We start from the raw sequence: 1,153,433 nt of genomic DNA on the forward strand, positions 1-1,153,433 counted from the left end.
AGATGGGGACGTTTGCAAGACAACAACCAACTGCACGAACAGTTCGACGACGTCTGCAGCAGCATGGACTATCAGCTCGGAGACCGTGGCTGCGGTTACCCTTGAAGCTGCATTACAGACAGGAGCGCCTGCGATGGTGTACTCACCGACGAACCTGGGCGCACGAATGGCAAAACGTCCTTTTTTCGGATGAATCCAGTTTGTGTTTACAGCGTCATGATGGTCGCATCCGTGTTTGGCAACATCGCGGTGACCGCACATTGGAAGCGTGTATACATCACCATACTGGCGTATCACCCGGCGTCATAGTATGGCGTGCCACTGGTTACACGTCTCGGTCACCTCTTGTTCGCATTGACGGCACTTTGAACAGTGGACGTTATATTTCAGATGTTTTACGACCGATCCCAGCGAAACCATACATTTCAGCAGGATATTGCACGACCGCATGTTGCAGGTCCTGTACGGGCCTTTCTGGATACAGAAAATGTTCGGCTGCTGCCCTGGTCAGCATATGTTCCACATCTCTCACCAATTGAAAACGTCTGGTCAGTGGTGGCCGAGCAGCTGGCTCGTCACAATACGCCAGTCACTACTCTTGATGAACTGTGGTATCGTATTGAAGCTGCATGGGGAGCTGTACCTGTACACGCCATTCAGGCTCTGTTTGACTCAATGCCCAGGCGTATCAAAGCCGTTATTACGGCCAGAGGTGGTTGTTCTGGGTACTGATTTCTCGAGATCTATGCACCCAAATTGCGTGAAAATGTAATTACATGTCAGTTCTAGTATAATATATTTGTCCAATAAATACCCGTTTATCATCTGCATTTCTTCTTGGTTTAGCAATTTTAATGGCCGGTAGCGTAGTAAGCATATTTAAAACGCGTCATTACCATCAACTTTACTGTGCAGTAGAAGAAATTTGGCGGTCCAGCAAAAGCATGTTTCGATTTCACTATCAGTATGTCGATAGTGATGTCAGTCACTTGCAGAGTCGTTGCTGTCGGATGTCTGATATTGGAAAACGAAATACACTCCTGGAAATTGAAATAAGAACACCGTGAATTCATTGTCCCAGGAAGGGGAAACTTTATTGACACATTCCTGGGGTCAGATACATCACATGATCACACTGACAGAACCACAGGCACATAGACACAGGCAACAGAGCATGCACAATGTCGGCACTAGTACAGTGTATATCCACCTTTCGCAGCAATGCAGGCTGCTATTCTCCCATGGAGACGATCGTAGAGATGCTGGATGTACTCCTGTGGAACGGCTTGCCATGCCATTTCCACCTGGCGCCTCAGTTGGACCAGCGTTCGTGCTGGACGTGCAGACCGCGTGAGACGACGCTTCATCCAGTCCCAAACATGCTCAATGGGGGACAGATCCGGAGATCTTGCTGGCCAGGGTAGTTGACTTACACCTTCTAGAGCACGTTGGGTGGCACGGGATACATGCGGACGTGCATTGTCCTGTTGGAACAGCAAGTTCCCTTGCCGGTCTAGGAATGGTAGAACGATGGGTTCGATGACGGTTTCGATGTACCGTGCACTACTCAGTGTCCCCTCGACGATCACCAGTGGTGTACGGCCAGTGTAGGAGATCGCTCCCCACACCATGATGCCGGGTGTTGGCCCTGTGTGCCTCGGTCGTATGCAGTCCTGATTGTGGCGCTCACCTGCACGGCGCCAAACACGCATACGACCATCATTGGCACCAAGGCAGAAGCGACTCTCATCGCTGAAGATGACACGTCTCCATTCGTCCCTCCATTCACGCCTGTCGCGACACCACTGGAGGCGGGCTGCACGATGTTGGGGCGTGAGCGGAAGACGGCCTAACGGTGTGCGGGACCGTAGCCCAGCTTCATGGAGACGGATGCGAATGGTCCTCGCCGATACCCCAGGAGCAACAGTGTCCCTAATTTGCTGGGAAGTGGCGGTGCGGTCCCCTACGGCACTGCGTAGGATCCTACGGTCTTGGCGTGCATCCGTGCGTCGCTGCGGTCCGGTCCCAGGTCGACGGGCACGTGCACCTTCCACCGACCACTGGCGACAACATCGATGTACTGTGGAGACCTCACGCCCCACGTGTTGAGCAATTCGGCGGTACGTCCACCCGGCCTCCCGCATGCCCACTATACGCCCTCGCTCAAAGTCCGTCAACTGCACATACGGTTCACGTCCACGCTGTCGCGGCATGCTACCAGTGTTAAAGACTGCGATGGAGCTCCGTACGCCACGGCAAACTGGCTGACACTGACGGCGGCGGTGCACAAATGCTGCGCAGCTAGCGCCATTCGACGGCCAACACCGCGGTTCCTGGTGTGTCCGCTGTGCCGTGCGTGTGATCATTGCTTGTACAGCCCTCTCGCAGTGTCCGGAGCAAGTATGGTGGGTCTGACACACCGGTGTCAATGTGTTCTTTTTTCCATTTCCAGGAGTGTATATCACACGAAGCGAAACTGTGTATCACCGTATAAACATTATTACAAAGAGACTGTTGGAACAATTATTCGTAAGTATTCCAAATTTTTAATGAGGCTTTATCTTAACAGTATGGAATTGAAATTGGCGAAGAAATACAAGTTCTTGAACTGTATAATTTTCTTTAGGATCTCGGTTTTTCAGTTTTGCATGCTTTTTTTTATTTCCTCTAAGACATCTGTTCTTCAGCTATTATCCGAAATATGCAGTACTTTAACGTTGTTGTCTGTTGCAATAGTGTGTCATGTTTGGCCTATTTGCTTCGCTATAGCTGACTTGTTGGGTGTGTTAATTCTGAAACAGTCAATGTATTCTTCAGAATATGTTTAAACATTTTTGACCGTTTGACCAATTTAGTATGTCTTTTAATGACAGCACGTTAGTTCATAAATTAGTAAGTTGCTCAGTTTTTCAGGTGGTTGTGAGTTGTCATGCTCCAGTTTCTTCCCCGAGTAGTTGGTGACGGGAGCGAAAATTAAACTGAAACAATATTTATTTTGACCGCTGTCATGTTTCTACTGCACTGCAGAGGTTGATATGATGTGTTGGCAATAGTTATCACTATCCAAGAAGCCACAGCAGTGAATGTGAGTGAACACACAACAAGAAGACAGGCACACCTTAAGAACCATGACACACACCAAGACCGTAAAATACGACTTTAATTTTACGTATACTTTCGTTAAATGTTTTTGTATTGCCATTGCAGACTGAATACGATGTCTATATCTCGGAACATGTTGCCTCATTAAATAATTTAAATTGTCAGTGGTTTCTGAAAAAACTTTTCATAATCATAGATTGCCCATTCCAGGCTGTATTGTGCTTTCCAAAAATCGTGCTGTTAGCTAATTTCGGCCGTGATTCATAATCAAGTACATTTGCTATGTCATGTATGACATATCGTGCTCACCGCATTCTTTTATGTCACATACGTAAACCCAGAAGTCGTTCTCCATCGTAGCTTACTAAGTCCTGCAACTTGACAACTACAACAGCTGTTACGATGTTGTCAAAGATGCAGTTACTTCCAAACACTGACAACTTTTTGTTATCTGTGTATGGTTACATTACATTTACTGCTGGCGTGCCACACTTTGTTGAAGTATTGTGTACTCGGTAATCGGTGACCAAAGATCACTTAAGGGCATATTAATTCTGTGCAATACATTAAAATCATATATGAAAGTATAGACATCATGAAAGATTGACAGAGAAAAATCTCCTTATTACTGGCTTGCCAAACTTAACGAAAATGTTGTAACGTCCGTCATCAGTGACTTATGGTTACGTACAGATGTACAGAGGCCGAATCATTGACATATTGTACAGATAAATGATTCATCAAAGTACAAATTTCGAACTCACAAACCAAAGTTCTGTCGCTCTTGCTAAAGTCTCAGTGTCCATCGTCGCCTTCAGCGATGTTAGAAGCTCTGAATCAAATGACAGGATGTCGTTTATAGAAGAACGCCGTATTTGTCATGATTTGTACAAATTTATTATTTATTTTCTACCGGTTTCGATCGCAGCGGCCATCTGCACAGGAAGACTATATCTACGAAATAAACGAACAATTAAAATCGCTCAAAAGAGGAAAGGCCGCTGGACCTGATGGCATACCAGTTCGATTTTACACAGAGTACGCGAAGGAACTTGCCCCGCTTCTTGCAGCGGTGCACCGTAGGTCTCTAGAAGAGCGTAGCGTCCCAAAGGATTGGAAAAGGGCACAGGTCATATCCGTTTTCAAGAAGGGACGTCGAACAGATGTGCAGAACTATAGACCTGTATCTCTAACGTCGATCAGTTGTAGAATTTTGGAACACGTATTATGTTCGGGTATAATGACTTTTCTGGAGACTAGAAATCTACTCTGTAGGAATCAGCATGGGTTTCGAAAAAGACGGTCGTGTGAAACCCAGCTCGCGCTATTCGTCCACGAGATTCAGAGGGCCATAGACAAGTGCTCACAGGTAGATGCCGTGTTTCTTCACTTCCGCAAGGCGTTCGATACAGTTCTCCACAGTCGTTTCATGAACAAAGTAAGAGCATATGGACTATCAGACCAATTGTGTAATTGGATTGAAGAGTTCCTAGGTAACAGAACGCAGCATGTCATTCTCAATGGAGAGAAGTTTTCAGAAGTAAGAGTGATTTCAGGTGTGCCGCAGGAGAATGTCGTAGGACCGTTGCTATTCACAATATATGTAAATGACCATGTGGATAACATCGGAAGTTCACTGAGGCTATTTACGGATGATGCTGTAGTATATCGAGAGGTTGTAACAATGGAAAATTGTACTGAAATGCAGGAGGATCTGCAACGAATTGACGCATGGTGCAGGGAATGGCAATGGAATCTCAATGTAGACAAGTGTAATGTGCTGCGAATACATAGAAAGATAGATCCCTTATCATTTAGCGACAAAATAGCAGGTCAGCAACTGGAAGCAGTTAATTCCATAAATTATCTGGGAGTACGCATTAGGAGTGATTTAAAATGGAATGATCATATGAAGTTGATTGTCGGTAAAGCAGATGCCAGACAGATTCATTGGAAGAATCCTAAGGAAATGCAATCCGAAAACAAAGGAAGTAGGTTACAGTACGCTTGTTCGCCCACTGCTTGAATACTGCTCGGCAGTGTGGGATGCGTACCAGATAGGGTTGATAGAAGAGATAGAGAAGATCCAACGGAGAGCAGCGCGCTTCGTTACAGGATCATTTAGTAATCGCGAAAGCGTTACGGAGATGATAGATAAACTCCAGTGGAAGACTCTGCAAGAGAGACACTCAGTAGCTCGGTACGGGCTTTTGTTAAAGTTTCGAGAACATACCTTCACCGAAGAGTCAAGCAGTATATTGCTCCCTCCTACGTATATCTCTCGAAAATCAGAGAGATTAGAGCCCACACAGAAGCATACCGACAATCCTCCTTTCCACGAACAATACGATACTGGACTAGACGGGAGAAACGATAGAGGTACTTAAGGTACCCTCCGCCACACACCGTCAGGTGGCTTGCGGAGTATGGATGTAGATGTAGATATGTGCACACAGCATAAAACGAATAAGTTCTCAAGTTGATAAAGGTAAGCATATGGAAGTACTTACAAAAGGGCTGTACATTAGATGGATATGCACTTGAGGTTTCCATCGGATAAATCTAAACCCATCCGACTAATATTATGTTTACAGAACCTTGTTTAACAGGCCACGATTTCGATAGCAGCACGAAACCGAGCTCACTTTGATAAAACTCAACGATCTTAACGTGGCAACACAAGGACAGAAGTCTGTTGATACGAGTGTATCAAAGAACTTAGACTCATATGAGAAATCAAAGTACCTTGCAATGCAAAGATCATCTTAAAGTAATCATTCTGTGTTGCATACAAAGACATATACTCTAAACCATACATCAAACTGAACTATGATGGTCGATTTGTCAAAGAACATTATATTTACATTTCGTCTACGTTGTTAACAGTATGAAGATATATAGTAGCCACAAGAAACGCTGTAATGAAAAACATCTACTAAAGATCACGTATTATATGTACGTTGTTACTATGTCACGCTTAGTGTACTACTTTAATGTACCACAAATAGCTGACCTCAGTTGGAAGGAGTACATGACATAACTTACGTATACAGGATGTATCAAAATTAATGGCGTAAGCGCATACAGTTGGAAGTACACGATACTATAAGCAAGAAAGTCTCACCAAACATTGGCTCTCAAAGTAATACCTTAAGAGCCATGAGCACTTCTTCGTTACAGTGCAACACGTCTCCTCTACTGAACAAGCGCTCATAGGTCTTCACGCATGCACTTTGAACCCATGTTTACTAAACTTTTTCCTTATTTTCTCCACACTACCTCCTCTCAAAATATGTAGAGCAAAGAGGATGCAGTAGAAGAGATTTGTTTCACAGTGTCGACGATGGAGTGTGCTATTGACAAGGGATTTCACATTTCCGGAAGGCTTTTGACACTGTACGACCAATTGCTAGCTTATAGAATATCGTCTCAGTTATGTGACTGGATTTGCGATTTCCTGTCAGAGAGGTCACAGTTCGTAGTAATTGACGGAAAGTCATTGAGTAAAATAGAAGTGATTTCTGGCGTTCCCCAAGGTAGTGTCATAGGCCCTTCGCTGTTCCTTATCTATATAAACGATTCTGGACACAATCTGAGCAGCCGTCCTCGGTTGTTTACACATGATGCTGTCGTTTATCGACTAATAAAGTCATCAGAAGATCAAAACAAACTGAAAAACGATTTATAAAAGATATCTAAATGGTGCGAAAAGTGGCAGTTGACCCTAAATAACTTAAAGTGTGACTTCGTCCACATGAGTGCTAATAGGAACTCCAACTTCGATTACACGATAAATTAGTCTAATCTAAAAGCCGTCAATTCAACTAAATACCTAGGAATTACCATTACGAACAATTTAAATTGGAAGGAACACATAGAAAATTTTGTGGGGAAGGCTAACCAAAGACTGCGTTTTATTGGCTGGACACTTAGGAAATGTAACAGACCTTCTAAGGAGACAGCCTGCACTACGACTGGTTCAAATGGCTCCCAGCACTATGGAAATTAACATCTGAGGTCATCAGTCCCCTAGAACTTAGAACTACTTAAACCCAACTAACCTAAGGACATCACACACATCCATGCCCGAGGCAGGATTCGAACCTTCGACCGTAGCAGCAGCGCGGTTCCGGACTGAAGCGCCTAGAACCTCTCGGCCACAGCGGAACTACGCTTGTCCGTCCTCTTTCAGAATACTGCTGCGCGGTGTGGGATCCTTACCAGATAGGACTGAGGGAGTACATCGAAAAAGGTCAAAGAAAGGCAGCACGTTTTGTATTATCGCGAAGTATGGGAGAGAGTGTCACAGAAATCATACAGGATTTGGGCTGGAAATCATTAAAAGAAAAGCGTTTTTCGTTGGGACGGAATCTTCTCACGAAATTCCAATCACCAACTTTCTCCTCCGTATGCAAAAATATTTTGTTGATACCGACCTACATAGGCAGGAACAATCACCACGATAAAATAAGGGAAATCAGAACTCGTACGGAAAGAAATTGTTTCCGCGCGCTATACGAGAGTGGAAAATAGAGAATTGTGAAAGTGGTTCGATGAACCCTCTGCCAGGCACTTGAATGTGATTTGCAGAGTATCCATGTAGATGTAGATGAAGTGCTCGTAGATCTCAAGGTATGTATTTCAGAGCCCGTGTTTGTCCAGACATTTTTGCTGCTTGTATCGTGTACTTTCAGCTTATGTGTTGACGCCATTAATTAGGACACACGCAATACATGGGAAATCTACATACTTAACATTGTAAAGATCATCTCTTAGTTATGGAACAGTGTTACACACAATAATCCAGTGTGTCCATAAATGTTTACGCTAATTTCAACATTAAATATTAATTATATTTAAGATGGTAAAGTGTGTTTCTTGTTACAGGTCTACTAGGGAACCCATGAAGTCCCTGCACAATTGTGTCTCATTCAACACTTTCACCACAAAGAGTGCTGAGTGAACTGTATCATAAGACAAGGCTTCCCCAGTAGAAAGCTCACTGTGGTTTTTAATTAATGAAAAGTGGTTCGAAAACGTATTGTAAGCGTACAAGATCCAAATGGTCACTCGAATCATGAACAATTTGCAACGGAGTTGCTGAAATGTTTGGATGAGGTCAATGTTTTTCTAATGAGGCTACATTTCATGTTTGTGGCTCAGTTAACCACCATGATGTCCGGACCTGGGGATCAGAAAAATCTTCATGTCGTATGAGAACACACACAGGACAGTGTAAAGGTAAATATGTGGTGTGAGTTAATGTGTGACCGAGTGATCAGCCGATTTTTCTTTCTTGAAAGTGATATAAGAGGACTTGTTCGTGAATTATGCCGTTCCCAGCTACAGGACATGCAACACTGTATCGTGTTTCAGCGGGATTGGCGCTCCCCCTGACTGGCATCCAGAAGTCCACGATTTTCTTAATGAAACCCTCCGCAGTAGGTGAGTTGGCTGAGAGGGCCAAGTTAGACGGCCCCTGAGTTCACCTGACCTTACCCTCCCTTAGATTTCTTTCTGTAGGGGTATTTGAAAGATATTGTGTACAAAACAGCAGTTCGTCCTATTGTGATATTGCAACAACGCATCAGAGATGCCACTGGCACAATTGCACCAGGCATATTGCAGAATGTGTCGCAAGAGACTGAATACCGGCTTGATATTTTTCATGTTACTAGGAGTGCACTTGTCGAAGTGATTTAAATGTTTATTTCTAGTACGTGTATTAGATGTTTATGCAAGGTTCAAAACGCATGTCTCATCTAGTGTACGGTTACTGGTCACAAGAAATGGTATCTCTATACTAAAACAAGGGAAACAGAGTAATGGTTGAGTTCAAATAAAGCAGGAGCTCCCTGTACAAAGACCTGCGCGCATCCACAAAAAAATGGTTCAAATGGCTCTGAGCACTATGGGACTTAAAATCTTAGGTCATCAGTCCCCTAGAACTTAGAACTACTTAAACCTAACTAACCGAAGGACAGCACACACAGCCATGCCCGAGGCAGGATTCGAACCTGCAACCGTAGCAGTCCCGCGGTTCCGGACTGCAGCGCCTAGAACCGCACGGCCCCCGCGGCCGGCGCGCGCATCCACAGAAGATAATCATCACACATGGAACTGCGACGGTGTGGTGTGCTAAGAATCGTTTCCCCGACGATTAACCATCACTGCAGACATTTACTGAGATCAACTGAGACGTCTTGCAGACGCAGAACAAGAAGAACGGCCAGGAAGGTTGCGCGAAGTGATGCTACTCCGCAATAACGCCCGCCCGCATTCTGCTGGGCAACAAAAAACACTGTACAGGTGCTTGGTTGGGAAGTCATTCCGTACCCGCCTTATTCACATGACTTTGCGTTTCCTGATCCCCCCCCCCCCAATATCTCTCTCTCTCTCTCTCTCTCTCTCTCTCTGTATCTATCTCTCAATATCTATCTATCTATCTATCTATCTATTATCTCTCGCACGCACGCACGCACGCACACACACACACACACACACACACACACACACACACACACACACACAAACTTCGAGAAACTTCCTTTCCAGATGAAAATACAGTCGGAACATGGCTCGCCGATTTCTTCGCCTCAAACGCGCTTGATTTCTACAGTCGGAAATTTACCCTAGCGTTGGCAGATTCTACATTAACATCTACATCTACATTAACATCTACATCTACATAAATACTCCGCAATCCACCATACGGTGCGTGGCGCAGGGTACCTCGTATCGTACCACAACTAGCATCTTCTCTCCCTGTTCCGCTCCCAAACAGAACGAGGGAAAAATGACTGCCTATATGCCTCTGTACGAGCCCTAATCTCTCTTATCATATCTTTGTGGTCTTTCCGCGAAATGTAAGTTGGCAGTAGTAAACTTGTACTGCAGTCAGCCTTAAATACTGGTTCTCTAAATTTCCTCAGTAGCGATTCACGAAAAGAACGCCTCCTTTCCTCTAGAGACTCCCACCCGAGTTCCTGAAGCATTTCCGTAACACTCGCGTGGTGATCAAACCTACCAGTAACAAATCTAGCAGCCCGCCTCTGAATTGCTTCTATATCCTCCATCAATCCGACCTGATAGGGATCCCAAACGCTCGAGCAGTACTCAAGAGTAGGTTGTATTAGTGTTTTATAAGAGGTCTCCTTTACAGATGAACCACATCTTCCCAAAATTGTACCAATGAACCGAAGACGAGTATCCGCCTTCCTCACAACTGCCATTACATGCTTGTCCCACTTCATATCGCTCTGCAATGTTACTCCCAAATATGTAATCGACGTGACTGTGTCAAGCGCTACACTACTAATGGAGTATTCAAACATTACAGGATTCTTTTTCCTATTTATCTGCATTAATTTAAATTTATCTGTATTTAGAGTTAGCTGCCGTTCTTTACACCAGTCACAAATCCTGTCCAAGTCATCGTGTATCGTCCTACAGTGACTCAACGACCATACCTTCCCGTACACCACAGCATCATCAGCAAACAGCCACACATTGCTATCAACCCTATCCAAAAGATCATTTATGTAGATAGAAAACAAGAGCGGACCTACCACACTTCCCTGGGGCACTCCAGATAATACCCTCACCTCCGATGAACACTCACCATCGAGGACAACGTACTGGGTTCTATTACTAAAGAAGTCTTCGAGCCACTCTCATATTTGGGAACCAATCCCATTGTTGTATAATGAAGGATGTGTTGTTTATGACTAAAATCTCTGATGTGCTCATTAAACTTACTGAAGGACGCTATGAGCTTACGCACCAACCTAAAAACAATGATAACAGCCTATATTGTCACATCAAAAAGTCGCATACAGTGGTTTGTAGAAATTCGTGAAAACTGTGTAACAAATACCTCAAATTGTAGGCAGTGGAATGTGTCTCCCTTGCGAGGCGTTGTGTCGAAGTTCCAGCGTGAATCGACCGGCTGCAGAGGCGCCGGGTGATCTCGTCTCCGTAGTGCCCGGCCGCCAGTCCCCCGGGTTGACACGGACCTCTATCCCCCCCGCCCTGGGGCGCCGCCGTTAGGCGCTGAGTGAGTGCCGCTGACCGCAGCCCGGGCCCCAAAGCCGCGCCGTAATGGATCACCGACCGCAGGCTGGCCAGAGCAGAGCCACGCCCTAACAGCTCGCCTCGCCGCCTCGGGGACACCCAGAGCAGATCCCGGGCGCCCAGAGCGACCCAACGCGTGCGACCCAGTTGCCGCCCCCGCAGGGACCGAGATCGATGCCTCCCGCTCTGCTCCATGCCGATCTCTGCGGCGTCTTAGGCCCATTTTACGAGAGCTCCTCTCTTTACACCGACCGTTCCTAGTGCGTGAGTATTTCGAGCCACCGTGGGTGGCTCGTTGTACACAGTGACCACGAAGTACCATCACATAGATGACAATGAATTGTTTCTTAATGTTACACGTGCTCACATTCATTCTAAGAAAAATGACTCACCAAGAAGAAATTATCTGAGTGAGATTTAAATTGGTAGGACTGATTTACATATGCAGTCAAACATATGACTACAATTTCAGAGAACCTGCATGATTTACTGAAGAGAAAACGTTATACATATAGAGCAATTCAGTACCACTTTGGTCCACCTCTGGCCCTTACTCATTCATTGATGGTGTTACTGACTGTCGTACTGACGGATATCATGGCAAACTCTGTCCAATTAGCGCGTTGCATCGTCGAAGTCCCAAGGTGGTGCTGTTTAGTTCCTGGGACACTCAACTGCACGGTCATCAGCGCCTGTACGAAGACCCAATCTTGTACGCAGTCCAATCTTGTACGCAGTCCAGTCTTGTACGCAGTCCAGTCTTGTACGCAGTCCAGTCTTGTACGCAGTCCAGTCTTGTACGCAGTCCAGTCTTGTACGCAGTCCAGTCTTGTACGCAGTCCAGTCTTGTACGCAGTCCAGTCTTGTACGCAGTCCAGTCTTGTACGCAGTCCAGTCTTGTACGCAGTCCAGTCTTGTACGCAGTCCAGTCTTGTACGCAGTCCAGTCTTGTACGCAGTCCAGTCTTGTACGCAGTCCAGTCTTGTACGCAGTCCAGTCTTGTACGCAGTCCAGTCTTGTACGCAGTCCAGTCTTGTACGCAGTCCAGTCTTGTACGCAGTCCAGTCTTGTACGCAGTCCAGTCTTGTACGCAGTCCAGTCTTGTACGCAGTCCAGTCTTGTACGCAGTCCAGTCTTGTACGCAGTCCAGTCTTGTACGCAGTCCAGTCTTGTACGCAGTCCAGTCTTGTACGCAGTCCAGTCTTGTACGCAGTCCAGTCTTGTACGCAGTCCAGTCTTGTACGCAGTCCAGTCTTGTACGCAGTCCAGTCTTGTACGCAGTCCAGTCTTGTACGCAGTCCAGTCTTGTACGCAGTCCAGTCTTGTACGCAGTCCAGTCTTGTACGCAGTCCAGTCTTGTACGCAGTCCAGTCTTGTACGCAGTCCAGTCTTGTACGCAGTCCAGTCTTGTACGCAGTCCAGTCTTGTACGCAGTCCAGTCTTGTACGCAGTCCAGTCTTGTACGCAGTCCAGTCTTGTACGCAGTCCAGTCTTGTACGCAGTCCAGTCTTGTACGCAGTCCAGTCTTGTACGCAGTCCAGTCTTGTACGCAGTCCAGTCTTGTACGCAGTCCAGTCTTGTACGCAGTCCAGTCTTGTACGCAGTCCAGTCTTGTACGCAGTCCAGTCTTGTACGCAGTCCAGTCTTGTACGCAGTCCAGTCTTGTACGCAGTCCAGTCTTGTACGCAGTCCAGTCTTGTACGCAGTCCAGTCTTGTACGCAGTCCAGTCTTGTACGCAGTCCAGTCTTGTACGCAGTCCAGTCTTGTACGCAGTCCAGTCTTGTACGCAGTCCAGTCTTGTACGCAGTCCAGTCTTGTACGCAGTCCAGTCTTGTACGCAGTCCAGTCTTGTACGCAGTCCAGTCTTGTACGCAGTCCAGTCTTGTACGCAGTCCAGTCTTGTACGCAGTCCAGTCTTGTACGCAGTCCAGTCTTGTACGCAGTCCAGTCTTGTACGCAGTCCAGTCTTGTACGCAGTCCAGTCTTGTACGCAGTCCAGTCTTGTACGCAGTCCAGTCTTGTACGCAGTCCAGTCTTGTACGCAGTCCAGTCTTGTACGCAGTCCAGTCTTGTACGCAGTCCAGTCTTGTACGCAGTCCAGTCTTGTACGCAGTCCAGTCTTGTACGCAGTCCAGTCTTGTACGCAGTCCAGTCTTGTACGCAGTCCAGTCTTGTACGCAGTCCAGTCTTGTACGCAGTCCAGTCTTGTACGCAGTCCAGTCTTGTACGCAGTCCAGTCTTGTACGCAGTCCAGTCTTGTACGCAGTCCAGTCTTGTACGCAGTCCAGTCTTGTACGCAGTCCAGTCTTGTACGCAGTCCAGTCTTGTACGCAGTCCAGTCTTGTACGCAGTCCAGTCTTGTACGCAGTCCAGTCTTGTACGCAGTCCAGTCTTGTACGCAGTCCAGTCTTGTACGCAGTCCAGTCTTGTACGCAGTCCAGTCTTGTACGCAGTCCAGTCTTGTACGCAGTCCAGTCTTGTACGCAGTCCAGTCTTGTACGCAGTCCAGTCTTGTACGCAGTCCAGTCTTGTACGCAGTCCAGTCTTGTACGCAGTCCAGTCTTGTACGCAGTCCAGTCTTGTACGCAGTCCAGTCTTGTACGCAGTCCAGTCTTGTACGCAGTCCAGTCTTGTACGCAGTCCAGTCTTGTACGCAGTCCAGTCTTGTACGCAGTCCAGTCTTGTACGCAGTCCAGTCTTGTACGCAGTCCAGTCTTGTACGCAGTCCAGTCTTGTACGCAGTCCAGTCTTGTACGCAGTCCAGTCTTGTACGCAGTCCAGTCTTGTACGCAGTCCAGTCTTGTACGCAGTCCAGTCTTGTACGCAGTCCAGTCTTGTACGCAGTCCAGTCTTGTACGCAGTCCAGTCTTGTACGCAGTCCAGTCTTGTACGCAGTCCAGTCTTGTACGCAGTCCAGTCTTGTACGCAGTCCAGTCTTGTACGCAGTCCAGTCTTGTACGCAGTCCAGTCTTGTACGCAGTCCAGTCATGTACGCAGTCCAGTCTTGTACGCAGTCCAGTCTTGTACGCAGTCCAGTCATGTACGCAGTCCAGTCATGTACGCAGTCCAGTCATGTACGCAGTCCAGTCATGTACGCAGTCCAGTCATGTACGCAGTCCAGTCATGTACGCAGTCCAGTCATGTACGCAGTCCAGTCATGTACGCAGTCCAGTCATGTACGCAGTCCAGTCATGTACGCAGTCCAGTCATGTACGCAGTCCAGTCATGTACGCAGTCCAGTCATGTACGCAGTCCAGTCATGTACGCAGTCCAGTCATGTACGCAGTCCAGTCATGTACGCAGTCCAGTCATGTACGCAGTCCAGTCATGTACGCAGTCCAGTCATGTACGCAGTCCAGTCATGTACGCAGTCCAGTCATGTACGCAGTCCAGTCATGTACGCAGTCCAGTCATGTACGCAGTCCAGTCATGTACGCAGTCCAGTCATGTACGCAGTCCAGTCATGTACGCAGTCCAGTCATGTACGCAGTCCAGTCATGTACGCAGTCCAGTCATGTACGCAGTCCAGTCATGTACGCAGTCCAGTCATGTACGCAGTCCAGTCATGTACGCAGTCCAGTCATGTACGCAGTCCAGTCATGTACGCAGTCCAGTCATGTACGCAGTCCAGTCATGTACGCAGTCCAGTCATGTACGCAGTCCAGTCATGTACGCAGTCCAGTCATGTACGCAGTCCAGTCATGTACGCAGTCCAGTCATGTACGCAGTCCAGTCATGTACGCAGTCCAGTCATGTACGCAGTCCAGTCATGTACGCAGTCCAGTCATGTACGCAGTCCAGTCATGTACGCAGTCCAGTCATGTACGCAGTCCAGTCATGTACGCAGTCCAGTCATGTACGCAGTCCAGTCATGTACGCAGTCCAGTCATGTACGCAGTCCAGTCATGTACGCAGTCCAGTCATGTACGCAGTCCAGTCATGTACGCAGTCCAGTCATGTACGCAGTCCAGTCATGTACGCAGTCCAGTCATGTACGCAGTCCAGTCATGTACGCAGTCCAGTCATGTACGCAGTCCAGTCATGTACGCAGTCCAGTCATGTACGCAGTCCAGTCATGTACGCAGTCCAGTCATGTACGCAGTCCAGTCATGTACGCAGTCCAGTCATGTACGCAGTCCAGTCATGTACGCAGTCCAGTCATGTACGCAGTCCAGTCATGTACGCAGTCCAGTCATGTACGCAGTCCAGTCATGTACGCAGTCCAGTCATGTACGCAGTCCAGTCATGTACGCAGTCCAGTCATGTACGCAGTCCAGTCATGTACGCAGTCCAGTCATGTACGCAGTCCAGTCATGTACGCAGTCCAGTCATGTACGCAGTCCAGTCATGTACGCAGTCCAGTCATGTACGCAGTCCAGTCATGTACGCAGTCCAGTCATGTACGCAGTCCAGTCATGTACGCAGTCCAGTCATGTACGCAGTCCAGTCATGTACGCAGTCCAGTCATGTACGCAGTCCAGTCATGTACGCAGTCCAGTCATGTACGCAGTCCAGTCATGTACGCAGTCCAGTCATGTACGCAGTCCAGTCATGTACGCAGTCCAGTCATGTACGCAGTCCAGTCATGTACGCAGTCCAGTCATGTACGCAGTCCAGTCATGTACGCAGTCCAGTCATGTACGCAGTCCAGTCATGTACGCAGTCCAGTCATGTACGCAGTCCAGTCATGTACGCAGTCCAGTCATGTACGCAGTCCAGTCATGTACGCAGTCCAGTCATGTACGCAGTCCAGTCATGTACGCAGTCCAGTCATGTACGCAGTCCAGTCATGTACGCAGTCCAGTCATGTACGCAGTCCAGTCATGTACGCAGTCCAGTCATGTACGCAGTCCAGTCATGTACGCAGTCCAGTCATGTACGCAGTCCAGTCATGTACGCAGTCCAGTCATGTACGCAGTCCAGTCATGTACGCAGTCCAGTCATGTACGCAGTCCAGTCATGTACGCAGTCCAGTCATGTACGCAGTCCAGTCATGTACGCAGTCCAGTCATGTACGCAGTCCAGTCATGTACGCAGTCCAGTCATGTACGCAGTCCAGTCATGTACGCAGTCCAGTCATGTACGCAGTCCAGTCATGTACGCAGTCCAGTCATGTACGCAGTCCAGTCATGTACGCAGTCCAGTCTTGTACGCAGTCCAGTCTTGTACGCAGTCCAATCTTGTACGCAGTCCAATCTTGTACGCAGTCCAATCTTGTACGCAGTCCAATCTTGTACGCAGTCCAATCTTGTACGCAGTCCAATCTTGTACGCAGTCCAATCTTGTACGCAGTCCAATCTTGTACGCAGTCCAATCTTGTACGCAGTCCAGTCTTGTACGCAGTCCAGTCTTGTACGCAGTCCAGTCTTGTACGCAGTCCAGTCTTGTACGCAGTCCAGTCTTGTACGCAGTCCAATCTTGTACGCAGTCCAATCTTGTACGCAGTCCAATCTTGTACGCAGTCCAATCTTGTACGCAGTCCAATCTTGTACGCAGTCCAATCTTGTACGCAGTCCAATCTTGTACGCAGTCCAATCTTGTACGCAGTCCAATCTTGTACGCAGTCCAATCTTGTACGCAGTCCAATCTTGTACGCAGTCCAATCTTGTACGCAGTCCAATCTTGTACGCAGTCCAATCTTGTACGCAGTCCAATCTTGTACGCAGTCCAATCTTGTACGCAGTCCAATCTTGTACGCAGTCCAATCTTGTACGCAGTCCAATCTTGTACGCAGTCCAATCTTGTACGCAGTCCAATCTTGTACGCAGTCCAATCTTGTACGCAGTCCAATCTTGTACGCAGTCCAATCTTGTACGCAGTCCAATCTTGTACGCAGTCCAATCTTGTACGCAGTCCAATCTTGTACGCAGTCCAATCTTGTACGCAGTCCAATCTTGTACGCAGTCCAATCTTGTACGCAGTCCAATCTTGTACGCAGTCCAATCTTGTACGCAGTCCAATCTTGTACGCAGTCCAATCTTGTACGCAGTCCAATCTTGTACGCAGTCCAATCTTGTACGCAGTCCAATCTTGTACGCAGTCCAATCTTGTACGCAGTCCAATCTTGTACGCAGTCCAATCTTGTACGCAGTCCAATCTTGTACGCAGTCCAATCTTGTACGCAGTCCAATCTTGTACGCAGTCCAATCTTGTACGCAGTCCAATCTTGTACGCAGTCCAATCTTGTACGCAGTCCAATCTTGTACGCAGTCCAATCTTGTACGCAGTCCAATCTTGTACGCAGTCCAATCTTGTACGCAGTCCAATCTTGTACGCAGTCCAATCTTGTACGCAGTCCAATCTTGTACGCAGTCCAATCTTGTACGCAGTCCAATCTTGTACGCAGTCCAATCTTGTACGCAGTCCAATCTTGTACGCAGTCCAATCTTGTACGCAGTCCAATCTTGTACGCAGTCCAATCTTGTACGCAGTCCAATCTTGTACGCAGTCCAATCTTGTACGCAGTCCAATCTTGTACGCAGTCCAATCTTGTACGCAGTCCAATCTTGTACGCAGTCCAATCTTGTACGCAGTCCAATCTTGTACGCAGTCCAATCTTGTACGCAGTCCAATCTTGTACGCAGTCCAATCTTGTACGCAGTCCAATCTTGTACGCAGTCCAATCTTGTACGCAGTCCAATCTTGTACGCAGTCCAATCTTGTACGCAGTCCAATCTTGTACGCAGTCCAATCTTGTACGCAGTCCAATCTTGTACGCAGTCCAATCTTGTACGCAGTCCAATCTTGTACGCAGTCCAATCTTGTACGCAGTCCAATCTTGTACGCAGTCCAATCTTGTACGCAGTCCAATCTTGTACGCAGTCCAATCTTGTACGCAGTCCAATCTTGTACGCAGTCCAATCTTGTACGCAGTCCAATCTTGTACGCAGTCCAATCTTGTACGCAGTCCAATCTTGTACGCAGTCCAATCTTGTACGCAGTCCAATCTTGTACGCAGTCCAATCTTGTACGCAGTCCAATCTTGTACGCAGTCCAATCTTGTACGCAGTCCAATCTTGTACGCAGTCCAATCTTGTACGCAGTCCAATCTTGTACGCAGTCCAATCTTGTACGCAGTCCAATCTTGTACGCAGTCCAATCTTGTACGCAGTCCAATCTTGTACGCAGTCCAATCTTGTACGCAGTCCAATCTTGTACGCAGTCCAATCTTGTACGCAGTCCAATCTTGTACGCAGTCCAATCTTGTACGCAGTCCAATCTTGTACGCAGTCCAATCTTGTACGCAGTCCAATCTTGTACGCAGTCCAATCTTGTACGCAGTCCAATCTTGTACGCAGTCCAATCTTGTACGCAGTCCAATCTTGTACGCAGTCCAATCTTGTACGCAGTCCAATCTTGTACGCAGTCCAATCTTGTACGCAGTCCAATCTTGTACGCAGTCCAATCTTGTACGCAGTCCAATCTTGTACGCAGTCCAATCTTGTACGCAGTCCAATCTTGTACGCAGTCCAATCTTGTACGCAGTCCAATCTTGTACGCAGTCCAATCTTGTACGCAGTCCAATCTTGTACGCAGTCCAATCTTGTACGCAGTCCAATCTTGTACGCAGTCCAATCTTGTACGCAGTCCAATCTTGTACGCAGTCCAATCTTGTACGCAGCCCAATCTTGTACGCAGCCCAATCTTGTACGCAGCCCAATCTTGTACGCAGCCCAGTCTTGTACGCAGCCCAGTCTTGTACGCAGCCCAGTCTTGTACGCAGCCCAATCTTGTACACAGCCCAGTCTTGTACACAGCCCAGTCTTGTACACAGCCCAGTCTTGTACGCAGCCCAGTCTTGTACGCAGCCCAGTCTTGTACGCAGCCCAATCTTGTACGCAGCCCTGTCTTGTACGCAGCCCAGTCTTGTACGCAGCCCAGTCTTGTACGCAGCCCAATCTTGTACGCAGCCCAATCTTGTACGCAGCCCAATCTTGTACGCAGCCCAATCTTGTACGCAGCCCAATCTTGTACGCAGCCCAATCTTGTACGCAGCCCAATCTTGTACGCAGCCCAATCTTGTACGCAGCCCAATCTTGGCGCCTCTGAACATTCCCAATTGAGGAAAGGATTTGGCAAGCAGTGTAGGGGCGATCATCATCTTGCTGAAATGTAAGCCATAAAGGGCAAATTAACTGCCGTTCTCGCTGATGTATCTCTGTGCTTTAAGGGTGCAGTGGATGACAACCAAGTGCGTCGTGCTATGAAATGAAATGGTGCCGCAGATCGTCACTGCCGGTTGTCGGGCAACAGTCACGTAGGTAACCCCACCAATGTCTGGGGGCCATCCCACTGATCATTGGGGCTAAATTCGAAGCGGAACTCATTGCTGAAAACAATTCTGCTGCAATGAGATTCCACGACGCAGACGTGTCAGTAGACGCCCAGACAGTGGTGCGAACCCAACCGGACTCTCCGGGGTGCAATTTATTTTCTTAGTAGGACCCCTTTCGTTGTCGCCCGCCGTACCCTTACAGCAGAGCAATACGTCAGCGACATTCTACACCCTTATTCTTCCCCTCATGGCAAGCCATACTTGACTTACATTACAAGATAATGTCAGCCCGCGCACGGCGAGATTTTCCACTGCCTGTCTTCATGCTGGTCAAGCACTACTTTGTCCAACAAGTTCGCCGGATCTTTAACCAGCCTGGGATTTTCTCCATGTGATAAGGCAGTTGCACAGAATTTTGCACGATATCCCTCAGGGGGACATCCAAAAACTCGGTCAATCAATGCCAAGCCGACAACTGCCTGCGTTAGGGCCAGAGGTGTATCAACGTGTTACTGACTTGCTCAATTTGTCAAGCTCCTTCGCTTGAATAAATCATGTAATTTTTTCCTCAAATTGCAATCATGTGTTTGTCTGTACATGTAAATCACCTCTACCTATTTCCATCCGAATCGAATAGTTTCTTTTGCTTTTTTTCCTTCTTATTTTGTCTCAGAGCGTACATCTAAATCATGGTTAATGAGTGCACTTATATCATGGAAGAATTCGTAGTAATAGGCACGTTGGTTCACGAATGACTCCATAGAGGAAAATCAGAGACATTCAGCGTGATTTCACTGTAAGATTGAAGAAACCGCCCTCACCAAAACCAACACTTTTACGGTGGGAGAGAAAGCTCTTTGCTACTGGACGTATTAAACGTAAGCCCCGCTCAGGAAAGTTCATTCGCAAGCTGTCACACGAATTCGGAGTTCCATACTCTACATTACAAAAACATTTGAAGAATAATTTTAAGTTAAAAGCATTTAAATGTTCCTTTTGTGAACGAGTAGATTGTAATGACCTGCAAAAACTTTATTAGATTTGTGGCGGAATGCTGGAGGTCTTTACAATTCTCCCTTCAAGGGAAAAAGTGTTTGCAATATATCGCAGTGCAAAAGCGAGAAACATTTATTTCTGCGTAGAGAAAATCCAAATTCTTATGAAGAACCTTAACACTACCCACTACCCACCATGTGCTGCAATGTTTGCAAGCCACTTGGCAGTGTCATATTTCTTCGACGGTACTGTGAATTGCGCATCTGACCATGTTACGTGATTGTTGTATTCCGCATCTCAAAGTTCAGGGTTTGGTTGGTGGTGTATGGCATGAAACCCCAGCGCATTATCCTACTGCCATTAGAGAATGTCTCAATGACATACCTCCTGATAAATGTGTTGGACGTGGTTTTGCCCAGTTGCCTGAATCTCTGGAGTGGCAACGCCGGAGTCGCGTGATCTTGCGAAACTGAATTCTGGAGGTTCATTCAACAGAAGGTTGCTGCCGGACGCTACGAGACAGTTGACGAACTTACTGATGCTGTTCGAGTGCATTACTGATATCGCGCTAGGAATGTTCAGGAGAGTTTCACATTGTACATGGTGGAGAATCATATTCTGCTATGAAAACGATGGTTTACACACAGACACTCCTGAATAAAGAATAAACAAGTCACAATATCTCAAAGCCGTCCTCTGCCAAGATCTCACATTAGTACAGTGCCACCGTCTATGAATATGTAATGGGACTTTGTGATCACTCTGTACATATACATCTATACCCCACAAGCTCGTGAAGTTCCTCTGTGTACAGGAAAGCAGTAGACACTGATGCACACAGCTGTCGCCGCGTAACCCAACGAAGCACTTTTCTGAGGAGTCTTTTCGTACGGGTCAGGCCATAAGCGACGAGGAAAGCCAGTCTACCGAACTGAAACATGTGACGGAAGTCTTCCGGAGGAATCGCCAGAGTGGCTCACGAATTAGAAAACTGTACATACAACGTGCAGCTCAGAAAAAAAAAAAGAAAAAGAAAAGCAGCAAGTGCGGAAGTGACGGGCTTTTCTGCCATATGTGGGGCCACCAGCTGCAAACCTATGAAAGAATACGCAGTCTCAGAAACAAAGTGAGGCCACCAGAAGAGGACGACGAAGAAAACGATTCACTGGTTGCGAGCTGAAACGCCTGGTTAAATACGCGGGACAGAACAGGTAGTTGGAATTGTGGAAATGGGCCAAAAATGAGCGGCTCTCAGTTCCATTCGAACACATATAACTTAATTTAGTTGCCCAAACATTACAACGCAAATTTCCTACCTTAACTATCGACTAAATACGTCACACAATCTTATGGCTTAAGGGCACAACCTCTTTAATTTTTAAAACGACTGAAGGCCCATTATTTAAAACCATATCTACAATAAATTTTCAAAGAAAGAACGCCCAAAGCTTTACCCATAAATAATTTTATAAAAGGAGGTTGAAGGCCTAAACAATGTAAGACTTAACAATAAGGACTTTTACTTTTACAACGGCTGAAGGCCCATTATTTAAAACTAAACTAAAAGGATACAAATTCAAACCATCGGCTATGAGCCATTAAAACAGACAATTAAACACCAATAAGAAAAGGCAGTACAGCCAGCGGCGCTCAGAAGTTTCCGGAGGTCGGTCTGCACTTGAAATATTAACGACCGCATAGGGGAGACAGGCAGTCGGCATGCATAAGCTGTCAAAACTACGCACACGTGTTCGACAGCGACAACTCTGTGAGGAAAGGACACTGTCTGAATTTTACGTCAGCGGCCAGGGCAGGTAACCGGAATAGCCGGCCGAAGTGGCCGTGCGGTTAAAGGCGCTGCAGTCTGGAACCGCAAGACCGCTACGGTCGCAGGTTCGAATCCTGCCTCGGGCATGGATGTTTGTGATGTCCTTAGGTTAGTTAGGTTTAACTAGTTCTAAGTTCTAGGGGACTAATGACCTCAGCAGTTGAGTCCCATAGTGCTCAGAGCCATTTGAACCAAGGTAACCGGAATGCTAACGGCCACAAGGCAGAAAATTCCGCTGGTGCACTTGGACTTCAAATAACCAAAATACAGTTAAACTCCACCGGATGGTGGGCAAACTTTCGCCAACTCGAACACTCGCTGTAGCTCACGGGAATACCCCCCCCCCCCCCCCCCATCCTCACTCCTGACAGCCAACCATGAAAACAAACGGCACAGTGTGAACAGTCTGGTTTCGGTAATTACATCACCACTCAATTTTGATGTCCTGGGTCGGTGAGCCACGAACCTCGTAGCAATGGGAGCAGCTCCCACACACTCCGACAGTGCGTAGAGACCGCCAGCGGACACGGCCCGCTGTGTCGGGCGGAATTTTCCTGGCTGATCCACACCAACCGACCGACTGCCACACATCAGCACGGAGACAGAAGCAAAATAACTGAGGAGTCGATATCACAAGCTACACACAGTTTCACAAACACTTGCGCGAAGGGCTAGACAACACTAACGGTAGCGACTGTGCAATAACAAGAAAGAATCACGAGTCGGCACACGCAGGCAACCCATAAGCGATCGCCGTCCAACATACACGTCGTCCGACAAGACGACCGACCGACGACCAACCAAGGTGGTCGCACTCAGGTGATATGTATCGGCAACCGTCGGGCGAGTCATGGCTGTCTGGACCTCACTGCAGCCGCACCCCGACTGAACTTCTGCTGCGTCAAACACTGCCAGGACCGAAATGCACTGCTAGGGCCTCCCAACTCACTGGCAGGTCCGAACTAGCTCAGAACGCACGACAACCGAGAAGTAATAGCAGTCAGCAAAGATAATACGCCAGGGCTTATATCGATAAGCGCCGCTGCTGCCACTCACGGGCAGGCAAGGCTGCAATTCAGTGACACCAGTCACTGAAATTAACATAACGAGGTGGTAGTTGTGGTGTCACCGCCAGACACCACACTTGCTAGGTGGTAGCCTTTAAATCGGCCGCGGTCCGTTAGTGTACGTCGGACCCGCGTGTCGCCACTATCAGTGATTGCAGACCGAGCGCCGCCACACGGCAGGTCTAGAGAGACTTCCTAGCACTCGCCCCAGTTGTACAACCGACTTTGCTAGCGATGGTTCACTGACAAAATACGCTCTCATTTGCCGAGACGATAGTTAGCATAGCCTTCAGCTACGTCATTTGCTACGACCTAGCAAGGCGCCATGTTCAGTTACTATTGATATTGTAAATAATGTTCAGACAAGAGCTACGTTCAACATTAATGGATTAAAGTTAAGTATTCCACTAGCTACATCCTTTTTTTTTTCCTAGTCTAAATTCCTTTTACTGTTCCAGACCTCACGCCAGCCTGCGTGAGCTAAAACGCGTGCCTCTCGGCTTCCTCTAAACTGCGTGGCTTGGCCCTCCCGCCAATCCACAACAGTAGTACAGTAAAAACAGGGTGTCAAATGAGGTATGGCACGAACACGAGCCACGCACGGCTCATACAGGTATGTGATGTTATTACAGTAACAAATCGAGTCGAATTTACAAAGAACTTGGCAGTGTGAGCTCACTTATCAATATGGCGTAGCATCCTTTGTGGCCCGGACGCACACGCACACAAAAGAGCCTTTAGTCATCAATAACAAATTCTCCTTCACTGTTTACAACAGTCTGCCAACGATGGGTCAACTTTTCTATTCCGCGGCTGTAGAAATCGTGTGGTTTTGTGGCGGAGAACTCGTCGACCCATGCTCGGAGTCCACTTTCATCCGGAAAGGAAATTACTTTAAGGGGCTCCGGAACGCCCTATACTTGCAATGTTAAAATAACGCTTATAAATTACATCTTTCCTCACAAAGTATTTGAGGTAGGAAGTTGAACTTTTTACAGATTATTTATTGGAATATGGCCTACAACTTAACATAGGGATTTTACAAAATTTTAGTTCAATTATTAAAGATGATTTTTTTTCAATTTTAATGAAAATTCACAACATTTTTTTGCAATTTTTTATTTATATATTCAAAAATATACAGTTTTTTGGAAAAAGGCTGTGTTAAATTACGCAGAAGGTACTGTGTAACATTTACTGAAAGTTTGAAACAAATATGTTTGGAAGATCCTTAGAAAACATGTAATTAGTATGAGAAAATAAAAGTTTTGGGAATCGAGCGACAAAGATTGGATTAACTTTTTAGTGCATTCCAGGTCCATAGGATGGATTATCTTCATCCTCTGCAAACTCCTCCTCCAGCTTCCTCTTGTTCCTCCTCCTGTTTACTCTTGCTTGTATTTCTAGACTCTTTACAGCCCTGTCTGCAGCCCGAAGGCGTTCCTTGTCTAAAGCAAGCATCGCTCGTACCATGTTAGAACCTATCTTCATTCCCATATTTCTAAATACCTTGCACCTTACAATGTTGCCATCATTGAAAGTCGCAACAGCATCATACACACCAAAGTGAAGTGTTTCTATTCCAACAAATACAGTCTTGGGGATTCTCGACCATATAACACTATTTACACTTTCATTGGGGTTTTGAGTTTTTCCGTGAATACACTTTTTCAACAGTTCAGGTGCTGCTAAGTCTCTGAAAATAGGTTTTATCACCTCCATTACTGCATGAGGCAGACTATGCTTATGAGTGTATACTTCACCAGTTAGCAATCCTTTGTTATATTTACACCAACTGTCTTCTTCTTTGGGACACAAGCTATGTTGGGGATTTTCATCGTCTTTATTGTTTACAGTAATAACACATACCTTTGGCTTTCCAACATTTCTCCTTTTCTTAAAAGCCTTCAGAGGATTTCTAATAACTTTACTTTTACTCATTATTATACTTCAACAAAACAGAGACTCAAGAAACAGAATTAATTACGAATATTTTCGAGATAACGACAGAGTAAATAAACATGCAACAATCGACAATCACACCAGCGATATATATTGCACCATCACAGGTTAGCCACAACACATACTTTATCTCACATCACTAAAATGTACCTGATGAACACGGACGTTAATAATAACACCATTTGACAGCAGTTTAACAGCGCCACAGTGGGCCACGCCCATGTAGAACACATTTTAAAAAAAAATTTAAAAATAGTTGTAGTCTTCGGAATTGAATAAATTATATATCTATTAAAAGGTAATAGTCTGCAGATTCAGAAAACGCAAAAAAAGTAAAAATTGAACTTTTCATGATTTTGAGCCTATAACACTACTTGGACTGCGTGGTGGCGCAATGTTTACGTAGCTTGCGTAATCAAATACCAAGTTTGGTATATTACTTATTATGTCCCAACAGAACAAGTAATCCTGTCAAAGAAAAGCCACATATAACACTACACTCTGCTACTATTACACCATAACCCCAAAGTAGGAGTCAGTTTACAAAACAAAATTATTTTGTTATAATAAATATGGTATTACGCAATCAGAACAGTGTTACCCTCTGAGAGGAATTTTGTTGTTTGACCATGTTGTACCTAACGGAAGTGGCTTATCGGAAATGAAAGTCAGAATTACGTAACTAATTAAACAGTGACTAACGAAGAAATTGCCTTCCTGCACTGTTAAACTGATAATGGTAAAACGGCCGCCAGCCTAACTAGGCAAAAGAATGATCAACATTCTCGTTGAAGAAAATAGTAATTAATAATTTTAACAGATAAACACAACCTATACTTGACCACAAGCGAGTGCAATTAACTCTGATACATATATATACATATGATAAGGTTGAAACCAACAACTAGAGCAGCAGAAGCAATTTGCAAAATTATAACAGCTACCAAAACACACTATTACTTTACACAAAGTGACTTGTCTTTATAACGTTATTATTAATATGCATTTCTAATACACGAGAGAGAGAGAGAGAGTAAACCTGAATATATAATTTCCTACTATTGCAGTTTTCCACTTTTACTGCAGTGAGACACAAAATTAACATATATGCAAGACACTGACTCACCTTCTGCGATTTGCAATAATAAGCAGTAATGTAATCATTTACTAAGCAAGAAACATTATAAGCCTCAGTCTTAAGAACTTTTACTTGAAGTTGGCAACAACACGTTAATAAGCAGTTTTCACTAGGAAAATTATTTTTCAGTTCAAGAGGCTTTAATTAATAAAATCACTCTAGGCTCCAATGTACTTTCAGTAAGGACACTCGGTAATCAGTATAGTCCAAACGGTGAGGATCCTAAGAGGTTATGATGAGGAGAAAAGTCAAGGTAGATACACAAATTCAGATTTAAATTACCTTATATTTCAGCACATTAGCACATCCTTTAAGCTGATCCTTCACCGTACATCATAATGTCACTATGAAGCAATGATTGCGCAATGTGGTGGCAACTCCATGCAGGTAGGTGGAATTGCAGGCCGATTTCTTGATGGCGATGATAGAGACAAATTCCAGAATATTTCCAACTATTCGAGCCCTTGGAGAGAAGCATGAAAATCCTCTCTTGGAAATCAGCACAATATGCGTCTTTCCCATGGAATAGCACGGACTCGTAACTCGTGTCCGTCTGGTGGCTCGTCTCCGACGGCTTCCGTCTCCGTCTCCGTGTGCTTTCCGACTGACTTCCTCGTCTACTTCCGTGTCCGTCTCCGACCGGTGGCTACCAGTCCCACCTTTTTCCGCAAGGCCAAACACAATTTGCGCATTCTGATGCAATACTGTTCCCGTGGGGAACCACTACACCTTATGGTGCAATAATTGCTAAGATTCCTAAGTGAGGATCAGCAGTTTACATAACAACAAACAAACGCATTGGATAACACAGAACTTTTGCACATATTAACAAATAAAGAAATATACAGTTATGTGTTACCCATTCAATCACACACACATTTACAGAAGTAACATTAAATAAATAAAAGCAAAATAAATCAGTAGATCATTAGAGCTATGGTGTTACACATGCCCCATGTTTCGTTGAAGTTTCCTGTAAGGGACACTTCAAGGAAACATCCATAACACCTAAGTGGTGGTGGCTACAGAAAAGAAATTATACCATCCAACTTCAGTTGGGAAGAAAAAAAAATACATATTACAGACATACAGCATATACATTAAGAAAAATTGAGACATTTACACTAATTTTCATCCACAGACTGGTTTAAGGAAATTAATTTTCATCATTACACAGGATACCTTTAAGCATGTTCATTTCACACACATATAGTTTAAATAAAAGACAAACAGTACACAAAATAATCTATACATTAGTAGAATAGGTATAGCTTTCAAAAAAAATAAACACACATACAATAGCACAGAACATTTTTACTTAACAAAGCAGAAATTCATCATTCAATATTTTTAAAGGAATGTAAATATTCAAACACACAAGCATGTTAATGATTATAGTACTTTTTCAAGGTTTTCTCAAAATAGTTAACTTTAAAGCTGCTCTTCATTAATAGCAGTCCAAAATGTTTGTTGCACATAAACACATTAACCTATTCAGATCCTATCTTTAATCATCACTGCTGTAATTTTAAAACAAGGCAGTCCAAAACAAACATCTACGTCCATTTGAATTATAATCCATTTTTATTTTATAATAAGTTCTCACTGACTGCAGAAAGAATAGTCAGTTCATAGCTCATTGAGCAAAAAAAAAACCTAACTTACTTCACTGCTTGCCTCAGCACTAGCAGTACAAGTTATACACATTCTGCCCATTTTTGTTTTGGCAGTCTTTATAAACATTTAGGCACAAAAACACACTTTAGGTTTGGCAGTTCATGCCCACGTATCAGCTCCTTGCCCCACAATGGCAAGTCCTTTGGCTACTGCTCAACACAGCATATTTGGTAGTCCTTAATTTCAGGACCACAGCATTTTTATTCATTTATCTTGTTTCATTGCCCAACAACATATTTTTGAGCAGTTCATTATCATCATCTTCATGTTTTTCATCATTCTGTCACACTTTTGGTACAAATTGTATTAATGGTATAAAACATGATACCTGCAACTTTGAAACAGTTATTAAACACTGGAAACAAAAAAATTTCTTTTCAAATGACAACTTCAGAAAATATATACATTGGTCAAGAAAATTTTAAATGACATTTTTGGCATAATGACAATGTTCAGGGATTATTTAAGTCCCTGATTTATAGTTTTTCTCCCCTCTTTCTTACTCATCAATATTTCTTCTAAAGTCAGTATTCAGTATAATTACACATTTAGGTTATCAAATATGTCAAAATCAGAACAGTAACTTTACGTCCTTCTGTAAGTGACTTCTGCCTACTCTTTGTGGCACTAGACACATATATCTCATATCTACTTTACACATATTAATCAGGTTTCTCTCCTCAATTTTGACACAGAACATTTTTCAAAACATTTACATTTAGTCATATTGTGGCATTTATTTACCTTGTTTTCAATATTCTTACCATTTCTCATCCATATTTTTCCTTTTACAATATCCACAATACATACATTCATATTGGTCATTTTCTAGTGTGCCCAATATACTTGTCCACAACCAATACACAGTATCTTACATTATTTCTACACTTTTCATTTTACTCTGATAGAGAAGAAAGAAAGAAGATAGTAAAAGTTCTGAATGATGAAGAGGAAGATTGGCAGCACGAAAAGAAACGGAAGTAGTGCTGGCAACAACTCGGGTCCCTGGTGCTCGTCAGGCACCTGACAATGCAAAGAGTGCATGTCCCCTGAGGCTTACTACATTTTATTCATCATTGGTTTCTGTGTACATACAATTTCAGGTCGACTATATTTCTAACTCCTAAAGGCTTCCTTGACCTAGGGTACACAAGAAAATAAGCATTTGCATGTGGAGTTCCTTGCACTTCAAAAGGCCCATTGTAAACGTATTTGAATTTAGAAATTTCATTATTAATTTCGCTAGATTTTTCATGTGTCTTCACTAAAACATAATCTCCAAGCTTAAATTTAGTTGTTTTGAGATTATTATCATGCCTTTTAGATCTAGCGGTCGCTTTATCTTTCATTCTTTTCTTAACTAACTCTTTTTTATCATGCAGGTTAATTCCTACAATAGGTGGGAATTGCAAGATCTCTTCAATAATACTTTTACTTTTACGGTCCAACAGAATTTCTTCAGGGGTAAAACCGGTGGTTTCATGGTATAAGGTGTTCATGGTCTTTTCAAAGTCCTTTACAAATCTGCCCCAAGCCTTATGGTTACGGTGACAGTAGGTTCTACCTAACCTTCCTAATTCACGCATATACCTTTCGACAGGGTTACTAGCCGGGTGGTAAGCTGAAATATATTTAACTTGAACATCATGTTGCTTCATGCCTTCCTTCCAGATTTTTGAAATAAACTGTGGTCCATTATCAGACAAAACAGCTTTAGGTTTACCAATGGTGTTAAAATACTCAATCATTTTGCCAAAGACTGCTTTAGCAGTGGCTTTCCTAATTGGATATAATTTAACAAATTTGGAGAAAACTTCCAACACTACAACAATGTAAGACCAATTACCTGACGTTTTAGATAAAGGACCATACAAATCCACTAACAGCAATTCTAATGTGTCCTCTGGTACTGTATTCTGCATGAAACCTTGATTTACTTTATTTGTCACTTTTGCCCTCTGACATACATCACAAGATCTTATTCTCTCAGTAATTTTCTTAGTAGCACCTACATTAATTATAACCACATCAGTCAACTTTTCAATACACTTCTTGGGACCACAATGCCCTAAGGCAAGATGAAAATAATCAATCACTTCAGTCTCAAATTGCCTAGGCCAACACACTTTCCATTCTTCTGTACTGGTATTCTTTCTCCTGTACAAAACTCCATTAAATATCTTGTAAAATTTATTTATTTGTGGAAAATTAGGGTTACTAAAATTAACTTTCACTGATTTCCAAATTTCATCTTCATTCTGGTGGAATCTCATACTTTTACAAATTTGCTCAATTCTTTTTCTACCTGGAACCTCCTTAATATATCTTATATAAAATTTGCCATCTTCATTACATTCCCTTGGTAAGTTGTTCATACCCTCAGGCAATCGTGATAGAGCATCAGCTACATAATTGTAACTACCTTTAATGTATAATATCTCATAATCAAACTGTTGTAAGTACAGGGCCCATCGACTCAACCTGCCGGTAAACAGTCGACAGTTTTTTAAAAAGGTTAATGCCTTGTGGTCTGTATGAATTATGGTTTTATGCCCCCATAAATAAATCCTAAATTTCTTTAATGCCCAAATGATTGCTAAGGCCTCTTTCTCTGAAATAGTATAGTTTTTTTCATATTTAGTTAAAGTCCTACTAGCAAAAGCAATAGTCTTATGTTCTGTTTCCCCAGTTTCTGTGTTTTCCTGAAATAATTCAACACCAATACCATAAGCACTACTGTCTGTAATGATGTGGAAAGGCTCACTTAAAACTGGGTGATATAAAATGTTTTCCCTTACTAACTCAGTTTTCAAATTTTCAAAATCTTTCTGACATTCAGATGTCCAAATATATACACTATTTTTCTTCAACAAGCTATTCAAATGTGGGCTGTTGAAAGCTTGCCCCTTCGCAAATTTGCGGTAAAACCCACAAAGACCTAAAAACGCTTTCAACTGTTTCTTATTCTTTGGAGGAGGGCACTTTTCAATAGCATTAAGCTTTTCTGGGTCCTTGGTAATCCCAGATGTGGTTACTATGTGCCCTAAAAACTTAATTTCTTGTCTCACAAATTCACACTTTTTAAACTTTAAAGTCATGCCCCCTGCTTGAAGAGCAATAAGGGTTTTGTTTAACAGGTCACAATGCTCCTCCCAGTTATCAGTAGCAATCAATAGGTCATCTACATATACAGTCAATCTGGCACAAAGTTCTTTTCCTAATACAGAATCCAAAGCCCTAATGAAAACAGAAACAGAAGTATTCAAACCAAATGGTACAACTTTGTATTGGTAACATTTTCCTGCAAACAAAAAAGCTGTATATTTTCTAGAATCTTTGTGTAATGGGATCTGCCAATATCCAGCAGTAAGGTCTAAACTGGTTAGATATTTTACATTATGGAACTTTTGTAATAAATCATCTAAATTTTCAGGCCTGTCTACTTCTTTCCTGACAATTTTATTCAAAGTTCGTGCATCAACAACTACTCTTACACCTCCATCCTTTTTATTGACTATTATAAGTGGACTATTGTATTCGCTATTGCTTCTTTCTATTACCCCCCATTCCAACATTTTATCAATCTCAGCTTGTACTGCTTCTTTCTTAGCTATAGGTATTGGATATGGTCTGACAAAGAATGGTTCATGTTCTAGGATATCCATACGGTATTCAAAGTTAGTTACGACACCTGGTTTATCAGAGAAAACTTTCTTATTATTATTCAAGATATTAAATAAATCACCTTTCTGTTCACATGATATTCCTTGGATAACATCAACAATTTCCCTAAAGCTGTCAGTTTTTTGATCATCCTGCAATAATCCTCTCACATGGTATATTTCATATAGTTGGGATAAACCATCATTTTCAGATTCTATTTTTAACAAAATGGGTTCTACATTCACAGCTTGGACCTGGTTGTCACCTTCAAGTTTAATTTCTATTATTTTGGTTTCCCTATTAATCTTAACAGTTCCACTACTGCAATCTAAAATTACGTTCTCCTTGTCTAGCCAATCAATACCTAGAATCATTTCAGCACTTAATTCAGGGATCACTAAAAAATCATGTTCAAAGTTTTGGCTTCCTATTTCAAAGTCCATCAATACTTGTTTTTGAATAGGCTTGCTGGACCTACCAGTAGCTCCTATAATTTTCACTCCACTAACAGACATTATTACTAACCCTGGTTTACATGAAATATGATCAAAGAATGATTCTGATATGGCACTGATTTGGGATCCTGTGTCTAAAAGTACTTGCAGTTCAGTGTTACAAACATTTACAGGTATTATAGTTTATTTAATCATCCTCTGTTCCTTTTCCTCCTGTTCTTCCCATAACAAATCCTGCTCAACCATAATGTCTTTCCAGGAAATATTACCTACTGATTTCAGTTGTATATCAGGTGGCTTTTTGGGTTTTGGAATTTCAAAGTCTTTAGCAAGGTACAACATCTCCTGCTCTGCTATTATTTTATCAGGTGGTCCTTTTTGTTCCTGTAATTCACACTCAGTTAAAACATTTATTAAAGCTTGCCCCAGTATAGTATCATCTGGGGGTTCCTGTAAATTATGCCCCTGTGTTACATTATTGAATAATTCATTCGGTTTTGACCCAGTTCTACTTTCTATATCTTGCTTTGGAAAAATGTCACTAATTTTCTCATACCCTCTTTCAGTAAAAGTATATTCACTTTCATTTACACCTGAAAATTCATCTTCACTGGAGTCATCACTACTCCCTTCCTCACCATCAGATTCACTTAAGTACCCAACTTTTGAACAATAGAGAAAGTTAGTATATTCATTTTGATCTATATTCATATACCCTTCATCATCTGAACTATCACTGATTTCATTTTCGTTATCAGATTCTAGTAGGAAAGCAACTTTTAAACAGTGAGGCAGATTATCACTAGATGTTTCAACCACTTCGTTTTTCGACTCATTTTCTACATAATGGACATCATTTGGACAGTCAGACACTTCGGTTATATCACTTTGAACGATTTCAGCCTTAACTTCATATTTAGTATAATCGTCATATATTTCGATAACTTTCATTTCATTTTCTTCCATGCTATCAGTTTCAGGCAATCGTGCGAAATTACCACACCCTTCTACCTCAGAATCACAAAATACCTTTCCATCAACAACAATTTCGTCTGCACTGCTTATAATGTCATGTTCACTAACGTCCTCCTTTACATCATTTTCACCTATTTTTCGTTGTGCACACGTCTTTTGCGTGGCATATTCTACCTCCCTTGCCTCTTTATTCATCATAACTTCCCTCATATCTACGTCTTTTACCTCACACACATCAATAGCAGTGCCAATATTTCCCTTTTTACTCGCCTTTTCTACCTCCCTTTCATTCTTTAATAAAGTCTTTTCGCACGATTCCGATACTAAGTTATCCTTATTATATGACATATTAACTTTATTTTCATTTTTACACTCATCTACTACTGAAACCGGCCATCGGAAGTGTCCGATCCCGCCTCTCCTGTTTCTCTCTACGGCAGGCATCTTGTTCTGACGTCTGCTGTTTGTGTCTGCTGCCAAATACAATGTACGCTGCTCCGGCAACCGCTGGCCCGAGGACGAACGGTCACGCAACTGCGCACTGGGAATGCCACTACGTAACACTCCGCGCCCGTCTGCTATAGGCGCGCCCTTAAACTTCCTGCCCCGTAGTTTACATCTTTCCTTCTCGAATCTAATATTTGACATCTTTTCTTTGGGTCCAAAACCGGTTTCCGCGTGAATCCGACCCGTAACACACGCGGTTTTCAGTTTTCCATTTCGTCTCTAGTTTGGAAATTCCGCGTCATGTACCCTCTGCCACGCATCGTATAATTTCCTCTACCTCTCGCGCGACCTCTTTGAACCGTATTTACACGAAATTTATCATTTTCGTGTCGTTCAGCTTGGTCATTACTTTCTCGCGAATAATTGTTGTTATTACGTGGACGGGAATCGCGATTTCTTCGCCAGTGATCTTCATCTTCTACCCTTTCCAGAAATACAGAAAAACTACTGTGGGTACTCCCAACATACCGTTTAGAATCCTCAGGTAGTTTCTGCCAAAGAACCCAAACGATCTCGGCTTCAGTCCTTCTTGCTTTCAAATGTATCAGTTTTCTGTACCACGATTCGCAAAACTCTTTCATAGTTTGTCTACCCCTGGTATCATACACCCTGGCCATTAGGAACTCACGCCACAACTGGTCTTGTTTTCGTTCTGACCAGTACTCGTCAATAAATTTTTGTTTAAAGCTTTCAAAAGACATCTGGTTTGTATCCAGATTCAACCCCCACCTTTTTGCTTCTCCTGTTAATGCACTGATTACAACATTAATTTTTTCCTGGTCAGTCAAATATTCAGGAAAATTTCTTTCGCAATTCTTTACAAAATCAAGAGGGTGCCAACCGATATATCTCTTTGCAGGGTCGAATTTTTCCTCGCCCTCTAATATTTTACTGAAAGGCATTTTTTCAGTAAAATGTGTAGGTCCTGTTTGTATTTTTATTTCCAAGTCATGCATTTTGCCTTGGATTTGTGAAGTGTTATGTTCACACTTCTTTTCGCAAGTAACAACCTGTTTGGTTAATTCTCTACTTGTTTCTGTTACAGACTGTTTAATCTGCGCAAATTCCACGTTACATTCAGTTTGTATTTCGGATTTAATACCGAATACCTTTTCGTCCACTTTAGTGATGACTAAGGGTTCTATTTGATCTTGTATTTTAATTACTTCAGTGTCAAATCTTTCGTTAATGTCATCAATTTGTCCTTGTACATTGGCAATATTGCCATTGATGACAGTAATTTCGCTTTTAAGGTTTTTAATTTCATTACTCACAATGTCTACTTTTACATCAACCTTCTCAATCTGTTTACTAAGATTCTTTCCTTGCTCTTGCATTTGTTTACTAATATTGTCATTTTGCGCAGCATTTTGCTGTCCCTGTGCTGCAATTAGCTGTCCCTGTGTTGCCATTAGTTGTCTTTGTTCTGCCATTTGTGCAGACAACATTTTAACAATTCTATCATATCTGAATTCTTTTCACTTTTAGGTTCTGCTACATTTTCGTGTTCAAGATCTACTTTCCTTTCAGCTTTTGGTGATTCAAACATATCCCGCGATTCATTAGCATAGCCACTGTCTTCCACAACGTCGCTCATACTGTCTTGCTTAGAACGCGCGACACACATAGCTTCGATCTGTTTATTGACGTCTGCGTGAGAACGTACGTAATTTAACTCGCGTGTAGTGGCATCTGTTGGTGTGCTGCCTGAACTGCTTTCGGTTACATTCTGATCTCGCGTATCTAGATTCATTTCTAGTTTCCTGTCCATTTTAATTACTGTTCAGTACTGATACCTTTTATTTTCGATTTAAACTGAACTTTCACTATCCGGTCTCTCAAATAATGCACAGGTTCGTGCCGCTGGACGTTTTATGTTCACTCTATGTTTGTAAAAGGCTAACTACTTATAATTTTTTTCGTCTGTAGGTGCAGACTGAACAACGTCCTGTCACGCGGCGCCACATATAACACTACTTGGACTGCGTGGTGGCGCAATGTTTACGTAGCTTGCGTAATCAAATACCAAGTTTGGTATATTACTTATTATGTCCCAACAGAACAAGTAATCCTGTCAAAGAAAAGCCACATATAACACTACACTCTGCTACTATTACACCATAACCCCAAAGTAGGAGTCAGTTTACAAAACAAAATTATTTTGTTATAATAAATATGGTATTACGCAATCAGAACAGTGTTACCCTCTGAGAGGAATTTTGTTGTTTGACCATGTTGTACCTAACGGAAGTGGCTTATCGGAAATGAAAGTCAGAATTACGTAACTAATTAAACAGTGACTAACGAAGAAATTGCCTTCCTGCACTGTTAAACTGATAATGGTAAAACGGCCGCCAGCCTAACTAGGCAAAAGAATGATCAACATTCTCGTTGAAGAAAATAGTAATTAATAATTTTAACAGATAAACACAACCTATACTTGACCACAAGCGAGTGCAATTAACTCTGATACATATATATACATATGATAAGGTTGAAACCAACAACTAGAGCAGCAGAAGCAATTTGCAAAATTATAACAGCTACCAAAACACACTATTACTTTACACAAAGTGACTTGTCTTTATAACGTTATTATTAATATGCATTTCTAATACACGAGAGAGAGAGAGAGAGTAAACCTGAATATATAATTTCCTACTATTGCAGTTTTCCACTTTTACTGCAGTGAGACACAAAATTAACATATATGCAAGACACTGACTCACCTTCTGCGATTTGCAATAATAAGCAGTAATGTAATCATTTACTAAGCAAGAAACATTATAAGCCTCAGTCTTAAGAACTTTTACTTGAAGTTGGCAACAACACGTTAATAAGCAGTTTTCACTAGGAAAATTATTTTTCAGTTCAAGAGGCTTTAATTAATAAAATCACTCTAGGCTCCAATGTACTTTCAGTAAGGACACTCGGTAATCAGTATAGTCCAAACGGTGAGGATCCTAAGAGGTTATGATGAGGAGAAAAGTCAAGGTAGATACACAAATTCAGATTTAAATTACCTTATATTTCAGCACATTAGCACATCCTTTAAGCTGATCCTTCACCGTACATCATAATGTCACTATGAAGCAATGATTGCGCAATGTGGTGGCAACTCCATGCAGGTAGGTGGAATTGCAGGCCGATTTCTTGATGGCGATGATAGAGACAAATTCCAGAATATTTCCAACTATTCGAGCCCTTGGAGAGAAGCATGAAAATCCTCTCTTGGAAATCAGCACAATATGCGTCTTTCCCATGGAATAGCACGGACTCGTAACTCGTGTCCGTCTGGTGGCTCGTCTCCGACGGCTTCCGTCTCCGTCTCCGTGTGCTTTCCGACTGACTTGCTCGTCTACTTCCGTGTCCGTCTCCGACCGGTGGCTACCAGTCCCACCTTTTTCCGCAAGGCCAAACACAATTTGCGCATTCTGATGCAATACTGTTCCCGTGGGGAACCACTACACCTTATGGTGCAATAATTGCTAAGATTCCTAAGTGAGGATCAGCAGTTTACATAACAACAAACAAACGCATTGGATAACACAGAACTTTTGCACATATTAACAAATAAAGAAATATACAGTTATGTGTTACCCATTCAATCACACACACATTTACAGAAGTAACATTAAATAAATAAAAGCAAAATAAATCAGTAGATCATTAGAGCTATGGTGTTACACATGCCCCATGTTTCGTTGAAGTTTCCTGTAAGGGACACTTCAAGGAAACATCCATAACACCTAAGTGGTGGTGGCTACAGAAAAGAAATTATACCATCCAACTTCAGTTGGGAAGAAAAAAAAAATACATATTACAGACATACAGCATATACATTAAGAAAAATTGAGACATTTACACTAATTTTCATCCACAGACTGGTTTAAGGAAATTAATTTTCATCATTACACAGGATACCTTTAAGCATGTTCATTTCACACACATATAGTTTAAATAAAAGACAAACAGTACACAAAATAATCTATACATTAGTAGAATAGGTATAGCTTTCAAAAAAAATAAACACACATACAATAGCACAGAACATTTTTACTTAACAAAGCAGAAATTCATCATTCAATATTTTTAAAGGAATGTAAATATTCAAACACACAAGCATGTTAATGATTATAGTACTTTTTCAAGGTTTTCTCAAAATAGTTAACTTTAAAGCTGCTCTTCATTAATAGCAGTCCAAAATGTTTGTTGCACATAAACACATTAACCTATTCAGATCCTATCTTTAATCATCACTGCTGTAATTTTAAAACAAGGCAGTCCAAAACAAACATCTACGTCCATTTGAATTATAATCCATTTTTATTTTATAATAAGTTCTCACTGACTGCAGAAAGAATAGTCAGTTCATAGCTCATTGAGCAAAAAAAAAACCTAACTTACTTCACTGCTTGCCTCAGCACTAGCAGTACAAGTTATACACATTCTGCCCATTTTTGTTTTGGCAGTCTTTATAAACATTTAGGCACAAAAACACACTTTAGGTTTGGCAGTTCATGCCCACGTATCAGCTCCTTGCCCCACAATGGCAAGTCCTTTGGCTACTGCTCAACACAGCATATTTGGTAGTCCTTAATTTCAGTACCACAGCATTTTTATTCATTTATCTTGTTTCATTGCCCAACAACATATTTTTGAGCAGTTCATTATCATCATCTTCATGTTTTTCATCATTCTGTCACACTTTTGGTACAAATTGTATTAATGGTATAAAACATGATACCTGCAACTTTGAAACAGTTATTAGACACTGGAAACAAAAAAATTTCTTTTCAAATGACAACTTCAGAAAATATATACATTGGTCAAGAAAATTTTAAATGACATTTTTGGCATAATGACAATGTTCAGGGATTATTTAAGTCCCTGATTTATAGTTTTTCTCCCCTCTTTCTTACTCATCAATATTTCTTCTAAAGTCAGTATTCAGTATAATTACACATTTAGGTTATCAAATATGTCAAAATCAGAACAGTAACTTTACGTCCTTCTGTAAGTGACTTCTGCCTACTCTTTGTGGCACTAGACACATATATCTCATATCTACTTTACACATATTAATCAGGTTTCTCTCCTCAATTTTGACACAGAACATTTTTCAAAACATTTACATTTAGTCATATTGTGGCATTTATTTACCTTGTTTTCAATATTCTTACCATTTCTCATCCATATTTTTCCTTTTACAATATCCACAATACATACATTCATATTGGTCATTTTCTAGTGTGCCCAATATACTTGTCCACAACCAATACACAGTATCTTACATTATTTCTACACTTTTCATTTTACTCTGATAGAGAAGAAAGAAAGAAGATAGTAAAAGTTCTGAATGATGAAGAGGAAGATTGGCAGCACGAAAAGAAACGGAAGTAGTGCTGGCAACAACTCGGGTCCCTGGTGCTCGTCAGGCACCTGACAATGCAAAGAGTGCATGTCCCCTGAGGCTTACTACATTTTATTCATCATTGGTTTCTGTGTACATACAATTTCAGGTCGACTATATTTCTAACTCCTACAGGCTTCCTTGACCTAGGGTACACAAGAAAATAAGCATTTGCATGTGGAGTTCCTTGCACTTCAAAAGGCCCATTGTAAACGTATTTGAATTTAGAAATTTCATTATTAATTTCGCTAGATTTTTCATGTGTCTTCACTAAAACATAATCTCCAAGCTTAAATTTAGTTGTTTTGAGATTATTATCATGCCTTTTAGATCTAGCGGTCGCTTTATCTTTCATTCTTTTCTTAACTAACTCTTTTTTATCATGCAGGTTAATTCCTACAATAGGTGGGAATTGCAAGATCTCTTCAATAATACTTTTACTTTTACGGTCCAACAGAATTTCTTCAGGGGTAAAACCGGTGGTTTCATGGTATAAGGTGTTCATGGTCTTTTCAAAGTCCTTTACAAATCTGCCCCAAGCCTTATGGTTACGGTGACAGTAGGTTCTACCTAACCTTCCTAATTCACGCATATACCTTTCGACAGGGTTACTAGCCGGGTGGTAAGCTGAAATATATTTAACTTGAACATCATGTTGCTTCATGCCTTCCTTCCAGATTTTTGAAATAAACTGTGGTCCATTATCAGACAAAACAGCTTTAGGTTTACCAATGGTGTTAAAATACTCAATCATTTTGCCAAAGACTGCTTTAGCAGTGGCTTTCCTAATTGGATATAATTTAACAAATTTGGAGAAAACTTCCAACACTACAACAATGTAAGACCAATTACCTGACGTTTTAGGTAAAGGACCATACAAATCCACTGACAGCAATTCTAATGTGTCCTCTGGTACTGTATTCTGCATGAAACCTTGATTTACTTTATTTGTCACTTTTGCCCTCTGACATACATCACAAGATCTTATTCTCTCAGTAATTTTCTTAGTAGCACCTACATTAATTATAACCACATCAGTCAACTTTTCAATACACTTCTTGGGACCACAATGCCCTAAGGCAAGATGAAAATAATCAATCACTTCAGTCTCAAATTGCCTAGGCCAACACACTTTCCATTCTTCTGTACTGGTATTCTTTCTCCTGTACAAAACTCCATTAAATATCTTGTAAAATTTATTTATTTGTGGAAAATTAGGGTTACTAAAATTAACTTTCACTGATTTCCAAATTTCATCTTCATTCTGGTGGAATCTCATACTTTTACAAATTTGCTCAATTCTTTTTCTACCTGGAACCTCCTTAATATATCTTATATAAAATTTGCCATCTTCATTACATTCCCTTGGTAAGTTGTTCATACCCTCAGGCAATCGTGATAGAGCATCAGCTACATAATTGTAACTACCTTTAATGTATAATATCTCATAATCAAACTGTTGTAAGTACAGGGCCCATCGACTCAACCTGCCGGTAAACAGTCGACAGTTTTTTAAAAAGGTTAATGCCTTGTGGTCTGTATGAATTATGGTTTTATGCCCCCATAAATAAATCCTAAATTTCTTTAATGCCCAAATGATTGCTAAGGCCTCTTTCTCTGAAATAGTATAGTTTTTTTCATATTTAGTTAAAGTCCTACTAGCAAAAGCAATAGTCTTATGTTCTGTTTCCCCAGTTTCTGTGTTTTCCTGAAATAATTCAACACCAATACCATAAGCACTACTGTCTGTAATGATGTGGAAAGGCTCACTTAAAACTGGGTGATATAAAATGTTTTCCCTTACTAACTCAGTTTTCAAATTTTCAAAATCTTTCTGACATTCAGATGTCCAAATATATACACTATTTTTCTTCAACAAGCTATTCAAATGTGGGCTGTTGAAAGCTTGCCCCTTCGCAAATTTGCGGTAAAACCCACAAAGACCTAAAAACGCTTTCAACTGTTTCTTATTCTTTGGAGGAGGGCACTTTTCAATAGCATTAAGCTTTTCTGGGTCCTTGGTAATCCCAGATGTGGTTACTATGTGCCCTAAAAACTTAATTTCTTGTCTCACAAATTCACACTTTTTAAACTTTAAAGTCATGCCCCCTGCTTGAAGAGCAATAAGGGTTTTGTTTAACAGGTCACAATGCTCCTCCCAGTTATCAGTAGCAATCAATAGGTCATCTACATATACAGTCAATCTGGCACAAAGTTCTTTTCCTAATACAGAATCCAAAGCCCTAATGAAAACAGAAACAGAAGTATTCAAACCAAATGGTACAACTTTGTATTGGTAACATTTTCCTGCAAACAAAAAAGCTGTATATTTTCTAGAATCTTTGTGTAATGGGATCTGCCAATATCCAGCAGTAAGGTCTAAACTGGTTAGATATTTTACATTATGGAACTTTTGTAATAAATCATCTAAATTTTCAGGCCTGTCTACTTCTTTCCTGACAATTTTATTCAAAGTTCGTGCATCAACAACTACTCTTACACCTCCATCCTTTTTATTGACTATTATAAGTGGACTATTGTATTCGCTATTGCTTCTTTCTATTACCCCCCATTCCAACATTTTATCAATCTCAGCTTGTACTGCTTCTTTCTTAGCTATAGGTATTGGATATGGTCTGACAAAGAATGGTTCATGTTCTAGGATATCCATACGGTATTCAAAGTTAGTTACGACACCTGGTTTATCAGAGAAAACTTTCTTATTATTATTCAAGATATTAAATAAATCACCTTTCTGTTCACATGATATTCCTTGGATAACATCAACAATTTCCCTAAAGCTGTCAGTTTTTTGATCATCCTGCAATAATCCTCTCACATGGTATATTTCATATAGTTGGGATAAACCATCATTTTCAGATTCTATTTTTAACAAAATGGGTTCTACATTCACAGCTTGGACCTGGTTGTCACCTTCAAGTTTAATTTCTATTATTTTGGTTTCCCTATTAATCTTAACAGTTCCACTACTGCAATCTAAAATTACGTTCTCCTTGTCTAGCCAATCAATACCTAGAATCATTTCAGCACTTAATTCAGGGATCACTAAAAAATCATGTTCAAAGTTTTGGCTTCCTATTTCAAAGTCCATCAATACTTGTTTTTGAATAGGCTTGCTGGACCTACCAGTAGCTCCTATAATTTTCACTCCACTAACAGACATTATTACTAACCCTGGTTTACATGAAATATGATCAAAGAATGATTCTGATATGGCACTGATTTGGGATCCTGTGTCTAAAAGTACTTGCAGTTCAGTGTTACAAACATTTACAGGTATTATAGTTTATTTAATCATCCTCTGTTCCTTTTCCTCCTGTTCTTCCCATAACAAATCCTGCTCAACCATAATGTCTTTCCAGGAAATATTACCTACTGATTTCAGTTGTATATCAGGTGGCTTTTTGGGTTTTGGAATTTCAAAGTCTTTAGCAAGGTACAACATCTCCTGCTCTGCTATTATTTTATCAGGTGGTCCTTTTTGTTCCTGTAATTCACACTCAGTTAAAACATTTATTAAAGCTTGCCCCAGTATAGTATCATCTGGGGGTTCCTGTAAATTATGCCCCTGTGTTACATTATTGAATAATTCATTCGGTTTTGACCCAGTTCTACTTTCTATATCTTGCTTTGGAAAAATGTCACTAATTTTCTCATACCCTCTTTCAGTAAAAGTATATTCACTTTCATTTACACCTGAAAATTCATCTTCACTGGAGTCATCACTACTCCCTTCCTCACCATCAGATTCACTTAAGTACCCAACTTTTGAACAATAGAGAAAGTTAGTATATTCATTTTGATCTATATTCATATACCCTTCATCATCTGAACTATCACTGATTTCATTTTCGTTATCAGATTCTAGTAGGAAAGCAACTTTTAAACAGTGAGGCAGATTATCACTAGATGTTTCAACCACTTCGTTTTTCGACTCATTTTCTACATAATGGACATCATTTGGACAGTCAGACACTTCGGTTATATCACTTTGAACGATTTCAGCCTTAACTTCATATTTAGTATAATCGTCATATATTTCGATAACTTTCATTTCATTTTCTTCCATGCTATCAGTTTCAGGCAATCGTGCGAAATTACCACACCCTTCTACCTCAGAATCACAAAATACCTTTCCATCAACAACAATTTCGTCTGCACTGCTTATAATGTCATGTTCACTAACGTCCTCCTTTACATCATTTTCACCTATTTTTCGTTGTGCACACGTCTTTTGCGTGGCATATTCTACCTCCCTTGCCTCTTTATTCATCATAACTTCCCTCATATCTACGTCTTTTACCTCACACACATCAATAGCAGTGCCAATATTTCCCTTTTTACTCGCCTTTTCTACCTCCCTTTCATTCTTTAATAAAGTCTTTTCGCACGATTCCGATACTAAGTTATCCTTATTATATGACATATTAACTTTATTTTCATTTTTACACTCATCTACTACTGAAACCGGCCATCGGAAGTGTCCGATCCCGCCTCTCCTGTTTCTCTCTACGGCAGGCATCTTGTTCTGACGTCTGCTGTTTGTGTCTGCTGCCAAATACAATGTACGCTGCTCCGGCAACCGCTGGCCCGAGGACGAACGGTCACGCAACTGCGCACTGGGAATGCCACTACGTAACACTCCGCGCCCGTCTGCTATAGGCGCGCCCTTAAACTTCCTGCCCCGTAGTTTACATCTTTCCTTCTCGAATCTAATATTTGACATCTTTTCTTTGGGTCCAAAACCGGTTTCCGCGTGAATCCGACCCGTAACACACGCGGTTTTCAGTTTTCCATTTCGTCTCTAGTTTGGAAATTCCGCGTCATGTACCCTCTGCCACGCATCGTATAATTTCCTCTACCTCTCGCGCGACCTCTTTGAACCGTATTTACACGAAATTTATCATTTTCGTGTCGTTCAGCTTGGTCATTACTTTCTCGCGAATAATTGTTGTTATTACGTGGACGGGAATCGCGATTTCTTCGCCAGTGATCTTCATCTTCTACCCTTTCCAGAAATACAGAAAAACTACTGTGGGTACTCCCAACATACCGTTTAGAATCCTCAGGTAGTTTCTGCCAAAGAACCCAAACGATCTCGGCTTCAGTCCTTCTTGCTTTCAAATGTATCAGTTTTCTGTACCACGATTCGCAAAACTCTTTCATAGTTTGTCTACCCCTGGTATCATACACCCTGGCCATTAGGAACTCACGCCACAACTGGTCTTGTTTTCGTTCTGACCAGTACTCGTCAATAAATTTTTGTTTAAAGCTTTCAAAAGACATCTGGTTTGTATCCAGATTCAACCCCCACCTTTTTGCTTCTCCTGTTAATGCACTGATTACAACATTAATTTTTTCCTGGTCAGTCAAATATTCAGGAAAATTTCTTTCGCAATTCTTTACAAAATCAAGAGGGTGCCAACCGATATATCTCTTTGCAGGGTCGAATTTTTCCTCGCCCTCTAATATTTTACTGAAAGGCATTTTTTCAGTAAAATGTGTAGGTCCTGTTTGTATTTTTATTTCCAAGTCATGCATTTTGCCTTGGATTTGTGAAGTGTTATGTTCACACTTCTTTTCGCAAGTAACAACCTGTTTGGTTAATTCTCTACTTGTTTCTGTTACAGACTGTTTAATCTGCGCAAATTCCACGTTACATTCAGTTTGTATTTCGGATTTAATACCGAATACCTTTTCGTCCACTTTAGTGATGACTAAGGGTTCTATTTGATCTTGTATTTTAATTACTTCAGTGTCAAATCTTTCGTTAATGTCATCAATTTGTCCTTGTACATTGGCAATATTGCCATTGATGACAGTAATTTCGCTTTTAAGGTTTTTAATTTCATTACTCACAATGTCTACTTTTACATCAACCTTCTCAATCTGTTTACTAAGATTCTTTCCTTGCTCTTGCATTTGTTTACTAATATTGTCATTTTGCGCAGCATTTTGCTGTCCCTGTGCTGCAATTAGCTGTCCCTGTGTTGCCATTAGTTGTCTTTGTTCTGCCATTTGTGCAGACAACATTTTAACAATTCTATCATATCTGAATTCTTTTCACTTTTAGGTTCTGCTACATTTTCGTGTTCAAGATCTACTTTCCTTTCAGCTTTTGGTGATTCAAACATATCCCGCGATTCATTAGCATAGCCACTGTCTTCCACAACGTCGCTCATACTGTCTTGCTTAGAACGCGCGACACACATAGCTTCGATCTGTTTATTGACGTCTGCGTGAGAACGTACGTAATTTAACTCGCGTGTAGTGGCATCTGTTGGTGTGCTGCCTGAACTGCTTTCGGTTACATTCTGATCTCGCGTATCTAGATTCATTTCTAGTTTCCTGTCCATTTTAATTACTGTTCAGTACTGATACCTTTTATTTTCGATTTAAACTGAACTTTCACTATCCGGTCTCTCAAATAATGCACAGGTTCGTGCCGCTGGACGTTTTATGTTCACTCTATGTTTGTAAAAGGCTAACTACTTATAATTTTTTTCGTCTGTAGGTGCAGACTGAACAACGTCCTGTCACGCGGCGCCACATATAACACTACTTGGACTGCGTGGTGGCGCAATGTTTACGTAGCTTGCGTAATCAAATACCAAGTTTGGTATATTACTTATTATGTCCCAACAGAACAAGTAATCCTGTCAAAGAAAAGCCACATATAACACTACACTCTGCTACTATTACACCATAACCCCAAAGTAGGAGTCAGTTTACAAAACAAAATTATTTTGTTATAATAAATATGGTATTACGCAATCAGAACAGTGTTACCCTCTGAGAGGAATTTTGTTGTTTGACCATGTTGTACCTAACGGAAGTGGCTTATCGGAAATGAAAGTCAGAATTACGTAACTAATTAAACAGTGACTAACGAAGAAATTGCCTTCCTGCACTGTTAAACTGATAATGGTAAAACGGCCGCCAGCCTAACTAGGCAAAAGAATGATCAACATTCTCGTTGAAGAAAATAGTAATTAATAATTTTAACAGATAAACACAACCTATACTTGACCACAAGCGAGTGCAATTAACTCTGATACATATATATACATATGATAAGGTTGAAACCAACAACTAGAGCAGCAGAAGCAATTTGCAAAATTATAACAGCTACCAAAACACACTATTACTTTACACAAAGTGACTTGTCTTTATAACGTTATTATTAATATGCATTTCTAATACACGAGAGAGAGAGTAAACCTGAATATATAATTTCCTACTATTGCAGTTTTCCACTTTTACTGCAGTGAGACACAAAATTAACATATATGCAAGACACTGACTCACCTTCTGCGATTTGCAATAATAAGCAGTAATGTAATCATTTACTAAGCAAGAAACATTATAAGCCTCAGTCTTAAGAACTTTTACTTGAAGTTGGCAACAACACGTTAATAAGCAGTTTTCACTAGGAAAATTATTTTTCAGTTCAAGAGGCTTTAATTAATAAAATCACTCTAGGCTCCAATGTACTTTCAGTAAGGACACTCGGTAATCAGTATAGTCCAAACGGTGAGGATCCTAAGAGGTTATGATGAGGAGAAAAGTCAAGGTAGATACACAAATTCAGATTTAAATTACCTTATATTTCAGCACATTAGCACATCCTTTAAGCTGATCCTTCACCGTACATCATAATGTCACTATGAAGCAATGATTGCGCAATGTGGTGGCAACTCCATGCAGGTAGGTGGAATTGCAGGCCGATTTCTTGATGGCGATGATAGAGACAAATTCCAGAATATTTCCAACTATTCGAGCCCTTGGAGAGAAGCATGAAAATCCTCTCTTGGAAATCAGCACAATATGCGTCTTTCCCATGGAATAGCACGGACTCGTAACTCGTGTCCGTCTGGTGGCTCGTCTCCGACGGCTTCCGTCTCCGTCTCCGTGTGCTTTCCGACTGACTTCCTCGTCTACTTCCGTGTCCGTCTCCGACCGGTGGCTACCAGTCCCACCTTTTTCCGCAAGGCCAAACACAATTTGCGCATTCTGATGCAATACTGTTCCCGTGGGGAACCACTACACCTTATGGTGCAATAATTGCTAAGATTCCTAAGTGAGGATCAGCAGTTTACATAACAACAAACAAACGCATTGGATAACACAGAACTTTTGCACATATTAACAAATAAAGAAATATACAGTTATGTGTTACCCATTCAATCACACACACATTTACAGAAGTAACATTAAATAAATAAAAGCAAAATAAATCAGTAGATCATTAGAGCTATGGTGTTACAAGCCTTTCCGGAGCCCCTTAAGGTTGTTCGACAGAGTGCGCAAGATCAACTAAGGCGGGTCCGAGATTTGCCAGCCCAACCCCCGTATAGCGTTTTTTGTCAGTCGTGCAGAATGCGTGCGGGCGTTATCGTGGAGTGGAGTTAGTTCACGTAGTCTAACGGTCGTTGTTCTTAGACTGTGTCTGGAAGACGTCTCGGATGTTCACAGCAAATGGTTGCGCTTCGGGGAAGCAATTCGTAGTACACCACACCATCGCTGTTCCACGAGATACAAAACGTTACCTTTTGTCGGTGCGCGGAGGTCTTTTTAAGGGGTGCTGCTGCCTTTTTTGGGCTCAACCATTCCTTGTTTTCCTTACGTTAGTATGAAGACACAATTTCTCGTAACCAATAACGATACAGCATAGAAATGATTTCTGTTGTTCACGAGTCAATTTACGACGAGTAAGCAGAGTGAGGTGTGCTGGCCCCGGGTTATGCGTTGGTTTAAACCTCGACTGTTACTCTGCGTTTGGTTTCCCTCAGTTACTGCCGTTATGTCGTGGTTCTACGTCTTTCTACGTGTGGCAGCAGCGGTGTGTATCGATATTCGCTCCTAGTACTATCTTTGGTCTGGTGGTATAAAAAAAAAAAGAGATGGGGCCCCTCCAAGCCCGCACCAACGTGGTGACCAAACCAGAAGTTCTACTGTCACCTACGTAAACATGTTAGTTGTCTAGTAAGTGGATCACAGGATGCTGGGCTGTGATGATGTCCGTGCGTCTGGGTAAGGCTACGCATTAACACGGTCCATCAGGTGATAGATAGTGGACGAAACGCGAGTGAGGGTAGCGATTTGAAGAGCAGAGGGAAAAAAGTGCCATGGCTCGTGCCGTGGGGAAAAAACCTCTGCGACAGTGGGTTAGGTAGTAAGAGTAGTGGTGGGTTACTAGCTGCGATAGCTCATGCAAGGTTGGATTTGTTAGTGTAGGTACCATGCATCATTACCGTGGCAAGCGATGGCGATGTGTCCCAGTTGCTGCAGCTGCTACATTCCTGAAACAATCAAGATCGTTATATAGTAGTGGGAGATCGGCCATAGTTCATCTCACTGTGTGGGGGATGTGTGGAGCTTGTCTGCCTGCAGTGTACGGTACGGTTTCCCTGCGTGGTGCCAGTTATTCGACAGTGTGTTCCAGCTGGATATCCAGTAATGGCGTCTGATTAACAGGGGCTCGCCTGTGCCGTTATGTTTGCGTATGCTTGGCCATAGATGTTATGTCCTTACAAGTATGTCTTTTGCTCTTTTATGTTTCCATCTATGGTTGTGGTCGTAGTTCCCCAGATTCAGAATAAACGGGATCTGCGAATGTCTGGAGTTTCTGTATAGTCTTGTGGTGAGTTTGTGGATTACCTCCGTGAGAGTCTCAAGTCGGTATTCCCGGTGAAGGTCCGCGATGCGTGTGTATCGTGGAGCATTGCTTATGATTTTGAGTACTTTGTTTTGTATGAGCTGCAGACGGCGCAGGCGTGTAGGCGCAGCGTACCCCCAGACAGGAGCTGCGTACGTCATCAGGGGTCGGATAAGTGTCATGTACATGGACCTAGACACCCTTCTGTTCAGTGTGCTACGCCTGTTGAGCATAGGATAGAGCTGTTTGAGCCTCGCGCTACATCGGTTCGTCATGTGTTGTATGTGGTCCCCCCAGAGTAATTTCCGGTCCAGCCAGACACCGAGGTATTTGACTTTCTCGCGGAAACGTATTGGACGTCCATGTAGAGTTATTGGTCTGCAGTAGCGGTGTTTGCGCAGTTGCTTCGGTCTTCTAGTGAACAGAACGGCTTCGCACTTGTCGACGTTTACTCTAACACGCCATTTCTCCAGCCAAGGCTCGGCCACTCTGAGTGCAGTCTGTAGGCGTGACGTAATGTTTGACGGTTTCCAATCTTGCGCAAGGATGGCTGTGTCATCCGCGTAGATTGCCATCATTGTGTTGTGTGTGGTTGGGAGATCGTTTATGTAGAGGTTAAACAGTAAGGGCCCTAGGATGCTTCCCTGGGGTACTCCCGGTCTGGTGCTTATAGTTTCCGGCTAGCCGGTGTGCAGCAGTCGGTCGGTTGGTGTGGATCAGCCAGGAAATCTCCCAGCGCCGCAGTGGGCCGAGCCCGCTGGCGGTCTCTACACAGTGTTGGAGTGTGTGGGGGCTGTTCCGATTGCTACGAGGTTCGTGGCTCACCGACCCAGGATACCAAAGGTGATTCATTACCGAAGCCAGTCTGTTCACATTGTGCCATTGGTTTTCGTGGTTGGCTCTTGGGGATATTCCCGTGAGCAACAGCGAGTGTTCGAGTTAGCGAAAGTTTGGCCACCATCCGGAGGAATTTAACCGTATTTTCGTTATTTGAAGTGCACCAGCGGAATTTTCTGCCTTGTGGCCGTTAGCGTTCCGGTTACCTGCCCTGGCCGCTGACGTAAAATTCAGGCAGTGTCCTTTCCTCACCGTGTTGTCGCTGTCCAACACGAGTGTGTAGATTTGACAGCTTACGCATACTTGGTTGTGGGCGGCTACGCCTTTTACGTTTTGGCTTTGGAGTTCCTTGTCTACTGATCGGGTGGAAAGCAAGTCGTCTTGTCAGTGGGACCGTTGACTGTTTCTTGCTTCGGTTGTCGGCGGATCGGATATAGTTGGGTCGACTACCTGTCTCCCTTAAGCGAATTGTTAATATTTGAAGTGCAGACCGACCCCCGGAAACTAATCGCCGCTGGCTGTACTGCCTTTTCTTATTGGTGTTTGATTGTGTATTTCAATGGCTCATAGCTGATGGTTTGAATTTGAATGCTTTTAGTTGTGTTTTAAATGATGGCCCTTCAGCCGCTTTAAAATTGAAAGTTCCTTACTTGTCAAGTCTTGCAATGTTTGGGCCTTCAGCCTCATTTAAATGTTTTTTATTATAAAGCTTTGGGCCTTGTGCCTTTCGAAAATTCATTGTAGTTTGTATTTTAAATCATCGGCCTTCAGCTATTTTAAAAAATTAAAGAAGGTTATGCCCTTAAGGCATAAGATTAAGTGACATATTCAGTCGATAGTTAAGCTCGGAAATTTGCGCTGTAATGTTTGGGCAACTAAATGAAGTTATATGTGTTCGATTGTAACTGACAGCCGCTCATTTTTGGACCCTTTCCACAATTCTACCTGTTCTGTCCTGCGGTTATAACCAGGCGTTTCACAGAGGTACACATATGACCACTTGCTGATTTCTGTGATTTTGGCTTGGAGGACGAGGTACCCTCTATAGTCTATGTTTGAATAAGTCTCAATTGTATGCAAATGTCACACGATGGCGAAACGATCACAGTTCATCAGATTTGTCACTTCTCGAGTATACTGACGTGAACCATTACGTGTTAATGAGTTTTAACGACCTTCACCAAACCCCGAAGGTCTTCCTAAAAGTGGTGAATCACTAATGTCAAATCGGTCCTACTCGCAACGACAAAACCATTTTCTTTCCGTGATGTGTCCAATATTATTTCCATCCACTAAATGTTTCTGGCTGCCTCCGCTGCTGTCACCCTTCTACTGAACTCAGACAAAAGAATACCTCGGAAATGTTGCGATTTCTTCACTTGGCACTCCATTTTCTAGTCCACAGCAGCACCAGCTACCTCTAAAGGAAAAAATGGCACCGTGTGACCTCAGACAGCGACAGGGAACTACAAATATTAATGACAATCGCTTAATAAACCCATAGCAACCGGTACACCGACGGGTCAAACAAAATCGCTACCAACTTACGCACCAACCTAATACGTAGTGACTTCGGAAAAACCGAGCAAGCTGGCGCAATGGTTAGCACACTGGACTAGCATTCCGGAGGACGATGGTTCAATCCCACGTCCGGACATCCAGATTTAGGGTTTTCCGTGATTTCCCTAAATCGCTCCAGGCAAATGCCGGGATGGTTCCTTTGAAAGGGCACGGCCGACTTCCTTCACTGTCCTCCCCTAATCCGATGAGACCGATGACCTCGCTGTCTGGTCTCCTGCCCCAAAACAACCCAACCTCCTCCCAACTTTGGGAAAGTGAGTTAGTCTTTCCAAACTAAGACCACTGCGCATAGAGAATGCTGTATTGAGAGTTCATGTTCCGGTTTTCCCGCACATACTGTTCTGCTGCCGTACGGATAACAGGTCGTTAGAGTACGAGCGAAATGGAGCAGCTACTGGAAATGTACGCCAGAGTCTAAGTTCTCGGCACAGTACGATTCTCGCGAGAAAAATGTCTAAATTGCGCACGTATTCACCGTGAAATTCTGGCGGTGTATGGACCAAATTCAGACCATAAATTTAGTCAACACTGTCTATCGAACTTAGAGATCTGGTGCTAATCTGCAGTGAAACACCAGTCGAGATCACAACAACATCTGTTTATTATTAACAGTTTCGGCTTATGTTAAAGCCATCCTCAGATTGTTTTAGGTGCGGTATGTCTGGTGGCTCCTCCGTTCCTCACGTGATGCAGCGACCGTTCAGCCTCAGTGAAATGGAGCTAACAATATGACCAAAGCCGCACAGGTGTGGGAGATGTTGATCGAGAAGGAAGGCTATGCATATCGATCGCAGATGGCAACATCCAATCAGCCGAGGAAGAACATCTGCGGGTAAGAGATTTTCCAGCGATGTGGACGCTCACACAGCAGTACCCGAATGGCTCCGTCACCAAGGAGCTCATCTTTATCGGAGAGGAACTGAACGACTCGTAGAACGTTCGGGCAGTTATTTGAAGTCTTGATGGCTATGGTGAGAAATGCAGTCACTTGTCCTGCCTTAACAACGTACAGGGTGTTTCAAAAATGACCGGTACATTTGAAACGGCAATAAAAACTAAACGAGCAGCGATAGAAATACACCGTTTGTTGCAATATGCTTGGGACAACAGTACATTTTCAGGCAGACAAACTTTCGAAATTACAGTAGTTACAATTTTCAACAACAGATGGCGCTGCGGTCTGGGAAACTCTATAGTACGATATTTTCCACATATCCACCATGCGTAGCAATAATATGGCGTAGTCTCTGAATGAAATTACCCGAAACCTTTGACAACGTGTCTGGCGGAATGGCTTCACATGCAGATGAGATGTACTGCTTCAGCTGTTCAATTGTTTCTGGATTCTGGCGGTACACCTGGTCTTTCAAGTGTCCCCACAGAAAGAAGTCACAGGGGTTCATGTCTGGCGAATAGGGAGGCCAATCCACGCCGACTCCTGTATGTTTCGGATAGCCCAAAGCAATCACACGATCATCGAAATATTCATTCACGAAATTAAAGACGTCGGCCGTGCGATGTGGCCGGCCACCATCTTGCATAAACCACGAGGTGTTCGCAGTGTCGTCTAAGGCAGTTTGTACCGCCACAAATTCACGAAGAACAGATAGTGTGATGCAGTAATCGTTTCGGATCTGATAAATGGGCCAATGATTCCTTTGGACGACATGGCGGCCCAGACCAGTACTTTTTGAGGATGCAGGGACGATGGGACTGCAACATGGGGCTTTTCGGTTCCCCATATGCGCCAGTTCTGTTTATTGACGAAGCCGTCCAGGTAAAAATAAGCTTCGTCAGTAAACCAAATGCTGCCCACATGCATATCGCCGTCATCAATCCTGTGCACTATATCGTTAGCGAATGTCTCTCGTGCAGCAATGGTAGCGGCGCTGAGGGGTTGCCGCATTTGAATTTTGTATGGATAGAGGTGTAAACTCTGGCGCATGAGACGATACGTGGACGTTGGCGTCATTTGGACCGCAGCTGCAACACGGCGAACGGAAACCCGAGGCCGCTGTTGGATCACTTGCTGCACTAGCTGCGCGTTTCCCTCTGTGGTTGCCGTACGCGGTCGCCCTACCTTTCCAGCACGTTCATCCGTCACGTTCCCAGTCCGTTGAAATTTTTCAAACAGATCCTTTATTGTATCGGTTTTCGGTCCTTTGGTTACATTAAACCTCTGTTGAAAACTTCGTCTTGTTGCGACAACACTGTGTTCTAGGCGGTGGAATTCCAACACCAGAAAAATCCTCTGTTCTAAGGAATAAACCATGTTGTCTACAGCACACGTGCACGTTGTGAACAGCACACGCTTACAACAGAAAGACGACGTACAGAATGGCGTACCCACAGACTGCGTTGTCTTCTACATCTTTCACATCACTTGCAGCGCCATCTGTTGTTGAAAATTGTAACTACTGTAATTTCGAAAGTTTGTCCGCCTGAAAATGTACTGTTGTCCCAAGCATATTGCAACAAACTGTGTATTTCTATCGCTGCTCGTTTAGTTTTTATTGCCGTTTCAAATATACCGGTCATTTTTGAAACACCCTGTATAACTTACTTTTGGAAGTTCGCTCGTACCTTCGGTTGCATGAAAAATCTTGCACAATTATGAAAAGGCCCGCAATAAGCAATGACCAAAAGTGTACAAAAGAGAACACAGGATCAGCTTTCGCGTACTAGCCTGTGAAAAGATACAAAAGTCTTGCCTGCTATGTGATTACGTCGCTGCGGAAAGAACATAGCGTCTTTGTCGCAGTCTTCCACTTCTTTCAGTGAGGCTACACACGATGTGTCTACCACACACACACCTCCTCGTCAGTAGACGTAACTGCAGTACTGTCGTGCGCCACCGTTAACACACAGCTAACTCTGCCGAAAAAACGACCCCCACACAAAACCGTACAGTTAGTTTCATGTTCCAGGGGTGATGTTGCACGATAAATCGTAATGATGTGGAGCGCCTCATTTTACATTCACATCGCGAACTAATTTGTAAATGTGGCTACATGCTGAATATTTACAAAGAAACATACAGTTAGTAAGCGCTACCCAACACCTGACACACTTCAGAATACCTGAAATTCAACTGCGGAATTAGAGGAGTTGTCGTGTAGAAACTTTTTTAGCTTATTTTCAAATTTTGTTTTCTGTCAGACATTCTATATTCGTGAGTAACTCATCAAAAAATTTTAGTTGCACCATTGTGCACCCCTTTTCTGCTAAGGGCAACCTTAATGTCGAGTGCTGAACAGTACACTGAATATTATTGTTATGAGTGAATGGACAAGTTTGCTTTCCGAAGAAGACAGATGTCAAAAATGGCTCTAACCACTATGGGACTAAACTTCTGAGGTAATCAGTACCCTAGACTTAGAAATACGTAAAACTAACTAACCTAAAGTCATCACACACATCCATGTCCGAGGGAGGATTCGAACCTGCGACCGTAGCAGCAGCGCGGTTCCGGACTGAAGCGCCTAGAACCGCTCGACCACAGCGGTCGGCAAGATAGACGTCACATATCGTCGAAATACATGCATAAAAAAAAAAAGAGTTCCAGAACCTGGACAGAAAATTGGAAGAGAGATCAACATAAACATCATCTCCGCTCTTTTTATTGCTCATGAAAACCATGCATTGCATACAGCGACACCTTCAGAGGTGGTGGTCCAGATTGCTGTACACCCTGGCACCTCTACGACCCATTATCACGTCCTCTTGCATTCATGCAAGCCTGTCTTCGTCATAGCATACTATCCACAAGGTCATAAAGGCGCTGTTGATTCAGATTGTCCCACTCCTCAACGGCGACTCGGCGTAGATACCTCAGAATGGTTGCTCGGTCGCGTCGTCCATAAACGGCCATTTTGAATCAATCGCAAGCATGTTTGATAGGGTCCATGTCTGGAGAACATGAAGGCAACTCTACTCGAGCGATGTCGTTATCCTGAAGGAAGTCATTCACAACATGTGCACGATGCGGGCGCGAATTGTCGTCTATTAAGACGAATGCGTGGCCAATATCCTGCCGATATGGTTGCACTATCGGTCGGAGGATGGCATTCACCTATTGCACAGCCGTTACGGCGCCTTCTGTGACCACCAGCGGCGTACGTCGGCTCCACATAATGCCACCCAATAACAGCAGGGAACCTCCACCTTGCTGCACTCGCTGAACAGTCTTTCTAAAGCGTTCAGCCTGACAGGGTTGGCTCCAAACACGTCTCTGACGATTGTCTGGTTGAAGGCATATGCGATACTCATCGGTGAAGAACACATGATGCCAATCCTGAGCGGTCCATTTGGCATGTGTTGGGCCCATCCGTACTGTGCTGCATGGTGTCGTGGTTGAAAAGATGGACCTCGCTATCGACGTCGGGAGTGAAGTTGTGCATCATGCAGCCTATAGCGCACAGTTTGAGTCGTAACACAACGTCCTGTGGCTGCACGAAAAGCATGGTTCCTCCGAGCCATAATCCGTAGGTAGCGTTCATCCACTGCAGTACTAGCCCTTGCGCGGCCTGAGCGAGGCATCTCATAGACAGTTCCTGTCTCTCTGTATCTCCTCCATGTCCGAACAACATCGCTTTGGTTCACTCCGAGACGCCTAGACACGTCCCTTGTTGAGTGCCCTTCCTATCACAAAGTAACAATGAGGACGCGATCGAACTGTGGTATTGACTGTCTAGGCATGGTTGAACCACAGACAACACGAGCCGTGTACCTCCTCTCTGTTGGAGTGACTGGAACTGATCGGCTGTCGGACACCCTCCGTCTAATAGGCGCTGCTCATGCATGGTTTTTTACATCTTTCGGCGGTTTTAGTGATATTTCTGAACAAAGGGCCTGTGTCTACTATACAATATCCACAGTCAAAGTATATCTACAGGAGTTGTGGGAACCGGGGTGATGCAAAACATTTTTTGATGTGTGTGCATAATTTTGTGTAGATACAAGGTGATTCAAAATGAAAGAACAAATTTCAGTTGTTTACTGAAGACAAACTATGAAAGAAACATATTGTGCATGTCACTGGATACAGGAAACTTGAAAGTTGTATGTTCGCACAGACACTAAACCATCCACTCAACACGGGCACCATGCGTTGCTCGAGGAACATCGAAACGGTAGTCCATTTCATTCCACTCACGAATCAACAGATTCCTGTTTATTGAACCGACAGCTTCACCAATTCGACTTCTCAGGTGTTGAAGAGCTACTTCCACAGGTGGCACAAAGATTGTGTCTTTTATGAGAAAAAGATTGAATAATCAACGAAAGGATAACGTTCTACGAGTCGGGGCGTGGAATGTCAGAAGCTTGAACGTGGTAGGGAAACTAGAAAATCTGAAAAGGGAAATGCAAAGGCTCAATCTATAGTAGGGGTCAGTGAAGTGAAGTGGAAGGGAGACAAGGATTTCTGGTTAGATGAGTATCGGGTAATATCAACAGCAGCAGAAAATGGTATAACAGGTGTAGGATTCGTTATGAATAGGAAGGTAGGGCAGAGGGTGTGTTACTGTGAACAGTTCAGTGACCGGGTTGTTCTAATCAGAATCGACAGCAGACCAACGCCGACAACGATAGTTCAGGTATACATGCCGATGTCGCAAGATGAAGATGAACAGATAGAGAAAGTGTATGAGGATATTGAAAGGGTAATGCAGTATGTAAATGGGGACGAAAATCTAATAGTCATGGGCGACTGGAATGCAGTTGTAGGGGAAGGAGTAGAAGAAAAGGTTACAGGAGAATATGGGATTGGGACAAGGAATGAAAGAGGAGAAAGACTAATTGAGTTCTGTAACAAGTTTCAGCTAGTAATTGCGAATACCCTGTTCAGGAACCACAAGAGGAGGAGGTATACTTGGAAAAGGCCGGGAGATACGGGAAGATTTCAATTAGATTACATCATGGTCAGACAGAGATTCCGAAATCAGATAGTGGACTGTAAGGCGTACCCAGGAGCAGATATAGACTCAGATCACAATATAGTAGTGATGAAGAGTAGGCTGAAGTTCAAGACATTAGTCAGGAAGAATCAATACGCAAAGAAGTGATATACGGAAGTACTAAGGAATGACGAGATACGTTTGAAGTTCTCTAACGCTATAGATACAGCAATAAGGAATAGCGCAGTAGGCAGTACAGTTGAAGAGGAATGGACATCTCTAAAAAGGGCCATCACAGAAGTTGGGAACGAAAACATAGGTACAAAGAAGGTAGCTGCGAAGAAACCATGGGTATCAGGAGAAATACTTCAGTTGATTGATGAAAGGAGGAAGTACAAACTGTTCCGGGAAAATTAGGAATACAGAAATACAAGTCGCTGAGGAATGAGATAAATAGGAAGTGCAGGGAAGCTAAGACGAGATGGCTGCAGGAAAAATGTGAAGACATCGAGAAAGATATGACTGTCGGAAGGAGAGACTCAGCATACAGGGAAGTCAAAACAACCTTTGGTGACATTAAAAGCAACATTAAGAGTGCAACCGGAATTCCACTGTTAAATGCAGAGGAGAGAGCAGATATGTGGAAAGAATACATTGAAAGCCTCTATGAGGGTGAAGATTTGTCTGATGTGATAGAAGAAGCAACAGGAGTCGATTTAGAAGAGATAGGGGATCAAGTATTAGAATCGGAATTTAAAAGAGCTTTGGAGGACCTACGATCAAATAAGGCATAAGGGATAGATAACATTCCGTCAGAATTTCTAAAATCATTGGGGGAAGTGGCAACAAAACGACTATTCACGTTGGTGTGTAGAATGTATGAGTCTGGTGACATACCATCTGACTTTTGGAAAAGCATCATCCACACAATTCCGAAGACGGCAAGAGCTGACAAGTGCGAGAATTATCGCACAATCAGCTTAACAGCTCATGCATCGAAGCTGCTTACAAGAATAATATAGAGAAGAATGGGAAAGAAAATTGAGAATGCGCTAGGTGACGACCAGTTTGGCTTTAGGAAAAGTAAAGGGACGAGGGAGGCAATTCTGACGTTACGGCTAATAATGGAAGCAAGGCTAAAGAAAAATCAAGACACTTTCATAGGATTTGTCGACCTGGAAAAAGCGTTCGACAATATAAAATGGTGCAAGCTGTTCGAGATTCTGAAAAAAGTAGGGGTAAGCTATAGGGAGAGACGGGGCATATACAATATGTACAACAACCAAGAGGGAATAATAAGAGTGGACGATCAAGAACGAAGTGCTCGTATTAAGAAGGGTGTAAGACAAGGCTGTAGCCTTTCGCCCCTACTCTTCAATCTGTACATCGAGGAAGCAATGATGGAAATAAAAGAAAGGTTCAGTAGTGGAATTAAAATACAAGGTGAAAGGATATCAATGATACGATTCGCTGATGACATTGCTATCCTGAGTGAAAGTGAAGAAGAATTAAATGATCTGCTGAACGGAATGAACAGTCTAATGAGTACACAGTATGGTCTGAGAGTAAATCGGAGAAAGAGGAAGGTAATGAGAAGTAGTAGAAATGAGAACAGCGAGAAACTTAACATCAGGATTGATGGTTACGAAGTCAATGAAGTTAAGGAATTCTGCTACCTAGGCAGTAAAATAACCAATGACGGACGGAGCAAGGAGGACATCAAAAGCAGACTCGCTATGACAAAAAAGGCATTTCTGGCTAAGAGAAGTCTACTAATATCAAATACCGGCCTTAATTTGAGGAAGAAATTTCTGAGGATGTACGTCTGGAGTACAGCATTGTATGGTAGTGAAACATGGACTGTGGAAAAACCGGAACAGAAGAGAATCGAAGCATTTGAGATATGGTGCTATAGACGAATGTTGAACATTAGGTGGACTGATAAGGTAAGGAATGAGGAGGTTCTACGCAGAATCGGAGAGGAAAGGAATATGTGGAAAACACTGATAAGGAGAAGGGACAGGATGATAGGACATCTGCTAAGACATGAGGGAATGACTTCCATGGTACTAGAGGGAGCTGTAGAGGGCAAAAACTGTAGAGGAAGACAGAGATTGGAATACGTCAAGCAAATAATTGAGGACGTAGGTTGCAAGTGCTACTCTGAGATGAAGAGGTTAGCACAGGAAAGGAATTCGTGGCGGGCCGCATCAAACCAGTCAGCAGACTGATGGAGAAAAAAAAAAAAAAAAAAAAACCTAAGGACATCACACACATCCATGCCTGAGGTAGGATTCGAACCAGCCACTGTAGCAGCAGCGCGGTTCCAGACCGAAGCACCTAGAACCGCTCGGCCACAACGGCCGGCTGCATGACGTCTTCGACAGTAGCGATGGTATCTCGTATCAAGATAACTGCGCTTGTCACAAGACCAGCATAACTGTGAACTCTCACTGATGTTTTTGTCACCAAATTGGCCTGAGTGAATCCGATGGAACACATCTAGCATACTATTGGCAGCTACAATGAAGCGCCAAAGAAACTGATATATAGACATGCGTATTCAAATACAAAGATATATAAATAGGCAGAATACGGCGCTGCGGGTGGCAAAGCCTATATAGGACGACAAGTGTCTGGTGCAGTTGTTACTGCTGCTACAATGGCAGGTTATCAAGTGTAAGTCAGTTTGAACGTGGTGTTATAGTCGGATCTCGAGTATTGGGACACAGCATCTCCGAGCTAGCAATGAAGAGGATATTTTCCCGGAAGACCATTTCGCGAGTGTACCGTGAATATCAGAAATCCGGTAAAACAACACATCTTCGACGTCGGTGCGGCGGGAAAAAGTTCCTGCAATAACGGGACCAACGACGACTGAAGAGAATCGTTCAACGTAAGACAAGTGCAACCTGTAACACTCCGGTTTTATTGTATCCCGCTCGATCGGGATCTGATAGCAGCCCAAATAATAATTAATTGATGTGACCGTGTACCTAATGGGACTGGCAATCGGATTTCACTGCTACGGAGTTGTTACATTCCATTTTTGTCCTTCTCAAATGCTGTAATAATGAAATGTCTGGTAACGAGGAGAACAACACAGCTTCACTAATCAACACCTATATTCGTCTCAAAAACACAAGAAAAAGGAGACAGCCACTGCCTTCGTCATACATATTTAATTGCGGCTAATCTTAGCACAGGCTTCTTCGTTATTCATAATCGTCACACTGCAATCCAACACTGCAATCCAACACTGCAATCTGCAATCCAACACTGCAATCTGCAATCCAACACTGCAATCTGCAATCCAACACTGCAATCTGCAATCCAACACTGCAATCTGCAATCCAACACTGCAATCTGCAATCCAACACTGCAATCTGCAATCCAACACTGCAATCTGCAATCCAACACTGCAATCTGCAATCCAACACTGCAATCTGCAATCCAACACTGCAATCTGCAATCCAACACTGCAATCTGCAATCCAACACTGCAATCTGCAATCCAACACTGCAATCTGCAATCCAACACTGCAATCTGCAATCCAACACTGCAATCTGCAATCCAACACTGCAATCTGCAATCCAACACTGCAATCTGCAATCCAACACTGCAATCTGCAATCCAACACTGCAATCTGCAATCCAACACTGCAATCTGCAATCCAACACTGCAATCTGCAATCCAACACTGCAATCTGCAATCCAACACTGCAATCTGCAATCCAACACTGCAATCTGCAATCCAACACTGCAATCTGCAATCCAACACTGCAATCTGCAATCCAACACTGCAATCTGCAATCCAACACTGCAATCTGCAATCCAACACTGCAATCTGCAATCCAACACTGCAATCTGCAATCCAACACTGCAATCTGCAATCCAACACTGCAATCCAACACTGCAATCCAACACTGCAATCCAACACTGCAATCCAACACTGCAATCCAACACTGCAATCCAACACTGCAATCCAACACTGCAATCCAACACTGCAATCCAACACTGCAATCCAACACTGCAATCCAACACTGCAATCCAACACTGCAATCCAACACTGCAATCCAACACTGCAATCCAACACTGCAATCCAACACTGCAATCCAACACTGCAATCCAACACTGCAATCCAACACTGCAATCCAACACTGCAATCCAACACTGCAATCCAACACTGCAATCCAACACTGCAATCCAACACTGCAATCCAACACTGCAATCCAACACTGCAATCCAACACTGCAATCCAACACTGCAATCCAACACTGCAATCCAACACTGCAATCCAACACTGCAATCCAACACTGCAATCCAACACTGCAATCCAACACTGCAATCCAACACTGCAATCCAACACTGCAATCCAACACTGCAATCCAACACTGCAATCCAACACTGCAATCCAACACTGCAATCCAACACTGCAATCCAACACTGCAATCCAACACTGCAATCCAACACTGCAATCCAACACTGCAATCCAACACTGCAATCCAACACTGCAATCCAACACTGCAATCCAACACTGCAATCCAACACTGCAATCCAACACTGCAATCCAACACTGCAATCCAACACTGCAATCCAACACTGCAATCCAACACTGCAATCCAACACTGCAATCCAACACTGCAATCCAACACTGCAATCCAACACTGCAATCCAACACTGCAATCCAACACTGCAATCCAACACTGCAATCCAACACTGCAATCCAACACTGCAATCCAACACTGCAATCCAACACTGCAATCCAACACTGCAATCCAACACTGCAATCCAACACTGCAATCCAACACTGCAATCTGCAATCCAACACTGCAATCTGCAATCCAACACTGCAATCTGCAATCCAACACTGCAATCTGCAATCCAACACTGCAATCTGCAATCCAACACTGCAATCCAAATGATGCCGGCGCGGTAGACGCGAAACCAAATAAATATCGTCACAAAAATATCACTAATCACTCTCGTAATTATACTCCTTCACTTTCCCGTATTATACTAACACAAAGGGGTTAAACCGCGGCAATGGCCACTCCCTTTGTCGGTAAACCTTGTATCACAGCAACCGGCCTCCGCACGGCTCGGCCCGCAACCCGGAACAACACTGACTTTAACTCTACAATCGTTCTCGCAACACGACACTATCGATCGTTTGCCCTATCGACCTGTGCCGAGTGCAAACTTATAGTAAGGGCCTACGGACCCCTTACAAACCCTTCGGCAAATTGCTGCAGATTTCAGTGCTGGGCCATCAACAAGTGTCAGCTTGCGAACCATTCAACGAAACATCATCGATATGGGCTTTCCGAGTCGAAGGCCCACTCGTGTACCCTCGATGATTGCACGACACAAAGCTTTACGTGTCGCCTGGGCCCGTCAACACCGACATTGGACAGTTTATGACGGAAACATGTTGCTCCATCGGACGAGTCTCGTTTCAAATGGTATCGAGCGGATGGATGTGTAGGGGTATAGAAACAACTTCAATCTATGAACCCTGAATGACAGCAGGGGACAGTTCAAGCTGGCGGAGGTTCTCTAATGGTGTGGGGTGTGTGCAGTTGGAGCAATGTGGGACCCCTGATATGTCTAGATACGACTCTGACAGGTGACACGTATGTAAGCGTCCTGCGTGATTACCAGCATCCATTCATGTCCACTGTGCATTACGAGAGACTTGGGCAATTCCAACAGGACAATGCGACACTCTCCACGTCCAGAGTGTCTCCAGCAAGACTGGTCCGAGTTCAAACACTTCCGCTGGCTACCAAACTCCCTACACATGAACATTATTGAGCATATCTTTGATGGCTTTGCAACGTGCTGTTCAGAAGAGACCTCCACCACCCCTTACAGATTTATGGACAGACCTACAGGATTCATGGCGACAATTCCCTCCACCACTCCTTCAGACATTAGTCGAGTCCATGCTAGGTGATGTTGCGGCACTTCTCCGTGCTCGCGGGAGCCCTATACTACACTACTGGCCATTAAAATTGCTACACCAAGACGAAATACAGATGATAAACTGGTATTCATTGGACAAATACATTATACTAGTACTGACATGTGATTACATGTTCACGCAATTTGGGTGCATAGATCCTGAGAAATCAGTACCCAGAACAACCACCTCTGGCCGTAATAACGGCCTTGATACGCCGGGGCATTGAGTCAGAGCTTGGATGGCGTGTACAGGTACAGCTGCCCGAGCAGCTTCAACACGATACCACAGTTCATCAACAGTAGTGACTGGTGTATTGTGACGAGCCAGTTGCTCGTCCACCATTGACTAGACGTTTGCAGCTGGTGAGAGATCTGGAGAATGTGCTGGCCAGGCCAGCAGTCGAACATCATCTGTATCCAGAAAGGCCCGTACAGGACCTGCAACATGCGGTCGTGCATTATCCTGCTGAAATGTAGGGTTTCGCAGAGATCGAATGAAGGGTAGAGCCACGGGTCGTAACAAATCTGAAATGTAACGTCCACTGTTCAAAGCGCCGTCAATGCGAACAAGAGGTGACCGGCACGTGTAACCGATGGCACCCCATACCATCACGCCGGGTAATACGCGAGTATGGCGATTACGAATACACGCTTCCAATGTGCGTTCACCGCAATGTCACCAAACACGGATGCAACCATCATGATGCTGTAAACAGAACCTGGATTCATCCGAAAAAATGTTTTGCTATCAGTGAACACAGGTTCGTTGTTGAGTACACCATCGCAGGCGCTCCTGTCTGTGATGCAGCGTGAAGGGTAACCGCAGCCATGGTCTCCGAGCTGATAGTCCGTGCAGCTCCAAAGGTCGTCGAACTGTTCGTGTAGATTGTTGTTGTCTTGCAAACGTCCGCCTATGTTGACTCAGGGATCGAGACGTGGCTGCACGATCCGTTACAGCCATGGAGATAAGATGCCTGTCATCTCAATTGCTAGTGATACGAGGCCGTTGGGATCCAGCACGGCGTTCCGTATTAACCTCCTGAACCCACCGATTCCATATTCTTCCATATTCTGCTAACAGTCATTGGATCTCGACCAACACGAGCAGCAATGTCGTTATACGATAAGCCCCAATCGCGATAGGCTACAATCCGACCTTTATAAAACTCGGAAACGTGATGGTACGCATTTCTCCTCCTTACACGAAGCACCACAACAACGTTTCACCAGGCAACGCCGGTCAAATGCTGGTTTTGTATGAGAAATCGGTAGGAAACTTTCCTCATGTCAGCACGTTGTAGGTGTCGCCAACAGCGCCAACCTTGAGTGAACGCTTTCAAAAGCTAATCATTTGCATATCACGGCGTCTTCTTCGTGTCGGTTAAATGTCGCGTCCGTAGCTCGTCATGTTCATGGTGTAGCAATTTTAATGGCCAGTAGTGTATATTAGGCAGGTGTACCAGTTTCTTGGGCTCTTCAGTGTGCAACAAAGCGCAGTGCTATAGACAAAGAGATCCTGAATGAAAAGCGTTTGGCTGTCAACAGTGCAATGCGTGAAGGCTTCGCAGTGAAACTCCGTGGCACCTGTGGCAAAATTCGAAAGTATCGTGACAGCTATGGACAGCGTGAATGTTATTGTGGACCAACTACATCTCTTCATGGATGCTGTCTTTGACGATGGTAGGATAGCTGCGCTTGTAACAAGGTCAGCGTCGTGCTACAATGAAGCAGGATAGTGAACTCATGTTGCCGTCTCGGTCACCAAATTCGTCCATCACATTGAATACATGTAGCTACATGAGCGCCCGGACACAACCACAGCGTCATCTTCGAAAATTGCGTGACTCGTCATAGACACCTGGCGCCACATACCTGTGTAAACCTACCACAAAGTTGTCCAAATCGCGCCACCCACAATTACCGCTGATTTCTTCAACTTTTGTGGTCCTGTCCTCAGTTGCGCGTAATACTACGGTATATTGATAATTTTCACTTATGGACCGTCTGACAGCAACTGAATAAAACACAATTTTAGTGCCACACGCGTTTCGCCTTTATTTTCTGCAAGGCATCATCAGTGGCAGATTGCGTAGACAGTTTCTTACATATTACGCTCCTGTTGCATTTTTGGTGTTGTTGTTCTTCCTATGAGCGCCAATTTGCTGTTTTTTTCCGCATTCCACAGCACTATGCACTGAACGCTTGTTTTAATGCCATTGAACAAGCGTTCAGTGCATAGTGCTGTGGAATGCGGAAAAAACAGCAAATTGGCGCTCATAGGAAGAACAACAACACCAAAAATGCAACAGGAGCGTAATATGTAAGAAACTGTCTACGCAATCTGCCACTGATGGTGCCTTGCAGAAAATAAAGGCGAAACGCGTGTGGCACTAAAATTGTGTTTTATTCAGTTGCTGTCAGACGGTCCATAAGTGAAAATTATCAATATACCGCTGATTTCTTTTTCGAAGATTACTCAACAGGCTATTAAGCCGTGGTCGTTTCTTTTGACTGATCATTGTTGTGCAAGTACATTTACCAGCCCAAATTTGACGTTAGACTCTACCGTGGCTGTTGGTACATTCTTCCCAACCGGTGACCAGCCAGCCACTGCAGAATCGTGACCTAACGCACGTTTTAAAATTAAACCGGTGCTTTTAAACTGAGCGGACGTTCAACCTGCTGCAGGGTCAATGGCTCATTACCCCGTATGTGCGTAGCCAGCCGACAATGTTCGAGTGACGGCTAATTCGAATTACCGGGGTGAAAAAAGCCATTTACACGTCCTCGGATGGCAGAGTGCGTAGCACGCAAGCACGCAACGACGCAACACCATGTAACACCGAAAATGCAGGATGTATGGCACCTGCTACCGATATATAAGTTTTTAAATTATATGTAAATATTTGTATTTTAAATGTTTTCTTTTAATAAGTAAGGACATTGCGTCACTGTATGTGTACAATTAGGAGTCTCTTGACGTTTTATTGTATTTATCTGTGTTTCACTCTGAAACTTACAAGCTCTGAGAAAAAGCCGAAGGAATTGTTATTTGCATCGACTGGCAATGGCAAGGAAAGCGTTTCTAAGGAAGAGAAATTTGGTAACATCGAGTATAGATTTAGGTGTCAGGAAGTCGTTTCTGAAAGTATTTGTATGGGTCAAGTGGCTCTGAGCACTATGCGACTTAACTTCTGAGGTCATCAGTCCCCTAGAAGTGAGAGCTACCTAAACCTAACTAACCTAAGGACATCACACACACCCATGCCCGAGGCAGGATTCGAACCTGCGACCGTAGCAGTCACGCGGTTTCAGAGTGAAGCGCCTAGAACCGCACGGCCACACCGTCCGGCGATGACTGGGAGCTGTTTTGAATATCAATTGGTTTCCTGCACTGTATTAGGCACGGTAATGTGATGTGTTTGTGGCGTTTCGTCCACCCCTTGTAGGTATTTGAAGTGCACGAAGCTTGCACTGCCGCGTAGCTACATCAGTCCGGCGGTGTTCGGGCTGAAGAGCACGACAGCAGCAAGAACATGTACCGCTCTCGGGTGAATTCTTCCCTGGCCTCTCTGCGAAGCCACTACAGCAACAGGTGACGGCCGGCAATTGTCGGCTCGGCATTGGCCGCTCTCAACAGACGCCCGCTTAGCCCCGCTAATGACCCGCCGCCATTGCGCATGCGCCGCGCCCGGAGATAGCGCCACATCGATATTCGATAGCGCGGCGACGGTTAATCGCACGGCCAGGTCGGAATGAATCTGCCGCCGAGGCTGGCTCATCTCCCGCGTAGGGCTACGAGCGCAAATCGTCACAGTCCCGAACGAAATTACAGCAACCGCAGCACCACGCATTCGACATCGGTTCTGTTTTATGCACGACAATCGGGCGACGAGATGAAGACAATTAACTTTTCCCTCGCCTGCCAGACTGTATATAGTGCTGGTATCGTCAGGATTGACGTCGTGCCGCCCGAGGGCGTTTCTGCTGCGGGCGTTTTCGGTAACCGCGCGGCGTGGCGTAGTAACCGTGTCAGAGAGAACTGCGCACGCGCCAACATCCCCAGGTCGCTGTCCCAGCTGCGAGTCCGCGTATTGTATTCTGACGTCATTTCAGCGAAGCTGCGCTTCACCGCGGTTAAAAAAGCACCGGAAATGTCTCTAAGCACTATGGGACTTTACATCTGAGGTCATCAGTCCCCTAGACTTAGAATTACTTAAACCTAACTAACCTAAGGACAGCACACACATCCATGCCCGAGGCAGGACTCGAACCTGCGACCGTAGCAGCAGCGCGGTTCCGGACTGAAGCGCCTAGAACCGCTCGAAAAAAGCACCGAATAAAATTTTAAGAGACTTGTATTTTCGCCTCTCGTACTTGTGGTCTCAAACTTACTTTAAAACCGAGCGAGGTGGCGTGGTGGTTAGCACACTGGACTCGCATTCGGGAGGACGACGGTTCAATCCCGCGTCCGGCCATCCTGATTTAGGTTTTCCGTGATTTCCCTACATCGCTCCAGGCAAATGCCAGGATGGTTCCTTTGAAAGGGCACGGCCGACTTCCTTCCGCGTCCTCCCCTAATCCGATGAGGCCGATGACCTCGATGTTTGGTCTTTTCCTCCAAGCAACCAACCAACCTTACTTTAAGGCTTTTTATTTTAAATAGGTCACCAATTTAGTGGACTACCATATAAGGACGCAGACCATGTGACAAACTCTTTAATTCTTGAAACAGCAAAAATATAACAAATTGAGCAATTCATATGGTTTTTTTTTTATTATTCCAGTCTTTGATCACAATATAAATTCCTTTGAAGATGACCGGTTTCAGTCAGTAATGACCATTTTCAGGTCTGTTCTACAATATGTCCTAATGTGATAAAGCCGTCATGGCAACGTCAAACTATGCGACTATGTCGCAGCTGCTGAAATTGACCAATTTTTTATTAAAATATGCTGTCTCAGAGAAAAAATGCATTATATGCATAAAATATGAGCTAATAAATTATAGAAATTCACTTACTTTCATTCATAATAAAAATTTATGTGTATCTAAGGAGTGTGTGAGTCTTAATGGCCAATGGACTCGCTGCAGTGGTAACATCGGTTCCCGTCAGATCACCGATGTTAAGCACTGTTGGGATGGGCTATCACTTGGATGGGTGACCATCCCCGTCTGCCGAGCACTGTTGGCAGGCGGGGTGCCCTCAGCCTTTGTGAAGATAATTGAGGAGTTACTTACCTGAGAGGTAACGGCTTCAGTCACGAAAACTTACAATAACCGGGAGAGCGGTATGCTGGCCAAATGACCCTCCATCTCGGCAACCATAGCACCTATCGGCTGAGGCAGACACGGTGGTTTACCAGCACCTGTGGATCCTCAGAGGCTTGTCCCGACGAATTTTTAATGAAGTCAGTCTTGAAACTTCCTGGCAAGTTAAAACTGTGTGCCGGACCGAGACTCGAACTCGGGACCCTTGGCTTTGGCGGGCAAGTGCTCTACAATTTGAGCTACCCAAGCACGGTTCACGACCCATCCTCACAGCTTCAATTCTGCCAGTACCTCGTCTCCTACTTTCCAAACTTCACAGAAGCTCTCCTGCGAACCTTGCAGAACTAGCACTCCTGGAGGAAAGGATACTGCGGAGACATGGCTTAGCCATAGCCTGGGGTATGTTTCCAGAATGAGATTTCCAAAGGCAAAGGTCTCTGTCCGGCACATAGTTTTAATCTGCCTCTACAGAGTGATAATCTCATTCTGGAAACATCCCCTAGGTTGCGGCTAAGCGCTTAAATACCCAGATCATGCGATAATAGTTGGAGGCAACTTTAACCTGTCAAATGCAGAATGGGATGTCCATGGGTTCATTGAGAGGGCTACAGAAGACAGTCATGCGGAATAGTTTTGAACACGTTTCCTCAAAATCATCTTGAGCAGCTAGCTCGGCAGCCCACAAGCAGAGGGAATATCTTACCTTGTAGCTAGAAATAGGCTGGACACCTTATTGATAATGCCAGTATAGAAACGGCGATTAGTGAGCATGATGTCATTACAGCAACGATTACGAAAGGTAATAAATCTGTCAAGAAGGCTAGGGGTGTGTTTCTGCTAGACAGAGCAGATAAAGTTATTACCATCTCACTTAGACAGTGAATTGCCATAACTTAATTCTTGTAACATGGATGTGCAGGAATTATAGGCAAAGTTTAGGCAGATTTAAATAGTGTTTGAAGAACTATGTGCCTACTAAGGGGATAAAGGATGGAGAAGATTCACAGTAGGATACTTTTGTATGCTCTGAACCACTAGACCAATCTTATAAAAAATAAAAAATTACTCGTTAACACTCGCAATTTTTTATTTTCCATAAGATTGATCTAATGATCCAGACCATACAAAAGTATCCTACTATCCCTTTTACCTCATAATTAATAATTATAATATAATATAGTATAATAATATATTAAAAATAAGAATAAAAATCACTTATTTTTCGTACATTTCCCTAGGAGAACGTAACAAATTAAAGGGTGAATATAAGAAATCTATTCTTTACACAAGACTATCCTAATTCTTTCTTCCTGAGCAGCAATAAGATTTTTATGAGTAGTTGCTTGTAAATGTTTTTTGAGATGACACTTATTTACAGTTCTGTCACACTCACAAGTAACTTTATTTTTCTGATTTCTCAATACACTTTCTTTGCATACATATCTATGTCCACCTGTTCGATATTTATCCTTATGCAATTCCTCAATACTTTTTGTAATCATACATTCACTACATTGTCTTAATTGTGGCTTCGCGCAGCCAAAGTCTGCTTTAGCTGACACTTAGTGTTGTCCATTTAAATAAAATAAAATTAATGAGGAAAGTTAATTTTACATTGTAAGCATAAATAAACGTATTAGTTAACAAAAGTAAATTATATTAAAATTTTTATTGATTTTCAAAAAGTGCAAAACATCCAACATTGTCCTACACATTTTCTGTGTTTCGGACTCCTCTGACGCCGTGTACACAGTGCTACATGAAGACTAAGTTCTGAATTAAGAGAACCGCTTCTTTTATTCAGGCTGTTACTATGTACATAGGTGAGGGTGTCAGATGTTTTAGCCAAATGGCTGGCACTCTTCACACAAATACGTTATAGTGACCTTTGATATGCGCACTCTCATTGGCCAATGAATGTGTGAAGTTAGGCTGAAGTAAAGGAGCTTGAAGAATTTAGGTATAGTTGGAGTTCTACTAACAAAGTATCTTCTAAAAATCAACTTTTTCAATTTATTTCAGGATCAAATTCATCATTTTCTTAACATTATTCCATTTTAAAATTGGAGAACAAGCGTGAACAATTGATGAAAGCGATTTTAAACGACAAAATTAAATACAAAAATAGAGAAAATTACATCTAAAGTAATGTATGTTCCCACATTAAAGTAAATGGAACTTCAGTGCCATCTGTTGACAGAAGTTAAAATCCAGTTAGTTCAGACTAATGCTCACAGAGTCTCTGTACGTACAGTTACATACATATAAAATAACATATAGTTTCTTACATGCAAGATTTATCTACCATGACTCAGCACTTTTGGACTTGTGATTTTCTGTTTAATCTCAAGACTGAAAATTTGTTTTTACTATAACTTTATTTTTAGAGATATTGGAATTCTGATTGAATTTTTGGTTAGGCCCTTTTCCCCTGAAAGTTTGCTACTCGCAATATTCAGAAGTAAGCCTGGTTGCATAATTCACAGGATCAAGGGGGAAAATACTTGTTAATTTCTCAGTCAAATATTAACCGATTTTGAAAATCAAAGTGGTAACATAATCTACATAAAAAGAGCTATCTAGGAAAAATATAAAATAAATCAGAAATCATTTAATAAGTAAGATACTAAAATTTTCAGTTTTTATTTTTTCTATCTTTCTTAAAATGTTTCAGAAATGTATATTAGCAAGAAGTTAACACTTTTATAATTTTTTTAAGTTTCTCATTCATTTATATAGAAGTAAATGTTAATAATTAAAATTTTTCAGTAAGTAATCTATGTTGTACATCATATGTTTCTTTTTACCATACATAATTACATAAGCAAGTGTATCATTTGGAATTTTATCATTAAAAGTTGCACAAAGTTTCATAGTAGTTTTCTGTGTAGCTACAACATTCTTTCTGCATGTCATATTGATTACATAAATTGGATTATTATTTATAAAATTAAATGGACTAATATCAACATCTGATTTTAGTAAAGTAATTCTTTTAAAATCAAGATATGTATCATATGCTTTAAGAAACTTTGGATTAATATTACACATTTCTTGAGGAAAAACATTTCTACCATTTTGTAAATAAATATTCTGTAGTTTAACATGAGCAAATAATGACGAATCAACTAATTGATTATTTTTACGATTTGTTTGGAATGTAACGAATACGAAGTATGGCATATCAAATTCTGTAGAGTTATAGTAATATCTAGTTCAAAACTGTTTATACCAGGTAATCTGGCAACTTCTTGTGTTTAAGTTCATAAAAAGAAATAGAATTTTCGGATTTTTAAGAAAAATTTCATGTTGTTCAAGTTCATAATTTGGTTCATATGTAACAACTGGTACACGAATTTCCATAGATTTTGTAACTATTTTCCTTCTTTAGGGAGTGTATCTTTTATTTCAATCCAGCATCATTTATATCAGACCAATGTCAAATTGTGTCTCCAGAAGATGAACTATGTGTAAAAATTAGAGTTAAATCTCCTTCCCACATAATTTCTTTATCATCTTAAAAATCCACCAAGTAATAACAGTGGATAAAGAACTTCATTTCTCTTGCTATTTATTTTTCCTGTATTAATTATATGTCCTTCTAAACTTATTTTGTCAGTATCAGTTGAAGAAATAAAAGGATGTTCAATTCTAGATGAAATATTCTTTCCTTTCTTTATCGTTATAAAATCAAACAATTTTGCTACATAATTATAAATTATTGTAATTGATTTTCCATCATAAGTTGCATAATCTGTGCCATCAGTTCCAATAATACTAAAATTTATGTACAATTGTGCATGATTTGGAAGAAGCCAACCATCACCAATATTTATTTCCATTTCTGTATCTTTGTTAGGAACATTTAAATTATTTTTAGTTTTCTCATCCACAGGGAATGAATAGAATTGATAACTTTCAATTTTATTCATGACGCAGTTTAAGATTGTTTTAGCAGTTATTTATTAAGGGAAAAAATTATTAGCATCAGCAAAGCAGACTTTAGTCTGCGACTAAGATATTTCTAAAACAACTGTTACAGTAGCACCATTAACGTCAAATTATCATTTTCATCAGTTATAGTAACTTCTAAATCTTGAATTGTAAAAAAATAGGAACATTTACAGGATATTTTGGTTAATAAATTATTGGTCCACCAAATTCTGCATTATGTTTGAATGAAGCAATAATATTAGTTTCATTATGAAAATGATCATTATGTTTTACATATATTCCATCTGCAAGATTAAAATTTATATTTACTAGTTCAAAAGGAATTATTTTAGGGACATCTTTAGCTACAGCTTTTTCATTAGGTAAAATAATTTGATTACTATCCTCTATATCCATATATAATTTTACAACACTTTCAATAACAATTCTTTTTTAAAATTTCATCTGCTTTAATATGTATATTAGGCTTTTACGAATGAATAAATTTTTCTACATTTTCAAAACTACATTGGCCAATAGGAATTTCTATCGTTTCTTCATCACAATAAAGTTTATTATTTTTTGTTGTAATATTTGGTGTTAAGAAAGTTGAATAAAAACCAACTAGTGAAACATTAGTATAACAATCACGTATTGGAACAGAATCTTTTTCTAAGTACTGAAGATTTATCACTAAGTTTAAATAATCTACTCACTTACTATGAAAAAATTAATAAATAAATCAATAAAACAGATTGGGAACCTAAAGTAAAAATTCCAGAAAATAAGTTAAAAACAAACATGCTAAACTTTTACCAAATTCTATTATATGTGCGATAATTGGACCAAATGGTTGTGGAAAAACAACATTAATGATTGATAATTATATTTTAGCTCCAGGATGGTTAAACTGGAATAAAATTAATCATTTATATGTTTATTCAAAACGCTTAGATCAGCCAAACTATCAAGAATTTATAAAACAGTGTAAAAATTGAAGATAAAATTAATGAAAATATTGTTAGTTTTATTGACAATTACGAAGAAATTATTCCATTAGATGAATGCGAAGATAATTCAGTTGTGGAAATCGATGATCCCATTTTAGAAAATCAAGATATTATAAGAAAATATTTTACAAGAGGCAGACACAAAGGTATAGATTGCTTTTATTTAGCTCAAACTTATTCTAAAATACCTAAACAGAAAGAGACAATCTAAATTTTTTAAAATATCTTCTGACAAGATGATAAAAATTTAAATCATATTTATCATGAATTTGTTGGTGGAGATTTAAAGTTTGATAATTTTAAAGAAATGTGTAGTACATGTTGGAATGATGAGTTTGGATTTTTCACAAAAGATATGTCTAGAAAACCAAATGGAGGTAAGTTTAAAAATAAAAGACAAAATTTCTTAACAACATAAACAATAAACATAAACATAAAGTTTAATATTAAAATAAACATTAAACATAAACGTTAAACATAAATGTTAAACATAACTAGTGTTTTTTCTTCCTTAATAAATGTTTCAAAAGTATGATGAAAAAGCTGTTAAACAAGCTAAACAAAATAAAAAGAAAGCTGAAGATTTAAAAGAACTTCATAAGCTTTGGAAAAAGCAACCAACAACAGAATCGAAGGATTAGAGGATAATGTTCTCAAAGCAATTGAAGAAAATAGAGAATTTGAAAAACAAATGATTCCATATCGTCATCATGCAGACGATTTTGGAGATTTATCGCCAATTAAACCATTAAAAGATTGGTCTGATGATATTCCTGGAGAATATGATTATACATTAAGTGAATCAGAAATTCAAGATGTATTAAGTAAATACCAAGAAGAAAAAGAATCAAGCAGTCATCGAAATGAAAATAAAAAGAAAAATGAAACTCAAAAGATAAATGTAAGTGAAAGAATGTTATGGTACATTAATCATAGTGAAAATAAAGTTTTTGGTTTAAAACCTGTTGGCATGATTAAATATGTTGGTAATTTACCTGTTGAATTCAGTGGAGATAAATTAAAAATTGGTGCAATAATTTTTGAAGGTACAGGTGGATTAATGAGACTTTTAACTGAAAAACAATTTACTATAGATGATATGAATGAAAAATTCGATGGTCTAGATTTATCATATTATGCACATAGATTATAGAATTCAGGTGCATTGTACTGTGATAATAATCCAAATAAAATAAGATCAAAGAAAGGTAATAAATGTAAATGTTTGATAAAATCAATTGTTGATGGTTATTTTCCAAACTTAACAAGACATACTATAGGTGATTCAGAACCAAGTTCCCCTGAAAAAATAGGTGAAGGTTTAATTAAGAAATATACAGATAAATCGATTGAATATGTTTGGATGAATGATGTTAGACAATTAATTGGTAGATTAGCAGTTATTCATGGTGAAGAACTAGTTCTTCATTCATTTGGCGGTCATATACCAAAACAATTAGTTAACTATTTAGGAAAACGCGAATTATATTGCAATACAGAAAGAATACAAAATTTTGATGAAGTAATATGTGGTCATTTAAGTTTATTCGTTTTAAAATTACTATGTGATAATTATGATTTTAATGATATTTTAGATTTAATTAAAGGACATTTTTGGAAATAAGATCAAAACTGATGAGGAATCATTATATGATACAAGGTCACTGGAATCAAAAATTAAAAAAGATTTAGACCAAAAAATACATAATTTAATCAAACAACTCCAGAAAGAATTATGAGGCACTTTTAAAATAAGTAAAACTTTTGTTGATTTTAAAGGTAGAAGAATTGTTGATATAAAAGATCCAGTAAATGGTTATGATGCTATTAGTAAACAATACCTAGAAAAGTGATACGCTACAAACCCTGAATCTGCAAGCATTCTAACACAGCTCAATAATTAGTAGAAAAGCTTTTTATAGATTATTTCTCAAAAACAGATTTAAATCCATACTTAGAACAGTTAAGTAATCTTAAAGAAAAACTATATGATAAAGAAATAATTGAATTTACTTTTCAAAACGGCTAATGAACAAAAAATGTACGTATCTGAATATCTTTTCATACTTAAATGAATTATTGTTCTTGCTAAAAATACAAATGCATATTTAGACTTTGATGATTTTATATATCAGTAAGTATAGATAATGGTGAATATCAACAAATAAATAATAATAACCTATCAATACCAGCACACACATCAACCTTTTATATGTACAATTAAAAGATTCTGTTAAAGATTCTCTTAGAACTCTTCCAGTTGATGTAAAGTAAATTATATTTCGTGAAATAATTCAAAATTCAAAAGTTTTATTAATTTTTTTATGTATCTAAATGGAAAATCAAACTTCACATGATTATCATATGAATTGTTTAAAGTGTAAAAAGTTTGCTGATACACCTAATCCACATAGAGTAACAACTAAAAATGATAGACAAAGAATTGAAGGTCTTTGTACAGTTTGTAAATGGTGAAGGTCTAAATAATAATAATCGTGATGAAATAATTAATGAATTACATTAACAAATGAGAAAGAATTTTGAAAGAAGAAATGTTGTGTCTTTTGGTATAGATGATTTATGGCAAGCTGATTTAGTTGAAATGGATTCTGGTAATTTAAAAGGAATTTTTAAAATAAATAAAGGATATAAATATTTATTAACAATAACAGTTTTTTTCTAAATATGCATTTGCTGATCCTATTAAAGATAGAACTAAAAATATAGTTGATGCTTTTCAAAAAAATTGTTATAGATGGAAGACCAAATTATTTAGACAGGTAAACAATTCTATAACAAAGAATTTAACCAATAAATAAAAATATAACATTAATCATTATTCTACTTTTTCAGAATTAAAACCATCTGTTGTTGAACGTTTTAACAGGACACTTAAAGAGAAGATGTGGAAGAAATTTTCTTTACAAGGCAATTATAAATGGATAAATTGAGTTAAAGATATAATTGATGAATATAACACAAAACATTCTACAATAAAAATGAAGCCAATAGAAGTAAATGAAAAATAATTGAAAATAACTAATATTGTCTCTAATGAAGCTGGGCACTAAATTTAAAAAAGGTGATAAAGTGAGAATTAGTTAATGTAAAGGTCTTCATGATAAAGCATATACAGCTAATTGGTCAACAGAGATATTTGAAATTGAAGATGTTATTCGTTCTAATCCAGTTACAAATAAATTAAAAGATATAAAAGGAAATTTTTATGAATAAGAACTACAGAAAACGAAATATCCAGATGTATACTTAGATGAAAAAGTTTTAAAAAAGAAAGATAATCAAGTTTATGTTAAATGGTTAGGTTTTGATAATTCATACAATAGTTGGGTAAATGAAGATAATGTTATTTTACTGTAGTTCAGTTTCATTAAGACTAATTATATCATGAATCAATTGTTCTTGTGTATAGTTATTCAAAATATTGATATAGTTCATATGACAGTCAATCCTTAAATTTTCCTTCATTCTTTGATAAAGATTTATTGAATTAGGATTATAATTCAATCTTAACATTTCTTCACAATTTGGATGTCTATCTTCGATTTTATATAGTTGTTTCTGTAAATGTTTTCGTTGTGTTCTATTGACATAAGATTTATATACACAATCATCATCAAATAATTTTAAAAGAATAAATGTAGTTCTTAAATTTTCATTAATTGTTGTAGGAACTACATGTGGTAATAAATTATTTATTTCTTCATTTGGTTTACCTATTATTTCCAAAGCCATATTAACTGTTTCTCTTAATTTTCAATTTGTTTTTTATCCAATTTACGTATTTCTTGTAAACATTTTATTTGCTATTTATAAGCATCAATGATCTCTTTTCTTATATTATATTCACCATGTTTTCTAATTGATGGTAAAACTTCTTCATAAACCCAATCTTGAAACTCTTCTGCAATAGACATTTTCGATTTCATAACTAGATAATGGAGACCAGTTTCATCGATAAATTTTGTTGAATTTTGTATATGTTTAGATAGCGCTGAAATAGTGCTAACAAAATTCTCATATGTTTTACAGTATTTTTGTGCAATATTCTTTTTAATAGCATTCCTAGGGCTAGCATATTCTAACACATCGGGAACTTAATTGCATAAATCATGCATTATTTTCTTCATCAATAATCATAAAAACATGTTTACTTTTGTATGTAAGTTTGTTGTTGAATATCATCAATCGATTCCATTGAAGAGAAATAGTTTTTATTATTTTTTCGAAAAATAAACATGTGAAATATATAGTTTGTGTTTATGATTATACTAAATCAGAGAATTTAACTTTTTATAAATCATAGAAAAAGCATTTCTTATAAATGGAGAACCAAAACGAAATGCAATCTAAAGAAAAAGGTAGTTATAAACTAATTTAAGTACGTGAAAAAGATATTGATTGTCCTATTTGTGATGAAAATAATAATCAATATGTTAAAACGAGCTGCAAGCTTATTTTTCATAAAGAATATATTGATGAATGGTTAAAGGAAAAAAAATTGTCCACTTTGTAGAAGTATTATTAAAAATAAAGAGCCAACATTAAAATATATATTAGCTGTACTTGATTCTTTACCAATAACTACAATCTCTTTTGATCCTTTATTTGATAGAAATCGACAATTTAGAAATCAGGACTATGAATCTGATGCTGATTGTGACGACGACGATTATTGGTAATGATTAGTTTTAAAATAAATTATACGAATAATTTATATGAATAATTTAAAATATAAAAAATTACTTTTTACTGTTCTAACAAATTTTTTATATAAATGGATCACGTTCAAGTTCAATAAGATTGTTCCCCAAAAACTAAATTTTGTAAAAACTGCAATACAGAGAAATCAATCGATAATATCACTTTACAAAAGATGGTTATAGAACTATATGTAGACCATATTTAAATAAATATCATGAAGATAATTATAATAAAAATCGAATTCCTTGTGTATGTGGAAAAAGTGTTGCGAAATATTATTTTAAAGAACATTTAAGACGCAATCTAAGTGAAGAACATACAAAAATGGAAAATAAAGAAATATCTAAATCTACAACGATTATGAATAAGTTATAAGTAAAGAAAAAAAGACATGTAAAATTTGTAAAGAAATTAAAGATTATATATAAATCCATCACATCAAGATGAACATCATAATAAATGTAAGAAATGTACTTTAGTATATATTAAGAATAAGAAAGCTTTAACTTCAATAATAATCCTTTACGATTAATTATATATCAATCTGTTAAATAATTATCATTTTATTTATTAATATTAATTTTTACAAATCTAAGGAATTTTTGTATTAAATACAGGAGCAAACTAATTGATTAATAAATTAAATAATAAACTACTTGTTTAAAATCTAATTAATTGTTAAGCTAAATCATAAACTAATTCTCGTTTTGGTTATTTATCAAATAATAATCCCTATCTATCTATTAAACAATTATTTTAATAAAAAAAATATTTTTTCCAATCTAATAAACTTTTTTTGTAATAAATAGGAGAGAATAATGGAAAGTAACGTTGCTGCTCAACTAGAAGAACATGCTAATCAACTACAACAATTTCCTGTTGTAAGACTTCATGAGTTTTGTGGAGTAAATAATTTACGAAGATATTCAAATTTATGTAAAGCTCATTTAATTAGATTTATTGTTAATAATCGTACAATTATTATCAGCAATCATCTAAATACTTTTAGAAATAATACATCTGATAACAATCCAATACTGTTCAAAATAATACAACTGTAAATGATACAAATAATGTTGCTGAAGTAAATAAAAATTATATAAACAAAGTAAGTAATAATTATAAAAATTATAATATTTATATGCCTGAACAGATTTTAATGATAAACAAACATATATTATTAAAAATAATAAAGCACAATTTAGTGAATCTTTGGAAAAAGTTACCATTTTATGATATTTATGAAGTTTTTCTCACTAAACAACATTAACCGTTAAAAGGAATATTTCCATTTTCTACCTATATATTTGTAAAACCAAAAAATAGAAAAACAATTTAAGATTACTTAGTTGAGAAGGCATTTGGAAACTATAAATTTAGAAAATAATATACATGTACTTGATCCTAATCATTTCGTAAATGCTGTAAAAACAAAAATTTTAAAATTGTTAAAGACTATTTGAAAGTACATCATGGTGTAAAGATAAGATTTGATTAATTTTGTGGATATAAACTACAAACGGGTGAAATAAATGAAAAAGTTCAAGAATTTGGGTAACAAAAACCAAACTATACTATTTTAGAAGAAAACGATTTTAATAAAAAATTCAAATATGGTAAAATAAAAATTTTAGAAAATATATCTACTTTTGAAACACAGGGATGGTCGTTAAATATATAAATTGACTTACAATTAGCAATGAACAAATATGTTCCACTAAGAGGATCATCTTATATTGATTTACCAGATAATATTAAAACTAAAAAGGCGTGTTTTAATGTGAAAAATAATGATGAAAAATGTTTTCTGTGGTCTATACAATCAGCTTTGTTTCCTGTAGATGATCATTCTGATAGAATAACAAAATATAAAGACATTGGTCTTGATCTTGATAAAGAAACTTGAAAATATTGAATTTCCTGTACTAGTTGATCATATTCCGAAAATAGAAAATATAATTAATGTATCTATTAACGTTTATTCACTTGATGATGAAGATGCAAATTATCAAGTGTATCCATTAAAAATTACAAAATGGAAAAAGGAAAAACATGTAAATCTACTTTATTTCAAGAAAGTTAATAATTCACATTATTGTTATATAAAAAAGTTATCTAGACTTGTATCAAGTCAAATGACTAAACATACTGAAGTAAAATTTATTTGTGATACATGTTACTACATTTTAATAGTAAGGAAAAATTAGATAATCATAGAACAAACTGTTTAACTAACAACCCATTAAAAGTTGAAATGCCAGGTGAAGGAGAATGTGTGTATTTTAAAAATTATCAATATACACAAAAAGTTATTTATGCTGATTTTGAAACTTTACTTTTAAAAATGGATAATTGTGAACCAAATCCAGAAACACCATATACAACGATATATCAAAAACATGAACCAACCGGATTTTGTTATTATATTAAATATATATATGGAAATTATAAAGATCCTGTTGTTTATAGAGGACCAAATAGTCATAAAAAATTTATAGAATGTTTAAAACAAGAAGTTGAAGAAATGGGAATAATTTATTCTGAAATTGAAGAAATGAAACTACTTACACTTGATGAACATGAAATGTTTCATAAATCTACAATTTTTACACTATGTAAATGTCCTTGTACAAAAAAAGAGTAAGAAAGTATGTCATCATGATCATTTAACTGGGAGATATATTGCTACATTATGTAATAATTGTAATTTAAAACTAAAACAACTTGATTTTGTACCTATTTATTTACATAATTTATCTGGTTATGTTTCTCATCTTTCTGTAGAAGAACTTGGTTATGATGATAAAGAAATAGAACTAATACCAAACAATTAAAATAAATAATAGTTTTGGTAAACATACAAAAAAATTATAAGTGAGATTTGTTCATACATTTAGATTTATGGCATCTTCACTTGATAAACTTTCATCAAATTTAAAGAAAAATCAATTTAAAAATATTAAAAAGTATGTTTCTCCTGAATTGTTTATCTTAGTAATTAGAAAAGGTGTTTATCCATATGATTACATTGATTCTTGGCAAAAATTTGAAGAAACACAATTACCAACAAAAGAAAAATTTTATAGTGCTTTAAATGATTGTGACATAAGTGATGAAGATTATGAACATGCAAAATTAGTTTGGTAAAAATTCAATATTAAAAATCTTGGTGAATATCATGATTTATATCTTAAAACTGATGTATTATTGTTAAGTGCTGCTTTTGAAAAATTTAGAAAAACATGTATAAATAGATATAATTCAGATTCATCTTGGTATTTTACAGCACCAGGTTTATCTTGGGATGCAATGTTACAAATTACTAACCAAAAACTTGAAGTATTATATGACTATGATATGCTTCTAATGGTTGAAAAAGGAATAACAGGTGGAATTTCACAATGTTTTAAAAGATATGTAAAAGCAAATAATAAATATTTAAAAGATTATAATAATAAAAAAATATCAAATTAAATAATTTATCTAGAAGCAAGTAATTTATATGGTTATGCTATGAACCAATTTTTTCCATATGGCGGGTTTAAATGGGATGACCAAATAATTTTAATTCTACAAAAATAAGTGAAATGTCGAACAATAGTTAAGATGGCTATATATTTCGAGTAGATCTAGAATATCCAAAAGAATTACATGATTTTCATAAAGATTTGCCGTTAGCTGCTGAATCAAAACTTTTCCAGGTACAAAGAAAGTAAATTAATAACTACTTTAGATAAAAAACATAATTATGTAGCACATTATAGAAATATTAAACTATATTTATCTTTAGGAATGAAACTTACAAAAATACGTAAAGTTGTAAAATTAAAACAATCTAATTGGTTTAAGAAGCATATAGATCTAAACAGACGGTTAAGAACAAAAGCCGCAAATGATTTTGAAAAGTTTCTATAAATTAATGAATATTTCTGTATTTGGTAAAACAATGGAAAATATAAGAAATAGACAAGATATTAATTTAGTTTCAGATAGTAAAGTATGTGATAAACTTGTAGCTAAGCCAAACTTTAAACATAGAACTATATTTATTGAAAATCTAGCTGCCATTCATATGAGTAAATCTAAAATAATATTTAATAAGCCTATTTATGTTGGATTAAGTATACTTGATTTATCTAAAGAATTGATGTACTATTTTCACTATAGAGTTATGAACCCTAAATATGGAGAAAATATTGAATTATGTTATCAAGTTACATACAGCTATACTAAAACCGAAGATTTCTACAAAGACATGATATCAATGATTGATTATTTTGATACAAGTGATTATCCAACAGATAATATATATATTATTCCACAAGTAAACAAGAAAGTTGTTGGTAAAATGAAAGGTGAATGTGATGGAAAAATAATGGAAGAATTTTGTGGCTTATGAGTAAAGATGTATGCTTATAAAGTTGGTGACAAAATAGAAAATAAATCTAAAGGAAATAAGAAATGTGTCGTTAAAAACAAAATAAGTTCAGAAAATTATATAGATTGTTTATTTAACAATACAGAACAATATAGAAAAATTAATTTAATTAAAAGTGAAAAACATGAAATACATACAATTAAAGTAAACAAAAAAGCAATAAGTCCTCATGATAATAAAATACATGTTTTAGAAAATAGAATATATACATTACCATATGATCATTACTCATTACTAATAATTTAAAAAATAATTATTATATATAAACCTGATAAAATTTTTTCTATATAAATGGAGACTATAATCGAGAAACTTAATGATGTTAGTGTCTCGAAAGAGATTAAACAAATAACTGAACCAGAGATTAATGTTTTACATAATGTTACTGACTGTGAACATTTAAATACTAGATATATGTATGGAACTTGATAACGATTTCAAAGTTATTTTACCAGATATTACAAATTAATTGATCCTTGGGAACTTGAAATAATTAAAAAAGGACAAATGAAACTGAAATATAAAGCAATGAAGAAACTTAAAACAGAAAGAATGAATTTCATGATACAGAATTCACGATGTGAAATTTTTAAAAAATTATTTTTCTAATTAATTTTATTTTATTTAAATGGACAACACTAAGCATCAGCTAAAGCAGACTTTAGGCTGCGCCAAGCCACAATTGAGACAGTGTAGTTAATGTATGATTACAAAAAGTATTGAGGAATTTCATAAGGATAAATATCGAACAGGTGGACATAGATATGTATGCAAATAATGTGTATTGAGAAATCAGAAAAATGAAGTTACTTGTGAGTGTGGCAGAATTGTAAATAAGTGTCCTCTCAAAAAACATTTACAAGCAACTACTCATATAAATCTTATTGCTGCTCAGGAAAAAATAATTAGGATAGTCTTGGGTAAAGAATAAATTTCTTATATTCACCTTTTAATTTCTTACGTTCACCTAGGGAAACATATGAAAAGTAAGTGATTTTTATTCTAATTATTAATATATTATTATACTATATTATATTAGAATTATTAATTATTAGGTAAAAGGGATAGTAGGATACTCTTGTATGTTCTGGATCATTAGATCAATCTTATGGAAAATAAAAAAATTGCGAGTGTTAACACACAAAAGTATCCTACTACCCACCATGGTTTCATAATGAAATACAGTGGATGATGAGGGGAAACAGAGGCTGCTGCACTCGCGGTTCAAAAAGGGAACGCATAAATGGCGACAAACGAAGGTTAGCAGAGATTTGTGCGTCTGTGAGAGGATCTATGTGTGATGCATACAACTACCACAGTCAGACCTTAGCCTAAGATCTGACACAGAACCCCAGAAAATTTTGCTCTTATGTAAAATTGCTAAGCGGGTCTAAGGCTTCATTAGGTCCCTTGCCTCTAGTCTGGTGTGGCAGCTGAAGATAACAAAACAAAAGCCGAAGTTTTAAATTTCACGTACAAGAAATCATTCACACAGTGTCATTTGACCATGGGACATGGTTCATTACATGCTAACATACCTCAATTACCTATCATATAGAAATTTATCTGACAATGGCGCAAATACTCGAAAGCTGGTTCATGACGAACTGTTAAACATTGATACTGTGTACTCAAGTTTTTACTATATCTGTGTTCCTCCAAGAACCGACCGAATTCTCCATAAATGACATATGTAATGAAGAAGTCTGATTAAGAAATGAAATAAGATCTTTAAACAAGTACACTACTGGCCATTAAAATTGCTACACCAAGAAGAAATGCAGATGATAAACAGGTATTCATTGGACAAACATGTAATAACCAATGGCACCCCATACCATCACGCCGGGTGATACGCCAGTATGGCGATGACAAATACACGCTTCCAATGTGCGTTCACCGCGATGTCGCCAAACATGGATGCGACCATCATGATGTTGTAAACAGAACCTGGATTCATGCGAAACAATGACATTTTGCCATTTGCGCACCCAGGTTCGTCGTCGAGTTCACCATCGAAGGCGCTCCTGTCTGTGATGCAGCGTCAAGGGTAACCGCAGGCATGATCTCCGAGCTGATAGTCCATGCTGCTGCAAACATCATCTGTTGACTCAGGGATCGAGACGTGGCTGCACGATCCGTTACAGCCATGCGGATAAGATGTTTGTCATCTCGACTGCTAGTGATACGAGGCTGTTGGGAACCAGCATGGCGTTCCGTATTACCCTCCTGAACCGACCGATTCCATACTCTACTAACAGTCTTTGGATCTCGACCAACCCGAGCAGCAATGTCGCGATACGATAAACCTCAATCGCGATAGGCTACAATCCGACCTTTATCAAAGTCAGAAACGTGATGGTACGCATTTCTCCTCCTTACACGAGGCATCACAACAACGTTTCACCAAGTAACGCCAGCCAACTGCTATTTTTGTATGAGAAATCGGTTGGAAACTTTTCTCATGTCAGCACGTTGTAGGTGTCGCCACCGGCGCCACCCTTGTGTGAATGCTCTGTAAAGCTAATCATTTGCATATCACAGCATCTTCTTCCTGTCGGTTAAATTTCGTGTCTGTAGCATGTCATCTTCGTGGTGTAGCAATTTTAATGGCCTGTAGTGTAAGTCACTATGTCCAGATAGAATCCCACTTCGACTTTAGTAAGAGTACTCGACGGCATTGGTCCACTAGACTAGCTTGCATTTGTCACGAATCTCTCGCCAGCACAAAGTACCAAGCGACTGGGAAAAAAAAAAGAGCAGGCGATTCCTGTATATAAGAAGGGTATTAGAACGGAGCCACACATTTAGAGACGAACATGCCTAACATTGGTTTGTTGCAGAATTCTCAGTTCGAGTATAAATAGTGATATTGAGACTGAGAAGCTCATGTACACGAACCAGTACAGTTTTTGAAAGCATCGCTCATGCGAAAGTCAGCTTCCCCTTTCCTCACATGATATACCGCAAAGTATGGATGAAGAGCAGCAGGCAGATTCCTTATTTCTAGATTTATGGACAGCTTTTGACACGGTGCCGCGTTGCACGTTGTTAACAAAGGTAGGAGCATTTGGAGTAACTCCACAGATACGGGGGCCATTCAGAAAGTAACCTCCGGTTGATTTAAAAATATACACCAAGTTAAATAAAAATATTTTAATATATACATCTTACAACTACATCTTTGCACTATTTTTCTACATAGTCTCCATAGCGATTGAGGCACTTATCGTATCTCTTCACAAGCTTTGAAATTCCTTCTGCATAAAAATCACCCGCTTGTGCCTGGAGCCAGCCTGTGACCGCATCTTTGAGCTCTTCGTCGTCATCAAACCGCTCTGACCCGAGCCATTTCTTCAAATGCATGAAGAGGTGATAATCACTTGGCGCCAGGTCTGGGCTGTAAGGTGGATGGTTGATAACGTCCCACTTGAAGGACTCAAGAAGGGCCGTTGTTCTGCGAGCAGAGTGAGGACGGGCGTTATCGTGCAAAAAAACGATACCGGAAGTCAGCATACCACGGCGTTTGTTCTGTATAGCCCGTCGTAACTTTTTTATTGTTTCACAGTACACGTCTTGATTAATGGTCGTACCACGTTCCATGAATTCAACCAACAACACCCCTTTGGCATCCCAAAACACCGTTGCCATCAGTTTTCTGGCAGAAAAATCTTGCGAGGCTTTTCTTGGTTTGGTAGGCGAATTTGAATGTGCCCACATCTTTGATTGTTCTTTTGTCTCAGGGTTCACGTACTTAATCCAGGTTTCGTCACCGGTCACGATTCTGTTTAACAATGGTTCTCCTTCGTCCTCGTAACGTGACAGAAAGTCTAATGCAGAGGCCATTCTTTGAGTTTTGTGGTGGTCGGTAAGAATTTTGGGCACCCATCGTGCACAGAACTTACGGTAACCCAATCTTGCTGTCACTATCTCGTACAAGAGAGTCTTAGAAATCTGTGGAAAACCAGTAGACAACTCCGACATTGAGAAACGTCGATTTTCACGAACTTTTGCATCAACTGTCTGAACGAGTTCGTCAGTCACCAATGATGGTCTACCACTCCTCTCTTCATCATGAACGTTTTCTCGTCCACTTTTAAATAAACGTACCCATTCACGGACAACTCCTTCACTCGTAACTCTTGGTCCGTACACGGCACAAAGCTCACGATGAATAGCTGCTGCAGAATATCCTTTGGCTGTAAAAAACCTTATGACAGCACGCACTTCACATTTGGTGGGGTTTTCTATTGCAGCACACATTTCAAACTGCCACAAAAACTAAACTAGCGCAGGTACGACGTTCACTCGACCACGGCTTGATGCAGACTGACCTGTTGAGTGCGTGAACGCACAGATGGCGTCGCTACTCCCCCCACAACCCGCACTGTGACCAATCGGAGGTTACTTTCTGAACCGCCCTCGTATATGAGTGGCTAGAAAACCTCTTAAGTAATAGAACCTAGAATATTGTCCTCGATGGTGAATGTTCGTCTGACACTAGGGTTTCGCTACCAGTGTCCGAGAGAAGTTCGGTAGGACTGCTGTTGTTCTCTATATACATAAACGATTTGGCAGACAGGGTGAGCAGCAATCTGCCGTTGTCTGTGGTGATGCCATGATATGCAGTAATGTGTGTAAGTTGAGTGACTACAGGAAGATACGACTTAGAGAAAATTTCTACTTGGTGTGATGAATAGCTGGTAGCCTTAATGTGGAAGAATATAAGTTAATACGGATGAGTAGGAAGAACAACCTGTAATGTCTGGACGCAGTATTACTGCTGTCCTGCTTGACACAGTCAAGTCAATTAATTATCTGGGCGTAGTGTTGCATAGCGATATGAGGTGGAACGATAGTATGAGAACTGCAATAGGGAAGGCGAATGGTGGACTTCGGTTTGTTGGGAGAATTTAAGGAAAGAGTGGTTCACCTGTAAAAGAGACCACATACAGGACGTTGCTAGAGTGTTTGGGATCCGTGCTAGGTCGCATTACATCAACCCATACGTTTCGAAAGCTATCATACCCTTGAAGATTATTGATTTGTGTTGTTGTTGTTTCTTTAAATTGTGCTAATTATGCGAATTGTGAATGTAGTCAGGACTTGGAGATAAGTGGTAGTGTTTTGTATCATATTATATTGATTGACAATTCTTTTGCAGTATTTCTAGCACAATTTTTAGACGGAGTTGTAATTACTTACCAAATGTTTCACAAAATTGAACCACTAGTATTTCGCATATTTACTTACATCCCATAAGTCTTGCGCGATTGGTTCAACATCGGACCGATCTGCCAAACTGTGGCGTGGAATGGTTCAAAGGCCGGGCAGTCGTGTTTACATTTGGGGCCCAGGCCATTGGAACCTACAGGGGTTCAATCTCTCATATGACCTGTTGAACCGTGGCTGCCTCGAGTTACGCTTGTCTTGGGCTAAACCTTGGTTACAGTCCTGTGGTTTTATTTCTCTTGCCGTTATCGTGATAATGTTACTGTCCGCTCCTTGAGTGGCAGCAGCAGCGTGTAACAATACTAGTTCTGCTTTACTATGTTTGGTGTGGCGGATATAGTTCCGGCTGGGCGATGTGTGACAAGTCAGTCGGTTGGCGTGGAGCAGTAAGGAAGTCATCGTCACGCGTACTCTGACCAGGGCCGCTGGTGGTGTTCAAAATGCCTCTGACAAGGGAACCTCTCCATCGCATCCCCCTCAGATTTAGTTATAATTTGGCACAGTGGATAGGCCTTGAAAAACTGAATACAGATCAATCGAGAAAACAGGAAGAAGTTATGTGGAACTATGAAAAAATAAGCAAAATGTACAAACTGAGTAGTCCATGAGTAAGATAGGCAACATCAAGGATGGTGTGAACACAGTAACGCCGTGGTCCCGTGGTTAGCGTGAACTGCTGCGGAACAAGAGGTCCTTGGTTCAAGTCTTCCCTCCAGTAAAAATTTTACATTTTTATTTTCAGACAATTATCAGAGTTCAGGCACTCACACATAATCAATTTCGCTCTCCAAAATTCCAGGACATGTTCAGATTTGCTTGGACATATGCAGGATTTGACGGTCTACTCACGGAAAAATTTGATGACGTTAAAAACATGTTTTGACAGAGCACAGAGAAAACTGTGCGACTGTGAAACTGTTGCATTCATTTGTTGCAGTTTATGTGACACACTCTTATGTTTTCGTCACTTTTTTGGGAGTGATTATCACATCCACAAGAAAACCTAAATCGGGAAAGGTAGAAGAATCTTTTTACCCATTCGCCAAGTGTGTAAGTTAGGTGGGGCGACAACATATTCCTGTCATGTGACGCACATGCCGTCACCAGTGTCGTATAGATGTGTTTTCCTGAATCAAATGTTTTCGGTTCCCATTGGAGAGGCACGTCCTTTCGTCTACTAATCGCACGGTTTTGCGGTGCGATCGCAAAACACGGACACTGATCTTATTACAGTGAACAGAGACGTCAATGAACGAACGGTTAGATCATAACTTTGCAAAAATAAAGTATGTAAACTTTCCGCGCTAGGGTAGACTTGAACCAAGGACCTCTCACTCCGCAGCTGCTCACGCTAACCAGAGGACCACAGCGTTCCTGTGCTCACATTATCCTTGATGTTGCCTATGTTGCCCATGGACTACTCAGTTTGTATATTTTGCTTATTTTTTCATAGTTCAACACAACTTCTTCCTGTTTTCTCGATTGATCTGTATTCAGTTTTTCAAGGCCTATCCACTTTGCCAAATTATAACTAAATCTGAGGGGGGTGCGATGGGGAGGTTCCCTTGTGAGCACTATGCGACTTAACTTCTGCGGTCATTAGTCGCCTAGAACTTAGAACTACTTAGACCTAACTAACCTAAGGACATCACACACATCCATGCCCGAGGCAGGATTCGAACTTGCGACCATAGCGGTCGCTCGGCTCCAGACAGCAGCGCCTAGAACCGCACGGCCACTCTGGCCGGCGTTGGCGGTATGCACGCGCGGTAGGAGAGTGAGGTTCTGCTTGCGAGTGCTACAAAGTTCGTCGCCCACCGATCTTGGACATGAAAGTTGAGTCCTCACTTGCCCTACTATCGAGCCTCAACTGTTTACATTTCTTCGTTTGATCCTGGTTGTCGCTTTTGGGACATTCCCGTGAGCAGAAATGTGTGTGTATTCAAGTCGGCCAAGATCCCTGCCGTCCTCCTGTGGAGTTTAACTTAATTTATTCCCTGTTACTAAAGTTGACCAGTGATATCTTCTGCATTGTGGCCGTTGACGTTCCGGTTACCTGTCCTGGTCGTTGACGTAATTTTCGGCAGTGTATTTTCCTCGTCGTGTTGTTGCAGTCTAGTGTGGCGTGTAGTTCGACAGCTGAGGTGTTGTTGGTCTTTGTGGGCGGCAATATTCTGTGTGTCGTTGTATTTAAATCTTGTGGTCGTTTTGCTGGTTGTGCGGAGCGGAGCTGATCTTGTTGATTTGTCGATCGGCTGTCTTTCGGTTGGGTTGCATCCAGATTAAGAAGTCGTTAGACAGGCTGCCTGTCTCCCCAGGCCGACCCTGGGAAATTTCTGAGCGCCATTCCTTGCGTGTTAACATAGTAATTTCCCTGTTTGGGTTTTAGTTATTTGGTTGATGTGTGGCCTTGAGCTGAGTATCAATATCTCTTAATGTTTTTGTCTTGCCCTTAAGGCATAAGATTGTTATGCTTTTGTATGGGGCCTTCAGCCGAATTTTGTATGAAATGTTTCAGGCCTTCTGCCTTTTGACTGAAACTCCTCTTGTTGCTTAATATGTAGCCTCCAGCCAAGTTCCATTAAAATTAAATTGCTAAGACCTTCAGCCTGTTTAGACTGTAGATTTAGAAAATTTTTTGGGTGAAACTTCCAGAAGGACCTTGTATTTCAATTTCTTGCTTAGGCCTTCAGCCGATCTAATGTTAATTAAAGGAGGTCGATTAAAGTTTTGAGTGTTTTGCATCCTTGTTGTAACATTGTGTGTTGATAAATAAAGTTTGTATATTGAGTCCAACTGACAAACTTATTTTGGCCCCTTTCCACAACCTAATGTGCTCTGTCCTGCTATCACAGGCATTTCACCTGTTTCAACCGGAATTGTTTAGAAACTTTACTTCCATACTGCGCATATTTGGGAAAATTACAAAAAAAGGTCGAGGTTTCAACTGTTCTGACTATACAGGGTCGTCCATTGATCGTGACCGGGCCAAATATCTCACGAAATAAGCGTCAAACGAAAAACCTACAAAGAACGAAACTCGTCTAGCTTGAAGGGGGAAACCATATGGCGCTATGGTTGGCCCGCTAGATGGCGCTGCCATAGGTCAAACGGATATCAACTGCGTTTTTTAAAACAGGAACCCCCATTTTTATTACATATTCGTGTAGTACGTAAAGAAATATGAATGTTTTAGTTGGACTACGTTTTTCGCTTTGTGATAGATGGCGCAGTAATAGTTACAAACATATGGCTCACAATTTTAGACGAACAGTTGGTAACAGTCAGGTTTTTTAAATTAAAATAAAGAACGTAGGTACGCTTGAACATTTTATTTCGGTTGTTCCAATGTGATACATGTACCTTTGTGAACTTATTTCTGACAACGCATGCTGTTATAGTGTGATTACCTGTAAATACCACATTAATGTAATAAATGCTCAAAATGATGTCCGTCAACCTCAAAGCATTTGGCAATACGTCTAACGACATTCCTCTCTACAGCGAGTAGTTCCCCTTCCGTAATGTTCGCGCATGCATTGACAATGCGCTGACGCATGTTGTCAGGCGTTGTCGGTGGATCACGATGGCAAATATCCTTCAACTTTCCACACAGAAAGAAATCCGGGGACGTCAGATCCGGTGAACGTGCGGGCCATGGTATGGTGCTTCGACGACCAATCCACCTTTCATGAAATGTGCTATTCAATACCACTTCAACCGCACGCGAGCTATGTGCCGGACTTCCATCATGTTGGAAGTACATCGCCATTCTGTCATGCAGTGTAACATCTTGTAACATCGGTAGAACATTACGTAGGAAATCAGCATACATTCCAACATTTATATTGCCATCGATAAAATGGGGGCCAATTACCCTTCCTCCCATAATGCCGCACCATACATTAACCCGCCAAGGTCGCTGATGTTCCACTTGTCGCAGCCATCGTGGATTTTCCGTTGGCCGATAGTGCATATTATGCCGGTTTACGTTACCGCTGTTGGTGAATGACGCTTCGTCGGTAAATGGAACGCGAGCATAAAATCTGTCATCGTCCCGTAATTTCTCTTGTGCCCAGTGGCAGAACAGTACACGACGTTCAAAGTCGTCGCCATGCAATTCCTGGTGCATAGAAATATGGTACGGGTGCAATCGATGTTGATGTAGCATTCTCAACTTCGACTTTTTGAGATACCAGATTCTCGCGCAATTTGTCTGCTACTGATGTGCGGATTAGCCGCGACAGCAGCTAAACACCTACTCGGGCATCATCATTTGTTGCAGGTCGTGGTTGACGTTTGACATGTGGCTGAACACTTACTGTTTCCTTAAATTACGTAACTATCTGGTGAACGGTCCGGACGCTTGGGTGATGTCGTCCAGGATACCGAGCAGCATACATAGCACACGCCTGTTGGGCATTTTGATCACAATAGCCATACATCAACACGATATCGACCTTTTCCGCAATTGGTAAAGGGTGCATTTTAGCACGGGTAATGTATCACGAAGCAAATACCGCCCGCACTGGCGGAATGCTATGTGATACCTCGTACTTACACATTTGTGATGGTTCAGATGGCTCTGAGCACTATGCGACTTAACTTCTGAGGTCATCAGTCGCCTAGAACTTAGAACTAATTGAACCTAACTAACCTAAGGACATCACACACATCCATTCCCGAGGCAGGATTCGAACGTGCGACTGTAGCGGTCGCCCGGTTCCAGACTGCAGCGCCTAGAACCGCACGGCCACTCCACGACCACACCACGTACTTATACATTTGTGACTAGTACAGCGCCATCTATCACGAAGCGAAAAAAGTGGTCCAACTATAACATTCACATTTCTTTACGTACTACACGAATATGTAATAAAAATGTGGGTTCCTGTTTGTAAAAAAAGCTGTTGACATCCGTCTGACCTATGGCAGCGCCATCTAGCGGGCCAACCATAGCGCCATCTGGTTTCCCTCTTCAAGCTATACGAGTTTCGTTCTTCGTAGTGTTGTCGTTTGATGCTTATTTCGTAAGATATTTGGCCCGGTCACTATCAACGGACGACCCTGTATACACAAACAGAACAGTAACAAAAAACTACCCATTGCTGGTTCTTCTTCCCGACCTGTTCTCTAATACAATAATTTCCCAAAGAAAAATACAGAAGGCTTTCATGGACAACGCTGCTACGGGCAGCGCCGAGTTTGCAAAGCAGAAGACTTTTCAATGTTCGCCGTTGTTCATCAGGAGCCCAGGAGAGCAATTCCGCCGGCCGACCGTGCGAAGGTCTCGGAAGATAGGCCGGTCTTATGTGGAGCCTCCGTGCGCGTGGTTTCATTGCGGCAGTAAAATGCTTTCCGGCTGGCTGGCTGGCTGGCTGGCTGGCTGGCTGATTTCCCCCGAGGGCCGAAGCTGCCCGCCTACCGACTGACGGTTCGTCCCACCTGCTCAGCCACGTGCTGTCCACGGCCAGCTCTGCTCATCTCATCGAGGTCCTCTGTACTTGGTGTACGCTGACTGGTCACGCTAATCTATTTCTCCTCTTTCAAAAGAATTTCAGAACCAGCTGCAGTTTTATTTAAAGCGCGGTCGACTTCGGCTCCTGTGGTCATTAAACGAGGTGCGGCAATAAAGTAAGAGACATGTGGAAAAAAATTTTGCTTACAGTTTTAGTCTAGTATTGCCAGAATGAGATTTTCACTCTGCAGCAGAGTGTGCGCTGATATGAAACTTCCTGGCACATTAACACTGTGTGCTGGACCGGGACTCGCGAACTTTGCCTATCGCGGGCAAGTGCTCTACCAACTGAGCTACCCAAGCACGACTCATGCGCCGTCCTCGAAGCTTTACCTCTGCCAGTACCTCGTCTCCTACCTTCCAAACTTTACGGAAGCTCTCCTGCGAACTTTGCAGAACTAGCACGCCTGAAAGGAGGCAAAGGTCCCGAGTTCGAGTCTCGGTCCGGCACACAGTTTTAATTTGACAGGAAGTTTCAAGTTTAGTGTTGTCTCCTTCAAAGTAGTTCCCTTCTGATTGCACACACTCTTTCCAGCGCTTCTGCCATTGATGGTAACATTTCTGGAACTCATCTTCTATAATATCCTCCAAGACCCTCGTCACAGCTTTTTGGATATCTTGTTTGAAAATGGTGTCCCTTGACCATTGTTTTCTCTTGGAAATAGAAAACAGTAGCACGTAGCGATATCTGGTGAATAAGCTGACTGTGGTAGTACTGAAATTTGCTTTGAGGTTAAAAATTGCTGTACTGACAGCAGTATGGGATGGCGCATTATCGTGATGCAGATTCCATTTATCAGCAGTGTTGGCACGGTTCTGTTGGCACGGATACGAAGAACTCTTTTACGAAGTCTTTCTAAAATTTCTTTGTAGTAATATTGGTTAACTGTTTGTCCAGGAGGCACCCACTCTTTATGAAAAATTCCCTTGGAATCAAAGAAGTACACGAGCATGCATTTCACTTTTGACTTTGACATGCAAGCTTTTTTTTGGTGTGGGTGATCCCTTTGAGCACCATTGCGTACTGAAGAAAACCAGCATTAATCACCAGCGATAACACGGTTCAACAATTGTGGATTGATTTCCGTTTTCTCTAACAGATCGGCTGCCACATTTTTCTGTGTTTCTCGCTGTTGTGGTGTGAGATTTTTGGTGACCATTTTTGCACAAATCTTTCTCATACCAAGATCTTCAGTTATTATTAGACGAACCGTTTCTCGACTGATGTTCAGTTCTTCTGCAATCATTTCCACGGATAATCTTCGATCAGATCGTACGAGTTCACGCAAGCCCTGGCCAAGTTGACATCCGTCCGTGAGGTTGATGGTCGACCACTGCGGTTATCATCTTCAACATTTGCTCTGCCTTCACTGAACATTTTATGCCAACGAAAATCTTGCGCTCTTGACATAAACTCCTCTCCAAAAGCCTTCTGAAGCTTACCGTAAGTTGTCGCGTTTTCCTCCAATTTAACGCAAAAAGAAATGGCATACCGTTGCACAATATTGTGTGGTTCCATTTCCGTGACGAGAGACCCAAACACTTGTTAACTTATTACCGCACAACTCCACGACTGAACTGTTGCATCGATGTGGCGCTTGGAGCAGAAGCATCTTATAGACCAAGGTCAAAGATATTGTGCCCACGCAAGTCTGCAGGGTTCCAACATCTTTCAAAGAAAATCAGTCTCATTGCTTTATTGTCGCACCTCGTAGACTCTTACAAGGAAGTTCATTCCGTATAAATTACACAAATTAATGTAGTATAAATCACAAGGGGCGGACGAAAAGTTTCTAGCCCGACACAGTTACCGTAATGTCTCGCACAGACACCACCACTTAATTTTATGGTGACCCTTTGTGGGTATGCAAGCTTCATTAGTTTTGCCGCTAGGGTGCGTTGTATACCGTAGTGCAAGCAAAATGGCGAATATTGAAAGAATCGAGAACCGTGCTGTGATTGAATATCTTCATTCGAAGGGAATGGCTCCCAAGGAAATTGCGGAGGACATGCGGAATACACTTAAGGACAGTGCTCCGTCCTGTGCAACAGTGAAAAACTGGGTGTCTGACCTCGAACGTGGAAGAACGAGTGTGGAAGAAGCTCCAAGGAGCGGAAGGCCTGTCACCGTTGCCACTGATGAAACAAGGCTTGCAGGTAACGATACGAGTTTGCGGAATCGTCGAACGACGTTGCAGCACATTGAAACCTCATTTGGTTCAAAATGGTTCAAATGGCTCTGAGCACTATGCGACTTAACATCTGAGGTCATCAGTCCCCTAGAACTTAGAACTACTTAAACCTAACTAACCTAAGGACATCACGCACCTCCATGCCCGAAGCAGGATTCGAACGTGCGACAGTAGCGGTCGCGCGGTTCCAGACTGAAGCGCCTAGAACCGCTCGTCCACAACGGCCGGCTTATTCGGATTGGTGAGGCTTGAAAACTGAGAACGTCTTATTCATGATTTAGCATCAGATGACGGACTATTTACCCATGAACATGTAAGTACACAGTGTGTCCCAGTTCCGTTAGGACTGCTTGTGCGAAATTCCAAACTGCAATGATATGTCGTTGGCAGGTGTGGCGTCATCAGTCAAATGGTTCAAATGGCTCTGAGCACTATGGGACTTACCGTCGGAGGTCATCAGTCCCCTAGAACTTAAACCTAACTAACCTAAGGACATCACACACATCCATGCCCAAGGCAGGATTCGAACCTGCGACCGTAGCGATGGCGCGGTTCCAGACTGAAGTGCCTTAAACGGCGCCGGCGCGAGCATGCCGAGACTTACACCAGTTCACTGCTTCTAGCGCCACGTCATCATAACGCGGCAGTGCGTAGCGTACGAAGTATTGCACCATAATCTATGAGTGAAATTAAAAATTGAAATAACTTTTCTAAACTTTGTCAGTGTATGGTTCAGTATATTAATGTTAAAATTTTTAAATCTCAGAATGGTCAGATGAATAGGTTTTGCTAAATATGTTATTCTAAGATAAAAACAAGGGCGCTAAATAACGCAGCTGGAGCACTAAAATTTGCCCAGAATGTACAATTTATGTTGCAATCAAAAGTTACAAGTAAAAATTGGTATTTTGGTCAACACTGGTATTTTGGTCAACACTGGTATTTTGGTCAACACTGGTATTTTGGTCAACACTGGTATTTTGGTCAACACTGGTATTTTGGTCAACACTGGTATTTTGGTCAACACTCGTATTTTGGTCAACACTGGTATTTTGGTCAACACTGGTATTTTGGTCAACACTGGTATTTTGGTCAACACTGGTATTTTGGTCAACACTGGTATTATGGTCAAAATTGGTATAATTGGTCAAAATTGGTATTTTTATGAATAATTGAATGTGCTAAGTATTAGACTCAGTTGATATAAAAGTATTAGGTATTTGACTCCATTAAGTTCCCTCTAATAGTTTTCACTCAATCCATGATGATAAGATTATAACACTGCATTGATACCAATGGTCACTACTTCGAACACCTTCTGTAAATGGACGTTTATGCTACCTTTTTGACCTTCGTTGACCTTCAAAGAGCTTATTGTTAGTTGGTTTCGTCTTGATAGCTGCTATCACAAAATAAGTACCAAACTATAGCATCCCATTTTAAAAAAAAGTTGACCTTCATATATATGAAGCGACACCACCTAGCAAAAAAAAAAAAAAAAATGATCATCATATTATGGCCCCCGTTGTCACAAGCAACTTCTGTCTCGCAAACTTTTCAGCTGGTATCAAACTTTCGAAGTTATTATTGGTGGCAATAATTAGTGACTCATCCCGTATAAATACAGCCAGAGAGAGAGAGAGAGAGAGAGAGAGAGAGAGAGAGACTTCACACCGAGCTATAAATCTGTCTGCGTCAGTCAAACGTCGGCATACACTGTGTCTCTGATGGCGTCAGAGCCAGTCACCTACGAAACACGTTTATAAGTAGGAAGTGAACTCGCAAGGACTGTACACCGTCCTGGATCGCTTATATTTTATGGAAGTAACTCTGTGTTCCGCCGGCAAATTTCCCTGGAGCACACCGTAGAGGTCGCCTCTCAACTGCTAATGATAGGGACATTATTTCTTATCATTATCAAAAACATTATTATGTTTGTGCATGTGGACTTCTACTAAATATACAGGGTGTTACAAAAAGGTACGGCCAAACTTTCAGGAAACATTCCTCACACACAAAGAAAGAAAATATGTTATGTGGACATGTGTCCGGAAACGCTTACTTTCCATGTTAGAGCTCATTTTATTACTGCTCTTCATATCACATTACTCATGGAATGGAAACACACAGCAACAGAACGTACCAGCGTGACTTCAAACACTTTGTTAGAGGAAATGTTCAAAATGTCCTCCGTTAGCGAGGATACATGCATCCACCCTCCGTCGCATGGAATCCCTGATGCGCTGATGCAACCCTGGAGAATGGCGTATTGTATCACAGCCGTCCACAATACGAGCACAAAGAGCCTCTACATTTGGTACCGGGGTTGCGTAGACAAGAGCTTTCAAATGCCCCCATAAATGAAAGTCAAGAAGGTTGAGGTCAGGAGAGCGTGGAGGCCATGGAATTGGTCCGCCTCTACCAATCTATCGGTCACCGAATCTGTTGTTGAGAAGCGTACGAACACTTCGACTGAAATGTGCATGAACCACATGTTGTGTCGTACGTGTAAAGGCGCATGTTCTAGCAGCACAGGTAGAGTATCCCGTATGAAATCATGATAACGTGCTCCATTGAGCGTAGGTGGTTCAAATGGTTCAAATGACTGAGCATTATGGGACTTAACATCTATGGTCATCAGTCCCATAGAACTTAGAACTACTTAAACCTAACTAACCTAAGGACATCACGAAGCAGGGAAAATCCCTGACCCCGCCGGGAATCGAACCCAGGAACCCGGGCGCGGGAAGCGAGAACGCTACCGCACGACCACGAGCTGCGGACTAGCGTAGGTGGAAGAACATGGGGCCCAATCAAGACATCACCAACAATGCCTGCCCAAACGTTCACAGATAATCTGTTCTGATGACGTGATTGCACAACTGCGTGCGGATTCTCGTCAGCCCACACATGCTGATTGTGAAAATTTACAATTTGATCACGTTGGAATGAAGCCTCATCCGTAAAGAGAACATTTGAACTGAAATGAGGATTGACACATTGTTGGATGAACCATTCGCAGAAGTGTACCCGTGGAGGCCAATCAGCTGCTGATAGTGCCTGCACACGCTGTACATGGTACGGAGACAACTGGTTCTCCCGTAGCACTCTCCATACAGTGACGTGGTCAACGTTACCTTGTAAGTAGCAACTTCTCTGACGCTGACATTAGGGTTATCATCAACTGCACGAAGAATTGCCTCGTCCATTGCAGGTGTCCTCGTCGTTCTAGGTCTTCCCCAGTCGCGAGGCATAGGCTGGAATGTTCCGTGCTCCCTAAGACGCCGATCAATTGCTTCGAACGTCTTCCTGCCGGGACACCTTCGTTCTGGAAATCTGTCTCGATGCAAACGTACCGCGCCACGGCTATTGCCCCGTGCTAATCCATACATCAAATGGGCATCTGCCAACTCCGCATTTGTATACATTGCACTGACTGCAAAACCACGTTCGTGATGAACACTAACCTGTTGATGCTACGTACTGATGTGCTTGATGCTAGTACTGTAGAGCAATGAGTCGCATGTCAACACAAGCACCGAAGTCAACATTACCTTCCTTCAATTGGGCCAACTGGCGGTGAATCGAGGAAGTGCAGTACATACTGACGAAACTAAAATGAGCTCTAACATGGAAATTAAGCGTATCCGGACACATGTCCACATAACATCTTTTCTTTATTTGTGTGTGAGGAATGTTTCCTGAAAGTTTGGCCGTACCTTTTTGTAACACCCTGTATTGATCAGTTAGAACACAAAACTTTTATTTATAGTCATAGTTCGTGATCCTGATGACTGAATTGTTAGTAGGAACATTTTCTTTCAGTGAGCACAAGAAGAATGTGCAGACTGGACATTATGATCAGTATGTTCTCCATCGCTTTCTGGCTGACTGCAAGAATAGTATGGCGGAACCGGTTTATAGTATTTCGTGACTTTAATTACTTATAAATGATATTTCAGGTAGATCAAAAACATAAAACCAGTTACCTACTGTCAGCGTAACAATTCGTTTGATCTCAAAAATGATTATCCCGGCTAACATTTGTCACTCTGCTAAAGAAATCTCCACTTGACGTCTAGAAATGTTGTCTGTAAAGTCGTGTGAGTGGCACTTAATTGCATATCATTTATCAGATTTTACACTACTTAAGATGGAAGCACTTTTCTCTAGCAAAGGAACATTTAGTCTCAAGATACTACCCGCGCACAACAATGACGTATGCCTCCTATTAAAATATTTCAGCCGGCCGGAGTGGACTAGCGGTTCTAGGCGCTACAGTCTGGAAACGCGAGACCGCAACGGTCGCTGGTTCGAATCCTGCCTAGGATGTGTGTGATGTCCTTAGGTTAGTTAGGTTAAAGTACTTCTAAGTTCTAGGGAACTGCTGACCTTAGACTTTAACTCCCATAGTGCTCAGAGCCATTTGAACCATTTTTTGAAAATATTTCATGTAGATCGCCCGAAATAATTAGGCTTCATACATCAGCAAGTAAGAAGTTGATAGTACGTAACATGCTGTGAACACTATTTTTAAAGATTCAATCTGAGATGAATCCTGTCTTTTAAAGTTGATTCGGGACCACTGGTGCACATTTATTTCCATTCATTTATATCTAACAGGAGTAGGTTTAATAATGAATAAAAAAATAGGAGTGCGGGTTAGCTACTACAAACAGCATAGTGAACGCATTATTGTGGCCAAGATAGACACAAAGCCCATGCCTACTACAGTAGTACAAGTTTATATGCCAACTAGCTCTGCAGATGATGAAGAAATAGATGAAATGTATGACGAGATAAAAGAAATTATTCAGGTACTGAAGGGAGACGAAAATTTAATAGTCATGGGTGACTGGAATTCGTCAGTAGGAAAAGGGAGAGAAGGAAACATAGTAGGTGAATATGGATTGGGGGGAAGGAATGAAAGAGGAAGCCGCCTTGTAGAATTTTGCACAGAGCATAACTTAATCATAGCTAACACTTGGTTCAAGAATCATGAAAGGAGGCTGTATACATGGAAGAAGCCAGGAGATACTGACAGGTTTCAGATAGATTATATAATTGTAAGACAGAGATTTAGGAACCAGGTTTTAAATTGTAAGACATTTCCTGGGGCAGATGTGGACTCTGACCACAATCTATTGGTTATGAACTGCAGATTGAAACTGAAGAAACTGCAAAAAGGTGGGAATTTAAGGAGATGGGACCTGGATAAACTGAAAGAACCAGAGGTTGTAGAGAGTTTCAGGGAGAGCATAAGGGAACAATTGACAGGAATGGGGGAAAGAAATACAGTAGAAGAAGAATGGGTAGCTCTGAGGGATGAAGTAGTGAAGGCAGCAGAGGATTAAGTAGGTAAAAAGACGAGGGCTAATAGAAATCCTTGGGTAACAGAAGAAATATTGAATTTAATTGATGAAAGGAGAAAATATAAAAATGCAGTAAATGAAGCAGGCAAAAAGGAATACAAACGTCTCAAAAATGAGATCGACAGGAAGTGCAAAATGGCTAAGCAGGAATGGCTAGAGGACAAATGTAAGGATGTAGAGGCTTGTCTCACTAGGTGTAAGATAGATACTGCCTACAGGAAAATTAAAGAGACCTTTGGAGAAAAGAGAACCACTTGTATGAATATCAAGAGCTCAGATGGAAACCCAGTTCTAAGCAAAGAAGGGAAGGTAGAAAGGTGGAAGGAGTATATAGAGGGTTTATACAAGGGAGATGTACTTGAGGACAATATTATGGAAATGGAAGAGGATGTAGATGAAGACGAAATGGGAGATAAGATACTGCGTGAAGAGTTTGACAGAGCACTGAAAGACCTGAGTCGAAACAAGGCCCCGGGAGTAGACAACATTCCACTAGAACTACTGATGGCCTCGGGAGAGCCAGTCATGACAAAACTCTACCATCTGGTGAGCACGATGTATGAGACAGGCGAAATACCCTCAGACTTCAAGAAGAATATAATAATTCCAATCCCAAAGAAAGCAGGTGTTGACAGATGTGAAAATTACCGAACTATCAGTTTAATAAGTCACAGCTGCAAAATACTAACGCGAATTCTTTACAGACGAATGGAAAAACTGGTAGAAGCTGACCTCGGGGAAGATCAGTTTGGATTCCGTAGGAATGTTGGAACACGTGAGGCAATACTGACCTTACGACTTATCTTGGAAGAAAGATTAAGAAAAGGCAAACCTACGTTTCTAGCATTTGTAGACTTAGAGAAAGCTTTTGACAATGTTGACTGGAATACTCTCTTTCAAATTCTGAAGGTGGCAGGGGTAAAATACAGGGAGCGAAAGGCTATTTACAATTTGTACAGAAACCAGATGGCAGTTATAAGAGTCGAGGGGCATGAAAGGGAAGCAGTGGTTGGGAAAGGAGTGAGACAGGGTTGTAGCCTCTCCCCGATGTTATTCAATCTGTATATTGAGCAAGCAGTAAAGGAAACAAAAGAAAAATTCGGAGTAGGTATTAAAATTCATGGAGAAGAAGTAAAAACTTTGAGGTTCGCCGATGACATTGTAATTCTGTCAGAGACAGCAAAGGACTTGGAAGAGCAGTTGAACGGAATGGACAGTGTCTTGAAAGGAGGATATAAGATGAACATCAACAAAAGCAAAACGAGGATAATGGAATGTAGTCGAATTAAGTCGGGTGATGCTGATGGAATTAGATTAGCAAATGAGCCACTTAAAGTAGTAAAGGAGTTTTGCTATTTGGGGAGCAAAATAACTGATGGTGGTCGAAGTAGAGAGGATATAAAATGTAGACTGGCAATGGCAAGGAAAGTGTTTCTGTAGAAGAGAAATTTGTTAACATCGAGTATAGATGTGTCAGGAAGTCATTTCTGGAAGTATTTGTATGGAGTGCAGCCATGTATGGAAGTGAAACATGGACGATATAGTTTGGACAAGAAGAGAATAGAAGCTTTCGAAATGTGGTGCTACAGAAGAATGCTGAAGATAAGGTGGGTAGATCACGTAACTAATGAGGAGGTATTGAATAGGATTGGGGAGAAGAGAAGTTTGTGGCACAACTTGACTAGAAGAAGGGATCGGTTGGTAGGACATGTTTTGAGGCATCAAGGGATCACAAATTTAGCATTGGAGGGCAGCGTGGAGGGTAAAAATCGTAGAGGGAGACCAAGAGATCAATACACTAAGCAGATTCAGAAGGATGTAGGTTGCAGTAGGTACTGGAAGATGAAGAAGCTTGCACAGGATAGAGTAGCATGGAGAGCTGCATCAAACCAGTCTCAGGACTGAAGACCACAACAACAACAACATATCTAACAACATTTATGTTTGTTAAAATTATTTTTATACCAACTACTAGTAAAGTCCGCTGTAAGTTACTAGCGCTAATGGCTACGCTCCTAATTGCGGAGCTGAAAATAAACGTTTAAAAACATTAATTAGATCGGTTTACAATTCAAATAAATACAAATCCACGTCTAGACAATAGCGGCTCTATTTTTCAAATAATAATTGACAATATAGTTACAGCTTCCCTCTTTACAGACCTCAAACGTCTCACGTCCTAACAGTTCATCGGTTAGCACATGAACAACTGAACCACAATTATCACAGATAACAAAAATATATTTTAATTGTCGTTGTCTATGAATGTAGTTCTCTGATAATAGTTTTAATTCACACAGAAATTAAATTACTGCAGAAATAATGAAATAATTATCGTCATTTTTACACGATACAGTCTTTTTTTACGTTGTATCGGTAATATTTGTTGAAGTTTGTACACTTAGTTCATTTTAACATCTTGTGGCTAGAACATAGTGTCGTGGATATTACAATAGTTTATAGGCTCTTTTAAAATACGATGACAAATATTCTTATAAATTTAACCTGCTGCCCACAATCCCCAGCCGACTTCCAGTTGTTTCCTGAATTGAAGCTGGCAATTAAAGGACACCGTTATGACGCAGTCGAGGACATCGGAGAAAATAATGCATGAAAATGAAATACTTACAGCCGTCCTTTGTCATTCATTGTATGGGTACCAATTTCAGCGCTTCAGTGCACCGTCTTCAGGCATTAGTTGATGCTGAGGGTGATCCAGTCGTCCTTAAAAACTAGCCATACAATAAAAGACATCATAAAGACGGCTTTACATAAGTGAACTGTCAAAGTTGCGCAGACCTTCAATCACAAGGATAGACATACAAACACTCCAAGAAAATTGTACTGTAGTAATGAATGCAGCTTTTAAAACGGTTTTTGTTGTATATTGATTCAGGCCAAGACTATTTTGAATAAATATAGAGATTTGTGAACATAATCCATGCTTTTTAACAGGAGGTTTACTATCTTTGGCCCGAAAAAAGCATGTTATTTGAGAATTTTTTTTCGGGATGTGTTATAGATATCAATGACAAATTTGGTCAAATTTGACCGGAAATGTCGAAGAGCAAAGGCGGAAGTGCAGTCGGAACGAAACAGAATTTCGATGTAGACCTCTACGCGCGGTATGTCACTGGTCAGCGGGCCCGTCTGAAATCAAAATTGAGTTGACGTTAGCGAAGTATATAAGATTCTTTAGTTGTACCTCGCTTAAGTTATTTGGACAATAGGAAACAAAATGGCAGCCATTTGAAAAAAAATAGGGATTTTTGTCATCGATTTTTCGACTTTGTCGCCCAAGTAAAAATATTTATATTTGATGAATCGGAATAAAAGTGGTACAACTCCTAGACAATTTAGTTAGCTTCGTCGGAAACAAAGAATCATGCCAATAGGTTCAGTAGATTTGAAGTTACCGCGCGATAAAAAAAGTCATTTAGAGAAAAACGCGTTTGAAGTTTCGACTACATATAAATGCAAGATTATGCAACTTACGTTCAGTCTGCTATTCCGAGTCCATAAACTAGTCCTTCCTCTTCCTCATAGAGGGTGTTCTGCTCGATCTGGGCCATCCTGCGCTGCTCCAGAGCCGTTCGTACGGCCGGCGACAAGCGGTTTTCGGCCGCTTGAATCCGGTGGTCGTCCGAATGCTTGACGAACTGCGTCGAATAGAGTCCCAGGGTGACGTCCATCGTTGTCATGGTCTTCAGAACTGCTGAAAACCCTTCGTTGAAGCTGCTCACTGCCAGTAAAAGTCGCAATCTCCACAGTCTTCGCACCAGAATCCAAATGCTTGGGGGCTAACGTCCAAACACACGCGATCAAACTTTCATTTGAATTTTGTGTGTTTCCTCCCAATCACCGGTACAATAACTCGTCCTCCGGAAGAAAAAAACTGTTGCGTCATAAGGGCCGATTCCAGGCAGGTGCTTTTTTTTGGTCAACAGCTAATAACAAACGTTTCCGTTCCGTATTCGGAAAAACCGTTACAGGGGTGGATTCCCTACACTTTTATGGATCCAAAAATGCAACCTAAAATAATCGATTTTTTGAACCGTAAGATAGTAAACCTCCCATTCATAGCCGCAGCCCTGACGGAACTGAGACACTGTGTATATAAAACTTCCTGGCAGATTAAAACTGTGTGCCCGATCGAGACTCGAACTCGGGACCTTTGCCTTTCGCGGGCAAGTGCTCTACCAACTGAGCTACCGAAACACGGCTCACGCCCGGTCCTCACAGATTTACTTCTGCCAGTATCTCGTCTCCTAGCTTCCAAACTTTACAGAAGCTTCCTGCGGACCTTGCAGAACTAGCACTCCTGAAAGAAAGGATACTGCGGAGACATGGCTTAGCCACAGCCTGGGATATGCTTCAAGAATGAGATTTTCACTCTGCAGCGGAGTGTGCGCTGATATGAAACTTCCTGGCAGATTAAAACTGTGTGCCCGACCGAGACTCGAACTCGGACCTTTGCCTTTCGCGGGCAAGTGCTCTACCATCTGAGCTACCAAGGACCGGGCGTGAGTCGTGCTTCGATAGCTCAGATGGGTAAGAGCACTTTCCCGCGAAAGGCAAAGGTCCTGAGTCTCGGTCGGGCACACAGTTTTAATCTGCCAGGAAGGTTCATATCAGCGCACACTCCGCTGCAGAGTGAAAATCTCATTCTACTGCGTATATATTCCGCGAAATCAGAACACCTGGCGTGGTACTCACCTCGACATGCGTGGCCGTGGAACACACCCCGTTATAGCAGGCAGCTTCACCGGCCCACTTGCCAGGCCCACCACGTTCGCCCACGCCGGAGAAGCGCTCAATCACGGGGCGCGGAGAAGCAATCAACCTGGCGGGAACGGCGTCGCCTCGCCTGCGCCCTACGCTTCTCTCCGGCACGTAGCAGGCCTGCCTACTGCGTGAGCCGAATCCCTTGGAACTCTGCCGCTCTCTTAGCGCGTGTTCGCCGAAAATGGGCGAATCCCTTCCCCCCCCCCCCCTCACCTCCTCTCCCTACGGGCGAATCCATCTGCGTGAGTAGATTTCAACGTAGCGCACCAGATCTTGTTTCTCGTAACACTCGTCAAAAAAAAAAAAAAAAAAAAAAAAAAAAAACTGAAATTCTTCTGCACGTCTGGTTTCTAAGTGGATAAATTCACCGAAATTAAGGATCGCGAGTTCAGAGTTGTTCCAGTCTTCAGCTCCAGACTGTACACCAATTAGGTTCCTTTAGGAGTATGCTGATGCATTAGCTCCATACTTAACAGTCATATACAACCGTCCGCTTGTAATATCTCTTTATATTCGATGAATTATTCTGATACAATTCTACCCTTGAATGACGTTTACAAATTTTCTATCTTCATACTCGCAGAATCCATGCGCAAAATAGTTTCATACAATAGCTATGCCATGAGCGCATAATTATTCTTTGTAGTACTCTCTCTGATGGTTGTTAGAAAAAAAAAAAAAAAAAAAAAAAAAAAAAAAAAAAAAAAAGCTTCCGAGATTGTCTTCGTGCCGATTAGCCTGAGCTTGGTTTGAAGAATTGTAATCTGATTATTGAGATTTATGACAGAAGATAACTGAGACGAAATTGTACGATTAAAAGGGAAATATATATATATTGCTCCCTCGGGAGAGCCTGTAACTCCTAGAGGGCGCGTCCCCAGGTGGCGGACCTCCCGCGGACCAACAGGCCGGGCAGAGCAAGTTCGTTAGCTGAAGTGAAAGCAACTGCTCTAGGGGTAGGCATCCCCGAAATCAAGACCCTGGTCTTGGGGGTTGTGCTTAGGGCCAGCGACCCTATCACAGGATCCTGTAGGAGAAAATGGATTGCTACGAATCAGAATGACAAGAATGCTGGGCCACCAAACTTGATGACGAACTTGCAAAATTTAAAGGTTATGAATATGGGAACATGGAATGTATTAAGTCTCTATAGATCAGGATCACTGACAAATGTCATACAGGAACTTGAAAGGTATAAAATGGATCTAGTTGCAGTACAAGAAACCAGATGGACGGGTAATGGAAGTATAAACAAAAATAAGTATACAATAATGTATGGGGGAAATGATACACAAATACATGCACTAGGGACAGGATTTATAATAAACAACAAATTGTTACCTTTTATTAGGAAATTTGAGGCAGTGAATGAAAGGATATCTCACATTACGATTCAATGCAAATATAAGACTTTAAATGTTATAAATTGCCATGCTCCAACAGAGGATAAAGAGGACAATATTAAAGAAGAATTTTACAACAAATTGGAACAGGTATATGATACATTCTCGAAAAATTCAATTAAAATAATTCTAGGAGATTTCAATGCCAAGTTAGGACATGAAACTCATTATAGACCTACAATTGGACCTCATAGTCTACATCAGCAGAGTAATGAAAACGGAACAAAACTTATTAGCTTTGCCACTTCCAAAAACATGTTGATCAAAAGTACATATTTTGCACATAAAGATATACATAAACAAACATGGGCTTCAAGAGATGGCATCACAAAAAATCAAATTGATCATGTATTAATCGAAAAACAACATCATAAATGCATACATGATATCAGAAGTCAAAGGGGAGCAGACTGTGATTCGGATCACTTTCTTGTAAAAGCCAAGTTCAAGATCTCACTCTCAAGACATAAATGGTCTAAATTAAATGGTGTTCCTAGGTTTAATACAATGAAACTGAAAAACCCAAACATTCTCAACCAGTACATTAGAGAATTAGAAACACACAAACCTGAAGTGGAAAGTAAAATTAACAATGATGATACTAATCAAGCTTGGAACGCTCTGAAAGAAAATATCATACGAGCAACTACCTCAGTTTTGGGACATTTTACTACAACTAAGAACCCCTGGTTTGATGCCGAGTGCTCGAACGCTATCGAAGATAGAAAATTAGCAAGGGAAAAATTCCTACAAAAACCAATAACACAAAACAAACTTATTTTTGAAGAGAAACAGAAACTTGCCAGGAAACTCATTAGGAAAAAGAAAAGGGATTTTATGAATTACAAATTAAAAAGAGCTGAGAATGACCGTACCACAGACTCCAGAGGATTTTTCAAGAGCATAAATATATTTAAAAGTGGGAATATAAAAAATTATGGACAGTTCATAACAGACCCAGATGGCTCCTTGCTAACAGAAAGAAGTGACATTGCTAACAGATGGAAGGAATATTTTAATGAGTTACTAAATGCTCCAACTATAAACGTCTCTCAGGAAGATGACAATGAATATCTTACTGCTGACCCATCGGACGAAGAGCCCAGCTTAGCAGAAATTAAAGAAAGCATCAAGAAGCTGAAGAGACATAAAGCTCCTGGAAGTGATGGTATAGACACAGATATATGGAAGCTCAGTAAATTTCCTTTTGTAAACTGCTTACACAAAATCATCACCAACATCTGGAAGCAGGAACAGGTCCCACATGATTGGAAAGAAGTAGTTGTGTGCCCTATATACAAGAAGGGGGACCCAACAAATTGTTCAAACTACAGAGGAATTGCATTACTAAACACAACATATAAAATTCTGACAAATATACTGTTAGCAAGGATAAGCCCTTACGTTGAAGACTCCCTAGATGATGCCCAATGTGGATTTAGACCTAACAGATCGACTATTGACAATATATATGTCCTAAGGATGTTGGGTGAAAAGAAATATGAATTCAATCAAAATGTACATATGCTTTTCATTGATTTTAAAAAAGCTTTTGACAGTATCAACAGGGAATATTTATGGAAGTGCATGAGGCAGATTGGCATCCCTAACAAATTGATAAATTTAATAAAATCTTGCACTTTAAACTCAAAATACAAAATAAAAGTAGCCAGCAAACTTTCTGAAGACTTTGAGGTTAAAACTGGAGTCAAACAAGGGGATTCACTCTCACCAGTTCTTTTTAACATAGTAATCAATAGAATAATTCAAAAAGTAAAGCTACTACAAATTGGAGCACAACTGGAAAGCAAAATTAATATTGTAGCATACGCTGATGACATTGCATTATTATCTGACAGTGAGAATGATTTGAAGCTTCTTACAGCACAATTAATTAAAGCCACAAATGGCACAGGCCTCCAGCTGAATACAGACAAAACAATGTACTTTATCTTATCCCGCTATCCATCAAATAATAATGTACTGCAAATTAATAACACAGCTTTCACAAAGACAAATGAATTTAATTACCTTGGTACAATAGTAACCTCTGACAACTCCATAAAAACTGAAATAGAATCACGAATTCAGAAGGCTAACAAATGCTACTATAGTCTCTTGACAGTTTTCAAAAGCAAGTTAATTTCTAGGAACACCAAACTACAAGTATACAAATCATTGATTATACCAGTACTCACCTATGGATCTGAAACCTGGACTCTCACAAAAAAAGAGGAAAACAGATTAAGAGTATTTGAACGAAAAATTTTGAGAAAAATATTTGGACCCATAAGAGATAGGATCAGTGATGAATGGAGATTGCTAAATAACAATGAAATTTACAAATTATATAAAGACTCCGATATAGTGGCCAAAATTAAAGCCAAAAGACTGAAATGGATAGGGCATGTCATCAGAGCACCACCAAACAGGACCATCAAGAAAGTGACTGAAGAGATTCCCACCGGAAGACGACCTCTTGGACGCCCACGCATGAGATACTTGGACAATATTCAAGACGATCTCAGAAAACTAGGACATGACAGACAGTGGCAAATTACTTGTAAAGACAGAGCAAAGTGGTTCAACATTGTCCATTCTGCAGCAAAAAGCCTTCATGGATTGTAATGCTTAATAATAATAATAATAATAATAATATATATTGCTCCTTTATACAAAAGGTGTGTATTTGACAATTGAGAATTAATGATATTCATCGATATATTGCGTAGTTGTTAATCAGAAGGGAACTTCCGAAAGACTGGATACGAACCTGCATTTAATAATCGAAGAGCTCCATTACTTTTTCGGAAGGTTAAACTTCATCAAAGCCAAATATCCGCTTGATCTGAGGTTTCCCGACTGATTATACAACGCTTCCAAAATTACGAGGCATTTTATTTGTACAGATTAGCAGACTGCCGTAAAGCACAAGCCTCCAGAGAAGAAGAATCATCGCCTGATTTTATTCTAACAAGTAAAATTTATGAATCATTTTGAGTGAATGAGCTATGACCGTGTTTCATATTATGAATGACTGATTGCTCGAACGAATTGAGAACTACATAGATAGAAGGAAAAATTACACGCTCGACGAAAGATCCGTACCCGAAGACTGGAAAGTTGCACAGGTCACACCAATACTCAACAAAAGTAGTAGGAGTAATCCACTAAATTACAGGTCCATATCACTAACGTCGATATGCAGCAGGATTTTAGAACAAATGTGTTCGAACATTATGAATTACCTCGAAGGAAACAGTCCTTTGACACACAGTCAACATGGGTTTAGAAAACATCGTTCTCGTGAAACACAACTAGCTCTTTATCCACACGAAGTGCTCAGTGCTATTGACAAGGGAATTCAGATCGATTCCGTATTTCTGGATTTCCGGAAGGCTTTTGACACTGTACCACACGAGCGGCTCGTAGTGAAATTGTGTGCTTATGGAATATCGTCTCAGTTATGTGACTCGATTAGTGATTTTCTGTCAGAGAGGTCACAGTTCGTAGTAATTGACGGAAAGTCATCGAGTAAAACAGAAGTGATTTCTGACGTTCCCCAAGGTAGTGTTATAGGCCCTTTGCTGTTCCTTACCTATATAAAGGTTTTGGGAGACAATATGAGCAGCCGTCTTCGGTTGTTTGCAGATGAGGCAGTCGTTTATCGACTAATAAAGTCATCAGAAGATCAAAACAAACTGCAAAACGATTTAGAAGAAATATCGGAATTGTGCGAAAAGCGGCAGTTGACTCTAAATAATTAAAACTGTCAGGTCATCCGCATCAGTGCTAAAAGGAACTCGTTAAGCTTCGGTTAAACGATAAATCAGTGTAATCTAAAAGCCGTAAATTCAACTAAATACCTAGGTATTACAATTACGAACAACTTAAATTGGAAGGAACGCATAGAAAATGTTGTGGGGAAGGCTAACCAAAGGCTGCGTTTTATTGGTAGGATACTTAGAAAATTTAACAGACCTACTAAGGAGACACTACGCTTGTCCGTCCTCTTTTAGAATACTGCTGCGCGGTGTGGGATCCTTACCAGATAGGACTTACGGAGTGTGGTGTCACCGCTAGACACCACACTTGCTAGGTGGTAACTTAAATCGGCCGCGGTCCTGTAGTACATGTCGGACCCGCGTGTCGCCACTGTGGGATCGCAAACCTAGCGCCACCACAAGGCAGGTCTCGAGAGACTGAGGAGACCTCGTCCCCAGTTGTACGGACAACATAGCTAGAGATTGGACGTGCTAAGCCTTGCTCTCATTTGCCGAGAGATAGACAGTAGAATAGCCCTCTGCTAAGTTAAATGGCGACCACCTAGCAAGGCGCCATTTGTATCAGTGCCAATAGCTTACGAGTATGCAGGAGAGATGTATTCCAACAAGAGAATAAAGTTAAGTATTAAAAACGCTACGTATTTTTCTTTAGTGCATTTATAAGTCTCATGTTCCAGACTTCACGCCCGTCTGCGTTAGCCTTGCGTGCCCTATCGGCTACAGCATTGTGTCTGGGCTGTATGGTCTAGACACAACACGGAGTACATCGAAAAAGTTCAAAGAATGGCAGCACGTTTTGTATTATCGCGGAATATGGGAGAGAGTGTCACAGAAACGATACAGGATTTGGGATGGACTTCATTGAAAGAAAGGCGTTTTTCTTTGCGACGGAATATTCCCACGAAATTCCAATCACCAATTTTCTCCTATAACACGAGTTACAAAGGGAGGAACGATCACAAATATAAAATAAAGGAAATCAGAACTCGTACGGAAATGTATAGGTGTTCATTCTTTCCGCGCGCTATACGAGATTGGATTAATAGAGAATTGTGAAGCTGGTTCGATGAACCCCCTGCCAGGCACTTACATGTGATTTGCAGAGTATCCATGTAGATGCAGATGTACTAAGAAGCGGCTAGAACTATGCAAAGCTTGAGTTGCTGGTTGCCTATCCAAACCCTTCCAGGGACAACAAACATTTGATTTTCAACATTTCACGTAATTATTGGCCTAATTAAGAAGTTTCAAATGCTTTTATAATCTGCAAATAAAGAGGTACAATCTTACATTACAGGTTTAACACAATGAGTAAAGTATTAAAATGAGAAATTGTGTATAGAAGGTGAATCACCTAAAGCTTGCCGGCCGGGGTGGCCGAGCGGTTCTAAGCGCTACAGTCTGGAAACGCGCGACCTCTACGGTCGCAGGTTCGAATCCTGCCTCGGGCATGGGTGTGGGTGATGTCCTTAGATTAGGTTTAAGTAGTTCTAAGTTCTAGGGGACTGATGACCTCAGAAGTTATGTCATAGTGCTCAGAGCCATTTTAACTACACTCCTGGAAATGGAAAAAAGAACACATTGACACCGGTGTGTCAGACCCACCATACTTACTCCGGACACTGCTAGAGGGCTGTACAAGCAATGATCACACGCACGGCACAGCGGACACACCAGGAACCGCGGTGTTGGCCGTCGAATGGCGCTAGCTGCGCAGCATTTGTGCACCGCCACCGTCAGTGTCAGCCAGTTTGCCGTGGCATACGGAGCTCCATCGCAGTCTTTAACACTGGTAGCATGCCGCGACAGCGTGGACGTGAACCGTATGTGCAGTTGACGGACTTTGAGCGAGGGCGTATAGTGGGCATGCGGGAGGCCGGGTGGACGTACCGCCGAATTGCTCAACACGTGGGGCGTGAGGTCTCCACAGTACATCGATGTTGTCGCCAGTGGTCGGCGGAAGGTGCACGTGCCCGTCGACCTGGGAGCGGACCGCAGCGACGCACGGCTGCACGCCAAAACCGTAGGATCCTACGCAGTGCCGTAGGGGACCGCACCGCCACTTCCCAGCAAATTAGGGACACTGTTGCGCCTGGGGTATCGGCGAGGACCATTCGCAACCGTCTCCATGAAGCTGGGCTACGGTCCCGCACACCGTTAGGCCGTCTTCCGCTCACGCCCCAACATCGTGCAGCCCGCCTCCAGTGGTGTCGCGACAGGCGTGAATGGAGGGACGAATGGAGACGTGTCGTCTTCAGCGATGAGAGTCGCTTCTGCCTCGGTGCCAATGATGGTCGTATGCGTGTTTGGCGCCGTGCAGGTGAGCGCCACAATCAGGACTGCATACGACCGAGGCACACAGGGCCAACACCCGGCATCATGGTGTGGGGAGCGATCTCCTACACTGGCCGTACACCACTGGTGATCGTCGAGGGGACACTGAATAGTGCACGGTACATCCAAACCGTCATCGAACCCATCGTTCTACCATTCCTAGACCGGCAAGGGAACTTGCTGTTCCAACAGGACAATGCACGTCCGCATGTATCCCGTGCCACCCAACGTGCTCTAGAAGGTGTAAGTCAACTACCCTGGCCAGCACGATCTCCGGATCTGTCCCCCATTGAGCATGTTTGGGACTGGATGAAGCGTCGTCTCACGCGGTCTGCACGTCCAGCACGAACGCTGGTCCAACTGAGGCGCCAGGTGGAAATGGCATGGCAAGCCGTTCCACAGGACTACATCCAGCATCTCTACGATCGTCTCCATGGGAGAATAGCAGCCTGCATTGCTGCGAAAGGTGGATATACACTGTACTAGTGCCGACATTGTGCATGCTCTGTTGCCTGTGTCTATGTGCCTGTGGTTCTGTCAGTGTGATCATGTGATGTATCTGACCCCAGGAATATGTTAATAAAGTTTCCCTTCCTGGGACAATGAATTCACGGTGTTCTTATTTCAATTTCCAGGAGTGTATTTTGAACCTGAAGCTTGCAGCGCAGATGTTACGGAAATCAAGGTGCTATTGATGTGCGATTTTGACAGAATGGACTGGTAGCCGGGACCTCGTACTGTTGTCAATCAACAGATTGTAATAACACTTTGTACAAGTTCCGGAGATATAACGTCACAAACATAAAGATACATCAAGAACTATTTCTTCTTAAAACAGTGTAAATTACCCGAGCTAAACAGATCCAGTATTTGACAGCATTTAGTGACTTCCTTGAGCCGTGTTGCGGCTCGCGTTGATGCTGTTTGTAGGTTTCCGCCCTCTGTTGCAGGCCAAACGGTATCGTTTAGTTGGCGTGGTTGCGGCTATTTGTCTTCTGCTCGTGTTGACTGGCGCCACTCGCTTTCGCAAGCGTACCCTGTCCGCTACTGGCAGCAGCGGCGGTTATCGGTATGTGGTAACTGTTGCCCTATATTTGGAGCGACGTCGTCATTTTTCAGAGTTGCGTGAATGGGCCAGTTCGGTTGGGGGACTCAGGAGGTCCGCGCATTGCCAGAACACGCCGGGACCGCTGGCGGCACGCATGGACTGCCCGATGGAAGGGCTGTGGTCACGAGGGTGCACGACCTCGTCGTAAACCGGATCCAGCAAGCTTGAAGATGAGTGCGTTTAAATCCAAGTAGAGAAACCTCCACCATTGTGGCATCTCGCGTTTCTCCAGTGACTTGGGTTCGTGTTGCTGCTCGTAGTGTCGCCGAGGCGAAGAGCAGCTGGAGGAGTGCTTTCTACTTTGGTGGTAGTTGTTCCCTTTTCGTTCCGGGCGCTCTAAACACAGTATTCTGGGGACAACGTGCATACCGCCGGTTCCAGCTTTGGCGCATTGTTCCATGGTTGCATAGCTTCAGCAAGATTATCACTAGTCATTCGTTAGACTCCACTAGTCTGAGTTAGCATCTTGCGAAGTGAATGCAACTCTTGGCTGGCTATCTCATCGCTCGCGAAAAAGTTTGTTGCCGGACCTTCTCAGAGATCGATTCCTGGAGCACTGTCCCTTGTGTTACAAACTTTACCATCATATTTCACCCGTTTGATGATCATTCGCTTGCTTTTTTAATTAACCTTTGCTATTGGATTTGCTGTTTTACAGCATGTTTCTAAGTTTTTTATATTATTGCCGTTCCTGGCGTGTAAGGCCTTCAGTCGTGAATGTGGACATTCGCCTAAATATTATAATTTGTATTTGTATTTGTATTTACGTAGTAAGCCCTAAAACCTTATTTACTGCCATTCCCGGCGTCAGATGTCTTCTGCTGTGGTCGTGGCGACTTGCCTTTAATATTTCAATACCTTTAATTTTTAAGTTGCTGCGAGTTTTAAACAATTCTTAATTTATTGCCATTCCTGGCGTGTAAGGCCCTCTGCTCATATCACAGTGGCTTGTTTTTAAAACATTATCTGTCTGTATTTAATGGTGATTTGCTAAATTGTACCTCACTGAAAACATTTATTTGCACAGTTGTTTATTCCTTCATTAATGACGTGTTGTATTTTTTTTATTGTTGAGTCTGGAATTACTAATTTAAAATAAATTGTGTGAGACTGTAAAACGCAACCAATAGTAATTGATTCCGGTCCTGTCCCTAATCGTAACCGAATCCTGCCTTCCCTTGACCACCAAGTTTCATCTGGTAACACAGCGTGGTTATGATTGTAATATTGGTATTTCAGTTACTGTTGGTTTGATTTGTTAAAGTCTGTTAGTGTTGTAAGATTTCTGCTTTTGGTACTGGGTTCTGTTTTAGGTGATCAACTCTGTAACGGCGGTCAGGCAGTGTCCTGAGATCGGCCTATTGAGAATGGACCACCTCACTTGTGAGCTGGCGATAAAGCACTCCGTCTTCAGGCCACAAGTGGCCCATCGGGACCATCCGACCGCCGTGTCATCCTCAGAGAGGATGCGGATAGGAGGGGCGTGTGGTCAGCACACCGCTCTCCCGGTCGTTATGATGGTTTTCTGTGACCGGAGCCGTTACTATTCGGTCGAGTAGCTCCTCAATTGGCATCACGAGGCTGAGTGCACCCCGAAAAATGGCAACAGCACATGGCGGCTGGATGGTCACCCATCCAAGTGCCGGCCACGCCCGACAGCGCTTAACCGCGTTGATCTCACGGGAACCGGTGTATCCACTGCGGCAAGGCCGTTGCCAGCTGGCGATAAGGAGCCAGCCTATTGGGGGCAGTGTTTCAGATTTAGCAGCCCGCTTGCGTACTACCGTTCCTCAGTCGGTTGACGTCACGCCGGATATTGAGGATGAAACAAAGGCAGCTATTGGGTGTTTAAGGCAGTTAGGAGTCTTGAGGACAACATCGTCTTTTTAGAGGGCACTCAACCTAGTGGCGGTCAGACAGGGTGCGGGCACAGTTAATACATTTAACCAACGGGATATCTGATTTGAGGGCATTAGAGGACCGTGATAACGAATCAACCGCTGAATTGGGGTCCTTGGTTAATGAATTGCATCTTAAGGTCACATGTTTAGAGCTAGATGGGAAGAAGACGGGTAGCAGGATTTGTCATCTTTTGGACGGTGAGCTAGCGAGCCCGGGAATAACGCTCTTATGTCCTCCGAGGGGTTGGCCAGGGCGTTTGCTAAATTGCCTAATCCCCTGGTGCATGTTTCGAGACACCACAGAATTAGCCATAGACCGACTCGAGGAAATTGATAGGTTGTTATGGTTCTTGGTTCGATTTGAGCAACACGCTGATACGTTTGTTGTTTTGCATCAGGTAATTTTGTCCCTATTGTATAGCTAGAGGCGAATTGAGGACTCTTGTATCCAGGGCCATGGCAGAAGGGTTTCCATTGCAACAGTTGAGGGAGCTTGTGATCAGCGAAAGATTGACCATGGGAGTTCGTAAGCATCTCGAGTGTCGCTATGCTTGGCAGATGCAGCAAGATAGGGATGAGTTGCACCAATACGTGGAAAGAGCCAAGACGACCTGTTTGGCCTTGGATGAGATTTTCACTCTGCAGCGGAGTGTGCGCTGATATGAAACTTCCTGGCAGATTAAACCTGTGTGCCGGACCGAGACTCGAATTCGGGACCTTTGCCTTCCGCGGGCAAGTGCTCTACCGACTGAGCTACCCAAGCACGACTCACGCCCCGTCCTCACAGCTTTACTTCTGCCAGTAACTCGTCTCCTACCTTCCAAACTTACCAGAAGCTCTCCTGCGAACCTTGCAGAACTAGCACTCCTGAAATAAAGGATATTGCCGAGATATGGCTTAGCCACAGCTTTCGGGGATGTTTCCAGAATGAGATTTTCACTCTGCAGCGGAGTGTGCGCTGATATGAAACTTCCTGGCAGATTAAAACTGTGTCCCGGACCGAGACGAGGTACTGGCAGAAGTAAAGCTGTCAGGACGGGGCGTGAGTCGTGCTTGGGTAGCTCAGTCTGTTTGGCCATGTTAGTCGACTTGCCAGAACGGGAGATAGTTTCAATAGTCCTGAGGGGAAGGAGGGCAGCGGATACGTCACATTTTGTTTTTCGTGGCCGTCCCTCCACTTGGGAAGAAACTCGTGCCGCTGTTGTAGCGATATCCGCGTCGCCGCTCACGGACGATAGGCACCGTCAGGTTAAGGTTCACTCCGGGGGCGTCACTGATGGGAACTCCGGATTACCAACATCAGCTGAGCCTACTGAAGGGGAATCGCGGCGTTGTTTTAGGTGCGGTCGAACAGGGCATTTAGTTCGTACTTGCGTTCAGCCGCGGACACCCAGAGTCAATAAATACCTAACAGCCGCGTGATCATCACATGTGAAATTGAAACGCAACTACAGCAGACCAGTTTAGATCGATAAGTAAATCCAGCGTTCTCCGCGCTACGAGATTGTCCCCCCTCTTTCGTGGTATAAAGCTGCCTATCTCCGCTTTGATAGCCGCTGCTGAACGAGGCTCTTGCAGTCCCTAGCTCCCCCTCGGCCTGGTGCCTTCATAAACACTCGACCGTAACTCGCGAACGACCCAAGACTCTCTAGCGTAGGGTACATATAAAATCTCTCCCCTCACTCAGGCGAGCTACGTCAGCTACACACGCACGATCGTGATAGAATGTGAGGTAGTGTTGAAACATTTACATATACAAGGTACATTCAAAAAATGGAGGGAATTTTGAAATTTCGCGTGTTGTATCCTACTTTACATCTAATACGAGGTGTGGCTAGAAAAAAACCTGACTAGTACTGGTGAAACAATAAAACGAATGCAATAAGGCTGAAAGTCGCGTGGCCTGTCACGTGACTCTCGCTCCGCCTACTGCTCGAGTTTCATCTGCCTCCTGCACTCAGTCTGCCCGTGGCGTCTGTTTTAAGCAGTTGACGTTTTGTCTGTGCGTCGGAAAATGTTGAGTGTACAGAAAGAACAGCGTGTTAACATCAAATTTTGTTTCAAACTAGGAAAATCTGCAAGTGAAACGTTTGTAATGTTACAACAAGTGTACGGCGATGATTGTTTATCGCGAACACAAGTGTTTGAGTGGTTTAAACGATTTAAAGATGGCCGCGAAGACACCAGTGATGACACTCGCACTGGCAGACCATTGTCAGCAAAAACTGATGCAAACATTGCAAAAATCGGTAAACTTGTTCGACAAGATCGCCGTTTAACAATCAGAGCAGTGTCTGAGTTAACAGGAGTTGACAAGGAAAGTGTTAGGCAGATTCTTCATGAAAGTTTCAACATGAACAAAGTGTGTTCAAAAATGGTTCCAAAGTGACAATGCCCCAGCTCACAGTGCGTTGTCAGTGAAGACGTTTTTGGCAAAACACAACATTCCCATCTTAGATCATCCACCCTACTCACCTGATTTGGCCCCCTGTGACTTTTTTCTTTTCCCTAAAGTCAAGTCAGCTTTGAAAGGAACTAGATTTGAGACTGTTGAAGCAGTAAAAGAAAAAGCGACGGAAGTAATGTATGGACTTACCGAAAATGATCTGCAGCATTGTTATGAACAGTGGAAAATTCGTATGGAGCGGTGTAGAGACCGACGAGGAGAGTACATTGAAGGAGATAACATTAAATTGTAAATAAATGTTTTTTCCAGCATCAGTCCGGTTTTTTTCTAGCCGCACCTCGTATACTTATTCCGGAAGCCACCGTACGGTGTGTGCCGTAGGGTATGCTGCACCACTACTAGTAATTTCCTTTCGTGTCCAACTCTCATCCACAGTGAGGGAAAATACGACCATCTCCGTATGTGCCATAATTTCTCGACCGCGCGAGGTGACGCAGTGGTAGCACACTGGACTCGCATTCGGGAGGACGACGGTTCAATCCCGCGTCCGGCCATCCTGATTTAGGTTTTCCGTGATTTCCCTAAATCGCTCCAGGCAAATGCTGGGATGGTTCCTTTGAAAGGGCACGGCCCACTTCCATCCCCATCCTCCCCTAATCCGATGAGACCGATGACCTCGCTGTTTGGTCTCTTCCCCCAAAACAATCCAAAATCCATAATTTCTCGTATCTTATCTTTGTGGTCCTTACGCGTAATCGATGTTGGCCCCAGTAGAATCGTTCTGTAGTCAGCTTCAGTGTCCGGTTCTTTACATTTTCTCATTAGAGTTTCTCAAAAAGGACGTCGCTGTCCTTCCAGGGATACCCGTTTGAGCTCCCCCGGCGATTCCTTAATACTTGCGTGTTGTTCGAACCTACCGCTGAATTACTTCGATGTCTTCCTTTAATCCGTCCCGATGCATATCCCAAACACTACAGCAGTGCTCAAGAACATGTCGCGCTAACGTCTTATATGCAGTCTCCTTTACAGATGAACCACATTTTCTAAAACTTTCCCAATAAACCGACGTCGACCATTCACCTTCCCTACTACTCACACGCTCGTTCCATTTGGTATCAGTTTGCAATGTTACGCCCAGATACTTCAGCAACTTGAATGTGTCAAACAGGACTGTACCCGAACATTACGGATTGGTTTTTCATACTCATGTGCATTACCTTACATTTGTCTACATTTAGAGCTACCTGTCATCCACTACACCAAGTAACTCATCTTGTATCCTCCTACAGTCACTCAACTTCAACACCTCCCCCTACACCACAGCATCGTCATCTAAAACCTCAGATTGCTGCCCATCCCGTCCGCCAGATAATTTATGTATATAAAAAATAACAGCGGTCGTATCATACTTCACTGGGGCCCTCGCCATCGACGGCAGCCGCCCGGAGTGGCCGAGCGGTTCTAGGCGCTACAGTCTGGAACCGCGCGACAGCTACGGTCGCAGGTTCGAATCCTACCTCCGGTATGGATGTGTGTGATGTCCTTCGGTTAGGTTCAAGTAGTTCTAAGTTCTAGGGGACTGATGACCTTAGAAGTTAAGTCCCATAGTGCTCAGAGCCATTTGAACCATCGAGGGCAAGATACTGGGTTCTATTACTTAACAAGTCTACCAGCCTCTCACATATCTGGGAAACTACACTGCTGGCCACCGTAAATGCAACACCAAGAAAGACAAGAGGTAGCACAACAAAATTTATTTTGTAGATAACATGTTGACCAAGTATCAAATGATTACGTTTACAGACGTCTGTGACATGTGGTTCCTGCCAGAATCAGTAGCCAGAGTAGCCGCCATTGTTGGAGATCACCGCTGCCACACGTCTCGGCATTGAGTCAAAGAGACGTTGGATGTGTTCCTGGGGTACAGCAACCCAAGCAGCTTCCACACGTTGCCAAAGATAATCTGATGTGGCAGCTGGGGATGTAATCTGGGTCACTCGTTGAGCAACCATGGACCACATGTTTTCTATCGGCGAAAGATCCGGAGAGCGAGCCGGCCAGGGAAGCAATTCAATCTGGTTATTGACGAAGAACCTTTTGACAATGCGTGCCACGTGTGGTCGCGCATTATCCTGTTGAAATATGGCTGTGGCCGAGCCCTGAAGGTAAGGAAGGACAACTGGCTCCAGCACCTCGGATATGTAGCGCCGGCTATTTAAAGTACCGGCAATGCGTACTAGAGGCGTGCGAGAGTAATATCCAATACCGCCCCATACCACAATACCCGGTGCAAGACCAGTGTGGCGGTGCATAATGCAGCTGTCCAGCATCCTCTCTCCACGGTGTCTCCACACTCGAATCCAACCATCGTGGTGCTGCAGACAGAAGCGTGCCTCGGCAGTAAAGACAACGTCATTCCATTCTGCCGTCCATATCCGTCTGTCATCACACCATTGGCGACGGAGACGTCTGTGGTTCTGCGTCAATGGTAGACGAAGCAATAGACGTCTTGCGGACAGACCACTCTGCTGTAAACGGCGTCGAATGGTACGCGCAGACACTGGATGATGCGTTACAGACGCAATATGCTGTGCTATGGTTCGGGATGTCACTGAGCGATCCGTCACTGCCATGCGCACAATTTGCCTATCAGCACGTGCAGTGGTGCACCGAGGTGAATGCGATCGACCACGTCGGTCCGTCGTACCCTCCTGCATCCAACGGTCACATATCCGCATTACAGTTGTTTGGTTTCGTCCAACACGACTAGCGATTTCTCTGTATGATAATCCACAATCTCGGTAAGCCACTATCCTTGCTCTGTAGAACTCGGATACTTGATCAAACGATGTTCGCTGTTGTCTACGAGGCATAACTGATCGTCTTGTGAAACAATCACAAGGTAAACACACGTGCCGAACGTACACTCGTCGAAATCGCCAAGCCTTAAATGGCACTATGAGGTGGCGCCACAGGCGCGCGTGATGTGCGTCTCCGCTGAAATTCTAATCAGTTGCATATCTCATCGCTGCAAACCCATGGTGTAAATTTCACTCGATTCGGATGCTTCCTTCAGGGTGTTGCATTTACGGTGGCCAGCAGTGTATTTCGTTAACAATATGACATTCTCATATCGGCTACTTAATATGCAGAACACATTTCCAAAAACATCCCAGGTATGTTCCCCGAGGAAAAAGCACAGCAGCGCAAAAGGGAAGAGATGCATAAGTAGATATTTCAACTGACAAGCCAACATGTAATGCCTCACCAGGAGGAACTTTTCTCCAGAATCGTCAGTCTCCCTAGAAATACCGACCCCTAGAAATATTGATACTCTGAAGCTCGTCTAGGAAGACATAAACCTCACGGAAATTATCGACCTTGCGAAAACGACTGTGACACCCTGCTTAACCCGCACGACAGGATAAATAGATTGTGGAAAGGAGCCAAAATAAGGGGGCTGTCAGTTACACTCGAACATACAACTTTTTTATTCGATCAAACATTACAACATCGCCAATATTTTTTTAACACACACAGCTTTAATCTTTGGGACTTAATTAAAGGCTGAAAGCCACTTTAATTTAAAAATGGCTGAAGGCCGACAACTAAAAACGCCAGCATAATCAGAAACTTAATAGACAAGCCTTATTTTAAAACCATTCTTTACTTAGGCTGAAGTAACAAGTTAAATTCAAATCAGCTGAAGGCCTAACGCTTGAAACACCATAACATTATTTTTTTAAATACCAAAGGCCTTACATGAAACTACCTTTAACTTAGGTTTAAGGCCTTAGAGCAAACAACTCAAACTCAGAATCAGCTAAAGGCCCAAGACTTAAAAGTCATCAACACTAAAACTTTTTAAAATGCCACAGGCCATACGTGACACAGTTCTTTGGATTAGCCTGAAGGCCTTCAGAGTAAAACAACTCTAAGTTTTTTTTTAATCGGCTAGAAGCCATGCAACTACAAACAACAAGAACAAATTAAAAAAATAGGGCAGTACACACACGGGCGCTCAGATTTTCGAGGGTCGGCCTGTAATGCTCGCTTAGGTGAGACAGGCAGTCGGGCCAACCATTCACGATCCGACGACAACCCAACCGACCGAAAGTCAGCGGACCCACCGACAAGATAACTTCCACTTCACCCGACCAGGGCACAACAGGGAGTTCAACGGAACAACATAGAAGATATTGGCGCCCACAACTAATCATACCTAGAGCTGTCAAACTACATACCGTGCTGGACAGCAACAGCACGATGAGTAAACTACACTGCCTGAAATTTACGTTTATCGGCCAGGGCAGGTAACCGGAACATTAACGGCCACAAGGCAGAAGATTCCGCTGGTGCACTTCAATTCAAATAACCAAGTACAGTGGAACTCCATCAGAGGGTGGCTAGAATTTTCCAACTTGAAAACCACGTTGTTGCTCGCGGCAATATCCCAACAGCCGACAATGAGCTCCAAACGACACAATGCCAACAGTCTTGACTTGTTGGAAGATTAAATCAAAACTCAACTTTCGTGTCCAGGGTCGGTGAGCCACGGACCTCATAGCAATGGGAACACCGCCACACACTCCGACGCCGTGTAGAGACCGCCAGCGGGCCCCGGCCAAACTGCGCCCGGCAGAGAATCCCTCGCTGCTCCACGCCAACCGACCAAATTCTCGCACAGCACCCAGCAAGAAACTATAAGCGCCAGGTCAAAGATATTCCAAGGTCCGAATATCGATACACACCGCTGCTGCCTCCCGAGGAAGGAGAGGATAATAGCGTAATCGCGATACCCACGCGACACTAAACACAGACTCGCAACGAAAGTCTCATCCAGCGCATAGCATGAGCCAGGAACGTTCAACGACATCTCGAAAAATTTAGACCTCCCAAAATATTTAAGACGCCACGGCGCACGTCGACGCCTCGGCGCACGTCGACGCCTCGGCGCACGTCGACGCCTCGGCGCACGTCGACGCCTCGGCGCACGTCGACGCCTCGGCGCACGTCGACGCCACGGCGCACGTCGACGCCACGGCGCACGTCGACGCCACGGCGCACGTCGACGCCACGGCGCACGTCGACGCCACGGCGCACGTCGACGCCACGGCGCACGTCGACGCCACGGCGCACGTCGACGCCTCGGCGCACGTCGACGCCTCGGCGCACGTCGACGCCTCGGCGCACGTCGACGCCACGGCGCACGTCGACGCCTCGGCGCACGTCGACGCCACGGCGCACGTCGACGCCACGGCGCACGTCGACGCCACGGCGCACGTCGACGCCACGGCGCACGTCGACGCCACGGCGCACGTCGACGCCACGGCGCACGTCGACGCCACGGCGCACGTCGACGCCTCGGCGCACGTCGACGCCTCGGCGCACGTCGACGCCACGGCGCACGTCGACGCCACGGCGCACGTCGACGCCACGGCGCACGTCGACGCCACGGCGCACGTCGACGCCACGGCGCACGTCGACGCCACGGCGCACGTCGACGCCACGGCGCACGTCGACGCCACGGCGCACGTCGACGCCACGGCGCACGTCGACGCCACGGCGCACGTCGACGCCACGGCGCACGTCGACGCCACGGCGCACGTCGACGCCACGGCGCACGTCGACGCCACGGCGCACGTCGACGCCACGGCGCACGTCGACGCCACGGCGCACGTCGACGCCACGGCGCACGTCGACGCCACGGCGCACGTCGACGCCTCGGCGCACGTCGACGCCTCGGCGCACGTCGACGCCACGGCGCACGTCGACGCCACGGCGCACGTCGACGCCACGGCGCACGTCGACGCCTCGGCGCACGTCGACGCCTCGGCGCACGTCGACGCCTCGGCGCACGTCGACGCCTCGGCGCACGTCGACGCCTCGGCGCACGTCGACGCCTCGGCGCACGTCGACGCCTCGGCGCACGTCGACGCCACGGCGCACGTCGACGCCACGGCGCACGTCGACGCCACGGCGCACGTCGACGCCACGGCGCACGTCGACGCCACGGCGCACGTCGACGCCACGGCGCACGTCGACGCCTCGGCGCACGTCGACGCCTCGGCGCACGTCGACGCCTCGGCGCACGTCGACGCCACGGCGCACGTCGACGCCTCGGCGCACGTCGACGCCACGGCGCACGTCGACGCCACGGCGCACGTCGACGCCACGGCGCACGTCGACGCCACGGCGCACGTCGACGCCACGGCGCACGTCGACGCCACGGCGCACGTCGACGCCACGGCGCACGTCGACGCCTCGGCGCACGTCGACGCCTCGGCGCACGTCGACGCCACGGCGCACGTCGACGCCACGGCGCACGTCGACGCCACGGCGCACGTCGACGCCACGGCGCACGTCGACGCCACGGCGCACGTCGACGCCACGGCGCACGTCGACGCCACGGCGCACGTCGACGCCACGGCGCACGTCGACGCCACGGCGCACGTCGACGCCACGGCGCACGTCGACGCCACGGCGCACGTCGACGCCACGGCGCACGTCGACGCCACGGCGCACGTCGACGCCACGGCGCACGTCGACGCCACGGCGCACGTCGACGCCACGGCGCACGTCGACGCCACGGCGCACGTCGACGCCACGGCGTATATAGACAGCTCGGCGTACACCGCCACCACGGTATTTATCGATGTCTACTCACATATCGACCTCTCGAAAAATGTCGGATTCTCAGCATATACTCACATTCAGATCACACCACCCAAAGATCTGACAAAGGGACCATTCAGCTATTTCACATGAGCGAACCCAACCTGTCAATCTGAAGAGCGCACAGATAGGAAGAAGAAAACGACGAAGCATAGTAAGGATAGGATAAGGAGAACGAAGGAAGAAATAAGGAACGAAAAATGGTAGACGGATTATTCTGACATTGGCTACTGAATAATGCAGAACACATTTGCAAAAACATCACAGGCATGTTCCTAAGGGAGAGGAAAAAGAATACTATCACAGAATGGAAAAGCGTAAGTAGATATTGCAACAGCCATGCCAACAGGTAGTACCTCACCAAGAGCAGCTTTTCTCGAGTCTTTTTCGAGAAACGTCTGTCCCGCTAAAAAAAACGAACTTCTAGAACCATCAGAAAGCGTCTACCGCCCGAAAAACGTCACCTTCTCGAAAAGTACCGATCTGTCGACGACTCGAAGAATTTCGACAAGAAGGACACGGCGAAAATTTCGGCTACAAGAAAAATGTCGACCTCACAGGAAACGTCATTTTCCAAGGGCCGACTTCGGGAGGGACGCCAACTGCCAGTCTTCGACCTACAGAAAGACATTGGCTTACCGACATGCATTAACATCTCTAACGACGGCGGCCACCCCAAAGACGGTGGCAAAAATCTGTCATCGACCCGTAATTTCTCTTGTGCCCAATGGCAGACCTGTACATGACGTCAAAGTCGCCGCCATGCAATTCCTAGTGCATAGGGATATGGTATGAGTCCAATAGATGTTGATGTAGCATTCTCAACACCGACATTTTTGAGATTCCCGATTCTCGGGCAGTTTGTCTGCTACTGATGTGCGCATTAGCCGCGACAGCAGCTAAAACACCTACTTGGGCATCATCATTTGTTGCAGCTCGTGGTTAACGTTTCACATGTGGCTGAACACTTCCTGTTTCCATAAATAACGTAACTATCCGGACACTTGGATGATGTCGTCCAGGATACCGAGCAGCATACATAGCAAACGCCCGTTGGGCATTTTGATCACAATAGCCATACATCAACACGATATCGACCTTTTCCGCAATTGGTAAACAGTCCATTTTAACACGGGTAATGTATCACGAAGCAAATACCGCCCGCACTGGCGGAATGTTACATGATACCGCGTACTTGTATGTTTGTGACTATTACAGCGCCATGTATCACAAAGCGAAACAAGTGGTCCAACTGAACCATTCATATTTCTTTATGTACTACACGAATATGTAATAACAATGGGGGTTCCTATTTTAAAAAAACACAGTTGATATCCATTTGACCTATGGCAGCGCCATCTATCGGGCCAACCATATGTAATATTTCTGGCTTAGTCAGCCATCATATTAGGCTCCAAGAAGCTGTTCCCAGAGCAGTGGAGATGCAAGAAGTGTATAGATGACGAAATGTGGTTTGATGTACCTGTGACAGATGTTAGATTCGGTACCATTGCCGTGAGAAAGACCGCCTGTATAATGCTACTGCTCTGTGATTGTCTGCTGTGTTCGGAGCACGGGCGCCAAAACGTTATAGTTATTATTATTAGTTAAACTACTCATTGGAATGACTTCACTTTTTAATATAAATATCTCTCAACAGCTGACTATCAATCAGTCATTTTAGAATTATTAAAAGCAATTTAAATAAAAAACAAAAGACTGACGAAACTGCAGACGAAGCACTTCGGAAGCGTTCGGGTCACGCTTTTTCTGGTATGGCGCGCGGTGTTTCGGGCTGTTCTTCACTCTGGATTAGGCAGTCGAGAAGAACAGACATGTTGTCTGTTGTAGGATGTGTTTCCAATTTTTATGTAAGTTCCTGTTCGTCGCTCTGGATTAGGCAGTCGAGATGTACAGTCATGTTGTCTGTGACAGGATGTGTTTGCCAGCATTCAGTATTAAAAGATTCCCTCCGGTAGTCATGAGACACAGACACGTGCCACACACAGTGTGAAGATATATTTTCGTAAACATTGTGTTTGATCATGTACTTTGCTGTATCAGAAGGTATTGTATTAAGATCATGTAGTCTTTCCGTGTGGCCATATTAAAATACGCGAGTGGCATCCCAAAGAAGTGATACATTATTTCAGAACAGAACCTCGCTAAAAGTGAGTTTCAGCCTCAAGATACAGAACCTACGACCTGCGTGCTGTTTTCTGCGCTGGGGACATCAACTTGAAGACAGCAGGTTAGTGAACTACAACAGAACCTTCGTATTCCGCACAGTGTAGTGGAAACAACTAGGCGCCCCACGTGTACTGCATGCACAGAACATATGTGCTCAGTGACACGTCGTCTGCAGTAATGCAGAGGAGGTAAAGGAGGATGGTCGTTATTAACACCAACAATCAATTCATTCTTCTTTTCTTGCCGTACATATCGCCATCTGGTTTCCCCCTTCAAGCTAGACGAGTTTCGTTCTTTGTAGTTTTTTCGTTCGATGCTTATTTCGTGAGATATTTGGCCCGGTCACGATCAATAGACCACCCTGTATATGTGCTCATCGCTACCGAATGTCTTTTTTCACCTCAGGATATTGTGCCGTTGTTGGTACCGCACTTCCGCGCAATAGACACAGTATAACTGTGTCAAATATACTAAGCTTGTGAGGGCCGCTGAAGCAATCAGTTTAGGTGGTAACGAAACGGCGCTTCGAGTGTCGTGGAATACTCGTTACTCGGTAACTACACTACTGGCCATTAAAACTGCTACACCAAGAAGAAATGCAGATGATAAACGCAATTTGGGTGTATAGATCCTGAGAAATCGGTACCCAGAACAACCACCTCTGGCCGTAATAACGGCCTTGATACGACGGGGCATTGAGTCAAACAGAGCTGGATGGCGTGTACAGGTACAGCTGCCCATGCAGCTTCAACACGATACCACAGTTCATCAAGAGTAGTGACTGGCGTATTGTGACGAGCCAGTTGCTCGGCCATGGCCACCATTGACCAGACGTTTTCAGTTGGTGAGAGATCTGGAGAATGTGCTGGCCAGGGCAGCAGTCGAACATTTTCTGTATACAGAAAGGCCCATACAGGACCTGCAACATGCGGTCGTGCATTATCCTGCTGAAATGTAGCGTTTCGTAGGGATCGAATGAAGGGTAGAGCCACGGGTCGTCACACATCTGAAATGTAACGTCCATTGTTGTCAATGCGAACAAGAGGTGACCAAGACGTGTAACCATTGGCATCCGATACCATCACGCCGGGTGATACGCCAGTATGGCGATGAGGAATACAGGCTTCCAATGTGCGTTCACCGCGATGTCGCCAAACACGGATGCGAACATCATGACGCTGTAAGCAGAACCCTAATTCATCCGAAAAAATGACTTTTTGCCATTCGTGCACCCAGGTTTGTCGTTGAGTACACCATCGCAGGCGCTGCTGTCTGTGTTACAGCGTCAAGGGTAACCGCAGCCACGGTCTCCGAGTTGTTAGTCCATGCTGCTGCAAACGTCGTCGAACTGTTGGTGGAGATGGTTGTTGTCTTGCAAATGTCTCCATCTGTTGACTCAGGGATCGAGACGTGGCTGTACGATCCGTTAGAGCCATGCGGATAAGATGCCTGTCATCTCGACTGCTAGTGATACGAGACCGTTGGGATCCAGCACGGCGTTCCGTATTACCCTCCTGAACTCACCGATTCCATATTCTGCTAACAATTCGATCTCGACCAACGCGTGCAGCAATGTCGCGATACGATAAACCGCAATCGCTATAGGCTACAATCCTACCTTTATCAAAGTCGGAAACGTGATGGTATGCATTTCTCCACCTTACACGAGGCGTCACAACGTTTCACCAGGCAACGCCGGTCAACTGCTGTTTGTGTATGAGAAATCGGGTGGATACTTTCCTCATGTCAGCACGTTGTAAGTGTCGCCACTGATACCAACCTTGTGTGAATGCTCTGAAAAGCTAATCATTTGCATATCACAGCGTCTTCTTCCTGTCGGTTAAATTTCGCGTTTATAGCACGTTATCTTCGTGGTGTAGCAATTTCAATGGCCAGTAGTGTAATGAATAGGGTATGCACCTGCCAGAAATGCCGTATGCATAGATGTCCGCGTTTCAATCGTCGATAACCGAGTTAGCATCGGTTCACCCATTTTGGCCATTCTGAAGCTAGCAGTTTACAATCCCGCGAACAGTCCGCTTATCGCCCACAATGGCGGATCTGCAGCGAGCGGGCCGTTGATAAAACAAATAGCTATCGCCGACGGTAATTGGTGCAGGCATCGCGGATACTGAGGGGAGGGGGAACCCGATAGCTGGCACAAGCGAGGACCCCGGCCGAACAATTCACACCGGGCCGCAAACCAAGCAGCCCGTTATCCGTCCGCTCCCGCGTCCCATCGAACACTGCCGACGCCGCAAATGAACTGCGAGTACTCTGCTAAAGACCAGCAGGCATCGCCACATCGCTCGCCTATATAGCGTGTTTCTGAAAGCGCTTTCCAACTTTGAAAATTCACGCAAACTCATCCAAACAGCATACACAAATTCTTTAGGGTCACCCGTTTACTGACTGCTTTGGTGCGCCCCGTTCACGAATTCCTGTCCTGTGCCAACCTCTTCATCTCATAGTAGCACTTGCAGCCGTCGGCATTTATTGGATGTATTTGTTGGATGTATTGAAATCTCTGTCTTCCTCTACAGCTTTTACCCTCTACACCTCCCTCTAGTATGGAAGTTATTCCTTGATGCCTCAACGTACGTCCTAAAATCCTGTCGCCCCCCCCCCCTTCTAGTCAGTGTTTTCCACACATTCGTTTCCTAGCTGATTAGGCGGGGAAAATCCTCCATGGCTCGCGCGGATGACACTCGTCATCCACATGACTTTCCTGCTCAATTTTGTCTGTCAGGGTTCCTTGAGTTCGTTCCATTTTCAGTACCTTTCTGTTAACATTCTAGCAGTTAGCTCCAATCATTGTTGGCTTTCAGTTACGAAAGATACATTGTTTATGAAACATAATTATAGTCTGGACGACACTTGTAATCAGCGCGAGCTCTGCTGCCACAATCTGAAACAAAGTTCAGTCTGTATTACTTTATTGCTTTCCTAGATTCAATCGATCTTTCAAGTGCGTAAATTGGACTTATTGAAACTGACTGCAGTTACCTTCCACGTTACCTAGTAGTCTCTTTATTTTTAGATTGTGGAAGGAATGTCAAAAGCAAAAAAACAAAAAAACAAAAAAACCTCGGACAGAGTTTAGTAGAGATCCTAATGTATGGTTAGGATGATGAATACAATGAATTTCCTTGAGACAGAGAAGTTGCTGTCCATGCATCAGCACGGCTTTAGAAAGCATCGCTCCTGCGAAACGCAACTCACCCTTTTTTCACATGATATCTTGCGAACCATGGATGAAGGGTATCAGACGGATGCCATATTCCGGAAAGAATTTGACTCGGTGCCCCACTGCAGACTCCTAAGATACGAGCATATAGAATTGGTTCCCAAATATGTGAGTGGCTGGAAGACTTCTTAAGCAATAGAACCCAGTACGTTGTCCTCGATGGTGAGTGTTCATCGGAGGTGAGGGTATCATCTGGAGTGCCCCAGGGAAGTGTGGTAGGTCCGCTGTTTTCTATCTACAAAATGGTTCTGAGCACTATGCGACTTAACGTCTGAGGTCATCAGTCGCCTAGAAGAACTAATTAAACCTAATTAAGGACATCACACACAGCCATGCCCGAGGCAGGATTCGAACCTGCGACCGTAGCGGTCGCTCGGTTCCAGACTGTAGCGCCCAGAACCGCACGGCCACTCCTGCCGGCTTCTATCTACATAAATGATCTTTCGGATAGGGTGGATAGCAATGTGCGGCTGTTTGCTGATGATGCTGTAGTGTACGGGAAGGTGTCGTCGTTGAGTGACTGTAGGAGGACACAAGATGACTTGTACAGGATTTGTGATTGGTGTAAAGAATGGCAGCTAAGTCTAAATATAGACAAATGTAAATTAATGCAGATGAATAGGAAAAAGAATCCCGTAATGTTTCAATACTCCGTCAGTAGTGTAGCGCTTGACACAGTCACGTCGATTTAATATTTGGCCGTAACATTTCAGAGTGATATGAAGTGGGACAAGCAAGTAATGGCAGTTGTGGGGAAGGCGGATAGCCGTCTTCGGTTCATTGGTAGAATTCTGGGAAGATGTGGTTCATCTGTGAAGGAGACCGCTTATAAAACACTAATGCGACCTATTCTTGAGTACTGCTCGAGCGTTTGGGATCCCTATCAGGTCGGATTGAGGGAGGATATAGAAGCAATTCAGAGGCGGGCTGCTAGATTTGTTACTGGTAGGTTTGATCACCACGCGAGTGTTACGGAAATGCTTCAGAAACTCGGCTGTAAGTCTCTGTGGGAAAGGAGGCGTTCTTTTCGTGAATCGCTACTGAGGAAATTTAGAGAACCAGCATTTGAGGCTGACTGCTGTACAATTTTACTGCCGCCACTTAATTTCGTGGAAAGACCACAACATAAGAGAGATTAGGGCTCGTACAGAGGCATATAGGCAGTCATTTTTCCCTCGTTCTGTTTGGGAGTGGAACAGGGAGAGAAGATGCTAGTTGTGGTACGAGGTGCCCTCCGCCACGCACCGTATGGTGGATTGCGGAGTATGTATGTAGATGTAGATGGTTCGATGAGCTGAGTGGTGAAGATGCTCACAGTGATAGCGTTGACTCAGAGACTGACTATGTTCATGAAAGCGGTCATGACTCAGGAACAGAACAATAAGTGACAGAGAATGATGAATATGAGTCGCAGGGAGAAGTAACTCAGGAGGATGCATTTCTTTTAGGGAAAGATGGAATAACTAAACGGAGGAAAAATAAATATCCTACCATTGTTAGAAGCAGATCTTGTAATATTATTACACATTTGCCAGGACCAAAAATATGAAGCTCGTATAAAAAGACACAAATAGAAATTCTGAATTTGTTCTTAGATGAAAACATAATAAGCATTATCGAAACATGTTCTAATATATCCATCAGTGAAGTTCATGGTAACTTCTCTAGAGAAAGGGATGCGATAGAGATCAGACCTCTCACTGGTTTGTTATATCTGTGTGGGTCTTTGAGATGTTCTAGGAAGAGTATATCGAAATTGTGGGATAACTCAAAGGGAAACGGACTTGAATCATGTTATTTATGCATAAGTGAAAACCGAATCAGGTTTCTGTTGAGATGTCTTAGGTTTGATAATATCCGTAATAGAGCTGTTTGCAGAGAGACTGAAAAGTGGCTTCTATCAGAAAGGTACTTGAACCTTTCACGAACAATTGCTAAAAATATTTTTCACCTAGTGAATATCTTACTGTTGGTTGGTTGGTTTGGGAGATCAAAGGGACCAGACTGCGACGGTCATTGGTCCCTTTTTCTAAAAAACTAAAACCACCCAAAGAGAATAAAAACGAACAACGACGGCAGATGACACAGGACAAGAAAGACACACACAGAGATCAGACGAAACAAATTGAAATCACACAGAGTGTGAAGGTGGTTGGCCGACCATAGAGAAGGAAAAGTCAACCACCGAGAACACATTAAAAACTCAGTTTAAAAACCGTAGGCCAAAGGCCAGAATCAGCACAAAATAAAAAAATAAAACATAAACACTCAGATTAAATGATAAAAACTCCCTGCCCGAATAAAACGCAAAACTAAGCCAGCCGTAGCAGGGTCATCAGTTAAAAGGGCAGGGAGCGTACAAGGCAGCGCTAACGTCTGCCTAAGCACAGCTAAAAGGCGACACTCCAACAAAATGTGGACCACAGACAAAATGTGGACCACAGACAAAATGTGGACCACAGACAAAATGTGGACCACAGACAAAATGTGGACCACAGACAAAATGTGGACCACAGACAAAATGTGGACCACAGACAAAATGTGGACCACAGACAAAACGGAGCCGCAGCGACATAGAGGTGGGTCCTCACGGCTCAATAGGTGGCCGTGCGTCAGCCGAGTGTGCCCAATGCGCAGCCGGCAGAGGACAACAGACTCCTGGCAGGAGACCCGCGTGGACGACCCGCCACACAGTCGTCGTCACCTTGATAGAGCGAAGCTTGTTCGGCATGGGCAGCTTGCGCCATTCAGTGTCCCATAGGTCGAAAATTTTGCGGCGTACGATTGCCCGCAAATCAGTCGCCGGGAGGCCAATCTCCAGAGATGGTGCACTGGTGACCTCTTTAGCCAGGCGATCAACATTTTCATTGGCGGGTATCCCAACATGGCCCGGGGTCCACACAAAGACCACAGAGCGGCCGCAACGGGCAAGAGTATGCAGGGACTCCTGGATAGCCATAACCAGACGAGATCGAGGGAAACACTGGTCGAGAGCTCGTAAACTGCTCAGGGAATCGCTACAGATCACGAACGACTCACCTGAGCAGGAGCGGACATACTCTAGGGTACGAAAGATGGCGACCAGCTCAGCAGTTTAAACGCTGCAGCCAGCCGGCAATGAACGTTGTTGGGAATGGTCCCCTAGAGTTAGTGCATAACCGGCACGACCAGCAACCATCGAGCTGTCAGTGTAAACAACGCCAGAGCCCTGATACGTTGCGAGGATGGAAAGAAAGCGGCGGCGGAAGGCCTCCGGAGGGACTGAGTCCTTTGGGCCCTTTGCCGATTCCAGCTGAAGGAGAGGGCGAGGCACACAGCACGGGGGTGTACGCAGAGGTGCCCGGAAAGGAGGCGGAAGAGGTAAAGCCCCAAGCCCGGAGAGAAGCCCTCGGACGCGGACCGCGATCGTACTGCCAGCCCTGAGTCGACGTTCTGCAAGATGGACGTGCGACGCTGGGAATAGTTGCCGATAGTTAGGATGCCTGGGCAAGCAGAAAACATGGGCAGCATAAGTGGCCAGCAAACGTTGGCGTCGTAACCGCAGTGGAGGGACACCTGCCTCCACTAGTATGCTGTCCACAGGGCTGGTACGGAAAGCACCAGTGGCAAGGCGTATCCCGCTATGGAGGATTGGGTCCAGCACCCGCAACGCAGATGGGGATGCTGAGCCATAAGCCAGGCTCCCATAATCAAGACGGGCCTGGATTAACGCCTGGTAGAGCCGTAACAGGGTAGATCGGTCGGCGCCCCAGCGGGTGTGGCTCAAGCATCGCAGAGCATTTAGATGCCGCCAACACGTCTGTTTAAGCTGCCCAATATGAGGCAGCCAAGTCAACCGGGCATCAAAAACCACACCCAAAAACCTATGTGTCTCCACCACAGCAAGAAGTTCGCCGTCAAGATAAAGCCGCGGCTCTGGGTGAACAGTGCGTCGCCGGCAGAAATGCATAACGCAGGTCTTGGCTGCCGAAAACTGGAACCCATGAGCTACAGCCCAAGACTGCGCCTTGCGGATAGCGCCCTGTAGCTGACGTTCAGCAGCTGCAATGCCAATAGAGCTGTAGTGAAGGCTGAAGTCGTCAGCATACAGGGAAGCGGAGACAGAATTTCCCACCGCTGCAGCGAGCCCGTGGTACCCCGTTCTCCTGGACTCGGAAGGAACTATAGGAGGTCGCGACTTGCACGCGGAAGGAACGATACCACAGAAAATTGCGGATAAAGATCGGCAGAGGGCCCCGAAGACCCCATCCATGAAGCGTAGAAAGGATGTGATGATGCCATGTCGTATCGTGCGCCTTCCGCATGTCGAAAAAGACAGCGACCAGGTGCTGACGGTGGGCAAAGGCAGTAGGGATGGCCGACTCCAGACTCACCAGATTGTCTGCGGCGGAGCGGCCTTTACGGAACCCACCCTGAGATGGAGCCAGAAGGCCCCGACACTCCAGTACCCAGTTCAACCGCCGGCTCACCATCCGTTCAAGCAACTTGCAAAGAACGTTGGTGAGGCTGATGGGACGGTAGCTGTCCACCTCCAAAGGGTTCTTGCCTGGTTTCAGAATGGGGATAACAATACTTTCCCGCCATTGCGACGGAAACTCACCCTCGACCCAAATACGGTTGTAAAGGTCGAGGAGCCGTCGCTGGCAGTCCACTGAAAGGTGTTTCAGCATCTGATAGTGGATGCTATCTGGCCCAGGAGCGGTATCAGGACAATCGGCGAGGGCACTGTGAAATTCCCACTCACTGAATGGAACATTGTAGGATTCCGGATGGTGGGTTCGAAAAGAAAGGCTCCGACGTTCCATCCGTTCTTTTATGGAGCGGAAGGCCAATGGGTAATTGGAAGAAGCGGAACTCAGAGCAAAATGCTCTGCCAAGCTGTTGGCAATTTCGTCGGAGTGTACAAACTGCTCCATTCAGTGAGAGCGCAGGGACGCTGACAGGGGTCCGATAGCCATAGAGGCGTCGTATCTTCGCCCAGACCTGCGATGGAGAGACATGGAGGCCAATGGTGGACACATACCCCTCCCAGCACTCCTGCTTGCTTTGGCGGATAAGGCGGCGGGCCCGCGCACGCAGCCGTTTGAAGGTGATGAGGTGTTCAATGCAGGGATGTCGCTTGTGACGCTGTAGCGCCCGCCGGCGATCTTTAATCGCCTCAGCGATCTCAGGCGACCACCAAGGCACAGTCCTCCTCCGAGGGGACCCAGAAGAACGGGGAATGGCAGATTCTGCGGCAGTAACGATGACGGTGGTGACGGAGTGAACCACCGCATCAATGTCATCAGTAGAGAGAGGCTCAATAGCGGCAGTGGAGGAGAACAAGACCCAGTCAGCCTTATTCATAGCCCATCTGCTAGGGCACCTAGAAGAGTGACGCTGTGGCAGTGACAGAAAGATCGGAAAGTGGTCACTACCACACAGGTCGTCATGCACTCTCCATTGGACAGAAGGTAAGAGGCTAGGGCTGCAGATCGAAAGGTCGATGGCGCAGTACGTGCCATGCACCATGCTGAAGGGAGTGACTGCACCATCATTTAAAATGGAAAGATCGAGCTGTGCCAATAAACGCTCAATCGTGGTGCCTCGACCCGTTGCCACTGACCCACCCCACAGAGGATTATGGGCGTTGAAGTCGCCCAGTAACAAGAAAGGTGGCGGCAATTGGGCTAGCAGCGCAGCCAGGTCATGCTGCGCGGCATCACCATCCGGTGGAAGGTAAAGACTGCAGACGCTAAGAGCCTGTGGCGTCCACACCCGAACGACAGCCTCTAAATGTGTTTGTAGAGGGACAGACTCGTTGTGAAGACATAGATGCAGACGCCACCAGACACCCTTTCATAAGCTGCCCTTATAATAACCCCGATAGCCACGGAGGGCGGGGGTTCGCATTGCTGGAAACCAAGTTTCCTGAAGAGCAATGCAGAAGAAAGGGTGAAGGCTGATAATTTGTCGGGGCTCAGCTAGATGATGGAAGAAACCGCTGCAGTTCTACTGGAGGATGGTATTGTCCATGTCTGAGAAAGGCGTGACGGGACTGGGAGGGCAGATTACGCCGCTGCATCACCTGCTGCCTCCGATGGAGCACCCGTGCAAGTGCTATCCATTGCGTCTGAGGGACCGGCGAGATCGAGGTCCTCAGCGGACGCGAGAATCTCCACCTCATCCTCAGACGCAGAGCGTGTAGGTAGAGGTGGAGTAGGTGCCACCGCAGGTGCCTTGGTCTTACGGGTCTTCAATGTCGTTTTCTCTCGCTGTTCCTTTGGTTGCCGTTGTTGAGACGGCTTATTGGAGTCAGTCTCCGGGACCGAAGATGATCGCGAAGCTCGACGACCAGCGACCTGAGGCTTCTTCAGCCACTGGTTGGTGTCTGCTGTGCCGCTGGTAGGAACCTGGGAAGGGAGTGACCCAAGGGATCCCTTCCGAGCGAGAGAAGCCGAAGAAGACTTACGCTTCTCCGGCTTAGACGTGGGGACTGGTGCCCCCAGTGGTTTAGTGGGTGCTGCTCCCGAGGTAGATGGTGTGGGAGCAACAGCGAGAGAAGGGGCCCCCATCGTCAAGGGGGCAGGTGTGGTCCTCTGACTCTGAGAACTGACTGTTTGTGGTGCAGCTAAAGGAGCTGGAGCAGGAGTGACAGTGGAAGCATAAGATGACATCATGCGCACGGGATGTAGCCGTTCAAACTTCCGCTTAGCCTCAGTGTAAGTCAGTCGGTCCAGGGTCTTATATTCCATGATTTTGCGTTCTTTCTGTAAGATCCTGCAGTCTGGCGAGCAAGGTGAATGAGGCTCTCCACAGTTGACACAGATGGGAGGCGGGGCACATGGAGTATCGGGATGAGATGGGCGTCCGCAATCTCGACATGAGAGGCTGGAAGTACAGCGGGAAGACATATGGCCGAACTTCCAGCACTTAAAGCACCGCATCGGGGGAGGGATATAGGGCTTGACGTCACAACAGTAGACCATCACCTTGACTCTCTCCGGTAATGTATCACCCTGGAAGGCCAAGATGAAGGCACTGGTAGCAACCTGATTGTCCCTCGGCCCCCGCCGGACGAAATGAACATCTCTACAGTCTAAGTTGGCGCACAGCTCGTCATCAGACTGCAAAAGTAGGTCCCTATGGAAAATAACACCCTGGACCATATTTAAACTCTTATGTGGTGTGATGGTAACGTTAACATCCCCCAACTTGTCACAAGCAAGTAACCTGCGTGACTGTGCGGAGGATGCCGTTTTTATCAAAACTGACCCAGAGCGCATTTTGGACAAGCCCTCCACCTCCCCAAACTTGTCCTCTAAATGCTCTACAAAGAACTGAGGCCTCACGGATACAAAGGATTCCCCATCAGCTGTGGTACAGACGAGATACCTGGGCGAATACATGTCACTGTCATTCATTGCATTTCGTTCCTCCCATGGTGTGGCCAGGGATGGGAACGATTTAGGGTCATAAACGTTAGCTTTAAAATGAGCCCTCGAACGCTTAGAGACTGCTGGTGGCTGGCCACCAGCAAGAGCTTCATTGCGTGTCATCCACCCTGATGCCACCTACTCCGACCAAGGGCCCTCCCCATGGGCGCCACCCAGCCACAGCAAGGGCCACCTGGCAGGATGGCCATTGCTGGGAGTCCTGATGCCCCAGGGAGATGGGCATCTACTCCTTGGCATACGTGGGGAGTAAACGGCGCAGGCATCAGTAGAGCGATCCCTGTGTTGTCAGGGGGCTACAACCAAGAGGGTACATGGCGGCCCCACCACAACGGACTGGCTACCGTGCTGGATCTTAGGTGCAAAAAATGTATAAGGTCGTCGTCGCAGCTAAAAGCAACACTGCACAGTGCAGTGTGGTAATCGCACCCAGGGATGTATCCTCGCCCAATAGATGGAAAACGAGCGGGACACCATTGCAACGACGAGAAAGCCGGCGAAAGGTCTCAATGCACGACGGATACAGTGCACCATGTAAGGCGCCCTTCCGCAATTGGCTCGCTCTTCGGAAGACTCGAACTCGGTATCTTTGCCTTTCGCGGGCAAGTGCTCTACCAACTGAGCTACCCAAGCACGACTCACGCCCTGTCCTCACAGCTTTACTTCTGCCAGTACCTTCCAAACTTTACAGAAGCTCTCCTGCGAACCTTGCAGAAGTAGCACTCCTGAAAGAAAGGATATTGCGAAGACATGGCTTAGCCACAGCCTGGAGGATGTTTCTAGAATGAAATATTCACTCTACAGCGGAGTGTGCGCTGATATGAAACTTTCTGGCAGATTAAAACTGTGTGCCGGACCGAGACTCGAACTCGGGACCTTTGCCTTTCGCGGGCAAGTGCTCTGCCAGGAAGTTTCATATCAGTTTCATATGCAGAGTGAAAATTTCATTCTGGAAACATCCCCCAGGCTGTGGCTAAGCCATGTCTTCGCAATATCCTTTCTTTCAGGAGTGCTACTTCTGCAAGATTCGCAGGAGAGCTTCTGTAAAGTTTGGAAGGTAGGAGACGAGGTACTGGCAGAAGTAAAGCCGTGAGGACGGGAGGTGAGTCGTGCTTGGGTAGCTCAGTTGGTAGAGCACTTGCTCGTGAAAGGCAAAGGTCCCGAGTTCGAGTCTCGGTCCGGCACACAGTTTTAATCGGCCAGGAAGTTTCATTAATGCTGATGTTTGACAACAGTAGATTTCTCTTGGCCAGGAATTCCATCTTTGCCAGTGCTAGTTTGCTTCTTATGACCTGCTTGCTCCGTCCTTGGCTATTTTGCTGCCTAGGAAATAGAATTTCTTAACGTCATCTACTTAGTAGCCATCAATCCTGATGTTAAGTTTCTCACTGTTCTCATCTGCTACTTCTCATTACTTTCATCTTTCTCCGATTTGCTTTCAATCCATATTCTGTACTCAGTTGGATGTTCAATTCCATGCAGCACATCCTGTAATTCTTCTTCCCTTTCTCTAAGAACAAGTAATCGTACCATTGATATCCTTTCGCCTTGAATTCAACTCTTGAACCTTACTTTTATTTCCATCATTACTTCTTCGATGTATAGACTGAGCAGTGGTTGCCAAAGACTACATCCCTGTCTTACACTCTTTTGATCAGAGCTCTTCGTTCTTGGTGTTCCATTTTTATTGTTCCCTCCTGACTCTTGTACATATTGCATAATACATTTCTTTCCCTACAACTAGGTTCTACTTTTCTCAGTATTTTGAGTTTTTGAACCATTTCACATTGTCGACAAATCCTATGAACGTGTCTTGTTTTTTCTTTAGTCTTGCTTCCATTATGAACTGCATCGTCAGCCTTTAACTTTCTAAAAGCCAAATTGATTGCCATTGTAACACATCCTCAGTGTTACGTTTCGTTTTTCTGCATAATATTCTTGTCATCAACTTGGATGCATGAGTTGTTAAGATAGATTGCCGCGCTTATCAGCTCTCGCAGTCTTAGAAATTGTGCAGATGATGTTCCTAGGAAAGGTGGTATATCGCTAGAGACACGTATTCTACACACCATCATCTATAGCCTTTTTTATGCCACTTCTCTCAATGATTTTGCAAAGGAATGTTGTCCATCCCTTATTTGATCTTAAGCCTTCCAAAGCTCTCTTGAAATTTGATTCTAGTACCGGATCCCCTATCTCTTCTAAATCGACTCCTGCTTTTTCTTCTGTCACGTAATCAGTCACGTCTTTCCCCTCATAGATGCATTCAATGTTTTCTTTCTACCTATCCCCTCGCTTCTCTGCATTTAGCAGTGGAATTCCCAGTGCAATCGTAACGTTACTACCGTCGCTTTTAATTTCACTGAGTATTGTTTTGGCTTTTATATTTCTGAGTCAGCCCCCAACAGTCATTTCTTTTTCGATTTCTTCACATTTTTGTCGCAACTATTTCGCCTTAGCTTCCCTGCACTTCTTGTTCAACGACCTTTCCTTCGTGGGGGACCACAGTCATACACAATTTTTAGAAAGCAATTTCCGCTATTTGATGGTTAATTGTTCATTTATTTTCCACAATCACGATTTCGGCTTTGTAGCCCTTCTCAAGTGCATGTTAAACTGAAAATTAATAAAGTATATGTATCGCACAGTGCAGGCCATACAAAAAAGCCGTTATTACATCTTAAAATACACCGAAGAGAGGAAGAAACTGGTACGCCTGCCTAAGATCGAGTAACGGCCCCCCGCGAGCACGCAGAAGTGCCGCAAAAAGACGTGGCATGCACTCGACTAACATCTGAAGTAGTGCTGGTGGAAAGTAACACCATGAAACCTGCCGGGCCGTTCACAAACTCCTAAGAGTATGAGGGGGTTGAGATCTCTTCTGAATAGCTCGTTGGAAGCCATCTCAGATATGTTCAATAATGTTCATGTCTGGGAAGCTTGTTGACCATCAGAAGTATTTAAACTCAGGAGAGTGTCACTCCATGCAGCACATCCTGTAATTCTTCTTCACTTTCACTGAGGACAAGCAATCGTATCACTGATATCCTTTCGCCTTGAATTCCACTCTTGAACCTTACTAACCGTGGAATTCCCAGTACACTCGTGACGTTGTTCCCCTTGCTTTTATTTTCAGTGAAGATAGTTTTGGCTTTCTATTTCTGAGTCATTCGCCTTAGCTTCCCTGCACTTCTTATTTAACGACCTTTCCCTCGTGGGGGACCACAGTTCTTGTCGCATTGACCTGCTGGAATTGCCCAAGTACATCGGAATGCACACTGGACAAGAATGGATGCAGGTGATCAGACAGGATCCTTACGTATGTATCACCTGTGAGAGTCTACATCTACATATATACTCTGTTAGTTACCAAGCGGTATGTGGCGGAGGGCGCAATTCGCGCCAAAGTCATATTTCCCCCCTCTGTTCTACTCGCGGATCGCACGAGGGGAAAGCGACTGTCTGAACGCCTCAGTACGAGCTCTAAATTCCCTTATCTTTGAATGGTTATCATTGCGCGATTTGAAAGTTGGTGGTAATAACATATTCTCTACGTCCTCGGAGAATATCGGATTTCGGAATTTAGTCAGCAGCCCCTTCCGTTTAGCGCGTCGCCTATCTCCAAGTGTATTCCGCTTACATTCGTAACGCTCTCGCGATGGCTAAATGTACCAGTCACGAATCTTGCCGCTCTTCTTTGGACCATCTCTTGAATCAAATCCGACTGGGAAGGGTCCCATACGGACAAACAATACTCTAAGACTGGACGAACTAACGTATTGCAAGCAATTTTCTTCGTTGAAGGAAACCGTAAGTCGTATCTAGACGTATCAGGGGTCCTATATCACTCCAACTGAAAACGCCCCACACCATTACAGAGCCTCCACCAGCTTTAACAGTCCCCTCCTGACAAGCAGGATGCATGGATTCATGAGGTTGTCTCCATACCTGAGACTCGTCCGATCAGGCAACATTTTTCCAGTGAATAGTCCAAAGTCAGTGTTGACGGTCCCGGACGAGGTGTAAAGCTTTGTGTCGTGCGGTCATCAAGGGTAAAAAGAGAGGGCTTTCGGATCCGAAAGGCCAGATCAATCATGTTTCGCTGAATAGTTCGAACGCTGACACTTGATAGCCAAGCACTGCAGCAGCAGTTTGCGGAAGGGTTGCACTTCTGTCCAGGTGGACGGTTCTCTTCAGTCGTCGTTGTTTCCGTTCTTGCGGGATCTTATTCCAACCGCAGCGATGTCGGAGATCTGATGTTTTACAGGATTCTTGACATTCACGGTACACTCGTGAAATGGTCGTACGGGATAATCCCCATTTCGTCACTACCTCGGAGATGATGTGTCGCATCGCTCGTGCGACGACTAAAGCAACACGTTCAAACTCACTTAAATCTTGGGAACCTGCCACTGTAGCAGCAGTAACCGATCTCACAACTGCGGCAGACACTTATTGCCATATATAGGTGACACCGACCGCTGCCGTATTCTGCCTGTTCACATATCTCTGTATTTGAATGCGCATGCCTATTCCAGTTCCTTCGCCGCGTAAGTGTATATCTGTGATATGCCATAGTTAAAAAAAAATAAAAAATAAAGTATTTCTGGTCTTTCAGACCAGCTATCGTATTATCAAAATACATAATATGGCTGACATAGTGCACAATGTGATACCATTAATATGCAATACAACATATGGCTAGAGGACAAATGTGAGGATGTAGAGGCTTGTCTCGCTAGGGGTAAGATAGATACTGCCTACAGGAAAATTAAAGAGACCTTTGGCGAGAAGAGAACCACTTGTACGAATATCAAGAGCTCAGATGGCAACCCAGTTCTAAGCAAAGAAGGGAAAGCAGAAAGGTGGAAGGAGTATATAGAGGTTTTATACAAGGGCGATGTACTTGAGGACAATATTGTGGAAATGGAAGAGGATGTAGATGAAGATGAAATGGGAGATAAGATACTGCGTGAAGAGTTTGACAGAGCACTGAAAGACCTGAGTCGAAACAAGGCCCCGGGAGTAGACAACATTCCATTAGAACTACTGATGGCCTTGGGAGAGCCAGTCATGACAAAACTCTACCATCCGGTGAGCAAAATGTATGAGACAGGCGAAAAACCCACAGACTTCAAGAAGAATATAATAATTCCAATCCCAAAGAAAGCAGGTGTTGACAGATGTGAAAATTACCGAACTATCAGTTTAATAAGTCACAGCTGCAAAATACTAACGCGAATTCTTTACAGACGAATGGAAAAACTGGTAGAAGCGGACCTCGGGGAAGATCAGTTTGGATTCCGTAGAAATGTTGGAACACGTGAGGCAATACTAACCTTACGACTTATCTTAGAAGAAAGATTAAGAAAAGGCAAACCTACGTTTCTAGCATTTGTAGACTTAGAGAAAGCTTTTGACAACGTTAACTGGAATACTCTCTTTCAAATTCTGAAGGTGGCAGGGGTAAAATAGAGGGAGCGAAAGGCTATTTACAATTTGTACAGAAACCAGATGGCAGTTATAAGAGTCTAGGGGCATGAAAGGGTGGCAGTGGTTGGGAAGGGAGTGAGACAGGGTTGTAGCCTCTCCCCGATGTTATTCAATCTGTATATTGAGCAAGCAGTAAAGGAAACAAAAGAAAATTCGGAGTAGGTATTAAAATCCATGGAGAGGAAATAAAAACTTTGAGGTTCGCCGATGACATTGTAATTCTGTCAGAGACAGCAAAGGACTTGGAAGAGCAGTTGAACGGAATGGACAGTGTCTTGAAAGGAGGATATAAGATGAACATCAACAAATGCAAAACGAGGATAATGGAATGTAGTCAAATTAAATCGGGTGATGCTGAGGGGATTAGATTAGGAAATGAGACACTTAAAGTAGTAAAGGAGTTTTGCTATTTAGGGAGTAAAATAACTGATGATGGTCGAAGTAGAGAGGATATAAAATGTAGACTGGCAATGGCAAGGAAATCGTTTCTGAAGAAGAGAAATTTGTTAACATCGAGTATAGATTTAAGTGTCAGGAAGTCGTTTCTGAAAGTATTTGTATGGAGTGTAGCCATGTATGGAAGTGAAACATGGACGATAACCAGTTTGGACAAGAAGAGAATAGAAGCTTTCGAAATGTGGTGCTACAGAAGAATGCTGAAGATAAGGTGGGTAGATCACGTAACTAATGAGGAGGTATTGAATAGGATTGGGGAGAAGAGAAGTTTGTGGCACAACTTACCTAGAAGAAGGGATCGGTTGGTAGGACATGTTTTGAGGCATCAAGGGATCACAAATTTAGCATTGGAGGGCAGCGTGGAGGGTAAAAATCGTAGAGGGAGACCAAGAGATCAATACACTAAGCAGATTCAGGAGGATGTAGGTTGCAGTAGGTACTGGGAGATGAAGAAGCTTGCATAGGATGGAGTAGCATGGAGAGCTGCATCAAACCAGTCTCAGGACTGAAGACAACAACAACATATTTAACGGCTAGTATACTCCTGTGACTATTCGTCACGCAGTTCATCAGCTGACGTTGACATATGTCAAAACGTGGCAAAAATTGGAACAAAGCGGCACCACTGCCTGAGAACATGATCTTTGGTTAAGTCAGCAAGTGCGAAGTATTTCTGTTTACACGCAGACCGAAACTGCTGCGCAAACATCAACACCGTAGACAAATAACACTACATACACGCCCAATACGTTTCTGTTTCCAGTGTCTGGCTGGACAGGAAACTTACACGGGGGACCACATCAAATACGTTGCCAACAGAGCGCACGCGAGGCTCAAAGAACTCTACTCAGTGCTCAACAGGGAAAGCACACTGAACAGGAGGATGTCGAGGTCCATATACATGACATTAGACCTCTGATGACGCACGCAGCTCCCGTCTGGGGATACGCAGCTCCCACACGACTGCGCAGCCTGCAGATCATACAGAACAAGGTGCTAGGAATCATTAGCAACGCTCTACGCTACACAAGCACCGTCGATCTTCACCAAGAATATCGCCTTGAAACCCTCAAGCAAGTTCTCTCAAAACACGCCACACGACTGTACAGGAACTCGAGACACTCGAACCGCCCTTTCATCCTCACTCTGAGAAACTACGATCACAACCACAGGTGGAAGCACAAGCGGCCAAAGACACTACTTGCTACGGCATATCCACCTATGTTAAACAAACATACACTAACAAGTGACAGACGTCGACATGCCCCTGCATATCAGCAAAATGGTTCAAATGGCTCAACTGCTGAGGTCATTAGTCCCCTAGAACTTAGAACTAGTTAAACCTAACTAACCTAAGGACATCACAAACATCCATGCCCGAGGCAGGATTCGAACCTGCGACCGTAGCGGTCTTGCGGTTCCAGACTGCAGCGCCTTTAACGGCACGATATCAGCAACACTGACTGGTAATTACCAGCTGCTATTAGAGCCGACCAACAGGCCACAGCAGGGAGACCGACGAGCTCGCCCACTGACGCACAAACAATCCGCCAACGTCACCCTACGCTGTGCATCCGATATATGACCTATCGGACACAAAAACGATGATAAACCTAACAGTTGCAGGTATACTGACGCTTAACGAGAGCTTTACACCGGCACCCCAGCGGCAGCCGCCGAGTAACAGCACCGCACAACGTCAAAGGTATCGACAAGCAATATACCCACTACTAACAAAGCCTACCCTTCCACGACCTGTCGCAGGCAGCGAGACATCCGCTACTGCTCTTACCACCGACCTAACTGTCGCAGAGGTTTTTTTTCCCCTTGGCACTTTTTTTCCCTCTGCCCTTCAAACAGCTACCCTTCGTTCGACTTTCGACCCAATCTATTTCCAGATGGGCGCGTATTAATGATTAACCTTAACCAGACGTACGCAAACATCACAGTACCCACATCTTGCGACACCTCACTTTAGTGAAAACTAACCCTTATGCAGAGATGGCAGTAGAACTTTTGAGTTGGCCATCATGCCGGTGTGGGCGTGGAGAGGCTCTTGTGTTCGGTTTAGTAGAAATGTTACTAGAAAGACAGATGGATTTTTGTTTAGCTAAATGCTTAACGCATCCTTGTAACTAAGTTCGTAACAGCCCCTTACAGGTACATATTGTTCTAATCCAACTCAGAGTGTAAATATTATTTCAGATGCACAATAAAATTTTGATCTCACAACGATCGCATGCCTGCAGTAGTATAAAATCATGATGCACTGATTTGTGGAGAATTCCATAAAAGAAGTCACACCTGTTCAAATGGTTCAAATGGCTCTGAGCACTATGGGACTCAACTGCTGAGGTCATTAGTCCCCTAGAACTTAGAACTAGTTAAACCTAAGGACATCACAAACATCCATGCCCGAGGCAGGATTCGAACCTGCGACCGTAGCGGTCTTGCGGTTCCAGACTGCAGCGCCTTTAACCGCACGGCCACTTCGGCCGGCGTCACACCTGTGTAACAACTTGTACAGCCCACGTGAAGTGGTGGGACAGACGCAAATTCAGAGAATGAAAGATCCCGGGACAGAAAGTGTCTGCAATAGGGCAGGATTGGTGGTCAGAAGGAAAACGAAAGGGAAGAAGTGGAGGGGGGTTGGAAGGGGCGAAGGCTGCTGTCACAGTGTCATGAGTGTGGGGAGGGGCGGGGGAAGGAAAAGAAAACAGTTGCGGAGGAGTGGGAGCAGTTCTGGTGGCTGAGGGATGAAATAGATTGGAAGTGTCCATGGGTCGAGATGGTAGAGTGGGGTGGAAGGGGTAAGTAGAGTATCGCACTTCTACGAGCTGTATTGGATGCCTGAACGTACACTTCAGTATTGTATGAATGTCCACTGAATTCATATTGATGTACTCACACCACTTACAGCATACGAATACCTGACCCAAGCATTTCCAAAATGGTACATCAGCATGCTTCACTACATACAGAAGTTGTGCACCGCAGTATTACCTCAATATTACTAGGTACGTATTAATGTAGTCTTGTTAATTGAAGTATGTGAAGATTTGAACCATATACAATGGGTTCTATGCAAATTTTCATACCTATACATTCCTTTTATAGATAATGAATATTCCTTTTACAGATAATGAAATACGGGGTCCATCAAAACTTACTAGGAGGTATTAAAATTCTATAGTTACCGTCTATTGTTAAAAAAATCGTGTAAGATATACATGGTGGAAGTACTAAATTAAGACTAATTTAAGCTATGTTGCTTAGCTAGGTCAATCACGTTTCGGTGGTGTCACTATCAGTCAATTTGGCTCTGAAACTAAAACTAAATGGTGTATATAATTCAGCTGCCTAAGAAATTAACATTGGGGTTTGGACAGGAGGGTGGGAAAGGTAAGTGGAGTTGGAGCAGAAGGCAGGGGGGTTTAGTATGTTGGTATACTATCCTATGTACTTGAGCACACGTTGCAGCATTGCATGTACAACCGTTCATTTTCAGCCCTGTCTGCAGCCCGAAGGCGTTCCTAGTCTAAAGCAAGCATCGCTCGTACCATGTTAGAGCCTATCTTCATTCCCATATTTCTAAATACCTTGCACCTTACAATGTTGCCATCATTGAAAGTCGCAACAGCATCATACACACCAAAGTGAAGTGTTTCTATTCCAACAAATACAGTCTTGGGGATTCTCGACCATATAACACTATTTTTCCGTGAACACACTTTTTCAACAGTTCAGGTGCTGCTAAGTCTCTGAAAATAGGTTTTATCACCTCCATTATTGCATGAGGCAGACTATGCTTATGAGTGTACACTTCACCAGTTAGCAATCCTTTGTTATATTTACACCAACTGTCTTCTTCTTTGGGACACAAGCTATGTTGGGGATTTTCATCGTCTTTATTGTTTACAGTAATAACACATACCTTTGGCTTTCCAATATTTCTCCTTTTCTTAAAAGCCTTCAGAGGATTTCTAATAACTTTACTTTTACTCATTATTATACTTCAACAAAACAGAGACTCAAGAAACAGAATTAATTACGAATATTTTCGAGATAACGACAGAGTAAATAAACATGAAACAATCGACAATCACACCAGCGATATATATTGAACCATCACAGGTTAGCCACAACACATACTTTATCTCACATCACTAAAATGTACCTGATGAATACGGACGTTAATAATAACACCATTTGACAGCAGTTTAACAGCGCCACAGTGGGTCACGCCCATGTAGAACACATTTCAAAAAAAATTTAAAAATAGTTGTAGTCTTCGGAATTGAATAAATTATATATCTATTAAAAGGTAATAGTCTGCAGATTCAGAAAACGCAAAAAAGTAAAAATTGAACTTTTCATGATTTTGAGCCTTCCCGGAGCCCCTTAAGTAGAAACAACTGAAAGTCAAGCCGGCTGAAGGCCGTAAGCTTAAAAATGCAATAGGTTGAAGAGAACAAGTTAAATTCAAATTGGCTCAAGGCCGAAAGCTTAAAAATTGAAATTTTTTTATAAATGCCAAAGGGCTTACGTGAAACAGCAGTTTAAACTAGGCTGAAGGCCTTAAGAGTAAAACAATTCTAATTTAAAACACAAAACCGGCTAGAAGCCATACAAGTACCAACAAACAAAATAAGGCAGTACGCACAAGGGCGCCCAGATGTTCGAGGGTCGGCCTGTAATTCAAACACTAACGCTCGCTTAGGTGAGACAGGCAGTCGGGCCAACCATTCTCCATCCGACGACAACCCAACCGATCGACAGTCAGCGGACCCACCGATAAGATAACTTCCACTTCACCCGACCAGGGCACAACAGGGAGTTCAACGGAACAACGTAGAAGATATTGGCGCCCACAACCAATCATACACGGAGCTGTCGAACTACACACCGTGCTGGACACCAACAACACGGTGAGGAAACTACACTGCCTGAAATTTACGTCAACGCCCAGGGCAGGTAACCAGAACGTTAACGGCCACAAGGCAGAAGATGCAGCTGGTGCACTTCAATTCAAATAACCAAATACAACGAAACTCCGCCAGAGGGTGGCTAGAATTTTCCAACTTGAAAACTACGTTGCTGCTCGCAGGAATAACCCAACAGCCAACAATGAACTCCACACGACACAATGTGAACAGTCTTGACTTGCTGTTAGATTAAATCAAAACTCAACTTTCGTGTCCAGGGTCGGTGAGCCACGGACCTCATAGCAATGGGAACAGCGCCACACTCCCCGACACCGCATAGAGACCGCCAGCGGCCCCAGCCAAACCACACCCCGCCCACTGCTCCACGCAAACCGACCGACTGCTCAGAGCCACTACGCCGACAACATTCAAAATGACTTGTCAGTCAAAATCACTCAGACTACACACACTTTCACGAATACTTGCACAAAGAACTAGACAATGCTAACGGTGGCGACTGTGCAACAACAAGGACGAACCACGAGTCGGCACACACACAGCCAACCCATAAGCGATCGCCAGCCGAATACACGTCGTCCGGCAAGACGACAAGACCGACAACCAACCAAAGTCGTCCCCATTCCAATCGTGTGTGTCGGCAACCGTCGAGCGAGTCATGGCGGTCCGGACCTCTCTTCTGCCGCGTGACAACTCAAACAATGCCACGTCTGAAGTAACTGCTGACACGCTCCAACTGACTGGTCGACAATCGACGTCAAGTTGCTTGTCTACAGTTTTTATCCCACAATTTAGTTTATCATTTAATAAGCCCACTTTTTGTCCATACTTTTCATATTTTCATTTCTATGTACATATTTCCTCGTCTAAAATTACAATATTATTGTTTAACAAAGATACTATATTAAGGTGAGATAAACGGGTTTTCTGTCTTAACATACTGTATGACAAACATACTTGAGCTTTAAAGAAAAAGTGTTATGGAAATACAGCAATAAGAAAACAAATTGCACCACTGCACAAACGAAATAACTATTTCTCTGTGCCAGTAACAGCTGGCAGTACTTGTTATATTTACAGAACATATAAGTATACATCGAAAGACTTTAAAATTATTAAATCAGGTTGACAAATAAGAGAGAGAAAATTATGTTGTGCATATATGTTTTGAAAGTATGTGCCTGAATTAACTGCGTGATTACAGCGTGAAACCACTGTCTTCTGCCAAAGTTGCTATTTTGGGTTGCACTATGTAACAAAAGCAGTATCATCTCTTTCATCCACATCCTCCTTTTTCTCTAACATCTCTGCATTCTTTACACTGCCCACAGGCTTGATCCCGCCCACCCCCTGGTTTCCTGCTTGCTCTCCAGCCCCCGTCTGTTGCCGCACCTCTATCACTGTATTGCTGTATCCCTCCCTCTCTCCACCTCCATCTCCTTCATCAGGGCAATTTCCAGCGCCTCTCCCTCCTGGATGATGAACTTTGGCGTGACATATACCCTTCCTTCCAACTGTAATCTGGCCTTGTCCGCCCCCCCCCTCCATAGAGTCCCCCTTTTTCCTCTCCCCTCCTTCTCGCTGAGCGGTTTTTCCTCCTTCCCTCCCTGAGTCCCTGAACCCCCTCCTCGGCTGTTTCCGTCTCATCCCTTCCCTTCCGAACCCTCCTTTGACACGTGCCACACCTCATCCCCCTCCTCCTTGCCTCCTTTCCCCTTCTTCCCTTGTCCCCCCCCCCCCTTTTGCAGATCCTCCCAGGTATCAGCGTGCTGCGTTAGCGTTGTGTTTCAGTGTTATTCTACAGTGTCATCTAGTGATGTGGGTTTAATTGTGTATGCTCGACCTCTTTTTCGTCTAAGACAGTTCCTTGCTACGCCATCCGTCATGTCTCCAATTTACAGTCCCCGCTTTGCATGTCTTCTTTGTTTCTGTTCCGCCTTTTTTGTTTCTATATTCCGCCATATTATCTCCTTTATATTGTTTTTAAATGTCTTCCTGTCTATTTATGTCTCTTCGCTGAAGAGCAGCACTTATGCTGCTGCCAGCCCATCCCTGATGGGGAATGGAAATAACAATAACGGAAAAAAAGGAACAAAAATCTCTTTCATATGCCACATTCGTGAACTAGTGAACGTTATGCCGCAGTTTTGGAACACTTTTCCGCCACATGGCAAGCGTTGGAGGATCGATCAGGCAGCGAGTGGTTCTTGGAACATGGTGCAAGAGCACACCACACCGAACAGGTGTTTCGCTTTCTCCATGAATGCTTCATGAACAGAGTCATTGCTTTGGATTATCCGAAATTTCCTGCTGCTGGTGGGGATTAGCCTTCATATTCACTCCTTGTGATTGCTTTCTGTCGGACACACTAAACGACACTGCGTACAAGAACTGTCCCACCACGCTGTCGATCTGTGTGGCAACTGAATTCACTTCGGTTGAGACGCTACAGAAAATGACGACATATTTCACAGTTCGTATACACCATCGCTGTATTTAAGAGGTTTTGATTTGACTGCATAAACTGCTTGCACAGGACGTCCTTATTGATGCATTCTGATAAGAGCTGTGTATACCGCCACTTGTTAGTGGCTTTTGTAAGTGCTATTTCGAAACTCGTTTATAAAATTTTCACGCCTTTCACAGTATACATATTGCAACTTGCATTCTTCTATCCTCATGTACAATTTACTGTAAAATCAGGGTGTACTTTGTACACTTTCTATAACCCGTCTAAAAGGTCTAGTACAAAGAAAAAGGTAACAGAAATTGCAACTTACCCATGGCGGTGAGTGCGCCGCGAAGCATTGTTGCCACATACCTGAAGCAAAGAAAAGATACGTCACAGAGACCTCCTCAAATTCCAGGTATTAGATGTCTGTGAAAGAATCTCTGGGAAGTGTTACTGAAATGAAATGTGCCTATGGCGTATTTTGGCCGAGCGTCTGCTTCCTTTATTAGCTAGGGTTCGGCCTGTTATACATAGAGCACAAATTCTTAATTTCATCCATCACAACCGATGTTTTTGGAAAGCCTTCAACTGTGTTACTCATGATTAAATAATGAAACACTGCACATACTTAACACAAAGCGTTTCGAGGGTTTATTCTCGTTGTCAACTGCATTCGCTTACATGCAGTGTGACAGTTACTGAGCTATACCAAAGAAACCTGAATTATTTATTTTATTTATTTATTTATTTATTTATTGTTCCGTGGGACCACATTTAGGAGAAGTCTCCATGGTCATGGAACGAGTCAATACAGAAATTATAACACGATTGTAGAAACAGATGAAATGAAATATAAGAAACATATTCAGGCGACAAGTCGTTAGTTTAAATAAAGAAAATCAAGAATGTAACACTGGAATTTGCTTAATTTTCTAGCTCTTCCAGGAGCTCCTCGACAGAATAGAAGGAGTGAGCCATGAGGAAACTCTTCAGTTTAGACTTAAAAGTGTTTGGGCTACTGCTAAGATTTTTGAGTTCTTGTGGTAGCTTATTGAAAATGGATGCCGCAGAATACCGCACTTCTTTCTGCACAAGAGTCAAGGAAGTGCATTCCACATGCAGATTTGATTTCTGCCTAGTATTAACTGAGTGAAAGCTGCTAACTCTTGGGAATAAGCTAATATTTCTAACAACAAACGACATTAAAGAAAATACATACTGTGAGGGCAATGTCAAAATTCCCAGACTATTGAATAGGGGTCGACAAGAGGTTTTCGAACTTACACCATACATAGCTCGAACAGCCCGTTTTTGAGCCAAAAATACCCTTTTTGAATCAGAAGAATTACCCCAAAAAATAATACCATATGACATAAGCGTATGAAAATATGCGAAGTATACTACTTTTCGTGTTGAAATGTCACTTATTTCAGATACTGTTCTAATGGTAAATAAAGCGGCATTTAGTTTCTGAACAAGATGCTGAACATGGGCTTTCCACAACAGCTTACTATCTATCCGTACGCCTAGGAACTTGAACTGTTCCGTCTCGCTTATAACATGCCCATTCTGTCTGATTAAAATGTCAGTTCCTGTTGAATTGTGAGTTAGAAACTGTAAAAACTGAGTCATACTGTGATTTAGCATCAAATTATTTTCCACAAGCCACGAACTTATATCATGAACTACATTATTTGATAATGTTTCAATATTACACACAAGATCCTTCACTACCAAGGTGGTGTCATCAGCAAACAGAAATATTTTTGAATCACCTGTAATACTAGAAGGCATATCATTTATATAAATCAGAAACAGCAGTGGCCCCAGCACCGACCCTTGGGGAACGCCCCATTTAACAATGCCCCATTGGGACTGTACACTTTCTATAACCCGTCTAAAAGGTCTAGTGCAAAGAAAAATGAAAGGTAACAGAAATTGCAACTTACCCATGGTCATGAGTGCGCCGCAAACCATTGTTGCCACATACCTGAAGCAAAGAAAAGATACGTCACAGAGACATCATGTACACACTTTATTCAATATGTAAACATCATTACAGGTATTCGGATTTAGGTTATGACACGTTCGATGTGCCTTCCGTCATTGGCGATGATATGGCGCAGACGAATAGCGAAATTCTACATGACCCGCTAAAGTTGAAACGTCACCTTAGAAAAAATTACGAATTACTGTACTGGTAAACTTCTACGTTATTTGATACAAATACAGCTGAGTAGAACTGAACGTACTCACACAGTTCCCTCTTTACTTATTCTGATCAACAGTAAACTGACAATATTTTTAGCGCAACGCAATCTGACTTTCAATAATCCCTACAAAAGAATGGCCCTGACTAACAATAACCTATACCTTTCATGAATCAGTTAACTCAACTGCAGTACAGTGAGTGCCAATACTGCCAGTTAAATAAAAGATTTTAACCTGTTCAAAAATGGTTCAAATGGCTCTGAGCACTATGGGACTTTACATCTATGGTCACCAGTCCCCTAGAACTTAGAACTACTTAAACCTAACTAACCTAAGGACATCACACAACACCCAGTCATCACGATTTTAACTGCTGCAGGCACGAACTACTGATAGGCATAGTTGGCAAATGAAAGATTTTGATAGAGAACAAACAATGTATTTACCTTAATAGCGTTCAAAAGTTATATATATATATAATTTTGTAACACCCAATTAAACAAATTTCCTTTTTCTGACGGACACACGACCAGATCGTCCGTTCAAAACTCTGGCATATCTCTCTCTCTCTCTCTCTCTCTCTCTCTCTCTCTCTCTCTCTCTCTCTCTCTCTCTCTCTCTCCACATCCACCACTGCTGGCAGCTCACTTCCAACTACACAACACTACGCGCTGTTCACATCCAATTGCCCAACACTACACAAGCGAATATTCCAACAATGAGTCCAACCAACCACAGACTGCACACAGCGCAGTCATAAAGAGCGCTACGTGGCGTTACCAACATAAAAACCTAAGCCTACTTATGAAGTGTCTACCATCGATGATGACCTCCTGAATGGCTGTTTCCAGCTCAGCAACGGCTTTGTGGCTATTACTGTATGCCTTCTCTTTAATACAGCCCGACAAAACGCACCCGCATGTGATCAGATCCGGAGAACATGGCAGCCAGTCGAAACCCATGCCAGAGGCTTCTCGTTATCCCAGAGCCAGAATGCGGTCCCCAAAGTGCTCCTCAAGGTCATCACACTCTTGCTTCGATGGGGTCTGGCCCCATCTTGCATGAACCATATCGAAATCAGGGTCACTTTAGTTAATGGGAAGTTCGGTAGTCACCGTGCCATCAAGGAATATCGCACCGATTATTCCGTAACTGGACATTGCACACCACACAGTCACCTGTTGAGGATGAAGAGACCTTTCGATCGCGAAACGCTCTCAATCCCCAAAATGCGCCAATTTTGCTTATTGACGATCCAATCGGAATGAAAGTGAGCTTCGTCACTAAACGAATCCACATTCACATCAAAGTCCTGTTCGTCATTTCTGTGGACAGCAATGTTGGCGAAACAACTGCTGTCCCATGGCCCTGAAGCTCAATGGTCGACTGGCTTGAACTTTGTGTGGAAGGACATACAGGTCTTCAATAACAGTTCGTCGCAGTGTCCCCAATTGATTCCATCCTGTTATGTAGCTCGTCTGACCGATTTCCTGTGGCTCGTTTGAAACACACCGCGTGTCCCCTCGATGTTTTCAGGCGTTTTCACCCTTTTTGAACGACCGACACTGCCCACTCTCTCATCACGAACGCTACTCTTTCTCTCAAACTGGCGAATCCAGAATTTGACTGCTAGCACACTTGTCTTCAGCTCGAATTCGGTCGCAAACTTCATTTAAGCCGTAGTTGGTCTGTTATTGCTCGCATAGGTAGGCCTTCACAAGCGTTACACGATGATGCACGCTCTACCGTGACATTTTCACGTGCAAACGGCCTACAACAACAAGGCCCATGCACATATTAATTCCCATCACGCCCCGCGGCCAAATGTGCAGTTTGAAAGTCCTAAACAACGTTCAGAAGGTATGACATTATTTAATATACTTCAATAACTGTAACCCTCCGGAATATTGCACAAAGAGGTCCATCCCATGAACGGAGATCTGGACACTGACGAAGGAAGATGAAAGATTTGAAGCACTAGAGATGTGGATATGTAGAAAAATGGAAAAAGTGAAATGGGAAGACCGAGTAAGGAATGAATAAGTATTAAGAAGAGTTGGAGAAGAAAGAAACATGCTGAAAGGTCATCAGAGAGAGAAAACAGAACTGTATTGGACATTGTTTGAGGAGGGACTGTTTATTGAAGGAAGGAATAGAATGAATGGTGGAGGGGAAAAAGGGGAAGAGGAAAAAGAAGATATCAAATGCTGGACAATATCAAAGCAGGCCAATAATCAGAAATGAAACGACTGGCTATTGACAGACAAAAGTGGAAGAGGCTTTACCCATGACAAGACCTGCCGTAAGGCAGAATACCATACCATACATATATACATTATTCACCGTGTAAGTATTTAGTCAAAGAGGGCGGAGGAGCGGATAGAGGTTCAGGGCACTCCCATGTCCTAGGGGTGGGAAATTGCCCCTAAAGGCGGAAGAATCAGCAAAGATCAACGACATGAGGATGTCGAAGGCAATGGAAACCACTGCATTAAAGACACGTAACGTGTATCCACAGTACATGTGGCCTGTAATTGAAGAAGTGTCATGATGATCTCTCCATTGGCAAAAGATTCCGGAATAGTCCCCCATTCGGATCTCCGGGAGGGGACTGCCAAGGGGGAGGTTACCATGAGAAAAAGATTGAATAATCAACGAAAGGATAACGTTCTACGAGTCGGGGCGTGGAATGTCAGAAGCTTGAACGTGGTAGGGAAACTAGAAAATCTGAAAAGGGAAATGCAAAGGCTCAATCTAGATATAGTAGGGATCAGTGAAGTGAAGTGGAAGGAAGACAAGGATTTCTGGATGAGTATCGGGTAATACCAACAGCAGTAGAAAATGGTGTAACAGGTGTAGGATTCGTTATGAATAGGAAGGTAGGGCAGAGGGTGTGTTACTGTGAACACTTCAGTGACCGGGTTGTTCTAATCAGAATCGACAGCAGACCAACGCCGACAACGATAGCTCAGGTATACATGCCGACGTCGCAAGCTGAAGATGAACAGATAAAGAAAGTGTATGAGGATATTGAAAGGGTAATGCAGTACGTAAAGGGGGACGAAAACCTAATAGTCATGGGCGACTGGAATGCAGTTGTAGGGGAAGGAGTAGAAGAAAAGGTTACAGGAGAATATGGGCTTGGGACAAGGAATGAAAGAGGAGAAAGACTAATTGAGTTCTGTAACAAGTTTCAGCTAGCAATTGCGAGTACCCTGTTCAGGAACCACAAGAGGAGGAGGTATACTAGGAAAAGGCCGGGAGATACGGGAAGATTTAAAATTAGATTACATCATGGTCAGACAGAGATTCCGAAATCAGATACTGGATTGTAAGGCGTACCCAGGAGCAGATATAGACTCGGATCACAATATAGTAGTGATTAAGAGTAGGCTGAAGTTCATGACAGTCAGGAAGAATCAATACGCAAAGAATTGGGATACGGAAGTACTAAGGAATGACGAGATATGTTTCTCTAACGCTATAGATACCGCAATAAGGAATAGCGCAGTAGGCAGTACAGTTGAAGAGGAATGGATATCTCTAAAAAGGGCCATCACAGAAGTTGGGAAGGAAAACATAGGTACAAAGAAGGTAGCTGCGAAGAAACCATGGGCAACAGAAGAAATACTTCAGTTGATTGATGAAAGGAGTAAGTACAAACATGTTCCGGGAAAATCAGGAATACAGAAATACAAGTCGCTGAGGAATGAAATAAATAGGAAGTGCAGGGAAGCTAAGACGAAATGGCTGCAAGAAAAATGTGAAGACATCTATGAGGGTGAAGATTTGTCTGATGTGATAGAAGAAGCAACAGGAGTCGATTTAGAAGAGATAGGGGATCCAGTATTAGAATCGGAATTTAAAAGAGCTTTGGAGGACTTACGGTCAAATAAGGCAGAAGGGATAGATAACATTCCATCAGAATTTCTAAAATCATTGGGGGAAGTGGCAACAAAACGACTATTCACGTTGGTGTGTAGAATATATGATTTTGGCAACATACCATCTGACTTTCGGAAAAGCTTCATCCACACAATTCCGAGGACGACAAGAGCTGACAAGTGCGAGAATTAGTGCACAATCAGCTTAACAGCTCATGCATCGAAGCTGCTTACAAGAATAATATACACTCCTGGAAATGGAAAAAAGAACACATTGACACCGGTGTGTCAGACCCACCATACTTGCTCCGGACACTGCCAGAGGGCTGTACAAGCAATGATCACACGCACGGCACAGCGGACACACCAGGAACCGCGGTGTTGGCCGTCGAATGGCGCTAGCTGCGCAGCATTTGTGCACCGCCGCCGTCAGTGTCAGCCAGTTTGCCGTGGCATACAGAGCTCCATCGCAGTCTTTATCACTGGTAGCATGCCGCGACAGCGTGGACGTGAACCGTATGTGCAGTTGACGGACTTTGAGCGAGGGCGTATAGTGGGCATGCGGGAGGCCGGGTGGACGTACCGCCGAATCGCTCAACACGTGGGGCGTGAGGTCTCCACAGTACATCGATGTTGTCGCCAGTGGTCGGCGGAAGGTGCACGTGCCCGTCGACCTGGGACCGGACCGCAGCGACGCACGGATGCACGCCAAGACCGTAGGATCCTACGCAGTGCCGTAGGGGACCGCACCGCCACTTCCCAGCAAATTAGGGACACTGTTGCTCCTGGGGTATCGGCGAGGACCATTCGCAACCGTCTCCATGAAGCTGGGCTACGGTCCCGCACACCGTTAGGCCGTCTTCCGCTCACGCCCCAACATCGTGCAACCCGCCTCCAGTGGTGTCGCGACAGGCGTGAATGGAGGGACGAATGGAGACGTGTCGTCTTCAGCGATGAGAGTCGCTTCTGCCTTGGTGCCAATGATGGTCGTATGCGTGTTTGGCGCCGTGCAGGTGAGCGCCACAATCAGGACTGCATACGACCGAGGCACACAGGGCCAACACCCGGCATCATGGTGTGGGGAGCGATCTCCTACACTGGCCGTACACCACTGGTGATCGTCGAGGGGACACTGAATAGTGCACGGTACATCCAAACCGTCATCGAACCCATCGTTCTACCATTCCTAGACCGGCAAGGGAACTTGCTGTTCCAACAGGACAATGCACGTCCGCATGTATCCCGTGCCACCCAACGTGCTCTGGAAGGTGTAAGTCAACTACCCTGGCCAGCAAGATCTCCGGATCTGTCCCCCATTGAGCATGTTTGGGACTGGATGAAGCGTCGTCTCACGCGGTCTGCACGTCCAGCACGAACGCTGGTCCAACTGAGGCGCCAGGTGGAAATGGCATGGCAAGCCGTTCCACAGGACTACATCCAGCATCTCTACGATCGTCTCCATGGGAGAATAGCAGCCTGCATTGCTGCGAAAGGTGGATATACACTGTACTAGTGCCGACATTGTGCATGCTCTGTTGCCTGTGTCTATGTGCCTGTGGTTCTGTCAGTGTGATCATGTGATGTATCTGACCCTAGGACTGTGTCAATAAAGTTTCCCCTTCCTGGGACAATGAATTCACGGTGTTCTTCTTTCAATTTCCAGGAGTGTAGATAAGAATGGAAAAGAAAATTGAGAATGCGCTAGGTGACGATCAGTTTGGCTTCAGGAAAAGTAAAGGGACGAGAGAGGCAATTCTGACGTTACGGCTAATAATGGAAGCAAGGCTAAAGAAAAATCCAAGACACGTTCATAGGATTTGTCGACCTGGAAAAAGCGTTCGACAATATAAAATGGTGCAAGCAGTTCGAGATTCTGAAAAAAGTAGGGGTAAGCTATAGGGAGAGACGGGTCATATACAATATGTACAACAACCAAGAGGGAATAATAAGAGTGGACGATCAGGAACGAAGTGCTCGTATTAGGAAGGGTGTAAGACAAGGCTGTAGCCTTTCGCCCCTCCTCTTCAATCTGTACATCGAGGAAGCAATGATGGAAATAAAAGAAAGGTTCAGGAGTGGAATTAAAATACAAGGTGAAAGGATATCAATGATCCGATTGGCTGATGACATTGCTATCCTGAGTGAAAGTGAAGAAGAATTAAATGATCTGCTGGACGGAATGAACAGTCTAATGAGTACACAGTATGGTTTGAGAGTAAACCGGAGAAAGACGAAGGTAATGAGAAGTAGTAGAAATGAGAACTGCGAGAAACTTAACATCAGGATTAATGGTCACGAAGTCAATGAAGCTAAGGAATTCTGCTACCTAGGCAGTAAAATAACCAATGACGGACGGAGCAAGGAGGACATCAAAAGCAGACTTGCTATGGCAAAGAAGGCATTTCTGGCCAAGAGAAGTCTACTAATATCAAATACCGGCCTTGATTTGAGGAAGAAATTTCTGAGGATGTACGTCTGGAGTACAGAATTGTATGGTAGTGAAACATGGACTGTGGGAAAACCGGAACAGAAGAGAATCGAAGCATTTGAGATGTGCTATAGACGAATGTTGAGAATTAGGTGGATTGATAAGGTAAGGAATGAGGAAGTTCTATGCAGAATCGGAGGGGAAAGGAATATGTGGAAAACACTGATAAGGAGAAGGGACAAGATGATAGGACACCTGCTAAGACATGAGGGAATGAATTCCATGGTACTAGAGGGAGCTGTAGAGGGCAAAAACTGTAGAGGAATACAGAGATTGGAATACGTCAAGCAAATAATTGAGGACGTAGGTTGCAAGTGCTACTCTGAGATGAAGAGGTTAGCACAGGAAAGGAATTCGTGGCGGGCCGCATCAAACCAGTCAGTAGACTGATGACCAAAAAAAAAGTATTTTGTGTTGTGTTCCCGTGTGCTTTTTCTTTCTTCCTACCTTGCGCTGTAGTTGTCTTTTTTGAGGCTATGCAGTAATCGGAAATCAGTGCAAAACAATGTTTTTTACATGATAATGTTCGAAATAATATTTTTGGGGAGCAAAATAACTGATGATGGTCGAAGTAGAGAGGATATAAAATGTAGACTGGCAATGGCAAGGAAAGCGTTTCTGAAGAAGAGAAATTTGTTAACATCGAGTATAGATTTAAGTGTCAGGAAGTCATTTCTGAAAGTATTTGTATGGAGTGTAGCCATGTATGGAAGTGAAACATGGACGATAACCAGTTTGGACAAGAAGAGAATAGAAGCTTTCGAAATGTGGTGCTACAGAAGAATGCTGAAGATTAGATGGGTAGATCACATAACTAATGAGGAAGTATTGAATAGGATTGGGGAGAAGAGAAGTTTGTGGCACAACTTGACCAGAAGAAGGGATCGGTTGGTTGGACATGTTCTGAGGCATCAAGGGATCACCAATTTAGTATTGGAGGGCAGCGTGGAGGGTAAAAATCGTAGAGGGAGACCAAGAGATCAATACACTAAGCAGATTCAGAAGGATGTAGGTTGTAGTAGGTACTGGGAGATGATGAAGCTTGCACAGGATAGAGTAGCATGGAGAGCTGCATCAAACCAGTCTCAGGACTGAGGACCACAACAACAACAACAACAATATTTTTTATGCGTGTGTATTAACAAATGCAGTGCCTCCTCTATTGTGCAGAAAACCAAACAAATGCAAACTATCACTTACACTGTTTCTTTCTGAAATCAGAATCGCTACAGGGATGTTAGGGCACTATTGCTTCACAAAAAGTTTGAATAAAGTCATAGGTGTTACACTTTCTTTGATTTCCATTATTTACATTAAGCTATCAATCAGAGGAAGTGCAAAATGGCTAAGCAGTGATGGCTAGAGGACAAATGCAAGGATGTAGAGGTGTATATCACTAGGGGTAAGATAGATACTGCCTACAGGAAAATTAAAGAGACCTTTGGAAAAAAAGAGAACCACCTGCATGAATATGAAGAGCTCAGATGGAAACCCAGTTCTAAGGCAAGAAGGGAAAGCAGAAAGGTGGGTGTACAGGGGGTCTATACAAGGGCGATGTTCTTGAGGACAATATTATGGAAATGCAAGAGGATGTGGATGGAGATGAAGTGGGAGATATGATAGTGCGTGAAGAGTTTGACGGAGCACTGAAAGAGAGTCCAAACAAGGCCCCCGGAGTAGACAACATTCCATTAGAACTACTGACAGCCTTGGGAGAGCCAGTCCTGACAAAACTCTATCATCTGGTGAGCAAGATGTATGAGACAAGCGAAATTCCCTCAGACTTCAAGAAGAATATAATAATCCCAACCCCAAAGAAAGCGGGTGTGACCGAACTATCAATTTAAAAAGCCACGGCTGCAAAATACTAACACGAATTCTTTACCTCGGGGAAGATCAGTTTGGATTGCGTGGAAATGTTTGAACACATGAGGCAATAGTGACCCTGCGAATTATCTTAAAAAATAGATTAAGGAAATGCAAACCTAAGTTTCTAGCATTTGTAGACTTAGAGAAAGCTTTTGATAATGCTGACTGGAATACTCTCTTTCAAATTCTGAAGGTGGCGGGGGTAAAATACAGGGAGCGAAAGGCTATTTACAATTTGTACAGAACCCAGATGGCAGCTATAAGAGTCGAGGGGCGCGAAAGGGAAGCAGTGGTTGGGAAGGGAGTGAGACAAAGTTGTAGCTTATCCCCTACGTTATTCAATCTGTATATTGAGCAAGCAATAAAGCAAACAAAAGATATATTCGGAGTAGGAATTATAATCCATGGAGAAGAAATAAAAACTTTGAGGTTCGCCGATTACATTGTAATTCTGTCAGAGACAGCAATCGACTTGGAAGAGCAGTTGACGGAATGGATGGTGTCCTAAAGGGAGGATATAAGATGAACATCAACAAAAGCAAAACGAGGATAATGGAATGTAGTCGAATTAAATCGGGTGATGCTGTGGAAATTATATTAGGAAATGCGACGCTTAAAGAAGTAAATGCGTTTTGCTATTTGGGAAGCAAAATAGCTGATGACGGTCGAAGTAGAGAGGATATAATATGAAGACTGGCAATGTCAAGGAAGTCATTTATGAAGTAGAGGAATTTGTTGACATCGAGTATAGATTTAAGTGTCAGGAAGTCGTTTCTGGAATTATTTGTATGGAATGTAGCCATATATGGAAGTGAAACATGGGCGATAATAGAAACTTTCGAAATGTGGTATTACAGAAGAATGCTGACGATTAGATGGGTAGATCACATAACTAATGAGGAGGTTTTGAATAGAATTGGAAAGAAGAGAAATTTGTGGCACAACTTGACTAGAAGAAGGGATCGCTTGGTAGGACATACTCTGAGGCATCAAGGGATCACCAATTTAGTATTCGAGGGCAGTGTGGAGGGCAAAAACCGTAGATGGAGACCAAGAGATGATTACACTAAGCAGATTCAGAAGGATGTAGGTTGTAGTAGGTACTGGGAGATGATGAAGCTTGCACAGGATAGAGTAGCATGGAGAGCTGCAACAAACCAGTCTCTGGACAGAACACCACAACAACAACAGCAACATAAATCACAAATCTATTTTACCATTACAGCTTATTATTGACGTTCGAATTATTGATTATGCTTTGTATTCTAAAACTAGACTCCATGCGAACATGCCTCGGAAGATCCAACGGGATCGACCGACCGCCGTGTCATCCCCAGCCGACAGGCGTTACTGGGTGCGGTTATGAAGGAGCATGTGGTCAGCACACCGCACTCCCGATCGTCGGTGCTCCGTGGCCGGATTCAATACTTCTCATTTTAGTACTCCTCAAGTGGTCTCACAACGGCTCACTGCATCCCACTTGCCAACAGCGCTCGGCAGACCAGGACAGTGACCCATCTAAGTGCCAACTAAGCCCAACAGTGCTTAACTTAGGATATCTGACGGGAACTGTTTTTACCAGTGGGGCTTTATATTCTGTTTTCTTGTGAATGTTGATTAGAGTCTATGAAGAAATGGACGTGTTTCTAGAATTTACTACAGTTACTATTTTAAGGAAAAGCATGTGATAAGATTAAGTGATTCAGTACATCGTTTGTCATTGAAAATTTGTTCCTCTTGTTTTTTGTGTTGTACAAAAATTTGTAGCTCCTCCATTAAATCCATCGCATGTGATTTCTGGAAGTGGTGGAGTATCGTAGAATCTTCTTCTACATTTTTGAATGGGTATCCAGTGTTTTTTTTAGGTTTGTTGTTATTGCTGATTTTGTGAGTTGACTATATTTGTAGCAGTTGATATTTTCAGTGTATCTAGTATGAAGGTTTCTGCCAATCTGACCTATATGGTAGGCTGAGCAAGTTTTACATGCGACTGCACCCAAACACTTTGTGAAAACATTTTCATATCTTGTAGCATATTCTGACTTCAGAAACAGTGTGAGTGATGGTTTGCGTAACTGGGATTCTCCGTGTGATGAAGGCAGCACAGTGGCTTTAAACCAGACAAACAGAATGCTATTTCTAACATTAGCATGTAAAAAACATCCTAAAATTTATTTTGTCCTGTTGCGATAGCAATATAATCCCAAAAATACTGCCACAGTGCAAGAGAGGCAGAAAAGCACACACGCAAACATCACTCGAAATACTTATGTAAACAAATGTACCTGGCTACGAGAATAAATTCTCGAAACGCGTTGTGATAAGAATGAAAAAATACGTAACTGGTGCGGTGTTTCATTCTTTGAAACGGTAACTCACCTATATTGTCTTTCATAAACATATTTTACACACATTGTCCTATCATCAGCCGGACTTCATCTCGAGCACCTTGCATTGGGCGTCTCCGACTTTCAACATGCTTAAAGAATTTGAAGGTCAGTGCTGGAGAGTCATTTCCTAAAGCAGAACGACGAATTTTTTTTAAATACCTTGAAAAAATTGCCTTTGCAAATGAGATTTGTGGGTTCTCTTAAGGGGCTCCGGAACGCCCTATACTTGCAATGTTAAAATAACGCTTATAAATTACATCTTTCCTCACAAAGTATTTGAGGTAGGAAGTTGAACTTTTTACAGATTATTTATTGGAATATGGGCTACAACTTAACACAGGGATTTTACAAAATTTTCGTTCAGTTATTAAAGATGATTTTTTTTTCAATTGTAATGAAAATTCACAACATTTTTTTTTGCAATTTTTTATTTATATATTCAAAAATATACAGTTTTTTTGGAAAAAGGCTGTGTTAAATTATGCAGAAGGTACTGTGTAACATTTACTGAAAGTTTGAAACAAATATGTTTGGAAGATCCTTAGAAAACATGTAATTAGTATGAGAAAATAAAAGTTTTGGGAATCGAGCGACAAAGATTGGATTAACTTTTTAGTGCATTCCAGGTCCATAGGATGGATTAACTTCATCCTCTGCAAACTCCTCCTCCAGCTTCCTCTTGTTCCTCCTCCTGTTTACTCTTGCTTGTATTTCTAGACTCTTTACAGCCCTGTCTGCAGCCCGAAGGCGTTCCTTGTCTAAAGCAAGCATCGCTCGTACCATGTTAGAACCTATCTTCATTCCCATATTTCTAAATACCTTTGGCTTTCCAACATTTCTCCTTTTCTTAAAAGCCTTCAGAGGATTTCTAATAACTTTACTTTTACTCATTATTATACTTCAACAAAACAGAGACTCAAGAAACAGAATTAATTACGAATATTTTCGAGATAACGACAGAGAAAATAAACATGAAACAATCGACAATCACACCAGCGATATATATTGAACCATCACAGGTTAGCCACAACACATACTTTATCTCACATCACTAAAATGTACCTGATGAACACGGACGTTAATAATAACACCATTTGACAGCAGTTTAACAGCGCCACAGTGGGTCACGCCCATGTAGAACACATTTCAAAAAAAATTTAAAAATAGTTGTAGTCTTCGGAATTGAATAAATTATATATCTATTAAAAGGTAATAGTCTGCAGATTCAGAAAACGCAAAAAAGTAAAAATTGAACTTTTCATGATTTTGAGCCTTTCCGGAGCCCCTTAAGTGGACATCGTACATGAAATTCGTTGAAATTTGACATTTTCTGTTTTCTAATTCGTAATGTAATTTGGACTTTACTGAACATTTTGGTATATAAACAATAAAATCAGTCAATTGTGAGACCTTCAAATAATATTCTGAATGTTGACATGTGACTGTCAAATTTCGCAGCTACGCATATACTGCCACAGTTGAGCAGTCATATCTTCGGAACTACATAGTCTAGAAGGCTGCGAATTGCTTTGTTTTGTGCCTACTGCTACGTCTCAGAAGTTGGCATTACGAATAAACAAATCAGTGCTTTGTTTCTGATACTAGTTTTCGTTGAAAGTAGTGTGATTATCAGCTGTTTTTGCTTTTTATACGTAAATAAAATGAATAAGCGTAAATGTAACTTCAAGAAACGAAAATTTGCGGGTAATGGATATGTGAGACCTGCATTTTCTTCTGAAGTACTTGAAAACACGTGTGCTAGCGGTAAAGGAAGCCATGTCATGCTTTGTGTCCACCACCACCAAACACTTGGTGTAGATGTATGCAAGCTGAATTTTCTGGCAACCTGCATGAATTTACACGAACATTCTCTTCCTTTGGCTGTAATGGAGGCAATCAAAACCTATTTACAGAGATTTGGCAAAACCTGAGCTACTACAGAAGTGTTTACATGAGATGACCCAGAATGTCAATGATTCCTTCAATAACGTGTGGTGACGTGTGTCTAAAAACGTATTTGTTGGCCTTATGACTCTAAAAGTTGGCAATTTCTGATGCTGTAATAACTTTTAATGGTGAGAAGTACGAAAGACTTAAGGTTCTGGAGAAATTAGGGGTAAGATTTGGACAGAATACAGCTAAACGAGTGTGGGAATTGGATGAGCTTCATATACGTGAAGCAGAGTTAGCTACTCAGCAAATGACAAAAGAAGCAAGAAAGAAAAGGAGGAGGCAAGCACTGGGCTGTTGTGACACTGAAGAAGAGACAGACTGTGGGCCAGGGCAATCCTAGTGCATAAAAGACGCAGAAATGTAAGTCTGTATAAGAATTTGGAATAAAAAAGTTTTAAACCTCAATATCTTTGAACTACATTTTATGCAATAAATGATCCGTTTTCTAAAAAAGTACTGACGGTAGAGACATGACATTTTCACAGCATGCCAAATGTGAGATTCAAGACATGTGGAACTAGAATAATTAAAATATCCTGAGTTACTTTGTTTTTATGTTCATTTATTTACAAAATTGTTAGAAAATTGAGTCCTCGAAGAAAAAAGATTACATGCACCATAGTACAATTTTAGTAATAATTCTAGTTCAGTGTATCTAGAAAGGTGCATTCAATAATTATGGAAAAATGTAAGTGGGTGTCTTAAAAAGTTTCCAAGATGTTGGGTCACAAAATTCGATAGTATGTCCTATGCCAGCATAGGACATACAATGTCCCCTTAAGAACGAAAAATTGCTATTATTCTACTAGATGCCTTTAGTTGCGTGCATAGCGTATCAATTTTTAATTTCGGTTGTTCCACTGTCCAGTCTCGATGTTATCCGGATCACTGCAACTGTAACTGAATATTTCGTTTTGTCACCATGGGAATATTTACGGGTCCTCTGCTGAGTACACAATCTTCAGTAACATGCACTGAAGGGCGTGCTCAACCCTTGTGCTTGAACCAGCATCGTTCTCTCGCCATCAGACCTACTACAGACAACCCTCCTATCAGAGCGCTCTGTGATGCGAGGATGTCTATCTACATCTGCATTTATACTCCGCAAGCCAGCCAACGGTGTGTGGCGGAGGGCACTTTACGTGCCACTGTCATTACCTCCCTTTCCTGTTCCACTCGCGTATGGTTCGCGGGAAGAACGACTGTCTGAAAGCCTCCGTGCGCGCTCGAATCTCTCTAATTTTACATTCGTGATCTCCTCGGGAGGTATAAGTAGGGGGAAGCAATATATTTGATACCTCATCCAGAAACGCACCCTCTCCAAACCTGGACAGCAAGCTACACCGTGATGCAGAGCGCCTCTCTTGCAGAATCTGCCACTTGAGTTTGCTAAACATCTCCGTAACGCTATCACGCTTACCAAATAACCCTGTGACGAAACGCGCCGCTCTTTTTTGGATCTTCTCTGTCTCCTCCATCAACCCGACCTGGTACGGATCCGACACTGATGAGCAATACTCAAGTATAGGTCGAACGAGTCTCTCGCAAGCCTCCTCCTTTGTTGATGGACTACATTTTCTAAGGACTCTCCCAATGAATCTCAACCTGGTACCCGCCTTACCAACAATAATTTTATATGATCATTCCACTCTAAATCGTTCCGTGCCCATACTCCCAGATATTTTACAGAAGTAACTGCTCCCAGTGTTTGTTCCGCTGTCATATAGTCATAGAATAAAGGATCCTTCTTTCTATGTATTCGCAATACATTACATTTGTCTATGTTAAGGGTCAGTTGCCATACCCTGCACCAAGTGCCTATTCGCTGCCGATCTTCCTGCATTTCGCTGCAATTTTCTAATGCTGCAACTTCTCTGTATACTACAGCATCATCCGCGAAAAGCCGCATGGAACTTTCGACACTATCAACTAGGTGATTTATATTTATTTTGAAAAGCAATGGTCCCATAACACTCCCCTGTGGCATGCCAGAGGTTACTTAACGTCTGTAGACGTCTATCCATTGAGAACAACATGCTGTGTTCTGTTTGCTACAACTCTTCAATCCAGCCACACAGCTGGTCTGATATTCCGTAGGCTCTTACTTTGTTTATCAGGCGACAGTGCGCAACTGCATCGAACGCCTTCCGGAAGTCAAGGCAAATGGCGTCTACCTGGGAGCCTGTGTCTAATATTTTCTGGGTCTCATGAACAAATAAAGCGAGTTGGGTCTCACACGATCGCTGTTTCCGGAATCCATGTTGATTCCTACAGAGTAGATTCTGGGTTTCCAGAAATGACATGATACGCGAGAAAAAAACATGTTCTAAAATTCTACAACAGATCGATGTCAGACATATAGGCCTATAGTTTTGCGCATATGCTCGACGACCCTTCTTGAAAACTGGAGCTACCTGTACTCCTTTCCAATCATTTGGAACCTTCCGTTCCTCTTGAGACATGCGGTACACGGCTGTTAGAAGGGGGCACGTTCTTTCGCGTACACTCTGTAGAAACGTGTTGTTGCCCACTCGTGGGTACACCGACCTTCACGGAACCACATTCTGCAGATACTCATGACGGTAGCACCCAAAGCACAGACTAGCTTCACTATTAGCTAGATCCTCATTCCCTGGAATCGGACTGTAACAACCTGCCCTTTGCCAGAGTTGGTTAAGTGGATTTCCCCATTTGTAGCGCTTATTGTCGCTAGAATGGTCCCTATTATAGGGTGAGCCAGCTGCCACTACATGTGAGTGTTATGCAACCCGAAACACCTTGAAATAACACGCAGTAAGTTTTCGTATTCTCTCGCTCGCTAGCGTAAACGTTTAGTGCTATATAAAAATGAATAGGACATTTATGTAGCAAATTTATCGAAGTTAAATTTTGCAGCAGGATAAGTTTTTGCTGGAAGTCGTTGAACTGTGTTGGGCTCATGTATGTGTTGGTTTAAGGGGCTCCGGAAAGGCTCAAAATCATGAAAAGTTCAATTTTTACTTTTTTGCGTTTTCTGAATCTGCAGACTATTACCTTTTAATAGATATATAATTTATTCAATTCCGAAGACTACAACTATTTTTAAATTTTTTTTTGAAATGTGTTCTACATGGGCGTGACCCACTGTGGCGCTGTTAAACTGCTGTCAAATGGTGTTATTATTAACGTCCGTGTTCATCAGGTACATTTTAGTGATGTGAGATAAAGTATGTGTTGTGGCTAACCTGTGATGGTTCAATATATATCGCTGGTGTGATTGTCGATTTTTTCATGTTTATTTACTCTGTCGTTATCTCGAAAATATTCGTAATTAATTCTGTTTCTTGAGTCTCTGTTTTGTTGAAGTATAATAATGAGTAAAAGTAAAGTTATTAGAAATCCTCTGAGGGCTTTTAAGAAAAGGAGAAATGTTGGAAAGCCAAGTTGCAACGTATTTAGAAATATGGGAATGAAGATAGGTTCTAACATGGTACGAGCGATGCTTGCTTTAGAGAAGGAACGCCTTCGGGCTGCAGACAGGGCTGTAAAGAGTCTAGAAATACAAACAAGAGTAAACAGGAGGAGGAACAAGAGGAAGCTGGAGGAGGAGTTTGCAGAGGATGAAGATAATTCATCCTATGGACCTGGAATGCACTAGAAAGTTAATCCAATCTTTGTCGCTCGATTCCCAAAACTTTTATTTTCTCATACTAATTACATGTTTTCTAAGGATCTTCCAAACATATTTGTTTCAAACTTTCAGTAAATGTTACACAGTACCTTCTGCATAATTTAACACAGCCTTTTTGCAAAAAACTGTATATTTTTGAATATATAAATAAAAAATTGCAAAAAAATGTTGTGAATTTTCATTACAATTGAAAAAAATCATCTTCAATAACTGAACTAAAATTTTGTAAAATCCCTGTGTTAAGTTGTAGCCCATATTCCAATAAATAATCCGTAAAAAGTTCAACTTCCTACCTCAAATACTTTGTGAGGAAAGATGTAATTTATAAGCGTTATTTTAACATTGCAAGTATAGGGCGTTCCGGAGCCCCTTAAACCTTGGTTCCTATCCTGTGTTTGGTTTCCCGTGGTTATTGCGATTATGCTGTTGTTCGCTCTCTCCGTGAGAGGCAGCAGCGGTGTGTATCGATATTCGCACCTTGTACTATCTTTGGTCTGGTGCTTATAGTTTCCGGCTGTGCTGTGTGCGAGGAGTCGGTCGGTTGGCGTGGAGCAGCGAGGAAATCTCCGCAGGGCGTAGTTAGGCCAGGCCCGCTGGCAGTCTCTATGCAGTGTTTGAGTGTGTGGGGCTGTTCCCATTGCTGTGAGGTCTGTGGCTCACCGACCCTGGACACAAAAGTTGAGTTTGGATTTAATTTACCAGCAAGTCAAGACTAGAGGACAAATGTAAGGATGTAGAGGCATGTCTCACTAGGGGTAAGATAGATACTGCCTACAGGAAAATTTAAGAGACCTTTGGAGAGAAGAGAACCACTTGTATGAATATCAATAGCTCAGATGGCAACCCAGTTCTAAGCAAAGAAGGGAAAGCAGAAAGGTAGAAGGAGTATATAGAGAGTTTATACAAGGGCGATGTACTTGAGTACAATATTATGGAAATGGAAGAGGATGTAGATGAAGATGAAATGGGAGATAAGATACTGCGTGAAGAGTTTGACAGAGCACTGAAAGACCTGAGTCGAAACAAGGCCCTGGGAGTAGACAACATTCCATTAGAACTACTGATGGCCTTGGGAGAGCCAGTCATGACTAAACTCTACCATCTGGTGAGCAAGATGTATGAGACAGGCGAAATACCCACAGACTTCAAGAAGAATATAATAATTCCAATCCCAGAGAAAGCAGGTGTTGACAGATGTGAAAATTACCGAACTATCAGTTTAATAAGTCACAGCTGCAAAATACTAACGCGAATTCTTTACAGACGAATGGAAAAACTGGTAGAAGCCGACCTCGGGGAAGATCAGTTTGGATTCCGTAGAAATGTTGGAACACGTGAGGCAATACTAACCTTACGACTTATCTTAGAAGAAAGATTAAGAAAAGGCAAACCTACGTTTCTAGCATTTGTAGACTTAGAGAAAGCTTTTGACAATGTTGACTGGAATACTGTCTTTCAAATTCTGAAGGTGGCAGGGGTATAATACAAAGAGCGAAAGGCTATTTACAATTTGTACAGAAACCAGATGGCAGTTATAAGAGTCGAGGGGCATGAAAGGGAAGCAGTGGTTGGGAAAGGAGTGAGACAGGGTTGTAGCCTCTCCCCGATGTTATTCAATCTGTATATTGAGCAAGCAGTAAAGGAAACAAAAGAAAAATTTGGAGTAGGTATTAAAATTCATGGAGAAGAAGTAAAAACTTTGAGGTTCGCCGATGACGTTGTAATTGTGTCAGAGACAGCAAAGGACTTGGAAAAGCAGTTGAACGGAATGGACAGTGTCTTGAAAGGAGGATATAAGATGAACATCAACAAAAGCAAAACGAGAATAATGGAATGTAGTCAAATTAAATCTGGCGATGCTGAGGGGATTAGATTATGAAATGAGACACTTAAAGTAGTAAAGGAGTTTTGCTATTTAGGGAGTAAAATAACTGATGATGGTCGAAGTAGAGAGGATATAAAATGTAGACTGGCAATGGCAAGGAAATCGTTTCTGAAGAAGAGGAATTTGTTAACATCGAGTATAGATTTAAGTGTCAGGAAGCCGTTTCTGAAAGTATTTGTATGGAGTGTAGCCATGTATGGAAGTGAAACACGGACGATAACCAGTTTGGACAAGAAGAGAATAGAAGCTTTCGAAATCTGGTGCGACAGAAGAATTCTGAAGATAAGGTGGGTAGATCACGTAACTAATGAGGAGGTATTGAATAGGATTGGGGAGAAGAGAAGTTTGTGGCACAACTTGACTAGAAGAAGGGATCGGTTGGTAGGACATGTTTTGAGGCATCAAGGGATCACAAATTTAGCATTGGAGGGCAGCGTGGAGGGTAAAAATCGTAGAGGGAGACCAAGAGATCAATGCACTAAGCAGATTCAGAAGGATGTAGGTTGCAGTAGGTACTGGGAGATGAAGAAGCTTGCACGGGATAGAGTAGCATAGAGAGCTGCATCAAACCAGTCTCAGGACTGAAGACCCCAACAACAAGAACAACAACAACAACAAGTCAAGACGTTCACAGTGTGCCGCTTGGTTCTCGTTGTTGGCTGTTGGGACATTCCTGCGAGCAACAACGTGTGTGTTCCAGCTGGCGATGGTTTAGCCACCGTCCGGTGGAGTCTAACTGTATTTGGTTATTTGCAATTGAAGTGCAGCAGCGGAATTTTCTGCCTTGTGGCCGTTAAAGTTCCGGTTACCTACCCTGGCTGTTGACGTAAATTCAGGCAGTGTCCTTTCCTCAGCGTGTTGTCGCTGTCCAGCACAGTGTGTAGTTCGACAGCTTAATGTATACATGGAGAGCAAGTCACCTTGTCGGTGGGTCCGTTGACTGTCTGTTGGTTGGGTTGTCGTCGGATCGTGAGTAGTTGGGCCAACTGCCTGTCTCACCTAAGTGAACGTTAGTATCTCAAGTGCTGGCCGACAGCCGAAACTTCTGAGTGCTGTTAGCTGCACTGCCTCCAGTTATTTTCTGATGTGTGTATTTGTATGGTTCATAGCCAATGATTTTGAATTAAAGTTGACTTGTTTCTAAATGTGTTTTAAGTCAAGGGCCTTCATCTGCTTTAAAATTAAAGTTCCTTGCTTTTCAAGTGTTAGATTGTTTGGACCTTCAGCCTAATTTAAGATAAGGCTTTGTTGTTTAAATTTATTTTACCTTGAGGTTTGAGTGGTTCATGGTGTGGGTTCCTGTAGTCATGTCCTAGTTCATGAACCACGAGCAACGTATGAGTGGCCAAGTAAGTGGTCCCGACAGGTGGGATACCAGTTACTTTGGAATAAGGCTGGGCATCTCTGACATATTCTGAGTCGTGGTCACCTTTGTGCTCGTACGGCGAAGACTACCAAATCCACCGGTTACTCCCTCAACCGTTAGGGGTAAAACTCAATGGGACTCAGGGCAAGTAAGGCTAGCAACCTGCTTCCCTGGTACTTTAAATATGATGCTGGCAACAATCAGGGCAAAATGCCTCTGACCTTTGGATGTGACTGAGTCCCACCTATAATGACTCCTAAGATACGACTTGGCAAACAAATGGTAATGAGATGGGGAGCTATTAGTATCAATGGGGGCTACTCTGGTAAGAAGGTAGAGCTGGCAGAGGCTGCAAGTAAGATGGGGCGGGACGTTTTAGCTGTTAGTGACATTCGGGTAGGGGGTGAGAAAGAAGAGGAAGTGGGAGAATACAAGGTCTACCTGTCAGGAGTCAAAGCAGGAATAGCACAATGGGGTGCAGGGCTTTACATCAGGAAAGAAATGGAACCCAGCGTAGTTGCAATAAGGTATGTAAACGACTGATGTGGATAGATTTGACAGTGTCTAGCAAGAAAATTAGGATTGTGTCAGCATATTCGCACTGTGAAGGGACAGATCAAGATAAGGTGGATAGTTTTTATAAGGCACTCAGTGATGTAGTTGTTAGAGTAAAGGACAAAGACAGTGTTATGCTCATGGGTGATTTTAATGCCAGGATTGTAAATCGAACAGAAGGGTATGAAAAGGTTATGGGTAAATTTGGAGAGGATATGGAGGCCAACAGGAACGGGAAACAACTCTTAGATTTCTGTGCCAGTATGGGCTTAGTAATCACCAACTCCTTTTTTAAACATAAGAACATTCACCGGTATACTTGGGAAGGCAGGGGAACCAGATCTGTCATTGACTATATAATAACAGATCAGGAATTCAGGAAGGCTGTGAGGGACACACATGTATTCAGGGGATTCTTTGATGACACTGATCATTATTTAATCTGCAGTGAAATTGGGATTGTGAGGCCAAAAGTGCAGGAGGTCAGGTCCATATGTAGGAGGATAAGAGTGGAGAAACTTCAGGATAAGGGAATCAGGCGCAAGTACATAACAGTGATCTCAGAAAGATACCAGTTAGTTGAATGTAGTCAATTACAGTCGGAAAAGGAATGGACAAGGTGCAGGGACACAGTACTAGAAGTGGCTAAAGAATGTCTTGGAACAGTAGTGTGTAAAGGTAGGATGAAGCAAACAGCTTGGTGGAATGACACAGTCAAGGCAGCCTGTAAAAGGAAAAAGAAGGCGTATCAAAAATGGCTACATACTAGAACTCAGGTAGACAGAGAAAGTTATGTTGAAGAAAGAAACAAAGCCAAACAGATAATTGCAGCATCCAAGAAGAAATCTTGGGAAGACTTTGGAAACAGGTTGGAGACTTTGGGTCAAGCTGCTGGAAAACCATTCTGGAGTGTAATTAGCAGTCTTCGAAAGGGAGGTAAGAAGGTAATGACTTATTTTGGACAGGTCAGGAAAACTGCTGGTGAATCCTGTGGATTCCTTGGGCAGATGGAGGGAATATTTTGAAGAGTTGCTCAATGTAGGTGAAAATACGATCAGTAATGTTTCAGATTTCGAGGTACAATGGGATAGCAATGATGGAAATAGGGTCACATTTGAGGAAGTGGAGAAAATGGTCAATAGATTTCAGTGCAATAAGGCAGCTGGGGTGGATGAAATTAAGTCGGAACTCATCAAATACAGTGGAATGTCAGGTCTTAAATGGCTACACAGGATAATTGAAATGGCCTGGGAGTCGGGACAGGTTCCATCAGACTGGACGAAAGCAGTAATCACACCAATCTTTAAACATGGAAACAGAAAAGATTGTAACAACTACAGAGGTATCTCTTTAATCAGCGTTGTGGGTAAAATCTTCTCAGGTATTGTTGAAAGGCAAGTGTGAGTATTAGTTGAGAACCAATTGGATGAAAATCAGTGTGGGTTTAGGCCTCTTAGAGGTTGTCAGGACCAGATCTTTAGCTTACGGCAAATAATGGAGAAGTGTTATGAGTGGAACAGGGAATTGTATCTATGCTTTATAGATCTAGAAAAGGCCTGTGACCGGGTTCCTAGGAGGAAGTTATTGTCTGTTCTACGAGATTATGGAATAGGAGGCAAACTTTTGCAAGCAATTAAAGGTCTTTACATGGATAGTCAGGCAGCAGTTAGAGTTGATGGTAAATTGAGTTCATGGTTCAGAGTAGTTTCAGGGGTAAGACAAGGCTGCAACCTGTCTCCACTGTTGTTCATATTATTTATGGATCATATGTTGAAAACAATAGACTGGCTGGGTGAGATTAAGATATGTGAACACAAAATAAGCAGTCTTGCATATGCGGATGACTTAGTTGTGATGGCAGATTCGACTGAAAGTTTGCAAAGTAATATTTCAGAGCTAGATCAGAAATGTAAGGACTATGGTATGAAGATTAGCATCTCCAAAACGAAAGTAATGTCAGTGGGAAAGAGATCTAAACGGATTGAGTGCCAAATAGGAGGAACAAAGTTAGAACAGGTGGACGGTTTCAAGTACTTAGGATGCATATTCTCACAGGATGGCAACATAGTGAAAGAACTGGAAGCGATGTGTAGCAAAGCTAATGCAATGAGCGCTCAGCTACGATCTACTCTCTTCTGCAAGAAGGAAGTCAGTACCAAGACTAAGTTATCTGTGCACCGTTCAATTTTTCGACCAACTTTGTTGTATGGGAGCGAAAGCTGGGTGGATTCAGGTTACCTTATCAACAAGGTTGAGGTTACGGATATGAAAGTAGCTAGGATAATTGCAGGTACTAGTAGATGGCAACAATGGCAGGAGGGTGTCCACAATGAGGAAATCGAAGAAAAACTGGGAATGAACTCTATAGATGTAGCAGTCAGGGCGAACAGGCTTAGATGGTGGGGTCATGTTACACGCATGGGAGAAGCAAGGTTGCCCAAGAGACTCATGGGTTCAGCAGTAGAGGATAGGAGGAGTCGGGGCAGACCAAGGAGAAGGTACCTGGATTTGGTTAAGAATGATTTTGAAGTAATAGGCTTAACATCAGAAGAGGCACCAATGTTAGCACTGAGTAGGGGATCATGGAGGAATTTTATAACGGGGACTATGCTCCAGACTGAACGCTGAAAGGCATAATCAGTCTTAAATGATGATGATGATGAGGTTTGAGTCATGGGGCCTTCAGCCGTTTTTAAATTAAGGATCTATGTCTTTCGACCATCAGAGTGTTTGGGGCCTTCAGCCTAATTGAAGATAAGGCCTTCTGCCTTGTGTTTTTTATTTAATTTTATCTTGAGTGTTAAATCACTGGCCTTCAGCCATCTTTGAATTAATGTTGCTGCTTTTCAAGTGTTAGATTTTTGGACCTTCAGCTAAATTGTAGAACTTACATCACGTAAGGCCTTCTGCCTTCTAAATATTCTTTTTGCGTCAGAATTTGAGTTATGGGTTTTAGCCTTTTTTTTAAATTGAAGTGGTTGTGCCCTTAAGGCATATGACAGTGTGGCACATTCAGCCGATATCTAAGTTGAATTTGTACTGTAATGTTTGGTCAAGTAAATAAAGTTATGTGTGTTCGAGTGTAAGTCATTTTGGCCTCTTTCCACCATTCCAACTACCTGTCCTGTCCTGCGGGTTTAGCAGGGCGTTTCACGTAGTTTTCGAAATGTTCAATAAAGATGTATAAAAGTACATTCAAATGCGTTTTTCCCAATACTAGGTTTAACATTAAATTTCTAAAAAAAATCCTGTTTTTTCTGTAGGGCTTGTTGTCGTGTAGCAAGCGATAGAATATCAAAATGTTATGCATGTTTTTGAAGACGCTGCGGGTTGCATAGAACACATCGGTAGGGGCAGCTGAATCGTACTGCATATTTTCCTTGCCACTTCACGTGCTCGTAACGCCAGCAGGCAGGATTCAGTGTCGTGGTAGATGGTGGTCGTAGTGTTTTGTCTTACCGATGTATCCGCTCGGAGACAAGGTGGTTCTTGCCGCGTATTTTGCGTAAACTGTTCAAATTCAAATGGCTCTGAGCACTATGGGACTCAATTTCTAAGGTCATCAGTCCCCTACAACTTAGAATTACTTAAACCTAACTAACCTAAGGACACCACACACATCTATGCCCGAGGCAGGATTCGAACCTGCAACCGTAGCGGTCGCTCGGTTCCAGACTGTAGCGCCTAGAACCGCTCGGCCGCCCCGGCCGGCGCGTAAACTTTAACAGGAGCTTTGTCAAAGCTGTCGCGTCCAAAGTGTGGATTCAGTGACACGGGTTTATGATTAAGAAACGTCAGTGAGTTGACCAAATTGAAAGAGGGACTTGATTGACATGATTTCCCGCAGGTGGATAGATAATATCGGATAGTGATTAGGAAAATAATCTTCCGAGTTTTAATCAGAATCTCGGTTACGGAAATTCCCACACTAGTAGCTATGTCGTTCCTCATCGTTCCGTCGTCGACATTTGATGTCGCTTCCCTCTCTCTCTCCATCTCAGTTCCGACCCCTTTATTGTCTTGCTTTATTAATTGTGTCGCATCACTTACATCATTAAAAAAATAAAAATATGGCATTTCAGACTTGGTCGCTATTTTTTTTATTTTCAATAACCGGTTTCAGGCTAGCTGCCCATCTTCAGATCATATATTGCAGTTACAGAGTAACGTGTCAGTACAGAACTACTGGTTTGCTGTTATGACCGCGAACCAATAGTTCTGTACAGACACGTTACTCTGCAACTGCAATATATGATCTGATGATGGGCCGCTAGCCCGAGACCGGTTATTGAAAATAAAAAAATAGCGATCAAGACTGAAATGCCTTATTTTTATTCAAAGGACGATTGCGGCTATCCCAATAAGACAATCAAGTCTAGTTTTGATAAACTTACATCATTACCTACTAAAGCCCTCGACTCACGGGGCTTGTGCTTCTTTGCTTCCAGTTTTCTATCCGTGCAGTTTTTTTCCTGAAGACCCCTTACATCTTTAACAACTTGCATCCATCCAGTCCAAGTTTTCTTCGTTCAACTGGTATTCATACACAGATTCTTTGTTGCCATTCGTTATCATCTATTCGTTTTGCTTCTACGGTATAGAGAGTAGTGTATTTTTCTCCTATAATTTCCCATATTCCACATCTACATCTATAATCTGAAAACCACTGTGGAGTGCATGGCAGAGGCTTGGTGTGTTACAAGGCTTTCTTCCAGTTCCATTCATTCATGTGTAGCGTAGGAAGAATGTTTAAATGCCTCTGTATGTGCTGCAATTAATCTAATCTTGGTCCCACAATCCCTGTGTGAGCGATAAGTAGAGAGATGCAATATCTTCCTAGAATCATCGTTTAAAGCCAGTTCTTGACACTTTGTAAGTAGGCTGACTCAGGATAGTTTCTGTCTATCTTAAAGCGTCAACCAATCCAGTTTCTTCATTCTGTGACTTCTGATGTGTTGTACTCTGGAGATACGACAACTTCGTCGCCAATAATCCATCTCAACGGACATCAATTTATTTTTCTCTTGTTTTGGTTCGCTCCCATATTTCAGCGCCCAATGTCATGATACTCTTTATGACTGGCATGTACAGCAAGATCTTTGTTCTGTTAGTAATTTTTTCACTTCATAGCAACGAGTAAAGGTGGCCAATTACACTTTTGCCTTGCCCAATTTTTTGTGCCATCTTGCGTGTATTTTCCATTTGTTATAAAAAAATGACGCCCGAAGTATTCAAATGCGCAGACAATTTTAATTTTGTGGAATTCCTACATCTAAATCTTCTCAGAGATATTTACTCAATACCGCCTGTTCTGTCTTTTTTGTGTTTATTGCCAGGCCCCATTTGGACTATTTTTGTACGGTTTTCTGAACATGTAACTGCTGTCGTCTTTGTCTCCCGCTATATAACGATCTTCCCTTATTCATTTTGTCTCATTGCTTAATTTTTTATCGTCTGCAGTCCTACCATCATTAATTCTGTCACACCGCAAATTTCTTTATCGTCTAACAACCTCCTGATTTCTTTTGTAACATTGTTTATCTGTCTATCGTCGAAGTGCCTTCACTCACTAATTATGTCACAATGCTTTAAACACAGGCTGCCTCGTTTCTCGCCCTTCTGGTTCAAATGGCTCTGAGCACTATGGGACTTAACATCTGAGGTCATCAGTCCCCTACAACTTAGAACTACTTAAACCTAACTAACCTAAGGACATCACACACATCCATGCCCGAGGCAGGATTCGAACCTGCAACCGTAGCGGTCACGCGGTTCCAGACTGTAGCGCCTAGAACCGCACATCCACACCGGCCGGCCTCGCCCTTCTGGCCTGACCATGTGTAGCTCTTGTGGTTGCTTGCACCATGCCAAAACTTTGTCTTTATTTGCTTTCAATATTTCTTCCTGGACCTGGCTTTCGTTGTAGACATGATGCAGCCTCCAGCTTTCTGCTCTTTCAGTAGTGTTCACCATTTTTCCATCCATCCATCCATCCATCCATCCATCCACCCATCCATCATCATCATCCTCCACCATCCATCATCATCATCATCATCATCATCATCATCATCATCATCATCATCATCATCATCCGTATCCATCATCCATATCCATATCCATCATCATCATCATCATTATCATCATCATCATCATCATCATCATCATCAACAACAACCATCTACCATCATTACCCATTTTAGCATTACACAGATTTGCCTGCTATAAAAACAAGCAATTTAAAGCCAATCGCACCAGCATCTTTGTGACCATCCTATCCTTCTCCTATCCTTAAGTCTGTAGTCATGGGTTTTCTTGATATATGGCTTTGATCCATACCTTGTAGATGGTAATGTCATTTCTTTAGATACAGCTGGATCTCTTCCACTATTTCTATTACATGAAGCTCCTCTCTTTATCTCACTTTTTTTACCTTCCAATTTGTATCCTGAGATGTTTCGAGGCACGAGGGTGTGTCTTTTGCTTTTTCTACTCTTATCAGCTTTGCTACGTTGCCTAAAAGTGACAGCTACCCACCACCTAGCAACCAGAGCTAATAGCCAGTAAGCAGTGACAGGGGAAGTGCGTTAACACATTTTTAATTCCTCACTTACCGCGCGTTTACTGTCGAGAGGGCTAATACATCAATGGACAGCAGCTGTGAACAATACCAGCGACAGGTGCGTCGGCTGAATGCCCCTGTAGTTATACCAGCTGCGTGCACACGTAGTCAACTCGTCGTTCAGCGGCGAGACGAAACAGAGCCGCGAACGTGACGGCCGCCATTGTCTCAGCGCGGGAATCACTCCCGGCGTTTCAATGCCGCCCCAGCACTGTCAACACAACGGATTAACGAGCTGGCTGAAGTGATGGCGGCCCGCATATTGTTTCATGTATATCACTGGGAAGGCGAGCAGAAATAAACCGGAATAATTCGAATCGTCGCGTCTGTGGCGTGATTAAGTACGCAATAACGTCCCCCTCTCCAACCCCCACCCCACACACACATACATACTACCCAGTCGTTATTGGACACTGTGTTTCGGATCCTCAATCCATCTTCAGGTATGCACAAACATTTTTCTAACAGAATATCTGAGTGAAAACCATCTCTATACCAAGCAATACGGGTTCCGCAAACAACAATAGTTTGAAATCCACTCTATTTTGCTAGATGTGTAGGTTCTGTTTCTTACATAAATATCGATATGCATAGTACACGCAGAGCAGAACCATGTAGCGCAGTGATCTCTGACTATTGATACAATATTTTTGTGTTGCTACATCATCTCTGCATGACAGTGCTAGCAAATTTACAAACAACAAATTGTAAAAAGATTTAGAAAAGATATCTGAATGGTGCGAAAATTGGCAATTGACCATAAATAACGAAAAGTGTGAGATCACTCAAGTGAATGCTAAAAGGAATCAGTTACACTTTAGTTACACGATAAATCAATCATATCTAATGGCCGTAAATTCAACAAAATACCGAGGAATTACAATTACGAACAATTTAAATTGAAAACAACACACAGAAAATGTTCTGGGAAAGGCAAACCAAAGACTACGTTTTATTAGCAGGACACTTAGGACATGAAACAGATCTGCTATAGAAACTGCCTACAGTACAGTTTTCAGCCCTCTTTTCGTGTATTTCTGCGCGATCTGGGATCCTTACCAGATAGGAAAACTGAGTACATCGAGAAAGTTCTCAGAAGGGCAGGACGTTTTGTAATTTCGCGAAATAGGGGAGAGAGGGTCACGGACGTGATACAGGATTTGGGATGGATACCATTAAAACAAAGGTGTTTTTCGTTACGGTGGAATCTTCTCACGAAATTTCAACCATCGACTTCCTCCTCCGAATACGAAAATATTTTGTTAATGCCGATCTGCATAGGGAGGAACTATCATCATAATAGAATAAGGGAAATCGGAGTTCTCACGGGAAGATACAGGTGTTGGTCCTTCTCCGTTGGAGATCGGAATAATACAGAATTATTGTGAAGGTGGTTGGATGAACCTTCTGCCAGGCACTTAAGTGTGATTTGCAGAATATCCTTGTAATGTAGATGTAAACGTAAAATCTCCAGGTTGACTAGTATAGAGCAACAGACGTATTTTAAACATCGGCTAGGAAATTTTCCTTATAAATGTGACATGAGACAAACGGGATTGAATATTTTTGATGCAGTTATGGAGAGATTGGTTGGTTGGTTTGAGGATTAAAGGGACCAAACTACAAAGGTCATCGGTCCCTTGTTTCATAAACACACAGAGCACAGGGAAACCATCCATGAGCATTCGAAGCAGAAGATAAAAATCCCAGGGGAAGAAAATCCCCAAGGTCAATAATAAAGAAACATGGAAAACGGAGCACAGCAACAAAAACAACATAGAGAAGAAAGGCAGAAGGAATTAAAACTGCACAGCAGAGGACTGTGGCTGGCTGATCACGAAAATAATAGGATGAGCCAGCCACTCTGCAACACGTTAAAACCTCCAGCCTAAAAGATTAGGGTGGAGTCGAATTACAACACAAAACGAAGTAAAAGATACAGCACAAAAGAGGGTGACGCAATAAAATTAGAGGGACCTATAAAAGCCACATGCTCGAATAAAACTTAAAACACGATCTGCCATAGAGACATCGTCACCCAAAACAGATGATAAATCACCCAGGAGATTGAAAGATCGCCTGAGGGCGGTTAAAAGAGGACAGTCCAACAATATATGGGCCACCGTCATATTCGCACCACAGCGACAATGAGGGGGGTCCTCTCGACGCAGCAGATGACCATGCGTCAGCCAAGAGTGGCCAATGCGGAGCCTACACAGAACAACAGAATCCCTGCGAGAGGCCCGCATGGAGGAACCCCACACAGTCGTTGTCTCCTTTACCTACCGCAACTTGTTGGGGGCAGACAGAGTGCGCCATTCGTCTGCCCACATCCCAAGGACCCGACGGCGTAACACCGATCGGAGATCAGTTGCCGGGAGGCCGATCTCCAACGGCAGTTTGCGGGTGGCTTCTTTAGCTAACTTGTCGGCGTGTTCGTTTCCCGCTATCCCAACGTGTCCCGGGGTCCATATGAACACCACTGAACGTCCACGCTGTTCAAGAGCATGAATGGACTCCTGGATGGCAACAACAATGGGATGGCGTGGGTAGCACTGGTCAAGAGCCTGTAGACTACTGAGAGAGTCACTGCAAATGACAGAAGACTCGCCAGTGCTGGTACGAATACGCTCAAGGGCACGAAAAATGGCTGTTAGCTCTGCGGTGTAAACACTGCAGCCTTCCGGCAAGGAGCGCTGGTCTACATAGTCCGCATGAGCATAAGCGTACCCCACACGGCCATCAACCATCGAGCCATCTGTATAGAGAACCTCCGAGTCATGGAATGCGCCTAGGAGAGCAAGGAATTGGCGGCGCAAGACTACAGGAGGAACGGAATCTTTTGGTCATCGGGAAAGTTCCAGCCGAAGCCGCGGCCGACGAATACACCAAGGTGGTGTATGTGGGTGGACCTGAAAAGCAGATGGAAGAGGCAAAGACTCGAGTTCACTAAGGAGTGACCGAACACGGATCCCAATTGCGTGGCCTGATCGCGGCCGCCGGTGTGGGATATGGACTGCCGCATCGGCGAAAAGGAGACGGTAGTTAGGGTGACGGGGAGAACAACGGACGTGGGCAGCATAGTTGGCTAAGAGTTGTTGACGCCGAATGTGGAGCGGAGGAACCCCCGCCTCAGCAAGTAGGCTAGTAACAGGACTGGTGCGGAATGCTCCAGTCGCCTGTCGAACCCCACAGTGGTGAACGGGGTCCAGCAGTTGCAACGTTGAGGGCGACGCTGAGCCATACGCCACACTCCCATAATCCAGTCCGGACAGCACAAGGGCTTTGTAGAGCTGCAGCAGCGTGTTACGGTCTGCACCCCAAGTTGTGTTGCTGAGGCAGCGGAGGGCATTCAGATGCTGCCAGCTCTGACGCTTGAGCTCACGAATATGTGGAAGCCAAGTAAGCCGGGTGTCGAACAGCAATCGCAGAAAACGGTAAGTGTCAACGACCCTGAGCATAGCATCCTGAAGATAGAGCTCAGGGTGGGGGTGGACAGTTCGACGCCGACAAAAGTGCATAACACAAGTCTTCACAGGAGAAAACTGAAACCCATGGGCTAAGGCCCACGCCTGCGCCTTGCGTATGGCTCCCTGCAACCGACGTTCTGCAACACCAATGGTGGAGGAGCTGAAAAAGATGCAGAAATCGTCAGCATATAACTTGGGTGAGACAGACGACCCTACTGCTGCTGCAAGGCCATTAATGGCCACAAGGAAAAGGGGCACGCTCAATACAGAGCCCTGTGGAACGCCGTTCTCCTGGATATGAAGTGAACTATGGGATGTGCCAATTAAAACGCGGAATGTCCGAACAGATAAAAAATTCTGAATAAAAATGGGGAGAGAGCCCCAGAGACCCCACCCGTGCAACGTGGCGAGAATATGGTGCCGCCACGTCGTGTCATATGCTCTGGAGAGGTCGAAAAAGACGGAGACGAGGTGTTGGCGCCTGGAAAAAGCAGTGCGGATTGCAGACTCAAGGAAGACCAAAGTATCGGTGGTGGAACGGCCCTGACGGAAGCCGCTCTGGCACTGAGCCAGAAGACCCCGAGACTCGAGCAGCTAACACAGCCGTCGACTCACCATGCGTTCCAGTAGCTTGCACAGAGTATTTGTCAAGCTGATGGGCCGATAGCTATCCACAGTAAGCAGGTCCTTACCAGGCTTCAGCACCGGAATGATGGAACTTTCTCGCCACTGCGACGGAAAGACACCATCACCCCATAGGCGGTAGAAGATGGCAAGAACACATCGCTGACAGTCCGGGGACAGGTGTTTGAGCATCTGATAGTGGACGCCATCTGGCCCAGAGGCTGTATCAGGGCACTGTGCCAGGGCGCTCTGGAGTTCCCATAAACTAAATGGGGCGTTATACGCCTCAGGGTGGCGAGAAGCGAAAGAAAGCCGTTTGCCTTCCTCCCGGCGTTTGAGCGCGCGAAACGCAGGCGGGTAATTCCCCGACGCAGAGGTCCGAACATAGTGCTGTGCGAAATGCTCGGCGATTGCAGCGGCATCGGTGGATACCGCCCCGTTGATGGGAAGCCCTGGGACACCTGTAGAGTGCTGCAATCCAAAGACACGCCGAATCTTCATCCACACCTGGGAGGGTGAAGTACGGGAACCAATGTTGGAAACGTACCTCTCCCAGCACTCCTGTTTCCGCCGTTTGATAAGCCTCCATACCTGAGCACGGAGACGTTTGAATAAAATGAGGTTCTCCAAAGACGGGTGCCGCTTATGTCGCTGAAGAGCCCGCCGACGTTCTTTAATGGCGTCAGCGACCTCTGGAGACCACCAAGGCACTGACTTTCGCCGGGGGCACCCTAACGAACGAGGAATGGTACGTTCCGCAGCGGAAACAATCGCTGCAGTCAGTGTCTCAACCGCCACATCGATGGTACCATGGGGGAGAGATTCAGCAGTGGCAGCAGAGGAGAACGTGTCCCAGTTTGCCTTGCTAAATGCCCATCTAGGCGAGCGTTCAAGGGAGCGACGCTGCGGTAGTGAAAGGAAGATCGGAAAATGGTCACTACCACACAAGTCCTCGTGGACTCTCCAGTGGACCGATGGTACAAGCCCTGGGCTGCACGACAGATCTATGGCCGAGAACGTGCCATGCGCCACACTGAAATGTGTGGCAGCGCCAGTGTTTAAGAGGCAGAGGTCGAGTTGGGAGATGAGATTCTCGACCTCTCTGCCTCGGCCAGTAACCTTCGTTCCACCCCACAGTGGATTGTGGGCGTTAAAATCCCCCAGGAGAAGAAAAGGCGTGGGGAGTTGGGCGACAAGTGCAGCCAATTCGGTCAGGGAGACTGTACCACCTGGAGGGAGATAGACACTGCAGACGGTTATGTCCTGGGTAGTCCTTACGCGTACAGCCACAGCTTCCAATGATGTTTGAAGGGGCACAGGAGCACTATATACAGAGGTAAGGACATACACGCAGGCTCCACCTGACACACAATTGTAAGTGCTACGGTTGCAGTAATAACCCCTGTATCCACGAAGGACAGGGGTCCGCATTGCCGGGAACCAGGTTTCCTGGAGGGCAATGCAGAAAGCAGGTGTCATGCTTAGAAGCTGTCGTAGCTCAGGGAGATGGCTAAAATAACCGCCACAATTCCACTGGAGGATTGTACAAAGCGTGTCCTGTAACAGCATTAAGGTACTGAAAAAGCAAATTACTTCACAGACTCACATGCTGCCACCGACTGAGTGACGTCGCAACTGCCATCGTATCTGAGACGGCGAGATCGAGGTCATCAGGGGACGCAAAGAGCTCGACCTCATCCTCAGAGGCTGAGCTGACAGGAAGCGTTGGCGCGGGAACCACCGGGTCTTTAGGCTTCTTAGAGAGCTTCCTCTTCTCTCTCTTGTCTTTGGGAGGAGGGTTCGCATGCTGGGAGGGCTTTCCTGATGCATTGTCAGGAACAGAGGAAGAGCGTGAAGCCCTTCGACCAGCAGCTGGTGGCTTCCTCAGCCACTGGCTAGCGTCTGGCGAGACACTGGTAACATTCTTGGAAGGGACTCCCCCAAGGGACCCCTTCCGAACGAGTGAGGCCTGAGGAGGCTGTTGCCCCTCTGGCTGAGCAGCCGGAGAAGGCTGTTGCTTCTCCAGCTGAGGAACCAGAAGAGACTCTTGCCCCTCTGGCTGAGCAGTCGGAGGAGGCTGGTGGCCCCTCCGGCTGAGAGGTGGGGATGGATGTCCCCAGTTGTTCGGGGTCCACTGCTCCCAAACCGGGTGTCTTGGGAGCAGTAGAAGAGAGTGTGGACCCTACTAGCGGTGGGGCAGGCGTAACTTTACCGTTCTGTGGGCCAACTGAGAAGGGAGTCTTTGCAGGAACTGGTGGCGGCAGAGTTGCAGCAGCATAGCTCCTCAGCATACACTCCTGGAAATTGAAATAAGAACACCGTGAATTCATTGTCCCAGGAAGGGGAAACTTTATTGACACATTCCTGGGGTCAGATACATCACATGATCACACTGACAGAACCACAGGCACATAGACACAGGCAACAGAGCATGCACAATGTCGGCACTAGTACAGTGTATATCCACCTTTCGCAGCAATGCAGGCTGCTATTCTCCCATGGAGACGATCGTAGAGATGCTGGATGTAGTCCTGTGGAACGGCTTGCCGTGCCATTTCCACCTGGCGCCTCAGTTGGACCAGGGTTCGTGCTGGACGTGCAGACCGCGTGAGACGACGCTTCATCCAGTCCCAAACATGCTCAATGGGGGACAGATCCGGAGATATTGCTGGCCAGGGTAGTTGACTTACACCTTGTAGAGCACGTTGGGTGGCACGGGATACATGCGGACGTGCATTGTCCTGTTGGAACAGCAAGTTCCCTTGCCGGTCTAGGAATGGTAGAACGATGGGTTCGATGACGGTTTGGATGTACTGTGCACTATTCAGTGTCCCCTCGACGATCACCAGTGGTGTACGGCCAGTGTAGGAGATCGCTCCCCACACCATGATGCCGGGTGTTGGCCCTGTGTGCCTCGGTCGTATGCAGTCCTGATTGTGGCGCTCACCTGCACGGCGCCAAACACGCATACGACCATCATTGGCACCAAGGCAGAAGCGACTCTCATCGCTGAAGACGACACGTCTCCATTCGTCCCTCCATTCACGCCTGTCGCGACACCACTGGAGGCGGGCTGCACGATGTTGGGGCGTGAGCGGAAGACGGCCTAACGGTGTGCGGGACCGTAGCCCAGCTTCATGGAGACGGTTGCGAATGGTCCTCGCCGATACCCCAGGAGCAACAGTGTCCCTAATTTGCTGGGAAGTGGCGGTGCGGTCCCCTACGGCACTGCGTAGGATCCTACGGTCTTGGCGTGCATCCGTGCGTCGCTGCGGTCCGGTCCCAGGTCGACGGGCACGTGCACCTTCCGCCGACCACTGGCGACAACATCGATGTACTGTGGAGACCTCACGCCCCACGTGTTGAGCAATTCGGCGGTACGTCCACCCGGCCTCCCGCATGCCCACTATACGCCCTCGCTCAAAGTCCGTCGACTGCACATACGGTTCACGTCCACGCTGTCGCGGCATGCTACCAGTGTTAAAGACTGCGATGGAGCTCCGTATGCCACGGCAAACTGGCTGACACTGACGGCGGCGGTGCACAAATGCTGCGCAGCTAGCGCCATTCGACGGCCAACACCGCGGTTCCTGGTGTGTCCGCTGTGCCGTGCGTGTGATCATTGCTTGTACAGCCCTCTCGCAGTGTCCGGAGCAAGTATGGTGGGTCTGACACACCGGTGTCAATGTGTTCTTTTTTCCATTTCCAGGAGTGTATTTACTTTGTGTTTATTTATATCCTATTTCTATTAATAATGTAACAAGTTTAAGAGTGCCTACCTGTAATCGTATATACAGAACCTTCTAGTCCACGTACTATGGACGCCGTTGCCGTAGTAGCGGCCCAATCGGTCGGCACTAAATAAAAGAAACGTGATTAAGACTGTTTTTCTAAATACTAAGTTAATTTTATATGAATCGCTGTTACTCCACAACCATGTTGTCCAAACACCTTTAGATGTCTTGCTCCACCGAGCCGGCAAGACTCAACGGAGTAGCAACAACTCTGAAGACATCCAGCGCAGTTCTCAACGAGACATTACAAACAGAAGAGTTTTGTGACAACGACCTTATACATCTACATACGAGTAGATACTGCGCAAGCCGCCGTACAATACGTGGAGGAGGGCACCCTGTGCCAATACTAGTCGTTTCCTTTGCTGTTCCACTCGCAAGTAGAGCGAGGGAGAAACGACTGTATGTTTGGCTCCCTACGAGTCCTAATTTTTCGTACCTTATCTTCGTAGTCTTTACGCGCGAAGTATGTGAGCCGCAGTAGGATCGTTCTGCAGCCAGCTAATGCTGGTACTCTAAATTTTCTCAAGAGTGTTTCTCGCCTTTCCTCCAGGGTTTCTCATTTGAGTTCCCAAAGCATCTCTGTAGTGTTCTTCGAACCTAACCGGTAACAAATCTAGCAGCCCGCCTCTGAATTGCTTCGACGTCTTCCTTTTATCCGACCTGGTACGGGTCCCGAACACTCCAGCAGTAAGCGTCAGGTCCCATCAGCTCCTATACGCGGTCTCCTGTACAGGTTAACCGCTCTTTCCTAAAATTCTCGCAATAAATCTAAGTCGACTATTCGCCTTCCCTACGACATTCCTCAGATGCTCATTCCATCTCATATCGCTTTGCAATGGTATAACCAAGTGTTTAAAGGACTTGACTGTGTCAAACAGGACACTAGTAATACTGTAATCTAATATTACAGTTTTGATCTTCCCGCTCATTCGGATTAACTTACATTTTTCCGCATTTAGTGTAGCCGCCATTCATCACACCAGCTGGAAATTTTGTCTAAGTCGTATCTTCCTACGGTCACTCAAATTCGACACCTTACCGTACATCACGGCATCATCAGCAAATAACAGCAGATTGCTACACATTATCCACCAAATCATATACGAGGATTGGAACTTTAATAGTTGTAACCTCCCCGCAGAAATTTCAAAGACAATATTTAAAAATGTTAATGGGAATCGTGCTAAACGTAACCTCCCCAGCAGAAATAAAAGAAAAGTCTATGATAATGAAAACGAGCCAAATGTTTGCTCCCCACAAAAATTATAGAATAATAATGACCCAAAGGTAAACTCGACAAAAAAAATTAAGAAATGAAGATTGATCATTAAACCCACAATAATAGGGCAGCAGCGCTGACCCTAGGCCTTGTGCAATAATTAATCTGATAAACTGATTGTGGGAGGAAAAGCATAGGAAATATTGTTTCAATTGGAATGATTCTTTTCTTAAAAACGATTGCTTTGAAAACAAAATTATTATTGGGACATTTCTTGAACAAATTAATTACAATTAACATACATTACATTATCAGATGTGCGCAATGCTGCTTCATTACCTTATTTAACAATATACCTCGTCCCGAACCTTGACCAGAGACCCATGTCGACGCCCGCCGACTCCTCACACACTACTCCGACTGAGTACAACTCGCGCAGTCAAGCGCAGACTAGCAACGATAAATAACTCTCTGGTCAGAGATTCTGTCATGCCTCGCCATCGCTGGTACATATGAGACGTACGCGTTTCATAGCGACAACTATTTATTTACAGTTCATACAAAATAGATACGTGTTTCAAAGTTTTACTGACCTTCAAAGTAGTCACCAGCATTGTCCATAACCCGTTGCCACCGATGTGGTCGTAGGATACAGTGGGGTACAGTGCCAATTGTGTTCACAGTTCGAGCGGTGCGGTCTGTTGCCCGACGAATTTGTAGCACTTCTGAAGCGAATGCCGTGAAGTGTTTCCTTCAGTTTAGAACTCACTAGAGCTTAAGTCAGGGGAGTGCAGTACGTGGTATAGCACTTAGCAGTCCCATCACTCAAATCAGGACCAGCTTGCACTGTACGTACTTGAGCAGGTCCTGAAGAAAGTGTCATCACTTCTGTATCTATGCTGTTAATTTTTGGAACACAACCTACGACCAGCATAGAGACACAAGTGATGACACTTTCTGCAACACCTAACCATCATTCTGCAGGACAATGCTCAAGCACGTACAGTGCAAGATGTTACTGAGTTGTTTGGCTGATGGGGCTGTTAAGTGCTGTACCAACTATTGCACTCCCCTGACTTAAGCCATCGTACATTCAACTCGATTTCTAAACCGAAGGAAACACTTCACGGCATTCGCTTCAGAACAGCTAGAAATTCGTCAGACAATAGACTTGCGCCGCTCGAACTGTCAACACAACTGGACTGCTAAGAGTATTCTACGACTTCCACATCGCTGGCAACGGGTTATACGCAATGCTGATGATTACTTTGAAGGTCAATAAAACTTTGCAACACGTATCTATTTTGTACGAGCTGTGAATAAATAGTTGCCACTACTAAAGTTCCAACCGTCATATACAGGGTGGTCCATTGATAGTGACCGGGCCAAATATCTCACGAAATAAGCGTCAAACGAAAAAAACTACAAAGAACGAAACTTGTGTAGCTCGAAGGGAGAAACTAGAAGGCGCTATGGTTGGCCCGCTAGATGGCGCTGCAATAGGTCAAAAGGATACCAACTGCGTTTTTTTTTTAAATAGGAACCCCCATTTTTATTACATATTCGTGTAGTACGTCAAGAAATATGAATGTTTTAGTTGGACCACTTTTTTCGCTTTGCGATAGATGCCGCTGTAATAGTCACAAATATATGGCTCACAATTTCAGACGACAATTGGTAACGGGTAGGTTTTTTAAATTAATGTGCAGAACCTAGGTACGTTTGAACATTTTACACCGGTTGTTCCAATGTAATACATATACCTTTGTGAACTTATCAGTTCTGAGAACGCATGCTGTTACAGAGTGAATACCTGTAGATGCCACATTAATGCAATAAATGTTCAAAATGATGCCCGTCAACCTCAGTGCATTTGGCAATACGTGTAACATTCCTCTCAACAGCGAGTAGTTCGCCTTCCGTAATGTTCGCACATGCATTGACAATGCGCTGACGCATGTTGTCAGGCGTTGTCGGTGGATCACGATAGCAAATATCCTTCTACTTTCCCCACAGAAAGAAATCCGGGGAGGTCAGACCCGTTGAACGTGCGGGCCATGGTATGGTGCTTCGACGACCAATCCACCTGTCATGAAATATGCTATTCAATGCCTCTTCAACCGCACGCCTGCTATGTGCCGGACATCCATTATGTCGGAAGTACATCGCCATTCTGTTATGCAGTGAAACATCTTGTAGTAACATCGGTAGAACATTACGTAGGAAATCAGCATACATTGCACTATTTAGATTGTCATCGATAAAATGGGGGTCAATTATCCTTCCTCCCATAATGCCGCACCATACATTAACCCGCCAAGGTCGCTGATGTTCCACTTGTCGCAGCCATCGTGGATTTTCCGTTGCCCAATAGTGCATATTAGGCCGGTTTACGTTACCGCTGTTGGTGAATGACGCTCGTCGCTAAATAGAACGCGTGCAAAAAATCTGTTCGTCCCGTAATTTCTCTTGTGCCCAGTGGCAGAACTGTACACGACGTTCAAAGTCGTCGCCATGCAATTCCTGGTGCATAGAAATAAGGTACGGGTGCAATCGATGTTGAGTCCCGATTCTCGCGCAATTTGTCTGCTACTGATGTGCGCATTAGCCGCGACATCAGCTATAACACCTACTTGGGCATCATTTGTTGCAGGTCGTGGTTGACGTTTCACATGTGGTCGAACACTTCCTGTTTCCTTAAATATCGTAACTCTCCGGCGAAAGGTCTGGGCACTTGGATGATGTCGTCCAGGATACCGAGCAGCATACGTAGCACACACCCGTTGGGCATTTTGATCACAATAGCCATACATCAACACAATATCGACCTTTTCTGCAGTTGGTAAACGGTCCATTTTAACACTGGTAATGTATCACGAAGCAAATACCGTCCGCACTGGAGGAATCTTATGTGATACCACGTACCTATACCTTTGTGAATATTACAGCGCCATCTATCACGAAGCGAAAAAATTGGTCCAACTAAAACATTCATATTTCTTTACGTACTACACGAATATGTAATAAAAATGGGGGTTCCTATTTAAAGAAACGTAGTTGATGTACGAGGTGTGGCTAGAAAAAAACCGGACTAGTACTGGTGAAACAATAAAACGAATGCAATAAGGCTGAAAGTCGCGTGGCCTGTCACGTGACTCTCGCTCCGCGTACTGCTCGAGTTTCATCTGCCTCCTGCACTCAGTCTGCCCGTGGCGTCTGTTTTAAGTAGTTGACGTTTTGTCTGTGCGTCGGAAAATGTTGAGTGTACAGAAAGAACAGCGTGTTAACATCAAATTTTGTTTCAAACTAGGAAAATCTGCAAGTGAAACGTTTGTAATGTTACAACAAGTGTACGGCGATGATTTTTTATCGCGAACACAAGTGTTTGAGTGGTTTAAACGATTTAAAGATGGCCGCGAAGACACCAGTGATGACACTCGCACTGGCAGACCATTGTCAGCAAAAACTGATTCAAACATTGAAAAAATCGGTAAACTTGTTCGAGACTTTCCTTGTCAACTCCTGTTAACTCAGACACTGCTCTGATTGTTAAACGGCGATCTTGTCGAACAAGTTTACCGATTTTTTCAATGTTTGAATCAGTTTTTGCTGACAATGGTCTGCCAGTGCGAGTGTCATCACTGGTGTCTTCGCGGCCATCTTTAAATCGTTTAAACCACTCAAACACTTGTGTTCGCGATAAAAAATCATCGCCGTACACTTGTTGTAACATTACAAACGTTTCACTTGCAGATTTTCCTAGTTTGAAACAAAATTTGATGTTAACACGCTGTTCTTTCTGTACACTCAACATTTTCCGACGCACAGACAAAACGTCAACTACTTAAAACAGACGCCACGGGCAGACTGAGTACAGGAGGCAGATGAAACTCGGCAGTAGGCGGAGCGAGAGTCACGTGACAGGCCACGCGACTTTCAGCCTTTTTGCATTCGTTTTATTGTTTCACCAGTACTAGTCCGGTTTTTTTCTAGCCACACCTCGTATGTTTGTCCTATGACAGCGCCATCTAGCGGGCCAACCATCGCGCCATCTGGTTTCCCCCTTCAAGCTAGACAAGTTTCGTTCTTTGTAGTTTTTTTCGTTTGATGCTTATTTCGTGAGATATTCGGCTCGGTCACTATCAGTGGACCTCCCTGTATACTGGAATCACCTGCACTTTTCTTTTTGTTTTCAGTCACTTGGGACTTTGTGCTGGGCGAGAGATTCGCAGTAAATGCAAGGTTTGCATGGGGTCAGTTTCGTGAAATACTAGTCGTACCCTGAAAGATTTACCAGCAGCAATGTCATCCAGTCGCAAAAGCCTTCATTCTATCAAGATGTGTCCGGTAAACAGTGACACTACATTGGATACCTTTACAGCGGTGAGCACATCATCTTCGATAATTTGAAACATCTCTTCTACTGCAATATGTTTGGTTTCCACACTCGGATGCACGTAGTATGGACTAAAACAAGGAAAATACACTGAAGCGCCAATGAAACTGGTATAGCCATGCGTATTCAAATACACAGATATGTGAACAGGCAGAATACGGCGCTGCGGTCGGCTACGCCTGTATAACACAACAAACGTCTGGCACTGCTGTTACATCGGTGACTGCTACTACAATCGCAGGTTATCAAGATTTAAGTGAATTTGAACGTGGTGTTATAGTCTGCGCACGAGCGATGGGGCGCAGCATCTCCGAGGTAGCGATGAAGTGGGGATTTTCCCGTACGACCATTTCACGAGTGTACCGTGACTATCAGGAATCCGGAAAAACATTAAATATTGGACATCGGTGCGGCCGGAAAAAGATCCTGCAAGAACGGGACCAACGACGATTGAAGAGAATCGTTCAGCGTGGCAGAGATCATAGAGGCAAGCGGAAGTCTTCCTGTGTGTGGCGATGATATTATCTGCCCATCTGAGGTTTTCCTCAAAAGTTACATCCAGATTGTTCACTCTTTTGTTGTACGGTATTAGTATACCGTCGAGAGGAATAGAGGAAAATTGTTCACGCTTTAATTACAATCTAGTAAAACTGACAAGGCAGAATAGACCTGTAGCCAAGTGGAAGGAAGGAAAGTGGACCAAATGACTTCTTTGCTCGATTGCAATAGAAACCTCCCGAGACGACGACACAATGGAAGGTGCACAGGTGGAAAGCAAGCGGGAGCAAAGTATAACACTGATGTGAACGGGAGTGTCTAGAGGAGATTAATGAAGCAGTAGATGTCGAATGACATGATGATGGCGAAACACATGGCAGCAAAGAGGATGATTATGACGTAAAAAAAGATAAGAATGAGAAGGAAAAGAGGACGACAAGAAAGAAGAAGAAAAAGAGGAAGTAGAAGAAAAAGAGGAAGTAGAAGAAAAAGAGGAAGTAGAAGAAAAAGAGGAAGTAGAAGAAAAAGAGGAAGTAGAAGAAAAAGAGGAAGTAGAAGAAAAAGATAATGACAAAAAACAACAAAGAGATGACAATGCAGAGTAAGACCACTTCGACGACGACTACGAAGAAGACGACGACGATGCGGCTACCTAGTATAATGGAAGTCATTCCATGACGTGTTAATATATGTAACATCCTTCTCCTTGACCGGCCTTTGTGGCCGAGCGGTTCTAGGCGCTGCAGTCTGGAACCGCGTGACCGCTACGGACGCAGGTTCGAATCCTGCCTGGGACATAGATGTGTGTGATGTCCTTAGGTTAGTTAGGTTTAAGTAGTTCTAAGTTCTAGGGGACTGATGACCTCAGATGTTAAGTCGCATAGTGCTCAGAGCCATTTGAACCATTTTTGAACCATTTTGAACCTTCTCCTTGTCAGTGTTTTGCACATATCTTTTCCTCTCAGATTCTGCTCAGAACCTCCTCGTTTCTTACATTATCAGTTCACCTAATTTTCAACATTCGTCTGTAGTACCGCATCTCAAATGCTTCGATTCTCTTCTGTTCCGGTTTTCCCACATTCCATGTTTCACTACCATACAACGCTGTGATCCAAACGTACGCTCTCACAAATTTCTTCCTCAAATTGAGGCCTATGTTTGACTCTATTACACTTCTCTTGACAAGGAATGCCCTTTTTCGGCAGTGCTATCCTGTTTTTGATGTCATCCTTGCTCTGTCCATCATTGCTCATTTTCCTGCCTAAGCAGCAGAATTTCTTAACTTCTATATCTACAACTACATCTACAAGGTTACTCTGCAATTCACACTTAAGTGCCTGGCAGAGGGATCATCGAACCATTTTCATACTACTTCTCTTCCATTCCACTATCGAATGGCACGTGGGAAAAAGGAACACTTAAATCTTTCTGTTAGAGCTTTCTCTTATTTTATTATGATGATCATTTCTCCCTACGTAGGTGGATGTCAATAAAATATTTATGCATTCGGAAGAGAAAGTTGGTGATTGAATTTTCGTAAAGAGATATCGCCGCAAAGAAAACCACCTTTGTTTCAGTGAGTGCCACCCCAACTTGTGTATCGTATCAGTGATAATCTCACCCCTATTGCGCGATAACACGAAACGTGCTGCCCTTCTTTGCACTTTTTCGATGTCCTCCGTAAATCCTACCTGGAAAGGATCCCATACCGGGCAGCAATATTACAGCAGAGGACGGGAAAGTGTAATGTAGGCTGTCTCTTTAGTGGGTTGTGTCGCATCTTTTAAGTGTTCTGCCAACAAAGCGCAGTCTTTGTTTCGCCTTCCCCACAATAATATCTATGTGGTCTTTCCAATTTAAGTTGCTCGTAATTGTAATTTCCTAGGTATTTAGTCGAATTGACAGACCTTGGATTTCTGCGATTTATCGTATACCAAAAATTTATCGGACTTCTTTTAGTACCCATGTGGATGACCTCGCACTTTTCTTTGTTTAGTGCTAATTGCCACTGTTGGCAACATACAGAAAATCTCTCTAGATCATTTTGTCATTGGAATTGATCGTCTGATGATTTTACTATACGGTAAATTACAGCATCATCTGCAAGCAATCTAACTGGGCTACTCAGATTATCACCTAGATCATTTATGTAAATCAGGAACAGCAGAGGGCCTATGACACTACCTTGCGGAACGCGAAATATCACTTTTGTTCTACTCGATGATTTACCGTCTATCACTACGAACTGTGACCTCTGAGAGGAAATCACGAATCTAGTTAAACAACTGAGACCATAGTCCACATGCACACAATTTGATTAATAGTCGCTTGTGAAGAATGGTATGAAAAGCCTTCTGGAAATCTAGGAATATGGAATCCATCTGAGATCTCTTGTCGACAGCACTCATTACTTCACGGGAATAAAGAGCTAGCTGTGTTGCACAAGAACGACACTTTCTGAATGCGTGTTGGTTACGTATGAATAAGTCATTTTCTTCAAGGTGATTTATAATGTTCGAGTTAAGTATATCTACTTCGTAACACTCTATCCTGATGTTACGTTTCTCGCTGCTCAATCACTCCCACTGAAATCTAACGTCTGTAATTCCTTTATGGTTTCTAACACTGATACCTGATGTCTGTGTTCTGTAAACTCTCTATGCTGTCGCAACACTATATACAGCAGTCACACAAACCAGCATTAGATATGAGTGTGTCACGGCCGATCTAGCTATGCTGGGTTTTAGATATGCCAATCGTTTCACCGCCAGCCCCTTGAATCATGGCCCTAGCCGTTGGTGGGGAGGCTTGCGAGCCTCAGTGATAGAGATGGCGGTACCGCAGATGCAATCACAACGGACGGGTATCTGTTGAGAGGCCAGACAAACGTGTGGTTCCTGAAGAGGGGCAGCAGCCTTTTCAGTAGTTTCACGGGCAACAGTCTGGATGATTGACTGATCTGGCCTTGTAACATCAATCAAAACGGTCTTGCTGTGTAACGGCTGAAAGCAAGTGGAAACTACAGCTGTAATTTTTCCAGAGGGCATGCAGCTCTACTGTATTGTTAAATGGTGGCGTCCTCTTGGGTAAAATATTCCGGAGGTAAAATAGTCCCCTATTCGGATCTGCGGGCGGGGACTACTCAGGAGGACGTCGTTATCAAGAAAGAAGAAACTGGAGCTCTCCGGATCGGAGCGTGGAATGTCAGATCCGTTAATCGGACAGATAGGTTAGGAAATTTAAAAAGGTAAATGGGTAGGTTGAATTTAGATACAACGAGAATTAGTGAATTTCGATGGCAGGACGAACAGGACTTCTTGTCATGTGAATACAGGGTTATAAATACAAAATCAAACAGGATTAATGCATGAGTAGATTTAATAATTAATAAAAAATAGGAGTGTGGATAAGCTTCTATGAACAGCATAGTGAACTCATTATTGTAGCCAAGATAGTCACGAAACCCAAGCCTACTACAGTAGTACAAGTTTATATGCCAACTAGCTCCGCGGATGATAAAAGGTTTGAAGAAATGTATGATGCGATAAAAAAAATTATTCAGATAGTACGGGAGATGAAAGTTTAATAGTCATTGGGGATTGGAATTGGATAGGAAAGGAAGAGAAGAAACAGTAGCTAACACTTGGTTCAAGAACCATAAAAGAAGGTTGTATACATGGAAGAATCCTGGAGATACTAGAAGGTATCAGATAGATTTTATAAAGGTAAGACAGAGATTTAGGAACCAGGTTTTAAATTGTAATACATTTCCAGGGGCAGATGTGGACTCTGACCACAATTTACTGGTTATTAACTGCAGATTGAAACTGAAGAAACTGCAAAAAGGTGGGAATTTAAGGAGATGGGTCGTGGATAAACTGAAAGAACCAGAGGTTGTAGAGAGTTTCAGAAAGAGCATCAGGGAACGATTGACAAATACAGGGGAAATAAATGCAGTAGAAGAAGAATGGGTAGCTTTGAGAGATGAAATAGTGAAGGCAGCAGAGGATAAAGCGTGTAAAAAGATGAGGGGTAGTAGAACTCCTTGAGTGACAGAAGAAATACTGAATTTAATTGATGAAAGAAGAAAATATAAAAATGCAGTAAACGAAGCAGGCGAAAAGGAACACAAAAGTTTCAAAAATGAGGTTGACAGGAAGTGCAAAATGGCTAAGCAGGGATGGCTAGAGGACAAATGTAAGGATGTAGAGGCGTATATCACTAGGGGTAAGATAGATACTGCCTACAGGAAAATTAAAGAGATCTTTGGAGAAAAGAGAACCACTTGTATCAATATCAAGAGCTCAGATGGAAAACGAGTCCTAAGTAAAGAAGGGAAAGCAGAAAGGCGGACAGAGTATATGGAGGGCGATATACCTGAGAGCAATATTATGGAAATAGAAGAGGACGTAGATGCAGATGAAATGGGATATATGATACTGCGTGAAGAATTTGACAGAGCACTATAAGACCTCAGTAAAAAAAAGATCCTCCCGGGAGTAGACAACATTCCATTACAACTACTGATAACCTTGGGAGAGCCAGCCATGACAAAACTCTTCCATTTGGTGAGCAAGGTGTATGAGACAGGTAAAATACCCTCAGACTTCAAGAGGAATATAATAATTCCAGTTCCAAAGGAAGCAGGTGTAGCCACGTATGGAAGTGAAACATGGACGATAAATAGTATGGACAGGAAGAGAATAGAAGCTTTCGAAATGTGGTGCTATCAGTTTAATAAGTCATGTCTGCAAAATACTAACACGAATTATTTACAAACGAATGGAAAAACTGATAGAAGCTGACCTCGTGAAAGATCAGACGGATTCTGTAGGAATGTTGGAACGCGCGAGGCAATACTGACCCTACAAGTTACAATATTTTCAACAATACGCGGCCCTGTCAGCAAGTGTATATAATTTTAATTTTAAATTAACAACAGCCTCAGTTGCAATGTTTACTTAGATTTACCTAGGTTTCAGCTGAGATCACCCAACCTTCTTCAGAATAAAAGGAACTCCGATCTGACCGTTAGTTACGACTTATCTTAGAAGATAGATTAAGGAAAGGCAAACATACGTTTCTAGCATTTGTAGACGTAGAGAAAGATTTTGACAATGTTGACTGGAATACCGTCTTCCAAATTGTGAAGGTGTCAGGAGTAAAAATACACGGAGTGAAAGGCTATTTACAATTTGTACAGAAACCAGACGGCAATTGTAAGAGTCGAGGGGCATGAAAGGGAAGCAGTGGTTGGGAAGGGAGTGAGACAGGGTTGTAGCCTCTCCCCGATGTTATTCAATCTGTATATGTAACAAGCAGTAAAGGAAACAAAAGAAAAATTTGGAGTAGGAATTAAAATCCATGGAGAAGAAATAAAAACTAAGGTTCGCCGATGACTTAACTGTCAGAGACAGCAAAGGGCCTGGAAGAGCATTTGAACGGAATGGACAGGGTCTTGAGAGAAGGATATAAGATGAACATTAACAAAAGTAAAACTAGGATAATGGAATGTAGTCTAATTAAATCAGGTGATGCTGATGAATTTAGATTAGGAAATGAGAAAGTAGAAGACAAGTTTTGTATTTGAGGAGCAAAATAACATGATGGTCGAAGTAGGATATAAAACGTTTCTGAAGAGGAGAAATTTGTTAACATCGAGTATAGATTTTAGTGTCAGGAAGTCTTTTCTGAAAGTATTTATATGGAGTGTAGCCATGTATGGAAGTGAAACATGGACGATAAATAGTTTAGACAGGAAGAGGATAGAAGCTTTCGAAGTGTGATGCTACAGAAGAATGCTGAAAATTAAATGGGTAGATCAAGTAACTAATGAGGAGGTATTCAACTGGGGAGAAGAGGACTTTGTGGCACAATCTGACTAAAAGAAGGAATCGGTTCGTAAGAAACCTTCTGAGGCATCAAGGATCACCAAGTTAGTGTTGGAGGGAAGCGTGGATGGTAAAAATCGTAGAGGGAGACAAAGAGATGAATACACTAAGCAGGTTCAGAGGGATGTAGGTTGCAGTAGTTATTCGGAGATGAACAGGCTTGCACAGGTTAGGGTAGCAGAAGAGCTGCATTAAACCAGTTTCTCGACTGAAGACAACAACAACAACAGTCGTTTTACTTGAAACTGTGCACGACGTAACGGTAGACCAGCAGAGCACCAGAAGCGAATTGTGGCCTGTGGAACACCGCTCTGTCAACAGAGTGGGATGTTATACGCGTATTCCGACCACTCAGTTCTCGCTCCATTTCCATTTAACACTTAATTAAACACACTGGCAGTGTATGTACATTTAGCACTTCATCGGGATTTTGTTTACTCTGAAGAGATTCCAATCTAACATTAATATTACGGGCATGGTTAACACGCGAATATGTACACTTCACACACGGTCGCAATAACGGGAAAACGAAGTTTGCGCGAGGCTTACTCCTGCAAAAAATATTCGCCCTACACACACACACACACACACACACACACACACACACACACAGAGAGAGAGAGAGAGAGAGAGAGAGAGAGAGAGAATTAGAGAGAGAGAGAGAGAGAATTAGAGAGAGAGAGAGAGAGAGAGAGAGAGAGAGAGGAGGGGGGGGGGGAATCATCGAGATTGGACCGTGGATCAATGGAAGCGTGCCGCCTGGTCGGATGGATGACGGCTTTTACTGCAACAGGTCTATGGTCGTGCCTGGATTATGCTGTCATCGCCGCGGACAGCTACTCGGAATATATGAGGGGCGTTTGAATAGTCCGAAAGATGGCACCACCGGAGCGTATCGAGGTCATGTGTAGTTAGTAGCATCTTTGGAAAGAGCGCACACAAAGTTTCAGCCATATTGGTCCATTCCTTTATGTTTGGCATTCGTGTGAATCAAGCAAGTCGAGTGATTAAACATTACTTTATGAAAGACAAAACGCCTCAGGACAAGAGAAGCTTGATAAACATTACGGTGACTCTGCACCTTCTATTAGAACAGCTAGTAAGTAGTTTCAAAATCTTCGGAGTGGCTATATTGACACAAGTGATGCAGAACGTTCTGGACGCCCTGTGGAGGTTATGACTTCAGAAATCATTGATAAAATCCATGACATGGTGATGGATGACAAAAGAGTTATGGTGCATGAGATGGCTAGTGCTGTGGGCATCTCAAATTAACGGGTACATAATATTTTGCATTAACATTTGGACATGAGAAAGTTATCCGCAAGATGGGTTCCGCGATTGCTCACGCTTGACCAAAACCGGAATCGTGTGAAGCGCTGCAACGATGGTTTGCAGCTGTTCAGGAAGAATCCGCAGGACTTTAAGCGTCGTTTCGTCACTTTGGATGAAACATGGATACATTACTATACTCCTGAGACCAAACAACAATCTAAACAGTGGGTTACCAAGGGAGAATCTGCACCAAAAAAGGTGGAAGACCATTCCTTCGGCTGGAAAGGTTATGGCGACTGTCTTTTGGGATTTGCAAGGTATTATGCTCATCGACCATCTGGAAAAGGGTAAAACTATTGCAGGTGAATATTCATCGTTATTGGACCGTTTGAAAATCGAGCTGCAAGAAAAACGCCGACGATTGGACCGCATAAAAAAGTCCTTTTCCATCACGGCAATGCAGTAGCACACACCTCAGCAGTTGTGGTCGCAAACTTAATGGAAATAGGATTCCAACTAGCTTCACATCCCCCCTATTCTCCAGACTTGACTCCCTCGGACTACGGTTTCTTCTCCAATTTGAATAAATGGCTGGCAGGACAAAGATTTTATTCAAACGAGGAGGTGATTGCAGCAACTAATAGCTATTTTGCAGACTTGGCCAATTCCTATTATTTGGAAGGGATCAACAAATGAGAACAGTGTTGGACGAAGTGTATAGTTCTAAAAGGAGACTATGTCGAAAAATAAAAAATGTTTGCCCCAAATACGTAAGTAGTTTTACTTTTGAAACGTCCCTCGTACTCCTCATGACATATGCAGTTCTGTGGGAGTAGTATTATACTAGTGGGATACTCACATGGGCTTCCATGGGACCTGTGATACCAATCGAAGACGTTACTGCGGATTACCTGCAACCCGCCTTCGCGCTTCTCCAATGACAATGGCATCTTCCAGTAGGACAACTGTCCGTGACAGAGCCATGCTGCAGTGGTGTCCTGATGCGGACCCAGTGGAAAATACCTGGGACGAAATGTGCGTGTATCGCGTGAGCGGTGCATAGCCATCGGGTGTCACATACCTGCGGGAAGCTATCAAGAACTTGCTGAATCTACGCCATATAGAGACTCTGCTGTATTGCGTTCCGAAGGTTGACCAACATGCTTTTCAGCTGTTGGTCGTAACGGTCTTCAGGCTTTCCCGGCGAGGCGTTGTCATCTTGGAAAACCCGGTTTTCTGCAGCGGATTACCGTGAGAAAACCCAATTTTCCAGGATGATAGGAGGTCATAATGTTCAGCCTCATCAGAACATTTACATCAGCTTTTATGACAACGTTCCCACTGTGGCATCGGATCAAACAAAAGCCATCTTGCGTGACTGCTTGACAAAAATGGAATGGATTACGATTACTATTTTAATTATAATAGGAAAAGTATCACCACAGCTGTATATTGAGAGTGTCTTGGCGGCACGTAAGCGCCATCCTCAGGCTCTGTTTACCAAAGAACATTCAAATGTGTTTTCGGGTTCCTAGAGTTCCAAAGTTCTATTTCTAGGAGGGTATTTACTATGGAGGAATATACTGCTTGAAGAGGGTATTTCAGTTTTGCTTCTTGCACTTAGGTGTTTATCGCACAAGGGTGTAATAGTGAGCATAGTATTTGAGGCATGGTGTATTTGATTATTTAAGGGGGCGTAGTTACCAAGGGCCTTTTCATTTCTTGGAGACAGGTTGTCACAAAATTGTGTGGCTCATGTGCAGTTGCGGTGAGTCTGTAATGAGCCCGTACCAGATTGGTTTCAATTGGTTGCATCACGCACACACCTTGGGCATACGTCTTTAAACATTAATGATCATCATAAGTTGGATCATGTCTGATATTTGGGACCCTTGGTTAAATTTATAACCGTGATACATTGTGTTGTTTTAATGATTTGGTTTGTGTGGAGCGGTAGTTGCCTTTTTAGATGTCCATTGTTTTTTACATATGACGACATCCATGTGTTTTGTGACATTGATTTAGGTTTGTTGTGTGTTTATATTTTATACACTTAAAAATGGAGGTATTGACGTATGTGCTCTATTGGCACTTCATAGAATATTAAATTAATGTTACGCCAACTAATACATTACAGTACTATAATTCTGTGTGTTCGTTGTTTTATAGTTGTCTAGTTTTCAAATATTGGAGTTGTGTTGTTGTTCTTTAGTAAACAGGGCCTGAGGATGGCAGTAAAGTGCCCCCAAACCTAGTCGTGTGATAAAGACATTCTCAAGATACAACTGTGGTGGTACTTTTTCTCATATATGTCATCGGCTGACGTCCCCCCTTGATGAAATAAGATGGACATTATAACACCCCAAATATAGAGCCCCTAATGACATCCCTTTTTACAGCAAAAGATACAAAAATTAGTTATCCTGACCCTGACGGTAGCTACCGGCAACAAAATATTAACAGTATTGAAAGCTTGATCAACAAAAATACTACGGAACTAACAACATCTATTCCACGGAAAGAACTAAATGAAAGACTATCAGATGATCATTTAATCTACGAAGCATGAAACTCTAAATAAATAATTCAAAATATATCCTTTACGAAGGATAAAAGCCAGGCGAGATAAGGTGATCAGAGATTACATTTATCCAAGAAAAGAGTTGTAGTCGCGTCGAGCTGTAAGTTCGCTGCGACTACAATGAAAAACTTCAATGGAAATGTTAATTCGCCTTCTTGTAGACGTCGCGCTAGAAGCACGCTTATTGACCGATACTAGATTGTTTCAGACCAATCTGGAATTTTAAAGTTTTTCAAGTATCGCCTAGACGTATTAGTCAAAGTTCTGAAGAAAGGTGATAGAGCGGTTGTAGGCGTTACAGTCAGGAGCCGCGTGACCGCTACGGTCGCAGGTTCGAATCCTGCCTCGGGCATGGATGTGTGTGATGTCCTTAGGTTAATTAGGTTTAAGTAGTTCTAAGTTCTATGGGTCTGATGACCTCAGAAGTTAAGTCCCATAGTGCTCAGAGCCATTTTTGAAAAGGTGATAGAACATTTACCGTTAAGACAGACAACAGAACAGATATTACATGGGTGGGAAAAGTAACTCGTGTGATATTTAACCAATTCTGGGACTTAGTCGTCGTGATCTGTGATCGTCACGAACAATGAAGGACACAGCAATGTACCAGACGCCGTAGTCATTAAGTTGTTTTATTTGTTGCAGTTGTCTTTGTATTCCACATATGCTGTAGTTTCAATAGTTAAGGGTTTGCTTTTAACTTTTATTACTGTCCATGTTTAACTCCCCTTGTAATTGTCTCATCAAGTACTGTTCATATTTTACTTTGCTCATTTATTTAATGTAAACTGGTATACAGCCACTGCTTTGATTATAATGTTAAAATGAAGTACCATCACACTCTACACAATAGACATGAGTAGGAACCATATACACGTAATCATGAAGAATTCACAGGTACGCCGTGCTGTCGGAAGCTGTAGTCAATGTCAGAATTGCTGATGTAAATCTTAGCTTCAATTCCCTGAATGACATATGGATGTGCTTTCCAGTGCAGTGGTTAGATAATTCAGAAGTTCGATAGTTGTAACTTTAATACTTCGTGTCGTCTACATAATTTAACAAACAACTACTACAGACAAAGATGAGTATATGAAGTTTAGGAGAGGGGAAGTGTTGTGTCTGGTCATTTAGGATGAGATCTGGACTGTGAGCAAGATGTTTGTTAATTTCCAGGGCTTCCAGCAGGTTGAGTTTATGGCCTTTGTTTGCTAGGTGAAGTACATGGGACACTGGCTGGTAGTTGTGACCCTCACTCAGTACATGCTCAGCAAATGCGGAGTCTGAATTCTGGAACCTCCAGCTGCGTTCATGTTCAGCCAGCCTAGTTGATATGTCTCTGCCTGACTGACCGATGTAAAATTTGTCACAATCAGAACAGGTGATTTTGTATACCCCACTGTTGGCTAATAACTGTATCTTGTCTTTGCTATTAAAAACACACTGGGCTGTAGTGTTCCTGACATAGTAGGAAAGCCTATACTTTCAGGATTTCAGTGCTTTGGCTACAGTCTGTGATACGTGACCTAGAAATGGTAGAGTACACCATTTCTTGCAGACAGTGGATGGGGAAGCAGGTGGGGCATAGAGGGGTATAATTTTCCGTTTTTGTTTTCTGTGCAAGATGTGGTCAATAAGAACTGGATTGTAGCCATTGGCTGAGGCAATAAATTTTATTGTATCTAACTCTGCTTTAAAATCATCTTTGGACATGGGGATAGATATGAGACGGTGTACCATTGAGTGGAAAGCTGCATGTTTGTGAGCTATGGGGTGTTGTGAGCAAGAAGAATGAGAGTTTCACTCTGCAGCGGAGTGTGCGCTGATATGAAACTTCCTGGCAGATTAAAACTGTGTGCCGGACCGAGACTCGAACTCGGGACCTTTGCCTTTCGCGGGCAAATGCTCTACCAACTGAGCAACCCAAGCACGACTCACACGCCGTCCTCACAGCTTTACTTCTGCCAGTACCTCGTCTCCTACCTGCCAAACTTTACAGAAGCTCTCCTGCGAACCTTGCAGAACTAGCACTCCTGAAAGAAAGGATATTGCGGAGACATGGCTTAGCCACAGCCTGGGGGATGTTTCCAGAATGAGAGCTCGCAGGAGAGCTTCTGTAAAGTTTGTAAGGTAGGAGACGAGATTCTGGCAGAAGTAAGGGTGTGAGGATGGGGTGTGAGTCGTGGTTGAGTAGCTCAGTTGATAGAGCACTTGCCCGTGAAGGGCAAAGGTCCCAAGTTCGAGTCTCGGTCCGGCACACAGTTTTAATCTGTCAGGAAGTTTCAAAGCGAGGAGTTTGTTTTAACAGTTACAGATCGGAGTTGGCACGATCGACGGACGCCAACCTCTATCAACCAGACTTGAACATCCATTTCCATTGAGCACACATACACACACTTGCCACAACATCCATGAATTATTTTAATTGCTTGTGCATCTTACGAAGGGCGTTCCATATTTTTTCTCATCATCCATGGTAAGCCAGTCTACTCACCATTACAAATGCAAGTGAGCCACCTTTTGATCTAACCATAGGAGGCAGGACAATCACTAGAAACGTAATTACTGCACAGTACAGGCAATGTTTCCCATCTGCTGTCTTTACGTGAGTGGACAGTGCGGCGTTTAACACAAGGAAAGCATTGGACGAGGCGGTTTCTGTGGAAGGGGTGTGTAAACATTGCAGAAATTCATGGGCGACTGGTGGCAGTGTGTGGAGTGTCAACACTGTAGTGGCAACTTCTGCCACCGAATGAATCAGGATGACCAAATGTAGCGGGAAGAGGTAGAAGGCACAGTATTAAGACTTGTCCGAGCCTTCTAACAAGGGAACCTCCCCATCGCACCCCCCTCAGATTTAGTTATAAGTTGGCACAGTGGATAGGCCTTGATAAACTGAACACAGATCAATTGAGAAAACAGGAAGAAGTTGCGTGGAACTGTGAAAAAATAAGCAAAATATACAAACTGAGTAGTCCATGGGCCACATAGGCAACATCATGGACAATTTGAGCTCAGGAGCGCCGTGGTCTCGTGGTAGCGTGAGCAGCTGCAGAACGAAAGGTCCTTGGTTCAAGTCTTCCCTCCAGTGAGAATTTTACTTTCTTTATTTTTACATCGTTATTATCTGTCCGTTCGTTCATTGACGTCTCTGTTCACTGTAATAAGTTTAGTGGCTGTCTCTTGCGACCGCATCGCAAAACCGTGCCATTAGTAGACGAAAGGACGTGCCTCTCCAATGGGAACCAAAAACATTTCATCGCAAGGTCATAGGTCAACCGATTCCTCCACAGGAAAACACATCTGATATATTCTATACGACACTGGTAACGGCATGTGCGTCACATGACAGGAATATGTTGTCGACCCACCTAACTTGTACACTTGGCGAATGGGTAAAAAGATTCTTCTACCTTGCCCGATTTAGGTTTTCTTGTGGATGTGATAATCACTCCCAAAAAAGTGATGAAAACACAATAGTTTCTCACATAAACTGAAAATAAAAAAATTAAACTTTTCACTCGATGGAGGATTTGAACCAAGGACCTCTCGTTCCGCAGCTGCTCACGTTACCACGAGACCACGGCGCTCCTGCGTTCTTACAGTCCTTGAGGTCACCTATCTTCCCATGAACTACTCAGTTTGTATATTTTGCTTATTTTTTCACAGTTCCACACAACTTCTTCCTGTTTTCTCAATTGATCTGTGTTCAGTTTTTCAAGGCCTATCCACTGTGCCAACTTATAACTAAATCTGAGGGGGGTGCGATGGGGAGGTTCCCTTGTAAGTCATTTATTGTTTCCAGATACAGTGCCGTGTTCCCTTCAGTCTGCATCACCAGGTCCCGCAATGCTGAGGACACCACTTCGCTGTCTGAGAAATGGCTGCCTCAGTGACCCGTGCACATACTGCTGTGAGTCAGCCTTGCACGCCAGCGTCGTCAGGATGCCGGCAGTTGACTCAGCAGTCTGCGTCCCTGCCAACTCAGCGCCACTCGGTGTGAGCCGCAGGCAGCCAGCTGCGTGCTTCTCGCTGGCACGGCTGAGTTCGCAGCGACAACAAGCGCCCATGATCCGGCATCTGAATCTGCGGCCCTCGCCTCAGGATGCCTCTGGCGTGTGTTGGAAGCCAGGACGACTGCCTGCGGTACTGAGCTGTAGAGTGGTCTGCTGCCGGCTAGTTACGGACCCCACGTTGCCCTCAGAGGGTCGAACCAGCGACCTGCCATGGACTGGAACGCTGGCGCCCCATATGCTGCTGCGTGTAGCTGGTGGTGTGACAGGCCCCACGTCCAGGAGAGCTGCCACACTTTAATGAATCTCGTTAGAAACCCGCACCTATTCATAAGTGGCTGTGCCCCTCTGTTTTGCCGTATGTGCTGTTTCGCCTCACGTACTCATAACGTGCTAGGTTGGCCAGTGCGCCCCTTCTGCCTGTCATTTGCGACATGCAAAATTGCTAGGTATACTCTTTCAGCAATTTGACCGTCATGTGGCCTCTATTCTACTTAGCAACTGTTGGTATGCGTAACTCACTGCCATCTGGCCCGCACCTGGCTGTAACTTGTGCTCAGAATATTGCACGAAACTAACTTTCCCTATCCTAAACGGTGGCGCCGCTACACTTTCACAAAAAGTGGAACACGACAACTCGTCCCCTTACCAGTCGGAAAGCCGCGGCTGCCTTCGCTGAAACGGGATTCCATGTACTGTCATACCCACTGTATTCTTCAGACTTGGCTCCTTACAATTATCTCCTACTAGCTGAGAAACATGGCATTGCCCCATTATTTAATTTGCCAATTTTCTGTTAGAAATGGAAACAGAAAATGAATTGTGCTTTTCTAGAAGCGTCGAAAAAAAAAATTGATTTCCATGTACTCGTGGAATTACCTCTGAAATTATGAGACTGTAGTATAGAGAAAGAGGCATAATGTACTGATGTATTTGTACACTATCCAGATTAAGAAACATCGTCCTGGATAGTTTCTGTACGCTGGGAGCAGCTGCTTCGCATGTGTACAACACGATTTTTCAAACGTCTCTATGGCAATGCCTCTTCATAGCTCTATTGATGGCTATCATTTCCGTCTACAGCCGTTTGCCCTTCACAGTTGAAAGCTGTCAAAAGCGCTGCCAGGTATCGGGTATTTTCTTAAGTTGACTCGATTGTAGGTGTGTATGAGCAGCGAATAAAAAAAATGTGCGCCATTTTTTGACACATCTCAGAGTTTATGACGTCATATATCTTGAACTATAGTCGGAAAATGACACCATTCTGTAGGTACCTTCAGCAGCATATTTGTATATTGTCTGCAAAATATTTTGCGAATCTGTTTATTACCAAAGAAGTAATAAATTTAAATGTCATGCAAGATGCAGAAGTTTCTCACGCATCTCAGTGTTTATGGCGTCGCATCTCCTTATCTATGCATCAGAAAATGATTTTAATCGTAGATACATTCAGCGGGATGTGTGGATGCTGTCTGCAAAATATGTTGTGTACACAGTCAGTAGTAGAGAAGTCATAAATTTAAAGGTGATGCACAATGTTGGACTTTTTCAGGATCTAAGTGTTAATGACATCATATATCCTCAGCTACACTATGTGATCAAAAGTATCCGGACCCCCCCCCCCCAAAAAAACATACGTTTTTGGTATTAGATGCTTTGTGGTGCCACCTACTGCCAGGTACTCCATATCAGCGACCTCAGTAGTCATTAGACATCGTGAGAGCAGAATGAGTCACTCCGCGGAACTAATGGACTTCGAACGCGGTCAAGTGATTGGGTGTCACTTGGGTCATACGTCTGTACGCGCGATTTCAACACTCCTAAACATCCCTAGATCCACTGTTTCCGATGTGATAGTGAAGTGGAAACGTGAAGGGACACGTACAGCACAAAAGCATACAGGCCGACCTCGTCCATTGACTGACAGACCGCTGACAGTTGAAGACGGTCGTAATTTGTAATAGGCAGGCATCTATCCAGACCATCACACAGAAATTCCAAATTCATCAGGGTCCACTGCAAGTACTATAGTATGACAGCTAGGTGGAGAGAACGGATTTCATGGTCGAGCGGCTGCTCATAAGCCACACAATACGCCGGTAAAGGCCAAACAACGCCTCGCTTGGTATAAGGACCGTAAACATTGGAAGATTGAACAGGGGAAAAACGTCGTGTGGAGTGACGATTCATGGTACACAATGTGGCGATCCGATGGCAGGGTGTGGGTATGGCAAAGCCCAGTGAACGTTGTCTACCAGCATGTGTAGTGTAAACAGTAAAATTCGGAGGCGGTGGTGTTACGGTGTGGTCGTGTTTTTCATGGAAGGTGCTTGCACCCCTTGTCATTTTGCATGGCACTATCACAGCACAGGCCTACACTGATGTTTTAAGCACCTTCTTGCTTCCCCCTGTTGATCAGCAGTTCGGTGATGGCAATTACATCTTTCATCACGATCGAGCATCTGTTCTTAATGCACGGTCTGTGGCGGAGTGGTTACACGACAATAACATCCCTGTAATGGACTGGCCTGCACAGAGTCCTGACCTGAATCCTATAGAACACCTTTGAGATGTTTTTGAACGCCGACTTCGCGCCATGCTGTGAGCGTGTGGGTGCTATTCTGTCATTCTGAGATGTACCCTGTACCCTGTGGCACCTGCAAGATGCAATTTCCACCCCAACACTACTACAGAAGTCAGACAGATGCTCCTAACGTTCTAAAGAGAAATACCTGAAAAACTTTCAGCAATAAATATCTTCTGGAGTCGTCCGCTGTAAGGAAGTGACACAAAAATTCACAAAATTTCTTACGTAACTAGTGGGATACTTGGGTACTGGAAAAGTGCTAGTTAGTGTAAGAAAAACATTAAACTAACAAAAATTATTATTTATTTTGCAAAAATTCTGAGAAATCACAATGGCACTTATAGTTATGAACTGAACAAGTTATTTCCAGGTTCTTTTCGGAATGTGAAGTTACCTCTTAAGGATAGGATTCGCTAATGAAATTTCTATACAAAGTTTAAGATTGTTATTGACTTTGCAGAATGGCTCAGAGCCGTGCCTACTCAACTTGAATAATTATCCGTTAGAATGTTGCTAGGTATGGTCGAGGCTCTCGCGTGTGAAATGCAGTTAAGTGTACTGTTGTGGCGGAAATATGGGGCTCGCAAGATCTGTAGCGCACAATACCATAAGCTGCAATGACTGCTGTCTGCGCCGCTCGCTACTAACAAATAAGATAATTCTCGTTCTTTGACCTTCGCCAATCAAACTCTCCCTACGCCTTGATGAAGTCAAGGACTCCTATTTGCCCCTAGTCTAACTATTGGCGTGGTGCACCGGTCAGATAACTAGTCCACTGTGTTGCCACTCAAAAATTCGCTCACAGGTGTTTAACTATAAATCTGTCCATTCACACCGCACAGTAAGTGTGGCAGCCAACACAGTGAACAATGAATGCTTAATCGCAAGGACTCAATATAGAGTCGCACTCCGATTCACTCTCGACAGAGGTGCTCTCCCAGTGAAGTACTGAGGAGAGACTTGTTCCTCGCTCTTTGAGGACATGTACGAGTGCACAGACCCTTGTTACATGTTCTCCCTCCAAGAGCGACAACGGAACGGCCTGTCTCCATGCCAGACGTGAAGGAGTATATCTTTCGGTCTCTTCCATTACTCCTTCAGCTCAGGAATATCGTCTGCCAATCAGCATTGCTCTTCTAAAACGGGAGAAAGACATTTCGTTTAACGCGACCAATTGGGAAATCTGTAGCATCGGCGTTTGGCGTTTGCTGTCTCCCTGTGAAAACCTCTGAAACTGCATGCTATGTTTGTAAAGAATGCGTAGGCTGGGCACTCCCACACAATGTAGCGGAATTTGCTTTTAAGCCGTACACGGGGTCATTCTCCCTTTCACTCAGGCAAATGCTGTCTGCTCTACGAGTGGTCACCGGCCGACGTAGATAGGTTGACTCGTCCTCTGAAGGGACCGGCCTCCTGGTGTGTCATCTGCCTCTCTCGAACTAAAAGCCCCTGCGACTGTCGTGTCTTGAATGTGTGTGTGTACGCCAGCTTCGAGTATTTCAATCTCTGTGCGCACTTGTGATTTACTAGTTATTTACATATCGTTTACATGAATTCATACAACATTGACTTTATCTTATCGAGTTGGGTTCGAATGAAGCGTCTTGATGTGCGGAATATGATTGTGAGGGCGGAAATGTAAGCAGTGAAGGTCAGGAGACCACGACGTCTTACAATGCCACACTCATCGACATCGAAACCTCTCCTCAGTGCAGCACTCTGTGGGGAATGGGCTCCCATTCCCCAATAAACCTTCCTGCACCTGATTGAATGTATGCCTGCGAGAGTGGAAGCTGTCATCAAGGATAAGGGTGGGCCAGTATTACCGATGGAGAACGCCACGAACTTGTCATTTTCAGCCAGGTGTCCGGATACTTTCGAGCACATAGTGTACAAAAACTCTTATCGACATGTTTACTGTTAACAGTCTGTAGTGTGCCATTATTACACTATTATCTTTGATTTTGAAGTTCATTGGCTAGTATTACTATACACCACATGTTGTCCTTTTAAGAGTGAGCCATCGTATACAATCTTGCTACGATATTTTCCATTTATACATTGGCAATTATGTTATTCAGAAGTAACGTTTGTCAAAGCCTGTATAACAAGTGATAAACGTGTGGTAAGTTGTGTGTGTTCCCATTGATTCCACAGTTTTTTCTGTTTTGATCTTATTTCGTTTTCCTTTATCCCTTTCTCCACTTTATATGTTGTGCATCTGCCGTTGAAGTAAGTATCATTATCACAGACAGCACAGTGTAACGCATTTTGTAAAAAATGTTAATCAAGTTTGTTTCATTTTAAAGGTTTAAGAGCTTTCACATGTATATACGAAGGAGTTTTTAAGCACGCTTTCGTATGTCTCTGCTCCCTTTCTATCTTGTCACTCTCCACTTTTCCCCTCACTTCGCTTCTCATTCATAACCCCCCCCCTTTCCTTTCCAATTTTTTCTGTCTCTTTTGGTGTGTGTGTGTGTGTGTGTGTGTGTGTGTGTGTGTGTAGTCTATTTTGCACCGGTTACTGCCTCCCGTTAGCAGAAAGCTGCCCCGGATCGCTTCAAAGTATCGGCCACGAGAACGCCAAAGCCCTTTTGAGGGAAAATATTATGTTGCGCCGTCAGCTGGCTCGTCGGTATCCTAAAACCGATTATTGCTTTACGAGGAGAGGAAGCAGCGTAGAGGAGGGAGAGTAATGACGCCCGGCCCTTTTATTGGAACACATTTCGCTCGAGTGACGGCCGAAATACGCCGTAAAAAGGCAGACGGGAACGAGGGAAAGGTGTCAGCGGGATCCCTTCCGTGAGAAAAAACGCCCCGTCGCCCAGGAAACAGTTTGACCACGCCCGCCTCACAACATAACAGAACGCTAGGCCGCTACTGCAGACACCTGTCTTCGTGAACACGTCGCTCATTCGGGATCTGCTTGTACTGCTGATAGCAGGTGTTCCGCATTATATTGTACTTAATAATCGCCACTTCTGTAGGGTTTTCTTTTGGAGCCCTTCGAGATTTCATTTTCAGCGTACCGTGTCTCAGTCAGTAAAAACGGGACCCTTACAGCACTACATCATTAGATTAGATTAATACTTGTTCCATAGATCATGAATACGACACATCGTAATGATGTGGAACGTGTCACGTTAATAAAAGGTGTCTATACAAGATATTACATTACACAAAATATTACATGACAATATTTTTAATTTTTTTTATTTGGTTAGGGACGGGGAAATTACCCACTTACTATATCCAAAAATTCGTCTAATGAGTAGAAGGAGTTGCCATTAAGAAATTCTATTAATTTTCTTTTAAATGCTATATGGCTATCAGTCAGACTTTTGATGCTATTAGGTAAGTGACCAAAGACTTTTGTGGCAGCATAATTTACCCCCTTCTGAGCCGCCGGCCAGAGTGGCAGAGCGGTTCTCGGCGCTACAGTCTGGAACCGCACGACCGCTACAGTCGCAGGTTCGAATCCTGCCTCGGGCATGGATGTGTGTGATGTCCTTAGGTTAGTTAGATTTAAGTAGTTCTAAGTTCTAGGGAACTGATGACCTAAGAATTTAAGTCCCATAGTGCTCAGAGCCATTTGAACCCTTCTGAGCCAAAGTTAGATTTAACCTTGAGTAGTGATCATCCTTTTTCCTAGTGTTGTAGCCATGCACACTGTTATTACTTTTGAATTCGTTCGGATTCCTAATAACAAATTTCGTAAGTGAATATATATATATATATATATATATATATATATATATATATATATATATATTCATTATGAGGCTACAGTGAAGATCCCTAGCTCTTTAAATAAGTGTCTGCAGGATGATCTTGGATGAGCTCCAGGAATTATTATGATTACACGCTTTTGTGCAATGAACACTCTTTTACTCAATGATGAGTTACCCCAGAATATGATGCCATACGAAAGCAGAAACGTTTCAGCAGATCTTCAGTGTGCTTTTTCCATTTCAACCCCTCATCAATGCATACACCTACAAATTCTGAATATTCTACCTTAGCTACCGATTTCTGCTCGAAGTCTGTATTTATTAATGGTGTCGTTCCATTTACTGTGTGGAAACGTAAGTACTGTGTTTTGTCGAAGTTTAATGAGAGCCCATTTGGAGAGAACCACTTAATGATTTTCTGAAAAACATCGTTTACAATTTCACCATGTCTGTTGGGTGTGATGGCAAAAAGTACCACCTCTGCATCTTCGTGAATATAGAATGGCAAGTCATTAATATACATTCAGAGGACCCAAGACCGAACCTTGCAGCACCCCATTCTTGATTGTTCCCCAGTTTGAGAAATCCTCAGTTTTTTTGCATTTTATGTGAACTCCTTATTTCAACTTTCAGCACTCTTCCAGTTAGGTATGATTTACACCATTTGAGCACTGTCCCATTTATACCACAGTACTTGAACTTATCTAGAAGTATTCCATGACTTACACAATCAACAGCCTTTGAGAGATCACATAAAATCCCAACAGGTGACTTCCGGTTACTCAGAGAATTTAATATTTCATTAGTGAAAGTATATACAGCATTTTCCGTTGAAAAACCTTTCTGGAAACCAAACTGACATTTTGTTAAAACTATTTTCACAAAGGTGTGAAGCTACCCTACAATACATTACTTTTTCAAGAATTTTGGATAAGGCAGAGAGATTGGGCGGTAGTTGTTGACATCAGACGTATCCCCTTTTTTATGCAGTGGTTTAACAATGGCATACTTCATCTAGGGAAATACCCTGCTTCAGAGAGCTATTACGTATGTGGCTAAGAATCCCACATCTCTTGGGAACAAGCTTCTATTATTCTGCTGGAAATGCCGTCATTTCCATGTGAGCTTTTATTCTTGTGAGACTGCTACGGTCGCAGGTTCGAATCCTGCCTCGGGCGTGGATGTGTGTGGTGTCCTTAGGTTAGTTAGGTTTAAGTAGTTCTAAGTTCTAGGGGACTGATGACCACAGAAGTCAAGTCCCATAGTGCCCAGAGCCATTTGAACCATTTTTATTCTTGTGAGAGTTTATCATCTCCCTAATTTCAGAAGGAGAGGTGGGTGGATTTTCAATTGTATGAAATGGTGTGGGTAAGGCCTCTTCCATTAACTGCCTTGCTTCTTCTAATGAACATTTAGATCCTATTTTCTCTACAACATTTAAAAAATTATTATTCAAAATGTTTTCGACTTCCGGCTTGTTGTTTGTCAAGTTTCCATTCGTTTTGATGGTAATGCCGTCATCCTGTACTCTTGGTTGCCCCGTCTCCCGTGTAATAATATTCCAAATTGTTCGACTGTGTGTCTGTCCGGCTGTTAACGCAGGAACAGGAAGTATCAAGCAGAAATTTATGTCACATAAAAAGGTCCACGTTTCTAAGTCAGTGCAATCAAAAGATACGGCCATTTATGGCATATATTTCGATACTCGCAAACTCAACCATCAAAAGCTCCGGGGTGCTTCCCGAGAAATACGGAAGCGTCCGATCCAACCCGTCTGCTTTGACCCATGACGTCACAAATATGGCGGAAACAAAAACACACACTTTCCACAAGAAGCCTAATGACACTAACGGGACAAGCGCGGGAAATGGGGTGTTTTGGGTGGGGGACAAAGTAAATATAAACAAATTTACACGCCTTGCGTAGCTACAACGTGCAAGTGAAGACAGCCATGCATGAATACCCACCCACCTCCCCAGGGGTCGTAACCCCTGCAACCCATAGAAGATAAAGATGCTTCAGTAGCTGATTAGTGTTTTTTGTCTTTTTAAAAAAAAATCTCACGGGATGGAAAGAACAGATCAGAAAGATAAATATAGTAAACTAAAACAGAAATTGGAGGAAACAGATAATTAAAATAAGTAATAAGTGTTTTTAAATTTTTAAAAAAATCTCACGAGATAGAACGAACAGATCAGAAAAGTAAATAAAAGATAAAACGGAACTGGAGACAGCCACACTCAAACCAAACTCCGCGCCGTCATGACGTCACACACAACACCCTTACGTCACGGGTCAAAGCCGACGCGTGGGATCGGACGATTCTGTCGACCCGCTTCCCGTTGCCCAAAAATCCATAAATTTGAGAAGAAGCAAGGTATCACAGTATAAATAAAGGAAAAATCGATACATTGTTAATTTGTAATTATAGCAGGTAAATAAAATATTTTTTGCCATTTATCGTCCGTCCATCAGTGTGTCTGTCTTGTAAAGAAAGCCCCCTTGGCCGTGTGAAAAACTTAAGCTTCTAACTTAATACAATCGAAAGATGCGGTAATGTATTTTACATGTTTTGATACTCGTAAAGGCGCTCATCAGAACCTATAGGGACCTTCCTGAAGACACGTAAAATTTTCAGACTACATACACTACAGGCCATTAAAACTGCTACACCAAGAAGACATGCAGATGATAAACGGGTATTCATTGGACAAATATATTATACTAGAAATCACATGTGATTACATTTTCATTGAATTTGGGTGCATAGATCCTGAGAAACCAGTACCCACAACAACCACCACTGGCCGTAATAACGGCCTTGATACGTCTGGGCATTGAGTCAAACAGAGCTTGGATGGCGTGTACAGGTACAGCTGCCCATGCAGCTTCAACACGATTCCACAGGTAATCAAGATTAGTGACTGGCGTATTGTGACGAGCCAGGGGGAAATATAAATCAAAACAAGAAAAATTGTCGAGTAAACATGGACCCTAAACGCATACCTGAAAAGCTATGAACACTTGTTCAGTGGAAGTGGTCCGTTTCAATGTAGCGAGAGTGAAAAAGGGCTTATAGGTCGTAAGGCACACGCTTTAGAACCCACGTTTACTGGGCTTCTTTTGTTGTTTTGGTCCATACTACCTCCCCTCAACCGATGGAAAGCAGGGAGATTCCACTAGAAGAGATTTGTTTTACAGTATCGAAGATGAAGTGTTCACAGCTCTTACGGTATGTGTTGTAGAGCCCATATTTCCTGAGACTGTTTTGCTTCTAGCACATTTATTTTCAACTTGATGCGTATACGATGTGACTGCGATTGAGCTGTATATGAGATACACAAGCCACACTAAAATCCTCCTCTCAGTTTGCAAATTGTTTCTGGCGTACTAAATACTGAAATATGGCGAAGTTTTTAATGTCTCAATTGGGAGAGAGGTAAAATAACGTAGCAAATTCTCTTCAGAAATAATCAAGCAACTTTATGCCACGGTTGAACAGCCATTGCTACGACTCTACCTGAAGTATGAACAGACTCGTTGAAATTCAATTTATTTTTTTCACTAACAGTCTTGTAGCGAAGAGGGCAATCAATATCACGCACTGCGCTGTCTACAGCATCAGTTGAGATTCGTCCGTCTGCGTGCCCTATTCGAACAACGTGCGCTATCATAAATAATGAACTTGGGGGAGCTTCGGGAATTTCCATGTTCAGCGTAAGAGGCACGCGCCTGCATCACGTGCCTTTATAACTGTAGCGGAAACTTTCCATGATGCGTGCGCAAGTAAACAGTGAACATCAAAATTAGTTTCATGTTTTACGCTTTAGGCGCATAAGCGAAACGGTAATTCATGTACCGATCTACAGACGGGAATTTTTATCGTTGTTAAGTTTCCTCTCCAGCGTGAATTACACATTAAATTCAACGAACTGTAGGTAAGAACTTAAACCTTAGCTGCGAGCGATTGTCAATTCGGCGAAATCATTATCCAGCCCAACAACGAAAATCAATTTCTTGAGAAGAAAGTTATTCGGAGTTATTTCCCGAGCTGTGAAACACTTTGTAGATCCGATAACAAGAGTATCATCCACAAACTTTCAAGTGAAATATTTTATTCGTTACATATTAATAAGGCAGAATGCTTTGAACTACGCTAGAGATGAACATGGAAGTAACAACTTTGACATTAGATAAATAACTTGTCAAGTTCTCCGGGTGCATAAAGCAATACCTAGGCGCTAAAATACCAGAAGATCTCATAAAACGTCACTTACTGTGTGGTGCTATTCGCTTACATTTTCTAGCAAGAACTTAAATTTCTAATAGAAAAAGTCTGCAATGTACGATATGATACAAATATAAAGTTAGCAAGCGCATGACACTATTACGAGCAAAAGCACTTCAACATCTATCTTGAAAATAATGTATGTTCTTGAAATAAATACGGAAGGACCGGGATAACGGAAGCGTTCGATTCCTCCCCTCTACTTTGACCAATGACGTCACCAATATGGCGGAAACGACCATTGACAACAACTCCCATACCGCTCCTATAACGTAACCATGACAACACGAAAATAGATCGAAAAACCACCAAACAGATATTCCTCCAAAAATATAATGTAATTAAGGGTCAACAGAAAGGTCCGATCTTACTCGTCGGCTTTGACCCGTGACGTAAGCGTGTTGTGGTGTGTGACGTCATTACGGCGCGGAAAACCTAATACATGGTTTGATGTACTCTTGTTTAAAGAACATGTATACGTAATATGAAGCAATTTGATGAACATATTGATCTGTAGCGTAGCCCACTTGAGGTTAGGTTGGGAGTTTTTTTTTTGGAATGCGGCCGCGGCAGCGGCCGCCTATGATTCGAAAATATTGATTTGACACTAATGAAGCCTGTGGGGGGATGGGGGGGGCACTGCAGACTCCCCCCACCGCATAACGACATATTTAGTTTCTCCCCACCCAAAAACCCCCAATTTCCCACGCTTGTCCCGTTACAGTCATTAGGCTTTTTGTGAAACTTGTGTATTTCAGTGTTTACAATACGTATTCGATGTTTTTATATCCGCCATATTGGAATTGTTGTTTATGGTCGTTTCCGCGGTATTTGTGACGTCATGGGTCAAAGCCGACGGGTAAGATCAGACGCTTCTGTATTTCCGTAATTAACGGGAGAAGTGGGGGAAATTGGGGGTTTCTGGGTGGGGACAAACTAAATATAAACACACGCCACTACACCAAACGACAAAAAACACTAAAATAACAAGACCCCAAAACCTTCCCAAATTCCACTACACACAAAATCCACTGGAATAGATCACTTCCATTGACCCCTATATTGTAATGCCATCACGTATTCGGTGCGTACATGTCGGAAATTCTCGCAAGTGTGTCGCATATTGTCATTCATTCACCGTGTGTCATAGATCCAATCAATAAAGAGAAGCCTCAAGGTTGTGTTGTAATTCAAGGTACAGATTGACAAAAGAGAAGGAAATTGTAGGAACTCACATTGGATATTTTGTCGACAAATTATCACTATAGTGTTTTAATACTACTCGTGCTTATGCTAGCTATAAATTCGAAAGAGTGTTGCTAGTTTTGAAAGAGCCGCTGTATTCTTTGTATGTTTATTAAATCGCTGCTTTTTATCAGCTGTTGGCAACTAAACATTTACTTCGTTACACTAGTATTATGAAAGAAAGAAAACATTGACCTCTATTTGTAAGAACTCCGTCCTTTTTGGGATACATCACTCCCTGTCATGCTGCTTTATAACGAAAACTGCTACTTGAATTTAGATATTCCGTTTGTAGAAATAGTTGGTAGTGCTTTTAATTTTCTTTCGAAACAAAACCAAGCTTTTTTTTCCCTCGTGATAAAATTTTGCATATGTACGCTGCTTTGACATTTCGTAAAATGGAATATGCTTTTCATACTAGTGTGGCATGGGAAAGCAACTTGCTCAGATGATAAGGCATAACGTTGTTAACGAAAGCTAAGCAGCACGGAGCTGGAAATCTTTCCGGTTGACCTATCAACTCGAAAGATCTTACGAGTAATGAGCGGCTCAGCCACCACGAAAGTATGAATAATTCAATTTTCGTAACAGGTATCGTAAAAAAATCTATACGACAGATAGCCTCATTTTGCAGAAAAATTTACCTTTCACTTCAAGTCGAAACAGCGTCCCCGCTGGAGAAACTGGAAGTGAGAAACACGAAACCGTGCAGATTGAAAGGTTCGAACCGCACTTGCCGAATGCAAACCATTAACTGAGGCGCGTCGAACACGTGATTCGGCGATATGACGTCACAGCAGCTGTCTGGCCAATACGCTCGCAAATTGCTGCAACTTTCGAATGTCCCTAGACACGCTCCAACTGACAAATATGATGTGTGTTTAGACCAACCGACCGATGAACTTTCTATCTCGGGATGTCCTGCGGATCGTGTGTAGTGTAGTCGTGCCAACAGTCTGACAAAAAGTTCCTCTTTCGTCACTGCGCGCGGAATTAAAATTTGCTTTAAAACACAGTACTTGACAGGGTGCGGGGCAGACGAAACGTTAACAAGAGTTCCTGAAGAAATGTTAAGACCGGAGGTCTTTGTGGGACACGTCGTCCGAGGAGTATACCAATATAGGTGCAAGAAATGAAGCTCTTTTTTTTCATTTTTTAACGAATCCATAATGATTTCGTGGGGCACATAGACAAAATAAAAGTCCGTCGATCTGTTGTATTTCTGTTTTTAGGTATTATTTCTGATAGCAATGGGAAATGAAATCTAAAAACTAAAATACTGACACTCAATGGATATTGCTTCATAAAATATACTTTCTTCATTGTTATAAGTGTTAACAAATTCCGACCTATACCCAAACCCCCTGTGCGATTATTTTTAGTCCTAACAGTTGCTAAATACTTCATTTCTTGTGTATCTGTTGTTGTCTTACTTAGATGACGTGCGCCACCTCGATGTGTAGTCTTGCTTCTTGAAATCTGAAATGAGTTTCTTAATCTTCTAGGTCATCTGTTATGCTATATACATAAACAAATTAATACCATTGACATGAAAGTACTGTATTTTATTTATTTTGCTGTAGCATGACGTATTTCCTCAGTCAACTGTAAATTATCAAAACTAGACATGATTGAAACTTCCTGGCAGATTAAAACTGTGTGCCGGACGGAGACTCGAAGAGCTTCTGTAAAGTTTGGAAGGTAGGAGACGAGATACTGGCGGAAGTAAAGCTGTGAGGACGGGGCCTGAGTCGTGCTAGGGTAGCTCAGTTGGTAGAGCACTTACCCGCGAAAGGCAAAGGTCCCGAGTTCGAGTCTTGGTCCGGCACACAGTTTTAATCTGCCAAGAAGTTTCATATCAGCGCACACTCCGCTGCAGAGTGAAAATCTCATTCTAGACATGATTGTCTTAATGAGATTTCCGCGATCGTTCATTAAATAAAAATATCGCATTTCAGTCTTTTATTGCAAATTTTTATTTTCAATGACCGGTTTCAGGCTAGCTGCCCATCTTCAGATCTGTTAGACAAAGTTAAAAATATAATTAACAATAGAGATAGTACACAAAGATATAAAGAAATTTTAAATTAGTATAAATTATTTCGGTTCATGGGCCACTCAAAAAAAGATTATTCATATGTTATTACTTTAAAAATTGTTTTATTAAAAAGTATTTTCGCCATTAATATGTACGGTGAAATAATAACATTTGCTCAATTCTTATAGGTAGAGGGCACTTTTTATTGTTACCAATCAGGTTTCTCTAAAACTGCGATATAAGGTTTTAACAGATTAAAATTTTCTATAGTTATGACAGCGAACCGATAGTTCTGTATTGACAAGTTACTCTGTAACAGCAATAAATAGTATGTAGGCATTTAATACGTTAGAAAATTTCTCTTTGTATACTAAGGTATTTCTATCACTAACTGTATCTCTCTGTCTAACAGATCTGAAGACGGGCAGCTAGCCGGAAACATTGAAAATAAAAAATAGCGGTCAAAAACTGAAATTTCATATTTTTATTTAACTATAAATTACGTTGCGGGTTTCAGCAATCATTCTAGTTAATATTTGTTGAGGTGCAACAGCACTGAGTATGAAGTCCTCTCAACGTCTGCCATTAGCTAGAAACCGTAATGTAGCTAACAGCCTCTCCTCGCGGCTTACAGCCTCTTTCATCTGCATTTACACGGATCTTCCGCAAATCACACTTAACTGCCTGGCAATGTGTTTATCGAACCATCTTCACAATAATTCGATATTATTCCAATCTCGAACAGCGAGCAGAAAAAACCAACACCTATATCATTCCGTGCAACTTTTATTCCCCTTATTTTATTATGATGATTGTTTATCCCTATTTAGATGATGATGATGATGATGATTGGTTTGTGGGGCGCTCAACTGCGCGGTTATCAGCGCCCGTACAAAGTCCCAACATTCACGCATTCCATACTCACCGGTGTCATCAATGATGAAATGATGCGGACAACACAAGAACGCCGGCCGCGGTGGCCGAGCAGTTCTAGGTGCTTCAGTCCGGAACGGCGCGACTGCTACGGCCGCAGTTTCGAATCCTGCCTCGGGCATGGACGTGTGTGATGTCCTTAGGTTTGTTAGATTTAAGTAGTTCAAAGCTCTAGGGGACTGATGACCTCAGATGTTAAGTCCCATAGTGCTCAGAGCCATTTGAATCATTTTTTGAACACAAACACCCAGTCCCCGAGCGGAGAAAATCCCCGACCCGGCCGGGAATCAAACCCAGGACCACGAGCTGCTGACTTTCCCTGTTTAGATCGGCGTTAGCAAAAAATTTTCGCATTCGGCGGACAAAGTTGGTGATTGAAATTTCGTGAGAAGATTCCGCCACTACGAAAAACGCCTTTGTTTTAATGATGTTCACCCTAAATCCTGTATCATGTCAGCGACACTCTCTCTCCTATTTCTCAATAACACAATATGTGCTGCTCTTCTTTGAACTTTCTCGATGTACCCTGTTAATCGTATCTGGTATGGATCCCAAACCGCAGAACAGTACTCCAAAAGAGGACGGGTAAGAGTAGTGTAGGCAGTGTCTTTAGCCCGTAGATCTGTTCCATCTTCTAAGTGTTCTGCCACTAAAACGCAGTCTTTGGTTCGCCTTCCCCACAACATTTTCTGTGTGTTCTTCCCCGTTTACGTTGTTCGTAACTGTAATTCCTAGAGATGTAGTTAAATTTACCGTCTTTAGATTTGACTGATTTATCATGTAACCAACGTTTAACGGATTGCTTTCAGCATTCATGAGGATGACGTCACACTTTTCTTTAATTAGAGTCAATTGCCAATTTTTGCATCATACAGATATCTTTTTTTTAAATCGTTTTGCAGTTTGTTTTGATCTTCTGATGACTTTACTAGACGATAAACGACAGCATCAGGAGCTCTGAAATGGGTGATTCATTCACCCTTAGATAATTACAAAACTCAACAACTCCAGTCGCTTAAGTAACAGAATGTGGGTGAATTTCTTTCCTTGCGTTTTCAATTTCTTTATTCACTGCTTTTTCTCGGTTTTTTTTCGCCTTGTTACCCCTAAAACAGCCAATGCAAACCTCTGTTTTTGTTTCTGTGTAAAACAAAGCGGGATCTCGTAGAACATAAACTTAATAAACTTAAGATGAACAAATCATAGCTACACGCCGGCGTTGTAATCACTGAGTGAGTCGTTCGGGATGTGTGTGGGCTGACACGAAACTGGTCGGTCAAACGACCGATAAACTGATGCCTGTGTAAGGGAGGGGCCTTTTTAAGGGCCCCACATCCGAGCGACGGACGCTGCAGCCAGCCCCCCTCTCCCCCCCCCCCCGTCACCTCTTGGGGAGGGGTGAGGGGGGGTGGAATCGAAATACAATAAAGAAAAAAAAAGCGATGGACCGCAGCAATCAGTTGCTACGTTGCGCCATGTGTACGAGGATCGCACGTGTGCCCGCAGATTGTGAACTGCAGCGATCGATCACCGATCGCTCGAAATTTCCAATCAAATGAGTCGCATGCGATAAATCGGTCACGTGTGGCAATATGGCTGCCTGGCGGCTACTAGTTTATGTAATTTTGTTTCATTTCCTGTTGCCCATGTGAAACCAGGAATTCACTTTAGAATTTATAGTTATTCACGGAGTGCAAACCAATTTGAAAAGCGAAGTTGAAACCAGATTTGTCATTTGTATTAAGAAGGAATACAAATACAAAAACACTGGGCAGTATTTTGAAGCTCTGATGTACGTGTAGAAATTCATGGTCAGTTCATGGCAATAGTCACAAAGTACTGAGCTCCAGCTTCTGATTTTGAGTTGTTTATGAAACAACTACGGACGTTACTAAATTTTTTAACTTCTAAACAAAATGGGAATTTTAATTTAAACTTTTAAGTCATATACCGGGTGTTTCTGTAATGTGCAAAAATGTAAAAGTGCATAGAGAATGCTCCACTGAACAATTTGTGGTAGAAAGAAATTGGAATTGTATTAATACCTTCAGCTGCTAACGGGCGTTGATATATATCAACGGAGACAAGTGAAAATGTGTACCCCAACCGGTACTCGAACCCGGGATCTCCTGCTCACATGGCAAACGCTTTAGCCATCTTTTTTTAATCTCATTTTGTTCGCTTTTGTTCGTTGTGTCTGCTCGGGGCGGACGCCGTAAGACATCCATTTATGTTCGTTGTTGATCGATTGACTCAGTTTTTTTTTATTACAGAGGGCACGTAACCCTCTGACCGAACACGCTGAGCTACCGTGCCGGCTAGCCATCTGAGCCACCGCGGGCACAGAGGAAGGTGCGACTGCACAATTATCTCGCGCACGCCTCCCGCGAGACCCACATTCTCACCTTGTAGTCCACACAGTACATTCGTAGTGGCCCACCCCACCACACTCATTACTCGTGGAAGACATTCTTACCAAGTCCCGTAAGAGTTCGGGGAATATGTGTTCTAGACGGCTGCGGGTCATCAATGGTGTCTCTTCTTTCGGACATGTCCGAAAGAACAGACACCATATCCGCATAAGTACATAGTTCTGGCAACACCGGCCATGACCTCCTCCTTCTGTGCGGATGCACACATATTACCGGAACTCTTACGGGACTTGGTGAGAATGTCTTCCACGAGTAATGAGTGTGTTGGGGTGGGACACTACGAATGTCGTGTGTGGACATACAAGGTGAGAATGTGGGTCTCGCGGGAGGCGTGCGAGAGATAGTCCCTGCAGTCGCCCTATCCACTGCCCCCTCGGTGGCTCAGATGAATAGAGCGTCTGCCATGTAAGCAGGAGATCCCGGGTTCGAGTCCCGGTCGGGGCACACGTTTTCAACTGTACCCGTTGATATACAGGGTGATTCAAAAAGAATACCACAACTTAAGGAATTTAAAACTCTGCAACGACAAAAGGCAGAGCTAAGCACTATCTGTCGGCGAGTTAAGGGAGCTATAAAGTTTCATTTAGTTGTACATTTGTTCGCTTGAGGCGCTGTTGACTAGGCGTCAGCGTCAGTTGATGCTAAGATGGCGACCGCTCAACAGAAAGCTTTTTGTGTTATTGAGTACGGCAGAAGTGAATCGACGACAGTTGTTCAGCGTGCATTTCGAACGAAGTATGGTGTTAAACCTCCTGATAGGTGGTGTATTAAACGTTGGTATAAACAGTTTACAGAGAATGGGTGTTTGTGCAAAGGGAAAAGTTCTGGACGGCCGAGATCGAGTGATGAAAATGTAGCACGCATCCAGCAAGCATTTGTTCGCAGCCCAGGAAAATCGACTCGCAGAGCTAGCAGAGAGCTGCAAATTCCACAATCAACTGTATGGAGAGTCCTACGAAAAAGGTTAGTTATCAAACCTGAACGTCAACTACCCGAGGCGATGGATCGGCCGCCAGGCAGACCGTGACAGAGCACTTCATCACTGGCCTCCAAGAAGCCCTGATCTTACCCCCTGCGATTTTTTCTTATGGGGGTATGTTAAGGATATGGTGTTTCGGCCACCTCTCCCAGCCACCATTGATGATTTGAAACGAGAAATAACAGCAGCTATCCAAAATGTTACGCCTGATATGCTACAGAGAGTGTGGAACGAGTTGGAGTATCGGGTTGATATTGCTCGTGTGTCTGGAGGGGGCCATATTGAACATCTCTGAACTTGTTTTTGAGTGAAAAAACCTTTTTAAATACTCTTTGTAATGATGTATAACAGAAGGTTATATTATGTTTCTTTCATTAAATACAGATTTTTAAAGTTGTGGTATTCTTTTTGAATCACCCTGTATATCAATGCCCGTTAGCAGCTGAAGGTATCAATACAATTCTAATTTCGTTCTAGACAGCTGCAGGTCATCAATGGTGTCTGTTCTTTCGAATATGTCCGAAAGAACAGACAGCGTATCCATATAAGTATATAATTTTAGGTATGGAACTTGGGGTGGGAGAAGTCAGCTCAAGGAGATATGCAAATAAACTTACCTGACGCTTTCTCTAGAAATCACTATTTTTCAGCTTATTCACAACTAACGTGGGTACAAGTTTACACGTACATTGCTGTTTATTTGCATGTACATTCTTTATTTCCTGGAAGGAAACAACGAGGACGAGAGTGATTACTAGGAAGTCAAGATGCAGGTTTTATGTACTTGAGGTTCGGGCAAAGACTATACTACCTGAGTTGTTGTAGAACGCACCCTTGGCTGTTGGTGAGAGGATATGGATACAACACGGCGGTGCACCGCCTCTCTTCAGTGCGGCTGTTCGCAACCATCTCAGTGCTGTATTTCCTGGTCGCTGGATTGGGAGGTCCTATTACATGGTGCGCGAGGTCACCTGCTCAGAATTCCTTGATTATTTTCTATGGAGATATGTTCAGTTTACAAAATACACTGAAACTGAAGGTCATCAGCCTCAATGAAAGCATGACGTCGCCGAATAAGAGTCTGACGCACCCTGACAAATATCCCTGGTGTGTTTGGAATCGCATCACAGGCAGCTACAATTCTGGCAACTAATCCCATCTCCGTATCCACGTGCGTCTCATACATATGTGACGAACATGTGTATGTTTGTGTTTATATATATATATATGAAACTGAATAAAAATTTGCAAGGTGCACATATCTTGAGTGAACTTTAACTTGCTCTAATATAAGCAGACCTTCGATATGAAATACATGTGTCAGTTGTGTCAATGATGGTATTTGCCGGTAACTGTAAATAATGTAAATAAGAAAGTACACACGAATGAGATTTTATTCCTATTACCTCCATAAGCGGGATTCTCTGACCCTAGGTTCCTCAAACTGTTGAATGGAGCATCCTCTATGTCCTGTTAAATTTTTAAACGCTCTTTCGGAAACACTCCGTATAATCTACAGCTACGTTTAAGCCCCTTGTGACGTCATAGAACCTACATCGCCTGACAACAAACGTGAAGCACCTAGAAGAGATGATCAGATGTTAGTCCGTCATTCTACGAGGGTTGGAACTTAAATAGTGGCACCTATTTATTCACAACCGATACAGAAGAGTTACATGTTTTCACCTGTACTGTCCTTCAAAGTAGTCACCAGCGTTGTGTAGAACCCGTTGCCAGCGATGTGGAAGGCGTAGTATACCGTCAGCAGAGCTGGTCTGTTGATGGTGCGAATGGAGCGGTCTAATGCCTGTCGAATCTCTGGAACAGTTCTGAAGCGAATGCCACGAAGTGGTTCCTTCATCTTCAGGATCAAATAAAAGTCACAAGGACTGAAGTCCGGGGAGTATGGTGGATGGTACAGTACTTCCCAGTCCCATCGACCGAACAGAGCAGCCACAGCTTGCCCTGTATGCGCCCGCGCATTGTCGTCCAAAATGATGGGTGGGTTGCGCAAAAAGTGTCGCCGCTTCTCTCGCGAAGCTGGTCGCAGGTGACACTCCAAAAACGAGCTGTGTATTTACGGTGGAATTCGCTTCCGAAATCTGATCTTCACCGAGGATGTAGAGCATATATTATTACCACGACCTTTCAAATCGCGTAATGATCACCATTCAAAGATAAGGCAAATTAGAGGTCGTACTGAGGCGTTCAGACAATCTTTTTTCCCTCGCGCGATCCGCGAGTGGAAAAGAGGGGGGGAGGGGGGGGGGTGAATATGACTGGTGCGAATCGTGCTCTCCGCCACACACTGCTTGATGGCTAGCGGAGTATATATGTAGATGTAGATATAGAACTCCATCCCACGAACTGACACCCGGCACTTACACATCACAATGCAGTAAGGTACCTGCATATCACATTTGTAGTGGCTTGCCTCGACTTGCGTTAACCCGTGATCGTGTAACGTTAATCACTTAAATATGTTTCATAGACAAACGTGGGATACGGAAGTACTAAGGAATGACGAGATACGTTTGAAGTTCTCTAACGCTATAGATACAGCAATAAGGAATAGCGCAGTAGGCAGTACAGTTGAAGAGGAATGGACATCTCTTAAAAGGGCCATCACAGAAGTTGGGAAGGAAAACATAGGTACAAAGAAGGTAGCTGCGAAGAAACCATGGGTAACAGAAGAAATACTTAAGTTGATTGATGAAAGGAGTAAGTACAAACATGTTCCGGGAAAATCAGGAATACAGAAGTACAAGTCGCTGAGGAATGAAATAAATAGGAAGTGCAGGGAAGCTAAGACGAAATGGCTGCAGGAAAAATATGAAGACATCGAAAAAGATGTGATTGTCGGAAGGACAGACTCAGCATACAGGAAAGTCAAAACAACCTTTGGTGACATTAAAAGCAACGGTGGTAACATTAAGAGTGTAACGGGAATTCCACTGCTAAATGCAGAGGAGTGAGCAGATAGGTGGAAAGAATACATTGAAAGCCTCTATGAGGGAGAAGATTTGTCTGGTGTGATAGAACAAGAAACAGGAGTCGATTTAGAAGAGATAGGGGATCCAGTATTAGAATCGGAATTTAAAAGAGCTTTGGAGGACTTACGGTCAAATAAGGCAGAAGGGATAGATATCAGAATTTCTAAAATCATTGGGGGAAGTGGCAACAAAACGACTATTCACGTTGGTGTGTAGAATATATGAGTCTGGCGATATACCATCTGACTTTCGGAAAAGCATCATCCACACAATTCCGAAGACGGCAAGAGCTGACAAGCGCGAGAATTATCGCACAATCAGCTTAACAGCTCATGCATCGAAGCTGCTTACAAGAATAATATACAGAAGAATGGAAAAGAAAATTGAGAATGCGCTAGGTGACGATCAGTTTGGCTTTAGGAAAAGTAAAGGGACGAGAGAGGCAATTCTGACGTTACGGCTAATAATGGAAGCAAGGCTAAAGAAAAATCAAGACACTTTCATAGGATTTGTCGACCTGGAAAAAGCGTTCGACAATATAAAATGGTGCAAGCTGTTCGAGATTCTGAAAAAAGTAGGGGTAAGCTATAGGGAGAGACGGGTCATAAACAATATTTACAACAACCAAGAGGGAATAATAAGAGTGGACGATCAAGAACGAAGTGCTCGTATTAACAAGGGTGTAAGACAAGGCTGTAGCCTTTCGCCCCTACTCTTCAATCTGTACATCGAGGAAGCAATGATGGAAATAAAATAAAGGTTCAGGAGTGGAATTAAAATACAAGGTGAAAGGATATCAATGATACGATTCGCTGATGACATTGCTATCCTCAGTGAAAGTGAAGAAGAATTAAATGATCTGCTGAACGGAATGAACAGTCTAATGAGTACACGGTATGGTTTGAGAGTAAATTGGAGAAATACGAAGGTAATGAGAAGTAGTAGAAATGAGAACAGTGAGAAACTTAACATCAGGATTGATGGTCACGAAGTCAATGAAGTTAAGGAATTCTGCTACCTAGGCAGTAAAATAACCAATGACGGACGGAGCAAGGAGAACAACAAAAGCAGACTCGCTATGGCAAAAAAGGCATTTCTGGCCAAGAGAAGTCTACTAATATCAAATACCGGCCTTAATTTGAGGAAGAAATTTCTGAGGATGTACGTCTGGAGTACAGCATTGTATGGTAGTGAAACATGGACTGTGGGAAAACCGGAGCAGAAGAGAATCGAAGCATTTGAGGTGTGGTGCTACAGACGAATGTTGAAAATTAGGTGTACTGATAAGGTAAGGAATGAGGAGGTTCTACGCAGAACCGGAGAGGAAAGGAATATGTGGAAAACACTGATAAGGAGAAGGGACAGGATGATAGGATATCTGCTAAGACATGAGGGAATGACTTGCATGGTACTAGAGAGAGCTGTAGAGGGCAAAAACTGTAGAGGAAGTCAGAGATTGGAATACGTCAAGCAAATAATTGAGGACGTAGGTTGCAAGTGCTACTCTAAGATGAAGAGGTTAGCCCAGGAAAGGAATTCGTGGCGGGCCGCATCATACCAGTCAGAAGACTGTTGACCAAAAAAAGAAAGACAAACGTATTCCCGAAATTTTATTCTTCTATATTAACTCTTAATTTTTTTTCGGTAAGACAGTCTGCAGATCCCAAGAAAAACCTTCCAAAACAAAGCTGATAAATTTGAATTCCATTTATTGTTGTTGTTGTTGTTGTCTTCAATCCGAATACTGGTTTGATACAGCTTTCATGCCACTCTTTCCTATACAAGCCTCTTAATCTCCGAGTAACTCCTGCAACCTACAACCCTCTGAATCCGCTTAGTGTATTCATTTCTTGGTCTCCCTCTATAATTTTTATCCCCCCACACTTCCCCTCAGTACTAAATTCGTAATCCCTTGACGTCTCAGAATGTGTCCTGTCAACCGATGCCGTCTTTTGGTCAAGTTGTGTGCCACAAATTTCTTTTCTCCCCACGTCTATTCTGTACCTCCTCATTACTTACTTAATCTACCCATCTAATTTTCAGCATTCTTTTGTAGCACCACATTTCAAAATCTTCTATGCTCTTCTTGTCTAAACTATTTATCTCCCGCGTTTCACTTCCATACATGGTCACACCGCAGACAAATTCCTTTAGAAACGACTTCCTAACACTTAAATCTATACTGATGTTAATAAATTTCTCTTCTTCAGAATGCTTTTTGTGACATACCCAGTTTACATTTTACATCTTCCATATCAGTTATTTTGCAGCGCAAATCGAACAACTAATCTACTACTTTTAGTATTTCGTTCCTTCTTCTAATTCCCTCTCCATAACCTGATTTAATTCGACTACATTGCACTATCCTTGTTTTGCTTTTGCTGATGTTCACATTATTTCCCCCTTTCAAGACAATGTCTATGCTGTTCAACGACTTTTCCAAGTTCTTTCCTGTCACTGACACAATCAGAATATCAGAAACTTCAAAGTTTTTATGTCTTCTCCCTGAACTTAAATTTCTTCTCGAAATTGTCCTTTGTTTTCCTTCATTGCCTGCTCCATTTATTATTCCATTCTTTTTTTGTTTTTGTTTTGTTGCAAGCATTACTTCACATTCGAACACCAAGTGTCACTGCCGGCCGCTGTGACCGAGCGGTTCTAGGCGCTTCAGTCCGGAACCGCGCTGCTGCTACGGTCGTAGGTTCGAAGCCTGCCTCGGGCATGGATGTGTGTGATGTTCTTAGGTTAGTTAGGTTTAAGTAGTTCTAAGTCTAGGCAACTGATGACCTCAGATGTTAAGTCCCATAGTGCTTAGAGCCATTTGAACCAACTGTCACTACTGCTGAACCATTTTTCATATCAAAACTTCACGAGTGTGGCGTTCTATGTACTGGTTGAGACTGCTCGGTAAATCGCTCTTGTGTGACGCAGTGGAAGCGAGCGACCAATTACAAGCGTTATCGCTGGCGTTATCGCCCGCAATCTCTCTCGTGTAGGCGGGCACTTAACATGGTTCCACAATCCCCTATGTGTTCTACTGCGAACAGGGGCCAGGGTGAATGACGCGGCCATTGTGGTGATAAAGTTGCTCGCCTGCAGTTCTCTCACTGATTGTGTTTCGTCCCAATTTTTAAGTTTTGGCGTGAATACGTCTATTCGCTCGTCGATCGAACTCTCTTGTGTGTCAAAACACCGTCAGATTTGAATCGCTAATATCTACGAGACTGACTATGTGTATACTGTGGTAGTGCTGACAACGGATAGATCGCGTCTCTATATGTTTCTAGTGGGGGAATTTGTTTTGCCTGTGACATCATAGTACCAGTGTAGACGAATGCTTGTGACTGTTGCGAATTAGCTTTGTTCAAAGTTATGAGCAGTTTTGTCAGGTTTTTAGAGATGGCTCCGGCTTCTCTTTCATACCGTTTATTAGATTAGATTAGATTAATACTAGTTCCATCGATCATGAATACGATATTTCGTAATGATGTGGAACGAGTCGAATTTTCCAATACATGACATAATTAGGTTAATTTAACAACATACTTAAGTTAATATAACAACTTTATTTTATTGTGTTTTTTTGTTTTTCTTAATTTTTTATTTTTATTTTTTTAATTTTTTTTAATATTTTTTTTCTTAATTTATATCTAAAAATTCCTCTATGGAGTAGAAGGAGTTGTCATTCAGAAATTCTTTTAATTTCTTCTTAAATACTTGTTGGTTATCTGTCAGACTTTTGATACTATTTGGTAAGTGACCAAAGACTTTAGTGCCAGTATAATTCACCCCTTTCTGTGCCAAAGTTAGATTTAATCTTGAATAGTGAAGATCATCCTTTCTCCTAGTATTGTAGTTATGCACACTGCTATTACTTTTGAATTGGGTTTGGTTGTTAATAACAAATTTCATAAGAGAGTATATATACTGAGAAGCTACTGTGAATATCCCTAGATCCTTAAATAAATGTCTGCAGGATGATCTTGGGTGGACTCCAGCTATTATTCTGATTACACGCTTTTGTGCAATAAATACTTTATTCCCCAGTGATGAATTACCCCAAAATATGATGCCATATGAAAGCAATGAGTGAAAATAGGCGTAGTAAGCTAATTTACTAAGATGTTTATCACCAAAATTTGCAATGACCCTTATTGCATAAGTAGCTGACCTCAAACGTTTCAGCAGATCATCAATGTGTTTCTTCCAATTTAATCTCTCATCAATGGACACACCTAAAAATTTGCAATATTCTACCTTAGCTATATGCTTCTGATTAAGGTCTATATTTATTAATGGCGTCATACCATTCACTGTACGGAACTGTATGTACTGTGTCTTATCAAAATTCAGTGAAAGTCCGTTTACAAGGAAGCACTTAGTAATTTTCTGAAAGACAGTATTGACAATTTCATCAGTTAATTCTTGTTTGTCAGGTGTGATTACTATAGCTGGCATATGAGTGATTTGGTATCTATTGTTGCTTTTTATTGACTTCTGGAAAGCATTACAATACATTTTGATAATAAGAAAATTATTTGTATTTAACTAAGATCTCAAAACACATTTAAATATTCCATGGAAATGTATCATTAGGTTCAATAAAAAATCGCAACAAAGGAAACTAAGGCTGTCTTGGTGTGTGTGTTCCGGGCTTGTCAGCATAAACAAACACAGCACCAAAAATATTTTTACGAAGTATGAACAGTTGAGAGCCGTACTGGAAACGCTATTGGTGCACAGCCGACATCAACAAAGTATCGCAATTTCACAATAATGAACGCAGCTGTTCTAAGCATAGCAAACTGATTTATGCCGGGTGAATCAGAAGCCATGCGCTTCACAGCTGCAATGCGCCACCGACTGAAGCGATGACATGAGCAGCGAACTTCTATTTAGTGCCGTAGTTTGCTAAGCATAAAAATAACGTAATATTACAGTGCAGATACTGTGTCACTTGTCCTGTAAGTACCTAGCAGAAACATTATTTATATTTTTATTATGAGAAAAAGAAAATTATGCGAAAGAAACTGAGCTGAAGATGTTTATCTAAATACATTTTCGCTTCAAAATATCGAGGTTTTAAATAAGGGCTGACGTTTTGTACGCATATCGCAGAAATAAAACATTAAATATTTTTATATCTGCATTCGGAGTACAAGTAGAGCCAGAACTCATTTCTCTAACGAGGTGCACTACACACGCCTTCAAATTTTTATTCTTGTACTTTCTCTCTGGATATGAAAGCTATTAAAATAAAAGGTCGTACAAGCGTTTAAGATATGATGCAAAATCCTGCGGAACAGTTATTTCGTGAAGTTGTTTTAAACTGAACTATGGACCTGGTATGAGTAAGACTGAGTAAATTATTTGTCAAGTACCTGATTCCAACGTAAAAAAATCAAAATAATATCAGTGTTGATTGCATTTTGGCTTGTATGCGTATGAAATTTAATAAAATCGTTCTTCGTACAAATGGAGTTTACACAGTATCTTCTTCTTCCTTTATTCCTAAAGTAAAGCCTATATCCTTCAGTACCCTGATTTTGTCCCTCCATCTTTTCTATGGACGGCCAATATTTCTTTTTCCAGCTTACTATTTTCACAATATTCCCTTCATCTATCCTATCTAAGTGTATGTTCTATTCATGCTCTCTCTTATGTACCTCCTCATTAATGGGGTCCACTTTACATCCTTTTCTTATGTTTTCACTTGTCTCTCTATCGCGCAGTGCCTTCCTTATAATCCTTTGCAGAATTTTCGTTTCCGTGTTTTCCAAAAGTCGTTTTGTTTTTGATGTTCCTGATCTTGTCTCAGCTGCGTATGCCATAAATGGTCTTACTATCGTTTTGTATGTCCCTTTCCCTACATGCATGTTTTTCCATGCAGTATCGTTTAAACACCCTGTCACTTTATTTGCTGTTCCTACTTGTTCTCTGTCTTTCTTTTCGACATTTCCTCCGTTACACAGGTCAACATCAAGATTATTAAAAGTCATTATCTTTTGAATAATTGTCCCATACACTTCCAGTTTGCATATAACTCGGTCCACATATTTGGCTATACAATTGGTTTTTTGAGTGTATATGACCGTATTTAGGTTTTTCACAGCCATGTCGAATATGTATATAAAACCTTATGTAGGTTATCTTCACTGTTTTCCAGCAGAACTGCATTACCAGCGTAACAAATGATTCTTATTTCCTCGTCCCCATTTTTTGAATCACTACCAGCCATTACCTTTTTATCACCTCGTCCACACAATTTTATTATTGCAAAAATAAAACTCCATAACAATACGGGCTGTTTTATTTCAGCTTTTTTCTGGCCTTTTTTACGCTCCAATACCCTCGGCACTTTCCGGGAACATGTGACGGTGAGCACGTTGATGATGTACTGTATCATAGATTAATGGCGTTTTGAAGATTATCTTCCAACTGCAGTCATCTTTTAACGAAATCAATCAGTACGGAAAGCATACAACGCTGAAAATATTGTTGCACTATTTGCATTCGTACTAGGGTTTTGTATGTTTCTGCTGTGTATTTACGCTAAAAATGCGTTGATGCTACTTTCCTGTGGTATATAATAGTCTGAAATCTACTCTTTATACTTTGCAGATGCCTTATTACTGCGCGTTTCGTTCTGTAAGAATGAAAAATTACTGGCTTAAGTAACCACGAATTTCTGGTCAATGATGACCTACCAAATAGTGATTACCAGTAATTCATCGAGAAATCTTCACGCCAAACACGCTGTCCAATTCATCAGTAGTTTTCGGTCAACAAAATGGTTCAAATGGCTCTAAGCACTATGAGACTTAACATCTGAGATCATGTCCCCTAGAACTTACTACTTAAACCTAACTAACATAAGGACATCACACACATCCATGCCAAAGGCAGTATTCGAACCTGCGACCGTAGCAGCGGCTCGGTTCCGGGCTGAAGCGCCTAGAACCTCTCGCCCACAACGGCCGGCTTCGGTCAACATTTTACCTAGATAAGATTATAAATCTGGTTCCGAGATAAAGACTTTGAAAACATGTAGCATTCCCAGCAGATTTCCAAATTATCCTCTCCATGAAATTCCGATAGCATCAATATCTAGGCGATAAACTGGAAAGCAGCCTCCTATTAACCCGGTGTGTTGTAAACGTAAAAGAAGTGGAAGCCCTACACAAGAAACCGATGGCACTGAGGCAAGAAAAGTCATGAGATATCTCCTAATATCGTGTCGGAACTCCTATTGTGCGCAGTAGTGCCGCAACTCTACGTGGCATGGACTCGACAAGTCGTAGGTAGACCCCTGCAGAAATACTGAGCCGTGCTGCCTCTAAAGCCGTCGGCCGGCGCTGTTGGCCGTGCGGTTCTAGGCGCTGCAGTCCAGAACCGCGGTTCAAATGGTTCAAATGGCTCTGACCACTATGGGACTCAACTGCTGTGGTCATAAGTCCCCTAGAAATACTTAAACCTAACTAACCTAAAGACAGCACACAACACCCAGCCATCACGAGGCAGAGAAAATCCCTGACCCCGCCGGGAATCGAACCCGGGAACCCGGGCGTGGGAAGCGAGAACGCTACCGCACGACCACGAGATGCGGGCGGAACCGCGGGACTGCTACGGTCGCAGGTTCGAATCCTGCCTCGGGCATGGATGTGTGTGATGTCCTTAGGTTAGTTAGGTTTAAGTAGTTCTAAGTTCTAGGGGACTGATGACCACAGCAGTTGAGTCCCATAGTGCTCAGAGCCATTTGACCCATTTTTTTTCTAAAGCCGTCCATAACTGCGGAAGTGCTGCCGGTGCTGGACTTCGTGCACGAACTGACCTTTCGATCGCGTCGATCTGGTCGGACAAATCATTCACTCGAATTGTTCTGAGTGTTCTTCAAACCAATCACCAATCTAGAACAGTTGTGGCGCAGTGATTCCACACATTGTCATCCATTAAAAAAGTCTATCGCTGTTTGGAAACACGAAGTCCATGATTGGCTGCAAATGGTCTCCGAGTGGCCAAACACAAACATTTCCAGCCAGTGACCGGTTCAGTTCGACCAGAGGTTCCAGTCCATTCTACGTAAACATAACCTACACCATTGTAGAACCAGCAGCAGTTTGGATAGATCCTTGTTGACAATTTGAGGCCAGCCGCTGTGGCCGAGCGGTTCTAGGGCCTTCAGTCTGGAACCGCGCCACCGCTATGGTCGCAGGTTCGAATCCTCCCTCGGGCATGGATGTGTGTGATGTCCTTAGGTTAGTTAGGTTTAAGTAGTAAGTTCTAGGGGACTGATGACCTCAGATGTTGAGTCCCATAGTGCTCAGAGCCATTTGACCCATTTTTTTTCTAAAGCCGTCCATAACTGCGGAAGTGCTGCCGGTGCTGGACTTCGTGCACGAACTGACCTTTCGATCGCGTCGATCTGGTCGGACAAATCATTCACTCGAATTGTTCTGAGTGTTCTTCAAACCAATCACCAATCTAGAACAGTTGTGGCGCAGTGATTCCACACATTGTCATCCATTAAAAAAGTCTATCGCTGTTTGGAAACACGAAGTCCATGATTGGCTGCAAATGGTCTCCGAGTGGCCAAACACAAACATTTCCAGCCAGTGACCGGTTCAGTTCGACCAGAGGTTCCAGTCCATTCTACGTAAACATAACCTACACCATTGTAGAACCAGCAGCAGTTTGGATAGATCCTTGTTGACAATTTGAGGCCAGCCGCTGTGGCCGAGCGGTTCTAGGGCCTTCAGTCTGGAACCGCGCCACCGCTATGGTCGCAGCTTCGAATCCTCCCTCGGGCATGGATGTGTGTGATGTCCTTAGGTTAGTTAGGTTTAAGTAGTAAGTTCTAGGGGACTGATGACCTCAGATATTGAGTCCCATAGTGCTCAGAGCCATTTGACCCATTTTTTTTTCTAAAGCCGTCCGTAACTGCGGAAGTGCTGCCGGTGCTGGACTTCGTGCACGAACTGACCTTTCGATCGCGTCGATCTGGTCGGACAAATCATTCACTCGAATTGTTCTGAGTGTTCTTCAAACCAATCACCAATCTAGAACAGTTGTGGCGGAGTGATTCCACACATTGTCATCCATTAAAAAAGTCTATCGCTGTTTGGAAACACGAAGTCCATGATTGGCTGCAAATGGTCTCCGAGTGGCCAAACACAAACATTTCCAGCCAGTGACCGGTTCAGTTCGACCAGAGGTTCCAGTCCATTCTACGTAAACATAACCTACACCATTGTAGAACCAGCAGCGGTTTGGATAGATCCTTGTTGACAATTTGAGGCCAGCCGCTGTGGCCGAGCGGTTCTAGGGCCTTCAGTCTGGAACCGCGCCACCGCTATGGTCGCAGGTTCGAATCCTCCCTCGGGCATGGATGTGTGTGATGTCCTTAGGTTAGTTAGGTTTAAGTAGTAAGTTCTAGGGGACTGATGACCTCAGATGTTGAGTCCCATAGTGCTCAGAGCCATTTGAACCATTTTTTTTCTAAAGCCGTCCATAACTGCGGAAGTGCTGCCGGTGCTGGACTTCGTGCACGAACTGACCTTTCGATCGCGTCGATCTGGTCGGACAAATCATTCACTCGAATTGTTCTGAGTGTTCTTCAAACCAATCACCAATCTAGAACAGTTGTGGCGCAGTGATTCCACACATTGTCATCCATTAAAAAAGTCTATCGCTGTTTGGAAACACGAAGTCCATGATTGGCTGCAAATGGTCTCCGAGTGGCCAAACACAAACATTTCCAGCCAGTGACCGGTTCAGTTCGACCAGAGGTTCCAGTCCATTCTACGTAAACATAACCTACACCATTGTAGAACCAGCAGCAGTTTGGATAGATCCTTGTTGACAATTTGAGGCCAGCCGCTGTGGCCGAGCGGTTCTAGGGCCTTCAGTCTGGAACCGCGCCACCGCTATGGTCGCAGCTTCGAATCCTCCCTCGGGCATGGATGTGTGTGATGTCCTTAGGTTAGTTAGGTTTAAGTAGTAAGTTCTAGGGGACTGATGACCTCAGATATTGAGTCCCATAGTGCTCAGAGCCATTTGACCCATTTTTTTTTTCTAAAGCCGTCCGTAACTGCGGAAGTGCTGCCGGTGCTGGACTTCGTGCACGAACTGACCTTTCGATCGCGTCGATCTGGTCGGACAAATCATTCACTCGAATTGTTCTGAGTGTTCTTCAAACCAATCACCAATCTAGAACAGTTGTGGCGGAGTGATTCCACACATTGTCATCCATTAAAAAAGTCTATCGCTGTTTGGAAACACGAAGTCCATGATTGGCTGCAAATGGTCTCCGAGTGGCCAAACACAAACATTTCCAGCCAGTGACCGGTTCAGTTCGACCAGAGGTTCCAGTCCATTCTACGTAAACATAACCTACACCATTGTAGAACCAGCAGCGGGTTGGATAGATCCTTGTTGACAATTTGAGGCCAGCCGCTGTGGCCGAGCGGTTCTAGGGCCTTCAGTCTGGAACCGCGCCACCGCTATGGTCGCAGGTTCGAATCCTCCCTCGGGCATGGATGTGTGTGATGTCCTTAGGTTAGTTAGGTTTAAGTAGTAAGTTCTAGGGGACTGATGACCTCAGATGTTGAGTCCCATAGTGCTCAGAGCCATTTGAACCATTTTTTTTCTAAAGCCGTCCATAACTGCGGAAGTGCTGCCGGTGCTGGACTTCGTGCACGAACTGACCTTTCGATCGCGTCGATCTGGTCGGACAAATCATTCACTCGAATTGTTCTGAGTGTTCTTCAAACCAATCACCAATCTAGAACAGTTGTGGCGCAGTGATTCCACACATTGTCATCCATTAAAAAAGTCTATCGCTGTTTGGAAACACGAAGTCCATGAATGGCTGCAAATGGTCTCCAAGTGGCCAAACACAAACATTTCCAGCCAGTGACCGGTTCAGTTCGACCAGAGGTTCCAGTCCATTCTACGTAAACATAACCTACACCATTGTAGAACCAGCAGCAGTTTGGATAGATCCTTGTTGACAATTTGAGGCCAGCCGCTGTGGCCGAGCGGTTCTAGGGCCTTCAGTCTGGAACCGCGCCACCGCTATGGTCGCAGGTTCGAATCCTCCCTCGGGCATGGATGTGTGTGATGTCCTTAGGTTAGTTAGGTTTAAGTAGTTCTAAGTTCTAGGGGACTGATGACCTCAGATGTTGAGTCCCATAGTGCTCAGAGCCATTTGAACCATTTTTTTTCTAAAGCCGTCCATAACTGCGGAAGTGCTGCCGGTGCTGGACTTCGTGCACGAACTGACCTTTCGATCGCGTCGATCCGGTCGGACAAATCATTCACTCGAATTGTTCTGAGTGTTCTTCAAACCAATCGCCAATCTAGAACAGTTGTGGCGCAGTGATTCCACACATTGTCATCCATTAAAAAAGTCTATCGCTGTTTGGAAACACGAAGTCCATGAATGGCTGCAAATGGTCTCCGAGTGGCCAAACACAAACATTTCCAGCCAGTGACCGGTTCAGTTCGACCAGAGGTTCCAGTCCATTCCACGTATACATAACCTACACCATAGTAGAACCAGCAGCAGTTTGGATAGATCCTTGTTGATAATTTGAGGCCAGCCGCTGTGGCCGAGCGGTTAAAGGCGCTGCAGTCTGGAACCGCGCCACCGCTATGGTCGCAGGTTCGAATCCTCCCTCGGGCATGGATGTGTGTGATGTCCTTAGGTTAGTTAGGTTTAAGTAGTTCTAAGTTCTAGGGGACTGATGACATCAGATGTTAAGTCCCATAGTGCTCAGAGCTATTTGAACCATTCTTTCTTTTTTTTTTTTTTTCTTTGAGTCCATGGCTTCCTGGGGTCCGCACCACACTCGAAATCTACCATCAGCTCTCACCAACAGAAATCGGGGCTCATCGATCGGACCAGACTAAGGTTTACCAGCCGTCTAGGATCCAACAGGTTTGGATGGTCACGAGCCCAGGAGAGGCGCTGCAGGCCATGTCGTGCTGTTACGAAACACATTCGCGTCGGTCGTCAGCTGCCGTAGCCCATTAACGCCAAATTTGGCCGTACTGTCCTAACGGATACGTTCGTCGTACGTCCAACATTGATTTCTGCGGTTATTTCACGCAGTGTTGCTTGTCTGTTAGCACTGACAATTCCACGCAATCGGCGCTGCTCTCGGTCGTTAAGGAAGGCCGTCGGCCACTGCGTTGTCCGTGGTGAAATGTACTGCTTGAGATTTGACATTCTCGGCCCGTTTGACACTCTTGATCTCGGAAAATTTAATTCCTTAACGATTTTCCATGGAGAGGAAATAAAAACTTTGAGGTTCGCCGATGACATTGCAATTCTGTCAGAGACAGCAAAGGACTTGGAATACCAGTTGAACAGAATGGACAGTGTCTTGAAAGGAGGATATAAGATGAACATCAACAAAAGCAAAACGAGGATAATGGAATGTAGTCGAATTAAGTCGGGTGATGCTGAGGGAATTAGATTAGGAAATGAGACACTTAAAGTAGTAAAGGAGTTTTGCTATTTGGGGAGCAAAATAGCTGATGATGGTCGAAATAGAGAGAATATAAAATGCAGACTGGCAATGGCAAGGGAAAAAAATGTCTCTGAGCACTATGCGACTTAGCTTCTGAGGTCATCAGTCGCCTAGAACTTAGAACTAATTAAACCTAACTAACCTAAGGACATCACACACATCCATGCCCGAGGTAGGATTCGAACCTGGGACCGTAGCGGTCGCTCGGCTCCAGACTGTAGCGGCTAGAACCGCACGGCCACTCCTGTGGCAAGGTAAGCGTTTCTGAAGAAAAGATATCTGTTAACATCGAATATAAATTTAAGTGTCAGGAAGTCCTTTCTGAAAATATTTGTATGGAGTGTAGCCATGTATGGAAATGAAACATGGACGATAAATAGTTTAGACAAGCAGAGAATAGAAACTTTCAAAATGTGGTGCTACAGAAGAATGTTGAGGATTAGATAGGTAGATCACATAGCTAATTAGGAGGTATTGAGTAGAATTGGGGAGAACTGAAATTTGTGGCACAACTGACTGGAAGAAGGGATCGGTTGGTAGGACATGTTTTGAGACATCGAGGGATCACCAATTTAGTATTGGAGGGCAGTATGGAGGGTAAAAATCGAAGAGGGAGAGTAACAGATGAATACACTAAGCAGATTCAGAAGGATGTAGGTTGCAGTAGATAGTGGGAGATGAAGAAGCTTGCACAGAATAGAGTAGCATGGAGAGCTGCTTCAAACCAGTCTCTGGACAGAAGTCCAGTACAACAACAACAACGATTCTCAAAATGGAATGTCCCATGCGTCCAGCTCCAATCGCCATTCCGCGCTCAAAATCTGTTAATTCGCATAGTACGTCCACAATCACGTCGCAAATCTTTTCACATTACATGAGTGCAAATGGCAGCTCCGGGAATGCACTGCCCTGTCATACCTTGTGTTCGCGATAATACCGTCATATCGCTATCCCACGAGTTTTTGTCACCTGACTGTCAATGCATTCACGGAGGCTAGAGTTCAAACAGAGGACGACGTGCTTTCGAAACTAGCCGTAGAGAAAGGACTAAGGTCACTAAAAACTGAAACCTTGAGACTATACAACAAACTAGAGAGGCAAGAACGCCGCAGTCGAACAATTCGGAAAGAACAGACACCGTGCATTCAAATAATTAGCATTGTTATCGCGCAGTGCAGTTACTGATTGCGTCTTGCCACTGGTGTACTTTATGCACGACGAGAATCTCCTTGGGTTTTCTGCCAGATTTCGAGAGAGAGACTTTCATTGTGGAAACTATTGAAAGCATCTCACACTGGTGTTCGTGCTAAATTTCGAGCTTCTGTAAAATTTCGCCAGTCTTGAAGGTTTTACGTTCGTCAGAGAAAATCTCGCGTCGCAAGGAATCCATCAGGCTTAAAACATCCAGCGCCGGGAGAACGAGAGAGTTACCGCAGCGTCGAAAGGGATATGGTGATGAAGAGGCTTAAAGCGATTACGCAGCTCGCGCAGCGGTTATACCCTTACAACGGCAAGCGACGGTACAAACTTACGGTTTATCTTCTCTATAACCGTTGTACTACTCCGTGTAATCATTGTGTTAAAGAGATTCATAATAAAATTTCGGATTGGTACGAAACAGTTGTTATGAATTTATTCCGACATTTTCACGAGAAATGTACGACTTGCAAAGGAAACTGCGCTAGCACTGTGTGAGGGGTGCGGTACGGCTGGCGGTTTCGCTGAAAGAAACGATTTTCGGTTAAATCCGTTTTTTCCATGCCAGTTTAACCCGACTGTGAAAACCACTCAAAACAACCGGTTTCTGAAATAACCGATTTTAAGTTTTTTATTCATATCACTTCCCGTAATAAACGCATGAGTCTAAGAAACATTGAGAAATTTTGATTCTGTTTCAAGATTTGTAGAATCAAAATTTTTAATTAAATAGGCAAATAAAAGAAAACTTAGTTCGTCCACCGTTCTCTACTCTTCTAGAAAAGTGGCAAGTTGTTGAATACCACAAAAAAATCACACTGTAATCGGACTTCATACCTCAATTTCGACGTTAAGAATAGTCAGTGCTAAAAGGCGAAAATTAAGGTTGAAGAAGTCTGTTTTTCATATTACTTTGTCCGCTTTCGAAGACTACAAGCAGATAAAGCCATATTATGTGGACACCGGCAGCGGATCAGTTACCCCATGGTTTCTCTGGGTTTTGGAACACATACTGTATTCGAACGTTATGAAGTACGCCGAAGAAAACGATTTATTGACACATAATCAGCACGGATTCAGTAAATATCGTTCTTGTGAAACACAACTAGCTCTTTATACTCATGAAGTAATGAGTGCTATCGACAGGGGATGTCAAATTGATTCCATATTTTTAGATTTCCAGAAGGCTTTCGACACCGTTGCTCACAACCGACTTCTAACAAAACTGCGTGCCTACGGAGTATCGCCTCAGTTGTGCGACTGCATTCGTGATTTCCTGTCAGAAAGGTCGCAGTTCGCAGTAATAGACGGAAAGTCATCGAGTAAAACAAAAGTATAGTCCGGCGTTCCCCAAGGAAGTGTTATAGGCCCTCTGTTGTTCCTGATCTATATTAACGGCATAGGAGACAATCTGAGTAGCCGTCTTAGATTGTTTGCAGATGATGCTCTCATTTACCGACTTGTAAAGTCATCAGATGAGCAAAGCGACTTCCAACATGATTTAGATAAGATATCTGTATGCTGCGAAAAGTGTCAATTGACCCTGAATAAAGAAAAGTGTGAAATTATTCACATGAGTACTAAAAGAAATCAGCTAAATTTAGATTACACGCTAAGTCACACGAATCTGAAGGCTGTAAATTAAGCTAAATACGTAGGAATTACAATTACAAATAATCTAGATTGGAACGATTACATAGATAATGTTGTGGGTAGAGCCAACCAAAGACTGCGATTCGTTGGCAGAACACTTAGAAGGTGCAACAGGTCTGCTAAAGAGACTGCTTACACCACGCTTGTCCGCCCTATTCTGGATTACTGCTGTGCGGTGTGGGATCCGCATCATGTGGGACTGACGGATGACATTGAAAAAGTACAAAGAAGGGCAGCTCGTTTTGTATTATCGCGAAGTAGGGGAGATAGTACCACAGACATGATAAGTGAATTGGAGTGGCAATCATTAAAACAAAGGCGTTTTTCGTTGCGACAGGATCTTCTCATGAAATTTCAATCTCCAGTTTTCTCCTTTAATCAGCTTATTTTTTTCTTGTCTTTCACTCTTCGGTCACTTTGCATACAACTGCAGATACCTCCGAAACAAGTGGAAGAAAGTAAAGGTCAAACCATTACCGAAGAGACCAAGAAACCTAACGCATACTGGAAAACATCGTCCTACAAATTAACATTGTAGCTTAACCAAGGTTTTCGAAAGATACTTAAAGAAGAAGCATGAAGAAACCCTAACTCTACATGAAACAGTACGACTGGAAGAACTTAGGTTCCAGTCCAAGACATCACCAGTACAATTTTTGAGAAAGGTATCACGAGGAACTTCAACGTTACAAATTCGACAGCCGCCTTCGCTTTGATGATGTTGTTGTGGTCTTCAGTCCTCAGACTGGTTTGATGCAGCTCTCCATGCTACTCTATCCTGTGCAAGCTTCTCCATCTCCCAGTACCTACTGCAACCTACATCCTTCTGAATCTGTTTAGTATATTCATCTCTTGGTCTCCCTCTACGATTTTTACCCTCCACGCTGCCCTCCAATACTAAATTGGTGATGCCTTTATGCCTCAGAATATGTCCGACCAACCAACCCCATCTTCTAGTCAAGTTGTGCCACAAATTCCTCTTCTACACAATTCTATTCAATACCTCCTCGCCGGCCGAAGTGGCCGTGCGGTTAAAGGCGCTGCAGTCTGGAACCGCAAGACCGCTACGGTCGCAGGTTCGAATCCTGCCTCGGGCATGGATGTTTGTGATGTCCTTAGGTTAGTTAGGTTTAACTAGTTCTAAGTTCTAGGGGACTAATGACCTCAGCAGTTGAGTCCCATAGTGCTCAGAGCCATTTGAACCAATACCTCCTCATTAGTTATGTGATCTACCCATCTAATCTTCAGAATTCTGCTGTTGCACCACATTTCGAAAGCTTCTATTCTCTTCTTGTGTAAACTATTTGCCGGCCGCGGTGGTCTCGCGGTTCTAGGCGCTCAGTCCTGAGTCGCGCGACTGCTACGGTCGTAGGTTCGAATCCTGCCTCGGGCATGGATGTGTGTGATGTCCTTAGGTTAGTTAGGTTTAAGTAGTTCTAAGTTATAGGGGACTGATGACCTAAGATGTTAAGTCCCATAGTGCTCAGAGCCATTTGAACATTTTTGGAAACTATTTATCGTCCACGTTTCACTTCCATACATGGCTACACTCCATGCAAATACTTTCAGAAACGACTTCCTGACACTAAAATCTATACTCGATCTTAACGAATTTGTCTTCTTCAGAAACGCTATCCTTGTCATTGCCAGTCTACATTTTATATCCTCTCTACTTCGACCATCAGCAGTTATTTTGCTCCCCAAATAGCAAAACTCATTTACTACTTTAAGCGTCTCATTTCCTAATCTAATTCCCTCAGCATCACCCAACTTAATTCAACTACATTCCATTATCATCGTTTTGCTTTTATGGATGTTCATCTTATATCCTCCTTTCAAGACACTGTCCATTCAATTCAGCTGCTCTTCCAGGTCCTCTGTTGTCTCTGTCAGAATTACAATGTCATCGGCCAACCTCAAAGTTGTTATTTCTTCTCCATGGATTTTAGTCCCTACTCCGAATTTTTCTTTTCTTTCCTTTATTGGTTGCTCAATATACAGATTGAATAACATTGGGGAGAGGCTACAACCCTGTCTCAATGCGTTCCCAACCACTGCTTCCCTTCCATGTCCCCCGACTGTTATAACTGGCATCTGGTTTCTGTACAAATTGTAAATAGCCTTTCGCTCCCTGTATTTCACCCCTGACACCTTTAGAATTTGAAAGAGAGTATTTCATTCAACATTGTCAAAAGCTTTCTCCATGTCTACAAACGCTAGAAACGTAGGTTTGCCTTTCCTTAATCTATTTTCTAAGATAAGTCGTAGGGTCAGTATTGCCTCCCGTGTTCCAACATTTCTACGGAATCCAAACTGATCTTCCCCGAGGTCGGCTTCTACCAGTTTTGTATATACGGAGAGTTGATAACAGTCTGGTTCAAATAGCTCTGAGCACTATGGGACTTAACATCTGAGGTCATCAATCCCCTAGAACTTAGAACTACTTAAATCTACGAGGGCAGTTCAATAAGTAATGCAACACATTTTTTTTTCTGAAACAGGGGTTGTTTTATTCAGCATTGAAATACACCAGGTTATTCCCCAATCTTTTAGCTACACAACACTATTTTTCAACGTAATCTCCATTCAATGCTACGGCCTTACACCACCTTGAAATGAGGGCCTGTATGCCTGCACGGTACCATTCCACTGGTCGATGTCGGAGCCAACGTCGTACTGCATCAATAACTTCTTCATCATCCGCGTAGTGCGTCCCACGGATTGCGTCCTTCATTGGGCCAAACATATGGAAATCCGACGGTGCGAGATCGGGGCTGTAGGGTGCATGAGGAAGAACAGTCCACTGAAGTTTTGTGAGCTCCTCTCGGGTGCGAAGACTTGTGTGAGGTCTTGCGTTGTCATGAAGAAGGAGAAGTTCGTTCAGATTTTTGTGCCTACGAACACGCTGAAGTCGTTTCTTCAATTTCTGAAGAGTAGCACAATACACTTCAGAGTTGATCGTTTGACCGTGGGGAAGGACATCGAACAGAATAACCCCTTCAGCGTCCCAGAAGACTGTAACCGTGACTTTACCGGCTGAGTGTATGGCTTTAAACTTTTTCTTGGTAGGGGAGTGGGTGTGGCGCCACTCCATTGATTGCCGTTTTGTTTCAGGTTCGAAGTGATGAACCCATGTTTCATCGCCTGTAACAATCTTTGACAAGAAATTGTCACCTTCAGCCACATGACGAGCAAGCAATTCCGCACAGATGGTTCTCCTTTGCTCTTTATGGTGTTCGGTTAGACAACGAGGGACCCAGCGGGAACAAACCTTTGAATATCCCAACTGGTGAACAATTGTGACAGCACAACCAACAGAGATGTCAAGTTGAGCACTGAGTTGTTTGATGGTGATCCGTCGATCATCTCGAACGAGTGTGTTCGCACGCTCCGCCATTGCAGGAGTCACAGCTGTGCACGGCCGGCCCGCACGCGGGAGATCAGACAGTCTTGCTTGACCTTGCGGCGATGATGACACACGCTTTTCCCAACGACTCACCGTGCTTTTGTCCACTGCCAGATCACCGTAGACATTCTGCAAGCGCCTATGAATATCAGAGATGCCCTGGTTTTCCGCCAAAAGAAACTCGATCACTGCCCGTTGTTTGCAACGCACATCCGTTACAGACGCCATTTTAACAGCTCCGTACAGCGCTGCCACCTGTCGGAAGTCAATGAAACTATACGAGACGAAGCGGGAATGTTTGAAAATATTCCACAAGAAATTTCTGGTTTTTTCAACCAAAATTGACCGAGAAAAAAAAAGTGTTGCATTACTTATTGAACTGCCCTCGTAACTAACCCAAGGACATCACACACATCTATGCCCGAGACCATATTCGAAGTTGCGACAGTAGCAGCAGCGTGGTTCCGGACTGAAGTGCTGTAACATGTGAAACTGATCATCAATTTATATTTAATTGTATGATCGGTATCGATCAGAGATCATTTTCCGATACAAATTCTTGTTAACCGTAAAACAAATGTAGAGACATAGTGAAACTTCCTGGCAGATTAAAACTGTGTGCCGGACCGAGACTCGAACTCGGGACCTTTGCCTTTCGCGGGCAAGTGCTCTACCAGCTGAGCTACCCAAGCACGACTCACGCCCCGTCCTCACAGCTTTACTTCTGCCAGTACCTCGTCTCCTACCTACCAAACGAGGTACTGGCAGAAGTAAAGCTGTGAGGACGGGGCGTGAGTCGTGCTTGGGTAGCTCAGTTGGTAGAGCACTTGCCCGCGAATGGCAAAGGTCCCGAGTTCGAGTCTCGGTCCGGCACACAGTTTTAATCTGCCAGGAAGTTTCATATCAGCGCACACTCCGCTGCAGAGTGAAAATCTCATTCTAGAGACATAGTATCTACAAATATTGTTTCACGCAAATGTAGATGCATAGACTGATCATATTCCACTTTGCATCACAAAACGTAACAAAAAGTATTGTATATGAATCTCATATTTTGACATCTGTTTTATACGTATATACACTCCTGGAAATTGAAATAAGAACACCGTGAATTCATTGTCCCAGGAAGGGGAAACTTTATTGACACATTCCTGGGGTCAGATACATCACATTATCACACTGACAGAACCACAGGCACATAGACACAGGCAACAGAGCATGCACAATGTTGGCACTAGTACAGTGTATATCCACCTTTCGCAGCAAAGCAGGCTGCTATTCTCCCATGGAGACGATCGTAGAGATGCTGGATGTAGTCCTGTGGAACGGCTTGCCATGCCATTTCCACCTGGCGCCTCAGTTGGACCAGCGTTCGTGCTGGACGTGCAGACCGCGTGAGACGACGCTTCATCCAGTCCCAAACATGCTCAATGGGGGACAGATCCGGAGATCTTGCTGGCCAGGGTAGTTGACTTACACCTTCTAGAGCACGTTGGGTGGCACGGGATACATGCGGACGTGCATTGTCCTGTTGGAACAGCAAGTTCCCTTGATGGTCTAGGAATGGTAGAACGATGGGTTCGATGACGGCTTGGATGTACCGTGCACTATTCAGTGTCCCCTCGACGATCACCAGTGGTGTACGGCCAGTGTAGGAGATCGCTCCCCACACCATGATGCCGGGTGTTGGCCTTGTGTGCCTCGGTCGTATGCAGTCCTGATTGTGGCGCTCACCTGCACGGCGCCAAACACGCATACGGCCATCATTGGCACCAAGGCAGAAGCGACTCTCATCGCTGAAGACGACACGTCTCCATTCGTCCCTCCATTCACGCCTGTCGCGACACCACTGGAGGCGGGCTGCACGATGCTGGGGCGTGAGCGGAAGACGACCTAACGGTGTGCGGGACCGTAGCCCAGCTTCATGGAGACGGTTGCGAATGGTCCTCGCCGATACCCCAGGAGCAACAGTGTTCCTAATTTGCTGGGAAGTGGCGGTGCGGTCCCCTACGCACTGCGTAGGATCCTACGGTCTTGGCGTGCATCCGTGCGTCGCTGCGGTCCGGTCCCAGGTCGACGGGCACGTGCACCTTCCGCCGACCACTGGCGACAACATCGATGTACTGTGGAGACCTCACGCCCCACGTGTTGAGCAATTCGGCGGTACGTCCACCCGGCCTCCCGCATGCCCACTATACGCCCTCGCTCAAAGTCCGTCAACTGCACATACGGTTCACGTCCACGCTGTCGCGGCATGCTACCAGTGTTAAAGACTGCGATGGAGCTCCGTATGCCACGGCAAACTGGCTGACACTGACGGCGGCGGTGCACAAATGCTGCGCAGCTAGCGCCATTCGGCGGCCAACACCGCGGTTCCTGGTGTGTCCGCTGTGCCGTGCGTGTGATCATTGCTTGTACAGCCCTCTCGCAGTGTCCGGAGCAAGTATGGTGGGTCTGACACACCGGTGTCAATGTGTTCTTTTTTCCATTTCCAGGAGTGTATAATACCTGTTATTAAAAGGAATTCAGACTGTAAAACGGGTTTTGACCCAAACCGGTCGTGCAATTAATAATAAGTTATATAGCAGCTTACGTGTTATAGTATGTCACTTCTAAAGGCGGGTGCACACTGAGCGCGCCGCGCCGCACCGCGCCGCGCCGCGCCAAACGGCTGTGCGCGGCTGTGCGCGCTCAGTGTGGACGGCGAACCGCGCTGCGCCGCGTCGTGCCGCGCACAGCCGCGCAGTGTTCCGGCTGTTGTCGGTACATCACATCTTCAGGGCGTGCGCGCGATCCAACTGGAACACAGTGCGCGCCTCGGAGCGGCGCGGCTGGGCGCTCTCCTCTCTGTTACAGCTGTGCACGGGGTGCAGAAGCGCTGCGCAGCACAGCGCAGCGTGGCGCGCTCAGTGTGGACCCGCCTTAAGACGATTTGTATTGAACGACAATGATCGGACACGACGGTGGGCCACAAGGACGTGCGTTGTCGCCTATACGAGGTGCTTTCAAGTTCTAAGGCCTCCGATTTTTTTTTCTAATTAACTTCTCACCCGAAATCGATGAAACTGGCGTTACTTCTCGACGTCATCGCCCTGCAGACGTACACATTTTTCGCAACGCTGACGCCATGATTCCGTGGCAGCGGAGAAGGCCTCTTTAGGAGTCTGTTTTGACCACTGGAAAATCGCTGAGGCAATAGCAGCACGGCTGGTGAATGTGCGGCCACGGAGAGTGTCTTTCATTGTTGGAAAAAGCCAAAAGTCACTAGGAGCCAGGTCAGGTGAGTAGGGAGCATGAGGAATCACTTCAAAGTTGTTATCACGAAGAAACTGTTGCGTAACGTTAGCTCGATGTGTGGGTGCGTTGTCTCGGTGAAACAGCACACGTGCAGCCTTTCCGTACGTTTTTGTTGCAGTGCAGGAAGGAATTTGTTCTTCAAAACATTTTCGTAGGATGCACCTGTTACCGTAGTGCCCTTTGGAACGCAATGGGTAAGGATTACGCCCTCGCTGTCCCAGAACATGGACACCATCATTTTTTCAGCACTGGCGGTTACTCGAAATTTTTTTGGTGGCGGTGAATCTGTGTGCTTCCATTGAGCTGACTAGCACTTTGTTTCTGGATTGAAAAATGTCATCCACGTCTCATCCATTGTCACAACCGACGAAAAGAAAGTCCCATTCGTGCTGTCGTTGCGCGTCAACATTGCTCGGCAACATACCACACGGACAGCCGGGTGGTCATCCGTCAGCATTCGTGGCACCCACCTGGATGACACTTTTCGCATTTTCTGGTCGTCATGCAGGATTGTGTGCACAGAACCCACAGAAATGCCAACTCTGGAGGCGATCTGTTCAACAGTCATTCGGCGATCCCCCGAAACAATTCTCTCCACATTCTCGATCGTGTCGTCAGACCGGCTTGTGCGAGTCCGAGGTTGTTTCGGTCTGTTGTCACACGATGTTCTGCCTTCATTAAACTGTCACACCCACGAACGCACTTTCGACACATCCATAACTCCATCACCACATGTCTCCTTCAACTGTCGATGAATTTCAATTGGTTTCACACCACGCAAATTCAGAAAACGAATGATTGCACGCTGTTCAAGTAAGGAAAACGACGCCATTTTAAGTATTTAAAACAGTTGTCATTCTCGCCGCTGGCGGTAAAATTCCATCTGCCGTACGGTGCTGCCATCTCTGGGACGTATTGACAATGAACGCGGCCTCATTTTAAAACAATGCGCATGTTTCTATCTCTTTCCAGTCCAGAGAAGAAAAAAATCGGAGGCCTTAGAACTTGAATGCACCTCGTATTATTCATCACCTACATAAATAACGCCGCCAGTGCTCCTTGTGTACAAATAGCCCTACCCGCTAATGGCAGGCTCTCTTCACAGCCGGTAAGATTTATGAGACAAACGGGTGTGCAAACTGCAACTCCTACTGGAGATCACAGACGAGACTGGCGGCAGAAGCACAATGTCAGAAGAGAGCACTGCAGTCTGTTTTAGCCGAATAAAGGCGCGCATTTGCGAGGCACACCACGACTGCTCAGTAGGGGCTTCGCATGGAGTCCTACAGCACTGTGATTGTGGGTGGTACTACGTAGTCAGCTGTTCTGGAGAACCTACGTACAAAAAAGGCGATCTATGGTGAAGAAAATCTGTCCCCCTTTTTATAAGAGACAAACTAAAGATATCCACTAAACTCAGCTCGTACTGTCGAAAATGCTTGGTGGAAGTCCGAATAGTTAGTAAACTAGTAAACCTCGCATTAACGAAATGCTGGTACTTCAGAATAAATGCATTCGATAGAGCTTAAGAAGGAACTGACATTCACGAACATTGCGCAGCCTCCACGACTCCCACACGTACAGGGTTATTACAAATGATTGAAGCGATTTCACAGCTCTACAATAACTTTATTATTTGAGATATTTTCGCAATGCTTTGCACACACATACAAAAACTCAAAAAGTTTTTTTAGGCGTTCACAAATGTTCGATATGAGCCCCTTTAGTGATTCGGCAGACATCAAGCCGATAATCAAGTTCCTCCCACACTCGGCGTAGCATGTCCCCATCAATGAGTTCGAAAGCATCGTTGAAGCGAGCTCGCAGTTCTGGAACGTTTCTTGGTAGAGGAGGTTTAAACACTGAATCTTTCACATAACCCCACAGAACGAAATCGCATGGGGTTAAGTCGGGAGAGCGTGGAGGCCATGACATGAATTGCTGGTCATGATCTCCACCACGACCGATCCATCGGTTTTCCAATCTCCTGTTTAAGAAATGCCGAACATCATGATGGAAGTGCGGTGGAGCACCATCCTGTTGAAAGATGAAGTCGGCGCTGTCGGTCTCCAGTTGTGGCATGAGCCAATTTTCCAGCATGTCCAGATACACGTGTCCTGTAACGTTTTTTTTCGCAGAAGAAAAAGGGGCCGTAAACTTTAAACCGTGAGATTGCACAAAACACGTTAACTTTTGGTGAATTGCGAATTTGCTGCACGAATGCGTGAGGATTCTCTACCGCCCAGATTCGCACATTGTGTCTGTTCACTTCACCATTAAGAAAAAATGTTGCTTCATCGCTGAAAACAAGTTTCGCACTGAACGCATCCTCTTCCATGAGCTGTTGCAACCGCGCCGAAACTTCAAAGCGTTTGACTTTGTCATCGGGTGTCAGGGCTTGTAGCAATTGTAAACGGTAAGGCTTCTGCTTTAGCCTTTTCCGTAAGATTTTCCAAACCGTTGGCTGTGGTACGTTTAGCTCCCTGCTTGCTTTATTCGTCGACTTCCGCGGGCTACGCGTGAAACTTGCCCGCACGCGTTCAACCGTTTCCCTACCAAACTGCACAGTAGCCTCGACCTGGCCTGCGGTGTTGTCTGACAGCCACAACAGGACCGCGTCCTGGGCACAAATTTAAAGTTCCCCAAAGCCTTGTCCACGTGGAATACCCTTTCAGAAAAAAAATGTTTCGGGTTTCTTTAAGGTCTGGAAACTCTTCCCGAAAGTGCAGTACGGCAGTTTTTAAAATTCCATCTAAAAACAACTAAATTTCCATAATGAGTTTTTCACTCTGCAGCGTGCCGAGCGCTGATACGAATCGCCCTGGCAGATTAAAACTATGGGCTGGACCGAGACTCGAACTCGTGACCTTTGGCTTTCGCGGGCAAGTGCTCTACCATCTGAGTCTCGCTTCGTCACGCAATTTTAATATGCCAGGAAGTTTCACATCAGAGCTCACTCCACTGCAGAGTGAAAATCTCATTCTGGAAACATCCCCCAGGCTGTGGCCAATCCATGTCTCCGCAATATCCTTTCTTCCAGGAGTTCTAGTCCTGCGAGTTTCGCAGAAAAGTTTCTGTGAAGTTTGGAAGGTAGGAGACGAGCTACTGGCAGAACTAGAGATGTGAGTCGTGCTTGGGTAACTCAGTTGGTAGAGCACTTGTCCGCAAAAGGCAAAGGTCCCGAGTTCGAGAATCGGTCCGGCACACAGTTTTAATCTGCCGGGAAGTTTCATAATGAAAGTTGTTTGTCTTTTACTGCTACTTTATGATGTTTTGCGAGTTGATTACGGCGTAGGGTTTTTGATGTATTGTGAAAGCTTACTAATTATCATTAATTCAAAATTTTATGTGTGTTGAAAAATTAATTTGACTAGAGAACATTACCAGGCTATTTTTCTGCCCAAGAACGCCTGTTACTGGGTAAAATATTGCCAATGTCGGACCAATACTTGAAAAATGTCGACGGACACCTTATGAATTTATTCGGGCTATATTGGTCATTGGTATCAGTAAAATGAAAAACATTTAATATCAACGGGCTGACGTGAGAACATTCGGTTGTCGATGGATTCCACATAAAATGACTCCCGGTCTAAAACGCACTGGAAAAATTCCAAGGTATTACTTCAAGTTTGGTTTAAAATATCGTTCGCTACTGATGATGACTTTTGGGTTCATTGGTGTGAACCTGAAACGAAATATTAGTCTGCTCAGTGGGACTTTCAGACAGAACCTGAACCTACAAATGACGAATTCGTAGTTCTAGTCAGAATATCTTTGGTAGTTTTTTTTCTGAAACGACCATATATACTGCAGCATTAAAAGGCAGACGTATCGTTACTGTTGACTGGTACACGAATGTCTGTCTGCGGTAAATTTGTGAAAAAGCTCATTGTTTTCCATCATGACAATGCAACACCGCTTACAGCAAAACTAGTAACTGAATATCTCAATGCGTTCAAAGTCAACACCATAGAGCTTCCATCCAGTCCTGACATAGCGCCTTGTTATTTCTTTTTGTTTCCAAAAATTAAAGATAAAATGTGAGATAACAGTACTTCGTCGTCAGGTGAAGCAACGAAACATTATAAAATCCTGGTTTCTGAAGTGCCTGAAGTAGAGTGACAGCACTGGTTTGAGGACTGTTTTCACCAAATGCGAAAATATATTGATGTTAAAAGGGAATATTTTCAAAAACAATAAAATAATTTAATCTTTTACGAAAACTATTCCTTTTTTGATTGTCTAAAGGTTTTCAGTACCAGCCTGATAAAGTGATTCTGATCCTAAAGCCCTCACATGAAAGAAAGAACTGAGTTAATAGGAGGCGATGACACACACACACACACACACACACACACACACACGCACACACACACACACACACACACACACACACATACTTCAACCTCCCCACTATATTCGTTTCTGCAAGAAACTTAGCCCAGCTTTTCCTCCCACTCTACAAAAATCTACGTGTTATCGAAACTATATATTCACGAATTGTTTTCCAACATACAACCGTATGCTAACTGTTGACTAAACAGAACCTAATTTGAACTGAACTGTAATTTATCTGATTGCAACTTGTCATTATATTAAATGTGCAACTGCAGTAAAATAATTATCTGGTGCTAATCAGAACTTCTTCTTACCTCGGGTCTTGACAGCATTGTTGTAGATTTCTCGGAAGCACAACAGCAAACATCAAGCAGGCAGTGGCAAAGCTACATTTCTGTTTCTAATCTGATTGGCGACTCCATAGAGTGCTGTGTGCACAACGACCATATGATGAATAAAATTAGAAGGAAGTCAGCATTGGCCGTAATTTTGATGATTTATTAAAAGCAAAATCGATTTTGGATCACACTGGTGTCTAGTTATTAGCAGTAGCAGAAGCTATGAAACGATCACAATAACTAAAGACGCTGTTTACATTCACCTATACAGCAGACCTCGATGAGACAGGGGCTTGGAACGCCCTCTATGTGACATGTGTCACGTGAAGAATTAACATTACTTTATTTGGCAAGAGATTACCACAAAATAGCAAATGTGCACTTGCAAATCATTAACTGAATATTTCAAATTTCAAATTGTACATTAAAAACGCATAGCAAAAAGGAAGGAGGTAATGCACATCTTGCCAACATACATTGGCGTGTTATTTTCAAAACAAAAAACAACTGTTGTATGACGTAGTGCATAATGATAAACAGTAAGGTGGAGAGAGTAACTATTCCAAGACAACGATTTTAGAATGAAGTATATATTGAAAAGCACAGAGTAAAGCGTAGCGTGATCTTCACAGGTAACATTGCTCTGAAGAATACTATGTTTAACAAAGTGAACAATGATTTAAAAATGGTACAATGTGAAGAGAGAATTCCTATAAAAGTCAAACAGCTTAATCAATTAATATGTTAATGCATGTCTCATGGAAGGGGGGTGGTCTTTCTCTCAGCTCTGAGCAAGTAAATTAGCTGATAATACACTCCTGGAAATGGAAAAAAGAACACATTGACACCGGTGTGTCAGACCCACCATACTTGCTCCGGACACTGCGAGAGGGCTGTACAAGCAATGATCACACGCACGGCACAGCGGACACACCAGGAACCGCGGTGTTGGCCGTCGAATGGCGCTAGCTGCGCAGCATTTGTGCACCGCCGCCGTCAGTGTCAGCCAGTTTGCCGTGGCATACGGAGCTCCATCGCAGTCTTTTAACACTGGTAGCATGCCGCGACAGCGTGGACGTGAACCGTATGTGCAGTTGACGGACTTTGAGCGAGGGCGTATAGTGGGCATGCGGGAGGCCGGGTGGACGTACCGCCGAATTGCTCAACACGTGGAGCGTGAGGTCTCCACAGTACATCGATGTTGTCGCCAGTGGTCGGCGGAAGGTGCACGTGCCCGTCGACCTGGGACCGGACCGCAGCGACGCACGGATGCACGCCAAGACCGTAGGATCCTACGCAGTGCCGTAGGGGACCGCACCGCCACTTCCCAGCAAATTAGGGACACTGTTGCTCCTGGGGTATCGGCGAGGACCATTCGCAACCGTCTCCATGAAGCTGGGCTACGGTCCCGCACACCGTTAGGCCGTCTTCCGCTCACGCCCCAACATCGTGCAGCCCGCCTCCAGTGGTGTCGCGACAGGCGTGAATGGAGGGACGAATGGAGACGTGTCGTCTTCAGCGATGAGAGTCGCTTCTGCCTTGGTGCCAATGATGGTCGTATGCGTGTTTGGCGCCGTGCAGGTGAGCGCCACAATCAGGACTGCATACGACCGAGGCACACAGGGCCAACACCCGGCATCATGGTGTGGGGAGCGATCTCCTACACTGGTGATCGTCGAGGGGACACTGAATAGTGCACGGTACATCCAAACCGTCATCGAACCCATCATTCTACCATTCCTAGACCGGCAAGGGAACTTGCTGTTCCAACAGGACAATGCACGTCCGCATGTATCCCGTGCCACCCAACGTGCTCTAGAAGGTGTAAGTCAACTACCGTGGCCAGCAAGATCTCCGGATCCGTCCCCCATTGAGCATGTTTGGGACTGGATGAAGCGTCGTCTCACGCGGTCTGCACGTCCAGCACGAACGCTGGTCCAACTGAGGCGCCAGGTGGAAATGGCATGGCAAGCCGTTCCACAGGACTACATCCAGCATCTCTACGATCGTCTCCATGGGAGAATAGCAGCCTGCATTGCTGCGAAAGGTGGATATACACTGTACTAGTGCCGACATTGTGCATGCTCCGTTGCCTGTGTCTATGTGCCTGTGGTTCTGTCAGTGTGATCATGTGATGTATCTGACCCCAGGAATGTGTCAATAAAGTTTCCCCTTCCTGGGACAATGAATTCACGGTGTTCTTATTTCAATTTCCAGGAGTGTAATTCCGACTATATCAGCTGCGCTGCAGTCTTGCCTCAAACTACCACTCTTCATAAATAATAACATACATGTATATTCCTTTTGCGTTTCAATATACACATCTACATCTACATATATACTCCGCTAGCCAGCTAGCGGTGTGTGGAGGAGGGCACAATTCGCGCCAAAGTCGTATTTCCCCCCCCCCCCTCTGTTCCACTCGCGGATCGCGCGAGGGGAAAACGACTGTCTGAACGCCTCAGTACGAGCTCTGATTTCCCTTATCTTTGAATGGTAATCACTTCGTGATTTGAAAGTTGGTGATACTAATTTATGCTCTACATCCTCGGCGAAGATCTGATTTCGGAATTTAGTGAGCAGCCCCTCCTGTTTAGCGCACCGTCTATCTGCAAGTAAGTCCCACTTCAAACTTTCTATGAGATTTGTAACGCCCCCGCGATGACTAAATTTACCATCACGAATCTTGCCGCTCTTCTTTGGACCTTCTCAATCTCTTGAATCAGACCCAACTGGTGTGGATCCCATACAGACGAACAATAAGACTGGACGAACTAAAGTATTGTAAGGAATTTCGTTTGTTGAAGGACTGCATCGCTTCAGGATTCTACCAATAAATCGCAATATAGAGTTCGCCTTGCCCGTTACTTGTCTAATCTGATCATTCCATTTGAGATCATTTCGAATTGTCATACCCAGATACTTGATGTATGTTACCGCTTCCAAAGACTGGGCATTTATTTTGTACTCGTACGTTAATTGGGATTTTCGCCTTGTTATACGCCGTAGGTTATACTTACTAATATTAAGAGATAAGTGCCACTCATTACACCACGCATTTATTTTCTGCAATTCCTCATTGATTCGTTAGCAAATTTCGTGTGATACTACTTTCCTGTAGACTACAGCATCATCGGCAGTCATGCCGCTGTCAACACCATCAACCAAATCGTTTATGTACATCGTAAAATGCAGTGGACCTATTACGCTGCCCTGGGGCACATCTGAAGTTACGCTTGTTTCTGTTAAGTCACCCCAATCTGGACGACATACTGCTCTCTGTCTATTAAAACACTTTCTATCCAACCGCGTATGTCATCGGATAGACCGTCAGCGCGCACTTTTTGGAGCAAGCGACAGTGCGGAACTGAGTCGAACGCCTTTCGAAAGTCGAGAAGTATGGCATCAACCTGAGAGCCGGTACCTAGAGCCTGTTGTATATCATGCACAAATAGGGCCAGCTGTGTCTCGCACGACCGCTGTTTCCTAAAACCGAACTGAGCCTTGCTGTCCTTTACCATATTCTTTATTTAACAGATACAATCACAAGTCCACACAACACTGCTAAACACGTCGACCATCTACCACACTTCAACTAAGAATGCATCAGAGAGCGCAGAGGCAAAGACTGTGCCACGGCAAGATCAAAGATTATTTAACAGTAACGTAACTTCCTCTCTCTCTGACGTGCACATCGATGACAAATAAAAACTAAAATGACGTGACTACCTTACAGTACACACACACGACAGAAAAACATTGTGGTACCAACTGCCTGTTATTCAGACCGCACCATTTGATACGGTGATCCGCTACTGCTTGTGTTGCGGTTTCTGTCTTTGGATTGATGTTTTTCAATTACAACGTCCTCGTAGTGTTCTAGACTCCGTTCCTAGCCAGGCGTTCACTAAGCGAACTATTTCATTGAAAACCTGTAGGAATCGCCCTCCGTTCCAAATCTCACTGCGTCACTACATTCCGAGTTGTTCTGGACTTTTGCTACCTACGCTGAGCACGACAATAAAGTGGCTACGATGCTGTTACTGATACAATAGCCGAACATCGGTTAGCGAAATAAATGAATACTACAGAACATCCAAAATTTTGCGCTTTCTATTTATAGCCCTGCATCATTATTTTTTCGAACATTCGGGTCATACTGTATGTTGTTAGTCTTCGCTTCGGTATGTCCTCCACAACTATTTGAGCTAAAACGCTCGTTCAGCTCTCCGGACCTCGTTGTACGCAAATAGGCACACACACACACACGCACACACACACACACACACACACACACACACACACACACACACACACACACACACACACACACACACTCGAGCGCAGCTAAATACAGACGCGGTTGGTCGTACATCCCAGGAAATTAACACCTACGCTTAATTAAGCGCGCAAGCATGAATGCACGCCCACGCGCCTGCACACACACACACACACACACACACACACACACACAAGGGCACCATCTAGATTGGACCCACCGTGCCGTGGGGCTACCAAGTTAATAAGCCCCTGATGAGGGCAGCGGCCACACAGGAAACCCAATACGTCGGAACGGCGTATTCCTATCCGATAACACTCATCGTTGTGTGGTGCCTTGTTCAGTTTACTTCAAAACACAGTGTTTCAAAAATATTCAGCCAATTTCACAAGACTACATCCCACGAACACGATAAATTTTAACTTACTTGTAGGACTTGCAAAGCTTTTATCGTCAAAAGAACCACACGATTTTAGACGTATACGAATAAACCCATGCGTACTTTTTACGATTTCGTTTAGGATCAATCTCTCCATTTAGCTTCCACAAATCTTCAGTAAGCTTTCTTTCTGATGCACGACAGACATCCAGACGACATTCAGACTCGTTCGAGACTTCTACGAACATGTCTGGGGTTGCCGTATTCACTACTCTTGCCATTCTTGGAAGGGCAGCACATTCTCCTGATACGAATATTTTGATTCGTCGCCACAAAGCTGGATGTGTGATATTCAGACAATGTTCGATAACTAGATCCCTGAGTCACTATCCCAGGACACGAAACCCGGTCCCAGTTCCAGGTTGTCTATCTAGCGGGTTTCAAGGGCAACAAAAATTTGATTTTCAATATTTTGTACAATCTAAGACAAAACACAACGACTCGTCGCGAAGGAATTATCCAATGAAATAGATAACGGTAGAAGTGATTTACAAAGGGTGTTCAAAAAGTTTTCCTCAGTCGTCTTTATATATTTTTTTATTTATTGCAGGAGGAGAATGAAATTATTTGTGAACATACTTGGAACATTTAGCTACACTCCTGGAAATGGAAAAAAGAACACATTGACACCGGTGTGTCAGACCCACCATACTTGCTCCGGACATTGCGAGAGGGCTGTACAAGCAATGATCACACGCACGGCACAGCGGACACACCAGGAACCGCGGTGTTGACCGTCGAATGGCGCTAGCTGCGCAGCATTTGTGCACCGCCGCCGTCAGTGTCAGCCAGTTTGCCGTGGCATACGGAGCTCCATCGCAGTCTTTAACACTGGTAGCATGCCGCGACAGCGTGGACGTGAACCGTATGTGCAGTTGACGGACTTTGAGCGAGGGCGTATAGTGGGCATGCGGGAGGCCGGGTGGACGTACCGCCGAATTGCTCAACACGTGGGGCGTGAGGTCTCCACAGTACATCGATGTTGTCGCCAGTGGTCGGCGGAAGGTGCACGTGCCCGTCGACCTGGGACCGGACCGCAGCGACGCACGGATGCACGCCAAGACCGTAGGATCCTACGCAGTGCCGTAGGGGACCGCACCGCCACTTCCCAGCAAATTAGGGACACTGTTGCTCCTGGGGTATCGGCGAGGACCATTCGCAACCGTCTCCATGGAGCTGGGCTACGGTCCCGCACACCGTTAGGCCGTCTTCCGCTCACGCCCCAACATCGTGCAGCCCGCCTCCAGTGGTGTCGCGACAGGCGTGAATGGAGGGACGAATGGAGACGTGTCGTCTTCAGCGATGAGAGTCGCTTCTGCCTTGGTGCCAATGATGGTCGTATGCGTGTTTGGCGCGGTGCAGGTGAGCGCCACAATCACGACTGCATACGACCGAGGCACACAGGGCCAACCCCCGGCATCATGGTGTGGGGAGCGATTTCCTACACTGGCTGTACACCACTGGTGATCGTCGAGGGGACACTGAATAGTGCACGGTACATCCAAACCGTCATCGAACCCATCGTTCTACCATTCCTAGACCGGCAAGGGAACTTGCTGTTCCAACAGGACAATGCACGTCCGCATGTATCCCGTGCCACCCAACGTGCTCTAGAAGGTGTAAGTCAACTACCCTGGCCAGCAAGATCTCCGGATCTGTCCCCCATTGAGCATGTTTGGGTCTGGATGAAGCGTCGTCTCACGCGGTCTGCACGTCCAGCACGAACGCTGGTCCAACTGAGGCGCCAGGTGGAAATGGCATGGCAAGCCGTTCCACGGGACTACATCCAGCATCTCTACGATCGTCTCCATGGGAGAATAGCAGCCTGCATTGCTGCGAAAGGTGGATATACACTGTACTAGTGCCGACATTGTGCATGCTCTGTTGCCTGTGTCTATGTGCCTGTGGTTCTGTCAGTGTGATCATGTGATGTATCTGACCCCAGGAATGTGTCAATAAAGTTTCCCCTTCCTGGGACAATGAATTCACGGTGTTCTTATTTCAATTTCCAGGAGTGTATTTGTGAACATACTTGGAACATTTAGCTATACATTGAGCCTACTCAATGTAGCCTCCACCATCTGTGACGCATCTGGCTCAATGTCCTTTCTATGATGTAAACGCACTTTGGTAAAATTGTAGGCAATTACTTTTACACCATCGCTTGACACAGGAAATAAGGTCTTTCTCGCTATCAAATGTTTTACCACGCAGGTGGGCCTTCAGACGACCAAAGAGGTAAAAGTCAGACGGAGCCAAGTCCGGACTGTAGGGAGGATGAGGAACAATTTTCCAACTCATTTTCCTGATTTTCTCTTGCGTCAAAAGGGCTGTATCGGCTGGCATTGTCGTGGTGTAGTCTGATGAGATGACCCTGAAGCTGTTCTCTGTGGGTCTTGATGGCACGTCGCAGCTTGTCCAGAGACAAACAGTAACGGTCCTGGTTAACTGTGGAGCCAGGTTCCAAAAAGTCAAAGAAAATGACACCACACTGTTCCCGGAAGGAAGAGACCATCACCTTTTCGCCTGCTATTCGTGAAAGTCTTGCTTTCTTCTTTCGAGGGGAACGCATGGATTGGGTTTTGCACTCAGGTTCGGACGAAAATCCTGGGTAATGACCCCGTCTAACCATTGTTTTCATTCTTCAGTAAAGTTGTTCATGAGACCCTCGCACACATTCTTCCTCATCGTTTTCATTATTGTCAATAATCTAGGAACCCAACGTGTACCGATTTTGCCGGCCGGAGTGGCGAAGCGGTTGTAGGCCCTACAGTCTGGAACCGCGCGACCGCTACGGTCGCAGGTTCGAATCCTGCCTCGAGCATAGATGTGTGTGATGTCCGTAGGTTAGTTAGGTTTAAGTAGTTCTAAGTTCTAGGGGACTCACGACCTCAGCAGTTGAGTCCCATAGTGCTCAGAGCCATTTGAACCATTTTGTACCGATTTTTCTGTACCATACTGACTGTATAGTGATTCCACTCAACCCAATGGCAACGCGTCATTTCAGCAAGCTGGCGTGCCGTCAATGCGCGGGCGCATACAGCACAAACTGTGGCTGCTCGGTTGGGTCGATGGGACTGGGAAGTACTGCACCGACCACCATACTCCCCTGACTTAAGTCCTTGTGACTCTGATTTGATTCCGAAGATGAAGGAGCCGGCCGAAGTGGCCGTGCGGTTAAAGGCGCTGCAGTCTGGAACCGCAAGACCGCCACGGTCGCAGGTTCGAATCCTGCCTAGGGCATGGATGTTTGTGATGTTCTTAGGTTAGTTAGGTTTAACTAGTTCTAAGGTCTAGGGGACTAATGACCTCAGCAGTTGAGTCCCATAGTGCTCAGAGCCATTTGAACCATTTTTGAAGATGAAGGAACCACTTCGTGGCGTTCGCTTCAGAACTGTTAGAGAGATTCGACAGGCAGTAGACCGCACCATTCGCACCATCAACAGAACGGGCTCTGCTAACGGTATACGAGGTGCATTCAAGTTCTAAGACCACCGACTTTTTTTAATTAACTACTCACCCGAAATCGATGAAACTGGCGTTACTTCTCGACGTAATCGCCCTGCAGACGTACACATTTTTCACAACGCTGACGCCATGATTCCATGGCAGCGGTGAAGGCTTCTTTAGGAGTCTGTTTTGACCACTGGAAAATCGCTGAGGCAATAGCAGCACAGCTGGTGAATGTGCGGCCACGGAGAGTGTCTTTCATTGTTGTAAAAAGCCAAAAGTCACTAGGAGCCAGGTCAGGTGAGTAGGGAGCATGAGGAATCACTTCAAAGTTGTTATCACGAAGAAACTATTGCGTAACGTTAGCTCGATGTGCGGGTGCGTTGTCTTGGTGAAACAGCACACGCGCAGCCCTTCCTGGACCTTTTTTTTTTTTTTTGCAGTGCAGGAAGGAATTTGTTTTTCAAAACATTTTCGTAGGATGCACCTGTTACCGTAGTGCCCTTTGGAACGCAATGGGTAAGGATTACGCCCTCGCTGTCCCAGAACATGGACACCATCATTTTTTCAGCACTGGCGGCTACCCGAAATTTTTTTGGTGGCGGTGAATGTGTGTGCTTCCATTGAGCTGACTGGCGCTTTGTTTCTGGATTGAAAAATGGCATCCACGTCTCATCCATTGTCACAACCGACGAAAAGAAAGTTCCATTCGTGCTGTCGTTGCGCATCAACAGTGCTTGACAACATGCCACACGGGCAGCCGTGTGGTCGTCTGTCAGCATTCGTGACACCCACCTGGATGACACTTTTCGCATTTTCAGGTCGTCATGCAGGATTGTGTGCACAGAACCCACAGAAATGCCAACTCTGGAGGCGATCTGTTCAACAGTCATTCGGCGATCCCCCAAAACAATTCTCTCCACTTTCTCGATCACGTCGTCAGACCGGCTTGTGCGAGCCTGAGGTCGTTTCGGTTTGTTGTCACACGATGTTCTGCCTTCATTAAAGTGTCGCACTCACGAACGCACTTTCGACACATCCATAACTCCATCACCACATGTCTCCTTCAACTGTCGATGAATTTCAATTGGTTTCACACCACGCAAATTCAGAAAACGAATGATTGCACGCTGTTCAAGTAAGGAAAACGTCGCCATTTTAAGTATTTAAAACAGTTCTCATTCTCACCGCTGGCGGTAAAATTCCATCTGCCGTACGGTGCTGCCATCTCTGGGACGTATTGACAATGAACGCGGCCTCATTTTAAAACAATGCGCATGTTTCTATCTCTTTCCAGTCCGGAGAAAAAAAAATCGGAGGCCTTAGAACTTGAATGCGCCTCGTACTACGCCTCCCAAATCGCTGGCAACGAGTTCTACACAACGCTGGTGACTACTTTGAAGGACAGTAACAGGTGCAAACATGTAACTCTTTTGTATCGGTTGTGAATAAATAGTTGCCACTGTTTAAGTTGCAACCCTCTTAGTCATGTGAAACATCAGGCAATGTGACACTCGCGTGTCACATTGCCTTTGAATTTCGACTATGTCGCCAGACTGTTGACCCTTCATGTGAATTTCCGCACTTCGTCGTTCCGTGGTAGTTTCGTATTGATAACATCTAGTCCCGTCACACGAGTTGATTCTATTTTCCAGTAAAGCAATGTCAGCGTCTTGCATTTCAATCAAGTCGCCGCGGGCGCCAACATGTCATTTATTTTCGGAGTCAAGGTGTGCGGGTCAAACTTTGCCCTTTTATCTTCTTCAAGACTGAGAGATGCTGGTCCATTGTGACTTGTGAGGCAACAGCTCTGACACGCTACGGCCGCACATCCACTACGAAACGCTGACCACTCACAGCTGACTGGTCGGATACACAGTCTGTTGTCTACAGTTCTTAGTTCAAGTGGCCACCGTAGTTATTGCGCTGACGTCGCTTGTACCACAGGAAGAAAATCACTCTCGGAACTTTTCGGACACACGGTATACTGGGTGGGGGTTGATAGTGACCGGACAAAATATCTCACGAAATAAGCATCAAACGAAAAAACTACAAAGAACGAAACTCGTCTAGCTTGAAGGGGGAAACCAGATGGCGCTATGGTTGGTCCGCTAGATGGCGCTGTCATAGGTCAAACGGATGTCAACTGCGGTTTTTTTAAATAGCAACCCCCATTTTTATTACATATTCGTGTAGTACGTAAAGAAATATGAATGTTTTAGTTGGACCATTTTTTTCGCTTTGTGATAGATGGCGCTGTAATAGTCACAAACGTGTAGGTACGTGGTATCACATAAGATTCCTCCAGTGCTGACGGTATTTGCTTCGTGATACATTACCAGTGTTAAAATGGACCGTTTACCAACTGCAGAAAAGGTCGATATCGTGTTGATGTATGGCTATTGTGATCAAAATGCCCAACGGGCGTGTGCTATGTATGCTGCTCGGTATCCTGGACGACATCATCCAAGTGTCCGGACCTTTCGCCGGATAGTTACGTTATTTAAGGAAACAGGAAGTGTTCAGCCACATGTGAAACGTCAACCACGACCTGCAACAAATGATGACGCCCAAGTAGGTGTTTTAGCTGATGTCGCGGCTAATCCGCACATCAGTAGCAGACAAATTGCGCGAGATCGGGACTCTCAAAAACGTCGGTGTTGAGATGCAACATCAACATCGATTGCACCCGTACCATATTTCTATGCATCAGAGATTGCATCGCGACGACTTTGAATGTCGTGTACAGTTCTGCCACTGGGCACAAGAGAAATTACGGAACGATGACAGATTTTTTCCACGCGTTCTAATTAGCGATGAAGCGTCATTCACCAACAGTGGCAACGTAAACCGGCATATTACGCACTATTGGGCAACGGAAAATCCACGATGGCTGCGAAAAGGGGAACATCAGCGACCTTGGCGGGTTAATGTATGGTGCGGCATTATGGGAGGAAGGATAATTGGCCCCCATTTTGTCTAGGCCATGTAAATGGAGCAATGTATGCTGATTTCCTACGTAATGTTCTAATGTTATTACAATATGTTTCACTGCATGTCAGAATGGCGATGTACTTCCAGGACGATGGATGTCCGGCACATAGCTCGCGTCCGGTTGAAGCGGTACTGAATAGCATTTTTCATGACAGATGGATTGGTCGTCGAAGCACCATACCGCACGTTCACCGGATCTGACGTCCCCGGATTTCTTTCTGTGGGTAAAGTTGAAGGATATTTGCTATCGAGATCCACCGACAACGACTGACAACATGCGTCAGCGCATTGTCAATGCATGTGCTAACATTACGGAAGGCGAACTACTCGCTGTTGAGGGGAATGTCGTTACACGTATTGCCAAATGCATTGCGGTTGACGGACATCATTTTGAGCATTTATTGCGTTAATGTGGTATTTACAAGTAATCACGCTGTAACAACATGCGTTCTCAGAAATGATAAGTTCACAAAGGGACATGTATCAATTTAAAGAACCTACCTGTTACCAACTGTTCGTCTAAAATTGTGAGCCATATGTTTGTCACTATTACAGCGCCATCTATCACAAAGCGAAAAAAGTCGTCCAACTTAAACATTCATATTGCTTTATGTACTACATGAATATGTAATAAAAATGGGGGTTCCTATTTAAAAAAACGCATTTGATATCCGTTTGACCTATGGCAGCGCCATCTAGCGGGCCAACCATAGCGCCATCTGGTTTCGCGCTTCAAGCTAAACTAGTTTCGTTCTTTGTAGTTTTTTCGTTTGACGCTTATTTAGTGAGATATTTGGCCCGGTCACGATCAATGGACCAGCCTGCATATGCAATTTTGTGTTCAGTTTAGCGTTTCTTCCTTTATTGTATTCCTATCTAAACTGATACAATATATTTTCGTAAGCGATCGGTTATCCGAAAAATCAGTTATCCGAGCATCTCCCCTCGACCAATAATTTATGACAATCGGTGCGCAGTGCTTGAGCGACATTTTCACTTTTTGTAACGATTAACCTGTAAATAAATAGAAATCAGCATTTTTTTCCTTGCTCGGGCGTTATAACGGCGTTAAGGACTCTGTAGAAGTGTTCAGTTGGAATGAATACACGCACTCACACGACCCAGATGCTACTGCAGCAATTCAATCACCGGAGTGTAATTAAAAATGTGTCAGGCAGCAGCTTTTGACACTGCTCTCCAAAAAGGTGAAACGAGCTTTAGCATACGTACAACAGACTGAATGGCAACTTCCATAACATGGCGGAATGAAATTGACGATGTCGCCCAGATTAAAAGAGTTGTATTTCTGCAGCACACGACATATCTTTTGTTTCCGAAATGCAATTTTTTAATTACGAAATGATTTTTCTTAATGGTATATCGAAAATTACGTTGCAGCAAAGGTTAAAGATTTTGTTATCGGTGAGGTAGGCTAACTTGATTTTCCTTGTAAGCTAGCTAGATCCAGCAGACTGCAGATAACAGAGCGCAGTTTGACGTTTCTTCGTCACAGGAGACAGTCTGAGCCGGAAAATACCTCGGAACAACCGTCGAGAGCGACTAGTTGCAGGAAAAACAGATACCAGGCTGAGATTCATTGGAAGAATTTTAGTGTAGTATGTTTTGCAGAAGATATAGTAGTACTTGCAGACTAAGTAAAGGAAATGGAGTTTACGTTGCTAAAATTTGCCAAAATTCTATGAGAAAATGGTTCAAATGGCTCTGAGCACTATCGGACTTAACATCTATGGTAATCAGTCCCCTAGAACTTAGAACTACTTAAACCTAACTAACCTAAGGACATCACACAACACCCAGCCATCACGAGGCAGAGAAAATCCCTGACCCCGCCGGGAATCGAACCCGGGAACCCGGGCGTGGGAAGCGAGAACGCTACCGCACGACCACGAGCTGCGGACAGAGTCTATGAGAATTTAATCTAAAAATAAATAAGAAGAAAACAAAAACTATGGTAGTAGGGAAGAAAAAAGAATATGGTGAAGTTAATATTAAACTAGAAGATGATGTTCTAGAGCAGGTTAAGAACTTCTGTTAATTGGGGAGCACAATCACTGACGACATAAGTGTATCACTGATATAAAGAGAAGACTAGCCTTGGCAAAGCAAGCTTTCCAAAACAAAACGAGTTTACTAACAGACAATCATATAAGCCCAGAAAGTAGGAAAAAGTTTGACAAAACTTTTGTCTGGAGTGTCTTAACAAACGGATGTGAAGTGTGGACTCTGGGAAAGGCAGAGAAAAAGAGACTGGAAGCAGTGGAAATGTGGATATGCGGAAGAATGACGAAAACAAGCTGAGTAGATGGAAAAAGTAATGAACAGGTCTTAAGAGAAGTGAATGAGAACAGAACGCTGCTAAATTATATAGGAAGAAGACAATCAAAAATGATAGGGCACATAATGAGACACAACCATTTCCTAAAGAATGCATTCGAAGGAAAAGTTCTAGGGAAAAAACCAAGAGGCAGGCCAAGAGCAACGTATTTTAATAACGTCAAAGAAGATATGGGGATAAAATCGTATGAAGATTTGAAGAGGATGACAATGGAGAGAGGGACGTGGCTAGATCGACAATTAGTTTATGGTGATGATGATATCTACCAAGGCCAAGATCTGTGGTAGCCAGCCACACATGTGTTTGGGATGAAGGGACGGTGTGGGTGGTGGAGGGAGCTAGTTTCACTGGAAGTGACGTCAGAATGACGTTTACTTGTCCAGCACATTTGTCCAGCACATTTGTCAAACTGGTGTCAAGTAGCATGGTTGCATCGAGTTTTCGTTCAGTAAGGAATGTCACATACTCTTTTTCTTGTTCACTTTCGGTCGAAAAAATTCAGAATTAGTAGTGAGACATCGTGAAATATTCCCGCTTCAGCTACTCATAGTTTCATAAAGTTCCGATAGGCGACGGCGATATACGTTGCCTTCAAACTGTCGTTTGCAACAAAGGAACAAGCAGAGCACCAGAGATATTCATAGGCACTTGCAGAATGTCTACGGAGACCTGGCAGTGAACAAAAGCACGGTGAGTCGTTGGGCAAAGCGTATCTCATCATTGCAACAAGGTCGGGTAAGCCTGTCCGACTTGTGGTAAAAACTGGGGCCTAAGCCCCAGAGGTAAGCACTGGACATACACCACAGTGGTTAGACCTAGGATTTCCTAAGGGGCTGTAGTGTGGTGGCAGAAGACAGAACAGTGGGTTGAAGCTAAGGAGTTTGCTAAGGTGCAGAGACTAGCCTGATTAGCCATTACACGCGGAATTAGCAGCACATCAACCGCTGGGATGGAAGCCATGCTGAACATACCTCCACTACAATTTTGGGCCAAGATGGAGGCAGCAGCTGGGGTATACAGACTTAAAACTGGAAAAAACCGGATCTCACCGGGATATCCAAAATCACACACTAACATAGTGAGTGAAGTAAACATAGGAATGGCTGAGGAAATGCCTGCCTACAATATAATTACTCCCAACTGCTCCAACATGCCTTACATTATAATAATTGGAAGGAGGGAGCAGTGGGAAAAAACAGTTCGACACCGTACGGGGGACATTGTTTGGTTCACTGATGGGTGTTGGGCCAGGGGTGAACGGGATTCACCCAAGACTGGAGGGCATCATCTCTCTCGAAAAACTGGACTCTTTATTCCAAGCAGAAATTACTGCAGTCAGGACATGTGTGGAGGAGAATATGTGTAGGTGCTACAATGACCAAAGGATCTACATCTATTCAGACAGCCAGGCAGTCCTGAAATCACTGGCAGCTCCTACAACAATGTCTAAGATTGTTGCAGAATGCCACAGGGCTCTGGTGGAGCTAGTGGGAAGCAATAGGGTAAACCTAGTGTGGATCCCTGGCCACTCAGGGATCTGTGGCAATGAACAAGCCGACAGATTGGCTAGGATGGGGGCAACGACTCCATTGATTGGACCGGAACCTGTCTTGACAATCACCGAGGCTATGATCAAACTAGAACTACGTAACTGCCTCAGGAAACAGCAAGTAAAATATTGGACCAAGGTCCTTAAAAAAAACGTGGTAAGGTTCAAATGGTCCAAATGGCTCTGAACACTACGGGACTTAACTTCTGAGGTCATCAGTCCCCTAGAACTTAGAACCACTTAAACCTAACTAACCTAAGGGCATCACAGACACCCATGCCCGAGGCAGGATTCGAACCTGCGACCGTAGCGGTCGCGCGGTTCCACACTGTAGCACCTAGAACCGCTCGGCACATGGTAAGGTAATGATGCCCAAGCCATGTTTTAAAAGAAGCGCTGTAATCCTGAGATTGAACAGGGAAGAGATCAAACTCATGACTGGACTGATGACTGACCATGGGAATTTCAAAAAACACCTACACACAATAGGTATAACGGAAGTAGACCCTAAATGTAGGATCTGTGATGAGGGTGAAGAAACTGCATCACACCCAACCTTCCAATGCATGGCACTGGAGAGCAAAAGATTCAGAATCTTCGGGCCAACTAGACTGAAGAAATTGTGTCTAACAAAAAACTGGCAAAGGGACTCCTTGCACTATTTAAGGGCATTGGTTGGCCTTACTAGATAAACACAGGGAGCGATACCGCACAGTAAACTCGGTTTCGGTGACTCTGAAGGGGTTATTCTGTTTGATGTACTCCCTCACGGTGCAACAATCAAATCTGAAGGGTATTGTGCTACCTTCAGTAAATCGAAGAAAGGACTTCGTCGTCACAAAAATGCAGACGAGTTCGTTTGCTTCTCCATGAAAACGCAAGTCTAACGTAAGTCTGCGCACCCGAAAGGAGCTCACAAAACTTCATTGGGCTGTTCTTCCTCATCTATCCCACTGACGGGATCTCGCACCTTTTATTTGCTCGGCCCAATGAAGGACGCACTCCACGGGAAGTACACTCCTGGAAATGGAAAAAAGAACACATTGACACCGGTGTGTCAGACCCACCATACTTGCTCCGGACACTGCGAGAGGGCTGTACAAGCAATGATCACACGCACGGCACAGCGGACACACCAGGAACCGCGGTGTTGGCCGTCGAATGGCGCTAGCTGCGCAGCATTTGTGCACCGCCGCCGTCAGTGTCAGCCAGTTTGCCGTGGCATACGGAGCTCCATCGCAGGCTTTAACACTGGTAGCATGCCGCGACAGCGTGGACGTGAACCGTATGTGCAGTTGACGGACTTTGAGCGAGGGCGTATAGTGGGCATGCGGGAGGCCGGGTGGACGTACCGCCGAATTGCTCAACACGTGGGGCGTGAGGTCTCCACAGTACATCGATGTTGTCGCCAGTGGTCGGCGGAAGGTGCACGTGCCCGTCGACCTGGGACCGGACCGCAGCGACGCACGGATGCACGCCAAGACCGTAGGATCCTACGCAGTGCCGTAGGGGACCGCACCGCCACTTCCCAGCAAATTAGGGACACTGTTGCTCCTGGGGTATCGGCGAGGACCATTCGCAACCGTCTCCATGAAGCTGGGCTACGGTCCCGCACACCGTTCGGCCGTCTTCCGCTCACGCCCCAACATCGTGCAGCCCGCCTCCAGTGGTGTCGCGACAGGCGTGAATGGAGGGACGAATGGAGACGTGTCGTCTTCAGCGATGAGAGTCGCTTCTGCCTTGGTGCCAATGATGGTCGTATGCGTGTTTGGCGCCGTGCAGGTGAGCGCCACAATCAGGACTGCATACGACCGAGGCACACAGGGCCAACACCCGGCATCATGGTGTGGGGAGCGATCTCCTACACTGGCCGTACACCACTGGTGATCGTCGAGGGGACACTGAATAGTGCACGGTACATCCAAACCGTCATCGAACCCATCGTTCTACCATTCCTAGACCGGCAAGGGAACTTGCTGTTCCAACAGGACAATGCACGTCCGCATGTATCCCGTGCCACCCAACGTGCTCTAGAAGGTGTAAGTCAACTACCCTGGCCAGCAAGATCTCCGGATCTGTCCCCCATTGAGCATGTTTGGGACTGGATGAAGCGTCGTCTCACGCGGTCTGCACGTCCAGCACGAACGCTGGTCCAACTGAGGCGCCAGGTGGAAATGGCATGGCAAGCCGTTCCACAGGACTACATCCAGCATCTCTACGATCGTCTCCATGGGAGAATAGCAGCCTGAATTGCTGCGAAACGTGGATATACACTGTACTAGTGCCGACATTGTGCATGCTCTGTTGCCTGTGTCTATGTGCCTGTGGTTCTGTCAGTGTGATCATGTGATGTATCTGACCCCAGGAATGTGTCAATAAAGTTTCCCCTTCCTGGGACAATGAATTCACGGTGTTCTTATTTCAATTTCCAGGAGTGTATTTCGGGGATGGTGGGGATGTTGCTGATGCAGCGAGATGTTGGCTATGAGGTCGACCAGCAGAGTGGTACCACACGGGCACACAGGCTCTCCCAATATGGTGGCGTAAAGCCGTCGCATTGTTAAAAATAGGGTTTTGTAGACAAAAAAGACTGACATGGTGTGTTGGAACCCTGAATGTTATCAATCTGCTTTCAGAAAGAAAATGTGGTGCGTTACTTACTGAACGACCCTCGTAAGCTGGGTGATGGGTGAAATAAAGTTGTCTGAGTGGTTGGTGAGTATCATTCGAATGTGACACTGTAGTGGTGAGGTCTCCCCTCTAAAAATAAAGGTACTGTCATAGCGCCGATACGTCGCCAGCACATGCGGAACGTTTTTATGAGGGAGAAGGCACTATCACTTACAATTAAATTTCAGTTAATGACGTATCGACGGTAAAAATCTTAAGGAAACTGAGGCTCGTGTTCATCCCATTAACACACACATGTACTCCAGCAGAGTTCAGTACACCACTGTTATTGGAAAAAAGGTCGATACTACAGTCGCAGTAAACATTTTTAACAGCTATGGCTGAATTCGACTGTAAAGAACTGATGTTCTCAGAATGAGATTTTCGCACTGCAGCGGAGTGTGCGCTGACATGAAACTCCCTGGCAGAATAAAACTGTGTGCCGGACCGAGACTCGAACTCCTCCTCCCCCCCCCCCCCTCGAGTTCGAGTATCGGTCCGGCACACAGTTTTAATCTGCCAGGAGGTTTCAAGTGATGTTCCAGTTAACAACAATACAATGAATCAAGAAATATTACTAAGGCGTTGCACGTATTTCGCAAACTGCTTGCAGTTGACCAGTACTACGGTTCGCGTGCACATTCCGCGAGAACCTATCCGGTTCGTAGTCGTGTGAACGCGCGGTCCGCATTGTGCAGGTGTTGTCAGGTATTGTTAGCAGTGCGTGGCGGCGGGTGCTTGCGTTCTGGCAGTGCTGTTGGGGCGTGGAGTATGTGCCGTGGAATTTCGCGCATGTCAGGCGTCTCACTACACACACAGACACCACAAACACTCATGTACAGGGATACACCGAATACATTCGCTGTCTGCGCTATCAGACCACGCGCAAACTGTCAGATAACTAGCTTCGCAAACACTGAACACGCTACCGATATCCCAGTGCAGTATGATTTCGCGTATTCGATAACAGTGATAGCTGCTCTCTGATAGCAAATCAAAGCAGCCCGCCGCCCCATGTCATCTCCTCACCCACCCCCCTTTGTTCACATACTGATGTTTGGGTGAGTAAAACCCTTTGTATGTGAGCGAGCGCGACCAGGCATCCGACAATGCGATTAAGCAACTCTCGCAAAGGAATCTGTCGTATCGTGTAGTATGTAAGGGAAAAGCGACAGTGTAACATAGTGACTGCCGCACCGCGGGTAATTACCCCTCTGAGGGGTAAAAACTAAACGATTCAGTTCTGTTTCAGTCACGAAACTAAATTATTCTCAAAGGTTCATCACTACACTCCTGGAAATGGAAAAAAGAACACATTGACACCGGTGTGTCAGACCCACCATACTTGCTCCGGGCACTGCGAGAGGGCTGTACAAGCAATGATCACACGCACGGCACAGCGGACACACCAGGAACCGCGGTGTTGGCCGTCGAATGGCGCTAGCTGCGCAGCATTTGTGCACCGCCGCCGTCAGTGTCAGCCAGTTTGCCGTGGCATATGGAGCTCCATCGCAGTCTTTAACACTGGTAGCATGCCGCGACAGCGTGGACGTAGGATCCTACGCAGTGCCGTAGGGGACCGCACCGCCACTTCCCAGCAAATTAGGGACACTGTTGCTCCTGGGGTATCGGCGAGGACCATTCGCAACCGTCTCCATGAAGCTGGGCTACGGTCCCGCACACCGTTAGGCCGTCTTCCGCTCACGCCCCAACATCGTGCAGCCCGCCTCCAGTGGTGTCGCGACAGGCGTGAATGGAGGGACGAATGGAGACGTGTCGTCTTCAGCGATGAGAGTCGCTTCTGCCTTGGTGCCAATGATGGTCGTATGCGTGTTTGGCGCCGTGCAGGTGAGCGCCACAATCAGGACTGCATACGACCGAGGCACACAGGGCCAACACCCGGCATCATGGTGTGGGGAGCGATCTCCTACACTGGCCGTACACCACTGGTGATCGTCGAGGGGACACTGAATAGTGCACGGTACATCCAAACCGTCATCGAACCCATCGTTCTACCATTCCTAGACCGGCAAGGGAACCTGCTGTTCCAACAGGACAATGCACGTCCGCATATATTCCGTGCCACCCAACGTGCTCTAGAAGGTGTAAGTCAACTACCCTGGCCAGCACGATCTCCGGATCTGTCCCCCATTGAGCATGTTTGGGACTGGATGAAGCGTCGTCTCACGCGGTCTGCACGTCCAGCACGAACGCTGGTCCAACTGAGGCGCCAGGTGGAAATGGCATGGCAAGCCGTTCCACGGGACTACATCCAGCATCTCTACGATCGTCTCCATGGGAGAATAGCAGCCTGCATTGCTGCGAAAGGTGGATATACACTGTACTAGTGCCAACATTGTGCATGCTCTGTTGCCTGTGTCTATGTGTCTGTGGTTCTGTCAGTGTGATCATGTGATGTATCTGACCCCAGGAATGTGTCAATAAAGTTTCCCCTTCCTGGGACAATGAATTCACGGTGTTCTTATTTCAATTTCCAGGAGTGTATTATCACAGTTTGGTAAGACTCTACTAGTCTTTATACAGTGAAGCGCCAAAGAAACTGGTATAGACATCCGTAGTCAAATACAGATGTATGTAAACCGGCAGAATACGGCGCTGTGGTCGGCAACGAGTGTATGAGACAACAAGTGTCTGGGCAGTTGATAGATCGGTTACTGCTGCTGCAATGGCAGCTTAACAAGATTTAAGTGATTTTCAACGTGGTGTTATCCTCGGCGCATGACCGATGGGGCAAAGCATCTCCGAGGTAGCGATGAAGTGGGGATTTTCTGTACGACAATTTCACGGGATTACCGTGAACATCACTAATCTCCGATATCGCTGCGACCGGACGAAGATCCTGCAACAACAGGGCCAACGAAGACCGCTGAGAATCCTCCAACGTGAGATAAGTGCAACACTTCCGCAAATTTATGCAGATTACAATGATGGGCCATCAACAAGCGTCAACGTGCGAACCACTCAACGAAATATCATCGATACGGGCTTTCGGAGCCGATGGCCCACTCGCATCCCTTGATAACTGCACGACACGAAGTTTTAAGCCTCGCCTGGACCCGTCGACACCGACATTGGATTGTTGAAGACTGCAAACACGTTGCCTGGTCGGACGAGTCTCGTTTCAAATTTTATCGAGCGGATGGACGGGTACGGGTATGGAAACAACCTCATGAATCCACGGACCCTGAGTGGAAGGCTGTCCAAGCTGGTGGAGGCTCTGTAGTGGTGTGGGGCGTGTGTAGTTGGAGTGATATGGGACCCCTTATGCCTAGATACGATTCTGACAGGTGACACGTACGTAAGCATCCTATCGGATCACCTGCATCCATTCACGTCTATTTTGCATTCCGGTGGGCTTGGGCAATTCCAGCAGGACAATGTGACAGCCCACACGTCCAGAATTGCTACAGACTGGCTCCAGGAACACTCTTCTGACTTTAAACACTTCCGCTGGCCCCAAAACTCACCAGACATGAACATTATAGAGCGTATGTGGGATCCATTGCAGCGTGCTGTTCAGAAGAGATCTCCTGTACTGGACTGACAAGGCAGCCAGTCCACAGTGACGGGTAACCGAAAGGCACGCGTACACACACGCCGACTGGCGTTAAGTCTGAAACAGGATACGTGATGAAAGCTATGAAGAAAAGAACGGAGCTTCTCGTATACTTAACTTTAATTCATTGTGGTACATTCCTCTTGATAATACAAGTGAGACTCTCTCCAGATATGGTTAATGCGCCTTGCTAGGTTGTAGCCATGGACTTAGCTGAAGGCTATTCTAACTGTCTCTCGGCAATTGAGAGAAAGGCTTCGTACGTGTAGTCGCTAGCAATGTCGTCCGTACAACTGGGGCGAGTGCTAGTAAGTCTCTCGAGACCTGCCGTGTGGTGGCGCTCGATCTGCGATCCTGACAGTGGCGACACGCGGGTCCGACATGTACTAATGGACTTCGGCCGATTTAAGCTACCACCTAGCAAGTGTGGTGTCTGGCGGTGACACCACATCTCCACCCCCTCGTACTCCTACGACTTTATGGACAGCCTTGCAGGATTCATGGTGTCGATTACCTGCAGCACTACTTCAGACATTACTTGAGTCCATATCATGTCGTGCTGCGGCACTTCGACGTGCTTGCAGGAGCCCTACACGATATTAGGAAAGTGTACCAGTTTCTTTGCCTCTTCAGAATATATGTTATCAATAATTAGTTTTTCTCAGATAGCAGCACTAATGCTGTGAGGGTTACAGGTTCCACACTTGGTCCACCCACTATACACTTATGTTGTGCTTTGTTCCGTGCATAGCTGATGTTAAAACTGGGACATGTGCGTAACAAATGCTACATATCTCAAGAAAATGTCTCCCCGGGTAGTAGATAGTACCTGCAGTAGTCCGGAAATTGCTTCGTTAGTCGCTTCGAAACAGATAAATGAATTGATCGGCAGCACGACACGTAAGAGCTTCTATAGTGCTGTACACAGTATTATTATTACTATTAGTGGCTGTGGTCACACATAAGGCATTAACAGCTTGAAATCAGCTTACGCCAGTTCATAAGTAAGGAGTGCAGCAATCAAGTGATTCACAAACAGTAGGCATAGCGCACACATTTTAACTAAGTTGATTTTAAATGGGTTGCAGTGTGCAGGTCAAGACAGTGACACAATGGACAGGAGTAATCCAGGGGAAGTAGGCTTTGTAACAACTGTCTCCACTCACTGTGGATAGATAGCTTTCTTATCTGAGAAAGAGTTGTGGGTAGCACTTGCGATGCACCACGAATTCCTTCGTCTTTTATTCTAACACACACACACACACACACACACACACACACACAAAATATAATTCAACTTTCTTTTTTTTTTTTTTTTAAGTGTTCCAAGAGAAGTCTTTTGCTCTACCGTTTAGTTAGGTGCTTAAGTTAGTGATGACGTGGGGGAGGGACGCCAGCAGATGGCAGTGGGGAGGGGGGAAGGGGGTACTAGCTAATGTCTGATTGCACTCAGGGATAATGGTCTAAGAAAGGTTGGAAACCACTGGTGTAACACACGTGGCCGTGGTGTGTGGGCGGCATAAACAACGCGCTGCAAGTCACCTCGGCGGACAATAATATTTTGGGTAAACATTCCCCCTCTCTTGCTCTGTCCGTTTCGAATCTAGCCACTGATGATGACCAACCAATAGCGGTAGCAGGAATTTTAACCAATAACCCTTCTCCAGCATAAGTGTGGAATAGTGCCTTTATATCCAATGACGATGGACCGCCAATGGTATTTATAGGAGATGAGCTACCATCGCCCCTTCTTCTGCATCAGAGCGGGAATATTTGCCTATGACTATGGCCCACCAATGGTAGCCATCTGAATTTTAACCAAGGCTATCACTTCTCCAGCACGAACGCCAGAAAACTCCCCCTTTATAAGTGCACGCGACTCTCGTCTCAGACAATGTTATAGCAGTAGTGGACACCAAAAGATCCTGAGGAAGATCCCTGCAGAGGGGTCGAAACGTCGAAAATTTTAGAAGAAACAGGACGCGGCCTAATTACCGAGAAGATTTTAACTTCATCCAGCAGATGTCTGCCGCGCCGGCGGAGGAATGAAACGCCCCGCCATAATATCTCCTTACCAACCTTGTCGCCGGCATGGGAGCTCGTTCCAGAGCATCCACAGATGCCTGTGGTGATCACACACCCTATTGAGAACCATCTCCCGCCTTTTGTTATGTCCATGGGGACATTACAACTAGCAGCGTCTTCACGGTAATTATTTGTCTTTGAATGGCAGTTTCATTTCTGTTCATGATTCGATTGTCATTTCTCTTCGTCTCATTGAGCATTGGTTTCATTTACCTTCTGCACTATACGAGGTGTGACTAGAAAAAAACCGGACTAGTACTGGTGAAACAATAAAACGAATGCAATAAGGCTGAAAGTCGCGTGGCCTGTCACGTGACTCTCGCTCCACCTACTGCTCGAGTTTCATCTGCCTCCTGCACTCAGTCTGCCCGTGGCGTCTGTTTTAAGTAGTTGACGTTTTGTCTGTGCGTCGGAAAATGTTGAGTGTACAGAAAGAACAGCGTGTTAACATCAAATTTTGTTTCAAACTAGGAAAATCTGCAAGTGAAACGTTTGTAATGTTACAACAAGTGTACGGCGATGATTGTTTATCGCGAACACAAGTGTTTGAGTGGTTTAAACGATTTAAAGATGGCCGCGAAGACACCAGTGATGACACTCGCACTGGCAGACCATTGTCAGCAAAAACTGATGCAAACATTGAAAAAATCGGTAAACTTGTTCGACAAGATCGCCGTTTAACAATCAGAGCAGTGTCTGAGGTAACAGGAGTTGACAAGGAAAGTGTTAGGCAGATTCTTCATGAAAGTTTCAACATGAACAAAGTGGGTTCAAAAATGGTTCCAAAGTGTCTCACAATTGAACAGAAGGAACGCCGAAGAATGATTTGTTCTGACATCCTGGAAAACATTGAAAGTGATCCCACCTTCTTACAAAATGTTATTACTTGCGATGAATCGTGGTTTTTTACTTACGATCCCGAAACTAAACGCCAATCGATGCATTAGAAAACTCCTGGTTCTCCACGACAAAAAAAGCACGAATGTCAAAATCGAAATTCAAGGCAATGATGATTGTTTTTTTTTTTTGACATCAAAGGGATTGTGCACATTGATTGGGTACCAGAGGGACAAACAGTGAATCAGCATTACTACATTAGCGTCCTGGCTACCCTACGTGAGCGAGTACGGAGAAAACGGAACGATTTGTGGAGAAAAAAGTCATGGATCCTTCACCAAGACAATGCCCCAGCTCACAGTGCGTTGTCAGTGAAGACGTTTTTGGCAAAACACAACATTCCCATCTTAGATCATCCACCCTACTCACCTGATTTGGCCCCCTGTGACTTTTTTCTTTTCCCTAAAGTCAAGTCAGCTTTGAAAGGAACTAGATTTGAGACTGTTGAAGCAGTAAAAGAAAAAGCGACGGAAGTAATGTATGGACTTACCGAAAATGATCTGCAGCATTGCTATGAACAGTGGAAAATTCGTATGGAGCGGTGTAGAGACCGAGGAGGAGAGTACATTGAAGGAGATAACATGAAATTGTAAATAATTGTAAATACATGTTTTTTCCAGCATCAGTCCGGTTTTTTTCTAGCCGCACCTCGTACTGTAGAAATTCATAAGGTACGACCGCTCGGGGTAGCCGCGTGGTCAGAGGCGCCTTGTCACGGTGCGCGCGGCTCTCCCGTCGGAGGTTCGGGTCCTCCCTCGGGCACGGGTGTGTGTGTTGTCCTTAGCGTAAGTTTAAGTTAAGTAGTGTGTAAGTTTAGGGACCGATGACCTCAGCAGTTTGGTCCCATAAGACCTTACCACAAATTTCCAAATTTCAGGTACGGTCCATGATTCGTCGAGGTACGTTACTTGGCAGCGACACATCGTGCCAAAGTTATTTTCGTCTTCAAGTTTTGCGCAGCATTGTCTTATGTTGATAATTATCAGTGATGGTTACAAAGTCTGTGATTACGTAGTGTCCATGTCTTCACATCGCTATGTCCAGACATGCTTGCATCACACCGTTCTGACGATTACAGCTGTGGTAATTACGAGGGTCACTCCAAAAGAAACGTACACTATTTTTTAAAACCATCTTTTATTCTGCATGGATGAAAGTTTTACAGTGTGTAGATACATCCTTTAGGAACAATATTTTCATTTCTCCACATAGTTTCCATCCCTCTCAACTGCCTTACGCCGTCTTGGAACCAGCGCCTGTATACCCGCACGGTAAAATTCTGGACCAACCTGTTGGAGCCACTGTTTGGCAGCGTGCACAAGGGAGTCATCATCTTCAAATCTTGTTCCACGAAGAGAGTCTTTCAGTTTCCCAAAGAGATTATAGTCACATGCAGCCAGGTCAGGACTGTAAGGCGGGTGTTTCAGTGTTGTCCATCCGAGTTTTGTGGTCGCTTCCGCAGTTTTTTGACTGACATGTGGCCGTGCATTGTCGTGCAACAGCAAAACATCCTGCTTTTGGCGATGTGGTCGAACACAACTCAGTCGAGCTTGAAGTTTCTTCAGTGTCGTCACATATGCATCAGAATTTATGGTGGTTCCACTTGGCATGATGTCCACAATCAAGAGTCATTCGGAATCGAAAACCACCATAGCCATAACTTTTCCAGCAGAAGGTGTGGTTTTGAATTTTTTTTTTCTTGGGTGAATTTGCATGATGCCTCTCCACTGATTGCCTCTTCGTCTCTGGCGAAAAATCATGGAGCCATGTATCATCACCTGTCACAATTCTTCCAAGAAATTCATCTCCACCATTCTCGTGCTGTTCCAAAAGTTCGCTGCATACCGTTTTTCTTGTTTCTTTGTGAGCCACTGTCAACATCCTGGGAACCCACTTGGCACAAACCTTTTTCAACGCCAACACTTTCAGTATTCTGCAAATACTTCCTTCCCCTAGCCCAACGTAGCGTGACAATTCGTTCACTGTGATGCGTCTGTCAGCAGTCACCATTTCGTTAACTCTCTGCACATTGTCTGGAGTGTGTGCAGTACGAGGCCTGCCGCTGCGAGAACAATCCTCAATATTGCCGTGCCCGCTTTCATCACGTAACCTGCTTGCCCACCGACTAACAGTACTGCGATCGACAGCAGCATCTTTGTACATCATTTTCAACCTCTTGTGGACGTTTCCCACTGTCTCGTTTTCACAGCACAGGAATTCTATGACAGCACGTTCCTTCTGACGAACGTAAAGTGTAGCAGCCACCTTGAAGACATGCTGTGACGGCGCCACTCAAGGGAACAGGTTGAACTAAGTTTGAAAACATGCGGGAAGGATGTATCTACACACTGTGAAACTTTCACACATGCAGAATGAAGTTTTTTACAAAAATATTGTGCATTTCTTTTGGGGTGATCCTCGTATTACGACGATTATACGGACGCTGCAACCGTCACTGATGTATTCACGTCTCGGTGGACTGAAACGTCGATACAATATTTGTCTCTCACTGTGCTGGAACCACGTAATTTGCGAGCGAATCGGTTGCGGATTCACTGACATATGAAACTTAGGATCTCCGTCGGAGGCGTGATCAGGTAGCCGGAGTAGTTTACGCGAACGGCCGTGGTAAGCGGGAGATCCGGGTTCGAGTCCCGGGCCACCACATATTTTCTCTTCTGATAAACAGCTGACGTCAGATTCACAAAACGCGAATCGATTCTTGTAATAATTATCAACTTTGCGTTCATCTAATTACAATTTAGTGTAAGGAATTGTTCACACCATACGCGTTTCATCTTTATTATTTGAATGGCATCATCAGTGGCAAATTTCGTAGTTGCTTTACTGCCTATCTTCTTGTTCCGGCTTTGTAGCTGCTGTTACGCTTTCTGCCGTTCGCAGCTTCATTTGCATAGCACTAGGAAATGAACACTCACTTACTTCGTGTTATATTTTCGATGTTCACCATGGAGAGGAAAAGGTTTTACAGGTCTATGGCAAGCTTAGGCTACAAATTCGTTGGATCTGGCTGCCAGTGATTTTAAACTGAACTGCGTCGACTATATTTTGCCTGTTATGAGGAGGTGGTGCTGCCGTGAAATCGATTTTGCAGACCTGTACAAAAGAGTCTAACAATCACGTCAACGGAAGTCGCTGCGAAAAGTGAGTAAACTTGCAGTGATTCTTTCTATGGGACAACTAATAATACGCTAAAGGTGAGACATCTATCTTTTTATTTTCAACTAACTGTTCCCGGCCACGCGTTGTTTTGCTTCAGTTTGATTATAAGAAAAAGAAACAAAAGCACACGTTCGTAATTTGAATTTACGTCCCAATATCCTTCTCACCTCATCCCTATCCATCTTCTCTCTCTTCCTGCCCCCTCTCTCTCCCCCTCTCTTCGTCCATCGCCTCCTTCCTTCTTTCTGTGTCCCTCTTTCCCTCCCTACATGTCCTCGTCTCTTCCGTCCGTCCATCTCCTCCTTTCTGCTTTCTATATCTGTTTGATCCCACCCCTCTGTCCACCGATTTTTCTCCCTTCTCTTTGACCTTGGGCCTTGTTTATTGTTATTACAAATTCGGTTTCAGTAGTAGTATTCGAAGCCATAAATACAGCTACCCTGTTTGTTAACAACGGTTCACTAGTGTCCATGGTTTATTATAGTAACGTGCAAAAATTTGAAGTATATATATTAGTTTTATGTCACTCCGGTTCCCAGAACTCCTAAACATACACGTTGACTGTGGATATTGTATCACAGACACAGTCCCATTGACTGATCAGAGATGTCACTAAACCCGCCCAAAGATGTAAACAACCATGCATGAGCTGGGGGTCCCACAGCCGATCAGTTCCAGTCATTCCACCAGGAAGGAGGTTCACGGCTCGTGTTCTCTGTAGTTCAACCATGCCTAGATGGTGAATACCGCGGTTCGATCGCGTCTACATTGTTACTTTGTGCCAGGAAGGGCTCTCAACAAGGGAAGCATCTAGGCGTCTTCAAATGGTGCAAATGGCTCTGAGCACTATGAGACTTAACATCTGAAGTCATCAGTCCCCTAGAACTTAAAACTATTTAAACCTAACTAATCGAAGGACATCACACACATCCATGCCCGAGGCAGGATTCGAACCTGCGACCGTAGCAGTCGAGCGGTTCCGGACTGAAGCGTGTAGAACCACTCGGCCACCGCGGCCTGCTCCAGGCGTTCAGCGTGACAGAATGCCATGCAAAGGGGCCCGGATTCGATTCCCGTCTGTGTCAGAGATGTTCTCCTCTCAGGGACTGGGTGTTGTGTTGTCCTTATCATCATCATTTCATCTCCATCGACACGCAAGTCGCCGAAGTGGCGTCAACTCGAAAGACTTGCACCAGGCAAACGGTCTACCCGACGGGAGGCCCTAGCCACACGGCATTTCACCATAATCAGTACCGCCTCCCTGTCGAGGTCATACGTTTTTCAAATAAGTTGGATTTTTCTTAAACGTTTTTCTCGGAGTGAACAAAAGCGATGTTGTTCGGACATGAAGGAGATACAGAGAGAGAGGAACTGTCGATGACATGCCTCGCTCAGGCCGCCCAAGGGCTACTACTGCAGTGGATGACCGCTACCTACGGATTATGGCTCGGAGCAACCCTGACAGCAACGCCACCATGTTGAATAATGCTTTTCGTGCAGCCAGGGGACGTCGTGTTACGACACAAACTGTGCGCAATAGGCTGCACGATGAGCAACTTCACTTCCGACGTCCATGGCGAGGTCCATGTTTGCAACCACGACATCATGCAGTGCGGTACAGATGGACCCAACAACATGCCGAATGGACCGCTCAGGATTGGCATCACGTTCTCTTCACCGATGAATGTCGCATATGCCTACAACCAGACAATCGTTGGAGACGTGTTTGGGGGCAACCCGCTCAGGCTGAAAGCGTTAAACATACTGTCCAGCGAGTGCAGCAAGGTGGAGGTTCCCTGCTGTTTTGGGGTGGCATTATGTGGGGCCGACGTACACCCCTGGTGGTCATGGAAGACGCCGTAACGGCTGTACGATACGTGAATGCCATCCTCCGATCGATATTGCAACTGTATCGAAGCATATTGGCGGAGCATATGTCTTCATGGACAACAATTCGCGCACCTATCATGCGCATCTTGTGTATTTCCTTCAGGATAACGACATCGCTCGACTGGAGTGGCCAGCATGTTCTCCACACATGAACCCTATCGAACATGCCTGGGATAGATTGAACAGGGCTGTTTATGGACAATGTGACCCACCAACCACTCTGAGGGATCTGCGCCGAATCGCTGTTGAGGAGTGGGACAATCTGGATCAACAGTGCCCTGATAAACTTGTTGACAGTATGGCACGACGAATACAGGCATGCATCAATGCAAGAGGACGTACTACTGGGTACTATAGGTACTGGTGTGTACAGCAATCTGGACCATCACCTCTGAAGGTCTCGCTGTATGGTGGTACAACATGCAATGTGTGGTTTTCACTGGCGATAAAAAGGGCGGAAATGATGTTTATGTTGATTCTATTCCAGTTCTCTGTACAGGTTCCGCAACTCTCAGAAACGAGGTGAAGCAAAACTTTTTTTGATGTGTGTATGTGATTACGTGGCACTAGAGTAGCTGTATAACTCACGCGCGTATTCGAATGCAGCGTGTGAGCATTTCAAAACGATTGGTGAAGAATCATTTACATTTCTATATATGTAGATGGTACAGCCTTCGGGTTTTTAGACGTTGCCGAGTCTCTTTTAGCCGTCCCTAGAGATATGCAGAGACAGTACCTCGCCTGCCGTCATGTTGTAAATGGGGGACAAAGTGTGGCTCTCCCAGCTAACAGTAAGACCCGCCGTCAGAGACAAATGACCGTCTGTCAGGCGAGCGACGTGAGAACTTAGGCCGCTGTCGTATGATTAATTGTGGCCCGGCTGAGAACCACTTCTTAGTGTAAGCGTGCAAATAACAGGCTGCCAACGGAGCGTGGAGGCTCTGGTAAACATCTCAAAATAAACTGACCAAGCACGCTGAGCGTTCCGCACAAACTTAATCATGAGTGAGTAATAGCAATATAATCTGGGCTTACGGCTTCACTCGTGTAGACTGTATGGCCTGCAGATACTTTTTTTGTTTTTATTTAATCGATTTTTTGTCTTGTTCAGAAATTGCAACATCTTCTACAGCTTTTCACGCTAATTAATACCATACAAGCATCGTCTTTTCCGAATGTACTTTGAGCAAAAGGCGTTTTAGCTGGAGTCCAAAGGTTTTGTTAGCCTTTTGCGTTCTTCTGGAGGTATTTCCATAGCAACTTTCATCCCTAACGTATATTTTTTTATATGAAGGTTGGAACTTTAATAGTGGCAACTATTTATTTACAGCTCGTACAAAACAGATACGTGTTTCAAAAGTTTTACTGACCTTCAAAATAGTCACCAGCATTGTGTATAACCCGTTGCCAGCGATGTGGAAGTCGTAGGATGCCGGCCGCGGTGGTCTCGCGGTTCTAGGCGCGCAGTCCGGAACCGCGCGACTGCTACGGTCGCAGGTTCGAATCCTGCCTCGGGCATGGGTGTGTGTGATGTCCTTAGGTTAGTTAGGTTTAAGTAGTTCTAAGTTCTAGGGGACTTATGACCTAAGATGTTGAGTCCCATAGTGCTCAGAGCCATTTGAACCATTTTTTGAAGTCGTAGGATACTCTTAGCAGTGCCAGGTGTGTTGGCAGTTCGAGCGGCGCGGTCTACTGCCCGACAATTTTGTAGCAGTTCTGAAGCGAATGCAGTGAAGTCTTTCCTTCAGTTTAGAAATCGCGTTGAACTTAACGAGGGCTTAAGTCTGGGGAGTGCATTAGGTGGTATAGGACTTAGCAGTCCCATCAGTCAAACAAATCAGTAGCAACTTGCACTGTACGTGCTTGAGCATTGTCCTGCAAAATGATGGTCAGGTCCTGCAGAAAGTGTCATTACTTCTGTCTCTAAGCTGGTCGTAGCTTGTGCTCCAAAAATGAACAGCATAGAGACAGAAGTGGTGACACTTTCTGCAGGACCTTGCCATCATTTTGCAGGACAATGCTTAAGCACGTACAGTGCAAGCTGTTACTGATTTGTTTGACTGATGGGGCTGCTAAGTCCTATACCACCTACTGCACTCCCCAGACTTAAGCCCCCGTGAGTTCAACGCGATTTCTAAACTGAAGGAAACACTTCACGGCATTCGCTTCAGAACTGCTACAAATTCGTCGGGCAGTAGACCGCGAGGCTCGAACTGTCAACACAGCTGGCACTGCTAAGAGTATCCTACGACTTCCACATCGCTGCCAGCGGGTTATACAAAATGCTGGTGACTACTGTGAAGGTCAGTAAAACTTTGAAACACGTATCTGTTTTGTACGAGCTGTAAATAAATAGTTGCCACTATTAAAGTTCCAACCTTCGTATCTAAGGAGTAAAATGCCAATTTTCATAAATTTAGCTTTAAAATATTTTTTTAAACATTTTCTTCCCCTTAGGGGATGAATTTCCGCAAACACTGAAATACATTTTTTTTTTATTTCCAACCGAGTTGTCTAAGATGCAGCCTTAAAAATCGTTTAGTAGTTCTTCAATAATGATCTGTTTTCAAAAAATCTTTCACCCACTATTCTACTCCCGCAGTGGTTGAATTTCCAAAAATGCTGAGACATTGTTTTTGTTTTCTGACTGAGAATCGAAATACTAGTTTCCGTAGTTCTAGGTTCAAAATTGCCGTAACAGCGACATACTTTCAAAACTGCTTCCATCCCATATTTCAGCCCTTTAGTTTGGGCACTGAATTTTTGAACACCCTGTACGTTTAGAGAGAGAAGATTTAATAAAATATTTTTATTTACTTACTACATCATGACTATAACTTACATGTTATGTTTGGATGCAGTGATGTTTTTCTATTATCCTTTTGACAGCTGATGAATGTAATGCAAATTCTAATGGCAAAGATTTGTTGTTATGTCATATAATTACAATTAAACATCTTTCGAATTTCTTTCTCTTACTTGTACTGTGAAAGCTAGCTTCTTGTCAAATTTCTTGTTTCCAACTCAACGGGAAGTACCCTACAGGTTCTGATGAATGAGTTCGCGAATATCAAAATATGTGAAATAAATGGCCATTATCTTTTAATTCCATTGACGTAGAAACTTCAATTTTTCACAGCTACAGTACCATAGACTTTAGTATGTGTCATAAGTTTCACCTGGATATGGCTACCCATTCCTGAGTAAACGTGATCTTAACAGAAGCACGGAAAGTCGGATTACAGCTGACGAAAAAAGTATTGTTTTTCTTATGATATAATTACAGAGTAACAATTTTCGGAAGTTTTCCTTTCCTTGTATTCTAAAATCGTACTTCTTGCCGAATTTTATGATTCTAGGTCAACGGGAGGTACCTGTAGGTTTTGACGAGTGAGTTTTCAAGTATCAAAATACGTGACATAAATGGCCGTGTCTTTTGATTAAATTGACATAAAAGTTTATAAAGTGAATTAGCACCTAGGAATGTACTGTTAAGTGTCTCCGTTATCATCAGAAGCCCACGCTGGAGCACTGATGCATTAGAAAAATATTTGTGCACGTAAAATCCGGTGTGGTAGGTAAACTTAGTTTTGTGTTACTTTAATTAATAAATAAACTGTCATAATGTTGTTGATCCATAAAGTTCGTTTCATTTGAGTGACACGCCATGCTGTAGCTGAGAAAAGAAGGGAATAGACGGAAAAATGATCCCACTGGAGCACTAAACGGCGAATATGCTTGTGTTTAAAACACCGACTGAAAGTGGGGTACCAGCTGCCTTCCTTCAGTATCCTTTTAAAAATTTTCCCCTGAAGTTTTGGTATATGAGTTTATTCGCGATTTTTTATGCGGAGAGAGGAGGAGATATTGGTAGTAGAAAAGAGACGGAAAAGTAATAAATACTGGAAGATAGTAGACAATGCTAGTGTTATAGAAAGAGAGAAGAAGACAATCACAGTGTGAGAGAAAGACAGGGTCGCAGTGGCAGTGGAACATAGTTGACAGTTACGGAACTGTGCTAGGGAAAAGTTGAATGAGACAGTGCCAGTGAGACAGGAATAAAAAAAAGGAGAAAGTGGAACTGGGTGAGAGACAGTGATAATGAGAGGCAGAGTCTGTGACAATGACAAGAGAGAGATAGTGACAATGAGAAGAGAGCAGCAGTGGGAAGGAATGAACGAGCAAGAGAGAGACAGTGACAGACAGAATGAGACAATAGTAGTAGTAGGAGGAGGAGGAGGAGGAGGAGAAGGAGGACAGACAAGTGATGAGAATGAGTAAGTGGGAGTGGATAGACATGAGCGACTGACAGCGATAGACTAGTGGGTGTTACCGAGTTACAATTAGGGGAGCTTGTAGAATTCTGAGGTTCGTTGCATGCGAATACTTTCGCATCTTGAAATTTTCAGGTAAATTTTAAAAGGTGCTGAGGCAGCTGGTACTCCACTTCTCAGTCAGAGTCATTTAAACAGAAGCATTGAACCGTGGTACTACTCAATTCTTTAGAAAATCAAAAATTACAATCTCACCACAGTTATTTAAAGGAAAAAGGAAGCCCTGGATCACTAGTGACGGACAAGCTTGTGATTGCTTTACAATTTTAATTTGACTCAAAACACACTTTATTATAAACTTCAATTGGGACAGTTGCCCTCTTACTGATGCAATATACAAATCTTCACTTTTAATTGAATTACATAGACACGAATAAGAATCATATTTTGCGTCCACAACCAAAATCATAAAGAATCGTTCTTGTTTAACCATATCTCAAAAGACTAGTAACACTATACACTTCCAACCCAAAGTTACATAGCCAAATAATACCACAACTTCATTCAAAAAAAAGATCTTTAATAAAACTGAACTGCCCACATAAAGGTCCACAGTGAAGCATGCTTATACTAAAAATGCAAAGTGGGCCAACTAAGGCCAAGCAAAACTGGAACATAGGAAAAATAACAAGTTGCACGTTCATTAAAGATACACAAATGATTAACATAAGTGTTAAATAAGAATGGCTAGTAATAACTCAACGAGTGAAATGACTTACAGAAACACTAATATTAACAAAGTGGCCTCACTTAACTAACGGACATAATGACTCAGAAAGATTCCCAAATTGCACTTAACTTTAGAGAACAGCGTTAAGCCCCACAGCAGTATTTGGAAGGAATAACGCTATGGCCGGCGGGCAATACGAGCGTTCACTCCTCACGGCTTGTGCACAGGCTCACTAGCAGGCAGTATATACACTCCTGGAAATTGAAATAAGAACACCGTGAATTCATTGTCCCGGGAAGGGGAAACTTTATAGACACATTCCTGGGGTCAGATATATCACATGATCACACTGACAGAACCACAGGCACATACACACAGGCAACAGAGCATGCACAATGTCGGCACTAGTACAGTGTATATCCACCTTTCGCAGCAATGCAGGCTGCTATTCTCCCATGGAGACGATCGTAGAGATGCTGGATGTAGTCCTGTGGAACGGCTTGCCATGCCATTTCCACCTGGCGCCTCAGTTGGACCAGCGTTCGTGCTGGACGTGCAGACCGCGTGAGACGATGCTTCATCCAGTCCCAAACATGCTCAATGGGGGACAGATCCGGAGATCTTGCTGGCCAGGGTAGTTGACTTACACCTTCTAGAGCACGTTGGGTGGCACGGGATACATGCGGACGTGCATTGTCCTGTTGGAACAGCAAGTTCCCTTGCCGGTCTAGGAATGGTAGAACGATGGGTTCGATGACGGTTTGGATGTACCGTGCACTATTCAGTGTCCCCTCGACGATCACCAGTGGTGTACGGCCAGTGTAGGAGATCGCTCCCCACACCATGATGCCGGGTGTTGGCCCTGTGTGCCTCGGTCGTATGCAGTCCTGATTGTGGCGCTCACCTGCACGGCGCCAAACACGCATACGACCATCATTGGCACCAAGGCAGAAGCGACTCTCATCGCTGAAGACGACACGTCTCCATTCGTCCCTCCATTCACGCCTGTCGCGACACCACTGAGGCAGGCTGCACGATGTTGGGGCGTGAGCGGAAGACGGCCTAACGGTGTGCGGGACCGTAGCCCAGCTTCATGGAGACGGTTGCGAATGGTCCTCGCCGATACCCCAGGAGCAACAGTGTCCCTAATTTGCTGGGAAGTGGCGGTGCGGTCCCCTACGGCACTGCGTAGGATCCTACGGTCTTGGCGTGCATCCGTGCGTCGCTGCGGTCCGGTCCCAGGTCGACGGGCACGTGCACCTTCCGCCGACCACTGGCGACAACATCGATGTACTGTGGAGACCTCACGCCCCACGTGTTGAGCAATTCGGCGGTACGTCCACCCGGCCTCCCGCATGCCCACTATACGCCCTCGCTCAAAGTCCGTCAACTGCACATACGGTTCACGTCCACGCTGTCGCGGCATGCTACCAGTGTTAAAGACTGCGATGGAGCTCCGTATGCCACGGCAAACTGGCTGACACTGACGGCGGCGGTGCACAAATGCTGCGCAGCTAGCGCCATTCGACGGCCAACACCGCGGTTCCTGGTGTGTCCGCTGTGCCGTGCGTGTGATCATTGCTTGTACAGCCCTCTCGCAGTGTCCGGAGCAAGTATGGTGGGTCTGACACACCGGTGTCAATGTGTTCTTTTTTCCATTTCCAGGAGTGTATATAGTCCGGCCGACCTCACAATGAGCGGTCCTGACAAGAATCCATAACCGCACCGACGCCAGGAAACGAACAGAACAAATGGCCTGCAGCACAAATAGATTGCAATGAAAACAAGGTCAAATCACAGCCACACTGGAGTATATAATAAGCATGCCCCCAAATTCTTATGGAGGAATTACCCGTCTCCCAGTAAATTAGAAGGAAACTTAGAGATCACTTCCAGTTGCCTTAATGCACTTTCAACATTAAATAAACATACCAAATCCTCTCCCCGATGCTCCCCGATGTTATTCAATCTGTATATTGAGCAAGCAGTGAAGGAAACAAAAGAAAAATTTGGTGTAGGTATTAAAATCCATGGAGAAGAAATAAAAACTTTGAGGTTCGCCGATGACATTGTAATTCTGTCAGAGACAGCAAAGGACTTGGAAGAGCAGTTGAACGGAATGGATAGTGTCTTGAAAGGAGGATATAAGATGAGCATCAACAAAAGTAAAACGAGGATAATGGAATTAGATTAGGAAATGAGACACTTAAAGTAGTATGGAGTTTTGCTATTTGGGGAGCAAAATAACTGATGATGGTCGAATTAGAGAGGAAATAAAATGTAGACTGGCAATGGCAAGGAAAGGGTTTCTAAAGAAAAGAAATTTGTTGACATCGAGTACAGATTTAAGTGTCAGGATGTCATTTTTGAAAGTATTTGTATGGAGTGTAGCCATGTATGGAAGTGAAACATGGACGATAAATAGTTTGGACAAGAAGAGAATTGAAGCTTTTGAAATGTGGTGCTACAGAAGAATGCTGAAGATTAGATGGGTAGATCACATAACTAATCAGGAGGTATTGAATGGAATTGGGGAGAAGTTTGTGGCACAACTTGACTAGAAGAAAGGATCGGTTGGTAGGACATGTTCTGAGGCATCAAGGGATCACCAATTTAGTATTGGAGGGCAGCGTGGAGGGTAAAAATCGTAGAGGGAGACCAAGAGATGAATACACTAAGCAGCTTCAGAAGGATGTAGGTTGCGGTAGGTACTGGGAGATGAAGAAGCTTGCAGAGGATAGAGCAGCATGGAGAGCTACATCAAACCAGTCTCTGGACTGAGGACCGCAACAACAACCAAATCCTGCCGTGACAAATGATTAAACCATTAACTCTACGGCTGTCGGGCGCGTACACGACGACAACCAATCCCCAAGCGGTCAATATGTCCTAAAACAACTTAGAAGTTGCATGAAAACCACTTAAAACACACACTCCACAGATGATGAGAAACGAAATGAGCCTCCTTAAAATAGCCACTGTGGAACCAAATTCAGAACCATTTCCGGCAGCTATTCATGCCATAATAAGTTTCAACAATCTTCTTAGTTAAACACAGAATAAAAGTCACACGTAACTTGGAGCTTGCAGATTACGAGCTGGGAAGCTGTCCAGCGTGAGACGACGAACCCACCACAGTTCTGCACGTCAAGGCGCCCAGTGATCGGCACTGTACATCCGGCGCGACAAAAGACAAGGGCGGCGAGCACGGCGAGGCCCATGCACCACGGTTATGGACGCGGGCTTGTTTTCAACACAAGTTGGCTCGTTGAACGCCGACCGGAGACTCTCTCGTCACACGTTCACCCAGAAAACCCGCCGGGGGGAGCAGTCAGAGGTAGTCGAATATCGAGCCGACTCAAGCATATTCATCTTTTTTTTTGCGCTCCGATTGGAGCATTTTTACGCTGTTTACATTTTACTATAAGAACGGAATAAAGTAAAGCAAAGTTTTTGAAATGTTAAATATTGCTTCTGGTTACCATTCTAAGAGTAAAACGAGGCTTTATGAGTGGTATAAGCGTTTCTAAGTAGACCTTGATGACGTTGAAAACAACAAGCGCCCCGAATGCCGTGGACATCATTCACCCATGCAGTTGTGGAGAAAATGAAAGAAATGATTATGAACGGTCTCCGAAGCAGAATCAGAGGAATCGCGCGACGATGTTGGCGTGTTTTTCGTTTTGCATACCGAGTAGCTCATGCCATGAAATTATTTAGGATGATTTGGAATGAAACACGTGACAGCGAAATTTGTTCGAAAGCTATTGTACTTCGAACAGAGACTCCGGCAAACGCAAGTTGCTCATGAGTCAACAAGATGAAATCAACAACGATGGCCGGCCGGTGTAGCCAGCCGGTTCTAGGCGCTACAGTTTGGAACCGCGCGACCGCTACAGTCGCAGGTTGCAATCCTGCCTCGGGCATGGGTGTGTGTGATGTCCTTAGGTTAGTTTGGTTTAAGTAGTTCTAGGGGACTGATGACCTCAGCAGTTAAGTCCTATAGTGCTCAGAGTCATTTGAACCATTTTGAGCCAATAACGATGCAGAACTACTGAAACATGTCATGACAGGTCACTAAACACTTGTATACGGTGCAAAACTACTAAAACGTGTATACGGATATGAAACTGAAACTAAGGCTCAGTCGTCCAGCTGAAAGCATTCTGGATATCAAAGATCGAAAACGCTCCACGGGTGTGGTCAAATTTGAAGGTTGTGTTCACTGCGTTCTTCGCTTTTAAAGGCGTAGTGCACGATCAGTTCTGGACACAATGTCGAACGCTCAGTAATGATTAATTACAGCTGTAAAATTCAATGCCGTTTGTCTGAAGCAATACGAAAAAAAGCAAAGTCCTTGATTGCTGACGAAATACACTCCAGGAAATTGAAATAAGAACACCGTGAATTCATTGTCCCAGGAAGGGGAAACTTTATTGACACATTCCTGGGGTCAGATACATCACATGATCACACTGACAGAACCACAGGCACATAGACACAGGCAACAGAGCATGCACAATGTCGGAACTAGTACACTGTATATCCACCTTTCGCAGCAATGCAGGCTGCTATTCTCCCATGGAGACGATCGTAGAGATGCTGGATGTAGTCCTGTGGAACGGCTTGCCATGCCATTTCCACCTGGCGCCTCAGTTGGACCAGCGTTCGTGCTGGACGTGCAGACCGCGTGAGACGACGCTTCATCCAGTCCCAAACATGCTCAATGGGGGACAGATCCGGAGATCTTGCTAGCCAGGGTAGTTGACTTACACCTTCTAGAGCACGTTGGGTGGCACGGGATACATGCGGACGTGCATTGTCCTGTTGGAACAGCAAGTTCCCTTGCCGGTCTAGGAATGGTAGAACGATGGGTTCGATGACGGTTTGGATGTACAGTGCACTATTCAGTGTCCCCTCGACGATCACCAGTGGTGTACGGCCAGTGTAGGAGATCGCTCCCCACACCATGATGCCGGGTGTTGGCCCTGTGTGCCTCGGTCGTATGCAGTCCTGATTGCGGCGCTCACCTGCACGGCGCCAAACACGCATACGACCATCATTGGCACCAAGGCAGAAGCGACTCTCATCGCTGAAGACGACACGTCTCCATTCGTCCCTCCATTCACGCCTGTCGCGACACCACTGGAGGCGGGCTGCACGATGTTGGGGCGTGAGCGGAAGACGGCCTAACGGTGGAGACGGTTGCGAATGGTCCTCGCCGATACCCAAGGAGCAACAGTGTCCCTAATTTGCTGGGAAGTGGCGCTGCGGTCCCCTACGGCACCGCGTAGGATCCTACGGTCTTGGCGTGCATCCGTGCGTCGCTGCGGTCCGGTCCCAGGTCGACGGGCACGTGCACCTTCCGCCGACCACTGGCGACAACATCGATGTACTGTGGAGACCTCACGCCCCACGTGTTGAGCAATTCGGCGGTACGTCCACCCGGCCTCCCGCATGCCCACTATACGCCCTCGCTCAAAGTCCGTCAACTGCACATACGGTTCACGTCCACACTGTCGCGGCATGTTACCAGTGTTAAAGACTGCGATGGAGCTCCGTATGCCACGGCAAACTGGCTGACACTGACGGCGGCGGTGCACAAATGCTGCGCAGCTAGCGCCATTCGACGGCCAACACCACGGTTCCTGGTGTGTCCGCTGTGCCGTGCGTGTGATCATTGCTTGTACAGCCCTCTCGCAGTGTCCGGAGCAAGTATGGTGGGTCTGACACACCGTTGTCAATGTGTTCTTTTTTCCATTTCCAGGAGTGTATTTCACTGCTTTTGCATTACAATAATGAACTTCCTCACACTTTGTTGATTATTCTTGAATTCTTGCCCAAAAGGAATATTAAATTGAGATGCTCAGTGGCAATATTTGCTAGACATGATACCATGTGAGGTTTTTTGTTGTCAATAATAATGGGAACCCTAAATCACTGTCTTTATACCAGCGTTCATGAAATTGAAAACGCATCGTTAGGGAGTTAAAAGCTATCCAAAAGATCGAATAAGGGTAGTGTTTCAGGGATTGGAAAACGCCCTGGCTTATGTGTGTAATAATACAGGTTGAACCAGAAGTCCAGGAGCGGAGTTTTGGGGAACGTTCAGGGATATTTTCTGGGTACCGTATTTCGGTGTGAAGGACGCATGGTATTGGGTGGCTCATTGAGGGGTAATAATTATAGTTTAAATGATTAATGGAAAATCTCATATAAAGATGTGAAACAAATACTAACAAAGAGATAGAGGGGCTGGCCAGTACTTTCTCAGCTCAGTACAGCCGATAGATACACAAAAAACAGAACCGAAAATTTACGTTCCTAGCTTTCGGAACAAATGTTCCTTCATCACGGAGGAGAGAGGGGAAAGAAAGGGAAAAAGGGAAAGTGGATTCAGTTACTCATAACCCAGGTCATGAAGCAACAGGGAGGGTAGCAAGGATGGAGGCATGGTTGTCAGAGGGAAGCCAAAGATATTCTACTGTAAGTACTGTGCCAGCTTCAAACCAAAGAGGATGCATACAGAAGTAAAGAGGTATACAGTATAAAGATAAACACAACTATGTAGGATGAAAAGATGCGTAAATGGCTAAAGAGGAAAGGGAAAGAGGAGAAGACTGAAGAGTAAATGGGAGTGAGGTTGTTTAACGTAGGTTCAGTCCAGGGGGATGGCAGGATGAAAGGATGTGTTGGAGTGCAAGTTCCCATCTCCGCAGTTCAGAGGGACTGGTGTTGGGTGGGAGAAGCCAAATGGAACATACGGTGTAGCAGGTTCCTAGGTCCCTAGAATTATGCTGGAGGGCATGCTCCGCTACTGGGTATTCGACATCTCCTAGGCGGACAGTTCGTCGGTGTCCGTTCATGCGCTCAGCCAGTTTAGTTGTTGTCATACCGATGTAAAACATCAACACAATTTCTTTCTTCCTGTCTCGTCCTTTCCAAGTGTTTTGTTCCTTCTTATGATTACTGTTTTAACTTTAGTTATTTAATTTCCCTACCCACCAGTTACCCACTATGTACCCTAATCCTATACCACATTATTTACATTCATTCCGGAAACATGCATTCACCGTAGCCAAACTGCAATCCCACATACTTTTCCTCCGGTCCGGCTTAACCTTTGGAATTACCCCTAAAGGACTTAAAAGTTCCCATGTCTGGGTGCAATTCCTCCTTCCACCAGTATCTCCTGGACTTCCAGAACCTTCAATCCTTAGCCCTTGCCCAACTTGTCCTGAATCTCTACACTACTTCATGTAACCACCACTCCCAACAGCTCCTATCTCTCTTCAAAGTCCTCCACCTCTCAAACCCTTGCTTGGAGAACACACTCAGGAACATCATCCTAGAAGCCAGCTGCAAACTTGAGTTCCATGCCACACACCACCTGAAAAAACTATCCACAGTGCTAGTGCAACACCTAAGAAGTGGGGTCCCTCTCCCTATCCCTCACAAACACCAACCACAACAGAACCTTCAACAAACCCCCCTCATAGCCAACAAACCTAGCCTAGCCACCCTACTCAATCTCCCCATCCCAGCACATACCCCACACAGACCAAATCTCAACTATAACCACAGTCAAATGCCACATATCACCAGTCCCAATTCAGTTCTAAACCTCTCATCCAGATCCCTCTCTCCTCCAGAGACATCTGTTCTATCAAAAGGCTTAACCTTTAGCCCCACGCCTAAATTCAACCACACTGCCCTGGTTAAAGATCTCCTCTCATTCACCCAGAACCTCAACTGGAAATATCACTTCATTACCCAAACACAGCCCCCAAATACTAGACCCAGTGTTGAACCCTGTCTAGAACAGTTCCGACTGCCTTCTAAAAGGGATCCTCCTCCCCTCCCCCAAAACCATCCCTTGCAGACATTTCAGGAATTCCTCACATCCAGTGTTGCCTCCCAGTCCTTCTTGAAGAACATCCCAACAACCCCCAACATCACCCCAGCTGAATCCCGTGCCATTAAGGAGCTGAAAACAGACCGCTCTATTGTCATCCTCCCGACGGATAAAGGCTCCACAACTGTGGTACTTGACCGTGTGGAGTACGTGGCAGAAGGACTGCGTCAACTCTCCGACACCTCAACCTACAAAGCTGTTACCCAGGATCCAATTCCCTCCATCCAGACTGAGCTGCAGAAAATCCTAAAAATCCAAGGTCCCTCACAAGGCCTCACAATGGCTTCCATAGACTTACTCACTCCACCTGAGCCCCGTACTCCTACCTTCTACATATTACCCAAAATCCACAAAGAGAACCATCCTGGCCGTCCCATTGTAGCAGGCTTCAAAGCCCCAACAGAACGTATCTCAGCTCTGGTAGACCAACACCTCCAACGTATCACCCGCACACTCCCATCCTACATCAAAGACACAAACCACTTCCTAGAACGCCTCAAATCCATTCCCACTCCTCTCCCACCTGAAACCTTTCTTGTCACCATAGATGCTACATCCCTTTACACAAACATCCCACATACCCATGGTCTCTCTGCCCTTGAGCACTACCTCTCCCAACGCCCACCCGAAGATCTTCCAAAAACCTCGTTCCTTATCACACTTACCAACTTCATCCTAACCCATAATTACTTCACTTTTGAAGGCCAGACCTACAAACAAATCAGGGGAACGGCCATGGGAACCAGGATGGCTCCGTCCTATGCCAACCTCTTCATGGGCTGCATGGAGGAGGCTTTCCTGAAGACCCAACAGCTGCTTCCCCTGGCCTGGTATAGGTTTATAGATGACATCTTTGTGGTCTGGACTCATGGTGAAGAAACACTCCTTAATTTCCTCCATAACCTCAGCCCCTTTTCGAATCTGAATTCCACCTGGTCCTTCTCCAAAACCCAAGCCACCTTCCTGGATGTTGACCTTCAACTTGTTGCAGCTCACATCCACACCTCTGTCCATATAAAACCCACAAACAAACAACACTACCTTCACTTTGATAGCTGCCATCCATTCCACATCAAACGTTCCCTTCCCTACAGCCTAGGTATTCGTGGCAAATGTATCTGCTCCAGTGATGAATCCCTCAACAATTACACCAATAACCTGACCAGTGCTTTCCTCACCCGCAACTATCCTGCAGACCTTGTCCACAAACAAATCTCCCGAGCAATGCATTCCTCTCCGTCCAACAACAATGTTCCTACCCCCAGACCACACAGAAGCATCCCCTTGTCACCCAATATTATCCTGGCCTCGAACACATCAACAAATTACTCCGCCAGCGATATGACTTTCTCAAGTCAACCCCTGAAATGAGATCATTCCTTGACAAAATTCTCCCCACACCACCCAGAGTTTCCTTTCGTCGCCCCCCCTAACCTCCGTAACATCCTTGTTAAACCCTACAATATTCCCAGACTACCTTCTCTACCCAGCGGTTCCTACCCCTGTAACCGACCCCACTGCAAAACCTGCCCCATGCATCCCCCAACAACCACCGACTCCAGCCCCGCTACTGGTAAAACATATACAATTCAAGGCAGGGCCACGTGTGAAACTACACATGTCATTTATCAGCTGACATGCCTGCACTGCACAGCCTTTTACATCGGTATGACAACAACTAAACTGGCTGAGCGCATGAACGGACACCAACTAACTGTCCGCCTAGAAGATGTCCAATACCCAGTAGCGGAGCATGCCCTCCAGCATAATTCTAGGGACCTAGGAACCTGCTACACCGTATGTTCCATTTGGCTTCTCCCACCCAACACCAGTCCCTCTGAACTGCGGAGATGGGAACTTGCACTCCAACACATCCTTTCATCCTGCCATCCCCCTGGACTGAACCTACGTTAAACAACCTCACTCCCATTTACTCTTCAGTCTTCTCCTCTTTCCCTTTCCTCTTTAGCCATTTACGCATCTTTTCATCCTACATAGTAGTGTTTATCTTTATACTGTATATCTCTTTACTTCTGTATGCATCCTCTTTGGTTTCAAGCTGGCACAGTACTTACAGTAGAATATCTTTGGCTTCCCTCTGACAACCATGCCTCCATCCTTGCTACCCTCCCTGTTGCTTCATGACCTGGGTTATGAGTAACTGAATCCACTTTCCCTTTTTCCCTTTCTTTCCCCTCTCTCCTCCGTGATGAAGGAACATTTGTTCCGAAAGCTAGGAACGTAAATTTTCGGTTCTGTTTTTTGTGTATCTATCGGCTGTACTGAGCTGAGGTAAGTACTGGCCAGCCCCTCTATCTCTTTGTTAGTAATAATTATAGTTTATCCGCTTTTGTTTGAAAATACCTTTACGACAATGAAGAAACCTACAATAGTCGGTCAGTACCTTCCATTCTAAAACAGAGGCGTCCGATTTCTCGTAGGCGCCTTGAGGCCCCTCCTACAAGACAGCAACCTGCAACACACTCACGTTGCGCGGGTGGCCATGCTTCAGGCGTAAGTTGCCGCATCAGGCACAAGAGGCTGCAAGCTAAAGACCTATTCGCGCTCGTTGCGTATATTGGTAAATGTTTCATACAACAACAACAACAACAACAAAGACAGCATCAAGTCGATGTGTTGCCCCTCTGAGCTTTTTGAGATTTATGTATTTATTTATTAACACGTCAAGTTCCGTAGGTCGAAATTGAGGAGCAAATCTTCAAGGTGTTGGAACGTGTCAGTACATCAAATTACAACATAAAACTAATAACAGATAAAAATAAAATGTTTATGAACTCAAAAAAGTCCTGCCATATGTTTCAGTAAACGAAGTCAACAATATAACATAAGAATCTGCTTAATTTTTCAAGGAACTCCTCAACAGAATAGAAGGAGTGACTGACCCATGAGGAAACTCTTCAGCTTCGATTTGAAAGCGAGTGGATTACTGTTGAGATTTTTGAATTCTTGTGGTACCTTATCGAAAATGGATGCAGCAGTATACTGCACGCCTTTCTGCGCAAGAGTTAAGGAAGTCCGATCGAAATGCAGGTTGGATTTCTGCCGAGTATTAGCCGAGTGAAAGCTGCTTATTCTTTGGAATAAGCTATTGTTAACAAGAAATGACAGTAACGAATATAGATACTGAGACGCCATTGTCAAAATACCCAGACTAGTGAATAGGGGTCGACAAGAAGTTTTGCGAACTTACACCACTTACTGGCCGAACCGCCCACTTCTGAGCCAAAAATATCCTTGTAGAATGGGAAGAGTTACACCAAAATATAATACCATACAACATAAGCGAATGAAAATAAGCAAAGTACTTCACTTACTGGCGGTCGCTGTGACCGAGCGGTTCTAGGCGCTACAGTCCGGAACCGCGCTGCTGCTACGGTCGCAGGTTCAAATCCTGCCTCGGGCATGGATGTGTGTGATATCCTCAGGTTAGTTAGGTTTAAGCAGTTCTAAGTCTAGGGGACTGATGACCTCAGATGTTAAGTCCCACAGTGCTTAGACCAATCTGAACATTTTTTCATCACTTACTTCAGATACCATTCGAGTAGTAAAAATGGCAGCATTAAGTCTTTGAACAAGATCCTGAACCTGAATGTGAGCTTTCCACGACAGTTTACTATCTATCTGAACACCTAGAAATTTGAACTGCTCAGTTTCACTAATCATATGTACATTCTGTGAAATTTAAACGTCAGGTTTGGTTGAATTGTGTGTTAGAAAGTGTAAAAACTGAGTCTTACTGAGATTTAACGTTAGTTTATTTTCCACGAGCCATGAACTTATGTCACGAACTGCACAATTTGAAACCGAGTCAATATCGCACACAACATTCTTTACTAACGAGGTACTGTCATCAGCAAACAGAAATATTTTAGAGTTACCCGTAATACTAGAGGGCATACTATTTACATAAATAAGGAACAGGTGTCACGAGAGTCATCCAGTCCGCTGCCACAAGAGCGCGCTTCCAAGAACACGGGCTTCGAAAGTGGGCACTACTTTCCTACGCCATGTTGCGTGCCGACCAGCGACTCACCCCGTGTCTTCCACCGCGACAGTATTTAGGCCGGTGCTCAACCACGCGTTGCTACCTTCCCCCACATGGATCCATTACCATCTCCTCAAATTCAGATCCCTCCTCACCCACATAGAACGCCTCCGTATCACCTGCACAAACCGCAAATCAGATTCCAATAACTTCATTCTCTCCCCTCTTTTCACCAAACTTTGTATGCTACCGCTCCTTTACAAATACATCCCTGAGCCCCTCCACCTACACACACTCCACATTCTATCCCAAAGCAACTCCAACCCGTCATAGAAAATGAGATCCGCCCCGATGTTTATCCCTCTTGCCAACTTTAACATTCGCCGATCTATCCCAGTCCACATCACGGCTCCTCTCTGATTCTCCTTTTCCATCAATCCCCGTCCCTTACCACCTGTTATCACAACCCTGCCCACACACCAGACTCCAACTCGCCGTCTGTCTTTTCCACCTTCCGTACTCACACGACCGTCTCCCCCCCCCCCCCCCCCCCGCCCCACGCCTACCTACATCTCCATAGTTTTCCTGCCTAACTCCTAACTCACTTCTATCTCTTCCACTCACACCCCTCATCTCTTGTGGCCGAGCGGTTCTAGGCGCTTCAGTCAGTCGCAGGTTAGAATCCTGCCTCGGACATGGATGTGTGTGATGTCCTTAGGTTAGTTAGGTCTAAGTAGTTCTAAGTCTAGGGGACTGATGACCTCAGATGATAACCTCATCTCTATTGAACATTCTCCTTCCTCCCGAAATACTTCTTGCCCCGTGCAAATGTTTCTGCTTCTTCGTTTTCTTTCGTCTCTGCCCGACATCTGAGTGGCGTCGGAATGGTTACTATCTGATCTGGCATGGTTAATTTAAGGGCTGACCAGATAACGTTCCTGTTGCCACACCCACTGCAGATCCTTTAGAAATTTTAAGTGAAAGTCCAGCGCTTTAGTGTATTTTCTGCGAAGAATTTCAGCCTTCTGCGTTGAATTTTTGAAGTGTATATATTTTCGTACTTTACCTGTCTGTATTTTATTTTTAATTTAAAACAGAAAAATAGTCCTAATATTTTTTCTCATTATCGTTATTTTGTATCCCGCCTGGTAGGCGGCGCTTAGGTCTGCTCCTGTAAATTGAAGGGTAGGCGGAATGTAGGAAGTGAGTAGGAGCAGGAAAAGGTGAAATGCTTCGGTACTGCGTATGGGGTAAAACTCTTTTACTGGTGTATGAACATATACAGCTGATATTACTTAACTGTGCGTACAGATGAGCACGTAGATGCGAACCCGTACAGCTATCAACGCTAACAACTACTAGTAGTCGGACAAACTATCATTGAAGTAACTGAAGTAACAAAGTCTGTAATGGCTAGCCCCCTATGAAGTAGAAACAATGTTGCTAGCTCGTCTCCTCGGAATCAAATGGGGAGAATCTGGAGCTGTGCTCGTAGGGCTTCACAGCGCCGGCTAGAGGGCGCTGTCGTCGGTGTCGGTGTCGTAGTGCCAACCTAACAACTTGCACCTACGCTGTGGCATCGTAGCTACCGGTACCATACGATATATTTTTAAAAAAAACCATGGGTGACAGCCTACTACTCGTCCATATGGGGAGAGAGTATCGAAAAACAATACAGAAAACAAAACACGGATCAGCAGTTCCGCTTGACCAGTCATTCCTTCGACATCTACAGGCCAGGGGCCAACCCGCTGCGTCTGTAACCCATCAATCAGAGCTTTCGCTAGGAAGCATCAACCGACAATCGCAGTGCAGTGTCTAACTTCTAATCTCTATGGAATTTAGGGCAGTGACTACACTTCTTCAGACTTTAGCCTTACCCCAGCTAAGTACTGATTGCGTCATTAACTTCAGTATATTCGAACTGAACGTGGAGTACCAACCAAATTTACGTCTGTCAACAACTTATACCGAGCCTTCAGGAGGACGATGGTTAAATCCCGCGTCCGGCCATCCTGATTTAGGTTTTCCGTGATTTCCCTAAACTGCTCCAAGCAGATGCCGGGATGGTTTCTTTGAAAGGGCACGGCCGACTTCCTTCCCCGTCCTTCCTTAATCCGATGAGACCGATGACCTCGCTGTTTGGTCTCTCCCCCCAAAAAACCCAATCCAACCCAATAACTTACGCCAAGAAGGAACTTTTGATTATGTACTTATTAATAAACTTGTTCTACATTGTCAATAAAATTTTTTCTGTGTTTGTGACCGCATTGCCAATATGTAAAACTACCGACGTTTCGGTTACTGTTGCAAGTACCCTTCTTCAGGGTGTGTTTTTGTTTGAATAACAATGACCGCGGAAGCCTACGTTTATATTTGTTCTACATTGTTTACATGAGCAAGTGATTTCCTAAATCACTCCAAGCAGATACCGGGATGGTTCCTTTAAAAGGCCACGGCCGATTTCCTTCCCCCTCCTTGACACAATCTGAGCTTGTGCTCCGTCTCTAATAACCTCGATGTCGACGGGACATTAGACATTAAACCCAATCTTCCTTCCTTCCTTTTTACAAGGGCAGTGTTCTCAGCGCCTCAACCAGCGCAACACATATCACGCCTTTGTACAGACTCTAAACTATTGTGATGTGTTTGCCGTGTTTGTAGAAACACAGCTTGTGTCGCTCTTCCAATGCATTCGGTGAACTCATACGTGAAATGTATATCGGCCAACTCTTCAACAGAAAATCTATTCGTAATTCTGCGTATAACTTTTAACGTGCAACTAACACTGTCATAAAAGCTAACGCAAGAGAGAATCGAGCAGTACTGGATGCAGTTTGAGGGCGAGGAGGGAAGTGGATATTACTGCTGTCAACAGAAACGAATATAAGTGAGCGAAACAAGGTTAATAAGGCTTTCTGTAATAACGCGCACCACCGCGCGTGCCGTCGACATGTGCACTGTTTTGCAGATATTTTCGGTGCAATACTGATCAAATGGGAGTATGAAATCACATGAAATGAGGTTCTTAAACTGATCAGCCAGAACATAATGAAAAGCACTCCGTCTCCAGGCTACAAGTGGCCCATCGGGACCATCCGACCGCTGTGTCATCCTCAGATAAGAATGTGGATAGTAGGGGCGTGTGGTCAGCACACCGCTCTCCCGGTCGTTATGGTGGTTTTCTTTGAGCGGAGACGCTACTATTCGGTCGAGTAGCTCCTCAATTAGCATCACGAGGCTGAGTGCACACCGAAAAATGGCAACAGCTCATGGCGGCCCGGATGGTCACCCATCGAAATGCCGGCCACGCCCGACAGCGCTTAACTTCGGTGATCTGACGGGAACCGGTGTATTATCCACTGCGGGAGGCCGTTGCGGAACATTATGAGCAGCTACCTAATAGCCTGTGTAACAGCCTTTGGCAGCGGCGATGCATCGTGGGCCTTGGAAGCAGAGGGTCCTTGGTGTTTTGCTGGAGGAACGTGGCACCACATCTAGACAAACAAGCCACCTAATTCCAGTTAATTCCGGGGAGGGGTGATGAGCTCTGCCGCCACGACCAATCACATCCCAGATGTGTTCCCGGTGTTTAAATCTGGCGAGCTGGCTGCCAGCATACCAGCATATCAACTGGAACTCGCCACGTTGTTCCTCGAACCACTTCATCACACCCCTGCCCTTGTGACATGGCGTGTTATGTTATTGAAAAATGTCGCTGCCGTTGGGAAACATGGTCGTCAGAAGGGGTATACCTGGTCTGCAACCAGTGTACTATACTGCTTGGGCGTCTTGGTGCCTTGCACGAGCTCCACTGGACTCATGGATGCCGACGTGAATGTTCCCCAAAGCAGAATCGTGCCACTGCCAGCTTGTCTCAGTCCCGCAGTACAGGTGTGATGGTGCTGCTCCCTTGGGAGAAGACGGTTCAAATGGTTCAAATGGTTCTGAGCATTATGGGACTTAAATTCTAAGGTCATCAGTCCCCTAGAACGTAGAACCACTTAAACCTAACTAACCTAAGGACATCACACACACCCATGCCCGAGGCAGGATTCGAACCTGTGACCGTAGCGGTCGTGGGGTTCCAGACTGTAACGCCTAGAACCGCTCGGCCACCCCGGCCGTCGGAAGACGACGGATTCGCACGTTCCAAAAAATGGTTCAAATGGCTCTGAGCACTATGGGACTCAACTGCTGAGGTCATTAGTCCCCTAGAACTTAGAACTACTTAAACCTCGCTAACCTAAGGACATCACACACATCCATGCCCGAGGCAGGATTCGAACCTGCGACCGTAGCGGTCTTGCGGTCGCGCTTTCCCACCGGCATGGTGAAGAAGGTATGGGATTCATCAGACCATGCAACACTCTGCCGCTGTGCGAACATCCAGTGCCGATGGTCACATGCCCATTTCAGTCGTAGTTGCCCATGACGTAGTGTTAACATTGGCATATGCGCGGGTGGTCTGATGCGGAGGCCCATCGTTAGGAGTGTTCGGTGCACCGTGTGTTCAGACACACTTGTACTCTGACCAGTATTAATGTCTGATGTTAGTTCCGCCAAGTTCACCGCTTGTCCTGTTTTACCAGTCTGCTCAGCCTACGATGTCCGATATCTGTAATGGTGGCCGCCCAACCCCACGGTGTCTGGACGTGGTATCACCTCGGTTACGCCACGTGATGACGACACCCACCACAGCACTCCTCGAACATCCGACAAGTCGTGCAGTTTCCGAAAAGTGCTTGTGCCAAGCCTCTGGGCCATCACGTCCCACCCTCGCTCAAACTCAGATAGATTGCGTGCCTTTCCTATTCTACACACACACTCACTCACTGATACTACTTGCACCGTGCGTGTATCTGACTAGCAGTCATTCCTCGCCATCAGCCGCGCGGGGTAGCCGTTCGGTTTGGGGCACCGTGTCACAGTTCGGGTGGCTCTCCTCCCTCACCTCCCCCTCCCCCCTCCCCCCCCCCCCCGTCACCCGTCAGAGGTTCGAGTCCTCCTTCGGGCATGTACGTGTGTGTTGTCCTTAGCGTAAGTTAGTTTTTAAGTTAGATTAAGTAGTGTGTAAGCCTAGGGACCGATGACCTCAGTAGTTTGGTCCCAAAGACCTTACCACAAATTTTCAAATTCCTCGCCATCGCCTCGACGGGTTTGTATTGTGTCTGTTGTGACTGACAATTCGCAATTTTTCACAAACACAACTTTTATTGATGTAAGTTCACAAGGTTGATGACTGAACATACAAACGAAAGGTAACAATAACTAAAAAAAGTCTCTTAATTGAGGCAAACAAAAGTTCTTATTTTCCACAAAGGCTCGTGGCAACACACACACACACTAGTAACAGTCCAGTTTTGAGACGAAGACGTAATCTTCGATGGTTGCAGTACACGAGGTTGCCATCCAGCGTTAACTGAACTTCGGGCCTGGTTCTAGCCCCCAAATAGCTGTCCCCAGCCAATCAGATTTCGGCGTAGTGATACTTCCTGCAAGTGATCCCGGCGGAAGTTCGAGTCCTCGATTGGGCATGGGTGTGTTGTGTTTGTCCTAAGGATAATTTAGGTTAAGCAGTGTGTAAGCTTAGGGACTGATGACCTTAGCAGTTAAGTCCCACAAGATTTCACACTCATTTGAACATTTCTTCCTGCAGGCCGTGGCTCGAGCTCCCCCTGCAGGAAGCAGCGCTCGGAATGTCTGTTTCCATAATCTTGTTTGTAAATAGTCGGTGTTTATCATGGTGCTTTTGGGTACGCCTTGGGCATAGACAACCTAGTCCTCTGTGGTGTTATATGGGTTGCCGGTCATCAGGGGCTACCTTCGATCCGGTATAACAGTATCCATAGTAGGTCGGTGGACATTATGTTATGGCTGATCAGTTTATACCAACCTTTTCAGATAATATCCCTGAACAAAGAGCAGAATTTTGTCGCCAGAGTTCCACTTCATCCTATATAATGGGGACTGTTATGAATGTGATTAGACTGATGCAGATGAACAAATAAAATTCTTCTGCAAAAACAAAAACTCCCGTTGTTTATCGAAAATAACTCGTACCCAGGACTGAGTTTAAGGTTTCGGTATTCACCTGGTAACAGAGGAAACACTGTAGAACACCGCAGTCGGAAGCAGGGAATTGGAACGATTTTAATTCATTTCCGTGATTAAATTGTGCATACTTCTAGACAAAAAGTAAAATTTTGCGTATGTGTAACTGTGTGTCTTGATCATGACGCTAAGTTTTTTCAGTTCCTATCACAGCGATGTCTTAGCAGATGGCCAGCTACGGCAATAACTAACCCCATATTATTTAACAAGGGAGCGGCGCACCTTTGTCATCACCCATTTCGTCCAAATTGGTGGTATATGCAATCCTTGGACAGAAATGACAGTGAAAGAAGTGGAAGCTCGGGATGGCCAAGCGTTTATAGAAATTAGCACAATTGGCGCGGGTAGGAAGAATCATGAGCCATTTATTTAAGCGTAGTTTGCAGGAATGGCTGGCGCAGTCGAAAGAGCGAAGAACGCTAATGAAGGGTCGTAGGGTTGAGGTCATAGTCGAAAACATTTTTTTATTTTTTATTTTTAAGTTACTCACACCTCAAATAAAGTCAAATGATACTCAGTATACTGCATTTATTACTATTTTCGTAAAAGGCATGGAATATAAAAACAAAGTAAATTTTTGGATTCCATATAATATCCCAGGAAATCGCAGCCCGAGAAGACTGCATCAAAATGCATTCCATAGCACATCACCAGCGATAAGAGAGAACCGTTCATGAATATAAATCATGTTCGTTTTTTTACAGAAATTTTAAAACACTCATGTAATTGTAAACATGCAGCTCTCATTATGTGTGCGACATGTTGAGAAAATTACTGTTTCCACTGTCCTTACGATAAATATATCATCTATAGAATAAACAAAGCACCCTATTTTATACACTACGTAAGTTACCACGTATACCCTATAACGTCCCTCTGCAAATTTATTTCCTGTCGCAAATTTTCCTTTTCCTTACCATTTCAAAAATGGTTTAAATGGCTCTGAGCACTATGGGACTTAACTTCTGAGGTCATCAGTCCCCTAGAACTTAGAACTACTTAAACCTAACTAACCTAAGGACATCACACACATCCATGCCCGAGGCAGGATTCGAAGCTGCGACCGTAGCGGTCGCGCAGTTCCAAACTGTAGCGCCTAGAACCGCTCGGCCACTCCGGCCGGCCCTTACCTTTTCTTGCCTTTTATGAAAATATTGCTGAATACAATATATTGAACGTTATTTCAGTGTATCTGCAGTGTAAGTAACGTAGAAATTGAAAATAAAAAAGCTGGAAAGAGTCCGCCTAGAAATTCAAACCTTCGAGCCACGGATTACCGTTCCGCACTCTTTCTGCTGCGTGTAACCCACTGTATTATAAATGCCTCATAATTAGCACAACCTGCGCCAAAAATGCTCTTTCCTCTAAACGCTCGGCCATCCGGAGCTTCCACTTCTCTCACTTCCACTTCTGGCCACGCTCTGCATACACGATAAATTTGGACGAAATCGGTGGTGACGAGTAGGCGCTGTACCAATTTTAAATTTTCTCTTATCATTACTAATTTTGACGGGTGTGCGCTTGGATAAATGCTAGGGAGTGAGCCACACTTATTAAAATAATTGAGTAATTCCTTAAATAAATAATTTCTGTTAATTCATTTTTCTTGTTTGGCGCTCTTGACAATGTCTTTGTGTGTAAGGTACGTTGTGGGTCTTTACTCGACCGCGGATATCTTTTCAAATGAAAACTTCTTTTACCGGACTTCGAAAACATATACGCACCGAAGAAATGGTTCATACTGGATTATTTATCTGCATTTAATGCACACGTAACCTTTCGCCATGTCAAGACGCAGTATAGCTGAGAATGATTTTTAATATAAAATGAAACAAATATTAATACCACTATATTGAATTATCTCAAGTAAACAATAAATTCACAATTAAATCAGGTGCTATATACAACAATATGCGAGTGGGCCTAGAATGGTTGCACCTCTACAAAAAATAAATGATAATGGCGGGGTGCCATATAAATCTGCCGTAACCGTAGAAAAAGTCCGTCTTGGCTCGCTTCTAAAACAAAGAGGTGCCGTCCGCTTCACAAAAACAATTGAGGGGCGTAATTCTACATTTGTTCCTGCAATTGTATCCTACAGTCGAGGCAAGCATTCGTAGTACTACAAATTGACACGTTATTTATTTATTACGTTACAATTCCACTCTTCCCTCAGTTATGCCTTTAAACCATGTAAGAGACTATCACGCAATCCGGAACCAGATACCTTTTGCAGTAGTCTAACGGCTTCTAGAGGCAACAAAAATTTCATTTTCAATATTTCGCGTAATTGTTGACAGAATTAAAAAATTTAAAGTGCAGTCGTAAGCTACTAATTAAGATGTATACTGCTGCGTTAAAAGCTTGTTACCATAAGACAAGCCGGCCGAAGTGGCCGCGCGGTTCTGGCGCTGCAGTCTGGAACCGCGAGACCGCTACGGTCGCAGGTTCGAATCCTGCCTCGGGCATGGATGTGTGTGATGTCCTTAGGTTAGTTAGGTTTAACTAGTTCTAAGTTCTAGGGGACTAATGACCTCAGCAGTTGAGTCCCATTGTGCTCAGAGCCATTTGAACCATAAGACAGTTATTACAGTTATATATACTGTGTGTTTGTCTCGAGACAGCGTAACAGAAGGCGCGCAAATATCCGGATTTATTCATCCAGTATTTGGGAATACGAGCCCTTAGGAGCTTCCAGCAAACTTTACACATGATTTCAAACGTTTACTAAAATTTATGTCACTGCAAAACTACACTACTGGCCATTAAAATTGCTACACCACGAAGATGACGTGCTTCAGACGCGAAATTTAACCGACACGAAGAAGATGCTGCGATATGCAAATGATTAGCTTCTCAGAGCATTCACACAAGGTTAGCGCCGGTGGCGACACCTACAACGTGCCCACATGAGGAAAGTTGCCAACCGATTTCTCATACACAAACAGCAGTTGACCGGCGTTGCCTGGTGAAACGTTGTTGTGATGCCTCGTGTAAGGAGGAAAAATGCGCACCATCACGTTCCCGACTTTTATAAAGGTCGAATTGTAGCCTATCGTGATTGCGGTTTATCGTATCGCGACATTGCTGCACGCGTTGGTCGAGATCCAATGACTGTTAGCAGAATATGGAATCGGTGGCTTCAGGAGGGTAATACGGAACGCCGTGCTGGATCCCAACGGCCTCGTATCACTAGCAGTCGAGATGACTGGCATCTTATCCGCATGGCTGTAACGGATCGTGCAGCCTCGTCTCGATCCCTGAGTGAACAGTTGGGGACGTTTGCAAGACAGCAACCATCTGCACGAACAGTTCGACAACATTTGCAGCAGCATGGACTATCAGCTCGGAGACCACGGCTGCGGTTACCCATGACGCTGCATCACAGACAGGAGCGCCTGCGATGTTGTTCTCAACGACGAACCTGGGTGCACGAATGGCAAAACGTCATTTTTTCGGATGAATCCAGGTTCTGTTTACAACATCATGATGGTCGCATCCGTGTTTGGCGAATCGCGGTGAACGCACTTTGGAAGCGTGTATTCGTCATCACCATACAGGCATATCACCCAGCGTGATAGTATGGGGTGCCACTGGTTACACGTCTCGGTCACCTCTTACGACCCGTGGCTTTACCCTTCATTCGATCCCTGCGAAACCCTACATTTCAACAGGATAATGCACGACCGCATGTTGCAGGTCCTGTACGGGCCTTTCTGGATACAGAAAATGTTCGATTGCTGCCCTGGCCAGCATATTCTCCAGATCTCTCATCAATTGAAAAGTCTGGTCAATAGTGGCCGAGCAACTGGCTCACCACAATACGCCAGTCACTACTCTTGATGACCTGTGGTATCGTGTTGAAGCTGCATGGGCTGCATGGGCAGCCATCCAAGCTCTGTTTGACTCAATGCCAAGGCGTATCAAGGCCGTTATTACGGCCAGAGGTGGTTGTTCTGGGTACTGATTTCTCAGGATGTATGCACCAAAATTGCGTGAAGATGTAATCACATGTCAGTTCTAGTATAATATATTTGTCCAATGAATACCCGTTTATCATCTGCATTTATTCTTGGTGTAGCAATTTCAATGGCCAGTAGTGTATATTCTCTCTTTTACGCAGTAGAACTTCAGCATTGGACATAACGTTGTAATTTATAACTTCTTTTCTACAAACTGTATTCGCAATACGACTTGCAGACAGTATCCACATATACCACAGCGTGTACCTGCAATACACATAGTTGAGGGGACACGGCGTTACAGATATTTAAATACGTGACTTAGAGAAAATTTCAAGTTGGTGAGATGAGTGGCAGCTGCCTTTAATTGTGGAAAAATGTAGGTTAATGCGGATGAGTAGAAAGAGCAAACCTGCAAATGTTCGGATACAGCATTACTAGCGTCGTGCTTGATAAAGTCACGTCGTTTAAATGTCTGGGCGTAACGTTGCAAAGCGATATGAAATGTGGTAGAGATGGCGAATGGGCGACTTAGGTTTATTGGCAGAATTTTATGAAAGAGTGGTTCACCTGTAAAGGAGATCGCATACGGGACGCTAGTGCGACCTATTCTTGAGTAGTGATCGGGTGTGTGGGATCCGTACCAGGTCGGATTGAAGGAAGACATGGAAACAATTCAGAGACGGGATGCTAGATTTGTTACCGATAGGTTCGAACAACTTGTAAGTGTTACGGGTATGCTTCGGGAGCTCAAGTGGGAATCCCTGGGAGAGGGGGAGGAAGAAGACATTCATTTCGAAGAACACTGCTGACATGGTATAGAGAACCGGCGTTTGAGGCTCACTACGGAATGGCTCTGAGCACTATGGGACTCAACTTCTCAGGTCATCAGGCCCCTAGAACTTAGAACTAGTTAAACCTAACGAACCTAAGGACATCACACACATCCATGCCCGAGGCAGGATTCGAACCGGCGACCGTAGCGGTCTCGCGGTTCCAGATTGCAGCGCCTAGAACCGCACGGCCACTTCGGCCGGCACTACGGAATGATCCTACTGCAGCCAACATACATATCACGTAAGGACCACGAAGACAAGAGACGAGAAATTGGGATTCATACGGAGGCGTACAGACAGTCGTTTTTCCCTCACTCGATTTGCTAGTGGAAGAGTAAGGAAAATGACAAGTAGTGATACAGACTAAGCTTTACCACGCACTGTACGGCGCCCTGCGCAGTACCTATTCAGATGTAGACCAACTAGCTTTTCCATAGTATGGCGCAGAGTAAAAGTTGATCATCATGCACGACATTTCAATTTATTACTTCTTTATGACTAATTGTATTTGTAACAAGTTATCGAGACAGTATCCACATACACCACTAAATCTACCTGTTAAATTAGATGACTCTAAGACACAGTGTTTATAAGATATGACATCATTACCGTTGAGATGCATGAGGAGTTAGCTTTCGCTTAAAACGGAGACCGGGACTAATACAGTGTTTGGTAACGAGAGCACGTCACGACTTTCGACAAATTTTTAACGTTTTTTCAAACATTTCTAAGCTTTGTCTTGCTTAGATGCTCAACGTCAAATATTTAACACGTTAACTCATTTGAACGTAATAATATAATAGAATGCAATAATCCCAGTTCCAAAGAAAGCATGTGCTGAAAACTGTGAAAATTACCGAACTATCAGTTTAATAAATCACGGCTGCAAAATACTAACACTAATCATTTTCAGAAGACTGGAAAAACTGGTAGAAGCCGACCTCGGGGAAGATCAGTTAGGATTCCGGAGAAATGTAGGGACACCCGAGGCGATACTGACCCTACGGCTTCTCATAGAAGGTAGGTTAAGGAAAGGCAATCCTATATTTATAGCATTTGTAGACTTAGAGAAAGCTTTTGACAATGTTGACTGGACTATATTATTTCAAATTCTAAAGTTGTCAGGGGTAAAATACAGGGAGCGAAAGGCTATTTACAATTTGTACAGAAACCAGAGGGCAGTTATAACAGTCGAGGGGCACGAAAGGGAAGCAGCGGTTGAAAGGGAATGAGACATGGCCGTAATCTATCCCCGATGTTATTCACTATGTACATTGAGCAAGCAGTAATGAAAACAAAAACTTTGGAGTAGGAATTAAAATCCATGGAGAACAAAAAAACTTTGAGTTTTGTCGATGACATTGTAATTCTGTCAGAGACAGGAAATGACGTGGAAGAGCAGTTGACCGGAATGGACAGTATCTCGAAAGAAGGATATAAGAAGAACATCAAGAAAAGGAAGATGAGAATAATGGAATGTAGTCGAATGAAGTCAGGTGATGGCGAGGGTATTAGATTAGAAAATGAGACACTTAAAGTAGTAAATGAGTTTTTCTATTTGGGAATCAAAATAACTGATGACTGTCTAAATAGGGAGGACATAAAATGTAGACTGGCTATGGCAAGAAAAGCGTTCCTGAAGGAAGTGTATAGGAAGTCTTTTCTCAGAGTATTTGTATGGAGTGTAGCCATGTATGGAAGTGAAATATGGACAATAAACCTCTTAGACAAGAAGAGAATAGAAGCTTTCGAGATGTGGTGCTGCAGAAGAATGCTGAAGATTAGATGGGTAGATCACATAACTAATGAGGAGGTACTGAATGGAATTGGGGAGAAGAGAAGTTTGTTGTACAACATGGCCAAAAGAAGGGATCGTTTTGTAAATCACATTCTGAGACATCCGGAGAACCAGTTTAGTACTGCAGGGAACCGTGTGGGGTAAAAATCGTAGTCGGAGACCAAGAGGAGGAGGAGGAGATTAGTGTTTAACGTCCCGTCGACAACGAGGTCATTAGAGACGGAGCGCAAGCTCGGGTGAGGGAAGGATGGGGAAGGAAATCGGCCGTGCCCTTTCAAAGGAACCATCCCGGCATTTGCCTGAAGCGATTTAGGGAAATCACGGAAAACCTAAATCAGGATGGCCGGAGACGGGATTGAACCGTCGTCCTCCCGAATGCGAGTCCTCGGAGACCAAGAGATGATGATGATGATGAGGAGGAGGAGGACGATGTTTGGTTTGTGGGGCGCTCAACTGCGCGGTTATCAGCTCCCGTACAAATTCCCAACCTTTGCTCAGTCCAGTCTAGCCACTTTGATGAATGATGATGAAATGATGAGGACAATACAAGCACCCAGTCATCTCGAGGCAGGTGAAAATAGCTGACCCCGCCGGGAATCGAACCCGGGACCGCAACCAAGAGATGAATACAGTAAGCAGATTAAGAGGGATGTAGGTTGCAGAGTAGAGTAGCGTGGAGAGCTGCATCAAACCAGTCTTCGTACTGACGACCACAACAACAACAACAACAACTCATTTGTAAATTAATTAGACGTTTGAAGCTGTTTTATACATGGGATTTCGATACTTTAAAAGAGTCTGGGATTTATCGGTCTAAATTAAAGGGACAATACATTGCAAATTATATGCGGAGTTGGAGTTTACAGTACACAGTCTGCGATTAGTCGGATCGTTTCGACATTACAGACGCTGAACTGTATTATGATGGAGGCGTGAATAGGACCAGTTCTCCATATCTGGCGGGGCCTTTGTCTGCCAGACAATGGGCTCGGACGCCCAGTTTGGCGCACGTATATAGACATATATAGAGAGCGCAGGCGTGATGTGGCGTGCGCTGCCAGCTGGTCGTTGCGACACGCCATACGGGGCACTCCCGCTAATTAACCTCCACGGGCACACGTCACCTGCGCCCATCTTCATATCACGGGCCTTATTTTAATTGAGTGGGCTCCAAGGACGCCATCTCATTACGGGAGCCGAGGGGGGGGGGAGGGAGGAGGGGGGGGAGGGGAGGGGGTGTCATTGTTAGTCATAAAGATTTAGCCGTCACCTCGAAAAAAGTCCGGCGGGGACCATAAAGATTTTGATGGCGTTTCTCCCTCTCTTTCAAGCTTCAATACGCAACGAATTTTTTACGACGATTTGCGACTTGGCAGAGAGATTGGCAGTGCAGTTCTACGTTCAGGAAACATCCTTGATGGTTTTAGATGTACGGGCATTTGACCGTGGTCAAATTGGCACCGACAACGGTCGCCACACGACTTTTTCAAAGATCGCTCCATAACATCGGCCGACAGCTGGATCAAAGTCGTCCAATTCCCTTCGCCAGTTTTGGAGGGGTCGTGGTGGTTAGAATCGAAAGTAACATTGTGACGAATGTACTCTCTTTCCTGAGTTATTCGAATAAGCACACTAGTTTGACAAACATACGAAATGAAGATAGAAACGTTGTATTGCATACTGGAGATGATTCGTGGTGACACTGAAAAGCAATGAATACAGCAAGAAAGTTCAAATGTATATAGTGTAGCGGCACAAATATATCTCCATCTACATTGTTACTCTTCAATTCACACTTAAGTGCCTGGCAGAGGGTTCAGCTAACCATTTTCATACTACTTCTCTACCATTCCACTCTCGAATGGCGAGTGGGAAAAAGGAACACCTAAATCTTTCCGTTCGAACTCTGATGACCATTCCTGCCTACGTAGGTGGGTGTCAAAAAAATATTTTCACACTCGGAAGAGAAATTTGGTAATTGAAATTTCAGAAATAGATCTCGCCGAAAAGAAGACCGCCTTTGTTTCAGCGACTGCCACCCCAACTCGCGTATCGTATCAGTGACACTCTCACCCCAATTTTCGATGTCCTCCGTCAATCCTACCTCGTAAGGATCAGACATCGCGCAGCAATATTCCAGCAGACGACGGACAAGTGTAATGTAGGCTGTCTCTTTAGTGGGTTTGTCGCATCTTCTAAGTGTTCTGCCAACAAAGATGTCTTTGTTTCGCCTTCCCCACAGTATTATTTACGTTGTCTTTCCAGATTAAGTTGCTCGTAATTGTAATTCCTAAGTATTTAGTCGACAGCCCTTAGGTTTGTGCGATTTATAGTATACCCAGAATTTATCAGATTTCTTTTAGTACCCATGTGGATGACCTTGCACTTTTCTTTGTTTAGTGCCAATTGCCACTTTTCGCACCATATAGAAATTCTGTCTAGATCATTTTGTAGTTGGAATTGATCGTCTGATGATTTTACTAGACGGTAAATTACAGCGTCATCCGCAAACAATCTAAGGGGGCTGCTCAGATTATCACCTAGATCACTTATGTAAATCATGAACAACAGCGGGCCTATGACACTACCTCGCGGAACGCCAGATATCACTTCTGTTCTACTCGATCATTTACCGTCTATCACTACGAACTGTGACCTCTCTGAGAGGAAATCACGAATCCAATCACACAACGGAGACGATACTCCATATGCACGCAATTTGATTAATAGTCGCTTGTGAGGTATGGTATCAAAAGCCTTTTGGAAATCTAGGAATATGGAATCGATCTGAGATCCCTTGTCGACTGCACTCATTACTTCATGGGAATAAAGAAAATGGCTCTGAGCACTATGAGACTTAACATCTATGGTCATCAGTCCCCTAGAACTTACAACTACTTAAACCTAACTAACCTAAGGACAGCACACAACACCCAGCCATCACGAGGCAGAGAAAATGGGAATAAAGAGCTAGCTGTGTTGCACAAGAACGATCTTTTCTGAATCCGTGTTGGTTATGTATCAATATTTTCTTCAAGGTGATTCATAATGTTCGAGTACAGTATATGCTACAAAATCCTACTGCAAATTGAGGTCAGTGACACGGGTCTCTAATTCAATGGGTTACTCCTAAAAACAAATAACTCATATGTATTCGATTCTAAACCCTCGGCCCCTCCAAAAACTGACGAAGGTGATATATACAGGGTGAGTCACCTAACGTTACCACTGGATATATTTCGTAAACCACATCAAATACTGACGAACCGATTCCACAGACCGAACGTGAGGAGAAGGGCTAGTGTAATGGTTTAATACAAACCATACAAAAATGCACGAAAGTATGTTTTTTAACACAAACCTACGTTTTTTAAATGGAACCCCGTTAGTTTTGTTAGCACATCTGAACATATAAACGAATACGTAATCAGTGCCGTTTGTTGCATTGTAAAATGTTAATTACATCCGGAGATATTGTAACCTAAAGTTGACGCTTGAGTACCACTCCTCCGCTGTTCGATCGTGCGTATCGGAGAGCACCGAATTACGTAGGGATGCAAAGGGATCGGTGATGGACCTTAGGTACAGAAGAGACTGGAACAGCACATTACGTCCACATGCTAACACCTTTTTATTGGTCTTTTTCACTGACGCACATGTACATTACCATGAGGGATGAGGTACACGTACACACGTGGTTTCCGTTTCCAATTACGGGGTGGAATAGAGTGTGTCCCGACATGTCAGGCCAATAGATGTTCAATGTGGTGGCCATCATTTGCTGCACACAATTGCAATCTCTGGCGTAATGAATGTCGTACACGCCGCAGTACATCTGGTGTAATGTCGCCGCAGGCTGCCACAATCCGTTGTTTCATATCCTCTGGGACTGTAGGCACATCACGGTACACATTCTCCCTTAACGTACCCCACAGAAAGAAGTCCAGAGGTGTAAGATCAGGAGAACGGGCTGGCCAATTTATGCCTCCTCCACGTCCTATGAAACGCCCATCGAACATCCTGTCAACTGTCAGCCTAGTGTTAATTGCGGAATGTGCAGATGCACCATCATGCTGATACCACATACGTCGACGCGTTTCCAGTGGGACATTTTCGAGCAACGTTGGCAGATCATTCTGTAGAAACGCGATGTATGTTGCAGTGCTCTCCGATACACACGATCGAACAGCGGAGGAGTGGTACTCAAGCGTCAACTTTAGGTTACAATATCTCCGGATGTAATTAACATTTTACGATGCAACAAACGGCACTGATTACGTGTTTGTTTATATGTTCAGATGCGCTAACAAAACTAACGGGGTTCCATTTAAAAAAAACGTAGGTTTGTGTTAAAAAACATACTTCCGTGCATTTTTGTATGCTTTGTTGTATTAAACACTTACACTAGCCCCTCTCCTCACGTTCGGTCTGTGGAATCGGTTCGTCAGTATTTGATGTGGTTTACGAAATATATCCAGCGGTAACGTTAGGTTCAAAAATGGTTCAAATGGCTCTGAGCACTATGGGACTTAACATCTGTGGTCATCAGTCCCCTAGAACTTACAACTACTTAAACCTAACTAACCTAAGGACGTCACACACATCCATGCCCGAGGCAGGATTCGAACCTGCGACCGTAGCAGTCGCGCGGTTCCGGACTGAGCGCCTAGAACCGCTAGACCACCGCGGCCGGCTAACGTTAGGTGACTCACCCTGTATACCGTATTTTACAGACTCTAAGACGCACGTTTATCTTCGAAAAATTACCTCCAAAATTCAGGTAATTCTTATACTCGAAATTCATATTAAAGTCCAGTGTTTGCTTTAAAATTTCCGGGCAGTCTTCAAAATGCCCATATATTCGACGGCGCGGGAAATCTGTATCTATCGGCATTGGATGCAACTGGCAGCAGCAGTGCACCGATGCGACGAAAGCGGAGTTGTTCTAGTTTAAAAGATTGCTAACATTGTCTCCCTTCCACCTCGCCGTCGCAAACCCAGGACACTGTCTGGCCTATAATGCGTTGCTGCAGTCTACGGTGCCAGCGAACCTGAATTGAAAGTGATTTGCGTTATCGGTAACAGTACAAAAGTTTTGTTAGTAGTTAATTTCGTAACGGAAAAATTGAAGTATTCATATGAAGCGGGCTATAAATTGAAAGTAACAGCATATGCAGAAGAACATGGAAACACATCAGCTGAGCGCCATTTCGGCCCTTCGACAACAGAAAAAACATTCGTGATTGGCGGGCTAATAAAGCAGAACCGAAAGAAATGAGGAAGACTAAATGTGCAAATAGAGTACTGAAAGCAAAATGGCCAAAACTAGCTGATGACGTATTGATTTGGATTCAAGGACGCCTTCAGAATTCCATGGAATTAATACAAAAATGGCTCAAACACTCGCTCGTAAGCTAGCGCTACAGTGGAACTTAAAGGGTTCAAAGGGTGGACTTGGTGGGTCCTACAGGTTTGTGAAGCGTCATGGACTTAGCAAGCGAACCAAAACGAAAATATCTCAGAAAACGCCACAAATAAAGAGACAATACTATCTTTCCATCGCTTTATTACGCAACATCGAAAGAAAAACAGTGAGGATCTAAGCAAATTTGAATGAAACTCCTCTAACATTTGATGTTGTGGGTAATAGAACTATTGCCATGAAAGGAGCTAAAACTGTAGCTATAAAACCAAGTGGAAAAATATACTTAATCCAGTGATCATTCTCAAGCACAAAACAATGCCAAAAACTTCTGAAATATAGCCATGTGTTCTTGTTCACGGACATGACATGGGTTGGCTGTATGAGGCTGATATGAAATTATGGATTAACAGAGTGTGGGAGCGAGGGTAGGTGCTCTCTTCAAGAAGAGTTCACTTCTTTTGCTAGATGAGTTTAACAGTCACTTGAAAAATTCTGTGAAAGAGATATTGAGACAGGAAAATACAGATCTTGCTGTTATTCAGGAAGGACATACTTTACAACTGCAGCCTCTTGATGTCTCGATAAATAAACCATTTTTAGTTTATGTGAGAGAGGAATGGAACAAATAGATGATGGGTGAAATCCAACACGAATTCATACTGGAGGGAGGTCTAAAACAATCTACAATCAAACAAGTGTGTCAGTGGATAAAACATTCGTGGGCTAGACTGAGAGAAAACGTTACTGTTAAATCTTTCAAGAAGTGCAGCATAAATAACGCTCTCGTTGGCAGTGAAGATCACCTCACATATGAAGAGGACAACGATGACGACGAAGACGAGAAGAAAAAGAGGAAAGTTCAGTTCGCTTTTAAAAACTAAGAATATTTTTACTAGTCTGCCTTTGCTGTCTAATAATAAAGCACTCCGTCTTCAGGCCACGAGTGGCCTACCGGGACCATCCGACCGCCGTGTCATCCTCAGTGGAGGATGCGCATAGGAGGGGCGTGGGGTCAGCATACCGCTCTCCCAGTCGTTATGATGGTATTCTTGACCGAAGCCGCTACTATTCGGTCGAACAGCTCCTCAATTGGCATCACGAGGCTGAGTGCAACCCGAAAAGTGGCAACAGTGCATGGCGGTCTGGATGGTCACCCATTCAATTGCCGGTCACGCCCGACAGCGCTTAACTTGGGTGATCTCACGGGAACCGGTGTATTCACTGCGGCAAGGCGTCTAACAAAACGGTAAAAAATGTTTAAAAATTAATGTGGGTCTAACAGTCCGTAAAATACTGATACATATATAAGAAAAATGGATCTATGTACGTAAGTATGCATGGACGTTCCACATCTCTTCCTAAACCACTGGATCGAGTTCAACCAAACGTATCGTTTACAATCTGGAAATAGTCGTTATGGTAGTAAGAACCATCTACCTGTAAAATGGATGGGACTGCTACGGTCGCAGGTTCGAATCCTGCCTCGGGCATGGGTGTGTGTGATGTCCTTAGGTTAGTTAGGTTTAAGTAGTTCTAAGTTCTAGGGGACTTATGACCTAAGATGTTGAGTCCCATAGTGCTCAGAGCCATTTGAACCATTTTGTAAAATGGATAGGGGTCGGTATGAAAAAGCGGTGTAGCCCACGACGCGCGAAAACCTATACTTTATTCAACCAGTATTTGAGAATGAGAGGGTTTACTGACTTGCAACGGACTTAGCACATAATTTCAAACACTTACAAAACTTTTCCTTGCTGACATCTCTCACAAAATGATGAAAGGAAAAAAATATCGATTACTACATTTTCGGTGTTCGTGGAGCAAAACTACCGCATGGAGCATGAATATTTAATTTATTACTTTTTTAGCACCAACTCTACTCACAAAACACCATTTAGTAGTCAGTAGCCAATGTAGCAGTGGATGAGCCTCAAAAATTATATCGATGTACGACCCATAGTTCGGGAGGTACGACATTGAGCTACTTGAAACTCCAAGGCGAAATTCGCTAGAGGTACAGTTGAAATATGTGTACAGAAACGTGTGAAATATGTTAAAATACGTGATATGTATTTGGCATGTGCTGACATAGTCAAAGCTACGGCCAAAAATATCACTGGAAACCCCTGCAACGATTTCAACCAAATCTGGCTCACATATTGGAATCGATCTGGAATGAAATACTGGGGGGCGGGGGGGGGGGGGGGAGGTGGTAGGAACCACCAGCCTCCTACTGGAGTGAGCGTGATAAGATGGAGATGGAAGGGAAGTGGGGAGATGGACAGGCAGATGTGGGCAAGGAGAAAATGGACAGAGTGTGTAAGGGGGGGGGGGGGTTGACAGAGAGAGGGGGGTGGAGCAGATGGACTAATAGGAGACTGGAACAAATACACTGATATCTAAAAATAAAGCAACTTAAATTTTGAAAGGTTGCCACAGAACAGTGTAAACAGGTAATAGTAAAGTAGAGACAATGTTAAGAATACATGCATAACGGTAGACGTTTTTTCCAGCTTATCGGATTTGCTCACACATTCCGACTACTGGTTAATGTGCTCATCTCTGGCAGCAATACAGCCTGACAACGACCGGGCATGCTGTGACGTCATCAGTCTCACTTTGAGGCAGTACCGTCCATTCTCCCTGCAGAGCTGCTCGGAAGTTTTGGAGAGTGGTTGGTGGTTGCTGACGTGACCCAAACTGGCCCCATAGCACAACCCACACGTGCTCCATGGGATTCAAATGGTGAGAGCGAGAAGGCCACACCATGCATTCAGTATCTTCCGTTTCTACGAAAACGTCAACCACCCGAGCTCTATGAGGTCGAGCATTATCGTCCATCACTACCACCCCACAACAAAAGCACATGAGGTCCCAAGATCTCCTCACGGTACCTGACAGCAGTTTTTTTTTTTTTTTTTTTGGTCATCAGTCTACTGACTGGTTTGATGCGGCCCGCAACGAATTCCTTTCCTGTGCTAACCTCTTCATCTCAGAGTAGCACTTGCATCCTACGTCCTCAATTATTTGCTTGACGTATTCCAATCTCTGTCTTCCTCTACAGTTTTTGCCCTCTACAGCTCCTTCTAGTACCATGGAAGTCATTCCCTCATGTCTTAGCAGATGTCCTATCATCCTGTCCCTTCTCCTTATCAGTGTTTTCCACATATTCCTTTCCTCTCCGATTCTACGTAGAACCTCCTCATTCCTTACCTTATCAGTCCACCTAATTTTCAACATTCGTCTATAGCACCACATCTCAAATGCTTCGATTCTCTTCTGTTCCGGTTTTCCCATAGTCCATGTTTCACTACAATACAATGCTGTACTCCAGACGTACATCCTCAGAAATTTCTTCCTCAAATCAAGGCCGGTATTTGATAATTCCTTAATTTCATTGACTTCGTGACCATCAATCCTGATGTTAAGTTTCTCGCTGTTCTCATTTCTACTACTTCTCATTACCTTCGTCTTTCTCCGATTTACTCTCAAACCATACTGTGTACTCATTAGACTGTTCATTCCGTTCAGCAGATCATTTAATTCTTCTTCACTTTCACTCAGGATAGTAATGTCATCAGCGAATCGTATCATTGATATCCTTTCACCTTGTATTTTAATTCCACTCCCGAACCTTTCTTTTATTTCCATCATTGCTTCCTCGATGTACAGATTGAAGAGTAGGGGCGAAAGGCTACAGCCTTGTCTTACACCCTTCTTAATACGAGCACTTCATTCTTGATCGTCCACTCTTATTATTCCCTCTTGGTTGTTGTACATATTGTATATGCCCCGTCTCTCCCTATAGCTTACCCCTACTTTTTTTCAGAATCTCGAACAGCTTGCACCATTTTATATTGTCGAACGCTTTTTCCAGGTCGACAAATCCTATGAAAGTGTCTTGATTTTTCTTTAGCCTTGCTTCCATTATTAGCCGTAACGTCAGAACTGCCTCTTGCGTCCCTTTACTTTTCCTAAAGCCAAACTGATCGGAACCTAGCGCATTCTCAATTTCCTTTTCCATTCTTCTGTATATTATTCTTGTAAGCAGCTTCGATGCATGAGCTGTTAAGCTGATTGTGCGATAATTCTCGCACTTGTCAGCTCTTGCCGTCTTCGGAATTGTGTGGATGATGCTTTTCCGAAAGTCAGATGGTATATCGTCAGAGTCATATATTCTACACACCAACGTGAATAGTCGTTTTGTTGCCACTTCCCCCAATGATTTTAGAAATTCTGATGGAATGTTATCTATCCCTTCTGCCTTATTTGACCGTAAGTCCTCCAAAGCTCTTTTAAATTGCGATTCTAATACTGGATCCCCTATCTCTTCTAAATCGACTCCTGTTTCTTGTTCTATGACATCATACAAATCTTCACCCTCATAGAGGCTTTCGATGTATTCTTTCCACCTATCTGCTCTCTCCTCTGCATTTAACAGTGGAATTCCCGTTGCACTCTTAATGTTACCACCATTGCTTTTAATGTCACCAAAGGTTGTTTTGGCTTTCCTGTATGCTGAGTCTGTCCTTCCGACAATCATATCTTTTTCGATGTCTTCACATTTTTCCTGCAGCCATTTCGTCTTAGCTTCCCTGCACTTCGTATTTATTTCATTTCTCAGCGACTTGTATTTCTGTATTCCTGATTTTCCCGGAACATGTGTGTACTTCCTCCTTTCATCAATCAACTGAAGTATTTCTTCTGTTACCCATGGTTTCTTCGCAGCTACCTTCTTTGTACCTATGTTTTCCTTCCCAACTTCTGTGATGGCCCTTTTTAGAGATGCCCATTCCTCTTCAACTGTACTGCCTACTGCGCTATTCCTTATTGCTGTATCTATAGCGTTAGAGAACTTCAAACGTATCTCGTCATTCCTTAGTACTTCCGTATCCCACTTCTTTGCGTATTGATTCTTCCTGACTAATGTCTTGAACTTTAGCCTACTCTTCATCACTACTATATTGTGATCTGAGTCTATATCTGCTCCTGGGTACGCCTTACAATCCAGTATCAGATTTCGGAATCTCTGTCGGGGGGGGGGGGGGGGAGTCTGTACCCTCCCAGACTGATGAACTGTAATACCTAGGTATAGGGCAGGATGCATTTTGTACCGAAATTTTAAACACGTGGGTATAGGGTAACAGTAGGTTCGACCCCAGGTTTTTTGAGCAGCCGAGGTATGGTAAGACAGTGGCAGTGCGAAAGACAAAGGGAGAGAGTTTAAGTGAGAGGGGAGACATTGCTGTTGGGTATACTGTAAATATAGCAGAGATTGTGAGTGAGAGATACGAGAGAGCGTCAGTGGGAGAGAAAGAAACAAGTGTGAATAGTATCAGCGAAAGAGAAGACACTACGTGTCCGCCAATCGTCAGGGGGTAGGGAGGCAGGGGTAGGAAGGGTCAACTTTTGTATATTTTCTCCCGTCGTCCTACAGCCAAGTGTTAAAAAATTTGCCCAATTTCGTCCATCCCCTACACCCACCTGTTAAAGTTTCCTAGTTTTGGTATCAAAACCCCAAGCAGAACATCCCCAAGGACGTATGTGGATAGGAAAGAATGGTGGATGAAGATAGACAGCAACTGTAAGAAAGAGACAATGGCAATGGCAAGGCATGGTCTAGAAATAAAGGCTGTTTTAGTTTCATTTCTACACCATGCCCTCATAGACATATTATAGAATCAGGTATAACTACTGAAGAAGGCTCAATTACTTGGGCTGAAACCTAGGTAAATGTTGGTTTCATTTCCGCAATCGAGGATGATACTTTCTTATATGTTACATTATTAAGATCGCTGACTGGGCTGCAATATTGAAAGTACTAAAATATCAATTCTCTAAGAAACTTCCTGGCAGATTAAAACTGTGTGCCCGACCGAGACTCGAACTCGGGACCTTTGCCTTTCGCGGGCAAGTGCTCTACCAACTGAGCTACCGAAGCACGACTCACGCCCGGTACCCACAGCTTTACTTCTGCCAGTATCTCGTCTCCTACCTTCCAAACTTTACAGAAGTTCTCCTGCGAACCTTGCAGAACTAGCACTCCTGAAAGAAAGGATATAGCGGAGACATGGCTTAGCCACAGCCTGGGGGATGTTTCCAGAATGAGATTTTCACTCTGCAGCGGAGTGTGCGCTGATATGAGCACTTGCCCACGAAAGGCAAAGGTCCCGAGTTCGAGTCTCGGTCGGGCACACAGTTTTAATCTGCCAGGAAGTTTCATATCAGCGCACACTCCGCTGCAGAGTGAAAATCTCATTCTGGAAACATCCCCCAGGCTGTGGCTAAGCCATGTTTCCGCTATATCCTTTCTTTCAGGAGTGCTAGTTCTGCAAGGTTCGCAGGAGAACTTCTGTAAAGTTTGGAAGGTAGGAGACGAGATACTGGCAGAAGTAAAGCTGTGGGTACCGGGCGTGAGTCGTGCTTGGGTAGCTCAGTTGGTAGAGCACTTGCCCGCGAAAGGCAAAGGTCCCGAGTTCGAGTCTCAGTCGGGCACACAGTTTTAATCTGCCAGGAAGTTTCATATCAGCGCACACTCCGCTGCAGAGTGAAAATCTCATTCTGGATCAATTCTCTAGCTCATCAGGAAGTTAATTTAAAATCTCAATTGCAATATTTGTGCCGAATAGTCAGGCAAGAAATCAGCCTAATAAAAAAGTGGTAAAATAGGGATGGATACTACAGTAAGTTATAATAGTTACGTAGAGATGAAGAGACTTGCGCAGAATAGATCAGATGGAAAGCTGTATCAAATCAGTCTTCGTATTGAAGACTATACAACAAAATATTCTCCTCGAGAAGTTTGTATATTCCTCTGGCAGAGACAGGTTTAAAACCTAGTGGTTTGCTTGAAGGCGAAGTGATAAAGGGCTTCAATAGTCAAAGAAATTGTGCTTCCAGTGAGGGAATTGGAGAATTTCAGAGTCGCTCCAACTTCACTTTGTACGTGCCACGCGGGAGTGCTGCCCAAGTTCGTGCTACCCGGTAGGAGCACAGCGACTTGTATAACCACAAGGGGCCCCGCCTTCCGAGTCTGAATTCTGGACACGTAGCGCCTCTATTCCTGCCGCCGCACTCTCTGCGGGACCGCTGTGGACTGCCGAGCGGCTTGGCAATTGTTTATGCTTACGGCGGGCTTACCGGGATTTCTCCCTATTTTCTGCTTCCTTACTGCGAGCGCGTGGCCGAAGTTTGTAGCTGCAGTCTGCCCTATATTAGTGGTAACACGTCAGCCATCCGCAAAGTTATAATGTACAAGATGTGCCATTTATCGTGAGCACACCAGATAACATCGCGGGCTTTCCAAATAACAACACACCCTCCTACATAGAGTTGCAATATTAAAAGTTTTGATTGGTTTCGTTGTCTAGGGGCTGGGATACGTAGTTGCCACATTACAGACAAAATACTGCTGAGTCTACAGTATACGATAAGAATACACACATGAATCGTATGGTCGAAGGCTTCTATCACTAGGCAATTGCGAATAATGAATGTAACATATAGATTTACAAATGAAAGACTGAAATTGGTTCAAATGGCTCTGAGCACTATGGGACTTAACATCTGAGGTCATCAGTCCCCTAGAACTTAGAACTACGTAAACCTAACTAACCTAAGGACATCACACACATCCATGCCCGAGGCAGGATTCGAACCTGCGACCGTAGCGGTCGCGCGGTTCCAGACTGAAGCGCCTAGAACCGATCGGCCACTACGGCCGGCAAAGACTTTAATTAAATAAAATCTGCAGGTACTATCTTAACAACTTTAAATGATGAGTACGATAGTAGAAGTACTTTTGAGAATACGGTATATTTCTGTGAAAGACTTATTGGTGTTGATGGTCCACCAATTAAACAAAAAATAAGTTGAATAATAAGGAAACAATAGATTCCTACAGCACGTAATTAGTTATGAACAACACAGCTCGAGAGATATTCACTTCTAAACGCACACTATGTCTTCACTGTTCTCATTATATGCAGAGATCAGCACATTCCTCAAACTGGGGAACTATCAAGTATGTGTTCCACAAGGGTCGGTCTTGGGTCCTTTGTTGTTCTTAATATATATTAATGACTTGCCATTCTATATTCACGAAGAGGCAAAGTTAGTTCTCTTTGCTGATGATACAAGTATAGTAATCACACCTGACAAACAACTGATGAAATTGTCAATAATGTCTTTCAGAAAATTACTAAGTGGTTCCTTATAAACGGACTCTCACTGAATTTTGATAAGACACATTACATACAGTTCCGTACAGTAAATGGTATGACGCCATTCATAAATATAGACCTTAATCAGAAGCATATAGCTAACGTAGAATATTCATAATTTTTAGGTATGTCCATTGATGAGAGATTAAATTGGAAGAAACACATTGATGATCTGCTGAAACGTTTGAGTTCAGCTACTTATGCAATAAGGGTCATTGCAAATTTTGGTGATAAACATCTTAGTAAATTAGCTTACTACGCCTATTTTCACTCATTGCTTGCATATGGCATCATATTTTGGGGTAATTCATCCCTGAGGAATAAAGTATTTATTGCACAAAAGCGTGTAATCAGAATAATAGCTGGAGTCCACCCAAGATCATCCTGCAGACATTTATTTAAGGATCTAGGGATATTCACACTAGCTTCTCAGTATATATACTCTCTTATGAAATTTGTTATTAACAACCAAACCCAATTCAAAAGTAATAGCAGTGTGCATAACTACAATACTGGGAGAAAGGATGATCTTCACTATTCAAGATTAAATCTAACTTTGGCGCAGAAAGGGGTGAATTATACTGCCGCTAAAGTCTTTGGTCACTTACCAGATAGTATCAAAAGTCTGACAGATAACCAACAAGTATTTAAGAAGAAATTAAAAGAATTTCTGAATGACACCTCCTTCTACTCCATAGAGGAATTTTTAGGTATAAATTAAGAAAAAAAGGAAAAACCAAACAAAAAATTATAAAAAATTTAAAAAAATTAAAAAGTTGTTATATTAACTTAATTATGTTCTTAAATTAACTTAATTATGTCATGTATTGGAAATTTTGACTCGTTCCACATCATTACGAAATATCGTATTCATGATCCATGGAACTAGTATTAATCTAATCTAATCTAATCTAATCTAATCTGTAGAACACACGGAAATATGACAAGTGTACAAGTCAGCACTGCAAAGTATTTCTATCTGCTGCGACCACGCGCAAACTGCTCCACTGTCCAAGTCTTCGCGCCGACCGCGCGTCCATAGCGCCGTACCGTCGTGGGCGCTCCGTGTCCAGTGCCGTCTTGTCCAGAACTACCGCCTGTTCAGAACTACCTCGTGTCCTCTCTGGAAACGATGCTCCCATCCAGTCTCCCAATTATCGAACGCTGTGACTGGCTAGAGCGCTCGCGCCATGTCTTCAAGCGAACGCATCCACACACACATTTAAGCACATAAGAAAGCTGGATTTACATTCAAATACTTTAAATAAATATTTCTACGGCTGGACCATAAACACGCTCTAACACACAATATTAAATACACAAACAATTAATTAAACATATATCAAAAGAAAAGAAGCAAAAGTTAGGCCAGGGGCCTAATGTCTCTGTGCTTTCCAACACACAGTAAATATTTAACCGATTTCTTCATGAATAGTATATATCGGATGTAAACAAATACATAGATGAATCAATATATTTATAAGCATGCTGCTACCGTTTTTTCGTGCAACTGTGGAGTACTTACGGCCTGACGCGATCGACAGTAATCGGCCACTTTGACGTCAAATAGCTCATGTACTATTTAAGTTACATACCTGTAATTCATACCAGTTTAGGTTTACACTAATAAATTTCTAAAGACACAGCGATCGACAAGATCGGATGAAGCGTTTATACAGGGTGTGACAAAAAGATGCGGCCAAACTTTCAGGAAACATTCCTCACATACAAAGAAAGAAAATATGTTATGTGGACATGTGTCCGGAAACGCTTACTTTCCATGTTAGAGCTCATTTTATTACTTCTCTTCAAATCACATTAATCATGGAATGGAAACACACAGCAACAGAACGTACCAGCGTGACTTCAAACACTTTGTTACAGGAAATGTTCAAAATGTCCTCCGTTAGCGAGGATACATGCATCCACCCTCCGTCGCATGGAATCCCTGATGCGCTGATGCAGCACTGGAGAATGGCGTATTGTATCACAGCCGTCCACAATACGACCACGAAGAGTCTCTACATTTGGTACCGGGGTTGCGTAGACAAGAGCTTTCAAATGCCCCCATAAATGAAAGTCAAGAGGGTTGAGGTCAGGAGAGCGTGGAGGCGATGGAATTGATCCGCCTCAACCAATCCATCGGTCACCGAATCTGTTGTTGAGAAGCGTACGAACACTTTGACTGAAATGTGCAAGAGCTCCATCGTGCATGAACCACATGTTGTGTCGTACTTGTAAATGCACATGTTCTAGCAGCACAGGTACACCATCCCGTATGAAATCATGATAACGTGCTCCATTGAGCGTAGGTGGAAGAACATGGGGCCCAATCAAGACATCACCAACAATGCCTGCCCAAATGTTCACAGGAAATGTGTGTTGATGACGTCATTGCACAATTGCGTGCGGATTCTCGTCAGCGCACACATGTTGATTGTGAAAATTTACAATTTGATCACGTTGGAATGAAGCCTCATCCGTAAAGAGAACATTTGCACTGAAATGAGGATTGACACACTGTTGAATGAACCATTCGCAGAAGTGTACCCGTGGAGGCCAATCAGCTGCTGATAGTGCCTGCACACGCTGTACGTGGTACGGAAACAACTGGTTCTGCCGTAGCACTCTCCATACAGTGACGTGGTCAACGTCACCTTGTACAGCAGCAACTTCTCTGACGCAGACATTTGGGTTATCGTCAACTGCACGAAGAATTGCCTCGTCCATTGCAGGTGTCCTCGTCGTTCTAGGTCTTCCCCAGTCGTGAGTCACAGGCTGGAATGTTCCGTGCTCCCTAAGACGCCGATCAATTGCTTCGAACGTCTTCCTGTTCGGGACACCTTCGTTCTGGAAATCTGACTCGGTGCAATCGTACCGCCGGCCTGAGTGGCCGTGCGGTTCTAGGCGCTACAGTCTGGAGCCGCAGGACCGCTACGGTCACAGGTTCGAATCCTGCCTCGGGCATGGATGTGTGTGATGTCCTTAGGTTAGGTTAGGTTTAAGTAGTTCTAAGTTCTAGGGGACTGATGACCTCAGAAGTTGAGTCCCACAGTGCTCAGAGCCATTTGAACCATTTGAACAAACGTACCGCGCCACGGCTATTGCCCCGTGCTAATCCATTCATCAAATGGGCATCTGCCAACTCCGCATTTGTAAACATTGCACTGACTGCAAAACCACGTTCGTGATGAACACTAACCTGTTGATGCTAGTACTGTAGAGCAATGAGTCGCATGTCAACACAAGCACCGAAGTCAACATTACCTTCCTTCAATTGGGCCAACTGGCGGTGAATCGAGGAAGTACAGTACATACTGACGAAACTAAAATGAGCTCTAACATGGAAATTAAGCGTTTCCGGACACATGTCAACATAACATCTTTTCTTTATTTGTGTGTGAGGAACGTTTCCTGAAAGTTTGGCCGTACCTTTTTGTATCACCCTGTATTTTGGAAATTCGTTGCTGGGTGTTACTTGTCTAATTTACAGTCAGATACTAAACATTAAACTAATAAAGATATTGAAAATCTATTACACCATCAGAATCGTCGTGTAAATAATGGTAATGTACATGCTTCTTTTTGAGGTATCATGATTCCTCTGGATATTATTAATTCCTTTATGAACTGCGAAATGTCTGCCATTATGATTTCACGAAGTCTGCCATCTTCGGCATTCTCGGCATACAGCGTCACCGAGGAATTTCCAGCCACGCGGCTGGACCGGCCGTTGTGCGGCATCATGCGGTTGCTAAGCTAACGTCCGGCACCACGTGGTCGCTGCCGAGCGGACCCACACCCGCCGAGCGGCCCGTGTGGCCATTGCTTCCTCAGAATATTTTCAGAGCGCGACGATTCGCCCGTTACCTCGCAACTTTTCGTCCAGAAGTAAAATTAAAAAAAAAATCTATCATACAGATGTTGTTTATGCACCAGAGGAACATTAACCAGCAATATCGTCTTTCTCGTAACTTTGTTCAAAAAATGGCTCTGAGCACTATGGGACTCAACTTCTGAGGTTCCCCTAGAACTTAGAACTAGTTAAACCTAACTAAGGACATCACACAGATCCATGCCCGAGGAAGGATTCGAACGTGCGACCGTAGCGGTCTCGTGGTTCCAGACTGCAGCGCCTAGAACCGCACGGCCACTTCGGCCGGCTAACTTTGTTCGTTATGGTCCTGTACTCGATCGGTAAATATGGAACCCTTATAGGAGCACTTAGGCGTCCGTCTATCTGTCTGCCCGACTGTGCACATGTACATGTGCACATGTAGACATACCAAGTTGAAATTTATAACAGATAGTAAGGTCCCTAGTGCCCGCCCGGCTAGCCGCGCGGTCTAACGCGTAAGTCTGCCGCCGGCAGTGCTGCGAGGCGGTCACGCGCCAGAGCTCTGCGGGCGAGGCGCGCACGGTGTGTTTGTGTTTACTTCGGCTGCTGTAAGTGCCGTTTTTCCCTTCTAGACCACCATGGCGCACAACTATCGGAAGAAGACATTACGTTTCAACTTTTGTTCCGACTTCGCGCGACCCAAGGCCCTGGAGGTAGAACGATTTATACGCGATGAAGTTAAGATACCACCAACGGATCTCATTGGTATCCACTTGTCCATAGTTAGCAGTACCGTCTACGTCAAAATGATCAACGATGCGGCCTGCGACAAGGTGCTTCAAGAGGCAAAACGTGGACTGCGCTTCTGTCATTCCGACGGCAACGTCGGACCCGTTACCGTCGATCACGCAGGTCTCGGCACACGGACGATAAGGATCTTCGAACTGCCGTTCGAACTACCTGCAGACGTCGTCATCGAGGCGCTCCGTCCCTATGGCAACGTTCTGGAATATGTTGCCGAACGGTGGGTACAATTTCAGACCTATCCCGTTTTAAACGGTGTTAGACAGGTCCGCATCGAGTTGCAGAAACACGTGCCTTCCTATCTACGTATCGGAGGCTGCCGTGCCATTATAATGTACGACGGCCAACCTCGGACCTGTTCCGGTTGCGGGAAAGAAGGTCACCTACGGTCTGACTGCATTCAACGACGTGTCGCGCAGCTCCCGTTGTCGGAAGCGTCCGTCACACCCACGATGACCGCCCTACCGGTCACTTACGCAGCGGCTCTTGCCACGTCTACAGTTTCGTCCAGTCCGTCGCCCGGTCCTTCCGATCGGCACGTCCCACCGTCCCAGTCACCTATGGACGGTGCGGACGTCCCACCTGACAACCTTGCCGCCGAACAGGCTCCCGCACCGGAAGCTGAGGAGAACAGTACTTCTTCACAACACCTGTTTGACAATTTCATTGTACCCACCGACGCCTTCGAACCAGGTCGACGCTCCTCCTTGCCGTCGTCCGACACTGAGGAACACGTGCGCAAACAACGCTCGCCACGTAGGCGCAAACGCCGTCGCCGTTCACCCACGGGCTCTCAAAGCGTCGCCACCCGCGACGACGACGACGACACCCAGCCAGCCGACATTTCCACACAGAGGTCGGCGGACAACTTTCAAGATGAACAAGACGTTTCGCAGGACGGGACCACCATGGAGGCCGCCACGCACAATGTAACGATCGGTGCGCAGGTTGAGACGCCTGTCTCCCCGCCGACAACTCCAGATCTCTCTCACCACGACGCCATTCCCATGGACATTGGACAGACCCACGGCACAGGAACATGGGCCGACGACGTTGAGGAAGATACGCCCCCTCCTCCGGATGAGTTGCCTCCGCCGGACAAGGCTGCCTGTTAACATCAAAAGCGAGGCATTGCAGCTGATGGGACGGGACTTCCTGTCGGTGCCCTCCCCTTGGTGATGGTAGATGCGCGTCCACCACCACTGAAACAAACGTACCGTTTTGCCACAATCAACATCAACATGATCGGCACTGCACCCAAGCTGCAACTCCTATGTGACATGCTTCGGGCCTCTGACGTCGACGTCGCCCTTCTTCAGGAAGTACGCTTTGCCACCCTACCACCAGTCTACGGCTACGACTCATACACTTCCACATGTGATCAATCAGGGCGTGGAGTGGCTTTCTACATACGCGAAGGAATCCCACTCAAGGACACGACAATCCTTCCCTGTGGAAGAGGCATGGCTGTTACCATCTTCGACACGCGCGTCATCAATATCTACGCTCCGTCTGGCTCCACGAACCGTCGGCAGCGGTCCACTTTCTTCGGACATGACGTGGCGCCCCTGTTTTCTGGACGCTATGATCGCCTTATCATGGGAGGCGATTTTAACTGTGTCCTCCATCCGCAGGACCAAGTGCCCGGTTATTCGCCATGCCCGGCGCTGGTCACCTTAATCGAAGATTTTCATCTAGTGGACGTTTGGGAGAAAATTCATGGCAATACCCCCGGTTTTACGCATTATACAGCACATTCTGCGAGCAGACTGGACCGGTTTTATGTCTCTGCCCACCTTGGCAATGAAGTCGCCCAAGCTGAACGTTGGCCCCTTGCATTTTCGGACCACTGCGCCGTCATTTGCTCCCTGGCTCTGCCACCTCAGTCAGTGTGGCGCGGCAGAGGTTACTGGAAGCTTAATACCTCCCTCCTTAATGATCCACACTGCCGACAATGTATTGCCACTACATGGGCGTCTTGCGAAAGACGCCTTCCGCAATACACATCCACGTTCCATTGGTGGCTCAAATGTGCCAAACCTGCGATCAGAAAGGCTTTCATACAATGTGGCAAGGAAGCAGCAGCATGGCATCGAGACACCACAAATTTTCACTACGCCGTCCTCCGTGAGCTCGATGCGCTCCCTCCATCACCTGAGACCCATAGAGAACGACAGCGTACTAAAGCTCGTCTCCTCTCTCTTCAACGTGCACGACTGCATGGTGTCGTGGTGCGTTCACGACGACAAGACCTCCTCCACGACGAAACCCCATCCACAATCCATGCCGCATCCGACCATAGTCGTCGACGTCGACTTTTTGTCCCCAACATCACGACCTCCGATGGTGTTCACCACACAACACAGGCGGCAGTGGTGTCTGCCTTTGCTGAACATTATCGCCAATTTTATGATGATGAACCGATGGCGACGCCCATTCCTGATGATCTCCGTCCTTCCCCTGATCGGACTCTCACCGTAGCGGAGTCAACGTCCATGATGTCTGCAATCACCGCAGAAGAGGTGGTAGATGCGATCAACAAAGGGGCCAAGAACAAATCACCCGGACCAGATGGTCTCCCAGTGGAGTTTTACCGGGCGTTCACAACGTTAATGCTTCCTCGCTGGACGGAAATGATTCAGGAACTCTTTACTCCGTCCTTCCCAATTCCACCTGAATTCGTCACTGGCATTCTTCTACCTGTGCCTAAACCGAAGGGAGGGTCTCATGTGTCTGCATATCGCCCCCTTACGCTACTGAATGCAGACTATAAAATCTATGCACGGCTCTTAGCAGCGCGCTTACGCACCGTCTTACCTACGGTCCTTTCACCTGAGCAGACTGCACGTGGTTGTGGGGCCACCTTACAAACAGCCCTCGGAGAATGCCGTGACCTCATTGCACTGGCGTCGGTTTGTCGCCTTCGTGCAGCACTGGTATCCGTCGATTTCACGAGTGCCTTTGATCGCGTTCGACACCCATTCCTCCTCATGGTGGCGACACGTATGGGGTTCCCATTGCTTTTTGTCGATGCCATTCGCCGGTTACTACTTCCCGCGGTCTCGATGGTACAAGTCAATGGGAGGCTTGTAGGGCCGCTTCCTATACGCCGCTCTGTGCGTCAAGGATGCCCTATGTCTACTTTATTATATTCCATTGCAGTTGAGCCCCTCATCACTGGACTTACCTCTTGACTGCAGGGCCTCACTTTGCGTGACTACACCTTTCGCTGTAGGGCTTATGCGGACGATCTCCTCCTTCTCACCCGCTCCTCCTTGGAACTTAATGACGCCATCCAATGGATCCACCAGTATGGACGTCTTTCTGGTAGCATTCTTAACGTCCGTAAATCGACTATGATGCACATTGGGTGCGGCCTCCCGGCTATGGTGCCGACCCCACTCCCAGTCAGTGCCACCCTTCGTTACTTGGGTATCGAATTTACGAGCTCCACACATCGCACAGTGGCCCTGGCTTACCGGCGGCTTTTGCAGTCGATTCGGCACCATGTCCGCGGTCAAGTGCACCGTAACTTAACCCAACTCCAACGTGTGTCCTATGTCAACATGTATGTCGCCCCTAAACTGGTACACGTCGCCCAGATCCTCCCAATGCCGTTACTCCTTGGCCGCCGCATCCAATCAGTCAGCAGGGGCACTTTTCAAAGTCCGCTACAATACCCTAACACTGCCTCCTGCAAAAGGTGGCCTCGGACTCGTCAACGTACGGACACGATCTTCTGCACTCTTTGTCCACACTCTGTTGCGGCACTGGCAGGGGCCGGTCCCGTCCTTAACACGCAGTCTCTTAGATATCCTCCGACCAGCTTCTCTCGATCCACCGATCAATGTGGCACCTATTTCTCCATTATTGTACCACGTCGCCAATTGTTTCATAGAACTCAGCTACGTTCGGGCCGATCTTCCAGTCACCCGTCCTCACCGTACAAAAGATTATTATCGTTTGTTTATGCTGTCCAACCCTTGCGACCCCATGGTGCTACAGCATCCTGACATTAACTGGCGCACGGTTTGGGGGTGTGTGCATGCACCCTTTTTACCGTCGTCTGTGTCTGCACTCTGGTATGTTTTAGTCTATGGAAAATTCCCGACTAATAGTCGACTTTATCGCATAGGACTGGCCACCTCCCCACTCTGCCCTGACTGTCAGCTCGAAGACACCGACGAGCACCGTCTTACGTGCCCCCTGAAACAAAACGTATGGCTCCTCATCCAACGAATCGTGGGCTTTTACCTCCGTGCCCCGCCAACGACGGTAACCCCGGATTTCCTGTTGTTGCCCCAGACATATCACTACCCTCTTGCTAAGCACCATACCCTAATCTGGTTTCGAGGACAGGCTTTAGAATACCTCTTTCAGAGTGGTCCGCATACAGTCCTTGACTTCTGGTACAAAGTTGTGACCGCGCATAGCACCCTCACCCGAAAACCATCTTACCGACAAACTTTTGCCGGTTTTCTCCGCAGCGTCTTCCTTGACCCCCCTCAAAGTTGGGGTGTGCCACGCCTACCTGTCACATGATGCAACACCCTTATCCACGTTCTCGTGCATCGATCAAAAACAAAAAAAACAAACTTAAAAAAATGGAAGAAGACAGAGTATGTTATATTTTGTTGTATTTAATGTTTATCATTTTAATATTTTTTTGTTTAACTAACAGTCATTTGTATATGTTTCAATGGTACCTTGAAGAACTCTTGCATAGTGAATATATATGTACTTTTAGTTTGTTCACTAAAAATTATCAAAAAAAAAACACGCGGAAGGTCCCCGGTTCGATCCCGGGCGGAAACATAAATTTTAATCAATGGAAGATATGTCCTCGTTGGGTAAAGAATTCGCCTGTTGACTTGCTGATCCAAATTCCATTGTAGACATTACAGTTTCAGTTCGATAGCAAATTAAAAAAAAAAAAAAAAAAAAACGCGCTGCTTCCCGAGCGGGAAGGCGTGCCGGTCCCCGGTACGAATCCGCCTGGCGGATTAGTGTCGAGGTCCGGTGTGCCGGCCAGCCTGTGGATCGTTTTAAAGGCGGTTTTCCATCTACCTCGAGGAATGCAGGCTGGTTCCCCTTATCCCGCCTCATTTACACTATTTTTAACATTTTTATGCAGCGACGGCAACTGATATTGTTTATGATAAGAATATACAGCCTACAGTTGCAGGTTAACTTTATCGGTTACCTAGGTTATTACTAACGTTGAAACCTAGGTAAACGATAAAGTTAACCTGCAACTGTTGGCCGTATATTCTTATATATCAGTTACACTATGTCGGCGATTGCTGTGTAAACACCGTTTCCATGTACACATACACCATCCATCATTACTCTACCAAACAAACATTTGGGTAATACTAATCTGGTATAACACGTTACTGGGGGTTGGGGGGAGGGGGGGGGTGTCCACTGGGGGCCGAACCGCGCAATAACCCTGGTTTCGGTGTGGGGCGACGGTGGGATGGGTGGACTGCTGTGGCCTCTTGTGGGGTTGTGAGCCACTGAAGGCTTCGGCGGAGTGAAGCCTCTCCGTCATTTCTAGGACCCTGGTTTAACACATACAGGGTGTTTCAAAAATGACCGGTATATTTGAAACGGCAATAAAAACTAAACGAGCAGCGATAGAAATACACCGTTTGTTGCAATATGCTTGGGACAACAGTACATTTTCAGGCGGACAAACTTTCGAAATTACAGTAGTTACAATTTTCAACAACAGATGGCGCTGCAAGTGATGTGAAAGATATAGAAGACAACGCAGTCTGTGGGTGCGCCATTCTGTACGTCGTCTTTCTGCTGTAAGCGTGTGCTGTTCACAACGTGCAAGTGTGCTGTAGACAACATGGTTTATTCCTTAGAACAGAGGATGTTTCTGGTGTTGGAATTCCACCGCCTAGAACACAGTGTTGTTGCAACAAGACGAAGTTTTCAACGGAGGTTTAATGTAACCAAAGGACCGAAAAGCGATACAATAAAGGATCTGTTTGAAAAATTTCAACGGATTGGGAACGTGACGGATGAACGTGCTGGAAAGGTAGGGCGACCGCGTACAGCAACCACAGAGGGCAACGCGCAGCTAGTGCAGCAGGTGATCCAACAGCGGCCTCGGGTTTCCGTTCGCCGTGTTGCAGCTGCGGTCCAAATGACGCCAACGTCCATGTATCGTCTCATGCGCCAGAGTTTACACCTCTATCCATACAAAATTCAAACGCGGCAACCCCTCAGCGCCGCTACCATTGCTGCACGAGAGACATTCGCTAACGATATAGTGCACAGGATTGATGACGGCGATATGCATGTGGGCAGCATTTGCTTTACTGACCAACCTTATTTTTACCTGGACGGCTTCGTCAATAATCAGAACTGGCGCATATGGGGAACCGAAAAGCCCCATGTTGCAGTCCCATCGTCCCTGCATCCTCAAAAAGTACTGGTCTGGGCCGCCATTTCTTCTAAAGGAATCATTGGCCCATTTTTCAGATCCGAAACGATTACTGCATCACGCTATCTGGACATTCTTCGTGAATTTGTGGCGGTACAAACTTCCTTAGACGACACTGCGAACACCTCGTGGTTTATGCAAGATGGTGCCCGGCCACATCGCACGGTCGACGTCTTTAATTTCCTGAATGAATATTTCGATGATCGTGTGATTGCTGTGGGCTATCCGAAACATACAGGAGGCGGCGTGGATTGGCCTCCCTATTCGCCAGACATGAACCCCTGTGACTTCTTTCTGTGGGGACACGTGAAAGACCAGGTGTACCGCCAGAATCCAGAAACAATTGAACAGCTGAAGCAGTACATCTCATCTGCATGTGAAGCCATTCCGCCAGACACGTTGTCAAAGGTTTCGGGTAATTTCATTCAGAGACTACGCCATATTATTGCTACGCATGGTGGATATGTGGAAAATATCGTAATATAGAGTTTCCCAGACCGCAGCGCCATCTGTTGTTGAAAATTGTAACTACTGTAATTTCGAAAGTTTGTCTGCCTGAAAATGTACTGTTGTCCCAAGCATATTGCAACAAACGGTGTATTTCTATCGCTGCTCGTTTAGTTTTTATTGCCGTTTCAAATATACCAGTCATTTTTGAAACACCCTGTACATACACACAAGGTCTATAGCCATTCGGTAGTATAATAAAAGTAAGCTTTTAAGTCAATGCAACCAAAAGATATGACCATTTATGTGACATATTTTGACAGTCGCAAACTCCCCCATAAGAACTTACAGGGTACTTCCCTTTGACCTAGAATCATTAAATTTGCCAAGAAGCGAGGTTTCACAGTGCAACCAAAGGGAAAAAATCAGAAAATGTCTCACGAAAAAAATTTTTTTTCATTTGTCAGACTGTCTGTCTGCTCATCCGCCTGTTGAGACGCCTTTCCCTCAGGGAAATTTATGTCACATACCAAGGTCTATGATTCCTTGGTGGTATGATAAATGTTAGCTTCTACATCAACGCAAAAAACAGATACGGCCATTTACACCGCAGAGACAAAACATTGTGATCACCTGTTTGACAGCGTGTTGGTCCACTTTTCAAACGCATTACAGCAGCGGTTCGGCTTAGCATAGATTGTACAAGTCCTTGATAGGTTTCCAGAAGTATGAGGCACTAGATGTGCACGCACAGGTCACGCAATTGCCGCAAATTACAGACATCGGTTTGTGGGCACGCAGCTGGTGCCCGATATGTGTTCCAGTGGGTACAGGTCAGGGAAATTCTTTGACCAAGATACACCACTGGCCATTAAAATTGCTACACCAAGAAGAAATGCAGATGATAAACGGGTATTCATTGGACAAATATATTATACTAGAACTGACATGTGATTACATTTTCACGCAATTTGGGTGCATAGATCCTGAGAAATCAGTACCCAGAACAACCACCTCTGGCCGTAATAACGGCCTTGATACGCCTGGCCATTGAGACAAACAGAGCTTGGATGGCGTGTACAGGTACAGCTGCCCATGCAGCTTCAACACGATATCACTGTTCATCAAGAGTAGTGACTGGAGTGTTGTGACGCGTCAGCTGCTCAGCCACCATTGACCAGACGTTTTCAATTGGTGAGAGATCTGGAGAATGTGCTGGCCAGGGCAGCAGTCGAACATTTTCTGTATCCAGAAACGCCCGGACAGGACCTGCAACCTGTGATCGTGGATTTCCGAAATAGAGTGTCTCATGCGTCTAGCTCCAACTGCCATTCCGCATTCAAAGCTACGTTTCATACCTCCCAGGTTGTTTAAGAAACCAAAGAAACACAAATGCGCAGACATTTTTAACTAGTGTCGGGTTTTATGGCAGTAAACACGCTCTCCACTGTAAAAACTATGTTACAAGTCAATGTAAACCATAATGTTACTTATAATCCGTCTTGATTGCAAAAAACGTTTTTCTATCTGCATAAATGATCTTTTGGATAGGGTGGACAGCAATGGGCGGCTGTTTGCTGATGACGCTGTGGTGTACGGGAAGGTGTCGTCGTTGAGTGACTGTAGGAGGATACAAGATGACTTGGACAGGATTTGTGATTGGTGTAAAGAATGGCAGCTAACTCTGAATATAGATAAATGTAAATTAATGCAGATGAATAGGAAAAAGAATCCCGTAATGTTTGAATACTCCATTAGTAGTGTAGCGCTTGACACAGTCACGTCGATTAAATATTTGGGCGTAACACTGCATAGCGATATGAAGTGGGACAAGCATGTAATGGCAGTTGTGGGGAAGGCGGATAGTCGTCTTCGGTTCATTGGTAGAATTTTGGGAAGATGTGGTTCATCTGTAAAAAAAACTTATGAAACACTTATAAAAAACTTATAAAACATTAAAATGACCTATTCTTTTCTACTGCTCGAGCGTTTGGGATCCCTATCAGGTCGGGTTGAGGGAGGATATAGAAGCAATTCAGAGGCGGGCTGCTATATTTGTTACTGGTAGGTTCGATCATCACGCGAGTGTTACGGAAATGCTTCAGGAACTCGGGTGGGAGTCTCTAGAGAAAAGGAGGCGTTCTTTTCGTGAATCGCTGCTGAGGAAATTTAGAGAACCAGCATTTGAGGCTGACTGCAGTACAATTTTACTGCCGCCAACTTATATTTCGCGGAAAGACCACAAACATAAGATAAGAGAGATTAGGGCTCGAACAGAGGCATATAGGCAGTCATTTTTCCCTCGTTCTGTTTGGGAGTGGAACAGGGAGAGAAGATGCTAGTTGTGGTACGAGGTACCCTTCGCCACGCACCGTATGGTGGATTGCGGAGTATGTATGTAGATGTAGACCGGTTTTGGTTCCTCTAGAACCATCTTCAGATCTGTAACGATAATGCTCGCACGATGTGTCGATCTTCTCGTGCATCTGTATCATGCAGAAGCCAGAAGCCGGTCTACAGGTATTTCTGAAAGCGTCCCAGCTAAACTGTTCCCCATTGTCAATCTGTCTTTCTGTTGACAAATTTTACCATTGAAAGTAAAGTAATTGAACGACAAGACTTGTTCCAACATTTCCACTAGTTCAGTCACTTCTCCCAATGCCAGTTTACCACGAGTGAGAAGATTGTTCTTAATGATCTCAATCGTTTCTTTTACTGGAATGTTTGTGTACATATTGGTGATATCCAATGAAGCTAGTGACGCATCCTGAGGTATAACTACTTTAATTCTTCGGCAAATTCGTAGCTGGCTAACATTTTTGAAAATCACTTAGAAAACGAATTCTTTGATGAAAATCCTGGTAAAGCTGAGAAAATTGTATATTACAGCAGATATGTTGACTATTTTATTGTACAAAGGAGATAAAAATTATATCGAAAACGTAGCACAAAAAATGAGATCTCAACACCCGAAAATTAGATTTACTATGGATTTTGAAGAAACAACCATATAGATTACTTAGATTTAACACTAATAAATTTAGATGGGAAGCGTGAATTTAGCATATTCAGAAAACTTACGAGTACAGACTTGATTATCATTGAGCTCTCTTGTCACCCACCGCGATAAAAATGGGCATATTTTACTTCGATTGTATACAGGGTACATAGATTGTCACTAAGCCAACAGGAAACAGAAAAGGAGCTAAGTATTTTAAAATAAGTAGCCGTAGCGAACGGATATACGTGTAAGCAGGTGATGAATATGTATAATAAGATAAAGAAGAGGCAAATGAAATGTACAGGATGGCGGGTATGGGCAGGCGGTGGGCGTTGTGGAATAATAGGGTAATTTTTAGACAAAGGCCATTTATTGGCTAAAGCATGATGAAAAGGGGCTACATAGGCCTAGGGAGGTGAGGGTGAGCCAGAACTTATAATGTGGCGAACATTGTTCGCGAAGCTACCGAAAGTTGTTGTCTGCCATAACTAAGTCCACAGTGCCGCAGCACCGGGAGAAGCGGGAGATGTTCAGTGCTACAGGGCGCGCATCCGACTCACGGGGTGAGCAAGAATACAAGAGAGGGGGCCCGGCGACGGGCGGCCGGGTATATTCGACGCACCACGCGGCTTCCTCCATCTCTGTGGGCGTGGGTTCATATCCCACTTCTGACACCAATTTGTACAGGATGGCGGGTATGGGCAGGCGGTGGGCGTTGTGGAATAATAGGGTAATTTTTAGACAAAGGCCATTTATTGGCTAAAGCATGATGAAAAGGGGCTACATAGGCCTAGGGAGGTGAGGGTGAGCCAGAACTTATAATGTGGCGAACATTGTTCGCGAAGCTACCGAAAGTTGTTGTCTGCCATAACTAAGTCCACAGTGCCGCAGCACCGGGAGAAGCGGGAGATGTTCAGTGCTACAGGGCGCGCATCCGACTCACGGGGTGAGCAAGAATACAAGAGAGGGGGCCCGGCGACGGGCGGCCGGGTATATTCGACGCACCACGCGGCTTCCTCCATCTCTGTGGGCGTGGGTTCATATCCCACTTCTGACACCAATTTGTACAGGATGGCGGGTATGGGCAGGCGGTGGGCGTTGTGGAATAATAGGGTAATTTTTAGACAAAGGCCATTTATTGGCTAAAGCATGATGAAAAGGGGCTACATAGGCCTAGGGAGGTGAGGGTGAGCCAGAACTTATAATGTGGCGAACATTGTTCGCGAAGCTACCGAAAGTTGTTGTCTGCCATAACTAAGTCCACAGTGCCGCAGCACCGGGAGAAGCGGGAGATGTTCAGTGCTACAGGGCGCGCATCCGACTCACGGGGTGAGCAAGAATACAAGAGAGGGGGCCCGGCGACGGGCGGCCGGGTATATTCGACGCACCACGCGGCTTCCTCCATCTCTGTGGGCGTGGGTTCATATCCCACTTCTGACACCAATTTGTACAGGATGGCGGGTATGGGCAGGCGGTGGGCGTTGTGGAATAATAGGGTAATTTTTAGACAAAGGCCATTTATTGGCTAAAGCATGATGAAAAGGGGCTACATAGGCCTAGGGAGGTGAGGGTGAGCCAGAACTTATAATGTGGCGAACATTGTTCGCGAAGCTACCGAAAGTTGTTGTCTGCCATAACTAAGTCCACAGTGCCGCAGCACCGGGAGAAGCGGGAGATGTTCAGTGCTACAGGGCGCGCATCCGACTCACGGGGTGAGCAAGAATACAAGAGAGGGGGCCCGGCGACGGGCGGCCGGGTATATTCGACGCACCACGCGGCTTCCTCCATCTCTGTGGGCGTGGGTTCATATCCCACTTCTGACACCAATTTGTACAGGATGGCGGGTATGGGCAGGCGGTGGGCGTTGTGGAATAATAGGGTAATTTTTAGACAAAGGCCATTTATTGGCTAAAGCATGATGAAAAGGGGCTACATAGGCCTAGGGAGGTGAGGGTGAGCCAGAACTTATAATGTGGCGAACATTGTTCGCGAAGCTACCGAAAGTTGTTGTCTGCCATAACTAAGTCCACAGTGCCGCAGCACCGGGAGAAGCGGGAGATGTTCAGTGCTACAGGGCGCGCATCCGACTCACGGGGTGAGCAAGAATACAAGAGAGGGGGCCCGGCGACGGGCGGCCGGGTATATTCGACGCACCACGCGGCTTCCTCCATCTCTGTGGGCGTGGGTTCATATCCCACTTCTGACACCAATTTGTACAGGATGGCGGGTATGGGCAGGCGGTGGGCGTTGTGGAATAATAGGGTAATTTTTAGACAAAGGCCATTTATTGGCTAAAGCATGATGAAAAGGGGCTACATAGGCCTAGGGAGGTGAGGGTGAGCCAGAACTTATAATGTGGCGAACATTGTTCGCGAAGCTACCGAAAGTTGTTGTCTGCCATAACTAAGTCCACAGTGCCGCAGCACCGGGAGAAGCGGGAGATGTTCAGTGCTACAGGGCGCGCATCCGACTCACGGGGTGAGCAAGAATACAAGAGAGGGGGCCCGGCGACGGGCGGCCGGGTATATTCGACGCACCACGCGGCTTCCTCCACCCTGATTGGTCAGGACCGAGCAAACCGTGCGGGCGGCATGGAACTTTCCAGAGCGTTGCCTGCTAAGCGACGCCTGGGGCGGCGTTACCTCGTAAGCACATGAGAGAGGCGCGTGATCAAGGTGCCCTTTCTCGGTGCTGACTTCCTGTTACTAGACCGTGGGACGAAAGAATTTACAGGCAGCTACCACTGCCGGCCGTGGCTTGGCCGCAATGGAAAAATGAAGTTACCGTTTGGGTGCTCATATAATAAAGTGAAATCCCTTATTGTCTGGCTCATCCTTTACAGAAACAAATAGAAGGAAATCAAGTTGCAGTTAAGAGGAACAACAAGAAAAAATACGTGGCTCTCAGTGGAAGTTTACAGTGAAGATTGAAAAATAGTTTCGTAAATCCGACGTTAAAACAGGGTTTGAACAAATAACACTCTAAAATTGAAGCTTCGACACAAAATATATAATAGTAGGAATAAATTTCAGGATTCAGGTGTATGTAAGATCAAATGTGATGACTGCTGTAAACAATATCTAGGGCAGACTGGTAGGAACTTTGAGACCAATTTCAGGGAGCACACCTACTCTCTAAACAGAACAGCGTTTGGGGCGCATATGGCTGCCTTAAAGCATTCAGTCACGAACACTGAACAAAATTTATACATCCTGCATGGAGCTCATAAGGGACGGTTTCTTAGCATTTTGGATGAAATTGAAATATACACCCACAAAAAGAAAGATCCGGATTTAATTCTCAACGAGGAAAGCGAGTTCAATCATAAAGCCTATTTTAGTATTTATGACGACTTACTGAGATGACAACTGTTGCGTGAGGAGGTCCAGCCCGAGGGATGAGAGATGGGCGTGATGGAGAAGCTGGAAGACGCGTACAGGTCGTTGACGGGGCCCTCCTACGCGGTCCTCTTGCCCACGGCGATGGAAATCAGACGACTGAGCGGATCACGCCACAACACCGAAATGGCGGGAACCACGGAAGCAGACCGTGGAGGAAAACAAGTCTACACCAGCGCCATCGATATAGGAATCGCCCTTTGTTTTTAGATCGTATAAAAATGATAATTTACTGTGTATTTTAATATTGACAAGCACAGACTATAACCTTTACATCTACAGATTTTAATTAAGTATTTTTAGAGCTAAGAGTAAATAACAAAAATCTACTTAATCTACACTACAGGTCATTAAAATGGCTACACCAAGAAGAAATGAAGATGACAAACGGCTATTCGTTGGACAAATATATTATACTAGAAGTGACATGTGATTACATTTTCACGCAATTTGGGTGCATAGATCCTCAGAAATCAGTACCCAGAACAACCACCTCTGGCCGTAATAACGGCCTTGATACGCGTTCGCATTGAGTCAAACACAGCTTGGATGGCGTGTACAGGTACAGCTGCCCAAGCAGCTTCAACACGATACCATAGTTCATCAAGAGTAGTGACTAGCGCATTGTGACGAGCCAGTTGCTCGGCCACCATTGACCACACGTTTTCAGTTGGTGAGAGATCTGGAGAATGTGCTGGCCAGGGCAGCAGTCGAATATTTTCTGTATCCAGAAATGCCCTTACAGGACCTGCAACATGCGGACGTGCATTATCCTGCTGAAATGTAGGGTTTCGCAGGGACCGAATGAAGGGTAGAGCCACGTGTCGTAACACATCTGAAATGTAACGTCCACTATTCAAAGTGCCGTCAGTGCGAACAAGAGGTGACCGAGACGTGTAACCAATGGCACCCCATACCATCACGCCGGGTGATACGCCAGTATGGCGATAACGAATACATGCTTCCAATGTGCGTTCACCGCGATGTCGCCAAACACGGATGCGACCATCATGATGCTGTAAACAGAACCTGGATTCATCCGGAAAGATGACGTTTTGCCATTCGTGCCCCAGGTTCGTCGTTGAGTACACCATCGCAGGCACTCCTGTCTGTGATGCAGCGTCATGGGTAACCGCAGCCATGGTCTCCGAGCTGATAGTCCATGCTGCTGCAAACGCCGTCGAACTGTTCGTGCAGATGGTTGTTGTCTTGCAAACGTCCCCATCTGTTGACTCAGGGATCGAGACGTGGCTGCACGATCCGTTACATCCGTGCGGATAAGATGCCTGTCATCTCGACTGCTAGTGATACGAGACCGTTGGGATCCAGCACGGCGTTCCATATTACCCTCCTGAACCCACCGATTCCATATTCTGCTAACAGTCACTGGAGCTCGACCAACGCGAGCAGCAATGTCGCGATACGATAAACCGCAATCGCGATAAGCTACAATCCGACCTTTATCAAAGTCGGAAACGTGATGGTACGCATTTCTCCTCCTTACACGAGGCACCACAACAACGTTTCACTGGGCAACAACTGTCAACTGCTGTTTGTGTATGAGAAATCGGTTGAAAACTTTCCTCATGTCAGCACGTTGTAGGTGTCGCCACCGGCGCCAACCTTGTGTGAATGCTCTGAAAAGCTAATCATTTGCATATCACAGCATCTTCTTCCTGTCGGTTAAATTTCGCGTCTGTAGCACGTCATCTTCGTGGTGTAGCAATTTTATTGGCCAGTAGTGTACTTAATACAGTATGTGCATATGTAATGTAACAAATGTACCAGACGCCACCTGTCGGTAATAGTTTTATAATTAATATAAATTACGTGCTTTCTGCCAACCAATTTTATGTGACGCAACATGTGAAGGTTGCTGAGTGTGGACGGGTTACTCCTGTAACCGAAATTGAAGGTACGTTCTGGTAAATTTGATGTTGATTGGATAGGATAAAAAAGGTTTGCATTTGTGAAATAGTAAATTAGTATCATTATCGTTACAGATCTGAATATGGTGCTATAGGAACCGAAATCGGTCATGTGAATAAACATTTTTTTCAATCAAGACGGATTATAAATAACATTGGAAAAACCAGTCATTGCGGTTATCGCGTCAGACATTATGTCCGTCTTTGTAAACCATAGTGTTCGCGCACATCCGATATCGTATGCAGAATTGCAGCTTTCTGTCCGCTTGGAGCACTGCTATTACAGGTTATAATAAAGACGAGTAGGATTGTCTGACTGTACGTGTTAGACACTGTATTACTGACTATATACGTAAATGATGACAAAGCGCTTACTCCGGTTCACTTTAATATTTAGCCGTTCTACAGTGAGACACTATAACCTCAGACTAAACCAGTATCTAAAACTTGCCAGCGTTACCGTTCCATCGTAGCACCTCTTCGAAGCGTTCTCGACGCAGTAAATTAATTTCCGCCTGCTGTTAGGCTGAATACGACGCCGTTGCTACCTTGCTGCTGCCATTTAGAATCAACGGGTGTTGGCCGTATTGAACTTAACACGCGTTGCACTCAACCCTTATACATGAAGGTGAGCCGTTTTAGGACAGAATCTGTGCGGTGAATTTGCGATCATCGATTTGGTAGAACTGCCAGTTAAAACAAACCAGGTTTTACGGTAACTTGTTGACATTACGAAAACCTGCAATACCACTTTATTGTTTACGCAGTGTAGAAGTACTCTGGTGAAGTTGTTCAAATATGGTCCATTACTTAATGATAATTTTATATGTTTCTGTGTCATGCTACGAATGTTAATTTTTCTACAAAGTTTGACGATGAAGTACAATATACAATCTTGTTTTTATTTCTGCGTCATAAAATGGATGGAATATCATTCATAAGAAATATTACTTATATATGATTAATTTACAAACCTGATTTGTGGGAAGCTTAGCCCGCATCTCGTGGTCGTGCGGTAGCGTTCTCGCTTCCCACGCCCGGGTTCGATTCCCGGCGGGGTCAGGGATTTTCTCTGCCTCGTGATGGCTGGGTGTTGTGTGCTGTCCTTAGGTTAGTTAGGTTTAATTAGTTCTAAGTTCTAGGGGACTTATGACCACAGCAGTTGAGTCCCATAGTGCTCAGAGCCATTTTTTTTTGTGGGAAGCTTGTAACGAGGCATATTTTGGAAAAATTGTTACTTTTTTTCATAATCATATTAACATCTTGCGTTTCTATTATACTTCTAAAGGCATTTAATTTACGAAAAGTATAAGTTGATTTTAATCTGTCTTTATTCTTAAAATCGGAAATGGCGTAGTTAATTTGATTATCATGGCATTATCGAAAGTTTTAGAAGGAACTGTATTGTACGAGGGTTCCTCCAAAATGAATGCACACTATCTTTGTAAAAATACAGTTTTCATTCTGCATGTGTGGAAGTTTTACAATGTGTAGATACGTGCTTCCAGCTTGTTTTCAAACTTAGTTCAACCTTATCCCGTAAGTGGCGCCGTCACACCATGTCTTCAAGATGGCTGCTATACTTGGCGTTCGTCAGAAGCAAGATGCGTGCTCTCATAGAATTCCTGTGCTGTGAAAACGAGACAGTGGGAAACATCCACAAGAGGTTGAAAACGGTATATGGAGATGCTGCTGTCGATAGCAGTACAGGTAGTCGGTGGGCAAGCAGGTTACGTGACGAAAGCGAGCTCGGCAATATTGAGGATTGTCCTCGCAGCGGCAGGCCTCGTACTGCACGCACTCCAGACAATGTGCAGGGAGTTAACGAATTGGTGACTGCTGACAGACGCATCACAGTGAACGAATTGTCAGGCTACGTTGGGATAGGGGAAGGAAGCGTTTGCAGAATACTGAAAGTGTTGGCGTTAAAAAAGGATTGTGCCAGGTGGGTTACCAGGATGTTGACAGTGATTCACAAAGAAACAAGAAAAACGGTATGCAGCGAACTTTTGGAACAGTGCGAGAATGGTGGAGATGAATTTCGTGGAAGAATTGTGACAGGTGATGAAATATGGCTCCATCATTTTTCACCAGAGACGAAGAGGCAATCAATGGAGTGGCATCATGCAAATTCACCCAAGGAAAAAAAAAATCAAAACCACACCTTCCGCTGGAAATGTTATGGCTACGGTGTTTTTCGATTCCAATTTCTTGATTGTGGACATCATGCCAAGTGAAACCACCATAAATTCTGATGCATATGTGACGACATTGAAGAAGCTTCGAGCTCGACTGAGTCGTGTTCGACCACATCACCAAAAGCAGGATGTTTTGCTGTTACACGACAATGCATTGCCACATGTCAGTCAAAAAACCATGGAAGCGATCACAAAACTCGGATGGACAACACTGAAACGTCCGCCTTACAGTCCTGACCTGGCTCTATGTGACTATCATCACTTTGGGAAACTGAAAGACTCTCTTCGTGGAACAACGTTTGTAGATGACTCTCTTGTTCACGCTGCCAAACAGTGGCTCCAACAGGTTGGTCCAGAATTTTACCTTGCAGGTATACAGGCGCTGGTTCCAAGATGGCGTAAAGAAAGTATGTGGAGAAATGAAAATATTGGTCCTAAAGGATGTATCTACACACTGTAAAACTTTCAAACATGTAGAATAAAAGATGGATTTTAAAAAAAATAGTGTGCATTTCTTTAGGAGTGGCCCTCGTACATTTACGATGAAATTCGCGCTAGTTGAGTTTGTCACTTCGGGACATTCTCTCCTCTGTGTTCACTTAGAAAGTGAGATACTGTGCAGTCTGTCTTTGTTCGAACATTACGATGTAGTACGTACGAAAATGCTTCTGAGTTCTGTTAAAATATGCCATGTGAAGTCTGTGACGAGGGAACTAAAAATAAAAAACATTAATGCCAAGAATATGGTATTAAGCTTCAGTTCTATCAGAGAAAACACGCTGCACTGTATGTAATTTAATTAAGGTTATGCAATGCAAGCTACTATTTGACGCCAAATTCATGTTATGTAATAATTATACAGGATGTCTCACACAGAACCGGCAGGCCTCACGTACCGGTTAATCATCTCCAGCCGAACTGCTTGTGAAGAGGCAACCCTGCTCCAAAGATGGCCAAACTGCATTTAATCGGAAAGTTGAGTGCAGCTGTGTTTTCGCGCGTCAGTTGTGAGAAGCTCATTGTTGAGTTGCTACAGAAATGGGGCAGTTTGTTTTACAACAGCGAATTAATATTGTGGAATGTTACGTAAAGAAAGGCTCCAGCAAGGACCGTAAAAGAATATTTCAGGTGAAGTATCCTGGTAGGGAACTCCCCGGACCAGCACTATTCAAGATCTGTACAGGAAATGCAGGATCCGTTCAGAGTGTGCAAAGCAATGGCGACCGACAGTGGTGAACAATGAAACTACAGATAGAATTCGCATCGACACTACGAGAAATCCTCACAAGTTGGTAATGAGGTTACAGCAGCAAGCTGATGTATCACGTAGATCGTGTATGAGGTGCATTCAAGTTCTAAGGCCTCCGATTTTTTTTTCTCCAGACTGGAAAGAGATAGAAACATGCATATTGTTTTAAAATGAGGCCGCATTCATTGTCAATACGTCCCAGAGATGGCAGCACCGTACGGCAGATGGAATTTTACCGCCAGCGGCGAGAATGAGAACTGTTTTAAATACTTAAAATGGCGACGATTTCCTTACTTGAACAGCGTGCAATCATTCGTGTTCTGAATTTTCGTGGTGTGAAACCAATTGAAATTCATCGACAGTTGAAGGAGACATGTGGTGATGGAGTTATGGATGTGTCGAAAGTGCGTTCGTGAGTGCGACAGTTTAATGAAGGCAGAACATCGTGTGACAACAAACCGAAACAACCTCGGGCTCGCACAAGCCGGTCTGACGACACGATCGAGGAAGTGGAGAGAACTGTTTTGGGGGATTGCCGAATGACTGTTGAACAGATCGCCTCCAGAGTTGGCATTTCTGTGGGTTCTATGCACACAATCCTGCATGACGACCTGAAAATGAGAAAAGTGTCATCCAGGTGGGTGCCACGAATGCTGACGGACGACCACATGGCTGCCCGTGTGGCATGTTGCCAAGCAATGTTGACGCGCAACGACAGCACGAATGGGACTTTCTTTTCGTCGGTTGTGACAATGGATGAGACGTGGATGCCATTTTTCAATCCAGAAACAAAGTGCCAGTCAGCTCAATGGAAGCACACAGATTCACCGCCACCAAAAAAATTTCGGGTAACCGCCAGTGCTGAAAAAATGATGGTGTCCTTGTTCTCGGACAGCGAGGGCGTAATCCTTACCCATTGCGTTCCAAAGGGCACTACGGTAACAGGTGCATCCTACGAAAATGTTTTGAAGAACAAATTCCTTCCTGCATTGCAATAAAAACGTCCGGGAAGGGCTGCACGTGTGCTGTTTCACCAAGACAACGCACCCGCACATCGAGCTAACGTTACACAACAGTTTCTTCGTGATAACAACTTTGAAGTGATTCCTCATGCTCCCTACTCGCCTGACCTGGCTCCTAGTGACTTTTGGCTTTTTCCAACAATGAAAGACACTCTCCGTGACCGCACATTCACCAGTCGTGCTGCTATTGCCTCAGCGATTTTCCAGTGGTCAAAACAGACTCCTAAAGAAGCCTTCGCCGCTGCCATGGAATCATGGCGTCCGCGTTGTGAAAAATGTGTACGTCTGCAGGGCGATTACGTCGAGAAGTAACGCCAGTTTCATCGATTTCGGGTGAGTAGTTAATTAGAAAAAAAATAGGAGGCCTTAGAACTTGAATGCACCTCGTACTAAAAGATATGAAATTAAAAGCCTATCGATTAAGTATGGTGCAAGAGTTGAAATTTGACGATCAGGAAAAATCAGTTGATTGTTGTAAGTGACTGTTAAACATCATTTGCTAACAGAGAGATGAGGCCTGGTTTCATTTGTCAGGTTATGTAAACTCCCAGAATTGTAGATACTGGTCGCATGACAACACTCATACCCTGCATGAAGAACCTCTCCATTCAGAAAAGATAGTTGTTTGGTTGCTTTGTACCACATACCCATAAATGGCCCGATATTTTTCTATAAGGCCTTAAACATTACCAGATCCCTAGAGATCTTTGACTCTTTCTGTGCACAATTAACAGACGGAGAGAAGCTGTATGCAGTATTGCAACAAGATGGAGAAACCTATCACATATCCAACCAAAGTGTGGTCCACTTCACCAACGTGTTCCCTGAAGGCAGAAGTCAGGAGACGCCTCTGGCCACTATGGTCCTCGGACTTAACATCGTGTGGTTTTTTGTATTTATGGGGCACACTAAAAAAGCAAAGTGTGTGCTGACAATCCTCGCACAATAGACGATCTTGAACGGAACAGTAGTTGTTGTGGTCTTTTGTCCTGTGGCTGGTTTGATGCAGCTGTCCATGCTACTCTATCCTGTGCAAGCTGCTTCATCTCCCAGTACGTACTGCAGCCTACATCCTTCTGAATCTGCTTAGTGTATTCATCTCTTGGTCTCCCTCTACAGATTTTACCCTCCGCGCTGTCCTCCAACACTAAATTGGTGATCCCTTGATGCCTCATAACATGTGCTACCAACCGATCCCTTCTTCTAGTCAAGTTGTGTCACGGAACAGTACTAGACGTAATAACATCACGCCTGCAGATTGGTTCCAATGGCTCTAAGCACTATGGGACTTAACATCTGAGGTCATCAGTCCCCTAGACTTAGACCTCCTTAAAACTAAGTAACCTAAAGACATCACACACATCCATGCCCGAAGCAGGATTCGAACCTGCGACCGTAGCAGCAGCGTGGTTCCAGACAGCCTAGAACCGCTCGGCCACAGCGGCCGGCTACGCTTGCAGTACCACAGTGTGTTGCTGGTAAAGTTGGTGTTAGTGTTTTTTTTTTTAACGTCCCGTCGACAACGAGGTCATTAGAGACGGAGCACAAGCTCGGGTTAGGGAAGGATGGGGAAGGAAATCGGCCGTGCCCTTTCAAATGAACCATCCCGTCATTTGCCTGAAACGATTTAGGGAAATCACGGAAAACCTAAATCAGGATGGCTGGAGACGGGATTGAACCGTCGTCCTCCCGAATGCGAGTCCAGGTGGTAAAGTCATCACATAAAATCAGCGATGCATGGATGCCCGTGGCCACCATTTCCTTCATCTCTTTTAAGAAGGTAACTGCAGTTCATCTTTTAGATCTGTAGCTCTTGTCTTTCTTTCTGTGTTTGCAGGTAAATTACTGGATATACACTCCTGGAAATTGAAATAAGAACACCGTGAATTCATTGTCCCAGGAAGGGGAAACTTTATTGACACATTCCTGGGGTCAGATACATCACATGATCACACTGACAGAACCACAGGCACATAGACACAGGCAACAGAGCATGCACAATGTCGGCACTAGTACAGTGTATATCCACCTTTCGCAGCAATGCAGGCTGCTATTCTCCCATGGAGACGATCGTAGAGATGCTGGATGTAGTCCTGTGGAACTGCTTGCCATGCCATTTCCACCTGGCGCCTCAGTTGGACCAGCGTTCGTGCTGGACGTGCAGACCGCGTGAGACGACGCTCCATCCAGTCCCAAACATGCTCAATGGGGGACAGATCCGGAGATCTTGCTGGCCAGGATAGTTGACTTACACCTTCTAGAGCACGTTGGGTGGCACGGGATACATGCGGACGTGCATTGTCCTGTTGGAACAGCAAGTTCCCTTGCCGGTCTAGGAATGGTAGAACGATGGGTTCGATGACGGTTTGGATGTACCGTGCACTATTCAGTGTCCCCTCGACGATCACCAGTGGTGTACGGCCAGTGTAGGAGATCGCTCCCCACACCATGATGCCGGGTGTTGGCCCTGTGTGCCTCGGTCGTATGCAGTCCTGATTGTGGCGCTCACCTGCACGGCGCCAAACACGCATACGACCATCATTGGCACCAAGGCAGAAGCGACTCTCATCGCTGAAGACGACACGTCTCCATTCGTCCCTCCATTCACGCCTGTCGCGACACCACTGGAGGCGGGCTGCACGATGTTGGGGCGTGAGCGGAAGACGGCCTAACGGTGTGCGGGACCGTAGCCCAGCTTCATGGAGACGGTTGCGAATGGTCCTCGCCGATACCCCAGGAGCAACAGTGTCCCTAATTTGCTGGGAAGTGGCGGTGCGGTCCCCTACGGCACTGCGTAGGATCCTACGGTCTTGGCGTGCATCCGTGCGTCGCTGCGGTCCGGTCCCAGGTCGACGGGCACGTGCACCTTCCGCCGACCACTGGCGACAACATCGATGTACTGTGGAGACCTCACGCCCCACGTGTTGAGCAATTCGGCGGTACGTCCACCCGGCCTCCCGCATGCCCACTATACGCCCTCGCTCAAAGTCCGTCAACTGCACATACGGTTCACGTCCACGCTGTCGCGGCATGCTACCAGTGTTAAAGACTGCGATGGAGCTCCGTATGCCACGGCAAACTGGCTGACACTGACGGCGGCGGTGCACAAATGCTGCGCAGCTAGCGCCATTCGACGGCCAACACCGCGGTTCCTGGTGTGTCCGCTGTGCCGTGCGTGTGATCATTGCTTGTACAGCCCTCTCGCAGTGTCCGGAGCAGGTATGGTGGGTCTGACACACCGGTGTCAATGTGTTCTTTTTTCCATTTCCAGGAGTGTAGATTCAGCCTTTTATGCAAAAACACTTTATTTTTTGTTACCCAAACATGTTTCTGCATCTCTGTGCCATCATCGGTGGATTTTGTTTCTTGAAAACTGTAAAAAGTGAACATACTTTAGATTGTAACTGATCTAACAAAGTGAGGCATAAAGAAAGTTTTTGTTCGATTTTCTTCTTACTGCAACTTTTTACATAATGTGGTTCTGCAGGACCATCCGCAGGGTTGATTTGGGGGAGGAGACCAAACTGCAAGGTCATCGGTCTCCTCGGATTAGGGAAGAAAGTCGATCGTGTCCTTTCAAAGGAACCATCCCGGCATTTGCCTGGAGCGATTTAGGGAAATCACGGAAAACCTAAATCAGCATGGCCGGACGCGGAATTGAACCGTCGTCCTCCCGAAAGCGAGTCCATTACGCTAACCACTGCGCCACCTCGCTCGGTAAGGACCATCCATATCATCCCAGAACCAAACGACGATTCAGATTTACATCGTTTGGTTTGCAGATGAGAAGATGCCAGTAGAGGACACCATACAGATGGTCCCAAAACCATATTATGTAAAATCACGGTAAGAAGAGAAACGAACAAAAACTGTCTTTAGGTCTCACTTTGTTAGATCAGTTATAATCTAAAGTATGTTCGATTTTTATAGTTTTCAGAAAACAAAACCCACTAATGATGGCACGGTGGTGCCAAAACATGTTTGAATAACAAGGAAAAACTGTGTTTTTGCGTAAAAGGCGGAACCCATATCCAATAAGGTAACCACATACTTTCAACCTTACTATGATCTATTCGTTTTTACTTAGTTCATCGTTACTCGAATTTCGGGCGTGAAGCGTACCGGTTTTGTGTGGGACACCCTGTCTAATGTCTTTCCCCAGAACAACACAACATATATTGCAAAACTAGTACGTAACATCAGAGTGCAATGAGACTATAATAGAAATTTCTAAGTGGGACTTTACACAGTCTGGTGAGCAGGCTTTTAGGCAATTTTCCACACTCTTCTTGGCAAATGTTTGTCTTCTTCCCAATATGATGTAACATCCACGTGATAAATTTTTGGCTACACTGCGACGAGAGGAAATTATGCCTCTAACAGTTATAAACATTATCTATTCGACGTATGAAAAAACAGTGAAAACTTATAAATATTAATTATTTATATAATATTCTATGATATAATTGGACATATCGATGTGTATCATACAAAGACAATTATAATTGTGATTCTTGAGTTTCTCCCGGCGTATTTGATAATCAAAATATCCACGGGTGTACTGCCGGTCTACAGTGTCCAACGGGCACAATATTTCGGCGATCATACATGTCGCCATCATCAGGTGAACTGACGGACTGAGCTCCTGTGAACGTGCCGGCACGGAGATCCGTACACTACGGCTGCTCAGGGGGAACCTGGATTCGGTCGCGGCGGCGGCCGATTTAAATACCCTCCGCCCGCGGCGCGCTCACTTCGCCGTCCGCGCCCCGCGCCACGGTCGCGCGGTGGAACAGATTGCGACGGCGTCTAAGATGACGTCGGTGTAATTTCCTTTTATGATCTGCGTTTGTCTTCCTTTGTTTTTACCTTTGGTCGGTTGGCTTTTGTAAGTTGCGGACGCATATCAAACTGAGGTCTGTTAAGAAATTGTAATTATTTGTTAATTATTACTTGAAAATAGAGTTCATTATTATTATAAATATGAGTGAATAATTATTTGTAACTTTAATTCCTCTCTCAGTAAGCATTCTCTGTGTTAATTATTTCTTTCCGCTGCAACGAGCACAGCCATTGATGATAGCGACTTGTATCGCGTTTTTGTCTGTGTTTTCCTTAGAAACAGATCAAATGTTTGCTTGATGAAGTCTAAATAGTGCACAATACGAAAGTAGATTTTATAGCGTTTAACAACCATTTTAAATATTTACTTATTTGCTCTAACAATAGAAAGTCTCTATCAATTGTCTGCCGCCATCTTAACAATTATCTCAGTGGCAAATTCAAATTTAAATTACGTAACTCTGCAGAATAAATGCCGAAGGTGATACAAATGTGTAAAAATAAATGTGCACCGGTGGTCCCGAACTCATTTTAATGAAAATAATTCGAATCAGATTGGTTCTTAAAAAACAGTGCTCATAGCACGAACGTTATAACAAACTTTTCTAGATGATGTATGGAGCCGAAATTAATTACGCACGAGTTGCGAAGAATATTATTTCAGGTAACATACGTCAGTGTTGTCGTGTGGCTGATGTTCGGTGGTTTTAATGATCATTTTGCTGAAGATAACTGCTTCTATCTTAATCAATAGTTGTATAGAATATGTTGTATGAACTGTGATTTAGTGACACACAACTTACAGACAACACTTTATCACGACGTTAACTTGGAGTTCTCTAGCAACTTGATCAAATCTTTAGCTGGGAGAAAAAATATTTAGTAATTACTCAATGTAATAAAATAAGATTATCATTTCCATTTACAAATTAGTTAAATACCAAACCACTGAATAACACAGCGAACGCCACAATGATTACGTACGACAAAAAAAAAAATACAAAACCTGTTCGAAACAATGTTTGCACGTTTATCGGGCTGGTGACGCGCAAGTTTACGCCAGTCTCACAGTAAACGACTTTACAGCCACAAACTGTGTCACAAATTGTATGAGGGATGACGTGAAGCCGCAAGAAAGTGCAACACGACCGCTAATTTTATCAGCATACACTGCTGAAAACAAGTACTACATCCTCAAAGACAAGATCATTTTATTGACAACTGATTCGACATTTTAAGTGTATACGACAACAAATTCAGACCAAATGAAACACACATATCACAGTAAATGGCGTCCTGTCAACGCATCAATACACAGCGTACCTCCTTGTGGTGGCAACGTAGGCGTCTGTTCTCGCATGCATATTGTATGATCAGTGAATGAATGAATGCCGTGCGACTAGGGCCTCCCGTCGGGTACACCGTTCGCCGGGTGTAAGTCTTTCTGTTTGACGCCACTTCGGCGACTTGCGCGTCGATGGAGATGAAATGATGATCGTAAGGACAACACAACACCCAGTCCCTGAGCGGAGGAAATCTCCGACCCAGAGGGAATCGAACCCTGGCCCTTAGGATTGACATTCTGTCACGCTGACCACTCAGCTGCCGGGGGCGGACGTATGATCAGTGATCACAAAGGTGCCGAATGACATCATGCTGCGGACTGTCCCAAGCATCTTCAGCATTTTGTTGCCTTCAGCTGCCATTGTTTTTATTTTATGTACGATGGTACAGTTTCGGCCTTAGGCCATTTTCAAGGATCTAAAACGGAAGCATCAAATATTGTATACATTAGTAACAATTGTGATTTTGATGAAGGAGCAAGTTATGTTTCTATATATACTAGGCGCATTATAACTCACATTATGGGTGACGTTTTAGTAGTAGATTATGTCATGTACGTCGTTGCTCCTATAACATCATGTTATGCTCATAAAATAAATCCGAGATGTTCGTGCTATTTTAGGAGCATGTTACTTTCGAGTAGTTATTGCAGAGCTGTTATATATAAGGCCCATGATTTAACATACTTAACACTAGGAAGATTATAATTATTTTACTGGAATTTGCTACTTAAGCTACATAAGCTTTTGTTCTCAGTTGTATGGCCATATCTAGGTATTACTTCCGACAAAATTACACGATGTTTCAAGAATAAAAAATTATACACCACTTATAGAACCACTCACATCTACAACGATTACTGAGACACATGTTGTTGTTGTGGTCTTCAGTCCTGAGACTGGTTTGATGCAGCTCTTCATGCTACTCTATCCTGTGCAAGCTTCTTCATCTCCCAGTACCTACTGCAACCTACATCCTTCTGAATCTGCTTAGTGTATTCATCTCTTGGTCTCCCTCTACGATTTTTACCCTCCACGCTGCCCTCCAATGCTAAATTTGTGATCCCTTGATGCCTCAAAACATGTCCTACCAACCGATCCCTTCTTCTAGTCAAGTTGTGCCACAAACTTCTCTTCTCCCCAATCCTACTCAATACCTCCTCATTAGTTAAGTGATCTACCCACCTTATCTTCAGCATTCTTCTGTAGCACCACATTTCGAAAGCTTCTATTCTCTTCTTGTCCAAACTGGTTATCGTCCATGTTTCACTTCCATACATGGCAACACTCCATACAAATACTTTCAGAAACGACTTCCTGACACTTAAATCTATATTCGATGTTAACAAATTTCTCTTCTTCAGAAACGATTTCCTTGCCATTGCCAGTCTACATTTTATATCCTCTCTACTTCGACCATCATCAGTTATTTTACTCCCTAAATAGCAAAACTCCTTTACTACTTTAAGTGTCTCATTTCCTAATCTAATTCCCTCAGCATCACCAGATTTAATTTGACTACATTCCATTATCCTCGTTTTGCTTTTGTTGATGTTCATCTTATATCCTCCTTTCAAGACACTGTCCATTCCGTTCAACTGCTCTTCCAAGTCCTTTGCTGTCTCTGACAGAATTACAATGTCATCGGCGAACCTCAAAGTTTTTACTTCTTCTCCATGAATTTTAATACCTACTCCGAATTTTTCTTTTGTTTCCTTTACTGCTTGCTCAATATACAGATTGAATAACATCGGGGAGAGGCTACAACCCTGTCTCACTCCTTTCCCAACCACTGCTTCCCTTTCATGCCCCGCGACTCTTATAACTGCCATCTCGTTACTGTACAAATTGTAAATAGCCTTTCACTCCCTGTATTTTACCCCTGCCACCTTCAGAATTTGAAAGAGAGTATTCCAGTTAACATTGTCAAAAGCTTTCTCTAAGTCTACAAATGCTAGAAACGTAGGTTTGCCTTTTCTTAATCTTTCTTCTAAGATAAGTCGTAAGGTTAGTATTGCCTCACGTGTTCCAACATTTCTACGGAATCCAAACTGATCTTCCCCGAGGTCCGCTTCTACCAGTTTTTCCATTCGTCTGTAAAGAATTCGCGTTAGTATTTTGCAGTTGTGACTTATTAAACTGATAGTTCGGTAATTTTCACATCTGTCAACACCTGCTTTCTTTGGGATTGGAATTATTATATTCTTCTTGAAGTCTGTGGGTATTTCGCCTGTCTCATACATCTTGCTCACCAGATGGTAGAGTTTTGTCATGACTGGCTCTCCCAAGGCCATCAGTAGTTCTAATGGAATGTTGTCTACTCCCGGGGCCTTGTTTCGACTCAGGTCTTTCAGTGCTCTGTCAAACTCTTCACGCAGTATCGTATCTCCCATTTCATCTACATCCTCTTCCATTTCCATAATATTGTCCTCAAGTACATCGCCCTTGTATAAACCTTCTATATACTCCTTCCACCTTTCTGCCTTCCCTTCTTTGCTTAGAACTGGGTTGCCATCTGAGCTCTTGATATTCATACAAGTGGTTCTCTTCTCTCCAAAGGTCTCTTTAATTTTCCTGTAGGCAGTATCTATCTTACCCCTAGTGAGACAAGCCTCTACATCCTTACATTTGTCCTCTAGCCATCCCTGCTTAGCCATTTTGCACTTTCTGTCGATCTCATTTTTGAGACGTTTGTATTCCCTTTTGCCTGCTTCATTTACTGCATTTTTATATTTTCTCCTTTCATCAATTAAATTCAATATTTCTTCTGTTACCCAAGGATTTCTATTAGCCCTCGTCTTTTTGCCTACTTGATCCTCTGCTGCCTTCACTACTTCATCCCTCAGAGCTACCCATTCTTCTTCTACTTTATTTCTTTCCCCCATTCCTGTCAATTGTTCCCTTATGCTCTCCCTGAAACTCTCTACAACCTTTGGTTCTTTCAGTTTATCCAGGTCCCATCTCCTTAAATTCCCACCTTTTTGCAGTTTCTTCAGTTTCAATCTGCAGTTCATAACCAATAGATTGTGGTCAGAATCCACATCTGCCCCTGGAAATGTCTTACAATTTAAAACCTGGTTCCTAAATCTCTGTCTTACCATCATATAATCTATCTGATACCTATTAGTATCTCCAGGATTCTTCCATGTATACAACCTTCTTTTATGATTCTTGAACCAAGTGTTAGCTATGATTAAGTTATGCTCTGTGCAAAATTCTACAAGGCGGCTTCCTCTTTCATTTCTTCCCTCCAATCCATATTCACCTACTATGTTTCCTTCTCTCCCTTTTCCTACTGACGAATTCCAGTCACCCATGACTATTAAATTTTCGTCTCCCTTCGCTACCTGAATAATTTCTTTTATCTCGTCATACATTTCATCAATTTCTTCATCATCTGCAGAGCTAGTTGGCATATAAACTTGTACTACTGTAGTAGGCATGAGCTTTGTGTCTATCTTGGCCACAATAATGCGTTCACTATGCTGTTTGTAGTAGCTAACCCGCATTCCTATTTTTTTATTCATTATTAAACCTACTCCTGCATTACCCCTATTTGATTTTGTATTTATAACCCTGTAATCACCTGAACAAAAGTCTTGTTCCTCCTGCCACCGAACTTCACTAATTCCCACTATATCTATCTTTAACCTATCCATTTCCCTTTTTAAATTTTCTAACCTACCAGCCCGATTAAGGGATCTGACATTCCACGCTCCGATCCGTAGAATGCCAGTTTTCTTTCTCCTGATAACGACGTCCTCTTGAGTAGTCCCCGCCCGGAGATCCGAATGGGGGACTATTTTACCTCCGGAATATTTTACCCAAGAGGACGCCATCATCATTTAATCATACAGTAAAGCTGCATGTCCTCGGGAAAAATTATAGCTGTAGTTTCCCCTTGCTTTCAGCCGTTCGCAGTACCAGCACAGCAAGGCCGTTTTGGTTAATGTTACAAGGCCAGATCAGTCAGTCATCCAGACTGTTGCCCCTGCAACTACTGAAAAGGCTGCTGCTCCTCTTCAGGAACCACATGTTTGGCCTCTCAACAGATACCCCTCCGTTGTGGTTGCACCTACGGTACGGCCATCTGTATCGCTGAGGCACGCAAGCCTCCCCACCAACGGCAAGGTCCATGGTTCATGGGGGAAGCTGAGACACATATCAAGTAAATAAGAACCGTTTTCGTAATCAGGAATCTACAAAATTAACTGTGAAGAATGCCCAAAATTTTATATTGGACAAACGGGAAGAAAAGTTAGTACACGATTTAAAGAACACACGACAATAAGTGACAATAACCCATCCACAATTGCTACACACTTAAAAGACACCAACCACGAAACACCTAAAATAGATGTATCAATTGAAATATTACATGAGTTATAGAAAGGAAAAATCATAGATGTAACGGAAGAAGTTGAAATTTACGTCCACCTAAAAGATGACTCAGACAGAGTTTTAAATGAACAAAAATACCTGCGAAATGGGAAATTCCTAGACAACTTTCTACCAGTTCCACAGCAAAGCATTACAAAACCACAGAACGTAAAATTATCGCTACAGTCATTAATAACTAAGACTGTAATCCGAAACCTCACGCAACCAAAAAGCAGTTTTTACTCGACTCTCGTAGTTCTCAGTACTGTTTCATTAGGGTACTGTCATAGATTTCATATATAAGATCTTTGTACCAAGCATTCAAAAACGGCGTGCTCCCACGGTAACAGAACAAATATTTACAACTTATTTTAAAGAAATTAAATACAGTCATTTTTACACCAATGACGAACGATAATTAAATACAACCCAGAACAAAAGCATCAGAGTGCAGTAAGATTATAATAACAATTTCTAAGTTTGACTTTACACAGTCTGGTAAGTAGGCCTTTAGGCCAATTTTCCACACTCTTCTTGGCAAATGCGCATCTTCTTCCCAATATGATTACGTACAGAAAACAAAATACTAACGCGAATTCTTTACAGACGAATGGAAAAACTGGTAGAAGCGGACCTCGGGGAAGATCAGTTTGGATTCCGTAGAAATGTTGGAACACGTGAGGCAATACTAACCTTACGACTTATCTTAGAAGAAAGATTAAGAAAAGGCAAACCTACGTTTCTAGCATTTGTAGACTTAGAGAAAGCTTTTGACAACGTTAACTGGAATACTCTCTTTCAAATTCTCAAGGTGGCAGGGGTAAAATACAAGGAGCGAAAGGCTATTTACAATTTGTACAGAAACCAGACGGCAGTTATAAGAGTCGAGGGGCATGAAAGGGAAGCAGTGGTTGGGAAAGGAGTGAGACAGGGTTGTAGCCTCTCCCCGATGTTATTCAATCTGTATATTGAGCAAGCAGTAAAGGAAACAAAACAAAAAATCGGAGTAGGTATTAAAATTCATGGAGAAGAAGTAAAAACTTTGAGGTTCGCCGATGACATTGTAATTCTGTCAGAGACAGCAAAGGACTTGGAAGAGCAGTTGAACGGAATGGACAGTGTCTTGAAATGAGGATATAAGATGAACATCAACAAAAGCAAAACGAGGATAATGGAATGTAGTCAAATTAAATCTGGTGATGCTGAGGGGATTAGATTAGGAAATGGGACACTTAAAGTAGTAAAGGAGTTTTGCTATTTAGGGAGTAAAATAACTGATGATGGTCGAAGTAGAGAGGATATAAAATGTAGACTGGCAATGGCAAGGAAATCGTTTCTGAAGAAGAGAAATTTGTTAACATCTAGTATAGATTTAAGTGTCAGGAAGTCGTTTCTGAAAGTATTTGTATGGAGTGTAGCCATGTATGGAAGTGAAACATGGACGATAACCAGTTTGGACAAGAAGAGAATAGAAGCTTTCGAAATGTGGTGCTACAGAAGAATGCTGAAGATAAGGTGGGTAGATCACGTAACTAATGAGGAGGTATTGAATAGGATTGGGGAGAAGAGACGTTTGTGGCACAACTTGACTAGAAGAAGGGATCGGTTGGTGGGACATTTTTTGAGGCATCAAGGGATCACAAATTTAGCATTGGAGGGCAGCGTGGAGGGTAAAAATCGTAGAGGGAGACCAAGAGATGAATACACTAAGCAGATTCAGAAGGATGTAGGTTGCAGTAGGTACTGGGAGATGAAGAAGCTTGCACAGGATAGAGTAGCATGGAGAGCTGCATCAAACCAGTCTCAGGACTGAAGATCACAACAACACAACAGAAAAAAAATGCAAAAACTGTTCGGAACAACGTTTGCATGTTTATCGGGCTGGTCTACATCTACATCTACATGGTTACTCTGCAATTCATATTTAAGTGCCTAGCAGAGGGTTTATCGAACCATTTTCATACTACTTCTCTACCATTCCAAGTTTACGCCAGTCTCATAGCAAACGACTTTACAGCCACAAATAGCGTCACAAATTGCATGAGGGTATGATGTGAAGCCCCAAGAAAGTGCAACATGACGGATAATGTTATCAGCATACACTCCTCAAAGAGAAGATCATTTTATTGACAAGTGAGGTGACTGGTGATTCGACATTTTGAGAGTATACGATAACACATTCAGACCAAATGAAACACATATATCACAGTAAATGGCTTCCTGTCAACGCATTATTACACAGCGTCCCTCCCTGTGGTAGCAACGTAGGCGTCTCTTCTCGCATGCATATTGTATGATCAGTGAGCACAAAGGTACCGAATAACATCCTGCTACAGACTGTCCCAAGCTTCTTCAGCATTTTGTTGCAATTCGGCCTTGATTCTCGTGTCACACACGAGCTCAGATTGGCGAGAGATCTGGTGATCTTGCTCATCACAGCAGTTACTGTACACCACGGACAGGCAGTTGCGTAGCCGCGTGCAGACGTGCATTGTCCTGCTGAAAAATCACATCACCTTTCTGTCGAAGAAATACTAGTCGGGGGATACCGGCAGCACTGGTTACTTTACCCTGCAGAAACACCAGACGTGACGGAGTGTTCTAGCTGATGGCCTACACAATGAAGCGTAGATGGGGTATGTTTATCATGAGCGAAACCACTACGGAAGTACACCTGTATGTCCATCGCTCGCTTGCGCGTTCAAATGGCCATATTTCAAGACTAGGGATGAGTGCGTGGTTTCTCGCCTAACGAGAAACATAGGACAGTTTCCGCTGATAGAATCCGCAAAGATTTTGATTAGCTTTTATAGGACTTTCAGGGGACGAGAGCAGCCATGCAGCCAACAGCTCATCGCAGCTAAAGGTAAATACCGCGAGCAGAGTTGTAAACGTGTTGGTTCACCAGCTTGCGTCCACCGTGAACTCAAACAACCTTGAGTAATCTTTGCTCAGTTCTCACAAAAACTAACCATTCTACGTACACTTGTCATCCTAAATAGTACTGAGCTTAGGACCAGAATCGGATGATTTGTCGTAATACTGGTCAACTCCACGATGTAGTAGTAAGAATAATTTTGTAGAGAACCTTCTGGTTAAAATTTTAAATTGTTGTGTTCAGACTTATTTAGATTAAACAGGACGAAATGCATTATCTTGACAACTGTCCAACTTTGTCATGTTACAACCTATGTAAATTAATGTATTTCTTTGACAATAATCCTGCATTAAAAACAGTATGTGTACAGAATGAGATTTTCACTCTGCAGCGGAGTGTGCGCTGATATGAAACTTCCTGGCAGATTAAAACTGTGTGCCCGACCGAGACTCGAACTCGGGACCTTTGCCGTTCGCGGGCAAGTGCTCTACCAACTGAGCTACCGAAGCACGACTCACGCCCGGTACTCACAGCTTTACTTCTGCCAGTACCTCGTCTCCTACCTTCCAAACTTTACAGAAGCTCTCCTGCGAATCATGCAGAACTAGCACTCCTGAAAGAAAGGATATTGCGGAGACATGGCTTAGCCACAGCCTGGGGGATGTTTCCAGAATGAGATTTTCACTCTGCAGCGGAGTGTGCGCTGTAAAGTTTGGAAGGTAGGAGACGAGGTACTGGCAGAAGTAAAGCTGTGAGTACCGGGCGTGAGTCGTGCTTCGGTAGCTCAGTTGGTAGAGCACTTGCCCGCGAAAGGCAAAGGTCCCGAGTTCGAGTCTCGGTCGGGCACACAGTTTTAATCTGCCAGGAAGTTTCAGTATGTGTACAGCTAAACATCGTTGTGCCCTGTCATAGAATAAGAACACATGACAATAAGTGACAATAACCCATCCACATTTGCTTCACACTTAAAAGACACCAACCACAAATGCCTAGTATAGATGAATCACTTCAAATATTACATACGTAACAGAAAGGGAAAATAATGGATGTAATGGAAGAAATTGGAAGATCAGTCAGAATTTTAAATGAGCAATAATACCTGCGTAATGGGAAATTCATAGACAACTTTCTACCACTTCTACGGCGAAGCATTACAGAACCATAGAATGTAAAATTATCGCTACACTCATTAATAACCATGACTGTAATCCGAAACCTCACGCAACCATAAAGCAGTTTTTACTCGACTCTCGCAGTTCTCACTACTGTTTCATTAGAGTACTGTCATAGATTTCATATGTAAGGTCTTTGTACCAATTATTTTTAAAAGGGGGGTGCTCCCACAATAGCAGGACAAACATTTACAATTTATTTTAAAGAAATTTCATACAGTCATGGTTACACCAAAGACGAACGATAATGAAATAAATCAAAAGTATATGCAGGTTAAGTAGGAAATTTCTGTAAAATAATTATAATCTTCCTAGTGTTAAGTACGTTAAACCATGGGCCTCATATATAAGAGCTTCGCAACTACTACTCGAAAGTAGCGTGCTCCTAAAATAGCGTGAACCTCTCGGATTTATTTCATGAGCATAACATGATGTCATAGGAGCAACGACGTACATGACATAACCTACTACTAAAAAATCATCCATAAAGTAAGTTATAATGCACTTAGTATATCTACAAATATGACTTGTTCCTACATCAAAATCACAAGTGTCACTAATGTATCCAATGTACGATACTTCCGTTTAAGATAATTGAAAATGGCCTAAGGTCGAAATTGTACAGTTGTACAGGATATAAAGAGAATGGCAGCTGAAGACTTCAAGAAATCTTTCTAAAAGACAGTCATTGTTGATGGTTGGTGTATTTTTGTTAGTGGCCAAATTGACTTCAAGAAAAGTGCTGTAAAACTGAGAGAAGATTACATCTTTTAATACCACCGTCAATTTTGCGGAGCCGGTGTCTGTTGTTTACGGGCGAAATGGAATCGTAGCTTGGAGACTGTTGCCAGATCATTTAACGCTCTGCGCTTGCATTGTTAAACGCTTCGTGATGGCCGGCAGTTAAACTGTAGCAAGTCGCAAGTGAATAAATAGCAGAACACTAATTGTATTCGGCCTTTGCGTATCCACGCCACGAACCGTTAAGCTCGTGTTGGTCGTTCGCTGAAACAATAAAGCATTTCATGTATCTTTCACCTATTAGGTGAACTATTAAAATGAGAACTCATGAGAATTAACTAATTTACATTAATTTTAGTGCAAATAGTTCTAAAGGTACTACATGACACATCAGATTTGTCTATACAAAAGAAAGATTAGTTGCTGATACCCAATAAATGCATCTATAGTGCGTCCTATCAGTATAAAAACCAATAGATAAGAGAGGGAGATGCGAACACGAACGCTCTTCACTCACTTTCCGAAAGAAAAAAAAAACGTATTATGATCGATCGCAATCGGCGACAAACTGAGTGCAGCTGCATATTCGAAATGTTATTTGTGAAATTATAATTACATTTCACAAAATTAATGTACAAATGTTATCTAGATATGAAGTTATTTACAGTAAAAGAAGAGATTATTGCACATTTTTGTGCTTTCTGTCGTTTTTGTAACGATACATTCACAAAAAATTACGTGGGTCTGCCCATGTAATGCTTCACCCTCGTATGCATATACACACATCAAGAAAGGTTTTGCATGACCTCGGTTCCGAGCGTTCCGGAATCTGTACAGAAAATTGGAACAGAGATCAACATAAACATCATTTCCGCCCTTTTTATTGCTCATGAAAACCACACAGTGCATGATGTACCACCATACAGCAAGACCTTCAGAGGTGGTGGTCCAGGCTGATGTAGACACCGCTACCTCTAACACCCAGTCTCACGTCCTCTTGCATTCATGCATGCCTGTATTCGTCGTGGTATACTATCCACAAGTTCATCAAGGCGCTGTGGGTCGGATTGTAGATCCCTCAGAGAGATTGATGGGTCACGTCGTCTATAAACAGTCCTTTTCAATCTACGAGGGCCGTTCAGAAAGTAACCTCCGGTTGATTTAAAAAAATACACCAAGTTAAATAAAAATATTTTAATATATACATCTTACAACTACATCTTTGCACTATTTTTCTACATAGTCTCCATAGCGATTGAGGCACTTATCGTATCTCTTCACAAGCTTTGAAATTCCTTCTGCATAAAAATCACCCGCTTGTGCCTGGAGCCAGCCTGTGACCGCATCTTTGAGCTCTTCATCGTCATCAAACCGCTGTGACCCGAGCCATTTCTTCAAATGCATGAAGAGGTGATAATCACTTGGCGCCAGGTCTGGGCTGTAAGGTGGATGGTTGATAACGTCCCACTTGAAGGACTCAAGAAGGGCCGTTGTTCTGCGAGCAGAGTGAGGACGGGCGTTATCGTGCAAAAAAACGATACCGGAAGTCAGCATACCACGGCGTTTGTTCTGTATAGCCCGTCGTAACTTTTTTATTGTTTCACAGTACACGTCTTGATTAATGGTCGTACCACGTTCCATGAATTCAACCAACAACACCCCTTTGGCATCCCAAAACACCGTTGCCATCAGTTTTCTGGCAGAAAAATCTTGCGAGGCTTTTCTTGGTTTGGTAGGCGAATTTGAATGCGCCCACATCTTTGATTGTTCTTTTGTCTCAGGGTTCACGTACTTAATCCAGGTTTCGTCACCGGTCACGATTCTGTTTAACAATGGTTCTCCTTCGTCCTCATAACGTGACAGAAAGTCTAATGCAGAGGCCATTCTTTGAGTTTTGTGGTGGTCGGTAAGAATTTTGGGCACCCATCGTGCACAGAACTTACGGTAACCCAATCTTGGTGTCACTATCTCGTACAAGAGAGTCTTAGAAATCTGTGGAAAACCAGTAGACAACTCCGACATTGAGAAACGTCGATTTTCACGAACTTTTGCATCAACTGTCTGAACGAGTTCGTCGGTCACCAATGATGGTCTACCACTCCTCTCTTCATCATGAACGTTTTCTCGTCCACTTTTAAATAAACGTACCCATTCGCGGACAACTCCTTCACTCATAACTCTTGGTCTGTACACGGCACAAAGCTCACGATGAATAGCTGCTGCAGATTATCCTTTGGCTGTAAAAAACCTTATGACAGCACGCACTTCACATTTGGCGGGGGTTTTCTATTGCAGCACACATTTCAAACTGCCACAAAAACTAAACTAGCGCAGGTACGACGTTCACTCGACCACGGCTTGATGCCGACTGACCTGTTAAGTGCGTGAACGCACAGATGGCGTCGCTACTCCCCCCACAACCCGCACTGTGACCAATCGGAGGTTACTTTCTGAACCGCCCTCGTATCCTAGGCATGTTCGATAGGGTTCTTGTCTGGAGAACATGATGGCCACTGTGGTCGAGCGATGTTGTTATCCTGAAGAAAGTCATTCACAAGATGTGCACCATGAGGCTGCGAATTGTCGTCCATGAAGACGAATGCCTCGCCAATATGCTGCCTATATCGTTGCACTATCAGTCGGCGGATGGAATTCACGTATTTTACAGCCGTTACGACGCCTTCCATGACCACCAGCGGCGTACGTCGGCCCCACATATTGCCACCCCAAAACAGCAGGGATCCTCCACCTTGCTGCACTCGCTTGACAGTGTTTGTAAGGAGTTCAGTCTGGCCGGGTTGCCTCCAAACATATCTCCGACGATTGTCTGAAGGCATATGCGACACTCATCGCTGAAGAGAACGTGATGCCAATCCTGAGCGGTCCATTCGGCATGTTGTTGGACCCATCTGTTCCGCGCTGCATGGTATGTTGGTTGCAAAGATGGACCTCGCCATGGACGTCGGGAGTGAGGTTGCGCATCATGCAGCCTATTGCGCACAGTTTGAGTCGTAACACAGTGCCCTGTGGCTGCACGAAAAACATTATTCAACACGGTGGCGTTGCCATCAGGTTTCCCCCCAGCCATAATCCGTAGGTAGCGGCCATCCATCCAGTAGTAGTCCTTCGGCGGCCTGAGCGAGGCATGTCATCGACAGTTCCTGTCTCTCCGTATCTCCTCCATGTCCGAACAACATCGCTTTGGCTCATTACAAGACACCTGGACACTTCCCTTATTGAGAGCCCTTCCTGGCACAAAGTAACAATGCGGACGCGATCGAACCCCGGTATTGACCGACTAGGCATGGCTGAACTACAGAGAACACGAGTCGTGTACCTCCTTCCTGGTCGAAAGACTGGAAGTGATCGGCTGTCGGACCTCTTCCATCTAATAGACACTTCTCATGGATGGTTGTTCACATCTTTACACGGGTTTAGTGACCTCTCTGAACAGTCAAAGGGACTGTGTCTGTGACACAATGCCCACAGTCAAACTCTATCTTCAGGAAGTTCTGGGAAATGTGTGTATATATATTTGTCAGAAACAATCCGTTTCTGGTTGTGGCGTAAGATACGACGAAATGTTTAAAACTTTACTATGAATGATGGAGGTGGGTTTACTTTAAAGAAAATCGATTTGGGAAATCAAACTCTGATTACTGACAAAAAGACTCCACAACATAAGAAGACTCAAATAATTACAAAATTCTCTCATTGCAGACAAACTACCAACATGTACCTCAACAGAGTTCAATACAGTTCTATTCTTGAAAAAAAAATATCGAAACTGCAGTCGCAGTAAAGATTTTGAACAGCTGTGACTGCGTTCGAGTATAAACAACTGATGTTCCAGTTAAAAACAGTACAATGAATCAAGAAATATTACTAATGCATGCACGTGTTTCGCACCCTGCCTGAAGATGACCAATATTATGGTCCGCGTGCACATTCTCCGAGAACCGAGCCGGTTCGTAGTTGTGTGAACGCGCGGCCTGCATTGTGCAGGTATTGTTAGCAGTGTGTGGTGCTGCGTGCTTGCATTCGGCCAGCGCTGCTGGGGCGTAGCGTGTGTGTGCCGTGGCATTCCGCGTATGTGAGGCGTGTCCCTACACACACAGACACACAGTAATACACAGGTACACGGCTACACCGTATACATTCGCTGTATGCGCATTCAGACCGACGAGCTGTGTACCTCCTTCCTGGTGAAATGACTGGAAATGATCGGCTTCGGACCCCCACCGTCTAATAGCAACACCGACTCAAAGGAAGGCCCCGGCGCTTGTTCGTGGCTTCACGTCAGCTAGGCACGGCGAACGCCAGGTCTGTTGTAGGCATACTCGTAATGGTGGTGTCTCCCTCCCTGACACAGGAAAATGTGAAAATATTGGCGGTAGTTGACCAAGACACATTGTTCTGAGAGATTTCTGCAATCAATTAATTGTGCAATTCATTACACTTCTTAACAAATAGTGCACTCCTTAACTTAAATTTCCACCTGTTTTGAGGATTGACATACAAAAACAACTTCATGGTCCAGCAGCAACAGAATTCGTGCTTCTTTACCTTATTTGTAAATCTGACGAAGTTACGTTTGTAATGGGTTGCTTTTACAAGAAACTGTGAACATATTCGTGCTCTTCTTTAGGCATCTTGGTTGACTATGGGGTGAGGAGCATTGAATGTTAATGAAATATCTTGCGATTGTACACGTTGGGGAAGGGGTTGGGGGACACAAGAAGAGCCCAAAGAGAGATACTTGTTTTATCAAGTAAAATTTTTTTACCTTATAAAGTTTCTCCCTTCAGTTGCAAGAGGGGAATATTTATCTTTTCTAATGAGCATGTTTAAAAAAGTTTAAGCTCAGCAGTATTTTCGAGGTATGAAGCTATTTTGTTTCCTGTTTAGAATTCCTTTCGTTGAAAACGACTGTTATCTAATGACTGGCAACAGTTGGAAATTTACACATGTAAATTAATTCACATGACGATGTCAAACGAAAATAAATAAACAAATAAAAGAAACTAGTTCACTGTAAGGGGTTGAGGTAAGTTTCGATAACAAAATGGATGAAGTAAATATATTTACTTGAATGTAAAATTTCCGAAGCTTGCAGTGGGGCTAAGCGTCTTCTCATATTGATCTACGTTTGTTTCGACAGGATTCAGTAATATAGAACTATGACCTTCATTTATGGCTTTACGATACTAAGAAAATCTTTCATCTAAATAAAACTGCAGAATCCAAAACAATATCAAACATTTTGTCCAAAAATAAGAGATTTATAGTGATAAGCACGCCCAGGCGTTTCTGCCTACAACAGACCTGGCGTTCGCCGTGCCTAGCTGACGTGACGTCACCAACAAGCGCCGAGGCCTTCCTTGCTAATAGACGCTGCTCATGCATGGTTGTTCACAATTTTGGACGGGTTTACTGACATCTCTGAACAGCCAAAGGGACTGTGTCTGTGATACAATATCCGCAGTCAACGTCTATCTTCAGTTGTTCTGGGAACCGGGGTGAAACGTTTTTTGATGTATTTGTTATACCCTGCAGTTGCATTTTTTCGGCAGCGTACGTAAACCATTTATTACGTAAACGATTTATCAGGTAGGACCGTAAGGCTGTTTGCTAACGATATTGTTGTGTACAGAAAAGTATTGTCATTGAATAGATAGTAAGGAAACGTAGAAAAACTTAACAAATTTTCTACTTGGTGCAGCAGGCACCAGTTCGCTCTAGATGTGGGTAAATGTAAGATAATGCGTACAACAGAGACGAATAAATTAGTAATGTCAGATTACAAATCAGCAGTAAGCATTTTAATCACCTCACGTCGTATAAGTATTTAGGAGGAGTACCCATAAGCGATACGAAATTGCACTGTCTGGTGCAATCCAATAGGGATTCATTCAGATATTGAATATTTTAGCAGGCTTGCACACACAGTTGCAGTTCGAGATCTGCAGTGGATACAATGAATCAAGCGATTTAGGAATTAGGTCGACCTGCACCAAATTCATCGGCGACTGGAGAAAAGCAACAACGAAACAGTCGTTTCTGAAGTTCGTTGCTTCCGAAAAGTTCAAAGAATCGACTCCAAGCATTGTCGTTGAGTTATGCTTTACAAAAATCGTATAAACTCATGCAATGTAAAGCTCCACGCGAGATTTCTTTATTTGAACGCCCAATGAGCTTTCCATACTTTTAACAGTTATAATTCATTATTAATTTTTGTATACACACTATGTGATCAAAAGTATCGGGACACTCCAAAAACGTACGTTTTTCATGTTAGGTGAATTGTGCTGCCACCTACTGCCAGGTTCAAATGGTTCAAATGGCTCTGAGCACTATGGGACTCAACTGCTGAGGTCATTAGTCCCCTAGAACTTAGAACTAGTTAAACCTAACTAACCTAAGGACATCACACACATCCATGCCCGAGGCAGGATTCGAACCTGCGACCGTAGCGGTCTTGCGGTTCCAGACTGCAGCGCCTTTAACCGCACGGCCACTTCGGCCGGCCTACTGCCAGGTATTCCATATTAGCGACCTCAGTAGTCATTAGACATCGTGAGAGAGCAGAGATCAGAAACTCAGAAGACATAGTTGCTAAATCGTTCAAAGAAGAGTTTCATTTCAAATTCAGAAATTATAGTCGATGGTGACTAATCTACACTCCACATGCTGAAAAAATTATACTTTTAAAGCCGGCGCCAGGCATTAAACGTCATCCGAAATTGAACTGAATGCTTTCTCAGAAAATTATTTTGAACAATTAGTTCATGAGCCCACTCGAAGGGTAAATGGTTGCGACAGCATACTCGACCTTTTAGCAACGAATAATCCTGGACAAATAGTGGGTATCGTGACGTCTACAGGTATTAGCGACCACAAGCCAGTTGCTGCTAGGCTGAATACCGTAACACCTACAACCATCAAAAAGAAACGGAAAGTATATCTATTTAAAAAAGGTTATAAAAATTCTCTTAACGCCTTTTTAAGAGACAGTTTCAACTCCTTCCGATCTGATCATGTAAGCGTAGAAAAGTTGTGGAATGATTTCAAAGAGATAGTCTCGACAGCAGTTAAGAGATATATACCACATAAATTAATAAGTGAAGGTACTGATGCCCCATGGTACACAAAACGGATCAGATCGCAGTTGCAGAACGAAAAAAGCACGCCAAATTTAAAAGAACGCCAAATCCCGAAGATTGGCAAAGTTTTACAGAAGTTCGAAATATAGCGCGTATTTCAATGCGAGATTCTTTCAATAAGTCTCACAAAGAAACTCTGTCTCGAAATCTGACAGAAAACCCAACGAGATTCTGGCCATACATAAAGCATACCAGTGGCAAGACGCAATCAATACCTTCACTGCGCGATAACAACGGTGAAGTCACTGGTGTCAGTGCCACTAAAGCACAGTTATTAAACACGGTTTTCCGAAACTTCTTCACCAAAGAAGACGAAGTAAATATTCCTTAATTCCAATCAAGAACGACTACCAAGACGAGAAACATAGAAATAGATATCCTCGGTGTAGCAAAGCAGCTGAAATCACTTATTAAAAGCAAGTCCTCTGGTCCAGCTTGTACACCAGTCAGGTTCCTTTCAGAGTATGCTGATACAATAGCTCCATATTTAGCTCGCTCACAGAAAGACCCGCAGCTAAAGACTCGAAAATTGATCAAGTCACACCAACACCCAAAAAGGAAAATAGGAGTAGGCCACTGAATTAAACGCCCATATCAGTAACGTAGGTTTGCAGTAGGGTTTTGAAACATATTCCAAAATTATGAACCACCTCGAAAAATGCAATTTATTGACACATAGTCAGCACGGATTCAGAAAATACCGTTCTCGTGAAACACAACTAGCTCTTTATACTTAAGTAATGAATGCTATCGGCATGGAATGTAAAGGTGATTCTATATTTTTCGATTTCCAGAAGCCTTTCGACACGGTTCCTCACAAGTGTCTTCTAACCAAACTGCGTGCCTATGGAATATCGTCAGAGTTTGTAACACTACGCTACTGCGCACCATACTTATTAAAGCCTGTACTATGATAAGTTGACGGGCTTCACCTTATAAGAAAGGATTTTGGTATATATGTTGACCGCGTGTACCTGAATGGAGGCAAAATCAGACTTTCACCCACTCAGCAACAACAATGATACGTCAAGCAAGTCTGAAGTGCAACTACACGTTAGGACGGACAAGAAACAACACAGCACATGCTACCAAATTGTTAATAATACGGTCGCCAGCCTAATTAGGCATTAACTGAGTTTCTTCCCAGTACAAGTTGATGTATGTTCATACAAAACAACACGTAATAACACTGAATAATATGGTAAATTTTGGAACCAGAAAACTCTATTGAACTAATAATTTCACTTTCTGTACTAATATGGACAAACCAAAAATACACAACAATACACTATAATGTTTACTACAAACTTCGTACTGTCTACTGATCTCATTAAAATCGGGCATAGGTTACCCTAGAAATAGCACTTTCGAAACACACATACAATGTCAATTTTGGAAAAGGTAAAACACTAATAAATTTTGGTTTTATATCGACTTTAACTTTGCTGGTCAAATCAGTTCAGTACACTTCAGAATTTAAATGAATAGAAAAGAAAAGGGGGGGGGGGACCCTGAAACTGTTATGATCACCGTACTGAATTTTTGATTATTGACATCATTAAGCACTCAAGATTTCCAATATATGAGTTACTACTCTTTTTGTCTTATTTTCTGCTCATTTAACTACCATTATTTTTGTCCCAAATTAACTAAACTTCATTACTAAACCAATTTCAACATTATTTTCCAACTTTGTCAGACCTTTGTTCTTTACTTATTGATTCATTAACAATAAATTTCTTTAAACAATTTTCTAACATATCTAGGTCTGCAGGTAATTATTATTAACATAAACTTTAATTCTTCATCTCGGGACACTCGGGTTGCACAACATGTGGAAAGGACCCTATCTAGCTTAATGATGAGGATAATTAAATGATAGGACAGTTCTGGTAAAAGTTAAATTATTATTGAACAGTCAGGAACAAAAGTAACACTGGTCCACACGAATACAGTACTAAAAGATTCAACCTATTCGTATCGATGCGGCGGTTGGCGGGCGGCGAGATGGCGAGGCGCAGAGCACACATTCAAGCACAGCTATGGCTCTTGATGTATCGGCAATTTACTTCATAGCGTCGCAATATTTTTCCATTTAGTGCCTATGGAATTTTGCCATGCTGTCTAGTCGTCGGAAACGGCACATCCGAGGCTCAATGAAACTTCGTCTTCCAGGAGAGCCTCCTCGGTCCAGAACGTGTTACTCAGACCGATGCCCAACTCCGACTACTACTGCTGCGCCCGTTATGCCGTGCAGCGCCCGTGTGCATTTTCCCGCGCTCGCCTGCCATCCACCTTTTACCGCTCCCCTACAGACAGGGTATTCACCCGAGGTTTTGCATTCTACATATCCTAATACATTGCCTACGTATGGACCAGACACACAATTACAACTTTAACATCTTACAACAGTCTCGACATTTGTTACACTTCAATTCTATTACAATATTGCTTGAAATTTGACATAAACATTAATATTCACATCGAAAATTGTTTACAGTTTCTTTAACATAATGGCATGAAACAAAAAAAAAAGAAATGAAATCAGAACATCGATTACACTAATTTATCGAAAATAGAAGAAAAAATTATTATATGTACAATAGTATAGCGTTGGTGTTGTTACAAGTTGCGCGGCTGAATTCGTGATTTCCTGTCAGAAAGATGAAAGTTCTTAGTAACAGACGGCAAGTCACCGAGTGAAACAGAAATAATATCCTGCGTTCCCCAAGGAAGTGTTATAGGCCATCTATTGTTCCTGATCTATATTAACGACATAGGAGACAATCTCAGTAGCCGTCTTACATTGTTTGCTGATGATACTGTGATTTACCGTCTTGTAAAGTCTCCAATGACGAAAACGAATTGCAAATGATTTAGATACCATATCTGTATGGTGCGAAAAGTGGCAATTGACACTGAATAAAGAAAAGTGTGAAATTCTTCACATGAGTACTAAAAGAAATCCGCTACATTTCGATTACGCGATAAGTCACACAAACCTGAAGGCTGTAAATTCATCTAAATACTTAGCGATTACAATTACAAATAAGCAAAATTGGAACGATCACATAGACAGTGTTCTAGGTAGAGCAGACCAAAGACTGCGATTCATTGGCAGGACACTTACAAGGTGCAACAGGTCTACCAAAGAGACTGCTTACACCACGCTTGTCCGCCCTATTCTGGGGTACTGCTTTGCTGTGTGGGATCCGCATCAGGTGGGACTGACGGATGACATCGAAAAACGTGAAAGAAGGGCAGCTCGTTTTGAATTATCGCGAAACAGGGGAGATAGTGCCACAGTCACGAAACGTGAATTGGAGTGGCAATCATTAAAACAAAGGAGTTTTTCGTTACGACGGCATCTTCTCATGAAATTTCAATCACCAGTTTTCTCCTCCGATTAGGAAAACATTCTGTTGGCACCCACCTACATAGGGAGAAATGATCGTCACGATAAAATAAGAAGCCGGTCGCGGTGGCCGAGCGGTTCTAGGTACTTCAGTCCGGAACCGCGCGACTGTTACAGTCGCAGGTTCGAATCCTGCCTCGGGCATGGATGTGTGTGATGTCCTTATGTTAGTTCAGTTTAAGTAGTTCTACGTTCTAGGGGACTGATGATCTCAGTCCCATAGTGCTCAGAGCCATTTGAACCATTTTTGATAAAAGAGAACTCAGGGCTCGCACAGAAAAATTTAAGTGCTCATTTTTAGCGCGTCCCGTTCGAGAGTGGAACCGTAGAGAGACAGGCACTTTATTGTGAATAGAAGAGTAATCACGTAGACTTAGACGTACCTTACGTCCTTCTTAATTTGAATCTTGCACAACTGAGTGCAGTCAGAGATTTACTACGCACGGCCTGGGCTTCATACCCCAACTTCAGCACAGCAACTACTCAGAAATGCACCACGCACATAACGTTATCTATGACATACTGTACAATAACAAATAGTAAATTTTAGATAGATAGTATGTCGCATTTGAGTAAGGTAATGTTATACTCCATTGAAGAAATTTAAAAGTCGACCGCAGTATCTAGGAATATAAAATTATCTCTCGGTGTCAAAAAAGAAACCTGTTTTTAAGTTCTGAATGAAAACAAACGGCACGTATTCGATTGTACGACATCCCAGGTTTCCCCAGTACAGGCAGTCCGTACCGCATACCTCCCTTCCTGGGAGAAGCTTCGGAGGGAATGAACGCGCCCCTTCTGCGACGCGCAGAACATTCGTCGAAACTTTCTTTTTCCTATTTTTATTCCCCGATGGTGCAGCGCCGCGCTATTTTCCCCCTCGCTGCCCTGCAGCTGACGAAACACGGCGCCGCTCCCATTGTCTCGCCCGTGAGTAGAAAGGGGACTGTGCGCCATGCGAGCACGATCGAAAAAAACTACGCGTACAAAATTTTACAGTCTCTATAAGAAACAAAAAGAAAGACTTTTTTTATTCATCTTTGGGAGTCCATGAAGGTTTGAAGCTAGCGATGTTCAGAGATGGCGTTCAAACTGTCGTGTTGGGTTGAATATTGTTCAATTGTGTTTCGCTCACGAAATTAAATTTATTTTCAAAAGATAATTACTACACTCATGCTCATAAATTGAGGATAATTGCAGAATGTGGTGCCACAAAACGTAGCACTACACAAAACTGGCGCTAATACCATAGGCACGTAGGGAACACACACGACACAGATCTGTACGTCCACAATATTGGTGATAAGTTGAGAAAACCGTCCAGAAACACATGTGGTACAAAACGCCACTGTTTTCTGTGCATGTACCCCGACATCAATATGGGATATGATCACCATTCACACGTACACAGGCCGCACAACGGGTTGGCATACTCTGGATCAGGTGGTCGAGCAGCTGCTGGGGTATAGCCTCCCATTCTTGCACCAGTGCCCGTCGGAGCTCCTGAAGTGTCGTAGGGGTTTGAAGACGTGCAGCGTTACGTCGACCGAGAGCATCCCAGACTTGCTCGATGGTGTTTAGGACTGGAGAACAGGCAAGCCACTCCATTCACCCGATATCTTCTGCTTCAAGGTGCTCCTCCACGATGGCAGCTCGGTGGGGCCGTGCGTTATCATCCACCCCTAAAAAGGCGGACATACTGGTGCAAAATGACGTCCCGATACACCTGATCTGTCACAGTTCTTCTGTCAAAGACACGCAGGGGTGTATGTGCACCAACCATAATCCCACCCCAGACCATCAAACCACGACCCCCAAACAGGTCCCTTTCAAGGACATTAAGGGGTTGGTGTCTGGTTCCTGGTTCACGCCAGATGAAAACCTGGCGAGAATCACTGTTCAGACTATACCTGGACTCGTCCGTGAACATAACCTGGGACCACTGTTCCAATGATCATGTACTGTGTTCTTGACACTGGGATGCACCTTGCAGGTCTCCGGGCGAATAAACCGTGTCTGTTCAGTCGTCTGTAGACTGTGTGTCTGGAGACAACTGTTCCAGTGGCTGCGGTAAGGTCCCGAGCAAGGCTACCTGCAGTACTCCGTGGCCGTCTGCGGGCACTGGTGGTGAGATATCGGTCTTCTTGTGGTGTTGTACACTGTGGACGTCCCGTACTGTAGCACCTGGACACGTCTGCTGGAATCGTTGACATAATCTTGAGATCACACTTTGTGGCACACGGAGGGCCCGTGCTACGACCTGCTGTGTTTGACCAGCCTCCAGTCGCCCTAGTTCTCTACCCCTCATAACGTCATCAATATGTGTTCTTTGAGCCATTTTCAACACACAGTCACCATCAGCACGTCTGAAAACGTCTGCACACTTACTCACTGCACTGTAGTCTTACATGCACCAACACACCTCTGCGTATGTGGACTGCTGCCAGCGCCACCGTGCGACGACCGCAGGTCAAATGCACCGCATGGTCATATCTCGAGGTGATTTAAACCCGCAAAACCGCCCACGAGAGCGTTGTTTCACCATGTATAAGCCTTATCCTTAATTGGTTCAAATAGTTGAAATGGCTCTGAGCACTATGGGACTTAACATCTGAGGTCATCAGTCCCCTAGAACTTAGAACTACTTAAACCTAACTAACCTAAGGACGGCACACACATCCATAGATGTGTGTGATGTCCTTAGGTTAGTTAGGTTTAAGTAGTTCTAAGATCTAGGGGACTGATGACCTCAGTAGCTAAGTCCCATAGTGCTCAGAGCCATTTGAACCATTTTTGTATTAATTATTATTTCATAACACTGTAATGCTCGTAGCAAAAGTTACCAGTAAGTATATTTTTTCTGGTACTAAGATTAACACATGAGACAGTGTGATGGAGTGTACAGCTTGTGCGATTAAGATATGAACTACCAGGGACTCTTAAGGCACAAGCGACATAAGCCGCTGCTTGGGGTTGAGTCCGCACAGAATACTGCGACCGATAGACCCGCAGGAGCTGCAGGGGAAATGCCGAGCAATCTAGGGAAAGTGCCACTCCAAACAGAAGCCTATGGTGACATTTTTTGAAATTACTAAGTTGAGCCCCTCCACGCCCACACCTGCATCGTGAACAATCAAAAAGATCTTTCACCTTTGCTTCGATTAATATCTAAAACTAATTCTGCTGAAACTTTTATTTTCGCCTGGCTTGTTAAGCATTTGTAACTTTCAGAGAAGCGTCAAGTGTGGCGAATTTTCTCTTCTTGCTGTGTTAAAATTTGCTTCTTTTGTCCAAACCCGGCGGTGTTTACATAGTATATCACCTCTTTAACATGTTGGTCACACACAATGGCGAGTGAATTCTGTAACTGTGCTTTATTAAGTTTGTTAAGTGAGGCACTGAGAAAAAGTAAGGTCAGTAGCTTATTAGAAAAGCACATCCACGGTACAAAAATGGCTCTGAGCACTATGCGACTTAACTTCAGAGGTCATCAGTCGCCTAAAACTTAGAATTAATTAAACCTAACTAACCTAAGGACATCACACACATCCATGTCCGAGGCAGGATTCGAACCTGCGACCGTAGCGGTCGCTCGAGACTGTAGCGCCTAGAACCGCATGGCCACTCCGGCCGGCTCCACGGTACAAAATAAACGTCTGATGTTATCACTTATGTTGTTCCAAAACCCATAGCTTTTCTCGTTTCATCAGCTATCGATGGGCCATAAAAATACATTATTTCACCGGAAAAGTTTGTAGTTAGTGGTTGGTTGGTTTCGGGGAAGGAGACCAGACAGCGTGGTCATCGGTCTCATCGGATTAGGGAAGGAAGTCGGCCGTGCCCTTTCAGAGGAACCATCCCGGCATTTGCCTGGAGTGATTTAGGGAAATCACGGAAAACCCAAATCAGGATGGCCGGACGCGGGATTGAACCGTCGTCCTCCCGAATGCGAGTCCAGTGTCTAACCACTGCGCCACCTCGCTCGGTTGTTTGTAGTTAGTGGAATAAGATGGTAGATACTGAAGTTTTGCATAATAACCATATGGTACAAGGTGTAAAACATTTCTTCCGCCGTTTTTTCCCCAACATTTGAGGCTTTAATGAAACAAATTGGTTACACATGTATCATTCAAAGTATTTTCTATCGCTGGCCACTACTTCCTCCCATCTTTCGGGCAGTGTACGAATCCCGCGTCGAAAAAACTGTTCATCTTTTGTAGCGATCCACGAATCGATCCAATTTGTGACTTCTTCATGAGATCTGAAGTGTTGGTCAGCCAGGACATCCGCCATTGATATAAACAGGTGATAGAGGCAGGAATGTCTGGAGAATACGGCGGGTGGGGTAGGACTACCCATTTTAACGTTTCCAAGTACGTTTTGACCTCTTTTGCAACGTGGGGTCGAGCGTTGTCGTGCTGCAAGATCACTTTATCGTGCCTCTCGCTGTATTGCGGCCGTTGGTCTTTTAATGCTCTGCTCAAACGCATTAATTTCGTTCGATAACGAGCACCTGTGATTGTTTCACTTGGTTTTAACACCTCATAGTACACGACGCCGAGCTGGTCTCACCAAATGCAGAGCGTGATCTTGGAGCCGTGAATATTCAGTTTGGCCGTCGACGTGGAAGCATGGCCGGGATATCCCCATGCTTTTTGCGTTTAGGGTTATCGTAATGAACCCACTTTTCGTCCCCGGTCACAATGCGATGCAGAAATCCCTTCTGTTTTTGTCTCTAAAGCAACTGCTCACAAAAACATAACCACAGTTCAACGTCTCTCGGGTTTAGCTCACACGGGACCCAAGTTCCTTCTTTCTGAATCATGCCCATAGCCTTGAGATTTTATATGGCCTTCTGTGTCACTCCCACTAATCGTGCCAATTCTTCTTGAGTTTGACGCGAGTCTTCATTCAGCAATGTCTCTAATTCTGCACCTTCGAAAACAATCTCTCTTCCACCACTATGCCGGTCTAAGACGTTAAAATCGCCGTTCTTGAAGCGTTGAAACCACTCACGACACGCTCTTTCACTAATAGCGTCCTTACCACACGTACCTGAGGGCATTCGACGAGACTCAGCCGCTGTTTTCTTCATACTGAAACAAAGCAGTAACAGCCGCCGCAAATAACAAGAATTACGAGGTGCATTCAAGTTCTAAGGCCTCCGATTTTTTTTCTCCGGACTGGAAAGAGATAGAAACATGCGCATTGTTTTAAAATGAGACCGTGTTCATTGTCAATACGTCCCAGAGATGGCAGCACCGTACGGCAGATGGAATTTTACCGCCAGCGGCGAGAATGAGAACTGTTTCAAATACTTAAAATGGCGACGTTTTCCTTACTTGAACAGCGTCCAATCGTTCGTTTTCTGAATTTGCGTGGTGTGAAACCAATTTAAATTCATCGACAGCTGAAGGAGACATGTGGTGATGGAGTTATGGATGTGTCGAAAGTGCGTTCGTGGGTGCAACAGTTTAATGAAGGCAGAACATCGAGTGACAACAAACCGAAACAACCTCAGGCTCGCACAAGCCGGTCTGACGACATGATCTAGAAAGTGGAGAGAAATGTTTTGGGGGATCGCCGAATGACTGTTGAACAGATCGCCTCCAGAGTTGGCATTTCTGTGGGTTCTGTGTACACAATCCTGTCCGTGTGACATGTTGCCAAGCAATGTTGACGTACAACGACAGCACGATGGGACTTTCTTTTCGTCGGTTGTGACAATGGATGAGACGTGGATGCCATTTTTCAATCCAGAAACAAAGCGCCAGTCAGCTCAATGCAAGCACACAGATTCACCGCCACCAAAAAAATTTCGAGTAACCGCCAGTGCTGAAAAAATGATGGTGTCCATGTTCTGGGACAGCGAGGGCGTAATCCTTACCCATTACGTTCCAAAGGGCACTACGGTAACAGGTGCATCCTACGAAAATGTTTTGAAGAACAAATTCCCTCCTGCACTGCAACAAAAACGTCCGGGAAGTGCTGCGCGTGTGCTGTTTCACCGAGACAACGCACCCGCGCATCGAGCTAACGTTACGCAACAGTTTCTTCGTGATAACAACTTTGAAGTGATTCCTCATGCTCCCTACTCACCTGACCTAGCTTCTAGTGACTTTTGGCTTTTTCCAACAATGAAAGACACTCTCCGTGGCCGCACATTCACCAGCCGTGCTGCTATTGCCTCAGCGATTTTCCAGTGGTCAAAACAGACTCCTAAAGAAGACTTCGCCGCTGCCATGGAATCATGGCGTCAGCGTTGTGAAAAATGTGTACGTCTGCAGGGCTATTACGTCGAGAAGTAACGCCAGTTTCGTCCAATTCCGGGTGAGTAGTTAATTAGAAAAAATATCGGAGGCCTTAGAACTTGAATGCACCTCGTAGGCTCGTAAACTGACATTTTAAATCAAGAACAACTTTATGATGCAGACACAAATCGACTAATGTTTGAACGAGGTTATGTTGACCGAGGTCCAAGCTAACTGCCTGACGTCTGCGATCTGTTTCTTTCGACCGCTACTTACCGTTGTCGCCATCTATTGGCAAACGACGGAAGCAGAATTGTACACCTTGTAAAATATTCTCCTCTTTTCTTGCTATCATTTGCCAAAAACTTATTTCGATATCTCAAATCGTTTATGAAATATGAGGAATGCTGCGGATATTTCTTCTGGCTTTATCACTGGCGCGGCGCGATCGCTAATGAGTGTGCTATGTCAGATCAATTTTCTCAAGATTGGTGACTAGTAGAGACCTCCACCCAAGTCTAAATAAAAATTCAGTATGTTATGTAAATTTGACACCCAGCAACTTATGTTGTTTGCATCAAACTGAAATCATAGCGAACCCCATTTTTCATTGCAAAGTTTTTTCGAATTTCGCGCATTGTGTTACTTCCATGTAAATATCAAAATAACTAGGACCGTTAACTAAGAAATGAGCACATCATCATGAAGCCGATATGTAAAGCTATAAGTAACGTAAAAATGAATTTTTTTTTTTTTTTTTGCAGAAAAGTTTCTGTAAAATCATTTGAGAAATATGGCAGGGCGTGTGCCTTCTTTCTGTTATCGCCGACCGCTCGAAAGGGGGCAAACAATGTCGGCCTCCTCCTCCGAAGCCGGCCGCGGTGTTCTCGCGGTTCTAGGCGCGCAGTCCGGAACCGTGGGACTGCTACGGTCGCAGGTTCGAATCCTGCCTCGGGCATGGATGTGTGTGATGTCCTTAGGTTAGTTAGGTTTAAGTAGTTCTAAGTTCTAGGGGACTGATAACCACAGCAGTTGAGTCCCATAGTGCTCAGAGCCATTTGAACCATTTGAACCTCCTCCGAACAAATGAAAGAAATAGCCCAGTACTTGGACGGAAACTGACCACAGCTCATCGGCCACGTTATCCTGCGCACACTCTACCGGGAGTGCAAGATTTGTATACAATGTGTATCACAAGTAGTAGCCGAAACGCCGGCCGGTGTGGCCGTGCGGTTCTAGGCGCTTCAGTCTGGAATCACGTGACCGCTACGGTCGCAGGTTCGAATCCTGCCTGGGGCATGGATGTGTGTGATGTTCTTAGGTTAGTTAGGTTTAAGTAGTTCTAGGTTCTAGGGGACTGATGACCTCAGATGTTAACTCCCATAGTGCTTAGAGCCATTTGAAACATTTGAAGTAGCCGAAACTGACAGAGGCGAAAGTGTACGACAGAAAAGGGATGTATGGGAAGGGCATCAATTGAAGTCCCTTGTGTGGGAAAAAGTTCTCGAACCGGGCCTGTCTACTAGACACGTACTGTACTTCGCACTTTGTGCTTTTTACGATGTTTCTATGACAGCAAAATTGAGAAATAAAGTTCACATATGCTTAAATAGCCCTGATTTTTAGGTAGTTCCCACATTGGAGAAGAAATTGCTTTATCATTCACTTCGCAATAGATAAACCAACTAGCTGACAGCACAGCTTAACAGTAACTATGCAATGGCTACTACATTGCTGTGGGGCTTACACAGCATTATTGTTATTATCTTCAATGGGAGTGATCAGACACAAAATATTAGCAGCCTGAAGTCTTTGTTTCTGCCAGTTCAGAAGCAAAGAGTTCAGCAATCATATGATTTACAAGCAATAAGTATAGTGCACACATTTTAACTTGGATGATTTGAAATGGGGGGTCTTCATTTATGTGGCCATATTGCTCATACTTACTTTACAATTCCTGAGGTTATTTTTGTTCCGGCGCTACAAGAAAATGCTTGTTTTTCCCACTAGACGCATTTCGCTTTATTGAAGTAAACCATCATCAGCCCACCCAGCTAGACGCGCGGTCTCAAGCGCTGCTTTCCGAGCGGGAAGGCGTGCCGGTCCCCGGCACGAATCCGCCCAGCGGATTAGCGTTGAGGTCCGGTGTCCCGGCCAGCCAGTGGATGATTTTTAAGGTGGTTTTCCATCTACCTCGGCGAATGCGCGCTGGTTTCCCTTATTCCGCCTTAGTTACACTATGCCAGCGATTGCTGTGCAAACACTGTCTCCACGTACACGTACACCATAATTACTCTACCACGAAAACGTCTGGTATGAGACGTTCCAGGGAAAGGGGGGGGGGGGTCCACTGGGGGTCGAACCGCACAATAACCCGGGGTTCGGTGTGGGGCGGCGGTTGGGTGGGTGGGTGGACTGCTGTGGCCTGTTGTGGGGTTGTGGACCACTGAGGACTACGGCAGAGACGAAGCCACTCCGTCGTTTCTAGTTCTCCGGTTTCAGTTCACAATACAATACAAATAATTATCAGGGGTCTTTAATTAAACATATCTACAATTTGATTTGTTTTTAAGTTCGAAAATCAGTTCGTTAACTATTTGTCGGTTTTCACTTACGGTAATTCCTGACGATCTGCTAGAACATCCTTGGCTCCTTTCTTCATTAGACACTGATACTTGTGGCTTCATTTTCGCTGCTTTGCAGGACTATGCATTGTTTATGTTTTACACAGCACACTTTTTCGCCCACCACTATCACTGTTGATTTTTATGCTTCTAAGTGAGTATTGTGTTTTTTAGTGTTGCCGACATTGCCACTAATTTTTCTTTGACCCATACTTTTTTTTCCCTTTCTTTCTTTTTCTCTGTAGTTAATTACATGTGCGCTATTCTATTTAATTACGTTGCTGTGTATTTATATATAGTGTGTAAGAGTAATGAATACTGACGGAGTTCTTTTCTTGTGAATTGGTGGGGGAGGGAGGAGCAAGGATGAATGGACATAAGCGCATAGTAGTGTCGTGAAGAGGGAGTTGAAGGGAGATGTGTGGAGCAAGATAATGATGATTGGTTTGTGGGGCGCTCAACTGCGCGGTCATCAGCGTCCGTACAAATTCCCAACCTTTGCTCAGTCCAGTCTCGCCACTTTCATGAATGATGATGAAATGAGGAGGACAACACAAACACCCAGTCATCTCGAGGCAGGTGAAAATCCCTAACCCCACCGGGAATCGAACCCGGGACCCCGTGCTCGGGAGTTGAGCAAGAGGTGAAATGAAATTGGGTGGGGGGGGGGTTAACTGGAGTACGAAAAAGTGCTGTGTAAAATATAAAAAGATACGTGGTTTGAAAGCAGAAAAAAAAAGTTAGGCCACAAGTGGAAGTGTGTAAAAAAGAAAGAAACCAAAGACGTGCTAGCAGACGACATTTCCTGATGTAGGTGAAATACCAAGCAGGAGTTACCGTAAGTAAAAACCAACAAATTTTTAACTAACTGTTTTCCGATCTTAAAAACAAATCAAATTGTGAATATCTTTAATTACAAACCATTCCTGATGGTTTATTTTAATAAACCGAAACGCATCTGATGAGAAAAACACGCGTTTTCTGGTAGTTGTAACGACGGAATAAATTTATTCTCACGAATTAAATGGGGGTGCCTGAAGTGGGTGCAGCAATTGGCGCTAGCGACAGGACTCATGCAGAGGAAGCATGTCTTGTTCAAATGGTTCAAATGGCTCTGAGCACTATGGGACTCAACATCTTAGGTCATAAGTCCCCTAGAACTTAGAACTACTTAAACCTAACTAACCTAAGGACATCACACACACCCATGCCCGAGGCAGGATTCGAACCTGCGACCGTAGCAGTCCCGCGGTTCCGGACTGCAGCGCCAGAACCGCACGGCCACCGCGGCCGGCAAGCTTGTCTTGTAACGAGTGTCAATATCAATAGGAGTTGGACATAGCACTCAAAACGCTCCGAGAATTGCTTCATAATTCCATAAAAAAAGGTTGTTGGAAAGCAGTACCAACGTCTCAGTGACTCATTAATTCGTGGTTTAATAAAACACTTACAAAATAAAATATCATTTATATTTATAACTATATATGACGGTAGTATCTGTTCCCGAAAGAACAGTTACCGTCAATGACCATGCAGCTTTGCTCGAAATGAAATGATAATTAGACACCCTAGCTGCAAGCAGGCGTTGATACACTTCATTGGGGACATGTTGAAAATGTGTGCCCCGACCGGGACTCGAACCCGGGATCTCCTGCTTACATGGCAGACGCTCTATCCATCTGAGCCACCGCGGGCACAGAGGATAGTGCGTCTGCAGGTAGTTATCCCTTGCACGCTCCCCGTGAGATCCACATTCCCAACATGTCCACAACACTACATTCGTAGTGCGCCTAATAGATGTTTGCCCATCATACTCAGTACTCGTGGCAGATTAATCTACCAAGTCCCGCACGAGTTCGGGCATAGCGTGTGCGTTCGCACAAGAAGGTCAAAGGCCGGGAACCCATATTTTTAACTATATATGACGGTAGTATCTGTTCCCGAAAGAACAGTTACCGTCAATGACCATGCAGCTTTGCTCGAAATGAAATGATAATTAGACACCCTAGCTGCAAGCAGGCGTTGATACACTTCATTGGGGACATGTTGAAAATGTGTGCCCCGACCGGGACTCGAACCCGGGATCTCCTGCTTACATGGCAGACGCTCTATCCATCTGAGCCACCGCGGGCACAGAGGATAGTGCGTCTGCAGGTAGTTATCCCTTGCACGCTCCCCGTGAGATCCACATTCCCAACATGTCCACAACACTACATTCGTAGTGCGCCTAATAGATGTTTGCCCATCATACTCAGTACTCGTGGCAGATTAATCTACCAAGTCCCGTACGAGTTCGGGCATAGCGTGTGCGTTCGCACAAGAAGGTCAAAGGCCGGGAACCCATATTTTTAACTATATATGACGGTAGTATCTGTTCCCGAAAGAACAGTTACCGTCAATGACCATGCAGCTTTGCTAGAAATGAAATGATAATTAAATAGACACCCTAGCTGCAAGCAGGCGTTGATACACTTCATTGGGGACATGTTGAAAATGTGTGCCTCGACCGGGACGCGAACCCGGGATCTCCTGCTTACATGGCAGACGCTCTATCCATTAGTTAAAAATATGGGTTCCCGGCCTTTGACCTTCTTGTGCGAACGCACACGCTATGCCCGAACTCGTACGGGACTTTGTAGATTAATCTGCCACGAGTACTGAGTATGATGGGCAAACATCTACACTCCTGGAAATTGAAAAAAGAACACATTGACACCGGTGTGTCAGACCCACCATACTTGCTCCGGACACTGCGAGAGGGCTGTACAAGCAATGATCACACGCACGGCACAGCGGACACACCGGGAACCGCGGTGTTGGCCGTCGAATGGCGCTAGCTGCGCAGCATTTGTGCACCGCCGCCGTCAGTGTCAGCCAGTTTGCCGTGGCATACGGAGCTCCATCGCAGTCTTTCACACTGGTAGCATGCCGCGACAGCGTGGACGTGAACCGTATGTGCAGTTGACGGACTTTGAGCGAGGGCGTATAGTGGGCATGCGGGAGGCCGGGTGGACGTACCGCCGAATTGCTCAACACGTGGGGCGTGAGGTCTCCACAGTACATCGATGTTGTCGCCAGTGGTCGGCGGAAGGTGCACGTGCCCGTCGACCTGGGACCGGACCGCAGCGACGCACGGATGCACGCCAAGACCATAGGATCCTACGCAGTGCCGTAGGGGACCGCACCGCCACTTCCCAGCAAATTAGGGACACTGTTGCTCCTGGGGTATCGGCGAGGACCATTCGCAACCGTCTCCATGCAGCTGGGCTACGGTCCCGCACACCGTTAGGCCGTCTTCCACTCACGCCCCAACATCGTGCAGCCCGCCTCCAGTTGTGTCGCGACAGGCGTGAATGGAGGGACGAATGGAGACGTGTCGTCTTCAGCGATGAGAGTCGCTTCTGCCTTGGTGCCAATGATGGTCGTATGCGTGTTTGGCGCCGTGCAGGTGAGCGCCACAATCAGGACTGCATACGACCGAGGCACACAGGGCCAACACCCGGCATCATGGTGTGGGGAGCGATCTCCTACACTGGCCGTACACCACTGGTGATCGTCGAGGGGACACTGAATAGTGCACGGTACATCCAAACCGTCATCGAACCCATCGTTCTACCATTCCTAGACCGGCAAGGGAACTTGCTGTTCCAACAGGACAATGCACGTCCGCATGTATCCCGTGCCACCCAACGTGCTCTAGAAGGTGTAAGTCAACTACCCTGGCCAGCAAGATCTCCGGATCTGTCCCCCATTGAGCATGTTTGGGACTGGATGAAGCGTCGTCTCACGCGGTCTGCACGTCCGGCACGAACGCTGGTCCAACTGAGGCGCCAGGTGGAAATGGCATGGCAAGCCGTTCCACAGGACTACATCCAGCATCTCTACGATCGTCTCCATGGGAGAATAGCAGCCTGCATTGCTGCGAAAGGTGGATATACACTGTACTAGTGCCGACATTGTGCATGCTCTGTTGCCTGTGTCTATGTGCCTGTGGTTCTGTCAGTGTGATCATGTGATGTATCTGACCCCAGGAATGTGTCAATAAAATTTCCCCTTCCTGGGACAATGAATTCACGGTGTTCTTATTTCAATTTCCAGGAGTGTATTAGGCGCACTACGAATGTAGTGTTGTGGACATGTTGGGATGTGGATCTCACGGGGAGCGTGCAAGGGATAACTACCTGCAGACGCACTATGTGCCCGCGGTGGCTCAGATGGATAGAGCGTCTGCCATGTAAGCAGGAGATCCCGGGTTCGAGTCCCGGTCGGGGCACACATTTTCAACATGTCCCCAATGAAGTGTATCAACGCCTGCTTGCAGCTAGGGTGTCTATTTAATTATCATTTCATTTATATTTATGTTTTGTCATTTATATCTGTACTAATACTAATCATAAAACTCATTTCCCTTTGAGCATGTAGTGGTTAATAAAAAAGAAAAAGAGAAGAGAAGAAAAGAAAAGATTGAAAATGTGGGAATAAATAGTGAATAAAAAGGGGTTTTTAAAATCGTTAATGACCGTGAAAAAGGGAAAGAATGAAATGCAAATCGGACTTCGTATTACAGAAAAGTTATCGGACTTCGTGATTCGGAAAAGCTATTGTTGGGGTGGTCCTTGTGGCGTTTCTGAGCAAAAGTCAAACTAATTTCCACTACAAAACTTATTTGGAAGAGAATAGAGAATAACAAAATGTGATTAACAGGGGGAAATGGCGTAGATAAGAGTTCATCCTTTACCATGTTAACATGTCTTCTCTCGTGCGGCGTCCAGATCTTGTTCTCCAAAAATCTCCTGTTTCATTTCTGCTGCGAAATTTTGCAATAAATTTCATTGTCCAGGAATTACTAATGTATACAAATCAAAACCATCTTGATATTGAATGCAATGTATTTTACGTTGCTGCTTCCATCCTCCGAATTTCATACAAACTTCCACAATACGTCTGCACGTCAATAATTTTTTCGTCTTCATCCGACGAAGACTAGCTAATGAGTTAAGCTTCTGCTCTCAAGAGACAAGAGCGGGTAGAAAACAAAAACAGTTACAATTTTTTCTACCTTCATTTTCTTATTTTCTCTGCCATCGAGCGCTCATACAGCTGCGACGGTATAATTTATATCTGAGGGAACGAATGTAGCGCGGCGAAATTCAAAGTCCCGCTTCAAGCATTAAAAATTTAACGACGTTCCTCTGCTTCGATTCGATAAATGTTATGTGTATTTGACTTATTGGCTAGGAGAAATGAACTTACTGATGATGTGAACCTTGTTATCGACTGAGGTAAGGGCAGTTAAACAATGACGGAATGCAGAGGTCCTTCTTTAACTTCAGTTGCGAAGTACTGGCGTATAGCTAGTTTTAAAATTAAAGTGTCCAAAGAAAATGGTTTGTGGACAGTAAAATACCTAAAACTTAAAACGAAGAGAGAAAGCCCGCCTTATATAAGACACTGTTTTATAATTTTGTCTTCAGCCACACATATTTCAGCACTTTTTGTGCTATCTTCAGTGGGTTTATTTTTTTATTTTCTTCGTCACATCAAGCTATGCCTCATGTGAGAAACAAAGTAAACAAGTAACCCATTGCACATAGCACAGAAAGTGTTGAAACGTGTCTGGGCGAAGGCAGTTTTGCTTAGCAGTCACGGAAAAAAGTACCACAAGACGATTATTCCGTAAATGGAGTATCCTTCCCAGAATGCTGACCTGAAATCGAATGGAAAGCGGAGACCAACATCCCACGCCACCGGTTTCTGCTCTTGAAACAGAACGGATTCCGCAGACATTCAGACACAGTGAGAGCGTCCCCAGTGCCAGAAAGCCAAAGGGTGAACAAGACTCATATAAACATCCTTTAATAGGTGTCCAGTTGGTACCGATCAATCGTATGTACCACATAGAGGATGAGGTATTGCAAGACCGTAGAGAAGGTGGCATGATTAAGGCAGAAACACGAAGACGGAGCAGACGTCAGCCAATCTACATCTACGTAATTACTTTTCTATTCACAATAAAGTGCCTGGCAGAGTGTTCAATGAACCACGTTCAAGCTGTCCCTCTACCGTTCCACTCTCTAACAGCTGTGAGAGCCCTGATTTCTCTTATTTTGTCGTGACGATCATTTCTCCCTATGTGGGTGGGCGCCAACAGGATGTTTTCGCAATTGGAGGAGAAAACTGGTAATTGAAATATCATGAGAAGATCCCGTGGCAACGAAAAACGCCTATGTTTTAATGATTGTCACTCCAACTCACGTATCATGTCTGTGGCACTACCTCCCCTACTTCACGATACTACAAAACGAGCTGCCCTTCTTTGTATTTTTTCGATGTCATCCGTCAGTCCCATCTGATGCGGATCCCACACCGCACACCAATACTCCAGAACAGGGCGGACAAGCGCGGTGTAAGCAGTCTCTTTAGTAGACCTGTTGCACCCTCTAAGTGTTCTGCCAATGAATCGCAGTCTTTGGTTGGCTCTACCCACAATATTATCTATGTGATCGTTCCAGTTTAGGGCATATGTAATTGTAATCCCTAAGTATTTAGTTGTATTTACAGCCTTCAGATTTGTGTGACTTATCGCGTAATCGAAATTTAGCGGATTTCTCGTAGTACTCATGTGAATAACTTCACACTTTTCTTTATTCAGGGTCAACTACCACTTTTCACACCATTCAGATATCGTATCTAAATCATTTTGTAATTCCTTTTGGTCATCTGATTGCAAGACGGTAAATGACAGCATCATCTACAAACAATATACGGCTACTCAGATTGTCTCCTATGTCGTTAATATAGATCAGGAACAACAGAGGGCCTATAACACTTCCTATGGGAACGCCGGATATCACTTCTGTTTTACTCGAAGATTTTCCGTCTATTGCCGCGAACTGTGACCTTTCTGACAGGAGATCACGAATCCAGTCGCTCAACTCGGGCGACATTCCATAGCACGTAGTTTGGTTAGAAGACGCTTGTGACAAACGTGGAAAGCCTTCTGGAAATCTAAAAATTTGACATGACCCGTCGATAGCACTTATTACTTCACGAGTATAAAGAGCTAGTTGTGTTTCACAAGAACGATATTTTCTGAAACCTTGCTATGTGTCAATAAATCGTCTTCTTCAAGGTACTTCATAATGTTCGAATACAGTATATGTTCCAAAACCCTACTGCAAATCGACATTAGTGATATAGGCCTGTAATTCAACGGATTACTCCTACTTCCCTTTTTGGTTATTGGTGTGACTTGATCAATTTTCCAGTCTTTACGTACGGATCTTTCTTTGAGCGAGCGGTTGTATATAGTTGCTAAATATGGAGATACTGTATCAGCGTACTCTGACTGGTATTCAATCTGGGCCGGAGGCCTTGCTTTTATTGACTTAAGCTGCTTTGCTACACCGAGGATATCTATTTCTATGTTTCTCGTCTTGACAGTCGTTCTTGATTGGAATTAAGGAATATTTACTTCGTCTTCTTTGGTGAAGAAGTTTCGGAAAACCGTGTTTAATAACTCTGCTTCAGTGGCACTGTCATCAGTGGCTTCACCGTTGTTATCGCGCAGTGAAGGTATTGATTGCGTCTTGCCACTGGTGTGCTTTATGTACAACCAGAATCTCTTTGGGTTTTCTGCCAGGTTCCGAGACAGACTTTCGTTGTGGAATTTATTGAAAGCATCTTGTATTGAATTACGCTCTATATTTCGAACTTCTGCAAAGCTTTGCCTGTCTTGGGGATTTTGCGTACTTTTAATTTTGGCATGCTCAATTTGCTGCTTCTGCAATAGCGATCTGACCCCATTTTCTGTACCATGGGGGATCAGTACCATCACTTCATAATATATGTGGTATATATCTCTCAATTACTGTCGATACTATATCTTTGAAATCATTCCACATCTTTTCTACGTTTACATGATCAGATCGGAAGGAGTGGAGACTGTCTCTTAAAAAGGCGTTAAGAACATTTTATTACCTTTTTTAAATATATATACTTTGCGTTTCTTTTTGATGGTTGTAGGAGTATTCAGCCTAGCAGCAACTGCCTTGTGGTCGCTAATCCCTGTATTCGTCACAATACTCACTATTTGTCCAGGATTATTTGTTGCTAAGAGGTCAAGTATGCTTTCGCAACCATTTACGCTTCGAGTGGGCTCATGAACTAATTGTTCAAATTAATTTTCTGAGAAAGCATTCAGTACAATTTCGGATGACGTTTTATGTCGGCTTTAAACGTATATATTTTCCAGCCTATCGAGGGTAGATTAAAGTGACCACCGACTATAACTGTATGTATGTATAATCTCCGTGATGATTATCATTTAAAATTCGCGTTCGGTTCCCACGTTTTCCGAGATTAACTCTGGGACTTGGAGTGCCTCAGTGTAGCTGCCTGGGAGTGCTTTCTCTGTGCGAGGACCGTCCAGATGTACGCCTCGCGGCTGTGGTTATATCGGAGCAGGCCAAACAGGAGCCCGCTGTAGAAACAAACGACGGTTGCAGACATAGGCCACCTGGTCAGCTTAGCACATTCCCCGGTTGCTTCACAGCTTAGCTCTTCGGCACTTTCTGCGAACTGGCGTCAGGGGACGAAGAGCAGAAGTGTTTCTGTACCTGCCGGTTGGCGCTGCTGGCAGTCACCCGGATCCAAAACTGTCTTGACCTCTGGTGACTCAGTCAATGTCCTTGGTCATTCTATAACGTGCAAACATCAAACAAGAAACGGTACTGCGCCACCCTGTAGATACCACTAACTTTTAACTCGTAGGGGATATACTGTATGAACGGGCTCTAACAGCACTGCAATACGTAGGTGAAAAGCACTCTCTCTCTCTCTCTCTCTCTCTTTTTTTTTTTTTTTTTACTGTGAGGCCAATCTGCTGGGGTCATCGGTCCCTTGGCTTACTTAAACTAACTTACGCAAAGGGCAACACATACTCCCATGCCCGAGGGAGGACTCGAACCTCCGACGGGGGAGGCCGCGCAAACCGTGACAAGACGCCTCGGACCGCACGGCTAAACCGCGCGGCTCGTAATACTGCAATAAGTTGTACTGACAAGATCTTGCCCATGCTCAACGACGTAATCTCCGTGACGTGAAATAATCGTCTGTACTAACACAACATCGCATAAGATTTGATAGTCACCCCTCCACCCCCCTATGCTATAAATGACACTACAGCTCACTACAATATCACTTTGTACAAAAGGCTAAGCCGGCCGGAGTGGCCGTGCGGTTCTAGGCGCTTCAGTCTGGAACCGCGTGACCGCCACGGTTGCAGGTTCGAATCCTGCCTCGGGCATGGATGTGTGTGATGTTCTTAGGTTAGTTAGGTTTAAGTAGTTCTAAGTTCTAGGGGACTGATGACCATAGATGTTAAGTCCCATAGTGCTCAGAGCCATTTGAACCATTTTTGAACCATTTGAACCATTTATACAATAACACTTTTCGTGGTAAAATGGGGTCAATGGTAGCTGTCTGGATATTAAGCACAACAACGTATCTATCAGGCTTCACTAGGTTCGAAAGATAAATCACCACAAAAGCTAGTACCAATCACCAGCAAAATACTAAATGCGAAACTCTTCGGGGAGTAGGAAAGATATATTTACTGTACGAATAACAGCATCCTACAGCGAAGCTTACTGTGTGTACTCTGACAACACAGCTAAACCCTTTCTTACCAACGTAGGCACTAGAAACAACAGCTTTCGTGTATAACTGATGAATACGTCATATAGATCCGTTGCCTCTTTTAGTTGTTAAAACTTCAAACATACAAGCAATCAGTGTGACCGTTATAAATTTTTACACAAAATGGAGAATAAGTTCACAAGGTAAAGATATAATTTAATATTGTTCATCGTTCGTTTGTCAATCAACGCTAACTTTTATACAAAGACCTTGTAAAAAATAACTAGACTCACTGATGGCGCTGCAGTCGCGGGATAATTTGAACCTTCCGCAGGACGCCATTATAGTGGTTGTAGTCTGATGTGTTGTGTAGTATTGTTGTTTATGAAGACCCTGATTCAAAGTTGTATATTTGTTGGGGCGTACATACAGTATTTGTTTCTCGTAATTCTACTGTCTGTACGTTCCAATCAAAAGAAGTACAATGGTGAAGAATTGTGCAGCGATTAATTGTACAAATAAATTCGATAAAGGAACGAATATTACATTTCACAGGTATGTGAATATTTTAAGTTGTTTTGTATGTCAGTGCACTTGCTTAATAAATGTTTTTGTAACACGGTATTAGCATAATGGCAGTGCATCTATTTGCAGGTTTCCTTTCTCAAAACCACAGCTGTTACAAAAATGGTTACACGCTGTCAGGAGGCAAGATTTCCGACCGACAGAATACCATTTTATATGTTCTGATCATTTTGAAGAAAGTTCGCTGATCGATAGTGTTTTCATGGTTAGATTAGGTTGAAACTCGATAATTAGGTCGTGAGTTGCCAAAGCACAATGCCATATATAACACACTTCTCGTCATAAAATCTAAAGCAAGGTAGAGTCAGAATATCTATTAATATAGTGGGCAAATCTTCGAGTATTTTGATGCATTTTGCGTACATCTATCGTAAATGAACTACGAAAAATGCTAGGGGTCCAGTACATAATTTTTAGCTACGGCAGATTCCATGTAGTACGTAAAATAAATTCATAAACAGTGACTAGTTGCTGTTTGTTCATAAGTTAAAAAGTATATTGTAGTAACGTATTTAAATGAGGCATTATGTTTGCGACCTAACTCAAGGGAAGGCATTTTGTAACCAAAAGCGATGTATAAACATTCGAACTCCGCGCGTCAGTTTACCTCTCTAATGGCCGCCGGCCAGCTATTCAATTTGTCCGCTCTTCACAGTCGACCACTCGTGCGGTTGTGGGGGCCTGCGTTTATAAGTAGCGCATTGTCACAACAATATCCTTGACTATTGAAATTTTATCGTAATAACTATTTGGTAATTTCCATGATTGTTTACCTATCGAAACCGCGGGATCCAAACGATAGATATCGACCGTGCGGTTCTAAATCGATCACGCGACTGTGATGGCGGGCGTTATGATAAATTATTGGTGAGATGCTAGGAAAACCCAAACAATTTACGACGGTAGTGAGTGGGATGTCTGGTATTGTAGACGTTTCTTCAGCCGATTGCCTCACGTGGAGGAATCTAATTCCATGGTTATGCAATGTAGACAATTGTTTGAATTTTTGTCGGAAATGTGACAAAAAAATGGTTCAAATGGCTCTGAGCACTATGGGACATAACTTCTGAGGTCATCAGTCCCCTAGAACTTAGAACTACTTAAACCTAACTCACCTAAGGACATCGCACACATCCATGCCCGAGGCAGGATTCGAATCTGCGACCGTAGCGGTCGCGCGGTTCCAGAATGTAGCGCCTAGAACCGCTCGGCCACACCTGCCGGCGAAATGTGACGTTCTAGTCATTTTTTGCATGACATTGGCAGAGTCTACACAGGTTACGGAAAATAGGGAATGCTTCCCGTAGCATACACATCAAGCTGGCTTTCTCATGACGACAACGTTGACGACGAGTGAGGTAAGTCGTTTTCTTTGTAATCACAACTCTTTTAGTAACACTCTTCTTTTGTCGTTGCTGTAGAGTATAGATGAAACTTTATGTCGTATAAAGATACCGGTAAGAGAAACTGAAGATTTTAATGTGTACACTGGACTGAGACAAGGGGACGCCATTCCACCTATTTTATTTAACCTTGTCCTAGAGAAGATCGATAGAGAATTCTCTAAAACCAGTCCACAAGGGATCCAACTACAGGATGTGAACATTACAAGACTTGCCTATGCAGATGATGTAGCACTAATAAGTAGTACCAAAAGAGAATTAATCAGAATGATGCAAAATAACTACAAAACTGCTGAGAAAACTGGATTACATGTTAATGAAGAAAAGACAGGATACCTGCCCATAAGTAAGAAAACCAGAAAAGATGCACCTCTGACTGTAGATGGTGTTGACCACTTCAAGTACCTAGGAAGTCTTTTTAGTAATAACAACAGAACAGATATAGAAATAGATGCCCGTTTATCAACAGCGAACAAGATACTTTTTAGTTTCATCAAAATTCTAAGAAAAAGATCACTTAGCAGTAACTTAAAATTCCGCTTATATCAATCAACCATTGTACCTGTGATGTTATATGGATGTGAAACATTAATATTTAGAAAGAAAGAAGAAGAAAAACTGTTAATATTCGAAAGAAAAGTACTAAGGAAAATTTTTGGACCCGTATACGTCGAAAATAACATGGAATGGAGAATTGAAGAAATGAAGAATTAAGAGGGCTGTACAAACACCGTAACATTCTCGGGGTCGACAGAAGCGTCCGATCCCACGCGTCGGCTTTGACCCGTGACGTAAGGGTGTTGTGTGGACGTCATGACGGCGCGGAGTTTGGTTTGAGTGTGGCTGTCTCCAGTTCTGTTTTATGTTATTTTATTTACTTTTCTGATCTGTTCGTTCTATCTCGTGAGATTTTTTTTAAATTTAAAAACACTTATTACTTATTTTAATTATCTGTTTCCTCCAATTTCTGTTTTAGTTTATTATATTTATCTTTCTGATCTGTTCGTTCTATCCCGTGAGATTTTTTTTTAAAAAGACAAAAAACACTCATCAGCTACTGAAGCATCTTTATCTTCTATGGGTTGCAGGGGTTACGACCCCTGGGGAGGTGGGTATTCATGCATGGCTGTCTTCACTTACACGTTGTAGCTACGCAAGGCGTCTAAATTTGTTTATATTTAGTTTGCCCCCCACCCAAAACACCCCATTTCCCGCGCTTGTCCCGTTAGTGTCATTAGGCTTCTTGTGGAAAGTGTGTGTTTTTGTTTTTGTTTCCGCCATATTTGTGACGTCATGGGTCAAAGCAGACGGGCGGGATCGGACGCTTCCGTATTTCCCATTCTCGAAGTGCTCAAAAGGAGAAGTTTGAATCGGGTAGGCCTTATGACAAGAATGACAGAATGGACTACCTAGAATGGCATTCAGCAGAACAATAGCTGGAACGAGACGAAGAGGGAGACACAGAATCAGAGAGCGGGATAACATTCGGGAGGAAACATCTAGAATGAACAGCAACAGCAGCTGGACAAACAGCGCATTAGACAGGTAGAAGTGGAAGAGGCTCATAGAGCAGGCGTATAGTCGATAAGGCCCTTGCCACATGTAAAGTAAAGTAAGTAAGTAGTGATCACTATAAACACTCTCATAACGCCCGCCACCACAGTCGCGTGATCGATTTAGAATGGCACGTTCGATATCCATCGTTTGGAGCCTGCAGCTTCGATAGGAAAACAATCTTGGAAATTACCAAATATTTCGTCAATCTCCAACTTTCAGAATTAAATGGAATAACTTTTCATTTATAATTAATCGCTTTTCAATAAAACGTAAACTTGCTTTCCCTTTCTAAATAAAGATTAATCATCTTTCTTTTCGTTCCAAGTTATTAACTGAAAAATACTACTCTTTCTCTCTAGGGTTTTAATTTCTTTGAACTGTGCTTTTACCAATATGCCAGTTTTGTACTTTATTGGCCTTTGGATTTACTTTGATACGAAAAGTTATATTCGGAATATTACTCTGCTTTGAAATTAACTTTTGAATATTTTTCTTGTAATAGTGTAGGGATGAAGGACAAGTCGGGTACTGAATTTTACAGTTCAAAACAGTTAACTGTTTATGTCCTGCCATTAATTCGTTTACAGGTACAAGTCAGCGTTTTACTTTACAAGTGCTGGTTCTGTATTCAAAACTTCCCAAAGCGGAAATGCAATTAAAAAAAAAAAAAAAACTAAGTGTCACCGCCACTTTTCAACTACATGAACTTTAAATAATCAAACAAAGCTCAACTGCTTCAAGCGTTGACTTCCGCGACCCACGAATGTTTAAAACTCAAAACACAGCACGATGATCTTTTTTAGAGAGAATTAACGTGTTTTATAATAAATGGTTCTCTATTTGTCGTTTAGGGACAAGGGAAAAGCTTTCAAATTCTTAATAAACTTCCGAATGTTTCTCAATAACTTATTACGTACGAACGACGGCACTTTCAGCGCATCCAACGAGATTACAGAAATGTACTATATTACTACGATCTCGCCGAAGTCACACAATAAATCCTGAGCATACATCGCGAAGTCACTGTTCCTCAGTGCTTGCGTGCATCTATATGACGACAACAATGCAATGCAACGCTGCTACCCCTTACTGCGTGCTTTCATTCTCAACCACAAAGTAACTACACGACTTCGGTTGAACTTGTCTCATCACGGACACCATACAACGGAAAATCTCCCAAAAATATTGAAACACGGTTCGCCTACAAACACGTAGCTATTAAGCAGCACAACGCACCATTGATCACAAATAGGAGAAACTAATCTTACGCTTCAGTAAATCGGAGGTTTTCCTATATGTTGTGGATTGGCAAGACAGCCAACCCACTATGAGGAAGCCGAAAGGCACGCGTTTAAGCTCACGCAGGCTGGCGTGCGGTCTGGAACAGGACACGGAAATGAGACTAGTAAAAAATGGACGTAGCTACTGGAATACTTAACTTTAATCCATAATTGGTGAACATCGCTCTTGACGGTACATGTTTTACAGCATCAATAGTAACTGGTAATGGCGCCTTGCTAGGTCGTAGCAAATGACGTAGCTGAAGGCTATGCTAACTATCGTCTCGGCAAATGAGAGCGTAATTTGTCAGTGAACCATCGCTAGCAAAGTCGGCTGTACAACTGGGGCGAGTGCTAGGAAGTCTCTCTAGACCTGCCGTGTGGCGGCGCTCGGTCTGCAATCACTGATAGTGGCGACACGCGGGTCCGACGTATACTAACGGACCGCGGCCGATTTAAAGGCTACCACCTAGCAAGTGTGGTGTCTGGCGGTGACACCACACTATACATGGCGAGTCTGCACTCTACCAAAATCGGCGAAATAATCACTTTCTACACAATCGACATTTACATCTACTTGGATACTCTGCAAATCACATTTAAGTGCCTGGCAGAGGGTTCATCGAACCACCTTCACAATTCTCCATTATTCCAATCTCGTACAGCGCGCGGAAAGAATGAACACCTATATCTTTCTGTACGAGCTCTGATTTCTCTTATTTTAGTTTGGTGATCGTTCCTGCCTCTGTAGGTCGGTCTCAACAAAATATTTTGGCATTCGGACGAGAAAGTTGGTGATTGGAATTTCGTGAGGAGATTCTGTCGCAACGAAAAACGACTTTCTTTCAGTGATGTCCGGTCCAAATCCTGTATCATTTCTGTGACTCTCTTTCACATATTTCGTGATAATACAAAACGTGCTGCCTTTCTCTGAACTTTTTCGACGTATTCCGTCAGTCCTATCTGGTAAGGATCTCACACCGCGCAGCAGGATTCTAAAAGAGGACGGACAAGCGTAGTGTAGGCAGTCTCCTTAGTAGGTCTGTTACATTTTCTAAGTGTCCTGCTAATAAAACGCAGCCTTTGGTTAGCCTTCCCCACAAAATTTTCTATGTGTTCTTTCCAATTTAAGTTGTTCGTAATTGTAATACCTAGGTATTTAGCTGAATTTACGGCTTTTAGATTAGACTGATTTCTCGTGTAACCGAGGTTTAACGAGTTCCTTTTAGCACTCATGTGGCTGACCTCACACTTTTCGTTGTTTAGGGTCAACTGCCACTTTACGCACCATTCAGATATCTTTTCTAAGTCTTTTTACAGTTTGTTTTTATCTTCTGATGACTTTATTAGTCGATAAACAACAGCGTCATCTGCAAACAACCGAAGACGACTGCTCAGATTGTCACCAAAATCGTTTACATAGATAAGGAACAGCAAAGGGCCTATAACACTACCTCGGGGAACGCCCGAAATCACTTCTGTTTTATTCGATGACTTTCCGTCAGCCGGCCGGTGTGGCCGAGCGGTTCTAGGCGCTTCAGTTTGGAACTGCGCCACCGCTACGGTCGCAGGTTCGAATCCTGCCTCGGGCATGGATGTGTGTGATGTCCTTAAGTCCCATAGTGCTCAGAGCCATTTGAACTTTCCGTCAATTACTACGAATCTTTCGAAATTATCTTTCTACTCGACTTACACCTGCTTTGAACACACTTGAGTTCTATATCCGTTGCAGACTAATTCACCTATCGTGCGAGTGTGCCGATCTCTTCACGCTCCTGAGATTCTCTCTCTCGAGGCTCACAACTCGAACAATAGTCGGAATTCTAAAAGGACAAGTCAAGAAACATTCTCTGCGAACAATTATATCACGCGAATTCTCTCTTTAACAGTAAGTGTTCCTTCTTAGCAGTCGCCGGCAAGGGTTTCTAGTGGCCAGCTGCTCCGCAGCTGTCACGTTTGCCGCAAGCCGTGATTCCGCAGTCGACTTTTTTTAATTACTGATGCCGAAAAACAGCGCCTTAGGCCGCTTTCTGTGTGTGTGTGTGTGTGTGTGTGTGTGTGTCGGAGGGAACAGGTTGTAACGCCGGAAATGCATATCCTCCTATTTCCATCTATTGTACCATAATTTTTTCCTTATTTTGTTACCTAAAGATATAACATTTCTGTGTCTTTATATATTGTAATTGTTTTAATATTTATATATATATATGCATTTATGTCGATGTATAATTGGTTTGTTTTGTAAATATTATTTGTATTTTACGCTGGGTCTTGCCTAGGGAAAACTATGCTATCGAACGAATACATCGATAGGTCGTGTGAAGAACGAAAGTGTGTAGGATCTTTGGTAGTGTTAACTCTGCCGCGTGGAGCGCGGGCAGCGAGGGGGGTCTGGCTGGGGTAGTGCAGTGGGGCAGGTGTGTTGTGTGACGCTCACGCGAGTTGCCGCGCTTTCGGGGTTTGGCAGCATGTAATTGCGATCGACTGGCTATGGTAGTTTCTAGCACGGTGTCGCGGACGGGAAGCATTAGCTGGCACACATCAAGAGTCCGTTTCGCCTGGTGACCGTGTCGAGAAGAAGGCGCGCCAGCATCCAGCTTCTGCGACAGCGACAGCGACGGCCGACAATGAGTGACTGTCGCCACCTCCTCGATCGGCGACTTCAAACCTTCAATCAACCAACAAGGAAGACTAAAAGCACGTAAAGTTTCAGAACTGTATGGCAGGCCTCAGCTTTTAAAATTGTTGCATCACAAAATTACAGCAACTTAGCATGAACCTTTGTTGCTCATTGTCCCAATTGCATTGCCAAGCAGGGTCCCTTCCTTTTCCGAAATGAACCCGAGTGTCGTTGAAACTCAAACGCCAGCATTAAAATAATATAATTCGATTTCACTGCTTTAATTTCAAAGTTCAGTTAAAGTATTCATAGCTGGCTACAATATTTAGATTACACGAGCACAAATTAAGAGTGCGAGTTTTGTTAGCATATTTTAGCTTCCCTGTGACTGCAGCTCAGCTTGGTACGTACTAAATTTTACTATTGTTAATTGTTCAGAATCATTTAATTCAAGTTCGAAGTTAAATCTCTTACTTCTAAATTGCGTAGATTCAGGTAGCTTTTGAAATGATTGTTGAGGTAGCCTTAGACTAACTGTATTTTACTGAATTTCGATATGCTTCAGAAACAAAGTTCACTATTAATCTCAGTCACTAAATTAACTTTCAATTTTCCGGTTTTATTAATTATTTTGCTAAATTAAGTCAGAGTGTAGCGAAATTTATCACTTCTGACAAACTTTCAGTTTTCACACTACACGTGTCAACCTTCAGTTGCCACGCTCCTAGTGCTAATTATATGTGTAATAACCTTTCTTTTTCAGTTACTATAGTAATTGTCCTTAGGACTGGCGACCGTAATTTCCCCCAAATCTCATATCTAATTACCGCTAGTTAATTGTTGACGTAACGGCCGCACATTTACTTTCTGTATTAACTTTACCCCTTTTCAAAATTAATTTCCACCAGTTTCATTTGCATTTTTCCTTTCATTTAGATGTAACCCTTTCCTCCCTCTTTACCGACAGATTAACTTCGGTGACGATTGCTTTTCCCAAATTTCCATTAGGTACACGCGGTTTAATTTTTCACTGTCATTAAGGTCGATAAGTGAGGGGGAGGTTACAAGGTTACGGGCTGGTGGAGGCAGGTCAGCCAGGGGTCGCATTCCGAGGTCTGGCCACCATGTCTGCACCCTCCCTTTCCTGGGAATGTGGACTAAGATATGAACAGGATTTATATACATTCACAGGGTGGTCCATTGATCGTGACAGGGCCAAATATCTCTCGAAATAAGCGTCAAACGATAAACTACAAAGAACGAAACTTGTCTAGCTTGAAGGAGGAAACCAGATGGCGCTATGGTTGGCCCGCTAGATGGCGCTGCCATAGATCAAAGGGATATCAACTGCGTTTTTTGAAATAGGAACCCCCAATTTTTATTACATATTCGTGTAGTACGTAAAGAAATATGAATGTTTTAGTTGGACCACTTTTTTCGCTTTGTGATTGATGGCGCTGTAATAGTCACAAACATATGGCTCACAATTTTATACGAACAGTTGGTAACAGGAAGGTTTTTTAAATTAAAATACAGAATGTAGGTACGTATTGTAGGGAAGCAGCCTACTCACGCCATAGTGAATTCATATCAGCCTTTCAAAATGGCTCTGAGCACTATGGGACTCAACTGCTGTGGTCATAAGTCCCATAGAACTTAAAACTACTTAAACCTAACTAACCTAAGGACAACACACACATCCATGCCCGAGGCAGGATTCGAACCTGCGACCGTAGCGGTCGTGTGGTTCCAGACTGTAGCGCCTTTAACCGCTCGGCCACTCCGGCCGGCTCAGCCTTTCCATTGTGTGCCAGCCAGTCTGCTGTAACTATCCCTGACGTCATAAATGTTGCGCAATACTTTAAAAATCAAGCAAATAACCTAAAACATTTCTAGCATGTCAGGAGTAATACTAAATTAATGTGTGTTAAATATCAGTTCGATAACTTTAGCCATTTTCGAAATTTGGACGTTTTTCAGTCAAAATTATTGGCGCAACAGAAAAGAGCTAGAGACTTCAAAATTTATATTTAAATTCGTCTTTCACAATAATTTAATAAAAACAGTACTTTGGATTTCACAAATTAAAAATTTAGTGGAAATTCATGATTTTCTGGTTTTCGTCTCAAAACTTAAGGAAGCAAGATAGATTAAGTAGGCTAATAAATAAGGCTAGGATGTTTAGATTTAAATAGGTTGGAGATCCGCTATAACTATGAAGATGTGAAAAGTTTCATTTGAATACCTATAAAATTATAGCGATAGCGTATCTCCAAAACGCCAGTTCAGAGCTCATCTACTGCGTGCAGTGTAATTAAATTAATTCTCTCGCCCAAAATATTTAACTTAGCCACGTCAAAATTTTATTATCAATACTTAACTGCGTGCTGAATGCACATTTAAATTAAGAGCTTCATCGGCCATCAGCAAGAGAAGCTATGATTTATTAGGTAACTTAAAGTGGTGCATTACTAGCCCAGCGGCTAGTCGGGAGAGCCGATTTGATCAGGCGTTCCCTTAGCCGTCTGCACCGCGGCTTTATATATAAGAACGCTGCGAGAGGAAGCAAGGCCCCAGTTCTCTCCAGACGCTGAATAACACGCCATTGTGTCGGGAGTCGCGTCGCGTCGGTATCACTGCTACAAACAGCCTCGGATGCCGTATTCAGTTACTCGAGATGCGCATAACCAGGAAATCATTTTCAAGTGAAGTGTTAATTCTGGGTTGACTTTTCATTATCTAGCTTCAGTTTGCGTATTGTCGTATTTTCACGTGCCGTCGCGGGACAGACATTCTACCAATTATTTAGCGTGGCGTTTGATGAAATATTATCATCAAATTATGGCGAGCATTCATTTTAACATTTTATTCGGACATTTATAGTTGCATCAGCGCATTAGACTCTGAACTGCTCTGTTAGTTAGGTTGTATGGATACCTGTGTTTTTTATCTGTGACTTTCAGAATATACTCAATTATTTTGGATTATCGTTTTTGATTATAAATCCCAGACAATCTCCTAATTCTTCAGAGCTATAAGCTGCAACTATAATTGTATTCTCAGATGAAGTGGGCACTAGGAATTCTAATTACAGGCTTCACGTTTTGTTAAATCACTTTCTGGTTGCTAAAGTGTAATTAGAGAGCCAGTGCTGAGAACGGCGAAAGACAGCATAAATAACATTCTAAATGCCAGGAACTGATTCTACTTTCTTCAAACATTTATACACAATTAATTTCCTAACGCGCCGCCCCACAGTATGAACATTTTATTTCGGTTGTTCCAATGTCATACATATACCTTTGTGAGCTTATCATTTCTTAGAACGCATGCTGTTACAGCGTGATTACCTGTAAGTACCACATTAATGCAATAAATGCTCAAAATGATGTCCGTCAACCTCAATTCATTTGGCAATACGTGTAACGACATTCCTCTCAACAGCGAGTAGTTCGCCTTCCGTAATGTTCTCACATGTATTGACAATGCGCTGACGCATGTTGTCAGGCGTTATCGGTGGATCACGATAGCAAATATCCTTCAACTTTACCCACAGAAATAAATCCGGGGACGTCAGATCCGCTTAACGTGCGGGCCACGGTATGTCATGAAATGTGCTATTCAATACCGCTTCAACCGCACGCGAGATATGTGCCGGACATCAATCATGTTGGAAGTACATCGCCATTCTGTCATGTAGTGAAACATCTTGTAGTAACATCGGTAGAACATTACGTAGGAAATCAGCATACACTGTACCATTTAGATTGCCATCGAGAAAATGGGGGCCAATTATTCTTCCTCCCACAATGCCGCGCCATACATTAACCGGCCAAGGTCGCTGATGTTCCACTTGTCGCAGCCATCGTGGATTTTCCGTTGCCCAATAGTGCATATTATGCCGGTCTACGTTACCGCTGTTGGTGAATGATGCTTCGTCGCTAAGTAGACGCGTGCAAAAAGTCTGTCATCGTCCCGTAATTTCTCAAGTGCCTTGTGGCAGAACTGTACACGACTTTCAAAGTCGTCGCCATGCACTTCCTGGAGCACATGGTACGGGTGGAATCGATGTTGATGAAGCATTCTCAACACTGATGTTTTTGAGATTCCCGATTCTCGCGCAATTTGTCTGCTACTGATGTGCGGGTTAGCTGCGACAACAGCTAAAACACCTCCTTCGGCATCATCATTTGTTGCAGGTCGTGGTTGACGTTTCACATGTGTCTGAACACTTCCTGTTTCCTTAAATAACGTAACTATCCGGCGAACGGTCCGGACACTTGGATGATGTCGTCCAGGATACCGAGCAGCATTCATAGCACACGCCCGTTGGGCATTTTGATCACAATAGCCGTACATCAACACGATATCGACCTTTTCCGCAATTGGTAAAGGGTCCATTTTAACACGGGTAATGTATCACGAAGCAAATACCGTCCGCACTGGCGGAATGTTCCGTGATACCTCGTACTTATACGTTTGTGACTATTACAACGCCATCCATCACAAAGCGAAATAAGTGGTCCAACTAAAACATTCATACTTATTTACGTACTACACAAATATGTAATGAAAAATGGGGGTTCCTATTTTAAAAAAACGCAGCGACCGGCAAAGGACAGAAAGATTTTGTAATTTTCGCTCTGTTCCCTCCCCGCTTGTGAGTAAATTGAATGTTACAGACTCTAACAACCCTACCACAACAAAGGTCAGCATTTAATAACGATTGTGGTGTTGCTCACGCTGCTAAATACTACATTTTCGGGCAACAACGAAGTTATTATGTGGCAGGTGTTACTAGAGCACAGTTAATATAGTCATTTCATGTAATAATCAAAAAACTAGGCACTCATCTTTTTGTGTTTCCCACGCTGGTCTCGTCGTAAGATCATGGCTCAATCGTTGAAAATCTAGGTGGTTATGATTCCAAGCTCGGATGCAAAGAGGCCTAGGTTTTATTCTGCTATATTCAAAAGTTATGTAGATGCGCTTCACAAACCATTCTTGGAGATTAAATCTTTCAAAGTTAGCACATTAGTGATGTAAAAAAAATTATCAGCACTCCGAATTTAAGTTACACTTCCTTTTAATTGCTTTTATTGCAATATCACGTAAACACAAAACTTCACTTCACAATACAAAACATACTTGGAAACATCTCTCTCACAGTCACTGTTAAAGTTCACATTTTGTTATGCGTCTTTCCAACATGACGTCCAAGACTTGACTTTCTCAACGTCCGACTCTCTAACAAGTTATCAACTAACAATCGCTTAAGCGCCCAAAAATCAGAGCTACAAGTACGTCAAAGATCATAGTGACAAAAGAAATAATACACGTAAGAATAATATCATTGCAATATAAACATATCGATGTATCACAAATGAAATCAAATCTGAATGTTGTCTCATAAATATGTTAAGTAGTTAACAGAAATACAGTAGAATATTACTGGTATCGAGAGGTTTTGGTGAGGTACCATAATGGTTACGTAATTCAAGTACCATTAGAAGACGTTCTTGTACTTTCGCGCGGTGTATCGGTTTTTAATAGCATGTATACTTTTCCTGTTGTAAAGGGTGGGAGTGGACGTTTCTGAAGTTCTCGCGGAAGGCCCCAAAAGGTTACTTTTCAGCGCGCTCTAGCGCCGATAGCGCTCGTCAGAAAATCGAATCTTAGTGTATTTTGTAGGAATTTTTTTTTCTCCAATAGTTTACACTATTGTCACATAGCCGAAAAACTGAAAAACTGCAAAAATTTTGATTTTTTGCGCTTTTCGTTGAGAAACGACCTCCTACATTCAGCAAACATGAAATTCCTATTCAGCATCCCCAAAAAACATAGAAACTTCCGAAATTTTACAACGGTGAAATCACCATTTGACTGGAGTATAAATACAACTTCCTTTTTTTCTGTTAAAACCGACGGTGAAGAAGAAACCAAAACAGCGTATTGTGTTTACAATTTTTGTTTGAGATTACATACACTATTAAACAAAAATTTTATAAATTAAGAGAAAAAAATGTATATATAAAGAGAAACAATGTATTTAGGAGTTGTGCTGTGATGTATGAAAATGTGTTCTTAATATATATTAAACTATTAAACACAAATTTTATAAATAAAGAGGAAACCTGTATATATAAAGAGAAACAACGTATTTAGGAGGTGTGCTGTGATGTATGAAAATAAGAACACATATTCATACATCACAGCGCAACTCTTTAATACATTGTGTCTCTTTATGTATACAGTTTTTTCCTTTTATATATATACTATGTCCACCCAAATGTTTATTACAGCATCATGCAAAAATTTGAAGTAAATCAATCAAGAACTTTTCAAGATTTTTGCTAGCATGTACATATGTTACAAAATATGCAGCTTATGTCCGTTCGAATGTTTGTTAGAGTAAGGTGTAAAAATTTGAAGCTTGTCAGTTAAGAACTTTTCGAGAATTTTGTGGACTACGTTTAACAATGTCTCATTTTTATAGAGTAATAACGGATGAAATTAGATCGCTGCCTCGATTGTATATGTGGAACAACTGTATCTGGTTAAATGAGCTCTACCTGAAAGCAAATAAAATAAAAAATGAAAAATAGGCTATTAAATTGTGTACATGTCGAGTTAGGCGAGATTATTTATCGGTGTTTCTATTGAATGTGTGGCGCTCCTTACAAGACAATAGCACACGTATTCCAGAGCAGTATCCAGTTACATGCACAGTCGTTGACATTCAGCGCGTCGGAAAGTGCGGGCAAAAAACTGGCCTTTTATGCGGGGTTACCTGTAATGAGCCAAGGGAAAAGTGTCCGAGAATAAAAGAAGCGGGACGGAAAGAAAATAGAAAGGGAGAAACAAGTCGCTGCCGCAATGGAAAGCGGCTGAGTACCGCCGTCACGTACATCTGCCCGTGCGGCGTTCCCTTTCTTGCGGGACGAACAAAGTGCGCGACAATTCAGTGAGCACGCCGACATGCCCCACAGACGGACGCGCGGCGCCTATGGCCGCCACTGGCCTACTGATCCATAAAACGCCAGCTGGAAAGGAGGAAAAATTTGTCGCAAGGCGAAGGATGCACTTTCGCTCGCTCAGATGCTGCCTACCCCCTCCTTCGGACTCGGCGCGGTCCTTGCGTCACAAACCTGCGCACGCGCAGTCTTCAATAGCGCGCTGACAAGTGACAGTCGCCGTCTGCGATCGTCAAATGTTCCCGCGCCTATCGTCAGCTAGAAGACCGCGCGCCCTCGCCAAGACGTTTAAAACAGTGGGCAAGCCCGCGCACGCGCAGTCTTGATCCGCAGGCCGACAACTGACTGTTGCTCTAGCCGATTGTCAAATGTTTCCGCGGCTGGCTTCGACTGGCAGTTAGCGCGGACAGGCGAGGACTTCTAAAACGTTGCACAGGCTGCATATGCGTAGTGTGTTAGACCAGTGCTCAATATTATAGTGTTTATACGCATACGGACAGGCGAGGACTTCTAAAACGTTGCACAGGCTGCATATGCATAGTGTGTTGGATCAGCGCCCAATATTACAGTGTTTATACGCAGACATATATCCGACAAACGCTGTTTACAGCTAATTTCATTGAAGAGTGAGGAGGATAATGACATTGTTAACATTGAGTGATGCGCCGTTATACCTCGTTACAATTTGAAGCTGGCAACACGTTTTTGGTGATACTGGTTGTTGTCTGCCTCCTCCATGCTGCATACGGTGTTCCAGGTAAAAAAATTCAATTTTTTGGGAAATCATTTACAGCATTTGTAGATCATATATACATTATTTGTTTCGTAGGCCCATAGTAATGACATGCTCTCGAATAACACGAAATAGAAACAAAATACGTAATGTATAAATAATGAAAATTCATTTAGTATGCAAATAATGATTCTTTTTAGTGTATAAAGATTTTTCAGCGCATTTGTACCGCCATCAGTAATGTTAAGGTCTGCACGATCTTCTTTAAATTGTTACATGATTTGTCACATTTATTTTGTGGTATCTGTCCTCGTGTAAATGCTCATAAATTGTATAAATACGTGCTGAAACGCGTGAAACATTTTTAATGAACCGCAATAGCGAGTATACAATAAGCAACATAAACATCGTGGATTGTAAAGTTGTAGATTGCGAATATCATTCATTAAAATTTGTCTGCGTGTATTTCTGCAACAAATGAGCATGCAGATGGGACATTCACCACAAAAGAATATGTGTCAAGCTGTACAATAACGTATGGGCATTAAAATGAGTTGTTGTTTGCATAATATGCGGACCAGCATTTTCATAATATAGCCTGCAGGCACGGCTGCATTTAGAGCTGCAAAACAAGTGACATGCTACGTAACATTTAATGTTCTTTTCATGGAATGTCAGTCTGCTACCTTACTAAAATTTGATAAAGTGTGTTTAGATGGTGGTACTTGGTTGTTTAGGAAATGTAGAATATTGACAGGATGATGATGAATGACTGTTTGGGTTAATTTGAAAACGTATGTGACGTTGCAAATATTACTTTGAAGCGCATGCCTTTAACGCTAATTTGGAAGTGTGGTAATCGAAACCCCTTTTCGCCGGCCGGGGTGGCCGAGCGTTTCTAGGCGCTTCAGTCTGGAACTGCGCGACCGCTACGGTCGCCGGTTCGAATCCTGCCTCGGACATGGATGTGTGTGATGTCCTTAGGTTAATTAGGTTTAAGTAGTTCTCAGTTCTAGGGGACTGATGACCTCAGGTGTTAAGTCCCATTGTGTTCAGAGCCATTTGAACCATTTGAAACCCCTCTTCCTGAAATCGTGGTTGTGATGACACACTGATTTGCAGCGCAGTCCAAGTTCTAGGTTAGGCTGGAAGGTGACAATTCGGTTGCGAGTTGGCGAAGCCAACGAATCTGAAAGCAAAAAATCTGATTGTGGTAAAAAATTGAGCGGCAGTGGCGCCTAATGTTTACGTCCGCGCCGTATTGAAAAAAATGCGAGGGATTCAATACGTAACTTTTACCCTAATTCTGGCTCGAGCATAGAGAGAAATGGTTGTTGTCAGAAATGCTGTATGAATGACGGATTCCCACTACCAGACAGTGTATAAGCTTTTGCACGACAAGTTGAAGATTCGCGCAGTGACTATCGGGAAATGCAGCAACAGCGTCCAGTTTTTCCGAGGGAAATTGCTAGCTGATAGTTGTGACTTCACGATAGTAACACTTTTCAATGAGCGTTTTGCTTTCTCGTTTGCCTCTTCCAACAAAAGTTTGATGACGTTGCATTTCATAACAACTGCCTGATTATGAAAAACTTTCTCTGCACCTACAGTGTGGAGTAACTGCATTGCTCGCTATCAGTAGAGATAGAACAACGGAAATGAAGTGCATTGTCAACAGGCGACAGTCATCTGATGGACTACGGGATTGAATTGCCCAGCGCTCGGGACCAGAAAGCATTTCTGCATTAGTATTACGTTATTTTGTGAAGCTCTCCTGCGATGTATTACTATTCTCTTGTGCCCTTGTGCTTAAGAGGCCTTATTTCTTGTCATGTCGTGCACAATACTAAATGGTTGAAACGGCTCTGAGCACTATGGGACTTAACATCTGAGGTCATCAGTCCCCTAGAACTTAGAACTACTTAAACCTAACCAACCTAAGGACATCACACACATCCATGCCCGAGGCAGGATTTGAACCTGCGACCGTAGCAGTCGCGCGGTTCCAGACTGTAGCGCCAGAACCGCTCGGCTACCGCGGCCGGCGAAGACGAAGAGATAGAGAAAGTATGTGAGGATATTGAAAGTGTAATGCTTTACATACAGGGAGTTGAAAATGTAATAGTCATGGGGTCTGGAATGCAGTTTTAGGGGAAGGAGTAGAAGAAAGGGTTACAGGAGAATATGTGCTTGGGACAAGGAATGATAGAGGAGAAAGACTGAGTTCTGCAATAAATTTCAGCTAGTAATAGCGAATTCTCTGTTTAAGAACCACAAGAGGAGGTGGTATACTTGAAAAAAACCGGGTGATACGGGAAGATTTCAGTTAGATTACATCATGATCAGACAGCGATTTCGAAATCAAATACTGGATTGTAAGGCCCAGGAGCAGATTTAGACTCAGATCACAATGTAGCAGTGATGAAGAGTAGGCTGAAGTTTAAGAGACTAGTCAGGAAAAATCAATGCGCAAAGATGGGAGATACGGAAGGACTAAGGAATGAAGATATGCGCTTGAAGTTCTCTGAGGCTATATATACTGCTATAAGGAATAGCTCAGTAGGCACTTCAGTTGAAGAAGAATCGGCAATCGGCAATCACAGAAGTTGGGAAAAAACTATTGATAGAAAGAAGGTAACTGCAAAGGAACCAAGGCTAACAGAAGTACTTCAGTTGATCGACGAAAGAAAGAAGTACAAAAACATTCTGGGAAATTCAGGAATGCAGAAATGTAAGTCACTTAGGAATGAAATAAATAGGAATTGCAGTGAAGAAAAGGTGAAATAGCTGCATGAAACATGTGAAGAAATTGAAAAAGAAATTTTTTTAGCGTAGATAGAAGTAAAAACAGCTATCGGTGAAATTAAAAGCAATAATGGTAACATTAAAAGTGCAACGGGAATTCCGCTGTTAAATGCAGAGGAGAGAGCGACTAGGTGGAAAAAGTACATTGAAAGCCTCTATGATGGGGAGTACTTGTCTGATGACGTTATAGAATAAGAAACAGAAGTTAGTGTACAAGAGATAGGGGATCCAGTATTAGAAACAGATTTTAAAAGAGCTTTGCAAAACTTAACGTCGAATGAAGCCGAAGGGATAGATAACTTTCCATCATATTTCTAAAATCATTGAGGGAAGTGGCAACAGAACGACTATTCACGTTGGTGTGTAGAATGCATGAGTCTGGCGATATACCCTCTGAATTTTGGAAAAAACATCATCCACACAATTCTGAAGATTGCAAAGGTCGACAGGTGCGAGAATTATCTCACAATCAGCTTAACAGTTCAGGCATCCAAGTTGTTGACAAGAATAATTTACAGATGAATGGAAAGAATGCGTTAGATGACGATCAGTATGGCCGCTGTAAAGGTAAATGCACCAGGAGGTAAGTCTGATGACGTTGCGGTTGATAAGGGAAGCAACACTAAAAAAACTGAGGCACATTCATAGGATTTGTCGAGCTGGAGAAAGCGTTCGACAATGTAAAATGTTGTAAGATGTTGGAAATTCTGAGAAAAATAGGGGTAAGCTATAGGGATAGGCGAGTAATACACAATATGTACAAGAACCAAGAGGGAACAATACGACTGGAAGACCTAGAATTAAAAAGTATGTAAGACAGGGATATATTCTTTCGCCCCTACTGTTCAATCTGTACACCGAACAAGCAACCGCAGATATAAAAGAAATGTTGAAGAGTGGAATTAAAATTCAAGGTGAAAGGATATCAGTGATAAGATTTACTGATGATATCGTTATCCTCAGTGAAATTTAAGAACAATTACAGGATATGCTGAATGAAATGAACAGTCTAATGAGTACAGAATTTTGACTGAGAGTAAATTGAAGAGAGGCGAAAGCAACGAGAAGTAGCAGAAATGAGAACAGCGAGAAACTTAACATCAGGATTGGTGGTCACGAAGTAGATGAAGTGAAGGAATTCCGCTACCTAGACAGCAAAATACGAGTAACCCATGACGGACGGAGCAAGGAGGACATAGAAAGCAGACTAGCATTAGCCAACAGAAGTGTACTAGTATCAAACATCGGCCTTAATTTGAGGAAGAAATTTCTGAGAATGTACATTTGGAGCACAGCAATGTATGTTAGTGACACATAAACTGTGGGAAAACCGGTAAAGAAGAGAATCGAAGAATTTGAGACGTGGCGCTACCGATGAATTTTGAAAATTAATTGGACTAATAAGGTAGAGAATGATGAGATTTTCCGCAGGATCGGCGAAGAAAGAAAGTTGTTGGAAACAGTAACAAGAAGAAGGGACATGTGTTATTGTTGTGGATTGGCAAGACAGCCAATCCACTATGACAGGAAGCCGAAAGGCACGCGTTTAGCTCACGCAGGCTGGCGTGAGGTCTGGAACAGGACAAGGTAATGAGACTAGCAAAAATAGTACGTAGCTGCTGGAATAATTAACTTTAATCCATAATTGCTGAACATCGCTCTTGACGGTACATGTTTTACAGCATCAATAGTTACTGGTAATGGCGCCTTGCTAGGTCGTAGCAAATGACGTAGCTGAAGGCTATGCTAACTATCGTCTCGGCAAATGAGAGCTTAATTTGTCAGTGAACCATCGCTAGCAAAGTCGGCTGTACAACTGGGGCGAGTGCTAGGAAGTCTCTCTAGACCTGCCGTGTGGCGGCGCTCGGTCTGCAATCACTGACAGCGGCGACACGCGGGTCCGACGTATACTACCGGAACGCGCCCGATTTAAAGGCTACCACCTAGCAAGTGTGGTGTCTGGCGGTGACACCACAGTTATGACATCAGGGAATAACTTCCACGGTATCAGAGGGAGCTGTAGAGGGCATAAACTGTAGAGGAAGACAGAGATTGGAATAAATCCAGCAAATAATTGAGGAGGTAGGTTGCAAGTGCTGCTCGGAGATGAAGAGTTTGGCACAGGAGAGCAAATCGTAACGGGATACATCAAACCAGTCAGAAAACTGACGACTCGAAAAAAAGATAAAACCTCTTGTCAGTTGTTTGTTTCTCTACGCCAGGAATGATTGTTACTACGTCGTCCATACGGGGGTCTTTGCGATGATCAAACGACTGTGCTTTTGTAGTCTTCCATACGGGAGTCTGTCCAATGGTCACACGACTGTTTGTTTGGACAATCCTCTGTATGGACGATTTCCTAAACACGAAATTTAAAACTGAGATTTTTGCTGTCTTCTACTGCCACACCAGGCAGGTCAACGAGCGACTGACAGAAGCGTAAGACCCACTTAATGATTTTACATATAACCAGAATTTTCTCGAAATTAGAATTATATTAATACCTTCAGCGGCTAACGGGCGTTAATATATATCAACGGGGAGAGATGATAACGTGTGTGCCCCGACCGGGACTCGAACTCGGGATCTCCTGCTTACATGGCAGACTCTTTGAATTCGAAACTCGATTACAGCATGCTGTTTCTCACGCACCGGCGTAGTTACGCTACACACCGCCATGTTACACGCTACAATTCGGAGACCTCTAGAGGTAGAGGGCTGTAAATATCTAGACATGAAGGATAAAGATGTACACTGAAGCGCCAAAGAAACTTGCATAGGCATGCGTATTCAGATACAGAGATATGTAAACAGGCAGAATACGGAGCTGCGGTCGGCAACGCCTATATAAGACAAGTGTCTGGCGCAGTTGTTAGATCGATTACTGCTGCTACAATGGCAGGCTATCAAGATTGAAGTGAGTTTGAACGTGGTGTTATAGTCGGCGCACGAGCGATGGGACGCAGCATCTCCAACGTTGCGGTGAAGTGGGGATTTTCCCGTACGACCATTTCACGAGTGTACCGTAAATATCAGGAATCCGGCAAAACATTAAATCTCTGACATCGCTGCGGTCGGAAAAATACCCTGGAAGAACAGGACCAACGACGACTGAAGAGAATGGTTCAACGTGACAGAAATGCAACTCTTCCGCAAATTGCTGCAGATTTCAATGCTGGGCCATCAACAAGAGTCAGCGTGCGAACCATTCAACGAAACATCATAGATACGGGCTTTCGGAGCCGAAGGCCCACTCGTGTACCCTTGATGACTGCACGACACAAAGCTATACGCCTCGCCTGCGCCCGTCAACACGTTGCCTAGTCGGACGAGTCTCGTTTCAAATTGTAATGAGCGGACGGACGTGTACGGGTATAGAGACAGCCTCATGAACCCATGGACCGCTCATGTCATCAGGGGACTCTTCAAGCTGCTGGAAGCTCTGTAATGGTGTGGGGCGTGTACAGTTGGTGTGACATGGGACCGCTGATACGTCTAGATACGACTCTGACTGGTGAAACATACGTAAGCATCCTGTCTGATCACCTGCATCCATTCATGTCCGTTATGCACGAACTTGGGCAGTTCCAGCAGTACAATGCGACACCCCACAGAGTGGCTCCAGGAATACTCTTCTGAGTTTAAACACTTCCGCTGCCCACCAAACTCCCCAGATATGAACATTATTGAGCACTGCAGGATTCATGGTCTCATTTCCCTCTAGCACTACTTCAGACATTAGTCGAGTCCATGCCACGTCGTGTTGCTGTACTTCTGCTTGCTCGCGAGGACCCTACACGATGTTAGGGAGCTGTACCAGTTTCTTTGGCTCTTCAGTGTAGAATATTAATAACATTAGATTTGTGTAGCACTAAGAGTTTTCACATAAAAAATTGGGAAGCATTATTTTTCAGCCCGCCTTCGTAGATATGCTGTAGTAAGGGAGGAATCAGGAATGCAACTAAAGACCGAAAGAAGAATGGGAGTAGGCATTAGGAGTGATTTAAAATGTAATGACCACATAAAATTAATAGTCGGTAAAGCAGATGCCAGACAGATTCATTGGAAGAATCCTAAGGAAATTCAGTCCGAAAACAAAGGTTCAAATGGTTCAAATGGCTCTGAGCACTATGGGACTTAACATCTATGGTCATGAGTCCCCTAGAACTTAGAACTACTTAAACCTAACTAACCTAAGGACATCACACAACACTCAGTCATCACGAGGCAGAGAAAATCCCTGACGCCGCCGGGAATCGAACCCGGGAACCCGGGCGCGGGAGAAAACAAAGGAAGTGGGTTACAGTATACTTGTTCGCCCACTGCTTGAATACTGCTCACCGGTGTGAGATCCGTACCAGATAGGATTGATAGAAGAGGTAGAGAAGATCCAACGGAGAGCAGCGGGCTTCGTTACAGAATCATTTAGTAATCGCGAAAGCGTTACGGAGATGTTAAACTCCAGTGGAAGACTATGCGAGAGAGACGCTCAGTAGCTCGGTACGGGCTTTTGTTGAAGTTTCGAGAACATACCCTCACCGAGGAGTCAAGCAGTATATTGCTCCCTCCTACATATATCTTGCAAAGAGATCATGACGATAAAATCAGAGAGATTAGAGCCTACACAAAGGCATACCGACAATCTTTCTTTCCACGAACAATACGAGACTGGAATAGAAGTGAGAACCGATAGAGGTAGTCAAGGTACCCTCCGCCACACACCGCCGGGTGGCTTGCGGAGTATGGATGTGGATGTAGATGTTCTTCGTTTATTTATTTATTTATTTATTTATTTATTTTTTGTCATCAGTCTACTGACTGGTTTGATGCGGCCCGCCACGAATTCCTCTCCTGTGCTAACCTCTTCATCTCAGAGTAGCACTTGCAACCTACGTCCTCAACTATTTGCTTGACGTATTCCAATCTCTGTCTTCCTCTACAGTTTTTGCCCTCTACAGCTCCCTCTAGTACCATGGAAGTCATTCCCTCATGTCTTAGCAGATGTCCTATCATCCTGTCCCTTCTCCTTATCAGTGTTTTCCACATATTCCTTTCCTCTCCGATTCTGCGTAGAACCTCCTCATTCCTTACCTTATCAGTCCACCTAATTTTCAACATTCGTCTATAGCACCACATCTCAAATGCTTCGATTCTCTTCTGTTCCGGTTTTCCCACAGTCCATGTTTCACTACCATACAATGCTGTACTCCAGACGTACATCCTCAGAAATTTCTTCCTCAAATTAAGGCCGGTATTTGATATTAGTAGACTTCTCTTGGCCAGAAATGTCTTTTTTGCCATAGCGAGTCTGCTTTTGATGTCTTCCTTGCTCCGTCCGTCATTGGTTATTTTACTGCCTAGGTAGCAGAATTCCTTAACTTCATTGACTTCGTGACCATCAATCCTGATGTTAAGTTTCTCGCTGTTCTCATTTCTACTACTTCTCATTACCTTCGTCTTTCTCCGATTTGCTCTCAAACCATACTGTGTACTCATTAGACTGTTCATTCCGTTCAGCAGATCATTTAATTCTTCTGCACTTTCACTCAGGATAGCAATGTCATCAGCGAATCGTATCATTGATATCCTTTCACCTTGTATTTTAATTCCACTCCTGAACCTTTCTTTTATTTCCATCATTGCTTCCTCGATGTACAGATTGAAGAGTAGGGGCGAAAGGCTACAGCCTTGTCTTACACCCTTCTTAATACGAGCACTTCGTTGTTGATCGTCCACTCTTATTATTCCCTCTTGGTTGTTGTACCTATTGTATATGACCCGTCTCTCCCTATAGCTTACCCCTACTTTTTTCAGAATCTCGAACAGCTTGCTCCATTTTATATTGTCGAACGCTTTTTCCAGGTCGACAAATCCTATGAAATTGTCTTCGTATGCAGGTACAAAGACTTCCTAAACTAGCAATGGATTATAAACCGCGTGGCAAGAAACAAAATTTTGGAAATTTGTGGTAAGGTTCTATGGGACCAAACTGCTGAGGCCATAGGTCTCTAGGCTTACACACTAATTAAACTAACTTACACTAAGGACAATACACACACCTACGCCCGAGGGAGAACTCGGACCACCGACGGGGGGAGCCGCGCGAACCGTGACAAGACCCTATAGACGGCGCGGCTATCCCGCGCGGTGCGTGGCAAGAAAATTGTGGTGAGGCCAGAACAAACTATAGGCCTATCCCTGGAGTGACGGAAGGAGAATATCTGTGTCAACCTGAGCTAATGCCTTAGTGTGTGAAGTCGCAAGGATTTTATCGGGCCGGCCGCGGTGGTCTCGCGGTTCTAGGCGCGCAGTCCGGAACCGTGGGACTGCTACGGTCGCAGGTTCGAATCCTGCCTCGGGCATGGATGTGTGTGATGTCCTTAGGTTAGTTAGGTTTAAGTAGTTCTAAGTTCTAGGGGACTGATAACCACAGCAGTTGAGTCCCATAGTGCTCAGAGCCATTTGATTTTATCGGCAGCAGTACGACACCGGGAGTCATAACAGCCAGCTAAACAGCCACCAGCTTGGATACTGGAAGCTCCGGGCTTTCCTTCTGGTGCATAAAGTGTTTAGCAGTGCCCACATGTCAAGGACGCGCTGGACAATAGCCCCATCAAAGTGCGCGGCACGCTTTCTTCCAGCAGCGAGAGATGGAGTGGAAATAACTGTCGTTTGTAGAAGGCGTCCCCGCATTCAGCTGACGGCTGGAGAGTGTGATTCGCCACACCGCTGCAGTGGAACCTACGAGGCGAAAGCAGTGGACAACATGTGTTAAGGAAACTTGTACTAAAGGTATTGAGGCCGAGTGGTCTTACTGTTTAACTTTCCAATTCCATTAACTTTTCCCTCGTTACAGAGATTCGTAACCTCTCTTCACAATAATGACCAGGGGACACGAATCTCTGTTCAAATGGTTCAAATGGCTCTGAGCACTATGGGACTTAACATCTGAGGTCAGCAGCCCCCTAGAATTTAGAACTACTTAAACCTAACTAACCTAAGGACATCACACACATCCATGCCCGAGGCAGGATTCGAACCTACGACTGGAGCGCCTAGAACCGCTCGGCCACTCCGACCGGCCGAATCTCTGTCGCTTGTATTCCACTCCGATCTTTCTTTATGTAGGTCCAATATTCTGATCCATAGGTAAAAATTCATTTATACCCTTGCGTGCCATATGCTATATGCAAGTGAATCCTGATACCTGTCTATATGGTGTTCTCACCAACATCTGAGCAGTTTTGCAGCAGCACAAAATGAAACGTTTCGAGCCTCCTTTTCATCAGTACTATCAAAAATATCAGCCACTCTTTAAAAATTGAAGTAGTTTAAGCCAGCGATGCAGCCCTTTTGAAAATGTAACTGCAGTGACTGAAAGTCTCTAATATAAAGCATTCAAACATATTCACTTACCCGCGAAAGGTAATATCGGGTCCTTTCCTGAATTTATCCGTTCAGTGAAACACTCTATTACTCTTCATTATTTTTCTTCTCTTATACTGGCATGAGTAGACAGTACAGTTACGACTAACAAATGCTGTACGTATGCATCAATAAATACATAATGTTCGATCTGGGTTCTAATATACCACAGTACACTTCAACTTAGCCAACTCTTACCACCGAGGTGGAGTTCAGTCGAAGATTCAAAATATCTCGCTAGTTCAGCGCCCTGGGAAAGTCTATTGATTTTTACAAAGTCTTTAGAAAATTGTTGCCGTCTCACAGAATGACACTAGCGCCCCTACCGGCGAGAAAGCCAGCCGTAGGAGTCATGTTTCTTTTTAATTATTTTTTCTACTTAGTTAACGAAATAGTTGCTATACTCGTGCGTTCCAAAGGTTAGTAAATTATCAAGAGACGTGAATGATCGTGAAATGAACGTAAAAACAGCCGAATCTTGAAATAAATGTGAATACAGCAGAATCTTACTGATTCAGCGACATAAGCTATAACTTATTCATGAAGAAGTACGATATTGCAGTTCCAATGTTGTTAAAAGAACGATGCAATCTTCCTTCGGACATGCATCCATGTGGTGTCTACAGCCGTTATGAAATACATGAAATGTGTACGCAGGTGCGAATACAAACAACTGCCAGCTGCATATGAAACGACGACAGTGAAATTTTGTGCCACACCGGGCCTCAAACCCGGATTTCCTGTTTTACGCGAACGCTCGCCTTAATCGCTTTGGCTATCCATGCACGACTCACTACCAGACCTAAACTTCCATATCTCTTTGGTCTATCATGGCCAGGGGACATCGGCTGGTAAGGAGTTGTCAATGTCAATGAAATTCACCAACAGCCATATACTTTAAGATATTTTATTCTGAAAGCAACCAGTTTTGGCATTTCATTATGCCATCTTCAGGCCCAATACGCTACTATCCAAATAAATGAACTTGTCGTATAGCGCCATAAATCACTGGATATCGTGAATTCCAATTGTTATACAATTGCTTCATACGAAGACGTGACAGTAACTGATCACACCTGTAGGTGTGATTTGTGGCGCTATACGACAAGTTTTTTATTTGGATAGAAGCGTATTTTTTTATAAAAACCTTTATTAAAAAAAAACAATGTTACACATTCCAAATACATACTAAGTTATACATACATGAAGTTATTTAAACAAAACGGTTTGATCATTTCAATTACGCTGACGTTAAGGAAAGACAACAGAAGATTTATATCATTCAAGTTCATTCAGTGCTTATCTGTTTGTGTTATATTAGGGCTGGTACAACTGTTTCAATATAATAAATGACCTGATAAACGAAATACGTATTGATATGTAAAAATATTTTTTTGTTAACAACAAATGGAATTCTTTCGTATTCTTCACTTCCAGTTAGATCAAGTGACGTAGGAGTTTTGGAAGAGATGTATCGCGTACTATTGCAAGCATTTTTATTATTGAATATCCTATGTAAAACGGCAACTGTTTTAATAACTGAAGATTTAAAAGATTTATAGAAGTTAAATATACAATTACTGTGTCGTAGCATGCTGTATTTTTTGTATAAAATTCTCTGGGCCTGAAGATGGCATAATGAACTGCCAAAACTGGTTGCTTTCAGAATAAAATAAAATCATATCTTAATGTATTCCGCTGTTGGTGGATTTTATTGACACTGACAATGAAATTCCATATGTTATCGTATTACCGATGGTTGTCAATATTCACAACGGCTGTACTTGCTGCAGTGCCTGTTCCTTTGGACATACATGCATGCATACCCAAAGGAACATTGTATCCTTCTTATTAACAACACAGGCGCTGCAATATCGTGTGTATCCGCCGATACTAGACAGTGACTTTCATTTAAAATGTCCTTCCTTGTATAGGAACTGCAGAATGTGTGTGAATTGCGTAATGCGTGTACGACTACAGGTTGTGACGCAGGAATGATTACATATGGAAGTGTGGATGTGACCTTGAACCTGTGAATCGTGCACAGATAGCCGAAACGGTTAAGGCGACTACTCGCATAAAGTGGCAAATCTGGATTCGAGTCCCACTCCAGCACAGATTTCCATTGTTGTCATTTCCCTTTTACAGACGATGGTTGTTCGTACTCCAACTGCAATTACATTTCATCCACGAAGAAATACTTCCGAATGTGCGTAAAATTGCACCTTATTCCGATGATAGCAAGAGAATATAAACGCATGTTTGAGGTATGAGAACCATGTATTTGTGTTGTCTGTTCTTATTATGATAGGCACTGCCCTTGACACACAACAATTTCGTATGGAGTCAAAGATTCGCAAGTTCTTACACATAATTCTACTTTCTCGTACACGAATATTTTTGCGACTGTAAGTACACTACTGGCCATTAAAATTGCTACACCACGAAGATGACGTGCTACAGACGCAAAATTTAACCGACAGGAAGAAGATGCTGTGATATGCAAATGATTAGCTTTTCAGAGCATTCACACAAAGTTGGCGCCGGTGGCAACGCCTACAACGAGCTGACATGAGGAAAGTTTCCAACCGATTTCTCATACACAAACAGCAGTTGACCGGCGTCGCCTTGTGAAACGTTGTTTTGATGCCTCGTGTAAGGAGGAGAAATGCGTACCATCACGTTTCCGACTTTGATAAAGGTCGGATTGTAGCCTATCGCGATTGCGGTTTATCGTATCGCAACATTGCTGCTCGCGTTGGCCGACATCCCATGACTGCTAGCAAAATATGGAATCGGTGGGTTCAGGAGGGTAATACGGAACGCCGTGCTGGATCCCAACGGCCTCGTATCACTAGCAATCGACATGACAGGCATCTTATCCGCATGGCTGTAACGGGTCGTGCAGCCACGTCTCGCTCCTTGAGTCAACAGATGGGAACGTTTGCAAGACAACAACCATCTGCACGAACAGTTCGACGACGTTTGCAGCAGCATGGACTATCAGCTCGGAGACCAAGGTTGCGGTTACCCTTGACGCTGCATCACAGACAGGAGCGCCTGCGATGGTGTACTCAACGACGAACCTGGGTGCACGAATGGCAAAACGTCATTTTTTTCGATGAATCCACGTTCTGTTTACAGCATCATGACGGTCGCATCCGTGTTTGGCGACATCGCGGTGAACGAACATTTGAGGCGTGTATTCGTCATCGCCATACTGGCGTATCACCCGTCGTGATGGTATGGGGTGCCATTGGTTACACGTCTCGGTCACCTGTTGTTCGTATTCACGGCACTTTGAACAGTGGACGTTACGTTTCAGATGTGTTACGACCCGTGACTCCACCCTTCATTCGATCCCTGCGAAACCCTACATTTCAGCATGATAATGCACGACCGCATGTTGCAGGTCCTGTTCGGGCATTTCTGGATACAGAAAATGTTCGACTGCTGCCCTGGCCAGCACATTCTCCACATCTCTCACCAATTGAAAACGTCTGGTCAATGGTGGCCGAGCAACTGGCTCGTCACAATACGCCAGTCACTACTCTTGATGAAGTGTGGTATCGTGTCGAAGCTGCATGGGCAGCTGTACCTGTACACACCATCCAAGCTCTGTTTGACTCAATGCCCAGGCGTATCAAGGCCGTTATTACGGCCAGAGGTGGTTGTTCTGGGTACTGATTTCTCAGGATCTATGCACCCAAATTGCGTGTAAATGTAATAACATGTCAGAACTAGTATAATATATTTGTCCAATGAATACCCGTTTATCATCTGCATTTGTTCTTGGTGTAGCAATTTTAATGGCCAGTAGTGTAGTTCTTATTAGCGCTGTTCGTCTCCACAGGTTTATGACCGATATGGAAACGTCGTATATATTGCGAAGTCATTCTACAGATCCTTTCAGCGTAAATTCGCCAACACCATAGCTGAAATGCAGTAGCTTTTCTTCCTTAGTTTTTTTCGCAACTTTAATTTCAGTTAGTTGCTTCAGGAAATCTGTTCATATATGGTAAATATCAGTTATTGAGGTAAATAGATCTTCATTTATAAATCAAAATATCCGCTGAATAACGTTGAACAGTTGATAAATATGCATTGCGTATAATCAGCGTACTCATTACTGCCACGTATAGCGACGTTAATTTTCACTGATTTGTAATCAAGCGTGGCTAGACAAGTCATGGATACAGAACATAATTTCATAATTCATAATTTCGTTTTTTTACAATGTTTTGTCACTTGCCTTCCCTGTTCGCTGCATGGGACCACCTTCTGTGACTAACGGCTGTCAACTGGGTAACACGGGCGCCCGGCCGCTCGACACGAGAATTTGTCGCTACTCATCCGCCACTTCCCGCGGTGAACGTGAAACAGACAAAACAAACCAAAATATATATCCGTAGTGTTACATCTTATCAGGAAAATTCACACTAATAATAAAACTGTAAAACGTCGTGTCTGTATGTTTGTCTGTTTGAACACGCTGATCTCCAAAACTACTAGACGAACTGAGGAGCGCCGGAACAAACCCCGATATATCCACTTTTGCTGTTTTCGCGTGTTTGAGCTGTAGGGGGAGAAACGGGAGTAATAATACATGCTGCCACAAAATAATTTTCAGCACAACGCGACATCAAGTGTTTTATGGTGTGTTTCTTCTTTTTTATAGCTTCTGGAGCCATTTAGAGGTCACTATTTGTTACTGTCTGCATTAACAGCAAATGCGGATTTATCGGTTTTTGTTCCGGCGCTCCTCAATTTTCGTGGGATTTTGGCAGATATCTTGAGTATAGCTTGGGACACTGTATATGCTTTATTTTATAAAAATCTGATTACGAAAGAACAGCTATCGTAATTAAAGTTTTTATCCATACCAGTATTGCAAATCCGAAGGTCCTCCGTTACGTTCTCATGACTTACCGTTGAAGCGATTTCGATGAAATCTGGGATGTTGATAGCTTGAACTCTGAGGAAGAACATAGGCTTCTTTAGAACGTGTGTAGTACAAGATACTTGCTCACTACATTTACATGCCACACATCTTCCGAAAGATGAAAATAGGATTTCGGAAACCGTTTTTAGCTGCCCTGTTTACATGTTAAGGTCTGAAGCTGATTTGCTAGCCTACTTAAATATGACGTCTGGAAAACAGCTATTCCAGTTTCTGATTTAGTCAGCACAGTTGCAATCTCTCTTCATCTAAATACTTAGACGCAGACAGCTTTACGCTCAGTCTAATATTTCTGTTTCTCCTCGATTGTATAATTAGTTCAAAATGGTTCAAATTGCTCTGAGCACTATGGGACTGCCGGCCGCGGTGGTCTAGCGGTTCTGGCGCTGCAGTCCGGAACCGCGGGACTGCTACGGTCGCAGGTTCGAATCCTGCCTCGGGCATGGGTGTGTGTGATGTACTTAGGTTAGTTAGGTTTAAGTAGTTCTAAGTTCTAGGGGACTTATGACCTAAGATGTTGAGTCCCATAGTGCTCAGAGCCACTATGGGACTTGACTGGTTTGGTCATCAGTCCCCTAGAACTTAGAACTACTTAAACCTAACTAACCTAAGTACATCACACACACCCATGCCCGAGGCAGGATTCGAACCTACGACCGTAGCAGTCGCGCGGTTCCAGACTGTAGCGCCTAGAACCGCTAGACCACCGCGGCCGGCTATAATTAGTCACTCCATCCGTATTAGTCGAATATTTTGAAAAGAAGACGCAACCTGACAGCTCAAGCACGTTTCAAAAATGGTTGTGCGTTTAAGTGGGAGCGAATATCGATTGTGGAAATGCGAAACCGGCAGCTAGAGACGGATTTCTAGAATCGATTTTGGAGTGTTTACTTGACGAACCTGAAGCGGTATTGGTAAATCGGTTTACGAAATGCAGTTTTGGGAGCGCATGTAAACATAGTGACTAGTTTGAAGAAATTACGCCATTTAGGGAAAATATTTACTCTTACCCTATTGACCTTTGTTCTTTATCTTATTTCTATGAAACGCTTTTATTGATTGATACATGCTACGTGATACGTTTCAAAGTAATTGATACAATGCTTATACAATCTCCAATGCGTTTGAGCCATAGTTCCACACTATTTGTTGCATAATGTGCACACTGTATAATGTATAGCAACTTCAATAGCACGATGCATAGATGTGCGTTCCTGCGTATCGTATGACCCTGTGTACGCACTGCTCGGCAGCTACGTTGGGTCTGGTGGGGGGTTGGGGGGGGGGGGGGGGAGAGAAGGGCGCACATCATGAGCTGTGCTCACCCTAACAGGCAGGCACGTGAGGACCGGTGACGTTAGTGCACATACAGTAGCTTGCTTACTCACCATCACGTATCATAACATACAGATATGTCAGCACAACCACAGGTAACAGCTAGTACATGAATAAATTGTAATAATGCTTTTAATGCTTATCACTACTTACTGTCACATGTATTGTGTGGTGGAAGAAATTACAAGTGATACAGTGTTTTAAATATTTTATCGTTACATGTGCCGTATTCTGTTGCGGAGATAGCTATCGTTGACAGAAGATAGCACGTGCATGTACAATGAATTGTAAACTTCCTCTGCATGCTACCACAATGCATTTTCTCTTCACTAGTTGTTTTGGCCGCAAGCTTGTGTGCGCACCGGCTGTGTTACCAGCGGGCACAGACGGGTGTAGTCCTGCAGTCGACTATGGCCTTGAGTACCCACAGCACAGCTTTTCATATTAGGCATCTTTTCTGTGAATATTATGGCTAGATACAAGGCAGCGTGCTACTGACTGTAGGGTGGAAACCAAGCTAACATTCAGCACATAATAGGGTGTAATTTTGACACCAAGATACAATTCGGGGAATGATTCATTTTGTTACGGGACATGGCCTGTGCCCAGCTTACCTGCATAGGACTGTGGGGTGCAACACAAGCATACAGGCCTGTGGTGTACAGGGCACTCTGGGACGTGTAATCTTGCAGTGCCCCACACTTATGATGTTGATGGGACACCTACAGTAACAATATGAATGGTATAAATAACTTTGTGTTCTGTCTTACGGCAGGTCTTGTGATGGGGGAAGCCTCGTCGGAGAGGTCCACCGCATAAGTGTCGAGGGAAGTGACTTCAGTGACGGTTTCCCGTTACCTTCCACTGATGATGATGAAATGACAATGTGGACCACACAACACCCAGTCCCTGAGTGGAGACAGTATAAGACCCAGCCGGGAATCGAACCCGGGCCCTTTGGCATGACAATCCGCCGCGCCGACCACTTTTTTATTTTATTTTTTTATATTTTTTTAATCTCATTTAGTTCTCTATTGTTCGTTGAATTTGTTCGTGGCGGACGTCCGATGACACCCATTGAGGTTGTTCTTTGATCCATTCACTCAGTTTTTTTTATTACAGAGGGTAGCTAAAGCCTCTGACGGAACACGCTGAGCTACCGTGCCGGCAACCACTCAGCTACCGGGGCAGACATGAGTAGTATAGTTTACGATAATAAATGTGGTGTAAAGTTAACAGATTAGCAAAACAAGCTTCATGATTTTTTATGTTTGTACAGTATTCACTATCTCTGTTGTAGTTTTCTGCACTGATTTCAATTCTGTTATTATGAGTGTTGTGTACATAGTTCCGCGTAGTCAGCGCGTACCAATTTTCCCAATAACAGCGCAGGCGCGGCACTCGTCCGTCTCCGCACTACGAGATGGCGCTGTCTTTGAGACGGACCAAATTCTGCTTCCGCCTATCCGCGTATTAATATGTAACGCAGCCAATGAGATTGCTGCGAACGTTGAACCTTTTCTCCTCGCGGATCACACTAGCGCAGTGATACCTGAACGCTCGAGGTGTTATAACGAGTGTACAGACCTCCGATTAGTCAGTCTGCATTAGTCTGCATTAGTCTATAGTCAAGTTTCAGTCTGCGCCTAATAAGATTATCATATTCCTGTACATAGCCATGAAGAAAAATGTATAGACACTTTGTCAAGTATCAGAAATATGTGAGAATAAGATTAACGTACCAAGACCAAAGGAACTTCAGATTGTCAATTGTAAAAAGCATCCAAAATCAAGTTAAGTAATGTTTATGCTTGTTATTATTTTAATAAATGTGTGTGAAAATTAATCAAGTTCTGTTTAAAGTTGGTCACCGTCAATCTGCTACTCTGAGCGTGCAAGTGGCATTTCTATCGTCTGACCTAACGGCAGAAGATAAACACGCCACGATAAGACCACGAGACATATTGCTGACACTCGCCTACTTCGTTAGAGCGGCAAGTCAAATAATCTGATGATGTTTGTACCAAAGGTCTTACAGTACACACACCACAATGAGTAGTTCGGTAAACTCATCATAGTACCCTTTCAACAGCGCGCATACAGTAAAAGCCGTATGACTCGTTGCATTGTCCTCCTGGTGGATGCCATCGCACCGAGGAAAATTAAACAGTATGCAGGAGTGGACATGGTCCCGAGGCATAGATCCAGATTTTTGTTGATCCACTGTGCTTTCTAGAATGACGAGATCACCAAGGGAATGCCATTCCCTAGACCAGCCTGGACCCTTCCAACGATTGTTGCCGGGTGTTTGCTTTCACACGTTCAAGCCAAAGGCTATGACTCTGATGGAGCATAAAACGTGATTCATCTGAAAAGGCCACCTGTATTCATTCAGTGGACCTCAAGTTCCGTTACTGGGGTGTAAATTCCAGCATTCGTCGCCGATCAACAGCAGTCAGCATTGGTGCATGGACCAGGCACCTGTTGCAGAGGCCCATACTCAGCAACGTTCGCTGAACGGTCGCAGAGGAGACACTGTTGGTACCGTTAGTTGCTCAAAGTTGCACGTCCTTGCGCCCATACACATCGCCGCAGCCGTACTTGAGTCCTCTCAACTCTTGCCTGTGGTGCACCACAGCTAATTCGACGCCAGTTTTGGATAGCGCCATTTTGCTGTCCACAGTATACACTACAGACCATTAAAATTGCTACACCACGAAGATGACGTGCTACAGACGAAATTTAACCGACAGGAAGAAGATGCTGTGATATGCAAATGATTAGCTTTTCAAAGCATTCACACAAGGTTGGCGCCGGTGGCGACACCTACAACGTGCTGACATGAGGAAAGTTTCCAACCGATTTCTCACACACAAACAACAGTTGACAGGCGTTGCCTGGTCAAACGTTGTTGTGTTACCTCGTGTAAGGAGGAGAAATGCGTACCATCACGTTTCCGACTTTGATAAAGGTCGGATTGTACCCTATCGCGATTGCGGTTTATCGTAACGCGACATTACTGCTCGCGTTGGTCGAGATCCAATGACTGTTAGCAGAATATGGAATCGGTGGGTTCACGAGGGTAATACGGAACGCCGTGCTGGATCCCAACGGCCTCTTATCACTAGCAGTCGAGATGACAGGCATCTTATCCGCACGGCTGTAACGGATCGTGCAGCCACGTCTCGATCCCTGAGCCAACAGATGGGGAAGTTTGCAAGACAACAATCATCTGCACGAACAGTTCGACGACGTTTGCAGCAGCTCGGAGACCATGGCTGCGGTTACCCTTGACGCTGCATCACAGACAAGAGCGCCTGCGATGGTGTACTCGACGACGAACCTGGGTGCACGAATGGCAAAACGTCATCTTTCCGGATGAATCCAGGTTCTGTTTACAGCATCATGATCGTCGCATCCGTGTTTGGCGACATCGCGGTGAACTCACATTGGAAGCGTGTATTCGTCATTGCCATACTGACGTATCACCCGACGTGATGGTATGGGGTGCCATTGGTTACAAGTCTCGGTCACCTCTTGTTCGCATTGACGACACTTTGAACAGTGGACGTTACATTTGAGGTGTGTTACGCCCGTGGCTCTACCCTTCATTCTAGCCGTGCGAAACCCTAAATTTCAGCAGGATAATGCACGACCGCATGTTGCAGATCCTGTAGGGGCCTTTCTAGATACAGAAAATGTTCGACTGCTGCCCTGGCCAGCACATTCTCCACATCTCTCGCCAATTGAAGACGTCTGGTGAATGGTGGCCGAGCAACTGGCTTGTCGCAATACGCCAGTCACTGCTCTTGATGAGCTGTGGTATCGTGTTGAAGCTGCATGGGCAGATGTACCTGTACACGCCATCCAAGCTCTGTTTGACTCAATGCCCAGGCGTATCAAGGCCGTTAATACGGCCAGAGGTGGTTGTTCTGAGTACTGATGTCTCAGGATCTATGCACCAAAATTGCGTGAAAATGTAATCACATGTCAGTTCTAGTATAATATATTTGATCACTGAATACCCGTTTATCATCTGCATTTCTTGTTGGTGTAGCAATTTTAATGGCCAGTAGTGTACTTTAACCACGGCGCACGCGAACAATTTAGAAACTTAGCATTTTGGGAAATGCTTCCACCCTTGGCCCAACAGCCAGCGACCATGCCGTTTAGAACGCTCCGCTTCGACATTACAACAACCACTTCATTTTTTCCCTCTTCCGCCCCCCCCTCCCCCTCCCCCGACCGCCTCTCCCCTGCTATTGCTGCCCCCTGTTGTCTGTAAGTGACTTCGAACATTGTAAATTAATGTAACTGGACCGCGTATCATTGCCGTTAAATGAAGTTTGGCAGGTTCTTGGGAATGAGTTTCCGCAAATGTTTGAACAACCCAAATATATTGTGTTGTGTTTGAGGTAGCTACCTATTTGCTAAGAAAAGACAGGACATTAATAGTTCCGTGAAAAATGTTTACTAGACATACTTTGGTATAACGCTTGGTCGTCAAGATAAGGCTGGACACCACAGAAGGTATGCCGCATACATTTAGTACAACTTCTGGAAGTATGAAAACCTCAAAGCTGTGTTGAAATACGCGAACCATGAAAAAGATTCTTGGGCAATACGTGGGGATTTGAATGTAGTTGGCATGTTACTTATCGGTAATCTCGCTACAGAAAGTGTCATGTTTCATTTGTGAGTGAAACGGCCAAGCCAAAGACAAGCATTGGAAGATAAGTAACTGGCGTGAAAGAAAAACCCTCCTGCAAGATATTACCTCCTCTTCGGATCAAGCTTAGATTAATGAAACAGTTCACAAAAACGCTTTGACTAGATGGTGGAAAGTTCCTGTACTTGGTAACATGATTTCCAAAAGTATCTTATGATAAATTTAAATAAGGGACCTTTCTGGGACGGCAGATCAGAAATGTAATGAAAGTTTGTTTGAATGTATAATAAACCGAGCAGAAAAGAAGGCTTGGATTTCGTCTAAAGAAGTTGTTGTTGTTGTGGTCTTCAGTCCTGAGACTGGTTTGGTGCAGCTCTCCATGCTACTCTATCCTGTGCAAGCTTCTTCATCTCCCAGTACCTACTGCAACCTACATCCTTCTGAATCTGTTTACTGTATTCATATCTTGGTCTCCCTCTATTATTTTTACCCTCCACGCTGCCCTCCAATACTAAATTTGTGATACCCTGATGCCTCAGAACATGTCCTACCAACCGGTCCGTTCTTCTTGTCAAGTTGTGCCACAAATTCCTCTTCTCCCCAATTCTATTCAATACCTCCTCATTAGTTATGTGATCTACCCATCTAGTCTTCAGCATTCTTCTGTAGCACCACATTTCGATAGCTTCTATCCTCTTCTTGTCCAAACTATTTATCGTCCACGTTTCACTTCCATACAATGCTACACTCCATACAAATACTTTCAGAAACGACTTCCTGACACTTAAATCTATATTCGATGTTAACAAATTTCCCTTCTAAAGAAACGCTTTCCTTACAATTTCCAGTCTACAATTTATATCCTCTCTACTTCGACCATCATCAGTTATTTTGCTTCCCAAATAGCAAAACTCCTTTACTACTTTAAGTGTTTCATTTCCTAACCTAATTCCCTCAGCATCACCCGAGTTAACTCTACTACATTCCATTATCCTCGATTTGCTTTTGTTGATGTTCAACTTATATCCTCCTTTCAAGACACTCTCCATTCCGTTCAACTGCTCTTCCAAGTCCTTTGCTGTCTCTGACAGAATTACGATGTCATTAGTGAACCTCAAAGTTTTTATTTCTTATCCATGGATTTTAATACCTACTCCGAATTTTCCTTTTGTTTTCTTTACTGCCTGCTCAAAGAAGTAATGGCCAACTTTTTGGGCAACGTCAAACATCACTATAATAAAACCATGATTAAATTAATGTTCCAGAGTTTCACGAAATTAGAATGTAACATGAATGTGGATCTTCATTTTCTACATTCACATATTGACTTTTTTCCGCGAAACTTGGCAAAGTCAGCGAGGAAAAAAGAACACTGTCCCACCAGGACATCAAGGAGATTGGAAAGAGATACCAGGCAAGATGTAAAGCAAACATGTTGGTTGACTTCTGTTATATGCTAAAAAGAGCTGGAACTGCTGAAGGGAGACAATCAAGGAAGAGAAGTTTCGCCCCATGCCAGAAAGAACTTGATGCAGTGAAATCGGCGAAGGGAAGATAAACTGCCGTAATTTGTTGTGTTTATGCAATGACTAATAGCATATTTAAGTGAACATAAAACGACTATCTATTCTAATGAAGGGTGTAGTGATTCTATACAAGGTTACAAAATAATAATTAACTGTTAACGCAATTTAAAAAAATGACTAATAGCATATTTAAGTTAACATAAAACGACCATCTACTCTAATGAAGGGTGTAGTGATTCTATACAAGGTTACAAAATAGTAATTAACTATTAACGCAATTTAAAAAAATTCCCCGTTAATTGAAAAATGTGATTTCAGTTAAAATATCAGAAGTGATTTGTAGGAGAATCTGACGTGGTATAAAAAAATCCGATTTGTAATCAGAATGAGAAGTATTTTAAAATTTATCTTACAGTCATAAAAATCATTCCAAAATTTATAAATTGCAACATAGTGTTATTAACACTGTTGTAAAAGTAACGGAAAGAAACGTGATAAATTTAAAAGAACAAAAAATATCCTAGATTGGCGATGTTTTACGGAAGCAAGAAATTTAGCCCGGATTACAATGCGAGGAGCTTATAATAGTTTGCACAACGAACTGTGTCCCGAAATTTGGTATAAAATCCAAAGAGATTCTGGTCGTATGTAATGTACATTAGCGACAAGACACAGTCAACAACTTCACTCCGTGATATCGATGGTTATCTTAGCGATGACTGTCGCAGTAAAGCGAAGTTACTTAATATGGGTTCCCAACATTCCTTCACCATAGGAGAAGAAGAAGAAGAAGAAGAAGAAGAAGAAACTGTTCCAGAATCGCTGCGCGGGGTAGCCGTGCGGTCTATTTGCGTCTTGCGACGGTTCGTGCGGCTCCCTACGTCTGAGGTTCGAGTCCTCCCTCGGGCATGGGTGTCTGTGTTGTCTTTAGAGTAAGTTAGATTAAGTAGTGTGTAAGTCTAGGGACCGATGACCTCAGCAGTTTGGTTCCATAGGAACTTACCACCAAATTTTGTTCCAGAATCTTAATCATGAACAGATGTGCCAATGTGAGTAATTTAGAAGTAGATATCATCGGTGTAACAAAGCAGCTTAAATCACTTAATAAAGGCAAGACTTACAATAGCTCCATAGTTAGCAACCATATACAACCGCTTGCTCGTCGAAAGATCGGTACCTAAAGACTGGAAATTTGCATAACTCACACCAATAGCCAAGAAAGGAAATAAGAGTAAACCGCTGAAAATCAGAACCATATCGCTAACGTCGATTTCCAATAGCATTTCTGAACATATAGTGTGTTCGAACATTATGAATCGTCCGGCCGGTGTGGCCGTGCGGTTCTAAGCGCTTCAGTTTGGAACGGCGTGACCGCTACGGTCGCAGGTTCGAATCGTGCCTCGGGCATGGATGTGTGTGATGTCCTTAGGTTAGTTAGGTTTAAGTAGTTATAAGTTCTAGGGGACTGATGACCTCAGCTGTTAAGTCCCATAGTGCTCAGAGCCATTTGAACCATTATGAATCACCTCAAGGAAAACGATTTACTGACAAACAGCCAACACGGATTCAAATATATCGTTGTTGTAAAATACAACTAGCTCTTTTTTACAACGAAGTAATGAGGGCTATCGACAGGGGATGTCAAATTTATTCCATAATTTTAGATTTCCAGAAGGTTTTTGACACCGTTCCACACAAGAAGCTTCTAATCAATCTGCGTGCCTATCGAATGTCGCCTCAGTTGTGCGACTGGATTCGTGATTCCTGTCAGAAGTGTCACAGTTCGTAGTAACTGACAGAAAGTCATCGAGTAAAACGGGAGTAATATCTGGCGTTCCCCAAGGAAGTTTTGTAGGCTCTCTGCCCGTTCTAATATAGATATGTAATTCAGAAGACAGTTTGAGCAGTCATCTTAGATTGTTTGCAGATGATCTTGTCATTTACCATCTTATAAAGTCATCACATGATCAAAACCAATTGCAAAACGATTTAGACACTATATCTGTAGAGTTCGATAAGTGGCAACTGACTCCAAATAATGGATTGTGTGAAGTCATCTACAGGAATACTTAGAGGAGGCCGCTAAATTTCGGTTACACGAAAAAGCACGCAAATCTAACGGCTGTCAAGTCAACTAAATGCTCAGGGATTACAATTACGAATAACATAAATTAAATGATCACATAGGGGAGAGCGATTTATTGGTAGAGCACTTAGAAAATGCAACAGGGTCCACTAAAGCGACTGCTTACACCACGCTTGTCTGCCCTCGTCTCTAGTATTACTGTGCGGTGTGCGATCCGCATCAGATAAGATTGACGGAGTACATCGAAAAATTCCAGAAAGGACAGCTCGTTATGTATTATCGCGTAACAAGGGAAAGCGTTTTTCGTTGCGGCAGGATCTCGTCCTGAAATTTTAATCACCAATTACCACATCTGAATGCAAAATATTTTGTTGGTGCCGACCTACATAGGCAGTAATGATCATCATAGTAAAATAGGAGAAATCACAGCTCGCACCGAAAGATTCAAGTTTTCATTTTTCCCGCATGGTGTTCGATAACGGAAGCGTAGACAAATATTGGTTGGTGCCTAAGTTCGTAGCGTTTTTCCATAAGCTTATTGGACAGAACAGACACACATAACAGAGACTTTAGTCATCAACAGTATATTCTACTTCGCTATTTACAACTGTCTGCCAACGATTGTGTAACTCTTGGAATCCTCGTCTGTAAATAGCAGGTGGTTCTGAGGGAACAAACTCGTTGAGCCATGTTCGGAGCGCATTTTCACCCAGAAAGGAAGTTCGTTGGAGGGTGTTCGATGGAGAGCGAAAAAGTAAAAATCTGAGGGCGCAAGATTAGGTGAATAAGGAGGGTACGGAATGACTTCCCAACACGACTCCTTCATACTGCTTTTCGTCAGTCTAGCAGAATGCGGGCGGGAGTTATCATGGAGTAGCATATACATCTACATCTTCATGGATACTCTGCAAATCACATTTAAGTGCCTGGCAGAGGGTTCATCGAACCACCTTCACAATTTTCTATTATTCCAATCTCGTATAGCGCGCGGAAAGAATGAACACCTATATCTTTCCGTACGAGCTCTGATTTCCCTTATTTTATCGTGGTGATGGTTTCTCCCTATGTAGGTCGGTGTCAACAAAGTACTTTCGCATTCAGAGGAGAAAGTTGGTGATTGGAATTTCGTGAGAAGATTCCGTCGCAACGAAAAACGCCTTTCTTTTAATGATTTCCAGCCCAAATCCTGCATCATTTCCGTGACACTCTCCGATATTTCGCGATAATACAAAATGTGCTGCCTTTCTTTGAACTTTTTCGATGTACTCCGTCAGTCCTATCTGGTAAGGATGCCACACCGCACAGCAGTATTCTAAAAGAGGACGTAATCTTCCTGGTCGTTGATTTTCGACTACGTCTGCAGGAGCCTCAGTTCTTGACAAGAAACATCAGCAGTTACGCCCTACCGTCGCTGTTCCCCAGATGCGTAACGTTATCTTTTGTGGATGGGCGTGAGTCTTTGTACCGGCAGTTGCTGCTTTGTTTGGGCTCAACGATTGCCTTGTTTGTCTCATGTCAGCATTTCTCGTCACCAGTAACGATACAGGATAGGAGCATTCCACGTTGTTCACGAGCCAATTGATGGTGACCAACCAGAAATGCACATACGACCACCTTTAATTTTTGTGATTTTGCGTTAAAGCATGTGGTACCTACAAACCCGATTTTTGAACCTTCCCCATTGCACGCAAATGTCTCACAATGGTCGATTGATCACAGTTCATCACATTTGCCAGTTTTCCAGTACACTGACGTGGACGCAAAAGGTCTTCCTGATCTTAGAGAGTTACTAATGTCAAAAAGATCCTCCTTAAAGGGAGAAAACCATTCTCCTGCCATGTTTTGTCCGATGGCATCATCCCCATACACGGCGCAAATGATTCTGGCTACATTAATTAAAACTTCCGGGCTGAATCGCCGTGGTCCATATATAAAACTTCTTCTCCTTCCTGACGTTTCGTTGCCGGCTGCGGGCAACATCTTCTGAGGTGAGTCGGCGACTGGCTGCTAGGCGCTGGAGGTCCCGCTTATACAGAGCGCTTAGATGGCGCCACCACTCGTCACATGCTTTCGACTTTAAAACTTTCTCTGGCTAGTGCCATCTCTCTCGATTACAGGTAATCGATTGTCACTTCGTTGGTACAGGGTCGACCGCCATATCTTGTCTAGTTTTAATCGTTCTTTTCTATTAAAATTATTTCCGTGCTTGTAGATCTCTATAGCTTTTCTATGGAATGGAAATGAAGTCCCATGCTTCTTTACAGAGCGTAGGGGAACGATGCGGGAGACCCGCACCGCCTTACTAGGCAAGGTCCTAATGGAGGTGGTTTGCCGTTGCCTTCCTCCGACCGTAATGGGGATGAATGATGATGATGAAGACGACACAACAACACCCAGTCATCTCGAGGCAGGAAAAATCCCTGACCCCGCCGGGAATCGAACCCGGGACCCCGTGCTCCGGAAGCGAGAACGCTACCGCGAGACCACGAGGGGCGGACAGCTTCTCTATACATGCGGGTATAATAATGTGAGGTCCTAGCTATCACGTTTGTCTCACTAAATTTTATTTCGTGATCACCGTCTTTGAAAACGTGTTCCGCTACAGCTGATTTGTCAATCTGTTCCAATCTACAGTTCCTTTTGTGTTCCGTTAGGCGGGTAATAACACTCCTTTTAGTTGTTCCAATATAAACCATGCCACAGCTAATATTCGAAAAACTAAAAGGAGTGTTAATATCCGCCTAACGGAACACAAAAGGAACTGTAGATTGGAACAGATTGACAAATCAGCTGTAGTGGAACACGTTTTCAAAGACGGTGATCACGAAATAAAATTTAGTGAGACAACCGTGATAGCTAGGACCTCACATTATCATATTCGCATGTATAGAAAAGCTATAGAGATCTACAAGCACGGAAATAATTTTAATAGAAAAGAAGAAGGATTAAAACTAGACAAGATATGGCGGTCGACTTTGTACCAACGAAGTGACAATCGATTACCTGTAATCGAGAGAGATGGCACTAGCCAGAGATAGTTTTAAAGTCGAAAGCAGGTGACGAGTGGTGGCGCCATCTAAGCGCTCTGTATAAGCGCCTAGCAACCAGTCGCCGACTCACCTCAGAAGATGTTGCCCGCAGTAGGCAACGAAACGTCAGGAAGGAGAAGAAGTTTTATATATGGACCACGGCAATTCAGCCCGGAAGTTTTAATTAATGAAGACGCCGGCTGTGAAAGCTTACATGTTATGATTCTGGCTACCTCCGCTGCTGTCACGCCTCTCTGGAAATCAAACAGAAGAATATGTCGGAAATGTACCCGGTTCCTCCACTTGGCGCCACATTTTCTAGCGTCCACAGTTCCTCTCACTATCTCCAAATGGCAATATATGAACTCAAATAGCAACAGTGAACTACAAGTAAAAAATTACAATGGAGAAATAAAACCATAGCAACCAGAATACCAACATGCAACATACTACGAACTTATGGACCAACCTAATAACTTGAAGATGTTTCGATCAAACATCTGCCAGGCATTTAATATTGAATTACAGAGTAATCATGTGGATGTGGATGAAGTTGCGGCAGGTTGCTTCACGCGTGTCAGGAGACTGAAGGGTAAAAAACGTAAGAACGCGGTCGAATTTAGATTCGTCGATGTTGGTTTCGATGCAGAAGGTCCCTTCGCTTCTGGTGGGTCACGCTCTGAGAACATGTCGGGTTTCACGAAATCCAACTGGAACGTAGTTGAGCCCGTTTGGTGGGTGCGGGCGCAGAAACTGGTCGGCGATGCGGCGGCGGGCGTGAGAAACGGGTCGCAAAAGTGTCCACTTGACCTGGAGAACTGGCTGCGCTTCGGGTGCCTCCGGTCTGCTCTGGAGTAGCGGATGTGCCGATCTGCTCAGCAGCGGCGGGCGGGCCTCGCTGCAGGTCGCCGACGTCCAGCCCCTCTGCCCCATGTGACACTGCCTCGCCGTGACGTTACGGGCTAGGCTTGGTCACTCATGCTGCTTGATTTCCAGTGTCAATGGTCCCATATCTTACCACAAACACACGTTCATCCAGTTGTGAAACTTCTCCTTGAATCTTTCCTCTCTCTTCCATAAATCCGTACTTGTAACGACCTCCCCCTCCCCCCCCGCTCTCTCTCTCTCTCTCTCTCTCTCTCTCTCTCTCTCTCTCTCTCTCTCTCTCTCTCTCTCACACACACACACACACACACACACACACACACATATATATATATATATATATATATATATATATATATATATATATATATATATATAACATTTTCTTTCTTTGTGTGTGAGGAATGTTACCTGAAAGTTTGGCCGTACCTTTTTGTAACACCATATATATATATATATATATATATATATATATATATATATATATATATATATATATACTGGGTGATCAAAAAGTCAGTACAAATTTGAAAACTGAATAAATCACAGAAAATATTTAGATACAGAGGTACAAATTGACACACATGCTTGGAATGACATGGGGTTTTATTAGAACCAAAAAATACAAAAATTCAAAAAACGTTCGACAGATGGCGCTTCATCTGATCAGAATAGCAATAATTAGCATAACAAAGTAAGACAAAGCAAAGATGATGTTCTTTACAGGAAATGCTCAATGTGTTCATCATCATTCCGCAACAATAGCTGTAGTCGAGGAATAAAGTTGTGAAGAGCACCGTAAAGCATGTCCGGAGTTATAGTGTAGCATTAGCGTCGGTGTTCTCTTTCAGCATCCCTAGAAATGTCGGTCGATCACGATACACTTGCGACTTCAGGTAACCCCAAAGCCAATAAACGCACGGACTGCGGTCTGGGGACCTGGGAGGCCAAGCATGACGAAAGTGGCGGCTGAGCACACGATCATCACCAAACGACGAGCGCAAGAGATCTTTCACGCGTCTAGCAATATGGGGTGGAGCGCCATCCTGCATATACATCGTACGTTCAGGCAGGCTGGGGATGACGCGCTTCTGTAACATATCGGCGTACCTCTCACACGTCACGGTAGCAGTTACAAAACCACAATCACGCATTTCTCGAAGAGAAAAGGCCCGATAACGGTAGATGTGGTAAATCCAACCCATACCGTGACTTTCTCGTCGTGCACTGGAGTTTCCACAACAGTTCTAGGATTTTCGGTAACCCAAATTCTGCAGTTGTGGGCGTCGACAGGCGCTCGGAGCGTGAAATGAGCTTCGTCCGTCCACAACACGTTACTCAACCAATCGTTATCTTCCACCATCTTTTGAAACACCCAAACCGCAAATGTCCTCTGCTTCACTAAATCGCCCGGTAATAGTTCATGATGCCGATGGGTTTTGTACGGATAGCATCGGAGGGTACGCCTCAGTGCCAACCAAACAGTAGTGTATGGAATGCCGGTGCGACGTGCGACTGCACGAGCGCTGACTTCCCCGTGCTTAGACGAACCCGCTACAGTCTCCATTTCTTCCTGAACTGTCTCAGCAGCATTACGCCTTGTACTCGGTCGGCCACTACGGGGTCTATCGTCGAACTTCGAAATCACTTTCGCCACAGTTGCATTTGTCAATGGACCTGTACCCGTTCGATTCCCCTTCCTGTGGCGATAGGATCGTATCACTGAACTAGCACATTTCCCATTCTGCTAATACAGCTTCACTAAAAGTGCCTTTTCAGGTAACGTCAACAAGCTGCGACTGCTGGCGCATCTGATTCTCTCTCTCATAACAGCTCCTTTTATACACGATTGTCATGCGCAGTCACTGACGTTTTGCTGTCCAGCGCCATCTGTTGGAAATTTTGTGAACTTCGTTTTCTTTTTTTTCTTTTTTTGCCTAATAAAACCCCATGTCATTCCAAGCATGTGTGTCAATTTTTACCTCTGTATCTACATTATTCCGTGGTGTATTAAGTTTTCAATTGTATACTGACTTTTTGATCACCCAGTATATATATACGTAGACACACACACATAGCGTATCCCAAAGGAATTCTCAATATCAAAGGATATCACAGGAACCATCTTTCCAAGCAAACAATTCTGTAAGAACAGGCACACAGCAATCACTCATAATCCCATTAGCTTTTATTGCTAGATTGCGATTTATTGGTCGAATTCTGAAGCGATGCAGTCCCTCAACAAAGGGAATTGGCTACAATACGTTAGTTCGTCCAGTCTTAGAGTATTGTTAGTCTGTATGGGACCATTTCCAGCTGGGTCTGATTCAAGAGATTGAGAAGATCCAAAGAAGAGCGGCAAGATTCGTGACTGGTACATTTAGCCATCGCGAGAGCGCTACAAATCTCATAGAAAGTTTGAAGTGGGACACACTTGCAGATAGACGGCGCGCTAAACGGAAGGGGCTGCTCACTAGAGCTCGTATTGAGGCGTTCAGACAGTCGTTTTTCCGTGGCGCGATCGGCGTGTGGAACAGAGGGGGGGGGGGGGGGGGAAATGTGATTTTGGCGCGACTTGTGCCCTCCGCCACATACCGCTTGGTGGCTAGCGGAGTATATATGTAGATATGCAGATGTAAATATTATTCTTGCAAATCTAGAGTGTCCTTCTGCCTATATAACTGTAAGAAGATGTGGTGACATGAACTGCGGCGAGTCTGTTGAAATATAACTAAAATGCACTGAAGATGGCTATTTATAGCTGAAATCTAGATTTGCAAGAATAATAAAAGCTAATGGAATTGCGACTGACTGCTGTGTGTCTCTCCTTCCTTATAGTCTACGATCGCTGTGCGCTGCGGTTCAAATGGTTCAAAGGGCTCTGAGCACTATGGGACTTAACTTCCGAGGTCATCAGTCCCCTACAACTTAGAACTACTTAAACCTAACTAACCTAAGGACATCACACACACCCATGCCCGAGGCAGGACTCGGACCTGCGACCGTAGCGGTCTTGCAGTTCCAGACTGTAGCGCCTAGAACCGCTCGGTCACCCGGCCGTTCGCAGCGGTTCTTGATGGAATCAAAATCTAGATAACATGGGCTCTAAAATACATACCTTAAGAGCTATGAGCACTTCATCTCTGCTGTTGGGAAACACGTCTCTTCTACTGAACAATTGTTCATAGCTCCTAAGGTATGCTTTTTAAAGCCCATGTTTGCTAGACAATTTTTTTTTGTTTTGGTCCATACCACCTCCCCGCAAAAAATGGAAGGCAATGAGCTTGCCTGCAGTAGAAGAGATTTGTTTTACAGTATGAAAGATAAAGAAGTGGTCATACCTCTTAAGGTATGCATTTTAGAGTCAATGCTTACTAGACTTCTTTCCCTCGAATGTTTCTGTCATATCCCTAAATATTGACCATTCCTCGTGGGACATCTACTACACTGAGGTGACAAAAAGTCATGGGATTCCTGCTGGCCGCGCAGGATTAGCCGAGCCGTCTAATGCGCTGCAGTCATGGACTGTGCGGCTGGTCCCGGCGGAGGTTCGACTCCTCCCTCGGGCATGCGTGTGTGTGTGTGTGTTTGTCCTTAGGATAATTTGGGTTAAGTAGTGTGTAAGCTTAGGGACTGATGACCTTAGCAGTTAAGTCCCATAAGACTTTACAAACATTATTTTTGTACCTGCTAATATATATATATATATAATTCCACTCCCAAAGAAAGCAGGTGTTGACAGATGTGATAATTACCAAACTATCAGTTTAATAAGTCACGACTGCAAAATACTAACGCGAATTCTTTACAGACGAATGGAAAAACTGGTAGAAGTCGACCTTGGGGAAGATCAGTTTGGATTCCGTAGAAATGTTGGAACACGTGAGGCAATACTGACCCTACGAATTATCTTAGATTAAGGAAAGGCAAAGCTACGTTTCTAGCATTTGTAGACTTAAGAGAAAGCTTTTGACAATGTTGACTGGAATACTCTCTTTCAAATTATGAAGGTGTCAGTGGTAAAATACATGGAGCGTAAGGCTATTTACAATTTGTACAGAAACCAGATGGCAGTTATAAGAGGGGCATGAAACGGAAGCAGTGGTTGGGAAGGGAGTGAGACAGGGTTGTAGCCTATCCCCGATGTTACTCAATCTGTATGTTGAGCAAGCAGTAAAGGAAACAAAAGAAAAATCCGTAGTAGGTATTAAAAACCACACAGAAGAAATAAAAACTTTGAGGTTCGCCGATGACATTGTAATTCTGTCAGAGACAGCAAAGGACTTGGAGGAGCAGTTGAATGGAATGGATAGCGTCAACAAAAGCAAAACGAGGATAATGGAATGTAGTCGAATTAAGTCGGGTGATGCTGAGGGAATTAGATTAGGAAATGAGACACTTAAAGTATTAAAGGAGTTTTGCTATTTGGGGAGCAAAATAAATGATGATGGTCGAAGTAGAGAGGATATAAAATGCAGACTGGGAATGGCAAGGAAAGAGTTTCTGAAGACGAGAATATATACCACGAGTATAGATTTAAATTTCAGGAAGTCGTTTTTGAAAGTATTTATATGGAGTGTAGCCACGTATGGAAGTGAAACATGGACGATAAATAGTTTAGACATAAAGAGAGTAGAAGCTTTCGAAATGTGGTTCTACAGAAGAATGCTGAAGATTAGATGGGTAGATCCCATAACTAATGAGAAAAGCATTGAATAGAATTTGACAAGAGAAATGTGTGGCACAACTTGACTAGAAGATTGGATCGGTTGGTAGGACATGTTCTCAGGCATCAAGGGATCACCGATTTAGTATTGGAGGGTAGCGTGGAGGGTAAAAATCGTAGAGGGAGACCAAGAGATGAATACGCTAAGCAGATTCAGAAGGATGTAGATGCAGTAGGTACTGGGAGATGAAGAAGCTTGCACAGGATAGAGTAGTATGGAGAGCTTCATCAAACCAGTCTCTGGACTGAGGACCACAACAACAATAACAACACTTGCTGATATCGTGTCGGCCTCATTTTGCGAGGCGTAGTGCAGATATTCGACGTGCTTCATCAAACCAGTCTCTGGACTGAGGACCACAACAACAATAACAACACCTGCTGATATCGTGTCGGCCTCATTTTGCGAGGCGTAGTGCAGATATTCGACGTGGCGTGGACTCATCTTGTCGTTGAAAGTCCCCAACAGAAATGTTGAGGCTTGCTGCCTCTCTTTGCGAAAGTGTTGCCGATGCAGGATTTTGTGCACGAACTGACTTCTCAATTATGTCCCAGAAATGTTCGATGGGATTCATGTCGGGCGATCTGGGCGGCCAGATCATTTGCTTCTTCAAACCGATTGCGAGCAGTTTTGTCCTGGTGACATGGCGCATTGTCATCTATAAAAATTCCATTGTTGTATAGGAACATGAAGACTACGAATGTCTGCAGATGGTCTCCTAGTGGCCGAACATTACCATTTCCAGTCAACAGCTTGCACATTGCCTTGTTGACAACTTGGGTCCATGGCTCGTGGGGTCTGCGCCACACTCAAACTCAACGATCAGCTCTTACCAACTGACATTGGGACTCATCTGACCAAGCCAAGGTCTCCAGCCGTCTGGGGTCCAACTGATATTTTCACGAGCCCAGGAGAGGCGCTGCTGGCGATGTCATGCTATTAGGAAAGGCGTTCGCTTCGGTCGTCTGCTGCCGCAACCCACTAACGTCAAATTTAGCCCCAGCGTCCTAACGGATAAGTCCGTCGTACATCCAACGTGGATTTCTGCTCATATTTCACGCAGTTAAAATGGTTCAAATGGCTCTGAGCACTATGGGAAATATCATCTGAGGTCATCAGTCCCCTAGAACTTAGAACTACTTAAACCTAACTAACCTAAGGACATCACACACCTCCATGCCCGAGCAGGAGTCGAACCTGCCACCGTAGCAATCGCGCGGTTCCAGACTGAAGCGCCTAGAACCCATCGACCACTCCGGATGACATTGTAAAGCAGCCCTTCCATCGTTGAGGAACATACTGGGTGGTACAAGGGAAAAGTCGACGAACGCTCGATCGCTGTGACAGCGTAAAACATGGTATCCATTCTCCGCCTTTAACCTCTTCTCCACGGTTAACTTCTATATAAGTCGGGAGCGAATGTGCCGGCGAGCCGGTGGAATGCTGTAGCGGTTACAGTTACGCCTCGCGTCATATTTCTCCGCTTCACTACCCTCGACTAGAGTAGAAGTTTGTGTCCTATGCACCATCTAGCGGTTTTGCTTGAGTCGCACTGCTCATTTCCCGCCTTGTTTCTGATCTGAAGTGTCGTGTTGTCAACCTCTGTTAGTTTCTTCTAGAAGTGATATGCCAGATAAGCGATATACTGTGGAGGAAGCTCTTTCGCTCATACTGGGTAGTGACTTGGAAGATGAAAGCGAATCATCGGCCGAATCCGACGAACAAGAAACACCTATTGTAGCTGCTACTACATCAGGTACACACGCTACCGCCGGCCGCGGTGGCCGAGCGGTACTAGGCGCTTCAGTCCGGAACCACGCGACCGCTACGGTCGCAGGTTCGAATCCTGCCTCGGGCATGGATGTGTGTGATGTCCTTAGTTTAGTCAGGTTTAAGTAGTTCTAAGTTCTAGGGGACTGATGACTTCAGATGTTAAGTACCATAGTGCTCAGAGCCATCTGAACCAACGCATGCTACTCCAGCTGTTCCATTGACAGCCCCAGACTTGGATTTGTTCACAGAAGACGAATCTGCAGATGGTGAGATAGATGAAGAGGCATCAGAACCGCCGAACAAGAAAAAAAAATAACGTGGGAAAATGACAACATGCCTCCGAAGAAACACACGTTTGACGCAGCTGCTTCTGAACTGAAAGATATAGTAAACAGTGGCACCATGCTCTCTTTCTTTCAGTTGTTCTTTAGCACGGATATCATAAACATTTTGTGTGAGGAAACTAACAGATACTTTTCTCAAATGGTGGCTGCTGGTTGTGTTCCAGAAAAGATGCAAGGAGTATGGAGTGACGTGAGTGTAAATGATATTTACGTCTTTATTGCCACTATGTTTATCATGACAAGAGTAAAGAAATTGAGCCTGTCTGAATACTGGTCTGAGAATCATTCATGCAATATACGTTTTAAATAATAAAGCTCCCACCCCACCAGAGATAAATCCAAAACCAAAACACGGCCGAATCTGACTATGAACATGAAACTCCTATTGTAGCTGCTACTACATCAGGTACACATGCTACTGCCGGCCGCGGTGGCCGAGAGGTTCTAGGCGCCTCTATGGAGGCTATAGCCCCCCCCCCGCCCCCATACGAATCTCAGGGGCGGTGGCAAGGGGGCGGGCTATGGGGACTAGAGCCCTCCCCCGTCCGTCCTCCCTTCAGTGGAGTATCATATTACACTAGATAAAATTACTTCAGAAATCAGCGAGTATATTACTCCAACAGATTCGATCATTTCTTTTTTTATAATAATGATGCAACATAAGTTGCAATGTATTCCACACACATTTTAACAAAAGAATAATAACTGCAAATCGTTTACTACCTAAGCCAATAAATATCATTTAACTTAAAATAGGCTTCTTATTATTTATTAATATACATTTTTTACCCTGAACTCCTAGTTACCAAAAACTACTTTAAGCCACACGAAATTTTACCAATTTGTCGGTAGAGAACCCTCCTTTTGTTAGCCATATTCTATACCCCCAACCCGCCCTCCCCCATTAGCCGCCACCATTGGCCGACTTCTAGAGTCGCCCCTGACGGATCTTATAGAATGTACGAAAAAATTACGCGAATTATCTGAAACATCCAAGGAAACCGATTTTATTCAAAATGAATATCGAAACATGTGCGATTTGTATAAATCTTTTCCCGAATAAATATAAAGCCCAACAATTGCGATAACACTACGGGTCTGAGAGGAGGACAGAGTAGCGCCGCGGGCGGCGCAGAAAATGCGCCGTACAGCGAAGCACGGCCAGGCTCGACTGGCGCTCGCCCACAGCGCACGACGCGACAATCACGGCACGCTCGCCCACTGCGCACAGTGCAACAATCACGGTGCGCTCGCCCACAGCGCATGGCGCAACAATCACGGTGCGCTCGCCCACTGAGCACGACGCAACAATCACGGTGCGCTCGCCCACAGCGCACGGCGCGACAATCACGGTGCGCTCGCCCACTGAGCACGACGCGACAATCACGGTGCGCTGGCCCACTGAGCACGGCGCGACAATCACGGTGCGCTGGCCCTCAGCGCACTGCGCGACAATCACGGTGCGCTCGCCCACTCAGCGCACTGCGCGACAATCACGGTGCGCTCGCCCACTCAGCACGACGCGACAATCACGGTGCGCTCGCCCACTGAGCACGACGTGACAATCACCGTGCGCTGGCCCACTGAGCACGGCGCGACAATCACGGTGCGCTCGCCCACTCAGCACGACGCGACAATCACGGTGCGCTCGCCCACTGAGCACGACGCGACAATCACGGTGCGCTCGCCCACTGAGCACGACGCGACAATCACGGTGCGCTCGCCCACTGAGCACGACGCGACAATCACGGTGCGCTCGCCCACGGCGCACGGCGCAACAATCACGGTGCGCTCGCCCACAGCGCACGGCGCAACAATCACGGTGCGCTCGCCCACAGCGCACGGCGCAACAATCGCGGTGCGCTCGCCCACAGCGCACGGCGCAACAATCGCGGTGCGCTCGCCCACAGCGCACGGCGCAACAATCGCGGTGCCCTCGGCCACTGAGCACGGCGCAACAATCGCGGTGCCCTCGGCCACTGAGCACGGCGCAACAATCGCGGTGCGCTCGCCCACTGAGCACGGCGCGACAATCACGGTGCGCTGGCCCTCAGCGCACTGCGCGACAATCACGGTGCGCTCGCCCACTCAGCACGACGCGACAATCACGGTGCGCTCGCCCACTGAGCACGATGCGACAATCACGGTGCGCTCGCCCACTGAGCACGACGCGACAAACACGGTGCGCTCGCCCACTGAGCACGACGCGACAATCACGGTGCGCTCGCCCACTGAGCACGACGCGACAATCACGGTGCGCTCGCCCACAGCGCACGGTGCGACAATCACGGTGCGCTCGCCCACAGCGCACGGCGCAACAATCGCGGTGCGCTCGCCCACAGCGCACGGCGCAACAATCGCGGTGCGCTCGCCCACAGCGCACGGCGCAACAATCGCGGTGCGCTCGCCCACAGCGCACGGCGCAACAATCGCGGTGCGCTCGCCCACAGCGCACGGCGCAACAATCGCGGTGCCCTCGGCCACTGAGCACGGCGCAACAATCACGGTGCCCTCGCCCACTGAGCACGGCGCAACAATCACGGTGCGCTCGCCCACTGAGCACGGCGCGACAATCACCGTGCGCTCACCCACTGAGCACGGCGCGACAATCACCGTGCGCTCGCCCACTGAGCACGGCGCGACAATCACGGTGCGCTCGCCCACTGAGCACGGCGCGACAATCACGGTGCGCTCGCCCACTGAGCACGGCGCGACAATCACGGTGCGCTCGCCCACTGAGCACGGCGCGACAATCACGGTGCGCTCGCCCACTGAGCACGGCGCCACAATCACGGTGCGCTCGCCCACTGAGCACGGCGCGACAATCACGGTGCGCTCGCCCACTGAGCACGTCGCGACAATCACAGTGCGCTCGCCCACAGCGCACGGCGCGACAATCACGCTGCGCTCGCCCACAGCGCACGGCGCGACAATCACGCTGCGCTCGCCCACTGAGCACGGCGCGACAATCACGGTGCACTCGCCCACTGAGTACGGCGCGACAACCACGGTGCGCTCGCCGACAGCGCACGGCGCGACAAACACGGGCACTCGCCCACAGCGCACGGCGCGACAATCACGGCGCGCTCGCCCACAGCGCACGGCGCGAGAATCACGGTGCGCTCGCCCACAGCGCACGGCGCGACAATCACAGTGCACTCTCCCACAGCGCACGGCGCGACAATCACGGTGCCCTCGCCCACAGCGCACGGCGCGACAATCACGGTGCGCTCGCCCACTGAGCACGGCGCGACAATCACGGTGCGCTCGCCCACTGAGCACGGCGCGACAATCACGGTGCGCTCGCCCACTGAGCACGGCGCGACAATCACGGTGCATTCGCCCACTGAGCACGGCGCGACAATCACGGTGCGCTCGCCCACTGAGCACAGCGCAACAATCACGGTGCGCTCGCCCACAGCGCACGGCGCAACAATCACGGTGCACTCGCCCACAGAGCACGGCGCAACAATCACGGTGCGCTCGCCCACAGCTCACGGCGCAACAATCACGGTGCGCTCGCCCACAGCACACGGCGCAACAATAACGGTGCGCTCGCCCACAGCGCACGGCGCAACAATCACGGGGCGCTCGCCCACTGACCACGACGCGACAATCACGGTGCGCTCGCCCACTGAGCACGACGCGACAATCACGGTGCGCTCGCCCACTGAGCACGACGCGACAATCACGGTGCGCTCGCCCACAGCGAACGGCGCAACAATCACGGTGCGCTCGCCCACAGCGAACGGCGCAACAATCACGGTGCGCTCGCCCACAGCGAACGGCGCAACAATCACGGTGCGCTCGCCCACAGCGCACGGCGCAACAATCGCGGTGCGCTCGCCCACTGAGCACGTCGCAACAATCGCGGTGCGCTCGCCCACTGAGCACGGCGCGACAATCACGGTGCGCTCGCCCACTGAGCACGGCGCGACAATCACGGTGCGCTCGCCCACTGAGCACGGCGCGACAATCACGGTGCGCTCGCCCACTGAGCACGGCGCGACAATCACGGTGCTCTCGCCCACTGAGCACGGCGCGACAATCACGGTGCGCTCGCCCACTGAGCACGGCGCGACAATCACGGTGCGCTCGCCCACTGAGCACGGCGCGACATTCACGGTGCGCTCGCCCACTGAGCACGGCGCGACAATCACGGTGCGCTCGCCCACTGAGCACGACGCGACAATCACGGTGCGCTCGCCCACTGAGCACGACGCGACAATCACGGTGCGCTCGCCCACAGCGCAGGGCGCGACAATCACGGTGCGCTCGCCCACTGCGCACGACGCGACAATCACGGTGCGCTCGCCCACAGCGCACGTCGCAACAATCACGGTGCGCTCGCCCACAGCGCACGGCGCAACAATCACGGTGCGCTCGCCCACTGAGCACGGCGCGACAATCACGGTGCGCTCGCCCACTGAGCACGGCGCGACAATCACGGTACGCTCGCCCACTGAGCACGGCGCAACAATCACGGTGCGATCGCCCACAGCGCACGGCGCAACAATAACGGTGCGGTCGCCCACAGAGCACGGCGCAACAATCACGGTGCGCCTGCCCACAGCGCACGGCGCAAAAATCACAGTGCGCCCGCCCACAGCGCACGGCGCAACAATCACAGTGCGCCCGCCCACAGCGCACGGCGAAACAATCACGGTGCGCTCGCCCACAGCGCACAGCGCAACAATCACGGTGCGCTCGCCCACAGCGCACGGCGCATCAATCACGGTGCGCTCGGCCACTGAGCACGGCGCGACAATCACGGTGCGCTCGGCCACTGAGCACGGCGCGACAATCACGGTGCGCTCGACCACTGAGCACGGCGCGACAATCACGGTGCGCTCGGCCACTGAGCACGGCGCGACAATCACGGTGCGGTCGGCCACTGAGCACGGCGCGACAATCACGGTGCGCTCGCCCACAGCGCACGGCGCGACAATCACGGTGCGCTCGCCCACAGCGCACGGCGCGACAGTCACGGTGTGCTCGCCCACTGAGCACGACGCGACAATCACGGTGCGCTCGCCCACTGAGCACAACGCGACAATCACGGTGCGCTCGCCCACTGAGCACGACTAGACAATCACGGTGCGCTCGCCCACTGAGCACGACACGACAATCACGGTGCGCTCGCCCACAGCGCACGGCGCGAAAATCACGGTGCGCTCGCCCACTGCGCACGACGCGACAATCACGGTGCGCTCGCCCACAGCGCACGGCGCAACAATCACGGTGCGCTCGCCCACAGCGCACGGCGCAACAATCACGGTTCGCTCGCCCACAGCGCACGGCGCAACAATCACGGTTCGCTCGCCCACAGCGCACGGCGCAACAATCACGGTGCGCTCGCCCACAGCGCACGGCGCAACAATCAGGGTGCGCTCGCCCACAGCGCACGGCGCAACAATCGCGGTGCGCTCGCCCACAGCGCACGGCGCGACAATCGCGGTGCGCTCGCCCACAGCGCACGGCGCGACAATCGCGGTGCGCTCGGCCACTGAGCACGGGGCAACAATCGCGGTGCGCTCGGCCACTGAGCACGGCGCAACAATCACGGTGCGCTCGCCCACTGAGCACGGCGCGACAATCACGGTGCGCTCGCCCACTGAGCACGGCGCGACAATCACGGTGCGCTCGCCCACTGAGCACGGCGCGACAATCACGGTGCGCTCGCCCACTGAGCACGGCGCGACAATCACGGTGCGCTCGCCCACAGCGTACGGCGCAACAATCACGGTGCGCTCACCCACAGCGCACGGCGCAACAATCACGGTGCGCTCGCCCACAGCGCACGGCGCGACAATCACGGTGCGCTCACCCACAGCGCACGGCGCGACAATCACGGTGCGCTCGCCCACAGCGCATGGCGCGACAATCACGGTGCGCTCGCCCACAGCGCACGGCGCGACAATCACGGTGCGCTCGCCCACTGAGCACGGCGCGACAATCACGGTGCGCTCGCCCACTGAGTACGGCGCGACAATCACGGTGCGTTCGCCCACTGAGCACGGCGCGACAATCACGGTACGCTCGCCCACTGAACACGGCGCAACAATCACGGTGCGCTCGCCTACAGCGCACGGCGCAACAATCACGGTGCGGTCGCCCACAGAGCACGGCGCAACAATCACGGTGCGCTCGCCCACAGCGCATGGCGCAGCATTCACGGTGCGCTCGCCCACAGCGCACGGCGCAACAATCACGGTGCGCTCGCCCACAGCACACGGCGCAACAATAACGGTGCACTCGCCCACAGCGCACGGCGCAACAATCACGGTGCGCTCGCTCACAGCGCACGGCGCAACAATCACGGTGCGCTCGCCCACAGCGCACGGCGCAACAATCACGGTGCGCTCGCCCACTGAGCATGACGCAACAATCACGGTGCGCTCGCCCACTGAGCACGGCGCGACAATCACGGTGCGCTCGCCCACTGAGCACGGCGCGACAATCACGGTGCGCTCGCCCACTGAGCACGGCGCGACAATCACGGTGCGCTCGCCCACAGCGTACGGCGCGACAATCACGGTGCGCTCACCCACAGCGCACGGCGCAACAATCACGGTGCGCTCACCCACAGCGCACAGCGCAACAATCACGGTGCGCTCGCCCACAGCGCACGGCGCGACAATCACGGTGCGCTCGCCCACAGCACACGGCGCGACAATCACGGTGCGCTCGCCCACAGCGCACGGCGCGACAATCACGGTGCGCTCGCCCACAGCGCACGGCGCGACAATCACGGTGTGCTCGCCCACAGCGCACGGCGCGACAATCACGGTGCGCTCGCCCACTGAGCACGGCGCGACAATCACGGTGCGCTCGCCCACTGAGTACGGCGCGACAATCACGGTGCGTTCGCCCACTGAGCACGGCGCGACAATCACGGTACGCTCGCCCACTGAGCACGGCGCAACAATCACGGTGCGCTCGCCCACAGCGCACGGCGCAACAATCACGGTGCGGTCGCCCACAGAGCACGGCGCAACAATCACGGTGCGCTCGCCCACAGCGCACGGCGCAGCATTCACGGTGCGCTCGCCCACAGCGCACGGCGCAACAATAACGGTGCGCTCGCCCACAGCGCACGGCGCAACAATCACGGTGCGCTCGCTCACAGCGCACGGCGCAACAATCACGGTGCGCTCGCCCACTGAGCATGACGCAACAATCACGGTGCGCTCGCCCACTGAGCACGGCGCAACAATCACGTTGCGCTCGCCCACTGAGCACGGCGCAACAATCACGGTGCGCTCACCCACAGCGCACAGCGCAACAGTCACGGTGCACTCGCCCATAGCGCACGGCGCAACAATCACGGTGCGCTCGCCCACTGAGCACGATGCAACAATCACGGTGCGCTCGCCCACTGAGCACGATGCAACAATCACGGCGCGCTCGCCCACAGCGCACGGCGCAACAATCACGGAGCCCGTGTGAAAGGGTTAATTTATCTGGAGCACAGTGAGAAGTAAGTCTAACGCCAGAACATTCATATACACCTGCAGATGACGAAGAAATTGAAGAAATATATGATGAGATAAAAGAAATTATTCAGGTAGTCAAGGGAGACGAAAATTTAATAGTCATGGGTGATTGGAATTCGACAGTAGGAAAAGGGAGAGAAGGAAACTTAGTAGGTGAATATGGATTGGGGCTAAGAAATGAAAGAGGAAGCCGTCTGGTAGAATTTTGCACAGAGCATAACTTAATCATAGCTAACACTTGGGTCAAGAATCATAAAAGAAGGTTGTATACATGGAAGAATCCTGGAGATACTAAAAGGTATCAGATAGATTATCTAATGGTAAGACAGAGATTTAGGAACCAGGTTTTAAATTGTAGGACATTTCCAGGGGCAGATGTGGGCTCAGACCACAATCTATTGGTTATGAACTGCACATTAAAACTGAAGAAAGTGCAAAAAGGTGGGAATTTAAGGAGATGGGACCTGGATAAACTGAAAGAACCAGAGGTTGTACAGAGTTTCAGGGACAGCATAAGGGAACAATTGACGGGGGAAAGAAATACAGTAGAAGAAGAATGGGTAGCTTTGAGGGATGAAGTAGTGAAGGCAGCAGAGGATCAAGTAGGTAAAAAGACGAGGGCTAGTAGAAATCCTTGGGTAACAGAAGAAATATTGAATTTAATTGATGAAAGGAGAAAATATAAAAATGCAGTAAATGAAGCAGGCAAAAAGGAATACAAACGTCTCAAAAATGAGATCGACAGGAAGTGCAAAATGGCTAAGCAGGCATGGCTAGAGGACAAATGTAAGGATGTAGAGGTTTATCTCACTAGGGGTAAGATAGATACAGCCTACAGGAAAATTAAAGAGAGCCACTTGTATGAATATCAAGAGCGTAGATGGAAACCGAGTTCTAAGCAAAGAGGGGAAAGCAGAATGGTGGAAGGAGTATAGAGAGGGTCTATACAAGGGTGATGTACTTGAGGACAATATGATGGAAATGGAAGAAGATGTAGATGAAGATGAAATGGGAGATATGATACTGCGTGAAGAGTTTGACAGAGCACTGAAAGACCTGAGTCGAAACAAGGCCCCAGGAGTAGACAACATTCCATTAGAACTACTGACGGCCTTGGTAGAGCCAGTCCTGACAAAACTCTACCATCTGGTGAGCAAGATGTACGAGACAGGCGAAATACCCTCAGACGTCAAGAAGAATATAATAATTCCAATCCCAAAGAAAGGAGGTGTTGACAGATGTGAAAATTGCCGAACTATCAGTTTAATAAGTCACAGCTGCAAAATACTAACACAAATTATTTACAGACGAATGGAAAAACTAGTAGAAGCCAACGTCGGGGAAGATCAGTTTGGATTCCGTAGAAACACTGGAATACGTGAGGCAGTACTGACCTTACGACTTCTCTTAGAAGAAAGATTAAGGAAAGGCAAACCTACGTTTCTAGCGTTTGTAGACTTAGAGAAAGCTTTTGACAATGTTGACTGGAATGCTCTCTTTCAAATTCTAAAGGTGGCAGGGGTAAAATACAGGGAGGAGAAAGGCTATTTACAATTTGTACAGAAACCAGACTGCAGTTATAAGAGTTGCGGGGCATGAAAGGGAAGCAGTGGTTGGGAAGGGAGTGAGACAGGGTTGTAGTCTCTCCCCGATGTTATTCAATCTGTATATTGAGCATGCAATAAAGGAAACCATAGAAAAATTTGGAGAAGAAATAAAAACTTTGAGGTTCGCCGATGACATTGTAATTCTGTCAGAGACGGCAAAGGACTTGGAAGAGCAGTTGAATGGAATGGACAGTGTCTTGAAAGCAGGATATAAGATGAACATCAACAAAAGCAAAACGAGGATAATGGAATGTAGTCGAATTAAGTCAGGTGATGCTGAGGGAATTAGATTAGGAAATGAGACACTTAAAGTAGTAAAGGAGTTTTGCTATTTGGGGAGCAAAATAAGTGATGATGGTCGAAGTAGAGAGGATATAAAATGTACACTGGCAATGGCAAGGAAAGTGTTTTTGAAGAAAAGAAATTTGTTAACATCGCGTATAGATTTAAGTGTCAGGAAGTCATTTCTGAAAGTATTTGTACGGAGTGTAGCCATGTATGGAAGTGTAACATGGACAATAAATAGTTTGGACAAGAAGGGAATAGAAGCTTTCGAAATGTGGTGCTACAGAAGAATGTTGAAGATTAGGTGGGTAGATCACATAACTAATGAGGAGGTATTGAATAGGATTGGGAAGAAGAGAAGTTTGTGGCACAACTTGACTAGAAGAAGGGATCGGTTGGTAGGACATGTCCTGAGGCATCAAGGGATCACAAATTTAGCATTGGAGGGCAGCGTGAAGGGTAAAAATCGTAGAGGGAGACCAAGAGATGAATACATTAAGTATATTCAGAAGGATGTAGGTTGCAGTAGGTACTGGGAGATGAAGGAGCTTGCACGGGATAGATTAGCATGGAGAGCTGCATCAAACCAGTCTCAGGACTGAAGACCACAATAACAACAACCTTATGAAAATTATCCTGTGACCACCATTCACCGTTACGACGGCTTCAACTCTACTGAGGACACTTTCAATGAGGTGTGTGTCAGTTGCTTAAAGAGCCGAAACCAGAGGAAGTCTTTTCTTGGTTTTGTGTAGGGCGTAGCTTTGTACCGCAGTGAAACGGACGATAAACAGTTTAGAGAAGAGAAGAACAGACGCTTATGAAATGTGGTGCTAAAGAACAATGCTGAAGATTAGCTAGATCACGTAACTAATGAGGAGTTACTGAATAGAACTGAGGCAACCAGAAATTTATGGCGCAAAGAAGGGATCTAATTTAGCACTGGAAGGAAGTACGGTGGGGGGAGGCGAAAACTAGCGCGGAGGTTATTTTGTGGTGGAGGGGGGTGAGGGAATGGTTGTTACTTTTTTCAGCCCACCTCCCCTACCGCCCACATATAACTTACCGCCAGCCCCAGTGTTAACAACAAAATATATAAACGATTTTAATGTATTAGTTCTTCGTTTACAGCAGTGCTTAGTACGGTTTTACTGGTCGGATGTGCACCGCCACGAATTCCTTTCCTGCGCTAACCTCTTCATCTCCGAGTAGCACTTGCAACGTACGTCCTAATTTAGTATGTATTCCAATTTCTGTGTTCCTTCACAGTTTTTGCCCTCTACTGCTTCCCCTAGTACCGTGGAAGTCAGTCCCCGATATCTTAACAAATGTCCTATCATCGTATCCCTTCTCCTTGACAGTGTTGTCCATATGTTCCTTTCCTCTCCCATTCTGCGCACAACCTCTTCATTCCTTACCTTATTTATCCACCAAATTTTCATCATTCGGCTGTTGCACCACATCTCAAACGCTTCGATTCTCTTCTGTTCCTGTTTTCCCACAATCCATGTTTCACTACCATACAATGCAGTATTCCAAACGTACATTCTCAGAAATTTTTTCCCCTCAAATTAAGTATTTTCTTAGCTCTAAAACTGTGGAAACAAGCCTCGAGCAGCGCGGGATTAGCCGAGCGGTCTAGGGCGCTTCAGTCATGGACTGTGTGGCTGGTCCCGGCGGAGGTTCGAGTCCTCCCTCGGGCATGGGTATGTGTGTCTTTGTTTGTCCTTAGGATAATTTAGGTTAAGTAGTGTGCAAGCTTAGGGACTGATGACCTTAGCATTAAAGTCCCATAAGATTTCACACACATTTGAAAAGGTCTAGAGATTGATTGTCCGAGCGTGTAAATGAAGCGGAATGCTGTTCTTTCTGCCTAAGTTCGGGAAAGTCACTCGTTTTATAATTTTTATGTTTCTGGAGGGATATATTTCTTATTGTGTTGCCTTGATTTTCTGTGGTTTACGAGTTATGCCAGAGACTTGTAATGGCAGCAGCAGCAGTAGTAGCAGTAGTAGTAGTAGTAGTAGTAGTAGTTTGTTCGTCCATGAATCACTTTTATAGGATATTGAACATATCATGGTTTTACAGTTTAAGAACAACAAAATTAACGTAACTGATATACACAGGGTGAACGTTAATAAAACCGACACACTGCAGGGACGGATTCATGACTAGAAATGGAGCACGAAAGATTCTGTGAACATGTGACCAGAAATGGACATTAAATCGTCCCGGAACACAGTACAGAGCTGCACTGCATCGACGTCACAACAGATGTCCAAAGTGGCCTCCAAGGGATTGCAGGTGAGAGGAATAGTAGCTGTTGTCATGTAGGATGTACATAAGCGTTCAAATGGTTCAAATGGCCCTGAGCTCTATGCGACTTAACGTCTGAGGTCATCAGTCGCCTAGAACTTATAACTAATTAAACCTAACTTACCTAAGGACATCATACACATCCATGCCCGAGGCAGGATTCGAACCTGCGACCGTAGCGGTCGCTCGGCTCCAGACTGTAGCGCCTAGAACCGCATGGCCACTCCGGCCGGCTACATAAGATTACACCACATTCGCTGGTCACTTGCCTGGAGCTAGCACTAGGATTCGTCTCAGTATCCTGTTGAACCCGGTCCTCCAAATCTGGTGTACGCACAGTCCGCCGCCTCCCTGCACATTCGTCTGTCTGAAAAGACCCATAATCGCACAGACGTCCAAAAAGGGCTTAAAATGCTGTGTGATGTGGTTGGTACCTGTGAGGTTACTTCTTTTGGTATAACCGTGCTGCCTCTCGACCGTCTCCGTCTGCTTGCCCGTACACAAACATCATCTCGGCTCGTTGCCGACGTGAGTACCGGACCATTCTGCTGCTGACAGTACGCTGCATCAATCGCTCAGCCTACAACATACAAGGAACACATGGCACATGGTCAGGGGACCTTTCATTCATCAGCGCCATCTATCGTGGCAACGATGCATTTCCCGACAAAGGTTGATAGGACTCATTCTTTCTCCATCTCCAGTCAGAAATTTGTTCCTGCAATTTGTTGGTTTAATTAATGTTCACCCTGTATATAATCATTTACAGACCTACAGGTTGTAATAGAACTGGTCAGTGACACTCTCTCTCTCTTTAACATTTTTCTCGATACATACAAATAAATATACGAGGGTTGTCCAGAAAGTAAGTTCCGATCAGCCACGAAATGGAAACCACTTGGAAAATCTGGTAAAGCTTTGCACAGATGTGTAGGGCAGTGTCTCTAGTATGCCCGTCGATCGTGTTTCGTTGCTCTTTTCAGTTCTGAGTGAACAGTGAGCACACACAGATGCGCAGGGAATAGCGTCTCCCGCCAAGTATGAGGGCATGGTTAGAGATTTCGCCTGATGTCATGCAGCCCACATAACACAACTGTCGAGCAGTTCCTTCTTCAAGGCAATTCTCGGCCGCACACTGCAGGGGCAATGAAGACGCTCCTGCAGCGTTTCCCATGAGAAGTGTTTTATCACCCACAATACAGTCCGTAACTGTCTCCCCCTCAGTCTCATCTCTGCTCACAGGAACCGCTGGCTATGAAGACAAAATTTTTCCATAGACAACGAGCTGCAGACCAGTGCAGATAACTGGCCGAAAGCACAGGCGTCTATGACGAGGATATTGGAAAGTTGATACAACACTACGACGAAACTGTAAGTTGGAGCGGCGACTATGTAGAGAAGTAGGTGGAAGGTGTACCTAACTGTTGCAAATAAAACGTTTCTGGTTTTCACTGTGGTTTCCATTTCACGACCGATCGGAACTTACTTCCTGGACAACCCTCGTACTATCCGATCCTCTTGCTTTCTTTATACGAGTAGATCGTAACTAGTAAATTTTTATTTGTTTTGCATCTTATAGAAGTACTAATTAAATTAATAGTGTCATTTTCCCTCTTCAAACTGGAATACAAGGCATCTGTTTTTGTTACATTTTTCTAGTGACCCGCCCCAGCTTTGTACTTGCAGCACCATGTGTCTGTGGCCGGCCGACTTGTCTGGCGTAATAAAGTGTACCGGGTGTGCCTCCTAAGAATCGTCAGGTGCATATTCTTTGCTGTTACGGCAGCTATTTCTGATTTCGTTTTTGCAATGTTTAGCTGGTGTCAACCCAAACAATTACTCCACGCCACGTCTTTCATGCGTCACCCATTGTCAAAAGACAGCGTCGGTTTGTTTCCCATTACAAAAAAAAGTTATTTCTAAAGCTGAATTGTACTAGCTGATTCGGAAGAGCGCTCTCACATTCGTATACTGTGATATTCGTTTTGTCGATACGTATTAACAAGGACCTCCATATCTGCATCCAGTGATGCCTGTGGTGAGGATGACACGGCGGCCGGTCGGTACCGTTGGGTCTTCATGGCCTGTTTGGCCGGAGTTTAGTTTAGTTTATTAACAGGGACACTAAAACACAAAGAATAACGAGTACTCGATCAGCGGTGACTGCTACCACCGCCGGCCGGTGTGGTCGAACGGTTCTAGGCGCTTCAGTCTGGAACCGCGCGACCGCTACGGTTGCCGGTTCGAATCCTGCCTCGGGCATGGATGTGTGTGATGTCCTTAGGTTAGTTATGTTTAAGTAGTTCTAAGTTCTACAGGACTGATGACCTCAGATGTTAAGTCCCATAGTGCTCAGAGCCATTTGAACCATTTTGAACCACTGTTACCGCCGCGCATGCAGCGCTACTGAGTCGCTACTGGAGTACAATGAAAAGAATATCGAACTAGACGAATGTGAGAGCGTCTTCCGAATGGGCTTGTACAATTGTCCTTTAAAGATAATTTTTTTGGAATGGGAAACAAACCGACGCTGTCTGTTGACAATGGGCGCTGCATGAAAGACGTAGCGTGGAGTAATTGTTTGGGCTGACACCAGCTACACATTGCAAACTTCCAATTGCAAATATCTCCAAAACACCAGAGAAAATGCGCCTGACGACTCTTAGGAAAGGTTCAAATGGTTCAGATGGCTCTAAGCACTATGGAACTTAACATCTGAGGTCATCAGTTCCCTAGACTTAGAACTACTTAAACCTAACTAAACTAAGGACAACACACACATCCATGCCCGATGCAGGATTCGAACCTGCGGCCGTAGCAGCGCGCGGTTCCGGACTGAGGCTCCTAGAACCACTCGGCCACAGCAGCCGGCTCTTAGGACAGGCAGCTGGTATTAACAAACCTTCTTGAGTCAGTGATAACAGTATCAAAATCACTTCAGTAATTTCTGAGATTGGACTGAAGTACAGACAGAAAAACGTGACTGGGGCATTAATTTATGTTGTTTATAAAACAGGAAGATGTGTATGGATCCTGGTAAAAATATTTATGTGTGGCTCAATGGCCTGGTGGATGTTTTTCACCAGTCTGGCGATTTGCGCGCCCTAGCCTATGCACCAACCAATCGGCGAAATGGGGACCTACAGTTTAACGTAGAATCGTAACCTCCTATCTTTGCTGGCGAATTTCCACGTCATTGCGAGATTCTTTATTCGTGTCAGAAGTACACTAAAATGAACACGTATGGCTCTGAGCACTATGGGACTCAACTGCTGAGGTTATTAGTCCCCTAGAACTTAGAACTAGTTAAACCTAACTAACCTAAGGACATCACAAACATCCATGCCCGAGGCAGGATTCGAACCTGCGACCGTAGCGGTCTTGCGGTTCCAGACTGCAGCGCCTTTAACCGCACGGCCACTTCGGCCGGCATGAACACGTATACAATACATACAGTATTCACCCAGAATTGGGCAACTTTGATAGCGTTGGGTGCTGCAGACGTTAAGTCCTTCATCTACAGCAAGCTAGGCATGAGTTACATTTGAAGAGATGCCAGGTTGTCAACAATTAATCGGATTCGCACAGTGTTGTGTTGGCAGTTGGCAGTTGGAAGATCCATTTAAGGAGATTGTCCTCGATCTTGCGACTTTGGTTCGTAGTTTGTTCAAGGACTTCCACATGGCCCACTTGTCCATGTGTCCAGTCGGCAGGGATTCCTGTGCGTCATCCAGTTTGACAGGTGTTGGCATCTTTCTTTTCAGTTGGTGTGTCGGGTAGCAGCAGCTGATCCTTCTGGTTGTTGATCGTTAGTGTACACTTTAAATAAAATAGCTGACAGTACACTTTCTTGAGGGAGACCGTTCTTTCGAGTTGTCTATCGGCTGTGTTTTCCTTGGAAGTCCACCAGAAAACGTCGATTCTGTAGGAGTGTTGCAGTTATCCTCGTCAGCGCGTAGTCGATAGTCAGGTTGTACATTTTCTACAGTTACACTCTGTGGTTTACGGTGTCAAAGGCCGCCGAAAGGTCAACAAAAGCTACACTTATCTTTCTCTGCTCAAAGCCATCTTCTCTCAACTGAGTAAGATAAAGGATTTGTGAAGTGCAATTCTTGCCTGGTCTAAAGCCAGCTTGAGAGGTAAATGACTAATTAAAAAGCAATCCGAAAAATCCTTAGCTCGACTGGGATTCGGCCCCTTGACCTTTCTGTTTGCAGCCATGCACTTAACTTTTTTTTACGCTAGGCCTCCAGTCGCGACAAAGGTTCCTGTCAAACTTCGCTGTCCTTTGGCGTCTCGAAGTCTGTTTACTTTACTTCTTTCCCATCAGATGCCACGTGATGTGTAAATGACCTCCTCATAGGACTGTCACTCCAAACACCAATTAAACATGCAACAAATAACAAAACGTATATTACACACTCACCGTCACTTCGCAACAGTAAATTATACACGTATACCTCCCTCGTGAATCAGTCTATCTATCGATTGGCGACAGCCGCATCAAAATCCCTACACTAGTTTCTGAGATTAGCCTGACATACAGACACAGATAGATGTTATTTTATTGCGTATTTGCCAAATGTAAACTTCCTTAAGTGTTTATTATGCTGTCTCTGCAAGAAATTAGTTTGTTTTCTGGTGACTGCAATACTGCTTGAGCCGTGTGTCTCGATCAGCGATATTCCCGCCGCCGGTACGGGTCATCTTTCCGGTGGTGTGCGCAGAGCGCGCGGTGGCGCCACCTACCGGGCCGATCGGGGAGCGAGCGGTAAGCTGTAGCAAGTAGCGAGGATTTTGCTTTGGGACGCCTAGCAGTAACGTCGTTTGCCAAGTCTGGCGGGCAGTACAGGTGCCGGTGCGAGGCAGCAGGAAGAGCGCATCTAAAAGGGTATGTTTACCCGGATGACGGCGCTGTAGCAAATATCGCCGGCGTGGAAGCAATCACGTTACTGGGAAGCCGTTGGTGTATTTCGCTTCCTGCATGTCTTCTGGCAGCGGGATCTGCGGCGGCTGGCTTCGTCGAACAAGCAAGAGGGTAAGGGCCTTGCTTGTGCTGTAAGTTGTGGCCGGAATCGACTACTGGGTTCAGTGCTGTTGACTTCATTTTCTTGGCCGGCCGTTGCTACTCCTACTGGGTCTGCCCTCGAATGTGTTTAATTTCAACTTGCTTAGTACAAAATGTTCTAGTGAGAGCTGTATGTGATGTTATGATTAACATTTGCTAGGGTCCGGAGTGCTGATACATTCTGTTTGTAGATTGCTACTGTCAGTGTTTAACCGTCACTGAAAATAGTTTGGCTGGTCCTTGTCTAAGTGCCGCCTGGTTATTGTATTAATATCACACGAGACGGAGTTAAGCTGACCAGTTGCTATGGATATACACGGATAAAATTTTCCCTGGATATATTTTGCCGTGAATTGCAATAACATTACTGTTACGTTTCTGTCTGAAGTACACTACTGGCCATTGAAATTGTTACACCACGAAGATGACGTGGTACAGACGCGAAATTTAACCGACAGGAAGAATATGTTGTGATATGCAAATAATTAGCTTTTGAGAGCATTCACACAACGTTGGCGCCGGTGGCGACACCTACAACGTTCTGACAAGACCGACGGGAGGCCCTAGCCACACATTTCCATTAGACGAAAGTTTCCAACCGATTTCTCATACACATACAGCAGTCGACCGGCGTTGCCTGGTGAAAATGTTGTTGTGATGCCTCGTGTAAGGAGGAGAAATGCGTACCATCACGTCTCCGACTTTGACAAAGGTCGGATTGTAGCATATCGCGATTGCGGTTTATCGTACCGCTACATTGCTGCTCGCGTTGGTCGAGATCCAATGACTGTTAGCAGAATATGGAATCGGTGGGTTCAGGAGGGTAATACGGAACGCCGTGCTGGATCCCAACGGCCTCGTATCACTAGCAGTCGAGATGGCAGGCATCTTATCCGCATGGCTGTAACGGATCGTGCAGCCACGTCTCGATCCCTGAGTCAACAGATGGGAACGTTTGCAAGACAACAACCATCTGCACGAACAGTTGGACGACGTTTGCAGCAGTATGGACTATCAGCTCGGAGACCACGGCTGCGGTTACCCTTGACGCTGCATCACAGACAGGAGCGCCTGTGATGGTGTACTCAACGACGAACCTAGGTACACGAATGGCAAAACCTCATTTTTTTTCGGATGAATCCAGGTTCTGTTTACAGCATCATGACGGTAGCATCCGTGTTTGGCGACATCGCGGTGATCCCACTTTGGAAACGTGTATTCGTCATCGCCATATTGGCGTATCACCCGGTGTGATGGTATGGGGTGCCATTGGTTACAAGTCTCGGCCACCTCTTGTTCGCATTGACTACGCTTTGAACAGTGGACGTTACATTTCAGATGTGTTACGAACCGTGGCTCTACCCTTCATTCGATCCCTGCGAAACCCTACATTTTAACGGGATAATGCACGACCGCATGTTGCAGGTCCTGTACTGGCCTCTCTGGATACAGAGAATGTACGACTGCTGCCCTAGCCAGCACATTCTCCACATCTCTCACCAATTGAAAACGTCTGGTCAATGGTGGCCGAGCAACTGGCTCGTCACAATACGCCAGTCACTACTCTTGATGAACTGTGGTATCGTGTTGAAGCTGCATGGGCAGCTGTACCTGTACACACCATCCAAGCTCTGTTTGACTCAATGCCCAGGCGTATCAAGGCCGTTATTACGGCCAGATGTGGTTGTTCTGGGAACTGATTTATCAGGATCTATGCACCCAAATTGCGTGAAAATGGAAATGGAAATGGAAAAAAGAACACATTGACACCGGTGTGTCAGACCCACCATACTTGCTCCGGACACTGCGAGAGGGCTGTACAAGCAATGATCACACGCACGGCACAGCGGACACACCAGGAACCGCGGACACACCAGGAACCGCGGTGTTGGCCGTCGAATGGCGCTAGCTGCGCAGCATTTGTGCACCGCCGCCGTCAGTGTCAGCCAGTTTGCCGTGGCATACGGAGCTCCATCGCAGTCTTTAACACTGGTAGCATGCCGCGACAGCGTGGACGTGAACCGTATGTGCAGTTGACGGACTTTGAGCGAGGGCGTATAGTGGGCATGCGGGAGGCCGGGTGGACGTACCGCCGAATTGCTCAACACGTGGGGCGTGAGGTCTCCACAGTACATCGATGTTGTCGCCAGTGGTCGGCGGAAGGTGCACGTGCCCGTCGACCTGGGACCGGACCGCAGCGACGCACGGATGCACGCCAAGACCGTAGGATCCTACGCAGTGCCGTAGGGGACCGCACCGCCACTTCCCAGCAAGTTAGGGACACTGTTGCTCCTGGGGTATCGGCGAGGACCATTCGCAACCGTCTCCATGAAGCTGGGCTACGGTCCCGCACACCGTTAGGCCGTCTTCCGCTCACGCCCCAACATCGTGCAGCCCGCCTCCAGTGGTGTCGCGACAGGCGTGAATGGAGGGACGAATGGAGACGTGTTGTCTTCAGCGATGAGAGTCGCTTCTGCCTTGGTGCCAATGATGGTCGTATGCGTGTTTGGCGCCGTGCAGATGAGCGCCACAATCAGGACTGCATACGACCGAGGCACACAGGGCCAACACCCGGCATCACGGTGTGGGGAGCGATCTCCTACACTGGCCGTACACCACTGGTGATCGTCGAGGGGACACTGAATAGTGCACGGTACATCCAAACCGTCATCGAACCCATCGTTCTACCATTCCTAGACCGGCAAGGGAACTTGCTGTTCCAACAGGACAATGCACGTCCGCATGTATCCCGTGCCACCCAACGTGCTCTAGAAGGTGTAAGTCAACTACCCTGGCCAGCAAGATCTCCGGATCTGTCCCCCATTGAGCATGTTTGGGACTGGATGAAGCGTTGTCTCACGCGGTCTGCACGTCCAGCACGAACGCTGGTCCAACCGAGGCGCCAGGTGGAAATGGCATGGCAAGCCGTTCCACAGGACTACATCCAGCATCTCTACGATCGTCTCCATGGGAGAATAGCAGCCTGCATTGCTGCGAAAGGTGGATATACACTGTACTAGTGCCGACATTGTGCATGCTCTGTTGCCTGTGTCTATGTGCCTGTGGTTCTGTCAGTGTGATCATGTGATGTATCTGACCCCAGGAATGTGTCAATAAAGTTTCCCCTTCCTGGGACAATGAATTCACGGTGTTCTTATTTCAATTTCCAGGAGTGTATATTTGTCCAATGAATACCCGTTTATCATCTGCATTTCTTCTTGGTGTAGTAATTTTAATTGCCAGTAGTGTATTTGACAACGACCGGCAACTGTGCAATTTTCTTAATACATCGCAAGCCTCAGACGTGGTCAAAACAGTGTTCTGTGTAGCTGTGAGTGCATTACTTTGGAGCTCTGTGCATTCAACCGTTCGCAAAGCATCAGTGTTCGTACGGTGTCTGCTTCCGTAACCAAGACATCCGATCTGATTGCTGTGTCAAGAGGCACCGTTTCGAAGATTTATATCACATGCATGGAAAAGCGGAATCACATCCTCCCTAAATCACAATGCGGTCGAGAGAGCGGTTGACTGATCGTGCCAGACGATCATTGAAGAGGATTGTGACGAATAATAAGAGGACGACAGCTGCAAAAGTGACTGCAGACGTGAATGTCGCACCCGCGAACCCTATCAGCGCCAAAACAACGCGAAGGGATCTCCAGAAACACGAAATTGTTGGGCAGTTCCAAAACCACTCATCAACGGTGCAGATGCCCGTAACAGGAAAACATGGCGCCGAGGCTACAGAACCTCGGCTGTGGAACAATGGAAGACGGTCATTTGGTCGGACTAGTCTTGTTTTACACTGTTTCCAATTTCTGGTCGAGTTTACGTGCCAAGATTGAAACATGGCGCCGGTTCGGTGATGATTTGGCTAGCCATATCGTAGTATTGGTCTTGGGGTGGCGTCTTTGACTCAAACGTCTTCGGTCCCGGGTTCGAATACCGCCGCTGCTTAAACTTTGATTAATAATCAGCACAGGCAGCCGAAGACTTCCGGCATAAGAAGTCAGCCTCATTCTGCCAACGGTCTTTTCAAAGAGGACAGAGGAGCGGGCAGAGGTTCACGGCACTCTCTTGTCCTTGGGGTGGGAAACTGCCCCTGAAGGTGGAAGAATTAACAAAGATCAACGGCATGGGGATGTAGAAGGCAATGGAAACCACTGCATTACAGACACGGAACGTGTATCCACAGGATATGTGACCTGTAATTGAAGTGTCATGATGATCTCTCCTTCAGAAAAAGATCCGGAATAGTCCCCCATTCGGATCTCCGGGAGGGGACTGCCAAGGGGGAGGTTACCATGAGAAAAAGATTGAATAATCAACGAAATAACATTCTACGAGTCGGAGCGTGGAATGTCAGAAGCTTCAACGTGGTAGGGAAACTAGAAAATCTGAAAAGGGAAATGCAAAGGCTAAATCTAGATATAGTAGGAGTCAGTGAAGTAGAAAGAAGACAAGGATTTCTGGTCAGAGGAGTACAGGGTAATATCAACAGCAGCACAAAATGGTATAACAGGTGTAGGATTCGTTATGAATAAGAAGGTAGGGCGGAGGGTGTGTTACTGTGAACAGTTCAGTGACCGGGTTGTTCTAATCAGAATCGACAGCAGACCAACACTGACAACGATAGTTCAGGTATACATGCCGACGTCGCAAGCTGAAGATGAAGATATAGAAAAAGTATATGACGATATTGAGAGGGTAATAGAGTACGTAAATGGAGATGAAAATCTAATAGTCGTGAGGGACTGGATTGCAGTTGTAGGGGAAGGAGTAGAAGAAAAGGTTACAGGAGAATATGGGCTTGGAACAAGGAGTGAGAGAGAGGAGAAAGGTTAATTGAGTTCTGTAATAAACTTCAGCTACTAATAGCGAATACTCTGTTCCGGAATCACAAGAGGAGGTGGTATACTTGGAAAAGGCCGGGAGATACGGGAAGATTTCACGTAGATTACATCATGGTCAGACAGAGATTCCCAAATCAGATACTGGATTGTAAGGCGACCCAGGAGCAGATACAGACTCAGTACAATGTAGTAGTGATGAAGAGTAGGCTGAAGTTTAAGACATCAGTCAGGAAGAATCAATACGCAAAGAAATGGGATACGGAAGTACTAAGGAATGAAGATATACGGTTGAAGTTCTCTAAGGCTATAGATACAGCAATAAGAAATAGCTCAGTAGGTAGTACAGTTGAAGAGGAATGGACATCTCTAAAAAGGGCGATAACAGAAGTTGGGAAGGAATACATAGCTACAAAGAAGGTAACTGCGAGGAAACCATGGGTAACAGAAGAAGTACTTCAGTTGATCGATGAAAGAAAAAAAAGCACAAAAACGTTCTGGCAAATTCAGGGATGCAGAAATACAAGTCACTGAGGAATGAAATAAACAGGAAGTGCAGGAAAGCTAAGATGAAATGGCTGCATGAAAAATGTGACGCCGGCCGGTGGGGCTGTGCGGTTCTAGGCGCTTCAGTCTGGAACCGCGTGACCGCTACGGTCGCAGGTTCGAATCCTGCCTCGGGCATGGATGTGTGTGATGTCCTTAGGTTAGTTAGGTTTCAGTAGTTCTAAGTTCTAGGGGACTGATGACCACAGATGTTAAGTCCCATACTGCTCAGAGCCATTTTCGAAAAATGTGAAGAAATCGAAAAAGAAATGACTGTCGGTAGGACTGACGCAGCATACAGGAAAGTCAAAAGAAACTTCCGTGACATTAACAGCAAGGGTGATAACATTAAGAGTGCAACGGGAGATCCACTGTCAAATGAAGACGAGAGAGCGGATAGGTGGAAAGTATATATTGGAAGCCTCAATGGGGGGGGGGGGGGGGGGGGAAGATTAGTCTGATGTGATAGAAGAAGAAAAAAGACTAGTCCATTTAGAAGAGATAGGGGACACGGTATTAGAATCAGAATTTAAAAGGCTTTGGAGGACTTAAGATCAAATAAGCCAGAAAGGATAGATAACATTCCATCAGAATTTCTAAAATCGTTGGGGTAAGTGGCAGCAAAACGACTATTCAAGTTGGGGTATAGAATGCATAAATCTGGCGACATACCATCCGACTTTCAGAAAAGCATCATCCACACAATTCTGAAGACGGCAAGAGCTTACGAGTGCGAGAATTATCGCACAAACATCTTAACAGCTCATGTAGCCAAGTTGCCGACAAGAATAATATACAGAAGAATGGAAAAGAAAATTGAGGATGCGCTAGATGACGATCAGTTTGGATTTAGGAAAAGTGAAGCCACGAGAGAGGCAATTCTGACGTTGCGGTTAATAATGGAAGCAAGACTAAAGAAAATCGAGACACGTTCATAGGATTTGTCGACCTGGAAAAAGCGTTCGAGAATGTAAAACCGTTCAAGATGTTAGAAGTTCTGAGAAAAATAGGCGTAAGCTATAGGGGGAGACGGGTAATATACAATAAGTAAAAGAGCCAAGAGAGAATAATAAGAATAGACGACCAAGAACGAAGCGCTCGGATTAAAAAAGGTGTAAGACAGGGATGTAGTCTGTTTCCTCCTACTGTTCAATCTGTACATCGAAGAAGCAATGATTGAAATAAAAGAAAGTTTCAGGAGTGGAATTAAAATTCGAGGTGAAAGGATATCAATAACAATTCGCTGGTGACATTGCTATCCTGAGTGAAAGTGAAGAAGAATTACATGATCTACTGAACGGAATGAACAGTCTAATGAGTACAGAGTATGGATTAAGAGTATATCGAAGAAAGACGAAGGTAATGAGAAGTAGTAGAAACGAGAACAGCGAGAAACTTAACATCAGGATTAATGGTCACGAAGTAGATGAAGTTAAGGAATTCTGCTATTTAAGCAGTAAAATAACGAGTTTTGGAGCAAGGACGACATCAAAAGCATGTCAAAAAGGCATTTCTGGCCAAGAGAAGTCTACTAATATCAAATATCGGCCTTAATTTGAGGAAGAAACTTCTGAGAATGTACGTCTGGAGTTCAGCATTGTATGGTAGTGAAACATGGACAGTGGGAAAACCGGAACAGAAGAGAATAAAGGCATTTGAGATGTGGTGCTACAGACGAATGTTGAAAATTAAGTGGACTGATAAGGTAAGGAACGAGGATGTTCTGTGAAGAATCGGAGAGGAAAGGAATATGTGGAAAACACCGATAAGAAGAAGGGACAGGATGATAGGACATCTGCTAAGACATGAGGGAATGACTTCCATGGTACTAGAGGGAGCTGTAGAGGGCAAAAACTATAGAGGAACACAGAGATTGGAATATATCCTGCAAATAATTGAGGACGTACGTTTCAAGTGCTACTGTGAGACGAAGAGGTTAGCAAAGGAGAGGAATTCGTGGTGGGTCGCATCAAACCAGTCAGCAGACTGATGACTTAAAAAAAAATCGTAGTATTCCATGAGCCTCGCAATTACTCTGCAAAGTCGCATTACTCCCAACGATTATGTGACAATTTTGGCTGATCTGGTACGTCCCATGGTATAGTGTTTGTTTCCCAATTATGACGCTGCGTTCCCAGACGGCACGACCCCTATTCACACAGCTCGCATCGTCCAGGACTGGTTTCGGAAGCTCGAAGATGAATTGTCGCATCTACAAACCGCAGTATCATTGAGCATTTATGATCTACTTTGGAGAGAAGGCTCCGTGATTGCTTTCAACCTCCAACACTGTTACCTGAACTTCCCACTATCTTGCAGGAAGGATGGTGTAAGATTCCCTTGAAAGCCATGTAGGACCCGTTATTTATCCATTCCGAGACGACCAGAAGCTGTTTTGAACGCCAGCAGGTTACCTACACCTATTAGGCATGGTAACGTGTTGCGTTTGTGGTGTATCCATATTTTTGTCTACCCCCGGTTACATACTAAACAGCTATCGCGGTTCTGGTTACTAACTTCCTATGTAACTGCTTCCAGGGATAACAAAATATGATTTTCAACACTTCATAAAGTTACTAATTGAAAAGGCAGTTCCTGTGCAGATGAAACCTTTGTTAAATTAACTAGTAGAAAAGAGAAGCAAAAATACTGAGTACAATGTACCATTAAATTTACTGAATGCCATCAAATCACTGTACTGTAACACTAAAATTAGTATGAACGAGGAGTTATTGTCTGTAATCTGGGCAGTAAAACAAAGCTGTGATCCCTTACATATATTTTTTGATACGGATATATGCAGCGTAAGCAAAGTTTTATAAGGATGGAATTCTAAAATCCCCAAGAAGCTGGACCTAGGAAGAAACAGATTTGTTATCCCTACTTTATCTGCGGACAACCAGATTTCCCTAGGAAACAGGAGAAAGCGCTTTACAATGAAATGTGTTTAAACTGAACACTCTTCCACCAACTTATCGAATGGTTATATCTGTAAACAAAACAAAAGTAATGGGAATAGAAGAGAAATCTGAAAGAAGAGCCAAAGTAGTGATAATAAAATAACGGAACGGGTAAATTCGTTCATGTAATTGGAGACAGAGGGACCAATATACCAAAAAAAAAAAAAAAAAAAATCAGGTGTGGTTCAAAATACTTGTATGTAAAAACGTAATGGCATAAATGGTTGTAAAAAGGGTACGCACATCAGAGAAGGTTTTGCATCACCCCAGTTCCCACAACTCCTGAAGATAGGTGTTGACTGTGGACATTGTATCACAAACACTGTCCCTTTGACTGTTCAGAGATGTCATTAAACCTGCCCAAAGATGTAAACAACGGTGCATGAGCAGTGCCTATTAGACGGAGGGTGTCCGACACCCATTCAGTTCCAGTCATTTCACCAGGAAGGAGGTACACAGCTCGTGTTGCTGTAGTTCAACCATGCCTAGACAGTCAATACCGCAGTTCGATTGCACCTGCATTGTTACTTTGTACCAGGAAGGGCTCTCAACAAGGGAAATGTGCAGGCTACTACTGCAGTGGATGACCGCTACCTACGGATTATGGCTCGGAAGAACCCTGACAGCGACGCCTCGATGTCGAATAATGCTTTTCGTCCACCACAGGACGTCGTCTTAACGCCTCAAACCGTGCGCAATAGGTTGCATGATGCACAACTTCATTCCCGATGTCCATGGCGAGGTCCATCTTTGCAACCACAACACGATGCAGCGCAGTACACATGGGCCCAAGAACATGCCGAATGGACCGCTCATGACTGGCATCAGGTGCTCTTCACCGATGAGAGTTGCATATGCCTTCAACCATACAATCGTCGGAGACGTGTTTGGAGGACTCCTGGTCAGGCTGAACGCCTTAGACACACTGCCCAGCGAGTGCAGCAAGGTGGAGGTTCCCTGCTGTTTTGGGGTGGCATTATGTGGGGCCGACGTACGCTGGTTGTGGTCATGGAAGGCGCCGCAACGGCTGTACGATACGTGAATGCCATCCTCCGACCGATAGTGCAACGATATCGGCAGCATATTGACGAGGCATTCGTCTTCATGGACGACAATTCGCGCCCCCATCGTACACATCTTGTGAATGACTTCCTTCAGGATAACGACATCGCTCGACTAGAGTGGCCAGCATGTTCTACAGACGTGAACTCTATCGAACATGCCTGGGATAAATTGAAAAAGAGCTGTTTATACACTACTGGCCATTAAAATTGCTACACCAAGAAGAAATGCAGATGATAAACGGGTATTCAATGGACAATTATATTATACTAGAACTGACATGTGATTACATTTTCACGCAATTTGGGTGCATAGATCCTGAGAAATCATTACCCAGAAGAATCACCTCTGGCCGTAATAACGGCCTTGATACGCCTGGGCATTAAGTCAAACAGAGCTTGGATGGCGTGTACAGGTACAGCTGCCCATGCACCTTCAACACGATACCACAGTTCATCAACAGTAGTGACTGGCGTATTGTGACGAGCTAAATGCTCGGCCACCATTGACCAGAAGTTTTCAATTGGTGAGAGATCTGGAGAATGTGCTGGCCAGGGCAGCAGTCGAACATTTTCTGTATCCAGAAAGGCCCGTACAGGACCTGCAACATGCGGTCGTGCATTATCCTGCTGAAATGTAGGGTTTCTCATGGATCGAATGAAGAGTAGAGCCACGGGTCGTAACACATCTGAAATGTAACGTCCACTGTTGAAAGTGCCGTCAATGCGAACAAGAGGTGACCGAGACGTGTAACCAATGGCACCCCATACCATCACGCCTGGTGATACGTCAGTATGGTGATGACGAATACACGCTTCCAAAGTGCGTTCAACGTGATGTCGCCAAACACGGATACGACCATCATGATGGTGTAAACAGAACCTGGATTCATCCGAAAAAATGACGTTTTGCTATTCGTGCACCCAGGTTCGTTGTCGAGTACACCATCGCAGGTGCTCCTGTCTGTGATGCAGCGTCAAGGGTTACCGCAGCCACGGTCTCCGAGCTGATAGTCCATGCTTCTGCAAACGTCGTCGAACTGTTCGTACAGATGGTTGTTGTCTTGCAAACGTCCCCATCTTTTGACTCAGGGATGGAGACGTGGCTGCACGATCCGTTACAGCCATGCGGATAAGATGCCTGTCATCTCGACTGATAGTGATACGAGGCCGTTGGGATCCAGCACGGCGTTCCGTATTACCCTCCTGAACCCACCGATTCCATATTCTGCAAACAGCCATTGGATCTCGACCAGCGCGAGCAGCAATGTCGCGATACGATAAACCGCAATGGCGATAGGCTACAATCCGACCTTTAACAAAGTCGGAAACGTGATGGTCCGCATTTCTCCTCCTTACACGAGGCATCACAACAACGTTTCACCAGGCAACGCCGGTCAACTGCTGTTTGTGTATGAGAAATCGGTTGGAAACTTTCTTCATGTCAACACGTTGTAGGTGTCACCACCGGCGCCAACCTTGTGTGACTGCTATGAAAAGCTAATCATTTGCATATCACAGCATCTTCTTCCTGTTGGTTAAATTTCGTGTCTGTAGCACGTCATTTTCGTGGTGTAGCAATTTTAATGGCCAGTAGTGTAAACAACGTGACCCACCAACCACTCTGAGGGATGTACGCCGAATCGCCGTTGAGGAGTGGGCCAATCCGGATCAACAGTGCCTTGATGAACTTGTATGTCACGATGAATACAGGCATGCACCAGTGCAGGAGGACGTGCTACTGAGTATTAGAGATACCGGTGTGTACGGCAATCTGGACGACAACCTCTAAATGTCTCGGTGTATCGTGGCACAACATGCAATGTTTGGTTTTCAATAGCAATAAAAAGGGCGGAAATGATGTTTATGTTGATCTCTATTCCATTTTTCTGTATAGGTTCCGGAACTCTCGGAACCGAGGTGATGCAAAACTTATTTTGATGTCTGTATATGAGGAAAGAGATGACAATAAGACTACGCAGTGTGTTGGGTAATCCTGCTCTTATGCATGGTAGTGACATCTGAATCCCAAGAAAACGAGATGGACGAAGAATCGAAGCAGCCGAGGTGAGGTTTCTGACGTCATTTCTTGGGCTAACGCAAGAGACTGAGTGCGGAATGAAGATACAAAGACAGCGCTAGATGTAGATACGACGTTGGCAGAACAGGTTAGGCACAACCAAAAATGTGATACGACCCCATCAAAAGGATGCTACCTGGGCGCCTGCCGTGACAAGCATTACATTTCACCCAAACTGGAAAACTGGATATAGGGCGGCCAGTGATGAGATATAGACGACGGTTTTCTTAAATTCCGTTGATTCCCGAACGGACCAACACGGAATCCGTGAAACAGAAGACGAAGAAGAAAATTTTTGCCAGAATCTGCTCATTAAGAGGTACAGCGTGACAATAATCGAACTACACTCCTGGAAATGGAAAAAAGAACACATTGACACCGGTGTGTCAGACCCACCATACTTGCTCCGGACACTGCGAGAGGGCTGTACAAGCAATGATCACACGCACGGCACAGCGGACACACCAGGAACCGCGGTGTTGGCCGTCGAATGGCGCTAGCTGCGCAGCATTTGTGCACCGCCGCCGTCAGTGTCAGCCAGTTTGCCGTGGCATACGGAGCTCCATCGCAGTCTTTAACACTGGTAGCATGCCGCGACAGCGTGGACGTGAACCGTATGAGCGAGGGCGTATAGTGGGCATGCGGGAGGCCGGGTGGACGTACCGCCGAATTGCTGAACACGTGGGGCGTGAGGTCTCCACAGTACATCGATGTTGTCGCCAGTGGTCGGCGGAAGGTGCACGTGCCCGTCGACCTGGGACCGGACCGCAGCGACGCACGGATGCACGCCAAGACCGTAGGATCCTACGCAGTGCCGTAGGGGACCGCACCGCCACTTCCCAGCAAATTAGGGACACTGTTGCTCCTGGGGTATCGGCGAGGACCATTCGCAACCGTCTCCATGAAGCTGGGCTACGGTCCCGCACACCGTTAGGCCGTCTTCCGCTCACGCCCCAACATCGTGCAGCCCGCCTCCAGTGGTGTCGCGACAGGCGCGAATGGAGGGACGAATGGAGACGTGTCGTCTTCAGCGATGAGAGTCGCTTCTGCCTTGGTGCCAATGATGGTCGTATGCGTGTTTGGCGCCGTGCAGGTGAGCGCCACAATCAGGACTGCATACGACCGAGGCACACAGGGCCAACACCCGGCATCATGGTGTGGGGAGCGATCTCCTACACTGGCCGTACACCACTGGTGATCGTCGACGGGACACTGAATAGTGCACGGTACATCCAAACCGTCATCGAACCATCGTTCTACCATTCCTAGACCGGCAAGGGAACTTGCTGTTCCAACAGGACAATGCACGTCCGCATGTATCCCGTGCCACCCAACGTGCTCTAGAAGGTGTAAGTCAACTACCCTGGCCAGCAAGATCTCCGGATCTGTCCCCCATTGAGCAAGTTTGGGACTGGATGAAGCGTCGTCTCACGCGGTCTGCACGTCCAGCACGAACGCTGGTCCAACTGAGGCGCCAGGTGGAAATGGCATGGCAAGCCGTTCCACAGGACTACATCCAGCATCTCTACGATCGTCTCCATGGGAGAATAGCAGCCTGCATTGCTGCGAAAGGTGGATATACACTGTACTAGTGCCGACATTGTGCATGCTCTGTTGCCTGTGTCTATGTGCCTGTGGTTCTGTCAGTGTGATCATGTGATGTATCTGACCCCAGGAATGTGTCAATAAAGTTTCCCCTTCCTGGGACAATGAATTCACGGTGTTCGTATTTCAATTTCCAGGAGTGTATATGCAAAAGAACGTAAATTAGTTACAAACGACGGCGTGTACACACTTTATTCAACATGTAAACGCGGCTACAGATTTTCGGATTTAGGTTGTGACATGTTCGATATGCCTGCCATCATTGGCGGTGATGTGGTGCAGACGAATAGCGAAAGTGTCGGAGGTGTCGAAACATCGATGCTGTCGATGACCTCCTGAATAGCTGTTCTCAGCTCAGCAGCGGTTTTGGGGCTATTGCCGTATACCTTCTCTTTAATATATCCCCATGAAAACGTGTCGCATGTGTTCAGATCCGAAGAATATGGCGGCCAATCGAGGCCCACGCCAATGGTCTCTGGGTATCCCAGAGCCAGAATGCGGTCCCCAAGTACTCTTCCAGGACATCAAAACACTCTCCTGCTACGATGGGGTCGAGCTCCGTCTTGCATGAACCACATCTTGCCGAAATCAGGGCCACTTTGGATAATAGGGATGAAATCATCTTCCAAAACCTTCACGTACCGTTCGGTAGTCGTTGTGCCAGCGAGGAATATCGCACTGATTATTCTGTGACTGGACATTGCACACCACAGAGTCACCCGTTGAGGGTGAAGACACATCTCGATCGTGAAATGCTGATTCTCAGTCCCCTAAATGCGCCAATTTTAGTGAAAAAAATACGAGCTTACGGAATATCGGACCAGGTTTGTGATTGGATTCAGGATTTCCTAGAAGAAAGAACACAACATGTCATTCTTAACGGTTCAAAATCTGCAGATGTAGAGGTAATTTCGGGAGTACCGCAAGGAAGCGTGATAGGACCTTTATTGTTTACAATATACATAAATGACTTAGTTGACAACATCGGAAGCTCCGTGAGGCTATTTGCAGATGACACGGTTGTCTACAAGAAAGTAGCAACATCAGAAGACTCGTACGTACTCCAGGAAGACCTGCAGAGGATTAATGAATGGTGCGACAGCTGGCAGCTTTCCCTAAACGTAGATAAATGTAATATAATGCGCATACATAGGGGCAGAAATCCATTCCAGTACGATTATGCCATAGGTGGTAAATCATTGGAAGCGGTAACGACCGTAAAATACTTAGGAGTTACTATCCGGAGCGATCTGAAGTGGAATGATCACATAAAACAAATAGTGGGAAAAGCAGGCGCCAGGTTGAGATTCATAGGAAGAATTCTAAGAAAATGTGACTCATCGACGAAAGAAGTAGCTTACAAAACGCTTGTTCGTCCGATTCTTGAGTATTGCTCATCAGTATGGGACCCTTACCAGGTTGGATTAATAGAAGAGATAGACATGATCCAGCGAAAAGCAGCGCGATTCGTCATGGGGACATTTAGTCAGCGCGAGAGCGTTACGGAGATGCTGAACAAGCTCCAGTGGCGGACACTTCAAGAAAGGCGTTACGCAATACGGAGAGGTTTATTATCGAAATTACGAGAGAGCACATTCCGGGAAGAGATGGGCAACATATTACTACCGCCCACATATATCTCGCGTAATGATCACAACGAAAAGATCCGAGAAATTGGAGCAAATACGGAGACTTACAAGCAGTCGTTCTTCCCACGCACAATTCGTGAATGGAACAGGGAAGGGGGGATCAGATAGTGGTACAATAAGTACCCTCCGCCACACACCGTAAGGTGGCTCGCGGAGTATAGATGTAGATGTAGATGTAGATTTTGCTTAATGACAAACCCATCCAAATGAAAATGGACTTCGTCGCTAAACCGAACCATACTGCGCATACTAATTCCGATCACGGACCGCGGCCAACCGTACAGTTTGAACATCCTAACGCTAACCGTCCAGAAGTTATGACGATTTTGTTTCATATAGTTCAACAACTGCCGTCCTCTATAATCTTATCTTAAAGGCTTAACACAATAAGATGAGAAGTACAATTATAAACTATGTTTTTGTCCTGAGGAAGAGTAATTGACGGCGCGCAAATTACACAGACACCATTCACCCAGTATATAAGAATGAGTGCACCTAACGACTTCCAGCAACTCTTACACATAATTTCAAGCGTTTGCAAACTTTGGTCTCGTCAACATAACCCAGAAAAATGACAAAAGGGAAAATATTTATCGGTTAGTACATTTTCGGTGTTCATGCAGTAAAACTGCCGCTTCAGGCGCGACGTTTTAATTGATTACTGCTTTAGTACAAATTGTTTGCACAAAACACTTTGCATACGGTATCCACGATCACCACTGAACGTGCCTGGAAAATTTTATCACTATACAACACATAGTATAGGAGATATGACGTCATAAACATTCAGATCTGTGAAAAACTAGCTTCTACAGTTAGAAACTGTGCATATGTTTTGAGGCAAATACCCAGACCATATTCACTCAGTATTTCAGGAGGAGAACACCTGTTGACTTGCAGCGAACTTATTCCAAGTCTTGACGAAACGTTTTCTCGCTGACATCCTCCCACAAAATGAAAAAAGAAAAGTTTATCGATTACTACATTTTCGCTGCTCCTGCAGCAAAAACTTCAGCATCAGGTATGGCGTTTCAGTTTATTACCTTTTTGCTACTAACTCTATTCGTAACAAATTTTGCAAACAGTACCCACATGTTGTTGTTGTGGTCTTCAGTCCAGAGACAAGTTTGATGCAACTCCCCATGCTACTCTATCCTGTGCAAACTTCATCTCCCAGTACCTACTGCAACCTACATCCTTCTGAATCTGTTTAGTGTATTTATCTCTTGGTCTGCCTCTACGGTTTTTCCCCTCCACGCCGCCCTCCAATACTAAATTAGTGATCCCTTGATGCCTCAGAACGTGTCCTACCAACTGATCCCTTCTTCTAGCCAAGTTGTGCTACAAACTCCTCTTCTCCCCAATTCTATTCAATACCTCCTCATTAGTTATGTGATCTACCCATCTAATCTTCAGCATTCTTCTATAACATCACATTTCGAAATCTTCTATTCTCTTCTTGTCTAAACTATTTATCGTCCACGTTTCACTTCCATACATGGTTACACTCCATACAAATACTTTCAGAAACGACTTCCTGACACTTAAATCTATAATCATGTTAACAAATTCCTCTTCTTCAGAAACGCTTTCCTTGCCATTGCCAGTCTACATTTCATATCCTCTCTACTTCGACCATCATCAGTTATTTTGCTCCCCAAATAGCAAAACTCCTTTATTACTTTAAGTGTCTCATTTCCTAATCTAATTCCCTCAGCATCACCTGACTTAATTCGACTACATTCCATTATCCTCGTTTTGCTTTTGTTGATGTTCATCTTATATCCTCCTTTCAAGACACTGTCCATTCCATTCAACTGCTCTTCCAGGTCCTTTGCTTTCTCTGACAGAATTACAATGGATTTTAATTCCTACTCCGAATTTTTCTTTTGTTTCCTTTACTGCTTGCTCAACATACAGATTGAATAACATCGGGGATAGGCTACAACCCTGTCTCACTCCCTTCCCAACCACTGCTTCCCTTTCATGCCCCTCAACTCATAACTGCCATCTGCTTTCTGAGGACACTCGTTTAGAAGGTCGCTGTAGTTCTGCTCTGGCGCCTGCAGAACCCGTGATGCGGTTTTCGCAGGCGGCCTGACCTCGCACGTCTGCAACTCTCTGTCCTGGCAACGCGAACGGCTGCCGCTCGAGAGATTCTCATCTCTGGCCTCCTGACCGCGGTGTCTGCCAGGCTCTCCAGTCCAAGGTCGCTTTTCTCCTGAAAATATCGTCGGAGGCAGAAACGCCTTCTCTCATTCCAAAGCGTACGTCTTGTACATTTCAGCATGGAGGAACAAACCCTTTACTGGTTACTGGTGTAATTCTGTCAGAGACGCCAGAGGACTTGCAGGATAGGTTCAATCGAATGGTTGTTGTTGTTGTTGTTCTTGTTGTGGTGGTGGTGGTGGTATTCAGTCAGAAGACTGGTTTGGTGGACCTCACCAAACCAGTCAGAAGGCTGGTTTCATGGACCTCACCACTATAGTCTAGCCTGCGCAAGCTTCTTCATATCTCTGAATAACTACTGCAACCTACATCCATCTCAACCTCCTTAATGTATTCAAGCCTTGTTCTTCCTCTATAATTTTCACCCTCTACTTGATGAAGGAAGGAAAGGGACATTGGGTATGGACTGTGAGGATAGGTTGAATGGAATAGTGGTAGTTGTTGTTGTGGTATTCACTCCCAAGGCTGGTTTGATGGACCTCACCACTATAGTCTAGCCTGCGCAAGCTTCTTCATATCTCTGAATAACTACTGCAACCTACATCCATTTCAACCTCCTTAATGTATTCAAGCCTTGTTCTTCCTCTATAATTTTTACCCTCCACTTGATGAAGGAAGGAAAGGGAGATTGGGTATGGACTTTGAGGATAGGTTGAATGGAATGGTGGTAGTTGTTGTTGTTGTGGTATTCACTCAGAAGGCTGGTTTGATGGACCTCACCACTATAGTCTAGCCTGCGCAAGCTTCTTCATATCTCTGAATAACTACTGCAACCTACATCCATTTCAACCTCCTTAATGTATTCAAGCCTTGTTCTACCTCTATAATTTTTACCCTCCACTTGATGAAGGAAGGAAAGGAAGATTGGGTATATCTCGTCGACGTCGACATTTCTAGAGACGGACCACAAGCTCGTATTGTGTCAAGAGTGGGAAAGGGAATCGGCCGCGCCCTTTCAAAGGAACCATCCCGGCATTTGCGTGGAGAGATTTAGGGAAATATCGGGAAACATAAATGTGGATGGCCGGAAGCGAGTTGAGCCATCGTCCTCCCGAATGCGATGCGAGTCCATTGTAGTGACCACTGCGCTACCTCTCTCGGTGATTACTTGATGCCTCAGAATGCGTCTTGTCAACAGATCTCTGCTTTTAGTCAACTTACGCCATGACTTTCTTTTCCCCCAATTTGATTCAGTACGTCGTCATTAGTTATTCGCTTTACACGTATCATCCTCAACATTCTACTACAGAAACTTTCTTATCTGAACCGCTTACGGTCCACGTTTCACTCCCATTCAAGGCTACACTCCATACAAATACCTTCAGAAAAGACTTCCTTGCACTTAAATCTATATTCGACTTCAACAAATTCCCCCTTTTCAGAAATCCTTTTCTTGCTATTATCAGTCTGCAGTTTATATCCTCTCCACTTCGGAAATCATCAGTTACTTTACTGCCCAAATACGATGAGCGTTCCCTGTGGCCGTGCGGTTCTAGGCGCTTCAGTCTGGAACCGCATGACCGCTACGGTCGCAGGTTCGAATCCTGCCTCGGGCATGGATGTGTGTGATGTCCTTAGGTTAGTTAGGTTTAAGTAGTTCTAAGTTCTAGGGGACTCATGAGCTCAGATGTTAAGTCCCATAGTGCTCAGAGCCATTTGAACATTTCTGTTTGAGAGTTTGTTTTGTTTTAGGGTGCAAAAAACAACTAAGGTGTCACGCGCCCATGGCAGAACCGTAGAATACGAAGACAGAAAAGGAATTAAAGGAGAAAAGTGGTTCAAACGACTATATGCACTATGGGACTTAACTTCTGAGGTGATCAGCCCCCTAGAACGTATAACTACTTAAACGTAACTAACCTAAGGACATCACACACATCCATGCCCGTAGCAGCAGCGCGGGTCCGGACTGAAGCGCATAGAACTGCTGGAGGGGAAGCGCCGTTCTAAACTGAAGCTTATGCTCACATTTTTTTGTAAATATTAAGTGGGGCCCCTCCACATCCACACTTGCATAGTGACCATCCAGAATGACCTGCTATCTCCTTTGCTTTGGTTAGTACATAAAAAGAATTCCGGTGAAAATGCAACAAGGCAGCAATTTATTTTCGCTTGACTTATTAACCCTTTGTAACTTTCAGAGAATCGCCAGGAGTGGCGAATTTTGAGTGAAACCTACAATTTCTTGTTGCAATGTTGTTATTTTTTATTTATTTTATTTTTTATTTTATTTATTTATTTATTTATTTATTTATTTATTTATTTATTTATTTTTCAAACGGTACAGAGTTTACTCAATGTTACCTCATTCACATGTTGTGCAGACGCAGTTCCGAGAGAATTCTGAAACAGGTCGTGGTCCCCGAAACTCTTCTGTTGCAGAGGCGTTGCTCCACCATTGAGTTTTGACGGTAGTATCGCTCTCAGACGTCCGACCCGACAGTCGGTAAGACGCATCAAAAAGCAATGCCTCTTAAGATGTCCAACTCAGTTCTGGACCAAATGCTAGGAACAGAAGTGTTTCGTGAACCATGACCTTATACCCCGAAAGGTTCACCAACAGCAGTGTCTTCCGGTCGTGCAGGCCTTCATTCTGTCATCAGTGGGTTGTTAAGTTTATTAAGTCACGAACTGACGAAACTTAAGGTCAATAGCTTATGAAAAAGCACATCGTCGGTACAAAAGTAAACGTGTAATGTCTCCACTTATGTTGTTCCAAAGCCCACAGAATTTCCCGTTTCACCAGCTATCGATGGCCCTTAAAAATGACATTCATCCATCGAAAAAGCCTGTAGCTAGTGGAAGAACACGGCTGATAAGGAAGTTTTGCGTAAGCTACCATTTGCCAAAATCTCATTTCGATATCTCAAACCGCTTATGAAATATGAGGAAAGTTGGGGATTTATCGATGGTGCGCGGGATGGCAAATGAGTGTGCTACCTCATATCAGTTCTCCCGAATTTGGTGACAAATAGAGGCATACATGCAAGTCTCAGGAAAACTTCAATACGTAAGCTAAATTTCACATGCAGCAACCTCTTACGTAATATGCACCAAACGCAAAATCATACCGTCTCCTATTTTTCATTGCAAACTTTTTTTCGAATTTTGCGCAGTGTCTTGCTTAAATAAAAATATCAAAATAGCTATGGGCACGCCATCATGAAGCTGTCATACGATTGTAGGAACTTAAATAGTGGTAACTATTTATTCACAACCGATACAAAAGAGTAGCATGTTTGCACCTGTTACTGTCATTCAAAATAGTCACCAGCGTTGTGTAGGACCCGTTGTCAGCGATGTGGAAGGCGTAGTATGCCGTTAACAGAGCCTGTTCTGTTGATGGTGCGAACGGAGCAGTCTACTGCTTGTCGAATCTCTGGAACAGTTCTGAAGCGAATGCCACGAAGTGGTTCCTTCATCTTCGGAATCAAATCAAAGTCACAAGGACTCAAGTCCGGGGAGTATGGTGGATGGTACAGTACTTCCCAGTCCCATCGAACCGAACAGAGCAGCCACAGCTTGCGCTGTATGCGCCCGCGAATTGTCGTGCAAAATGATGGGTGGGTTGCGCGGAAAGTGTCGCCGCTTCTTTCGCAAAGCAATGTAATGCATTAGGATAACAGAATGGTTCAAATGGCTCTGAGCACTATGGGACTTAACTTCTGAGGTCATCAGTCCCCTAGAACTTAGGACATCACACACATCCATGCCCAAGGCAGGATTCGAACCTGCGACCGTAGCGGTCGTGCGGTTCCAGACTGTAGCTCCTAGAACCACTCGGCCACCCCGGCCGGCATTAGGATAACACCATCACTGTTGTACATGAGAATCACCACAACTTTCCCCATACTGAGGCTCTGATGCACTTTCGACTTTCGCGGCGACCCATACTGACGCCATTCTTTGGATTTGCATTTCAATTTTGGCTCGTACGATGTGGCCCAATTCTCATCCAGTGTTGCGATACGGCGTAAAAAAGCCTCTCCTTCGCGCTCATAGTGCTCCAAGTGCGTCTGAGCAGCGTCGTAACGCACCCATTTCAGCATTTCCGTCAAGTGACGTTGCATCGTGATGCAATTTTTCGCATGCCTAGGCGTTCCTTCAGGATGCGAAGCACAGTCGTAATCACTAATCCGGTTTCGTGGGCAAGCTCACGAATCAAATGGCTCTGAGCACTATGGGACTTAACAGCTGAGGTCATCAGTCCCCTAGAACGTAGAACTAATTAAACCTAAGGACACCACACGCATCCATGCCCGAGGCAGGATTCGAACCTGCGACCGTAGCGGTCGCGCGATTCCAGGCTGAAGCGCCTAGAACCGCTCGGCCACTCCGGCCGGCCACGATTCGTGTGGTGTCGATCACTTTCCACTAACGCCGCATCAGCATGCACTTCTTCGTCAGAGACGCTAGGACGACCTGCCCTATGCATGTCTGCCTCAGTTTGCCGACCTTCTTCGAAGGCTTTTACTCAACGTCTACTGCCTGTCGAATCTCTGGAACAGCTCTGAAGCGAGTGCCACGAAGTGCTTCCTTCGTCTTCGGAATCAAATCGAAGTCACCATCACCTGCGACCAGCTTTGCGAAGGAAGCGGCGACACTTTCTGCGCAACCCACCCATCATTTTGCACGACAATGCGCGGGCGCATAGAGCGCAAGCTGTGGCTGCTCTGTTCGGTTCGATGGGACTGGGAAGTACTGTACCATCCACCATACTCCCCGGCCTTAAGTCCTTGTGACTTCGATTTGATTCCGAAGATGAAGGAACCACTTCGTGGCATTCGCTTCAGACCTGTTCCAGAGATTCGACAGGCAGTAGACCGCTCCATTCGCACCGCCAACAGAACAGGCTCTGCTAACGGCATACTGCGCCTTCCACATCGCTGGCAACGGGTTCTTCACAACTCTGGTGACTAAAGGACAGTAACAGGTGCAAACATGCAACTCTTCTGTGTCTGTTGTGAATAAATAGCTGCAACTACACTCCTGGAAATTGAAATAAGAACACCGTGAATTCATTGTCCCAGGAAGGGGAAACTTTATCGACACATTCCTGGGGTCAGATACATCACATGATCACACTGACAGAACCACAGGCACATAGACACAGGCAACAGAGCATGCACAATGTCGGCACTAGTACACTGTATATCCACCTTTCGCAGCAATGCAGGCTGCTATTCTCCCATGGAGACGATCGTAGAGATGCTGGATGTAGTCCTGTGGAACGGCTTGCCATGCCATTTCCACCTGGCGCCTCAGTTGGACCAGCGTTCGTGCTGGACGTGCAGACCGCGTGAGACGACGCTTCATCCAGTCCCAAACATGCTCAATGGGGAACAGATCCGGAGATCTTGCTGGCCAGGGTAGTTCTTACACCTTCTAGAGCACGTTGGGTGGCACGGGATACATGCGGACGTGCATTGTCCTGTTGGAACAGCAAGTTCCCTTGCCGGTCTAGGAATGGTAGAACGATGGGTTCGATGACGGTTTGGATGTACCGTGCACTATTTAGTGTCCCCTCGACGATCACCAGGGGTGTACGGCCAGTGTAGGAGATCGCTCCCCACACCATGATGCCGGGTGTTGGCCCTGTGTGCCTCGGTCGTATGCAGTCCTGATTGTGGCGCTCACCTGCACGGCGCCAAACACGCATACGACCATCATTGGCACCAAGGCAGAAGCGACTCTCATCGCTGAAGACGACACGTCTCCATTCGTCCCTCCATTCACGCCTGTCGCGACACCGCTGGAGGCGGGCTGCACGATGTTGGGGCGTGAGCGGAAGACGGCCTAACGGTGTGCGGGACCGTAGCCCAGCTTCATGGAGACGGTTGCGAATGGTCCTCGCCGATACCCCAGGAGCAACAGTGTCCCTAATTTGCTGGGAAGTGGCGGTGCGGTCCCCTACGGCACTGCGTAGGATCCTACGGTCTTGGCGTGCATCCGTGCGTCGCTGCGGTCCGATCCCAGGTCGACGGCCACGTGCACCTTCCGCCGACCACTGGCGACAACATCGATGTACTGTGGAGACCTCACGCCCCACGTGTTGAGCAATTCGGCGGTACGTCCACCCTGCCTCCCGCATGCCCACTATACGCCCTCGCTCAAAGTCCGTCAACTGCACATACGGTTCACGTCCACGCTGTCGCGGCATGCTACCAGTGTTAAAGACTGCGATGGAGCTCCGTATGCCACGGCAAACTGGCTGACACTGACGGCGGCGGTGCACAAATGCTGCGCAGCTAGCGCCATTCGACGGCCAACACCGCGGTTCCTGGTGTGTCCGCTGTGCCGTGCGTGTGATCATTGCTTGTACAGCCCTCTCGCAGTGTCCGGAGCAAGTATGGTGGGTCTGACACACCGGTGTCAATGTGTTCTTTTTTCCATTTCCAGGAGTGTATTTGTTGTATTGGAAACGCCACTAACCCTAGTCTGGAAATACGAGGGTTAGAACTTAAGTAGTGACAGCTAAGTTCTAACCCTCGTATTTCCAGACTAGGGATAGTGGCGTTTCCAATACAACAAATGTCTAGCGACGACAGCGGAAACTACCGTACAGACCAGATGGAGGGGGGTGGGGGGGGGGGGGGGCGGCAAGTTTCCTGCACTGGGCGTAGACGTGTGCCGTAAGCCACGACACACGGCAACAGTGACCTTATTGTCTCAGGAATGCTGTACCAATGCTTATACAAAGTTGCTTTAAAGTCAGTGCCGCCATTAGACTGTTTTTTATTTGCAGTGTTTAATTTACACGATCATGATTTCGGTTTTAATTTTCCATTATGAAGTGTTTTAATGTTATATAGTGCCTAAATGGCATACTGTCATATTTAAAATACGCTATTAACACATTGCCTAAGGGTCAATATTTCTGGTAAAAGCCTACTTTTTGTTTTATCAGTGAGTATACCATCTTGACTGAATGACAGTTGGCTAAGTGTAAGAAATATGTTATGACTGTGGCCCCACATTACGAAAAAATTATTATATATGTTATACAAAGTGTTTGTTGGTCGTTTCTGTCTGCACTCTATTGAAATAGCGCGGATCACTTTTCCCATTTTCTATAATAACGCAAAATTTGAAAACAATACAAAAAAAAATGGTTCAAATGGCTCTCAGCACTATGGGACTTAACTTCTGAGGTCATCAGTCCCCTAGAACTTAGAACTACTTAAACCTAACTAACCTAAGGTCATCACACACACCCATGCCCGAGGCAGGATTCGAACCTGCGACCGTAGTGGGCGCGCGGTTCCAGGCTGTAGTGCCTAGAACCGCTCGGCCACCACGGTCGGCACCAATACAAATTTAACGAATAAAAGTTAGTCCTTCTTTAAGAAAGGTTCATTTTAAAACGAAAACTTTTACAATTGCTACTATGACTGACTGATATTTCGGTTCCAGAATGAGATTTTCACTCTGCAGCGGAGTGTGCGCTGATATGAGACTTCCTGGCAGATTAAAACTATGTTTTTTTTTGTTTTTGTTTTTTTTTTTTTGTTTGGGTTTAAGGGCGCTCAACTGCTGAGGTCATTAGCGCGCAGTCACTGTTGTGAGAGCACATGGAATCTGGTAAAACTCAAGGGGATGGTGGGACACCAGAAGGACCTGACAAAGATGCAGATAAAATAAGTAAAAAGGTTAAATGTCTTTGGACAAGCCAGTTAAAGTTATAAAACGCAGAATACGAGCAGCTGCTCGAGCGTCATCAGCTAAAACACCCGGTAAAGTAGATGGCAGGGACAGGACAACACGAAATTGACTAAAACGGGGACACGACAATAAAACATGGCGCACTGTTAATGCCTGACCACAAGGGCACTGCGGGGCTGGGTCACCGGAGAGCAGGTAGCGGTGGCTAAACCGGCAATGCCCAATCCGCAACCTGGTCAGAAGGACCTCCTCTCGCCGAGATGGTCGGGAGGATGTTGTCCAAGCAGTTGGGAGCGGTTTTACTGCCCGGAGCTTGTTTCCTTGGAGGGATGACCAAGCATCCCACCACAACGACACAAGCCTCTTACATACAACCCCACGAACGTCAGATGACGGGACACAATGGGAGGCTGGCCGAGGCAGGAGGACTGCAGCCTTGGCTGCAGCATCCGCAGCCTCATTCCCAGGCACTCCTACATGTCCGGGAACCCACAGAAAGCTGACAGGAGAAGCATTATCAGCGAAAGAATGGAGGGACTGCTGTATCCGTTGAATCAAGGGATGGACCGGATAGGAAGCTCCAAGGCTCTGAAGAGCACTGAGTGAGTCAGCAGAGTACATACGATGAATGGCGGTGGCGGCGGGCATACTGAACGGCCTGATGGAGAGCAAAAAGCTCGGCCGTAAAGCTGGAACATTGGTCGAGGAGCCGGTATTTAAAGGTGGCGGCCCCGACGGCAAAGGCACAGCCGACACCATCGTCAGTTTTGGAGCCATCGGTGTAAATAAAGGTGTGACCGGCAAGTCGAGCACAAAGTTCGACAAACCGTGAGCAATACACTGCAGCCGGAGTACCCTCCTTCGAGAGTGAGCTGAGGTCGAGGTAAATATGAACCGGAGCCTGGAGCCAAGGTGGTGTCGGGCTCTCACCCTCTCTGTAGGTGGTAGGGAGGGAAAAATCCAATTGTCGAAGCAGGCGACGGAAGCGGACTCCGGGGGGCAGCAGGGCAGACACATACAACCCGTACTGACGGTCGAGAGAATCGGCGAAGAAGGACTCGTAAGAGGGGTGGTCGGGCATAGACAACAGCCGGCAGGCATACCGACACAGCAGTACGTCGCGCCGGTAGGTCAATGGTAACTCGGCAGCTTCAGCATAAAGACTCTCGACAGGACTAGTGTAGAAGGCTCCGGTCGCAAGACGTATCCCACGATGGTGGATGGAGTTGAGCCGGCGTAAGAGGGATGGCCGAGCGGACGAGTAGACGAAGCTCCCATAATCCAGCTTCGATCGGACTATGGACCGATACAAGCGAAGCAGGACAGTGCGATCCGCTCCCCAAGATGAACCGCTAAGAACTCTGAGGACATTAAGGGAACGTGAACAACGGGCGGCCAAATAAGAGACATGTGGAGACCAACACAGTTTCCTGTCCAACGTGAGCCCTAGAAACTTAGTTGTTTCCATGAATGGGAGAACAACGGGACCGAGATGTAAGGATGGCGGAGGGAACGCTTTATATCGCCAAAAGTTGATACAAACCGTCTTCTCTTCGGAGAACCGGAAGCCATTTGCCACGCTCCATGAGTAGAGGCTGTCTAGACAACGCTGAAGGCAGCGCTCCAGGAGGCATGTTCTCTGGGCACTGCAGTAGATCGCGAAGTCAGCGACAAAGAGAGAGCCTGAGACATTAGGTGGAATGCAATCCATAATTGGATTGATCGCGATGGCAAAAAGGGCTACGCTCAAGACGGAGCCCTGAGGCACTCCGTTCTCATGGAGGAAGACGTCGGACAATACGGAACCCACACGTACCCTAAACTTTCGATCCGTTAAAAAGGAATCAATAAAAAAGGGCAGGCGACCGCGTAGGCCCCACCTGTGCATAGTGCGGAGGATACCTCCTCTCCAACAGGTATCATAAGCCTTCTCCAAGTCGAAGAACACGGCTACCGTTTGGCGCCTTCGCAAAAAGTTGTTCATGATGAATGTCGACAACGTCACAAGGTGGTCAACAGCGGAGCGGCGGCGACGAAAGCCGCATTGGACATTAGTAAGTAGCCGTCGACATTCAAGAATCCAGACTAATCGAGCATTAACCATGCGCTCCATCACCTTACAGACACAGCTTGTAAGAGAAATGGGGCGGTAACTAGAAAGAAGGTGTCTATCCTTCCCGGGTTTGGGTATAGGAACAACAACGGCGTCACGCCAACGCATGGGGACTTGACCTTCGGTCCAGACGCGATTGTAGGTACGAAGAAGGAAGCTTTTGCCCGCCGGAGAAAGGTGTGCCAGCATCTGAACGTGAATGGCATCTGGCCCTGGAGCAGAGGACCGGGACAGTGCAAGCGCACGTTCGAGTTCCCGCATAGTAAAGGGGGCATTATAAGTTTCCAGATTCAGCGAGTGGAAGGAAGGTCGCCGAGCCTCTTCTGCCTCTTTCCTGGGAAGGAAGGCAGGATGGTAATGGGCGGAGCTTGAAACCTCCGCGAAAAAGCGGCCAAAGGCGTTGGAGACAGCCACAGGATCAACAAGGACCTCATTACCTGAGGTCAGGCCAGGTACCGAGGAGTGGGCCTTAATGCCCGACAGCCGGCGCAGGCTACCCCAAACGACGGAAGAGGGAGTAAAACTGTTAAAGGAGCTGGTGAAAGAGGCCCAACAAGCTTTTTAGCTGTCTTTGATGACTCTACGGCATTGCGCTCGCAGTCGTTTGTATTCAATACAATTCGCCAACGTAGGATGGCGGCGAAAGGTGCGTAAAGCACGTCGTCGAGCATGGATAGCGTCCCTACAAGCCTCGTTCCACCAGGGGACGGAAACACGACGTGAAGTAGTACGAGGAATGGAACGTTCGGCAGCATTGATGATAACAGCCGTGAGGTATTCGACCTGCCTGTCACAACTGGGAAAATCGTGGTCCGGAAAGGTCGCCAGGGAGGAGTAAAGTCCCCAGTCAGCTTTCAGTATGTTCCAGCTCGAAGGACGTGGGGATGGGGTGTGGTGCAGGAGACGAACGACACAGGGGAAGTGGTCGCTCGAATAGGTGTCAGAAAGGACATACCACTCGAACCGACGGGCAAGAGTGGTAGAACAGATCGAGAGGTCCAAGTGGGAGTAGGTATGAGTAGAGTCCGAGAGGAAAGTCGGGGCGCCAGTATTGAGGCAGACAAGATTGAGATGGTCGAAGACATCCGCCAAGAGTGAGCCTCTTTGACAGGATGCAGGAGAGCCCCAAAGGGGATGATGGGCATTGAAGTCGCCAAACAATAAAAACGGCGGGGGAAGCTGAACGATCAGGTGCATCATGTCAGCCCGACTAACAGCAGATGACGGTGGAGTGTAGATGGTACAAACTGAAAAAGTAAAAGCAGAAAGAGTAATGCGGACAGCTATTGCTTGGAGTGGGGTGGTCAATGGGATGGGATGGTAATAGACATCGTCCCGAACGAGCAACATGACCCCACCATGAGCTGGGACACCGTCCACAGGGGTGAGGTCATACCGCTCCGAGGTATAGTGGGTAAAGGCAATACGGTCAGCCGGGCGCAACTTGGTTTCCTGGAGACCAAGGACGAGCGGACAGTGCAGGCGGAGGAGCAGTTGTAATTCCTCCCGAGTAGATCGAATACCTCTTATGTTCCAATGAAACAAGGCCATCGCTAGTCAAAAAGTTGGGGGAACGAGACGGGGGAAGAGCTGGTCACCTCGACGGCCGCGGAGGGCCAGGTTGCGAGGGAACAACGCTACAACCGACGGGAGGCGGATCCGGTTCCATCAACTCGTCGCCAGCTGCGGCCGCTGTCCCTGGTTGTGTAGGAGGGGCAGCATCGTTTGCCGACGAAAGGCCAGCTGAGCGCCTGGCAGCAGAGCGTCCCGGCGAAACTGAGGACGGCCGGGAGCAGCGACTCATGGATGGAGCGTCAGACGAAACGCGCCGGGGTGGAGAAGGGGATAGAAACTTCTTCTTGGAGGCCTTCTTGGAAGGCCGAGGAGGCACAGGGATGGTGGGCTGGACCCGAAGAAGGTCCTCACGCGCGGGGTCCGTTTTGGAACGCCGGACCTCGGAAGCTGGGGTCCGGAACGTTTCCCCGATGGACGCCTGAGAAGAGGATCGCTTCTCAGGTGGCGTGGGGGCAGGAGGAGGAAGAAGGGTGGCCCCTGGGGCAGAGGGGGTGGGGGCCACAGGGGAGGAGGATTTGGAAGGGAGGGATTTGGGAGGCGGAGGCAGAGCCCCCTGATGGGCGGAGGAGGCGGAGGGGTGACAGGATAGGGGTGAGGATACCGCAGAAGGAGCGGACACAACTGAGGCAAACGAAGTGGTCAATGGCACGGGATGGAGGCAGTCATACTTCTTCCTGGCCTCAGAATAAGAGAGCCGATCCAAAGTTTTGATTTCTTGTATCTTCTTCTCCTTCTGATATGCGGGGCAGTCTGAGGATCTAGGCGAGTGGACGCCAGGACAATTAATGCACCGAGGTGGTGGGGTGCATGTATGTTCCTCACGAAGAGGACGTCCACAATCGCCACAAAGGGGCTCAGCCTCACACCGTGACGACATGTGCCCAAAGCGCAAACACCTAAAACAGCGCATAGGAGGCAGGACGTAAGGTCGCACGTCACACCGGTAGCACATCACCTTTACCTTCTCCGGGAGAACGCCCCCTCGAAGGCGAGGATAAAGGCCCCGGTGTCGATGCGACGGTCTTTGGGGCCGCGCTGGACTCGCCGGACGAAATGCACGCCTCGGCGCTCCAGGTTGGCCCTGAGCTCCTCATCAGATTGTAGCAGGAGGTCACGATGAAAAATAACCCCCTGCGTTCTATTTAGTGCCAGATGTGGGACAATGGATATTGGGATGTCCCCTAGGCGGTCGCACGCCTGGAGCGCCGCCGACTGTGCGGCGGAGGTGGTGTTGATAAGAACGGACCCTGAACGCATCTTGCTGAGAGCCTCGATTTCCCCGAAGATGTCCTCAATGTGCTGAACAAAGAACATGGGCTTGGAGGTGGCGAATGTCCCCCCATCGGTTCGAGAACAGACCAAATAGTGGGGGAAGTACTTCGCCCCAAGCCGGCGGGCCTGTCCCTCCTCCCATGGAGTGGCCAAGGGGGAAAGGGCAGGAGAACCAGAACTAGAACCGGTACCTTTTCTTTTGAAAGACTCGGCCGCAGAGCGACCTGATACATGTTGACGTTTCATCTGCGAAACGTCCGCCCCGATACCACCCACTCCGACCAGGGGCTCTCCCCATGGGCGCCACCCAGCCGCAGCAAGGGCCACCTGGCAGGATGACCATTGCCGGGAGTCCTCATGCCCCAAGGAGACGGGCATCTACTCCTTGGCCGACGTGGAGAGGGTGCAGCTCAGGTATCGGCAGTACGATCCCTGTGTTGTCAGGGGGCTACAACCTAGAGGGTACTTGACGACCCCACCACAACGGGCTGGCTACCGTGCTGGATTTCTGGTGCCATGGAAAGTCCATCATGATCGCTGGTGCAGACGGAGATGCACTATGGTCGTAACTTGGACAACCCATCAGGCGTTTAGGCCCAATTTGAAGAATAGTGGGTATGGTTACAACGCCGGTGCAATGCTGAGTGCCAAGGTCTTAGTGCACTTAGGACCAGTGGTACACCACGTAAGGTGTCCTTCCCCAAAAGGCTCGTACTTCTGTAGAATTTTGAAAAATGGAGGTCAAACCCCAAGGGGGACCATCACATGGAAGGCCGAAACGGTTGAAACTCCTTTTAGTCGCCTCTTACGACAGGCAGGAATACCTCGGGCCTATTCTTACCCCGGACCCGCAGGGGGGATTAAAACTATGTGCCGGACCGAGACTCAAACTCGGGACCTTTGCCTTTCGCGGGCAAGTGCTCTAACCAACTGAGCTACCCAAGACGACTCACGCCCCGTCCTCACAGCTTTACTTCTGCCAGTACCTCGTCTCCTACCTTCCAAACTTAACAGAAGCTCTCCTAGAGCACTTGCCCGCGAAAGGCAAAGGTCCCGAGTTCGAGTCTCGGTCCGGCACACAGTTTTAATCTGCCAGGAAGTTTCATATCAGCGAACACTCCGCTGCAGAGTCAAAATTTCATTCTGGAAACATCCCCCGCGCTGTGGCTAAGCCATGTCTTCGCAATATCCTTTCTTTCAGGAGTGCTAGTTCTGCAAGGTTCGCAGGAGAGCTTCTGTTAAGTTTGGAAGGTAGGAGACGAGGTACTGAGAGAAGTAAAGCTGTGAGGACGGGGCGTGAGTCGTCCTTGGGTAGCTCAGTTGATAGAGCACTTGCCCGCGAAAGGCAGAGGTCCCGAGTTCGAGTCTCGGCCGGCACACAGTTTTAATCTGCCAGGAAGTTTCGATATTTCGGTTTTTTACCCGGTTATTAGTAAAAAATAAAAAAGACAGCTGTTATAACCGAGACGAAACAGGTACCGAAAGATATCGGTTATTCGGAACTAAAATATAGGTATCTGTTTTAACTGGCCGGCTTTTCCCTGTCCCTGGCGAATAGTCGTTTTGACGCCAAAGTGAAAAAAAGTTAAAAACAGACTTTCCTTTGTAGCAAGCACGGTCCGAGTGACCGCACCACGACACGGAGCCTCTCGTCCCTGAGAACAGGTGCGCGCGGTATGCAGTTTTCACTGGCCGACCTCGCTAGCCGCCAGCGCCGCCCGGACTGACTGTCTTTTGTTTTCACTGCCCATTGTTTGCGGCGACAGTGGCGGACCGCGACAGGTTGCCGTCACGCCGCGGTGGAGTTGCGGCCGGCTGCGGAGGAACGCCGGAGAAAGTGCCCTGCGGTCTCCTCGCGGCCTACACCGAGGTCAGCCGAGCGCCCGACTAAGGGACGCCGTATTACTTTCCTCCGACCGCAAACTGGAGTATAGTGATGAGGAGATGTGGGCACAGACCGGAAAGATACACGGTCCAGACTCATTAACGTGACCACCGCCTGTGTTCGACGTCAACGTGCGATAACCACTCAGACTACATGTAGCAGCACCAGCAGTAGAGGGTATACTGCGTGTTTCCGTAACAGCGAGCAAAAATTTAACAGGACACAGAGGATGCTCCACTGAACTATTTGAGTTATGGAACCTGGGGTCTGAGAAGCCAGCGTAAGGAGATAATAGGGATAAAATCACATTAGTGTGTACTTTTTTAATTATGTAAGTTACAATTAACTGCATATTCCATCACTGCCAGAACTGACATACCACTTGTACTGTATCACACAAAATGTGCTGAAACTGACAGCCATCAGCCTCATTGCAAGCGTGACACCGGCCAACAAGTTTCTTACCCACCCTAACAAATATCTCTTACGTGTTTCGAATCACATCACAGGCAGCTACAAAAAAAATGTCCAAATGTGTGTGAAACCTTATGGGACTTAACTGCGAAGGTCACCAGTCCCTAAGCTTACACACTACTGAACCTAAATTATCCTAAGGACAAACACACATACACCCATGCCCGAGGGAGGACTCGAACCTCCACCGGGACCAGCCGCACAGTCCATGACTGCAGCGGCTTAGACACAGGCAGGTACAATTGTGACAATTAATTTCATGTAGGACGGGTCTCATAGACAAGTGACTTAGATATCCCCATAGGAAAAAATAAGGGGGGTTGACGTCAGGCGACCCTGCAGGCCATGGAATAGGATCTTCCCTTCCAATCCAGCGGGCAGGAAATACGAGGGCGGTTCAGAAAGTAACCTCCGATTTGTCACAGTGCGGGTTGTGGGGGGAGTAGCGACGCCATCTGTGCGTTCACGCACTCAACAGGTCAGTCGGCATCAAGCCGTGGTCGAGTGAACGTCGTACCTGCGCTAGTTTAGTTTTTGTGGCAGTTTTAAATGTGTGCTGCAATAGAAAACCCCGCCAAATGTGAAGTGCGTGCTGTCATGAGGTTTTTTACAGCCAAAGGATATTCTGCAGCAGCTATTCATCGTGAGCTTTGTGCCGTGTACGGACCAAGAGTTATGAGTGAAGGAGTTGTCCGTGAATGGGTACCTTTATTTAAAAGTGGACGAGAAAACGTTCATGATGAAGAGAGGAGTGGTAGACCATCATTGGTGACTGACGAACTCGTTCAGACAGTTGATGCAAAAGTTCGTGAAAATCGACGTTTCTCAATGTCGGAGTTGTCTACCGGTTTTCCACAGATTTCTAAGACTCTCTTGTACGAGATAGTGACAGCAAGATTGGGTTACCGTAAGTTCTGTGCACGATGGGTGCCCAAAATTCTTACCGACCACCACAAAACTCAAAGAATGGCCTCTGCATTAGACTTTCTGTCACGTTATGAGGACGAAGGAGAACCATTGTTAAACAGAATCGTGACCGGTGACGAAACCTGGATTAAGTACGTGAACCCTGAGACAAAAGAACAATCAAAGATGTGGGCACATTCAAATTCGCCTACCAAACAAAGAAAAGCCTCGCAAGATTTTTCTGCCAGAAAACTGATGGCAACGGTGTTTTGGGATGCCAAAGGGGTGTTGTTGGTTGAATTCATGGAACGTGGTACGACCATTAATCAAGACGTGTACTGTGAAACAATAAAAAAGTTACGACGGGCTATACAGAACAAACGCCGTGGTATGTTGACTTCCGGTATCGTTTTTTTGCACGATAACGCCCGTCCTCACTCTGCTCGCAGAACAACGGCCCTTCTTGAGTCCTTCAAGTGGGACGTTATCAACCATCCACCTTACAGCCCAGACCTGGCGCCAAGTGATTATCACCTCTTCATGCATTTGAAGAAATGGCTTGGGTCACAGCGGTTTGATGAAGTCGAAGAGCTCAAAGATACGGTCACAGGCTGGCTCCAGGCACAAGCGGGTGATTTTTATGCAGAAGGAATTTCAAAGCTTGTGAAGAGATACGATAAGTGCCTCAATCGCTATGGAGACTATGTAGAAGAATAGTGCAAAGATGTATTTGTAAGATGTATATATTAAAATATTTTTATTTAACTTGGTGTATTTTTTTAAATCAACCGGAGGTTACTTTCTGAACGGCCCTCGTACATCCACACAGAAGTGAGGTGGCGCGCCGTCCTCTTGTATCCACATCCTCTCACGAACAGCCTAATTCCTCGCATTTTCTCGTCGTGGTCATTTCGTGGGGTGTATGTGAAAGGAAGTAATATGTTGCGCGATTCTTACAGGAAAATGTTCTCTCAAAATTTCAATAGTAAATTCTCCGTGATGAAGGACGCCTCCCTTTTAAAGTCTGCTACTGGAGTTTGTTGAGCACCTCTGTAACGCTCTCGCGCCGACCAAACGATCCCGTGACGAAACACGCCGCTCTTCGTTGGATATTCTCTCTCTCTCTCTCTCTCTCTCTCTCTCTCTGTTCTTGTATCAGTCCTACCTGGTAATGATCCCAGATTAATGAACAATTCTGAAGAATCGGTCAACAAGCGCCATGTAAGCAACTTTCTCCGTAGCTGAGTTACGTTTCCTTAAGATGATTCGTATCAATCTCAGTTTATGTCTCCTTTTCCTACTATTTGTTTCATATGCTCATTCCACTTAATGTCGCTCTAGATAGTTGCTCCTAGACAACTTACAGTAAAAACTGTTTCCAGCAATTTGACTTCAATAGTATAGTTCAGCAGTGGCGGTTCACTGGTCCACCTGTGGCCCCTACGCAGGCAATTATTCGGCTTGACAAGGATTAACAGAGTAGTAAGATGCCAAAACTTCCTCGCAGATTAAAACTCTGTGAAGTTTGGAAAGTAGGAGACGAGGTACTGGCAGAATTAAAGTTGTGAGGACGGGTCTTGAGTCGTGCTTGGGTAGCTCAGTCACTTTCCCGTGAAAGACAAAGGTCCCGAGTTCGAGTCTCGGTCCGGCACACAGTTTTAATCTGCCAGGAAGTTTCATATCAGCGCACACTCCGCTGCAGAGTGAAAATCTCATTCTAGATTTCAAACTGTCTTAAAGGCGAAGGCTGGGGACAAAATGGTTGAAATGGCTCTGAGCACTATGGGACTCAACTTCTGAGGTCATTAGTCCCCTAGAACTTAGAACTACTTAAACCTAACTAACCTAAGGACATCACACACATCCATGCCCGAGGCAGGATTCGAACCTGCGACCGTAGCGGTCTCGCGGTTCCAGACTGCAGCGCCTAGAACCGCACGGCCACTTCGGCCGGCGGCTGGAGACAACCCCTATCAATGTTCACTAATAGATGTATAGATACTTTCAATGACGTAGTGTATGTACTGTGAAGGTTCGTATCAAATGCATAACTGCTTCAAAACGTTCAACGAGATGGCTTTGTGTAAACATCAGATATTATTATTACAGCTCTCTTGTGTAATCATTGCTTTGTAAGTGATGAATTACCAGTAAAATTATTTCCTAAGACGTTATTTGGTGGAAATATTCAGAAGATGGTAGGAAGCTGTTTCTTCTGCGTTACACGAAGAGTAAAAATAGCTGTACTTAACTGTCCGAGCAGCACAGAAAGATGCTTCTTCCAGTTCAGTTTTTGATCAATACATACACCCAAAAATTTGTAACGTTTGATCCTGTTTACTGGCTCCTGTCCAAGTGCTACATCAGTGGTTGGTAGTATTCTGTTTTATTTATTTACTATCGTATGACTTTTTGACATATTAAAAATGCGAAGGCTGTAGAGCATAATAATTACAGTATAAAATCTTGTAACAAAACATGTAGACTATTTATGTAGTCAGTCGACTTTGGAGTCTCCTGGTCTAACACCGTATGATCTTGTGGAGTATTCTTCTGTGATGTGTTCGATTTTGTGTGGTTCTCGGGAGTTACAAAGTGGGGATGGCTGATTTCCCCATTTATCTAAAAATATGCGCATCTGACGTTTTGGGTCCTAATTCTCTTGAGCATTGACCATGTTTCGCTTGGCATTAAAAATCGCAGTGGTTTTTTGGTGACAGATGGCATATTATTTTTTTGTTGTCGTGTCTGTTATACTGAACTCGTCTTCCACAGCGACCCTCGCTGTTGTTTTTGTTGGCCATCTAGAGCGGAGTCGGTTATGTTTGCATCATCGATATCTTAATGGATTGCCAAATTTTTTATATCCATTATCTTTTTGTACTTCATCTACTATCTAAATGGATACTCTAAAAATCACACTTAAATGCCTGGCAGAGGCAGAGGGTGATTCTGAGCAATGAAAAAGTGGGGGTGATTGCTTTCCCCATTTGTCTAAAAAATATGCACATCTGACATGTTGGGTTTTAGGTCTCTTGAGCATTGACAGCGTTTGACGTGCCTGTTGAATTCGCTGGTATGACTTTGTTCTACAGAACTGAATACGGAGTGTCTTGTCAAAATTTAGTTTATTGGAATTGTAACACTAATATCAACTGCAAAAAGTACCGATTTTGCCTCATGAATATTAAATGGTAGGTCATTCATACACGTAAGGAATAGGAGTGGACCTAAAATTGAACACTGTAGGACTGCCTTCGTAATTTCCCTGGCCACTAAAAATACTCACTCCACAGATGTTCTTACTCAGTACGATTGCAATGTGTTGCAGGTTGTGGAGTGGCCGGCGCCGAAGGAAGGCGGAGACAGCCGAGGGAAGCCGAGGTGTCGCTGGCAGAAGGCCGTGGGTCGGCCACCGGCAGCGGCAGAATCATCAACGGGCGCGAGAGCGCCAAGGGGGCGTGGCCCTGGCAGGTAGGCCTCGCTGACTTCATCAAGTGTTCTTCTGGAGACTTCAATCTCATTTTTAGGAGTATCATTCGCTCGTACCAAGTCGAAAACACGAAACGCAATCGAATATAGAGGTCCATTTGCTTTTACACTGCCCAACACATTTAAAGGATCACTTTTTCGGACCTCGTCGAAAATACGAAACGCAATCGAATATAGCGGTCCATTTGCTTTTACACTGCCCAACACATTTAAAGGAGCACTTTTTCGGACCTCGCGTCTCCCTATGCGACGCATAAGCTTGAAATTTGGCTCATAGGTTGTAACGTTGTTGCTTTATTTGTGGTGTAAGCGGTGGTGATAGTCAAGACCATAAAAGTGGGTTAAAAGGTGTGAGCTGTCTGGGGAAGTTAACCTTGCATTATTGAGCAACTGTTTCACCAGGTATCCAATCTAGCTTACCAAATTCCCAACCAGACTAACATTAATTATAATCTTTTAATAGTCATACGACAACCGGTGATTATATATATATATGAGAATTTAAATAAAAAGAAATAAATCAGTTTATATTTGGAAATTTATTTTAACATTGATCATTGAAATTTCAGCATATTAAACTTGATTCCTAACTAAACTGGTGCCTTATTTAGGATTGTGAAAATGTGAGATTGTAATCTTACGGAACACATCAAATATGGAGCCAAGATTGGGAGACTGCATACAACACTGCATTCATAAAACAACACACAAAGAACGTTGAAACATATGCAACAGAAAATTAACCACTACCAACCGATTCAATTTTCACCCAAAGAAGTTACGTTCGTAGCAGAATCCTGTCCGTCATGTAATAACCACACACTGGTATACTAAATTCATATTAACTCTTTGTGAAATCTTCCCGAAAAGAATAGCTGAGGGCTACTTTGATGATTACACCACATGCTTCACGTGGTCAACTTGGTTTACACAAAGAGTGTAACTCCACAATAATTTTGATAATTAAAATAAATTAGATCGAAAAGCAATTTACAAAAGAAAAACCTCGAACTGGTTACTATCGTCTTACTATTAACCTGATGGGTCAAACAATTGTATGAGCACGTGGTACTGGTTTCACAATGTACACCCCATGTGGGTCGAACGTAAAGAAATGTTGCTATATTGAAAATTATTGTCAAGACGAGACGTTATAATCTCACGCACATTCGCATTTAAGATTGATGAACTTAGAGTTACTGATCAACACGTGGTTCCACTTTACTCACAAAGTAGTGACAAAGCAACTACCGGAAAATAATCTGAACTTCACACGAGAATATTTTAGAGCTAAACCTGAAATAAAGGTGATTAAATTTTCAGTTAGGCTGAACTTAAGAAATCCATTGTCCTGCGGACTTAGCAGACACGCGCTTAGCCGGAGATCTTACCACTTCAGACGCTCGCCACGGACAGACTGCCCTGCGCTCCTACCGAGCGTGCTTCCTGAGGGTGGCTCACAAATACAAACGGAAGTGGCCAGAGGGGCAGCTTCCTATACCAACATGACAAGGGACGGCCAGGACCATACTAAGAATAGAAACCTCTCTGCTTTTAGAAAGCGTAGCTACCTGTTCCGACGTTGGTCCTACAGTTCTCTAGCAGACAGGCTTGTCTGCTACCCTCAAGCATGCAACTAGAAACACATTTGCTCATTCATCCTCTCACACAGAAGGGAAGGGGGATGACAGTATCTTATCATATACAGTATATAAAAGAAAGCGGATGTAGATTCCGTATGAGACTGTGCGACATGAATTACATATAAACTGTGTTTTAAAGTGTAGTAGTGTGACAAATCGTTCTTGTTTATGTGTAAAAGTAACACGTTTTACTGCTCAGTCTCCTCCCAGATAGTCAGAAATACCACAGTAAATTTAGAAGAGGAATTTATGCCGTAAATGACAACAGATTTAAGAAATTAACATGAAAGGAATCCAACAGAGACCTTTCAAGGTTCGTACAACCTTTTTGTGTATTACTGCAAAAACATGGCGCCCTTTGACGTCAGCATCGCGATGGGCGACGCTTCAAACAGTAAGGTGTCGACACAGGCGAAGAAAAAGGCCATAGTTCAGAAGTTCATGTGAGATGTGCGGTGGGCTAACGATGTCACCATGGCACCAAATTTCATCAAATTCTGCCACGCCACCGTGGACGGATCACACGATGGGAAGGTCGTCACACCCTCTCTTGTCCACATTTCAGCCCTTACTTTGACGCTTCTGTGGTGGCCGTCGTAACCGTGACGCCCAGCGTTTAAATGACGCGATTTTTTTTATAAGAGACCTAGCGAAACATTTCAGACACATCGACGCTCGGAATCGACAGGAAAAGCCCGACAGGAAGCGCCATGAAGAACATCAAAGAAACCAACCCTTCTCGTGGGTCATCGCTTCTCACACATTTCCGGGTCGAAAAAGACTGTTCGCAGTTCAGTGAGCAATAGGTTGACATTCTTTACCAACTTTGACGTTGCTGACACCCGACGGACAATAGACCCCTTCTCTAAGTATATTGTGTGTCTCTAACCCTACTGAATGTGATCACAGGCCTTTGTAGTGTAGCACGACCGAATTCTTGCTCTGGTGTACAAGGTGAAACCACTAGGGACTGTTCAAAACCATTCGACGAAGTCTGAACTCGATCCGAAGCAACAAAGACTCCCTTTTCACAACCTCCTGTGGCGTCATCCAGGAGGGGAAGGGTGTTGTGACATAGACACAACCGAGCGAGGTGGCACAGTGGTTGGCACACTGGACTTGCGTTCGTTAGGACGACAGTTCAAACCCATGTCCAGCCATCCTGATTTAGGTTTTCCGTGATTTCCTTAAATCGCTTCAGGTATGTGCTGGGATGGTTCCTTTCAAAGGGCATATCAGACCCCTAATTCGATAGGACCAGTGACCTCACTGTTTGGTCCCCTGCCCCCGAATCTACCAAGCAGGCAGCCGACGTAGACGTGTATGAGTAAAACTGCAAAGTGTCCCCACAAGAGACCCCCACCTCACAGTGGCAACACCCTCGGTGCCACCCATCCACCTTTGTTGAGCACCTTCGACCTCGCTGTTTGGTCCCTTGCCCCCGAATCAACCAAGCAGGCAGCAGACGTAGATGTGCGTGAGGAAAACGGCAAAGCGTCCCCCCAAGACACCCCCACCCTGCAGTGGCAACACCCTCAGTGCCACCCATCCACCTTTGTTGAGCACCTTCGACCTCGCTGTTTGGTCCCTTGCCCCCGAATCAACCAAGCAGACAGCGGACTTAGATGTGCGTGAGGGAAACGGCAAAGTGTCGCCCCAAGAGACCCCCACCCCGCAGTGGCAACACCCTCGGTGCCACCCATCCACCTTTGTTGAGCACCTTCGACCTCGCTGTTTGGTCCCTTGCCCCTGAATCAACCAAGCAGGCAGCGGACATAGATGTGCGTGAGGAAAACGGCAAAGCGTTCCCCCAAGACACCCCCACCCCGCAGTGGCAACACCCTCGGTGCCACCCATCCACCTTTGTTGAACACCTTCGACCTCGCTGTTTGATCCCTTGCCCCCGAATCAACCAAGCAGGCAGCGGACGTAGATGTGCGTGAGGAAAACGGCAAAGCGTCCCCCCAAGACACCCCCACCCCGCAGTGGCAACACCCTCGGTGCCACCCATCCACCTTTGTTGAGCACCTTCGACCTCGCTGTTTGGTCCCTTGCCCCTGAATCAACCAAGCAGGCAGCGGACATAGATGTGCGTGAGGAAAATGGCAAAGCGTCCCCCCAAGACACCCCCACCCCGCAGTGGCAACACCCTCGGTGCCACCCATCCACCTTTGTTGAGCACCTTCGACCTCGCTGTTTGGTCCCTTGCCCCCGAATCAACCAAGCAGGCAGCGGACGTAGATGTGCGTGAGGAAAACGGCAAAGCGTCCCCCCAAGACACCCCCACCCCGCAGTGGCAACACCCTCGGTGCCACCCATCCACCTTTGTTGAGCACCTTCGACCTCGCTGTTTGGTCCCTTGCCCCCGAATCAACCAAGCAGGCAGCGGACGTAATGTGCGTGAGGAAAACGGCAAAGTGTCGCCCCAAGAGACCCCCACCCCGCAGTGGCAACACCCTCGGTGCCACCCATCCACCTTTGTTGAGCACCTTCGACCTCGCTGTTCGGTCCCTTGCACCCGAATCAACCAAGCGGGCAGCGGACGTAGATGTGCGTGAGGAAAACGGCAAAGTGTCCCCCCAAGACACCCCCACCCCGCAGTGGCAACACCCTCGGTGCCACACATCCACCTTTGTGGAGCACCTTCGACCTCGCTGTTTGGTCCCTTGCCCCCGAATCAACCAAGCAGGCAGCGGACGTAGATGTGCGTGAGGAAAACGGCAAAGTGTCGCCCCAAGAGACCCCCACCACGCAGTGGCAACACCCTTGGTGCCACCCATCCACCTTTGTTGAGCACCTTCGACCTCGCTCTTTGGTCCCTTGCCCCCGAATCAACCAAGCAGGCAGCGGACGTAGATGTGCGTGAGGAAAACGGCAAAGTGTCCCCCCAAGACACTCCCACCCCGCAGTGGCAACACCCTCGGTGCCACCCATCCACCTTTTTTGAGCACCTTCGACCTCGCTGTTTGGTCCCTTGCCCCCGAATCAACCATGCAGGCAGCGGACGTAGATGTGCGTGAGGAAAACGGCAAAGTGTCGCCCCAAGAGACCCCCACCCCGCAGTGGCAACACCCTCGGTGCCACCCATCCACCTTTGTTGAGCACCTTCGACCTCGCTGTTTGGTCCCTTGCCCCCGAATCAACCAAGCAGGCAGCGGACGTAGATGTGCATGAGGAAAACGGCAAAGCGTCCCCCCAAGACACCCCCACCCCGCAGTGGCAACACCCTCGGTGCCACCCATCCACCTTTGTTGAGCACCTTCGACCTCGCTGTTTGGTCCCTTGGCCCCGAATCAACCAAGCAGGCAGCGGACGTAGATGTGCGTGAGGAAAACGGCAAAGTGTCGCCCCAAGAGACCCCCACCCCGCAGTGGCAACACCCTCGGTGCCACCCATCCACCTTTGTTGAGCACCTTCGACCTCGCTGTTTGGTCCCTTGCCCCCGAATCAACCAAGCAGGCAGCGGACGTAGATGTGCGTGAGGAAAACGGCAAAGTGTCCCCCCAAGACACCCCCACCCCGCAGTGGCAACACCCTCGGTGCCACCCATCCACCTTTGTTGAGCACCTTCGACCTCGCTGTTTGGTCCCTTGCCCCCGAATCAACCAAGCAGGCAGCAGACGTAGATGTGCGTGAGGAAAACGGCAAAGCGTCCCCCCAAGAGACCCCCACCCCGCAGTGGCAACACCCTCGGTGCCACCCATCCACCTTTGTTGAGCACCTTCGACCTCGCTGTTTGGTCCCTTGCCCCCGAATCAACCAAGCAGGCAGCGGACGTAGATGTGCGTGAGGAAAATGGCAAAGCGTCCCCCCAAGACACCCCCACCCCGCAGTGGCAACACCCTCGGTGCCACCCATCCACCTTTGTTGAGCACCTTCGACCTCGCTGTTTGGTCCCTTGCACCCGAATCAACCAAGCAGGCAGCGGACGTAGATGTGCGTGAGGAAAACGGCAAAGCGTCTCCCCAAGACACCCCCACCCACAGTGGCAACACCCTCGGTGCCACCCATCCACCTTTGTTGAGCACCTTCGACCTCGCTGTTTGGTCCCTTGCCCCCGAATCAACCAAGCAGGCAGCGGACGTAGATGTGCGTGAGGAAAACGGCAAAGTGTCCCTCCAAGAGACCCCCACCCCTCAGTGGCAACACCCTCGGTGCCACCCATCCGCCTTTGTTGAGCACCTTCAAAATGCTCCTGTACAGAGAAAACAAGCACCGAGAGTCCTAGGCAGCTGCAGGCAGTCTGCGCCAGTTAGTTGACATGTGGAAATAGAGGAGTGTCGAAGTGGTTACCTGACTTCAAGACTTCGTCACAGGTTTTCTCTGTACAGGTAAATTTTTAAAATGCTCAACGAAGTCGGGCAGGTGGCGCCAAGGAGTTGTTGCCGAGCTAGGAGAAGTTAGAGGAACCCTTTGTCGTTTTATTCACGCATGTGAATCCTCGTGGTCACATCACAGAAGTGGGCGAACCAGGAGGACTGAAGAAGCATAAACACCGTTTGCTGCTTCGGATCGCCTTCAGATTTCGTCGAATTGTTTTGAACAGTCGCTAGTGGTTCCATCCTGTACACCAGAGGAAAACATGCGGTCACACTACACTTCAGTGGAGTGCCACCAAGTTCTGTGGAGCTACTGGCCCACGTCTCAGGGAAAGGTTCAGCTGTCCGGTGGCCTCAGCAGTGTCAAAGTTGGTCAAGAACGTCGTCGTGTTGCTCATTGCACTGCAAACAGTCGTCCTCGACCGCAAAACGTGTGGCAGTCAACGCTCTGAGGAAAGGGATGCTTTCTTTGACGCCCTGCGTGCCATTTCAGGAGGCCTTTTCGTGTTGATTCTCAGCGGTGGTGCGTCTGAAATGTTTTCCTCGGCCAACCATCAGAAAGCGTCGTGGTTTCGACGCTGGACGTCGCGGTTCAGACCTCCACCCCACACACATCAAAGTAAGGGTTGAAATGTGGGTAAGAGAAAATGTGACATCTTTCCCATAGAGTGACATGTCCACAGTGACATTGTACTGAATTGTGGTGAAATATGCTGCCCAGCTTACACCTTACATGAACTTCCAGGTTCTGGCGTTGTTTTTCTCATACGTCCACACCTTGCTTGTTGTTTGAAGCATCGCCGAGCCCGGGCCGACGTCGCATGGCGCCAAGCTTTTCGCACGTTTACAGAGGAATCTTGTAGGCGCGTTTGAGCCAAATTTCAAACTTAGAGCTCGCAGTGGGAGAGAATTACCAGGTTTCGAAAAAATGATCTTTAAATTCTGTTGTGCAGTGTATTTAAATGCTGGCTGTTCAGAACAAAGTTGTTAAAGCAGGCACCATTCCTACTAAACCTTGATTCGACTTATCCTCTCCAGCGCAACTGTCGCCTGGATATCAGCTCCACTAAAATTTTATCAGTGTTTGATATCCTTGAACGCCACGCACTTCACCTTGCTTTCCGAATCCGCTTACCCTCCCCTGCAACAATCCTTTACCAGGTGATTTCTTTTCCTCACCTCCACGCCCATACTGAGCACCTCTGTGTATCTTACACTTCCCGTAAGTCGACTGCAATAAGCACACTGTTTCCCCCCTAATTACCAAACGGTTCAAATGCCTCTAAGCACTATGGGACTGAGGTCATCAGTCACCTAGAACTTAAACCAAACTAACCTAAGGACATCACACACATCCATGCCCGAGGCAGGATTCGAACCTGCGACCTTGGGAGCCGCGTGGTTCCGCACTGAAGCGCGTAGAACCGCTCGGCCACAGCGCCCGGCCCCTAAATACCAATCTTGGTACACGGCGCCCATCCGCTCTACACTTCCACGCTCTTCATATCCTGTCCCAGCATACTTTTAACAGACTTCCACTCCCTGACAACTAAACTCGCCCTGATATCTATCTCTCCGATAAGATTCGACCTTCCTACTCCCTACCCCTTTCCAGTTTCAGGTCTCCCGTCTCACCACTCCCCTTCTCTTCCTCCTTTTGAACTTGGCTCGGCCACCACACTAGCTGTTCCTACCCATGTTTTTCTACCAATCATCCTCCCCCATACTACTTACCTGACCACCCAACCCACCTGAAACAAGAATCGCCATAAACACTTTCACTACCCCCGAACGACCAGTCCATTTTCCCTCTCCCCACTACTGATACAAAATGCAGGTCACTCCCATCAACTGACCGTGAGGTGTAATCCAGTGCAGTGTTTGTCTTAATTTCCTCACTACTCATTATCATTGTCAGACAGCTTTTAGTATGTGTTACTTTGAATGTATCAATCAGAAGCGTCTTTTAATGTATTTTAAAACCATTTTGGTACGTGATTTCCATAATCGTACCACACTTACTCACCATATCGTACATACCATAAAAGACGAAGCGGAATGGAATCATGGTTGGTGTTGTGGTGTCGGCAGACTTGCCAACACTACGTACACTAATTGAAAGAGGCGGCCAAGATGCACGCGCTAACTCACGAAGGATAGAGTGAGGTCTGAAACAGGATTCGTAATGAATGTGATAAAGAAAAGAACGTAGCTACTAGAACTTTTATATCGTCCTTTGGTATACAGCATTCTTGACGATACAAGTGAGACTATCTTGAGATACATGCAATGGTACAAATGGCGCCTTGCTAGGTCGTAGCCATGGACTTAGCTGAAGGCTATTCTAACTGTCTCTCGGCAAATGAGAGAAAGGCTTCGTCAGTGTAGTCGCTAGCAACGTCGTCGTACAACTGGGGCGAGTGCTAGTACGTCTCTCGAGACCTGCCTTGTGGTGGCGCTCGGTCTGCGATCCTGACAGTGGCGACACGCGGGTCCGACATGTACTAATGGACCGCGGCCGATTTAAGCTACCACGTAGCAAGTGTGGTGTCTGGCGGTGACACCACAGTTGGTAGTCACAATTTATAATTAAGACAGTTTATTGACATTACGTCTTTTAAGGAATTTGACAATTAAAAATTGTGGACGAGCCACAAGATAAAGCTTTGCAAATACAGTTAGAAACCCAAAGTACTCGGTACTCAAATAAACAGTCTCTTATTAAAGAAATAGAATTACTGACTTTTTCAGAATTTCAAGCTCCCATATAGGATTTCACTAAAAATACATCTAATAAAAAGAATTACCAGTAAAGGGTGACTTAATGACACTTTAACACCTGTGCCAAGCTAGGATCCAATTACGTAACATGATAGAACCACTTAAATAAAGACCTACATCAGAAACACTGATGTTTAAAAATAAATGTTCACGTGCTCGCCGTGTTAATAAAAAAAATTACTAGAAAGAGCTGCACAAGGAACTCAGCGGATGCTATGCAGATTAAGGTTTAGCCAGTTGCCAATCCGTAATATTTAAGGAAACAGGTTTATATAAGAACAGGTTACATACAATATATATGTATATATCTACCAGTTTAACCCGCCCTGGCGGAAGGAAGATACATACTAAACTCTGGAAGGCGGTATGTGAACAACTCCCGGTAGTGGCCATGTTCTTAAACACTGCCAGGCCTAGACCTCGGGTGACATTTCACTCCCCGCCAAGGCGCTGGCACAGTCAAAGGTTTTTACGTGAAATACAAAGGCATTCCAATTACTCTGAAATATAGAAACACTCGGCAGAACGTGAGACCTTAACTTTTCCCGGCGAATTGAATGTTCAAATAACTTTGCTGCCGGGTGACGTCCTCGACCACCGCCGATATTTCGTAAGGAGCACATCCTGCCGTTCTCAAGGCACAACTGCAAGGAGGAAGTCTGACTGGGAATTTCAGTCTGTAATTGCTCGTCATTCGGCGAAGTTTGAACGTTTCCTTGGCTCAGTATCTAATTCTGATTTTAATTCTCGACGTTCTGTGATCAATCTCAGGGAGAAAACGTTTGACGACGCAGCTTTGTCTGTGCTGGGGAAAGGTTTGAATTTCGCACCGACGCCTAAGAGTTTACCAGTCGTTGATTATGTTAGTTCTAATGAACAGGCTGTTTATAAACTACGTTCCGAGGCTGCGGAAGAGGTTAGGAGGGAAGCGTGTCGTGTGTTGACTGGGGCCCGTCCACCCAAGTGTAACATTACAGCAGTTGAGGCGGCTGCTTTACGTTCACTCAGAATGGATCCTGAGATTGTTATTTTACCTTCGGACAAGGGAAATGCCACGGTTTTGTTGAACAAGAATGATTACTTTCAAAAGATGCAGTGTCTACTTTCTGATTCGGCATATCGCAAAATCGGTGCTGACCCTATTAAAAGTGTTGAGAGAAAGACTAATAACCTCCTGAAGAAAAGTTCTTTGTCACATTAGACTATCAAGAGTCTAAATTCGTACTGTGCTGTACCACCTAGATTATATGGTCTCCCTAACGTCCATAAAGAGGCTGTCCCGTTGGGGCCTATTGTTTCTAATATTGGTGCTCCGACATATCGTGTCGCTAAACATCTTGCTAGTTTGTTGAGCCTACTAGTAGGTAGGTGTGAACACAACATTAAGAACTCTGCAGATTTCTTACGTCGACTGCAGGGATTGCGTTTGAATGACTCTGATACGAGGGCGGTTCAGAAAGTAACCTCCGATTGGTCACAGTGCGGGTTGTGGGGGGAGTAGCGACGCCATCTGTGCGTTCACGCACTCAACAGGTCAGTCGGCATCAAGCCGTGGTCGAGTGAACGTCGTACCTGCGCTAGTTTAGTTTTTGTGGCAGTTTGAAATGTGTGCTGCAATAGAAAACCCCGCCAAATGTGAAGTGCGTGCTGTCATAAGGTTTTTTACAGCCAAAGGATATTCTGCAGCAGCTATTCATCGTGAGCTTTGTGCCGTGTACGGACCAAGAGTTATGAGTGAAGGAGTTGTCCGTGAATGGGTACGTTTATTTAAAAGTGGACGAGAAAACGTTCATGATGAAGAGAGGAGTGGTAGACCATCATTGGTGACTGACGAACTCGTTCAGACAGTTGATGCAAAAGTTCGTGAAAATCGACGTTTCTCAATGTCGGAGTTGTCTACTGGTTTTCCACAGATTTCTAAGACTCTCTTGTACGAGATAGTGACAGCAAGATTGGGTTACCGTAAGTTCTGTGCACGATGGGTGCCCAAAATTCTTACCGACCACCACAAAACTCAAAGAATGGCCTCTGCATTAGACTTTCTGTCACGTTATGAGGACGAAGGAGAACCATTGTTAAACAGAATCGTGACCGGTGACGAAACCTGGTTTAAGTACGTGAACCCTGAGACAAAAGAACAATCAAAGATGTGGGCACATTCAAATTCGCCTACCAAACCAAGAAAAGCTTCGCAAGATTTTTCTGCCAGAAAACTGATGGCAACGGTGTTTTGGGATGCCAAAGGGGTGTTGTTGGTTGAATTCATGGAACGTGGTACGACCATTATTCAAGACGTGTACTGTGAAACAATAAAAAAGTTACGACGGGCTATACAGAACAAACGCCGTGGTATGCTGACTTCCGGTATCGTTTTTTTGCACGATAACGCCCGTCCTCACTCTGCTCGCAGAACAACGGCCCTTCTTGAGTCCTTCAAGTGGGACGTTATCAACCATCCACCTTACAGCCCAGACCTGGCGCCAAGTGATTATCACCTCTTCATGCATTTGAAGAAATGGCTCGGGTCACAGCGGTTTGATGACGACGAAGAGCTCAAAGATGCGGTCACAGGCTGGCTCCAGGCACAAGCGGGTGATTTTTATGCAGAAGGAATTTCAAAGCTTGTGAAGAGATACGATAAGTGCCTCAATCGCTATGGAGACTATGTAGAAAAATAGTGCAAAGATGTAGTTGTAAGATGTATATATTAAAATATTTTTATTTAACTTGGTGTATTTTTTTAAATCAACCGGAGGTTACTTTCTGAACGGCCCTCGTATTTTAGTTAGTTTTGATGTGGTTTCTCTTTTCACTCGCGTTCCTCTCTCTGATTCGTTGCAGCTAATCGAGGTTAAGTTTGGCGTCGAGTTAACAAATTTGTTTCGACATGTGCTGACTTCCACTTACTTATTATTCAATAGACATTACTACGAACAGACTGATGGAGTTGCAATGGGAAGCCCGTTGTCACCTATTGTAGCCAATTTGTTTATGGAGGACTTTGACGATCGTGCATTGGAGTCAGCGACCTTGAAACCTGCGTGTTTTTTCAGATACTTTTATTGTTTGGCCTCATGGTAGTGAGAATTTAAACCGGTTTTTGGAACACCTGAATTAAATCCACCCGAATATTCAATTCACTATGGAGGTGGAAAAAAAATGGATGCCTTCCCTTCCTTGATGTGTTGGTCAGAAGGAAGACATGGTACGTTGAGACATTCTGTTTATAGGAAGCCTACTCACACTGACTTGTATCTGCGAGCTGATAGTTGTCACCGTCCAGCTCAGCGTGAAGGAGTATTTCATACGTTGGTTCACAGGGCCCACGTTATCTCAGACCCTGAAAGTTTGGCAGCTGAGCTATCACATCTCGAAGTCACCTTTCGTCAGAATGGTTATAGTGAGAGGCAGATCAAACGTGCGTTGCACTATCAGCCTTCTGTGCAACGGGTGAATGACGATAGCAACGCAGTTGGCTCAAATGGTTCAAATGGCTCTGAGCACTATGGGACTTAACTTCTGAGGTCATCAGTCGCCTAGAACTTAGAACTAATTAAACCTAACTAACCTAAGGACATCACACACATCCATGCCCGAGGCAGGATTGGAACCTGCGACCGTAGCGATCACGCGGTTCCAGACTGAAGCGCCGTTAACCGCACGGCCACACCGGCCGGCTGATAGCAACGCAGTGGCACCTACGTCTACGGCCTTTTTGCCTTACGCAGGAAGCATTTCCAACAGTATTGGCTGTATTTTGGGGAAATATGATGTGAAATGTATTTTTCGACCTCCTCCTAAGATTAAGGCCCTGTTGGCGTGCGTAAAAGATGATCTTGGTTTGCGTAAGACTGGTGTCTATCGTATTCCTTGCAGTTGTGGCATGTCATATATTGGTCAATCAGGATTGTGGAACACCGGTGTATTGAACATAAGCGCCACACACGCTTACAACAGCCGAGCAAATCCTCTATTGCAGAACATTGCCTCGACACCGGTCATCCTATGGAATACGACAACACGGAGATTCTGGCTTGCACGTCCAGATATTGGGATAGTGTTATTAAGGAAGCTGTTGAAATCAAACTATCAAGCAACCTTATAAACAGAGATGGTGGATTTTGTTTAAATGCTGCTTGGAATCCGCCTCCTGTTTATTAATAGTCGCTATCGATATTTCTGATGTTGGTTATCTTTGGTAGTTTGTTGACTCTGCGGTTACTTGTTCTGTGTGTGGTATCTTCGTTGTTTCTCCTCTGTGAACCGAGGTATTAAATTCCCTTGCACATTGCTTCCTCCTTGCAGTTGTGCCTTGAGAATGGCAGGGTGTGCTCCTGTCGAAATGTCGGCGGTGGTCGACGACGTCACCCGGCAGCAAACCCGTAAGTTATTTGAACACTCGGTAGAACCTTTGACTCGATATATGGGTAAGCGTGTAAAGGAACATGTTACACTACTGACGAAGTAGCAACTTTGACCTTAAGCATTTTACACATGGACAACTGTATTAATAAAGTGCAGGCTTTGAAAACGACAACATATAATTTGCTTGCAAGAAAAACATAGCACTAGTAAAAGTTCAGAGATAGCTTTCAGATAACGGCCACCACTTAAGTAGGCCAACTGAACTCTTCCACACTCTTTCGACTATCAAAGTCTCACCACAATAATGAAGTTTAAATGGCTCTGTGTGCGTCGGTCAACAAAACACAATTACGACCACTTACTTCAATCACGTTCACAATACGAGGGAGCGGGTTCCACAGCTTCACCGCTTAGCTTCAAATTTTGTTCTCAGCGAAGTCACAGAACTTGTATCTCCAAGCCGCCCATGTCGCCAAAACGCCCGACCAACTTCACGCTCGTTCGGCAGCCGTTGACACTCGTCTCCCCGCGAATGCCACCAAATCCTGAGGGTTACCCCTCGAAGGCTAACAACCCCCTCGCTTCGCCGGCCAACCCGGAAGATAAGACGCGCGAAAAGCAAAGATAGCTTATCTCGACCACATTCGACCCCAACGATACATGAACAAAATTACACAGGCGCCAGCTCGCCACGGCTCACATTTAATATACATTGCCTGATGAAAAAAGTGAAGCACCCGGAAGGGGAGAAGGAAACGAAATAAAACTTCTTCGGTGATGAAGTATGTGATCTTATTTCTGTGATTATAATACCGACTGAAATTACGAAGAACTTGGAAGTATGAGTGCAGTTACCACCATGACATTGCACTCCCTCTTGCCTCGATGCGCGCACTGAATCGGTTGAGAACTGTATCACAAAGCCGTTGTATTCTCTCTTGAGGCAAGCTGATCCACAACTATTGTAACTGTTCCTTGATATCCTGGAGACTGGCACCAAGACAGTGTTGCCACCCCAGCTGCTCCCATATATGTTCTATTGGGGACAGATCTGGGGATTCTGCTGGCTAGGGAATTATCTGAACATAATGCAGACAGTTCATAGAGAAACGTGCCGTGTGTGAACGAGCGTTGTTCTGTTGAAAAATGGCTACATGATACTGTCACTTGAACATTTACACATGAGAATGCAGGATGTCTGCGATATGCGATTGTGCCATTGGAGGTCCCTCAGTCACTTCCAGCTGTGACCTGAAATGATAGCCGATGGCTGCCCACACAATGACACCACGAGTAACACCGCGGTGCTCCAATGAAACAGCCGGCCGGTGTGACAGAGCTGTTCTAGGCGCTACAGTCCGAAACCGCGCGGCCGCTACGGTCGCAGGTTCGAATCCTGCCTCGGGCATGAGTGTGTGTGATGTGAAGATGATGCTGCGATATGCAAATGATTTGCTTCTCAGAGCATTCACACAGGGTTGGCGCCGGTGGCGACACCTACAACGTGCTGACATGAGGAAAGTTTCCAACCGATTTCTCATACACAAACAGCAGTTGACCGGCGTTGCCTGGTGAAACGTTGTTGTGACGCCTCGTGTAAGGAGGAGAAATACGTACCATCACGTTTCCAACTTTGATAAAGGTCGGATTGAACCCTATCGCGATTGCGGTTTATCGCATCGCGACATTGCTGCTCGCGTTGGTCGAGATGCAGTGACTGTTAGCACAATATGAAATCGGTGGGTTCAGGAGGGTTAATACGGAACGCCGTGCTGGATCCCAACGGCCTAGTATCACTAGCAGTCGAGATGACAGGCATCTTATCCGCACGGCTGTAACGGATCGTGCAGCCACGTCTCGATCCCTGAGTCAACAGATGGGGACGTTTGCAAGACGGCAACCAGCTGCACGAACAGTTCGACGACGTTTGCAGCAACATGGACTATCAGCTCGGAGATCATGGCTGCGGTTACCCTTGACGCTGCATCACAGACAGGAGCGCCTGCGATGGTGTACTCAACGACGAACCTGGGTGCACGAATGGCAAAACGTCATTTTTTCGAATGAATCCAGGTTCTGTTTACAGCATCACGATGGTCGCATCCGTGTTTGGCGACATCGCGGTGAATGCACATTGGAAGCGTGTATTCGTCATCGCTATACTGGCGTATCACCCGGCGTGATGGTATGGGGTGCCATTGGTTGCACGTCTAGGTCATCTCTTGTTCGCATTGACGGCACTTTGAACAATGGGCGTTACATTTCAGATGTGTTACGACCCGTGGCTCTACCCTTCATTCGATCCCTGCGAAACCCTACACTTCAACAGGATAATGCACGATCGCATGTCGCAGGTCCTCTACGGGCGCCCTTATGGATACAGAAAATGTTCGACTGCTGCCCTGGCCAGCACATTCTCCAGATCTCTCACCAATTGAAAACGTCTGGTCAATGGTGGCCGAGCAACTGGCTCGTCACAATACACCAGTCACTACTCTTGATGAACTGTGGTATCGTGTTGAAGCTGCATGGGCAGCTGTACGTGTACACGCCATACAAGCTCTGTTTGACTCAATGCCCAGGCGTATCAAGGCCGTTATTACGGCCAGAGGTGGTTGTTCTTCGTACTGATTTCTCAAGATGTATGCACCCAAATTGCGTGAAAATGTAATCACATGTCAGTTCTAGTATAATATATTTGTCCAATGAAGACCTGTTTATCATCTGCATTTCTTCTTGGTGTAGCAGTTTTAATGGCCAGTAGTGTAGTTCTAAGTTCTAGGGGACTGATGATCTCAGCACAACTACCATAGTGCTCAGAGCCATTTGAACCACTTCAATAAAACACTCTAAGTAATGGGACCTCACCCGAGGTGGCCACCACGCTCACTGACGTGGGTCATCTGGGATAGTGCAGAACCATTCATCAACAGCCCATATTCTCCGGTCATGACACCACGCCAAACGCAGCCCTTTGTGTTGTGGTTTTAATGGCATGTAGGATATTAATTCCGCATTAAGGCCGCTGCTATTCCCTGACCAATGGTGTGTGATGACCCATCATGTTTCATGAGGGCCATTACTTTTTTGCGTATGTCAGGCGTCGATGTAAAGGGTTATGATGTGCTTGGTGCACTAAACTACTGATGCAAACGATTAAAGTTGTAATTGTCAGTGACAGGCACAACGTCCACGAGATTGCGTTAGTGATGTTCCTGTTTAGTGTTGATACCAGGCGCATTAGGGTCTGTAAGGGGTGTGATTGGTTGATTGGTTGGTGGGCTGGTTTGGAGGGGAGGAGGGGTTCGAACACTGAGGTCATTGGTCCCATCAAATTAGCGCAGGATGGCGAAGGAAGTCGGCCGTGCTCTTTCAAAGGAACCATCCCGGATTTGCCTGAAGCGATTTAGGGAAATCACAGAAAACCTAAATCAGGATGGCCCGACGTGGGTTTGAACCGTCATCCTCCTCAATGGGAGTTCGGTGTTCTAACCACCGTGCTACATCGCTTAGTATAAGGGGTGTGAACAGCGTTAGTTGATGTATTTTCACTGTGAAGAACCCAGAGATGATTTGTAGCTGAGACAGCCACATCAGCACCTAAGAAAGCTTGACAAGTTATTCAGTGTGTGTCTTCATTTGGCCGGCTCGTCGAATCTTGCAATATCTGCATTTGTGCGCCATTTGGATGTGACAGTAGCCCAATGTTGGATTGCACAGGAACGTGAGGGTAGCTATCACAGTGAAGCAATGCCATACTATGTGTTAAGCACATCTTAAGCCCTTGTCATCTGCACCTTGCATCCCAGAGCAGAGGACTCCCTGCAACATTCTGCGTCATCCTGCACCACTGGTTGGAGACTAGCAACAGTTGGACTGTGGAATTATGGTCCATGCGTAGACTGCCATTAACACCACAACACAAAGACGTTGCGTTTGGAGTGCTGCCGTGATCAGAAAACACGGACTACTGATGAATGACGTCGTATTATGTTCATCGATGAATTGCGCTTCTATATTACATCGGATGACCATCGCTGGTGAGTAAGGCGGCCACCTGAAGAGAGGTACTCTTCCACAGGTTTGGAGAGGCAAAGCAGTGTTATTCCTGGTATCACAGTGTGGGGAGACACGGTGTATGGCAGAAGACGAAAAATCGGCAGGCGGGCCCAACGGTAACTGGCCTCAGTACCGTGCAGAATAGCAATAGCGGCTACCAGACCGAAAATGACGTCACTACCAAGGCTACCGTATCGAGCCGAACGGTGTGGACAATACAGAATAGGGCTACTGGTCTCTGTCGATGGCATGGTGCGTTTTTTGAGAAGCTGTTTGCCCTGGATGACTGTGTATATAGACACAACCATTGATACTATGTAACAAAATACGTAATTAATCTGACCAGTGATGGGGTTTCCACTGATGCAAGTTCTGTTGACAATGATCTCATACCTAGTGCAGTAGTGACGATGTCACTGTGTTAACATGGGAACATGTAGGAGTGGGCTGCTGCGGAGCAGCATGGTCAGCAATGTCTGCCAAACAGTGTTCTTTGAAACACTTGTGCTCACACCAGCGCTGTCGCTTGTGTCAGATTTGCCACAAATTGCTTCCTGTCCAGGTTTACAGACTGGACAGCCCAACGACCTGCACATTCTGTGATGCGAAATGAACACCCAACACCTTGTCGCCTACTCGTGCTGTACCGTCCTTCAGCTGTTTCCGTAGACCCTCGGGACAGCAGGACGCGAACAGCTGACTAGCTTTGCTTTTCCGAGATGCTCGTTCCCAGGCGTCAGGTCATAATCTGCCAAAATCGCTTACGTCGGTGGATTTCTCCCAATGTGTGCCACATCATCACTAGAACAATTTCCCATTCGTCTCTGCTCAGCAACATCCTTCCCTTATTGTACCGTATCCACACAATGGCACTAGACAGCAATGTGTAGGCAATGTGTTTTCGATCGAAAGTGTTTTTAAAAGTAATTATCTGACTCTCCACTCCTTTACACATTCGTCAGACATCAGCAAAAACACCCTGTGAGTGCTGGTTCAATTGGCTCTGAGCACTATGGGACTTAATACCTGAGGTCATCAGTCCCCTAGAACTCACAACTACTCAAACCTAACTTAAGGACATCACACACATCCATGCCCGAGGCAGGATTCGAAACTGAATGTAGCGGTCGTGCGGTTCCAGACTGATGCGCCTAGAACCGCTCGGCCACAACGGTCGGCCTCTGTGAGTGCGTTAGCGTCATTAGAATAAATTACTGGGTTCAGGAGTGAACCCTTATTCTGTGACAGAGCACATCGGTGTTTAGCGGTAGAATTTGTTTAATTTCTCTATTGTTTCCAAAGAAGCACTTGGGTTTACATAGATTGTGACATGACAGATTCAGGACAGTTGTCATGGTAACGTATTACGTCCTGATCAGCAGAAATAACACTGAACCAACAATATCAAATTTAAGTAGAAGGTTCTCTACAAGATTTTTTTTACTTCTAGACAGTGAAGCACAGTCTGAGTTCATCAATAGTAAGACTAATAATCCGATTCCAATTCTAAGTTCGGTACTATTTAGGATGACAGTCAAGTCCACGGAGGATGGTTAGTTTTTGTGACAAGATGAGCAGAAGATTACTTGAGGTTGCTCGAGTTCACAGTGGACGCAGGCTGGTGATCCAATAATTTTATGCCTCTGCGAGCGGCCTTTACCTTTCGCTGCGACGTGCTGTCGGCTGCATGGCTGGTCTCGCCCTCTGAAAATCCTATAAAAAGCTAAACAAAATCTTTACTGCTTTTATTAGTTGAAACTGTCTCGTTAGGTGAGAAAACATGCATTCATCCCTAGTCTGGAAAATATGGCGATATACACGTGCGTAGCTGGAGCAGCGTGTATACTTCAATCCCCTCTCAGTTCTCACAAGAACAATTAACTACGTGGCTGTTTCGTTTCTCTGCTGTTGGAGCTCAACGACTCTTCAGTTAATTTCTAGCTGAATGTCAGCCAAATTGAACAAAGTGTTCAAACAAAAATTCCTCTTTTCGCGTCGTACAGAGCGTGATATGCTCTGTTCTACACTTGACACAGGTTCAGAGGAGAGTCCCTAAAGTTTTCGGCATTTTGTCTTTCGTAACAAACTGTTCCCTCCCTCCCCCCTCCCCACCCGTGTCCTTTTGTGCTTTATGTCACGGCTTTTTCAGACCAATGGGAGCATTCCTTTCATCTTGTGGAAACTAACTCTACCAATCTCAAAGCGCCTACCTTTAAACTGCATCGAAATATCCCCACTTTTACTACTTTATTTCAGCCAATCGGACATTTTGCGCCCGCTCCTTTGCCTCAAAGTTACAGGCGTACATCACGAGAACTCCACAGGCCTTTCACTGGTCAACTGCGTCGCTGACCTGTCTGTATCCATATGGAATTTCCCCAACGCAGTTTTGTAAAGAATTTATCCGTCGCAGGCAGCACTGGGCCGCTACCTGCTCCCCTCTACGTATCGCCCGGCGCATTCGTTGTCTCTCTCGCTGCGCATCACCAACCCCTGCTAGAAGCCTTTCGTTGTATGCGGGCCATGACGGCACAGCTCGCATCTGCCCCCAAACTAAAACGTTTCTTCCAGCAGATTTTTTCACCTTTTACTCATTGACATGCAGGATTTGGGTTCGGTGTGTTAATACCATCGAATCGAGTGTCGTCCCTTTTGGCATTATCTACTGTACATTTTGATAGGCAAATCTGTTCACTAAGTCAGGTGACATATCCGTCTACTTGTTACTTTCTTTCTTTCTTTCGCTTGTGCCTTTTCCCGCAGTTAGGCAGGGCCGGCATGGTTAATCGAATGTGGCAATGTTAGTGGAAACGGTGGCCGGATACCCTTCCTACCACCAACCCGTACCCCCCGGGATGGAATTAGTGTACCCCAAATGCCTGCGACTAGTGTAATCCATGGAATAGTACGAAAGTGTCCAAATGTATGCGAGCCGTGTAACTGAGGCGGGATGTGGGGACCAGCCCAGTATTCACCTAGGGGGATGTGGAAAACCGCCTAAAAACCACATCCAGGCTGGCAGGCACACCGGCCGTCGTCATTCATCCGCCGGGCGGATTCAATCCGGGACCGGCGCGCCTACCCGAGTCCAGGAAGCAGCGCATTAGCGCTCTCGGCTAACTTGGAGGGTTATCCATCTACTCGTTACGACGAATATAATCTCATGTAAGGTGCAAAATTAACATTCATTCAAGCTGACACCTTACAAGTACTCCAATACAAATTATTCCGTTTTGACCTAGGGGTAGAAGGACTTCTCAGACACAGGTACATGCTGCAGCAGGAAAAAAGAAAGTTGTTTGTGCTATTAGTCATATGTGTGGTTTTCATGGAACGAGCACCAGGCAGAGTCTGGAAATTCCATAGACGCATCCTGTTGTTGTTGTTTGGACATTAGTATTTTGCTGTTGCTGTTTGGCAGGCGTCCCTGCAGCTGTTGCATCCGCAGCTGGGCCTGCTGGCGCACTGGTGTGGGGCCGTGCTCATCCACCCGCTGTGGCTACTCACCGCCGCACACTGCATCCACAAGTGAGTCTCGCCCTACAGGCCTGGCCTACCGCTGCTCTAACCTGTATCAATAACTGGACAATTTTACACTTACAGTACCTACTGGCCATACAGGGTGTTACAAAAAGGTACGGCCAAACTTTCAGGAAACATTCCTCACACACAAATAAAAACAAGATGTTATGTGGACATGTGTCCGGAAACGCTTAATTTCCATGTTAGAGCTCATTTTAGTTTCGTCAGTATGTACTGTACTTCCTCGATTCACCGCCAGTTGGCCCAATTGAAGGAAGGTAATGTTGACTTCGGTGCTTGTGTTGACATGCGACTCATTGCTCTACAGTACTAACATCAAGCACATCAGTACGTAGCATCAACAGGTTAGTGTTTATCACGAACGTGGTTTTGCAGTCAGTGCAATGTTTACAGATGCGGTGTTGGCAGATGCCCATTTGATGTATGGATTAGCACGGGGCAATAGCCGTGGCGCGGTACGTTTGTATCGAGACAGATTTCCAGAACGAAGGTGTACCGACAGGAAGACGTTCGAAGCAACTGATCGGCGTCTTAGGGAGCACGGAACATTCCAGCCTATGACTCGCGACTGGGGAAGACCTAGAACGACGTGGACACCTGCAATAGATGAGGCAGTTCTTCGTGCAGTTGACGATAACCCTAATGTCAGCGTCATAGAAGTTGCTGCTGTACAAGGTAACGTTGACCACGTCACTGTATGGAGAGTGCTACGGGAGAACCAGTTGTTTCCGTACCGTGTACAGCGTGTGCAGGCACTATCAGCAGCTGATTGGCCTTCACGGGTACACTTCTGCGAATGGTTCATCCAACAATGTGTCAATCCTCATTTCAGTGCAAATGTTCTCTTTACGGATAAGGCTTGATTCCAACGTGATCAAATTGTAAATTTTCTCAATCAGCATGTGTGGGCTGACGAGAATCCGCACACAATTGTGCAATCACGTCATCGACACAGATTTTCTGTGAACGTTTGGACAGGCATTGTTGGTGATGTCTTGATTGGGTCCCATGTTCTTCCACCTACGCTCAATGGAGCACGTTATCACGGTTTCATACGGGATACTCTACCTGTGCTGCTAGAACATGTGCCTTTACAAGTACGACACAACATGTGGTTCATGCACGATGGAGCTCCTGCACATTTCAGTCCAAGTGTTCGTACGCTTCTCAACAACAGATTCGGTGACCGATGGATTGGTAGAGGCGGACCAATTCCATGGCCTCCACGCTCTCCTGACCTCAACCCTCTTGACTTTCATTTATGGGGGCATTTGAAAGCTCTTGTCTACGCAACCCCGGTACCAAATGTAGAGACTCTTCGTGCTCGTATTGTGGGCGGCTGTGATACAATACGCCATTCTCTAGGGCTGCATCAGCGCATCAGGGATTCCGTGCGACGGAGGGTGGATGCATGTATCCTCGCTAACGGAGGACATTTTGAACATTTCCTGTAACAAAGTGTTTGAAGTCACGCTGGTACGTTCTGTTGCTGTGTGTTTCCATTCCATGATTAATGTGATTTGAAGAGAAGTAAGAAAATGAGCTCTAACATGGAAAGTAAGCGTTTCTGGACATGTCCACATAACATTTTCTTTCTTTGTGTGTGAGGAATGTTTCCTGAAAGTTTGGCCGTACCTTTTTGTAACACCCTGTATAATAGGAATGCATATTAACATTACGAGGGTGATTGTAATTAAAAGCCTAAAAGTTCCATAACATTTCCAAAAGTTGTGTAATAGACTCTGGAGGTGGCAATGATGTTCCTTGAAGTTGAGAATGACCGACAGGTGGCAGACTGATGCTACAAGCGTACTAATATTATGAAGGTGATTCAAATAAAAACCCTAAAAGTTCCATAACATTTCGAAAAGTTGTGTGATAGACTTGGTAGGTGGCAGTGATGTTCCTTGAGGTTAAGAATGGCTGACAATTGGCAGAGTGATGCTATAACGCAGGAGGAGGCAGCAGCGTCCACAACAAGATGGCCGCCCCACTGTCAACATGCTCTACGATTGAGCAGTCATCTGTGATGCGCTTTTTGTATACTCAAGGTGTAAACCATCACAAATCCATAGCAGAACGACAGTGCAATCGTGGTTGTTATTCCAGCAAGTTTACGAGTTGTGCAGGAAGTTGAAAAGTAGTGTAACTTCTGTGGATGATGACTGAAGACCAGGGCAGCCTCACTGCTTAGTGGCGGACGAGAACATTGCATTACTGGAGGAGCTTGTGAAGGCGAAAGGACATGTATCTCTGAACGAAATTGCCGTAATTTTGAATATTAGAACTGGTTCAGTGCAGAATATTGTTTACAATGTATTGCACTTCAGTTAAGTGTCTGCAAGATGGTGCAAATGGCTCTAAGCTCTATGGGACTTAACATCTGAGGTCATCAGTCCCCTAGACTTAGAACTACTTAAACCCAACTAACCGAAGGACATCACACACATCCATACCCGAGGCAGGATTCGAACCTGCCACTGTAGCAGCCGCGTGGTTCTGGACTGAAGCGCCTAGAGCTGCTTGGCCATAGCAGCCGGCTGTGCAAGATGGGTACCACATCGACGGACTGCCGAATCGAAAGATGATCGTGTCAGTGCCGGTGAAGAAATTTTGCTTCGTTTCCACTTCCAAGGTGATGCATTTCTGGTAAAAACTGTTACAAGCGGTGAGATTTGGGTCCACCATTATCAACTGGGGACGAAAAGGTCAAGCAAAGGAATGGTGCCACAGCTCATTGCTAAAACCAAAAAAATTCTGCACTCAACCGTCTGCTGGAGAGGTCACTCATTCTCTTCTGGGATGCAAATGGAGTAATTTAAAAGCATTACATCGATAAGAGAGTTACACTAACCCTCATTTCTCGTTCAGATATCTGAAAAATTAGCTTTATCCTGAAATCATGGGTAAAGGGCAAGGAATTCCGAATTCAGAGTATTGCTAGAGCATGACAATGCTCGACCGCACACTGCCTGTAAGACAGATCGACTATTCAGGGAATTAAATTTGAAAGTGTGATAGCTGCTCCTTATTCATCAGACCTCGCTCCTAGTCACTTCCATGTGTTCAGTGCAGTCAGAGGAGCAATGGGAGGCGGGCATTTTAGGAGTGACCAAGAGGTGGAAACTGCGGTGCACGAATGGCTACACACACAACCAAAAGAATTCTTTCATTGTGGTATTTATGCACTTCCGAAGCGGTCCAACATCAGGGACACTATGTCGAAAAATTACATTTAAGGTTATTGTTCACTGGTACAATTAAAAATGTTATAGCGCTTTTAGGGTTTTCATTTGAATCGCCTACATATACGAGGGCAGTTCAATAAGTAATGCAACACATTTTTTTTCTCGGCCAATTTTGGTTGAAAAAACCGGAATTTCTTGTGGAATATTTTCAAACATTCCCGCTTCGTCTCGTATAGTTTCATTGACTTCCGACAGATGGCAGCGCTGTACGGAGCTGTTAAAATGGCGTCTGTAACGGATGTGCGTTGCAAACAACGGGCAGTGATCGAGTTTGTTTTGGCGGAAAACCAGGGCATCTCAGATATTCATAGGCGCTTGCAGAATGTCTACGGTGATCAGGCAGTGGACAAAAGCACGGTGAGTCGTTGGGCAAAGCGTGTGTCATCATCGCCGCAAGGTCAAGCGAGACTGTCTGATCTACCGCGTGCGGGCCGGCCGTGCACAGCTGTGACTCCTGCAATGGCGGAGCGTGCGAACACACTCGTTCGAGATGATCAACGGGTCACCATCAAACAACTCAGTGCTCAACTTGACATCTCTGTTGGTAGTGCTGTCACAATTGTTCACCAGTTGGGATATTCAAAGGTTTGTTCCCGCTGGGTCCATCGTTGTCTAACCGAACACCATAAAGAGCAAAGGAGAACCATCTGTGCGGAATTGCTTGCTCGTCATGTGGCTGAGGGTGACAATTTCTTGTCAAAGATTGTTACAGGCGATGAAACATGGGTTCATCACTTCGAACCTGAAACAAAACGGCAATCAATGGAGTGGCGCCACACCCACTCCGCTACCAAGAAAAAGTTTAAAGCCATACCCTCAGCCGGTAAAGTCATGGGACGCTGAAGGGGTTATTCTGTTCAATGTCCTTCCCCATGGTCAAACGATCAACTCTGAAGTGTATTGTGCTACTCTTCAGAAATTGAAGAAACGACTTCAGCGTGTTCGTAGGCACAAAAATCTGAATGAACTTCTCCTTCTTCATGGCAACGCAAGACCTCACACAAGTCTTCGCACCCGAGAGGAGCTCACAAAACTTCAGTGGACTGTTCTTCCTCATGCACCCTACAGCCCTGATCTCGCACCGTCTGATTTCCATACGTTTGGCCCAATGAAGGACGCAATCCGTGGGAGGCACTACGCGGATGATGAAGAAGTTATTGATGCAGTACGACGTTGGCTCCGACATCGACCAGTGGAATGGTACCGTGCAGGCATACAGGCCCTCATTTCAAGGTGGCGTAAGGCAGTAGCATTGAATGGAGATTACGTTGAAAAATAGTGTTGTGTAGCTAAAAGATTGGGGAATAACCTGGTGTATTTCAATGCTGAATAAAACAACCCCTGTTTCAGAAAAAAAATGTGTTGCATTACTTATTGAACTGCCCTCGTAAATGCGAAAGTGTGTTTGTCTATTACCTTTTCATGACCAAACTGCTTAACCGAATTGAAAGACATTTCGTATGGGGCTAGGACAGCTTAGAACTTGAGGAAGAACATTGGCTACTTAAAAAAGTAAATAATATATAAATAATAAAAATTTGACCTCTAAGAAGAGCGTGAAGCAGGGAATGGAACATCTGTTTTCACATCAGTCAACAAAACCACGTTAAAAATTATTAACAATGTTGCATAATGTATACATTGTGTAATGTACAGCTACTTCAGCAGTACGATGCATAGTTGTGTACTCGTGGCCACACCCCTTTGCACACACCGCTCGGCATTGACGCTGCGTGTATTGTCGCATCGTGCATTGGTGTGATTGGAGCAGAGGGGTGTGGGGGCGGTGACATCACCAGCTATGCTTACCCAAAGACGCTGACAGGTGGGAGCAGCTGACGTTATTCCACGTGCACTAGCCTACTTACTCAAGATCACTCACCATAACAGAAGTACTGACGTGAGGGTGGAGCTGTCGGGTAACACTTATTGTAACTTGTACTCTCAAGTGTGGTGTAACGCTTGTACTACTACGTATTATGCGTGAATGTGTGATATGGGGCGACATATTCATAACATATGCGTGAATTTGTGATATGGGACAACGCGTTCATAACATGTAAAAGTGCAGTTCGGATTTTACAGCAGTGTTCTCTTGGCATCTGCTTTCGCTTCTTTTCTTTGAACGTAGTAAACCTATAGAGTACATCTGTAGTTTCACATAATTTACAATGACAACATAAAAAGAAAGAAACACTTGCACCACATGTGTGGAACTGATAGTATTGGCCGGCCGCTGTGGACGAGCGGTTCTAGGCGCTTCGGTCGAGAACCGCGCTGGTGCTACGGTCGCAGGTTCGAATCCTGCCTCTGGCATGGATATGTCTGATGTCCTTAGGTTACTTATGTTTAAGTAGTTCTAAGTCTAGGGAACTCATGACCTCAGATGTTAAGTCCCACAATGGTTAGAGCCATTTGAACTGTTTGATAGTAATAATGATAATACACTCCTGGAAATTGAAATAAGAACACCGTGAATTCATTGTCCCAGGAAGGGGAAACTTTATTGACACATTCCTGGGGTCAGATACATCACATGATCACACTGACAGAACCACAGGCACATAGACACAGGCAACAGAGCATGCACAATGTCGGCACTAGTACAGTGTATATCCACCTTTCGCAGCAATGCAGGCTGCTATTCTCCCATGGAGACGATCGTAGAGATGCTGGATGTAGTCCTGTGGAACGGCTTGCCATGCCATTTCCACCTGGCGCCTCAGTTGAACCAGCGTTCGTGCTGGACGTGCAGACCGCGTGAGACGACGCTTCATCAAGTCCCAAACATGCTCAATGGGGGACAGATCCGGAGATCTTGCTGGCCAGAGCTTCTAGAGCACGTTGGGTGGCACGGGATACATGCGGACGTGCATTGTCCTGTTGGAACAGCAAGTTCCCTTGCCGGTCTAGGAATGGTAGAACGATGGGTTCGATGACGGTTTGGATGTACCGTGCACTATTCAGTGTCCCCTCGACGATCACCAGTGGTGTACGGCCAGTGTAGGAGATCGCTCCCCACACCGTGATGCCGGGTGTTGACCCTGTGTGCCTCGGTCGTATGCAGTCCTGATTGTGGCGCTCACCTGCACGGCGCCAAACACGCATACGACCATCATTGGCACCAAGGCAGAAGCGACTCTCATCGCTGAAGACGACACGTCTCCATTCGTCCCTCCATTCACGCCTGTCGCGACACCACTGGAGGCGGGCTGCACGATGTTGGGGCGTGAGCGGAAGACGGCCTAACGGTGTGCGGGACCGTAGCCCAGCTTCATGGAGACGGTTGCGAATGGTCCTCGCCGATACCCCAGGAGCAACAGTGTCCCTAATTTGCTGGGAAGTGGCGGTGCGGTCCCCTACGGCACTGCGTAGGATCCTACGGCCTTGGCGTGCATCCGTGCGTCGCTGCGGTCCGGTCCCAGGTCGACGGGCACGTGCACCTTCCACCGACCACTGGCGACAACATCGATGTACTGTGGAGACCTCACGCCCCACGTGTTGAGCAATTCGGCGGTACGTCCACCCGGCCTCCCGCATGCCCACTATACGCCCTCGCTCAAAGTCCGTCAACTGTACATACGGTTCACGTCCACGCTGTCGCGGCATGCTACCAGTGTTAAAGACTGCGATGGAGCTCCGTATGCCACGGCAAACTGGCTGACACTGACGGCGGCGGTGCACAAATGCTGCGCAGCTAGCGCCATTCGACGGCCAACACCGCGGGTCCTGGTGTGTCCGCTGTGCCGTGCGTGTGATCATTGCTTGTACAGCCCTCTCGCAGTGTCCGGAGCAAGTATGGTGGGTCTGACACACCGGTGTCAATGTGTTCTTTTTTCCATTTCCAGGAGTGTATTAATAATAGTGGTTGACAAATGGAGCTTATGTTTGCTGGAATTATGTGAATTGTGATTTTGTCTTCTTGTACGTTATTTTGTATGTGCAGATCACGAAGAACACTAGATGATGATTATTATTATTATTTCTTTCTTGTCTCAGACGTTATATCTGGTTTATTATTATTATTATTGTTCTTTACTTTCTCAGACGTTAAGTCTGGTTAAAAATGGAAAGTGACGCGGATCTTGATCAAGCGTCACTTCCTTTTAACTGTATGGTATGTGTTATATTGCATTTAGGAACTTTCGGGTAATTGAACATGTGTCAATAATTACTGATTTCTGTAGTTGTATATATGTTTGGATGTAGCTGTATTGCATTGATGTACTGGTGGATATTGTTTGGTATGACTCCTGTAGTTGATAGTATAATTGGTATAATGTTAACTTTATCCTGATGCCACATGTCCTTGACTTCCTCAGCCAGTTGGATGTATTTTTCAATTTTTTCTCCTGTTTTCTTCTGTATATTTGTTGTATTGGGTATGGATATTTCGACTAGTTGTGTTAATTTCTTCTTTTTATTGGTGAGTATGATGTCAGGTTTGTTATGTGGTGTTGTTTTATCTGTTATAATGGTTCTGTTCCAGTATAATTTGTATTCATCGTTCTCCAGTACATTTTGTGGTGCATACTTGTATGTGGGAACATGTTGTTTTATAAGTTTATGTTCTAAGGCAAGCTGTTGATGTATTATTTTTGCTACATTGTCATGTCTTCTGGGGTATTCTGTATTTGCTAGTATTGTACATCCACTTGTGATGTGATCTACTGTTTCTATTTGTTGTTTGCAAAGTCTGCATTTATCTGTTGTGGTATTGGGATCTTTAATAATATGCTTGCTGTAATATCTAGTGTTTATTGTTTGATCCTGTATTGCAATCATGAATCCTTCCGTCTCACTGTATATATTGCCTTTTCTTAGCCATGTGTTGGATGCGTCTTGATCGATGTGTGGCTGTGTTAGATGATACGGGTGCTTGCCATGTAGTGTTTTCTTTTTCCAATTTACTTTCTTCGTATCTGTTGATGTTACGTGATCTAAAGGGTTGTAGAAGTGGTTATGAAATTGCAGTGGTGTAGCCGATGTATTTATATGAGTGATTGCTTTGTGTATTTTGCTAGTTTCTGCTCGTTCTATAAAGAATTTTCTTAAATTGTCTACCTGTCCGTAATGTAGGTTTTTTATGTCGATAAATCCCCTTCCTCCTTCCTTTCTGCTTAATGTGAATCTTTCTGTTTCTGAATGTATCTGATGTATTCTATATTTGTGGCATTGTGTTCGTGTAAGTGTATTGAGTGCTTCTAGGTCTGTGTTACTCCATTTCACTACTCCAAATGAGTAGGTCAATATTGGTATAGCATAAGTATTTATAGCTTTTGTCTTGTTTCTTGCTGTCAATTCTGTTTTCAGTATTTTTGTTAGTCTTTGTCTATATTTTTCTTTTAGTTCTTTAATATTTGTATTATCTCTTCCTATTTTGTGTCTGTATCCTAGATATTTATAGGCATCTGTTTTTTCCATTGCTTCTATGCAGTTGCTGTGGTTATCCAATATGTAATCTTCTTGTTTAGTGTGTTTTCCCTTGACTATGCTATTTTTCTTACATTTGTCTGTTCCAAAAGCCATATTTATATCATTGCTGAATACTTCTGTTATCTTTAGTAATTGGTTGAGTAGTTGATTTGTTGCTGCCAGTAGTTTTAGATCATCCATGTATAGCAAATGTGTGATTTTGTGTGGGTATGTTCCAGTAATATTGTATCCATAATTTGTATTATTTAGCATGTTGGATAGTGGGTTTAGAGCAAGGCAGAACCAGAAAGGACTTGATGAGTCTCCTTGGTATATTCCACACTTAATCTGTATTGGCTGTGATGTGATATTATTTGAATTTGTTTGGATATTAAGTGTGGTTTTCCAATTTTTCATTACTATGTTTAGGAACTGTATCAATTTAGGATCTACTTTGTATATTTCCAATATTTGTAGTAACCATGAGTGGGGTACACTATCAAGAGCTTTTTGGTAATCAATGTATGCGTAGTGTAGCGACCTTTGTTTAGTTTTAGCTTGATATGTCACCTCCGCAACTATTATCAGTTGCTCTTCACATCGTCGTGCTCCTTTGCAACAGCCTTATGGTTCTTCATTTATAATTTTGTTCTGTGTTGTATGTGTCATTAATTTCTGTTTAATGACTGAAGTTAATATTTTGTACATTGTTGGTAGGCATGTTATGGGGCGATATTTAGCTGGGTTCGCTGTGTCTGCTTCATCTTTAGGTTTCAGATAAGTTATTCCATGTGTAAGTGTATCAGGGAATGTGTATGGGTCTGCAATGTAACTGTTAAATAATTTAGTTAGATGTGAATGTGTTGAGGTGAACTTCTTTAACCAGAAATATGCTATTTTATCATTTCCAGGGGCTTTCCAATTGTGAGTAGAATTAATTGCTTGGGTGACTTCATGTTGCACAATTGTCACGTCAGGCATTTGTGGTATCATCTTGTATGTGTCTGTTTCTGCTTGTATCCACCGTGCATGCCTGTTATGTTGTACCGGGTTTGACCATATGTTGCTCCAGAAGTGTTCCATGTCTGTTATGTTTGGTGGATTGTTTATTTTAATGTGTGTGTTATCTATTGTCTGGTAAAATTTCTTTTGGTTTGTGTTGAATGTTTGGTTTTGTTTCCTTCTATTTTCACTTTTTTTGTATCTTCTGAGTCGTTTGGCTAATGCTTGTAATTTCTGCTTCTTTTCGTCTAATTGCTCTGTCGCTTCTTGTTGTGAGATTTTACCTAACCTTTTTCGTTTTTTCCGAGATTTCATTTCTTATAAATTGTCTTAGCTGTCCGATGTCTTTTCTCAGTTTTTCTATTTTGATCTGTAGCCTGTGTTGCCATGCTGGTTTTGTGGGTTTCTTCTGTGTGTTGGTTGGTTCTGATTTCTGCCTAGTGTGTATATTTAGTGTAGTGAGTGCTCCTATATAAACCAGTAGTTGTAACTCTTCCATAATTGTGTTTTCATTTATTTTGTTGTGTATGATTGTGTTGATAGTTTTTATTGTTGTTTCGACTTGCGGGTTATTTGGTGGTCTATGCAAGAATGGTCTAATGTCTGTATTTGTGTCTTTGTATTCTATATATGTTAGCTGAAATTTTTCTTCTATATCTAACATCTGTGTCACTTCGTGTTCTATTTGTGCTTGTTCTGGTGGCTGTCTTAAGATTTCGTTTTCCTCTGATTGTTTAATTGGTGCGTGTTGTTCTTTGTTTGCTCTGGGATGTTTGAGTCCATTACTGTATTTTCTTCTTCTAATTGCACATTATTTTGTTCCAGTATTTGTTGTACTTGTTGTTTGATGTTTTCTAATTCTGACTGGGGTATCCTGTTATTTTTTATTATTACATGGATCTGATCAGCTAGTCGTTGTTCTGTTAAAAATTTTAATTCTGGGTATCTGGTAATAAATGTTGTGTATACTTGTGATCTGTATCCAGTTGTGTTGGTTCCTAGGTTTGTTGCTTGGTAATAACAGAACATGAGGTGTCGATTAACTTCATCTTACCATCTCATCCTCTGTCTGTTTTCCTTGTAGGGTGGTTGCAGGAAGCATATCCTGCAAAACACTTCTATTTGGATTTAAATCATTTTTCCAGTTGGCTAGCAGTGTCGTTACCATTGTGGGCGGGCATAGGGTTCAAGCGTCGTCCCCGACCATGACGGCGCTTGTCCGAGGCTTCTTTAGTTCTGTCCTGAACCAACTAATCACACTAAAAGGGGGATTATTATTATTATTTCTTTACTTTCTCAGACTTTTTTTAAGTCTGGTTAAGAATGGAGTGACGCGGACCTTTATCAAGCGTCACTTCCTTTTTGCTGTACGGTACATGTTATATTGCATTTAGGAACTTATTATTATTATTATTATTATTATTATTATTATTATTATTATTATTATTATTATTTACTTTCTAAGACGTTAAGTCTGGTTAAAAATGGAAAGTGACGCGGACCTTGATCAAGCGTCACTTCCTTTTAACTGTATGGTATGTGTTATATTGCATTTAGGAACTTTCGGGTAATTGAACATGTATCAATAATTACTGATTTCTGTAGTTGTATATATAAGTTTGGATGTAGCTGTAGCTACATTATTATTATATTATTATTACTATTACTATATTATTATTACTATTACTATATTATTATTACTATTACTATATTATTATTACTATTACTATTAATACTTCCGCAATAGTGATGCAGTTGTTTCTTTATTCTACTGTTCCGATTGTTTATGGCACTAACCACTTCATCACGAGTGGTGTCTGTTCTGTCGCACATGTCCGACAAAACAACACACCTGTCTATACGAATGTACTCTATAGGTTTGCTACTCTCAACTAACGAAGCGAAAGTAGACTGCCAAAAAAAACCTTGCTACAAACTGCGAAAAGCCCTTTTACGTGTCACATAATAGTTTCATGCGTAAATAGTTTAACAAAAATTGCCATCGCTGGGTTCAAACACGGGACCTTTGATACGACGACCTCACTCTCCACCAACTCACCTCGCAAGATCTACACAATAGTTACTCAAGATACGCTTTTCCTGTGCTCCGTAGTTCTGGTGTTGCTTTTAATTACGGCTTACGCAGGTTCTACTTGGCGACAGCACACAGCACGAACTAAATCGATGTTTTGGTTGATACTGTATTGAAACAAAGTTCGGTACAGATCTGAGTGTCTGACACCTGGAGGTTTGGATGTAAGTAGTAAATTTTATGTGCAGATTGTGTTATTTTCCAACAGACAGAAAGATAATTTGCAAAGGGGGCTATAGATTTAAGAAATATGGCACAATAATGTAGAGTGATAAGATCCCTACATTAATCAAAAGTAATGACATTGATAGGAAACACCACAGTACGATCCAATACTGAGATAAATGTCCAGATATTGAGGTAGATATCCGACTTTACCTATTTTGGGTGCAAAACACCTCCAACAATAGACGCGATATAAAAACAAAACTTTGCGAATTTAAATATTTAAATGTATGCAGCAATTCATACAACTCTGAAATGTGAAAACAGAAAGGAAACTAATGTGAAGGTTTCGGTATCGGTATTATGTATTACACTGAAGTGAGACGTGGCTACTTTCGAAGAAAGACAGAAGGCAAAATGTACGTCAGCTGTGGTGAAATTTCTCAGTGCAGTCAGTAGCTGCACACTGATTGACAAAATAACACAGACGTAAGACTTAAGACAAGAGCTACAGATTTTCAGTTTGGAAAGCAAAGTTTATAAAAAAACAGTGTCTACTGGAGTATAAAAATTGGAGGAATATCGCCTGCTTAGAATCGCCATGAACTGCAGGCCAACTGGGCAGCGAAGTGTCGGTAGTCTGAAGAAGATGGCTTCTGGGAGGTAGCTGTGTAGGCTACTGCCTAAAGTGAAGATGTTGGTGTGACCGGAAGCTTGTGCTTGGGATTGCCAGTTGACCTACAACGTAAAGAAATGAAACGCAGTGGCCGTAAGTAGGTGGAAGGATCCGTCGCTGTATGGTTGCAGAACAGTCACAAGAAGCAGTTATATCCGTTAAATATCTGGGAGTACGATTTAAAGAAGAACGATCGTGAGATTCATTGGAAGAATCCTCAGAAAGTGTAGTCCATCTACATCCATACACCGCAAACCACCTGACGGTGTGTGCCGGAGGGTACCTTGAGTACATATTGGTTCTCCCTTCTATTCCAGTCTCGTATTGTTCGTGGAAAGAAAGATTGTCGGTATGCTTCTGTGTGGGCTCTAATCTCTCTCATTTTATCCTCACGGTCTCTTCGCGAGATATACGTAGGAGGGAGCAATATACTGCTTGACTCCTCGGTGAAGGCATGTTCTAGAAACTTCAACAAAAGCCCGTACCGAGCTGCTGAGCGCCTCTCTTGCAGAGTCTTCCACTGGAATTTATCAAGTCCGTAACGCTTTCGCGATTACTAAACGATCCTGTAACGATGCGCGCAGCTCTCCGTTGGATCTTCTCTATCAACATTATCTGGTACGGATCCCACACCGGTGAGCAGTATTCAAGCAGTGGGCCAACAAGTGTATTGTAACCCACTTCCTTTGTTTTCGGACTACATTTCCTTAGGATTCTTCCAATGAATCTCAGTCTGGCATGTTCTTTACCGAGGAAGGTGGTGGTATACATAAGCCGCGTTCACTTAGCAGCCGCGAAATTGTTACGGCATTCTCGGCCATCTCTAGCGACAGACGTTACAAGAGAGCCGTTGTGCTCCACAGTGTCCTTTGCCGTAAAAATTCCGAGAGCGTACGTTCCTGCAAGAATCAACGGACGTATTGCAAATTGTTATCTACCACTCAGAATTCATTACTCTTCGATCCTCTTAAAGCAGTGGTTCCCAACCTGGGGTAATTACCCTCTGAGGAGTAAAATGAAATTTTCTAAGGTGTAAAACGATTCGATTCTCTTGCAGTCACGAAATAAAATTAATTTCAAAAGATAATTACCTTTATCACAGTTCTGTAAGATTCTAATAATGATTATGTAAGTTATCAATAATTACTTTTTCTTAATTAGTAACATTAATGCGCTGGGGTTACAGGTTCCTTACATAGTCCACCGACTACAAACATATGTTGTGCCTTGTCTCGCACATCCCTGATGTTAAAAGTGAGACAGACATAACAAATGCTAAATGTCTTCTCCAAGTGTAGACAGAACATGCAGTAATCCATAAATTGCTCCATTACTCACTTCGTAACAGATAAATGAATTCGTTGACAGCACGACACAGCAGTAACTACATAAGGGCTACTACAGTGATCTACACAGTATTATTATTATTATTATTATTATTATTACTATCAGCAGCCGTCGTCACACACAAAGCATTAATAGCCTAAGGTCTTCCAGTTCCTGCCAGTTCAGAATTAAGGAGTGCCGCATTCAAGTAATTTACGAACAGTAACTAAAGTGCGCACATTTTGCCTTGTTTGATTTTATATGGGATTGCAGTGTGCAGGTCAAGCAAGTGCCGCAATGGAGAGAGAGTAATGCAGGGGAAGCGTGTTCTGTAACAAGTGTCTACCCTCACTGTGGATAGTTAGCTTTCTTACCTGAGAAGGAATTGTGGGCAGCACTTACGATGCACTACGAATTCCTTTGTCATTCACTCTTAACACACACACACACACACACACAAACTAAATATCATTAATCTTTCATCATTTTGGGAATAAAAGTGATCAAGAAAAGTCTTTCATTCTACCGTCTAGTTAGGTGCTAAAGTTGGTGATAATGTGGGGGAGAGAGGGGGGCGGGGGCGCAACAGACGACATGGGGAGGCGAAGGCGGAGGTACTACCTAATGTCTGATTGCACTTAGTAGTGACGGCCTAAGACAGATTGGGAACCACTGCTCTAAAGAAATGATCTCGACATGTCCAGTGTAACTAAAGGAATAAGAGATCATTTTCTTGCAAGGGCTTCGCGAACGAACGACATCTGTTGGTTTCGGTTGATCTTGGCACATGCAAGCAGTAGGTTCCTTTTGCAAATGACGTCATACTCGCCTTTGATTGTAAAAGTTATTTGTTTGCATTACTGCATTTTCCGCCATTATCAGGTGCTACAATGTACTTCAGCACATATCGAAATCTAAAACTCGTCTGACGTGTATACAGGTCATCGTCGTTCAGATGTTGAGTCGAAGTTACGATAGTGCCAAAAAGTAACTTTTGCAGTGAAAGTTAACTATGACATCATTTACAAAATTTTACTTGACTGTGGACGAAACGACTACAAATTAATCAGTTCATTACTGCTTACTTTCCGGCTCGTCTCCAGTTACATTGTTATATAAATACTCGTATTTCCGATTCCTCGGTGGAAGTTTTGAGCATTTCCTTACACAAGTGGAGAAGAGGCTGAGTTTGAATTTCGGTGAGATTAGGCAGAATGCATCTGTAACATATACTTTTCGGAGCTAATCGTCCATGCAAAAACGAGTATACTGCGGATTTCGGTATGCCTCTAACTCGCTCAACCTTCTCTTCAACCTTGTTGCAAATATAACATCGCTGTTTTATGCAACTACTACTGAGTTTGGGTGAACTTCGAAACGGAAACGGAAACGGAAACAGTACGACGAAAAAATCCTGAAAAGCAACTGTGAATAGCCTTTCCTAAAGTGATTGGCTACCAGAATTTGAATGAAGCGATTCTAGGCACAGTTATCGAGTTTTGTCCGTCGTGAAAGCTGTAGGAAATCATCCAACTAACGCCTTCGCGCGAAATTTCAGTTTTTCGGCAGCACTGTTTCTGTAAATATTGGCTGTATGCGAAATACACGGCCATTCTCTCCATCACCTTTCCTTTAGCAACGCGAGTGACAACAGAAGTGCCGCTATGTGTCACCAGCACCATCTAATGGTCGCTTGTGGTAACCGAAAGAGCAACCCTCCCAAATAGTCTCTCTTCTTGTCCTGGTCTAACCTGGCAGACAATATTAACAGTAACCACAAATTTTTGCAGATGATACAGTTACCCATAATGAAGTACTGTCATAAAAATGCTGCACAAAGTTATTTCTTTATTTAGACGAGTCTAGTTCTGTATGATCACACTCAGGAACCAATCTCTATGGTCATGGAACGAATCAGTATCAGAAATTAACAGTAGAACAATGTGAGCGCACGTTGTTTACGAGTGTACATGTTTCAGTAGACAACGCTAAGCGACGCTCGAGTTGGTCTAAATAGCGACGCCAATGGACAGTGGATGACTGGAGTGATTAAGCACGCTGTGCCCTGTGGGAGTCCAATTTAAAGGTTGGGTTCAGCGAATGCCTGGAGGTTACCTACCATCACGTGTAGTGCCAGCAGTCAAGTACAGAGGAGGTGGTGTTAGGTTTTTGTGTTGTTTTTTGTGGTTACGGTGTGGTCCCCTTATCGCATTTGAGTGAACGCTAAATGCGGAAGGATATGAACACATCTTGGAGCAGTGTGTACTGTGTACAGTAGAACAATTCGGAGAGGATCTCCGTTTGTTTCAGCATGACAATGCACCGTCTCATTAAGGAACATCTGCGAGGCATAGGTTAGTGGACAGTAACATTCCTGAAGTGGACTGGCCTGCCCGGAGTCCCTAACTGTAGGAATTTAAACTCCTAAGTCGTGCAGGCAAAATCGGGGAGGAAGCCAAGTTATACGAGGTAGTTCAATAAGTAATGCGACATTTTTTTATCTGAAAGGAGGTTAGTGTTATTCAGGATTCCAGTACACTATATATTCCCCATTATTTTGCCTACTAAAACCTCGTTTTTCAACAATTTTTGTTTAATGCGACGGCTGTACGCCGCCTTACTGGGACGACTTGTTTGCCCGCCTGGTTCCACTCTACTGTTCGACGTCGGAGCCGACGTCTTGCCCATTAAGGGGCTCCGGAACGCCCTATACTTGCAATGTTAAAATAACGCTTATAAATTACATCTTTCCTCACAAAGTATTTGAGGTAGGAAGTTGAACTTTTTACAGATTATTTATTGGAATATGGGCTACAACTTAACACAGGGATTTTACAAAATTTTAGTTCTGTTATTAAAGATGATTTTTTTTTCAATTGCAATGAAAATTCACAACATTTTTTTGCATTTTTTTATTTATATATTCAAAAATATACAGTTTTTTGGAAAAAGGCTGTGTTAAATTATGCAGAAGGTACTGTGTAACATTTACTGAAAGTTTGAAACAAATATGTTTGGAAGATCCTTAGAAAACATGTAATTAGTATGAGAAAATAAAAGTTTTGGGAATCGAGCGACAAAGATTGGATTAACTTTTTAGTGCATTCCAGGTCCATAGGATGGAATATCTTCATCCTCTGCAAACTCCTCCTCCAGCTTCCTCTTGTTCCTCCTCCTCCTCCACTCTTGCTTGTATTTCTAGACTCTTTACAGCCCTGTCTGCAGCCCGAAGGCGTTCCTTGTCTAAAGCAAGCATCGCTCGTACCATGTTAGAACCTATCTTCATTCCCATATTTCTAAATACCTTGCACCTTACAATGTTGCCATCATTGAAAGTCGCAACAGCATCATACACACCAAAGTGAAGTGTTTCTATTCCAACAAATACACTCTTGGGGATTCTCGACCATATAACACTATTTACACTTTCATTGGGGTTTTGAGTTTTTCCGTGAATACACTTTTTCAACAGTTCAGGTGCTGCTAAGTCTCTGAAAATAGGTTTTATACTTTATCTCACATCACTAAAATGTACATGATGAACACGGACGTTAATAATAACACCATTTGACAGCAGTTTAACAGCGCCACAGTGGGTCACGCCCATGTAGAACACATTTCAAAAAAAATTTGAAAATAGTTGTAGTCTTCGGAATTGAATAAATTATATATCTATTAAAAGGTAATAGTCTGCAGATTCAGAAAACGCAAAAAAGTAAAAATTGAACTTTTTCATGATTTTGAGCCTTTCCGGAGCCCCTTAATAACCTCCCCATGATGCACGTACTGCTTCCCGCGGAGTGCATCCTTCATTGGGGCAAACTGATGGAAGCCGGAAGGTGCGAGATCCGAGCTGTAGGGTGGATGAGGAAGAACAGTCAATTGCAGTTTTCTGAGCTCCTCAGTTTGTATGAGCCCTTGCGTTGTCACGGAGAAGTGCGTCTGCGCTTTTGTGGCGACGAACAGGCTCAGGTCGTGTCTTGAGAGTACAGAGCACACTTCAGAGTTGATCGTCTCAGAATACCTTCGCCGTAACTTTGCCATCTGAGGGTGCACATTTGAATTTTTTCTTCGGCAGAGAGGCGGTTTGGTGTCACTCCATGTATTGCCGTTTCTTTTCCGCTTCGAGATGATGAACTTATGTTTCATCGCCTTTGACGATGTTGGACAAAAAGTTGTCACGATCAGCCTCTTAACACGCAAGCAATTCCGCACAGGTGGTACCTTGTTGCGCCGGCCAGGGTGGCCGAGCGGTTCTAGGCGCTACATTCTGGAACCGCCCGACCGCTACGGTCGCAGGTTCAAATCCTCCCTCGGGCATGGATGTGTGTGATGTCCTTAGGTTCGTTAGGTTTAAGTAGTTCTAAGTTCTAGGGGACTGATGACCTCAGAAGTTAAGTCCCATAGTGCTCAGAGCCATTTGAACCATTTTGAACCTTTGTTGCTGTTTATGGTCTTCCAGCGAGGAACCGAACGGGCACACGCTTGCGAGTACCCCAACTTACGGACGAGTGTGAGCGCTGCCAACAGAGACGTCCAGCTGTGCATAGAGGTGTTTGATTGTGATCTGCCGATCACCTTGAACGAGAATGTCCTCACGTTCGAACATTGCAGAAGTCACAGCTATGTGCAGCCTACCGGCTACCGAAAGATATGACAGGTTTGCGCGACGTGTTGTTGTGATGATGACAGACGGGTCGCCTACCGACTCACCGTGTTTTTGTTCATTGCCAGGCCTCCGTAGACATTCTGCAAGTGCCTATTACTATCTACGATGTTGCGGTTTTTCGCCAAAAGAAACTCAGTGAGAGCTTTCTGCTTGTAACACAAATCCGCTACAGACGACATTATGAAGGCTACGTGTAACAGCGCCACATACCGGAACTTCATGAAACTATAAGCGCTCAAGCGGGAATATTCTACGATGACCCACAGCAAATTCTGCATTTTTTCAAACGAAATTAGGCGATAAAAATCCATGTCGCATTATTTATTGAAGGTCCCTCGTATTTGGAGGATAGGAGGTGAGTCAGGAACTACAAAAGTGTGCGTCATCCACCGCATCCCCCTTCGTCCAACCACCGTCCAGAACCGAACCCTGGATCGGCAGGAGGTCGCGTGTCGCCGAATGCGGCCAGTAGGGCCCACTGAGTCACCGCCTGCGATAGTGCGTGCGTCTTGAAACGAATGCGACGGTGGGATATGGCCGACGCGTGTCGGCTCGCGGCCAACTGCGACCACGTGCCGCGCACGTGGCGACAGCACGGCATTACAATCGCCGTCCGGTTTGTCCGAACACGATGTGTGGGCGTGGAGGGAGCCGCCCCGCGTTGCCACCTGTCGCACCCCGCTCACGTACTGCGGTCGGCATAGGGAACCGCGCCACGCATCACTAAAGCTAGAATCGGATCTGTCGGCCTAGTCGTACATCGAGTACCTGGAAACCGATATGTCGCGGGGCCGTTAGCAGGTCGAACCACGGAAATCGGTGTGCATACGGCAGCATGCATACCTAACTTGTTCCAAAACCTTGCGACTAGAGACGAAGATTCTTATGGGGCTCATACCTTGGGTTCTGTTGATGCCAGGAAGGCGTGGTCAAGTGTTTCGGGTAGCCCTTGGGCTAAGGTCGATTTTCATACACAACAGAAGTATCCTCTTACTGTCTTTACCCTACAGTACAGCGACAAAGTAGGACTGTTACACACTGCCTCTTGGTTAGGCAAATAGAGCAAATCGGTGGGTTCTTTTTGCATTTTATGTAGTCTACGGTGGGCCTGATGAGACTTTTGGAGGCACCATTAGTCCATCTACGGTTCTTCGGAAAACACCACAAAAATAGTCAAACTACTATCGTCAAATGGTTGTAATGGTACTTGAATTACGTAACCATTACGGCACCTCACCTCAACCTCTCGATACCAGCAATATTCTACTGTGTTTCTGTAAAATAGTTAACATATTTCTGTGACAACAGTCAGATTTGATTTCATTAATGTAGAGGTACTTCAATACATCGATATGTATATATTGCAATGATATTATTCTTATGTGTATTCTTTCTTTTGTCACTATGATCTTTGACGTACTTGTAACTCTGATTTTTGGGCGCGTAAGCGGTTATTAGGGAGTCAAGCTTTGGTCGTCATGTTAGAAAGACGCAAATTGTAGTCAGTTTATGAAAAGTGAACTTTAACAGTGAGGAAGATATTTTCAGGTATGTTTTATATTGTGAAGTGATGTTTTGGAACGAGTTACGTGATATTGCAACAAAAGTAATAAAAAAGAAGTGTAACTTAAATTCGGAGTGCTGATTACTTTTTTACATCACCATTGTCCTAACTTGCAAAAGTTTAATCTTCAAGAATCGTTTATGAAGCACATCTATAAAACTTTTGAATATCGCAGAATAACACCTAGACCTCTTTGCATCCGAGCTTGGAATCATCACTACCTAGATTTTCGACGATTGAGCCATGATTTTACAACGAGACCAGCGTGGGAAACACGAAAAGATGAGTGCCTAGTTTATCCATTATTTCAAGAAATGACTTTGTTAACTGTGCTCTAATGACACCTGTCACATAATATAACTTTGTTGTTGCCCGAAAATGTAATATTTAGCGGCGTGAGCAACACTACAATCATAATTAATTTTTGACCTTTGTTGTGGTAGGGTTGTTAGATGGTGAAAATGTCAAACTACTATCACACCGTAATTAACGTGTTATTTTCAATATATTACGTCATTTACCACCTTATTAAAGCAGTGACAGCTATAAGACAGCACACTAAAGACGTAATATTGACGTGAGTACAGTATAGTCATTTTAATATAAATGACATTCACATTTATACACATTCTCATCAAAATTGTATTCGCAAGTACTTGACAATAGCGATAAATGACGAAACAGTCTGTAGTAAATAAAGATTTGTTACTATAAGCAGCTAATTTTGTGCATCTGTTCTAGTAACCATGTCGTTATCAGACTATGTTATGCTGCTGGCCCTATAGAAGAAAAATTGTTCCCTTTGCCATATTTCCAGCGGATCGCATTAAATACACAGAATAATTAGTATAATAGTTGTTGTAATGACAATTAATTCGTTGGCTTCGTGAACATACAATCAAAAATCTGTCATCTTTCACTCTAATCCAGGCATCGAGCTCCGCTATAGATCAGTCTGTCATTCTGTTTCGATTTTTTTCTCTATTCCTTTATTTCTATTCCTCACGAAAGGACGAGTTGGTACCGAATAAATCCGCCGTTCATCCAAAGACTTTACATAGTTATTAGAAATTTCAAAAAATTAAAAATACACTTTGATGGGCAATTTATGACTTTTATAGATTTGTAGACGATTCCATCTTACAGGTAAAATGTAATTACTGATTAGAATGTTTATGCTGCTGTGGTGTAACAGAGATGCTGATGGTGCATGAAAATGATCTTGTTCGTGATGGTGGTGGATTGGACAATATGACTATAAGGGCTTGTGGAACCGCACGTAGCGACTAAAAGTCATTGAGTGGGAGGGAAGAAAGTCGATGGATTGTGAGGGGTGGTGAGAAGCGACTAGCGCTGGAGAGAAGGGTATATCTCGGGGCGGTTTACATTGCTGGGTAGCGAGAGAAGGTTGAAGTTCTAGCGGGGTGAGGATAGATAATGCGTGACGGTGAATGAAAGGTGGATTATTATAAATGTAGTGTCGGATTAGTTAGTTAAATGTTCCATACATCAGGTGAATGTTTTTTTTTATTGAAATCATATGGAACGAATCAGTTTACAGGATATGCACAGGTGGTTGGAGTTAATAATAAATGTATTATTTTAGTCATACTCATGTAAAAATGGTTCAAATGGCTCTGAGCACTATGGGACTTAACATCTGTGGTCATCAGTCCCCTAGAACTTAGAACTACTTAGACCTAACTAACCTAAGGACAGCACACACATCCATGCCCGAGGCAGGATTCGAACCTGCGACCGTAGCAGTCGCGCGGTTCCGGACTGCGCGCCTAGAACCGCGAGACCACCGCGGCCGGCATACTCATCTAACTACACTTAAAAACTAGATTTTTTCTACAGGCTGCCACTTTGTCGATAAATATTTGTCCAAAGAACAGAAGGAGCTGTCCAGGAAAAATGATTTGAGGTTAGATTAAAAACTTGCTTTGCTACCTGTCAATTATTTTATATTAATGGACAAATGATTAAAAATGTTTGTTGCTTAATATTGAACTCCTTTCAGAGTCACTGGTTTAATAATTGATAATGAAGGTAATTTTTCCTCTAGTGTTGTAGGTATGAACTACCATTCTTCTAAAATTGTGACGGATTATTTATGACAAATTTCATTAGAGAATGTATGTTTGTGATAGTAGAGTTAAAATGCGTAACTCTTTGAAGAGGTACTTAAATGACGACCGTGAGAGGACACCACATATTGTCCTTAGTGCTCGCTTTTGTGCGATCAGTACTTTCTTTCTAAGCGATGAGTTACCCCAGAAAATTGTTCCGTAAGACATTATTGAGTAGAAATGTGCTAAATTTGTCAGGAGGCTGAAGTGTAAAAAGGGCAAAAGTAGCTGTACTTAATTATTCGAGACGCTCAGTAATATTCATCTTCTAATTCAAGTTTTCGTCAATATGTACACCCAAAAACTTGCAATATTCTGCCCTATTCAGTGACTCCTGTTCACGTGCTACATCAATTGTTGGTATGACTGTATTTGTTGTACGTAACTGAATACAGTACGTGGCCAAATTATTAGGAACAATGTTCATTATAGTTTAAAACAACAGTTTGGACACAGTGGTTATCAAAGGGTTGTTTTATTTTGGTATTGCTACTAGTATCAGTATTGTAGTTTTTGACAAGCGGCAACATTGGAAACGTGCATCGTTTGTCACTTATATGATGTTTTTCTCATTCGGTTACAGTTCGTTAAAAAGTGCGGTTTGCTGTATTGAAGTTTTTAATATTGCCTATTTGTTTTTCATTAGTTTTCGTATATAAAATAATCCAGAAGTAAGTAATGCTTCTTATTATCATACTTTTACTAAGTTTATCTGTTGGTTTAAATTTTTATTAACGGTTCGACGTGATAACCACAAAATGGCTTCTTTCTAGAATGGGCACTGCTTCGGACACTTCTCCAAGAAAATGCAGAGAAATGAAACGTTGTTACTGCATTCCACAAATTCCCAGAGAGATATAATAACTATTGCAGGGCTTTATAAGTTGATAATGAGAAATCCCTCTGAGCAGATCGTGTAGGAAAATGTGGCAGGAAAAGGATCACCCCCCCCCCCCCCTCGTACTGATCGGAAAATCAGGCACATCTGCCTCGAAAATCGTAAATTGATTGTTGCCCGTTTCATTGCGATAATGAACGACGAGGTATAAAAGGTTCGAAAAGGACAATCCTGAGGCAGTTGGTCGAGGATTGGTTGGTTGAGGTTTAAGGGACCAAACAGCAAGGTCATCAGTCCCTTGTTTCAAATATGCGCCATTCCACTAATGGGACAACTCAGTAAAGTCAGAACAATAAAACGGAAAAAGGGAAAAAACGTAAAAAGGCAGTCATGTTGTCATTGGTAAAAACAAAATGAGGGAAGTCGGCAAGAAAACGAACCCAACACTATGCTGAAGCAGCATAGGCAAGACCACCTGTGACTTAAAAGGTACAACTGCTATAATGTAGAAAGTACGTATGGGAATAGAAAGACTAACCAAGCCTTAAAAAAGGGTTAAAACAGAGTAAAAGGGGAAGAAAAGAGGAATTCGGTCAGGGAGGTGAATCGGGAATCTCCGAACACTGCTTACAGTGGGAGACACCCAAACACTCACCGCCCCGCCCCAACACCAGAGAGATTAAAAACCTTAAAACTGAGAATAAAAACCACTTTCCCGGAGGAAACCGAGAACCAGAGAGACCATCCGGGAATCGTCAGCCAACATCAAAGGCAAAGTGTGGGGGAGCCTGTACTTAGCACACAGAGCCAAAAGAAGGGGGCATTCAACCAAAATGTGGGCTACTGACTGGAAGGCTCCACAACCACATATTGGGGGTGGCTCATCACGCAAAAGAAAACCATGGGTCAACCGAGTATGGCCAATGCGGAGACGACACAGTGTGGTCGAGGCCTTTCGGGAGATGCGAAAGGAAGAACGCCACGGGCCTGGTGTCACCTTGATTGCACGAAGTTTATTAGACAGGGGAGTAGCCTCCCAAGAATTGGCCCATGACTGTGCGAAGTGGGATTTGATGTGAAGCCGTAAATCCGCTGCAGGAGGGGCTACAGAAAACGGGGGGCAAGTAACTGCTCCCCCAGCCAAACGATCAGGGAGCTCATTACCCGGGATACCCACATGGCCAGGGACCCAAAGGAAGTCAATAGAACAAGCAGCACGGTGAATATCAGCGAGATGGTCATGGATGGCAGAGACCAAGGTATGGCGCGAAAAACACCGGTAAATAGCAAGAAGGCCACTCATCGAGTCCGTACATAACAAAACGTGGTTGTGTTGGGACTGTTTAATAAAGGTAAGGGCCTGGGAATTGCCATCAATTCCGCAGTAAACACCCCACATGTAGGTGGCAGCAGATGACTTTCCGTTCCAACAGAGGACGTGAAGGCATACCCAACACGATGAGCAGATTTAGAGCCATCAGTGTAAAAAACAACAGCATCCAGAAACTCCCACAAAATTTGGCGGAAAAAGGAACGGAACACCACCGGGGGGATGGAATCTTTCGGACCGCGGCGGAGATCCATCCGAAGTCGAGGCCGAGGAACTAACCAAGAAGGGGTGGAGGGGAGGGAGCGAGGAAGACAGGACAAAGAAGGAAGCTGAAAATCACGGCAAAGAGACGCAAGGCGCAGCCCAACCGCTAAACCCGCCCGAGGGCGGGAGTCGGGTGGGCGACGTCCATGGTCTGGGAACAGGATAGAATAGGAAGGATGAGTGGGAGAGGAACGGATAGTGAGTGCATAAGACACCAGAAGCTGGGACCGCCGAACAGAAAGGGGGGGGGGGGGGGGAATCCCAGCTTCAACCAGGAGACTATCAACAGGGCTAGTAGGGAAGGCACCGGTGGCTAAACAGATACCATGATGGTGGACTGGATCCAGCACGTGCAGTGTGGAAGGAGCAGCTGAACCATGAACTTGACAACCATAGTCCAAGCGAGACAACTAGAGCACGATAAAGACGGAGGAGGAGGGAACGGTCCGCACCCCAAGACGAGTGGACAAGGAAGCGAAGGACATTGAGTTTACGGAAACATCCTACCTTCAGGAGTCTGATATGGGGCAGCCAAGTGAGCTTGTTGTCGAAAAGAAGACCCAGAAAACGAAACTATGGGACCACAGGCAATCGTTGTGCAGCGAGACAGAGCTCTGGATCAGGGTGGATCGTAGTACGGCGACAGAAGTGGACCACTCGCGATTTTAAAGGAGAGAATTGAAACCCGTGTGAGAGGGTCCATGCAGAGGCACGCCGTATAGCTACCTGGAGCTGCCGCTCTGCAGATGCCATCGAGGAGGAACTAACCCAAATGCAGAAATCATCCACATACAGGGCAGGGGCGACCAAGGGACCGACAGAGGCCACAAGTCCATCGATAGCAGTGAGGAAAAGAAGGACACTCAAGACAGAACCCTGTGGGATGCCCGTCTCCTGGGTCTGCGGAGAACTAAAAGCAGTACCAACTCGAACTCTGAATGACCGATGGATCAGGAACTGGCGGATAAAAATCGGGAGTGGGCCCCAAAGACCCCACTGATGAAGGGTAAGTAAGATGTGATGGCGCCAGGCCGTGTCATAGGCCTTGCGAAGGTCAAAAAACACTGCAGCCAAATGGCGGCGCTGGGAAAAAGCCTGCCGAGCTGCGGATTCCAAGCGAAGTAAATGATCGATTGAAGACAGTCCCTCTCGAAAGCCACACTGGTAAGGCGACAATAGATCCCGAGATTCGAGGACCCAATTGAGCCGACGGGCTACCATCCGTTCAAGTAACTTACAAACAACATTGGTCAAACTAATTGGCCGATAGCTGTCAACAGATAGGGGGTTCTACCAGGCTTAAGGAACCACAATGCTATCCCTCCACTGAGAAGGGAAGTCACCCTTGAGCCAGATACGGTTGAACACCCGAAGATGATGTTGCCGTTGTGGAGCACTGAGATGTTGAAGCAGTTGGTTATGAATGGAATCTGGGCCAGGGGCCGTATCATGAGAAGAAGATGGAGCAGAAAGAAATTCCCATTCAGTAAAAGGTTCGTTGTAAGATTCTGACTCACAAGGGGTGAAACATAAGGTGGAAGCTTCAGCCAGCTGTTTTTGATGAAGGAAAGCAGTTGGATAGGAGGCTGACGCTGACGCCACTGCAAAATGGGTCGCAAGATGTTCTGCAAGAACTAACGGGTCCGTACAAATGCCATCTGGGAGGTGAAGGCATGGGAGGGTGGACTGCCGATGGCAACCTTTGAGAGAACGAAGTGTAGCCCATACCCGTGACAGAGGGACAGTGGAACCAAGGGAAGAAACGAATCGTTCCCAACATATCCGCTTACCCTGTTTGATTAAATAACGGGCTTTAGCACGGAGGCGTTTAAAGGTAGTAAGGCTGGCTACGGATGGGTGCCTCTTAAAGTGTTGCAAAGCTCGACGGCGATCACGGATGGCAATGGCAATGGCCGTACTCCACCACGGAACTTGCCGGCGACGAAATGGTCCAGATGAGCGCGGGACAGCAAGGTTAGCAGCGCGAACAATCGCGTCAGACACGTCACTTAGGACGTCATCAATACAACCCGACAAAGATGGAGAAAACTCGACCTGTGCAGTGTATAGAGGCCAATCGGCGCGGTGGAAAGACCAACGAGGTAACCTGTCCATCGGGGAGCGGGAAGGGAGCGTGATAATCAACGGGAAATGGTCACTATCACAAAGGTCGTCGTGTGGCGACCAGTGTAATGAAGGGAGGAGAGAGGGAGAAGAAAGAGAAAGATCAATGGCAGAAAAGGTACCATGACCGGCACTGAAATGAGTAGGGAAGCCATCATTAAGAAGGCACAGGTCGTGGTCTGCAATAAATTGGTCTATAAGAAGACCTCGTCTAGATGGAAAGGCACTGCCCCACAAAGGATGATGAGCATTAAAATCCCCAAGGAGGAGGAAGGGAGGAGGAAGTTGCTGAAGAAGGGTGGTTAAGGCAGCAGGTGTAAGAGTCCTGTCAGGAGGGAGATAAAGATTGCAAACTGTGACTGCAGAGTCTAAGTGGACCCTAACAGCAACCGCTTCCAATGTAGTTTGGAGAGGAATCCACGTGCTAGCAATGTCTGTACGGACCAACGTACAAACGCCACCAGAAGCCCGCAAGGGTCCGACCCGATTTCGACAGAAAACACGGAACCCACGGAGGGTCGGTGAGTGAGCATCAGTAAAATGAGATTCCTGGAGAACCACACAAGCTGCAGAGTAGGACGAAAGAAGGGATTTCAATTCCGGAAGGTGACGATAGTATCCATTACAATTCCATTGGAGAACCACAGAATGATGGTTTAAATGAGGGCTGAACATGCTAAATCCAGTCATACCGCCGGGTCCCCACCCGTCACCGACAAGGAGGGGGCGACATCCATGAACGACAGGTCAGAATCCGGTTGTGAAGTCTGGGAAGGGACAACGGTGACACCAGAGGCTCGTTGTCCCGGGACTTATGTTTCTTCTTCTTTTCAGGCTAAGATCGAGGAGGGCTGTGTGGCATAAAGGAGCCAGCTGCAGCAAGATCAGGAACAGAAAGAGACCGGGCGACCTGGGGGCCGACAGACCGCGGCTCTCGCGGTCGCCGCGCGGCAGCAGACCTTTGACCTGGAAGGTGCCGGGAAGGGGCATCCCGGGAGAGGCGCCCTTGACCGGCAGACGCCGAAGGAGTGGGACACTTCTCCGGCTGGGGAGGGGGAGCAGCGCCCATAGGAGAAGGTGTGGGAGCCGCAGGGGAGGGGGGGAGGAGAGGGGTCCGGGATGGGGGTAAGGAAGGGGAGGAAGGGGTGAAGATGTAACCAAGGCGTAACTAGATGTCATGGACACAGGGTGCAGTCGTGCATATTTCTTACAGGCCTCTGTGTAGGTTAAACGATCGAGGGACTTCTGTATCTTTTTTTCATTCTTATATACTGGGCAATCTGGTGAACGTGGAGAATGACTACCATGACAATTTACACATACAGGAGGGGGAACGCAGGGACTCCCCTCATGGAGTGGACGTCCACAGTCACCACAGAGAGGGTCCTGGGAACAGCGAGAAGACATGTGGCCAAAACGCAAGCACTTAAAACACCTCATAGGAGGTGGGATGTACAGCTTCACATCACAGCGATAGACCATAATCTTAACTTTCTCAGGGAGGGTATCCCCTTCAAACGCCAGGATAAAGGCACCAGTATCAATACTATTATCTTTCGGACCCTTCTGAACACGCCGAACAAAGTGAACACCCCGCCGTCCGAGATTGTCCCGAAGTCCCTCATCAGTTTGAAGGGTGAGGTCCCTGTGAAAAATCACACCTTGTACCATATTTAGAGACTGGTGAGGGGTAATGGACACAGGAATTGTGCCAAGATGGGTACAGGCACGAAGGGCTGCAGATTGGGCAGCTGAAGCAGTTTTTATCAGCAACGAACCCGACCGCATCTTGCTCAGGGAGTCCACTTCGCCAAACTTGTCTTCAATGTGTTCCACAAAGAATAAAGGTTTGACACTGGTGAAAGTATCTCCATCAGTCCTGGTGCAAACTAGATAACGGGGGAAAGGTTTTGCCCCCAGATGACGGGCCTGACCCTCTTCCCAGGGGGTAGCCATGGAAGGGAAGGCCGAAGGGGCGAGAGAAGCAGCACTTGAGGAATCAGTTCCACGCAGAGAGACGGCCGCGGAAGAACGGCCAGAGTTTTGGACCCGTTGCGTTTCATCTGCATAGCGTCCGCCCCGATACCACCCACTCCGATCAGGGGCTCTCCTCACGGGCGCCACCCAGCCACAGCAAGGGCCGTCTGGCACGGCGGCCATTGCCGGGAGTTCCGATGCTCCAGGATGACGAGCAACCACTCCAAGGCATGCATGAGGAGGTCACAGCTCAGGTATCAGAAGTGTGATCCCTGTGTGTTCAGGGGGCTCAACCAAAAGGGTACATAGCGACCCCACCACACGGGCTGGCTACTGTGCTGGCTATGCACCCTAGCATCAAACAACGACGTGAAAGAAAAGGTGGAATGTACTAGTAGGGCGCACGTCGGAGACACTAGGTAAGGTGCTCTTCCCTAAATGGCTCACACTACGGAGGAGAAATTTTGGAATGGAGGTCAAACCCCAGAGGGGGACCAAGGAATTCCAAAAGGAGGAGATGATTACGCAACAAAGCTGGAGTGTAAAACCAACAGAACCAGGAGGATAGCGGGGGCCAACATAAGCAAGGACACTAATAGAGGGAGAGGAGAGGGCGAGGGGAAAGGAGCATGGAGGGGAAAGGAGGGGAGGGAAAGGAAATGCAGCCCGGGAGAGAAAGAAGGCTGCAATGGCTCGGGGCCCCGTGCTCGCCACGCACGTATCCACAAGAGAGTTGTGGACCCCCTGGGGGGGTTGGTCGAGGAGAATCTGATGGGTCGTTGACCTACATAAAACCACACCTCTCCGACACTATGAAAAAGAAACGACTGCAATGGGTTAGACAACGCAGAAATATCACTGTTGCAGACTGTAGTCGAGTAGCTATAACGTTTTTTGAATATTGCAATTTATCATTAACGATTTTGCGCCGTTCATTCTAGTATTTTACGGGTGTGCTTCTCCGACGAATCAGCATTCCAAATTTTGCTTGACAAAGGCGTGGAGAACAATTCAATGCAGACTTTCTCGATGGACAGACGCCCCATGGCTTTGGCTGATTTGGCAGACCACGCCATGACACTAACCGGGTGTTTAACCCTCTCCACATGGTACATTTTCATTACACTCTGTATCTTCTTCATTGGTCGTTAACTTGGCTCTTGGTTCCAACGGTGTGACTCATGCAAAATTTTTCCAAAATTTTCTTCGTGTATGACGATTGGTCTACGCATAACTCTTCTGTCTTCTTATGTTTAAAAATCTTCACACCCAAGTCGTGCATGTTAAATTTGGTTTTTAATTGTCTTTTAAAATTGTTCATCTATTCTTTATCGTTAGTTAGAATGAAAAATCATACACACATATAGCCATTATTGTGACCTCTTCATTACTTTTTCTTTACTAGAGATCAGGGTCTGCCTTGTTTTATAATTATCTTTATCAAGGCTTCATGCAGACATCTGTTCCAGCAACGAGCACTCTGTTTCAATCCATAAATACTTTTCTTCAATCGCCAAATCTTCCCTTTACCTAGACGAGTTTTTCTAGCTTCTTCTGGTGGGATCACATATTTCTTCGTCTAATTTCCCATTTAAGTACGCTGTCTTCAGATCCATTTGGTTAGTTAGTACATCTTTTACTGCCGCGGCTAAAAGGTACCTAAGTGATTATTACTTTACCACTGGGGAAAACATGTTCCTATAGTCTACTCCTTCCTTTTGGGACGATGATGTTTGGTTTGTGGGGGGCTCAACTGAACTGTCATCAGCGCCCGTACCAAGTCCCAATTTTTACACATTCCAATCCAGCCACTGTCACGAATGATGATGATGAGGACAACACAAACACCCAGCTCCCAGGCAGAGAAAATCCCCAACCCGGCTGGGAATCGAACCTGGGACCCTGTGATCCAGAGGCAGCAACGCTAGCCACTGGACCACGAGCTGCGGACCCTTCCCTTTTTTATGCCTTGACTACAAGTCGTGCTTTATATTTTGGTGCTGCAGTCTCAGGGTTATTTATGCTAAAAACCCATATTTATTGTAACCTTTTTTTTCCTTTCTGACATTTCAACCCACTCGAAAGTTTCATTTTGATAGAATGACTAATTCTCTTTCCATAGCTTCTCTCCATTACTGAAGGATTCGGACCACTCGTAGCCTCTTGTACTGTTCTAGGTTCATCATTAAAAGATTGGGATGTATACATTTCACAATCACGGTATTCTTTAGGTTTAGGTATACGAGAAGAACGTCTCAAAACATTTTCTCCCTCTTCTCCGTCCACTAAAACTTCATCTTCATAGAATGTATCTATGTATTTGTTGTCATCTTCTACTTCCTCTTCTTCATTTTCTGTTTCTTTTCCAGAATTAGTATTTCTTGAACTTAACGACGTTAATGAAGTGCTTATATTCTCTTGATGATCCTTTTTTATTTCGTTTTTATTATACTGAGGGAATACAACATCCCTACTAATCAGTATCTTCTCATTCGTAGGATTCCTGAGTCGGTAACCCTTTGAGTCTTCACAACAGCCCACAAAAATATATTTCTTAGACTTCAGGCCCCATTATCCTCTCATTGTTTTGGGGTCTGTGCCATAGCCACGCATCCAAAAACTTTTAAGTTGCATAGATTTGGCTTCTTCACTACCCACACTTTATAGGGCAGTTTTATTTTTCACTGCTTTGGTAGGTGATTAATTAATCAAACGCACAGCTGTCTACACGGCCGCTGCCAGCATGAATTAACATACTTCTGGCTCTTTCAACAATAGTGCTATTTGCTCTCTCTGAACTCTGCTCTGGACTTGACTATATCTGATCGGGGTTTTCATTTTCTTTCAATTTTTTCTTTTGAATTTTTGATTCGTATACTCTGTCCCATTATCAGATCTGACAACTTTAACCTTCGTTCCCGTTTCTCTATCTACCATATTACGAAAGTTCTCAAAAATATCACTCACTTGATCTTTAGAACTTAAAAAATAAGCATAGTTATATCTTGAATAGTCGTCTATGTTGTTGTTGTTGTTGTTGTTGTTGTGGTCTTCAGTCCTGAGACTGGTTTGATGCAGCTCTCCATGCTACTCTATCCTGTGCAAGCTTCTTCATCTCCCAGTACTTACTGCAACCTACATCCTTCTGAATCTGCTTAGTGTATTCATGTCTTGGTCTCCCTCTACGATTTTTACCCTTCACGCTGCCCTCCAATGCTAAATTTGTGATCCCTTGATGCCTCAGAACATGTCCTACCAACCTGTCCCCCCTTCTTGTAAAGTTGTGCCACAAACTTCTCTTCTCCCCAATTATATTCAGTACTTCCTCATTAGTTATGTGATCTACCCATCTAATCTTCAGCATTCTTCTGTAGCACCACATTTCGAATGCTTCTATTCTCTTCTTGTCCAAACTATTTATCGTCCATGTTTCACTTCCATACGTGGCTACACTCCATATAAATACTTTCAGAAACGACTTCCTGACACTTAAATTTATACTCGATGTTAAATTTCTCTTCTTCAGAAACTCTTTCCTTGCCATTGCCAGTCTACATTTTATATCCTCTCTACTTCGACCATCATCAGTTATTTTGCTCCCCAAATAGCAAAACTCCTTTACTACTTTCTGTCACCATAACCTGTAATATTGCCAAGCCTTTTTTGTTTAGGTGCCCAAGTCTTCTATGCCATAAGAAACCTTTTGCAGACCACACAAAATGATTTACAACTTCATTTACGGCGTCTTTAGCAGTATCTAATTTGAAAATTCCTCTTTCATTTGTCGCCGTGGCTATGACTTCCCAATATTGGGTAACTATTTTTGCTCGATTTATATTGAAGGTTACTCTGTTTCCCTTCTTGACTATTTCACTTACAGATAAGATAGTTCCAACATCGTTTACATAGTGAACATCATGTACCGTAATATTTTCTTGCTTTCCATTTATAGTTATCTTAAGATCAACTTTCCGAGCAAGCTCACTCTGTAACTTTGAACCAACCACTGTGGATATACCCATATACGGTTTTTGTCTCTAATAATATGCACTGATGCTCCTGAATCTAATATCCATTCTGTTTCTGTATTACTAGTTACTTCGAAAGACTAATAAATGGAGAGTGCCTCACTTTGATCAGCATTTCCTTCTGTGGACTGTGTGATATATATATATACCAGTACTTAGCATTTGGCGCACATTGGGATGCGATGTGACCCATCTTCTGGCAGTTTTAGCACTTGACTGGTTTCTTCTTTTTTTTCTTAGAATAAAGTGCTGTAGCTGTTTCCTTCTCTGAAGTACGACACAGTGACGTATTTCTCATATCCTGCAGGATCTTCGCTTTTATGCCGTCTCCCGCTGCCTAAACTTTCTGACCCCATAATCATGGGTGCATATTTTTTGGGCACTCCTGCTAACAATAATGTGCCTACCCATTCATCGGCAATCTCGAACCCAGTGTTCCTTAATCGATTCGATATGGATATTATCTTGTTGACAGTCGTCTACGTTCTTGAAACTATCCAATCGAGTGGTTATATTTTACATAATAATTCAACTTTTGTTGTAAGCCCGTTGTCTTCAAATGCGCTCTGTAACTTGTCCCAAGCTTCTTTTGCCGTCAGCTTTCCGTATGTGTACGTAATTCACTGGGTCAGTCAATAATATCAGCTTTGTTCTCGCCCTCCAGACCTTATTTGCGTAATTTTGCTCAGTGGGCTTCAGTGCACCGTTCACTACGTCCCACAAATCGTCCATGTGTCAGCACGTTTCCACAGCAAATTTCCATGTAGCGTAGTTCTCGTGACCTACATGTCTCTCATTTACGGTACTTGTGCCGCACTCATTTTCACAATAACTTTTAGTGGTAGTAAAGACAGTATTTAAACTACGCCGCAGTCGGCTCGTTCCGATAGCTCTCACTACACACACATTTCCAGGACTATTCGACGACGATATTTCTTCTATATGTCAGCATGCTTATTGCAACGCATTCACTGGTGCTTGGGCCCATAACCTGTTGGAACTAGCACAGCGCAATAAGTAGTTCAGAACACGGAAAATGCAGAAATAAGCAAAACTATATTTTAAAGTCCATTACACAGAGCAGCGCGTTTACAATCGGTAGTTAAGGTAACACCATAGAGCATAAAAAGCAGTCATAGAGGTCTATTGCACTCCGTGCACTACACTTTACCGCATACACATTCACTTACGAAATTACTGTCCGTACAGTATGTGATCAAAAGTATAAGGACACCACCAAAAACATGCGTTTTTCATATTAGGTGCATTGTGCTGCCACCCACTACCAGGTACTCCGTATCAACGACCTCAGTAGTCCTAGACATCGTGAGAGAGCAGAATGGGGCGCTCCGCGGAACTGACGGACTTCGAACGTGGTCAGGTTATTCGGTGTCACTTGTGCCATACGTCTGTACGCGAGATTTCCACACTCCTAAACATCCCTAGGTCCACTGTTTCCCATGCGAAAGTGAAGTCGAAACGTGAAGGGACACGTGCAGCACAAAAGCGTACAGGCCGACCTCGCCTGTTGACTGCAGAGACCACCGACTGTTGAACAGGGTCGTAATGTGTAGTAGGCAGACATCTATCCACACCATCACACAGGAATTCCAAACTGCGCCAGGATCCACTGCAAGTACTATCACAGTTGGGCGGGAGGTGAGAAAACTTGGATTTCATGGTCGAGCGGCTGCTCATAAGCCACACATCACGCCGGTAAATGCCAAACGACGCCTCGGTTGGTGTAACGAGCGTAAACATTGGACGATTGAACAGTGGAAAAACGTTGTGTGGAGTGACGAATGTGGCGATCCGATGGCAGGGTGTGGGTACGGCGAATGCCCGGTGCACGACATCTGCCAGCGTGTGTAGTGCCAACAGTAAAATTCGGAGGCGGTGTTGTTATAGTGTGGTCGTCTTTTTCATGGAGGGGGCTTGCACCCCATGTTGTTTTGCGTGGCACTATCACAGCACAGACCTACATTGATGTTTTAAGCACCTTCTTACTTCCCACTGTTGAAGAGCAATTCGGGGATGTCGATTACATCTTCCAACACGATCGACCGCCTGTTCATAATGTACGGCCTGTGGCGGAGTGGTTACACGACAGTAACATCCCTGTAATGGACTGGCCTGCACAGAGTCCTGACCTGAATCTTAATAGAACACCTTTGAGATGTTTTGGAACGCCGACTTCGTGCCAGGCCTCACCGACCGACATCGATACCTCTCCTCAGTGCAGCACTCCGTGAAGAATGGGCTGCCATTCGCCAAGAAACCTTCCAGCACCTGATTGAAAGTATGCCTTCGAGAGTGGAAGCTGTCATCAAGGCTAAGAGTGGGCCAACACCATATCGAATTCCAGCATTACCGATGGAGGGCGCCATGAACTCTTAAGCCATTTTTAGCCAGGTGTCCGGATACTTTTGATTATATAGTCGTATGTTCCCAACGGAGTACTGCGACCGCTGCTACTGCCGCAGCTCATTGACTGGTTCCCTGACGATGACGACTACATTTTTATGCATGCCTCGGCACCGCGCCGCACAGCCAGAAGTGTTACCGCATTCTTAGCTGGAAAATGGTATCCGTTTTGCCTCGGCCAGCGAATTCACCAGACACGAACCCCACAGAAGCGTACAGGCCGACCTCGCCTGTTGACTGCAGAGACCATCGACTGTTGAACAGGGTCGTAATGTGTCATAGGCAGACATCTATCCACACCATCACACAGGAATTCCAAACTGCGCCAGGATCCACTGCAAGTACTATCACAGTTGGGCGGGAGGTGAGAAAACTTGGATTTCATGGTCGAGCGGCTGCTCATAAGCCACACATCACGCCGGTAAATGCCAAACGACGCCTCTTCAAGGATTGGAGGCCTATAATGAAAGAGACATTATTTCTTATCGCACCTTTGCAGTTGGAGTTGTACCCAACAGGGATTATGGAACATGTGTGTTGTGAACTTGTTTTAGTTCTTCTGTTTTAGTTGTCCTTGATAAAATATTCTTATCTTTAATTTTGATTGTGGTGGTTATTGGTCGCGCCAGACCGCTCGTGAAATATTTTTTTTTATGAATTTAAAGTACTTGACATCTTGTTTACTTTTAGGTTAAGATGTTATAACATGTGAAGCTCACCAAATGAGTGACTGCGAAGAAAGTGATCACCATTAATCTCCTGCTGCTTGAAACTCTCATCAGAAAATGTCATAAGAACTCCGAACTCCAAGAAAATGCAAAGGCATGGATAGATAGCATGCCATGGCGCATGAAAAGCTCTTTTTGCAGCAAAGGGTGTCATCACTAAAATACTGAAATTTATTTTATTAGATCTTTATCAGTGCTAATATTACTTCTACGAAATATAAAAAGAAGTTTTCCTACAGTTTTTGTTGTTTGTTATCCTAGTAGAATAGATACACAAATAAAAATACGTAAGAGACCTGCAACCAATCATTTGTCAGAGAAATCCAATTAAAGTAGAAAGTAGAAAAATCTGAGTGCTGTCCCTAATGTTATGACCACCTACTGTATACTGTCTCTTCTCAAAATGTACCGAGAGTCCATTTTCAGACAACTACATAACAATTCTTTGAGAAGATCATTAACAATCTCTATTGTTGCTTTCTTTCTAATGGGGTTTATTGTAACTGTAGATTTGTCTGCAAAAAGTACCAATTATGCTTGTTGAGTGTTAAGCGGACGGTTATTCACTTATATACAGAATAGGAGTAGACCCAGATATGAACTTTGCGGTACTCTCTTTATGGTTTTTACCCAACCATTAAAATTTTGTATCCTTTCAACATTGTTTGAGTTTTTCAGCACAACGTTTTCCATTTTTTTTGTTAGGTATGATCCAAACCAGTTGTGTGTAAAACCGTAATTCCATAAAATATGTTTTTCCAAGAGTGTACAACATGTCTCTCTGGCAGGCAGGAATGTGAGTACCTGTAATGAACCTCTGCCTCTCAATAACCAAGACACTATCAAAAATAATGGCAAAGGGATCTTAACGCAAATGACTATAAAATGTGGCCATGTGTAGTGAAACTGAAGACGAGACATTGCATTTCTTACGGCAACACTACTCCTATTATCTCTTGCATAAATAAGTAAAGTAATCAAAGATGACGACGGGCTATTGTGAACTTGAATGACAAAATTAAATGTATGACAGATTTACTCATAAAAACGTAAATTAAATGGAATATGGGTCCTACATCCGTTGTGCATCCCTTCGCGTACGCTACAGCCTCCCCCCGTAAGACGCGAAAAAATGTTTCTTCAATCCCAATAGACTGACAAGCGTCCGCTGGAAGATTTCTGACGTCACAGACGGCGATCCGAAGCCTACGAGAAAGACAGGCCGCGGCGCGTACGTCACGAAGGTAGTCCTGCGTTCCCTCGCTCGCTCAAAGCAGCAGACAAACTACGTTTCTACACCTGTTAACTCGCAACTAGGCGTGTCCGTACAAACTAAAACTGAATCTTCTACTGGAATCCGCTTTTATGGAATCTTACTGTTATTACTCCTATAATGATGGGAAGTCCATGGGCCTACTTATAATTTGTTACGGCTGTACTGGTGTACAATAAAATAAAATCATGCTAAAATGATTATCAGTTGCATAAGGCACCACTTCCACCATGTAATGAGTACTGTTAAGCAGAAGAGACTAAATGCTATCAACAAGCCGTTATACCATTTATTTCGAGTATTGATCTTCAATTAAATTTTGCTGTAGCACTGTTAATCAGTAAGACTTCATAAAAGCAGATTACAGTGGAAGATCCAATTCTCGTTAGTACTTACACGCCCAGCTGTGAGTTAACAGGTTTAGAAACACATTTTGTCTGCTGAGCTGAGCGAGCGAGAGAGTTCAGGACTACCTTCGTGACGGACACGCCGCGGCCTGGGCCTCGCGGAAATCCAGTCACTAAGCGCAATGAAAACCGCTCGGTCTTGAGCCTGCAGATAAAGCAAAACGCCACAGCATTCTCGGACAACCAGTGTCCGGCCAATAGCAGTGCTTCCGCGAAATGTTTTCGCCGACCAAGTCGATAACCGATCTTAGCGGGAGCAAGTAACGATATGAGGCCCCCTGCCAAAACCGTGGACTGCGCTTCGCCTCGTCTGGAAAAAATTGCCGCTCTCTCACAAGTGTAATACGATCTACACAATCTGACACCTTGGAAAGGTGACAGAAAATACCAACTGGCGATATTTCTTATTATATAAAGCTTGTAATATTTGCTCAGTGAATGCAAAAATAGCGTTGTTAGTCGAACAATCCTTCATGAATCCTAACTTTCATATGCTAAGTAAATGGTTACCACTAAATCTGAGACTACTCTTGATTAAATTACTGTTTAGAATATTTTGAAAAAAAAGGTCAGTAAGGTAGCTGGATGATAATTATTCAAGTCTGTTTTGTTGGTGATGGGTGGGTGGGATATTAGGTGCTAAGGCTGGATTTTACAGTTGGTATATTGTGTCTGGATTTTGCGATTGGTATATTGTGTCTGAAGCGCTGATGGGCGTGGTCGGCACTTGGATGGGTGACCATCCAGGCCGTCATGCGCTGTTGCCATTCAGCCTCGTGATGCCAATTGAGGAGCTACTCGACCGAATAGTAGCGGCTCCGGTCAAGAATACCATCATAACGACCGGGAGAGCGGTGTGCTGACCCCACGCGCCTCCTATCCGCATCCTCCCCTGAGGATGACACGGCGGTTGGATGGTCCCGGTAGGCCACTCGTGGCCTGTACTCCGAGTGCTTTATATTGTGTCTGAAGGTGCTTCCGGAAGAGAAGGCGTGGAAAGTGGATGAGTTGGTATAAGATGCGAGATGGGAAGGGCGGTGCATGTCCTCCCAGGATTTTAAGGGATCTGTATAATTTACGGGTGGCAGAGATACAGGTAAGGTGGCATATGTTAGGATGAGGTGGATGAGGGGTTTGTAGATGAGGATAATGGTAGAAGGATGCAGATCCCCGGTTTTCACTACAACCTATGTTCCAAGTGTATCAAAACTGTCACTGTCCTGCCATATCTCCGTTTCTGCAAGCCAGAGCATCATTCTTGGCGCAATTTGTTAAGTAACTTGTTTCTCCAGCAGGTAATGAAACATCATTATTGCATGCGCCAAATTCAAAGACAGGTATCAGCAGACTCAGACCACCACTCTGGTAATGCTAATTGTGGTGTCACTGCCAGACACCACACTTGCTAGGTGGTAGCTTAAATCGGCCGCGATCCATTAGTACATGTCGGACCCGCGTGTCGCCGCTGTGTGATCGCAGACCGAGCGCCACCACACGGCAGGTCTCGAGAGACGTACGAGAACTCGCCCCAGTTGTACGGCGACGTTGCTAGCGACTACACTGACGAAGCCTTTCCTCTCTTTTGCCGAGAGACAGTTAGAATAGCCTTCAGCTAAGTTAATGGCTACGACTTAGCAAGGCGCCAATTGTCACAGTACATGTATCTTACGAGTCTCATTTGTATAGTCAAGAGAGTATATTGCAAAGCTACGTATTTTCTTTATAGCAGTCATAACTTATCCTGTTCCAGACTTGACGCCAGTCGGCGTGTGTGTACGCGTGCCTTTCGGCTTCCTCCTCAGTGTGGCGTGACTAGCTTGTTACGCCACAACACTAATCTCATAATTATAAACAATATGCGTTTCGAGATACCGTCTACATCTACATGGATACTCAGCAAACCACACTTAAGTGCCTGGCAGAGGGTTCATTGAACAACCTTCACAATGATTCTGTTATTCCAGTCTCGAACAGTACGCGGAAAAAACTAACATCTATATCTTTCCGTGCGAGCACTGATTTCCCTTTATCTTGTTATGATGATCGTTTCTCCCTATGTAGATCGGCGCCAACAAAATATTTTCGCATTCGGAGGAGAAAGTTGGCGGCTGAAATTTCGTGAGGAGATTCATGCTCTTTTTGTCAGGCAATCTTGCACAAGGATCCAGCAGACTTTCACAAGTTGAATAAAATCGAATAATGTTCGTCTTGTCACAGTAGACAATCTTTTATTCTGAACAGCCTGCAACAATGATTCCCATGTAATTGGGAAAACACTCTAATGACCTGATTAAAAATTTCCTCTTACTTAAAAGATCTGTTTTACTAAGTTAAGGGACGATAGCTTTTAGAACAAGCTGAAAAACGAATGATGCAAAAAATGAGCCAAGGTATCAAAATGGTATACTAAAACCACGAGCTAAAATTTTGTGATATATATTTTTTTTTCGTTTTTATTCAAGCCATTACTGTAAATTTTGACTATTGAGCTCCCAGACGTCACGCACTAGTTCATAAAGGTATGATTTAACAGTCTTCATATGATAATGGTTGCATTCTGCACTTATCCAGTCTGACAAGGCATTACTTGGTGACAATCTGATGATGGCCAATGGTATCAAGTATAAAGGAAAGCTGCTTTCGTTTTGGTTATTACTTTCTTTTTATTTCAAAGAAAAGTTACTTTATTCTCTCATTAGGCTTTACACTACTGGCCATTAAAATTGCTACACCAAGAAGAAATGCAGATGATAGACGGGTATTCATTGGACAAATATATTATACTGGAACTGACATGTGCTTACATTTTCACGTAATTTGGGTGCATAGATCCTGAGAAATCAGTACCCAGAACAACCACCTCTGGCCTTAATAACGCCATTGATACGCCTGGGCATTGAGTCAAACAGAGCTTGGACGGCGTGTACAGGTACAGCTGCCCATGCAGCTTCAACACGATACCACAGTTCATCAAGAGTAGTGACTGGCGTATTGTGACGAGCCAGTTGCTCGGCCACCATTGACCAGACGTTTTCCATTGGTGAGAGATCTGGAGAATGTGCTGGCCAGGGCACCAGTCGAACGTTTTCTGTATCCAGAAAGGCCCGTACAGGACCTGCAACAAGCGGTCGTTTATTATCCTGCTGAAATGTAGGGTTTCGCAGGGATCGAATGAAGGGTACAGTCACAGGACGTAACACATCTGAAATGTAACGTCAACTGTTCAAAGTGCCGTCAGTGCGAACAAGAGGTGACCGAGACGTGTAACCATTGGCATCCGATACCATCACGCCGGGTGATACGCCAGTATGGCGATGAGGAATACAGGCTTCCAATGTGCGTTCACCGCGATGTCGCCAAACACGGATGCGACCATCATGATGCTGCAAACAGAACCTGCATTCATCCGAAAAAATGACATTTTGCCATTCGTGCACCCAGGTTCGTCGTTGAGTACACCATAGCAGGCGCTCCTGTGTGTAATCCAGCGACAAGGGTAACCGCAGCCGTGGTCTCCGAGCTGATAGTCCGTGCTGCTGCAAAAGTCGGAGAACTGTTCGTGCAGATGGTTGTTGTCTTGCAAACGCCTCCATCTGTTGACTCAGGGATCGAGACGTGGCTGCACGATCCGTTACAGCCATGCGGATAAGATGCCTTGTCATCTCGACTGCTAGTGATACGAGGCCGTTGGGATCCAGCACAGCGTTCCGTATTACCCTCCTGAACCCACCGATTCCATATTCTGCTAACAGTCATTGGATCTCGACCCAGGCGGGCAGCAATGTCGCGATACGGTAAACCGCAATCAGGATATGCTACAATCCGACCCTCATCAAAGTCGGAAACGTGATGGTACGTATTTCTCCTCCTTACACGAGGCATCACAACAACATTTCACCACGCAACGCCGGCCAACTGCTGTTTGTGTATGAGAAATCAGTTGGAAACTTTCCTCATGTCAGCACGTTGTAGGTGTCGCCACCGGCGCCAACCTTGTGTGAATGCTCTGAAAAGCTAATAATTTGCATATCACAACATCATCTTGCTGTCGGTTAAATTTCGCGTTTGTAGCACGTCATCTTCGTGGTGTAGCAGTTTTAATGTTCAGTACTGTATCATTTCATGCTCCACTTAAAACCAAGCAAAGGCAATATTCAGGTGGTATAAGCCTTTCTCAAGTTGTTTATAAACCTAGGTGTGGTTGGGGAGTGGTAAACTCACTAGGTTCCTGTTAGACTGCGAGTTGTTCAACCTGCCGCTGGCAGTGCTTTGGATGACGGTGGTGGGCGAATGGGACTTCTCGCGTAGGGAGGACCCCCGGTATCGGTTGCTCACAAGGTGATTATTATTATTATTATTATTATTATTATTATTATTATTATTATTATGCAACCAGTTCTTCAACCTGATGTCAGCGGCGCCGGCCGGAGTGGCCGTGTGGTTCTAGGCGCTACAGTGTGGAGCCGAGCGACCGCTACGGTCGCAGGTTCGAATCCTGCCTCGGGCATGGATGTGTGTGATGTCCTTAGGTTAGTTAGGTTTAATTAGTTCTAAGTTCTACGCGACTGATGACCTCAGAAGTTAAGTCGCGTAGTGCTCAGCCATTTTTTTTTGATGTCAGCGGCGCTGTGGACAGCGATGCTGAGCGAGTGGGACCTCTGGGATAGGGAGGGCACTGGGCAACGGTTGCTCACAAGGGGGCTGCTGTTGTCGTTATTGTTGTTGTTGTTCCTGTCCAGCTAGTTGTTCAACCTGCTACTGGCGGCGCTGTGGACGGCGGTGCTGGGAGAGTGGGACCTCTTACGTAGGGAGGGCGCGGGCTAGCGGATGCTCACAAGGTGACTGTTGTTGTCGTTATTGTTGTTTGTTGTTCTTGTGCAGCGAGTTGTTCAACCTGCCGCTGGCGGCGCTGTGGACGGCTGTGCTGGGCGAGTGGGACCTCTTACGTAGGGAGGGCGCGGGCTAGCGGATGCTCACAAGGTGACTGTTGTTGTCGTTATTGTTGTTTGTTGTTCTTGTGCAGCGAGTTGTTCAACCTGCCGCTGGCGGCGCTGTGGACGGCTGTGCTGGGCGAGTGGGACCTCTCGCACCGGGAGGGCTCTGAGCAGCGGCTGCCCGTCGACCGCATCGTGCTGCACCAGCGCTTCCGCCACCACCTGCACGACATCGGTGAGTCAGTCAGCCCACTGGTCGCCTAAAACAGCTCTGATGCCGGCAAGCGAAACGATGGAATTGTGGGTAAGCACCTGGGGCAAACCTGACGTCATTTTGACGTCACACGCTATATCGAAGATAGCACGAGCTACCTTTTGACTTTCGTGATCGTTCGGAACTTTGGAGACTCCGTATTGGACTTGGTCGTTTTTAATTGAAACTGTCTTTGATGGATTTCTTACCAGGTGTTTATAATTAAAGTGCAGCTACTCACTGAGGTCCAGTGTGGGCTTTAATGGCAGCGAATCTTGGTGGATATGCTAGTGCATTAATAAGAAACCGATTTATGCTGAAAACAAATTACACTCCTGGAAATGGAAAAAAGAACACATTGACACCGGTGCGTCAGACCCACCATACCTGCTCCGGACACTGCGAGAGGGCTGTACAAGCAATGATCACACGCACGGCACAGCGGACACACCAGGAACCGCGGTGTTGGCCGTCGAATGGCGCTAGCTGCGCAGCATTTGTGCACCGCCGCCGTCAGTGTCAGCCAGTTTGCCGTGGCATACGGAGCTCCATCGCAGTGTTTAACACTGGTAGCATGCCGCGACAACGTGGACGTGAACCGTATGTGCAGTTGACGGACTTTGAGCGAGGGCGTATAGTGGGCATGCGGGAGGCCGGGTGGACGTACCGCCGAATTGCTCAACACGTGGGGCGTGAGGTCTCCACAGTACATCGATGTTGTCGCCAGTGGTCGGCGGAAGGTGCACGTGCCCGTCGACCTGGGACCGGACCGCAGCGACGCACGGATGCACGCCAAGACCGTAGGATCCTACGCAGTGCCGTAGGGGACCGCACCGCCACTTCCCAGCAAATTAGGGACACTGTTGCTCCTGGGGTATCGGCGAGGACCATTCGCAACCGTCTCTATGAAGCTGGGCTACGGTCCCGCACACTGTTAGGCCGTCTTCCGCTCACGCCCCAACATCGTGCAGCCCGCCTCCAGTGGTGTCGCGACAGGCGTGAATGGAGGGACGAATGGAGACGTGTCGTCTTCAGCGATGAGAGTCGCTTCTGCCTTGGTGCCAATGATGGTCGTATGCGTATTTGGCGCCGTGCAGGTGAGCGCCACAATCAGGACTGCATACGACCGAGGCACACAGGGCCAACACCCGGCATCATGGTGTGGGGAGCGATCTCCTACACTGGCCGTACACCACTGGTGATCGTCGAGGGGACACTGAATAGTGCACGGTACATCCAAACCGTCATCGAACCCATCGTTCTACCATTCCTAGACCAGCAAGGGAACTTGCTGTTCCAACAGGACAATGCACGTCCGCATGTATCCCGTGCCACCCAACGTGCTCTAGAAGGTGTAAGTCAACTACCCTGGCCAGCAAGATCTCCGGATCTGTCCCCCATTGAGCATGTTTGGGACTGGATGAAGCGTCGTCTCACGCGGTCTGCACGTCCAGCACGAACGCTGGTCCAACTGAGGCGCCAGGTGGAAATGGCATGGCAAGCCGTTCCACAGGACTACATCCAGCATCTCTACGATCGTCTCCATGGGAGAATAGCAGCCTGCATTGCTGCGAAATGTGGATATACACTGTACTAGTGCCGACATTGTGCATGCTCTGTTGCCTGTGTCTATGTGCCTGTGGTTCTGTCAGTGTGATCATGTGATGTATCTGACCCCAGGAATGTGTCAATAAAGTTTCCCCTTCCTGGGACAATGAATTCACGGTGTTCTTATTTCAATTTCCAGGAGTGTAGTTCCAATTATGGACACCAGTTGCAAACCTGGCGCTCTATACTGTCTGTAGGAGGTATGACATCCACGCTGTCATTTGACAAGCCATAATGTGAGTGAGCAGTATGGCTACCGAGAAGAGTGCCCTCGCGCTCTTAGTGTAACTGTTTTATGCAAATAGGAGAAATTACGGTGCTTCATCTGGAGAGTATCGTCGACTGAAAGGTGTGAGGAGATGCCCATTGCCATTAAATGGTTTAAAGATGATGATAACGAAATTCGTAAACACGGACAATCGTGGTGTGGCACGCATCCTATGCTGGTGTAAGTTATTGACGAGGTTTCCATTACTGTAACCGGTAATGCTACCGCTCGTGCTGGGTCACGAGAAATGTTCATTCCTTGGTCAACAGTATGGAATGTTTTGCAATCTATTTTACACTGGTTAGCCATACCCAGACGGCGTAACAAATGAAACCTTATTATCTGCAGTAATGTTCTCAAATTGCCCTTCGGTTTCTGGCACAAATCTGAGTTCATGTTGCTGGGCAATATTCTACGGAGTGACGAGGCACATTTTACACTACAGGGTCTAGAAAATACACAGAACTGCCTAATTTGGGGTATTGTTAAACCGATTATTGTGCACGAAGAGCGATTGAACTCGCCGTATGTGACTGTCAGGTATTCTGTGACGTCTGCAGCTTATCGTGACTTTGTAAAGTACTTGATTCCTGATATGGAAGAACGTGATGTGTGGACCCCACTGTATTCATGCAAGATAGAACAAAACCTCATTTTACTCGCCCAGTGGAAAATCTGCTTAATGCAACATTCCACGAAAGCGTTATCTCCAGAGGTTTTCTAGATACATGGCCTGCAGGATCACCTGATCTGAATCCTTAAGTAATTTGACTCTGGGGCTATCTAAAAGATCGCGTTTACCAGGGACACGTTCGGTCTCTATTTGATCTGAGAGCCGGTATACAGGAGTACGTTGCTCAACCGGAACTGTTTCGAGCAAAATGTTGATCACGACGACTCACGATGAGCAAATTGTGTAAGCCGCGGTTTGTATACAATCAACACTACGCCTTTCTTAAATGACCTTTTCTGCCCACGTCCTGGTCCTAATCGACTACCTATAGAAACATTTGAATACTTCTTTCTAGCAATCACAGCGCCAGATTTGTACCTGGCAGCCACAATTGGAACTTGTTTTCCATCGTAAATCGGTTCCGAATTAACGCGTTAGAATATCTGTCAAGTTTTGCTGCCATACGAGAATTGCAGTCCACGCTGGATTTTTGTGAGTAACTGTACTTTAATCATAACCATCCGGCGTAACAGCTTATGCCTTATGAATATATGCTGTTTCAAAACAAAAGCATATTCAGGATCTGTCGAAAACGCATCGGTATTGGCACAATTTGTTGTAACAAAATGACGAAAAAGTCATATTTGTCTTCAAAGAATTTTCATATTTGATTGCTTTCGTATCATGAAAGTATGCCATTTCAAGGCAACAGTGCATTGAAAGGTTATCATGAACACGTTGTTCTTGGTGTAATTTGATATTATTAAATGTCAGGTAGTGATATATTAACGGTTAAAACATTCAAGTGGTCCAAGCCAAACGCCAGGGTCGAAAGTTGCTTGAGTTCACTGTGATGTAGCAGATAGAAGCATGGAGCTGCGAATTGTAAAGCAATTGGTTCGTATCCTGCTACTTCCATATATTCTGTTTATTGACCATCTCGTTTCTAAATGATTGACATCACACTTTCTTTATCTTTCGATTCACGACATGAGAAGTTGACGTGACGATCAGGACGAAACATTCGCCTCCGAGTGCACTGGAGGCTAAGCTTTTCTTTACCGCAAGGTGCATTAACCTTGGAGTTACTTTGTTTATAAATATAGTATGTTACAGGGTGACAACTATTGAACTATATGAAAGAAAGTAAATTATTTACAAACCACGGTGTGCACACACTTTATTCAAGATGCAAACGTGACTGCAGATATTCTAATTTAGATTATGGCATGTTCGATATGCCCGCCATCATCGGCGATGATATGGCGCAGACGATTAGCGAAATCCTGCATGACCCGCTGAAGTGTCGGAACATCGATGCTGTCGATGACCTCCTGAATGGCTATTTCAGCTCAGAAATAATTTTGGGGTTATTCCTGTGCACCTTGTCCTTAATACAGCCCCACAAAAAGGAGTCGCATGTGTTCAGATCCGGGGAATATGACGTCCAATCGAGGCCCATGCCAGTGTCCTCTGGGTACCCCAGAGCCAGAATGCGGTCCCCAAAGTGTTCCTCCAGGAGATCATACACTCTCCTGCTTCGGTGGGGTGGAGCTCCGTCCTGCATGAACCACATCTTGTCGAAATCCTCTACCAAAACCTTCATGTACCGTTCGGTAGTCACGGCGCTATCAAGGAATATCCCACAGATTATTCCGTGACCGAACATTGCACGCCACACAGCCACCCGTTGACGGTGAAGAGACTTCTCGATGCGAAATGAGGATTCTCAGTCCCTCAAATGTAAAGCTCTGTGTAAGGAAAGTATGGCCATCCTTTTCCCCTGCGTTTGCCGTCGTCTGCAGTTAAGGACTGGCTGAAACCGCTACACGTGATATTACCAAAAATGGTCAAATGGCTCTGAGCACTATGGGACTTAACTTCTGAGGTCATCAGTCCCCTAGAACTTAGAACTACTTAAACCTAACTAACCTAAGGACATCACACACATCTATGCCCGAGGTAGGATTCGAACCTGCGACCGCAGCGCTCGCGTGGTTACAGACTATAGCGCCTAGAACCGCTCGGCCACTCCGGCCGGCTGACATTAGCAGCCACTGTGGGCCCAAGCGTTACGACTGAAGCATAGGAAGTGTTGTGTATCTTCGAAGTTTTAAGTAAAATAATGCCTCAGTGGCTAAAAGGGAGGAAAGCTGTACAGAATTCCTTCCGAAGGTAGATATTCAACAAAAAGGGGAATATTGGTCGCAATGGGAAATGTTGCAGGAACTCGACTTGACCATTCAGTTAATTTTATTCATTTCTGGCCCTTTGTTTCTTTTTTACACTTCTGTTAGTTTCCAATCCATTCGAACAGAAAAGAAAAAAAGAGTCAGAAGAGCTAATAGGATGGTTTAATGGTAATTCAATTACAAAACAGAAATCTTAGGGATATAACAGCCACTGTTAGCGCATAATACGAAAAATAGTGAGTGATACCGTACAAGGTTATCGTGACTGGTAAAAAGTTTGACCTGATTGTCTGTACAGTATGGTTTAAACTTATATTTACGATGCTCACAACAATAAATTGTACTTTGTTCCATTCAATGCCCTAGGCAAGGACCGAACCTTCGACTTTTCATTCAGTATCCATTAACGTTACCAGAAAACTTATTACTGTTGCAATGTGCTCGCTAATCTACACTATATTAATACAAATACAGTTCTTACTGTCTCCTTCAGCCTACTTTTGATCGTAGGCCTTGTTTTATTTGAACACATTTTAAAAATATTGTATTCTCTTGTACTTTTTAGTCATTCTCCTAATGTTATAGAAGAATTCGCACAAAACTTTTGGGATAGATCTGACAAAAATATAAAGCATACCTAAACATATCGGCAAGTTTATCAATTCTGTTTACTGAGGTACCACGCATAAATATGGACGAATTTTCTTAATACAGGAACACGAAGTAAGTCGATATAGAGCTTTAAATTAGCGATTGATTTTTCCTTGCACTTGTAAACTAATATTTGGTTCTCTTTTGTCCTGCTGGCTATTGGATAGGACCAATTTAATGCTAATTACGAGAAGAGGTGTTCAAACTTGATACCGCAACAAGAACTGCGAAATCTGCTTTCGCTATTAGTAAAGGATAGCAGGGAAAAAACTGTTTCATGCTCGCCACAACAAATGCTTTTCGACTCATTTAGCTGAAATGAAATTTTTTGTTGCTGTATATATGACATGTTCCGTTTGAAGCCACTGATCAGTTTTAGAAGTGCTTTAAACGGCTGAGTGCATTTCTTCAATATACAGGGCTAAATATGCTGCAGAAGTCAATGTATCACCAGCGGCGCACTGGGTCCAAAATGGCGGCCACTGACAAGTTGCTCGTACTTTCCCTATACAGAGCTTTGCCCAAAATGCGGTGTACTGTGACATTTTAACGTGCAAAGGACCGACACCAACAAGGCCCGTGGACATGCGCATACTAATTTCCATCATGCCCCGCGACCAACCGTGCAGTTTGAACGTCCTAACGCAAACCGTCCAGAAATTATGACGATTTTATTACATATAATTCAATAATTGTTATCGTATAAGTTCTTCATTCATCTGGACAGAGGTGTGGATTAGAAAGAGATTAAAGTGTTTCCAAATCAGCCAGCATTGAATGCTATAAAGTATATACTCAATAGTGTTCATTAAGGTGTCTCAACAACATAATTTATTTTTAGATAAATTGAAACATTAGTTCCATGTGTCGGGCTGTAATCAGAAATGGTGGGATATTACATCTCTTTCTGGGTAATTTTATTATTGCGAGTAGTCAGTGTTAAAAATGTAACGTCTCAAATGTAAAAGTAAGAAAGAGTGCTTCCTGTTATAAATGATTTAGACTGTGCTGCCCAGTGTGTGCAGACAATACCAAAGCACGAAAGACAATATCAGGTCCTACAGGCTTCGATACAGCGCGTGACTTTAAAATGACGTCATGATTGCATCAGATGTTTTGAAAAGAGTGTTACCCCGGTAGTGCTCGTCACATCGGCAGGCGCCTCTGTGCAGAGAGAGAGAGAGAGAAAGAGAATGATAACACTCCGTCTTCAGGCCACGAGTGGCCTACCGGGACCATCCGACCGCCATGTCATCCTCGGTGGAGGATGCGGACAGGAGGGGTGTGGGGTCAGCACACCGCTCTCCCGGTCGTAAGATGCTATTCTTGACCAAAGCCACTACTGTTCGGTCGAGTAGCTCCTCAATTGGCATCACGAGGCTGAGTGCACCCCGAAAAATGGCACTAGCGCATGGCGGCCTGGATGGTCACCCATCCAAGCGCCGACCATGCCCGACAGCGCTTAATTTCGGTGATCTCACGGGACGAGGGAGAATGATAGCGATAGGGAACCGTAGAGGGGTAGAGTCTTGCTTAAACAGTTGTTACACAACGATCCGCCAGGAACGAAGCACTTTAACTAGCACTGACATGCTGGCTCCAGGCTTACGAAGCACGGCGAGCGTAGGCGAGAAAGACGAACAGTGATAGTAGCGTGGCGCGCAACACTAGGTCAACTTCAGCTTTATAGCCGAAAGCGGCACTGTATTATCGCTGAAGGAGTACATCAACACAATGAAGTTTAACACAAATGAATTTTTTTATTATAAATAAACTGGTGTGTAATGGAGTAATTTTCGCGTGACGTGCCAGTGCCAAGTAACGCAGCTGGATGACACTTGGACCATACACTGAGACAAGTGCTGCATTATAAAATGGTTCAAATGGCTCTGAGCGCAATGGGACTTTAACATCTGAGGTCCTCAGTTCCCTAGAACTTAGAACTACTTAAACCTAACTAACCTAAGGACATCACACACATCCATTCCCGAGGCAGGACTCGAACTTGCGACCGTAGCGGTCGCGCGGTTCCGGACTGTAGCACCTAGAACCGCTCGGCCACCTCGGCCGGCCGCTGCATTATAGTACAGAAGGTAATCGAAAGAAATACACAATGAGACGAACAGAAATGACACTTTTATTTAAAGGCAGGAGTTACAATGAGGTCACTGGGATTAATGGTCGTTCCTTGAGCATTACAAAAAGCGGGGGATGTTTCTTAACACTTTGCCGTCTGCACGTCTCGTACAAATTTATTCGCTTAGCGCCGGCAGCCGCTAATTCTGATTACTTGGCAATATCAGGACATTATAAATTGTAACGTTTTACTAATCTCATAGTTAGTTCCCATAAGTTCAGAACCCTGTTCCCCCACTCATGAAATTACGAAGATATACATACGTAAATAAATACAAAATTTGTTTGTTCCATAAATTTGGTTATTTGCATTGTCTTTGGTACTTACTATATCTCTTTCATACGATAAGCAGCAAAACAGTCTCCAAGATGAAACGCAACTCCACAAGACTGGCACATTAAGTTTGTTGTTCTTTCCTTTTTGTTTTTGGAACATACGTGGCAGTTTCTTCGTTTTTGTTTATTCGTTTTGGAAATACGTGGGCCTATTAGCTGATGTTGCTTAATGTGACCAGAAAGTCTATCAACTGGATCATGATGAGACGTACGCGATGTAGTGGCAACCTCCAAGTTTTCATCCGCGCATTCTTAGTAAATAATCGTATCGTCTCTCTCCTCTGCCATCATGAAACAGCACAAGTACTTTTAAACACAAAACAATTGTTGACGTGTGTAACTTATTGCTTCCTAAGCAAAACACCAACAGAATGCAAAAGATACTAAAGTTCTGTCGCCGGCCACAGAGCAATACTATGCTCACGACACCACTGTGGTGTCGCCGGCCACTGAGCGATACTATTCTCACGACACCACAGTGGTGTCGCCGGCCACTGAGCGATACTATGCTCACGACACCACAGTGGTGTCGCCGGCCACTGAGCGATACTATGCTCACGACACCACAGTGGTGTCGCCGGCCACAGAGCGATACTATGCTCACGACACTACTGTGGTGTCGCTGGCCACAGAGCGATACTATGCTCACGACACCACTGTGGTGTCGCCGGCCATGAGCGATACTATTCTCACGACACCACTGTGGTGTCGCCGGCCACAGAGCGATACTATGCTCACGACACTACTGTGGTGTCGCCGGCCACAGAGCGATACTATGCTCACGACACCACTGTGGTGTCGCCGGCCACTGAGCGATACTATTCTCACGACACCACAGTGGTGTCGCCGGCCACTGAGCGATACTATGCTCACGACACCACTGTGGTGTCGCCGGCCACTGAGCAATACTATGCTCACGACACCACTGTGGTGTCGCCGGCCACTGAGCGATACTATGCTCACGACACCACTGTGGTGTCGCCGGCCACTGAGCGATACTATGCTCACGACACCACTGTGGTGTCGCCGGCCACTGAGCGATACTATGCTCACGACACCACTGTGGTGTCGCCGGCCACTGAGCGATACTATGCTCACGACACCACTGTGGTGTCGCCGGCCACTGAGCGATACAATGCTCACGACACCACTGTGGTGTCGCCGGCCACTGAGCGATACTATGCTCACGACACCACTGTGGTGTCGCCGGCCACTGAGCAATACTATGCTCGCAACACCACTGTGGTGTCGCCGGCCACTGAGCAATACTATGCTCACGACACCACTGTGGTGTCGCCGGCCACTGAGCAATACTATGCTCACAACACCACTGTGGTGTCGCCGGCCACTGAGCGATACTATGCTCACGACACCACTGTGGTGTCGCCGGCCACTGAGCGATACTATGCTCACGACACCACTGTGGTGTCGCCGGCCACTGAGCAATACTATGCTCACGACACCACTGTGGTGTCGCCGGCCACTGAGCAATACTATGCTCACGACACCACAGTGGTGTCGCCGGCCACAGAGCAATACTATGCTCACGACACCACTGTGGTGTCGCCGGCCACTGAGCGATACTATGCTCACAACACCACTGTGGTGTCGCCGGCCACCAAGCGATACTATGCTCACGACACCACTGTGGTGTCGCTGGCCGTTGACCGCTATTTCGTGCACGACACCACTGTGGTGTCGCCTGATGGTAGAGTATTAATACAGTATGTGATCACAATGGACGGTAGTGCATGTTATTCAGTGTGCTCTCATGTTGGCCATTTGGGTGGTTAGGAGTTCTTCTGTTGGAACATTCCATCCCTCCACCAGCGCGTTGTATGTGGGCGTGTTGCGGTATGACTCCCCCACAAGCTCGATGGAATACAAGTTGGGGGAACGGGCAGGCCAGTTCAATCGCCGAATATCTTCTCGTCCCAGGAGCTTCTCCACCTGCGCATGTGTAAAAGTGCAGTCAGGATTGAATACACCTCTAAAACGTCTCACATGGGGAAGGAGTACAGTGTGACAGTAACGTCTACCGGTGAGAGAACCGTGTTCAACGATTTGGATGTTTGGCTTTATGCTTCCCCGCACCATAACACGTGGACCACTGAAACGAACATAGTAATGAAGGCCTCAGAAGAAGAACAATGGGGTGTGGTGTTTTTCTTTACAACGAGAGAAACAGAAATTCATCAAAGGACGGCAGAATTGTATGAAGACTACATGTCCGTTCTCAGGGTCAAGAGATGGGCTAGCGATTCAATGAAGGACTGACGACGTTGATCGATGACCCACGATCTGAAACGCCACACCACGTTGAAACCTTCCCGTCTCCTCTATACCTCTTGTTGTTACGCAACCTTCCCTTTTACAATAACCTATGTAACCTTCCCTTAGGATATCTTTCTCTTGCTTAGTAATAACAAATGAAATCTTCCCTTTGAAATTTATTCTCTTTCTCAATCTTCGCATACAAATTTAATTTCTGCTTTTTAAAAGTGATTTTCGGATTATTTCGACGAAACATAGAATGTGTCGTCGTCATGTGGCCCTTAGTCGTTATCTGCAATAACCCAAAACTGTTCCTTACCTTTTTTACTGTTACTGGATCGCCATCTGACTGCTACATCGAACTGCGGCATGAATGTACTTACTCTGTTTTACTATACTCTATTAACTGCTGGTGGGCTTTCATAATAGGTGGCTGTATTTATTACCAAAGCTGACATTCTTTAATAGCAAAGCTGACATTCTTTAATTTGACTGAAGTTACGTAATTCATAGTTAAACTTTTTCTTGACAACAATAAAATTTTGCAAAGTTTTTGGTTGATTGTTTTTGGGATGGATTATAATTAGAAATGCAATATTGCTGGCAAAAGTTAATTATATTCTGAATGAAATGATTTTACAAACGTTCAAATGGGACTTACTTTTTACAATAATCTTACAACTAGCAATGCGCAAACATACCTTCAGTAGTCTTGAGTTTCTCAAAAAATTCATTCTATATTATTAGTTCCTCTTATGATAATAGTTAGCTAATTAATGTCTCTGTACATCCGTTTATAATCTCTTGTAAATCATAGCTAGTTGCTGGCAGGCATACTGCTCCTCTCAACCTCTCGCTTCAGACCTGCTACCGACTCGCTTCACTTCTCGCTTACTACTGACTCCTACGAACGCTAAAGTGCGGTCTCTCCTGCCAACAATGCTTTCTGGTGCAGACAATCTCTGCTACCATTACAAAATGTATCCATACGCTGTCTCTCCCGCCCTTTTTAAAAATTATATCAATTAGCGGTCTCTCTTGTCAACAATACTTTGGTGCAGACATTCCCTGCTACCACAATTATTTCCAACATGACAAATATTAATTATTCCTACTTAATCCTATTAATAAAATATGAACATCTTTCATAAATTGTGATTTGACAATAGACAATAGAAATATACACATCTTACAACGTTACCGACACCCTTGTCCAGCAGGCGGATGCCCTCATTATTCGAGACCAGAGAGTTACCGTGGCAGCCATCTGTCTCGATAGCTAAGCGGCCTGCGCGGCGGAATGCCATGCAGAGGGGCCCGGGTTCGTTTCTCGGCTCGGTCGAAGTTTCCTCCGCTCAGGGACTGAGTGTTGTGTTGTCTTCATCATCATCTTATTCCCATCGACGAGCAAGTCGCCTAAGTGGCGTCACCTAAAAAGACTTGCAGCAGGTGATCGGTCTACCCGACGGGAGGCCCTAGCCACACGGCATTTCATTTCCCAGAGGTCGGACTGAGCGTCGGAACTGCAACGGGCATAGAGTGCTCTCCATATACTGGGACCACCCTTCGATGAATTTCTCTTCTCGTCTCTTCATTTCAAGCCTCCGTGTGTGCTTCCAGAACGACTGATTCCGGTGAACTGTGTCCCTCCAGCGGCGAGTTGGGGCCACACATTCCATATGTAATGACATTCCGATCCCTTCAGCTGATTCCTTTGTACAGCCTCTGGCTCGCTTCTTTTCGAATGCGTCTTACAAAGTAAGATAAACATACACTATGTGATCAAAAGTATCCGGACACCCACAAAAACATACGTTTTTCAAATTAGGTGCACTGTGCTGCCACCTACTGCCAGGTACACCATATCAGCGACCTCAGTAGTCATTAGACATCGTGAGAGAGCAGAAAGGAACGCTCCGTGGAACTCGCGGACGTGATCAGGTGATTGGATATCACTTGCTTCATACGTAGGTACGCGAGATTTCCACACTCCTAAACATCCCTAAGTCCACTGTTTCCGATGTGATAGTGAAGTGGAAACGTGAAGGGACACGTACAGCACAAAAGCGTACTGGCCGACCTCGTCTATTGACTCACAGAGACCACCGACAGTTGGAGAGGGTCGTAATGTGTAATAGGCAGACATCTATCCTGCATCCGGGTAGAATTCCAAACTGCATCAGGATCCACTGCAAGTACTATGACAGTTGGGTGGGAGGTGAGAAACTTGGATTTCGTGGTCGAGTGGCTGCTCATAAGCCACACATGAAGCCGGTAAATGCTAAACGACGCCTCACTTGGTGTAAGGAGCGTAAACATTGGACGATTGAATAATGTAGTGGCAACAGTAAAATTCGGAAGCGATGGAGGGGGCTTGCAACCTTTATTTGTTTTACGTGGCACTATCACAGCACAGGCTTACACTGGTGTTTTAAGCACCTTCTTGCTTCCCACCGTTGAAGAGCAATTCGGGGACGGCGATTGCATCTTTCCACACGACCAAGCAGCTGTTCATAATGCACGGCCTGTGGCGGAGTGGTTACACGACAGTAACATCCCTGTAACGGACTGGCCTGCGCAGAGTCCTGACCTGAATCCCACAGAGCACCTTTGGGATGTTTTGGAACGCCGACTTCGTACCAGGCCTCACCGGCCGACATCGATACCTCTCCTCAGTGCAGCACTCCGTGAAGAATGGGCTGCGAGAGTGGAAGCTGTCATCAAGGCTAAGGGTGGGGCAACACCATATTGAATTCCAGCATTACCGATGGAGGGCGCCACGAACTTTTAAGTCATTTTCAGCCAGGTGTCCGGATTCTTTTGAACACAGTGTATGTTTGTGCTAACAAGTGTAATGATAAAAGAACAATTGAACTCATTATTCATTGCAGTAGTAACATAATTCCGTAGTAACTACGTAAGAATATAACAGTTACTTGATACATACAAAATTTGATTCTCGGAAATTAATATGTACATAAAGAACGATTTAAACCAGAGCTTCCCTGCCTTATGCGTGGTGGCAGACACTTTTCGCTTTGTCATGTTTACTCAGGTGTGGAGCATACGTTCAGTTCTGGGGGAAGGTCACAGTTTCTTACTGTTTTTATGCCCTCCATCAAATATAGCTTACCGTTACCTCCTCTTTTAACGTGACACAGATTCCTAGGGTTCGATAATAATAACAGTGAAATATAAAATAATAATATTTGTTTACGTGAAAAAAATAATTGTCCACACACAAAAATATGTGCTACCAAACGGTTATCATAGCAGAAGCTTTGCCAGTGAAACGTTTTCATAAGACGACATTGACAATATCCTGAAACAGGAACAACATTATGAGTAAAATTCTCGACCCGAACAGAATGGAAAGTAGCTAACAAACTAAAACCCCGAAAACAGAAAAATTATCCAGCCTTGTTAAGGGACACGAAAAATAAGATAAATATTCTATAGACACATTCAACAGACTCCCAGCGAAAAAGACTTGCTCACAAAATTTTAACATATACGGAATGTCGGAAAACTATACCTTTGATTCAGCTATTCAAGGAAGATCTAGAAAGAGCCCAGATAAATTTCTTGGACATTATAGACAGACTGTGTAGCCGAGTCGGTGTAAGAAATACCCTGACATTTGCACTGGGCTGAGCGTGGCAGCTCCGCGCTCCTACCTCAACCAATCACGTAATGCAATTTTGTAAACGTCTCCAATGTTTCATTGTCGCAACTATGTAGACGACTATTGAAAGCTGGCAACAGCGCTGCTAACTCTCAGGGACGTTCTTAACGCCGACTCTACAACAGTACAGACAAAGTATGGTAATTTCCAAGAAGCGTTTGCCTACCTAACGCACTGGCTCCGAACTTCTTTACGGACCGCTCTACGCTCGTGGCAGGAAGTGTCGGTATTGTTTATTGCGATGACTAGAGCTACAACAAAAGACGCACACCAAGTTAACATCAATTACGAAAGAAATTAGTAATTTTATTTATTTTACTCATAAACCACGTCTTCTTTATGGAATATTCCTCAAATTGTATACGCAACTGGAAGCAGTCCGTATTCTTTGCAACCTGGCTACACTCTAGATATGTCTCCGAGAAATATTGGGACAGTCTCAGAAGGTTGAATTTTCCCACGTAACTGCAAAGAGTGGAAGCACAGGTATACAGGTATTGGAAGAGGACAGTTTGTCCCAGTCTCCCGTTCGGCCCTCTTTTATTCGACGATTTTACAGATCTCCAAAGGCGCTCTGCATTGTGTGTGTGGACAGATGGATCGTCTGAAGGGACAAATTCCACAGAATGGTGTACAAATGCTTTTTGGAATCTGATGTGTCACCACAGCATGGAATTCAACCTTTTACACAACGACGCAAGCGCAGCACAATAGGCTGTGGGGTGATAGGACTGGACCACGTGACATCAGGCGATCACCATCGGCAGTTGTACTGAACATTTGGCAAATTTAAACAAGACAAATAACAAATAAAACCGTCGACACATTTTAAAAATTACCACACGACTTTAAATTTACCATTTAGATGAGAGCAAGTTACATTCATAAACCACGGCACTTATGGCCTTTTACACATTTAGTAAAATGAGTTAAAATTATTTACTCATAAACTATGATCAACCTGAAGAACAATTTACTAAAATTTAACGAGAAAATGTAGTCTCTCGTTACTGCAGTGATTGGTATAACCGAAGCAATTCAGAGTACAGGCAAGAACAATTATACAATGGCACACAACCATGTTACTTAAATGGCAGGCACCCTACAATGTAGGATAAAATATAAAATTTCCTGCGACCAAGCAACGTCGTGGGATTCAACAAACTACGCCAAGAAGCGGACGCCCGCTCACTCAGCTGCTTCCAATACAGTCTCGGCATAGACCCCCAAGCGGGAGCAGCAACGGTCACGAATAGGCACGAAAAATCCCAGAACTAGTGGGTATCTACAAGTGACTGGCATCTGCCTTAAGTAACTAAAAACAATTATTCATTACAGCACATCATCTGTAGTATTAATCTGTTAATGAACATTAGCTGTTGTTGTTGTGGTCTTCAGTCCTGAGACTGGTTTGATGCAGCTCTCCATGCTACTCTATCCTGTGCAAGCTTCTTCATCTCCCAGTACCTACTGGAACCTACATCCTTCTGAATCTGCTTAGTGTATTCATCTCTTGGTCTCCCTCTACGATTTTTACCCTCCACGCTGCCCTCCAATGCTAAATTTGTGATCCCTTGATGCCTCAAAACATGTCCTACCAACCGATCCCTTCTTCTACTCAAGTTGTGCCACAAACTTCTCTTCTCCCCAATCCTATTCAATACCTCCTCATTAGTTACGTGATCTACCCACCTTATCTTCAGCATTCTTCTGTAGCACCACATTTCGAAAGCTTCTATTCTCTTCTTGTCCAAACTGGTTATCGTCCATGTTTCACTTCCATACATGGCTACACTCCATACAAATACTTTCAGAAACGACTTCCTGACACTTAAATCTATACTCGATGTTAACAAATTTCTCTTCTTCAGAAACGATTTCCTTGCCATTGCCAGTCTACATTTTATATCCTCTCTACTTCGACCATCATCAGTTATTTTACTCCCTAAATAGCAAAACTCCTTTACTACTTTAAGTGTCTCATTTCCTAATCTAATCCCCTCAGCATCACCCGATTTAATTTGAGTACATTCCATTATCCTCGTTTTGCTTTTGTTGATGTTCATCTTATATCCTCCTTTCAAGACACTGTCCATTCCGTTCAACTGCTCTTCCAAGTCCTTTGCTGTCTCTGACAGAATTACGTCATCGGCGAACCTCAAAGTTTTTACTTCTTCTCCATGAATTTTAATACCTACTCCGAATTTTTCTTTTGTTTCCTTTACTGCTTGCTCAATATACAGATTGAATAACATCGGGGAGAGGCTACAACCCTGTCTCACTCCTTTCCCAACCACTGCTTCCCTTTCATGTCCCTCGACTCTTATAACTGCCATCTGGTTTCTGTACAAATTGTAAATAGCCTTTCGCTCCCTGTATTTTACCCCTGCCACCTTCAGAATTTGAAAGAGAGTATTCCAGTTAACGTTATCAAAAGCTTTCTCTAAGTCTACAAATGCTAGAAACGTAGGTTTGCCTTTTCTTAATCTTTCTTCTAAGATAAGTCGTAAGGTTAGTATTGCCTCACGTGTTCCAACATTGGACATTAGCTAAGCAGTACAAATCTATTATGTGCGTAAGGCCAATTATACATTAAGCCGCGAGTGAACTAGATACAGGGACAGCAGGCATGCGCGGGCAAAGGGGGCGGAAAATATGCAACAGCACAAGCAGGACGCAACCCAGGACCCTACAACCGCTATCAACACAAAAAGCAGAAGTCCCGATAAAACGAAATCAAAATACAGCAAATAGGCACACTTAAATGTGTCGTTAAATCAGAATTAATTACAAAATCCACATATTGTCATCGAAGGAATTCTTGTACTTTCATTAATACAACCAGTTTCAAACTATTTAAACACAATAACTGGCCTCTCAGTAACTCTTAAGAATTTATGAAACAACTCATTTAGAATTAGACATGTATCTCTCATACACACTATTACTTCAGATATGAACGTAACAGTAATGTTATTTGCAATTCACGGCAAAGTATATCCAAGGAAAATTTTATCCATGTATAACTGTACCAATTGGCCAGCTTAACTCCGTCGTGTGATGTAAATACAATAACCAGGCGACAAGGACCAGCGAAACGTAGCAATCTACAAACAGAATGTATCAGCACTCTAGGCCCTAGTAAATGTTAATCATCACATCACATACAGCTCTCACTAGAACATTTTGTACTAAGCAAGTTGGAATTAAACACATTCGAGGGCAGACTCAGTAGGAGTAGCAACGGCCGGTCAAGAAAATGAAGTCAACAGCACTGAACCCAGTAGTCGATTCCGGCCACAATTCACAGCACAAGCAAGGCCCTTACCCTCTTGCTTGTTCGACGAAGCCAGCCGCCGCAGATCCCGCTGCCAGAAGACATGCAGGAAGCGAAATACGAGGTGTGGCTAGAAAAAAACCGGACTAGTACTGGTGAAACAATAAAACGAATGCAATAAGGCTGAAAGTCGCGTGGCCTGTCACGTGACTCTCGCAACGCCTACTGCTCGAGTTTCATCTGCCTCCTGCACTCAGTCTGCCCGTGGCGTCCGTTTTAAGTAGTTGACGTTTTGTCTGTGCGTCGGAAAATGTTGAGTGTACAGAAAGAACAGCGTGTTAACATCAAATTTTGTTTCAAACTAGGAAAATCTGCAAGTGAAACGTTTGTAATGTTACAACAAGTGTACGGCGATGATTGTTTATCGCGAACACAAGTGTTTGAGTGGTTTAAACGATTTAAAGATGGCCGCGAAGACACCAGTGATGACACTCGCACTGGCAGACCATTGTCAGCAAAAACTGATGCAAACATTGAAAAAATCGGTAAACTTGTTCGACAAGATCGCCGTTTAACAATCAGAGCAGTGTCTGAGTTAACAGGAGTTGACAAGGAAAGTGTCGAACAAGTTTACCGATTTTTTCAATGTTTGCATCAGTTTTTGGTGACAATGGTCTGCCAGTGCGAGTGTCATCACTGGTGTCTTCGCGGCCATCTTTAAATCGTTTAAACCACACTTGTGTTCGCGATAAACAATCATCGCCGTACACTTGTTGTAACATTACAAACGTTTCACTTGCAGATTTTCCTAGTTTGAAACAAAATTTGATGTTAACACGCTGTTCTTTCTGTACACTCAACGTTTTCCGACGCACAGACAAAACGTCAACTACTTAAAACAGACGCCACGGGCAGACTGAGTGCAGGAGGCAGATGAAACTCGAGCAGTAGGCGGAGCGAGAGTCACGTGACAGGCCACGCGACTTTCAGCCTTATTGCATTCGTTTTATTGTTTCACCAGTACTAGTCCGGTTTTTTTCTAGCCACACCTCGTACGCCAACGGCTTCCCAGTAACGTGACTGCTTCCACGGCGGCGATGTTTGCTGCGGCACCGTCAGCCGGGCAAACAGCCCCTTTTAGATGCGCTATTCCTGCTGCCTCGCACGCCACCTGCACTGCCCGCCAGACTTGGCAAACGACGTTACTGCTAGGCGTCCCAAAGCAAAATCCTCGCTACTTGCTAGAGCTTAGCCCTCGCTCCCCGATCGGCCGGTAGGTGGCGCCACCGCGCGCTCTGCGCACACCACCGGAAAGATGGACCATACCAGCGGCGGGAATATCGCTGATCGAGCCACACGGCTCAGAATCCTCCTTTCCTCATTGTACAGTAGGATTTAAAGCCATCTGTTACAACTTTGATCCCTGGTAAGATGAAGTGCTTTATGAGAGAGACAGAACTTTTCTTGCACCTCGAATATACGCAAACTATGAAGCACTTCCAGGATTCCCTTTCAATGCCTCCGAAGATCAGTTTTTGTATTCAGTTTCATTTTTTAGTGACCGTCCTTTACTGCATTTCTTAGTAGCTATATACGGTTCGTCTATTTCAGCTATCCTGTTTTGTTCACCGATAGGAGCACTGTCATTCGCGAATATCACATAGCCGACATCTCGACAGAACGCGTAGTAGTCGTAAGCGGTGTCTGTCGATAACTCACAAGGAATCCCTTGAGTGCGAGGTCGCAAATTCAATCTTTAGTAACACTCATGTGAAAAGTGATGTGTTAACAATTATGACAGGAAAATCATTCGATGCCAGGGACCAGAGTTATAACAAATTGCTTTAAAGCCGGCCGCTGTGGCTGAGTGGTTCTAGACGCCTCAGTCCGGAACTGCGCTGGTTCTACGGTCGCAGGTCCGAATCCTGCCTCGGGCATGAATGTGTGTGATGTCCTCAGGTTAGTTAGTTTTAAGCAGTTCTGACCTCATATGTTAAGTCCCATAGTGCTTAACCCCTTTGAACCATGGCTTTAAGTCTTGCTACACCTTGAAAAAAGAAAGATTCCAGTATGACCAGAATGAGATTTTCACTCTGCAGCGGAGTGTGCGCTGATATGAAACTTCCTGGCAGATTAAAACTGTGTGCCCGACCGAGACTCGAACTCGGGACCTTTGCCTTTCGCGGGCAAGTGGTAGAGCACTTGCCCGCGAAAGGCAAAGGTCCCGAGTTCGAGTCTCGGTCGGGCACACAGTTTTAATCTGCCAGGAAGTTTCATTCCAGTATGAATTTGTAAAGCATTCTATGGAATTTGTCTCGTCGGACGATCCATCGGTCCACATACATAATATGAGCGCTTGTGGAAATTTGTCGAATCGACGATTAAAAGGGAGGACCGAACGGGAGACACGGACAAACTGTGCCTCTTCCAGTACCTGCACTTCCACAGTTTACAGTTGCATGGGAAAATTCAACCTTCTGAGACTCTCCCGGTATGTCTCAGAGACATATCTGGAGTGTGTCCGGATTATGGGAAACAAGGATTACTTCCAGTGGCGTATAAAATTCGAGGAATAGTCCATGTGCTTCAAGAGAGCGATAGAAAATTAATGTCTGAGAGGAGGAGAGATCAACCTTCTATGGGGTGTATGTATTACATTTCAAAAATGGACATCGTCGACACTTGAGTAGTGTTCAAAAGAAACCATTAACTTGCTCAATGAATAGCGAATGAAAAATTATGCGCCAAAGTGTGAGTTACAAACCGCGAAGGACGTCCAGCTAGATGTCCACTCTCAAGGAATGCGTATAGAATCATACTGGTGTAACGGGGTGATGAGAACTGATGAAATGTGATGTCGTGCAACCGAATGAGAAACAGTCTCTCGTGGAGCTTATCGTGAAACTGCTATCCTTCAAGGCGGAGCTGCAGGTAGTGCGATATCATGTTTTGTAACCACGAAAAAAAAAATATCCCAGATGCCGAATTTCTCCAATAGCTCTAGGTGGTATGAATCGCCATGTCACACGTTTTCAGCAGGAATAGTTTCCTCTAAACGAGTATGATTTTTATACTCATACCAGGAATCAAGAAAAAGCAAGTTATTTCGACCAGCTATTGGCCAAAAGCAATGCTCCTACCATAGTTGTAGTTCTCTTACGCCCATTTGCTCACTTTTGATGTGCTGTGACGTAAATATTCCCTGCTGCCCTTGCAAGATCGCCGGTCGCAGTGGCCGAGCGGTTAAAGGCGCTACAGTCTGGAACCGCACGACCGCTACGGTCGCAGGTTCGAATCCTGTCTCGGGCATGGATGTGTGTGATGTCTTTAGGTTAGTTAGGTTTAAGTAGTTCTAAGTTCTAGGGGACTTATGACCACAGCAGTTGAGTCCCATAGTGCTCAGAGCCATTTGAACCATTTTGAACCTTGCAAGATCACGCACACGAGGAAGAATCGTAGGGGCCAAAGCACCTCCTACTTATCGCAGCGCAATAAATTACTTGCCAGCCAATTTACCATCCATATTAACAGTCGTCATATTTGTATAGGAGTGCGTTAAAGGCGCTGATCTTCGTTGATCTTGACACAACTCTCTTGGTTCTTCTAATTTCCAGGGTTCCTTTCACATGCATTTCCTCTTCAAATCCGGATTGGTCGGAATTGAAAACAAATTCCTTACTGAACTATGGGACACGTTTATTTATCCTAATATTTTCGGGAAGATTCCGCAGTTTGCTATGCAGCGTCAAAATGACACTTTTTTTGTTTGAAATTTCGCTGCCTTACGACTAACAGTTCTGTAGCACTGTTTGCTTCCTTTGAAATCACTGTAATCTATGCGGGGCGCAATTTGATGTGCATAACGTAGTAGCTCACTATCATGCACATCCCGTGTTTAAAATGTATCTAGCACGCTTGAAACACGCAAACACCGGTTTTTGTCACAAGTGCGCCATGTCCTCCCTTGAATGTCCGTAGTTTTTGTTATGCACTACATCGTCATATTGTTACTGACTTATTCGAAATCTGTTCATAATTTTTTTCCCTACCCTGCAGATGAACTTCCATGTACGTAATCATGTTTAGTACCCGCTGCTTGGACAACGGTTGTCCTTTACTAATTTGTGCTTCCCTATCCGACAAGGAAGATAAACTGCAGGGCGCGACACCTGTTTCAGTATCATTTTCATTTGTTAAGCGCGTATCGTCGTCATTGCACTCCTCAAGTACATTGTCCGCACACTGCAGCGTATTCGACACCACACATTCCACAGACCCATCTTGCAGAAACGCTAATATTCATTTGCCACGTCTTTCTCACTCTGCGAAGCTCCTTGCGCTCCTTTTTGAAGAACTGTCAACTTCGCCAACTGTTGGTGTAGAAATAACGCAAGGTTTGCTTTGTTTATCGTTGCCATTGCTCTGCTTTGTATCAATATCACCAGCACCAACTACGCTCCGTGGCCTTCACCATTGGGCATCTCCTGTTGCCATTGGCAGTCAATATTGTGGTTGCCTGGTAGATAATATGTGGGACGTCGAATAGCGTAAACATCACTGGCCTTTTGCGACCTCGCACTCGGGGGGTTCCTTGTTAGTTTCGGAAGTGGTCGCTTGTGCAGTATACTCTCTTATCGAACACGAGACTAAAATAATGCTGTAACTCTTCAGGCTTTCCCGGCGATCTAATGACATCTTGGGTTGTCGGGTGTTCTGCCGGATATCAGCGTCGTACTTGCACGATATTTCGGTCACGTAGCTCGTGACCTTCATCAGGTGCGACCTGAGACTGCTCCTCGAGTGGACCTGGTACACTGTGTTATAAGAGAATCGATAGAAATTAAAATGACTGACGATCTTATGAACCGCGCTGAAGACCTTGCTGTCGGGCGCTCAAAACACCCCTCTCCCCCCCGATCTTATGAACCGTGACGCAGGGTACCAGCTAAGCAGAGCCTGGGATCCGGCTCTGGAATTGTTGAAGGAGCAACGGGGCCAGCTGCAGCACTACAGAAACAGAAGAATCAGAGACATGGAGATGGAAAACGAGCCCCTGACGGACTGCCAGGCGCACCAGACCGAAGATGGAACACCCAGAAGTAGGACTGGTGGGCGCGGACCGCAGAGGGAACATCCAGAGCCGCAGCGGACGAAAAACGGAGCGGCAACGCTCCAACAGGTCGTGGTGAGCGGGCGCGGACCGCAGCGGGAACGCTTGGTACCCCAGACCGTAGATGAAACCCCCAGGAGCGGGTTTGGTGGGCGCGGACCGCAGAGGGAACACCTAGAACCGCAGCGGACGGAAAACGGAGCGGCAACGCTCCAGCAGGTCGCAGGGAATGGGTGCGGACCACAGAGGAAGCGCCTGCAGCCGTTGGTGGAGGGGGAAGGCCATAGGCATAAATACTGGACCAGGTCCACTCGAGGAGCAGTCTCAGGTCGCACCTGATGAAGGTTACGAGCTACGTGACCGAAATATCGTGCAAGTACGACGCTGATATCCGGCAGAACACCCGACAACCCAAGATGTTAAAATAATGCTCTTTTCGATGCTCAACTTACAGTTGCCGAACCATATGTTTTCCTTGTGGATGTTCTTTTCTGTCACCGCGGGTAGTACAACTTAAATGGGAACTCAGCATCGGCGCCTTTCTTACGACGTTTCACACAGCTGTCTCCATAACAGTGCACTTAATTTCTGAAATCGTCATTTGGTAGCAATCGATATACCTACCAGAAATCCGAGTAACATTGCACATTACACAACCGAGGCATTAAGCTTCGCCAGATAAGAGTATCGGGACTCGAGACCACAACGGCTTCACTCATTCGTTTTTTTTTTTTTTTTTTTTTGTCATCAGTCTACTGACTGGTTTGATGCGGCCCGCCACGAATTCCTTTCCTGTGCCAACCTCTTCATCTCAGAGTAGCACTTGCAACCTACGTCCTCAATTATTTGCTTGACGTATTCCAATCTCTGTCTTCCTCTACAGTTTTTGCCCTCTACAGCTCCCTCTAGTACCATGGAAGTCATTCCCTCATGTCTTAGCAGATGTCCTATCATCCTGCCCCTTCTCCTTATCAGTGTTTTCCACATATTCCTTTCCTCTCCGATTCTGCGTAGAACCTCCTCATTCCTTACCTTATCAGTCCACCTAATTTTCAACATTCGTCTATAGCACCACATCTCAAATGCTTCAATTCTCTTCTGTTCCGGTTTTCCCACAGTCCATGTTTCACTACCATACCATGCTGTACTCCAGACGTACATCCTCAGAAATTTCTTCCTCAAATTAAGGCCGGTATTTGATATTAGTAGACTTCTCTTGGCATAGCGAGTCTGCTTTTGATGTCCTCTTTGCTCCGTCCGTCATTGGTTATTTTACTACCTAGGTAGCAGAATTCCTTAACTTCATTGACTTCGTGACCTGATGTTAAGTTTCTCGCTGTTCTCATTTCTACTACTTCTCATTACCTTCGTCTTTCTCCGATTTACTCTCAAACCATACTGTGTACTCATTAGACTGTTCATTCCGTTCAGCACATCATTTAATTCTTCATTCGTATTCAACGCTAAACGTTACACGACAACGCACTAATCACTTTTCGTGTCACCCGTCTCGACGGCCGTGCGTTCGATGTATTTCGTCGTTCGATTTATGTTGTTCGGAGGCCGCGCGTTCGATAGGCAACGCTTCTTGGAAATTAACAAAAAATTCACGTATGGGAAGTGCCGTCAGAGGAAATCATCATTCCGTTAATGCTAACAATTATTGTGACATTTGAAATCAAGTAAGACACTGCGTGAAATTCGAAAAAGTTTGCAATGAAAAATAGGGGTCTCCATGATTTTACGTTTGGTGCATATTAAATAATATATTTCTGCATATGATATTTAGCTAGCATGTTGAAGTCTTCTTTAGACTTGGGTGGAGACCTCTATCTGTCACCAATCTAGAGAAAACTGGTCTTATGTAGCACACTCATTTGGGATCGTACGCCAGTGATAAAGCCAGAATGAAGCACCCGTAACGTTCTTCATATTTCAGAAACATTTTAAGATACTGAAACGAGATATTAGTAAATGACAGCAAAAAAGATGGCAGTATTTTGCCGTTTGGTTATTATGTGAAAGTTCTTTATCTGACATATTATTCCAACTACAGACTGTTTAGATGAAACAATGTAATTTTGAAGGCCATCAATAACTGGTGAAATGGGAAATGCTATCCATTTTAGAACAATGTAAGTGAAGACATTATATTTTTATTTTTTCCCAAGGATGTGTGTCTTCATACGGTATTGACTTTACTTGTCCTCAGTTCCTTACCTAATCAAGTTAAATAAACCACTGTTTTACAATTCTCTCGCAGTTGCATTTGCATAACATGTTAGTGAAGTAACATTGTATAAAATCCGCTGTGTCTTGACAAAAGAAACGAATTTTAGCAACAAGGGAAATACAGGTGTTAATCAAAATTCGCCTCTCATGACGCTTCTGTTACAGTTACAAATGGTTAAAAAGTCAGATAAAAATAAATTGCTGCTTTCGTTGCATTTTCAGCGGAATTATTTTTAGATACTCATCAAAGTAGAGGTGACACCAGATCTTTTTGGATGATCACCATGCAAGTGTGTAGGCGTGGAACGGTTCCACTTAATATTTACAAAAAATGTGAACATGGCTTCAATTTAGAACGGCACTTCTCCTCCAGCGATCGGCACTTCCCCTGCCGTGGCTGCCCCCAACCCCCACCACTACCGCTCTCTTCATACGCGCCCTGTTGACTGCACATCTTCTGGCCACGTTATTCTGCGTGCACTCTACAATGCCGGTGGAGGCAAAAGTGTTTCAAAGCACACTTTACAGTGGACATCGTTGAACATGGGGCTCCACAGCAGATGATCCCTGTGTGTTCCCTTGCTGACACAAACACATCACAACTACGACTGCAGTGGGCAGAAGACAGATGAGATTGGACCATGGATCAGTGGAAACGTGTTGCCTGGTCTCATGAGCAACATTTCTCATCATATCATGTCAGTGGTTGTGTCCAGGCAAATAGCTTGAAACATGCACTGCAGCTCGAACGTAGGCTGGTGAGGGTGATATCACTGTGCCTGGGACATTCTCCTTAGTTCCTGTGCAACATGTGATAGTAATCAATGGCACTGTGACAGGTGTGGACTATATGAACATTATAGTGGGACATCTGTATTCCTTCATTATGGCTATGGCATCTTCAAGCAGGATAACTGTCTGTGTCACGAGGACTGAATCGTATTACAATGTTTTGAGAGGCACGGTAGTGACTCACGTTGATATCTTGATCATCCGATGTTTATCCAGTGGATCACATCAGTGTACCAGCTGTGTGTCCAAGTGGCATCGTCGCATAATTTATGGGAACTGCAGGATCTGTATGTAGGTGTCTCCTGCTACATATCTCCAGAGACTTATGAAGGCCTTGTCGATTGTTTTCCACACACTGTCACTACTGTATTGAGTTCCAGATGTGGACAGACATTCTTGTTTACGAGGTGGTCATAAGTTTTTGGCTCATAAATGTATGTGTGAGCCCCAGTTCAGCTGATCAGCTAATGCCGCCATTGGTCTGTCGTGAATGGCAGCCATGCCTGAGTTTAAATGTGGATTTCCGTGTGCAACAAAAGTGATGCCAGTTGGTCACCACTCAGTTGGCGTCTCTAAAGTTGTGGCGCCATTCGAGTGACGTCACTTTTAGCCATGTCACAAAAGTTAAAAACGCTTTAACTTTGTGACACCACTTTCTAACTCCTACCATCGATTAGCATTGGAAGGGGCCGCCGTCTTTGAAGTTAATATGCCGTATTTGATAGTGCTCATACTTTTATTTATTTACTTAACCTTATACGATTAGCGCCATCAGGCCCACACTTTCACCGAACCAGGGTTCCACAGATGCAGTACCTACGAAATAGCAAATTTAATATTACAAATAGTAACAAAATAATTTGAGTGTCTTAAGTGACAGTGTGAGTAAATAACATCAGTTATAAGATGGCAAGAACTATGCCCCTTACATGAAGTCAATTAAGATCACTGAACTCACATTGAGCGAACAGCAGGGCTGAACAAAAATGAGTGACAAGGCATAATGCACCTTGTAGAGGGTATAGTATGGATGTATTGGAATAATTAATGTTGGGAGATGGTTTTAAAGTAATTCACATGACATGAAATCTTTGTGGAAATGCGTCGATTTACTGGAGGCTAGTTTATCTCAGGGAAGTATTCAGAGTTGACTGCGGCCGGGTGGCAGCTGGGGAGCAGCGAAGGGAAGCGACAATAGGCAGCTTAGGGCGGCTCAAACTCTGAGAAAGTGGTAACGTTGTGGGGCCTTCCGGCTGCCTTAAGATGAGTGACAGTGAGGGGGTGGTTGACCCCATGCTGGTGTACCAGGAAGCAGACGGAGAACTTGTACACCTGTTGATAAATGTCCGTCGTCCCATTTTCAGTGAAACATGCGAGAAAGCCACACAAAGCTAAGGTGGAGCGGTCAACAGAGGCCGAGGTATGCATGTTCGTGACTATAGCAACTTCAAGCTGAAATCGCGGTCTGCAGAGTCGGAAGTAAACCAGGTGAAGAGCGACAGAATGAAATACGCCGGCCTCCGATGGGTACATAAGCCCAAGGAATTTGAAGTACTCTCCTGGGAGTCAGAATTTCGGAAAAATTGGTGTTTTATGCAGATGCTAACCTTGATGGGTGGCCTGGGAGGAGCTAAATAGCAGAAGTTGAGAGGAAGGGAAATTTTGTGGGAATTTGTTCACTTCCCAGAGCAGGCATTGGTCGGCGCTGGGAAGCAACGCATAATTAACGCGATTTGCGCTGCAATTGGCGTAAGTGATTTTGCTGGAGGGAAAACCGAGGTGAAGACCGGACTGGCAGAAGTCTCAGTAGAGGTCTTCCATTCCCAGATTGCCTAGAGTGCGGACGTGGCGCTCTTTACTCAGCTTGCCTGAGAGAGAGTGAGCATCTCTGCGATTTAGGACTTAGCAAACGGAACGATTGAGCTTGGGAATAGAAAGTTTTCGTTCAGCTATGTACTGGGCAAGATAGCTAGGAGTGAATAGACTAGCGCAGCCTTGCAGCACCACGAGGCTGGCCGACGTCCGCATGATGACGATGCCCCGCCACACTGAATTCGGTGATATTGCGCCCACTCTGGCTTGAATTAGGCCACTGATTAATTTGTAGAATCATGCCGGAAAGTTTCCACGAGAATTTCATGGGCCGTGTATTGTAGAATTCTTCTCGCTCTTCGGGTTACACCTGGGTCAGTTGATAGGAATTAATTTTTATTTATCGTGGTTTACTCCACGTAAACGCAATTTATTCCCACTGCCTGTTAGGAGACTCATGTAATGTGATGATTGAAGGTCGTGAGTTAAAATAAAGTTGTGCTAATCGACTGCAGCTGTTTTCAATCAAGTAGTTGAAATCCCAAGTCACTTTCTTAATTAATTTAATGTTCAACATTTGCATCTGGTGTTCAATAGCTGAATATAACATCAATGCGCACCCCTTTTTAATTAAAAGGGATCAATCTGAATCAATTAATGTCAACATTGCCACCGCAGTTCAATCAGGAGTCACAGGGCCTTATTACTTTCTTTGCGTTATCCAATATTGTGGCAGTTTTGCACTCTCTGTTGATCTGTTAGTCAAGTAGCTGGGGTGAACACACGCAAAAATCAGATAAGTGACGAGTGGGGTGTTACACAGTTATGAACTAGTGAAGTTAATTGTGGAATTACTTCTAGTACTGTAGCTGCTGCCACTAATAGTGATTATAGTAGTAGTAGTAATAATAATAATAGTAATGACAATAATAACAATAAAGATAGTGGCAGATATAAAAAGAATTAATACATGTTCAAAATAGACGTTTTTTTGTACAATGACTTCTGGGGAAAGGAAATTTAATGAGACTGCACTTGCTAAGAATACTGGAAAATGAGAAAGTTCTGGGTGGAAAGAAGGATGTACAAGGTAACGAGATTATACAGAGCTAATGGTAACCATTGCTGTACCTTTAGTAGAGATGTCATAACTTGTATTCTGAAGCTGGAGATGTTATTCACTTTTCTAATACAATGCGAGAGGTTGTTCCAGAATCGGGATCATGCTACTGAGAAGGACTTCGAGAAAGTGGTCGAATGATGGAGTGTGATAGAAAGGATTTTGCTCTGATGGGAACAGGTGCTTTTGCCATTTTGTTCAGAAAATAGCATTAAGATCAAGGAGGAAGATGAGAGACTGTGTTCATTGATCAGACAAAGAGAAGACAGAAGGTATGGAAATCTCTACGTTTGTTTGCATGCAGCCAGAATAGCTTTGCATATGATGATGAAATTTGATAAAAGACTGAAAGATCACAAATATAACGATACAGGCATTCACAACTAGACGCCATGAGCTTCCTGAGGAAGGTCATGCGGGATAACATCCAGTGTAATCAGTTGGAAATCGGGAGGACGACGGTTCAATCCTGCATCCGGCCATCCTGATTTAGGTTTCCCGTGATTTCCCTAAATCGCTCCAGGCAAATGCCGGGATGGTTGCTTTGAAAGGGCACGGCCCACGGCTGACTTCCTTCCCCGTCCTTCCCTAATCCGATGAGACCGATGACCTCACTGTTTGATCTCTTCCCCCAAACAACCCAACCCAACTTGGAACTGTAAGTGTTTGTACAAGTTTCTTTTTCATATCAAGAGGGCAGAGCTTTTTATATTTTTATAGGACATGGAGAAATGCTGACACCTCCTTGCACATTGCAGTTATATGCTCGGTCACGTTTAGATTTTCATCTGTTATTAGTCCTAGTCTCTTTAATGAAGGAGACAAGTTGGTATTAATCCCAATTAGGGTTAAAGATGGTAGGAATTCCAGATATTTCTGGCTAATGAGTCTAGAATGACCAACCAATACCAATACTGCTGGAGTTTTGGATGAGTTGCGCCAGTCTTGATAGTGCACACAGGTCCTAAATAGCTGTCTTCAGGTTTATTGGTTTTGCACTTACGTTAGATACTACTGGAGGTCATCAGCATGTGGGTTTAGCAGTGGACAAAATTGATGACACATTGTTGACGTACAATGAAAAGAGTATAGGACCTAATACCAAGCGCTGAGGAGCGACTGATGCTACCTGCTTCCACTCTGACTTTATTGTGCCGGACATGACGTATTACTGGCGAGAAGTCAAGTATGAACGAAACCATCGCACTGTACTTGGCAAGAAATTTAGATTGCCAAGATTGACAAGTAAAATGTTTGAAGTCGACAGAGTAAAAGGCTATGGTGAAGTCTAAGATACTTTTGTTTTAGGAAAATATTTACATCCAATGATACACTGCATTAAGTACCACTGCAAAATACATTGTTTTGAGTGTGGTTTATTGTGGGACAGTGGTAAGGTGTGTGACTTTGTTGGCTTGGTTCAAATGGCTCTGAGCACTATGGGACTCAACTGCTGAGGTCATTAGTCCCCTAGAACTTAGAACTAGTTAAACCTAACTAACCTAAGGACGTCACACACATCCATGCCCAAGGCAGGATTCGAACCTGCGACCGTAGCGGTCTCGCGGTTCCAGACTGGAGCGCCAGAACCGCGCGGCCACTTCGGCCGGCTGACTTTGTTGTATAAAGGTTCTGCCATTGTAGTTACGTACATATGATTAATTTACGAGGTGAAAGTATATGATGTTCCTATTATATGATACACAAATAAATTTTGTGTGTGAGTAAGCAGTTATTATTTGATTAGTGAAAGATGATGTGTGATTTCACAGCAGCTCAATTTATTCTAAAAATGGTGAAAATTAAAGCCATACTGGTAGTATATTCCGATAACAAGATTCTAGTACTGGAAACGTCAACGCTCTTTAAACATTCGTCCAGTGGATGTGAAAAAGGAAGTAACAAGGTCTCTAGTGGCAGTATTATGTCAGATTGAGTTTGATTTTTAATAAATGAAATCAACTAAATCTCGTGTCTTTTAGTGCGCTGGCACGAATGATAGCTCCAAAATTCGGTGAAGGATAGAATATTTCGTTGTATTTAACTGATGTGGGCTGCAGAAGTGAAAATATTAGTTTTTAAATGAGTCTTTAGGGCGTCATAGATAGCATCCAACATACCACACAAAATCTTTGAAATTGTGCTTTTGAGAAAGTGGTGTAGGCCTAAATGTTAGAAAGATGTAATCAACAGATGGTGATTATCTGTGTCACTTCTAGTTGTACTTGAGCCCGAACTGCTTCTTTAATGTGAGTATCGGAGTTAGAGCTCAAACCACAGCTTTACAAGTACTCTGAATTAGCTTTTTGTTACCCGAAAGTGTATGGGTTTTCGTTTAAGAGTGTTACGTCCATTTACTTGCTTGATGCCTTTGTGCTATTTGTGCATAAATTCCGCTTCTAAATCCAACAATCGTGCTTTCTCTTCTTCTTTATTGGATTCTTAGCTCAGTTCTAACACTATAACCTGAATGACAAGACCATTATCCGTATGAACAATTCCAGCTGACGCCACACTGAAAACAATGCCACGACACTTTTGACAGGAGCATGTGGAAACTGCAACATTCAGCTCCGCTGCCCCATCGGCCATCATATCACTTGCTGTTGTGTCATTTTTGTTGCATGTGGAAACCCGGCTTGATGCGTTTCATGTGTGTGGCATGTCACAGCCCCTATTCAGTCGATGTACTGCTTGTTCTTGGCGGTTGGCAGCCCTGCCACCGCTGACGCAATGTTTCTGTGGCAGCCCTGCTGCAGCTGACGTGGCCTAACTTTAACCAACGTGTTGCTTGTATGTGGGGTTGGCAGCCCTGCTTCCGCTGACGCGTTGTTTGTGTGGCAGCCCTGCTGCAGCTGACGTGGCCGGCCAGCGGCGTGACACCGGCGTGCCTGCCCCCGCCGCGAGCCGCCTCTGCCCCCGCCGCTGCCAGCTGCGTGGCCACGGGCTGGGGGCGGTCCAGCCGCTCCGCTGCCGCCTCCACACCCGCCCCCGGCCGGTTGCTGGAGGCGCGCCTGCCTCTCCTGGAGACGCGCCGCTGCCGCCGCCTCTACCAGCGCGTCTCTGACGTGTCCCTGGGGCCGGGACACCTCTGCGCCGGCCGGCTAGACGGCTCTCAGGCCGCCTGCGTGGTGAGTCCGCAACTGTAGCCTGCCCAGGCTGCAGGCAACGAACTCACTTTGTTCCCCAAAATGTTTGTTTAGCATGTAACATTTTCACATTACAGAAAACAAACTCATTTTACAAATAACTAGCTGAGTACCGAGTGTTGCCCGGGTACGTATTTATTCGAATTCTATTAGTCCATGTCTTCCTCCTCCTTCTCCATGTCCATCTGCTTCTCTCCCTCTCTTTGGTCACTTCCATCACCATCACTCTCTGCCCATCTGCTTCTGATCCTCTTCCTGCCCATCTGCTCCTCTCCACTCTCTCTGCCCACCCGCTCCTACCCACTATCCTTACCCATCGGCTCCTTCCCCCTATATTTTATCAAGTCCCCTCTCTCTCCTCCAGCCCTTTCTATCGCCTAATCAACCCCTCTATCTCCTTCTCATCTCCTCTACCTCCTCCCCACCCCTTGTATTTCCTCCTCAACCCCTCTGTCTCCCCCTCAATTCTATCCCCTCATCCCCTCTCTCTATCCATGTCTCCCCCCTCTCTCTCTGTCCACCTCCTCCTTCCCCTCTCTTTCTCCTCCAGCCTGTCCTCCTCTTTCCTTTCTCTCTCCATAACCTCCTCCTCGATCTTGCTTTTCCCTTTCCTGTCCATTTCTCCCTCACTTTATCTCTGTCCATCGCCTTGTCCCCCCCTCTCTCTCCACATTATCATCCCATCATTATCATCATTGCTCTTTCTTACCCCAAGAGTATTTCTCTCCAGACTGCAAGTTATATGGTTGTAATTCGTTTAGCAGGAGCTGTTTACTCTCACATTTGCCCACATACGCATATCACATATTTCACCTGTATCCAGCGCTTTTTTTCTAAAAGCTTGAGGGTACTCCAATATTGGATATAATGCAGCGAAAATTACTTATAACTGAAGCATGGGATACCACCTGTCTGCTTTTAGCCATAACGTCATCAACATTTCGAACTAAAAAAAAAAAAAAAAAAACAAAAAAAAAAAAACAACGGTATCGGGCTCTTCAGTTGAAATGCTGCTAAAATGAAGCAGGCAATACCGAGAAACACCCAAACATACAAGAGAATGTGGTATCGAACACTTCAGTTTACATCACCTCAAATGAAGCATGCGATTCCCATCAACCCCCAGTTTTCTGCTCACCTCTCACCTCCAATTAACTTACAATTGCAACGAAAGACAGGACACACTCTAAAACTTCGCACAAGCGACAAGACGGTAATGGATCGCGAAGGATGATGGTAGCGGGGCCGTGGGGACAACTATCGGTAGCTCGGTGTTTGAGCGTACGCATATCCGTTTAACACTACCATCGCCCACTATTAGGGGGAGAGGGCACTACATGCTTGTCGAACTGGCTGCCAGCGATTCAGTTGTCGAGAACGGTTGCCGCAGCTTCGAAATGCTTGAAACAGTCAATGACATCGCTTTTCCCACCAAAAACTGCACTGGTGCCGTTCGTACTGCAATTACCAACTCTAAAAAATGAAATAAAAAAATTACGTCCATGAAATAAATCTTTGGCACTCTTCCAAGTTCTCAACATCGTAAAAAAAATTACTTTGTCGACGAAGAAGTTTAGGGGTACGCATCCCCCAGTGTTCCCCCAGAAAAACAGCACTGCCTGTATCGCAGAAAATTTCACCCTGCAAATTCGTTTTCACACAGCTCAATGTTTATGTAATTATATCCCATGAAATATGTGCCTTACAGTGGTATAATTCTACAGGGACGTTCATCGGCGTATGTCGATACTATCTGCAAAATGTGTTGCGAACAGAGTTTATAGCAATGAAGTAATAAATTTAAACAAAATTCACGATGCAGCAGTTTTTCATGCATCTCAGTGTTTATGACTTCATATATCCTGAACTGTGTGTCGTACAATGACATAATTTTTCAGGTACATTTAGTGGTATATGTGAATACTGTCTGTAAAGTGTGTCACGAGTAGGGCTGTTGATAAAATATCGATATTTCTCCAAAAGATATCAATACAGCGGCGATATTTTTTCGCCGATATATCCATTTCAAAATGGCAATCTCGAGTGCCAATATTTTTATCAGAATTTTCGATAAATATTGGAAGTTGTTATTTTGAAATTGTAGTAGAACATAATTTTACTTTCACTGTGTGAAGGAGTCCTACTACTTTTTGTGCTTTCATCACGTCCATTGTAGATGGCACAAAGAAGAAGTCCAATTATATTTGGGGTGTCGGTGTGAATGGAATAACAAGATATCCGATCAGTCGCGTAAAAAAAAAAAAAAAAAAAAAAACGCAACTAGTGTGCTATTTCTTCACTTTGGCATTCTTTAACAAAGTTGCTGGAACTGATTAACAAAAATCTAAATGACAAGATTGGTATTTGCGGTGGGCGGAGACATGTGAGTGGAAACGCTGACGTAATCGGCGCTCGGCGCTGCCTACGGGAACTGCAACGTTTGACTTCACCACGCAGGTTTGCCACTACAAAAAAATGGCTCTGAGCACCATGGGACTCAACTGCTGTGGTCATAAGTCCCCTAGAACTTAGAACTACTTAAACCTAACTAACCTAAGGACAGCACACAACGCCCAGCCATCACGAGGCACACAAAATCCCTGACCCCGCCGGGAATCGAACCCGGGAACCCGGGCGTGGGAAGCGAGAACGCTACCGCACGACCACGAGATGCGGGCTTTTCCACTACAACTGTTACGTCGCTGGCGTTTGCAGAAATGAAAAAAACATGGAAGTCGGCACGAGGTGTTCCAGACAAATCTGATATGTGATGAAACCGAACGACGGATCCATCGGACACCTTTTATTGTTCCACTTACCTGTAGTTACCATTGTTGGCAAAATGGTTATCACCAAGTGTGGACGTGCATCGTTTTCCTTTCAGTTCTTGCCCTGAGGGGGTTGTTAAGCAGGCTGCTAGCTTGTTTACGTACAGAATATCCATTAATAAATCAATACTTCAGTATACAGCTCTAAAATTGGCAGCATATTTACAATGCGCAGCCGATATTTCTTTTTGGCTGGTACGTCGATAGTTTTTCCGTCGATGTAACGATAACTTTTTTTCGGCATATTGAGGGCAGATAATGATATTTTTTAAATACCGATATATCAGGTTCCCGATATTATTAAAAATATCCACAGTCATAGTCGCAAGTATAACTGAAAGTGAAGAAGTAATCAATTAAAACGCCATAAATGATGCGGCAGTATTTCTGCATGAACGGCAGAAATGTAATAATCGGTAAACTTCTTTGCTTTCATTGTTTTGTGGGGATTGTCAGCGAGAAAACGTTTCTTAATGGTTTGAAATTATGTGTAAAGTTTGTTGCATGTTACTAAGTGCTCTCTTTCTCAGACTCTGGCTGAATAAAGTCTAGATATTCGTAAGCCGTGGCCTACAGCTATTTTTCATCCCCATCCTCACCCCTTGATAGGTGGGTGGTTCTTACCACTATATCCACTGTTTCCATAGATAATGATACTGATTAGTTTAGGTGGTGGGTGATTTGTATAATTATCATTGTATTGTATTAATAAAGATTATTTTCAATAAAAAAATAATGATAGGTTTACCAAGTTCGGCTGAAATCGATCCAGTGCCTCAAATGTTAATCAAAATATGTTAACACTATCCACTCTTTACCACGCAGTTCTTCAGACTGACCAAATTTAAAGTGATTTCGTTGCACGAAGGCGCGTAATTACCACTCCTGGCAGTCATTCTGATTGCAGCTGGTCATCATATGAATATGCGCACTTTCAATTCTCTCAACGGGTAATAAGTATTTAGTGTATTTCGATAGAAGCACTGAGATTAAAAAAATAGTCAAACATGAAATGTACACAAAGTTTATTGATTACAGCGTCATGCACAATTTTTAGAATTTATTTCCTTCAATGACAGCCTGTCTTTGTGACTTTTAGTAGCTTTCATTTGACCAAAGTCTCTCAGCAATTAACTGTAGTACACTGGAATATGTGCCTTCAGTTTTCTTCCTTTTCCAGGGCATTGAAAACTTGGCTGTAGCATACTCTTCTACATTCAATGTGGTTTTGGTGGTGGCACTTGCAATGTTAAGTCCGATTCATCCAGAAATGCCACATCTGTAGCGTCTGTGATACTACTTGTGGATGCTCCTGCACATCACTTTAATGTGCTGAGCCTTCACTTGCATGAAATGGACAAAACAGTGGTTGAGATAAAACTATTCAGCTAGGTTTGCCAACCGTCCTGTTTTAGACCGGACAGTCCCGTTTTTAAATAAAAACTGTGATGCCCGGTCGAACGTCACGAGCAGACGTTAAGAGTCCGGTTTTCGTGCTCCCTAAAATTAGGATAAATGCATATTTACTAATTTCATTTTTTTAATTTTTTACAGAAGCTAAATAACGGAAATAGAGTCAGTTAAACTTTTCAATTTGATTATTCTTTGGTTTCAATCTTTTGTATCAGATTGTGTCACAAGTTGAGAGCACTGTGGATTTGTCGCGCCGAATTCCAATGTATTTTAATGTAAGTTGGCGCGTTCGTTTATTCGACAAGCCGTTTCAAAGCCGCCTTGAATTTTTATTGCACTGTGGTGTCCACTGTCATCGATTGTAGTCAAGTCATTTGAAGGACACTCCAATAAGAATGAACTAGGAAAAACAGCCCAATAATAGCTTGTATTTTCTTATGAGAGCAGAATGTCATTTCGATGTGGATAATAAAGCAGAGTTACAATATCATTTTATGCCTATTCGTTCTTCTGCGCAGTTATATTGTATAGGGGCAAAAAACAACAAACAAAGCAAGGCGTGACAATGTCGCATTTTTTATTTTTTTTATTTGGCCTTTGAGTGTGTACTCAATTTAGCCATCGGCAACACATAGTGACAATGTACACATAATTGAATAAACAAATACAGAAATGCATATTTACAAGAATAAAAAGCTAAACTGTTACAGGTTTGTACATAATGTTTTAAAAATTGAATTGAATTGGAAAATAATTAAAAGTGCCTTCTCTTACAATTCACACTAATTCTGAAATATCTTTATCAGCAAGACATATTTATAATTTACGTACACCATTAAAACCTACAGATTGTGACCAGTACGCTTGATGAAGTTAACGATCACTTTACATAGACGAACGTCTGTAGTACACTAAAGAGAAGAAGCTGATTGAGGAAGATGGTAGCCCATACTCAGCAATGCCTTCAGAAAGACCAACCGTTCACGGTCAAATTTGGGGCACATAAATGAGATGTGGTTGACATCAGCTTCCGATTCAGGATCACCATTTTCATTTTATTATCAGTGCTTGCAATAAAGACCTACTAATTTTAAAAGGAATGCCGCTCCAGTATACCCACAGCTGCGCGCGGCTGATTGATGTAGTGAAGTATTTGTCGTGGCTGTATTACGTGAATCGTACACGGCATGCGTTTAGTTTAAAATTGAAGTGTTTAAGAACGGCATTGTAATGACTGAGTGTTACGTGTGCGTATATAACGTCGTATTACAGTGAGCTTCTCAAATACAGCAGGCTAAAAAACAGCGACGTGTCATTTCAATGACAAACGGCTACAAGAAACAGACGTTTCGGGATGGCTTTCGAAAGAAGATGATATTCTAAAACATGCCATGTAAGTTTTATAGTGCAATACGACTCAGTGAAAGCGGTAAAGCATCATGCCATCACCAAACCTCACATTGATAAGGTGTAATATGCCTTAAGAAACTCCACTTTTCAAAGGTATGTAGTGCAAGCGGAACTAGTAAGGAAGAGGAAGTGTCAGCAGAGGAAGTAATATTAACATACAGGGTGATTCAAAAAGAATACCACAACTTTAAAAATGTGTATTTAATGAAAGAAACATAATATAACCTTCTATTATACATCATTACAAAAAGTATTTAAAAAGGTTTTTTTTTCACTCAAAAACAAGTTCAGAGATGTTCAATATGGCCCCCTCCAGACACTTGAGCAATATCAACCCGATACTCCAACTCGTTCCACACTCTCTGTAGCATATCAGGCGTAACATTTGGATAGCTGCTGTTATTTCTCGTTTCAAATCATCAGTGGTGGCTGGGAGAGGTGGCCGAAACACCATATCCTTAACATACCCCCATAAGAAAAAATCGCAGGGGGTAAGATCAGGGCTTCTTGGAGGCCAGTGATGAAGTGCTCTGTCACGGGCTGCCTGGCGGCCGATCCATCGCCTCGGGTAGTTGACGTTCAGGTAGTTACGGAGAGATAAGTGCCAATGTGGTGGCGCTCCATCTTGCTGAAATATGAATTGTTGTGCTTCTTGTTCGAGCTGAGGGAACAGCCAATTCTCTAACATCTCCAGATACTGTAGTCCAGTTACAGTAGCACCTTCGAAGAAAAAGGGACCAAAAACTTTATTGGCTGAAATACCAACGTTTAATCACCTATCGGGAGGTTTAACACCATACTTCGTTCGAAATGCACGCTGAACAACTGTCGTCGATTCACTTCTGCCGTACTCAATAACACAAAAAGCTTTCTGTTGAGCGGTCGCCATCTTAGCATCAACTGACGCTGACGCCTAGTCAACAGCGCCTCAAGCGAACAAATGTACAACTAAATGAAACTTTATAGCTCCCTTAATTCGCCGACAGATAGTGCTTAGCTCTGCCTTTTGTCGTTGCAGAGTTTTAAATTCCTAAAGTTGTGGTATTCTTTTTGAATCACCCTGTATAATGGAGTGGAACATCATCACAGTTACTGTTCACAAGACTGTGGAAACGCTCCACTATCACACTTTTTGTTTCAAGATTCGAAACTACCGTCCAAGACTCACTGTGGACGAACTAAAGTAGAGAATGTACTGGCTTCACACGAGGATGTGGGAAAAAGTTGGTACAACTCATTATCGACTGCAGGTGATGCTTCAAATGAAGGAAATTATTCCCAGTTGCTATCCGGGAACGACATCAGCTGTTATAGTTTTTTCCATAGACGCTGACGATACATCAACTTCTATAGCGGAGAAGCGTAAAGAGAATATAATGAAGCCTGGTCTTTCAGCATCGCATTTAATTGCTTATGGTATGGTGCTGACAACTGTTCCGTCAATCGCAGAAAAAACCAATCTATTTTCGTGGAGCTGGAAAAAAATGTTTGAAACACCACATCTTATTGCAGGACATTGTAACATACATACTGTATACTGCATAATAATGCGAAATATGGGCTAAAACTACCGTCACACTAGAATCATTAGTGGTTAAGCTCTTTAATGAGTGTTCTTCAAGCGCGAAGAAGGTGAGTGAGATGAACTTCTTTGAGTTCCTGTAGTCAGAGTACTCCACACTACTCCGGCATATTCCTACACACTTTTTTTACTCTTTTTTTCTGCTGTAGATACATTGTTCCTGATCTGGCCACTGTTGATGTTCTATTTTCTAAGCCAGGGTGAAGACAATACCGCTGAACTTATTTGGACATTCGTAGCCCATGAAAACAACAGTGATGTGGACGATGAAGTAATGTAGCGTCCTGTGAGAGGATCAGGATGGGAGCTGATGCTGTGTCCAGTTGTGAAGTGGCTCGCCCATTTCATAGACCTGGTGCCTGAGAACACGGGCTGCAATTTTTTCAGATAAAGAAAATCTGCGGGGAAAAAGGACGAGAAACTAAGTTCCATCCAGCGTCTGAGGCAGACTGAGATCGGAATCTGAACCTCCCAGCAGCTCCGGCGGGTCCAATTACATACACTATGGGATCAAAAGTATCTGGACACCTGGCCGAAAATGGCTTAAAAGTTCGTGGTGCCCTCTATTGGTAATGCTGGAATTCGATATAGTCCCGGCCCACCCTTAGCCTTGACGACAGCCTCCACTCTCGCAGGCATACGTTCAATCAGGTGCTGGAAGGTTTCTTGGGGAATGGCAGCCCATTCTTCACGGAGTGCTGCACTGAGGACGTCAGTCGGTGAGGCCTGGCACGGCGTTCCAAAACATCACAAAGGTATTCTGTAGGATTGAGGTCAGGACTCTGTGCAGGCCAGTCCATTACAGGGATGTTATTGTCGTGTAACGACTCCGCCACAGGCCGTGCATTATCAGTAAGTGCTCGATCGTGTTGAAAGATGCAGTCGCCATTCCCGAAATGCTCTTCAACAGTGGGAAGCAAGAAGGTGCTTAAAACATCAATGTAGGCCTGTGCTGTCATAGTGCCACGCAAAACAACAAGGGGTGCAAGCCCACTGCATGAAACACCCAACCACACCGTAACACCACCGCCTCCGAATTTTACTGTTGGCACTACACACACTGAAGATGAGGTTCACTGGGCATTCGCCATACCCACACCCTGCCATCGGGCAGCCACATTGTGTACCGTGATTCGTCTCTCCACACAACGTTTTTCCACAGTTAAATCGTTCAATGTTTACGGCCCTTACACCAAGTGAGGCGTTGTTTGGCATTTACCGGCGTGATGTACGCCCCGATAGCTGAGTGGTCAGCGTGACGGATTGACGTCCTACGGGCCCGGGTTAGATTCCCGGCTGGGTCGGGGAATTTTCTCCGCTCAGAGACTGGATGTTGTGTTGTCTTCATCATCATTTTATCCCAATCCGGCACGCAGGTCGCCCAATGTAATAACACCTGCACCAAGGCGGCCGGCCAATGACGCCAAACGCTCATTTCCAATACCGGCGTGATGTGTGGCTTATGAGCAGCCGCTCGACCACGAAATCCGCGTTTTCCCATCTCCCGCCTGTCATAGTACTTTCAGTGGATCCTGATGCAGTTTGGAATTCCTGTGTGATAGTCTGGATAGATGTCTGCCTATTACACATTACGACCCTCTTCGACTGTCGGCGGTCTCTGTCAGTCAACAGACGAGGTCGGCCTGTACGCTTTTGTGATGTTTGACTCCCTTCACGTTTCCACTTCACTATCACATCGGAAACAGTGGACCTAGGGATGTTTAGGAGTGTGCAAATCTCGCGTACAGACGTATGACGGAACTGACACCCAGTCACCTGACCACGTTCGAAGTCCTTGAGTTCCGCGGAGCGGCCCATTCTCTGCTCTCTCACTATGCCTAATGACTACTCAGGTTGCTGATATGGAGTATCTGTCAGTAGGTGGCAGCACAATGCACCTAATATGGAAAACGTATGTTTTTGGAGGTGTCCGGATACTTTTGATCACATAGTGTAGGCTCGCATGACGCGTCTCCCATGCGATCAGGGTCTGGCCTCCCGACCTCGGCTCCTTCCAGAAGCTTCTATGCTGCTGGTCACGTAGCGCGTATTGCCTTTGCCACAAAAACGCACTTCCTCCTTCTTCCTAACGTCCCTGCTGACGTCACATTACTCTTGCTGGCACACGTTGTGCAATATTATATCGTTAGCTATACACTTTCAGCACATTCGCGACACATATGCGACAGTAACACTCTCTTTATATTGTCCACAATGTTGTGTATTTATGTAATACAACCATGAAACACGTGAAAAGTGATTATATACAGATAACTATAATATATTCTGTATTCCTGAAGCTGCGTACACAAATTATTAATAGACAATGAAATAATTTTTCGGGTTCAAAGTACTACAAGAGATGAAAAAATGCCCGCAACATGAACAAGCAAAATTTGTCAGCGAAGCTCAGCAAGGAATATTAAGAAAAATGATTTGACGTCAGTGAAGATTCAATTTTTAAACTTACCTCTCAGTTAAATCTTGATGAGCCCCTTAAAATTGGGAACACAATGAAACTTATAGATTATTTCAACATAACTATAAACGGTGACGAACTGTTTTCTGAAATATGTGCACTGAATGACGTCTTGCCGTTCATTAAGGACTTATCACTCAAACATTTCAAACAAATGGGTTACTTCTTTTTAAGCGATGCAAAGCACATAATTTTCTGAAAGCTGTACAACGTGTTCTAGTTCCATCGTCCAGTGTTTCAGTAGAGCGGATTTTCTGTGATGCTAGATGCCGGGAGCAATGACAGAAACAGACTGAAAGTGTAAATGGTGAACGCTGAAATAATTTTGAATTTTAACTACCGTATGAAATGTGCTGAAATTGCTAAATTTGTCAAATACGACAACGGGAGAGAACCTGTTAAAGCTGTGATGTCAGAAAGGAAGTATAACTTCAAAACATAACAAGCAAAAAACTAGAGGCACGCAGAAATGGCTGTATTCGCAGTATTAACAGTGAGTATCGTGTTAATTAAACGCATGCTTCCTGTTGTAGCGGCTATAATGTATGTATTATGCAATGTATTGTGAATAATAATAACAGTAATATAATAATAATACATATCTGAGTTGTCCGGTTTTGTCTCCAGTTAAAGTAGGTCACCCTATAATCGAGCTTTGTGTTTTAGGCTAGTGGAGAAAAATTAATTACTTATTATTAACATTTGGCATTAAATGGACACTGATGAAGTTCTGAAACCTCTGGATTTATAGGTTATAGTTTCAGCAGTAGATGTATTCTTCGTTCATCACAAGACTAAACCTGATGTAAACAAACACAAACGCGATGATTGATCGGCAGCCGTAGCACATGTACACCGGTATTGTTACGCTGTTGGAAGTAGATAGTACGTATGTGTTATGTATCTTGTTACTGTTTTTCGGGAAATGAAACTGTAAGAAATTCTAATGTATTAACAGCCATCAACGTTTTTCTGAATCACACTTTAGCTAAGTAGGTTTTATTCAGAAACCGAGTACGGACGCAGTCTCTTTACTGTTGTGCTCATTGTCGCGTTTTTAGTACGTAGTATGAAAATGGCTGATGCTGCTTCTTTGTCCGTAGTGAAATACGCGCGTGGAACGCCGTTAAAAAGTGGCGAGAAACAGGTTGTTCTCAATGCTTTTCACAAGTGTATAGAAAAAAAATCGGCTTTGAAATTTCCCGAGGAAATGTATTTACTGAAGTACAGGGTGGCGCAGATGGATCGGGTGGTTTTGAAGTGGACTGTACGTCTGGAGGGGGGGAGCCAGGTGTTCGGCGACTTCGTCCTGTGGTGGGGTGGGGGGGGGGGGGGGGACGGGAAGTTTCAGTTGCAGGCTGGCAGTCAGTCGCGATGGCTACGTGGTCCGTTGAGCATCGTGTTTTCGCAGTGGAAGAGTTCATACGCAATAACGAGTCAATTGTTGCTGTGACGCGTGCCTTTCGCCGGCGTTTCAACATCCCACCTCGCGGTAGTGTTCCTAAGCGAGATACGATATTGAGTTGGGTGCATAATTTCCGCACTACTGGTTCATGTGCTCCAAAATGGACGCCTAGACCGCCAACAATAACAACGCCTGAGAACGTGGAGCGTGTGAGACGCGATGTCACTGCGAGCCCACGTCGATTAACGAGACGTCGTGCTCAAGCTCTTGGAATGTCACGTCGGAGCCTTCAAAGGATTCTTAACGAAGAACTGAAATTCCACCCCTATAAAATCCTGTTGGTACAGAAGATTCTCCCAACAGACCATCTTCAAAGGCTTCAGTTTAGCCAACAGATGTTGGAGTTATTGGAAGATGTAAACCTGATTATCATGATGTCTGACGAGGCTCACTTTCACATTAACGGATACGTAAACAAGCAAAATTGCCGTTACTGGGCCGACACTAACCCAAGAGATCTACACCAACGGCCTCTCCATAGTGACAAAGTGACGGTTTGGTGTGGGGTTTCTAAGGTAGGGATAATTGGTCCTTACTTTTTTGAAAATGAAAGGGAGCAGGCGGTTACTGTTAATTCGCAGCGTTATGTGAACATGATTGAAGATTTTCTTCTCCCACAACTTGAAGAGAACAATTACGACATGGGCAATATGTGGTTCCAACAAGACGGGGCAACTGCACATACCGCTAGGATATCAATGCAAGCTGTACGCGCTCTGTTCCCTGGCCGTTTGATTTCCCGTAATGGAGATGTCCATTGGCCCCCTCACTCGCCAGACCTCACGGTATGTGACTTTTTCTTATGGGGCTATTTAAAAGCAAGGGTCTACATGAACAAACCCCGGACCATTCAGGAGTTGAAGGCAGCAATTCACACCGAAATCACATCAATTCCTGGTGATGTGCTTGAGCGGGCAATGCGGAACGTTAAGGACCGACTCCAAGAATGCGTCGCTCGAGGAGGAGGGCATTTGATGGATGTAATTTTTAAAAACTAACACTATTTTTTTGTTAATAAACTTCCATTGTAACTACACGTTTTGCACTTTATTTCAATCCAATACCTTTACAATTGACAGTTTGACAAGTATTTTAAAACCACCCGATCCATCTGCGCCACCCTGTATAATCGTTCCTCTAAGCGGGATGCGTAGCTCAGTCGTTAGTGTTATCGAATCGTAATCTGGTACACCGTGAATCACTGGTTCAAATCTCCCTTTGTTCAATGCGGACTTCATAAACATTTGAAATATAAATTCCTCAAATAAATGGTAAGTAACACATATCTAATCATAATTTAATGAAAAATGCACGTCTTCCTATTTCTAATTACATAGTGCACACAAAATTCCAGTTTCCTGTTGCCAATATAAATTCTTACTTATCGACATTTTATAAAAGATTGTTAATAAAGATTGTTTTCATTAAGAGAACATTACAAAATTAAATTTCAGAACAAAAATGAAAAACAAATACTCTTTATTTGGACTACGTCCACTGTTTTATACGACAGATGTGCTCTCATACTTAAGCTTCGTAGTAACACGAAGAACAATCATCTTCACGGCATCGAGCACACCATACAAACGCTGCATTTTTACAGTTGGCACCGTACCACTGCAGTATGAACCAAACAGATCTGATCTACAGCCAAGCTAAGGAAATTTTTGGGTACAGAAAGGCACGTCATAAAAGAAGAAAAGAAAACGTGGCGCATGGCGAGCTTCGTGGATTCTGTTGTTGATTGTCTCGTTATCGACGTAGCATATGACAGTTTCTATACTGAAACATATTTCTCGGATTCGGATGTGGGAGGAGGTTGTATATTGCCAGACAACTGCCTCTAAGTAATACTTTTATCGGCCTCAATATTTAACTATACGGCGTAATCCCTGTAGTACGCTTTTGAGTCACACATAGCTCACGCAGAAAAATTGCCACATGTTTAAGTTAGGTATTTTCGTTATTCTGGTTTTTAATTACAATACTATGTTAGCTAAGAATGCGAGCATACTATGCTTTCCGTCGGATCCCTGAGAAGCGTGTAGTATTGGTGGAGTTTTGCCGAATATTATTTCATTCTGTTTAGAAATTAAATGACACTCAAAGCTGTAGTGTTCTTTGGTCGTCAGTTTTTACGTGCAGAATGCCGTGGTTGTGGTGGTAGCAGTGGATTCAAAAATTGCACTTGTGTGGATTATACATGCTGCCAGGAAACGTCCAGACAGCACTGAAATAAAATATGGAGTCGAGAAGTCCAAATTAAGATTAGCTGGATGAAGTAATCTGCACACTTCTGCTGCTGGTGATTATTTATTAACATCACTGCTAAAATGTATAGTAGTCAATTAACAATAGTTTCACTCAGGTTAAAAAATCCTATACAAACTTATCAGTGAAATACAGAGACTGAGATATCAGAAGCGAAAAGACAAATGAAGTTTTCTCTTTGACGTTAAGTGCAGATTCACACTGCAAGCCTGAATGAAATATCTGGAGAAAATAATATTTCCATCCTCACTATTGCACTTTCTCAAATTGAACTAGCGCCACAAAGTGCTTCAGTTATATAACATAGCGTACAAATCTATTGGGTAAAAGCACTCACTACTGAACCACCATGCTTGTGGCAGGGTGCATCGCAAATACAGCATACATCAAATAGTTAGCAGTCTAATATAACGTCAAAAATAACCAGAAAGTACATGCATGCAGTTAATAGTGGTTTTCAGAATACCAAACACTTGCTGCACAAAATCGATTTTACGTTGAAGTACAAACCTGAAAACTGTAATTATGTTCATTTGATTTTAATGAAGTTGCCTTACTATATGAGGGTACATAACGCTCTTCTACAATTTCTTGTGTCTGGAGCTTCCATAAAGCCAGCATATATACCTGAAAATGATTAGAAACAAATTATGAAAGCGGCTGCAATTTATTTTCAAATTACATGTACTATCCAGTACTTAAATTATTAATAATCCAGTGGGTGAAAAGTCGATACTTAACGTCGTCTGTTCCGACTCCACATTTTCTCTTTCAGTTCCTCATGTTGTATCCCTTCATTTCGCAATCGGGGTTGCTCAGTTGAAGCCCAACGCGCCTCATTTCAGAAAAGACGCGAGTTAGTGCGTCTGAAACTTGACCCGTGTGAGAATGGCTAAGATTACGGTGGGACTAGCTTATGGCGGCTCCATCACAGAACACCGAAACATGTGCAGTGGCCGACAGATAACGACAGCAGCACTCCTCGTGGCCTGTTTTTATCATTGTACTATCTTTGGCTGAAGAGCGGCGTAGCATGCCGCCGACAGCCTACCTGATTGTTCAGGTATTAAAATAACAATAAAGGAAAAAAAAAGAAACCTAGTCCAGCCAGTCTGGTACTCGCTCTGGATTGCGTCTCTATCTCGGCGGTACTGCGTTCTGGTCGTTGCTCGTTGTTGACCTTTGCCTGGCTCTGGTTCGGAGTGGATTTACTGTTGGTGTTTGGTGTTGTGGTTTCTACAAGCCTCCGTTGTTTATCTCTTCCTGATTGTGTCGGTTGTCGTTGGTCTGTCGTCCGACTCGTCCTTGTGTTTACCCGGTGGTGCGTGCTCCACCGCCGGCGGCTTCCCCGCCTGGCGGCTCCCATCCGCAGCCCAAGGCGTTCCCGCGGTTGGTTTTGATTACTAGAATATCCTCTCTACTTCGAACATCATCAGTTATTTTTCTCCCCAAATAGCAAAACTCATTTACTACTTTAAGCATCTCATTTCCTAATCTAAACGGGCGATAAGCCATTGATAATGTGAAATGCTGGTACATTAATAACCTGTGTAGCCGTCAGAATGTTGAATGAAAGCATGCAAACGTGCATGCATTGTGTTTGTGTTGTACAGGTGCCGGATGTCAGTTTCTGGAATGCAGTAACGTGCCTGTTGCACTTGCTCGTCAATAAAAGGACCGATATTACTCGGTATGGATGACGCTGGAGTTGTCGTCCGGTGACGTTCCAAATGTGCTCTATTGGGGACAGATCTGGTGATCGAGCGCCGGCCAAGGCCTCTGTATAGTATGTCTGGTTACAACAGCGGTATGTGGGTGAGCGTTATCCTGTTGGAAAACACACCCTGGAATGCTGTTAATGAATGGCAGCACACTAGGTCGAACCGCCACATTGACATACAAATCTGCAGTCAGGGTGCGTGGGATAGCCACGAGAGTAATCCTGCTGCGTACGAAATCGCGCTCCAGGCTATAACTCCAGGTGTAGGTCCAGTGTGACTAGCACGCACACAGGTTGGTTGCAGGCGCTCAACTGGTCTCCTCCTAACCGACACGTAGCTATCACTGTCACCGAGGCAGAACTAACCTTTATCAGAAAACACACCAAGCATCCGTCCTGCCCTCCAATGATCTCTCGCTTCACTTCACTGAAGTCGCGAATGGCGGTGGTTTGCGGGTCATGGAACGCACGTTACAGGGCGTCTGGCTCGGAGATGCCCTTGAAGTAGCCAATTTGTACAGTTCGTTGTGTCAGTGCGGTGCCTACTGTTGCTGAAATTGCTGCTTCAGATGCAGTACGATCAGTACGATACGCCAGAGCCATACGCCGAACACGAGTCTTCCTTCTCGGTAGTGCCACGTATCGGTCCGGAGACCGGTCTCAAAAAAGAAATGGTTCAAATGGCTCTGAGCACTATGCGACTTAACTTCTGAGGTCATCAGTCGCCTAGAACTTAGAACTAATTAAACCTAACCTAACAATTCCGAAGAAGGCAAGAGCTGACAAGTGCGAGAATTATCGCACAATCAGCTTAACAGCTAACGCATCGAAGCTGCTTACATGAATAATGTACACAAGAATGGAAAAGAAAATTGAGAATGCGCTAGGTGACGATCAGTTTGGCTTTAGGAAAAGTAAAGGGACGAGAGAGGCAATTCTGACGTTACGGCTAATAATGGAAGCAACGCTAAAGAAAAATCAAGACACTTTCATAGGATTTGTCGACCTGGAAAAAGCGTTCGACAATATAAAATGGTGCAAGCTGTTCCAGATTCTGAAAAAAGTAGGGGTAAGCTATAGGGAGAAACGGGTCATATATAATACGTACAAAAACCAAGAGGGAATAATAAGAGTGGACGATCAAGAACGAAGTGCTCGTATTAAGAAGGGTGTAAGACAAGGCCGTAGCCTTTCGCCCCTACTCTTCAATCTGTACATCGAGGAAGCAATGATGGAAATAAAAGAAAGGTTCAGGAGTGGAATTAAAGTACAAGGTGAAAGGATATCAATGATACGATTCGCTGATGACATTGCTATCCTGAGTGAAAGTGAAGAAGAATTAAATGATCTGCTGAACGGAATGAACAGTCTAATGAGTACACAGTATGGTTTGAGAGTAAATCGGAGAAAGACGAAGGTAATGAGAAGTAGTAGAAATGAGAAGAGCGAGAAACTTAACATCAGGATTGATGGTCACGAAGTCAATGAAGTTAAGGAATTCTGCTACCTGTTGTTGTTGTTGTTGTGGTCTTCAGTCCTGAGACTGGTTTGATGCAGCTCTCCATGCTACTCTATCCTGTGCAAGCTTCGTCATCTCCCAGTACCTACTGCAACCTACATCCTTCTGAATCTGCTTAGTGTATTGATCTCTTGGTCTTCCTCTACGATTTTTACCCTCCACGCTGCCCTCCAATGCTAAATTTGTGATCCCTTGATGCCTCAAAACATGTCCTACCAACCGATCCCTTCTTCTAGTCAAGTTGTGCCACAAACTTGTCTTCTCCCCAATCCTATTCAATACCTCCTCATTAGTTACGTGATCTACCCACCTTATCTTCAGCATTCTTCTGTAGCACCACATTTCGAAAGCTTCTATTCTCTTCTTGTCCAAACTGGTTATCGTCCATGTTTCACTTCCATACATGGCTACACTCCATACAAATACTTTCAGAAACGACTTCCTCACACTTAAATCTATACTCGATGTTAACAAATTTCTCTTCTTCAGAAACGCTTTCCTTGCCATTGCCAGTCTACATTTTATATCCTCTCTACTTCGACCATCATCAGTTATTTTACTCCCTAAATAGCAAAACTCCTTTACTACTTTACGTGTCTCATTTCCTAATCTAATTCCCTCAGCATCACCCGATTTAATTTGACTACTTTCCATTATCCTCGTTTTGCTTTTGTTGATGTTCATCTTATATCCTCCTTTCATGACACTACCTAGGCAGTAAAATAACCAATGACGGACGGAGCAAGGAGGACATCAAAAGCAGACTCACTATGGCAAAGAAGGCATTTCTGGCCAAGAGGAGTCTACTAATATCAAATACCGGCCTTAATTTGAGGAAGAAATTTCTGAGGATGTACGTCTGGAGTACAGCAGTGTATGGTAGTGAAACATGGACTGTGGGAAAACTGGAACAGAAGAGAATCGAAGCATTTGAGATGTGGTGCTATAGACGAATGTTGAAAATTAGGTGGACTGATAAGGTAAGGAATGAGGAGGTTCTACGCAGAATCGGAGAGGAAAGTAATATGTGGAAAACACTTATAAGGAGAAGGGACAGGATGATAGGACATCTGCTAAGACATGAGGGAATGACTTCCATGGTACTAGATGGAGCTGTAGAGGGCAAAAACTGTAGAGGAAGACAGAGATTGGAATACGTCAAGCAAATAATTGAGGACGTAAGTTGCAAGTGCTACTCTGAGATGAAGAGGTTAGCACAGGAAAGGAATTCTTGGCGGGCCGCATCAAACCAGTCAGTAGACTGATGACCAAAAAAAAAACCCTAAGGACATCACACACATCCATGTCCGAGGCAGGATTCGAACCTGCGACCGTAGCGGTCGCTCGGCTCCAGACTGTAGCGCCTAGAGCCGCAGACAGGTCTCATTGCGACCGTACATTCTCATGACCACCGCTGCCAGCAATCACAGTGCCGAGTCTGTCTGCAATACCGCAGAAAGAACGTCCGGCTTGTCGTAGCCCTATTACACGACCCCGTTCAAACTCAGTAGTGAGGTTCTGGTAACGGCCTATTTGTCGCCTTAAAGGCATTCTCGTCCAACGTCAACTCACCACGTCCAATGTTAAACGTAGCTAACGCTCATGAATGTTACAGCGTGTATCCTGATTTGCATCGTGATAGTGGTGCTACTTAACGCGACTGGTGCGAAATTTGAACAGGCATCATCTTTCGGATGTAGAAACACGGCTCCCAAGTTTCGTTTATGTGGCACAATTCCTTCTTGCTATTGTGATTTTTTTCGTCAGTGCAGCAGTACACGAGCAATATATTTACATCGCATTTAAATCAAACAATTCACACACGGATTCGTAGGCAGGAACAAATGCCCACAGAACACTATGGGATGAAACCAGATTCTTTATATGTAACAAAAACAAAATCAATTAATCCATCCCTTATTACGGATGCAGGCAAAACTAGGGTCAGTATGTTCGTAATACAATTGAAACAGTCAATACACACACGAAATCGTAAACAGGAACACAATGCTACGAAACCAGCTTCAATTCTGAACGAAACCAAAATAAATATGAGAAATTTTAAACACGTCAATAAGAAACCGAGATGATGGATTGATAAACTTGCTGCGCTCCAGGTGGCCTGGCAGCGAACCAAGGTCGTGCTAACTGAAGTCCCTGTATGAGTTTCATCCTCACTCCCCCCCCCCCTTCCTCCTCTGGGCTGCATTATGGTTTGCCCACTAGTTGGAAGGTATTCATTTGTCTGTAAGGACTGCCAAAATATCCGCTTGTCACCTCTGATTTCGTAGTTTCCTTTTTAATTTATGAACCTTTGGCGTTAACCATTTAGCCAGAGAAGTGAGTATTGACAGAACTATTGTACAATATCAGACGAAAGCGTGCTGAAAAGTAATGCCTACAGATTTATTATATGAAAGTCTCTTAAGTCTTTTTAAATAAAACAAACTTCATTAAGATTCTAAATCTTTATTCTTCATGTTTACATATTCATTTCTCAACATAGTCACCCTCATGACGAACACATTTCCCTGAACGAGAGACAAGTTTGTTGAGATCATCTCTGTTGAACGTTAGACTTCATTGATGGAGCCACAACCTCACCTCTGCTACACCACTTCACCACTATCAACGAGAAGTCTCGAAGATGTTCTTTAAGCTTGGGAAACAGGCAATAGCCGGACGAGTTGGCCAAGCGGTTCTAGCCGCTACAGTCTGGAACCGCGTGACCGCTACAGTCGCAGGTTCGAATCCTGCCTCGGGCATGTATGTGTGTGATGCCCTTAGGTTAGTTAGGTTCAAGCAGCTCTAAGTTATAGGGGACTGATGACCTCAGCAGTTAAGTTCCACAGTGCTCAGAGCCATTTGAACCATTTTTTGAAACAGACAATAGTCGGATGTGGTCACGTCGGGGGTGCATAGATTATAGAGGATGATTGTCGCAGATGTTGCAGCGCTCGTGTGTGTTCTGGCATTGTCATGCTGAAAGAGAGGGAGCTCCATGTGTGGACGAACTCTTCGAATTCGTGCTTCCAATTTCCTGAGGGTTCTGCAGTACATTGCAGAGTTTATGGTGATATCTTTAGGTGTGAATTCCAAATGGAGCACGCCTTGAACATCTCAGAACACTGTGAGCATGACTTTGCCTTCTGATGGCATGGTCAACTTTTTTGGCAACGGTGATCCTTTGTAGTGGAACCCCTTTGATGCTCTCTTATTTTCGGGGTCAATATAGCGAACCCAACTTTCATGACGTGTCACGATGTTGTTGAGAAACCCATTACCTTTACGCTCAGACACAAAAGAAATTTTCCAGTGTCTTCCGTTTCATGTCAGGAGTGAACATTCGAGGCACCCACTATCACACAGTTTTCTTTACTGCAGTTCTGCAATTATGGCCTGTACAGGCTCTCGTGATAGGTTCAAAAATGGTTCAAATGTCTCTAAGCGCTATGGGACTTAACATCTGAGGTCATCAGTCCCTTAGACTTAGAACTACTTAAATCTAAATAACCTGAGGACATCACACATATCCATGCTCGAGGCTGGATTAGAACCTGCGACCACAGCAGCCGCACGGTTCTGGGCTGAAGCGCCTAGAACTGCTCGGCCACCGCGGCTGGCCTCGTGATAGGTCACACTGTATCTGTGTTTATCGACTATTTTCTCTGAAAAGTTCATCAACCTGATTCCAACTAGTCTCCTCGGCTGCCGTACGCAGTCGTCCACTCCGAGCTCTGCTACACGCATCGAGGATAACACCACTGCTTCCTTCATTGCGAGTGTGAACAACCCAACTTCGCACCTTGCTGATGTCGATACAATCACTACCGTACACAGCTTTCATTCTTCTGTGGATTTCAACTGGAGGCAGGTTTTCTGAGTTTAGAAACTGTGCTCACACACCGACGTACACTGATGAGCCAAAACATGAAGACCACCAGCTTAATACGAGGGTCACTCCAAAAGAAATGCACACTATTTTTGTAAAAATACAGTTTTCATTCTGCATGTGTGAAAGTTTTACAGTGTGTAGATACATTCTTCCCGCTTGTTTTCAAACTTAGTTCAACCTGTTCCCGTGAGTGGCGCCATCACAGCATGTCTTCAAGATGGCTGCTACACTTGACGTTCGTCAGAAGCAACGTGCTGTCATAGAATTCCCGTGCTGTGAAAACGAGACAGTGGGAAACATGCACAAGAGATTGAAAAAGGTATAATGAGATTCTGCTGTCGATCGCAGTACAGTTAGTTGGTGGTCAAGCAGGTTACGTGATGAAAGCAGGCACGGCAATATTGAGGATTGTCCTCGCAGCGGCAGGCCTCGTACTGCACACACTCCAGACAATGTGCAGAGAGTTAACGAATTGGTGACTGCTGACAGACGCATCACAGTGAACGAATTGTCGCGCTATGTTGGGACAGGGGAAGGAAGTGTTTGCAGAATACTGGAAGTGTTGGCGTTAAAAAAGGTTTGTGCCAGGTGAGTTCCCAGTGGCTCACAAAGAAACAAGAAAAACTGTATGCAGCGAACTTTTGGAACAGTATGAGAATGGTGGAGATGAATTTCTTGGAAGAATTCTGTCAGGTGATAAAACATGGCACCATCATTTATCACCAGAGACGAAGAGGCAATCAATGGAGTGGCATCATGCAAATTCACCCAATAAAAATAAATTCAAAACCACACCTTCTGCTGGAAAAGTTATGGCTACGATGTTTTTCGATTCCGAAGGATTCTTGCTTGTGGACATCATACCAAGTGGAACCACCATAAATTCTGATGCATATGTGACGACACTGAAGAAACTTCAAGCTCGACTGAGTCGTGTTCGACCACATCGGCAAAAGCAGAATGTTTTGCTGTTGCACGGCAATGCACGGCCACATGTCAGTCAAAAAACCGTGGAAGCGATCACAAAAATCTGATGGACAACACTGAAACACCCGCCTTACAGTCCTGACCTAGCTCCATGTGACTATCATCTCTTTGGAAAACAGAAAGACTCTCTTCGTGGAACAAGGTTTGAAGATGATGACTCCCTTGTGCACGCTGCCAAACAGTGGCCCCAACAGGTTGGTCCAGAATTTTATCGTTCGGGTATACAGGCGCTGGTTGCATGATAGCGTAAGGCAGTTGAGATGGATGGAAATTATGTGAAGAATTGAAAATATTGTTCCTAAACAACGTATCTACAGAATGTCAAACTTTCAAACATATAGAATTAAAGATGGGTTTAAAAAAATAGTGTGCATTTCTTTTCGAGTGACCCAAGTAGCTTGTTTCTCCGTCTTTGGAAGGAAATACAGGGTGATTCAAAAAGAATACCACAACTTTAGGAGTTTAAAACTCTGCAACGACAAAAGGCAGAGCTAAGCACTATCTGTCGGCGAATTAAGGGAGCTATAAAGTTTCATTTAGTTGTACATTTGTTCGCTTGAGGCGCTGTTGACTAGGCATCAGCGTCAGTTGATGCTAAGATGGCGACCGCTCAACAGAAAGCTTTTTGTGTTATTGAGTACGGCAGAAGTGAATCGACGACAGTTGTTCAGCGTGCATTTCGAGCGAAGTATGGTGTTAAACCTCCTGATATGTGCTGTATTAAACGTTGGTATAAACAGTTTACAGAGAATGGGTGTTTGTGCAAAGGGAAAAGTTCTGGACGGCCGAGAACGAGTGATGAAAATGTAGCACGCATCCAGCAAGCATTTGTTCGCAGCCCAGGAAAATCGACTCGCAGAGCTAGCAGAGAGCTGCAAATTCCACAATCAACTGTATGGAGAGTCCTACGAAAAAGGACGTCAACTACCTGAGGCGATGGATCAGCCGCCAGGCAGCCCGTGACAGAGCACTTCATCACTGGCCTCCAAGAAGCCCTGATCTTACCCCCTGCGATTTTTTCTTATGGGGGTATGTTAAGGATATGGTGTTTCGGCCACCTCTCCCAGCCACCATTGATGATTTGAAACGAGAAATAACAGCAGCTATCCAAACTGTTACGCCTGATATCCTACAGAGAGTGTGGAACGAGTTGGAGTATTGGGTTGATATTGCTCGTGTGTCTGGAGGGGGCCATATTGAACATCTCTGAACTTGTTTTTGAGTGAAAAAAAACCTTTTTAAATACTCTTTGTAATGATGTATAACAGAAGGTTATATTATGTTTCTTTCATTAAATACACATTTTTAAAGTTGTGGTATTCTTTTTGAATCACCCTGTATATCACTATTTCTGCGCATCAGGGATCCGACAGTTTCTTGGCAGGTTTATGGAGGTATGTGTCAGTAGATTTCTACGCATAGGTCTTGTAATTCGCCTAAATAACAGGCCACTGTTTTGCGTACGGTGATAATGACGCCTGATAGCGACCCAGATGGGTTCCGTAGGATATACTGCAGGTGGATTCAACTTGAGTAAGCTATAACGCTCCTCAAACCACCGTAGCACGGTTCTGGCTCAGAGACACGGACAGTTATACTGCAGAAAGATGACATCGCCGTCGGGGAAGACATTAAGCATGAAGGGATCCAGATGGTTCGCAGCTGTCAGCATGTCATAGATTACTACTACAGGTCCCACGCAAGCCCAGGAGAATGTCTCCAAGACCGTAATACCGCTCCCACCTGCCTGCGTCCGTGGCGCCCTGCAGGTTTCAAGCCGCAGTTCACCTCAATGACGGCGTTTGTGGAGACTACCATCGACTGCGTGTGGCAAAAATGTGGTTCACCCAAAGTAGCAAAAATGTGGTTCAACCAAAGAGCCGACACGTTTCCATCGACCGACGGTCGAATCCTGATGGTTCGGTGCCCACTGCAATCGTAATTGACGATGGTGTTGGCTCAATATGTGAACACGTAGGCTCTGTTGCAGAGCTCCATGTTCAACAATATACGATGAACAGTGTGCTCCGAAACACTTATGCGCCCTCCAGCATTGTTCTCTTTCGGCAGAGATGCCACAGATCACAATCTACGAGGTGCATTCGAGTTCTAAGGCCTCCGATTTTTTTCTCCGGGCTGGAAAGAGATAGAAACATGCGCATTGTTTTAAAATGAGGCCGCGTTCATTGTCAATACGCCCCAGAGATGGCAGCACCGTACGGCAGATGGAATTTTAACGCCAGCGGCGAGAATGAGAACTGTTTTAAATACTTAAAATGGCGACGTTTTCCTTACTTGAACAGCATGCAATCATTCGTTTTCTGAATTTGCGTGGTGTGAAACCAATTGAAATTCGTCGACAGTTGAAGGAGACATGTGGTGATGGAGTTATGGATGTGTCGAAATTGCGTTCGTGGGTGCGACAGTTTAATGAAGGCAGAACATCGTGTGACAACAAACCGAAACAACCTCGGGCTCGCACAAGCCGGTCTGACGACAGGATCGAGAAAGTGGAGAGAATTGTTTTGGGGGATCGCCGAATGACTGTTGAACAGATCGCCTCCAGAGTTGGCATTTCTGTGGGTTCTGTGCACACAATCCTGCATGACGACCTGAAAATGCGAAAAGTGTCATCCAGGTGGGTGCCACGAATGCTGACGGACGACCACACGGCTGCCCGTGTGGCATGTTGCCGAGCAATGTTGACGCGCAATGACAGCACGAATGGAACTTTCTTTTTGTTGGTTGTGACAATGGATGAGACGTGGATGCCATTTTTCAATCCAGAAACAAAGCGCCAGTCAGCTCAATGGAAGCACACAGATTCATCGCCACCAAAAAAATTTTGGGTAACCACCAGTGAAAAAAAAATGATGGTGTCCATGTTCTGGGACAGCGAGGGCGTAATCCTTACCCATTGCGTTCCAAAGGGCACTACGGCAACAGGTGCATCCTACGAAAATGTTTTGAAGAACAAATTCCTTCCTGCACTGCAACAAAAACGTCCGGGAAGGGCTGTGTGTGTGCTGTTTCACCGAGAGAACGCACCCGCACATCGAGCTAACGTTACGAACAGTTTCTTCGTGATAACAACTTTGAAGTGATTCCTCATGCTCCATACTCACCTGACCTGGCTCCTATTGACTTTTGGCTTTTTCCAACAATGAAAGACACTCTCCGTGGCCGCACATTCACCAGCCGTGCTGCTATTGCCTCAGCGATTTTCCAGTGGTCGAAACAGACTCCTAAAGAAACCTTCGTCGCTGCCATGGAATCATGGCGTCAGCGTTGTGAAAAATGTGTACGTCTGCAGGGCGATTACGTCGAGAAGTAACGCCAGTTTCATCGATTTCGGGTGAGTAGTTAACTAGAAAAAAAATCGGAGGCCTTAGAACTTGAATGTACCTCGTATCCTACTTCACAGAGCCGGCTTGTGTAGCCGAGCGGTTCTAGACGCTTCAGTTTGGAACCGCGCGGCCGCTACGGTCGTAGGTTCGAATCCTGCCTCGGGCATGAATGTGTGTGATGTCCTTAGGTTAGTTAGGTTTAAGTGGTTGTAAGTTCTAGGGGACTGATGATTTCAGATGTTAAGTCCCATAGTACTTAGAGCCATTTGAACCATTTTGATAAACTGAGAATAACTGTATCTTTAACGCATCACAAACATATCCGGCAGAGGAAAGTTACTAACGAGGAAACGGAAATTGGTACTCTTGCCACTGTGGTTCGAGATCCTTCTTTTAGTTGGCGTCAAATCGCAAGGGAATCTGGCATGAGCCAGAGTAGTGTTGTTCCTGTTCTGCATCGGCATAAATATCATCCTTACCGTATCAGTCTCCACCAAGAAGTAACTGGTACGGACTGTGTGCGTCACTTTGAATTCTGCCGATGGGCTCAACTTCAGATTCAGAGGGATGACGCATTTATTAATTTGATTTTATTTACTGATGAGGCTACATTCACGAACCATGGAAATGTTGAACTGCATAACATGCATTATTGGCCAACTGAAAATCCATGCTGGCTACGGCAAGTTGCACACCAAAAACCGTGGTCGGTGAATGTATGGTGTGGGATTCTGGAGGACAGAATTATAGGCCCCTGTTTCATAGAAGGAAATCTTAATGGTAGGAAGTACACCAGTTTCTAGCAAGAAACCTTAGGTCTGTTATTGGAAGAAATACCTTTACGAACAAGGAACAGAATGTGCTATCAACACGATGGGTGTCCGGCTCATTTTTCGCTGATGGTTAGAAATGAGTTGCAGAGACAATTCCCAAATCATTGGATTACACGCGGAGGAGATGTGTCGTGGCCGGCTTGTTCGCCAGACTTGACGCCTCTTGACTTTTTCTTGTGCGGATTCGTAAAAGACATAGTTTATAAAGTGGTTCCAACTACACCTGAAGATCTACGAGAGAGAATTGTCAGAGCATGTGTTTCGATAAGTGCCGAAGTGGTAAGGAATACCACTCAATCCATGATAAGATTTCAGCACTGCATTGATGCCAATGGTCATCACTTCGAACACCTTCTGTAAATGGGCGTTGATGCCACCTTTGTGACCTTCGTTGACCTTACTGTTACACATCATTGGATTCGTCTCGATAGTCGCTATCGCAAAATAACTACCAAACTATAGCATGCCATTAAAAAAAAAAAAAAAAAAGTTGACCTTCATATCTCTGGCGTGACCCCACCTAGCAACAAAAAACCAACGTCATATTATGGCCTCCATTGTCCCATGCAACTTTCGTCCCACAAAGTTTTCAGCTCCTATCATACTTTCGGAATTATTCTTGGTGGCAGTAGTTAGTGAATCACCCTGTATATTTCACTTAACAAATGGTTCAAATAGCTCTGAGCACTATGGGACTTAACATCTGTGGTCATCAGTCCCCTAGAACTTAGAACTACTTAAACCTAACTAACCTAAGGACATCACACACATCCATGCCCGAGGCAGGATTCGAACCTGCGACCGTAGAAGCCGCGCGGTTCCGGACTGAGCGCCTAGAACCGCTAGACCACCGCGGCCGGCTTTCACTTAACAAGTTGCAAAGAAAAATTATACGGTTCTCCAAATAAAGCAGTTCACCTTCAGCACAGAAAAACCCATAGAATGGCGCCTCTCAGTATTCTGACCACCGTCAAAGTGACGGCTAGTAAACATTGGCTGTGGCAAGGATTGCTGCAACTCATGTGTTAAGGATGTATTTAAACGTCGATCCGTCACGAACGGTACTGGTCGAGCGCGACAGCTATCTAGCTATAGAAAGGATGAAACTAAGCAGACACATTATCCGCGTGCCAAAATAGAGAGCAGTTCTAATTCGGATTTTCGAGTTGGAGATTTTCCGCCTTTTTTTAGTAAGTAGGTTTTCTTAAATGCAGAAAAAAGCTTTTTTTTTTTTTTTGCCACTCAGCAATCGTTTCTTTCTGAGTAATATGCGTATAATGTTACGCGGTGATTTTCGATTTGTGTCGTAATGCCTTATGCCATTGCTTGTGAAAGTTCATGTTGGATTTTATTGGATCTCTTGCTAAATTTCAGCGTGCCTGAAAAGAGAAACTGTCAGTGACAGTCCACTTCGGCCCAGTGCGACAGACGAGGACTGCAAAACTCCGAGTAACACAAACACACTCCAAACTCGGAAAGATAACACAAGTGCACCTTTAAGTATTGCCCCTTTAAAGTGTTGCAAACTGCAGTACGTGCATCCACAACTTTTGAAATGGTGGGCTGTGCTATTCTTGGCTCAAAGCCAGACTTATAAAAGAATCCCCAATCGCCAGGAAACGTAATTCTACAACCAGCCTGCATCACAACAGGGCATTTAGCGATATTTTATTCGTGATCTAGGTTGGTATATTACAAAACGTATAAACATACACTACTGGCCATTAAAATTTCTACACCAAGAAGAAATACAGATGATAGACGGGTATTCATTGGACAAATATATTATACCAGAACTGACATGTGATTACAGTTCACGCGATTTGGGTGCATACATCCTGAAAAATCAGTACCCAGAACAACCACCTCTGGCCGTAATAACGGCCTTGATACGCCTGGGCATTGAGTCAAACAGTGCTTGGATGGCGTGTACAGCTACAGCTGTCCATGCGGCTTCAACACGATACCACAGTTCATCAAGAGTAGTGACTGGCGTATTGTGACGATCCAGTTGCTCGGTCACCATTGACCAGAGTTTTCAATTGGTGAGAAATCTGGAGAATGTGCTGGCCAGGGCAGCAGTCGAACATTTTCTGTATCCAGAAAGGCCCGTACAGGACCTGCAACATGCGGTCGTGCATTATCCTGCTGAAATGTAGGGTTTCACAGGGATCGAATGAAAGGTAGAGCCACGGGTCGTAGCACATCTGAAATGTAACGTCCACTGTTCAAAGCGCCGTCAATGCGAACATGAGCTGACCGAGACGTGTAACCAATGGCACCCCACACCCTCACGCCTGCTGATACGCCAGTATGGCGATGACGAATACACGCTTCCAATGTGCGTTCACCGCGATGTCGCCAAACATGGATTCGACTATCATGATGCTGTAAACAGAACCTGGATTCATCCGAAAAAATGACGTTTTGAAATTCCAGCACCCAAGTTTGTCCTTGAGTACACCATCGCAGGCGCTCCTATCTGTGATGCAGCGTCAAGGGTAACCGCAGCCATGGTCTCCGAGATGATAGTCCATGCTGCTGCAAACGTCGTCGAACTGTTGGTGCAGATGGTTGTTGTCTTGCAAACGTCCCCATCTGTTGACTCATGGATCGAGACGTGGCTGCATGATCTGTTACAGCCGTGCGGATAAGATGCCTGTCATCTAGACTGCTAGTGATACGAGGCCATTGGTATCTAGCACGGCGTTCTGTATTACCCTCCTCAACGCACCGATTCCATATTCTGCTAACGGTCATTGGATCTCGACCAACGCGAGCAGCAATGTCGCTACTATCCGACCTTTATGAAAGTCGGAAACGTGACGGTATGCATTTCTCCTCCTTACACGAGGCGTCACAACAACGTTTCACCAGGCAACGCCGGTCAACTGCTGTTTGTGTATGAAAAATCGGTTGGAAACTTTCCTCGTGTCAGCACGGTGGAGGTGTCGCCACCGGCGTCAACCTTGTGTGAATGCTCTGAAAAGCTAATCATTTACATATCACAGCATCTTCTTCCTGTCCGTTAAATTTCGCGTCTGTAGCACGTCATCTTCGGGGTGTAGCAATATTAATGGCCAGTAGTGTATGATTTAATTCTGACCTTTGGGATGTGAGACAGCCTCCCTCATGACTCTGTCACACTTGCTAATTCCATCTTCTATCATAGGCAGCAGCTACTCGAGACAGGCCATGTCCATCCTCACGAGGTTCCGAAATTCTTGCGGGTCTTCGGGCCTTAGTTCTTTTATAAACAGTGAATATAATCACCTGCCTCCGTCCCTTCTTTCCAGCCAGTGTGGAGCCCAAGAACGTCTGGCTTTTTGTTTTCGTCGTTCTGCCCTAATCCGAAGATTTACTGTCACTGCCAGGGCAACAGATCCAAAAACAAGTGCGCCCTCCATGTGCAAAATGCTGTATAAACACAAATACGTGTGTAACCAAGCGTCGTAATATAAAAGTAACTGTTGAGTCTGTAATTCAGAACAGTAGTTACCTACATAAGAGAATAACAATTATTTAATAAATAATGATAATAAACAATTTCTTATTAAATAGGAACTTTGAGCTCACATAAATAATTTGAACGAATGACGTTCCAATATGTCACACGGTCCCCTTGTCTTTCACGTGGTAGAATGAACAGCTTTACAAGAGATCAGACAGTTCTATTTGCGTTTCGCTCGTTATTACCGTCTACCGCGCATGTGGGCCAGGTATATCACGCGTAGATGGTGTAATAGGTCTACCTCAACTAGCCTGTAGTCACAGATATGCACACGTGAGGCGCTGGTGCAATAGGGGCTTTTAGCCACTCGTGAATGTTTAAACTCACTGGGTCTGGCGGAGTCACTGGAGCAGTGGAGAGCGCGATCGTACCGCGCGTGCACGTGTAAAAGCCGTACCCACGCTGGTGTTGGTCGATCGCCGTCCAGCGGGGTTTGCCATGTCGGCAACCTCATCGGCCACTCCACTAGACTAGGTTAGATTAGACTACGAAGGCTTTCCCGGCGTAATAATTGATAATATTCTTCTCGGGTATTCAGCCGGATCATAACGTCTTCATGACACAATATTTCCGCGGTCCAACTGGCCGCCATCTTCAGGTGAGAGCGCTGGTGCACAATCTCGCCGGAACTGACTTCCCAGCGCAAGCGGCAGCCCCTATATAGGCCGCAGAAGACCCACAACGCGTGCGCGAGAAGGTGCCGTAGCTGCCCTCTAGCGCAGTAAACAGTCTGTACAAGATCCCTTGCCACTGTGGGAAGGCTTCACTGTCTCACCGAGGGACACAGAATGCTATATGATGCGACACAAATGGTTGCCCCTGCATCTCGCTATTGGGACTGTGTTTTAAAAGAATCCATAGAGATTCGTTTATCTGGCAATCTTATTAATAGAGACAAGGGTTATCTTTTAAGTAAGACTTGGGACCCGGTCTGTGTCAATCGTCGGAATAAAAATTTTTTTCTTTTATTTTTGACAGCGATATCTCGACGATTGACACAGACCGGGTCCCAAGTCTTACTTAAAAGATAACCCTTGTCTCTATTAATAAGATTGCCAGATAAACGAATCTCTATGGATTCTTTTAAAACACAGTCCCAATAGCGAGATGCAGGGGCAACCATTTGTGTCGCATCATATAGCATTCTGTGTCCCTCGGTGAGACAGTGAAGCCTTCCCACAGTGGCAAGGGATCTTGTACAGACTGTTTACTACGCTAGAGGGCAGCTACGGCACCTCGCGCACGCGTTGTGGGTCTTCTGCGGCCTATATAGGGGCTGCCGCTTGCGCTGGGAAGACAGTTCCGGCGAGATTGTGCACCAGCGCTCTCACCTGAAGATGGCGGCCAGTTGGACCGCGGAAATATTGTGTCATGAGGACGTTATGATCCGGCTGCATACCCGAGAAGAATATTATAGATTAGATTAATTATTCATTCCATAGACTCATAAAGGAGGGAATCCTCCTGGGTGTGGAACATGTCAGATAAGCACATTACAAAAATGTAATTAGAAAAACTTGAGTTTCATTAATTTTAATGATCCTCAGTCAATAAACAGTAAAATTATGTACATGAATTAAATTTAAGCTTCTAATATTTACAGGTTTAATACTTACATCTGCTTTCATTAAATCCATAATTCATACATTTGCCAGTTTCTTGGCTATTACAACCAAGTATTGTCAAAAATTAAAGTAAATTATTCATTTCAGTGATCCTCAGTTAAGAACAGTCGGATTATGTACAAGATTTAAAATTAAACGTCCACTATTTACAGACTTAAGACTTACATCTACTTTCCATACATCCATCATTCACACAGTAGGTAGTTACTTGGCTGTTACAATCAAGTATTGTCAAAAATTAGAGTATAATAAATTTTCATTAAAATGGTCTACTGCACTTGTTGAGAAACTCATGGATGGAATAGGAGTTGGCCACCAAAAATTCTTTTAAATTATGTTTAAATTGTGCCTTGTCTGAAACTAAACTCTTAATGGTTGCTGGTAACTTATTGAAAATATGCGTTGCTCAATACTGGACTCCTTTCTGGGCAGGAGTAAGTGATTTTAAATCTTTATGTATATTGTTCTTATTCCTAGTATTGATACTGTGTACTAAGCAGTTAGTTGGAAAAAGAGATGTACTATTTACAACAAACTTCATTAAGGAATAAATATACTAATAAGCTGTGGTTAATATGTCCAATTCTTTGAAAACGTTTCGACATGATCTTCTTGGATTTACACTACTCATTACTCTTATTATACGCTTCTGTACTCTAAAACATTTTTCTCTGTTTGTGGAGTTATCTACAAAGTATGATACCATATGACATAATGGAGTGAAAACAAACAAAATATGCCAGTTTCTTTTATATGTATATCTCCTATGTCTGACATAACGACGGACACGGCAAAGACTGGAGGATCATCGGCGCTGGCAACCTAGGCTGTGGACATGGTTTACGAGAGGCAAGGACAGACAAACAGAGAAACATCAGACTCCCGGAATAGGACATTCACGGGTGCCGTACTAAAACATAATGGAAATATGCGTCTAAACTGAATGAAGATGTCTTCATTATCCACCAAAAGAAATAGAAAGAGATCTGCGAGGGAATGCGACATGTCATCCAACAAGCTAGACAAAACGCTGAGAATCCAGCAGCAGCTTCCAATAATCCACCACTGCGAGTGTCAGAAGAATAATAATGCCACAACACTGACGGTGAAGCGACGATGGAACAAGATTGCTAACAAGGGAACATCCCCATCGCACCCCCCTCAGATTTAGTTATAAGTTGGCACAGTGGATAGGCCTTGAAAAACTGAACACAGATCGATCGAGAAAACAGGAAGAAGTTGTGTGGAACTATGAAAAAATAAGCAAAATATACAAACTGGGTCGTCCACGTGTAATATAGGTAATATTAAGGGCAGTCTGAGACGAGGAGCGCCATGGTCCCGTGGTTAGTGTCAACAGCTGCAGAACGAGAGGTCTTCAGTTCAAATCTTCCCTCGACCGAAAATTTTAACTTTTTATTTTCAGTTTATATGAAAAACTCTTATGTTTTCATCACTTTTTTTGGAGTGATTATTACATCCACAAGAAAACCTAAATCGGGCAAGGTAGAAGAATCTATTCACCCATTCGCCAAGTGTACTAGTTAGGTGGGTCGACAACATATTCCTGTCATGTGACGCACATGCTGTCACCAGTGTCGTATACAAAATATCAGACGTGTTTTCCTGTGGAGGAATCGGTTGACCTATGACCTTGCGATCAAATGTTTTCGGTTCCCATTGGAAAGGCACGTCCTTTCGTCAACTAATCACACGGTTTTGCGGTGCGGTCGCAAAACACAGACACTAAACTTATTACAGTGAACAGAGACGTCAATGAACGAACGGACAGATCATAACTTCGCGAAAATAAAGAAAGCAAAATTTTCAGTCGAGGGCAGATTTGAACCAAGGACCTCTCGTTCCGCAGCTGTTCACGCTAACCACGGGCCCACGGCGTTCCTTGCCTCACGTTGCCCTTAATGTTGCCTATGTTACGCATGGACGACCCAGTTTGTATATTTTGCTTATTTTTTCATAGTTCCACACAACTTCTTCCTGTTTTCTCGATTGATCTGTGTTCAGTTTTTCAAGGCCTATCCACTGTGCCAACTTATAACTAAATCTGAGGGGGGTGCGATGGGGATGTTCCCTTGTAAGAAGAAGGAGGTGCACCCTTGAATCATGATATGGAGGATTTCACAACATGCACTACAAATGAAGACAGAACAACGACACCCATAGTGAATATGAAAACCTGCATAAAAAGCGGAGGGAAGGAATGCAGACAACACACTGCTACGCGCCAATAGTGCCGCAAGAGAAAACACCATGAAACTACGACATCAAGATGAATATGCTCCAGAAGGTACCACGGGTCACCATTTACCACACCGAACATTACACAGAGCTCAATAAAGTACAGTACTCAAAGGACAACTAGATGACAGCCTTAAAGCCATCTACCGAAACGATCACATCAAGTGCCATTTCAAGACCTTTGACGAGCAAAGGGCAATCAAAGTTTTTTCTCTCAACATACGGGGTCTTCAAAAAGTATCTCCGCAGTGCCGTATGATTGTTAGCCGTGCGTGCCGTATGCCGCAGTGAATATACTGAAATGAAACTCAGTGAAATACAAGTTATTAATTTATTGAGCATTCATTTCTACTTACAAATCTTCACATTAAACGTTGAAAATGTCCCCCATGTTGTTGAATACACAATTCAATTTGTCTAATCATGTTTCCAAACACAAGCTGTAACATTTCTTCTGTAACAGAAGCAGTGAAAGTGGATATTGCAGTTTTCAGTTCATCGATGGATTTTGGACGGTTTTCATTGACAGTTGCTTTCGCTGCAGCCCAGAAGAAAAAGTCGGGTGGTGTTAGGTCAGGCGATTGTGGAGGCCAAAGTCCCTGTGAAATTATGCGATCACCAAAAACATCAGCAAGCAGTGGCATTGAAACGCGAGCTGTATGCTCGGTTGCACCGTCTTGTTGGAAATAACCGTTCAGTATCTCACTTAAGGTCTCCTATGAATGGGTACAGAATATCACTGCAGCATCGTTGTGCGTTTATTGCTTCGTTGAAAAACATGGGACCCACAATCCTACGTCTAGTAATTGCAATCCAAACTCCAATTTTCACAGAATGAAGTGGTTCATCATGAATACACAATGGATTTGCAGTACTCCACGTACGAGAATTTTGCGACTTCGTGTACCCGGATAAGTAAAACCACGCCTCATCACTGAAAAACGTTTCATTCAGAATATCCCTTCCATTTTGTTGAACGAAATTTTTGAACCATTGACAATAATGACGTCTCTTGACATGATCAGTATTTTTCAGTTCTTGCACAACTGTCACTTTGTATGGGAAAAGTTCTAATTTTTTCCTTACAGCTTCCTAACATCGATTTCCTGGGCGAGCTTTCTTACTGACTTGTTCAGACTCATGGACATTTTATCGGAAATATCCAGTAGTTTATCCTCAGACAAAACGCTAGGACGACCACTTCTCGGTGCATCTGTCACTGAACCCGTACTTCGAAATTTGTTAGCCAAATCTCGCACAGAATCGCGATGTGGGAGTGTTGTCTCCGGGAAAACTGAATTAAATGTTTGTCGAACTGAAACTGTGTATTTACCTCCAGCCTTGAACATTTGTTCGACTAAAAACACACGTTCTTCAATGGTTAGCATTTTAACAGTGACGAAAACAAAACAAACGAACAAAGGAACTAAACTTAAACGTTCACGTCAACACGTGACGACACACACCAAAGATACTACTGACGCTGGCTGAGATAAACGAAACAGTGGAATGTTGGGAGAGTCCACTTTTAGGAAAGTAACCCAAGCAGGCGAACAATCGTACGGCACGCGCGGCTAACAATCATACGGCACTGCGGAGGGGCTTTTTGAACACCCCGTAGTTTCTGCCTGCAGAAGTAACAGGACAAAAATTGCTTCAAGAACTTCCAGAGAAAGGGTTCAGCGTCCTACAAGTTAACCAGTTTAAAATTCCTGACAGAATACAAAAGAGCTCACACACGAACCAGTTTACTGTGTCACCCTGCCTGCAGGATAGGACAGTGACAAAATCTATGACGTCCGCTTTCTCTTGTACACAAGAGTGCGAGTTGAGACATAAAGTAGCAAGGACGGTGCTCTCCAATACCGACATTGCCAGCGGTTCGAACAAATTGCGAATTAGCCCAGTATGGTAGTGAGATGCGTCCGTTGTGCCGGGCATCACAGATCAGTGGAATGCACCCACCCCAGGACAGAAAAACCAAAATGTGCAAACTGTGGGGAAGCACACTCTGCAACATTCAGAGGATGCCAAAAGTTCCAGGAAGTACTTCAAAAATACAAGCAGAGGACAAGAACAAAATATAAACGAGAAATCAGCCGAAAAATCACCGTAAGTACAAATCAACCTATTCTCAACGAACTGTTTTTCGATCTAAAAAGCAAATCAAAATGTAAATAACTTAATTACAGGCCACTGATGGTGCTTTACCTCAATAAAGCGAAACGCGTCTGGTGAAAAAATCACGCATTTTTGCAGTTGCAACGACGGATGAAAAATACTCTAATGAATTATAAAGCAACTGCGGACACTATGGCCCCACAAATGAAGACTTTAGCAAGCAAACCACCCACACAGTGTACGATTGTCATAAAAATTCAGCAGTGCCAGAAGAACAAGCTCCCCAACAACAACAATACAAGAAGTCTAACCTAAACAAACGGCACCACTCAAGACATCACGACAACCGAGACAGCTAAGACAGACAGAATCATATGCCAACACCGCCTATCCACCAGAGAGATGCCGACAGTCCTGCCACAGTCTACCATGCCACCAAACTACCACTGCACTGCAGCAGAAATTGAAAAATATTTACTCTCTAATTGAGACTGTTCAGAAGGCTTTCTTCACACCGTCAACGGACGGCCGCCAATGAACAAAAAACTTTAGATTCTGCATTTGGAATGCAAATGGACTGCACACAAAGATGACTGAGTTCACATCGCTACCAGATAGACATCGCCCTCATTTCGGAAACCCATCTCCAAGAAACAACTGAGTCGATAATAAACGTGAATGTTTACAGGATGGAACAAAAAGGACAATGAGGTGGAGGGACCACTGCCGTAGCCGAAAGAGAAATATACCACCGTCACGTTTAGCTGCCACGGCTGTGAACACTGGATGTCACAGTCTAAATGGCAATGCTGCCTGCCTGAGTCCAGAGAAGAGTCTCATCCCAGATGACATGCGTATACTTTTTAGGTTATGACAGAGTAGTCCTGGGAGGATACTTAAATAGCAAAAACAGAGCATATAACTCACAAAAAACAACCCAAAAGGACGGATCCTGTTAGACCTCAAAGCAAACCTCAACATAACAGTTCACGGATTCAGAGAACCAACGACGACATCTTACTTCACACATCTGCACTCCAATGCCTGGACATTGCAGTAATTAAAAATTAAATCCTAACCTGCAGTTGAGGATGGTCAACAACTTATCCTCTGATCACAAACTGTCAGTTTCACAAACCAAACACTGACAGAAAAAATTAAAAAGGGAAAACAAAGAGCAGCCACACAACACTTCTTCACAGACACCCAACTTTGACAAATTCCCACCATTGTTTCAGGAACTGAAGATACAAAACAAAAGAGAAGTCATGAACAGTGGGTTCATTTTTGTAACCTGGAAGACAAGAGAGAGAGGCCCATAGACTGACCCGTAAACTCCAGAAAAAGGTCAATGAATGGAAACAACAATCTTAGGAGGACAGAATTTCTGCTATGAAAGAAAGATGAATGGCAGATAGTAAACAACATCTGACAGAAGCGTCCCCCTAATGGGGCAATTCAAGGAACAGGTGGGCTCATTTGCAACTCACTCGCACAGGCACTGAAACTAACCAGAAGCAGATGGCAACACTCCTAACTGTGCCCAACGACAACAATGTGCACCACAGTCATAAACGTATAAAGAATACACTTGATCCTAGCGCATAAGATAGAGCTAATACCACAACAATATTAAGTCATACTCCTCGTGATGACATAGTGAAACACTAACTGTTTATTTTTATAATACTGTAGAACATTTGAAAAATTTTGCACAAACCACCATTGCTCAACATAAACAAACATAAAAGAACTCCACTTAAATAGGAAGAAGTATATTCTATCATATTTCAGGAGTGTATGTCAGACAGCAATAATTCACCTTCCAATATTTTAGTCTTTAACTGTACAACCATGTTCAAAGCAAGTCAGTGACCGAATTAAAGGCAGTTGACAAAACATGCCGGTTGGAGTTATGATTATGGAGTGATGTAAAGTGGAAATGTCATGTAACAATAGTTTTACAAAAGGCGGATGTCATACTTTGTCATTGGAGGAATCATCAGAAGTGTAATTCAATCACAAGAAGGCACCAGTTACTTATGAAACCAATCTTTACTGTTCAACCAAACCTCGAGTGTTAACTCTTCAGTCTGGGAGCTGTACCAGGTATGATTAAAAGAGAATACAAAGAAGAGCGGTGCATTGATACATTTAGTAAGTGTGAAAGTATCATGGACAAGAGTGTACCCTTATAGAAAAACTACACATGTAAGAGCGAGGGATGCATCGAACTCCCATCTTACCCTGCCACACTGATATACGTATCTGCTGGTATCAGTTTAAGGAAACGATATCGATTGCTGTTAGTAGCAAGTTTACCAAGAAACATTTGTTGTGAAACCTCAAAATGATTCAGCTGTTTGCTGCTGTTCCCTTTGAAACTAAAAATGCTAGATGGCCCTGCTTTTTAAAAGCTTACAGTATTGCTGCATCTTCAATTTATGATTCTTTTATCGTATTACTAGCTAATGTTAAAAACTATAAAAAATGTGTATTGCGGAAGTATTCACATGGATCTGAATTTTAGCTGTGACAGGCAAATACGAGGGTGTGCTGAAAAGTGATGGCTCTGAATTTTTTATGTGAAAACTCTTAAAGCTTTTTCAATAAAACAGACTTTGTTAAAAATCAACATCTTTATTCTTCATGTCTACATATTTATTTCTCAGCATAGTCATCCTGGCAAGACACATTTCTCCTAACAAGAGAGCAGTTTATTGACAATGTCATTGTAGAAAGTTTGACTTTGCTGACAGAGCCATACCCTCACCTCCTCATGAACTACTTAGTCACTAACAAAGTGAAGTGCTCAAAGGTGATCTTTAAGTTCTGCAAACAGATGAAAATCAGATGGGGCCAAGTCTGACTATACAGAAGATGATCGATGACGGAAAACCTGAAGTGCCAGACTGTTGCATTAGTCACAATGCTCATGTGTGTTCAGGCATTGTCATGAGGGTGCTCCATGTGTGGACAGACCCTTCATTGCTTTCAGTTTTCTGTAATGGGAAACTCAGATTACAGCACACAGCTTCTCATGAACCATCATAGTAAAATTACCAACTGCCATGTTACACACTAAAATTCAGAGTGCTGTATCAGGGAAGCAGGAAAGTCAATTGAGTAATATGCTTGACTTCTAGTACCTCAGCCGATATTGAGAGCAGAATAAAAGAACTTTAGACATTATTTTCAGCATGCCCTTGTAATATGTACAAATCTCATGCAATCTATACTCTCTTGGTTAAGAATATTGCAGGGAACCTAAGAGCAGACTGACTGAAAATTGCATGAGCTTTTGGCTTATAGACTCGCTCCAGGATGTTGCTCAACTTTGTTAATATGTAATAGTTTACAAATTCTGTAGGTCAGAAAGTTCATCTTTTATCGGCTATTGATTTTGTGATTATGTTTTGTTTGTATATAATTTATCATGAGCAGCTTCTGTTAAAATATGCAGTACTACTTTATGCTTACGTAGCTGAGAATGCCTGGCTTATGATGGTGGGATTCATTAATATTGAAAAGTTAGCAATTTATAATTAAGAACCCTTGTTCTTTAAATTGGGTGTCAGTAGATACAGAAAAATCAGGCGATCAAAAGTACATTGACAGATCCCAGAAATTTGCAGTAGTTTGTCTATATTTTCACTAAAAGATTGGATCAGGTGAGATCTTCAGTGAACAATATCTTCTAAACTAATTAAGTTTGAGCTAATGTAAATATATTACTGAAAAGAAGAATAATAGTTTTTATTTGGAATTAATCTTTCCTTCCAAATTTACCTATTTGTTCATAAGATTTTCCCCATGGAATTTTATAGTTCCAGATTTTAAACATGGCTGAAACAGCAACTGTTGAAATTCTTTACGGTAAATGATGACAGCCAAAACAGTTGCAGGATAAAGATTTATTAAAATTCTTGACCATGGTTTTGGTATATCTAAATATGGACATAATCATGTTGTATAAGTGGAGATGATGTTTTAACTACCGACGACACCTTTGGCACAACTGTTTTATTAATCTCCATTGCAGGATGTAATTTTAGGTATTTTACTTCTGATGAAGGTATATTTAGATATACCAAAACCATGGTCAACCATTTTAATAAATCTTTATCCTGCAACTGTTTTGGCTGTCATCATTCACCATGAATAATTTTATAGTTCCATTCCTTTTGGTTGCCAGCATTTCTGATGAAACTAATTAGCTCATTGCAACCAGGTAAAAAACAAAAGAAAAGCTTTTTTATAGTAGTTATTTTATTGTTTCAAAAAAGTATTTATCTTTAAAATTTGTAAACTTTTGCACTCAGACCACATCTGGAAACATTTCTTCTGCTGTCATGTTACTACCTCAGAAACACAGTTTTGAAATTATTCTGTAGCTTCTTGAGATATTGAAAACAGCTAACCACACACTTTTTCAAATATGGAAACAAAAAGAAGTAATTAGACAGAAAATCAGGGGAATATTGGCAATGAGACTTTAATTCCATTTGTTTTTCATTCAAATAGTCAGCTTTTTGAGCTGCTTAGTGACAGCTGGCATTATCACAGTGAAGGATGATCCTCATTTTTGGTAGTTTCATTGATCATTTGTTGCAAACAGACTGTTGTACACCACTCAGCATTAACAGTTTTTCAGTCGTCTAAAACGATGGTCACAAGAAGTTGAGAGAAGGGCATCATGTCGTAACTGTGTCAGTTGTTTTCAATTCATCTTGGAACCCTCAGACAAGTGATTGGTGCTCATAACCAAAATAAGTATGCTCTTATGATGTTGTATACTAATTTTGTATTTTGTGGTTAAATATTTTGACCATTCCCTTACAGCAGTTGACATGTGTCCGATTTTGATCTTCAGTCACACTATGTTGAATCCATCAGGAACAGATCTTTTTCACAATTAAATTTTTATGCAAAATTGGATGGAATATAGTCTTCGAAATGCCTAAGGATTCCTCTATCTCAAAGGTAAACCACATACCGAACCTCTTCAGTTACGTAACACACATTGTCAATGTTTTTCTGAATGACAACCAATTGCAGTCAGTCTTCATGAATTTGACCACTGACTGAAGCATTACTGTGACAAAATTCTGCAGATCATTTGTAAATGAGTCTTTTCTGAAGATAATCAATTACAAAAAGTGGAATGACATGATGTGAGGCACCAAGTAAAGCCTTTATGAAAATCATAAAAAATAATTCGACGAAAAATTTCATGTGACCCGACATTGTTTCTTTAAACACTCACTATAAACAAATTACTTGTCCAGTTTCTGAGCTGCCATTATTTAGCAATAACAAATAACAAATTTTGAAACAAAAGTAATCTCTCTACTCAATGGCGACATCTACTGCTCATTCTTAAAAACAGAAGAACAAGCCTCGTACATTAAAAGACAGGTTCTTTTCCAGGTAAACCTCTTATGTAGCACACACTGGTGCTTATGATAGTCCCTCTCAAAAGATAATGCTGGTCCACTTGACAACAGTCTGTCTGATGTGTGCTGCTAATGCGTGTGTCTAACCCGGAAGAAATTATGAAAGCTGCTCAATTTCTGTTTCTGTTTCTGTTCAAGGGAGACTCTGGAGGCCCACTGCAGTGCCCCTCTGGTGACGGGACGTGGTTCGTGGCCGGCATCACGTCGTTCGGGTCTGGCTGTGCCCACCCCGGCCTGCCGGACATATTCACCCGCGTCTCCCACTACCTGGCCTGGATACACGACACCATCAATAGCACCACATATGAATCTGTTCAGTGAAGTCATCTCAAGTTGAAGATGTACCAGTAGACACTCAGAGTGCAAAAAACTTAGTTTTCAGTGGTTTCTCGTTACAGATTAGTAAAACAATGTGTGAAAAAGATTATTTTCCTTCCATAAATGACATTCAGTGTTACAGAGTGGAAAGAGAGGAACAGAGGAGCAATAATGAACGTAGTGCTTCAGATATTTAAGTTGTTCATTGTCTTACAAGCTCTGTGTGTTTTTATTAAGTAAGAAAGAAAAGATATTTATTTTTAATACTGTTTTTTGTTTTAGTACCCTCCAGGATTCCACATACAATGTCAATGCTATTCTTGTGTTGCCTTTTGTTGAATTTCTTCATGTTTTCCTCTTCTTTCCTTTGTTGAATGTAAGTCAAAAGTGACATAGAACATATATATTGTGTGTGCTTTCACAGCCAGAGGCAGCTGACATAAAAATTTTCTGGTAACAGAACAGATGTTTTAAGTCACTAGAACCACACACAAAACATTGGGTTTCCCCCTCCTCACCTCGTGTGACAGTTTTTTACAATATAACAAAGCATTAAGTTCAGAAAACTTTTATATTAATTAACAGGTAAAAGATGTTGAGAAAGAAAAGTGGAATAGTCAACTAATGTTTTACAGAAATTCAGAGTCTGATGAATATTATTTATTTATTTTTAACTAGAATGGCCATTCCATAGCAGCATTCACCGTTTTCCTTTCTCTTCTCTTTTTTCCCACCCCATCCCCCCTACATGTGACTATTGCATTGTCTTCTCGTCTCACACTTTCACATGTCAATTTACCCTTCATAAACTGTAATGCTGCATAGGGTAAAAACTGTAGAGGAAGACAGTAATTGGAATATGTATAACAAATAATTAAGGATATAGGTTGCAAGTGCTGCTCTGAGATGAAAACGTTGGCGCAGGAGAGGAACTCATCAGAAAAAATTAACATGTATTGTAATTAATATCTGAAAGTGAAAAGAAGTTGGTGTGGGATTATTAGGCTTAAAGAGAGAGAAGAAAAAAGGAAGAATGTATCTGACTACCACAGCAAATGTTGGAAACACCTCTGGATGAAGATAGAGCCATTTGCATCATCAGCAAAACAGAACTCCACAAATTACAAGGTGAAAAACGAAGAAACATTTAGTAGGGATGTTCTGGAATGAAATGAAATGAGCGTATGGCATTGTTGGCCGGGAGGCCCCCATGCAGGTGAGTTCGGTCGCCTTATTGCAAGTCCCTTTTAGTTGATGCCACTTAAGTGACTTGCGGGTCAATGACAATGAAAATGATGAAGGACACACAACACCCAGTCCCCTGCCAGGAATCGAACCCGGGCCCCCTGTGTGATAGGTGGAAACGCTACCGTTACGCTACGGAGGCGGACAGTTTTTATAATTACGGCACACCACTGTTAAGAAAGTATAAGAAGTGTGACAATAAACATAGACACTTTCATTTCAAATGGTTATAAGAGGAAAAAAGGAAAACTTTACAAAAATTCACTCAGAAAGGCTTAGTTATCTCATTTATTTGGCATAAAATGACTTGCAAATTTCTAATAAATTAAACAACTAGTAACTTTAAATTGTGCCAGCTGAAACTATTCCAGCTTATTCTGGGTCTGTGCAGCAGAATGTCCATTTCATCTGGTAATTTCCATGGAAAGTTCTCTTCTGTCGTCATAACGGTTAAAGAGTAACATACTGCACTCCTGTGCCAGTGAGTCTTACCACCACTACAGGTATGGCGGATCAAAAATTCACAGTCTCGCTGCGCATGATGTCTACTACCACATCCTGCCCCACTGCACCTCGTAGCTGCAAGATTGTGGAGAAAAGCTTACGAGTGAGTCTGAAGGCTCTACAGCAGTGGCTGCTTTTAGCTGTTCTCAAATGATTTGACTCATTCCACAGCTTTGAAGGCTCTCCATCGATTTACAGAACATGAAGAATGGGTGAATTAATTAATTAATTAAAATTTTATTGCTACTGCTGCCATCTCTTTTCAGCTGGTGCTGTTGTGTACTACCATCTTTCACTACACTGCCTCTGATAGGAATGGATAATGGCATGCTGTGTTAGTGATGAAAGACAAGGAGGCAGATTATTAACACACACATTTACATTTTATTGGAACATAGTAGGATTTACAAATATTACAAAAGCTGCAACTTGGAAGAAATAAACTAGGTATTTACACGGCAGTAACAAAACATTTGCCATACACAACAGACATTGTCAGAAAATTATCTATAGAGTAATGAGGTTTGTGAAAACTGAACAAGTCATTACAATAAAACAGTTGGTTTACAAATTGTAAAATCAGCAACAAGGAATTTGTGAAACTATGAATGTATCTGTCAAAGCATTCTTTCAGGAGCTTTCATTGACATACTGTATTCATAAGAAAATGCACGGTAAGTCTTATCATAATGTGCAGAAATTAAAAACAGCACCAGTTTCCCTACATTTGTGAATAACGGTTCTGCACTTTTTTTGTACCTTTCATTTAATTGTAGATTGCATTCAAGTTATATGACTATAAGATTAATGATTTAAACAAGAGACTCAAAAATTACTGATAACTTTCTCATATACAGAATAATAATCCAAAACATTTCAGCAATGTACATTTAGCTCTGGCCATTTTCTGTTTCCTTTCTATCGGTTAAGTAGTATTGAACATAGAGTGTAACAGGTTTGGTTGTGCTGAGAACTAAATGTAGCATAAACAAGCAAAAGAGAGAACATGGCTTCCAGTTGCATATCATCATTTTGTCATAATTTAGTGACCCAATGATATACTTTATACAAAAGTAGACAATAAATGAGTGCGAAACCAGACTGATGTGCGTACCTCAGACACAGGAAAGGGATTACAGTGTCTAGTTGAATTAACTACTGCATTTTGCACCACTGACATTCAATTATCAATATGTAAGAATTTGTTGAACTGACACATAGATATAACACTGACAAGCAGAATCTGGAGAAGCCACATTAATACATATTTCAGTTGACTAGTTGTCTACATATCACATCAAAACACATTTATGTTTTAAGCAAACACACTCCAGAAACAATGAAACACATTTATACATGCCTGTCTACACACAAAAAATTACACACAAAATACTGATAATTCTGAAAATGCAAGCAGCTACAAATATACACGTATCTGCCAATGACTGTCAACTTAAGGAATGGATTATTTTTTTCTGATTACTCATCTTATATTTTTTCATCCTATACAAACATTCACAATATATGTACAATATTTTTTGTGTTATTAATCAATAATATATACCCAATGTTCACCAGGTAGTGGCAATTAAGTCATCTTTTCACAACATAATAACCATCGAAAGTCCTTATGTTACATCCACATAAATCTCCAGTCAAAAATGTGTAGCTGTTCTTTTTGAAAAACAGCTATTTGAAACATTCACAACTCCACTACTGGCATCACAATGGATAAACACAGCCACTCGCCACACAGTTGAGGTACGGAGCAGCAGTTCAACAAGTAAAACAACATATGAATATTGCCATTCATTTTTTGAACTAGTATCCTGTTAGTTTATGAAGATTACAGTCTCAAAAGCCACACAAAAATGTTTTACTCCTATTTTGCATTTCAATCTGCCGCTCAACACCTCAAATATACAGCGACTGTGCTTATTGTTTGTATTCATAGAACTTCCCTTCATACAACACAACCCTGGTTAACAGAACTATTGGGGTAGGAAGGAGATTCCATTTTGGACAATAATTTTTTTGGTTAAACCATGAACACTATGGTATTAAGGATTATTGAAAGTTTTGACAGCCAGACAGATTCAAAAATCTCTTTGTAGGCTATGCTTATGTTCTTTATTAAAGTTAAAATTAAATTTTTAAGATTACATTACATAAATGTACAGTATACTGCACTTAATTATTTGTAGCATAGCACAAAATACACACACAGTGGAAAGAAACAATCATTTGAATGCACTATTGCTGGCATTGTAACTTTTTTTTGGACTGGTGAGCGATTTTCATAGTTGTTTTGGATAACCCGGGTTTTCGTTGACCCTGGTTCAATTAACCAGGGTTTTAATGCGTTGCCATTTTATATCATCCAAAAATTTCTTCTGTCAGTATGTATGTCAAAGTAGGTTGTTTTGGATTTGGTTTCAGCAAACTGTAACACCTGCAAACATGTTTGAATGGCCAGTAGGTGTTACAAGTGTGTAACTACGTACGGTTGAAAAAATTGTTATTTCCTTAACAACAGCTCCGCAGAGAGAGACTTTAGCTTTTCACATGAAAACTTTACATACATATTTTAATATTTAAATGTACTCCACACTATGATTCGACGTAAACAGCATAGCATCTACAAAAAATGTACTCAACATTTTGCAAATTTTATACTGTTCCTTCAACTCAACTCGTATATCACCTGATGCAATATTTGGGGGAAGAGAATGGAGACAAGATGCACTATTCCTTAAGGCTCAACTGAGTGCTGTTGTCATACAAAATGCTTCTGGACAAGAGAAGTATATGAATGATCTAAAGAATAACAATGACACAGAATTTCTGGAAAGAATGAATATACCAAAAGTTATAACTGGTAAAGCTGCTGTACAATCAGTAGCAAGATGTTTCTCTAAAGTATACTAGGTGTTATTAAAAGAAGAGTTGCTACATGACAAATTGTTATTGTAACTGGAAACTCATTCAAATTTAAGACAAAGCCATGTGATGTATTTATGTGTGAAACAGATTATAAAGTTTATAAAATAGGTTTGTTTCTTCTGTTTTTGTTATCTCTCTGATGCAACATATCTCGAATAACAATCCTACAAGGTTTGAATATCCTAATTTGTCACATGAGTATGTACATGGCTATTCTGTACACCTCTTAATCATTAATGAAGCCATGTAGCTTTGCTATTCACACAGTCACAAGCACTTATGGAGAGACAATAATTATATACAAAATGACTACTGAGTCAACAATAAGACCATTATCACTTCTGTTTTCAACAGAATATTTCTTGTCTGTCTGGATCACTTGTGCGAATTTTGGCAATTACCTTCTTTAATTCATATAATAAACCAGTTTCAGACGTTCAATTCCAATAGTCATGGGTCATATCAATGAGCAATAAATCACTATACTAAAAGTCCCATAGCATTTTGGCACAGACTGCAGTATGATAAGCTTATTGATAAGACCTATTATTACTGCTGTGTAAGATCTAAAACAGTTTGTTACATAAACCCGAAGCAGTAGTTTCCACAGCTTCTGTCAGTGACCCTGGTGGATAATATATATTTTGTTAACATACACATTTAATGTAAAACTGAGTTTTCTTTCAGCCTTTTGAGCCCCAGTGGTTTCTGCCTGAAACCACAATTTTATTATTATTATTTTTTTAAGTACCAATGCATTTGCATGACACCATCAATTCTATTGCAAGACAGAGACTTCTAGTGGCTCACTGAGGTACTTCTATAAATGTAGCGGATTGTAGGAAGGTTCAGCATGCAGACTGTGCTACATGATTGTAGGAGATTCTGACTTCGGTTTCTTTTATAGTGCCCATACTGAAGGGATCTTGACAGTAAAAGTAAGTATAAGAAATTATATATAAGTTATTGTAACATACATTTAAGTTTGTACTACTGCTTTTATAACATTATCAGAATGAAACCATGGGACAGAATGTAATTGTGATACATAATTTATTGAATTTTAGGCCCATTTTTGCTTGTTATTTAGGCCTATATAGTTTTATGCATTAAGAGACTATGGAAGTTTTGAGCTGTGGGGTTTTGTCTTGGAATAATGTGAATTTACTTTCAAATAAATTACATGAAATGATGGTTGGCTGGAAATTGTATGCCCCACTGGTTCCAAAGTGAAACTACCTCCTTAAAACAACTGACTGTTTACCTTTTGCCAATTTCATCTTGTGTTTGTCTCTTACTACGATAATGAAGGTTAATTACATGAAATATTTTAAATTTACATTTTTTTAATCATTGGACTTAAAAGGTTAACCAGAGCTGGATATAAATTACTATTCAGAAAACAAATGATAAACACTGAGTGTAGAAAAATTCTAAACATTTTAACAGATAATAGCTAAGGATAAACATAATTATTGCAGTTAATAAGGCTCCCCAGCGTAATAACACAGTGAGCATAGATTATTAAGGAGATTTTCCATTATTCCTTTCCATCAGTACAACCTATACCTTAAATACAAGACTTTCCAGGCAAAAGCACACTTTCAAACATTCATAAATGCTCGTTTGCTATGCTAAAGTACAGTAAGCAGTAATGAGCTATCAAATGGAGAAGTTCAATTTACAACACAATTTGACCATACAGTGTACACTATTATGCACAATATATCCATACAATCTTGAATATACAGTTATTTTTGTCTTTTAATGACAAAACATGTATCAAAATTGCATGTAACTTTAAAAATATACACTAATTTTATATATACTCTGATATAAATATGTTACTAATCTCTTTGCAGGATTGTAGCACATTTTGTGGTCATTATGTCAAGTAAAACTGTCAAAATTCCTCACCTAGCACAACATTTGAGATTTTATCGTCAGATTACATTTCTTTCATTACCATCTGTCGGAATGACAGCTTCATTTTTTGATGTTGCAAAATGTGGTTTGGTAATCTGTTTCTTCTTACTGACTTCAAGAATACTGTCAGAAAAACTGAGCAGATCTCCATCTGCAAGTACATAAGTCTGTCTGTCCAGTGTAATTTTTGTAGATAGAGAGTGGATCAACCAAGTTTTTGTGCAAATTATTGTGGAAAATAAAGCCAGATGGCCACTGTCAGTCAACATGACACATTAACCTAATGTAATTTAACTGAGTGACAAATTATAAAGGCAGAATATAAGTCTGTTTCTGTTCCCTACCATTGTATGTGAACTACTCATCCATTATGTTTGGAACTGTCCTTCAAACTGCATTATGACATACATATCTCCAGAAGTAACAACACATATGTTCAATGCAGAGCATTCTATTAATTTTTCTGGTACCACAATTATTTCAGTCTGCATGTGACTGTGACCATTAATTCATATTGTTTCTTTCTTGTCTCTTCTTAATCAAAAGTCAGTCATTTTCATTTGTCTTTCTTCCTCTGGCAAATATCCATCATTTATACATGTCCTGATGATAAAGAAACAATGCAAGCATCCACTTTAATGTTATATACAACATGTGCAACTTTCATTTTAACATTACGTATTAAAAGTTCAGTGCTTGTCAGGTGAAGGTCTGCCCTAATGCTTACAGATGCACACTGATGGGCGTCAAATGGGCAGGGCCACAGAAGTTGTTGTAAGGTTCATCTAAACAGTTTATGGAAACACATAGCAGCTAAGTAAAAGCAAGAGGAAGGACCAGATCTCCTTTGGTTTCTAATGACCACATCAGCAGGTGATGCTAGGATAATATAACTTAACTATCCACAGTGGTGCCAGTCCTAGAGGTTAATAGTCAGTCTTATACTAAACGGGACACGATGAATGGCTGTGCGGTGTTTGGCCCACTTCCTCAGATGCAGATATGTGGCCTACTTCCTCAGGAACAGATGTTCACTTGAAGTAAAGCTACTACTATAATGAATATTTCAGGCCAGAATTAAAAGTATAAACAACTAAAATTGTATATGACACACACTCACTCTCCCTCACTAGACACACATACTGGCCTCATTCCCCTCACAGTTCAAGAAGCTCTGAAGATGGTTTATTAGATCAATCATAAAATGTTTTCCTGAAATCAGAAGAGAAAGAAAGAAAGAAAGAGAGAGAAAGGAGAAAGGGGGGGTGGGGGAGAGAGAGAGAGGGGGGGGGGGAGGAAGGGGGTTTGGGGGGGGGGGGCAGCACTGTAGCTAGATCAAGAGGGAACATTTGAAAACTATAAGTAGTTACTTGACCACCTTGAATTCCTATTGGCAAAGCACCGTTCCTCTGAATATGAGAGGTTAAAGTTAGCGTCACTGTTTCTTTCTTCTGCATACTGAACTGGAGGAGAGAAATGTGTGCTCTGAGAAAAGTGCCAGTCCTCGAGACAAACATCACATCTTACACTGGTAATTTAAAAGGACAGTTTGCTAATTCATAGTTTTCGAAAGGAAGGGAAAGACGAAGGAAGAGTAGCTCAAATAACCAAAACAGATAAGAATGGTTGATATACAACATGGGTAATATACACAGTTTCACACTGGGAGACAAGTGCCTTAGGCACAGGCCTTTTGAGTGGCAAGTGATTACTTCCTCAAAGATCTCCTGTGACTGGCATCATATTCAGTTAATTTGACACAATTTAGAGCTGGTGCTCACTTTTATTGAACAGGAAGATTATAGCAGAATCAACTATTAATAGTACGGTGATACAGAATACAAATAAAAGTAAAAAACTACTCTCTGCAGTCAGGTACTTACAAAAAATGTAAAATCTAAAAATAACATAAAAATTATAATTCTGCTAGTCATATACAGGGTGTCCCATGAAGATTGGTCAAAGCATAAAAGCCTAGTAAACATGGGCTCTAAAGTGCATACCATACACACTATGAGCACTTTTCATCTTCACTACTGAGAAACACATCTTTTTTACCAAACAAGTGCTCATGGCTTTTAAGGAACGCATTTCAGAGCCTGCACTAAATACAATTTTTTGCTTTGAATGATTGTTCCCTGAATACTGACCATTCCTGCTGGGACACCCTGTATATGCTGAAGCAGAACACAACTAAAATACAGACAACAAACATCTTTTGGTTTGCTGCTGAACTATATGACAACAAAAATTGTTGTTATATTGACAAAAATTCCAGACTAGCTATTTACAAATGTACATATATTTGTAGAATTATAAAGAAATAGAACTGTTGCCCAATTCTTATTTTCAGGAGACAAAATTCGAAGTTCTATCAATACATAGAGCTAAAAAAAATTATACCTAGGCTGCAGAATGATTAGTTTCTCTTCAGGAAGAAAAAGATATTGGCTTTGGAAGGTTGAAAAGAAGTGACAGGTCATTCAGACTGCAGCTTCAGAGGAACCTATTTGAGTTCAAAACTCAAGTATGTCAAAACCATTTGTTGGAACTCTACAAAAATTTTCAAGAAAATCTACTTTGAAATTTTCCATGCAATTTCAAGAATTTTAATTCCCAAAAATGAAGGTGATTTTCATGATAGGCACCATGGGTCACTCAGTAGTGTTGGAGAATGGTAACTAGGTAATCACAGAACCGCTCGTTCCAATCTCGCCACGGACTTTTTCCCACATTCACTTTGAATAACTACATAATTTAATATAACATTAATCAAATATGTGCTAATTAGCACATATCTAATCATTATTTTTATGAAAAATGTATGTCTTCTTCTCTCTAATTACATAACACATGTAAAATTGCACTTTCCATTACAAATATAAATTCTTCAATATAAATACTATATAAAAGATCATTAAAATTAAAAAATATTATAAACATAAGTAGCATTTACATTAAAAGCAACATCCTATATTTATTAACAATCTTTACTAATATATTGACAGTTAAGAAATTATATTTTCAATGAATGTCTGGAATTTTGGATGCGGAATGTAATTAAAAACAAGATGATGTGCATTTCTCACAAAAAACAATGATTAGATGTGTGATAATTAGCATATATTTGATGAATTTTATTTTTAAATGTGTAGGTATTCAAACTGAATGGAAAAACATCACTGCGAGATTCGAACCAGCAGTCCATTGATTACGTGATCCGATGCTACCCAGTGATCCACACTGCCTGTTGTTAAAATTGCCAACATTTTAGGGTGTTGAAGTTCCTCAAGTTCACTGGAAAACTGCAAAGTCAAGTTTGTCAAGAATTTTTTTAGAGATGCATCAACCTGCTTTGGGATATTGATATTTGAATTATGAACTTCATGTTCCATGAATATAAAAAAATTACAAAAATCCAATTGCTGGGTGGTATCCTTGTTACTGGACAACCCCACTTGCCTATCCTTCCAGATATATCCCTTCTTACTTCCCGAGAAAGGAATTAACAGCTGTGAAAGCTAGTTTTTTTGTGTGTCTTACAATATTACTTGGAATTTTGCCTACTGAACGCAAGTACTGATTATCTGTTCTGTCTTCTTATAAATCAACAACCATTTTTTTCCTTTTAATATACCTACTGATAACACTTCTTCAAAGAAAACATCGATAACTACAAGGATCTGTTGCGATGTTTAGCTATATTATGTAATGCATAGGAACATATAAAATGAGCAAAGAGTATATAAAGCTGGAGAAACCTTTCAAATACAGCAGTGTTTCTCTTGCACAAAGGAACTGATAAACAATGTGGCCCATAATTTACATTATAAACACATCAAGACTAAAAATGTTTAAATATTCTATCTTGAGTGTGATTTTTGAAGTTGTACCAGAGGATCAAATATCCAATAAGGCTTGCAAACAGAGAATTATCAGATCTCAGATCAATTCATGAATTCCATTGTCTTTTTTTCTAAGAGCATTTTCCATTCAGAACCATTCTCACTTGATATTTGTGACACCTGCCACCAATTTGAGGTTTCATTTGTTGATCTCTGAAACCTCTGAATCATGTTGGTGTACAGATATTTCTGTAAGGTAGCTATTAAAAGAAAAGACTGGTAAATCATTTAAGCGCAGAACTTTCTGCCAGACTGCCCTGCATTATTTCGTATCTGATGCACACATCTGATACACTGTTTCATTTGTGACACATGCATTGTGAGATAGCACAACACGTCACATTTTGACCCAAGTGTAAAAGAAGCAGATGCGGATCTTGATGAATAAATAATTGTAGATTGTGTTCCTGTGATATACTTCAAATTGCCTTGAAAATGCCTGAGAGTTCCCAGCAAAATATTGGTCCAGGAAATGATGAAAATGCTGAAAATCTTCTGAAGATATCTAAAGATATCTTAATTGGCCATTTGTGTTAAAATTCAACAACCTACTTACACTATAATGTCTTTATACTAATTCTAGCCAACAATTGAATGTGAAGCAGATGTCACACTTTCTCTTGGATGCACTAGCATATTATGACAGTGAATATATATTTTGTATTTTAGAACATTTGGCTCACAGCCTAGTAAACACAAAAACGGTGTAACCAATGTACATTGTAAAATTCTAACACCCTGGTATGAGAATTGTTCAGTTGACAAGCCTTTCAAAATTAGTACAGTCTAACTGATTTGGCACGTAATCAATCCTCACTTTGCATTAACAACTCCAACATCAGTTTGAGTCTGATATTTGAAGTAATTAATTCATCAACTCATGTATTTGACAGTTACCAGAACTGTAATGAAACACAGACAGTATTGAGTGTGCTTATTTATAAGCAGCTTCTGACAGCTTACAGTCTCATCAAAAGTTTATGCCATCTATCTGGCAGTACTAGTAATCAAGAAGACAAAAACATCAAAACATCAATCACACAACATGCAATACATAACTACATTTTCCTCGAGTTTGTGTGTGTGTGTGTGTGTGTGTGTGTGTGTGTGTGTGTGTGTGTGTGTGTGTGTGTGTGTGTGTGGGCATGAGCGCACGCACACACACTTGTGTGTGCCTGGCGCACACGCACATTATTACATTATTATCCGACAAAGCAAACCGTAGACTCGGCCATAGTAGAAAGTAAGTGCTACACTTCTAAAAACATTGGAGTGTATGCTATTACCACTTTTGCTTTTGGGCGTAAACACAGTGTGATGCTTTTCTGGCCAGGTCTTCAGCTTCCTTTGCCAAGTAATAAAAGAAACTACATGTTTGTATACACATGACTGATTATAATGTTTCCTTTACAATAAAATATATATGATAACAACATTAACATTTAAAACTACACAAGCTTCACATTATTTCTTATAGTTCTTAAAAAGAATATACATCAATTTCTGCATATAACAGACTACTGGTAAGATTATATTTTCTTCTACACTTTCTTTTAATTTTATTTTTCCTCCTCATTTTGGGTATGTGCAGTATCACACATATGGACACACATGGGGGACACTGACATTACAGTCAAGATAAATGTATGTAGTCAGTAGTAACTGGCAAAGTTTATCACAGTGCCCTTTCTCTATGGACACAGTGTAATACCCTGTACATGGGAAAACATCTGCCAGCTACATTTCTAACTTTGGCAACTACTAGCAATACATTACATTCTATCAGTACTTTTGTAAACACAACACCAAAGAGGTCAATTCTCTTAATTCAGTTATCCCACATAAAAGTTTACATAAGACAAAAGGTTAACATGATACATGCTGTGATGTACATGTCAGGGCTTATGCTTCACTCATTTCTCCACTGCTTCCTCACATGGCTGCGTGCCACAAAACATATGCCTGTCCAAATTCGCAGCTAGTTTTCCTACAACAGAGCCAAAAATACAATTTTTCAATCTTCATTGTCAAGACAAATATTTGCAATATGCTGATGTGCAAAACTTAAGGACAGAAGTAAATTTCGCATGACGTTTAAATGCCAAGTAACATTGCTTGATGAAACTTGGACAACATAGAAAGAACTGCTACAATGTAATACAAAAGGTAACTGAAAGAGAGACACAATGAGGCGAAAGGAAATGATACTTTTATTCAAAGACAATAATAATTCTGTAGTCACCACAGTCCCTGACAATCTCCTGGACATTATAAAGAATGGCATTGGTTCTTAATAGCATGTGTGGTCACCACGGACAGCAATGTGGGCTCTGCAATGTACTCCCAGGCTGGCTACAAGGTTGGTAAGGAGTTCTTATAGTAGAGCATTCCATTCCTCCACAAATTTGGTTGACAACTGCTGGAATGTCGTCGTTGGATGTGGGCAAACTGCAATATCTCTTCCCAACACATCCCATATTTACTCGATAAGATTTAAGTTGGGGAAACAGGCAGGCCAGTCCAGTCACCAAATACTCTCTCATCCCACACCTGCACTGTGCCATTTGTAATGTCCAGCGAACCATCATAAATTGTGGTGACTTCAATGTAATTACTGTCTGTGAATAAAAGTGTCATTTCAGTTTATCTCATAGTGTATTCCTTTCAGTTACGAACTTTGCTACACTGTAGCAGTTCTTTCTACGTATGGTCCAGGTTTCACTGAGCAGTGTTGCGTGGCAGTGACACATCACATGAAAGTTACTTTCATCCTTAAGTATCACAAACCAGTGTATATGCAGTAATCATTTCATAAATACAGTATTAGAAAAGCAAAAATGGCAATGTACTGGAAAAATTCATTCATTCAGTCATGTCAAGGTATAAACTGACACAAAACAAAGAAATCATACATATTCTTTATTTTTTATTAACAGTAAATTATTACCATTCTGCTTAGGGCTATTCATGCTTATGCCTTATAAATTTAAAGAGTCAAACGAGTAAGGAAGCTGCTACGAGGGTCACTCCAAAAGAAATGCACACTATTTTTTTTTTTTAAATCCATCTTTTATTCTACATGTTTGAAAATTTTACAATGTGTAGATACATCCTTTAGGAACAATATTTTCATTTCTCCACTTAATTTCCATCCCTCTCAACTGCCTTACACCATTTTGGAACCAGCACCTCTATACCCACATGGTAAAATTCTGGACCAACCTGTTGCAGCCACTGTTTAGCAGCGTGCACAAGGGAGTCATCATCTTCAAACCTTGTTCCATGAAGAGAGTCTTCCAGTTTCCCAAAGATATGATAGTCACATGGAGCCAGGTCAGGACTGTAAGGTGGGTGTTTCCATGCTGTCCATCCAAGTTTCGTGATCGCTTCCATGGTTTCTTGACTGACATGTGGCCGTGCATTGACGTGCAGCAGCAAAACATCCTGCTCTTGCTGATGTGGTCGAACACGACTCAGTTGAACTTGAAGTTTCTTCAGTGTCATCACACATGCATCAGAATTTATGGTGGTACCACTTGGCATGATTTCCACAAGCAAGAGTCCTTCGGAATCGAAAAACACCATAGCCATAACTTTTCCAGCAGAAGTTGTGGTTTTGAATTTTTTTTTTTTTCTTTTTTTCTTGGGTGAATTTGCATGATGCCACTCCACTGATTGCCTCTTCGTCTCTGGTGAAAAATGATGGTGCCATGTTTCATCACCTGTCACAATTCTTCCAACACATTCATCTCTACCATTCTCGTACTGTTCCAAAAGTTCGCTGCATACCATTTTTCTTGTTTCTTTATGAGCTACTGTCAACATCCAGGGAACCCACTTGGCACAAACCTTTTTTAACGCCAAAACTTTCAGTATTCTGCAAACACTTCCTTCCCCTATCCCAACGTAACGTGACAATTCGTTCACTGTGATGCATCTGTCAGTAGTCACCAATTCGTTAACTCTCTGCACATTGTCTGGAGTGTGTGCAGTACGAGGCCTGCCGCTGCGAGGACAATCCTCAATATTGCCGTGCCCGCTTTCATCACGTAACCTGGTTGCCCACCAACTAACTGTACTGTGATCAACAGCAGCATCTCCACACACCTTTTTCAACCTCTTGTGGATGTTTCCCACTGTCTTGCTTTCACAGCACAGAAATTCTATGACAGCATGTTGCTTCTGATGAACGTCAAGTGTAGCAGCCATCTTGAAGACATGCTGTGACTGCGCCACTCACGGGAACAGGTTGAACTAAGTTTGAAAACAAGTGGGAAGGATGTATCTACACACTGTAAAACTTTCACACATGCAGAATGAAAACTGTATTTTTACAAAAATAGTGTACGTTTCTTTTGGAGTGACCCTCATACTTTAAAACAAGTGGGTGTCTCCTCAGTCATTCATCTGCTATTAGTAGCTTAATAGTTACTTGATTACAATGGTACTTTTCAAAGAAAGTATTTACCTAAATTTAGAAACACAGAGTGCTATTTGGATTACATTATTACATCTCATGTTTCTTTACAACTAACAATGTTATTTGCCAGGTAGCTAACAGAACTTTTCAATTCCTAAATCAAGATGGCCAGGTAATAGGAAGGGTGTATGTTTTTAATTTTCTTTAATTTTTAGAGTTTTATACCTCAATCCCTTATAGGATTCCTATGTTGTTCATCCATCTGTCTGTCTTTCTGTCCATCCATTAAGACCCCTTTTCTCAGGAACAAATAGAGGTAAAAAGTTGAAATTTACATTGCATACAAGAGTCTACACTCCCTTGGTGGTGTGAAAAATTTAATTGTCTACATCAGTGCAAATGAAAGATATGGTTATTTATGTCACATATTTCAAAACTCACAAACTCACTCATCAAAACTTGTAAGTACTTACCGTTGGCCGAGAATCATAAAATTTAACAAGAGGCAAGGTTTCACAATACAAATAAAGGGTAAAGTCCAACAATTATTAATTTGTAATTTGCCACATAAAAAAATATTTTTTTGCCATTTTCTATCTATCTATTTGTCTCTCCATCTTTTAATGCCCCTTTTTCTCAGGGATGCGTGAAGGTATCAAGCTGAAATTTATGTCTGGTACTAAGATCTACAGTCCCTTGGCGGTGTAACAGTCTTGTGTACATAGTTCCGCATAGTCAGCGCGTACACAACTTTCCCACTAGAGCACGCGCCGCTAAGCACAACAGCGCAGGCGCAGCGCTCGTCCGTTTCCGCACTACGAGATGGCGCTGCCTTAGAGACGGACCAAATTCTGCTTCCGCCAATCCGCGTATTAATATGTAATGCAGCCAATGAGATTGCTGCTAACGTAGAACCTTTCCTCCTTGCCCATCACACTCGCGCAGTGATACCTGAACGCGCGAGGTATTATAACGAGTGTACAGACCTCCGATTAGTCAGTCTGCATTTGTCTGCACCAGTCTGTACCAGTCTATAGTCAAATTTCAGTCTGCACCTAAGAAGATTATCATATTCCTGTACATAGCCATGAAGATAAATAAACAGACACTTTGTCAAGTATCAGAAATATGTGAGAATAAGATTAACGTACCAAGATCAAAGGAACTTCAGATTGTCAATTGTAAACAGCATCCAGAATCAAGTTACGTAATGTCTATGCTTTTTATTATTTTAATAAATGTGTGTGAAAATTAATCAAGTTCTGTTTAAAGTTGGTCACCATCAATCTGCTACTCTAAGCATGCAAGTGGCATTTCTATCGTCTAACCTAACGGCAGAAGATAAACATGCCAAAATAAGACCACGAGACATATTGCTGACACTCGCCTACTTCGTTAGAGCGACAAGTCGAATAATCTGATGGTGTGTGTACCACGGGTCTTACAGTATGCACACCACAAACAGATTTAAGTTTCTAAGTCAATGCAATCAAAAGATATGGTCATCTAACATATTTTGATACTCACAAACTCACTCAATCAAAACTTATAGATGAGCTACCTACATACGTGTCAAGCCTGATGGTCTAGCAGTAAAGCACACGCCTGAAACTGAGAGGTTGCAGGATTAAATTTCGGTCACACTGTGGATTTTTCAGTCATCATTTTAATCCAGCCTTCGTCTCTCAACAATGTGTGGAGTCACTAGAAACAGTGCAAGGTTCAGATTCCTCATCGAACTGTATCCCCTTCCCAGTTGGATGACACGTAAGTTGCGGGAGTGGTCTCCAATAGAAAGACTTGCACCAGACCATTCAGCCACACTTTTTCTTTCTTTGAAAACAGATCATCTGATAATGACTTAATATGTACTAAAATAAGTTAAAAAACTGATGGAAAAAATCACAACACCAAAAAATAATTAATGTAGAGTAATAAAATTTTGGGAACACATTTGTCTAGGTAACACATTTAAGTGATTAATATTGCAAGACTACAGGTTAATGTAACTGCAAAATAAGCCATTGAAAATGTGGAATGCTGGTACATTAATAACCGGTGTAACTGCCAGAATGTTGAATGCAAGCATGTAAACGTGCATGCATTGTGTTGTACAGGTGCCCTATGTCAGTTTGTGGGACGGAGTTCCACACTTGTCGCACTTGGTTAGTCAATACAGGGTCAGTTAATGTTGTCTGTGGATGGCACAGGAGTTGTCATATAATGGCATCCCATATGTGCCTGCTTGGAGACAGATATAGTGATCGAGCAGGCCGAGACAAAATGTCAACACTCTTTAGAGCATGTTGGGTTATGACAATGGTATGTGGGTGAGAATTACCCTGTTGGAAAACACCCCATGGAATGCTGTTCACGAATGGTAGCACAGAAGATTGAATCACCAGACTGATGTACAAATTTGCAGTCAGGATGCACGGGATAACCACGTGAATGCTGTCATACAAAATAGTACTCCAGACCATAACTCCAGGTGTAGATTCAACGTGTGTATAGTGTGCCTCTTCCTAACCAACACACGGCCATCACTGCTCACCAAAGCAGAACCAACTTACATCAGAAAACATAACAGACATCCACACTGATCTCCAATGGGCTTCACACCACTGAAGTCACAAACGGCGGTGGTTTGGGGTCAGTGGAATTCACGCTACAGGGTGTCTGGCTCGGAGCTGTCCTTCAAGTAACCTATTTGTCACAGTTCGTTACGTCACTGTGGTGCCAACTGTTGCTGAAATTGCTGCTGCAGATGCAGTACGATGCGCCAGAGCTATACACCGAACATGACGGTCTTCCCTCTCAGTAGTGTTACGTGGGCGTCCGGAGCCCGGTCTTCTTGCAATTGAACACTCTCATGACCACTGCTGCTGGCAATCACGGACAGCGGCTACGTCCCTGGCAAGTTCTTCTGCAGTATCGCAGAATGAATATACAGTTTCTCGTAGCCCTAGTTACCCGACCTCATTCACACTCTGAGGTGTTGATAGTTGTGTCTCTGTTGCATTCGAGGCATTCTCGACTAACGTCAACTCACCACATCCAGTATCAAAGGTAACTAATGAATCATTACAGCATGTACAGGGCTATTACAAATGATTGAAGCGATTTCATAAATTCACTGTAGCTCCATTCATTGACATATGGTCACGACACGCTACAGATACATAGAAAAATTCATAAAGTTTTGTTCGGCTGAAGCCGCACTTCAGGTTTCTGCCGCCAGAGCGCTCGAGAGTGCAGTGAGACAAAATGGCGACAGGAGCCGAGAAAGCGTATGTCGTGCTTGAAATGCACTCACATCAGTCAGTCATAACAGTGCAATGACACTTCAGGACAAAGTTCAACAAAGATCCACCAACTGCTAACTCCATTCGGCAATGGTATGCGCAGTTTAAAGCTTCTGGATGCCTCTGTAAGGGGAAATCGATGGGTCGGCCTGCAGTGAGCGAAGAAACGGTTGAACGCGTGCGGGCAAGTTTCACGCGTAGTCGACGAATAAAGCAAGCAGGGAGCTAAACGTACCACAGCCGACGGTTTGGAAAATCTTACGGAAAAGGCTAAAGCAGAAGCCTTACCGTTTACAATTGCTACAAGCCCTGACACCCGATGACAAAGTCAAACGCTTTGAATTTTTGGCGCGGTTGCAACAGTTCATGGAAGAGGATGCGTTCAGTGCGAAACTTGTTTTCAGTGATGAAGCAACATTTTTTCTTAATGGTGAAGTGAACAGACACAATATGCGAATCTGGGCAGTAGAGAATCCTCACGCATTCGTGCAGCAAATTTGCAATTCACCAAAAGTTAACGTGTTTTGTGCAATCTCACGGTTTAAAGTTTACGGCCCCTTTTTCTTCTGCGAAAAAAAACGTTACAGGACACGTGTATCTGGACATGCTGGAAAATTGGCTCATGCCACAACTGGAGACCGACAGCGCCGACTTCATCTTTCAACAGGATGGTGCTCCACCGCACTTCCATCATGATGTTCGGCATTTCTTAAACAGGAGATTGGAAAACCGATGGATCGGTCGTGGTGGAGATCACAATCAGCAATTCGTGTCGTAACCTCCATGCTCTCCCGACTTAACCCCATGCGATTTCTTTCTGTGGGGTTATGTGAAAGATTCAGTGTTTAAACCTCCTCTACCAAGAAACGTGCCAAAACTGCGAGCTCGCATCAATGATGCTTTCGAACTCACTGATGAGGACATGCTGCGCCGAGTGTGGGAGGAACTTGATTATCGGCTTGATGTCTGCCAAATCACTAAAGGGGCACATATCGAACATTTGTGAATGCCTAAAAAAAACTTTTTGAGTTTTTGTATGTGTGTGCAAAGCATTGTGAAAATATCTCAAATAATAAAGTTATTGTAGAGCTGTGAAATCGCTTCAATCATTTGTAATAACCCTGTATTTAAACAAACCTTATTTGCAGCCTCGTAGTGAGTCCACTAGTGCCACACTTATGTGTCTGGTATCAAATTTGAATAGACATGCTTACCAACTTTCCTTTGTGTCGCACAACTCCTTCTTGGTGTTGCAGTTTTTTTTCTCCCTTCATTGTACGTAATTTTGTACAGAACCCTCAGAGCAGAGCACACAACAACATATTTAACCCTGGACAGAGGGGCAAAGTATACATGAAAATTATTTTGTGTCTTCTATTGTGACTGCAGATCACAGTTCACTGATTTTTACTGTCAGCAATAAAAACCATTAAGGACTAAATGTATTGGGAAGGGAGTGTAAGAACTCTTAAGTTTCTCGAAAGAGCTTCTGCAAGGCGTACAGTTATGTACTTTACACAATATTCTTACAACTCACACGTGCTGAACAAACACTTCATTTACTTTAGGTACACTGCTTGTGATGAGAGACTGACAAGACTGGAAAAAACTCGAAAACCTGCAAAAAGTGGCCAAACGGCCAAGGCCGTCAACAGTGAGCTGAGAAAACAACAACAGCAAGACAGAAAATAGAGGCCGCACAGCAGAATAACAACTCCAACGAGTAACCTGAGGGTGAAAACCTATGGTGTAGCAGAGTCCTGTGACACCTCGGAGTGACAGTGATATAATAGCACAGTGGGATCACTAGTTAAGACTGAGCTGCTAGGTTAAAAGGGTGGCCGTGAATGCTGATAGGTTGGCAGAACAGACGTGGCCCCGTGGCCACTACAGCAGTGGCGCATCCAGTGCTCGTAGATGTATCAATGCTGTCTAGTGGTTGTCCTCAAGTTCTGTGCCTTCCACCGGGCTCACCAGGCTGGGATATCAGACTGCCTTAGAAGATAATTTCATATGACAACAGCAGGTGAATATATGCAAAGCAGGCTAACCTGGAAGGTAGCGTGTGGGTCTGCTCCTGTAAACTGAAGGGTAGGCCGAATGTAGGAAGCGAGTAGGAGCAAGTGAGGTAAAAATCTCTCGGTACAGCTTTTAAGGTAAAGGTGGTATTACTATCTCACAACAATGATAACTTGAATACATAATAACGCGAATACCTAACTTTGCACTGAGGAGCACGTAGGTGCGAAGCCAGATGGATCGAAGCTCACAAAAGTTACACAGGCAAAATCTGTAGTGTCTCACTCACTAGAAAATAGAAACAATGTTGCTTGCTTGGTCATCTACTCGGAATCAAATGGGCTGAATCTGGAGCGGCACTCGTAGAGCTGCACAGCGCCGGCTAGACGGTGCTGTCGTCGGTGTCGTAGTGCCAACCTAAGAACTTGTACCTACGCCATGGCATTGTAGCTATCAATACCACACTTTTGTCTTCAAGTCAACACAATGAGAGACACATCTAAGGACACAATGAGGTGAACTGAGCTTCTTTATTATATTATTGATACAGTGACACAATTTTAACTTGTTATCTATGTGGAAACCAAGGAATTAAGGACTAAATGTATTGGGAACGGCAGTATTCATTCGGGTATGGCCATCAGTGTCTATTTCTGGTGCCAACAGGTCATTATTGCTGGTTTGAAATGGCAAAATGAAGTCTGTGTACAATTAAGACTTAAATGGTTAGGTGTCAAGCACTTGTAGGTGTGTTCAGCTATCATTTGAGCTGAGTCTGCTAAGTTTAAGGCAATAAAGTCTGTTAGTCATAGATGTACCCAAATAACATGGAGACTTTTGATAAAGTGGCACTGTATATAATTGTAGTCGGTTAACAAATTTATTGATTAATGGAATGACATTTTTCTCAGGTGCAAATATGTAATGCATGGCTTCGCTTCCGTTTCTATGTTTGGGGTAAGTGGTTGTTGAGCACAGATAAATCCACAATGGCCTTTGCAAAGAGATGCCCAATTATTTCACGCAGAAAGTAAGTACACTTATAATATGTATCAATGGACTAAGGACAGATGGGGAGCAGAGTCTCACATATTGCACCATATAACAGTAGTGTCAGCACTACATCCACAGGACATGAAAGCACTGAGGACTTACTGATATAATTTTCATGAATCTACTGCTTTTTAACAGTCAAATACACAATAGCAAACACTCAATATCTGACATTGTTTTGACCAAGTGCTCTCTGTAACAAGGTTGGTTGGTTGGTTGGTTGATATGGGGGAGGGCACCAAACAGCAAGGTCTTCAGATTAGGGAAGCAGGGGGAAAGAAGTCAGCCTTGCCCCTTTAAAAGAACCAACCCAGCACTTGCCCAAAGCGATTCAGAGAAATCAGGGAAAACCTAAATCAGGATGGCCGGATGTGGATTTGAACCTCTTCCTCCCGAATGTGAGTCCAGTGTGCTAACCACTGTGCCACCTCGCTAGGTCTGTGACAAGGGAAGTAATGGCTACTGCAAGTGTTGTCCAGAAAAGAAACAACTGGTGCCTTCCAATAAGTAGTTCTTGATTAAATTTGGAGTTTTCCATTGCTTTCATGAGGCACATCAATCAAATCCTGAGTAATTTTACAAATTTTGTCATAAGTGAATGACACTTTTCTTTCAACTGCTGAACCCCAACGTGAGGGGTTACAAAAACAAAGAAAATTTTATTAGAATTGAAAAAAAAGAACACATTGTTACAAATGTACATAAGTCCAACAAACAGTCTAATATCTAGAAAGCTTCTCTGAAATTGACAGATACTAATAGATGTCTTTGTAGGTAAGAGAAATCCTATCAACATCCATAAATCCCGTACACATGCAGGGTGGCGCATGAAATGTGTTACCAATTGTTTCTTTCACAATTTACGACACACATTAGATATCCCGCTGGGATCTCTACAGCAGTACCAGCAGAGCTTGCAAAAACAAATGAGTCACAAAATGATGTGTAATTCACGATACTGCCACTAGGAGACTAGTAAGCAGCAATGGCTGACAATGGAAGACTGATGACACAGCAACGATCGGCAGTTGTGTTACTTTTTCATGAAACAAAAAGCCTTGTTGTGACTCAGAGGCATTTTCGACAACAGTTTAACACAGGATGGGTCCCTTGCAAGAAGACGATCCACCGGTTGTACAATAAACTTGTACAGGAAGGAACAGTATTGGAAGTGAAGCGACCTCAGCCTAAGCCTGTTTATTCGCCGGAGAATATTGAAGCGGTACGAGTTGCTGTACAGAGAAGTCCCGTGAAATCGTGTAGAAAGGCAGCAGTGGAACTGGGAATATCCAGCTCCGCTCAACGCATTCTTAAAAGTGACCTCCATATGTGCCCATACAAGATGACCTGTGCACAGAAGCTCACTGAGAACACAAGCAGCAGAGACTACTGTTTGCTCAGTGGGTGGAGGATAGGGAAGAAACTCTCAACAACGTTTGGTTTTCAGACAAGGCGCATTTTCATTTAGACGTGTGGTTAACAAACAAAATGTACGCTTTTGGGCCACTGAAAACCCACAAGTGCTTGATGAACGACAACATTATGCTCCAAGGATCACAGCGTGGGCAGCAATTTCCAGTCACGGACTTAGTGGACCCTTTTTCTTTGAAGAAACTGTGAACAGCGAGCATTATTTGAGCATGCTTCGCAATAGCTTCATTCCACAGCCTTTTGCTACTGCCTTGCCCTTCAACACGCAGTGGTTCATGCAAGATGGAGCAAGGCCACATACTGCAAATACTGTGTAGGAGCTTTTACATGAGCATTTCAACATGCAGATCATTTCACTCAGGTTTCCAGGTCGCTTCAATGACAGACAAAATTGGCCCCGCAATAGTCAAGACCTCAATCCATGTAACTTTTTTGCTTTGGGGGTACCTAAAGGAAAAAATTTTCCCAAAACGTACACATGATTTAGTGGAGTTCAGAAGAGTTATTCTTCAAGCTTGCAGTGAAATTACGGAAGACATGTGCTGTAGGGTAATCACTAACTTCAGTGTTCATTTGAAGGAAGTTAGGAAACGAAATGGTGGACATATTGAGCATGTGCCAAGTTAGAACAAATCTCCATGGACTGCTCTTCATTGTAGTATATGTTCCTTTCAGGTTGTATTGACAATAAAGTTTATATTCAAAAACAAAATGGTAACACATTTCATGCGCCATCCTGTATTTCCAAACACATTTTCAACTCTTTTTATCTGCAGATGACTAAATTTTGCAAACTACTTTAACAGTTAGGTGCACCGGAGCTCTGACAGTAGGCTTGTGCATGGTCTATTTTTCATCTGCTGATGTCGCAACTTGTAATTTATATTTCCTAGGCTACAACAGTAGAGATGGATAACAACCTCATTTCAATACAACATAGTCTATCATAATCTTAACACATGCCAAAGTTACTACTTTCTGTCATAATTACTGAAAAGAATTTTGTGAAATTTTATTGGAACATTACTGTAAGACTGGAAAGTAAAATGAAATCATGTTACAAAATGAAACCACATACATTATACCACTAAACATTAGTCATATAGTTATTTATGAAATGTTCATTAATTCATCATAATGCTGAAAACCATTTTAAGGTACTACTCTTCTCAATGTAATAATCACTGCATCTTGTACTTGTAAATATGTTTAACAGAAATGTTAACAGTACCACAGACCACTGTAGTTGTTGCTGGTGCAGTGAACTTCAGTCCGAAGCTCTTCGTTCTAATTATTATGTGCAAGCCTTTTTTACCCCCACCCAACCTCCCTTCAATTACCAAACTGACAGTTCTCTGATACCTCAGAATGTGTCCTAACAATCTAGCTATTCTTTAAGTCAAGTTGTGCCACAAATTTCCTGGATTCGATTCACTACCTCATCATTAGTTATCTCATCTAGACATCTAATTTTTAAGATTCTTCTGTAGCACAACATTCCTGAAGTTTATATTTTCTTCTTGTCTGAAATCCTTACTGTCTACATTTCACCTCTGTACAAGGATATGCACCAGACAAATACCATTAGATAAGACTTCCAAACACTTAAATTTACAATTGATGCAACCAAATTTCTCTTTATCTGAAACACTTTCACGCCATTGCCAGGCTGCACTTTGTATCCTCTCAACTTCAGCCAATGTCAGCTACTCTGCTGCCCAAACAATAAATCTCTACTTTTAGTGTCTCGTTTCCTAATCTAATTGTATCGGTATCATCTGATTTAATCTGACTACATTCTATCACCTTTGTTTTACTTTGGCATCGTATAACATGATTTCAAGCCATTATCCATTCCGTTCAAATATTCTTGCAGTTCCTTTGCTACTCCACTAATTTGTAAATTAATTTTGGTTGGTGAGTATACTTCACACAACAGATTTTCAGTTATCTGACCCATGTTAAATATGCACAAACAAATGTAAAAATGGATGAATGCTTCTGTTATGGTATCTCTAGGTAGCTGACAGGTGAAGGTACTCTGTGCATGTAAGCAGGCCATTGACTGTAGCATTAATATTTAAAAATGGTTCTTATGTTAAAAAATGCAACTCAAAGGTAAGCTATCTAAATCCTATAACACTTCTTTGAACTAGAAATAATTTTTATTACTCTTTTTTGAATGACTAGTCTCTACAGCATGAAGATGCAGAAGGCAATGGAAACCACTACATTAAAGACACATAATGTGTATCCACAGAACATGTGGCCTATAATTGAGAAACTGTCATGATGATTTCTCCATTAGCAAAAGATTCCAGAATAGTCCCCCATTCGGATCTCAGGGAGGGGACTGCCAAGGGGGAGGTGACCATGAGAAAAAGATTGAATAACTAATGAAAGGATAATATCCTATGAATCAGACCATGGAATGTCAGAAGCTTAAATGTGGTAGGAACGCTAGAAAATCTGAAATGGGAAATGCAGAGGCTCAATCTACATTTAGTAGGGGTCAGTAAAGTGAAATTGGAAGAAGACAAGGATTCCTGGTCCGATGAGTATAGGATAATATCAACAGCAGCAGAAAATGGTATAACGGGACTAGGATTTGTTATGAATGGGAAAGTATGGTAGAGAGTGTGTTCCTGTGAACAGTTCAGTGATAGGGTTGTTCTCATCAGAATCGACAGCAAACCATCACCGACAGCAATAGTTCAGGTATACATGCTGATGTCGCAAGCTGAAGAAGAAGAGAGACGAAGAAGAATGGAGACGAAAATCTAAGGTCGTGGGGGACTGGAATGCAGTTGTAGGGGAAGGAGTAGAAGAAAAGGTTACAGTGGAATATGGGATTTGGACAAAAATTGAGAGAGGAGAAAGACTAATTGGGTTCTGTAAAGAATTTCAGCTAGTAATACCAAATACCCTGGTCAAGAATCACAAGAGGAGGAGGTATGCTTGGAAAAGGGCGGGCGATACAGGAAGATTTCAGTTAGATTACATCATGGTCAGACAGAGATTCTGAAATCGGATGCTGGATTGCAAGGCATACCCAGGAGCAGATATAGACACAGATCACAATGTAGCAGCGATGAAGAATATGCTGAAGTTTAAGAGATTAATCAGGAAGAATCAATATGCAAAGAAGTGGGATACAGAAGCACTAAGGAATGACAAGATACACTTGAAATTCTCTAAGGATATACATACAGCAAAAAGGAATAGCTCAGTAGGCAGTACAGTTGAAGAGGATTGGACATCTCTAAAAAGGGCAATCACAGAAGTTGGAAAGAAAAACATAAGTACAAAGAAGGTAACTGCAAAGAAACTATGGGTAATAGAAGAAATACTTCAGTTAATCGATGAAAGGAGGAAGTACAAACATGTTCCGGGAAAGTCAGAAATACAGAAATACAAGTCGCTGAGAATGAAATAAATAGGAAGTGCAGGGAAGCTAAGACGAAATGGCTGCATGAAAAATGTGAAGACATCGAAAAAGATATAATTGTTGGAAGGACAGACTCAGCATACAGGAAAGTCAATACAACCTTTGGTGACATTAAAAGCAAGGGTGGTAACATTAAGATGGCAACAGTAATTCTACTGTTAAATGCAGAGGAGAGAGCAGATAGGGGAAAAGACTTCTACGACAGGGAAGGATTGTCTGATGTGATACAAGAAGAGAAAGGGGATCCAGTATTAGAATCAGAATTTATGAGAGCTGTGAGGGACGTAATATCAAATGAGGCAGATGGGATAGATCATATTCCATCAAAACTTCTAAAATCATCGGGGGAAGTGGCAACAAAATGACTATTAACATTGGTGTGTAGAATGTATGAGTCTGGCGACATATCACCTGTCTTTGGGAAAAATATTATCTGTGCAATTCCGAATACTGCGAGAACTGACAAGTGCAAGAATTATTGCACAATCAGCTTAACAACTCATGCATCCAAGTTGCTTAAAAAAAATACAGAAGAATGTAAAAGAAAACTGAACATGTGTTAGTTGATGATCAGTTTAGCTCTAGAAAAGGTAAAGGCACCAGAGAGGCAATTCTGACATTGATGTTGATAATGGAAGCAAAACTAAAGGAAAATCAGGACAAATTCACAGAATCTATTGACTTGGAAAAGGTGTTTGGTAATTTAATTTGGTGCAAGATGTTCGAAATTCTGAAAAAGATAGGGGTAACGTATAGGGAGAGATGGATAATATACAATACGTACAATAGCCAAGAGGGAATAATAAGAATGAAGTGCTGGGATTAAAAAGCGTGTAAGACAGGGATGTAATGTTTTGCCCCTACTGTTCAATCTGTACATCGATGAAGCAATGATGGAAATAAAAGAAAGGTTCAGGAGCGGAATTAAAATTCAAGCTGAAAGAATATCAATGATATGATTCATTGATGACATTGCCATCCTGAGTGAAAGTGACGAATTACATAATCTGCTGAATGGAATTAACAGTCTAATGAGTATAGAATATGGATTGAGAGTAAACTGAAGAAAGATGAAAGTAGTGAGAAGAAGCAGAAATGAGAACAGCAATAAGGATTAATGGTCACAGAGTAGATCAAGTTAAGGAATTCTACTACCTAGACAGCAAAATACCCATGACAGATGGAGCAAGGAGGACATCAAATGCAGACTAGCACTGGCAAAAAGGGCATTTCTGACCAACAGAAGTCTACTAGTGTCAAACACAGGCCTTAATTTGAGGAAGAAATTTCTGAGAATATATGTTTGGAGCATAGAATTGCATGGTAGTGAAACATGGACTGTGGGAAAACCGGAACAGAAGAGAATTGAAGCATTTAAGATGTGGTGCTATGGACAGAGGTTGAAAAAATTGGAATACATCCAGCAACTAATTGAGAATATAGATTGAAGTGCTATTCTGAGATGAAGAGGCTGACACAGGAGAGGAATTCATGGCAGGCCGCATCAAACCAGTCAAAAGGCTGATGAGACAAAAAAACCTCATTTTGTCCATTTCCACAAAATTAAAAATACATATGTAAATATTTTGCATGGACAGCTATATTCACACCTTCTTGTAAAAAGCATTAGGGGGGGGGGGGGGGGGGAGGGGGGGGAGACTAAAAACACCCAACAGAGTGGCAAAAGTAAGACTTTTAATTTTTTTTTTTTTGTCAGCTGAGTTTAAAATATCTTATACCTAGGTTTTCAGTTCACCTCTATTTTAATTAAAGTGGACAGTTTTGAAGTAACTCGTGACAGAAAGTCCACCAGTTGTGTCCAGCTCTAGATGCACTTTAACAGTGCCTAAGAGTCTGCCCAATCAGAAGCAGAGAGGAGACTAACTGATTGGATGTTTTTAATCAAGTTAGGAATAGGAACTTATACAGGAGAATGGTCAACAATGAGGTTTGATAGCATACAGTGACGTGCGCTACAGCATAACCTCGAAAGTGTCCAGAGACTTTTCCAGTGGTCAGGAAGTAGCACACAGAATAAGAGTGCATTTAAAATCTGTGCATCTTGTATCTAGTTCCCTTGTGCCTGTGTTTTCCTTCACATGAAATGCAGGCACACACACACCTCTCTACATGCACACATGTGTGATTCCGTTCACACCTGGACAGAATGTTGCATGACATTCCAGTGACAGAGATGTCTGCTTTGCTAGCAGCAGCTGTCGCTGCAACCAGTATATTTTGACAAAAAGACAAAATTGAAGAGCAAAGTGTAAGTACTGGGACGATTAATAACTTTTGTGTAAAGCATGTGTGAGTGTCATAGAATTAATAAAGATTTCATGGAGTATTGTGTCTAATAACTGTATTTTAAGTAATACTTGATCCTGTTGGGCTACTGATAAAGATGGAAAATGTAAAATACAGTGACGCTATACCGGTGGCGACAGGGTCAGATCTGACACTTTTAATTCTCACCACCCGGGACAATTACCCCAGTTTGAAGCTCCAATTCCAAGTATCTACTGCCCTGGAAGCTAACATTATAACAAAATTTTCCCAGAATCTGGTGAAATCCTTGGATAACCACATTTCATTAAGTTGATGACCATTTAATTCCTTTTTCTAAGGAATAAAACACTTATTTGATGCATAGTCCAAGGCTACGTTAATGTCTGTTTCTGAGGCTGCAACACTGTAGAGGAAAGACAGCGCTAAAGGACAACATATATCTGTTCAAACACATGCCAATCAATTGGAAGCCACTTCAGTAATTTGTGTGCTTCTAATCTATTTCTGTTATCTGACTGGCGAAAGGGGGCTGAAGTTTAATGAGCTGAAAGCACACTGAAAAAAACTGTAGTCTGATCAGGATTTGATTCCCAAGAGCTTTTGGTTTCCATGCACATGCTTTACTGCTAGATCACCGGCCATGACTTTGTTTCATAATTTTATTAAACCAAATTAGTTTCTCACTCAGAACCTGTTACTAGCTCACACTGTATAGTGAGTATTTTTGTTTGTGCACACTATGAATAGCTAATTTATGTGACAAACAATTTTATTACATCACCTTGCCGCACGGGATAGCCACGCGGTCTGAGTCGTATCGTCACAGTTCGCGAGCTACCCCTGTCAGAAGTTTGAGTCCTCCCTCGGGCATGGGTGTGTGTGTGTGTGTGTGTGTGTGTGTGTGTGTGTGTGTGTGTAAGTTGGATTAACTAGTGTGTAAGCTTATGGACTGATGACCTCAGCAGTTTGGGCCCATTAGATCTTACCACAAATTTCCAAATTATATTACCAATCTGAAGGAGCTAACATACATCAACAATAAATATACTTATTTTTGGTATCTACCTTCAAGTATCTGACAACTGGTTTTTATCAATGTTTCTGAGATGCTGTCCTGTGGGACACATATACCTGTGACCATTCTCATGGTCCCCTCTTGTATCCATTGAGTCTCTCCTGTTAGACCCACAAGCTCGAGCAATATCCTACAATGGATCACACAAGTATTTTGTAAGCCATCTCCTTTAAATGCAATGTATTTTCTCAGTATGCCACTGATGAACCAACATCTGCCACCTGCTTTACTTATGACTCAGTCTATGTGACTATTCCATTTCACATCTGCAAAAAGTGTTACATACAGATGCATGTCTGTCATCCTGAGGTGTAAATGCCCTGTCGTTTTCAACCTCTCCCAAAGTATTCCCCTTTCCTCCACAACAAATCAACTAATAGTTTTGAATGCTAGGATAGTGTCATCACTTTTACATTTGACTATCAGCAGTAGACTACATATTTCACCTTGTGAAGGTGAGTACTGCCCGTAGTTCTGTCTCACAGCTAATTAAACCCAAATGGTGGTACACAGACCATGGGGGGGGGGGGTCTAGTGGTTGCAACAAATTGGTTAAAAGATGTAGTGTTTGAACTTTATTAAATGAAACACCATCATATTTTCCTATCTGCTTTTAAATACTCCATCTGTTTATTGTTGCACTGAAGCATTGTGCCTCTCTTTCTGCCTATTGCGTGTCATGTCTCAGAATACTGCTCAAGTGTACAGCACCCATACAAAGTGAGACTAATGGGAGATATCAAATGAATACACAAATACACAAAACAGCAGTACAAACAGTCACAGATTTGATTGACCCACAGGAATGAGTTACTGAAATTCTGAAATGCTGAACTGCCTGAAAACTGACAATAGTTGCCAACTATTCCACAAAAGCATTCTTGCAAAGTTTGAAGAATCTAGGAATATCAACGGCCACCTATTTATCAGTGCTGTAACTGTATATTTATTAATGCTCACACAGAGGCATTTAAGCAGTCATCGTTGCCACATCCCGTACGTGAATAGAATCATTAATAACTGGTACAATAGAAAGTAACCTTTTGCATGCACAACACAGTGGTTTTCAGAGAACAAATGTAGATGAGAATGTAGATCTCTTGGAATCTGCAACTGCCACATTCTACTGAGCCATAAATTTTCTTGTCCTCATGGTCATCCAATGAGTATTATCATACAGACCTACAGGCAAAACAAGCTGGGTATGGCTCCTCTCACCACTACAATAGCACTCCTGGAGACTCACCTGGAACAAACCGTCTGGAAACACAAGTTCTTTCTCATCTCTAGAGCAGGCCTTATGGCAGAACACTTGAAATGTTTTAATTCCATTTATCAAATTTTTAGGAAATCAGGTATATAAGTGCTAAAAGCATAACGTAACTGGATAGATAAAAAAATCTACTCACCAAGCTGTGGCACGAGAACACACATGTAAAGGTGTTCAATGCATGTTCTCTTGCTGTTCCAAAAACTGATTATTTTTGTAGAAATGCTAGTGTGCTGTTCTAAATTTTGTAAACAATACACTTTGCTCTTTAAGTAAGTATATTGCACACAAAATGTAATGAGATAAAAAAGACAGCATTTATTTAGACTACATTAAAATGAAAGACTAGCTTCAAGTACTGTTCGACATTATATGGGACACCTTGTGAGGATGCCACCACAGACTGGTGTTTGAACTTTCAACATTTCTAAAACTAGTAAAGTGAGGCATTGTGCCCCAAAATGGTTTACCAGAATAAAGTTATAAACAACTAAAAGCTGCCAACTTTCCCGTTTTACTCAATATTGATAACATCTCACTTACATTTAAAATCTCGGGCCCTGCTGCCCGGCTGCACGAGGGATGAAGCTGCGAACGTTTGCGGGACCTGCAAGACAGAAAACAAACTTTAACACCCCATTCACTCGAGACGAAGAGAGAACGTGAGTAGGACAAGTCAGAGCTTACTTGGTGGCGGGCGCCACGGACGGGAGCGCGTCACGTGGCTGGGTCCGGCAAGACCTGCAGATGGGCACAAACACTTACAGTCTAGTCTGACAACAACATAGGCTGAGCACAGTGATATATATGCTATGTACATTGCCTCATAAAAAAATGTGAAGCACTCAGAAGACACAGTTCTATGTTAATGTAACTTGATACATACCGTCCTTATGTACACAATTAAAATTGCAATTCTCTGTAGCTGCTAGGCTAGCCACTAAAGTATACCAGTGTTGATATTTAGTGTTGTGAGCAGGCCTGGTATGTAAAGGGCACGAAGTGTCAGATGTCGAGTGATCACTGAGAAAGAAACAGAGATGCCATGTAGTTGTCTGTGACAGCCATATAGGCAACTGACAGAGCTCAAAAGGGGCTTCATCGCAGGTCTCCGTTTGGCTGGTCGGTCGGATCACAGATTGTGGGGCATTCAGATGTGACAGTGGCCCGATGCTGAACTGTATGGGAATGTGAGCAGGCATAATTGTGGTCAAGGTTCCGATCGACCACGTCCGACCACCACGAGGTAGGATCATCAATCTGTGTACCGAGCACATCGTAATTCCTCCACATCTGTGCTGCCATCTGAAAATGAGTAATGGACTCCCTGCAACAGTCTGTGTCATCCTGCACCATCAGTCGGAGATTAGCTCCATCTGGACTAGGGAATTACCATCCCACATGTAGGCTTCTTTTAACACGCAACATACACTGCCGCATTTGAGGTGCTGTGACCGAGAAGTACTGACAAGTGATTAATGCCCCTGCATGGTGATCAGTGACAAATTGCAGTTGTGCACCATCATAAATGACTAGTGTTGGTGAGTGTGGCAGTAGCCTGGGGAAATGTCTCTCTCTTCCAATATTTTGGAGATGCACAGCGCTGTTTTTCCTGGTTTCCTGGTGTGGGAAACCATGGGGTATGACCAGGTCACAGCTGATAGTGACTGAGGGAACTCTGGTGGCACAATAGTCCGTCCCGTACATCCCACGTCATCATGTGTTACCTCTCATGATAAAGTATCATGGTACCATTTTTCAACAGGATAATGCTTGTCTACACACAGTGTATGTCCCCACAAACTATCTGTGTATCACTGACATACTCCTGTTGCTGGTCAGAACCATACACCTGTCTCTGATAGAACATGTGCGGACCCATCTCGGGCATCGACGCCTTCCCAGAGGCAGGGTCCAGGATGTCAAGGACTAGTTACAACAGTTGCACGCCAGCTTGCCTCTGGAGAGGATAAACTGATTTACAACACACTTTCTAAGTGAATCAGTGCCAGGCCAGAGAAGTACAACGTCATACTGATAAGTGGGCTCATACTGCCAAATTCTTTATAAATTTGACTCCATTTTGTAATCACTGAAACACCACAACACACCTTCTAAGCTCATGAAGTTTCTTTTCTCTTTCTCTTCCCCTTCTGGGCGTTTCCCTTTTTTTGTTAGGCAGTATATCTCAGATTATGAGTTGGTGTGTAACAAGGATGTATGAATGTGAGGCCAAAAATAAACTGCAAGAGTTACCATACCAACATTAATCTATTGAGATATACTTTCAGTTTATTACTACTCACAAAAGATTTGATTCACTCAATTTTAAATACACTACTATGCCAAAAATCAGTGGTAACCCATTGCTGTTCATTCAGAACCATATAAAGAAAAGTAGATTGGTGACAATGAGGTCATTAGAGACAGAGCACGATCTTTGGATTGGGAAAGAGAATCAGCCATCATCTTTAGAAAGGATTATCCTGGCATTCACCTTACGCATTAATATTCAACTAAGGAAAGGCATGGAAGACCTAAATCTAGATAGCCAGATATGGATAAGAACCGTTATCTTATTGAATAGTAGCCTTTTCCCTGTGGCTTTGCCTGTGTATGTGTTCAACAACCCCTCCTCCTCTGCACTGTCTTCATCTCCTCCTCCCCCTCTCATTGTCTCATTGTCCATTTCCTCTATCCTCCCCCGCCCCTTCTCTGAAAATATCTTCCCCCCCCCCCCCCTTCACTCTGACCATCTCCTCCTCTTTTCACCTCAACCTGTCCCCGACCATGCTCATCAGCATGTATATCCCTGATACACAGTTCAATAAATCAGGCACATGTATCCCTGATACACAGTTCAATAAATCAGGCCGATATTACACCCACAAAGCTCCTGTCGCGCAGGGCAGGCTACCTGTCAAAGTGCGAAGAAAAAAAAATCTTACCTCTGATATGTAGGCTGCCCTGCAGAGCAGGTTGTTTTGGCATGCTGATACTGCTACCACACAACATGCCTGTTGTGTAAGGCAACCCATTTGCCACAGACTGGGAAAAACACATTTTTGCCCATATCTGCTCTGATTGGAGGTAGGAGGTTATAAACCCCACAGTGCTGATACTCATGAAGCCTTCTGTTTCTGTGCCAAATATGGTTGAAATCAATCCAGGGGTTTGGGAGGAGATATACACACATACTCTGATATATATGATGCTCCTGATCTTTGCAGCACCCACTATTGTGATACCAGAGTGTTGTTCCCTTTATCTCTGACACCTTGAGTGTTGCCCCCAGATTACATTTTTCTTTACCCAATGAACCATTTTTATTTACCCTATGAACCGTCCAATTCAGTTTTCAAATTTGTCAGTTATTAACAAAATTGGGTCCTCAGCTGAAACACAGAAACCCAAGCTAAAACATCTGGCTGTATTTAGCATTTTTTCAGCTATAGTAACTGTTTAGAATGTTCATAATGTATTACACACACACACACACACACACACACACACACACACACACACACACACTCTATAAATAAATAATGGTAAATACAGCTGGATGTTTAACATAGATTTCCATATTTCAGCTGAGAACTCAGTTGTTAAATTTTGTTAATAATTCATGAATTTAAGAAACTGAAAAATCTTCTAATTGGAGGACAATTCACAGGGTAAATATAAATGTAATCTAGGGACAACAGTCAAGATGTCAATAGATAAAGGAAAAACCACCATGGTACCACAATAGTGGGTGCTGCAAAGAGCAGAAGCATCTGAGTAAACATGATAGGGACCCATAAAACTGGTCAAAAGAAAAACAAACAACACAAGATGATGTGAAACATAAAAAAATGCATAAATAAATGTGGAGGAGCACGACAATTATTCTGGGATCAAGAAGTTGAAACAAGGATGAAAGAGTTGGAACCTGTTGGACATTTATCTCTACATATGTATCTGTACTCCAGAAGGCACATTTTTTCTGTAGCTTAACTTTGTCGAACGTTTTGTGAAACTCTTGAGCTAAGATGTCCTTACATTTTTTTTTCATATCTGCCCTCCAAGAAGAATGTCATACTATAAGACAAGAAAGGCAGTTTGAATATAACACATACTCTGGGGTATATCACCATGCGCAAAATGTGAATCCAGGGAAGTTTCATGATTGCAACCATTTTATGCAGTTAGGCCAAAAACGTGATTCACAAGCAGATTCCCGATATTATCTCAGTCATCTCCAGTTTATTGACTCTCACCAAATATGTAAACAAGGGTATTTTTTGGGAAACAATACCAGTATTGTTTGGAACCTGGAGCCAGGTGGCATCTTCAGATATTTCTTTCCATACAGGTCATTGATATATATCACATTTTATGGTTTCTAAATTGACACTGAGCTATCTTTTAGCAAGCTTTCACGGTCAGACATGGTTTACAGCCGGAGGCTCCACAAGCACTTGAACAAATGATCTTCTCCAGTAATTCATGATACAATGTCCACAAGAGAGCTGTTTTTTTAAAAAAAAAAAAAACTAATATATACAGCTACAACCATTTGTGATGAAGGCCACCTGGATTCCAAGATCGTCATCTGAAGTACGTGTTCTGAAACAATGGCTATGCGGTTAAAGATATAGAGTCAGTGTTCTCCAAGAAACGACGACATGAAAATTTGAACTATCACACGACAATCTACTTAATGTGTTTCTTCCTTTCTGCAGTGCTTCATCCCGCAAAATATGTAGGGTCCAGGAAGGAGAGACATTAGATCTGTTTTCCAACTACCCAAGAAGATACAACTGCTATTATTTTCTTTATACATAAATGATCTGGTGGAAAGGATTGGCAGCGATATGCTGATGATGCTCTGATGTATGGGTAGATACTGATGAATGGTATGTAAGTTAATGGAGTTGAGTAAGAAAAACAAACCAGTAATGTTCAGGTACAGCATTAGTAGTGTCCTGCTCGACACAGTCATATCGATTAAATATCTGGGCGTAACGTAGCAATATTTAGGCTTAAGGTTGCAAAGTGATATGAAATGGAACGAGCATGTGGCAAATGGTTGACTTCGGTTTATCGGGAGAATTTTACAGAGGTGTGGTTCACCTGTAAAGGAGATCACATACAGGACACTAGTGTGACCTATTCTTGAGTGCTGCTTAAGTGTTTGGGATCTGTACGAAGTCAGGTTGTAGGAGGATATCAAAGGAATTTAGAGGTCAGCTACTAGATTGCTAGATTTGTTACTGATAGGTTCGAACAATACGCAAGTATTACAGAGATGCTTCAGGAACTCAAATGAGAATTCCTGGAGGATAGCTGACATTCTTTTCGAGGAACACTATTGAGAAAATTTGGAGAACTGGCATTAGAAACTGACTGCAGAGCAATTCTACTGCCACGAACATACAATACATAAGATACGAGAAATTAGGGCTCATACAAAGGCAAAAGATAGGTGGTTTTTCTCACTCTATTTGCAAGTGGAAGAAGAAAGGAAATGGCTTGCAGTGGTACAGGATACCTCATGCACAACAGGAAACAGCAGCTTACAGAGTATGCATGTTGATGTAGATGTAGATGAAGATAAAGGAGCTCAGTCCAGTTACAGACAATCTTGGTCTCAGGGTCTCTGCAATGCATAAGATTCCTTATGAGTGAGGAAGCAACTACATCAGTCAGTCCATCCATACAATTACAGACTGTTGTGCAAAATAATAAAGGTTACTTAAATAAAAAATTGAGAACTTAAAAAATCAGGGGCAGTTGCTGAACTCAAATCCACAAACCAAACCAGAATAATGTTTGATGAAATTAAAATCTTGCCCCATGTTTCTACACACTGAGGTTCTCTTACTAAAGAGCAGCAGAAACTAGAATGTCCGGGAACTACTGTAATCAGGACAGCAGTTATAATCTTACTGATATGCGGAAGCGAGCTCTCAATGCTGAGAACACACAGGAAAATGCACCAAATTACTTATGTTCCTACGAGAGTGGTGGTTCTATCAGTGCAAACGTGGACACAATCTCTGGGAAGCATGACGTGATGATATTCCTGCATGGGGACAACCGGACGTGCTCGATATTGCTCTTCTGAAGGGCATCGGGCACTTTGCAACCGCCGAGACGCGTAACGTCCTCTCCTCCGACCACGTACCAGTCATTTTTGGCCTCGATGTGGCCGGAGCTTCTCTTCCAGACAGCCGTCCGAGTTATCGCAGGCTCGACGCCGAGCGCTTTCAGACGAAAGCCCTCGAACTGCTCGAGGACGCGCCAAACCCCGCCGTGGTAGGGGCAGACGCCGCCCTAGCAATCTTCACCCGAAGAATACTCCGAGCAGCGGAGGAAGCCACGCCGAGACGTCGCCAAGGACCACGAGACTTCTCGCGACAGCTACCGCGCCCTGTCTCGGACGCGATCACCAAGAAGAACCGACTGTTTCGTGAATGGCAGCTCACTCACCAACCAGACATGAAGCGCCGATTAAACCGCACGAGATGGGAAATTAAGGCAGTAGTCGAACAACACCGGAACCAGGAATGGGAAGACCTTGTGTCTACCCTCAATCCTGAGGATGGCAGTGCACGGAGGGTGGTAAAGTCCTTCCTACGCTGGCGACAGCGAATACCGCCTTTACAGGTCGGGAATGACTTCGCCAGCAACACCGACACGAAAGCCAGCGTCCTGGCTGACGCATTTGCAGCAAACTTCACACCAGTGGCCGACGTCATCGACGACAACCACATACGGCGGGTCCACGAGCAACTACCAACCTTCCGCGCCGCAAGGGAGGAAGGCGACGTTATCGAGCCGATAACGGAGGAGGAAGTTGCTGTGCAGCTTCACTCGCTGAACCCCAAGAAGGCTGGAGGCAGCGATGGCGTCACAAACTTCCTGCTGAAGAACCTTCCGCCGGGCTTACACCGGCAACTTGCCGATGTTTTCAACAAGATTCTCCGATCAGGTGACTACCCCTCTGTGTGGAAACACGCGGAGGTCGTGGCCATTCTGAAATCTGGCAAGGACCCACGCCAGGCATCGAGCTACCGACCCATCAGCCTGCTCCCGTCCCTCTCGAAAGTTTTCAAAAGGCTGTACGCGAGAAGACTGATGCGACACGTCACCCAAGAGGGCATCATCCCGGACGAGCAGTTCGGGTTCCGAGAAGAACATGCCACTTCCAACCAGTTCTTGCGGGTGGTAGAACCGGCGATGAGGGCACTGGAAACAAGGGAATTCTTTGGCGCAGTGTTCCTCGATGTCTCCCGAGTGTTTGACTCGGTGTGGCACGACAGTCTCGAGTTCAAACTTTTTGAACAAGGGATACTGACGTCCCACATGACACTGCTGCGGTCGTACCTGTCCGAATGAACCTTCCACGTGAGGGCTGACGACGGTACGTCCACAGACCCGCAGATACGTGCAGGGGTACCGCAGGGGTCGGTTCTCGGCCCCTCGCTGTACTCCCTGTACACTGCCGATGCGCCGAAAGTGGCAGGAGCCGAACTGGCACTGTACGCTGATGATACAGCCCTGTTCACTCGCAGCATGAACGCCCAAGTGCTGAGAAACCGCCTCCAATGCGGGTGCGACACCTTGGGCTCATGGGCAACAAAGTGGCGGTTGAAATTCAACGCCACAAAGAGCCAGGCAGTCGTCTTCACCCGAAGACTTCTGCCGCCAGGGCTTACACTGGTCAAAATCCTGGGAGAACCTATCCCATGGAGTGGGACGGCAAAATACCTAGAGGTTACCCTAGACCGCAGGCTCACCTGGAAGCATCACATCCGTGACATGAAAAGGAGAGCAATAGGACGCCTTCGCACCCTGTATCCGCTGCTAAACCCGCAGTCGTCATTGCTACCGCAACACGGCATCACGCTTTACCTAACATTGGTTTGCCCTCTGTTAGAGCATGCGGCCGTGGTCTGGGGGAAAGCCGCAGATGCTCACATTGTGACTCTGCAGTGGATACAGAACCGCGCCCTGAAGACTGCTATGCATCTTCCGAGACGCTTCTCGACGCACCAACTCCACGAGGACACCGGGATTCTGCCTCTCCGAGACAGGTTTTGCGCCATCGCTAGGAAGTTCTACAAGAAGACGGGACGCTCCCGCAACCGGCTAATCTGTGGACTGGGCCAACAACGTCATCATAGGCCAACCACGCGTTGGCCTGACCTACTGAGGGATTAGGTTTTACTAATCCCTCAATAGAGTGTGTCTTTCTCTTTTTCAGATGACACCAGACAGGACCAATCAACAAGAGTCATAATATATATTTCTCTCTCTTACAGGAACCGCAGGAATGACAAATTTTTGTCTAAACTGCACCACCGCGAGCCAAGGGCAGGCTCGTCATTCCAGCGTCAGCGACGTGACGATAAAGTATGCCAATCGATCACAAGACACTTATTGGCTACAAATAGTTGCAGCAGCTACAAGGTCTAGTTGTTAATGATTAAGGCAATGGAGGATTTCATCAAAACATATGGTTTTACCTAGATTCGATGCGACAAGGACACTGAGAATGTTTCATAAAAATTATATCATATAAAATGCAGACTTTAACAGCCGGTGTTGTGTTATTGCTGATATTTATTTTACGGGCATTAGGTGATGGTCCAAAACATATTTCTCCTGTAATCTCAAATGAGCTCAGTAAGCCAAACTGTTTATACAAATCCACACAACGATCAGTTCATGACATCATCAAACCGCTGCCTAACATTACGGAGTCATGCTGATGTGTGTTATGGAGCTATTAGTGGGGACGAGTTGGTGTGTTTTGCTTTATTTAACACCAAAGCCCACATCTTATCAAATTTCAATCATTGTGCTTTTGAATTTATATAGCATTTCTGTACATCCTAGCATACCGTAGTAATGATTGCATATTGTTAAATCGTAATATTGGAGAAATGAATTTAGTGGTTCCCTGGCCCCAGTGCAGATTCTGCTACTGCCAATCTATTCGTGTTTCCCAGACAACAATTGCTCTTGTTTTCCCTAACTTAGACATTTATGTTTCTCTTTGTAGTTCCTCTGTACACTCGACAACTTGTGCAAGGAATACTATGTGCTCCTGCTCGAAGTGGTGGGCAGCAGTCCTTAGTATATGCAGTTATGTGTATATAGGAACTAAAAAGTTGCATTAACGAACAACTTAAGAAACATAAGAGCAACTGTCATCTAGGTAACATGGATACATTGATAGTGGCAGATCATGCTTTGGGACCAGGCAATGACTTTAAAAGGAAAGGACAAGGAGTGAAATAAGACAAGTTGTGGGTCTTATTGCAAACAGTTCCAAATCTTCCATATCTCAAGCTCCACATACACGTTAGGGAGACTCCACAAAGCTAGGTGACGGTCTGAAGATGTCAATTACTGACCGTTGGGTGAATATGTAAAAATGGTTTGAGATTGTAATTGCTTTCTGAGTCATCAACCCTCCTATAATGTCTCCAGCATTGGAAGAGAAAACATTAGGCAGAGAAATATGCCTTGAACCATAGCCTAATGCTCATAAAACAAATATTACCAACTACGCAAATTATGATAGACTAGCACATGGGCTAAGATAGGAAGTCATCTGTGAATATGCCACTAAATTACAATTCATGGCCTCCACTACTTGAGTTCCCAGCATTTATTAGGCTGCACATCATGATTCCTATAAAGAGTGTTGTAAATATTTGGGGGTTAACATTACATGATCATAGTGCAACCTAAACTGAGTACCAGGAGATAAGAAACTAACAGGCAGAAATCAATGTTTCAGGTTATACAATATCTAAAATGAGCTATTTGTGTGAGCAATATGTTTGTAAGCTGCTCATGTTTCATAACATACAACTTCCAGCTGCATCAACATTCATAGTGTTAACTCAAAAAGCAATACACAGTCATCTCCAATGTGTCCATAGGCATTTAAGGTACAGTGCACCAGGATGCAGTGCTCAGAATGCTGAACAAATGTACAGAGAATAGTCTTGATACAGGCAAAAGGGCCATTCAAGCCACAGCGCTGATACAGGCCCTCAACAAACAACAGCTTGCACAGAAGAATTTAAAGATAGGCCTATGGTGTTTTTCTTTTCTTTCCTTTTTTTTGTATTGTACAAGGTGGGGAAAATAAAAGTGGCCAGACAAGTAGATACAGTTGGACATGAATTTTTGGCAGCTTTAATGGAGGAGAAAAAGACCTTCAGCTACTTCCAACCAAATGGAGCAATTTCCCATACAGTCGGCCAAACTTTTGAGCACATTTACACAATCTTCATGCCTGACGGAATTGTTAGTAGAGGTCAGTCTGGTAGTAGCCCTAGCTGCCCATCCAGGTCACCTGATATGTCAGTGTGTGATTACTTTGTGTGGAGAATCCTCAAGTCTAGGTCTTCAAGAACTGCAGCAGAACATTTTGGATGGGATTGTAGGAATTCCCGCAGTTCAGCTTCAATCTGCATTCATCAACTCGCTGACCAGGATCTAAAAGTGCCAAGAGATGAATGTTGGTCACTTTCAACATCTCTTATATTCAGGTTGGTACTGTATTTCCTTTACTCTGCTGTGGGAACTCTGCTCTCTGGGGAACTTTTATTTGTCCCACCCTTTATATTTCTGGATATTCCTAAATTTACAAGATTTATTTATTTATCATATGGCATACATTAGGAGCTTTTGAACCACAGGAATAGCTATACATTAGGGTGGCCCTTATTTTCCAGATTTCATGTTTCTTTACGTACACCTCTACTTTTTTGTTTTAAGAAGAATTTTGAGACCTATTTTGTTGAAATTGAAGACAAGGAATCCATGCTGCAGTGACAGAGAAGTTGCGTCAAGTCAGTACATGTTGTTTGTTACTGCTTATGCTCGTGCTTGACTGCTATCAAACAATGGAATGAAATTTCACTCTGGAGCAGAGTGTGCACCTATACGAAACTTACTGAATGGTTAAAATTTTGTGCTCGGCAAGAACTCGAATTCAGGACCTTCGCCTTTCATGGGTGAGCCCTCTGCCAACTGAGCTTCCCCAGCATGATTCATGGCCCACCCTCACAGCTTTATTTCTGCCAGTAGCTTATCTCCTACCTTACAAATTTCACAGAAGGTCTCCTGTGAAACTTGCAGGACTAGCACTCCAGTAAGAGAGGATCTTGCAGAGATGTGGCTTAGCTTCATCCTTGATGATGTTTCCAGGATGAAATTTTCACTCTGCAGCAAACTGATGAGTTCGTTTCAGTCAAGACTTTGGACATGTTGAAGAAGTTAAACACAGATTTAGATGTCTTACATAAGGTTCCTTTTTCTTGGGGTTCAAACAGTTCCCACCTTCATGAAAAAGAGGCCGTGAAAAATATTATGGTGACATATAATACAGCAGAAAGATGGCGGCTAGTGTTGATATGGATAGTGTTCATGCGGAAAAAAGTGAAAATTACACCGATAAAAACAGCGAGTGCACGAATTGTAGTGATGAAATCAGAAAGTTAAATGATCGTTTAAGTAGTCTGCAATTAACCATTAATACTCTGATGAGCCAACTAAAAAAACTTACAACCAGAAAGTGTGAACCTACATCAAACTTGCCTCACAGTAACCATGAAATTTCAGGCAAAGTGAAAAACAAAGTGCCTCATTCTCAACAAAGATTATTGTATGACCCTAATACCGCGTTTACAAGCAGGTTCAGTGTGCAATCAACCGTGCAAGGTAAGAAACATTGTGCATGTGATAAAACTAACTTCCGAGCTGAATATGAAACTACAAATACGCGGAGTGATACATCCAAAAGAATGCCTAACAACTCAACTACTGTTATGAAAGGAAATGAAACTGAAAGACCTGAACACTTGCGTGACCCAAATATCAAGTATATGTCCAGTGCTGATACTAAATTGTTTGGCCATAACGACGGTGGACCTTCTAAACAGGCAGAGAAACCTCGAAGAAAAGTAGTTTTGATGGCAGACAGTCATGGTCGTGGATTTGCTCGCCTTCTGAACGGTCAGTCCAGTTTACAAACAATCGCTTACATAAAGCCTGGTGCTTCTATGTCGGAAGTTTGCAATCATGTACGATCCACAGACGTTGCTGACGTATCCTCTGAAGACTTTGTTGTGCTAATTGGTGGGTCAAATGACGTATATAAAAACGAAACCCACAAAGCAAAACAAGAACTAAAAAGGTGCTTAGGACAGTTGACACACACAAATGTTTTAGTGCTGAACATTCCACATCGGCATGACTTACCGTCTTGGTCATGCGTAAATAAAGAAATAATGAATGCCAACCAACAAATTTCATTACTTTGCAAACATTTCAGAAATGTAGAACTCGTAAATGTTAATAATATTGGGCGCAGATTCCACACATTACATGGATTGCACGTTAACAACATGGGGAAAAAACTGCTCGTCGGAAAAATTGAAGAAATTATCACCAAGAGGCATCAAACACTCAAAAGTAAAATCATCCTGGATTGGCCCCCCAAATATTCGAAGGAAACAACGCCAGCAAGACCTCACTCACCAACATCAACAACAAAAGAAGGAACTAGGTGCCTCCAATATTCAGGCACAATGAATGCAGTAACAGCTCTACCAATTGCAGACCCAGCTCTAACACCAGCAGCAATATTATCAACAGCAGGTGCAGCAGCTGAACAACTACCAGGAGAGCCAGACACAGAAGAAAATTCTGCTGCAGATGATAATAGAAGAATAGGTGCTGTCGGGAAAAGAAAAGCAGTACTTCCAGCACACCTGAATGATTTTTTATTGACAAGGTAAAGGTAAGTGATCAATTAAATATGCCAAAGTCTAACAATATGCCAAAGCCTAACAAACCCTTTAATTTCATGCTGATTCATCAAAATGTCCAATCATTGCTAAACAAATTAAGTGAAGTTGAAATTTTATGTACTGATGAGCTAAAAAACGTTTCTGTAGTGTGTATAACTGAACACTGGCTGCCTAAAGATGCAATGTCAGTCACAAAACTTGCAGACTTCAATCTTTCTTCATCATTTTCTAGAATTACATCCAGTCATGGAGGGTCATGTATATTTGTTAAAAGTGGCATTGATTATTGTAACATAAAATGCATTGAACTGTTAGCTGAAGAAAAAATTTTTGAAGTATCCGCAGTTGAACTCTCTGCATTAAAATGAATAATCATCTGTGTATATAGGAGCCCTGATGGGAACTTAAATGATTTCTGTCACCAACTAGAAGCAGCTTTAAATACTATAAAAAACTTCAACAAAACAGTGATCAAATGTGGAGATTTTAATATTGATTTTCAAGAAATCTCAAAAGACCAGCAAAGCTTGATGACCCTACTGGAAACATATAACATAAAAGCCACCATAGACTCTCCTACAAGAGTTACACCAACAACTAGCTCAACAATTGATCAGATATTAATAAACAAAAATGTAAATCACAATTTCTGTGCCGGAAATCTTAATACTGGCTTCAGTGATCACTATGCACAGTTTATTGCTTTGCACACCCCAAGTGAAACAACTGAGAAAGAGGAACTTGTAAAAGAAGCAAGGAAATTCACTAACAAACAAATAAACCTTTTTGTACAGAGACTAAGTGAAGAAACTTGGTATGAAGTGTATACCTGTGAAAATATTAACAAAAAGTTTGAAAAATTCATGGAAATCTTCATGTCATACTTTGAAGCTGCATTTCCATTAAAAAAGCAAAAATATCAACCTAACTTCAAAAAGAACAAATGGATTACAATAGGTATTAGAATATCTTGTGCAGAGAAAAGAAGATTACACAATATAGCAAAGACACAGAACATGCCTCATGAATTTCATTTGTACCTGAAGAATTACAAGAGGATCCTCAAAAATGTTGTAAGGAAAGTTAAAACAATGGCAAATGACAAATACATTGAAAACTCAAAAAAACAAATCTAAAGCTATATGGGAAGTTATAAAAAATCAAACAACAAGTGAAACTAAACAATATAAAAATGTGAACTTATGTTATGAAGGACAAATGATTTCTTGCCCAACAGAAATTGCAGGGACCTTCAACAAATATTTTGCAAACGTAAGTGAACAGTTGGTGAGTGGACTGGAAGAACACAACAAAATATCACCTCCAACATGCAATAGTGTGAGAAATGTATCTACATCTTTGTTCCTTTCACCCACAAATTCTGAAGAAATTTTATCAGTTATATAAACCTTGAAAACAGGCTACTCATGTGGAATTGATGGAATACCAGATGTAATTATTAAAAATGCTGTCTTGCCTTAGCTGAACCCTTGACACATTTGTGCAACAGCTCACTGGCATCAGGAACCTTCCCTTCATGCTTAAAAACAGCAAAGCTGAAACCACTGTTCAAAAAAGGAAATCCAGAATGTGTTTCAAATTATAGACCAATAGCCCTACTGCCTGTATTTTCTAAAATTTTGGAAAAAGTTTTTTTTATAAGAGATTGTCTGATTTCCTAAATAAAAATAAGATTCTCTCTCCTTCACAGCATGGCTTCAGGGAAGGCTATTCAACTGAAAGTGCAATATTTGAATTTCTTAATGAAATCTATACTAAACTGGATGCAAGTGAGTTTGTGACAGGCATATGTCTTGATTTATCTAAAGCTTTTGACGTCATTGACCATAGTGCCCTACTGCAGAAGCTTGACCAGTTAGGAATTAGAGGTATATCCAATGAGTGGCTCAAGACATACCTATGTGGTCGCAAACAGGTGGTTGAAGTGCAATATACCGACCATAACAAAATCAGCTACTACTATTCAGGATATGAAAATGTGAAATATGGTGTCCCTCAAGGATCAATATTAGGACACATTCTGTTTCTCCTCTATGTCAATGATCTTATGTACAACAAGTATTGCCAAACTACCCTCCAATTTGCAGACGATACAAGCTTCCTTATTAGTGGTAAAACAGAAGAAAAACTTAAAGACTCCGCTATCCAAACAATGAACAGTGTAGAACAGTGGTTCAGCTACAACAAGCTAATTATAAACAAAGAAAAGACAGTAGCACTGAATTTCTATAATGTAAAAGGAAGACACCACCCAAACATAGAAATAGAACTTAGGGACAGAGTTCTTGAAAGTGTTGACAGCACTAAATTTCTGGGACTCTGGCTCCAGAACAACACAAAATAGGCGGTACATATTGAATATTTGCAAAGAAAACTAAGCTAAACCTGTTACATGATACGGATCTTAAAAACTTGTTGCAGCAAGCCAGCCTGTTAAATGTATACTACTCCTATGTGCATTCTGTAATTAAATATGGCATAATCTTTTGGGGCAATACAACAACAAATATTAAACTTTTCAGGATGCAAAAGAGAATACTAAGAATTATTGAAGGGGTAAACAATACGAAATCGTGCAGACCCATATTCAAAAAACTGTCAGTTCTTCCTCTTCCTTGCATTTTTATCTATGAAACATCAGTTTTCATCAAATAACATATCGATAGACACCCAGATATCTTATTAAAAAATGAGGATATACATGCACACAATACAAGGCAAAAATCTGACCTTCATGTGAAACAGGTGAGAACATCATTGTGCCAAAAAGGCACACTACACACTGGGATAAAGATTTTCAATAATCTACCTAAACATATTAAATCAATAGGTAAACTCTGTAGTTTTAAGGCTGAAGTAAAGGCATATTTAATTGATCATTGCTTTTACAGTCTGACAGAATATATAAAAGCCAAACAACAAAAATAAGGATGCATTATTAATATTCTACTTTGTATGTTGCCTGTAATGTTTGTTGTATTTATGAATCTGTGCTAAATTACTTCAATATCTAGTCCTTAGGATTGCAATACAAACTGTATTTTACCTTGTAAATATCTAAACATGTCCAATATCCTTGTATATATTCTATACATATATGATTTGAAGGACTAAATAAATAAATAAATAATGCAAGATTTCAACGAGCTATTAACAGCTGATGAAGAACAAAACGAATTCATTTTGCAATGTGTGCAAAAGCACTGGAGACAATAAGATGATTATATATAATAGAGGGAAAAATTCCATGTGGGAAAAATATATCTAAAAACAAAGAAGCTGTAACTTACCAAACGAAAGCGTTGGCATGTTGATAGAGACAATAAAAACAATAAAAAACACACAAACACACACACAAATTTCAAGCTTTCGCAACCCACGGTTGCTTCATCAGGAAAGAGGGAAGGAGAGGGAAAGACGAAGGATGTGGGTTTTAAGGGTGAGGGTAGGGAGTTATTCCAATCCTGGGAGCGGCAAGACTTACCTTAAGGGGAAAAAGGGACAGGTATACACTCGCACACACACACATATCCATCCACACATGCACACACAGGCAGAAAAATGTGTGTGTGTGTGTGTGTGTGTGTGTGTGTGTGTGTGTGTGTGTGTGTGTTGGGGCGCGCGAGTGTTGACGCCCCGTTTCTAGAACACGCGCACGAAGAATGCGCACGTTGAACCACCATAAGATGTCGCACAGTTGCTCCAAGGAAATACTGTGGAATTTGCACAACATGACCTGGTGGCAAAGCCGTGAAATCTACTTACAACATATCCGCCGGGAAAGCTTGTAGAGTCAAACAAGTTTTACATTTCAAAAGCTCTGGATTTAATGTGCATGTCCTCCATTCACCGCCATACCTGACTGAACTTGGCAAGTACTTGGGCGGATCTTATCTGTCTCACTCAGTAGCATTCTCCCTGTCACACCTAACGCTGCATGTCATTCTCTTCCGAAGTAAGAGTGATTTCAGGTGTTCCGCAGGGGAGTGTCGTAGGACCGTTGCTATTCACAATATACATAAATGAACTTGCGGATAATATCGGAAGTTCACTGAGGCTTTTTGTGGATGATGCTGTAGTATATAAAGAGGTTGTAACAATGGAAAATTGTACTGAAATGCAGGAGGATCTGTAATGAAATGACAAATGGTGCAGGGAATGGCAATTGAATCTCAATGTAGACAAGTGTAATGTGCTGCGAATACATACACTACTGGGCATTAAAACTGCTACACCAAGAAGAAATGCGGATGATAAACGGATATTCATTGGACAAATATATTATACTACAACTGACATGTGATTACATTTTCACGCAATTTGGGTGCATACATCCTGAGAAATCAGTACCCAGAACAACCACCTCTGGTCGTAATAACGGCCTTGATACGCCTGGGCATTGAGTCAAACAGAGCTTGAATGGCATGTACAGGTACAGCTGCCCATGCAACTTCAACACAATACCACAGTTCATCAAATGTAGTGACTCATATATTGTGACGAGCCAGTTGCTCAGCCACCATTGACCAGACATTTTCAGTTGGTGAGAGATCTGGAGAATGTGCTGGCCAGGACAGCAGTTGAACATTTTCTGTATCCAGAAAGGCCCGTACAGGACCTGAAACAAGCGGTGTGCATTATCCTGCTGAAATGCAGGGTTTTTGCAGGAATCGAATTAAGGTAACACATCTGAAATGTAACGTCCACTGTTCAAAGTGCTGTCAATGAGAACAAGAGCTGACCGAGACGTGTAACCAATGGCACCCCACTTCATCACGCCGGATGGGCACTGATGACCGCGCTGTTTAGCGCCCGTAAACCTCTCTCTCTCTCTCTCTCTCTCTCTCTCTCTCTCTCTCTCTCTCTCTCTCTCACACACACACACACACACGCACGCGCGCACGCGCGCGCGCGCGCGTGCACCGGGTGATACGCCAGTATGGCGATGACAAATACACGCTTTCAATGGGCGTTCAACGTGATGTCGCCAAACACGGATGTGACCATCATGATGCTGTAAACAGAACCTGGATGCATACATGCTGCAGATGCCAAATTTAACCGGCAGGAAGAAAATGCTGTGATACACAAACGATTAGCTTTTTTCAGAGCATTTACACAAGGTTGGCGCCGGTGCGACACCTACAACGTGCTGACATGAGGAAAGTTTCCAACCGATTTCTCATATGCAAACAGCAGTTTACCGGCATTGTGTGGTGAAACGTTGTTGTGATGCCTCGTGTAAGGTGGAGAAATGCGTACCATCACTTTTCCAACTTTGATAAAGGTCGGATTGTAGCCTTTCGCGATTGCGGTTTATCGAATCGCTAAATTGCTGCTCACGTTGGTCGAGATCCAATGACTGTTAGCAGAATATGGAATCGGTGGGTTCATACGTACGGAACGGTGTGCAGGATCCCAATGGCCTCGTATCACTAGCAGTCGAGAAGACAGGCATCTTATCTGCATGGCTGTAGCTGTTCTTACAGCCACGTCTCGATCCCTGAGTCTACAGATGGGGACGTTTGCAAGACAACAACCATCTGCACGAACTGTTCGATGACGTTTGCAGCAGCATGGACTATCAGCTCGGAGACCGTGGGTGCGGTTGCCCTTGACGCTGCATCGCAGACAGGAGTGCCTGCGATGGTGTACTTGACGATGGACCTGGGTGCACTAATGGCAAAACGTCATGTTTTTGGACGAATCCAGGTTCTGTTTACAGCGTCATGATGGTCGAATCCGTGTTTGGCGACATTGCGGAGAACGCACATAGGAAGTGTGTATTCGTCATCGCCATACTGGCGTATCACCCAGCATGATGGTATGGGGTGCCATTGGTTACACGTCTCGGTCACCTCTTGTTCGCATTGGCGGCACTTTGAACCGTGGACGTTACATTTCAGTTGTGTTACGACCCGTGGCTCAACCCTTCATTCGATCCCTGCGAAACCATACTTTTCAGCGGGATAATGCACGATCGCACGTTGCAGGTTCTGTGCGGGCATTTCTGGATAAAGCAAATGTTTGACTGCTGCCCCGGCCAGCACATTCTTCTGATATCTCACCAATTGAAAATGTCTGGTCAATGGTGGCCGAGCAACTGGCTCCTCACAATACGCCAGTCACTACTCTTGATGAACTGTGGTATCGTGTTGAAGCTGCATGGGCAGCTGTACCTGTACACGTCATCGAAGCTCTGTTTGACTCAATGCCCAGGCGTATCAAGGCCGTTATTAGGGCCAGAGGTGGTTGTTCTGGGTACTGATTTTTCAGGATGTATGCACCCAAATTGCGTGAAGATGTAATCAGATGTCAGTTGTAGTATAATATATTTGTCCAATGAATACCCGTTTATCATCTGCATTTCTTCTTGGTGTAGCAATTTTAATGGCCAGTAGTGTAGCAGGTCAGGAACTGGAAGCAGTTAATTCCATAAATTATCTGGAAGTAGGCATTAGGAGTGATTTAAAATGGAATGACCGTATAAAATTAATCATTTGTAAAGCAGATGCGAGACTGAGATTCACTGGAAGAATGCTAAGGAAATGCAGTCCGAAAACAAAGGAAGTAGGTTTCAGTACACTTGTTCGCCCATTGCTCGAATACTGCTCACCGGTGTGGGATCCGTACCTGATAGAGTTGAGAGAAGAGAGAGAGAAGATCCAACAGAGAGCAGCGCGGTTTGTTACAGGATCATTTAGTAATCGCGAAAGCATTACGGAGATGATAGATAAACTCTAGTGGAAGACTCTGCAAGAGAGACGTTCAGTAGCTCGGCACGGGCTTTTGTTGAAGTTTTGAGAACATACCTTCACCGAGGAGTCAAGCGGTATATTGCTCCCTCCCATGTAGGTCTCACGAAGAGACCATGAGGATAAAATTACAGAGCTAGAGCCCACACAGGGGCATACCGACAATCTTTCTTTCAACGTCCTGGCAGATTAAAACTGTGTGCCGGACTGAGACGCGAACTCGGGGGACCTTTGCCTTTGGCGGGCAAGTGCTCTAGCAACTGCGCTACCCAAGCACGACTCACGATCCATCCTCACAGCTTTACTTCTGCGAGTACCTCGTCTCCTACCTTCCAAACTTTACAGAAGCTCCGCAGCAGAGTGAAATTCTCATTCTGGAAACATCCCCCAGGCTGTGGCGAAGCCATGTCTCCGCAATAATCCTTTCTTTGAGGAGTGCTAGTTCTGCTAGGTTCGCAGGAGAGCTTCTGTAAAGTTTGGAAGGTATGAGACGAGGTACTGGCAGAAGTAAAGCTGTGAGGACGGGGCGTGAGTCGTGCTTGGGTAGCTCAGTTGGCAGTACACTTGTCCGCGAAAGGCAAAAGTCCCGAGTTCGAGTCTCAGTCCGTCATACAGTTTTAATCTGCCAGGAAGTTTCATATATTCTCAGTCTGGAATCTTTCTTTCCACGAGCAATACGAGACTGGAATAGAAGGGAGACCCGATAGAGGTACTCAAGGTACCCTCCGCCACACACCGTCAGGTGGCTTGCGGAGTATGGATGTAGATGTAGATGTAGATGTAGAATTATACTGCAGTTAAAAGGAGATGTATGACGTACCGCTGCTCGGGATAGGGACGCCGACGGGCAGGCTCCTCTGGGGGCCGGTGGGCGACTCCGGCTCCTGCTTGACGGGCTGCCACGGGTGGTCCTCGCGCGGCTGGAAGTGCTGCGGGCGCGGCCTGCGCCACTGCGGCAGGCGCGGCTGGAACGGCGGCCGCTGCGGCTGTGGCCTCGGCTGGAGCTGCATCTGCGGCCGGTACGGGCGGACCGCCGCCTGCCGCTTCCGGAAGTCGTCGCCGCGCTGGACCGCGTTGGCCAGCAGCGCGCCCACCTTGGCCATCGCCTCCGCCGTCGCCTGCCCCGGCCCTGCTCCGTTTAGCGCGGCGAGCCCGCCGTCGCGGCCTGCGGCGTCGCCGGCGCGGCCTGCGGCGTCGCCGGCGCGCGGAGCCGGGGTGGCGCTCTGCAGCGGCCTCTGCACCGGGTTTCTGTAGAACGGCCTGCCCGGCGCTCCCTGCGTGTGCCACGAATTCGTGCCGCTACCTTGGCCGCCGTTACTGCCGCCGCCCTGTGGCGCGTAAAATCCGTACCTACCGTTCGTAACTGTGGGCGTCCGTGTTCCCGGTATGTGTGAAACACTCGGGATCGGATTCGCCACTGTAGTATTCTGTGGTGTGCGTACGTTCCTCTCGAATGTATTGTAACCACAAAACTTCTTGCGAGACCTGGAAACATAATGAAAAAACATTGAAGCGCCAAACAAACGTATAGGCACGCGTATTCACAAACAGATATACAGGGTGATCCATCGATCGTGACGGGGCCAAATATCTCACGGAATAAGCGTCAAACGAAAAAACTACAAAGAACGAAACTTGTCTAGCTTGGAGGGGGAAACCAGATGGCGCTATGGTTGGCCCGCTAGATGGCACTGCCATATGTTCATATTACATATTCGTGTAGTACGTAAAGAAATATGAATGTTTTAGTTGGACCACTTTTTTCGCTTTGTGATAGATGGCGCTGTAATAGTCACAAACATACAGGGTGTTACAAAATGGTACAGCCAAACTTTCGGGAAACATTCCTCACACACAAAGAAAGAAAACATGTTATGTGGACATGTGTCCGGAAACGCTTACTTTCCGTGTCAGAGCTCATTTTATTAGTTCTCTTCAAATCACATTAATCATGGAATGGAAACATACATCAACAGAACGTACCAGCGTGACTTCAAACACTTTGTTACAGGAAATGTTCAAAATGTCCTCCGTTAGCGAGGATACATGCATCCACCCTCCGTCGCATGGAATCCCTGATGCGCTGATGCAGCCCTGGAGAATGGCGTATTGTATCACAGCCGTCCACAATACGAGCACGAAGAGTCTCTACATTTGGTACCGGGGTTGCGTAGCCAAAAGCTTTCAAATGCCCCCATAAATGAAAGTCAAGAGGGTTGAGGTCAGGAGAGCGTGGAGGCCACGGAATTGGTCCGCCTCTAACAATCCATCGGTCACCGAATCTGTTGTTGAGAAGTGTACGAACACTTCGACTGAAATGTGCAGGAGCTCCATCGTGCATCAACCACATGTTGTGTCGTACTTGTAAAGGCACATGTTCTAGCAGCACAGGTAGAGTATCCCGTATGAAATCAAGATAACGTGCTCCATTGAGCGTAGGTGAAAGAACGAAACTAAAATGAGCTCTAACATGGAAATTAAGCGTTTCCGGACACATGTCCACATAACATCTTTTCTTTATTTGTGTGTGAGGAATGTTCCCTGAAAGTTCGACCGTACCTTTTTGTAACACCCTGTATGGCTCACAATTTTAGACGAAAAGTTGGTGACAGGTAGGTTTTTTAAATTAAAATACAGAACGTAGGTACTGTAGGAATGCAGAGTCTCGCGGCGATAACATTGAATAAAATGTTCTCGGGTTTCCAACCGCGTCAATTGCATAAAACTACACGATCTTTCGGTCAAGCACTCCTTGGCCATTGTCCACAACTGGTATGACTGCCAGTGGGCTGTTGGTGCGCCCTTTTATACGCTGACTGCCAGCTGTGACGTCACTGGTGCCCGTGACATTGCCATATACGGGCATGTTTTGAGTCGGCGTTCGATGTGTCCTCTTCAACCGCGCGATCGCTGGATCCCACGCAGCGCTGAGCTGCAAGCCACCGTCTCTATTCAGGGTGTTTGCGGTAATTTTTATTTCAATAGCTTCCTTTATTAAACTGTCCCAGAAGCCGTTAGTGCGAGCCACGACAGAGGTATCGTCAAATTTTATGTGGTCACCGTTTTCTAACGCAGCGCAGATTTCTCTGGATAGCGTAGGTGATAATACCTCTCATGTTCTTTCCTGCGTTGTTCCACTATTTGTCCGATGTACTTCTGGCCACACTCACAAGGTATTTCGTAGACTCCAGGTTCAAATACCTCTGCGCACTATGGGACTTAATATCTGAGGTCATCAATCCCCTACAACTTAGAACTACTTAAACTTATCTAACCTAAGGACATCACACACATCCATGCCCGAGGCAGGATTCGAACTTGCTACCGTAGCAGTCGCGCGGTTCCGGACTGAAGCGCCTACAACCGCTCGGCCACCGCGGCCGGCAGACTCCAGGTGTTCTGAGACCTACTGCGTCTTTAACTGGTCTCAGTAATTGACGGATTTTCGTTGGAGGCCTGAAGATAGATTTGATCTCGTGTCTTTTAAACAGGCGGCTTATCTTGCCCGACACAGTCACAGAATGGCAGCAAAGCAAGTTTCTTTTCCTGCTCTTCGTCGGTGGTCTTATTCTGATATTTCCCAGAAATCACTTCTTTCACTTGATGGGTGCTGTAGCCGTTACTGGCCACAGCGTCTGCAGAAAACCCACCCATACAGACCTGTACCTGCACGCCACCAGCCATCATTATCCAGTACAGAAGCGCACAGTATTACAAACATTGGTGCATCGTGCAAGAGTAAATGGCTCTGAGCACTATGGGACTAAACATCTATGGTCATCAGTCCCCTAGAACTTAGAACTACTTAAACCTAACTAACCTAAGGACATCACACAACACCCAGCCATCATGAGGCAGAGAAAATCCCTGACCCCCCCGGGAATCGAACCCGGGAACCCGAGCGTGGGAAGCGAGAACGCTACCGCACGACCACGAGATGCGGGCGTGTAAGAGTATTATCAGACGACGATAACCAACCCAATGAACTGAGCCACCTACGCAAGGTTTTCAGGAATAACGGCTACAGAACCCATCAAGTGAAAGAAGTGATTTTTGGGAAATATCAGAATAAGACCACCGACGAAGAGCAGGAAAAGAAACTTGCTTTGCTGCCATTCTGTGGCTCCGTGTCGGACAAGATAAGCCGCCTGTTGAAAAGACACAATATCAAACCAATATTCAGGCCTCCAACGAAAATCTGTCAATTACTGAGACCAGTTGAAGGCGCAGTAGGACTCAGAACACCTGGAGTCTACGAAATACCTTGTGAGTGTGGCCAAAAGTACATCGGACGAACAGCGGGAAAACGCAGGAAAGAACATGAGAGATATTATCGCCTACGCTATCCAGAGAAATCTGCGTTGGCTGAGCATGCGTTAGAAAACGGTCACCACATAAAATTTGACGATATCTCTGTCGTGGCTCGCACTAACGGCTTTTGGGACAGTTTAATAAAGGAAGCTATTGAAATAAAAATTACCGCAAACACCCTGAATAGAGACGGTGGCTTGCAGCTCAGCGTCGCGTGGGATCCAGCGATCGTGCGGTTGAAGAGGGCACATCGAACGCCGACTCAAAACATGCCCATAAATGGCAATGTCACGGACATCAGTGACGTCACAGCCCACTGGCAGTCATACCACTTGACAATGGCCAAGGAGTGCTTGGCCGAAAGCTCGTGTAGTTTTAAGCAATTGACGCGGTTGGAAACCCGAGAACATTTTATTAAGAACGTAAGTACGTTTGAACATTTTATTTAGGTTGTTCCAAAGTGATACATGTACCTTTGTGAGCTTATCATTTCTGAGAACGCATGCTGTTACAGCGTGATTACCTGTAAATACCACATTAATGCAATAAATGCTCAAAATGATGTCCGTCAACCTCAATGCATTTGGCAATACGTGTAACGACATTCCTCTTAAAAGGGAGTAGTTCACCTTCCGTAATGTTCGCACATGCATTGACAATGCGCTGACGCAGGTTGTCATGCGTTGTCGGTGGATCACGATAGCAAATATCCTTCAACTTTCCCCACAGAAAGAAATCCGGGGACGTCAGATCCGGTGAACGTGCGGGCCATGGTATGGTGCATCAACGACCAATCCACCTGTCACGTTATATGCTATTCAATACCGCTTCAACCGCACGCGAGCTATGTGCCGCACATCCATCATGTTGGAAGTACATTGCCATTCTGTCATGCAGTGAAACATCTTGTAGTAAGATCGGTAAAACATTACGTAGGAAATCAGCATACATTGCACCATTTAGATTGCCATCGATAAAATGGGGGCCAAATATCCATCCTCCCATAATGACGCTCCATACATTAACCCGCCAAGGTCGCTGATGTTCCACTTGTCGCAGCCATCGTGGATTGTCCGTTGCCCAATAGTGCAAATTGTGCCGGTTTACGTTACCGCTGAAGGTGAATGACGCTCCGTCGCTGAATAGAACGGGTGCAAAAAGTCTGTTATCGTCCCGTAATTTCTCTTGCGCCCAGTGGCAGAACTGTACACGACTTTCAAAGTCGTCGCGATGCAATTCCTGGTGCATAGAAATATGGTACGGGTGCAATCGATGTTGATGTAGCATCTCAACACCGACGTTTTTGAGATTCCCGATTCTCGCGCAATTTGTCTGCTACTGGTGTGCGGATTAGCCGCGACAGCAGCTAAAACACCTACTTGGGCATCATCATTTGTTGCAGGTCGTGGTGGACGTTTCACATGAGGCTGAACGCTTCCTGCTTCCTTAAATAACGTAACTATCCGGCGAACGGTCCGGACACTTGATGTCGTTCAGAATACCGAGCAGCATACATAGCACACGCCCGTTGGGCATTTTGATCACAATAGCCATGCATAAACACGATATCGACCTTTTCCGCAATTGGTAAACGGTCCATTTTAACACGGGTAATGTATGACGAAGCAATACCGTCCGCACTGTCGGAATGTTACGTGATACCACGTACTCATACGTTTGTGACTATTACAGCGCCATCTATCACAAAGCGAAAAAAGTGGTCCAACAAAAACATTCATATTTCTTTACGTACTACACGAATATGTAACAAAAAATGGGGGTTCCTACTTAAAAAACGCAGATGATATCCGTTTGACCTATGGCAGCGCCATCTAGCGGGCTAACGATAGCGCCACCTGGTTTCCCGCTTCAAGCTAGACGAGTTTCGTTCTTTGTAGTTGTTTGGTTTGAGGCTTATTTCGTGAGATATTTGTCCCGGTCATGATCAATGGACCGCCCTGTATATCCACATCAGGCTAGCACTATGTTGCATATAAGCTGCATCAATGCCCAGACACAAACGGAAACTTTATGATTGACCCTTATAGTATTCCAAGGCTCAACATTGATAAGTAACTAATCGAATCAATCAAATTGTACAAATACACTCCGGGAAATTGAAATAAGAACACCGTGAATTCATTGTCCCAGGAAGGGGAAACTTTATTGACACATTCCTGGGGTCAGATACATCACATGATCGCACTGACAGAACCACAGGCACATAGACACAGGCAACAGAGCATGCACAATGTCGGCACTAGTACAGTGTATATCCATCTTTCGCAGCAATGCAGGCTGCTATTCTCCCATGGAGACGATCGTAGAGATGCTGGATGTAGTTCTGTGGAACGGCTTGCCATGCCATTTCCACCTGGCGCCTCAGTTGGACCAGCGTTCGTGCTGGACGTGCAGACCGCGTGAGACGACGCTTCATCCAGTCCCAAACATGCTCAATGGGCGACAGATCCGGAGATCTTGCTGGCCAGGGTAGTTGACTTACACCTTCTAGAGCACGTTGGGTGGCACGGGATACATGCGGACGTGCATTGTCCTGTGGGAACAGCAAGTTCCCTTGCCGGTCTAGGAATGGTAGAACGATGGGTTCGATGACGGTTTGGATGTACCGTGCACTATTCAGTGTCCCCTCGACGATCACCAGTGGTGTACGGCCAGTGTAGGAGATCGCTCCCCACACCATGATGCCGGGTGTTGGCCCTGTGTGCCTCGGTCGTATGCAGTCCTGATTGTGGCGCTCACCTGCACGGCGCCAAACACGCATACGACCATCATTGGCACCAAGGCAGAAGCGACTCTCATCGCTGAAGACGACACGTCTCCATTCGTCCCTCCATTCACGCCTGTCGCGACACCACTGGAGGCGGGCTGCACGATGTTGGGGCGTGAACGGAAGACGGCCTAACGGTGTGCGGGACCGTAGCCCAGCTTCATGGAGACGGTTGCGAATGGTCCTCGCCGATACCCCAGGAGCAACAGTGTCCCTAATTTGCTGGGAAGTGGCGGTGCGGTCCCCTACGGCACTGCGTAGCATCCTACGGTCTTGGCGTGCATCCGTGCGTCGCTGCGGTCCGGTCCCAGGTCTACGGGCACGTGCACCTTCCGCCGACCACTGGCGACAACATCGATGTACTGTGGAGACCTCACGCCCCACGTGTTGAGCAATTCGGCGGTACGTCCACCCGGCCTCCCGCATGCCCACTATACGCCCTCGCTCAAAGTCCGTCAACTGCACATACGGTTCACGTCCACGCTGTCGCGGCATGCTACCAGTGTTAAAGACTGCGATGGAGCTCCGTATGCCACGGCAAACTGGCTGACACTGACGGCGGCGGTGCACAAATGCTGCGCAGCTAGCGCCATTCGACGGCCAACACCGCGGTTCCTGGTGTGTCCGCTGTGCCGTGCGTGTGATCATTGCTTGTACAGCCCTCTCGCAGTGTCCGGAGCAAGTATGGTGGGTCTGACACACCGGTGTCAATGTGTTCTTTTTTCCATTTCCAGGAGTGTAGCTGGCTATAAGAATTTGTCGGGATATAAAGTGGAACGATCACATAGGCTCAGTTGTAAGTACAGCAGGTGACAGACTTTGGTTTACTGGTTAGGATTCAGGGAAAATATGCTCAGCTTACAATGGAGATTGCTAACAAAACTCTTATCCTAAAATATTGCTCAAGTAGGTATGACTCATATCAGTAAGAGTCCATAAGGAATACTGAATATATATCAAAAAGGGTCACACTGATCTATCACCGCCATGGCGCATGTACAAACAATCCAGTTGGAGGAACATCCGCAACTGAACATTATAGCAGAGGTTGAAAATACCGCTTCAGCTGTAAATTTCTTTATTTTCACACGACCGGTTTCGGACTGTTATAAGCCCATCTTCAGGTGCTGGTACACGCGGCACTCGATGACCACAGCACAGCTACGACACCTGAAGAAGTGCTTATAACAGTCCGAAACCGGTCGTGTGAAAATAAAGAAATTTACAGCTGAAGCGGTATTTTCAACCTATGCTAGCGTATGTAGTTGAGAAGATGACATATTATACAGGGTGTCCCATATCTTTTGGATCAAATTGAAACAGGCGATAGTGGGTACACAACAATTTAAAGTGAGAGGGAGCACACATTTATTGTGTAATGGACATACACACACACATCAAATACAACAATAGAGTTCAGAGTAATTGTTCAAAGCAACGACCTCCAGTCTCAGTGCATATATTGCAGTAGCGTATGCAGTTCTGCTGCACTCTCGTAAGCATACCGGGTGTCTGTTGTACACCGGAATAGGTAGCAGGTGATAAGCACCGGGCATATGATGACCAAAGGCATCGCACTGGCGCATTAACGTGTGCCGCGCACACACCGCTATACCTGGTATCCTTGCATCTGACAGATTGTCATATGTCCATGGTAAGGTGTGTGACTGTGTACAGTGCACAATGCGTAGTCAAAGATGCACTGTTACTAGTCACGAGAGCTGGCAGGCATGCATTTAATGTATCGTGTGGCAGGATGTGGTGTCCGTAAAGCAGTTCCAATGTACAGATAATGCTTTCCAAACATGCACAATCCTAATTGGAAGATGTTTATCGCTGTCGATACCAACTTAACGAGAGACGAGGTCGTTCATGCCACAAAGAGCCAGTCAAGGTTCCTGCCAAAGACATATTCGAACACCAGAGTTTGAGGAGAGTGTGATGGATCGTGTGGCCAACCAACCATCAACTCGTCCGCAAAACGCGCACTTTGAAGTATACAGTGTGGATAGTACTGGTGGAACAAATTCACACCCCTATCACAAAGAATGTGTGCAAGCACTGGGATCAACAGATTCCGAGTCCCCACTTTCACTTCTGTCCTGGATTACCCACAGCAGTTCTGTAGTGCCGAACTTCAATTTGTATTGTTCATGGATGAGGCCTCTTTCACTTGTGATTGTGCTTTCAACAGGCGCAACAGTCATGTCTGGAGTGAGGACAATCCTCACGCCACCCACACTGGTGGACACCAGTATCAATTCTCTGTTAACATATGGGCGGACATTGTCCAAGATCACCTAACAGGACCTTATTTGCTGCCTCCCTCTTTGACTGGTCCACATTACCTGTTATTCCTGCGAGATGTGCTGCCACAGCTCTTGGAGACCGTATCCCTTGTTGTCCGTGGAAGGACACAGTTTCAACACGACGCTGCACTTGCCCACTTCGATGTTAATGTCCGCAAGTACTTGAACAAAATATACCATCATTGTTGGATTGGAAAGTGACGTCCTGTCCCATGGCCAGCACAATCTCTGGATTTCACAACTCTGGAGTTATTCGTCTTGGATTAAATCAAGACATCGGTATAGGAAACCCCTTTAAAAATGGATGAAGACCTGCATGCTAGGGTTCAAGCTGCCTATCTTCTGGTACAACAAATAACACCATTGCCATGCCTGCATTGATACTGGCAGTCATAACTTTGAACAACTACGATGAGCTACAATGTTATTATGCTCAACACCGTAAAACCGTGGGGAGAGGGGGTGGGGGAAGCAGCGTCAGGGAGAGCAGTAGCACTACCCCCCACCTGTAATTCTGGGGGGGGGGGAGGAGGCCAGATAAGCTTTCTGCCCCCCACCCCCATCCCCACCAAATTCGCTTGGAGTTTTATCTGATCTATAGGCAGAGCCAGTGAATAAACCATGCTGCTGTCAAGAAATACGGGATCAGTATTTTTGAAGGCAGCGATTTTTGCTTTTGACAAGCATCTTGTAACACATACTACATTTTGTTCTCTCCCTTCGTCCCATTTTTCAATCTGTGACTCCTAATGCGGGACAGCCTCTGTATGCATTCGTAAAAAATTCTGCATAGCACTTTCGAACAGTGGTTGAGAGTGATCGAGCCCTCAGGATCGGCTATGTCGTATAGGCCAACTACAGATTGGCCAGTGCGCCCAATTTGGGAATGGAGCGCCAGAATTAAAGCAGAAATATTGACTGTAAAAAATTGATTTTGCTGTCGCTTTACGTTGTTAAAAGTTATCCTCTGCACCTCCGTAATATATACTGTTCAAAACCACCCTCGTCACTTACTGTTCGCTTCCCCTTGAATCTAAATCCACACACGTTCGCATATCTGCAGGTGGTGCAAAACTTTTTTTGATCAGTTTAGTATAGCGGTCCTCTCAAAAATGACAAAAACAGTCCAACAATCCCCAAACAGCAGTCGGTACACCTGACCTGGCTCTGTTCCCCTTGAATCTAAGTCCAGGCACGTTCGCAGATCTAAGGAGGTGCAAAAACTTTTTTTGATCAGTTTAGTCTCGTGATCAAGCAGGCACAAGCCCCGTGCGGTCCTGTCGAAAATCACAAACTCCGGCCACGAATGCTCAAACAGCAGTTGGTGCGCCTGACCTGGCTCGCCGCTACGACAATGTCCGCCGCATTCCACGAATGATCCAACATTTAAGAAGATAAAAACAACGTGATAGCCTAAATGTGAGGAGAGGCAGTATTCTAACACCCCCCCCCCCCTTCACGACCATCATGCCTTCACGCCGGGTACATCGCCATGCATTGTTTCTCTGGTAACAAACGTGTAAAGTGTAGCCAGTGATTTTCCTCCAGTTTTCTGTACAGATTAGAAGACACGCACATTTGATTTGCAGTTTCGATGTGATACGCGTGAACCTTTGTGGTGAAAGGTATGTAATTATTTTATGTCTCTTCTAGCTCAATGTTGTTACCAGTAGTTCATTGAAGAACGTAACTGTAATTATATTCCCACACTTCTTAGTGAGACTTTTATGGTAAAGCGGGGGAGAGGGGGCAGCTATGGTGTACCTGTAAGTATTTGCAAAGAGATGTCAGTTGTTTCCGATACAATGGAAATAATTTTGAGTTTAAGGGAACACCAAATCTCAATGCAAAAGCGACAAAACAGTGCCTATCCGTATCAGTGGTAAACAGGTCAGCCCCATGCATTCAAGCAGGAAAATTCCAGAAATAATTAACAACGGTCGATTAATAAGCATTCCCTACCACTACAACAAAGCAAGTAGAGTTTGAATCAACAAAGTTGTCGATAATCGCTATGTAACAATACAAGTTAAACTTCCACAGAGAGGTCCAAACTACGTACATATAACATCGAATCGAGAACAAAGATGGAATAATTCTTGTAAGTTGCAAGAAAACTAATATTTGGACGTATGCGAAGGTAGGTGTAGTATGGCAAGAAAATTCCTCCATAAGCCATTACAACTTGTTCTGATATTAGACATCGTGGCAATGTACTCAGATCACACGTTTATTCCACAGCAAGAGTAAGTCCACTGCTGTTGCAGGATCGGAAAAGTTAGACGTTATGTTCCAAAACATTACTATGTAGGAGTTGTTATGCAGTTCATAGTTCATGAACTACATTCAAATTTCAGTATGAAAATTTTAATTAATTTGACTAGTAACAAATATCCCTCATTTATGTCTCATCGGAATACGTAACACATTCACGATTTGACACACGCTGCTTTGTTAAGGGTCCCCATTCCTCATAATCACCCCTGCGATAGTAGTTAAGTAATGCACTCAATCAGTCGTAGCAATTATTGCTTTGATGCTTAGATTTTGTCTTTCTTGCTAAAAACAGTCCTCCGTTTACTAAGGCATTATACATAATTTTATCATGGAAGTCTAGTACGCACTGGTTTATTATCCGGTTCATTGTCGCAATTATTGTTGCGGACTGTTTACAGAAAACTCTTTCCGCCATGCAACGCAAAAGAACAGAAGCTGAAACCGAATTTTCAATCGTATGGATCACTGTATTATATTAATGATACAAAGCTACATCGTTTTCTGAAATTAATTTGTTCTGAAAACGTTTTATTATTTGCACACAAAAATTAAAAAAATACTGTTTATGGATTGGCTTGGAGTATTTCTTTTCGTTATTCAACGTTTCTTGTGTGATTTCATAAAAGAATTTGATATATTATAGCCGAAAATTCGCGCTTGGCAGTGAAGTACCATATCTCATTGAACGTAATTTGGAGTGAATAATGGCATAACTTTAGAGTAAATGGATTGTTGTGTTGGTGATAAACGCCGCATATGATAAGTTTCTACACGCCATAGAGAGTGCAACGCAAGTAACTACACATAAACAGTTAAAGATACTGAAACAAGGTTTTCAGCAAATAATAGTACTCAAAGAGATGAGTAGTTCAATTGGCTCTGAGCACTATGGGACTTAACATCTGAGGTCATCAGTCCCCCAGAACTTAGAACTACTTAAAACTAACTAACCTAAGGACATCACACACATCCATGCCCGAGGCAGGATTCGAACCTGCGACCGTAGCGGTCGCACAGTTCCAGACTGAAGCGCCTAGAACCGCTCGGCCACAACGGCCGGCTAGATGAGTAGTTCTCTGTACAATAAATAGTGAGATGTTTTTATCTATCATAAAGCGGAAGTATATTAACGCCATTAGTTAGCTTATGAAAGGAAAAGTACGGTGTTATATACTGTGAGTGTCAGCCATTGAGAAAAGCATTCGTACACAGAAAACGAGATTTGAGTTCTCTGTATTTCATATCAGTTTCTTCACAAATGTTACATGTAACGGTACAAAAATTGTTCAATTTACTTAACTTGATTTAACAACTGAAAGTTGAATGTCAAATAAACACAAAAAAAAAACAGAGCTTTACACTGCAGTTCATCATTGAACATATGTGGTAGTACACATTATCTTTACAGCAGGAAATATTTTATTTACCATGCGGGTTTCCGTCTAATAAATCATCAGTTGCAATATATTTGGTATGAATTGTACAAGTTTGTTATGTCTAATGTTAATGTTCTTCCGTTTACACCTCACTATTGCTTTAAGGTCTCTGATTTGCTGCCTCTTCTGTAGTTCACTATGTAGATGTTTAATAATGTTTACAGTGATACCTCGTACTTGTGACACTACAATTAGTGAGTTACGGGGTCACTTTTAAATTCCATTATCTAACTTTTCATTCCCTTTTTATGTGCACACGTCAATCCATGGCTGATATTTATCTATGATAATTACTATTTGGTTATTTTACACGTGGTACTGCACAATGTCGCAAAAATCTATCAAGGAATGTTTTTGAAGGTCATAGTAGCACTAAAAACCTTCAGATCGTTAGTATTCGCCTTACCCATGACAATGGCCAGGCTCAGTCAGATAGTAGTAAGACTAGTCGAAGATATTTACAAGGAAACACAATCATTGATACTGGTAAGTTAAATATTTTATGGTCAACTATGAGTGTTTCTCTCTGTGCTTGTGCTACTATACTATGTGCTCACTCGCTTGTTGAAAACTATTTTTATGTTAGTGTGATGTGTGTGAGATACGTCATATTGCACATTTTTATCCTGAATGATTCCGGTTAGAGACTATGGTCATACAGTTGTGGCAGGACTGTCAAAGCATGCAGACACCTTATTCCCATGTGAAAACACAATTGGGCTCTACTTCAAGTTTACCTGTTTTTGAAACAAAATTTCACCCATCAGAGAAGCTTAAGTATCCTCAAAGGAATGGAAGATTCTGTAAATCGAAATGTTTTGTGGCTTATGCGTGGCTACATTAAGAAAAGAGTGGCGATGTTTACTACTATGACTGCAGAAGCCCACAGAAAGAGATGGCTTTTCTTAAAGATGGTTTCTGTGACTGGAAAAAAGCTATGGAAAAGTTCAAGATACACGAGAAGAGTCTTTTCTATAGAGGATCTCTCGTAATTATTCTGCAACATGAAAATAGCACATCTGTGATTGCCCAAGTCAGGCAACATCTGCTGACTGATCAGTAGACAGCTAGAACCCTTCACTAGCAATTATCAGTTCGCTCACGTTCCAAGACCGAATAGGAAACACACTGAGAGGTCATGAAACGGTCTCTGGGAACCTCATGACACTTCTCGATGAGAGGAAAGATGATTGCCAGAACTGAAGATATGGCTTAAATGCCGTGACACTTCATTGGTGCCAGGATACAAAACGAAGTACTGGAAATTGTGGCCCGTATGATCCAGTGGAAATTGTGTAGCAAATAAAAAATTCCCCATTTTATGGAATTATGGCAAATTATGGCTTGGCAAGCCAGGAGCAGTTTGCTCTTTGTGTACGTCGTGTTGATACTGAGACACTTGAAATAAAAGAACTTTTTCTGGGTTTATATATCGTGCATCAGACACCAAGGTGCAAATGCTGGCAACCACCATTAAACACATCCTTCTAAGACTGTCACTAGAAATTGAGTTTTTACATGCCTACTGTTTCGATGGTGCAGCTAATATGTGTGGCTGGAACAAAGGTGTGAAGGAAATCCTTATTCATGGCCAGTCAAAGTGTTACATCCACTGCAGCAATCATTGTGTGTATCCGGCACTACAGGATGTACGATGTAGGCCTACTTGTAACTGTGAAAGATGTCTCACATATAATTCTAGAATCTGCAAAAATGAAAAACATGTATATAGATGATGTGCTACCATCTAGTGTTGATGAGATGAATCCAAACCCAAAAGCTCAATGACTACCTCCAACGATGGGCTGTAAGAGTAAAGTCTTTTGACACATTTCAGAGAAAACTATGATTGGGTCCTGTAAACGGTGATCAAAAGCTCAGTTAGAGACAAAAGAAGGTCAGTCCTGAGGGGCTGTGCAAAGCAACTCAAAGAGTTTGAAACTTTTTTTATATAACAGTAGCAACTGAAGTGTTTGTGTGAAGAACTGGCCAGATCCCTATAGAAACAAAATTTTAATGCAGCCAGAATGAAACATTCAGCAGAGGTTCTAAAAGTATCTCTTGCAAATTTTAGGGTTATGGAAGCATTTGATATGCTGTTCGAGAAATGCAAAGTTTATTCTAAAAACCAAAGTATGAAAGACCCAATTATCTCATACCCAAGAAAAATACAAAATCGCAACACATGGAAACACTATCTGTTCCCTAAAAATTGTCTCAAGAACAAAAATTTTTGAAATATTTGTTTGAAATTCTTGATCTCCTTCTGAATGAGACTGATCGTAGGTTCAACCAAGAGGATCTAAACAACCATCCCATGTTGACAAGATACTTATTATGTCTTTCAAAACACATTCTCCATTTACACGACATTCGGACGACCTGCTTGGACTGCATATAACCAACTTTAACCTGGACAGGCGAAATGCTGTGAACCATTACAACTGGTATACAACCATGTAATGTACCCTCTGTTGGAAGAAAACTTATTGTTGAACCTGGTAGGGTTAAAGAACTCTTTCAGAAAGTTATTCGCCTCATCGCTCCGATTCTGATAGTTCCAGTAGTGTCAGCGTCCTCTGAGGTCATTCAGCACTTTGACTGACTTAAAATTTGCCTCAGATCAACAACGACTCAGTTGAGACTCACCTATCTACTCCTCCTCCATGTTCATCAAGTCAGGGCTGGAAAAATTAATGTTAGAAAGTCATGAAAGAATTTGTTTCCTGAACTGTCAAAAGGAAAACTACATTTCAAAATTGTATGTAAAACCTTTTAGTCCAAATAAAAACAAAGTAAATGCCTCTTTCTTTTTCAAACAAATTATATTTTTATTTTTGTCATTAAGATGTGATGCACAGTGTTTGTAAAATAATAATAATGACAATAATAACAAAAGATTTCTCTCTGGTCGATCGATATATGCAGTCTACACTAAATACGAACTCCTTTTCGGAAATGGTCTCACAACAAAGTAGGACCAATGTCTTACCAGATAAATGATGTCTTTTTACAAATTAAAGCAATGAATTGCAAGAGCATTACCTGTAAAATTGAGTCCACATTTAGCAACAATGAGTTGTTTCTCGCTGTAGAACAACGTAGTGCTGATCACCTAATACAACTTCCCACACATTATCGGTATCCACATACTCTTAACGGTTTTGCTGAAAGACGAAATCAGTAAATGGGTATGCTTGCCCCCACCCCACCCGCACTCCTAAAGAAATAGTTGGTATGCCACTCGTTATGTGGTATATGCTGTATATGTCATCCATAACACAATAAATATGCATTTCCAATCATCGGTTCCCTATCTCAACGTTATCGGTTGTGAACTCACTACCACCTGTTTCAATATTACCTATAAGATTTGAAACACCCAGTAAAGAAGTCATACCATATTGGTTGATTGAAAAGTTGTTTATACTGTGTTTTTATTGATTGTGATTCTATATTATGTGAATGCTAGTTTTCTTTTGGAATATGTTGAGATGCTAGATGACACAATACACTGACAGAAATTCTGTACTGACTGGTGCTACAATTGGAGCGAAGGCCAGTGTTTCCAAGCAAGATTTGACTGAAAGCATTGGTATATTAAGTCAATCTGTGTTCTTAAGTTTACTCATTATTGCGTGTCCACTGACATCCGTATGTGTTATACGATGCTAATAAAATTGTTATGAAGTGGAAGTTATTTCCTAGTGTGCTTACTCAAGAAGTAATAAGTTCTGGTTCTTTTGCAAGAGGAATGGTAGAATGAGTTTACCTACTAAGATACATGAATTTTATTATATGAGGGAGAATTATTTCAATTTCTGAGTTTTATTTGTAGATCCTTAGATTACTAAACATAAACAAGCTTCACTGATCTAAATCATGTTTGATCACTTATCATGAAATATAGCAGTTTTAGAAGGGCAACTGAAGGATTCATTTTCCAATCCAGTCTCTTCCTGCCATTACAGATCTGCTAATTGAACAAAGAAGGATTTAACGAGTTTATTTCAAGGTAGTTGCGTCTTGTATCCCGGCTGAAAGATTCAAGAGCACAGTTGAACTGGTCAGTTGAAAATTCAAACATGTTAAAATTAGAAACTGCAGAGTGGGGCTGTAACACCATAGGAGAGTATCATGGGAATGCTTGAAGAAAGATGCATGCTTTCCAGCGAAATTCTACTTACCGAGTTCCAAGAATCACAATGAAGTGATAAATCTAGGAATAAACTACAGCCCCCAATGTATTGCTTCTTCACGGAATACGACAGTAAACTAATTACAGCATGCACAAAGGCTTTAGGTAGTTACTACTCCCATGCTCCACATGCTAATTGAATGGAAAAACATCCCAATATGTGGTACTATGTGAAGTGTCCATGAAGGGTGACATATCATTCAGGGAATGTCCCACTTCCCTGCTCTCCACTGACCGATGAAAGATATGTGCGAGTTAACGTATTTAGCAATAGAAAGCACCCCACTTTTGGGCGGTGTTTTACTGTCTGAGCAGCCACAAGTGGGTGCCTCTACCTGCTAAGTGGAATTGTCTGCTCTGTGGTGGTGTGGCTGAAGGGCATGGAGAGAATATGATCTCTGTGACACCCAAGAAATGCTCATTGGAGAACAAATGATGGTGAAAAGTATTTGTACCAATGGTTATTGTCGTGGTGGACTCTGACAGACACACATTCTCTTGTCTGACTGGAATATGCAGATGTATTTAATCTGTCATTATTTAGAATTGTATATTGTATATTGAATTTAATTGACGAAAGGAGAAAATATAAAAATGCAGTAAATGAAGCAGGCAAAAAGGAATACAAACGTCTAAAAAAATGAGATCGACAGGAAGTGCAAAATGGCTAAGCAGGCATGGCTAGAGGACAAATGTAAGGATGTAGAGGCTTATCTCACTAGGGGTAAGATAGATACAGCCTACAGGAAAATTAAAAAGACCTTTGGAGAAAAGAGAACGACTTGTATGAATATCAAGAGCTCAGATGGAAACCCAGTTCTAAGCAAAGAAGGGAAAGCAGAAAGGTGGAAGGAGTATATAGAGGGTCTATACAAGGGCAATGTACTTGAGGACAATATTATGGAAATGGAAAAGGATGTAGATGAAGGTGAAATGGGAGATATGATACTGCGTGAAGAGTTTGACAGAGCACTGAAAGACCTGAGTCGAAACAAGGCCCCGGGAGTAGATAACATTCCATTAGAACTACTGACAAAAATCTACCATCTAGTGAGCAAAATGTATGAGACAGGCGAAATATCCTCAGACTTCAAGAAGAGTATAATAATTCCAATCCCAAAGAAAGCAGGCGTTGACAGGTGTGAAAATTACTGAACTATCAGTTTAATAAGTCACGGCTGCAAAATACTAATGCGAATTCTTTACAGACGAATGGAAAAACTGCTAGAAGCCGACCTTCGGGAAGATCAGTTTGGATTCTGTAGAAATATGGGAACACGCGAGGCAATACTGACCCTACGACTTATTTTAGAAGCTAGGTTAAGAAAAGGCAAACCTACGTTTCTAGCATTTGTAGACTTAGAGAAAGCTTTTGACAACATTAACTGGAATACTCTCTTTCAAATTCTGAAGGTAGCAGGGGTAAAATACAGGGAGCGAAAGGGTATTTACAATTTGTACAGAAAGCAGATGGCAGTTATAAGAGTCGAGGGACATGAAAGGGAAGCAGTGGTTGGGAAGGGAGTGAGACAGGGTTGTAGCGTATCCCCGATGTTGTTCAATCTGTATATTGAGCAAGCAGTAAAGGAAACAAAAGAAAAATTTGGAGTAGGTATTAAAATCCATGGAGAAGAAATAAAAACATTGAGGTTCGCCGATGACATTGTAATTCTGTCAGAGACAGCAAAGGACTTGGAAGAGCAGTTGAACGGAATGGACAGTGTCTTAAAAGGATATAAGATGAACATCAACAAAAGCAAAACGAGGATAATGGAATGTAGTCGAATTAAGTCGAGTGATGCTGAGGGAATTAGATTAGGAAATGAGACACTTAAAGTAGTAAAGGAGTTTTGCTATTGGGGGAGCAAAATAACTGATGATGGTCGAAGTAGAGAGGATATAAAATGTAGACTGGCAATGGCAAGGAAAGTGTTTGTGAAGAAGAGAAATTTGCTAACATTGAGTATAGATTTAAGTGTCAGGAAGTCGTTTCTGAAAGTATATGTATGGAGTGTAGCCATGTATGGAAGTGAAACATGGATGATAACTGGTTTGGACAAGAAGAGAATAGAAGCTTTCGAAATGTGGTGCTACAGAAAAATGCTGAAGATTAGATGGGTAGATCACATAACTAATGAGGAGGTACTGAATAGGATTGAGGAGAAGAGGAGTTTGTGGCACAACTTGACTAGAAGAAGGGATATGTTGGTAGGACATGTTCAGAGGCATCAAGGGATCACAAATTTAGTATTGGAGGGCAGCGTAGAGGGTAAAAATCGTAGAGGGAGACCAAGAGATGAATACACTAAGCAGATTCAGAAGGATGTAGGTTGCAGTAGGTACTGGGAGATGAAGAAGCTTGCGCAGGATAGAGTAGCGTGGAGAGCTGCATCAAACCAGTCTCAGGACTGAAGACCACAATAACAACAACAACAACTATAGGCAATATATCGAGTTCAACTGTCTCAGTGTGTTGTTCCAGTGGATGCACTGAAAAACAGGAAGCTCTTTCAGTGTCTCTCGGAGAGGACACCTACTCAGGAGATGACATCTGCCCAGAAGAGCTGATGCATGGTTCAAGAGGCACTGATTAGCAGGGTCCTTTCATCATAGGAAATACTCTGACCGATAAATATATTGCACATACTTTGAAGAATTAACCTACGGAAATTCTACAGGTCAACTAATGGACTCTTTTATCCATCAACACTTATCATCAAAATAGAAAATGTAAGGAGAAACATTTCATCCTGCGCCATACTCTTCACGAAGGGAAGCTGAGCATGGATATAGATGAAGACATAGAATGATGGAATGCATAATAATACACTACTGGCCATTAAAATTGCTACACCATGCGAAGATGACGTGCTACAGATGCGAAATTTAACCAACTGGAAGAAGATGCTGTGATATGCAAATGATTAGCTTTTCAGAGCATTCACACAAGGTTGGCGTCGGTGGCGACACCTACATGCAGACATGAGGAAAGTTTCCAACCGATTTCTCATACACAAACAGCAGTTGACCGGCGTTGCGTGGTGAAATGTTGTTGTGATGCCTCGTGTAAGGAGGAGAAATGTGTACCATCACATTTCCGACTTTGATAAAGGTCAGATTGTAGCCTATCGCGATTGCGATTTATCGTATCGCGACATTGCTGCTTGCGTTGGTTGAGATCCAATGACTGTTAGCAGAATATAGAATTGGTGGCTTCAGGAGGGTAATACAGAACGCTGTGCTGGATCCCAGTGGCGTCGTATCACTAGCAGTCTAGATGACAGTCATCTTATCGGCATGGCTGTAACGGATCGTGCAGCCACGTCTCGATCCCTGAGTCAACAGATGGGGACGTTTGCAAGACAACAACCATCTGTGCGAACAGTTCGACGACGTTTGCAGCAGCATGGACTATCAGTTCGGAGACCACGGCTGTGGTTACCCTTGACACTGCATCACAGACAGGAGCACCTGCGATGGTGTACTCAACGACGAACCTGGGTGCACTGATGTCCAAACGTCATTTTTTCGGATGATTCCAGGTTCTGTTTACAGCATCGTGATGGTCGCATCCGTGTTTGGCGACATCGCGGTGAATGCACATTGGAAGCGTGTATTCATCATCGCCATACTGGCGTATCACCCGGCGTGATGGTATGGAGTGCCATTGGTTACACGTCTGGGTCGCCTATTGTTCGCATTGACGGCACTTTGAACAGTGGATGTTACATTTCAGATGTGTTACGACCCGTGGCTCAACCCTTCATTCAATCCCTGTGGGAAACCCCACATTTCAACAGGATAATGCACGACCGCATGTTGCAGGTCCTGTACGGGCCTTTCTGGATACAGAAAATGTTCTACTGCTGCCCTGGCCAGCACATTCTCCTAATCTCTCACCAATTGAAAACGTCTGGTCAATGGTGGCCGAGCAACTGGCTCGTCACAATACGCCAGCCACTACTCTTGATGAACTGTGGTATCGTGTTGAAGCTGCATGGGCAGCTGTACCTGTACACACCATCCATTCTCTGTTTGACTCAATGCCCAGGCGTTTCAAGGCCGTTATTACGGGCAGAGGTGGTTGTTCTGTGTACTGATTTCTCAGGATCTATGCACCCAAACTGTGTGAAAATGTTATCACATGTCAGGTCTAGCATAATATATTTGTCCAATGAATACCCATTTATCATCTGCATTTCTTCTTTGCATAGCAATTTTAATAGCCATTAGTGTAATAATAAATTTAAAATGCTTTAGAAAGCGACAAAATCAAACAATGGGAGGTCCAGGTTGAAATATCAATGATACGGAAAGAATAGATTGCAACTCATTGTAAAGATGACACATTTGACTTGCAGACATGCACAGCAAAAAGACTGTTACACCTTAAGCTTTCAGCCAAAGCTTTCATCAGAAAGGAAGAACTCTCACGCTTTCATACAAGTGAGCACACCTCACACACACATAACTGATATCTCTGGCTGCTCAGGCCAGACTCAAGAGAAACAAACAGAATTTTTTCCTAAAAATGTGCCTCAGTAAACACACACAGATAAGCACAGAACAGCTGTCTCTGGCAAAAGCCACATACTTACACATCGGCCCCTTCACCCGACAGTCTCTTCCCTCCACTGGACTGTAAGCCACTCGTGGATGGTTCGTCCAGGCTTTTCAGCTTCTCACTCTGCCGTGTAAAAGATGGCTCCGTCTTGGGGTTGTCGACTGGAACCTCCTCCACATCGCTGTCGTACTCGATGCAAATGGGGTCCATCTCTGTCCCCGACAAGAGGAGTTCGTCGTCTTCTATCTTTTCACAGGTTATGTTCTCCACACCTTTGATTGTATGTGGACTGTTTACTGTTTTAGGAAAAAACATATAAATTTATAAGCACTATACATTATAAATATAAATATTTCTCAAGTAATGGCAACTGGATGAAAAAGGTACATCAGATTGGCATTAATAGCTGGACACACACAGTAAATGTCACATCTGGAACTGTTTGACTGTTAGTGTGTGACAAGCTTCCTTCACACCTGTCACAGCCCCTGGTAGATGACATCTGACATCTCCATTCCACTAGTCTGTCCCTGAATATAATACCTGAAAGTTGTCCAAAGCCTCAAGGATCAAACAGCCAAATAAGCGAGACAAATAATGGTGCCCCTTTTCAGTCATACCAAAAAGTGAAAAAAGAAAGACAGAAATTCTGATATCTTATCAACATTATGGTACCTGAGTAATACATTAGTGGAGGCAGTGAGACATTGTGAGATTTCATCATCCTCTTGTTGAATAGGGCGCAACAGATACTTTTTGATACACAGAAGATACTGATAATGTACAGGATGTTTGAAAATGAATATACAGGTTTTAAGGTTTTATAGCATTTATTACATCTGACTTACAATTATAAATAATACATCAAATGAATGAGCAACTATAACAGTTTCGCTTAAAAGTGTTCAAAGTGAGCACCATCGTCACACTTCGAGTCGATAGGTGAGTTTTTCCAAAATCTTGATCATTATGTCTATAGTAATTGTTGCAGCAGTGCTGTTTCTTAAGTTGGATAGATCACCTGGTAGCGGAGACATACGTACATCATCCTTTATGAACGCCCAAAGGCAAAAATGTCATGGGGTCAGATGGTGTGTGAACATGAAGATCATATAAAACTAGGTCTGCCATCCAGTTGCGACCAATCCAGTGGTCAGGTACAACGTTGTTTAACCTGTCGCGTGCTGAGCTATGCCAGTGAGATGGCGCACCATTTCTCTGCTGAGAAACATCGGTTACAGTTACTGTTACTTCAACGAAAAAGTTGATAGGAGTCTTGTTGCAACTGTACCATCTCGTGGGGATTTGCTTACCCCCAGATACACCAATTACGTGTGTTCACATTTCCATTTAGGTGAAATGTCGATTCACCACTGAAGATGACACGATCCAGAAAATGTTCATCTTACGCAGCAAAATTTCATTTGCGAAGCTGGCACGTAAGCTGTAGTATGTAGGCTTTAGAGCTTGTAACAACTGCAAACGACAAAGATGAACTGGTTTCTTGGGACTATACATGATAAATTCTCACTCATTTAAAATGTTTTTCATTCATTCCTCGTCGTTCCCTAGTCTTACCTTTGCACATGGATATACAAACAAATCTGTTTGAGTTGCTCTTTCATTTGAAGTGTTATTTATAAGTTGAATTTAATAAATGCTACCAAGCCTTAAAACCCGTATATTCATTTTGAAACACACTGTATTTTCAAATCAAATGGCTCTGAGCACTATGCAACTTAACTTCTGAGGTCATCAGTTGCCTAGAACTTAGAACTAATTAAACCTAACTAACCTAAGGACATCACACACATCCATGCCCGAGGCAGAATTCGAACCAGAACCACACGGCCACACTGGCTGGCCACTGTATTTTCACTCTGACAAACAGTCACAATGGCCTCTTAAAATAATAATCAATATGTTTTAAGATGCAGGCATTCAACTTGTTCCCCCCCCCCCCCCCCCCCCCAATGAACTGTACACTATAATTTTGTTTTCTTTCCTTTTTTCCAGAAATAGTAGTCCTCAATTAATTCTACTGCTTTTATGTATCTGGCGATATTCTAGATCTGTTAGTACCATGTCAGCTACTTCTTCATTAGCAAAACTACTTTTAGGCCTATAAACATTTTCAAATTCATAGAAATTTGATTCTGTAAATACTCATGGGCAGAACAAATTAAATGAGTTCAGTAGATCTTGAATAAACCAGATCAGTGCAGACTAAGCCTACTGTACTCCATTCAGATGCATGGCTCAACTGAGCACAAAAACACTAAAAAAGCTAATCTCAAATATATTTTTACTCTTTAACTTTTTCCCTGAACTGTAAGATCATCACTGTGCTGAATTTGAATGCACAAACACACATTCACAAAAACACTCTGCTCTTATATTTGACCTACATTTTCACGTGCTTAGAGATAATTATTTTATTTGTAATTGCAAATCTCTATAAATTTCAACATACCTGCTTCTCTGTATGATACATAACATTTATTAGAACACGCAGTGCCAATGTCCATACAGTGTCTTTCATCGAAAGACAACATCATTTGTTTCATCACCTGCTATGATAGTGCTGGAGATAATCAGAGAAGTGCACCTCCAGAAACTCTGATTTACCCATAGACTAACTGTATCCATTGAAAAGTTTTACTCCAGTCCAATCTCTGCTTTCTCCAACCAGCTTTTCTTCTTTATTACTGGATTCAAGTGGAGCGGACGCATTAGTGAGGAACTTGAACTCACTCACTGCTTAGTCGGATCTGTTCCCCGGCCCTCCTCTACGCCCACAGGAATACCCTATTCCAGTTCTGTCCATCACAAGGCAGCTCTTCACAAGGGTACAGTCACCTTCCCTCTGTTGCCTTTCTCTATTGTAGCCCTTGCACCTATTTTCCTTTCTTCTTGCAGTTTTCATAGTGAAAGAAGGCTGTGTGGGTGTTAACTGATTGACAATTCATAGATGATAAACAAATATCTAGGACACAAAATGCTGTATAGGGGAATGATGACAATGAAAATTTGTATGGATCGGGACTTGAACTCGGATTTCCCACATTATGCGAGCAGTCACCTTAACTGCTTTAGCTATTCATGTACAACACATGGCCAGATCCAAACTTCAGTACACTGTCATTCCTCCATCATAACCTGCACTCAATACACGTGTTATTTAGTTCCCGTAGTACAGGGAAGGAGATTTTAATTGAAAGTTGCTGCCTGGTATCAGCGCATACATATGATACTGCAGTGCCTGTGTTGTTAATAAGAAAGAGGCAATGTTCCTTTGGACATGCACTCATGTCAAAAGGAACAGGCACTGCAGCAACTACAGCCATTATGAAATACATGAAATGTAATTGCAGTTGAAAATACAAATAAGCATCAGCTGTATTAGGGAATGATGACAATGAAAATTTGTGCTCGACCAGGACTTGAAACAAGATTTCCTGAGTGGTTGCCTTAACTGCTTCGGCTATTCCCTGTACAGGAATTAAATAACGTGTGCATAAGTACAGACTGTGATGCAGGAATGATGACATATGGAAATTTTGGCCTGGCCATGTATCGTGCATGGATAGCCAAAGTTGTTAAGGCGGCCGCTGCATGTGCCAAGGAACATTGCATTGTTTTTCTTAACAACACAGGCACTGCATTGTCATATTTATCTGCTGATACTGGGCAGTGACTTTCAAATAAAATGTCCTCCCCTGTACAAAAATTACACAATGTGTGTACGAGTATGGGGTATGAAGCAGGAACAAATGACATTTAGAAATGTGGGTCTGGCTGTGAGTCATGCACGAATAGCGAAAGCAGTTAAGGCTTGTTGTCATTCCCTTATACAGCTCATAGCTGTTCATATTTCAACTGCGAATACATTTCATGTATTTCATAACTGCTGTAGTTGCCACAATGCGTGTTCCTTTGAGCACGCATCGATGTGACCAGAAAGTAACACCTGCCAGGCCACATATAAAAAACTGGAATGGTTGAAACAAATTTGTTTATAAAATCTTATCAGTAGACCTTTCCACTGCTTTTCTACATTATCAACATTTGTGTTGAAGCATTTATCATATGTTTTTAGAAGCTTTATTTTTACTGCCATGACAGGTTCTGGGCTTTACTGCTCATCTCCAGATGGCCACTATGATACTTTATTATCAAAAATGTTAGCAGCACGTGTACTCCTGTCGAGCATAGGGATATTTACATACAAGGTGCATTCAAGTTCTAAGGCCTCCGATTTTTTTTTCTAATTAAGTACTCACCCGAAATCTATGAAACTGGTGTTACTTCTCGACATAATCGCCCTGCAGACGTACACATTTTTCACAACGCTGACGCCATGATTCCATGGCAGCGGCAAAGGCTTCTTTAGGAGTCTGTTTTGACCACTGGAAAATCGCTGAGGCAATAGCAGCACGGCAGGTAAATGTGCGGCCACGGAGAGTGTCTTTCATTGTTGGAAAAAGCCAAAAGTCACTAGGAGCCAGGTCAGGTGAGTAGGGAGCATGAGGAATCACTTCAAAGTTGTTATCATGAAGAAACTGTTGCGTAACGTTAGCTCGATGTGCGGGTGCGTTGTCTCGGTCAAACAGCACATGCGCAGACCTTCCCGGACGTTTTTGTTGCAGTGCAAGAAGGTATTTGTTCTTCAAAACATTTTCGTAGGATGCACCTGTTACCGTAGTGCCCTTTGGAATGCAATGGGTAAGGATTATGCCCTCGCTGTCCCTAAACATGGACACCATCATTTTTTCAGCACTGGCGGTTACCCAAAATTTTTTTGGTGGCGGTGAATCTGTGTGCTTCCATTGAGCTGACTGGCACTTTGTTTCTGGATTGAAAAATGGCATCCACGTCTCATCCATTGTCACAACCGACGAAAAGAAAGTGCCATTCATGCTGTCGTTGCGCGTCAACATTGCTTGGCAACGTGCCACACGGGCAGCCATGTGGTCGTCCGTCAGCATTCGTGGCACCCACCTGGATGACACTTTCCGATTTTCAGGTCGTCATGCAGGATTGTGTGCACAGAACCCACAGAAATGCCAACTCTGGAGGCGATCTGTTCAACAGTCATTCAGCGATCCCCCAAAACAATTCTCTCCACTTTCTCGATCATGTCGTTAGACTGGCTTGTGCGAGCCCGAGGTTGTTTCGGTTTGTTGTCACATGATGTTCTGCCTTCATTAAACTGTCGCACCCACGAACGCACTTTCGACACATCCATAACTCCATCACCACATGTCTCCTTCAACTGTCGATGAATTTCAATTGGTTTCACACCACGCAAATTCAGAAAACGAATGATTGCACGCTGTTCAAGTAAGGAAAACGTCGCCATTTTAAGTATTTAAAACAGATCTCATTCTCGCCGCTGGCAGTAAAATTCCATCTGCTGTGCAGTGCTGCCATCTCTGTGACGTATTGACAATGAACGCGGCCTCATTTTAAAACAATGCGCATGTTTCTCTCTCTTTCCAGTCCGAAGAAAAAAAATCGGAGGCCTTAGAACTTGAATGCACCTCGTAGTTGACTGACTTTATGTATGGATGATTTACATAATGCAATAAAATATATTAATGTGCCCAGATGTGCGTAGAAGTGATAACATATAACATGAATGAGAATGTGCAGTTAACATTTGTTCTGGTGAAAGGTGTTTTGTCTCATATTTGGTTCTTACACATACACCAAAGCAAAGGTAAATGCACAGAACTCATTCAGTTTATACGTTTTCAATTGAATCCACCACACCAATGTGTTTGCAAATATGACAAGTCATCCATATGGCATACAAAATGGTGTTAATTGTTTAAATAGCCTTAGACAGTACAGGAGCAGATGACAAGCCCTGACAATCCTAAAACAAGGGCATTGTCAGGAGTGCCCCACGGAAGTGTAAGAGGAGTATTATTATTCTCTACATGCATAAATGATCTAGCAGACTGGGTAAGCAGCCCTCTGCAACTGTTTGCCGATGATGCTGTGGTGTGTGGGAAGGTGTTGGTGTTCAGTGACTGTAGGAGGATACAAGATGACTTAGACAAAATTTCTAGCTGCTGTGATGAATGGCAGGTAGAAATGGCATGATGAATGGCATGTAGAAAAATGTAAGTTCACGCGGTTGAGTAGGAAAAACAATCCCATAATGTTCGAGTACAGCATTGATACAATCACATCAGTTAAATATCTAGGCGTAAAAGTGCAAAGTAATATGAAATTGAATGAGTGTGTAAGGGTTCTAGTAGGAAAGGTGACTGGTCAACTTCAATTTACTGGGAGAATTTTAGGAAAGTGTGGCTCATCTGTAAAGGAGGCCAAGGAGGATACTAGTGCAAACCCTTGTTGAGTGCTGTTTGAGCGTTAGGGATCCACACCAGGTCGCATTAAAAGAAGATATTGAATAAATTCAGAGGCAGGTGCTAGATTTGTTATTAACAGGTTCAAATAACACGTACATATTACGGGGATGCTCCAGGAACACAAACAGGAATTCCTGGAGGGAGGGAAGATGATGTTCTTTTTGGGGAACTCTGTTGAGTAAATATAGAGAACCGGCATTTGAAGTTGACTGCCAAACGATTCTTCTGCCTCCAGCATACAGAAATATTCTACTGCCACAAACGTAAATTTTGCATAACGACCTTGAAGATAAGATTACAGAGATTGGGGCTCATATGGAAGCATACAGACAGTCATTTTTTCCTCGCTCCATATGCAAGTGGTACAGAAGAGGAAATGACTAGTAGTGGTAAAGGGTACCCTCTGCCACCCACCTCACAGTGGCTTGCAGAGTGTGCATGCAGGTGCCTGAAGATGGGCATAGTGGTCCAAAACATGTAGTGGCATTAAAATAAAATTTATTAAAAGTATTTGTGGGTGATTGCATTCTTCTAACCATCCTTAATGAATAAGTCAAGGAGGTCAACAAGATCCAGTAAGGTTAAAATGACATTCATCATAATGCTTAAGAAGTTGATAAATTCCATCTGCATAAAATTCAGACACTTGTGATTGCAGTTAGCCCATGATAGCACCTAGTTGTTTTTTGTAGGAGCCTAAGCAGTGGAAGTTGAGACACTGTTTTGTGCCCACGTAGAAATCACCTGGAGCTGAGACTGTACTCTAGGGTGGTTGTTCAAACACATACCATTTGAACTGATGCAGCAATTCTTTGCCAGGCAGAATATAGCTGACCACTCTCTCTCTCTCTCTCTCTCTCTCTCTCTCTCTCTCTCTCTCGCACACACACACACACACACACACACACACACACACACACACACACACACACACATATATACACACACACAACACTAGTAGTAAACAGAATGCTTCATTTGTTTTGAATGGCTTTCCTCATTTTTTCTTAAACAATCACAAAGACTCTAGAACTGTTTGTCTTTCACACAGCATAAAACCAAACAAGATCCCTTTATCACACACACACACACACACACACACACACACACACACAAAAGTAGCCATAACATTTCAGGTTTACAGAGTTTGGTGTGTCTTCATTGGTTTGTTTGGGAAAGGCAGTACAACCCCACAACACTGTCATTTTGTCCTCACATTATCATGGGGAATCTTTATCTGTTTAGCAGGTCTTCTCTGTAATGAAAGTTAAAGATCAAACAAGCAGTCATCTGTTGAGTTCTGTGGTTCTCAGAAAGGAGTTTTGCAACCCAACAGACAGAGAACGCGTGGTGTTCTAACTGCTTAGTCACAATCTCTTGCAAAAAAATGCTGAGAAATATGTGAAAAGTTGTCTGGGTTGAAACATTGTGAAATATTTTGTCAGTTTTTTGAATGAGTTCATTGCTGACTGCAGTGCCATTAAAAATCATATCACAGAACAGATTTCACATTTGGAAGTATTTTTAATTGCAGGACTTCTTTTGAACAGCTACTGTACAGAATTTGAGAATACTGACCTACAGCTTGAGTCAGTATAGCAGCTGTTCTGTCCATTTACTGTTTCCCATGCCACATGAAAATGGAGTTACTTTGTGGATAGCCCTATTTCAGATGTATATTGATTCTGATATCTTCTATGGTGAATTTGTTGGGAACATATGGCACTGAAACTGATAGCATGTAAATTTCATATAAATAAATACACATTTTTTAAGGTAGTGGTGATATGCAGCTTTTAAATATTTCTGAAAATACAAGGTCTGTCCAAAAAAATTCTGGAACTTTGTCTACAAAACTTTTCTATGCTTACCTTTTACTTGTTGTGTATGGTCTCCTTCCACTTCCGGAATCAATCTTGGTACACCTCCTGCTAGGTCGTGTTAAGTGCCATCTGCAGATTTTCTTTTATATTGTCTACCGTTGTAAATCTTCATCCCTTCAATTGGGTTATCAACTTTGGAAATTAAAAAAAGTCCACAGGGACAGGTCTGGAGAGTACGGAGGATGAGTCAGCACAGTGATTACATTTTTTGTGTAATAGTCACACACCAACAGGGATGAATGTGCAGGTGCATTGTGGGGTCTTGCCCTCTCGATTCTTTACAGGGTGCCTATAGGATATTGCTTTCTCGGATAGCTATACAACAATTCAAGCAAATCACAGTAATAGTTTTTATTACAATAAAGAAGACTGACAATACTTAAATTCAGATTTACATGTTGTTGCAAGTAATGGGCGACATGCAAACAGTCAGTGTCCTTTGCTATATACAATGTCCATGTAAGCAATGGATATGCTCTCTTCTAAAGCGTGGTTTCTACCAGTGTTCGTCTTCTACTGCCCTGGTCTAAAACTGTGCTGGTCTGCTACTCTCTGGGTCTAGTACTGTGCTAATATTGTGCGGCCGAGGCTGGCAGAAGCAGCACTTGTATTCTTTTCTTGTAGAGGCTTCTCCTGTCATGGTGCGGTCCTAGTCAAATGGCTGACCTCATCTCCCAGACTCCTCTGCTCTTGTGTTTATCATCATGCTGACACTTTTCAATACATTGTGTAATGTAATTGAGCGTTGGAGAAAAGGTTTATCTGAAGCGAAAAGTATGATGCCCACAGTAAAGAGTTAAGGTAATTTCATGATTGTATTATGTTGCCAGAAAATGTGTTTAATTTATTTAATTATGAATATGTTCTTTTATGATAAATAATGGACTTGTTTAAGATTATAAATGCTATATATATATATATATGACCAAACAATCTAGGAAGTGGGAATATTTGCAGCTTCTGAACACATGTTGGCTTGCCCGCCATTTTTTTTTTTTTTCCAGTCCTGGAGGAAAACGGACTTGCTTTTGTGACAAGTGAAGTATAATGGATTTAGATTATCAATGTTGATAGTGAGAATGGTGTAGTTTCTAACAAAAAGTATGAATAAATATAATTTTTAGCTTAAATAATTTCCAATCCAGTGGAGTTTATTTAAACAGCAGAAAACCCAGGCCATGCTTGATGTTGGGATGATTATTTTGCAGACAAAGAAAACTATGAACCCCCCTAGACAAACGAGATCTGCAGTGTGTAATCATTAAGCAACTACTAAAAAAATAATTCGTGCTGAAATTGTGCTGGGACTGGTTGTATTATTCCCATTCAAAAACAAGTGGTGAGAGTGTTGTCCTACCACACTATACTGCATAAGATTCTACAAACAATTTTTCAGTTACCTAAGAAACGAGTAAGATAACAACCAGTACAGTTGGAACATGCATTATCATGATGCGAGAGCCATGAATTGTCTCCTCACATTTCAGGCTGTTTCCTTCTCAAATTTTCTCGGAGGCATCGCAACATGTCCCAATAGTACCATCGATTAACAGTTTGTCCCTGTGGCACGAATTCATGACGAACTACTCCTTCAAAGTCAGAGAAACTATCAGCATGGCTTTGACATTTGACCTGATGGCTTTTTTGGGTCTTGGAGAACTTTTCCCAACTCATAGTGAAGATTGAACTTTGGTCTCACCATCATAACCATACACCCACATCTCATCAATTATGATTCTCATCAGCCGCACCTCGTTCTCATTTGTGTGATCCAAAAGCTCTTCACAGATTGCGAGGTGAAGGTCTTTCTGGTCCTGACTCATGAGCCATGGGACAAATTTTTCAGAAACACAATGCATTCCAAGATGCTGTGACAGGATTTTATGACACGATCCAACTGAAATGTTACATCCTTCTGCAATCACTTAGACAGTCAGTCTTCGATTGGCACACACAATTTCATTGAAGTTCCTGACATGAGCATCGTCCGTAGACATCGAAGGGTGCCCTCAACAAGGGTCAGCATTAACTTCTGTCCTGCCATTTTTAAACCATGTGTCTCTGTGGAGGTTTTCTTGAGTTGCATGCAAAATTTAGTGCAGATTCATTGCTTCTCTGACTCTATCATCTCAAAATTTGCAAACTGTGTGACACGACGTTCTACCCAATATAGCACTCAGTGATAGCAGACATACACCAATGAAACTTCTGGCAGTTACACATTAAACACAGGCGTGTGCAGAGGGATGCTCACATGCAATATTGGCACGAAATCACAAATATTCTGGAATTTTCTGAACAGTCCTTGTACATGGGTTGTCCCAATAACCGTATCACTCCATTAAAACTATCAGTTTCAGTCAAACAGCAAACTACCATTAGGTACAATATAAACAACTATAATTAGGTACAATGACCACAAATCAAAAACTATCATTACACAAGATTACCCAGAACTCCACTGACAAACTTTCAGAGGTGGGAGTATGGACCAAAACAATAAAAAAATCTGGTAAACATAGGCTCAAAAACACATATCTTAAGAGCTGTGAGAACTTGATCATCTTCGATACTGTTGAACACATCTCTTCTACTGACAGCTCTGTTTTCAGTGTGTTTGGAGGAGGCAGTATGATCTAAAACAAGAAAAAAAATGTCCAGTAAGCATTAAAGGAGAGTTCTAAAATGCATACCTTAAGGAATAAGAATATCTGTTTGGTAGAAGAGATTATTTTGTAATGCTCACAGCTCTTGAGGTATGCACTTTAGAGTCCATGTTTATTGGATATTTTTTTCTTGTTTTTGTTCATACTATCATCTCTGAAAGATACTTGGTAGATTTCTGGTTCATTCTGTGCATCCAAAAACATTTGTCACACAACCCATATTTACAATTACTTAATGTTAATTACAGGATATGCACACATCATGATCACTTGCATTTAAGTCAATGTAATATATTAACTGCATCAAAATTACTGAATCCAGGAAAGTTCCTGATTTATACAGGTGATTCTTATTAGTGTTTAAAATCCTTTAATGTTTAATATAAGGAACATGGGGCTGCAAATGTTGGCAAATATGCCAAAAGCAGTGAGAAATGTTGAGCATGTCACATCAGCACATGACTTACATCATTGCATGTGCAGCAGTTGGACTTGGCCACGAAGGGGTGATTCAATGATGCAATACTTGCATTTGGACAAACGGTGGAAATTTTGAACATCTTTTATTTATGTGATCTACTGTGAACACAGAAGTTACAGAAGTATTGTCCTCAGTGCAACCAAGGCAAAGCTGTTCTTTTTGTGTTCCTTTCCTTTCGTCCATTCTTTTTTTGTTTACAGACATTATTTACTAAAGAAAGCGAGGTCATTTACTGCTAACAGTGCAGTTCAAAAGCTTATACTCATTTACTTGTGACACAATATGGTAGGTTTTTGTTGTATTGTACTTTGCAATAAACCATCAGTTGCAGTGAGACTGGTAAATGAAATAACAAATCTTACTTCAATGTAGACAGATAACTGTTTAACTTAGAGAAAAAAAATACTACGTTGCAGACAAAAGACTTGAACCATGAGCCTCACACGCTAACGTTGGGCACGCAGTCCCGGAGCTACACCGACATGAATACTTGACTAGTGTTGGGATGATCAGGTGTGACAGACCGACAGGCTCAACTGCTGCACATGTGGTGAGATATATCACCTGCTGATGTCACACATACAATATTTCTCATCTGCTTTAGGGGTATTTCCTGATATCCACAGTCCTATGTTTCTTATATTAAATTACTTGTCTCAGTGTCATCTACATCACTTCAGAGGTTTTTAAATGTTAATAAGAGTCACACTATAAATTATGTCTGCCCCCGGTAGCTGAGTGGTCAGCGCGACGGACTGTCAATCCTAAGGGCCCGGGTTCGATTCCCAGCTGGGTCGGAGATTTTCTCCACTCAGGGACTGGGTGTTGTGTTGTCCTAATCATCACCATTTCATCCCCATCGATGTGCAAGTTACCGAAGTGGCGTCAAATCGGAAGACTTGCACCAGGCGAGCGGTCTACCCGACGGGAGGCCCTCGTCACACGCCATTATTATACTGTAAATTATGTCAAGCTGTTCCAGTACATCTTCATGGCTGAGTGGTCAGCCTAAATGGCTGCCATGCAGAAGATATGGGTTTGATTCCTGGTACTGATAGGCAATCTTCCTCGGTGGGAGCACTGGTACGGGCTGCGCTTACTCTTTTGATACCTTCTGAGGAACTATTTGACCAAGTAGTAATGGCTCCACAGTTTGAAAAATCTGGAAAACAGCCAGGAGAACGTTGTACTGACCACAACAAGCTCCCCATACCGCAAGCCGAGGGTAGAGACCGTGAACGTTACACATTCCTTCGGCCTTCGAGGACTCGCGAGGAGCTCGTAGTTTGCTCGGGCTGTTTCAGCTCGAGTGCCAATCAGGGAACAGCCAGGTGCCCGTGGACAGCAGAGGGCTGGAGTAGGCAAACAGCTAACATACAGGCAGCCCAGGTGTAGCGTACATACCAGCAGGACGGGGTGGCCGCATGGTTCGCACATTCACAGAATGTGTGCAACATGGCTATTGGGCCCACAGCACAGGGTTGGGACTGTAATTGTAACATGTCGGCTGGCTCCAGATTGCTGTTACACTGTCTTTCAAAGACAGAGGCAAAATGTAGAAGTCATTCTAAAGAACAGTAAATCTAAGTGTATCTCTTGTATCAGCAAGTAGTTCAAAGCATAGAATAAGAAAACTAGGTACAGGTGGTGGACAAAAATTTGGAAACATCACGAGCATGACACATTACCATGCCTAATAAGGTGCAGGGAAATCATTGGCATTCAAAACAGCTTCCAGTCATCTCGAAATTGTTAAATACGAGTCCTGTATGGTTTTCAAGGGACTCTTACATCATCCCTCCTGCAAAATAGTGGCAAGTTCAGGAAACGATGATGAGAGATGGATAGCGATTGAACACCCTGCTCTCCAAAATAGACCACAAAGGCTCAGTAATATGAAGGTGTGGTGACTGGCTGGCAGGGGAGGTGCAACAATTCATCCTCGTGCTCATAAAACCAGTCCTACATGACACCACCTGTATGAACAGGGGATCTGCCATCCTGGAACACAGCATGACCATTGAGGAACGAACACTGCACCATGGGATGGATGTAATCATCCAAACCAGGCCATAATTCTTGAAGGTAACGTGATCTTGCAGGGTTGCTGTGGGACTCGTGGAATACCATGGTACGGCTGCCCAAATCATCGCTGAACTCGTGCCGTGTTTCGTTCTCGGGATGTAAACTCGGCCAGAAGTTGGGAATAGTGTGAAATGAGACTGATCTGACCAAATGGTAATCTTCCATTGCTTCATTATCCCAAGTTTTATGGCTCCAGCAGGTTTTCCTCTTGTAGGCACTTACATCACTGATGAGTGCTTTTGGAATGTTTTGATGTTGCAGGGTTCTCGAATGTGACATAGCAACTTTTACAACTACCATCCTCTTACTTTTGTCACAACCTTCTTCAATGACTATCCATCATGATCACTCAATACACGACTTACATCAGTGTTGTGACACAGTGGATGATGTTTTTCCGCTTTCCCTGTATGTAGTATAAATCTTCAAAATGGTGCATCTTGAAAAACCAAACACTTCGGCTACCACGGTTATGAAAGCACTCTCATCATACAAGCACCAACAATTTACCCTCATTCAAATTTACATGTGCCATCTGTACCCTTCCCCCCGACACTAGCTTTTCTGAACTACAAAGGTTTGAGATATTCTCGCAATACGTGCTTCCCTACCACAATCTGCATCAATCTCCACTAACCCCCTGCCCCATACACACTGCAAAGTATGTATGGAACCAGCCTAGTATTCAGGGGCAGTGTTCAGCCATTAATGCCAAGATAACACGTCTGACAGTACTTACAGCAAGCCACGTCGGCACAGTCGTAGTCCTCGAAGCTGACTACGTACATGGAACACGCGCTCTCTACTCCACTAAGTATCACTCGTTCTATGTGATATACATGGCCGTAGTTTGCAAAATACTGCTTTATGTCATCTGCAGTTAACTTCCCATTATCTTTTTGTACTTTCACTATGATCCTGTCCTTCAGTCTTGTGTTTAACGAAGTGTCAACCTGAAACAAAATAGGAAATATGTTACACAGAACTCTGTCTACCTTTGTTCCACCTGCATTTCACATGATGTTGAACTTATTGTACATTCAGAATACAATGACAGTTATTTCATAATAGCAACAAAATACTACTGCAACTATACATATCAGTACGTTTAAAAAACACAGTTTGTCAAGCCTGTAAAGGCTTTACGTGTGATTCAGTTATGTATTATGTTGTTGTTGTTGTTGTTGTTGTCTTCAGTCCAGAGACGGGTTTGATGGAGCTCTTCATGCTACTTATGCAATCTTCTTCATCTCCAAGTAACTACTGCACCCTACATCCTTCTGAATCTGCTTAGTGTATTCATCTCTTGGTCAGCCTCTACAATTTTTACCCTCCATGCTGCTCTCCAGTACGAAATTGGTGATCCCTTGATGCTTCAGAACATGTCCTGTGAACTGATCCCTTCTTCTACTCAAGTCGTGCCACAATTTCCTATTCTCCCCAATTCTACTCATACCTCCTCATTAGTTACATGATCTACCCATCTAATCTTCAGCATTCTTCTGCAGCACCACATTTCAAAAGCTTCTATTCTCTTCTTGTCTAAACTATTTATCATCCATGTTTCACTTCCATACATGGCTGAACTCCATACAAATACTTTCAGAAAAGACTTCCTGACAATTACATCTATATTCAATGTTGAGAAATTTCTGTTTTCAAAAACACTTTCCTTGCCATTGCCAGTCTGCATTTTATATCCTCTTTACTTTGACCACCCATCAGTTATTTTGCTTGCTCCCCAAATAGCAAAACCCATCTACTACTTTATGTGTCTCATTTCCTAATATAATTCCCTCAGCATCACCTAATTTAATTCGACTACATTCCATTATGCCCGTTCTGCTTTTGTTGGTGTTCATCTTATATCCTCCTTTCAAGACACTTTCCATTCCATTCAACTGCTCTTCAAGATCCTTTGCTGTCTCTCCAAATTTTTCTTTAGTTTCCTTTACTGCTTGCTCACTATACAGATTGAATAACAACGGGGATAGGTTACAACCCTGTCTCACTTCCTTCCCAACCACTGCTTCCCTTTCATGCCCCACGACTCGTACAACTGGTTTCTACAAAAATTGTAAATGGTCTTTCACTCCCTGTATTTGACCCCTGATGCCTTAAGAATTTGAAAGAGAGTATTCCAGTCAACACTGTCAAAAGCTTTCTCTAAGTCTACAAATGCTATAAACATAGGTTTGTCTTTCCTTAACCTATCTTCTAAGATAAGTCGTAGGGTCAGTATGGCCACGCATGTTCCAACATTTCCACAGAATACAAACTGGTCTTCCCCGAGGTCAGCTTCTATCAGTTTTTCATTCGTCTGTAAAGAATTTGTGTTAGTATTTTGCAGTCATGACTTACTAAACTGATAGTTCGGTAATTTTCACACCTGTCAGCACTTGATTTCTGTGGGATTGGAATTATTATATTCTTCTTGAAGTCTGAGGGTCTTTTGCCTGTCTCATACATCTTCCTCACTAGATGGTAGAGTTCTGTCAGGGCTGGCTCTCCCAAGCCTATAAGTAATTCTAATGGAATGTTGTCAACTCCCAGGGCCTTGTTTCGACTTTGGTGCTCTGTCAAACTCTTCATGCAATATCATATCTCCCATTTCATCTTCATCTACATCCTCTTCCATTTCCGTAATATTGCCTTCAAGTACGTCGCCCTTGTGGAGATCCTCTTCCACCTTTCTGCTTTCTCTTCTTTGCTTCGAACTGGTTTTCCATCCAAGCTCTTGATATTCATGCAAGTGGTTCTCTTTTCTCCAAAGTTCTCTTTAATTTTCTCGTAGGCAGTTATGTATACAGTAGAGAAATAAGCCAAAGTTAGAAACATTGCAGCCTGGTGTTTCCTGAATTGCGAAAAGAGAATCTTCTTAGTGATTATATCGCAAAGGGTTAAAAAAATATGATGAAAACTAATGAATTTTTGTGATCAACAGAAAAATCTGTTATCAGGAGTAAGTGCCCCTCCACAAAGTGTTTTTCACAATGTGAACAGAGAGTGACTTGCAGCAAAAATTTTCTACTCCGTGGAAAACTTTGTATAAAGTGCATGATCACTAAGTCAAAAAATTAGAGCTTTTTTTTGTCCTGAAGTCTCAAGTCTTTCACAGCCAGATCAATAAATTTTCCATTTACCCTCAGCTGTCTGATAGATATTATATACCTGGCATGGATCTTTCCAAACAGTTTTTCCTTAGAACGGTCCTGCCCTTTTTCATTTTCCATTTCTGGCACGCTTCAGGACTGTTCTTTAATACACTTCATAATTCCTAATTCTGCCTTACCAGTTAATTCTCTTCATTTCTAAACAATGTCAGAGCTTTCCAAATATTGCTCCTCTTTCTTCTCTGTCACAGTTTCTGAACCATAATAAATAAGCTCCAAATATCGCATTTTAAAAATCTCTTGTGTTCTTTTGGTCCCCAGTTCTTGTATTTTTCAAATGCTTCCTTTCCATAAGCTGTCCCTTTCATTGTTTTCTGTTGTAGCTTCCACAAGCATAAAGTACAATTCCTAAGAAAGTGAAGACATTCACTTGTTCCACAGTTTTTTTTTCTGTAGTGTTATTTTATTTGAATTATGCACTCAAATTTTTTCCCTTTTTTATTATTGCCTGTTATTTTTATTTCCTGGGGACCTACTCCAGTTTCTGCTAAGATTATCTGCATATTTAGTAACTTTCATTCTCCCTTCACCTACTTTTGTTCTGCCTATATCAATCAAGATTTCGTTCAGAGGTCTATGGCCAAAGATATAAAAGAGGGTTGGAGGAATGCAGCAGCATTGTCTCACACCCCTCAGCATTGTCTTACACCCCTCTTCATATTTATTTGACTTTTGTGCACTCTAACTGTCACTTTGTTTTAAGTATGACGTTCTTATAAATGCATAGGCTTCTGCGACCAGAGTCAGTTGACCCTGAAGATGATCACTGTAGCTGCGTTGGTTTCCCCAGTATAGTTTCTTACATTATGACATAGTACGGTACTCAGAAAACTTTCGTGTCATATCACACTCTTACTAGTCACCTGCTCTCCCTATCTTTTCCTATTTCTGTATCTGTTTCCCACATCTTAGTCAACGGCTTCCATTTAGTCAATTAAAGGTCTTTTCCTCCAGCCTATAAAGGATACGTATGGCTCTCTGTCAACATTATTTTTATCAACATGCTCATACATCCAACGGTATCCAAAGTCTCAGACTCCAAATTGAACCAAAGACAAGTTTTTCTCTATCTCGTTATTCATTCTTCTCAGTATTATACAGGCACTGGCTTCAGCAGTATCAGTCCTGCAGTCATTGCACTTAACTTCTTTCATCAGGGGATTGCAGCTGCATTACAAAAACTTTTGGATATACAAGGAGTGTGAGAAAAGCTGAGAGATGGACAACATTGTGAGTGATGTGCAATTGCTTTGTTGTTCCGCCTGTGTAGACCGGTGCTCAGTCCAAGTCTCCATAAGGACAATCCAAGAAATGTGCTCATTGATCTTCTCGAGAGGATTGCCAGTGACCAAAAATGGTTCAGTCGTGTGATCAGAGGTAATAAATTTTGGATTTTTGAGTCCAATCCTGAGACAAAGTGGCAAAGTGAGATGTCTTCAACCGAAAAATTTGAATGGGCAAATCAAATATCGAAACAACGCTGATTTGCTTTCTTGACAGTAAAGTGTCGTGCATAAAGAATTTGTTCCTCCAGGACAAAGTGTCAACCAAGTGTTTTACAAAGATGTCCCAGAAAGGTTCACAAAAAGGTGAGTAGAGTGAGACCAGACACTGCAACCAAGTGGATGCTGCATCATGACAACACCCCATGCCACACAGCAACTTCCAATATGGAATTTTTGACCTCAAAAGGCACCCCTATTCGCCTGATCTGTGTCCTTGTGGCTTTTTGTTTTTCTTGAAATTGAAGAATGTATTAAAATGACATCATTTTGGAACTATGGAGAACATTCAAAAGAATGTGACCGACATGTTAAAGGCCCCAGGAGTTGATGCCTTCCATTGCTGCTAATAAGGCTAGGAACAACAACTCTGCCAGTGTATAGTTGCCGAAAGGAGCTACTTTGATAAGGACAATAATGATGATTGGAAAAAAAACTTCGGTAGTTTAAAGAATCATCAGTCTCATTACTTTTCTCAGACACCTCGTATTCATGCACCATCTTCTAAAATATTGTGTATTGTCACCATTCTGTATTAGCACTGTGTTAGGATTATTATACAGCACTAGGCAAGGGGCAAATTAGAATTTTTTGTTTCAATGTGGTGTAATACAGCCCCTTCCACAGTTTCCATCACACTATCTGACCTTCAGCTTCTCGAGAAGGATCTGGTGGTCCTGCAAAATTGCAAGACAGTTATTCTAGACCATTTTGTGCTTGCATTAGCTTTGCTTCGCCTCTATTACCCAATAATTCATATTTTGAATTTATAGCTGTAGACCACAAATTACACTCATGGTTTCTTACATTATTAATTTATTTATGTAATCTGATCAGATTACGGCCTTTAGGCACTGACTCACATCCGAGCATGGTTTTAAACATACAGTACTTTCACATAACAGTTACTTAAAATTGTTTTTTTTTTAAATATGATGAATAGTAATAAAATTACACTAACAGAATAAAAATTGGCTTGCAACAAGATTTGCATGTACACTATGTGATCAAAAGTATCCAGACACCATCAAAAACATACGTTTTTTCATATTAGTTGCTTTGTGCTGCCACCTACTGCCAGATATTCCATATCAGCAACCTCAGTAGTCATTAGACATCGTGAGAGAGCAGAATGGGGCGTTCTGCAGAACTCACGGATTTCGAACATGGTCAGGTGATTGGGTGTCACTTGTGTCATACGTCTGTATGTGAGATTTCCACAGTCCTAAACATCCCTAGGTCCACAGTTTCTGATGTGATAGGAAGTGTGAAGGGACACATACAGCATAAAAGCGTACAGGCCGACCTCGTCTGTTGAGCGACAGAGACCACCGACAGTTGAAGAGGGTCCTAATATGTAATATGCAGAAATCTATCCAGACCATCACACAGGAATTCCAGACTGCATCAGGATCCATTGCAAGTACTGTAACAGTTGGCGGGAGGTGAGAAAACTTGGATTTCATGATCGAGCGGCTGCTCATAAGCCACACATTATGCCGGTAAATGCCAAATGACACCTCGCTTGGTGTAAGTGGCGTAAACATTGGATGATTTAACGATGGAAGAAAGTTGTGTGCATTGACGAACCATGGTACACAATGTGGCGATCCGATGGCAGGGTGTGGGTATGGCAAATGCCCGGTGAACGTCATCTGCCAGCGTGTGTAGTGCCAACAGTAAAATTTGGAGGCAGTGGTGTTACAGTGTGGTTGTGTTTTTTGTGGAGTGGGCTTGCACCCTTTGTTGTTTTGCATGGCACTATCACAGCTTAGGCCTACATTGATGTTTTAAGCACCTTCTCGCTTCCCATTGTTGAAGAGCATTTCGGGGATGGCGATTGCACTCTTTCAACATGATTAAGCATCTATTCATAATGCACAGCCTATGTTGGAGTGATTACATGAAAATAACATCCCTGTAATGGACTGGCCTGCACAGCATCCTGACCTGAATGCTATAGAACACCTTTGGGATGTTTTGGAATGCCATCTTCGTGTTAGGCCTCACTGACAGACATCGATACCTCTCCTTAGTGTAGCACTCCGTGAAGAATGGGCTGCCATTCCCCCAGGAAACCTTCCAGCACCTGATTGAACGTATGCCTGCAAGAGTGGAAGCTGTCATGAAGGCTAAGGTTGGGCCAACACCATATTGAATTACCGATGGAGAGCACCACGAACTTGTAAGTCATTTTCAGCCAGTTGTATGGATACTTTTGATCACATAGTGTATGTAATGACAATGTGAATAATGGTATCGACTAAGAGTGAATACTACTACTACCACCACCACCACTAGAAATAGTAATGCTGTTGTTAATAATAATAATAATAATAATAATAATAGTGAATGTAGAGACACAAAATGTATTTGTGGAAGTACAAGTGATATTTTCTGACACTGAGTTCTGAAAGAGGGAAATTTAGATAGACTGTGGAGCAGCTATAATGTTCTTATGAAGCCCACAGCTCTTCTGATGTGTGCTGCTGTTGGCAATTTGTTATTGTTAGTCATAACCAATAGGCTGAGAGTATACAATAGCCAATTACACTCACTCATTCTAATCATGGCTTTTTTTTTCCTTCAGAGTATGTCACAATATCCAAGGTTTCGGTTAGGTTGGGATCTAATAGCACAGTTTAAACTGCTGTGAGAGAAATGAGCAGCAATGAAATTTAAAATCTTAGTTGTCAGAAGTATTTGCCTTTTTTCTAAACATGTCACCATTTCTAAAGGCATGGGTAGGCCAGAACCTAATAGCAGCTTTTTTATAACATATTGAGATTTCTGAGGTGCTAGTTATGGCGGTATCTAATAGATCAGCTTAAATTGCTGTGAGTGAAACAAAATATCAGCAAACTTCATTTACAAAGCATAGCAAATTATAAACTAGCAATTGATTGGCTACCCACATCAGACTCATTATTCATTGTGCTTACTTTTCGCCAGGGAAACCATTATCAGCAGCAGCATTCAATGGAAAACTGCGGACACCGTAGGTTCAATTTTATTGTACCAGCTAAGGACTTCATGAAATAAGGAAGGTCTTGGTGGGAAAGAAACGTACTTAATTATAATGGGTAAAGTGTGACCAGAACAAAGTTAGACATTACTATTATTTCACTAGATACATCATTAACTGTCTTTTTACACTGGATATGTTGCCCAGCTCTCTGGGGGATCAGTCTACTGTTAGGTACCTTTACTAAAAATTACTCAGAGAAGGTGTCTGGGTAACGAAGTGGGGCAGAAAGGATTTTGCTCTGATGGGATGAGTGTTTCTTGTGTGGTATTCAGACAAGAGTGTTAAGATCAAGGGAAAAGACTCTATTCATCAAAAGTATCCGTATACCTATTAGTGGACTTTAATATGGGTTGTACTCACCATTCACCTATATGACCACTTTAATTCTACTTCGGACATTTTCAATGATGTGTCTGCAGAGGAGTGGCAGCCCATTCTTCCCCAAAAGCCAGAACAAGAGAAGGTAATGATGTTTGAGTTGGGGTCTGGAGCGATGTCAACATTCTAACTCATCCCAAAGCTGCTACCAGGTGTAGAAGTATGAAACCAGAATTTCCTTATAAATGGTGCTAGCCGGCAGTGTAGAGCCCATGAGACTATCTGCAGCACCATCTGCTTCCTGTACTGGCTGACGATGAATGTCAACACACAGTAACCCAAGTTCCATACATCAGTATCTGTTCAAACCCATAAACATGTCGAGTTTTGTGCTTATGAACTATGATCTGAGGACGATATTGGTTTTCTGTTATCATTTGAAGAAAACTACTGCAGAATGAAAACACAGTGTTTCGAGTGGTTCAAAAAATTCGAATTGCAGGCCTTATTGGATGAAGGTGATACTCAAACTCAACAGGTACTCGTGGAACATTTCAATGTGATGCAGAAAGCCATTTCTCTTCAGTTGAAAGCTATGGGAAAGGTGCTGAAAGGGAAAATGGGTTCCACATGAACTGAGTGAAAGACAGCAAGCAAATTGAAAGACCACTTGTGAAATACTGCTCGCCAGATACAAAAGAAAGACGTTTCTCCATCGAATAGTGACAGGTGATGAAAAATTGATATATTTTGAAAATCCTAAGCATCATAAATTGTGAGTGAATCCAGGCAAACCATCGACATCTACTACAAGTTCGAATCACTTTGGAAAGAAGGCAATGCTCTGCGTTTGGTGGGATCAGATGGGTGTCATCTATTATGAGCTGCTAAAGCCTGATGAAACTGTTAACACTGATCGTAACTGGCAGCAAATAATCGATTTAAATCAAGCATTACATGAAAAATGAGGAAAATATGGAAAAAGGCAACACAGAGTCATATTCCTCCATGATAATGCCCCATCACACACAGCAAAGTGAGTCAGGGAAATGAGCGAGGCATTCAGTTGGGAAATACTAGGGCATGCGGTTATTCTCCAGACTTGGCTCCATCTGATTGACATCTGTTTGCATCACTGAGACACGTGCTTGCTGACCAACACTTCAATTCATATGAAAATGTACAAAAATGACTCACTGGCTGGTTCACTTCAAAAGAAGAACTGCTTTTCTGGTGTGGCATTCAAAGCCTGCCAGAGGAGTGGGAGATATAAATAGTAATGGTGATTATTTTGAATAAAATACTGTTTATCAGTTTCAAAATACAGCTGTATAATTGTTGCAAACAAATTTCGGTTTTATATTTCTACACCTGGTACACTGGTTTCAGGCCGGTACTCTGCACAGTCCAATCCATTTCAGAAATGTTATTGTTCACAAACCATTGCCTCACAGATACTGCTTTATGACAGGGTCCCCTATCATGCTGATACACTCGTTGTCTCCGAAATGTTCCTCTACTATACACAATACACAAAGCTGTAAAATGTGTCCTTATAGTTCCGCATTAGATGTTTTCTCAAGTGCCATAAGGGGACCACATCATAACCACAAGACACCTATATACCATAACACCACACCCTCCATACTTTACTGTTGGTTCCATACATGATGGCAGGTAATATTCTTTAAGTACGCAAACTATTCCAACAGAGTGCCACAGGACACAGCATGATTCATCACTCCAAATCACTTGCTTCCAGTCATCCACTGTCCAGTGGCGTCACCACTGGCAATGTTACATTTTGTTATTGCAGTTAAAATAAAGTACCTTTTGCTTCCTATCTCCCAAGAAACTTTACTAAAATGCACAATGATCATACGACACATTGATCTTGCCAAAAGCTGAGAAGTGATTCTTTATGGTGTGGTGTTGTAGCTCTCAGGGGTATCCTGGGATGCTCTCTGTGTGAGGTGCCTCTGGGCATCTCTGTGGTCTGCAGAGCATGATCTGTGCATGCGCTGACATCACTTTGGGTGTGGTATCCTGGTGATGCAGTGATATCTATTGCAGGTCTGGAGAGTTTTAATAGTAGAGATGTGATTGTTTATCGCACATTTCAGCTGAACGATGTGTACAACTGGGACATGGATCAGGCGTATTTTATGTCTATGATACCATTTGTTGTTAGTATCTGGAATCATAGAAAAATAAATCAGTTGGAGTCCATTGGTGTATGGTTTAAAGGTGATGGTGTTTGTAAAAATATTGAAGTTTACGGTGATGTTACATTTCATTATCGCAATTACAATAAAGTACCTATCCTTTACTTATTTCCCCTGAAATTTCTATTAAAAAAAAAAAATACAAATTGATCAGGCTGCACAATGAGCTTGTCAAAAGCTAAGAAACAATTCTCGGTATTGTAGCTCTCAGGTGTACTCTGGGATGCTCTCTGTGTAAAAATCATCATTGTAGCTGACTGCTAGCAGCGCTTTGGAAGTCACAACCCATAAGTGATTCCTTTAGCCAATTGCAGACTTCAAGTACTGACTGACACGGACGATTGAACACTGTGGAGGGTGGCTGCAGAGACCTGCTGATCGTACATCACATAGTTCAGGAGAAATGATGTCATAAACATGAAAAACCAGCTTCTGCTTAAAATCGAGTACTACCAGCTGGACTGCTGGAAGAACTTCTGAACTGCTGATTTCACAAAATTTTTAACAAACACCATCCACCGGTCCCTGTTGGTCATCTGCCCAGTCTCGTTTTAGCTGCGGTTGTTGCTTCACATTTACACTTTACAGTCGCATCACCGACAGTTAACTTGGCAAGCTGAACAAGGGTTGCAATTTCCCTGATGGATTTGTTACTCAGGCTATGTCCAATGACAAATCTGTGTTCAAAGTCACTCTCCTGGGTGACTCATTCTGCTGTCACTGCATGTCTGCTGACAATACAATACTCTCTGCCTCCTTTCATACTGGCTGGAGCAACTCCTGTGATATCCAATCATCAGTTGCACATTACATAAGGGTGCCCAGATACTTTTCATTAGGTGTTGTATGAGGGATTGTATATGTCGATAAGATGGTAAAGGAGACATCTCTGTGGACTTTTGTGCAGCCAGGAGAGCTGTGCACAAGTGGTGAAATATATCAAGAAGTTGAACATTACAGACGTATCGTACACAGACATTGAACACAGCTCCGAGCACTGTTAGCTTTCCTGAGAAAGACCCTTCAGTATAACACAGCTATAATCATCAATTGGAAGTATAAGCATTTGTATAAGTTTCCCTTTAAGTACAAAATGGAAGATGTCGTCACATTTTCATATGGAAGGGAGAGATGTTGATGCTGTCTTGCACATTGCAATTATGTGTTCAGCCCAGTTTAGGTTTTCATCACCAGGGTGGCGCACGAAATGTGTTACCAATTGTTTCTTTCACAATTTACGACGCACATTAGATATCCCACTGGGATCTCTACAGCAGTACCAGCAGAGCTTGGAAAAACAAATGAGTTACGAAATGACTTGTAATTCATGATACTGCCACTAGGAGACTAGTAAGCAGCAATGGCTGACAATGGAAGACTTATGACACAGCAACGATCGGCAAATGTGTTACTTTTTCATGAAACAAAAAGCCTTGTTGTGACTCAGAGGCGTTTTTGACAATAGTTTAACACACGATGGGTACCTTGCAAAAAGATCATCCACAGGTTGTACGATAAATTTGTACAGGAAAGAACAGTATTGGAAGCGAAGCGACCTCAGCCTAAGCCTGTTTGTTCGCCGGAGAATATTGAAGCAGTACGAGTTGCTGTAAAGAGAAATCCCGGGCAATCATGTAGAAAGGCAGCAGTGCAACTGGGAATATCCAGACACTCCGTTCAACACATTCTTAAAAGTGACCTCCATATGTACCCATACAAGATGACCTGTGCACAGAAGCTCGCTGAAGAACACAGGCAGCAGAGACTACTGTTTGCTCAGTGGGTGAAAGATTGGGAAGAAACTCTCAACAATGTTCAGTTTACAGACGAGGCACATTTTCATTTAGACGGTGTGGTTAACAAACAAAATGTATGCTTTTGGGCCACTGAAAACCCACAAGTGCTTCATGAACGACAACATTATGCTCTGAGGATTACAGCGTGAGCAGCAATTTCCAGTCACGGACTTATTGGACACTTTCTCTTTGAAGAAACTGTGAACAGCGAGTATTATTTGAGCATGCTTCGCAATAGCTTCATTCCACAGCTTCTTGCTGCTGCCTTGCCCTTCAACATGCAGTGGTTCATGCAAGATGGAGCAAGGCCACATACTGCAAACACTGTGTTGGAGTTTTTACATGAGCATTTCGACATGCCGATCATTTCACTCAAGTTTGCAGGTCGCTTCAATGACGGACAAAATTGGCCCCCCAATAGTCCAGACTTCAATCCATGTGATTTTTTTCTTTGGGGGCACCTAAAGGAAAAAATTTTCCCGAAACGTTCATGTGATTTAATGGAACTCAGAAGACTTATTCTTCAAGCTTGCAGTGACATTACGGAAGACATGTGCCGTAGGGTAATCACTAACTTCAGTGTTCGTTTGAAGGAAGTTAGGAAATGAAATGGTGGACATGTTGAGCATGTGCTGAGTTAGAACAAATCTCCATGGACGGCTCTTCATTGTAGTATATGTTCCTTTCAGATTGTATTGACAATAAAGTTTATATTGAAAAACAAAATGGTAACACATTTCGGGTGCCACCCTGTATATCTAGACTCTTTGATGAGGAAGAGACATTTAAATTTCTCATTCAGGACTAAGAGCAGTAGTCTCTCCCAATATTTCAGGTTAATTAACCTCAAATGGCCATTAGAGTTCTGGACATATTGCACAATATTCCTATATTTCCTGCCCATTTTGATAATGCACTCCAGTCAACTTTGATAGTCGCAATAGCTGTCTTCAGACTGATTGGTTTTTCACTTAGGTATAACTGGAGGTGATGTGGTATTCACAGTAGGACAAGACTGATGAACCATCATTGATGTACAATGAGAAGAGTGTCAGACCAAGTAATGAACCCTGATGTGCGTCTGGTACTACCAGTCTCCGTTGTGACTTTGTGCGTATTTTCAAGCATTTGGAGACAAATTTGAGATTCCAAGTTTGGCAAGTAAAATATAGAAGCTGACATTATCAAAGATTTTGTGCCAGATTTTTAAAAATGTAATACCTGTAAGGCAACAGAACGGCAGCCAGAAAGAATAAGTTTTGTAGGAAGTATTTACAGTACAAAGGAGACACCACAGGAAGGGCTTCGGTTTGGCCGTGGGCCAGAAATGTTGCAAAGACTCCCACAGTGTGACGTGAGCTCACGTGGAGAGCCGCACGGCATGGCAGTGCATTGATGGTGACCGTACACAATCACACACGAGACCCAGCAGAGCGGTGGCCGGAAGTTCCAATGTGGCAGTGGTTATATGGCCTACCATACAGTACAAAGGCAGAGGCGGCAGTGACCGAAGAAGAGTTCAATTCAGACAGCTGTCCAGGAGGGACATCTGTGCAGGTCAGGGCCTGGGGCCTGGACTAGTAGTATTCGCTCCGGCACTGCTTGCATTCATACTTAACTACGTACCTCCCTCAAAAGAATTTTGTAAAATCAGGAACAGTGTACTTTCATGCAGGTCATTTATTCAGCTTTGCTCAGACAAGCATTAACAATTGTAATTATTCAAGTCTTGCCGATTTGATCGTATATTACCCTATCGAGCTCCATAACTCCTTCAAAATATTCAGTTAGCCTTCCGCACATTAGCTGATAGGACAGACAATCCTCAGTTCCCTATTTCATAAAATGTCTAGATTGCTTGCTGGATGCAACGTTAGCTAAAATCCACAAATCACACAGCAGTCACCTCTTGTCTTCTCACAGATAGCTTTATGATGTCTGCTACTTTTATTAAAGAAAATGTTGCACTGTGATGTTTGTGGAACTTGTATAGTAGATTGTTCATAATTAAGTGTTTGGTGAGCTGGCTTTGGACTTATATCCTAAGGCTTTGGACAGTGTTGGGAGAATACAAATTAGACAGCAAACAGAGGGTGATTTTTTAATTACTTTTACCAGAACAGAATCTCTCTGTGTGTGTGTGGGGGGGGGGGGGGGGGGGGGGGTCACGCGCGCACATGAGCGAGGCGTGCGACAACAAACTGCAGATAAATTTCTCATTAGCTATACATGTTAGGCATGTCAGTTCTTTTTAAATTTTTACTTACATCTCTTGAACTGCCACGGTAAGTAACAAACTCGACTCCAGACTCCACCACATGTGGTCGGGCTGCTTGGATGGCATCCACTGCTTGTCTTGTATTGAATTCCATTACAGCATATCGCTGTGATCTCCTGGAGGAGAAAATCAGTGTATTATTTCAGAACTAAAGAATTTATTTAAACATTTATCAGACACAGTGTATATCTATTTTTCACCTACACTGGCTGTTTATCTACGGTATCACACTTGTTCTACAGTTTGTACTTGTAGCCATGTGTTCTTAAACATAAGTTATGAAAAGATATGTGTGCATGCTGTGAAGGCCTCTAATGAATGTTTTAAAGGTGTCAATAGGCTATGGAAAGTTCTGCTAGCAAATAGCAGCAAATGCATAAATACGTGCATGCACACCCCTGCCCTCCTGTCTCTCTCTCTCTCTCTCTCTCTCTCTCTCTCACACACACACACACACACACACACACACACACACACACTGGTACATTGTTTGGCTGAGCACACAATGGCGGGACTGCAGTTTGGTTGGTATACTTGGGTAATCTCACGCAACGAATGACGATTATAATGTGCAGGTGTGGACTGTGGTGACAGAACAGAGTTAGGAGAGACTGAGGGGTAGACAGGGCATGCGCAGGGCATCTTCATTGAATGAACCCTACGCACACCACATGCTACACAAGAGATGGCACATTTAAACCTTCCACCAGCAAGCTCGCACTCGATGTCTCCGAGGGACACGAGGAGATGGATGGAAGGGGATGGTGGGGGTGCTACGCATACATGTCACCAGAGGATGCCAAATTCACATAACCTCACTGTCTGCGACTGATGTACTGCACATCTTTTTAAGTAGCTGCACTCAGAACTTTGCCCCAGCTTCAATGAATCTCTAGACTTGTATTAACCTCTGTACGGAAGACTCCAGTGAGAAAATATATCGACACAGCGTGACACTACCTAGCATATTACTATTGTACCAGCATTTGTTTTTATCAAGAACATTACTATTATTGTATGAAATGTGATCAAAAAGAAACATAATTTTTTTATTACAGAATCTTTAGTTATTCGTCAACATCAACTTCGTCCCCTTCAACGTAATCACCCTTAGATAGAATACGCTTGGGCCAACACTTTTTCCAATCTTGGAAGCACTTCTGGAACTCATTTTCATTATGGAGTTCAGCTCCTTCAACGATTCTCTTCATCCTCGGCAATAAAAAGAAGTTTCAGGGGCCACGCCCGGCAAATACCGTGCCTGAGGCAAAATAAAGATTTTGTTTTCTGTCAAAAAATCACTAACAAGCAATGAAGTGTGAGTGTGAGTTATTGACTGTACAACCATAAGGCAGGCACTCGTGATGCACTACCTCACTGTAATTGAAGAAAACAGTGACAAGAACCTTCGTATCTGGTCGAACTTGTCGTATGTTTTTCAGTCTTGGCTCTCTAGGTAGTTTCCATCATAATGATCGGGCCTCAGTTTCAATGTCATACCTGTATATCCATGTTTTGTCACTTGTTATAACCTTCTTTAGACGTTCTAGATCATGTTGACTTCATTCAGCAATTTCTGAGCGATGTACTGGGTGATCAAAAAGTCAGTATTAATTTGAAAACTTAATAAATCACGGAATAATGTAGATAGAGAGGTAAAAATTGACACACATGCTTGGAATGACATGGGGTTTTATTAGAACAAAAGAAAAGGGAAAAAAAGTTCACAAAATGTCCAACAGATGGCGCTGGACAGCAAAATGTCAGTGACTGTGCATGACACTCATGTATAAAAGGACCTGTAATGAGAGAGAGAATCAGATGCACCAGCAGTCGCAGCATGTTGACGTTACCTGAAAAGGCGCTCTTAGTGAAGCTGTATTATCAGAATGGGGAATGTGCTAGTTCAGCGTTACGATCCTATCGCCATAGGAAGGGGATTCGAACGGGTAAAGGTCCGTTTACAAATGCAGCTGTGGCGAGAATGATTCCGAAGTTCGAAGCCACAGGTTGTTTAGACGATAGACGCCATAGTGCCCGACCGAGCACAAGGCGTAATGCTGCTGAGACAGTTCAGGACGAAATGGAGACTGTAGCAGGTATTTGCGGTGTGGGTGTTTCAAAAGATGGTGGAAGATGACGATTGGTTGAGTAACGTGTTGTGGACCGACAAAGCTCATTTCACACTCCGAGGGTCTGTCAACACCCACAACTGCAGAATTTGGGCTACCAAAAATCCTAGAACTGTCGTGGAAACTCCATTGCACGACGAGAAAGTCACGGTATGGGTTGTATTTACCACATCTACCGTTATCAGTCCTTTTTTCTTCTAGGAAATGCGTGATTCTGGTTTTGTAACTGCTACCGTGAGGGGTGAGAGGTACGCCAATATGTTACAGAATCGTATCATCCCCAGCCTGGCTGATAAACACCTGCTCGAACGTACAATGTTTATGCAGGATGGCTCTCCACCCCATATTGCAAGACGCGAGAAAGATCTCTTGCGCGCGTCGTTTGGTGATGATCGTGTGCTCCGCCGCCACTTTCGTCATGCTTGGGCTCCCAGGTCCCCAGACCTCAGTCCATGCGATTATTGGCTTTGGGGTTACCTGAAGTCGCAAGCGTATCATGAGCGACCGACATCTCTAGGGATGCTGAAAGACATCATCTGATGTCAGTGCCTCACCATAACTCCGAACATGCTTTACAGTGCTGTTCACAACATTATTCCTTGACTACAGCTATTGTTGAGGAATGATGGTGGACATATTGAGCATTTCCTGTAAAGAACATAATCTTTGCTTTGTCTTACTTTGTTATGCTAATTAAAGCTATTCTGATCAGATGAAGCGCCACGGACATTTTTTGAACTTTTGTATTTTTATGGTTCTAATAAAACCCCCAGTCATTCGAAGCGTATGTGTCAATTTGTACCTCTCTACATTATTCCGTGATTTATTCAGTTTTCAAATTTATACTGACTTTTTGATCACCCGGTATTTGCAACATAATTTTTGGTTGAAATTCAACAATTTTGGAACGAACTTCACTGCTACACGGGGTTTCATGACAAAAATGTCCAAAAAAACTATTTGTCATGAGCCAAAGGATAGGTCAACATCGTCAGCAACCTCTGTGATGGTGATTCTGCCATTTTACAGAACCATTTTCTTTACTTCTTCCACATTGTTGTCAGTAACTGATGTACCAGGGCATCCAGGGTGGTCATCATCTTCAACATCTTCCCAACCCTCTTTGAAATGTTTATACCAGTTGTAAACACTTGTCTTACTCAAGTAGATTTGCAAAAACCCACAGTCAATATTTTCAATGCAGTGCTGCACTTTATTTCACATTTAAGCAAAATTTAATGTAAATTATTTGATCCATCTTTCTCAAAAGCAAAAATTCACTGAATGCTTTAAAACATGTACAACGTTTTTGACTGTCAACAAAAACTAAACATTCAAAACAGCTGAAAGTACAAACATACATCAGGGCCGTGTGTGCCAACAATATAAAAAAATTGAAAACTGGATGTATAAAGCCAAAGCCCGCAAAATAAAAATATTCCCATTACTTTCTGATCACACTTTATATACAACTTAGGACCACCAAAGATGTCACAGCAATTCAAATTTGTGTGTGGCTCAGCTCAGTGGTAAAGTGCCAGCCTACAAATCCAAAGGTCTCTGATTTGATCCCATCTATAATTTATCACTTCTCTCACCTCTGCCAAAGTTCATCAATGTGAAAAATGTTGAGTAATATTTGGTTTGGAATCTAGTTCTCCCTATGACTATCTGGGTCAGAGGAAGGCCACGGGATATCGCATCAGACAGGACTGTCTAGTAAAGCACTGTGCTGCTCAAGACAATATTTGGACTCATGACTGCTTTACTTGTACAGGGTGTTACAGAAACGACTTTAAAACTTCAAAAATTCATATAAATTTATTGAAAGAAGTTATAGAGTTGGGTTTAGTGTTACTTTGAAGGGAAACCCATCAAGTTTTTTTTTACTTTAAACTAAAGATGTTGTATGTAGCTTCCGTTGGTTATCCTGCACACATCCATCGGAAGTCAATTTCTTCCAAACTTGCTGAAGCATTGCAGGTGTAACTTGCTCACTCGGTGTAAATTCTTTTTCTATGTTCAGGTAGAGAAGCCAGCACAGGAGGTACAAACACAATATCCTTAATGAATCCCCATTAAAAAAAAAAAAAAAAAAAAAAAAAAAATCGAGTGGTGTAAGGTCTGGGGAATGTAGGAGCCATTAAATGGCGCATCAAGCCAGTCCATTGACCTGGAAAGTGGTCACTGACAAAATCCCGGATGTCAGCCAGGTAGTGGGGTGGTGCACCATCTTGCACGAAGTAAACATTAAATTGTTGGAACATATCCAGGTACACTATCCTGTTGATGGTTCTCTCACACAAAAAAGGGGGCTACACTTTGTTCTGGCTCAGTGCACGAAAAACGTTCAGTTTAGGGCATTCAAAAATGTGTTGCAATGTTAAATGTGGATTTTCACTGCCCTAAATCCTACAGTTATGTGTGTTAACCTTGGCACTTAAGTGAAAAGTTAACTTGTCTGAAAAGATGATTTTGTCCAATAAATATTCATCCTCTTGTAATCGGTTTAACATACCCATACAGAAGTTCTTGCAAGCAATTTTATCAGTGTCTTTTATTGCTTGTATGATCATCAATCTGTACGGTTTCAAATGCAAATGGTTTCTCAACACACGCCAAACAGTTGTATGTGGGATTTGCAATTCACGAGACGCATGCCCGGTCAATTTTGTAGGGCTGTTGACACAACATTGTCTCACTTGTTCAACGATATCGTCAGATGTGCTTGGATGATCTTCCAACCAAAACACATAGCTAGAATGCTTGGATCCAGTGAAGGCAGCAACCTCTAATGCAGCTGCTGCTAGCTTTCCTTACACTGTGATTCAGTACTAGTGAACTACGCGAGACGAAACTTGATGTATTTCCCTACAAATTGACACTACAATCACCTATGTAGGTACTATGAACTAATTTATATCAATTTTCAAAGTTGTAAAGTCCTTTTTGAAACAACCTGTATATCTCAACTAGTAAACCCTCCAATGCTTCGCAATTTAAATGTGTATGGGAATTGTATATACGTTCCAATCTCCTTCTCCTCCTTCCTCTCTTTATCCCTCTCTTCCTCAAAAATGGTTCATATGGCTCTGAGCACTATGGGGCTTAACTGCTGATGTCATCAGTCCCCTAGAACTTAGAACTACTTAAACCTAACTAACCTAAGGACGTCACACACACCCATGCCCGAGGCAGGATTCGAACCTGCGACCGTAGCGGTCGCGCGGTTCCAGACTGTAGCGCCTAGAACCGCTCGGCCACCCCGGCCGGCTATCCCTCTCTTCCTCCCCCATCCCTCTATCCACCTCCCGCTCTTTCACTATTTCTGTCCATCACCTCCCCCCCTCTCCCCCCCCCCACTCCCTGTACATCTCTTACCCCAGTGGCTGTCTATCTATCTTCACCTCCCTCATCTCTCTGTCCATATCCTCCCTCCCTTCTTTATATCCATTTCCTCCTCCCCCCCCCCGTTCTCTTTATATCTCCTGCCTCCTCCCCCCCCCCCCCTCTTTCTCTGACCTTATTTATCGTTACTGCAAACAGAACCTTGATGGGAATAGAAGTCATTATGAATGGGTGAATCAGTTGGAGTAATTAGTACATAGTACATGAGGGAGAGACCTTTCCAACTGCTGTGAGGATTGAATCTTTAATGACAGTATTTTGCATGGTTTTAACCTACAAACAGGCAGGATTATAAAGTTAGCCATAAACACAACTTTCCTGTTTTCTGTTAAAAATGACAAAACAGAACCACACATTTTCACAGCCCAGCTTAGCACGTTCTTTCTCACAGCCAGTTTAATGGAAAGTGTTTATTGTATAACATATTTATATCTCCAGTGGTTTAGGCTACGCATTTGTCTGTCTGTCAGTCAGTTGAGGAGAGATTCGCCCAACCAAATCTTTCCCAGAATTTGTGTGAATTGACAAAAACTGTTTCAGTAAGTCTTATTGAAATGAAATAATCTGTATTAATTGTTACGGAATCATAATGGATCACATCTCAGAAATTCTTATTCGACTGGCCTCCAAACGCTGTCTGCGGTCTTCATCAGTTTCATTGAGTCAACAGTCATGCAGTTGGCTTGCGTTGCGCATATGCTGACCAATATTTCGACATTTCACTGGTGGTATTTTTTCAAAGAAATAAATTATGAACTTAAATAAATTGAATGTTTGCAATACACCAAATTACCACAAATTGATATCAATTCAATCTCTGCAACACACCAAAGAGATGATCACCACCGATAACACATTGAAATACAGAGTGTGTTCCATAAGTAATGCGACCAATTTTTTTCTGATGCAACGGTACACCTCAGTGTGTTGTAACCGGCTGGGCTAAATGGAGGGGGGTTTTAGCTTCAAAACGCTCTTTGTCTCATTCGGCTGGCTGCTGGAGAGTCAGGTTTTGAGTTTATGTAACACGTCACAATGGATCATTCTGTAGAGAAACGGTACGCTATCAAATTTTGCATTAAACTTGGGAAGTCCGCCACTGAAATGTTTCCATTACTTCAGCATGCCTTTGAGACTGATTGCTTGTACAAATCACAAGTTTTCTGATGGCACAAGTCATCCATGGAGGGCCGAGAGATCACTGACGAACCTTGCAGTGGACGGCCATCAACCGCACGAGTCGACGAAAATGTGACGCGTGAGCCTTCAATTGATAGCACAAACTCTAAGCATGTCAAAAACGACCGTTTTCCGAATTGTGACCAAAGATTTGAACATGAAAAAGGTGTGTGTCAAACTCGTCCCAAAAGTGTTGACCGACGAACACAAGCACATGCGAGTGCTTCGGTGCCGAGAAATGTTGGAAATGTGTGAGAATGATCCTCATTTTTTAAACTCAGTTATCACTGGTGATGAGTCGTGGATTTTTGAGTATGACCCTGAGACAAAAAGGCAGAGTTCAGAGTGGCACACCCCCATCGTCGCCCCGTCCCAAGAAGGCACACATGAGCAAGTCCAGGATCAAAACCGTGCTCATTGTCTTCTTTGACATCAGAGGCACTTTCCATCACAAATTCTTACCTGCTGGGACTACAGTGAACTCAGCTTTCTGCTTGGAAGTGCTCAAAAGACTGAAAAGGAGGGTCTCACGCAAGCGACATCAAGGACACGTGGAAAGTTCACCCACAACGCACCGAGTCACAATGCCTTCACTGTCAATGACTTCCTGGCCAGGACTAAGACCCCATTGGTTCCCCAGCCTCCCTACAGTCCTGACCTGGCTCCCGCTGCCTATTTTTTGTTTCCTCCGTTAAAAGGAGTCATGAAAGGAAAACATTGGGACACGATTGAAAGCATCCAGGCACATGTTACATCAGCTCTAAAGGACATTCCGGAAAAGGCCTTCCAGGCATGGAAACACTACCTCCTGAAGTGTATCGATGCAAGAGGTTGCTATTTTGAAAATTTTTGATTATTTGTACGAATATATTCAATAAATGATTCTTTATGAATTTGGTCACATTACTTATGGAACGCCCCTTGTATATCTTTCCATTGTTCTCTTTTTCACAAAATATTTATATTCAATGCAGAATTTGTAGCTGTTATGATTTCATGTGACAACAGAACTGTCAAACTGGCCATCCCATTTCTTTCATTGAGATTTTCATATGAAGATCCCAACCAAATTTCCAACTTTTCTGGTGGATTTTCCCAACATTTTCTTTCATACAAACCCTGTTCTGGCCGATAAGAGTTGTGTGAACAGGGGCCCTGTCATTTTCGAGCATAGTAAACTGTGCGAACAAGGCACTGTTGTCTCAGAACACATCATCACCAATGGGGAACAAGCATTGCGTCTTAGGATGGACCTGATCAGCCGAAAGGGGCACATCAGCCTAGGCAGTAATGCAACCCTGTGGAGTAACCTTGAGGTTCATCAAACACCTGCCTTGTTTCACTCTTAGGATATAAGCTCAGTGAGAAGATGGAAACAGTGTGGAACAACACCCATTTGACTCCCTTTTCCATTGCTCAGTAGTCAAGATTTTATGGCTTTGGCACCACATTTTCCCATTATTGGCATTTCCGTCATTGACAAGTGGTTCTGGAATTGCAGCTCTTCCTGCACAAACATCTGTTGGCACCCTATACCATCACGCCGGGTGATACACCAATATGGCAATGACAAATACACGCATTCAATGTGCGTTCACCGCAATGTCGCCAAACACGGATGCCACCATCATGATGCTATAAACAGAACCTGGATTCATCTCAGAAAAAAAATGACGTTTTGCCATTCGTGCACCCAGGTTTGTCATTGAGTACACCATCACAGGCCCTCCTGTCTGTAATGCAGTGTCAAGGGTAACCGCAGCCATGGTCTCTGAGCTGATAGTCCATGCTGCTGCAAACGTAGTCGAACTGTTTGTGCAGGTGGTTGTTGTCTTGCAAACGTCCCCATCTATTGACTCAGGGATCAAGGCGTTGCTGCACAATCCGTTACAGCCATGCGGATAAGATGCCTGTCATCTTGACTGCTAGTGATACGAGGCTGTTGGGATCCAGTACGGCATTCCATATTACCCTCTTGAACGCACCGATTCGATATTGTGCTAACAGTCATTGGATCTCGACCAACGCAAGCAGCAATGTCGCGATACGATAAACCGCAATTGCGATAGGCTACAATCTGACCTTTATCAAAGTCGGAAATGTGATGGTACGCGTTTCTCCTCCTTACACGAGGCATCAAAACAACGTATCACCAGGCAACGCCGGTCAACTGCTGTTTGTGTATGAGAAATTGGTTGGAAACTTTCCTCATGTCAGCACGTTGTAGGTGTCGCCACCGGCGCTAACCTCCTGTGAATGCTCTGAAAATTTAATCATTTGCATATCACAGCATCTTCTTCCTGTCGGTAAATTTTGCATCTGTAGCACGTCATCTTCATGGTGTAGCAATTTTAATGGCCAGTAGTGTACAACAGCGCAATCTGCAGGCTTGGCTAGCAACTGCATTTACGTTCAAGTATGCATTTCACACTGTGTTTCTATATTCTTTTTCAAATCCTCTATGCCTAGCCCTTACTTGACTGTAAATTCAATTCTCAGGGACGTTGCTATCAATGGGACATATAATGGCAAAATGTATTTCCTCTGTTTCAGTTTGCAGCAGATACCACATATAAAGGCAATGTGAAAACTAACTGGCCTCGCCATTGTCCTTTTTTCCTTTCATTTTCACTGAAGGTGCTTGGTGAAACGTAATTACACAGAGAGGGCACATTTTTGTCACTCATCTTGCTAATTATTTATTTTTGGGACATATTTTTCTGATTGTTAGACTACTAACTACCATAGCTTACAACAAAGATATCGTGTGTAATGGTACAAAAATGAACCGTGAAGAATTTATGAACATCAAAGAAATTAACTGCTAATGCTAAATAAGCAACATAAGAATAAAACATTTACTACCACGGAGTACTAAATCACTAAAATTCTTACTGAACAACACAAAAACAACGGATGGGCAGTGCACTTCAATTTTTGACATGCTAATATGAAGAAGGCGATGGTTTTCTTTCTCGGATAGTCACGGTGAATGAAACTTGGGGGGTATTGTACGACACCCCTGAAACAAAATGGCAACCAATGGAATGGATGCACACTTTATCCCCAACAAAGGTTAAGCCTAAGCAAATCTTGATCCCTCGAAAAGTCATGTGCACCGTTTTTTGGAACAGAAAAGGCAGAAAGGTGGAAGGAGTATATAGAGGGTCTATACAAGGGCGATGTACTCGAGGACAATATTATGGAAATGGAAGAGGATGTAGATGAAGGTGAAATGGGAGATATGATACTGCGTGAAGAGTTTGACAGAGCACTGAAAGATCTAAGTCAAAACAAGATGACAGCATAGGGAGAGCCAGGCCTAACAAGACTCTACCATTTAGTGAGCAAGATGTATGAGACAGGCGAAATACCCTCAGACTTCAAGAAGAATATAATAATTCCAATCCCAAAGAAAGCAGGTGTTGACAGATGTGAAAATTACTGAACTATCAGTTTAATAAGCCACAGCTGCAAAATACTAACACGAATTCTTTACAGACCAATGGAAAAAACTGAGTAATTCCGGGTTTGTCAGCTAGTTGTTTTTATATATATATAAACCCAAAGAAAGTTATAAGAGTCGAGGGACATGAAAGGGAAGCAGTGGTTGGGAAGGGAGTGAGACAGGGTTGTAGCCTCTCCCCAATGCTATTCAATCTGTATATTGACGAAGCAGTAAAGGAAACAAGAAAAGTTCGGAGTAGGTATTAAAATCCAGGGAGAAGAAATAAAAACATTGTAATTCTGTCAGAGACAGCAAAGGACTTGGAAGAGCAGTTGAACGGAATGGACAGTGTCTTGAAAGGAGGGTATAAGATGAACATCAACAAAAACAAAACGAGGATAATGGAATGTAGTCGAATTAAGTCGGGTGAGGCTGAGGGAATTAGATTAGGAAATGAGACTCTTAAAGTAGTAAAGGATTTTTGCTATTTGGGGAGCAAAATACCTGATGATGGTCGAAGTAGAGAAGATATAAAATGTAGACTGGCAATGGCAAGGAAAGCCTTTCTGAAGAAGAGAAATTTGTTAACATCGAGTTTAGATTTAAATGTCAGGAAGTCGTTTCTGAAAGTATTTGTATGGAGTGTAGCCATGTATGGAAGTGAAACGTGGACGATAAATAGTTTAGACAAGAAGAGTTTAGAAGCTTTCAAAATCTGGTGCTACAGAAGAATGCTGAAGATTAGATGGGTAGATCACATAACTAATGAGGAGGTATTGAATAGAATAGGAGAGAAGAGAAATTGGTGGCACAACTTGACTAGAAGAAGGGATCGGTTGGTAGGGCATATTCTGAGGCATCAAGGCATCACCAATTTAGTATTGGAGGGCAGCGTGGAGAGTAAAAATCATAGTGGGAGACCAAGGGATGAGTACACTAAACAGATTCAGAAGGAGGAAAGAAGTTCCATTCTGATGAAGAGGTACGCCACGTGGTGCATGAGTGGTTGCGCGGACAACTAAAAGAATTTTTTTCTATAGGACTTTATGCACTTTGTAAGCGCTGGAGGTACTGGGAGATGAAGAAGCTTGCACAGGATAGAGAAGCATGGAGAGCTGCATCAAACCAGCCTCTGGACTGAAAACCACAACAACAACAACAGCAGCATGGGAACTGGAGCTTTATTGACGCTACTTACAAGTTGCCTTTAGTCTTCACAAACTATTGTATGGGTGCACTGAGCACACAGCTTTTATCTGCCAAGAAGCATCAAATCTGTGTACACATACATACGAGGGTGAGTCAAATGAAAACCTTAAATTTGTAATAACAAATCGAAATTTCACACCGTTATCCCGTAAGTTGGTAAGCGTGCTACATACAGTGTGAAGAATGGCCTTTAGGTGGCAGCATAGTGCAGATACACACATACCATCGCAGTATCAGTATACAGATGGCCGCCCCACTTGCGACTTGCACCAGGGAAGAACAGCGTTCTGTTATTCGGTTTTTGCGTAGTGAAGGTTTGAAACCTATTGAAATTCATCGACAAATGAAGGTTCAGTACAGCGATGCATGTTTGTCACAGCAGCAAGTCTGCGAATGGAGTAGGAAGTTCGTAAATGGTGTGACTTCAGTGGAAGATGCTTCTCGTCCAGGTCAGGCACAATGAGTTGTGACTCCATGGAACAATGCAGCAGTTGAAGCCATAATGAAGGAAAACTGCCAAGTGACACTGAATGACATTGCAGCATGTTTACAGATTAGTCATGGGTTAGCACACCACACTTTGCATGGTGTGCTCCAGTTTCACAAAGTATCTGCAAGATGGGTGCCATGGCAGCTGACTCCTGAAATGAGAGAATGACGTGTCGATGCTTGTGAAGAATTTCTTCCTTGCTTTGAACAAGAAGGTGATGGCTTCCTTGCAAGAATCGTTACTGGGGACAAAACCTGGGTTTACTTCCACCAACCAGAAACAAAGAGAGCAAGCAAGGAATGGCACCATTCCTCATCACCAAAACCAAAGAAGTTTCGAAGAGAACCATCAGCAGGGAAGGTTATGCTGACTCTCTTTTGGGATGAAAAAGGAGCCATTTTGGAGCATTACATGCCTAGAGGGGACCGCTGTCACCAGTGCATCATACACAGACCTCCTAAAAAATCATCTGCAGCCTGCAATCTAATCAAAGCGATGTGGATTGCTGTCAGCTGATGTCTTTTTGCAACATGACAATGCAAGGTCCAACACTGCCCATACAACAGTTGCAACAATCACAGACCTGCATTTTGATTGTCTTCCTCATCCACCATACTCACCAGACCTTGCCCCCACATGGTTTCCATATGTTTGGACCACTCAAAGACGCAATGGGAGGAAAGAAGTTCCGTTCTGATGAAGAGGTATGCCACATGGTGCATGAGTGGTTGTGTGGACAACTAAAAGAGTTTTTTTCTATAGGAATTTATGCACTTTGTAAGCGCTGAGGGACTTGCATTGACCATGGGGGAAATTATGTTGAAAAGTGTTACAGCTTTGTACCACTTCTGCACAATAAAAAATATTTAAGGTTTTCATTTGACTCACCCTCATATAAAGCAGCTTTTTTAAAAAAACTTAGTTAAGTATACAGATAGTTTGCCTCTCAGTTCTGATGAGAGAGTTTGCGAGTATCAAAATATCAAACATAAATGGCTGTATATTTTGATTGTGTTGACTTAGAAGCTTAAATTTTTTACACCACCAAGTGACTGTAGATGTTCGTATTTGACATAAATTTCAATATGATATCTCTACCTGGTGCTGAGAAAAATTGTCTTAATAGATGGACAATAAATGGAAAAAAGTGACATAATTACATACTAACAAATTTTTGATTTCTTCCTTTACTTGCACTATGAAACCTGTTTTTAACTGTTATTACTTTTATGTTGTAAGTTCATGTACTGACACATTCCATGACCTTGGAGATTTGCTCCTCAATTTGGTCCTACGGAACATGATGTGTAAATAAAAAATAAATAAAAACCTATCATCTTGCCAAATATTATGATTCCAGGTCAGTGGGGAGTTCACTATAGGGTTTGATGAATGGAATGAGTTCGCGAGTATTAAAATACTGACATAAATGGCCACATCCTTTCCTTCCATTGACTTAGAAGCTTAAATTCTTTTTGTTGCCTAGCAACCACAGACCTTAGTACGTAATATAAATTTCAACTTGATACATCTCTTCATTCCTGAGAAAAAGGGTTCTTAACAGTTGGACAGACAGGCAGGCAGAGAACAAAGTGATCCCCTAAGGGTTCCATTTTTACTGATTCAGGCATGTAAATTTAAAAAACTGGCCAAATGTGAATAGGAGTCACACATTAAGGGTTCTGTGTAAACTTGTATCAGTCCTGTGAATTCCAAGAGTGTATCAAAATCTCTACAGTAGTTGTTCAGACTGGCCTGAACATGAGAGTTCGCCTTACACATGCAGATATAAAACATTTAATAAAACTTAACATACAAAAAAATGACTATAACTTACATTTTATGTTTACATGCAAATGTTCATCTTTTATGCTTTTGCAGGAACGGAAGTACAACAACTCATCAAAATATATAGGGTACGTTTTTATTTTTTACTTTTTTTATGCTTAACTTGCTGATACACTATTGTTCTCATGTTCATGAAACATAGTTCTATAATGTGATCCATATGTGATGCATTTGGTCAAGACTCAGTAAAATGTACTGCAGAAGATCTGATGATGGCAACATTGTAATCACAATAAATGCTGTACAATAGTGATCTTGGTTCTTTGAAGTTGTATTTCTGTTTCTAAATTAATCTAGACCACCCCCTAATTTGGCAATGTTAAGCGTATATATTATGCTTTTGATGGATGACGAATACAACGTACATTGTAATGGTAAAAAGATATTTTTTGTGTGACATAATTACAAGTCACAATTTTCAGTTTTTTTTTTTTTTTTTTTTTTTTTTTTTTTTTTTTTTTTTGCCCCCTGTGAAACCTTGCTTCTTGCTACATTTCATGGTTCTGTGTCAATAGGAGGTATGCTTTGATGAGTTTTCAGGAATCAAAATATGTCACAAAAATGGCCGAATAGTTTGACTGCATTGACTTTGAAGCTTAAAATTTTTACCCTGCCAAGGGATCATAGATCTTAATATGTGACGTAAATTTCAACTTAATACATCTACTAGTTCCTGAGAAAAAGGATTCTTAACAGTCTGACAAAGCAATCCTATAATGGTTCCAGTGAACAATCCCATGGCAATGAAACGAATTTAAACTTCTAAGGCAAGGCCAAAGATACGACCATTTATGTTACATATTTTGAAATTGAATATAATGATCTACATTTCCTTTGGATTAAATGAGCTGGTCGATGGTGGAGTATCAGTGATCGAAGGTTAACACAAGATTTATTTTTTTACTAATCATAATCGTAAAGTTGTTTGTGATTTTATTTTTCGTTGTAGTTGAAAACTATTTTGTTGTATTGTAATCATTTCACTCATTTATTCAGTCACACATTGTGTTCCATAAACCAAATTATGAACAGGGTTTTGAGGGATATGGAAAGACTATCCATAGATTAACAAGCAGCAGCAGCCACTGCAAGCTATGCCTGTAAAGTATACCAACAAGTACAAACAGTGCAACTCTATTGACATTGATTTGGTAATTATGAGAATCTCTTAACCTCCTAGATGATGAAATTTATGGATCTCAATGTGTGTGTGTGTGTGTGAGAGAGAGAGAGAGAGAGAGAGAGAGATAGAGAGAGAGAGAGAGAGAGAGAGAGAGAGAGAGATTGAGTGCCAGTCTCATGTGACCTTGTGACTGTGCACTGTTTATCACATCAGTTACCTACTTAAGGAGCCATATTTATACCTGGAGGGCATTGGTAGTATTTTTATTTGCTCTACCCTTCCGAATTTTCCAAAATATGTTCTGAGAACTGATTTTGGCAGGCTGCATGGAACGTCATCAACAAGCAGCCTCCGTTCATGTCGTTGTGACTCTTCTTTGGGGAAAACCTGTAAAAAGAAAAAAAAGTGCAATATACTGGCACATATGGTGCACAAATTGTTTACAAAGTGTTCAGAAAGGTTACATTTTAGTTACACAGATGTAATTATGATGACAAAGTGCAAAAGTTTTCAGCTTTTGAGAGAAATGGTATTGATAAAACTGTAATTTTGCTGTTATTCTGTTGGTGGGTACATATTGTGCAATAATGTATCGACAGCAGCAGTTTTATCTCTGGTAAGTTTCCTCCACATTGTTTTAAAATAGACAGGTAGTGCGGCTTTCATTCAATTTTGGAAGGTTAACAGCTAACAGAAGTTCATCCATAGCAGGGAAAGGTTTATATGAAGACCACACTTTCATTTTCAACTGCCAAGAATAGGTGGCTGATTTTGGTCATGGTCAAACTTATCTTGAAGGTGACCCACGTGGAGAATGTTTCAAAATTCCAACCTCATATGAAAATATAGCTTACAGAAAATGAAGAAGTAAAAAACATTGGAATTTAGCAAGCCGCTGACTACATAATCATTAGAGTTTTAACACAAGCTCGGACTGGAAAAAATGGTGAAGGCCTGCATCTACATTTACATACAGCCGGATTATGACGCATGGCAGAGAGTACCTTAAACCATTGATTTTCATTCCCCTTCCTGTTCCACTCGCAAATGGAGTGAGATGATGATAACTGCCTGTACACCTCCATATGAGACCAGACGTCCCTTATCTTACCTTTGCTGTCCTTACCTGAGATGTAAGCGGGTGGCAGTAGGATCGCTCTGCAGCTGGTCACAAATGCCGGTTCTCTAAACTTTGCCAACAGCATTTCATGAAATTACTGACTTCTTCAGACCAGGGATACACATATGAGGTGTGATAAAAAAGAAATGGAACTTTTTTAATTTCACGGGCTTTACACATCCAGTTTAATTTTTTTTTATCTTGTTGGTACATGTGTTGCTCATGTATGTCTGCATTTTCAGCTGTTTCGAATATTTTGTTTCTTGGTGGCAGTTGAAAAAGTTATACATGTTTCTGAGTGCTCAGTGAATTTTTAATTTCAAAAAAGATGGATCAAAGAATTTACATTAAATTTTGCTTAAAAATGGAATAATTTGCAGCACCACATTCGAAATGTTGATTGTTGATTTTGGTGAATCTCCTATGAATTTAGACAACATTTTACGAATGGTATACATGTTTCAAAGAGGGTCGAGAAGATGCTGACTGCCCCGAATGCCCTGACACGAGTTACTGATGACAATGTGGAAGTAGTACAGAAAATTGTTCTGGAAAATTGCCAGATCACTATCACAAAGGTTGCTGATGTCAACACAGCCTATGGCTCAGGCCAAGAAGTTTTTTTAGATGGTTTAGGCAGACTGAAGTCAACAGTTATACAGAACTTCTAAAGAAGATTATAACAAATGACAAAACAGGAGTATATGGGTATGAAGTTGAAACCAAGGGCCAATCATCCCGATGTAAATGTGTGAAGAGCCAAGACCGATAAATACTTGACAAGTCTGATCAGATGTGAACATTCTTCTCACTATTTTCTTCGATTAGAATCAGATAGTACATCACGCGTTCCTACCTCGTGGTTGTTAAGGCCAATAAGGAATACTACCTGGAAGTTATGCATCGTTTACGGGTAGCAATCCGGAGAAAATAACCAGAATTAAGGCAAAACCACTCACAGAAATTGCATCACAATAATGCTCATGCTCACCCCTCAATACGTGATCCTGACTTTTTGGCAAAACACAAAACCCTTATGTTGCTACAGCCACTGTATTTGCCGGACCTGACCCACTGTGACTTCTTTCTATTCCTGATACTGAAGAGAAGCATGACAGGAGATCGTTTTGCCACCACTGATGAGATACAAACAGAATCACTATAGAGCTGAACACCACCATTAAAAGTGAGTTCCAGAAGCACTTTCAAGACAGGAAATAGCACTGTGACAAGTGTATTATATCTTGGGTGGTCTACTTTGATGGAGACAAAGTTGATGTTGATGAGTAAATAAAGATTCTATAAGAAAAACAATAATTCCTGGTACTTTTCAACCACAACTCGTATGAGTTCATACAACATATCCAAGATACTAGCATGTTGAACAAACCTACCAGTAACAAATCGAGCAGCACACCACTGAATTGTTTCCATGTGCCCTTTAATCCGATGTGTTGAGGATCCCAAACACCTGAGCAGTACCCAAGATTGGCTCACAAAAGTGTCTTGTATGTGGTCTCCATTATAGAAAAGCCACGCTTTTCTAGAATTCTCCCAATAAACTGACGTCAACCGTTCACCTTCCCAACTACAGACCTAATGTGCTCTTTCCAGTTCATATCGCTTTGTCACATTATGCCTAGATATTCAATAGCCGTGACTGTGTTGAGTACCACACTGCCAATGCTGCTCTTGCTGTGGCCACGAAACAGTGCATTATGCTGTCTGCATGGTTGTATGTGTGTGTTGTTGCTGAAAAAAGAGATAGTGCTTGCAAGCTAGTGTGAATGCTGTTTTGTGTTACGTATTACTGTGTTCCACGCACCGATCTGTTACAGGTGATGGCTGCCTTTCCCTCATTTTACATTACTGGCCATTAAAATTGCTACACCATGAAGATGATGTGCTACAGACGCGAAATTTAGCTGACAGGAAGAAGATGCTGTGATAAGCAAATGATTAGCTTTTCAGAGCATTCACACAAGGTTGGCACCGGTGGCGACACCTACAACGTGCTGACATGAAGAACGTTTCCAACCGATTTCTCATAGACAAACAGCAGTTGACTGGCATTGCCTGGTGAAACGTTGTTGTGATGCCTCATGTAAGGAGGAGAAATTCGTACCATCACATTTCCGACTTTGATAAATGTTGGATAGTAGCCTATTGCGACTGTGGTTTATCGTATCGCGACATCGGTTTATCGTATTGCGACACTGCTGCTCGCGTTGGTCGAGATCCAATGACTGTTAGCAGAATGTGGAATCTGTGGGTTCAGGAGGGTAATACAGTTCGCCGTGGGATCCCAGCGGCCTCGTATCACTAGCAGTTGAGATGGTAGGCATCTTATCCACATGGCTGTAACAGATAGTGCAGCCACGTCTCAATCCCTGGGTTAACAGATGGGGACATTGCAAGACAACAACCACCTGCACAAACAGTTCGACGACGTTTGCAGCAGCCCGGACTATCAGCTTGGAGACCATGGCTGCAGTTACCCTTGATGCTGCATCACAGACAGGAGCGCCTGCGATGGTGTACTCAACGACGAACCTGGGTGCACGAATGGCAAAACGTCATTTTTTCAGATGAATCCAGGTTCTGTTTACAGCATCATGATGGTCGCATCCGTGTTGCTGCTGCCCTGAACATTCTCCAGATCTCTCACCAATTGAAAACGTCTGGTCAATGGTGACCGAGCAACTAGCTCGTCACAATACGCCAGTCACTGCATGGGCAGCTGTATCTGTACACACCATCCAAGCTCTGTTTGACTCAATGCCCAGGCGTATCAAGGCCGTTATTACGGCCAGAGGTGGTTGTTCTGGGTACTGATTTCTCAGGATCTATGCATCCAAAATGTGTGAAAATGTTAACACATGTCAGTTCTAGTATAATATATTTGTCCAATGAATACCCGTTTATCATCTGCATTTCTTCTTGGTGTAGCAATTTTAATGGCCAGTAGTGTAGATATTACACCACTAATACCATAATGGGTTGTGTCAATCTGCAAACCAACATATCCAGTTAATTAAGTTCAGGATGCTATGCATTACAGAAGTGAACTAAAATTGTTAGTATTGAGGTCCTTAAAATGTTTTACTTTTCACACTATGAATCCCTTAAGCCACTCTGTTGCCTCCAAACAAGTCTCCGACGATTGTCTGGTTGAAGGCATATCTGACACTCATCAGTGAAGAGAACGTGATGCCAATCCTGAGCGGTACATTCAGCATATTGTTGGTCCAACCTGTACCGTGCTGCATGGTGTCGTAGTTGCAAAGATGGACCTCACTGTGGACGTTGGGAGTGAAGTAGCACATCCTGCAGCCTACTGTGCATAGTTTGAGTCGTAACATGACGTCCTGTGGCTACACAAAAAGCATTATTCAACACAGTGGCACTGCTGTCAGGGTTCCTCCAAACCACAATCTGTAGGTAGCGGTCATCCACTGCAGTAGTAGCCCTTGGGCGGCCTGAGCGAGGCATGTCATCGGCAGTTCCTGTCTCTCTGTATCTCCTCCATGTTCGAACAACATCACTTTGGTTCACTCCGAGACACCTGGACACTTCCCTTGTTGAGAGCCCTTCCTGACACAAAGTAACAATGCGGTCGCGATGGAACCGCAGTACCCACTGTCTAGGCACGGTTGAACTGCAGACAACGCGAACCGTGTACCTCCTTCCTGATGGAATGAATGGAACTGATCAGCTGTCGGACACACTCTATCTAATAGGCACTGCTCATGCATGGTTGTTTACATCTTTGAGTGGGTTTAGTGACAACTCTGAACAGTCAAAGGGGCTGCGTCTGTGATACAATATCCACAGTCAACGTCTATCTTCAGGAGTTCTGGGAACCTGAGTGATGCAAAAATTTTTTTATGTGTTTATATACAGTAGGTGGACAAAACTATGGAAACACAAAAAAGACAACATGTTACCAAGCCTAATATGGTGTAGGACAACCACTGGCATTCAAAACAGGTCCCACCCATTTCTGAACAGATACACACGAGTCCTGTATGGGAATCTTATACCATTCTTCCTGCTAAATATTGGCAAGTTCAGTAAACAGTGATGGAGGGGATAGTGATCATGCACCCTCCTCTCCAACTTAGACCACAAAAGCTCAATAATATTGAGGTCTGGTGGCTTTAGAGGTTACAGCAGATATGAAAAGTCATCCTTATGCTCACAAAACCACTCCTCTGCTAGTCTTCTAACACAGCATCAGCAGTAGGAAACAAACATTGTACCATGGGATGAGCTAAATCAACCAAATTACTCGTATCATCCTTGTCAGTAATGAGACCTCACAGGGTAACCATGGGGTCCATGGAATATCACGATGTGGCTGTCCAAATCATCATCCAACACAACATCCCCCTCCCATGTTCCTCTCCAGGGACATAAGAAACAATGTGAAACACTACCAAATGACTTTTTTGATTGTTCCATAGGCCAAGTTTTATGGCTTCAGTACCACATTTTCCTGTTACAGGTATTTGGATCACTGATGAGGGCGTTGGAATTCCATCTCATCCTGCAATTCCCTCCTTGTGGAGCTCCCTTCATGTTGTTTTAGTGCTGAGAGGGTTCACAACATTTAGTTCCACAATAGCTTTTGCCGCTGTCATCCTTTTATTTATCATCACACTCCTCTTCAATGACTGTCACACGACATGATCACTGAACACAAACTTCCGTCCGCATTGTCAGTTAGTGGATGATGTTTTTCTGTTTTCCCTGTGTGTGGTATAAGTCTTGGGTATGGTGTCTCTAGAAACATCAAACACTTTGGCCACCTTGGTTACAGAAGTATCCACCATACAATCACCAACAATTTGCCCACATTTAAATGACATAATGGAATCACAACTACACAAAACACGGTTCTGAACATGACTGACACATGCAACATACTGAGGACATTACACAGAAGCCATTCATAGTCGAATACAAAATGCATCTGCATTATGTTCGAGCATACACTTCCCATCGTGTTTCCGTACTTTTGTCCAACCACTTCATATCAATATAAAACATAAACTATTGGAAACTAAGAAAAATTCAACACAGGACAAAACAACAGCCAAATAATGAACATTTGTGCATATAGAGAAATATTGAGGAAAAATCTGTTTTATTCGTTAAATGAATTTCCTGGTTATTGGAAAGTAAATCCAAAAGTATGATGAATGCAAATGCAAGAAAATAGAAGTAACTGTCATTCTGTCCTCATTAACCATGTATAGGTTTGTCAGAAACAGTCTGAAGGGCTTGTAAAATGTGTTGCAGGGTAGGTTGGACTGGGAATTGTTAAGAAAAATATTTGATACATTGCGCCATTCCCGATTTAATTAGCATTGGCATTAGCAAATCAAGTCATCGTGTGCAAATTCGAGCACTTGCACTTGTTAAAATGCAGTAATGCACAGACATCTGGGGGTCCGTGAGTTACCACGTCTTCAAATACTCATCACTAGTTGAAATGAACCTTTTTCGGAAGTGACAAATAAGTTTGGAAACCAAACAAAGAATACATTTGATAACACTATCTCTGATGAGCTACTTGACTTTGCATGTGCTACAATCTCACTGCCCAACTTCAATGCTAATTTAATCGGAAACCACACAATGTATCAAATTTTTTTCTAACAACTATTTCCCAACACACCATTCCCTGCAACACCCTTACAAGCATTTCAGACTGTTTCTGACCACACTGTAATATGTATGTAAATTTAAACATGAGGAAATTAGTAATAATGTACAGAAGAGTTTAATTCAATGTAATACGTCATCTATTTAGTGTAATCTGTTCTATATATACACTAAGTTGCAGAATATGCTACGTACCTGTCATTGTACAATCAAAATGTCAAGGTCTATATGTAATGATTCAACAGTATCAATTGAAATAAATCAGATAAATGGACGAATAAATAAATAAAAACCATAAATACTTTGCTTGGCCTTATACTCAAAACACAAGAGTATGGAATGTCGTATATGAAGATATACACTGCTAGGGGGGGGCGGGGGGGAATCTGTACACCCTTCTAGAAGTTTCCAATTCACTCAGGACTTATTGTTGCAACAGTGCATATGAAGCATGTGAAATGATTACATTTCCAGATCAGTGGCACAAGCAGTTCTGAGGTACCAGATATCAACCCATTCTGAAACACACACACACTATGTGATCAAAAGAATACAGACATTAGGCTGAAAATGACTTACAATTTTGTGGCTCACTCCACCGGGCATTCGTCATACTCGCACCGTGCCATTGGATAGCCACATTGTGTGCTGTGATTCGTCACTCCACACAACGTTTTTCCACTGTTCAATTGTCCAATGTTTACACTTCTTACACCAAGCAATGTGTCGTTTGGCATTTACCAGCATGATGTGTGGCTTATGAGCAGCCACTTGACCATGAAATCTAAGTTTTCTCACCTCCCACCTAACTATCATAGTACTTGCAGTGGATCCTGGTGCAGTCTGGAATTCCTGTGTGATGGTCTGGATAGATGTCTGCCTATTACATATTTGGACCCTCTTCAACTGTTGGCTGTCTCTGTCAGTTAACAGATGAGATCGGTATGTACGCTTTTGTGCTGTACATTTCCACTTCACCATCACATCGGAAACAGTGGACCCATGGATGTTTAGGAGTGTGGAAATCTCACATACAGACATATGACACAAGTGACATCCAATCACTTGACTATGTTTGAAGTCTGAGGGTTCCCTAGAGTCCCCCATTCTGCTCTCTCACGATGCCTAATGACCGCTGAGGTCACTGATGTGGAGTACCTGGCAGCAGGTGGCAGCACAATGCACCTAATATGAGAAATGTATGTTTTTTAGGGTGTCCGGACACTTGATCACATAGTATATTAGTATGTGGTGTTGCCTTCACAGGTGGCAATGCACGCATTAGCTCTGGAATCCAGTCGATCATACAGATGGCGAATACTGTCCTGGTATACACTGCGACCTCTCATTCCATTTGATCCAACGTGTTCAACTCGAGACAATTCCGGAGATCATGCTGGCCAGGGAAGTTGCTGTACGTCTTGCCGAGCACGTTGACTTTCATTGGCAGTGTGTGGGTGAGCATTATTCTGTTGGAATAACACATCACTTTCCTTTGCAAGATTGGCAAAAGAATGGGTCTAACAACATTCCGAGTGTACCGAGAAATGGTTAGCATTTCCTCCAGAAACACCATAGGTGTATAAGATTTGTAGCTTACTGGATCCCAGACCATGAGGCCAAGGGTGGGACCAGAGTGTCTCGGACGAATGCCCTCTACAACACAGTGCTCACCAGGTCTACATCATATGTCAAACAACCATAACTTGCATGGAGGCAGAATCTGCTTTCATTGCTGGAAACCATGGTGTGCCACTCCATCTTCCAAGTGATCCTCTGACAGTACCAGCTGAGGCGTGTACAATGATGCCGTGATGTGAGTGCAAGATAGTTAGAGGTGTGTGTGCCCAAAGTCCCACTGCTAATAACCGGTTCACACATCTGGGTTCACAAGCCCTCTTGTCTTTGCTGTGGTACCTGTACGATCTGCCACTGCCACTGCTGCCACTGTGCTGTGTGGACATCCAGAACCTTGTCTAAGGATGTGAGAATATTCATGTGACCACTAACATGAACACTGTTGCAAAACTAATGCAATTGCCTCCGGCTTGTGTGGCAATTCTCTGAAGTGACCATCCCGCCGCTTGGAAGGCCAAAATTTGACCCCCTCTCAAACTCACTCAGCTGGCTGTAGGAAGCATGAGTGCGTCTCCATGGTTGTCTGCTTGTTTCACACATTCGCACCACCCTGAGCTTTCTGACTGTGAGCATATGAGCATTCCCTATGAAAAGGGAGCCACAGATAGCACTCTGGTAGCTATGCCACTATGCTATCTGTTGGTTGGTGGACAACAGTGAAACCATTACCAGTATATCTATTATCCCCCATGGGGAATATGCAATTATTGGGTCAAAACAGACTTCATCTTCCAAGGTGTATTAGTTTTTTTCTAGTAGTGTATTTTGTGCAGGTGGTAATTCATAGTTTGTAACTCCTTGAGAAAGAACACAACTGAAAAGCTGCAGTATGACTGTATTTATTAAACAACTAGTATGAATAGTATCACTGTCTACTGTTTGATGTAAACAAGTCATTCTGGTTGCTAGGATGAGCTGACGTCGTCATATACTGTGAAGCATTAAATATCAGATGAGAAAAGCGTCTGTCAGAGCATAAGAAGCTGAAGATATTACTCTTTAAAACACTGACAGAAAAGTGAAGAATCAGCTGTCTCAATGCTCATTCTGCCTTCCACACCAAAGATTTTAGCATTTGAACATATTCCCACTCGTTTAAATCCTTTTACCCAGACTCCCTTCAAAGTTAAGCCTACATACTTGGTATATCCATCTCACTGCCACTGTCTACACTCCTGGAAATTGAAATAAGAACACCGTGAATTCATTGTCCCAGGAAGGGGAAACTTTATTGACACATTCCTGGGGTCAGATACATCACATGATCACACTGACAGAACCACAGGCACATAGACACAGGCAACAGAGCATGCACAATGTCGGCACTAGTACAGTGTATATCCACCTTTCGCAGCAATGCAGGCTGCTATTCTCCCATGGAGACGATCGTAGAGATGCTGGATGTAGTCCTGTGGAATGGCTTGCCATGCCATTTCCACCTGGCGCCTCAGTTGGACCAGCGTTCGTGCTGGACGTGCAGACCACGTGAGACGACGCTTCATCCAGTCCCAAACATGCTCAATGGGGGACAGATCCGGAGATCTTGCTGGCCAGGGTAGTTGACTTACACCTTCTAGAGCACGTTGGGTGGCACGGGATACATGCGGACGTGCATTGTCCTGTTGGAACAGCAAGTTCCCTTGCCGGTCTAGGAATGGTAGAACGATGGGTTCGATGACGGTTTGGATGTACCGTGCACTATTCAGTGTCCCCTCGACAATCGCCAGTGGTGTACGGCCAGTGTAGGAGATCGCTCCCCACACCATGATGCCGGGTGTTGGCCCTGTGTGCCTCGGTCGTATGCAGTCCTGATTGTGGCGGTCACCTGCACGGCGCCAAAAACGCATACGACCATCATTGGCACCAAGGCAGAAGCGACTCTCATCGCTGAAGACGACACGTCTCCATTCGTCCCTCCATTCACGCCTGTCGCGACACCACTGGAGGCGGGCTGCACGATGTTGGGGCGTGAGCGGAAGACGGCCTAACGGTGTGCGGGACCGTAGCCCAGCTTCATGGAGACGGTTGCGAATCGTCCTCGCCGATACCCCAGGAGCAACAGTGTCCCTAATTTGCTGGGAAGTGGCGGTGCGGTCCCCTACGGCACTGCGTAGGATCCTACGGTCTTGGCGTGCATCCGTGCGTCGCTGCGGTCCGGTCCCAGGTCGACGGGCACGTGCACCTTCCGCCGACCACTGGCGACAACATCGATGTACTGTGGAGACCTCACGCCCCACGTGTTGAGCAATTCGGCGGTACGTCCACCCGGCCTCCCGCATGCCCACTATACGCCCTCGCTCAAAGTCCGTCAACTGCACATACGGTTCACGTCCACGCTGTCGCGGCATGCTACCAGTGTCAAAGACTGCGATGGAGCTCCGTATGCCACGGCAAACTGGCTGACACTGACGGCGGCGGTGCACAAATGCTGTGCAGCTAGCGCCATACGACGGCCAACACCGCGGTTCCTGGTGTGTCCGCTGTGCCGTGCGTGTGATCATTGCTTGTACAGCCCTCTCGCAGTGTCCGGAGCAAGTATGGTGGGTCTGACACACCGGTGTCAATGTGTTCTTTTTTCCATTTCCAGGAGTGTATATTTGTGTCTATTCCAATGTCTCCTTTTTCCTCCAACTGGCACTTACTCCTGCCTTTCTTTTTCACTGTCTTTGTCTTTTCTCCCACTATTCCTTGCCACTGTCTCTTTCTCTGCTGCTTTCACTGTTTCTTGCTCCCACTGCAGTTATCTTTGTCTCATTCTTTCTCTCTGCCATTGCCACTGCCTCTTTCTTTCTCACAGTCTACTGTCTTTCTCTTCAATCACCATTGCCTCCTCTCCACAAGGGTCCTTGTGGAGGGTTTGCTCAGGATTTTGACCCCTACCTGTGAAACTTTAACACATAGATGGGGGAAATTGGGTGAAGTTTTCAACACTTGAGTATATGACGATGTTGGAAAACTGACAAAAGGTGACCCCTACCCACCCAAACCAGGAACTGATACACATGTATGCTCTTCTCTGTACAGTATATTCCACTGCCACTGTCTCCATTATACCTCGACAACTCAAAAATTCTGGAAGGTCAAACTTATTTTTTCCCCTACACCCACATGTTTAAACTTTCAGTCCATAATGCACACTCCCATCTATCCATTTCCAGCGTCTCCTCTATCTTTTGCTCTACCAGCTTCTACCACCATCCATTCTCTCTCTCTCTCTCTCTCTCTCTCTCTCTCTCTCTCTCTCTCTCTTTTACTGGCACTGTCTCTCACTGACCATCACTATCTCCTCTTTCTTTAGCTCTCACTGCTCTTCTCTTCACCCATCTTTCTCTTTCGCTGCCACTTTCTCTCTCTCCCACCATCATTGTACCCTCTCTCTTTCTCTCCTGCTAATGCTGTCTCTTCTCTCTTCCACCATCACCATCTTTCCGTTACCCTATTTCAGCACAAAAGAGTGTGAATATGTTTGCATGTCAAAATTATTGTTGAGGAAGGAGGAACAAGGATTGTGGCAACTGGTTCCCCGTTTTTCTGTCAGAGACTTTTAAAGAGGAACATATTCACCTATTCTGTGCTCTGATAGGAGCATTACCCACTGGTTTCCTTCTTTTCCTTCCACTGGTTTCCTTCTTTTCCCTCTACAGTAGGATGTGCCGCTCACTCAAAATTAATTCTATAGGTTAGTAAAGCTTTAACAGTTTATTTACATACTTCGATGCGCTTATTGACTTTGACACATATAAACAACTAATAAGATACAGATTCTGTAAAACACAGACATTATAATAATCAATGGTAAAAGAGTATACACCTCAACAAACTAAAATTACAATAGTAAAAATATTTGTCTCTACCTGGGTGGAAATCACAAAGTGCGAGCACATGGAATACAGACAATGTGACATGGAGATTTGGGTCAATATGGAAAGCGTGGATAGCCAAAGTGGTTAAGGTTATGATGACTGCTCGCAATAAGCGGGAAACCCAGGTTCGGGTCCTGGGCCGGCACAAATTTTCATGTGTCGCTAATGAAGTGTACAATTGGCTCAAAATACGAGAGCTATTCAGAAAGTAGGAAACGTTTCAGTCTGACACTGGTAGCCGCATGCCGATCCCGTCGGCATCCATCTGTGACAGCGGGAACGTCTCTGCGCGTCTGGTTTTTTCAGTGTTCGAATCTGAAATGGGCGCTTCAATCGAAAATATCCTGCCAGTTGTAAGGTGCGGTCTGTGATATGGATTTTGTTGGCAAAAAACCTAAAACCTATAGAAATTTATCGTGAACTGTGCAAAGTGTACGGAAACAATGTAATGAGTAAATGTTCCATCTGGAAATGGTGCATTCTGTTTAAAAATGGCTGAACCAACGTTCATGATGAAGAGAAGAGTGGACGCCTGAGCATTGTGACTGATAATCTTGTCGCTAAAGCAGATGAAATGATTCGTGAAAACCGTCACTTCACAATAATGGAGTTTTCGCTTTCTTTTCCACAAGTTTCACAGACTCTGTTGTTTGAAATTTTCACTCAAAACCTAGGCTATCCCAAATTTTGTGCATGATGGGTGCCCAAAATGCTTACAGAGCACCATAAAGAACAGCAAATGGGGGCAATGTTGACATTTCTGGAGGCTACCACAAACATGGTGATTCATTACTGGATCGAATCATAACCAGTGACGAGACTTGGATGAAACACGTCAGTTGCGAGACAAAATTACAGTCCATGGAGTGGGGGCACACAAGGTCCCCCCCAAATCCAAGAAAATGTTTGCAAACCTTATCAGCAAGGAAGTTGATGGCGACAGTGTTTGGGGATAGGCAAAGTGTGCTTCTTATTGATTTTCTCGAACGTGGAGCAACCATAAACTCTGTCTGGTATTGTCAAACTTTGCACCGCCTTAGAAGAGCAGTTGAAAACAAAGGCCAAGGAAAGCTGACATCCAAAATTTTGTTTTTGAACGAAAATGCCCAACCTCACACAGCAAACCGCACTAAAGAACTCCTTAATTCATTCAAATGGGAAATTTTCCCTCATCCGCCCTACAGCCCTGATCTTGTACCAAGCGACTTCCACTTGGTTCCCAAGATGAAGAACTGGCTTGCAACGCAGTGCTTTGATGACGACGTGGAACTCCACTGGATGAAGTCTCAGGTGGCAGAATTTTACAACGAAGGTATTTCAAATTTTGTCCACCGCTATGATAAGTGCCCCATGTGTTTGGTGACTATGTGGAAAAGTAGTATGTCAGTCGCTCTTTCAGATGTATATAATAAAATTTATTTCTTATACTTAGTTTTTTTTAATGCCAAAACGTTCCCTACTTTCTGAATAGCCATTGTATATTCCCAATTTGTGACTACATTTTGTAATATTTGAACAGGTGTACTCATCAAAATGGCATCTGTTCCTTCAGACATACATGCATGTCCGAAGGACATTGTAATGTAAGATACAGATGCTGTAAAAGACAGACAATGATCAATGGCCAACAACAATATTTCAGGTCTCCACACCAACCTCACATGCATGAGATGAAGAGAGAGAAAAAGTATATGAGGATGTCGAATGACAAAATTATGAAACGGAAAGACTGTTACTCACCATATAGAGGAGATGCTGAGTCGCAGACAGGCATGACAAAAAGACTGCTAAACAAGTGAACTATCAGCCAAAAGGCCTCCTTCTACATCAGACAACACACACACACACACACGCACACACAACTCACACAAACAAGATCACTGTCTCTGGCTGCCAAGACAGTGGTCAGGTGTGTGTGTGTTGTGTTGTGTGTGTGTGTGTGTGTGTGTGTTGTCTGCTGTAGAAGGAGGCCTTTTGGCTGATAGTTCACTTGTTTAGCAGTCTTTTTGCCGTGCACATCGAAGACTAAGCTTCTCCACTGTATGGTGAGTAGCAATCTACACTTTTAACAATATTGTCATTATTCCATCTTGGGTTTTCCATTGTAGGATATGAATGAGTAATTCCACTTTTGAAGGGAGATAATAATCTAATAGTCATGGGGGATTGGAATGCAGTAGTAGGGGATGGAACAGAAGATAAGGTTACCAGATAATACGGGCTTGACAGCAGGAATGAGATCCTGGGAAAGACTAGTTAGTTAGTTACATGTTCCATAGATCATTTGAATGATTCTTTTATCAAAATGATGTGGAACAAGTCAGTTTACAGGATATGTATACATATATATTGTTAACATTAATGAACACATTATTACTTTTAGTTCTACTTATCTAACTACACTTTCTTTCTAACTGTCCACCAGTTTTTACATAGAAATTCATCAGTGGAATGGAAGAAACTGTCCAGGAGAAATGATTTTAAATTGATTTAATACTTGCTTCACTACTTGTCTGACTATTATGTTATTAGGTAAATGAGCAGAAATTTTTGTTGCTGCATACTGAATTCCTTTCCGAGCCGCTGACAGCTTTAAGAATGGGTAATAAAGGCCATTTTGCCCCTCTAGTAGTAGGCACAGACATCACTGTTCTTCTCAAATTGTGATCGATTATAAATAAAGAATTCCATTACTGAATATACGTATTGTGAAGGTGCAGTTAAAATGCCTAGCTCCTCGAAGAGGTATTTGCATGATGTTCGTGGGTGAATATTGCATATTATTCTTACTGCTCACTTTTGTGCTATCAATACTTTCTTTCTAACTGATGAGTTACCTCTGAAAATTATTTCGAAGACATTATTGAGTGGAAATATGAAAAACATTTCAGGGAGTTGAATTGTTTGTTTCCAAGATTAGCAATTATAAGAAGAGCAAAAGTAGCTGAACTTACTTGTTTGAGAAGCTCAGTAATATGCTTTTACAGCTTAAATTTTCATCAGTATTTACACCAAAAATTTGGAACACTCTCCCCTGTTTACTGACTTCTGCTCATGCACTTATTGAGCTCTGTAAAACACTTCAGTTAGTAACCATGACTATATTGTTTGAACTGTTTTATACAGTAACATATGAGACGACAATGTGAGACCGTGGCTGATGCGCTGGTCACCAGTGCATGGTTTCTAGGTTGTTTTCCATGCTCATTTTGACAAATGCTGGGCTGGTCCCCACATTTTCGGCCTCAGAAAATATGATAGGCAAACAAGTTTAAATACTACCACATGGAGAACAAAGATTCCACATTTCACAGACATGTGGCACACACATCTTTCTTCTCTTAGGCAACTGATGAATGCAGTGGCAGGAAATGTATTATGTGCCAAAGTGATATAAAAATAAATATGTGAAAACTTGAGTACAACAGAGCCCATACTAGATGGGGTAAATGATGATAAAAAGAAGAAGAAGAATAACGAATACACTGTTCAAAAATCACAAGAGGAGGAGGTATACTTGGTTAGTTAGGTTAGTGTTTTTTTTTTTAACGTCCCGTCGACAACGAGGTCATTAGAGACGGAGCACAAGCTCGGGTTAGGGAAGGATGGGGAAGAAAATCGGCCGTGCCCTTTCAAAGGAACCATCCCGGCATTTGCCTGAAACGATTTAGGGAAATCATGGAAAACCTAAATCCGAATGGCTGGAGACGGGATTGAACCATCGTCCTCCCGAATGCAGGTATACTTGGAAAATGACCTGGAGGTATAAGAAGGTTCCAGCCGGACTACATCATGGTCAGACTTAAGATTCCAAAATCAGATACACTAGACTCTTGGTAATCTGCCCATTGTTTGCACATAAGAGTGCCAGATTAGCAGCAGTGCCGATTATTGAGCAAGTATTGAATTAGTGTAAACAGATAGGGATCATCCTTTATTAAATCCATAGATACACTCATTTCGATAGAAAACTTAGTCATCGAGTGTGTACATATATAATAGTGTCAATGACTATGAAACATGCGCCAAATTTCTAGATGTCACAATTATGGTATACAACGGCAGTACACTTTATCACAAAATAGCTTTACAAGCATTACAGTGGTACTGCATGTTTCTGTTTGTTGCATAATGTCTCCAGGAAGATGTCTGCAGCTTCAGCACCAGCAGTGTGAGATATCTTCTTGTTCTCTCCTCCCATGTCCTCTTTTTCATCATAACGTTCCCATACACTTCTGATTGTCTCTTTGTCTGTTAAAAGTGGTCATAAATAGTTGCTTGTCCAACATTGTACTCAGCAGCAATGGCTTTCTGTGAAGAATCTCAGTTCAGATTATCTCTTAGTTTGAGTTTCTGCTTGAGGTCTACAGTAACATGTTTCTTTTTAGAATCCATGATATTGTAGAGTAAAGAAAGCTACAACGTCAAACATGTATAACATTGTTTTAATATTGTAATTAACTAAAAACACTGTTAAATATTAGAATACATTTTTGTATGCATTGTTTCTGCTTGAGTGACTAGGGGTTGGATGTGGGCCAGATTACTAACGGCTCAATAGGTTTGTGTATTACAATGTTACGAGTACACACAAGCAGATATAAGAAGCGGATTATAATTTACTAATGATGATGAAGAGGCTCAAGTTTAACCCTCCTAATACCGTGGGGTCTGTAATGACCCCAGGCTGTAATTTTCTGTGAAATATACCTTATTTCCTATTCCTAAAAATTATGAACAATTTGTACTTTTCCTGAATTAAGTAATGGTTTCGGAATATATTAATATAACTTTTTGAAAATATTTAGTATTTCAGAAAATCAAGAAAGAACCACTGAATACCATTGGGGTCAAATGCGACCCCAATGTTCTCTTGCCGTATTATTACCCAATAATGCTGCATTGAACCCGTAACTGTTGCTGTATTTCCTTTGTTTTATTCTTGTAAATATTGTTGTAACGTGTGATTGTTGCCAATACTTTATAAGTCGACAGTTATTTGTCCCGTACAAGTGGAGACTACTATTGTGTGTGTTGCATTTAGTGGAAAATGTCTCGTCACCTTTCTGAAGACGAAGTGCTTGAAATATTACTGCAGGATAATCCTCTATCTGGAGAATCAAATAGTGATATCAGCGATATAGTTTCTGATGTCTCATGCAGCGATGGAGAAATTGTCGTCTTAGAAGAGAATATTCCTCAATCAGATGGAAGTTCAGAAGAAGATTTGGAGTAGATGTCCATTTCGGCAATATATTCCTTCAAAACCAGGAAAATATGGATTGAAATTATAGGCTGTATGTGTTAGTGCAACGTCTTACGTTCTCAATCTCCAAGTTTACACTGGTCGACAAGAAAATGAATCTCGTGAAGTTGGTCAAGGCAAGAGAGTTGCTTTAGATATCATGAAAGGCTTAGAAAACGGTGGCAGAAATGTAACTACTGACAATTTTTCACTAGCCTTAGTTTGGCGAGAGAACTTCTGAAAATCAATCTCACACTCTTAGGAACAATTAGAAAAAATAAAGGAGAACCACCACAATCTTTCACTCAGACTAAAGGTCGAGTCAAATATTAATCTATTTTTTGATTCCAAGAGCATGCTTAAATTGTTTCATATTGTCCGAAAAAGGGAAAAGTTGTAACTTTGCTCAGTACAATGCATTCAAGGAAGGAAGTGGAAGATCGTGAAGAATGCAAGCCAGTAATGATTCTGGATTATAATAAAGCAAAATCAGGATTAGATGCTATGGACAAGCTGGTTAGTGTGTACACTACAAAGAGGATGAGCAGAAGGTGGCCAGTGGCATTATTTTACAACATCAGTGCACTGAATGCCTTTGTCATATGGCTACATCTTACACCAGAATGGGCAGAAAGGATCAATTACAAGAGACGGGCATTTCTCATAGAATTAGGAAAGCAGCTCCTCGGAAGAAAGCCAGACAAAATTATTTCCCCAGTACTTCCATCAATAGTATAGACAAAAGAGGAAGGTGTCCGTTTTGTAAAAGGTCTGAGGATAGAAAATTCACCGATAAGTGTTCAAAATGTGGATGTTCCGTGTGTAAAAACCACTCTGCAATTTATTGCTGTAAGTGTAATGCGTCATAAATGTCAATTCGGAATTTAATCAGAAATGTTTGTAGTTCCATGAGAATCGTTTGTAAATTTTATTGAAATAAATAATTTAAAAAATATGCATTTTAATTTAATGTAATGTCACTGATATGTTTTAAATTGTGGAAAAAATAAGGTATGTGATTTTATTCTACCCTTATTAAAACTATCCTTAATAAAACATGAATTCCGTTTGGGTCACTAAAGACCCCAATGGTACTCAGTGTAACAAAAAATACTCAGTATTAGAAGGGTTAAGAGAATTGTCTAGAAGAATCATTGTGTGAAGGACTGGACTACTCAAATCCTGAGGAATGATACAGTCGGCATTTAAAGTTCTCAATGGGCACTGATACTCCAATAATGAATACCACAATAGGCAATTTAACTGAGGAGGAGTAGACATCTCTAAAAGAAGTAATCAGAGAAGTCAGATGGACAAATATAGATACAAGAATGGTAACTGTGAAGAAATATTAGGTAACAGAACAAATTCAAATGATCAACAAAAGAAGACTGTGCAAAAGTGTCCGGGGAAAGACAGAAATATGGCAATCTATTAGGTTGGTGCATATGCACATTGTGTTTTTGTTTTGCATGTTGGGATTCTGGTTGCTATGGGTTTATTTACTGGTTGTCATTTTTTATTTATAGTTCACTGTTGCTATTTGAGTTTACATTTTGTCATTTGGAGATAGTGAGTGCAGCTGTGGACACCATAAAATGGAGTGTGCACAGTGGACAAATTGGAACATTTTCAACATATTCTTCTGTTTGAGTTTGACAGAGGGGTGACAGCAACAGAGGCACCCAGAAACATTTGTGTCATGTATGGGAGTAATGCCATCAGTGATAGCACAGCAGGAAAAACATTTTCTTGTTTTGAAGAGGGTCATTATGACATTAGTGACTCTCCACATCCAGGAAGACCTTCGGGGTCTGATGAAGATCGTTTAAACGCATTAATCTACAATGATCATGTCCATGTACTCGAGAACTGGCAAATATGGTGAACTGTGATAATTACATCATTGCGCGACATTTGCACACAATGGGCAAGGTTAGAAAAATCAGGTGTATGCGTACCACATGCTCTCAGCCAAAATCACAAAAATCAGCAGGTGACCTTACGTGCATCTCTGCTTGCTCGTCATCAACTCTCTTGTGAACAACACTATCCTGTATCATTATTGGCGACAAGAAATGATGTTTTTAGGCTAACATAATGAAAAGAAAGGAATGGTTGAGCCCAAACAAGCACCAACTCCCTGTACAAAGACCTGCATGCATCGACAAAAGACAATGTTATGCATTTGGTGGAACAGATGGCGTAGTGCTTGCCTGAGTTGTAACCATCACTGTTGACATTTATTGTAAACAAGTGAAACGTCTTGCAGAGTCAGTCCACACACATTGACCAGGAACACTGTGTGAAGTGATGTTACTCCATGATAATGCCCACCTGCATTGTGTTAGACTGACAAAAAACACTATACAGGAGCTGCATTTGGAAGTCATTCTACTCCCCCTTATTCACCTCATTTTGCACCCTAAGATTTCCAGATTTTCACCTTTAGCACTCTCTATCAAACAGTCTTCAAGGACCTTCCTTTTTCTGGATGAAAATGCACTCTGAACATGGCTTGACAACTTCTTCTCCTCAACACCACATGATTTCTACAATCACAGAATTGAAAAGTTACCCCAGCATTGGCAGACTGTTGTAAATAGTGAAGAACATATTACTGATGACTGATGTTTCTCTTGTGTTTATTAAACTTCTGGGAAAATGCTACGAACTTATGCACCAACCCAACAACTCAATTAGGAATGAAATAAGTAGGAACTGTACAGAGGCCAAGGCACAGTGGCTACAGAGGAAATGCAAACTGATGTAAGCAAATGTGTATCAGTTTGGCAGACATAGGGATCCAGTACCAGAGCCACAGTTTAACAGAGCCTTTGGACAAGTAAGTCGGAAGGTGTAGTTAACAGTCCATCAGAATTTCTAAAATCAGTGGGGGAATGGCACTATCGAAGTTGGTCTGTGGAAATTATGAGACTGAAGACATATTATCTGACTTTCTGAAAAATAGGATCCACAAAATCCTGAAGAGTGCAAGGGCAGATAAATGTGATAACTATCACATGATCAGTTCAGCAGGTCATGCATCCAAGTTGCTCACAAGAATAATATACAGAAAAATGGAAAAGAAAATTGGGGATCTATTAGATAATGATCAATTTTGTTTTACAAACAGTAAAGGCACCAGAGAGAAGGTTCTGAAAAGTAAGCAAGGCTTAAAAAAGAGCAAGACAAATTCCTATGAATTGTCCACCTAGAAAAGGCGTTTGACAATGTAAAATGGTGCAGTATGTTCAAAACATATAGGCACAGATGGGTAACATTGTAGTGGGGAAGGCAAATGGTCAACTTCAGTTATTGGGAGAGTTTTAGGAACATGTAGTTCATTTGTAAAGAAGACCACATATCAAACACTAGTGAGACCTATTACTGAGTGCTGCTCAAGTGTTTGGGATCCACACCAGGTTGAATTAAAGTAAGACATTGGAGCAGTTCAGAGGGGGGCTGCCAGATTTGTTACCAGTAGGTTTAATCAATACACAAATATTACAGAGCTGCTTCAGGAACTCAAATAGGAATCCCTGGAGAGAAGGCAGCGTTCTTTTCGAGGAACACTGTTGAGAAAATTTAGAGAACCGGCATGAAGCTGACTGCTGAACAAACCTTCTGATGCTGGAATGCATTTAATGTAAGAACCATGAAGATAATATAACAGGAATTAAGGATCATACTGAGGCATATAGACAGTCATTTTTCCCTTGCTCTACATGCAAGCGGAACAGGAAGGGAAATGACTAGTAGAGGTGCAACGTAATCTACACCACACACTGTATGGTGGCTTGCAGAGAATGTATGTAGATGTAGGTCCGGGCAATCACAAGGTGTGGGCTTATTGGTAGTTGGGAGCTCCAATGTTAGGCGCATAATGGGGCCCCTTAGGGATATGGCGGCTAAGGAGGGGAAGAAATCCAGTGTGCATTCCGGGTGGAGTTATTCCTGATGTGGAAAGGGTCCTTCTGGATGCCATGAAGAAGGGTGCAGCCAGCTGCAGGTGGTGGCACATGTTGGCACTAATGACGTGTGTCACTTTGGATCTGAGGAAATTCTCTCTGGATTCCAGCGGTTATCTGATTTGGTGAAAGCTGCCGGTCTTGCTTACGAGATGAAGGCAGAGCTCACCATCTGCAGCATCGTTGACAGAACCGACTGTGGACCTTTGGTGCAGAGCCGGGTGGAGGGTCTGAATCAGAGGCTCAGACGGTTTTGCAACCGTATTGGCTGCAGATTCCTTGACTTGCGCCATAGGGTGGTGGGGTTTCGGGTTCCGCTGAATAGGTCAGGAATTCACTACACTCAGCTGGCGGCTACACGGGTAGTGGAGGCTGTATGGCAGGGACTGGGCGGTTTTTTAGGTCAGAAGGCCTCGGGGAAAGTACGGGGTGGGCTGCAATCTCAAAGGGTGCATGGCAAATACAGGACGTGCTTGGATCAAGGAACAGTCAGAATTGTAGTTGTAAATTGTTGTAGTTGTGCTGGGAAAGTCCCTGAGCTTCAAGCGCTAATAGAAAGCACAGAAGCTGAAATCGTTATAGGTACAGAAAGCTGGCTAAAGCCTGAAATAAGTTCTGCAGAAATTTTTACAAAGTCTCAGACGGTGTTCAGGAAAGATAGATTAGGCAGAATTGGTGGTGGAGTTTTTGTGTCTGTCAGTAGTGGTTTATCTTGTAGTGAAGTCGAAGTAGATACTCCGTGCGAATTGGTATGGGTGGAGGTTATACTTAACCCCTTACCGCATAATGTGCCAGATATGGCACATACCACTTTTCTCTTAGTCAATCTCATATCTGAGAATATATTTCCAAACTGCATGTTGGGACAGATATGGCACACAGTCAAGAGCAGCTGTGCAAGTAGTGTATGCCATCTGTTGGGAGAGTAAGGAATTATGTGTTACGAATCTTTGCTTTGTGTTGCTAGCTGTTTACATCCAAGTTTGGTCACACAAACAGTTGCAATCAGGTACAGTAAACGATTGATTTCAGTGTTTATATTATTTGCAGAGGAAAAAGGACATCTGTGGACGGTTATAAAGAGGTAAGTTTATATATTTGTTCATTAGAATACATATAATACTGAAAAATAGGTCTGTGACGGATATGGCACAACATGCAGTCCGGTCCAATCGAGTACGTGGTTGAATTTTACCTAAGGAGGCAGCAATGAAGATGAATGGTCGAGGCAGCATGGAGGAAAAGATAGCAACAGTAGACGGTGTGCAACTGTCAGTAGTCTCCTGGTTTGATAATAAGTAGTCAACACTTTGTCAACTTACATTGGATGCAAACCAGAAGGCGAGATCAAGAGGCTTTTCAGGGAGGAAAAAGAATATAAAATGGTACCTTGTCCACACGCTGTGATGATCTACAATGACTACATGGGGGGGGAGGGGGGGTGTCGATCTATTAGATTCTATGCTAGGATATTATAGAATTCAAATCAGATCAAAGAAATGGTACTCGAAGATATTCTTTCATCTAGTTGACTTGGCTTGTGTGAACAGCTGGCTGTTATGGAGAAGAAGAAATACGGACTACATGCCCCTTGTTGATTTCAAGGTCGCAGTTGCAGAGGCCCTCTGCAAAATTGGGAAATCCTTATCCAAGAAACGTGGTAGGCCAAGCAATGAAATACAAAAACAGCTTGACTGCAAGAAGAAGAGAGGCCCTACAGCAGATCATCCACAGCGTCAGGTGCGACTGGATGGGATACATCACATGCCTATCTGGCTGGAAAACCGTGGTCGTTGCAAGTATCCAGAATGCAAGGGAAAATCCTATATAGCGTGTATGAAGTGCAGTACAACATTGTGCTTGAATAAGGAGAGAAATTGCTTCATCAAGTTTCATAATGAATAGAGAAAAATGGAAACAGAATGTGTGTTATTTTCTCAAAATGTGTGTATTGTAATGAATAGAAAGTGTAATTGTTTTACATAAATACAGTTCTGCTAGTTCATGTACGTATCTTACTGTGTATTTTCCACATTGTGCATCATCAATCCCAAAACTGGTATCACATGGTATTAGTCGTTACTGCATGCTGTCCCATATATGGCACAAACCCTTAATTCTAACATAACCGCCCATACATAAGATTTAGAATTTTTTAAGCATTTTTTTATGAAATCAGAACATAGAACATAACATGTAACATTTTTTTTTCAGAAAAATAAAAAAAATCATGCAGTAAGGGGTTAACAGCCGAACTAAGTTAATAATTGGCTCCTTCTACCAACCCCCAGACTCCGATGATATAGTTGCCACAGTTCAGAGAAAATTTGAGTCTCGTAACAAATAAATACCCCACTCATACGGTTATAGTTGGTGGGGACTTCAACCTTCCCTCGATATGTTGGCAAAAATAATTTTTCAAAACCAGTGGTAGGCAGAAAACATCTTCCGAGATTGTCCTAAATGCTTTCTCCGAAAATTATTTCGAGCAGTTAGTCCACGAACCCATGCGAATTGTAAATGGTTGCGAAAACACACTTGACCTCTCAGCCACAAACAACCCAGAGCTGATAGAGAGCATCATGACTGATACAGGGATTAGTGATCACAAGGTCGTTGTAGCTAGGCTCAATACCGTTTCTTCCAAATCCACCAGAAAGAAACGCAAAATAATTTTATTTAAAAAAGCGGATAAAGTGTCACCAGAAGCCTTCCTAAGAGACAATCTACATTCCTTCCGAACTGACTGTGCAAATGTAGACGAGATGTGGCTCAAATTCAAAGATATAGTAGCAACAGCAATTGAGAGATTCATACCTCATAAATTGGTAAGAGATAGAACTGATCCCCCGTGGTACACAAAACAGGTCCGAACGCTGTTGCAGAGGCAACGGAAAAAGCGTGCAAAGTTCAGAAGAACACAAAATCCCGAAGATTGGCTAAAATTTACAGACATGCGAAATTTGGCACGGACTTCAATGCGAGATGCCTTTAATAGGTTCCACAACGAAACATTGTCTCGAAATTTGGTAGAAAATCCGAAGAAATTCTGGTCATATGTAAAGTACACTAGCGGCAAGACGCAGTCAATACCTTCGCTTCGCAGTGCCGATGGCACTGTTACCGACGACTGTGCCGCTAAAGCGGAGTTATTGAACGCAGTTTTCCGAAATTCCTTTACCAGGGAAAACGAATGGAATATTCCAGAATTTGAAACACGAACAGCTGCTAGCATGAGTTTCTTAGAAGTAGATACCTTAGGGGTTGCGAAGCAACTCAAATCGCTTGATACAGGCAAGTCTTCAGGTCCAGATTGTATACCGATTAGGTTCCTTTCAGATTACGCTGATACAATAGCTCCCTACTTAGCAATCATATACAACCGCTCACTCACCGATAGATCCGTACCTACAGATTGGAAAATTGCGCAGGTCGCACCAGTGTTTAAGAAGGGTAGTAGGAGTAATCCATCGAACTACAGACCTATATCATTGATGTCGGTTTACAGTAGAGTTTTGGAGTACATACTGTATTCCAACATTATGAATCAGCTCGAAGGGAACGATCTATTGATACGTAATCAGCATGGTTTCAGAAAACATCGTTCTTGTGCAACGCAGCTAGCTCTTTATTCGTACGAAGTAATGGCCGCTATCGACAGGGGATCTCAAGTTGATTCCGTATTTCTAGATTTCCGGAAAGCTTTTGACACCGTTCCTCACAAGCGACTTCTAATCAAGCTGCGGGCCTATGGGGTATCGTCTCAGTTGTGCGACTGGATTCGTGATTTCCTGTCAGGAAGGTCGCAGTACGTAGTAATAGACGGCAAATCATCAAGTAAAACTGAAGTGATATCAGGTATTCCCCAGGGAAGCGTCCTGGGACCTCTGCTGTTCCTGGTCTATATAAATGACCTGGGTGACAATCTGAGCAGTTCTCTTAGGTTGTTCGCAGATGATGCTGCAATTTACCGTCTAGTAAGGTCATCCGTGCAAAGCAATTTAGAAAAGATTGCTGTATGATGTGGCATGTGGCAGTTGACGCTAAATAACGAAAAGTGTGAGGTGATCCACATGAGTTCCAAAAGAAATCCGTTGGAATTTGATTACTCGATAAATAGTACAATTCTCAAGGCTGTCAATTCAACTAAGTACCTGGGTGTTAAAATTACGAACAACTTCAGTTGGAAAGACCACATAGATAATATTGTGGGGAAGGTTGCGTTTCATTGGCAGGACACTTAGAAGATGCAACAAGTCCACTAAAGAGACAGCTTACACTACACTCATTCGTCCTCTGTTAGAATATTGCTGCGCGGTGTGGGATCCTTACCAAGTGGGATTGACGGAGGACATCGAAAGGGTGCAAAAAAGGGCAGCTCATTTTGTATTATCACGTAATATGGGAGAGAGTGTGGCAGATATGATACGCGAATTGGGATGGAAGTCATTAAAGCAAAGACGTTTTTCGTTGCGGCGAGATCTATTTACGAAATTTCAGCCACCAACTTTCTCTTCCAAATGCGAAAATATTTTGTTGAGCCCAACCTACCTAGGTAGGAATGATCATCAAAATAAAATAAGAGAAATCAGAGCTCGAACAGAAAGGTTTAGGTGTTCGTTTTTCCCGCGCGTTGTTCGGGAGTGGAATGGTAGAGAGATAGTACGATTGTGGTTCGATGAACCCTCTGCCAAGCACTTAAATGTGAATTGCAGAGTAGTCATGTAGATGTAGACGTACAGGGTGGGTGAGAAATTGCTGTACCCCTATAACCCCTGTTTAGCATCAAATGTTATTATGGAGGTTGGTGGCTATGTTACTTCTTATCAGTTGTAATCAATTGGTTGAATTCATGTTTACATGTTTTCTCAGTCACAGTTGAGCTTTAATATGTAACCATGCCAGCATTAAAGACAGGCCATGGAGTGAAACTAAGGAAACATGAGAAGATACAAATGCTTGGATCTCTACTTCATTGAAAAATCTCCTATGAGACCGACATGTACACATGCTTGCTTTGGAACTCAGTATACCAAGGATAATAATGTGAGATCACATGAAAAATGGCCTTGACTTTTTCAACCAATGTTTATGAACAAGTTATCGGATACAGACTGGGATGAGCGCATTTTAGCACGCCTTGCTTTATTTATCCAATTTCCAAACACAGGGAAACATTTTATTTTCACATGAATGTGTCATTTATCACAGCTCACATGCTAGAAATATTGTCATTTGGGCCAAAGAGAATCCTCATTACTCAGTAGAGTTAGAAAGGAGTATGCCTCACGTAATGATATGGGCAGTGACAACATTACAACATCTGCTTGGACTGTACTTTTTTGAAAGAACTATGAATGGCACAGATTATTTACACATGTTACAAACCTGGGCAATAACTCAGCTTGAGGAAAGAGGACAGAGTGCCTTCTCACTACACTCTTGGAATGCACTAGTTCCTAAATGAACACTTTCCAGGACAATGGATAGGTCGTGGTTCATTAGTATCAGCAGCTCACTTTAAATGACCACCAAGAAGTCCTCACCTCACCCCACCTGACGACTCATTATGGGTCGTCACTGAGGCACACGTATCTGCACATTGTTACGCTATGAATGAAAAACTGTGCAATGCTGTTGAGTATGTAGAAATGGTTCAACTCTGAGCACTATGGGACTAAACATCTGAGGTCATCAGTCCCCTAGAACTAACTACTTAAACCTAACTAACCTAAGGACATCACACACATCCATGCCCAAGGCAGGATTCAAATCTGCACCATAGTAGACACGCACTTCGAGACTGAAGCGCCTAGAACCTCGCGGCCACCACGGCCGGCTGTTGAGTATGTATTTCGCACTATAATACCAGAGATACTCAATAACATGTCAAGAAGGACATGGAGGTACGATTGGGAATATACTGAAACATTGGACACTTAATGACACTGAATACATAAGTAAGTGCATACACTAATAAAATCAAATCAGTTAGCATTCGATGCTAAGGGGTAAGGAGACTCCCCGCCCACCCTGTAGAGTATACAATCTGTACAAGAACAAAGAGGGGAAAAATAATAATGGAAGACCAAGAACATAGCTTGAATTAGAAATGATAGAAATCATGGATATAGAAATTTTTCCTCTGCTGTTCAATATATACACCCAAGAAGCAACTGTGGCATTAAAAGAACGTTTAGGAGTGAATTTAAAATTCAGGGTGAAACGATATCAATGACAAGATTTGCTGCCGACATAACTATCCTCAGTTAAAGTGAGGAAGAACCGCAGGAATGAATTGTCTAACGAGCAACACATTAGATTGACATTAAACCGAAAAAAGCGAAAAGTAATGAGTAGCAGTAACAAGATTAACAACAAACTTAACATCGAATTGGGGACCAAGAAGTGGATAAAGTTAAGAAATTTTGCTACCTTGGAAGCAAAATAACACATGATGACCTAACGAAGGAGGGCATAAAAAGCAGACTACCACAGGAAAATAAGACATACCTGGTTAGTATCAAACATTGGCCAGCATTTGATGAAGAAACTTCTGATAATGTTTGTTTGGAGCACAGTGTTGCATGGTGGTGAATCACGGGATGTAGGAAAATCAGAAAATATAAGAACTGAAGTGTTAGCGCTGTGGTGCTATAGAAGGATGCTGAAAATTAGGTGGACTAATAAGAAAAGAAAAGATGTGGTTCTCCACAGAATTGGCAAAGAAATGAACACGTGGAAAACACTGACAAGAAGAAGATGCAGTATGACAGGATTGATACTAAGACATCAATGAATAACTTCCATGATTTTGAGGGAGATGTAGCAGGTAACTGATTGATTGATTAATTGAAAGGGTTTATAGGACCAAATGGCGAGGTCGTAAGTCCCGTGATTCCGAAGTGAGTCACAGAAGAAAGAGGGTCTCCTAAAAGTGGACGGATCCAGTCAGGGGAGTCAAATTATAAAATAATGAACGTTAAACACACACAGTAAAGGCATAAAAGGTGAGACCAAATCTAAAAATTAGAAAAAAAGGGGGGGGCAGTCAAAAAGGGGGGGGGGGGGGGCAGTCATGTGGTCACAGACTGAGAAGACTGTAAAAGGAGTCCCAATCACAACCAACCTGCCCCTGATGTAGCAGGTAAAAGCTGTACAGGAAGACAGACATTAGAATACATCGAACAAATAATCGAGGATGTCTGGTTAGGGTACCATTCTGAGATGTAGAGGTTAGAACAGCAGAGGAATTTGTGGCAAGCTGTATCAAAACATTAAAAAAACTGATGAGACAATGGGAGGGGGGAGGGGGAGGTTGAATAGGGAGGGGGGACTGCATTGAACTGAAAATATGAGGAAGGATCGAAAAGCAATGCACAATAATTTTTTTCTCCACTGGTATTGCAGCTAGAATGTTGAATTTTCATGATGATATAGTTTGAAGTTTCCACTTCTGAGGGTATTTTGTTTTCATGTGCAACTCTAACGAGAGAAGTCTGAACTACGAAACAAACACGGTGTGCAAGTTACTGTTGTCAACTTGTGAAAAGTGCGACATGTAGCTCGATACATGTGGGCCAAAGGGCATAAGCCAAGTGAAATTTACAGGGGCACGTAGGGTGTATATGGGGACAACTGTACGGACTGTTTTAATGTCTCTGGATGGCGTGCATTCTTCCAAGAGGGCATTGTGAACCTCAGTGATTCGTCATGTTCCAGGTGGCCAGTAACTGCTGCAATGCCGTAGAATATCTGAGCCATTTTGAATGGCCAGCATGTGCAACTGTGAACCTTGTCGCAGCAGTTTAGCGTTTCCTATAGTGTGGTGTATAATATTGGTCATGACACATTGAATTTTTGTAAAGTTAGTGCTCAGTGGGTGCCTAAGAACCTGACAGACAACTACAAGGGCCAGCAAATGATGATAAGGTTGGATAACTTACCATTATGCCGTAGAAGGGTACGACTTTCTGAAAGGAATCATCATTAGTGATGAGTCGTGAGCATACCTCTATACACCCGAAACCAAGCAGGCCTTTACAGAGTGGAAACATGCTGGTTCCCCAGTATGAAAACAATTTGAAGTGATTCAGTCTGATAGGAAAGTGTTTGCACCATACATTAAAACTTTGGTTAAGTTTCGTCATCGCCTTCGTAACAAACACCACAATATTAATGCTGAAGGTGTCAAACTTCTTCATGACAGTGTTTTCCCCCCATGTTGCTGCAACTGTTTGTGAGAAAATCGCCAAATTCGTGTGGGAGGTGCTCTATCATCCACCATATGGTCGGGACATTGTGTTATTGGACTTTCATCTAGTTGGTCCCATAAAGAAATTCCTGACTGGCTGAATTCCTGACTGGCTGATGCTTTGCGAGAGATGCAGAAGTGAAATCAACAGTCCGCAGATGGCTATACTCCAACCAGCCAGACTTCTATAAACAGGTTATTGAAACTGGTACCATGATGGGAGAAATGCATTGAGAATGTTGGTGATTATGTACAAAAGTAAGTAAAAAATGTAAGTTCATTTGTGAGGTTTTTTTTATTACCTATTAAACGTTTTGGTAGTAAAATTATTGAGTGTTACTTCCCAACCTTCCCTTGTATATGCACAACAGTGCAAATGTCACCAGTATGTGCTGCACGCTTTATATAGGAACAAACTTGTTCCACTCACTTGCGGTACTTGGTGTTGACGGCAGTAATGCCTGTTTTACATTTAAATCCTCAAGCTTGCATCGACTATTGCTCATATCTGTTCTGGGTTTGTTTTCTGGCCGTGTTAGTTGCACATAAAAAGTAATATGCAGCAGTACAGACAGGTTAACTGATGAAGAGTTGATGGACAGGGTCCTCATGTATGGGTTCACTGAATGCAACGGACAGGAGTTTCGACAAAGTTATGGTCAGCTGCTACCACAGTAACAGCAACCACATCACAGTACTGTTGCAGCTGTACATAGGTGCCCAAGAGAAATTGGAACTGCATTTTGTGGCATACATTTTGGAGATTGAATATTACAGGCATTTTCACTGCTATTATGGTATTTTCACAGAAACAGAGGTAACTGGGGTAAAAAACAAATAAATCATAATGTATATTATTAGTCAGCAACAATTCACCAGAAACCACAGGGGCATAATACCAAATTATTCAGAAAATGTTCCTGAACCATGTCCAACATTTTCTTGGTGTAGTTTTGGATTGCCTGTAAATGTATAGATAACGTATTGGAAAGTCTATTGTATACTCCAGATTTGGTGTCCTACAACCTCCTCATACGAGGTGCGGCTAGAAAAAACCGGACTGATGCTGGAAAAAACATTTATTTACAATTATTTACAATTTCATGTTATCTCCTTCAATGTACTCTCCTCCTCGGTCTCTACACCGCTCCATACGAATTTTCCACTGTTCATAGCAATGCTGCAGATCATTTTCGGTAAGTCCATACATTACTTCCGTCGCTTTTTCTTTTACTGCTTCAACAGTCTCAAATCTAGTTCCTTTCAAAGCTGACTTGACTTTAGGGAAAAGAAAAAAGTCACAGGGGGCCAAATCAGGTGAGTAGGGTGGATGATCTAAGATGGGAATGTTGTGTTTTGCCAAAAACGTCTTCACTGACAACGCACTGTGAGCTGGGGCATTGTCTTGGTGAAGGATCCATGACTTTTTTCTCCACAAATCGTTCCGTTTTCTCCGTACTCGCTCACGTAGGGTAGCCAGGACGCTAATGTAGTAATGCTGATTCACTGTTTGTCCCTCTGGTACCCAATCAATGTGCACAATCCCTTTGATGTCAAAAAAAAACAATCATCATTGCCTTGAATTTCGATTTTGACATTCGTGCTTTTTTTTTTGTCGTGGAGAACCAGGAGTTTTCCAATGCATCGATTGGCGTTTAGTTTCGGGATCGTAAGTAAAAAACCACCATTCATCGCAAGTAATAACATTTTGTAAGAAGGTGGGATCACTTTCAATGTTTTCCAGGATGTCGGAACAAATCATTCTTCGGCGTTCCTTCTGTTCAATTGTGAGACACTTTGGAACCATTTTTGAACACACTTTGTTCATGTTGAAACTTTCATGAAGAATCTGCCTAACACTTTCCTTGTCAACTCCTGTTAACTCAGACACTGCTCTGATTGTTAAACGGCGATCTTGTCGAACAAGTTTACCGATTTTTTCAATGTTTGCATCAGTTTTTGCTGACAATGGTCTGCCAGTGCGAGTGTCATCACTGGTGTCTTCGCGGCCATCTTTAAATCGTTTAAACCACTCAAACACTTGTGTTCGCGATAAACAATCATCGCCGTACACTTGTTGTAACATTACAAACGTTTCACTTGCAGATTTTCCTAGTTTGAAACAAAATTTGATGTTAACACGCTGTTCTTTCTGTACACTCAACATTTTCCGACGCACAGACAAAACGTCATCTACTTAAAACAGACGCCACGGGCAGACTGAGTGCAGGAGGCAGATGAAACTCCAGCAGTAGGCGGAGCGAGAGTCACGTGACAGGCCACGCAACTTTCAGCCTTATTGCATTCGTTTTATTGTTTCACCAGTACTAGTCCGGTTTTTTTCTAGCCACACCTCGTATTACTCACACACTTAAAGTTGTGGCTTGAAAATACTTTGAAAAGATTATAAAAGATGTAGATGGGTAATTTCCAGATTTCCACAACTGTGCTTCAGGGTTCAGATCCATTCACTGTAAAGATGTTCAACAAGATGCACTGCCCTACGAGTAAACCCACAGAGAAAGTTACAGTCACATCCTGAGATGGCATGCGTTGTAGTAGGCAACACAGCAAAGCCTTTTTTAAACATTGGTAAACAGCTGCTATGAATTTCTTGAGGGAAGCAATTTTCCTGAGTAGACAGTCTTTTAGTTTCAAATAATCACCGTATTTCATGATTTAGCTGTTGGCTAATTTCACCCTTTGGGCATTTTCAGTTACCTCTGCTATTTTCACCGCAGTAAAATATTTAAATCGTTTAGCATCATACACTGAGGTGATAAAAGTCATGGGATACACACTAACTTCATGTCAGACCTCATTTAACCCTGCATAGTGCATCAACTCAACATGGCATGGACTCAGCAGTCACAGGAAGTCTCCTGGCCAGCAATGGCATACAATCATTTAATTTTTTTTTTATTTTTTTTATTTTATTTTTCCCCCCCTGCAGAAATATAGAGCATTCTGCCTCTACAGCTGTCCATAATTGCGAAAGTGTTGCCAATGCAGGACTTTGTGCACGAACTGACCTCTTGATTATGCCCCACAAATGTTCGATGGGATTCATGTCGGGTGATCTGGATGGCCACATCATTCATTTGAATTGTCCAGAATGTTCTTCAAACCAATCACGAACAATTGTAGCTTGCTGACATGATCCATTGTCATCCATAAACAATCTGTCTTCGTTTCCCAACATGACATCCATGAGTGGCTGCAAATGGTCTCCTAGTGGCCAAACATTCAGAGGACCTAGTCCATTCCATGGAAACACAGCCCACACCATTATGGAGCCTTCTCCAGATTGCACAGTCCCTTATTGACAACTTGGGTCCACTGCTTCGTGAATTCTGTGGTACACTTGAATCCTACCATCACCACTTACCAACTGAAATCAGGAATTATCTCACCAGGCCACAGTTTTCCAGTCATTTAGGGTCCAAAGAATATGGTCATGAGGTCAGGAGAGGTGCTCCAGGTGATCTCGTGCTGTCGGTTGTCTGTCCGCAGCTCGTGGTCTTGCAGTAGCATTCTCGCTTCCCGCGCACGGGGTCCCGGGTTCGATTCCCGGCGCGATCAGGGATTTTCCCTGTCCCTGCCCCAAGATGACTGGGTGTTGTTGTGTTGTCTTCATCATCATCATTCATCCCCTTACGGCTGGAGGAAGGCAATGGCAAACCACCTCCGCTACGACCTTGCCTAGTTTGCAGTGCGGGTCTCCCACATCATTCCCTACGCTCCTTGGAGTGTCGGACCTCATCGTCGTCAGCATCAGTTGTCTGCTGTCTTAGCTCATTAACACCAGATTTCACCATGCTTTCCTAATGGATACATTTGTCGTGTATCCCACATTGATCTGCATTTATTTCACGCAGCATTGCATGTGTGTTAGCACTGACAACTCTATGCAAATGCCACTGCCCTTTGTCATTCAGTAAAGGCTGTTGGCCACTGCTTGTTAGTGGTTAGAGGAAATGGCTGAAATTTGGTATCCTCAGCACACTCTTGAGACTGTGATTCATGGAATATGGAATTACCTAACGTCATGTCCCATGCACCTAGCTCTAACTACCATTCTGCATTAAAAGTCTGTTAATTCCCGTCGTGCAGCCATAATCGCATTGGAAACTTTTTCTTATGAATCATCCGAGTACAAATACAGCTCCGCCAATGCACTGCCCTTTTACACCTTGTGCATGTAATACTACTGCCATCTAAATATGTGCATATTGCTATCCCATGACTTTTATCACCTAAGTGTATATCCCACACATTTTTTAGGGTCAGGTCACTGTCCAGTGACCTGACAGTGAAAAAACTTGCACGAGGGTAGCATTTTTCTCTTCTTGCTTTCTCCACAAAGATGTGTGGAATATAAGACAATATATGATTACAACTGTTGTCTGTTTTAGAAGTAACAGAGGTAGCTTGAAAATGTCCAAGGGGGGCAAAATTAGCTTGGTAGCTAAATCATGAACTGCGGTGCGGGATCCACATCAGGTGGGACTGACGGATGACATCGAAAAAGTACAAAGAAGGGCAGCTCATTTTGTATTATTGCGAAATAGGGGAGATAGTGTCACAGACATGATACGTGAATTGGAGTGGCAATCATTAAAACAAAGGCATTTTCTGTTGCGACGGAAACTTCAATCACCAGTTTTCTCCTCCAATTGCGAAAATATTCTGTTGGCACCCACCTCCATAGGGAGAAATGATCATCACGATAAAATAAGAGAAACGAGCGCTCACACAGAAAATTTTAAGTGCTCGTTTGTCCCGTGTGCCGTTTGAGAGTGGAATGGTAGAAAGACACAATGCCGACAGAAAGGATGTTGTCTGGTGCCAACTACAGGCTTCATGCAGTTATCAGGTTTCCGCTCACTCAGAAGAAAACTTGAGCAGACAGGCGACACTAGTTGTAATTTTATGAACAACAGTCAGATAGCAATGCAGGCAATTCACTGAATATGAACCAATGAGCATGACAAAGACCATAATGGCCACCTATTCACAGTGTCACCGAAACTGATGGCAAGTACTGTGAACAGGGATTTCTTTGGCTCATAATACACACTTACTAATCATCAGACTAGGTAAAGGAGATGTGTCAAAAATTAATGATACAATTCACTTACATAAAATGATAACTAATGAGATGGAACAGTATTCTAAAGCTAATACTTTTCTCCTGAGAAAAAAATAATTCATATTTACAAAATAACGCTATCAGAGGAAGGATGATATTCACTATTCTAGAGTAAATCTCACTTTGGCACAGAAAGGGATGAATTATGCTGCCACAAAAATCTTTGGTCATTTACCAAATAGTATTGAAAGTCTGACAGATAGCCAACAAACATTTAAAAGCAAATTAAAAGAATTTCTGAATGACAACTCCTACTCAATAGATGACTTATTTTGTGTAAAGAAAAATTATGTTAAAGTGACACGTTCTACATCATTACAAAATGTCATATCTATGATCATCCTTGAAAAAGTCTTATATTGAGTGCTAACATTTCTTTATTAGAGTATCAGATAGCTTCTTTTCCAGTAGACCTAATTTTGTGGTCAGAATATTCTTACCTCTTAGCAGGTTGAATGTTTTCACTCCTACATATTGCAGATTCTGAATACATAATTTTCATTCTTGAACAGAAACCATAAATGTGCTTTTATTCATTGTATAATATGAATGATAAAATGATTTTCCATGAGTAATTATGGTTCATTGTATAAAAATTATTATCTAACAACGTATAGGGAGGGGACTAGAATGAGATTTTCACTCTGCAGTGAACTGTGCGCTAGTATGAAACTTCCTGGCGGATTAAAACTGTGTGCTGGACCGAGACTCAAACTCAGGACCTTTGCCTTTCACAGGCAAGTGCTCTACCATCTGAGCTACCGAAGCACGACTCAGGCACCGTCCTCACAGCTTTACTTCTGCCAGTACCTTCCTACTTTCCAAACTTTACAGAAGCTCTCCTGTGAACCTAGCAGAACTAGCACTCCTGAAAGAAAGGATATGGCGGAGACATGGCTTAGCCACAGCTTGGGGGATGTTTCCAGAATGAGATTTTCACTCTGCAGTGGAGTGTGCACTGATATGAAACTTCCTGGCAGATTAAAACTGTCATCACCTGGGCTGTGGCTAAGCCATGTCTCCGGGGCTGTGAAGTTTGGAATGTAGGAGACAAGGTACTGACAGAAGTAAAGCTGTGAGGACGGGGCGTGAGTCGTACTTGGGTAGCTCAGATGGTAGAGCACTTGCCCGCGAAAGGCAAAGGTCCTGAGTTCCGGTCTCAGTCTGGCACACAGTTTTAATCTGCCAGGAAGTTTCTGGGAGGGAACTGTTAAAATTTATGGGGGTATTGAAAAATGGACAGCATGATTCATGTGGATGTGCAGCACGTATTTCGGATGTCATTTCTGGAGCTTGAATGTACACTATATACTACTACAACTTTCCCATAAAACACCGCCATATCTGATTACTGATTCATAATAGCTGTGGTATTAATTTTCTGCTTGCCAGTGTCAGTCACACTACATAAAATTTGCATTTAAAATGAAAAGTTATTTCTTATCTAGTTTCAGTATGTGACAACAATTCTTAAAAACTTTATCTTCACAATATTTGCTCCCTAGTCAATTTCTTCATATATCTCACTCACTGCTCCAGTACCACTGATGAATGTATTGGTAATATCATCACTCGGGATGAGACATGGATGTCACATACCACAACAAAAACAGAACAACAATCTGCGTCATAACAGCAGAGTGGTTCACCTTATAAGACCCAAGCCAACACAACATCTCTACGAAAAAAAGAACAAAAAGTTCTATGTTTGACATGGAGTCGTCCTGATCCAGTTCTATGTTTGACATGGAGTCCTCCTGATCCAGTTATTACCACCAAACAGAGTCTGTTGGGACAGGTGCCGTCAGTGTACTGCGGAATCTCGGAAAAAGAACAAGAAATATGGAATGTTCAGTTACACCTCTACACAACCATACTGTCCACATCACTTATTAATCAAGGTACAATCATAAGGGGTAGGAAATGGAAGTCTGTGACTGGATTGAGGATTTCTTGGTAGCTTGTTTGCTAGAAGAGTAATTGACACATATAGATCTTAAGCTTTCTCAGTGAACCAACTGTTCCTATCGCTCTCAGATATTCATCCGGGTGCAGTAATTTATGAAACACAATATTTTGACAGCATACCTTGCTGTCTTCCTCATGTGATACCTACAGAATGAGTGTCTTCGCTACATTGCACCTCTTTATGCTCTTATCATTCACTACTACCCAATCACATGACACATCAGACAAAGTGATGGGGAAATCCATTGTGGAATCCTGGGTGTGAACACTGGTCCCTCACTGCTTCTACAGCCTGCATTGGACGCTGCTCTTAACTGACTCTGTTACGTCAGTTGGCTGACTGCTAGATTCAACACTGTCCCTACTGATCAGGTTATCGGTCACTCTTACCTCGACAGCCTCCTTTCAAACACAACACCAAAATGAAGTCTTTCTTAGCATTTCTATTTACTCGTATACCATCAATTCTCCCTAGCAGTGTTCCAAAACTGCAGATTTTGTTGGTAGGTTTGATGCGGTGTGTGCCAGGAGCTCAGCCCAATCGATAGACACATTAGCTTCACTTTCAGTAAAGTGTGGCTCCTGTGCTCAGCCAACTGAAATTGCAACATTGACAGAGAGAGACTTTCCGGTCTGATGATGGTGACAGGAGCAGTGAGGGATCAGTAACTGCACCCAACAATCAGTGATCATGGCTCCCCACCACACCACCATGATGTGGTATGTGGCTGGGCTATGGAAAAAGGATGGGGAGCAATAAGAATAGAAATGAGATGCAGTGTGTGGTATAGACATGTCTGCACCCCTGCGTATTCAGTCACCACACTGAAGGACACGCTTCCCGAGGCCAGGTACGATCCCTATCTCACCTCGGAGGATGTTTGTCAATAGAAGAGCCACTCGGCTGTGTACCACCACGCCACCAAAATGTCCGAAGGTGCCAGTCACACCTATACGTGGGGTGCAGGTTGCAGTACACAGCACTGCACAGACATAGGTGTGTACCGTCAAGCCACCAGAGTGCCCGGGTGCACCACCCATGTTGATATGTGGCATGCAGGTCACGGCACACAGAGAAGCAGTCATGGCCAGCTGCTCGCATTCGCACAGTCACACGTCCACGTGACACCGGGCATGCACTTTTTAAGTGGCTGTCTACTCAGGGCAGCACTCTGCCCCCTCGAGAGCTAGTTACACTCTAGACTCCGACTGACCGACAGCCGTCACATCGCTCCCGAGCGGACACGATACCTGCTGCCGGGCACCAAGATTGCCGTGGATCCTGTACGATGTCGTGTTTCCATCGGCAGCTCCCGAGGGCACCACTTTGCAGGATCTGCACGTGACTGCCCACGAGCCTGTCGTTTCGTGGGACAGTGTCATATCGGCGCCTCGCCGTTTGTCAGTGGATGGCCTGCGAGCTACAAGCCTCATAGGACTGTATCATTACACACCATCGCAGCATTTCACCACTTTAACATTTATGGACTTGTCCTAGTGTGCACCTGTTACACACTGTCGAGGACTGACATTTCTGTTATCGAGTAGTGTGGACACCGGTTCCCAGAAGCTGTACATAGTTAAGTCACATTCACAAACAGTTGTTATAGTAAAGAGTGTCTTTCAAAACAGCGAGTCTCAACACTTGGCTAAAGGATAAAAGAAAATGGCAATGAGAATAATTCGCTTTTTTTGTGTTTTCTTAGTGCTCTTCTCTGGCTTGTCATACACTAAATTATGTGGCAAAGAGTTTCATCCTGCAGGTAAATGAAATGCAATGAAGTCAAGATGATTGTTCTGCGTGTATCATGTTAAGATGACACCAAGCTGCACTGTCAAAACAAAACACGACACCAATAAAAACACGTATAGAGCCAAATTCAGGCGTGTCTCAGGTCAGATTTTCGGCATTTTAGTTGTTCGTGTTCTTATATTAATGAGCTGATAAACAATATTAACAGTAATCTCAGTAAACTATAGATGGTGTCATTATTTATAACTACATACTATCTGAAAAACCAAAACAAATATTGAGTTACATCTCAAATCACCCACTCGGCCATTCATCATGTTCTGTAGATCCCATTAACAAAGTGAACATTCAGAATTGTGGAATATGTCAAGATATACATCAACAAAAGACAAAGCGATCACAGAAAATCTGTATACTCTATCAACAATAAACTACCACTATGCTGCTTAGTACGATTCACATTTGGTGCTACATAAATCTTATAGAGTAAAAACAAACAAAGGAAAACCTTGGGATGAAATAACGACAATATTACGAAATTAGTTGCTCGCAGTCCGGCCTCAGTGGCCAGAATCTGCAGTCGTGTGTATGAGTTGAGTTTGCTTGAATATGTGTGTGTTTTCTATGTTGGAAGGAGGCTATTTGGCCAAAACTGCAGATGTAGGGCAGTCCTTTTGTTGTGCCTGTTTGCGACTTAACATCTCTTTTAACACAGTTAGTTAGGAACAAAGCTGCTACTTTGACAAAAGCTGCAAACTCCTAAGCTTTACTATATAGTTGCTGTTATGGCTGAGTACGTGGCATTACCAAGGTATGTATTTATTTCACATTACTCCAGCTCCTACTCCCGTCTTCCCATCTGCTGCTACAGCCTCTGTCCGTCTTCTCCTCCCCTTTTTCCTGTTCATCTCCTCCCTCTCTCTCAGCCCTACTCCACCCCACACACTGCTCCCCTTTCTATCTGTTTGTCTGTCTCTTCCTTGCCCCTTCTCTCTCCATTTCATTACCCCCACCCCAATATGAGGTTGCTAGTTCTTGCCCCCACAGTATTTATTTCCATGCAGTAAGTAATTTGCGAACCATGTCTGGCTGAAAAGGAAACAGGGCTTTAGGAGGTGTTTTTATCCATTACTCTGCATGCATATGCACATGTCACATGTATCTCTCATACATTTAATACACTACTGGCCATTAAAATTGCTACACCAAGAAGAAATGCAGATGATAAACAGGTATTCATTGGACAAATATATTATACTAGAACTGACATGTGATTACATTTTCATGCAATTTGGGTGCATATATCCTGAGAAATAAGTACCCAGAACAACCACCTCTGGCCGTAATAATGGCCTTGATACACCTGGGCATTGAGTCAAACAGAGCTTGGATAGCATGTACAGGTACAGGTGCCCATGCAGCTTCAACACAATTCCACAGTTCATCAAGAGTAGTGACTGGCGTATTGTGACGAGCCAGTTGCTCAGCCACCATTGACCAGACGTTTTCAATTGGTGAGAGATCTGGAGAATGTGCTGGCCAGGGCAGCAGTCAAACGTTTTCTGTATCCAGAAAGGCCTGTACAGGACCTGCAACATTCGGTCGTGAATTATCCTGCCGAAAAGTAGGGTTTTGCAGGGATCAAATGAAGGTTAGAGCCATGGGTCGTAAAACATCTGAAATGTAACGTCCACTGTTCAAAGTGCTGTCAATGCGAACAAGAGGTGGCAGAGACGTGTAACCAATGGCACCCCATACCATCACGCCGGGTGATACGCCAGTATGGCGATGACAAATACACGCTTTCAATGTGCATTCACCACAATGTCGCCAAACATGGATGCGACCATCATGATGCTGTAAACAGAACCTGGATACATCCGAAAAAATGATGTTTTGCCATTCATGCACCCAGGTTCGTCGTCGAGTACACCATTGCTGGCGCTCCTGTCTGTAATGCAGCGTCAAGGGCAACTGCAGCCACGGTCTCCGAGCTGATAGTCCATGCTGCTGCAAACGTCGTCGAACTGTTTGTGCAGATGGTTGTTGTCTTGCAAACGTCCCTATCTGTTGACTCAAGGATTGAGACATGGCTGCACGATCCATTACAGCCACACAGATAAGATGCCTGTCATCTCGACTGCTAGTGATACGAGGCCGTTGGCATCCAGCACGGCGTTCCGTATTACCCCTCCTGAACCCACTGATTTCATATTCTGCTAACAGTCATTGGATCTCGACCAACGCGAGCAGCAATGTCGCAATACGATAAACCACAATCGCGATAGGCTACAATCCGACCTTTGTCGAACTCGGAAACGTGATGGTATGCATTTCTCCTCCTTACATGAGGCATCACAACAACATTTCACCAGGCAACGCCGGTCAACTGGTGTTTGTGTATGAGAAATCGGTTGGAAACTTTTCTCATGTCAACATATTGTAGGAGTCGGCACCGGCGCCAACCTTGTGTGAATGCTCTGAAAAGCTAATCATTTGCATATCAGAGCATCTTCTTCCTGTCGGTTAAATTTCACATCTGTAGCATGTCATCTTCGTGGTGTAGCAATTTTAATGGCCAGTAGAGTATATTTCACACATATTTCTAAACATATTTCAACTGTATAGCAAATTGTCCTGTAATTTTGTTTCCACACAATTCAATGTTATGACATCATATCTCCTGAACTATGGGTTGTACAAAGATATAACATTGTATGTATGAGGGCTGACTGAAAAGTAATGCCTCCACCTTCGTAATTCTTCAACAGTTGGCAACATTGGTGTGTGGCAGGTACTGGTTGTTCTGTAGCCTCTTCTGTACAGATCCAGTTGGCGGGAAGCCTTAGCATTGAATGGCTGTGTTGTTACGGTGTACAAATGGTCGAGTCAATGCGATTTAAGCAATGTGCAGTCATTGAATTCTTGACAGCATAAGGTGTCACCCCAAAGGAAATTCATCAGAGAATAAAAGCAGTTTATGGTGACTTTGTTGATGTGAGTACTGTGCATTGTTGGGCAAGAAAGTTTAAAAGATATTAAGGCAGGAACATCTGACCTGTGTGACAAACAAAGAGTTGGATGGCCTGTGACAGCAAACACCGAGTTTCACTAGCAAAATGTTGACAGATTGATTCGGGACGATCGTCATATCACTCAGAGAGAAACTGCAAGCACAATACGCATTTCACAAGAATGTGAAGGTCACATTATTGCTTTGCTTGGCTATCAGAAAATCTGTGCGTGATGGGTACCCCAGATGCTGACTCCTGAAATGAAAGTGCGCAGACTTGAAATTTGCCAGTAACTCCTTTCGCATTACAAGAATGAAGGTGACGCCTTTCTCCATTCAGTTGTGACTGGAGACTGGGTACACCATTACGACCCAGAGACGAAACGTCAGTCTATGGAATATTGACACAAAGACTCGCCCCAGAAAAAGAAATTCAAGACGCAGCCCTCAGCTGGAAAAATCATGGCCACAGTGTTCTGGGACGCAGATGGTGTTATCCGTGTCGATTTCCTTAATCGTGGAACAACAATGAATTCAGAGTGTTACATCACAATGCTGCGAACTCTGAAACGACGGCTGCCAAGGGTCCGGAAGGAAAAGGGAAATGTTTTTCTGCAGCATGACAATGCCACACCACACACTTCACGTGCCACCACAGCAGACCTTCAGAGCCCGAATCTTACCACCACACGGCATCCTCCATACAGTCCAGATTTAGCACCATCTGACTTCAATCTGTTCCCGATAATGAAAGACGATCTGCGGAGACATCATTATGCTTCTGATGATGCTAAGAGAACTGTGAGACTGTGGTTGCAGAAACAGCAAATTCTTCTGTGATGGCTTCATTGTTGGCAGAAATGTATCCAACTGGCTGGTGATTATGTGGAAAAGTGAATATTGGTAATTAAAGATCACATTCTAAGGAATGTTTCTGTGTTTGATTTATTAAACTATTGCCATCCAAACCCAAATAATTAAGGTGGATGCATTACTTTTCATTCAATCCTCGTATATTATGAAAATGCTAGTTGCTACTCACCATATAGTGTAGATGCAGAGTCGCAGATAGGTATAACAAAAAGACAGTCGGAAAGAGAGCTTTCAGCCAACAAGGCCTTTGTCAAAAATAGACAACACACACACACGCTGCCACAGTCTCTGGCACAGTTGAAGCCAGACTAGGAGCAACAGTACATGATGGGAGAGGAGAACCAGGTGGTGTGGGTAAGGAGGAGGCAGGGGCAGGGAATGGGAGGGATAGTAGGACAGGCTTGGGGGACAGTAAAGTGCTGGTTGTAGGGGCATACAGGGACTAGGTGGAGAGAGGGTAGGGCGCTAGGTGCAGCCAGGAGGTTAGGCGGACGGTGGGGGGTGGGTACTGGAAAAGGAGAGAAGTAAAAAGACTGTGTGTGGGCAGAAACAGAGGGCTGTGTAGTGCTGCAGTGGGAACGGGGAATGGGCTAAAAGGGTAAGAACAATGACTAACTAAGGTTGAGGCCAGTAGGGTTATGGGAACATAGGCTATATTGCAGGGAGTGTTCCCATCTGCACAGTTCAGAAAATCTGGTGTTGGTGGGAAGGATCCAGATGTTACAGGCTATGAAGCAGTCGTCGAAATGAAGAACACTGTGTTGGGCGGCATGCTCAGCAACGGGGTGGTCCAGCTGTTTCTTGGCCACAGTTTGTCGGTGGTCATTCATGCGGACAGACATCTTGTTGGTTGTCATGTACAGCACAGTTGTTGCAGCTTAGCTTGTAGGTCACATGACTGGTTTCACAGGCAGCCCTACCTTTGATGGGACAGATGGTGCTTGTGAACAGACGGGATTAGGTGGTGGTAGGAGGATGTATGGTACAGGTCTTGCATCTAGGTCTATTACAGGGACAAACCATGTGGCAAGGGGTTGGGAGCAGAGGTTGAGTATGGATGGATGAGGATACTGTGTAGGTTCTGAGGGTTGTGGAATACCACTGTGGGAGGGGTGGGAAGGATAGTGAGAGGACACAAATATTTTTAGACTTAATTCTATGTTATTTACGTATTTTTACGCATTTATGTCCACCATCTCGGATCCTCGCTCCTTCCATTTGCATCAATACAGAAATGTTTCCTTATCCCTAGCCAGAATCGAGTCCCACACACTGTTCCTGCATTGTTGCTCGGCTACTGTCCTATACGCCGTCTCCTTTACCAACAAACCGCACTTTCCTAAAATTCTCCCAATGAACCGAAGTTAACCACTCATCTTCCTTACTACAATCGTTACATGTTCGTTCCATTTCAAATTGCTTTGCAGCGTTGCTCCTAAATATTTAATCGACATGACTGTATGCCACAGCACACTAATAATGCTGTAATTCAAACATCACAGGTTTGTTTTTCCTACTTTTCTGCATTAACTTACATTTTTTTACATTTAGAAGTAGCTGCCCATCATCACACCAACCAGAAATTTTGTCTAGTCATTGTGTGTCCTCTTACAGTCACTCAGTGATGACACCTTCCCGTACAGCACAGTATCATCAGCAAACAGCTCCTCACCCTGTCCATCACACTGTCTACGTATATAGAAAATAATAGTAATCCTATCACATTTCCCTGTGGCATTCCTGACAATACCTTGTCTCCCATGAACATCCACTGTTGAGGACTATATACTGGGATTTGCTACTTAAGAAGTCTTAGAGCCACACACATATCTGGGAACCTAATCTGTATGCTTGGAACTTCATTAACAGTCCGCAGTGGGGCACCTGTCAAACACTTCTCAGAAATCTGGGAATGTGGAATCCGCCCATCACCCTTCATCCACTGTTCGCAGGATATCATGTGAGAAAAAAGCTGTTTCTAAAGTCATGCTGATTTGTGAGCAGAAGCTTTTCTGTCTCATGGAAATTTATCATATACAAACTGAGAATATTTTCCAAGAATTCAGCAGCAAACAGAAGTTAGGGATTGTTCTTTTACTCTTCTTACATACAGGAGTCACCTGCACTTTTTTCTGGCACTTGGCACTTTGCACTGGGTAAGAGATTCACAATATATGCAAGTTAAGTAAGAGGGCAATGCCATAGAGTACTCATTGTAAAACCAAATTAGGATTCCATTGGGACCTGGTAGCTTACTTTCTTTCGATGTTTTCTCTATGCCAGGGATGCTTATTAATACGTCTTACACACGAGAGTCCATGCAATGGTCGAATTATGGCATATTCGTTTTGTAAATGTGAAGAAAACAGTTTGTACTGTGAAAACGTGCTTATGTTTCGTAAATGGAACTATAGTGTGACCTCCAGCAAGTGACCAGATGAGAGGAAATTCTAATGTTAGCAAAAACTTGAACAACTGTAAGTAATCACTTTAATCTACAAATGTCACATATCAAAACGAGACTGTATCATTCTAGATTCTACTGAAGATACCTTAAGCTAAAAGATGAAAAGTGTCTGAAACAAATAAAATACATCGCAGCAAGAAAACTGGTTTTTATTTACAAAATGAATATTTGTGTTTGGTGTGTACAATGGCCACACAAACAAACTTGTTAAAAGATGGTATATTTGTAAATTCTCCTGCGCGAATGATTTCTTAAATGCAAAATTTTAAACTTTGGTTTCCCTTTTACTCTCTTCCACTGTCACACCAGTCACCAAAGAACAACTGGATAGGAGCCTTTGACTCACTTAGTGTTTTTACATAGCACCAGAATTTCCTCAGATTCTCAGCAAGAGCCAGTGACAGTTACTGTCAACATAATGTGGCTCCACACCCAGAAAACTTCTACATTAAATAGTTACTTACAGGTGTTTTTTCATCATGGGGTGGAACTTAGTTCCTGGATGACCCTCAAAAAGGACACTAAATTGAAAAATGTCTATTTGGGCTTCAAAAAGTTAAAAAAAAGTAGTTCATTACCAAATAGATTTTTTCATACTGCCTTAATAGTACAATGAATGACTTTCCTAGCCCTTTCCTTCCTCTTAGATTTAGTACTGTGCCTGCTATTCCGCAGGATATGGAGGGAAGAGATCATCAGATGGCAGGAAATCATGGAAAGAAATCTCATGCAGCAACAGTAGTAACACTTATTTAATATTTGCTATGACAGGGAATGGATAGACAAATTAAGTTAAGTTGGACCAATTATCTCGATAGTTATATAGACACTGGACAAAAAATAAACAGACATAATTTCTTCTATTTATTTTTTATTTTACTTTTCAGTCCTGCCAAATTAATGCTGTCAAGTCACTACTGACTACATCAAGACATTTTAAAATGTAAAAGAAAAATGTTTTTACATAACAATTGACGGCGATAAAAGATAGTTTGTAATCAATTTATATTATAATAACCACCCTAACTTACAATAGCTATAATGGTCAAATAAAACTTGTGGCAGCAATTTAAAAAAAAGGAAAGGCATAAAGGAAGTATAAAATGGAGTAAGGAATTAAAATGAGATTTTCGCTTCAAACAATGATCTTATGGAATGCAGTTTCTTGCACACAGGGTGAAAACTATTTAAACTGACAAACTCTGAGAGGTTGTATGGGACACCAAAACAAATATTTTTCCCTAATGTCATTTTTTCCTATGAGGATTATTTAAACCAGTGGAGGTCGTATTACGCTCTTCAGTTGTTAGAGGCCATATTTCGATCTTCAGTTGTTAGAGGGTGTATTACGCTCTTCAGTTATAGGCAACTGCTGTCCACCAGTGTAGTAGTGCATTGTCTCTGTTTACTAATGGAGCGATACACCTGGAGTGAGTACACTGATATGGTTGGTTCGTGTGGAGCAGGATCATTCAATCAGCACTCGTGCAATTTGCACATAACATGGGGACAAATCACACAAATGTAAGAACAGTCCTTCGAGAGCAATTGTTACGTCGATTTCACTTACAGCATGTCCACAACCTGGAACCAGTTGATTATCCACCCAGAGCACAGTTTTCGCAGTGGTACCTCGAACAGTGTGAAATGCATCCTACATTTCCATCCTCTGTGTTGTTTACTGATGAAGCAACGTTGGTGTGATGGAGTCTTCAACATGCACAATTTGCACGTTTGGAGTGAGGATAACCCACATGCCACAGTTACTAGCGCTCATCAAGTGCGGTTATTCATTAACGTGTGGGTTGGTGTTGTTGGGGACTGTTTAAATGGTCTGTATCTGCTACCTAGGCCATTAAATGGCAGGCACTATTACAATTTTCTCGCCAGAGCACTGTCAGAATTGCTGGAAGACGTCCTGCTCCCTACAAGACAACGCATGTGGTTCCAACATGACGGGGCGCCAGCACATTTCAGTCATCATGTGTGTCTATTCCTGGACCAACGGTTCCCAGAAATGATTGGCAGAGTTGGTCCCGTACCATGGCCTGCTCGATCCCCAGATATGTCCCCTCTGGACTTTGTTGTGTAGGGAGAGGTGCGCAACCTTGTTTATGCAACTCCTGTTGCATCAGAAGAGGATCTGGTTGCCCAGATAGTAGCAGCAGCAGGGACAATTCAGGATACTCCTGGGGTTTTTGCCGGTGTCAGACAGAACATGACCCGATGGTGTAACCTTTGTTTACGTGTCAATGGAGGCATTTTTTTAAAATTACTGTAACTGAAATTGGGTTGTGTTAATGTGTTGTCTCTTGTTCATAAAAAAATGGAAAAGCATTTCTTGGTTTGATTAATTTTCTGCCAGACAAATCTTCCTCTACCAGTTTAAATACTCCTCATAGGAAAAAATGACATTGGGGAAAAATATTTGTTTTTATGTCCCCTACAACCTCCCAGAGTTTGTCAGTTTAAATACTTTTCACCATATATATGGAATCTGGGAGAAGTAAAGGATATTATTGTGATAGGCGAGGTACTAGTTTGTTTTGGAAACTGGAGAAATGTGTAACTAAATGTTATAGGCACTTGCAAAACAGAGCCTCATGAAATGTCGTTGATGTAGGGATGCCATATTAGGAAACATATATTTGTGATTCACATTATGAAGGAGCTGATACAGCCTTATGGCCAAATGTAATCAGAACAGTTCACTGCAGGAAGGGGTAATGTGGTCACAAAGCGGTGTGTCTATTATAGATGTCACACAGCCGGGGTGGGGTAAATGTGCCTTGACTGTAGGGCCTCACAATAGCTGAAGCCCTGGGTCTTTTTCCTTCGGATGTCTCAGCAGAAATGTTTTCTGTGACTTTCTGAAATATGAAGAAACACACATATGTCAGTATTTTTACTCCAGTTTTATGCTCATCCAGATTTACATCAAGGTATCTAGCTGAAGAACTGAGAAAGATTTTTATGTTATTTAGAATAAAGTGTGGATTAAGAAACAAGTAAAAGAAAGCAAACATAAAATAAGTCATTGGGATGGAATGACTGCAGAATAATAGCAAGCACCATGAAAGATTGCCACAAATCACATGTTCAATGTTTCCCAACCCATCACACAAGTTTTGTCACCATTGTGGCAACATTGGAGTGTCTTCTTCTGTTTCGTTAAATATTTTACAAATAATTGTAAACGCTCAAATTGTCTCCTGTACCACATCGGCACTTTCTTTACAACGCAAACAGAATTTTCCTTTCTTATTAATAAACCATCAAAATTTGGCACCATTTTAAATTTCCACATTCACAGGTGCAGCACACCAATTGTAACTGTATTGTAACAATGCAGACCAATCACTGAACATATAACTGTTCGTAAGCAGAAATTATAACAAGAAAAGCAGTTTGCGAGTATAATGCCATAAATCTGTTATCTTTCTGCATTGTTATTTGCCTCTACAACTTTTTACACTTACCCATTACTTTCAAATTTTCTTATTCTATCCACTAGTACTTGCGAGGTACCTAATTTCTGGTCTATTATATCCTACACAAAAGGTCTTTCAACAATTAAGACTATCACAATCCATATTTTTCTTGACAAAAAATTATACTTTTCCCATAACCTCAAGCCAGTTTAGTCACCAAGTTCAGGAGAAATTGGCAATGTGTTGGTTTCTGTGGATGTAGACTACTGGCTTAGGAATAAGTTTGCACTTGATATCGCTTCTCCAGCTCAGGAAGATACCATCAGTCTTGTAGTATGTAAGGTATTAAGACAAAATTTATGACAGGACTGAAGATTCCTTGTTAGGGATGTTATCTCAAATGGGGAGTCTCAACAGTAGTAGAAGTAATTTTAGGCATGCCCCAGGGAAGTGTATTATGAACCTTTCTGTTCACGTTGTACAATAATGGCCTGGTAGACAAAATTAATAGTAAGCTCAAACTTTTTGCAGATGATGCAACTATCTATAATTAAGCACTATCTGAAAAAAAAGGTTGCACAAGATTCACTTTATAAGATTTTAAAGTGGTTAAAACACTGGAAACTTGCTCTAAATGTAGAGAAATCAGTCAACTCATACAAATACCCAAGTGATAAAATATGTAGGTATATGAAATAGAATGATTACATAGGCTCATTTTTATGTTGTAGACTCTGGTTAACACCCACCTTAAGGAGCACAAAAGCAGCTGTTGCCAATCCAAAACAGATAAATCATCAGCAAGTCATGCGCTAGGACCAGGAAACCACCAAATTTGTTGCGCCAACATTGTGGTTCTAGCAACATCTAGCAATTGTGATGCTAGATGTATAAAGAGGCCGTAAAAATACAAAAGCACAAAAACAGTTTAAACGGAAAAGAAGGGGGATTGAAATCAGATAAGTTGTGGTCCTTGCAAGGGAATGTTCCCAAGTGTCAATAAACGATCTTGCTGAAACTTTGTGGGTATGTAGAGGGGCCAAAAATAATGCAGTATGGTACGTCTTTATTTTATTTTTTGTGGCCAATTTCACTTTTAAGGGGTAAAACCGCCCTGAAAGGTAATTTGGCATTTTAGGCTTAGATGGAATATCTTTGCAACAATGATATATAAAAAAAATTTCATATAAAAGTTGATACATAAATAATATTATTGAAAACTGTATAATCACTTTTGCAACAATTTGAAATTTTGCAAGGTGCCTTATCACCATTAATTAATTTTCAAAAATGAAAACATTTGTTCAACATAAATTAAAGAAGCTTTCAAGCCACATACACCCCTGTGTCATAAAGCTGGTACCATTTTTGAAAAATAAGCTGTGCACTATATACTGTCAGAGTAATTTCAACATACCTAATTTAAATATTTAAACATTCACTACTATTCTAATTATTTATTTTCTTATATTTGTTTTATGTTTTTTTTTCGTTTACTGTTTCACTTACATGTATTTTGTTAATTGAAAATAATAACTATCTCATTATTATGACAGGAAATAATTACAATAATGATAATCTGAAAGGAAATGCATAAAACATTTTTTTACACCATGCACATAAAATGAATGAAATTTCTTCACATAATATACACGATTGAGAAGACAATATACAACAAAATTCTGAGGGATTTCAAATTGTCATGGTTGATCCTCTAAATGCCATGATTTGCATCAGACATATTTCAGTACATTGGTACGCATTGGTGAAGAGAATTGATTATACAGTAATGACTGCAGCTTGATTATATTGTGGAAATTTTGTGAAGAAGACTCTGGACTTGTCGATGTCTCGAACAGTGTATCTGTGGTAGAGGAACGCTACATAATACTGTGCAGCTATTTGAGATACATACCAGTTATAGAGCGCCGGGCATGCTGAGGGACGAGCGAGCGGTGTTGACAGGCTGAGGCTTGGGGCAAACACTATTAACAGTCACTTAACAGCTTTACTGATCTCTGTACATGGCAATAGTGATGCAGGAACCCCCCCCCCCCCCTTTTCACTGAGCCTGATTTATGACAATGAAAAGGTGGTGGCTTCTGCTTGGGGCTGTTAAGCTGTCACTTCACACTCCTGACATCGGTAGCCCTGTAGGCCACAGGCACTGACGAGAGCAGCGCATAGAGTCTCACTGCGATGGCGCCCCACTCAGGACACTGGTGCTTGACTCCACACGTGACATCGGTGGCGGCGTATGTGCTACTTCCGTAAGTGTCACTTAGAGGCTCGACGGGCACTTGCACCACTAGCACCAGTATGACAGAATGTGAAGGCGACTGCACAGCAGACGATCCACTGCCCTGAGGCAGCAGTCAGATGGTGGGTAGCAGCTGGCTCTGTGGTGACAAATCCTGCTGGGAGCTCAGGTGTCGCAGTCAGCAGGCGCAGACAGCAGATCGGCAGGACTGAGACACCGAGTCCCGTGAAGGATTTAATGCAGATGATGGGCGCAGCCCGGTCGCGAACCCACAGTGGCGGGAGGCGAAGCCCAGTCATCTTGCAGTCCAGCGCCTCTGGCATTGTGGTGGTACTGCTGGTATCCATCGATGACAAGTGATCACCAGTGCCCATTCATTTTGCTAAAATCTGGGACCTAGTCACAATGACAAAACAAGAGACTTGCCCTAATGTGGTGATACCTTCCCTCCCGCCACTTGATACATGGTTACAGCCGTGCACCATCATTTCTGGCTGAGCTGCACTATCCTCGCTGCACAATCCACTGGTGTGTCTGTTATTGTAACCGACATGTTGGCACACTTCTGGCTACTGGCCTGCAGCTGTTAATGCAATGCTCTATGAGCTTCCGTGCTACTTTTCCTTACTTTTATTTAAAACTAATCATCTTCTGACCAGAGACCAGGTCACAGCACAACGTTGCCCTTGCCTTAAGAGAAGACCCTGTCTCTCAGGTTTTACCTGACCCGGAACTCGACCAAATTACTTCTACCATTAATCTGTAAAACTAGTACCTGACACTAAATTGGCTACTCTTAACTACGAAGCATGTCTTTTAAGTAAGTACCAATTTGAAATTAAAAAGAGACGTGCTAAGATATCTCAATAATTTTATTTTTGCATGAAAGCCTGTACCTTAGTCTATTTTTCTACATAATTTCCGTCAATATTAAGGCACATGTCACAACGTTGTACCAGTTTTTGAATACCCTCCTCATAGAAGTCTGCTGCCTGACTTTTTGACCACTGCATCACCACCGTTTTGACTTCGTCATCGTCTTGCAAATGGTAGTCACTGGGCGCAAGATCGGGGCTGTATGGAGGATGATCTAGAGTTTCCCATCGAAAAGATGTGATGAGATCTTTGGTCTGATTCGCCACGTGCGGACGGGCATTGTCCTGCAGCAAAACAATGCCCTTGCTCAACTTGCCACGTCTTTTGTTCTGAATTGAACGGCGTAGATTGTGCAATGTCTTACAGTAAACTGCTGCATTGATTGTCTCATTACGAGGCAAAAATTCCACAAGCAATACTCCTTTTCTGTCCCAAAAAATGGTGCACATGATTTTCTGGGCAGATGTTGTTTGCTTAAACTTAACTTTTCTGAGTGAATGCTACTATTCCATGGGCTGTTGCTTTGATTCTGGTGTGACATAGGCCACCCATGTTTCATCGCCCATAACAATTATGCTTCAGAAATCATAACAATTATGCTTAAGAAATCATCATCGTCGTCGTGGTACCGCTCAAGGAAAGTCAATGCTCTGTCTAAACGTTTGGTTTTGTGCACATCCATCATCATTTTCGGTACCCAGCATGCACACAATTTTCGGTAATTCAAGTGCTCGGTCACAATGCCATACAAAGCACTACAAGAAACATTAGGAAAGTCATCCTGCAAGGAGGAAATCATGAAACATCTGTTTTCTCTCACCTTATTGTCCACTTCATGCATCAAACTTTCATTAACAACCGAAGGACGCCCACTCTGTTGTTCATCATGCACATTTGTGCGGCCACCTTTAAATGCTCTCACCCACTTTCTTACCATTCCATCACTCACAATGTTTTCTCCATAAACTGCACAGATCTCATGATGAATATTGATCACTTTTAGGCCTTTAGCACTAAGCAATCTTATAACAGCTTGTACTTCACAGTTGGCGGGCCTCACGATTATCGGAGGCATCTTAAACACTCAGTACACAACGTAAACAAGGAAGAATCAGACTGTAATGCCGTCAGTGCGTAGACAACAGATGTAGGTACCCAGTGCGCATGCGCACAACACCGACCGCAGCGCTGCGGCCGTGGTGTGGTAGAACGGTACTTGCTTAAAAACCATGCCTTGTACTATTCAAACTGCTTACTCGGTTCACCCCTGTCTCCATAAATTTATCTTTCAACCCTTGCTCATGATATCCATTCTATGGGAACTCGGATTAGCCCTGAATCAGCCTTCCGCACAGTTCATCACTTCAAATGCACAAGAGCTAGGCAGAGCAAAATCGGAGTCACCTCGGTGCTAGGGACTGCGACGCTCAATGTCAAGTTTACTTGACGTCTAACATCCTGGTACTGTCCACGTGTTGTTCTGCAGTGATCCACCCCGCCTGGGCTGCTATCATTTGGATTAGTTTGTGGTCCGGGCTAGGTTTCCAGATGACATTAAAGAAGGTAAACAATATCCCTAAAAGTTCATCTGGCCAATACAGCTACAGCTGTGTCATATTTAGTACAGTAGCTCCCATGACAATAGCTGGCAAATGAAACGTGAGTCCCAAAGTACCACATGTATTCCCATTTATCAATATTCCACTGCCTCATAATTCCAAACGTCTTGCACCATCAGTTACCCTTGGCTCGTAGTGACTAGCAACTATCACTATGTTGTCTTATACGAGTATAACCAATGCAAACCTGCCTTCCGAAAATATGGTTCCAGTTCAATCACATCTTTTTGGCTAAGACATCCCTCTGTTTTACCCCTGAAAAGTTGCATGATACGTGTACTGCTACTTGTCACAATTTCGCAAGTCGGTCATATGGTGATTACTCCTCCCTATCATTGCTGGAGCTCACCCTCATTCATTAGCATGTTCTGAGTCCTATCTTCCACTAATACCACCTCCCCTTCCTCTCTTACTTGAACAAATTTTTCATGTTCCACTAACCTCATTGGATAAGATGTACCATGTAATACCTGAACACCACATGCTCGCCACTACCGGTATATTGTCCGACACATTCAATCACGTGCTGTCTGTCGTTACCTCCACATTTGCACCACAGTAGTTGAAAGACAAGTTCTGGCTACTCAGCCCCACCACTAGCTATAACTCTGGTGGCAATTCTCCTTGCACTGCCCTCAATCCTCTCGAATACTGCTTAAATGACAGCAAGGAAGGACTCAACTGCCCATGTAGTGCTTGATGGATGGCTTCCTGCAGATTTGTAAGTCCATCTTGGCGTCCCGGATACTATCTGTCAATGACTACACTGGACTCATTAACATTTGTCTTGCATCCAGAACTTGCATTCAAGCTCGCATTACTTCCAAATCGTGGTTCATAGTGTTAGCCGAGGTCTTGGTATAACCCACAAGTTTTTAATCAGTTTCTGGAGCATGTCTGCGTTATTTAGCACTTTAACGCTCCATGAGTTCATAATCTGCATAGAATGCTACTCCACAGTTAGTTTATTTGCCTCTGCTAATGCCCTCATGGTCTCTTCCATTTCATTTAACCTGTTTATGTTGTTTGAGTCAGCCATTCTGAATATGATTTTTAATGATCTACACCCAGCATCTATCTATCCGATTTTTACTCTCCTGGATTCATGCAGAACCACTCCATTAACCTTCTACTTCTTTATATGTCCACATTCCTCAAGTAAATTCCCACATTCCTTCAAGACTTTTCTCATTCAAAGTAAACACTTCTTCCAATCTCCTAATTTCATTTTACAACTATCATGCATTAAACACTAAATCTAATGACCACTTGTGGCTGGATAACACAACTCCTCCATCCAGGTCACGTTCTTGCAGTGCCCTCACTCTGCCTCTGTTGGAATGATGTGAGTTCACGTAAGAACCAAACATGTTCCCAATTATTCAAAGCACATGTTCTGTTCTACAGTTAGCTTGCAAGTGAAGTGCACTGGTTCTCAATGTTTTCATCTTTAGCAACTGAAATAACTCTTTCATCAGGTCTGACATGAAGTTCATCACCTGGTCTGTAATTATTGTCTCTGGCAACCCGAACTTCAATATCCACCTGTGTGACCGTTACCACCTGTTGGTTTGGCATTGCTATCATCTAAATGTAATGAGAAAAATGACCTATTATTCTCAGCACAAAACTATCACATACAGGTGTTCACCTGAATGGGCCTAACATGTCCATCCACCCCAATGAAACTAAATTGTTCCATTGCTTCTCATAGCCACTAAAACAGTTCCTGTTTCCAATTCAGATCTTCTTGCTGTACACAATCTACACAATGTCTGATATATTGATTGACATCATCTTTCCTTCCCTTACAACAATTCTTTTCTGCTACTCTCCAATTTGTTGCCCAACATCCCCCATGGCCGGAAACAATGTAATCATGCATCTAATGTAACACTTCTATTTTCTGCTTGGCCAGCACCACCCCTTGTGGTCCCAATTTCGTCTCTGTACTTGTGCATGCTTAACTGTTTTTGCTTGTCATATTCTTACACTCTTTGTTGGCACTCTGTACTGCTAACCATTCCCCAAAGTCGTGACCTAGTGCCCATATATAGATATTTTTCTCCGAAGCCTTTCCACATTTCCAGGTTTCTTCTTTGGTTTGTGCATTATTCTGTACTCAAATTTACTGAATTTCAATTGCCTTGTGAATCTGCTGGATGGGTCATTCAAACCAAGTAACGACTTCAAAGCAGCATGGTCTATCACTACCTTGAACTTCTGTCTGTACAAGTAACACCAGAACTCCCTACTACATATATCAAGCTGAGAATTTCCCTTTCAGTTGTAGAATAATTCTTCACCACTGCATTCAACTATCTTGTGCACAGGATCTTCTTGCCCACCCATCTCCTGGTTCAAAACACATCCCACTGTGTGATTTGATGCACCACATGAAAATAACAACTCCTGAAAGTCTGGAAACACCAATATTGGACTCAACCTTAATACTATCTTCAACTTGACAAATGCTTCCTGGCATTCTTTCAGTCACACTAATTTAATCCGTAAGGAGCCTGGCAATGTTTTTCTATAAAAATTTGTGAGACCAATGAAAGATGGTAATTTCTTGGGTGATTTTAGTATCAGACAGCCTTGCACTCCTTGTATTAACTTTGGTTCGGTTCTCACACTGTCCCTACTAATGATATGGTCCAGATAGTTAGCCTCTTCTAGTGCAAACTGACTTTTTCCTTGCTGACTACAAATGGGCTGCTCATAATCTTTTGAACACTTTTCTCAAACATTGTCTGTGCTCTTGCATATCCCTTGAAAAGACAAATATATCATCAAGATATATGAGTCACTGACATGATTTTGATCTCTTGAGCACTCCATCCGGCAGCCATTGGAATGTTACCGGCACATTCTTCAATACAAAGGTCATACTTATATGCTAATTGTGTCAAGGCATTAAAATGCTGTTTTTGGTCTGTATTTCAGAGCAACTTCTAGATGATTGTATCCACTCATTAAGTCCACTATAAAGAAATGCAGGCTTTTCCCAAGGTTATCTAACGTCTCTGTGATGTTTGGAATTTGGTACGCATCTGTTTTATATCTTGCCCAGAATAACTTTAGGATTCACATTTCAGCATGTGCACATGAAGACGTGGAACAGAGTTGCGACATACCCCGCAGAACACACACGTAATCTTACATTTCATTTAGCTCGCTCAAATAGGCACACTATTCGCTTATGAATATAGAAACTGCATAAATGCGTTCTAGAAGAGTTACACTACATTTTGATTTGTGTTTTATGTGCAGTAACAAATTATTACGACAATATAGGGATAGTTTACAAAAACACATTTTGTCACGACATTATCGAATTTTCTACATGTGGGAAACTTTTTTTGTAATTGCAGTTAGGAGAATACATTATGCAAATAAAATCTTAAGTATACATTACATTTTCATGTTTTCAAAACCAGAACTCTTTCAGAGATCCCTAACACAAGATAATTTGAGATAAATATATGACGCACAATGGCCTGCTCACACATCAACTGCTAATTGGATGCATGGATGGTTTTGACACAAGAAATAGAGGACTATAGATTTGTAATGAAACTTTTAGTAAGTTTTCTGATCTGCCTACTTAATTCTAATACAACAAAAATAAGATTACACATGCTTTCATGGTGGGAGAACGTATCTTAACTAGGCTTTCTATTGTTTAGAAATAACAAAAGCGATAAAAATAACAGGCCTCTGTATTACAGCAGTGATACTGTAAATAGTATCATTTATTTTATTTCACACAGACTGAATTACTGAGATGATTATGGGGGTAATGGAAGAGCTCCACTAGTAACACTCTTGTTACCATGATGTACTCTTGAAACGTCACTGTCGCTGTTGTCATTTCATGAAATTATTATCTCCTCCACTGAATTTTCCAAAAGAGCTTCTTTCTGCCACACTCTTCCCATGATGCTCTTGTACATTTGACGGTTTTCTTCCAATCTTCAGAGGTGACGTTCTCAACAGCTTCTCTTGCAAGTCCTCTGATTGCAAAAAGGGTAAATTTATTATTATCTATAGCAATGCCCTACCAACCGGTCCCTTCTTCTTGTCAAGTTGTGCCACAAACTCCTCTTCTCCCCTATTCTATTCAATACCTCCTCATTAGTTACATGATCTACCCATCTAATCTTCAGCATTCTTCTGTAGCACCACATTTCGAAAGCTTCTATTCTCTTCCTGTCCAAACTATTTATCGTCCATGTTTCACTTCCATACATGGCTACACTCCATACAAATACTTTCAGAAACGACTTCCTGACACTTAAATCTATACTCGATGATAACAAATTCCTCTTCTTCAGAAACGCTTTCCTTGCCATTGCCAGTCTACATTTTATATCCTCTCTACTTCAACCATCATCAGTTATTTTGCTCCCCAAATAGGAAAACTCATTTACTACTTTAGGCCTCTCATTTCCTAATCTAATTCCCTCAGCATCACCCAACTTAATTAGACTACATTCCATTATCCTTATTTTGCTTTTGTTGATGTTCATCTTATATCCTCCTTTCTAGACACTGTCCATTCCGTTCAACAGCTCTTCCAAGTCCTTTGCTGTCTCTGACAGAATTACAATGTCATCGGCGAACCTCAAAGTTTTTATTTCTTCTCCATGGATTTTAATACCTACTCCGAATTTTTCTTTTGTTTCCTTTACTGCTTGCTCAATATACAGATTGAATAACATAGGTGAGAGGCTACAACCCTGTCTCACTCCCTTCCCAACCACTGCTTCTCTTTCATGCCTCTCAACACTTATAACTGCCATCTGGTTTCTGTACAAATTGTAAATAGCCTTTCGCTCCCTGTATTTTACCCCTGACACCTTTAGAATTTGAAAGACAGTGTTCCAATCAACATTGTCAAAAGCTTTCTCTAAGTCTACAAGTGCTAGAAACATAGGTTTGCCTTTCCTTAATCTTTCTTCTAAGATAAGACGTAAGGTCAGTATTGCCTCACGTGTTCCAACATTTGTACGGAATCCAAACTGATCTTCCCCGTGTTCGACTTCTACCAGTTTTTCCATTTGTCTATAAAGAATTCACGTTAGTATTTTGCAGCTGGTAGCACTAACTCTGTTTATGACCTGTTTGCCCACAATTAAAAGACTTCAAATTTGATGCAAGTACGTGTCTTCGATCCCTAATGCCCGTCCACCAATCAGTTTACTCATATTCAGCCTCAAACTACCTCAATATGGAGATCTTTTGGTGACCCTGTATGCACACTCCTAGACATCTCTGGTGCCAAATCTCTCAGAAAAGCATCGAGTGCTCACTGCTCCGCCTCCTGCAGCATCATTTTTTTCACCTTTTCACTCTCCAATAACTCACGGGTATGAAAATTCAACTTCCTGGTCCTATCCATGAAGTCATCCAATGATTCACTACATCTTCTGGACCCAGCCCCAACTGCTCCCAAAAAAACTGCTTCGTGAACCATTGTTCCAACCCGTGTATCATTTGATCATAAGTCTCTGCATTACGGAAGCCCTGAGAAACAAATTGTTGATGCCTTGAGAATCAAGGTTAGCAGTAACTGGATCAACCCCTAGAATCTCAGACCTCAGCAATTCTATTTCGTAATTCCTTTCCAGCTGCACCATTTACAACCACATTCTCTGCTCTCAACTGAGCTAGTTGGTTCATTAATGACTGCAAAGCCACTTCACTGGCAACACATGAGGTCTTTGGTTTTACCTCTACATCCACCGTTTTTACAACTCAGAAAAACAAAGAAACTAATATAGATAGAACATGTAGTCGCAGAGTACTCTACTGACCTACTACTTGTGCCTAATCGAGACCCACATGGACTCCCTACAGTGTCTAGGTGTGTGCAGTGCCATTTACCACTGAGCTCTGCTATCGTCGCTGCACAATCCACTGGCGTGTCTGTTATCGTAATCCACATGTCACCACACTTGCAGCTACTGGCACACAATTGTTAATGCAACGTTCTATGGCACATACATGTTTCTTTTGTTACTCTGGTGAATGGCTAATAATTTTCTGACCGAAGACTGTGTCGCAACATACGTAATAGAAGTTATACATTAACTCAATTTAATTTCCATCTCATTTTCAGTATTAAATTGAATATAGTTAAAGTATAGTGTCTAAAGTCAGTTTGCACATTCATAAGATCCACATTCTCGGTGTTGTACTGACTATGGTTACTCTGAAAAATGTACATCACCACATAGATTTCAAGACCAGGAGTTGTTTCATACTTTCTTTTGAGTGGAACAGGAAATTTTTTTCGAAGCTGCTACTTCTCAGTCAAGAAACTCCTCAGTTTGCCTCAGAAGGGCTGAGTGCTCCCCGCTTGCCAACGGCATTCGGCAGACCGGATGGTTACCCGTCCAAGTGCTAGCCCAGCCCGACAGTGCTTAACTTCAGTGATCTGACAGGCACCGGTGTTACCACTGCGGCAAGACCGTTGGCAAGATATTAACACAAGGCAGTCCATAAAACCTTAGGTAGGCACATACATTTTACACGAAATTTCATAATAGCAAAAACTTCCAGTGTGTAACATATGTCCATTATTTGACATAAGAGTGGCAATCATGTTAAGTTTTCTAGCATGTGCAACAAGAATTGCAGTAAGTATATTACTTATAACATAAACCTGCCACCTTTCGCTTTGCAGCTCATGATGCTATCAATTACACTACGGTTTTGACAGCTGCAATTCTGTGTATGGTATAAACTGTCTAAAGATTAAATCTACAAGTATCACTATTTGATATTTAACTATGGCAAATAGTACCAAAACGACAGCGCTTCCACTAGGTCATTGTGCCGTAGCATTGAAATGGTATACCTTCATAGCACATAAACTGTAACACTAAAAATGTCAAATACAGTATGTCTTTATCTGCTGATGCATAGTTTCCAGTCAGTTTATAACAACAAATCACAGCTAAAATGATATGTTTTTGGGGATGGGGTGGGGGATGTGTGGGGGTGAGAAAGAAACACACACACAAAAGCACACACACATTCACCAAATAAGAAGTTTAACTTCATATAATATGGCTGCTCCTAAATTCTGCTTGTGACATAAAAAAGGTGTTGCACCCCACTGGCCACGTTACTCTCCATCAGGTAAAAATATGACAAGCCAGATTCTTCATTTCATACTCCACAGTGTAGTTTAACATCGAATTACACACTGTAATGTCACCAGCTCCTCATCCACATGCGTTTTCACGTCCTGCAAGAGGACGGCTTAATATTCATTGACTGTGTGTTATTACATTCCTCTTTCTCTGCCCCCTCCACTCCTTCTACATGCCCATTGCTGCTGGCATGCATAATTAAAAACATATCTTACTGTAACCGCTAATTATTGCTGTATTTGTGAGACACAAATGAAACTGTGTTTGTGTTATTTTTTATCTGTGTACTGTAATTTTTATTTTATAAATTTAGTGCAAGTTGCTTGCTGTAATATATGTAATGTAGAATCTTGTAGAACACCTGGTCTGATGTAAGAGAGGCTCTGATGGCCCTAATCTTACCAGATTAAATACATAAATGTAGAGGAGAATTTTATGATTGTTTGAATAAGAATAAGCATTCCAGCTTTCTTTGCTATAACAATCTGCAAAATGTACCAAGTTCACTCTTTTGAAGGCAACAAAAGTTGGATAATTTAAACAGTTATTTATATAGCCTCTGACAGTCTCTCATGCAGCACAGTACTAAACACACGGCAGAAAATTATTCAAAAGGCTACGGCATCAGTTAGAGAACCGAGATGTCAAACACGTCATGAATCTTGCACTGTATTAGATCAGAGAAAATAAATAAATGAATTAACATGTTAAAGAACCTTTCAGCTCAGTCATATGACAGAATAATAGATGACATTTTACTGGACTCAATCACAGAAAGATAATAATAATAATAATAATAAAAATCAATGCTTGACAAATGTCACAACAAGGACATTATCTGCTTAGTAACACTCATATATTTTCATTCATTAGTTGTAGATTATTCAAAGGTAACAGTACACTATTATTTTTATCATATCTTAAGCAACACAAAACCCTTGAAAATGATATACTGAGCAATTTAAACCTATATCAGTCAACTTCAGTTTTATTCAAATAACTAGCAACATTTGTAATATATCAATCAGTACATCTCATTTAATAACTTCCATGTGAAATTACTTCCATTCAGAGATTTATGGTACACTTTAAGATCTTTAGAAAAACAATGCTTACCTTCCTTTTTTGTTCACAGACAACCATCACATCAGGTCCCGATTGAGCTTCTGTTTCGATCTGCACGAAAGACAAAGATTGAGAAGATTGTGGTTAATAGTATATATGCTACTAATGAGAAGAAGAAGAAATAAGAACGGCGAGAAACTTAACATTAAAATTGATGATCACAAAATAGACAAAGTTAAGGAAGGTTCAAACAAATTTTGAGCTTGCAGCCGGTCATCTATTAACTGATTACACGATGTTTCAACTGGGCACCTGCCCTCAGGTGACCCACTGAAGGCCGATGAAGACTTGTTCCATTTGCCATGTATAGCACACTGAGAGTATTCTGTGCATGCTTAAAAATTCAAGTTGACAGAGGAGCACGCTTCCCAGTGGCAGCATCCTCACTCAATGAACCTGGACCTTAGCTGTCCTGCTTGCCGTGGCCATTGGCGCACTATTTTGTCTTCAATTAGAAAAAATTGTACAGATGATGGGGTTCCACTCACTGTCCCAACTGGTAGCCGCTATCACAGTTGAATAGCCGCTATCACAGTTGAACAGATTTTCCACCAGGTGTTACTTCCACGGATTCTTTAATAATGGAGTCCAGAAAGATGTTGCTGTGGTCAGTATCACAATTCTATCATACTCCATTGAATGTCCACCGGAAATAAGTTTTCGGCAATAGGAGACTTGCTTGGTTGCAAAAGGAGAGTGCAACATTGAAGTTAAGTGTAGTGTTCTTTCACACTGTGTGTGGTCTGTCCTGTGTAAGCCATACCACACTGACAAGGTATTCTGTGAATTCCGGCCACCCGCAATAACAAATCATCCTTAACCAATCCCAAAAGGCCTGCAATCTTAGATGGTGGATGGAAAATGTGAGGGGTTTATCAGTACAAGCATTCATCTGACAACCAAGGATATCTCCCAAAAACCTTTGTGAGACTTGGTTATTGGAAATATTTTAATTTATTTCTGGGACAATTTTGTCCATTGTCCAAACAGCACAGCTCAAAGATGGTTTAACTTCTTTAAAGAAGGGAGACAGTCAGTTTCAAAGGAAGGTGGACCCGGTGCTCCAGTTACTGCTCTTACAGACAATAGCAACATCGCTGTTGCCATGGTACAGAGGATCAAGGAATAACTTTCCGAACACTTTCTGAAATACTGAAAATTTCACTGGGTGCCAACCACAAGCTGGTGTCAGAGAATTTACACTTCAGCGTGTTTGTGTGTGGTGGGTTCAAGATGCTGATTCCCAAACAAAATGCCTGATTCTGAAAGCAAACAGCAAAGCTCATTGTGGAAATCTCCTTCTTCATCTATCCTCAAAACACTAAAAGTGGTTGCTTCTGTTGGGGAAGTTATGGTCCTCTCATTTTTTCATACTCATGGAATGGTTTGTCAGCACGTTCTACCTGTGCACACATCAATAAATAGACAATGTTACAGGGATGTCCTGAAAACTTTGTAAGGTCCATATCAGCCACAAAAGGCCACATATCTCTGAAAAAGACCAGATGCTGCACGATTACAATGGAACAGTCGCATATTGCAAATGTTTTTACTGAATTTCTTGCAAAGCTCAAAGTGAAGCAGATCCCTCATCCACACTATAGTCTGTATTTGGCCCCTTGTGATGTTTTTCTATTCCCTAACCTGAAGAAATATCTTTGTGGGAGCCATTTTCTATCATCAGAAACAGTGGCGAAGGCAGCAGAGGTGATTCTGAAACACCTTTCAAAAAATTGTCTCCAGCATGTATTTGCTAACTGGCAGGAACAAGTGCATCATATCCAAATGAACTATTTTGAGAAGGACCATCAAAATTATGAGGATGAGTTTTGGTATGTTGTCAAAAAAAATTACGGTCATTCTTAACTGAACAGCAGATAAGACATAAATAATGAGAGACACAGCAGACTCTCATGATTGGAGGAGAAATTCCAGTGTCCAACTTAAGAAGTGTGTGCCTGTCAAAAAAAGAAAACATGTAATAATAATTTAGATATAAGGGGTGTGTCAGATCTTTGGGGTTAGACTGAAACTGGTGACAATGAGTCCACAACCGATATATTGAGATAGGGAACCAATGGCTGAAAATAGATATTTATTGTGTTATGAAGATACACAGTGTACACAACATGACAACAACATAGTTCACACTAACCGTTCAAAGCGACACCCGCCAGGCTCAACGCATATACTGCAATGATGGATGCAGGTCTGTCGCACTCTCGTAAAGATACCAGATATCTGTTGTATACAGGAACAGACAGCAGGTGATAGAGTATATCCCTGACTACTGAAAAGACACACTGTACACAACTAAGCTAATAATACATGTACGAGCGTGAGTCAAATAAAAACCTTAAATTTGTAATAGCAAATCAAAGTTTCGCGCCGTTATTCTGTAAGTTGGCAAGCGTGCTACAAACAGCGTGCAGGATGGCCTGTAGGTGGCAGCATAGTGCAGATGCACACATACAATCGCAGTATCAGTATAAAGATGGCCGCCCCACTTGCGACTTGCACCAGGAAAGAACAGCGTTCTGTTATTCGGTTTTTGTGTAGTGAAGGTGTGAAACCTATTGAAATTCATCGACAAATGAAGGTTCAGTATGGTGATGCATGTTTGTCACAGCAGCAAGTCTACGAATGGAGTTAGGAAATTCGCAAATGGTGTGACTTCAGTGGAAGACGCTCCTCATCCAGGTCAGGCACAACGAGCTGTGACTCCATAGAGCATTGCAGCAGTTGAAGCCGCAGTGAAGGAAAACTGCCGAGTGACACAGAATGACACTGCAGCATGTTTACAGATTAGCCGTGGGTCAGCACACCACACTGTGCATGATGTGCTCCAGTTTCACAAAGTGTCTGCAAGATGGGTGCCAAGGCAGCTGACACATGAAATGAGAGAACGACGTGTTGATGCTTGTGAAGAACTTTTTCGGCGCTTTAAATGAGAAGGTGATGGCTTCCTTGTAAGAATCGTTACTGGGGACGAAACCTGGGTTCACTTCCACCAACCGGAAACGAAGACAGCGAGCAAGGAATGGCACCATTCCTCATCACCAAAACCAAAGAAGTTTTGAACAGAGCCATCAGCAGGGAAGGTGGTGCTAACTGTCTTTTGGGACGAAAAAGGCATCATTTTGGAGCATTACATGCCTAGAGGAACCACTGTCACCAGTGGATCAAACACAGATCTCCTAAAAAATCATCTGCGGCCTGCAATCAAATCAAAGAACGTGGACTGCTGTCAGCAGGTGTCCTTTTGCAACATGACAATGCAAGGCACCACACTGCCCATACAACAGTTGAAACAATCACAGACCTGCATTTTGGTGTCTTTCTCATCCACCATACTCACCAGACCTTGCCCCAAGGGATTTCCATATGTTTGGACCACTCAAAGACGCAGTGGGAGGAAAGAAGTTCCGTTCTGATGAAGAGGTACGCCACGCAGTGCACGAGTGGTTGCGCGGACTACCAAAAGAATTTTTTTTCTAAAGGAATTTATGCACTTTGTAAGTGCTGGAGGACTTGCATTGAGCATTGGGGAGATTATGTTGAAAAGTGATAAAGCTTTGTACCACTTCTGCACGATAAATAATATTTAAAAAAATATTTAAGGTTTTCATTTGACTCACCCCCATATCATGTGATGACCACATGCATCTCGCCAGAGCATAAACCTGTGCTGCTTGCACAGTGTCAGCTGTCCACTGCATCAGACAGCCTGTGACGTGTCCACGGTAAGGTGTATTAGAGTGTACAGTGTATGACATGTAGTCAAAGATGGAATGTTATGATACTCATCTTGAGAGGTGGCATATATGCATTTAATGTGCAGTGCAGCGAATGTAGTGCCCATAAGTCAGCACAAATGTACAGAGAATGCTTTGCCAACAACCACCGCCATGATTGGAAGTTTATATCTTTGAATTCCAACTTACAAGAGATGGGGTTGTTCACACTGCAGGGAGCCGGTCAAGATTGTATCATTTGGTTGACCAACCAGCAAAATGCACCTGTCAACTTGCCCGTGAAACACACACTTTGAAGGATACAATGTGGAGAGTATTGGTGGCACAGATATTACACCCTTGTCATAACGACTGTGTGGGAGCATTGGAACTGATAGGTTTTGAGCCCCATGTTCAATAATGTCAATGTTTTATCCACCACAGTACTGCAATGCCGAACTTCATACAGTTTGTACTGTTCACAGATGATGCATCATTCACCTGTGATGGTGTTTTCAACAGCTACGTCTGGAGTGAAGACAATCCCCACATCATTTACATCAGTGGCCACCAGCAACAATTCTCTGTCAATGTATGGTGTGCATTCTCTGAGATCACCTAATAGGACCTTATTTCCTGCCTCCCCATTTGACTTGTCCGAGTTTCCTTGTGTTCCCGCATGACACGATGCCACAGTTCTTGGAGATTGTACCCCTTGTTGTCGGCAAAAGGATGCGGTTTGAATACGATGTAACACCAGCCCATTTCAATATTAATTGTACGCAAGTAACTGAACAACACATATCCTTAATGATAGAAATGGAAGGAGAGGCCCTGTCCCACGGCTAGTACAATCACCATATCAGACACCTCTGGACTTTCTTCTCAGGAGCTACGTCGAGATGTCAGTTTATGAAACCCCCACAGAAATGGATGAAGACCTATTTGCTAGTGTCCAAGCTGTCTGTTTCCTTGTACAACATATGATAGGGATCTTGAGACAGTGTAGCAGAACTTCATGTGGCATTGCCATGTACACATTGAGACTGGGTGTTGTCACTCTGAACAATCACCGTGAGCTACATTGTCATTATGCGGTGTACACTTAGGTAATAAAAGAGAGACCATTTATTCTGAACACCGAAACCAAAACCATTCGATCTCACACTGTTGGGATGAATGTTGGGATGTCAGGATGGTTTGTAGCACAGCCCATTGTCTAGGAAAATTGACAGGTGATAGTCTGGTTGCAAGGTGGAGGCCAACAAATGCGATACGATAAAAAACTGTTTGCCAGAACTGAGTTTGTAATGACTGATTGATCTGAAATGTAGCCTTCAGCTGAGATTAGCAAGAAAGCCTGGGGCTTAACATCCCATTGGCAATGATGTCATTAGTTTGGAAATGGCGTCATTACAGAGAAAGTACAAGTTCAAATTCAAGAAGGATGGGAAGGAAATCAGCCAGAATTTTCCAAAGGAAACATCCCAGCACTTGTCTTAAGCAAGTTAGGGGAAACCGAGGAAAACCTACACCCGGATGGCCAGACAGTGACTCGAATTACCATCCTCCCGAATGCAAGTTTGTTGACTTAACTCTATGTCAACTTACACGGTGTCTAGGTTAAGTTGTAATGAGACAGTCTGGTTGTAAGTTACCAAAGGCAACAAATGTGACATTATGACAAGAACCTAGGGTACATTAACCAAACAGTTCAGAAAAATAGTGACCAAACGGTTTTTAGGGCAAGGCGTAACGCCTAGTGAATTTTTGAGTTTATATAGTGCTGCAACAACTTTGTAATGTGTCACACTCAGAACCCCCTCACTTATGCACAATCGTATGAAGGACACAGGATATCGCGTTGTCTTGCAGTCACTGTTTGTGTGGCTTTGAGACTTTCTGATCTAACATTCTCGTATCACGTAATTACTACAAACTTACACAACAAAGTTAGGTTTTTATAACATAATTCTGTTACTTATCAAGAAATTCCGATGTTGACAAATGCTTTGTCAGAGGCCGTCACCATCTGGCAATGACTATTGTTGAAGGGTGTCCAAGCATGCACAGTGGCATCAGTAAGTGATTTACTTTCCCAGAACTAATCCTCTTTCTCTTCCATTTTTATTGTTATTTATGGGAACAAACACGGAATGTAATGATAATAAACAACAATTAACCATGAGGATAATAATAATATTATTATTAATAATAAATGCACTAATTAACTGGCAATAAAAATAATTATTATTAAATAATAAAAGTAATTTTTTTATACACTGATGATGTATACACATAAGCTCAAAGTGGCTTCAAAGTGACATGCAGTAATATGGGCAGTGAAGGACAGTATAGCTTTCCAAACTACAGGAATCACCTACTGAGCTCCAATGAATAGACAAAGAGGAGAGTTTTGAAGAAAAATGTTCATGGTAGTGGCAATGAGAATGGATTTGAAAGGCCTCAGTCTGTTTCTACCTCAAAATAAGAGAAACAAATTTACGAACATCCCTGTTGCCGGAGAGAAGATTTTTTAGCATGACAGGTAAGACTCTGAGCTGTGCTACATTTGAACTAACTGAGAGGAACAATTCACCTCATAATTTTAATAAGGAGATTAGAATGGCTGGAAAGGAATGGATTGCTGGTTTCCAGAAAAGGTTTCCAACAATGAGGTTGAGGTAAAGTGCCTAGGATGAGCAATATAGGCTCAGAAACAGTGCAAGTCCCCTAGTAAGGACAAAAATGACTACTTGTGCAAAAACTGCACTAAAAATGTTTTACTATACTTTACTTTTTGTCTGTCTTGTTGTTGTGGTATTGTCTGTCTTGTTGTTGTGGTATTCAGTTCAAAAACTGATTTGGTGTAGGGTCCATGCTACTCTATCCGACGCCAGCTTCTTCATCTCCAAATAACTACTGCAACTTACATCCTTCTGCATCTGCTTACGGTATTCATCCATTGGTCTGCATCTGCAATTTTTACCTCCCAACACCTCCTTATAAAACACTAATTTGGTGATCCCTTGATGTCTCAGGATGTGTCCTATTAACTAATCCCTTCTTCTAGTCTGGTAGTGCCGCAATTTTCTTTTCTCCCCAACTCTATTCAGTACCTTCTGATTACTTACGTTATCCACTCATCTAATCTTTGGCATACTTCTGTAGAACTACATTTCAAAAGTTTCTATTCTCTTCATGTCTAAACTGTTTATCATCCATGTTTCACTTCCATACATGGCTACACTCCATACAAATAGTTTCAGAAAAAGCTTCCTAACACTTAAATCTATATTTGAAGTTAACAAACTCCTCTTCTTCAGAAAAGCTTTTCTTGCCTATTGCCACTCTACATCATATATCCTCTCTACTTTGAGCATCAGCAGTTATTTTACTACTTAAACAGCAAAACTCATCTACTACTTTAAATGTCTCATTTCCTAAGCTAATTACATCACTATCACCGGATTTATTCGACTACAGTCCTGTGTCCTTGTTCTGATTTCATTGAAATTTATCTTATATCCATCTTTCAAAAGACACTGTCCATTCCGTCCAACTGCTGCTCTTCCAAGTCCTTTGCTGTCTCTGACAGAATTACAATGTCATCTGCAAAGCTCAGTTTTTTTCTTTGGTTTCCTTTTCTGCCTGCTCATTGTATAGATTTAATAACATCCGGGAATGGCTACAACTCTCCCTCAGTCCCTTCTCAGCCACTGCTTCCACTTCATGCCCCTCCACCTATACAACTGTCGTCCACTTTCTGTGTAAGTTGCAAATAGGCTTTTGCTCCCTGTGTTTCATCCCTGCTACCTTCAGAATTATTTCAACAAGAGTATTCCAGTAAACAACGTCAAAAGCTTTCTCTAAGTCTATAAATGCTATAAATGTGGGTTTGTCTTTCATTCATCTATCTTCTAAAGTAAGTTGTAGTGTCAGTATTGCCTCCACTTCTCTGGAATCCAAACTCATCTTCCCAAAGGATAGCTTCTACCAGTATTTCCATTCTTGTGTAAAGAGTTTGTGGTAGTATTTTGTAACCATGGCTTATTAAACAGATAGTTTGGTAATAAACATACCTGCCACCACCTGCTTTCTCTGTCATTGGGATTATTATATTTTTCTTTAAGTCTTAGGGTGTTTCATCTTTCTTGTATATTTTGCACAGCATATGGAGGAGTTTTGTCATGGCTGGCTTTCCCAAGGGTTTCAACAGTTCTTATGGAATGTTGTCTGCTCCCAGTGACTAGTTTGGAGTTAGTTCTTCAGAGCTCTATCAAATTATTCTCGCAGTATCATATTCACATCTACATGTACATCCTTTTCCTTTTGTATAATACTGCCTGCAAGTTCATTTGCCTTGTATAGACTCTCTATATACTCCTTCCGCCTTTCAGGTTCCCCTTCTTTGCTTAGGACTGGTTTTCCATCTGAGCTTCTCTTTTCTCCAAATGCCTCTTTAATTTTCCAGTAGGCAGTATCTATGATATCCCCAGTGATATGTACTTCTAACTTCTCTGTCCGCCCCCGGTAGCTGAGCGTCAGCGCGACGGAATGTCAATCCTAAGGGCCCGGGTTCAATTCCCGCCTGGGTCAGAGATTTTCTCTGCTCAGGGACTGGGTGTTGTGTTGACCTAATCATCATCATTTCATCCTTTCCCCCCCCCTCCCCCCCATCAGTCTACTGACTGGTTTGATGCGGCCCACACGAATTCCTTTCCTGTGCTAACCTCTTCATCTCAGAGTAGCACTTTCAACCTACGTCCTCAATTATTTGCTTGACGTATTCCAATCTCTGTCTTCCTCTACAGTTTTTGCCCTCTACAACTCCCTCTAGTACCATGGAAGTCATTCCCTCATGTCTTAGCAGATGTCCTATCATCCTGTCCCTTCTCCTTATCAGTTGTTTTCCACATATTCCTTTCCTCTCCGATTCTGCGTAGAACCTCCTCATTCCTTACCTTATCAGTCCACCTAATTTTCAACATTCGTCTATAGCACCATATCTCAAATGCTTCGATTCTCTTCTGTTCCGGTTTTCCCACAGTCCATGTTTCACTACCATACAATGCTGTACTCCAGACGTACATCCTCAGAAATTTCTTCCTCAAATTAAGGCCGGTATTTGATATTAGTAGACTTCTCTTGGCCAGAAATGCCTTTTTTGCCATAGCGAGTCTGCTTTTGATGTCCTCCTTGCTCCGCCCGTCATTGGTTATTTTACTGCCTAGGTAGCAGAATTCCTTAACTTCATTTACTTCGTGACCACCAATCCTGATGTTAAGTTTCTTGCTGTTCTCATTTCTACTACTTCTCATTACCTTCGTCTTTCTCCGATTTACTCTCAAACCATACTGTGTACTCATTAGACTGTTCATTCCGTTCAGCAGATCATTTAATTCTTCTTCACTTTCACTCAGGATAACAATGTCATCAGCGAATCATATCATTGATATCCTTTCACCTTGTATTTTAATTCCACTCCTGAACCTTTCTTTTATTTCCATCATTGCTTCCTCGATGTACAGATTGAAGAGTAGGGGCGAAAGGCTACAGCCTTGTCTTACACCCTTCTTAATATGAGCACTTCATTCTTGATAGTCCACACTTATTATTCCCTCTGGGTTGGTACATATTGTATATGACCCGTCTCTCCCTATAGCTTACCCCTACTTTTTTCAGAATCTCGAACAGCTTGCACCATTTTATATTGTTGAACGCTTTTTCCAGGTCGACAAATCCTATGAAAGTGTCTTGATTTTTCTTTAGCCTTGCTTCCATTATTACCCGTAACGTCAGAATTGCCTCTCTCGTCCCTTTACTTTTCCTAAAGCCAAACTGATTGTCACCTAGCGCATTCTCAATTTTCTTTTCCATTCTTCTGTATATTATTCTTGTAAGCAGCTTCGATGCATGAGCTGTTAAGCTGATTGTGCGATAATTCTCGCACTTGTCAGCTCTTGCCATCTTCGGAATTGTGTGGATGATGCTTTTCCGAAAGTCAGATGGTATATCGCCAGACTCATATATTCTACACACCAACGTGAACAGTCGTTTTGTTGCCACTTCCCCCAATGGTTTTAGAAATTCTGATGGAATGTTATCTATCCCTTCTGCCTTATTTGACCGTAAGTCCTCCAAAGCTCTTTTAAATTCCGATTCTAATACTGGATCCCCTATCTCTTCTAAATCGACTCCTGTTTCTTCTTCTATCACATCAGACAAATCTTCACCCTCATAGAGGCTTTCAATGTACTCTTTCCACCTATCTGCTCTCTCCTCTGCATTTAACAGTGGAATTCCCGTTGCACTCTTAATGTTACCACCGTTGATTTTAATGTCACCAAAGGTTGTTTTGACTTTCCTGTATGCTGAGTCTGTCCTTCCAACAATCATATCTTTTTCGATGTCTTCACATTTTTCCTGCAGCCATTTTGTCTTAGCTTCCCTGCACTTCCTATTTATTTCATTCCTCAGCGACTTGTATTTCTGTATTCCTGATTTTCCCAGAACATGTTTGTACTTCCTCCTTTCATCAATCAACTGAAGTATTTCTTCTGTTACCCATGGTTTCTTCGCAGATACCTTCTTTGTACCTATGTTTTCCTTCCCAACTTCTGTGATGGCCCTTTTTAGAGATATCTATTCCTCTTCAACTGTACTGCCTACTGCGCTAGTCCTTATTGCTGTATCTATAGCGTTAGAGAACTTCAAACATATCTCGTCATTCCTTAGTACTTCCGTATCCCACTTCTTTGCGTATTGATTCTTCCTGACTAATGTCTTGAACTTCAGCCTACTCTTCATCACTACTATATTGTGATCTGAGTCTATATCTGCTCCTGGGTACGCCTTACAATCCAGTATCTGATTTCGGAATCTCTGTCCGACCAAGATGTAATCTAATTGAAATCTTCCCGTATCTCCCGGCCTTTTCCAAGTATACCTCCTCCTCTTGTGATTCTTGAACAGGGTATTCACTATTACTAGCTGAAACTTGTTACAGAACTCAATTAGTCTTTCTCCTCTTTCATTCCTTGTCCCAAGCCCATATTCTCCTGTAACCTTTTCTTCTACTCCTTCCCCTACAACTGCATTCCAGTCGCCCATGACTATTAGATTTTCGTCCCCCTTTACATACTGCATTACCCTTTCAATATCCTCACACACTTTCTCTATCTTCAGCTTGCAACGTCGGCATGTATACCTGAACTATCGTTATACTTGAAAAAAGAGACAGCATTGGTCGTATATTTTTACTATTGCAAATATGTCTATGTGATCGCCGTAAGCATAGTGTCAACAGTGCATCCCAATTTAAGTTATACAATATAGCACTGAAGATGGTCACTCAGTGACAGAAAATCGATTTTGCAATAGTAAAAATATACGACCAATGCTGTCTCTTTTTTCAAGTATACCTGTTATCTGGTCGTTGTGCACAAGACAACATGGAGTCGCCAATCAATGAACTATCGTTGTCGGTGTTGGTCTGCTGTCGATTCTGGTTAGAACAACCCGGTCACTGAACTGTTCACAGTAACACACCCTCTGCCCTACCTTCCTATTCATAACGAATCCTACACCTGTTATACCATTTTCTGCTGCTGTTGATATTACCCAATACTCATCTGACCAGAACTCCTTGTCTTCCTTCCACTTCACTTCACTGACCCCTACTATATCTAGATTGAGCCTTTGCATTTCCGTTTTCAGATTTTCTAGTTTCCCTACCACGTTCAAGTTTCTGACATTCCACGCCCCGACTCATAGAACGTTATCCTTTCGTTGATTATTCAATCTTTTTCTCATGATAACCTCCCCCTTGGCAGTCCCCTCCCGGAGATCCGAATGGGGGACTATTCCGAAATCTTTTGCCAATGGAGAGATCATCATGACACTTCTTCAATTACAGGCCACATGTCCTGTGGATACACGTTACGTGTTTTTAATGCAGTGGTTTCCATTGCATTCTGCATCCTCATGTCGTTGGTCATTGCTGATTCTCCCGCCTTTAGGGGCAATTTCCCACCCCTAGGACAAGAGAGTGCCCTGAACCTCTATCCGCTCCTCCGCCCTCTTTGACAAGGCCGTTGGCAGAATGAGGCTGACTTCTTACGCCGGAAGTCTTCGGCCGCCAATGCTGATTATTTATCAAAATTTAGGCAGTGGCGGGGATCGAACCAGGGACCGAAGACGTTTTGATTATGAATCAAAGACGCTACCCCTAGACCACGGGTCATCCCAATCGATGCGCAAGTCGCCGAAGTGGCATCAAATCAAAAGACTTGCACCTGGCAAACGGTCTACCCGACGGGAGGCCGTAGTCACACGACATTTATTTATTTTCTAACTTCTTACATTCCTGCTTAGTCATTTTGCATTTCCTGTCAATCTAAGTTTTTAGACTTTTATATTCACTTTCACCTGCTACACTTGCTGCATTTTTATATTTTCTCCTTTCATCGATTAAAAGCAACATCTTTGTTATCCAAGGATTTCTACTAGGTCTCATCATTTTACCTATGTGATCCTATATTTCATCTCTCAAAGCTATCCATTCGGCTTCTACTGTATTCTCCTTTCCCCTCTTCTAGTCAATCATTGCCTAATCTACAATTCATAACCAATAAAATGTTGTCTTAGTCCACATCTGTCCCTGGAAGTGTCTTACAGTTTAAAATCTGGTCCAAAATCTCTGTCTTCCTATTATACAGGGTGTTACAAAAAGGTACGGCCAAACTTTCAGGAAACATTCCTCACACACAAAGAAAGAAAATATGTTATGTGGACATGTGTCCAGCAAAGCTTACTTTCCATGTTAGAGCTCATTTTATTACTTCTCTTCAAATCACCTTAATCATGGAATGGAAACACACAGCAACAGAACGTACCAGCCTGATTTCAAACACTTTGTTACAGGAAATGTTCAATATGTCCTCCGTTAGCGAGGATGCATGCATCCACCCTCCGTCGCATGGAATCCCTGATGCGCTGATGCAGCCCTGGAGAATGGCGTATTGTATCCCAGCCGTCCACAATACGAGCACGAAGAGTCTCTACATTTGGTACTGGGGTTGCGTAGACAAGAGCTTTCAAATGCCCCCATAAATGAAAGTCAAGAGGGTTGAGGTCAGGAGAGTGTGGAGGCCACGGAATTGGTCCACCTCTAACAATCCATTGGTCACCGAATCTGTTGTTGAGAAGCGTACGAACACTTCGACTGAAATGTGCGGGAGCTCTATCGTACATGAACCACATGTTGTGTCGTACTTGTAAAGGCACACGTTCTAGCAGCACAGGTAGAGTATCCCGTATGAAATCATGATAACGTGCTCCATTAAGCGTAGGTGGAAGAACATGGGGACCAATCGAGACATCACCAACAATGCCTGGCCAAACGTTCACAGAAAATCTGTGTTGATGACGTGATTGTACAATTGCGTGCAGATTCTTGTCAGCCCACACATGTTAATTGTGAAAATTTACAATTTGATCATGTTGGAATGAAGCCTTGTCCGTAAAGAGAACATTTGCACTGAAATGAGGATTGACACATTGTTGGATGAACCATTAGCAGAAGTGTACCCGTGGATGCCAATCAGCTGCTGATAGTGCCTGCACACGCTGTACATGGTACGAAAACAACTGGTTCTCCCGTAGCACTCTCCATACTGTGACGTGGTCAACGTTACCTTGTACAGCAGCAACTTCTCTGATGCTGACATTAGGGTTATCATCAACTCCCCAGTCGCGAGTCATAGGCTGGAATGTTCCGTGCTCCCTAAGACGCCGATCAATTGCTTCGAACATCTTCCTGTTGGGACACCTTCGTTCTGGAAATCTGTCTCGATACAAAACGTACCGCGCCACAGCTATTGCCCCGTGCTAATCCGTACATCAAATGGGCATCTGCCAACTCCACATTTGTAAACATTGCACTGACTGCAAAACCACATTCGTGATGAACACTAACCTGTTGATGCTACGTACTGATGTGCTTGATGCTAGTACTGTAGAGCAATGAGTCGCATGTCAACACAAGCACCGAAGTCAACATTACCTTCCTTCAATTGGGCCAACTGGCGGTGAATCGAGGAAGTACAGTACATACTGACGAAACTAAAATGAGCTCTAACATGGAAATTAAGCGTTTCCGGACACATGTCCACATAACATCTTTTCTTTATTTGTGTGTGAGGAATGTTTCCTGAAAGTTTGGCCGTACCTTTTTGTAACACCCTGTATACTCTATCTGAAACCTTCCGCCATCCCCAGGTCTCTTCCAGGTATACACCCTTCTTTCATGATTCGTAAACCAAGTGTTAGCGATGATTAAATTATGCTCGGTGGCTTCCTCTTTCATTCCTTTCCCACTCGGTGGCTTCCTCTTTCATTCCTTTCCCACAGCCCATATTCACCTACTATTTTATCTTGTCTTCCTTTTTCCTACTGTTGAACCCCAGTCCTAAATCACAATTAAATTTTTGTGTCCCTTTACTACCTGAATAATTTCTTTTATCTTTTGCTCATCTGAGCTGTCATCCACATCATCAATATTTACCACATTGGAATCCATGTCAATGTTCCTCTTACCAGTTGCATTCCTTCAATCTCTACATCAGCTTTGGAGCTACTTGGCACATAAACTTGTACTATTGTGATGGATGTGGTCATTGTGTATATCTTGGATATGATAATGCATTCACTATGCTGTTCATATAGCTTACCTGCATTCCTATTTTCTTATTCATTATTAAACCTATCCCTATTTGATTATGCATTTATAACCCTGTATTCAGCTGTTCTGAAGTTTTGTTCCTCCTGCCTCTATTAGTTCCCACTACATCTAACTCAAATCTATTCATTTCCTTTTGTAAATTTTCTAACCTACCTGCCCAATTAAGGGACGTAACATTCGATGCTCTGATCTGTAGAATGTCAGTTTTGTTTCTCCTGATGACGAAACACAGAAGTAGTTGCCTAGTGATCTGAGAGAGACAGAAAATTGGGGAACAAGGCAGGAAGGATTAATTAACTAATAAGATAACAACACAAAGGAGGTTAGCAGACACAAAATGCAAGGTGAGGTGTGAATATAGCCTAAATGGGAGAGGTGAGTGAGAGAACTGGGAAGGTAGGAAAGTAAGTGAAGGGAAGTGAAAAAAGATGGGGGTGGGGGATTGAGTTGTAATATGGCAGTGGTAGGTAGAGATTTACCATTCAAATTTTATGTACTACAATTACGGCAGGGTTGGCAGTTTAAGAATCAGGACACATCATTTCACTGGTTTATTTAAATGTATTATCATGCTTATCTACATAAACATACTTACTAATTCAACATCGCTGTCTCCTTCGTCGACATCTATGACATCTGTAAATATAGCAGACTCCTTCCGGGCCACTGGATTCGCATTCTTGGGACTTCCTTCGCACTTGCCAGCATTATCGTCCACATCTTCAATGTTTACCACATCAGATTCTGCATCACTATTTCTCTTACCGGTTGCATTCCTTCTATTGAGAACGTCCTTTTGCTCATCTGAACTGTCATCCACATCATCAATATTTACCACATTGGATTCCATATCACTGTTCCTCTTACTAGTTGCATTCCTTTTACTGATAACATCCTTTTGCTCATCTAAACTGTCATCCACATCGTCAATATTTACCACAGTGGAAGCTACATCATTGTTCCTCTTACCAGTTGGATTCCTTTTACTGAGAACTTCTTTTCGTTCATTTTCATTACCGTCTATAATCACCACAGCAGAACCCCTCTCTTTCTTCTTATCAGCATTTGCAGTCGTTTTACTGCGTTTCACTGTGCATTCATTTGTACTGCCTTCTGCATCGTCAATATCCACCAGGTTAGAAGCTGAATCTCTCTTCTTACCAGCAGTTGTTTTACTGTGGTTTACTGAGCTTTCATTTACATTACTTTCTGCATCGTCAATATCCACCAAATCAGAAGCTGAATCTCTCTTCTTACCAGCATCTGTTTTACTGGATTTTACTGTGCTTTCATTTGAATTATCTTGCACATCGTCAATATCCACAAGGTCAGAAGCTGAATCTCTCTTCTTAGCCACAGTTGTTTTACCGCATTTTACTGTGCTTTCATTTGCATCAACTTCTGCATCATCTATATCCACCAGATTGGAGGTTGAATCTCTCTTGTTACCAGCAGCTCTTTTACTACGTTTTACTGTGCTTTCATTTGCATTACCTTCTGTATCGTCAGTATCGATCACGTCAGAGGCTGAATCTCTCTTCTTACCTGCAATTGTTTTACTGAGTTTTACTGTGCTTTCATTTGCTTTATCTCCTGCATCATCAATATTTACCAGATCAGGTGTTGCATCCTTCCTCCTACTGGCAGTTTCATTTGTTTTACTGCGTTTTACTGTGTGTCCATCAGCATTATCTTCTACAGTGTCAATATTTACCAGATCAGAGGCTGCTTCTCTTTTCCTAGTAGGAGTCACATTTGTTTTACTGCCTTTTACTGTTCGCTCACTCGCTTTAATTTCTGGGTTAACATTTTTTACTGGGCCAGAAGTTGCATCCCTCTTTCTGTCTGGAGACGCATTTGTTTTACTGCCTTCAACAGCGCACTCATCTGAATTATCCTCTACATCATCAATATTTGCCAGATCAGAATCTGTTTCTCTCCTCTTGGCTGCAGTTGCATTTGCTTTACTGCCTTTACCTGTGCACTCATTTGAATTTTCATCTGCATCATCAATATTTACAAGATCAGAATCTGCTTCTCTCTTCTCATCTGCATTTGCAATATCTTCATCATCACCAACACCATCACCATTTACATCAGAATCCACATCTGTGCTCCATCCGGCAGGCAGAACCATTTTTAAAGGAACTACCTTTTTCGTCGCTCTAATTTTAAAAACTATACGAGATTGTCTGTTGGCAGTCACATTCGTGCCTGTGTTTGCGTCGTTTTGCTCGTACGTGTCAGTATCTGAATCCTCATCGTGCAACCCATGTCCTTCGTCGACACTTGTCTCAACTGTTTGTCCCTCATTTACCTTATCACACACATCTTTCTGCTCCTCCGTACTGATGTCTATTTCATTAATATGTTCTACATTTGTGTTCGCTTCTGGTTCTCGGTCATCCTCCACGTCTGCATCTGTGCGGATCTCATTCGGCTCATCTCCTCCAATATCTATCAGATCGTGACTTTCCGACATGCACCCGTCTTCTTCCACTGGTACGTCATTTTGTAGGTTACCGTCCCCCTCCAGTAAGACCACATTGTTTGCTGTGCAGTTCACCACTTCGGAAGACTGCTTTGAAACTTGCTTACTCTTCTCTCTCACACTACTATTCGGCATCTGGTTGTGATCCTCTAATGTGAGTAGCACATTTTCTTCAGCACAGACACCTTCAGAAACGAGACCTGAAGTGGTTGCACTTCTCTCCAAGCCACTGTGATCTGCCACTGTCTCGAGTTCCACTGTGTCCAGAAAGTCACAAACACTGTCTCCCAAGTGACAAATGTACTCTGGCCCATCAGCAGACTGATCTAACACAATGCTACTTACTGACTTACAGGTGTCCTCCAACATAATAATATCATCTGTTGTGGAACTATTTCCTTCGGGAAGACAACCCGACCTGCGGACATTTTGCTGCGAAACGGAGACGTTTCGAGCCTCGTCAGTCTCCTCACAGACAGTGCTCTCGTCTGAGGCGGTAGCCTGTACTTCTGAATTAGTGTATTGTTTAGATCGACATCTAAAGCAAGGGGAACCAACAGTTGATGTCCATTCCATGTTCTCAGAGACATTTACAGCCTCTCTCTGCTGACTGGATGTGCCAGGATCCTGCAAAAGAAGATTTAATGTCAGTTTTTAACATAATTGTGAATAAAGTGAAACTGAATCACTAAATGTAAAATCTTATTAGGAAGCATCCCCTTCAAATCTTTGACAGTACTTGACATTCCATTCCCTAGGTGGATCTTCTTCGGAAGATTTCTGGTGTCCCTGTCTGGCTGAAATCTGCCATAAATGTCACATTTTTAAAATAATGTTTTCCCTTTCCTCATTCTGAAGTTTGGACAAATTGCATGAATATAGCCTTTTATAACTGAATGCGACACTGGTCTTAGAAAGAGTTCAGCCAACTGGGGAGAGCCACAAGAGTCCTGAAGAAACAGAGGGGCTGAAACATTGAGTATTGATTAACTAGTTTTAAGAGGGTCATGATGTGGCAAAACAACCCAGAAGATTTTTGCTTCAATGACAGTGGTCACAAATGCATGCAAACTCACATGAAACGGAATTACGCTCATAATTTATATAGAAACAGGCTCACAGCTGACAGACATAATCTACACAAACTTAATAGGATCTGATTTACCCAAGTGGCCAAAATAAACCATCAACTTGAAGAGAGTCAACTTCTCAGCCAAGATCACATCTGTAAAACTTTAAAAACGAACGATTTTAGTAAACAGAGTTAACATCATGTGATCTATGAATAGTGTACGTAAAATGTAAAACACATTACATTATGAAAACTAGCATACCTGTCATTAATATAATACATACACTCCTGGAAATGCAAAAAAGAACACACCGGTGTGTCAGACCCACCATACTTGCTCCGGACACTGCGAGAGGGCTGTACAAGCAATGATCACACGCACGGCACAGCGGACACACCAGGAACCGCGGTGTTGGCCGTCGAATGGCGCTAGCTGCGCAGCATTTGTGCACCGCCGCCGTCAGTGTCAGCCAGTTTGCCGTGGCATACGGAGCTCCATCGCAGTCTTTAACACTGGTAGCATGCCGCGACAGCGTGGACGTGAACCGTATGCGTAGTTGACGGACTTTGAGCGAGGGCGTATAGTGGGCATGCGGGAGGCCGGGTGGACGTACCGCCGAATTGCTCAACACGTGGAGCGTGAGGTCTCCACAGTACATCGATGTTGTCGCCAGTGGTCGGCGGAAGGTGCACGTGCCCGTCGACCTGGGACCGGACCGCAGCGACGCACGGATGCACGCCAAGACCGTAGGATCCTACGCAGTGCCGTAGGGGACCGCACCGCCACTTCCCAGCAAATTAGGGACACTGTTGCTCCTGGGGTATCAGCGAGGACCATTCGCAACCGTCTCCATGAAGCTGGGCTACAGTCCCGCACACCGTTAGGCCGTCTTCCGCTCACGCCCCAACATCGTGCAGCCCGCCTCCAGTGGTGTCGCGACAGGCGTGAATGGAGGGACGAATGGAGACGTGTCGTCTTCAGCGATGAGAGTCGCTTCTGCCTTGGTGCCAATGATGGTCGTATGCGTGTTTGGCGCCGTGCAGGTGAGCGCCACAATCAGGACTGCATACGACCGAGGCACACAGGGCCAACACCCGGCATCATGGTGTGGGGAGCGATCTCCTACACTGGCCGTACACCACTGGTGATCGTCGAGGGGACACTGAATAGTGCACGGTACATCCAAACCGTCATCGAACCCATCGTTCTACCATTCCTAGACCGGCAAGGGAACTTGCTGTTCCAACAGGACAATGCACGTCCGCATGTATCCCGCGCCACCCAACGTGCTCTAGAAGGTGTAAGTCAACTACCCTGGCCAGCAAGATCTCCGGATCAGTCCCCCATTGAGCATGTTTGGGACTGGATGAAGCGTCGTCTCACGCGGTCTGCACGTTCAGCACGAACGCTGGTCCAACTGAGGCGCCAGGTGGAAATGGCATGGCAAGCCGTTCCACAGGACTACATCCAGCATCTCTACGATCATCTCCATGGGAGAATAGCAGCCTGCATTGCCGCGAAAGGTGGATATACACTGTACTAGTGCCGACATTGTGCATGCTCTGTTGCCTGTGTCTATGTGCCTGTGGTTCTGTCAGTGTGATCATGTGATTTATCTGACCCCAGGAATGTGTCAATAAAGTTTCCCCTTCCTGGGACAATGAATTCACGGTGTTCTTATTTCAATTTCCAGGAGTGTAGATTGAATTATTATTACACATACCTCAGTACAGGTTTATATATTTGGCGTACTTGTGCTCTAAATGTACACTGTACCTTAATTAACTGGACAGTTCATGTAAGATGCACTGGCATGTCACATTTAAAACCAGTATATAAAATATGTTCATAGTTAAAAGCAGTATTCACAAAGCATTTTGCCAGGTGCATCCCTCCCATATTATAGATCACGAAGTACATCACTGATGCAAGAGCGCCGCTAAACTGACACACAGCAAAAGTCACTAGAGAACACGTTGACATTTAGTACTGCTAGATGCTAGTTGTGTGTGAATATTATTGTAAATTGCAAATATAAATTTAATAAAAATTTGGTAACTGGTATACAGTTATATTTTATTTTGTGGCAGGTAGAAGCTAAAATATTTTCTAAAAGCAGGAGGAGATGCGTAGCTGTATAGAGGTAAAATAATTAGGTGAATAAGTAAACATCTCGTTAAGATTACAACCCAAGTTGTATTTCAGTGTCCAATCTTTCTACAAAATCAGATATAAGACAAAATAATCACACAGTAACATTTATTGAAAATATGGCTGGACAGCGGAAAACTAGTTGACAACACGACTGCACAGAATAGAGTCCCATGTATAGCTTACTACATAGGTGACAAAGAGTCAATCCTTCATTAAGTGATTTCAGCATTATGTCCACAGCACATTCTTCAAACACAACACAGGAGGTCATCTGCACAACAACACACGCTAGATACACCGCACGATACATAGCCCAAGGTCTACATATTATTTTGGACCCTCAACAACCATTACAAATGGAAAACTCAAAAATCTCAAAACCAAAATAACAGTATTATGAAAAGGAAAGTTGCTACACACCATACAGCAGAGATGCTGAGTCCAGTTGCCAGAGACTGCAGTCATGTGTGTGTGTGTGTGTGTGTGTGTGTGTGTGTGTGTGTGTGTGTGAGTGAGTGGTGTCTACCTGCAACTCAGCATCTCACTATATGGTAAGCGGCAACTTTCCTTTTCATAATATTGTTACATTCCATCCTGGATTTTCCGTTGTTTGATCAAAACCAAAACAGTAATATGGCAGTGGTGCCGAAAAAGATCCATAAAATTGGGTTATAGGCATAAGTATGACATGGATATAAGCATGGACAAATCTATGAAGTAGGTAAATAGAGGTCATAGCAAAATAAATAGCCCATTCATGATCCAGCTTAAGACACGTGAAACAGCATAACGTTCAGCTCTGAGGTAATGTGAAATGCTAAGTAATCAACCTGACTCATAGTTCATGGTCTTCATGTGGTGAGACTTTAAATAAATCTACCCATTAAATAGGACAAAGCAAAATGATTGTTCTACGCATAAGCCAGCTTTACATTTGATGTCATCTCACAGCTTAACATCATGCTGCATCACCTGTCTTAAGCGTATCATGAATGGGCTATTTACATATTTTGCCACGACCTCTATGTACCTACATTGTAGATTTGTCTGCACTTATATCCATGAACAATATACAATCTAATTACACCTCATACTTATGATTATATCCCTACTTTATCTAAATCGTTTAGTGAATTTTCTTTGTTGTTGCTGTCATATTACTATTTTCATTTTGAGATTTTAATGTTTTGCCTTGTAACAGTTGCTGAGAGTCCAAAATCATACATAGGCCTTGAGCTGCATATTATGTGGTATATCTAGCAGGTGTTGCTGCACAGATGAGCATCTGTGACTTGTTTGCTACGGCAGGTGTGTTTTGGGGATGGTGATGTTAAAGTCACTTACTGAAGGATTGTCTCTTCATCTCCCATGTAATAAGCTACATATGGGGCTCTATACTTCCCAATCTCATCATCAATTAGTTTCCCGCAGTGCAACCACATTGTCAATAAATGTTACTGTGTGATTATTTTGTCTCATATCTGACGTTGTAGTAAGGTAGGACTCTGAAATATGAGTTAGGTTGTAATCTTAATGACATGTTGTCTTTTTTGACTTACTGTTTTACCTCCACGCGATTATGTACCACCTTCTGTTTTTAGAAAATACTTTTGCTTCTACCCGCTACTGAAAAAAATTATAATTGTATACCAGTTACCACATTTTTATTAAATTTATATATTTATATTTGTTTTTTATGACGACATGAATATGCAAGTGACCTCTAGTGGCACTAAATGTCAATATGTTCCCTAGTGACTTCTGCTGCGTGTCAGTTCAGCGGGGCTCTTGCATCAGTGATGTAACCGTGATGTGTAATACGGGACAGATGTGCTTGGCAAAAAATTCTGTACATACTGTTTTTAGCTTTGAACATATTGTATACACTGGTTTTAAATTTGACATGCCAACGCATCTTACATCAATCGTCCAGTTAATTAAGATGTGGAGTATATTTAGAGCATAAACAGGCCATTGTAAAAACCTGTACAGAGGCATGTGCAATAATAACTCAATTCTTGTATTATATTAATGACATTTATGATAGTTTTCATAAAGTAATATGTTTTACACTTCACATCCACTATTCACGCCCACTCTGCTAACCAAAATCAGTCATTGGGGATTAAAAAAAAGCTGAATATTTATAGATCACTCCTTATTACTTGATATGAGAATCCAACAAAACAAACAAATTGAATCATTCATTCATTCCTCTGTAATGTTCCACAGAACTCATCATGAAAGGTAACCTCTGCAGATGTGATAAGAGCCTCTTGCTCACCAACAAATAAGGAGCACAGATTAAAACCAAAATGAACACTATTTTAGTATTTGAGTCTCACTATAACATTATGGAGCGTTACTAGTTTGCAGAGTATAAATTTAATGTGCTAAAATAATCATATATGCTGATACTTTGGAAAAAGCTATTCCTCCTCAGTTATATTAAACAGGTCCCATTTATCTCCTACTGCTAGATCAACACATACTTCCCTGGTAATGCTGATATATACTGGATCTTGTGCAGTTCAACTGGAATTGATTTTTATTACAAGCAACAAAATGAGAGATTTATAAGCTCTATAATTACTAAGTCTGTTTTCAAGATTAGAATGACAGAGCCTTCTAAGAAAGTAAGTTCCTGAGGGTAAATGTAGACAGCCAAAACTCTCATGTGAACTACTGCAATAACTTATAATCTGGTATATGTAAAGACAGCCAAAACTCTCATGTGAACTACTGCAATAACTTATAATCTGGTATATGTAAGTTAAAGATAATAGTTCTATACCTCAGTACTCTTACTTTAAGGTTAGTTCATTTTGGGTTCATGTTTGCTATTAGGTCTTACAAAGTGGTGGAACCTAACACACTACTGCCAGATTCACACAGAACAGCAAAAAAATGAAACTAGGAACATTGGTTCTTTCTGTTTCTTTTCTAATGTGTCCGATCAGAATATCAATGACACATTTTTCCAGAAATACAGGAAAATTTGTTTTCTTGGCATATCCTCTTTCATTCAGTTGAGATACCCAAGAAAATGTTATGTCTGCATTGCCATCAACTCCAGTACTTAATTATGTTTTGGTATTCCTCTTTACTGCATCTCATTTTGATTATTAATTTTACTATTCTTATTGTCTTTGTCACACGTGGCATTCAATCAACTATGTTAGTGTGAAAAGATGCCAAATTTAAAATAGGAATACATAAATTTATTGTCAAATGATATAAGATATGAGACAAATTTTCTCATGGTTAGCAGAACACTAACCTCTAGTAGTCATTATGTCAAAGGAGGTTTATTTTTACAATTCACTTCTGAGTAAACTGAAACTATCGGTCAGCACAAATTTTGAAAGGCAGCTTCAACAGTCACCCATCGTGATATGCACCAATAACTTGGACACGAAACATAAATTGAGCAATTCATTCACACATGTTCTGGAAATGCCATTTTGAAGGTGAAAATTCACAGATGTGCAACAAGGCAAGTTATGCAGTAACAGGTACAAGCAAGCACTGCAAAGGATGATGGCTGGCTGAATTTAAAACTGTTGGGCACAAAACGGCTTCATAAGATTGTGATACTGGTGAATGGGTAATACACTTGTTACAGAGTGGTATGCACTAAACAGGCTAAAAAAAAAAATCGAAATTACTTTTTTTGTCATTTCAAATGCTTTGCAGTTTTCTTTGTGAAATGAACTTTGTTTCATGCAAATCTGACGATTATCTTTTAAGATATTGACAATTTTACAACAATATGATTTTGTGCTGTCTCCGTGTGATTCAAGCATCTTCGATTTATACTTCGCAGGTTTCCCAGCCTGTAACTTAGGTGACAATTGAACATTGTTTTTCAATACAGATGAAGATATGTTCCTTTTGTTTACTTGGAAAAAATCTGGAGGAAAAGGACGTCTCACAAATTCTGAAATAGAAAAGTTGCAAACTTATTACAGCTTAGCCATAAGAAGGAAGCTATAAGAAGAGCTGTATTGGTAATTTTTTTCCATGAGGTACTGAGTGTGATGACCGACAACACAGGTTTTGCCCAAGCGGTCCTGTAGGTTGTGCAAATATAGAGGGGCATTATGTTCTTGTGAAAATTATAAGCATAAACACTCCTTACCACTAGCAGTTATGAACACAAAAAAAACCTCTATTTAAGGACCTTGCTAGTAAAGATCTACTCACGAAGTACCAACATAGTAAAACTCAAAATCTCAATGAAAGTTTGAACTCCATAATTTGGAATCTTCTACCCAAACTATGAAATTTTAAAATTTGGTGTATTAGATTCTGCTTTATGCTTTAATGATGGAATATTAAGAAAGACGGAAGTGCTGGAGAGACAAGGAGTCAGTGCAGGTGTAAGCACAAGATTGTCATTACAAAAAATCAATTTTTCAAGACTTTGTAATTCAGACATAGCTACATTCAGTTGCACAAAAGAGGTGAGAAAACAAAGAAAAAGCAGGAATTTTAAGAAGAGAAGATGCCTACAATAAAGATGATGCTGAATAGGTACAAGAAAATAGTAACTGTAACAGCTGTTACAAAAACTTGTAAATAATACAAATAAAATTTTAAATCAGTTTTGTCAAAACTACATTTTTTGTCCTATGGGTTTACCAGGACTGTGTGTCACAGAAACTTGAAATTTTCTGCAGATGTTGCAAGAAAAGAAAAAATGCACATTTGGCTTTGTAAGGGTATTTCTTTTGATTCAGGCTAAAAAAGAAGATTCATTTTTTTAACTATACTATCTTCTTTCCAAGTTTCAAGGTTCTATCTTCACTAGTTTGTCACTTACATTTACTAATTTGTTCAGAAGCTGTACCTAAATACCTTGAAAATTTACATTGTGTTGGCATAGTGGAAATGGCATGCACCCATCTCCCCCTCAAAATGGAAAATAAAGGCCATATTACAACAGCCACAGCAATAAAAAATGTTACAGCCAAGTTCCAATAGTTCTAGTCATACCACTGTCCCATAGGAATAACATGATAGAAGGCGGTAACAAGGCTGTTTGATTTGGAAACTAAACAGATGAGACAGTCACTAAAAAACACATTAAATACTCCATTCAATGAAAGTGTGGAGGAGTTCTGATGCCAAACAAAATGTCAGCAGCTATTGTACCATTCTTTTGTCATTGTCTAAAATGAAGCTGAGTTCCTTGGCTGACCGTAGGCTTCTCTCCTATAAGCATACAACACACAGTATGTTAAGGCACAGTTCACTGTAAGTGTGAGACTGCCAACACATCATTCCAGTGGGGCTTACTGCTGCAAGAGATATGCACGCGTGTTGGGCACTGGGCAATACGAAGGTGAGTGAGTTTGAAAGGAAGTGCACTACGGAAAAATAGTTGGATTGACCGACTGCAGCTTGTTTGTTATTGGCCATTTCCAGCCATTCCTGTTCCCTCAGCGGACATCCACTTTGTCATCCTATGTGGTGTTTATGCCACATCACTGCCCATCTTTTATCACATTTTCCTGCTATATTTTGATGCACAGTATAGAAAGATTTTTCTACAGGAGGCTAACGAGTAGATCAGATCAAAGGGCAGACTCGTCAAGTCATGCACCAGATTGTCACCACATAGTGTGAGTATGGCCAGGTGAGTGGGAGCCACATCGTACTGGAACAGAGAGAGACGTGTGGTTTCACCTACAATGCTGGGCACCAAGAAATGAATCTCATATTCTTTATATTTACTGTTTAAATACTGATATACAGCTCCAGCTGTGCTGACGACATTACTTGCACTGAGAACTTGTTAATAATGATTCAATATCACTCGGTTCATCAGGAAATGATAATTACAAATTTTAGTTACTATCAGTGCTTATTGATCGAAACGATACACCAATCACTAGTGAACCGTGAGAGGGCAGGCGCTGAACTGCTATGATATCTCATTACTGGACAACAATCGGTTTCTAGAATTTGTAGATTTAGAGAAAACTTTTGACAATGTTTACTGGAATATCCCCTTTCAAATTCTGAAGGTGGCTGGGTTAAAGTACAGGGAGCGAAAGGCAATTTACAGTTTGTACAGAAACCAGTTATAAGAGTCGAGGGACATGAAAGGGAAGCAGTGGTTGGAGTAGGTATTAAAATCCATGGAGAAGAAATTAAAACTTTGAGGTTCGCCGATGACATTGTAATTCTGTCAAGAGACAGCAAAGGACTTGGAAGAGCAGTTGAACGGAATGGACAGTGTCTTGAAAGGAGGATATAAGATGAACATCAACAAAAGCAAAATAAGGATAAAGGAATGTAGTCGAGTTAACTCGGGTGATGCTGAGGGAATTAGGTTAGGAAATGAGACACTTAAAGTAGTAAAGGAGTTTCGCTATTTGGGGAGCAAAATAAGTGATGATGGTCGAAGTAGAGAGGATATAAAATGTAGACTGGCAATGGCAAGAAAAGAATTTATGAAGAAGAGACATTTGTTAACATCAAGTATAGATTAGAGTGTCAGGAAGTCATTTCTGAAAGTATTTGTATGGAGTGTAGTCATGTATGGAAGTGAAACATGGACGATAAGTAGTTTGGACAAGAAGAGAATAGAAGCTTTCGAAATGTGGTGCTACAGAAAAATGCTGAAGATTAGATGGGTAGATAACATAACTAATGAGGAGGTATTTAATAGAACTGGGGAGAAGAGGAGTTCGTGGCACAACTTGACTAGAAGAAGGGATCAATTGGTAGGACATGTTCTGAGGCATCAAGGGACCATCAATTTAGTATTGGAGGGCAGCGTGGAGGGTAAAAATCATAGAGGGAGACCCAGAGATGAATACACTAAGCAGATTCAGAAGGATGTAGGCTGCAGTATGTACTGGGAGATGAAGCAGCATGTAGCATAGACAGCTGCATCAAACCAGTCCTAGGACTGAAGACCACAACAACAACAGTACATGAATTTGTATTTAAAATCTGATCTCATTTAAAGACACAGCAGTTTGTTAAACAATTGTCTCAGATGACGTTCTTGTGCAATGTTGTGTTAATCTGAGGTGGTTTTCAAGGTGAAGAACTCATGACCAACGAAGAAGAAACCAAGCACGCCAATGGCCAGAGGACATCTTCAAAAGATGTGAGGTAAGCAAGTTGCCTCCAGTTGTGCTAGAGAAAGTGACTGCAGACATTTCTTGTTAAAGTCCACCACCATGTTTGTTAAGCCCGGCACCTCTTTAAGGTGGGAAGTTTCATTTACTGCAACTCACTATGCAGCTTATGGAGGTCAACTCAGTGTTTATTGTGAGTCTACCTTTTACCATCAACTGTAATATTCATTACACCTTTACACAACAGCCTGTAGGGGGAAATAAAGTTGAAGTGTCAGCTTTCTCTACCCAGCAGAAGGCTGCCTCTCTCTTCTGCCTGTGCAAGAAGTAGGTAGTGCCCTGCACCATCTGAACTATGCCATTTGCTGGAAAAATTTACTGAATAGCCTGCAAAGCACTAAAAGAGTCAGTGCAGACAAGAAACTTCCCTCCACTGAGAAAAGTCACATACTCCAGTGTCGTCTTGGTGCGCACTGCTCTGCACAGAACCCTGAGCAGTGGCCCAGTAGGTGGAGGTTGATCACAAAATATGAGAAGATAACAGAACCCCCGACACTGCTGCCTTGTTTCGATCCATCGTTAAAAACTAGCACATGATCCAAATACTCTGATAAAATGCCAGTAAAACCTTATTTTAGAACTGAAGGTGGCGTTGTGAGCTTGTTGTGCTCTGTCACATTCAAGTGGCACCTGCTCAATTCCTGTTTAAGAATTAGTACATTTGCTACACCAAGCTGTTCAAGATATTTCTTCGCACAGAAAGAAAAAGGCTTAGTTGTCCAACGACTGGTAAACCTATGTGGTATGGGTTGTTCGGCTCCAAAACCAACAAACAGTGTGGTCGGAGATAACTGCACTTTATACATCTTTTGCTTTCTGCAAAGTATAATAACAACAAACAATGAGTAATGTTATCCACACTAATAGTTATCAGAATTACCTCTAGTTTGCTTTATACACGTTCAGTTGAATAAAATGTAACACTGCTCTTATTTTGTGAACAGTTGTAGATATCAAAATGTGGTTTTCCGCAAATAGTAGTACACAGAAAAAATGTAATTATGTTAATGGAATGGTATACCTTTATTAGTTGCATTGAAAAACACTTGAAAATGCATGTATAGTGATGCAATGTTTGTTAACGTTGGCATTGAAGCTTTTCACGAAAGTATCTGAGAAATGTGATGAAATTAATGGACAAGGCAGCTGAAATAGGTTATGGCAGTGTATAGACACCATTAAATGGGACTCTCATGTTAGGCTACAGCATTGTATGCAGCAAGAAGAGAGGCCTGCACTACTAGGGTGAACCGTATTTCCTCTGGGGCCTACTTGCGAAGACTGGAACTTTAATAGTGGCAACTATTTATTTACAGCTCGTACAAAATAGATATGTGTTTTAAAGTTTTACTGACCTTCAGAGTAGTCACCAGCATTGACTATAACCCATGCCAGCGATGTGGAAGTCGTAGGTTACTCTTAGCAGTGCCAGTTGTGTTGATAGTTCGAGCGGCGCGGTCTATTGCCTGACGAATTTGTAGCAGTTCTCAAGCGAATGCCGTGAAGTGTTTCCTACAGTTTAAAAATAGTTGAACTTACGGGGGCTTAAGTCTGGGGAGTGCAGTAGGTGGTATAGCACAGCCCCATTAGTCAAACAAATCAGTAACAGTTTGCATTGTACATGCTTGAACATTGCCCTGCAAAATGATGGTCAGGTCCTGCATACCAACTGTCATCATTTCTGCCTCTGTGGCATTCATTTTTGGAACACAACCTATGACCAGCTTAGAGACAGAAGTGATGACACTTTCTGCAGGACCTGACCATCATTTTACAGGACAATGCTCAAGCACATACAGTGCAAGCTGTTACTGATTTGTTTGACTGATGGGGCTGCTAAGAGCTATACCACCTACTGCACTCCCCTGACTGAAGCCCTTGTGAGTTCAACTCGGTTTCTAAACTGAAGGAAACACTTAACAGCATTCACTTTAGAACTGCTACAAATTCGTTGGGCAATAGACCACGCCAGTCAAACTGTCAACACAAATGGCACTGCTAAAAGTATCCTACGGCTTCCACATCGCTGGCAATGGGTTATGCACAATGCTGGTGACTACTCTGAAGGTCAGTAAAACTTTGAAACACATATCTATTTCGTACGAGCTGTAAATAAATAGTTGCCACTATTAAAGTTCCAACCCTCATATTATGATACAGACACAGCGAGGAGTATGCTGAATCATATTATTTTTTCACTCTTTCCTTTTCTTATATGCACGCTATATGTAAACTGCATGGGTTGTAGACACCCACAAAGATACATTAATGAGTTGCTTTGTGGCAAGGATAATGTTTTGATACACTTGTATGAAACAAAAAAAGAAATACGCTCTTCAGTTTATTAATTCATGTGTCTTCACCTATGGTTTCAGAAAGTGGTAGCCTATGGACGTATACTTGGATTCGGCATGCCAGCACTGTTAAAAAATATGTATTTCAACTGTACATTAAAAGTGTCATAAAAGTTAGAAGAAAAGTAAAATTTGTTCGCACATTTAAGATGTCCACTCCAATCTGTTCACTGTTTCATTTGGCACGAAGATCCTGCATCAAGAAGTTTGGAGCAGAGAAGAAGAATTGACACAATACCTCGAGGAGCGATCCTGCATTGACATTGTCACAATCACGACTAAACAATGGAATTAATGTGAAGCAGTATGTAATACAAATTATGTTTATTGACCTTGAATGTATTGATATTGAAGGTCTGTTGATATTTGTATCAGTTAAAAGTTCACCCAGGATTGTGATTCATTAATTACCTTCAAACTTTCTTTCAGCTATTCTTTCCAATCAATTTTTCCAGTTATTCAATCAATTATTATTATTATCAATTTCCATTCCCCACATATACACTATGTGATCAAAAGCATTGGGACACCTTGCTGAAAATTACTTACAAGTTCGTGATGCCCTCCATCGGTAATGCTGGAATTCAATATGGTGTTGGCCCACCCTTAGCCTTTATGACAGCTTCCACTCCTGCGGGCATATGTACAATCAGGTGATGGAAGGTTTCTTGGAGAATGGCAGCCCATTCTTCACAGAGTGCTGCACTAAGGAGAGGTATCAATGTCAGTCGGTGAGGCCTGGCACGAAGTCGGCATCCAAAACATCCCAAAGGTGTTCTATTAGGATTCAGGTCAGGACTCTGTGCAGGCCAGTCCATTACAGAGATGATGTTATCGTGTAACCACTGCATCACAGGCCGTGCATTATGAACATGTGCTCAATCATTTTGAAAGATGCAATTGCCATCACTGAATTGCTCTTCAACAGTGGGAAGCAAGAAGGTGCTTAAAACATCAATGTAGGTCTGTGCTGTGGTAGGGCCACACAAAACAACAATGGGTGCAAGCCCCCTCCACAAGAAACATGACCACACCATAACACCACCGCCTCCGAATTTTACTGTTGGCACCACACACACTAGCAGATGACACGCACCGGGCATTCGCCATACCCACACCCTGCCATCGGATCGCCACATTGTGTACCGTGATTTGTCACTCCACGCAACGTTTTTCCATTGTTCAGTCGTCCAATGTTTACGCTCCTTACACCAAGCGAGGCGTCATTTGACATTTACTGGCATGATGTGCGGCTTATGAGCAGCCGTTCATCCCCAAAATTCAAGTTTTCTCATCTCCCGCCTAACTGTCATAATATGTGCAGTGGATCCTGATGCAGTTTGGAATTCCTGAATGATGGTCTGGATAGATGTCTTGCTATTACACAATATGGCCCTTTCCAACTGTTGGCGGTCTCTGTCAGTCAACAGGTCCACCTGTACGTTTTTGTGCTGTATGTGTCCCTTCACGTTTCCCTTCACTGTCACATCGGAAACAGTGGACCTAGGGATGTTTAGGATTGTGGAAATCTCATGTGCAGACGTATGACACAAGTGACATCCAATCACCTGACCACGTTCGAAGCCCATGAGTTTTGCAGAGCACCCCATTCTGCTCTCTCAATGACTACTGAGGTCGCTGTTGTGGAGTACCTGGCAGTAGGTGGCAGCACAATGCACCTAATACGAGAAACGTATGTTTTGGGGGGTCCGGATACTTTTGATCACATAGTGTAACTATACAGGAGATAAAATATGCAACACAAGACATTACAATAAAGGCCATGTGACACAATATCTCGTGTTTCACTGGTGTGATACAATATGCAACTGATCAGAGATATGATTTGTGAACTGACAAACAAGGTGACAGCACGAATGACATCTCTGGTTCAATTTCAGCTGCAATCATGAGCTCTTCTGAAGAGCATGTATCGGGCTTATCATTATTCAAAGCTCGAAAAAACTGAAAAGGATAAGGAAATACTGGATGCACATGTACACTGGCATAAATACCAGTGATATGAGTTAGTTCAACTGTGGTTTCTTGTGAGCTCTCTCAGAAATTCTACAGAATGAGTCTACTTCTACATCTACATCTATACTCTGCAAACCACTTTGAAGTGCATGGCAGAGGGTACGTCCCTTTGTATCAGTTTGTAGGGTTTCTTCGTGTTCCATTCATGTATGGAGTGTAAGAAGAATGATTAACTGAATGCCTCTGCGCATGCAGTAATTATTGTATAATCTTACCCTCATGATCCCTCAATGAGCGATACATAGGGGGTTGTACTATATTCCTAGAATAATCCTTTAAAGCGGTTATCAAAACATTCTTAATAGACTTTCTCGGAATAGTTTACATTTATCTTCAAGAGTCTTCCAGTTCAGTTCCTTCAGTATGTGTGTGACACTCTCCCATAGATTAAACAAATCTTTGAGCATTCATGCTCCCCTTCCCTGTAAACGTTCAATATCCCCTGTTAGTCTTATCTGGTACTGGTCCCACACGATATTCTAGAAGCAGTTGCACTAGTGATTTGTAAGCAATCTCTTTTATAGGCTGATTGCACTTCCCCAGCATTCTACCACCTGCTTCACCCACAACTGAACGTATGTGATCATTCATATCCCTACAAAGTGTTACACCCAGGTATTGGTATAAATTGGCCAATTCCAAGAGTGACTCGTTCATATTATAGTCATAGGATACTATGTTTTTTATTTGTTTCGTGATTTGCAAAATTTTGGATTTCTGAACATTTAGAGCAAGTTGCATCTCTGTACCATGTTGAAATCTTACCAAGATCTGACTGAATATTTACGCAGATAGTACCTCATCATAGATAACTGCAACATCTGCAAGAAGGTCTGATTTTACTATTATTATTGTCTGCAAGGTCATTAATATACAACATGAACAGCAAGGGTCCCAACACACTTCCGTGGGGGCACACTCTAAAGTTACTTCTACATCTGACGATGACTCTCCATCCGAGATAACATGCTATGTCTTCCCTGCCAAAAAGTCCTCTATTCAGTCACAAATTTCACTTGAGATCCCATATGATACTTTTGACAATAAGCATAGGTGCAGTACTGAGTCAAATGCTTTTCAGAAATCAACAAATACTGATTGACTTGATCCAAAGCTTTCAGTATGTCATGTGAGGGAAATGCGAGTTAGGTTTCACATGCTTGACATTTTCGAAATCCATGCTGGTAGGCACTGAGGAGGTAATTCTGTTGAAGATACCACATTATGTTTGAGCTCAGAACATGTTCTAAGATTCTACAACAAATCAATGTCAAGGATACAGGATGGTACTTTTGTGGATCACTTGCACTACCCTTCTTGTAGACGTGTGTGATCTGTGCCTTTTTCCAAGAACTGGGCATGGTTTTTTTGTTCAAAGTTATTATAGTCAGAAGAGGGGCTAACTCAGCCACAAATTCAGTATAAAATCCAATAAATATACCATAGGGGTCCGCAGCTTTGTTCAGTTTTAACTATTTCAGCTGTTTCTCTACACTACTTTCTTCTCAACCCATGCAGTAAGTCTCCCCAACCCATGGTTCTGGGTGACTTTCCCATAATCTACCGTTTGTCCTAGACCTCTCCAGTCCTTTTCCTTCATCCCTATTCCTTCCCTTTCAACCCTTCTGCCTGAAGAAGGAGCAACTGGCTCTGAAGGCTTGCCAATTACAACCGTCTGTTATGTTTGCAGTGTTCATCGGAGGTGAGGGTATCATCTGGAGTGCCCCAGGGAGGTGTGGTAGGTCCGCTGTTGTTTTCTATCTACATAAATGATCTTTTGGATAGGGTGGATAGCAATGTGCGGGCTGTTTGCTGATGATGCTGTGGTGTACGGGAAGGTGTCGTCGTTGAGTGACTGTAGGAGGATGCAAGATGACTTGGACAGGATTTGTGATTGGTGTAAAGAATGGCAGCTAACTCTAAATATAGATAAATGTAAGTTAATGCAGATGAATAGGAAAAAGAATCCTGTAATGTTTGAATACTCCATTAGTGGTGTAGCGCTTGACAGTCACGTCGATCAAATATTTGAGCGTAACATTGCAGAGCGATATGAAGTGGGACAAGCATGTAATGTCAGTTGTGGGGAAGGCGGATAGTTGTCTTCAGTTCATTGGTAGAATTTTGGGAAGATGTGGTTCATCTGTAAAGGAGACCGCTTATAAAACACTAATACGACCTACTCTTGAGTACTGCTCGAGCGTTTGGGATCCCTATCAGGTCGGATTGAGGGAGGACATAGAAGCTATTCAGAGGCGGGCTGCTAGATTGGTTACTGGTAGGTTTGATCATCATGCGAGTGTTATGGAAATGCTTCAGGAACTCGGGTGGGAATCTCTAGAGGAAAGGAGTCATTCTTTTCATGAATCGCTGCTGAGGAAATTTAGAGAACCAGCATTTGAGGCTGACTGCAGTACGATTTTACTGCCGCCAACTTACATTTCGTGGAAAGACCACAAAGATAAGAAAGAGATATTAGGGCTCATACAGAGGCATATAGGCAGTCATTTTTCCCTCATTCTGTTTGGGAGTGGAACAGGGAGAGAAGATGCTAGTTGTAGTACGAGGTACCCTCCGCCACGCACCGTATGGTGGATTGCGGAGTATGTATGTAGATGTAGAAGTAGGTAGCACTGCTTGGTGAGTAGATATTTTATCTATCCAATTAAATTATTTTGTTTATTTGCCAAGCAGTGTATAAGTCAGCTTGAGAACTATTCAGAACGAACACTGCTGAATTTGTAGTCACCGTCAATAGTATAGCAGGGGGTGGCAAACTCTGCTTAGTGGCAGACAATGTGTTTGAAGAAATAGAAGAGGCCCATGATGATAAGGAAAATCCAGAAGTGTCCTTTTTGACTCCAACCAGTGCTTATTCAGAAGTAATAGGAATTTTGCTGTCATATATTCTCTTTTACAACTTTCACAAAGTTTCCTGGAATCAGGGAGCACAGACCAGAAAAAAACAAGTAGGCATCATCAGCTGATGGTTCCCAATGTCTCTTGCCCCCCTTCTTGCAGCAGTGTACCATAGGTCTCTAGAAGAGCATAGCGTTCCAAAGGATAGGAAAAGGGCACAGGTCATGGTCGTTTTCAAGAAGGGACGTCGAACAGATGTGCAGAACTATAGACCTATATCTCTAACGTCGATCAGTTGTAGAATTTTGGAACATGGAACACAAAAAAGAGGAACATGAGGCAGTTCCACACTCCGCATAGGAGGCCAAAGTAGGTGGCAATGACCTTGCATGTGGCACAAACAAGCCAAACTCATTGCAGACATTCTCCAATAATTATCAAGGATGGAACGAGGTATCGCTTTCCTTCCACCATTAAAACAGTTTCAATATGTTAGTTATATTTTGGATGCAGCAATGTATGACCCAAAACACGTCACACGTAAAATGGCCACTGACTACTTTCTACACTGCAAACTTTTGAAAATATGCCCCATGGTTAACTTACTTGTGAAGTATCACAGTAAGGGCACAAACAAAAAACAGTTCTTTTTTTATGCAAGAAGTAAGACCTTTACTGAGAAGCTGCACAGAGAGACAGATGTGCCTTTGCTCCATTTACATAAAACATCTCTCAGCCTCGCCCATCCTGAGGCACATCTGATGATTCGAAATTGTTGCATGTAGCAAACAGCACTTCCTGCTGTTCCAGACATTACAACAGAAATACACGGTGCCATATCGCTGCCATCACAGTGTGAAGCAGTTACATTGCTTCAAATACTTTTCTATGTGCTCCTCCAATACTGGTTGTTTCTGCATCATATTGCAAGCTGCATCATGTATTGTAGAGACGTAGGAAACCTACTTCATATGTGTGTATGTTTAAGTTAACTCCTTTAATGGAAACAAGCAAACAATCAATGAGACCTGATGAAGACTGCCATAAGAGCCCGTAATGGCGCTGTTTGCAACACAATAGCCATCAATGCTGACTGCCTTGCCTTTGTGAGGTTCCTTTCATTGTTCCGTTCATCGATAGTACTCCTCTTCTTGTTGATGCCAAATTGTTTCAACATTAGCATCTACAACTATACCTACATTGATACTCTCTGCAAACCACCAAAAAGTGCATGGCAGAGGGTATGTCCGTACCAGTTATTAGGATTTCTTCCTGTTCCATGTACGGAATGTGAAAAAAATGATTGTTTTGATGCCTTTGAGTGTACTGTAATTATTCTAATCTTGTTCTTACAATTCCTATGTGAGCAATACTCATCAAGAGTCTGCCAGCTCAGTTCCTTCACTATCTCTGTGACTCTCTCCCATGGATCAAGCAAACCTGTAACAATTCCTGCTGTCCTTCTCTGTATATGTTCAATATCCCCTGTTGGTCTTGTTTGGTACTGGTTCCACATACTTGAGCAATATTCTAGAACCAGACATATGAGTGATTTGTAAACAGTCTCCTTAGTAGACTGATTGCACTTCCCATATATTCCATGAATAAACCAAAGTGTACCACCTACTTTACTGCAACTGGACCTGTGTGATCATTCCATTTCATATACCTACAAAATGTTTTCATTAATATTATAGTCACAGGACACTACCTTTTTTCACTTTGTGAAGTGCACAATTTCACATTTCTGACCATTTTATGCAAATCACCAAATTTTGCAGCATTTTCAAATCTTATCAATATCTGACTGAATATTTATGCAGCTTTTTTCAGACAGTCCTTCATTAAAAATAACTGCATCATCTGCAAAAAGTCTGAGATTATCATTAATATTTTCCAAAAGGTCATCAATATACAATATGTACAGCAAGGGTCCCAACACACTTCCCTGGGGTACACCTGAAGTTACTTCTACATTTGATGATCGGTTTGGTGACATTCGTTAAGGACAATGAGTTAAAATGGCACTGTCAGTTTATCATATCCTTTGTCAAAAGGTACTACTGAACTACAGTAATGAAATAATGGCACAGGATTTGAATAAAACTTCAACTTCCATGAATGCTTCAATCTTTGATGGCATTCCCTACTTGTGAATTACTGTTCAATATCCTTCCAAAATGCGATCATAAAATACAGTACCATACATTTCTTGGCTTTCTTCAGAATACTTTCTCTGACTGAAATGTCACGATCGACCAGGCCTGAAGACTCCAAATTAACTACAGGTTCGTGCCATAAAACGAGGCACCATGAAACTTGCTGCAGAGGACAGTCCTGCTAACAATACATTGTCACACCTCACAGAGGTTACATTTGTTGTCATATTGATTGAGATGTAGAACAGTGCCATTTCCGCACATTTCTCAGATACTTTTGCAAGAAGAGTCAATGGCAACATAAATAACCTATGTACCACTGTTCCTACCGTTTTCAAGTGTTTTCAGGTGGTGTTAATAAGCAGAAAGTTACTTCAATTTTTTTAAAAGATATATGTTTCAGTATCTCAGTTGATAGAACAGTCAAAAAGTATAAACCACACAATATGTACAGGAGGCACGCGCTTAGTATTCAGGGATGCGACAGGAATGGTCATTCGACGCAAAGAGGTCCAGTACTAGTGAACATGGGCTCTAAAATGCCTAACTTTATAAGCTCTGAGCACCACTTCATCTTTGATACTGAGACACAAATCTCTTTTGTTGCAAGCTCTTTGCTTTACGAATTTGGGAGGATGTAGTATGGACCAAAAAAAGAAAAAATTGTCCAGTGAACATGGACTCTAAAATGCATAACTTAAGAGCTAGGAGCACCTGGTCACTCAGAGAGATGTATCTCCCTGTAGCAAAGATAAACAAGCATTCGTAGCTCTTCAGTTATGCACTTAGCTCACATTTACTAGACCTTTTTGCTTTGAATGATCATACCTGGCATTTCCCTGACTAAAGACTATTCCTCCTGGGAAACATTGTACATAAAACAGAAAAATAGCTGCTTTGGAAACAGCCAGTTCTCATCCTTCTATACTAATCAGCTGCTGTGTTTGTGTTAATCCCCAAACAATGCATTGGTATAGCTTTACACAGACCACTATCAGCTGTGTACCCAGGTTGTTCCCAAAATATTTGTTCAAATTAATGCAGGTGGTGCAGAACACCAAAATGAATATATTTCGATAAGGAACATACGGTCTCCAAAATTAACTTGTATGTCAGGGAACATTTTGTGAGTGCTGACACCAATTGTGACGATGCTGCTGACTGGGAATCTGTGCTGACATTCAAAACCCACTCTGTGTACACAATTCACACATTTGGGCACACGTGAATGTACGAGGCACTTGACTCCACACTCTTTGTCAGTGATTCAGTGTTAGTGTGCGGTCGCATTCTCGCAAAGAGGTCGATCACGCCGTAAATTCTTACATTCCACCTCAACGGAAAGAGGTATACCTTCGTGGAACGTGCATTGCCAGAGCTGCTGGAGGATGGACCTTTTGACATTAGACAAAGGATATACTTCCAGCAAGATTAGACACCGGCCCATTTCGGCACTGCTGTGAGGACTCATCTGAGAACTACCTTCGGGGATTGACGGATTGGCTGAGGTCTTCCTATGGCCTAGACACTCAGGTTGCCTGACCTCATGTATCTGGATTTCTTCCTGGGGGTGGGGAGTGCGAAGCCCACTGGTGTATAAAACATTGTGGAAACAGTAGAAGACCTCGTCACCACAATTGTCGTCACACAGTTCCACTGTGGACGTGACTGGAATCTTGAACCGGGCACGACACTTGACAGTCAGATGACATACTGCACACAAACAGGCCAGTGGTCGCACATTCGAGCAGTTCCTGTGAATGCCACCACTGTAATCAGCATGTGAAACTAACATCTGTATAAATCATCCCTAGCATCAGGAATTGTGGTCAGGGTCGCATGCACTATAACTAAATATATTCATTTTGATATTCTCTATCTTAGTATTAATTTGAATGAATAGTTTGGCAACATCCCACACACTGGCAAAGTCAGTGCCACAATAAAAAAGATTTTCACTTGTGCAGAATGTAAATTGCTGAATCAAGGTAGTCTGGTAAACTGTAGAACCAGTGGCTGATGAGATACTCTACTGCCTTCCTTTTGAACACTTAGGAGTTTTCAATTTCCTGCCTGATGTTCACAGCAATCTGTTGCAGTTGTTGCACTAGATTATAAAACTCCATCCTGAATAATAGAGAGAAATGCATAATCTAAATGGAAGCTCTTTCTTCATCTAGTATTGCAATTGTGTATTGATGAGTTGACTATAAGTTCACTCTTGTTATTAACCACAACTAGCTTTATGGAGTACATGTACTGGCATGGAAGAGTAAAAGCCCTTGATCCCTGATAACACTGCTGCAAGATGTTTGGTTAACAATTTTGTACAATATTGTTATTGCACACAGAATAAGCACATTTTTGTCATTGTTGAACTGACCCCGGGTGTTATTCTGTAAAATAGTAATGAGAAGAGCCTAGATCTTAATGACAAGTCAGAGTTTTTTCCTCTTAACATTTGGGTGAATTTTACAACAATTTATGCACGGATCCAGACATTGTAGTGTACAAAAATGTATTTTCGTTGACCTTATAAAGCCTTATTTACACCAACAGTTCATATCTCGGTTAACTTTTGCAAAAAAATACATACATTTGTCATATCTTTAAGGACACAAGAATAAGAACATGGCAATGTTGCTCACATGACAGTGTTTCAGGAGATATTGTCACAAACAAAACTAACAATAGCTACAAAGCTTTATTTATCAGGACTATGGTAACAAGTAATGTAATACACTAATCAGTTCGTTGACACAAGACACATTTGCACACCCGAGGTCAACAAAATGCTCTGGAAGCCAAGGAAGATGGCATGCGATGCAACGAACATCAAACACATGTTCACACTATTCTGTTTAAATACAGTCTCAGTCTGGTTCAACATGTTGAAAGTAAAGTGCTTCACCAACATCAAGTTGCAAGGATTCATTTGCGATTTTGGAGAGAAGTTCTTCAGCACTCACAGGGAAATAATGTGCACTGTATGCGGAGTTAAAATTTAGTGCAGAAAAGCATGTTAATGTGCAGTCTCAGTCTGGTTCAACATGTTGAAAGTAAAGTGCTTCACCAACATCAAGTTGCAAGGTTTCATTTGCGATTTTGGAGAGAAGTTCTTCAGCACTCACAGGGAAACAATGTGCATTGTATGCGGAGTTAAAATTTAGTGCAGAAAAGCACGTTAATGTGCAGCAACACTGTAGTACCACCAACCACAGCAGCTGTGTGAAGAGAAGTGCTGAAAATGACAGCAGAGAAATGCTGTTATTTATTCTTGGAAAAGTACACAACATAACCAGTTCCAGATGAATCTACACTGAGAAAGAACTATTTATCCATGTGCTACAAGAAGGTGCTCAACAAAACATAAATTAGTGTTCTGATCAAAAGGTCTGGGTGTCCATATAAATGAAACCACCAAGATGGGTGGGAATTATGTTGCAAATGTTGTTTCTGCTGGACATTCTGTGACATGCAAAATTACTGACAGTCCTGGAAATGCCACAACATTTGAAGACAATGAACTAAAGCTGGCCTGCAATGACATTGCCGTCTTCAAATACACTCATGTGACATCCTGTGACGTAAAAAGCTTTCTCAGCAACAACTGTAGATCTTCAAAAATGGAAAACCTGAAAATGCGCCTTGTGATCCAGTGCAACTCTGCAGAGGCAGGAGCTTGACATGCCATGTTCACTAATTTGGAATACTTTAAACAAATGGTGTGCAGTAGTTAAAACATGATTTTATTGTTCAGAGTGGTACTACAGTTTTCCTTGTACTTCGTACTTTTTTCATAAACATGCAGATATTTGAAAAATAAGTGCTTGTTAGTTTCAAACACTGCAAAAAGTAAGTACTGTACTCTCAATTTGTTCAGATGTTAATTTTGTATTTCACGGTGTATAAATAAATCTACAAGAATTAATCAAATAAACTTTTATAAAGTCATTTTTATTTTAAGGTTAACAATGTAGGAAAGCATACATTGCTACTTATCATAAAGAAGACACATTAAATTACAGGCAGGTACAATTAAAGGACACTTACGTAAGCTTTCGGCCACAGTCTTCATCAGACACCATTCATACACACTACACACAAGCAAGCACGCCTCATGCACACGACTGTCCTCTCTGGCAGCTCAGGCCGGAATGTTTAACTGTGCCTGTCTGCAACTTAACGTGTCTTATTTATGCTAAGTATTAATCTATCTTTTCCTGCATTGTTGGCATTCCTACCTGGAGTTTCCATTGGTTTATTTTAAGGTCATATTTATATAAGTTTTAGATCATAAATGCTTTGATACTTCACTGCTTTTTAGGTCATTAAAATTCAAGCCACAGTACTGAATGAAAGTATGGAAAAGGTGTTATCAATCTTGTCTGCTTGCCAACACAGTGAGATCAAACAATGGAAAATCCAGGACGGAATGTAACAATATTATGGTGAGTAGCAACTTCCCTTTCCATAATACTGTCAACACAATGAGACAGATTTATGACTGTGAAGCAGACAGAACTGATTTTTTTTTATTAACTTATCCACAGTCTGGTGCTGCCACAGTTTATTAACCATTTGGAAGTGCAGGAGCTTCAAATATGGAGCCACATCCAGTGTATGCCAACTAACCTCTACTTCTAGTGTCTGCAAATCATTTGTGACTTATTTGAAGTTACAGAAATTTATTTTTGTAAGGTTAAGTGTGAAGCTGTTGGCTATGAATCAGTGGTTGCCTGCTCCATTATTATCCTGGCTTTGTGTGGCATAGTCAGCACTTTTGAATGAGTCCTCCAATGTCCCTGGTAAAACATTTATGTTGACCAACAACAGGAGCAGGCCAAGCACTGAACCTTGCAACATGCCATCTTTAATAGGTCCCCACTCTGAATTCGAATCTTATTCCTGTCATATATCACTTGCCACTGTGACCCTCTGTATTCTATTTTTAAGACTCAGGAACTGGACAAAAAATAGAAATATCAAAAAAACACAACACATTACCATTCCTAATACAGAGCAGGGAACCCACTGACATTTAAAACAGCTTCCTGTCATCTTAAAATGGATAAATACCAGTTCTGTATGGTTTTCAAAGGAATCTTATACTAGTCTTCTTGCAAAATAGTTACAAGTTTCCCCCATACTAGACCACAAAAGTTCAATAATACTGAGATCTGGAGACAGTTGTGGCCAGGGGAGATACAATTCAGCCTCATACTCACAAAACCCTTAATGATGCAAGCTATGAGAACGTGCCATGTCATCTCGGAATGCAGCATCACCATTGGGGAACGAACATTGCACCATGGGATGGTTCTGATCAGCCAAAGGGTCACACAATCCTTGGGAGTAATGTGATCTTGCAGAGTAATCATGAGGCCCATGCAGTACCGTGATACGGCTGCCGAAATCAAAACCAAACCCCAGCCATATTTCACTCTTGGGATCAAAATGCGGACAGAAGTTGGAAACTGTGTGAAATAAGACTCATTTGACAAATAGAGTTCCTTCCATTGCTCCACAGTCCATGTTTTATCATCTTGGGATGATGTTTCCCTGTTATGATCATTTGCAGCACTGACGAGTGGTTTTAATATTCCAGCTTGGCCTGCAATTCACTGCTTATGGAGCTTGCTTTGCATTGTTTTGGTGCTAATGGGGTTCACGAGTGGGATGTTCAGTTCTGCAGTGACTTCTGTTTAATGATCATCCACCATGGTCACGCAACACACACTTCTGTCTGCCTTGTGGCTTAGCAGGTGATGTTTTTTCCTTGTATGCTGCATGAATCTTTGACACACTAAAAAATTTGGATAGTTTTGTTTACAGAAGCATCCACCATACAAACACCAACAGTTTGCCCACATTCGAATTCACTTAGCTCTAACATAATGCACTCACAGCTACACAGAACACTGTTGTGACCATGATTTGCACTTATAACATATTGAGGACATTGGCCTGGTGCCATTTGTGGTCAAATATAAAGCACAGCCTGCAGGCTTTGCTAGCTTTCGCATTTATGTTCAAGTATACATTTCTCGAGGTGTTTCCATATTTTTGTCCAACTTCTGTAGGACTCTATAGATGTGACAGGAAGGTCTTTAATGTCATAACATTTGAGTTTACCTACTAGAATTTTATGATGTACACAGTCAAAAGTCTTGACAAGATCACTTGTTGAGTTCTACTTGAACTGAATATGTGAGATCACATGAGAAATTTGGCAGTAATCCCCCTCAGTGTAGTGAAGCAACTTAAGGCACATAAGAAAGGCAAATATTTCAGTGAAGATTGTATATCAAATGGGTTTTCAAAGTAAACTGACAAAACCTCCATTTTCAAAAACTGTATACAACTGCCTGCTCCACCGAAGATCCAAACCTAAAGACTGGAAAGTTGCACACCAACAACAACAATACAAAGGAAGGAAATAGACGTATCAATAACATCAATTTGTAATAGGATTCTGGAACATATGCTGTGTTCCAACACTGCAAGATACCTTGAAGGAAGGAAGGAAAATTAGAATTTAATGTCCCATCGACAGCAAGATCATTGGGGGCAGTAGGAAATCAAATAAACGCTAAATGTGGATGGCTGGACAGAGATTTGAATCAGAACGTGAATCCAGTGTGCTAATCGCTGTGCCACATCGCTTTATGAAATACCTCAAAGAAAGTGATCCATTGACACACAGCCAGCACAGATGCAGAAAGGATCACCATTGTGAAAGAAACTAGCCCTTTATGTACATGAAGTAGGGATTGTTATCAACAAGGGATCTCAAGTTGATTCCATAGTTCTAGATTTACAGAAGGCTTTTCATACTGTTCTTCTAATCCACTTGCATTCCCATGGACTACTGTTTCAATTCTGTAAATGGATTCATGATTTTCTGTCAGAAAGGTCAGAGCTCTTAATAACTGGTTGGATGTCATCTAGTAAAACCAAACTGATGTCTTGGGTTACCCAAAGGATCATTATAGGCCCTCTGTGCTTCTCAATACATAAAAGTGATTTAGATGGCAATCTGAGTGGCTAGCTCAGGCTGTTTGCAGATGATGCTGTATTTTATCATCTAGTAAAGTCTTCAAAAGATCAAAACAAATACCATTACTATTTGCACAAAATATCTGCTCAGTGTGAAAAGCAGCATCTGACCCCAAACAATAAAACGTGAGGTCCTCCACATTAGTATTACAAAAAATTTTGATTACAAGAAAAGTGACACAAATTTAAAGGTTCCTGATTCAAGTACTTAAATTAAGTATCAAACAGAAAATGTGAGGAAGGCAAACCAGAGACTAAGTTTTGCTAGCAGAACACATATAAGACGTAACAGATCCATTAAAGAGACTGCCTATCCTAAGACTGTCCTCTTCTGGAGTATTGCAGCACAGTATGGGATCCTTACCAGGTACGATTGATAGAGAACATCGAAAAAGATGAAAGAAGGGCAGCTCGTTTTGTGTTATTTCAAAATATGGGAGAGAATTCACAGGTATACTAAGCAAGCTGGAATGGCAATCATGAAATACAAAGCTCTGTTTACTGTGTCAAGATCTTTTCACAAAATTTGAACAGCCAACTTCTCCTACAAACGCTAAAATATTTTACTGATTCCCACATGCAAAGAGAGAAATGACAACCATAACACAACAATGGAAATCTTCCCCACATGCTACTTGAGAGTGGAACTGTCAAGAATATTCTGAAAGTGGTTCAATAAACTCTCTGCCCAACACTTAAGTGACAATTGCAGAATAGTTATGTAGACGGAGATTTATTGCTTTCTCGGAAGAGAAGCCAAAAAGAGATGTTGTTAATAGTTTACTAAAAAAAATAGCTCAATATTCTGTTGTAAGTACCTTCGTTGAAGAACATAGAAAGGAGGCAGATACGTCTCTCCACCGTATACTTCAGCCATGCAGGAAATACACCAGGACTCATCAGCTGGTTATGTAGGTAATTACCGAGTTGACATAAGATTTTAGACTATGGCTGAGATACCGTAACATCCAGAACTGTAATTGCTTTTTAGTGACCTCACCAGTAATCCCCAACTCTTGCAAGACCTAAACACCCAAGTACAAAAAAGCTTCAACCTTCTGATTACTTGCAAATGAGTTAATGTATTAAATACTGATGTTAAGCATTAAGCACAAAAAAGTTACAAATGGTCTGAAATTATGTTTCAAGTTTGTTGGAAGTCGGCCAAGTGCTTTGATAACCAAACATTGGATGAGTATGGTTTGGGTTTCACACACCTCAATGTTTATGACGTCATGTCTTCTGAAACGTGGACACTGTTAGCAAAATGTGTTGCAAACAGAGTTTGTAGTAAAGAAGCAATAAATTAAAACAACATCTACCGCATCTGTTGCTTTTTCAAAGGCAGGACCAGTTTCATAAAATACAATGCAGGGGTAACACTCTTTATATCTTGGAAGAGCTGGAGATATCCTGTGTGTTAAGAAAAATCTTCAAACCAAACACTTAATTCTCAAACTGAATTAAAGCATAACACCATTCAAGCTAACTTTGATTATTTGAATAAATAGCTTGGTTCATTTGCGCTCTCCTGCTTACCTCCTCTTCCTTGGTGCCCTTACTAATGCATGTTCGTATTTGAAATACTAAAAAAAATTTTTTTTTTAATTTTCAGAAATTGTAAGAATTTTTAATTCTAAATGTTATGTTTATATGTGGCTCATGACAGGTTCTAGGCTTTGACCCCCATGACTGAGTTACTCATTTGACATTTTCTATATTTATTAATGTGTTTATTTTTGTATGCCCGGCTCCCAACCATTTCCTTAAAAGTTTATCAGCTGTAATTTATGCTTCCTTGCATTCCTCAGGGCCTATGTTTCAATATCCTGTCAGTTCTTGTACAGCATTCCATCCCTGTTTGGCTTCAGCTGAGGTACTGTTTATTCTGTATTTCATCTTTTTTCCCTTCTCTTCCCAGTGCTTTTTATATTTTTTTTCTCATCCCATTTGTTCATAGGTTCCTGTTTCATTGTTGCATTTTAATCCACGAATACCATTTTTACAAAATTGCAAAATTTTAAGGAAAGGTTTGAAATCGGACTGTAAAAGCGGCTTGGCTACTACAATGTACGTATTCAGTCTTCTGGACACTTTTTATCGGTGAGATACGGTCTTTGCGTAATGTTGTTTACGGTCTCTTTCTTCTTTTTATTCAGGTTTGCACCTGATGATGCAATTTAAATAACAAATCCCGTCGTGTCTTTATGAAGGATTTATGACATCTGCAGTTGTTTTTATTCAGCACAAAAAGGTAGTGATTAACTTTTTCACTTATCATTTTATGGGGTGTCAGCAAGGAAAAGTTTCATAAAGGTTTGACATTGTGAGTAAAGTTTGTTGAAAGTTGCTAAGTGCTCTAATTCTCAAATACTGGATGAGTACAGTCCTGGTAATAAGCAAGTCATGAGTTACGTTTGCTCAAGACACACACACATCAAAAACGTTTTGCACCATCCTGGTTCCCAGAACTCCTGAAGACAGATGTTGACTGTGGATATTGTATCACAGACACAGTCCCTTTGACTGTTAAGAGATGTCACTAAACCCACCCAAAAATGTAAACAACCATGCACGAACAGCACCTATTAGACGGAGGGGGCCTGACAGCAGATCAGTTCCAGTCATTCCACCAGGAACAACGTACACGGCTCGTGTTGCCTGTAGTTCAACCATGCCTAGATGGTCAATACCGCAGTTCGATCGCGCCCGCGTTGTTACTTTGTGCCAGGAAGGGCTTTCAACAAGGGAACTGTCCAGGCATCTCGGAGTGAACTAAACAGGTGTTTCAGTATTTTAAACATAGCTGCACAACAGTTTCACGTATTAAAATTATTAACAGCCGACCAGTTGCAATGGATAAAGAATTCTTTACCTAGGTTTCAACAAATTTAAATTTGTCTTCTCCAGGTCAGGTGTTGTTTGGACATGGAGGAGATACAGAGGGATAGGAACTGTCAATGACATGCCTCACTCAGGCCACCCAAGGGCTACTACTTCGGTGGATAACCGCTACCTATGGACTATGGCTCAGTGCAGGTGGGCGCAACAACATGAAGAATGGACCGCTCAGGATTGGCATCATGTTCTCTTCACCGATGAGTGTCACATATGCCTTCAACCAGACAATTGTCAGAAACGTGTTTGGAGGCAACCCAGTCAGGCTGAACGCCTTAGACACACTGTCCAGCGAGTGCAGCAAGGTGGATGTTCCCTGCTGTTTTAGGGTGGCATTATGTGGGGCCGACGTATGCCACTGGTGGTCATGGAAGACGCCGTAATGGCAGTACAATATGTGAATGCCATCCTCCAACTGATAGTGCAACCCATCGGTAGCATATTGGCGAGGCATTCATCTTCATGGACGACAATTCGTGCCCCCATTGTACACATCTTATGAATGACTTCCTTCAGGATAATGACATCGCTCGCTAGATTGGCCAGCATGTTCTCCAGACAAAAACCCTATCTAAAATGCCTGGGATAGATTGAAAAGGGCTGTTTATGGATGACTTGACCCATCAACCACTCTGAGGGATCTACGCCAACTCACCATTGGCGAGTGGGACAATATGAACCAACAGTGCCTTGATAAACTTGTGGATAGTATGCCATGACGAATACAGGCATGCATCAATGCAAGAGGACGTGCTACTGGGTATTTGAGGTACCGGTGTGCACAGCAATCCGGACCACCACCTTTGAATGTCTTGCTGTATGGTGGTACAACTTGCAATGTGTGGTTTTCATGAGCAATAAAAAGGGCAGAAATGATGTTTATGTTGATCTCTATTCTAATTTTCTGCACAGGTTCCGGAACTCTCAGAACCGACGTGAGGCAAAAATTTTTTTTGTGTGTGTTTATACAGTTTCTAAAAGTAATACCTGTCTTACTGTGTTAAATCATTAACCTAAGATTATACCTCAAGTTGATCATGACAGCATTTTCAATTTTTAAATTCAGTCAATAATTATATAAAATACTGGAAATAAAATTCTTGTTGTCACTGGAGCCGTTAGGCAGGCAGCCTTTAGATGTTTAATAATGTAGATTATTTTTATGATCTCTCTAACAGATGATTTGCCAACACTGATGTCTAGCGGTGGAGTATGAAATGACTGTATAAGTAAATCTACTGAATATACCTTTCATGGTCCATTCTGCATCCTTGCATTTTCAGCTACTAATAGAAAGAATTCACTGAATTTAGAAGTCAATGATTTGAATTTCACATAATTCGTCACAGAGTTTAATATCTTTTGTCTTACTGAGTTTATTTGTTTCAAGTATAATAATTGATCTAAACTGTCCTTGCCTCCTTGTTAGAATTTTCAATTGATTGTGCAAGGCACTCTTTTTCTGTATTATGCAGAAGAACTCTGCATTACTGCTTGCTGTCTTTTGATTAGAATTAGCCCATGATACTTGGATTGCAGATTCTCGACTTCCACAGAGATTTTCGTGTGACACATAGAGAGGAAAACTGGATTCATAACATTGTAAGAATATTTTTAGAGAGGAATTAAATTTCTCATCTACTGTGCGTCTTTGGTAAACTTCCCTTTTCTCATCCTGTAAATTCTCACAATAACTGAGGCAGAATTTATAATTCTGTGAGATTTTAACTTTTATTTCATTTGACCAACATGGTCAGAGACAGCAAAGGACTTGGAAGAGCAGTTGAATGGAATGGACAGTGTCTTGAAAGGAGGGTATAAGATGAACATCAACAAAAGCAAAACGAGGCTAATGGAATGTAGTCAAATTAAGTTGGGTGATGCTGAGGGAATTAGATTAGGAAATGAGACACTTAAAGTAGTAAAGGAGTTTTGATATTTGGGAGCAAAATAACTGATGATGGTCAAAGTAGAGAGGATATAAAATGTAGACTGGTAATGGAAAGGAAAGCGTTTCTGAAGAAGAAAAATTTGTTAACATCGAGTATAGATTTAAATGTCAGGAAGTCGTTTCTGAAAGTATTTGTACGGAGTGTAGCCATGTATGGAAGTGAAATGTGGACGATAAATAGTTTAGACAAGAAGAGAATAGAAGTTTTCGAAATGTGGTGCTACAGAAGAATGCTGAAGATTAGATGGGTAGATCACATAACTAATGAGGAGGTATTGAATAGAATTGGGGAGAAGAGGAGCTTGTGGCACAACTTGACTAGAAGAAGGGATCGGTTGGTAGGGCATGTTCTGAGACATCGAGGGATCGCCAATTTAGTATTGGAGGGCAGTGTGAAGGGTAAAAATCGTAGAGGGAGACCAAGAGATGAATACACTAAGCAGATTCAGAAGGATGTAGGCTGCAGTAGGTACTGGGAGATGAAGAAGCTAGCACAGGATAGAGTAGCATGGAGAGCTGCATCAAACCAGCCTCAGGACTGAACACCACAACAACAACAACATGGTCAGTTAAATCATCTCTTATGTGGCTCACATCTATTCCACTGAAGAAAGGTCAAATTAGAAATAAATTACTAATCACTACTGCATCATGTAGTTCTACTCTCATTAGGAATGTTACTGTGAGGGTCAAACTGAGGCAGGTACGTCAGAACTATGCAAGATGAAATCTATATTGAAATCTCCCACATCCAGTCACTTCCCAGTTAAACCTACTAACTATTATCACTAGCCCCTCTAGTTGCTTGTGAAGTTCATGATATTGTCTGTGGGGGACCTACAGAACATCAGCACTGCTCTCTTTATTTTTTCCTAGTCTATTAGTGTACTAATGAAGTACAGCACTCAAATCAACATTGAGTGTGGTATTCAATAGTGCCTATGGCCTGGAAATTTATTCCACCTTCCTCAAGTTATGCATACAATAACACAATACTGACTTGAATATATCCAAAACAAACAACTGTTGCTACATACAGCAACAGAAGAAACAGTAAACAATGTTCTTAAAAGTATCACTGACTGGTCTCCTGCAAGTGATCTCTCCCTCAATTTTAAAAAGACACAACATATTTACTTCTGCCCATCTACAGGCCCTACACCAATGATAAATGTGACACATTCTGAGGAAGTAATAAATGCCGTGGAAACTTCCAAATTCTTAGGTGACCACATTGATGAGAATGTAAACTGAGAACAGCACAATTTGGAACCCCTAAAACAACGTAGTTCAGCCACATTTGCACATAGAATCATTGCACATCTTGGGGAGAGAGAAATCATTGAGTTGACATATTTTGCATATGTTCATTCAATAATGTCATATGGAATAATGTTCTGGGGCAACTCATCTTTAAGAAATTCTTCACTGCTCAAAAACATCCTGCAAGAATTATATGTGGTGCTCATCCACAATCATCGTGGAGTCATCTGTTTAAAAGAGTTGGGCATTCTGAGTGCTGCTTCACAGTATATTTATTCCCCATGAAGTTAGTCGTAAATAATTCACTGCAGCCAAAAAGGAACAGTGATGAACATAACTACAATATTATTAATTACTACACATTAAGGTTATCTTTGATGTAAAAAGCGGTGCACAATACCGCAACTAAAATTTTTGATAACTTACCCATTGATATAAAATGTTTGACAGACATCAAAGTAAAATTTAAAAATAAAATGTAAAAGTTTCTCCTTGACAACTCCTCCCATTCCATAAAAGAATTTCTATTACTGAAATGTGTAAAAAGTGGTGGGTAGGAATTAACTCACATCTGTACAATTTTTTCTTTTAAATAAATAAATAAGAATAAAGTACAATATTTTTACATTATCAGCATATAGGTATATCAACACAGTAATTTGTGATGTGAATATAAAATGACTCATTCCACATCATTACGATTTATCGTGCACTTGACCTATGGTACATGAAACTAACTTAGTAGCTACATGAACAGCATTATTGCAAAATGTTGTATACATGTTCTTTGAGCATGAGCAACATTATAAACAGAAGGAGAAACCACTGTACAGTTGAGGCAATGAGGGATTAGCAAGCACATAAACATGGCTGAAACTATTCACGGCTACATTGTTCCAGCCAACAACAATGTAAAAACACTGTAGCTATCTCAAAAGAAGATAATTTGCCTGTCTCAATATGGATTCCAACAGGGTATCTCCAGTTCACAGTTTTATCGAAGAGAAGATGGTATTGGAGATCTCACTCATAACTGGTTTCCATCCTATCTAACTAAAATAATACCGATGCATTAAGAAACCTAGAGTGTGTATACAGTGAAACAGCATCTCCAGAATGGGATATAACCACTACAGGTCTGCTCTTGTGCTTGTTATACATAAATTATCTACCAGCTTAAATCCAAGACTCAAGAATGGTCTCTTTGCTGATGATGCAAGCATTATAATCAAGCCAAATGGAGATCGTTCAACACTTAAACACTATTATCTTGAAAATGAATCATAGATTCCCTGCATGGACTATCAACAAATTTACATACAGCACTACATATAAAATTCGGTGTCTGACCGAACAATTAAAAATAATGCACGGCAACACATTAATAAATGAAACAAAATATCCTACACTCTTTAGATGTTTACACTGAAAAAGGAATGAACTGGATATCACACACACAGATCTTGTCAAATGTTTCAGCTTTGCAACCTTTGCATTACATGAAACAGAAAAGATTGAGGTTTTCGGCTACGAAAATCATTGGCTACATACCCAGTGGTGTAATAAATTTAATAGATATGAAAGTTAACTTTAGGCACAATCTAGTATCACATTTTCTTGGTTGGTTGATTTGGGGGAGAGGACCAAACAGAGACATCATTGATCCCGTTAGATTAGGGAAGGATGGGGGAGGAAGTCAGCAGTGCCCTTTCAAAGGAACCTTCCCAGCATTTACCTGAAGTGATTTAGGGAATTTACTTAAAACCTAAATCAGGATGGCCAGATGTGGGTTTGAGCAGTTGTACTCTCGAATGCAAGTCCAGTGCGCTAACCATGGTGCCACCTCACTTGATACATTTTCTTGACAATTCCTTCTATTCCGTAGAAGAATTTCTGAATGTGAAGTGATACAGTGTGCCTGTGTGTGTCAGACAGAGATCGAACACAGCTTGGGCTAAATCAATGAATGAATGTGACTGAAATCAAATTCTTATCTCAGTCTAATTACACAACTGTGTGCAAACAGTTATGATTACAGAACATTACATTATCTCTGAACAATATAAACTTATTAGTCCATATTAAGTTAGCTAGTTAGTTAGTTATTACATGTTCTATGGATCACTTTGCACAATAAATCACAATGACGTCAAAAAATATATATATATATATATATATATATATTTTTTTTTTTTTTTTTTTTTTTTTTTTTTTTTTGCACTGCAAATTAATTAATTTATACCTATGGTTACATTCTAAATTATTTCTAAGTGTTTTTCTTTCTTGCTTTTTAATTTTTTTCTTTTTGCAAAACGAAAAAAGATATACAGGTGTCAGTTAGTAATTCCCATCCACCATCTTTTACGCATTACAGTAACATAACTACTTCTATGGAACAGAAGGAGTTGTCCAGGAGAAACTTTCTTAGTTTTCAATTGGCTGTCTGTCAGACATTTTTTACCACTGGGTAAGTGATCAAAAATTTTTGTTGCAGTATTGTGCACCCCTTTCTGTGCTAAAGAAACCTTAATGTGAAGTAATGAATGTCATTTTTCCTTCTGGTGTAGTAATTGTGTACATTATTGTCCCTTTTGAACTGTGGTGGATTTTTTATAACAAACTTCATGAGGGAATAAAATATACTGTGAAGCAGTAGTCAGAACGTCCAATTCCTAAAACAAGATGTCTACGAGATGATCGTGGTCAAGCATCATATATTATTCTCACGGTACATTTTTAGGCACTGAAGACTTTCTTTCTTAAGGATGAGACATTACTGAGTGAAAATGTGCAAAGTATGTCAACTTGCTGATTTGTCTCTCCCAAGATTTGTAGTGATTCTATGTGCAAATGTGGTTGAACTATGTTACTTTTTTTCAATTTAAATTTTCATCAATATGAACACCTAATAATTTTGAAGTTTCCACCCTTTCTTATAATAGAAGACAAATTGAAATGGTTACGTGTGTCAGCGCCATTTTTCTAACACCCACAAAGAACAAGTGAATGTTAATAAAACTGTGCCTAACACATGTAACTATTTTAATCTGTCTATAAACACTGTGTCATGAAATCACAGGGGGCTCGGATACAATGCTAAGACTTCCTTCTCCCTGAATGCAGTTTGTATGTGTATCCACAAAGCATCAAATGCGATTGCTGGAGAACTGTCAACCAATCATATCCTGAGGAAACAACTCAGAGGGTCTAGAAAAACCAAATAGCTATTATTAACAGAGCCAACTCTATCTCAAACCCAGTAGAACTGAGTTGTGTGTATTCTCCATAAATAACAAGTTGTTGCCATAAAACTTAATACTAACTTCTTTGTGGAGCACAGTTGAGCCACAATCAGCATCCAAAATATCTATTAATAATATTTGATTCTTCCCCCCATGAACCATGGACCTTGCCGTTGGTGGGGAGGCTTGCGTGCCTCAATGATACAGATAGCCGTACCGTAGGTGCAACCATAACGGAGGGGTATCTGTTGAGAGGCCAGACAAACGTGTGGTTCCTGAAGAGGGGCAGCAGCCTTTTCAGTAGTTGCAGGGGCAACAGTCTGGATGATTGACTGATCTGGCCTTGCAACACTAACCAAAATGGCCTTGCTGTTCTGGTACTGCGAACGGCTGAAAGCAAGGGGAAACTACAGCCGTAATTTTTCCCGAGGGCATGCAGCTTTACTGTATGATTAAATGATGATGGCGTACTCTTGGGTAAAATATTCCGGAGGTAAAACAGTCCCCCATTCGGATCTCCGGGCGGGGACTACTCACAAGAGGATGTTGTTATCAGGAGAAAGAAAACTGGTGTTCTACGGATCGGAGCGTGGAATGTCAGATCCCTTAATCGGGAGGTTAGAAAATTTAAAAAGGGAAATGGATAGGTTAAAGTTAGATATAGTGGGAATTAGTGAAGTTCGGTGGCAGGAGGAACAAGACTTCTTGTCAGGTGAATACAGGGTTATAAATACAAAATCAAATAGGGGTAATGCAGGAGTAGGTTTAATAATGAATAAAAAAATAGGTGTACGGGTAAGCTACTACAAACAGCATAGTGAACGCATTATTGTGGCCAAGATAGACACGAAGCCCACGCCTACTACAGTAGTACAAGTTTATATGCCAACTAGCTCTGCAGATGATGAAGAAATTGATGAAATGTATGATGAGATAAAAGAAATTATTCAGGTAGTGAAGGGAGACGAAAATTTAATAGTCATGGGTGACTGGAATTCGGTAGTAGGAAAAGGGAGAGAAGGAAACATAGTAGGTGAATATGGATTGCGGCTAAGAAATGAAAGAGGAAGGCGCCTAGTAGAATTTTGCGCAGAGCATAACTTAATCATAGCTAATACTTGGTTTAAGAATCATGAAAGAAGGTTGTACACATGGAAGAACCCTGGAGATACTAAAAGGTATCAGATAGATTATATAATGGTAAGACAGAGATTTATGAACCAGGTTTTAAATTGTAAGACATTTCCAGGGGCAGATGTGGACTCTGACCACAATCTATTGGTTATAAACTATAGATTAAAACTGAAGAAACTGCAAAAAGGTGGGAATTTAAGGAGATGGGACCTGGATAGACTGAAAGAACCAGAGATTGTACAGAGTTTCAGGGAGAGCATAAGGGAACAATTAACAGGAATGGGGGAAAGAAATACAGTAGAAGAAGAATGGGTAGCTTTGAGGGATGAAATAGTGAAGGCAGCAGAGGATCAAATAGGTAAAAAGATGAGGGCTAGTAGAAACCCTTAGGTAACAGAAGAAATATTGAATTTAATTGATGAAAGGAGAAAATATAAAAATCCAGTAAATGAGGCAGGCAAAAAGGAATACAAACGTCTCAAAAATGATATCGACAGGAAGTGCAAAATGGCTAAGCAGGGATGACTAGAGGACAAATGTAAGGATGTTGAGGCTTATCTCACTAGGGGTAAGATAGATACTGCCTACAGGAAAATTAAAGAGACCTTTGGAGAAAGGAGAACCACTTGCATGAATATCAAGAGCTTTGATGGAAACCCAGTTCTAAGGAAAGAAGGGAAAGCAGAAAGGTGGAAGGAGTATATAAAGGGCCTATACAAGGGCGATGTACTTGAGGACAATATTATGGAAATATGAAGAGGATGTAGATGAAGATGAAATGGGAGATATGATATTGCGTGAAGAGTTTGACAGAGCACTGAAAGACCTGAGTCAAAACAAGGCCCCCGGAGTAGACAACATTCCATTAGAACTACTGACAACCTTGGGAGAGCCAGTCCTGACAAAACTCTACCATTTGGTGAGCAAGATGTATGAGACAGGCGAAATACCCTCAGACTTCAAGAAGAATATAATAATCCCAATCCCAAAGAAAGCAGGTGTTGACAGATGTGAAAATTACCGAACTATCAGTTTAATAAGTCACAGCTGCAAAATGGTTCAAAATGGTTCAAATGGCTCTGAGCGCTATGGGACTCAACTGCTGAGGTCATTAGTCCCCTAGAACTTAGAACCAGTTAAACCTAACTAACCTAAGGACATCACAAACATCCATGCCCGAGGCAGGATTCGAACCTGCAACCGTAGCGGTCTTGCGGTTCCAGACTGCAGCGCCTTTAACCGCACGGTCACTTCGGCCGGCAGCTGCAAAATACTAACGTGAATTCGTAGAGGGAGACCAAGAGATGAATACACTAAACAGATTCAGAAGGATGTAGGTTGCAGTAGGTACTGGGAGATGAAGAAGCTTGCACAGGATAGAGTAGCATGGAGAGCTGCATCAAACCAGTCTCAGGACTGAAGACCATAACAACAACAATATTTGATTGTTCTCTAGCATTTAGAAACCATCTTCAAAAGTGGATAAATAATTAAAATGAGAAACAGTATTATCAGAAAGTTGGCCAGAACAAGCTGGGAACAAAAGCAGGCAGTTTGTTTACAGTTCCACAACTAACTCTTGCCGAACACCACACTCCTGTACGAGCTAGAAACAGTTGTGTCACCAGATCTATATGGACTCCCAGTTCAGTTTTACAGAGACTACTCTTCAGCACTGGCTCCTCACTTATCTTGCATATATGCAGAATGTTTTACCCAATGAGAAGATTGGAAAAAAGCACACATTAATCGTCTATATAAGAAGGTTAAAAGAATGGACCTGCAAAATTACAGATCAATATCCTGAACATTGTTAAGCTGTGGAATTCTTGAGCATGTTCTAAGTTTGAATATAAAAATTTCCTTGACACAGAAAGTAGCAGCCCACAAATCAGTACAGATTTAGAAAGCACTGCTTGTGCGAAACTCAGCTTGCTCTTTTCTCGCGTGATATCCTATGAACCATGGATGAAGGGCACCAAGTAGAGTCCATACTTCTACATTTCTGGAAAGCATTTGACACAATACCACTATTAAAAAAGACTGTTAACAAAGATCTGAGCATATGGGGTAAGTTTCTCGATATGACAGAGGCTCAAAGATTTCTTAAGTAATAGAACCCAGTACACTGTTCCCGACAGTGGGTGCTCATCAGAGACAAGGGTATCGTCAGGAGAGCCCCAGGAAGAGTGATAGGACCACTCTTGTTCTCAAAGTACATAAATGACCTGACAAGAGAGCTTGAACAGCTATGGGAATTGTTTGTTGTTGATGCAGTATTGTATGGGAAAGTGTCATTGTTGAGTAACAAATGATACAGGATTACTTAGACAGAATTTCTATTTGGTGCGATGAATGGCAGCTTGCTCTAAACGTGAAAATAATGTAGAGTAAAGCAGATGAATTGGAAAAACAATCCTTTAATGTTTATTATAGTACTAAGTTAAAGTGCACGTGCAGTGTTGACAGCTTTTGTTTTGCATGCTCTAGTTTCCGTTGTTCATAGCCAACTGAGTGATAGTATAGAGTACCAAATGAAAATCGCTGAATCTAATGACTTGCTTCAACGGAAAATATGAATTGATGAATTTGTTATTGACAGGGACAGCACAAGTTGATGGTTAATTATCTGGCTATTACGGATTATAAAGCTGGTTACTGGTTTTCTTATGTATTTGTTGTATTGTGTATTTCTCAGATTATGACAGGATTTCTTGGGATATTGTTTCATATCCTAATGTTATAGCTTGGTTATGAGTTGGCAGTGCCAACAAATGTGACTGGAGGAAAACTGGTTTGGTAACGAACAGATCTGTAGCATAATCCGAGATCGAGGTTAGGTTAAATGTGCCAGTTTGGTCGTAAGTTGGTGAAGTCAACTAACATGAATGCAATAAAACTGGTTGTTGTGAAGGAGTGATCTGTAGTGTAGTCCCAGGTATGGGTTAGATTGAAATTTTAGTCTGGTTGTCAGTTGGCAATGAATGTGGCTGGAGGAAAACTGACTATGGTGATGGACTGAACTATAGTGCAGCCCAATGATTGTTTCAAACACTTTGAGGGGTAGTTTTGAAAGGTCTCCTCGAGGTTGAGGTTGCACAGGAACCTCACCATTTACTCCTGTTTCCCCGCAGTCCTTCTGTGTTCGCTCTGGTCCAGTCCTTGCCCCTTTTCTCAACACATTCCTCCACACCTTTCAGCCAATTATCCCTCAGCCTTCCTCTTGGTCATTTCCTTTGAATCTCCACTTCATATGTCTTCTTGGCAATCCTCTTGTTTTGATTTCTCTTTAAGTGCCCATCCCATCTCAGCTTTGATGTTTATAACGTGTTCTGCAAGTGGTGTTCTTTCACTATTTCCCTTACCCTTTCATTCCTGATTGTATCTTTCCTTGCTACTCCTACTCCTGAGGAACTTCATTTCACATGCTTGTAATCCATTTACATCTCTTTTCTTCATTACCTATGTTTCAGATGCATAGGTTTGTACTTGGGTGTAGTAACATCTATATATTACTTGTTTGCTTTGTTGTAGGACCTCTTTGTTCCAAACCAGGCTCCTAACACTTCACGAGAACGCTTCTGCCTGTCTTGCCACATTTACTGATCTCTTTCTCATTTCTTCCATTTTCCTCTATCACATTCCCAAGAACTTGAAACTTTCCACTTTCTTCAATTGTTAACCTCCAGTCCTTATTCCGCTGTTGGTCTATCTTTGTTTCTAGTTGTAATTGGAATCTCACATTTGTTTGCATTGAATTTCATTCCATACCTTCTCACAGTTTCTTCCCAAGCATCCACATGTTCCTGAATTTCCTCCTCCCTGTTTCCCCAGATCATCAAACCGTGAACATCATTGCTTTCATCTTGTCTTCTCCAGTTTTTTTTTCCCCACCGTAGGCGTTATCTAAAGTATGGAACTCAGAGATGATACCAGAAGAGTGGCAGGAGTCGATTCTGATCCCAATTTTTAATTTAAGAAGGGCGACAAAATGGATTGTAGTAATTATAGAGAGATATCGCTATTACCTGTATGTTCCAAAATTTTCTCGAATATTCTGCTAAGCAGGCTTACACCATATGCAGATGAAATTGTGGGGGATTACCAAGCTGGCTTTCGGAGGAACAGATCAACTACAGACCAAATATTCACCCTGCATCAAATTTTGTAAAAGAAATGGGAATACAATAAACCAGTTCATAATCTTTTCATAGATTTTACAAAAGCATATGATTCAGTATTGCAATCAAAATTGAACAGAAATCTTTCGGAACTTGGAATACCAAAGAAGTATGTTAGACTTATAGAAGCGAGTTTGAAAAACACAAAAGGTAGAGTACGCATGGGGAAATTGGAGTCGGAAGAATTTGTAATAAAGAACAGACTTAAGCAGGAAGATGCCCTGTCTCCGCTACTTTTTAATTTAGTCCTAGAATATATTGTACGAATGGCAGCAGATAACTCAGAGGGTGTGGAGTTAAATGGAAATATTAAGATATTAGGGTATGCAGATGACGTAAACATCATTAGCGATGGGAAAGAATCTGTAACAGCAAATGTGAATGCATTAATCAAGGCTAGTGAAGATGAAGGTCTAAGGATAAGTGAAGATAAAACTAAATACCTGGTTACTACTAGAATGGCAACAGCAGTAGTTCAGGAAATGTCGAGTTGGAGACAAGCAGTTTGAAAAAGTGAACACAGTTAAGTATCTAGGCGTGGACATCACTTCGAGAAATGAAATTGAATTCGAACTGAAGAAGAGATTAAGAGATTATGGGCAGGAAATGCGTGCTACTTCTCACTGACTAGATTACTTACATCACAGATATTGTCTAGGAATTTAAAGATTAGATTATACAAAACTATTATTCTACCAGTTATGCTGTATGGGTGTGAGACTTGGTCTCTCACTGTGCAAAATGAAAAGCCGTTTCGAGTATTTGAAAAGAAAATTTTGAAGAAAATTTTCGGAGCAAAAAGGTATAACATTAGCGGAGAGTGGCAAAAGCTGCGTAACGAAGAGGTCCATGAACTCTATTCAAGCCCTGACATAATCAGTATTATTAAATCACGTAGGCTGTGATAGGTGGGTCACGTAGCTCGAATGGACGAGGGCAGGGCAGCGCGCAGAGTACTGGTAGGGCACTTAGAGGGAAAACATCCTGTGGGGAGATGCGTAGATAGTTGGACAATGTGAAGGCTGATTTGTGGAGCCTAGGTATTGAAGGTGAATGGAAGGAAATAGCCCAAGACAGGGACAGATGGCAAAAATACGTTGCTGCGGTAATTGACTCTTGAGTCCAGTATGACCAGTGAGTGAGTGGGTGTTATCTTACTCAAGACCACAATGAAGAGGAGAGGTGACTAAGCACTGCCATGTTTCACACAACTTATTTGCTGGAACCAAGCTGTCCTTTCATTTTCCACTTTCACACAACTCAGACTTCCACAGTATATCTACTCCACTCAGCTTGTTGTCTATTTTTCCACTCTCTTTTTTCTAGTGCTTCCCAGAGCTTTCTTCTACAGACACAAGTAAATGCCTTTTCTGTATCGAGAAAGGCCACTGTGAGGTCTTACCCAAATTCATGGTGGTGCTACTGGAGCCGCCTCACTACAAATATGAAGCCAAAAGTTGACCTCCCAGTTCTGAAGCCATGCTGTTCCTCTCTCAATTTGTTCTTGCCCCTTTGTTGCATTCTGCTCTCCAGGATCTTTTTCCATACATTGGCACAGTGTGGTATCATTGTGGCAGTTTCTAATTCCTTCCAACTCCTTTTCTTGAGTATAGGGACAATCAGTGCCTTCTTCTAATCTTCTGGAGTCTTTTCTCATTCCACACGACTCTTGACACACAACACAGCCACTGTTTCCCAACCTCCCCTGTTGCCTTCACCATTTCAACAGTTATTTCATCCATACCTGGTGCCTTTCGTCCTTTCATCTTATCTTGTTCAGTGCCACTTCCATTCCCTTCCAAGTCAGGTCCCCCTCTCCCAAGTTAATTCTACCTCATCTCCAAGTCTGTCTGGACTTCACAAGTGCACAAAGTACTCTTTCCACACAATCTTCAGTGTCTGTCTGTTATTAACTTCTTCTCCATTTTTATCCATCATGCTGCATCTTCTGTCAAACCTCTCTTCGTACTTATGACCATTCCATACAGCACTTTCTTACTGCCTCTGCTATCTTCCTACATCACTTTTTTCCATTCTCCATCCACTTTCTTCTCTATACAGCCACTGTCTTATTTGCCTCTTCTTTTTCTTATACTCCTCTCTTGCTAACTTGATCCTTTATCAGAACAACAGTCTAAAGGCCTTGTTCTTCCTTCCCATTACCTCCGTCACTTTTTCATTCCACTATGGCGTCTCTTTCCACTGTTTTTACCACTTGTACTTCCGCATATAGCTACTGCTGCTTCTACCATAGCACTTTTAAATTGTCACCATTTTTTCCTCCTATTTTTGGTTCATCCTTTGCTAACTTTTCCTTTATAATCTACTGGTATTCTTCCTTGACTTACTTTACCTTCAGGTTCCATGCTCTTGATGATAGACAGTAGGGTCAGTATTGCCTCACGTGTTCCGATATTTCTGCGGAGTCCAAACTGATCTTCCCCGAGGTCGGCTTCTACTAGTTGTTCCATTTGTCTGTAAAGAATTTGTGTTTATATTTTGCAGCTATGACTTATTAAACTGATAGTTCGGTAATTTTCACATCTGTCAACACTGCTTTCTTTGGGATTGGAATTATTATATTCTTCTTGAAGTCTGAGGGAATTTCGCCTGTCTCATACATCTTGCTCACCAGATGGTAGAGTTTTGCCAGGACTGGCTCTCCCAAGGCTTTCAGTAGTTCTAATGGAATGTTGTCTACTCCTGGGGCCTTGTTTCGACTTAGATCTTTCAGTGCTCTGTCAAACTCTTCACGCAATATCATATCTCCCATTTCATCTTCATCTACCTCCTCTTCCATTTCCATAATATTGTCCTCAAGAACATCGCCCCTGTATAGAATCAAGAACATCGCCCCTGTATAGAACCTCTATATACTCCTTCCGCCTTTCTGATTTCCCTTCTTTGCTTAGAACTGGGTTTCCATCTGAGCTCTTGATATTCATGTAAGTAGTTCTCTTTTCTCCAAAGGGCTCTTTAACTTTCCTGTAGGCAGTATCTATCTTACACCTAGTGATATGCGCCTCTACATCCTTACATTTGTCCTCTAGCCATCCCTGCTTAGCCATTTTGCACTTCCTGTCGATCTCAATTTTGAGACATTTGTATTCCTTTTTGCCTGCTTCATTTACTGCGTTTTTATATTTTCTCCTTTCATCAATTAAATTCAATATTTCTTCTATTACCCAAGGGTTTCTACTAGCCCTCGTCTTTTTACCTATTTGATCCTCTGCTCCCCTCATTATTTCATCCCTCAAAGCTACCCATTCTTCTTCTACTGTAATTCCTTCCCCCATTCATGTCAATTGTTCCCTTATGCTCTCCCTGAGACCCTGTACAACCTCTGGTTTAGTCAGTTTATCCAGGTCCCATCTCCTTAAATTCCCACCTTTTTGCAGTTTCTTCAGTTTTAATCTACAGTTCATAACCAATAGACTGTGGTCAGAGTCCACATCTGCTCCTGGAAAAGTCTTACAATTTAAAACCTGGTTCCTAAATCTCTGTCATACCATTATATAATCTATCTGAAACTTTCCAGTATCTCCAGGTCTCTTCCATGTATACAACCTTCTTTCATGATGACATTAAAAAAAAGGAAAACTGACCTGCAAGAACTAGGAATAGACATTAATAGCCACACAGATAACCAGCAGTTGCACATTCACCTACAGATCACATCCCTATATGGACTGACTATCTGAAGATAGCATGAATGTTGGAAACAATAATGTTGTTTGTAATTGTAACAGGATTTTTTTTTATTCGTATAGATAATTTCAAAAACGAATGGTGGATATTAATTACAACCAGCATTGTTTCCTGTGCTTCATGGTACAAGATTTACAGCCATTCTTTGGTACAAGATTTACAGTCATTCTTTTTATGACATGAATACAGCAGATCCATTTATTGATAACGCAGCACTAGAAATATTTTTTCATAGTAAATTCTTTCTGTTATTGCATATCTCAATTCACACCCCATCTTGAAGAAAGAACAAAAATTGCAGTTTAATATACTCTCAGTGATGAGGTCACTGGAGCACAAGCTCAAACTAGTCAAAGATGGTGAAGGAAATTAGCTCTGTCATTTCCCAAGGAATCATCCCGGCATTTGCCTTAAATGATTACGTTAACCCACAGAAAAATCTGTAATGGAATAAACACAGTCCTGGGGCTCCTCCTGTCATCATGTTATCTGTGGGGCACTGACATAAGACATAAGGAATGTGGAAAGACTTTATCATTGTAACAGTGTAACAGGTGTTACTTTCAGCTGATTAGAGATTCAGGTCAGAAACTGAATAATTGAATAACACAGCAGTCGTCGAGGGAAGGACACCTTCATTCATAGTCAATAGGTTAACTTTCAGCTGCAGCATAATTTAGCACATCTTGTTCTTTTTATACACAACTAGCTGTACCCGGCCACGTATATACTCAAATACACATATACTCAGAATAAGGTACCTACAAACATACCTTTATTAGAATGCAGCATTATGTCACAATTTCAAAGCAATCAGTCTCAAGAACTTTTGAAGATTAACGACTTTGAACAAACATACATTTACATTTTTATATACAAGGGCTGTAAGGTGACTTTTCAAATTGCATGGGCAACGTACATTCGATTAGCAAACTTTTTTTGTTATGTTACTACACATGTCTCTAACATATGTTCACAGTTTCAAGTGTACAGCATACTTCATTTGTTTTTGACAGATAGAAAGGTTAGACATGTTGTAGTGTGCTCAGTAATCTTCGATTACTATAAAAACTGGAGCAAAGAATTTGCATCAAATTTTGTATGAAAAATGGAATCAAGTGCTCTAAAACACTTGAAATCTTGACAGTGGCATGCGGTGAGTCTGCTCTAAGTAAGAAAAATGTTTACGAGTGGTAAAAGCTCTTCCAAGATGGTCGAGAAGATGCCAATGATGAACGTCGCTCTGGACCCCCCCAGCACATCAACAACAGATGATAACGTTGAAGCTGTGAAGAAAATTGTTTTGGAAAATCCTCAAATTACCACAAGAGAAATTGCTGAGGATGTTGACATATTGGTCAGCTTGTGTCATGCAATTTTTTCCGATGTTTTGGGCATGAGACGTGTTTCAGCAAAGTTTGTTCCAAAACTTCTCAATTTTGATGAGAAGAACCGTCGCACGAGCATCGCTCAGGAGCTCATGAATGGCATCAATGACGAACATGATTTGATCAAAAGGGACATAACTGGTGACGAAACATGGGTTTACGGTTATGACGTTGAAACAAAAATCCAATCGTCCATGGAAGCATCTCGGAGAGCCAAAACCGAAAAAAGCACACCGAGTTCAATCAAATATCAAAGTTTTGCTCACTGTTTTTTTTCAATTACTGTGGTGCAGTATGAATTTTTGCCTCAAGGTTGTACGGTCAATAAGGAGTATTACCTTGATGTTATGCACTGTTTGCGAGAAGTATTACGCATAAAACATCCGGAAATGTGGAAAAAACAGTTCATGGCTTTTGCATCAAAGCAATGCACCTGTTCATCCATCGTTGCCTGTGAGATATTTTTTGGCCAAAAACAACACTACAATCATGCCTCAGCCACCATATTCACCGGATTTGGCCTCCTGCAACTTTTTCCTGCTCCCAAAACTGAAGAGACGTATGAAAGTATGAAGATTTTCTACGATTGAGGAAATAAAAACTGCATCACTGGAAGTACTCATGGCTGTACCAAAAAGTGCTTAAGAGAAGTGCTTCGAGGAATGGAAGAAGCATTGGCACAAGTGTACTGTATCTGAGGGGGATTCCTTTGAAGGGGACAACATGAATATTGATGAATAAATAAATATTTTTTCATCAAAATATAAAGTCATTTAATTTTTGAACACAGCTCATATATAGATTGTACTTGCCCACTAATTCAGCTTTCCTACCACTGTGAAATGCTAAATGATGCAGGAGACAATACACTTTCTGAGACTGAGGGTAATATAGTCAGTTCTCATTGAAATCAGATATTTGTGAAGTAGCTGAATCCAGCTACCTTTATGATATGACTATTGTCCACAGTTGTCACCAACGATACAGTGAAATTTGTTTAAGATACATATATTTATTTCCTCGTATCATATGATATAACATTTGGGACCGCTTTGTTCAGGGTAAATGAATATGTCTAACCAAACACCTACTTGCAGTGTGTGGTGGAGGGTACTTTGTGAACCACTGTCACTATCCCCATTTTCCTGTTTCAATCACAAATAGTTCACAGACGAATGATTGCCGATAATGCTTCATGTGGTATTCTCTCTGATTTTATCTTCTTGGTCATTTCAGGAGATATACGTATGAGCAAGCAATATATTTGACTCTTCTAAGAACATACACTGTTGGAACTTCAACAACAAACCATATCATGACACAGAATATCTCTCATACAGTGTCTGCCGCTGGAGTTGGTTGATCATCTCTGTGACACTTCTGTAGTTGCTAAATGGACCTGTAACAAAATGTACTGCTCCTCTTTGGATCTTCTCTATTTCCTTTATCAGTCCTACCTAGAACGGATCCCATACTGGCAAGCAATATTCAAGTCTTGATCAAACAAGCGTTACGTAAGCTACTTTTTCTGTTGATGGACTACATTTCCTCAGAAATCACAGTTTGCCACCTGTCGGTTACTACATAGAAGACTTTTGCATCCAAATGCGTCACAATGCTGAATGTAAAACACGTTCCAAAATTATTCAACTGAACAACATCAGAGATATGTTGTTGTTGTTGTTGTGGTCTTCAGTCCTAAGACTGGTTTGATGCAGCTCTCCATGCTAGTCTATCCTGTGCAAGCTTCTTCATCTCCCAGTACTTACTGCAACCTATATCCTTCTGAATCTGCTTAGTGTATTCATCTCTTGGTCTCCCTCTACGATTTTTACCCTCCACGCTGCCCTCCAACGCCAAATTTGTGGTCCCTTGATGCCTCAGAACATGTCCTACCAACTGGTCCCTTCTTCTAGTCAAGTTGTGCCACAAATTCCTCTTCTCCCCAATTCTATTCAATACCTCCTCATTAGTTATGTGATCTACCCATCTAATATTCAGCATTCCTCTGTAGCACCACATTTTGAAAGCTTCTATTCTCTTCTATTCCAAGCTATTTATCGTCCATGTTTCATTTCCATACATGGCTACACTCTATACAAATACTCTATACAATACTCCCTGACACTTAAATCTATACTCGATGTTAACAAATTTCTCTCCTTCAGAAATGCTTTCCTTGCCATTGCCAGTCTACATTTTATATCCTCTCTACTTCAACCATCATCAGTTATTTTGCTCCCCAAATAGCAAAACTCCTTTACTACTTTAGGTGTCTCATTTCCTAATCTAATTCCCTCAACATCACCCAACTTAATTCGACTACATTCTATTATCCTCATTTTGCTTTTGTTGATGTTCATCTTACATCCTCAGAGATATAGGCCTATAATGTCGTGTGTCTTTTTGACGAACTTACTTGAAAATGGGAGTAACCTGTCCTTTTTTCCAATCATCACAAACACTTTGCTCCTCCAAAGACCTACGGTACGAAGCTGCTAGAAGAGGGGTCAAGTTATTTTGAAAACTCTATGTAGAAATGTAACGGTATCCCACCAATTTCGATGGCCTTCCCCCTGATGAGCAATTTCATTTCTTTTCCACCCCATGATGACTTATTTCGATATCAGCAATTTCATAGTTTGTGCAATAATTTAAAGGAGGCACTTGAGTGTGATCTTCTTCTGTGAAACAGTTTTGGAAAAAGCATTTTCTGTGTTGTCCTTCATTTCAATGCCATTACTGTCACAGAGTGTCTGGAGAGATGGCTTCGATATGTTTACTGATGTAACATAAGACCAAAACGTCTTAGGATTTGCTGTAAAGTGTGTAGATAGAATTTTACACAGGGCTTTCCTTAACACTAATTTTGGCTGCCATTTAATGTTTATCTTGTCTGTGCAGCATTGGCTACATTTAAATTTGCATTAAAGCTCCCTTTGCTTTTGTAGAAGTTTTCTAACACATATTTCGAACCAGAGCGGGTCTTTTCCATCCCTCACAATTTTCTTCAGCACATACCAGTCTAAAGTGTACTGCACAACACTCTTGAACCCCTTCCACTAATAGTCAGCATTGTTAGTGCCAGAGATGAAATTTTCGAGTTAACCACTCAGGTAATCTGTAATCTCTCTCCAGTCACTCTTGATAAGCAGAAAGATCTTCCTGCCTTTATTTGTATTCCTATTTACAGCCATATTAAGTAACGCTGTAATGGACTTATGATCATTGACTGACTGTTCTACACTGGGCCGAAGAATTCGGGTCTGTTTGTCACCAGAAGGTCTAAAATGTTATCTTCAAGAGCTGTTTCTCTGATTAACTGCTCAAGGTAATTTTTGGATAAAGCACTAGAACAATTTCATAGGATTTTCTGTGCTTACTACCTGTCCAAATCACTTTAGTCTCCCAATCAATAGCTAGTAAGTTAAAATCTCCACCTCTCTCTCTCTCTCTCTCTCTCTCTCTCTCTCTCTCTCTCTCTCTTTTTTTTTTATATATAAAAAAAATCTCATTTTGTTCATTATAGTTCGTTGCAATTGTTCGGGGCGGATGTCCCCTGACGCCCGTTGAAGTTCGTTATTGATCCAATCACTCAGTTTTTTTATTACAGAGGGTAGCTAACCCTCTGACCGAACATGCTGAGCCACCGTGCCGGCACCACCTAAAACTAGAACAGGACCAGTAAATTTACGCAAAATATTCTCTGAGCTTCATCTCAAGTGTTTGGCCACTGCTGCTGCTGAGGCAGGGGATCTACAAAACAATCCAATGACCTTATTTGATCCACCTTTAACACTTGTCTTCACCCAAATTATTTCACATTCATAATATGAACTAATCTCACTATATATTACCATATTTTTATGGCTATAAACATACCTCCCCCACCAATGTTCAATCCATCTTTGTGATATACATTCCAATGGGAATTTATAATTTCACTTCTACTTGCACCTGCTTTCAGCCAGATTTCTGTTCCTAGTACTATGTGTACTCTGTTACCATCTATAAGTGAGGTAGTTCCAGGACCTTTCTGTAGACGCTCCAGCAGTTAACTAATACCATTATATTAACATTTCCTTTCTCTGATCTGCTCTGACAAATGTTACTTCATTTGGATTCTTATCGGGCCTGTGGAGGGATTTCTCTATCCTAAAGAACCCACATGGGCATGCCACAAGTACTCCTCTACCCTAGCAGCCGCTTCCTGGGTATAGTCTACAGCTGTCCTGTTAAGTGGAATCCAACAATTCTCCACCCAATAGCCTCCGATTTAGGTTGGTCACCCTCTGGAGCCGTATTCGTCCGACTACAGGCTGTCTGTACGGTCATACGACTATGGCTAACCAATGAAGCTCATCCACTGCAGCTGAGTAAGATTCCGGCACTTGTCTGGGAACCTGTCAATTGTGAGATAAGTTCACTGAAATCTTACCTGATGAGACCATTCTCAATGGTAAAACTTGGATCAAGGCAAAATACTTTCAACAGGTGTTTTTCTAAGATGAGACAAGTGGGGTGATAGAACATATGTGTTCGTAATAATGATAAGTAAATGGAGACTGCTGCAAACAAGAACTGAAATTGTAAGCATGATAGTGTTGACATACTCAAATGTATTTGCTGTTTACAGAAAATTGTAATTGACAAGGGAGGTGAAGAACCATCAGCTGTGTCAGCTAGCAGAATCGACAAAACTTTCCACCTTGCCAGTAAGAATCACAGTGTCTATGCAGCGTATTCTATAACACACAAATATATAGCATTGTTTTGCTAAAGGGAAGTGCATGAATCAAAGCAGTTTGAGTACTTTAAAGAATACTAGATACATATGGTGAGCATATGGTTGAAGGTGTTCCCAATTTTCATTTTAAATACAGTTTCAAGAATTTTTTAAAGTCTTATTGAATGGAGTACTTATAATTGGTCACTGATGTATAAAAAGAGCAGAGAATTTAATAGAAAAATAACACAACATGTGCTTTTGCCAAGATGTGTACTGTTTCTGTCACCACACCATACTAAGTTGATCTGACAGACAAAGGCAAGACAGTACTGTGGAGTTCCTTTAGGTTCTTCTCAATTTTGTTTTTAAATATGGTTTCTAGAATTTTGTTAACAGTCTTATTGAATGTAAGTGTAAATATCACGTATCACATGTTCAATAAATCTGATCTCAGTATTAAGTTTTTTGCTACGTTATGATTAGAGTTTCACACTCGTATCCTCTGCAGCTTTCAATCATCGTTTCCTCTAAGTCACAGAGGAGATATATCTTGTCTTGGATATTGCATGGTGACCAACTCTCATCCACAAGTTTCTCTACATCCATAGTTGGTAATTAAGTGCACAAGACAGCCAGACACAAGCACAAGCAAGCATTCGCTTGCATCTGCTACAAAAGACTATGTCCGACCAATCCCATTTAATTGGGATTCGTCTGTCAGCTGGCAGTGTACAGTCATGTGGGGCTGGCTTGATTGTGTGCAGTGGGTACGGACCAATTAGTTAGCTGCGTGCAGTCATATACGGCTAACAGTCGAATACAGTTCCAGCAGATGCTTAGCCTTAGACCATCCATTCTGCTTCAAACCTGAGGACCACGATGGGTTATGGGAACTGCGCTGCAAAATGATAGCTCTGCTTCCATCCTACGGATGAGGCTAGATCTCTTCATCAACTCATCCAGGCAGCAAGCGCCATCCGTGCCTACAAGAGCCACAATTTGCAGCTGGTTGTACCTAGTACACTCAACTGACGAGACCCCCTGTCAGGCAAACGGAGTGACACTGGCCTTCTTTTCTGACCTGTGTGGTATTTTTCTGAGTAGCTCCGTCACTCGAGAAACACTGAAGCTTCCAATGATAGGCAATCTCTCTCTCTGCGTTTGTTCAGACCTCTCCGGAAGGTCGGCCAGTCCCAACAGGTGAGGCAGCCTGTACAGGCTCAGACATAATTTCTGTAACAGACAGTACCTCAAATCTGTTTTTAAGATGCTAGGGGACAGCTGTGCGGCCGGTACCCACTTTCACCTTCTGCCCAGAGATTTACTGTCCCACCACTGTTCGCCATTGACCGCCAGGGACTGGCTGGGACATGCAAATCAGAAGATGTAGTGGTGTCAGGGATCCCAGGTGATGCTATACTCCAGAAGTGCTAGAGCATTCATCCCAGATATCCCAATGGTGCAGCAACCCAGAGCAGCAGTGTAAAACCTGAAGACTGTGGCCAATACAGCTTCCAGCTGCTTATGGGCAGTATTGTGTGGGGCATCAATTAAAGAAACTTGAGCAACCATCAATGAAACCAAGGTTCAAAATGGAGTTTTACATTCTGACGCAAAAGCCTGTAACAGTTTGTTAGTGGACATCAGGCAGGAAATTAAAAATCCCCTAATATTTTAATACAAAGTAGAAGCATTCGATACAGTTCCACACTGTCGCCTGATAAACAAAGTAAGAGCCTACAGAATATCAGATCAGCTGTGTGCCTGGATTGAAGAGTTTTTAGCAAACAGAACACAGCATGTTGTTCTCAATGGAGAGATGTCCACAGGTGTTAAAGTAACGTCTGGCATGACACAGGGGAGTGTTATGGGACCATTGCTTTTCACAATATATATAAATGACCTAGTAGATAGTGTCCGAAGTTCCATGCATTTTTTTGCGGATGATTCTGTAGTATACAGAGAAGTTGCAGAATTAGAGAATTGCAGTGAAATGCAGGAAGATCTGCAGCGGATAGGCACTTGGTGCAGGGAGTGGCAAATGACCCTTAACATAGACAAATGTAATGTCTTGCGAATACATAGAAAGAAGGATCCTTTATTGTATGATTATATGATAGCGGAACAAACACTGGTAGCAGTTATTTCTGTAAAATATCTGGGAGTATGCGTACGGAATGATTTTAGTGGAATGATCATATAAAATTAATTGTTGGAGAGACGGGTACCAGGTTGAGATTCATTGGCAGAGTCCTTAGAAAATGTAGTCCGTCAACAAAGGAGGTGGCTTACGAAACACTCGCTCAACCTATACTTGAGTATTGCTCATCAGTGTGGAATCCGTGCAAGAGAGGCGCTCTGCATCGGCGTGTAGCTTGCTGTACAGGTTTCGAGAGGGTGCATTTCTGGATGAGGTATCAAATATATGGCTTCCCCCTGCTTATACCTCCTGAGGAGATCACGAATGTAAAATTAGAGAGATTCGAGCGTGCACGGAGGCTTTCCGGCAGTCGTTCTTCCCGTGAACCATACGCGACTGGAACAGGAAAGGGAGGTAATGACAGTAGCACGTAAAATGCCCTCCACCACACACCATTGGGTGGCTTACGGAGTACAAATGTAGATGTAGATGTAGAAGCATATCTCATTACCACTACTACAGTTTATAAGAATACTTGTTTTCAGCAATGTAAATTCCATGTAACTCCATTATTTGTATTAGACAGATACTGATTTTGCCAGGTTCTTAAATAATATGTGAGAAACCTCTGGGGAATGGACAGAAGACATAAAAGAAGCAAAACTGTTCATACAAACATATGCACACACATATTTGTTACCACACATTTGCTTTGTTTCCGTCTTTTTTGTTTTCAAATTTCCAGCTTGATTTTACAGGCATTTATCATCTACAATGCTGTTTGTTTTGGGAAGCACTAAGTCGAAGGCTTTTATACTTACCTTGTGATAATACTAGTGAATAGACAAATCCTTTTAGTACAGAGAACACAATCAGTAGTGGAAGCTTTTCTACAGTACTTATTGGACTAGTGTTTAGTGTATACTGAACACTGATCCCCTGCTACAAATCAAATTGGCTGTTTCTGAAAGAGGTGCCATTGAACAAGAGTGTGTTAGCAACTTCAGCTAAAGAGTGACTCACTGTGTCTCACTTTCCGTCACGAATGTGATGCCTGCTTGGCCGTATTTTTATTGGACCAGTTTGTACTGTACATTTGTGGCTAAAATGTAATCAGCACATGACAAACAGGCACCTGATATGTGGAGTCACAAATCACAATGCACCTGAAGCCAAACATTTGCCTGAAATATTTCCTAATAGACATTTACTGAATGAAATATTTCCTAATAGACATTTACCGAACAATGAAATGTTTCAAAAAAACACATGAACATGTAATACATGTCTTATACTAAATGTATAGCCAAAGTCTGAAGATTTATAATAGTCCTAATTGTGTAGACATCTGCAGATGACAAATTAATCTGTAGAAAGTGGTGTAGCAAAATGAAAATATAGTACAACTGATGACTGAGTTTTCTTCTAAAATACAGGTATGTCTTAAGAAAACAGACTATTTTCAGTAAAAGGTCATTTCACTGTGGAAGATCAAATAGAGTTAGAACACTTGATTTGCAATCTAGAATGCTTCATTATACTTAGGACCACAATGGAGGCAGCACTACAGAAATACCAGAAACTGAGCATGTGCCATGTCACTGAGTGGTAAGTGTTGCGAGAGCAACTCCTTTACCCCTACCATCTCCAAACAACACAAGATCTTACTGAAACACATTTGTAATACAGAAAAGCTCTTTCTACTTGGTTACAAGGGATGTGCGTTCAGAACCAATGCTTTCTGTCTTACACACTATTCACAGATGAAGCAAAGTTCACCAGGAATGGAGTGCAGAATTTTCACAACACTCACATATGGGCAGATGAGAATCATTCTGAAATTTTTGAAACGCGAAATCAACAACAGTTTAACATTAATCTATAGGCTGCCACAACTGGTGAAAGATTAATTGCACTTTCCATTTTCCATGAAACACTGACTGGAACATCATACAGTGAGTTTTCAATGGAACATTGAAATGTTTTGCTGGAAGACATTCTAATATACTTATATCACTACATGTGGTTCATGCATGATGGAGACAGCACCCCATTTTGCTCTCGAAGTACGAAAAATTTTAAATCAGTGTTTCCCAAATTAATTGAAATGGGCAGCTACATCTTGGTCTTCTGGCTCTGTTGATCTCATTCCACTAGAATTTTTTCTTTTTTTTGGGGGGGGGGGGGATTTAAAGGATATAGAGTCTTCAAGACCTATTGTGAATTCTGACATTCTTCGCCAGCATGTTTAAGAAGGATTTCAGCAGATATGAGTAAGTCACTTCACGATGTGGCATTTAGAAACTTGTGTTAGAGCTAATGGTGGGAATTTCGAGCATTTCATACTAAATCAGATGATGCTGAGGGAATTAGATTAGGAAATGAGTCACTAAAAGTAATAGACAAGTTTTGCTATTTGGAACAAAAAATCACATACTGCCAAGAGCAAGAAAGGCATTTCTAAATAAGAGAAATTTGCTAACACGTAATATCAATTTAAGAGTTTGGAACACATTTTTTAAGGTATTTGTCCGGAGTGCAGTCTTGTCTGGAAGTGAAATGAGGACAATAAGAAGTTCATACAAGTAGAGAATGAAATGTAGTGCAATAGAACAATACTGAACAAAGATTAGAAAACTTAAAACTAGATGGCCAGATGTGAATTTGAGCCGACGTCCTCCTGAATGTGCCACCCTGCTCGGTTTGTTTAGGAAGATGAATGCTTGAATGCTGTTAAGTATGTTCAGATGGATGCAAATGGCAGTAGTTACACAGAGATGAAAACGCTTACACAGGATAGACTAGCATAGAGTAGCATCAAACCAGTCTTAGGACCACAACAACAATGTGTATAAAAGATAATCTGGAAGTAATTAACATATGTATCAATATGCAAATACTTTTGGATTAAGGAGGCCACTCACTGAAAACCACAAGCATAGCATCATTGATAGTCTCACACATAAACAAAGATAACTTGCTAGCTTTTGGAGTAATTCTTTTTTCGTGTGGGGGTTGTGTTGGGTGGGGTGGTTAGAGAGGGAGAGAGAGGGGGGGGGGGCAGGAGATGGATTGGGGATGACTGCCCAGCCATGTGGCGGGAGGAAGCCAGTTTGTCAGTTATCAATGAGGGAGAGGTGGCAGGAGCGGCTGCTGGGGTATGGAGTAGCATCAGGAAGTGAATCTGTGAGGAGGTGGCAGGAGAGAGAAAGGACAAACTATTGTATGGTGTGGGGACATAGGTTACTGTAGGTTGGGGCTAGGATGATCAGAAGCAAAGAAAGTGTTGCAAGGATAACCCCATCTGAGTAGTTCAGAGAAGCTGGTGGTGGAAGGAAGGATTGAGATGCCCCCAGGTTGCGAAGCAACCTTTCAAACTGAGCATGCTGCACATAGTGACATGTTGTGTAACTGGGTGGCCAATTTTGCTCTCAGTAACCATTTGCTGGTGGCTATTCATCCTGGTGCAAGAGAGCCCATCCCCCATCCCCAGGGGCAAGGACGACACCACCACCACCTCCTCCTCCTCCTCCTCCTCCTCCTCCCCCCCTCCCCCCACTCTCAAGGAAAGGAAAAAATATAGTGTAGTCAGAGATGATTTAAAAGTGAGTATTACAAAGATTTTTAATAGGGTGGGAACTGGGAACTTCTTTATGACTACTTACAAATTGCCACTTGCCATTCATCTTCCAAAATATTAAAAATTTACCACAAGACCAGATCTAGCATATGCCTCCCTACCTCCTTGACAAACTATCAAATGGATGCCCTTATCCTGGCGGACAGCTGACTGACAGTAATACTGATATAAAAAGCAGTACAGTGTCTGCAGCAGGGTTGGAATATAAAATGGCTGCTTTCACTGGTGGCCTGGCCTGTGATGGCGTAGGATAAGGCTTTGACAGGACTACAGTAGGAAGTGCTGGGTGGGTGGATTGGGCAGGTCTCACACCTTGGTCTTCCAGAAGGATATGTTACCTGTGGCAAACAGCTGGGAGAGGAGCTGGCGTAAGAGTGGACTAGGATGGTAGTAGGTCAGGTAGGTGACAGACCACCACTATAGGAAGTGTGGGAAGGATCTCGGGTAGGACGCCCCTCATTTCATCGTACAATGAGAGATAGTCAAAGCCCTGACAAAGGATATGGTTTAGTTGCTCCAGTGTGGGGTGACACTGGCTGTATTCCTTTGCAGCTGATCCTTGGGGTTGATGGGAGAATTGGCGGTGTGTGAAGATATGGGAGGGGAAATCTGTTTGTGGACCAGGTTCAGGAGGGCAGTACTTGTCTGTGAAGACCTTTGTGAAAACTTCAGTGTATCGGGTGAGAGAGTTCTTAACACTGCAGATAGCTGTTGTGTAGGTACATGGTGAAAGACATCCCCCCCCCCCCAAATATGGTAAGGTTAAAATACATTTAAGAAAAAAAAAAGGAAACAGCAATCGACCATAAGCATCGGAAAAGACATTAATTACGAATGCACGGTAAGGTGCAGACAAATGAAAAATAAATAAATAAAAAACATCATTCATTTTTCTTTGTACATGATTTTGTTTTCACACTCTCTCGTGTGTGGAAGGATGGTTAAGATGTATTGCTTAAGTATGAAGTATTACAAGTGTTATGTATTCGATGTGTGTATGAATACGAGAAGATTTAACACCAGTATTAAGTATTTTTTTAATTGAAGTGAAGTGGAGCCAAGTAAGGAGGATTTTCTTCATTTTTTGACATGCACAGGTGTCCTTGAAGTCGGCTGCCAGCATCTACAATTGAAATGTAAGAGAGGAAGTCCGAATAGCCTAAATTCGTACAAGCAGAACATTTCTAATAACGCAATTGTATTATCCTTAAATTTTTTTCAATCATGTATGTATCTGTTTTTTATTATTATAACACACTGTCCATGTATGGATAAGGTGCAAAGGAGGGATTTTTTTGGTGTGGGAGGGATGACAGCTGTGGAAATGTAAGTATTGCACTGTTGGCAGTTAGTGGGTTAAATGTGGACAGAGGTGTGCATACAGCCAACAGAGTTGTGAAGTTTGATATACAAACAGCCAAAGTCGCAAGATCCAATTTTTTAATTTAATTTACAACTAGTTTTGGATATCTGAAGCCATTTTCAAGTCATACAGACAGAAAAAACTGTATTTTCCGCAATAGCACACAAACCATTTTAAATTGTAAATACATATATATCCAGGTCAAGTTTTTCTATGAACAGGGACAGGATAAGCATACAACCCAACATGCTGAAAATCCATAGAAATGGAGGCCAACAAATTAATTATCAATCAGAGTAAAATAATGCTAATCATATTTTGCTGTTACTGTACTACACAGAAGCAGGCAACAGTGGTAGTTTCTGCTGGTCAATATGTAATCTGGTTTGTTCGTTATTCCTGAAATCTCTGTTTCAGCGCAGGATTTATGGAACACTGTGTGTTAAAATGAATGAATGAAAAGGGGATTCTGTTAAATTGCTGTGCATGATGCTGCATTTGAGATTTGTGCTTCACAATATGACATTTAAAAGGAACAGCACCTTTCATGCTAACACAACACTGACTAATAATCTTTATGTTACAAACACATTCTTAGCTATTGTTTCATAAGTGTGCGGTACATAACCATATACATATCTGAAACATGGTGGGTGTGATAAGGCATCCTGTGAAACATTACTAAATGCCTTCTCTGAAAATAACAAAGGAACCACACTCACAATGGAAATATATTGCATCTCATGGCAACAAATAGACCTGACCACACTGAGATGTCCAAATCAGATGTAGAAGTAACTTTTGATGTGCCCCAGGGAAGTGTCTTGGGACCTTTGCTGTCCAAATTGTATATTAATAACCTTGCAAACAATATTAATAGTAAAATAAGGCTTTCTGCAGATGATGCAGTTATCTATAATGAAGTACTATATGAAAGAAGCTGCATAAATATTCAGTCAGATCTTTACAAGATTTCAACATAGTGCAGAGATTGGCAAATTGCTCTAAATGTTTGGAAATGTAAAATTTTGCACTTCACAAATTGAAAAAATGTAGTGTCCTATAGCTATAATATCAATGAGTCACTGTTGGAATCAGCCAATTCATAGAAATACCTTTGTAGGGATATGAAATGGAATAATCACATAGTTTCAGTCATGAGTAAAGCAGTTGGTAGACTTCAGTTTATTGGCAGAATACTATGGAAGTGCAAGCAGTCAACAAAGGAGATTGTTTTCAAAACACTTGTGTGACCCATTCTAGAATATTGCTCGAGGGTGCGGGACTCGTACCAAATAGGGCTAACAGGGGGTACTGAACATATACAGAAAAGGAACGTGTACGGAAAAGGGTAGTGTGAACGGTCACAGGTTAGCTTGATCCATGGGAGAGTGTCAGATATACTGAAGAAACTGAACTGGCAGACTCTTGAAGATAGACATAAACTACCCTGGGATAGTCTACTAACCGAATTTCAAGAACCGGCTTTAAATTGTTGCTCTAGGAGTATACTAGTAGCTCACTGAAACTGGGCATTTTTGCAGATAGACTGAAATGCTATTGTTAAACCATCGCATAAAAAAGGGGATAGGTCTGATGCTAACAACTGCTGCCCAATATCACTTCTGACAGCTTTATCCAAAATTCTCGAAAAAGTAATGTGTTCAAGAGTAGCTTCACATATTAGAAAAATGAAGTACTAACAAAATGTCAGTTTGGTTTTTGGAATGGCTTTTCAACAGAAAATAGTATGTATGCTTTCGCTGATCAAATATTAAATGCTCTGAATAACCAACCCTCACCCACTGGGATATTTTGTGATCACTCAAAGGCTTTTGACTGAGTGAATCACGAAACTGTTCTAGATATTAATGGCTTTCCACTCTTCATTCATGAAGATGCAAAGCCAGTTCTTTTTGCTGATTATAAAAGTAGAGCAATCACACCCAACGAACAAGAGTTAGCTGAGGAAATTGTAAATAATGTCATTCCGAAAATTATTTAGTTCTCTGCAAATGGACTTTCAGCAGAATATTGAAAATTTTTGGATGTGTGCATTGATGAGAAATTGAATTGGAAGAAATACACTGATGATCTGCTGAAACGGTTGGGTTAAGCTTCTTATGCTATTAAGGATACAGCAAATTTTTGTGATAAACAGATCAGTAAATTAGCCCACTATGCCTATTTTCATCCACAGCTTTCATACAGTGTCATATTTTGGGGTAAATCTTTGTTAAGAGAAAAAGTATTCATTGCACAAAAGCATGTATTGAGAATAATACTGGAGCCCACACAAGATCACCTTACAGACATTTATTTAAGGAACTTGGGATATGCACAGTACCTCCACAATACATATATTCACTTCTGAAATTTGTTATTAATAACCCATTGCAATTCTAAAATAATAGCATAATGCACAGCAACCACACTAGAAGAAAGGGTGTGAATTGTGGTTTATTTGTCTCGTAGTGTACATAGCCTAAATCATATGATTCAGGTACAGAAATCATGTCAAATTGTGGTAAAATTTCACCATGAACAAAGAATAGCTGATGTTAACAAACAGCATAATAATAATAATAATAATAATAATAATAATACAATTTGGTTACATATACATACAATAAAATCTAAAGCTTAATTACACATTGCTCAAATTATCATTTCATCCTCTATGAATTGATCTATTGAATAGTAGCATTTCTCCCACAGAATCTGCTGTACCCTCATTTTTAAAATTTCTGGCTTCATATTAAATATGTTTTTTACCATTAACTTGTCGTATATTGTCATCCCCATATACTGTGGAGTCCGTGAATATAATTTCAACTGGTGTGTGGTAGCATAAAATTATTTTTATTTCTTGTGTTATATGTACGGTTAAAATGATTCTCCTCAAATAATTTTTGTCTGCTGTGTGGGAAGATTATAATTTCATAAATGTATATGGAGGGTACGATTAGGATTTGTAATTTCAGAAGTAATAAGCGACAAGACTCTATTTGATATGCAGTACACATGTATCGAACATTAAACTGACATGTTCCACATCATTACAAAATGTATTCATGATCTAAGGAACAAGTATTAATGTCATGTAATGCAACCCCTATATATTGCTCACATAGGGATCATGAGGATAATATTAGAATAATTACTGCACGTGCAGAGGCATTCAAACAATCATTCTTCCCATGCACCACATGTGAATGGAAAGGAAGAAACCCTAATAACTGGTACAATGGGATGTACCCTCTGCCACATACCTCAAGGTGGTTTGCAGAGTATGCACTTGATAGATATGTATCCAGCAGAACAGTTCATAATGGAAGGGATCCTCCATAGTATACAGTCACAGTAAAGAAAGTTCTAATGAAACAGAGACGACTGGATAGTAGGAGTAAAACAAAGCGTGGGACTATAGAGAGATACTAACTGAAATGCATTTGGCTGTCAAGAAAGCAATGCATGATGCCTTTAATAACTACTGTAGCAGAATATTGTTAAATGATATATCACAAAACCCAACGAAATTCTGGTCGTATGTTAGTGGCACCCAAGTGTCCAGTCCTTAGCGAATGACACAGGAACACAAATTGAAGATAGCAAAGCAAAAGTTAAAATGCTAACTCTGTTTCCAAATGTTCCTTTACAAAGGAAATGCCAGGGGAATTGTCCTAATTTAATCCTCATACCACTGAAAAGATAAATGAAATAAGCACTAGTGTCAGTAGTGTTGAGAAACAGCTGAATTCATTAAAACTGAACAAGTTCCAGGGCTCGAAGGAATCCCTATCATATTCTATATTGAATCTGTGTGTGAGTTAGAAGGGGGGGGGGGGGCTAACTATAATCTATTGTACATCCCTTGAACAAAAACATATGCCCAGTTCTTGGAAAAACGCAGAGGTCACACATGTCATCAAGAAGGGTTGTAGAAGTGATCCACAAAACTACCCTTGACATCAATTTGTTGTAGAATCTTAGAACATATTCTGATCTCAAACATAATGAGGTATCTTGAACAGAAAGACCTCCTCAATGCCAACAAGAAAGGATTCCGAAAACACTGATCATGTGAAACCCTACTTGCACTTTCCTCACATGACATATACTGGAAGTTATGGATCAAGGCAGTCAGGTAGATGCAGTACTTCTTGATTTCCAAAAAGCATTTGACTCAGTACCACACCTACACTTATTATCAAAAGTATGATCATATGGGGTATCAAGTGAAATTTTTGACTGGATTGAGGACTTTTTGGTACAGAGCACATAGTATGTTACCTTGGATGCAGAGTCATTGTCAGATATAGAAGTAACTTTGGCTGTGCCCCTAGGAAGTGTGTTGGGACCCTTGCTGTTCGTACTGCTCACGTGTGTGGGATCCATGCCACATAGGACTAGCAGGGGATATTGAACATATAAAGAGGAGGACAGCACAAAAGATCACAGGTTTGTCTGATCCATAGGAGAGTGTCACAAAGATACTGCATGAACTGCATTGGAAGACTCTTGAAGATAGATGTAAGCTATCCTGAGAAAGTCTATTATCAAAATTTCAAGAACCAGCTTTAAATGATGACTCTATGAATATACTAAAACTTCCTGTGTGAAACTTTGTGGCAAATTAAAACTGTGTGCCGGATCGAGACGCGAACTCGAGACCTTTGCCTTTCGCGCGCAAGTGCTCTACCATCTGAGCTACCCGAGCACAAGTCACAACTTGTGAAGTTTGGAAGGTAGGAGACGAGGTACTGGCAGAATTGAAGCTGTGAGGACAAGTCGTGAGTCATGCTCGGGTAGCTCAGATGGTAGAGCACTTGCCCGCGAAAGGCAAAGATCCCGAGTTCGAGTCTCAGTCCGGCACAGAGTTTTAATTTGCCGGGAAGTTTCATATCAGTGCACACTCCGCTGCAGAGTGAAAATCTCATTCTGGGAACTCCCTATGTATTGCTCACATAGAACAGTTACTGCACACACAGAGGCATTCGAACAATAATTCTTCCCACACTCCATACATGAATGGAATGGGAAACAATCCTCATAACTGGTACAATGGGACATACCCTGTACCACGCACTTTACTGTGGTTTGCAGAGTATAGAGTAGATGTTTCCACAAGGGCTGAAGAGTGATAGCAGATAATTGCAGCTTTTCAAAGAAAAGTTGAAAGCTTTTCTTCTGAGAAACTCCTGTTATCCAGGCACATCTGTTCTAGAACTATTCCACTGTGTTATGGTAAATGTAATTCATTATGAGCAATTTAACAACCTTATCAAACAATGTTGATGGGATTCTGTGTGGGATTCTTAAACCACTATAGATGAATGCTGCAACTGTACCTGCAAATGGATCATAATATCACTTTCCTCTTTTGCTACTCATTGTTTAATTTTTTTAAAAATACTATAGTGTATTTTTATCATTCAGTGTTGGAGCATATCATATCACCATGATTTTTATTCTCTTTATTAATCTCTGGGCTTCTGATGAGATTTGGGATGAACATATCATGTGTCACTCACACCATGGTGCAAGGGAATGAAACGAAAACATAAATTGCCTCAGTGTTTATTTCATAAACATTTTTCTTTTAGACTGTCTCATACTATTAACCTTTTTCTTTTTGAAATACACTCTACAGACAACACAATGTTTAAATTTGTCTAGGGTTTATCTGCTTACAGTTACCAAAAATCAAGGACCCTACACTCAAACTGAAACAAGTATGCAATACTTATTTACTTAGAAACAAAAATGTGTATTTTACTCGAGACTACTTTCCAAAACTAGATAATACTGGCAACACAGAATATTACATATATAGTTACAGCTAAATAGATACCAAACCAAGCTCTATTTACTATATCCACAACAAAATAAATCTATTTGTCACTACATCTCACAATGAGATATCAAAACAGTTACAACAATTGACATAACAGTTTTCTGAGTATTGTATCACATCACAATGGGTCATTCCATGTCAATTCAACCAATTTGAGAAAATGTTCCAGCAGATAGTCTCAGATTTGGCTGAAATTTAGCACACCAATGCTACCAAGTGTGGAAACTCATGTACAACATTTTAAGTTCCCCTGCCTATGAGTTCCAGAATTATGGCTTGTGAAAGAAGGTGGCGTGACCCAGAAATTGCAACCCGCATCTGGCAATCTATCTCCAGACCCAACTCCAGGTCTTAATAACTTTGGAACTATTCCACACAATCCAGTGAAATTTTTACAACCCAGTAACATCCATTTAGAGAACACACTCCATGAATTTAAACACCAACAACATATTTCTGAGGAAAATAAAAAATTCCAAAATGTGATTTAAAAAATGTAATATGTTAAAAGGAACATATTGTAGGTGCCCTCTTTGCCAAATATAATTCACTCAAAAAGAGCATAAATTTTTTGTGGTAAGCTTAATGTGGCCTAAACACGCGCAGAACTCATCTTCCCCATATCAGACACAGAAACAGAGTTACATGCATACGAAAATACAAAAATTCGAAAAATTACCTGAAAAACATGGATTTTCTAAGTGTGGTAGCACAAAAGGGACAAGTGATATCCAAGCCAAATTTCAACTTAGGTTATTGCAAGGCATTTGTGTACAATAAAATTTGACAGATGTATTTGGTTACGTTTCTTTTAACACGATTTAGCAAGTAATAGTGATGATGCAGACAGCTTGTTTCAGATAAAGCTGCAGCAATTGTTGGGAACCATTAGGCAACAGAAAGTTAAACAATGGTAGTTTTCAGAGACAGAATGAGTCATTGTTAGGCAGGAACAACAAAGGAAACAAGCAACAATTACAGGTTACTTGTGTTTTAAAGATTCTAGTTCAGACTGGTCAGTACTGTTGTGGAAAGTCAGTATGGAGGCAGAAGAGTGTACTAGTGGTGCTTTTGTTCAAACAAGTTGCAGTATTGGTAGAGCACAAGCATCTGAATGTCATAAAACATATGGAACAAAATGTGGCATTCGCTTTGTACTGTGTGATCTGGATTGATCGGACCAAGATTTGTTGCTATGGAGATCCGGGATACACCCTGTAGGCACAAGAAGTACAGTTCCAGGAAACTTTAGTGTTTGTTATCATCATATGAAAGTGTTTCTGGATAAGCATTCTTTCCTACAAAGAAGTTGTTTTGATCCATTTAGGTTGGTTGGTTGGTTTGGGGAAGGAGACCAGACAGCAAGGTCATCGGTCTCATCGGATTAGGGAAGGACGGGGAAGGAAGTCGGCCGTGCCCTTTGAAAGGAACCATCCCGGCATTTGCCTGGAGCGATTTAGGGAAATCACGGAAAACCTAAATCAGGATGGCCGGACGCGGGATTGAACCGTCGTCCTCCCGAATGCGAGTCCAGTGTCTAACCACTGCGCCACCTCGCTCGGTCGATCCATTTAGGATTCATAACAAGACAGTGAAGTGTAGCCTCAGAGAAATTCATATAAAATCAGTATTGAAAGTGAATCAGTGCATGGGACTTTACATGAAACCAGGACAAAAGTTATGTTACAGGTGTATTACACTGCTAAAAAGTGAAGAATATTCTGATAATTTACATGACAGTGAGGAAGAGTATCAGCCACCTACACACCTACCACAGCGGATGAGCAATTAAATACTTCAGTGACTGCTCTTGGTTTGTCTCCCACGAAGACACACAAAGTTGGGAAAAGAGACAGGCCCAGCTATGGTAGAAGAAAACTACAAGAAGCTCAAATGGAATTAAAGCACAAAATAGCTGACTCACTAATGGCAGAAGAGGAAGAACTATCTGCTCCAAAGGAACAGAAATCATACCAAAAATGCTCTGATTTGGACAAAATTGTGCATGATTTGAAAGAAAAATGTGCCATATCCACACGCCAGAAAAAAGTAGCTACTCTTACCCTTGCACCTTCCAGCTGCTCTACTGACTACACTGCAAAGGAATTCAATGTTTCTACATGTATGGTAAAGTAAGCTAGGAAAATAAAAGCAACCCAAGGTGTGCTTCCACAACTTCAGCAGGCTCAGGGTAAGCAATTGAGTTCAGAAATAAAGATGCCAGTGTCGGAGTTTTATGAAAATAATGACTACAGCCGAATAATACCTGGAAAAAAAGACTATGTAATGGTGAAAATGGGAAATGTACATGTACACATGCAAAAGAGACTGTTGCTATGAAACATATCAGAACTATATGTAGAATTCAAGGAAAAGTATCCCAATACCAAAGTAGGTATATCATCTTTTTTCAGTCTTCGGCCAAAATGGGTTGTGCCTGTAAGTGCAAGGGGCACACACAATGTTTCTGTATGTGAGACCCATCAAAATGCTAAGCTGATGTTTGCTGCTATAAATGATTCTGGTCTGGATTACAAAGGTGCAATGAAGCTGCTAGTGTGTGACATCAGTTGCTACCAGTGCATGATACACAGGTGTGAAAAGTGTCCCGGTAAGGCAAATCTTGCAGAACACATGAATAACAAACTGTACGGTGAACTCCTTATAGATGACGATGAACTTGTTTCTTATAAACAATGGACACACATGGATCGCACAAGTCTTGAAACAAAGCAAAGTACAGTGGAAGATTTTGTTGAAATGTGATGTCAAGAAACGAACAAACTGACCACATACAGCTTCACAGCAACATCACAATCGGCTTATCTCCAGTTTTGTAAGGATAATTTGAAACAAGATGAAATTATAGTAATAGTAGATTTTTCTGAAAATTATGCATTTATAGTTCAAGATGCCATCCGAGAATATCATTGGGACAACAGTCAAGCAACTCTCCAGCCATTTGCAATTTACTGTAGAGATGATCAGGTGATGTGTCTGTCACCACCATTGCAGTTCATGCCCACATTCGCACTGTCATGGAATATGTGAAAAACAAGCTGCCTCACGTTCATTTTGGGAAATACTTCAGTGATGGGGCAGCTAGTCAGTACAAAAACTGTAAAAATCTTAAAAATTTATGCATGCATTACCATGATTTTCAGATTCACGCAGAATGGAATTTTTTCGCACCAAGTCATGGCAAAAATGTATGTGATGGTATTGGTTGGTTTGTGGGATTAAAGGGACCAGACTGCTACGGTCATCGGTCTGTGATGGTATTGGTGCTACCATTAAACGCATGGCATCACAAGCTAGTCTGCAGCACCTTACAGAAGGTCACATTCTAACACCTTTTCAATTATTTACTTGGGTGCAGAAAAATTTCTCTGGCATACAATCATTCTATGTTTCGAAAGATGAGGTGAAATCAGTCGAAGAGTTGCTAAAAAGCAGACTAGAACACGTTAAAACTGTTGCAGGCACAAGGCTCCGTCATCACTTCTCTCCAACGAACTCTGACAATGTGCAGATGAGCAGAGTGTCCGGTTATAACTATAGGTCCATGCACAACATGTGTCTTCACAGTGTGTCTGACTCAGGATTCAGAAGCAAAAGCAGCAACATACAACCAGGTTGCTATGTTATTGCTGTTTATGATGACAAATGGTACTTAGGATGTGTTGCAGAGTGCTGTGAAGCAGAAGGTGGTGTATTTGTGAACTTCATAGGACCAGCGAGATCATTTCATTGGCCACGTTTGGCAGACAGGTGTTGGATTCCTCTCGAACATATTCTTACAACAGTTCCAGTTCCTACCACAGTGTCAGGAAGACAGTACAATTTGCCACTCAATGTACAGAGTACAGTAGCTAAAGTGTGGAGAACTTCTGTTCGAAGCACAATCAACTGGTTTTTAGCAGTTAAGGTGCAGTAAACATTAATGATAGGTTGTGTTAATCTATCCATATGTTGTTGCTTAGTGATTATACAGTTGTGGGAGAGGATAAGAAGAGGCAGAACAGTTTATGATATGTTTTTACAAAATTGTGTTGTGGAACAATGGCCACATCACCAAATATATCTGTCAACTTCCATTGTACACAAATGTCTGCAATAACATGCTGAAATTTTGAGATATATATCATTATGGTCTACTTACACAGTGTGTGAAATTTGGTTTGGATACCACTTGTCCCTTTTGTGCTACCACACTTCGCAAATCCATGTTTTTCAGGTAATTTTTCGAATTTTTGTATTTTCGTGTGCATGTAACTCATTTTTTGTGACTGATATGGGCATGATGAGTTCTGCGTATGTTTAGGCCACATTAAGCTTACCACAAAAAATTTATGCTCTTTTTGAGTGAATTATATTTGGCAAAGAGTACACCTACAATATGTACCTTTTAACGTATTACATTTTTTAAATCACATTTTGGAATTTCTAATTTTCCTCAGAAATATGTTGTTGGTGTTTTGATTCATGGAGTGTGTTCTCTAAATGGATGTTACTGGATTGTAAAAATTTCACTGGACTGTGTGGAATAGTTCCAAAGTTATTAATACCTGAAGTTGGGTCTGAAGATAGACTGCCAGATGCTGGTTGCAATTTCTGGGTCATGCAACCTTCTTTCACAAGTCATAATTCTGGAACTAATTGGCAAGGGAAACTAATACTTTGTACACGAGTGATCTATACATGGTAGAATTAGTGTACTGAATTTCAGTCAAAACTGAGAATATGAGCTGGAGCTCCTGGTTGAACTTACATGGAATGACCCCAATGAAAAAAAAAAAAAACTATACTGGACAAACCAAAGATTTGGCAATGGTTACAGTGGCCTTTTTGTCTGGGTCTACTGGTGTGCATTAGCTGTGCTGATCCGATTAATCAGAAAACTGTTAATGTCAATTGACTCTGGCCACAGAAGACTAAGCAGTTAAATTACAACGCTTTTTCTATTATGAAAACTAGTTTTTGATTGTGCAGGAACAATAACGGCTTCAAATAGATGAACTACACTTTGTAAGAATATGACCCTTTTTTGTATATTTGTGCTACACATAACAAAAGTCCATTCACATACATCTATAAAAACTGAGAGACTAAACAGTACACTTTTCAACTATCACATTTCCACTAGAGAAATTTTGGTATCTTACTAATTACTAATGTCAGCTTTTGACCATTAAAAAGTTGCAATCTGTTGTTATTACTTACCGAATCAGTATGCTCCAACTGGCTCATCATCTCATATCTGAAATTAAAAATATTTCTTAGAGCTTATGTTGACATCTCATGTCACATATGCAAGTTCCATCCTCTATTTTGCTTACCGAATGCCATCACGATATAGGGTTCCTAGTTCTCCGAGAAATTTCACAAAGAAAAATTCTTCATTTTTCATGGCATTCTTGTAAATGGCAGCGCACAATAATGGATCAAATGACAACTCTGTGCCCACATTATCTCCTGATTTACACACTTTAGCATGAAGTTTTTGAAAGGTGTTTCCTTCTTCATTACTGAGAGTAAGTTTGTGATTCTTGACAACTTTACAGAATTTATCATCACTATAGCATTCACGAAGCCTCCAGCTTTTTGAGTGAAGTGTAGTCCCATTTGCAATTCTCTCTTTCAGCAAAGTTATCAGTGTAGCCTTTGTGTTACCTATCACCACCTGCAAAAAGCAGCTACCATTGTCAACATCAATAACGCCAATGACAGGGTGCTCTGCTGGCGTCCTGTAATTATCTACTGCCCTCTTCCCAAGTTTGCCCTCTACAACTTCTAGGTTGCGTCCTTCTCCTCCAAGCTTAGAAGTATTTCTGATGAGCGCATCCATGCAGGCCTCCTGACACAATAGATACCACTTATTAACAGTCCGTACAGCAATCGAAAGTTCTCTCTGAGCAACGCATGGTGGAAAATCATGTGCCCAAAAATACATCAGAATCGTAATTTTCTGAAGTGACAATTTACTAGATTGGAAAACAGTGCCATTTCTTAGGGACTTACTACACATTCGACATTTATTGCACTCCCACTCATACTTGTCAGATCTGGAGCCGGTGCAATTCTGTCGGTAAACCAGTGTCATCGGCCTTCCGCAATTATCACACGCTGTTTCTCTGTTCAGCATGCCTATTCTCTGAAGCCATTTGACAGCGAATAGTTTTTTTCTGTTTAATAACTTTATTAATTTACATAAATTGAACGTGCTGAGATTTGCTATTGGCGGGGGGGTAGACGCTGCTGGGGGATTTGCTGTAGTAACTTTCTTTGGTTTCATTTTAGTCATTTTCAATCACAATAACATCAACAAAGGCTTTCACAACATATCACAAAATCCCACACGCGGTAAACAAACGACACTTCTGCTTGGCAGCTCAATTCAGAGATTATGACACATTCATATTTGCCAAAGAAGTTCTGAGTACAACCGTGGAACAACCATGGAGGTACCTCCATGGGAACAACAGAGCCACTTCAGGTAAAGTTGGTACCTCAGTCGCAAAATAGCAGCCTTTTCATGTACGGATCATTTGATAATAAATTACTTAATTTGAAAATTATGTAATTTTACAATTTTCGAATATGAATGCAAATAGGTTTCCATTACTAGTTTTCACTTCGACGGTTTCTTTCAGAACAATTCTTTACCTCGAAGACCTGTTCCGGTCGAATGGTCGATGCATCTCACGCTGTTTAGTCATTAGTGTTTAGTACTCCCTACTCAGATCAGATTGAGAGTGAGTTGTGATTTTTCGTTGCCGTTGTGTTATTGTATGCAAATTGTAATTTAGGTAGCAGTGAATAATGTCAGATAAAAGCAAAGTTGATTTGGGTCTTCTAGAAGAAGATGACGAATTTGAAGAGTTTCCCGCTGAAGGTAATGACTGACAAAATTAAATTCGAAATATTTTAGTATTAATGCTTCCAAACTAGTTGTTAAATTTTTATTCCAGATTGGACAGGGAAAGACGAGGACGATGAGGATATAAGCGTATGGGAAGACAATTGGGACGATGACAACATAGAAGATGATTTCAGTTTGCAGTTGCGGTTAGTATCAAGTAATAGTTTTTCAGTGTGGGTCCAGTCACAGAGTTGGTCTGCAGAGAAGTTGAAGGAGCCTTGTTTCTACTGCCATCACACTTTTGACAAATACCTGAAATAATGAAATTAACAGCTGAGTTGCCGCATTTGTTATGTTGGTCATTGTTAGTGATAGTATATCCGTAAACGACTCATAATTTAAGGCTACATGTGTATTTGCTTCTACCAACGTAAGAGTCTCGTATAACAAATTACAGTTTGTGACAGTACGTAAATACTCCTTTGCAGGAAAACGGGAGAAGCTACAGTGCTCAAAGGCATTCTAAATTGTATGAGTAATAAATTCATTCCAGTACAACTGCTATTTAAAATTATTTTGAAGATGAGCACGTGATGGTAATTGTTTTTGGAATCAAAATATTAATTAATAGCTTAATGATTTCACGTCGTTAGTCGTTTTTTGTGTACCCCATGGGGCGTGTTGTGTGTAATATGGATTTAATTAGTCCAAGCGCAATACAGTGAAGTGACTTTCCTTTATTGTGTTACAACGCTAGTTCTGATTATAAACTAACCTAAATCGTTAAATATTAGAGTTTCTCTGTAGATACTTTTCAGTGGAGTAGTTGTCCAACAAGAAGCTCTTTAGTTCGGTCTCGCACTCCACCACATCATGTATACAACATTTATTGTGCTCTTGTACATTGAGTACAGCTTTATGTATGTATCTAACTCTATTCTGTACAAATATTACTACTTTAATCTTTGTAGAGGTTGATTTTCATCCTGTTCCTGGTCATAGTGCTCCCTCTCCATCCCCAAAAGAGAGGTTATGGTGACAGACTTATCTCTATAGTCAGATGTCTAGAAAGGTTTGATAAGCAGTCTATGGAGCTCCGGCAACATCAATGTGTGGCCGTAGAGATATTTACAAAATCATGTAATGTGATTGATTGCACTAGGTGCATGATACTACTGTGTCTAACCACTGCAGCTGTTAAGGATCTTCTTGCAGGGATTATTCCCTAGTCATGCAGACATTCTTTCCATAAGCAGCAGGGATCTAAAGACAATCGTGAATCCTCAATCTGCTACAGGGTGAACACGTACATTACCCATGCAGAAATCATGATGTGCAACAAACTGATTGGCCAGAAGCGTGATCAATTGGACTGATATGGTTCATCTAAACAAATAACAGGAACTAATAACTAACTTATTTCCATGTCATTACGAAATGTCGTATTCGTGACGTATGGAACAAGGATTTATGTATGTAGGCCTACCTCTGGTATTCTCAATTGTATATATTTTTTTGAGATATGCAACTTGTACTTTTTAATTCAGCCCTGATAAGGCAAATATTTTATTATTTTTTTCTATTGAAAGCTATTTCATTTTTATGTTCACATTTAGCTGGACAATAATATGTAGCTGATGAGAAGTAGGCATAATATTCAAAATAAATTAATTTTTGAAGTTGTTTTACAGCACCAGCTTAAACATAAAATTACTTTTGATACTAATCCCATGCTCATCCCAAGTGTAAACTTTCAGGATATGAAGAGGAAAACAGTATCTTTCAATTTTTTTGAGAATTTTAAAAATACAGTTTTTCAAAATTTAAATAATTCAATAATTGTTTTTCATTAAAAATGAATGTACAATGTTGTCTAATTATATATATATCATGAAAGCCCTTTAAAAATGGTTTTTAAAGGAACTCAATTTCATTGTTGTAATGTGGGGGAGGGCAATGACATGGATACAACTGTATAGGCTTTGCAGTGCAGTGGGTTGATTGCTGAAAGCTGTTGTGTGTCAGACCGGAGATGAGTATATGTAGGGATCTTGCCAAAGGACACTCTAATTGTAGGTCTTCCTGTATCAAGAAATGGAGGGTGACCACTCGTGATATTGTGTTGTTTATGTATTATATTTGTCATCGCTAATCAGCTGGGTTTCTTGCTCCTGAGATATGATTAGTAATCATACTGTGTTGGATTGTTTCTCTTTTTGTAGGCAGATTTTTTCATAGTATAGTAAGAGTATGGGACGGTAGGAGAGGGGGGGGGGGCATGGCAAGTGATGTCGCCATTTGCGAAGGTGTTCTGACGTGGTTTTTTAGTTTGTTTAAACAGAAACGGGTATTGGGTGGATTAATTGAGGAATGTATTAGAAGAGGTCTATGATTGTCTCGGATTCGTTATTACGTAGTAGGTATTTAGAGACTGGGGGTGGGGGGTTAAAAGTATCAAATGGGGGCTTGCACAAATACAGTGGAGAAAGATTTAAGGGGCAGCTAAATCTGTGATAGGGAGGGGAAGATGCACTCTATCACCTTGCAGTCTCATTTAGATGAGCACTGCTGGAGGAAGAATTTCTCAGATACTTTTTCTTTCCATAGTTTGTTGAAGGCTTTTGGAAAGATTGATATACAAAACGTAAGTTAAATTTGTGGGTGATGACAGTTTTTATTTATTTATTTATTTATTTTTTAATTTGGGGGGGGGGGGATGTTTTATATATATTTCTGTGGGAATATACAAAGGTTGGGCTGGGATTATATTAGATTATTTTGTTTGTCTGTATTGCGTTTCCTTTATTTGTTTTGAAGGTATGAGATTTAATTCTTGACATTTGTACTTTTGTTTCAGTATTGTGTTGGATCGTATTGCTGGGTGGGTTGTAGTTTATGGAGGGTATGGTTTGGAAAAAAATGAGTGGCATTAATGGCTTTAGTTTTTTTATTGTGAGGATTGTTTTGTGTTTGTTCTTTTTGTCAGCTGACTTTGGTTGGTATGTAATTTTTTATGTTTCCTTTTTTATTGTAATACATATGGTTTGTGTGTGCACTTGTATCAAATTTGATGTTAATGTGGTTTTTGTGTATCCTTAGATTGTGTTACTAGTTGAAGTTAATAATGGAGTACGATCAGTTGGTACCATGCAGTTTGATCTAGTTGTTTTGGTCAGCTTAGGTTTTCGATAATAGCAGCATAAGTTAGTTTTGTTTCTTGGCATCATGGACTTTTGTTTGAGCTATGTAGGCTAAATGAAATTTCTGTTTCTGACTTCTTGCAGACTTGTGTGTTTATATCACAGGGTTCACTTGTTCTGGCTATATTTATTAAGAACTGTGGATTTTGCTTGCTAGAGTTTTGCTTTGGTTTCTCTGTAGTGTTAGGAATGTAGGATATTTTGTTTAGCCCCAACACAAAAACCCTGTGCAAATAATGGTGGGCAGCCGCAGCTGAAGTTAACCACGCTTGACAAAGAAATAACTTCCAGCTGTATATTAACCTTTATTTACCAGAACATGACTGGTTTTGTGACATAGTCACATCCTCAGATATAGATATGCCACAAAACATTAATCCCTTTATGATGAGGCAGTTAGAGGGATACTGTCCGCTGCTACCTGATATTGTATTAACATTTCATTAACATATTTTTGTGGTTGAATTGGATTCATAATCCCGTGCTTGATGTGAGTAACAAAATTTTATTTAGATAATATGGAATCCCCCGCCCCTTCTTCCCATCGTATGGAAGTAATGTTTTAGTGACATGTGCACATCAGAGGATGTGATTTGGTATCATGAAACCAGTTGTTCTTGTCAATAAAAGCTCTACACAGCTGGAAGTGATTTACTTGTCAAATAATTCGTGCTCTTGTCTGTTAGTTTCAGGTTTATTTTTGTGTCTCTATGCTTTGAATAATTTTTGTCAAAACATGGCATTTCTTCCTCATGGAACCATTCTTCTTTTGGTCCGATATTGTTAAAAATAGTAAGAACGTTGCATTCAGTCACATGTTGTCGTCGTCGTCGTCGTCGTCTTCAGTCCAGAGACTGGTTTGATGCAGCTCTCCATGCTACTCTGTCCTGTGCAAGCTTCATCATCTCCCAGTGCCTACTGCAACCTACATCTTTCTGAATCTGCAGTGTGTTCATCTCTTGGTCTCCCTCTATGATTTTTATCCTCCTCGCTGCCCTCCAATACTAAATTGATGGTCCCTTGATGCCTCAGAACATGTCCTACCAATTGATCCATTCTTCTAGTTAAGTTGTGCCACAAACTCCTCTTCTCCCCAATTCTATTCAATACCTCCTCATTAGTTATGTTATCTACCCATCTAATCTTCAGCATTTTTCTGTAGCACCACATTTCAAAAGCTTCTATTCTATTCTTGTCTAAACTATTTATCGTCCATGTTTCACTTCCATACATGGCTACACTCCATACAAATACTTTCAGAAACAACTTCCTGACACTAAGTCTATACTTGATGTTAACAAATTTCTCTTCTTCAGAATTGCTTTCCTTGCCATTGCCAGTCTACATTTTACATCCTCTTTACTTTGACCATCATTAGTTATTTTGCTCCCAAAATAGCAAAACTCATTTACTACTTTGTGTCCTCCTGACAGGACTCTTACACCTGCTGCCTTAACTGCCCTTCTTCAGTAACTTCCTCCTCCCTTCTTACTCCTCGGGGATTTTAATGCTCATCATCCCTTGTGGGGCTTTGCATTTCTATCCAGTCAGGGTCTTCTCATAGACAAGGTTCTTGCAGACCACAACTTGTGCATTCTTAATGATGGCTCCCCTACCCATTTCAGTGCCGGTCATGGTACCTTTTCTGCCATTGAGCTTTCTCTTTCTTCCCCCTCACCACCTCCCTTCATTATATTGGTCGCCACACGACCTTTGCGATAGTGATCACTTCCGATTGATTCTCTCGCTCCCTTCCCTCTCCGCAATGGACAGGTTACCTTGTTAGTCTTTCCAACGCGCCTATTGACCTCTATATACTGCCCAGGTCGTTTCTTCTTCCTCTTTGTCAGGTTGTATTGAAGACATCCTACATGACGTGTCAGATGCGATTGTTCGAGCTGCTAGCCTTGCTATCCCACACTCGTCTGGATCATTCCGCTGCCGGCAAGTCTGGTGGTGGAGTACTGCCATTGCCATCTGTGATTGCTGTTGAGCTTTGCAACACCTTAAGAAGCATCCATCTGCTGCCAATCTTATTACCTTTAAACGCCTTCACGCCATGGCTCGTTATTTAATCAGACGGAGAAAACAGGTGTGTTGGGAACGCTTTGTTTCTTCCCTCGGTTCTACTGTCCCTATGTCACGGGTAAGGGCTACACTTCGTTACCTCAAAGCTTGCCATCGGCAGTCTATCCTCCCGAGCCTTGCCCTCCCCAATGGCCTTTGCACGGACCCATTGATTCTCGGGGAACATCTTGCAATCCATTTTGCAACGGCATCAGCATTAACCTCCTATCCGGATGCTTTCCTTCACCAGAAACAGCGGGTCGAGGCTTCCGTCTTATGTTTTACCCCTTGTCAGTCAGAATCTTACAATGAACCTTTTACTGAATGGGAACTTCTTTCCACACTTTCTTCTTCCCACGTGTAGACTTGTAGATGTAGATGTGTAGATATGGCCCCTGGCCCAGACTCCATTCATAACCAATTGCTTCAACATTTCAGTGGTCTACAATGACAACATCTTCTCCAGGTGTTATAAAATTACTCAGATATCTTCACTTACTGTTGTGTGTTGCCTATGCTGAGCCTTTTATACTGAGATGTTTTCCACACCACCTTGTGTTGTGGCTTTATATGTATGAGTGATTGTCAGTGTGTGTTCTGTTGTAGTGAATACAGACATCGTTGGTGGGACGCAGGGCGATGGGTGAAACTGCTTTCACACTATACGCTTCCATTGTTATGGCGATCTGCTCCAGCTGCTGCAGATGCTGTATTGAAGCTGAAAGTGTTAATCAACGTTGTGGAGAAATACTCGTTGGGGCTCTGTTGCATAGCAATCAGATTTGCCTTCTGTTCTTAAAAACATTGGTGGCAAAAAAATAATCCATGAAATCACTTCTTTTCTGAAGAAATCATCAAATTATTTACTTAGAAAACTCATTTCTACATTGAAAAACGAATACATAATGTCTATATACATCTTGAACATGATGCCTGAAAAGAAAAACTTACTACTAAACAGCAAAAAGAAAGAAAATATTCTTAATATGATTCATAGTTTCATTGTATAACTATCTAATCAATACTGAGATGAATCATATCTTCAGAATCTTCAGTCCTTGTGAAATTCTTTCATTAAATGATGATACATTCCTTTTACCTTATCTTTCTTCACATTCTTGAAAACATAAGTCCATGGATGAGGTATTTTTGCTATCACAAATGGTCCTTGATACAATAATTGCATTTTTTGTTCCTCCTCCGTACTTCCTGCTAATATTTGGGAAGTAGCAATATGCTTGAATCTTTTGAGCACATTTTTATACTCCAAAATGTCCCCAAGTGATGTGCGTGCACAAAATTAAGTCATCCTCATTCTTCTCGGGAATAAACACTCTCCAATTATCTGAATCAATGTGCCCTCTGAAAAATGAGACGACGTCCTCAACTTTGTACAGTCGCTTCAGATCTTCATTTCCAGGTTTTCCAATGTGGCCACCAATTATAAAATCACTCAGCTATCTTCACTTACTGTTGTTTGTATTTTGCCTATATTGGGCCTTTTATACTGAGATGTTTCCCACACCACCTTGTGTTGTGGCTTTTTATGTATGAGTGATTGTGAGTGTGTTCTGTTGTAGTGAATACATACACCGTTGGTGGGACACAGGGCGACGGGTGAAACTGCTTTCTCACTCTAGGCTTCTGTTATGGCGATCTGCTCCAGCTGCTGCAGATGCTGTATTGAAGCTGAAAGTGTTAATCAAAGTTGTGGAGAAATATTCGTTGGGACTCTGTTGCATAGCAATCAGATTTGCCTTCAGTTCTTAGAAACATTTGTGCCAGAAAAAAAGATATGTGAAATCACCTCTTTTCCGAAGAAAGCATGAAATTATTTAATCAGAATTGAACACTTCCATTGGAGTTGTTCTTGAGCTGGTATTCATTAATAGATCACACTTGAGTATACGTCATTTGTGGAAATAACATGTATCTTTTTGAAGTGAAGGAAATTTTATTGACCTTAGTGTGAGTGAAATTTTTCTCGCACATGAATTACCAATTCTCTATCGCATATACAGCTGTATATAAAAATTTCCTTCAAAACCTCACAATGGCTTCGAGGGAGAACAGACTCCCCTCTCATGAAATTAAATCTTAACAAGAACAAAAGCTTACTATCTAAGAATAATTATCTAAACACATTACGCCACATAGTAATAAAGAATCTCTCTCTCTCTCTCTCTCTCTCTCTCTCTCTCTCTCTCTGGTACTGTCACATTAGTGCATAGCAATCTTATTACATGATACATTATGGTGTTTAACTGTATTTGGCTCCAGGGTGACTTCACTTCTCAATGGAGGGATAGCATCGTGGTTCCTGTCCTTAAGCCTGGTAAGAAGCCCCTGTCGGCCAATTAGTCTGATAAATGTTGTTTGCAAGTTACTTGAAAGGATGGTAGCCCGTCGGCTCAGTTGTGTCCTCGAATCTCGGAATCTATTGTCTCCTTACCAGTGTGGCTTCTGAGAGGGACGGTCTCCAATTGGTCATTTACTTTGCTTGGAATCTGCAGTTCAGCAGGCTTTTTCCTAGTGCCGTCATTTGGTTGCAATATTTTTCGACCTTTGCAACGCCTATGACACGGCTTGGTGCCATCATATCTTACTTACACTTCATGAGTGGGATCTTTGGGGCCCACTCCCAATTTTTATCTGCCAGTTCCTGTTCCATCAGTCATTCAGGGTTCAGGTTGGTACTGTTTTTAGTTCTCCACAGACCCAGGAGACGGGCATCCCACAGGGTTCTGTCTTGAGTGTCTTTCTTTTCCTCATTGCTATTGATCGACTTGTGGCCTCTGCCGGTCCTTTGGTCGCCCCTGCCCTGTATGTGGATGATTTCTGCATTTGGGTTAGTTACTCTTCGATGACCTCTGCAGAGTGGCAGCTCCAGGGAGCTATACGGTGTGTCTCTGCATGGACCCTCTCACACAGGTTTCAGTTCTCTCCTTTAAAATCACGGCTGGTCCACTTCTGTTGCCATACTACGGTCCACCCCGATCCGGAGCTGTACCTCGATGCACAACGATTACCTGTGGTCCCACTGTTTCAGTTTCCTGGAGCTTCTTTTCGACAACAAGCTCACTTGGCTGCTTCATATCAGACTTCTGAAGATGCGATGTTTCTGTAAACTCAATGTCCTTCGCTTCCTTGCCCACACCTCTTGGGGTGCGGATTGTTCCATTCTTCTCCGCCTTTATCGGGCTTTAGTGCTGTCTCACTTGGACTATGATTGTCAAGTTTATGGTTTGGCTGATCCTTCCACACTGCGCCTTCTGGATCCAGTCCACCATTGTAGTATAAGTTTGGCCACCGGTGCCTTCCCTACTAGCCCTGTTGATAGTCTCCTGGTTGAAGCTGGGATCCGCATCCCCCCCCCCCCCCCCCCTCCCTTCCTGTTTGGCGATCCCAGCTTCTGGTTTCTTATGCAATCGCTGTCCGCTCCTCTCCCACTCATCGTTCCCAGCCTAAGGACATTGCCCACCTGATTCCCGCCCTCGGGCAGGTTTACTGGTTGGGCTCCGCCTTGCGTCTCTTCGCCGTGATTTTCAGCTTCCTTCTTTGTCCTGTCTCCCACGTTCCCTCCCCAACACCCCCCCTTGGTTAGTTCCTCGGCCCCAGATTCGGATGGATTTCCGCCAAGGTGCAAAAGATTCCGTTCCCCTGAAGGTGTTCCGTTTTTTTTTTTTTTTTTCCGCCGAATTTTATGGGAGTTTTGGGATGCTGTTGTTTCTTACACCAATGGCTTTAAATCTGCTGATTGTGTGGGGTATGCCTCCACGTTCTCTTTTGTCATGGAAAATCATCTCCTGCCAACTGCATGTGGGGTGTTTACTGTGGAATTGATAGCAATTTCCCAGGCCCTTACCTTTATTAAACAGTCCCAACTCAACCGTGTTTACTTACGTACAGACTCAATGAGTGGCCTTCAGGCTATTGACCGGTGTTTTTCCCGCCATCCCTTGGTCCTGGCCCTCCATGACAGTCTCACTGATCTTCACCATGCAGCTTGTTCCGTTGACTTCCTTTGGGTCCCTGGCCATGTGGGTATCCTAAGTAATGAACTTGGTGATGATCGTTCAGCTGGGGGAGCTGTCACTTACCCCCTCCCCCCTTTCTATGTTGCCCCTCCTGCGGCGGATTTACGGCTTCATATCAAATCTCACTTCGCACAATCATGGGCCAACTCTTGGGAGGCTACCTCCCTATCTAATAAACTTCATGCGATTGGTGACACCTGTCCCGTGGTGGCTTCCTTCCGCTTCTCCCAAAAGGACTCGACCACCCTGCGTCGTCTCTGCATCGGCCGTACCAGGCTGACCCATGGCTTTCCTTTGTGTAATGAGACACCCCCACTTTGTGGTTGTGGAACTTTCCAGTCAGTAGCCCACATTTTGGTGGAATGCCCCGTTCTTTTGGCTCTGCACACTAAGTACAGACTCCCCCGCACTTTACATTTAATGTTGACAGACAATTCCCGGATGGTTGAACTGGTTCTCAGTTTCCTCTGTGAAAGTGGTTTTTATTTTCAGTTCTAAGGTTTTTAATCTCCCTTTGGAGGGTTGGTGTGTCTCCCACTGTAAGCTGTGTTTGGAGATTCCTGACTCCCCTACCTGGCCAAGATCCTCTCTTCTCTCTCTTTTACTCTGTTTTTATCGCTTTTTAGATTTGGTTAGTCTCCTTTTACAATACGCACTTCTACATCGTAGGGGTTGAACGCTTTTGAATAGCAGGTGGTCTTGCCTGTACTGCATCAAAGGTGGGATATTTCCTGCCTCTGTCATAGCCTTGGGGTTGCCCACTTGCTGACTTCCCCCCTTTTGTTTTCACCATTGACAACTCGACTGCACTTTTATGTTTTTTACCTTTCATCGTTAAGACTCTTCTGAGATCTAAATCCATCCGAATGGACCATCTTTGAAACAAGGGACTGATGACCTTGCTGTTTGGTCCCTTCAACCCCAATCAACCAACCAATCTACATCTTTAAATTTGTCCCCTAGCCGTCCCTGCTTAGCCATTTTGCACTTCTGTCGATCTCATTTTTGAGACGTTTGTATTCCTTTTTGCCTGCTTCATTTACTGCATTTTTGTATTTTCTCATTTCATCAATTAAATTCAATATATTTCCTGTTACCCAAGGCTTTCTACTAGCCCTTGTCTTTTTACCGACTTGGTCCTGTGCTGGCTTCACTATTTCATCTTTCAAAGCTACCCATTCTTCTTCTACTGTATTTCTTCCCCCCATTCTTATCAGTCGTTCCTTAAAGCTCTTCCTGAAACTCTCTACAACCTCTGGTTTAGTCAGTTTATCCATGTCCCATCTCTTTAAATTCTCACCTTTTTGCAGTTTCTTTAATCTACAGTTCGTAATCAATAGATTGTGGTCAGAGTCCACATCTGCCCCTGGAAATATCTTACTATTTAAAACCTGGTTCCTAAATCTCTGTCTTAACCATTATATAAGCTATCTGATACCTTCCAGTATCTCCAGACCTCTTTCAAAACCTTCTTTCATAATTCACATACATTTTATAATGTCCTTCTCTTCTTCTTTCTTTAGTTCAGCACACCCATTTGGTCACATCTTTTGGTAAGTTTGCTAGTTCCACAGCTTCATACCTGGCTTCCTTCCAATTTTGCCAGCTCTTTGTCCTGTGAGATGAGAAAATAAGTTCTACTTTAGACTACATTTCCTACCAACACTTCTGATGCTTACACTGGGATTTTCATTCACTTCTGTAGTCAGTCTTAATAGCTGGTCCTCTTGAGTAGGATTACCCTTCTTGATGAATGTTCGTGGATACTAATTTTTTTTACAAATGAGTCTTTTAACTTCAAATAAATCTTAATTTATCTTACAGGACCATTCATAATATGTTGTCTGAAAATTACCCCGTAGCATATTATAGCTCACCAGCTTTGTTTTGTTTCCTTCTCCGCCACACAGTCTGGAAATTTTTTCTTACTTGACGAGCATTTGATGTAGCCACATAGATATTTTGGGAATTTAGATATTGTTGATGCACTGGTACAAGGGAAAATTAAAGTTGAAGTTGATGAAACAAAAAGTTTACATCTAATTTTCTAGGAACATTTTTTAATCCTCTGCCTTTGTAAACATAATAGGGAAATAACTTGATTCAAAATACACACACTGTTTACTCAAAAGTATCCAAGCACCATAGGTAATGTGGAATCGACCACTAGACGTCATGTGAGGTGGACCCATATGTATAAAAGGTGGGCAGTATTGGTCGTCTGTAGAGAAGCAGTAACAGCTAAAATGGGTCAGTCAGCAGAGCCCAGTGACATTTCAACCCTTCTAAAGCTGTTCAAAATTGACTGTTCGTGATGTGATGGTAAAGTGGAAATGCGAAGGAAAAACCACACGTAAACAAAGACCAGGCAGATATGTATTGATGGACAGGAACCATTGAGCATTGTGTAGGGTGATTGTAAAAAATCACATGAAAGTGGTGGAAGGAATTGCATGTGTGTTCCAAACAGGTAATAGCAGTCCAGTTAGCACACTGACTGTGCGTAGGGAGTTAAAAAGAAGGGATACAGTGGTCGAGCAGCATCAAGTAAGCTAAACATTTCTGTGGTCAGTGCTACGCTAAGAGAGAGAGAGCGATGGCACTGGTCTGTGGATGACTGGAAACAAATGATGTGGAGTGGTAAATCACCTATACCCTGTGGCAATCTGATGGGTTTGGCAAATGCCGGGAGAACATCACATGCCATTGTGTGTAGTGCCAACAATGAGTTACAGAGGATGTCGTGTTACGGTGTGGCAGTTTTTTTTCCCATGGTTAGTGTGGTCCCCTTATTGTGCTTAAGAAAATGCTGAATACAGAAGGTTATGAGCACATTTTTGTACTGTGTACCATAAAGGAACAGTTTTGAAGTGGTTATTTTGATAGCATGGTAAAGCACCCTGTCATATAGCAGCATCTGTGAGGGAATGGTTTGTGGACGATAACATTGCTGAAGTGGACTGGCGTGCTCAGAGTACCACCCTGAACCACACTGAATACCTTTGGATGAGTTAGAATGTCAACTTTGCCCCAGACAACAGTATCCAACATCAATACTGTCTGTGCTTTGGCTGGGATTTCTTCATAGACACTCACACACCTCATTGAGTGTGTCTTAAGCAGAGTTCAAGCTGTGGATACGCTCCATATTAATGTCCGCTATATGCCTAGTGTCTTTTGATCAGATAGTGTATAACCCCATGAGAAAGATTGCTCTAACAGAATATAAAAGTTACTTGACAAATCCAGATTCTTGTGGGAAGACGAGGCTGTCTGTTAACTATCCCAAATTTACATGTTTGGATTCTTACACTTCTCCATTCTGAAAATGCTATCCATGCATATTCAGTTTCCCCAAAAAATGATGCCACAACTCATTAGTTTGTGGAAGTTCACTAGTTCCTTCATACTTAAATCATCTCTAGCTGGAATCGTGCATCCTGCAAACATAGCTGAACTGTGGTGTTCCATTAATTGTGTGTGTTGGGTATTCCAACTACTTTGTGATCTGTATGTAATCCCATAAGGTTAGCATTTTCTACTTCTTGTATTTAATTGTTTCAGAAACTTTTTTAGAGCCTGTGGACTTCTATGAGGAGTACTGAAATGTATTTAGTGAATCTTATCGAAATTCAGTCATCTTGTTTTCCATTAATCACCTGTTGATGTTTTCGAATATTTCATTAGCTGCCTTTGCAGTGAGGGGACTGGTACTATTATTTTTATTATTCCTGTATTTGCATCATCTGCGAAGTGGACAAAATACACTTCTTTTGAAACTGCAAGTGGAAGATCTATGTATATCTGAAAGAAGGAGCTGAAAATCAAACTTTGCGATACACTATGTCTAATTGCTTCAAATTCTGAGTACCCACTTATGTGATTGGGGTGGGACTGATACATTGGTTTCTGTCATTCAGATAAGATAGAAAAAAAAGGACCTACTGTGTCCACAGTTCTAAAATATTTTAACTTTTGCACTAGGATATCACATTTCATACAATAAAAGCCTTAGCAAAATGCATATTTTTCTCACAAATGTTAAAACATTGTAATAATTGTGTGTAATTGTTGTTTACAGGGCTGAGCTGGAGAAGCAAGGAATTAAGCCAGATACGTGATGAAACATCAGATGTAATCTTGTAAACTTCATCCATCATATATCATCTGTGAATTTTCATAACTCTATGTTTCTGGAAAATGTAACACCTGCTGTATTGGCTAATTTGACTCACAAATAAACTGTTTTTATTATTATTTACTTAATTGTATTTCTTATATTCATTGTTACCACCTTTAATTTCTTATTAAGGTAATTTATTCTGAATGTTTAGTTGAAGTTGTATATGACAGCTGCTGTACATTGCCCAGTTGTTGTTAGTTTATAATTTGTGTCATCGTCAGGACTAAGGAACTGGTAAATGAGCTTATTAATTTTCCCATTGCAATTGTTTTTGCATTTGCACAGTGATTGTTGTTAAATGCAGAATGCCTAATGTCTCCGTGGTCCAATTACTATGAACATTTTGTTACAGATCTATTGTGCACTCTCTTTCTTTTGTATTCCATATATTTATGTGGCTAACACAATATGAAGATTTCAATGGTTTGTTTTTCGTTTTAAAAATATATGGCCAATTTCCTTTCCCACCTGCTCACAGTGTGTTCTGGCTATAACAACATTCGTGGATGAGATGTTGTAGAATTATTTTATTTGTATGTCATCCCTACCTCTCACACCGGCTTCAAGTAAATGGGGCTTTCTAAATTTAATGAATTGTTTATACAGGATGTCCCACATAAAAGCACTACGCCTCATGCCCAAGATTCAGTTAACAATGAAGTAACTAAGAAAGGATAGATAATATGTAGTTACCCGTTTATAAGAGAGGTTGGAAATGGTGGCTATGGGCACCCATACCACTTAACAAGCAATTCGCCTATAAATGATCAACTGGTATACGAGACATGCTGGTTTTATGTGGGACCCCCCTGTATATATTGCATAGCCATTGATTGGCAGCAGCACTGGTAGTGAAAATGTGTTGAGATTCTTAAATGATCGAATAGTGGCTATTAGAAGTTAGTGTTGCTTGAGACAAGCATTTTAAATTAAAGGGTTCACCCAAAAACAAAATTGTTTTTGACTGGAGCTAAATATAATAAGCAAAAATTTATTAAAATAGTATTGTCACATAGAAGAAGGTGTAATTAGATGAATGACGAACACTTACTTCACATAACGAAGGTTTATTCAGCACTTGCACATACAAGAGCACGGAGCGAACTGCCTCCGGCCAGAACACATACAGTATATATATACAGCTACAGAACATTCCATTACAATGATTCTTGACATTTGTGGATACTTCTAGAATGTACTCTAAAATTGTACAGTCCAGGTGAGTTTTGAACTCGTGACCCTCCATGCAGCAGTTTAGTATCATAACCACTACACCACAGTGTTACTCAGCTTCTTCTGCAACATTGCTCCCTCCTTAAGAGAACAGCGTCTCGGTGTTCCGTCCTCATAATCCGGGAACGAGTCATCGGTCCTGTGTACTCGGATTCCCCACGACTGATGCTTACCCTGGTGGTGATCTTAAAAATTCTTTTGCTGCTACGCTCTTCGTTTTGCTTGTTGCCTGTCGCTGGAGCTTTGACTTTGCCCTGGGTGGCAGGATCCTTGTAGGGCTTCATTCGAAGGACTTGGACCATATCTCTGATGTTACATCAGGGTCAAAATCTTCAACTTCATAAGTAACATCAGACAACTGTCTTAAAACCTTATAAGGTCCAAAGTAGCGCCTGAGGAGCTTCTCAGAGAGACCAACCTTCCAAACAGGAGTGAAGATCCAGATGAGGTCACTAGGCTGGTAGACAACAGGGCGGTGGCTCGCGTCATACCTTTGGCAATCGTTTTCTTGAGCCTGCAGCATGTGGAGTCGAGCTAACTGCTGAGCTTCCTCAGCTCTGGTTAACACCTGACCGATGTAGTCGTCGTCCACATAATCAGGATGTAACGGAAACAGTGTCCATTTTCATAGTTGCCTCACACCCATGCACCAGGAAAAATGGCGTAAATCCTGTGGTGTCTTGTTTGGCAGTGTTGTTGGCAAATGTCATGGAAGGTAGCACCTCATCACAGTTGCTTTTTTATTTATTTATTTACACATCAAGTTCCGTAGGACCAAATTGAGGAGCAGATCTCTAATGTCATGGAATGTATCAGTATAAGAAATTACAACATAAAAGTAATAACAGATAAAAATAAATGTTCATGAACCTGAAAAAGTCAGTCCATAAGTTTAAGTAAACACAGTCAACAATACAATAAGAATCAGCTTAATTTTTCAAGGAACTCCTCGACAGAATAGGAGTGACCCATGAGGAAACTCTTCAGTTTTGATTTGAAAGTAGGTGGATTACTGCTAAGATTTTTGAATTCAAGTGGTAGCTTATTGAAAATTGATGCAGCAATATACTGCACACCTTTTTGCACAAGAGTTAAGGAAGTCTGATCCAAATGCAGGTTTGATTTCTGCCGAGTATTAACCGAGTGAAAGCTGCTTACTCTTGGGAATAAGCTAATATTGTTAACAAGAAATGACAGTAAGGAATATTACCCAGACTAGTGAACAGGGTACGACAAGAGGTTCGTGAACTTACACCACTTATTGCCCGTTTCTGAGCCAAAAATGTCCTTTTAGAATGGGAAGAGTTACTCCAAACTATAATACCATACGATATAAGTGAATGAAAATAAGCAAAGTAGACTAATTTTCATGTTGAATGATCACTCACTTCTGATACTGTTCAAATAGTAAAAAGGGCAGTATTAAGTCTTTGAACAAGATCCTGAATGTGGGCTTTCCACAACAGCTTACTATCTATCTGAACACCTAGAAATTTGAACTGTTCCGTTTCACTAATCATATGTGCATTCCGTTAAATTAAAACTTCAGGTTTTGTTGAATCGTGTGTTAGAAACTGTAAAAACTGAGTCTTACTGTGATTTAGTGTTAGTTTATTTTCTGCAAGCCATGAACTTAGGTCATGTACTGCACTATTTGAAACTGGGCCAATGTTGCACACAACATCCTTCACTACCAAGCCAGTGTCATCAGCAAACAGAAATATTTTTGAATTACCCGTAATACTAGAGGGCATATTTATATAAATAAGGAACAGGAGTGGCCCCAACACTGATCCCTGGGCCGCTACTCCCCCCCCCCCCCTCCCTTTGACAGCGCCCCACTTAGGCCACAGATCAGTCGTTATCAACATAGTGAATAATGACTTTTTGCTGCCTGTTGCTAAAGTAAGAGGTGAACCAATTGTGAGCTACTCACCGTATTCCGTGATGGTCCAACTTCTGGAGCAATATTTTGTGATCAACACAATCAAATTCCTTAGTTAAATAAAAAAAATATGCCAAGCTTTCGAAACCTTTTGTTTAGCCCATCCAGTACCTCACAGAGAAAAGAGAAGACAGCATTTTCAGTTGTTAAACTTGTAAAGCCAAACTGTACATTTGATAGCAAAGCATGTGATATAAAATGATCAATTACCCTTACGTACACAGCCTTTTAAATAACTTTTGCTAGCACTGATGGCATAGAAATAGGTTTAAAATTATCTACATTATCCCTTTCTCCCTGTTTATAAAGCGGCTTTATTACGGAATTCTTTAATCGCTCAGGAAACTGACCATTCCTAAAGGAAAAATTACAAACATGGCTAAATACAGGGCTAACATGTGCAGCACAGTACTTTTTCTGCTAGACACTCCATCATAACCATGAGAATCTTTCAGTGATTTAATTATTGACTCAATCTCCATCCTGTCTGTATCACAGAGGAGTATTTCAGACATCAATCTCGGAAAGGTATTTGCCAAGAAAGTTATAAGATTTCCTGTAGAAACTAAATTTTAATTTAATTCAACAGTAATGCTCAGAAAATAATTCTTAAATACTGTACATATATCTGATTTATCGGTAACAGAAATATTTTTACTGTGAACTGACTGCTCAACACTGACGCCCAAGGTCTTATTAAGGCATTCAGTAAGACCGTTAGTTTGCGGATGGTAGGCAGTCATCATGTGATCACGGCTTTTGTAATGGCATAGCGTGTCAGATAATCAGTGCAAACAATAATCCATCTATTGCCCCTAGGAGACGTTGGAAATCGTCCTAGGAGTTCAATCCCAACACGCTGGAAAGGTGTTTCGGCTGGTGGAATTGGTATTAGTCAGCCAGATGGTTTCTCAGGAACTGCCTTTTCTCTGTGGCAAACCTACAGTGCAACACATAGTGACAGACACTCCTAAATAAACCTGGCCAGAAAAATCTCTTGCGGATTCTATCGTAGGTCTTAATAAATCTTAAATGTCCGGTCTCAGGTGTGTCATGGAATTTCTGTAAAACATCTAAGTGGATGTGTTTAGGAATCACTGGTAGCCACCTCTTTCCAACAAATCAAAGTTTTACTTGCAAAGTAATCCATTAACTACCTTAACTTGTCCTTTCACATCCTCTGACAGATTTAAGGCAAGCATAATTTGAGATATCTTGGCGTCCTTCTGCTCAGCAGAGAGATCCTGGAGGGCAGCAAGACAGTCACTATCTTTATCAGTCTTGATGGTCTCGCACAGGGTTTCTTGAGAGACAGTCGGCATCTTGGTGTTTTCTTCCACTTTTGTACACTATGGTAATGTCATACTCTTGAAGATGTAGTGCCCACCTGGCGAGTCGTCCTGTTGGACCCTTAAGACCTGTCAACCAACAAAGTGAATGATGGCCTGTAACAACTGTGAATGGCCTTCCGTAGAGATACTGTCGAAATTTGCACATGGCCCAGACCACAGCAAGACAGTCTCTTTCTGTAGCTGAGTAGTTTCTCTCGGCTTTTGTAAGTTTCCTAGAAGCATAGGCTATAGCCTTCTCTTTTCCATCCGAAATTTTCACCAGAACAGCACTGATCCCATACCTGCTGGCATCTGTGTGTAGTTCTGTAGGTGCTCTCTCATCATACAGACCAAATAGAGGGTCAGTTGTCAGAGCTTTTCGCAGCACATCGAAAGAATCTTGTTGAGCACCACCCCAGATAAATTTAGCATCAGCTTTTAACAACTCTTGGAGTGGCCTGGCTTTGAAACAAAAGTCTTTGATAAAATGACGGTAATAAGAACATAATCCGAGGAAGCTTCTCACATTTGTAATACTTTTAGGAATAGGAAATTCCATTATAAATCTCATCTTTTTTTGGTCTGACCGCACACCTTCGTTTGACACAAGGTGTCCAAGTATTTTGATTTCTTTTTCTCCAAAGAGACACTTTCTTGGATTAAGTTTCAGTCTGCCTTGTTGGAGACACTTAAGAACGGCCCTCAGTCTTTTTATATGTTCCTCAAAGTCTCTGAGAACACTATAATGTTATCTAAATAACAAAGACACATCGTCCACTTCAGGTGACGTAGAAGATTATCCGTCATCCGTTCAAAAGTTGCTGGTGCATTACACAAACCAAATGGCATTACCTTAAACTAATACAGGCCCTCGGGGGTGATGAATGCAGTTTTCTCACGATCACCCTCATCTGCTTCAATTTGCCAGTATTCTGAGTACATGTCCATGGTTGAGAAGAACTTAGCCCCCTTCAGACACACTAGTGTATCGTCAGTTTGTGGAAGAGTGTAAATGTCCTTTTTAGTTATCTTATTAAGCTTCCTGTAATCAACACAAAAGTGTCAACTGCCATCCTTCTTCCTGACGAGGACCACTGGTGACGACCGTGGGCTCTGCGAAGGCTGCATGATGTCATTCATCATCATTTTCTCTACCACATCGCGAATTATTTGACGTTCCGTTGCTGACACACGGTATGCTCTCATCTTATTGGTAGATGGTGTCCAGTGCTAATCCGGTGCTTCACTGTCAGTTTGTCTAATTTGCTCTTCACCTGTGGATTGAAGTATTCAGAGAACTCTTGAAGATTGGCAAGTAGCTTCTTCTGTTGTTCCTTGGTGAGAACTGGTGATAGTTGAGCTAGAAGATCTTGTCTCATAGTGGTGGCACTAATTTTGACCACAGACTCGGCATGGGAGGTTTGAATGACGCTCAGCTGTTATTCAGTGAATGGCTCAGCATTTGTTATGCATATGCATCTTGGAAGGATCTGCAGTTCTTGGCGACAGTTAACTATCCACAATTCACCAAATCCGTTCTTAAACGAGATGACAGAGGATGGGAAGACCAAGCTATTCTCCAGTGGTATGCTTCTCTTATATTCCACTGAAAGATCCATGGTTTGATGCATGGCATGACATGTACAGTTACGTTTCTAGCAATGACTGCAGGAATGATCACTTCATCCAGCACACATAGTCTCCACACACACAGATGCGCGTCTTCTTGTCCACAGTATCTCATCTCGTCTAGCAGAATCTTTGAGCGACCGCAATCTATAATTGCCTGATAAGCTTTCAGAAAGTCCCATCCGAGAATGTCATCACGACTACACTCTTGTAAGACGATGAATTCTAAGGGCTGTGTATGGCCACTTATACCCACATGAATGGTACATCTTCCTGTAGGTTTTACGTATTTCCCATTAGCCATCTTCAGCAGAGATGTTTTGTTATCGACGAATACAGTTTTCTGCAACTGGCGACGGTACTTCTCCAAAATGACTGAATATGATGCTCCAGAGTCCACAAGAGCTTGGGCTGGTCGGTCATCCATGAGGATATCTGAGCCATGGGACTTAGGGGAAACAGGAAAGGTGTGGACGGGGCCTAATCAGTTACCGTTGTTTGCTCAGAAAACACACACACACTTGGTTTTTAAAAAACGAAACTCTCATCAATCATTTGTAAAAGATTTCACTACACTGGCAGCTGAAAGCCTTATTAGAAGAATTGCAAGTTATTGCCGGCTGAAGGCCACAATCAATGGCTGAAGGCCTGTCTAACTGACTGCCAGTAGGTTGAGTGCCCTCCAAAAATCCTATGGTGTCCTCAAGGCCCCTAATGGCCTTAAACAAAAACTCAGTGGCTGCTTCTGTCTCACCTACAACATCCGGTGTGACGTGAACAGGCTGAAGAACGGTAGCACGCAAACAGGCTGCTAGTCCGAAACGCTATCCTCAATAGGCTGGTGCCTTATCGCCAGCTCATAAATGAGGTGGTCCCTCCTCGACAGGCCGATCCTGGGGCACTGCCTGACCACCATTAGAATTAGTCACATAAAACAACAAATAGCAAGACAAATATCATGTTACAATTCAAACCAACAGTAACTGTAATGGGAATATTACAATTGTCACCAGGCTCTGCTACCACTGAGACGTAGGACTTAGGGAAAGCAGGAAATGTGTGGACGGGGCCTAATTAGTTACCACTGGTTGCAAAGAAAACACATACACTTTATTTTTAAAAACAAAACTCTCAACAATCATTTTCAAAAGACTTTACTAAACTGGCGGCTGAAAGCCTTATTACAAGAATTGCAAGTTATTGCCTGCTGAAGGCCAGCAGCAATTTCAGAATACACAACGGCTGAAGGCCTGAATTACAAGTGAGGAAGGCAGTTACGCATTAACAAATACTAAGATATTTTCTTCTTAACAATCAAAACAGTAACAAGCTTTAGTAACGGCTGAAGGCTTTATTAAGAAAAATTGCAAATTATTGGTCGGCTGAAGGCCACAAGCAATGTTACACACAACCAACAGCTGAAGGCCTGATTAAGAAGATTGAAGATTATTCGTGGGCTGAAAGCCACAAGCAATTTCAGAATACTCAAGGGCTGAAGGTGTGGATTACAAATAAGGTGGACAATTACTCTTTAAAAAATACTACAACCCAGGCTGAAGAACGGTAGCACGCAAACAGGCTGCTAGTCCGAAACGCTATCCTCAATAGGCTGGTGCCTTATCGCCAGCTCATAAATGAGGTGGTCCCTCCTCGACAGGCCGATCCTGGGGCACTGCCTGACCACCATTAGAATTAGTCACATAAAACAACAAATAGCAAGACAAAAATCATGTTACAATTCAAACCAACAGTAACTGTAATGGGAATATTACAATTGTCACCAGGCTCTGCTACCACTGAGACGTAGGACTTAGGGAAAGCAGGAAATGTGTGGACGGGGCCTAATTAGTTACCGCTGGTTGCAAAGAAAACACATACACTTTATTTTTAAAAACAAAACTCTCAACAATCATTTTTAAAAGACTTTACTAAACTGGCGGCTGAAAGCCTTATTACAAGAATTGCAAGTTATTGCCTGCTGAAGGCCAGCAGCAATTTCAGAATACACAACGGCTGAAGGCCTGAATTACAAGTGAGGAAGGCAGTTACGCATTAACAAATACTAAGATATTTTCTTCTTAACAATCAAAACAGTAACAAGCTTTAGTAACGGCTGAAGGCTTTATTAAGAAAAATTGCAAATTATTGGTCGGCTGAAGGCCACAAGCAATGTTACACACAACCAACAGCTGAAGGCCTGATTAAGAAGACTGAAGATTATTCGTGGGCTGAAAGCCACAAGCAATTTCAGAATACTCAAGGGCTGAAGGTGTGGATTACAAATAAGGTGGACAATTACTCTTTAAAAAATACTACAACCCTTCCTAATAATCTTAATAACTTGTAACAAGCTATAGTGACGGTTGAAGGTCTCACTACAACAGGATTGAAAATTATTTGTCAGCTGAAGGCCACAAGCAGTCTTACAAACAATTAATGGCTGAAGGCTGGAATTTCAAGTTGGGAAGGCAATAACATGTTAAAACATTAGGGTAAATTTTAAACAATTATGACAACTTGTCCAAATAAGACGGAGTGATCCACAGACAGTGCTCCCTGGATCGACCTGAGGAAGGTGACTACAGCTGTATAAGGGGGAGACAGGCAGCCAAGAGTTTTACTCATGTAACAGGATGCCAACTCTCACTAGGGGTAGCGTAAGCACCGACCGACCTGCTAACCAATCCGCCTAACGTCCGATCAACGATGCAATATTTGTAGGCAAGGCTGAAGAGACGAACAGCACCGCATCTTCAGAAACACAGTAGAACTAAGGTAGACCTCCCAAAACATATGCACAGTACAATTGAAGAGGCTGTCGGACTACACACTGTGTCGGACAGCGTCAACACGATGAGGAAAGGTACACTGCTGGAAAAGTACACTAACCTCCAGGGCAGGTAACTGGGGCATTAGCGGCCACAAGTCAGAAATTACCACTGTTTGCACTTCACTAATAAGAATAATACTAATTTCCATGATGAATAACAAATAGAGAAAAATGGCTGCAATATTTCACTGCCTCGAAACACTTCAATCGTTGCCACCAGGCTCAGCGGCCCTGGGAGCAACAACCCACTGACCAAAGATGACATCTCAGAATAGTCGAGGTTGCATTTAGCAGTTAACTCTTCACTCAACTTAAACGTCCAGGTTTCGGTGTGCAGCGAAGTCACCGCTCTCGCAGCTACCCTTCCTCAATCTGGCAGTGGCAGCACGCCGCCAGCAGCCCCAGCTTGCCCTCAGGCTGCACAGACCTCCTCGCTGCTGCGCCCCTACCGAACTGATCTCCGTTCACAATTCCTCACCGTATCCAATACGCAGACAGTGTTAGAATAACTGCTCATTCAAAACCCCAAGATACACACGGATCATGGAAAACAATTCTTCCAACAACTCACAATACTAAAACCAGTCACTGTGAAACAACGTGAATGGATTATAAGTCAGCACAAACACAGAGAAGCCAGAAGAGGTCGGAAGAACAAATGCACATCGTCCGCTGTGATGAACGACCGACCAATGGTTGTCCACACCCAAGTCAGGCACAGGAAAGATCCCAGTACAAATCATGGACTGACAACTTATTGCCTTAAGGTCACTTTGACGGGCGGGCACACACACACACACAGATGAAAGTTGCACTACTCTAATATCACGGTCCATTCAACTAAAACTTGCTGAATCCAGTCTGTGACATGGTCGTGCGCTCTCACGTCCACATCCTTCCGTCGGACAGTGCCTGTGTGTCGCCAGCGGTCGGTCGAGTACTGGCTGTCCAAACCTCCACTGCTGCTCTGTCCCAACTCAACTCCCTGGACACACGACGACCTGGAAATACCAGAGGCCGCTTCAAAGATGGTGCCACAGTATGCACTATCGATAAGCGCTGGTGCTGCCACTCACAGACAGACAAGGCTAGCAAACGTAGTGGCGCCAGTGAACGCACTAAGAAAACAAGACGCCACTATCGCTATTACAAGGTGCCAAGTTACGAACAGCATCAACGCGAGCCGCACACAGCTCAATATCGACTTATTTTCCTATCATTTTTTGTAGTGATTGATGGTGGAGGATTTTTCTCTTAGCAGCCTCACTTCGAAGGAAGGTTGCACCCTTTAGTTTTCCAGGTTGTGGCGGCTAGGTGATCGGCTGGAGCTTCTAAACAGCGATGGAGACCTTGATCGGCGTGTTGGGGAGTGTCCTCTCCAGCGGCTTGCTTGCGGTAATGGTGACCTACGTCGTCCTGCACCCACATCTTCTTGTTCATCTTCGTCATCCCGGAGTTGGTGTTGGCTAAGATTGGTCTGCTGTCTTCTGGCGCATGCATCACTAATTATCCACCGCTTTTCTCAACAATAGCACACCACATGTCCCGGGCGTCCGCAGTGGAAACATACTGGTTGGTTATCCTGGGTCCTCCAGACGTCAGTCTTCTTTGGTGCCCAAACAGGTTCCTCATGCAGCATTGTAGGAACGTGACTCTGCCTGTGTCTCGACTTTATCACCGTTTTAAAGGAAATGAAGGAAGAGAAATTGGGTTCAATGTCTGTTCCACTTCCTCCCTTATGACCTCTTGAAGCATCTCGGTTTTTTGCTCACTGTGCAATCTAAGTGCCTTTTGAACTGCCTCTCCCACTATCTGACAAAGAACACTTGTGAAATCAGTTGCTTCCTACATCACAGACATTGATACGACATTTGGAAGCCGTTCAAACTTCTTCAATGTAATTCTTTTTTTGATGCATTGTCTCGATATACTGGCACCATTTTATGAAGTCGTCTGCTGTCGAAATCTCCTTCAGGAGTAGGGCTTGATAAATGTGTTCAGCAACGTCCTTCATGAGATGTGCAGCCTTATCTTCCTCTTTCATTCTAGGATCCACTATTTTACGCAGCTCCAAGACATCTTGAATTTAGGCTGCTTTAGTTTCTCCTGGATGCTGTGCCCTGCATTTTCATTTATCTTCAGCCTTGCACTTCTGTCATTGTGTGTCGCCGAAATACTTGCGCAGTTCCACCTGGAATACTTGTAAGCTTGTGAACATCTTCTTGTTGTTCTCATACCATTGCTTGAAAGTGCCCTCCAAGTAGAAATATATGTTAGCCAAACACACGGTGTCATCCCATTTGTGAAACTTGGCTATACACTCATATACCTTCAGCCACTTGTTTGGATCTCGGCCATCGTCACCAGAGAACCTGGAAGGATGTCTCATGTGGTGGCACACAGTTGCTGTCATTGTAAGATCCTCTTCTTCTTCTGTCGCCGGTAGATTGCGATCTGTTGAATATGGCCTGAACTCGGGTTTCTCGCCACGTAAACGGCAGCTCTGTCGTGGCATGATGGGAGCCACTGTGTTGTTCATAATGTGCGATATCACAAGTTCGGATACCCAGCATCTCCACCAGAATAATGTCACATAGAAGGAGGTGTAATTAGATGGATAATGAACACTAAATTCACTTAACGACGGGTTATTCAGCACTTGCACATTCAAGAGCGTGGAGCGAACTGCCTCCGGCCAGAACACGTATAGTACATATACAGTTACAGAACATTCCAGTACAATGATTCTTGACATTTGTGGATAGTTCTAGAATGTATTCAAACCAAATATAGAAATTAACATTGTACAGTCCAGGTGAGTTTTGAACTCATGATCCTCCACGCAAGAGTTTAGTATCATAATACTACACCATGGTGCTACCCAGCTTCTTCTGCGACAGTATCACATTTTTGTTTCAGTTGTTTTAATGATGGTAAAATATTTTCTAAGTTTTCTAAATTGAATATAAACAAATGGACTTTGAAATAGGATTAAGTTTCTATTTAATTCCATTACACAAATAGCTGACATAATTTAGTATACTTCTGTTAATACAAATACAGCTTACTTGCTTATGTAATATACCTGCTGACCTGAATTGTTCTAGCTCATACTGTAACTGTGCTTTGGAAAAATCCAGGATAGAATGGAACAATATTATGAGAAGGAAAGTTGCTACTCACCATATAGCGGACATGCTGAGTTGCAGATAGGCACAACAAAAAGACTCACAATTAAAGCTTTTGGCCATTGACCTTCATCAACTATACACACACTCACATGTGCACCCTTTCCTTAACCCCCCCCCCCTCCCACAGACACACACACTAATGCAACTCACGCACATATTTCATGGATGAGTCTAATAACAGTTGCTTCACCTTGTTTCTGCTCTAAATAATCTCAGAAGATTGCTGTCCTGAAGTTCATATAAATTAGGTTCTAGTCACTATTGTGAACATTATTCCTACCAAGACATGGTATTTATAGTATTCTTTTGTGTCACATTCTCAGTATGTGTGCAATAAACCTGTTTGCAAATAGTGGATTCACTCATTATCCCTTTTCCTGTGTTGTCTGCCATGGTCAGCTTTTGCACATTCCAAAATAAACCAATGAGTAAATATCACATGCTGCCAGCAACAACTACCACACATGTACAACTTTATCATTCTAGTTGGCTACCATGCCATGTGTGAATTCAGTGAAATGAAGCTGTTTCTGCAACTGTAAGGGATGTTGGTGGCAAATGATGCACTACCACTTGTTGTTCTCTTGTATTCCATTACTTTGCTGGTAAAATGACATATAAGTGGGAGCTGGGTGGAGGTTCATTGAGTGATGTAAGTTGAAGGAAATGGCACTTCCCTCGATCCTTTGACAAGTAAGTGGTATTTGCGATGTCACCAGTCTGTGTTCTGGCAAGCCACTTTGGTGCCACTGCAGCCCTAGCCTCTGTTCTTATTAATAGGAGACCATTGTTGGAAATGTTTGATGTTCTGTATATCATTGGCCCCTCGTAAAATAGTTGTGGATCACAGTGGATGACTCAGGCATTATCAGTTATGCATTTTTAAGTTTTTTTTATCATTTGTTTATATTGCATTTATGGAAAATCCAATAAATAGTACAGAATGTACTTGCAAATTTCTTGTTAATATGCCTGTTGACGTAGTGTCTCAACTATTCTGTGACTTGTTACCTTTACTCCAAAATATATACATTCTACCAGCATTTTTCATTTTTTAACTTCGTTGCCTCTTTGGACAGCTAAAGTCACCCCACATTCATTCTTCTTTGAAGATTATACTGTTCGGTTCTTGTGTTTGGCTCGGTACCGTTTCACTCTTTTGGATTGTAGTTTTCTCAATTCATCTAAAATCTTTATAGCCTGTCTATATGTCATTTCTGCTGAAAATTTGTGGTTCTTAAGAAGAATATTAATTTTATCTTTATTCTCTGCATCTGTTATCTGGAGTCGAACTGCTTCAAGATCTTACTGAATTTTTTGGAACCATTGTCCTGCTGCTTTCTTTCAAAGATTTCTCATCACAAGTTGTTGTAATACACTGTTCCCTTGCATTTGCAAGATTGAGAGAATTTGAGATTCCTCTCTGCTTCATTGTGCTGATGGCTGGATCAATCTCTCGATGCAGTTGCTTTGGGGAGGATTCTCGAGAACCATTTGACCTAATATTTTTTATTTGTGCTAGTTCTGATGATTCTTCTTATTGTTTTGGCGTGGTGACCACATTTCTTTCATTTTTTATGTGGAACAGAGTTTCACAACCCCAGGTGGCTTTTGGTATAGTGGCTTTTGGTATAGTTACAGTTTTATGTATTGGATCTTAATGTCTACTGAAAAGCATTCTTTAATAAACATTGGCTGTTTAAAAATTGAACATTTTACCTTTTATTGGTTCAGTCTGCCCACGTTCCTTTCTCTCTTAATACTTGATGATTTTTCCAAAATATTTAATCTGTAACACTGTTATTTTTTGATTGTTTTGTAGACGACATATACTTAGGGTTTTGATGTGTACAATCCTAGCTTTCTCAAAGAACACATCTAATATCATTTTTAAGGACATTGTTTGGCGAATGTCGATCTGAGCATGAATCTCTTCCTTGCCAAGAGCTAAGCCTTATGCAAACCCCAGGCACTTTGTTCATATTTAGAGTTTTCCTCCAATTTTGATATAAGGTGGGTTTTCCTTCTGCTAAATCCTCGTGATTTAGTCATGGGCTACCTTGAAAAGCAGCAGGGATAATCCATCACTTTGTGTACAACCAGATTTTGCATATATTTCATCTGTGGTTGTTTATCTGTACCGTATTTAAAGTAACAGTACAGTGACATCAGCAAAACAAAGGAGATTCAGATATACAGACATGCCAAATATTACAGTTTGTCTGTAATTACCCTGATCTCTAAGCTAAAATTAGTCTTATAGAAGCCCCTGCCCAAATTACAGAATTTGCTGTTTGATTTATTTAAGTAGTTTGGGAACACAAGGTTTTTCATTGCATATTTTGTGAACCAGTATTGTTTCATAAATAACGCATGTATTGATGTTCACACTGCGACATCCCTGTTGACTGTAAAGGAATTGAATAGCATTCAAATTAACTCTCACACTTTTAAGTCTGTTTCGAGCATAGGTAAACAAATGTAAAGTTACATTATCAGTACTTGATTATTTTCAAACATAGACCGGACTAAATGAAAGAATTCCCATACCTCATATAATCACAAAAGTCAATGTCACTGAAGTAAGACTTCAATAAATACGTTTATAACACCTACAAATGATAAAAACAGTGTAAGTAATGCTGAGTTAGTCTTTATCACATTCATGACAGAGAATAACCTAGCACTAGAATGTTCTCATAACGCAGGTCCTCTCCCTCGTAAAATGTTTCCACATTCAGCAATAGCAAACAAATACAGCTGTGCCTGAACAAAAACTGGTGCAATACTGCAATGTTTAGCTGCATCATCATGAAGTTACATGTAGGGTTGGAAGTGAAATAGCAAGTGTTCTCAGAACAAGCCTATTTTTTTAGTGATTTTTGTTGGCTACTCACGGTAGTACCGATACGAAAGAAAGAAAAATCCACCCAATTACCGATACGAAAGAAAGAAAAGTCCGCCCAATTGTCTTATTTCAATACAGAAATTAGAAAAATAAGCATAATGGTATCATCTGTAAAAGAGTCTACAGTGAACACAGAAGAAAATATTTTTAATTTAAGGGCATAATTAAGAGGGAACAAAATTCAGGAAAGAACTGCATCTACATCTACATACATACTCCGCAATCCACCATACGGTGCGCGGCGGAGGGTACCTCGTACCACAACTAGCATCTTCTCTCCCTGTTCCAAACAGAACGAGGGGAAAATTACTGCCTATATGCCTCTGTACGAGCCCTAAGGTCTCTTATCTTATCTTTGTGGTCTTTCCACGAAATGTAAGTTAGCGGCAGTAAAATTTTACTGCAGTCAGTCTCAAATACTGGTTCTCTTAAATATCCTCAGTATCGATTCACGAAAAGAGCGCTTCCTTTCCTCTAGAGATTCCCACCCGAGTTTCTGAAGCATTTCCGTAACACTCACATGATGATCAAACCTACCAGTTACAAATCTAGCAGCCCGCCTCTGAATTGCTTCTATGTCCTCCCTCAATCCGACCTGATAGGGATCCCAAACACTCTAGCAGTACTCAAGAATAGGTCGTATTAGTGTTTTATAAGCGGTCTCCTTCACAGATGAACCACATCTTCCCAAAATTCTGCCAATGAACTGAAGACGAATATCCGCGTTCCCCACAACTGCCATTACATGCTTGTCCCACTTCATATCGCTCTGCAATGATACGCCCAAATATTTAATCGATGTGACTGCGTAAAGTGCTACACTGCTAATGGAGTATTCAAACATTATGGGATTCATTTTCCTATTCATCTGCATTAATTTACATTTATCTATATTTAGAGTTAGCTGCCATTCTTTACACCAATCAAAAATCCTGTCCAAGTCATCTTGTATCCTCCTGGAGTCACTCAACGATGACACCTTCCCGTACACCACAGCATCATCAGCAAACAGCCATACATCGCTATCCACCCTATCCAAAAGATCATTTATGTAGATAGAAAACAACAGCGGACCTACCACACTTCCCTGGGGCACTCCAGATGATACCCTCACCTCTGATGAACACTCACCATCGAGGACAACGTACTGGGTTCTATTACTTAAGAAGCCTTCGAGCCACTCACATATTTGTGAACCAATCCCATATGCTCGTACCTTAGTTAGGAGTCTGCAGTGGGCACCGAGTCAAAGGCTTTCCGAAAGTCAAGGAATATGGCATCTGTCTGATACCCTTCATTCATGTTTCGCAAGATATCATGTGAAAAAAGGGCGAGTTGCGTTTCGCAGAAGCGATGCTTTCTAAAGCTGTGCTGATGCATGGACAGCAACTTCTCTGTCTCAAGGAAATTCATTATATTCCAACTGAGAATATGTTCGAGAATCCTGCAACAAACCGATGTTAAGGATATTGGTCTGTAATTTTGAGGATCGGTCCTTCTACCCTTCTTATATACAGGTGTCACCTGCGCTTTTTTCCAGTCGTTCGGGACTTCACGTTGAGCAAGAGATTCGCGATAAATGCAAGCTAAGTAAGGAGCCAATGCCCCTTGTCCTGTGATAATACTTCCACAATCGTTGGCCATATCAAACGAGTCATATCTTTTCTTGGGATGGAGGAGCAGTTTTATGCATTCAGGGCTGTTATCTGACATTTGGGAGCATGAAAGGGGGTGATTTATGTCGAAAACTTTCATACTGAAAAATTTATAATTGTCGTATGTTACTACCTACAAAAAAATTTCTCAAAGGTCGGCAGCTTTTAAATTATGTCAATTATTGTATAATGATGTGACTCCAAGGTCTTGAAATAAAGATCGCACACTTTAGTACTCGGCTTCTGAGCTGATGATGCTGTGACCTGGGAGCGGAAGCTTGTGATCGGCTCATAGCACATTGGCTGCAGAGACAAATCCCACCTCCATCTACCAGACACCCAACTTATAGATTGTGTCACAGAAGTGACACAGAACTTGATGGCGCGTTGGTAGAAGGACCAGGTATAGCCTCGTCGCTTATTTCTGTAAATAATGCAACAACGCATACAAATCAATATTATACGAGAGTGAGTCAAATGAAAACCTTAAATTGGTAATAACAAATAGAAATTTCGCACCATTATCCTATAAGTTGGTAAGCGTGTTACAAACAGCGTGCAGAATGGCCTGTAGGTGACAGCATAGTGCAGATGCACACATACCGTCGCAGTATCAGTCGCTTCTGCGACTTGCACCAGAGAAGAACAGCATTCTGTTATTCGGTTTTTACTTAGTGAAGGTGTGAAACCTATTGAAATTCATCAACGAATGAAGGTTAAGTACGGTGATGCATGTCTGTCACAACAGCAAGTCTACGAATGGAGTAGGAAGTTCGCAAATGGTGTGACTTCAGTGGAAGATGGGCCTCGTCCAGGTCAGGCACAACGAGTTGTGACTCCTCAGAACATTGCAGCAGTTGAAGTCATCGTGAAGGAAAACCACCGAGTGGCACTGAATGGCATTGCAGCATGTTTACAGATTAGTCATGGGTCAGCACACCACATTGTGCATGATTTGCTCCAGTTTCACAAAGTGTCTGCAAGATGGGTGCCACACCAGCTGACTCCTGAAATGAGAGAACAACGTGTTGATGCTTCTGAAGAACTTCTTCGGCGCTTTGAACGAGAAGGTGATGGCTTTCTTGCAAGAATCATTACTGGGGATGAAACCTAGGTTCAATTCCACCAACCGAAAACGAGAGAGCGAGCAAGGAATGGCGCCATTCTTCATCACCAAAATGAAAGAAGTTTCGAACAGAACCATCAGCAGCGAAGGTGATGCTGACTCTCTTTTGGAATGAAAAAGGCGTCATTTTGGAGCATTACATGCCTAGAGGGACCACTGTCACCAGTGCATCATACCCAGATCTCCCTAAAAAAAAATCGTCTGCAGCCTGCAATCAAATCAAAGCAACGTGGATTGCTATCAGTAGGTGTCTTTTCGTAACATGACAATGCAAGGCCCCACACTGCCCGTATAACAGTTGCAACAATCACAGACCTGCACTTTGAGTGTCTCCCTCATCCACCATACTCACCAGACCTTGCCCCACGTGATTTCCATATGTTTGGACCGCTCAAAGGTTCAACGGGAGGAAAGAAATTCCGTTCTGATGAAGAGGAACACCATTAGGTGCATGAGTGGTTGTGCGGACTACCAAAAAATTTTTTTCGAAAGGAATTTATGCACTTTTTAAGCACTGGAGGACTTACGTTGAGTGTGGGGGAGAGTATGTTGAAAAGTGATACAGCTTTGTACCACTTCTGCACAATAAATAATATTTTAAAAAAATATTTAAGGTTTTCATTTGACTCACCCTCGCATATTCATAATAGTTTCTTGTTGTTACTGTGCACAATACTGTAACATATCTGCAGTTATCAATGAGTGTAAACATTCTGGAGCGGCACGAAGTGAGAACCTCTACAAAAATATTCAGTGAAACGAGTGAGAATGAAAAAAATGGTCAGTTCGAAAGAACAATGGTGTTTTGTTCCAAGATCCTGTCACCCAACTCTATTTACTTTTTAGAATAGTCTGCTTCCAGTTTTTGTTTGCGTAAATAATTTTCCCCAGGAGCAACCAGTTATTCATAATCTTCGCAGAAAATTGAATGATCTTTTCATGGATTTAGTCGTGTAATTCATAAAACAATGCACTTAATGTTTCTGGCTGTTCACTATCCTGCTTAAAAATGGAAAAATGAAAAGGACAACCAAGAACTTGATATTGGAGCCAAACTAGAACATACCAAAGGAAGTATGTATCAAAGATCATTTCAGATCAAAGTTTTATATGGATGTCAGAGAACGATACATAAATAGCTGTGGCACTAGCTCCAATGACATATTTGGCCGCATTTATCTTTGGAAAACTATGCATATATGTCTGTCATGCTGTTCTGTGGATGATGATGCAACCAACATGTCTTCAATGTATCCGAAGCAGTAGTCCAATCCACGCAAAACATTGATAAAATGCTGAAACGTCTGTGCTGCATTTCGGAGGCCAGATGACATGTATGGGAATTCAAACAGACCAAAGGGCATATTGCAGTTTTATGGATATCCTCTGTTGCCACAGAAAGTCGAGAAAATGCACCCCGCCAACTGGCAAGCAAATCTCCGATGTGGCACACAGGGTAATGGTCGGCAATTGTACAGGCAGTAAGTCCTCCATAGTCACCACATGGACGCCAGCCATCTGGTTTCTTTAGCACCAGGTGCAGAGGGCACACCTCATTGCTTTCTGATGGTCGTGCCGTGCCTGCTTGGATCATTGTGTTGAATTCTGCTCTTGCGATGTGCAGTGTGTTGGGCGCCAGCTGTCTGGATCGCAAGAAAACTGGAGGACCGGGCGTGGTCATGATGTGATGTACGAGGTGCATTCAAGTTCTAAGGCCTCCGATTTTTTTTCTAATTAACTACTCACCCGAAATCGATGAAACTGGCGTTACTTCTCGACGTAATCGCCTTGCAGACGTACACATTTTTCACAACGCTATGATTCCATGGCAGCGGCGATGGCTTGTTTAGGAGTCTGTTTTGACCACTGGAAAATCGCTGAGGCAATAGCAGCACGGCTGGTGAATGTGCGGCCACGGAGAGTGTCTTTCATTGTTGGAAAAAGCCGAAAGTCACTAGGAGCCAGGTCAGGTGAGTAGGGAGCACGAGGAATCACTTCAAAGTTGTTATCACGAAGAAACTGTTGCGTAACGTTAGCTCGATGTGCGGGTGCGTTGTCTCGGTGAAACAGCACATGTGCAGCTCTTCCCGGACGTTTTTGCTGCAGTGCAGGAAGGAATTTGTTCTTCAAAACGTTTTCGTAGGATGCACCTGTTACCGTAGTGCCCTTTGGAACGCAATGGGTGAGGATTACGCCCTCGCTGTCCCAGAACATGGACACCATCATTATTTCAGCACTGGAGGTTACCCGAAATTTTTTTGGTGGCGGTGAATCTGTGCGCTTCCATTGAGCTGACTGGCTCTTTGTTTCTGAATTGAAAAATGGCATCCACGTCTCATCCACTGTCAAAACCGACGAAAAAAAGTCCCATTCATGCTGTCGTTGCGCGTCAACATTGCTTGGCAACATGCCACACGGGCAGCCGTGTGGTCGTCCGTCAGCATTCATGGCACCCACCTGGATGACACTTTTCGCGTTTTCAGGTCGTCATGCAGGATTGTGTGCACGGAACCCACAGAAATGCCAACTCTGGAGGCGATCTGTTCAATAGTCATTCGGCGATCCCCCAAAACAATTCTCTCCACTTTCTCGATCGTGTCGTCAGACCGGCTTGTGCGAGCCCGAGGTTGTTTCGGTTTGTTGTCACACGATGTTCTGCCTTCATTAAACTGTCACACCCACGAACGCACTTTCGACACATCCATAGCTCCATCACCACATGTCTCCTTCAACTGTCAATGAATTTCAATTAGCTTCACGCCATGCAAATTCAGAAAACGAATGATTGCACGCTGTTCAAGTAAGGAAAACGTCGCCATTTTAAGTATTTAAAACAGTTCTCATTCTCACCGCTGACGGTAAAATTCCATCTGCCGTACGGTGCTGCCATCTCTGGGACGTATTGACAATGAACGCGGCCTCATTTTAAAACAATGCGCATGTTTCTATCTCTTTCCAGTCCGGAGAAAAAAAATTGGAAGCCTTGAATGCACCTCGTACTGTCGAGTGGCAGGGCGATGACGGCACTCCGGCGGGTCACATGACTGACGGGAACTCGTTTAGCAGTTGTGCTAATGGCACTGTCGCAGCTAGGAAGTGTACCGACGACTCACTGCACTGCGTAAGCTGGCATGCCAACTTCAACAACGTAACACAGTCCAAAATGGAAGCGTTCCGTACATCCAGTATGAGGTCGCAATAGTACAGGAAATTCATCCCGAAAATAGCGCGGGTCACGTCTGCGACTATAAATCGCCACTCGAATGACCCCGAAACCCAATGTTCAGATTTGAAGTCACAAGTCCATATGTATGTATGACTGAACCATTTGCAACTGCTAAGTTGTAACCTGCACACGGTCGCGGTTGCCACAGCAGCAGCTTCGGAAATACACATACGCCCGAGCCGTTATCCACTAAAAATTGCAACTTAGTTGTCATGTTGTTACCACTAACGTCACAATGGTTGCCCGGGCTGCTACTGTTGGGTTTTCTGCCTAGGAACACAGCGACCTGCATCTACGTGCTCTGTTGCCAAAACGACGGTGGTAAAAGCACTCATTCTGATACGGTAAGGGTGAGGAGTGTGCGCTGCAGCGCCCGCGTGATGGCACGTGGTCTCGCCATTTGTATATGCCGAGAGCTGCGACCTGCTGCATCAACTCGTCGAGGCGCAAAGTGATGTCATCCAGCCTGTCGGCTGTGCATGTAGTGTTATACTGAAATCCATACTATTAAGGGGGGGGGGATCATAATAGGAGGTTCAGAAAATCCGATTTTTTTTTTCTTGCGTAAATCCTCTTATCCAAGAATACGCTATCAAAGTTTCAAAGCGAAATTGGCATTCCTTTAACTTTTATGAGCATGGAACCGAGTGCACATCGGGTACAGGCTTGTGGGCAGATAGGGGCCCGACTCCGAAACATTAGAAAAACTAAAAAGCTTGGTTGAAAAGGCAAACTCACAGAGTCGTTAGTAAAAAAGTTCAGCACTTATTATGGACTAGCGATTCGAAGACATAGATAGTGTGCAAGACATGAAAAAAAGCAATACAGGGTGATTCAAAAAGAATACCACAACTTTAGGAATTTAAAACTCTGCAACGACAAAAGGCAGAGCTAAGCACTATCTGTCGGCGAATTAAGGGAGCTATAAAGTTTCATTTAGTTGTAGATTTGTTCGCTTGAGGCGCTGTTGACTAGGCGTCAGCGTCAGTTGATGCTAAGATGGCGACCGCTCAACAGAAAGCTTTTTGTGTTATTGAGTACGGCAGAAGTGAATCAACGACAGTTGTTCAGCTAGCATTTCGAACGAAGTATGGTGTTAAACCTCCTGATAGGTGGTGTATTAAACGTTGGTATAAACAGTTTACAGAGAACGGGTGTTTGTGCAAAGGGAAATGTTCTGGACGGCCGAGAACGAGTGATGAAAGTGTAGCACGCATCCAGCAAGCATTTGTTCACAGCCCAGGAAAATCGACTCGCAGAGCTAGCAGAGAGCCGCAAATTCCACAATCAACTGTATAGAGAGTCCTACGAAAAAGGTTAGTTATGAAACCTGAACGTCAACTACCCGAGGCGATGGATCGGCCGCCAGGCAGCCCGTGACAGAGCGCTTCATCACTGGCCTCCAAGAAGCCCTGATCTTACCCCCTGCGATTTTTTCTTATGGGGGTATGTTAAGGATATGGTGTTTCGGCCACCTCTCCCAGCCACCATTGATTATTTGAAACGAGAAATAACAGCAGCTATCCAAACTGTTACGCCTGATATGCTACAGAGAGTGTGGAACGAGTTGGAGTATCAGGTTGATATTGCTCGTGTGTCTGGAGGGGGCCATATTGAACATCTCTGAACTTGTTTTTGAGTGAAAAAAAAAACTTTTTAAATACTCTTTGTAATGATGTATAACAGAAGGTTATATTATGTTTCTTTCATTAAATACACATTTTTAAAGTTGTGGTATTCTTTTTGAATCACCCTGTACTATGGCGACACACTATCATATGATTTCCACAGATGAAAATCCTCGACACGAGTATTGCCCAGAGGGAGAAGACATCTGGTGCAAGTGGCAGAAACGAACAGCCCTTGGAATGGAACATGAACCGCACCCTACTCCTTTGCACCCCGACGTACATAAGGAAGTTCTTCCAATGTATGAAGATTCATCAAGGGATGAATTACTGGAGAGATTTAGGTGACCACACACAAAATGCGAATGAAACTTTTAATTCCACTATTTGCGATTAGCTCGTACATACTCCGGACTAAAAGTCGTTGAACTGGTATCGTATTTAGCAGCGGGCTTAATAAGTGAATGAAAGTCATCCGTTCTGATGGTCATGAACGAGGCAGGAACTGTAGTATGCAAACGCAAAGCTTCAATTGCGCCGAATAAATGGATAACCAGCGAGTGAGCCGGCAGAATCGACGTATGCGCGTAGTTCATTGGAATCGAAGGAAGGTCGGAAAGCTCGGATAGTACCGTTGGAAGCGCAGAACGAAGCCTATGAGAAAGAAGAAGGATTACTATATGGTGCTGGAATCGCACGTTAGTCGGTAAGCATTATTGTTAACTTCCTTGAATTTCTAGTTTCCGAGAATTTATTTTTGAAACGCGTTTATCTCGAAATGACTTTTTTCACATTTGCGTGCAGTCTAACTCAAAAAGTATAGAACCGATCATTACGAAACTTGCTAGTATGATTCTTTATAAAATTACGAATTATATGAACCAACTTGTGAGATGTTACCATTATTTTAAGGGTATTTTTCTTGGCATAATTTGAGAAAAAAATCGTGAAAATCGAAGTAAATTGTTCCAACGCCTGCAAAATTCTTAATTTTCATTCTTTCACCTGCATTGAGGTTCACATTATTAGAAAATAAGTTAATAAATGTAAAATCAAAACCTTTTTGATTTCAGACGAAAATCGGAATGGCTACATTGCACGCAATTGGAGAACTATACTCACAACCTTCAGCGGACATCACAGCGTAACTTTGTTATTTTTGACTGAAATTATTCAAAAAAATCACAAAAACTGTTCGAAATATGAATGAAATGATATAAAAATTTGATTAAATTCTAATTAAGTCTTCGTTCCCAAAAATAATCAGTGTCAGACAGCCTCCTAATGTGGTTTCCAACCCCTTAAAATGCTAAAATGGTGCATGCTCCCAGCTGCAGGACGCCCATCCAACGGCTACCAAGGGAAACAAAAATTTGATTATAATTATTTCATATAATTACTGACCGAATTTAAAAACTTAAAAATGCTTTGCTCACGGCGCGCAAATTGCCCAGACTACATTCATCCAGTAATTGAGAATGAAAGCGCTTAGCGAGTGTACACATAATTTCAAACTTTTCTAAATTTTTTCTCGCTAACATCCCCCTCCCCCATACACACACATACACACAAACACAATATAATGAATTAATGAATGAAAAAATTTTATCGCTTACTACGTTTTCGCTGTTCTGCAGTAAAATTTCAGCATCGGGAAAGGCGTTTCAGTTTATTACGTCTTTGCTACTAACTCTATTCGTAACATATTTTGCTGACGATATCAACAATACCAATGCGTGTACCTGCAAAATTATATCATTGCATTTCACGCACTTCGGGGGATATTACGTCTTAAATGAGTGAGAAACTATTTTCCTTAAAACGGAGCGCGAATAACTCAGAATATACTAATCCATTGTTTGAAAATGAGAGCGCTTAGCGTCTCCCAACAAGCTTTAAGAATCGGTTTGAAGCGTTACTAATGAAATCCATACATATCACAAAATGGATGTACGTACGAGTATGTATGTATATACGTACGTACGTACTGATCCACGTCTCCCCCGAAGCCACTGGACCTATTACTACCGAACTTGATTCGCATATCCCTTAGTGTCAGGCAGGTCTCGCTGTGGGGGTAAGAACCACTTACCCATCATAGTTCAGGTGAAGATAGCCACGCGGGGTAGCCGTACGGTCTAGGGTCTCCCAACAAGCGTTAAGAATCGGTTTGAAGCGTTACTAATGAAATCCATACATATCACAAAATGGATGTACGTACGAGTATGTATGTATATACGTATGTATGTATTGATCCACATCTCCCCCGAAGCCACTGGACCTATTACTACCGAACTTGGTTCGCATATCCCTTAGTGTCAGGCAGGTCTCGCTGTGGGGGTAAGAACCACTTACCCATCATAGTTCAGGAGAAGATAGCCACGCGGGGTAGCTGTACGGTCTAGGGTCTCCCAACAAGCGTTAAGAATCGGTTTGAAGCGTTACTAATGAAATCCATACATATCACAAAATGGATGTACGTACGAGTATGTATGTATATACGTACGTATGTATTGATCCACGTCTCCCCCGAAGCCACTGGATCTATTACTACCGAACTTGATTCGCATATCCCTTAGTGTCAGGCAGGTCTCGCTATGGGGGTAAGAACCACTTACCCCTCATAGTTCAGGAGAAGATAGCCACGCGGGGTTGCCGTACGGTCTGAGGTACCATGCCACGGTTAGCGCGGCTGCCCCCGTCGGAGTTTCGAGTCCTCCCTTGGGCATGGATGTGTGTTGTCCTTAGTGTAAATTAGGTTAAGTCAGATTAAGTAGTGTGTAAGCCTAGGGACCGATGTCCTCAGCAGTTTGGTCCCACGGAAGTTACTACAAATTTCCAATTTTTTCAGGAGATATGGAGACATAAACAAGGAGATGCGTTAAATTTATTACTTGTGTGCGACTAACTGTATTCACAATACACTTCGCAGACAGTGTCCACATATGCAGCTAAAGGCACCTACGAAAGCGTATCATGTACCACTCACAGTTCATGGGATGTGTCTCAATAAACACCGAGATGCGTAAAAAACTGCTGCATCATGTATGAGGTTTGAATTTATTACTTCTGTGCTGTGCTACTAACATTATTCGCAGTACATTTTTTCAGACAGTATCTGCATATGGCACTGAATGTACCTGCAGAAATACACTACTGCCCATTAAAATTGCTACACCAAGAAGAAATGCAAATGATAAACGGGTATTCATTGGACAAATATATTATACTAGAACTGACATGTGATTACATTTTCATGCAATTTGGGCGCATAGATCCTGAGAAATCAGTACCCAGAACAACCACCTCTGGCCGTAATAACGGCCTTGATACGCCTGGGCATTGAGACAAACAGAGCTTGGAAGGCGTGTACAGGTACAGCTGCCCATGAAGCTTCAACACGATACCACAGTTCATCAAGAGTAGTGACTGGCGTGTTGTGACGAGCCAGTTGCTCGGCCACCACTGACCAAACATTTACAATTGGCGAGACATCTGGAGAATGTGCTAGCCACGCAGCAATCAAATATTTTCTGTATCCAGAAAGGCCCGTACAGGACCTGCAACATGCGGTCATGAATTATCCTGCTGAAATGTAGGGTTTTGCAGGGATCGAATGAAGGGTAGAGCCACGGATCGTAACACATCTGAAATATAACGTCCACTGTTCAAAGTGCCATCAATGCGAACAAGAAGTGACCGAGACGTGTAACCAATGGCACCCCATACCATCACGCCGGGTGATACACCAGTATGGCGAGGACGAATATGGCCGTGCGGTTAAAGGCGCTGCAGTCTGGAACCGCAAGACCGCTACGGTCGCAGGTTCGAATCCTGCCTCGGGCATGGATGTTTGTGATGTCCTTAGATTAGTTAGGTTTAACTAGTTCTAAGTTCTAGGGGACTAATAACCTCAGCAGTTGAGTCCCATAGTGCTCAGAGCCATTTTGAGGACGAATACACGCTTCCAATGTGCGTTCACCGCGATGTCGCCAAACACGGATGCGACCATGATGATGCTGTAAACAGAACCTGGATTCATCCGAAAAAAATGACGTTTTGTCATTCGTGCACCCAGGTTCGTCTTTGAGTACCCCATCGCAGGCGCTCCTGTCTGTGGTGCAGCGTCAAGGGTAACCGCAGCCACGGTCTCGGAGCTGATAGTCCATGCTGCTGCAAACATCGTCGAACTGTTCGTGCAGATGGTTGCTGTCTTGCAGACGTCCCCATCTGTTGACTCAGGGATCCAGACGTGGCTGTGCACGATCCGTTACAGTCATGCGGATAAGATGCCTGTTATCTCGACTGCTAGTGATACGAGGCCGTTGGGATCCAGCACGGCGTTCCGTATTACCCTCCTGAACCCACCGATTCCATATTCTCTAACAGTCATTGGAACTCGACCAACGCGAGCAGCAATGTCGCGATACGATAAACCGCAATCGCGATAGGCTACAATCCGACCTTTATCAAAGTCGGAAACGTGATGGTACGCATTTGTCCTCCTTACACGAGGCATCACAACGTTTCACCAGGCAACGCCGGTCAACTGCTGTTTGTGTATGAGAAATCGGTTGGAAACTTTCCTCATGTCAGCACGTTGTAGGTGTCGCCACCGGCGCCAACCTTGCGTGAATGCTCTGAAAAGCTAATCATTTGCATATCGCAGCATCTTCTTCCTGTCGGTTATCTTTCGCGTCTGTAGCACGTCATCTTCGTGGCGTAGCAATCTTAATGTCAAGTAGTGTAAATCATTGTAAGACACATAGTTCTAGAGATACCTCATAAACTGAGATGCATGTAAAAAAAACGCATAATGCCTAAGACTTTAAATTTTTATTCTGACCTATTAAGACACTCCTACAGTCGAGTCAACTTAAGGAAATCGCTTGTTGACACACGATTAACATTCGCGCAAGGTGACACTCGGGGCTGTGGTTAATGGGACTGATTGTAAATGGGTAATGCCTTTACGGTCGCTCCCTTCAGCCACTCTTGTTTGCTCTAATGGTATGACAAAGTGGCGGATATAGAAAACCCTCAAGGAGGGGCCGCTAAAGATGTCTTGAGCTACCTTTACTTTTACCGTAATAATGTGCCAGACAGAAAGGTATAAAATACGATGACGCGGACGCGCGTGCTCCATAGGAAAGTACAACTACTCGATAACTCGATTCAGTCGAATCGACTGGTGAAAGAAACTAACGAATAGCGTGCGGGCTGATTGGCGGGGGCGGCGCGGGTGGCAATGTGGGTGGCCCTGCAACGGGTATGACAGCTTTCAGCGTCCATGCGCAAACTTCTATAGGCGAAAAGAATAGCCGTCTATAGAGCGATGAAAAGACATTGTCATAGAGACGTTTACAAGTCGCGTTGTAGACGCCCGAAGCAATTGCGCCCAGTGTTCAGAAACTGCCTGGTGCGTACTTATACATTTGTACAATATGCTCGTTTCATTGTACGACGGTTTCATAATATAACAGGTGTTTCCACGAATATGTGGAAGCGAATTTTTTTCGATGTTACGCTACAAACTTATTTCATTTCTTGTTTTTGTTTCTAATACAAAATAGGCAAAATGAATACCCGAGCAATGCCGGGTTTGTCAGCTAGCGCTATTTAAGAAAAGATCCCACTTACAAATCTTAGAGAAAAAAATTAACGAAGATATGGAATTTAAGTCAGACGAGACCTACCCAGGGGCATGACATGGGTGCCCGCGGCCTTGAGTTAAGTGTTATGTTTCAGTTTCATAGTATGTACTATAGGACATGTAATCATGTTTCTTGTTAGTATCGGCGGCCGGAGTGGCCGTGCGGTTCTGGGCGCTACAGTCTGGAACCGAGCGACCGCTACGGTCGCAGGTTCGAATCCTGCCTCGGGCATGGGTGTGTGTGATGTCCTTAGGTTAGTTAGGTTTAATTAGTTCTAAGTTCTAGGCGACTAATGACCTCAGAAGTTGAGTCGCATAGTGCTCAGAGCCATTTGAACCATTTTGTTAGTATCACTCTCCATCGTAAAAACGGTCATTCAGTTACTCATGGCAACATCGACTGTATGTAAATGCTTAAAGATCGACGGATAAATAAATAACAACAATAACACAGGTCCGCAAAAAATATTTTTGTGAAATTGGTTTGAAATTTGATAACTGAATTTTATGTACTTTTCAGCGCTGATTTCAAAAATGTAATCCATTTTTTCTATCACGTCAGGTTTTCTCACAAAAAAGTGAGTATTTTTGGGTATAATAACAAATTTTAAGCAATTTATCACAATTTTTCCAACGTTATAAAATTTTACTTTATTTATAAATCATATTCTAAACTACAGTTCCAGTAAACTTACATATCTCTTTAAGCTCATAAGTCCTTACAATAACGCTATCGCTTTCTGTCGAAGCTTATTGCTTTTCCGGCTGTGGACTCGTTAAGGATCATCTCTTTTTATCATCCAACAGTAGTCCGTTATCATGTTGACGTTCCATCTTCCTTGATATCTTCTTTCCATTTCTTTGATGTCTTGGTGGAATCTTTCGCCCTGCTCTTCACTTACATCACCAAGTTTTGCAGGGAAGTAGTCAAGATGTGAGTGGAGAAAACGAACTTTACTGCTCATGTTACAACACAACTTTTTAAAGTTGTCGAGCATGTTTGCGACGATTGTCTTGTAGTTTGGATCGCTTTTCTTTCCTAGGAAACCGGTAACAACTAATTTAAAAGATGTCCATGCTGCCTTTTCTTTTATTTCCATTTTGTCCACAAAGTTGGGATCTGTCATTAGTTTTCTAATGTCTGGTCCGACAAAGATTCCTTCCTTTAGCTAAGCCTCAGATAAACCAGGAAACTGTCCACAAAGATATCTAAGACACTCCCCATCTTTAGGCAATGCCTTAACAAATCGTTTCATCAGCCCCATCTTATTGTGAAGTGGTAGAAATAGTACCTTTCTGGGATCCACAAGGTTTTTCCTCTCAACATTTTTAACCCCTACCTGTAAGATTTTTCTCAAGGGCCAAGCTTTTTTTATGTAGTGTTGCTCTCTGTCCCATTCACAGAGAAAGCAAGGGATCTTTCTATAGCCACTTTGTTGACCAAGCAGCATTGAAATCACTTTTAAATCACCACATAGTGACCATTTGTGGTTTGACTAGCAGAGTCCGCTTGAAACCAGTTCAAGGTTTTCTTAACACTCTTTTAAGTGAACCGAGTGTCCAACTGGTATAAGCCGGCCGGAGTGGCCGAGCGGTTCTAGGCGCTACAGTCTGGAGCCGCGCGGCCGCTACGGTCGCAGGTTCGAATCCTGCCTCGGGCATGGATGTGTGTGATGTCCTTAGGTTAGTTAGGTTTAAGTAGTTCTACGTTCTAGGGGACTGATGACCTCAGAAGTTAAGTCCCATAGTGCTCAGAGCCATTTGAACCAACTGGTATAGAAGCATACTTATTGCCATTGCGTAGGAGTACCGCTTTAAGGCTTCTTTTTGAAGAATCAATAAAAAGTCTCCACTCATCAGGAGCATATTCTATTTTGAAATGTGCCATAAGTCCACGAACATCACTGCCAAACACGAGGTCACCTTCTTGAGAGAAGAAAGATACAAACTCCTTTTCCCTCGATCGATACCAAGAAAAGGATGTACCCGGAGTCAACATATGTTTATCTTTCGATCTAGATCCTAAAACCTCTGCCGATGCTTTTGAAAAGCCTAGGTCTATAACTAAATCGTTCTGATTGTGAGAATGGAATGAGATCGGTTGTTCCAGGATCGTAGCAATCTCTGTCATCTTCACTATCACCTTGCTGTGCCAATGATTCGTGATCATCTGTATCGCCAAAGAATCTGGCGGAGAAGGTATTGGCACTTCAGGTCCCTGAGGAGCAGGGCGAATGGCTGATTGAATGTTAGGGTAAGAAACATCCTTTTTGTTTTTCAAATTGAAACCTCATACTTTGCAAGAACAAAAGTAGAAGTCATCACTATGATTTTTGGGCTGTCTCCAAACGATTGGTATTCCAAAACGTAAGGACTGCTTTTTACGTTGAAACCATTGCCTCAGTTCTTCAACACACACTGAACAAACTTTGTGTGGGGCCCAAGGCTTACCTTGATCGCCTAACGTTATACCAAAATAGGCGAAATATACTTTCTCAACAAAATCGGAAATGTTTCTTTGTTGCTTTTTAACGGTATAGTTACCACATATGTAGCAGAAGCAATCTGGCGAGTTTATACATCCTCTGGTAGCCATTGTCCATTGTCCATAAAACAATTTCACAACACAAGAAGACAGTCACTGCTTTAAAGCACCAGTAACAACAACACGTGAACAGCACAGAGTGAAGAGGTACTAGGAACTGAAGGACAACAGCAGAAGCTCACTGTTTGGTGGTGGCGGGGGAAGGGGCAGCGCGACAGACAGGCACTGACCTGAAAATACTGCTGGTTTCTCGTAATTACTCTTTATTTTACGTATATCTAGGTAGTGAAGGGAGACGAAAATTTAATAGTCATGGGTGACTGCAATTCGAGAGTAGGAAAAGGGAAAGAAGGAAACATAGTAGGTGAATATGGATTGTGGGAAAGAAATGAAAGAGGAAGCCGTCTGGTAGAATTTTGCACAGAGCATAACTTAATCATAGCTAACACTTGGTTCAAGAATCATAAAAGAAGGCTGTATTCATGGAAGAAGCCTGGAGATACTAACAGGTATCAGATAGATTATATAATGGTAAGACAGAGATTTAGGAACCAGGTTTTAAATTGTAAGACATTTCCAGGGGCAGATGTGGACTCTGACCACAATCTATTGGTTATGAGCTGTAGATTAAAACTGAAGAAACTGCAAAAAGGTGGGAATTTAAGGAGATGGGATCTGGACAAACTGATTAAATCAGAGGTTGTACAGAGTTTCAGGGAGAGCATAAGGGAACAATTGTCACAAATGGGGGAAAGAAATACAGTAGAAGAAGAATGGGTAGCTTTGAGAGATGAAATACTGAAGGTAGCACAGGATCAAGTAGGTAAAAAGACGAGGGCTAATAGAAATCCTTGGGAAACAGAAGAGATATTGAATTTAACTGATGAAAGGAGAAAATATAAAAAAGGCAGTAAATGAAGCAGGCAAAAAGGAATACAAATGTCTCAAAAATGAGATCGACAGGAAGTGCAAAATAGCTAAGCAGGGATGGCTAGAGGACAAATGTAAGGATGTAGAGGCTCATCTCACGAGGGGTAAGATAGATACTGCCTACAGGAACATTAAAGAGACCTTTGGAGAAAAGAGAGTCACTTGTATTAATATCAAGAGCTCAGATGGAAACCCAGTTCTAATCAAAGAAGGGAAAGCAGAAAGGTGGAAGGAGTATATAGAGGGTCTGTACAAAGGCGATGTACTTGAGGAAAATATTATGGAAATGGAAGAGAATGTAGATGAAGACGAAATGGGAGATACGATACTGCGTGAAGAGTTTGACAGAGCACTGAAAGACCCGAGTCGAAACAAGGCCCCGGAGTAGACAACATTCCATTAGAACTACTGACGCCCTTGGGGGAGCCAGTCCAGACGAAACTCTACCATCTGGTGAGCAAGATGTATAAGACAGGCGAAAAACCCTCAGACTTCAGGAAGAAAATAATTCCAATCCCAAAGAAAGCAGGTGTTGACAGACGTGAAAATTACCGAACAATCTAGCTTAATAAGCCACAGCTGCAAAATACTAACGCGAATTCTTTACAGACGAATGGAAAAATTAGTAGAAGCCGACCTCGGGGAAGATTAGTTTGGATTCCGTAGAAATGTTGGAACACGTGAGGCAATACTGACCTTAAGACTTATCTTAGAAGAAAGATTAAGGAAAGGCAAACCTACGTTTCTAGCATTTGTAGACTTAGAGAAACCTTTTGACAATGTTGACTGGAATACTCTCTTTCAAATTCTGAAGGTGGCAGGGGTAAAATACAGGGAGCGAAAGGCTATTTACAATTTGTACAGATACCAGATGGCAGTTATAAGAATTAAGGGGCATGAAAGGGAAGCAGCGGTTGGGAAGGGAGTGAGACAGGGTTGTAGCATCTCCCCGATGTTATTCAATCTGTATATTGAGCAAGCAGTGAAGGAAACAAAAGAAAAATTCGGAGTATGTATTAAAATCCATGGAGAAGAAATAAAAACTTTGAGGTTTGCCGATGACATTGTAATTCTGTCATAGACAGCAAAGAACCTGGAAGAGCTGTTGAATGTAATGGACAGTGTCTTGAAAGGAGGATATAAGATGAACATCAACAAAAGCAAAACGAGGATAATGGAATGTAGTCGAATTAAGTCGGGTGATGCTGAGGGAATTAGATTAGGAAACGAGACACTTAAAGTAGTAAAGGAGTTTTGCTATTTGGGGAGCAAAATAACTGATGATGGTCGAAGTAGAGAGGATATAAAATGTAGACTGGCAATGGCAAGAAAAGCGTTTCTGAAGAAGAAAAATTTGTTAACATCGAGTATAGATTTAAGTGTCAGGAAGTCGTTTCTGAAAGTATTTGTATGGAGTGTAGTAATGTATGGAAGTGGAACATGGACGATAAATAGTTTGGACAAGAAGAGAATAGCTTTCGAAATGTGGTGCTACAGCAGAATGCTGAAGATTAGATGGGTAGATCACATAACTATTGAGGAGGTATTGAATAGAATTGGGGAGAAGAGGAGTTTGTGGCACAACTTGACAAGAAGGAAGGACCGGTTGGTAGGACATGTTCTGAGGCATCAAGGGATCACAAAGTTAGAATTGGAGGGCAGTGTGGAGAGTAAAAATCGTAGTGGGAGACCAAGAGATGAAAACACTAAGCAGATTCAGAAGGACGTAGTTTGCAGTAAGTACTGGCACATGAAGAAGCTTGCACAGGATAGAGTAGCATGGAGAGCTGCATCAAACCAGTCTCAGGACTGAAGACCACAATAACAGCAGTATAAAAACTGCTAAATAACAGTTTACGGAGATCCTAAAAACCACTAGAGTGCTGAAATATCTAAAAACGCTAAAACTAGACAAGAAGTTTGTGAAATAACTATACGTGATGGAATTTTTTCACTATTTTTCCTGAAATCAGCATTGAAAACACTATAAAAATCACTTAATAAATTTGAAACAATTTTTATGTCGCAGACCTGTGTAATAAATTGGTCGCTTCAAAAATGTTTGACGATGCGTAGCTACAGACCAAAAATAGGAGAAAATCAAAAAATAAGTGCATTATTGACCTGTGTGCACAATTCGAGTCCGCGCCATAGATTTTTCGTGAGAACGAAGGGATAAATTCATAAGAATTGTTTTGTGTTACTATGCAATTTAATTATCGATCTATTTAATACTGTGATTAAACAGACTAGAAAATGGTTAAAGAATAGATAAATCACAGGTTCATTGCATGTGGCGAGGGTCTGCGGTCTCACGAAGTCGAGCAAGCGTATCAGTAGATCGATATATATAGGTGTCAACAGTGAGGTCAGCATGATCAGCAGTGGCATCTTTCATAAGCCAGACAACCGCCCGAAGCAGCTCACAGGCCTACATGACATGAATGACCTTCGATGGGTTCTATATAACACCGTGCGGTCATTCGGTAATATCCACGCCGGGCCAGCTACGTAATTGTTTTGCGTCGTTTTCCATTTCTTTTCGACGGTGCCGTATCGTATCTTTCGCACTCGCTCTGCACTGGACTTTTTAGACGTTTTGGATTCTTTTTGATGCAAGCTTTGTTCTGACTTCTTCCATAATTCCGAACATACACTCCTGGAAATTGAAATAAGAACACCGTGAATTCATTGTCCCAGGAAGGGGGAACTTTATTGACACATTCCTGGGGTCAGATACATCACATGATCACACTGACAGAACCACAGGCACATAGACACAGGCAACAGAGCATGCACAATGTCGGCACTAGTACAGTGTATATCCACCTTTCGCAGCAATGCAGGCTGCTATTCTCCCATGGAGACGATCGTAGAGATGCTGGATGTAGTCCTGTGGAACGGCTTGCCATGCCATTTCCACCTGGCGCCTCAGTTGGACCAGCGTTCGTGCTGGACGTGCAGACCGCGTGAGACGACGCTTCATCCAGTCCCAAACATGCTCAATGGGGGACAGATCCGGAGATCTTGCTGGCCAGGGTAGTTGACTTACACCTTCTAGAGCACGTTGGGTGGCACGGGATACATGCGGACGTGCATTGTCCTGTTGGAACAGCAAGTTCCCTTGCCGGTCTAGGAATGGTAGAACGATGGGTTCGATGACGGTTTGGATGTACCGTGCACTATTCAGTGTCCCCTCGACGATCACCAGTGGTGTACGGCCAGTGTAGGAGATCGCTCCCCACACCATGATGCCAGGTGTTGGCCCTGTGTGCCTCGGTCGTATGCAGTCCTGATTGTGGCGCTCACCTGCACGGCGCCAAACACGCATACGACCATCATTGGCACCAAGGCAGAAGCGACTCTCATCGCTGAAGACGACACGTCTCCATTCGTCCCTCCATTCACGCCTGTCGCGGCACCACTGGAGGCGGGCTGCACGATGTTGGGGCGTGAGCGGAAGACGGCCTAACGGTGTGCGGGACCGTAGCCCAGCTTCATGGAGACGGTTGCGAATGGTCCTCGCCGATACCCCAGGAGCAACAGTGTCCCTAATTTGCTGGGAAGTGGCGGTGCGGTCCCCTACGGCACTGCGTAGGATCCTACGGTCTTGGCGTGCATCCGTGCGTCGCTGCGGTCCGGTCCCAGGTCGACGGGCACGTGCACCTTCCGCCGACCACTGGCGACAACATCGATGTACTGTGGAGACCTCACGCCCCACGTGTTGAGCAATTCGGCGGTACGTCCACCCGGCCTCCCGCATGCCCACTATACGCCCTCGCTCAAAGTCCGTCAACTGCACATACGGTTCACATCCATGCTGTCGCGGCATGCTACCAGTGTTAAAGACTGCGATGGAGCTCCGTATGCCACGGCAAACTGGCTGACACTGACGGCGGCGGTGCACAAATGCTGCGCAGCTGGCGCCATTCGACGGCCAACACCGCGGTTCCTGGTGTGTCCGCTGTGCCGTGCGTGTGATCATTGCTTGTACAAGCCCTCTCGCAGTGTCCGGAGCAAGTATGGTGGGTCTGACACACCGGTGTCAATGTGTTCTTTTTTCCATTTCCAGGAGTGTATTCACGAGTCAAATGAGACGACACCGTTTATTGTTTTGTAATTTTCAGTTTAATATCGATGTTCACGTTTATTCCGGCGAATAATTTTATTGTTTCACATTGGGTCCTATAATCCATTCATCATAAGAATAAACCTGATGTGAACAAACACAAACGCGATGATTGGTCAGAAGCCATAGCACACGTGCCCTGGTGTTGTTACGCTCTTGGAAGTAGGTCCTACTTACATATTAGATATTTTATAACTAAGTTACGTTAAAAGAAACTTTAAGATATTCAAATGTATTAACAGTCATCAAAGTTTTTCTTAATCGCGCTTTAGCTACGTAGTTTTTATTTCAAAAATCGTGTACAGTCACAGCCTCTGCACTGTTGTGTTCTTATTGTCGCGCTGTTAATACGCATTACGAAAATGGCTGAGGCTGTTTTCTGCACCATAGTGAAACAAGCGCGTGGAACACGGTTAAAAAGTACCGAGAAATAGTCTGTTCTTAATGTTTCTCATAAATTTACGGAGATAAATGGCGTCTAAGTTTTCCCAGCGTTGTATAAAATGCAGTTGATGAGCACCCCAACTTTGAACATGCAGTGCAGTCGGTAGCATAGCGGCATGTGAAACTACTACGGTTATTTGTGCGTTGGTTCATATCTCCCGAGTATAATTTTTTTCTCGTTCAGTTTGAAATACCTACATCTCGTAATTATAAAACTCATCGTCATTTTTTATGAATAATGCACGTGTTCTTGTTTCTAATTACATATCGGACGCGAAATTCCTGTTTCCATTTCAAATACAAGTTTTTAGTTATCGATGTTTTATGAAAGACTGTTCATAAAAGTTGTTTAAATTAAGAAAACATAACCCTTTAATTTTTAAGGTAAAAATGAAAAACCAAACCCGCTTTATTTGGACTATTTCCATCGTTTTATACCACAGAGGTAGATAGATAAGTATCGTAGAAACATGAAAAAAAAGTCATTTTCACAGCATCGAGCACCTCATACAAATGCTGCATTTTTACATTTGCATTACAATATGAACCCAACAGAACTGATGTGGAGTCAAATTGCACGATTTGGTCCGAGAAGTAACAAGACTATTAAGCGCCAGGCGTACTGGAACTAATCTACGCAGCTTTTTCGCACGTCACTGTCGAAAGCTGGAGGGATATAGAATGGCTCGTCATAAAAGAAGAGAAAATGCTGCGCCAGGTTGGCTTCGTGGATACTGTTGTCGATAGGCTCGTTATCAACGTAGCAGGTGACACTTCCAAAACTGCAATGTATTTCTCGGATTCGGATAAGGAAGGAGCTAAGAGATTACCAGACGACTGACTGTAATACCTTCAGTGGGCTCTGAGCACTATGGGACTCAACTGCTGAGGTCATTAGTCCCCTAGAACTTAGAACTAGTTAAACCTAACTAACCTAAGGACATCACAAACATCCATGCCCGAGGCAGGATTCGAACCTGCGACCGTAGCGGTCTTGCGGTTCCAGACTGCAGCGCCTTTAACCGCACGGCCACTTCGGCCGGCTTACCTTCAGTGGCTTCAATATTTAACTATACGGTGAAATCCTTCAATACTCTCTTACGTTCCGCACACCTTAAGCAGAAAAAATTACCCTGTGGTTAAGTCAGGAATTTTCATCGTTCTTGTTTTTAATTACAATAGTACGTTAGCTAAAAACAACTTGTTGCGGTTTTCGTCTACTCGTCTAAGGAGCGTATTGTGGGAGATTTGCAGTTTGTTATTTCATTGTGCTTAAAAATTAAATGACATTCGAAGCTGTATTGCTCCTGTGCTCGTCTCTTTTTACGTGTGAACTGCAGCTGGCCACGTCACTGCAGGCTAGCTGTACCAGCTGAACGGCCAGTGCTGTCCAAGTTAAATGCGCCGGTAAAGCTGTTGTCCTGTATTATCGCCAAGTCGATGTGCCCGTAACTCATGGCACAAAATGTACCCTTATTATCGTACTTGACTGTACTCGAGACAGCTTGGCTGCACTCCCACGTGAAACGGAAATCCAATGAGGTTCTAGCAAACGCAAAAGAATAGTTAGTGCAATGTTTACATCAGGTTGATTCTTATGATGAACGGATTATAGTGTTCCGCTAGTTCATTACAACGACATAGCATCAATATCCTAGCTAAACGCTTTTCCTCTCTCTGCCAGTTTATGACTCTACACAAAGCTAATTCGTAACAGTCGCGTGCATACGCCTACACTAGTGCGGTGACGTCACAGTCAAAACAGAACTGCGCGGCAAACATGTAAAGGCATGATGTATCCGTTGTGGGATCGACCATTGTTTACGCATCATTAGTCTGGTATTTATTAGCGATTCAAGTCTGACGGCGTTTTGTCACATAAGAAAGTTAGAGCGACGAGCGAATAGATGTTGTTACGTCAATCGCCACCTCCGGCAGGGAACATTCCATCAGCTTGCTGTCGTGCACATACGAGGAAACTACTGAATTTACGTAAAAGTTTGAGCAAGTTTGCTGTAATTCCCCTCTGCAGTTATCGCATCGGCTGTGCGGAAAAATTTCCGGGTCAGCGGTGTTGTGACCTCAGGGAGACAGGCTACGCTATCTGGTTGGCCTCGGGCCAGACGCTGCAGCGGCTTCTCTGAGCTCCCAGCAATATGACCGGCCGCAGGGATAGAATTTCCGAGCCACATTTTCGTACCTGAGGCATGACTTCTTAAGTATTCACTCGTTTTCTTCCAGAAGTTAACTGTACACATGTGCTGCAGTGCATGCAAGTACACCGACGTGACTAAAGTCACGGAATAGCCTTATGCAGATGGAGGTGGTATCGCGTACACACGGTGTAAAAGGGTAGTTCATTGGCGGAGCTGTCATTTGAAAAGTGATTCATGTGAAAAAGTGTAGTCGTGATTGCCAGCCGGAGTGGCCGAGCGGTTCTAGGCGCTACAGTCTAGAATCGCGCGACCGCTACGGTCGCAAGTTCGAATCCTGCCCCGGGCATGGATATTTGTGATGTCCTTAGGTTAGTTAGGTTTAAGTAGTTCTAAGTTCTAGGGGACTGATGACCTCAGAAGTTAAGTCCCATAGTGCTCAGAGCCATTTGAACCATTTGTAGTCGTGATTACGGCCGCACTACGTGAATTAACAGACGTTGAACGCGGAATGGTAGTAGGAGCTTGACGCATGGGACATATCATTTCGGAAATCGTTGGGAATACAATATTCGGCGATCCACGGTGTCTAGTGTATCGAGAATACCGCATTTCAGGCTTTCCTTCTCACCGCGGACAACACAGTTGCCGACGGCATTCAGTTAACGACCGAGAGCAGTGGCGTTTGCGTAGAGTGCTAACAGACAAGCAACACGGCAGAAATCAATGTGGGACGTACGACGAACGTATCCAGTGTGACAGTTCAGCGGCAGTACGCAAAAGTTTGAGCAAGTTTGCTGTTGTTTCCCTCTGCAGTAGCCGGCCGGGGTGGCCGAGCGGTTCTAGGTACTACAGTCTGGAACCGCGCGACCGCTACGGTCGCAGGTTCGAATCCTGCCCCGGGCATGGATGTGTGTGATGTCCTTAGGTTAGTTAGGTTTAAGTAGTTCTAAGTTCTAGGGGACTGATGACCTCAGAAGTTAAGTCCCATAGTGCTCAGAGCCATTTGAACCATTTGTAGTCGTGATTACGGCCGCACTACGTGAATTAACAGACGTTGAACGTGGAATGGTAGTAGGAGCTTGACGCATGGGACATATCATTTCGGAAATCGTTGGGAATACAATATTCGGCGATCCACGGTGTCTAAAGTGTATCGAGAATACCGCATTTCAGGCTTTCCTTCTCACCGCGGACAACACAGTTGCCGACGGCATTCAGTTAACGACCGAGAGCAGTGGCGTTTGCGTAGAGTGCTAACAGACAAGCAACACGGCAGAAATCAATGTGGGACGTACGACGAACGTATCCAGTGTGACAGTTCAGCGACACTACGCAAAAGTTTGAGCAAGTTTGCTGTTGTTTCCCTCTGCAGTAGCCGGCCGGGGTGACCGAGCGGTTCTAGGTACTACAGTCTGGAACCGCGCGACCGCTACGGTCGCAGGTTCGAATCCTGCCCCGGGCATGGATGTTTGTGATGTCCTTAGGTTAGTTAGGTTTAAGTAGTTCTAAGTTCTAGGGGACTGATGACCTCAGAAGTTAAGTCCCATAGTGCTCAGAGCCATTTGAACCATTTGTAGTCGTGATTACGGCCGCACTACGTGAATTAACAGACGTTGAACGCGGAATGGTAGTAGGAGCTTGACGCATGGGACATATCATTTCGGAAATCGTTGGGAATACAATATTCGGCGATCCACGGTGTCTAAAGTGTATCGAGAATACCGCATTTCAGGCTTTCCTTCTCACCGCGGACAACACAGTTGCCGACGGCATTCAGTTAACGACCGAGAGCAGTGGCGTTTGCGTAGAGTGCTAACAGACAAGCAACACGGCAGAAATCAATGTGGGACGTACGACGAACGTATCCAGTGTGACAGTTCAGCGACACTACGCAAAAGTTTGAGCAAGTTTGCTGTTATTTCCCTCTGCAGTAGCCGGCCGGGGTGACCGAGCGGTTCTAGGTACTACAGTCTGGAACCGCGCGACCGCTACGGTCGCAGGTTCGAATCCTGCCCCGGGCATGGATGTTTGTGATGTCCTTAGGTTAGTTAGGTTTAAGTAGTTCTAAGTTCTAGGGGACTGATGACCTCAGAAGTTAAGTCCCATAGTGCTCAGAGCCATTTGAACCATTTGTAGTCGTGATTACGGCCGCACTACGTGAATTAACAGACGTTGAACGCGGAATGGTAGTAGGAGCTTGACGCATGGGACATATCATTTCGGAAATCGTTGGGAATACAATATTCGGCGATCCACGGTGTCTAAAGTGTATCGAGAATACCGCATTTCAGGCTTTCCTTCTCACCGCGGACAACACAGTTGCCGACGGCATTCAGTTAACGACCGAGAGCAGTGGCGTTTGCGTAGAGTGCTAACAGACAAGCAACACGGCAGAAATCAATGTGGGACGTACGACGAACGTATCCAGTGTGACAGTTCAGCGACACTACGCAAAAGTTTGAGCAAGTTTGCTGTTGTTTCCCTCTGCAGTAGCCGGCCGGGGTGACCGAGCGGTTCTAGGTACTACAGTCTGGAACCGCGCGACCGCTACGGTCGCAGGTTCGAATCCTGCCCCGGGCATGGATGTTTGTGATGTCCTTAGGTTAGTTAGGTTTAAGTAGTTCTAAGTTCTAGGGGACTGATGACCTCAGAAGTTAAGTCCCATAGTGCTCAGAGCCATTTGAACCATTTGTAGTCGTGATTACGGCCGCACTACGTGAATTAACAGACGTTGAACGCGGAATGGTAGTAGGAGCTTGACGCATGGGACATATCATTTCGGAAATCGTTGGGAATACAATATTCGGCGATCCACGGTGTCTAAAGTGTATCGAGAATACCGCATTTCAGGCTTTCCTTCTCACCGCGGACAACACAGTTGCCGACGGCATTCAGTTAACGACCGAGAGCAGTGGCGTTTGCGTAGAGTGCTAACAGACAAGCAACACGGCAGAAATCAATGTGGGACGTACGACGAACGTATCCAGTGTGACAGTTCAGCGACACTACGCAAAAGTTTGAGCAAGTTTGCTGTTGTTTCCCTCTGCAGTAGCCGGCCGGGGTGACCGAGCGGTTCTAGGTACTACAGTCTGGAACCGCGCGACCGCTACGGTCGCAGGTTCGAATCCTGCCCCGGGCATGGATGTTTGTGATGTCCTTAGGTTAGTTAGGTTTAAGTAGTTCTAAGTTCTAGGGGACTGATGACCTCAGAAGTTAAGTCCCATAGTGCTCAGAGCCATTTGAACCATTTGTAGTCGTGATTACGGCCGCACTACGTGAATTAACAGACGTTGAACGCGGAATGGTAGTAGGAGCTTGACGCATGGGACATATCATTTCGGAAATCGTTGGGAATACAATATTCGGCGATCCACGGTGTCTAGTGTATCGAGAATACCGCATTTCAGGCTTTCCTTCTCACCGCGGACAACACAGTTGCCGACGGCATTCAGTTAACGACCGAGAGCAGTGCTAACAGACAAGCAACACGGCAGAAATCAATGTGGGACGTACGACGAACGTATCCAGTGTGACAGTTCAGCGACACTACGCAAAAGTTTGAGCAAGTTTGCTGTTGTTTCCCTCTGCAGTAGCCGGCCGGGGTGACCGAGCGGTTCTAGGTACTACAGTCTGGAACCGCGCGACCGCTACGGTCGCAGGTTCGAATCCTGCCCCGGGCATGGATGTTTGTGATGTCCTTAGGTTAGTTAGGTTTAAGTAGTTCTAAGTTCTAGGGGACTGATGACCTCAGAAGTTAAGTCCCATAGTGCTCAGAGCCATTTGAACCATTTGTAGTCGTGATTACGGCCGCACTACGTGAATTAACAGACGTTGAACGCGGAATGGTAGTAGGAGCTTGACGCATGGGACATATCATTTCGGAAATCGTTGGGAATACAATATTCGGCGATCCACGGTGTCTAAAGTGTATCGAGAATACCGCATTTCAGGCTTTCCTTCTCACCGCGGACAACACAGTTGCCGACGGCATTCAGTTAACGACCGAGAGCAGTGGCGTTTGCGTAGAGTGCTAACAGACAAGCAACACGGCAGAAATCAATGTGGGACGTACGACGAACGTATCCAGTGTGACAGTTCAGCGACACTACGCAAAAGTTTGAGCAAGTTTGCTGTTATTTCCCTCTGCAGTAGCCGGCCGGGGTGGCCGAGCGGTTCTAGGTACTACAGTCTGGAACCGCGCGACCGCTACGGTCGCAGGTTCGAATCCTGCCCCGGGCATGGATGTGTGTGATGTCCTTAGGTTAGTTAGGTTTAAGTAGTTCTAAGTTCTAGGGGACTGATGACCTCAGAAGTTAAGTCCCATAGTGCTCAGAGCCATTTGAACCATTTGTAGTCGTGATTACGGCCGCACTACGTGAATTAACAGACGTTGAACGTGGAATGGTAGTAGGAGCTTGACGCATGGGACATATCATTTCGGAAATCGTTGGGAATACAATATTCGGCGATCCACGGTGTCTAAAGTGTATCGAGAATACCGCATTTCAGGCTTTCCTTCTCACCGCGGACAACACAGTTGCCGACGGCATTCAGTTAACGACCGAGAGCAGTGCTAACAGACAAGCAACACGGCAGAAATCAATGTGGGACGTACGACGAACGTATCCAGTGTGACAGTTCAGCGACACTACGCAAAAGTTTGAGCAAGTTTGCTGTTGTTTCCCTCTGCAGTAGCCGGCCGGGGTGACCGAGCGGTTCTAGGTACTACAGTCTGGAACCGCGCGACCGCTACGGTCGCAGGTTCGAATCCTGCCCCGGGCATGGATGTTTGTGATGTCCTTAGGTTAGTTAGGTTTAAGTAGTTCTAAGTTCTAGGGGACTGATGACCTCAGAAGTTAAGTCCCATAGTGCTCAGAGCCATTTGAACCATTTGTAGTCGTGATTACGGCCGCACTACGTGAATTAACAGACGTTGAACGCGGAATGGTAGTAGGAGCTTGACGCATGGGACATATCATTTCGGAAATCGTTGGGAATACAATATTCGGCGATCCACGGTGTCTAAAGTGTATCGAGAATACCGCATTTCAGGCTTTCCTTCTCACCGCGGACAACACAGTTGCCGACGGCATTCAGTTAACGACCGAGAGCAGTGGCGTTTGCGTAGAGTGCTAACAGACAAGCAACACGGCAGAAATCAATGTGGGACGTACGACGAACGTATCCAGTGTGACAGTTCAGCGACACTACGCAAAAGTTTGAGCAAGTTTGCTGTTGTTTCCCTCTGCAGTAGCCGGCCGGGGTGACCGAGCGGTTCTAGGTACTACAGTCTGGAACCGCGCGACCGCTACGGTCGCAGGTTCGAATCCTGCCCCGGGCATGGATGTTTGTGATGTCCTTAGGTTAGTTAGGTTTAAGTAGTTCTAAGTTCTAGGGGACTGATGACCTCAGAAGTTAAGTCCCATAGTGCTCAGAGCCATTTGAACCATTTGTAGTCGTGATTACGGCCGCACTACGTGAATTAACAGACGTTGAACGCGGAATGGTAGTAGGAGCTTGACGCATGGGACATATCATTTCGGAAATCGTTGGGAATACAATATTCGGCGATCCACGGTGTCTAAACTGTATCGAGAATACCGCATTTCAGGCTTTCCTTCTCACCGCGGACAACACAGTTGCCGACGGCATTCAGTTAACGACCGAGAGCAGTGGCGTTTGCGTAGAGTGCTAACAGACAAGCAACACGGCAGAAATCAATGTGGGACGTACGACGAACGTATCCAGTGTGACAGTTCAGCGACACTACGCAAAAGTTTGAGCAAGTTTGCTGTTATTTCCCTCTGCAGTAGCCGGCCGGGGTGGCCGAGCGGTTCTAGGTACTACAGTCTGGAACCGCGCGACCGCTACGGTCGCAGGTTCGAATCCTGCCCCGGGCATGGATGTTTGTGATGTCCTTAGGTTAGTTAGGTTTAAGTAGTTCTAAGTTCTAGGGGACTGATGACCTCAGAAGTTAAGTCCCATAGTGCTCAGAGCCATTTGAACCATTTGTAGTCGTGATTACGGCCGCACTACGTGAATTAACAGACGTTGAACGCGGAATGGTAGTAGGAGCTTGACGCATGGGACATATCATTTCGGAAATCGTTGGGAATACAATATTCGGCGATCCACGGTGTCTAAAGTGTATCGAGAATACCGCATTTCAGGCTTTCCTTCTCACCGCGGACAACACAGTTGCCGACGGCATTCAGTTAACGACCGAGAGCAGTGGCGTTTGCGTAGAGTGCTAACAGACAAGCAACACGGCAGAAATCAATGTGGGACGTACGACGAACGTATCCAGTGTGACAGTTCAGCGACACTACGCAAAAGTTTGAGCAAGTTTGCTGTTGTTTCCCTCTGCAGTAGCCGGCCGGGGTGACCGAGCGGTTCTAGGTACTACAGTCTGGAACCGCGCGACCGCTACGGTCGCAGGTTCGAATCCTGCCCCGGGCATGGATGTTTGTGATGTCCTTAGGTTAGTTAGGTTTAAGTAGTTCTAAGTTCTAGGGGACTGATGACCTCAGAAGTTAAGTCCCATAGTGCTCAGAGCCATTTGAACCATTTGTAGTCGTGATTACGGCCGCACTACGTGAATTAACAGACGTTGAACGCGGAATGGTAGTAGGAGCTTGACGCATGGGACATATCATTTCGGAAATCGTTGGGAATACAATATTCGGCGATCCACGGTGTCTAGTGTATCGAGAATACCGCATTTCAGGCTTTCCTTCTCACCGCGGACAACACAGTTGCCGACGGCATTCAGTTAACGACCGAGAGCAGTGCTAACAGACAAGCAACACGGCAGAAATCAATGTGGGACGTACGACGAACGTATCCAGTGTGACAGTTCAGCGACACTACGCAAAAGTTTGAGCAAGTTTGCTGTTGTTTCCCTCTGCAGTAGCCGGCCGGGGTGACCGAGTGGTTCTAGGTACTACAGTCTGGAACCGCGCGACCGCTACGGTCGCAGGTTCGAATCCTGCCCCGGGCATGGATGTTTGTGATGTCCTTAGGTTAGTTAGGTTTAAGTAGTTCTAAGTTCTAGGGGACTGATGACCTCAGAAGTTAAGTCCCATAGTGCTCAGAGCCATTTGAACCATTTGTAGTCGTGATTACGGCCGCACTACGTGAATTAACAGACGTTGAACGCGGAATGGTAGTAGGAGCTTGACGCATGGGACATATCATTTCGGAAATCGTTGGGAATACAATATTCGGCGATCCACGGTGTCTAGTGTATCGAGAATACCGCATTTCAGGCTTTCCTTCTCACCGCGGACAACACAGTTGCCGACGGCATTCAGTTAACGACCGAGAGCAGTGGCGTTTGCGTAGAGTGCTAACAGACAAGCAACACGGCAGAAATCAATGTGGGACGTACGACGAACGTATCCAGTGTGACAGTTCAGCGACACTACGCAAAAGTTTGAGCAAGTTTGCTGTTGTTTCCCTCTGCAGTAGCCGGCCGGGGTGACCGAGCGGTTCTAGGTACTACAGTCTGGAACCGCGCGACCGCTACGGTCGCAGGTTCGAATCCTGCCCCGGGCATGGATGTTTGTGATGTCCTTAGGTTAGTTAGGTTTAAGTAGTTCTAAGTTCTAGGGGACTGATGACCTCAGAAGTTAAGTCCCATAGTGCTCAGAGCCATTTGAACCATTTGTAGTCGTGATTACGGCCGCACTACGTGAATTAACAGACGTTGAACGCGGAATGGTAGTAGGAGCTTGACGCATGGGACATATCATTTCGGAAATCGTTGGGAATACAATATTCGGCGATCCACGGTGTCTAAAGTGTATCGAGAATACCGCATTTCAGGCTTTCCTTCTCACCGCGGACAACACAGTTGCCGACGGCATTCAGTTAACGACCGAGAGCAGTGGCGTTTGCGTAGAGTGCTAACAGACAAGCAACACGGCAGAAATCAATGTGGGACGTACGACGAACGTATCCAGTGTGACAGTTCAGCGACACTACGCAAAAGTTTGAGCAAGTTTGCTGTTGTTTCCCTCTGCAGTAGCCGGCCGGGGTGACCGAGCGGTTCTAGGTACTACAGTCTGGAACCGCGCGACCGCTACGGTCGCAGGTTCGAATCCTGCCCCGGGCATGGATGTTTGTGATGTCCTTAGGTTAGTTAGGTTTAAGTAGTTCTAAGTTCTAGGGGACTGATGACCTCAGAAGTTAAGTCCCATAGTGCTCAGAGCCATTTGAACCATTTGTAGTCGTGATTACGGCCGCACTACGTGAATTAACAGACGTTGAACGCGGAATGGTAGTAGGAGCTTGACGCATGGGACATATCATTTCGGAAATCGTTGGGAATACAATATTCGGCGATCCACGGTGTCTAAAGTGTATCGAGAATACCGCATTTCAGGCTTTCCTTCTCACCGCGGACAACACAGTTGCCGACGGCATTCAGTTAACGACCGAGAGCAGTGGCGTTTGCGTAGAGTGCTAACAGACAAGCAACACGGCAGAAATCAATGTGGGACGTACGACGAACGTATCCAGTGTGACAGTTCAGCGACACTACGCAAAAGTTTGAGCAAGTTTGCTGTTGTTTCCCTCTGCAGTAGCCGGCCGGGGTGACCGAGCGGTTCTAGGTACTACAGTCTGGAACCGCGCGACCGCTACGGTCGCAGGTTCGAATCCTGCCCCGGGCATGGATGTTTGTGATGTCCTTAGGTTAGTTAGGTTTAAGTAGTTCTAAGTTCTAGGGGACTGATGACCTCAGAAGTTAAGTCCCATAGTGCTCAGAGCCATTTGAACCATTTGTAGTCGTGATTACGGCCGCACTACGTGAATTAACAGACGTTGAACGCGGAATGGTAGTAGGAGCTTGACGCATGGGACATATCATTTCGGAAATCGTTGGGAATACAATATTCGGCGATCCACGGTGTCTAAAGTGTATCGAGAATACCGCATTTCAGGCTTTCCTTCTCACCGCGGACAACACAGTTGCCGACGGCATTCAGTTAACGACCGAGAGCAGTGGCGTTTGCGTAGAGTGCTAACAGACAAGCAACACGGCAGAAATCAATGTGGGACGTACGACGAACGTATCCAGTGTGACAGTTCAGCGACACTACGCAAAAGTTTGAGCAAGTTTGCTGTTGTTTCCCTCTGCAGTAGCCGGCCGGGGTGACCGAGCGGTTCTAGGTACTACAGTCTGGAACCGCGCGACCGCTACGGTCGCAGGTTCGAATCCTGCCCCGGGCATGGATGTTTGTGATGTCCTTAGGTTAGTTAGGTTTAAGTAGTTCTAAGTTCTAGGGGACTGATGACCTCAGAAGTTAAGTCCCATAGTGCTCAGAGCCATTTGAACCATTTGTAGTCGTGATTACGGCCGCACTACGTGAATTAACAGACGTTGAACGCGGAATGGTAGTAGGAGCTTGACGCATGGGACATATCATTTCGGAAATCGTTGGGAATACAATATTCGGCGATCCACGGTGTCTAAAGTGTATCGAGAATACCGCATTTCAGGCTTTCCTTCTCACCGCGGACAACACAGTTGCCGACGGCATTCAGTTAACGACCGAGAGCAGTGGCGTTTGCGTAGAGTGCTAACAGACAAGCAACACGGCAGAAATCAATGTGGGACGTACGACGAACGTATCCAGTGTGACAGTTCAGCGACACTACGCAAAAGTTTGAGCAAGTTTGCTGTTGTTTCCCTCTGCAGTAGCCGGCCGGGGTGACCGAGCGGTTCTAGGTACTACAGTCTGGAACCGCGCGACCGCTACGGTCGCAGGTTCGAATCCTGCCCCGGGCATGGATGTTTGTGATGTCCTTAGGTTAGTTAGGTTTAAGTAGTTCTAAGTTCTAGGGGACTGATGACCTCAGAAGTTAAGTCCCATAGTGCTCAGAGCCATTTGAACCATTTGTAGTCGTGATTACGGCCGCACTACGTGAATTAACAGACGTTGAACGCGGAATGGTAGTAGGAGCTTGACGCATGGGACATATCATTTCGGAAATCGTTGGGAATACAATATTCGGCGATCCACGGTGTCTAAAGTGTATCGAGAATACCGCATTTCAGGCTTTCCTTCTCACCGCGGACAACACAGTTGCCGACGGCATTCAGTTAACGACCGAGAGCAGTGGCGTTTGCGTAGAGTGCTAACAGACAAGCAACACGGCAGAAATCAATGTGGGACGTACGACGAACGTATCCAGTGTGACAGTTCAGCGACACTACGCAAAAGTTTGAGCAAGTTTGCTGTTGTTTCCCTCTGCAGTAGCCGGCCGGGGTGACCGAGCGGTTCTAGGTACTACAGTCTGGAACCGCGCGACCGCTACGGTCGCAGGTTCGAATCCTGCCCCGGGCATGGATGTTTGTGATGTCCTTAGGTTAGTTAGGTTTAAGTAGTTCTAAGTTCTAGGGGACTGATGACCTCAGAAGTTAAGTCCCATAGTGCTCAGAGCCATTTGAACCATTTGTAGTCGTGATTACGGCCGCACTACGTGAATTAACAGACGTTGAACGCGGAATGGTAGTAGGAGCTTGACGCATGGGACATATCATTTCGGAAATCGTTGGGAATACAATATTCGGCGATCCACGGTGTCTAAAGTGTATCGAGAATACCGCATTTCAGGCTTTCCTTCTCACCGCGGACAACACAGTTGCCGACGGCATTCAGTTAACGACCGAGAGCAGTGGCGTTTGCGTAGAGTGCTAACAGACAAGCAACACGGCAGAAATCAATGTGGGACGTACGACGAACGTATCCAGTGTGACAGTTCAGCGACACTACGCAAAAGTTTGAGCAAGTTTGCTGTTGTTTCCCTCTGCAGTAGCCGGCCGGGGTGACCGAGCGGTTCTAGGTACTACAGTCTGGAACCGCGCGACCGCTACGGTCGCAGGTTCGAATCCTGCCCCGGGCATGGATGTTTGTGATGTCCTTAGGTTAGTTAGGTTTAAGTAGTTCTAAGTTCTAGGGGACTGATGACCTCAGAAGTTAAGTCCCATAGTGCTCAGAGCCATTTGAACCATTTGTAGTCGTGATTACGGCCGCACTACGTGAATTAACAGACGTTGAACGCGGAATGGTAGTAGGAGCTTGACGCATGGGACATATCATTTCGGAAATCGTTGGGAATACAATATTCGGCGATCCACGGTGTCTAAAGTGTATCGAGAATACCGCATTTCAGGCTTTCCTTCTCACCGCGGACAACACAGTTGCCGACGGCATTCAGTTAACGACCGAGAGCAGTGGCGTTTGCGTAGAGTGCTAACAGACAAGCAACACGGCAGAAATCAATGTGGGACGTACGACGAACGTATCCAGTGTGACAGTTCAGCGACACTACGCAAAAGTTTGAGCAAGTTTGCTGTTGTTTCCCTCTGCAGTAGCCGGCCGGGGTGACCGAGCGGTTCTAGGTACTACAGTCTGGAACCGCGCGACCGCTACGGTCGCAGGTTCGAATCCTGCCCCGGGCATGGATGTTTGTGATGTCCTTAGGTTAGTTAGGTTTAAGTAGTTCTAAGTTCTAGGGGACTGATGACCTCAGAAGTTAAGTCCCATAGTGCTCAGAGCCATTTGAACCATTTGTAGTCGTGATTACGGCCGCACTACGTGAATTAACAGACGTTGAACGCGGAATGGTAGTAGGAGCTTGACGCATGGGACATATCATTTCGGAAATCGTTGGGAATACAATATTCGGCGATCCACGGTGTCTAAAGTGTATCGAGAATACCGCATTTCAGGCTTTCCTTCTCACCGCGGACAACACAGTTGCCGACGGCATTCAGTTAACGACCGAGAGCAGTGGCGTTTGCGTAGAGTGCTAACAGACAAGCAACACGGCAGAAATCAATGTGGGACGTACGACGAACGTATCCAGTGTGACAGTTCAGCGACACTACGCAAAAGTTTGAGCAAGTTTGCTGTTGTTTCCCTCTGCAGTAGCCGGCCGGGGTGACCGAGCGGTTCTAGGTACTACAGTCTGGAACCGCGCGACCGCTACGGTCGCAGGTTCGAATCCTGCCCCGGGCATGGATGTTTGTGATGTCCTTAGGTTAGTTAGGTTTAAGTAGTTCTAAGTTCTAGGGGACTGATGACCTCAGAAGTTAAGTCCCATAGTGCTCAGAGCCATTTGAACCATTTGTAGTCGTGATTACGGCCGCACTACGTGAATTAACAGACGTTGAACGCGGAATGGTAGTAGGAGCTTGACGCATGGGACATATCATTTCGGAAATCGTTGGGAATACAATATTCGGCGATCCACGGTGTCTAAAGTGTATCGAGAATACCGCATTTCAGGCTTTCCTTCTCACCGCGGACAACACAGTTGCCGACGGCATTCAGTTAACGACCGAGAGCAGTGGCGTTTGCGTAGAGTGCTAACAGACAAGCAACACGGCAGAAATCAATGTGGGACGTACGACGAACGTATCCAGTGTGACAGTTCAGCGACACTACGCAAAAGTTTGAGCAAGTTTGCTGTTGTTTCCCTCTGCAGTAGCCGGCCGGGGTGACCGAGCGGTTCTAGGTACTACAGTCTGGAACCGCGCGACCGCTACGGTCGCAGGTTCGAATCCTGCCCCGGGCATGGATGTTTGTGATGTCCTTAGGTTAGTTAGGTTTAAGTAGTTCTAAGTTCTAGGGGACTGATGACCTCAGAAGTTAAGTCCCATAGTGCTCAGAGCCATTTGAACCATTTGTAGTCGTGATTACGGCCGCACTACGTGAATTAACAGACGTTGAACGCGGAATGGTAGTAGGAGCTTGACGCATGGGACATATCATTTCGGAAATCGTTGGGAATACAATATTCGGCGATCCACGGTGTCTAAAGTGTATCGAGAATACCGCATTTCAGGCTTTCCTTCTCACCGCGGACAACACAGTTGCCGACGGCATTCAGTTAACGACCGAGAGCAGTGGCGTTTGCGTAGAGTGCTAACAGACAAGCAACACGGCAGAAATCAATGTGGGACGTACGACGAACGTATCCAGTGTGACAGTTCAGCGACACTACGCAAAAGTTTGAGCAAGTTTGCTGTTGTTTCCCTCTGCAGTAGCCGGCCGGGGTGACCGAGCGGTTCTAGGTACTACAGTCTGGAACCGCGCGACCGCTACGGTCGCAGGTTCGAATCCTGCCCCGGGCATGGATGTTTGTGATGTCCTTAGGTTAGTTAGGTTTAAGTAGTTCTAAGTTCTAGGGGACTGATGACCTCAGAAGTTAAGTCCCATAGTGCTCAGAGCCATTTGAACCATTTGTAGTCGTGATTACGGCCGCACTACGTGAATTAACAGACGTTGAACGCGGAATGGTAGTAGGAGCTTGACGCATGGGACATATCATTTCGGAAATCGTTGGGAATACAATATTCGGCGATCCACGGTGTCTAAAGTGTATCGAGAATACCGCATTTCAGGCTTTCCTTCTCACCGCGGACAACACAGTTGCCGACGGCATTCAGTTAACGACCGAGAGCAGTGGCGTTTGCGTAGAGTGCTAACAGACAAGCAACACGGCAGAAATCAATGTGGGACGTACGACGAACGTATCCAGTGTGACAGTTCAGCGACACTACGCAAAAGTTTGAGCAAGTTTGCTGTTGTTTCCCTCTGCAGTAGCCGGCCGGGGTGACCGAGCGGTTCTAGGTACTACAGTCTGGAACCGCGCGACCGCTACGGTCGCAGGTTCGAATCCTGCCCCGGGCATGGATGTTTGTGATGTCCTTAGGTTAGTTAGGTTTAAGTAGTTCTAAGTTCTAGGGGACTGATGACCTCAGAAGTTAAGTCCCATAGTGCTCAGAGCCATTTGAACCATTTGTAGTCGTGATTACGGCCGCACTACGTGAATTAACAGACGTTGAACGCGGAATGGTAGTAGGAGCTTGACGCATGGGACATATCATTTCGGAAATCGTTGGGAATACAATATTCGGCGATCCACGGTGTCTAGTGTATCGAGAATACCGCATTTCAGGCTTTCCTTCTCACCGCGGACAACACAGTTGCCGACGGCATTCAGTTAACGACCGAGAGCAGTGCTAACAGACAAGCAACACGGCAGAAATCAATGTGGGACGTACGACGAACGTATCCAGTGTGACAGTTCAGCGACACTACGCAAAAGTTTGAGCAAGTTTGCTGTTGTTTCCCTCTGCAGTAGCCGGCCGGGGTGACCGAGCGGTTCTAGGTACTACAGTCTGGAACCGCGCGACCGCTACGGTCGCAGGTTCGAATCCTGCCCCGGGCATGGATGTTTGTGATGTCCTTAGGTTAGTTAGGTTTAAGTAGTTCTAAGTTCTAGGGGACTGATGACCTCAGAAGTTAAGTCCCATAGTGCTCAGAGCCATTTGAACCATTTGTAGTCGTGATTACGGCCGCACTACGTGAATTAACAGACGTTGAACGCGGAATGGTAGTTGGAGCTTGACGCATGGGACATATCATTTCGGAAATCGTTGGGAATACAATATTCGGCGATCCACGGTGTCTAAAGTGTATCGAGAATACCGCATTTCAGGCTTTCCTTCTCACCGCGGACAACACAGTTGCCGACGGCATTCAGTTAACGACCGAGAGCAGTGGCGTTTGCGTAGAGTGCTAACAGACAAGCAACACGGCAGAAATCAATGTGGGACGTACGACGAACGTATCCAGTGTGACAGTTCAGCGACACTACGCAAAAGTTTGAGCAAGTTTGCTGTTATTTCCCTCTGCAGTAGCCGGCCGGGGTGGCCGAGCGGTTCTAGGTACTACAGTCTGGAACCGCGCGACCGCTACGGTCGCAGGTTCGAATCCTGCCCCGGGCATGGATGTTTGTGATGTCCTTAGGTTAGTTAGGTTTAAGTAGTTCTAAGTTCTAGGGGACTGATGACCTCAGAAGTTAAGTCCCATAGTGCTCAGAGCCATTTGAACCATTTGTAGTCGTGATTACGGCCGCACTACGTGAATTAACAGACGTTGAACGCGGAATGGTAGTAGGAGCTTGACGCATGGGACATATCATTTCGGAAATCGTTGGGAATACAATATTCGGCGATCCACGGTGTCTAAAGTGTATCGAGAATACCGCATTTCAGGCTTTCCTTCTCACCGCGGACAACACAGTTGCCGACGGCATTCAGTTAACGACCGAGAGCAGTGGCGTTTGCGTAGAGTGCTAACAGACAAGCAACACGGCAGAAATCAATGTGGGACGTACGACGAACGTATCCAGTGTGACAGTTCAGCGACACTACGCAAAAGTTTGAGCAAGTTTGCTGTTGTTTCCCTCTGCAGTAGCCGGCCGGGGTGACCGAGCGGTTCTAGGTACTACAGTCTGGAACCGCGCGACCGCTACGGTCGCAGGTTCGAATCCTGCCCCGGGCATGGATGTTTGTGATGTCCTTAGGTTAGTTAGGTTTAAGTAGTTCTAAGTTCTAGGGGACTGATGACCTCAGAAGTTAAGTCCCATAGTGCTCAGAGCCATTTGAACCATTTGTAGTCGTGATTACGGCCGCACTACGTGAATTAACAGACGTTGAACGCGGAATGGTAGTAGGAGCTTGACGCATGGGACATATCATTTCGGAAATCGTTGGGAATACAATATTCGGCGATCCACGGTGTCTAAAGTGTATCGAGAATACCGCATTTCAGGCTTTCCTTCTCACCGCGGACAACACAGTTGCCGACGGCATTCAGTTAACGACCGAGAGCAGTGGCGTTTGCGTAGAGTGCTAACAGACAAGCAACACGGCAGAAATCAATGTGGGACGTACGACGAACGTATCCAGTGTGACAGTTCAGCGACACTACGCAAAAGTTTGAGCAAGTTTGCTGTTGTTTCCCTCTGCAGTAGCCGGCCGGGGTGACCGAGCGGTTCTAGGTACTACAGTCTGGAACCGCGCGACCGCTACGGTCGCAGGTTCGAATCCTGCCCCGGGCATGGATGTTTGTGATGTCCTTAGGTTAGTTAGGTTTAAGTAGTTCTAAGTTCTAGGGGACTGATGACCTCAGAAGTTAAGTCCCATAGTGCTCAGAGCCATTTGAACCATTTGTAGTCGTGATTACGGCCGCACTACGTGAATTAACAGACGTTGAACGCGGAATGGTAGTAGGAGCTTGACGCATGGGACATATCATTTCGGAAATCGTTGGGAATACAATATTCGGCGATCCACGGTGTCTAGTGTATCGAGAATACCGCATTTCAGGCTTTCCTTCTCACCGCGGACAACACAGTTGCCGACGGCATTCAGTTAACGACCGAGAGCAGTGCTAACAGACAAGCAACACGGCAGAAATCAATGTGGGACGTACGACGAACGTATCCAGTGTGACAGTTCAGCGACACTACGCAAAAGTTTGAGCAAGTTTGCTGTTGTTTCCCTCTGCAGTAGCCGGCCGGGGTGACCGAGCGGTTCTAGGTACTACAGTCTGGAACCGCGCGACCGCTACGGTCGCAGGTTCGAATCCTGCCCCGGGCATGGATGTTTGTGATGTCCTTAGGTTAGTTAGGTTTAAGTAGTTCTAAGTTCTAGGGGACTGATGACCTCAGAAGTTAAGTCCCATAGTGCTCAGAGCCATTTGAACCATTTGTAGTCGTGATTACGGCCGCACTACGTGAATTAACAGACGTTGAACGCGGAATGGTAGTAGGAGCTTGACGCATGGGACATATCATTTCGGAAATCGTTGGGAATACAATATTCGGCGATCCACGGTGTCTAGTGTATCGAGAATACCGCATTTCAGGCTTTCCTTCTCACCGCGGACAACACAGTTGCCGACGGCATTCAGTTAACGACCGAGAGCAGTGCTAACAGACAAGCAACACGGCAGAAATCAATGTGGGACGTACGACGAACGTATCCAGTGTGACAGTTCAGCGACACTACGCAAAAGTTTGAGCAAGTTTGCTGTTGTTTCCCTCTGCAGTAGCCGGCCGGGGTGACCGAGCGGTTCTAGGTACTACAGTCTGGAACCGCGCGACCGCTACGGTCGCAGGTTCGAATCCTGCCCCGGGCATGGATGTTTGTGATGTCCTTAGGTTAGTTAGGTTTAAGTAGTTCTAAGTTCTAGGGGACTGATGACCTCAGAAGTTAAGTCCCATAGTGCTCAGAGCCATTTGAACCATTTGTAGTCGTGATTACGGCCGCACTACGTGAATTAACAGACGTTGAACGCGGAATGGTAGTAGGAGCTTGACGCATGGGACATATCATTTCGGAAATCGTTGGGAATACAATATTCGGCGATCCACGGTGTCTAAAGTGTATCGAGAATACCGCATTTCAGGCTTTCCTTCTCACCGCGGACAACACAGTTGCCGACGGCATTCAGTTAACGACCGAGAGCAGTGGCGTTTGCGTAGAGTGCTAACAGACAAGCAACACGGCAGAAATCAATGTGGGACGTACGACGAACGTATCCAGTGTGACAGTTCAGCGACACTACGCAAAAGTTTGAGCAAGTTTGCTGTTATTTCCCTCTGCAGTAGCCGGCCGGGGTGGCCGAGCGGTTCTAGGTACTACAGTCTGGAACCGCGCGACCGCTACGGTCGCAGGTTCGAATCCTGCCCCGGGCATGGATGTTTGTGATGTCCTTAGGTTAGTTAGGTTTAAGTAGTTCTAAGTTCTAGGGGACTGATGACCTCAGAAGTTAAGTCCCATAGTGCTCAGAGCCATTTGAACCATTTGTAGTCGTGATTACGGCCGCACTACGTGAATTAACAGACGTTGAACGCGGAATGGTAGTAGGAGCTTGACGCATGGGACATATCATTTCGGAAATCGTTGGGAATACAATATTCGGCGATCCACGGTGTCTAAAGTGTATCGAGAATACCGCATTTCAGGCTTTCCTTCTCACCGCGGACAACACAGTTGCCGACGGCATTCAGTTAACGACCGAGAGCAGTGGCGTTTGCGTAGAGTGCTAACAGACAAGCAACACGGCAGAAATCAATGTGGGACGTACGACGAACGTATCCAGTGTGACAGTTCAGCGACACTACGCAAAAGTTTGAGCAAGTTTGCTGTTGTTTCCCTCTGCAGTAGCCGGCCGGGGTGACCGAGCGGTTCTAGGTACTACAGTCTGGAACCGCGCGACCGCTACGGTCGCAGGTTCGAATCCTGCCCCGGGCATGGATGTTTGTGATGTCCTTAGGTTAGTTAGGTTTAAGTAGTTCTAAGTTCTAGGGGACTGATGACCTCAGAAGTTAAGTCCCATAGTGCTCAGAGCCATTTGAACCATTTGTAGTCGTGATTACGGCCGCACTACGTGAATTAACAGACGTTGAACGCGGAATGGTAGTAGGAGCTTGACGCATGGGACATATCATTTCGGAAATCGTTGGGAATACAATATTCGGCGATCCACGGTGTCTAAAGTGTATCGAGAATACCGCATTTCAGGCTTTCCTTCTCACCGCGGACAACACAGTTGCCGACGGCATTCAGTTAACGACCGAGAGCAGTGGCGTTTGCGTAGAGTGCTAACAGACAAGCAACACGGCAGAAATCAATGTGGGACGTACGACGAACGTATCCAGTGTGACAGTTCAGCGACACTACGCAAAAGTTTGAGCAAGTTTGCTGTTGTTTCCCTCTGCAGTAGCCGGCCGGGGTGACCGAGCGGTTCTAGGTACTACAGTCTGGAACCGCGCGACCGCTACGGTCGCAGGTTCGAATCCTGCCCCGGGCATGGATGTTTGTGATGTCCTTAGGTTAGTTAGGTTTAAGAAGTTCTAAGTTCTAGGGGACTGATGACCTCAGAAGTTAAGTCCCATAGTGCTCAGAGCCATTTGAACCATTTGTAGTCGTGATTACGGCCGCACTACGTGAATTAACAGACGTTGAACGCGGAATGGTAGTAGGAGCTTGACGCATGGGACATATCATTTCGGAAATCGTTGGGAATACAATATTCGGCGATCCACGGTGTCTAGTGTATCGAGAATACCGCATTTCAGGCTTTCCTTCTCACCGCGGACAACACAGTTGCCGACGGCATTCAGTTAACGACCGAGAGCAGTGGCGTTTGCGTAGAGTGCTAACAGACAAGCAACACGGCAGAAATCAATGTGGGACGTACGACGAACGTATCCAGTGTGACAGTTCAGCGACACTACGCAAAAGTTTGAGCAAGTTTGCTGTTGTTTCCCTCTGCAGTAGCCGGCCGGGGTGACCGAGCGGTTCTAGGTACTACAGTCTGGAACCGCGCGACCGCTACGGTCGCAGGTTCGAATCCTGCCCCGGGCATGGATGTTTGTGATGTCCTTAGGTTAGTTAGGTTTAAGTAGTTCTAAGTTCTAGGGGACTGATGACCTCAGAAGTTAAGTCCCATAGTGCTCAGAGCCATTTGAACCATTTGTAGTCGTGATTACGGCCGCACTACGTAAATTAACAGACGTTGAACGCGGAATGGTAGTAGGAGCTTGACGCATGGGACATATCATTTCGGAAATCGTTGGGAATACAATATTCGGCGATCCACGGTGTCTAGTGTATCGAGAATACCGCATTTCAGGCTTTCCTTCTCACCGCGGACAACACAGTTGCCGACGGCATTCAGTTAACGACCGAGAGCAGTGCTAACAGACAAGCAACACGGCAGAAATCAATGTGGGACGTACGACGAACGTATCCAGTGTGACAGTTCAGCGACACTACGCAAAAGTTTGAGCAAGTTTGCTGTTGTTTCCCTCTGCAGTAGCCGGCCGGGGTGACCGAGCGGTTCTAGGTACTACAGTCTGGAACCGCGCGACCGCTACGGTCGCAGGTTCGAATCCTGCCCCGGGCATGGATGTTTGTGATGTCCTTAGGTTAGTTAGGTTTAAGTAGTTCTAAGTTCTAGGGGACTGATGACCTCAGAAGTTAAGTCCCATAGTGCTCAGAGCCATTTGAACCATTTGTAGTCGTGATTACGGCCGCACTACGTGAATTAACAGACGTTGAACGCGGAATGGTAGTAGGAGCTTGACGCATGGGACATATCATTTCGGAAATCGTTGGGAATACAATATTCGGCGATCCACGGTGTCTAAAGTGTATCGAGAATACCGCATTTCAGGCTTTCCTTCTCACCGCGGACAACACAGTTGCCGACGGCATTCAGTTAACGACCGAGAGCAGTGGCGTTTGCGTAGAGTGCTAACAGACAAGCAACACGGCAGAAATCAATGTGGGACGTACGACGAACGTATCCAGTGTGACAGTTCAGCGACACTACGCAAAAGTTTGAGCAAGTTTGCTGTTGTTTCCCTCTGCAGTAGCCGGCCGGGGTGACCGAGCGGTTCTAGGTACTACAGTCTGGAACCGCGCGACCGCTACGGTCGCAGGTTCGAATCCTGCCCCGGGCATGGATGTTTGTGATGTCCTTAGGTTAGTTAGGTTTAAGTAGTTCTAAGTTCTAGGGGACTGATGACCTCAGAAGTTAAGTCCCATAGTGCTCAGAGCCATTTGAACCATTTGTAGTCGTGATTACGGCCGCACTACGTGAATTAACAGACGTTGAACGCGGAATGGTAGTAGGAGCTTGACGCATGGGACATATCATTTCGGAAATCGTTGGGAATACAATATTCGGCGATCCACGGTGTCTAAAGTGTATCGAGAATACCGCATTTCAGGCTTTCCTTCTCACCGCGGACAACACAGTTGCCGACGGCATTCAGTTAACGACCGAGAGCAGTGCTAACAGACAAGCAACACGGCAGAAATCAATGTGGGACGTACGACGAACGTATCCAGTGTGACAGTTCAGCGGCACTACGCAAAAGTTTGAGCAAGTTTGCTGTTATTTCCCTCTGCAGTAGCCGGCCGGGGTGGCCGAGCGGTTCTAGGTACTACAGTCTGGAACCGCGCGACCGCTACGGTCGCAGGTTCGAATCCTGCCCCGGGCATGGATGTTTGTGATGTCCTTAGGTTAGTTAGGTTTAAGTAGTTCTAAGTTCTAGGGGACTGATGACCTCAGAAGTTAAGTCCCATAGTGCTCAGTGCCATTTGAACCATTTTGAACCCTCTTCAGTTATCTCATTGGCGGCGAAATTTGGTGTTAACGGGCTATGGCTGCAGACGACCGACGCGAGTGCCTTAGCTACCGATACAGCTGCAGCGCGTCTCCAGGGCTCGTGACCAAATCGGTTGGACTCTTAGACGACTGGAAAACCGTGGTCTGCTCAGATGAGTCCCGATTGCTGTTGGTAAGAGATAATGGTACGATTCGAGTGTGGCTAGGCGCCATGAAGCAATGGACCCAAGTTGTCAACGAGGCACTGTGCAAGCTGGTGGTGGCTCCATAGTGTTGTGGGCTGTGATTACGTGGATGTTTGGCCACTTAGATTAGGGTGGAGGCATGGACGTCAGTTCCTGAACAACGGTGGATTTTTTATGGATGACAATGCGCAATGTCGACGGGCCACGATTGGTTTGAAGAACATTCTGGACAGTTCGAGAGAATGGTTTGGCCATCCAGATGTAAGTAGGCTGTGTGCAGACTGTGGCTGGTTGGACTCATTGTTGGAATATTCGCTTGTGTAGTGTTGGGCAGTCGGATGTGAAAAGCACGTAGTGTTGGGCAGTTCGAGGTGAGCCGCCATCAGTGGTGGATGTGGAGAGAGAGATGCCAGAGTTTTGAGAGGTTACTATAAGCGGACGATCTGGACGTGTGTCCGCAAGACTCTTCGATGGTGATTGTGCACCCGCACAGTCGCAACAGATGGCTGCTGGCCATCTCTACAAGGACTAAGTGGGTCTGCACCTTTGAAGACCCACCAATACCATAATCTCTACTAGGACTACAGTGGGTCTGCACCTGTGGTGGCCCACTAATACCATTATCTCTGCAAGAAACACTGTGGGTCTGCTCTGTGATGATCTACCTACCAATATTCTTCAAAACTTCGACTGATTCTGCTGTGGGTTTGCTCTGTTGTGGCCCATTACCTGTCTGCATGTCAAGAGTCAGCACTGTCTTTCCGTTGGAAGGACAACACTACTTCTTCAAGACTGCATGGAAATCCACTACTTCCGTGTGCATTTTATTTTACTGGTCAGACTTTGTGCAATGTAATTACTACTGCGATGAATGATCAGGGCTGTCTTTATGGACAGTAGACAATTTTTACTTTTGACCAACAGTGTATGAATAAGTGTGTGCATTTGATATATTTATTAGCGTTAACATAAAAAAAATAAGCAAATCTGCCTTGGCCACTGCCCAAAACTGTAAAATTTTTTGTGGGGAGCATGGGGGCTATGTAAGTAGACTGTTTGGGTTTTTATGTTGATAACGCCACATAGTGCTCTGTATGAAAATAACTGACTGTGCTGTGTGCAGTCTGTGGCTGGTTGGACTCATTGTTGGAATATTCGCTCATGTAGTGTTGGACAGTTGGATGTGAACAGCATGTAGCGTTGGGCAGTTGGAGGTGAGTCGCCATCAGTGGTGGATGTGGAGAGAGAGATGCCAGATTTTTAAGAGGTTACCATAAACAGACGACGTGGACGTGTGTCCGCCAGAAAAAGGAAATTTGTAAAAATGGTTGTCGTTAATTGATAGATATATATGATGACTTCTGAACATTATTAAGGTAAATGCACTGTTTGTTCTCTATCAATATCTTTCATTTGCTAACTATGCCTATCAGTAGTTAGTGCGTTCAGTAGTTAGAATCTTTTATTTAGCTGGCAGTATTGGCGCTCGCTGTATTGCAGTAGTTCGAGTAACGAAGATTTTTGTGAGGTAAGTAATTCTTGAAAGGTATAGGTTATTGTTAGTCAGGGCCATTCTTTTGCAGGGATTTTTGAAAGTCAAATTGCGTTGCGCTAAAAAATATTGTGTGCAGTTTAGTGATGATCAGAATAAGTAAAGAGAAAACTGTTTAAAACTGTCTGAGTACGTTGAGTTTTACCCAGCTGTTTCTGCATCAAATAACATAGAAGTTTATCAGCACAGTTCAAATGGTTCAAATGGCTCTGAGCACTATCGGACTCAACATCTTAGGTCATAAGTCCCCTAGAACTTAGAACTACTTAAACCTAACTAACCTAAGGACATCATACACACCCATGCCCGAGGCAGGATTCGAACCTGCGACCGTAGCAGTCCCGCGGTTCCGGACTGCAGCGCCAGAACCGCACGGCCACCGCGGCCGGCATCAGCACAGTCATTCATAATTTTTCTAAGGGGATGTTTCACAGATCACCCGACTAGTATCCCATCGAACATTTATGAGACATAATCGAGAGGTTAGCTTGTGCATAAAATTCTGCACTGGCAACAATTTCGCAATTGTGGAGCAGGTCCATCGATTTGCTGCCCTTCACCGTGCAAAACGAGCTCTGACACGATATTAGGAGATATCGCATAACCTTTCTCATCTCAGATATGTGCACGGTTTTACATGTATAGTATATCATCTATGTACGATGATGGTTTGATAACTCTGGTAAAACAGCAAGACAAAATGTTTGTTTCGTAAACAACACATATTACTTTTAGAAATAGTCTCTTCTGCAGTCACCACAGACGCCTACTGCAGCGGCAACACGGCAGACGGAGACGCGATGCGGGTTGCCGACTCCGCCGCGAAGTCTGGGCAAGTGTATTTACAAGCAAGTACCACAGTTGACAACAAACATGTAGGTGCGGCCAATGTCCATCAGAGGGCATCAAGCAGCAGCAGAGAAAGAGAGCGCGACGATCGACGAACTATTTCCTGGCAATTGCGTGTATGCAAGTAGTCGCGAAAACCTCCTTCCGCCAGGAGCTAGATAAGCCGCGCCCGGCCGTTCAGCAGGCAGTTCTCGTCTCGCCGAGTGCGGAGAAGATCGGCCTGTCCAGCAGTCTGCCACCTCGACCATCCTCTCTTCCGCTATGTCCGCGGGTCCTGGTTTCGCAGTCGCGTTCTCGCTTCCCGAGCACGGGGTCCCAGGTTCGATTCCCAGTGGGGTCAGGGATTTTCACCTGCCTCGAGATGGCTGTGTGTTTGTGTTGTCATCATCATTCATGAAAGTGGTGAGATTGAACTGAGTAAAGGTTGGGAATTTGTACGGGCGCTGATAACCGTGCAGTTGAGCGCCGTACAAACCAAACATCATCAGCATCTCTTCTGGAACGATTGGGATACATCTCTTTCGTCGGGTTACGCTATCTACCAGCTGATAACGGCCGACTTCGACGTAGAACAGTTATACGGGTATAGAGTCGAAGGGAACTCTGATTGTAGGAATTAGTTGTTGTTTGCTTGATCTGCAGAAAGGATTCTTATTGTTTTGTTGGTTTTGAAGAGTGTGTTACTGTTGGTGGTTTGTTGTAGTTTCCTTAATAAATAAGTTGGCAAAACGATTTGGTTCTTGCCCAGTAGATTTAGCAGTCTCCTTTGAGGGATATACTCACCTTACTTCTAGAAATAGTCTCCTTTGAGGGATATACATTTGGTCCAGCAGTCATCCAACTTTTTCATCCCGTATGAAAAATAGGTTTTGTCAACGCTGCAAAATACTGGTAGACTGCAACTATCACTGCCTCGTCTGATGAAAATTTCTTCCCAGAAAGCCGAAGTTTGAAGTTAGAGAACAGGAAGAAGTGACTTGTAACTAGGTATGGCAAATATGGTGAATGAGGAGCCCATTCAAAGCCTATTTCATGCACTCTTGCCATTGTTTTCGCTGATGTGTGGCATGATGCATTACCCTGGTGAAGAACACTTTTTGAGTGCGAACCTTGGTCTTTTTTCAGCCAACGCAAGTTTCAAACGATCCAACAATGAAGCATAATAGGGTCCAGTTAAGGTTTTGCCTTTTTCAAGTAATCAATGCTGATTGTTCCTTGCGAATCCCAAAAAAACAGTAGCCATCACCTTACCAGCTGGCAAAATGGTGTTTGTCTTCTTTGGTGCACTTTCACCAGCCTTGTCCATCGTTTTGACTGCAGTTTTGACTCTGGTGTGTAATGGAGGATCTAGGTTTCACGAACAGTCACAAATGGCGCAGAAAGTCTTGCGACTGCAATTAAATGTCGTCAGACATTGTGTTGAAAGGTTTTCCCTGATGATCTCTTGGTCCACCGTTTGCAATCGCGGCATCCACCTCACACACAGAGCTTCTTTATAGACAATTCTCCGTGCAAGATGATATGACTCACTCCGTTGATGTTACTACAGTTTCAGCAATTTCACAAATTTTTATTAATTACCGTATCACCTTTGGGGTGACCTTAATTGGATGGTCGAAGCGCGCTTGTCCAAATACGTTTAAATTCATTAATCGGACAGTAAACGGTCTTCAAAGATGGACCAGAGTCCGCGAAAACTTGATACAACACTGTTTTAATTTGTGCGGCAGTCCAATCCTTAAAATCAAATTCCATAGCAGTGACACACTGACCAATTCAAATTGCTGTCAAAAATGAACTGTACGGTGTACGTTGTTGAAATTCTTTACACGATCTTGGAATAACCAAGCTTACCAATCACGAAGGCGCAACATAAATGTTTCATTCTTTCATGGAAATTTACTAGACTTGTCAAACCACACTCGTACGTACTGTGTAAACTACTGTGTAATGCATCTCAGAGGATACTGTAGATGCAGTTCCTTTTGGTTCTCATTCAATAGAACGAACGTCGCGATAAGAAAGGTAGAAATTAAAATGGTTGCCTGGCTTCCGATTCCCAATTGATTGGTATGTTTAACCTTACCTACTAATCATCTGCTGTCTTGACCGTGACCAGCATCGAACCTCATCTCGTCAAGCAGGGGCTCCTGATTATGAATTAAAGAGTCGTAGGAGGCAACATGGGAATTGTAGACTAGAAGTCGAACGTATCTAGTAAAATCTTGCGTTTATTTCGATAAAAACTAAATGCGAGGAAGCACTTAAAATATAGGATACTACACACGTAGGAATAGCATAAACCCAGCACAGGAAACATCTTGCTGCACGACAAGGCGAAGGGAACAATTCTGCGGTATAAACGAGCATTCTGTTAACACGTCCAGGCCTCAATCGGAGAAAGAGAGGGTGTACACTGAGAGATAAGTTGTAATGGCTACTATGCTTAATAAGCTGGAGCCCAGGCATGGGCAAAGGGGCAATACAAAGTACTAACGCGCAAGCATGGTTAGCTTTGTTGCACCTACCGATCGATACCCAAATCGTTGCATGTCTGATGGTTCACGATTGAAATGATCTCAGTTGCATTAGTTTTAAAACGAAATTGTGCTAACCGGAGGTGTAAGGTTCATGGCAGATACTAAAAACAGGAACATGCACAAATGGGGCCACCTTCTGTGTACTGAAGTTCACGGACCTGCTCCAACTAGGGCCATTGCTGTGTGTTTTGCTACTCTAGGCTAGAACTGAAAAATGACGTCCCCTCTTCTTTACTACTACCGGCGTCCCTGATACTAAACTTCGTGGCAGATTAAAACTGTCTACCGGACCGAGACTCGAACTCGGGACATTTGCCTTTCGCGGGCAAGTGCTCTACCACTGAGTTACCCAAGCACCACTGACGCCCCGTCCTCACAGCTTTACTTCTGCCAGTACCTCGTCTCCTACCTTCCAAACTTTACAGAAGCTCTCCTGGTCCCTGATACTCTCCCCCCCCCCCTCCCCCCAACCACCAGCAACATCCAACGGCACAACAATACAAATCTTCTATTATACTTTTAATCATTAAACTAAGGTAACCAGACGTCATCATTTTCTGGGTACGGTCCTCAATTTTCAAGCTTTGTCTTCAATTCCTTTAAAACTGATTGAGGACACCAAATGCCCACGATTTATTATTATTTATAAAATCAGTGAAAAAATAGTCTAAGCACAGGCCGAAACTGATCATTTTAGTAAAGTATCAACGTGATCTAGACTGTTTTTTCCCTGATTTTTATATAGATTTCAAGGTCGCTGCTTCCTGAAAATGTTACAAAAACTTTTGAGTTCTTATTTTTTGTCCTCGATTTCTGAAATTTTCCAAAATAATTGAAATAGGAAGGATATGCTAAGCATTTTGAACTAGAACTCAACTGAATATACCAGTGCAACCAAATTTGCCATCAATTACTTCTTTTATGTAATAGCAAGAAAACGGGCTAATAAAGGTGTGGTACTATTTTCTGGCGCGAATGAATTTTCCCTTGAATTTAGAAATGGTGCTATTCTGATGGGAGACATGTTGAATCATCTACCTAGGTCAACTGTATAATGTGGTGTTATGTCGTTTCTGCTTTAATTGAAATAGTTTTAAAATGATGAATAACTCTCGTATTTTTAGATTCCTCTTTCTTGCGATTACATAAATAAATGGCGCCTTGTTTGCATTTTCTACTGAGAGTTCTAAAACTTTAATTAGCCGCCCTGGCGATGCTGTGGTCTAAGAGATTTACGTTTCGTCCTCAGTAGCGGCTGCTTTAGTTTTGAGGTAGGTAGAGGCAACATGTCTGGTTTCATCAGAGTAAGTAAAGACTTATTAAGTACCTGTCTCATATGCTGTTGAAAACAATTCGGCGTTTTAACTTTTCCTCTTCTCCATTTTTTCCTCCTCTGTTGCTCAATTTTTTTCGCTATTTGATTTGAAATTAATTTTCTTTTTCGCCCTTTTGCTGCTCCTAAAATTTTGCCGCACTAGACGGCTGCCTAGTCTTGCCTAATGGTAGAAACAACCCTAACTCCAACTAACAACTGCAAGCAATCAAGGGACCTTTCCCGTCTCTTTTATTACCGAGAGCATCGCAACTCAGCGTCCGCCGGGAGAAACAGGAGACCTTAGCCAACGAAACCAGAGTAACGGCTGAGATACGTCCCAGCATTCAGGGCCTGGTCTCGAGATTCCGACATTTGGTTCCATGGAGTGGCGGCAACTCAGCAAAAAGGGAGGGACAGGCTGGTGTTCCTCCGTCACAAAGAATCCATGGCCTGGAACTCAAAGTACAGCCTGTTCGCCATATTGTAAAGTACTATAGTCCGATCCACGAACGATGGCGGTTCGCGCATGTCGAGGCACTGACGAGGAAGCCATTGTTGGCGATCCCAAGCGACAGTTGCGGTAAGTGCTTGCGCGTGATTAGCACGTGGAGGAACCGCAAATCCTGCAAATTACGTCTTTTGCTTGTTTATGCAGAATTTATCACGAAATAAATCTCGGGTGAACAGCCTGGTATGAGTGTGCATAGGACACAATATTTCGGTAATCGACCACGTTGCCATCATCAGCGCACCTGATGATGGCAACGTGCTCGACTGCCGAAATATTGTGTCCTATGCACTCTCGTACCAGGCTGTTCACCCGAGATTTATTTCTTCATAAAATACGCCTGGAGAAATTGAAGAGTCACAGAATTTATCACCACCATCATCAGCAATGACAACTCGCAACAAATGAAATATAAATTCACTAAACGACTCGTTACTATCAAGTTTAATGCTCGCATCAGCTACGGCATTTGGAACAGAGCGGTTAGAACACTACTGAAAACCCATTGGCTGTCGGCGGATGCATGACGTAGGTGCGCAGAACAAGCCTAAACTCCACCGCCATCGTTCGTGACTCTTACTATAGGAATAATTGAGCCAGGGCTCGTAAAATTACACCGCCCCCACGAGACAGGGGTATTCTGGTTTAGAAAGCCTGACAGTGAGGGAAATTTGATTGATACAGTTTAATTTATGATTAATTTCCTCGACTTTTTGAATATTAATCGGATCGACCTTTATGATGTATCAAATGATTTTGCGTGTAGATTGAATCCACTGTCATAAAGGCAAAAGCTACATTGACGAAAAAAAATCACAACATCAAGAAGAACTTGTGCGACATAAACGAAAGTTGGGTTTGGGTTGGGTTTTGGGTTGTTTGTGGGAAGAGACCAAACAGCGAGGTCATCGGTCTCATCGGATTAGAGAAGGATGGGGAAGGAAGTCGGCCATGCCCTTTCAATGGGACCATCCCAGCATTTGCCTGGAGCGATTTAGGGAAATCACGGAAAACCTAAATCAGGATGGCCGGACGAGGAACTGAACAGTCGTCCTCCCGAATGCGAGTCCAGTGTGCTAACCACTGCGCCACCTCGCTCGGTAAAACGAAAGTTGGTAGGCGTGTTTGTAGAACTGAAGGATGATATCTGTTCAGATTTCGCGCCAGTCGCATAAGAGTGGCGCTAGCCACGGCAAGCATGCAAATCAAGTTTGCTTTAGACACGCACTGTAATGGTCCTGAGCGTTTTTGACCTTTGAGGTTGGGCGTTGTGTGGTATCGACAGCTACGGTGCCACGGCGTAGGTACAAGTTCTTAGGTTGGCACTATAAGAGCAGACGATCCACACCGACGACAGCGCCCTCTAGCCGGCGCTGTGCAGCCCGATGAGCGCCGCTCCAGATTCTACCCATTTGATCACGAACAGACGACCAACCAACAATGTTTCATTTTAGAATGAAATTTTCACTCTACAGCGGACTGTGCGCTGATATGAGACTTCCTGCCAGATTAAAACTGTGTGCCGAACCGAGACTCGAACTCAGGAAGGTAGGAGACGAGGTACTGGCAGAAGTAAAGTTGTGAGGACGGGGCATGAGTCGTTCTTGGGTAGCTCAGTTGGCACCGGCACGGTAACTCAGCGTGTTCGGTCAGAGGGCAATGTGCCCTCTGTAATAAAAAAAAACTGAGTTAACAGATCAACAACGAACTGAAATGGATGTCTTAAGACGTCCGCCCCGAGCAGATGTAAGGAACTAAAGCGAACAAAATAAAAAAAAAAGTTGGTAGAGCACTTGCCTGCGAAAGGCAAAGGTCCCGAGTTCGAGTCTCGGTCCGGCACACAGTTTTAATAAAGCCAGGAAGTTTCAATGTTTCTTTTTAATAGTGGGCAAGCCGCCACAGATTTTGCCTGTGTAGCTTCTGTTAGCTTTGATACTTCCTGCTTCGCACCTCCGTGCTCATCATAGCCAAAGTTATGTAACCTTTGTAAGTAGGCTGTTTAGGTCTTTTATTGGTCACGCCACCTCTGTATGAAAATCACTGGCTGTGCTGTGTGCAGTCTGTGGCTGCTGCTTTGCATTGTTGTAATACTCGCCATTGTAGTGTTAGGCAGCTGGCTGTGAACAGCGCGTAGCGTTGCGCAGTTGGAGGTGAGCCGCCAGCAGTGGTGGATGTGGGGAGAGAGATGGCGGAGTTTTGAAATTTGTCATGAACTGCTATATTTATATATGATGATATCAAGGTAAATACATTGTTTGTTCTCTATTAATATCTTTCATTTGCTAACTATCCCTATCAGTAGTTAGTGCCTTCCATAGTTTGAATCTTTTATTTAGCTGGCAGTAGTGGCGCTTGCTGTATTGCAGTAGGGGGAGTAACCAAGATTTTTGTGAGGTAAGTGATTTGTGAAAAGTACAGGTTAATGTTAGTCAGGGCCGTTCTCTTGTAGAGATTATTGAAAGTCAGATTGCGTTGCGCTAAAAATATTGTGCGTCAGTTTAAGCACAGTCTTGTATAAATTTTTCAAAGGGGACGTTTCACCTTTTATTACTGGTCTTACTTAGAGTAAACATCTTTTACTGGCAGTAGTGACGTATTTCTACCTCACCTGCTCCTCCTAGCTTTCTACATTCGGCCTACCCTCTACATTACAGGAGCAGACCCACGCACCGCCTTCAAGGCGGGATACAAAAGTTGTTAGTTGATGTTAATCAAGAATGCCTTTAAGGCGACAACGACGCCAATATCAACACCTCACTGAATTTTAACGAGGTCGTGTAATAGAGCTACGAGATGCTGCATGTTCCTTCTGCAATACTGCAGAAAGACTTGGCAGGAATGTAGTCACTGTACATGATTGCTGGTAGCGGTGATCACGGAAATGTACGGAGGCAAGAATACCGGGCTGTGGACGTCCACAGGGCACTACTGAAGACTATCGTGTTCGGCTTGTGGCTCTGTTTGTATGATACTGCATCTGCAGCACCAGTCTGAGCAGCAGTGGGCACCACAGTGACACAACGAACTGTTGCAAATCAAAGACAGCTCCGAGCCAGACGCCCTCCAACATGCATTCCACTGAGCCCAAACCAAAACCATTAGCGACTTCAGTGGTGTCAAGCGAGAGCTCATTGGAGGGCAGGGTGGAGATCTGTTGTACTTTCTGACGAAAGCTGGTTTTGCCAGTGATGGGTGCGTGTTGGTTAGAAGAAGACCAGCTGAGGACCTGCACTCAACCTGTCTGTGTGCTGGAGACATGTCAAGTACATCCAGAGTTATGGTCTGGGGTGCGATTTTGTATGACAGCAGGAGGCTTTTGTTATTCTCCCACGCACCCTGACTGCAAATTTGTATGTGTCAATCTGGTGGTTACATCTATTGTGCTGCTATTCATGAACACCATTCCAGCGGATGTTTTCCAACAGGATAACGCTCACACACATAACGCTGTTGTAGCCCAGCATGCTCTACAGAGTGTCGACATGTTGCACTGGACTGCTCGATCACCAGATCTGTCTCCAGTGGAGCACATGTAGGACATCATCAGACGACAACTCCAGCGTCGTCCACGAACAGCATTAACCATCTCCGTATGTGTCAATCTGGTGGTTACATCTATTGTGCTGCTATTCATGAACACCATTCCAGCGGATGTTTTCCAATAGGATAACGCTCACACACATAACGCTGTTGTAACCCAGCATGCTCTACAGAGTGTCGACATGTTGCACTGGACTGCTCGATCACCAGATCTGTCTCCAGTGGAGCACATGTAGGACATCATCGGACGACAACTCCAACCTCGTCCACGAACAGCATTAACCATCTCTGTATTGACCGACCAAGTGCAACAGACGTAGAACTCCATCCCACAAGCTGACATCCGGCACCTACACAGCACAATGCATACACGTCTGCGTGTTTGCATTCAACGTTCTGGCGATTGCACCAGTTATCAGTGTACCAGCATTTCACATTTGCAATGGCTTATCTCGCGCTTACATTAACCTTGCAATGTTAATACTTAAATTTGTTACCTAGACAAATGGCATTCTCGATATTTCAGTACTCTACATTAATTATTTTTTGGTATTGCGTTTCTTTCCCGTGAGTGTATTTTCTTATGACACTCTCTGTTTGTCATGAAGGCCTGGACAGGTGGCTGGCTGTCTTTCGTACTGCACAGCTTGTGGTTAGCCAGAGAAAAGTTTCTACTACATACAGGGTGTTTCAAAAATGACCGGTATATTTGAAACGGCAATAAAAACTAAACGAGCAGCGATAGAAATACACCGTTTGTTGCAATATGCTTGGGACAACAGTACATTTTCAGGTGGACAAACTTTCGAAATTACAGTAGTTACAATTTTCAACAACAGATGGCGCTGCAAGTGATGTGAAAGATATAGACGACAACGCAATCTGTGGGTGCGCCATTCTGTACGTCGTCTTTCTGCTGAAAGCGTGTGCTGTTCACAACGTGCAAGTGTGCTGTGGACAACATGGTTTATTCCTTAGAACAGAGGATTTTTCTGGTGTTGGAATTCCACCGCCTAGAACACAGTGTTGTTCCAACAAGACGAAGTTTTCAACGGAGGTTTAATGTAACCAAAGGACCGAAAAGCGATACAATAAAGGATCTGTTTGCAAAATTTCAACGGACTGGGAACGTGACTGATGAACGTGCTGGAAAGGTAGGGCGACCGCGTACGGCAACCACAGAGGGCAACGCGCAGCTAGTGCAGCAGGTGATCCAACAGCGGCCTCGGGTTTCCGTTCGCCGTGTTGCAGCTGCGGTCCAAATGACGCCAACGTCCACGTATCGTCTCATGCGCCCGAGTTTACACCTCTATCCATACAAAATTCAAACGCGGCAACCCCTCAGCGCCGCTACCATTGCTGCACGAGAGACATTCGCTAACGATATAGTGCACAGGATTGATGACGGCGATATGCATGTGGGCAGCATTTGGTTTACTGACGAAGCTTATTTTTACCTGGACGGCTTCGTCAATAAACAGAACTGGCGCATATGGGGAACCGAAAAGCCCCATGTTGCAGTCCCATCGTCCCTGCATCCTCAAAAAGTACTGGTCTGGGCCGCCATTTCTTCCAAAGGAATCATTGGCCCATTTTTCAGATCCGAAACGATTACTGCATCACGCTATCTGGACATTCTTCGTGAATTTGTGGCGGTACAAACTGCCTTAGACGACACTGCGAACACCTCGTGGTTTATGCAAGATGGTGCCTGGCCAAATCGCACGGCCGACGTCTTTAATTTCCTGAATGAATGTTTCGATGATCGTGTGATTGCTTTGGGCTATCCGAAACATACAGGAGGCGGCGTGGATTGGCCTCCCTATTCGCCAGACATGAACCCCTGTGACTTCTTTCTGTGGGGACACTTGAATGACCAGGTGTACCGCCAGAATCCAGAAACAATTGAACAGCTGAAGCAGTACATCTCATCTGCATGTGAAGCCATTCCGCCAGACACGTTGTCAAAGGTTTCGGGTAATTTCATTCAGAGACTACGCCATATTATTGCTACGCATGGTGGATATGTGGAAAATATCGTACTATAGAGTTTCCCAGACCGCAGTGCCATCTGTTGTTGAAAATTGTAACTACTGTAATTTCGAAAGTTTGTCTGCCTGAAAATGTACTGTTGTCCCAAGCATATTGCAACAAAGGTGTATTTCTATCGCTGCTCGTTTAGTTTTTATTGCCGTTTCAAATATACCGGTCATTTTTGAAACACCCTGTAGTAGCATTGCACCACGTGCTGGGGTTTCAAATACCACTGTGCGCGCTGTTTTAGTCCAATGTTGTATTTGCGGGCCCTACGGGAACGGTACGTAAGGGGCTGAAGCTCACTAATAAGGCAAAACTTTCTGACCACTATAGTAATAATGGCGTGTGACGAGGGCCTCGCCTCTAGACCGCTCCGCCTGGTGCAAGTCTTCCGATTTCGCGCCACTTCGGCGATTTTAGAGTCGATGGGGATGAAATGATGAAGATTTTGACAACACAACTCCCAGTCCCTGAGCAGAGAAAATCTCCGACCCAGCCGGGAATCGAACTCGGGTACTTAGGATTGACAGTCTGTCGTGCTGACCACTTTTTTTTTTTTTTTAATCTCATTCTGTTCACTGTTGTCCGTTGCATCTGTTCGGGGCGGACGTCGTAAGACATCCGTTTAAGTTCGTTGTTGATCGATTAGCTCAGTTCTTTTATTACAGAGGGCTGTTAACCCTCTGACCGAACACGCTGAGCTCCCGTGCCGGCGACCACTCAGCTACCAGGGGCGGCCACTGCCCGCCACAAAACTGAATGCCGACTGGTAGCGTGTAGCTCACTTGACGCTATACGGAAAGCGCAGAGATTAAAGATAAATACGGAAACACCGCGAGAACTGCCTGCTTGAAGATAAATGCAGATGCTTGCGCTGTCGTATTTGACGACGAAGGCGCCTGAGTGATGTCCTCGAATACGTTGCAAGTTTCTGTCGTAATTAGAGCAGTGTTCAGTGTAGTTCTGAGTGCATTATAGCGGAGCTAGCCCGCCCGGTTAGCCGTGCAATCTAACTCACGGCTTTCCAGACTTGGAGAAGCGCCTGGTCCCGGGCACGAATCCGCCCGGCGGACTTGTGTCAAGGTCCCGTGAGCCGGCCAGTCTGTGGACGGTTTTTAGGCGATCTACCTCGGCGAATGCGGGCTGGTTCCCCTTATTCCGCCTCAGCTACACTATGTCGGCGATTGCAGTGCAAACAAGTGCTCCACTTACGCGTACACCACCATTACTCTACCACGCAAACATAAGGGTTACACTCGTCTGGTGTGAGACGTTCCGTGGGGGGTCCACCGGGGGCCGAACCGCACAATAGCCCTGAAAGAGTGGTTCGGTGTGGGGCGGCGGAGGGGTGAAGTGGACTGCGGTAGTCGTCGTGGGGTTGTGGACCACTGCGGCTGCGGCGGGGACGGAGCCTCTCCGTCGTTTCTAGGTCCCCGGTTAACATACAATACAATACAATACAATGTCGGAGCTAAGCGAAATCGAACGCGAGCAGATTGTTGGTGCTCGTATGGAAGGGCGATGTGCTTGAGGACAATATTATGGAAATGGAAGAACATGTAGATGAAGACGAAATGGGAGATAAGATACTGCGTGAAGAGTTTGACAGAGCACTGAAAGACCTGAGTCGAAACAAGGCCCCGGGAGTAGACAACATTCAATTAGAACTACTGATGGCCTTTGGAGAGCCAGTCATGACAAAACTCTACCATCTGGTGAGCAAGATGTATGAGACAGGCGAAATACCCTCAGACTTCAAGAAGAATATAATAATTCCAATCCCAAAGAAAGCAGGTGTTGACAGATGTGAAAATTACCGAACTATCAGTTTAATAAGTCACAGCTGCAAAATACTAACGCGAATTCTTTACAGACGAATGGAAAAACTGGTAGCAGCCGACCTAGGGGAAGTTCAGTTTGGATTCCGCAGACATGTTGGAACACGTGAGGCAATACTAACCTTACGACTTATCTTAGAAGAAAGGTTAAGGAAAGGCAAACCTACGTTTCTAGCATTTGTAGACTTAGAGAAAGCTTTTCACAATGTTAACTGGAATACCCTCTTTCAAATTCTGAAGGTGGTAGGGGTAAAATACAGGGCGCGAAAGGCTATTTACAATTTGTACAGAAAACAGATGGCAGTTATAAGAGTCGAGGGGCATGAAAGGGAAGCAGTGGTTGGGAAAGGAGTGAGACAGGGTTGTAGCCTGTCCCCGATGTTATTCAATCTGTATATTGAGCAAGCAGTAAAGGAAGCAAAAGAAAAATTCGGAGTAGGTATTAAAATCCATGGCCAAGGAATAAAAACTTTGAGGTTCGCCGATGACATTGTAATTCTGTCAGAGACAGCAAAGGACTTGGAAGAGCAGTTGAACGGAATGGACAGTGTCTTGAAAGGAGGATATAAGATGAACATCAACAAAAGCAAAACGAGGATAATGGAATATAGTCAAATTAAATCGGGTGATGCTGCGGGAATTAGATTAGGAAATGAGACAAAGTAGTAAAGGAGTTTTGCTATTTAGGGAGTAAAATAACTGATGATGGTCGAAGTAGAGAGGATATAAAATGTAGACTGGCAATGGCAAGGAAAGCGTTTCTGAAGAAGAGAAATTTGTTAACGTCGAGTATAGACTTAAGTGTCAGGAAGTCGTTTCTGAAAGTATTTGTATGGAGTGTAGCCATGTATGGAAGTGAAACATGGACGATAAATAGTTTAGACAAGAAGAGAATAGAAGCTTTCGAAATGTGGTGCTACAGAAGAATGCTGAAGATTAGATGGGTAGATCACATATCTAATGAGGAGGTGTTGAATAGGATTGGGCAGAAGAGAAGTTTGTGGCACAACTTGACTAGAAGAAGGGATCGGTTGGTAGGACATGTTTTGAGGCATCAAGGGATCACAAATTTAGCATTGGAGGGCAGCGTGGAGGGTAAAAATCGTAGAGGGAGACCAAGAGATGAATACACTAAGCAGATTCAGAAGGATGTAGGTTGCAGCAGGTACTGGGAGATGAAGAAGCTTGCACAGGATAGAGTAGCACGGAGAGCTGCATCAAACCAGTCATGGTGGGTGATTCCGTAACCAAGGGAACCGATGTGTTTGGTGTTCCATGAGTCACGGTATCTAAGATTTATACCGCTTAGAGGGAAAGCGGAAGAAAGTCACCCGTTAAACTACGACGCGGACGAAAGTGCGTGTTTAGTGATCGCCACGGGCGGTCATTCAAGAGGATTGTGACGAAAAGTAAGAGGACGGCAGCTGCGGAACTGAAAGTCGCTTTCGCTAACCCTGTCAGCGCCAAAACGACACGAAGGGAGCTCCGTGAACTGGGAATAACACGGAGAGCTGCGATTCCAAAACCACGCATCAGTGATGCAAATGCCCGTAACAGGAAGACGTGGTGCAGAAGCCATAAAACATGGGCCATGGAGTAATGGAAGAATGCTATTTTGGCTTATTTCACACAGTTTTTTACATCACAGAGTGAAACACGGGGCAGGAGCGGGTATCGGTGATAATTTTGACAATCATATCATTATATTCCATGGATCACATCGTTACGCTGCAAAGTCGCATGACTGCCAACAATTATGGAGACCATTTTGGGTGACTGGGTCCGTTGTGTTGCAGTGCCTGTATTGTTAAGAAGACCGATGCAGTGTTCCTTCGTATATGCATGTGCTGCTGGAATGACGACATATGGAAGTTTGGATCTGGCCGTGATTCGTGCGCGAATAGCCAAATCGGTTTCGGCGATCGCTCGATTAAAGCGGGAAATCCGGGTTTGAGACCCGATCTAGCACAAATTTTCATTGTCGTCATTCCCTTATACAGCTGATGGTTGTTCGTATACGTTTCTTGTGTCTATAATATATGCTGATACTGAAATCCGTGGCATCCCCTAACCAGACATCGGCAATTAACTCGCAAGCTTCTCTTTTCACACTCTTGTATACTGTATCGTTACTGTTCCTATGTAGTACAGTTTCACGCGAGTCCGTTTTTGCTATAATTGCGATAAACCCTGTATACAAATTTTGCAGCTCTCAGATAGGAACACCAAACAACCGCTTGTGTTCCCGATCCGGCCGGGAATCGAACCCGGGGTTCGACGGGCTGAAGTCACTCTTCAAACTCGGACATCAACTCCCACTCTGAATGATAATGCTGGCTATGTTTCGCGGTGACTGTCTAAATGTTACCAATGAATTCTAATCACTAATCCGACATCACCAACACGAATGAATTAGTTGACAACAGCCGGCCGTTGTGGCCGAGCGGTTCTAGGCGCTTCAGTTCGGAACCGCGAGGCCGCTACGGTCGCAGGTTCGAATCCTGTCTTGGGCATGGACGTGTGTGATGATGTCCTTAGGTTAGTTAGGTTTAATTAGTCTAAGTCTAGGGGACTGATGAACTTAGATTTTAAGTCACATAGTGCTTAGAGTCATTTGAACCATTTCAGTTGACAACGAACGACAAAATCAACACATAACCTACAATCTGGATTTGTATGAAAGTTTTGGCCCTGAGCTTCCGGTATTCCGCTATCCAACGACAACGAACGACTTTGGATGTCCAACAAGTATGATGCTACGACATTATTTTTTAAGAAATACTACGTAAGTGTGAATCCCGACCATGAGAATACATCAACTATGATATTAGATGGAAGGTTGAATGTCTACGAAGCAGTGCGGCGGCGCGGTGAAAACTAAAACTTTCCTAAAAAGGCAATTTTGCTTTTTCAACAAAAAACATACATATATGAAGATAGTAACCGTTCTCGAAAGAACAGATACCATTGACGGCCGTGCAGCTTCTCTAGAATAAATGATAATTAATTGAAACCCTCAGCTGCCGACAGCTGAAAATGTGTGTCATGGCTGCCCGGTCATTGACCTTCGCCTCTGCGAATGCGCACAGGTTGCCCGAACTCTTACGGGAATCGTCAGTGGGCGCGAGTAATGAGTAGATGGGCAAAGTATCTATTAGGAACATTATATATGTAGATTGTGGACAATTGGCAATGTGGGTCTCACGGGAAGCGTGCAAAGGATAAGATCCTGCAGTCGCGCTATTCATCTGTCTCCGTGCTACTCTGTCCTGTGCAAGCTTCTTCATCTCCCAGTACTTGCTGCAACCTACATACTTCTGAATCTGCTTAGTGTATTCATCTCTTGGTCTCCCTCTACGATTTTTACCCTCCACACTGCCCTCCAATGCTAAATTTGTGATCCCTTGATGCCTCAAAACATGTCCTACCAACCGATCCCTTCTTCTAGTCAAGTTGTGCCACAAACTTCTCTTCTCCCCAATCCTATTCAATACCTCCTCATTAGATACGTGATCTACCCACCTTATCTTCAGCATTCTTCTGTAGCACCACATTTCGAAAGCTTCTATTCTCTTCTTGTCCAAACTACTTATCGTTCATGTTTCACTTCCATTCCATACAAATACTTTTAGAAACGACTTCCTGACACTTAAATCTATACTCGATGTTAACAAATTTCTCTTCTTCAGAAACGGTTTCCTTGCCATTGCCAGTCTACATTTTATATCCTCTCTACTTCGACCATCATCAGTTACTTTGCTCCACAAATAGCAAAACTCCTTTACTACTTTAAGTGTCTCATTTCCTAATCTAATTCCCTCAGCATCACCCAACTTAATTCGACTACATTCCATTATCCTCGTTTTCCTTTTGTTGATGTTCATCTTATATCCTCCTTTCAAGACACTGTCCATTCCGTTCAACTGCTCTTCCAAGTCCTCTGCTGTCACAGAATTACAATGTCATCGGCGACCCTTAAAGTTTTTATTTCTTCTCCCTGGATTTTAATACCTACTCCGAATTTTTCTTTTGTTTCCTTCACTGCTTGCTCAATATACAGATTGAATAACATCGGGGATAGGCTACAACCCTGTCTAACTCCCTTCCCAACCACTGCTTCCCTTTCATGCCCCTCGACTCTTATAACTGCCATCTGGTTTCTGTACAAATTGTAAATAGCCTTTCGCTACCTGTATTTTACCCCTGTCTCCTTTAGAATTTGAAAGAGAGTTTTCCAGTCAACATTGTCAAAAGGTTTCTCTAAGTCTACAAATGCTAGAAACGTAGGGCCGCCCGGAGTTCTAGGCGCTACAGTCTGGAACCGCGCGACCGCTACGGTCGCAGGTTCGAAGCCTGCCTCGGGCATGGATGTGTGTGATACCCTTAGGTTAGTTAGGTTTAAGTAGTTCTAAGTTTTAGGGGACTGATGACCTCAGAAGTTAAGTCCCATAGTGCTCAGAGCTATTTGAACCATTTTTTTAGAAACGTAGGTATAAAAAGGCTAATTCGGCAGCACTGTTTACTTTAGCGAGAATATGATTCACTCAGTGAGGCAGACAGTATTGTTAGTGTCGAGTAGTAGTGCCGTAGGGTTCCGATGTTTCTCTAAGGCGTCAGACAGTACTGTCAACCGCGCCGAGCTAACGATACGGGAAAATTTATGTTGTGTGTCGAACTACAGGGTCTGTTGGATTAACGAGTTCCGAATTGTCGCGGTCTTATTGTGCATACTGTTGAATAGCGACCCTGCAGTTCATGACTTCCAAGGGCCCCGTGCTGCCTTAAACCGGCCCTTCATGGAGTACACAGAAGTAACGCCAGACTTGCATTCACCCTCGCATTGCTCAGCAGTAGCTGCTGTTCGCTGCGAGTTGCCGCAAATAGCAGGCGTCAGTGACGGTGCCCATTGTTTTTTCCTTCCCACGTGCTGGTCGTTGGCTGCTGGCTCTGCTCTTACGTAAGTCTTGTCCCCGCGCGAATCGAGAAACCTTGACCGCCGTAGCTGAGTACAACCACCTGAGGGTTTTGTTTCTGACACCGCAATATGGACTTCGCCATTTACTGGAACGCCCTGTGATGATTATTATTATGTCTCACCAGTTAAGGGAACCGCTTCGAGAAGAAGACGTCCAAAGAGTGTAAAACGATTTTATCTTCTATTTCATTCTTTTTGACTTTTACAATTAAAAAGCCAAATCCAGTATACGAGGCTTGTGTAAAATTACTCGAGAAAACTACGCCTCATCAATAAATAAAATGTGTGTGTTACTGCCGATTAGTATTTAACCAGTTGCACAACTGCAAGCGAAGGGCAGATCTCCCGGATGTAAATGATGCACTTTTTGTTTATGGTAAGGAACACTACTCGCCATTAAAATTGCTACACCAAGAAGAAATGCAGATGATAAACGGGTATTCATTGGACAAATATATTATACTAGAACTGACACCTGATTACATTTTCACGCAATTTGAGTGTATAGATCCCGAGAAATCAGTACCCAGAACAACCACCTCTGGCCGTAATAACGCCCTTGATACGCCTGGGCATTGAGGCAAACAGAGCTTGGATGGCGTGTACAGGTACAGCTGCCCATGAAGCTTCAACACGATACCACAGTTCATCAAGAGTAGTGACTGGCGTATTGTGACGAGCCAGTTGCTCGGCCACCATTGACTAGACGTTTTCAATTGGTGAGAGATCTGGGGAATGTGCTGGCCAGGTCAGCAGTCGAACATTTTCTGTATCCAGAAAAGCCCGTACAGGACCAGCAACATGCGGCCGTGCATTATCCTGCTGAAATGTAGGGTTACGCAGGGATCGAATGAAGGGTAGAGCCACAGGTCGTAACACATCTGAAATGTAACGTCCACTGTTCAAAGAGCCGTCAATGCGAACAAGAGGTGACCGAGACGTGTAACCAATGGCACCCCATACCATCAAGCCGGGTGATACGCCAGTATGGCGATGACGAATACACGCTTCCAATGTGCGTTCACCGCGATGTCGCCAAACACGGATGCGACCATTATGATGCTGTAAACAGAACCTGGATTCATCCGAAAAAATGACGTTTTGCCATTCGTGCACCCAGGTTCGTCGTTGAGTACACCATCGCAGGCGCTCCTGTCTGTGATACAGCGTCAAGGGTAACCGCAGCCACGGTCTCCGAGCTGATAGTACATGCTGCTGCAAACGTCGTTGAACTGTTCGTGGAGATCGTTGTTGTTTTGCAAACGTCCCTATCTGTTGACTCAGGGATCGAGACGTGACTGCACGATCCGTTACAGCTATGCTAATAAGATGCCTGTCATCTCGACTGCTAGTGATACGAGGCCGTTGGGATCCAGTACGGCGTTCCGTATTACCCTCCTGAACCCACCGATTCCATATTGGCTTTTCTGGATACATATTGGATCTCGACCAAGGCGAGCAGCAATGTCACGATACGATAAACCGCAATCGTGATGGGCTACAATCCGATTCGGAAACGTGATGGTACGCATTTGTCCTTCTTACACGAGGCATCACAACAACGTTTCACCAGGCAACGCCGGTCAACTGCTGTTTGTGTATGAGAAATCGGTTGGAAACTTTCCTCATCTCAGCACGTTGTAGATGTCGCCACCGGCGACAACCTTGTGTGAATGTTCTGAAAAGCTAATCATTTGCATATCACAGCATCTTCTTCCTGTCGGTTAAATTTCGCGTCTGTAGCACGTCATCTTCGTGGTGTAGCAATTTTAATGGCCAGTAGTGTATTTAACCAGTTGCACAACTTCAAGCGGACAGATTTCCCGGACGTAAATAATGCACTTTTTGTTTATGATAAGGAACAGATTATTGTACTTCAGTGTGCGCGATACCTTACATTGTGAAATGCCTAATTGTTGAAGGATACGTCGTGTACTGGTACCCGGGCTATGTTGAACAGCATCCATAATATCCTCATCATCGTCTTCACGTATCGAGCGCTCGTACTGATTATGTACGCAGGATAGAGAATCTGTCTCTCTTAACATTCGAAATACTCCGCTAATGGTTCGTGCATTCGGAATCCTCCAACCTGGATAACGTACGCGATATTCGTTAACTGCATCCGTAGCATTACCATCACATTTGCCATAAATAAGCACCATTTCTGCGTATTCCTCTGTAGTAAATTTAAAAGGCATCCCTATTTCATAAATAAACTACAGACTACAACAGTTACTATGTGGTTTCACTTAAACACACTGTTGTTATTACGATCTTTCACGGAACAGTAATGAGGTCCCATACACTGAGGAGCGTAAGGGACATGCAGGAGACCCTCACCGCCGTCTAGGGAAGGTCCTAGCGGAGATGGTTTGCCAGTGCCATGCAGACGACACAACAACACCCAGTCATCTCGAAGCAGGGAAAATCCCTGACCCCGGGAATCGAACCCGGGACCCCGAGCGCGGGAAGCGAGAACGGTACCGTACGACCGCGAGTTGTGGACCGCGGAATAGTACAGAAATCTAACTCGTTTCAAGGCTGGAGGAAACGACTGAACCAAGTAACAGTTGCCACCAGTGACATAACATCTTTTCTTTATTTGTGTGTGAGGAATGTTTCCTGAAAGTTTGGCCGTACCTTTTTGTAACACCCTGTGTGTCTTTGGTTGAAACTATTACTTCGCTGCGTACTTGTCCGGCTGGTGAACAAATGGGAATCCGCATCGAATACAATCGAGGAACACTGGGAATGCTCCCATGCAAATAGAAGACGAACGCGATGCATAGCGTACGAGCTGGATTACATAGCATCTATTCTGCAAAAACTGTCTCAGCAGTAGCTTCATTGATTCCTTAGTTGTCGTATAATGTAAAAATGACAGTTTAACTCTTCGCGCTTGTGGCAGATAACAGCAAGATTTAGTTTTCTGTTAGTGTCACAGATAGCGTTACAATTACGTCCACGTCCAGATACGGATTTGTTGTTCTCAACGGATGTCACCACTTGCCACATTTGCGCTATTCATGCTTTCAGCAGTTTGGTCGCTATCGTTATTTGAAACGTGAGTGTTGCTTTTGCGGTGTGTTTGCCGCTACGCGCATTGTGATTTAAGTACTTTCTATACTTGTGTTTTTCTTTCGCCTCAAGGCAATCTTTCTTTTACATTAGTATATAATGAATATTTGAATCGAATCAAAGTTCCCATATGCAATTTTCATTACTTTTTACAGTCCTGGATATTGATTTGCTACAATATATTACTTTTACAAAAAACATGTGTTTCATTAGATCTCTTAAAAGCGCGGAAATGGAGAAAAAGAAGGCATTTGACAGGCACCGTCTAATTGTGCGTCCTGAAGACTATGAGAAAGTACTGTGAGAATTGTCAGAAGAAGAATTAGAAGAATTGTCAGATTCATGTGAATCTGAGTCAGAAGAGGACGTTCTTGAAGAAGAAAACCACAGCAGTGATCCCGAACAATCAACAGAGGAAACAGATGACCACCTGGTTGAAGAGGGGAGACAACAAACAGAGGATTTCCGATTTTGCGTAGGAAAAGATGAAACTATTTATATAAGTGAACCGCTTCCTTCTTCTTCTAAAACCAAGGCCAAGAACATCCTAAAAGTTTTTGCCAGGTCCAATAGCTGAAATTACGGAAAAAGAAATTATTGCACTTTACTTATCTATTACTGATGGGATGATTATTTTTCCTTAGGTTAAAAATGTAAAACTAATTGCGGTGGAAAAGCCGCAATGCGCCCACTCATGGAAGTATGAAAGGCGCGCCCACCGAAGGATTAAACAAATAAATGAAATGCAAGTTTTTTAAAAGCCGTCATCATCGCCTTTGAGTATCACAATTTTTATTTCTAAAATCCACTAATGCTGTTTCGACCTTTAGCCATTTTTAAATAGAACACAGAGAAAATGTCCTGCATCAGCACACGTCAAAATTTTAAAAACGAAAGGAAGATTGAAAATGGAAAAAGGCCGAAGTACTAGAGGATTTTATGGGTAACTAATTTCAACAGCATCTACATCTACATGGATACTCCGAAAATCACATTTAAGTGCCTGGCAGACGGTTCATCGAACCACCTTCACAATTCTCAATTTTTCCAATCTCGTATAGCGCGCCTGAAGAATGAACACCTATATCTTTCCGCACGAGGTCTGATTTCCCTTATTTCATCTTTGTGGTCGTTCCTCCCTATGTAAATCGGTGTCAACAAAATATTTTCCCATTCGGAGGAGAAAGTTGGTGATTGGAATTTCGTGAGAAGATTCCGTCGCAACGAAAAACGGATGCGACCATCGTGATGCTGTAAACAGAACCTGGATTCATTCGAAAAAATGACGTTTAGCTATTCGCGCACCCAGGTTCGTCGTTGAGTACACCATCGCAGGCGCTCCTGTTTGTGATGCAGCGTCAAGGGTAACCGCAGCCATGGTCTCCGAGCTGATAGTCCATGCTGCTGCAAACGTCTTCGAACTGTTCGTGCAGATAGTTGTTGTCTTGCAGACGTCCCCATCTGTTGACTCAGGGGTCGAGATGTGGCTGCACGATCCGTTACAGCCATGCGGATAACACGCCTGTCATCTCGACTGCTAGTGATACGAGGCCGTTGGGATCCAGCATTGCGTTCCGTATTACCCTCCTGAACCCACAGATTCCATATTCTGCTAACAGTCATTGGATCTCGAGCAACGCGAGCAGTAATGTCGCGATACGATAAACCGCAGTCGCGATAGGCTACAATCCGACCTTTATCAGCGTCGGAAACGTGATGGTCCTCATTTCTCCTCCTTACACGAGGCATCACAACAACGTTTCAACTAGCAACGCCTGTCAACTGCTGTTTGTGTATGACAAATCGGTTGGAAACTTTTCTCATGTCAGCACGTTGTAGGTGTCCCCACCGGCGCCAACCTTGTGTGAATGCTCTGAAAAGCTAATCATTTGCATATCACAGCATCTTCTTCCTGTCGTTTAAATTTCGCGTCTGTGGCACGTCATCTTCGTGGTTTACCAATTTTAATGGCCAGTAGTGTACATAGACCTGCTTATTTCTACATTGGTTTACATCAGTTTACAGCTTGAACATTTAGCTATTTTTCGACATAATCACCATTTCTGTCGATACGTTTTTGTAGACGCTGAGGCTTTTTTTGTATGCCCATATCATACCAGCTCGCCGCCATGCTGTTCAGAAAGTTATGAAACTCTTCTTTCACCTCGTCGTCTGAGCTGAATCGCTTTCCGGCCAAATGTTCATTTAAACTAGGGAACAGATGATAGTCACTGGGCGCCAAGTCAGGACTACAGGGTGGGTGGGTGATTATGTTCCACTGAAACTGTTGCAGGGGAACAACGGTTTGCAGAGCGATGTGTGGGTGAGCGTTGTCATGGAGAATGTGTACGCCCTTGCTCAACAATACTCTTCTCCGGTTCTGAATTGCCCGTTTGAGTTTTTTCAGAGTCTCACAGTACCTGTCAGCGTTAATTGTGGTCCCAGTGGGCATAAAGTCGACCAACAATACCCCTTTCCGATCCGAAAAAACGGTTGTCATGACTTTACTGGCAGACTGTGTTTGTTCGAATTCCCGCGGCTTTGGCGAAGAAGGATGCCGCCACTGGCGTGATTGTTGCTTGTTCTCAGGTGTAAAGTGGTATGCACATTTTTCGTCACCCGTCACAATTTAATCCAGAAAGTTGTACTGTTCGGCTGCAAGGCGGTGAAGAAATGTGCGGGTAGCATCAACTCGTTGGCGCATGTGGTCCTCAGTCAGATGCGTGGCACCCATCTTGCGCACACTTTCCGCTAGTTCAATGTTTCCGTTAAAATTCTGTGAGCGGTGCTTCGGGAAACCTCAGGAACCGACGTGCAGCAGACATCATCCAGGGTGATCCGCCGATCGAAACGCACGCTTTGCTCAACCTTCAACACTGTCTCCTCAGAAACTGATGGCCTCCCGCCCCTTTGTTCGTAGTGAATTTCGGTCCGACCAGCTGCAAGTGTTTACACCTCTTACGATTATTTTTTTCATCCATGCACGACTCACCACACACTTCCGTCAATTGGCGATGGATTTCAATCGGCGCAGTGCCCTTTGCGTTCAAAAACCGAATAACTGCACGCAATTCGCACTTGGCGGTAACATCCAACGGGAGCTCCGTTCTCAACGGCTGCCAAGCCAAGACAGCGCCTCAGCGTGGTGTGCGCATGTTTACACACAGCGCGCGAAGCACTCTTCATAACAGTGTGACCAACTGCCACTCAAACAAAGTTCTGGGCCTATAAAAAAATAGAAGCCTTACTTTTGGGATTACCCTCGTGTTATTATTATTACGAGGGTAAGTGAATTATTATCAGCAATTTAGTTATACTTCATTTTGGTAGTACTGTCGTTTTACGTTGATGACGCATGCTTTGTTTATTTATTTTTATATCTTTGCAATTGTCAAGCTGTTAGGTTAGTTTCGTTATCGTTATCGTGCTGTTAATCATGGCCGCTCTACTGTCTATTTGCACCAAAGAAGAGCAACGTTCAGTGATCCGTTTTTTGTGATCGGAAGGCGTATCAGGCGCCGAAATTCATCGAAGACTTTCGGTACAGTACGGGAATAGTGTTTTGCCACAGCGGAGTGCCTACGAATGGACTGAAAAATTCCGAAATGGTTGTACAAGTGTTAAGCATGACGAAGGAGACGGACGACGGTTTACCGCCACAAATGAAGAAACCATTGAGCGTTCACGTGAAACGATACTCTTAGACAGACGATTAACTATTCACGAAGTGGCACATCGTCTGGAAATTAGTCACGGTTCTGCCTACGAAATCCACAACAGACTTGGGTTTCATTAAGTTTGTGCAAGATGGGTCCCAAAACAACTCACACAGTTGCATAAACAAACGCGCTTGGACATATGCAAAAAACATCATTTGGATCGCTATGGTAACGAAGGGGACAACTTCTTAGAGAGATAATTACTGGTGACGAAACATGGGTGCATCATTACGAGCCGGAGAGTAAACGGTAGAGTATGGAATGTAAACATTCAAATTCGCCGTGCAATAAAAAGTTCAAGACCCAACCATCCGCAGGAAAACTGATGCTTACGGTTTTTTGGGACGCATGAGGTCCAGTACGGGAACATTATGGGGAAAGGGGCACAACAATAACAGTGCACGTTACAGTGAGATGCTTACTACCAGGCTAAAGCCTGCAATTCGAAGCAAACACCGAGGATTGCTGCTGTTGCACGACAATGCCCGTCCGCACACTGCTGAAACGCTCCAGAAACTTAAATTTGAAGTACTGGATCATCCTCCATATTGTACCAATCTTGCCCCTTCTGACCATCACTTGTTTGTTCCACTCAAACAGGCATTAAGGTGCCGTCGATTTGCCTCGGACGAAGCAGTGAAAGAAGCGGTGCATTCCTGGCTCGCTGCTCAACCGAGAACGTTCTTTAAGAGGGCATTGGGAAGCTTGTACAACGATGGGCCAAGTACGTTGAAACGCAAGGAGACTATGTCGAAAAATTATGTTCTTGTAAGTTTCCTATTTGATTACAATAAAATTTTATAGCCACCTTTCGGGTAATAATTGACTTACCCTCATATTATAATATTAAGATATTTTACTTTCTTAATTTTTATTATTACTAAACACTTAGTAATCAGTGAAACGTTAACAGTGGTTGTGATGGCAAGCTATGTTTGGCGTGGTTTGTGGAAGGGCGAGAGAGATAATAACGAACCTTGACCACTACTATCGGACAAAAATGCAGAGTAAGGCCGTGTCCCACGTGATCGATCGACAGCAAGCGACTTGTCGATATGCGGCTCTCCAGTGACAAGCAGCAGCATCCGGCGAAAAGCGGAGGATGCTAAGTTCACCGGACTTGGATACGATGTGACGTCATTATGACGTATACACGCTACATCGAAAACGATAGAAACCGTATATCGACTATTCGACCTTTGTGAATTTTCGAGAGATTGTGACAGGGTAGCGCTGAGCTTTGCGCCATTCGTTTAAATGTGTTTTGCGTTTAAATCGTGTATTGTACTGTGTTTGTGTCCTGTGCGTTGTTTTTCGTTTGCTCGTCTCTAATTATGTGTTCAGCATTCGAGAGACTAATGAGAGGAAAGCTTACCACCATGGAATGCTTTGACACTGCATTCAATCATTTCATACGTCAATCAGTACTTGTTTTGCGTTTAAATCGTGTATTGTACTGTGTTTGTGTCCTGTGCGTTGTTTTTCGTTTGCCCGTCTCTAATTATGTGTTCAGCATTCGAGAGACTAATGAGAGGAAAGCTTACCACCATGGAATGCTTTGACACTGCATTCAGTCATTTCATACGTCAATCAGTACTTGTTTTGCGTTTAAATCGTGTATTGTACTGTGTTTGTGTCCTGTGCGTTGTTTTTCGTTTGCCCGTCTCTAATTATGTGTTCAGCATTCGAGAGACTAATGAGAGGAAAGCTTACCACCATGGAATGCTTTGACACTGCATTCAATCATTTCATACGTCAATCAGTACTAGACCCTAACCTTTGGTTAAGATTACATTGAGAAATCCACTTCCCCTCGTATTTCATCTCCGGCCGACGATTTTTCTTCAATATTGCCTCATATTTTTCTTTTTAAGCTCGAAATTCAATCATTCTACATCAGTCATTACTGGACACTAAGGTACCTGTCTCTGTGGTCCGAGTGTAAAATTACTTGGAATTATGGTTGATAAAAGACTATCTTGGGATGGACATAAAAATTACTTAGCTAACAAACTTGCACGAGTTCTCTTTCAGCTATATAAATTAAGAAAAAAAAGTCAGCAAGAGTATGCTGCTACAATCTAATATGTACTGACAAGACCAATTGTATGAAACCATACTAACATGTTGATAATAAATAAATATTACTTTCGGCGTAAGTATTCAATACAACAATCACACAATCTAATCTGGTCGGGACATAAGAAGACTTCACTTTTTTACGTGGTGTTTTCAAGGCCACGGTTAGGAATTAGTATCCAGCTCTTTTATTTTGGCGAAATGCATATACGCTGCCACACTGAGCTGTTTTCAGAATCGCACGTGTCGAAACAAACCACTCGCTGACGACAGTTTAGAATCTCGAACGTTCGTAAAAGTCGATAGGTGTGTTAATCGACTAAAGCGCATATACGTAATAATGACGTCACATCATATCCAGGTTGGGTGAACTTAGCATCCTCCGCGAAAAGCTGGGTGACCTGCGTGCGAGCGTCCATGTCGCGCTACAAGATGGCTGCTCAGAGCCAACCAGCTGTTTCTATACAACGGCGCCGCTAAACAGCTGTAGAATACTGTAGCTCGAGAGTAAGGCTACAGAATTAGGTTCACTTAAGAAAATAAAGCGATAAAGAATGCAGTGCATGAAATTTACAAAGGGAGGAATCTCCGTGGAGAATTTCATAAGTATCATCAACTACAAAGATCACCAGACAAATTCTTCGAATACACGTGAATGAGCAGAGGAGCATTCAATTACCTCATCAATAAATTAAAGACGAATGTTTTTTACGTGATCGAGAACTTTTAACAGCCAATAAATGCGGAAGAATGACTGACTACATGACTGAACACACTAACAATAAATATAATTTAACATCAATGTATACAACATTAGGTGCAGTGTAATGGTAGCGTTGCAGATTGTTGTTGCAACGCAGGAAAAGTGGATGGCTCGATTGCATGTGCTTTTTATATTTTAACTCTCAGTTAAAATTATATATACTTCGATTTGTGTATACTGTTTACACTGCATCGCTAAGTATACAGGGTGGTCCATTGATCGAGACCGGGCCAAATATCTCACGAAATAAGCGTCAAACTAAAAAACTACAAAGATCGAAACTTGTGCTTGAAGGGGGAAACCAGATGACGCTATGGTTGGCTCACTAGATGGCGCTGCCATAGGTCAAACGGATATCAGCTGCGTTTTTTAAAATAGGAACCCCCATTTTTTATTACATATTCGTGTAGTACGTAAAGAAATATGAATGTTTTAGTTGGGCCACTTTTTTCGCTTTGTGTTAGATGGCGCTGTAATAGTCACAAACATATGGCTCACAATTTTAGACCAACAGTTGGTAACAGGTAGGTTTTTTAAATTAAAATACAGAACGTAGGTACGTTTGAACATTTTATTTCCGTTGTTCCAATGTGATACATGTACCTTTGTGAACTTATCATTTCTGAGAACGCATGATGTTACAGCGTGATTACCTGTAAATACTACATTAATACAATAAATGCTCAAAATGATGTCCGTCAACCTCAGTGCATTTGGCAATACGTGTAACGACATTCCTCTCAACAGCGAGGAGTTCGCCTTCCGTAATGTTCGCACATGCATTGACAGTGCGCTGACGCATGTTGTCAGGCGTTGTCGGTGGATCACGGTACCAAATATCCTTCAACTTTCCCCACAGAAAGAAATCCGGGGACGTCAGATCCGGTGAACGTGCGGGCCATTGTGTGGTGCTTCGACGACCAATCCACCTGTCGTGAAATATGCTATTCAATACCGCTTCAACCGTACGCGAGCTATGTGCCAGACATCCATCTTGTTGGAAGTACATCGCCATTCTGTCATGCATGAAACATCTTGTAGGAAATCAGCATACATTGCACCATTTAGATTGGCATCGATAAAATGGGGGCCAATTATCCTTCCTCACATAATGCCGCACCATAGATTAACCTGCTAAGGTCGCTGATGTTCCACTTGTCGCAGCCATCGTGGATTTTCCGTTGCCCAATAGTGCATATTATGCCGGTTTACGTTACCGCTGTTGGTGAATGACGCTTCGTCGCTAAATAGAACGCGTGCAAAAAATCTGTCATCGTCCCGTAATTTCTCTTGTGCCCAGTGGCAGAACTGTACACGACGTTCAAAGTCGTCGCCATGCAATTCCTGGTGCATAGAAACACGGTACGGGTGCAATCGATGTTGCTGTAGCATTCTCAATACCGACGCTTTTGAGATTCCCGATTCTCGCGCAATTTGTCTGCTACTGATGTGCGGATTAGCCGCGACAACAGCTAAAACACCTAGTTGGGCATCATCATTTGTTGCAGGTCGTGGTTAACGTTTCACATGTGGCTGAACACTTCCTGTTTCCTTAAATAACGTAACTACCCGCGAACGGTCCGGACACTTGGATGAGCCCGCATCTCGTGGTCGTGCGGTAGCGTTCTCGCTTCCCACGCCCGGGTTCCCGGGTTCGATTCCCGGCGGGGTCAGGGATTTTCTCTGCCTCGTGATGGCTGGGTGTTGTGTGCTGTCCTTAGGTTAGTTAGGTTTAAGTAGTTCTAAGTTCTAGGGGACTGATGACCATAGATGTTAAGTCCCATAGTGCTCAGAGCCGTTTGAACCATTTGACACTTGGATGATGTCGTCCAGGATACCGAGCAGCATTAAGCACACGCCCGTTGGGCATTTTGGTCACTATAGCCATACATCAGCAAGATCTCGACCTTTTTCGCAATTGGTAAACGGTCCATTTTAACACGGGTAATGTATCACGAAGCAAATACCGTCCGCACTGGCGCAATGTTACGTGATACCACGTACTTATACGTTTGTGACTATTACAGCGCCATCTATCACAAAGCGAAAAAAGTGGTCTAACTAAAACATTCATATTTAAAAAATGCAGTTGATATCCGTTTGACCTATGGCAGCGCCATCTAGCGGGCCAACCATAGCGCCATCTGGTTTCCCCCTTCAAGCTAGACAAGTTTCACTTTTTGTAGTTTTTTTCGTTTGACGCTTATTTCGTGAGATATTTGGCCCAGTCACGATTAATGGACCACCCTGAATTTTTAAGGTCTTGCCAAAGAACTTGATCTTTTTATGTGTATACATACACACCTATCCCAGGATATCACACACATTAAATTCCTAATAAATTAGAATGAACCATGAAATTTTAGCCGGCCGCGGTGGTCTCGCGGTTCTAGGCGCGCAGTCCGGAACCGTGCGACTGCTACGGTCGCAGGTTCGAATCCTGCCTCGGGCATGGATGTGTGTGATGTCCTTAGGTTAGTTAGGTTTAAGTAGTTCTAAGTTCTAGGGGACTAATGACCACAGCAGTTGAGTCCCATAGTGCTCAGAGCCATGAAATTTTACAGATATTTGATGTTGCGAACGTAATTCATCAGCAGTCAGTGTTAAGGCCAAGATTTGATTTGATCCATTATAAATGGTTTCTGAAAGCCTGCGACTGTAGATACAATAGGTTTGTTTATAAATAAATAAATCTTCTGCTACCAGTCACGATTTTTCTTTATTTTACTATTCGCACGACGCGTTTCGAGAAATAATTCTCATTTTCAAGTGCGTTTTCTTTCTTTTTTTTTTTTTTTTTTTTTTTTTTTTGATGTGTGTTAAGCCATTTCTTTTGATGTTGTCAGTGTGTGTGAGTCTGCTTCATTTTGTTGTTGACTTTTTCTGTAATACATAAGAAACGCGATTTTTAGTTGGGTATCAATTCTTTCTGTGAGGTTAGTGGCTAAAGTTTGAGAACAATTTGTACTTACCATTAGAAAACTGTAAGTACAAATTGTTCTCAAACTTTAGCCACTAACCTCACAGAAAGAATTGATACCCAACTAAAAATCGCGTTTCTTATGTATTACAGAAAAAGTCAACAAAATGAAGCAGACTCACACACACTGACAACATCAAAAGATTGGCTTAACACACATCAAAAAAAAAAAAAAAAAAAAAAAAAAACGCACTTGAAAATGAGAATTATTTCTCGAAACGCGTCGTGCGAATAGTAAAATAAAGAAAAATCGTGACTGGTAGCAGAAGATTTATTTATTTATAAACAAACCTATTAAGGCCAAGAGTTTCAATTAATCTAAATAGTCTGTAAAACTAAAGCATACAGAATTTTTTTAAAAAAAGTCAAACGCTCTGTGAAATGATTTGTCTAAAAGTATGAAATAGATAATATTAGGGAAACGTTTGGTGCACCTCATTTTCTGTTAGTGATTTAGAGCATCATTCAAAGGAACATAGAACGGTTCTCTGATCTACTTATTTCTTTTACACAAATAATTTCATAAAATATTTGACTGATTTCTTTCATTTTTTATTTTCAAGTTTTATTCAGAAAGCATGATCTTACTGACTCCTCGTTTGCCTTCCTAACGTTTTCTTTACTCGAAAATCCTACCTTTGCACTTGATCCGAAGGACGCCTTTTTGACATTTAAATACTGCCTCAATGCATCATTTTATGTGCAAAATAGCTTGGCAGCAACTTTTTGTGAAATACTTCAATTTTTCCTCAACTCATTAATTAAGTTTTCGCTAATTACCCTGATTACATACAAGCAGTTAAATTTTTTCATGCAAAACTAGACCTTACTCTGGTCACTTTGTTACCCCGTTTACCTGTCTCTCTCTCTTTATTTGGCTACGAAAATTCGGACAAAACCTCATGGTGTAATTTATAGGGAGTCTTGTTTTCGCTCTGATCTCGCGTTTACAAAAACGCATCGAGTGTCACTTGATTCCCTAAGCGCAGGAAAGGTTCGGACGCGCCGCGAGCGACCAGTCCGCGGATATAACAACCAATATCTCTAAAATGAAAAAAGATATCATTCCGGTCTCAACTTTAAATACAATTTAGATATATTGATTGCATTTCATACGCAATAATGTATGGCCTAAATGAACTATACGGGAAGTCTACGCAATGTTATTTTACCTCTACAAATTCTTAAAAATTTCGTGCAGCTATGGACTCAATTTCGTGCAGCACGGTAACTACACCGAATAACGCAAATAAATTCAGACCTTCATCGAGCAAAGATATCAAGCTATAAGATGCGGATGAATAAAATTTTTTCACGGAATATTTTTCTTAAAATCGGATGCTAAGTATTTCATAGCTGCCATCACGTCCGCTCCACTGCTTTGCCGAGAAGGAGGATGGTAAGTTCACCGGACTTGGATGCGATGTGACGTCATTATGACGTATACACGCTACATCGAAAACGATAGGAACCGTATATCGACTATTCGACCTTTGTGAACTTTGGAGAGATTGTGACAGGGTAGCGCTGTGCTCTGTGCCATTCGTCTAAATGTGTTTTGCGTTTAAATCGTGTACTGTGTTTGTGTCCTGTGCGTTGTTTTTCGTTTGCTCGTCTGTAATTATGTGATCAGCATTCGAGAGACTAATGAGAGGAAACCTTACCACCATGGAATGCTTTGACACTATCATACCACCATGGAATGCTTTGACACTGCATTCAATCATTTCATACGTCAATCAGTACTAGACACTAACCTTTGGTTAAGATTACATTGAGAAATCCACTTCCCCTCGTATTTCATCTCCGGTTGACGATTTTTCTTCAACAATGCCTCATATTTTTCTTTTTAAGTTCGAAATTCAGTCATTCTACACATCAGTCATTACTGGACACTAAGGTACCTGTCTCTGCGATCCGAGTGTAAAATTACTTGGAATTAATGGTTGATAAAAGACTATATTTTGTTTCCTTTACTGCTTGCTCAATATACAGATTGAACAACATCGGGGAGAGGCTACAACCCTGTCTTACTCCCTTCCCAACCACTGCTTCCCTTTCATGTCCCTCGACTCTTATAATTGCCATCTGGTTTCTGTACAAATTGTAAATAGCCTTTCGCTCCCTGTATTTTACCCCTGCCACCTTTCAACATTGTCAAAAGCTTTCTCTAAGTCTACAAATGCTAGAAACGTAGGTTTACCTTTCCTTAATCTTTCTTCTAAGATAAGTCGTAAGGTCAGTATTGCCTCATGTGTTCCAGTGTTTCTACGGAATCCAAACTGATCTTCCCCGAGGTTGGCTTCTACTAGTTTTTCCATTCGTCTATAAAGAATTCGTGTTAGTATTTTGCAGCTGTGACATTAAACTGATAGTTCGGTAATTTTCACATCTGGAGAAGAAATAAAAACTTTCAGGTTCGCCGATGACATTGTAATTCTGTCAGAGACAGCAGAGGACTTGGAAGAGCAGTTGAATGGAATGGACAGTGTCTTAAAAGGAGGATATAAGATGAACATCAACAAAAGCAAAACAAGGATAATGGAATGTAGTCTAATTAAGTCGGGTGATGCTGAGGGAATTAGATTAGGAAATGAGACACTTAAAGTAGTAAAGGAGTTTTGCTATTTGGGGAGCAAAATAACTGATGATGGTCGAAGTAGAGAGGATATAAAATGTAGACTGGCAATGGGAAGGAAAGCGTTTCTGAAGAAGAGAAATTTGTTAACATCGAGTATAGATTTAAGTGTCAGGAAGTCATTTCTGAAAGTATTTGTATGGAGTGTAGCCATGTATGGAAGTGAAACATGGACGATAAATAGTTTGGACAAGAAGAGAATAGAAGCTTTCGAAAGGTGGTGCTACAGAAGAATGCTGAAGATTAGATGGGTAGATCACATAACTAATGAGGAAGTGTTGAATAGGATTGGGGAGAAGAGAAGTTTGTGGCACAACTTGACCAGAAGAAGGGATCGGTTGGTAGGACATGTTCTGAGGCATCAAGGGATCACCAATTTAGTATTGGAGGGCAGCGTGGAGGGTAAAAATCGTAGAGGGAGACCAAGAGATGAATACACTAAGCAGATTCAGAAAGATGTAGGTTACAGTAGGTACTGGGAGATGAAGAAGCATGCACAGGATAGAATAGCATGGAGAGCTGCATCATACCAGTCTCAGGACTGAAGACCACAACAACAACAACAAAAGACTATCTTGGGATGGACATATAAATTACTTAGCTAACAAACTTGCATGAGTTCTCCTTCAGCTATATAAATTAAGAAAAAAAGTCGGCAAGAGTATGCTGCTACAATCTAATATGTACTGACAAGACCAATTGTATGAAACCATACTAAAATGTTGATAATGAATAAATATTATTTTCGGCGTAAGCATTCAATACAACAATCACACAATCTAATCTGGTCGGGACATAAGAAGAGTTCACTTTTTTACGTGGTGTTTTCAAGGCCACGGTCACGAATATTTCTATTAGTATCCAGCTCTTTTATTTTGGCGAAATACATATACGCTGCCACACTGAGCTGTTTTCAGAATCGCACGTATCAAAACAAACCACTAGCTAACGACAGTTTAGAATCTCGAACGTTCGTAAAAGTCGATAGGTGTGTTAATCGACTAAAGCGTATATACGTCATAATGACGTCACATCATATCCAGGTTGGGTGAACTTAGCATCCTCCTGCCGAGAAGACACGTTGCTGTCGCTCTCTGTCGCGCATGCTGCAGCGACAAAATTCAAACACGTTTGAATTCAAAGTCGTCAGTTGCAGCGGAAGAAAGGTTGCGACACAGATGTCGCTCACGTAGGACACTTACGGTTGTGTTTTGTCGGCTGAAGCTGTCGCGCCCTGTCGGTCGCTTCTGTCGCTTACGTAGGGCACGGCCTAAATGGTGTAGTATCCGTGCATAAAATTTCTCAGTCCCACTTAGTAGTACTCCTATACGTACAGCAAAACGTAAAAAGCGCAGAAAATGCACTTTCCTGTGCGTACACGCCACAATTTTCGAAACACTGTAGGCGAAAATGTGGTACCTTGAAATGTAACTGCCACAACTGATCAGTATTGAAATACACAATACTCTGAATTAAGTGTAGCATCCGATACATGCATATTTTCCTAGTTATAGGTCGACTTTTATGGATTTTGGGAATGTCGCATAGTTTTGTGTAGGTAGTGGACAATTTTGGTTGATAATTATGTGGTGTCACCGCCAGACACCACAATTGCTAGGTGGTAGCTTTAAATCGGCCGCGGTCCAGTAGTATACGTCGGACCCGCGTGTCGCCACTGACAGTAATTGCAGACCGAGCGCCACCACACGGCAGGTCTAGAGAGACGTCCTGGCACTCGGCCCAGTTGTACAGCCGACGTTCATAGCAATGGTTTGCCGAGACGATAGTTAGCATAGCCTTCAGCTACATTTGCTACGACCTAGCAAGGCGCCGTATTCAATTGATATTGAGATTCTATTAATGTATCATCAAGAGCGATGTTCTACAAATGTGGATTAAAGTTAAGTATTCCAGAAGCTACGTACTTTTCTTTATAGCATTCATTACGTATCCTGTTTCAGACCTCACGCCAGCCTGCGTGAGTTTAAGCGCGTACCTTTCGGCTTCCTCTCATTGTGTCTAGGCTGTCTTGTCTAGACACAACAAATTAGATTCAAATGGTTCAAATGGCTCTGAGCACTATGGGACTCAACATCTTAGGTCATAAGTCCCCTAGAACTTAGAACTACTTAAACCTAACTAACCTAAGGACATCACACACACACCCATGCCCGAGGCAGGATTCGAACCTGCGACCGTAGCAGTCCCGCGGTTCCGGACTGCAGCGCCAGAACCGCTAGACCACCGCGGCCGGCAAATTAGATTCTTTAGTTTCATATTGTAATATGCTTTCGGAATTGGCTAAGTTAATGTCAAATAATGCGTAAGCATGGGGTACTTCACTGACTCATAATAGAAACCAACCCATTTTACCTAAAATTTGTGTCTTTTGTAAAAACTAAAATTGATTATGAATTTAGCTGCAAGCTAAACTTCCAGATTTATGTCGACCATTGTTGAAACCTGACGTGAGTATAATAACTAACGACATTCCAAAACATCAAAACCAATGTAAAATTTTAAACAGCGAAACCGAATTTTTGTAAAGGAGAACACAAGTTTTCAAGAAAAAACGAAGTATGAAATAAAACTTTGAACATAGCTGCTAAGGTTCAGTGACTGTGTCAGAATTATATTAGAACAAAAAGCCCTCGGTCACAAATATCAAGTCAAAATTGACCAGGTTTCGACGCTACTACGAGTGTCGTCTCTAGAATTAAATTAACGGTTCTAAAACATAATAGGTATATAAGACATTAAGAAACTAAAGTGTGTACTGACTGGAAAGCGATGCAGTACTTACAAGTCACATTCTAAAAAAATCTAAGGCGGAAAGGCGACGTCAAGAAAAAATTGTAAATAAGATAAGATGGCGAGCCGCTAGGAGCTGCTCGTACCTGAGAACACGGGATGCAACAAAACTAAGCGGCTCGCCGTCTTATCTTATTTACAACTTTTCATGACGTCGCCTTTCCGGCTTAGATTTTTTTTAGAATGTGACTTGTAAGTACTGCATCTCTTTCCAGTCAGTACACACTTTAGTTTATTAATGTCTTATTTACCTATTATGTTTTAGAACAGTTAGTTTAATTCTGAAGACGACACTCATAGTAGCGTCGAAACATGGTCAATTTCGATTTAATATTTGTGACCGAGGGCTTATTTGTTCTAATATAAGAAGTATGAAGTGTTGTAGGAATTAATAAACAATGTTGAATTATTGTAATGAGGAATAGATAACTGTAAGAGAATTGAACAACAATGACAATTTCAAGTTGACTGATATATATGACACTCATCGGTGAAGAGAACGTGATGCCATTCCTGAGCGGTTCATTCGGCATGCTGTTGGGCCCATCTGTACCATATTGCATGGTGTTGTGGTTGCAAAGATGGACCTCGTCATGGACGTCGGGAGTGAAGTTGCGCATCATGCAGCCTATTGCGCACAGTTTGAGTCATAACACGATGTCCTGTGGCTGCAAGAAAAGCATTGTTCAACACGGTGGCGTTGCTGTCAGTGTTCCTCCGAGCCATAATCCGTAGGTAGCAGTCATCCACTGCAGTAGCCCTTGGGTGGCTTGAGCGAGGCATGCCATCGACAGTTCCTTTCTGTATCTCCTCCATGTCCGAACAACGCCGCTTTGGTTCACTTCCCTTGTTGAGAGCCCTTCCAGGTACAGAGTAACAATGCGGACGCGATCGAACCGCGGTATTGACCGTCTAGCCATGGTTGAACCACAGACAATATGAGCTGCGTACCTCCTTCCTGGTGGAGTAACTGGAACTGATCGGCTGCCGGGCTCCCTCCATCTAGTAGGCGCTGCTCATGCATGGTTGTTTACATCTTTGGACGGGTTTAGTGATATTTCTGAACAGTCAAAGGGACTGTGTCTGTGATACGATATCCACAGTCAACGTCTATCTTCAGGAGTTCTGGCAACCGGTGTGATGCAAAACTTTTTTTGATGTGTGTACTTAAGATTTGCTGCCCTCAACATAGACATGTGGTGTTAAAGATATAATATTTGTACCATTATATTCCTGGGTGTTGTGTGCTGTCCTTAGGTTAGTTAGGTTTAAGTAGTTCTAAGTTCTAGGGGACTGATGATGGTTAAAATGGCTCTGAGCACTATGGGACTTAACATCTGTGGTCATCAGTCCCCTAGAACTTAGAACTACTTAAACCTAACTAACCTAAGGACAACACACACATGCATGCCCGAGGCAGGATTCGAACCTGCGACCGTAGCAGTCGCGCGGCTCCGGACTGAGCGCCTAGAACTGCGAGACCACAGCGGCCGGCGGGGACTGATGACCATAGATGTTAAGTCCCATAGTGCTCAGAGCCATTTGAACCATTTTGAACCATTATATTCCCTGCCCCCCCCCCCCAAATAATTTACGAAAATTTATTTATTTTGAGTTAGAGGGATGGACAAAAATATGGAAACGCCATAAACACAACACATTACCATTCCTAATACGGTGTGGGAAGCCCGTTGGCATTCGAAGAACTTCGAGTCGTATCGGAATGGACAAATAAATGTCCTGTTTGGTTTTTAAGGAGTCCTACACAGTTGTTTGTGCAAAATCGTGTCAAGGTCAGGTAACGATGATGGAGGTGAATAACGATAACGCATCCTTCTCTCCAAAGTAGACCACAAAGGCTTAATAGTATTGAGATCTGGTGAATGTGGTGGCCAGGGAAAAAGCGACAGTTCATCCTCGTGCTCACAAAACCATTCTGGACGATGCGAGCTGTGTAAACAGATGCTGTGAGGTCTTGGACCACACAGCATCACCATTGGGGAACAAACGTTGTACCATGGGCTGGACCTTATCAGCCAAAATGGTCACGTTATTCTTAGCAATAAATGCGACCTTGCAGAGTAACGAAGGGGTCCGTGAAATACCACGATGTAGGTGCCCAAATCATCACTGAACCCCCACCGTGTTTCATTCTTCGGACCTGAAGTCGGCCAGAAGTTGGAAACAGTGTGAAACAATTGATGAAGTTTTCTTGGGTCTCCAGCCGCTACCATCTGTGGCTGCCCGAAAAGCATTATTCAACATGGTGGCGTTGCTGTCAGGGTTGCTCCGAGCTATAATTCATAGGTAGGGTCCATCCACAGCGAGGCATGTCACTGACAATTCCTGTCTAAATGGTTAAAAAAAATGGTTCAAATGGCTCTGAGCACTATGGGACTCAACATCTTAGGTCATAAGTCCCCTAGAACTTAGAACTACTTAAACCTAACTAACCTAAGGACATCACACACACACATGCCCGAGGCAGGATTCGAACCTGCGACCGTAGCAGTCCCGCGGTTCCGGACTGCAGCGCCAGAACCGCTAGACCACCGCGGCCGGCAAATTCCTGTGTCTGTATCTTCTCCATGTCCGAACAACATCGCTTTGGTTCACTCCGAGACGCCTGCATACTTTTACTTGTTGAGAGCCCTTCCTGGCACAAAGTAACAATGTGGACGCGATCGAACCGCGGCATTGACCGTCTAGGCACCGAGAAACCTTCATCAATAGTTTACGCCGGGAAAGCCTACAGTGTGAAACAAGATTCATTCTACCAAATGACTTTCTTCCATTGCACCATAGTCCAGTCTTTATGTCTTCGGCATCAGGTTTCCCCCTTTTTGCGCATTTTCATCACTGGCATGTAGCTCTGAAATTCCAAATCGACCTGCAATTCCCAGCTTATGGAGCTTCCTTCGTTTGTTTTCGGTGCTTACAAGGTTAGGAAGTGTGACATTCAGTTCTGCAGTGACTTTTGCAGCTGTCGTCGTCTTATTTCTCGTCACAGTCCTCTTCAGCGGCCGTCTGTCTCCATTACTCAACAAAAACTTTCTCCCGCGTTATGACTTTGCGGATGATCCTCGTTTTCAAGAAGGGACGTCGAACAGATGTGCAGATCTATAGACCTATATCTCTAACGTCGATCAGTTGTAGAATTTCGGAACACGTATTATGTTCGAGTATAATGACTTGTCTGGAGATTAGAAATCTATTCTGTAGGAATCAGCATGGGTTTCGAAAAAGACGATCATGTGAAACCCAGCTCACGCTATTCGTCCACGAGACTTAAGAGGGCCATAGACACGGGTTCCCAGGTAGATGCCGTGTTTCTTGACTTCCGCGAGGCGTTAGATACAGTTCCCCACAGTCGTTTAATGAACAAAGTAAGAGCATATGGACTATCAGACCAATTGTGTGATTGGATTGAAGAGTTCCTAGATAACAGAACGCAGCATGTCACTCTCAATGGAGAGAAGTCTTCCGAAGAGAACGTTATTTCAGGTGTGCTGCAGGGGAGTGTCGTAGGACCGTTGCTATTCACAATATAAGTAAATGACCTTGTGGATAACATCGGAGGTTCACTGAGGCTTTTTGCGGATGATGCTGTGGTTTATCGAGAGGTTGTAACAATGGAAAATTGTACTGAAATGCAAGAGGATCTGCAGCGAATTGACGCATGGTGCAGAGAATGGCAATTGAATCTCAATGCAGACAAGTGTAATGTGCTGCGAATACATAGAAAGAAAGATCCTTATTCAATTAGCTACAATATAGCAGGTCAGCAACTGGAAGCAGTTACTTCCATAAATTATCTGGGAGTAGGCATTAGGAATGATTTAAAATGGAATGATCATATAAAGTTGATCGTCGGTAAAGCAGATACCAGACTGAGATTCATTGGAAGAATCCTAAAGAAATGCAATCCGAAAAAAAAGAAAGTAGGTTATAGTACACTTGTTCGCCCACTGATTGAGTATTGCTCACCAGTGTGGGATCCGTACCAGATAGGGTTGATAGAAGAGATAGAGAAGGTCCAACGGAGAGCAGTGCCCTTCGTTACAGGATCATATAGTAATCGCGAAAGCGTTACGGAGATGATGGATAAACTGCAGTGGAAGACTCTGCAGGAGAGACGCTCAGTAGCTCTTTTGTTGAAGTTTCGAGAACATACCTTCACCGAGGAATCAAGCAGTATATTGCTCCCTCCTACGTATATCTCGCGAAGAGACCATCAGGATAAAATCAGAGAGATTAGAGCCCACTCAGAGGCATACCAACAATATTTCTTTCCACGAACAATACGAGACTGGAATAGAAGGGAGAACCGGTAGAGGTACTCAAAGTACCCTCCGTCACAAACCGTCAGGTGGCTTGCGGAGTATGTATGTAGATGTAAATGTAGATGATATTTTTGCACATCTCCTGTATGCGGTAAAAACATGCGATCGATGCCTCTTGAATCACCGATCACTTCGGCTGCCTTGCTTACGGAACGATCTACCATACGAGCACCGACAAATCGCCCACGTTCGAATTCATTAAGCTCCGATGTAACGCACTCACAACACAGAACACTGTTCTGACCACCACTGTCCACCCCCGGTAGCTGAGTGGTGCCGGCACGCTAAGAGAGCTGGTTGGCTTCTGTAATAAAAAACTGAGTGGAAGGATCAACAAACGAACTGTAACGGATGTCATGTGACGTCCGCAACGACAAAAAAAAAAAAATAGCGGGTTAGAATGTCAGTCCTAAGGGCCCGGGTTGGATTCCCGGCTGGGTCGGAATTTTCTCCGCTCAGGGACTGGGTGTTGTGCTGTCCTAATCATCATCATTTCATCCCCGTCGACACGCAAGTCGCCGAAGTGGAGTCAAATTGAAGACTTGCACCCGACGAACGGTCTACCCGACGGGAGGCCCTAGTCACTCGACATTTACATTTTACCACGACTGCCACGTGCAAAATATTAGGGACATTGCACAGGTGCCGTTCGTGGTGAAATAAAACAGCAACCTGCATCCTTTGCTAGTAGAATCATTTATATTCTAACATGCATTTCTCGCAGTGCTTTCATACTTTTTCCCAATGTATCCATTTTGATGGGATAGCGATGTTAAAACCTACTTGAAGCTTTCTGGTCTCTGCTGTGCATATAGAATATGTGGACATGTTGTAACATTATGTGATTGCCTTATCATTTTACATCATTCACTAATCGAGCAGTCGCTCGGCAACAGCTACAGTTAGCAAATAATGTTGCGAGAATGTAAAAGGTGAACGTCCTGTGACGTAACGTGTTTATTGTCGAAGCGCCGTAAGAGATGCAGTGAGTTACTGACTTTGAAAACGGCGGCGCGAAAAACGGACAGAAGAAAAACACTTTTACCCATTCTTTTGATGTACGAGATATTCTCGATGAACAGTTACTCATTTTTCTCTTGTCTCTTGTAACTTGTGTCGGACGCGCATGTCTTGCCGCCGTATTATTATTGTTCAAAAATGGCTCTGAGCACTATGCGACTTAACTTCTGGGTCATCAGTCGCCTAGAACTTCGAACTAATTAAACCTAACTGACCCAAGGACATCACACACATCCATACCCGAGGCAGGATTCGAACCTGCGACCGTAGCGGTCGCTCGGCTCCAGACTGTAGTGCCTAGAACCGCACGGCCACTCCAGCCGGCATTATTATTGTTAAAAATAATATTATTTTAGTGTAAAGTAAAGTGCAATACTAAAAGTGCAATACTGCATAGCAGTAGATTTATTGTGCGACGTGTATGTGAAAACGTCGAAGGAATTATTTTCATTACGAGAAGAGAAGTGCCAATCAAAACGGCATCCATGTTAAATCCTTCATTGCAGTGTAAGTTCATCTATTAATTGCCATAAATTCAGAGTTAAATGGAATTGGCGTGTGGACTATTTATTTAGTAATAGAATCTATGTCTCACTTCTTCATGAAGTTATTTAATTTTCTTTATGTTTCTGCCAAATAGAGAGTTCACAGTCACGAATTCTTTCGTCGAAATCGGACGGAAGTTGCACGCGGCGAAATACTTTCTCCGCGCCATATTCTACTGGTAAATGCATGATAAACTACTGTCCCTTAGGAAATTCATGTTGAGCTACCAAAAAAAAAAAAAAAAATATATATATATATATATATATATATATATATATATATATTTTGAATAGGCATTTACTCTCCTCTGCAATGCACTGATCAGACGATCCAACAAGAAACAGCCGCACAAGGTCGGCGTTCGCAAATATATTTCCACCGCTGATTATAGCTATATGTTACAGCACAAAAGTAAACATATTGTTATAATTAGCGACTACGAACTGGGACATTTATAACTGTATGTTTATGTATACACATTACGTAAACATATCGTTATAATGTCCTGTTGAGGAATCGTCGTATCGGCACGGCAGTCATTGAGCTATTTTTGTGCTCGTGCAAGCTGCAATATTGTCAACAACACTACTACACTGATACCACCGCTACGCAGTTACGACGAAAACGAAGGCCTGTGGGAGGTTGCAGCACGCGTAGCAGGAATGGTATTAGGCAAGACAAGTGAGTCAGTTACTCACTAACGGCTAATGGGATGCATAGCTATTACAGTCTATCAGACACAATCTGAAGACACAGCGGCGCCAACGTCCTCGTATTTCGGCGCTCACAACACTCAAACCAATTTTTTGGTTCAAATGGCTCTGAGCACTATGCGACTTAACTTCTGAGGTCTTAGAACTAATTCGCCCGTATGCGACGACCACTGGCGTAGTATCTTTACCTTTGCATTTTCCTTCTCCTTCGTAATGGGTCTGCGGATACTGGAGCTACACTCTTGTCCCCCTGAAAATCCTCAGCATGCAATTCTCCCCCCCCCCCCCCCATTCCGATTGATCCCGTCTCCTAAATCAACCAACCAACCAAGCAATGAGCAAACAAACCTATGTGGTTTCCTTTTTCTGAATCCAGGTGAGTGTATACTGCCCAAAGTGGTGTTTTGGTAACTTCTCCCGTAATCCCATTTTCCTCACAGGTTTAAAAATCCATATTATGTCACGCCATAACAACGATCCAGGGCATTCATGTAGATTCCTTAACCTGTAAGCTGTGTAAAAACGTATTTGTCATAAACATGATTATCAAAATAGTGCTTATCGTTCATTCTTCACATCAAATTTGAACTATGTGGTACAAGTATGGAGTGCAACAATTGCAACCGACACCACAGAAAAAGGTATAAGGACTATTTTCGGTGCTAAACCTAGAGAATCATGTAAAACTTTTTTCCAAAATTAGATGTACTTGTATTAAAAGTAACACCATGTATATGGTGTCTGTTCTTTCGTATATGAGCAAAAAAACAGACACCACATATATAATTATGGTCAGGATGACCAATTGATCACTTCAGTTCGGATGCACACCATGCTTGAAGTCTTACAGGAATCTGCAAATTCCATGAGTAATGAAGATAATGGGCACGGGGCACTACATCAGTAGTGTGTGGATATGTTGAGAATTTGGGTCTGATGGAGGTGTGCTAGGGTAGTCCGTTCAGTTGCAATGACCACTGTGTCCGGATGGCGCTGGCGCAGTGGCCAGCGCATCTGCCTAGTAAACAGGAGTCATGGGTTCGAATCCCAGACCAGCACTAATACTCAGTTCACCCCATTGATTTAAATCAGTGCCCACTGGCAGCTAATGTCATTAATTCCTTGGTGTCTTACAAGTAAAACTGCTTGTGTAAGCAATAAATTCAAACTTAAAGTGTGTCCAACAACAGCCTACTACAAGACAAAAATTTAGATACCATTTATATAGCTTTATACGAAAAAAATGCACTTCATACTGGGCATTGAGCACTTACAGTGGAATAAGTTTGAACATTAAATATACAATTAAGAATAATTTTGACAGTGAAGTTTTTACAATTTAGTTCCATACCTTTTAGAAATATCCTAAAGTATTAATGTCAATCATGTATATTTCAAATACTTAAGCTATCTTGTAAAATGGGTGTTTGAGTAATGAATCATACACTTCAACTTTGAAAATACTATAGGGCAATGTCTGAGCATGTATTGGAAGTTTACTAAAAAGTTTTAAGCATGTTGTTTTGTGTGAGTTTGCAGTCTTTCTGAGTCTGTGTCTTAGTATAGTATAGTATAGTATAGTATATCAAGTGTGGGTCTGAAGTCTTTTAAAGTCTGTGTCTTAGTATATCAAGATTCAGTATGCCTCTGGTACTGTGAAGGTGTATCGTCTCTCTGATGGTGGATTCATGTTTGTTGTTTTTAACATAAAGCAACACTGTGTATATGCATAGATTAACAATAGTTTATAATTTCACTGACATTGCTGGAATGCCCCCATAGCCGTAGGATACGTGCAATTGAAATAGGCCAAAATATGCAACCTCCAGATACTCACCAGCGATTATGTCCATCAGTTTCCACATGAGATAGCCTACTCGTGCTATTCTCTTGCAGACATGGCTCATATGTTCCTCCCACTTTAATTTCGAGTCACTGTGAAAGCCTAACAGCTTTATTGATTTGCTTTCCACAGCTGTAGCCAGACCCAGAATTAATTATTGTGTTTTAACAGGATTGTATATGAGTTAACTGGAAAAAAAACTAATTCATTGATAGTTCTAATTTTTCCTGTGTTGCCACATGGAGTTCTGTCATGCCATGGTGCATGCAGAGCAGTGTTGTGTCATCTGCATAACACATCATGGAATCTACTCCTACATGGTTAGGCAGATTGTTAACTGCAGTGATGAACAGAAAGGGACCTAGAACAGAGTGCTGTGACACTCCTGTCCAAACTTCCTTCAAAGAAGATCACCTGTTCTTCACTGATACGAACTGCTTTCTGTTGCTTATATATGACTTGGTTACATCTAAAGATGGGTTGTGTATGCCATAATATGCCAGTTTTGTAATTAGAGTGTTAAACGGTATACAGTTGAAAGCTTTGCTGAATTCACAAAATACAACTGATACTAGATCCTTATGTTCAAATGCAGTTAACATCTGGCTAACAACTACAGTGATGGCAGTAGTGGTATTTTTGCCTGTTGGAATCCAGACGGTCTGTTCCAAAATAGCTATTTAGCTGGATGTACATTAGATTCTCAGAAACTTTGGAGAAAATTGAGCCAATAGAAATTAGTGGGTAGTTTTGGGGCAGATGCTTACCTCCCTTTTTAAAGATTGGTATGACTTTAGCAATTTTGAGTGCATCATGGACAACTGCAGATTCTAAACACATACTGAAGATGATAGAAAGAGTTGGAAAGATGAGATGTAGTATTTTTGTAATCGCATAGTTGGAGAACCAATAACAGTCCATACTTCTGGAGTTTGAGAATCCTGACAAGCTTTTACAATATCCTTGGGGGTGACTGGATTCCATTGGAAGGCATACCCCTTAGGTGGCTCAGTACCAAAAAGATCTAAAGCATGTGCCATTTTGTTTAATTTTGTCTTTCAGCTTGCTCACAGAAGTTATAAAGTACCATAATCATTTACTTCCTCATGGTCCAGTGCTGCATCTTGTGTGTGGTTTTGGGACTTTTCTTCTCTGATTATATCCCAAGCTGCTTTACATTTGTTGGGAGCCCATTCATGTAATGTTCACTTGCTAGTTTTTTGCCTGGGGTCATTTTGTCTTTATAGCTCTTTTTACATTGTAAATAAGCTCTATATGAGGTGTCATCCAGATCAGACTCTTGTTTACAAGAATTTTTTTATGTTCTGTACAGTCTGAGCATATCTTTCCTAATATGAGCCAGCTCATCTGTATACTATTTGAGCTGCTGCTTTTTCTGTTTATACTTAGGTCTAATTTTAATTAATGGTGAACAAGAGTACCATACTTCAGTGAGTGTTCTCAACAAAATAATCAAACACTGTATCCCCAGAGCCCTTACCAGGTTGTGTGTTGTGTACAAAGTCCTAGCTAACATCAGCTTTCTGGCCTCTTATCCATGTAGCATTAGGCTTGATTCTGGCTGATGCGTCTGACTACAGATCGCAGCAGACTGTTAAAATTTAGGGTTCGTGGTCTGCTAGTGCATCACTAACAAGTCTGACATCACACATATCTCTAGTAAAATTAACTATGCTACTGTCCAAGCACGCATCAATCCATGTGGGAGCTTTGAAAGGGCTCTTTAACCGATCGAGAATTTTGCTGTCTCATACAACCTAGGGATTCGGACACACGGTTTACATTTGTTCCTGTCGAGTCACTCTGGTGCAGACCATTTGTCTCAAGGTAAGTCAGCAGTTTCTTAATTGTATGATTTCTAAGTAATGTCGGTATATACAATGTGGGAGTGTATATACCGAATCTCGATTGATTCATCCGTCCTATCAAGTTATGAAGCAGCTTCTAAACCTATAGAACATAAACCTTACTCAAATAAATAATGTAGCTTAAGAAACATAAAAAAAGTCTTTCATCAATGAAGAATAAGATACAAATGTTAAAAGAAAAGGAAACCTGGTGCAGTGGAACTACTTATGACAACCAACAATGGTGTTCTCCAAGCACTCGTGTAGGCTTTACAGTTTCTAATTCAGATCGAGCGCGCAAAAATACAGTAGCAATGGCTGCCAAGGCGAGCCTCCTGAATCAGCTGTTGAGTTTTTTTTTTATTTGCGCCGAGAATGCTGAGATCCCCCACTACTGACGCACTTGGCTAGTGAGCGTCTTTGTTCGAGCTGTTTACGCAGTGTGATAGCATTCCTAGCGCGAGTTTCGGAGAGGAAAGTTGACGGTACTGGAACAGCTCAGTAGAAAGTGAGTACATTTCCTCAGTGTCAACGATTGTTGCATAGTTCAAGCAGTGAAATGAAAGCCTGATTTGTTGACAAAACCGCGCAAGTGGACATAGCCGATCTCTAACGAGTATGTGACTATACATAAATTACAGATTTTCCCATTCGCCGTCTTTTAAAAAAATTCCATGTATTTGAGTCGAGTACCGAGAGAACTAAGAAATCTGTCAGTTCGATATTACCTTTACGCAAAAAGTTAACAGAGTGATGATCTTGCCGAAATATTTATATTTACGTTTAGTCGTGGATAAGGCTCACATGGCATATCATGGCAGGCTTGAGAAATGATTTAACAGATAGGCTACTGGAAAGTTTTGATTATGATATAATTTTATTGCGCTTCTAAATTCAATTTGGCCGATTTATTTCCCCTTCATTGTATCGCCACTCTGAAAATCTATTGCATCTCATCACGAATATCGAAAACTACAATTTTTTTAAGTAGCCCAGGCACTTAAGAATCTGTATCGGTATAACAGTTAAACATTTGGTAAGGGTTACTTCAGGCTGATTCCATTCACAAAAACTAGTTTCATATCACGTCGTTACTTGAAATCGTTAAACGTTCTTTAATACTTTTGAACTGAGGTAAGCCAGTTATCATGTGTGCAGGTTCTATCTGGCTGCAGTATGTAGCCTCATTAATTTCATCTCCCAATTACACTGAGCTAGTATTCCAAGTTGTGTTTTATAGTTCTGTAAATAATTTGTTCTGCATCTTATCCTCAGTTTCTTAGCTTGACCTGGGAATTGGGATCTGGTGCTGGATGTACCAGAAATCAAGCTTACACAGCCATATCACCTTGTAACTGTAAATTGGTGCACCTCCAGATATCTGCAGTAGAATTCCATCAGCGACTTCCTGATTGCGCCGCCCAAGGCCACTGCATTTTTCTGTTCTGTTTGTACTGACATTCAGTTCTCTAACAGTGGCATGGGTGTTGGTGCAGAAGCCTTAAACTAGTTGGGAACTTCTTGTGGAAAGCATGTAATCACCTGTTGCAGAATCTGAGTGAGTAGAATGTTGTTCAGTCAGCACCAGTGACATGATGAGACCTGTCTATTTTAAATCCTTAATGTCATATGGTATATCAATTTGGAGAAAACTAATTTAGGGAAAAGGAATATTTGGGGCTGCAAAAGTGAGCTGTCAGGTGATTAAATGGTGCTAATTCACAAATATTATGCAAGTCTGTACTTACCAACAGGGGAAAAAAAAAATCAATATGTAGTTTGAGAAAGAAAGTTCAACAGGCCCTGCTGGTTCTATCCGTCCCATCTTCACATTTCAGTTTCCCTCTTTACCAGATATTTGTATTCGTTATTATTATTATTATTATTATTATTATTATTATTATTTATTTTACTCTAAATTTACCAGTATTGTATGAGATTAATTCTTCTGTGAGGTATAGGCCTATACTTACCTCTTGAAGAATACAACTAAAACAACCAGAAAGATATATGTATTCATTACACTAGATAAAAAATCAGTAATGTCATATGTGATGAGGAATTTGAAACTTTCAGCACAGTATAGAAGTTTGTATAGGAAGTTTAAAAAAAGAGCAGTTGACCACACACTGGATAATATGTACCCAGCAGAGCAGTTCTTAATGGGAGGGAACCTTCACGGCAAACAGTAGCTGTGAAGAAACTTCTACAAAACCAGAGATGTCTGCATAATAGGTGTAAAACAAAGTGTTGGACTGTAAATAAAGAGATGTTGAATGAAATGCATTTGGCTGTCAAGAGAGCAATGCAATGCATAATGCCTTCAATGACTACCGTAGCAGAATATTATTAAATGATACTTCACAAAGCCCAAAGAAATTATGTCTTTCTCTATAGCTTGTCTCTTTTTTTTCATCAGAATTTCTAACATCTTGCACCATTTGACACTGTCAAACACTTTTTCCAGGTTGACAAGTCATGTGAATGTTTCTTGATTTTTCTTTAGTCTTGCTTGCTTCAATTATGAACTGCAATGTCACAATTGCCTGTCTGGTGCCTTTACGTTTCCTAAATCCAAATTGATCATCATCTAACATATTCTTCAATTCTGTTTTCCATTCTTGTGCATATAATTTTTGTCAGCAACTTGGATGCATGAGCTGTTAAGCTGATCGTGTGATGACTCTTGTATTTGTCAGCTCTTGCAATCTTGTGAATTGTGTGGATGATGTTTTTCTGAAAGTCAGGTGGTATATTGCCAGACTCTTTTACATTTTACACACCACCTTGAATAGTCTTTTTGTTTCCACTTCTCCCAGTGTTTTTAGAAATTTGGTGAAATGTTATCTATCCCTTCTATCTTATTTGATCTTAAGTCTTCCAAAGCTATTTTAAATTTTGATTCTAATGCTGGATCCCCTCTCTATAAATTGATTCCTGTTCTTCTTATTTCACGTCATCAGACAAGCCCTCCCCCTCGCAGAGGCTCTTTCCAGCTATCTGCTACCTCCTCTGCATTTCACAGAGGAATTCCCATTGCACTTTTAATATTATCATCCTTGTTTTTAATGTCACTGAAGATTGTTTTGACTTTCCTATATGCTGAGTCAGTCCTTTCAACAACAATTTCTTTTTCCATTTCTTCACGTTTTTCATGCAGCTATTTTGCCTTAGCTTACCTGCACTTCCTATATATTTCATTCCTCAGCAACATTTGTTTCTGTATTCCTGAATTTCCGTGAACATTTTTGTTCTTCCTTCTTTCATCGATTGACTGAAGTGTTTCTTCTGTTACCAGTGGTTTCTTTACAGTTACATTCTTTGTATCCATGTTTTTTTGCCAATTTCTGTGATTACTCATTTTAAAGATGTCCATTTCTCTTCAACTAAACTGCCCACTGAGATATTCCTTATTACAGTACGTATAGCCATAGAAAACTTAAAGTGTATCTCTTCATTCATTAGTACTTCTTTGTATAGTGATTCTTCCTGAATAGTTTCTTAAACTTCAGCCTGCTCTTCATCAGTATTAAATTGTGATCTGACTCTATATCTCCTCCTGGGTATGCCTTACAATCCAATATCTGATTTTGGAATCCTTGCCTGACTATGATGTAATCTGAAACCTTCCCGTATCTCCTGGCCTTTTCCAAGTATAACTCCTCCTGTTGTGATTGTTGAACAGATTATTCACTATTAATTGTTGGAACTTACTACAGAACTCAATTAGGCTAGTCTTTCTCCTGTAACCCTTTCTTTTATTCCTTCCCCTACACCCCATTCCAGTCACCATGACTATTAGATTTTCATCTCACATTATGTAATGAGGTACCCATTCAGTATCTTCACATAATGTCTCTGTCTCTTCATCTTCGGTTTGCAAAGTCAGCATGTATACCTGAACTATCGTTGTCGGTTTGCTGTCAATTCTGATGAGAACAACCCTATCACTGAAATCTTCACAGTAACACACACTCCGTTCTACCTTCCTATTCAGAACAAACCTTTCTCCTGTTACACCATTTTCTGCTGCTGTTGATAATGCTCTGTGATCATCTCTTCTTTCCATTTCACTTCAGTGACCCCATTGTATTTAGATTAGCCTTTGCATTTCCCTCTTCAGATTTTTAAGCTTCCCTACCACATTCAAACTCCTGACATTCCCTGCCTCAATGTTCGTTATTCAGTCTTTTTCTCATGGTCACCTCCCCCCTGGCAATCCCCTATTAGAGATCAGATTTGGGGGCTATTGCGGAATCTTTTGCAATGGAGAGAGCATCATGACACTTTTCCAATTACAGGCCAGATGTCATGTGGATACACATTATGTGTCTTTAATGCAGTGGTCTTCATTGCCTTCTGCATGCTCATACCATTGACCATTGCTGATTCTTTTGTCTTTAGGGGCAGTGTCCCAACCCAAGGGCAAGAGAGTGCTTTGAATCTCTGTCCGCTCCTCCACCCTTTTTGACAAGGCTGTTGGCAGAATATGAATGACCTTATGCTGGCAGTCTTTGGCCACCAATGCTGATCATTATTCAAAATTTAAGTGGTGGCAGCTTTGAACCCGGGACTGAAGACGTTTTGATTACTGATCAAAGATGTTACCCCTAGACTACAGGTGCGTATAATTAATTGTTAATATTATGAGGAGAAGAAAAATTGTGGTAGGAGCGGGAATTGACCCAGAGACAGCAAATTGCCAGTCAGTGCACATGACCATTCTAAACTTGCACTATATGTGACATACACTTTAAAAGAGAAGTAATGACTTGGTGTGTGTGGAAAACGAAGCACTCATAGTGCCAGAATGGATGACATCGCATCAGAGCATTCACAATAAAAAACAGACAGCTGCATCCCTTGTATGAGTTGATGGTGGTGCGGCTGACCAGCATTTCAGCTGTCGACACTGGTTTTTAGTTACCGCAGCGAGAGCTCAACAATACGTGGTCTTCGTCTGTTTTATTTGCATACTAGAAAGCATTCAAAGAGAATGGCATAATTTTAGTGTGATTTCTGGCTCACACCAAAAGAGAGGTGGCACAAGTTTAGTACAATGTTTACAGTGTGTTGTAGCACATTAGCCTATGATAACAGGTGGCCACTATGTAAGCTGGTGAGAGGCCAATAAATGTCACTCCAGTGATCTTTCTCCTTTCAAACCGTCCTCTACACGTTGCTTTAGATGAGTTATTTGTGCTATACAGTTTCTTTGTAGCCAAGTAAATAATAAGCTACTAATAGCAGCTAAACAACAGCTGTGTAGTAAAATTGAGGAGCCAGCTCATTTCTGTTCAGAATAGCAGATTCTTACTAATTTATTTGATTAAATTTAGGTGGCATTAGTATGAACAGCATTAAGAATCATAGTGATAGCTTATTGTTAATACAGTAGACATATGAAGTTTTTATGGTGTCTTTGCGATATTGTAATGTCCACCTTGATTCGTTAGACGCCCCTGAGGGTTTCCATTCTGATGGGATCTGTGAAACAGCAATGAACGAGTGAGTGAACAAATGAACAAACAAATGGGGAGAGGAGGCGGAACCTTCTTGCAGTGTGTTGCTGCAGATAGCAATGGAGTATGCTAACATAGCTGTCTGCATAGAAAAGCTGTTGTTACGGTCCAGCATTGCTCACAGTGTCAAGGAGACGCTGAAGGTGGATCAAATATAAATGTGATGTTATTTAAATAATATTTAGCGTCCCAGAGCGTCTTTAAGTGGCCAAAGGAAACAAAAATTGCAGGGTGACAGGTCTGGACTGCAGGAAGGATGATCGAGTTGAGTCCAGTGCATTTCCTGTAGTTTGGAGAGCGTTAGAGCTGCAGTATGGAACTTGGCATTGTCATGGAGGATTACGGCCTCTCAATTGGTTGGTTTCGCCTTTTGTGGCAAAGTACAGCCCTAACCAGGTTCGACAGCATCGATTGTGCATAGCTCGTGCAAAAAAATCAATGAGCAAAATGTCTCGCCGGTGTAAGAAAATGGTTACCAGTTGACAGCCAAGTCTTGGCTTTCACAGCGGCTGTCTCCCCTTTCCTCTTCCACTTTATACTGGCTTCTTTTGACTCAGGAGTGAAGTGGTGGACCAACATTCATCCCAGATGATGACTCAACTAAAAAATGCATCACCTTTCTTCGCAAACTTGCTGTAAGCCTCTGACAGACCTCCAAACATCTCAACTTCAGATCTCTGATCATAATGCAAGGGGCACATCTCGCACAAACTTTACGGGACTTTGGCATTTGTGATCATCGCTTGATAGCTCCCGTAACTTTTTCAGACCTGTTCTGCAGTTGCGGACACACTTGCCCATCAACCTTCTTCAGATATGTCTCAAACTGTGTAAACGTTTCCGTCCTTTATACTGGCCTGAGGATGGTGATGGTGTTCCTGGTTTTCTACTCATTTCATTCTTCATTGAATTCTTTATGCCAGGCAAACACATGAGTCCTTGACAATGTTTAGTCTGTGAACTGTGCAGTCAATCTCTGAAAGATTTCCATCACCTGAACACCTTCACGAGCAAGAAATTTCATAATTATGCATTGCGCAATGAAGGGGTGCATCATGAGCTCTATTGATGAACAGGTTGGAAGTGTGGAGGGGCTAGCTCTCCCCACTCCTAATGCACCCCTTCAAAGCATAACAGAAACGTCGGCCCAGTCCTATCAACTGTAGACACTGAGAAAGAAAAATCTTGTTTGTATTTGTGATTCTCTCATACATTTCATTACCTGCAGATGGTTAGTGGAGTGGCATGCACAGAACAGTTCAACGTTTGTCTGCCTTGAGATGATGCACACTGTACTCTCCATTGTAGTATAAGGATCTAAATTTTTAGCTATGATATCTGTGCCTCGTTTCATAAGACGGTTGCTTTTCCAGACAATGGCAGCCCACATGGCATGCTGCCTGCTGATGGCCACCCTGGTGGCGGTGGCTTCTGCTGATAAGTACTACGGCTACCCCGGCAAGCCGTGGGACGGGCACGCGTACGCTGCGGAGAAGTACCAGCAGTACGCTACGCTCTACCAGCAGCAGGTGATGGGCACTGGCCCACCACCTCACACAGAGGTGGTGCGCATGGCGCGCTACATCGTCCACAATGTAGGTATGTCTGATTCCTACTATCTGCTGACTCCAGTCCATTCCCGTTTGTACAGGGCACATTGCTATATGAAGATTCAAACTTTAATATGGGGCAGTTGTTTACACCCATCAAAAAAAGTTTTGCATCACCTCAGTTCCCAGGACTGCTGAAAATAAGAGGTTGACTGTGGATATTTTATCACAGACACAGTCTCTTTGACTGTTCAGAGATGTCACTAAACCTGCCCAAGGACGTAAACAACCATGCATGAGCAGCGTCTATTAGACGGAGGGGGTCCGACAGCCGATCCGTTCCAGTCATTCCACCAGGAAGGAGGTACATGGCTCCTGTTGTTGTAGATCAACCATGACTATATGGTCAATACCGCGGTTCGATCGTGTCCGCATTGTTACATTGTATCCAGGCATCTCAGAGTGAACCAAAGAGATGTTGTGCGGACATGGAGGAGAGACAGGGAGACGAGCTATCGATGACATGCCTCGCTCATGACACCCAAGGGCTACTACTGCAGTGGATGACCGCTACCTTTGGATTATCGTATTATGACTCAAACTGTGTGCAATTGGCGGCTTGATGCTCCATCTTTGCAACCACGAAACCATGCAGCGCGGTACAGATGGGCCCAACAACATACCGAATGGACTGCTCAGGATTAGCGTCATGTTCTCTTCACGGATGAGTGTTGCATACATATCCTTTCAACCAGACAATTGTTGGAGACGTGTTTGGAGGCAACCGAGTTGGGCTGAATGCCTTAAGACACACTGTCCAGTGAGTGCAGCAAGGTGGAGATTCCAGGCTGTTTTGGGGTGGCATTATGTGGGGCTGACATACGCTGCTGGTGGTCATGGAAGGCATCGTAATGGCTATACGATGCATGAATGCCATCCTCCGGGTGATAGTGCAAGCATATTGGCAGCATATTGGCGAGGTATTAGTCTTCATGGCTGACAATTTGCTCCCCTATCTTGCACATCTTGTGAATGACTTCCTTCAGGATAACAACATTGCTTGACTAGAGTGGCCAGCATATTCTCCAGACATGAACACTATCGAACGTGCCTAGGATAGATTGGAAAGGGCTGTTTATGGATGACGTGGCCCACCAATCACTCTGAGGGATCTACGCAGAATCGCCATTGAGGAGTGGGACAATCTGGACCAACAATACCTTGATGAACGTGCAATGGAAGAGAACATGCTTCTGGTTATTAGAGGTACCGGTGTGTACAGCAATGTGGACCACCACCTCTGAAGGTCTCACTGTATGTTGGTACTACATGCAATGTGTGGTTTTCATGATCAGTGAAAAGGGCGGAAATGGTGTTTATGTTGGTCTCTCTTCCAATTTTCTGTACAGGTTCCGGAACTCTTGGAATCGAGGTGAAGCAAAACTTTTTTGGTGTGTGTATTTTCAAATGATACAGAATAAAAACATGTTTCAATGTTTTATTGTCCGTCAGAGTAGTCACCAGATTTGGGTATAACACATCTGAAGCAAATGCCACAAAGTGCTTCCTTCCTTAATAGTATCAGGTCAGTCAACAAGGGCTTTAGTTTTGGGGGCTTGGTAGATGCAGCACTTCCTAGCTGCATCAATGGAACAAATTGGCCACAATGTGTGCTGTATGTACACAAGCATTGTCCTGCAAAATGATGGGTGGGTTCTGCAGAAAATATCACCACTGTTTTCTCAAAGCTGGTCAGGGATTGTGTTCCAAAAATAAGTAGTAATACAGTGCATCTGTGACTGCTGATGACACTGTAATATACAGAAAAGTATCATTGTTGAGTGGGTGTAGAAATATACAGGATGACTTAGGATTTCTGTTTGGTATGATGAATGACGGCTTGCTCTAAATGTAGAAAAATGTAAGCTAATGCAGATGAGTAGGAAAAAACAATCCTGCATTGTTCTAATACAGTATTGGTGGTGTGCAGCTTGACAAGCTTATGTTGATTAAATACGTAGGGAGAACATTGAAGAGCAGTATGAAATGGAATGGGCACATAAGGATGATGTTAGGGAAGACGAACATTTGACTTTGGTTTATTGGGAGAGTTGTAGGAAAATGTAGCTCATCTGTAAAGGAGATGGCATACAGAACTCTTGTGTGGCCCATTCCTGAGTACTGCTCTAATGTTTTGGGTCCCCACCATGTCAGATTAAAGGATGATATAGAAGCAGTTCAGAAGGATGCTGCTAGAATTACCATATTACCCCTAGATTCAAGCAACACATGAGTGGTATGGAGATGCTTCACAAACTGAAATAGGAATCTGTGGAGGGAAGACGATGTTTTTGTGAAGCACTGTTGAAAAAATTTGGAGAACAGGCATTTGCAGCTGACTGCAGAATGATGCTACCGCCAATGTATGAGGGCCGTTCAGAAAGTAACCTCCGGTTGATTTAAAAAAAATACACCAAGTTAAATAAAAATATTTTAATATATACACCTTACAACTACATCTTTGCACTATTTTTCTACATAGTCTCCATAGCGATTGAGGCACTTATCGTATCTCTTCACAAGCTTTGAAATTCCTTCTGCATAAAAATCACCCGCTTGTGCCTGGAGCCAGCCTGTGACCGCATCTTTGAGCTCTTCGTCGTCATCAAACCGCTGTGACCCGAGCCATTTCTTCAAATGCATGAAGAGGTGATAATCACTTGGCGCCAGGTCTGGGCTGTAAGGTGGATGGTTGATAACGTCCCACTTGAAGGACTCGAGAAGGGCCGTTGTTCTGCGAGCAGAGTGAGGACGGGCGTTATCGTGCAAAAAAACGATACCGGAAGTCAGCATACCACGGTGTTTGTTCTGTATAGCCCGTCGTAACTTTTTTATTGTTTCACAGTACACGTCTTGATTAATGGTCATACCACGTTCCATGAATTCAACCAACAACACCCCTTTGGCATCCCAAAACACCGTTGCCATCAGTTTTCTGGCAGAAAAATCTTGCGAGGCTTTTCTTGGTTTGGTAGGCGAATTTGAATGTGCCCACATCTTTGATTGTTCTTTTGTCTCAGGGTTCATGTACTTAATCCAGGTTTCGTCACCGGTCACGATTCTGTTTAACAATGGTTCTCCTTCGTCCTCATAACGTGACAGAAAGTCTAATGCAGAGGCCATTCTTTGAGTTTTGTGGTGGTCGGTAAGAATTTTGGGCACCCATCGTGCACAGAACTTACGGTAACCCAATCTTGCTGTCACTATCTCGTACAAGAGAGTCTTAGAAATCTGTGGAAACCCAGTAGACAACTCCGACATTGAGAAACGTCGATTTTCACGAACTTTTTCATCAACTGTCTGAACGAGTTCGTCAGTCACCAATGATGGTCTACCACTCCTCTCTTCATCATGAACGTTTTCTCGTCCACTTTTAAATAAACGTACCCATTCAAGGACAACTCCTTCACACATAACTCTTGGTCCGTACACGGCACAAAGCTCACGATGAATAGCTGCTGCAGAATATCCTTTGGCTGTAAAAAACCTTATGACAGCACACACTTCACATTTGGCGGGGTTTTCTATTGCAGCACACATTTCAAACTGCCACAAAAACTAAACTAGCGCAGGTACGACGTTCACTCGACCACGGCTTGATGCCGACTGACCTGTTGAGTGCGTGAACGCACAGATGGCGTCGCTACTCCCCCACAACCCGCACTGTGACCAATCGGAGGTTACTTTCTGAACCGCCCTCGTACGTTTTACGTAAGGACCGTGAAGACAAGGTAAGAGAAAGTAGGGCTCCTATGGAGACATATAGACAGTCGTTTTGCTGTTGCTCCATTTGTGAATGTAATAAGAAAGGAAATAACCTTTAGTGATACAGGATACCCCCACCAAATTAAACCGTATAGTGGCTTGCAGAATATGGATGTAAATGTTGATTGACAGGGAATGGTACGTGTTAGGATAACACCATCACAGCCACACATGAGAATCACTGTAACTTTCACATTGCTGGGGTTTTGATGGTTTTTTACAAGGTGTACAACTTTGCTTCCTCCATTTTTTCCCCAACATTTGAGGCTTTGATGAAACAAACGGGTTACACATGTATCATTCAAAGTATTTTCCATCACTAGCCACTACTTTCTCCCATCTTTCGAGCAGTGTACGAATCCAGCATCAAAAAAATTGTTCAGCTTTTGAAGTGACCCACGAATCGATCCAATTTGTGACTTCTTTGTGAGATCAGAAGTGTTGGTCAGCCAGGCCATGCACCATTGATCTAAACAGGTGATAGTCAGAGGGAGCAATGTCTGGAGAATATGGCAGGTCGGGTAGGACTTCCCATTTTAACGTTTCCACGTATGTTTTGACCTCTTTTGCAACGCGGGGTCGAGCTTTGTCGTGCTGCAAAATCACTTTATCGTGCCTCTCGCTGTATTGCGGCCGTTGGTCTTTTAATGCTCTGCTCAGACGCATTAATTGTGTTCGATAACGAACACCTGTGAACGTTTCACTTGGTTTTAACATCTCATAGTACACGATGCCAAGCTGGTCCCACCAAATGCAGAGCATTATCTTGGAGCCATGAATATTCAGTTTGGCCATTGACGTGGAAGCACAGCTGGGATAGCCCCGTGATTTTTTGCATTTAGAGTTATCATAATGAACCCATTTTTCATCCCCGGTCACAATGCAATGCAGAAATCCCTTCCATTTTTGCTCTGAAGCAACTGTTCACAAACGTACAAACACTGTTCAACGTCTCTTGATTTCAGCTCACATGGGACCCAAGTTCCATCTTTCTGAATCATGTTCATAGCCTTGAGACGTTTTGAAATGGCTTGCTGTGTCACTCCCACTGATCGTGCCAGTTCTTCTTGAGTTTGACGTGAGTCTTCACTCAGCAATGTTTCCAGTTTTGCATCTTCGAAAACATTCTCTCTTCCACCACTATGCTGGTCTACGATGTTAAAATCGCCGTTCTTGAAGTGTTGAAACCACTCACGACATGTTCTTTCACTAATAGCGCTCTTATCTTACGTACTTGAGAGCATTCAATGAGACTCAGCCACTGTTTTCTTCATATTGAAACAAAACAGTAACACCTCCCGCAAATGTCGAGAATTAGGCTTGTAAACTGACATTTTCAATCAAGCACATATTTATGATGCAGACACAAATCGACTAATGTTTGAATGATGATATGTTGACCGAGGTCCAAGCTAACTGCCTAATGTCTGTGATCTGTTTCTTTTGACCGCTACTTACTGTTGTTGTCATCTACCGGCAAATGGCGGAAGCAAAGTTGTACACCTTGTAGTTATCATAGTGACCCAAATGACACCATTCATTTGATTGCCGTTTCAGATGTGTCTCATATCATTTGGCTCATGTCTGATTCAGCATAATGATACAGCATAAGAAAGCTTCTCCTTAGCATTCATAGTGTTGCAAATGGGTATGACCATCATTGTGTCATAGCTATTTCTGCATTTCCATCAAATTGAGCAGAACCCATTGTGAAACAGTTTTTCTCCTGCCCTGGAGTTCCTTCAGTATATGAAGCACAGTCATATGCAGTAATCCTGTCATTTGGACCAGCTCACGAAACATTTGGTGTTGATCTCTGTCCAGTAACATGGTGAAAGCAGACACTTTTTTTTCACTGACACAGGGATGACCTGGCAGACAAATGTGTCTCACATTTTGTTGTACCTCGTGCAGACGTACCTTGCCAACATTCTGCAAGGTAATGCAGATTGCACGCAAGTCTCTTCTTGATGTTACTGTTGTGCTACACATCCTTTGGCAAATTCAATTTTTATCCAGTTTCATTGTTCTTGTTTTAAGAACATTGTGACAGCACATTAGATTGTCTGCTACGTGAAGCTCTGTTGTTCGCAATTAAGGCTTCCTTGCAACATTTTAATTCGTTTTTAAAGTAGTGCAAACACTGCTGTGTTCTATTTACAACATAAATATTTTTTTACCTAACCAGTTACCTCCAGGTAGAATAAGCCACTTAAAAGAAAAGTTCTGTAACTACAACTTAAGTTTCAACAAAATTTATGATGTATTTGTCAGACACTTGGGTTGCAACATACATGTGGCACTGTTTGAAATTTACTTAAAAATGGGGCAAGAAAGAACACTGTAAGCCACTAACCAGATCTTCTGTAATCTCCGTTGCATCCTCGGTAGCACGTCTTATTCCGTATTTGATGATTGCTAAAAAGATGTACACATAATCACAATTTTGGTTTCACTTTTTCAAACATTTTTTTTATCCTATAATAATTCATTATAGATAACTGCACCGTCTGAAAAAAGCCTGATTTTATTATTAACATTGTCTTCAAGGTCATTAATATACAACATGAACAGCAATTGTTCCAACACACTTCCCTGGGCCATACCTGAAGTTACTTCTACATCTGATGATGACTCTCCATCCAAGATAACGTGCTGTGTCCTCTCTACAAAAAAAAACCTCAATCCAGTCACAGATTTCACTCGATACCCCATATGATTGTACTTTTGACAATAAGCATAGGTGCGGTACTGAATCAAATGCTTTTCAGAAATCAAGAAATGCTGCACCTTCCCAGTTGCCATGATCCAAAGCTTGAGTATGTCTTGTCAGAAAAGTGCGAGTTGGGTTTCACATGATCGATGTTTTTGAAATCCATGGTGGCTGGCACTGAGGAGGTCATTCTGATCAAGAAACACCATTTTGTTTGATCTCAAAATATCTTCTAAGGTTCTATAACAATTCTATGTCAGGGATATTGGATGGTAGTTTTGTGGATCACTTCTGCTACCCTTCTTGTAGATAAGTGTGACCTGTGTATTTTTCCAAAACTGGGCTCGGCTTTTTGTTCGAGAAATCTATTATAGATTATAGTTAGAAGAGGGGCTAACTCAGCTGTGAATTCAGTATAGAATCTGACAGGAATTTCATTGGATCCTGGAGCTTTGTTCAGTTGTAACAGTTTGAGCTGTTTTTCAACATCACTGACACTAATGCGTATTTCATTCATCTTTTCAGTAATACGAGGTTTAAATTGGGGCAATTTTCCTGTGTTTTTCTTTGTAAAGGAACATTTGAAAATGGAGTTAAGCATTTTAGCTTTTGCTATGGTACTCTCAATTTCAGTTCCTATCTCATTCGGTAGGGACTGGACACTAACTTTTGTGCTGCTAATAGGATTTACATACGACCAGAATTTCTTTGGATTCTGTGAAAGATCACTTCACAATATTCTGCTTTCACTTTCTGTACCTATTATGTGAGCTTTGCTGCTTTTCATGAGTGCTTTAAACTGTGGCACTTTGTTGTGAATGTTTTGGCACTTTACCATTAGGATTTTAATACTCTCACTTGTGGGAGTCATTTATTTCCATCTTACACTAATGCTTCATGGTTTCCTACAGCTATCATTATCTGGATTGGACAGAGTGTTGCCTAATCTAAATTAAAAAACAAAAAACAAAAAAAAAACAAAAAAACAAATCTTGTGTGCACTGCGCACAGAGTCAGCTACCTGAGTAACAGCCTGTGATGTTAGTCCAGTGGACACATTATTGGATGCTAAAGGACTAAGATAGCAGTTCCGAATTGGAACAAGTTCAGCACACTGAAATGTTTGTACATATTAGTGCACAGGTTGGGTTAGGCGTGGTCAGCTCAGTCATGCCACTGTGTCTTTCAGAGCATACAGTGAGGAGGAGTTAATGCTGTTTACTTTATTTAGCACTAAGGCTGACAAATTGCGAGGATATGTATAAACTGTTTGATTCGCTGAGGTTGTTTAAGTTTTAAATTGCTATCTGAGTGTTTCTAGACCATGATGATGTCTCCAGCATGAGCAGACAAAAAGTTAGGCACAGAAATGAGTTGTGCCACAGCCTAATGTTCATACAGCTAAATTCACAAAGAACGGTAATAGTGGCTGTGAAAGCTCGCATTGTATGATCGAACCAAACTTTCTCCATTCGGTTATGATGGCAAAGCTGCTCCCCAACCAGGTGTTTCGTCTTGTAATAATTTCCGGGTAGGCAGCTGGATCCCGTCGACATTCTGCCACGATATTTCGGCCCAGAGACGTCCGGCCATCATCAGGTGAGTACGCAACTACTGAAGAGCCCAGGTGCAGTCGCGGTATTTATGCCAGATCTCCTATGCCTGTGATGTTAGTCCGATGGACACATTATTGGATGCTAAAGGACTAAGATAGCAGTTCCGAATTGGAACAAGTTCAGCACACTGAAATGTTTATACGTATTAGTGCACAGGTTGCGGGAAAATTTCAGAAGTCACAGGTGTTTTGTATTTGAAAGACTAGTGGAGGTCAGGAACAAGTCGGCAAGATGCCAACTGTGACGTAGCACTCTTTTTTTTTTTTTTTTTTAAACTACAGGTATGCCCACACATACTGCAAGCATGACCTGGTGTCCACCTCTGGGTCACTTGGAGTGGTAGTATGTCAGTCATGGAAAGAAGCCTGAGGACCTGACCTATGCGACAACAGCGCTCGGCTAGTGGCATCTGACACGTGATACAACTCTGTCGGATGCAGCTGATGCTGACTCAGCAGCTGTCACAACTTTTCTGCTTGGCTCCTGTATCGACTTGCAGAGTGTGACATAGTACTGGGGCAGCACAAGTGGCTCCATACTCCGGACTTCAGCATACGAGCAGCAGTCGATGAACAAGCAATAGCTGCTGAGCAGATGAATAGGTGGATGTTCCGGTTGCCGAATGGCTCAAGTGAATGATCCCTGTGATGGGTCCCTGGGCCCCACGACTCTGTCCGGTGCTGGATACCCCCGGTGGTTGGATGGGCACATATAAATAATGTCTTGTGGCCACTTGTTTTACTGCAGCTGGTGGTGGAATTATGAAGCGAGGTTGATGCACTGCTGACTTGGTGCCCTGTGTGTTTAAGAGTGCTGCGAGGCTGTTGTATTAGACGACCACAATATTATTGCTCCTGAACTTGAGGGCACTTCAGTCGACTCGTGTGTTTATCTATGCGGTTGAAGCTGATAAGAATGTGCTCTGTTATTTTAACAACCAGACAACTTGTTCATGAAGGTGTTAGGTGTTCTATAGTGTATACAATAGTTGAAAAAGTTGATGGAGTTTTTGTTTACTGTAATGTCGTCAGGTGTTCCCTATAATGGCCATGGGAGACCAAGTGCAATATCATCATAGTTGGGTAGTAAAATGGACAACAGTTCATGCTTCAGTGTTGTTGTCATCTGTGAGGAAACTGCAACAATAGCCAATGAAAGTAGGTTATACATCTGTGCTGCAACAATAAAGACTCGTGAATCTGCTTGTCTGTTTGATAACGAGAGGACAGGAACAGGGTTAACCAGTATTTTGAAGAAGAATGGTCAGTCTTAGATTGGAAAATCTGTCTTATGTATACAAGGCTGTGAGTCTGCCATGAAATTTCCAGATAGCCAATGTCAGTTCTGTTAACTCCTCGCAGACTCAAAGATGTCAGAATCATCTGGAGATAAAAGGAAATAGTACACAGTCTCGCAAAAAGTCAATGAGTTAGGCCTGCTCCTGATGATCTACAGCTACCAGAGGTAGTGAGCATGAGGAAGTGATGTAGAGATTGCAACACATGAAAGTGAGAAATAAGATCTAATATCACATGTAGTCTCTGCAAAGTGCTGGTATGTATCCATCCTTGCTTAGAAAAAATTACTAGCTCTTAATTTATGAATAATTAAATTTATTGATACAGCAGTACTATTTTTTCTCTTTTTGTATAGATCCTATTCCATTTACTCAAAAAATGGAACTCTATATATGTTCCATCTCAAATCTAGGGACACACGTCATAACAAACTGAAGGCATTGCTTTGTTGCTGTAGCTATCTGTCTCTTGCTGTCTACAGCATTTGGTTGTAATTTTTGCAGTTGATTCAGTTGAATGCATTGAACTATTAGACATGCAAATTAAATGAAATTTCCAATAACTCCCCCACCCCACCCCTCCTCTTTTAAATTTCTTATTTTGGCAAGTGCATGTATAGTTCATCTCCCATATTGAGTGATTTATGTGCATGTTTCCTTGGTAGAGCCTTGGTCATTATTATGTGGTGTTAACTTAAATGCAGTCAGTTGATGGAACAATGTAAGATAATGCACTCTGTGCCAAGTTAACATCTTCCAAATGAACAGCTTTGTTTCTGTGCCAAAGCCATAAAATGAAATCTTGCACCTGAAAATAACCTTACATTTTGTTTAGCAGCCAAGTTAATTAAAGCTGTGAGCTTTGTGTGTTTCTAACACAATGACTCCAAAAATTGCTGCCAACCAGATTCTTGGGCAATTGTATGACAGTATTGGCAAGTGCTCTCTCGCTCTCGCTCTCTCTCTCTCTCTCTCTCTCTCTCTCTCTCTCTCTCTCTCCAATAGGCTCGTGCCTGGTAAACCACTGCAGTGTTCAAACCAATCTTGGGAATGCATACAGCTTTATTTTTTTAGTATGTTTAAACAAGTAAATTGTGGAAGTAGTTATTCAAAATGAGAAATGTGTGTGGGATGACTTTGATACTCTGGTGCAGGAAACTGGTAGGCATTAGGCAGGGAATTGAAAATGCCCATATGTTAAAAACAGTGAAAGAGTGCTTTATCAATTACTGCTTCTACAATATATCAGAATATTTGGACTCTGATACATAAATTCTGTTTTATTTTTGTTTTAGGTCTTGACAGCTGATAGTGATGCTCTTAAAATTACATAAATGCTTAGCTCAAAGCATTAGATAGAAAGACATAAATGCTTAGCTTGAAGCATTAGATAGAAACAGCAGCTGAGTGATTTAAGAGGAGGAACACTGGCCTTTTTACAAGTAGCTGTTTTTTCATATAAATAAAAATAATAAATGTTCTTCCCTGAGGACAGAACTAAAAGTTCTGAAAGCTAGGGTGGTTTTTGTACTTTTCTGTGTATATGTGTCTGTTGGCACTGCGAAATATTTCACCTCCTGAAGTGGTTAGTCCGGGCCAGAGATAGATAAAAGTGAGTAATATAAGTAGCAACATTCATTTTATTATGTGAACTGTTCAAGGGTATTTAGATGTGATTTTCAGCGAATGATAGTAAGCAGAGGGGTGCCTAATTTTGTTGAATGTTTAATCTTCCTAACTGCATACAGCTCGTGGTCTAGTAGGTGCCTCTAGACCCGTGTTTGGTTCCTGAGTTGGGAATTTAATTAGCTTAGGACCGTGTGTGTGTGTGTGTGTGTGTGTGTGTGTTTTTTTTTTCATCACTCCTCTTATCTTCATCACATGCAGAAGTTGCCATAGTGTTGTCTAAGATTTGGAAGATGTTAACTTGGCACAGAGTGCATTATCTTACATTGTTCCATCAACTGACTGCATTTGAGTTAACACCACATAATAATGACCAAGGCTCTACCAAGGAAACATGCACATAAATCACTCAGTATGGGAGATGAACTATACATGCACTTGCCAAAATAAGAAATTTAAAAGAGGAGGGGTGGGGTGGGGGAGTTATTGGAAATTTCATTTAATTTGCATGTCTAATAGTTCAATGCATTCAACTGAATCAACTGCAAAAATTACAACCAAATGCTGTAGACTTGTACTTCTCGGCCAAACCATTCTAGATGGCATCTCCTGGCTCATAAAGCCATACCGTCATGTCGTTCTTTCTCTTGACTCTTCAGCTAAGATATTGAAACAAATTAAGTTTTTAAACTGGAATGATATATTTCATGGCATTCAAAAGCTCATGAAGAAAACAGTTATAGTAATATGATGATTGTTGGTGTCGGCGTTGAAACTTTCCTCAAGTCGAGTTGCCCAGAATTGGTTACTGTGGTGTGAATAATGTCAAGTGTGGTTCTCATCCTTTTCAACTGTTTACTTTTTTCCATAAAAGCAGTTTATTTAAAAATGGTTAGGTTTACACCTTTGAAATAATTTCCTAAGCCCCTTCTTATTTGCTAGAAATTAATATATAGGTCAATTTGCAGCAATTGTAACTGAGCCTCTGTCTATGTCACATAAAGTAGGGCAAGGAAGAAACATGTTTTATTTTAGCAGTGTAACCTATCTTTTTGCTACATGTAATACCTTGGCTACATGCAACAACAGCCAATTGTGGTCACCTTGTCTTTCTGTTTTAGCACATTTCTAAGATACTTTTGCGATATGTTTCATTGCCAAATTAACAAGTGTAATGTCACTGTTCTCATCTTTCCAAGAGCTTTGCAATGATGTTAAAAAAATTCATTGTGCCATCTGAAAGACTGTACTTACTTCAATGTACAGTTGATACAGGAGTTAAGAGAATTAAAAATGTAACAGTATCATCTGCTGCTCTGGATACCATCATTTTCTAAAAACCTCATTTCGATACCTTAGACCGTTCATGAAATAAAATGTGTATTACTTCTTCCTTTACTCACCCTGTATACATAATCGAGAAGTTAATTCCTGTACTTGTCAGCTTGAGTTGAGCAATACTAACCAGTGCTGTTTCTGGCTGTTAACAGCTCTCACCCATGAAGTCTGGAATTTACAGAATATGATGTGCAAGTGACTGAAAGATCAGCGGACCGCTAAGATCTTTGTTAACTTTTTTTCCCTTTTCTAGATTGGGCAGCCATGTCAACCATCTCCTCCATGCCTGGTTCGTGGAGTTACCCATTCAACAACATCGTGTCTGTGAGCGACGGTCCGGTGGACAGCAGTTCGGGGATACCTTACATGTATCTCACCCCACAGGATATGAGCGTCCAGGACCTGATGGTAAGTACACAGGTTGTCTAATCTCGTGTCCTGAAACAGTTCAGAAGGGAGCTGTTCAATTCACATTTGTGTGCAAGTCTAACACCGTAATTGTACACTCCTGGAAATTGAAATAAGAACACCGTGAATTCATTGTCCCAGGAAGGGGAAACTTTATTGACACATTCCTGGGGTCAGATACATCACATGATCACACTGACAGAACCACAGGCACATAGACACGGGCAACAGAGCATGCACAATGTCGGCACTAGTACAGTGTACATCCACCTTTCGCAGCAATGCAGGCTGCTATTCTCCCATGGAGACGATCGTAGAGATGCTGGATGTAGTCCTGTGGAACGGCTTGCCATGCCATTTCCACCTGGCGCCTCAGTTGGACCAGCGTTCGTGCTGGACGTGCAGACCGCGTGAGACGACGCTTCATCCAGTCCCAAACATGCTCAATGGGGGACAGATCCGGAGATCTTGCTGGCCAGGGTAGTTGACTTACACCTTCTAGAGCACGTTGGGTGGCACGGGATACATGCGGACGTGCATTGTCCTGTTGGAACAGCAAGTTCCCTTGCCGGTCTAGGAATGGTAGAACGATGGGTTCGATGACGGTTTGGATGTACCGTGCACTATTCAGTGTCCCCTCGACGATCACCAGTGGTGTACGGCCAGTGTAGGAGATCGCTCCCCACACCATGATGCCGGGTGTTGGCCCTGTGTGCCTCGGTCGTATGCAGTCCTGATTGTGGCGCTCACCTGCACGGCGCCAAACACGCATACGACCATCATTGGCACCAAGGCAGAAGCGACTCTCATCGCTGAAGATGACACGTCTCCATTCGTCCCTCCATTCACGCCTGTCGCGACACCACTGGAGGCGGGCTGCACGATGTTGGGGCGTGAGCGGAAGACGGCCTAACGGTGTGCGGGACCGTAGCCCAGCTTCATGGAGACGGTTGCGAATGGTCCTCGCCGATACCCCAGGAGCAACAGTGTCCCTAATTTGCTGGGAAGTGGCGGTGCGGTCCCCTACGGCACTGCGTAGGATCCTACGGTCTTGGCGTGCATCCGTGCGTCGCTGCGGTCCGGTCCCAGGTCGACGGGCACGTGCACCTTCCGCCGACCACTGGCGACAACATCGATGTACTGTGGAGACCTCACGCCCCACGTGTTGAGCAATTCGGCGGTACGTCCACCTGGCCTCCCGCATGCCCACTATACGCCCTCGCTCAAAGTCCGTCAACTGCACATACGGTTCACGTCCACGCTGTCGCGGCATGCTACCAGTGTTAAAGACTGCGATGGAGCTCCGTATGCCACGGCAAACTGGCTGACACTGACAGCGGCGGTGCACAAATGCTGCGCAGCTAGCGCTATTTGATGGCCAACACCGCGGTTCCTGGTGTGTCCGCTGTGCCGTGCGTGTGATCATTGCTTGTACAGCCCTCTCGCAGTGTCCGGAGCAAGTATGGTGGGTCTGACACACCGGTGACAATGTGTTCTTTTTTCCATTTCCAGGAGTGTAGATGAGGATTTTGGTGAAAACGGCGCAGATTTAGCATCCTTATTAGAATATCATGGGATGCATTAAGGTAAAAATGGTTAAGAACATACATTTAAAATCTAAAACTCTTACTAAAGTCTTATTCACTCCCTCTTAGTATTTTTTTACAGCCACACACAACAATAACAAATGGAAAAACATAGTACTAGCTGACAAACCCAGTACTGCCTGGGTATTATTTTGCTAATTTCCTATTAGAATCAAGAACAAACAATGAACTGTGTAACTGTGTTTGTATTGTAATATCCTCGAAAATTTCTGTACACTGGGCACAGCTCGTTCAAGAGTCTCTAACATGATGTTGTAAACATTTCTCCGACGAAGCATTTTGAGGTCTCGCATATTGTTTAAAATTAGCAGTCCTCATACCATAATAAATTAGCAAGGGCTGATTATACCTTTTTGTAGATGTAGATTTGTAGCAAACTGAAACTCAAATCTGACAGCTAACTACATCCAGCAAACAAAAAGTAGGGTAATCCTATGATCCAGCTGAAAATAAGTGTGTAAGCCCTCAAAACGTGTCTTGGGAGAAAATAGAAAGTGACTGACACAGACAACTGTTTTAATTTATCTTACACTCTTATAATCTGCATAACTGCCAGCCACTCGCACCTGATTCCTTGTAGTGACACCTTCATCTCCCTCTCAACTTGTTATGGCTACACTTCCTTCAACAACCAAATTAACTATTCCATGCTGCTTCAGAATAAATAATTTCAATCCATCCCTCTTACTCAAATTGTACCATACGTTTTTCTCCCTGATTCCATTCACTACCTTTTCATTTATTATCTGATCTGATGTTGAAGTATCTTTAGATCATATAGCATGTTCAATGTGAGATGTCAATTTTAATAAATGAAAAATGTGGCTTCCTCAATTGTTTCTTTCCCCACTTTATCAGTTTTGTACAAATAACATTACAGATTTTTCCAAATGTGTAGCACTTGTAAGTAACTTTCTGTTGTGTGTTACTTAGAGAGACTACCGAAGCAGTTTGGTGATGAGCTTGGCTCAGTCTGACTACTGCAAGAAGCAAAAGTATGATGCTGAGGATCCCAGGTGTGCTAAAGTCATTCTCACTGGCAAGATTAAGAGGGTAAGTATGTATGGTTTTGAGCATAAACATGATGAAATTAAGGCACAAGAAATAACAAGATGCCAGGCAGAAACAATTGAATTTCCACTTAGATAATTTATTAAACACTGTACTGTAATACCCTGGACGTACACGACAGGTGGGACCGAGTGATAGCTGTGCAAGTCGAATTCGTAAAACTCGGGGTTAATTTTGCATATAAACAAACAAATTGCACTGAAGTGCCAAAGAAACTATTATAGGCATACATATTCAAATACAGAGGTATGGAAACAGGCAGAGTACGGTGCTGTGGTCAGCAGCGCCAATATAAGACAGCAAGCATCTGGCGCAGTTGTTAGATTGGTTACTGCTGCTACAATGGCAGGTTATCAAGACTTAAGTGAGTTTGAATGTTGTGTTATAGTTGGCGCACTAGTGATGGGACACAGCATCTCCGAGGCAGCGATGAAGGGGGGATTTTCCCTTATGACCATTTCACGAGTGTACTGTGAATATCAGGAATCCGGTAAATTATCAAATCTCCAACATTGCTGTGGCTGGAAAAAGATCCTGCAAAAACAGAACCAATGATGACTGAAGAGAATTGTTCAACGTGACATAAGTGCAACCCTTCTGCAAATTGCTGCAGATTTCAGTACTGGGCTATCAACAAGTGTCAGCATGTGAATCATTCAACAAAACGTCATTAATATGGGCTCACGGAGCCGAAGGCCCACTCGTGTACCCTTGATCATAGCATGACACAAAGCTTTGCACTTTGCCTGGGCCCATCAACACAGACATTGGACTGTTGATGACTGGAAAATTGTCTCGTTCCAAATTGTATCGAGTGGATGAACATGTACAGTTATGGAGACAAGATCATGAATCCATGGACATTTCGTGTCAGCAGTGGACTGTGTGGAGCGTGTGCAGTTGGAGTGATATGGGATCCCTGATATGTCTAGATACGACTCTGACAGGTGACATGTATGTAAGCATTCTGCCTGGTCACCTGCATCCATTCATGTCCATTGTGCATTCTGACGGACTTGGGCAATTCCAGCAGGACAATGGGACATCCCACACATCCAGAATTGCTACAAGTGTCTCCAGGAACACACTTCTGAGTTTAAACACTTCTGCTGGCCACCAAACTCCCCAGAAATGAACAATATATCTGGGATACATTGCAATGTGCTGTTCAGAAGACATTTCCATCACCTCATACTATTATGGATTTATGGGCAGCCCTACAGGATTCATGGTGTCACTTCCCTCCAGCACTACTTCAGACACTAGTCAAGTCCCTGCCACATCATGTTGCAGCACTTCTGCGTGCTCGGGGGCCCCTCATGATATTAGGTAGGTGTACCAGTTTCTTTTGCTCTACAGTGTATGTTCACTTAGGATCAGATTCTATAGAAAACAAAGTAATTTTAAATGAAAATGTTTAATAAAATGCTCAACAATACAACAAATTACACTATATGGTCAAAAGTATCTGAGCACCCACAAAAAACATACGGTTTTCATATTAGGTGCATTATGCTGCCACCTACTGTCAGGTACTCCATGTCAGCGACCTCAGTAGTCATTAGACATCGTGAGAGAGCAGAATGGTGCACTCCACGGATCTCACAGACTTCGAATGTGGTCAGGTGATTGGGTGTCACTTGTCATACATCTGTATGCGAGAGTTCCATACTCCTAAACATCCCTAGGTCCACTGTTTCTGGTGTGATCATGAAGTGGAAATGTGAAGAGGCATGTACAACACAAAAGTGTAAATGTAGACCTTGTCTGTTGACTGACAGAGACTGCCGACAGTTGAAGAGGGTCGTAATGTGTAATAGGCAGACATCTATCCAGACCATCACACAGGAATTCCAAACTGCATCAGGATCCACTGCAAGTACTATGGCAGTTAGGCAGGAGGTGAGAAAACTTGGATTTCATGGCCGAGTGGCTGCTCATAAACCACACATCACTCCGGTAAACGCCGAACAATGCCTCGCTCAGAGTAAGGAGCATAAACATTGGACGACTGAACAGTGGAAAAATGTTGTGTGGAGTGACGAATCACAGTACACAATGTGGTGATCTGTTAGCAGGGTGTGGGTATGGCAAATGCCCAGTGGACATCATCTGCCAGCATGTATAGTGCCAACAGTAAAATTTGGAGGCGGTGGTGTTATGGTGTGATTGTGTTTTTCATGGAGAGGGCTTGCACCCTTTGTTGTTTTGCATGGCACTGTCACGGCACAGCTCGACATTAATGTTTTAAGCACCTTCATGCTCCCTACTGTTGAAGAGCAATTCTGGGATGGCGATTGCATCTTTCAACATGATGGAGCACCTGTTCATAATGGGCTGGCCTGCACACAGTCCTGACCTGAAGCCCATAGAACACCTATGGGATGTTTTGGAATGCCGACTTCCTGCCAGGTCTCAACGACAGACATCAATACCTCTCCTCAGTGCAGTGCTCAGTGAAGTATAGGCTGCCATTCCCCAAGAAACCTTGCAGTATCTGATTGAACATATGCTTGCGAGAGTGGAAGCTGTCATAAAGACTAAGGGTTGGCCAACACCATATTGAATTCCAGCATTACCGATGGAGGGCACCATGAACTTGAGTCATTTTCAGCCAGATGTCCGGATACTTTTGATCACACAGTGTATCTTACAGTACACTATTACACATTGCAACAATGTAAACTGTAGTTATTGTGATGCAGAAGGCTTCAGAAAATGTTACGATGTTATCTGAAGAGTCAATTTAATTTCTTCTCATGCAGAATCTCCTTGTAGCATGTTAATAAATTTTTTATTTCCTCTTGCGTAGAAGAAATGCACGTTTAGTTGATGTTTATTTTTTTCTAAAATTTATAACCCTCTTTAAACTGAACTAAGATCTCTGCCAAGTTTGCAAATGCCATTTGATCTCCTGATTCTAGTGGGTGTAAAGAATCAGGTTATTCAATGTTTTGCTGTTGCTCACGCATTTCTGAAGGTCATAAATTGTCAGCTTCTGATTGTGTCAATCCAGCAGTTCTTGAACATGATCGAAACCACCTCAAAATCGACCAGTTCTTCAGTCGCATTATCAGTTTGATTGGGACCTGGGTGCTGATTCCCCTGGGTTTCAGGGGAGGGGGGAAATTGACTTAGTTTTTTTCTGTTGCTATTTAAAGCTTTTTGTGAAATTTCATTCCAAGACTGTCCAATAATTCTCACAGCACATAAAACATCGAATTGCTTGCAAAAGCTTTAAACAAAGGCCTTATTGTTGCAGGAAGATGATGCAGTCCATTGTTGATTAATAGCATCACATGAAATGAGATTTTAATAAGGGCAGTAACCTTCAACTTCATGTATGCAGTGATGACTAAACCAATCCTCAAGAAGGGAAGCTGTCACCCAAGTTTGAGCATTCGACTTTCAAATCACAGGCAACTTTGTTTACTTGTGGATTTTCTGAACCATAAACTAAGAAAGATTTTAATTTACAGTCACCAGCTGTATTACTGCCACCACCACTGTTGTGCATTCATGTCAGCCATCACTGTCAATTGATCTTCAGCAGCTTTGAAGTCTGGAAAGTTGTTCGCCTCATGCATGATAAAAGTTCTTTTAGGAATCTTATTCCAGAACAGACCAGTTTAATCTACGTTGAATGTGGTTTCGCTGGGACAGACATCGCCTATCATTCCCTCGAGTTTCTGTGGATAGAGCGACAGTCCTTACCATTGTTTGCCACCTTTCCACTTTCTGCGATGCTGTGAGCTAATTATAACAACTGTTACTAGCTTTAACATTACGTCTTTGGCCACCTCCTCAGCTTCTTCTTTCAGTCTCTTAAAAATCAGCTTAGTGTGAGAGCACAATGAGTTCTGATCAACAGGACTATTTTTCACTGTTTCTTGATTATAACACCATAATTTTAACATTGTTTCCATTTGATTGATAATATCATTATGTTTATGAATGATAGTTGAATTCAAAGAATGAGCATTTTTCACAGCTTTTTACTTTATCTTTTATAACTGTGCTAATTGCTGATTCCAGTAGATCAAACTTCTTTGCCAATTAACACATTTTAATTTCTGCATTTAAGTCTTTGATAATCTAAGTTTACATTCCAAAGATAATAATTTTCTTTACGTCTTTGATGCAAATGAATCGGTTCTGCTTCTTCTGGGTGACATAGTTAGAGTGTATCAGTCAGGCCAGCAGTTTTTGTCAATCAAGCCAGCTCGTGGATAAATAGTGTCTGCACAAAGCACGTCCGAACCTGTCGTAAGCCGAACACAGTGTGGACGGTATGTGGGGAATAGAGTTGCATAGCACTCAGACAGACAATTTGTGTAACTTTGGATTTGCAGAAAAGTAGCATAAGTTGGGGTATTACTCTAGTTGTTATGACCTGGGTTGTCGTCATTTGCTAAAAAGAGAGCAGGAGGTCACATAAAATAGATTTTGGTTACATGGATAAATCATCAGGGACACTGGGTTAAGACACAGTCAGCAGTAGATGATGTGTGGAAGTTTACAATGTGAAGCCAACAATGGACAATACTTGTAAGCTGAGATGTTAGCAATGGCACTGATTACAATCTATAAATCATAAATAAAGGAGGTAGTCTCCAAATTTCAATACAGATAGGCAATGAAGGGAAGAATAAATAAATGAGTGGAATGGCAAGAAGAAGATAAACTGATGGATAGGGAAAGATGGTGGGGTAGGTAAGTGTATCAACAGTGGGGGACAAGACAAAAAAAAAAAAAAAAGTTCAAGAGGGAAGGTGGAGTTGGGGGGCAGGAGGGGGTTGGAAGAGGGGGAGGGGGGAATTGCAGAAGATAAGAAAGATTGTTGAAGGTGTGTTAAACAGAAATGCTCACTGCTTTTAGGCCGCGGTCACATTAGCACTGACGTTTGTGGATTCCACTGATGAACAACATTGGCTGATCATTTCAGACCAGTAGGCCAGTATGTGGGCAGTCTCAGTGCAACCAACCTCATTACCTGAACACACGACTTTGGTCAACAACAGGTGAAATTAAGATCAGTTTGTTTTCCTTGGTCATACCATACAATGCTCCCACACACAAAACAGGAATTGGGAGAAATTTTTAAGTTTAGTACAGGAAAGACCCAAATTTGTGGCATCCTGGGGATGAGAGAAGTAATAACAGGGATATGGCTTGAAATCTATGGTGTGAAATTGTTACTTTATAGGAAACGACACATTTTGAACTACTTAAAAATTTAATAATAATTGATTGAATGTTTCCTTACATTACATCTTCTGTGGCATTGCATTTTTATTTCTATACTTAAAACATAGCATGTCATGCAGAAAAAGTTTCTACTGGAAAAATTAGCCCTAGATTATAACATTAAAATATCATATGTCAAAGTGACAAAAGTGTTGTATGTAAATTTTGAAGAATCGTGTTACTGTGGTGGATATTTTTTGAGCTGTGGTAGGTTGGTGTTAGATGTCTAAGAATTACCATTACTATTTACTGTTGTTTGTATGCTTGTGAATGGTCATTCTGTTATATGAGGTTGTTTGTAAATATGGTGTCTGCATTTCCACTTTTCAGTGCGTTAGGTGTTCGGAGTATCTTATTCTGAAATTTGTGTTTGTCTTTGATACATATGCTGAATGATAATCATTGAAGGTTTGTCAACGTGTCTGTTTTGCTGAAGTTGTGCAGAGTGTTTTTCAATGCCACAAGGAATCATCTTAAATATGTAATAGAACATTTTGTCTTAATTTCATTTATTCATAAAAATTGTCTTATTATTCCAGTAACTAAGGAAAGAGTGTACAGCACTCGCCACATTCTTTTTCAGATGGATTTGGATTAGAATATATTCCTAACCCACATGGTTCTGACCAGTACTAACAGAGGAGAGAGGATACACTGTGACAGACCTGTCAGCCGATATTACCGGGCGACCTCTGGTGGCAGCATCTGACATCATCCTTATTCTGTAGGGCCTAGCGGAAATAGTTTACCTATTCCTAGCACTGACCTGTTATTTGTCAGGTGCGTGTCCAAGATGTGATCAAAAAGTAATGGGAATTTTTGTTTCTCTTAAAGAATCGTTATTTATTTGTCGACATTAACTTTGTGTCCTCAAACATAATACACTTATACCAGTGCTGTTTCCAATCTGGGGAGCACTTCTGGAGCACACTTCTCATTATGGTGTTCAGCTCCTTGAGCAGTTCTGTTCTTATATCATCAGTGGCAGCAAAGCAATGTCCTTGGTTCTTTTCACGCTGGGGAGTGGAGAGAAGTGTCAAGAAGCTGTGTCCGGCAGATACTGTGGCTGAGGCAACTTAATGGTTTTGGTGGCTCCGTAACGGTGTGGCCTGTGTTTACATGAATGAGCACTGATGCACGAGTGGGAGCATTATCGTGATGCAATTTCCATGCGTGGTTTTGCCACAATTCTGGTTGTTTCCTTCGGATTCCTTCATGCAAATGGCGCATAGCTTCCGAGTAGTACTTCTTATTGACTGTACAACCATAAGGCAGGAACTCATGATGCACTATCCCACTGTAATTGAAGAATACAGTGAGAAGAACCTTCCCATATGATCGATCTTGTTGAATTTTTTTCGGTCTTGGCTCCTCATGAAGTTTCCACTGCAAAGAGTGGGCGTCGGTTTTGATGTCATACACATACACTGATGTTTTGCCACCTGTTATAACCTTCTTGAGAAGTTCTGGATTGTTGGTGACTTCTTGATTTAGCAACTCCAGAGCAATGTCTGCATTGAAGTTAAACTATTTTGGAACAAATGATAATTAATTGAAACCCTCAGCTGCCGACAGGTGTTGTTGATATACCTCGATGGGGACAGCTGAAAATGTGTGCACCGACCGGGACTCGAACTAGCGATCTCCTACTTACACGGTAGACGCTCTATCCATCTGAGCCACCGAGGACACAGATGAATAGCATGAGTGCAGGGACTTATCCCTTGCACACCTCCCGTGAGACCCACATTCCCAACTGTTCACAATTTGCATATGTAATGTACCTAATAGATACTTGCCCATCTACTCATTACTCGTGCACACTAAGGTGACGATTCCCGTAAGAGTTCGGGCAACTTGTGCACATTTGCACAGACAAAGGTCAATGGCTAGGTAGCCTTTAACTATATATGAAGATAGTAACTGTTCTCGAATGAGAATGGTATATGTTCTTTTGAGAACAGTTACTATCTTTATATATCGTTAAAGGCTACCAAGCCACTGACCTTCATATGAGCGAATGTGCACAGGTTGCCCCAACTCTTATGGGAATCGTTACCTTAGTATGCACGAGTAATGAGTAGATGGGCAAATATCTATTACGTACATTACATATGTAAATTGTGGACAGTTGGGAATATGGGTCTCGTGGGAAGCGTGCAAGGGATAAGTCTCTGCAGTCGCGCTATTAATCTGTGTCCGCGGTGGCTCAGATGGATAGAGCGTCTGCCGTGTAAGCAGGAGATCCCAGGTTCGAGTCCGTCTGGGCACACATTTTCAGCTGTCCCCATCGAGGTATATCAACAACACCTGTCGGCAGCTGAGGATTTCAATTAATTATCATTTATTCTAGATAAGCTGCAAGGTCATCAGTGGTATCTGTTCTTTCGAGAACAGTTACTATCTTCATATATATTTTGGAACAAACTTTCCTGCTACACATTTCATGCGCAAAACATCTGAAAAAATGCTTGGCATGAGCCGAAGAATATGCCAACGCCATCAGCAACCCCTCTTAAGGTGATTTGGTGATCTTACAGAACTGTTTTCTTTATTTCCTCCACATTGTCGTGGATAATTTATATGCTAGGGCCTCAGGGGTGGTATTAATGTTCAGTGTCTTCTTGACCCTCTTTGAAACGTTTGTACCATTTGTAAACTCATGTCTTGGTCATAGTAGATTTACCAAAAGCAACAGTCAACATTTTGATTGGGGTGTTGCACTTAATTCCATTTTCAAGCAAAATTTGATGCAAACTCTTTGCTCCATCTCTTTTGAAAGTAAAATTTTGCCAAGCGCTTGAAGACACCTATAACCTTTTCACTTGTCAACAATAAAGTAAATATTTAAAACAGCTGAAAATGCCAACATACCTTAGAAACATGTGTACCAACAAGATAAAGGAAATTTGAAAATCAGGTGTGTAAAGCATGTGAAATTAAAAATTCTCATTACTTTTTTTATCACACCTTGTATCTGTGTAGTGTGGATGACTGAATTCTCTCTTCCTTTGGGAAGAGAAAAGTATAGATTGGACAAGGTTAAAAACAACGGGCAAGGTACTTGGATAAGAGTGTTCCTTGTCCTTCCAACATATAGCTTCCTCTAAGCCTGGGGTTTGAATGCCATGCTCTCCAATTTTAACCTCCCTTTCCCCCCCAATCTCTCTCTCTCTCTCTCTCTCTCTCTCTCTCTCTCTCTCTCTCTCTCCCCCTCCCTCCCCCCCCCCTCCCTCTGCCCCTCCCCCCCCAATCCCACCCCCTCTGCCCCTCCCTAACCCTCTTCTCAAGGAAAGAACTATTAGTTCGGAAAGTCAGACAATATAGGTTATTTGCTTTTATTTGTGTCTATCAGCAGTACCGTCATTCCTTTTCAAGTACTGGCCTGCAATTCTGTCTCACAATTTCATAGTTTTCTCAGGAGAATTTTCATTTTTCGATACAACTGCCTGTTGTTCCTGGTGTGTTATGGGATGAAAGGAAGGGACAAGGTGAAACTCAGTTCTGGCACTTGGCCTTATTGAAGAAAGAACCTAAATGTTCTGCCTTCTCAAAGGACTTCTGTAGATTTCAGAATGAATCTGTCACTGTACAGTGAAGTGTTTGAAACCTCTCAGCAGATTAAAACTATGTAATGTACTGGAGCCTTGCCTTCCACACGCAATAACTTTTGAATGCAAGATTGGGATTTGAGCTCCAGTCTGGCACACAATTTTAATCTGTGTGCTGTAGATTTACTTATAGCCACCTAATCGGCAAGAAGAGAATAGAAGCTTTCGAAATGTGGTGCTACAGAAGAATGCTGAAGATAAGGTGGGTAGATCACGTAACTAATGAGGAGGTATTGAATAGGATTGGGGAGAAGAGAAGTTTGTGGCACAACTTGACTAGAAGAAGGGATCGGTTGGTAGGACATGTTTTGAGGCATCAAGGGATCACAAATTTAGCATTGGAGGGCAGCGTGGAGGGTAAAAATCGTAGAGGGAGACCAAGAGATGAATACACTAAGCAGATTCAGAAGGATGTAGGTTGCAGTAGGTACTGGGAGATGAAGAAGCTTGCACAGGATAGAGTAGCATGGAGAGCTGCATCAAACCAGTCTCAGGACTGAAGACCACAACAACAACAACAAGAACAACCTAATCGGCAGATTAGTTTGTCTTCATTTTATTTTAGTGTTGTTTGTCTTCATTTGATTTTAGTGTCATCCCTAACCTATCTTTATACATGTTAACATACAAAGCAGTTTATTAAAAAATATGCTTCTTCCACAGGTGAAGGACCCAGTTGAGTTGGCCTTTGCTCAGAATGCTCTTTTCAGCAGACACCCTGTAATGAAGACTTGGCCTCCAGGTAACACTCAAACTTATATCTATGTAAATAAAAATATGAATCTATATTTGTTCAAAACCGGTATCACCAAAAGTTCTTGACCAGTTGCTTTGATATTTGACAGAATGTTGCATTCAAATACAGGCGTGTTTTTCCATTTTTCACATGTTAACATGTTACAGTAATAAACATTTAGACACATATAGACTATATACACTGAGCAGCCAGAACATTATGACCACCGACCTACTGTCGATATAAACCTGTCCGGGCAATAGCAGTGTCACCTGGCGTGGAATGACTGCTAGTCAGACACATGCATAGTGTATGTAGTATCTGTGAGTGTGTTGTTTGTGTGTAGAATGGCGAAGGTGCACAGTCTATCAGAGTGTAGAGGGCAGATTGTGATGGCCCGGAGGCTCGGTATGAGCATTTCAGAAACTGTACGACTTGTCGAGTATTTGAGAAGTCCTGTGGGTAAGTGTCTTCAACACATGGTTAAACCACATCCAGACGTCATGGGGCTGGGCAGACTCGCCTTCATTACAGGTGTTGACTGCCGTAGGGTGGGCAGACTGGTAAAAAAGGACCTGTGGTGAACTTCGGCAGAACTAATATCAGGCTTTAACGCTGGGCAGAGTACAAGTGTGTCCGAACACCCAGTTTGCTGAACACTCCTAACAGTGGGCCTCCACAGCCGATGATACATGCACGTTCCAATGTTAAGACTACGACATTGTTAACCACAACTGAAATGGGCAAGTGACCATCAGCACAGGACGTAGGCACGGTGGCAGAGTGTTGCACGGTCTGATGAATCCTGATACCTTCACCATCATCCCGATGGGAGGGTGCGAATCTGTCATCTTCCAGGGGAACAGCTCCTCGACACCTCTACTGCGGGACAGAGACAAGTTGGCAGTGCTCCAACTATGCTCTGGGTAACATTCTCACGGGCATCTGTGGGTCCAGTGGAGCTCGTGCAAGACACCATGACGGCCAAGGAGTATCGTACACTGGTTGCACACCCCTTCATGACGATGATGCTTCCTGACGGCAGAGGGATCTTTCAACAGGATAATGCGCCTTATCACAAGATCAGGAGTGTGATAGAGTGGTTTGAGGAACACAGTGGCGAGTTCCAGTAGATGTGTTGGCTCCCCAGCTCGCCTGATCTGAACCCTGATCAAACACATCTGGAACATAACTGAACATGGCATCAGCACTCATCAACCAAACAGGAATGTTGGATTTATGCCTTACTGGTTTATGATCAGAATACTACTATGGAATCTGAATTGGCAATAGTGATAAACAAGGCTCAAGGTCAGAGAGAGGGGGAAGAAGAGATGGAGAGAAGGGTAGGAAGAAATGGACATAGAAAATGAAGGAGGAGATGGACAGAGGGGGGAGGCATCAGAAGGAGATGGAGAGAGAGAGAGTGAGGGAGAAAGGAGGAGATGAACAGAGGAGGAACGAGGAGTAGATGGACAGAAAGACGGGAGAGAAGTAGATTAGGACATATATCCAGTTCCCATACATCTTAGAAACATGTGCTTTGTCTTGCCTTTCTTTTCCATTTTAGTAGACTGAGCCACAGCCATGAGTAGCTGGATGCACTAATAACCTTGCCTATTCAAAGTTCAGTACAGTTACACTAAATAATGTGAAACAATAACATGAGTAAATTAGTCAGTATTTCATAAGTTTCTTTCTGCCGCACTGAGATATGGAAAAATAGATTTTGTGTGGACAGGAAATACTGTAACATGTAGATATTGGAACACAACATAGGATGAATTTGGCTCACCTCAACTTTATTTGCTCTCCAAGAATACTATTAACAATACGGCATCTTAGCACTTAATCAGAACAGTTTGCTATTGTTTCTTCGGAAGGAGTGCGCGACTTTCAGGTATTCATGCTTTGTCTCAAAGGCAGCAAACAAAGAAAACCTGGGCGGCAGTGATTTGCTTGTTCAGTGAGAGCATCCTTAATTGGAAAAAGATAGCAACCTGGCAGTATAATTATTTGCGAGTTTAAAGAGAAAGATTACTGTCCCTGTCAGCAACAGTGCACATTACAGACAAGGAATATTGCCTGGCAGCAAAGTTAAATTTTTTCCTATAAGGTTACCATTCTTTGACTAATCTGTGTTCAGACTCACTGCAACTCTATTCATCATAAGTTCTTCATTTATGAGAATATAGTTACTGTTCACTGTTTAGACTATTGTTTCTATCCTGGAATTAACAGTAACTCCAGCTCATCATAACAACAAAGTAGCATGCACAACTCATTTTTATGATGTGTGGGAGATCGACACATTTTGAAAAAAGGAACTTATATCTACAAGTGTAATTATAGTAGGAAAATTATGGTAGACTGTAAATACAGGTGTATCAAAAAGAATAATCCTATTTAAAAAAATTATTACTGTTATTTTGTTTGAGACATGTGCATCTACAATGTACTTTTAGAAAGAGCAAACTCTCGAGTTTTACATGGTTCTTGCTAGGTAGCAACAGTGTGCGCCCATTTCTGTTCTAGTAAAAATGGTGTCGGGGCAACAGAAAACATTTTGTGTTCTATGTTTTGTGCAGTGCAGGTCAATAATAACTTTCAGCATGACTTTCATACTATGTATGGTGCAGATCCTCCAACAGCACATAGCGTTAGACGATGGCTTGAACAACTCCGGGAAACAGGTGTTTGTGTAAAGGCAAATCACCGGGCTGTCCCCAAGTGTCTGACACAGACAGAACACTGTTTCAGGAAGCATGTATCTCAATATGCTTGAGAACATCATTTTCCCACAGTTGGAGACTGATTCGAACTTCATTTACCAACAGGATGGGGCACTGCCACACTGGCATCTACAAGTGTGGGAATTTTTAAATCAAAGGATTACTGAATGACCATATGATTCAGCCTTACATTACTGGCCTCCAAGATTATTGGACCTGCCTGTATGTGATTATTTCTTTTATTTCTTGTTGGGGTTTATGCGCCTCCATTACCAACAACAGTGAATGAACTGAGACATCGCATAACAGCAGCTGTAACTCAAGACATGCTCGCTGCAGTGTGGGAACAATTTGAATACTGCATTGACATATGACATGCATCTAAAGGGGGGGCGTATTGAACACCTATGAAAAGGCATTAAAAAAAACTTTTTGATTTCCCATTCATCAAAAAACAAAATTCATTGTATATGTTTATTAGTTTCAGAAATGTAGACATGCCAAATAGGGTGATTCTTTTTGATTCACCGTGTACTTTTTGAGTAAAGGAGACCACTCACCAAAAAGCAGATTTATTCCAAAAGCTGAAAAGTTTTCTTTCTTTTTTGTGTGTACCTGCTGTACCAGTATTTTTGATTCAGTGTAGCATCTGATCTGCTGGTTTTCTAATGCCGCCGGCCATTGTGGCCGAGCAGTTCTAGGCGCTTCAGTCTGGAACCGTGCTCCTGCTACGGTCGCAGATTCGAATCCTGCTTTGGGCATGGATGTGTGTGATGTCCTTAGGTTAGTTAGGTTTAAGTAATACTAAGTCTAGGGGACTGATGACCGCAGATGTTGAGTCCCATAGTGCTCAGAGCCATTTGAACCATTTTCTTCTAATTCCATGTGAATCATCATTGAGGCTAGAGCCACCTTAAACCCAGTATCCGATTTAATGTGGAAAATGAATATGAAGAGCCCTCATACAATTTCTTGAACCTCATTTGCTGTGAAACACTATTCAAAAAGGAATTTGATAGCTACAGAATCTGTTCTGGTTTTTAACAGTTGTGTAAACAAACTTCTGGGTAGAAAGCCTTGTAATTTTTATAATCTTCTTTATCAAAGTTGTAACGACTTAGGGGAGGAAAAAAACACAGTTTTGTAACAAAGCAGCCGTCTGTGAGTTAACAGGGTGTAGATGTACAGGAGAAAGAAAACTGGCGTTCTACGGATTGGAGTGTGGAATTTCAGATCCCTTAATCGGGCAGGTAGGTTAGAAAATTTAAAAACGGAAATGGATCGGTTAAAGTTAGATATAGTGGGAATTAGTGAAGTTCGGTGGCAGGAGGAACAAAACTTTTGGTCAGGTGAATACAAGGTTATAAATACAAAATCAAATAGGGGTAATGCAAGAGTAGGTTTAATAATGAATAAAAAAATAGGAGTGCGGGTAAGCTACTACAAACAGCATAGTGAACGCATTATTATGGCCAAGATAGACACGAAGCCCACGCCTACTACAGTAGTACAAGTTTATATGCTAACTAGCTCGTCAGATGACGAAGAAATTGATGAAATGTATGATGAGATAAAAGAAATTATTCAGATAGTGAAGGGAGACGAAAATTTAATAGTCATGGGTGACTGGAATCCGATAGTAGGAGAAGGGAGAGAAGGAAACATAGTAGGTGAATATGGATTGGGGCTAAGAAATGAAAGAGGAAGCTGCCTGGTAGAATTTTCCACAGAGCATAACTTAATCATAGCTAACACTTGGTTCAAGAATCATGAAAGAAGGTTGTATACATGGAAGAACCCTGGAGATACTGACAGGTTTCAGATAGATTATATAATGGTAAGACAGAGATTTAGGAACCAGGTTTTAAATTGTAAGACATTTCCAGGGGCAGCTGTGGACTCTGACCACAATCTATTGGTTATGAACTGTAGATTAAAACTGAAGAAACTGCACAAAGGTGGTAATGTAAGGAGATGGGACCTGGATAAACTGAAAGAACCAGAGGTTGTACAGAGTTTCAGGGAGAGCATAAGGGAACAATTGACAGGAATGGGGGAAAGAAATACAGTAGAAGAAGAATGGGTAGCTTTGAGGGATGAAATAGTGAATGCAGCAGAGGATCAAGTAGGTAAAAAGACGAGGGCTAGTAGAAATCCTTGGGTAACAGAAGAGATAATGAATTTAATTGATGAAAGGAGAAAATACAAAAATGCAGTAAATGAAGCAGGAAAAAAGGAATACAAACGTCTCAAAAATGAGATCGACAGTAAGTGCAAAATGGCTAAGCAGGGATGGCTAGAGGACAAATGTAAGGATGTAGAGGCTTATCTCACTAGGGGTAAGATAGATACTGCCTACAGGAAAATTAAAAAGACCTTTGGAGAAAAGAGAACCTCTTGTATGAATATCAAGAGCTCAGATGGAAACCCAGTTCTAAGCAAAGAAGGGAAAGCAGAAAGGTGGAAGGAGTATATAGAGCGTCTATACAAGGGCGATGTACTTGAGGACAATATTATGGAAATGCAAGAGGATGTAGATGAAGATGAAATGGGAGATATGATACTACGTGTAGAGTTTGACAGAGCACTGAAAGACCTGAGTCGAAGCAAGGCCCCGGGAGTAGACAACATTCCATTAGAACTACTGACAGCCTTGGGAGAGCCAGTCCTGACAAAACTCTACCATCTGTTGAGCAAGATGTATGAGACAGGCGAAATTCCCTCAGACTTCAAGAAGAAAATAATTCCAATCCCAAAGAAAGCAGGTGTTGACAGATGTGAAAATTATTGAACTATAATTTTAATAAGTCACAGCTTGCAAAATACTAACACAAATTCTTTGCAGACGAATGGAAGAACTGGTAGAAGCCGACCTCGGGGAAGATCAGTTTAGATTCTGTAGAAATGTTGGAACACATGAGGCAATACCGACCCTACGACTTATCTTAGAAGAAAGATTAAGGAAAGGCAAACGTACGTTTCTAGCATCTGTAGACTTATAGAAAGTTTTTGACAATGTTGACTGGAATACTCTCTTTCAAATTCTGAAGGTGGTAGGGGTAAAATACAGGGCGCGAAAGGCTATTTACAATTTGTACAGAAACCAGATGGCAGTTATAAGAGTCGAGGGACATGAAAGGGAAGCAGCGGTTGGGAAGGGAGTGACACAGGGTTAGAGCCTCTCCCCAATGCTATTCAATCTGTATATTGAGCAAGAAATAAAGGAAACAAAAGAAAAGTTTGGAGTATGTATTAAAATCCATGGAAAAGAAATAAAAACTTTGAGGTTTGCCGATGACATTGTAATTCTGTCAGAGACAGCAAAGGACTTGGAAGAGCAGTTGAACGGATTGGACAGTGTCTTGAAAGGAGGGTATAAGATGAACATCAACAAAAGCAAAACGAGGATAATGGAATGTAGTCAAATTAGGTCAGGTGATGCTGAGGGAATTAGATTAGGAGGTGAGACACTTAAAGTAGTAAAGGAGTTTTGCTATTTGGGGAGCAAAATAACTGATGATGGTCGAAGTAGAGAGGATATAAAATATAGACTGGCAATGGCAAGGAAAGTGTTTCTGAAGAAGAAAAATTTGTTAACATTGAGTATAGATTTAAATGTCAGGAAGTCGTTTCTGAAAATATTTGTATGGAGTGTAGCCATGTATGGAAGTGAAACATGGATGATAAATAGTTTGGACAAGAAGAGAATAGAAGCTTTCGAAATTTGGTGCTACAGAAGAATGCTGAAGATTAGATGGTTAGATCACAGAACTAATGAGGAGGTATTGAATAAAACTGGGGAGAAGAGGAGTTTGTGGCACAACTTGACCAGAAGAAGGGATCGGTTGGTAGACATGTTTTGAGGCATCAAGGGATCACCAATTTAGTATTGGAGGGTAGCGTGGAGGGTAAAAATTGTAGAGGGAGACCAAGAGATGAATACACTAAGCAGATTCAGAAGGATGTAGGTACTAGGAGATAAAGAAGCTTGCACAGGATAGAGTAGCACTGAGAGCTGGATCAAACCAGTCTCAGGACTGAAGACCACAACAACAACAAGATGCACTGGGAAACACCTTTTCAGTTAAATATTTGTATTTTTGACTGGTAAGAACTGATATTCTAACAAATAATTTTACTTTAGCCCACTACTGCAGCAATAAAGCATAAATGAGAGAATAAAACCAAAATGAAACTTTAGTTGAAAAGAAAGTGCACCATTTATGACAACAAAACACAGAGCACACACGGGTGTCCGCTGACTACAAAATGCACCAAAGGCTTTAGGACAAAGTCTGTGCAGTGCTTCAGAACAATAAACTGCTTTCGAAGAGCACAATGCCACAACTGTTTACATTTCTAAACGGCCCCCCACACGAAGGACAGATTGCAGTCATCCATTGCACGGGCAACCTGGTGTCATACGTCACACATTTTTAAGCAAATTGCAGAAAATTTTTGCTGATCGCTGATTGCATTGAAATCCCAGGGAATCTGGTGGCTCAGCAGTGGTATATGACTGCGACTCATTTCTCTGTTCATCAAGTATGGTTGTGCAGTTTTGTTTCATTCCACTTTGCCCACATTGAGTAAGAAATTTACATTAGAATTTACAGTTATCCAGGGATTAAGAACAACTCTGAGAAGTTCAGTGGAAGCAGAGTTGCCATTCATATTAAGAATGAATACACCCTTCAATTTTGCAGCAGTTAGCATTTTGTAGCTTGTGCTATAGAAGTAGAATTAGTGGGAAGTTCAGTCTTGGTACTGTGGGCTCCCTCGTATGATTTTGAGTTATTAATGAAATAGTTATACTCATTATTAAAATTTTAATTTTTAACTTCCAAACAGTGATATACTCTAACATTAAGGTGAAGTATTTATTCAAATGTTCGAGACAATCTATTATGTATCATACAACGTAAACTTTCACGGCCGGTATTGACTTCACTTAAAACTTCCGGGCTGATAGGCCGTGGTCGAAGTATAAAACTGTCTCCTAACGTTTTCTCACTGCGGGAGACATCATCGGAGGTAAAGCGGCGAACTGCGAGGAGGACTCGAGGAGGCGTTGATTATATAGGCAGTACAGAGGGCGCCACTGTCGATCACGTGGCGTCGGCTATGAGATTGTCTCTGGCAATGCCAACATTCTCGATTGAAAGTAATCGATCGTCACGCTTGCGGTGCAACGCAGACATCCAAATTTTATCCAGTTTAACACCTTCGTCTTTCCTGTTAAAATTATTACGATGTTTATAAATCTCGATAGCCTCTCTATACAAGCGTGCATAATAATGCGAGGTTTTTGATATGACGCTCGTCTCGCTGAATTTTATTTCATGATCACCTTCCTGGTAAACATGTTCCGCTACGGCCGATTTATCCGTGTGACCTAGGCGGCAATTCCTCTTATGTTCGACAAGACGGGTGTTCACACTTCTCTTTGTGGTACCGATGTAAACCGGTCCACAACTACAAGGAATTTTATATACCCCCGGTGTAGCCAAAGGGTGCCGTGCATCTTTTGCCGACCTTAAGAATTCTTTTATTTTCCTAGTAGGTCTGAAAATAGTTTCCACCCCATACTTGCCTAAAACTTTCCCAATGCGATCTGTGATCTTGCTAATGAACGGAAGAAAAACTTTGCCCATGGACGACTGTTGTTCGTCGTTACTCCTGATTCTCTGTCTAGAGCGAAGTGCTCGATCTATATCCTTGCTAGAAAAGCCATTCTTCACGAAAGCTGACCGTAGATGTTCAATCTCATCTTTTAAATAAACAGGTTCACAAAGTTTGTGCGCCCTGTCTACCAAAGTTTTCATTACACCTCTTTTTTGTCTCGGGTGGTGGTTTGAATCTTTGTGTAGATAACGATCAGTATGTGTGGGCTTTCGATACACCCTATGGCCCAACGTTCCGTCCGGTCGTTTAATCACAGACACATCCAGGAAGTTCAATTGCCCATTCCTTTCTGTCTCCATAGTGAACTGGATTTTCGGATTAATGCTGTTTAAATGTGTCAGGAAGGCATCCAAATCCTCTGCTCCGTGTGTCCATACTACGAACGTGTCATCGACATAGCGATACCATCTGGCTGGTCTCTTACTGGCCGTCTGCAACGCCCGTTGTTCAAAAGTCTCCGTAAATAAGTTAGCCACAGCAGGACTGAGAGGACTGCCCATAGCCACCCCGTCAATCTGTTCATAAAAGTCACTATTGTATTGAAAGTAGGTTGTGGTGAGGCAGTGTCAGTCCTGCTGTGGCTAACTTATTTATGGAGACTTTTGAACAACGGGCGTTGCAGACGGCCAGTAAGAGACCAGCCAGATGGTATCGCTATGTCAATGACACGTTCGTAGTATGGACACACGGAGCAGAGGATTTGGATGCCTTCCTGACACATTTAAACAGCATTAATCCGAAAATCCAGTTCACTATGGAGACAGAAAGGAATGGGCAGTTGAACTTCCTGGATGTGTCTGTGATTAAACGACCGGACGGAACGTTGGGCCATGAGGTGTATAGAAAGCCCACACATACTGATCGTTATCTACACAAAGATTCAAACCACCACCCGAGACAAAAAAGAGGTGTAATGAAAACTTTGGTAGACAGGGCGCACAAACTTTGTGAACCTGTTTATATAAAAGATGAGATTGAACATCTACGGTCAGCTTTCGTGAAGAATGGCTTTTCTAGCAAGGATATAGATCGAGCACTTCGCTCTAGACAGAGAATCAGGAGTAACGACGAACAACAGTCGTCCATGGGCAAAGTTTTTCTTCCGTTCATTAGCAAGATCACAGATCGCATTGGGAAAGTTTTAGGCAAGTATGGGGTGGAAACTATTTTCAGACCTACTAGGAAAATAAAAGAATTCTTAAGGTCGGCAAAAGATGCACGGCACCCTTTGGCTACACCGGGGGTATATAAAATTCCTTGTAGTTGTGGACAGGTTTACATCGGTACCACAAAGAGAAGTGTGAACACCCGTCTTGTCGAACATAAGAGGAATTGCCGCCTAGGTCACACGGATAAATCGGCCGTAGCGGAACATGTTTACCAGGAAGGTGATCATGAAATAAAATTCAGCGAGACGAGCGTCATATCAAAAACCTCGCATTATTATGCACGCTTGTATAGAGAGGCTATCGAGATTTATAAACATCGTAATAATTTTAACAGGAAAGACGAAGGTGTTAAACTGGATAAAATTTGGATGTCTGCGTTGCACCGCAAGCGTGACGATCGATTACTTTCAATCGAGAATGTTGGCATTGCCAGAGACAATCTCATAGCCGACGCCACGTGATCGACAGTGGCGCCCTCTGTACTGCCTATATAATCAACGCCTCCTCGAGTCCTCCTCGCAGTTCGCCGCTTTACCTCCGATGATGTCTCCCGCAGTGAGAAAACGTTAGGAGACAGTTTTATACTTCGACCACGGCCTATCAGCCCGGAAGTTTTAAGTGAAATCTATTATGTAGTTATACTCAAATCTCTTCTCATTTCATGTAAAGTAAATCTCCTTCATAGGATTTATAACAAGAATAATCCGTTTATAATTTATAATATGAGCTACAGTACTCAGTAGTGCTGCTATTGACAACATCTCTACAGACACATTTAGTAATTAGTGCAACTACTCGCAATTGAATGGACGACTAATAAATGTAAAACAAATTGTACTGGCACACTGGAGAGATGTACATAATTTATTTGGCAGTAATAAAAATGTAAAATATTCTATAAAAGTAACTTTACAGTTCCCAAGAAAAGTGTTTCAAAATACATTTAATAAATTATAATTCTTACCTTAAATTTATGTTTCGCAAGTATTCCTGTGGATACTTCTGCTGAACATAGCAGTTCAATTTCCACAGCAGAACTTCTTGACACAGCGATGTTCATAATACTGATTGAAGTTGCTCAGCAATTCGCTTGTGTATGTGATGTCAAGGCAAGCGACCAATTACAGGTGATATCACATTCGACGGATCACTGCAATCCGTTGCTTGTGTGTGGAGCCCTTAACAGGTCGTGGAAAAATATTGTGAATGGTGATATGAGAACGTTACTTTCAAAGTAAATTCTCATTTCCACAACATGAATTATGTTATGTGTGAGAAAGTGTGATGAATTTCGTAACTCACCGAGCATTTGATTCTCATTCAAAACTTAACACTTTGAAGACCAGCTATTATTGCCATTATTTAAATTTTGACTGACACATTTTTATTTGATGTGTCTTAAAAAAGACCAATAGTACACGCGAAAGCTTAGCTTTTCATGTAGCTATACTCTGTGTATATTAATTTAAACCATTTAGTTTTCCTATTTGTATGTTTTCACTGTTTAAAATTGATGTTTCTATTGGCTAATTACATCATGTGTTCTATGTTCTGAATATCTGGTGACATTGGCTAAAGAGATAATGTGACATGAGCTGTGACTATCTGATAAAAGCACATCACAATCTCGCTTTCAGTGCTTGGGAAACTTGTGTGCTGTATTTGGTTGAATTTGTATTTGTTCTTTTGTAAAACAAAAATATGTAGTGTACATTGTGCCATGCATCAAAGGTCTTTCCAAACCATTCAAAGGATTGATAAGTTTTACTGCTCCGAGAGAAAGTATGTTGTCACTTAACATGGAAAAAGTGCATTTTCACCTGGGAAAGAGTGTATTTTTAACAGGAAATTATTGTTTTCTCTGCCGTATATGCACCTTCGATAAGCTGAACATTTAACAGCTGACATAGTGATAGCCAGTGCAGTGATATACGGAGGTCACTCTTTATGAACTGTGTGACATCTATCAAATATGTTGGTCATATAATACGGATAGACATAAAATCTACTATCAGTGGCAGGAGAAAATGTGTAAAAGATTTGGAAATGCACAAGTTTTTGGAACCTGTGGTGTCACCGCCAGACACCACACTTGCTAGGTGGTAACTTAAATCGGCCGCGGTCCTGTAGTACATGTCGGACCCGCGTGTCGCCACTGTGTAATCGCAAACCTAGCGCCACCACATGGCAGGTCACAAGACACGGACTAGACCTCGCCCCAGTTGTACGGAAGACATAGCTTGCGACCAGACGTACGAAGCTTTCCTCTCATTTGCCGAGAGACAGATAGAATAGCCTTCAGCTTAGTCCATAGCTACTACCTAGCAAGGCGCCATTTGTATCAGTGCTTATAGCGTACTAATATTCAAGAGAGATGTATTCCAACAAGAGAATAAAGTTAAGTATTATAACACTACGTACTTTTCTTTAGTGCATTAATAAGTCTCCTGTTCCAGTACTTCAAGCCCGTCTGCGTTAGTTTAGCGTGCACCTAGCTACCTCATTGTGTCTATGCTGTATGAAATAGACACAACAGAACCAATGGTAACTTTTTTGGCAGAAGGGTTGAAGGAAAAGGAATAGAGTTGAAGGAAAAGCAGTGGAGAGATTTAGGAAATGGGTTTATTTATAGGAACATAGCCCAGAACCCTGGGTCATGAATTCAAAAGGAAGGACTGCACCAGATGAGATTTGAAAACCAGAAAACTTAGAGATGAAAGATATGGTAACAATCAAAACAAGGATTACTCAAAACAGCATGAAAGAGTCAATAAGAGCATGAATGCATTATGCCTGAGGGAAATGTGAGGGGCAGAGAAAAGTAGACATATTGGAAAACAAAGAATTAAGAGAGCAAAGAAAGAGAATAGTTACTGAAAAGAAATGCTCAGACTGCAGAAATTAATGTGTATGTAGACCAAGTGGGCAGCAAGAAACAGCACATGTTGTAAAGCCAGTTCCATCTGTAAAGTTCCAAGAAACTAGTGTCAGCAGGAAGAATCAGTTACTATCCCTTTAATTCAGTCCCTTTTAATTTTTTTAATGTTTGTTTTCCAACCTGCTTATTTTTCCCTACCTCTCTAACACGCATAATGCAACTATCTTTCTGCTATTGCTTCTTTCATGATGATTTTTTCAGTAATCTCTGTCTAGCTTATTACCCTATCTTCCACCTTTAAATTCTCAGGTTTATAAATCTCATCTGGCACAGGTACCAACAACAAGTCTTACTTCTCACTTCATCCAATAAGTCTCCCGAGTGACACTTCTGTAACCAGAGTTGACATTCTCCTGGAAAACGTTGAGTTCTCGAGGAAATACATTTGAACTGGAAAACTGAACAAATTCTCAGGGAATTTCATAAAATTTCAGGGAATTCTGTGGTTTTAACCCAGTGTTAGAATTAAATTTTATTGAGTTTTATAATTAACAAATTTTAAAATTATTAATATTTCAAAGTATGTTGATTATATGAATATTATTCCATATAAATTATTGATGTTTAAAAGCTTAGTCAAGCTACTGGTTTTGCCTAGTGTATCTCAGCTGAGAGGAAAGGAAAGCCATTATGCTTCTTCCCCTCGCTGTTAATTGTCATGAACTTATTTTGACGCCATCTTGCTCCCCCTACTTCGAATTCTCAGGGAATTTTTTTCCCCCTTGAAGTTTGAGTAGCCACCCTGGTAACTCTCTCCATTTCCTAAACCTCACCAATCCTTTACCTTCATCCATCTTCCTCTCCCTTTAACCCTTTTGTTAGGAGCAGGATGAGCCACTGACTCCGAAAGCTCATGTTTTCCAGATCTTTTGTGTGTTTTCTACTGTCCCCACTTGGTGAGTAGATCCTTCATCTATCCATACATTTTTCAAACACTGATTTTTTCGTAAATATGTTGGTCAGTGCATTTAAAAGATGTGGCTGTTTGCTACCTCCACTAGATCATCATCTTCAAAATGTCTCTAAGTGCAGACAGTCTAAAGTTTATCTTAGACTGCAAATGATCATAATCCTTTGCAAAAATTACAACTTTGTCATCTCCTGAAGTTTATTTTATCAGATTGATTTGTTTACAGGTATTTCAGTTGTGTTTGAACCAAACAAGCTGCATGTTTTATTGCATATTTTGCCACCAAGACTTCATGGCTGGACTGTTTTGTTGCAGATCATCACTTCTACGTTGCAAAGATGAAGATTGAGCAAATTGTGGTTCTCGATTACTTTGGTGGACCAAAATTTGTTGATGTGAAGACATACCTGCATACTCCTCCAGCAGCTGGGCCCCTGCCAGGAATGTAGAATAGTACACTCCCTAGGACAAAATGAATCTCGTGCAGGTTTATATGTGCTTTACCATAACTGTTAGCCCTTTGAGGAACTGATCATTGAAATCAAGTGCCATACAATTTTTGCAGTTCTTTAACACACGTACACTGGATTTAAGTGTTAAAAATTATGATAAATGTACGCTATTTTGAGTATGAACTGATTCTCTTGAACTTCCTGCAGTTTTATTACAGTTTTCGGGAAAATGTTATATTTTACTGTGGAAGAGTGTAAATGTTTTTGTTTTGATAGTGAATGATTGGAGGTAAAAGTAAATATGTGATTTTACTATAAACAATGTGTTCTCCAAACATATTGTGCTGGGCTGTGCAAATACTATGTTGTAATTAAGTATGTATTTTGTGATTAAAGTCTATTCTTGTTACCAAGTTGTTTTGTTGATTTCAATCAGTCTTGTGCTAAACAAATTGAAATAACAGGAATGAGATCTGCTGATGTATCAGAGTCTTAACAGAATTTTAACATACCTTCCAACACTCTACACATACTATCTTCAGTTCAGAAGAAATCTTTTTCTTCGGAAAGTGGTTATCGGTACATGTGATTTGGAATTAAATGTATTTTTATAAATCGTTCCATCAGATAGGAAGAGCTTTGCTTGTGAAAGGTAAAGATCTGTCCTGTGCTTTCACAGGTAATGCAACATCTGGATCCCATAACCCTCCTGGCCTCTACAATCTTTAGTCACTGTCCTTCACCCACCTATCCTCTTCCCTGTTTCCACTCCAGCACTACACAGCCCTCAATTCCACCAACGCACTCACATTGTTTTTACTTCTCTCCTTTTCCACTTTGTCTCCCCTCCCCAACCTTCTGACTGCACTGACTATCCTCTTGCCAGCTCATCCATATATGCTCCCTCAAGCAGCACTCACTGTCCCCCACCTTACACTGATATCTGTCCCTGCCGCAGCCTCCACCTTACCCCCAACAACCAGACTGCTGCTCCTATCATGAGCTTTTGCTCACAGTCTGGCCTCAGCAGCCAGTGTGTGTGTGTGTGTGTGTGTGTGTGTGTGTGTGTGTGTGTGTGTGTGTGTTTTGTCTAATTTGGATGAAGGCTTTTTGGCCAAAAGCTTACTTGCTTAGCTGTCTTTTCATTGTGCATATCTATGACTCAACATTTCCACTATATGGTGAGTAGCAATCTATCCTTATCATACATAATATTGTCATTATTTTATTCAAACAGAAAAGTTATTACATTTGTATCTCTCTCTCTGTGTGTGTGTGTGTGTGTGTGTGTGTGTGTGTGTGTGTGTTGTCTAATTTGGATGAAGGCTTTTTGGCCAAAAGCTTACTTGCTTAGCTGTCTTTTCATTGTGCATATCTATGACTCAACATTTCCACTATATGGTGAGTAGCAATCTATCCTTATCATACATAATATTGTCATTATTTTATTCAAACAGAAAAGTTATTACATTTGTAACAGTTGTGTTACTAAATGTGACACTTCTGTCACTAAGTGTAACTGGGTTTTCTCTTTTGATGCAAGTCAATTGTCAGGATGAGCATTCTGTCAGGGTGAAAATATTAAATAAATTAACTTTTCCCTCTTAACAACATGTGGGCAGGGTGAGTTCTTCCTTGGCTCGGGTATGAGGTCGAATGAAACATCATTTTTACATAAGATAACTTTTATTGAAGATTTGTACAACTGTATCTTACGGAATGTTCTGGTTCGGAGAGCGGCAGCTGTGTCGTTTGTGAAGTCTTCTGCTGCGGCAGCGGCGGCGGCGTCTGATTACGCATAGCGGTGTGTATCTCATGTCGCCGTCTCGCCCAGTTGACTGGAGACGCGCAGCGCGAGGTGGCCCGTTTAATTATTGCGAGCGAAATCGTGCATCGGATGATACCTTGGGTGTCGCGTCCCAGTGTTTCTCTTCTCTAAGCGGCCGCGTGTGTTCTGCGTCGGCCAGTGGAGCGGCGCAGAGGGGGAAGGCCAGTGTGGCAGACTCGAACCACGGACTCCCGCTTGTCAGTCTTCGGCTGTCAGGTCTTCATCCCAGCTCACAGGTGACTGCTGATGTGAGGCCGTCTCCTTCCCGTCCTCACGAATCACCCGGGTATGTAAAAATCCGACTTCAAATACCTTTTAACTTCTGTCTTCTGGCGCCGCGGCTGCTGCTTGCTATTCCATTACAGCGGCGGACTTGGTGCGTCTGTACATGATGCAGTCTCTTCTTGCATGACGGTCTTCAGCACCAAAACTGACTGAAAACTTCTTCGTCTTCTTTGTCTCTCCTCTCCGTCTCCGTCTTCGTCTCCATCTCCGTCTCCGTCCCCGTCTTCCTCCGTCTACATCTGTCTGGCCCACTGCGTCTCGCATATTTATTCACTTCAATTTACTGGAGGTGAACGACTTTACGGTCATTGCCTCTTCTGTCACGTTGAGAAGCTCCTCGAAGAATCTTCTTAACGTCGGTCATTGGCTCTTGGAATGTAGGCGAGGGCTTTTGATCCCATGCGACGACTGAGAAACACGTGAGCCGGTCATTGCCTCTTCTGTCACGTTGAATAGCTTCTCGAAAAATCTTCTTTACGTCGGTCATTGGCTCTTGGGATGTAGGCGAGGGCCTTTGCTTACATACGACAACTGAGAAACACGTGAGCCGGTCAGGCGATGCCCTGACGGCTGAATCGACAGCGCCCGCTTATGTGGAAATTGCTGACTTCACGGTCATTGTCTCTTCTGTTCTGCTGTTCGGCCCGCTGTTTGCGAGTATGTAACTCTCTAAACTAAACCAAGTTTTTCATTTATATTCTAATTTCTAGTTCACTTTGATTTCACTAATTTATTTACTTAAGTACCACTCAACATTCCTCCACCCTTCGGAGAAATTCGCCCTTGAATTTACCACTCAACACATTGCAGCACTTGTCTAATGCTGTCATGTCGTGACAAAGTTTAGAGCAGGGATTCCCAAAGTGGTAAATATCGACCCCTTGGGGTCGATATCGGTTTCCTAGGGGTCGACATAAACGAAAACTGATTTTGGGGGTCGACGAGGTCGATGAGAAAATGAAGTCAACTTTATTCACTTAACCAAGTGCAAAGTTTTCCAATTAGTACCTTAGTACCTAGGTATTGTGTATCAATAGGAAAAAACTAAAGATAGGCCCCCTTATTCATAATAGTCTGCTAACTTAAAGCATTGCTAATTCTCACTCTGTCTTCTATTGACCTAAGTCCGAACGAAAAATAACACTCTGTAGCAGCTGTTTTAAGTTAGCGGACCATTATGAATAAGGGGGTTGATCTTAAAAGTAGGTAATTTGGCCATGGGGGTCTGAGATAACAGTTCATTTTGGAAAAGGGGTCACTTGTCCAAAATAGTTTGGGGATCCCTGGTTTAGAGGAAGTATACAACATCTAAAGGGGGTTCACGTTAGTATACTGTTTTTGAGTTGTGAGGTGTAACTGCAGGAAGACAAACTTCCAGTGACGGAAGTGACTGATCTGTGCCAAACACAGTTGTAGGGCACCTAACAGACGCGCAGATTTTGGGACGTGATAAGGGTACTTGTAGGAGAATCGAGGAACTCGAGGGTCTGAATAACACTTCTTTATTGCATTCAGACTAAACTGCTACACTGAAGGTTATTTCTACACATGAGATAAAGCAAACGGCTCAACTGTTGTTACAACAGAAGTCAGTGTCGAAGTGCTGGGATGAGAGCTACCAGAAGCAGCAATCATTAGCAGTGTCTTAAAATGCAAACATATACAAGCCTCACTCCAGGTGAGAAAATGGGCTCAACTCGGATCCTATTTGAAGCTAGTGTTGAACAACACGGAGTTGGAGTTCTGATTGAAGACCACCTCGACTACAGAAATCTAAGGTTTTTAAAGAGCGCTGATGACACTACGCTTCTCTTCGCCTTCCTTACATCTAGGCCCTGTCGACCTTCCATTCGCGGACGTCACTAAATTCTTGGGTCTTATGTTTGACAGAAAACTGTGCTGGTCCTCCCACGTTTCCTATCTTTCAGCTCGCTGTCTGCGATCCCTCAACACCCTCCGTGTCCTGAATGGTACCTCCTGGGGAGCGGACCGTCTCTATTGCGCCTTAGTGCACTCGAAATTGGACTATGGAAGCATAGTTTACTCCTCTGCTCGGCCATCTATTCTTCGGCGTCTCGACTCTGTCCACCAGTGTGAATTACGTTTAGTGTCTGGAGCTTTTTACTCCAGCGCTTGTGGAAAGCCTTTATGCCGAGACTGCTGAACCTCCGCTGTCCAATCGGCGAGCTGTCCATCTGAGTCGTAATGCTAGCCATCTGTCTTCCATGCCTGCTAATCCGGCCTATGACATTTTTTTCAATGCCTCCTTGGATTTAGGGTATGCAGGCCGCCCATCCTCTCCACTACCACTGGGAGTCCACTTCCGTCAACTGCTACATTCTCTTTCCTTCCACTTTCCTAAGACTTTCTTGACAACTTGGGGTATAGCACCGCCTTCGCTCCAGCCACGGACCTGCCTGCTCCGTGACCTTTGTCAGTTTCCCAAGAATGGTACCCCTTCTCTTGTTTATCATCGGGCATTTTCTGCTCTATGTGCACAAATGAAGGATGCCACATTTATTTACACTGATCGCTCAAAAACTTCGTTTGGTGTTGGGAGTGCCTATATTGTTGGTGACACCCCAAATTGATTTCGGCTTCCCGACCAGTTTTCGGTTTTTACTGTGGAGCTTTACACTGTTCTCCAGGCTGTCCAATACATCCGTCGCCATCAGTGGATACAGTATGTTATCTGCTCAGATTCGCTCAGCTCTCTCCTCAGTCTCCAAGCTCTCTACCCTGTCCACCCTCTCGTCCACCAGATTCGGGACTGCCTCCACAGGTGGTAGACTTCGGTTCATTGGTAGAATACTGGGGAAGTGCAATCAGTACCTACCAAGGAGACTGCTTAAAATCACTTGTGTAACAGGGTGAAAAGTATTTAAACCGACAAACTCTGGGAGGTTGTAAGGGACATCAAAACAAATATTTTTCCCTAATGTCATTTTTTCCTATGGGGATTATTTAAACCGGTGGAGGCCGTATTACGCTCTTCAGTTGTAGGCAACTGCTGTCCACCAGTGTGGTAGTGCATTGTCTCTAATGGAGCGATACACCTGGCATGAATACACTGATATAGTTAGTGTGTACTATGTAGCGCACCACAATGGACGAGCTGCACAGCGGGTTTATCAACAACAATATCCTAATCGCAGTATCCCGCAGCATACGACCTTTGCTGCTGTGTACCAACGTCTGTGTGAGACCGGGTCATTTAGCAGATTACCTGGTCAGGAACGCCGCAATTTGAGGAAGCTGTCTTGCAGCATGTTGAGCGGGATCCTTCAATTAGCACTCATGCAATTGCACCTAACATGGAGACGAATCAGACGAATGTAAGGACAGTCCTTCGAGAGCAATTGTTACGTCCATTCCACTTATAGCGTGTCTACAACGTGGAACCAGTTGATTATCCACCCAGAGCATTGCCAGAATTGCTGGAAGACGTCCGGCTCCCTACATGACAACACATGTGGTTCCAACATGACGGGGCGCCAGCACATTTCAGTCGTCGTGTATGTCGATTCCTGGACCGACGGTTCCTAGAAACGTGGAATGGCAGAGGTGGTCCTGTACCATGGCCTGCTCGATCCGCAGATATGTCCCCTCTGGACTTTTTTGTGTGAGGAGAGATGTGCAACCTTGTTTACGCAACTCCTGTTGCATCAGAAGAGGATCTGGTTGCCCGGATAGTAGCAGCAGCAGGAACAGTTCAGGATACTCCTGGGGTTTTTGCCGTGTCAGACAGAACATGATGGTGTAACCTTTGTTTACGTGTCAATGGAGGCATTTTTGAAAATCTACTGTAATTGGAATTGGGTTGTGTTAATGTGTTGTCTCTTGGTCATAAAAAAATGGGAAAGTGTTTTTTGGTTTCATTAATTTGTCCCCAGAGGCAACACTCCTCATAGGAAAAAATGACATTAGGGAAAAATATTTGTTTTAATGTCCTCTACAACCTCCCAGAGTTTGTCGGCTTAAATACTTTTCACCCTGTAGAATATTGCTCGTGTATGTGGGACATGTACCAAACAGGATTAACATAAGATACTGAATATAGAAGGCAGCACAAATGGTCCCAGGTCTGTTTGAATCTAGGAAAGTGTCACAGAGATACTGAAGAAACTAAACTGGCAGACTCTTGAAGATAGATGTATGAGGTCAGTTCAAAAAATTCTGGAACATTCGTGATTTTCACCAATGGTGTGTTGGAACGAAATGCAGTTGGCATCCCTGCACACGCTTGTGTTTAATGTGCAACTTCCAAAAGTTTCATTGTTGTATTTCTGTTACCAGTTATTCAGTGCTTTATTGAGTAGAACATTGTGTTGCACAGTTTGAGAATATGGAGACAGGAGAGTTAGAGAAACAATGTGTCTGCATTAAATTTTGCATGAAACTCAAGAAAATCTTTACAGAGATACACCAAGTGATGCAAGAAGCCTGCGGTGATAAGTGCTTAAGCTGTACTCAGTGCATTCCAATTGAAGACAGACCATCCGAGAGATTGCAGAAGAATGTAACATTTCAGTTGGATCATGTCACGAAATCCTGACACAGCATCTTGGAATGTATGGTGTTGCTGCCAAGTTCGCCTGATTACTCATGAGTCAAGACCATAAATACCTCCATCTCACAATCTGTGAAGAGTCTTTGGATTTCGCAAATGAGAACTAGATGTTGCTTAATAGAATCATAAGTGGCGGTGAGACATGGTCTAAGGTTATAATGAGACAAAGGTTCAATCTTCACAATGTGTTGGGATAGGTCCATCAAGACCGAAAGAAGCTCATCAGGTCAGGTCAAATGTCAAAGTTATGTTGACAGTTTTCTTTGACTTTGAAGGATTAGTTCATCATGAATTCGTGCCAGGGTGCGAACTGTTAATAAATGGTACTATCGGGATGTGTTGCGATGCCCGCAAGAAAATGTGAGAAGGAAATGGCCTGAAATGTGGCGAGATAGTTCATGCCTCTTGCATCACGAGAACACACCCGTACATTCATCCCTGTTGGTGCATAACTTTAGCACAAAAAACGAAATCAGTGTGCTGCCTCATCCTCTATACTTTCCAGACCTAGCCCCTGCAGACTGTTTTTTATTTCCAAAGTTGGAAAACCCATTGAAAGGATGAACATTTGCAATGATAGAGACAACAAAAGAAAATTCACAGACTGCACTTCGCTTGACTCAGCAATAGACATACCAATACTGCTTCCAGAAGTGGAAACGGCACTGGGAGCAGTGCATCGATTGTTTAGGAGAGTATTTCAAAGGAGATCATGCACAAGCAAAAGAAAAATTTTGTGGACAAACTTCTGGAATTTTTTGAAGAGACCTTGTAAACTGTCCTGAGGAAGTCTACTAACAAAGTTTCAAGAACTGGCTTTAAATGATGACTCTGTGAATATACTACGACCCCCTACGTATCGCTCACATATAGATCGTGATGATAAGATTGGAATAATTACTGCATGCAGAGGGGCATTCCATACGCACGTGTAAGAAGAAGAAGCCATAATAACTGGTACAATGGGATGTACTCTGCCATACACTTTGTGGTGGTTTGCAGAGAAGACTTTGGAATATTTTGGCAGGAAGGGGAGAATATTTCAAGTGAGGAATGTATTATGTTACCATGAATTTATGAAAGATTTTAACATATATACATTCTGTACTGATATAAACGAGGTATTTGATTTAATTGGCAGTAGAGAAAGTTGAAGCATTTCATCTTTTTCGTCATCCTTGCTTTTATTTGTACCATCTATTTTTTCTCTGATAGATAAAGGAAACTGCAACACAATTTTGAAATTAAATGAAACAACATTACCAGTCACTGTTTATCTCCACAATGCATTTCAAAGGTTTTAACCACCATCAGGTGGATTTACATTTGTTAGTATGACATTTGTGTGTGTGTGTGTGTGTGTGTGTGTGTGTGTGTGTGTTACGATTGTGTGGAGGAACTTGTGGCACTCTCTAGTGAAGAAACAAAACCCTATTTCAGAGCATGGTTTTGGGTTTCTTTTGACAAAAAATTAAACGTGTATCTAACGGTAAACATAAAATAAGTAAAATAAAGTACCTCCAGTGGTCACAGGTTCCTTTCACTGTTGTAACACATCATATGTATACTATCATATCTTGTAAACAAATATGGCGTCGGAAACCTAAAATGTTCGCATTTAAATTTTGAAATTGATTTCCAAACCAGAGAAGTGAGTTTGGACAGAAACAGAGAGATTACATAGAATGAAATTATTGAGCTTATGCGATGACAAAGACTGTTTCATTTGGTTTATAGTCAAAATAAATAAATAAAAATAAAATTGTATCACTGCAATCTACAGACTGAAGAATGATCACTGGTATGTGTATCAGCAACTTCTGTTGTCAGTGTAATTTCATCTTGACAGCCTCTATGTAAGCAATATGCAGGGGGCAGAAGATTTTTAGGTTCTGAAATGGACATTGGTCCTTGGAATTTTCTAAGCAGTTTTTGAAGAAGTTTTCCAGGTGTGTGTGCTACTTGAGATTTGTCAATACATCAGGTGCACTTTCTTGTGACACAAACAGTCTTGCTGCTGCTGTTGTGGTCTTCGGTCCAATAACTGGTGTGATGCAGCTCCCCATGCTACTCACAAGGGAACCTCCCCATCGCACCCCCCTCAGATTTAGTTATAGGTTGGCACAGTGGATAGGCCTTGAAAAACTGAACACAGATGAATCGAGAAAACGGGAAGAAGTTGTGTGGAACTATGAAAAAAATAAGCAAAATATACAAACTGAGTAGTCCATGGGCAGGATAGGCAACATCAGGGACAAATTGAACTCAGGAGTGCCGTGGTCCCATGGTTAGCGTGAGCACCTGCGGAACGAATGGTCTTTGGTTCAAGTCTACCCCCGAGTGAAAAGTTTAATTTTTTGTTTTCAGACAATTATCAAAGTTCAGGCACTCACACATAATTAACTTCGCTCTCCAAAATTCCAGGACATGTTCAGATTTGCTTGGACATATGCAGGATTTGACGGTCTACATACGGAAAAATTTGAAAACCTTAAAAACATATGTTTTGACAAAGCACAGGGAAAACTGTGCGACTGTGAAACTGTTGCATTCATTTGTTGCAGTTTATGTGACAAACTCTTATGTTTTCATCCCTTTTTTGGGAGTGATCATCACATCCACAAGAAAACCTAAATCGGGCAAGGTAGAAGAATCTTTTTACCCATTCACCAAGTGTACAAGCTAGGTAGGTCGACAACATATTCCTGTCATGTGAAGCACGTGCCGTCACCAGTGTCGTATAGGATATATCAGATGTGTTTTCCTGTGGAGGAATCGGTTGACCTATGACCTTGCGATCAAATGTTTTCGGTTCCCATTGGAGAGGCACGTCCTTTCGTCTACTAATCGCACGATTTTGCGGTGTGGTCGCAAAACACAGACACTAAACTTATTACAGTGAACAGAGACGTCAATGAACGAACGGACAGATCATAACTTTGCGAAAATAAAGAAATTAAAATTCTCACTCAAGGGAAGACTTGAACCAAGTACCTCTCGTTTCGGAGCTGCTCACGCTAACCATGGGACACAGCGCTCATGAGCATACATTACCATGATGTTGCCTATTTTGCGCAAGGACTACTCTGTTTGTATAGTTTGCTTTTTTTTCATAGTTCCACACAACTTCTTCCTGTTTTCTCGATTGACCTGTGTTCAGTTTTGCAAGGCCTATCCACTGTGCCAACTTATAACTAAATCTGAGGGGGGGGTGCAATGGGGAGGTTCCCTTGTCAGTACTGTGAAAGCTTCATCATCTCCGAACAAATTCTACAATTACACCGTCCTGAATCTGCTTACTGCTTCGTCTCTCGGTCTCCCTCTGCAATTTTTTCTCCTCACACTTCCCTCCAATATTAAATTGTTGATCCCTTAATGTCTCAGAATGTGTTCCATCAATCAATTCTTTAATTAGTCAAGTTGTGCTACAAATTTCTTGTCTACCCAGTTCTTTTTGCTACCTACCCATTAGCCACATGATCTACGCATCTAATCTTCAGCATTCTTCTGTAGCACAGTATTTTGAAAGCTTCTATTCTCTTTTTATCTATGCTGTTTATTGTCCACACTTCACTTCCATACATGGCTATACTCCAAATAAATACCTTCATAAAACACTTAAGTCTATATTCATTGTTAATAAATTTCTCTTCAGAAATGCTTTCCTTGACATTAACAGTCTACATTTTATATCCTCTCTACTTCGGTCATGATTAATTATTTTGCTGCCAAAATAGAAAAACATATGTACTACTTAAGTGTCATTTCCTAATCTAATTCCCTCAGCATCACTTAATTTAATTCATTTGCATCCCATTACCATTGTTTTGCTTTTGTTGATGAACATCTCATATTGTCCTTTCAAGACACTGTCCATTCCATTCAACTGCTCTTGTCTTGTCTCGTCTTTTGCTGTCCCTGACAGAATTACACTTTCATTGGCAAACCGCAAGGCTTTTATTTCTTCTCCTTGAGCTTTAATTCATACTCCAAAATTTTCTTGAGTTTCTTTACTGCTTGCTCAACGTACAGATGGAAAACCATCAGGGATACACTACAACTCTGACGCACTCCCTTCTCAACGACTGCTTAATTTTCATGCCCCTCGTCTCTTTGTTAACTGCTGTCTGGTTACTGCAGAAGATATAAATAGCCTATTGCTCCCTGTATCCTACCCCTGCTACCTTCAGAATTTCAAAGACTGTTTTCCAATCAACTTTGTCAAAAGCTTTCTATAAGTCTACAAATGCTATAAATGTATGTTTGCCTTCCCTTAACCTATCTTCTGAAAGAAGTTGTTGGGTCAGTATTGCCTAGCGTGTTCCTAAGCCAATAAAGCTGAATCTTTCATTTGTTTAACTAGAACTGAGCCCATGTGATTGTTTTACTTTATTTACTGGTTTGTTAGTTGACTGTTGGAGTTAAAGGGACCAAGCTGCAAGGTCGTCAGTCCTTTCATCCTATATGTATCGAACCAGGAACAACCCTGAAAGAAGAAAGATACAGAAGACAAATCCTGGGAAGCCTGACTGCAAGCAAGACAGATAGAAAATCAAGGAGAAGTAGGAGGGGAGTGAGAGGGGATAAGGTGGTGAAATATTCTGCCCAAAATGCAGTTGGGGGCCCCAGATCAAGGGATGCAGTGGGAGATGCACCCTCAGCATTCCACCAGCACCACCTCACTGCCTGTTACACCAAGGAAATGAGCAACACAGTCAAGGCGATAAAAGTTTAGGAAAGATAAAACATTAAAAATGGCAAACATAAAATAACAAGGAGACTAAAAGACGGGAAGGCCAGGGGCCAGGCCAGACTGCCGAGCAAGAACCACCGTGGGACCAGTGCCCCTCCAATCATTCAGGCACTCAATGAGGCCGAAGTGCTCCTTCCCACAGAGACAAGTAGAAAGCACCTTCTTGGGTGAAATGTAAAACCAGGTCAGCCACATTGACTTTGTCTGCTAGCACCAAAGGGTGTGTCAGGAAGCTTTAAGATATCCCAACAAAGCAGCCAAATTTGGGCTGTCTAGCAGAATGCAGGCACATCGGCAGTAAAGTGGGTCCTCACATTGGAGAATGTGGCTGTGGGTCAGCCAAGTGTAGCAAATGTGTAGCCAACAAAGTACAGTGGATTCCCTGCGAGAAGCACAAAGGGAAGACTGCCATGTAATCACAGTCTCCTTGGCTGCCCTCAGGTTGGCGAGTCCAAGGCAGATCATTCAGAGTTCCAGCCATCCTACAATTGATGGCATAGAGTCATTTCCAAAATCATCTTGGTGGCCAACTTTGCCAAGAGTTGGCATGTTCATTCCCTGTGATCCGAACATCTCCAGGGGCAACAATGAACATGGATAAGGGCGTGTTTGATGGTCACAAATTCAGCAGTGAAGACACTGCATCCATTCGGAAAGGAGTGTTGTTCACTGCATCTTTAACGTATGTATCCAAAACCAGTTCATCTGTAACTGTTGAGCTGTCAATGTACACCACTTCCAATCCTGGAAATGCTTTGAGGACAGCCAGGTCAACTGAATCATCCAGTCCAGAGGATAAATCGAGACAGATCCAAGGTTGGGGTACATGCCATGGATGCATACAATTGCTCTTTGACAAGATGCAACAGTAGGGGAAGTTGGAGTTCGGAGTAGAGACACTGTAGTCAAACTACAATTGTGACTCCAGTCCTTGGTCTCTACTGTGGTAGGTGGTCCTACCCACTAAGAAAATGGACACGGTAGTTTGGATGGTCAGAAGAGCAGTGAACATATATACCACAATTCTGTAGCTGTTTGTGCCTGTTCCATAGTGGGGGGGATCCCAGCCTCCATGAGTAGGCTGTCCACACGGCCAATTCAAAAGGCTCATGTTGCAAGTTGGACCCAACAGTGGTGTATCGGGTCCAATGACGGTATGCTGAGGGCGATGCTGAACCATATGCCAGACTCCCATAATCAAGATGGGACAGGATCAGGGCTTTGTAAAGCTGTAGGAGGGTAGTGAGATCTGCACCCCAGTTGGTGTTACTGAGACAGCAAAATATAAAGTTGTAGACAGCACCTTTGCTTAAGTTGACGAGGATGGGAAGCAATGTAAACTGGGCATCAAAGACCAGTCCAAAAAAGTGATAATTCTCCACCACACTGAGTAATTGATAGTCGAGGGAAACTTCTGACTGGAGATTAACAGTATTTAGCGGCAGAAGTGCACAATGTGGGTCTTGGCAACGTAAAACTGAAAGCCATGGGTGAAGGACCATGACAGCACCTTTCGAATGGCACCCTGCAGTCAGCGTTCAACAACACCCATATTAGAGAAACAAAAATTGTAAGCATACAAGGAGAGTGATACTGAAGATCCCACACTTGCTGCTACACCGTTGATGGCCACTAGAAAGAGGACACTTAATACACAGGCCTGTGGGGCTCCAATTTCTTGGATATATGGGGTGTACTGTGGGAAGCACCAACTCTGACACAGAAAGTACTGTGCAATGAGAAGTTCTGGACAAAAAATGGAAGTGGGACCCGGAGACCACACTTATTTAAGGTAGCAAGGATGTGATGTCACCACGTGATGTCATACGTCTTTTGTATGTCAAAGAAGACAAGAATAAGGTCTCAACATTGGTCAAAAGCTGTCCAGATGGCAGACTCCATGCAAACCAAATTATCAGCAGTACAATGGCATTTGTGATAACCATCCTCTGAGGAAGGCCCTGAGACTCAAGTCGACACAGCCGCCGGCTCACCAAAAATTTGAGCTCCTTACAACAAACACTAGTGGGATTTACGGGGTGATAGCCACCCATCTCCAGGGGATGCTCACCCAGTTTCAGTACTGGTACTATGAGCTCTCCCACCATTGAGATGGGAACTCACACTCGCTCCAGATACTATTGAAGATGGTAAGGAGATGATGCTGACAATCTGCTGGCAGCTGTTTGAGCATTTGGCTATGGATGCCTTCTGGTCCTGTGGCTGTATCAGGGCAAAGGGTTAGGGCTCTGAAGAATTACCACTCACTGATTGGTGTGTTATAGGGCTCCAGGTGGTGTGTAGTGACGTAAGTCCAACTGCTCAGCTTGCTGTTTGAGGGCATGAAAGGCAGGTTGGTACTTCTCAGACACAGAGACCTGACCATAACACAGAGCAAAATGTTTGGCTACAGTGTCTGGGTCCGTGAAGACAGCATACTTCAAGGAAATACCAAGTATACCTGCAGAGGACTGGTTTCCATAGATGCAGTTGATCTTCGCGACAAGCAACAAAATCTGTTCATACACATGCAGCTGAACTTGGAGACTTTTTGAACATTTATTGTGAATGTATTGTGAAACTGTACGAACTTTGTACAACTTCCTTAGCAGTGAGCTTTGTTTTTTTCTGGTTTAATATGAATTCAAGAGCGCTATGGTATTAATCAAAGTAGATTATCTGATACATTCATACAGTTTCAGTTAACGTTATTACCATCATTTTTCCAAAATTAAATTCCCTACAACTTCTGTTGAAAACTATGTGCAATTGTCTGGAATTAAAAAAACAAATTGGGCCAAGTAGTTAATAAATTAAAAATTTTACGAAATTACATACTTGCTTCTCTGGATGTTCTGGAAAATTACTGCAGATAGATGTGTGGGACATGTTTTACTAGATTCACCAGATCAATAACAACAAAATACATGGAAATCATGCTTTACTTTAACCTTGTACAGTTTTGTGATGACTTCATATTAGCGAAGTTGCTAAATTTCAGGCAAAATCTTTTACTAGCCATAACTTCATAACTAAATATTTGCGGACCTATGTTTATATGAACTTTTTCTTTAGTTTTACTTGTAGAATAACATATTAAAAATGGGTTCCTTCACATCAGGTACTAAATTGAAGACATTTTGAGCACACAAGATACTAGAAAAGCAACTGAGGTGTCAATAAGATTGTGCTTTCTGGGCAAAACTTAAAAACTGAAACAAAATCAGCCTGATCTTTATGAAATTATTTGCCTAAAAATGAGAAATAAAAACAGATTAGAGCATTGTTTTATGTGCCTTTGAATGATGCTCAAAATAATGTAAAGCAAGACAGGTGCCTCGTATGTGTGTCTGATCAACTTCATTTCTTACTTTTAGACAAATCATTTCATAAAACATTTGACTGATTTTTTAAAATATGCTGCCATCATTTCAACATATCTGCAAAATCATTAATGACCTTAATTTCAATGTTCTCCAGTGTTTTATTATTCATTGGTTATAAAATTTTAGGTGTAACATATATTACAAAATTTCTATTTAGTAAAGAATACAAGACACATTATCAGAAACTCCTTCCAGAAGGGAACGAACAAAACAAAAATTGCACTCTGCTACATACAGCCGACCTGCAGCAACCACAGCTGTTCCCTACTGAATTATACACACAGGCACTGCTGTCATCGTCTCCTTCACAAGAATAATTTAGTTTATACAAAGGCTTCTGCACTATATAACAAAGTTGGTTCACTGATACTTCATAAATAAAACAGGTAGGCAGTGAAATGCCTACTTCATCTCCACATCTCCATCTGCTCCGTTATATCTCAACCTCAGCACCACAGTAACAGGTGTAGTGGAGTCAGCTACTGCTACCTGGAACAAGTAAATTTTATTTGTAATAATAAAACACAAACAACAAGGCTTAGCTCTCTTCAACAAACCAGAAATTTGCTTTAAGTCAGCATGTCACTAAACAGAACTGAGGACAAAGATACTTGCAATTTTGATTCTCTGTAACTTGTGAATTTAGAAATAGCTTTTGACAATATTGACTGAAATGTTATCTTTGACATTCTGTAGTTATCACGGATAAAATAGAGAGATCGATAGGTTATCTATGACTTTTACACAAACCAGCCTGTAGTTTTGTAAGTCCTATATCCCGTGTTATTCAATCTGCATACTGAGCAAACACTAAAGGAAATGAAGGAGAAATTTAGAAAGAGAATTCAATTTCAAAAAGAGAACACTGACAGAAGTAAAATGAGGGTAATGAATCAAATCAGGTGATGCTATGGAAATTAGGTTGGGAAATGAGACACTAAAAATTGTAAATTAGTTTTGCTATTTAGGCAGAATATTAACTGAGAATTGTAGAGGTTATACAATACAGACTGACAAAAGCAGCAAAGATTTTCTGAAAAAGAGAAACACAGTTAACATTGACAATAAATGTAAGTCTTAAGATGTCTTTTCTATCTAGTGTATTGCATTTCAAGGCAGTACAGAAATGAAGAGAACAGAATCATCTGAAACATGATGCTACAGAAGAAAGCTGAAGATTCAGTTGGTACATTGAAGAACTGATGAGAGAGATTTTGATTCTAATCATGGAAAAAGGAAATTATGACACAACTTGACTAAAAGATGGGATAGGTTGATACAATACACCTTAAGACATTAGGGAATAGCAAATTTAGTAAAGTGAGGAGGGTGGAAATTGTAGAGAGAGACGAAGACTTAGCTACAGTAACCAGGTTCAAATGGAAATATATTGCAATAGTTAACAGACGAGACAAGGCTTGCGCAGGATACACTAATAAGTAGATCTGCATAATGCACTGCCCCTGTTAAAATGCTGAAGTAACCACAAATTTTTACTATAAAAATGTAGTCTCATGGCAGAAACACTTAATAAAATGTTCTTGGGCTTCCAGCAGTATCAAATACCTCAGAATTTCAACCAAATACTCCTTGGTCATTTGTCATGTGAAATGATTGCTGGTGGGATGCAGATATGACCTTATATACTCTAGGTGGCAGCTGTGATGTCACTGGTGCTCACGGCATTGCCATATATGGCGATACATTCACTCCGTTTTTTATGTGCCCCCTTCAACTCCACCATCACTGGACCCACACTGTGCCAACACGCTGAGCTGCGGCCACTGTCACTGTTCAGGCTGTTGGTAACCTTTATTATGATGGCTTCTTTAATTACACAATCCCAGAAGCTGCTAGTCTAGTGAGAGCAGCGACAGAAGTTACATAATCTGATCTGGTGACTGTTTCAGAGCATTTTCAGCCACAGCAGATTTTTCAGGGTAGCATAGGCAGTAAAGCCTCTCGTGCTCCTTCCTATGTTCTACAACGCGCACCATTCATCCAATAAAAGGTTGGCCATATTCACAAGGTATCTTGTAGGCCCCAGGAGCCTCAGAACACCTGGCCTCTACAAGACATTGTGGCCAATCTTACGTCGGATAAACAATGCATACTGGAGAATAACACAGAAATTAGCACAAGACATACCAGGGCACACTTTACAAAACTGTCACCAGACCAAATTTTACAATACCTCTGTCATGGCTCTCACTTTTGGCTTCTGGGACTGTGTAACTAAAGAAGCCATTGAAATAAAGATCACAAAAAAAAACAGCTTTAACAGAGTTGGTGGCCTGCGGCTAAGTGCCGCATTGCATCCAGTGATCCAGCTAGGCTTTGCAAGACGTACCTGCCGTCTACCAGCAAACATTTCACATGACAGTTGCCAAAGAGTACTCATCAGGTTTCCTTCCATTAGAAATGTGGATGCATTCAACAACTGATGACACTTTCAAAATGGAGCACAGCAATCAGTCATCCTTTTCTTTCAGGTTTTATTAAGCAAATCTACATTTCAGCTTGTACTTAGCCATTATCAATGCAGTATTTCATAGTATCAATTCATGTCCTAGTATGTCAGTCCCCTGTTGTTCAGACTTCTGTCACAGTTCGTTCAAGACTTAAGTCTTGACGTACTAGAACATGCATTGATACTATGAAATAATGTATTGATAATGGCTAGGCACTAGCTGAACTCTAGATTTTCTTAATAAAACCTGGAAGGAAAGGACAACTGATTGCTATGCTCTATGTTTTAACCACTTTATGTGGCTGGAAGCTTGTAAACACTTTATTCACAATTTATTACAGGCTAGCAAAATACTTCCCAGTAAACAGCACATTCAATAACCGAACATATTTAATAAGTAAAATCTGGTTCTCTCTAAAATGTATGATGGGAAGGTGAACAGATCTTCATGCTAGCACAAAGATGATGCCAAATTAGTTTTCTTTATGTCAGTGCAATGAATGAAGTGCCACTTGAGTCCTAGGAATAATTTTGTTTGTACACCTTTTTTGACATATCACTCATCTTAAATATCTTTACCGGAACAAAATATTGCACAGGTTGTCAGTGGGCTGGGGAGTAGAGGAATCACTTTATTCCACGAGTGACAGGTATAGTTTGTGCTGCAGCTATTGTTCATGCACACTGCTGAATGCCTACATAGCTCTAATTTCTGCCTACTCCCAAGCTGAAGGTGCATTTCTGAATAAATATCAGATTTAAATTTTTTGTCACATGCTACAAAACCCGCTCGCTCACTCACTCACTCTCCACAATTAATAGAAAGGACAACAACAATCTAGTAATATTAACCCTTTATTTGGCAGTGTTGCTCTCAAGCAACATCAAATTTATGTTGGCCTTATGGGACAACAAATACTTCCCAGTGTCTTACTTTCATTGTTGCCTCCAGGCAATGTTCCTTTACACATTGCAAATGCCAGTTGTTGTAATAGTTCAAGGTTTTCCACACGAGATGGCAGTTTGTGCAGTGGTGTTACAGAGATCTCTTCATGTGAGCAACAGGGGTGTCTTATTTTGGTTCTGAAAGAGTGGATTTCAATAAATTGGCAGTAATCTTAGCAGATTTTCTTCAAGAAATACCCAGAGGTGAGTTTACAGCAGAAATATTTCAATCTAATATTGTTTTGAATTACGTAAATAGTATAAAACTTTTATGTTGCCTGTGAGCAACATTGCCCATACTTTGGACATGTGCCATTAGTATATTACACATGCTTACGGCGGATATTCAAAAACAATAAAATCGTGACACTTGCAAGCTCATTTTGTGGTGTCCAATCACTCTCAACAGTAAAATGATGGGACAGCAATGAAAAAAGAAGAATTGAAGTGCCCTGTCCCAGTATTGTACATCAGTACAACAAGCATATGGGAGGAGTTGATCTTGCTGGTATGCTGATAGAGCTCTACAGAGTACCAATCTGAGTGTTGTAAATGCCTGGCTGATATTTCGAAAAGAACCTCTGGACAAGAAGACCTCACTGAAGTCATTCAGGACAGATATTGCCAATGGTTTGATGTTTTGAGGGAAAAGGAGAGTAGGAAGGCCCTCAATAGACATAACACCACCACAAAAGACGAGGAGGAAGCCAACAGCTCCGACTGTTACACAATATGTCCGATTTGATGATATGGAGCATTGGCCTGTATACGGTCCCAAAGGTCATTGTCGTTATTGCCCATCTGGATTTTCTACAGTCATGTGTTCAAAATGAAATCTAGTATTGTGCTTCGTTCCAAAGACGAACTGTTTCCAAAAATTCCATTGCAAGAAGAACTAGAAGGGAAAATTAAACAGTTCTATTACACAGCAGGAATGCATAAATGAGTTTATAAATTAAATTATTCAGGTACAGGAAACCTTTTGCTTGAGGTTATTGGCAAACACTTTTTTTCTATAATATGTATAAATGTGGTCTACTGCTGGCAATGCTGCTTATAAGCAACATCTCATAATTTTCATAATTTTTGTCAAAAATTTCTAAAACTGACTGAATTGTATTTTTTTAAGCATAATAAATAAATATAAGCACTGAAAAAAATTTTGTGTTTTTATTTTCACCATTTGCCAAATAAAGGGTTAAAGAATACGATATACGAAACTTAAAATAGTTTATTGAGACAGGTTTGCCTTACTTCGCTGAAAGCAGGAGCTGCATTTATGAGAGACAGTGTAACTCACCTCATGACCGTTCTCCAAACCAAGCTCCCCAAGTGTCTTTGTAAGGTTAACTCGTGTCTTCTCCTCAATGCTGGCGACAGTTGGCATGTACAGTGTTCGGTTCTTCCCGTCAACCATAGCTGTCAGGCCAGGATTTTTCATCTGTAAGGCTGGGTCGTCACGGAGTATTGTAATGAGGCCTTCCAGTTTTATGTCTGGACCCTGAAATACAACATATTAAGTAAAATGATACTGTGTTTCACAATGGTTGGCATCAAATGTACTACACTGCAGAGAATCTAAAGCAGCTGTCCAGCACTGTTACCAACAGGTTATGTGGCAATACTGGACTTGACTCATACAGCTGCTGAAGGCACAGTTAAGGTTCACCTCAATCAACTGGATGCCAAAATATGTGGCAAGGTAACATTGCCAACAAGCAGACCTTATCACTTGATTCATTTCAAATAATTGAAGTTGAAACTGTTTCTCTAACAAGCAGTCCATAGGAGCACAGCAACCGCAACTTTACCTGCCGTTTCTTGTACTTTAGATAACTGGGCTATGCACGGATCTGTTTAAAAAGATTAGCTTAATAACTTTGTAGGGTTGAGTCACACATGTCTGCTTTCGCGCACAGCAGCTAACTTTCTCCAAACAATATACCCAGTAGCCATAATCCTTCAGTAAAGATGCCTATGTAGTGGCGGGAAATGTGAATTAATGAAATACACAGAAATAATAAATAATATATAATAAATAATTAATAAAAGGGTTGTGTTCTAATGCCTGTAATTGATGTAGAAGACAGAATTGTGATGAATAAGATTTATTGAAGAAAGTAAGTCTCAGATACACAGAAAGTGGTCCTGTGATATCTCATTAAAATAAAGATAGAAAATAACCTTATCAAAGGGAGTAAAGTTGTGTTGAGGGCATTAGGGTGTTACAAGAATGGTAGCAGAATCCCCAAGCTAAGTGGTCATCCAAGGCTAACAAAAACTATATCTATATAATAGAGGAAAACATTCCACGTGGATCAACATACATAATCCGCGAGCCACTGTACAGTGTGTCATGGTGCGTACTCTGTACCGCTACTAATCATTTTCTTTCCCATTCTACTCACAGATCGAGAGAAGGAAAAATGACTGTCTATATGCCTCCTTATAAGCCCTAATTTCTTTTATCTTCTCTTTGTGGTCCTTATGCAAAATTTATGCTGGTGGCAGTAGGATCGTTCTACAGTCAGCTCCAAATAAATTAAGCCCATTTGTGATCACAATACACATCTCATCATCTCAAATAATTAAAAGTTCAGCATCACAATTCACAAAACATACAAAATACAAAGAGTAATAACTCACATTCTGTTCTAAACTCCATAAGGCAATCAGAAAAAGTTAAAGTTTTGCACTGGAGCACATTTTGACCTCGTGAAAATAAAGTCCCTCCAAAAGTTAAAGTATTGTAGGGGACGTTCACCACAAAGAATCTATCGCCAACTTGACTGAAAATCACTATATCAGTGGCAGGTCTTCCTCCTTCAGTAAAAGCTTTTTCATGATAACATTTAAGAGTAGGCATAACTAAGACTTATGAATATCAAATAACTGTACCCAGTCACTTCTACAGATTTTTTGACTACATGTTTCAGATGGTTATTTGCAATTATAAGGGCAATCCAAAATAAAATATCCATTTTTTAGGTATACAGAGAAACTGTTAATGCAACTGTTGGCAATGGTGTTGCAATTTGTGCTTCCCCTCTCAGACGAACATGCACACACCTCTCTGCCATGCTCTGTTTCAGCTTGTCATTCAATTTTTGAACAAAAAGTCATTAATCCCATTGAAATTCATTGCCAATTCATGAAAATGTGTAGGGGCAGTCGTGCACAAATTTCAAAAATATTTGCAAGTGGTGTAGAGAGTTCACAGCTGATCGTACTAAACTTCAATACAAAGAAAGCAGCTCTAGGCTGCCAATTTCCGATGAGGCAGTCACACAGGTTCAGGAAATTTTCATAAGGATTGAAGGATCATTTGAGAAGCTCTCAACCTTTTCGTTCCCGAGGTTTCCTGAAAAACAATCCACACTATTTTAACGGAAAAGCTGCAATATCTCAAGGTATATGAAAGACTGGTACTGCATACGCTGGCAAAAGACCATGAACAGCAAGAGGTTGATACTTTCTGTGAATTTCTTCATTGTTATGCAGATGAAAAGAACAACTTCCTAGACTCTACTATCACAAATGACTAAACCTGGGCATTCCATTTAACACCTGAGACAAATCAACAGTCATGCGAGTGGCGATATCCCTCTTAACCTGCGCTTCAAAAATTTGAACAATCCATCTGCTGGTAAAGTGGTGGCAACCGTGTTTTGGGATCAGAAGGGGGCCATCACTGTTTGGCTTTCTGCCTTCTGAGACAACAATAAACACTGACCAGCACTGTGAAACACTGAAAAAACTCAGGACGATTCAGAGCTAGAGAAGAGAAATGTTGAACAAGGGTGTAAGCATTCTCCACGACAACGAATTCCCTTACGCCATTCATCAAATTGTTGATCTCTTGCAAAACTTTGGTTGGAATTTCATCACCCGCCCATCGTACAGTCCAGAGGTGGCACTGAGTGACTACTGCCTGTTCCCCAAGTTCAACGAACATTTCTTGTTTCAAATTTTCATTGACAGGGAACAGCAGCTTTATTTAAATTCCCTATAGCGTTTATTAATGGTTCTGTCAACAGCTGCAGTTATTTATTAGGGGACTAGTTTTGAAACCTTATAGCAGGCTTATCCAAACTGTGCCCCTGGGGCACTAGCGCCCGCGATCGCCCGCGGCCAGTGCCCCAGGCGAATTCGTATGTTGCTGTAGTGGCCAAGTCGTGCCGCTTAGCTGGCCGTGCAGACCGCCCGAACACCAGCCAATAGATATATTTGTTCGCCCGTTTTCCCTTCGGCCAGAGGACGTCTCAACTAGAGCTGATTGACATACAGTGCCATATCCGCCTGAAGGACCGCTTTCTTATGTGTAAAACTTTGGTTGACTTTTACAGCTGTCTTCCAAGAGAGAAGAATCCTCTTTTGCACAAGCATGCGGCCAAAGTTCTATCAATGTTTGGTTCCATGTATATTTGTGAGCGCTTTTTCTCTCTTTTAAAGCTTGGTAAAACTAAGAACCGTTCATTCCTTGGCGATAAAAATTTGACCAATTCTTTGAGGTTAGCAGGCTCACGGAATATTGTACCAAGCCTATACAAAATCGTTTCCTCGAAAAAGAAAAACATGTAAAATGTTAATTGTCTTCTTTAACAATGTTGACTGTAAGAATTAAAGAGCTTTATAACGTTAATTCTATTTTAGTAAGTTTTCAAACTTGATCAGTTAAAATTATTACGTACAAAACAGCAAACTAAGGATCCGATTTCTAAACTCTGAAAAGAGATACAAAAATTTTAGCACAAAGTATAACAAAAAATACTTAGTTGTAACTACTAACAGTAAGAGTGAGACACTATATCCCTTACATAAAATTAATTCTAAAATAGAATATTTTGTTTACGTTTGATCTGACCGCGGGACAGTCCAGCGCAGACCAGTGCTGTGCAGTCTCTCTCTCTCTCTCTCTCTCTCTCTCTCTCTCTCTCTCTCTCTCTCTCTCTCTCTCCCCCCCCCCCCCCCCCCTATGGTGACACTAGCGTCACACGGTCGCGGACAGGGCGCCGAACTACACTGCCTTGCGCCCGCGGACGCGCCCGCCAGGCGCAATTCTTGGATGAGCCTGCCTTATAGGTTCATTTTCAGGCCTGGTCCATTGAGGTTACAGTATGTAGTTATCCATGAACAGTGAATACAAAATGGTATTACAAAAAAAATCTCAAATGCGAGTGGTAACACGTGCTCTATAAATGTTAGCAGGATGAATGCCACAATCCACAATGCCTGTTACCAAGTCAAAATCAAACCAGAGGTCAACATAGCCAATAGCACTACGAAACTTTTGATGGCACGTACAAGTGCGTCCCCAGCCAATGGGAGAGTCGTGCTTTAAAATGGGGATGGGTCTAAGCACCTTTATTAAAGCCGACATCAATACAGTGAATGACAGCAAAAAATGTACAGGTATTACACAAATACAAATACTAGAGTGATGTATACCTGTCACATAGTTCAACAGAAGACAAGCATTTCATGTTCAAGGGTGCACCAACAGCCAATAGACACATCAAACTAAAATATGGGACATTGCAGCACCTTTATTTACCAGTCACATGTAGTATTTGCTCAACTGCAACTTTTGTATTGTATATACAGACAGTTGCCTTCCAAAAGCCTACATACATATAGTTTACATACATAAAACATTTAAAAACAATACAATCGTTTGACTAATAAGTTTTGTAAAACACAGTTAAATAATCCTAATAAAATTGTCTCCTAGCACTGAATAGTTACAGCACCACGTCATGCGCGACTACTTTGAAATCGCCTTGTCGTGTACTCATAGTGCCTATCTATTCATGCGAGCTCTGTAGTGAATTACAGAGGACAAGTACTAAAATACAGACACTAAAGCGTTTTACATTATTCCAAACAATTTTGCATCACTGGTCACGCATGTTGCACGAACAACGTTTTCCGTATAGTGCCACTATGATCATGCCACACTTCAGATACACGCATCATAACCTGAGATAATTTACAAACTCGACATGCCAACCCAATTACAGATGCACTTAAATGCTCTCCTATGAAACATTGTTTCACATTTAAACATCCTGATCCAACAACAAGTTTACTGGCTCAATACGCGTCTCTAATTACAGATTACAAATGATACAATATCCACTAAAAAGCACTCTCAAGCGAAACACTGTGCTATGCGTCATACAGCGCACAGTACTTTGCTGTTTATTCGCTGTGAGGTAAAAAAATGTCCACATGTTGGTACATACACGAGTAGGACGTGCAGTGCTTACATTACAGTGATCTTGTCAATGTGCATGGTATGAAGCAGCTCAAGAAATCACAAAAACAGAAGTCACTAAAAGTAAATTATGTCAGTTCATAGGTGGTGTGATGATAGAGACACTGTATGTAAGAGGCTGTTCATGCAGCATGCATGACCAGTGACGCAAAATTGCGTGGAATTACGTTTTTTTTTTTTTTTTTTTTTTGGGCACTCAACTGCTGAGGTCATTTGCACCCAGTTACTGTTGTGAGAGCACATGGAATCTGGTAAAACTCAAGGGGATGGGGGGACACCAGAAGGACCTGACAAATACGCAGATTAAATAAGTAAAAAGGTTAAATGTCTATGGACAAGCCAGTTAAAGTTATAAAACGCAGAATACGAGCAGCTGCTCGAGCGTCATCAGCTAAAACATCCGGTAAAGTAGATGGCACGGACAGGACAACACGAAATTGACTAAAACGGGGACACGACAATAAAACATGGCGCACTGTTAATGCCTGACCACAAGGGCACTGCGGGGCTGGGTTACCGGAGAGCAGGTAGCGGTGGCTAAACCGGCAATGCCCAATCCGCAACCTGGTCAGAAGGACCTCCTCGCGCCGAGATGGTCGGGAGGATGTTGTCCAAGCAGTTGGGAGCGGTTTTACTGCCCGGAGCTTGTTTCCTTGGAGGGATGACCAAGCATCCCACCACAACGACACAAGCCTCTTACATACATCCCCACGAACGTCAGATGACGGGACACAATGGGAGGCTGGCCGAGGCAGGAGGACTGCAGCCTTGGCTGCAGCATCCGCAGCCTCATTCCCAGGCACTCCCACATGTCCGGGAACCCACAGAAAGCTGACAGAACCACCATTATCAGCGAAAGAATGGAGGGACTGCTGTATCCGTTGAACCAAGGGATGGACCGGATAGGGAGCTGCAAGGCTCCGAAGAGCCCTGAGTGAGTCAGAGCAGAGTACATACGATGAATGGCGGTGGCGGCGGGCATACTGAACGGCCTGATGGAGAGCAAAAAGCTCGGCCGTAAAGCTGGAACATTGGTCGAGGAGCCGGTATTTAAAGGTGGCGGCCCCGACGACAAAGGCACAGCAGACACCATCGTCAGTTTTGGAGCCATCGGTGTAAATAAAGGTGTGACCGGCAAGTCGAGCACGAAGTTCGACAAACCGTGAGCAATACACTGCAGCCGGAGTACCCTCCTTCGGGAGTGAGCTGAGGTCGAGATAAATATGAACCGGAGCCTGGAGCCAAGGTGGTGTCGGGCTCTCACCCTCTCTGAAGGTGGTAGGGAGGGCAAAATCCAATTGTCGAAGCAGGCGACGGAAGCGGACTCCGGGGGGCAGCAGGGCAGACACATACAACCCGTACTGACGGTCGAGAGAATCGGCGAAGAAGGACTTGTAAGAGGGGTGGTCGGGCATAGACAACAGCCGGCAGGCATACCGACACAGCAGTACGTCGCGCCGGTAGGCCAATGGTAACTCGGCAGCTTCAGCATAAAGACTCTCGACAGGACTAGTGTAGAAGGCTCCGGTCGCAAGACATATCCCCCGATGGTGGATGGAGTCGAGCCGGCGTAAGAGGGATGGCCGAGCGGACGAAGCTCCCATAATCCAGCTTCGATCGGACTATGGACCGATACAAGCGAAGCAGGACAGTGCGATCCGCTCCCCAAGATGAACCGCTAAGAACTCTGAGGACATCAAGGGAACGTGTACAACGGGCCACCAAATAAGAGACATGTGGAGACCAACACAGTTTCCTGTCCAACGTGAGCCCTAGAAACTTAGTTGTGTCCACGAATGGGAGAACAACGGGACCGAGATGTAAGGATGGCGGAAGGAACGCTTTATATCGCCAAAAGTTGATACAAACCGTCTTCTCTTCAGAGAACCGGAAGCCATTTGCCACGCTCCATGAGTAGAGGCTGTCTAGACAACGCTGAAGGCAGCGCTCCAGGAGGCATGTTCTCTGGGCACTGCAGTAGATCGCGAAGTCATTGACAAAGAGAGAGCCTGAGACATTAGGTGGAATACAATCCATAATTGGATTGATCGCGATGGCAAAAAGGGCTACGCTCAAGACGGAGCCCTGAGGCACTCCGTTCTCCTGGAGGAAGACGTCGGACAATACGGAACCCACACGTACCCTAAACTTTCGATCCGTTAAAAAGGAATCAATAAAAAGGGGCAGGCGACCGCGTAGGCCCCACCTGTGGATAGTGCGGAGGATACCTCCTCTCCAACAGGTATCATAAGCCTTCTCCAAGTCGAAGAACATGGCTACCGCTTGGCGCCTCCGCAAAAAGTTGTTCATGATGAATGTCGACAAGGTCACAAGGTGGTCAACAGCGGAGCGGCGGCGACGAAAGCCGCATTGGACATTAGTAAGTAGCCGTCGAGATTCAAGAATCCAGACTAACCGAGCATTAACCATGCGCTCCATCACCTTACAGAGACAGCTCGTAAGAGAAATGGGGCGGTAACTAGAAGGAAGGTGTCTATCCTTCCCGGGTTTGGGTATAGGAACAACAACGGCGTCACGCCAACGCATGGGGACTTTACCTTCGGTCCAGACGCGATTGTAGGTACGAAGAAGGAAGCTTTTGCCCGCCGGAGAAAGGTGTGCCAGCATCTGAACGTGAATGGCATCTGGCCCCGGAGCAGAGGACCGGGACAGTGCAAGCGCACGTTCGAGTTCCCGCATAGTAAAGGGGGCATTATAAGTTTCCAGATTCAGCGAGTGGAAGGAAGGTCGCCGAGCCTCTTCTGCCTCTTTCCTGGGAAGGAAGGCAGGATGGTACTGGGCGGAGCTTGAAACCTCCGCGAAAAAGCGGCCAAAGGCGTTGGAGACATCCACAGGATCAACAAGGACCTCATTACCTGAGGGCAGGCCAGGTACCGAGGAGTGGGCCTTAATGCCCGACAGCCGGCGCAGGCTACCCCAAACGACGGAAGAGGGAGTAAAACTGTTAAAGGAGCTGGTGAAAGAGGCCCAACAAGCTTTTTTGCTGTCTTTGATGACTCTACGGCATTGCGCTCGGAGTCGTTTGTATTCAATACAATTCGCCAACGTCGGATGGCGGCGAAAGGTGCGTAAAGCACGTCGTCGAGCACGGATAGCGTCTCTACAAGCCTCGTTCCACCAGGGGACGGAAACGCGACGTAAAGAAGTAGTACGAGGAATGGAACGTTCGGCAGCATTGATGATAACAGCCGTGAGGTATTCGACCTGACTGTCACAACTGGGAAAATCGTGGTCCGGAAAGGTCGCCAGGGAGGAGTAAAGTCCCCAGTCAGCTTTCAGTATGTTCCAGCTCGAAGGACGTGGGGATGGGGTGTGGTGCAGGAGACGAACGACACAAGGGGAAGTGGTCGCTCGAATAGGTGTCAGAAAGGACATACCACTCGAACCGATGGGCAAGAGTGGTAGAACAGATCGAGAGGTCCAAGTGGGAGTAGGTATGAGTAGAGTCCGAGAGGAAAGTCGGGGCGCCAGTATTGAGGCAGACAAGATTGAGATGGTTGAAGACATCCGCCAAGAGTGAGCCTCTTTGACAGGATGCAGGAGAGCCCCAAAGGGCATTGAAATCGCCCAACAATAAAAACGGCGGGGGAAGCTGAACGATCAGGTGCATCATGTCAGCCCGACTAACAGCAGATGACGGTGGAGTGTAGATGGTACAAACTGAAAAAGTAAAAGCAGAAAGAGTAATGCGGACAGCTATTGCTTGGAGTGGGGTGGTCAATGGGATGGGATGGTAATAGACATCGTCCCGAACGAGCAACATGACCCCACCATGAGCCGGGACACCGTCCACAGGGGTGAGGTCATACCGCTCTGAGGTATAGTGGGTAAAGGCAATACGGTCAGTCGGGCGCAACTTGGTTTCCTGGAGACCAAGGACGAGCGGACAGTGCAGGCGGAGGAGCAGTTGTAATTCCTCCCGATTAGATCGAATACCTCTTATGTTCCAATGAAACAACGCCATCGCTAGTCAAAAAGTTGGGGGAACGAGACGGGGGAAGAGCTGGTCACCTCGACGGCCGCGGAGGGCCAGGTTGCGAGGGAACAACGCTACAACCGACGGGAGGCGGATCCGGTTCCATCGACTCGTCGCCAGCTGCGGGCGCTGTCCGTGGTTGTGTAGGAGGGGCAGCTTCGTTTGCCGACGAAAGGCCAGCTGAGTGCCTGGCAGCAGAGCGTCCCGGCGAAACTGAGGACGGCCGGGAGCAGCGACTCACGGATGGAGCGTCAGACGAAACACGCCGGGGTGGAGAGGGGGATAGAGACTTCTTCTTGGAGGCCTTCTTGGAAGTCCGAGGAGGCACAGGGATGGTGGGCTGGACCCGAAGAAGGTCCTCATGCACGGGGTCCGTTTTTGAACGCCGGACCTCGGAAGCTGGGGTCCGGAACGTTTCCCCGATAGACGCCTGAGAAGAGGATCGCTTCTCAGGTGGCGTGGGGGCAGGAGGAGGAGGAAGGGTGGCCCCTGGGGCAGAGGGGGTGGGGGCCACGGTGGAGGAGGATTTGGAAGGGAGGGATTTGGGAGGCGGAGGCAGAGCCCCCTGATGGGCGGAGGAGGCGGAGGGGGGACAGGATAGTGGTGAGGATACCGCGGAAGGAGTGGACACAACTGAGGCAAACGAAGTGGTCAATGGCATGGGATGGAGGCGGTCATACTTCTTCCTGGCCTCAGAATAAGAGAGCCGATCCAAAGTTTTGATTTCTTGTATCTTCTTCTCCTTCTGATATGCGGGGCAGTCTGAGGATCTAGGAGAGTGGACGCCAGGACAATTAATGCATCGAGGTGGTGGGGTGCATGTATGTTCCTCACGAAGAGGACGTCCACAATCGCCACAAAGGGGCTCAGCCTCACACCGTGACGACATGTGCCCAAAGCGCAAACACCTAAAACAGCGCATAGGAGGCGGGACGTAAGGTCGCACGTCACACCGGTAGCACATCACCTTTACCTTCTCCGGGAGAACGTCCCCCTCGAAGGCGAGGATAAAGGCCCCGGTGTCGATGCGACGGTCTTTGGGGCCGCGCTGGACTCACCAGACGAAATGCACGCCTTGGCGCTCCAGGTTGGCCCTGAGTTCCTCATCAGATTGTAGCAGGAGGTCACGATGAAAAATAACCCCCTGTGTTCTATTTAGTGCCAGATGTGGGACAATGGATAGTGGGATGTCCGCTAGGCAGTCGTACGCCTGGAGCGCCGCCGACTGTGTGGCGAAGGTGGTCTTGATAAGAACGGACCCTGAACGCATCTTGCTGAGAGCCTCGATTTCCCCGAAGATGTCCTCAATGTGCTGAACAAAGAACATGGGCTTGGAGGTGGCGAATGTCCCCCCATCAGTTCGAGAACAGACCAAATAGCGGGGGAAGTACTTCGCCCCAAGCCGGCGGGCCTGTCCCTCCTCCCATGGAGTGGCCAAGGGGGAAAGGGCAGGAGAACCAGAACTAGAAACGGTACCTTTTCTTTTGAAAGACTCGGCCGCAGAGCGACCTGATACGTGTTGACGTTTCATCTGCGAAACGTCCGCCCCGATACCACCCACTCCGAGCAGGGGCTCTCCCCACGGGTGCCACCCAGCCGCAGCAAGGGCCACCTGGCAGGATGACCATTGCCGGGAGTCCTGATGCCCCAAGGAAACGGGCATCTACTCCTTGGCCGACGTGGGGACGGTGCAGCTCAGGTATCGGCAGTACGATCCCTGTGTTGTCAGGGGGCTACAACCTAGAGGGTACATGACGACCCCACCACAACGGGCTGGCTACCGTGCTGGATTTCTGGTGCCATGGAAAGTCCATCGTGATCACTGGTGCAGATGGAGATGCACTATGGGCGTAACTTGGACAACCCATCAGGCGTTTAGGCCCAATTTGAGGAATAGTGGGTATGGTTACAACACCGGTGCAATGCTGAGTGCCAAGGTCTTAGTGCACTTAGGACCAGTGGTACACCACGTAAGGTGTCCTTCCGCAAAAGGCTCGTACTTCTGTAGAATTTTGAAAAATGGAGGTCAAACCCCAAGGGGGACCATCACATGGAAGGCCGAAACGGTTGAAACTCCTTTTAGTCGCCTCTTACGACAGGCAGGAATACCTCGGGCCTATTCTTACCCCGGACCCGCAGGGGGGGGGGGGGGGGACGTGGAATTACGTAAAAGACCGAGTGAGGTGGTGTAGTGGTTAGCACACTGAACTCGCATTTGGGAGGACAACAGCTCAATCCCGCGTCCGGCCATCCTGATTTAGGTTTTCCGTGAACTCCCTAAACTCCAGGCAAATGCCAGGATGGTTCCTTTGAAAGGGCACGGCCGACTTCCTTCCCCGTCCTTCCCTATTCCGATGAGACTGATGACATCACTGTTTGGTCTCTTCCCCCAAACAATGCAACCCAATTATGTAAAATGCTTAAGTATCCATATTTCAGTACTCATCCTCTGCAATTCAAAACAGGACTTGCATGAACAGATGGCCCTGTGTGTACAGTACAACGCGATTTCAAGGTGGTCGCACATGACGTGATGCAGTAATGATTCGGTGCTATGAGACATTGTTTTAGTAGAGCTGCATAACTGTCTTTCACCAAACGTTTTAGTCAAACGATTGTATTGTTTTTAAATGTTTTATGTATGTAAACTATATGTATGTAGGCATTTGGAAGACAACCACCTATATGTACAATGTAAAATTTGTAATCGAGCAAGAAATAAGATTTGTTTCATTGTATTTTGTATTACATGTGACTGGTTAATAAAGGCACTGTGATGCCCCTATTTTAATTTGGTGTGTCTATTGGATGTACACTTTAACACGAAATGCTTGCCTTGTATTCAAATATGTGAAGGGTATATGTCACTCTAGTAGCTGTGTAGTACCTGTACATTTGTTGTTGTGATTCACTGTACTAATGTCAGGTTTAATAAAGGTGTTTAGACGCAACCCCATTTTAAAATGCGACACACCTACTGGCTGGGGGAATGCGCTTTTACATGAGGCGTGATGCTATCACCATTGTAAGTTTCCGGGTGCTGTTTGCTATGTTAACCTCTGGTTTAATTTTGACTTTGTAACAGGCACTGTGGATTGTGGCATTCATTCTGCCAGCATTTATAGAGCATGGGTTTCCACGCAATGTTTATTATTAAGATCAGGCACTGTCATTGCTGGTATGTTTGTATTCCAATAATCAATTTGTTGCATTTGCACTTTTTATTGTAATACCATTTTTGTATTCACTGTTCACTGACAACTGTGCACTGTTTTGTTGCCTCATTGAGCCAGGCTTGAAAATGAACCTGTAAGGGTTCGAAATTTTTCACCTTATAAATAACTGCAACTGTTGACAGAATGCTGTAAGGAATGAACATTATCTGGATGGAGGTTGTGCACCAATAAAAGATGAGGTCTAAAACATCCTGCAGGGTATGACAGCGATCTGGTAATACATGAGAATTGTAAAAACTGCCACAGTGTTTACAAAAGACGCATCGACTGAAATAGGAATTTTGCAGAAAGATAAAGTGTTCTTCAACCCTTACAGTGCTGCAACTCTTATAGAAAATAAACTACTGTTTGTATAGCTAAAAATATAGGAGACCTTACTTTTGGGATTGCCCTTGTAACAAAACTTAACCTACCTGTATGTACAATTTTTCCTAGGCGACCTGTGGCACAGGCTAAGTTTCAGTTTAGAAAAAGTGAAGAGCATAATGTAACAGTTTGGAAACCCAGCCTGTGACCACTAAAAGAGTATCACTCATATAGCCTGGCCACCCATGGACAGCTAATCTATCAGTGACGACAACTTGCCTACCCAGTATGCTGAAGGTCTCACAAAAGGCCTTCCCAGCCAGCCACTACATTCCAAACCTAGTCAACAAGAAGATTTCCCATGCCATATCCTCACACCCCATATCTCTCCACAACCTCCAAGAATCAGCTGGAAAGGAGTACCTCCAGGTCACTCAGTATCACACCAGACTTGGGTAACTGAACCTTTTAGACTATCATTGTGCTGAGAAATGAGGGACATCCTGATCATGATCCTTCCCACCCTTCCTTGAGTGGTATTCCACTACCCATCAACCTAAATAACATCCTGGTCCACCCCTATGCCACCCTCAACCCCTTACCACAGGGGTCGTATCACTGTGCAAGACCTATCCCAGCCACCCACCTAGCACTTCCTACTCCAGTCTTGTTACAGGATTATCCAATCCCATTAGAGGCCAGGCCACCTGTGAAAGCAGCCACACCATATGCCAACTATGCTGCAACCACTGCACAGTTTTTCATGTCGGTATGACAGACAACCGGCTGTCCATCAGAGGTCACCATCACACTGCGGCCAAGAACAAAGTTGGCCACATGCAGCTCACCACATCATGCTGCTTCACAAACCGGACCATCAGGAACCTCCCATGTGTCTCCAGCTTTTCTGAACTACACATATATGAGTTATCCTCGGAATACATCCTTCACACCTGTAACCCTTCTGACCTCAATCTTCACTAACCTATTGTCCCCACACCATCCATGACAACTCTTACCCCACCCTAGTCCACCTACCAAAATACGATCTCTGTATTGTGTATTCACCCAGAACAATTTTTTGTGCTGTAGCTCGACAGATTTATTCTGAAAGCTAGAATAGTTTTCTTTCTTTTTTGTGTGTGCATCTGTTGACGAATCAACAATTCTGCTATTCAGCGAGTGGTCCTTTACTTCTAAATTACTTACATCGAAGTTAAATCTGAATTTTTGTTACCTCAAAGACAAAGAAACTAGCAGTAAAGTAGGAAAGGAGTACAATTACTACGCCAAGAAAAATACAGCTCTCCCCCCCCCCCCCCCCACTCACCTCAATATCAATAACTCTGGGCACTTGACTACAAGCGAGGCAATCTTCTTTCTTCTCCGCCTCATACGTATACGTGTAAATGCCATCGGCATCGTTAAACACCATGTAGTTGTCCATGGGAACACAACAGCTCGTAGCCAGCTTGAAGGCTTCTGTGGCACATGCTGCAGCCACCACAGCATTCGTAGATGCCACTGCAGGTATTATATTCTTCACAACACCCTGCAACAAAGTAAAACTTTACCTTAGTGCATCATCAAATTCATGTTATACTTTTGACGACCATACTATAAAAGTTATTACAACGAAAATAATCAATTATTGACTATATAATGTAAATGGATGGACAAAAAAATCTACTCACCAAGCAGCGGCAGGGTAACACACACACAAAAGCCAGTAGCTCCTTCTGTCAGAAGAGTTGAAGGAGAAGGAAGAGGGGTGAAGGAAAAGAACTAGAGAGGCTTAGGGAAAGGGATACAGTTCAGAAAATTCACCCAGAACCCTGATCAGGGAAGACTTACCAGATGGGATGAGAAGGGAAAACTGATTGTTGGGGACTGCACCGGATGAAATTTGAAGATCTGGGAGCTTAGATGTGGAAGACAGGGTAATATGCAAGACAGAGATTACTGCTAAAACTTCATGTACGAGTTAATAAGAGTGAGGAACCAAGTGCATTGTATGTAACAAGGGTGGGAGGGGATGGTGAAAAATAGACCGGTAAAAAAAAAAATGAAAGACGTAGAAAACTCAAATGGAGTGAAAAAAGGAGTAGTCCCTGTGAAGAAATGCTGGGATGGAAGGAATTAATGTAAATTAAGGCCCAGTGGGTGGCGAAAACCAAGGACATGTTGCAGTGCTTGTTCCCACCAGTGGAGTTCTGAGAAACTGGTGTCTGGAGGAAGAATCCAAATGGCATATGATCCAAATAAAAAAAAGAGGAAAGTCATGAAAGGATTCTTCCCCCAGACACCAGTTTCTCAGAAGACACACATTATTTCAGTAGATAATGTTGGTCTCAATTCAGTTTGTAGATGTATGTATAGCTAGCTCATTATATATGGAACCATCCTAAACTTAGACTTCTAGATGACCAACAGGTCAATTTGTCATCATAAACTGCTTTCCATTGATCTATCACATTCCCCATCCCTTGCCAGGAATCTTGAATCCTTGGAAGACAATTTCTTAACATGGTCTGTCGGTTCCAAAATTGCTCTACTTAATCACCTATTAGAATTCCAGTAAAGCAATTTTGTTATGATTTGTTTTATGAAGTTGTGGGAATTGTGCTATTTGTACAAGTTTCTTGAGAATTACATGCTGAGTCAGGCAGAGCACCTTGGACCCGAGCAAGCACGATACAACTGACTTGCAGTAGAGATGACCCAGAGGAAATCCTCTCTTAGCCCCCATTCACTTTACATCTATACCAATCTTGTGATCCAGACAGGTAAGACAAGGACCCTAATCCATGCTACGTTTCAGTGCCACACTTCACTGCAGTCTGCCAAGCATGCCAAAGTCCATGATTAGGGTGAACTTGCAGCGCAGCGCTCACTACCCCTCCCCTCCCCCAAACCTACCCATGACCATTGGGTGCACCACCAAACTCTACTGGGCAAGGCTGCAAGAGTTTTCAAGACGAAACCCAAAGGAACAGTGTACTAGCTTAACAAACAATGGGATGCTGTGCGACGAGTGCTTGCAAGAGCTTTATTAGAATTGTTGAGCATGACATGATCAGATTCTCTGTTATGTCTGAGATTAAACTGCTTTTGAAGTTGCCAAGGCAATCATAAGTCAGAGGAGAACAAAAATCAATTTAAAAGCCTACATTGGAAAGAGAAATGAACACCATACAGTGTCAAAATTGAATACAATGAATATTACCTGGACAAGGCGATATGTAACACCCATTATGCCATACTGTGCAGCACGCTCTGATGATTTCTCACAAATCCATCCAATATGCGCTGGGTCATCCCCATCAATTGGAACATCACACCACGGGGACTCTCGTGGCCACTGGATCACCTGAAAATGAAACTCTGAGCAGAAAATATAATAGCAGAATAGTTTGTTATGAAATAATTAACAGATATTCAAAATGCTTGTTACACAATCTCAATTATCTCTAGCAGCAAATCTCTTTGAAGACTCCTGTGGGTTAAACCGGAAAGCAAGGTGAATGCTTACATAGCTGCATAGTCAAAATTGTTACACACATAAGATAAAAATGATAACCGAAGATTAATACTATCATCAACGCGAAATTTTATGTGAAACTGCATACCAAAAATGTTACATACAATAGAAAATACAAACTATGTGAAGAAAACAAACTGTATTTTATAACTTTAGTTTTCTATAGTGAGAATAAAAATGCGTTTTCTTCCATCTGTAGCATAGTAAATACACAACGTTCTTAATCACCCAATATGTGGTCAAAATAAAATTCTGCACTATAGCAGGTTATTGTCATCAGCTTCTATTACTGGAAATTTCCAATGCTCTCTTGTAAATTTTCTTTATGTCCGACTTTCCTTGTAACGAAAAGATGCAGTCCACAGTTGCATAATGCAAGTACTGAAAGGGATAAATAGATTACCATATTTGGAAACGACATGGGAGTCGCATGCTTCCTGATGAAAACTTAATTAGGACTAGACAGGAGTCCCACATTTTAATGTATTATGGCCTACACAAAAGACAAGAAAAATTTGCAAGCAAGCAAAAACTGTACAAAATACTACTTTGGGATGGAGTTACACAATAGAACCACAATATTAAAATAAAAATTCCTTTTATTTGCGTTAAATGTCACGTACAATACTCACTTACCTTCACATATTCAATACAATGCTCTGGCAGACGCGGTGTGTTTGCAATTGTACAAAGTGGGTATGTCACTTGTGGGGGAAAGAGATCCAGAGTGCATTCGATGCAAGCGGTGACACCGGGTAATATCACTCTAGCATTGCCCTTAAAGCCTTCTGTGCCACCGTCAACCATTGGCACAATTGATGTTCGATCTAACTCCCCGTCCTCATACTGAAGCAATGATATCAACATACCATTTATCCACCGACGGGCGACTATTGAATCGAGGCCACAGACAACTAAGTGAAAGGATCTATAAAACGATTCGTCGAAATCTTGAATCTTACAAAAATGTGGCGTCACACGACAACCGGGGATACGGTTGTTTATGAAGTCTGCAGCAACTTCTGCCTTCGATTTTCCTATATCTTTTCTTCGGAATAGAAACTGTCTGTTCAGGTTAGAAAGTTCAATTGTGTCCATATCTATTACGTGTATGTCTTTAAATCCCATAAGAGCCAAGTCTTTCAGTAATTCACAACCTAATCCGCCGGCACCTATAACCAATATCTTGCATGTACTCATTAAAAAATTTAATGTTTCCGATGACGGTTCGAAATCGGGGTGACAAAAAGGCCCCGACCTCTCCAGCACTTTTCTCAAATGACTCCATCTACGCTGCATCCCGTCTCCGTCACCACCACTCATTATTAAATATATGAAGTTGACGGCCCAAACAATTACACCTCCATAACCACACAGCGGGCAGAGATGTGATACACTGTCAATGACGTATAACTTATCTTTGATTGTATTATTTTCGTGTCAGAATCGCTCACTAAATGGCTATGAAGTGGTTTTCAGTAAGATAATATGAAAGTTTCTGGGAATGTTAATTTCCTATTTTAATAATTAATTTGAAATAAATAAAACTTTCGGAGTTTGATGTGACGTAGCAGCAGGAAAAGTGGCGAATTGAATGGTGAAAAGTGTACTGACAACCAAACAACAGTAAAAAATCTACTCTATGCTGATTAACATAGACCATATGCTGATAACCACTGATTTAATGGCTTCAGCTAGTTCAGTAGCATGAGGTATGAGTTATTTGTGAAGCGAGAATTTGTGCGAAACAATGCTGGTGAATAAATTCTCATATGTGCACACCCGCTAGCAAAAGGAAGGCATTTTCATTAAATTGCATCTATAAGATGTTTCTCAAGCGAAAGAAGCATTCAAAATGGCATATTCCAGCCCTTCCGTTCGTTAGACTCGTTTTTGAGACATGAAGTATTCTAACGCTAATGAACAATTGCACGCTACCTAACCGAGGCATCACTTCTAAAATTTGAAGGTACACGTTTTTGTTTTTATACCGTCGTCTATTTATGTAATATTACTCTACTTGTAGTGTAGTATTTAGAAGCTAACTCATTTGATAGTTTTATGGATGATTTTTGTTTTCTTGATGGACAGTGAAATTTTCAATTAAATTTCGAGTTTACTACGTCCTTGCTAAGAGTGTGTGTGAAACGTACGTCAGAACGTTCAAGATTTTCGTATAAAGTACAACGAAAAATTTGCAGAAAATATTTATGTCTCAACGTATCTCTTGTGGGATTTTCTACTTCCATCATCCTTCAGCCATACAACAATTTAACCGATCTTTGGTTCGTGCTGATTTGCACGAAAATTTTTTTATAAGGCGATATTAAACGGTGTTTCACACACACATACACCGGAGTTTGAAACGCCACTTTAAATACGCCATCTTGAATATGGAGACAAGTGAAGTTACTCATAGGGATAAGCTCAGTAGTATGCTCCAGGTGAAAGTCCTTCTCTCAAATATCTACAGGAGTTAACACGACTGCGCATCTTTTAATCGAAGGGCTCATAGTGACGCTGACAAAGAAAAATGGGAACTACATATGTGAGGTACGGAGATGGGTATCTCGTAGACACGGTTAGGAGACGTCCAGAGCAAGATAACAGGAGAGATACTGAGAAATAATTAATTTGAAATATGCCGAGTACGAAAGTCATTTTCGAATGTAAAATCAATTTTAATTACTTTTGAGGCACCTGTCCGGCTCTATATAAGACCGAGGAGACGTACGTGAGATGCGGAGCCAGTTCACGGTATTTTATTAGAAGTATTCATTGTGATATATGGCAACTGGAGGCACTACAAGCACTGCAACATACTTGCATTCTGAAGAGTACAAGTTCAAAATTTTTATGTTATGTGCTTGGATGCTAACTACTACACACCAAAGGTACAGCAGAAAGCTTTTTTTCAACAGTTCGGCTTTGTTTTTTATCTTTAGATTAGAGTTAGCCAAGATTATGATAAGTGACAAGTTCCATAAATATAATATTGCCTTTACAGGTATGATATTAATCTTGTAATCAAATATTGTAGTATTGTGTTGAGCAGTCATTATTTAGTGATGTGTAAATACAAACACAGCAGTATTTATGTAGGATTTTAATTAGCTTCAAAAGTAGCTTTAATTCCCTAAGGGCGCAAATGAATTTTGTTCAGATGATTGTTTGTTATCTGTAAAGACAACGTGGTACCATGTACAATTTTGTTTATGCTGGGTCTTCATGACTTGGATATAAAATCAAAGATAGCTACACAGCAGCTGAACAATACATTTTCGATAAATTGCCAGCAACCATTGAAGACCTGGTTTCAGATAAAGCACAGTTTAAACAGAGCTTCAAAGACGTTTTGGTAATAACTCCTCCTACTCCATAAGTGAATATCTTATCAGGGGCTGTTAGGCTATCTTAAGTAAAAATGTTTGTTAGATTTCAATTTTGATAGCACTTGGTCACAATAACCAAGATAAGGTATTTTGTGTATGATAAATTTATTAAAGGTGCATAACTGTATTTCATTCAGATAATGTATTAATTCTGTAAATATTAGCAGTGCCAGTTTAATGTATTCACATATCTTGACAATCTCCAAACAAATCATCGAGGATGTGAGTAATATATTCAAATGTTCTGTTTTTTATGTTATACTTCCCAACATGTTCCATTCTCATGAGAATTATCCAATTTTTGGGTCAATGGAACGAAAACTGAATCTAATCCAATCTTAAATCTAAATCAATCTGCATTAAACAGATTAAAAATGTACGACCAATGCTGCCCTTCCTCCCATTTTGAATAAATTTTCTACACTCATGTTCAGAAAAAACAGAACATCTTGAATGACTAGAGATATGACATTCATATTCACAGTAAATGAATATTAGTATGTTCAGCAGAAATGATTAGCATTTGAACCATGTCGGCCCGCGACTCTCGAAAGTCGATTGTGAGGAGAAATGAGTTGGCAGTGTCTAGAATGCTAATTAGCGAGTTGGAAAATGGGATCGAAGCTTACTTCGAAAACCATTTTTGAATGAGCAGGTGTAGTTTTGAACATTTATTGAGACTAATAGGACTTCCCTTCAGAAAAAATATTCGTTAATGCGAGACGCTATTGCTGCTTGTCTAAAGTTGCAAGTTACCTTAGGGATCTTGCTCCGGGCAATTCATTTGCCTCACTGCAATATACTTATTATAGGTTGTATGATAAAAGTTAAACCCCATGCATAGAAAAGAGAAACAACTGTATTTAAGGTGTCTTACTTAAAATAAGGATTCTAAATTTGCAACAACCTGCCTCATATGGTATTGCATTACACTGTGCAAATTTGGATGACTGGTGCTGAACATTACAATGCTTTTTTGGTGCACCAGATCTGTTGATGCATATAAATTCACAGATACGGAATACTGTTGTAACAAGCAGCACTTAAATTTGCATAAATAGTACATACCTCTATAATTCTTTTAACATGGAAGAGGCCACGTGCCTAGAATATATCACCTTAAAATATCTGCTACTTTCACATATTTAAATTATCAAAGAAAATGGTTAAATGATTTTTTTGTAACGTTTTCTTATGTTATATACACTTTCATCACCTTGTGGTACATTTTCCCTCGTTTCGTTTGCAGTGTGTCTTATTACTTCTGCCTACATATTTCTGTCTTTATAAGTACCACGATTTATGATCCACGGACACAGTCACACGGATGTTGTTTGTAGAGTTCCAGAACTTGCACAGTATACTGCAACAGCCACTTTTTCTGTCACTGCCATTGCATTTCAGATCTCAGCAACAAAATAAAATTTGCTTGATGTCAACTCTCGCACAGTCAAAAACAGACTGTATGCCATTTGGCAAGAAGGACCATTTCGCGACGACAATTAAAAAGTAGTGGGGGAATCAAAAGTACACAACTATATAGAACAGGCTTCAATTTTCATTTCTACGTGCGCAAGTTGCGACAATGTGCGATTTTAGATCTTTACACGTGCATCTTTATGTGTGCAAGCCGAAGTGTGCCAACAATAAGTGCCCGTGTTAGACAGATGAAAATCATTGTTGCTACTTTATTATATTTGCAAAAGTCTTCCTTCTAAAATTGTTCAGCTTATTGCTGTTTCACAAAAAAGGAGTTAATAACGATTAACTGTGCCAACAGTTATCATTGACCTATAATAACAACAAGGTGAAGCTGCTTTCAACATCAATGTCAATGTATTCCGGATTGATTAGGGAACACTCAAGAGCGACTCTCTTAAAGTGTTAAAGTCATTTAATGTTAATTTTGGAAAGCATTATGTTTCGCATTCGTCGTTTATGAATCTCAAAAGTTTCTTTCCTGTCACCAACAGTAATGGCATAACACAGTTATTTGCCGACCGTGATCGCAGGGTTGACTGCTAAAAATACACTCATCCACTATTTTTCATTTTTTTCATATGCACAATAAGAGCTGTTAGTAAAGGCCGACTCGCTTTTCACACAACGGAACACATCACGTCACATTAAAAATTTCCACAATTCATTTCAAATGGCGATGTTCACACAGGCTGTCAGTGGCACGGAATGAGACGAAACGTTACATATTGTCAAGTTTCTCAGGGAAAAAATTTTAATGTTGACGTTGGCGGAGGAGGAGGGGGGGGGGGAACTGTTTCGTCATCTTCTAACAACCTATCTAAACTGACGGAAAAAAATCACAACTCCGAGAAGAAGTTGTGCAGCATAATCGAAAGCCGGTAGGCGCGTTTCTACATCTGTAAGATGATGACTATTCAAATTTCGAGCCAGTTGGAAAAGAGTGGCGCTAGTAGCGCCACTGCAAGATTGATAATCAGATTTGCTTTAAGCACACGCTGTAAATGCCGTAAGCGTTAGTTACCGCAGAGACTGGACAAGATGAGTTGATGTTAGTCAAGAATGCCTTTAAGGCGACAAAGACGCCATTATCAACACCTCACGTAGTTTGAACGAGATAGTGTAATAGGGATAAGAGAAGCCGGTTTCTTTTGCGATACTGCTGAATGCCTGACACTGTACATGATTGCTGGCATGGGAATGTATGGTCTCAAGAAGACCAGGCTCCGGATGGGCCACGTGACGCTACTGAGAGGGAAGACCACCGTTTTCGGTGTATGGCTCTGGCGCATCGTACTGCATCTGCAGCAGCAATTTGAGCAGATGTTGGCACGACAGTCGACACAAGAAACGGCCAGAAACTTCAAGGACAGCTTTGTACCAGACACCTTGTAGCATGCATTTCACTGACTTCAAACCGTTGCCGTTAGCGACTTCAGTGGTGTCGAGCAAGAACTGCCGGCCGAAGTGGCCGTGCGGTTAAAGGCGCTGCAGTCTGGAACCGCAAGACCGCTACGGTCGCAGGTTCGAATCCTGCCTCGGGCATGGATGTTTGTGATGTCCTTAGGTTAGTTAGGTTTAACTAGTTCTAAGTTCTAGGGGACTAATGACCTCAGCAGTTGAGTCCCACAGTGCTCAGAGCCATTTGAACCATTTTTTTGAGCAAGAACTCATTGGGGGGCAGGGTGGAGGTCTGTTGTGTTTTCTGATAAAAGCTGGTTCTGCCTCGGTGCCAGGCTGTGTGGTGGTAAGAAGGATGCCGGGCGAGGGTCTGCAACCAACCTCTGTGCATACTAAACAAAATGGTTCAAATGGCTCTGAGCACTATGAGACTTAATTTCTGAGGTCATCAGTCCCCTAGAACTTAGAACTACTTAAACCTAACTAACCTAAGGACATCACACACATCCATGCCCGAGGCAGGATTCGAACCTGCGGCCGTAGCGGTCGCGCAGTTCCGGACTGTAGCGCCTAGAACCGCTCGGCCACCCCCGGCCGGCCATACTAAACACACTGGAGCTACATCTAAAGTTATGGTATGGGGTGCGATCGTCAGCAGGAGCACTCTCGTGGTTATCTCTCACGCCCTGACTGAAAATTTGTATGTTAGTCTGGTCAGTCGACCTGCTGTACTGCCATTCACGGACAGCTTTCAAGGGTGTGATTTCCGACAAGATAACGCTGGGCCACATATCGCTATTGTAACCCAGCATTCTCTACAGAGCGTCGACATCTTGCCTTCGTTTATTGGTCACTAGATCTGTCTCCATTCGATCACATAATTGTACATCATCCGATGACATTTCCAGCATCATCGTCTGTATTGACCGACCAAATGCAGCATGCATAGAACTCCATCCCACAAACTGATATGCGGCACCCGTACAACACAATGCATGCACGTTTAGATGCTTCCATTCAAAATTCTGATAGTTACATCAGTTATTAATGTAACAGCAATTCACATTTGCTGTGGCTTATCTCGTGCGTATATTAATCGGTGGTCTTACAATATTAATCACTTAAATATGCTGCCTAGACAAATGTGTTCCCAGGATTTCATTACCCTGCATTAATAATTTTTTTGGGTAGCGATTTTTTTCCGTCAATATATTTTCTCCCCAGTTGCTGTAGTTATAGTAGTCAATTTTGTGCTTTTGTGTTTTCGTAATTATTCCTGTATTATTTTGCTTTGTTCTCGTGACAAATTACAAATGTTCCGTTAATGGCTTGAATAGTCTTTCCATTGAGTCCAGAATGCCCATTGAGTGCAGAGTCTGCCAGGAAGTTTCCATTGAGTGTTCTTCCATCGATGAGGACAGATATCTGAAAGCTAAATATGATTTAGGGTTTACAATAACACAACACAGCTGATGCTTATCCTTGTTAGAGATAAAAACATAAATTGATGAACCAATTTTATTAAATAACTTTGTGTTATATAAAAAAGTCAGCTCCATTGAAGGGAAAAAATACAGTTGTTTATGACATTCTTTCTTACACATGAAGAAAATAAAGGATAATATAAGCAGGCTCCATGTTTCCATTTACAAATATTTATTTGATGTGTTTCTATGAGGTCTGTTCAAAAAATTCCGTAACTTTGTTCACAAAATTTTTCTGCTATTACCTTTTACTTATTGTGCATGGTCTCCTTCGAAATACTCTCCTCCACAATTGATACACGGCTCCCAACGCCGTTTCCATTTGTGGAAGCAGTCTTGATACGCCTCCTGCTGGATCGCGCGAAACGCCGTCTGCTGATTTTTCTTTATCTCGTCAATCGTTGCAAATCTTTATCCTTTCGATGGGATTTTCAACTTTGGAAATAAATAGATGTTCGCAGGGGAAAGTGTGAAGGATGGGGTGCACACTGATTTCTTTTTTTGTGCAACACACCAACAGGAATGAATGTGGGGGTGTATTATCGTAATGCAAGAACCATGAATTGTCTCGCCACATTTCAGGCCGTTTCGTTCTCACATTTTCTTGCAGGCGTCGCAACACGTCCCAATAGTACCATCGATTAACAGTTAGTCCATGTTGGACAAATTCATGATGAACTAACGCTTCAAACTCAAAGAAAACTATCACCATGGCTTTGACATTTGACCTGACCTGGCGAGCGTGCTTTGGTCTTGGTGAACCTTTCCCAACTCATTGTGAAGATTGAACCTTCGTCTCAAATCACAACTGTAGACCCACGTCTCGTCACCACTTATGATTCTCAATGTACCTTAGAAGGATTAAGAAGCCAAAGAGTGATGCATGTGACCATGGACAATTATGATCGTTAAATAATATCGTAGAGCGTGGACTTCGTGGATCTGTGAAACAAGGAGAACGGTGCATGTAGAAAAATAAAAGAAAGTATTCCTGTTATAGTTAACACTTATCGAAGCACCGGGATTTACTATCAGAATCGCAGCAGTTCAGAAAACTGTCTTAATAGGGGTCGTCGGCCTTCCTTTTATCCACTAGACGGAGTTAAAATAGTTTCTACTTCAACAGCAATTATAACTAACTCTCTGAAACAGTGTAACTGTATTCCGAAAGAGGTAACATTCAAGATTTTCGTTAATGTAAAATCGTGTGCTACCTCTGAAATACAAATGGTGCAATTTCAGATGGTAGGAAATAATGGCGACCATTTACAGCCGGTATTATGCTTTCTGTTTGCATTTTCGTGCGTTTCTGTCAATACTTAATTTCGATCATCCATATCGTCGGTACCGACGTTTCCTTGAACAGGTCACGATTGCTATCTTTCTGTACGCTTAACACTAATGAAATTTATGTTCATTTCCGCTTCAGTTTAATCTACATTTAGTATACTGCAGAGAAAAGGAAAATGGTATACTCGTGACACCAATATGTTTTGTGCTGCGTATTCGATTACAATATTTTTAAAAATAATACCGGTATGATTACCCTAACTTAACTGCGATGATGTTTTTTGACAAACGGGACAAAGAACAACTCTGTGTTGCGGCAGCGTGAACAGCAATGGGACGAGTCTCTTACTCATTGGTTCCGTTGTTAGGTTTATGCACTTACGTCGCGTCCTTTCAACTGTTTCGCAGCGACATTGCTATCGAGGTCTGCATTTTAGCGAAGCGGAGAGTACTATGGCAGGAGTCTTGCGAGAGGTTGCGCTCTGTGGATGCCTTCGTTTGGAAGGCAGAGCTGATGAAGGGGTCATTAACGCGATGAGACTCCAACAGCTGCAGCTGGAAACTGCGAACAGTCAGTGCATGCGTGTGGACGCACTGCTGGAGAAACTGGACGCAGCTACAGAGACACTGATGCGCTATTGTGGAGCGGACTGCTCCGGAATGCGTCCCCAGCTGGAACATAAGCTGGATCAGGATAAGCAGCTGGAGAAAGAGGAGTGTCAGCTCCTGCAGAGGCGAGGCCAGGGTGATTATTCTGAGGTGGTGGGCGAGATATAAGAGCAGATGGAGGAGGAGCTGTATCAGAAACTGCTAATCAAGCTAGAAAAGGACGAGAAAGAGGAGAAACAGCTCGAGGACGAGCTGCAGCAGCCTCTGCAGACAGAACAGCAGCAGCAGGCGGCAGAGGAACCTGGCCAGCAGCAGCAGGAGCAGGAGGAGGAGCAGCGACGACAGCTGCAGGCCGAGTCTGGTCTCCAGTCGGACAGAGGGTTCGAGCTGCAGCTGGAGAGAGATCTGGAGCTGTGGTGGGATACCGACCCGCCTGCGACCGAGTCGCGGTGGCGCACCGCCGCAGTCTGCCTCTGTGGCGTTTCTCTGCTAGTTTGCGGGCTCCTTCCGTGTCTGTGGTCCGCTGTTGGGGATTTGCAGCTGATTCACCACAGCCCACCGCCGATCTGAGAAAGTGTGCCGTCAGTGTGTCTTTGTGTACGAGTCTGGCGTTATCGTACTTTTGACAGACATTGGCTGGAGTACTCCTCCTGTTATAGGAGTCTGAGAAACTCGCCACCCAAATCGACAGTGCTCTGCCGTCTTACAGAATACAGTGCTAATCTCAGTAGTTGTTTAGCAAGTAAGATAATTATTTGGACAGAATATGGCTGCAGTACTCCTCCTGTTATAGGAGTCTGAGAAACTCGCCACCCAAATCGACAGTGCTCTGCCGTCTTCCAGAATACAGTGCTAATCTCAGTATTTGTTTAGCAAGTAAGAAAGTTATTTGGACAGAATATGGCTGCAGTACTCCTCCAGCTTCCGGAGTCTGAGTTGTCTGCCCGCAAAATTTACAGGTGTCTGAGGCTCTGTGCTCGCATAATCCATAGTGTATTTCACTGATTGTGGTATACCACGTTACTTGTGTAACAAGGAATGTCCTTATTCGGGAAGAATATCTCTGCTGAGTGCAACCAAACCTACAGTGCATGACATGCTTACAATATACAATGCTTATCTCATTACTTGTTTAACAAGGTATATCTTCATTTGGACAGAAAATGACTGCTGTACTCCTCCAGCTTGAGGATTGTGAGTTGTTTGGTCGCTCAACTTGCAGTGCATGGTGTTCTCGTGATAACAGTGTTTATTTCATTATTTGCATATCAAGTAATATCTTCATTTGGACATAAAATGACTACAGTGTTACTCCTGCTTCAGGAGTCTGGTGTGTCTGCTCACATGAATGGAAGCAGAGGGAAGTGCCACATAATACAGTGTTGATCTCATTTCTTGTGCAACACGTAATATCCTGTTTTGGACAGAATACTCGTGGAATACTCTTCATTACTAATGTGCCTAAGGATGCCTACAGTGAATGGTACGCATACAATATACAATTCTTATCTCATTACTGGTTTAATATATAATTATCTTAATTTGGACAGAGTATTGTTACGGTACATCTTCTGTTTTAGGTGTCTGAGGCTGAATTCTCGCAAAACCTACAGTGTATTAGAATGATTGTGGCATGCCTCATTAATAACAAGTAATTTCTCGATTTGGGAAGAACATCGCTGCAGTTCTACTGCTGTTTCTGGGGCGCAAGGATGGCTGCAGAGCTACAGTGCATGGTACGCTTATATTATACAATGCTTATCTCATTATATCTCTTATATCTTAATTTGGGCAGACTTTTGTTACAGTATCATTCTTGTTTCAGAAAGCTCATGCCTTCTGCTCGAGAAATTACAATGCATTACATTGACTGTGCTTTTTCTTATTGCTATGTAACAAATAATTTATAAATTTCGGAAGAATATCGCTGCATTTCTCCACTGTTTTTGGATGCCGAGATTATATTCTGCGAGTAAGTACAGTGCTTATTTTATTATTTAAACTTGGAATGACAGCGTTGGAGGCTTTCCAATGACTCGATTATGATGAACGAAATTAAGTTTATTTCATTAATTGTGACAGAGATGTTATTTTGATTTTGACGAAACAAAAACATTATACTTCTCCTTCTTTTGCAGGACTCAAAGCAAGACTGCAAGCCAAGTCTACAGTGAAGTGTTGGCTGAGAGTATACACTGTTTATGTCAGTACTTCTGGAACTGGTGTAGTCGTAGTCTGGACATTAAACTACCGCAGTGGTACTCTTGCTTCGTGAGTCAGCGTTAAAAATGAACTGAGTACTTTGATCGTGCTTCGGACGGACAATTACTGCTAGACCATCATGTCTTCCATAAGTTTGAGGGAGTTAATTCTTCTTCTGTTCTCAACAGACCAGTGCACACAAACTGGCAAATTGAAACACATGTGATATTATCTTTTGTTGTGTTTCATGTTGTGTGCAATTAAAACTACTTGAACATTAACGTGTGTTTTACTTATATAGAATGTTGTGATGTACAATGCATTTGGTTAAATAACAAACGTAATATTTTTTCAGGTTTATGCACCACAATATATTCAAAATGATGCAGCACTTGTTAATGTGTAATTAGTAGCATACATTTTACAATCCAGTTTCCTGATGCCTGACTTTAAAGCTTGTTTTTCACCAGAATTTTGTTTAGCTGCCAAAGGATGGCATGCTTCATCTCGATGCTGTGCAAGGCAAAAATGTATTCTACTATAAGGATGTTGTTATGGATCCGTCTCATGGGTTTTCGTAGATGTATTAAAATTATAATACTGAAATTCTGCATTACATTGAAAAATACACTTCTGCATATATCTTGGTTTGTTCTGGTACTGATTTGGAGAGTCAGTGTGGAATGTAGCATTTCCATGTTTGGATAGACATAAAGAACGGTATTTTCTTTTTGAGAAAATATGATAATGATGTAATATAGAAGTTAATTTGTTCAACGGGAGTTTTCCAGTCGAAATGCACGAATTATGAGGGTTAAAAAAGTAGGAAGAATACACTATTAGTTTCCAGCACGATAACATGAAAACACGAGTGTCAGTAAGGTCTTAACATACAAAAAGTCAGACCAAATGTGGTTCTACAATATTTGCACAGCAATCTGTCAATCATTACAAGCAAATTTTTAGCGATGAATGAAAATAGGGAAGTATAACACTCAAACACTCATGGTAGCAAAAGGGCTAATATCATAAACTTTATATGAGCATAATAGGGGAGTAAATAACACAGAAAATAAATAAGAGAGATTTTACATCTTTCTATGAGAAGTGAATGATATGATAGTGACATAGCAGGAAACAGTTGAGATACAAACTCATAAGTAGCGTACAAAAAAAAAAAAGTATTTCTGCAAAACTAACAAACAATGCCGGAAAACATACTTCTCCAACTCACATCATATATTTTCGATGGCGTAACAAAATTTACTTGAACCAAGTTACAGAGAGTTGACATCTTGTCTATTTCACAGCACTGTTTTTTGCTCAAGGGATCAATGATAAATTATAGTTGACAGAGGGGCTAGCTTAGCCACAGTTTGATAAAGAATCTGATAGGAATTCCTTTGGGCCCCGGAGCTTAGTTCAATTTTAACGATTTGAGCAGTTTCTCAACACCACTGATACTAATATCTATTTCTACTGTGGTACGAGAATTAAATTTGGGCAGTACTGCTGGGTTTTCCTCTACAAAAGAACACTTGAGGGCAGAGCTAAGCATTTCCTCTTTTGCTTTGCTATTCTCAGTTTTTGTTCCTGTCTTGTCCATAAGTGACTCGATACTATCTTTGATGCCACCAACAGCCTTTATATAAGACCAGAATTTCTGTTGACAGTATTCTGCTACAGTAGTAATTGCTCTGTTGACTGCCAAACGAATTTCATTCAGCATCTCCCTCTCTATCTGTAGCTCTATACTTTGTTTTAGAACTATTACGTAATGGTCTCTGTTTCTTTAGAAGTATCTTTATGGTGAGTGTACACCAATGAGGGTCTATCATCTATCCCATCATGAGCTGTTCAATTGTGTACATATCTGTCCAGTGCACGATCGATTATTGTTTTAAACTTGAACCATAGTTCCGCCACATGCTTCTTCCTTCAGGCAAAGTTTCAAGTTGATCATCGAAGTATGACACTATTGCTTCTGTGTCTAGTTTGGTGAACATATAAATCTTTCTGCTTGCCTTAACTGCCCTTTTTATTTCGGTATTCATTTTTGCTATAACTGTCTCGTGGTCATTGATGGTGGTTTTGATATAGCCTTTCTCAAAGAGATCAGGCTTTTTGGTGTCATTAGATCTAATATTTGCAACATGAGTGGGTTCAAATGGCTCTGAGCACTATGGGACTCAACTGCTGTGGTCATAAGTCCCCTAGAACTTAGAACTACTTAAACCTAACTAACCTAAGGACAGCACACAACACCCAGCCATCACGAGGCAGAGAAAATCCCTGACCCCGCCGGGAATCGAACCCGGGAACCCGGGCGTGGGAAGCGAGAACGCTACCGCACGACCACGAGATGCGGGCAACAACATGAGTGGGGTTCCGAAATATCAGTTCTAGGTACCTGTCAAGGGAGGTACCCAGCAATGCTTCACAGGATATCATTCCACGCCCATCATTAACAAGACTATGATTATCCCAACTGATTGTTGGTTGTAAAAGTCTCCTACGATGGTTACAGCATGATTTGGGAACTTATGTACAAGCGAACTCAGATTTTCTCTTAAAGTTTTCAGCTAAAGCAAAATAATAAAGTAAAGACTAAAAAGCGTAATATCACGAAATAAAGTATTATAGCATGAGTGAGGATGGCAAAATTAGTTTACTTCCGATATAGCAGAAGCTAACACCTTTCCTTATATGAACGCCAGTGTCGAAACTTTCTTCCCAAGAAACCTTGATGTCCCATTCTGTTCTGTGGACAGTGTGTGTGGATGTCACCATTTGAAATGCATTGTGGAATGTTTTGACTCTCCTTTCTGTCAGTTCTGAATTGACATTTGTCGTTTAGGCAGACTCTTTCTAACTTCCGCTTTGACAGTGTTTCGGACTGTGAACGTCACAAATGAAGTACAGAACGTTTTCTGAGCCATCCGACAACTTAATGTGACCAGGAAAAATGCGTTGTTTCTAGTTTTAAGCAAAGGACTGCCCTGCTGAATACGACAGTTACTCCACAGCCAACTTTACACAAGCAGTCTTCAGTACGGCAGTGTCGCGCAGCTGCCAGAGAGATGGGAGGATCCCCAGAGGGCAGAACCTGCTGCCGGTCAAAAATGTGTAAAGCTTTGATTCCACATGCAACAACAGTTACACCACAGCAATTGGCGTGACGGCAGATTCGGCCATGGCGCCGTTTCCACACACGCTGGTCAAAACTCTACTTGCTTGATTTTCACGATGGCATAAACTCAGATTATTCGGACATACATTAGTGTTGCCATTCAGGTTATGGTGTTATAACTGAGTCAAGAATCCAATAAGGAGAAGAGATAGAATAAATGATGGTGTTTGAAGGGGGTTTTGCGCAGTAGTAACACAAGGACATATAAGACACTTATAAATGAAATAACACTCGTAGTCGAAAATCCATTCTTGAACCAATTCCAGACAACAAAAGTAAATTTCCAGTACTAGTTGAGCAGCAGATCTAACTATATTTAAAATATGCATTATTTGTTCGAGTGAAACTAGAAGATACACTCTGATATTTGACATCTCATGATCACATGTCATCTCTCTAATATAAGGCGCGCTAAAAAAGTAACGAGCCGGAGGCATAATTACAGAACCCAGTACCTGTATGTTAGAAGTACTGACCCTGGCTGTTGAGACACTTGTCCAACTGTTACACAAGGCGGTTAATGGCTGTCTCATAAAATTCCCGGGTCTGCGATGTTAACCAGTTCCGCACATACAGCTGGACGTCGTCGTCCGAGGAGGAGACCAAAAATGGCCCCCTTCTGATTCACTTCCTGCAGCACGGGACAACAGTGAATGCCCAGCGTCACTCGGCAATCCTTTGCCCACCCTTCGCCAAGCAATCTCACCTATGGGGTCATTCTCTACGACAATGCAAAGCCACATACGGCCATACAGTCGCGGCACTCCTGCACAAATTCAAATGGGAGGTGCTCGGCCACCCTCCATACAATCTGCAGCTCTCTCCCTGTGATAACGCCAGTTTTGGTCCCCTTAAAAGGGCTCTGAGGGGCAAACGATTCACCTCGGTCGACGACGTCTAGCTGTACGTGAGGAACCGGTTAACATCACAGCCCCGGGAATTTTATGAGACAGCCATTCTCCGCCTTGTGTCAGAGTGGGACAAGTGTCTCAACAGACAAGGTCAATACTTCTAACATACAGGTACTGGTTTCTGTAATTATGCCCCCAGCTCGTTTCTTTTTGAACGCCCCTTGTATTTATACCACATCTTCAAACCTACAGTTTCACTGTTCTTCTGATGCATTGATGCTATTTCCTCCTACAATGCTCTGAAGGCTACCTTCAAAGCTAATATTTTCACTTTTGTATCCCAAATCAGTTAAATACGATGAAATATTAAAGTTATTCTGTACGAAATTTTGGGGTAATGCTTCGTGAAAGTGCACTAAAAGACACTGTCACATAGTTGATTTCCTTTATTAAAAGCTAAAATCAATCTGAAATTATACTGCGACCAGAAAACTTTTTATTTGCTTCCTCAAATGCACCAGACAACGGTTTAAGATAATGTAATTTGCCAGTACTAGAGTCGGAAAATACTGCCAACAGTCGATTCATTTTCACCATTTGTAGAGTTAAGTGATTTGTTGTGAAACTACTACTTTCACTAATTACTCACTCACGAATTTTATCCATGTATTATATAATATCATATACTTTCACCACATAACCATTATTTGCTAATAGATTTTTTTATATACTGAACGCGCACTTTCCGCCATCGTAGGACAACAAATGGTACTGTCGTGCGGATGAATAGGTCCGCAGCATATTTCCATAAGTTTAATTAACAGAACAGATACGCATAACACAGACTTAAGTCATCGATAATATATTCCTTTTCACTTCTTAAACACTTTGCCAACGGTGGGGTAACTTTTTGATTCCGCGACTGTAGAAACCACGTGGTTTTTTGACGAAGAACGCGTTGAGTCATTTTCACAATGGATTTCATCGTGAATGGAAGTTCTGTGAATGCTGTTAAATAGAGAGAGGAAAGGGCGAAAATCTGAGGGCGCAAGTTCCACCCGAACGCCTGTACAGTGTCTTTTGCCGGTCTAGTAGAATGCGCGTGGGCGTTATTGTGGAATAGCATCACTTCACGCGATCTTCCTGTTCGTTGTTGTCAGATTGCGTCTGCAAGACGTGTCAATTGTTGAGAATAAATGTGCCGCAGTGATGGTTACACCTCGGCGAAGCGGTTTGTATTTCACGACACCGTCGCTCTTTTACCACGTGCATAACATTATCTTTTGTGTATTTGTGAGGTCTTTGTAGGAGGAGTTTCTGCTTTGGGATCAACCGTTGCTTTCTTTTCCTTATGTTAGCGTAACGAGAACACCATTTACCGTCACCAGTGATGATGCAATATACGAATGATCGATGTTGTTCAACAGCCAATTAATAACGAACAAGCAGAGATGCACATATGGCCACCTGATGATTTAAGTGATTTTGGCTTAGAGCGTACGGAACTTTCCCCATTGACTGCAAATGTCGCACGGTGGTGGAATGATCACAGTTTATCACGTCTCCCAGTTGTCCAGTAAAGTTACGTGGATGTGAATTAATTCGTTTAAATGCTGTACAAACACCAAGGCCTTTCTGAACGTGGAGAGTAACCAATGTCAAAAAAATCCGTCTCAAAACGAGAAAACTATTTTCTTGCCTCACTCTAGCCAATGGCATTACCTCCATACACGGCGCAAATATTTCTGGCTGCCTCCGCTACTGTTATCGCTCTATCAAACTCAATCACAAGAGTACGTCGGAAATTATCCGATTTCTTCACTTGCACTCCGTTTTGTACTGTCCAAACTCCCAATCATTATCTTCACATGACAAATTGACAATATGTAGACTCAAACAGCAACAGTGAAGTACAAATAAAACATAACAGTCGATAAACAAACCTATAGCAGCCGGAGTACCAAAATGCAAACCGAAAACGCTACAAACTTGACCTTCAAAACATGTCAACAACATTTGCCGCAGTCAGAGTGAACTTGAGGGTTCTTTTTCTTTTTTTTTCCCCCGCTGCCGAGTATGTTAACGTCGAAACTAAGTTGTTTATAAATGTGCAAAGCTCTATATACATGAGTACAAGACTGTGGATGAAGGTGAAATTAAAATCCTTGCAGGAATAATTACGAAATTTATTGAAAATACTGTACAAATTATTTTTGCTAATATCCCTTCCCTAACCCCAAAAGTAAGACATCTTCCAGAATGACAACGAAAAAAAACCAACTGAGAAGTCACGCATCATTGAATACAAATACGTATTTATTCAACAGATTTCCTATATGTATTTCAACAACGGTAAATTTTATTTTTAGAAACACTGGAATTAATTTCAGAAGTTTGTATATTATTGAAAAGGGTGGATAGCCAATCCAGCAGATGAATTAAAGGAGTAGCTCATTATATTTCCTGTTGGTACATTCCCTGTAATTTTGGAAACTATTGCTGCTTTTTACTTCTTCAAAGTGAGAACCTGCCAGCTCGTTACTTATATATGTATTAGGAAAACTACTTGATGAGAATCTCCCCCAATGTTAAATAAGTGTGCTGGCTGTGTTTAGTGTGTTCTCAGTTGTGCGAAAAATTAAAATTCACTTCGAGAAAAATAGACTTGTTCCTTTTCAGCTGAAAATAACAGAAACAAGGGAGAGAAAAACAGAACATTCCTATACCGCTAACAGAATACATTTCATCAGCGTATGTGCTTCAAATATTTATATATAGAGATTTAATTACCAAAATGTTTTATTTGTAGTTTTTAATCATAATTTTGATTTTATTGCAAAATAATCCCCAACAGAGTGTTTCTGTGTACATTATGGATGCTGGTTCTAGAAGCAACCCCAGGAATTTAGGAACATACTAAGAAATACAAATGAAGATACATATAGTTTTATTTGTGTAACATGATATGGCAATCACGAAAACAGTTCTGTAGTTCTGTTTTTCATTGCTGTGGAGAGACGCACTGCATCAGATTTTGATTGCATTTTTCAAAATTGATCACATATCACACACCCCACTCTGCTGAGCATGTACAGGCCGATGAACACGGAGATTTAGCTTACTTATGCCGCTGGGCACAGAAATATCACTGCTGCTTCTCTTCTTGTGTAGTGTTGGCACTGGACATCCCCTTTCTTTATAGGGCATCTTCCTTGTATTAGTAGCCCCACTGCCAAGTATTGTATAAATAACACAGGCATTCACATATACTATTTCAAGCATGGCAAAGAACGATTTGTTCCACCACTTGTTCGACTGTATGTTCCTGGTATATAGAGAGGAAAGAACATCTGCCCTGTCTGTTCCCCTCAGTGGGGCCTAGTGAAAAATTTTACCAATTTGCTACAGTGTGGTGGTACAGCCTTTTGACTTACAAGGGAAGTAATCGCAAACCGTTTAAATATATTTAAATTTTATAGTTCAATGTTCGAAATTGTGAGGAATAAAATAAAGTGATAGAAGTGTGGGAAGGACTAATAGTGCCGGAAGAAATGACGTCACATCAGGACATGCGCATTCGATAAAGGACAGCTGCGTCCATTCCCTAAACTGATTATAGTGCGGCTGATAATCATTTTAGAACTCGACACTGGTTCCTAGTTCTCGTGGACACAGTGCTATAAGACACGTTTTAGACCACTGTACTTGCACACCAGCATGCATCTGAAAAGAAATGCTGTAATTTTAGTGTGTTCTGTGGCTCATATTTAAAGAGAACTGACGTAATTTTAGTGCGATTTCCGACTCGCATTTGAAGAGAAATGGTACAATTTTAGTGATAAATTTACAGTGTGCTGTAGCGCATTAGCACATAATAAGTGGCCACCACTAAATGCGGAGATAGATAAATTGTATTATCTGATAACCGCAGGGTTCTACAATGTCTTTCTGTGTCCCATCCCCATTTTTACCATGCTAGTTGGTAGAATCAGTGCCATGATAATTTGGTAAAAGATGGAGGTGCTTGTTGTCCTGTGGTGTGATGAATGCTATAGCTTGAGTAGTTGAGCGAAAATCAGAATCACCTCTCTTGAGTACCTTATCATCCTGAAGCAATGGAAGATGCTTGCTATTAGGACGAACAGTTTCACATGCAAATACGTTGTTTGAATTCAGGTGCTCGAAAAACGCTACAGATGTAAAATAACTGTCCGTCATTACTGTATAGCCACATTCTTTGAGTGAGCTGTTTAGTCTGTACTCAACACTGCCGCCGGGTCCAAATCTTCATTTGAATGCAATATCCTCATTGTCCACTCTTGCTGTGGTAACCTTGAGAATCTCATATACATAACCACTCATTTCAGCTCTACAGCACAGTTTGTAGCCTCAGTTAATGGGTTTCATGCTATTGTTCTGTTCCCACAATGAGCGAGCTTTGAGTAGAACCATACTTCCACAAATACACTGAATTGCATTGTTGTTGTTGTTGTGGTCTTCAGTCCCGAGACTGGTTCACCTGTGCAAGCTTCTTCATCTCCCAGTACCTACTGCAACCTACATCCTTCTGAATCTGCTTAGTGTATTGATCTCTTGGTCTCCCTCTACGATTTTTACCCTCCACGCTGCCCTCCAATGCCTCAAAACATGTCCTACCAACCGATCCCCTCTTCTAGTCAAGTTGTGCCACAAACTTCTCTTCTCCCCAATCCTATTCAATACCTCCTCATTAGTTACGTGATCTACCCACCCTATCTTCAGCATTCTTCTGTAGCACCACATTTCGAAAGCTTTGAATTGCACTAGGCAACATGAAAAGATGGAAGTTCCTATTGAGAGCCCCAGTCAAGGTCAAGTTTCCCAAAGTCTATCAGGGTTGGCTTTTGGTAGAGCGGTGTTATTATAACCTTGGTATGAAATTATGTCCTAAAACATCAGAAAAATGCCGGCTTAAGTGGCAAGGAGTACCACATCGTAAAAGTCTTGTGGGTAATGGCATGACTACACAATAAAGTAAAATTATACCCACAGTCTTCCCCCATGAACCATGGACCTTGCCGTTGGTGGGGAGGCTTGCGTGCCTCAGCGATACAGATGGCCGTACCGTAGGTGCAACCACAACGGAGGGGTATCTGTTGAGAGGCCAGACAAACATGTGGTTCCTGAAGAAGGGCAGCAGCCTTTTCAGTAGTTGCAGGGGCAACATTCTGGATGATTGACTGATCTGGCCTTGTAACATTAACCAAAACGGCCTTGCTGTGCTGGTACTGCGAACGGCTGAAAGCAAGGGGAAACTACAGCCGTAATTTTTCCCGAGGACATACAGCTTTACAGTATGATTAAATGATGATGGCGTCCTCTTGGGTAAAATATTCCGGAGGTAAAATAGTCCCCCATTCGGATCTCCGGGCGGGGACTACTCAAGAGGACGTTGTTATCAGGAGAAAGAAAACTGGCATTCTACGGATCGGAGCGTGGAATGTCAGATCCCTTAATCGGGCAGGTAGGTTAGAAAATTTAAAAAGGGAAATGGATAGGTTAAAGTTAGATATAGTGGGAATTAGTGAAGTTCGGTGGCAGGAGGAACAAGACTTTTGGTGAGGTGATTACAGGGTTATAAATACAAAATCAAATAGGGGTAATGCAGGAGTAGGTTTAATAATGAATAAAAAAAAATAGGAGTGCGGGTTAGCTACTACAAACAGCATAGTGAACGCATTATTGTGGCCAAGATAGACACAAAGCCCATGCCTACTACAGTAGTACAAGTTTATATGCCAACTAGCTCTGCAAATGATGAAGAAATTGATGAAATGTATGACGAGATAAAAGAAATTATTCAGGTAGTGAGGGGAGACGAAAGTTTAATAGTCATGGCTGACTGGAATTCGTCAGTAGGAAAAGGGACAGAAGGAAACATAGTAGGTGAATATGGATTGGGGCTAAGAAATGAAAGAGGAAGCCGCCTTGTAGAATTTTGCACAGAGCATAACTTAATCATAGCTAACACTTGGTTCAAGAATCATAAAAGAAGGTTGTATACCTGGAAGAATCCTGGAGATACTAATAGGTATCAGATAGATTATATAATGGTAAGACAGAGATTTAGGAACCAGGTTTTAAATTGTAAGACATTTCCAGGGGCAGATGTGGATTCTGACCACAATCTATTGGTTATGAACTGCAGATTGAAACTGAAGAAACTGCAAAAAGGTGGGAATTTAAGGAGATGGGGCCTGGATAAACTGAAAGAACCAGAGGTTGTAGAGAGTTTCAGGGAGAGCATTAGGGAAGAATTGCCAGGAATGGGGGAAAGAAATACAGTAGAAGAAGAATGGGTAGCTCTGAGGGATGAATAGTGAAGGCAGCAGAGGATCAAGTAGGTAAAAAGACGAGGGCTAATATAAATCCTTGGGTAACAGAAGAAATATTGAATTTAATTGATGAAAGGAGAAAATATAAAAATGCAGTAAATGAAGCAGGCAAAAGGGAATACAAACGTCTCAAAAATGAGATCGACAGAAAGTGCAAAATGGCTAAGCAGGGATGGCTAGAGGACAAATGTAAGGATGTAGAGGCTTGTCTCACTAGGGGTAAGATAGATACTGCCTACAGGAAAATTAAAGAGACCTTTGGAGAGAAGAGAACCACTTGTATGAATATCAAGAGCTCAGATGGCAACCCAGTTCTAAGCAAAGAAGGGAAGGCAGAAAGGTGGAAGGAGTATATAGAGGTTCTATACAGGGGCGATGTTCTTGATTCTATACAGGGGCGATGTTCTTGAGGACAATATTATGGAAATGGAAGAGGAGGTAGATGAAGATGAAATGGGAGATATGATATTGCGTGAAGAGTTTGACAGAGCACTGAAAGACCTGAGTCGAAACAAGGCCCCGGGAGTAAACAACATTCCATTAGAACTACTGACAGCCTTGGGAGAGCCAGTCATGAGAAAACTCTACCATCTGGTGAGCAAGATGTATGAGACAGGCGAAATACCCTCAGACTTCAAGGAGAATATAATAATTCCAATACCAAAGAAAGCAGGTGTTGACAGATGTGAAAATTACCGAACTATCAGTTTAATAAGTCACAGCTGCAAAATGCTAACTCGAATTCTTTACAGACGAATGGAAAAACTGGTAGAAGCGGACCTCGGGGAAGATCAGTTTGGATTCCGTAGAAATGTTGGAACACGTGAGGCAATACTAACCTTACGACTTATCTTAGAAGAAAGATTAAGAAAAGGCAAACCTACGTTTCTAGCATTTGTAGACTTAGAAAAAGCTTTTGACAACGTTAACTGGAATACTCTCTTTCAAATTCTGAAGGTGGTAGGGGTAAAATACAGGGAGCGAAAGGCTATTTACAATTTGTACAGAAACCAGATGGCAGTTATAAGAGTCGAGGGGCATGAAAGGGAAGCAGTGGTTGGGAAAGGAGTGAGACAGGGTTGTAGCCTCTCCCCGATGTTATTCAATCTGTATATTGAGCAAGCAGTAAAGGAAACAAAAGGAAAATTCGGAGTAGGTATTAAAATTCATGGAGAAGAAGTAAAAACTTTGAGGTTCGCCGATGACATTGTAATTCTGTCAGAGACAGCAAAGGACTTGGAACAGCAGTTGAACGGAATGGACAGTGTCTTGAAAGGAGGATATAAGATGAACATCAACAAAAGCAAAACGAGGATAATGGAATGTAGTCAAATTAAATCGGATGATGCTGAGGGGATTAGATTAGGAAATGAGACACTTAAAGTAGTAAAGGAGTTTTGCTATTTAGGGAGTAAAATAACTGATGATGGTCGAAGTAGAGAGGATATAAAATGTAGACTGGCAATGGCAAGGAAAGCGTTTCTGAAGAAGAGAAATTTGTTAACATCGAGTATAGATTTGAGTGTCAGGAAGTCGTTTCTGAAAGTATTTGTATGGAGTGTAGCCATGTATGGAAGTGAAACATGGACGATAACCAGTTTGGACAAGAAGAGAATAGAAGCTTTCGAAATGTGGTGCTACAGATGAATGCTGAAGATAAGGTGGGTAGATCACATAACTAATGAGGAGGTATTGAATAGGATTGGGGAGAAGAGAAGTTTGTGGCACAACTTGACAAGAAGAAGGGATCGGTTGGTAGGACATGTTTTGAGGCATTGGAGGGCAGCGTGGAGGCTAAAAATCGTAGAGGGAGACCAAGAGATCAATACACTAAGCAGATTCAGAAGGATGTAGGTTGCAGTAGGTACTGGGAGATGAAGAAGATTGCACAGGATAGAGTAGCATGGAGAGCTGCATCAAACCAGTCTCAGGACTGAAGACCACAACAACAACAACAACATACCCACAGTTGCTGTAGGATGACAGTGTATGGTCTTCATACACTATGTGAGCAGACTGCCACATACTGAATCATAGAACAAAAAACGTCATGAACCGTCTTTGTAATAACAGCTAGTAACATAAGCTTTGGTAAACAACACTAAATAAAGTGTCTCAAGGGAGTAATTCTTGTGACAGCCCAAAACAATGTGCACTAGTGGAAAAAACAGTGATTGACTACCAATGTCTGCCAAATATATTTACTCTCACTTTCAAAACCACCTGCCATGACCACAGTGATTTACTTGCGATATGAATTCTGCTTTACCTTCTGAAAATCTGCTTCTTAGCATGTGCCAAAATCTGGCATTTCAAAAGGTCTCGCCGCATATAGTGGCTGCGTGGTTAGAGGCGGCATGTCATGGGTTGCGGTGCCCCCCACCACCCACCACCCCGCAGGTTCGAGTCCTCCCTCGACAATGGGTGTGTGTGTGTTGTTTTTAGCACAAGTTAGTTTATGCTAGTCGGAGTAGTGCGTAAGTCAAGAAACCGATGACCTCAGCAGTTTGGTCCCTTAGGAAGTCACACACATTTCAACGTTTTTTTAAAAAAGTCTCTTAAATATGTATCCGTGTGTCCGTGAAATTCCGGTTACAAATCTCTAGGACTTGTAGAGGGGAGTGAGTACACAATATTCGGAATGGGAGCCCAAGTTTGGAAATGTACCGTTTCTGTTCTACGACGGTTTCGATTCAGATGTTGAACTCACCCACTTTTGCTTGAGGAATTTAATAAGGTTTGGAGCAATTCGATTATCTGGTAATAACTGGAAAGAAACGTAACGAAACATCTATTTATCATTTAAGCACATTAGTTTGTTTTAACACTTAAACATTACTTGTATACGGTATTCCAAAACGAAAAAGAATCCAGACTACTGAACATACAGAACAGTACTGATCCAATACACCAGCGCCTCTATATGGCGACCACCAACGTTGTTACAGGCACTGTACATACGTAGCATGTTCTGGTACACACTCTTTTGTGACGGCATTCGTAGCGACAACACTTCGCTGTAGAAACGGCCTACGAAGTCACCGCCACACTTTTAATAGCGGGCCGACCGGTCCGCTGGAACAGTGAACAGAAAGATGAAAACCCAAACACTCGGATTAAATGAAAGTCGGTACTTATCTTTATTAACGACGATACAGAACACAGTGGTGAACATGGTCTACAGAAATCTGTCTAGTTCGACTCGGAGCAGCTTGGTCAGCGTCGGCTGACGACAAACAACTCTGCTGCGATGAACACACAACTGACTAGCAGGTACACAATTCGGTGGCGAGTATACAACTGAGCGGCGAATCCAGAACTGTCCTAGCGCTCGCGACTCCAGCGCTTAAGAAGCCAGAAGCCAGCGGTGGCGCGCGCAGACTTGCGGCGATTTCCTGTATCGCTGGCGCTGCTTATGCGGACGGCGTCCGGACTTTGATGCTGCCAACCTTTTGGCAGCGGGCTCGGGTGGCATTACTGGCTAGGATATAACACACTCTCCATCCCATCTCGTGTCTCTTCTTCTGACTCTACGGGAGTCTCGTAAATTAAACTTTGCATATGACCCAGCGAAGAGTAGTCCACAGAGGTTAAATCGGACGATCGCGACTACACTGTTAGACCACCACGGCCTATCCATCTCTCACCATCTCGTCTGTTGAAATGTCACCAAACAGCACTTGAGAAGTGACGTAGTGCACCATAATACCGAAATCACATTTCCGGACGGACATTCATTGGGACAGTTTCCAAGAACGGGTCCAGGGCGTTTTATAGGAAGATCAAGTATGTAGGACCAGTTAGATTGAGTGGTAGGAGGTATGTCCCCATCACATAGCCATCCAGAGCACCTATCCACACGTTATCACCAATCATAGTCAGCTTACATTCATCTGCGAACGGTACTCAACGTGAAAAGAGGGGTGTGTCGATGCAGCGGTGCGGGAACCACGAGCTGTTGGCAGCGGGTGCTGGAAAATCAGCTGGACTCATAGCGTGTACCCTTCGTAAGTGGTACGGATATAATTGTTGCTCACGCAGAGCCTGCATGTACACATGTGGCCAATTAGTTTGGTAGCAGACATTGGCTGAAATCCTGCATTTCACTCAACAGAAGGTTTTCGCGTTCGCTTCTTAATTTCTTTACTTTTATTACTCTCTTTAACTTCGGCCACGCCCCTACCCAACAGTGTTTTTGATCCATTGTAATTATTCTCGCTTTGAAAATAATTTTATGTATGTCAATTGCTTTAGCTAAAACTTGGATATATAACATGCATGAATGTACACTGTAGGTAGCGTCCGGAACTTCAAATGAGGGCTATTGTTGAAATATATAGGTACTGGTATCTGAAATGTTTTGAATTTGCAACTGCATTCTGAAAGATGATTGGCGGATTAGTCGACAGTGTAGGTCATGAGCTTTTAAGTCGCGGAAATAAAAGTAAAAAAAAAAAAAAAGAAAAAACTGTTCATATTGCAATTATTTGAACAAGCGCTTTAGGACGTAGTTTTTTGAGTCTTGTCTAGTAGGATGTCCGGAAAGGATTCACAGAGTTGGTCCTATATTTCATAATTTCGTATTTTGTTCACTAGGTGACAGTCTGGAACCGTATGGGATATGTATCATGTGTATGCCGCTGTGGCCGAACAGAGCGAGTACTTGTGCCTAGTTCCCGACGTGCAAATATTACTAAAGGCTTAAGAAGAGAGCAGAGACTGGCGGGACGTTTGAGTCTGTGATATTTACATCGAGTGCAACAGGTAGGTCAACAGAGTAATATTATTGGAGAAATATAAAAAATATACAGGAATAACGAAAAACATTTGCGAAAGGAATGTCTTTTACTTAACAATGTTTCCACAGGCAACATAAACTTGCACATGCATCCCTCCAACACTGAACTGACAAGTCATATGGTCTGTAGAATCATCCTGGCACAGCCGACTTCGGATACGTCACTGACTCATTCGTATCAGCTGGCATGAGTCATAAAAGTTAAATGCTGTTTAACTTTCTGGCCTCATGCACCATTCCCCACCACCAGTGTCACAAACAGCCCCTATATGGATCATGCATCTTCGGCGGAACGTCTCTTGAATCTTTTGCATTTGTAAGTGATAAGTTGGTATCATAATCAAAAAATTAAACTTTAGCATCAACTGTGAAGGGAGTCCCAGGAGCAATGGTGAATATTCAGGCACGTGACAGGAACGATCATTCGAAGCAAAAGACTACTTGTAAACATGGTGTCTAAAGTGAATACCTTAAGAGCTATAATCACTTCGTCATCTTCGATACTATGAAACACGTGTCTTGTACTGAACAAGTGCGCACAGCTCACGAGGTATGCATTTTTGTTCTATGTTTGCTAGACAATTTTTTCTTGTTTTGGTCATCCCTCTTCTCCAAAAATATGGAAAACTAAGCGCTTGCAGTAGAGAAGATTTGTTTCACAGTATCGAAGATGAAGTGCTCGTAGCTCTTAAAGACATGCATTTCAGAGTCCATGTTTACTGCACCTTTGCTTCGAATTATCGTTCTTTCATATGCCTGGATATTGACCACTCCCCCTGGGATACAATGTATAAATAAATACTTTATAAAGTGGTCAAAATGTCCTTAAAAGATGTCATAGTAATCTCATTCTTGACAACAACATTTATTTGTATACACTGAATACCTTTATTTACAGTAACACAGTAGATTGAGAGATATCGACTTACTGAGTGTTCACATTATTCTAGAAATTCCAACATTTTAAAGGTTTTTTGATGTCAATCGATGATTAGAAATGTTTGCTTTACTCAGTGATCCTAAATATTACTACCAAGTGGATATAGGAAGTGAATTTTAAAATGGATATAGGAAATTTGTATGTGTCTTCATAGTTCAAACGCTACTCTTGACCTCAAAAAAATCTGATTATTATACAACCGTATTCGTATTGGCGCAGTCACTGTCTGGAGATTAGTCCAGCACAATGGCACAACGTTTAATTACAAGAAAATTGTACAAGAATATTTATTTATATTTATAGCATTAGTGACCCCTCAAAACCGTGATTAAGAACAAAAGCAAATCAGAACAGCAGAAATAAGGACATTATTTTCTGGTGTACCTTCAAGATGTTACAAACAGCTGCTAATATTTCATGTAAAAACTTGGAAATTGTGTCTTTAAGGAATGCAACAAGCATACAACAGTGGTAAGAAGAGTGTCTCCATTTGCCGGTTGTCTCTGTGGTATTTGCAACTTAATGCGAGCCGGCATGCCAAAATAGCAGACGTATATCTCACTGTTGTATAAAGGAAGAAACACAGCTGGAAAGGAACTCAAAATTAGTTTTATACGCCCGGAAGCAATATTCAAACGTTACTTCGTTCCCTTAGCTATAAACTTTTTATTAACTGATTTGACACCCATTTCTATGATGAATCGGTTTTCCCGACTGGTATTTCGGAACTCCGTCTTCTCTTCGTAGACGTTTCTACATCCATGTTCACACTCTATAGACAACCGTAGTGCATAGTAGCAGGTATTTAGCATTGCATGACGTGCCTAGTTTCTTTCCGTTTCAGTCGCACATGGAATGCAAGAAGAGTGCATAGATCACTCTGTATCTGCTGTGAAGAGTCTAATCTTGCATTTTTGATCCCTATGGGGCGATAGGTAGGGTCCCTGAAGAATAACTGTAGATTCTTCACTTAATACTGGTTGTGGAAACTTTGAAAGTGTGCTTTCGCGAGTCAAACAAACCTATGACCATTCGTGCAGCCGTTCCTTCATGCGTCCATTACTTTTACGAGGTGCATTCAAGTTCTAAGGCCTCCGATTTTTTTTCTCTGGACTGGAAAGAGATAGAAACATGCGCATTGTTTTAAAATGAGGCCACGTTCATTGTCAATAGGTCCCAGAGATGGCAGCACCGTACGGCAGATGGAATTTTACCACCAGCGGCGAGAATGAGAACTGTTTTAAATACTTAAAATGGCGACGTTTTCCTTACTTGAACAGCGTGCAATCATTCGTCTTCGGAATTTGCGTCGTGTGAAACCAATTGAAATTCATCGACAGTTGAAGGAGACATGTGGTGATGGAGTTATGGATGTCTCGAAAGTGCGTTCGTGGGTGTGACAGTTTAATGAAGGCAGAACATCGTGTGACAACAAACCGAAACAACTTCGGGCTCGCACAAGCCGGTCAGACGACATGATCGAGAAAGTGGAGAGAATTGTTTTAGGGGATCGCCGAATGACTGTTGAACAGATCGCCTCCAGAGTTGGCATTTCTGTGGGTTCTGTGCTCACAATCCTGCATGACGACCTGAAAATGCGAAAAGTGTCATCCAGGTGGGTGCCACGAATGCTGACGGACGACCACACGGCTCCCCGTGTGGCATGTTGCCGAGCAATGTTGACGCGCGACGACAACATGAATGGGACTTTCTTTTCGTCGGTTGTGACAATGGATGAGACGTGGATGCCATTTTTCAATCCAAAAACAAAGCGCCAGTCAGCTCAATGGAAGCACACAGATTCACCGCCACCGAAAAATTTCGGGTAACCACCAGTGCTGAAAAAATGATGGTGTCCATGTTCTGGGACAGCGAGGGCGTAATCCTTACCCATTACGTTCCAAAGGGCACTACGGTAACAGGTGCATCCTACGAAAATGTTTTGAAGAACAAATTCCTTCCTGCACTGCAACAAAAACGTCTGGGAAGGGCTGCGCGTGTGCTGTTTCACCGAGACAACGCACCCGCACATCGAGCTAACGTTACCCAACAGTTTCTTCGTGATAACAACTTTGAAGTGATTCCTCATGCTCCCTACTCACCTGACCTGGCTCCTAGTGACTTTTGGCTTTTTCCAACAATGAAAGACAATGTCCGTGGCCGCACATTCACCAGCCGTGCTGCTATTGCCTCACCGATTTTCCAGTGGTCAAAACAGACTCCTAAAGAAGCCTTCGCCGCTGCCATGGAATCATGGCGTCAGCGTTGTGAAAAATGTGTACATCTGCAGGGCGATTACGTCGAGAAGTAACGCCAGTTTCATCGATTTCGGGATAGTAGTTAGAAAAAAAATCGGAGGCCTTAGAACTTGAATGCACCTCGTACATGGCATTAGTTGTATAACATGTATCCTCCGAAGAATGATCTATCTGGTGTGGAAAGACGTCAAAGACATAAATTTAATTTAATTGGTTACCGAACAGCATGTCCGAAACCTGATGTTTTTGAATAATGCTCTTGAAGGCACAAATCAACCACTTCTTTATCAGGATCTGAAGTCAGCTATTGCCGTGCCAAAGGAAATACGTGGTCAAAAGCTACAAATTTTACTTTTTCTTCTTGCATTAAACACTGAATTTGAATCAGTGAGACATGGTGTACCACAAGGTCCGATTGGGTCTTCTGTTGTTTCTGAAATACATAAATGATTTTCAGTTTCCAGTCTCAGAATATGAGAAGATGCTGCTTGTTAGTTTTTCAAGATAATGCAAGTATAGGAATACAAGTTATTATTAGTTCCTTTACTGAAAAGACAGCCATGAATTATTCGAAATCCGTAACAGAGTGTTCTAGGCAAACGTATTATCGTCGAATTTTATCAAGGCACAGTATATGGACTTCAATTCTTCTCATAGGACTAAACAAGCTATAAAAGTTGGTTTCTCAAACAATAAAGTACAAAAGTCGACAGTGTTAAGTTTTGACATAGATTACAATGTTAACTGGAAAACCCACTGCCTAGAATTAATGGAGCATCTTGGTTCAGTTGCTTGATGTATGCATTATTCAAAATTAAAGAAACTGGTTATTCCCCATATTTGCTTTTACGAATGAGTTATGGAATCATTTTTTGAAAAAACTGAAATTTCAGGGATAGTATTTTCGGAGCACGGAAGGGTAATATGATAACTATATTTCGTGTTATCTCCGCAATGTCTTGCGGAGAGCTCTTTAGAAAACTGGGCATTTTGACAACTACATTACAATACGTGTATTCATTACCGGTAATGTCCTAACTCATTACGTGCCTGCTGGAGAAGCCGAATACGCAGCAATGTCCGCAGAACGGTCGTCGTGGGGACGTTATTGATAGTTCCTTGGTTCATCTCGGCGACAAGTTGGTCAGTAGTTGAAAGTTTACTCGCGCGTACATATCTCCACAGCCTTGGTTCACTTCTGACACCTACGGCCCCTGGATCATCACAGTTGCCTCGGTGCCCGCTTTGGATAGCGCAATTTTGTCAAGCATGAAGAGAACAGGAACAGTTTAGAGACTTAGTTGTTTCCACCCTTGGACCGAAAGCCAATGATCGTGCTCTTTTGTACCTCAGATAATTCGATTCCATTTCCGCATTACGATAACGACTGCATTCAGTGCCAACATTAAATAAGAATAATATGGGGTGTACATCCACAGTCATTTATATTGGTACCTCTCCAAGCAGACGGGAATTTTAACTGCACCTTCGTAATACATATATTCGCTAGTGAAATTATTCATAAATAATCCATCACAATTTTAGAAAAATGGTGATCACCGCACCTACAACAGCAGATGAAAAAATGAACTTTATTACCCTTTAATAAAGCTGTTAGTGACTCAGAAGAGAGTTCAATATGCAGCAACAAAATTTATTGATCATTTATCTAATAACATGAAATATCGGACAGGTAGGAAAACAAGTTTTGATTCTAACCTAAAATAATTTCTTGTGTACAACTCCTTCTGCTCTTTTTAAAAAGTGGTATTCCGAAAAAAGGCTTTCCTTTAATCACGACTGTTCTTCCCAAACAGCATTACGAATGCTAAAGGTGGTACAAGACTCTGCTAAATACCAGAAACACCCTCCGCCATAAGCCGTAAGACGACTTGTGCAGCACTGCTGCAGCAGACAACCGCGTTGGTGGGAGACTTGTTTACCAGCTATTCACGAATACTAAAACAAAAATTCGGATAGGAGATATCGAACCATCTCGTGGCATGGTCTACTGAGTAAATTGAAATGGACTATATCCAGTGTACCTTAGAAGGATTCAGACACGAAGCAGTGATGTATATGATCATGGAGAATAATGATCGTTAAGAAATATCGCAGAGAGTGCACTTGATGGATATGTGAAAGAACGAGAACGCTAGATGTTTTAAAAACAGAAAAAAGTATAGCTGATATACGTTAAAATCTATTGGAGCCCCGAGATTAACTATCAGAAGTGCTGCAGTTCAGAAACCAGCCTTAATAGGGGACGTCGCCCTTCCTCTTATCCGCGAAACTGGGTTAAAATTGTTTCTACCTGAACAATAATAGTGATAACACCCTGAAACATTGCAACTGTATTCCGAAGGTTGCAACACTCAATATTTTCGTTAACTTTAAATCGCGTACTCACTCGTGAAATAAAAATGGTACGATTTTGGATGGTACGCAATAATGGCGATCATTAACAGTTCGTCTTATGTTTCTGATTCCTTTATCATCCGGTTCCTTCAGTACTTCACTAGGGTAATTTATGAAGTTGATAGCGACGTTTTCCTGAACAGGTCACGGCTGCTACCTTCCTTTATGATAAACACTAATGAAATTTTCATTCATTTCTCCTTCCGTTTAATCGTCATTCAGTGTATTACAAACAAAAGGTAACGTCAGTAATTCTATAAAATACGCTCCTGACAACAATAAATTTTATGCTATGTATTCCATTACTAGATTTCTGAAAATAATAACGGAAAGGTTATCTTAAGTTAACTTCGATTACATTTTTGGCAAATAAGAACAACTTTGTGTTGCGTCAGCGTGCCACAACAATGGGTCGACTCTCTTACTCACTGGTTCCGTTGCTAGGTTTCTGCACTTACGTCGCGTCCATTCAACTGTTTCGCTACGTGGTGTTGGAAGCGACATTGCTAGCGAGGTCCGACGTTTAGCGAAGCGGAGAGTACCATGGCAGGAGTTTCGCGAGAGGTTGCACTCAGTAGACGCCTTCGGCTGGAAGGCGGGGCTGATGAGCGGATCATTGACACGATCAGACTCCAACAGCTGCAGCTGGAAGCTGCGAACAGCCAGTGCAGGCGTGTAGACGCACTGCTGGAGAAACTGGACACAGCTACAGAGACGCTGATACGCTGTTGTGGAGTGGAGCGCTCCGGAATGCGTCCCCAGCTGGAACATAAGCTGGATCAGGATAAGCAGCTGGAGAAAGAGCAGTGTCAGCTCCTGCAGAGGCGAGGCCAGGGTGATTACTCTGAGGTGGTGGACGAGATATACGAGCAGATGGAGGAGGAACTGTATCAGAAACTCCTAATCAAGCTGGAAAAGGACGAGAAAGAGGAGAAACAGCTCGAGGACGAGCTGCAGCAGCCTCTGCAGACAGAACAGCAGCAGCAGGCGGCAGAGGAACCTGGCCAGCAGCAGCAGGAGCAGGAGGAGGAGCAGCAACGACAGCTGCAGGCCGAGTCTGATCTCCATCTCCAGCAGCTGGAGAAAACGGTGGAGAGATATCAGGAGCTGTGGTGGTATACCGACCCGCCTCCGACGGAGTCGCGGTGGCGCATCGCCGCTGTCTGCCTGTGTGGCGTTTCTCTGCTAGTTTGCGGGCTCCTTCCGTGTCTGTGGTCCGCTGTTGGGGATTTGCAGCTGATTCACCACAGCCCACCACCGATCTGAGAAAGTGTGCCGTCAGCGTGTCTTTGTGTACGAATCTGGCGTTATCGTGCTTTTGACAGACTTTGGCTGGAGTACTCCTCCTGTTATAGGAGTCTGAGAAACTCGCCACCCAAATCGACAGTGCTCTGCCGTCTTCCAGAATACAGTGCTAATCTCAGTAGTTGTTTACCAAGTAAGATAATCATTTGGACACAATATGGCTGCAGTACTCCTCCTGTTATAGGAGTCTGAGAAACTCGCCACCCAAATCGACAGTGCTCTGCCGTCTTCCAGAATACAGTGCTAATCTCAGTAGTTGTTTACCAAGTAAGAAAGTCATTTGGACAGAATATGGCTGCAGTACTCCTCCTGTTGTAGGAGTCTGAGAAACTCGCCACCCAAATCGACAGTGCTCTGCCGTCTTACAGAATACAGTACTAATCTCAGTAGTTATTTAGCAAGTAAGATAATCATTTGGACACAATGTGGCTGCAGTACTCCTCCTGTTATAGGAGTCTGAGAAACTCGCCAACCAAATCTACAGGGATCTGCCGTCTTACAGAATACAGTGCTAATGTCAATACTTGTTTAGCAAGTAAGATAATCATTTGGACAGAACATGGCTGCAGTACTCCTCCAGCTTCTGGAGTCTGAGTTGTCTGCCCGCAAAATTTACAAGTGTCTGAGGCTCTATGCTCGCATAATCCATAATGTATTTCACTGATTATGATATACCGCATGTGTAACAAGTAATGTCGTTATTTGGGAAGAATATCGCTGCTGTTCTACTCCAGTTTCTCGAGCCAAAGGATGAGTGCAACCAAACCTACAATGCATGAGATGCTTACAATATGCAATGGTTATGTCATTACTTAACAAGTTACATTTTCATTTGGACAGAAAATGATTGCTGTACTCCTCCAGCTTCAGGATTGTGAGTTGTTTGGTCGCTCAACTTGCAGTGCATGGTGTTCTCGTGATAAACAGTGTGTTCGTCATTATTTGCATAGCAAGTAATATCTTCATATCGACAGAAAATGACTTCATAACTATTCCTGCTTTACGAGTGTGTTTGCTCTCAAGAATGGAAGTGCCACAGAATACAGTGTTTACCTAATTACTTGTGCAACAAGTAATATCTTGTTTTGGTCTGAACACTGGTGCAGTGCTCTACATAACTAAAGTGCCTAAGGATACCTACAGTGAATGGTACGCTTACAATGTACAGTTCTTATGTCATTACTGGTGTAACATGAACTTATGTTAATTTGGACAGAATATTGTTACAGAACCCCTTCTGTTTCAGGTGTCTGAGGTTGATTGCTCGCATTATCCCACTTGTATAACAAGCAGTTTCTTGATTTGTGAAGAATGTGGCTGCAATTCTGTTCCCGTTTACGGGGCGCAAGGGTGACTGCCGCGAAATCTACTGGTACGCTTCCATGTACATAGCTCGTCTCCTTACTTGTGTAACAAGTAATATTTTAGTTTGGACATAATTTTGTTACAGAACCACTCTTGTTTCAGGATCTTGATGCTGTCTGCTTGCGTATTCTACAGCGCATTACACTGACTGTGCTCTGCCTAATTACTACACAATAAGTACTATTTATACTTGAGAATATCGCTGCAGTTCTCCGCCTGTTTCTGGGTCACAAGGATGTATTCTGCAAGTAAGTAAAGTGTTTATTTCACAAATTAAATTTTGAATGACACAGTTGGAGATTTTCGATAAAGTCGATTACGATAAACGAAACTAAGTTTATTTCTTTACTTGTGACACTGATGCTATTTTGATTTTATCAAAAGAAGAATTTTGAATTTCTCCTCCTTTTGCAGGAATCTGTGCAAGTGTGCAAGCCATATCTACAGTGGAGTGCTGGCTGAGAATATACAGTGTTTACGTCAGCTGTGGAGCTGGTTGATTGTAGTTTGGACATAAAACTACGGCAGTGGTGCTCTTGATTCCTGATTCAGTGCTACATATCAACAACTCGTTGTTTATTGGCAGTATACAGAACTTTGATCGTGCTTTGGACGGACAATCACATCTTCCATGAGTCTGAGAAAGTTCATTCTTGCTAGAAATCAACTGTGTGGTTATCAACCTTACAAACTGACAAATTGAAACACATCATATTCAACGTTTTGTAGTATTTAACTTTGTGTGCTATTAAAACTACTTAACATTATTGAGATCAATATGTGTCTTACTTATATAGAAATTTAGGAAGGATCAGACATTGCGTGTGGTTAAATAACTAATGTAACATTTTTGTAGGGATCTGTACTATAATATTTTCAAAATTATCCAGCACTTCTAACTGTGTAATTAGTAGCATACATCTTACTTTCCAGTTTCCTGATACCTGAGTTTAAAGCTTGTTTTCCACCAGAATTTTGTTTAGCAGCCAAAGCTTGGTGTGGTTCATAAGTAACCTGTGCAGGGCCAAAATGTAGTCTACTGTCAGGAAGTTGGTTGGGATTCGTCACCACGGTTGTTCGTAGATGTATTGAAGTAATAATACTGAAACTCTGCGTTAGATTGAAAAATACAATTCTACTTATGCCTTGGTTTGTTCTGGTACTAATTTGGCGAGTGAGTATGGCATGTAGCGCTTCTATGGTTGGATCGACATAAAGAACGAAAATAAGTATGAAAATAGTGGAACGTAGAAACTCATTTGTGGAACGGGGGCTCTGCCAGTCGAAATGCACTAATTACGAGCATTTAAAAATGGACAGCATGCACTATTAGTTTCAAGCATGATATGAAAACACAAGTGGCAGTAAAATTTCAAACAACATACAAACAGCCAGAGCAAACTTGCCACTGTAATACCTGCACAGAAATCTGTCACTCATTACAACCAAGTTTTTGGCAGTAGATGAGATAGGGAACTATAACTCCCAAACCGGCGTGGTAGCAAAAGGGCTAATATCATAAACGTTATAAGAATATAAGAGGGGAGCAAGTAACACAGAAAATAAATAAGGGATATGTTACATGTTTCTATAGGCGAGTGAAGGATATTATAGTGACATAACAGAAAATAGTTCAGATGCTAACGTCGAAGAGGACAGGAATGGCAGCCTAAAAAAAAAAAAAAAATATTTATGAAAAACTAACAAACAATGCAGTAAAAGAGACTCCTCCGGCTCACATCCGGTGGCGTATATAACATTTACTTGAACTATGTTACAAAGAGTTCAGAGCTTCTCTATTTCGCAGCATACATTACTCTCTAAAAGTGTGCTATAATGGTCTAGGTTTTGACCAGTGGCGTAGATTCATGCGACACCTAGGTACGTTCATATGAGGCATAAAAATTGCATAGTGCCGTCAGTATGTCCAGACTACAGTGTCCGACAACATAACGGCCACACGAATTGCAGCCTCGTACACTGCGACATTACCGGCCACTAACCCAGAAATGTCTCGGCAACACATTTCCGGGAGAGCGGTTTTCAATATGGGACCAAACTATTGCCACAAAATGGACGAGCACGAACTAGTGAAAGTTGAGCGCAGCAATACTATTTTTACACCACACAAGGAATCAAATCAGGAAGAACAAGAGAAATCGGACTTTGTGCATGCGTTCTGTTTTAAGTAACCGAAATGCAATCACCCTTCAGTTCTTAGATATTGACGATTCTTGCAGAAGTTTGATATAGCTGGTTTAATTTCACTGTTGATCAACGGGCCTTATTGTATCAGAATTGTGATATGCTTTAATAAAACTGAAAGATTTCACTAAAGAGAAGTCTGAAATAAAAATACAATTTTATATTTTTGTTCACCAGCATGAATCACTGTTTATACTAATTTCCGCTTCAGATGGATGAAAGTACACGTGCGTTTCCACTATTCCTAGCAACACTTTTGCTGCCCATTTGTCACTGGTTCGAAGACTGAAATTTTTTGTACGGTTGATCAAGCGTGCTTCCGAGCTCATTGCTACAGCTTACCTACTGTTTTCTTTTTCCTCAGATTGCGATATTTGCTTGGTTTACATTAATTTCGATGTCGCATAGCTCTGGTATACATGAATCGCGTTTATAAATTTCATAGTTTTTTCGTTTGTCCACTACAACATTTCTGTACAGAGTAAACGACAACACATGTGGCTACATGTTATGCACTCTAACATGGCGAACAAAACTGGATCGATATTGTTTCGCTCAGACACGTGACTGCAGCGCTATCGGCGAGAGAAGTAGGAAACAGGTTAGAGCAAGAGGGGTAGGATTTACAGTCAAGGACAGAAACGGATATTGTTATGCAATACGAAATATTCCTCACCTTTGATGGAAGCACCAGCACCTTTTGCCGATACACAGCCATGCTGTCACCTCCGTACTGCGTTTCGTCGTGGTTTCGTTAGGCCGCGGTTTTCGTGGTTGGTGTCGGTTGGTATTCGACGTGCTTGTTATTTGTTTTTCGTTACTTTTCGTTATTTGTATATTATTATAGTCTGAAAATCGTCGAGGACAGCCATGCTAGTTGAGATCACGTGACTTCAATTGACCTGACGTGACGTGGCGGAAAGTGCGAATACACCCTGATGTGATAGTGCCGTCACGGAGGGTGTGAAATGTCTTAATTGGAGCCACATTGTAGCAATGTTGACCACAGTTGCAAATACGAAACGGGGAAATTCCTGACAGTTTGGAAGTTCAGAGAGGAGACGATACCGGCTGTAAAAGTGAATCAGGTGTAAATTCCGTTGCTTCACAATTTGAAAACGGTCCACCAGCAATAGAAGTCAATTCACCACCACAACTTCAAGATAGTCAGGAAAATGCATCTTTTTGCACTAATAGAGGATTATTCCGAGGTAAACAGAATGAGGAGACTAAACTAAATATTACCAATAGCAGCCGAAGCAAGACTCAGGGTCCTTTCCCTTGAAAGGTCGTTTAGCTGCGACTGTTATTATAATAATACTTAAACACGACAGAAAATAAAACGATTTTGGCAATGTTGCTTCTCTGCTTTAATTACAATATATTGTGGAGGGTGCAGGTTTTTTGGAGACAGGAGGAAAACACATACGTGATGGACAAAATAATGAGTACAAAAATAGATGAGTTTATTCACCTTTAACCTGAACTATGGTATGTGAATGTCTTAATATTTTCGTATTTGTTCATTGAAAGCTTATTAGTATGCAAGGCCACCAAAATTTACACTCCTGGAAATGGAAAAAAGAACACATTGACACCGGTGTGTTAGACACACCATACTTGCTCCGGACACTGCGAGAGGGCTGTACAAGCAATGATCACACGCACGGCACAGCGGACACACCAGGAACCGCGGTGTTGGCCGTCGAATAGCGCTAGCTGCGCAGCATTTGTGCACCGCCGCCGTCAGTGTCAGCCAGTTTGCCGTGGCATACGGAGCTCCATCGCAGTCTTTAACACTGGTAGCATGCCGCGACAGCGTGGACGTGAACCGTATGTGCAGTTGACGGACTTTGAGCGAGGGCGTATAGTGGGCATGCGGGAGGCCGGGTGGACGTACCGCCGAATTGCTCAACACGTGGGGCGTGAGGTCTCCACAGTACATCGATGTTGTCGCCAGTGGTCGGCGGAAGGTGCACGTGCCCGTCGACCTGGGACCGGACCGCAGCGACGCACGGATGCACGCCAAGACCGTAGGATCCTACGCAGTGCCGTAGGGGACCGCACCGCCACTTCCCAGCAAATTAGGGACACTGTTGCTCCTGGGGTATCGGCGAGGACCATTCGCAACCGTCTCCATGAAGCTGGGCTACGGTCCCGCACACCGTTAGGCCGTCTTCCGCTCACGCCCCAACATCGTGCAGCCCGCCTCCAGTGGTGTCGCGACAGGCGTGAATGGAGGGACGAATGGAGACGTGTCGTCTTCAGCGATGAGAGTCGCTTCTGCCTTGGTGCCAATGATGGTCGTATGCGTGTTTGGCGCCGTGCAGGTGAGCGCCACAATCAGGACTGCATACGACCGAGACACACAGGGCCAACACCCGGCATCACGGTGTGGGGAGCGATCTCCTACACTGGCCGTACACCACTGGTGATCGTCGAGGGGACACTGAATAGTGCACGGTACATCCAAACCGTCATCGAACCCATCGTTCTACCATTCCTAGACCGGCAAGGGAACTTGCTGTTCCAACAGGACAATGCACGTCCGCATGTATCCCGTGCCACCCAACGTGCTCTAGAAGGTGTAAGTCAACTACCCTGGCCAGCAAGATCTCCGGATCTGTCCCCCATTGAGCATGTTTGGGACTGGATGAAGCGTCGTCTCACGCGGTCTGCACGTCCAGCACGAACGCTGGTCCAACTGAGGCGCCAGGTGGAAATGGCATGGCAAGCCGTTCCACAGGACTACATCCAGCATCTCTACGATCGTCTCCATGGGAGAATAGCAGCCTGCATTGCTGCGAAAGGTGGATATACACTGTACTAGTGCCGACATTGTGCATGCTCTGTTGCCTGTGTCTATGTGCCTGTGGTTCTGTCAGTGTGATCATGTGATGCATCTGACCCCAGGAATGTGTCAATAAAGTTTCCCCTTCCTGGGACAATGAATTCACGGTGTTCTTATTTCAATTTCCAGGAGTGTATATGCCAGGCTCCCCAAAACGTTGGCTACGCCATTGTACATGAAAACAAGTCGTTGGTACAGTTCCATGGTTGTCGGCCAGCATTCAGCATCATACAGTAGAACTGAACAAATTATAGGTCGCTATACTATCGACATTAACCGATTTAGAATATTCCGGCCACAGAGTACACCAGTTACAGAACGGCATTTGATCTTGATACTACTCAGGCGATTAGAAATTTTCTTTATTAGATTGTACTGTTTATCACAGTATTCACTACAGTTGCAGAGCTCTTTTTACAATACTCGATTCTATTTCGCTAGCTGGCGTGTCGGCCACGGCCCATGTCCAAACAAGAGCCGATGGAATCCGTACGCTGCGCATAGCACTGACCGCCGACGCCGTAGCCTTCTCGTCAACGTTAAACAAGAAAGGATACAAAATGTTTTCTGGCACAGTTCATTGGTCAGTTTGCTCCTGAAGGGGCCCGTAAGTACCCCGTTCCGCCGTCCCCTACCCTCTGTTCATGAATTACAAAGAGCGATCAAAATGTTTCTTTTCGAATGCCGTACAGTCCATAACCGGTATTTCAATCAGGTAAAACCGCCGTGAGCATTGAGGCACACGTTTGGTATAACATCTGTACTGCTCTGCGGAGAAGACTGTAATTGCCAGCAGTATGTCGTCATGCGACGGAGATCGTTGACCTTCTTCACGCTAAGGATGCTTATTACTATGCCATCCATACCGGACTCTGTGCGATGATCAAACGACGGTACGTTTGTACGATTCTCCCGCGTGAATGATTTCTTAAACATGGGATTTGAAACTTCGGCCTTCCTTTTGCTGTCTTCTACTGCCAAACCAGACTGGTTCAACGAGTTTCTCGCTGGAAGCCTTAGACCCACTTAGAGAGGGTGGTAGCTGTGGTGTCACCGCCAGACACCACACTTGCTAGGTGGTAGCCTTTAAATCGGCCGCAGTATACGTCGGACCCGCGTGTCGCCACTATCAGTGATTGCAGACTGAGCGCCGCCACACGGCAGGTCTAGGGAGACTTCCTAGCACTCGCCCCAGTTGTTCAGCCGACTTTGCTAGCGATGGTTCACTGACAAATTACGCTCTCATTTGCCGAGACGATAGTTAGCATAGCCTTCAGCTACGTCATTTGCTACGACCTAGCAAGGCGCCATTATCATTTGCTATTTATCTTGTGATGCATGTACCGTCAGACCGATGTTCACCAATTATGGATTAAAGTTAAGTATTCCAGAAGCTACGTACCTTTTTTGCTAGTCTCCTTGTCATTTTCCAGACCTCACGCCACCCTGCGTGAGCTTAAACGCGGCTTCCTGTCATAGTGGACTGGCTGTCTTGCCAGTCCACAACAGTAGCTGTTGTATACTTCACACATAGATCCTTTCACAGACTTTGCTTGTCGTTATTTGCGCATACCCTTTTGAACAGAGAGTGCAACAGCCTATGCTTCCTCAGCACTTTCCAGATATCGTTATTAAACCACGCCGGGTCTTTTGCGTCCATAATCCACTTACTGGGCACATGCTAGTCCAGAGCACGATTTGAAATCTACACTCCTGGAAACTGAAATAAGAACACCGTGAATTCATTGTCCCAGGAAGGGGAAGCTTTATTGACACATTCCTGGGGTCAGATACATCACATGATCACACTGACAGAACCACAGGCACATAGACACAGGCAACAGAGCATGTACAATGTCGGCACTAGTACAGTGTATATCCACCTTTCGCAGCAATGCAGGCTGCTATTCTCCCATGGAGACGATCGTAGAGATGCTGGATGTAGTCCTGTGGAACGGCTTGCCATGCCATTTCCACCTGGCGCCTCAGTTGGACCAGCGTTCGTGCTGGACGTGCAGACCGCGTGAGACGACGCTTCATCCAGTCCCAAACATGCTCAATGGGGGACAGATCCGGAGATCTTGCTGGCCAGGGTAGTTGACTTACACCTTCTAGAGCACGTTGGGTGGCACGGGATACATGCGGACGTGCATTGTCCTGTTGGAACAGCAAGTTCCCTTGCCGGTCTAGGAATGGTAGAACGATGGGTTCGATGACGGTTTGGATGTACCGTGCACTATTCAGTGTCCCCTCGACGATCACCAGTGGTGTACGGCCAGTGTAGGAGATCGCTCCCCACACCGTGATGCCGGGTGTTGGCCCTGTGTGTCTCGGTCGTATGCAGTCCTGATTGTGGCGCTCACCTGCACGGCGCCAAACACGCATACGACCATCATTGGCACCAAGGCAGAAGCGACTCTCATCGCTGAAGACGACACGTCTCCATTCGTCCCTCCATTCACGCCTGTCGCGAGACCACTGGAGGCGGGCTGCACGATGTTGGGGCGTGAGCGGAAGACGGCCTAACGGTGTGCGGGACCGTAGCCCAGCTTCATGGAGACGGTTGCGAATGGTCCTCGCCGATACCCCAGGAGCAACAGTGTCCCTAATTTGCTGGGAAGTGGCGGTGCGGTCCCCTACGGCACTGCGTAGGATCCTACGGTCTTGGCGTGCATCCGTGCGTCGCTGCGGTCCGGTCCCAGGTCGACGGGCACGTGCACCTTCCGCCGACCACTGGCGACAACATCGATGTACTGTGGAGACCTCACGCCCCACGTGTTGAGCAATTCGGCGGTACGTCCACCTGGCCTCCCGCATGCCCACTATACGCCCTCGCTCAATGTCCGTCAACTGCACATACGGTTCACGTCCACGCTGTCGCGGCATGCTACCAGTGTTAAAGACTGCGATGGAGCTCCGTATGCCACGGCAAACTGGCTGACACTGACGGCGGCGGTGACAAACGCTGCGCAGCTAGCGCCATTCGACGGCCAACACCGCGGTTCCTGGTGTGTCCGCTGTGCCGTGCGTGTGATCATTGCTTGTACAGCCCTCTCGCAGTGTCCGGAGCAAGTATGGTAGGTCTGACACACCGGTGTCAATGTGTTCTTTTTTCCATTTCCAGGAGTGTATTTCCACCCTACTGGAACTAAATGTTTGGTGTTCATTGTCTAAGTGAGATGCTAACAACTGCTTATCCGCTCTTCCTAGCAGAAACACTCTCCTAGCCCTCTTGAATGATTTATTAACTTTCGTAACCATAGTCGCTGTGATGATATCATGTCCACTAATCCCCTTCTCTGTAGTGACGCCATAGATAAGGTCCAGCCTATTTGTAGCTGCAAGGTCCAAGATACTTCCATTGCGTGTGGGCTGCCAAACGAACTAGTCAAGACAGTTTTCGGAAAACGAGTTCAAAAGTATTTCACAAGACTTCAGACCCTCATTTAGAGCAAACTGCCATCCATCATATGAAATAGAAATTCTATCCAAGTCATCCTGTTGCTTTTGCGGTTACTCCAAGATGACACTTTCTCAAACACTACAGTGTCATGACCAAACAGTTGCAGCGTTATGCTCACCTTATTGTCAGGTCATTTATGTATACAGAGAACAAGAGTGGACTATCTCAATTCCCTGGGGCACTCACGATGATACCCTTGCCTCTATTGTGTTCTGTTATTTAAAAAGTCTTAAAGACACTCACATATCTGAGAAACTATTCCATATGCTTGGACCTTCATGAAAAGTCTGGAGTGTGATACTGTGCCAAAAGCATTGTGGAAATGTGTGGGTTCAGAATTTGCATTTTGCCCTTCATCCATGGTTCACAGGATATCATGCAAGAAAAGGGAAAGCTGAGTTTCACATAAGTGATGCTTTCTAAATCTGTGCTGATTTGAGGACCAAGGCTTTTCTGCCTCAAGGAAATTAGCTATGTTCAGTCACTTGGGTCTTTACGCTCGGTGAGAGGTTCACGATACATGCAAGCTACGCTGAAGAGTACCGTCTGTGTAACAAAACTGGTATTACATCTAGACTGGCAACTTTCTTTTTCTTCCACTTCTTTCAGTTGCTTCTCAACACCGGGGTACCTATTCTCATGTCCTGTTGGCAGGACATTCCATGCATCTATCTAATGTGGAAAAAAGACTTTTAACATTTTTTTATGCTTGCTCTTATTAGTCTCAATTTACCTTTGCCCTCTGTACACGAGTACATCTTTCTTTTGTTTGTCTGGCAACTAAGATATTATTAGTATTTCTGTTATACTGCCCTTTGATGAAAGCAAGCTTCATATGTACTTCTTGTATTCTGCTAGTCATACTTGATATGAATCCTGCAGACCTGAGCTGTACCCTGCATATGATGTACAATCACCTCCAAACTGGCCAGGTTTGTCAGTAGATGCAAGTTCCACATTATCACTATTTCAATCATTTATTCACTCATTGTGTTCCTTGGGTACTATTAAGTGTTAGAACCTTTAGAGATGTGGAATGAGGCAAGGTATGCAGTACCAAAATACAAGCAAATCATAAAAACTTAGGCTGTATAGTGTATTAATAACAAGCTGCCATTATACTGTTTAATGCTATTTGTGGTTTAGACAGATAAATTCAAACTGTAAATTAGAGAGATATTTGCTACTGTGACAAAAGCTACTACTTGCTCAGTTATATTGACATTGTACTTGAGAGGATTCCTCCAGTAATGTGTGAGAGCTTTGTCAAAAGCTGTATAAAATGAGGAAATCAAAACCAGGGAAGTGTTCTTCTTGAAATAACATATGCATACCTCAGAAGAGAGAAGATACATTTTCAGTATTTGGGAATGTGCCCACCCAGTCAATCATATTGCTGAAACAACTAAGATCTCAGAGGTAACTGTGAAACTATTGAGCAAAAGAAGAATTTTTGTGTATCAAAATGCACAGAAGTATAAAATAACTAATAGCAAACTGTTGTACTCAATGAAGCAAGCCTAGCACATAGCAGCATAAATAGCAGGAAGCGAACCGCCTACCACTGGTTATTCATTGCAGTACAAGATAGCTGGCTTGCAATGTATGTGCTCGTAGGGCATTCTACTACAATACGGATAGGCTGGGCAACACAATATGAAACATGCAGTAAACATTTATTAAAATCTTTGATACAAAATGAAATACTCCATTTTGAGTGCTACAAGGTGTGTGGCACTGGAGTCCCAATGCTAACTATCCTAACATTTTGAAAGGAACTGTGTAATCTCTAGCACTCTGTTTGGACTGCTGTCTGTGACAGTAATAAAGTTTAGTATTTGAATCTGAAGTTCACTAGATGCTCAGCATTTAATTGTCTCCAATCACTTATAAATAGTGGTTCGGTATTATGGCAGCAGTTTTTGATATCTTCGATAGAGTTAATTGTAGATTGGAATTGTTTGCAGCTGATGAACCGCAACTGGGACTGGCTGTGATCCGTGATCAGCAAAAGACTTCCAACTGCGCTCTACTTTTGGTAAGAGGAAAGTAGTACACACTCTCTGTCAGCTAACGTAACTTGTGGTTTGTAGGATCTCTAGTGTCAGCATAAATTAGTTCAGTATATGGGTGTCATTTATGCAGTGTTTGCATGGAAATTATAGGTATCTGGCCAGCAGATTGTCTGGATTGAGATGCCCTCTTATGCTATTGCTGTGTACCAATTTACTGCAGGAACAGCAAGACTCTCAATCATTTGAAATGCCAACATCACTGAATCCATTTGTATCAGCTACAGAAGTGGTCACAAAACTTAATCTGCTGTGAGTCAAATATTGTCTGCTGGTACCTTGATTCTGCTGGTTTTGGTCACTGCGAGCCTGAAACAAAATGGTTCACTAATTGTGACAGTTAAAAGCAGCTCCAGTATTTCCCTTCTGCCAAAATCATCTTTAACTTCAAACCAGTAATGAGTCTAAATAATGAAGATTTCATGTGTGCTCTCAACTTCATGGGTTTTCTATCCCTAGCATAATTAAAAATTTACAGATCATGTATCTCCCAACTGACAATGTCAAGAAACTTGATTCATGGTATGTATGGATAAAACAGGTTTTATTTGGATAAGGATAACATACAGTATTTTGCATGCATTTCTCCAGATCTCATTTTTGCAACAACACAGTATGGAAGGAAAGCTTGTTGTTTGAGCCTGATGCTACAACTTATCTTGAAGATATGTTAAGCAAAGGTAAACATACGTTTATAGTAAATGTGGATTTAGAGGAAGCTTTTGACAATGTTGACATGTATACACTCTTTGAAATTCTGACGGTAGTAGGGATAAATTACACGGAGCAAAAGGCTATTTACAACTTGTACAGAAACTGGATGGTAGCGATAAGAGTTGAAGGGCATGAAAATGAGACTGTGGTTTAGGGGGAGTGAGACAGGGTTTTAACTTATGCCAGATGTTATTCTATTTCAACATTGAACAAGTAATAAAGGAAACAGGGGAGAAATTTGGAAAAGAAACAAAAGTTCACGAGAAAAAATACAAGCTCTGAGGTTTGACAAAGAGTGATGTTGTACTTCTGTCACAGACAGCAATGGACCTGGGAAAGCAGGTGATGAAACGAACTGTGTCTTGAAATGAGGTTGCCAACGGCCTTGCCGCAATGGTAACACAGGTTCCCGTCAGGTCACCGAAGTTAAACGCTGTCAGACTGGCTAGCACTGGGATGGGTGACCATCCGGTCTGCTGAGCGCTGTTGGCAAGCTGGATGCACTCAGCCCTTGTGAGGCAAACTGAGGAGCTACTTGATTGAGAACTCGTGGCTCTGGTCTCAGAAGCTGACATACGGCTGGGAGAGCGGTGTGCTGACCACAGGCCCCTCCATATCTGCATCCAGTGACAGGTACAGGCTTAGGATGACACGGCTGCCGGTTGGTACCGTTGGGCCTTCATGGCCTGTCTGGGAGGAGTTTAGTTTTAAATGAGGCTGTAAGATAAGCATCAACAAAAGTGAAATAAGGATATTGGAATGTAGTTGAATAAAATCAGGTGATGCTGAGGGAAGTAGATTGGGAAATAAGATACTTAAAGTAGTAGATGAGTTTTGCTATTTGAGCATCCACGTAACTGGTGATGGCGGAAGTAGAGAGGATATAAAACGTAGACTGCAATAGAAAGTGAAGCACTCCTCAGGAAGAGAAATTCGTTAACATCGAATATAGACATAAGTGTTAGGAATTCTTTTCTGAAGGTATTTGTCTAGAATGTAGCCATGTATGGAAGTGACACGTGCACGATAAACAGTTTTGGTAAGAAAAGAATAGAAGCTTTTGAAATGTGGTGCTACAGAAGAATGTTGAAGATCTGATGGGTGGATCACAAAACTAATGAGGAGGTGCTGAACAGAAATGTGGAGAAAAGAAATTTGTGGCACAAGTTGACTAAAAGACGGAAAGATGGAATCAGTTGATAGGACACATTCTGAGACATCAAGGGGTTACCAGTTTGCTAGTGGAAGGAAGTGTTTGGGGCAGAAAATTGTAGAGGGAGATAAGAGATGAAGACAGTAAGCAGATTCAGAAGTATATGGGCTGTAGAAGTTATTCAGAGATGAAGAGGATAGAGTATCATGAACAGCTGTATCAAACCAGTCTCTGGACTGAAGACTGCAACAGTGTAACAGTAATGGAAATTTCTGGCTGTAACAATGCATAAATTAAGAGATTGGCAACCACTCATCTATAGCGGACTAATTCGTGGTGCACACACACACACACACACACACACACACACACACACACACACACACACAACAGATAACAGTACTCACAAGCTTTATCTTGCTTTTCAGCCAGTGCTCCCTGCCGCCATTGGATAAGCAGCTGCAGCAGCAAGTCGTATACTCCTAGCTCACTGTTTGTTACATAGTTTAATTCTTAATTTCTTTGCGTGTTTTTGGCACTTGCATTGTTTAATTCATAAATTTCGGACGTATTATAGTATTTGAGAGTTGTAGCATCGCGTTTTAGTACCTGAATAGTGTAAATTCGCGTAGTCGTTTGTCCTGTTTTTGTTTTGAACGGCCAGTGTCGGTTGGTCACAGTCAGTGTGCTCCCTGCCGCCGTTGGATAAGCAGCTGCAGCAGCAAGTCGTATACTCCTAGCTCACTCATTTGTTACATAGTTTAATTCTTAATTTCTTTGCGTGTTTTTGGTACTTGCATTGTTTAATTCATAAATTTCGGGCGTATTATAGTAATTGAGAGTTGTAGCATCGCGTTTTAGTACCTGAATAGTGTAAAATCGCGTAGTCTCCTTCCGCCGCCGAGCAGTGTGTCAGCAGTGCGCAAGTAGCAGCATTACTGCATTTACTAGGCAATCTTGTATTTTAATAACCGTTTAAATTTTGTGTCGATTTTTGCGCTCTCTGTAGATTAGTTCAGACGTTCTTTGCACAACAGTTTTTAGCATGGATAGGGACTGCAACTGCTGTGTTCGGATGCAGGCTGAGTTGGCATCCCTTCGCTCCCAGCTTCAGGCAGTGTTGGCGTCGGTCACACAGCTTGAGGCTGTTGCCAATGGGCATCACTGTGGGGGTCCGGATGGGGGTTTGTCGGGGACGGCCAGCTCGTCCCACGCATTCCCCGATCGGACTACGACTGTGGTTGCCCGGGATACTGCCCGCATTGAGGCTGATCCCTCACCTGTGGTAGAGTGGGAGATCGTCT

General features: G+C 43.3%; 5 protein-coding genes, 1 long non-coding RNA gene and 3 other non-coding genes across 11 annotated transcripts; 4 read left to right on the forward strand and 5 right to left on the reverse strand.

The window, feature by feature from the left end:
* Window positions 1-389,463: 389,463 nt before the first annotated feature.
* Window positions 389,464-389,538, reverse strand: Trnat-ugu (transfer RNA threonine (anticodon UGU)). The gene has a single exon. It is a non-coding gene; the product is annotated as a tRNA-Thr (tRNA).
* A 362-nt stretch (window positions 389,539-389,900) lies between these two features.
* Window positions 389,901-389,975, reverse strand: Trnat-ugu (transfer RNA threonine (anticodon UGU)). Its single transcript has one exon. It is a non-coding gene; the product is annotated as a tRNA-Thr (tRNA).
* A 2,066-nt stretch (window positions 389,976-392,041) lies between these two features.
* Trnat-ugu (transfer RNA threonine (anticodon UGU)) lies at window positions 392,042-392,116 on the forward strand. The gene has a single exon. It is a non-coding gene; the product is annotated as a tRNA-Thr (tRNA).
* A 20,121-nt stretch (window positions 392,117-412,237) lies between these two features.
* LOC126215169 (serine protease 33-like) lies at window positions 412,238-637,440 on the forward strand. Its single transcript, XM_049941836.1, has 6 exons — window positions 412,238-412,658; window positions 501,169-501,311; window positions 521,918-522,024; window positions 564,745-564,890; window positions 595,919-596,205; window positions 637,083-637,440. Exons 1-6 carry the CDS (start codon window positions 412,562-412,564, stop codon window positions 637,263-637,265), a joined length of 963 nt encoding a protein of 320 aa, XP_049797793.1. The 5' UTR covers window positions 412,238-412,561; the 3' UTR covers window positions 637,266-637,440.
* Window positions 637,441-646,854: 9,414 nt separating this feature from the next.
* On the reverse strand, window positions 646,855-688,724 carry LOC126215122 (proline-rich protein HaeIII subfamily 1-like). 2 transcript variants are annotated; one of them, XM_049941779.1, is made up of 4 exons: window positions 688,513-688,724; window positions 668,783-668,836; window positions 668,639-668,702; window positions 646,855-649,772 (listed from the first exon to the last, which is right to left on the reverse strand). In XM_049941779.1, exons 1-3 carry the CDS (start codon window positions 688,700-688,702, stop codon window positions 668,641-668,643), a joined length of 306 nt encoding a protein of 101 aa, XP_049797736.1. In that variant the 5' UTR covers window positions 688,703-688,724; the 3' UTR covers window positions 646,855-649,772; window positions 668,639-668,640. The 2 variants fall into 2 exon arrangements, 1 of the variants encoding a protein (XP_049797736.1); XR_007542088.1 differs by lacking the exon at window positions 668,783-668,836.
* Window positions 688,725-688,830: 106 nt separating this feature from the next.
* Window positions 688,831-901,459, reverse strand: LOC126214937 (uncharacterized). The gene is made up of 10 exons (XM_049941575.1): window positions 900,346-901,459; window positions 900,230-900,266; window positions 828,765-831,287; window positions 813,683-813,742; window positions 752,472-752,617; window positions 737,383-737,509; window positions 723,813-724,026; window positions 709,610-709,871; window positions 688,904-689,177; window positions 688,831-688,857 (listed from the first exon to the last, which is right to left on the reverse strand). The coding sequence occupies exons 1-10, from the start codon at window positions 901,308-901,310 to the stop codon at window positions 688,831-688,833; spliced, it is 4,635 nt and encodes a 1,544-aa protein (XP_049797532.1). The 5' UTR covers window positions 901,311-901,459.
* Window positions 901,460-1,023,022: 121,563 nt separating this feature from the next.
* On the forward strand, window positions 1,023,023-1,069,095 carry LOC126215132 (protein CREG1). 2 transcript variants are annotated; one of them, XM_049941795.1, is made up of 6 exons: window positions 1,023,023-1,023,176; window positions 1,029,564-1,029,789; window positions 1,042,409-1,042,563; window positions 1,045,104-1,045,223; window positions 1,054,763-1,054,841; window positions 1,068,585-1,069,095. In XM_049941795.1, the coding sequence occupies exons 2-6, from the start codon at window positions 1,029,567-1,029,569 to the stop codon at window positions 1,068,716-1,068,718; spliced, it is 711 nt and encodes a 236-aa protein (XP_049797752.1). In that variant the 5' UTR covers window positions 1,023,023-1,023,176; window positions 1,029,564-1,029,566; the 3' UTR covers window positions 1,068,719-1,069,095. The 2 variants fall into 2 exon arrangements, with proteins under 2 accessions (XP_049797752.1, XP_049797753.1); XM_049941796.1 differs by lacking the exon at window positions 1,023,023-1,023,176 and adding an exon at window positions 1,023,263-1,023,284.
* A 14,526-nt stretch (window positions 1,069,096-1,083,621) lies between these two features.
* Window positions 1,083,622-1,105,698, reverse strand: LOC126215262 (NEDD8-activating enzyme E1 catalytic subunit). Its single transcript, XM_049941943.1, has 5 exons — window positions 1,104,952-1,105,698; window positions 1,104,001-1,104,144; window positions 1,102,105-1,102,326; window positions 1,088,259-1,088,459; window positions 1,083,622-1,084,032 (listed from the first exon to the last, which is right to left on the reverse strand). The coding sequence occupies exons 1-5, from the start codon at window positions 1,105,636-1,105,638 to the stop codon at window positions 1,083,946-1,083,948; spliced, it is 1,341 nt and encodes a 446-aa protein (XP_049797900.1). The 5' UTR covers window positions 1,105,639-1,105,698; the 3' UTR covers window positions 1,083,622-1,083,945.
* Window positions 1,105,699-1,106,180: 482 nt separating this feature from the next.
* On the forward strand, window positions 1,106,181-1,115,594 carry LOC126215297 (uncharacterized). The gene is made up of 3 exons (XR_007542117.1): window positions 1,106,181-1,106,284; window positions 1,115,294-1,115,453; window positions 1,115,551-1,115,594. It is a non-coding gene; the product is annotated as an uncharacterized LOC126215297 (long non-coding RNA).
* The last annotated feature ends 37,839 nt before the right edge of the window (window positions 1,115,595-1,153,433 follow it).

This window comes from Schistocerca nitens, chromosome 12 (genome assembly GCF_023898315.1).
Source record: "Schistocerca nitens isolate TAMUIC-IGC-003100 chromosome 12, iqSchNite1.1, whole genome shotgun sequence".
NCBI classification, from domain to species: domain Eukaryota; kingdom Metazoa; phylum Arthropoda; class Insecta; order Orthoptera; family Acrididae; genus Schistocerca; species Schistocerca nitens.

Excerpts from the sequence above, each read along its gene's own strand:
- LOC126215132 (XM_049941795.1), top strand. The coding sequence starts at position 1,029,567 with ATGGCAGCCCACATGGCATGCTGCCTGCTGATGGCCACCCTGGTGGCG. Across the intron at positions 1,029,790-1,042,408 it reads CTACATCGTCCACAATGTAG|ATTGGGCAGCCATGTCAACC; the intron begins GTATGTCTGATT and ends TCCCTTTTCTAG. Across the intron at positions 1,054,842-1,068,584 it reads AATGAAGACTTGGCCTCCAG|ATCATCACTTCTACGTTGCA; the intron begins GTAACACTCAAA and ends GTTTTGTTGCAG.
- LOC126215262 (XM_049941943.1), bottom strand. The coding sequence starts at position 1,105,638 with ATGAGTGGTGGTGACGGAGACGGGATGCAGCGTAGATGGAGTCATTTG. Across the intron at positions 1,088,460-1,102,104 it reads CCAGAGTTATTGATATTGAG|GGTCCAGACATAAAACTGGA; the intron begins GTGAGTGGGGGG and ends GTTGTATTTCAG. Across the intron at positions 1,084,033-1,088,258 it reads GTTTGGAGAACGGTCATGAG|GTAGCAGTAGCTGACTCCAC; the intron begins GTGAGTTACACT and ends TACTTGTTCCAG.
- LOC126215169 (XM_049941836.1), top strand. The coding sequence starts at position 412,562 with ATGCGCCGTTATACCTCGTTACAATTTGAAGCTGGCAACACGTTTTTG. Across the intron at positions 412,659-501,168 it reads TGCTGCATACGGTGTTCCAG|GTTGTGGAGTGGCCGGCGCC; the intron begins GTAAAAAAATTC and ends AATGTGTTGCAG. Across the intron at positions 596,206-637,082 it reads GCTCTCAGGCCGCCTGCGTG|GGAGACTCTGGAGGCCCACT; the intron begins GTGAGTCCGCAA and ends TTTCTGTTCAAG.
- LOC126215122 (XM_049941779.1), bottom strand. The coding sequence starts at position 688,702 with ATGCAGCTCCAGCCGAGGCCACAGCCGCAGCGGCCGCCGTTCCAGCCG. Across the intron at positions 668,837-688,512 it reads CGTCCCTATCCCGAGCAGCG|GTCTTGCCGGACCCAGCCAC; the intron begins GTACGTCATACA and ends GCCCATCTGCAG. Across the intron at positions 668,703-668,782 it reads TCCGTGGCGCCCGCCACCAA|GTCCCGCAAACGTTCGCAGC; the intron begins GTAAGCTCTGAC and ends TCTGTCTTGCAG.
- LOC126214937 (XM_049941575.1), bottom strand. The coding sequence starts at position 901,310 with ATGACTAAAATGAAACCAAAGAAAGTTACTACAGCAAATCCCCCAGCA. Across the intron at positions 724,027-737,382 it reads ACCGTGGCAGTTCAAGAGAT|GTTGACACTTCGTTAAACAC; the intron begins GTAAGTAAAAAT and ends ATTTTGTTTCAG. Across the intron at positions 709,872-723,812 it reads CTGTGCCGACGTGGCTTGCT|TAAACAGTCCACATACAATC; the intron begins GTAAGTACTGTC and ends TTCCTAAAACAG.